Source organism: Haliotis rufescens, unplaced genomic scaffold (assembly GCF_023055435.1).
Source record: "Haliotis rufescens isolate VD_foot unplaced genomic scaffold, xgHalRufe1.0.p SCAF_14, whole genome shotgun sequence".
NCBI lineage: Eukaryota > Metazoa > Mollusca > Gastropoda > Lepetellida > Haliotidae > Haliotis > Haliotis rufescens.
The window spans coordinates 24,143,966-25,281,596 of record NW_025963824.1 but is presented as its reverse complement, the minus strand read 5'-3'; the positions used below and the strand labels follow the sequence as shown (position 1 = coordinate 25,281,596).

General features: G+C 40.0%; 15 protein-coding genes and 3 long non-coding RNA genes across 32 annotated transcripts in view; 6 read left to right on the top strand and 12 right to left on the bottom strand.

Moving 5' to 3' along the window:
* Nucleotides 1–22,594, bottom strand: part of LOC124131245 — an 80,005-nt gene extending 57,411 nt beyond the window's left edge. Inside the window, exon 1 of the mRNA XM_046494366.2 lies at nucleotides 22,439–22,594. Coding sequence (XP_046350322.1) covers nucleotides 22,439–22,477 — 39 coding nt within the window. The 5' untranslated portion in view covers nucleotides 22,478–22,594. The remainder of the gene's footprint in view (nucleotides 1–22,438) is intronic.
* Nucleotides 22,595–110,967: 88,373 nt separating this feature from the next.
* On the bottom strand, nucleotides 110,968–167,497 carry LOC124131243. Of its 5 annotated transcripts, none has more exons than XM_046494363.2 (3): nucleotides 167,254–167,497; nucleotides 150,083–150,178; nucleotides 110,968–114,358 (listed from the first exon to the last, which is right to left on the bottom strand). In XM_046494363.2, the coding sequence occupies exons 2-3, from the start codon at nucleotides 150,150–150,152 to the stop codon at nucleotides 112,941–112,943; spliced, it is 1,488 nt and encodes a 495-aa protein (XP_046350319.2). In that variant the 5' UTR covers nucleotides 150,153–150,178; nucleotides 167,254–167,497; the 3' UTR covers nucleotides 110,968–112,940. The 5 variants fall into 5 exon arrangements, with proteins under 5 accessions (XP_046350319.2, XP_048251152.1, XP_046350318.2 ...); XM_048395195.1 differs by lacking the exon at nucleotides 167,254–167,497 and adding an exon at nucleotides 151,065–151,149; XM_046494362.2 differs by lacking the exons at nucleotides 150,083–150,178; nucleotides 167,254–167,497 and adding exons at nucleotides 115,442–115,544; nucleotides 136,435–136,589.
* Nucleotides 167,498–185,585: 18,088 nt separating this feature from the next.
* LOC124131236 (receptor-type tyrosine-protein phosphatase T-like) lies at nucleotides 185,586–421,749 on the bottom strand. 4 transcript variants are annotated; one of them, XM_048395189.1, is made up of 32 exons: nucleotides 421,708–421,749; nucleotides 317,110–317,186; nucleotides 316,454–316,552; nucleotides 315,348–315,566; nucleotides 314,580–314,759; nucleotides 313,896–314,033; nucleotides 313,552–313,689; nucleotides 236,921–237,058; nucleotides 236,554–236,688; nucleotides 209,834–209,968; nucleotides 209,577–209,711; nucleotides 209,019–209,153; nucleotides 201,305–201,436; nucleotides 200,817–200,948; nucleotides 200,439–200,562; nucleotides 199,994–200,052; nucleotides 199,432–199,628; nucleotides 195,440–195,527; nucleotides 194,732–194,805; nucleotides 194,551–194,587; nucleotides 193,915–194,012; nucleotides 193,517–193,648; nucleotides 192,721–192,875; nucleotides 191,925–192,060; nucleotides 191,620–191,766; nucleotides 190,916–191,015; nucleotides 190,258–190,331; nucleotides 189,964–190,086; nucleotides 189,308–189,442; nucleotides 188,177–188,313; nucleotides 187,926–188,061; nucleotides 185,586–187,215 (listed from the first exon to the last, which is right to left on the bottom strand). In XM_048395189.1, exons 2-32 carry the CDS (start codon nucleotides 317,159–317,161, stop codon nucleotides 187,144–187,146), a joined length of 3,792 nt encoding a protein of 1,263 aa, XP_048251146.1. In that variant the 5' UTR covers nucleotides 317,162–317,186; nucleotides 421,708–421,749; the 3' UTR covers nucleotides 185,586–187,143. The 4 variants fall into 4 exon arrangements, with proteins under 4 accessions (XP_048251146.1, XP_048251143.1, XP_048251144.1 ...); XM_048395186.1 differs by lacking the exons at nucleotides 236,554–236,688; nucleotides 236,921–237,058; nucleotides 313,552–313,689; ... (4 more) ...; nucleotides 317,110–317,186; nucleotides 421,708–421,749 and adding exons at nucleotides 212,002–212,136; nucleotides 212,607–212,744; nucleotides 212,907–213,044; ... (3 more) ...; nucleotides 240,184–240,260; nucleotides 243,891–243,916; XM_048395187.1 differs by lacking the exons at nucleotides 236,554–236,688; nucleotides 236,921–237,058; nucleotides 313,552–313,689; ... (4 more) ...; nucleotides 317,110–317,186; nucleotides 421,708–421,749 and adding exons at nucleotides 212,002–212,136; nucleotides 212,607–212,744; nucleotides 212,907–213,044; ... (3 more) ...; nucleotides 216,012–216,088; nucleotides 227,559–227,848.
* LOC125379152 lies at nucleotides 277,977–283,137 on the bottom strand. The gene is made up of 3 exons (XR_007220611.1): nucleotides 282,813–283,137; nucleotides 280,857–280,938; nucleotides 277,977–278,418 (listed from the first exon to the last, which is right to left on the bottom strand). It is a non-coding gene; the product is annotated as an uncharacterized LOC125379152 (long non-coding RNA).
* LOC125379151 lies at nucleotides 283,183–285,918 on the top strand. 3 transcript variants are annotated; one of them, XR_007220610.1, is made up of 4 exons: nucleotides 283,217–283,433; nucleotides 283,668–283,726; nucleotides 284,611–284,685; nucleotides 285,434–285,908. XR_007220610.1 is itself a non-coding variant. In XM_048395192.1 (3 exons), exons 1-3 carry the CDS (start codon nucleotides 283,260–283,262, stop codon nucleotides 285,509–285,511), a joined length of 324 nt encoding a protein of 107 aa, XP_048251149.1. In that variant the 5' UTR covers nucleotides 283,183–283,259; the 3' UTR covers nucleotides 285,512–285,918. The 3 variants fall into 3 exon arrangements, 2 of the variants coding, with proteins under 2 accessions (XP_048251149.1, XP_048251148.1); XM_048395192.1 differs by lacking the exon at nucleotides 283,668–283,726 and having other exon boundaries at nucleotides 283,183–283,433; nucleotides 284,611–284,682; nucleotides 285,434–285,918; XM_048395191.1 differs by lacking the exon at nucleotides 283,668–283,726 and having other exon boundaries at nucleotides 283,208–283,433; nucleotides 285,434–285,912.
* LOC124131181 lies at nucleotides 354,124–698,635 on the bottom strand. The gene is made up of 42 exons (XM_048395185.1): nucleotides 698,558–698,635; nucleotides 698,070–698,155; nucleotides 689,803–689,838; nucleotides 680,578–680,654; nucleotides 679,940–680,038; nucleotides 678,808–679,026; nucleotides 678,039–678,203; nucleotides 677,401–677,538; nucleotides 677,018–677,152; nucleotides 676,245–676,376; nucleotides 673,226–673,363; nucleotides 672,843–672,977; nucleotides 672,070–672,201; nucleotides 669,074–669,211; nucleotides 668,691–668,825; nucleotides 667,918–668,049; nucleotides 664,745–664,882; nucleotides 664,363–664,497; nucleotides 663,579–663,713; nucleotides 660,602–660,736; nucleotides 660,347–660,481; nucleotides 659,792–659,926; nucleotides 658,291–658,422; nucleotides 577,758–577,889; nucleotides 577,383–577,506; nucleotides 576,939–576,997; nucleotides 576,416–576,612; nucleotides 575,562–575,649; nucleotides 574,852–574,925; nucleotides 574,674–574,710; nucleotides 574,068–574,165; nucleotides 573,669–573,800; nucleotides 573,000–573,154; nucleotides 451,903–452,038; nucleotides 451,598–451,744; nucleotides 450,883–450,982; nucleotides 358,989–359,062; nucleotides 358,695–358,817; nucleotides 357,871–358,005; nucleotides 356,740–356,876; nucleotides 356,490–356,625; nucleotides 354,124–355,979 (listed from the first exon to the last, which is right to left on the bottom strand). Exons 1-42 carry the CDS (start codon nucleotides 698,633–698,635, stop codon nucleotides 355,908–355,910), a joined length of 5,076 nt encoding a protein of 1,691 aa, XP_048251142.1. The 3' UTR covers nucleotides 354,124–355,907.
* LOC125379154 lies at nucleotides 376,274–377,739 on the top strand. The gene is made up of 3 exons (XR_007220613.1): nucleotides 376,274–376,306; nucleotides 377,195–377,200; nucleotides 377,704–377,739. It is a non-coding gene; the product is annotated as an uncharacterized LOC125379154 (long non-coding RNA).
* Nucleotides 392,938–416,409, bottom strand: LOC125379150 (multiple epidermal growth factor-like domains protein 10). Its single transcript, XM_048395190.1, has 13 exons — nucleotides 415,908–416,409; nucleotides 402,733–402,809; nucleotides 402,079–402,177; nucleotides 400,959–401,177; nucleotides 400,210–400,389; nucleotides 399,545–399,682; nucleotides 399,201–399,338; nucleotides 398,834–398,968; nucleotides 396,518–396,652; nucleotides 395,912–396,049; nucleotides 395,604–395,768; nucleotides 395,241–395,319; nucleotides 392,938–395,092 (listed from the first exon to the last, which is right to left on the bottom strand). Exons 1-13 carry the CDS (start codon nucleotides 416,069–416,071, stop codon nucleotides 394,939–394,941), a joined length of 1,821 nt encoding a protein of 606 aa, XP_048251147.1. The 5' UTR covers nucleotides 416,072–416,409; the 3' UTR covers nucleotides 392,938–394,938.
* LOC125379153 lies at nucleotides 495,368–496,822 on the top strand. The gene is made up of 3 exons (XR_007220612.1): nucleotides 495,368–495,400; nucleotides 496,279–496,284; nucleotides 496,787–496,822. It is a non-coding gene; the product is annotated as an uncharacterized LOC125379153 (long non-coding RNA).
* An 8,739-nt stretch (nucleotides 698,636–707,374) lies between the features above and the next one.
* Nucleotides 707,375–723,286, top strand: LOC124131234. 2 transcript variants are annotated; one of them, XM_046494349.2, is made up of 7 exons: nucleotides 707,375–707,463; nucleotides 716,983–717,055; nucleotides 717,689–717,765; nucleotides 719,013–719,081; nucleotides 720,189–720,471; nucleotides 722,055–722,228; nucleotides 723,001–723,286. In XM_046494349.2, the coding sequence occupies exons 1-7, from the start codon at nucleotides 707,446–707,448 to the stop codon at nucleotides 723,246–723,248; spliced, it is 942 nt and encodes a 313-aa protein (XP_046350305.2). In that variant the 5' UTR covers nucleotides 707,375–707,445; the 3' UTR covers nucleotides 723,249–723,286. The 2 variants fall into 2 exon arrangements, with proteins under 2 accessions (XP_046350305.2, XP_048251485.1); XM_048395528.1 differs by having other exon boundaries at nucleotides 717,686–717,765.
* Nucleotides 723,287–736,250: 12,964 nt separating this feature from the next.
* LOC124131233 (protein ERGIC-53-like) lies at nucleotides 736,251–764,281 on the bottom strand. The gene is made up of 15 exons (XM_048395184.1): nucleotides 764,066–764,281; nucleotides 757,099–757,155; nucleotides 754,396–754,493; nucleotides 753,757–753,864; nucleotides 751,474–751,535; nucleotides 749,113–749,212; nucleotides 748,419–748,542; nucleotides 747,687–747,751; nucleotides 746,468–746,550; nucleotides 745,568–745,631; nucleotides 744,957–745,157; nucleotides 742,616–742,707; nucleotides 741,565–741,730; nucleotides 740,715–740,827; nucleotides 736,251–739,862 (listed from the first exon to the last, which is right to left on the bottom strand). Exons 1-15 carry the CDS (start codon nucleotides 764,226–764,228, stop codon nucleotides 739,826–739,828), a joined length of 1,533 nt encoding a protein of 510 aa, XP_048251141.1. The 5' UTR covers nucleotides 764,229–764,281; the 3' UTR covers nucleotides 736,251–739,825.
* Nucleotides 764,282–780,530: 16,249 nt separating this feature from the next.
* LOC124131296 (pulmonary surfactant-associated protein A-like) lies at nucleotides 780,531–794,594 on the bottom strand. The gene is made up of 4 exons (XM_046494484.1): nucleotides 794,513–794,594; nucleotides 788,041–788,306; nucleotides 785,860–786,051; nucleotides 780,531–781,011 (listed from the first exon to the last, which is right to left on the bottom strand). Exons 1-4 carry the CDS (start codon nucleotides 794,566–794,568, stop codon nucleotides 780,767–780,769), a joined length of 759 nt encoding a protein of 252 aa, XP_046350440.1. The 5' UTR covers nucleotides 794,569–794,594; the 3' UTR covers nucleotides 780,531–780,766.
* Nucleotides 794,595–806,345: 11,751 nt separating this feature from the next.
* Nucleotides 806,346–872,187, top strand: LOC124131232. Of its 2 annotated transcripts, none has more exons than XM_046494346.2 (14): nucleotides 806,346–806,580; nucleotides 820,516–820,618; nucleotides 822,424–822,608; nucleotides 828,447–828,947; nucleotides 829,397–829,585; nucleotides 842,566–842,679; nucleotides 845,280–845,414; nucleotides 849,866–850,035; nucleotides 853,270–853,312; nucleotides 854,116–854,243; nucleotides 855,596–855,775; nucleotides 856,342–857,797; nucleotides 860,252–860,286; nucleotides 871,970–872,187. In XM_046494346.2, the coding sequence occupies exons 2-14, from the start codon at nucleotides 820,543–820,545 to the stop codon at nucleotides 872,064–872,066; spliced, it is 3,309 nt and encodes a 1,102-aa protein (XP_046350302.2). In that variant the 5' UTR covers nucleotides 806,346–806,580; nucleotides 820,516–820,542; the 3' UTR covers nucleotides 872,067–872,187. The 2 variants fall into 2 exon arrangements, with proteins under 2 accessions (XP_046350302.2, XP_046350301.2); XM_046494345.2 differs by having other exon boundaries at nucleotides 806,346–806,584.
* Nucleotides 872,188–896,490: 24,303 nt separating this feature from the next.
* On the bottom strand, nucleotides 896,491–922,828 carry LOC124131230. 2 transcript variants are annotated; one of them, XM_046494343.2, is made up of 11 exons: nucleotides 922,662–922,828; nucleotides 912,283–912,323; nucleotides 911,741–911,786; nucleotides 909,023–909,127; nucleotides 908,326–908,507; nucleotides 905,729–905,851; nucleotides 904,177–904,272; nucleotides 901,608–901,860; nucleotides 900,808–900,903; nucleotides 899,604–899,858; nucleotides 896,491–899,234 (listed from the first exon to the last, which is right to left on the bottom strand). In XM_046494343.2, exons 1-11 carry the CDS (start codon nucleotides 922,750–922,752, stop codon nucleotides 899,200–899,202), a joined length of 1,323 nt encoding a protein of 440 aa, XP_046350299.1. In that variant the 5' UTR covers nucleotides 922,753–922,828; the 3' UTR covers nucleotides 896,491–899,199. The 2 variants fall into 2 exon arrangements, with proteins under 2 accessions (XP_046350299.1, XP_046350300.1); XM_046494344.2 differs by lacking the exon at nucleotides 905,729–905,851.
* A 100,071-nt stretch (nucleotides 922,829–1,022,899) lies between these two features.
* LOC124131295 lies at nucleotides 1,022,900–1,030,492 on the bottom strand. Its single transcript, XM_046494483.2, has 4 exons — nucleotides 1,030,415–1,030,492; nucleotides 1,030,165–1,030,293; nucleotides 1,026,768–1,026,845; nucleotides 1,022,900–1,023,433 (listed from the first exon to the last, which is right to left on the bottom strand). The coding sequence occupies exons 1-4, from the start codon at nucleotides 1,030,455–1,030,457 to the stop codon at nucleotides 1,022,958–1,022,960; spliced, it is 726 nt and encodes a 241-aa protein (XP_046350439.2). The 5' UTR covers nucleotides 1,030,458–1,030,492; the 3' UTR covers nucleotides 1,022,900–1,022,957.
* A 28,408-nt stretch (nucleotides 1,030,493–1,058,900) lies between these two features.
* Nucleotides 1,058,901–1,095,762, top strand: LOC124131294. 3 transcript variants are annotated; one of them, XM_046494482.2, is made up of 7 exons: nucleotides 1,058,901–1,059,060; nucleotides 1,088,896–1,089,154; nucleotides 1,090,505–1,090,708; nucleotides 1,091,549–1,091,623; nucleotides 1,092,298–1,092,384; nucleotides 1,093,221–1,093,298; nucleotides 1,094,380–1,095,762. In XM_046494482.2, the coding sequence occupies exons 2-7, from the start codon at nucleotides 1,088,925–1,088,927 to the stop codon at nucleotides 1,094,447–1,094,449; spliced, it is 744 nt and encodes a 247-aa protein (XP_046350438.2). In that variant the 5' UTR covers nucleotides 1,058,901–1,059,060; nucleotides 1,088,896–1,088,924; the 3' UTR covers nucleotides 1,094,450–1,095,762. The 3 variants fall into 3 exon arrangements, with proteins under 3 accessions (XP_046350438.2, XP_048251139.1, XP_046350437.2); XM_048395182.1 differs by lacking the exon at nucleotides 1,058,901–1,059,060 and adding an exon at nucleotides 1,081,684–1,081,745; XM_046494481.2 differs by lacking the exon at nucleotides 1,058,901–1,059,060 and adding an exon at nucleotides 1,083,034–1,083,189.
* An 8,426-nt stretch (nucleotides 1,095,763–1,104,188) lies between these two features.
* On the bottom strand, nucleotides 1,104,189–1,106,258 carry LOC125379266. The gene is made up of 3 exons (XM_048395527.1): nucleotides 1,105,969–1,106,258; nucleotides 1,105,385–1,105,453; nucleotides 1,104,189–1,104,654 (listed from the first exon to the last, which is right to left on the bottom strand). Exons 1-3 carry the CDS (start codon nucleotides 1,105,981–1,105,983, stop codon nucleotides 1,104,310–1,104,312), a joined length of 429 nt encoding a protein of 142 aa, XP_048251484.1. The 5' UTR covers nucleotides 1,105,984–1,106,258; the 3' UTR covers nucleotides 1,104,189–1,104,309.
* Nucleotides 1,106,259–1,110,839: 4,581 nt separating this feature from the next.
* Nucleotides 1,110,840–1,120,140, bottom strand: LOC124131229 (potassium voltage-gated channel protein Shaw-like). Its single transcript, XM_046494342.2, has 2 exons — nucleotides 1,119,519–1,120,140; nucleotides 1,110,840–1,113,117 (listed from the first exon to the last, which is right to left on the bottom strand). Exons 1-2 carry the CDS (start codon nucleotides 1,120,056–1,120,058, stop codon nucleotides 1,112,179–1,112,181), a joined length of 1,479 nt encoding a protein of 492 aa, XP_046350298.2. The 5' UTR covers nucleotides 1,120,059–1,120,140; the 3' UTR covers nucleotides 1,110,840–1,112,178.
* Between the last annotated feature and the right edge of the window lie 17,491 nt (nucleotides 1,120,141–1,137,631).

Genomic DNA, 1,137,631 nt, shown 5'->3' with positions numbered 1-1,137,631 from the left:
CCCCATGGGAGTAAGGTATAACAATCTATATCGTATTTACTACCATATGGACAACAGATTGATTAAACTAGAACATGCTGCTTCAAAAGGCTCAAATTTCAGTTTCTTGTTTTTCTGTGACTACATCCTCCATTTTACCATCCCTCAAAGCTGCAAATGTTATTATACACCGTCACAATTGTTGCATCATGAAATCACCCTCCTTACTTATGAGATGCCCCCTGCAAAGGAGCAGACGGCCAACCTGGTAAGGGAATGGCTGAGTGTTGCTGAATTGTCAGAAGAAGTGATATTCACATTCAGAGGTTGCCTTTATGACTTTGTTGATAAGATCTCCTGCAAATCCTTCCAGGGTCTCCAGAGACCCATGTTAAGTCCAAACTGGTTGGATTGTCACAGACAATTTTGACCAATGGAATCTAAGAAAGGAAAGATAAAGAGATTTGTTGACAGGATCATCTGTTGGTGGCCAGCGCTGGGGTTTGACAATTTGTTATTCTGAGATTCTTTATTGAGTAGCTCCCTGAAGCACTGTTACACTAAGAGTAGCTTTCTAGCAAGTATTACCAAAGCAGCTTTTGCAGCAACAGAATCATTGTCGAGTGAGTGACCATCACATTCATTTAGAGCTGCGTGTCCGAATGGGAATTCTGAGAAGTCCAAAACTCCATGCTTATGAGGCCATAACGAATCCATCATTAGATTTCCCCCGCCTCATCACCAAACATGCCTGACATCATTATATTGCTCAAAGGACAAGGGTGCATGTGAGTGTCTTCTGGATCTTCAATGCATCGACCAAGTTAGCGAGCCTGACCATCCGATCCCGTTAGTCGCCGCTTACGACAAGCATAGTCTCCTTTTACGGCAAGGATGGGTTGCTGAAGACCTATTCTACCCCAGATCTTCAATGCATCGACCAAGTTAGTGAGCCTGACCATCCGATCCCGTTAGTCGCCGCTTACGACAAGCATAGTCTCCTTTTACGGCAAGGATGGGTTGCTGAAGACCTATTCTACCCCGGATCTTCAATGCATCGACCAAGTTAGCGAGCCTGACCATCCGATCCCGTTAGTCGCTGCTTACGACAAGCATAGTCTCCTTTTACAGCAAGCATGGGTTGCTGAAGACCTATTCTACCCCGGATCTTCACTGGTCCCTTCTTTGAGTACTTGCAGAAATACACAGTGTACACATTCCTACTAATACAGTCATGGGCATCCCATCCTTCAGTTAATGGACACAGACACCCGAAACAGTTTGCTTAAAATGACTGATGGATACTGGCCGGATTTTGATATATTGCAATAGTGATTCATGTTTAGTGATGTGAAATATGAACATATTGCATGCTTTCTTTCATCTGTAATTTGTTATGAACCAGAATGAAGCTATCCCAAATGGACCCATATATTGGACATGTCTCCTCAGTATTGAAAACTTTGTAGTCATCCAAACATCTTATTGGGTGTTGCTATGGTCAAAACGCATGCATCCAAAGACATATATACAGGAACATGGCCGTGATTAGTTTCGCTTTTTCAATCACAGGAACCAGTTGCTAATCTCTGTTGCATAATTTCAATCGACTTGTCACTTGTAAAAACGATGAAAATATGCATGTCATGAAAACACGAAACACTGGTATTTTTCAAACATATTGTGATAAATGTTTGTTGTTGAACACCGCACTCAGCAATATCCCAGCTATATGATGGCAGTCTGTAAATAATCGAGTCTGGACCAGACAATCCAGTATTCATAAGCGTTTCAGAGTGTTGTGTACTGCACACCTCTATTTAAAATACCGTATTCGACGTAATAAGCGCCCTGCTCTAATGCGCCCACGGCGAGATTTGCTTATATATTGGCTAGTGAACAATCCCACATTAGCACCCCTTCCGACCCCTATTCGCATATAATACGCACCGCTTCCTTCCCCTATTGGCGTATAATACGCTCTCGTGTGATATATGCACCCTTTATTATTGGCAATTAAATTCTGGAAACATATATCTGTCGTACATAAACATTTCAGGCTGTCAGCATAAACCACGAAATTTATCTTTCAACTCTGGTTTTTTTTCACCAAAATAATATACTAATAAGAGCCCCCTATTTCTAATTTTGAGAGCGCCCTGGGCGCTTATTGCGTCAAATACGGTATACCAAATATTATTTTCATCTTACATTTTTGACAATTTTAAATGAAAATCTCATTAAATATCCTTATGCAATCTAATTAATTGATTGATTGAGGCCTTATGGCTGAGACTATGCCAACACAATAGGCCAGACTCGAAATAAATTGTCATGTCAGCTATATGAGAGTCTAGTTAGCTAAATGCCAAAAACGTTTTTGATTCCGTAACAAGTGGCTTCGGATATATACTACTCAAAGGAACTCCCAATTCTTTCATATAACTATACATGTATGGTAAACCCTTCCTTAAGTTCTTTTGAGTGGTGAACACTATAATTGATGAACTCTCGGTCACTTTTGTTTGGTCTGGTGACCGCGACATTATGCATGGGTGACATTTCTGGTCAAAACATCAATTGAAAAACACTGCCGACATGATTCATCTGTGCTTATATAGCTTATAAGGGGGAAACTTATACAGCAATCATAACATATGGTCATTATGTATGAATTTCAGCCTTTTTACATGCAGTAATTGGTTCAATCATGGCTGCTGTGAATTAACTAATTACATCCATGTGCCAGTGACATTTTCTGGAAGAGGCAACTCGCTCTCTGCCAATGCAGTAAATAGGTCAAAACTTCTCTACAATTCCTACCTTCCTTACTTGCAGGCTAACATGTAGCCTTTGTAGAAGTCTGTCTTACAGACCCTGATACAAATATATATCAAATACAGCCCATGCAAGTCTATAATGTTTGGGAAGTCTAGATTACTGCAGTATCTGAAAATGAAGAGAGTCACTGGGCTCCCTTTTATTATATTTTTATTAAGATAACTGAACAACTGTTTTTTCTGTACGATATGTTCATTTCAGAGACTAGATGTTAGTCTACCTTTGTAGGGGTTTACCTTACTTACAAAAGTGGGGGTCAAGGGGATGCCTAGACTTGCTCAAGTCTCTAAAGCAATAATTAAATCATAACTTCTAGATTATGTAAATAATAAGAACAAGTTGTCCCTATAAGAGACTGGAGTTCTGCCTATTGTAAGGATAGAATTACTACACATGGACTTTTGTTTCAGTACAGCCTTGGAGCAAGGCTAGGGAACCCCCAATAATTTAATTTTAAGGGTCTTGCAGGCAATATGAGGGTCCTGAAAGTAATGAAATGGTGTAGTGTGCTGTACAGTTTGATAATTACTTTAGAGCCTGGAATGAATCAATGTGGACAGTGGTCATGATTGATGGGTGAAATGACAGACAATATATATTATTGTGCGTCCCTCGAGATGCAGTATATTCTTTTTCTGTGTCCATTCTCTACACTTGTGTGTACTGGTTGAGGTTAGGTGATATGAGGGTGAGGGGTGAGGTGAGGGGTGAGGTGAGGTGAGGTGAGTTGAGGTGAGTTGAGGTGAGACTTAATGGCGCTTTCAAGATCATTGCATTTATATGGCACCATGCATGCAAGTGTGTGTTTATGGCTGCTTGTAGTCTGGAATAGGGGTGATTTAATAGAGCTAGCCCACTGAGATATTATGCCGCAGTTTAACAAGGACACCCTACTCACACACAGTATTCTATACCCAACCAGTCCTTGTTTTATCCCCAAATGCCAAGCACCAGGCAGGGTAACAACAAGTACCATATTTTAACGCCCCTTTGTACGACACGTATGGGGATCGAACCACCAACCTTCTGCTCTCCAGACAGATGCTCTATCCACCAAACCAAGGATGCTGTGGCATTTTCAGGACATCCAGCTGTCAAGCGAACAATATCTTGTGGAAAACCTAAGGAAAAAATATTTTTCTCCCTGTGTTTCATGGAAAAAATTGTTTTAATTTATTCATAAAATCATTGTTTGTTTGTTTTCAAAATTATTGTTCTATAAAATTTATTTAAAACAAACAATTAAAATTACAGGTCCCCAAGACTATCAATAGTTCACTCCCTTAAGAAATAATGTAGATCTCTCCCTGTTTACCCAACTGTTCCATGACAAATGATCATGAAAGTCTGGTAGAAATAACATAATCATTATTATTGTATGTAGTCAAACAGTAGATAACCCTACAATAACAATCTTCATCAACCATTTGTGCATGAATAATTGACCTATAGATTTCCAAGACGATTTTTATGCGACACTAAACCCCACAACCAAATACGACAGAAGACCTTTTTGCCATGCTCAGCTCAAATAATGTAAACACACGATTCGAGTTTCACAATCCAAGATGTTTTTTGTACACACTGAATGGTGAGGCAATACGACTCAATATGTCCCAAGAGAATAATCTGATAACGGCAGCTTCCATTTCTCTGGGAATTAATTGCAAAACCATGTTGTTTGGAATCCCGAAGGTTGAAGATAATCTTGCCCTTCTCATGGCAGCTATATCTGGCCATTACTCTCAACATGGAGGATTCGTGCTGATAAACAGACCCAACTTGATTATCAAACTTTCTGTTTAAAACCATGACTGATAACGTCATTTGTATTATACTTCAGGGTTGGCTTACAACTGAAATGCATTAGTGGCGAGTCCAGGTGTAACACGATAAATAGCAGGGTGGTACAGGGCTTCTACAGCTATGCTACTCTGTAAGCCTGAGGCTTGTACAGCTAGGCTACTCCATTAGCCCGAGGCTTGTACAGCTATGCTACTCTGTAAGCCCAAGGCTTGTACAGCTATGCTACTCTGTAAGCCTGAGGCTCATACAGCTATGCTACTCCGTTAGCCCTGAGGCTCGTACAGCTACACTACCCTGTTAGCCCCATGTTAGTAAAGCAATTCTACCCTCTTAGCTCGGGGCTAGGAAAGCTACCCTATCCCGTTAGCCAGAGGCTAGCAGGGCTATGCTACCCAAAACATTTGACACACAGCAGCACCATGTACTGGGAAAACAGGTGCGAGTTACCTGCCTTTTGTTAAAAGGCCCTGTGTGTGTGAAAAAATGCAGGCATGACACAAACCTTCTCTGTCGTTAAAAGAGTACAGGTGCAAAAATTGGCTAAAGACTGACCTGGCAAACTTTCTCAAGATGTTCAATATACAAAACTAAACATTATTGAATTTAAAATTGAAATTCTGCTTATCCAACTATATCACTCACCAAAGTTGTGGTGAAATGTCTCATTATTTTCATTCCCAGTAGAGTTTGAAAAGGAAAGAAAATTTGGAGTGACACTCGTGACCCACAATGCATTATAATGGCATCACATTTCCTTTGAGCTTCCTGGCAAGTGGTTTGCTGTGTACACAGGCGTGAGATCAGTTTGTAGGTCCACAGAGTTCATATCATCCTAATTACTATAGCGTTTATATCATCATAATAACCATAGATTTCATATCATCATAATTACCATAGCATTTATATCATCATAATAACCATAGAGTTCATATGATCATAATTACCATAGCGTTTATATCATCATAATTACCATAGAGTTTATATCATCATAATTTCCACAGTTGATATCATCATAATTACCATAGTGTTTATATCATCATAATAACCATAGATTTCATATCATCATAATTACCATAGCATAATAACCATAGAGTTCATATGATCATAATTACCATAGCGTTTATATCATCATAATTACCATAGAGTTTATATCATCTTAATTACCACAGTTGATATCATCATAATTACCATAGCGTTTATATCATCATAATAACCATAGATTTCATATAATCATAATTACCATAGCATTTATATCATCATAATAACCATAGAGTTCATATGATCATAATTACCGTAGCGTTTATATCATCTGAATTACCATAGAGTTTATATCAATAGATTTTGCGTCAATGAAAAAGAGGTTAGAATTGGTCCCCAGCCACCCATGCGTGGCGTAAGAAGCAACTAACGGGAGTGGGTGGTCAGGCTCGCTGACTTGGTTGATACAAGTCATCATATCCAAGTTGTGTCTATCGATGCTCATGATATCAATCATTGTCTTGTCTAGACTTGATTATTTACAGACCGCTGTTTATAAATATAGCTCCATTCTGAGTGCAACTTCAAAAAACAAACAAACAACCTCTTAGTTAGAGATTTGAATTGGGGGCAATAATACTGCCATAGTTAAAAACACTTTTGCTCGATAGTCATTGTTTATCAAGGAAAATTGCTTTAATGCCAAGTGCCGGGCAGGGTGACAACAAATACCATCTTTTAACATCTTGTGGTATAACACTCGGACATTTAGACCACAGAAGCTGTCATTGCTCGGAAAACTGAATTAAAAAAATTACTAGTCGATAACAAGTGGGATAACTCCAACTTTCCAACTTTTATGTAAAGCACTATTCCAGCAGCTCAAGACCTTTCACAACAATCGGGGTACAATCGAGCATGCTCTTTCTACAAAGGTGAGGTGAAATTGGGTTTAATGTCGCGTCCAAGATTATTGCACTTATATAGCGACGTGCATGCACGTGTGTTTGTGTGGCTGCTTGTACTAGTCCGGACTGATGCTGATTTATAGTGCTAGCCCACTGAGATACCATGCCGGAGAGATACTGACTCCGAGCCGACCAGTCCTTGTTTTAGCCCCTTAATGCCTTTTGGTATGATGCGGTCGGGGATCAAACCCCGGACCCTCCGCTCTCTGGGCGGACGCTCTATCACTAGACCATGGAGGCGGTCTCTTTCTACAAAGAGCATCATATGACTCTTGCTCAAAGTTGTTCGATCAGGGTTACGACTAGGGCTGGGACGGGTAATTGGGTACCCGGGTTGGGTGGGTCCTAAGTAGGACCCGGGTACCCACATGACTACCCGCACCCGTGGTTAGTCACGTAATATGCTATAATGACATTAACAATAAAACTCAATGGTTACACTACAAGTATAGCTAATGTTCACATTTCTTTCTCACCATGCAAGCATTCGTTCTGACTTTTATATGTTCCAGTAAGGATAAAGCGTCTATCAACTGCAGTGTATGCATGATCAGATCGTTTTATACATGTATCTAAATAGTTTTTGCCTGGGCTGCGTTAAAACAATTCCCATTCGGACATTTTGTACCCAACTCTTGAGACCTATAGCAGGTATCCGAGTAGGGCCGGGTAATAGGGTGTTGGGTACCCGGGTAGTAAATTTGGACTTGTCCCAGCCCTAGTTACAACATTCAGGGCCTCATCAAAACTTTTAAAACGTTTTATGGTAGACACGTGGAGGACATTTCCAAATTTGATGCATCAGTGACAAAATTACGTCTAATGCAATTCCTATTTTAAAATAATTATTTTTATTCTGACAAAACAATCTGTACATCAAGAAATCAAAAATATGTCTGTCCGGATGTAACCACAACAAACCAAAACATCCACTAATATGTCTGGTAAATGTGATGCTGGGATGACAATGGTTGTCTGAGGACCGATCCACTTTCCATCTTCCCCATCAAATTAGATTGCTAAATTCAGGGATCTATCTAGGATTTCAACCTAAGTGTCCTTGGAAGGCAAAATGGGACAAAAAATCATTTTTTGTTCCAAAGTGGCATTTAAAAAAAAATTCTTATCTTCTGAAACTTAGAGTTGCAAATCTATACCATTACTGGTCATGTTCTCAGTGAAATACAAGTCTCTACAAAGAAAAAACATTAGTTGAATATTTTTGAATTTTTTATTTCCAATTTGGGATTGACTACTGACATTTGTTGCAGACTTGTCGCCATGTATTGGTCTGTGAGCAGGTCTAGATAAATCCCTGAAATAGGTTTAGTCGCCATTCAGATACATAATTAAACAAGGCAGAATTAATCTTGTAAGGGATGCTAATTAAGATGAACTAATTAACTGTTAAAGATGCAGGTTAACAACTGAGTGAAAAATAAGTCACAATCATTTTGATAAAAGCTACTGGTATATAATTCATATATACAATGTTGTTGTTTGTTTGTCTGTTGTGTAACGTCGCACTCAGCAATATTCTAGCTATTTGACGTCAGTCTGTAAATAATCGAGTCAGACCAGATAATCCAGTGATTGACATCAATTGGGACAATGTCATCAACAATGTCCTACTGGTGTGTTATTCAGAAAAACTATGTTTTTGTTTGCTTGTTTGTTGTTAAATGCTGCTCTCAGCAATATTCCAGCTGTAGGAAGGCAGTCTGTCATAATTGAGTCAGAACCAAACAATCCCAGTGGGAACTTATAATGATTACTTACAGATTGGTCTACAAGTTGGTCAGATGTGCTTTCTGGATCAGGGCGTTAATGAGGAGAATATGTTCAAAATCAAATGTTTCATTTTAAGATTCAGGTAAAGAAAGTTCTCTCAAACATCCAACCTATAAATCACAATAAACTCTTCCATTTCAAAGTACAGGTGAGTCCATATTGAAACTTAAGGGGACACAGAATCAACAAGCCAATTATAAAGTACTCCCAAATCTCTACCCTACATATCACGATAAACTCTTCCATTTCACTGTATGGGTGAGTCTATGTTGGAACCGTGGGTGTGAAGATCAAACCTCAAGGGAACAGATCCATATGGTCTGCAGGCACAGAGGTGTAAAGCAACCCCTAATTCAGGAAAGAAAATATGTCCTGTTTGGAAACCAAAGTAGTATTCTAGTGAGCACAAATGTGGAAAGACGTGAATTATTTACCTAAGCCACCTGGATCCAACACAGATGGGGTAGAGCACTTTCTTAGGAGGTGAAGAAAATTAGAAAATAACCGGCAGTATGGTTTTTGTTTTTTTCATTCACGAAGCACCATCAATGGACACCATGCACATATTGGCACGGATTATTGTTATTGAATAGATGTCTCTTAAATGTTTAATGGGTGAGTTAGTTCTCTAATCTTTGTTTGGCTGTGGCAGAAGCTGAAAAATTGAAAAGCTTGTAATTACATGCACAGGGTATTGGCTAGTCCTGCACCATGACCGTGGAATATATTTATTTTATGAAAAAAAACCATAATCTAGAAATGCATACAAAAGCAAGTCTAGCCAGCTCAAGCTAGCTCTATTCTGAAGTCAAGAAGGATATTGTGTAATATAAGATTTCAGAGGCTAAATGTTAGTCTAGGTATTGGCAACAAAGTTTAATCATGTAAATAATTCCCCAAGCCATGGAACTTTCCCATTCTAGTTCTGCAGTACTTGATTACTTACCGATACTTTTTGACAAATGAATGAATGAATGAATGAATGAATGAATGAATGAATTAAAAAAAAAAAATTATAATATTTATATAAACATTAAGGATGAAGTGTTTTAATTATATCGATATTTCCATAAAGGGATTTCATCAAAGGACAATAAGGAAGTTAAATCTGGTCTTTCCAGAGAGCTGTAAAGTGCTTTCATGCGCTTTGAACAGTATTTCTGCAATGTCACTGTGTAACTTGAAGTGGAAGGAAAACCCAAACGCCACAAAATATTGAAACCAATTCATATAAATAAATACATCAACTTTAATAACTTCACACACTGCTTTTTTAATGATTAACGGAACATTAACTGTAGACAATAATATGAAATCATTAACATCGTTCAGCGCTATTATGAACACAAGTCCTGCACATCATGTTATCAGCCAATCGGGAAACAGCAGTCCGTTAGCTAATCAAATGCAACAGAATCACTTGCAATTTATTTACATAAAAAATCGCTCTGCTTCTTGCAACATTAATGATGTCAGTTGACATGAGTGAAGATCAGTTCGAAATGTCTTCAGTAACCAATGCTTGTTGTAGTGAGTGAGTGAGTTGGGTTTAACGCCGCTTTTAACAGTATTCCAGTTATATCGCAGCGTGTCAGCTTAATGTGGGAGGAAAGCCTGAAGTGATGCAGGTCTCAGACGTTTACCACTTCGGTGAAACCCACGAGCACGGGTATGGTGCTGACAAACCTAGAAACATAATCGGGGCGAACCGGGATTCGAACCCACAATCATAGGTTTCTGGCGTGCCCAAGGGACGCAACTCTGCACAGCGAATTGCGGCGCCTTAGACAACTGGGCCACCCGTGCCCCCCAATGCTTGTTGTAAGAGGCGACTAACAGGATCGGGTGACGAGGCACGCTGACTTGGTTGATGCATGTCATCGTATCCCAACTGCGTATCCCAACTGCGTAGATCCACGCTCATATGTCAATCACAGGATTGTCTGGTCAAGAGTCGATTATTTACAGACCACTGTCGTACAGCTGGAATATTTGTGAGTGCGGCGTTAAACAACAAACAAACAAACAAACATCGACAATTGTAATGTAAATGCCATGTTGGCACAATATTGGCTGTAAGACTGAGGGTACGGTCCCCGTGTACAATCTTGCCTTATTCTGTTTGCAGGATTGTTTATCTAACAAAAAGCAGATGTGCAATCTGAGATACGTCTTCCTAAAGAGCTCGCTTCAGCAGGGTTCTGAATGGCCATCCTGTTGCCTCCACATCCAATATCTTTAAAGTGTCAGAATGTATAATGTATTAATTTGTTTCTGTGCCTGGCCCCTAGTGGGTGTGTATGTACAATAACAATATCTTTTGTGTCATCCAGTATGAACTAGAAAACATAATCTAGGTAAGTCATGGACCCATGAAGAATAGTTCTTCTGCAACCCATGCTTGCCGTAAAAGGCGACCATGCTTGTCTTAAGAGGTGACTAATTGGATCGGGTGGTCAAGCTCGCTGACTTGGCCCAACTGTGTAGATTGGTGCTCATGATATCAATCTCTGGATTGTTTGGCCCAGACTCGATTATTTACAGACCACCGTCATATAGTTGGAATATTGTTGAGTGCATCATTAAACAAACAAACAAACAAACAAACAAACAAACAAACAAACAATACAATTATTTTACTTTACAAAACTTTAATTACTATGGCGTAGCAAACAAAAAAACAAATTTTTATCTTAGAATGCGATTATGCTCCCTGTCTGGTTGCACATGATATCGATCACTTGATTGTCTGATCCAGACTCAAGTTTTTAAAAGCCGCCGTAATATGGCTCGAATATTTTATTTCTTTTTTCTTTTATTCTTAATGAAAATAAGTACCTGTTACATAAAACACACTTTCGCCCAGGTAGCAGAAAGGATAGTTGCCTTTTACAACAAGCAAAAAGATGTATGGCTGGGGACCTACTCTAACCTGGAATCCCCACAGACAGTTTGGTAGGGAGGGGCAGGTGACTTTAAAAATCCAGTAAGTAATTCATAATGGCCTCATAAAGAGCTCCAGGATGATTTGGATACTGATGGTTCAATGTCTCAAGTTTGTTACTTGTGAAAATGACGGACAAGGTTTCAGAAATACAGAGCTCGGTCTGTTCACTGACAGAGGTGAATGACCTCGGCCCCAAGGCAATCGGTGCACTATTTACACTTCCCTATCGTCACATACACAGGATAGCGTTGTTACTGTTGTGTGCAACATGTACTTTGGACAGAGCACTGAACATGCTGAATACAATTGAATATTCCCTCCATGTGAGGATGCTAATATTGTTGATGAAGTTGAAATAACAATGAAATTCTTACAAAGAGGAGCCTACTTTAGGCTTGAAAGCAGTGATCATGACACAGTAATTTAAATAAAAAAGTTTTAAACAAATTTTAAAAAAGGAAAAAGGTTTTTCAAAGCTAAAATTTAAATAAAATATTTCAAAGCTAAAAGTTAAAATGATAAAATCAAATGCTGGGATTAATCAAAATAATTTTTAAAAATACAACATTTTTGGGGCATGTTTGGTAAGATTTCTGCATTGTTTTGGCTTACCCCCAAAATTGCAAAAAAGCAACTTGGTCTGGCCTACACTTGTTCTAAATTTTTGGATTTTGCAACCATGAAATGAAAATACTAACAGAAAAGCATAATACTGAAATAATGAACAAACCATATTTTTATTTGCATGTTTGGTAACATTTTAAAACTTGATTTTCATTTCAAAATTAACCTCAAATCAACCCTGACAACCAGTGTGTCTATTTCCCCTCCTGCTCTGTCCTACTGTCCCAAAAACAAACAAACAAACTGTAAAACACAAAAATCAACTGTTCCAGCCTACACTTGCTTTACATAATGAGATTCTGTGAGCACGGAATCCCATCAGAGAAGACATTGCCAGCCTGTTATTGCCTCTGTACAATAAAGACAGTTTCTATGGTCCAGCTTCGCGGTGTGCAGAATCTGTCCTGACGATCTACAGCTCACCACCAGCTGCTTCATCACTCCTTTACAACATGAACCAGGTGATAGAATTTCCACAACTATTTTTTATAATTGGAAATCCACCTCTTATATCTTTTTACGTGCAACCCTTACTGCTTTGCTGGAGTTGCAAATGAACCAAAGGCCTGAGCAAGTTTTTGCTTCGATTCACTGACTTCTAGGGTCAATAGACCAACAGGATGGTCAAGGAGAAACCTCGATTGATCATTTATTTCAAAAAGTCTCTTGAAATAAAATTTGAAAACCCCCCCAAAAGGGGAAAATGTTTAAAAAAATTTCAGTTGAAACAAAACAAAGTTTTTTCTATTTCTGTAAGAAAATGAAACAATCTCATCTGTTAAAAAGAAGCAATGTGTTGGTTTTGCATGCGAGTGGGTGAGTGGGTGGGGGGGGGGTGAGTGAGTGAGTGAGTGAGTGAGTGAGTGAGTGAGTGAGTGAGCGAACGTGGTTTTATGCGGCTTTTAGCAATATTCCAGCAATGTCCAGCAAATAAACGAAATGGTTATTTGATTGTGATGTATTTGATCATAGGTGATATTTGACCTAAGTTTGGAGTGTTTGGGTGACTGTTTTCAGCCTGCTAACACTTGGTTAACACTTGTAATGTTTGGGTGAAATCCAATATTTAGGTGTATATTTTCTTTTGTCTGGCAGTTTATTTGAAAATCCTAGATAAATCCTCAGCTGCTTTATAGATTATAGATAGATAATGGATAGAAAATGGAGGTATAAGAAAGTGTCTGATCTTGAATACCTCTATCAATACAGTAAACCTAAGAAATGTCAACATTTTTCTGGAAGAGATCGTGAATAAATCAAACCATTAAAACAACAAGCCAATAGGGGAAGGCGTCAGAACAACAACAATAAGGTGACATCTTTCCAACCTAAATCGATATAACACCCGTCCATTCACAAATTCCCATTCCTAAACCCCACACGCCATCGGCTAAAAAAACTATTTAATATTGAACGTAAGTGCCTAAGGTTGAAAAATATCAATAGAGTAAAGGATATATGTATGTACAAAAGGCCGAGATGGCTCAAGCTTAGAAGATGAGCTCACTGTGGGGACAGGACAGGTTGAAGAAGTTTAAATAAACAGGTCCCGGTTTTCTAAAGAGCAGCCAGTGGGTGAGAGTTTGTAAGTAAAGCTTACACTTTCGTCTTTGCGACACGATCATTAAAACAACACTTGATTCACACACAACTGTAGAATCATCTCCCTAATGGTGCCTTACAGCGACCATCAGATCGCTAGGAAATTTGTGAGAGCTTCTACTGTAGACAGCAGCAATAGAAACTAACATCTAAAATCCACTAGTCATAATAATGATAAACTATAGCAAAACACTTGAAAAGCATATTTCTACTCGTCTTTATTATACCTTAACTATCGGGCCAGGGTTAGAAACTAACAGTTTTTGTCCATTAGTCTTTATAATGATACGTTTAACAAAACTCTAAAAATGGCAAATTTCTACTTGTCCTTATGATACCTTTACTATTGGGCAGTTTGGCAAGGACTACAGGACTAGTGCCAATTTCTAACGCTGTTAGTTATTATTTACGAAAATTTATATATTTTAGAAAATAATTCAGAGTCCCCGCCATCTACGTTCATCTCCGTCCAGTCAAACTCTCTCAACTATGCGCCTTGCACAGTTGTTTTTTTTATATTTAGTAATACTGTCTTCGTGAAATTATCCTTTTTTTCGGCCTGTTTGTTAATTAAATCATGCTCTTTGTCGTTAACCCCAATGAAAAACTCCTGTATATCAACCATTTCCCTTCACAAAATCAATCATCAGCTGTTCACTATCGCTTTGAGATTTGAGCGTCTAAGCGTCTCTCACAACAAAAATAAAATAATTATCTCCCTTTAAAAACTAATTTTGATACCTGCTACACAAATGTGATATTTGCTAATATATTGACAAGTGAACAATCCCAATTAACACCCTTCCAAATGATCAATGTACACAAGACTTATATATTCGTGTATAATACGCACTCGTGTATCATATGCACCTTTAATTACCAGGCAATTAAATTCTGGAAAAATATATCTGTCGTGTATAATACTCACAGACGTTTTTTTGGTATCATTTCCATCTTCCCGAGGCAAGAGAGTTAACTGACTATAAAAGTCCAGTTTCTACCCTTGCCGAACGAGACTGGTATAACGGAGTTACATTTTGGCTGGACTAACGAGTCTATGCATAGTCCAATCAAAATTGCGCACCGAAATTGAAATCCGGTTCGTAAACTGTCATGCAGATTTCGGTCGATTGCAGGATTTGCAAAGCATGTGCACCACCAAATCGTTGTCAGCAGATATTTTCCAAATCTTTTCATGTTTTTAATCACGGTGCTCACGTGATTTGAAGCATTTCGCGATGTAACACCCGTTTTATCACAATATAGATCTTGATTATCGATCAGATCGTCCTGACATGGCCCCACCATTTTGTGTGAAGCAAACGCAAGTGATACAAGAGGTGGAATCTGATTGGTCGATAGGAGAGGCTTAGAAGGGACATAACTGGTAATAGCTACTGGTGGCCTAGTTCGGCAAGGGTAAAACTGGACTTTTAAAGTCAGTTAACTCTCTTGCCTCGGGAAGATGTATCATTCCAGGCTGTCAGCATACACCACAAAATGTACGATCTTTCAACTCTTTCACCAAAATTATATTCTAATAAGAGCCCCCTATTTCTAATTTTGAGAGCGGCCTGGGCGTTTAAAACGTCAAATATGGTAGCTGAGATACTAAACTGAACAGATTTTTACAACTCAGACTTCAAACATGTTCACAGACTGCTCTCATAAATCTTTTTTCAACATGGTTAATAACAAAATTAAAATTAAAAAAAACAAACTTTTGTGCAATGGCCCTTTAAATATTCAAACATACACAACCATTCCGATATACCAAGTTTGCAAACCTGCCATATCCCACACTGAGTCATGTCTAACGTAATACCCACTCAGCCAGCCGAACACTAGTTCCTCATCCCTAGTTCCTCGGGACACAGAGTTATGATGGGAATATGAATCATATTGACCCCATGTTACACACACAGCAATCTCTCGGCCTTTGTTTACATACTCTTGACCAGCCAGACTTCAAGGTTCAAAGGTCAAGTCGTATCACCACCTCGGGAGATATAGAGTTGAGCCACACATGCAGCAAGTCTACTTGAGAGTAAGTAGAGGTGATGACGGTTGGACATGATTTATTGCTAAAATACTTGCTTGAAAGAAGAAGCTAACTTCAGTCTAAGTAAACTACCATTTATCAACAAGGAGATTTTCTGTCCATGAGTGTAAAAAACATTGACTCCTCCCAAAGATCTAGAGTTTCCAGTTGGTCAGCATGTTTTTAGCCATTGGTCATTAAAGATGTTTTTCTAGTCTCCCATCTGACCCGAAACAAAAATAACTGTAGAATGAGACCTCAAATTATAGATTTTTACCAAGTAGCCATACCAAGAAGTCAAGCCAATATTCTAGGTAGCCAAAAGCATTTGAAATTATCTTTTATCAACATGATCAAATAACTATTATTATATGTACAAGTCAAAGCACTAGTCTTGAAATTGTATATTAGTGGAAACTTGATTTTTGTTATTTGGGACTCAAACAATGATGCAGTTTATGTTACTAGATTATTTAGGTATATCCTTGCTTATCCAATGAGCATTGTCAATTGAAATAAGATACTAATTACAATAATATTTATGTGTTTCTGTTCATTGTTGACTTTAGCAGGACTTATACGTAAGTACAATTATTAGCAGACATGTTTTCCACATTTAGCTGTTATTTATTTTTGTGTCTTCAAATGTGAAGCAATAGAATTTAGTTGCCACAAGATATTTGTCAAGGTAGTCATTTGGCTTCCTCTGAATTTTAGACAGTAGACAAATTGAAATTTAGGTCGAATTAGCGACCATTTTAGTCACAACTTTGAGGCCTGAGAATGCCAAGCAGGTCTATAATATACTACTCAATTTTTTACAGGGATATTTTATCGTTCCATGATACAAAAAAACTGACTCTCATTATGTGTTAAGGATATATTTAAACAGAAGACATATCTGATTATCCTTACCAAAAGTTGAGTAGAATATTTGGCAAGTCAAAGATGCTTTCTCATAGTAAAATGTTGTATATTTTTTCATGACTGGAGTGAGTGAGTATGGTTTTATGTCGCTTTTAGCAACATCAAGGCGGGGAACACCAGAAATGGGCTTCACAAATTGTACCCATGTTGGGAATCAACCCCCTATCTTAGATATAACGAGCTAACGCTTTAACCACCAGGCTACCCTATTGCCCTTAATGATTGGAACAGGTGATAATTTCACCAGTACTTTTTTTGCCAAAAGGACATCCCTTCAATGTCTTAGTACTACACTCACTGAGGAAAACATCTTTTCTAGTTAAAATAATATTTATGATCTTCTCATTCGAGGGCTCACATGGAAAACTCTCAGTCTGCAAAAAAACCTTTTGACACCACTAGCCCGAAACTTGGTTCTCACATGTTAGTATCGTTTCCAGTAGAATTTAGAGACATCATATGTAGGCCTACTAATTCTTGCTGAGCTTACGAGACCTAACATTATTAGACTCTGGCTTCAGACTTGTGGCTGAATATGCAAACTGTTCAAAGAAATCTTTTTTTATTGCATTTTTGTGAATAAGAAACGAAAATGAAAAAAAAACCAACTTTTGAGTACTGGTCTTTTAAATAACAAAACATAAACAACTATTCCGATATACAAGTGAGTGAGTATGGTTTTACGCTGCTTTCAGCAATATTTCAGCAACATCACGACGGGGGACACCATAAATGGGCTTTACACATTGTACGCATGTGGGGAATCGAACCAGGGCCTTCGGCGTGATGAGCAAATGCTTTAACTACTAGGCTACCCCACCTCCACCCCGAGATACCAACTGCGAAAACATACTATATCTAACACTGAGTCGTTTGATTTTGAATGTAGATCTATTTTGATTGGTCACTGACTTCAAGATACCAAGTGCAAAAACATACTATATCCAACACTGAGTCATTTGATTTTGAATGTAGATCTATTTTGATTGGTCACTGACTTCAAGATACCAAGTGCAAAAACATACTATATCCAACACTGAGTCGTTTGATTTTGAATGTAGATCTATTTTGATTGGTCACTGACTTCAAGATACCAAGTGCGAAAACATACTATATCCAACACTGAGTCATTTGATTTTGAATGTAGATCAATTTTGATTGGTCACTGACTTCAAGATACCAAGTGCAAAAACATACTATATCCAACACTGAGTCATTTGATTTTGAATGTAGATCTATTTTGATTGGTCACTGACTTCAAGATACCAACTGCGAAAACATACTATATCCAACACTGAGTCATTTGATTTTGAATGTAGATCAATTTTGATTGGTCACTGACTTCAAGATACCAACTGCGAAAACATACTATATCCAACACTGAGTCATTTGATTTTGAATGTAGATCTATTTTGATTGGTCACTGACTTCAAGATACCAACTGCGAAAACATACTATATCCAACACTGAGTCATTTGATTTTGAATGTAGATCTATTTTGATTGGTCACTGACTTCAAGATACCAAGTGCAAAAACATACTATATCCAACACTGAGTCATTTGATTTTGAATGTAGATCTATTTTGATTGGTCACTGACTTCAAGATACCAACTGCGAAAACATACTATATCCAACACTGAGTCATTTGATTTTGAATGTAGATCTATTTTGATTGGTCACTGACTTCAAGATACCAAGTGCAAAAACATACTATATCCAACACTGAGTCATTTGATTTTGAATGTAGATCTATTTTGATTGGTCACTGACTTCAAGATACCAACTGCGAAAACATACTATATCCAACACTGAGTCATTTGATTTTGAATGTAGATCTATTTTGATTGGTCACTGACTTCAAGATACCAAGTGCAAAAACATACTATATCCAACACTGAGTCATTTGATTTTGAATGTAGATCTATTTTGATTGGTCACTGACTTCAAGATACCAACTGCGAAAACATACTATATCCAACACTGAGTCATTTGATTTTGAATGTAGATCTATTTTGATTGGTCACTGACTTCGTTCGTGATAAGAGAGATGGGGGCAGTGACATCACTTCTGAAACAAAGCTGGTCCAAGGTATCCAACAGATGGAGATACTGCAACTCGGGTAATCAAGGATGATGTCCCACCAACTAGAATAGTCTCGACTAGTGGCCGTGTCAAACACTGTTTCTGGTGTTTCTGCTGTGAGATAGCTGACTCAGCGATGCAGTTATGTATCTAGGATTCTAAACTAAGTGCCCATGGCCCATAGTGCCCATTGCCCATAGAGTTGAGGTGATTATTGCACTTATATAGCGACGTGCATGTACGTGTGTGTGTATGTGTGGCTGCTTGTACTAGTCCGGACTGATGCCGATTTATAGTGCTAGCTCACTGAGATACCATGCCGCAGTTTAACATGAATATCCCACCCAGACACAGTATACTGACTCTAAGCTGACCAGTCCTTGTTTTAGCCCCTTAATGCCGAGCGCCAGGCAGGGTAACAACAAGTACCATCTTTTAACGTCTTTAGGTATGACGCGGCCGGGGAGATCAAACCCCAGACCTTCAGCTCTCCGGGCGGACGCTCTACCACTAGACCACGGAGGTGGTGTTTTTAGAGTTGAATTAAACCTTGGAACTGAAGTTTCCTTTGAATGTGATAACCATAACAACAAATAAAAAGTAAAGTTTGAGATAAAGGAACTCGATTTTCCACCCAAGTTTGCCACAAGCTCCACTTGACTGTCACCCTCCGCCATTTTACTTTGGAAAGACTGGTTGCTAAGCTTCAAGGGCAGTTAACTCTAATCCTCACTCGGCTACATTCACAAGCATGTTTCGGTGACTCAATCGCATGATATGGTAAATACAATCAAACTATTGATATTCGATACTATTGATCGGAAACTGATTTAACAATCGATTTATTGACTTTAAGTGCTAACCAAAAGCAATATATCGATATTTCGATTTAACGTGACCCCCCTATTATTTAAGATGCTTTCTTTTTACTGTTTAACATTTGTAAATTCTGAGGTATTGGGAATGTTTTAATTCAAAAGGAGAATATTTTCTGTCATTTCTTGCAGACTTGGGGCAGAATATCGGCCTCTGAGCAGGTCTAGATAAATCCCTGGGGTAATACAAATTTAGTTCATATTAAACTTATGTGGAAAGTTCAAACAGATCTGAAAACTCTGAACAGTGAATCTCAGCATCTCAGTAATTTAAATCACGGGTCACCTGAGACACAAAGCGGTTCGACTGTTTGAATCAGTAAAACTAATTGAATTTCTAGATTGCTTGTTACACAAAAAAACAAACATTTCTATTCTGGAAAGAAATACACTCCGAGTTCAGAGAATCAATGGCTGATTTTCATCAATCTTACACCAGGTCTCCAGATAATTTTTTGAGCCACTGAGTATCTACTCACAAGTTATCATTTACATTAGGTATTGACAGTTTTCTTTGGGTATTCAAAATATTTTTCCACCTGTATCTACTCACAAGTTATCATTTACATTAGGTATTGACAGTTTTCTTTGGGTATTCAAAATATTTTTCCACCTGTATCTACTCACAAGTTATCATTTACATTAGGTATTGATAGTTTTCTTTGGGTATTCAAAATATTTTTTCCACCTGTATCTACTCACAAGTTATCATTTACATTAGGTATTGATAGTTTTCTTTGGGTATTCAAAATATTTTTTCCACCTGTAACTACTCACAAGTTATCATTTACATTAGGTATTGATAGTTTTCTTTGGGTATTCAAAATATTTCTTCCACCTTGGGTCCAGTTTAGTAGACAAGTTTTTAAATAATTGTGATTATTGTGATATTCATGCCTAATTAACTATAAGCTACACGTAGCACCTTGTGTATGCATTATTCACAATAGCAGACTAGACTAGAGTACATGTATGTGTGATGTCTGCATTTGATAGGTAAATATTAGGTGGCTAGTGATAAATCACAAAGAACAATGAAGTACGAAGCTCCAGGCAGGGTAACAAGTACTATAGGTCTTTTAGTATGACGTTTCCAGTGATCTAACCACTGATATAATTAAAAAACACAGACAAGCAGATCTGCGTGCTTGTCAAAACTCCTTTATCCACACAGAAGGCAACAGTTCTTGTGTGGATAAAGGAGTTTTGACAATATATATGCGGGTGTGAGCGCATACATGTTTGTGTGTGTGTGTGTGCTTGTGTGTACCACATATGTGTATATCACGTGTGTCTACAATTGATATAGGTATATGATGAAATTTTGGTTCTTTCACATGTAATATATCAAGCTTTCAACAAGTTCAAGTCTATTATCTCTCCCCCTCTCTTCGCCTGTCTTCCAGACCCTTGATAATAAATTAGAACAAATCCAACTCAAGTCTAGAATGATTTGGCAAGTCTAGACTGCCCCTCCATTAGCTCCTGGAATTAACCATTAGTGGGCTCCATTTGGAATATATTTTGTAGATATAAATATAACTACCGTATTCGACGTAATAAGCGCCCAGGGCGCTCTCGAAATTAGAAACAGGGGGCCCTTATTAGAATAGTATTTTGAGTTGAAAGATCGTAAATTTCATGGTTTATGCTGACAGCCTGAAATGTTTATATACGACAGATATATTTTTCCAGGATTTAATTGCCCATAATTAAGGGTGCATATAACACACGAGTGCGTATTATACACAAATGAATAAGTCTTGTGTACATTAATCAATTGGAAGAGGTGCTAATTGAGATTGTTCACTAGCCAATATATTAGCAAATATCGGCGTGGGCGCTTATTAGAGCAGGGCGCTTATTACGTCGAATACGGTATATTTCTGGGATTACATGTTAGTCTGTCCCTTCCTACTCCCCCCTCCCCTATGTTTCCCTATATCCACATCACTTTGTATAAACACTTTCACAAACCTAAGCCTAGTCCTGAACAATGACTGTGGAATATATTTATTTCATGAAAAAATAATAATCTAGAAACGTATACAAAAGCAAGTCTGGCCAGCTCTTGCTAGCTCTATTCCACTGAAATCCGCATAGGGTAAATTATTATTTTTATTTTTAGAGTCGAGAAGGGTATTGTGTAATATAAAATTTCATAGACTAAATGTTCGTCTACCGGTAATGTAAGCCCCAACTACATGGGGTTGCAAGAGATTATGAGAAACCGTGGTTAGAGTAATGTGAATATTTTTATATTTCTGTTTAAAACCTAAAAACAAACACACCTTAATTTGAATCAAGGAGGGAGAAAATATTATTTTACATGGCTGTCTGTAATATTTCAAGTCTCACTACCACAAACTAACTAAGAACATGTATAAGATTTAATTAAAGAATTATTCAATCTTTTTTGGTACATGTATAAGATGTTTTGATCATCAGAGATTTAATAACATCTTTGAGCACACCTATACGTGGAATGTTAACAGTGGCTATATCAAAGGAAGGTTGTTCACATAAAAAAACCACTTGTCAGTGTTAATCGATAAGGCTGCACAATATCAACTTCCACCTTTAATCATCTCAAATTAATCAAGAAACAACAGGATACTAAATCTACATTCCTTCTTCTGACAACGATACGAATATGAGTTATTTTGATGATACTGGCAGACATATGAATTCGCCGTAAAACTTTTGAGACGAACCCCATAGGAGTTTGGATGCCTGTGACCACACAGCTTGTTGTTCGGGACGATCAGAAAAAACTCAGAGACACTGTTGCCCCCAGAATACACAGTAAAACATAGAAAATAGTCAGATCTATAGACGAAAGTGTCTGATGAGCTCTACAAATTGTCAAAAACCGATCTCAAACGGGCAAACCCGTCCGGCAAAATTCCTCGAAAGTAGCCTATTATCAGCTGACTGGCCAAAATGTCTCGGTTTGGGGAAGAGATTCACTTACCCAAAACAGGCCGATGACGACATTTCTTCTTATCGCCATCCTCTAATCTCCCTTTCCATACCGTGTGTCCTCTTCGTAGATCTAGTCCAAAAACACAAAACCTTCTTCCACGAACGTGCTGTCTAATATGTGTTGTCTCACATCAGTTGCCTACCTTTGTAAACTCGCCGCGAGAGGGAGCTGTTCTTGGGAGAAGTCAGTGTAACATTCCGACTACCATTTTTCTCGGTTGGTTCGAAACACGACAACGGGTGTGCTTTAAAATGTGCTATTTTGGGTGTTCCATTTAGGGTTTTATTTCGTCAGCGATATGTAAGATAATAGCGTGGCGTATTTGTTCGCGTGCGGGGGAGAGATGGGTCCAAGTATTATTTGTATGACAATGTAGGGCTTTGATATTATTTAAGATGTCGAACAAAGTTTCACCCGGGTATTTCTTTTCACATGTGGCCTGTGAAGTCCTTGGTTAGAATTGGTCTTCAGCAACCCATGCTTATCGTAAGAGGCGACTATAACGAGACCGGATGGTCAGGCTTCTGAATTGTTTGATGCATGTCATCCTATCCCAATTTGCCTGGATCGATGCTAATAATGTCAATCACTGGATTGTCTGGTCCAGACCCGATTATTTAATTCCAGACCGCAGTGGAATATTGGTTATTGCGGCGTTAAACAGCAAACAAACATATTTCTTTTAACATGACTGACTTTTCAATGTAGACTTTAGGGAGCATACAGGTCTGATGATAACAGCTCGCTAATTTACAGATTAAAATATCGAACGATATTGAATTTTATCGCACAGGGTCTATTTTCATTGTCCTTTCGGGTTCGTTTGTTGTCTAACGCTGCAAACAGCAATAATACTAGCTATATGACGCCAGTCTGTGATTAATCGATACGGACCAGACAATCCAGTGATTGACTTCATTTGCATCGATTTGGGATACGATGACCTGCATCAACCAAGTCAGCGAGTCTGACCATCCGATCCCGTAAGTCGCCTCTTACGCCAAGTATGGGTGCTGAAGACCAGTTCTAACCTTCACGGGTGTCCTTTCATGTTACAACATGTATGGTAATATGTGTTTGTTGTCACCATTTTGATGGAACATTGCCGAGCATGGATCGATGCTGATGATATCAATCACTGGTTTATCTGGTCCAGACTCGATTATTTACAGACCGCCGTCATGTAGCTGGAAAATTGCTGAGTGCGGCGTAAAGCAACAAACCAACCAAACCACTGGCGTTAAACAAAATAGCAAATCAAACATTCAGTGGAAATGTCTTCTGAGACGTATACACCGCGCTTTGAAATGATAACAGCAGTTAAAACTAGCTACATTTCAATAGTTTCAGCAAGAAAGAATGATATGCAAGACACACAAAATTCAAATTTGACTTCACATGAAGTGAAATTTCTTCGTGAAAAACGATATGTTTAGCCCCAAACGCTTCACTCGAGCCTTTTACGTTCAAGAACGTCATATTTTCAACCTTATCATATTATTTTGATAATTAATGATTTTCATCACTAAATTAATCTCGAGCACGTCAGTAATCTGATCGGACAATCCACTTATTACAATATCTTTCCTACCTCAAAGACGGATTTATCGATTTTGACTTTTAAATCTAAAAACCAACGCCAATTTTAGATATAATGCATTCAATTACTTCTCAAAGATCGATAGTATTAGAATTCGCTAATCTGAATCTGAGCGTGTTTCCAGAAACACTTTGAAATCGGAAGAAAAACTGACGCGATGGAGATTAAACAAACTGAATTCAGTTTGGATCAATTTTCACGTTTTACACTTCAGCGAATCTCTGTCAATGTGTTTCATAAAGCCGCCATCAGCTGGCTGATTGTATCGTCAGTGCGCACGGCGAAATTCATTGCACACGTGTGTCGATTATTGCTGATTGGGACTAATCTTTATATTTACTGCTGTAATAGTGTAACGATATCTACACAACAACACCACACTACTCAACAGATAAACAGTGTGTATATAGCTGGCAGATGTACCAGATTTGGTGCGCCAGGTGTCATGCAGCGTTACAACGTTGAGACATTTTACGGGAACTTCATTGAGATTTGTTGTTACTGTTTGATAATTGTTTGTTTGTTGCTTTATGACTGGAAACCGATTTGTCCAGAAACTGTCCGCGAACGAGTCAAATAATCCCCCTGTCTGTGTATTCTAAATTAGCAACAGTAGCCAAGGTAGAGCAACTCAACTCAAATGCGTACTTGTACTTTATCTAGCTGTAGGTTTTAGTGTGACTCATAGTCCTTGAACCATTTTAGTTTCGCTTCATCCCAGCTCTTTCTAAAATGCAAAAACCCTAAGTTTAAGTAAAGCAAGTCTAGATTTTTCTCAGGTTCAGGTCTCCCAAGACCGTCTCCGTGGTCTAGTGGTAGAGCGTCCGCCCGGAGAGCGGAAGGTCCGGGGTTCGATCCCCGGCCACGTCATACCAAACGACGTTAAAAGATGGTACTTGTTGTTACCCTGTCTGGCGCTCGGCATTAAGGGGTTCAAACAAGGACTGGTCGGCTCGGAGTCAGTATACTGTGTCTGAGTGGGGTATTCATGTTAAACTGCGGCATGGTATCTCAGTGAGCTAGCACTATAAATCGGCATCAGTCTGGACTAGTACAAGCATCCACACAAACACACACACGTACATGCACGTCGCTATATAAGTGCAATAATCTTGGACGGGACGTTAAACCCCTTTTCACCTCACCCCAGGTCTCCCATCTCACTGAGGCTCCTTTTCAATTTAAATGGAGTTATTAGTTTCTATCAAAATTATATATTTTCAGAGACTAAACGTGAGTCTAGGTTCTCGCGTACTCCGCATGGTTGGCTGTCTCTTCCCACAGAGCTGTAGAGTTGTACACAAGCCACCGTGGGCAGTCGGGTTTAGAATAGATCCCCATGCTTGTTTGTTGTTTAACGCCGTACTTATCAATATTCCAGCTATAAGAAGACAATCCAGTGTTTGACATCATGAGCATCGATCTACGCAATTGGGGTACGATTAGATGCATCAACCGAATTGGCGAGCCTGACCACCCGATCAAGTTAGTCGTCATATGGCTGGAATATTGTTGAAAGCGGCGTTAAACAACAAACTAAAAGCCCCCTTGAACCCCCCCCCCCCCCCTTCCCAAGCTCACTCACCGAGAAAACGAGAGCCATGGTGGTAGCCTGAGCCAAGTACCACAATGCGACACCAGCACTTCGATGACTTAAATATATAGCATCTTTCTACTCATATTTAAGTAACAGTAAATAATACCAATTTTCAAATCATCGAAACCCGAATGAGTGCCAAAAGGTTGCTTAAACGCAAATTAATGAACGGTCCCTTGCGGTATTTCTATAATATCTCACAAAGGGTCCTTTAATATAGTCTTACAGGATAACAACTTCATTGTTGTAGTATAACAAGAAGCTTATGAAATGTTGACCATGTCTGACCCTAATTACATTTCCATGGCAACAGTTGTTCATTTATTTAGGTTTGACCTCTCATGACCTCGTCGCTGGGGTCGTGATGACAGTATTGTACGCTGTCGTGAAAATATTGAATTTTTCTTGCTTATACAACCCCTACTTACATTAATTTCCTATCGCACTGAGAGGGTATGAGAGTGTTCCTGGTCCTTGGTAAATGTACAGTGAGTACTCTCAACTCGACAGACAGGAAATTGCGCCTACAGAAAGAGCGTAATATATTTCTCCAAGGAAATAAGGATTAATTTTCAAAGAGCATATTTATCTTGCCGGCAAGGGATCCTTCGAAACTTAAAACAACAAATGAGAAACGATGACAGGGAAAAATCACTTTGGATTTTTCTCCGAGAGTTTTAATGGCAATGTCCAAGCATTGGGCCAATTTCAAATGCGGGTAATTATTTGATGAGACTGACAGCCGAACCCCGACAGATGAAAGGATGTAACTTGCATCGATATAAGACGAGAGGGCCCGTACAAAAATACCCTGGCCCGTACCAGGCATATGTTATCTGAAATCATTTTAAAACTTGAAAAGTTCACCAATATTTATAGTACAATGTTGATTAGTAAAAAAATCACAAGTTCTCTTCTCTGAAAAAAAGGAGCTTAACAGTTTAAAGTTTTCTCACCATGTATTTTTCCATGACGTTGCGCATGTCTAGCGAATCGTTGTTTTGTTTTTGATAAAACCTGGAACAAAATGATTGTTTTCTGGAACAAATTGTTGGATTTAAAAAAAAACCCAAACGACACCCACACATAGAAAGAATATAAAATGGTACCTGAGACACGTTGATCTTCGGTAAATGGCAAAAGTGTTAACGTACATATCAATCTATTTGATGGGGGACTGGGCAAAATTATCAAGTTTGGTCACGTCATTCAAAACGATTACGTGTGTCTGCTCGCTTAACTTTGGATTGCAGGCAGCGGGCTTTCCTCCCACATTAAGCACGCCGCGATATAACTGTAATACTGTTAAAAGCGGCGTTAAACCCAACTCACTCACTCACTCATAGCAGGCAGCAATTAGGCTGCTTCCGGAGACACGTTGTCTCACTTGGACACAGGGCAGTGCCACATCTAGTCACAGACTGGCACTGGGCCCCGAGACCGCCGACCCACACATTATAGGAAATGCTTTCATTCTATATAAGTAAGCTATGACAAGTTCATCAAGTATGTATTTCTAACAATGATGTCTTCAAACGGCCGGACACAATAGCCTATTTTAGTCAGTTGCCTATATCCGCTTTCGGCTATGCGCATGAGTGTTAATGTCAAGTGCCACTTCCGGTGTGTCTTATAAACTGGTGATAATAACTGCATGAGTTCCTTACCTTCGGAGTTCATGACTTACGTCTGGTAGGGGCTTATTAAGAGAGTGTAGGGGCCTGTTGCTGGATTATTAGTAGGTGAAACTAGGAACTCCATTATTTCCAGTTGATCAGACAAGCGTCATGTGTCCAATCAAATAGATTGTCCGTCCCAACGTACTTACATGTGCTAGAACGTACTTACATGTGCTAGAACGTACTTACATGTGCTAGAACTTACATGTGCTAGAACGTACATACATGTGCTAGTTTGTTTGTTTGTTGTTTAACGCCGCATTCAGCAATAGTCTGTGAAGTATTGTTGTGTAGGTGATGTATTTTGAATTTTATTCGACTTCAAAGTGAGGGTTGTAGAGGAGGGACATATATGTCACTGTGGCATCCAGGGGGTTAACGCCGCTCTCAGCAACATTCCAGCTAAATGACGGCGGTCTGTAAACAATCGAGTCTGGACTAGACAATCCAGTGATTGATATATGAGCATCGATCCATCGATTAACTACAGCCTTGGATAAGATGACCTGCATCAACAAAGTCAACGAGCATGACCACCCGATCCCGTTAGTCGCCTCTTACGACAATCATAGTCGCCCTTTACGCCAAGTATGGGTTGCTGAAGACCTATTCTACCTCGGAACTTCATGGGTATGGAAGCGAATGGGTCCAGGACATTTATGATAATAGAATGGAGATATAATACCCTGGATAAGCGAGGATGGCGATTGTACCGAGTCAAGTACACCTTTGGCGTGACTATATTAAGAAAAGTCCATACAAAATGAAATTATGATGCATTTTTTAAAACTTCCAGACACAGTTTTGAAGATGGGTGAAAGGTCAGCCATTTTCAAAGGCCATTATGTCTTGGCGTCACTTTTACCCGGTTTTTATCGGATTTCTCTGTTGCGGGTTTATCAAAACGATCCGTGTTACCCACTCCGTTTGACGTAACGAGAGCTTTAATAGTCTAGATCGCTGGGGCGAATCCCCGTCTCTTTTTTAACGTGCAACTGTCATAATCTGTCGACACCTTTCTGATAAGGGGCCGTATCACCAGCGTATAAGAAATTAAACGGAATAAGGTGACGATAAAAGGCTGTGAATAAATGGATGGATGGATGGATGGAGAGACACGATGCTTTTGATTGTGTTTGAATTTGGGCGAAAGTCATGATGTCGAAAGTCACGAATGCTTGTTGGCAAATGTTCATGTTTGACACTATACATACCTAGAGGGGCGGTGGGTAAGCCTAGTGGTTAAAGCGTTCGCTTGTCACGCTGAAGACCCGGGTTCGATTCCCCACACAGGTTCAATGTGTGAAGCCCATTTTCTGGTGTCCCCCGTCGTGATATTTCTTGAATATTGCTAAATGCGACGTAAAAGCATGCTCACTCACATACCTAGGTGACTCTTCCATAATGACGCTGAACATAAATTCTCGTCTGCACTAACATTCCGTTGAAAAGACGTTAAACAGACCCCCTCCGCGAAATGGTTGTTATGAATATTTTTCTCATATATCAAATGAGGTGTTTTATGTCCCTATCAAAACCCTGTCTTACCACGGATGAGTGAGTGAAGGAGTATATTATTATTAGGGCTCCAAGCCGAAAGGCTGTAGAGCCCTATTGTAATCGTTCGATTTATTATTATTATTATTATTAGGGCTCCAAGCCGAAAGGCTGTAGAGCCCTATTGTAATCGTTCGATTTATTATTATTATTATTATTTATTATTATTATTATTATTATTTATTATTCCGCCGATTTTTGTACCTGCCCTAGCAAAATAACCACCGGCTCGATTTTGTTCAAATTTTGTGGGTGTTTGTAGACCGTTGGGTACTAGTGCCCGCCAGAAAGCCAAGGCCGTAGGCCTAAAGGCCAAGGGCAGATAACTGAAAAACAAGTATTTTTTGACGATATATTTTGCCCTGTTGCTCTACAACCGTTTGCCCGATTACTTTCAAACCTTGCATGTATCTACTGCTTCAGTTGCTTGATATTTTTTCTTCTTTGACTTTGGTCATTGATCACGTGGTTTGGCAGCCATATTGGATTCAAGGTTTTGACAGGGTTTTATGGGCACCTGTCTTCAAATACTATCTCCTCTGAATCCGCTGCATGAAATGATTTCAAACTTTGTGAGAATTGTCTCCATACAGAACACAACAAATGAGCATAGCCGTTTTTTTATATCTTTTTTAGTTGCGGTCATATTGGATTTTGATTTTGATAAAAAATTTCACCCAAGTACAAATACTGATGGAAGCGCCTCATAAATCTACTATAAACCCCCATTCACTGGCTTTGCAGAAACCCTAGCGTTCTCCACAACCTTGTTCAATATTATGTGTACTACCCTTGACGACCAGAGTTAGAATTGGCCTTTTTCAAACGATGCTTGTCTGAAGAGGCAACTATGCTTGTCACAGGAGGCGACTGATCGGATTGGGTGATCAGACTCGCTGACTTGATTCTTCATTTCTCAATTGCCAATTGCTACGGTACCTTATTTTTGACAGCGTTGTTAAAAGCAAACCATTTGCAAACCATTTGCGGATTAGAATATGGAGGTCGGCATTTAGTTTACTCTGGGAAACTGTGGCACACGCCAATTTGGTAGCGGCAATGTCCTGCAAACGTGGACTATCTTTTGATGGAGTTGGTACAAGCAAACCATGTGCGGATTCGAACATGGTCGAAGTCAAATATTGGTTAAGAATACACTGGGACACATGTCATGATGTCTCACAAGCGGTTTATTATATTCAACGGCGTTGGTACAAGCAAACCATTTCGGGATTCGAACATGGTCGAAGTCAAACATGGGTTAAGAATACACTGGGACACGTGTGGTGATGTCTCACCAGCGGTTCATTACATTTGATGGCGTTGGTACAAGCAAACCATATGCGGATTCGAACATGGTCGAAGTCAAACATGGGTTAAGAACACACTAGGACACGTGTGGTGATGTCTCGCAAGCGGTTCCTTACATATGATGGCGTTGGTACAAGCAAACCATTTGAGGATTCGAACATGGTCGAAGTTGGAAATTGGTTAAAACATCCTGGGACACCCAAGCACATGTCAATTTAGTAGTGGTGATGTCTCACAAGAGGTTCCTTACATTTGACGGCGTTGGTACAGGTAAACTCTTTGAGGATTCGAATATGAACGATGTCGGAAACAAGTTTAGCACTTTATCTCAGCAATTCGACAGGAACCCGGGGTCCGGACGAACGCAGAACGCTAATCCGTTTGACTGGAGCCCAACTGACAAAGAAGATACAGCCTGTTAAAGAGTCCCCAAGCCGAAAGGCTGAAGAGCCCCAGTGTTAGCGTTTGATTTAATATTATTATTATTCCGCCGATTTTTGTACCAGAGCTAGCAAAATAACCACCAGCTCCATTTTGTTCAAATTTTGTATGTGTATGAAGACCGTTGGGTACTAGTGCCCGCCAAAAACCCAAGGCCGTAGGCCCAAAAGCCAAGGGCAGATAACTAAAAATCAAGACGTTTTTAAAGATGTATTTCGCCCTATTGCTCCGCAACCGCTTATCCGATTACTTTGAAAACTTGCATGTATCTGCTGCTTGAGCTGCTTGACATATTTTGTTCTTTGACTTTGGTCATTGGTCAAATGGTTTGGCAGCCATATTGGATTCAGGGTTTTCACAGTGTCTTTGGGGTACCTGTCTTCAAACGCAAACAACTCCGAGTCCACTGCATGAAATGCTTCCAAATTTTCTGAGAATTGTCTCCACACACAACACAGCAAACTCTCATAGCCGTTTTGGGATATCTGTTTTAGTTGCGGTTGTATTGGATTTTGATTTTGATAAAAAAAATACCGAAATTTTACTTTAACGATCATATCTTGTTAGCTTGTTGACAGAAACTGTTGCAAGTTTACATGAAGTTAGGTATCATATGCATCTTATTTTCTGTTCTTGGGTGCATGGAAAAAGTAACAACACTTGGTGGTAATATTTGATTAGAATTTGGGACACCCCCTGAACACGCCAATGTCCTTCAAACGGTGACTATCTTTTGACAGAGTTGGTACAAACAAACCCTTTGAGGATTCGAACATGTTTGATGTCGGAAATGGGTTTAAAACAGACTTAGCACACGCAATTTCGTAGCGGCAATACCCTGCAAGTTGTGCCTACATGTGACGGATTTGGTACAAGGAAACCCTTTAAGGATTCGAACATGGACGTTTGTGCACAGTGTAACTTGGAGCCCGCCATTGCTGCTTGCAGCTTTAATTTATTATTATTATTATTATTTATTATTCCGCCGATTTTTGTACCTGCCCTAGCAAAATAACCACCAGCTCGATTTTGTTCAAATTTTGTGGGTGTTTGTAGACCGTTGGGTACTAGTGCCCGCCAGAAAGCCAAGGCCGTAGGCCTAAAGGCCAAGGGCAGATAACTGAAAAACAAGTATTTTTTGACGATATATTTTGCCCTGTTGCTCTACAACCGTTTGCCCGTTTACTTTCAAACCTTGCATGTATCTACTGCTTCAGTTGCTTGATATTTTTTGTTCTTTGACTTTGGTCATTGATCACGTGGTTTGGCAGCCATATTGGATTCAAGGTTTTCACAGGGTTTTATGGGCACCTGTCTTCAAATACTATCTCCTCTGAATCCGCTGCATGAAATGATTTCAAACTTTTTGAGAATTGTCTCCATACAGAACACAACAAATTAGCATAGCCGTTTTTTTATATCTTTTTTAGTTGCGGTCATATTGGATTTTGATTTTGATAAAAAATTTCACCCAAGTACAAATACTGATGGAAGCGCCTCATAAATCTACTATAAACCCCCATTCACTGGCTTTGCAGATACCCTAGCGTTCTCCACAGCCTTGTTCAATATTATGTGTACTACCCTTGACGACCAGAGTTAGAATTGGCCTTTTTCAAACGATGCTTGTCTCAAGAGGCAACTATGCTTGTCACAGGTGGCGACTAATCGGATTGGGTGATCAGACTCGCTGACTTGATTCTTCATTTCTCAATTGCCAATTGCTACGGTACCTTTTTTTTGACAGCGTTGTTAAAAGCAAACCATTTGCAAACCATTTGCGGATTAGAATATGGAGGTCGGCATTTAGTCCACTCTGGGAAACTGTGGCACACGCCAATTTGGTAGCGGCAATGGCCTGCAAACGTGGACTATCTTTTGATGGAGTTGGTACAAGCAAACCATGTGCGGATTCGAACATGGTCGAAGTCAAACGTTGGTTAAGAATACACTGGGACACATGTCATGATGTCTCACAAGCGGTTTATTACATTTAACGGCGTTGGTACAAGCAAACCATTTCGGGATTCGAACATGGTCGAAGTCAAACATGGGTTAAGAATACACTGGGACACATGGCATGATGTCTCACAAGCGGTTTATTACATTTAACGGCGTTGGTACAACCAAACCATTTGGGGATTCGAACATGGTCGAAGTCAAACGTGGGTTAAGAACACACTGGGACACGTGTGGTGATGTCTCACCAGCGGTTCATTACATTTGATGGCGTTGGTACAAGCAAACCATATGCGGATTCGAACATGGTCGAAGTCAAACATCGGTTAAGAACACACTAGGACACGTGTGGTGATGTCTCGCAAGCGGTTCCTTACATATGATGGCGTTGGTACAAGCAAACCATTTGAGGATTCGAACATGGTCGAAGTTGGAAATTGGTTAAAACATCCTGGGACACCCAAGCACATGTCAATTTAGTAGTGGTGATGTCTCACAAGAGGTTCCTTACATTTGACGGCGTTGGTACAGGTAAACTCTTTGAGGATTCGAATATGAACGATGTCGGAAACAAGTTTAGCACTTTATCTCAGCAATGCGACAGGAACCCGGGGTCCGGACGAACGCAGAACGCTAATCCGTTTGACTGGAGCCCAACTGACAAAGAAGTTACAGCCTGTTAAAGAGTCCCCAAGCCGAAAGGCTGAAGAGCCCCAGTGTTATCGTTTGATTTAATATTATTATTATTCCGCCGATTTTTGTACCAGAGCTAGCAAAATAACCACTGGCTCGATTTTGTTCAAATTTTGTATGTGTATGAAGACTGTTGGGTACTAGTGCCCGCCAAAAACCCAAGGCCGTAGGCCCAAAAGCCAAGGGCAGATAACTAAAAATCAAGACGTTTTTAAAGATGTATTTCGCCCTATTGCTCCGCAACCGCTTATCAGATTACTTTGAAAACTTGCATGTATCTGCTGCTTGAGCTGCTTGACATATTTTGTTCTTTGACTTTGGTCATTGGTCAAATGGTTTGGCAGCCATATTGGATTCAAGGTTTTCACAGTGTCTTTTGGGTACCTGTCTTCAAACGCAAACAACTCCGAGTCCACTGCATGAAATGCTTTCAAATTTTCTGAGAATTGTCTCCACACACAACACAGCAAACTCTCATAGCCGTTTTGGGATATCTGTTTTAGTTGCGGTTGTATTGGATTTTGATTTTGATAAAAAAAATTACCGAAATTTTACTTTAAAGATCATATCTTGTTAGCTTGTTGACAGAAACTATTGCAACTTTACATGAAGTTAGGTATCATATGCATCTTATTTTCTGTTCTTGGGTGCATGGAAAAAGTAACAACACTTGGTGGTAATATTTGATTAGAATTTGGGACACCCCTGGAACACGCCAATGTCCTTCAAATGGTGACTATCTTTTGACAGAGTTGGTACAAACAAACCCTTTGAGGATTCGAATATGTTTGATGTCGGAAATGGGTTTAAAACAGACTTAGCACACGCCAATTTCGTAGCGGCAATACCCTGCAAGTTGTGCCTACATGTGACGGATTTGGTACAAGGAAACCCTTTAAGGATTCGAACATGGACATTTGTGCACAGTGTAACTTGGAGCCCGCCATTGCTGCTTGCAGCTTTAATTATTATTATTATTATTATTCAGGTACAAGTATCTGCTCAAAATTCTTTCTTTGTTCCCCGACCAGTAGATCCGTATGCATTCCAGTTATCATTCTCAACTCCCTGGGGAGTATACAACCCAAGCTTCGTACATGCGCTAGAGGGCATTTACATCCACCTCACACATGGGGTACCCATTCCCTGCTGGGTGAACAGAGGCGCATGCCCAGGGTGACACCTCACGTTTTGACACTTGTGTTTCGGGTGTACGAGTATGTACGTATTCGTGTTTCCACCATCTGGTCATGTACGGTTCGGGGCGATATACGAATTTTAAGCATCTGTCATCATTGAAAGATTGTGGCCTACAATGTGTGGTATTTATGAAGCCCCGAAACAGCTGGTGTGTGACATGAAGCGAACTGGTAAAACCGTCCCGTTCACGATTATTGTACTTATTAATTTAGTGTGTGTGCGTGCACGCGTGCTTGCGTATACGTGTGGCTGTATGTACTAGTCCGGATATATGCCTGTTTTATAGACTGTGATACCATGCCGCAGTTTAACGTCAATATTCCACAATACACCGACTCGGAGCCAGCTAATCCTTGTTTTAGCCCCTTACCCAGACAGGGTAACAACAAGTACCATCTTTTAACCTCTTTTGGTTTGACGTGTCCGGGCGGTCGGGTAGCCTAGTGGTTAAAGCGTTCGCTCGTCACGCCGAAGACCCAGGTTCGATTCCCGACATGGGTACAATGTGTGAAGCCCATTTCTGGTGTCCCCCGCCGTGATATTGCTGGAATATTGCTAAAAGCGGCGTAAAACTCACTCACTCACTTTGACGTGTCCAGGGATCGATCCCCGACCTTCCATTCTCCGGCAAACGCTCTTCCACAAGACCACAATGGCGGTTCCATAGTCCCACAGTCCCTGAAGCATATTATATTCTCTTTCTCCCAGCCCTTACTGTAATGCTATAGAGCTAAATAAAGAAGTCTAGATTTCCCCCAGGTTCTAAATCTCCATTTTCACTGGGGCTCCTTTTGAATTTAAATGGAATTGTTTGTTTCTATCAAAATTATATAGTTTTGGAGACTTAACGTTAGTCTAGCCGGTCTTCACGAGGCGTAGCTGTTGCTACAGGCACAAGCTCAAGGCCGCTCTCAGTCGGAAGATCAGACTCCCACAGCTAACTGTGGCCAGTACTTTAGTCCACGGTGAACACACCTTTGAGGCGACTTTGCGATCCTTGTTATACCGAAGCATGTGATTAAACAACAGAAGTCATACAAAAAGAACGCCAGCCCGCCACAATAGATGAACGCTTACGTGATACCACCTGACTAATGACCTCGACATTTGCTAGACTAACATCTGGTCTCTGAAATGAACATATCGTACAGAAAAAACAATTTTGCAATTATCTTAATAGAAATATAATGAAAGGGAGACCATAGACTCTCTTCATTTTCAGATACTGCAGTAATCTAGACTTGCCAAACATCATAGACTTGCATGGGCTGTATTTGATATATTTGTATCAGGGTCTGGAAGACAGACTATTCATTTGCGTGTACCAGCTCCCATCGGCGTATTTCCAATAACACTCAGATCCACTCGGCTTATTCCGCAACTATATTCTACCTCGGTCAGCAATGGAGTAGTGATATATTGCGTGATTTCACTATAAACCGTGTAACTCTAGATCCCTCCGCATATAGTTCATATAACATGACAGACATATTTACCATGTGCTCTAACGGAAATAAGGTATGTAGTTTGACTTGAAAAGCAAAACAAGTTGAACAGTAAGAAAAGGTTAACGATTGCTGCAGTGTTGTAATGTGTCATGTGATAGTCACGTGCATGAAAATAGTTCCAATATGAATTGCTGCCAATGCAAACTCCGGCGCTGCGGTGATTAGCATGACTCCACTGTCATAGGCTAATTTGCATGTCACGTGACCGAACTTTTCTCTTGTTTGTAAACAAACGCGCTTATTCTGAAATCAGAACAGTCTGGTCTAATGCAAGCCTCCCGGTGCGCTTTACATGTTAGGAGAGTGCTGCCATTGCTTGCCGAACTCGAGCTGAGTGTTCCTGATAAGTGATTTGGGGGCTTTTAGCTGAGCCCAACTACAAACAGCTCCTGACGGGTTCTCGCACTTACCCATAAGCCCCGACCCCGCTGTTATTACATACCCACACATCCTGACCTGTCCTGTAAGAGGAGGTGAGTGCCTGAGACCCGAGGTCAGCTTACCAAGGCGCATGGACAAAATGTGTGGTGCCCATTCTACTTTTAGAGTGGTGTAGTGGCCAGAACATCTGTCTGGAGAGCGGAAGGTCGGTGGTTCGATCCCCGGCCGCGTCATACCAAAAGCGTTAACAGATGGTACTTGTTGTTACCATGCCTGGCAAAACAGGGATTGGTTGGCTCGGAGTCAGAATACTGTCAGTAAACTGTTTCTGAGTGGGGTATTCATGTTAAACTGCGGCATGGTATCTCAGTGGGTAAGCGCTATATGAACGCCATAAGTCCGGAATAGTACAAGCAGCCACACACACACGTGCATTCACTTCGCCCTATAAGTGCAATAATTTTCAACGTTACATTAATCCCCACCTCAGCATCACCTTTTAGAGTGAGTTGGATTTAATGAAATATTCCTTTCCCTATAACGGAGAGTGCAACCAGAAATGGTCCTCACACATTGAAACGATTTGGGAAATCGAAACGTGCGAAAGGAGCCAAAGCCTTTACTTCTACGCTATCCCACCGCACCTACTTTTATAGCTTCCTTGTCATATTGCCCCTTGAACAGGACACCGCCCCTTCGACAGGACACCGCCCCTACGACAGGACACCGCGCCTTCGGCTGGACACGTTCTCATATGGGGCACTGCCCCTACGACAGGACATCGCCACTTCGACAGGACACCGCTCCTTCGACAGGACACCTCCCCTTCGACAGGACACCTTCTCCTATGGGGCACTGCCCCTTCGACAGGACACCGCTCCTTCGACAGGACACCGCTCCTTCGACAGGACACCTTCTCCTATGGGGCACTGCTCCTTCGACAGGACATCGCCACTTCGACAGGACATCGCCACTTCGACAAGACACCGCTCCATCGACAGGACACCTTCTCCTATGGGGCACTGCCCCTTCGACAGGACACCGCTCCTTCGACAGGACACCGCTCCATCGACAGGACACCTTCTCCTATGGGGCACTGCCCCTACGACAGGACACCGCTTCTTCGACAGGACACCGCTCCTTCGACAGGACACCTCCTATGGGGCACTCACCCTACCACAGGACATCGTCACTTCGACAGGACATCGCCCCTTCGACAGGACACCGCCCCTTCGACAGGACACCTTCTCCTATGGGACACTGCCCCTTCGACATTTCACCTCCCATCACTTCTAAGAATACGTACATGTTTTCAACATTCTTAGAAAGTTTCCAGATTTGCATATGAATGGAAAAGTAAACAGTGGAACAGAAAACCAATTCAAACCCACGAAGTCAGCAATCATGGCGGCGTAGTACAGGCGAGGAGAGATAAATACATAAAGTCCGGACAATAATGATGTTCACCAAACTAAAATTTATATATGCCCCGATCTATTCCCGGCCAAGACCAAATTCTTGAAATGACATTTGATGGATGACTCGATGGGTCACGAGAAGCATCATTTCATGACATAATGGTTCGTAACACTGCTTATACGGTCCCCTTTACTCTATATATCTATTTAATGCAAAAATAGATAAGTACTCGCAGGTGTGCAGGTGATGCACACATGAAACATTTATACAACCACGTGCAAGAATACACCTGCCCTACTCCATTGTTGGTAAATTATCGTGTAATTATAGAATCGTGTTATTTTAAGTTTAAAGAATAGAAGTGCAGTTTTTAGCTTAAAAGAGAGAGAGAGAGAGAGGGAGAGAGAGAGGGAGAGAGAGGGAGGGAGAGAGGGAGAGAGAGAGAGAGAGAGGGGGGAGGGGAAGGAGGGAGGAATAATAATTGAAGGGCAAAAGTAAGTATACCGAGTTTGTAATTGAAACTTGAAAGAACTGTTGTTAAATTTGATTATGTCTATTTAACCATCAAAAAGTGATGTGGGTGGATAATTTCGTGTAAAATAAATTTGTTCAATGAAGACTCGGGTGAGAAATGAATTTTCAACCACATGACCCCTGCCATGTTTGTAATGTAAATTAAAGGGCCGAATAAAAGCAAATTCATTGATTTTCAAAAAATGATGTCTCATCAGACGTGTATTATGCGATTTTTTATGTCCAATATGTCATAATATCAGTACCCCTCTTGTCTCGAACTGCGAGTTAATCATGTGATGATAGTGTGATGAGAGTGATAAATCCAATCCGATACACTTGGTATCGCGATCCGAAAAATATTCAAATGAGGTCACCTGCAGGAACTACTTCCGCCGAGGTTAAAGCGTTTGCTCGTCACGCCAAAGGCCCGGGTTCGATTCCCATGAGTATAATATGTGAAACCTCTTTTCTGGTGTCCGCGCCACGATATTGCTGGAATATTGCTAAAAGATAAACATATAAAACGATAAAACATTCTAACTCACTTACTTCCAATATCCTTGAGCGATTACTCAATAAACTATTGACTAACGTCACAAATAAGCTCAAGTATTGGGTTTTCACGGCGTGGGAGTGTTATTGTAGTATAACAGGACTGAAAATCATTAGGTACTGTTTGATAAACAAGGCGGTTCACTCACACATTGTATTTGACACCGTCCAGTGTCGAGGATGTATCACTGCAGCTTTTGCAAAATCATTCTATACTTGAGTTGGAATAATTTAAAATTTATTTTCTAGGTCTGGGAGACTGGGATTCATGATGTGTTAATATTTCAGGGCGGTGGGTAGGCCAGTGGTTATAGCTTTGGCTCGTCACACCTCAAACCCGGGTTTGCTTTCCATTTGGGTACAATGTGTGAAGACCATTCGTAGTGTCTCTGCATTGATTTGACTGGACGACTGCTAAAATCTGGATTAGTAACAGTTAATAAATAACAGTTTAACAAAACCAAAATTTTGAATGCAGGGTTGAGTACTTCTCGAAAACCGTCAATAAATGGAAAAGAAAATTGATCAATTCCTTGAATAAATACTATTGAAAGATCAACTACCTACATTTAAACGTTAAAGATTATCTTTACAGAATCTGATTTGTAATTTAATAAATATTTATTTACATAAACGCCGCCCCCCCCCCCCACACACACACTAACAATAACAAAAAAACCCAAACAAACAGCACCCCCCCAAAAAAACCCCCAACCAAACAAACAAACAAACAAATAAAAAACACAAATGTTGAACTTTAAAGGGGAAAAGAGAACTTTGATATAGTTTTTATAGTTTTATTTATTTTATATTCTCCCCTACGAGTAAAAGTTACGCAACGAGTTAGGAAAACCTGTTTGTCGGAGCCAGTATAGTATAAGTACTTCCCCACATACTATAAAGACCAAGGGCGCACCACTTCGCTGTCGGGAGTTAGCGGTGCCAGGATCCGTTTCACTGGTTTCACGTCAGTAGTGAAATACTTTTTAAAAGATCACTTTTAAAACAACAGCTTGTTATTACTTTATCATTTCGACCAAAACATCATGAAACAAGAGCCTAATATGACGGTACAAAAAGCGTAACAAAGGCAACATGGTTCTAAAACAACAGCTCGAAAGATTGACGCAACAGGAGTGAACTGTTTTTGACGTACATTCTTTAGAAAATCAATGTTAATTTCAGAGATAATATAAATAGCTGATTACATGAGCTAATTTAAATTTGATCGATAAAATGTTCGATAAAATTCCTCTGATGCCGGTGGCGTAATCAGCGCTTGCAAAACAAGATGGCCTCGAGTGTGGATGTAGACCTTGTCTAATCTAGGTACGGCGGGAGTGCTCGCTGTGAACGTATCGTCATGATCCCCAAAGCCAATGAATGTTGAATAATGCTCTCTCCATGTGGGTCATTTGAAAACGACGTGAACGATCCTTCACGGGGGGATCGCTAATGTCTTGGTTTTGTGTAGTAAAAAAATCCGGTTTTAGTGTTAGTTCTTTGAATGTCAATATGTCTTTTCTTAAATTGTACTGCAATAGTACTAGTGATATAGTAACTGAAAAAGGATAAAAAAGGAACATGAAAAATTGTCATTTTGAAACATTTAGTTTTCATGGCCCGAGGCCATCGACAGGACCGCCTCTATGGTGTAGTTGATAGAGCGTCTGACCGGAGAGCGCACACGCACGCACGCACGCACGCACACACACGCACAAGCACGCACGCACTCTCACTCACTCACGTCGCTATATAAGTGCAATAATCTTGAACGCGACGTTAAACCCCATTTCACCTCACCTCACCAAGCTTTAATAGTTAACTATATGTATTTTCTCGTCGAAATCAAAACCATGTATATTATCTGAGAAAAGCAATCAGCTACAAAAAGGTAATTACGGGAAACAAAAGAAAAAACGTTTTCATTGTGAATCGATTGTTCAAGACAACCGAAGTTATAACCTCAAATAAGGCCCACTCATTCATAAGTTATAAAGGTAAAGGTCGAGCGATACCCAAAGGCTGGAAGACTGCAAGTAGCACATGACCTCCACGTCACACCGGCTTTCCCTCTGCACAGGATACTTGTGTGACTAACGCGAGCCAAGGAAGATTTCCGGGTCAACATATTGTTTCAATTTTGGAATCGACACGTAGCAATATACACTGGGTAATCGGGGATCGTCAAATGCTGACTTGGCAACAGTCTTCTGTACTGTACCAGCCCTAACACGATCGGGATCTTATCGTCTGAAGATTCTAAAATATGATTCATCTTTGATATCTCGTGCACCATCACATCAGACCTCACGCGGTATATAAATGTGTTCACATTAATCGTCATGAGGTGTGTGGACTTTCGCGGACCAAGCTCTGAGCAGATACGTGGAGGTGCTGAATGTATACCCTCTGAGATGTTCCGAAGTGGTTTGCAGGTCTGCCTGGCTCCATTTGTAGAAATGTCATGGTGAAGGGTGTTTAATACCCACCTAGACAGGATATTACCCCCTCAATCGACCGGCTGAACTTGGCATGATAGCTGCATTGGCGTCTTACTAAAAGGTTAGAGCAAAATGACAACAATTTACTGTTAAATCTTTTTCATTAAATGCTCAAAAGGATTGGGGACCATTAAAGGGAGACTTGACTGGGGATATTTGGCAGCCCCTTCTAATTAGGTTGTGCATACTACCTTGTTTGTCTGCGAGTTCACACTATATTACATTTATTTTGAATAGTGATGCTTTTTTTAGAATACATATAAACTGCCGGGCAAAAGAAAGTATACGCTTGTAAATTGGATTTGGCCAAAGAATTACAAACGTTGTGAAAACGTAATTGGGGTGAAAACAGTCGCCGAAACACTGCAAACTTAAGGTACAAAACACACCTGTGATACCCGTATCACCATCGAATAACCAGCTCTTGTTTGTTTCAGTGTTTTTCAATGTCTGAAAGGAATATTGTTGACGCATATATTTATAAAAAATGACTTTGATAGGATTTTGCGTTTTTGGAAGCATAAACGAAAAGCCAATGTGCTCACTGTATATCGTAAGTCCGCGATTTTAAATAGTATGCACATCGGTTTTTGTATTTTTACCCCCAAAATCGCAAAAAAATATTGAAACCCATTCTTAAATTGTTACAGTGAGCTATTGTATTCAAATGAAAGTGTATTCCTAATTGCTGTTAGGCACAGAACGGTCGCTGAGATATACGAACTATATGCGGCGGCGGGATCTGGCGTTAGACGGTTCACAATGAGTTCATGCAATATCACTACTCCACTGCTTCAAGGGGTACAATGTAGGTAGCGGGCTCAAACGAGTGGACCCGTGTGTTGTCGAGCTCAGACAACTAGATCATTGTATTCCAAAGTGACGTCATGTCTGTCTCACAGAAGTCATACATGTAAAAAGAGAATTCTAAAGATAGCCATTGTAGCCAATAAACTTTAGATTAACGTCGCCACGAATAGACAATAATATCCGCAGTTCCGAAAACACGAAAAATATTTCTCCTCATTATAACGGACCGCCTCAGTGGTCAAGTGGACGGAGCGCCTTTCACCTCGTAACGAAAGACGTTAAAAGATGGTACTTGTTGTTACCCTGCCTGGCGCTCGGCATTAAAGGGCTAAAACAAGGACTGGTCGGCTCGGAGTCAGTATACTGCGTCTGTGTGGGCAGAGACCATATAATAGATCTATTATATGGTCTCTGGTGTGGGGTATTCATGTTAAACTGCAGCGTGGTATCTCTGTTGACTAGCACTATAATACCGGCATTAGCCCGGACTAGTTCGCGAGCACATCGTGATAAAACGTTAAACCCTGTTTCAAATTCCCTCTTTACTAATGACAAAGCGGTTCCACTGTTATACGGGACGCAAATAAACAATCTACACATGCGTTCACCTCGAAAGTTTATTTCAGCGAAAATAATTATTATTTATAACAAACTGCTCTGATAATGTTAATTTTGTCGAGAGCACTTTTACATCACAAACAATCTTCACGTTTTCCTTTATTTGTTTTCTTTCGATGCCGAGGGCCAATGAGTGCTGTGTTTAGTGTCGTTCAGTCGAAGCCTACGACCAATCGGCCGCCGCCTATCTACCATGTTCCCGAGGCAAGGGAGTTAACTGACTATATATTAAAGTCCAGTTTCCACTGGAGTTTTACAGTCACTTAACACCCTTGCCTTAGGAAGATGCCTATCTACTAGTTCAGGTAGACAGTAGACTAACATAAAGTCTATGACATGTTATATTACACAATACCCTTCTCGACTCTAAAAATAAAAATGATATTTTTCCCTATGCTGATTTCATGTGGAATAAAGCTGGCTTGAGCTGTCTAGACTTGTTTTTGAATATGTTTCTAGATTGTTTATTTTTTCATAAAATAAATATATTCCACAGTCATGGTGCAGGACTAGTAGACAGGAGCCCAGTCAGTATTAATGGCCGCTCCCTTACGACAGCTGGGTGATATTACTGTCAATATTTACTTATCACTTGAACCCTTTATTCGACTGAAGTCTTCTCTTAACGCCTCTGTTGTTAAGAGGGGAACGCATTCGCAACTAACTGGCCTTGATAGGTCGTGCTGTGCCACGTGATGTCACGCTGGTGGTGTGACTAAAGTCAACCAAAAGTTCCACGTGACCTGCCATATCGCTGATTGGTCAGCAACGGGGTCAAAGGTGATGAAACGACGACATGGTTCAGTCTGTGAACAGTGACGTTTTATTTGTTTAACATGATTTAGATTCGCGTGGTTATCAATTAGACTCACAGAGTAAGTGAGGTTTTTTTTCGCAACTTATAACAATATTTCAGCAATATCACGTCGGGAGACACCAGAAATGGGTTCACGCATTGTACCCATGTGGGGAACGAACCCGGCACTTCGGCGTGACGAGTGAACACTTTAACCACAAGGCTACCGCCCTGCCCCAATTTAGACTCGGATCAAAACTCAATGTTGAAGACAACCAATAAGCTATGAGGATTAACGCACAATATTTCGCGTTTTCAGCATTATTTTACGTTGAACAGATAATCGGCAACTTTTTTCGCCATAGCTCGTAGCTAGGCTATATATAAACTATATATTACTGGGGACACGTATGACCGATATTTGCTGTAACGAGTTGCGTACCTTAGACGCGCCAGGATCCCATGATCATCGGTTCAAATCCCACAATCGCCACGATTCTGATTCTTGGTTTGTTTTTACCATACCCGTGCGCGAAGGTTTCAACGAGATTACATAAGTATCAACGACCACAGGCTCTGACACGTCTAAGGGGCGCAACTCTGCACGGCGAATTGCGCACTGATTTGAGGCAAGGCTTATTCCGTTTAATAAGGAGCTTCTTAACATAAAACTCATAAGCAGACAATTATTCACTATTTAATTTATTTCATCACTCACCCACTCATTATTTCAATCAGTCGTCCAGTCGTTCAGCCAATCGTCCGTCCACTCATTCAGTCAATTATCCGTCCACTCATTCAGTCAATCATCTGTCCACTCATTCAGCCAATCACCCGTCCACTCATTCAGTCAATCATCCATCCCTTCACTCAGCCAATCATCTGTCCAGTCATTCAGCCAATCATCCGTCCACACATTAGGTCAATCATCCATCCACTCATTCAGCCAATCACCCGTCCACTCACTCAGCCAATCATTCGTCCACTCGTTCAGCCAATCATCCGTCCACTCATTCAGTCAATCATCCGTCCACACATTATGTCAATCATCTGTCCACTCATTCACTCAATCATCCGTCCTCTCATTCAGTCAATCATCCGTCCACTCATTCAGTCCAACATCTGTCCAGTCATTCAGCCAATCACCCGTCCACACATTATGTCAATCATCCGTCCACTCATTCAGTCAATCATCCCTCCACCCATTAAGTCAATCACCCGTCCACTCATTCATCCGTCAATTCATTAAATAATCCGATAACTCACTCAATCATCCATCCACTCACTCACACACTCATCCAATCAACCTAACTAACTGCATCCCTCGATCACACCCTAACCCTGTTGATCACTCGTTCACTCACTCACTCACTCAACCAACCAATCGTTCATTTACACAACTCAGTTATTAGTTCTCTGACCCACTCAATCATTTGTCCTCTTACTCAATCAGTCGTACCTCTACATCTGATACCAGGCATCTGCAATCAATCTGGAAAAATCAACGTAAATGTTGCGGGACGTCGATTGGAAACACCCTGCATGGATTCAGCGCTTTAATCAATGTGCGTTGCCGAGTCTTTCAAGGGGCTTCACCGACCGTCGACCTTGGGCTCATTTTCAGACTGTTTTTAAGTGTCGCAAAGCTTGTTATTCAACACGTATTTCATCCATATATTTCAACTCAACTGCCACTGTGACATGTGTTTACCTTACTCTTTAATGACACAGGAAATCAGCTCGGACGTGTTGCCTCACATATAGAATAAGCAATTTCCTCTCTCTCAATGTGCACCGACCACACCATTGTGCCGGCATCGATCCGAACCCCTTGAGTATTGATTTATGGGGAGACGGCGATATTTAAGTATAGTGTGTTTAAAAATTCAGACTTTTACTTTCAATAATGTATGAATTCGTCTCTTCATCTCGGTCGCGATCCTTTTTTAGGTAGTTTCGTAACTGGACGTTTTTGTTTTTTTTTCATTTGAAGGACGTAAGTCAATATTTTGGTTTCAGCAAGAGAAGGAACAACCAGCAGAGGGGATAAAATCCTCTGCCTATACCCCTCCCCCCTCCCCACTCCCCAAAGTCGGTCCCTTAACGCTAAGGCAGACTCCCATGCTTTAACACAAACGTAGGATAATAGTAGCGATTGTGTCCCCCTGATCGCTGTCCTTAGTTTCGTCGGGCGGTCGGGTAGCCGAGTGGTTAAAGCGTTCGCTTGCCACGCCAAAGACCCGGGTTCGATTCCCGACATGGGTACAATGTGTGAATGTGTGCCCATTTCTAGTGTCCCCCGCCGTGATATTGCTGGAACATTGCTAAAAGCGGCGTAAAACCATACTCACTCCTTAGTTTCGTCAAGGTGCAGAGCTAGTATGGTAAACGTCTCCGACCTACATCTCCGTCCAGACTATGGATCCAAAAAATTAGATCACTCACTCATTCACTCACACTAATTCTATGAATCATGCACTATCACTACTCCGTTGCTTCCCGAGGGATTCTGAAGGTAACGGAAAAACCCGAGCGAACCCGAGTGTCTCATGAAGGATTTGACACGCAGTTCCAATATGGAATCCTGCCAATGTTGGCCGTGATGACCCAGTGATTGGGGCGAACCAGTTTCTCGTATGAAAGGAGGAAGTGACGTCATCAACATGTGCCGTTCATGCGGTTGCCAGTAGATACGCAACGTAAAGCGCGTGCCAGTTTAGAACTGAAGACCAGCATTATCTTAATAGACGGGCTGCACAGAGCAGTAAATTCCCGGGCGGACATGACACAACAGTTAGATGATTGCAAATGATATTGATGAGAGAAAGATATTAACCAATCACCAAGGGGGACTGGAACCGCGTTCAATTATTCCCAAGACGCTGGAAATATCACACAGTAATAAATCATCGCAGTATTCGGCTCCACAACACTCGTCTACTGGAGGACGTTTTCGCCATGAATGGTTTTCATGTCAATGTTTACACTCACGTATTCAATTTTCCATCAGCTGATAATGAATATTCATTTTAAAGAGTCATTCGTTACTGCTTTCCGTAACCTGACGAGCTGCCTGTCCAAGAAATGTCACGAGTAGTCTCGAAAGGGTTCATTTGTCATGCTCATCGTAGCAACGGGAAAGGGGAGAACCAATAGCATTTGTGTACATTCGACCTGACGTGATTACCTCCCCTGTTTCCTTGGTAACTGGAGGGACCGACCATTTAATATCCGGTGATTATCGTTTCGGTCACTATTTCACGTTCCGTCACGAGTGGCCAAGAGCTCCGAGTCACCGCAACTCAATGTGTAGAGTTGCCTCCCTTAACCGAGCCAGGATCCGCTGGTTGTTGGTTTGAATCCTAGATTCGTAAAGATTATTGTCCTTGTTTGTCAGTAACAATTTTGAATTTAACCAAAAATGATTTGTTCAGTGTTTATCTTGGATGTCCTCTCCCGATCTCTTCCCGAACTTTAAATAATCGGTCCCTAACAGGTTTATACAGTAAGAGTGAGTGAGTGAGTATGGTTTTACGCCGCTTTTAGCAATATTCCAGCAATATCACGTTGGGGGACACCAGATATAGGCTTCACACATTGTACCCATGTCGGGAATCGAACCCGGGTGTTCGGCGTGACGAGCGAACGCTTTAACCACTAGGCTACCCGACCGCCCCTTATACAGTAGGAACGCAAATATTCTAGTCCTGCCTATAGCACTGAAAATCCACAGCAGGCTTGCAGGAGTTCCTGTCATGCCGCCTAATTGGCCGCGGTGTGTTATAAATATCGCATAAATGCCAAACACGGTCCATTGGCAAGTCTGCATCGTGTCAAATTAACAGGCCTCTATTACTCAGTAAACGAAGCAAAGGAGCTTTCATTGTTGCATGTTCGCCAGTACGAAAAGATGTCTAGAGTCAGCGAGTGAGTATGGTTTTACACCGCTTAAAAAATAATCGCTAGAGTGTACAGTGGGGTTTCCGTGGTTAGGTATTACTCAACAATAAAAATGTCTGATTGAATTTGGCGTGAAAGAATCAGTGGTTAACAGATGCGTGGATTGTTGCTCATAATATCAATCACTGGGTTGTCTTGTCCAAACGCGATTATTTTAGGCCGTCGTCATACTACTGGGATATTGCTGATGGGGCGTTATAAACAAATAAACAAACAAATAAACCAGACTTACCAGAGACGTATGTGTATTGTTCATGCACAGCCATTATGACCATCTGATCCTTATTCTGAAACGTTTGCGCCGGAACCCGGACAGTCTCCATGACATTCGTAGCCAACTCGTGTTATTCCGGGACAAGCCGAATAGCTTCTTGCAGGTTACGGAAAGGGGCGAGTGGTGACGAATGTATCCATGATACTGACCGGTGGGTTGATTTGAATAAATTCAACATTGGCGTTCAGTATTTCAGATATGATAATTACCCCAATGCGCCAGCGTCATGCGTCGTCTAAAATCACTGAAGACGATGGTCATAACGCGAAATAACGCGAGAGTACTCCAGACAACGAGATTTGGCTGTGTTCAAAAATCCCATTCGTCACCACTAGCCCCTTTCCGTAACCTGCACCGCTATTCGGCTTGTCCCAGAATAACACGAGTTGTTCACGAATGCAAAAATCCGCGCACGAATAAAAGAGAGCAGAGCCGGAAACCATGACGTAACTCTGTTGTAATGTCGTGAATGTGGTAAACTTTGGTAACTTTGTTGTGCTGGGAGTATTTTCGCTCCATGGTGCGTATTTTGACGTATGCCTCGAGATGTGCGTCTTTGATGATTTAATCCCACCAATAGACACCATCACGACATGTGAAAAATACGACTTGTATCCGAACTCTATTTCCCTTTTCATGTAGGTTCTGGTTTAAGGTCACGTCAAATTATCGACTCTACCTGCCAGGATCTCCTCTTTGAAATTTCTTTTTAAAAAGTGTGATGTCAGTTTTTGGAAAAGGTCACAGCTGGATTGTGTCAAACACGTGTGTATGGGTGCGTGCATGGTGGAGTGAGTTCCTGTGGGACGTTAAACAAGGGACACTAATGCATGATGGGATTGTCACGTGGTTTGTTACCAGCGCTTCATTCGTGTCAAACTATAGTGATCTAGTGGTAGAGCGTCCGCCTGGAGAGCGGAAGGTCCGGGGTTCGATCTCCGACCACGTCATCAAAAGCCGTTAAAAGATGGTACTTGTTGTTACCCTGGCTGGCGTTCGGTAGTAGCGGGCTAAGACAAGGACTGGTACATGGTCGGCTCGGAGTCAATATACTGCGTCTGTGTGGGGTATTCATGTTAAACTGCGGTGTGGTATCTCAGTTGACTAGCACTATAATACCGGCATTAGTCCGAACTAGTTCGCGAGCACGTCGCGTTAAACCCTCAAATTTCAAATTACTTCTTTACTAATGAAGGGGGCACGGGTGGCCCAGTCGTCTAAGGCGCCGCGATTCGCTGTGCAGAGTTGCGTCCCCTGGACACGCCAGAAACCTATGATTGTGGGTTCGAATCCCGGTTCGCCCCGATTATGTTTCTAGGTTTGTCAGCACCATACCCGTGCTCGTGGGTTTCACCGAAGTGGTAAACGTCTGAGACCTGCATCACTTCGAGCTTTCCTCCCACATTAAGCTGACACGCCGTGATATAACTGGAATACGTTTATAAGCGGCGTTAAACCAAACTCACTCACTCACTCTTTACTAATGTAAATGTAAATGACACTGTAACATCAGTCCGGATTAGTACAATCACACACACACGCGCACGCACACGCACACACAGGTGCATGCAAAAAGTGCAAAAATCTTGAACGCGACGTTAAACCCCATTTCACCTCACCTCGAGTCAAACTAACGCATTATCAACTGGACTAAGTCACTGTCCTTCCAATTGTGTTTGTTATGATTCAAGCCAATGTACCGCATTCTTGGTCGAGTGGATAGAGCGTCTGTCCGGGGAGCGGTGGTTTGATCCCTGGCCGCGTCATACCAATAGACGTTAGAAGACGTTATCCTGACTGGCGCTCTGCGGTAGGGGATAAAACAAAGACTGGCCAGCTCGTAGTCATTATTTTATATGTGTCAGGCGTGTCCATGTTAAACTGCACATGTTGACACGTCTCTAGATGAGTGAACTCATTTTCAACGGGACGTTAAACACCCACTACACTGTCTGAATGGAGTATCCATGTTAAACTGTGGCATGGTATCCCAGTGTACCCATGCACCATAAAATACATTCGAAACACACAGACACACGCACGCGCGCAGATGCAAAGAGAGAGAGACACACACAGGCACGAAATGAGCTTCCAATGTTTCAATGTTTGGGAACTGAACCCGGTCCATTGTCGTGACGAGCAAACACGCTAATCAATTGACTACCCCACCACATCTCCGGAACACCCGTGAAGATCCGGGTTAGTGTAAGTCTTTAGCAACCCATGCATAAGCGTAAGAGGCGACGAAGGGGATCGGGTGGTCAGGCATGCTGACTTGGTTATGCATGTCATTGTATCCCAATTGCGTGTATTGATGCTCATGATCTCAATCACTGGATTGTCTGGTCAAGACTCGATCATTTACAGACCGCCATCATATAGTTGGAATATTGCTGAGTGCGGCGTTAAACAACAAAGAAACCAAACATCTCCGGAAGTCCGGGGAGAAGCATCTTCCCGAATCAAGGGAGTTAACTGACTTTAAAGGTCCATTTTTCACCCTTGATGAACTAGGCTGGAATTCCTGGGCTCGATGGTAGCGCCACCAGTGGTTATTACGAGTCATGTCCCTTCTGAGCCTCTCCTATGGACCAATCAGATTCCACCTCTCGTATCACTTGCATTTGTATCAAACAAAACGGCGGCGCCCAGTCAAGACGATCTGATCGATAATCAAGTTCTATTGTGTGATAAAACGGGTCTTACATCACGAAGTTCATCAAATTGCGTGTGCACCTTGATTAAAAACATGAAAAGATTTGGAAAATATTTGTTGACAACGAGTTGGTGATGTACATGTTTTGCAAATCCTGCAATCGACGGAAATCTGCACGACAGTTTACTGACCGGATTTCGATTTCGTTGCTCGATTTTGATTGGACTATGCATAGACTCGTTAGTCCAGCCAAAATGTAACTCCATAATACCAGCCTAGTTCGGCAAGGGTGGAAACTGGACTTTTAAAGTCAGTTAACTCTCTTGCCTCGGGTGTCCGGGGAGGAGAGGTTCCCAGACTCTCATGCTTGCTTGACGTACGCGATCGGTTCTCGGGGTCTGTGGCCTGGAGGTATGCGTTCCATCATGCCCCGAACGGAAAGAATCAATGCTTTCAGTAACTGTTTTTCCCAAACCTAACTTGATTTTCTACACGCCAGTGTGTAAAGCTCACAATTGCTGGATGGGGCGTTAACAACGCTCACACACGCATGGCGCTATTAAGCTTAACGTCGATCCATTCATTGATGTGTATTTTTCAGTACTATGCTAGTTTTTAAACAAGGAAGCAAACAACTGTTCCTACTTTTGCGATCGAATTTTGTTTCGAACAGTAACATAGGTGCAAATAATCCTCAATAAAGAAACACAGATGCTGCTGCTGCTACTGCTGAATGTCACTGGTTTATAAGATGATGGACATTTAATAAATGATGCGTGTTTACATGAAAACACTGTCGTTTATTTGTAATAGGCATCATATCAAGGTTTACCGAGATGCCCAATGAGTGAGTGAGTGAAATTTGTTTAACGCACAGTCAGCAGTATTCCAGCTATATCGCTGTGACAGTGGGAGTTTCGATCGTGGGAGTTGCGATCGTCTTAGTGCAACGACTGTCGTAAGCCTATGTAAAGTATGGGAGTTACGATCGTCTTAGCGCTACGACTGTAGTTAGTCTATGTTAAAGTATGGGAGTTACGATCGTCTGAGTGCAACGACTATCGTAAGTCTATATTAAAGTATGGGAGTTACCATCGTCTCAGCGCTACGACTGTAGTTAGTCTATGTTAAAGTATGGGAGTTACGATCGTCTGAGTGCAACGACTATCGTAAGTCTATGTTAAAGTGTGGGAGTTACGATCGTCTTAGGGCTACAAACGGTTTGTGGATTGGGGCCCAGGGCTAGTTGTGTGAGAAGTAACAGTTTCTAAAAATTGGAATTTGTAACCACACTTACGACTGAAATTTAGACACGCCTTGAAATCTAGTCCGCCTTATATAGGAAACAGTCCAATGTTGGCGAACATTGCAAAATAGATATATTTTTTATTTGTAGGAAATCGTACAGAAAAAAACCCAGTTTTACCATCAGGATAGCTGCTGCCGTCTGGTTTTTGCGTTACCATCTGACCAGGAATGTAAGGAAACTAGTTACAACATGGAGTCCCTGTAGTGCTGACCGAGATGACCTGTACGGCCGAGGCGTGCCGAATGTCAAGCCGAGACTCTCATACTACGAGTACATGTAGGTACAACTCACCACACAATCAATACTAACTCATCGATCCGCCAAGAAAATAGTCTAACATGGATTCTTCGGAGTGCTGACCGAGATGACCTGTAGGACCGAGGCGTGCCGAATGTCTAGCCGAGATTCTGCGAGTACATGTACGCACAACTTACCACATAATCAAGAATAACTCATCGATCTGCCACAAAAATCAATCAAGTATAATCAGGACAGTTTACCCCCCAAAACTGACTGCACAACACCATGAAAATAATCTCATGTTTTGACTCGAGAGAACCGACGGCTCGATAGAACGTTACGCCCATGCATTGCGAGTGTAGGTAGTCATGTACGCATGCGTAAAACATGACTCACTCACTTGACTAATAAGCTAACACAAGGGTTGTTACCAAGGGAAAAGAGCTAACAGAAACGGCTCTATCTATTACATAACTTGGCACCTACAGAGATCACCGCACACCTCGAAATTTGAAGGGTGGTTCGTAGCATACGCGAGAACACAGGGAGGGTCATATTTGAGACGCATCTTGTAAGCTCTCCTCTGGAATTTAACAAAACGTAAGTTGGGCACGTTCTTGTGGGTAGGGAGTAGGGGATGAGAGAGAGCACGTTCTTGTGGGTGGGGAGTTGGGGTTGAACGAGGGAGGCGGGGAAATATCGACGCATCTTGGTCGTAAGACGGATATAATCTGTGTCTTCGTGGGGATGTTTTATTTGGGTTTAAATTCCTCAACGCGCACCTGCTCTGTGTCTGAAATAGTTAATGGACGCTTAAAAAGTTTTTGAAACTTTCCAGACTCCCTTAAGAAATCTCTTTTGACCCAAGCAGATTTGATTTTCAACCAGGGCAGGCACTCTGACAACTTCACTTTAAGAAATTGTGTGACTTGATTTGTAACAATCAAAATGTCGCAGGCTACTATTATATACATATTATCAGCATGATGTGATTTGGCATATGGATTTCTGGACTTAATTTCAAACTAACAGTTATGTCTTTTGGGCGTCACGCTAAACATAACATAACCTCATAGCATTATTATTTTGGAATCTTGCAAGTCGTTCCAATTGTTTAATGTTTTCATTATTTGCAAAGAGTCAAATAAGAACGGGGCGTCATATGAACACATATTATCGTCATTTATCATCCAAAACTGGCTCCCACAGGAGATATCGCTTGGATTAGATCAAGCGATATCTACACTGTAGATATCGCTGCAATGAAACTGCATCACAATGCTTTGCAGACCATTGTGACGTCACTGGTTACCATGACGTCACAATCAAATGACATCACTAATGGCTCTGCTACTGAAGCTGTTAGCAGTACTTTTTACACTGAAGACACTGCTAATTACTGTCTACAAATTGAAAAAGTTGGAAGAATGATGTTGGATGATAAATAGAGAATCTCACCCGAGTGCCTCTTGATATCAAATATATCAACACTCGTTGATAAAAGTGGCAAAAATCCTCGGCAACCCTCGGAAATTTTCCACTTTTATCAACTCGTGTTGATATATTTGATATCAAAAGACACTCGGGTGAGATTCTCTATATGTCCATGACCTCATCCGATGTTCATGACGTCACAAACGCCTATGTGACGTCGTCCAACAATAGGGCAGTGGATTTGAAATACCCCACTCAGACACAGTATACTGACCCCAAGCGGACCAGTTCTTGTTTTATTCCCTTCATGCTGAGCGAATAAAACAAGAACTGGTCGACTTGGGGTCAGTATACTGTGTCTGAGGGGTTTTATTCCCTTCATGCTGAGCGCGACTATGCTTGTCGTTAGAGGCGACTAACGGGATCGGATGGTCAGGCTCGCTGACTTGGTTGATGCATGTCTTCGATCCCAACTGCATGGATCGATGCTCATGATATCAATCACTGGATTATCTGGTCCAGACACGATTTATTTACAGACCGCTGTCATATAGCTGGAATATTGCTGAGTGTGGCGTAAAACAACAAACCAACCAACCAATCATGCTGAGCGCCAGGCAGGGTAACAACAAGTACCATATTTTAACGTCTTTTGGTATGACGCGCCCTGGATCGAACCCCTAGCTTCTGATCTCCGGGCAGGCGCCCTATCCACAGGACAACGGAGGCAGTCTACAACGCGATAAAACAAGACAGGGTCGCAAAGAAGGTCTGCGAAGGATGGTGGACAACTCTATCACGCTGATGAGAGGGAATATTTATCTTGTAATTGCCACGATGACTTATCCCCTGCTGTGGCGCTGGGCGATATCATCTTGTTGATAGTCCCCGAACACGGCTCGGGCGATACAGGGGCACCCGGATGCTGGGAGTTGAAAGAGAAAATATGGCCAAATCATCCAGCTCTGGGAGTGAAAACAATACTCAAACGAACATAATGAAATACCACAGCATTAAATATTCCGTTTTCAACACGGCTGAATTAACTTGTCCACAATCTTTGCTCGTTTTTAAATCTGATCCGTAGAACGATGCCTCGTGTTGCAGAGAGTTTCATATTCATGGATTTCTTCGTTTCGTGTGCTCCCGTGGATGTAACGTGTCAAAAGTTACGGTACGTTCGATGTGACCCAAACTGAACAAACATCTCGCTCTGCAGCTAAAACGTTGCGAGGGACCATCTCATAAGCTGCACTGTCAATATAACGATGATCAATGAGGATAGAAGTGAAATTGTAGTTTTTTCTCGAGCAACAGTATTCCGAAATTGCCGTCCCTTTGTAATTACATCACAATCCATTTTCGAGCCGCTTATCAAGCCTGGCGTGATTGATGCTGGTCCTAAAGTCCACGTTATTTCCAGGAATCAGTCTCAGAGGTTAGGGTGTGTTTAACATGGATCCCAACCCTGTTCCGCCTATCTAACTGAGTAGGATAAAAAGTCGGAATGGGTATGGATCAATTGAAACGAAATTTCTTGAATGAGGCTGTTGAGTTCGATTTCAGCTATACTGGAACTGGAAATCGCAGATTCCTTGGTTTTATAAACGATGTTGACCTGTCTGTTAAATTACTGGAGTGGCGCAAGAAGGTTGGGACAATTCCCAAATGCTATCAGGAAAGTTTTTCTTGTCCGTAAATATAGAACGGTTTTCCTACAACTGCATCTGTTTCGCGAAACGAACGTGGAGCGCACAACGTTCGAGAGTTATAGCCGTTTGCAATTTTAATCTCACTGACTGCATAAAACATCGCATGCACCGCCTGGTTAAAAATAGGGCTGCGAGTGAGTTGGGTTTTATGTCGCTTTTAACAATAGGCTAGCATCGTAAATATTGAAAGTGGGACGCACGGCACCAAGAATGGGCTTCTCCGTTGAACCTGTGTTGGGAATCGAATCCAGGTCTTCGGCTTGGCAAGCTAACGCTTTAACCTCCAGACTACATCACCGCCCCTTTTTCTCCATGCTTACCGATGTCCGTGGGTTTCAACAATACGGTAAATGTCTAACACCTGCATTAATGTAGGCTTTTCTTCTGGCACACTGTGATAAAACAGGAGTGTTATTATTGTTTGTTTGTTTGTTTAACGCTGCACTCAACATTCCAGCTATATGACGGCGGTGGGGGGTAAATCCAGCGTACTCGGAAATCGTTGGTATGGAAAGATCCTCCTGGCGAGTCCGACGATTCCGTGTTGGTCTTTTGTGGACTTGGCACGGGTCGATGTCCCATATGGGTTATTTCTGCGAAGTCTTCTTTGCCTCATTTCCCCTACCTTAATAACCAGTCACTCAGTCCTCTGTTGGGGATTCAGTAGACAGAACCCAGTCTATACGAATGACCTCGGCTGATCTCAGTCGATGGTATTAACCTCCTTATCGTCACATCATTTGACCTCTTATGTTGCACAGTGTTAGGGCCAAATTGGAAGCTAATGACCTACAGTCTGTATATTGATTGTTCCGTGGATACTAGTTGCATCTTGGACCTATTTAGATCCGGGTTGGAATAGGTCTTCAGCAACCCATGCTTGTTTCCAGTAAAGATCCGGCTTGGAATAGGTCTTCAGCAACCCATGCTTGTTTCCAGTAAAGATCCGGGTTAGAATTGGTCTTTAGCAGCCCATGCTTGTTTCAAGTAAAGATCCGGGTTGGAATAGGTCTTCAGCAACCCATGCTTGTTTCCGGTAAAGATCCGGCTTGGAATAGGTCTTCAGCAACCTATGCTTGTTTCCAGTAAAGATCCGGCTTGGAATAGGTCTTCAGAAACCCTTAGCTTATTTCCAGTAAAGATCCGGCTTGGAATAGGTCTTCAGCAACCTTTAGCTTGTTTCCAGTAAAGATCCGGCTTGGAAAAGGTCTTCAGAAACCCTTAACTTATTTCCAGTTAACATTCGGGTTGGAATTGGTCTTAAGCAACCCATGCTTGTTAACAGTAAAGATCCGGCTTGGAATAGGTCTTCAGCAACCCTTAGCTTGTTTCCAGTAAAGATCCGGCTTGGAATAGGTCTTTAGCAACCCATGCTTGTTTCCAGTAAAGATCCAGCTTGGAATAGGTCTTCAGCAACCCTTAGCTTGTTTCCAGTAAAGATCAGGGTTAGAATTGGTCTTTAGCAATCCATGCTTGTTTCCAGTAAAGATCCGGCTTGGAAAAGGTCTTCAGAAACCCTTAACTTATTTCCAGTTAACATTCGGGTTGGAATTGGTCTTAAGCAACCCATGCTTGTTAACAGTAAAGATCCGGCTTGGAATAGGTCTTCAGCAACCCTTAGCTTGTTTCCAGTAAAGATCCGGCTTGGAATAGGTCTTTAGCAACCCATGCTTGTTTCCAGTAAAGATCCAGCTTGGAATAGGTCTTCAGCAACCCTTAGCTTGTTTCCAGTAAAGATCAGGGTTAGAATTGGTCTTTAGCAATCCATGCTTGTTTCCAGTAAAGATCCGGCTTGGAAGAGGCCTTTAGCAACCCATGCTTGTTTCAAGTAAAGATCCGGCTTGGAATAGGTCTTAAGGAACCTTTAGCTTGTTTCCAGTAAAGATCCGGCTTGGAATTGGCCTTTAGCAACCCATGCTTGTTTCCAGTAAAGATCCGGCTTGGAATTGGTCTTTAGGAACCCTTAGCTTGTTTCCAGTAAAGATCCGGCTTGGAATAGGCCTTTATCAACCCATGCTTGTTTCCAGTAAAGATCCGGCTTGGAATAGGTCTTCAGCAACCTTTAGCTTGTTTCCAGTAAAGATCCGGCTTGGAATAGGTCTTTAGCAACCCATGCTTGTTTCCAGTAAAACTCCGGGTTAGAATTGGTCTTCATCAACCCTTAGCTTGTTTCCAGTAAAGGTCCGGCTTGGAATAGGCCTTTAGCAACCCATGCTTGTTTCCAGTAAAGATCCGGCTTGGAATAGGTCTTCAGCAACCCTTAGCTTGTTTCCAGTAAAGATCCGGCTTGGAATAGGTCTTCAGCAACCTTTAGCTTGTTTCCAGTAAAGATCCGGCTTGGAATAGGTCTTTAGCAACCCATGCTTGTTTCCAGTAAAACTCCGGGTTAGAATTGGTCTTCAGCAACCCTTAGCTTGTTTCCAGTAAAGATCCGGCTTGGAATAGGTCTTCAGCAACCCATGCTTGTTTCGAATAAAGATCAGGGTTAGAATTGGTCTTTAGCAACCTATGCTTGTTTCCAGTAAAGATACGGCTTGGAATAGGTCTTCAGCAACCCTTAGCTTGTTTCCAGTTAAGATCCGGGCTAGAATTGGTCTTTAGCAACCCATGCTTGTTTCCAGTAAAGATCCGGCTTGGATTTGGTCTTCAGCAACCCATGCTTGTTTCAAGTAAAGATCCGGGTTAGAATTGGTCTTCAGCAACCGATGCTTGTTTCCAGTAAAGATCCGGCTTGGAATTGGTCTTCAGCAACCCTTAGCTTGTTTCCAGTAAAGATCCGGCTTGGATTTGGTCTTTAGCAACCCTTAGCTTGTTCCCAGTAAAGATCCGGGTTATAATTGGTCTTCAGCAACCCATGCTTGTGTCCAGTAAAGATCCGGGTCGGAATTGGTCTTTAGCAACCCATGCTTTTTTCCAGTAAAGATCCGGCTTGGAATAGGTCTTCAGCAACCCATGCTTGTTTCCAGTAAAGATCCGGCTTGGAATAGGTCTTCAGCAACCCATGCTTGTTTCCAGTAAAGATACGGCTTGGAATAGGTCTTCAGCAACCCATGCTTGTTTCCAGTAAAGATCCGGGTTAGAATTGGTCTTCAGCAACCCTTAGCTTGTTTCCAGTAAAGATCCGGCTTGGAATTGGTCTTCAGCAACCCATGCTTGTTTCCAGTAAAGATCCGGCTTGGAATAGGTCTTCAGCAACCCTTAGCTTGTTTCCAGTAAAGATCCGGATTGGAATAGGTCTTCAGCAACCCATGCTTGTTTCAAATAAAGATCCGGGTTAGAATTGGTCTTTAGCAACCTATGCTTGTTTCCAGTAAAGATACGGCTTGGAATAGGTCTTCAGCAACCCTTAGCTTGTTTCCAGTTAAGATCCGGGCTAGAATTGGTCTTTAGCAACCCATGCTTGTTTCCAGTAATGATCCGGCTTGGATTTGGTCTTCAGCAACCCATGCTTGTTTCAAGTAAAGATCCGGGTTAGAATTGGTCTTCAGCAACCGATGCTTGTTTCCAGTAAAGATCCGGCTTGGAATTGGTCTTCAGCAACCCTTAGCTTGTTTCCAGTAAAGATCCGGCTTGGATTTGGTCTTTAGCAACCCTTAGCTTGTTCCCAGTAAAGATCCGGGTTATAATTGGTCTTCAGCAACCCATGCTTGTGTCCAGTAAAGATCCGGGTCGGAATTGGTCTTTAGCAACCCATGCTTTTTTCCAGTAAAGATCCGGCTTGGAATAGGTCTTCAGCAACCCATGCTTGTTTCCAGTAAAGATCCGGCTTGGAATAGGTCTTCAGCAACCCATGCTTGTTTCCAGTAAAGATCCGGCTTGGAATAGGTCTTCAGCAACCCATGCTTGTTTCCAGTAAAGATCCGGGTTAGAATTGGTCTTCAGCAACCCTTAGCTTGTTTCCAGTAAAGATCCGGCTTGGAATTGGTCTTCAGCAACCCATGCTTGTTTCCAGTAAAGATCCGGCTTGGAATAGGTCTTCAGCAACCCTTAGCTTGTTTCCAGTAAAGATCCGGATTGGAATAGGTCTTCAGCAACCCATGCTTGTTTCAAATAAAGATCCGGGTTAGAATTGGTCTTTAGCAACCTATGCTTGTTTCCAGTAAAGATACGGCTTGGAATAGGTCTTCAGCAACCCTTAGCTTGTTTCCAGTTAAGATCCGGGCTAGAATTGGTCTTTAGCAACCCATGCTTGTTTCCAGTAATGATCCGGCTTGGATTTGGTCTTCAGCAACCCATGCTTGTTTCAAGTAAAGATCCGGGTTAGAATTGGTCTTCAGCAACCGATGCTTGTTTCCAGTAAAGATCCGGCTTGGAATTGGTCTTCAGCAACCCTTAGCTTGTTTCCAGTAAAGATCCGGCTTGGATTTGGTCTTTAGCAACCCTTAGCTTGTTCCCAGTAAAGATCCGGGTTATAATTGGTCTTTAGCAACCCATGCTTGTGTCCAGTAAAGATCCGGGTCGGAATTGGTCTTTAGCAACCCATGCTTTTTTCCAGTAAAGATCCGGCTTGGAATAGGTCTTCAGCAACCCATGCTTGTTTCCAGTAAAGATCCGGCTTGGAATAGGTCTTCAGCAACCCATGCTTGTTTCCAGTAAAGATCCGGCTTGGAATAGGTCTTCAGCAACCCATGCTTGTTTCCAGTAAAGATCCGGGTTAGAATTGGTCTTCAGCAACCCTTAGCTTGTTTCCAGTAAAGATCCGGCTTAGAATTGGTCTTCAGCAACCCATGCTTGTTTCCAGTAAAGATCCGGCTTGGAATAGGTCTTCAGCAACCCTTAGCTTGTTTCCAGTAAAGATCCGGATTGGAATAGGTCTTCAGCAACCCATGCTTGTTTCAAATAAAGATCCGGGTTAGAATTGGTCTTTAGCAACCTATGCTTGTTTCCAGTAAAGATACGGCTTGGAATAGGTCTTCAGCAGCCCTTAGCTTGTTTCCAGTTAAGATCCGGGCTAGAATTGATCTTTAGCAACCCATGCTTGTTTCCAGTAAAGATCCGGTTTGGATTTGGTCTTCAGCAACCCATGCTTGTTTCCAGTAAAGATCAGGGTTGGAATAGGTCTTTAGCAACCCATGCTTGTTTCCAGTAAAGATCCGGGTTGGAATTGGTCTTCAGCAACCCATGCTTGTTTCCAGTAAAGATCCGGGTTAGAATTGATCTTTAGCAACCCATGCTTGTTTCCAGTAAAGATCCAGCTTGGAATAGGTCTTCAGCAACCCTTAGCTTGTTTCCAGTAAAAATCCGGCTTGGAATAGGTCTTCAGCAACCCATGCTTCTTTCCAGTAAAGATCCGGCTTGGAATAGGTCTTCAGCAACCCAAAGGGGCGACTTATGGGTTCGGGTGGTCAGGCTTGCTGACTTGGTCGGCGCATTTAATCGTATCCCAATTATGTAGACCGATGCTCATGATGTCAATCACTGGATTGTCTGGTTCAGACTCGGTTAGACCGACGTCATATAGCTGGAATATTGCCGAGGGCAGCGTTAACAATAAAAAGCACAAAACAAAGCGTTGTTCGCTCACTCACACACACCAACCTTCTAGGAGGTTTTCACCATGGTGATCTACTATGTATTTGTAAATGAAACAGTTGAACACCATTTCGTGAAAGAAATATCAAAATAACAGGCCCGTTTGGCTTTAGGCGACAAGAAAGTAAAAACGCCGACGCCACGCTGTAAAACCAGAGCTTAAAAAGAATCTTTTTCAAAGTCCAATATTTAGATATACTCCCACATACGCGTATTGCATAACATTTCACGCCACACTTCACTTCATGATTTATAACTTTTAAAATGTCAAGTACTTTTTTAATCTCCTCGTCAAATTTTAGTGATTCGCACCGCCTCACGTCGCCAAGGCGATAGGCTAGATTACAGTATAACCCTGAGCCCGGGTTGTCTCGACATTGGAATAAAGTAGCTTATTCATCCCGGATATCTGTGTGGTACACGGAGCTCCCAACAGATATAGACAGTGATAAAACAGGGCTGAGTGGAAAAGATTTATCAAGTTTATGGCTTTCAACAACAGTGCAAAGATGTAAACAACGGCTTGTTTGGATTTTTTGTGGGATTATGACACTGTAGACGCTTAGCGGAACACGAAAATGCTCTTGTGGGAGTTTTGAAGGCTTTCCACTGATATCCGGTTAGAGCTGAATTAAACGCCGAAAAAAACTGCCGGGAAAGAAAAAGGTTACACTTGAAAACTGGATCTGACCAAAAAATTCAAAACGTTATCAAAACGTTACTATTATCATAGCGGCCGAATGCGGGTAATTACCCTGGAGCCGTGACTTATCTATGGCTGGATTACCGAATTGCAATTTCTTTGAGATGCTAATCCCCATTGAATTGTACATTAACTGTCTGCCATCCTGAACGAGCTGTGCAACCATGGCACTGATTAATTAATGTTACTGATATTATGACATCTGTAGCCTACATCGATTATTCCCTCGTCCGTTTCGGTTATCACGTCCATGTCCAGAGCAACGTCATTGTCTTTTCGTCTGTCGACCCGTGAAGATCCGGGGTAGAATAGGTCTTCAGCAATCCATGCTTGCCGTAAAAGGCGACTATGCTTGTGGTCAGGCTTGCTGACTCGGCTGATGCATGTCATTGTATCCCAATTGCATGGATCGATGCTCATGATGTCAATCACTGGATTGTCTGGTCCGGACTCGATTACTTATAAACCGCCGTCATATACCTGGATTTTTGCTGACTGTGGCGTTAACCAAACAACCAGAAAACAAACAAACAAACATATAAACAAACAAACAAACTCTTCGTCTGTACATTGTTGTCCATTGATATATATGTGTTTACATCTATACTGTTTCGTGAGCCTGGTATTCTGAGTGCTGGCGTACGGTCGATCTTCGAGCAGGATGTGCCGCTCGTAGGAAGCGCCCTGAGGTTGAGCTGGAGCTACGCTCACCATTCGTGACCAACTCGTGTTATTCCTGGATAAGCCGAATAGCGACTCGAGCCCCTCTCGTGGCCAGTTTTGCGACCGGGTTCCGTCTTAGCGCAAACGGGCAAACCTATAACAATTGTCAATTCGTTGCGTAATGGTTCATAAATATTTCCCCATATATTATATATATTTCAGATGCAATTTAAAGCGCATCGGGACGTGCGGAATTATACAGTATGATTGAACACATTTAACTGTGTCTTGGGTATATTTTTAGATGCAAGACATGTAAAATCAAAAATTATTTCTGAAGTATTCTTTGACGAAGTACTTGAAATTATACGCGCATTCTGAATGGTTTGTCGTATTCTCGCACATAACATTCATCGATAGGGGGACGAGTCTTCTTGCAGGTTACGGAAAGGGGCGAATGCTGCGTTCACCTCATGTATGTCTGGGCTGGAAAGTCCGCTCATAGTTGTGTTTGTGTTGTCAGAGCAGGTATTCCGCTCACTGTGTATTTGTTGTTTATTTATTGTTTTTCTTATGTGTTGTGCATTAAACGTTCCGGGACAGTGATGCCGATGTTTTCCTCAAGAGCTAATCCACCCCAGTGAGTGAGTGAGTGAGTGAGTTGGGTTTAACGCCGCTTTTAACAGTATTCCAGTCATATCGCGGCGTGTCAGCTTAATGTGGGAGGAAAGCCCGACGTGATGCAGGCCTCAGACGTTTACCACTTCGGTGAAACCCAAGAGCACGGGTATGGTGCTGACAAACCTAGAAACATAATTGGGGCGAACCGGGATTCGAACCCGCAATCATAGGTTTCTTGCGTGCCCAAGGGACGCAACTCTGCACAGCGACTGGGCCACCCGTGCCCCCTTGGCACTATCAAATACATCGAATAACCATTTCTTATTTGTTTCATTTTTATCCAACAACATCAAGCTTTATTTGGCCCGGTAGTTCAGTAGTTGGGTTACATGGCGGCGTGACGTCTCGTGGTGGTGTAACAACAGGCTCAATTAATAATGTCAGTATCGGATTTGATTTGCCTTGATATCAATCTCATTAAAATCAGACCTTAGTTTTCGCTACCGCTAAACAAAGATCTGAAAACATCCCATTAGGGGTCACGTCAGAACGACCTTTCATCCGACCAATCAGAGCGTCGCTTACCAGATTATGAAAGTGACAGTCGGAAAGTGATTTCTAATCATGCAACCCCGACAAGTTTAACATGGGGTATTCCGAACGATAGTTACGGGTTTAACGACTGAATCCTTACACTCTAGACCATCTATTAGCTATTCCAGAATGGTTTTTTTTGTTCAGGTTTCAAATTTGTAATCGAGAATTTGTCAAAATATGTTTCGAAGCGTAGTCGCCAATTTGAAATTAGTGCCGTAAAGCACGAGAAAGCTGCCTTCTGATTGGTCATTCCATTGGTCGGTCAAAGTTCGCGCAAGGTCGGTCTGACGTGACCCGAAATTGGATATCCTCATCGGTAGCGAGAACTAAGATCTGATTTTAATAAGATTGCATTGATATAGGCGAGATATCGGCAGTGCGTTGCAGAAACCAGATGATTGAAAACAGCCTGGGGGATGTTATTCCCAATGTCAACCTAAGATTGGTCCAACTGAGCTAGCGTTCCCGGCTGGGTCTGGTCCTGGTCCTGTCGTAGGTGTCGTTTCATCTCGTCTCAGGCATGCTCTTAGGGGGAGACGTCTGGAGAAACAGCAAGCAATGGCAGTTCAGCAATGTTATCCTGCCTGAAGAAGCCGTTACAACACGTGCAACATGTGGGTGGGCATAATCCTGCTGTAACGTGACGTTACGTCCCTGCATTTGCACAAAGGATAGACCATGATCTCGAACGACGTCGTCCTGGTAGCGTACGCCATTCAAATTGCCATTAACAATGATGAGTCGTGTTCTCCCATGAGTTGTCATGCCACCCCATGCCATTTCATTCCGCCCCAAAACTGTCGACGTTGAGAAGCGCAAGCATCGCTATCCCTGGACGCCTGCAGACCCTTGTACGACCATCAGAGCTGTCCAGATGAAACCTAGACTCATCTGTTAACAGTATACTGTCCCAGTCTTGTCTTCTGAACATGACCACGCCAAGCTCGACGTACCTGCAATGCGTTTAAGCAAAATTGGGAGTATCGCTGGACGTCGGAATCGGTTGTTGTGCTCCCTCTACCGGTTGTGTACGGTTCCGCATATACTTGGTCTCAACCCAGGACTTGTCTGACCTGTTATTGTGACAGTATCGATTCTATAGATGCACCAACCGAATACGGTTGTCTTGTTGACATGACGTCACACCTGGACGGCGGCCCGTTTCGAGTCATAAGTGATGCCCTACTATAGACAACGTTTCCAAAGAGATCATATCGTGTTTCGGTGAACATTAAAATGTCTGGCAACTTTATTTGCGCCATTCCGGTTTGCAGCATACCCACGGGGCGTAGACGCTGGTTTTCAGCAAGCCGTGACATTGCGTTATCGTAATTTACGGTTAAACAAAAGTGTTATTATGAGCACGTTATAGCCAAACAAGAATTGTGTGCCTTTCACATTAAAACACGACCCGTGAAGATTCCGGGGTATAATGGGTCATCAGCAACCCATGCTTGCCGTAAAAGGCGGCTATGCTTGTCGTAAGAGGCGACTAACGGGATCGGGTGGTCAGGCTGGCTGACTTGGTAGATGCATGTCATCGATCCCAATTGCGTGGATCGATGCTCATGATATTAATCACTGGATTGTCTGGTCCAGACTCGATTATTTACAGACCGCCGTCATATAGCCTGAATATTTCTGAGTGCGGCGTTAAACAAGAAACCAACCAACCAACTCAGACAAACACGCACACATCCAATTGTGCGTCGTACACTAAAAGGCACGGGAAAATGATTAAACCCGACCTTAAAGTCGAGGAAATGTATGTATTGAAAGATTCACTATTTAGTTTCAGAATAAATTTATTTTTATTTAACTTTATATGAATCACAGTTGCTTTTTTGCGATGGTATATGACCCGCCTCGAACCAAAAGTGACTTTACATTAACGAGAAATGACGACTCAAGACGGCAAAATAAAAGTGTTATCAAAGTCCAATGTTCACATGTACTTCCAGATAAACATATTACATACCGCGTCACGCCACACTTCACTTCTTCATTACAACCTTAAAAAATTCAACAACTTTTACAATCTCTTCGTGAAAATTGAGTGATTCGCACCGCTGTGCAGGGTCAAGGGCGATAAGCTAGATTACAGTGTAACTCTACGTCAGGGTCTTCTTGAGATTGGAATGAACCAGCACATTCATCCAAGATATCCAAGGTTACATAGAACTCCCAACAGCAGATACTCAAACAAAGCTTGCAGGCTGGCGAGTTGTTGATTTGCTCACATTCTCGACGACTGATTCATATGAATGTGACGATATATTTATTACTTTCTCATATAACTCAGACCCGTGAAGATCCGGAGTAGAATAGGTGGTCCGCAAAGGGGTGACTATGCTTGTCGCAAGAGGCGACTAACGGGATCGGGTAGTCAGGCTCGCTGACTTGTTCGATGCATGTCATCGTGTCCCGACTCAACTGTTCATCTGCCCCAGGCTCAAATAAAGTCTGCAGACAGTCGAGTTATTGATCTGGTCACATTTTCGACCATTGGATGATTGTGACGATGTATGTATTTAATTGTAACACAAAATATAACGTACTGTGTCCTGAGATTGTTTTTTCAACTTGACTGAAAAACAGAATGACCTCCAAGGTTTGTTTCGGAAAACAGTTTGCAGACTGTCGAGTTTTTGAAGAGGTGTCCCAATTCAGTCGCTAATAGAAGCCACACTTTCTCGCTTGTATAAAGAGCATGCTGTAAGGGCACGCTGCGCCGCTATTTACTGTTACGAATGCGTGCAAACAAACACCCCTTCGCTAACCAGGTACCGAAACGATCTGAACCACTCCTCGCGGTTCACGGAAAGGACCGAGCGGTGACGAGTCACAACGGGAAGCCGATACACTTGAATACTCCCAAACACACCGCCATTTCATGTACGCTGTTGTGAGCGCCTTGTAAAAGGTTTACAGGTAACTGTCCAACATGTGTGAGCCACGCTTTATGAACTCGTTTCGCTTCGTGACTTTGAAAAATATAATTCATCTACTTCACACTGCAGTTGAGATGACAATGCATAATATGAAGGCGGGACTTTAATTCAGCAAGTATATAAACGTACATGCAATTTGTTCGGATACAACGTTTTAAGGACCATTTGAATTCAACAGTTTGTGAACACAAGACAGTAATTGAGGTTTATTTTTTAGCTTGAAACGTTTAAGTGGTTCCGCTGTGGGACTGTGATTGTCTGATTTGATGCGCTGTTGACAACCAAGTACCGTTAATGCCTGAATATACGTTAGGTGTTTAATTATTTCAGTAGGTTATCAGGACAGACTGCATTCGTGATAGGCGAATATATTTTCAGAGAGGCGTTGCAATATTTTTTACGATTTTCTTTCAAAGTCTCTTCTCGATGTTTCACAAGTTTTAAGGGAATGTATCAAAACTTCAATTTTGAGATAAACACTTAATTTCACTCAGTCCTAAAATTTATATAGTTCTTTTTTAACTAGTGTTTTATAGCGATCAAGGTAGGTGATTATTTTTTTCTATGTGTCGGTTGACCCTGCGTTTATTTAGGACAGGCGTCTATTCAAGGCATGCGTTTATTCAAGAGTTTACGGACAACGGACAACGTCAGGCTTTATCTTGACAAACTCAAAATATCTTTTATTTATTTTAATTTCCTCAGGATACAAATGAGATTAGAATTAAGGTTACACAGCTTTGTTTCCTGTTTCCCGTCACGTCATACTGCTGCCCACGAATCACGTGTTTTTACCGGAGTTTAGTTCACGATACGACCGGAAAAGTCAAAAGGTACAGTCATTCAAGTATGTTTGATTTGTGTGAGGACTTCAGGGTTACAAAAGTAAGACAAGTCTTCATATCGCATTTGCTAAAAAAAACTTCAAACAGAAACAAATCACATATGGGGGTTCTAACAGGATTGTAGTGGGTTCTAGTCTCATACATATCCTGCAACACTGAGTGAGTTAGTTGGGTTTAACGCTTTTAACAATATTCCAGTTATATCACGGCGTGTCAGCTTAATGTGGGAGGAAAGCCCGAAGTGATGCAGGTCTCACACGTTTACGACGGTGGTGAGACCGACAGGCACGGGTGTGGTGCTGACAAACCTAGAAACAAAGTTGGGGCCAACCAGGATTCGAACCCACAATCATAGGTTTCTGGCGTGTCCAAGGGACGCAACTCTTCACAGCGAATTGCGGCGCCTTAGACGACTGGGCCACCCATGTCCGCAGACCCTGTAACACAATACTTTGGCAAGTCTAGATTGTGAGTGCGTGAGTGCGTGAGTGCGTGAGTGCGTGAGTGCGTGAGTGAGTGAGTGAGTGAGTCTAGAAATGTCTACCACAGTAGCAATCCGCTGGAGTATTAAGAAAAAAACGTCTGGCGGTTTTGAGACGGTCCCATCTGTAACTCGCTGCTTACTGTGTCAGGTTGGGATTGAGCTGTGTTGTCAAACACTGGTGGTTTGTCCACAAAGTGTCAGGTCACTCCCGTTCTCACCATCTTCCCAAGGCAAGTGAAGTCCAGTTTCCATCCCTACCGAGCTAGGCTGGAATTTCGTGGCTCAACCGTAGCGCCACCAGTGGCTACTACGAGTTATTTCCCTTTTATTGACCAATCAGATTCCATCTCACATCTCGCTTTTATTGCTCCAAACATTATGGCGGCGCAACATCAAGACGATCTAATTGGTATATTGTAATAAAACGGGTCTTACCTTGAGAAGTGCATCAAATCACTTAAGCATTGTGATTAAACACATTGGAAACAATCTGTCGACGCCCAGTTGACGGTACACATGTTTGCAAATCTTGCAATCGACCGAAATCTGCACGGCAGTCGCCATTTTGTTTACGAACCGGATGTCGATTTCGTTACGCAATTTTAGATTTGACTATGCATAGACTCGTTAGTCCAGCCAAAATATAACTAAAAAATTCCAACCTCGTTCGGCAATGGTTGAAACTGAACTTTCATGGTCAGTTAGCCCCCTTGCCTCGGCAAGACGGCTCTCACAGATCTTCAATAGTGGCGCTAAGATCGCTTTGTGGAGCGGAAACTCAAATACCAGCACTGCAACCACATCTATGCATGATGCTATTATTGTTTAAATGCTCAAAAGGTTTGGAGGTGAGACTTGAGCATTGCCCCGAGATCAAACATGAGTGGTGTCTTGAGTTTGAATTCAATGGAGTGGAGTTGAGACAAGAATAATTTTTTTAGATGAGATTTTGAGTGGGGTCTTGAGATACGACTTGAGCAGGGTCTGGAGTTGAGAGGTGAGCATAGTATAGTGCTAGCCCACTGAGATACCAAGCCGCAGTTTAACATGAATACCCCACACAGACACAGTATACTGACTTTGTTTTTTTATCCCCTTAATGCCGAGCGCCAGGCAGGGTAACAAGTACCATCTTTAACGTCTTTTAGTATGACGCGGCCGGGGATCGAACCCCCGACCTTCCGCTCTACCACTAGGCCATGAAGGCGGTCCCCGGAAGCGGTCCCCGGAGGCGGTCCCCGGAATTGAGACGTGTGTGGTCCGGAATTGAGACTCGAGTGCGGAGGAGTTGAGAATTGAGTGAGGGCTGCAGACTAGAGTTGCGACTAGAGTGACGTTTAGAGTTGAGTCTGAAGTTGTATCTTGTTTGTAAAACAAAGTGGGAAGAACATAGTTGATGTTTCAGTTAAACTGCCAAAACCACTCTCCTCCATTACACCAGCCATGTAGATATACTGTGCCGGTGACCAGACAATGAGATCAGAAATGACCAAACGTTGTATCAGACCCCTTCTCGATGACATGGTGTATCATATCCACGCCCGCCCTGACCCAAGACAACGATGAGCTTTAATCAAGAAAATGCTACTGAGAGAATAGATACATATTTATCAGGTGATCCCTAATTTTTACCATATTTGATAAAACATGTTTGTTTAGTTTTCCAAACGCACATAACAATTATTCCTTGATTACAATGCTACATTTAGTAAACGTTTCATACTGCAAACATATTTTTATAGATTGATTGAGTGAGTGAGTATGGTTTTACGCCGCTTTTAGCAATATTGATAGATTAAAGTTTTTAGCAATATTGATAGATTGAAGTTTTGAGACATTCCCGACTATTTCCACATTTGAATTTCCCCACAGGTGGTTGAAAGAGTGACTATCTGTGGTTGTTACTCCAAAACGCAGTGTGGGTCGCCATGGAGACGATCGTGTTTTTCAGAAATAGAATTATGCAAGGGTCCTTTTCATTTTGAAACGTTCCCTCTTTTAATACCCACAGAAATAACCAAGTTCATAAAAATCGTATGTGCACTAGTGCAAATATCACTTCACGCGCACCATTGTAATGTTGACGTCATTCGAACCCTATTGTGGCGTAAGGTCGGAATGACGTCACACCAGAAACGACGTCACAGCTGAAGATCGTTGACAATCGACAATGGTGGTTTTCTTAGACGGTGGTCGTGATCAGTGCATTTATCTATAGGGTGAGTGAGTGAGTTAATATTTAAAGTCACATCGGCAGTATTTCAGCCATATCGTGACTTGAACAAGTTAGGCATTGATATTATATATTAAAAGCTGTCATCGAAGGACAGTACAACAACCAGCAATATATCACAGATTATAATTTTAAAACTAGTTTTAGAGCAATAAAATAATCAGATACAATTCAAACAATACAATATAAAAACGGGCTGTAGATCGCCAGCAACCAAAGTTAGGCCACCATACTAGGGACCATGGGGACTTACGGTACTTCTGCTACCTACATGGTACCCCAGCAGGATTTACACCATCCCTCTGGGCACTGGCGATTATCAGACAGATTAGCCAAAGAGTTAAAATCAACAAAAATACTACGATTAAAATCACAGAGAAAGGAAATGATACCTTGAATGATACTGGACTTACGTACCTTCCCAGGGGGACAATTATTTTACGATACTTCAACCCCCTGTGAAGATACAGCCACTAACAATCTCAGTTATGATTTTATAGGGGATCTCAGAAGGATTAAGATATAATAGGTAATAAAGACATTAGTACACGAACATTTGTGTCATACTGATCTTACGACACGGGTGATAGAAATACACTTAGTGGCACAAGCCAAAACTCTCCCTGTCAGCATCCCCCCTCTCACTGAATCTGATACTCTTTAGCCATGATCTTATCAGTTGTTCCCCTGCTCCAGTGAAGCAGGCATGGGCAAGCTGGTCCAAGTTTGTTTACTTTAGGGCACTGATGGCATGGGCCAGCTTGACACTCAAGGATTGAAACAACACTCCAAGACAAAACAGTGAAACTGCAGTGACCAAATCAACTCTTTGAAAAAAAGGAATATGGTATGTCCCGAGCGAGAGCGTTCTTCAAATACAACAAATAGTGGTTTTCTAGGACAGCAATGGCGATCAGTGCATTTTTCTAAAAGGGAGCTCAAAAGGAGAAGAGTGAGTGAGTATGGTTTTACGCCGCTTTAACCCCCTGGATGCCAGAGGGACATATATGTCCTTCCTCTACAACCCTCACTTTGAAGTCGAATAAAATTCAACATACATCATGCACACTAATACACATCACAGTTTTGAATAAGGTGGGAGATTCCCTGTTCTGTGATATTATTCATTGGCTTTTTAGGCCAAGCAAAAGTACAAAAAATGACCTCTGAAAATTAGGTACTTCGTAAATGTCGCCATGTTTTACACATTACTAAATCACCACTCGCCGCGTTATTTACAGCATGTTCTGGAATCTAAATTTCGGATATTTACTCCGAGAAATGAATTTCAAAAATAGCATATTAGTGATCACGGGTATCTGTCCTTTATGAAATCACCAATGATCATTCAAAAACGTCTCCGATAACCCTAGAATCGTTTAGAATGTTTTGGAAAATACGCAAACACGAACGCCGAAGTGAACTTTCCGCCATATTGGATAGTGTTTACAAAATCACGTTTCAGGTACACCGGTTATGAGGCGCCTGTAACATCCCGTATATTCCAAACTTTGCTGCGATACACACATCCTTGAATTCCTCATACATTTTAGAATCGAATGAACAATGGTCTTTGACACCAATACGAAGTGGCTGGATGAAATCAAGCAATATAAGTCAGGTGTGAAAACGAACGCTGTGCTCGAAACACTGCACTTGTTTGAAGTGTAAACAAAGCAAAATACAGATTTTACACACTGTAGCATTTTCTCCTATTTTGAGCTATCCATTCGTCTATTCGTTCAAAATATTGGCTCAACATTTGCAGAACAGTCATGGGAAGAGAATCGTAGGAAGAAATAGGGAATTTAAAATAGATACATTGACAACTTCTGTTGAAAATATCAAATCATTGCAAAGTTACCGTCCTGTGTGACGCCATGACTGACGCAAAATCACGCACAACGACAACGGTATTTATCGGAATTTCTGACTATTTCGGTTTGTTTCAATGAAAATTATAACAACAAATAACAGTACATAGATTGTCAGAATGTTTCTGATTACTTACATGTCACATTTATGTAAATACGATCCCTGAATCAACGAAAGTCCCCTCGTAAAATCCCGCGTACTGTTGACAGTGAACACGCCATTTTGTAAAAGTCGGTCACAGGTAGTGATGTCATACGTCAACATTGTTGTACATATTTGGTAATTTCTTTGAGCTGAAGGTCTTTGAATGAGAGTGCACACGATCATTGTACCATGCTGTTTACAGTTTCAGTTATGATGCAGATTTTGTATATCTTTTATACATTTTTTCACACAATTAGATTCTAATTTCACTTTGGACATTTGTCAATGTTCAAAATGATATCATACGTAAATATCGGCCACAACATGTATGAAGGAATCTTGATAATCTCCTGTTTGTTTGAACATTGTTTACATAACAATTGATAGGTTTTTAGTGTCGCATACGATATTTCTTTCCTTTGGACAAGTGTTACAAGAAGTGTAAATGTAACTGCAGCATGTACGCATTTCTTGGGATGTGCAATAGTCAATATTATAAGTTCATATTAGCAATGTCCATGAATAGCCGTTTCATTTTATTTTATAACTAAAACTGAATATATTACTTTTACAAAAAATATTCGGTAAAATATATGCACACATTTCTGAAAGAACTGTCTTTGTCTTGGAACTGTTTTTGATGTCGTTTGATACACAGAACAGTGATATCTAACGATTCGCCAGGTGCGCGTTAGTCACACACAATTTACGAATTATTCCTCTCGTTTTGCATTATATAATCAATGGGTTCATTTTTTTTTCAATATTGTGATCACGGGATATTAAACTGTTTACTTAATTTCTCCAGAATTTTAAAATGTATAAAATAAAATCCATGCCAGGTACCCCGTTGGTTCAACCTTATACGATTATCCTGATAATTCTATACCAATATGATAGTGCTTTCTTCGCATCTTTTATTGTTTCATTCTGAGACGAGATGAAGAGAAATACTAACATGATAATGAACAAATATCTGTCCAATACTGAATATAAGTTTGGTTGTTTTGAAATATTCTTTTGTGAATTTCATAACGTAAATTGATGCCAAACAGGTGCGTGTCCTGTCCAATTAAGATACACGATAAACTAGCTAATTGTTTACATATTCAAGACATTATTTACTTGGTGAAAGCAGTAATTTTAAGTTGCGTCGAAAAAGCGTCAAATTCCGTTTTACACATCGAGATTTTCCAAACCATGAACGAAAATTATGGGAGATATATATAAATCAAAATACCAGTGTCGTCTTTCTCCGACGTTATCAAAGACATAAAACCAGCCATGACGTCAAAAGGAATGGTGTTATTTTGGGGTATTTCATTACATTTGATGATAAAGCTAGTGCTCCATTAATAATGGTGCACCATAAGTCAAATTACACTTACACACTCAGGAGAATGTTGGAATATAAGGACTAAGTTATAGGTTAGATAGGGCCATCCATTTCTCTATTACCTCTTTTTTATGAAGTACGATTTCATCATTTCTTGTGGGTTTTATTTATAAGAAAACGTATACAGTTTCAATATCGATATTTGTGTTGGAATAGTTTGGTTCCTCGTGAACGAAACACAACGAAAATACATTGTCCTTACCCACAGCTAATTCTCACCAATTGACCTGAGTTACAATAAACTAGTGCTAAGCATAGCGGAGTTATGCCCCCTTTTCTTTGTACGCGTGTAACCTCTCGGTCGCCTTTTGACGTCATAGAGAAAAATCAGTTTTCGTCATTTACGGCATGCTATTTTTGGCATTGAATGTATGTCGTTACACATACGCATATAACTCCATTTGATATATTGTTATGTAGTTCAGATATTTGGCAGTATTTTGTTCGCTGACAGTTTCTGTAAAGCTTCGAAATAAAAAAAATCGTCGCACAGTACTTTTATCGATGTACGATAAAAAGCGGAGAAATTTACTGTTTTTCAACGCAGAATAAATTCTCGGACAACACTTAGAAGCGTATTTCTTTAAAACCGGTTTAATATTTGCAGTTAACTTAACACCATCAAATAGGAAATTTAATATTCTCCACCTCTGCGTAATTTTATAGCCAGAGGTAGATCCAGTGCCGCGTGAGCCCAATTCTCGCACAACCTTCACTTTTCCGATCTTAGGAAAATGTGCGTCAGAAAAAAACCTCGGCATCCAGAGGGTTAAGCAATATTCCAGCAATATCACGGCGGGGGGCACCAGAAGTGGGCTTCACACATTGTACCCATGTCCGGAATCGAACCCGGGTCTTCGGCGTGACGAGCGAACGCTTCAACCACTAGGCTAACGACCGCCCCTAAAAGGAGAAGACATAATGGGTAATAAAGAAATGATTTCACTCGCATATGTGTCATACTGATCTTACGAAACTCGTGTAAGAATCCATGTACTACCCTCGCTCTCGTTCTGGAAATACTAGAATTCTGACACGCATTTCGTAAAAAACACGTGTCCGTATTATAACCATTACCGCAATGCCAGAATGTCTAAAAACACAAACAGAAGTGCTCTGGCACTTTTGAAGCCATCCTTCTTGAATAACCCCGACGAAGCTGTATGCAATAAGAATTGATTAGCATACTTCATAACTTGCGAAGAAGCACATGTCTATAATTATGCATATATACTTTTGAAACAACCCCCGAAAATTATTCCCATCTTTGCAACTTGTGAGAAAACACATGTGTAATCATACGTATTTTCTTTTGAAACGACCCCCACAATCAGAAACACAATGACCTGTATATTCGCGTCCGTAGACTAAGATTTGACAGAGAGGTTATTCACCGTACCGATCTTATAAACAACAGAGGGAACAGCACTCGGCTCCCTTCGTTTGGTCATTCGGAACAACGCGGACATGTTTATTCATCATCACCTCGGGGCAGTTGCCGTGATTCCATCGAGAGTCGGATCATGAATACAGACTAATATACCCAGCGGAATAGCGTACTGCAGAATTTAACACGACCTTTTAACACCACATCTAACTATTGTAAGCTTGTGTACTCGATTTCAAATCTAAATCTTCATCTGCGATTCAATGAATAATTGGCGTTCGCTACCAAGTTCAGCATTAACCAGATACACGTTCAATGAATAATGCGTATATTTGAATGTCTACGCTCTTAAATGTAGATGAAGAATCTAAAATACATGTAACTACATTGAAGCCTGCATGTCCCATGAACTGGTTCTCGGCGTTCGTTAAACTTGCTTCATTGTGCCGAATGTAGGAGGTTACGGAAATATGCGAGTTGTGAATAATTGGTTTGAATCATTCGTGACCAATTCGTGTTATTCCGGGATTCCGAATTTTCTTGCAGGTGACGGAAAGGGGCGAGTGGTGACGAATGGGTTTGAATGGGAACTGGGGTTGCGAGTTCCGAACGGGGTTTAGCTGATGTATGGAGGCATACGGTCCCCCGAAATAGTGAGTGAGTATGGTTTTACGCCGTTATCAGCAATATTCCGGCAATACCACGGCGGGGAACACCGGGAATTGGCTTCACACATTGTACCCATGTGGGGAATCGAAACCGAGTCTCAGGCGTTACAAGCAAACGCTTTAACCACAAGGCTACCCCGCCACAAATATTAGTTGTTTTCAGAACTACGAGTGTTACTGGATATTCGGGGTAAAGTAACGGCGAGGTTGGATAAGGGCTATTTGTGGCCTACTGGAAGTTCCAAATGTCAATGCTCACATGTCTGACAACTAGCCTTTTTCTTTGTTACTGTTGCAAGGTTTGAACTTTTAACATGACAAAGGACATAGGTATGACAAACTGACACACAAACTGACACACAAGTTATATATATATATATATTATAGATATTTAGATATTATATCTAAAGCGTAGGAAATACTAGATGCACAGTAAGGTTGGAGAGCAGGATCCGGCGTTCTGACCAGTACAAAACAGCGGACAGTTAAGGGACCAGTTGAAAAGTTCCATGTCGGATAAAAAAAACCTTAATTCCTTAAGTTTTGAGCAATCCCCCCCCCCCCTAAAAAAAAAAAAATAATTCTGAAAATGTTGAATTTCCGAGGTTAGTGGCCTCTTTTGTCACGCATTCTCGTGTTTTCCCCTACTTTTTCGGATAGTTAATCGAATGAAGTTTATTTACTAGGTGTCCACAATCGTTTGTATAGTGTTTTTAGATAACATCTGTCATATACATGTATAACGCAGGACACTCGGTATGCTATTGTCAGTGAGCGTATGACCCTGCCTTGTGGAAAGACTGGATGTATTTAATGAGTGTGAGTGAGTGAGTGAGTTGGGTTTTACGCCGCTTTTAACAATATTCCAGTTATATCACGGCGTGTCAGCTTAATGTGGGAGGAAAGCCCGAAGTGATGCAGGTCTCAGACGTTTACCACTTGGGTGAAACCCACGAGCACGGGTATGGTGCTGACAAACCTAGAAACATAATCGGGGCGAACCGGAATTCGAACCCACAATCATAGGTTTCTGGCGTGCCCAAGGGACGCAACTCTGCACAGCGAATCGCGGCGCCTTAGACGACTGGGCCACCCGTGCCCCCTGTATTTAATGACAACTCCAAACATAAACATGAATGAAAATAGGATACTATTTAAAATACCGAGAAATCAGGTGAGTTGATTTTGTCGGATGAAAACCTTGCAGGGTCATTGGAGTACTGACGTTCCTAACGCCCCATCCGGGTTACAATAGGTCTTCGGCAACCCCGACTTGCGGTAAAAGACAACTTTGCTTGTCGTAAGAGGTGACTAACGGGATCAGGTGGTCAGGCTCGCTGACCTGGTTGATGCATATCATTGTGTCCCAATGGCGTAGATGGATGCTCATGATGCAAATCCCTGGATTGTCTGGGCCAGAGTCGATTATATTCTTCATCTGTTAATCACACTGTCAACATACTCAGACCTATTGACGCTTGTTGACATATGTTCATTTTCGACACCCTATATCCCTGGTGACCCTTCAGTAATGACCCTGAGTATAGACGTAACCAACTTGTTTGTCCTATTCTTGCATCTTCAACTGTTAAACAAGAACATTACACGATCTCATAGTGAAACACCACAGGACATTCCGAGTTCAAAGCGAAACGGGCCCTGTCACCACCCCGCGGATTTACGTCTTTTCTTCACAATCGAATAGCGCCGGGTCAAGCTCCGAACATGGTCACGGTTCACTGGCTGACAGTGCCGGGAGCCGTATCTCTTAACCCGGGTAGTTTCAATGCGAGGGACAACAAAAGGGAGGTAATTCACACCATGACTCATTACACCCCTTTATAAAAAGATCAGGTAGCATAGAATATTGCAGAGAATAAGGAGAGTTACAAAATATGGGACATTGTGTTCCGTAATGTGCCTCAGGCCAGGTTTCATTTCATGGCAGACCTGAGCATTCTTCACACTGAATATTTTAGTCTCGGGTTTGACTTAGTCTCAAAGGCTGTGACTCTGAGGTAGACACATTATCATTTTTTCTCCATTGTAGTGTATAGAAAGACATCAGCTCAAATACAGCGTGAATCTCGTCGCAGATAATATTTCAAGTTCTTGTCTCGGTGTTGAATAAAGGAATGGGTAGACTTATACAAACGCCCGCAATCCGTACATACCGAGGTCCACAGTGTTTTTGTATATGTACGTACATGGTGGTGTATGGTTGTATACTCAACTGTGAGGATGTTGGTATATTATATAGTTATATATCATTATTTTAAACATCATCATTATAATCAGCAATAATGTTATCATCATCACCACCACCATCATCGTCATCACCATCATCATCGTCGTCATCAGCAAAGTCATCATCGTCGTCGTCATCATCATCATCGTCGTCGTCGTCATTATCAATATCATCATCATCGTCATAAATCCCGTCAAGGAATATCTATCTATCTATCTATCTATCTATTTGTGTGTGTGTGTGTGGGGCGGGGGGGGGGGGAATTCCCATATGTGTGTGTTTACTGGATGTCCTCATCTTTGTTTTTATGTGTGTATTGGATGTCCTTGAATGTATGTGTATTGGATGTCCTCGTATGTATGTTTACTGGACGTCCTCGTATGTATGTTTACTGGACGTCCTCGTATGTATGTTTACTGGACGTCCTCGTATGTATGTTCACTGGATGTCCTTGAATGTATGTTTATTGGACGTCCTCGTATGTATATTTACTGGACGTCCTCGTATGTATGTTTACTGGACGTCCTCGTATGTATGTGCACTCGACGTCTTCGTATGTATGTTTATTGGACGTCCTCGTATGTACGTGCACTGGACGTCCTCGTATGTATGTTTACTGGACGTCCTCGTATGTATGTTTACTGGGCGTCCTCGTATGTATGTTTACTGAACGTCCTCGTATGTATGTTCACTGGATGTCCTTGAATGTATGTTTATTGGACGTCCTCGTATGTATATTTACTGGACGTCCTCGTATGTATGTTTACTGGACGTCCTCGTATGTATGTGCACTCGACGTCTTCGTATGTATGTTTATTGGACGTCCTCGTATGTACGTGCACTGGACGTCCTCGTATGTATGTTTACTGGACGTCCTCGTATGTATGTTTACTGGGCGTCCTCGTATGTATGTTTACTGAACGTCCTCGTATGTATGTTCACTGGATGTCCTTGAATGTATGTTTATTGGACGTCCTCGTATGTATATTTACTGGACGTCCTCGTATGTATGTTTACTGGACGTCCTCGTATGTATGTGCACTCGACGTCTTCGTATGTATGTTTATTGGACGTCCTCGTATGTACGTGCACTGGACGTCCTCGTATGTATGTTTACTGGACGTCCTCGTATGTATGTTTACTGGGCGTCCTCGTATGTATGTTTACTGAACGTCCTCGTATGTATATTTACTGGACGTCCTCGTATGTATGTTTACTGGACGTCCTCGTATGTATGTTTACTGGGCGTCCTCGTATGTATGTTTATTGGACGTCCTCGTATGTATATTTACTGGATGTCCTCGTATGTATGTTTATTGGACGTCCTCGTATGTATGTTTACTGGACGTCCTCGTATGTATGTTTACTGAACGTCCTCGTATGTATGTTTATTGGACGTCCTCGTATGTACGTGCACTGGACATCCTCGTATGTATATTTACTGGACGTCCTCGTATGTATGTTTACTTGGCGTCCTCGTATGTATGTTTACTGAACATCCTCGTATGTATGTTTACTGGAGGTCCTCGTATGTATGTTTACTGGACGTCCTCGTATGTATGTTTACTGGACGTCCTCGTATGTATGTGCACTGGACGTCCTCGTATGTATATTTACTGGACGTCCTCGTATGTATGTTTACTGGGCGTCCTCGTATGTATATTTACTGGACGTCCTCGTATGTATGTGCACTCGACGTCTTCGTATGTATGTTTATTGGACGTCCTCGTATGTACGTGCACTGGACGTCCTCGTATGTATGTTTACTGGACGTCCTCGTATGTATGTTTATTGGACGTCCTCGTATGTATGTTTATTGGACGTCCTCGTATGTATGTTTACTGGACGTCCTCGTATGTATGTTCACTGGATGTCCTTGAATGTATGTTTATTGGACGTCCTCGTATGTATATTTACTGGACGTCCTCGTATGTATGTTTACTGGACGTCCTCGTATGTATGTGCACTCGACGTCTTCGTATGTATGTTTATTGGACGTCCTCGTATGTACGTGCACTGGACGTCCTCGTATGTATGTTTACTGGACGTCCTCGTATGTATGTTTACTGGGCGTCCTCGTATGTATGTTTACTGAACGTCCTCGTATGTATGTTTATTGGACGTCCTCGTATGTATGTTTACTGGACGTCCTCGTATGTATGTTTACTGGACGTCCTCGTATGTATGTTTATTGGACGTCCTCGTATGTATGTTTACTGGACGTTCTCGTATGTATGTTTACTGGGCGTCCTCGTATGTATGTTTACTGGGCGTCCTCGTATGTATGTTTACTGGACTTCCTCGTATGTATGTTTACTGGACGTCCTCGTATGTATGTGCACTGGACGTTCTCGTATGTATGTTTACTGGGCGTCCTCGTATGTATGTTTACTGGGCGTCCTCGTATGTATGTTTACTGGACTTCCTCGTATGTATGTTTACTGGACGTCCTCGTATGTATGTCCACTGGACGTCCTCGTATGTATGTGCACTGGACGTCCTCGTATGTATGTTTATTAGACGTCCTCGTATGTATGTGCACTGGACGTCCTCGTATGTATATTTACTGGACGTCCTCGTATGTATGTTTACTGGACGTCCTCGTATGTATGTTTACTGGACGTCCTCGTATGTATGTTTACTGGACGTCCTCGTATGTATGTTTACTGAACGTCCTCGTATGTATATTTACTGGACGTCCTCGTATGTATGTTTACTGGACGTCCTCGTATGTATATTTACTGGACGTCCTCGTATGTATGTACACTCGACGTCTCCGTATGTATGTTTATTGGACGTCCTCGTATGTACGTGCACTGGACGTCCTCGTATGTATGTTTACTGGACGTCCTCGTATGTATGTTTACTGGGCGTCCTCATATGTATGTTTACTGGACGTCCTCGTATGTATGTTTACTGGGCGTCCTCGTATGTATGTTTACTGGACGTCCTCGTATGTATGTTTACTGAACGTCCTCGTATGTATGTTTATTGGACGTCCTCGTATGTATGTGCACTGGACGTCCTCATATGTGTGTTTACTGGACGTCCTCGTATGTATGTTTACTGGAGGTCCTCGTATGTATGTTTACTGGACGTCCTCGTATGTATGTTTACTGGGCGTCCTCGTATGTATGTGCACTGGACTTCCTCGTATGTATGTTTACTGGACGTCCTCGTATGTATGTTTACTGGACGTCCTCGTATGTATGTGCACTGGACGTCCTCGTATGTATGTTTACTGGACGTCCTCGTATGTATGTTTATTAGACGTCATCGTATGTATGTTTACTGGACGTCCTCGTATGTATGTTTACTGGACGTCCTCGTATGTATGTTTATTGGACGTCCTCGTATGTTTATTTACTGGACGTCCTCGTATGTATGTTTACTGGACGTCCTCGTATGTATGTTTACTGGACGTCCTCGTATGTATATTTACTGGACGTCCTCGTATGTATATTTACTGGACGTCCTCGTATGTATGTTTATTGTACGTCCTCGTATGTATGTTTACTGGACGTCCTCGTATGTATGTTTACTGAACGTCCTCGTATGTATGTTTACTGGACGTCCTCGTATGTATGTACACTGGTATTAGTTGTCCTCGTTTATGTGCGTATTGAATGTCGTCGTTTATGTGTGTATTGAATGTCATCGTTTATGTGTCTGTATTAAATATTATCGTTTGTGTGTGTGTATTACATGTCCTTGTTTATGTGTATGTAATGCATGTGTAATGTGTGTGTATGGAATGACCTCGTTTGGTTATGTGTGTGTATTTAAGGTCCTCGATTGCTTACATGTGTATTGAATGTCCTTGTTCATGTGTGTATATTGAAGGTCCTCGAATATGTGTGTGTATTGAAAATCATCGTTTTGTGTGTATTTGTATCCATCATTAATATTTGTGTATTGGTTGTCGCGTTTGGATGTGTGTAATGGATCTTTAATAACTTTGTATGTCTGCTTTTTATACCCTCGTTTGCACGTGTTCATCATTAAGGAGCTAAAGCAAGGACTGGTCGGCTCGGAGTGTGTCAGTGGGGTATTCATGTTAAACTGCGGCATCGTATCTCAGTGGACCAGCACAATAAATCCGCCATCCGTCAAAACCAGTACAAGCAGTGCAAGCGCAATAATCGTGAACGAGACGTTAAGCCCCATTTTACCTTACAAGTCTTTTGTCAACATCACAATATGAACACGCACTGAACTAATGCTACAGTTCACACCCATGATTTGACAATAAAGGTTTGCACACGTCACCTTCCATATGATGGATACACAATAGAAACATCATTTGTTATGTCATTGATACAGATTTGGTGGGTGGTTTTGAATATAGTGAGTGAGTGAGTGAATTTGGTTTTACGCCGCTTTTAGCAATATTCCAGCAATATCACGGCGGGAGACACCAGAAATGGGCTTCACACATTGTACCCATGCGGGGAATCGGGCACGGGCCCTCGGCGTGACGAGCGAACGCTTTAATCACTAGGCTACCCCACCGCCCCGAAAATATTTACGAAAGGGACACGCGTCTTACATCAGTCACTGGATTGTCTGTCCAGACTCGATTATTCACAGACCGCCGTCACAAAGCTTGAACATTGCTGAGTGCGGCGTTAAACAACAAACAAACATGGCTAAGAATGCCTTTCGTTTCCCCGTCCCGTTTTGTTTTCATTGTATACCCTGCTGAGTGCATAGGAAAGGCCTGTTTGTCCATATATCACAATTAATGACAACCACACCATTGCTGGCAAAAAACAGGCACGTGTCTGTTAAGATAAATATATACACAGAATCTGCATGTATACTCCGTGCGCCTCGTGCTGTTTATGCACGTGTCTTTCATAGGGGAAATCATAATAAATGAAACGCACGGTTTGCACGTGCAGTACATGAAAAACCGTTTACCGACGGACCATCGTTAATTGTCCAAACAGACCTTGAGGATTCCGGGTAAGAGTATAGGTCCCAAACAATCTGTGCTTGTCGTGAGAGGCCACTTCATGAATCAGGTCGTCTGTCTCACAGTCCCTGAACCATATACTTTTCCCGTTCCGCCCAGCCCTTCTGTGATGCAAAAAACTCGAAATGAAGCAAGTCTAGATTTTCCTCAGGTTCTAAATCTCCCATCTCACTGGGGCCCCTTTTAAAATTAAATAGAATTGTTTGTTTCTATCAAAATTATATATGTTCGGAGACGAAGCGTTAGTCTAAGAATCTGCGGTCAGGTTCGCTGACTTGGTTGTTTGCACGTCATCGTTTCGCAACTGCGTTGATCGGTACTCATGATATCAATCACTGGATTGTCTGGTCAAGATTATTAACAGATAGCTGTCATAATACATTATAGCTGGACCACTGCCTAATTCTTAGTGTTAGGTTAAACAGTAAACGATCAATCAATTGTCCAAACGCACTCGCTAATTGCACTGTATAGGCTAATATACCATGCTTTGGTGTTTAGTGCGGTTCCCGACCGCACGCTGGAAAGAGCATCAAAACATGCAATGATGCAATATGCAATCAACGCGATTGTACTTAAAAATAGCCAGTAAAATGTAGGATAAGTTTTAGAATTGACAGAAATGTGTTTGATGTAGTTTGTGAAAAATTGTCGGAATATCAGATTGGTTTCGTTTGCCACTGGACGTGAGAAAACGATCAACTGCAGCTGTCTACTTGAAGATTTTATAAGCTTCCACTGGAATATAAGACTGAAAACACCGTTTTACTGAATGTTTTTCCTTGTGTTGATTCTGGGTAAGAATGGGGTCCCGAGCAACCTATGCTGGTCAAAAAGAGACCGCTTGATGGTTCGGGTGGTCAGGTGCGGTGAGTTGGTTGATGACGCGTCATCGTACCCCAACTGTGTTGGTCGTTGCTCACAATATCGATCACTTGATTGTCTCGATTATACAGGCTGCTGTCACACATCTCGAATGATGATGAGTGCGGCGTAAAACAAAAATATATTTAAAGAAACGCACATAAAATCCTCCTGATTGTTAGTTGAAATTTCAAGCTAATAAGTTAACATCCTAAGATGTTAAAATACGTGAATAAGTGAATAATCTTGAAATATCAAGATCCTACGGAAGCCTTTTTGGGCCATTTGCTTTTTTATATTTTTTTCGATACTATCTTGAAATTTCAAGATACTAAGTTGAAATTTCAACAAACTAAGTTTAAATTTCAAGATATAGAAGTTGAAATTTTAAGATAGTATCTTGAAATTTCAACTTAGTATCTTGAATTTCAACTTAGTTCCAACTTAGGTTCTAAGTGGTCGTCCAGATTGTAACCAGGGTTCTTTATTTGGACTTCAGCTCAGGAGTCAGCCCAGCAGGAATAAGACACTGTGGTGTTCAACTGCGATGATTACTTCATCAGACAATTTCCAAAATACAGTAGACCGCCTCTGTGGTCTAGTGGTAGAGCGTCCGCCCGGAGAGCGGAAGGTCCGGGGTTCGATCCCCGGCCGCGTCATACCAAAAGACGTTAAAAGATGGTACTTGTTGTTACCCTGTCTGGCGCTCAGCATTAAGGGGCTAAAACAAGGACTGGTCGGCTCGGAGTCAGTATACTGTGTCTGAGTGGGGTATTCCTGTTAAACTGCGGCATGGTATCTTAGTGAGTTAGCACTATAAATCGGCATCAGTCCGGACTAGTACAAGCAGCCACACACACACACGTGCATACACGTCGCTATATAAGTGCAATAATCTTGGACGCGACGTTAAACCCAATTTCACCTCACATCCAAAATACAGTAATCAGACACTTCACAAACGTACAGAAAAACCTGGGAAAGCAGTGACTTTCCGACCTTAGCTCTATGGGTCACGCCCCATCACGCCCCCCTAGTCCTAGTAGTCCCTCATCAATCAGAGTGGTTGCTCTCTGTCAACCGTTGCCTTCTACATAGCCGCGACACATACCTTCTGTTCCAAGTACACTGCACCCTGTCACTCATTTTTAAAAAAACACCCAATTAATTAGGGGTAGTTGTTTGCTACGGAACAAATGACATGGTCAGTTACCGTCAGATTCGTTCCCTGAGAACAGGAAGACATCACTCTCCTACCCAGAGTTCCATGCGGCCGGCAGTCAGCAAGCATAGTACCTCTGCCACAGGCCATGTGATGATTCGTCACATCTTTCACAGTCCATTCAAGATATTGCATATGCTTTTCATCCGTTTCATGTTTGTCAAGTCTACACATTTTCATATACAAATGTGAAAGAATGGTTACGGTTCATTAAGAAAGTATCCTAATACGTGAAAATCTACGTGTTTTTGCGTAGTTATCCTTTGTTAATATTGTTTGTACGGCTCCACGTGCTGTCATCGAAGCCCTACGGAGAGCTAGCGATACGGTCACTTTGATGTATAAATATATATTGTCATGCAACTCACTGTCGCAGTTGTAGTAGCATATCTATATCATTATGCAAAACAATATGTAAAGCGCCCCCAAATACTTGCATAAGTCCGTTCTATACTGATTTCTGAAAAAGCGCGTTTGCTTACAAACAAAAGAAAAGTCCGGTCATGTGATATGCAAATTAGCCCGCGGCAGTGGTGTTATGCTGAGTCACGACTGCGCCGGAGTGTGGAAAGACAGTTGGAAAAATGCTAGTTAGAAATGAAACCGGAAGTTGTGGAACCGAGGCGAGAGGGAAAAACAGGCGAGCGAGCCAGCACGTTTGCTGTTTCATTCCTTCTCGGCCTTCGATCTCAAAGAGTTGTTTGGACACAGTCGAGGGTAGACTAAAATCAAGTCTCTGAAATGAACATATCGTACATAAAAAAACCACTTGTTCAGTTATCTTAATAAAAATATAATAAAAAGGAGCCCAGTGACTCTCTTCATTTCCTGATACTGCAGTGATCTAGACTTGCCAAACATTATAGACTTGCATGGGCTGTATTTGATATATATTTGTATCAGGGTCTGTAAGACAGACTAAGTCGAGGGAACAAACCCGTAAAACTGAAATCTCAATCCTTGCCTTATCTCTCTTTTATTTACATGTTCCCTGTCACCAGTCATTAACAAATTACTCTCACCCCCTCAACAGAGGCCGGCCATGACCCCACGTGCTAACCCCTCCATCCCTTCTATCCCCCACACGGGCGGTCGGGTAGCCTGGTGGTTAAAGCGTTCGCTCGTCACGCCGAAGACCCGGGTTCGATTCCCGACATTGGTACAATGTGTGAAGCCCATTTCTGGTGTCCCCCGCCGTGATATTGCTGGAATATTGCTAAAAGCGGCGTAAAACCATACTCACTCACTCACTCTATCCCCCTCCTAACAGTGTCAGGGTGCAGCAGTTTTTGTATCAGGTTACAGTTCAGTCAGAGATATCTATTTTTAATTCAACTAGCTGGACCATGGGGCTGACTCTTGGAGCACTAATTCTGTACTGGCAGAGAGTGAAACATTTAAAAAGAACAACCACAGTCATATTATTATTATTATGAACAGAAGTTTATTTTTGTAATACTGAACAACATGTATTATAATATATGGATAACATATTTAGCTTTGAACTGATGCCAAGACTCTGCAAAGTGTAATAATTAGTTCATAAAAAAACTATTACAAAGGAACCCTATATTACAGATTTTTTTATAAATCAGAAAGAAATATAAACTTGCTTCAATTGGTCTTAGGCATTACAATTAAGTTAGACCCGTTAAGATCCGGGATAGAATAGGTCTTCAGCAACCCATGCTTACCATGAAAGGTGACTATGCTTGTCGTAAGAGACGACTAACGGGATCGGGTGGTCAGGCTCGCTGACTTGGTTGATGCATGTCATCGTATCCCAATCTCATGAATCGATGCTCATGATGTAAATCACTGGATTGTCTGGTCCAGACTCGATTTTTTACAGACCGCCGTCATATAGCTGGAATATTGCTGAGTGCGGCGTTAAACAACAAACAAACAAGTTAGTTAAGTCTTTTGTAAGAAATGTAACGTGATTTAAGGACTGTGTGACAGACATGTTGCTGTACATGTTCATCTGCATGCTATTAATTAGTCTCTCAGACACAGTCTCTGAATCACATTATTTGCCTCCACCATAACTGAACCTGTAATGCTATACCTCCAAATAAAGCAAGTCCAGACATCTGCATCTCAATATCCCATATTACAGTTCCCAAATAAAGATTTATTCACAAACACTATGTGTTACACTTGCACAGCGTATGTTATGTAGTGTCTATATAAGACTTACATTAGGTGTTCATGAATTAGGTAAGCATGCCCTGCTCTACTGGTATGCCCCCTTATTCACACAACTTTAATGAATATAGGTATTGCCTGTGAGTGTCACAAATTCTTAAAAAAGGTTTTCATGAACTCCTTTTAAGATGTGAGAAGATGTAGATTTTGCGAATCAGGCTAACATCTATCACTTAACTGGGGTTGAAGTCAATTGCTTCTTTTTCCCTCGACCTTTCTGTGGTGTTACATCCATTTTCCTCTTTGCATTTTCTGCTGCAGCACATAACTGGTTAGCAGTCATATGATATTCTGGCCCAAAGTTGTATTCTATTTCACCAGTTGCTGTTTGTCTGAAGCAACGTTTTGACAGGAAGTTAGGCAAGTCTGCTTCATGCACTCCAACAGATTCAAAGTATTCAATCTGGAACTGAATGATCTCAGCAAGTCTCTCCACAGCTGAAGCAGGGGGTAACCAATTCTGTGGGTTTGGCAATTGCATCTGACCACAAACATTTTCTTTAGGTTTTCTCCTTGCTGTCATTGTCATTGTTCTAACTTGCTCAAATGTTAACTGAACTGGGGTTTTCTGTTTCGGGCAATACAATGTCTTCACCAGATCCCGATACAGTTTACCATTCAATTGAAACTTTCCAGTGTGGTCTTGGCGTACCATTTGCTCTCTCAGCCTTTCTGTTCCAAGGAATGTCTTCAGCAGTTTGTCATGGGATATGCCATAGAATTTCGGAACAAAATCATTTCCACCGCAACAGAGCGCCACTGCAATTTTGACACCAATGTGTCTGTCATTGTAGGTCTTCTCGAAGGTTTCTAACATTGCAGTTATGTTAAAAATATCATAGATGCGATTCTGCTTTTGAAGAATGACATAGACAGTATTACTGAAAAGGTTGTTTTCCAAACGAGGCCAATGGAGGGAGACAGCAAATAGGTGGATTGGCACTGCATCGATGTCTCCAGATGTTACAAAACTGGCAACTGCATCTCCTTCTGTGATGTCCTCCTGACAGTTCAGTAGCCAGTCAACCTGTGCCATTTCAGTTTCCCCTTTTCTCTGACGGACACTGGTTTGTCTGGTAATCCGAGGAGCGTCTTTGTCTTTCCAAAATTGGCACCGTATGGGCGTGGAGTGAGAAATACAGGAACATGCTCCAGAACAAGTACACTTGGACATGTGAAGCTCACTGTCAATGTCAACTACAACATTTGCTTCAAGATGTATTTGCTGAACATTAGCAGCAAGAAACTTGCTGACCAGTGACTTCCCTCCTTCGGTGGTGGTAAAAGCATCACAATTGAATGATTGTTGACTGAGGATGGCTTCATCGGTCTTAAGATGTGTGCCTTTGGCATCCTTTGTTGATTTGCGCTGTTGTGTTGCTGCTTTAAAATAATCAGGTGTGAAGGAATACTTTTCTTCAAAAATGACTATCCTGCTTAAAGCAGGCAACTGAATCAGTAGGGGACGAAGAATGGCATTTTACACAAATTTCAGGTATTGATAACCTGAAAATGCTTTCGTTTTGAATTTAACATCTGCAAATTCAATTGTGACCAATTTGATCTTCCTCAGGGAATGTGGCAATGGTCCAGCTACCGTTGAAATACAAGACAATGGCGTGCATCTGATGCATCTTGAGCACTCTGTATTACATTTGATAATGCCAATTTCATGGATGATGACTTCTGGACTTTTGTTTTGCTGCAATCTCGCTTTACCAAGGCCAGTTCGATTGCTTGTAACCCTTCTTGACAATTTTAGATCTCCTTTCTTCTCCCTTTCAGATTTTCCTAGAATTTGACACTACCTGGTTATTCTCCTCATGGTCACGCCTTTGTATTTTGACAGTCTTGTGACAAGAGCTTTTGGTCCTTTCACATTGTCAATGTTTGATTTATCTGCCTCTGTCATACCAAAAAGATTGTCTTTACAAATGAACTTCTTGACAAGAAATTCTCCAGCACTTTTTGTGACATCATCAAGTATTTCTGATGACAGTGCTCTTTTTGGATTCGTGTAGGCATTGAAAGGAACATCAGACTTTTCCAAAGAAAGTGCACCACAACGCAATGTAACCTCTGTTACAGGTATTATATGATTAATGTCACATTCAGAAAACTTCCACTGAATGTCTTTTTGATCCATGTCCTGACTTTGTTGTTGACGTCTTTTCTGTCCATCGTCATGTGTCTGATTGAAGGAATCAATCAATGCCATTCGACTAGAGGCCGACTCTATACTGGATCCTGCTCGCAAACCTTTGATTGCATCTTTGTGGTCCATCTCTCTCTTTGTGTCACAGGCAAAGTTTACATTACTGTTTCCAATTGGTGTTGAATATAATGTTTCCTTCATTCTCTGATGAAATGGACCAGCATTGTAATGCTCTGCAAGCAGTCTTGTGCAGAATGGTGCATACGAACTGGCGCCATTGACAAATGAAAAGACAAGTGATGATTTCACTGCAGCTAAGAGGCGGTCATATCCATTTTTGCCACCCAAACGTTCTGATAGAGATACAGCAACAACTTCATGACAATGGGACATCATGTCATGGTGCAGAGAAAATGTTGCATTTGTTGATTTTCCTTCATTAAAAAATCTTTTCAATTTTGATTCCCATCTTGAGGCATTTACTACTGGGTTCCGAGTGACTTGATCTTCAAGAAACTGCTGTGCATCTTCAATTGGGATAGTCTGGAGGAACTTCATTGCAAAGGCAAGTTGGCTTGGGCAATTCGGCGGATATTTGCTGTTGCAGTATCTATATGGTCAGCTGTTACCAGTTTGGACCATTCACTTCTGTCCATGTCTCTCATAACCATCAGTAGTTCAATGAGACCAGCATTCTTGTATGCAGTGAAAAGGGTATTCACCTTTGATTTTCTAAGATGCAATAATGGGAACTCTGGCAAAAATTGCTTGTATTTCCCTTTTTCCTGAAGAAGTTTTAATAAATTCATGCCAATTTTGTTATCCGGTCCAAAACGAATTCTATCACAGCTGTCATCGCTTGAATATATTCCAAGTTTGATCAGAATGTCATCCAAAATGTCACGAAGTTTGTTGATATCGTCATCTCTGCCTGATTCAGGAGGTGGGTGTCTTGTCAAAAGTGCTGGTGGTGTATATTTGCGGAAACCAAACATAGTTGTGATTTCATTTTCAAATTCATGATTTGATTCTCCTTGTTTCTTGTCGTCAGAGTACATGCTGAGGTCATCTAATGATTATTCCAAAGCAGAAGCTTCAAAACTAAAAGCAATGTCCTCAAGATCATCTGGAAAACCATCAGGTGCTTGAATTAGGGTTGCTTCCTGCAAGATCTCTTCCAATGTTTCAGTTCCATCAGTCTCCATCAGATCACTGGTTGCAGGCAACTGAAAGAAAAAAACATATTGTAGTAAATGTACATTTCTAAATTCAAAAAGAAATTTCATCAATGATTATTTACTCCATTTATAAATAAATGCTAAATATATTACCTTATCTGGTTGAGAGATAGATTGACACTCATCTGTAGAGATATCTCTTCCTCCACCTTCTGTATCAAGTCCATCCGCCTCTTCCATATCACATTCACTAGTGACAAGGATATTCATGAAGTCGTGCAGCCATTTGAATTTGTTTGAAGTATCTTCTGGAAGGAAAGCTTTATGCTATCAACAAAATGCAAGAACATAGGTACATTACACAAATTATTTTAAAACTTTGGTCACTGGTTATCTGAATTTGTAAAGTATTCTCATCATATTGAAAATAATAATATATACTACTACCCGATCTGTTCCCAAGTTTAATTTTCCTACAAACTAAGAAGAGCCAAAATATAGTGGATTTCAGAGTATGTTTCTTAAAAACAGCTTCGGTGCTACGTTTGATACAAAAGCACTAACATATTTATATATTTATATATATCTTGCATACCTTTAAACGATCTCCACACGCGGATATTTCCCCATGCGGATATTTCCCCATGTACAGAGGCGGTGAAACATCTCATAAACTTCAGACTCATTCCCATCAAGATTCAAAATGGTATTGAACGCTCTGTCTTTGGAAATGTTGGTTGTTGCTTTGCATGGAGAATTTGTTAAGCCGTCACATATGTTGACATCATGCCACAAATCAATTTCAATGCTGTCTTGTGGTATTCCTTGAAGTGTGATCGGTAACATACACAGCTGCTTTGATCTGCTTTCGCCAGGGATTGGGTCATTACGGTTAGTCCAGCATCACTTGTACTCTGTTGCAACACATCAATGTGACGTCGGTTCAGAGTGTTGAGAAGAACTTCATAGCAACAGTAGAGTCTCTCCAACTTCTTCTTGAACAACTTCTCTCTATAAGGTGATTTAAAACAGCTATCTTTATTAATGAAAACTTCAAACTACACCTGGACATCAAGTGGCACATCAAGGAACCATTCTTCTTTGCTATCAAAATTTGATGATGACAGAGGAATTGGTAGCTTGAAGTCAAAGCCTGATGTACACCTGGTAACATCTCCATAGTCTTCAGTACTGCTGTCATTGTCATGAAATAGATCTTCACTATGAAGGATGTATTCATTCAATCGTTGAAGCAGTATGTCCTCATGAAGTGTAAACCGTGCAATAGTCCCATTCTCAGGCTTATATTTGTCGAAGGTGTCTGGTTTAAACCATTTGATCAAATGACATTTCAATCCATGTGCGTTATTTAATGTTGAAAGTATCAGCTGTATAATTCCTGATTTCAACTGCAGTTCCGTGTCACTGTCACAAAGTTCCATGTTAACATCAACACAATTATTGGTGTCCTTGCACTGACATTGTTCACATAGGATACATCTGACAACTCTTGGAAACTCATTTTCAACTTCTGACACCTACTGTTTTTCAGTTACAGTTGCTTGGTGGCGCTTTGTACCTACAAGTTCAATACCGTCATTTACTGAGAATGACACTTGTCTCAGACGTCTGTGACGTATAGTATTTTGTGCACCCTTCAGTAAATTGTCACTAATGCGTTTAAGAACTTCAAACGATTCCAAGAACTCCCATCGTTTTACAATGCTGTCCTCAAAGTTTACTGTTTCATATCGCACATCTTTCATAAAATGATATTCAAACAGACATATTAATTCCCATTCTTTTTCGGAAAAATGTTGTTGATATTCCTTTTGAAGAAAAATGAGTTCAGATTGATCTAGGGGGCACGGGTGGCCCAGTCGTCTAAGGCGCCGCGATTCGCTGTGCAGAGTTGCGTCCCTTGGCCAGAAACCTATGATTGTGGGTTCGAATCCCGGTTCGCCCCAATTATGTTTCTAGGTTTGTCAGCACCATACCCGTGCTCGTGGGTTTCACCGAAGTGGTAAACGTCTGAAACCTGCATCACTTCGGGCTTTCCTCCCACATTAAGCTGACACGCCGCGATATGACTGGAATACTGTTAAAAGCGGCGTTACACCCAACTCACTCACTCAGATTGATCTAAACTGAACTGAGCTGAATTATCAAAGTATTTCCTCATGTGAGAGTGTGTAGGTTTTGAATATAGCTCATGAATTGTCCTTGTCTTGTATTTCCGAAATATGTTTTTATGAACGTTCTCTGCTACATCTTTACAGCTGTTGAAATCATCACAGTGACAGAATATATATTTCAAAGCAGAGAAAGTACTTATATGAGTCACAGATCCGTTACTGTCTTTTCTTGTTCTGTTTGGATGTGCACTTATCTCTCTCAGGACATTATACTTCTTTATTTCTTTTATTCGATCATTTGATGAATGTGTCTGCTGTAACTATGATTCAGTATTGTTAACAAATATCTTTTCAAAAGGTAGCCATTCTATATTCATTAACATAAATGTGTCTGCTGTAACTATGATTCAGTATTGTTAACACGTATCTTTTCAAACGCTAGCCAATCGATATTCATTAACATAAATGTGTCTGCTGTAACTATGATTCAGTATTGTTAACAAGTATCTTTTCAAACGCTAGCCAATCGATATTCATTAACATAAATGTGTCTGCTGTAACTATGATTCAGTATTGTTAACAAGTATCTTTTCAAACGCTAGCCAATCGATATTCATTAACATAAATGTGTCTGCTGTAACTATGATTCAGTATTGTTAACAAGTATCTTTTCAAACGCTAGCCATTCGATATTCATTAACATAAATGTGTCTGTTGTTACTATGATTCAGTATTGTTAACACGTATCTTTTCAAACGCTAGCCATTCGATATTCATTAACATAAATGTGTCTGCTGTAACCATGATTCAGTATTGTTTACAAGTATCTTTTCAAACGCTAGCCATTCGATATTCATTAACATAAATGTGTCTGCTGTAACTATGATTTAGTATTGTTAACAAGTATCTTTTCAAACGCTAGCCATTCGATATTCATTCACTTAATATTCTTTACGTGAACGCGTATGCTATATCCTTGGTCACTACAATTATTCTGTATTTTTCGTTAACAACATCAAAACAATCACTATGACTTAGTGTATAATATTGTAAGAAAGACTTTGACTTACCTTTGTCAGCTGGACAGTTATTTTTCAGTGTTTATAACTTCATTCGGAGAAAATGCTGTACAAAATACACCGCGAGCACACATACACAGAGATGGAACAAAGAGATCAGTCAGCCTCCAAGGGTGACACATGCAACGCATTTCAGTTCTGCTCTGTCCAACCCTTCCCAAAAAAATTTCATTACCCCCACAGATCTCTTTCTCCAAATGTCCTTTTTACCTCAAGGACTGATTTTCTGATTTTCACGGTGTATCCAAAAGAAGAACTGTGCTCCGGAGATCGTAAATAACAGCATAATAAAAAATATGTTCTGAATATGCTTATTCATGAACAACGACGACATGTCAATTTAAATGTAATATGGCTGAATTCCATATTCTACATACCACACTTTTGATTGTTTCGATGCTTATGTTCACTGGAAATATTTGGAATAGTTATATTCCGTATTTTGAATTAACCAAGTCCCCCGTGTGTGTTTTTCAATCAGTAGCAAAGTCAAAGCAAAATCGGAGTAGTGTGTCAGCGAATTTGCATCAAGGCTGTAGTATTTTTCAACCGTTTAATGGAATTCAATGTACAGCCGTAGCTCTGGTCATTCATATATTTTGTGTCCCATAGCTCAAATCTATTTGCGTCTGTACCGTGTTCCACTGACCTCGATAATCTGTTGGATGTACAGCCACAAAGTTAACACCGAAGGCTATGAGGAGTATTTAGGTCATAACCAGCTATGCCTCAAGCGATATTGTCTACATAACAGATCAGTTTTATGGCTCCGTCACAGGTGCTCCAAATATTGAAGCAGGGAAAACAAATTTCATAGAATCATTTCAAAAAGCAATATTGATATCCCCGTCACTTTTGGTAACTTTTAATGATGTCTCCATTGCAATTTTTACGGATTTCGATTCGTATGCATTATTTGACTGTCATCAGCGGAATGGTCTTGGTCAGATTGATCCGAATGGACAAGCGGTTTTACTTCTTTTTAGTAGTATGGATGAATTGTCATGTTACATCTTAACAGTATATATATATCAGGCTACTATGCTTGTCGTAAGAGGCGTCGATCCCAATTGCGTGGATCGATGCTCATTATATTAGGCACTGGATTGTCTGGTCCAGACTCGATTATTTACAGACCGCCGTCATATAGCTGGGATATTGCTGAGTGCGGCGTTAAACGACAAACCAATCAATCATCATCATATGAACTCAAACCAGTCATTGTTACAAGTAAACCACATTCCACAACAGTTACTGACACTGGATAAAAGACAGTATATAGAAAAAAACCAAGTAACTCAACTCATCATGATCACAATTACTATTCTTTGAAAGAAAGAAATACAAAAAAAAACTGACCAAAAAGTGTAAAGGGACGAGGAATCTCCGTTATTGATTAGTCCCGGTATTGAAATGTTCTCCAACTACGTGATAATATTTTGAGTATGTACATCTGTGGTTGTGACAAAAAGACCTTATCTAGTATGACTTTTTTTGCCATATGGAGCCCTTAGTATTTTCATTTAAATTATTATAACCAAATGCTAAGTGTAAAAAGAATGTGATCTATTTTTTGAGTATGTGCATCTGCCAATGTTGTTGGCAGTTTTGATACTATTTCCACATGTTTACATTTGTGCCAGAAATTGCTTCCATTTCCTTCGATCTACTTTTTAAATAAAGACCCAGGTAAGAATAGGTCTTCAGCAACCTATGCTTGCCGTTAGAGGCGACGACCAGGATTGGGTAGTCAGGCTCGCCGACTTGGTCGATGCATAACATCATATTCCAATTGCGTAGTTCGATGCTCTTGGTGTCAATCACTGGATGATCTGGTCCAGACTGGATTATTTACAGACCTCCGTCATATGGCTGTAATAATGCTGAGTGCGGCGTTAAACAAGAAACTATTTTTAAATAGACCTACCCTATGCAAATGTATCAACTGTATTGCCCAATACTCAAAATAAATAATATTTTTTTCCACAAGAGCGTTGTGTTATTTGTGGTTAATATAATTATGCTCCATCATGCCTTTCAGTAACATCATAATTATGCGTTTGTGAGGCATCACATATGGCGGGGAACTTTGATGCTCTGCATCAATGTTTTCTTGTGACCACTAGCAGGGATCTTCAGAACGCTCATGGCGAGCGGTTCTGGGACCATTGTTCCCTGGATAGACTAACATATAGTCTCTGAAATGGACATATCGTACAGAAAAAACAGTTGTTCAGTTATCTTAATAAAAATATAATAAAAAGGGAGCCCAGTGATTCTCTCTATTTTCAGATACTGCAGTAATCTAGAATTGCCAAACATTATAGACTTGCATGGGCTGTAGTTGATATATTTGTATCAGGGTCTGTAAGACAGACTATTCCCTGGACAATGAATATGCATGAATTTCGCTAAATGTCCTTTGCATGACGATACACGTGAGCAGAAAGGGAATACCCTCGACTGTAATACTGGGATTCCCCGATATTCCGTAGTAATAAAAGAAGTCCGCCTCGGTGGGCGTGGCTAAGATTTAAATGTTTTTTTACATTCATTTGGAAATGAATGCAATAACACGTGACCAGTTCAGCTAATCAGAATGCAGGAATTTCAATAAACACAAGAAAAAATTAATTATATTTAAATAAAACAGTTTACATATACAATTATGTTTCCGTGCACAAATAAAACATTCTCTATTCATTTTTTATTAATTATATAAACGTAACCGGGAGTGTAACTCCAGGACACAGCTGGGACCTCGGACTGTCCACTGGGGGATTAGTGAGTGAGTGAATATGGTTTTACGCCGCTTTTAGCAATATTCCAGCAATATCACGACGGGGGACACCAGAAATTGGCTTCACACATTGTACCCATGTCGGGAATCGAACCCGGGTCTTCGGCGTGACGCCCGAACGCTTTAACCACAAGGCTACCCGACCGCCCCACTGGGGGATTAGGATTAAACACAACTCAGATGGGGATCGGGTGGTCAAGGCCGCTGTCTTGGTGTATTGCATGTCATCGTATCCCAGGTGCGCAGATCGATGCTCAATGATGTCAATCACTGGATTGTCTGGTCCAGACTCGATTATTTACAGACAGACGTCATATAGTTGGAATATTGCTGAGTGCGGCGTTAAACAACAAACAACCGACCAAACGCTTGTGCCTGACACACACGCTCGTTTACATCCAAAATAAAATACAATAATATTATTCTTAAAGATCCACTACTACTACTACTACTACTACTACTACTACTACTACTACTACTACTACCAATCACTGCACGGTCTAAGCGCGATTATTTTCGTGTTGATATACCCGGACTATATTTCTGGTCGCAGCGTTAAACAACAATAACTTACTTACTCATATAAACACAGTTTCAGCATGGGGTATATGTTTACAAAATCAGAAAACACATCGCAATTACCACATACCAAAGCTTTTGGAAATAATCAGCGGTCTATTAGCGGCAGGATCTGGGTGTACCCAGACCACAACAAGAATCTCTACATGTAGTGTTACTACGCAAGTGCTGTCCGATTTAACACGAGCGTACCGGAACAAACCGAGAGAGGATCCGAGTGCGCAATGTTCTGTATTGACCTCGCACGAATCCTGACAGAAGCTGTTGTAGCTATTTCCCACGCCACAACACGACGAGTTACCCTGGCGTCAATCTTGACACATGCCACACTTGATTATAGATTACATCAAAGCTATTCACCAACTTGTCCTCGTTAGCCGATATTCATCTCGGAATTTGCATTTCCCATTTTTCGCGAGCTGAACTTAACCTATAAATTGATCTTTCAAGACTTTTAAAATTTGAATGTTGCTTCAAAATATATTTATCAACAAGGAGGTGAAATTTTTGAAATTAGGTTTATGGCATAGTTAAAGAGAACAAAAACACACACACCTTTCCCCTCCAACCCCACACCGACCCCCATTAAATGAGATTTTGGTGTAAGATGGCAAAAAGGAGCAAACATATTCAACCATGACCATGTGCGGTAAAGCGAGCAGCGTTCGTAATGACCAAGTTTCTAACATTAAATCATACTGATGTCAAATACATTTGAAAATGTTTCAATTTTTCAATTATGGAAGCAAATAGGAATGAAAGAATATTCAAGAGTAAATCTGGAAACAGTTTATTTTAGATTTGTTCCTGGATATAATAACAGGACGTTTCGGATCAAAATTGAATAAATGCAAAATATACATTGTCGTTAATGCTTTGGTGGTGGTGGGGGCAGGGTGTGTGTGTGTGTGTGTGTGTTTTGCCGTTGATTGGGTTTTTGTGTGGTGGGAGGTATACGGCGGTGGTTGGGGCCGGTTTCTGTTTCTTTTATTAAAAAAATATATTCCTGAAAAAATATCATTTACTTGAAATGCTGGATGGTATCTTTGAAAAAAATGTAATGTTGTGGAATTGGCTTCTCTGTTCAGAGAACGTTTGCACCCGTGAAAATTCGGGTTAAACTGGGTCTGCAGCAACCCATGCTTATCGTAAGAGGCGACTAACGGGATCGGGTGGTCAGGCTCGCTGACTTGGTTGATGCATGTCATCGTATCTCATTTGCGTACATCGATGCTCATAATGTCAATCATTGGATTGTCTGGTCCCGACTGGATTATTAACAGACCGCCTCACATAGCTGGAATATTGCCGAGTGCGGCGTTAAACAACAAACAAACAATCAGAGAATGTTTGAAACTCTGACGGAAAAAAATAGTCTGAAAAGAAAACCCCAGGCCCTCCCCAGGCCCTCCCCAGCATATAAACTGATGGGTTTCCTATCAATCTCTTGTTCAGTATTTGTTGTAGTATAGCGTTTACAAAAACAGCTGTGTGTTACACAACAGGAGGAAGGTGAGCTGCGGTCCCTCTATAGCGGTAACTCTACCAGCCTGGACCCTGTTCTGAACACTCAGAAATTATACTAAACCGGACACTGCTAGTCCGGAAACCTTTTTAACCCGACACCGTTTGTCCGGACACTTAATTTCAGGTGACGCAATCTAGACTTGCCTCCTTTTTACATTTTGTCTCTAGAGGCTGGGAGACGGACTACACTTAACAGGATACCGTTAGTCTGGAAAAACACTGAACAGGACACCGTTAGTCTGGAACAACACTAAACCAGACAGCTTTAGTCTGGAAACAACACTGAACAGGACACCGTTAGTCTGGAAAAAACACTAAACCAGACAGCTTTAATCTGGAAACAACACTAAACCAGACAGCTTTAGCCTGGAAACAACACTGAACAGGACACCGTTAGTCTGGAAAAAACACTAAACCAGACACCGTTAGTCTGGAACAACACTAAACCAGACAGCTTTAGTCTGGAAACAACACTAAACCGGGCATCGTTTTTTTTAGAAACACCTCTAAGCCAGACGAGCGAAACCGAAGTTTAACCTTGATAAAGAAACGTTTTTTAAGGGACTATAACGTATTCTTTCTGTCTATTCTTACAGGGTTGCTCTGCAAGTACATGTTTATAGAATGCTGGCCCTGCCGTGGTCTGTTTAGCGAATTGGCAGCTGTGCTTGTATCTGTTTATTAAATGGGCGATATGTCAAATTTTTTTTATTGAATGAGTTGCTGTGTTGGTATTTGTATATCAAATGACTGATCTGCTAATGTGGTGTTGAATTTATATTTAGAAGCGCTGATATCTGATGAAACACATTTATTAAATAAACTATTCTGCTAGCCTTTTTTTTGGTGGGTTCCTCTGCCGGTGTCTGTTTATAAGATTGACTGTTCTGCTTGTGTGTTTGTTGAATGGCTGATCTACTAATGTATATCAATTTTGATTGGTTGCTCAGCTGGTGACTGTCTATCGAAGGGATTTCTCTGCTGATACCTGTTTATTAAATCGGCTGTCCCAGTGGACGATAATTTGACATATCTTTATAATGCCACAGAAAACTTTAAAATAGAAGGTATTTTACGGACGCTTCAATGCCTTAAATAGGCTCTGCCACGTCAGTGTCTGGTGTCACATGCATATATCATTCCCATGTATGTATCACGTCAACGTATATATCACGTCCATGTATATATCACGTCAACGTATATATAACGTCCATGTATGTATCACGTCAACGTATATATCACGCCCATGTATATATTACGTCAACGTATATATCACGCCCATGTATACATCACGTCAACGTATATATCACGCCCATGTATATATCACGTCAACGTATATATAACGTCCATGTATATATCACGTCAACGTATATATAACGTCCATGTATGTATCACGTCAACGTATATATCACGTCCATGTATATATCACATCAACGTATATACCACGTCCATGTATATATCAGTGAATGAGTGAGTTGGGTTTAACGCCGCTTTTAACAGTATTCCAGTCATATCACGGCGTGTCAGCTTAATGTGGGAGGAAAGCCCGAAGTGATGCAGGTCTCAGACGTTTACCACTTCGGTGAAACCCACGAGCACGGGTATGGTGCTGACAAACCAAGAAGCATAATCGGGGCGAACCAGGATTCGAACCCACAATCATAGGTGTCTGTCGTGTCCAAGGGACGCAACTCTGCACAGCGAATCGCGGCGCCTTAGACGACTGGGCCACCCGTGCCCCCCATGTATATATCACGTCAACGTATATATAACGTCAATGTATATATCACGTCAATGTATATATAACGTTCATGTATATATCACGTCAACGTATATATCACGCCAATGCATACATCACGTCAACGTATATATCAAGCCCATGTATATATCACGTCCATGTATATATCACGTCAACGTATATATCACGTCCATGTACATATCTCGTCAACCTATATATAACGTCCATGTATATACTACGTCCATGTATATATAACGTCCATGCACATATCACGTCAACGTACATACCACGTTCATGTATGTATACTGAACCAAATTAAAAACTTCACAATCCTAAAATTTTAACATTTTGACCAGTTATCATTGTGGGCCCTCATTGTGTATTTAAACAGTAATGGCCGCGTATTGTCTTCAGATAACACCCGTTTTTGTGCAGGTGAATCGATCAAAATCATGTGCATAGCACTATAGTGGCAAAAGTTGTTTTTCACGTGCAACTGGTCACGTGGCCATAATACCGCACGTGTTTTCAGCCATACTTACGTCTTACATGTCTTACGTCACCTCCGTAACCGATTTTTTACGGCTACATCAACCAGAAATGAACTGTTTAGGGGTAGACTGAGTGCGCAAACTGTTCGAAACCGTCTGAGAACTGCTCACCTTCAAGCACGACGGCCATACTGCGGGCCGATTCTGACTCAGTTACACAGACGTCAACGTCAATTGTGGGCACAGCGACACTTACGATGGAATCAGAGGAATTGGAATCAAGTCGTCTTCAGTGATGAATCCCGATTTAATCTCCGATTTGCTGATGGTAGGGCGAGGGTGTGGAGGCGCCGTCATGAACGTTACGCCCAGTGTTGTGTACAGGAAGTTGACAGATTTCGAGGCGGAAGTGTCATGGTGTGGGGTGCTTTCTGTGGCAATGCACGTTCCAGGCTTCTTGTCATCCGTAGCAACCTTAACGCTGCTGCTAACCGCGACCAGGTACTGGCACCAGAACTTCTGCCTTTTATGGCAGCACATGGACCCGGTTTGATCTTCCAACACGACAATGCCAGACCCCACACAGCAATTTTGACAAGGAATTTCCTTCAGAATGCGGGAGTCAACGTCATGGACTGGCCGTCAAGGTCTCCCGACCTCAATCCCATCGAACACGTCTGGGATGCTCTTGGCAGAAGTCTGCGCACTCTCCAGAACCAACCAAAGAATGAGCAAGATCTTGGCTCCATTTTGCAGCAACAATGGCGTCGTCTTCCCAATCATGTGTTCTCAAGCATCACAAGGTCCATGCGGAGGCGTTATGTGGCAGTTGTCAACGCACATGGTGGTCATACACACTACTTAACTTGTGTGCCATCAGATTCTCGTGCTTGGGACTTATGATTTAAACTGTTGATGTTATTACCGAATACCGTAGGTGCTTGGAACAAATTATGGTTACCGCCGTTAATTAAAATCCTTCTTTAGACATTAATGATTAAAAATTACCTTCTCTGATACATTTGTCCGTTGTATATCATATATGGGATTACTTTTAAAAATGTGAAGTTTTTAATTTGACTCAGTATATATATCACGTCAACGTATATATCACGTCCATGTATATATCACGTCAACCTATATATAACGTCCATGTATATATCACGTCAACGTATATACCACGTCCATGTATATATCACGTCAACGTATATACCACGTCCATGTATATATCACATCAACGTATATACCACGTCCATGTATATATCACGTCAACGTATATATCACGTCCATGTATATATTACATCAACGTATATATCACGTCCACGTACATATCTCGTCAACGTGGGCGGTCGGGTAGCCTAGTGGTTAAAGCGTTAGTTCGTCACGCCGAAGACCCGGGTTCGATTCCCGACATGGGTACAATGTGTGAAGCCCATTTCTGGTGTCCCCCGCCCTGATATTGCTGGAATATTGCTAAAAGCCGCGTAAAAAACCATACTCACTCACTCGTCAACGTATATACCACGTCCAAGTATATATCACGTCCATATATATATTACGTCAACGTATATATCACGTCCATATACATATCTCGTCAACGTATATACCACGTCAACGTATATACCACGTCCATGTATATATAACGTGAACGTATATATCACGTCCATGTACATATCACGCCAACGTATATATCACGTCCATGTATATATCACGTCAACGTATATATCACGTCCATGTATATATCACGTCAACGTATATATCACGTTCATGTATATATCACGTCAACGTATAAATCACGTCCATGTACATATCTCGTCAACGTATATTCCACGTACATGTATATATCACGTCAACGTATATATAACGTCCATGTATATATCACGTCAACGTATATATCACGTCCATGTATATATCACGTCAACCTATATATCACGTCCATGTATATATCACGTCAACATGTATGTCACGTCCATGTATATATCACGTCAACGTGTTTATCACGTCCATGTATATATCACGTCAACGTATATATAACATCCATGTATATATCACACTTATGGACGACGTTCAAACGCTTCTATCATTGATGAACAAGGTGAGAATTTGTAGCAAAATGTGTAGAGGTTTATGTTAACGTATTAATGATAATATTCAGCCAGTTTCTATAATTATACCTGCCTATCCAGTGACAAGACCGTGTGAATGATATCAAGTGGAACTTCATTCATCCAGTCTTTGAGTGGCATGTAGAAGCGATACACTTAAGAGAGAGAATTTATGTCAATCTTCAGAGCGAGGGAATTAATGTCAACTTTTTCAGTATGACTACAATGTACCGGAGTATATGTTTACTTCTTTATCAGGTGTAAGAGACCAGTGAAGATCCGGGGTAGAATAGGTCTTCAGCAACCCATGCTTGCCCAAATAGGCGACTATGCTTGTCATAAGAGGCGACTAACGGGATCGGGTTGTCAGGCTCGCTGACTTTGTTGATGCATGTCATCGTATCCCAATTGCGTGGATCGATGCTCATGGTGTCAATCACTGGATTGTCTGGTCCAGACTCGATTATTTACAGACCGCCGTCATATAGCTGGAATATTGCTGAGTGCGGCGTTAAACAACAAACAGTCAGTTAGTCAGTCAGGTGAAAGAGGTGCAGTTGTCATCGATAAATTCCTTCTCTCATTCATCCAGACGTTAGTGTTCCCTTAGAAATAGTCATGATAAACAAATGTCCGGATTAACGAGTCATTAACACCTGGTAATGTCACTTTGCTTCGTTATATGTTTCAGTCAAAGAACTGAAATGTTTAATCAATTTGTAAAGTGACTGAGCGAATTAGTAATTTTACAAATTGATTGACTCTAGACAAATACATGTTCCACAAGTATATCGCCAGGAATCCGTGGTTTCCGGACTGATGAGGTTTTACTTCACACCCCAGTGCAGTTCGGAGAAACTGTCTCTATCTTGTTTATTTGTTGTTTAACACCGTCTTCACCAATAATCTAGCTGTTTGAGGGCTGTCTGTAAATAATCTAGTCTGGACCAGACAATCGAGTGATTGACGTCAGGAGCATCGATCTATGCAATTAGGATACGCTGACATGCGAGCCTGACCACCCGATCCGGTTAGTCGCCTACGATAAGCATAGGTTGCTGAAAACAAATTCTAACCCGAATCTTCTCGGGAATCTCTAGAAGAATCTTGTTTTGCAAAAAACTGTCAGCATGTCAGTGAGGTGTGTTCAACAGATATTGCAGAGTTCCTCACTCACTGCCCTGCTTCACACAAGCAGTATCACAGAACTATAACACGGCTGGATAAGAGGAACTTAATTTGCATTTCTCTGTGTTCCCTCGGAAAATCAAAATAGTCACTCACTAACTAACTATTAACACACATACTGACGGTGCATTTTAATTACATATATTAATTAATGGACATTTTCTGCTTACATTAATGCAACGGATGTCAAATTTTAAACATACACTCAAGATTTAACATATTACACCTACCGCCCTAATACAAAACACACGTTCCAAGATGGAGCACCCTTGCTACAAAATTCTCACGTATCCCTTTTGTACCAAATGCCCTGTGCATATGTGTGGATGTTGCGTACTGTGTATTACCGTGTTTATCTTGTACTTAGTGTTATAATTACGATCATGCCGACGCACCGGACTGCCCGTCCGTCAGTGGAAACACCGCACATGCTCTGGATAGTGTGGGATGGCCCATTAGTTATTCAGGGGCAGATGGGGTGCTCGTGGGTTTCACCGAAGTGGTAAAGGTCAAAGACCTGTATCACTGTTCATCACTGTAGGCTTTTCTCCCTCATCAAGCTGGCACGATGTGATATAACTGGAATACTATTCAAAGCGGCGTTAACCCCAACTCACTCACTCACGCAAAAAAAGCCGCCGAACATATTTCCAGCATTTCCAGACCGCCTCTGTGGTCTAGTGGTAGAGCGTCCGCCCGGAGAGCGGAAGGTCCGGGGTTCGATCCCCGGCCGCGTCAAACCAAAAGACGTTAGAAGATGGTACCTATTGTTACCCTGTCTGGCGCTCGGCATTAAGGGGCTAAAACAAGGACTGGTCGGCTAGGAGCCAGTATACTGAGTGGGGTATTCATGTTAAACTGCGGCATGGTATCTCAGTGAGCTAGCACTAAAAATCGGCATCAGTCCGGACTAGGACTTCACCTCACCTCCAGCATTCCCAGAGAATAATTAAATTGTTTTCAAAAACCTGTGGGCAAAGTTGTTAGTTTCCTGTATTTCCTCCCGCATAATCTCCCAGGCCCCTCAGATTACCATGTGGGCAGTCACTAAGTGAAGCTGGTTCATGTGAAGCTGTGGAATGTATAATAAAACCAGGGTATGAAACTCCAAAAAATTTCAGCCAGACCACAGGACTGGCTAGCTGAAATACTTGCCAGCCCTGACCAAAACCTGCCTGCCCACTATAATCATATGTTTCTCAGTATAAGCTAACGGAGTTTCTTTTTGGTTACATTTTATCATTCATCTTTACATGTGAATTAATGCTTATCATCGGGAAATATTTAGAATATTTTCACATATGAAATATAACCCGACCGTCGGGCAGGGGGATTTAAAAATCTGGCAGCCCGAGTTGAAATCAACCCGTCTCGGACGGTCGGGCAGGCAGGTATTTCGAACACTGATAAAACACGTAAAAAAGTGCACGAACTGTAGTTCTATGTTGAACGCAAACCTGCTAATAAACGAGGCTCGGATATATTCGGCTCTTAATGTTTGAGTTGTGGATTGCAACTTGATTTTTCGTTATGAGTAAGTGAGAACGGTTTTACGCCGCTTTTAGCAATATTCCAGCAATATCACGGCGGGGGACACCAGAAATGTGCTTCACACATTGTACCCATGTGGGGAATCAAACCCTGGGCTTCGGCGTGACGAGCGAACTCTTAACCACTAGGCTACCCCACCGCCCGATGTATTCTTATGGTACATCATTGTTGGTATTTCGGGTCACAGTCCTCCGACGCTGTGGGTGGCTGCTCTTACTATCAACCTCTGGTACGAACGTCTGAGAAATACATACAACCTTCAAGCTACCATCATACAGCCATTATGTTACTGACCCGTGAAGATCCGGGGAGGAATAGGTCTTCAGCAACCTATGCTTGCCGTAAAACGCGACTATGCTTGTCGTAAGAGGTGACTAACGGGATCGGGTTGTCAGGCTCGCTGACTTGGTTGAAGCATGTCATCGATCCCAATTGCGTGGATCGATGCTCATGATATTAATCACTGGATTGTCTGGTTCCGACTCGATTATTAACAGACCGCCGTCATATAGCAGGAATATTGCTGAGTGCGACGTAAAACAACCAACCAACCAACTATTATGTTACTGACCAGATGTGTCGTTTGGTGTTCAGAGGTGCTCAGCTTTACTTATAGGTAAAGTTGCATACCTTACTTGGGCCAGGATCCGCTGTTCATGTGTTTGAATTCCAGATTTGCACGACCTCGATCCTTGGTCTTTCTGCGCTGTATCTATGCTCGCGAGTTTTATCAAAGTGGTATACTGCTTCGACCGACGCCATGTTGGGTGTTTCAACAACTGCACTTTTCAAAGCGGCGTTAAACCCAACTCATTCACTCTCTCATTCTCCACAGTCCCGGGTTATAATTGGTCTTCCCATGCTTGTCGTAAGAGGCGACTGACGGGATCGGGGGGTTAGATTCGCTGACTTGGTTGATGCATGTCCTCGTACCCCAATTATGAAGATCGATTTTCATGACGTCAATCACTGGATTGTCTGGTCCAGCCGTCATATAGCTGGAATATTGCTGAGTGCGTTGGGCGTGGGGCGTTGGGGATACCGATGGATGAGTACGTCATCACCCGGCCGTTATCACTTGCCTGCATCCGCGGTGTCATCCCCGCCGCGTTATTCTCGTCAAACAAACAAAAATAATCCGCAGTTATCAGAAATAATATACTATATTTATTTTGCATTGATAAAAACAAGAATGATATGTGCCGAACACACAGGACGATAACACAGATGTTCAGGTTTAAATTCATGTCTAAAACATTAACACTTACTAAAAGTACGTTAGCATTTTGAGACGCTCCCTAAACATTTGGCATTCACTGATAATAACAGCGAACTGATCGTCATGAGCACATATACATCTTTTATTCAAAACCATACGTGTTTCAGCACAGACATAATTAAATGCACGCTAACATTTTGAGACGCTCCCTAAACATTTGGCATTCACTGATAAAAACAGTGAACTGATCGTCATAGCACATGTACATCTTTTATTCAAAACCATACGTGTTTCAGAAAAGACGGATTTAAATGCACGCTAACATTTTGAGACGCTCCCTTAACATTTGGCATTCACTGATAATAACAGTGAACTGATCGTCATAGCACATGTACATCTTTTATTCAAAACCATACGTGTTTCAGTACAGACATATTTAAATGAACGCTCACATTTTGAGACGCTCCCTAAACATTTGGCATTCACTGATAATAACAGTGAACTGATCGTCAAGAGCACATATACATCTTTTATTCAAAACCATACGTGTTTCAGTACAGACATATTTAAATGCACGCTAACATTTTGAGACGCTCCCCAAACATATGGCACATGCTGACGTGAACTGGTGAAGAAATGTTGAAAGTAATATAACAAAATGAAACTAAAAGCAAATATACATCTGAGAGATGCACTTTATATATACACTTTACATCTTCACAATGGTTAGTGAGTGAACTTGGTTTAGCGCCGCTGTCAACAATATTTCAGTTACAACACGGCTGGTGACATTGCTGTAGGAATAAAGCCTGAGGTGATACAGGTCTTTGACGTTAACCACTTTGGTGAAACCCACGCGTAAGGGTGTGGTGCTGACAAACCAAGAAATATTTTCAGGGCGAACTGGGATTCGAACCCACAATAATCACGTCTAAGGGACGCAACTCTACACAGCAACGATTGCTATAGAACAAACTTCAATCCAGCAGGCACTGGTTACCCCGGGCACTACTTATAACGTCCAGACCTGGACTAAAAAAGGAGCACTGAGTGTCGTTATACAAAGCGATATTAGAGCTTAAGCAATCGTAACTGCCATACTCGGTCGTTAATGACCTGTGAAGATATCGGGGTAGAATAGGTCTTCAGCAACCCATACTTGCCGTAAAAGGTGACTATGCTTGTTGTAAAAGGCGACTAACGGGATCGGGTGGTCAGGCTCGCTGATTTGGTTGATGCATGTCATCGATCCCAATTGCGTGGATCGATGCTCGATTATTTACAGACCGCCGTCATATAGCTGAAATATTGCTGAGTGCGGCGTTAAACAACAAACCAACAACAAACAACAACTGCCATACCTTAACATAGACTTACAGGAGTCTTAAGACTGAGGTTGTTTTGTGCAACGGCACCCGGGACTCCGTTTAATGTAAAATGACTTCATCCTGACACCCCTCTGAATGATACAGTCCAATCCTCGCATCAGACGCCTTTTTTTAACAAAGCCAGCACATGCATGACTGGGCGGAAATGAGTTTTGGTGGAGCGTTTTAAAAATCACACCAGAACATGTGTTTTTTATGAAAATAAGTTTACGAAAATGTCTATGTGTAATCACGACTGTGACCGGCCCGATGCACGGTGGTTAAATAAAAATACTCCACGCCCAATCCTGCTGTTATTTCTTTACCCATTATTGAAATGTAGCTTTCGCAGCCAATATTTACATACCCCTGAATTTATATTTTTCGAATGTTCCTGCATAAATATCCTATGTTGCATACAAATAAACAAGGAAACCGCTAAAATATCTTTAGAGGAAAAGAGGTTTATATTTATTTTATTGGGTGATGTGAGGAGAAACTGGGTTTGACGTAGCGTCTAATATTATTTCACTTATATGCGTGTATGTGTGTGTGTGTGTGTGTGTGTGAGAGAGAGAGAGAGAGAGAGAGAGAGAGAGAGAGAGAGAGAGAGAGAGGCTACAGTTATATGAGTGTTCTCTAAGTGAAAGATTTATTTGTTTCTTGTTACGCCAGTCTGTGTTGTTTTATGTTGTTATCTACAAACTAGCAGTTCAAGTATTTAGTAGCTTATACTTGTACCAAAAGCCAATAAACATAATGCAGTTCTGTATCCAAGTGGATGTTTTACCCCGAAGAAGCTAATTTGAATTTGTGAGAGAGAGAGAGAGAGAGAGAGAGAGAGAGAGAGAGAGAGAGAGAGAGAGAGAGGCAATTCTAACTCACAACTCATTTTTTTCAGGACATCAAGTATATCCAGTTAATTGTTTACTTTAGTGTTAAACATGAGGACAAATTATTTTTTTCCAGTGTTTCGAGAACATGTTTAAAACTTTAAAAACAAATCCATCACAGCGACGCAGTTTGCATGTAATATAAATGGGGTAAAACTGAATTTTCCAAATGTGTCCTTGAAGTCTAAAATTCCGTGTTGATGACATTTTTGGGGGAAGGCGTACGTGCATGAATGAAAGCATTTCCTATCAGCTGTCGTGTTTCCATGGCAACCGTCACGTTCTATGCAAGAACTCACAATCTTGGCCAATTCGGTGCTATCAAAAAATAACTAATCGGTCTGTGATGACAGATTTACGCTCCAAATGATTAGGAAAATGAGTATTTACAGTGGGCAACATCTTAAACATATGATTTTGAATCCCGATTATTTCCAGGGCCCCTATAAGCAATCCCCCATGAGAGAGGTATGACCAATGAAGTTGATTAAAGAATTGTAATTTATCGAACGTCATGATAAAAAGACCTCTCCTAGTTCAAATACATTAAGTTTGCCTCCGCGGTGTAGTGGATAGTTCATCAGCTGGATGAGCGGAAGTTCGGGGTTCGCACCCTGGCCGAGTCATACCAAAATACGATAAAAGATGGTACTTAATGTTCCCCTGCGTAGCGCTCGGCATGTGTCTGAGTGGGGTATTCCTGTTAAACTGCGACATGGTATCTCAGTGGGCTAGCACTATAAAGCAGGGATTAGTCGGGGCTAGTTAAAGCAGCCACACGCACGCACGCACGCACACACACACACACACACACACACGCACGCACATACGCACACACACGCACGCACACACACACACACACACACACACGCACGCACACACTGGACGTTAAACCCCATTTCACCTCACCTCAAATGCAGGCGTTCAACCTTTTACAACCTATGTTGATATATTTGATATCAAAAGACACGGGGATGAGATTCTATTCATTGTCCAATTTCATTTTCAATCACTCAGTACGAAAACATGTATTAATTTGATGACCACGTTGACCTTTCTGACCTTCTTGAAATTATGAAGGCGCATCACCTTGCAATGAAATATCAAATGCGCTTTAAATTCGACACTTTTGCGGCCTAGATATTTTATGTAGCGGTGCGCTATTTGCTAGAATCCACTATCCAAAATATTGCCTTTACATGTGTTTTTTAAATTCAGAACATAAAATGAACGAACTGACTTTCTTTTGTTGAAATTGTAAATTGGTAAATGGAGTTTATGCTGTTTCGAAATACCCTAAAATAGAATGACACGTGATTTGAACATTTAAACCTTTAGCTAACGCATATGCCAATCAAAGAATCAGAGGTCAGGCGACATCTCCAAGGAGATATTGTTTGAGCTCACACAAGCAATATCTCCTGTCTGGGCAGGTTTGGATTGTATATGTCATTATGCACAGCTACAAAATCACTATGTCAATCATACTATCAATCATGCATCTTTGGATACAGTCAATCAGACCATGTTGGTATAAATCCCTCAGACGTGAGAAGGGAGTGAACAGTATTCCAGTCACATCACGCCGTGTCAGGTTAATGTGGGAGGAAAGCCCGAAGTGAAGCAGGACGTTCACCATGATTACGGGTTCAAAACCCACGATCAGCGGATCCTGGCACATGTAATAGACGCAACTCACTCAATGACTGATTTATGGGCCTCCTCGACTGTATTGAACTTTCAAAATGTTTTAACAGCATAACATGTTCGTTGTTTGTTCTTCGGATTCTTGGACAACTATAGTTCTTCGTTTGAAATTACAACTTTTACTTTTGTATTATTGCTTTTGAAACAGATATAAATATAGACAACATATTTGATATCACTGACGCCCCCCCCCCCCCCCCCTCATCCCAAAATCCAAAAAGAATTGAAATAAAGATGCCATGAGGCGAGTCCGAAGAACACGTGTCTAGTACTGGCCTAATATGAAATGTGTTGAACGACATGTCAAAAGATTCCACTTCATATATATACAAACCATACAGTCATGTCAGCATAACGATACATTCATGCAAAATGGTAATAATGGGGCCGACCATTTGATAATAAAAATATATCTCGAAAAATCAAGGGAAAAATGTCCGCAGATTTAAAAAAAAAGACCCCCCCCCCCCCCCCCCCCCCCGAAAAACAAAAAATAACAACGAAACAATAACAAAACCCCAACAAAAAACATACTAGTTATTTAACTTTCCTTTCTGATATAAATTGAAAATTATTAAATGGTCGGTCCCTTCGCATCAACAGTTTTACGTTTTGGTTGTTATGCTTTCCCGTATCAACAAGGATGTCTTGATGAACAACACTGAATGCACTGTTCTTGTCCATCAGAGCAATGTGAGAACATACGCATTTGGACATCAAACATTTGGTAAATGGCTGCAGAAACACTGAACTGGCTTTGCATGAAGATGACGGAATAAGTATGAAAGGGAAGACCGTATTCTCGGACTGAATACTGAGTTCTGTCTAGTTGAGACAGTTCCTGAGAGTTAGAATGGTGCAGTGTATAGCAGACTTGCGACTTCCATAGTTGAGAGGATCCAATGATTTAGTTCCACCTCATTTCAGCTTTATCACGCCTGTAAATAGTCACGTCAAGAACAGGCAAACCATTGTCAACCTGCTCACGCCATTGAGCTAAATGGTCCATTAATATTGTTACAATGTAAAACGTGTTGCTAAACAACGTCAAAGTCAGGGTAAAACACGTTGTCGTAATGAGCTGGAGTTGTCTCTCCTTTGGACCGCAATCCACTTGGTTGTATTTCCTCAGTTTAACAAACACAACTAGCACACGTCATAAATTTACACCGTCTTGTAATGAAAATCATTTGCTGGAGACCAATCGTACCACCATACATCGTCAATGACGTCACGCTGTGAATTGAATTCCTCATACTCAGAACTGGTCTTTGTATAGCACAATGTTTCATTATCGTAGTATAACCGTGTATATTCATATCATGATTCCATACCGATATCCATCCATTTCATGGAACAGTGTATCCTTTCAATGTACTGTTGACATCCATTACATCGGAAAGTGTTGATACTGTTTTGGCCTTTGCAAGACTATCAGCCAAATTCTGATTTTAAGTCTTAAGTTATCAGGTTCTTACAATATAACGTGGACAGCGTGGTGTGTAAGCGTGTAAGTTCTTTGGCCTTTTCCACACTCGGTTTAAAGAAGGACTCGCTCCACTGCCAAGTGTCTAATTCGTCTCTAAGTCTAGACGTTGTATCGTGCCAAAATGAATTTTTGGTGTAATTCTGGTATTAATTACGAAAATAATAATCACAAAGGTTGGCAAAATGTGTATTCAATGACTCGGATAAAACGTTGTAGGTCTGCAAATTACTCGGGCGTAGTCCCCCATGAACGAAATATGAAGTCACGGTCTTTGGCAAGACGTTCCTTGAAGCAGAATCTGGACAATGACACTGGTATAACGGGAACGAAGATATGGTAGTTTCAGCCTTGTTCTATTTGTATTTTAACTTGATTGGATTTCCTGTATTGACTGTTCCACTACTGCCGATGATAAAGGTTTGACGCGGCATACCACGCGGTGGTCCTTTCTCTTTATTGTCCTCCAGGCAGATGGATGAACACACGTTGAGCAATGTTGATAAATGAGGGCCAAGATAAACCCCATGAGATCTTTTTATGACCAAATCGACTATTGTAGTATCAATGGAATTGTCTGCTCTTTATTGGAAGCGATATATTTATCCCATGTTGCAATGCGGGCCACTAAACACAATGCTTTATCTTTGTTCGTCGATATGGCTGGACAAATGGGAGTTATCTGCCCTTATTTGAAAGCGATATATATCCCATGTTGCACTGCTGGACACTGAACACAATGGTTGATCTTTATGTATCAATATGGCTGGACAAACTGAGTTATCTGCCCTTAATCGGAAGCGATGTATGTTCCACGTTGCACTTCCGGTCACTGAAACTCAAGGGTCCCTATGGCAGGGCAAATGGAGTTATCTGCCCTTATTCGGAAGCAATATATGTCCGATGTTGATTGCCCAGTGAGCACTATAACAGAACCTAACGGGTAGTTATGGCAGGGCAAATGGAGTTATCTGCCCGTCATTAAATATGAACAAGTCTCTACTGGTCCCTCTCATATAAGAGGCGAACATGCTGAAGCCGCTCTGGCTGAGGACGAGGACGTCGCATTTACTCAGTATTTGCTGTTCGAGTAACGCAGTCTCGAATCCATCACAAGCATCGCGGTCATCACGCTGACGATCAATATGGCGGATCTTCCCCTCAACAGTCAAAAGTTTGTTTCCAAACTCTCGTCGCGCCATATCTCGCACCCTCTCGGCGTCCGTCGCTATAAAATATATGGTTTCTTTTTCGTATCCGCGAAGGAATTTCCACAGTTTTCTCACACTTTGTATAGAATTCACATTTGACTGATCTCCAGGAATGGTTGGATTTCGCCCAATACGAACATGCGCACAGACCAGCTTACTATGAGGCGTCTGGTTGATTTGTTCAAATGCTTTGTCAAGTTTCACTTTCATACTGCCGAAAGGTTTAAACAGTAAATTCCAAACATGACCAAATACCTTTGACTTCGACCCTGACCTTGCCCATTCCGGAAGTAACTTTTTGTACTTGGGATGCTGGATTATTGGTCTGGTAAAGTCCATATTATCCCTCAAGAATACAACATCTTCCAGATGGTTCTCGTTAAAGTCCCCTTCCACGAGGCTTTTTTTGAGTTCACCATCATCCATTGCGTTTATATGGTCTGAAAACGGGAGCCTTAAGACACTCTCGCTCACTGTCCAGTTAATTTTATTTGGGGCGAAGAAGTTGTCCAATTCACAGGGTGATAACATTCTGATGCCGTACCTCCGCCGTGTCACCAACGCTAAGAGGAACACCCCCATAATCCCCCTTTGTCGATCCCCCAATCCCCCACAAGTCGTTTTGCGATCACACAAGTACACCAGGTACTTCCTCTTATTTGGCAGTGGAAGACCAGGAAGAGGTTCCAGGAAGCTGTCTGTATCGGCTTCTTTCTCCAAACTAAGTTGAGCAATTCGTCTATGAATCTTGGCCTTGACTGGTTGGAGTATCATGTTTTCTTCACTGATTTCTGACTCTTTGGCACTGGTTGTTCCTGCCATTTCGGACAAATTCAGGTTTTTGATCCAACCGAATTCTGAAACAATGGGTTCCTTTGCTGGGGATGGCTGAACGACTGCTTCGGGTGACGTGACCTTGACCTGTGGGTCATACATATATCCCCCTCGTGCCTGCCCAAACATTGTCTTATTGGTCCGCTGAATGATGACATCATATAGATGTTGGGGGCTACTTTGTCCAGGCCAAGTCCTGAAGGTCAAGGACGTCGGTGCTGTAGCCTCGTTCCCGACTGTGTAAATGTAGACTGCAACCAGGATGGCTAGTAGGGTAAAGAGTCCGAACACCGCCTTATAACGAGAGATCCACTCCATGCCTGAAAAAGAGGAAAATATGTTTAAGGATCGATCATTTTAAATTCTGAGTTAATTTTTTTTTATTTTCTAACGAAAATAATATAAAAAGTAAACATTGCTCGCCGTACTTGCTGAATTACCTGGAAAAAAATGTGTTTGTTCAGATCCTTTCTGGAAAGAGAATCGTATGTCTTGAAGCAGTGAGACGAGGCTCATAAAGTAAAGTCGGTAGCTTTATAAAAATCCAATTTGATATATTCTTTTTGGTTTCCGCTCGCGATTCGTCATAATTTTGAAGTTTTTCATACAAATTTTCATCATGTTTTAAGCAAGAATTGCTTATTGGATGGTGATGTATTTAATACGGGTATCACCGTTCAACTTATGTTTTGGACCTTAAGTTTGCAGCGTATCGGCGACTGTTTTCAGCCTAGTAACGTTTTGTATAGCCGGAATATTGCTGGGTGCGGCATTAAACAACAAACAAACAAACACTAACGTTTTGATAACGTTTGTAATTTTTGGGTCAAATCCAGTTTTCAAAAGTACACTACGCCTAGTTCGCTCTGTGGAACGGGTTCCTGGTCGTGATTTTTGTTTTTGTTTGTTTGCTTGTTTGTTGATTAACGCCGCACTTAGCAATATTCCAGTTATATGACGACCATCTGTAAATAATCGAGTTTGGACCACACAATCCCGTGATTGATGTCATGAGCACTGATCCACACAATATGGATGACATGCATCAACCAAGTCAGCGAGCCTGCAGGACCAAACAAACAAATAAAAAAAGCAACTTTGTCACTTTGTTAGATAACGTGCCATTTGACAAGAAAATACAAATATCACATAAAAAGTTAGGGATCATGAATATTTTGGGGGATAATGTTATGAAATTATATGCTCAATCTTCACTACAAAAAAAACATACCCAAACATAATCATGATCTCTAACATTTTTTGTTCACTATATTTAGTTTACAAAGAATGGCCGATCCTTTGTATCCAGAGTCGAATATCGATGACCAATTCTTGCTGGAATAAAAGCAACACATGATGCGTAGATGAGAAATAGAATATTCATAAAGTACATCTGCACTTACCTTTCATTCTAAAGAAAGAGAGACTGAACCAGAACACGGACAACACAATAGCGTGAAGCTGTAGAAGAAACGTCATCTCCTCCACGTGTGACGTCACCGGTCACTAGGCAACAAAGTATTCTTGTTTATGACGTCATGGATTACAATGCCCTTTTATCGGTCACTATACGATATAAGCACTTGGTAAGGATATGAAAAGACATGTACAAAACCAAGAACATCCGACTGTGCCAGAAAACGTGTAACCTGTTTTGGCGAGAAGCCAACATACAGCCAACGAACACTGCCATCATATCAGGTCGCCTCTTGATTAAAAAGAAGCGAATATGACAAACCCTCAGGAACGATACAGTTGATATATTTCTCCTTTAGGAAAGATAAGAATCATTGAACATTGCTATCAAGCTCCAAATCTCTCAGCTGCCATGTGCTCTTACGAGTTTAAGCAAGAACCTGCTAATTATCTCAAGAATCCGACTTCAGCACGTTTCAACCATTCAGAGACATAAATCAAGGAGACAACTTTGATGTTATCTAACCAGAACAAAACAATATGTGGAAAAAAAACCAAATAGAAATATCGTGTTTAAGCGTCAGCTAATATTAATCGTCTGAACAACTTTCTAAACCTCAGTTGACGTATGATGAAGCCGCAGAGAGGGAGATGGGAGGGGCGCCGTTACAAAGGGGCGTGACCACGGTACAAGAGGAAGGGGCGTCAGTACAGGAGTGCGTGGTTACAGTAAGGAAGGACTGGGCGTCAGTACAGGAGTGCGTGGTTGCAGTAAGGAAGGACTGGGCGTCGGTACAGGAGTGCGTGGTTGCAGTAAGGAAGGACTGGGCGTCAGTACAGGAGTGCGTGGTTGCAGTAAGGAAGGACTTCGCGTAAGCAGCAGGGCTTCGCATCCTGACAGCCGGACGACCGTGAGTGAGTGGGTGAGTGAGTATGGTTTTACGCCGCTTATAGCAATATTCCAGCAATATCACGGCGGGGGACACAGGAAATAGGCTTCACACATTGTACCCTTGTGGGGAATCAAACCCGGGTCTTCGGCGTGACGAGCGAACGCTTTAACTACTAGGCTACACGACCGTTCCGTTACAAGTATAGAATGCCACCACCCCCCTCCCCCAATACACACAAACACACACACAAACACAAAAATAAATTAAAATATGGCAATTACTTGGGAGAACCTATCCAATTAAACAGTATCCTTTTCCACGTAAAACAATATTTTGGCATGTGCTTCAAAGATGGGAACACGTTTCATGTGTTGGAAACATTTCACCCACGCGCCATGTGTGTCAAAACATGTAGATTGTAGAGAGCGTCGGTAGCACTATCTCGCGCAATACAGTGAGTGAGTGAGTTAGGTTTGACGCCGGTTTGAACAGTATTATAGTTATATCACGGCGTGTCAACGTGATGTGGGTGGACAGCTCGAAGTGATGCAGGTCTCAGACATAACCGTTTCGGTAAAACACGCGGGCACAGGTATGGTGCCGACAAACCCACACACATAATCAGGGCGACCGCGGATTCGAACCAACTCTCTTTATGTTGCGCCCAAGGGAAGCAACCTTGCACAGAAAATTGTGGCAACTGGGCAATGTGTACCCATGTAGGGAATCGAGCCCGGGCATTCGGCGTGTAAGCGAACGCTTTAACCACTTGGCTACCCAAGCGTACCCTTACGACAATAATGGAGAATTTGCAATTGGGACTGTTCTTCGCCCGAAAACAAGACAATTACGGTGCTTGATTGCTGATACGTCAATTGCGAAAACTTGTAATAAAATCGAATCTTAATAATGATAGCAATAATGATTTAATTAATGAGGTCGGTGATGCAGTATCAGAACACGTCACCATCAAAGAATATATATAATAAAATATTTTGTTAAACTGCATATGTATACACGTGCCAATACAACGCCATGAAAATGTGAACACAAAGAGGACATATTTTGATAAATCCAATAAAACACTTTTTGTCAAATGTTATCAACCACGAATATCCAAAAGAAACTTAATATCATTTTTCGGTAAGAACCCCTCAAATTCCAAGACAGGTTATGTTGCCATAAACACTTAAAAACTCCAAGTAAACAAAATTCCATAGGTTGTTATAAACACGTACAATTTCAAGGAAAATGTAATGCTATATTTTGGTAAAATACTTTTGGTAATACTATAACATGTAAAAAGATCTGAGGAAGCTTTGATATCACATTTTGGCAGAAATTCCAAGAACACTTAAACGACATAGGTTAGTGTACGCTCTAACATAATTCCAAATTTTGATATTGACACGTCCAGTTCCAAAGAAATCTTTTCACCATATTATGGCTGAACCAATTCCAAATTCCAAGGACACATAAACACCATGTATTGGAATAAAATGTAAAACTCCACGGAAACATAATTATTCCATACTAAAAAATACAATTCCAAGGAAAGGTAGTTACCATATCTTGGCACAAATACATTATAATCCAAGAACACCTAAACACCATATATTTGAATAAGACGTAAAACTCCGCGGAAACATAATTCCATCTTTTGGTATAAACCCGTAAAGATAGAAGGAATCCAAGAACACACATATACCATATACTGATATAACACTTAAAACTCCGCGGAAACATAATTCCATCTTTTGGTATAAACACATAAGGATACCAGGAATCCAAGAACACACAAATAATAAATACCGATACAACACATAATACTCCGTGGAAACATAAATCCATCTTTTGGAATAAACACTTACAATTCCAAGGAAACGTTATTACCATATTTTGGCACAAATTCGTTAAAATACAAGAACACATAAACACCATATATTGGAATAAGACGTCAAACTCCGCGGAAACACAATTCCATCTTTTGGTATAAACCCGTAAAGATACAAGGAATCCAAGAACACACATACACATATACTGATATGACACTTAATACTCCGCGGAAACATCAATCATATTTTAGTATAAACCCGTAAAGATCCAAGAAAACTATAAGTACCAGTATTTGGTTACATGACTTTGTACACACTGGTCATCCTTGTGAAAAATGCCTCATCCTTTTGACTTCATCCTGAACAACCATATGACGTACCACCTGTGGAACAAGTCTGGCAATATTTCAGTTCCTTAACTACCAACATATCAGGAACCATTTTCGTACAAGTGGAACAAGTCTGGCAATATTTCCAGTCCCTTAACTACCAACATATCCGGAACCATTTCAGTCTATAGCTCAGGGTGAGCATAGCCAGGTAAACTGCCCTCCCCCGACCCTCATTCCTCCCTTAACCCCAAGTACTTACTCTCAGACTGGCACCACAGACAGCCAACTATTCCTTCCAATTAGCACAACAGTGCCAGAAATGTTGAGAGGATTTTTTTCAGTTGCTGATTTCGGCGTTTCTAATGAACTTGCTCTCCAAGCAAGACTTTTGTTGTTTTAAAGTAAAGATAAACCGTTTTGTTGTGGGAGTAGCAGGGTCGGGTCGACTTTAAACATCTATTTCATCCCTGAGGTATAGCTGACGCTGTTCTTCACTGATAACGCCTTAACTATTAATTATCGGCGAGACCGGTTGGGTTGAGAGGAAGAATATTTTCCATCAAATTCGTCAACTGGGGAGAATATTAGAGTTACATCTGATTGTAGATCTTTCAGCCTTATTAATATTTATATTTGTAGGATGTAGGATGTAAGTTTAAACTTGCTTATGGAAATACTATGTGATCAACTAAAATATGAAACGGCAATGCCAGAAAATAACCTCGATTATCCGCCGGAACAGATTCCATTGGGTGTAACAGGCAAAAAAGCGGTGCAAAGTGTATGAATGGATCAATGAAATCAGTGATGACACCAGGTGTTCTCGAAAAGGGTAAGTATTTCCTGCCCTGCCAGTAGCACCCGACGGGTGTTGTGGTGGATAACAGTTTTGGTTCCCCCTCTACTGGCGGTTATCTCTTATCTCACTTCGGCGTGTCCCGAAACACTGTCGCGATGACCTGGTTTGCACCGATACAAATAGTTTGTTGTGGTAGGAGACGAAGGGTGACCAGACAATCCAGTGATTGATATTATGAACAACGCCCCACGTCCTCGGGGTATGGATGGCAAACAATCGGGGTCCGGATTCAACAAATAACATATCACTTCATCATCATCGTATGATGTAAAGATTCTTATTCCTCACTTAGTACTATTAATACGTACTAGTCATACAGTGTACATTCTAGTACTAGTATACATTCCATGAGGTGAACAATGAACAGGCAGCTAATCAAGGAAGGATCGAACATGCATCATCATCATTATCATCATCACCACCACCACACCATCACCACCACCACATCATCATCATCATCATCATCACCACCACCACCACCACCACATCATCATCATCATCACAACAACCACCACAATCGTCATCATCACCGCCACCACCACAACCACCACCACCATCATCATCACCATCATCGTAGACGCAAAGATTCACATTCCTCACAAAACGTTCACTAAAAAGATAGTACTATAAATTTGTACAAACACTCCTACGGGTGAACAACCACATCACATCGGTTAATCCAAGAGGGATCCATCCATCCACACTGAAGACGCCGTCAGTAACATCTCATACAACGTCCTTGATTACGACCATCCACGGTGGAAACATAACATTTAACACAAGATATGTACTTCTGCAACTTCATCCAACACACGTACATCTCCACGAACCATGGTACGACCCAAGCGCTATCTTATCCGAGGTATTATGAATGCTCCTTACGCGAACAGTTACATGGCTGCAGTACCCCAAGCGGAACAACCGTTCAAGATACAAACATTGCTCTGTAAATTATAACCACATAATAACAAGTGCAAGTAAGCAAACATATTTGCTCCACGCACGCTCTGTGTAAAATGTGTCTAGTTTGCACAATTTTCTGACATATTTCAGGAGCGACACATTGGAAAATCCCTGCTTTTCAGCTGCTGGTCTAAGAAAAACACAATTTTACTTGTAACGATCACTGGGTATGTTGACCTATCTGCTCAGTATCAGACTCGTGATCAAGTACATATAACGTAATTAACATTTCATCGCCCGGTAATAAACACTTAACGATTCCAGATAACGCGAAGTGGATAAGAATGCGTTCAGCATGTTAAACAGCTCTGATAGCATCCCTACCCTATTTCTTTTTTGGGTGGAGAGTTCCTTTCAAAAGTATGCACATTCGTCACCACTCGCCCCTTTCCGTAACCTGCAAGAAGACTCGTCCCCCTATCGATGCATGTTATGTGCGAAAATACGACAATCCAATCAGAATGCGCGTATGATTTCAAATTGTTCATCAAAGAATCCCTCAGAAATATTTTTTGATTTTACATATGTCTTGCATCTAAAAATATACCCAAGACACAGTTTAATGTGTTCAATCATTCTGTATAATTCCGAATGTCCAGATGTGCTTTACATTGCATCTGAAATATATATAATATATGGGGAGATATATGTGAACTATTACACAACGAGTTGACAATTGTTTTAGGTATACCCGTTTGCGCTCAGACGGAACCCGGTCGCAAAAATGGCCATGTGAGGGGCACGAGTCGCTATTCGGCTTGTCACGGAATAACACGAGTTGGTCACGAATGAAGTATGCACTGACTTGGTGTTTAAATTTAGATCGGATGATGTCATGCAATGAATAGTTTGCTCTGTGATCGTTAAAGTGTTAAACAAGACAATGAATATTCTATTTTCGCGATGACCTGGCGCCATTACTGGTTTTTAGTGACCCATTCATACAATTTTCGCCGCTATTTCGCCTTTTACGCCCGAATGGAATTCGAGTCTCTTTCGGCAGATAACGGAGGCTGATTATTCTCTGCCGTTGACGTTTTATGTGCATGCTTTGGAAAAGAATCTTTTCCAGGATTTCAGAATGTAGTTCTTCTGTATCCCCACGCCTGTAAACAAGGCGTAGTTTGATAATAGTTAGCGGGCTGCACGGGTACTGACGGTTCCCTTTTGAAAAATCTTAATGAGTCATACTTTACACCACCTTGAACAGTATTTCTGTTGTATTTTGAAAGCACAAACTCGAGCATGTCTTAAACGATTATCACTTCGGTGAGACCCACAATATCTCCTGTTGTGCAGCATTATAGTGGTTGCGAATAACGGATTTGAACCTACGCTCAGCGGATCCTGACACGGCTGAGGGGCACAACTCTACACAGTTGGACACCACTGACATGCATGGTTTACGAGCTCATATAAATGCTGATATCGGACATAACACGTACAAAGTTCACCTCATTAAGTCCTAAAAAAGCACGAAGATCAGACGTATGTAAGATAGAAGAAAATATCATTTAAGCAGAACCATAGAATACCGTGATCGTTATGTCCTTGATACACCGAGGCCTCCTTGGTCTAGTGGATAGAGCGTCTGTCCGGGGAGCGGAAGGTCGGTAGTTCGATTCCAGGTAATACCTAAAGACGTGAAGATATGATACTTATTGTTACCCTGCCTGGCGGTCGGTATTAAGAAGTTAAAACACTGGTCGGCTCGGAGTCAGTATACTGTGTCTGAGTCGGGTTCCATGTTAAGCCCTACGGGAAGGTATCTCGCTATAGTGCAATGATCTTGAAAGCGGCGATGAAGACTCATTTCATCTCACCTCTGAATATAGGGCACATGTGTATCTAACCTAGACTTGCACAAGCCCCTAAGTAAAAAAATATTAGTTTTAAATCCAATTTCTAGATTATATAAATAATAAGAACAAGTTGCCCCTATAAGAGACTGGCGTTCTTGTACTATCCGCTTATCTAGATTGCTTATTATAAGGATAGAATTACTATACACCCATGGACTAGTCATTCACTACAGCCTTGGAACAAGGCTAGTATCCAACCCATTATCTGCATATACAAATGGCTGACACTTGTCTCGGGCATCGACTGGTCGTGTACAGATGCGGAGGATATTGTAGGGTGATGCTGGCGCATGTTTACATCTTGCTTCAGATGCTGTGTGTATCTTGAAGGAGGTTCATGACGCTTCCTTAAAACATGTAGTTGCAAAACATTCTTCTAAGGCATTGTTTCAACCATGTGTTAATGTCTCGGGAACCACATGAGAGGGTATTGGGCTAGCCTCGTGGTCTCTCGATATACAGAGTTGCGTCACTTAGGTTTTCTGCGATCCTAGGTTAGGATCTATTTTTTGGAATCATGTCGGTGCTCTTGAGTTATATTTTTTTATAGGGTCCTTCGGGTAGCCTAGTGGTTAAAGCGCTCGCTCGTCACGCCGAAGACCCGGGTTCGATTCCCGACATGGGTACAATGTGTGAAGCCAATTTCCGCCGCCGTGATATTGCCGGAATATTGCTAAAGGCGGCGTAAAACCATACTCACTTACTCACTCACTCACTCACTCACGGCCGTCCGGCTGTCACGATGCGATGCCCTGCTGCTTACGCGAACATATACATATATAAAATATATATAATGCATATTATGCATAATGCGCCAAATCCACACACTAATGCAAGCTTAAAGCGCGACGTTATTACCAGTAGACACGGGAATCTGTATATTTCGAGTCTGAACCAGACAATCCAGTGATTGACATAATGAACATTGATCTACGCAGTTGGGATACAATGACATGCCTCTACCAAGTCAATTGAGCCTGTCCATCCGATCCCGTTAGTCGCCTCTTACGACAAGCATAGTCGCCTCTTACGACAAGCATAGTCGCCTTTTACGACAAGCATAGTCGCCTCTTGTGACAAGCATAGTCGCCTCTTACGACAAGCATAGTCGCCTCTTATGACAAGCACAGTCGCCTCTTACGACATGGGTTGCTGAAGACCAAGCAGTCTGTCGGACAGACCCTGAATATATCCAACATACCCCATGTAAGTCTTTAATTAGTTGGCCAGACCATATTACCGCCGCCTGAAAATGAATAGAGTCCCTGGGCTCCCTTTTATAATATTTTATTAAGAAGATTTAACAATTGTTTGTCAGTAAACTATTTTCATTTAAGAGACTAGATACGTGTCTAGAAGTGTATGCTCCATGCATTAACACCATACAAGAGACGTGCACACAGCTTATGTCCGTGGTATGCTGACGCTCCCAGTCGGCTGGGATTCATAAACGTTGCTGGTTGGCCCACCTTAACTGTCTGTGTTGAGTGTAGAGACGATAACACATGGCAGACAGACACTTAGCATGCTATTTTGAGTATGACCCTGTATTATAAAGCACGGGGCAAACTGCAACGGATAAATTGCTTTACAGCGTTTTTGAAATAAATGCTTAAATTTATGTTCGTAATGATATTAACTGACTGTGACTATTCGTTTTGATCAGTGAAAATGTCCTTTTCACACGTAGTTCTAAAAAAATTTAAATGGTACATTTTGTATGAATTTGCATTTTCGTAATATGGTCGCTGTATGATTGTTGAACGTTAAAAGAATTCATCTCATGGAATATGTTAATAAACAGTCAAATGGGGTGTTCTTTTGATAAATCTTTGTTGGCGTCCATAGCAATACAAATACACATCTTGTGATGAGTATCCTAATTTCGTGAGGGAATCAAACACGTGTAAATTTTGCTTTTGATTATGTTTAAGCGGAACACTTTAGGCCCTACTGCCTGTCTTAGGCATGCCAGAATCCTTTGAAGAGCATTGGTATGAATCTTATATTCCCCTTATTATTTTATTATGTTTCTCAGTTTGTCAGCACCATGTCCGTGCTCGTGGGTTTCAACAAAGTGGTAAACTTCTGAGACCTGCTTCCCTCCCACATCAACCTGAGACAGGAACTAAACTCACCACCCGCCTAAGCTATGCTCCCAATATCACTACAAATACCATAAAATCCATCAGAGTCTTTGCAAAAATTATCGCCGATTTCATTCACAAAATGTTCAGGCAAAGAAAATCTGCATCTCCTCTAACAATATAATGATATAAATATTTGTATTCTGTTGTGTATGTCAATGTTTTAAATTAGTCATGTTCATGTTTTGTACCCTGCACCACGTGGGTGTTTATGTACAATACATCTTCTTCTTCTTCAATCTGACACTGAACACTGTTCTTCCAACAATTCTAAACATGCCGTATCACAAGCGACATATCTGCTTTGAAATTCTTTACGACAGAGAGATCTATACAACATATATACCAGGCTGGATGTCGCAGGCCAGCTCACACTACTGGCAAGATGACTCACATCAGAATATTTGAAAATATTTAAATTTCGCGAATTAACCATATAAAATAGAAACAGTAAAAATTGTGCGATTGTATGTGTTAAATTGCTTCAATCCTCCCCCGACATATTCTTCCAGTATACGGAAAGGGCCCAATGGCGAGAGTACAGGACAGAAACAACGAAGCTATTGGCAGAGGCACCCCCCCCCCCCCCCCCCCCCCCCTCTCTCTCTCTCCCCTCCCCAACACATCCTCTCTCTAAATAATTTTACTACCTACAAATACTACATTTGGTTTTCAAAAAAAGGGGGGGGGGGGGGGGGGGGGGGGAGGGGGGGGGGGGAGGGGGAGGCCCTCTAGATCCGCCTTTGCATACACACTGACATCACACACACATGCACAGTAACACACACACGCACACACACACACACACATCAACCAAAACACAGAGAACCTAAAATGGTCCTTCCCGTACCAGCAACACGTACAATCACTACCAGCGTTATCCTCGAAGGGTTAATTGTCCCCAGGGGCAATAGAGTTGGTTAATTACCACAACCTGCTAATGCATGTTGACATGACCTGGCAGCTGCGCAACAAACACAGATTCCAGGGCGCCCTTGGCACCATGCCAACTGTGCAGAACGGCAGCCATAGCAAAACACTTCTGGAGGTGAACATGAATGAACTTGTAAGTTGCGTGTTTTGGCTGTCCATGCAACACCTACATGTACATGCAATTTATCCTTTTTCATCTACTGATTTGGGATATACAATGTATTGAATAAAGATATTATGCGTAATATATTAGAGTTATGTATGCCTCGGCAGACTGCGGGTAGGGGAGTTAACTCTGGTCAGGGGATTAGATATCCAGAAACTCGTTTATCCGGACAATATTTGAGAAACAGCAGGTGTATGGATAAGCGAGGTTTGACTGTAAGTGAGGTGAGATGCAATGAGATTGTTGGACTTATATAGCGACGTGCATGCACGTGTGTGTGTGTGTGTGTGTGTGTGTGTGTGTGTGTGTATGTGTGTAGCTGCTTGTACTATTCCCGACTGATGCCGATTTATAGTGCTAGCCCCTTGAGATACCATGCCACAGTGTAACATGAATACCCCACTCAGACACAGTTACTGACTCCGAGCCGACCAGTCCTTGTTTTAGCCCCTCAATGCCGAGCGCCAGACAGGGTGACAACAAGTACCATATTTTAACGTCTTCTGGTATGACGCGGCCGAAGATAGAACCCCGAACTTTGCGCTCTCCGGGCGTAGGCTCTACCACTAGACCACGGAGGCCATTTTGATTGTAAAGAAACTGTATATAGAAATTCCAGCTACAGCTACAAAACGAGATATTTTTATGTATTAAACTGTGAGCCTGAATTTATGTGGCAGGCATTTTCTTCTTTTTTAGAACACTCTGAAGCATAATTATCTTATTGGAGCGGAATGACATGTTCAGGCGGGCGAATTTGAAGATATAAAACATGTTTAGTCTTCACAGTAATTTATGACCGTCGGGAAATTAGACGCACAAAATAATACCAATGTTGACAGCAGTTCAGTGGAAACGTCACGCTCGACATCACATCCGGGTCTCACAGAGACGTTTCTTGGTTCTGCGTCTACGTGCTCTTTAAAATAACTGCCGAGTTCAATACCGTGAAATCACCGCCACTTACAGATTTGATGGACGATGTTCACTGAAATATAAACTGCAGAGCAAAAGAAAGTATACACCCATGTTTCATGGTGACTACAAATTAACCAAACAAGAGATGGCCATTCGGTGATGTATTTGATTCAGTTATCATTCCTTAGATTTGCAGTGTTTCGGCGACTGTTTTCAGCCTGGTAATTTGTGATTATGTTTGTAAAAAACATCGTGTTGTAACTACGGTTATAACAAACCTAAAGGGACTACTAATTTTAGTTGGTTATAACCGTAGTTCGTTTTTAGCATATACAGCAAATGGCCGGGGCCAAAAAGACAGTTCGTTATATCCGTCAGTTCGTTATAAGCGTGTTCGTTATAAACGTAGTTTACTGTACTTGGTTCAATCCAATTTTAAAGTGTATAATCCATTGGACGAGAGGTCGGTCACGTGACCGCTAAACTGAAGTTCATAAGAGTATGAACGACACATTTTGGCGTTCATACGTTTTTCACGAGACCGTATTCTTGAATTCTTGAAATGACGTAAACACTGACGGACTACTTCCACACTCATGGGGAAACTCCTGGGAATTCATCAATATAGGAATATATACAGAAGCGTTGTTTCTCATTATTTAGACCCTTTAATCTTAACATTAACGTTTAAGCTTACATTGGGGTAAGTCAGAGAGTTTGAGGGCATCCTCGCTACAGCCAATCCCAGAGAACGAGACGAAGAAAAGCCCATGCAAACTATCGTAGTATCGATCCGCGTCTCGACTACCACACAGTGAAAGTCCATTGCAATCTAGGAATTTACCTTATTTTCTATTTGACACATCTTTACAATCACCTTTCAATGTTCGGCTAATTAATCAGTCATAACAAACACTTGAAATAGCCACAGGTTCATTAAAAATTGCGGAACTCTTCCCCGTCACGTTTTCGTGGCGACCATTTTGACGCCTTGTGCATAAAGTAAATGTGTTACGACGCGCTGTCATTGTGACCGACTTACTGAGGTAGTTCATAACAGACCTTTCTCACCTAATGAGGATATTATTTGAATCCATTTGTTGTAAAGAAACTACACAAGTTGTTCATGTAGAGCATGTTGAGCATGCATACGCTCATGTCACCTCTCGTTTTGAAGAACTATTTTATTTCGTGGTACAGATGGTTGTTGTATGGCCGTCAGTGTAAACATGAAGTCACACGTACTAAACATAATTGTGTATAGATCAAGGTCTACATCTTTCTAAGTTAAAAATAGTGATATAAAAATTATAAGAATTTACTTTTACTTTGTGTGAGTTCGTTGGAGTATGAACCTTCATAGAGTGAGGGTCAAACATTACACTCCAATGAACTCACACAAAGTGAAAGTAAATTCTTAACTGCCCGTCGGTTTATGATTGTGTGTTCTTTATAACGCCGCACTCAGCACACTTCCAGCTGTATGGTGGCGGTATATAAATAATCGAGTCTAGACCAGACAACTCAGTGATTGATATCTTGAGCATCGATGAGGGGTTGATACGTGGTAGCTGGGACTAATTTTTTCTCAGACGGAATTTTTTTTGTCCATTGCTTCAAGATATTTATTTTTTATTCAGTTCAAATCGGTTTTTTTATAATCCATCTTGTTCAGCAAAAAATATTTCTTTTTGGTAAAATCTGTGGGGAAATGATTTATTTAAATATTTTCGGGAACAAAGGGATTTCGAGTTACTTCCCCTTAGATCCCACGCTCCAACTTTTCCCTACATTCCTACTCGTAGACGACGAATCGGAATGATGGAGTTCTCATACCGCATCTGTTCCCCTCAACATGATAAATAGGATTGATAATCAACTTGGTCATTTCAGCTTTTTGAATGACAGTCACAGTCACAGTCACAGTCACAGGCTTTTTGTCTGCAATGGTTGGTTAGGAAAATCTCCCTTCAGAACAGATTTCTCGTGTTCATAGCATGAAATCTACGCGCTGTACCACACAGACACGCAAACCAGATGTCGACACTGAAGAATTGGCACCTGTGCTTTAGATAACAAAAACGCATGCTAGATGGTTTGTTTATTATATTTTCCGGACGCGTCATGGTTAATTAATGTCTGTTTTTTCACAGCGTTATATCTGGTGTATTTTAACAGGGAACCTCGTTACACGCTCGGACAGCGGATGAGTACGGCGCAACGGTGAGGTGAGATTGGGTGAGGTGGGGTGCGTTGAGGATTTGGTGCGGTGAGGTGGGGTGAGTTGAGATCGGATAGGGGTGAGTTGAGATTGGATAGGGGTGAGTTGAGGTTGGGTGGGGGGTGATGTGAGGTGAGATTGGGTAAAGTGAGGTTGGAGGGGGTTGAGGCAAGGTGATAGTTTCTCCCCAGTAACATATGCTTGTGAGGTAGGACTAACGTGTATCGGCTGCACATGTTAGGTAACGTGGGCCGTGACTCATAATATCGACCACTGGTTTGTCAGGTCCAGATTCGGTTATTTATAGGACGCCGTGTTACAGCGGCACAATCCTGACTGCGGCGTTAAACAGCATTCTTTCACTGTCACCATTCCTTGTAAGCACGCTGATCAACTTTCAACCTCCTCAGGGAGTCATTCGAAAAATTACCAAACCAATACTCCTCTCCTCAGGGAGTCCAGCTGTTACTGCTTAACATAACCAGAGAGCAAGTCATGCCTCCATCCACAGCTCACGTCAAATCTCTGTTCTCGATCTCAACAATTAGTATCGAAGAAACACCAAACCAACACAACTCTCCCCGGGGAGTTCAGCTGGACACATTAACACGGCGGAACCTTTAACCGGCGTTCCAAACTAATCACCATAAGGCCCAGACCGCATTCCGCTTGAAGCACATCGTGATGCAACACAGCCCTCAAGAACGAATACCAACACGCTAATCTCTCCCTGGACTTCATGGGGAAAGTGGCTGTGTAGTCATTCAAGAGCTTAACATGCCGACATAAGTACCCCCTCAGGTATCTGGATATGTACTTAAATACCCAGGTGTGTTAGATACTGGAACAGACACGGGAAGACTGGGGTCTGCATAGCCTTGCTCCAAGGCTGTACTGAAAGATAAGTCCATAGATGTGTAGTAATTCTATCCTCCTAATAGGCAAGTCTAGATGAGTGGACTCTAGTCTCTTATAGGGACCACGTGTTCTTATTATTTACATATTCTAGTAATTATGATTTTAACTTCTGAATATTGCCTTGGAGACGCAAGCAAGTCTAGGATCAGCAGAGTACGGCGTGTATCAGAGAAAAGTGCCATGTTGGCTTTCACAGAGGAATTGTTTGTTGTTTAACGTCGCATCCAACACCAAAACCAGCCATATGACGTCGGCCTGTAATTAAATTGCCTGGCAAATGAAAGTATACACTTGAAAATTTAAATTTGACAAAAAAATTACAAACGTTATCAAAACGTCACCAGGTTGGCAAACAGTCTCCGATACACTGTAAACTTACGGTCCACAACACAACTGCGATACCCGTATCAAATGCATCACCATCGAAAAAACATTTTTTGTTCGTTTTCTCTCTAGCCACCATCAATCCTTGGTGTAAAGTGTCTTTGACCCGGCAGTTAAATTGAATCTGGACAAGACAATCCAGTGAAGGATCAACGTCAAACGCCGTCATAATTCAGATAAAGATCAACAAAGTCACTAAACTGGGCATACATTGCCTTGGGGGTTTAACGTAGGAACAGTTTTCAAGTTTATAACGGTTAACGTATGATGAAGTCCATATCGTCACCAGCCAATCAGCAGTCATGGGAAGTTTGATAAAACCCCAGTTTGTCTACTAACTCGCAGTTTATTATGGACATAAATCCAGCAGAAACATAGTATCCTCATAAAAGACACATGGTCTCATTTCCACACATGGTACTGGTCACAACGTCTGGAAGTAAACTTGCAATGATCACCAGACCGTGGAATATGCATGTAGTCCTCCGGTAAGTCAACGCTGCACTGCACATATAATACTGTAACTGTATTATTGTGAAGATCATTGAGGTCATCATCATCATCATCATATTATTATTATTATCCATAGGGGCGGTCGGGTAGCCTAGTGGTTAAAGCGCTCGCTCGTCACGCCGAAGACCCGGGTTCGATTCCCGATATGGGTACAATGTGTGAAGTTCATTTCTGGTGTCCCCCGCTGTGATATTGCTGGAATATTGCTAAAAGCGGCGTAAAACCATACTCACTCACCCTCACTCATTATTATTCCCTAAATGTTTAGTATTTACCATTAACCAGATCAAGCCGAGCTCTGTATTGTTTGCGTGATATATTTAATTTAATATATATATATATACATATATATATATATATATATATATATGCGAGAGAGCGAGAGAGAGAGAGAGAGAGAGGGGTTATCACGCGAGTGTTTGGGGATGGTAAATATCCTGCATTCGGAATAAACATTGTATTTAGCGATAAATTATAAAAATTATCAAAAGAACAGTCTAATATACTTAAAATCAGTGTCTTACGGTGACGTAGCTAAGGCATTTTATAAGTTTTGGCAACTTTGGAGATATAAATTTGGAAACAACTTTGCGAGGGCTCTAGGCCTAGCCAAGCGGGATCAGTAGCCATATCTGTGCTTGTAGACTTCTGAGGCTTGAAACCTTTTACACAAATGAAAAAATTTGGATTTGGCCGAAATATGTTTGAATTGTTACTTTGTTTTGTCGCTGCGTGTACATCTAACTGCACTTCTTAACGTTATGACAGGACAGACCGACTGTCAACAACGTCTGAACGTGGCCGTGACGTCCCATAGACTAGGGTTAGAGTAGCTTCCCTTTGATAAAGGGCAGTTAGTTACTCTAGCGGACAGACCGATGGATTGCCGCGAAAGGCAAGTAAAAACAATTGTTGTTTTGCGTAAATGTTGCTTCGCTTCTGTATAACAGATTTCAGTTGGAACTATATTGGCAGTATATACATAATTATTAAACTGCGGCATGATATCTCAGTGGGCCAACACTATAAAACTACATTAGTGCGGACTCGTACACGCAGACACACATACACACAAACAAACACGCCGCTGTTTAAGTAAAATAATCTTGAACGCGACGTTGAACCCAGTTTATCCTCAACAACAGTAGAGCAGGTAGTGTACGGTATTATACCTAATTACGACCAACCTGTTAATTACGGTAACTGACCTAGAAAAGCGGACAATTTATAAAACTATTTTGCAAATTCCCTAACTAAACCACATCAATGGCATTGTAATACGATAACTGCACTTGTATGTTTTCATTATAATATTAATCATATACGAATGCCTATATCTTTCAATCTGCCATATATCATATTCAGACATTTTTTATAAATGAACCTTCTTCAGCGACGTAACAGTATCATATATCAAAGGAAATTAAAACAGTTATTAAATAAAATACAAACCACGAGCTCGCTGTGTCTAACAGGTCGTATTACGCGAAGTAGGGCAACTGCTAATGACTTCATTTCCACAACTAATTCAACGCGTGAGAAATTGCAACAAACGGAGGACGAGGACCGGGTGAGTGAGTGAGTTGAGTTTAACGCCGCTTTGGACTTTATTTCAGTTATATCACGGAGTGTCAGCTTTTGTGTGAGGACACCCATAGTGAATCAGGTCTTAGACATTTTCTATTATGGTGAAAGCCACGAGCAGGGCATGGAGCCCATTAAGGGGCTAAAACAAGGACTGGTCGGCTCGGAGTCAGTATACTGTGTCTGAGTGGGGTAGTCATGTTAAAGCTGCGTCATGGTATCTCAGTTGGCTAGCACTATAAATCGGTATCAGTCCGGACTAGTACAAGCAGCCACACGCACGCATGCATGCACGCACGCACGTCGCTATATAAGTGCAACAATCTTGAAAGCTACGTTAAACCCCATTTCACCACACCTCATCCCAGAATGCAGTTTACGCGATATGCAAACTCCCCTCGTGTGACAAAACAGAACGGCAAAAAATAGTCTCCACCCATATTTGATGGTGAAACAAAATGAAACAAACAAGAAATGACTGATTAGCATTCGCGAGTTAACTTTAATACATAATTGATATACATTGCCACTCCATGCTATATTTGTTAATTTGTTGAAGAAATGTTTTAGACGTTGCCATGGAACTGACTGTGGTTTTATCCCCACGAAACATATACTTCACTGGTTCAAAGAATAACTATGATACAATATTTTAGACCTGATGAACACATAAACACGGGTAGGGAATACTTATTTCGTTATACGTTATTGGCTCTTTTCCGATTATTTACAGACCGCCGTCACATAGCTGGAGTATTGCTGAGTGCGGCGTTAAACAACAAACAAACAAACATAATTTGCCGCGATTTGATATTTCTCGTTACGAATAAAGTGGGTTAGGATATTTCTCAACAGTCCTCGTATCGAAAATTTGCAAATCAATTACACGTTTTCTGTGAAATTTTTTACTTCTCTTGTGAATTGTTATTATACGTTATTGTTTTTGTATGCCGAAATCTGGAATGCAATATAGTAAACTTGGGGGACAGTAGCCTAAATATATTAAGAAACGCCAAAGATGGTCCGTCTGACAAGTGGTCACCAATTTCATATGTTACAATAAAATGATATGCAGTCCTAGTTTATACATGAAAAAAACCAACATAAACGTGATAATGACATGGTTTAAGTCAGACTCATAAGTAAGAATGCATTATGCCTTATCGCTATGAGATACAAACTAATTTAAACTATAATTATCCGTGATTGTGAAATGGGTATAAAAAATACCTGTGATCTGTTAAAAGGTGGTCTGAATTACCTGTGAACAGATATTGGGCATAGGTATTCCCTACTCTCATAACCTATACCACAAGTCATGGATAGTTTACCGATGCGTGTCATCAAGACATCATGGCGTATAACATGTCCACCTCTAGTTGAAGCTCAGCCTATTTTACCAAAGACAACCATGAAAACTACACACCTAGTTCAAAGTATAGCTCACTTTTCCGATGAGTGTCAATTTACCCCTTGGACACACAAACTATACAATAGGTAAATGTATACAGCTCGCTTTACCGATGGCAGACATTTTCCCCAATGAACACACAAACTATACCACTAGTTAAATGTATAAAGCTCACTTTACCGATGGCAGACAATTTCCCCAATGAGTACACACACTATACCACTAGTTAAAAGTATATAGCTCACTTTACCCACGGCAGACACTTTTCCCAATGAACACACAGACTACACTACTAGTTAAATGTATGAAGCTCACTTTACCGATGGCAGACAATTTCCCCAATGAGTACACACACTATACCACTAGTTAAAAGTATATAGCTCACTTTAACCACGGCAGACACTTTTCCCAATGAACACACAGACTACACTACTAGTTAAATGTATTTGGCTCACTTTACCGATGGCAGACAATTTCCCCAATGAGTACACACACTATACCACTAGTTAAAAGTATATAGCTCACTTTACCCACGGCAGACACTTTTCCCAATGAACACACAGACTACACTACTAGTTAAATGTATTAAGCTCACATTACCGATGGCAGACAATTTCCCCAATGAGTACATACACTATACCACTAGTTAAAAGTATATAGCTCACTTAAACCACGGCAGACACTTTTCCCAATGAACACACAGACTACACTACTAGTTCAAACTATATCTCACTTTACCGATGACAGACAATTTTCCCAATGAGTACACACACTATACCACTAGTTAAAAGTATATAGCTCACTTAACCCACGGCAGACACTTTTCCCAATGAACACACAGACTACACTACTAGTTAAATGTATAAAGCTCACTTTACCGATGGCAGACAATTTCCTCAATGAGTACACACACTATACCACTAGTTAAAAGTATATAGCTCACTTTACCCACGGCAGACACTTTTCCCAATGAACACACAGACTACACTACTAGTTAAATGTATTAAGCTCACTTAACCGATTGCAGACAATTTCCCCAATGAGTACACACACTATACCACTAGTTAAAAGTATATAGCTCACTTTACCCACGGCAGACACTTTTCCCAATGAACACACAGACTACACTACTAGTTAAATGTATTAAGCTCACTTTACCGATGGCAGACAATTTCCCCAATGAGTACACACACTATACCACTAGTTAAAAGTATATAGCTCACTTTACCCACGGCAGACACTTTTCCCAATGAACACACAGACTACACTACTAGTTAAATGTATTAAGCTCACTTTACCGATGGCAGACAATTTCCCCAATGAGTACACACACTATACCATTAGTTAAAAGTATATAGCTCACTTTACCCACGGCAGACACTTTTCCCAATGAACACACAGACTACACTACTAGTTAAAACTATATCTCACTTTACCGATGGCAGACAATTTCCCCAATGAGTACACACACTATACCACTAGTTAAAAGTGTATAGCTCACTTTACCCACGGCAGACACTTTTCCCAATGAACACACAGACTACACTACTAGTTAAAACTATAACCCACTTTACCGATGACAGACAATTTTCCCAATGAGTACACACACTATACCACTAGTTAAAAGTATATAGCTCACTTTACCAACGGCAGACAATTTTCCCAATGAACACACAGACTTCACCACTTGTTAAAAGTACAGCTCACTTTACCGATGACAGGCAATTTTCCCAATTAACACAGACACTAAACTAGGTAAAGGAATAGCTCACGTTACCGATGACAGTCAATTTTCCCAATGACCACACAAACTAAACCACTAGTTAAAAGTACAGCTCACTTTACCGATGACAGACAATTTTCACAATAAACACACAAACCACAGCACTAATTAAAAGTAGAGCTCTCTTTGTTAATGACAATCGTATTTCACAAAGTACAGTTCACGTCATCGAAGACAGACAGTTTGACTTCATGAAACAGGTGCCCTTTGATAATTGGCAAGTCCTCATACACAAACTTTACTTAGCTCCAACCCTGCGAAAGGAATGATCTCTCACTCGTCTCCACAACCTGATTACACGTTCAAAAACACTTACTTTGTGTAGCTAGACATTCTTCCGAACAGCTACAGCAACTCACTGCTCAAATTGCCTGGCATGCCTTAGCTTACTTTCGTCTGAGAAAATCAGCGACGCATATCGTTTTCGCATAACTGCATAGAGTTTGGCACATGTCTTGCACAAATATGTAGAGGTAACTACTGAGCGAGCAACACTTGTGTGTATGCAGAGGTTATGTCTAAGAAACCGTTTAGGTGGAGACTGCAAAAGTCACACAAGGAGGTATGGTATGCTTTAATTTCCGGGGAAAATGTGATTATTAGCAGACAATACAACTCAAATAAATGATATTCGTACAAGCAGAAATATAATTTAATTTGAAATTCTCGTTACTTTGAAGGTACAAGACAATATAGATAAGTTAAATTATATGACGCATACGATGATATAAGTATAAACACTAATACAAAAATAACTTGAAATATTAAAGTGGAAAAACTCGAACATGTGTTTGTTTGCTTGTTGTTTAACGCCGCACTCAGCAATATTCCACTTATTGACGGCGGTCTGTAAATAATCGAGTCTGGACCAGACAATCCAGTGATTGACATCATGAGCATCGAGCCACGCAATTGGGTTACGATAATTTCTCATCATATAGTAACATATAAAAATGAAATATGATTTCTTTTAAATACATTTATGTTGAAAATGTGTCAAAGTATGACAAATAGATTAAATAAACATATCCATAAAAAGATTAGACAAATATAATAAATACTTAATTGCTGAATAAAATGTGCCTTATGCTGAACATTCTTTGATGTGTAAACAAATTAACTCCCCTAAAACTACCTAATTACGCCAAGTGTAGACAGTTATATACAACGTAAAGATTACTCGCAACACGCGCGCTCGTAAAGCTCATAAGCGCTCTTGAATGATAAGGTGAAACACCATATACAAATAGAGACTTACGAGAACTGGCTCCCAGAATATATCACCACATCCACATCACCGAGTTTGCTAAAACTTAGATTAAAGTTATCTTAACAACGACATGAAAAACACAGACTCCCTGATCAGATTCCGGAGAGTGGGGGCTACCTATCACACACTGACACAGCACATTGTAATCCATCGACTTCAAACTACACTGATGACGTGCCTGGTAATCTTCCTTGAAACAATTTGCAGAATTCTCAGGGCACTCCAAAAGGCGGAGCTTGTATTGTACATCACATGCCTGTCTCAATAGAAATAAATTCAAATTTCGTAATGCCCTCAACACACGACTTTAGACCACCTCGAAGACTATGAGAAAGTGTTAGAACTCTCAAAGCGTGTTGTTTAAAAAAATATTTCATGTCAAGTCGTGGCACGCATATTCTCGTAAACCGTAACTCCAGTGTTTTTTCACGCGAAGGCTGACAAAAAGTGGAAACTCACGCTGCTTTTTAGGGGTTGTCGACATGGGGAATATAAACTATTTACGTGCAACTCACCTCGTTTTAAGAACATATTGTTTCAACCAATAGTTCCTAACGTACATGTAGGTCCTGTTCCAGTGACGCAAGGAGTTCCCAACTCTCGCTATCCTTCCTCCAATTCCACACATCGACATGAAGGTTTATGAAGAGTTGATTACAGACAACAAACGCCATTGAAGACAACACAGTCGTACTGGTCCCAGCGAGGGATGCTGCGCGTTATACATGATACATCGCTTGAGACATTGATGGAGAATCCAGAGCATCACCATTAACCCTACCGTTCTGGCGCCGTGTGTACATGTGTTAGACACAGCGGAGGATGTCGTCGTGTTGGAGATTTGGGGAGCTCGGTGTCTGTTTTCGGGGAATGTTTGGTAATTTGGAACTCGTTTACCCAAATCTCTCCTTCAGAGTGATTGGCAACGCGATATTTACACAATAAAGACCTGATAAGTTGGGAAAAAAGTTCTAATAATCCTACATGTAATATAGAACATGCCGTGTCAAACTTGTTTCTTCAGAACAGCCAATACTGTTTGGTTTTGTCTTGAAATACAATCTACACTGCGGGCAAAAGAAAGTATGTACCCATGTTTGACGGTGGCTAAAACCACAAGAAATAGTTTTCCGATGGGGATTTATTTGATAGGGTATCATAGCAGTGTTTGGGACGTTTCAGGCTGGTAAAGTATTGATAACTTTTGAATTTTTTTGGCCAAATTTAAATTTTAAGTGTATACTTTCTTTTACCCGGCAGTTTAGTTTTTATACCTTTTATTTGTAAACTTTGTCTTGATTTTTTACCACTGTTTACTAGTCTGCCGACTGAGAAAGAGAGAGTAAGTATAGTTTTACGCCGCTTATAGCAACATCACGTCGGGGGACACCAGCAATGGACTTCACACATTGTACCCATGGAGGGTATCGAACCCGGGTCTTCGGAGTGACGAGCGAACGGTTTAACTACTAGGCTACCCCCTTGCCCTCACTGACAAAGAAAGTTCAATGTGAAAATAACCATGTGAGGAAAAACTAGTTTCTCTAATGCTGTGATAGAGAAGCTCACGAAGCTGTTTTGTCAAATATTTTCAGCCTGGAGGACCTTTGAATACTGTTTTATTTATCATTCATACCCCCGGACTCTATTATGCCATTACAGTTTGGTGAGCAGAAACTTATTAATGTGGCTATATGATTATACATGTATATTTATTATAACAAGAACCATGTTCATAATTACCATAAAAATGTTATTTCCTAAGTGGGTTCAGTTTCGGAAATCCATTTCCGACTTCTTTTCCTGTAGTTATGTACTGGTGCTTATTGCAAAACGGCTTACACATTTCACTTATATACAATTGAGTCAATTGGGTTTATCGCCGTATTGAACTTTATTTCTGTTACATCAAGGCGGATTAACTGAATATATGCGAGAAAAGCCGTAACAGACGCAGGCGATAGAATTTACCAGTTTGGTGAAACCCACCATCACGAGTACTGACAGATCAAGCGTCATAATCGGAGGAACCATTGATTCTGGCAGCTAAGGGCCGCAACTCTGCAGGCACATTATGCCACTTGGCGGCCCTCGTTCCTAGGAGACACGGATATTACAACGGTAAGGGTTAATGTGGAGTATGGGCGATAATGACCCACAGCTTGGTTAGTTATGACACGTTACCAATATGGATTGGCGTAAAAAGACCATTTAGCCAGCCTAGTTTAGATAGTATACCCCCCCCCCCCCCCCCCCCCCCCCCCGTTCAGTCGTTTAAATAAAGGAAAGGTCAAGATATACATAAACCTATCAGTGTCGTCATAAAGCGGTAATTTACCTGGGGATTCCATGACGGAATAGGTTCTCAGCATCCCTTGCCCTTGTCTTTAGAGCCAATTGGTTTGTTTGTTGTTTAACGCCACACCCAGCAATATTCCAGCTATATGACGGCGGTCTGTACATAATCGAGTCTGGACCAGACAATCCAGTGATTGACATCATGAGCATCGCTCCACGCAATTGGGATACGATGACATGCATCAACCAAGTCAGCGAGCCTGACCACCCGATCCCGTTAGTCGCCTCTTACGACAAGCATAGTCGCCTTTTACGGCAAGCATGGGTTGCTGAAGAACTATTCTACCCAGGATCTTCACGGGTCTAGAGCCAATTGATGACGATGGGGTACTACCGTGTGTATGTAGGCCTTGCAGTCCAGACACGTCGATGCCAAATAAAACACTTGCACACAGACTACAATGTAGGGTATGAAATCATATCTTGCCCACTAAATCTGTTTAAGAAAGATTTTCCATTTCTAATGCCGATTTCATTGTAGCTAGGTAGACTTGCCTATTTTGATCATCATATTAATGAAATTATGGGATTTTTGCTTGAAACTATTTGATCCATTGGTCAGGCTCTACGGCTTGGATGATTGTCATCGTTTGTTTATTTGTTGTTTAACGCCGCACTCAGCCAAAGTCCTGATTTCAGTGTACAAGCGATCTTAACGCTAAGGTGATCGTTACTCCCATACCTAAACATAGACTTACAACCGTCTTACTTCAATAGGTGGTTTTGTATAACGACACCCATATGTATATCGGCTGTCTGTAAGTAATCGAGTCTCGATCAGACAATCCAGCGATTGACATCACGAGCATCGTTCTACGCAATTGGAATACAATGACATGCATCAACAAAGTCAGCGAGCCTGACCACCCGATCCCATTAGTCGCCTCTTACGACAAGCATAGTCGCCTCTCACGACAAGCTTGGGTTGCTGAAGACCTATTACCCCGAATCGTTATGGGTAGGAATGTCACCGTGACCTGAGTGCATCGGGCATTGCTCTTGCCGTCAATCACTGGTTTGCTTGGCCAGATACGATGGTGTACAGGCTGACGTGATAAAGCTTGAATAGTACCCAGTCGTTTATTCTCTATTAAGCCGTAGGGCCAAGGCTTATATTCTGTGAACTATCGTGTTGCCCTACAGCATTAGCTTTTGGTTGTATTTTCGTATTATCAACATGGTGAACATCTGCTTGTTAATTTGTTTCTCCACAGCATGCTCAGATCAGTTACGCCCTTGTAAAAGTTCTGTAATGGTGGCTCTAGGCGTCAATGTCATTAACATACCACTAATGTTTCGAGAAACACGAGACTTTCAGCACATTTTATGTCAAGGATGGTCCGTGGGATTCCACGTTGACCTGGGAACATGGGTGGCCCAGGCTGAGGTGCAGTAACTCTCTTTGCAGAGTTGCGTCCCCTCGGCGTACCAGAAACCTATTATCATGGGTTCGAATCCATGTTATCTCTGATTATGATTCTATGTTTCTCAGCACCATGCCCGTGCTCGTGGGTTTCACCAAAATGTTAAACGTCTGAGACCTGGATCATTTCGAGCGTTCCCCCAACACATGATATAACTGAAATACTGTTTAAAGCGGCGCCAAATCAAACTTACTCACTCACCTTGACTGATATCCAAATTCAGTGTATGCTCCATTCTTGAAAATTAATCATTATTGTTAGAAAATACGTGAATTTAATATAAGTAAGTGTCAGTGTTTTTGAATTGCCGAGGACATAATAACCCCCATTCCGTTTAATGATCTTTATACATGCACGTGAATCGAATGGTCGCAATGGTTTTAAATTCATCCCGTAACCTATTTTCCTTTTTACGTTTTAATACATATGGAGTTAAAGTATAAATATCGAAAAAAAAAATTGATGTTCTCAAATAACCAAATGAAGCGACAAGACCGTTTCCATATCCAATAGAAATCTCTGCATAAAGTATGTCACGCAAAGTAACGCGTGAAGATACGGGAATTGGTCTTTAGCAACCCTTGTCGTAAGAGGCGACAAACGGGATTGAGTGGTCAGGCTCGCTGACTTGGTTGATACATATCATCGTATCCCAATTGCGTAGGTCGATGCTCATGATGTCGATCGCTGGATTGTGTGGTCCAGACTCGATTATTTACAGACCGTCTTCATTTATCTGGACTTTGCTGAATGCGGCGTTTAACAACTAACATACACATAACCAAACTGGATATCTTTGACAGAACAATGCAAGTAGATTTCTAAGATAGATAACCGTCCGGTAAAACAATCCCAGTTTTTCTACATCATTGAATGTAAACGTTGTCCGGATTTTTGAAGGAAGGGTTATCATTCTTTGACTTAACCAAATATCAAACAACCTTGTTATCACCACAAGATTAAAACTGTTTTTCTTATGAAACATAAAAATATGCGCAGAAAACGGTTTATTTTTCATAAACAGCTGCTTGTGAAGTTGTTTGTTCAATCAGAACGTAACCACTTGAACGCAGATGCAGCGCAATTCATAATGTGAAAAACTTCAGACGGACATTTAACCAATATCCAGATATATTTTAACATGACTACCATATGGTGCCTGTTTGGGAACCATCTGATATACGCAAAGTGTGTTTTAATGAATGGAACGTGGTATTGGCATTACAAAACGAACACTCAGATTTGTGAAAGCTGGAATTGCTTTCTCAGACAGGAAGCCTGGAACGACACATCGACTCCGTCTTCGACCTGCTTGACGAGTATTTAACAAGCTTAGGTTACGCATGCGCAGAAGACCGTGTTCCTTAATTACGTACGTTTGATGTGGGTGTTTAATTTGGGTGTTTCCATAATGAGGTCGGGCTTCCGTTTGACTCAGTGACGAAAAAGCAATTTGTTTGTTGTTTAACGCCGCAATCAGCAATATTCCAGCTATATGACGGCAGTCTGTAAATAATCGAGTCTTGACCAGACAGTGATTAGTATCATGAGCATCGATCCACACAATTGGGATCGATGACATGCATCAACCAAGTCAACGAGCCTGACCTCCCGATCCCCTTAATCGCCTATATGTTTGTTTACATACGCGTTTAATGGATCACAGCGTCTGCCCGGAGAACCCAATGCCGTGGTTAAATGCCGCGTCATACCAAAAAAACCTTAACAGATGGTACTTGTTGTTACCCTGTCTGGTGGCCGGCATTAAGGGGCTAAAACAAGGACTGGTCGACTCGGAATCAGTATCATGTACCTGAGTGGGGTATCCATGTTAAACTGCGAATTGGTATCTCAGTGGACTACCACTATGAATCCGGCATTAGTCCGGACGTGCGCGCGCACACGTACACATCGCTATATAAGTGGAATCATCTTCAAGCTGACGTTAAACCCCATTTCACCTCACCTCACCTAACATAAGACTTTACAACAGTTGGTAGAGCTAAATATGTAGTCCTGTCTTACCAGCTGTTGGCCTACATGTACCAACGCTGCTTTCAGAAACCAACTGTTTTTTTGTAAATCAATCTGATCTGTCAGTTTCAGAAATGTCACTGAGATCTTCAAGTAACGTAATGCTAGCCGTCTGACGATTATAAACTCAACACTGCATTCCTGAAAGTCCTGGCTTGAAACTTCAGAATGGGTTGTTTCCAAACCTCTATCGGAAACCAGGTTAATTTGAAAGGCGAAACTCATTAAACCAAGTCACAGCCACTGATGTATTTGCGGGTGCCTGGTCTGACAGTCGGTAGTCGCGGAAGGCTTTGGAATGAATACCCACGAAAACAGGTGACACGAACACATGCGAGTGGGGTGAAAACTATTCATCACTGGAACAGTGATCTTATGGGAGGTCTTACCAAACAAGCTACACTTTTATTTTAGGTTAATTGATGTTTGTTTAGTGGGGATGGCAATTAGTTGAAGGAAATGAGCGGTGCTGTTTACGAAAACGTACATCGTATCAATTATCGTCCAAAGTCTGCTATATGTCGTTCCCCCTGTAGAGCAACTGCCCGGAGAGCGGAAGTTCTTTGGTTAGATCCCCGGCTGCGTCATACCAAAATACGGTAAAAAAATGGTCTTTGTTGTTACCCTGCCTGGCGCTCGGCATTAAAAACTTGTCGGATTGGAGACGGTAACTGTGTCTGAGTGGGGAATTCATGTTAAACTGTGACATGGTATATCAGTGGGCTCGCACTATAAAATGTGCATACATCTAGACAAATACAAGCAGCCACTCACACAAGGACATGCTCGTCGAAATATAAGTGCAATAATCTTGACTGCGACATTAAACCTAATTTCAAGTCACCTAAGCTCTAGTTGCACTGAATTTTCGAAAGTTTATTTTTATTTTTATAGGCTGCACCTTGAACCACGGACCTATCAGTGTGCGAGCTCAGCCTATGTTACCGCTTATAGATGAAAACCAAGCCTCGCTTTCACACAGGTTATAAATAGATTCAATGCTAAAGGCCCCATAGTGACGTCACAGCCCCTGTCACAGGAAGTGAAAAATCCTGGGCTCTACACCTACCTCATATAAACCTTTTATTACAAATCCTATATGTACATGTAATGTTTTCATATATTTCCCATTTCCACATATGTCAATTTACCAAAATAATACCTAAATATAACCCATCCATGCACTGTAGAGGCTGTGAGAACATGTTTATTGAAGTCACGTGACCTCAAAATATTCTCTCACAGGGTAGAAGTCATTCACAAAAATATGGGTTCCATCTATCTTAAAGGGAGGAGGGGCCAATTCCTATGTTTCCTGCAATCACTGATCACTAAGCTTACTATATCCAACTTAAAACAGGAGGAGCTACAAATGTAAACATGTTTTTAATTGGATAAAAGACAGTCCCCAGTTTCCCCCTCGAAGTGACCAAGAAGTCCCACACAGAGCGGCCAGAAACATAAATAAATCTGGCATCTTACTGATAGCATCACATTCTAGTGACAGATATGTCACTTTAGGGCAGTTTAACACCGTTTGTTTAAATTTGAGTTGACTGATATGTCATTGAGGGACTAATTTGTGTGTCAGGGGTCTAAACTGATGGTTTACAGGTTGTGGTGTTTGACATTTGGTTCTTTCTGTCTTAAGCTGTCTGGACATAGTTTGTCAGTGTTATCACACTGAACAGACATTTGCACTTAAATAAATCAGAACTTAAATCTCAAATATGTATTGGTTTGTTAGTTTTAATTAGGGAAAGTAACCCTTCACACCACCGGAAGTAGTCAAGATTTTAGTCACGTGACCTCTATCAGTAAAATGATTGGCTCAAACCTATCTTCTGCTGTAGCAGTATACTACTTTTACTGTTGTGGTGGACGATTACTTTTGGATAATACCTTGGCTATTGCATTTTTATGCTCGGTCATGGCTAAATTGTGTGTTTCAACTGTTATTTTCTTGGAACTCACTTGGAATACCAGTCTCTTACTAACTATTTATCATGATGCGACTTCCAAGTGACACCACTGGAGATTTGTCAAGTAAGGTATGAACATATTGGAATTCTGGCACCTCTATAACTAATGAATTTTCAAGTGGAAAATATCAAGAGTACATTTATACCAATAAGGCTTGTGTATGCATTAATATTATATAGAAGTTTAAACGCTAGTAGAATTTTGCATCTTGTGAATATATGTGCATTTATGCCATCCAACAAGTCAGAAAAAATAGAAACAAAAGAAAAAATAATGGCATTCCTCCTGAGAAAAATGTAAGACATCGTATCATAATGGTAGCCAATGTCGTCCTTGTCAGGTATGCATACAGTTGGGACAATTTTAAAAAAGATGATCCTCATCATGAAATGAATAAACCTTATTATCCAGGTGAAAAGCATTAATATCCAGTGAATATATTTTGTAACATGGAAAGCTAATAAAAGTACAAAAAAGTTGTTTCAGTAGAAACCTCTGTTTAAAAACTCCAGTTGACAGAGACTATAAAGTGAATATGTCATCTGCTAGCAAATTGTATTTACAGTTTGTAGGTCGCACTTGAGAACGAGGCTTGGTTTTTACGGGAAAAGATATCAATTACAAAATTGAGGCTAAGCTCGCACACTGTATATAACCCTGAACAAAAAAAACATGCGAGTATGGGAATGGTGCTGTCAGACCATTGATCTAGGTTCGAAAGCACGACTATCAAATCCTGACACGACCAAGGGACGAAACCCTGCACGACGCCTCGTGTCTCACTGTCCTTGGCGAAAGGTAATCTGATTTTGGATTCTGGTCTCATTGAACATTTGAATTGTTTTACCAGGCTTACAACATTGACGACCTCAGTAAAGCTTTCAAAAAGTTGTATGGTATGGCATCAGTGACAAAATAATGTACGAAGCCATTCCCTATTCCTTGTACCATATGTTTGTTCAGGTGAATACTTGACATGCCTTTGAGAAAAGGTGAGTATACAACGCTTACTAAAACTCCAAAAGTGATGAAACATGCCAAAAGTGATGAAAAACCGTTTGATATTATTCACTCACTCACCTACAATAATGTGGCCAATATTTACCAGACTGTGGAATCGTCGTCTCATTTTATGATTTGGCATGTAACTTATCTAAACATAACACTTTTCTTTAATGGAATAATTATGCCAGCACACAACGAAGCTGAAAAATAACCTGTACTATATTAAATACAGGTTCTATGTATGGTACAAAATTATCCTGTGCAGCAGTAAAAATAATCTGGGATGACATAATCACTACCCGAGGATATATCACAATTCACTTCTGGCTTTAAATATTTCCTCCTTATTAATTAAAGAGTCAAATGTGTCTAAAGTTATGTCTGCACTATGACTGTATGAATCAGTTCCGCTTGCAAAGACAACGTCGCCGCCATTTTCATTCAAACCATGTTCAGTAGTGTCAAATAAATTTTTAAAATGTGCAAACCACTTTTCATTCGTGATTTTTCATTGGTTATTGATGTAAACCTAAACTTTGAGTTGTTTTAAATCTTTAGGCATCATACATGCTAGATACTAATTTATCTTTCATAATTACGGAGTATAAGCGTTATTCATCACGTAATATAGTGGTATATATATATATATATTACGAGATTTGATGTACAGTTGTAATCAAACATTACTCTTGCAACTTTGAAAACATTCAAGCAGTTTGTCTCTTTCCATCATAAAATGATATTCCTGATCATACCAAAGGACATCACAAGTTCAGTTTAAAAGAGTCTGAATGGCTCACGTCATTGACGAACAATATTGTGAGAAATAAAGAACTTTTTAAAAATGTTTTTGGTTGATGAAACCCTTCATAACAAATAGCTGTATTCCAGGCTCATTTTATTTGTCTGTTCTAGACATTGGAACTGATTTTAATCATTTGCTTGCTTGCTTGGTTTAACGCCGCACACATAATATCATGAGCATCAATCCACACAATTGGGATACGATGACATGGATCAACCAAGTCAGCGAACCTGACCACCCGATCCCCTTAGTCGCCTCTTACGACAAGCATAGTCGCCTTTTACGGCAAGCATGGGTTGCTGAAGACATATTCTACCCCGGAATCTTCACGGGGATAATTATTTGCTTTACAGTTTGTCCAAATCAGAACATTAAGGTTTATTTTTCTAAAAGTGATCCCCTAAATGTATTGCCAGACCGTGAAGACATAACAAAATGTTTGGGTATGATAAGTCAGATAGGTATTTGCCCTTTTCAATTGATTGACCCACTTTGCCATTTAATTGATGAATGAACAGACTGTGGGGAGATAACTGATTCTCCAATATTATATTATATTTTAGTTTTGGGGTGATAGTTTTGGTTGGTAGATCCATAGACCGAGCAATGAATTACACCACTTACATATGTTGGCTGCCAGATAAAATTTTAAAATTGGTAATATCTGAAAAAGTAAACGATCTAAACATGATCGAAATATTGTAAGTATGCTAAACATTGTTGAAGACATTTCAATCATTTGATTTAAAGATTGAAATCATATTACACTGTCATCATTTCAACATTTCCAAACTGCGAGTATCTTCCCTTAATTAAATATAACATGTCATCAAGAGACTTGAACATCGATATGTATGCTATCGTATATATAATCATTCTCAGAAAATTCATAAACAATGTATTATTATTAGCTATAGTGCCTTTAGTTGACGTACACAGTGTCAAAATAGAAAATTTGGGGCGAGGTGTCAGATTGGTCCATAATCACATATGCCTAGCATTCAAGATTGTTAATATACTAAATGTATACTTATATTTTTATTTTTGCAACTTTTTGATAAAAATACTTTGGATAGTTTTGTTTTGTCATGAATATTATCATATCATATCGTATAATGCATGAAATTTATTTTGATGTCATAAATGACACATCACATATTTTAACCTCTTTGGTTACCCTGTAGGGGCTGATACTTACTGATTATTTTATTTTTTGTTTTGTCTTATTCCATTTGCATAATTAATGAAATAGATTATTTTGGTCTTAAAAACGACTATTGTTTTCAATATATCTGATCAAGATATACTCTTCAAAAAAAGAAACTTGACACTGACTTTCAAAATGTAATATAATGCGATTGTTTCAAAATAGGACACAGAAACCATAATTGAAACACTGTTTCAAGATCAATGTACACAATGTTCAAAACATTAATCGTGTCACCTGGACAGACACACGTACACGATACAGTTAATGTCACAGGGTTACAGAAAATGTCAGTATCGGTTATGCCCACCACGTGCATCAATCACCGCTTGACACCGACGACCCATAGATGCAGTCAAGTTGTCAATAACACGCTGTTGGATGTGCTGCCATTCATGCTGAAGTGCATCAGGAAGCGCCGGAAGTGTTTGGGGCGGTGGATTCCTTCTGCGAACGCGTCGACCCAACTCGTCCCACAGATGCTCAATCGGGGACAAATCTGGTGACCGGGCTGGCCAAGGTAATGTCTGGATGTTGTTGTGCTGTAAGAAGTCCTGACAAACACGGGCAATATGCGGTCGAGCGTTGTCCTGCTGGAACTGTCCGCCATGAACGTTGACGTGAGGAAGAACGTAAGGCTGTAGGATCAAGTCTCTGTAACGCACACCTGTCAATGCACCTGCCACATGCACGAGAGGCGTCCTACCACCGTGATGAATTCCGGCCCATACCATGACACTCCCGCCGCCAAATGGGACAACCTGCTGCACACAGTTGGGGGTGTAACGTTCACCCCGACGTCTGTAGACACGTGCGCGCCATTCAGCACGTGTGAGTAGGAAACGGGACTCGTCAGTAAACAGTACATTTCTCCACCTTGCACGTGCCCATCCAACCCTCTGTTGGCACCAAAGCAGACGGTCCGCCAGATGACGTGGGGTTCAATACATGACGTCGAACATGTCTTCGTGCAAAAAGTCCAGCCTCCCTCAGTCTGTTGCGTACCGTTTGATCTGATATTCTGCGTACCCTAGGGATCTGTGTGGTTGTAGACGTGGCTGTGGTAGTGCGGTCTCGGAGGTGTCGCAGCCGGATGTATCGATCTTGTGCTTGGGTTGTCACCCTTGGTCTTCCTGACCTTGGTCTGTCGTCAACTCTGTTGGTGTTGTTGTATCGGGTCCACAGTGCGGAGATTGTCTGTCTGGATAGGCCAAAGTGCCTGGCCACTTCTTGCTGAGTTGCTCCAGCTTGTAATCTCCCAATGGCGTTGTTCCGTTGAGCTGCATTCAGTCACCGCCTCTACAGCCGTTATAAGGACTGTATGAACAGCCGTTGATGTGGATATTTATACCCATTCAGCAGGGGGGCCTGTAAGCCTAAATGCAGGATCCTGTGCTGCACGTTTTTTACAGGCGGTTGCGTTTGGATGAAGCTGTAAAATTGATCCCCAAACGCTACGTTTATGTGCTTTGCATGTTTTTTCGCGAATTATAGACACATCATCTTTCTGTTTGACTTATTTGGTTCTCATTTAATGTAATTATTTTAGATATTTGGCAAAAAGTGGTTTTACATCTATGTCAAGTTTCTTTTTTTGAAGAGTATATTTTCATACAATTCAGGATAATTTTATTAGTATCCTTCACCTCTAATATTTCTTCTATTTCATGTGATCTTTATATAAAACAAATATTTTCAGTTTTATTTTTACCAATTATTCTACACATTTTTACTCTTCGGTTAAGTTTGAAGGGAAAGTAAGGTTTATCTGTACAAACTGAATAGAGTAATTATCCGTCCTGGTTTTGTATTTTGAAACACGAGTTATGTTACTGTTTCATATCATAAAACGTGTCTTTTGTTTACTGGAAACGATAGTGCATGGTGCAGCTAACACAACTACTCTTGAACTTATCATGACCATACTCGTATGTTGCAAAGGCGCACGGTGCACGGTAGTCCTGCACCATGACCGTGGAATATATTTATTTTATTAAAAAAGCACAACAATACAAAAGCAAGTCTAGCCAGCTCAAGCTAGCTCTATTCCTGAAATCAGCATAGGGAATTTCTTTTTATTTTAAGAGTCAAGAAGGATATTGTGTAATATAAGATTTCAGAGACTAAATATTAGTCTAGGTGCACGGAAGTGTTTTATGTTGAACCATAAATGTTTATGTAGTTGATTTACCATTCGTAAAGTCCATCACATTGTTTTATCATGGCGCCCTATGTACACTCACACTTCAATCTTTTTACGCTAATGCGTATTTCGAAAAGCACATTTGGACCCACTTGCCAATTTCAGTGCATTACAAGCACATTTTGGTTGAGCCTCCACATTAAATATACAAGAATCTTAAGGTTGAAATGGAATTCCCATCACATCATGTTTGCCGATCAACTGATGCAGTCCAAGCCTCGTTTTCGATCCACGATGGCGAAAGTGTGAAAAAGGTCAGACTCAGCGTTCTGATTTGTGCTTTACTCTGTTTACGGAATATACTTTTCAAACCGATATAATTGTTGGTTGAACATTACTCTTATGGGAATGGTCGGGGGTTAATGTAACAAAATAGAATGAAGCAACATAATGCTTGGCATAGTATTTTCCAGTTTGTTTTATTTTAAATAAATAAATAAATAAATAAATAAATAAATAAATAAATAAATAAACCACAAAGATATAAACACACACTATACATCTTCCGGAAATATGTTGAATGGAATCGGCGACTCCGTAATCCAAGTAATATAAGAACATGTGTTTAAACTGGTATGAGAAATATATGGCAAATTAATGTGACTGACAATACTTACTTGACGATAATTGTAGGCGTTTGTGACGTAAGCGTGGCGTCATTCTCCCGACGTCATCTTGGAGTATCATGCGTCTTCTGTCTCTCTGTTACCATCCTGAGAAAGAAGGTAAACAATGAATAAACCTAAATAAAATAAAAATGAATACTAAGTTATACAGTAAAATAGTCAAAAGCCAGGATAAGGCAGTGGTTGCCCACCTGTCCAAGACGATGATTTAAGTTAATCACTGGACGCTATTTATAATCTTTGGATTGTCGTTACAATATCCGTAACCGTGTCTTGGACCAAAGTGGCAAACCTCTACGAATTGCGCCCCTTAGTTCTACCAGGATCCGCTTATCGTTGGTTTGTGTCACAGGTTATTAAGATTATCAGAACAATTACCTTGCTCGTGGCTTTAACCAAACGTAAACAGTTATTGTGTAGTGGCGTCTCTCAGGCGAACCACAATCCGAATTTCGCTCTCATTATATAATGGCCCTTGGTTTGTTAGTACCAAATACATTGTCGTGGATTTCACCAAAGTAAGATATCCAACACCAGCATCACGAGAAGCTCTCTTCGCACATCAAGCACACGTCGTGATGAAAGAAATGCGTATCAAAGCGGTGTTAACACAAATAACAAATATTCGTAGTGGAGGTATACGGTTGTCTTGTTGATAGAGCGGAAGGCTGGCGGTTCGAACCCACCGCGTCACACCAAAAGACGTTCAAATGGTACTTGTAGTTACACACACACACACACACACACACACACACACACACACACACACACACACACACACACACACACACACACACACACACACACACACACACACACACACACACACACATCGCAGTGTAAGTGCAATACTCTTGACCGCGACTAAGACCCCATTTAAACTAATTTCAAATCAAGGACGAGGCAATAAACAGATGACAACTTCCTCGACCAAAACAGATGCAAATGTTACCTACCGGCAAATGTTACCTACCGGCAAATGTTACCTACCGGCAAATGTTACTCGATCCTATTCGAAGCTCAACTGTGGCAATACAAACAGGCCACGTGTGGAGTGAAAACCCGGCGCCGTTTAAACAAGTCGTCTCAACCCGAGACATACCAAACAGAAAAAAGAAACCAAAGTCCCATGGTTGTTGAAGATTCTTTTGTCAAGTCAGATTGTTGATAAATGAAGTTTATTGGAGACACAACAGCAAAAGAAACACCCAAGACAACAACGTGTAACTCTCTCACGCTCAAGTCCAGCTTTTATTCTTGTTTATCTGAAAACAAAACTTCAGCAGAAAATTACACTTGCTATTTCCACGTCATCGGAATAGCAGGGATCTGTTGGAATGCTTCATCGCGAGATCACCCATTATCTGAACGACGTCGGGCGTGACCAACCTTGACCTACATTTGTAAGTTTCTATGGCGTCGGTAATTGGTTACTGTTTATTTTACTTTACGGTGATCATTACAGTAGAGTTTAATTCTGACAATGAATTATGATCGGCCTGCATATTAAACAGTTGTATCCATTCGGATCAGAAGTTCAACACAGAGCCGTGACCTTTCGTCATGCCAGATCGGTTGGTCGTGGGTTCGAATCCCAATAATGAACCTTTGCCTGTCAGCCTCACACCCGTACACTTGAGTGTCTGCGTGCGTGCGTGCGTGCGTGCGTGCGTGCGTGCGTGCGTGCGTGCGTGCGTGCGTGCGTGCGTAAGTGAGTGAGTGAGTGAGTGAGTGAAGGAGTGAGTGAGTGAGTGAAGGAGTTAGTGAAGGAATGAGTTTCAGCGTTTCAGGTAGGTGTTGAACGAAAGCCTGATGCAGGTGTAAGACCTTTGCATTTTTTGTGAAACCATTCGTTTCTGACTGGTCAAGGCAGCAACTCGGTACTCGGACTTGCTGCAATATAAAAGACTGGGCCAGCTCAACCCAACATTACTTTGGGGTCCTATGGTACACTGACGTTTATATCACAGTACATTACTCATTCACAACAAAATATTTCCTTTCTACATTTCGTTAGTGAGTGAGTTGGGTATAACGCCGCTTTGAACAATATTCTAGTAATTTCACGGCGTGTCAGCTTGATGTGGGAGGAAAGCCCATAGTGAAGCAGGTCTAAGACGTTTACCACTTTGGTGAAACCCACGAATACGTGGTATGGCGCTGACAAATCTAGAAACATAATCGAGGCGAACCGGGATTGGAACCCACGACCACAGGCAACTCGGCCACAGCGATTCGCGGCGCCTTAGACGACTGGGCCACCCGTGACCCCTATATTTCGTAATGTAAAGTCGATATTGGCATCATATTCTTCACAATAAGGTTTGTCCCACATATTTATGGTAAGAAACGAATCGGAAGAAATCTGTCCATTCACCTACGTAATATGTGATGCCTCATCTACAACACCTCCGTGCGGATCCGGGTTAGAACTTGTCTTCAGCAACCCATTCTTGTCGTAAGGGGCTACAAACGGGATCGTGCGGTCCGACTTGGTTCTAACTTGGTTGATGCATGTCATTGTATACTAATTGCGCAGATCGATTCTCGCCGTGTTAGTAACTGAATTGTCTTGTCCAGACTCGATTATTTACAGACCGCCGTGTCATGTATCTGGAATATTGCAGAGTCCGGTGTCAAACAGACAAGCAAACAAACAAGCAACAAAAAACCAAACAAACAAACAAACAAACAAGAGACGGTGTGGGGCAATGGTAGGCCCATTAGTGAGAGTGTTCGGTTATCCAGCAAATCTCCCCCCCCCCAAAAAAAAACCCAAAACAAACAAAAACAAATCAGAGACCCGTTTGCTCATTCATGTCTTTCCGAAACCTGCGTCCTGGAACACGAGTGGCCACAAAGGTGTTTTTAGTCTGGGAAGGAGCTGCAGCGCTGACGTGTCAAGTGAACTCCTCACACAGTCGATTCAGGCTATCACCGCCTTGAAGATAAGCTCCGTGCAGAACCCGCTTGTGATAACGTCCACATCATGCCGGTAGGTTGAGTGTCGTTGGCCACGAATCTCAGTACCGTATTAATCCCTTGAGCAGACCTCATAGCGAATAGACCGCCTCCGTGTAGCCTTGCTCCAGGGCTGTACTGAATGACAAGTCCATGGGTGTATAGTAATTCTATCATTATAATAGGCAAGTCTAGAAAAGCGGACAGTACGTACGCCAGTCTCTTATAGGGACAACTTGTTCTTATTATTTATAATAGTGAGTGAGTGAGTGAGTATGGTTTTACGCCGCTTTTAGCAATATTCCAGCAATATCACGGCGGGGGACACCAGTAATGGGCTTAAAACATTGTACCCATGTCGGGAATCGAACCCGGGTCTTCGGCGTGACGAGCGAACGCTTTAACCACTAGGCTACCCGACCGCCCCTATATAATCTAGAAATTACGATTTAAACTAATAATCTTGCCTTACAGACTTGTGCAAGTCTAGCCTCCGTGGGGTAGCCTATCGGATCGAGCGTCTGTCTGGAGAGCGGAAGGTCGGTGGTCGAACCGGTAGTACAGGATCCGCTTGTCTGTCTTTTACGCCCGATGTAATTTGTTTCGGCGGATGATCGAGACTGGTGGTGGCGATTATCCTCCGATAAAGGTTTTGCAGGGAGCACCTGTGATTCAGAACAAGCATCAGGCGTCCGTGCCAGGATCCGCTTATCATGGGTTCGAATCCACGATTATCCCACTCATGATCATTGATGTCTCAGAACCATCACCGTATTTATGGATTCACAAAAAGACCTGCATCCCGAGGTAATCACTTACGTTCTTCGGCCCATGAAGATTCCGGGGTAGAATACGTCTTCAGCAACCCATGCTTGCCGTACAAGGCGACTATGCTTGTCGTAAGAGGCGACTAACGGGATCGGGTAGTCAGGCTCGCTGACTTGGTTGATCCTTATTGCGTAGATCGATGCTCATGTTGTCAATCACTGGATTGTCTGGTCCAGACTCGATTATTTACAGGCCGCCGTCAGAGAGCTGGAATATTGCTCAGTGCAAACCAACCAACCAACCAACCAACCAACCAACAAACTTACGTTCTTCATCAGTGGGACCACAACACTTGTATTTCTGATGTAAAATACAACTACCTAGAGGATAACGTAAAGCAATGGCCAAGCGTCATCCTCACTAGCTATCATCCGAGGGCTATATCGCAACTCAAACAAAGCATTCTAACTTTAACTTCCCGCCATATCACCCGTGAAGATCCGGGTCAGAATACATCTTCAGGAACCCATGCTTGCCGTAAAAGGCGAGTTTGCTTGTCGTTAGAGGCCACTGACGGGATCGGGTGGTCAGACTCGCTCACTTAACGTATCCCAATTGTGTAGATCGATGCTGGTGATATCAAACACTGGATTTTCTGGTGCAGAAAATAGACCCCCAAATCCCGCCTACCAGGAGGTTGATTCCCGAATGCCCTCTAAATAGAACCCCGAATCCCGCGTACCAGGAGGTTGAGTCCCGAATACCCTCTAAATAGACCCCCGAATCCCGCGTACCAGGAGGTTGAGTCCCGAATACCCTCTAAATAGACCACCGAATCCCGCGGACCAGGAGGTTGGGTCCCGAAAACCCTCTAGCCCTCTGAATCCCGCGTACCAGGAGGCTGGCTCCTGAATTCCCTCTAAATAGACCCCCGAATCCCGCGTACCAGGAGGTTGAGTCCCGAATACCCTCTAAATAGACCCCCCGAAACCCGCGTACCAGGAGGTTGGGTCCCGAATACCCTCTCAATAAACCCCCGAATCCCGCGTACCAGGAGGTTGGCTCCCGAATACCCTCTAAATAGACTTCCCGAATCCCGCGTACCAGGAGGTTGAGTCCCGAATACCCTCTAAATAGACCCCCGAATCCCGCGTACCAAGAGGTTGGGTCCCCAATACCCTCTCAATAAACCCCCGAATCCCGCGTACCAGGAGGTTGAGTCCCGAATACCCTCTAAATAGACCCCCGAATCCCGCGTACCAAGAGGTTGGGTCCCGAAAACCCTCTCAATAAACCCCCGAATCCCGCGTACCAGGAGGTTGGCTCCCGAATACCCTCTAAATAGACCCCCCGAATCCCGCGTACCAGGAGGTTGAGTCCCGAATACCCTCTAAATAGACCCCCCCGAAACCCGCGTACCAAGAGGTTGGGTCCCGAATACCCTCTCAATAAACCCCCGAATCCCGCGTACCAGGAGGTTGAGTCCCGAATACCCTCTAAATAGACCCCCCGAAACCCGCGTACCAGGAGGTTGAGTCCCGAATACCCTCTTAATAGACCCCCGAATCCCGCGTACCAGGAGGTTGGCTACCGAATACCCTCTAAACCGACCCCCGAATCCCGCGTACCAGGAGGTTGGCTACCGAATACCCTCTAAATAGACCCCCGAATCCCGCGTACCAGGAGGTTGAGTCCCGAATACCCTCTAAATAGACCCCCGAATCCCGCGTTCCAAGAGGTTGGCAGCGTCACAACGTTGTATCTCTTGCATATTCCATCTTCAGAAACCACATACCGAGGGACGCGCCGAGGGGCTAGTTGGAGACCGATCACTGCATCATCTCGAGGCAAGGGAGTTAACTGACTTTGAAGGTCGTTTTATTACAATATAGATTTTGATTATCGATCAGATCGTCTTGACTGTGAGCCGAGAAGTGATATGAGAGGTGGAGTCTGATTGGTCCATAGGAGGGACATAGAAGGGAACTCGTAATAGCCACTGGTGGCGCTTCGATCGAGTCACGAAATTCCAACCTAGTTCGGCGAGGTAAAAACTGGGCTAATGTAGTCAATTAACGCCCTTGCCTCGGGAAGATTGATCACTGTAGCGTGAGACCAAGCGGCACTTATACGCGAGACGTGTCAATGATAATCTTCTGCGGAGGCTTGGCCCTCGGTATATGGTCTCTGCATATATTTAATAAAACAAACACCCTGATTCCATTCTCATCCCATCCCCTGCTCTCGCATCCTACACCCATCGCCTCGCCATCTCCAGAAAATAGGTGAGGTGGGGTGAAATTGGGTTTAACGTCGCGTCCAAGATTATTGCACTTATATAGTTACGTTCATGCACGCGTGTGTGTGTGTGTGTGGCTGCTTGTACTAGTCCGGACTGATGCCGATTTATAGTGCTAGCCCACTGAGATACCATGCCGCAGTTTAACATGAATACCCCACTCAGACACAGTATACTGACTCCGAGCCGACCAGTCCTTGTTTTAGCCCCTTAATGCCGAGCGCCAGACGCTCTACCACTAGACCACGGAGGCGGTCCCAGAAAATAGGAGACATCAAGGTGTTTAACCTTAAGCATCACATTTTAGCGTGGACTGCAGGTTAGTCAACCATTTAAGTAAAAATATGTTAAAGCGGCCTTAATCCCAACTCTCTCACTGTTCAATAGTCTGTCGAACAAACCCTGAAACAAATATACCAAATAAATATCGCATGCAAGTCTATGATATCTAGCAAGTCTAGATTACTGCCGTTTCAGACTGAAAGTGAAGAGTCTCTTGGTTCCTTTTCATATATTAAATAAATAAAACAACTTTTAAATATATAAAATATTTTCCTTTAAGAGACTTTATGAAAGTCTAACTGTTCAATTAAGTGTAGAGATGTCGCTGTTTGTGAAGCACCCGAGGCGTTGTTCATGTCAACGATAACAGGCGCTCTCGAAGCTCAGACCAACTTTCCACATCTCAATCGCCTTTCCCTTACAACAATAACAAATTAAGAACGGAAACGTTAAAATCTTCTTGTTTTTCCAGATGCAGCCTGTTGACGGCTTCTGTTACTCTAGACTTGATGTTAGGAAAAGTTGTGAGGAAAGCAGCACACGAATGTTAGGATAATGAAACATAAATATAGCACAACTAACCACAGGAAGAAAAGCGGAACCGACGCAGCTATGAGCTGATTCTCAGAGATACGACACGAGAACACAAACTGCAGACCCAGCAATAAACGCCAGAAGACGATGTAGCATTAAAGCATGACTAGTGGGGAGGTAGGGTAGCCTAGTGGCTAAGTTCGGGTTCGAATCCCATCATGGATTCAATGTGTTAAGGTATTATGCGGGGATATTGCGGGAATATTGTTGAAAGAGGCGTAAAGTGAGAGTTAGGTTCACAGGGTGATTGAGAGATGTACAGGTAAAGTGAGTGAGGTTTACATGGTGAGTGAGTGAGGTTTACAGGGTTAGTGAGTGGGGTATAAATGGTGTGTAAGTGGGGTTTACATGGTGAGTGAGGTTTACAGGGTTAGTGAGTGAGGTTTACAGGTTTAGTGAGTGAGGTTTACATGGTGTGTAAGTGAGGTTTACAGGGTTAGTGAGTGAGATTTACAGGGTTAATGAGTGAGGTTTACATTGTGTGTAAGTGAGGTTTACATGGTGAGTGAGGTTTACAGGGTTAGTGTGTTAGCTTTACAGGGTGAATGAGTGAGGTTTATGAGGTGAGTGAGTGAGGTTTACAGGGTAAGTGTGTGAGGTTTACAGGGTTGGTGAATGAGGTTTACAGGGTTAGTGAGTGAGGTATGAATGGTGTGTAAGTGAGGTTTACAGGGTAAAGTGAGAGTTAGGTTCACAGGGTGATTGAGAGATGTACAGGTAAAGTGAGTGTGGTTTACATGGTGAGTGAGTGAGGTTTACAGGGTTAGTGAGTGAGGTTTACAGGGTTAGTGAGTGAGGTTTACATGGTGTGTAAGTGAGGTTTACAGGGTTTGTGAGTGAGATTTACAGGGTTAATGAGTGAGGTTTACATTGTGTGTAAACGAGGTTTACATGGTGAGTGAGGTTTACAGGGTAAGTGAGTTAGGTTGACAGGGTTAATTAGTGAGGTTTATGAGGTGAGTGAGTGAGGTTTACAGGGTATGTGTGTGAGGTTTACAGGGTTAGTGAGTGAGGTTTACAGGGTTGGTGAATGAAGTTTTCAGGGTTGGTGAGTGAAGTTTACATGCCGCGTCAGTGAGGTTTACAGGGTTAGTGAGTGAGGTTTACATGGTTTGTGAGCGAGGTTTTACAGGATGATTCATGTGTACAGGCTTAGTGAGTGAGGTTTACAGGATGAGTGAGGGGGTTCACAGGGTTAGTGAGTGGTTTACAAGGTGTGCCAGTATGTTTACAGGACGGTTGATTGTATTACGTTTACAGGGTAATTGATAGACTTGCACAAGGCTCTAGGGCAATAATTATTAGTTTAAATAAAAAGTTCTAGATTACATAAATAATTTGAACAAGTTGTCCCCATAACAAACTGGTGTCCTTAAACTGTCCACATATCTAGACTTGCCTGTTAGGAGGATTGAATTACTACACATCCATGGACTTTTCTTTCAGTAAAGCCTTACGGCAAGGCTAGGTAATTGAGTTCATAGGACGAGTGAGTGAGGTTTAACGCCGCTTTTAACAGTATTCCAGTTATATCACGGCGTGTCAGCTTACTGTGGGAGGAAAACCCGAAGTGATGCAGGTCTCAGACGTTTACGACTTCGGTAAAACCCACGAGCACGGGTATGGTGCTGACAAACCTAGAAACATAATCGGGGGGAACCGGGATTCGAACCCACAATCATAGGTTTCTGGCGTGCCCAAGAAACTCTGCACAGCGAATCGCGGCGACTTTGACGACTGCCCCCCCCCCCCCCCCCCCCCCCCCCCCCCCCCGCACACACACACACACACACAGGGCGAAGAAGTTAAAATGGTAGGGTGAGATAGTTAGGATGGTTGGCGCGATTAATTAGTGCAATGGTTTTGAAGAGTCATTGTGACGGGAACGTTCATCGGTTGTCAACGAAATCAAGCTTGTAACATAGCAACAAACCGGTTGCATGGAAACAAGTGGAAGTTCATCGGTTGTCAAGGAAACCCCACTACCAGTATAGCAACAAGTAGGTGATCATCGGTTGTCAAGAAAACCCTAATGGTAACATAGCTACAGAAAGGTGATCACCGGTTGTCAAGGAAATACAACTGGTAACATAGCAGCAAGTGGAAGCTCATCGGTCGTCAAGGAAGCCCCACTGCTAATATAGCAATCATGTGGTTGATCATCGTTTGTCAAGGAAATCCTAATGGTAACATAGCGACAGTAAGGTGATCATCGGTCGTCAAGGAAACTCAAACATAGCAACAAAAAGGTGATCATCTTTTGTCATGGAAACCCTAATGGTAACATAGCGACAGTGAGGTGATCATCGGTTGTCAAGGAAACCCTAATGGTAACATAGCGACAGTAAGGTGATCATCGGTTGTCAAGGAAACCCTAATGGTAACATATATAGCGACAGGAAGGTGATCATCGTTTGTCATGGAACCCCTAATGGTAACATAGCGATACGGGGGTATCATCACATATATAGCTTCAATACCACAATGTTTATTTGAAGAAATCTGAATTACAGATGTCAGGACTGCGTATAAATACACAGTTTGACAATTTTCCTAAATATGTTCATATTTCGCTATTAACGGCGGGATTGCGGAAATCAAATGTCAGGCATCCATATGATTCAAACACCGACCTTCGAATGGTGACATATTGCTCGGTGTGTTGACTCGTGAAAGAAATTAAAAATAGAGCGTTCGAACATTGCAACGTAATGTATCCATACTTAATCTCTACAGTGTAACGTGATGTATCCATACTTCATCTCTACAGTGTAAAGTGATGTATCCATACTTCATCGCTACAGTGTAAAGTCATATATCCATACTTCATCTCTACAGTGTAACGTGATGTGTCCATACTTCATCTCTACAGTGTAACGTAATGTATCCATACTTCATGTCTACAGTGTAACGTGATGTATCCATACTTCATCTCTACAGTGTAACGTATTGTATCCATACTTCATGTCTACAGTGTAACGTGATGTATCCATACTTCATCTCTACAGTGTAACGTGATGTATCCATACTTCATGTCTACAGTGTAACGTGATGTATCCATACCTTATGTCTACAGTGTAACGTGATGTATCCATACTTCATGTCTACAGTGTAACGTGATGTATCCATACTTCATCGTTACAGTGTAACGTGATGAATCCATACTTCATGTCTACAGTGTAACGTGATGTATCCATACTTCATCGCTACAGTGTAACGTGATCAATCCATACTTCATGTCTACAGTGTAACGTGATGTATCCATACTTCATCGCTACAGTGTAACGTGATGTATCCATACTTCATCGCTACAGTGTAACGTGATGTATCCATACTTCATGTCTACAGTGTAATGTGATGTATCCATACTTCATGTCTACAGTGTAACGTGATGTATCCATACTTCATCGCTACAGTGTAACGTGATGTATCCATACTTCATGTCTACAGTGTAACGTGATGTGTCCATACTTCATCTCTACAGTGTAACGTGATGTGTCCATACTTCATGTCTACAGTGTAAAATGATATATCCATACTTCATCGCTACAGTGTAAAGTGATGTATCCATACTTCATGTCTACAGTGTAAAGTGATGTATCCATACTTCATGTCTACAGTGTAAAGTGATGTATCCATACTTCATCGCTACAGTGTAATGTGATGTATCCATACTTCATGTCTACAGTGTAACGTGATGTATCCATACTTCATGTCTACAGTGTAACGTGATGTGTCCATACTTCATCTCTACAGTATAATGTGATGTATCCATACTTCATGTCTACCGTGTAAAGTGATGTATCCATACTTCATCTCCACAGTGTAACGTGATGTATCCATACTTCATCTCTACAGTGTAACGTAATATATTCATACTTCATCTCTACAGTGTAACGTGATGTATCCATACTTCATCTCTACAGTGTAACGTGATGTATCCATACTTCATGTCTACAGTGTTACATGATGTATCCATACTTCATGTCTACAGTGTAAAGTGATGTATCCATACTTCATCGCTACAGTGTAACGTGATGTGTCCATACTTCATGTCTACAGTGTTACATGATGTATCCATACTTCATCTCTACAGTGTAAAGTGATATATCCATACTTCATCGCTACAGTGTAAAGTGATGTATCCATACTTCATGTCTACAGTGTAACGTGATATATCCATACTTCATCGCTACAGTGTAAAGTGATGTATCCATACTTCATGTCTACAGTGTAAAGTGATGTATCCATACTTCATGTCTACAGTGTAACGTGATGTATCAATACTTCATCTCTACAGTGTAACGTGATGTATCCATACTTCATGTCTACAGTGTAACGTGATGTATTTATACTTCATTGCTACAGTGTAATGTGATGTATCCATACTTCATCGCTACAGTGTAATGTGATGTATCCATACTTCATCTCTACAGTGTAACGTGATGTGTCCATACTTCATGTCTACAGTGTAATGTGATGTATCCATACTTCATGTCTACAGTGTAAAGTGATGTATCCATACTTCATGTCTACAGTGTAACGTGATGTATCCATACTTCATGTCTCCAGTGTAACGTGATGTGTCCATACTTCATCTCTACAGTGTAATGTGATGTATCCATACTTCATCGCTACAGTGTAATGTGATGTATCCATACTTCATGTCTACAGTATAACGTGATGTATCCATACTTCATCTCTACAGTGTAACGTGATGTATCCATACTTCATGTCTCCAGTGTAACGTGATGTGTCCATACTTCATCTCTACAGTGTAATGTGATGTATCCATACTTCATCGCTACAGTGTAATGTGATGTATCCATACTTCATGTCTACAGTATAACGTGATGTATCCATACTTCATCTCTACAGTGTAACGTGATGTGTCCATACTTCATGTCTACATCGTAATGTGATGTATCCATACTTCATGTCTACAGTGTAAAGTGATGTATCCATACTTCATCGCTACAGTGTAATGTGATGTATCCATACTTCATGTCTACAGTGTAACGTGATGTATCCATACTTCATCTCTACAGTGTAACGTGATGTGTCCATACTTCATGTCTACAGTGTAACGTGATGTATCCATACTTCATCTCTATAGTGTAAAGTGATGTATCCATACTTCATCGCTACAGTGTAATGTGATGTATCCATACTTCATCTCTACAGTGTAACGTGATGTATCCATACTTCATCTCTACAGTGTAACGTGATGTATCCATACTTTATCGCTACAGTGTAACGAGATGTATTCACACGTCATCTCTACAGTGTAACGTGATGTATCCATACTTCATGTCTACAGTGTAACGTGATGTATTCATACTTCATCGCTACAGTGTAATGTGATGTATCCATACTTCATGTCTACAGAGTAACATGATGTATCCATACTTCATCGCTACAGTGTAACGTGATGTATCCATACTTCATGTCTACAGTGTAACGTGATATATCCATACTTCATGGCTACAGTGTAAAGTGATATATCCATACTTCATCGCTACAGTGTAATGTGATGTATCCATACTTCATGTCTACAGTGTAACGTGATGTATCCATACTTCATCGCTACAGTGTAACGAGATGTAGCCATACTTCATCTCTACAGTGTAATGTGATGTTTTCATACTTCATCTCTATAGTGTAACGTGATGTAGCCATACTTCATCTCTATAGTGTAACGTGATGTAGCCATACTTCATCGCCACAGTGTAACGTGATGTATCCATACTTCACGTCTACAGTGTAATGTGATGTTTTCATACTTCATCTCTATAGTGTAACGTGATGTAGCCATACTTCATCTCTACAGTGTAACGTGATGTATGCATACTTCATCGCCACAGTGTAACGTGATGTATGCATACTTAATCTCTACAGTGTAACGTGATGTATCCATACTTCATCGCTACAGTGTAACGTGATATATTCATACCTCATCTCTTTAGTGTAACGTGATGTATCCATACTTCATGTCTACAGTGTAACGTGATGTATTCATACTTCATCTCTTTAGTGTAACGTGATGTATCCATACTTCATGTCTACAGTGTAACGTGATGTATCCATACTTCATCTCTACAGTGTAACGTGATGTATCCATACTTCATGTCTACAGTGTAATGTGATGTATCCATACTTCATCTCTACAGTGTAATGTGATGTATTCATACTTCATCTCTACAGTGTAACGTGATGTATCCATACTTCATCGCTACAGTGTAACGAGATGTATTCACACGTCATCTCTACAGTGTAATGTGATGTATTCATACTTCATGTCTACAGTGTAACGTAATATATTCATACTTCATGTCTAAAGTGTAACGTAATATATTCATACTTCATGTCTACAGTGTAACGTGATGTATTCATACTTCATCGCTACAGTGTAACATGATATATTCATACTTTATCTCTATAGTGTAACGAAATATATTCATACTTCATGTCTACAGTGTAACGTGATGTATCCATACTTCATGTCTACAGTGTAACGTGATGTATCCATACTTCATCTCTACAGTGTAACGTGATGTATCCATACTTCATGTCTACAGTGTAACGTGATGTATCTATACTTCATGTGTACAGTGTAACTTGATGTATCCATACTTCATTTCTACAGTGTAACGTGATGTATCCATACTTCATGTCTACAGTGTAACGTAATATATTCATACTTCATCTCTACAGTGTAACGTAATATATTCATACTTCATCTCTACAGTGTAACGTGATGTATCCATACTTTATCGCTACAGTGTAACGAGATGTATTCACACGTCATCTCTACAGTGTAATGTGATGTATTCATACTTCATGTCTACAGTGTAACGTAATATATTCATACTTCATGTCTACAGTGTAACGTAATATATTCATACTTAATCTCTACAGTGTAACGTGATGTATTCATACTTCATCTCTTTAGTGTAACGTGATGTATCCATACTTCATGTCTACAGTGTAACGTGATGTATCCATAATTCATCTCTACATTGTAATGTGATGTATCCATACTTCATCTCTACAGTGTAACGTGATGTATTCATACTTCATCTCTTTAGTGTAACGTGATGTATCCATACTTCATGTCTACAGTGTAACGTGATGTATCCATACTTCATCTCTACAGTGTAACGTGATGTATCCATACTTCATGTCTACAGTGTAATGTGATGTATCCATACTTCATCTCTACAGTGTAATGTGATGTATTCATACTTCATCTCTACAGTGTAACGTGATGTATCCATACTTCATCGCTACAGTGTAACGAGATGTATTCACACGTCATCTCTACAGTGTAATGTGATGTATTCATACTTCATGTCTACAGTGTAACGTAATATATTCATACTTCATGTCTAAAGTGTAACGTAATATATTCATACTTCATGTCTACAGTGTAACGTGATGTATTCATACTTCATCGCTACAGTGTAACATGATATATTCATACTTTATCTCTATAGTGTAACGAAATATATTCATACTTCATGTCTACAGTGTAACGTGATGTATTCATACTTCATGTCTACAGTGTAACGTGATGTATCCATACTTCATCTCTACAGTGTAACGTGATGTATCCATACTTCATGTCTACAGTGTAACGTGATGTATCTATACTTCATGTGTACAGTGTAACTTGATGTATCCATACTTCATTTCTACAGTGTAACGTGATGTATCCATACTTCATGTCTACAGTGTAACGTAATATATTCATACTTCATCTCTACAGTGTAACGTAATATATTCATACTTCATCTCTACAGTGTAACGTGATGTATCCATACTTTATCGCTACAGTGTAACGAGATGTATTCACACGTCATCTCTACAGTGTAATGTGATGTATTCATACTTCATGTCTACAGTGTAACGTAATATATTCATACTTCATGTCTACAGTGTAACGTAATATATTCATACTTAATCTCTACAGTGTAACGTGATGTATTCATACTTCATCTCTTTAGTGTAACGTGATGTATCCATACTTCATGTCTACAGTGTAACGTGATGTATCCATAATTCATCTCTACATTGTAATGTGATGTATCCATACTTCATCTCTACAGTGTAACGTGATGTATTCATACTTCATCTCTACAGTGTAACGTGGTGAATCCATACTTTATCTCTACAGTGTAACGTGATTTGTCCATACTGATGCTGCTGCTGCAGCTACTACTACTACTACTACTACTACTACTACTACTACTACTACTACTACTACTACCACTCAGGCTATTTATATAGTGCAAAATCCACATCACTGAGGGACATGCTGGATACTTCATCTCAACAGTGTAACCTAATGTATCCATACATCTGTACAGTGAACAGTGTTGTGTAGAACGCATTTATCTTATCTTATCTTATCTCACATCTAACGGGATGTGCCTTTGTTGATGTTAACCAAAACTACACACACATCTATCCCCACCCTTTAAATACCGTTACACGAACACATGATGTAGTAAGCGTTTAACACACTTCTCCCCTGAATTCCGAATACCATGTATTTATTTCACCCTCATTGCTCCCTACCCCAAATACTAATTTCAAAAGCATATGTCATAATTCAATATACGAAGGCGGAATGTCGACCCCTGACCTAAACCAAAGACCAGGTTCCCAGGTCATAAAAGGGTGAGATTTGAAGTTATATTAGTGAAAGAACATCGACAAAATTCAAAAACATAAATGATTGTTTTAAATGTTGAATCGTTGAATTATTTGTGCGTCCCACTGAAGAGTCCTGAATCCCCTCTAAATAGAGCCCCGAATCCCGCGTACCACACTGAAGAGTTCTGAATCCCCTCTAAATAGAGCCCCGAATCCCGCGTACCACACTGAAGAGTTCTGAATCCCCTCTAAATAGAGCCCCGAATCCCGCGTACCACACTGAAGAGTTCTGAATCCCCTCTAAATAGACCCCCGAATCCCGCGTACCACACTGAAGAGTTCTGAATCCCCTCTAAATAGAGCCCCGAATCCCGCGTACCACACTGAAGAGTTCTGAATCCCCTCTAAATAGAGCCCCGAATCCCGCGTACCACACTGAAGAGTCCTGAATCCCCTCTAAATAGAGCCCCGAATCCCGCGTACCACACTGAAGAGTTCTGAATCCCCTCTAAATAGAGCCCCGAATCCCGCGTACCACACTGAAGAGTTCTGAATCCCCTCTAAATAGACCCCCGAATCCCGCGTACCACACTGAAGAGTTCTGAATCCCCTCTAAATAGACCCCCGAATCCCGCGTACCACACTGAAGAGTCCTGAATCCCCTCTAAATAGAGCCCCGAATCCCGCGTACCACACTGAAGAGTCCTGAATCCCCTTTAATAGAGCCCCGAATCCCGCGTACCACACTGAAGAGTTCTGAATCCCCTCTAAATAGACCCCCGAATCCCGCGTAGTAGGATTACCCGAAGTAGGGCAGGCAGCCGGCGAGGAGAGAGTTATGACATATAGAATCATTTTTAAACAGTTCACACAACCAGAGGATGAGCACGCTCGTCTCTGTTATGACATTCTTCCGGACACTCACTCGCTTGTTATACAGGAATGCGGGCAGGTTAGTCAGCGTACTGGCCTGTAGGACTCTCTCGCATCTTTTGTAAAATCAGATCTGTGATGTGTATGTGTCGGGGCGGGGGTTGGGGTTGGGGCTGGGGGTGGGGGATGGGGGCGGGGGTGGGGGATGGGGGCGGGGGCGGGGTTTGGGTAGTTTGGCGTTGTGTGTGTATGTGTGTGTTTGTGTGTATGTTTGTTTGTTTGTGTGTCTGTATGATTGTGTGTGTGTGTTTGTGTGTGTCCATTGTGTTGTGATGGTTATGTTGTGTTGTGTTGTGTTGTTGAGTGGTGTGGCGTTGTATTGTTCTGATATCAAGCTTATAATGGTGTGGCGTTTGAATAAGATTGGCGTGATATGAAATATGATGTTGGTATGAAATTAATAGGGATAGGATGGTTGTAAACAAAACGTGGAATGAAACGCAGAATTGTTACAACTTTCACACAAATCACTGAAAACAATAAACAAATAAAACCGCCGTCCAGTATGTTAAAACTACAGCCATGAATTGTAAATATGGACTAGCAACAAAAGCCGCTTTACGACAGCTTCATGAACCAACAGTCACTCAACTGGAACCTGGTGTAAACACACAGATCAACCCTTCCCACGAAGAAAGGAACGACCACAACACAAACATATACTCACACGCACGGCAGCGCAACGTCCTCACGGCCACAGGTTTAAGAACACCCATGATGCCCGTCGATCGGCAGTGTTATCCTTTACAAATCCCATACCATGTTTTTAAAGACTCTCAGACCTGTTGAGGAATACTCCATGATTTCGACACTGTAGCTGTCGTTATTGGGAACATATCCAGCTGTGTTCGTCAAGCAACCTTTGGACTCCACAGACGGTGCCTCATTGCTTTCAGGGTGAAACAGAGATGCGATTATTGCGATTGTAATTAGATGCGACAGTTGCGCCAACGCTCGGTTACCTCGTTATAACGCGGACATCGTAGAGGGCGTGTTTTTGTTTCGGTGCTGGCTTGACGATGTCGTTATGTTATATCTGTAAATGACAGTTTGGTCTGTTAAATCGTGATTATCCAGAAAGGTGAAGATAAAAGTTTAAAAGAAGATGAAATTGAGTTTTTTTGTATTCTGCGAATAGTTTTCTAAATATCTTCTTTGTATCTGCTGTGGTTCGTTCACCTTGCCGCGTCATACCAAAATATAGTGAAATTTGGTATTTCTTGTTATCCTGCCTGATCCTCGGCACTAAGGGGGGTAAACGCGGATTGGTCGGTTCGGAGACATAATACTGTGTCTGAGTCGGGTATCTACGGTAAACTGGTATCTCAGTGAGCTAGCACTATGGAACCGGAATAACATCCGGACTAGTACAAGCCACACACACACACACACACACACACACACACACACACACACACACACACACACACACACACACACACACGAACGCGCACGCACACACAGACAGACACACACGAACGCGCGCACGCACGCACACACACACACACACGAACGGGCGCGCGCACGCACACACAGACAGACACACACGAACGCGCGCACGCACGCACACACACACACACACGAACGGGCGCGCGCACGCACACACACGCACGAACGCACACACACACCAACACACACGCACGAACGCACACACACACGCGCACGAACGCGCGCGCGCGCACACACACACCAACACACACATCAACACAGACACGAACACATGTTTCGACACCTGTGTTTCGGGTGTATGAACCTATCGTGTTTCCACGGACTTGTACATAGGTCCGTGGTGTTTCCAACATCTGGTCATCGACCATCGGAGCTGGTTCTGTTGGGGTGCACAGGGTGAATGTCATGTGACAACACTGTAAAGACCTGGAAACACTATTGGTCCATAGTCTGAAAAACAACCTGATTATAAACGGGATACGATCTCAGCAACACGCACCGTCATATGCTTCCACTCCTTTTTCATGGTTAGGAGAGTGGCTCCCCTCCTCCAACACAAAGGAAAACAGAAGCAACAAATCAGTGTGTTGTGGCCTCACGAGAAGAGCGTTGTCTGCTAACAAAACCACACACATGGTTTATCTTCTCAAACATATTTGCTCCTTACCCAGATAACACCAGTCACCAGGCGCCCATCAGCCGGGATTCACTTCATCAGGGAAACAAAGTGCTCTCTTCGAAGTCGGACCTCGGGTATATTACCAGAAGCGACCGGTGCTTACTGACCCTCAAGGCCGACCACGAGTGTCGTGTTAGGTTAGCTTAGGTTACTCCCCTCTACTGAGTGTGATCGGTCACATCTCTTCAGGACCGCATCCGTGGTCTAGTGGTAGAGCGTCCGCCCGGACGGAAGGTCCGGGGTTCGATCCCCGGCCGGGTCATACCAATAGACGTTAAAAGATGGTACTTGTTGTTACCCTGTCTGGCGCTCGGCATAAAGGGGCTTAAACAAGAACTGGTCGGCTCGGAGTAAGTATACAGTGTCTGTGTAGGGTATTCACGTTAAACTGCGGCATGGTATCTCAGTGAGCTGTCACTATAAATCGGCATCAGTCCGGACTAGTACAAGCAGCCACACACACACACACACACACACACGCGTGCATGTACGTCACTATGTATGTGCAATAATCTTGGACGCGACGTTATATCAAATTTCACCTCCCCTCACCTATCTCTTCAGCTTGTCATCACACTGTCTCCTGGAATGCTGGACCCGTCTGGCATCGGTTTTTGGTATGGGATTCAAATGGGGTTGGATGGAGATTAAGATAATCAACTTAAAGACTTCTTGCGTCATATTGTTTCCTAAATAGTCAAACGGGAACACAATAGTCTGTATAGAGGTATAATCAATATCCATAACTTGATTAGAGAAGTACACATTGGTTTTATAAGTGACAATTTTACATATAGTCTATAGTTAGTATTGAGTATGCGATTAAGAATTCAATTTTTTGTTTTTTAAGTTGTAATTCATTACATAGTCATCAAACTTGCTTCTTGATGGTAGCAAAAACCCAGAACGGGACCACACTATATTAAGGAGTGACGTTCCTGGAGTTGACAGGGCTAATTGATACACAGAAACAAGGGACCCCCTGCCTCATGACAAAACCGATAACACCAGCTGGCTACAGATGTTGGAAAGTTAGATCGTGGCCAACCTTTAATATAAGATAGGAAACTCACTACTTTTTCGGCCGAAATTGCATCGCTAAAGCGCGTGCAAGCGATATCGACGTCACGACAGGGGGCGCATGCAGGCATCACGACGGGAGATCAAGGCAACTCCACGACGGGGGCGTCAGGAACAATACGGCGACATTACGACGGGAGACATCGGCGACATTACGACGGGAGACATCGGCGACATTTCGACGAGTGACGCCAAAAGCATCACGACAGTAAGGCCGACAACATTTCGACGAGAGACGCCAAACAGCATCACGACTGGAGACGAAAACCGCATTACGAAGGGAGACGCCGACAACATTACGACAGGAGACGTCAACAGCATCGCGACGGTATGGCCGACAACATTACGACTGGAAAAGCCAACAGCATCACTAAGGGAGACGCTGACAACATTACGACATACGACGGAACGGAAATCACATTAGAAATACATGAAGAGACAGAGTCACGGAAAGTTACAACCCACAGACGGTGAGTCTATTATTGATCTACTAGAACAACTTTTTCTAGCCTCTGGAACGACGACGATGATGATGATGATGATGATGATAGTTTTCTGTCCTTTTCACTTGGCGGCTTTCCAACAGAAAGTTCTTCCAACAGAAACTTCTGGACTAAAATAATGACTCTTGTATGTAAAACTGTTAAAAGGTGGAAAAACCTCTTCAGTAATTTTATATGACAACGATGTGAAACTGCCTGTACATACAATATATCCCCTGTTATATATACATTTGTAAAATACCGTTATATCTATTATCAATATATCTTCATAAACTTGGGGAAAATAAAGATGATATATCTATCTATGAGACTAACACTTAGTTAATGAAAACATGTCTTTAAAATATGTTTTTTCCTTCGAAAGAACCTTTCCTCTTCTGCTGTGGAATCAAGCAAACTAGACTTGGTTAGTTTGATCGAGACTTGCCTAGGCTTTTAGTAAAAAAGAAATACCTAAAAAATATAAATTCCACGGTCATAGTGCAGGACTATCTATCTATTATTAAAAATACAGGTGGACATGAAGAGATAGTGTCACGGCGTTGTACAACCCACAGGCAGTCAACAGTCATCCGATATCCGATATCCGTCAGTAGTCTGCATCCGTTCGTTAACAGACACTTACAGAACAAAGATGTAGAGTTAATTAGCCTATTTCTGTCGGCGGGGATCAAAGAAGGATCTCTTCATAAAGACGCATTACAAACCGCCGCGTGTGATTTACAATCAAGCGTTAAGACCCTAAACGTGAGCATAACATGAGATATTTTGGCAGCTGTAATCTGTTAATGGGGATGCTGATACACATGAACATACTTCTCAGACTGATTTAATCAACCTTTAAACCAAGTCATAAAGCCTGCAAAATGGTCTATCCCCCAAATTTAAAAAAGGAGTCCAACTCAAGTCTGGAATGATTTGGCCTGTCCAGATTGCCTCGGCCCTGAACTTAAGGATTGTTCTGGGCTACAATTTAATTTTTGTTTTGTTGTTTTGTACATACAAATGCATATATATTTTAAAATAAAATAACATTAACATGTTTCCGCTAAGATAAGCATAATATTTTAGATAAGTCTGTATCTGCCATTCAAATCTGTGCAAACATCACAATCAGATATCGTTATCTTCCAAACGTTGTCAATATATTTAAGACTAAAAGACTACACATGGAATGGGTTCTATCGCCTGTGTTTCCATTTCTTTCATGTTTTCATGTATATATGTCATGCATACATACACTTTTCTTATCTCCGCGCCATATAAATGTTCCATTTTTTAACCTGGTCCCAAGTGGGCGTCTTTGTACAATACAAATCTTTGATTCTTGATGGACATTTCTAGTAGATATGAAAAAGTGAAAAGCAAAACTCGCGACCCGCAACCCGCAATTATCAATACCCAAATAACATGGAGTGGTATATAAAAAGGTAATAGAAACTATCTCCTCACAATGTAACTGATATTTTTCATGACTACTTGAGTGACGTCATTCATAGCTTCAAAGGTAATTGGCAGTTGGTGTTTGCCTCCTCCCTGAGTACCGCGTTATATCGAGGGTGCGCGGTGGTGCCGATCATGACCCGTGTGTTCCCGCATCATCAGGGAATTAACATGGTAAACACAGACAGCGTATGGAATGTATTTCTATCTCTTGCTCTCCCCAGCTGGGACCATATCTTCTCAGCAGGGGAGTGACCCGCCCTTGTATCGCAGCCTTCCTACACTAGGTGGCGCTCTTGTGATGAAACCGATACTACTACCGTAATACATCTCGGAAGTACAGATTTAGATGAATGTCGTTCAATATACAATCACCCGAATTAAACTAACCGTTATTGTTGGAATATATTCCAGAATTTCTTTTTCTCATCAGTTGTGAGTGAGTGAGTAAGTGAGTGTAGGTGTGTGTATTGTTTGTTTGTTGTTTAACGTCGCACTCAGCAATATTCCAGCTAAATGACGGCGGTCTGTAAATAATCGAGTCTGGATCAGACAATCCAGGGATGAACATCATGGGCATCGATCGCATTGCGGCGTGAGGTGAGTTGAGGTGAGTTGAGTTGAGGTGATTTGAGGTTTACATAGACTAACGTCGCTTTCAAGACTTTAGCACTATCGTCTTACATGCACGTGTGTGTGCCTATTTGTATTTTTCTGACTTCATCAGTCAATCAATCCATACTTTATTCAGTATGAAGGCCATAGGCCTATATCCAAATAGTTGGTTGGTTTGTTGTTTAACGCCGCACTCAGCAATTTCCTAGCTATATGACGGCGGTCTGTAAATAATCGAGTCTGGACCAGACAATCCAGTGATTCATATCATGAACAACGATCCACGCAATTGGAATCGATGACATGTATCAACCAAGTCAGCGAGCCTGACCACCCGATCCCGTTAGTCGCCTTTTACGACAAGCATAGTCACCTTTTACGGCAAGCATGGGTTGCTGAAGACCTATTCTACCCCGTAATCTTTACGGGTCTTATATCCAAATAACAATTTACTATATCCAAATAACAATTTACAAATAACAATTTACAAGTATGGTACAATATACATGAGTACTAAATACATTTTTCTTTCACAAGCATGATAAATGAACAGGCATCATGTATTGTGTTATTACATGCACATTTACATTAGTGATACAAGTAAATAATTATTTAATTCTGATAGAATCAAAGGCAGCAGGTATAATTAAAACAATGTGATTCATCCTCCACATCTCCATCACAGTTTCTCATCCACTCTTTGCCACCTACCTTTATTATAACTCAACCGTACTAGTCTACCTCTTAACTTCACCTGACCGCCTCCGTGGTCTTGTGGTAGAGCGTCCCCCCGGAGAGCGGAAGGTCCAGGGTTCGATCCCGGGCCGCGTCATACAAAAAGACGTTAAAAGATTGTACTTGTTGTTACCCTGTCTGGCGCTCGGCATTAAGGGGCTAAAACAAGGACTGGTCGGCTCGGAGTCAGTATACTGTGTCTGAGTGGGGTATTCATGTTAAACTGCGGCATGGTATCTCAGTGAGCTAGCACTATAAATCGGCATCAGTCCGGACTAGTACAAGCAGCCACACACACACATACACGTGCATGCACGTCGCTATATAAGTGCAATAATCTTGGACGCGACGTTAAACCCAATTTCACCTCACCTCACTTAACTTCACCTTTATTGCACTAATTGTATAAAGATACTTTATATTCTCTGTAAACGTTATAAGCGGGACAACAATATACACAATCATTAAAATTGGATTTGACCCCAAAATTACCAACATTATCAAAACGTTACTAGGCTGAAAAGTCGCCGAAAAACTACAAGGTTCGAGACACAACTATGTACCTGCATAAAGTACATTACAATTGAATAACCATTCTTGTTTATTTCAATATTAGCCAGTCTGTGTATATTCATTTTGTCCGCCAGTTTATTCTGAACTGTTGTTAATAGTAGAAAACCAACTTTGATTCAACATATTAATAGCACAATCCTTCAACAGTCCTATTAAGCATGTTCTATCTCCAACTGTTTGTGACAGCCAAGCAATACCAAAACAGTGAGAAAACAGTAGTTATCTAAATGTGAGGTACAATTTTTATACCCTGTATTGTCTATAAAGTAACACGCTGCACGGTCTTAGGGGAGGCGCTCTCCGTGGATAGGTAATATTTTACACCGTTACCAAACAAACAAACAAGTGAATTGATATACTCTGGATATTGGTTATATTTGCCAAAAACAAAAGCAAATCAGTAATGTGAGCTTACACAGGAAGGTCAGGTGAAATGGGTTCTTGAAGTTATAAAGCCACGTGTGTGTGTGTGTGTGTGTGTGTGTGTGTGTGTGTGTGTGTGTGCGTGCTTGCATTAGTACGGACTATTGCAGGTTCTATTATGCTAGCCCACTGACTTACCATGCCGCAGTTACACTTTAAAACCCATATAAGACAGTATACTTACTCTGAGCCGACTAGTCCTTGTTTCAGCCCCTTAATGCAAGACAGGGTAACAACAAGTACCATAACCCTACCATGAATCGAACCATCGACTTCCCGAACCGACATTCTATCCACTAGACAACGGAGGCGGGTACATTTAAGACTGATCCTAGTTCGTTATTAACAAGTACCATATCTTTACGTCTTTTGGTTGGTTGGTTTGGTTGGTTTGTTGATTTACGCCGCACTCAGCAATATTCCAGCTAAATGACGGCGGTCTGTAAAAAAAATCGAGTCTGGACCAGACAATCCAGTGATTGACGTCATGCGCATCTATCCACGCCTTTTGGGATTCGATGACATTACTTTATTCAGTATGAAGGCCATAGCCCTATATCCAAATAGTTGGTTGGTTTGTTGTTTAACGCCGCACTCAGCAATATTCCAGCTATATGACGGCGGTCTGTAAATAATCGAGTCTGGACCAGACAATCCAGTGATTCATATCATGAACAACGATCCACGCAATTGGGATCGATGACATGTATCAACCAAGTCACCGAGCCTGACCACCCGATCCCGTTAGTCGCCTTTAACGACAAACATAGTCACCTTTTACGGCAAGCATCCTATTCTACCCCGGATCTTCACGGGTATAACGTCTTTTGGAATGAAGCAGCCAGGGATGGAATCACCGATCTTCCCAAGACGACCTTGTAATAAGGTCAAAGTGTTGTAATTACATTTGTGTCGAAGTTGAAGGGACGAGTTAAGTACCACGAGTTATCCGAGGTTCGACACCACCGAAAACAATACGCAGGGACCAAGCTTTTACTTCGAGACAAGCGTAAGTTTGACATAACAGTGTTTGACTGTATACAATTAGAGAAAGTATGTGTTAAATTGGTGGGTTTGTTTGTTGGTTGGTTTATTGTTTAACTCCGCACTCAGCAAAATTCCAGCTATATAACGGCGGTCTGTAAACAATCGAGTCTGGACCAGACAATCCAGTGATTAATATCATGAGCATCGATCCACGCAATTGGGATACGATTACATGCATCAACCAGGTCAACGTGCTTGACCACCCGATCCCGCAGTTTTTGTAACTTCTTTGCATCATACAATTATGAAAAAACAAATGTATATTGGGGAAGACTAAATTCAAACCTGCCAGGTTTCGCTTGAATACTGCTCAAAGTGGCGTTGGACCCAACGCACTCCTTCCATCGATCAGTTGAAGTTTGTGCGCAGTTGAATCTGATGTTGTTCATCATGCAGATGATTATGCATCATTATTTGATTCCTAGTATACTGAACGTCACTGCGAATATAGCTCATGGCACTGTTGTTATGTACTCAGTTGGTTTTAGTAATAGTTGCGGGGCACGGGTGCCAGTCGTCTAAGGCGCCGCAATTCGCTGTAAAGAGTTGCGTCCCTTGGGCACGCCAGAAACCTATGATCTGGGTTCGAATCTCGGTTCGCCCCGATTATGTTTCTCGGTTTGTCAGCACCATACCCGTGCTCGTGGGTTTCACCGAAGAGGTAAACGTCTAAGACCTGCATCCCTTCGGGCTTTCCTCCCACATTAAGCTGACACGCCGCGATATAACTGGAATAATGTTAAAAGCGGCGTTAAACCCAACTCACTCACTCACTAGTAATAGTTGCGAGTCAGTTACGAAAATGTTATATAAGGGAGATAACTCCATTATCTGACAGGGAACGATATTGAGGGAGCGTTCATAAAATGAACGATCATGGCTACACACAATCAAATGTTTTCCTTTAGACTTCTACAGTAACGTTATGTACAGCATGGCTTTGTAGCTACAATGAAATCACAATACTTGCTGCATTAGCCAGTTCCATTTCCAGCTGAGCACACCAACCCCCGTTCCTCAGCAAATGTACTTGAAAATATCTATGGTCAGCTTCAGCATAAGTCATCATGTTAAAAGGAACAACACTACATATGGAAAACATGGTCAGTTTTTATTACTAGAAGGATGTACTCCACTCAAGCGGCTGGCCGAACAACTGATTCTGATTTCGTGTAGTAGAACCCCATAACATTCTGCGAGTTAGACATCCGTATTTTATCACTGAATATTGTTTTAAGAGTGATGCTGACGGTACAAATACCATCGTCTAAGTCGTCAAAGGCGCCGCAATTCGCTGTGCAGAGATATGTCTCATTGGCTCGCCAGAAACCTAGGATCGTGGGTTCAAATCCCGGTTCGCCCTGATTATGTTTCTAGGTTTGTCAGCACCATACCCGTGCCTTTGGGTTTCACCAAAGTAGTAAACGTCTAAGACCTGCATCAGGTCGGACTTTCTTCCCATACTAAGCTGACACGCTCTGATATATCTGGAATACTGTTAAAACTCAACTCTCTCACTACTCGGCCACGAGAATAACATAGTGTTATTTAATTATTATGTTAAATTTTGTCTAGGGGGTTCGAAAAAAACAACATATGGAGAAGGTTTTGACTGACCCTGACTGTGTTGGTCATTGTTCCTGATTTGTGTTCGTCATGGTGAGTGAGTGTGGTTTTATGCCGCTTTTAACAATATTCCAGCAATATCACGGTAACATATTCCCTCTGTAACAGGTTTGACTTCAGTAGAAGTCCATAGTTTATTATATTGGTTTGGAATAGTTGTGAGACAGGGTTATGTAAGGGGAGATCACTCCCATCTTACTTCCTGTATTGACCATGTGCTCACAGGACCTAGTATAGATGGATTCACTCACACACGGAGCCCTTAAATTTCAAGGAAATGTGGGAGAAAATAGGAGAAGATTTCGCCATGCCTGGGAGTGCTACTTAGCAGTTGCAGATCCATGCGAGAAGACAGTTGAGTATTAATCCTCTTTCTTCCTCACAATTGCTGGAGAAGAAGCAGGAGAAATTTATAAATCCATGGAATGGGAAAATGTAGGGGATGACATGAAAATAAAAAAAAGATGAAGAACTTCTAAAAGTATTGTGTACCGAAGAAGAATTATATTGTTTTTCCACGTGTAACCGGAAAGCGGACAGAACATTGGGCAGCATATCACTGATTCGAAACAACAATTTGGTTGGTTGGTTGGTTTGTTGTTTTACGCCGCACTCAGCAATATTCGAGCTATATGTCGGCGGTCTGTAAATAATCGAGTCTGAACCAGACAATCCAGTGAAAAATATCATAAGCATCGATCCACGCAATCGTGATCGATGACATGCATCCACTAAATCAGCCAACCTTGACCACCCGATCCCGTTAGTCGCCTTTCACGACAAGCATAGTCGCGTTTTACGGCAAGCATGGGTAGCTTTTGTAACTTGCTACACACATTTACCACAATGAGTACATGTGCCTTTTGCTAGTTTGAAGATTCTGAACTTTTAAATTTTTGCCGTTTCCATGGAAACATTAAGAAACTTAAACTTTTAGGGTGGTTGTTTTGTACAGCCTATATCTTTTTTAACTATGCACCCCAGCTTCACCAAACTTTCTACACACATTAACCACAATGAGTACTTGTGCCTTTTGCTAGTTTGAAGTTTCTGAATTTTTTTTATTTTTGCCGTTTCCATGGAAACATTAGAAACTTAAACTTTTAGGGTGGGTGTTTTGTACGGCCCATATCTTCTTAACCATGCAACCTAGCTTCTGAACGAATTTATAGAATCAAAGCAAACGATTCTACAAGAGATTTGGAAACTGGCAGATTAAAAGTCAACATTCCCGATATTCCAAATTTGACTGGTGGTTTGCGCACTGATGTGGAAGTGTCTCAAGGCTCAAGAGTCATGATCACGAAGAATGTGTGTGTGGCAGATGGACTAGTGAATGGAATGCAAGGGACTGTACATTCATTCTATCCACCTCGTCATGCTTTGTAGTTAATTTCCAGTATCAAAGGATTCCAAGACTTTATGTTGTGCTAAGCATTGATTATCCCACTCTAGATTGAAATATATTTGCAAAAACATGTGTTCATTTCAAACATAATGCATCCTCATGGGGTTACAAAGGAAAGGGTAGTTCCTCTGACTTAAAGCAACAGGTATATTTCATTAATTAAGAAACTATTTACTATTTGTTGTTGACCAGCGGGGATAACGGGGGTATGTTTGCTCACTTCTTTCTTGTTACGGGGGCACGGGTGGCCCATGCAGTCGTCTAAGGCGCCGCGATTCGCTGTGCAGAGTTGCGTCCCTTGGGCACGCCAGAAACCTATGATTGTGGGTTCGAATCCCGGTTCGCCCCGATTATGTTTCTAGGTTTGTCAGCACCATACCCGTGCTCGTGGGTTTCACCGAAGTAGTAAACGTCTGGGACCTGCATCACTTCGGGCTTTCCTCCCACATTAAGCTGACACGCAGCGATATAACTGTAATACTGTTAAAAGCGGCGTTCAACCCAACTCACTCACTCACTCTTTCTTGTTACAATTTGCAAGCTGCATTCACTTTCATTTAAGTCACAATTAAGTATTTCACTAATGTTGCCTTGAAAGCTTTCACCCCTTTTCGCAATTTAGACTCATCCGAGTTGCCGAGACGCGACCATGCTGCCAAACCTTACAAGAGAGTCGTGACCCAATTCACTTAAAATAGTTGTTGATTGTGATGTTGTTGTTTGAAGTTGAAACAACCCACGTGATGTGCCGGTTTCCGATGAAAATTGAAAGTTTGTCACGTTTGAGAAAGGCTCGCGTTGATTACAAAATACAGATTCCTTTCCCCGCAATATGTTAGAATATTCGCGCTTTTGAACAGAGGTCGAATCCACGGTGTAGGATTTCAGGGGCTGGTCATTTCGGTGGCCAGTGATTTTGCATATTTCGCTTGAGGAAATGCCTGCGTTTGACAACAGAGTTACTGCAGTTGCACGAAGACGGTGTTTTGTGTAAGTTTTTGGCAGATTTGCTGTCTTTCATAAATGTTGAAATGCTGTTTTTGCCGAGAGGACGTGTCGTGTACCACACAGAATCCAAGGCCTTCAAAGACCGCTTCGGCTGCTGATAAAACGTGAAATTATTGGGATTCAAGTGGGAAATGTAAGTTTTGAAGGAAGCAACGGGACAAGAAGAAGTACCTGTGGCATAAACGCGTTTTTTGGGCTCAATCACGTTCTTCAAATCTCCCCTGTGTTTTTTTTTGTCAACTCCAGGAATTCAAACCCGTCTTCATCTGAATCGACTCTGAAAGAAGAAACATTTAACTCCCGCTGATTTTCATTCCCCCGCCTAGCAAATCCCAAAGTGATGTCAAACCAAACTTTTCTTTGAAGCATAGTGGGGTCGGACAAATTAAAACTCTGACGGATAGATTCAAGTTGTGACAAAGGGATGATGCGTGGACTTGTGAAGACCCTCTTTTTTTTAGCTTCCTTAACATAGAAAGAAAAATGTTAAAATGTTATTGGCAGAATGAAATTCCTCGCCACTTAAAATATTGATGGTTCTTTCAAATGGGGCAGAACAAATATGGCAATGAATCGCAGCCCTCAATCCAACATAGGCCGACTTGGAATACAAATCACCGTTCGTGTTTCGCACTTCTGCATAGAAAATCCGGAGTCTCTCATTCAACTCCCCAGCAGGAAGCAGTTCAAAGTCCCTACCAAGGCCACGAACATCAAGCCATTCTGAAAACAAAGTAAAAATTCAGATAAGTATTTTTATTTAGAAGATAAATACTATGTGTGTGTCTATTTCCGGGATTTTATCGAGTATTTGCATCTTGGGAATTCATCTCGAAACGCGTTAGCGTTTATTAGTCTTATTTGTATTCGTAAATTTTTAGGCATAAAAAATACAATATTGACAGTACATTCTGCAGTATATTTTACGAACGCATCTATAGGTAATGTTTTTTTTATATTATTTTGATTAGCATATTATTCATATATATATATATATATATATATATATATATATATATTAATTTTATAAAGGAAATGAGGTCATTTTTTTTTTTTTTTGCAAACGGGAAGGGGCATAGCTCTAATTTGTTGTCATCACTGTAATTGTAAACAATCTTACGCCGGAAGATTTTCACGGCCCAAACAGTACTTCTTGAGGTGCTTTTTGCAGTTGTTTCTGTCAATAATTGTTGCAGTTTGATTTCATCAGTTTGGCAAAATCGTCCAGTGGGGGCTTCACATTTTGGAAGAGCCAAGGGAACATCTGGCTGACGAGAGGCTGAACCGGGCAACGTAGCATCATCAGACGCGGCGTTCAAGACGTTGTCAAGACCTTCAGAGTCTGTAAATATAATTCACGTTTTAATAGAATAAAATTTGCATTATCGTTGAATTTTTAAAAAATCATTTATAGGGGTGGAAACGAACCATTATGATTAAAATTGTTTAGGAAAATGCTAGCACAGCAAGATGATGACTTTTGACAGGTGTCAATCATGGTTTTGTGAAAAAATCCAAATAGGCTTTTTTAAAAGTGAAAAAAAAGAAAGAGTTTTACTCACAATCATCCGAAAAGTGTTGTTGCAAAACAGATTCATCAATTTCTGCAAATATTTCTTCTGCTGAAGGCAGCGAGAAATTAATTCCCGGCTCGCTGACTTGGTTGATGCATGTCATCCCATTGCGTGGATCGATGCTCATGATATTAATCACTGGATTGTCTGGTCCAGACTCGAATATTTACAGACCGCCGTCATATAGCTGGAATATTGCTGAGTGAGGCGTTAAACAACCAACCAATCTGAGTCATGGCGTTCATGTTAATTAGTATGCGCGCACTCAGCAATTTTCCAACTATATGACGGCGGTCTGTATAAATAATAGAGTCTGGACCAGGCAATCCAGTGATTAATATCATGAGCATCGATCCACGCAATTGGGATCGATGAGGTCAGCGATCCTGACCACCCGATCCCGTCAGTCGCCTTTTACGATAAGTTTAGTCACCTTTTACGGCAAGCAAGGGTTGCTGAAGACTTGTTCTACCCCGGAATCTTCACAGGCCCGGCGTTAAACAATAAACCAATTGCAACCAATAAACAACGGAATTTAACAACCGTACTTACGTTCACATAATTCACACTCCAGGGTTTACTTGGTGTATTCCTCAATGATTCAACATTCCTGTTTTTATCTCCTGGAATGCTCGTGTCCGATTTTTCACCCTTGCTGGAAAAACAGCAATGTTCCACATTATTACCAAAGTCAAAACTAGAAACCAAATTCAATAAACATATATTTATAGTCTATCCAAAAAGAAGACATAGTGTATAATTGCCTAAAATTAAGGCAATGTAAATTTAAATTTTATGTAAATTTAATCTCCTCATGTATATTATGTCGGATCGGAAATATCGCAGGCGCCAGATATATGCAACAAAATAAACAAGTGAGTATCATAATAATTCTAAAAAAAACCACCGAACGTAATTTTGTTTCAATATCATACATTACTCCGGTCTGAAAAGAATGGATTCTTAGCCTGACAAACCAGCGATTGATATCGTCCAACAACCTCGGTCCGAGTACAATGACACACCTTCAACCTTCATTTTGAAACAAAACATTCAACATGGAATATTGGGGACCTATTCTGAACCAGAATCAAGACGGGAATGGATGTTATAAAAAAGGCATTGTAACTAATTACGACTTACATCTTCATCGATTCGCTGTTTATAGCTACAGTACGATAACGATCACCATTTTCTCTCGAACCCGTGAAGATCTGGGGTAGAATAGATCTTCAGCAACCCATACTTGCCGTAAAAGGCGACTATGCTTGTCGTAAAAGGCGACTAACGGGATCGGTTGGTCAGGCTCGCTGACTTGGTTGATGCATGTCAACGATCCCAATTGCGTGGATCGATGTTCATGATGTCAATCACTGGATTGTTTGGTTCAGACTCGATTATTTACAGACCGCCGTCATGTAGCTGGAATATCGCTGAGTGCGGCGTTAAACAACAAACCAGCCAACCAACTCTCTCTCAACGTCAAAACGTTTCAGAGAGACAAGTATCATATGAAATGTATTTGTTACTACGTCTATTGAACATAATATAGTACAACAGCGTTAAATATACATCTGTATAATAGTTCATGGCAACATATGGAGATCGAAAACCGAACGAATATGGTTGCTATCAATTTCATTGTATTTTTTTTTGCCTTGGTGTACATTAGCTACACCTATCTCACCTTAATAAATCAATAAACGATGACCAACTCACTGACAACGTATTGTAATATCTTTCGACAATCGACAAGCTTATCACCACATCACCGAGGACCACAAATACCCCGTTATAGCGCGCGACAAGAGACTCGTTTTTCATTAGAAGGGACTCGGACATATTTATCGGAAAAAGACGAATTGATTCTTTTGTGGAAATATTAAAAATACCATCGTGACACCTGTTTCCGTGGCAATGAATGTGAAATAAATCGTTAACACACTCACCGTCACAGGACCCGTGAAGATCCGGGGTAGAATACGTCTTCAGCCACCAATCCTTGCTGTAAGAGGCGACTAACAGGATCGGGAAGTCAGGCTCGCTGACTTGATTGATGCATGTCATCGATCCCAATTGCTCATGATATCAATTACTGGGCTGTCTGGTCCAGACTCGTTTATTTACAGACCGCCGTCATATAGATGGAATATTGCTGAGTGCGGCGTTAAACAACCAACCAACTCTCCATCTCACAATTTAATTACAAGGAGACATAATTTTCTCCACAAATGCCTCCGTATCGGCTGCTGTAGAATGGTGGCCATTTCTAATCAACTTGTAGTGACGTCACATGAACACGAAGTTTCGTATCATTTACAGTTTATGACTAATAATATTAATCACTGGATTGTCTGGCCCAGACTTGATTATTCAGAGACAGCCGTCATATAGCTGGAATATTGCTGAGTGCGGCGTTAAACAAAAAACAACTACAGTTTAGGATCATGACCATCACGAACATCCTTATTCTTCTTGTTATCTGCAAGGCAGACCGTGATTTATAAACAGATGTGGCAGCCAGTAGAAGAAGAGTCGCAGCAGCCCGACCGTGATGATGATGAAGAACCACACGACAGCTGTTTTCAGTGTATGGGGCCTAAACCCGGAGATTTTCTGTAACAGTGAATGAGTGAGTTAATTTTACACCACAGGAACTGAGGGTCTCACGGACTGAAAAACAGATCATGTCGGCGAAGAAAGGAGACGTCACAACAGTATGTTGGAAGCACCCTGTGTCCACAAATCACATGCACTGTCGCAACTTAGTGAACTCAACATGTGGACATCGCTTCAGTTCAACTGGTTGAAACTTTCCACACACGCAACACTTGACGTCAACATCGTTGATAGATTCAGAATCTGATTGATCGTCGCTTGAGACAAAGAGCTTATCAATCCCAGATGGTCCAGGTTGTTTGGGCGACACAACAGTGGGACGTATATCATTTTTCCTAATATTAACCTGCTCATCCTTGTCTCATGTAGACTTGCCAGTCGTCTTATCAGTTGTCACTTTATTTGTCTTGGCTTTGCAGTTGATGCTGATGCCTTGCTTCCTAATTTTGTCGTGTTTTGAGATGAAATATCTGGTTCAGTGATTGCTTGCGCACCAAAGATCTTATTGATAGAACGTCTTTGCTTCGATTTCTTGATGGTAACAACAGGTAGATGATCTTCAAAATAATTTTAATCTGATGGCTGTTCAACGATGTCAGGATCTGGAAGGACACGTGTAACTGACGTTTCTGATGCTTTTTTCACCTGTTGAAACTGTGCAAACGTACAGATGGCTTCATGTCCCGAAAGCGCTGTACCGACAGAAATCTCGTACGCCTTACAAGGAACAGACGTTATATCTGTTAACTGCTCCAGATATTGACCGCTGCCACTTCCTACATTCAGAACTGAAAATCTTGGTGAAAGGCCTAAAGCACTTAACATCAATATATAATTAATCGGCTGGCGAACATAGCTTTTGATGTGAGACCCGTGGCCGTCATATAGCAGCAGAGTTTTCTTGTCACTTCTGACTTTGGCACACTTCACAAAATGGCCTGTTAAATATCGTTGAAATATTTCTGTATTGGACCATCCTGTCTCGCTAACAGTTCTACATGTTCCAACTGTCGATCCAGCTAAGAGCTAGATCATCGCACATGCATGAACCAGGGAAAATGAAAAAAGTGGAATCTTCAGAGCCAATGCATTGCCGCATCCAAAAACAGTGACCGTAGAGGATTTCAACTTGAACCACGTCCGTAGATCAACCGATTTGCGATGGATAATGTGCGAGATTAATTCCGTTACCCGTGAAGATCCGGGGTAGAATAGGTCTTCAGCAACCCATGCTTGCATGCATCAACCAAGTCAGCGAGTCTGACATCCCGATCCCGTTAGTCGCCTTTTACGACAAGCCGAGCCGCCTTTCACGGCAAGCATGGGTTGCTGAAGACCTATTCTACCCCGGATTGTCACGGGTCTTGTCCCCCTGAAAGAGTAAGTAAGTTCAACGTCCCCCTGAAAGAGTACAAAAGTTCAACATCATTCAAAGCACATTTGGGTCTACCCCATTTTTAATCGTAGTATATTTATTAGTTTTAATTGATAGCGACAATTCACTATAAACACCAGCGGCTGAAGGCTTGGTGTAAATCATGCTGGGGAGCCGTGCAGGTAGCAGAAGTATTGTAAGTCCCCACGGTCCCCAGTACATTGGCCTATCATTGGTTGCTGGCGATTTCTAGCCCGTTTTTATCAAGGTTTGTTATGTACAGTAAAATCATTTTATCGTCACATACTAGTTTTAAATATGTCTGTGATACGCCGATGTCAACCACAACCCAGACGTTGCAGCTGTTGGCTTTTGCGTTGCAGGCCGAGTGGCAGGATGTGATTCGCATACTCGTCTCTTCCATGGCCAGGAGCTGCCAGGCCGCTATCGATTCCAACGTGAGACATAAGCGTTATTGATGGACTTTTCCGATGTACCGATAAGTGAGATGACTAGCTACAATCACCAAATGTTCTCACAACATTATGGCTCAATACCTTGTACGGTTCGTATAAATGTATTTTCCTACCTCGCACAAATCTGGCTTAGTGTTTCTTTTTTTGAAGGGTATATTTATATGTAAATATATCTTTCTCTTCATATCTCCCTCTCAATGTATCTCTCTCATTATAATATCTATCTATCTATCTATCTATCTATCTATCTATCTATCTATCTACATATAACATGCTACGGTATCTGGAGTAAGAGATTTACCACAACACGGACATATTTTCATGTCATGAAATCCTTTCCTTACAGAGCAAGGAACAATAATACAATGACAAATGAAATGGTCATTTATTTAAATAGCACAACTAAAAGCTGATACATTGTTCACAATATAAAGATGAACGTGTCTGTTTGCTTAAATGAGCATAATTGCATAACAAGAAAATAACTACATGGAATGAACACTTTTGCTGTGAAACAATGAAAGAAAATGGAAGTGTAGTTACGACAGAATAATGTTACCATTGAAAACAACATGCTTTACGAATATATGTTTGACGAATTGTATGTGTGGTTTATAACATGTTAAATGTGCATAAGGTGTACGATAACAACTTTATGAATCTGGTCGTGTGTGGACACCGTATTTGTGATAGACATTACAACAATGAGCAGTTCCTACTGTCGACACAAAAACTTTGTACGTCGGACGTGGAACTTAATAAAGAGATATCTAAATGGTCTGAAAACGTATCAATCGCCATTCAGAATGCAAAATATGTCAATGAATTTGATGATCAATTTTCAGACATATTGGATAAGGATCGTCGTATCTTTTCCATTTGCAATTTCGATTCTCAGTTAATAGGATGAATTAGATTTATGTTAGATAACATGACACTGCTCTCTATTATAACTGGTGTCTCTTACAAACTGTGATATCAGAATTGCATGGGTTAATCTATGTATGATAACATTGTCAGCCAAGTGCATTCTAGAAACGTTAACGTTTTATGTCTTTTAACAATAACCCAGGAAGTTTAAAGATTTGCTCTACAATATAACCTCTGTCAATATGATGAAACGAGTAATAGTATATAGACTTATAAATCGCCTCCGTGGTCTAGTGGTAGAGCCCGTGAAGAGTACTAGCCCACTGAGATACCATGCTGCAATTTAACATGACTAACCCACTGAGACAGTAAAATGATTTCGAGCCGACCAGTCCACGTTTTAGTGACTATGCTTGTCGTAAAAGGCGACTAACGGGATCGGATAGTTAGGCTTGCTGACTTGGTTGATGCATGTCATCGATCCCAATTGGGTGGATCTATGCTCATGATATCAATCACGGATTTTGTCCGTGCCATATAGTTCAACATAACACCCGTAGTTTACAACTTGGCTGTGTCATACTTTCTTATATTACATGCAAAGGTTTCTTATATTGCATGCAATAGTTACACTATTCCATTTTGTTTGCCCGTGTTGTTTGACCCATGCGACATCGATAACGTGTTTGATAACATGTCATAGTGCCCTGATATCTCGGATCATTGCTTGTGTCTATTGTCAATGGTTTGTCTGGTTCAGATACAATCATGTACAGGGCCTAGTGATATAGCGTGAATATTGCTAAGCGGCCTTAAATAACATTGATCCCCTTCACTGTAATTGAGTGATCAGGAAATACTACACCCATCTGAAATACGTCCGTGTCTGCCTGCAGGTACATGATGAAGATGTATATTTTAACAGTTGCACAGCTGAAAACACATGCCTTACTTTAATCATGTCAATAATAGAAATATACTGAGATAAAGAACTGACTAAATAGCACCTGAAACAAAAAACAATATGGTTAAGATCCATGTCGACCCATCCGTGTTACATGTTTGCGTAGACACTGGAAGCTCTGTGGTATTCCTTCACCATGTCGTAACAGAACTTGTACTGATCCTAAAACAACAGAATATAACAACTAGAGATAATACATGTTGGTGTCTGCTGATCCAGAAGTGATGGTGAACTGAACAGATAACGTATATATGTACTTCAATTAATTTAATACGGCGCGCAACACCGACGCTATCCTATCCTGTGCCAATTTTGGGAAATGAAATAAGAGCCCTGAAATATAGTAATGCTATGATTAGCAACGCGCTAACGGGATCGGGTGGTCAGGCTCGCTGACTTGGTTGATGCATGTTATCGATCTCAATTGCGTGGATCGATGCTCATGATATTAGTCACTGGATTGTCTGGTCCAGACTTGATTATTTACAGACCACCGTCATATAGCTGAAATATTGCTGAGTGCGGCGTTAAACCACAAACCAACCAACCAACCATTATGTTATGCGTTTCATGTGCATACTTATAGATTTGTTCATTGCAGTTTGAATACACGGGCTGTAAATATGACTATAGGCAAGAATAGAGTACTGCATTCTCACACTGTAGTTCAAATCAATTTTGTACTGTGTTTTAATGACGAAATATGTGAAAGGATTTTTTCTTTATCATAAGTGTTTTTAACGCAAACTGACATAACAAGACAATAGGTTTCGTCAGTAAATCAGTGTAACTGTGACAACAACGTTCTGTTTCTGTGAGGTCACAATGGGTGTTGGATATAGTACAACGGTGAGGCAGTATTCAGTACTCACATACGACTGGACGAACTGGTGTCTGATACACTGGAGTTCCCGGATGGTCAGGTAGATGTCCACATCCTTGTCCAGTCTGAGTCTGCTGATGATGTTGAGGACGCTGCAGAACACTCCACACAGTCGGGCACCGTCACTGTAACGAGACCAAGAGGATAGGATGGAACAAAGAGTATTGTTTTTTGTGTCTTGAACTATCCTTACAAATGCCGTGGTATATTCATGTTCTTTAGAACAGAACCTCTACTCACGGACAATGCACAAGCGTCTTGTGGTCTTCGGAAGTACCCTTAGTGGCGATCTCATTCACGAACTCCAGCATAGCTTCCGTGCTCCCAGGGATGCGGGATTTCATCTTGTACACTGTGATCAGTCGACTTGAATCGATCTGGAAACCATACACATTACAGTGAACTTGATCTTGTTGTAAGTAGCATTCTCGTGGCATCATTCTTTACGTCTGATCAAAAGTTTGATATAATGTGCACGATGTAAAGTGATAGATTGTAGTACATGAATACTCCTTTCCCCAGACACCTACTCCAGCACAAACAAACAACCTTAATGGAGATTGGGTAGCAATGCTCTATGAACTGGCAGATTGGTGTCACTCCTATTGGGCGTGGTTTGTTGATCCAATCTCATTTTAACCAGATCTTCGATATCGAGGACATCTCATTAAGGGTCACGTCAGAAAGACCTTTTATCTGACCAATCAGAACGTCGCCTACAAGATCATGAAAAAGACAGTCGGAATGCGATTTCTGATCATGCACGCTCCAAAGATTTAACACTGGGTATTCCAAACGACAGTTACGAGTGTTACTACTGAATCCAGAGAATCAGCGTAATCTACTAGCCATTCTAGAATGTTCGTTTGTTCCGTTTTCAAATTTTTAATTGAGCATTTGTCAAAACAAGTTTCAAAACATAGCCGCAAGTTTGAAACTAAAGCCGCAAAGCATGAGAAAGCTGCCTTTCAGATTGGCTAATGTCGTCTCGGTCAAAATACACGAAAGGTTGGTCTGATGTGACCCTTTACTTCAGCAGAAGCGAAAACTAAGATCTTATTGAATGAGATTGGATCAACACACCACGCCAGATTTGAGTGACACCAAGCAGCAAATTCATAGAGCTTGGTCACCCAATCTGATTTAAATGAGATTGTGCGTCGGTCATGTTTTCAGTCCGGGGTATGTCTGAGACAAATTCGATTATCTACACTACACCGTTACAGTGCAAGAATATTGTTGACTACATTCACTCACAGACTTCCTGATACATAAATGATATGAACTGATATGATACAATCATATCATCTTAAATATTATGTGCTTTCATATGGCACAATATGATTTGACGGCAGGTGAATGAGGTCGCACCTCTTCATTCAGAGTTACTGTTATCTGAACGATGGTAAAGATGTCTCTTGTAGTGTCCTCTGTGCTGTGTGTGACTCGGAAAGGTCCCATCTCCAACACTTGATCCATCATGGGATACAGTCTCTGGAAGGTTAACTATGAAATGAATGCGAAAATAAACGCAAATGAGATTAAATCAAATAAGACATATATGTAGTTCCCAATGATCACCTGCAATATCGTCACCAAAGAAAACCTACACACATATCTAAACAGGAGATTTCACAAGAAACCACAGTATTTATTTAATTCATCAATGACAACATATTTTGTATGAAGCATTACATGTCCCATATTTGAATATTGAAAGAACTGCAAAATAGTTTAGTATGGGCTATGTTTGTTTTCTTCCCCTATACATATTCTGAATAAGGGAAAAAACAGGGAGCGTCGGATGGTACAATAATAAAAAATGGTCTGAAGTAAACGCAAACTATTGATCAAACATTTTATTAGGCTTTCTGCAAGGGTGTTGTTAGGCTCTCATGCAATTTCAAGCGGTGTCTGTTGACTACTTCTTCTGCAGTGTAGTGTGACGAGCTGATGCCCATGTTTGATGTCACCGCTAAAGACTATGTTTACAAAATCGGAGTAAAATCCTTGTGCGCGATACCAACCTTATCGTCTTCGAGACAGACAATGGCGAAACAGTCGTGATCATACACCAGTCTCCAAAAGTCAACAACAGCCGGTGTCACTGGTGTCTGGGTTGCTATTATACCTTGGGCACGTGTGGCAGACTGGAGTCAAAACAAATCAAACAATGATCATCGTTATCATGTATGAAACAAACACTGGCAAAGGATTTTAACATTAATATGAATACAGAAACAGATCACTGCAGATAAATACTATTACCGTGTGATATATCTTGATTTCTACTGATACAAAGAAGACAGCAGTCAACTTACTGGAAGCACTACTGCGTTGATGTAGTCATTATGGCCTGGCACGGGAGTGGAAAGATAGGGGCGAACATTGTTCGCTGAAAGAATAATGACATTTGTTGTTTCATAAAGAAGATAAGGTTAGTAATCTTGGGTGTTACCTACACCGATAGTGTGGTAGTATATATCAGACTATCTAAACATAGATTACGACGCAAAAACGAACATAAATACTCATGTCTCTCTCGTTGATATGGAGACGTCTTAGTTTAATCTTGCTCCTTGTGCTTTGAGGATAGAGTTTGTGTAAAGTGTAATAATGTTATATTCATCTGACGCAGTCACAGTGATTAGGCAGTGTGTATTTTGTGTCAGAAATTGGAATTGCATATCTTTGTTTGTTATTTCTAAACATTTTAAATCTTGTATGACGAGTGCACGTACAATCTTGTGGATTCAAATTTTGAACAAGGTGCGTGTTATTTAGAAATAATATTTACTAATAGTACCTAAAAATATTTTAATGTGAATGTGGGTGGATGGAATGCCCGCTAACCGACACAAGTTCTAATTCGTCCTTATGACAGGGCTTTGAACAGATTGCAGAAGGGACAAAATGTTAACATCAACTCCTTGACTCATAAAATGTCAACACGTAGAAGTATTTTGCTTTTGTCTTCACCTGGTACAATGTCTTGATTCCTGTTTTTGCTTCTGTTCTCCGGGAGTTGAGCTGCAGACACTGCATTATCATCTACATCCTGCTGCATCGCTTTGAGTGACTGCGGAAACAAGCACTGTAAGGTACGGCGTGTTCATTAAAGATCACACATCTTTGATGTCACAAATTAATATGACAGAAAACATATATAGACAGTATACGTGTAATTAATTTTTTTAATGTATATATTTAAGTGATTTTAGAAGCTGAAGCACCAGGATTAGCTGAGGACTGATTTATTTGACCTCAAGGTAAATTCATCACATCGGCTTTCCTTGTCTACATCACATAGAATCACATAGCATCACTGTTGTAACATGATGTTGCTAGTCTCTGTATATGTAAAGCTTGATATATAACCATATCCTACCCACGTGGTTGATACTAGCATCTGTACCGAAACGTTACATAAATAAATGAAAGCTTAAATCCTTCAGTCATATCCGTCATCACATTCAAGTTGGTTAGATTATATACGCAAATGTTACTGGTCCAGTCAAAATTTTTAGTGAGAGAGTATGTTTTACACCACTTTTAGCAAGAGTCCAGCAATATCACAGAACCGTGAGGAGTGAGCATTTAAACCACTTTGCAAAGCCCCCTTCCAACAACACAATAACGAAGCATTGTTTTTGTGTAGCTATTTCGTGGCCCATTAGTTGTACCTGAAACTGCCTGTTCATCTCCGCCTCTTCGTGTCTGGTATACGTCAAACCACTTCCAATTGTTTTCTCAAATTCAGCAGAGGTATAAAAAGTCCCCCTGCTCCCAAGAGCTTCAAGGAGAACATCATGAACAAAGCGGTACTGCTCCTGGAAACATGCAAAAAGTGTTTATAAAAAATGTCGTCATTAGAATGTAGTCTCTTTCAATGTGAGTTATGTGGTTATCATATAGAACTGAAAAAGTAACATAATTGTCATAATGCTACCAAACAATCATGTTTAGCCTCTTCACAGTTTGGACTTACCACAGTCTGCACCATGTTCATCCTAGCCTCTCTCATCTTGGACACACACGAGAACACGTTTACTTTGTTCAGAGACTCGGCTTCGTCAAAGAGGTTGTCCAGAGCAATGAACGTCCCCGTACGTCCAACGCCAGCGCTGAAGACATAACAAATAAGTTGCCAGCAAATCAGATATGCAGGTGACTCATTTGGAGATCAGATACACAGTAGGTCACAAGGAGAAAACAACAGCAAGTAATACATTACCAGGCATTTATATACAAAGGTGAAGTACTCTGAGATCACAAATACAGTGACGATGAGGCAATACAGAATTTTCAGTCAGCAAGGGATCACTTATTAGAGAAACGGTATTAACCTATTCTTCATTTCTCATTACGTTCTTGCAGATACGTTTCCCAAGTTTACATGGCAATAATGCATTAATTCGTTATTATTATAGTACAGTAAATTGAGGCACAGAATGTTGTAGAAAAAAATGAAAATGCCTACACACATCCCATCTTTTATTAAGCATGGTTTGATATGAATCCTGCATTTTTGCTGTCCAAAAAAAGATTAAATCTTTAAAATGAGAATTACATGATATAAGTAAAAAGAATATGTAAAAGTGAAAGGATCAGTGTATCCGACTGTATATCACTGGGTATGCTGGATACATATGAAGGTATAAAGACATCCTCTGGAATAGGGTATCACTGTGCAGGTCTTCAAACGGTGCCACTTGAATGGCTAGAGGTATTTTGTTTCTAGTTGAAAGCGCAAACATATCTTGGAAATGTCACAGGCAACATACCTGCAATGAACTACAACAGGTCCGGTAATGTCCTCCTCTGATGACGTCAGACTCCTGTACTGCTTCCAGAAGCCGACCAGAGCCGGCGCTGAAGGAACATCATGGTCAGGCCAGGACGTGAAGTGAAGCTGCGTCACTGTCCTCTTGTCAGAGGGCTAGAAATAACATATTAAATGAAACAGATCTACATGTCTCATATGGGATGTGGGCAGTCGGGTAGCCTAGTGGTTAAAGCGTTCGCTCGTCATGCCAAAGACCCGGATTCTGATGTACCCTGCCGTGATATCGCTGGAATATTGTTAAAGCGTCGTAAACCATACTCACTCACTCACTCACTCACTCACTCATATGGAACGGAGGAAGTGTCAGTTCCGATAACAAGATATTGCACAACTCCGATTTCCTTAAATTAAGTATATTTCAGCACTACTACTGATAATGATAAAAGCGACAAACCCATTTTCAAAAGCCACAAGAAATATCTGCTAAAAGCAGAGTACGATTCCGACTTAAAAGTAAATATTATAAAATACCAATTATATTGCGCTATATTTCAACACAAGCATGCTCAAAGCGCTACACTGTTATTACTCAGATCACAGCATTTCACAGTTCCCTAGGGGGTATATGACCATAGCTAGATGGTAAACAGTAAGTGTCACATTACTATTTCATCCTACCGGGTACCCATTCAAAGCTGGGTTAACAGAGGCATATTTCGAACAAAGTCACGTGTCTCAGGAGACACCCTATGTGCAACATGTGCTTCAGTATCGCGCAGGACCAAAGGACCTACTTTCGAAGAATGGTGAACACTGTATTTTCTGATGGTAAAGTCCGCCCTGACTGTGGCCAACAGTGGCTTGATAACAATGCGACCACACATCTTCTGTTCTTTCTCGTCAGGCCAGTATTGTTCGCACTTTTTCTGAAAATAAAGTGGATGGTTATGAGCATTCTTGACTGCAAAATGTAATGTTTTAACACTTAATATATAGGTAATATAATTAATATCTGAAAAAGTCAATCATGCTCCTCTGTTTCTAATTTTAGACGGCTCTCAACGCCTATCAGTTATATCAAGGTTGCTCGAGGGAAGGGGAAAGGCAAAGGTATACAGACGTTTGTTACCATCACAGATTATTACAAGAGGAATGTGTTCAAGTAAACTCTTTACTCTTCAGTTCAGCTTACCCTGTTTAGTTCCATGATTCTAGTTAGCATGATGATTATCGAGACGTTTTCCTGCCACACCATCCTCCAGAAATCGTTCACAGTGACAGGGTTTGGTCCTGGAATATAATACAACGACCATGACCATGAGATTATTTCAACCTTTAGTTTTGAAAATAGTGTGTGTCCATAGTAATGGTATATGACAGGCATTGGTAGTGTGATTGCAAATTCCTGGTCAGAGAAGGCCGACGCGCGAAGATCCGGGTTAGAACAAGTCTTCAGGACTAGGCGACAAATAGGCGACTAACGGGATCGGGTGGTCAGGCTCAGTGACTTGGTTGATGCATGACATCATATCCCAATTGTGTGGATCGATGCTCATGATGTCAGTCACTGGATTGTCTGTTCCACACTCGATCATTTAAAGACAGCCGTCATATAGGTGGAATATTGTTGGGTGTGGCGTTAAACAACAAACAAATAAACAAATAAACACAGGAGGTCTTCCAAAATCATGTATGTAAATAAAACCGTTCACAGATCAACTTTTTAGGCTTGCAATGAAGGAAATGATATAGCAATAGTTTTGTATATGTGTTTATGAGGAATCAGTCATCTATCTACCAAACATATAATAACGTTCAAGACATATACCTTGTGCAGCAATGAACACACTGGATTCGGAGAAGCCCTGCAACAAACACACATATTGTGCAGTTTCAGATGACAAACACATCATACAAAATTGCTTTTCGCTCACTCATTTATTTCCAAGGGGCAGTTTTGAATAATATACATACGGGAATAGCTGACCATTTGATTAAGTGTGGCTTACAGTTATGTAGCTGGCGTGGATATAGTCCCATGTGGCATCACCATCTGGCATCAGAACAACGCGACTGTCGTCATCTGTTCAAAAGAGAAATAAGGATATGTTTTCATTTCAGATGAAACACTTAATGGAGACACTATTACGAATTTACACCACTACGGAAATTGAATTATAAATTTATATTATAGAGCAAAGTTAACACGTTCAAAATAAGGCTTCCTTACCACTGCATGAGACAAATATGAATATTAGTCAGTATATATCTTCTTCCAATCATTTATATATCACATCAAACGTATTATCTGATATCCTGAAACTTTCATTTACACATGACTGTGACATTCACCTACGTAGTAGGTCATATATAGTGAAAATATAAAAAAATACTGATCTGGAAAAGGAATGTTCTGCAATCATTTTTAACGGGACTACAATGTTCACCATGCCAAGGCGATAATTTGATAATGGTATGATTCAGATTTCAGTGTGAAAGTGAGCATGTGATGTGTGAACATTTCATATGGAGCCAGACTTAATGTTTGAAATGGAGCCAGCCGTTATTATTTCAAATGGGGTTCGAATCCTATTTAAGTTTTGTTTTTTATTAACCAGCACCCACTATTACACGTCATTAGAAAACAATACCCAAAAACGTACATGTACGCCAATAATAGGCTGTTATATATACACTATTATTTTTCTAAAACTCACATGGAAATAGTTCCAAGAAACGGTTCCTCTTTTTATTTTCAGGTTTTCTCCCTTCGACATGAGCTCCGTGTATTCCGTAACGGAGTAGCTATAAATATAAAACGCCAATGCAAAGAGAATAACCAGGCTCAATTATCTGCCGAAACAGATTCCATTTGGAATACATGGCAAAATAGCTGTGGAACCTTTGTGAATGGACAACTGAAAATCAGCGATAACACCAGGTGTTCGGGAAAAGGGTAGGCATGTCCAGCCCTACCGGTAGCACCAGCCATTTTCACAAAAGTAAGTATTTATTAGCTGACGCCGCATAGCAGTACTCTTGCTGTAAACAAACCAGACAATCGATTGATCGATGGACCAGAAAATCCAGTGACACGGCAGTGCATTTACTTATTTTGTTTCTAGTAAACTGGTAAAAACAATATATTAATTTTAAATTACGTTTTTGTACAAGAGAAGAGATTATGCTGCGTAATTACAAGTAAAAAAACCCGTTTAAAGCCCCACCCTGACTATAAATAGCCCGCAAGGTGGCGGTGTTTCAGATTCGAACAATGACTGCCAATGTAAACACAACCGAGTGTCGGGAGACGTTTTTTGAAAACAATACGGGAACCAGATCACCATTGACCGTCAAACTTCGTATCAACTTGAATGACAAACCATCGATACAACAAATGGCTCCATATCAAGATATAAGTCAATAGATTGTCTGTAGTTTTATCCTAAAAAATTGAATCGATCGTGTTTTGCGTCTGCATCGATCACAGTGGGCTTATTTACGGTTGCGCTATAAATAGCAAAGCACATGGTCATGTGTACATGTGGCACATTCAATGCATTTGTGGTCAAAGTGTATTGTGTTGTATATTTTTACGGCAGAACAGCAGCAGATCATCAGTTTCGGTTAATGTAACAGTAACGATACTTAAATACGAAATTGACGACGCGAATGACTTTCAGTTCAATCCGAAAATTACAGATATTTGTTTAGTTTTGGTCATTTGCATTCAACAGTTAGATTTCTGCCACACAATTATCAGTTTATATTCATTAAAATTAAATTATTACACAGATTTTTAAACTAGTGTTTAGGAAGGGGCCTAATTTGAAGCACCAGAAGTTGCGCCAATATTTCTCAGCTTGACTTCTATAGATGAATATGTCACGTGTATCAACATAACAATGCACATAAGCAGCTGGTAAATAAGTAACGAAATATACTTGATGTTTTGACCTGCAGAAGGCGTATCCAGATAATATTGTACTTACGATAAACGAAAACTCCAATACACATATTCCAAGGAAACTTTAATTATGAATTTCCTTTTCTTTCACAGAATTTTCACACACAAAACTGAGTTTGATCATTAGATCCATACTTGTCCCATGTTTTTGTTTGTTCGGGGTATTTGGATCAGTTCGCGCACAAGTTTTAAAATACAATCTGGGATCCCTTTCCCGTTTTGTCCACACCAATCCTTCATCTGCTGCAAGGTTTAATTCCGTTTCTTCATGTCAAAGTATCTACGATCTCTCCAAACACTTCGTTTATTTAGCTCAGTCCAGAAGCAGTGTGTTCGAATCGACGAATTTCTGCAACATGGTGGCCGCACCATTCCCTAACTGCGATTGCCTGTGCCGTGTCACGCATTGTTGACAAAAGAAGTGTGAACATACATATTCGGCGTCATCTGGTTCCACAATGAAATCTAGCTGTGACACTGATTCACTAATCCCAAGAATCGGCACTGAATTTATCAAAGTTTCTGTTGCACTTGCAAGGGCGGGAAGAGAGGCGCCATCTTGTCGATTCGAGTTGTGAATCGGAATGATGTCATCTTGAATTGGAACTTTCTCCACGATAAAGTCACCAATGTCATAATCGAAATGACCAAAGGCTCCCTGATTATCTAGAACAACTCTTCGTCAAATTAGGCTTCACATGAAAATGTTGGGCGTGGTTGCTAGGAGATCGCGTTGTCAGAAAGGGGAAAACAAAAACTTTTAGAAACTAATAAAAGAAATACGCAATGCAATACAAAAGTACCATGTACAGGATATTTTTTAATAATAATATTCACGAAAAAAAAATCTTTTCTAAAAATGCAAATTAATTTATTAATTTATCCGACCGTCGTAACCCTGATCACGTGGTGGGTATTTGGAAGGAATCTTTGCGATGACGCCGTGAATGAGGCCGTGTGTATTACATTGTTGTCTTCAACTGCCCAGGAAGATTGTTGAGGCGTTGACATTAAGACAGATGTTCTTTGAAACATTGTTGCTTTGAGCTTCGCGACAAAACATGTGTTAATGCCGAAGTAGCCAGCGACCTGAATGTAAGCTTGATGAAAATAATGTTGAACCCATTTTCACATGACAAAATTAATGTGAACAAATATTTATCTGAACATCGTTTCGAAGTCTGTGAGGCTGTCCGTATTGTAATATTTTTATTTCCATTCCGACGTAAAATAATATAATGTTTTCGTGTCTTAATTTTGCTGCCGCTGTGGAAAATTGCGCACCCATCTAATAAAAGAAATACTACTAGATCTACCATTGCACCGTCATAAAAGAACCAGGTCCACTTTATCTTAGTTCCGTTGTTTATTAAAAATTCGTTTCCGAAGCAAAGCGCATCGATCTACATCATAAATTAATTCATAGACTAGATTGTAGTACCAAGTGTTAAACCTTTTTTTTTAAATGTCATAAAATAACTTACACAATTATTGAAAGACATTTTTTGATAAGTAATCTATTTTATTTCGTCCGCCCGCTCTCTGGTTAGTTGAGGCTTGAGGGGAGAAACACATACAAACAATACGGATGGCCTTATGCAAATAACACTTGGCATGCCAATCAACAGGGATCTGGGTCACTGGGCCCCACCAAGTTTCACGGATCGAGTTACTTCGGCATGAGGGCTTCATCGGACAAGTGTGACTTTGCCAAAATACATTGCTACTGGGCAATGAAAAAACGACAAGAAACTACTTTGATCCCACTTGAAAATAATTTTGACCATTACCAGGGTTTTTCACACGATCGTTGTCATCCAGATTCCAGATGAGGCAAGACGAACACAACGAAGAAAAACATTGTTGAAATCACCGATTGCTGTATATATTGTGAGAAATGCTATTTATAAACTGCAGATATACCGTACACCACCATAACTATTGGTGCCCCAACGCATTTTATGTTTCTTGTTCATTTACACGACACGGCATCACGACAAACGAACATATTTCGTTCTCGTCCAGAGATTTAGAACTATAATTTGTGTGTTGGACTGCGTTGGATAAATCGTGGACATTCCACGGTATCATTTTATGAAGATGTGAAGACGACATAGCAGGTAGGTTTTGAAACCAAAGATTTACGCGTTTGTTGAAAAGTCTTTGAATCGTTTGGTAGATATTTGTATTTACCATTAAAACTTACGTCCTTGTTGTCAAACGGCCCACGTGGGTGGGTGTTTACATGACGTCACCCGTTTACGCATAAACCAATGAAATATATGTGTTATCATGACGTCATATTGACCTGTCAGATCACTTGTATAAGCTCCGCCCACTAGAGTGCGGTAGTTACTACCGCAGATGGGGCTTTAAGAACTAGATCGTTTTGCAAGTGGGATGGGAGTAGAAGGGGGAGCAATTTTAGTCTCTTGGAAGAATTGCATCCCTGTATTTCATATTGATTGTATATTCATGTGGACTGCGTCATAAACAAAGCATGGAGGTTTACCCATAGGGCACGATTTCGATTTGCCAAACAGTTAGGGATACACATACTTTTGTTTCGTCTGTGGCATGAAGTCAACATGGAAACAAACGAAGTATAGGTATAGATACCCACACGCCCGAATAACGCCATGATAACGCCGCGCTTTTGCGAAACGAATGAAAATGTGCTTTTAAAGAGGTATGTCTTAATTTTAGATTACTGTTGTATTTATCAATTTAACCACGCCCTACCTTGTACTCGTGTTCGAATCCCACGCCCGTCACTCTGTCCCTGACGTACTGCTTGAGCCTGTCCAGGGACACAGGAGCTGGGACGACGTTGTAGTATGGCTCCGAGTTCTCGTACACGTTGTCTGCAGGAGGCTTTGGTTTCTTAGCAGGCTTATAAGGTGGCGCAGGTTTACCTGCAGCAGGAGCGTCTTTCTCACCTTAAACAAGAGCAATCAGATATTAATGCAACATCTTGTTCTTTTGGTTCAGGTAAATGCCTTTAAAAAGATATGCTACTAAATAGGGTGTCTGATGTATTGACTATGTACGTGTACTTATACTCTATGTGTCATGGTTGTATTGAAAATGTGTACATGTCCACACGCGCGACACGACGTTGTCACTCTTATATCGTAATTATTTCTATCACATTCGGTGTTAGGAACTCTTGCTTTAGACAGAGATAAAGCATAGCATGATCATCAGTGCAAGCAAATTGTGGTTCCTGATTTGCTATAAAAAGGGACAAATTCTAAAACGAGACTAATAGTTCTAACCGCAGTACCAACATGTCAGGACACACCTTTTACTTTACCGAGAGAAATTGTATTTTCTTCTTCTTGAGACTTCATATTACGTCTTCTGGAACATAAACCATCCTCTGTTTTAATGTGTATGTACATGGTAGTACAATTAATGGTAGTTTCCGTAGAACTAATACTCATTGCATACACGTCTTCAGAAGTGTGGTACAATGTACAATGCCAAATAACTTTTATAATGTTTATTACTGTCATAGTGTGTTCCGTTGTGCATATTCAAGTAAAACCTTTCATATATGCTTCAATGGTTATGTGACTCAATATTGCTTGTCGTCAAAGTGAGCAATATTCCGGCTATACGTCATGATCTGTAAAGCATCGAGTCTGGCAAACCAGTGACTAAAGGTAAGATGTTCGGACCCATGCCATCAAGGTCATTGTGTCTGACTGTCCGATACAAAACGATATTAAAAGTATGACACATACCTCTTGATGACGACCAACAGGACTACGAGGATCACTGCCACTAGTACAGCTACTACCGCTCCACTCACTGCCCCAACGGTAGAACTGGATATGGAACCGTCGCCCCTTTGAGAGCTTGTAGACACTATAATATTAAAATGTCAAAAACAGTTTCATGCTTTGGTTTAGTGAGTTATTAAGGTGTTACTTGCGATTAAGTTTAATATATCTATTTCATTTCGGGGTAGACTATGAAAGATATTGGCACTAATTAAAGATGTATTGATATTCCAAAACAATTTCTAACGGTCGCAAATAAATAATATCAAATTTCGTTATTAACGTCAAGCATAAAGGAGAGGAAAATTGTTAAATACCTAAAGTTGTTGATCTACTCACGTTTGCAGGAATCACCCTTGTAGCCTTCCTCGCACCCAAGAATGCATGAGCCATTGGAGGGCTGACATGTTCCATTAAGACAGTTGCCACAGGGATATTGGCAGTTTTCTCCATAGGTGTTGTTGACACACTCTATATCCATGAACATGTGAAGGCTAATTTTTTAATGAAACTGTTAGGGAATCAGTTTTACTTCATACTATCATTCAGTTTTCCATTTTGTTTACTGGCTGACGCTGGTACAATTATGTATGTATAAATTGCTTATTGATTGTGCAAGGTATTCTTAAAATATTTGAAGTCAATCCTCATACATGACCTGCAAGATTTGGTCGTAACCCTTCTTAGAGAGAGCATTAGAGTGTAACGGAGCATTTTTGGAAGATGCCTTCTCCTTAATTGTTTAACTATTGGCCATGGAGAGAGAGAGAGAGAGAGAGAGAGAGAGAGAGAGAGAGAGAGAGAGAGAGAGAGAGAGAGAGGCTTACCTTGTTGACATAATGGAGCTTCATAGCCAGGCTGACATCCTTTAGTGCACTCTCCATCTTGTGAGTTGCAGTTGCCTCCCTTGCATTGACCACAAGCAGTACAGTTGGAACCATAATAGCCATGGGCACATTCTGAAAGCAGATGTTGTTAAAGGCTTAATGACGCACATTCTGAAAGCAGATGTTGTAAGAGGTCTAATGACGCGCATTCTGAAAGTAGATGTTGTGAGTTGCTTAATGACGCACATTCTGAAAGCAGATGTTGTAAGAGGTCTAATGACGCGCATTCTGAAAGTAGATGTTGTGAGAGGCTTAATGATGCAAATTCCAAAAGCAGATGTTGTGAGATGTTTAATGCCGCCCTTTCTGAAAGAACATATTGTGAGAGGCTTAATGACGCACATTCTGAAAGTAGATTTTGCTACATGTGTAATGACGCACATTCTAAAAGAAGATATTGTGAGAGGTTAAATGATGTATATTATGAAAGTAGATGTTGTGAGAGGCTTAATGACGCACATTCTAAAAGTAGATGTTGTGACATGTGTAATGACGCACATTCTAAAAGTAGATATTGTGAGAGGTTTAATGATGCATATTCTGAAAGTAGATGTTGTGAGAGGCTTAATGACGCACTTTCTAAAAGTAGATGTTGTGACATGTGTAATGACGCACATTCTTAAAGGAGATATTGTGAGAGGTTTAATGATGCATATTCTGAAAGTAGATGTTGTGAGAGGCTTAATGATGCAAATTCTAAAAGTAGATGTTGTGACATGTGTAATGACGCACATTCTTAAAGTAGATGTTGTGAGAAGCTTAATGACACACATTCTGAAAGTAGTTGTTGCGACATGTGTAATGACGCACTTTCTAAAAGTAGATATTGTGAGAGGTTTAATGACGCACATTCTGAAAGAGGTTGTTGTGAGAGGCTTAATGACGCGCATTCTTAAAGTAGATGTTGTGAGATCTTAAATGCCGCCCATTCTGAAAGCAGATGTTGTGAGAGGTTTAATGACGCACATTCTGAAAGTAGATGTTGTGAGAGTAAATGACGCCCATTCTGAAAGTAGATCTTGTGAGAGGTTTAACGACGCACATTCTGAAAGCAGATGTTGTGAGAGACTTAATGACACATTCTGAAAGTAGATATTGTGACAGGCTTTATGACGTAGATTCTCAAATCAGATATTGTGAAACGTTTAATGACGCACATTCTGAAAGTAGATGTTGTGAGAGGCTAAATGACGCACATTCTGAAAGCAGATGTTGTGAGATGTTTAATGACGCGCATTCTGAAAGTAGATGTTGTGAGAGGCTAAATGACGGGCATTCTGAAAGTAGATGTTGTGAGAGGCTTAATGATGCACCTTCTGAAAGAACATATTATGAGAGGTTAATGGCACACATTCTGAAAGTAGATGTTGTTACAGGTTTAATGACGCACATTCTGAAAGAAGTTGTTGTGAGAGACTTAATGCCGCACATTCTGAAAGCAGATGTTGTGAGAGGCTTAATGACGCACATTCTGAAAGCAGGTGTTGTGAGAGGCTTAATGACGCAAATTGTGAAAGCAGATGTTGTAAGATGTTTAATGCCGCACATTCTGAAAGAACATATTGTGAGAGGCTTAATGGCCTACATTCTGAAAGTAGTTGTTGTGAGAGACTTAATGCTGCCCATTCTGAAAGAACATATTGTGAGAGGCTTCATGACGCACATTCTGAAAGCAGATGTTCTGAGAGGCTTAATGACGCACATTCTAAAAGTAGATGTTGTGAGAGGCTTAATGACGCACATTCTGAAGGTAGTTGTTGCGACATGTGTAATGACGCACATTCTAAAAGTAGATATTGTGAGAGGTTTAATGACGCACAATCTGAAAGAGGTTGTTGTGAGAGGCTTAATGACGGACATTCTGAAAGTAGATTTTGTTAGAGGCTTAATGATGCGAATTCTGAAAGCAGATATTGTGAGACGTTTAATGCCGCCCATTCTGAAAGAACATATTGTGAGAGGTTTAATGACGCACATTCTGAAAGCAGGTGTTACGAGAGGTTTAATGAAGCACATTCTGAAAGCAGATGTTGTGAGATGTTTAATGCCGCACATTCTGAAATAACATATTGTGAGAGGCTTAATGGCCTACATTCTGAAAGTCGATGTTGTGAGAGGCTTAATGATGCAAATTCCGAAAGCAGATGTTGTGAGATGTTTAATGCCGCACATTCTGTAAGAAGATATTGTGAAAGGCTTAATGATGCAAATTCTGAAAGCAGGTCTTGTGAGAGGTTTAATGACGCAAATTCTGAAAGCAGATGTTGTGAGATGTTTAATGCCGCACATTCTGAAATAACATATTGTGAGAGGCTTAATGGTCTACATTCTGAAAGTCGATGTTGTGAGAGGCTTAATGATGCAAATTCCGAAAGCAGACGTTGTGAGATGTTTAATGCCACCAATTCTGTAAGAAGATATTGTGAAAGGCTTAATGACGCACATTCTGAAAGTAGTTGTTGCGACATGTGTAATGACGCACATTCTAAAAGTAGATATTGTGAGAGGTTTAATGACGCACATTCTGAAAGTAGATGTTGTGAGAGGCTTTATGACGGACATTCTAAAAGTAGATGTTGTGAAAGGCTTAATGACGCACATTCTGAAAGTAGTTGTTGCGACATGTGTAATGACGCACATTCTAAAAGTAGATATTGTGAGAGGTTTAATGACGAACATTCTAAAAGTAGATGTTGTGAGAGGCTTAATGACGCACATTCTGAAAGTAGTTGTTGCAGCAAGTGTAATGACGCACATTCTAAAAGTAGATATTGTGAGAGGTTTAATGACGAACATTCTAAAAGTAGATGTTGTTAAAGGCTTAATGACGCATATTCTGAAAGTAGTTGTTGCGGCATGTGTAATGACGCACATTCTAAAAGTAGATATTGTGAGAGGTTTAATGACGCACATTCTGAAAGTAGATGTTGTGAGAGGCTTAATGACGGACATTCTAAAAGTAGATGTTGTGAAAGGCTTAATGACGCACATTCTGAAAGTAGTTGTTGCGACATGTGTAATGACGCACATTCTGAAAGTAGATATTGTGAGAGGTTTAATGACGAACATTCTATAAGTAGATATTGTGAGAGGTTTAATGACGCACATTCTGAAAGTAGATGTTGTGAGAGGCTTAATGACGGACATTCTAAAAGTAGATGTTGTGAAAGGCTTAATGACGCACATTCTGAAGGTAGTTGTTGCGACATGTGTAATGATGCACATTCTAAAAGAAGATATTGTGAGAGGTTTAATGACGCACAATCTGAAAGAGGTTGTTGTGAGAGGCTTAATGACGCGCATTTTGAAAGTAGATTTTGTTAGAGGCTTAATGATGCAAATTCTGAAAGCAGATGTTGTGAGATCTTAAATGCTGCCCATTCTGAAAGCAGATGTTGTGAGAGGTTTAATGACGCACATTCTGAAATTAGATGTTGTGAGGGTTAATGACGCCCATTCTGAAAGTAGATCTTGTGAGAGGTTTAACGACGCACATTCTGAAAGCAGATGTTGTGAGAGACTTAATGACACATTCTGAAAGTAGATATTGTGACAGGCTTTATGACGTAGATTCTCAAATCAGATATTGTGAGACGTTTAATGACGCACATTCTGAAAGTAGTTGTTGTGACATGTGTAATGACGCACATTCTAAAAGTAGATATTGTGAGAGGTTTAATGACGCACATTCTGAAAGTAGATGTTGTGAGAGGCTTTATGACGGACATTCTAAAAGTAGATGTTGTGAAAGGCTTAATGACGCCGATCTGAAAGTAGTTGTTGCGACATGTGTAATGACGCACATTCTAAAAGTAGATATTGTGAGAGGTTTAATGACGAACATTCTAAAAGTAGATGTTGTGAAAGGCTTAATGACGCACATTCTGAAAGTAGTTGTTGCGATATGTGTAATGACGCACATTCTAAAAGTAGATATTGTGAGAGGTTTAATGACGCACATTCTGAAAGTAGATGTTGTGAGAGGCTTAATGACGGACATTCTAAAAGTAGATGTTGTGAAAGGCTTAATGACGCACATTCTGAAGGTAGTTGTTGCGACATGTGTAATGATGCACATTCTAAAAGTAGATATTGTGAGAGGTTTAATGACGCACAATCTGAAAGAGGTTGTTGTGAGAGGCTTAATGACGCGCATTCTGAAAGTAGATTTTGTTAGAGGCTTAATGATGCAAATTCTAAAAGCAGATGTTGTGAGATCTTAAATGCCGCCCATTCTGAAAGCAGATGTTGTGAGAGGTTTAATGACGCACATTCTGAAATTAGATGTTGTGAGGGTTAATGACGCCCATTCTAAAAGTAGATCTTGTGAGAGGTTTAACGACGCACATTCTGAAAGCAGATGTTGTGAGAGACTTAATGACACATTCTGAAAGTAGATATTGTGACAGGCTTTATGACGTAGATTCTCAAATCAGATATTGTGAGACGTTTAATGACGCACATTCTGAAAGTAGATGTTGTGAGAGGCTAAATGACGCACATTCTGAAAGCAGATGTTGTGAGATGTTTAATGACGTGCATTCTGAAAGTAGATGTTGTGAGAGGCTAAATGCCGCCCATTCTGAAAGTAGATGTTGTGAGAGGCTTAATGATGGACCTTCTGAAAGAACATATTATGAGAGGTTAATGGCACACATTCTGAAAGTAGATGTTGTTACGGGTTTAATGACGCACATTCTGAAAGCAGATGTTGTGAGAGGCTTAATGACGCACATTCTGAAAGCAGGTGTTGTGAGAGGCTTAATGACGCAAATTGTGAAAGTAGATGTTGTAAGATGTTTAATGCCGCACATTCTGAAAGAACATATTGTGAGAGGCTTAATGGCCTACATTCTGAAAGTAGTTGTTGTGAGAGACTCAATGCTGCCCATTCTGAAAGAACATATTGTGAGAGGCTTCATGACGCACATTCTGAAAACAGATGTTCTGAGAGGCTTAATGACGCACATTCTGAAAGTAGATGTTGTGAGAGGCTTAATGACGGACATTCTGAAGGTAGTTGTTGCGACATGTGTAATGACGCACATTCTAAAAGTAGATATTGTGAGAGGTTTAATGACGCACAATCTGAAAGAGGTTGTTGTGAGAGGCTTAATGACGCGCATTCTGAAAGTAGATTTTGTTAGAGGCTTAATGATGCAAATTCTGAAAGCAGATATTGTGAGACGTTTAATGCCGCCCATTCTGAAAGAACATATTGTCAGATGTTTAATGCCGCCCATTCTGAAAACAGATGTTGTGAGAGGCTTAATGACGCACATTCTGAAAGCAGGTCTTGTGAGAGGTTTAATGACGCAAATTCTGAAAGCAGATGTTGTGAGATGTTTAATGACGCACATTCTGAAATAACATATTGTGAGACGCTTAATGGCCTACATTCTGAAAGTAGTTGTTGTGAGAGGCTTAATGACGCACATTCTGAAAGTCGATGTTGTGAGAGGCTTAATGATGCAAATTCCGAAAGCAGATGTTGTGAGATGTTTAATGCCACCCATTCTGTAAAAACATATTGTGAAAGGCTTAATGAAGCACATTCTGAAAGTAGTTGTTGCGACATGTGTAATGACGCACATTCTAAAAGTAGATATTGTGAGAGGTTTAATGACGCACATTCTGAAAGTAGATGTTGTGAGAGGCTTTATGACGGACATTCTAAAAGTGGATGTTGTGAAAGGCTTAATGACGCACATTCTGAAAGTAGTTGTTGCGACATGTGTAATGACGCACATTCTAAAAGTAGATATTGTGAGAGGTTTAGTGACGCACATTCTGAAAGAGGTTGTTGTGAGAGGCTTAATGACGAACATTCTAAAAGTAGATGTTGTGAAAGGCTTAATGACGCACATTCTGAAAGTAGTTGTTGCGACATGTGTAATCACGCACATTCTAAAAGTAGATATTGTGAAAGGTTTAATGACGCACATTCTGAAAGTAGATGTTGTGAGAGGCTTAATGACGCACATTCTACTAGAAGATGTTGTGAAAGGCTTAATGACGCACATTCTAAAAGTAGATATTGTAAGAGGTTTAATGACGCACATTCTGAAAAAGGTTGTTGTGAGAGGCTTAATGACGCGCATTCTGAAAGTAGATTTTGTTAGAGGCTTAATGATGCAAATTCTGAAAGCAGATGTTGTGAGACGTTTAATGCCGCCCATTCTGAAAGAACATATTGTCAGAGGTTTAATGAAGCACATTCTGAAAGTAGATGTTGTGAGAGGTTTAATGACGCACATTCTGAAAGCAGGTCTTACGAGAGGCTTAATGAAGCACATTCTGAAAGCAGATGTTGTGAGATCTTAAATGCCGCCCATTCTGAAAGCAGATGTTGTGAGAGGCTTAATGACGCACATTTTGAAAGTAGATGTTGTGAGACGTTTAATGACGCACATTCTGAAAGTAGATGTTGTTAGAGGCTTAATGACGTAGATTCTCAAATCAGATATTGTGAGAGGTTTAATGACGCACATTTTGAAAGTAGATGTTGCGAGACTCTTAATGACGCACATTTTGAAAGGAGATGTTGTGAGAGGCTTAATGACGCATATTCTGAAAGCAGAAATTGTGAGAGGTTTAATGACGCACATTCTGAAAGTAGATGTTGTGAGAGGCTTAATGACGTAGATTCTCAATTCAGATATTGTGAGGTGTTTAATGACGCACATTCTGAAAGTAGATGTTGTGATAGGCTTAATGGCGCACATTTTGAAAGTAGATGTTGTGAGAGGTTTAATGATGCACATTCTGAAAGTAGATATTGACAAAGGCTTAATGACCTATATTCTGAAAGTAGATGTTGTGAGAGGTTTAATGGCGCACATTCTAAAGGCGGGATATTGTGAGGGACACTCTTTCTGAAACCAGATGTTCTGAGAGATTTAATGACACAGGTCATATTCAATGTCAGTCAGCAGGCAGTTATTTTTAATTCAAATGATATACAATTTTGTGTGGACTAAATTCCATATCTCCTAAAGTGTGATTAAGATAATCTGCATGAATATTGGTATTAAGCAGGATCTCGGGTATTTACTCTATTACTATCGGCATTGAGCAATATCCCTGTAAACACACTGATTTTCACTGGTCCATTCGTATAATTTTCACAGCTATTTTGCAATTGACGCCAAATGGAATCCGTTTCGGCGGACAATAAAGACTGGTTATTCTTTTCCACTGACGCTAGATTTGTTTGTTACACTATCGTGGCTTTTTTGTGAAACGTATCTGGTCTTTGACAGTTGTTAACACAATAGAAACGTATATACGGTGCTGCTAGAAGGTATGATTTTGCACTCAAGGAATTGTGTCATTACTGAAATATAAGTGACAATACTTTTGCCATAATCATGAGAAATCGCTGTCCATTGTACGATTCCCACAATTTCTTAGCATGTGCTTATGAAGCTCTATATATAGCGTTTCATGCCCCATCCGTGGGCCAACCGGTAAAATCACCATCAAGCAAGGCTTCAGTGCTGCTAAATAGGATAGATTGATGGATGATCGAGTTTTTCTTTATTTAAGCTCCAAACATGTACTTCTTATTTTCCATTTGAGTGTGTATAACATGATAAGAAGCGTAATTTACACATTTGTCATTTATTTGAGATACTGGTTGCTATATTATTACCTTTACACAAAGGTCCTTTGAAACCATTGCTGCACCCTTTAAGGCAGCTTCCATTCACATGGTGACAAGTTGTTGACGTACGACACTGGCCACAACTTGACGAACAGTTCACTCCATACAATGTGTCTGCACACTCTTTAAAATGGAACAGAATAACCATATAAAATGCAGAAAGGAGAATAATTTTTACTGTGTAGGAGTGATCTTCCCTTATTATGTTTAACGTTTCTCACAAACCTACAGCAAACCATAATGCTGTGTATCAGTATGTACCAATTTGAACTGACATTGTGATGCCAATATAATATATTTATTTCCATGTATGACCTAATCACTACTTTTTACTATATTGACTCCAGATAAAATAAGATATGTTACCTGTGTTAATGAACGATAAGTTGTATTCTGAGACGTTTCATAAGATGAAATCACAGGCATACATTCGATTACGTGCGAAAGATCGCACTGCAGACACTACAATAACCAACATATATGTAAAGCAAGTAAATTCAAGTTCTCCACAAAGTCGGGATAGAATGTGTCTATGTTGTTACATACTCTCATGGCACAGCGGGCGTTGATATCCAGCCTCACACCCAGTAGAACATGTCCCATCTTGCCTGGAGCAGTTGGTGTTGTCCTGACAGTGTCCACACTCCCTGCAGGGCGACCCGTAGGAACCAGCCGGACATGCTGTGTATCAATAAGTACAATTGGAACTGACATTGTGATGCCAAAATATTGTATTTATTCCCATTTGTGATTTAATCACTACTTTTAAATATATTGAATCCAGATGAACTAACATATGTTACCTGTGCTACACAGTGGAGGTCCATATCCAGGTTTACAGCCAGTCAAACATGTCCCATTTAGCACAGAACATGGGGAATCGCCCTTACAGTGTCCACATCCTTGGCAGGGCGGTCCATAGAAGTGAACTGCACACACTGAATGGACGAAGATTATCTTAAAGTCTTGCCTTGAAAGGATGAAATTACCACATCGCATATTGTGTTAATTTTGTTAACAGCCTAAATGACAAAATGCAACATATTTTATCAACAAAATACGTATCATAAGACAATGTTTGTGCAATTTGAAATTGGATTTTTAGTTAAATGTCAGATTAAAATCTTTCGTGCTGAGATTGTTTTGTAACACGGTACATGTATAAAAGGTGGAATGAAGTATGGACTGATTCACGAATGGAGACGTACAGATCAATGTGCAGTCTCGCTCTTGGAACTGCGAGGGTATAACTTCAACTGTAAAATTTCACTTGTTGTAATCGCTTCTTCTCGCAGGTGCTTGGCTGATGTAGAATTCCATTGCCTTCTTGAACTATTTTGAAAGCTACTTGGACATCTTATACGACTTTTTCAGTAAAAACATCATCTCAACAGTGTTCCAAAAGACACTGTTATGAGCCGTTAAGACAATTGTGGTGTACATGCATTTCTCTAATATAAAATCAAACCTAGATACGTTTTGAAGAGATATACAACATATTGAGATACACCTTGCATAACGCGTGCATTGACTCACTGTCTAGCACCTAATTGTAAGTACTAAATAATATCTTGTAGATTCTCAGCTTAACTATATGAATTGGTCTTGATTGAGAAAGAGTTGGAAGATTTAAAAGTGCCCCAGGAGAGTTCACGTGCACATATATCTTATTTATACATTTTGTGGAATTTTCTAATCCTATGGCGGACTGGTTCAATTAGGTTTTGCCACAGTGGATTCTAATATCCAGGTTGACACCCATCACCACATCTCCTATCTGCCGTGTTAGAAAGAGCGTTGCTCCGACAGTGGCCACATTGTGAAGTACACGTGGACCCATAATAACAAGGAACACATGATGTATGGGGATAGGAGTAAGGTAACATTCGGTTAGAAATAGGTACGTTGATCCTACTAGTAAATGCAAGCATTTTCGTTAAACTAGCTTCGATTTCACATTTTCTCAACAACAAAATAAACAAATGACAAACATACACTGATGTGGATCATTTACAATAATATGAATTCAGACCAATCATAATGTTAAGACTAAGGTAAACAATAAAACATCTAGGTAATGTTATAACTAAAAATAAATATGTGGCTAACGCAAAATGTATTGTGACATTTACAGAACTACAATTTCAGAACAATCATATCTAACGAGAGAGACTGTGAAACCCAGCATTTACATTTCTAATTCACCATATGTCAAGAAATATTTTCGGGACCTCTAGTACACACATGCACCCATAACAATCAGGAGTAGAAAATGTATCCAAAGTTTATAAACATCACTCTCGATCCCGGTGTTTAAACCTGCTACGTTTCGCACATGATTTCATTTCGACAAAGAAGATTACTTTGGGGAAAACTATTCTCACTACTTATACGTAATTCCGTTCAAATGACATTACTTCCATTCCAGTTATAAAACAAATAGTGAAAACACATAGCTACGCAGTGCGATTTAGAATTTGAAAATAGAAAGGAAAGTTTATCCTTTTATTATCTTCCATTTAAATGACACCATTACCCATTGATATCTATGCAATTCGACTTTAAACAGAATGTCAAATATTTCTCTATAGCGTTAAGCAGCTACCAAATACATTTACACATGCATAATAGCTGTTGAAATGAAATGTCGAAATGTCATAGCCTCAGAGATCATCACCATAAAGTTTTACAGGAGCCCTAAATGTAGATTGGTATTTATTAAAATACAACACTGACCTTCTAAATGTATGGTAAGTATGACACTAGCTAGGTGTTACACATCTTATTTAAACCCACAGCGTGACAGAAGACACCGGGCATTTCAAACGTTGTTAATAGAAACGACCACAATCATTTCCACAATCATAACGTCTCGTCACGATATTGCTGAAATATTGCCGATGTGACGTTAAACTTCAACTCCACAATCATAACAAATTTCATCTACAGACTATATAAAATAACATCTTACTTTTACACAATGGGGGGCTGTAACCCTGTTGACATCCTTGTGTGCATGTTCCATCATCCTTCTTACAGTCCGACGTCCCGCTACACTGACCACAAGTGGAGGAACAGTTGACCCCATAATGATGTTGGCCACAATCTGTATGGATAGGGATATATCAACACTTCTTGATGTTATATTATGTGTTTTAGAAGGAAATGATAACGACGTGCACATGAAACACCAAATTAAATCAAAAGTACCAAATTATCTTTTGAACAATGACTTAGTTTATGACTTCACATAAGATATTCCTCACGTAAATGTCTTATCATCACTTATCATCACCGCTACACTGACCACACGTGAAGGAACAGTTGACCCAATAAAGATGTTGGCCACAATCTGTACGGATAGGTAGATAAACACGTCTTTACTTTATGCTCTCTGTTTTAAGAAGGAAAACTTGAATTTATGACTATAGTTACATAAGCCATTAAATGCGAAATTAATGTATTAATTAATGTAAAATTCACTATTATGGCATCAGTTGGCACTGCTTGTGAATGGATTTCCTTTCATCAGATTGTTACAGATAAACAATTGGTACAAAGAGACAATTGTCAAACCTTGCTGGCATCCTGGACCTTGTTTCCCAGTAGCACACCAACTACTACAGTGGCCAGTCTCCTTGTTACACGCTTCAGAGGCAGTGAGACATTGGCACTGTTTGTTACAGTCAGAGCCAAACCAACCATCGTTGCATTCTACAATACACAATACACACACACAATGACATTATATTTCTCAGCTGTGTATCACTGTAGTCATTTGAAAAATCACAATCACAAAACGTTTCACTGTACAAACAATGTGTGTTCAATACAACTTAATTTAGAATTACGTCCCAATTTCACATTGTGTCAAACCTTGCTGGCATCCTGGACCTTGTTTCCCAGCAGCACACCCACTACTACAGTGTCCAGTCTCCTTGTTACACGCTTCAGTTGTATCCTGACACTGGCACTGCTTGTCACAGCCATCTCCAAACCATCCATCGCTGCATTCTACAAGTACACATACTATGAGATGCAAAACAGAGCACATCTCATGGATCAGATCCAAAAGACGTTAGTAATTTGGGATCCATGTAGAACAAATATATCCTGATTATATACTCCGACTAATACCCTTTATACGTAAGTGTTGTTTGGGCTGCATGTACACAGACGCTTGGGCCGTGGACTTTTGGACCAATAGTTGAAACTGAAAAGAGCCCTTTGGGCGAACTTTTCACTACAGTCATGGAAGCCGCGTATTTGGCTGTGCTTTGAGACGGGGGAGTTGTGACATAACTTTATCGGGATAAATTGAACGGTTTCTTCGCCTCGTTCTTTGGTCTCGCAACTGTCCTTTTATAGCCCGATACAATACTGTCATTAAACAGAGTATCTATTACTTATAATTTTATCATTTAAAGACAGCTCTCATTATCATTATCCTATGTTCGTGTTTATATTGCGATGTGTTTATTCAATGCTATAAAATAATAATATGTATTGTTAATAAGTAATATGACATATCACCATGATAACTCACGGAAGATCTGCACCTCACATAGTGTCAGGAAAGTTCCAGTGACACGTATAGATACAGATGAACCACTCAAAGCTTCGCCACACTCTATATTTAGAAGAGTCTGTTGTCCAGACAATGAGTAACACAGTTTGTCACCAACCTTCACCTGAAGGCCCACGTTGCGATCAGTCCCTGTGAACAACAATCATTATGTGATGAGTGAGTGAGTGAGTGAGTTGGGTTTAACGCCGCTTTTAGCATTATTCCAGTTGTATCACGGCGTGTCAGCTTAATGTGGGAGGAAAGCGATGCAGGTCTCAGACATTTACCACTTTGGTGAAACCCACAAGCACGGGTATGGTCCTGACAAACCTAGAAACATAATCTTGGCGAACCGGTATTCGAACCCGAAATCTAGGTTTCTGGCGTGACCAAGGGACGCAACTCTGCATAGCGAATCGCGGCACCTCAGACGACTGAATATTGCTTAGTGGGCGTTCAACAACAAACAATGAAATCTCTTAAGAAAGCGACATATTGTGTAATATTCTGGAATGGGGGCTTAGGATCCTGCGACGACTAAAGGACGCAACGCACGACTACTCCTATTGGTACACACATGTCCCCCTCCTCGTGAACAGGATGTATAATATTTAAACATATGTCAGACTCACTGTCACTACGGAGATATATTCTCATCCGTCTAATCTCCAATGTGGTATTAATGTCAACACGCCACCATGCTCCTGCGGAGGTCGTGTCGCCTGTGTGCGTACAACTTCCATGCCCAAACGTTTGGTCATTGTTGCCATCGACAGCTTTGTCAGATCGAAAGGGGCCACCATATCCTTGTAATTCGCTGCTCTGCGACGTCAACTTTCCACGTGCTATGTTGCCTTTAACGAAATAGATCAAATATTAAAACACAGTCGTACTCAGCAGCATTATCGATCTAGCAAAGTCCGCACTTCGAATGCCGAACACATTGAGCATTTCAAGTTAGAAACATTTTTTTTTCAAAAGAGGTATTGAAAGGTATAGCTCAAAATCAAAACGAAGACAAAACGTACTTTTTACATCGTCGGAGTAAACGAGAACTAAACATACAAATTACCCATGCCTGACGTGATTTGTTACTGTACTGTCAGCTTCACAACGTGGCCAACCTCATTGTGGACATGCCTTTCATTTTCTGCAAACTGATACTTCAACATTTGTTGAAGTTCTCGTTTTTAAACCCTTTCTAGTACATGTTTGGATTTTGCATGTTACCTTTCACTGGTTAGTTGTTGACCACCCGACCTGTATATATCTGATTCAAATTATGCAAATTCATTAATAATTAGGTACTGGTAGATGTGTGCTATTTGGGTGAATCGGTTGTCTGAATATTAAATACGACCCATATCATCAATAAATAAAATAAATTACTATTTTGTTTGATCAGAAATATGTAAACATGTAATAACTGATGTTATTCGACAATATTTCATAATAAAGCAATTGCAAATTTTTGCTGCAGTAAAAGAAAAACATTCATATTGTAATTTTACTCACGCCTTTGGCAGTAACTCCCAAACCAGCCTGGTTGGCACAATGTTCCTGGGCAAGGAGAACCAGGGAAATTCGTGCATCCATTCTGACAGTGACAATCTTTGGTAGAACAAATAGAATGACTACGAGTATCCAATATCTCATCTTCCCGAGGTAACTGACTATAAAAGTCCAGTTTCTACCCTTGCCGAACTAGGCTGGTACTATGGAGTTACATTTTGGCTGGGCTAACGAGTCTATGCATAGTCCAATCAAAATCGCGCACCGAAATCGAAATACGGTTTGTAAAATGTCGTGCAGATTTCGGTCGATTGCAGGATTTGCAAAGCATGTGCACCGCCAACTCGTTGTCAACAGATATTTTCCAAGTCTTTTTATGTTTTTAATCAAGGTGCTCACGTGATTTGATGCACTTCGCTATGTAAAACCCGTTTTATCACAATATAGATCTTGATTATCAATCAGATCGTTTTGACTGGGCGCCACCATTTTGTTTGAGACAAATGCAATGATACGAGAGGTGAAATCTGATTGGTCCATAGGAGAGGCTTAGAAGGAACATAACTCGTAATAACCACTGGTGGCGCTACGATCGATCCCCGGAATTCCAGCCTAGTTCAGCAAGGGTGGAAACTCGACTTTTATAGTCAGTTAACTCCCTTGCCTCGGGAAGATGACAATATCTAAGCATGTCTCTTGTTTAACGTTTCCCTACAATCACCTATTTGTACACCTGTGATAGAGTTATAAAAACAACATACACTCCTCACCTAGGCACAATATGATATCTTGATAATTATGTCTTTTACTTAAGGATTGACTGTGTATTGTTTTCGGATAATTGAGGTATGAATCGAAACACCGATGTGCAAACTGTGTGATTCCGCATTGTAAGAACCTACCTTGTGAGGAGTCCGGCAGTGAGGCAAGTAGTAGAACATATATCAGAAACATCGTCCATGTGCTTGTCCAAAGAAATCTGAAAACAAATTCAGCCGAATTTAGCCAACCAGAACCACTTAACACGTAAACAGCAGGTTGATCTACATTTAACTGTTTGTGCAACTTTGAGATTGCTGGTTAACATAAAATGAATCCATCAAATCAGCTAACCTTGCTGCTCAAACCTTTTAAGATGACAAGTCATTTCCATTTTCGGGAATTAATAATTATTTAAGTTATAATGCTATAGATATCTGCACAAAGGTACTGGTAGATGCATGCATGTTATCGTCATGTCAGTGAGCCTGACCACCCGGTACCGTTAGTCGCCTCTTGTGACAAGCATGGGTTGCTGAAAACAAACACTAACCAAGGTTTTCACGAGGCTGTTTAGGATACAAACAATAAGCATACCAAACAAAAGTTGTCACAGAAGGTGACATACACCGAAGGATGAAGATATATCTCCGCTGACACTGTCCAGATCTTTCAGGAGTTTTGAGGGCTATTTCAGAACAATTCCCTTCATAATATAAATCTTTTTTTCTTTTTTGTGTGTGTCAAACTCAGCACTCAGCACTATTCCAGCTTTATGACGACGGTATAAAAATAATCGATTCATGACCAGACAAATCAGTGATTGGCCATCGTTCTATGACATTGGGACACGATGACATGCAATCACTGTGCAAGCCCACCCGACCCCGTTAGTCAGCTCTTGCGAAAATGTGTGGTCAATATGCACTGTATGAAACCGATTTCTAGTGTCCCCCAGTGTGAACTGGCGAAAAGCGACATTAAACCACACTCATTCACTCACGTACTCACTAATTCACGATACAAAGCATGTATGCATGAGGAATGCATGTCATTGATATAATCATTCTTGTGTCGTTGATATAATCATTCTTGTGATATTATAAAAAACCTTATGACCATGCATATGCAACAACGGATCTTACTATCATATATGTGTTTGTTGATAAATGAGCTAACAATTAAATATGTTGTTCCCGCTCGTGTAAAGTTGCCTCGATCTTCATAGCAGTAATAGCACTAATATGTATGTTTTAAGTTAATGTTCCAGTTCATGACAGAAGCTCCATGCGATAAGCATCTGTTCTGGGTGGTAGTTCAAATGACATGTTTATGTGTGTTTTATACTCAAGTAGACAACGCTTATCTTACTTCCTTGTCAACTTTTCAAATTCATCAATGCGCATCTTGAATAGGAAGGCACATACTTGAAAGGATGTAGGAGGGAGTTCAACTGGAATGTTGTGTCGAGTTAACAAACGCTATTCAGGACAGCCGTGACACATAAAATAGCTGTCACCATTCACGCAGCGAACACGACATGCACAGTGAAACGCGGCACCAACACTACAGTAGCAAAGTGTACATTAAGTATATAAGTTTCCTTCTGTCATCGTAAACATTTTGACATTTACCCCGTACACGCAAGGAACAAACTTGAGGTTTCGTTGATATACTTTTTCTTTAGATGATTTCAAAAAGCGTCATACAACTATAATTTTTGTTTGATCAGGGTTACAGCATTTAAAGAATTGTGTCATATGTTCCCGCGTTTGTCAAAATGAACACTTCACAAACCTTTGCATGTGAAAATGAATAACTTGAAAAACTGCGCGTTATTTTGTTGCTTGTAATCATGGACAAATACATAGACGAGGGTTGTTCCTTTATGTGTATAGATCACAACGCATAAAGCACCTCATGCTAGGATACTGTTTAAAGAAAGTGTTATTTACTTGGGCAAGCGCCTCTGGACATAATGTACCGTAAAATCCTGGATTGTGGAGGGAAACATAAAACATGACGAAGAGAGATCAGGCTAACACTTTGCGTGTTGTGGATGTATTTGGAGCCTCGCGCCTGAGACCAGGAAGTAATCTGAGTGTTGCATCAAACTGTCCGCCTCTTGAGCATACGACTCTTGACAAGGCTAAAGCTGTGTTCAAGGATTGTATCAGTTTAGAAATAGAACATTGTTAAAATATGAAATGTAGAAACACATGAAAAACTCCCTGATTGACGTATAGTTATTTGTTTATTTTCATGTTGCCTTGTTACAAGTATTTCAAGCACCATGGTGACTAAATACAATGAGTGAGTGAGTGAGTTGGGTTTAACGTCCGCTTTTAACAGTATTCCAGTTATATCGCGGCGTGTCAGCTTAATGTGGGAGGAAAGAGCGAAGTGATGCAGGTCTCAGACGTTTACCACTTCGGTGAAACCCACGAGCACGGGTATGGTGCTGACAAACCTAGAAACATAATCGGGGCGAACCGGGATTCGAATCCACAATCATAGGTTTCTGGCGTGTCCAATGGACGCAACTCTGCACAGCGAATCGCGGCGCCTTAGACGACAGGGCCACCCGTGCCCCCTTAAATACAATGAAATAAAAGGGAGGTTTCAAGAAGGAAGTACATATGTTGATATATTGTATGGTTTGAAAGTTGAAATATCAAATATTCAATTAACACCAGTCTACCTGACCAAAGTGTGTGTTAAGTAAAATCAGTTCTGATAAGAGTAGTGTTATATTTTGCTATTTTTTATTCCTTCAATAGCAAAATGTGGTTTCTTCCAAAATTGGGCAAACATTTATAGAATAACCAACCAGGTACGAGTATTTACGGAAAATATGTCAGGAGTGACATATTTTACGCAGTCAGTCGTTCCGAGTGGGTTATTCTATTTATTACCGATAATTATATTAAAGTCGTTTCGAGGGAAAAAAACCCTGTCGCCGATCAGCTGTTTTGTATCAATCCGCGTGTGAAAAAACACTGTCCATTCACTCCCAATCGCATTACTCAATTAACGTGTTGTTACCCGTGAAAAATATAGCTCTGTAAAAAAACTATAAAGATCACCTTATTGCAGTTATATTTCTGTCCGATTTACACAGCGTACGCTATCTAGCATTGATAAAGACGACAGGTTTCCAAAAAGGTTCATCAGATTTTTTAATCAAGGCTTGTTTTGACAAGATCTCGTGACTGACAGACAGCCCCCCGTCGTACATCGGCAGAGACATGCATTTCACATTGAGAAGAGGAAACATGGAAAACCTGTCAAATGCACAGAAGTCTTGTTTGTTAGAGAAAAGTGACGAAAAGAAGGTAAACTTTGGAAAGTACGATTGCTGTCACAGTGTCGGAATGAATGGCCCGACTTGACCCAGATATGAGACAGCCGAAACCAGGAATGACAAGAGAACCGGCGTTACATCCGGACAAGTTTAATGAACATCGTGTGTGATTTGAGACAAGTGTGACTGATGGGAAACATGTGCATGTGAGATTTTAGGAGGACTTGTCAAACGCGCTGTTGGAGTGGACAGAGTCAGATGACGGGAGTTTGTTGATATTTTGATGTGATTCATAAAGGTCGAATGCCTGTTGATAACACGGTTGATAACACGGTATCCGGTGCCAAGCTGTCAGCATTCACAGAGTTCGTTTAGGTTAGTTCAATATCGGACACATGATCAGCTCGCTGGGGTAAGTTTTCCTTGCACTTATTTTTGTTTTGATTTCCAAGTCCAGTAAAGTGCATCGATTTCGCAACCACATGTAGGTAATCTTGTCGCTAAGGTAACACTCTTTGCTACCCTTGATCTCCTTCAAAGTCCTTCTGAACCGTCTGATGTGCATGCCGAAATGATAAATTTGCAAAGAATAATGTTTAGTTGCACCTTTCCTGTGTCATTAACCCTCATGGTGCCTGTACGTCAGTCAGCCTGCAAACCGCTCACCGACGTACTGTGCTGACGTCGCGGTTACAAAAACGTATACATTGTATAAAAAGTGTCATTTCTTATTTTTTCTCACAACGTTACAAAATTCTACGAAATAGTGTATCTTTAGAATGTCTTTCGGAAAGTCTGAATGTTGTTGCAAAATGAATTTGTTTTTATTCTCATGCCATCATTGAAAGTGTGAGTAGTCCTATTTTCGTGTTTTTCTTACCTGTATAGATTTGCGACTAAGTTCATGTCAACTTGTCAAGGTTAGTCTTTTTCCTTGTGTTTTCATTTTCATTGGCAGTTATCGATGTCAACAGCGTTCACAAAGGCAAACCTGTCTGTACTAAGTCCGGTTTTTGGATTCGGTTGGTCGAAACATTCATCGAACAGCAAGTCCTCTAACACAGACGCAAACGCGGACTTTGTGGTAATGATCTTGGCGCACTGGAAACAGTTTCTGGCAACATCACAATCTGAATGTTGAAACTTTAATCTGGCCATATATAGTTTTGACAACAAAGACATTAAATGTGTTCAGAGGTTGAACTAGACGAATATTTCTTCATGTCGGTCAAATCTCCATCCGCTTTAATGAGGTAATATACTTTGACAGGTGTCAAATGGCCAGCAATGTTTATTTACAAACGCAGACATACAATGTAGTTTTGGTTTTTACTGTCAAACGAAAATCATGTGAAATAATGTGGTTCATATGAAACTATGTTTATTGTCTTAAAAATAAACCTCGAGTCAGTGAGATAGTAGCACGTAAAACATATAGAGGGAAAGGCGTGGATTTGTGAATGAATGGGGTGCGAAAAAAATAGTTCTGTTGTCGAATGAAAATTGATCTTTGTTCAACTGACCAATCAGCTTCGAGAATCACTGTGCAAATATAAAAAAGTTCACCATGAATCTACCTTTCTATAAGAGTCTGGAGCATAAACATATAATCAGTGGTAGAGTAAGCTTGTCAGGATCATGTTTGCTCTTCGATCTTATCAAGGGTATCCGACTACAATACTTAGCGTTTGTTAATAATGTTAATGAGTATCTTACTAAATATACTAGTAAGTTGAATCCCCTGTAACCTCTGTCACCGAACCTTTCTTGTGAATTGGAACCATAGTTCCAAGTGTCCAATCTTTTGGAAGAAAGAGGTAGCCATCATTGTATTAAATAATAGTGTCATCAAAATTCAGTTTCGGGGTCCATGTTTCTGTCAAACCAATTATGTCAAATTAGTTTTGAAACTCAAGGCTTACACTCACAACCAGATAACTTTGAGAGCAGTCCTGATATATTCCAAACGACGAGTTTCAAAGCATTAATGATATTATACTAGTAGGTTTAGACGGCGCTCGCTCTATATCCGGACAATGGCCTCGCCCCTATCTCTCTCGGCCCGACACGGGTTGTTTCCGTGACAGTCTCGAGTCAAGTGACCTCTGTATTAACACGTGAAATGTACATATGACGTTGAGGAAGAGACAGTTTATCGTCTTTGTGGAAATAATGTTTGCTTGGGTCTGTCTCTATGCACTGTTTTATGTCAGCGTGTTATCCCGAACTGATGCATGTCTCAGACATATACCACTCTCGGTAAACCCAAGAGCACGGGTATGAGGATGACAAACCAGAGCGAATTGCGGCGCCTTGAACTGCACTAATCTGTATGTTCGGCGACCACGTGTAGACAAAATCGAAAAACATATATTTTATATATTTTTTATTTCGTTTTGCTCGTAATTGAAGTGGATAAAATGGTTATAACAAATCGACACATTCTACCCACACGCCAATGGTCATTAGAGCGTAGAAACTGGAGGAAAAGCCGAAGGTTTCCTGTAATATTTCAGGTTCACTCTGGACTTACTGGCATGGAACCGTCCTGACTGTTAAATGTTAAAAGTTGGTTTATAAACATATAGCGAGTGCTCGTAGCGAGTACTAACTTGTGAGGCCTACCTTTAGAATAAAATACCACAAACTTTTCAAACACTGATCATACCCTATGACGTAATTTGTAGTATTTTGTTGCCAGTCACACCGGTGAAACAATGCCCTGTGCCTTCAGGGGTCATCAAGTGTGCATAAGCTCCTCCCAGTGATCTATCATCTCTGTACGCAATGTCATTGGATACGCCCTGCGGTGTTTTGAGTTTTGAGTATTTGTTTACTAATTATAGCCTGCGGCGGCGCATTTTAGAGCAAGCGCTAGTTTACGAAAGCACTTTTATTTTTCATATATTTTTTATTTCGTTTTTCTCGTAATTGAAGTGGATAAAATGGTTATAAATGGGAACTAATATACATTTATTATCTTTTTCGGTTCATTAATTATCATTCTCATGCACAAGAATGCAGTTTATTAGGGATATTATATTGGCGCTGAACACTTCCAAATATCGCCAGTGTTAGGGTAGGTTACCCCGAACTCCCTATCCTCAGCCCTTGCATCCCCTTTACGATCAATCACCCCTTAACGATCATTTGGGTTAGGTACTCGTTTACTGGCTATTATAGATTATATAGCGGCTTCTAATATTCTTCATACAAAAACGTCGAGTACAAAGGATGAAATGGTTTTGTGTAGAATATTGTGGCTACTGGAAACTATCCTGGAACATTCACACAGGCCACTTTCACCGGCTAGATTGTTTCAGTACTGATTCAAAAGAACTCACCGTTGTGTCATCACTAGTCGTGCTTATTCCTCCCTCGTTCCTCACTATTATCCACATTATCCTTACAGTGTTCCCTACCACACTTTTCTGTGACAAAAAACAACCGACGAATTGTAAAATACCATATCATTCACGCGTACTCGCGAGGTCGACGTCTGACGTCTGAGGGCGTGTGTGCCAAATGGCATCGGGACCATTCGTAAGTGTCGATAGGCTAAAGTCACGAGACACCATGCCTACCCGTAACCTTCGTAAGTGTCCGTCACCTATTCGACCCTTTTCGTTCAGTTCAACGTCATAGGCATGACTAGTTAAATTTGCACTAAGTTTAACAGTGTGGACGTCGCTCTTGAGACATGTGACCTACGACAGAGATCGTCCTCACTAGAAGTTGTGGTACTGTATTCTAAAGGTGCTCTATGTGATGGTATATGTGGCGTCATTGAGGTAGGTTGTAGGGCGAATGACCGTTAGACGTTAGTCTGATTCGGAGTGCTGCTGTGTGAGCACGTACATGTCTGCTATCGAATATAACCGAACAAACAACATAGTTGTGTCATCACTGGTCACGATTCCGACCTAACATAACGAACGTCTTGACAACGTCAACGTAAGGCAACTTGACAAATATATGGGTGGATCTGTAATTATATGGGGCTGGATCACTATGGCTGCCAGAGCGCCACTGCATATGGTCCATGGAAGCGTATGTGGACAATACTACCGGGACTACGTCACTGTGGTTCTGACCTTTACCTAATAGTCTGGTCCTTCCTTTTCTTTTCGATCCATTACCATCACCCGATACCGTTTTGGAATACTGTAATCATCTGTTACTTTGGAATATCCTCTTCTTTGGGAGTGTATAGCTCCCCATGCTCAGACGAGAGTACGTCTAACCAAATAAAGGTGATTATGACATGCATTTGCCTTACATGAAACACACCAAGTGGACCAGAATGCCCCAAAAGTCGTCCCACAACTTCCTATTTTACCTTTAATATTATAACACTCATTCCTCCATAAATATAAACCAGAACCATTTGACAACCAACGTATCTTTTAACCTCGCTCACACCTGTTCATGGGGATATTTATAATAGGAAAGTCATTATGAGTTGCTTTAGCGGATGTTCCAAACTGGAATCTGAACATGAAACACTTATGTAGGCTCCACTAAATAATGTATGATATTTATATTATAATTATAGACAAATTTACAAAGATTTATTTCGAAGAAAAATGTTTGCATGATATCTATCTAAGCCTGCCAAGTGTGAAGAGACAGTTTATATGTGACAAGGCATTGACGTCACATTAAACGCATTTATGCCACATGAGCACAACGGAGGAGACAATCACAATGCAAGATTTTTAAAACAAGTGATGATAAATGGTCTATTTGATGTGTTTATTTTACTCAGGGGTTAATATTACTTATACACCAGTTACAATAAAAAGGAGCGGGTGGTTAAAACGCTGACCCGAGTTCGATCCCCACATGGCCCATGTCTGGTATAACCCGTCCTGATATAATGGAGTATTGCTGAAAGCGGCCTAAAATCAACCTACACTGATATTTTGCTGAAACGTTGGTCTAGACTGTGAGGCGAAAGGAGGTTGGTGCATGTAATGTCAAATGAGGTCAGGAATTTCAGCTGGTCCGGACAACAATGTGATGATCTCATTCCGGAGTTGTGTGTAAGTGGGCCTTGTCCTACCATATCACTATACAGGCTACGGTGACACGGTGGTCACTTATCGGCATTAAATATATAAACAAACACATACAGATTAATAATAATATGGATTGTGAAGGATATTGGAAGAGATATTATCAGACTTACCTGTTGTTTGCTGTGGTCAGAGCTGGGAGGCCAGCGCTTGTAACAAGGAAGTGAATTGAACGATATCTAATCTCCCCGATAGCCAGGTTTACCGTCAGTGTTGAAACAGGAGCAGTAACAATGCATTAACTCCAGCGTTCATAATCACTGTGTGTGACCGAAATGAGGCTCATGCGTCGTAGGTGTTTATCTTGCTAACATATACATAAAAAAACCATCAATATTTTAATGGGATTAGGTAACACTGCATACATTCTAGCTTGATTCATAACCACATGGTAGACATGCATTATAGAAATATAACGTGGTGTTAAGTGAAAGACATATCAAGCTAAGCAACGAAAACGTTTGTTTGCTTATTATATATATCCGCCATGGCACATGCAGTAGAAAAGTGTGTACAGTAAATATACATCTCCCATCCCGTCATCAAAACCTTTTTAACTTTCCACCTATACACCACAGGAATAAACACAACAGCTGTGAAACGATATTTTCAATTTGTATTTTCTTCAATATAATCTTTCTAAGATTATTTCAAAGCGCGTCGTACGACTTTCGTTCGAAATTTTTTTGATCAGGGTCACATCACTTGAGGCGTAAGCACTTGTTTTGAGTAGACTTGCAAAGGTTCACTATTGACAAGCCTTTGCATGTGTACCGTCCTCATGACCTGGTATCATCATTACAATAGTGACTCATAAACATATGCTAATGGCATAGTTGGAATCGTCCAATGGACTTTGGTTTAATCACACAATTCTTACGAATAAAGAAAGGGTTCTGTCGCTTTTGATTCCTGCCTTGTATCAGTCTCGAAATGAGACATTGTGTTACGGGTTGATTCCCAAATTGAAACAATATGTTAACCTAGAAATCGGTACTGAAAGAATTTAGTGTGAAACCAACAAACAACTAACAAATATTATACAATTAATAATTGTATTACACAATTAACTAGATTTATAAATCAATATCAAATTACTGTTAAGTAATTACAATGCCAATACATAATATTATATCAGTGTCAGTATTAACTACAAAGTCAGCGGTGACAGCAAAAGTCAGTGTTAATAATATATACACCCACCACCGACAGTGGCCAAGCTCCCGAAAAAAAGGCCTAGACAAGTGATAAGTGATCCTCACTCGAAAGCTGGTCTTGGTGTAATATGATATGAGGAAATGTGTGAGAGATGAGAGATGAGACAGCCACGCGTCCACTCGACTTATATAGCCTAACTAGCTTCCAGAACTTTCCATACAGTGCCATCGCATCACAGAATATTTCACATGTTTCTATAACGCTTGACATCCATCCATGCTATTCCGGCAGTTTACACATCACAATAACATAAACATATAATAACTTCTTGACCACTGCGTACATTGATTAGAACTACATACTTAAAGACGCCGTCAAAAGGGCGCAAATCAATGTGCCAGAAACCAATGATAGTGGATTCGAATCCCAGATTCGCCCGGGTTGTGTCAATACCATACCCCTGCTCGTGTGCTTCAACAAAGCGATGACCTCTAAAACCTACACCAATTCGGCTTCCTCGCCCATCAAGCTGACATGCCAATGTTCACAGCAGCGAGAAAACCAACTCACTCGTCCTAAGGTGACAAAAACCTGCTGAGTTGCGTCTCTATGACGTGCAGTGGATTTCAAATTCGTAGTTTCGAACGCTGTTCGAACATAGAATAGCTGTCACCATTCACACTGCGAACACGAAATGCACAGTGAAACGTGGCAGCTACAGTAGAAAAGCGTACAGTAAGGATATAGTTTCCCTTCTATAACCTCCCCCCCCCCCCCCCACACACACACACACACACAAACACACACTCAAGCGGTGAAGCAATATATTAAACTTCAGCTGCAGGTTTCTGCAATATGACATTAATTGATTAGGGCTACAGCATTAAGACATTACCACGATAGGGATATTCCTTTTTGTGTACAAATCACAACGCACAAGGCTTGGATACTGTTTAAAGAAAGTGATTTTAACTTCGGCAAAGCGCCTCTGGATATAATGTGTCATAAAAACCTGGAACAAAGGGGAAAACTAACATAAATAAGTTGAGATTAGACATACCCTTTGCGTGTTGTGGGTGTGTTTGGGACCAGGAAGTTATCTGAGTGTTGACTAAAACTGTACGCCTCTCAACAATGTTAAACCTGTTTCACAGGATGATATCTGTTTAGAAAAAAAACACTGTTGAAAAATGAAACTCGCTGTTTGATGCATTGTTATTTGTTAACTTTCCTGTTGCCTTGTCACAATTATTGCGAGCACCACGGTAACTCAACACAATGCAATAAAAGGGAGGTATCGAGAAGGAAATACATATTTTGATATATTGTATGGTTTGAAAGATGAAATCTCAAATATTCATTCATGTTATGTGTTACTATGTTTTTTCCTTCAATAGCATAACAATGTGCCAGAAACCTATGATAGTGGGTTCGAATCCCAGATTCGCCCGGGTTATGTCAACACTATACTCGTCCCCGTGTCATTTAACAAAGTGGTGACCTCTAAAACCTACACCAATTCGACTTCCTCGCCCATCAAGCTGGCATGCCAATGTTCACAGCGGCGATAAAACCAACTCACTAGTCCTAAGGGTGCGTTGCGTCCCTATGACGTGCACTGGATTCCAAATTCGATGTTTCGAACGCAAGGTAAATATCCGAGGAAATGTCTTGAAAGTATGTAAGAGGGAATGCAACTGGAAAGCTATATCAGTCAACAGAAACAAACGCTATTCAGGACAGCCTTTATACATAAAATAGCTGTCACCATTCACACTGTGAACACGAAATGCACAGTGAAACGTGGCAGCTACGCTGCAGTAGAAAAGCGTACAGTAAGGATATAGTTTCCCTCCATCATCGTAGATATTTTAACATCCCATCGCCGTACACAAGGACGACACTCAAGCGGTGAAACAATATATAAAACTTCAGCTGCAGGTTTCTTCAATATGACATTACATTGTGTCACACGTTCCCGCGATAGGGATGTTCCTTTTTGTGTACAAATCACAACGAACAAGGCACCCTGCTTCGATACTGTTTAAAGAAAGTGATATTAACTTAGGCAAAGCGCCTCTGGATAAAATGTGTCATAAAAACCTGGAACAAAGGGGAAAACTAACATAAATAAGAGACATTAGACTTACCCTTTGCGTGTTGTGGGTGTGTTTGGGACCAGGAAGTAATCTGAGTGTTGAATAACTGTACGCCTCTCAACAATGTTAAACCTGTTTCACAGGATGATATCAGTTTAGAAAAAGAACACTGTTGAAAATGAAACTTGCTGTTTGATGCATTGTTATTTGTTAATTTTCCTGTTGCCTTGTCACAATTATTGCGAGCACCACGGTGACTCAACACAATGCAATAAAAGGGAGGTATCGAGAAGGAAATACATAGTTTGATAAATTGTATGGTTTGAAAGATGAAATCTCAAATATTCATTTAACAACACCAGTCTACCTGACCAAAGTACCCTTACCTTAAATAAAATCAGTTCTGATAAGAGTAGTGTTATGTGTTACTATGTTTTTTCCTTCAATAGCGTAATGGGGTTTCTTTCACAACGGGGAAAAATATTAATATATGAAGGATCCGTGACTGTGATAGTGTGTTGCGATTCCTTGCAGGACTTCTCAAATTGAGGAAGTGACTGGAGGCGGGGGGGGGGGGGGGGGGGGGGGGGGGGGGGGGTAATATGGTTTATTAAAGGGTATTTAAGGAAAGGCACTTAGTTGAAACTTCATTCTCAGTTACGGTGCACTCGGGGTTGGCTGTATTAAACCATGTTTATATATTTATGACCTAAAAGAAGAGGGGCCGACATTTTGTTATCATTAATAATAAGAACGAACATTCTAATCTATGGGGTAATGTGTGCGCTGGAAGTAACGTTATACATATATAAATATCATTAACATAAATCCTAAAAGGACCCACTGTACTACATGGTTGTTTGGTACATCAAATTGGTTAAGAAATAAACTGTAAGGTGCTTAACTCACAATTCCACAGTCAACGCTTGAGGAAAGCCTCACCCACAGAGGAGCCGACTCGTAATTGTCCAAAAGTTTTTAATAGCGAGCGTGATTAATAGACACGTGAAGGCGAAAACATATATTAATAGGCAGACCAATGGCAATAAAATTGATAAATACTAAAAAAATAATCACCAAGCTGGAGCATTTAGTAATAAGGTAACAATTGAACATTGGACCCACACAGCATGACGTCTGACAGACGAACATATACAAATGGGCAACACTTAAAGAAACTAATCAGTTCTAAAACACAGCTGACCCAATCAAAATATGCAGAGGGTATTACAAATCGACACAGGTATAAGTTGCCGCGACGCCAGTCTAAATATATCAACGGAAATTTGCTTAAACCGATCATAACATAACCAACTTCTGAGTGCCAAGTTAAACAGTTGTACTGACGCGGTTAAGTTTGGGATGTTCTTCCAGGGGCATCAGAAAATTAAGTTTTAATACTCAGGAAACGACAAAGCGCGGACATCCGAGTTCAAAAACCTCCGCTCGGGTAGTCTTTCACCCCAAGCGGAAGAAAAGTTATTTTTTTTAAGGAACGTCAATCTGATACAATGGATTAGCAATTAAAATTATGTAAGTAACATGACCATAACATAAGGTGTAGCGTTTGTATTTTGAAATGATGTCATAGAGATATACAAGAACATCATCCTCCACATTATCTGGCTCTTTACCAGTCCTTGCATTGAAGTCAAACCGAAATATAAACAAAACATCACCTAGAATGTCAAGCAGTTATCCGGAAATAGCAATATACCATTCTTAGGTTCAACATTATTGCTGTACCATGTAGATCCTTCAAAGTGAATATACACACAGCTGTTTAACACGAGTCCAAACAATACCTGTCAAGTGATACATGGATCGACACCACTTTCTATATCCGGACCCTGGCCACACTCCTATCACTTCTGTATCGGTCTCCTACCTCTGCCTGTGTTACTTCTTTCGGGCCGACGTGGACTGCTTCCCGTCACGTAACTCGGGTCGAGTCACCTCTGGATTAACACGCGAAGCGTATGTGTCACGCACAGGGGAATAATGTTTGTTTGGGGCTTTCTCTTTGCACTGTTTATTTCTTAGGTGAGTTTGTGAGTTTGAAATTAATCCCCGCCCCCCCCCCCCCCCCCCCCCCCCCCCCCCCCCCCCCCCCCTCTTTTGAACACGGCGTGTCAGCGTGTAACCCTGAAGTGATGCAGGTCTCAGACATATACCACTTTCGTGAAACCCCTGAGGACGTGGTACAATGTTGAAAAATGACAAACCTTGAAACATTAATTGGGGCGATTGACGCAACTCAGCAGAGCGAATTGCGGCGCCTTAAACCAATGGGTTACCCATGACCCCACAACGTGACCACAGAAATCCTGTGCATTAATCTGTATGTTCGGCGACCACGTGTTGACCATCATGAAGAGATCGATACATTCTGGCAAGACGCCAATGGTGATTAGAGCGTTGAAACTGGAGGAATAGCTGAAGGATTCGTGTAATGTTTTCAGGTTCATTATTGACTTACAGTCATGGAACCGTCCTGACTGTTAAATGTTGAAAGTTGGTTTGTAAACATATAACGAGATCTCCCTCGAACGAGACTCCATTCAAGATGGCGGCCTCCAGCCAGCGCTCACGATCGATGTCGTCAGGGTAATTTGTGACTGGGCAGTAATGTTCTATGTGATGGTATATGTGGCCCAAGTGAGGTAGATTGCTGGAGAAATGACCGTTAGACGTTAGCCTGATTTCTTGTGAGCTCAACTAAACAATGTATGCTTATTATGGTGTCGTTAATTTAAATTTATAAAGATTTATTTTCGAAGAAACATGTTTGCATGTTTGCATGTTTGCCAGCAGACTTTCAGTAACTCAATGTGTGAACAGACAGATGAAATGTGACAAGGCATTGACGTCACATTAAACACTATTATGTTTCATGAGCACAACTGACGGAACAATCACAAAGCAAGATCTGAAGACAAGTGATGATAAATGGTGTGTTTGAGTTTAATGTATTTTTTTCACTCAGGATGTTACTTGAACATCAGTTTCATTAAGCATAGAACGGCTGGTTAAACGAGGGTGGGTAAAACGCTGACCCGGGTTCGATCCCCTCATGGGCCATGTCTGGTATACCCCGCCCTGATGTGGCTGGAGTATTGCTAAAATAGCAACACGAACCTTCACGTTCAACACACATTAAATGAGGTCAAGCCTTTCAGCTGGTCATTGCAACATTGCGATGATCACAATCCTGAAGATAACAATGAGACACGAATTGTGTGTAAGCTGGCGTTATCCTACCATATCACTATACAGGATACTGTGGTCACTTTTCGGGATTATATAAAGAAACACATAAAGATTAATAATAAGCTGGACCGAGAAGGATATTAGAGATATGATTAGACTTACCTGTGGCTTGCTGTGGTCAGAGCTGGGAGTCCCGCATTTGTAACAAGGAAGTAAATTGAACGACCTCTAATCTCTCTGATATATTGAAACTTGTTTGCCAGGTTAACAATCAGTGTTTAAACAGGAGCAGGTAGCAACGCAAGAATTCAGGAGTACATACTCACTGTGTGAATGGCATAATGACGTTGCGTCGTTTATGTTTATTTCGCTCACTTACACATAAACTAACATCAATATTGAAATGGTATAGGTAACACTGCATGCATTTAGCTTGATTCATATCCACATGTACAAGTGCATTATGCCAAAAGAATTAACTGAAAAGACATATAAAGCTAAACAAAAAAACGTTGGTTTGCTTAACATAACTGTACAGGACAGTCATGACACATGCAATAAACAGACATGCACACCTACAGTGACACGCCGCACCTATACTGAAGTAGAAAAGTGTGTCCAGTAAATGGATAATTGCCATCCCATCATCAAACACAACAACAATGAAACGATATTTGCAGTTTTTTTGTAATATGCTCTTTCTACGAAGATTACAAAGCGCCTCATACGGCTCTTGTTTGAAAGTTGTTTGATCAGCGTTACAACATTCAAGGCGTTAGTAACTCTTTTTTGGTAGACATGCGAAGGTTCACGTTTGACTAGCCTTTGCATGTGTTTGCGACGGGTGTCATCTGTGGGGCAGAAAACGCTCACCTTTTTTTGAACACCTGTTATCATCACTTCTCGATAGTGACTCATAAGTATATTTATTATTTTTGTCGCTTTTGATTTCTAGCTTGTATCTGTCTCGAAACGTAACATTGTGTTACGTGTCGATTCCCAAAGTGAAACGATATATTAACCCAGGAGTCTGTACGTAAAAGAATTTTGTGTAAAACCAAAAAACAACCAACAAAGGGTAAACAATCAATAATTGTATTACAAAATTAACTTGGTTACAAATCAATACAAATTACTGCACAGCAAGTACAATGGCAGTACACAAAAGAGTGGTAGTACAATATTCAATGGCAATATATAACATGATAGAAATACAAAAGCAAAATAGCAAAAGTTAGTGATAATGATATACATGTATATTCACTCAGCAGCAACAATGGCCAAGTTCCTGTGAAAGTGCCCAGGCAGGGAAACCGGGGTGATAAGTGATCTTTTCACGAAAGCTGGTCTTGGTGTAATATAATGTGCGGAAATGTGTGATGGGATGAGACAGGCACGCGTCCACTCCACTTATAGAGTCCAAGTAGCTTCCAGAACTTTCCACACAGAATATTCCACATGTTTATATAAGGCTTGACATATATCAATGCTATTCCGGAAGTTAACACATGGCACTAACATCTAAATATGGTAACTTCCTAATCACTGCTAACATTAAATTGTACTAAATTCCTGACCACTAACCATTGTCCAAGTACATTGCAATGAGCTTCTACCGAATCTCAACAAAAACAATATAATACAGTTACAATCATTGATATAAAATACACTGATATAACAATTGTTACAGTATCAAATATTGAAAGAAACACATAAATAACTCTGCCTGGAGCATAGTTTTTTATTCAGGTACTCAATATGTATTATTACTGTCACAACAAGTTCACCATGGTGACTCAGCACGGATGTTATAAAGGGGAGTTGTCCAGAAGTAAATACAGATTTGGTGACATATGATATGAAACTGAAATTCCAAATATATAAATAAAACATCAGCCTACCGCACCCAAGTTTGCGTTAAACAAACGTGTGTTTTTATGAGCAAAACAACCAGTGCGTTTTGTACACATAAAAAACACACGTGTGTGAGTATCATGCTCATAACAAACACACGCACATCAGATTGTGCGTCGTACATGAAGATGCACATGTAAGTGCAAATTGTGAATCACTACCTTAAAGTCGAGGAGATGTCTTCTCGGATATATATTGAAAGATGCATTATTCAATTTCAGAATAAAATTAGTTTTATTTAACAATTACTTTCCCCCGTCAGCATAGTATATGGCAAATGCTTTCATTTCATTCATATATCAATAGTTCAATTTAAGAATGACTGTTGGTATATATGAATCGAAAAACCGATGTGCAAACTTTTTTAATCCGCGTAGGTCAGCTATGCATGAATTTCGCTAAATGTCCTGCGCATGACGAAGGGAATTCCCTCCACTGTGATATTGGGATTCACCGACTTTCCATAGTGATAAAAGTGGGCGTGGCTTCATTTTTTTACATTCATTGGGGAATGAATGCAATAACACATGACCAATTCAGCTAATCAGAGTGCAGGAATTTCAATGAACACAACGGATATATAATTAGATCATTAATGGTGTTAACAAACCCTAGTATTTCAATAACTCTTTATATACCGCATACAAAGAAACGGGCCGCTCGCAGTATCGCACCGTGTGCGTTTATACATAAGATAAACCGAGTTACGTCCCTTGGATCAGTTAACCGGGACACACACATCGATTCAGCCGGAGAATCCGGTATCCACATAATAAACTGAATCACTACAATTAAAAATACAAGGGGGCGGCCCCTCGATCTGAACCTCGTAACTCAACCAATGACACAAAATGTCACTGTATGTTTCAGTAACAGATGACACATTCTTCATTGCTTATTCAGTTATGCCAGTTATGTGCATGAATGTCTTAAAAAGGCAATCAAGACTGTCCTTTGAAACTCTAATTTGGAAATTTTGCAGAGTTAAAGGTGAAGAACTTCTGATCTTAAGCTAAGATGTCTAAATACAGTGTTTATATGCACGCATGTATCTTTGTCACTTTTAATTCGGATCTTGGTCACCATCCCTCTGTATGGACTCATTTGCATACACGTTCCTCTCAGCAATGACGTCATAAACAGTCGATTCCCCACGGACCTGCAGAGTTGAGTACTTTTGCATTTGTTCAGCTTTGAGTATCTTCATGCTGCATCTAATTCTGAAATTTAGGATTAAGTAGCTTATGAACAGCAGCATCGGAAACAGTAACTTAAAGTTTACTTTTTAAATATGTTCCTTCAATAGGTGTTGAAAGAGTTAGGTTTGGTGATACACACATGTACGTTGTTTTGGATTCCATGTATTACCTGTAGTTATTTGCAGTTGTTATTACTGCATACACACACGAAATGGCCAGAAGGCAACTGACAACAATGAGGCGGATATCTGAAATATTCAAGCAACATGATGTAAGAAAATGAATACATACCTCCGTTATTTGTGTAATTGTGACGCATGTATACTGAGTAAGGTAATGGAATGAGGCCGTTTATAACCCAAAGAAAGTTAAATGAAACCTACTCAGTGCATGGCCTATGTGCGAACCCTTCCACTGCTTAATATTAAAGCAAAATGCTTAGTGTGGACGGCAGTGAAACAGAAAAAAGGTCTTGACAAATCATGATCAAGGACCCCCCCCCCCCACCCCACCCCCCGAACAAGACACGCACACGCACACGCACACATACATACGCACACTCACACATACATATGCGCGCGCACCGACGCACGCACAACCTTAGCAGTCAGGATCTACACATTACTGAAACTAATCTACTAGCTATATAGTTACCCTCATGTCCTTGACCCTGCTGTGCTTCTGATGATCCTACTGCTGCTGTTGTCGTTGATTGATGCCCCGTTCTACAATCACCTGTGACTTTATCACATACCCCAGACTGGTTTAGGCAACTGCAGACACCGGAACAGTTGATACCGTATGTGTAGTCAGCACATTCTGAAAACATGCATACTGTGGATGTATACGTGCATCTTCCCGAGGCAAGGGAGTTAACTGACTTTAAAAGTCCAGTTTCATCCCTTGCCGAACTAGGCTGGAATTCCTGGGCTTTATCGTAGCGCCAGCAATGGCTATTACGAGTTATGTCCCTTCTGAGCCTCTCCTTTAGACCAATCAGATTCCACCTCTCGTATCACTTGCATTTGCTTGAAACAAAACAGTGGCGCCCAGTCAAGACGATCTGATCGATAATCAAGGTCTATGTTCTGATAAAACGGGTCTTACATCGCGCAATGCAGACATTCAGACACAGTATACTGACTCCGAGCCGACCAGTCCTTGTTTTAGCCCCTAAAGACCGAGCGCCAGTTTGGGTAACAACAAGTTCCATCTTTTAACGTCTTTTGGTATGACGTGGCCGGGGATCGAAACCCGGACCTTCCGCTCTCCGGGCGGACACTCTACCACTAGACCACGGAGGCGGTCTACAACCAAGTAACTTCTTATTACCTTGTATGCACAGTGGTCCCATATATCCTGGCTGGCAATTGCTTTCACAGCGTCCAGTCTTGGCATTACATGAGCCATTGATCTGGCAGTGACCGCAAGTATGAAGACAGTCTTCTCCATACCTCCCAGCGATACATGCTATTGAAACAATTGATGTAATTAAATATAAACTGCCGGGAAAAGAAAGTACACACCCGTTTTTGATGTTGGCTAAAATGAAACAAACAAGAAATGGTTATTCGATGGTGATGTATTTAATACTGGTATCATTGTCACCTTAAATGCATACTTTCTCGCCAGTTTGTTATCACAAAGCTTATAATTGTGTATCATGTACTGATTTGCTGCAGTATATTCTTATCCAATATTTAATGGAATGTTAATAGAATGCGGGATTATTTGTGTTGGTCTATGAAGTAACATATTTGTTAATGTTTAATGGTTAATGTTAGAAATAGGTATGTTCATCCTACTGGTTATACATACAGGGAAGGTATAAATTAAGCATGATCAATATACTAGCTACGATTTCAATTTACCTCAACAACGAAATAAACAAATAACATACACACTGATTTGGGTCATTTACAGTAATATGAATTCAGACCAATCATTATGTTAAGACTAAGGTAACAATAAAACATTTTAAATTAGGTAGTGTTATAACTAAGAAAACAATATATGGTATACGCACAATGTATTGTGACATTTACAGAAGTACAGTTTCAGAACAACCATTCGTAAAGAGAGAGAGCGTGTGAAACCCAGCATAACATGTCTAATTCACTATATGTCAAGAAACTTTTTCGAACCTGATTACATATTCTCACTACTTTCGAAAATATACGTAATTCCATTCAAATGACATCACTTCCGTTCTAGTGATAAAAAAAATCAGGTTTGTGAAAAGACGTCGCCACGCAATGCGATTTGGAATTAGAAAATAGAAAGGAAAGTTTATTCTTATATGATCTTCCTTTTTAATGTCATCATTTCCCGTTTGGGTGTATGCAGTTCGACTTCAAACAGAATGTCCAGTATATCTCTACAACGGTCAGCAGCTACCAAATACATTTACACATGCATACTAGTTGGTGGCATGAAATGTTATTGCCTTAGAGATCATCACAATAGTGTTTTCCATGAGCCATAACAAAAGAGATCGATATTTATTAAAATACAACACTGCCAGATCTTCTAAAATGCTAGTAAGTTTGACACGAGCTAGGTGTTACACCAAACAACACCAAACGCTACTGCTTCATTATACCCACGACGTGACAGAAGACACCTGGCATTTCAAACGCAGTTAATCAAAGCGACAACATTCATTTCAAGAATCATAAGAAATTCACTGTATTATACCGACTATATATAAAATAACGTCTCACTTCTACACAAAGGGGGACTGTAACCCTGTTGACAACCTTGTGTGCATGTTCCATCATCCTTCTTACAATCCGAAGACCCACGGCACTGACCACACGTAGAGGTACACTGGATGCCATAACGACCTTGGCCACAATCTGTACGGATAGGTTGATATAAATACTTCTTGACTTTTTATTCTGTGTTTTTTAAGCAGGAAAACTAGATGACTACATTCACATAAACCATTAAATGCGAAATTAATGTTTTTTAACAATTACCTAGTGTAGAATTCACTATTATGGCATCAGTTGGCACTGCTTGTGAATGGATTTCTTTTCATTAGACTGTTACAGATAAAAAAATGGTAATAAATCGATTTTTTCAAACCTTGCTGGCATCCTGGACCTTGTTTCCCAGCAGCACATCCACTACTACAGTGGCCACTCTCCTTGTTACACGCTTCAGAGGCAGTTAGACACTTGCACTGTTTGTTACAGTCAGATCCAAACCAACCATTGTTGCATTCTACAATATACAATACACACACAAGGACATTTTATGTTCTTAGCTGTGTTTCATTATTGTCATTTGAAAAATCACAATCACAAAACTTTTTTACTGTACAGACAATGTTTGTTCAATACAAATTGATTTAGAATTACGTTTACAGTAAGCTTTAAGTGAGAAAATCTACCAGATGGACGATTTCCCAATTTCACATTCTGTCATACCTTGCTGACACCCAGATCCGAGTCTTTCGGCAGCACATCCACTGCTACAGTTGCCAGTATCCTTGTCACATACTTCAGCTGTATTCTGACACTGACACTGCTTGTCACAGTCATCTCCAAACCATCCATCGCTGCATTCTACAAGTACACATACTATGAGATGCAAATCAGCACACCTAATGAATCTGACCCAAAAGACGTTTGTGATTTAAATTTGGGACCTATGTAGAACAAGTTTGTCCTGAGTATTTACTCCAACGAATACACTTTATACGTCAGTGCTGTTTGGGCTGCATGTACACAGACGCTTGGGCCGTGGACTTTTGGACCAATAGTTGAAAGTGAAAAGAGCCCTTTGGGCTAAATTCAGTTCACTACAGACGCCCATATGCTATTCATGGAAGCCGCGTATTTGACTGTGCTTTGAGTCGGGGGGGATGTGACATAACTTTATCGGGATAAATGGAACGGTTTCTTCGCCTCGTTCTTTGGTCTCGCAACTGTCCTTTTATACCCTGATACAATACTGTCATTAAACGTAGTATCTATTACTTATAATGTTATCATTTAAAGACAGCTATCATTATCCTATGTTCGTGTTTATATTCGGATGTGCTTATTCAATGCTATAAAATAATAATATCTATTGATAATAAGTAATAGGACATGTCACCATGATAACTCACGGAAGATCTGCACCTCACATAATGTCAGGTAGGTTCCAGTGACACGTATTGATACAGATGAACCACTCAAAGCTTCGCCACACTCTATATTGAGAACAGTCTGTTGTCCAGACAATGAGTAACACAGTTGATCACCAACCTTCACCTGAAGGCCCACGTTGTGATCAGTCGCTGTGAACAACAATCATTATGTGATGAGTGAGTGAGTGAGTGAGTTGGGTTTAACGCCGCTTTTAACATTATTCCAGTTATGTCACGGCGTGTCAGCTTAATGTGGGAGGAAAGCCCGAAGTGATGCAGGTCTCAGACATTTATTACTTCGGTGAAACCCACGAGCTCGGGTATGGTGCTGACAAACCAAGAAACGTACTCGTGGAGAACCAGGATTCGAACCCGAAATCATAGGTTTCTGGCGTGCCCAAGTGACGCTACTCTGAACAGCGAATCGCGGCGCCTGAGACGCCTGGGCCACCCGTGCCCCCCATTATATGATGATACAAGATGTGTATAGGTATAATGTGTAACCCCGATTAGGTCCTGGTGGTATACATGCATGTTGCAATTTATCCTTTTGATGTTGATAATTGTAAATGTTATGAATTTCGAACTATGGCGTCTGAACAAGTTGAATTTAGAAAAACAAGCACAATTTGTAGAACAATGCGAGTAATAGTTTGATGTGATATATTTTCAAGACATTCCTTGTGTTACATAAGAAATTACTTTATATCATATGTATGACTTGCTTGATGCATGTCGTCTCATCCGATTTGCAGAGATCGATGCTCACGATGTCAATTAATGGATTGTTTGGTCGACACTAGACTATTTACAGACTGACGTCATATAGCTTGAATATTGCTTAGTGGGCGTTCAACAACAAACAATTAAATACGACCAATTGTGTAATATTCGGGGATGGGGGCTTGGGATCCTGCCACGTCTAAAGAAAGCGACGAGCGGGTACTCCTATTGGTACACGCATGTCCCCCTACTCGTGAACAGAATGTATATTATTTAAACATATGTCAGACTCACTGTCACTACGGAGATATATTCTCATCCGTCTAATCTCTAATGTGGTATGAATGTCAACACGCCACCATGCTCCTGTGGACGTCGTGTCGTCTGTGTGCGTACAACTTCCATCCTCAAATGTTTGGTCAGTATTGCCATCAACAGCTTTGTCAGGTGGAAAGGGACCACCATATCGTTGAAATTCGCTACTCTGCCGTGTCGACATTCCACGTGCTATGTTGCCTTTAACGAAATAGATCAAATATTAAAACACAGTCGTACTCAGCAGCATTTGTAATCTTAGAATGCCGAACACATTGAACAATTCAACTCAGAAACTTTTATTTTTAAAAGAGGTACTAAAAGGTATAGCTCAAAATCAAAACGAAGACAAAACGTACTTTCTTTACATCGTCCAAGTAAATAATCTCATTGTTGACATCCCTTTCCTTCTTTGCGAAAGGCTACTTCAACATTTGCTAAAGTTCTCGTTTTTAAACCAGTTGTAGGACATGTTTAGAATTTGCATGTGACCGTTGCTCGGTAAAATGTTGGCCACCCGACCTATATATATCTGATTACAAATTATGTAAATTAGGTACAGGTAATTGCGTGCTATTTGGGTGCTTCGGCTGACTGAATATTAAATTCGACCCATATCCTGAATATGAGGTGCCTATAATTACTATTTTGTTACATCCATAATTTGTATACATGCATATCAATAATAACTCATAATATTCCACAGTATTTCATGATACAACAATTTTATGCTGCAGTAATAAAGTCACACTTTTTCTTACTAGATGTCTGCATACAGCTCTCCGAATGAAAACATTTATCTTGAATTTTTACTCACGCATTTGGCAGTAACTCCCAAACCAGTCTTGTTGGCACATTGTTCCTGGGCAAGGAGAACCAGGGAAATTCGTGCATCCATTCTGACAGTGACAATCTTCTGTAGAAACAAATAGAATGACTGCGAGTATCTAATATCTGAGCATGCCTCTTGTTTAACGTCTCCCAACAATCACCCATTTGTACACCTGTGATACAGTTATAAAAAACAACATACTCTCCTCACCTAGGCACAAAATGATGCCTTGATAATTATGTCTTTTATTTTAAGATTGACTGTGTATTGTTTTCAGCTAATTGAGGTATGAATAAAAACACCGATGTTTAAACTGTGTGATTCCGCATTGTAAGAACCTACCTTGTGAGGAGTCCGGCAATGAGGCAAGTAGTAGAACATATACCAGAAACATCGTCCATGTGCTTGTCCAAAGAAATCTGAAAACAAGTTCAGCCACATTTAGCCAACCAGAACCACTTAACACGTAAACAGTCGGATGTTCTACATGTAACTGTTGGTGCAACTTTGAGATTGCTTGTAAACATAAAATGAATCCAACAAATTAGCTAACCTCGCTGCTCAAACCTATTCAGATGCCATGTCATTTCCATTTTCGGGTATTAATAGTTATATAGGTTCTAATGATATATATCTCTGCACAAAGGTACTGGTAGATGCAGTTTTTACATGCATAGCACCACACATTGAAGGTGACATATACCGAAATTATCGTCATGTCAGTGAGCCTGACCAACCGGTCCCGTTAGTCGCCTCTTGTGACAAGCATGGGTTGCTGAAAACCAACACTAACCCAGATCTTCACGAGGCGGTTTAGGATATAAACAATAAGCATACCAAACAAAAGCTTGCATTGAAGGAGACATATACCGATCAATTAATTGTGCTTTGTTACTGATGTATACATAATTGTTATGTTGTCAAGGATGTTAAAACAGGTTTCAGAAAATGTAGGGGCAATGTCTATACATACCTGTGTCAGAGGGAACTAAAATGAACTTTTTGTGTACCAGAAAACGTATATCATACTTCCTTGTGAGCGTATCGACGTTCTCAGAAACACTCATGCTTGTTGAATAAATACGCTACGCTATCCTCTGACCTTTGTTCCTTTGTGTCATGTCATAACTAACACATCCAGTTTGCTAACAGACACCTCAGTTCACTGTTCAAATATTATGCTTAGTTTACGTTATGAATGTTATTGATTCACTATTTAACACTATTTTCCTACAGTTTCATAAAACGATATTTAAAATCTTACACGGCTTAAGACTATCTTACACTATCCCATGCTCTGAGTGAGTGAGGTAGGTTGTACGCCGCTTTTAGCAATATTCCAGCAATATCACGGCGGGGGACACCAAAAATGGGCTTCACACATTGTACCTATGTTTGGAATCGAACCCGGGTCTTCGGCGTGACGGGCGAACGCTTTAACCACTATGCTACTCGACTGCCCCCCTCCATGCTCTGAAGATATTTTCAAAAATAAAGGTGATTAAAAGGAGTTTGCGTTACCCATAAAAACAAGTGGCCCATTCGCTAACCCTCCAGAATATCCCAAACGTCAAACCAAACTATAACATTGGACCTGTAACATCAAACACTCATCCCTCATGAATATAAACTATGAACCATGAACCATGTGACATCCCAAAAATCAGCTAGCCTCGCTGCTCACACCTTTTCAGATGGCATGGTAATTCCATTTTCTGGAATTAATAATAATATAACTTATAATATTATATATATGCACAAAGGTACTGGTAGATGTAGTTCTTACATGCATAGCACCACCCATTGAAGGTGACATATATCGAAATTATCTATAGTGACGTCATGTCATTGAGCCTGACCATTCGGTCCCGTTAGTCGCCTCTTACGACAAGCATGGGTTGCTGAAACCAAGATCTTCACGGGGCTGTTTAGGATATAAACAATAAGCATACCAAATAAAAGTTTACATAGAAGGTGACATACACCGAAAGATTTAGTGACGTCCCCGCCGACACTGTCCGGGTCTTTTTTGGGGAGTTTTGAGGGCTATCTTAGAACAATTCCCTTCATAATATAAATCTTTTCATGTTGATTTTTTGGGTGTTTGTCAAACCCGGCACTCAGCACTATTCCAGCTTTATGAAGGCAGTATATAAATAATCGAGTCATGACCAGACAAATCAGTGACTGACCTTCGTTCTACGAAACTGGGACACGATGACATGCAAGTCACTGAGCAAACCCAACCGATCCCGTTAGTCGCCTCTTACGAAAATGTATGGTCAATAGGCAATATATGAAGCCAATTTCTAGTGTCCCTCACTGTGAAATGGCTAAAGGCGGCATATAACAACACTCACTGACTAACTCACTGATTCACGATACAACCTGTTTGTATGAGAAATGTACATCGTATGTCATTGGTATAATCATAATTGTGATATAATCATTCTTGTGACCATGCAATTGCAACAGCGGATCTTACTATCATATATTTGCTTGTTGATAAAATGAGTTAAGAAGACTGGTATATGACAGTGTGATGTATATTTGAACAATGTTGTAATTGTGTTGCATTGTTTCTGGTAAGATTCAGTAGAAGTTCAGAAGATTGTATTTGAACGATAAGTAGTTGTGAGGAATGTAAGTAGTGGAGTGGAAGTTACTATATTAAGATGTTTTAAGGGTCAAGTAATCTTCTAGAACAGCTATAGCTTAATCCAGCATGGTATGGAACTTTCTAGAAGGTATTTAGACTATATTAGATTATAGACGCCGTCAAAAGGGCCGCGAATCAATGTGCCAGAAGCCAACGATCGTGGGTTCGAATCCCAGATTCGTCCCGGGTGTGTCAACTCAATACATACTCAATACTCCTGCCTTGAAAATATATAAGAGGAAGTTCAATACTCTTTACAGCGGCAATAAAACAAACTCATTCACCCTATGGTTACAAAAACATGCTGAGATTCGTCCCTTGGACGTGCGCGGATCCCAAGAGCCTGATTTCGAATGCAAGGTGCAAATCCGAGAAAATGTCAAATCAGCATCTGAGCAATGACAGGGTATATAAAAACAATGTTTTCTGACTTTAATTTGTCCAATTCAAATTTAGAATGATAAAAACGTAAGCCTAAAAGGCTTTAGAAGACTGTCTAGTTGAATAGACTATATACACCAAGTGAACCAGAATGCCCCAAATGTCCTCCAAAGTCATACCGCAACTTCCTATTTTACCTTTAACATTAAAACACTGATTCCTCCATAAATATGAACAAGATCATTATGAGTTGCTATAGCGGATGTTCCAAACTGGGATCTGAACATGAAACGTTTTTGTAGGCTCCACTAAATAACGTATGCTATATATATCACAGTTAATACAAATTGACAAAGATTTGATTTCGAAGAAAAATATTTGCATGATATGTATCTAAGTCTGCCAGTGGACTTTCAGTAACTCAAAGTGTGAAGAGACAGATGATATGTGACAAGGCATTGCCGTCACCTTAAACGCTATTACGTCACATGAGCACAACTGAGGAGACAATCACAATGCAAGATTTGAAGAGAAGTGAGGCCTGTTTGATATTTTTATAAACTCAGGGGGTTATTTTACTTGCACACCAGTTACATTAAAGAGCGTCTGGAAAGACTAGGGTGGTTAAAACGCCGACCCGAGATCGATCCCCACATAGTCCATGTCTGGTATAACCCGTCGTGATATAATGGAGTATTGTTAAAAGCGGCCTAAAATCAACCTGCACTGATATTTTGCTAAAAAGGTTGGTCTTGACTGTGAGGCGAGATAGGAGTATGGCGCATGTAATGTTAAATAAGGTCAGGACGTTCAGCTGGTCATGATCAGGGCAACATTGTGATGATCTCATTCCTGAGTTGTGTGTAAGTGGGCGTTGTCCTACCATATCACTATACAGGCTACGGTGACACAGTGGTCACTTATCGGCATTAAATAAATAAACAAACACATACAGATTAATAATAAGCTGGATTGTGAAGGATATTGGAAGAGATATTATCAGACTTACCTGTTGTTTGTTGTGGTCAGAGCTGGGAGGCCAGCGCTTGTAACAAGGAAGTGAATTGACCGATGTCTAATCTCTTAGATAGCAAGGTTTACCATCAGTGTTTGAAACAGGAACAGGTAGCAATGCATAAATTCCAGCGTTCATAATCACCGTGTGACCGAAATAAGGCTCATGCGTCGTAGATGTTTAACTCGCTCAGACATACATAAAAAACAATCAATATTTTAATGGGATTAGGTAACACTGCATACATTCTAGCTTGATTCATAACCACATGTAGACATGCATTATGACAATATAACAGGGTGTTAAGTGAAAGACATATCAAGCTAAGCAACGAAAACGTTTGTTTGCTCAGTATAGATATATAGTACAGCGATGACACATGCACCGAACATGCACATGTACAGTGAGCTGCACGTACACTGCAGTAGAAAAGTGTGTACAGTAAATATATATCTGCCATCCCGTCATCAAAACTGTTTGAGCTTTCCACCTATAAACCATAGGAATAAACACAACAGCTGTGAAACCATATTTTCAACTTTTATTTTCTTCAATATAATCTTTCTACGATTATTTCAAAGCGCGTCATACGACTTTCGTTCGAAAGTTTTTTGATCAGGGTCACATCACTTGAGGCGTTAGCACTTGTTTTGAGTAGACTTGCAAAGGTTCACTATTGACAAGGCTCTGCATGTGTACCGTCCTCATGACCTGGTATCATCATTACAATAGTAACTCATAAACATATGCTAATGGCGTAGTCGGAATCGTCCAATGGACTTTGGTTTAATCACACAATTCTTACGAATAAAGAAAGGGTTCTGTCGCTTTTGATTCCTGCCTTATATCAGTCTCGAAATGAGACATTGTGTTACGTGTTGATTCCCAGATTGAAACAATATGTTAACCTAGAAATCGGTACTGAAAGAATTTAGTGTGAAACCAACAAACAACCAACAAATATTATACAATTAATAATTGTATTACACAATTAACTAGATTTACAAATCAATATCAAATTACTGTTAAGTAATTGCAATGCCAATTCATTATATGATATCAGTGTCAGTATTAATACAAAATAAGTGGTGACAGCAAAAGTCAGTGATAATAATATATTCACCCACCACCGACAGTGGCCAAGCTCCCGATAAAGTCCTAGACAAGTGATAAGTGATCCTCACACGAAAGCTGGTCTTGGTGTAATATGATGTGAGGAAATGTGAGAGAGATGGGACAGGCACGCGTCCACTCCTCTTATATAGCCTAACTAGCTTCAGAACTTTCCATACAGTGCCATCGCATCAAAGAATATTTCACATGTTTCTATAATGCTTGACATCCATCCATGCTATTTCGGCAGTTTACACATCACAATAACATTAACATATAATAACTTCCTGACCACTGCTTACTTTGAATAGAACTACATTCTTTACAAATTATCATTGTCCAAATGCAATGCAACCAGTTTCCACCGAATCTTAAAAAACAACAACAAGGTAATACCGTTACAATCATTGTTTTACAATAAAATACACTGCCAAATAACAATTGTTTCAATATTACATGTTTAACTTGCCGAACCACATAGATAACTTTGACTGGAGCATAGTTATTTATTCACGTACTCGATACGTGTTTCTGTCACATGAAGTTCACTCGCCATGGTGTCTCAGCACGAATGTAATAAAGGGGAGTTGTCCAGAAGGAAATACAGATTTGGTGACATTATATGATATGAAAGTTAAATACAAATGTGTAAATAAAACACCATCCTATCAAACCAAAGCTTTTGTTGAACAAACGTGTTTTTATGAGACCCTGATAATAAAACAACCATTTTGTGTTGTACACATTAAAAAAACACACGTGTGTGAGTATAATGCTCGCAACAAAATGGTGGTGTGGTGAATTTTTTATGAATGGATCACTAAAAGTCAGTGATGACACCAGGCGTTCCCGAAAAATGTAAAATGTCCTTCTATACCGATAGCACCCGTCTTTCACACAATTTGCACACACAGTGTGTGTTTGTTGTCTGACTCCACTGTAAGCAGCGGTGAGAAAGGTACTATATTTAGATACTTTTCGTGTCTAGTGTCATCTGGGATCTTCTAGAACAGCCATAGACTAACCCAGCATGGTATGGAACATTCTAGAATGTGTTCAGACTTTCTTAGACTATAGACGCTGTCAAAAGGGCCGCAAATCAATGCGCCAGAAACCAATGACAGTGGGTTGGAATCCCAGATTCGCTCGGGTTGTGTCAACACCATACTCGTGCTCGTGTTCTTCAACAAAGTGATCCTACACCAATTCGGCTCCCTCGCCCATCAAGCTGGCATGCCAATGTTCACAGCAGCGATAAAACCAACTCACTCGTCCTAAGGTTACACAAACCTGCTGAGTTGCTTCCCTATGACGCGCAGTGGATTTCAAATTCGTAGGTTCGAACGCAAGGTGCAAATCCGAGGAAATGTCTTGAAAGTATGTGAGAGGGAGTGCAACTCGAAAGCTATATCAGTCTACAGAAACAAACGCTATTCAGGACAGCCTTTACACATAGAATAGCTGTCACCATTCACACTGCGAACACGAAATGCACAGTGAAACGTGGCAGCTACACTGCAGTAGAAAAGCGTACGGTAAGGATATAGTTTCCCTTCTATCATCGTAAACATTTACACTAAAGGACGACACTCAAGCGGTGAAACAATATATAAAACTTCAGCTGCAGGTTTCTTCAATATGACATCAATCGCACAAGGCACCCTGCTTCGATACTGTTTAAAGAAAGTGATATTAACTTAGGCAAATCGCCTCTGGATATAGTGTGTCATAAAAAACCTGGAACAAAGGGGAAAACTAACACAAATTAGTAGAGATTAGACGTACCCTTTGCGTGTTGTGGACGTGTTTGGGACCAGGAAGTTATCTGAGTGTTGACTAAAACTGTACGCCTCTTAACAATGTTAAACCTGTTTCACAGGATGATATCAGTTTAGAAAAAGAAAACTGTTGAAAAATGAAACTGGCTGTTTCATGCATTGTTATTTGTTAATTTTCCTGTTGACTTGTCACAATTATTGCGAGCACCACGGTGACTCAACACAATGCAATAAAAGGGAGGTATCGAGAAGGTATACATATTTTGATTCATTGTATGGTTTGAAAGAAGAACACCAGTCTACCCGACCAAAGTACCCTTACCTTAAGTCAAATCAGTTCTGATAAGAGTAGTGTTATGTGTTACTATGTTTTTTTCCTTCAATAGCATAACAGGGTTTCTTTCACAACGGGGAAAAATATTAATTAATAAATGAAGGATCCGTTACTGTGATGTTGTGTTGCGATTCTTTGCAGGACTTCTCAAATTGAAACTACGTCGATAATAGTGTTGGGTTGCGCTTGAACAAACATGCACTGCACATTATGCATTTAACCACATTACGCCAGTTTTATGACTACTGCTGCCGCATCTATCTAAGCCTTGTCCCCTAAATGGACGACGGCTAATTCACGAAGTAAGATACATTGTTGCTACAACAGGAATCTGTAATTTCAAGTGATTATTTTTATAACAGGGGAAGTGAAAAATTGCCGAAGTAACTGGATCAGACTAATTAACAATCAACAACTAGTTGGAGTAATTCACCAGTGTTGTTTGATGATCGATTACGTTACATGGCTGAATTGTATGAGACAGTGAAATGAGCATCGCCAAAATGAGAACGCTTTTTATGGTCTAAAAGTTACGACATACTTGTGACGTACTTGAAAAGGATATTATGGTAATGGTTCCGATGTTTCAACTGCAGACGGCCGCCTCCGTGGTCTTGTGGTAGAGCGTCCGCCCGGAGAGCGGAAGGTCCGGGGTTCGATCCCCGGCCGCGTCATACCAAAAGACGTTAAAAGATGGTACTTGTTGTTACCCTGTCTGGCGCTCGGCATTAAGGGGCTAAAACAAGGACTGGTCGGCTCGGAGTCAGTATACTGTGTCTGAGTGGGGTATTCATGTTAAACTGCGGCATGGTATCTCAGTGAGCTAGCACTATAAATCGGCATCAGTCAGGACAAGTACAAGCAGCCACACACACACACACGTGCATGCACGTCGTTATATAAGTGCAATAATCTTGGACGCGACGTTAAACCCAATTTCACCTCACCTCCTTTCAACTTCTGACGTAAATGGCTGTAAAATGTGTTTCATACAAACATATTTTACTAGGACTGAGGGACGAATTATTTTCTCATAACGTCTGAAAGCACAACAAAGGGGAGTAATATGGTCTATGAAAGGGTATATGAGGAAAAGCACTAAGTTGAAACTTCATTCTCAGTTACGGTGCACTCGGGATTGGCTATATGAACCATGTTTATATATTTATGACCCAAAAGAAGAGTAGCCGACATTTTGTTCCCGTTAATAATAAGAAAGAACATTCTTATCTATGGGGTAATTAGTGCGCTCTAAGTAACGTTATACATAATTATTACATATATAAATATCATTAACATAAATCCTAAAAGGACCCACTGTACTACATGGTTGTTGGTACATCAAATTGGTTAAGAAATAAACTTTAAGGTGCTTAACTAACAATTCCGCAGTCAACGCTTGAGGAAAGCCTCACCAACAGAGGAGCTGACTCTTAATTGTCAAAAGTTTTAATAGCGAGCGTGATTATAGACACGTGATGGCGAAAACATATATTAATAGGCAGACCAATGGCAATAAAATTGATAAATACTAAAAAAATAATCACCAAGCTTAAGCATTTAGTAATGAGTAAACAATTGAACATTGGACCCACACAGCGTGAGATACGGCTGACAGACGTATATATACAAATGAGCAATACTTACAGAAACTAGTCAGTTCTAAAACACAGCTGACCCAATCAAAATATGCAGAGGGTATTACAAATCGACACAGGTATAAGTTGCCACGACGCCAGTCTAAACATATCAACGGAAATTTGCTCAGACCGATTATTAGATAACCAACTTCTGTGTGCCAAGTTAAACAGCGATCTGGTAGTTGAACTGACGCGGTTAAGTTTGGGATTTTCTACCAGTGGCATCAGAAAATTAAGTTTTAATACTCAGAAAGTGACAAGCGCGGACATCCGAGTTCGAAACCTCCGCTCGGGTAGTCTTTCACCCCAAGCGGCTGAAAACTTATTTTGTTAAGAAACGTCAATCTGATACAATGGATTAGCATTTAAAATTATGTAACATGACCATAAACGTAAGGTGTAGCGTTTGCATTTTGAAATGATGTTTAAGATACAATAAAGGTCGAAGTGTTTTTTTAGGTTACCGTCTAATAGGTAACTAAAAACTAGATGGAAATTAGCATTTGATGTACGGAAGCAATTATAAATACAAGGTCCCTCACACACAAACCGATAACGCAGAATGTCACCGTAGGTAAAAGATGACACATTCCTCATTGCTTGTTCAGTTGTTCCAGTTATGTGCATTAGTGTCTTAGAAAGGCAACAGTCATGTTGCTTTAGTGATGATTGCAATCAAGACTGTCCTTCGAAACTGTAATTTGGAAATGTTGCAGAGTTGAAAGCGAAGTGTGTCTGATGTCAAACCAAGGTATCTAAATATTTAAAATATCTTCACAACCTGTCTAATGCAGGCGTCACACTGTCACGAAATTAACACGAGATGGCCATACGAATATGGGATTTTTAATTTCGCGCGAAGATGGCCCCGTACTTGGTCAACAACCAATCAACAGGCGAACCAAGGACGATGCCTATAGAAGGTCACACGATGGCACCCGAACCACACACGAAGGCAACACGAAGATGAGAATTTTTATAGTAGTTTATTCCCGCAGGACACACGAAGGCCACGCGATGGCTACACGACGTCGTATTGAGAGTACGATGCGTTCGAACTAGGTCACGAAGGCGTCACGTGACCTCCCGATGGTATAAAACCTTCGGCCGACCGTGGGAAGTTCAATTGCTGATTCAACTTTAACATGCCACCCAAGGCAGGGACAGGCAAAGGGAACAAGCGGGCTGTTGAATAAAGAACTCAGAAGAGGAAAGCAGAGGAAACTGATGATTTAGATGTCCAAGAAGACACCACTGAGTCTCCAACCAGAGAGAGAAGGGGGAGGAAATCCAAGAAAGATGTCATTTCTTGTCCAAGTAAGGCCAGCCAGCACTTCTACTCAGGGCTACGTACCTACTCCTCGCCAGGCTGCATTTGCCCAACTTCCTTCTCAGCCTCCTCAGCGGCAAATATCACACAGAAACGTGAGATTGCATATAATAAAAATTGTCACTTTGTTCTTTTTTTGGTCCGTTATCCTTACTTTACAAATCTTTTACTTATTTTAATTTCTATGTTAAAGTAGTATGGGAGTTTACTTTTTGAACTTGAAATTTTTAAATGTTGGGCCTTTATTTTATTAATAAGTCGAAAAAAACCAAGTTTTTTTCAATCAAAATTTCAAAAACAAAATTTATTACTTCATACACATTTTGCTTTAAACTATAATGCAATAGGTGATAATAATTTGTTCATCATCACAATGTTAGTGTCTCTGTATTCATTTTACTGTCACTGCCTTGTGAGAATAATTACATGATCATCTTGTCCTGCCATGGCACTGAACCAGCCTTTGGGGTAAAGTAGTGGCCCAGGTATCTTCTAATTTGCCTCCCCTCCTGGGTTCCAGTGTTCCTTGCCCTCTCATGGTAAACATCCAGAAGTATTTTGTCATTTCTCAATGCCCCTGGGATGACATTCTGGTTCTGGTCCTCCAAGTCCATCAGGTTGTTGTGGGTGGCCTCAGTCTGATGAGATTGTGAAGGACCACACAAGTTGTAATGATTTTTCTGCATGTCTCTGGCCTCTGGTTCATGGTCCTCAGCAAAACTCGGAACTTGTGGGTCAGAATACCAAAGGCATTCTCCACTACACGCCTGGCTCTGGAGAGTCTGTAGTTTAATATTCTCTCATGGTGCTCCATGTTTCTGATTGAAAACGGGTGCTACTATGTAGCAAGGGACAGGAACGTCATCACCAGGTAGAGACTTCTCTTCAGGGAGATTGAATATGTTGTTCAGACTCTCCAGGCCTTCTTTCAGTTCTGACCCATTGTAGATACTGGCATCAATGCTTGAACCATCAGAGCCGACATCAATCCAGAGAAACTTGTAGTCTGTATCGACCAGGGCCATGAGGACAATGGAGAAGAAGCCCTTGTGATTTCTGTACACAAAGCCAGTATTCCAAGGACAGGTGACCGCCACATGCTTGCCATCCAGAGCACCACAGCAGTGTGGAAATTGCCAACTGCTCAGCAATGGCGATCCACTCTTCAGTTGTAGTAGGACACTGGATCACCTCAGCAGCAAACTCGGCTTTGATGGCATTGCATACTTCATTAATGATGAGGGAGATGGTGTTTGGAACAACTCTGAAGTTGTGGGACAGGCTTGGATAATTGTCACCACAGGCCAAGTGTCGTAGAGTGATGGACAGCTTGAGACCAGGAGGGAGAGACCTTCTGTACAATGTGTGCTTCTTCTCTATTCTGCCTTCTACCCTTCGCAGCACCTCATCGTAGAGGCCTCTGGAAAGTCTTGTGTAGTTGTAGAAGGCCTTCTCATCTTCTGTCTTCAGCTCATTTAGTAGAGAGCTATTGTGGCCATAGCTTTCTCTTCTTTTGTCAGACAGACATTTCCTGACCCACATAGACCTCGGTTTCCTCCTTCTCCTCGGTTTGCCCCTGCCCTGGAAAATAAAACGCAAAACAAGATAAGTACATTGTCGAATGCTAGAAAGGCAAATAGCAAGAGGTGAGGTGAAATGGGGTTTAACGTCGCACACAAGATTATTGCACTTATATAGCGACGTGCATGTAAGTGTGTGTGTTTGTGTGGTTGCTTGTACTAGTCTGGACTGATGCCGATTTATAATGCTAGCACACTGAGATACCATGCCACAGTTTAACATGAATACCCCACTCAGACACAAGCTGACACAGTATACTGACTCCGACCCGACCAGTCCTTGTTTTAGCCCCTTAATGCCGAGCGCCAGACAGGGAAACAACAAGTACCATATTTTAACGTCTTTTGGTATGATGCGGTCGGGGATCGAACCCCGGACCTTCCGCTCTCCAGGCGGACGCTCTACCACTAGACCACGGAGTCGGTGCAAATAGCAAGAAATGACAAAGTGAAATAAGACAATTTTTACCTGTAAGAAGAGGTGCTGGGCCTGTTAGAGTTGCTTATCACGTTCTCTGAGGTGCATCAAAAGAAGAAATGCTGCTGCCTTCTTTTTCCTGGTTGTCACATCATCAACTGAATAGTGATTAATTGTGATTGAAGCTTTGAGAGTTACACACTCTTCTTCTCTGTAGAGTTGCTCAGGACTGACTGAGGAAGATGCTCTGAGGCTGGCCTTTTACATGTCCACATTACCATGACACATGAGAAACGCTTGAGCTACTCAAATTCGGCTGTCTTCGCCGACACCCTGGTCCCATCTCGATGTCATCGTACTATAATACGATGGCTACACGACGGCATTGCGAGGGCTTCACGTAGTCGTGTTGCCTTCCTAAGACAATCGGGCAGCTTCTTGTTTCCTTCGTATTGTCTTCGTGGGCGAAAAATGCCCGATGGCACCGATGATCACACGAAGTAAAGACAAAGATGACACGATTTGACAAGATGCCCTCACGATGGCCTTACGAAGGGCAAAATGGATACACGAATTCAATACGAAAATGAACCTTCGCAAGGTCTTTCGGCAATTTTTTGGCATGCCAAAGATTTTGCCACTGCTCACGAAGTTGCTGCCGGAGCCTGAGACACTCCACCGGCGGTCATACGATGTCTTAAGATGCCCTCACGAATGGCCCGATGTTTTTACGATCAGAGCCGAATTTGAACATTTCCTTTATCGTGTGTCCATCTGGTGTCAATTTCGGGACAGTGTGACGCCTGCATAAGAGAAAGTCCCAGTATGTAGTATCCTTGTCATAGAGATATACAAGTATATCATCCTCCACATTATCTGGCTCCTTACCAGTCCTTGCATTAAAGTCACACCCCGATGTCCACAAAACGTCAACAACATCACCTAGAATGTCAAACAGTTGTCCGGAAATAGCAATATACCATCCTCAGATTCAACATTGCTGCCGTACCATGTAGATCCTTCTGGGTGAATATACCCACAGCGGTTTAACACGAGTCCAAACAGTCCCTGTCAGGTGATAGATCGACACCACTTTCTGTGATCAATGAATTTTTAACTCAATCTGTAAGAACCTTTTTGATGAGAACACATATTCCACTTGAATGTCTTCCAAAACTTGCGATCTAGTTAGTATTTTCGCAGAACGAATCATCAAAATTCAGTTTCGGGGTCCACGTTTTCAAGTGGTTTTCAAAACTCACACTAAGGTTTACACTCACAATCAGACAACTTTGAGGGGAGTCCTGAAATATTCCTAAACACGAGTTTCACAGCATCAATGATATAACTAGTAGGTTCAGACTGCGCTGGCTCTATATCCAGACCCTGACCACACCCCTATCTCTTCTGTATCGGTCTCCTACCTCTGCCTGTGTTACTTCTTTCGGCCCGACGTGGACTGCTTCCGTCACGTGACTCGGGTCGAGTCACCTCTGTATTAACACCTGAAGCGTATGTATCACGCACAGGGGAAATAATGTTTGCTTTGGGCTTTCTATTTGCACTGTTTTATTTCTTGGGTGAGTTAGTGAGTTGGATTTACCGCCCCCTTTTCAACACGGCGTGACAGCGTGTAACCCTGAAGTGATGCAGGTCTCAGACATATACCACTTTCGTGAAACCCCCGAGGACGGGTATGATGCTGACAAACCTTGAAACAAAATCCGGGCGATTGACGCAACTTAGCAGGGCGAATTGCGGCGCCTTAAACCAATGGGTTACCCATGCCCCCACAACGTGACCACAGATATCGTGTGCACTAATCTGTATGTTCGGCGACCAAGTGTTGACCACCATGAGCAAATCGACACATTCTAGCCAGACGAGATCTCCCTCGAACGAGACTCCATTCAAAATGGCGGCCCCCAGCGAGTCCTCGCGGTCGATGTCGTCAGGGCAACTTGTGACTGGGCAGTCATGTTCTATGTGATGGTATATGTGGCCTAAGCGAGGTAGATTGCTGGAGAAATGACCGTAAGACGTTAGTCTGATTCAGAGTGCTGGTGTGTGCGCTCGTATATGTCTGTTATCGAATAAAACCGAACAAACAACATAGTTGTGTCATCACTGGGCATGATTCCGACCAAACATAACGAACGTCTTGAGAACGTCAACGCATGGTAGCATGACAAATTTATGGATGGGTATTGATATGAGGTGGGACCACTATGACTTTAAGAACTCCATTGTATATTATCCATGCCAGGGTCACTGGACAATACTACCGGGGCTACATACAGCCACCAATAGTTGGTCAACGTTTTATCTTTCAAGGCGATGACGGTCGTGCACACCTTGCACGTATCGTATCTGACTACAGCAGCACAACATAAACATGAGATCTGAACTTCCCCCAATAGTTCGATTCTTGTCCTTTCTTTTCTTATTCATCTATTACCATCAATCTATACCACTTTGTAATCTGTCATCATCTACTTAAAAGGAGGGCCCAGTTAAAGCCCTTCAAGAATGCCCCCAAAGTCGTACAACAACTACCCATTTGATGTTTAACAGTAAAACACTCATCCCTCCAAAAATATGAACCAGAACCATTTGGCACCCAAAGTATCTTTTAACCTCGCACACACCGATTCATGGTGATATGACAACTCCATTACGGATATCTATAATTGGAAAGTCATTATGAGTTGCTTTAGCGGATTTTCTTGTGGGCTCAACTAAACAACGTATGCTTGTTATGGTATTTTCGAAGAAACATGTTTGCATTATATAAGCCTGCCAGCAGACTTTCAGTAACTCAATGTGTGAACAGACAGATGAAATGTGACAAGGCATTGACGTCACATAAAACACTATTATGTTTCATGAGCACAACTGACGGGACAATCACAAAGCAAGATCTGAAGACAAGTGATGATAAATGGTGTGTTTGAGTTCAATGTATTTTTTTCACTCAGGGGTTTATGTTACTTGAACATCAGTTTCATTAAACATAGAACGGCTGGATAAACGAGGGTGGCTAAAACGCTGACCCGGGTTCGATCCCCTCATGGGCCATGTCTGGTATACCTCGCCCTGATATGGCTCGAGTATTGCTAAAATAGCAACATGAACCTTCACGTTCAACACACATTAAATGAGGTCAAGCCTTTCAGCTATTTATTCAGGTACTCAATATGTATTATTATTGTATTATTGTTCACCATGGTGACTCAGCACGAATGTAGTAAAGGGGAGCTGTCCAGTAGGAAATACAGATTTGGTGACATATGATATGAAAATTAAATTCAAAATATGTATATAAAAAACATCAGCCTACCTAACCTAAGTTTGCGTTAAAAAACGTGTTTTTTTTATGAGCACCTGATAGCAAAACAACCAGTGCGTTTTGTACACATAAAAAACACACGTGTGTGAGTATCATTCTAAAAAAACACGCGCACATCAGATTGTGCGTCTTACATGAAGAAAATTGTGAAACACGACCTTAAAGTCGAGGAGATGTCTTCTCGGATATATATTGAAAGAGGCATTATTCAACTTCAGAATAAAATTCGTTTTATTTAACAATTACTTTTTCCCCGTCAGCATAGTATATAGCAAATGCTTTCATTTCATTCATATGTCAATGGTTCAATTTAAGATTGACTGTTAGTATATATGAATCGAAAAACCGATGTGCAAACTTTTTGAATCCGCGAAGGTCAGTTGGAAAATGAATATGCATAAATTTCGCTAAATGTCCTGTAAGCAGAAAGGGAATTCCCTTGAGAGTGATATTGGCATTCACCGACTTTTCGAAGTGATAATAGTGGGCGTGGCTTAATTGTTTGCATTATGAAATGAATGCAATAACACGTGACCAATCCGGCTAATCAGAATGCAGGCATTTCAGTGAACACAACAGAAATTTAATTAGATCATTATCATGCCCTAGTATTTCAATAACTCTTTATATACCGCACACAAGGAAACAGGCTGCTCGCAGTATCGCACAATATGCGTTTATACATAAGGTACACAGAGTTACGTCCCTTGGATCATTTAACCGGGACACGCACATCGAATCAGCCGAAAAATCCGGTATCAACATAATAAACTGAATCACTGCAATTAAACATACAAGGGGGCGGCCCCTCGATCTGAACCACGTCACGCAAACCAATGACACAGAATGTCACTGTTTGTTTGAGTAAAAGATCACACATTCTTCATTGCTTCTTCAGTTATTCCAGTTATGTGAATGAATGTATAAAAAAGGCAACCAAGACTGGCCTTTGAAACTCTAATTTGGAAAGTTTGCATCTTTTAAGGTGAAGTACGTCTGACCTTAAGCCAAGGTGTCTAAATACTGTGTTTATATGAACGCATGTATCTTTGTCAATTTTCATTCGGATCTTGGTCCTGTATGGACTCATTTGCATACACGTTCCTCTCAGCAATGACGTCATAAACAGACGATTCCCCACGGACCTGCAGAGTTGAGTACTTTTGCATTTGTTCAGCTTTGAGTATCTTCATGCTGCGTCTAATTCTGAAATTTAAGATTAAGTAGCTTATGAACAGCAGCATCGGAAACAGTAACTTAGAGTTTACTTTTTAAATAGGTGTTGAAACAGTTAGGTTTGGTGATATACACATGTACGTTGTATTGGATTCCATGTATTACCTGTAGTTATTTGCAGTTGTTATTACTGCATACACACACGCAATGGCCAGAAGGCAACTGACAACAATGAGGCGGATATCTGAAATATTCAAGTAACATGATGTAAGAAAATGAGTACATACCCCCGTTATTTGTTTAATTGTGACGCATGTATACTTAGTAAGGTAATGGAATGAAGCCGTTTATAACCCAAAGAAAATGAAACCTACTCAGTGCACCTACCTATGTGCAAACCCTTCCACTGCTTGCCACGAATCCAAGACACGCACACGCACATGCACACACACACATACATACGCACACTCACACACACATATGCGTGCGCACCGACGCACGCACAACCTTAGCAGTCAGGATCTACATATTACTGAAACTAATCTACTAGCTATATAGTTACCCTCATGTCCTTGACTCTGCTGTGCTTCTGATGCTCCTACTGCTGACGTTGTCATTGATTGATGCCCCGTTCTACAATCACCTGTGACTTTATCACACACCTCACTCTGGTTCAGGCAGCTGCAGACACCTGAACAGTTGATACCGTATGTGTAGTCAGCACATTCTGAAAACATGCATACTGTGGATGTATACGTGGCATTAAATATATTTAAGCTATATATTTATACCTTATATCAGTGCATAGGAGAAGTAAAAAGCAAATATATTCACCCTTTACCAAACTACAAAGAAGTAACTTCTTATCACCTTGTATGCACAGTGGTCCCGTATATCTTGGTTTGCAATTGCTTTCACAGCGTCCAGTCTGGGTATCACATGAGCCGTTGATCTTGCAGTGAAATTACCACATCGCAGGATATGTTTATTTTTTAAACCGCTTCAATGACAAAATACAACAAATTTTCTCAACAAAATATGTATCGTAAGACAATGCTTGAAATTGGATTATAAGTTGAATGTCAAATTAAAATCTTTCATGGTGATATTGTTTTGTAACAAGGTACATGTATAAAAGGTGGAATGAAGAATGGACTGATTCACGAATGGAGATTAATTACAGATCAATGTGCAGTCACTCTCTTGGAACTGGTATAACTTCAACTGTAAAACTTCACTACTTATAATCGCTTCTTCTCATAGTTGCTTGACTGATGTAGATTTATGAAGTCCATTTATAATGCGCCATATTCCATTCACCAAGTTAATGCTCTTGGCGCTACATAGTTTTAGCAAATAATGCCTATGAAAGGGGAGTAGAGTTGATAGTGTTGTCTGTAAAGGTATGTTTTTCAGATGAGCCTTAAAGGATGAAAGCGATGGCGACCACTCAAGATCAGATGGTAGTGAGTTCCATAGCAAGGAAGCACAGCACTGGACAGATCTCTGACCAAAGGTTTTGAGAAGGGTTTCCTGGACTTGTAATAAGTGGTTATTCTGAGAACGACGAGATCTTGAAGGGTTGTATTTAGGCAGTAGTTTGGTGAGATATAATATAATCAATATATGGCATACGCACTACATGTCTAATTTACTATATGTCAAGAAACATTTTCGCACATCTTTACATATTCAACAAAAGAGATAATTTGAGGGAAAACCATTCTCACTACTTTCGAAAATATACGTAATTCCATTCAAATGACATCACTTCCGTTCTAGTGATAAAAAAATCAGGTTTGTGAAAAGACATCGCCATGCAGTGCGATTTGGAATGAGAAAATAGAAACTAAAGTTGATGCTTATATGAGTGAGTGAGTGAGTATGGTATTACGCCGCTTTTAGCAATATTCCAGCAATATCACGGCGGGGGGACACCAGAAATGGGCTTCACACATTGTACCCAAGTCGGAAATCGAACCCGGGTCTTCAGCGTGACGAGCGAACGCTTTAACCACTATGCTACCCGACCGCCCCGATGCTTATATGATCATCCTTTTTAATGTCATCATTTCTTGTTGGGGTGTATGCAATTCGACTTCAAACAGAATGTCCCATACTTCTCCACAACGGTCAGCAGCTACCAAATACATTTACAAATTCATAATAGTTGTTGACATGAAATATAATTGCCTTAGAGATCATCACAATAGTGTTTTACATGAGCCCTAACAATAGAGATAGATATTTATTAAAATACAACACTGACGGATCTTCTGAAGTTTGTTAATAGAAGCGACAACATTCATTTCCACAATCATAACGTCTCGTCACGATATTGCTGAAATATTGCCGATGTGACGTTAAACTTTAACTCACCCACTCCACAATCATAACAAATTTCATCTAAAAGCAGAGTCCCTTGTATTATACCGTTTTTATATAAATAAACTCCTCACTTTTACACAAAGGGGGACTGTAACCCTGTTGACATCCTTGTGTGCAGGTTCCATCATCCTTCTTACAGTTCGATGACCCGCGACACTGACCACACGTAGAGGAACACTGGATGCCATAACGATGTTGGCCACAATCTGTGCGGATAGGTAGATAAACACGTCTTGACTTTATACTCTCTGTTTTAAGAAGGAAAACTTGAATTCATGACTACATTTTCATAAGCCATTAAATGCGAAATTAATGGCTTTAACAATTGGCTAGTGTAGAATTCACTATGATGGCATCAGTTGGCACTGCTTGTGAATGGGTTTCTTTTCATCAGACTGTTACAGATAAACAACTGGTTATAAATCTATTTTTTTCAAACCTTGCTGGCATCCTGGACCATTTTTCCCAGCAGCACACCCACTACTACAGTGGCCATACATGCATGTTGGAATTTATCCTTTTGATGTTGATCATTGTAAATGTTATGAATTTAGAACTATGGGATGTGAACAACTTGAATTGAGAAACACAAGCACAATTTGTAGAACAATGTGGGAAATAGTGTGATGTGATATATTTTCAAGACATTCCTTGGGTTACATATGAAATGTATAACTTGCTTGATGCATATCGTCACATCCGAATTTCAGAGATTGATGCTCTTGATGTGAATCAATGCATTGTTTGGTCGACACTAGACTATTTACAGACTGGCATTATATAGCTTGAATATTGCTTAGTGGGCTCTCAACAACAAACCATAAAATCTCCTAAGAAAGCAACCAATTGTGTAATATTCGGGGATGGAGGCTTAGGATCCTGCCACGCCTAAAGGACGCAACGAACGACTACTCCTATTTGTACACGCATGTCCCCCTCCTCGTGAACAGGATGTATATTATTTAAACATATGTCAGACTCACTGTGACTACGGAGATATATTCTCATCCGTCTAATCTCCAATGTGGAATTAATGTCAACACGCCACCATTCTCCTCTGGACGTGTTGCCTGTATGCGTACAACTTCCATGCTCCAACGTTTGGTCAGTATTGCCATCAACAGCTTTGTCAGATGGAAAGGGACCACCAAATCCTCGCAATTCGCTACTCTGCCATGTCAATTTTCCACGTGCTATGTTGCCTTTAACGAAATAGAACAAATATTAAAACACAATCGTTCTCAGCAGCATTATCAATCTAGCAAAGTCAAGTATTTATTTTCAAAAGAGGTATTAAAAATTGCAAGTTGTTGGCCACACGACCTATATATATATATATCCGATTACAAATTATGTAAATTAGGTGGAGGTAATTGTGTGCTATGTGGGTGATTCGGCTGACTGAATATTAAATTCGACCCATGTCATAAGATGAGGTGCCTATAAAGTACTATTTTGTTCCATCCATAATTTGTATACATGTATATCAGTAATAACTCATATTATTCCACAGTATTTCATGAGTTTATGCTGCAGTAATATAGTCACACTTTTCCTTACAAGATGTCTGTATAAAGCTCTCCGAATGAAAACATTTATCGTGAACTTTTACTCACTTTTTTGGCAGTAACTCCCAAACCAGTCTTGTTGTCTTGGCAAGGAGAACCAGGGAAATTCGTGCATCCATTGTGACAGTGACAATCTTCGGTAGAAACAAATAGAATGACTGCGATTATCTAATATCTAAGCATGTCTCTTGTTTAACGTTTCGCCACAATCACCTATCTGTACATCTGTGATATAGATATAAGAACAACATCACTCCTCACCTAGGCACAATATGATGCCTTGATAATTATGTCTTTTACTTTGGGATTGACGGTGTATATTGTTTTTGGTTAATTGACGTATGATTCGAAAAACCGACGAGCAAACTGTCTGAATCCGCGTAGTAAGAACCTACCTTGTGAGGAGTTCGGCAATGAGACAAGTAGTAGAACATATACCAGAAACATCGTCCATGTGCTTGTCCAATGAAATCTGAAAACAAATTCAGCCACATTTAGCCAACCAGAACCACTTTACACGTACACAGCCGGTTGTTCTACATGTAACTGTTCGTGCAGCTTTGAGATTGCTGGTAAACATAAAATGAATCCAACAAATCAGCTAACCTCACTGCTCAAACCTATTCAGATGCAATGTAATTTCCATTTTCGGAAATTAATAATTATATAAGTTATAATGATATTAATATCTGCAAAAAGGTACTGGTAGATGCAGTTTTTACATACATAGGACGACACATTGAAGGTGACATACAATGTTTACCAAAATTATCGTCATGTCAGTGAGCCTGACCACCCGGTCCCGTTAGTCGCCTCTTACCCAGATCTTCACGAGTCTGTTTAGGATATAAACAATGAGCATATCAAACGAAAGCTCACATAGAAGGAGACATATACCGATAAATTAATTGTGCTTTGTTACTGATGTATACATAATTGTAATAATGTCAAGGATGTTGAAACAGGTTTCAGAAAATGTAGGGGCAATGTCTATACAAACCTGTGTCAGAGGGAAACTTTTTGTGTACCAGAAAACGTGTATCATACTTCCTTGTGAGCGTATCGAGGGTTCTCACAAACACTCATGCTTGTTGCATAAATATGCTACGCTATCCTCTGACCTTTGTTCCTTTGTTTCATGTCATAGCCAACACATCCAGTTCGCTAACAGACACCTCAGTTCACTGTTCAACTATTATACTTAGTTTACGTTATGAATGTTATGGATTCACTATCTTACACTATTTTCCTACAGTTTCATAAAACGATATTTAAAATCTTACACGGCTTAAGACTATATTACACTACCCCATGCTCTGAGTTAGTGAGTGAGGTTATACGCCGCTTTTGGCAATATTCCAGCAATATCACGGCGGGGGACACCAAAAATGGGCTTCACACATTGTACCTATGTCGGGAATGGAACCCGGGTCATCGGCGTGACGGGCGAACGCTTTAACCACTATGCTACTCGACTGTCCCCCATGCTCTGAAGATATTTTCAAAAATAAAGGTGATTAAAAGGAGTTTGGATTACGCATATAAAAACTGAAGTTGCCCATTCGCTAACCCTCAAGAATATCCCAAAAGTCGCACCACACTATAACATTGGATCTGTAACATCAAACACTCATCCCTCATGAATATAAACTATGAACCATGAACCATGTGATATCCCAAAAATCAGCAACCTCGCTGCTCACACCTTTTCAGATGGCATGGCATTTCCATTTTCGGGAATTAATAATAATATAACTTATAATATTATATATATGCACAAAGGTACTGGTAGATGTAGTTCTTACATGCATAGCACCACACATTGAAGGTGACATATATCGAAATTATCTAAAGTGACGTCATGTCATTGAGCCTGACCATCTGGTCACGTTAGTCGCCTCTTATGAAAAGCATGGGTTGCTGAAAAAGAATACTAACCCAGACCTTCACGGGGCTGTTTGGGATATAAACAATAAGCATACCAAACAAAAGTTTACATAGAAGGTGACATATATAAAAAGATTAAGTGACGTCCCCGCTGAAACTGTCTAGATCTTTGGGGAGTTTTAAGGGCTACTTTAGAACGATTCCCTTCATAATATAAATCTTTTTATGATTGTTTTGTTGCTGTTTGTCAAACCCAGCACTCAGGGCAACTGAAGCTTCATGACGGCAGTATTTTAAATAATCGACTCATGACCAGACAAATCAGTGATTGACCATCGTTCTACGAAATTGGGACAAGATGGCATGCGAGTCACTGAGCAAACCCAACCGATCCCGTTAGTCGCCTCTCACGAAAATGTATGGTCAATAGGCAATGTATGAAGCCCATTTCTAGTGTCCCTCACTGTGAAATAGCTAAAAGCGACATAAAACCACACTCATTCACGTACTCATTCATTCACGATACAACCTGTATGTATGAGAAATGTATTTCATGGATATAATCATTCTTGTGACCATGCAATTGCAACAGCAGATCTTACTATCATATATTTGTTTGTTGATAAAATGAGTTAAGAATTAAAAATGTTGTTCCCGCTCATGTAAAATTGCCTCGATCTTTAAAGCACTAAACGTATGTATGTTTTAAGCTGATGTTCCAGATAATGACAAGGCATCATGCGATATGCATCTGTTCTGGGTGGTAGTTCAAATTATATGTTTATGTGTGTTTAATACTCATGCAGATAACGCTTATCTCACTTGCTTCTCAAATTTTCGACTTTCCTCCAAAATAATACAAAAAAACTTTAATTTGTCAAACAACTACCAACGTAATCCGTTTTTAAATCTTATCAGTCCATAAATCATTTGAGACGCAACGTGAGAGCCGACCTCACTAACATACACTGTATACGTGTTCATTTGGATACTGGTATGGCAGTGTGGTGTATATTTGAACAATGTCGTAATTGTGTTGCATTGTTTCTGTTAAGATTCAGTAGAAGTTCAGAAGATTGTATTTGAACAATAAGAAGTTGTCAGGAATGTAAGCAGTGGAGTGGAAGTTACTATATTAAGATGCTTTTAGGGGTCAAGTGTCATCTGTAATCTTCTAGAACAGTTAAAGATTGATCAAGCATGGTATGGAACTTTCTGGAAGGTATTTAGATTATATTAGACTATAGACGTCGTCAAAAGAGCCGCAAATCAATCTGCCAGAAATCTATGATCGAGGATTCGAATCCAAGATTCGTCCTGGTTGTGTCAACACCATGCCCCTGCTCGCTTGACTCAACAAAGTGGTAACCTCTAAAATCAATTCGGTTTGAAAGTTGAATGGACTATACACGTGTCAATGCGCAACTTGAATAGGAAAGGAAATACTTGAAAGGAGGGAGTTCAACTGGAATGCTATGTCGAGCTACACAAACACTATTCAAGACAGCCGTGGCACATAAAATGGCTGTCACCAGTCACGCAGCGAACATGACATGCACAGTGAAACGCGCACCTACACTACAGTAGCAAAGTGCACATTTAGGATATAAGTTTCCTTCTATCATCATAAACATTTTAACATTTACCCTGTACACTCAAGGAACAAACACTTTCAAGCGGTGTAACAACATATTAAACTTGAGGTCTCTTCAATATACGTCATACGACTTTAATTGTTGTTTGATCAGGGTAACATCATTTAAAGAAATGTGTCATACGTTTCCGCGTTTGTCAAAATGGACACTTGACTAACCTTTGCATGTGAAATAAATAACTTGAAAAACTGCGCGTTATTTCATTGCTCTGCTCTTGGACAAATACATAGCCGAGGGATATTCCTTTCTATGGATAGATCACAACGCATAAAGCACCCTAATGCTAGGATATTGTTAAGTGTTACTGACTTGGGCAAAGCACCTCTTGATATAATGTGTCATAAAAAGCTGGATGGTGGGGGAGCACGAACATAAATAAGAGAGATCAGACTTACCTTTTGCGTGTTGTGGACGTGTTTGGGTGCCTCGCCCTGAGACCAGGAAGTAATGAGAGTGTTGTATAAAATTGTATGACTCTTGAGCATACGACTGTCAATAATGTTAAACCTGTTTCCAGTATGGTATCAGTTTAGAAATAGAACATTGTTAAAATATCAAATGTAGAAACACATGAATAACTATTTGATTGACGTACGTATAGTTATTTGTTTATTTTCCTGTTGCCATGTCACAAGTATTGCACGCACCACGGTGACTCAACACAATGAAATGAAAGGGAGTTATCAAGAAGGAAATACATATTTTGATATATTGTATGGTTTGAAAGATGAAATCTCCAATATTTTATTAACAACGCCAGTCCACCTGACCAAAGCTTGTGTTAAGTAAATCAGTTCTGATAAGAGTAGCTTTATATTTTACTATGTTTTACTGCTTGTGGCTGCTTGTACTAGTCCGGACTGATGACGATTTATAGTGCTAGCACACTGAGATACCATGCCGCAGTTTAACATGAATACCCCAATCAGACACAGTATACTGACTCCAAGCCGACCAGTCCTTGTTTTAGCCCCTTAATGCCGAGCGACAGACAGGGTAACAACAAGTTCCATTTTTTAACGTCTTTAGGTATGACGCGGTCGGGGATCGAACCCCGGACCTTCCGCTCTCCGGGTGGACGCTCTACCACTAGACCACGGAGGCGGTCTCCTCAGAGTCATTTCATACATCTATGATATTTACAAAGTCATAGTAAAATACTTATCAATGCAATTACTATGGTGTGGGTTTCAATGATTAAATAGACATTGGAGGTGAAAGAATTTCAATCAAAACATGCTTCAAAAACTGTTTCGCCGTTTTGACTTTTAGATGAAACTGAATGAAAGGAACAAAATGAGGACCTTTTTTAAGATCTCACAGTTACGGCATACTTGTAATATATTGGAAAATTGATAACTGCAGGCGTTAATGGCTGTAAAAATGTGTTTCATATAAAACACTCAGAAGAAATTAAAATGAAAGCAAAGCACCATTTCGTCTCAACCACAAAATAGTTCACCCTGTTTTCTTAGATTTTTAACATATTCGTAGCCATTAGCTTGCTGGAATAGCGCTGACGCAAAGGACTAATTACAAAATTACGTCAACCATTATCTTGGCAACTGATTTCTTACAATTATTTCACATTCAACACAGAACCACCATACGGATGTCCGTGTCCGAATAAGTATATGTCCTTCATTGTTATCATGTAAGTTTGTGACTGTTGACATGGATTTGTAGTGGGGGTAAGAACAGACGAGCTAACGTGTCACAACAATAACATAACGTGTGTCAAACATGCTTGCTGCATGCATGACCCAAGGTCACCCCACACCTCTGTGTAAGAGACAGATTACTGCACTCGTGCCCGTCAGATACAATTTATCTTACAACGAGTTTTTTCAAAACCTCTAACGAGCGAAAGCACACTCGTGTATTAATCTCAGGATACCAACTCGTTGTTTCAAAGCGTATCTTAATCGCTTTTGCTCTTTAGATACGTTTTAAAACAACTCGTAAGATATATGATATCTAACAGACACTCGTGTAGTAATCTCTATACACCAACAGTATCGGTATAGGCGAGAAATCGTGTGTAACCTTTTTAATTCTGTTTATTCATGTATAACTGTGTGGCCACAGACCCATAGTGCAGAACGCATGACAATGTGGAACTGTTTAAGATTTTTACAAGGATTCATTTCTTAATGATATGGCATGGTATATTGATAGAGATATATTTCATAGTGTTTTTGTTCAATATATTTTTTATTTACGACATAAAACTTAAACCATTAACATGCATCTAAATTGTGCTAAAGATATCTGCATTTTCTTATATTGACATCAGTTAAATATTTTTCTGTATCTGTATTTGTATTTGCATTTACTAGAATATCTAGAACAGACCTCCATGTTTAATACACATCCTTTGCATACACCATGATTAAAAAATGATTTGACTTCCTCATAGATACTAAATAACAATTTGCCCATTTCATTACTGACACCATGTAAATTAAATAGATACCATCAGTTGTCCCTACACACTTATCGAATGCTTTAGAAAAGTCGACAAAGCGTACAATTTTCATGTTAACAATGAATATGCCTATCTATGAGAGCCTGGAGAAGAACCATATAATCAGTGGTAGTCAAAATCCTGTTTGCTCATCTTATCAAGGGTGTCCGACCACAATACCAAAAATGCTAATAAATATCTTACTGAATGTACTGGTACGTTGAATACCCTACAGCCTCTGTCACTGAGCCTTTGTTGTGAATTGGAATTATAATTTCAAGCGTCCAATCTTTTGGAAGTAAGAGGTATTCATCATTGTGTTAAATAATATTTCCAAATACGAAAGGGTTTATATATGAAGAGAGTATTTTAAGAATTCCGTTATTAGTCCATCAATTCCGGGAGTTTTCAAGTTTCTCAGATTTTAAATCGCGGATTTAATTTCTTCTTTTGAGCTTGGGGAATAAATATTTCTGTTGCAACATTGGTTTCATCATTATCAAAAGAGTCGAAATGCAAGTTATCTGTACAATCATCACCGTGAAGATCACCGTTCTGCAAATAGTTTTATACTTGTTGTTCGAAACAGTTTTCTTTGCATGTGCACCTGTATCCTTTATTTGCCTGAATTGGTTTAAAAGAGTGCATCTTTTCGTCTTTTATAACCCACATTCCCAGTCAAACCACAGTTACATTCCCTGCATATACATTAGCTTCTGTAAACAACGATAAACTTTCATCAATATTTGTAAAAACAGAATCAATAGCTTTATGTTAGAGGCATGAGAAAGTGTCACATAACAGACGTTCTTGGAAAATGTCTGTTATCCCACTTAAACATTGAATGACTACGGTGGGCTTTATCAAATGATGGTTTTCCACATGAATGAAGCACTCGTAAAGACAATGACATAAGCAGACACTGTGATTCGTGTCGTGACTTAATATCCAAATTTTCACACAAGTAAAATATATTTATGGCGCTCATAATGTAATCAATAACACTTGCCCCAGCATTGCCAACAAATTAAAGTCAACTTTCCCGGAATCACTTCCACAGCGGTCATTCATAATGTGTACATTTAAAACAGAACATAAATTAATAAAATATTTTCCAAAATTATTAAGAACTGTATCATTCGAATATCTACACAGACAAATCTGCCTGAGAGAATGAGTGAGTGAGTGAGTTGGGTTTAACGCCGCTTTTAACAGTATTCCAGTTATGTCACGGCGTGTCAGCTTAATGTGGGAGGAAATCCCAAAGTGATGCAGGTCTCAGACGTTTACCACTTCGGTGAAACCCATAAGCATGGGTATGGTGCTGACAAACCTAGAAACATAATCGGGGCGAACCGGGATTCGAACCCACAATCATAGGTTTCTGGCGTGCCCAAGGGACGCAACTCTGCACAGCGAATCGCGGCGCCTTAGACGACTGGGCCACCCGTGCCCCCTCTGCCTGAGAGAAAGTCCCAGTATGAAGTATCCTTGTCATGGAGATATTCAAGTATATCATCCTCCACATTATCTGGCTCTTTACAAGTCCTTCCATTGAAGTCACACCGAAATGTGTACAAAACATCACCTAGAATGTCAAGCAGTTATCCGGAAATAGCAATATACCATTCTCAGATTCAACATTACTGCTGTACCATGTAGATCCTTCTAAGTCAATATATACACAGCAGTATAACACGATTCCAAACAGTACTTGTCAAGTGATAGATATACACCACTTTATTCATCATTAAGAACCTTTTTGATATGAACACATATTCCACATGAATGTCTTCCAAAACTTGCGATCTGATGTTAGTATTTTCGCAGAACGTATCATCAAAATTCAGTTTCGGCGTCCACGTTTCCGTTAAACCTTATGTCAAGTAATTTTCAAAACTCACACTAAAGTTTATACTCGCAATCAGATAACTTTGAGAGCAGTCCAGATATATTCCAAAACACGAGTTCACAGTATTAATGATATTACTAGTAGGTTCAGACGGCTCTATATCCGGACCCTGGCCACACCCCTATTTCTTCTGTATCGGCCTCCTCCCCCTACCTGTGTCGGCCCGACGTGGATTGCTTCCGTCACGTGACTGTATTAACACGTAAAGCTTACGTATCACGCACAGGGGAAATTATGTTTGCTTGGGGCTTTCTCTTTGCACTGTTTTATTTCTTGAGTGAGTGAATTGGATTTAACGCCTCCCGAATGGATGCAGGTCTCAGACATATACCACTTTCGTGAAACCCCCGAGGACGGGTATGATGCTGACAAACCTTGAAACATAATCGAGGCGATGGACGCAACTCTGCAGAGCGAATTGCGGCGCCTTAAACCAATGGGCTACCCATGGCCCCACAACGTAACCACAGAAGTCCTGTGCACTAATCAATATGTTCGGTGACCACGTGTTGACCACCATGAACAGATCGACACAAACTGGAGGAATAGCTGAAGATTTCATGTAATGTTTTCAGGTTCACTCTAGACTTACTGGCATGGAACCGTCCGGACTGTTAAATGTTAAACGTTGGTTTGTAAACATATAACGAAATCTCCCTCGAGCGAGACTCCATTCAAGATGGCGGCTCCCAGCGAGTGCTTGCGTTCGATGTTGTCAGGATAACTTGTGAGTGGGCAGTGATGTTCTATGTGATGGTATATGTGGCGTAAGTGCGGTATGTTTGCTGGGGAATTGACCTTTAGACGTTAGTCTGATTCCAAATGCTGCTGTGTGCGCACGTACATGTCTGTTATCGAATATAACCGAATAAACAACATAGTTGTTTCACCACTGGGCATGATTCTGACTTAACATAACGAACGTCTTGCGTGCGTCAACGCAAGGCAGCATGACTAATTTATGGATGGGTATTGATATGAGATGGGACCACTATGACTTTCAGAACTCCATTGTATATTATGTCATGCAAGAGTCACTGTACAATACTACCGGAACTACATACAGTCGCCAATAGTTGTGCCGTTTGTGCGCCACAATGGTCGCCCTTTTTTTCTTTCAAGGCGATGACCGTCGTGCACACGTATCGTTACTGACTTGTGCAGCACAACCTTTCCCCCAAGGATCACGTCTGGTCCTTCCTTTTCTTTTTCATCTAATACCCTCATTCTATACCCCTTTGTAGTTCTGTCATCATCTACTTATCCCTTACTGTTTTGGGAGTGTGAAGTATCCCATGCTCTGAAGATATTGTTCCTTGTAAGGTGATTATGACATAAATTTGCATTAGGTTAAAAAGAAGTGGACCAGTCACAACCCTTCCAGAATGCCCCCAAAGTCGTACCACAACTACCCATTTGATGTTTAACAGTAAAACACTCATCCCTCCAAAAATATGAACCAGAACCATTTAACCTCACACGCATCGATTCATGGTGATATGACAACTCCAATTACGGATATCTATGATAGGAAAGTCATTGTAAGTTGCTTTAGCGGATTTTCTTGAAGGCTCAACTAAATAACGTATACTTATTATGGTATCGTTAATTCAAATTTATTTTAGAATGTTTGCATTATCTTAGCCTGTCATCTGACGTTCAGTATCTCAAGGTGAAAGAAGAGAAGAGAAGAGCCAGTTGGCATCGACGTCACATTAAACGCTATTACGTTACATGAGCAGAACTGACGGGTCAATCACAATGCAAGATTTAAAGACAAGCTATGATAAATGGTGTGTTTGAGTTTGACGTGTTTTTTTCACTCAGGGTTTTATTTTACTTGTACACTCGTTTCATTAAACATAGAACTGTTGGATAAACGAGGGTGGTTAAAACGCTGGCCCGGGTTTGATCCCCTTATTTGCCATGTCTGTATACCCTGTCGTGATATGGTATTGCTAAACTAGAAAAGTGATGATAAATGGCCTGTTTGATATGTTTTTGAACTCAGGGGTTTATGTTACTTGAACATCAGTCACATTAAACATAGAACGATTGGATAAACGAGGGTGGTTAAAATGATGTCCCGGGTTTGATCCCCTCATTGGCCATGTCTGTATAGCCCGTACAGATTTGCATGGAGTATTATAAAAAAACTAAATACTAAAAATACTAAAATACTAAAATAGCAGCGTGAACCCTCATGTTCAACACACATTATTAAATGAGGTTAGAACTTTCAGCTGGTCACGGCAACATGACAATCATCTCAATCCTAAAGACAACAATGACACACGAGTTGTGTGTAAGCGGGCGTTGTCCTACAATATTGCTAGACAGGCTAGGGTGGTCCCCTTTAGGCATTAAATAAATAAATAAACACATAAAGATTAATAATAAGCTGGCCTGAGAAGGATATTGTCAGAGATATGATCAGACTTACCCGTTGCTTGCTGTTGTCAGAGCTGGGAGGCCCGCGCTTGTAACAAGGAAGTGAATTGAGCGATATCTTATTTCCCTGATACATGTTTATTGAAACTGGTTTGCCAGATTAAACATCAGTGTTGAAACAGGAGCAGGTAGCAACGCATAAATTCATTTAATTGGTAGTGCAACTTTGAGATTGCTGTTTGTAAGACTGGAAGACTATAGTTTATTAGTATTACTGCAGGGCATTACTATGGTTCACGTCAGTTTGCTGCAATGCATCGACCCATGCATGGATGCATTTTATGCTCAGACTAACATGAGCTGTCACATGGATTAAATTCTTTTTTCAAATGTCCCCTGTAGAGGAATATCTACCAAGTCATTTTACTTTTTTATGCTTTTCTTTTGTATAATTGCCTACATCAGCGACTGCCTCCACTGGATGGTGAAGGTTGTTTCTCTGTTTCATCATGATGTGAAACAGACAAGCGATGAGTGCTTTAGAGATGAGTAGAGAAGATACCGATATGAAGGTGAGCTTTTTACATACATATCACGTTTAGGTTTTTCAGTTCATCGATTAATAAACACTCCTTCCTCTTTGTTTTTTTAAATTATTGAAGCAACCTTTAAGAGCATTTACGTTTGTGAGCTTATGATGCTTTGTGAAACAAATCAACGCAGTTTTTTGTCCAATCTATCTTCCTAAAGTATCAGCTCTCTGGGCCTTATGGTTTCTGAGAAAACGATGATTAAATAAGCTCAACTTTTAATCTCATTTCCCCTACAAAATATCACTGTTTCAGATTCCTAAACATTGCCCTAGAAAAATATAACATATTGTTTTTGTAACTGATGTATACATAATTGTTATTTTGTCAAGGATGTTATAACAGGTTTCAGAAAATGTCGGAGAAGTTCTATACAAACCTGTGTCAGAAGGAACTAAAATGTACATATTGTTTACTGGAAAACGTTTATCTTTCTTCATTGTCAGGGTATCGACGGTTCTCACAAACACACATTCTTGTTGAATAAATACGCTACGCTGGCTGGAAGCAACTGTACGCCCTCCTTTGTTCCTTTTCGTCATGTCGAAACTAACACGTGCTGTTCACTTACAGACACCTCAGTCCACTGTTCAACTGTTATACTTAGTTAAGGTTATACATGTTATTGAATCACTATTTAACATTATTAACCATCATTTCATAAAAACATATAATCAAAATCTTACAAGGATTAAGACTAAAGTACACTATAACATATGCTGAAGATATTTTCATCAATAAAGGTGATAACAAGGAGTTTGCGGTACGCATAAAAACCCTCTGAAGTGGCTCATTCGCTTAGCCTCCAGAATATCTTAAACGTCGTACCACCCTAAACACATTTGACGTTTAACTTCAAACACTCATCCCCCATGAATATGAGCCATGAACTATGTGACATCCAACAAATCAGCTAACCTCGCTGCTCACACCTATTCAGATGGCATGGCATTTCCATTTTCAGGAATTAATAGTATTTATAAGTTATAGTGATATAAAAGTTGCATTAGCGGATTTTCCAAAATAGATTTTGAAACTGAAATGTTTTGTATGCTCCACTACATAGCACATGCCAATTATACTTCTCTGACCGACACATATGCAAAGGCATGTCAATAGTTCACCTGAAAAAGGCATTGACCCAGGTTCGTTTCCCCACGTGATATCGCTATGACCATGTGTCACAGTTGGTCTACACTGTGAGCCGGCATTGGCGCACATTGGCGCTGTTTAGGATATAAACAACAAGAATACCAAGCAAAAGCCAACATAGAAGGTGACACATACTGAAAGATTAAGTGACGTCTTCGCTGACACAGTCCATATCCTTGGGGAGTTTTGAGGACTATTTTAGAACAATTTCCTTCATAATATATATCTTTTTATGATGTTATTTGTTTGTTTTTCAAACGCAGCACTTAGTACTATTCAAGCTATATGACGGCGTTCCATGAATAATCGAGTCATGACCAATCAAGACAAATCATTGACCTCACGAGCATCGTTCTACGACGAAGGTTGTACACGGGAAAGTGGTGGTGTCACGTGCTTATGGTGCAGCGGAGAGGGCAAGGTGGATGAGACACCACTCGAGGACTTCGCGTCACACAGGCGAGCTGTCTTAGTCTTTCTTAAATATATACATATAAAGATAATCAGTATTTTGATGTTATACTCTTCTGTGTTGGGCAGCCTGTTATTGCTGAATGGCAGGTAAAAGCGTTTGAAAAGTTGCCGTAGGGCATTGAGTGCTGCTAAGCCAGGAGAAGGGTATTGCTTTCTTTCAGTGAGTGATCCAATCGAGAGGTGATTCAGGAGTTGTGACATAGATTTGGATACACAGAAGGTACACGTCCAAAAAAGTCGATTTCGCAGTAATTTTTCATATTAATATATATTAATAGTTCAGGCGTGATATACCCCATGCAATCCGTAAAAGGCGACTATGCTTGACGTAAGAGGCGAATAACGGGATCGGGTGGTCAGGCTCGCTGTCTTTGTTGATGCATGTCATCGATCCCAATTGCGTGGATCGATGCTCATGATGTCAATCACTGGATTGTCTGGTCCAGACTCGATTACGTACAGACCGTCATATAGCAGGAATATTGCGGCGTAAAACAACAAACCAACCAACAAACAAATCAAGCATGATACTACAGGGCTATTGCAGTCTTATTTCGTAAGGATTTAATGTGACAAAAACATTAAAACGTTTTTGTTACAGAAAGAATGCACCAGAGAATACGGAGTGTCGGTGTTTGACACGGGATATCACACAAACGTCGCGTGTCTACATGTATGATTCTGTAAATAAACCCGCTAGCCTGTCACCAGCGGTAGGCGTTGCCCATGAGTGGAATATGTTGTCATCGTAAATGTTTTATGTTCATTTCAACATAGTGAATTAGAACATAAATTGGGATACGCCGGAAACCTAAGATTGTGGGTTCGACTTCAGACTGACACACAGTAATATAACTGGAATAATGTTAAAAGTGGCGTTAAACCCAACTCATTCACTCACTATTCATGTGTCATGTGTTACATAAGGCTGTATATAAACAAAAACTAGGTATATAATGTAAAAGTAACGCCAAGCTATAAGGTTTATCAGACACAATAAAACAATAAATACATGTATGTATAAAACATAATAAGGACGCTGTTCGTATCCTGTACGAAACATAATTATACATGATAATATTCATAGTTAACAAATTGTTCATAAAATCAAATCATTGTTTACGTTTATACATTTTATAAAGTGTGCTTGCTAATAGGACTTGTACATTTTTGTGGGCAAATTCTATCAAGAAGAGGGGTTGGTGGTTTGTTAAAACGTCAAGTTTCTATGGTAAGAGGTAAAGATATGCATCTAAACAAAGTTAAACTTAAAAGTTAAATGTTAAACTTTTACATTTAAAACATACGATTCAACAACATTTTGTTTCTTAAATTGCTTGTAAGTTCTAAGCGTATCAAAAGAAACTACAGTAATACCTTGTAGCTAGTGTGAAAGTCAAAGCTTCTGTTATAAACTGAGTTACATTTAATCATCATAAGAGGAGTTTAGTTTAGTAGCTTCAATGATGTATACCTCATATAGCTGTAGATGTAGAGAAATTTATCTCATAAATAATTGCATCCAAAACAAGAATGAAACAGCACTTCTACTTAACTTCAGAAATACACAATAACTCCAGTTACAGATTCCTCTTTGAAATGTGTTTATTCATTGACAATACATCACTCATCTTCGCGAGTAAGCAAAGTAACAGCCGGTGTATAAATTTTGAACTAATTTAAAGATTTTGTTTAGTTTTTGTCTTTCTTAGGTTTTAGTGTTTACCTTCACATCTTGAATTAAATATTTGCGTCCAACAGTTAGACACTCATGTAAAGTGGCATAGTTCTTCATAAGACAAGAGACAGTGGAGTAGCATGGTGGTTAAAGCGTTTGTTCGTCAAGCCGAAGACCCGGGGTCGATTCCTAACATGGTGTCTCCCACCGTGATATAGCCACACTCACTAATACCCAATACAAAGCATATATGTATGCGAAATGTATGCCATTGATATAATCATTCTTGTGGTCACGTGAATGCAACAGCTGATATTATAAATATATATTTATTTGTTGATTAAACGAGTTAACAATCATGAAAAGTAGCTTTGATCGTCATAACACTACACAAGTGTATGTTTTGACCTGTCAGTTCCAGTTGATGATGGAAACACAATAAGCTTCTGTTCTGGGTGGTAGGTAAATTCACATGTTTATGTGTGTTTAATACTCACGTAGATAACGCTTATCTTACTTCCTCGTCAACCTTTTGACTTTCCTCGAAAAACATACGACGTTAAAACTTACCTTTGTCAAACAACTACCAACTACTTCCGTTTTTAAAACTCATTCTGTCCGTAACCATTTGAAACGCAACGTGAGAGCCGACCTCACTAACACATATGAGTTCATTTGGATACTTTTTTTTTATGGCAGTTATGTATAGATAAACAATGTTGTAATTGAATTGCATTGGTTCTGTTAAGAATCAGTAGAAGTAAGGCGTAAGCAGCGGAGTGGAAGATACTATATTTAGATGCTTTTAGGGGTCAAGTGTCATCTGGAATCCTCTTGAAAATAGACTAATCCAGCATGTAATGGAACATTCTAGAATGTATTTAGACTATATTCGACTCTTGACGCCGTCAAAAGGGCCGCAATTCAATGTGCCGGAAACAAATGATAGTGGGTTCGAATCCAAGATTCGCCCGGGTTGTGTCAACACCATACTCGTGCTCGTATGCTTCAACAAAGTGGTACCCTCTAAAACCTACATCACTTCGGCCTCCTCGCCTATCAAGCTGGCATGCCAAGATAAAATACTGTTCAAGACTGAAATACTGTTCACAGCGGCGATAAAACCAACCCACTCGTCCCTTTGACGTGCGTGGATCCCATGTTCGCAGTTTCGAATGCAAGGTGCAAATCCGGGGAAATGTCATATCAGCATTTGAGGAAGTATGGAATATATACTGAACCGCAAAAGAAACGTCACCCCAAGTAACATTACATGAAAAGTTGTCATTTAAATATCTGGGTAATTTTTGTCAAAGTTTCTAAAACTTAACATTACCTTGATTTGATAATAAAAAAACAAAGCAGATGACAATAAAACCGCATGGTAACCCGATGCAGTTGATTTCCGTGCAAATTGAAATGCACATGCGTTCCCCGATTTCTTGCCCTATAAAAATCCATCCAGGTCGGATAACATTCATTCGTCATTGAATTGCTATCACATGCCAAGATTGACAAGAAATCAGCCACACCAAGCCCTTGGACGATTGCCAGCTGGAGAAACCGCCTGGCAAGTAGCCAATGCATTTCAAGTCCACGTTAGGACCAAATTCAGGCCCCAGCAACAGTACCAGACCAACAACACTATATCAACCGCCTCATCCATTCCATGTATCGACGTTGCACGGCAATCATCAATGCACATGGCGGACACACGATACTGACTTGTGATGTCATTTTCTCAGGGACTAGTGTTGTGTTTCACTTTAAGAACATTTCAACCTTGATGATCAGTTTTGCCAAGTTTCATGTTTTTTAATAAGTCTCGAAATATGTTTACAGTGTTTGGAAAAATAAGGTTTCTCATATATCTATCCATGGTGACGTTTCTTGTGCGGTTCAGTATACTTAAACTATGTCATCTGACTTTGTCCAATACAAATTTAGAATGATAAAAACGTGAACCTGAACGGTATTAGAATAAATCTATTTGAATAGACTTTACACCTGTCAATGTGCAACTTGAATAGGAAAGCACAAACTTGAAACGAATGGAAGAGGAAGTACGACTGGAAAGCTTTTTTCAATCTACACAAACAAATTATATTCAGGACAGCCTTTACACATAGAAAAGCTGTCACCATTCACGCAGCGACACGAAATGCACAGTGAAACGCGGCAGCTACACTGCGTACAGTTTTTCCTTCTATCATCGTAAACAATTTGACATTCCACCCCGTACATTATAGGACAACACTCAAGCGGTGAAACAATAAATTAAACTTCAGCTGCAGGTGTCTGCAATATGACATTAATTGTCGTTTGATAAGGGTTACATAATTGAGACACCGTGTCATACGTTCCCGCGATAGGGGTATTCCTTTTTGTGTACAAATCACAACGCACAAGACATCCTGCCAAAATGTCAAAATTTGGGGGGTGCATTTTGTTCACTTAAGTGTGAAACACATAAAAAAATTAACTTGAAAATACCAAGCAATTTGAAGGTTGCTGAAGGCATCTGGTAGGTTTCCGGGAGGTATCCGGATGCAAATTTTCTTCATGTCTTGTTTCTGGTTATTAATGTTAGCCTGTACATATGAGATAGCTGTTGTAATATTCTGTGTTATTTTAGTTTTAAATATCCTCCTAAAACTGAGATATGTGGGCATGCATTGTTCACAAGTTCGATTCGCGACATGGGTACAAATGTGTGAAGCTTATTGCTGGTGTCACCCACCGTGATATTGTTGCAATATTGCTAAAAGTGGCATAACACCATTCTCACAAAAATGGAAAGTCATTGCTTATGTGCTTTGGCATTTGGCCCTGGTGAAATTAAAAGATTAGTTTGGAACGGTATCAGTACTTGTTATATCTGGACAGTGCAATTTTCCCAAATTGGTGCATAAGACTAATGGCATCCATAGAAAACACCTAAATAAAGCACAGAAAAAAATATCAATGTCATTTGATTACTAGCGTGGAACTACAACTTTTGTTAAGTGAGCTGTATTCATAGTAGGAAAACATTCAGGGCATTAGTATATTTTATATTTGTTCAGCACCTATGTTATGGCTGATCAGTATCATATTTCTTTATGCTTATGAAGCAAAACAAATAATGTTTTTGGAATAAAAATCATATTTATTGATTATATGACATTTCATTGGTACATATCACAAATTGAAATTTGATCAAGAAAGAAGAGGAACTAGCATAAAGTAACCAGTGGTGTTTGCAAGAACTTACAGAACAGACTCTTCAATGCAATTTTCTAAATAAACAAATTAGTCAAATCTCAGAAGAATTTCATGGAAGAAGAATATGTAAAGTCAATTATGTTTCTGCAGTAAACCACAAAAGTCATTCAGATTTGTATAGTCAGAGTCGGTGTACACAACCTGGACATAGTCACAGTGCTTTGGCATAAATTCATTCAGACTTGATTAGTGTCATACTATAGTCACTATACTATAGTCACACTGATGTGGCATTATTCATTCAGAATCATCACTTTCTGAGGTGAATCTGTTGGTTGTTATCGGGAGGATTGTTCATCATCCGGCAAGTCCCTTGTCTGACATGTCTGAGCAAGATCTTCTTAAATGTAGCTGGTGTCAGATTGTGAAATCCAAGTCCTGAAACAATTCATAACATCTTTAGAAACTTGTTATTCAAAAATTATGAAACACATATTTACAAATGTAAAAAGTTGTTTTCTCGAACAGTGGGGTATTGACAATTTATCTTGCAACTGATATTTAACCAATCTTTGAACATGTAAATAAGCCATTGCAAACAGAAAAGTGTTCAGAAAATACAAAAATGTATCCGGTCTTCGAAAACAATACCTTAAGCGCCACACGGTTCACCTGAATTTTGCTTGAATGTTTGCATTACATCAAAATATATGGAAGGGTAAACAAGACAATGCAAAACTAAGTTACATATATAGGTTCTTATACATAAAAACAGAACTATTCATAATAATCAAAACTTTCAATCAGACAGGTCATGTAAGTGATCTCAAAATACAACATAATGAGCGAGTGAGTTGGTATAGTTTCAGGCAGCTCGTTAACAATATTGCAGCTATGGGCTTCACACATTGTACCCAAGTGGTGAATCGAACCTGGGTTTCAGAGATCGTTTTACCCACTAGGCTACCCTAGCACACCAAATACAAAAGAAAGTACATTAGGATTTCAGACAATAGATATTCTCACCAAATTCATTCATTCATTATTGGAAGCTATATTGAAATTCAAATTTTGACAAATTAGGATGAGACTGTAGAAGTATTTATCTAAGTAATTATGGATATTTAATATCTACCGTTAATTGGTAGTCCGACATAGACAGTGATAAGAAATTCAACTGAAAAGCACAACCTGAACCATCAACTAAAAACTATGTATATTACATTAAAGGGGCCGGTCATGTATTACCGGTATGTTCTCATTCATTTCTGACACTACCCTCCCTGAAAGAAAATGCAAAGCACTTTATATTTTATTGTCCATTTTTTCATAACCCTTTTTACATGACCGGTCCCTCCCCTAGGGACTCTCACATTTTTTGGGTGACCCTCCCCGTTTGTTCTGATCTGAATTAAATTTCATGGCAATATTCTTGACTAAAATCATTATCATATTTTTATCATATTTTTAATCATATTTTTATCATATCTTATCATACCTTATCATATCCTATCTTTTTTGAAAAATAACTTTATGAAGATTAACAATAACATGCAAATCTGCCAAAAATATTGGTCTGGCAAAGTTTAAATTAATCATGATTACTGTTATAAAGTTTTGGATACATCGTCTGTTTCTAAATACAGTGAAACCCAACTTTGACTTGCATGACATTATTGAATCATCTACCCAATGTTCTTTATGCATTGATATGCATCTGCACAGAGTGGTCAAAGTCCTTGTCTGACACATAGTGTGCTACAAGGGAGACATCTGTTTGTGTCCAGCCAAACTGTCAGATAATCTCAAGGGCTGCCTTGGTAGCATCAAGGGATGTAGCTAATCCTAAATAAACATAAAACAAGTGACATCATATTTTCTACAGAACACATGATCAAAGCCTGCCCCACCTTTGATGTTTATTACCTTGCTACTCTATAAAAAGCTAATTAGCAAAATGAACTCAATGTCAACTCATTGTGGGCTTGGGATTAACAGGGCAATTAGTGTCGGGTGGGTATTAGCACTTGCAATTGTCTGTTAATTACTTAATTGAGTAGTGACGGCTTAGTCACCATTCTCGATTTAGCCATGACGGAGTAAACACCAAGGTACAAAGCGGAAAAAAATATTATATCAAATCTATATCACGCAGATCACTGCCCTAGAACAACATAGTTCTACTTCCTCCTCCTCAACTGGGATACCGAACGAACACCCCAAGTGGGATCGGACAGTAAACTCTTCCCAAGCCGGCGGCCGGCGGCCATCTTGGCCAGCGACTGACCCCCAAGGACAAACCAAACTTGATAAGTGCCTTTCCTATCTCCCTCTCCCCTCTATTCTTTCTAGATTACTTGGTAACTGTTGTATTTATATATATTTTCTCATATATCTAATTGATAGTACCTATTATTAACCCTGTGTTATATTGTCATCACCTTGCTTATATCATTTATTTGTGTTTGCAAGTGACCATGCGAGTTTAATTTCATGTATTCGGGCATGTTCAGTACCAAGGTAAAATAAATAACAAGGTGCTGTTTTCACCAGGCAATAGCAGGCGAGGTGCTGTTTTCGCTATATAGTATAACCCTCTCTTAAAACTAGCATAGGTTGATGGGGACCAATTCCAACCCTGAATCCCCACATGAGTGGGTATGGTTTTACGCTGTTTTTAGCAATATTCCAGCAATACCACAGCAAGGGACACCTGACATGAACTTCACACATTGTACCATGCATGGTACCATGACAAGAATCGAACCTTGGTCTTCAGCACTTCAACCACTAGGCTACCCCACCGCCAAAATTCCCACCATGATAAAGTTGTCATCATGGTATTCTTCAACAAGTTCAAGTCAAAATATCCATACCTTTCAAATGTCTTATCTTCCACTTCACTATGTTCACTGTTGCAAAACTTCTGTCATTTAATTTGTTCTTGATTCTTGACACCTGCAAAAGTAAGTTTAGTCTATTAACCATTCTCACAGATTGGTGAGTACCACAGATTGCTTTGACGGTACGATATGAACTAAGAAAATGAGTCACATTAGAGTATCTAGAGTTATGTCCCTTGAAACCCTGCAGTCCCTGACAAGGCCTGTACACTGGCCTCCCTGGCAGTATTATTGGAAAATCACACTATCCTTTTTGATGCACTTTTTCTACCAGAAACTTGCTTTTAATATACATTTATCATATACCATTGTAAAGAGAATTAAGTATACTTTAATATTCTTTGTTGTTATTGTCTCTAACCTTTGTTTTTTTCTAATTACAGGTGTTTACAAGTGAAATAAAACTTGAAAACACTGAAAAAATGAAAACAGACAATGAATTTTGGTTCAAATTGTATTACAAATCACAAAAATAAATCACAGATACAAGGTAAACATAACACAGTGGTCTTGTCATCTTGGACGGCACAGGTAATCCCAGGTGTTACAGGTAAATTCTCTTCATGCACATCTGTAAACAAATAAACAAGTTTGCAACTCTTGGTACTGACTTTGTTTTCTATACTGATGTCACATATTACTTATGATACACTTACAGCCTCTGAGGTAAACTCGTTAACACAGGTAAACTTGTTAACGCAGCTACTATAAGAATGACATCACAGGGAAGATAACACAGATTGATCTGAAGAGGGAAAGATTGTAAAAGGACGGAAAGATCGTAATTCAAGTTCTGCAAATATACAAGTTGTGATAACATATTTACAATACACTGCTATTTACAATTGCATAATAAATTAAATCAGTACTTTATTAAATCAATTAATAAATAAATAATCATTACAGTTACTAAAATTTAAATTAAGATGTAAAAAACAAGAAAACAAACATGAATATGGATAGATTTTATTCAAATTGAGCGAAATATAAGGACATACGACAAACCGGCAAACTACAATTCGGATTGCGATCAGAAAAATAAATTTAAAAAAAATTAACAGATACGTCATGCCACTCACCTTTGTTGTTGTTGTGAACGCTCGTTCACGTGTCGGTGGCTGGATTCTCATTCGTCGCACTGATAATATGTTCAAACACAGAATCATTGTAAAACAGTTGGAAAAAATCAATAGCACGACTCTTCACTCACCGTGTCAATATATATTCTTGAGTCCGGTCGCCTCTTCAAAATCCCTCATGTCTCCACTATTGTGGTCCCTCTGCCACTCCCAATCCCATTCTTGAAAGTTGGCGGGCGGGGGGGGGGGGGGGGGGGGGGACACCTCGTCGAAACCGTCAAAATCTATACCATAATCTTCGCGTAATTCCCTCTCCCCTTGGCGTAAATTATTCAATTCAAACACATTATTATTCCCGATAGAGTCGTTGTTAATCATCTGATCGCTATCCGAATCGTAGTTGGCCGCCATTACGCTTGATTTACGATTTAAGCGAGAAAAAATACCTGTCGCGAAAACAGGTGACATACCCGCGATTTTCGCGCCAAAAAGACGGGGAAATTCAATCGAATGACGTGTCATTACGTGTAGATCTCGTTTCCATATTTAGAACGAGATTACACACGAGAAAGGAAGTAGAAAGAGCGATTTTGTACATTCGTCACCACTCGGCCCTTTCCGTTACCAACTCGTGTTATTCCAAGGGCAGTCGGGGCGAAAGGGTTAGGAATACAAGTAGGCAAACATATTTCTACATCATATACATTAGCAAGGATTAACATAAGTTAGGTAGATTGCTTATCCTACAAAAATAAAATCACACATTTACTAACATATATAAAACTGAATAAGTGGCGTACAGATGAAAAATAACTTAATACGTGATCCATATTATTCACATATTCCTTACCTGAATCAGAGACCATGTAACAGTCTATATGTAATATGGTCTCTCTCTGAATATGTCACGTCTTCAGCTCCCTGCATGACATCAGCTGCAATCGCCAATTTTGACGAGGTTGTGAAACATTTCTGCTGTAGGAATATTACGTCCGCTGGGATATCCCTTGTCACACTGCCTTATCTAGGCATGGTAGGCAAACACATATTCCATACACGACGTAGGTATACTTCCTAATACACACTGTCGAAATCCCCGCGGCTCCCAATATGGCCTGTATGAACTGTAATCGGCCAACCTCGTCTCTTTCCGTAACTGCTTCAGAAATGACCGCTCGTTGTTCGTGACCAACTCGTGTTATTCCGGGACAAGCAAGTCTACCCATAACTCCCTGTATGGCCGAGGGCGCCATTTTGGAACACGAATGTAAACAAACACTCAAACCTCGTGTAATCGATGTACACCGTGATGCTTGATTGCGATATGCCTACCTCGTGTATCGATACATTGTTCTCAATCACCTCTAACGGAAATCCCGGTCTAAATCCATCCGAGCCATTCACAACGAGGACGTCAAGTATTTCGAAAACTCGATTGACAGCCGAAGGAAGAGCAGCTTGCGGATGCCAGGTACGTAGCAGGGCTTCGAGACATAATGATGATGAGGGTTAGTTACCAAGGGTATAAATCTGGCAAAGTGTATGTCAAACAAAATGTGGCATTCAATTCCAATCATGTGTTGCCACCTGAACCACCTGAAAGTGAGATATGGATTACAATGAATAATGACAGCTTATCAATCTTTAACAAATTCACACTGAAACATTGAAAGGATAAAGACAGGTTAGTTGTTTTCTGTTTCAGCATGTTCAGGGTTTGTGGGGAGGTTCACAGACATCCTCAGGGGGGATACAAAGTATTGAGTGAGTATTTTTGCTTGTGATAAATACAAACTACATGTATTCATCATTGTATATTTCAATGCAATGTGAAACATCACACTCACAATAGCACAGCTCTGTGATGGCAGCCTGTAAATAATTGATCATGGACCAGGCAATCTAGTGATTGTTATTATCAGCAAATATCCATGCCCTCAGAGTATGATGACAACCTAGTCTGACCACCCAATTCATTAGTTGATTAGTGTTTGCAGCGGTAGAAACTAACACTTTCAGTCCACTAGTCCTAAAATGATAGCATATAGCAAGACCTTTAAAATGTCAAAATGACTAGTGCCAATTTCTAACCCTGGTGTTTGGATGTTGTGTTTGTGTGTGTATGTATGAGTGTATTTAACTTAAATCATGAATCTTATACTTGTTTCTCTGTGCTTTTACAATGTAACCCAAATTTTCTCGGGAATAATAAAGTATTCTCTTATTTATATCATTTCTGAACAAAGTGTCACATCAAGGTTAGATCTCTGTCAAAACAGTGCCATGGAAAAGCCAAACAAATAGCCCAGAAATAAAAGTAAATACTGCATTGCATTAATCTGCCTTTCAAGAAAATTTGGCAATAATTCATGGAATGATATTCACCTCGGTGAGGATCTCTCTGCATTGTCGAACAAGTTATTTCCTATGTAATGTATGTGTTGAATGACCCTGACTTTGTTGTCAAAATATTGTTTTGACATTTGTTAAATGTGGGGATAAATGTCATTTCTGAATGTTTGACATAAATTATTATAATTAGGGCAGTTCTAAGTCTGAATCACAACCGGGGTCTTTTCATTTGAATCAAATGTACAACATGTACAGTTTGGACATTTCTGTGATGTGAATGCTACTTATGTTTGTAGAATGTCCGGATGAATAAAAGAGACAGTCATCTGTGCAGCATCAATGCAATGAAAGACCATAGAAGAGCAACAGTGGTAAATATTTTGAAATTATTCTGTTTGGCTCATATGGTTATTTTGCAAATATTTCTTCAGTTTGTTCCTTATGGCTGTGGGCACGGATGTCCTATTATCTAAGGCACTACAATTTTCTGTGCAGAGTTGCATCTCTTTGGCTTAGCAGAAACCTATAGTCATGGGTTCAAATCCTGGTTCTACCCGTTTATGCCGCTAGGTTTGTCAGCATTATACACATGCTCGTGGGATTCATCAAAGACCTGCATCACTTAGGGCTTTCTTCCCACATCAAGCTAACATGCGGTGATATATCTGGAATACTGTTCAAAGCAGTGTTAAAGCCAACTCATTTTTTTAACACTGCATCCAGCAATAGTTTGGCTGTATGACAAGGATTGTAAATATATATTTTTCCATGTTGATGAGTTGAAACAATCACTAAATGACATCACTTAAAAAGATTCCCAGCATTCCAAGCCTAATTAATAGATAAGGTAGTGATTGAGTAGGCTCATTGATCGCATGTAATCATACCACAGTGATGTGGGATATTGTCCATAATAGTTATCATCGGTTTGTCTGGACCGAGTTCATAACATTAATCACTGGTTTGTCTGGTTGAGATTTGAGATGTGATAATCTCAAATGTTTAGCATATAACAAGACTCACATATGATAACTTAAGTGATTTTGCTGCCTTCTATCTGTAAGTACATGTGGCAACACTTCTTTTTGATTGCTAAAATCTTTGTACATTATGCTGCAGAAACTGAAGTCCTGCTTGAGATCCCTGGATGAGTACTCCAGGTTGACAGTCTGGAAGGACCAGACAAGGGAGTCCTAAACAGAGGGTGCACCCCTTCAGATATCAGAGGTGATTTGCAGACAGCGATGACGAGGGTCCTGTTATTTCAATGGAGGCCGACCGAGAAGTTGTATGCCAAATGGTACTGGGACACACAAAGGCTGGTCTGCCTAATGTGAGAAGACCAACCAATGCCAAGCTGGAGTGGAATTCTTCCAGGACATTCAGGAAATTCTTGTCTTGAGCCATGTGGTAAACACTTAAAAGGAATGATAAATGGGACTTATTGTCTTTAAATGTGGACCCAAACACCAAATGGAAAGTTCACAATTCTACTAACACAATGCTGCAGAGATAGAGTCCAACTGGTATCCCCTCATCCTGGTTCCTGTTCATCCATGACAATATAGAAAGAAAAGGAGTATTGAGGGAAAGTAAGTTCTCTGAACTGGTGAACATAATCTGTAGGTACTGTCAAGCGAACAGTTATCACACTCTGTTATAGTCCAGGACCTTAGGGGGATATTGTGCAGATGTGTCTACAAGCACCAAATTTGGCATAGATGTAGACCAGAACATACTAAATCCATTTTTGGAGGGCGCCAAAGCCGACGCTCACTGGGGCGGCCATGTTGGCAAAATCCAAGATGGCCGCCAGTCCCTATTTGATTTTGTCCTAACTTCAAAACCAAGAGTCATAGGATCATGTATTAAGGTTTGTTTACCGGTTTTAGACCTCAAGGCTTCCAAATTTGATCTTTGTTTTGATGTAGAAGTGCGTTTTGCCCAATTTAGTGGTTGAAAACATATTTTATTCAAGCCAAATATATTTTTTATGGTCATTTTTACCTCAAAGAAAAAGTTCACAAATGAGAACAACATGAGAAATTTAAAAATATTAGCAAGCCTAAATATTTCTTGTGCAAGTTAAACATCACTGTGGCAAGGTTTAATCTAATTGATCGAGGTATCGTGATTGTTCACACATCCACCTTCACATTTGCATAACCCCGTGCAGCGGACTCCAGCTCTACTGCATTTACAGTTTCCAGTGCAAGACCTTTCACAACCGCAATGCAAAAGGAAGGAACATGCTTTACTGGCATCCTTGAGAGGTGTCCAGTATGGCGCCCAGATACCACCGTCTTTCTTTTGCCACCCCCATTCATTAAAGTCCGGGATTTCCTGGTGAACTGAGGCTGCTTGATTCCAGTAAAAGCTTGCCTGAAGAAGTGCCCTTTTTATGTGTTTCGCTAAGGCTGCCTGAGTGGGTGGTTTATTCTCAAGAGTTCTTTTACCAGTTGTAAAAAGATGATGTCTGGCTTCATTGACTTTAGCCAAACCACACCCCTTGCTATACATGATAACCACAAATCGTTCCAGCCTTTGCATGCGAAGAGACTCAAGACTGAACAGTTCTGGTTGATTGGTTAGTGTCACCAGTGTTTCAGTGAGTCCTGGTGTGTTTTGCCAAGATGCCCAGGCAGTTTTCTTGCCACACCCAAGGAGCTGTGATGTCGTGTCGCACCCTGTGATGGAATGGAAAAGCGGCAATGCCAGAGACCTTGAAGGCCCAAGATGAGAACAGATATCATGTATGGGAATATCGCGAATTTTATTCCAGCTACCAAAACACACCCACAGCTCAGAGAGACCAAGTGTGGAGAAGAAGCGTATGGCAAGGACTACCACATCACTATCAACAGTATGGACATAAGCTGTTTGGTGCCCCTCTGCTACAGCATGTGCCAGATGAAGGAATATCCTTGTATCTGCTTCAGAGTGGTTACAGGGTTGGAGAGCTGATACATCGCATGGTCCATTGGAAAGAACACTCTCAAATTTGGTACTGAGAAGGAGTCTCCCACTCAAATCTTTCTTGACAAGCTCCTCACTGAGGAAAGAGAATAACTCCTTTTTGTTATCTTCGTTTTTGAGAAATCCACTGTTCCAGTCATGCTTTGGGATTCGTGTGTGGCCATCCCCAATCCTAGTCCGTGGACCTGTACCATGACGCTGATGTGTGAGGTATTTGAGGTTGTTTTCTGGGTAGTTATCCCTTATGGCATCTATACGTGCAACTGTCTCGGTTATCTGAGACTCTAGGAATGGCACAATGTGTTGTGTAACATACTCAGCAAATGTCTTCGCTGATATGGGCCGCACCATATGAACAACAGCTGCCATGACAAGCACAACAACTGTGGCTAATTTGTCTGGAAGTGCTCGACCAGTTGACGCTTTGATGCATTCCAGAGAGACTTTTTGCCGAAACGAAGTGAACCACGATCAGCCAAACTTGGTGGTTCCCTTTGATTTTCAAAACGAAAAAACTCTTCCATATCTACATCTGGTCGTGATTGTAGTGAAAGAAAGAGTGTTGTGATCAGAGTCATATTTTTCCTCTGTAAACCACTGGTTTTGTTTCCTCTTTTGGTCAGATCAGGATGATTGGCGAATGTCAGGATTTTATTACGTCGGATAGTGTTTGACACTGGCACTGTCATCTTATCAAGTGTCTGTGAAACGTATCTTGACCACTAGTAAAGGGATTGCCTAGCTGCTCAACAATCTCAACAAATGACAGGACATCCTTCCTATACTTAACTTGCAAGCTATGTGCTTCTTGTGATGAGCAGTGCTAGACTTTGGTGTGTCTAGGACAGCTTCAAACTCTGCAACACGTCTCGAGCAGTCTTGACCTACGCTGGAGGAATGGGGGCGGTCGGGTAGCCTAGTGGGTTAAAGTGTTCGCTCGTCACGCCGAAGACCCGGGTTCGATTCCCGACATGGGTACAATGTGTGAAGCCCATTTCTGGTGTCCCCCGCCGTGATATTGCTGGAATATTGCTAAAAGCGGCGTAAAACCATACTCACTCACTCACTTGACCTACAAACATGAAGAGTCTAAGTGCTTCAGGGTTCTCATAGAGTCCTGCTGCTCCGCCATGTGCCTGAAGCCTCCTATTGGATTGTTCGTGTGACTGATCCTTTCCAAAGAGGCTGAACTTGTGTGTTGACTTTTGAACGACAAAGTTCCCTTTGAGAAATTCAGCATGTATGTTCGGGTGTTTCACTAACAGCTGGACCATATCCCGCACATGTATTGGTAGCCATCTTGCATAGTTTGTGTGGTCCATCACATGAAACCATGGGCAGAGCTCATCACATACCTGGACATAGAGCTCTGCTGAAGCACTGTGGAGACATGTGCCATCCAGGATTCGTCCTTCGTCTTGGCCCTCTGCACCATTTCATGACATGGTCGAATTTGGCTGTTGATGCTTCTAGGTACAAACAAGGGAGTGTTGTGTAGCTCAACTGGATGTATGATAGCAAATGATTCTGGAAGTTGGGGCACAGATGTATCAGAGAAGTCCAGTTGAATAAGAGCTCGCTCTACTCCTTGGTTTTCCCAAGATAGATAGTTGGTTGCACTCAAAGCAGTGCCATGAAACTCATCCTGTGAAAAGTTTCCCTTGTTATGACTATCCAAGTTGTCCACATCAAAGGTGGCAAAATCATTGCATCGCAGATTAGTTGGCAGAACAATTCCATCCTCAGAATGGCGCTTGCAGACTGCTCGTACAATAGCTTGTTTCACCTCCATAACACGGCTATAGGACACTTGTGGGCATTTTTGATCTGTTTCTTAAGTCGTGCATCTCCGTGCATCTTAAGGCCTTGGTAAAGGGGGAATGGTGTCTCATGCGCTTTTCCATGTCGTATGGTGCTTGTTTTGGTTGTGTGGTGTGTCCCACTACATGTGTTGTAAATGAGCAGTTGTGAGATTGTACATGCAATTTTTACCCTCCCGTGCACACATTCATCCATTTCGATATTACCTTGCTCTCGCAGAATTGATGGACCTTGGAGGATGATATTGATGAAGCTACGAAGCTCGTCTGGTACAGGAGAGGCTAGGCAGTCTGGGGAGAAAGACCCACGGAAGGGTTCCTGCTTCTGGAGACAACACCTACGCAAAATCACCGCTGCCCGCATCAGAAAAAAGGGCATCATCTTGACCAAGTTGGGACTCATGAGCTTTCGCGAGCAGATCTGCAATCTTTGTATTATTAGAAATGTAGATTTCCTTCCCCATTCCGGAAGAAGATTGAGAATATGCTCTTTAAACCTTGTTGAATGTGGCTGCCTAGTATCATGACAGGTACTTCCTTGTTCTTCCATCAGTTTTCGGTACATCTGCCGAAGTGCTGACAGCTTAAATACTGAGTCTGAATCCTCAACAAGAGCTACGATTTGCGCTGTAGCAGTTGGATGAAACTCAGGTTGAGCAGGGCTTGTGGATGCTCGACGATCAGAAGCGTGTGCACAGTCTCGCAGATGCCAGTATCATTGGACATGGTAAAAAACATCACCAGCATGAGCATCCGCAGCTTGTGCAATCAATTTACCCATAAACCGGAAATTATTATTTGACTTTGCCCAGCGTTTTAAATTTGCATCTACGTTGTCAGTTGCCACCTTGCGTAAATTGTTCTGGTCATCTCCATAACAAATAATGCAGCATTTGACATCACTGCCTTTTCCATGTGATGTCCCCGCTGATCTGAGTTTTTTTGGTGAACTCTGTGCACTGTCCTCATGTTTTTGACGCAGCCTCTTTACACGAGAACTACTGCAGTAGCTCCTACGCGTTTTGTGATACTTAGCATTATTGGATCGGAGTGTTGCTGCAATACCTGATCCATCATTTAGTTGATCAAAGGCGACTGTAATACCAGACGGAACGGCATTGATTTTCTTAAAGTCAGTCAGGTCTCTGTCAAGAGTCAAAAGTCCTTCCTCCTTTGGTGTTTGCAACTGTCCACTTTTATCTGACTGGCAAAGACAGCAAAGTTCTCAATTGAAACTGTCCATTGTTGGCGCAATATCACAGGTGCAATTTACTATTATTTCACCAGCACCACTGTTCTCGCCAATTCAGCTAAACACACTATTAAAGACGGAAAAATATGAACACATTCACTGGACAAGTAACCATATAGGCAACCTATGCGTAAGTAATGCCCAATTAGTCATGAAACCTTTCTCAGCGTTTCTGGAAGAAGAACAAAATACATGCAAGGAACAATTTATGTGACCTTTTTGTGTTCAATAATATAAACCATCTACCACCAAGCAGTACATCATCTCATTTGCAGACCAGAAAATAACATTACTTAGTCGCATCAAAATTAAGCCTGAACCAGGAAGTTTTCGCCCTCAATACTCATTTAAATTGTCCAAAGCATATTTTGTATGTCCAAACAAAGCTCAGTTTGTTATGTTTTTGTTTTTTTATTTCTTATGTTTTTCTGTGAGGTAGAATGACCATAAAAAATAGATATTTGATTTGAATAAAATATGTTTTCAACCACTAAATTGGCCGAAAAGCACTTCTACATCAAAACAAAGATCACATTGGGAAGCCTTGAGGTTAAAAACCTACACAAAGTCCCTCAATTCAGGATCCTATGACTTTTGGTTATGAAGTTAGGAAAAATCAAATAGGGATTGGCGGCCATCTTGGAATTTGCCAATATGGCCGCCCCAATGAGCGCCGGCTTTGGCGCCCTTCAAAAATGGATTAATTATGTTCTGGTCTACACCTGTGCCAAATTTGGTGCTTGTAGACACATCTGCACAATACCTCATAATGGCTCCCTAAGGGCCTGGACTATTATGAGTATTGAAGAATAGGATGAAATTGCATACTGCATCAGGAACCATCATGTGAACACTGTTCAATGTGTGATATACTATAGGCATATTTAAAAGAAATTAATAATTTGATTGTTGCTTATGTTTCATTTGCCAGCTGTGTAAATGGGGATGTTTCATGATTTTGCCTCAGTTTAATAGCCACACTTATCTTATGAAACCATGCATTGCTTGGGCATCTCAAGAATAAATAACACATGTTTCCTTTGCTCTGAAAACGTCTGATGACACATTGATCTGTTATGTCAAGGTCAAAGTCACAACCAGACAAAAAGTTTGTTTGTGGTCTAACTCTTCCTTTGGGCAGGGGTCGAAGTTGGAAAAAGGTCGTGTGTGATCTATATATACTACATTTTCCCCTAAATTGCCTTTTATGCAGAAGTCTTAGTAACTCTTATACATATACTGGTTACATTACTTTCATATTTTTGTCAATGATATGTTGAATTCTACCAAAGGACTGCATATTTGGTTTATGTGCTGGATAGCTCTTTGAAATGTTTTTGAAATATTTATCACTGATATTGAAGGTCAAATTCACACTCAAAAGTGATAACCCATGAAGGGTTGAAGTGTTAGATCAAGGCAATAGTGAAGGGGTCATTCATAAAGTATTTCTGCAATTATGACTAAAATGCCTATTTCTGGAGATATTTGTGAAGTATTAAGCACATAGTTGTTATATTATTTGAATACACATATATGAGCAGTGGTTACAACTCCAGTGTCAAATTAACTCTCAATCCCTTTTAATAAAAGATTTCACAGTAACTGAGGAAGAGCTCACTGTAGTACCATAAAACTAGGGTAAGGCAAATTTCAATGAAGTTAGTATTTTGGATATAACAAGTACATGTACCGTTACAAATAGTCTTATTATCATCTCACTAGGACCAAAGGCCCAAGTGAGCACATTGTCAATGACTTTTTCTTTCTCTCAGTACTGGAAGTCTGGACATGAAATTTAAGGATATCATGATGTTTGTTCATTAAATACCATTAACATCTGAAAAGGACAATATATGAAATTGAACAATTGTCTTCTCAAAAAATGTTTTAGGAGGATATTCACCATTAAAGTAACCCAGAATATTACAACAGCTACCTGAAATGCACATGCTAACATTATTTACCAGAAGCAAGTCATGAAGAAAATTTGCATCCGGAAACCTTCCAGATGCCTTCAGCAACCTTCAAATTGCTTGGTATTTTCAAGTTAATTTTTTTATGTGCTTCAAACTTAAGTGAACAAAATGCACCCCCCAAATTTTGACATTTTTTATGGAAGGTTTCCGGAAGGTATCCGGGCCGGATCCAAAATGGGTAGGTATCCGGAAGGTTTCCGGAAGAGGGAAACCTACACTTTTTTTGCTGTGAAGAAATACATATTTTGATATATTGTATGGTTTGAAAGATGAAATCTCAAATATTTTATTGACAACACCAGTGTACCCGACAGAAACTCGTGTTAAGTAAAATCGGTCCTGACAAAAGTAGTGGTATGTATTCCGATGTTTTATTCCTTCAGTAGCATAAAGTGATTTCTTTAACAATTGGGAAAGAAATATTAATATATCAAGGATCCGTTACAGTGATGCTGTGTTGTGACACTTTGCAGGCCTAATCACTTTGAGGGTGTGACTTGTAGAAACAACGTCGATAATAGCGATGGGTGGTACTTGAACAAACACGCACTGCACAGTGCGACTACGGGTTGAAGGAATTTTTAACATGTTTAAATGTTCTCATTCAGTATGCATTTAACCACATTCCGTCAGTTTTATGACTACTGGTGTCGTATCTGTCTGCGCCTTGTCCAACACAAATCGGCGACTGAGTGACTAATTCACGAAGTGGGATACAACAGTGTTAATACTGTGATTCCAAGTGAATTTTTTTATAACAGTGGATGTGAAAAGCTGCCAAAGTAACTGGATCAGACTAATTAACAATGAACAACTAGTTGGAGTAATTCACGAGTGTTGTTTGATGATCGATTACGTTACATGGCTTAATTGAAAGTCACTGAAAGTCATTTCATACATTCATGATATTTACAAAGTTATATTGAAAGACGTATCAGTGCAGTTACTATGGTGTGAGTTTCAATGATGAAAAAGATTTCGGAGATGAAAGAATTTCAATTCAAATTTGCTTCAAAATTTGTTTCGCTGTATTATTTGTTTGATGAAACTGAAGAAACGAAAGGAGCATCGGAAAAATGAGAACCCTTATTATGATCTTAAAGTTACGACATACTTGTGACGTACTTCCAAAATCAATAGGACATTATGGTATGGTTCCGATGTTTCAACTGCAGTCTTAAATGGCTGTAAAATGTGTTTCATACAAACATATTTTCCTTCCTTCCTTCGTTATTTTCTCCTAACGTCTGAGAGCACAACAAATGGGGGTATTATGGTCTAGTAAGGGGTATATAAGGAAAGGTTCTAAGTTGAAACTTTATTTTCAGTTACGGTGCACTCGGGGTTGGCTATATCAACCATGTTTATATATTTATGGCCCAAAAGAAGAGGAGCCGACATTCTTTTCATTCTTATTATTAATACCAAAGAACATTCTTATCTATGGGGTGATGTATGCGCTCTAAGTAACGTCATACATAAATAAATATCATTAACATCCATCTTAAAAGGACCCACTGTACTACATGGTTGTTGGTACATCAAATTGGTTAAGAAATAAACTTTAAGGTGCTTAACTAACGATCACGCAGTTAACGCTTGAGGATAGCCTCACCCACAGAGGAGCAGACTCATAATTGTCAAAAGTTTTAATATCGAGCGTGATTATAGACAGGTGATGGAGAAAACATATATAAATAGGCAGAACGATTGTAATTCAATTGATAAATACTAAAACAATAGTCACCAAGCTGAAGCATTTACTAATAAGTAAACATTTGAACATTGGACCCACACACCGTGACGTCTGACAGACAAATATATACAAATTAGCAACACTGAAAGAAACTAGTCCGTTCTAAAACACAGTTGACCCAATCAAAATATGCAGAGGGTATTACAAATCGACACAGTGATAAGTTGCCACGACGCCAGTCTAAACATATCAACGGAAATTTACTTAAACCGATTATTACATAACCAACTTCTGTGTGCCAAGTTAAACAGTAACTCTGGTCGTTTAACTGACGCGGTTAAGTTTGGGATTTTCTCCCAGAGGCATCAGAAAATTAACTTTTAACGCCCAGGAAGCGACAAAGCGCGGACATACGAGTTTAAAACCTCCGCTCGGGTAGTCTTTCACCCCAAGCGGCTGAAAGGGTTTTTTTTAACACACGTCAATCTGATACAATGGTTTAGCATTTAAAAACTAATGTAAGTAACATGACCATAAAGGTAAGGTGTAACGTTTGCACATTGAAAAGATGTTGAAGATACAATAAAGGCCAAAGTGTATATTAGGTTACTGTCTTATAGGTAACTAAAAACTAGATGGAAATTGGCATTTAATGTACAGAAGCAATTATAAATGCAAGGTCCTTCACACACACACCGATGACAGAGAATGTCACTGTAGGTAATCTTCATTGTTCAGTTGTTCCAGTTATGTGCATGAGTGTCTTTAAAAGGCACGGTACTGTTACAGAAGCAAATATCAAATCAAGGGGGCGGTCCCTCAATCTGAACAGTCATGTTGCCGTAGTGATGATTGTAACCAAAACTGTCCTTTAAAACAGTAATTTGGAAATGTTGCAGAGTTAAAAGCGAAGTGTGTCTGATCTCAAGCCAAGTTATCTGAATACACTCATGTATCTTTGTCAATTTTTATTCGGATCTTGGTCACCATCCTTCTGAATGGACTCATTTTCATACACGCTCCTCTCGACAATGACGTCATAAACAGACGATTCCCCTTGGACCTGCAGTGTTGAGTACTTTTGCATTTGTTCAGCTCTGTGTATCTTCATGCTGCGTCTAATTCTGAAAATTAGGATTAAGTCACTTAAAGTTTATTGTTTAATAGGTTCGGTCAACAGGTATTAAAACAGTATAGTTTGGTTATATGCACATGTAGACGTACATGTATATACGTCATTTTAACCTGCGTTGTATTGGATTCCATGTATTACCTGTAGATAGTTGCAGTTGTTATTACTGCATACACGCACGAAATGGCCAGAAGGCAACTGACAACAATGAGGCGGACACCTGAAATTTGCAAAAAACATGATGTTTGAAAATGAATACGTACCACCGTTATTTTGTGTATTAGTGACACATGTATACGTAGTAAGCTGATGGAATGAGGCCGTTTATGACTTCAGGAAAGTAAAATGAAACCTGCTCAGTGCATGACCTGTGTGCGAACCCTTCCACTGCTTGCCATTATAGCAATGTGAAGATAAGACAGCCACCAGACATAAACCTGCTCAGTATGGAGGAAAGTGAAACGCAGAAAAGGTTCTGACAAATCAGTGATCAAGACGAATCCAGGACGCCGCACAAGACACACACACGCGCACTCACATACTTAATACGGACGATAGTGAAACCAAGAAGCACAGGAAAAGTACTGACAAATCTGTAATCGTAATCAAGACGAATCAAGGACCCCCGCAAACACACACGCACACACATACGTGCGCACGCCCTCACGCATTCACCGACGCATGCACACACTCAGACACGCACACAAAACTGTCAGGATCTACCCATACATGTAACTGAAACTATTATACTGACTATATTGTTACCATCATATCCTTGACCCCGATGTGCTGCTGATGCTCCTACTGCTGCTGTTGTCGTTGATTGATGCCCCGTTCTACATTCACCTGTGACTTTGTCACACACCTCAGACTGGTTCAGGCAGCTGCAGACACCGGAACAGTTGATTCCGTATGTGTAGTCAGCACATTCTGAAAACATGCATACTGTGGATGTATACGTTGTATTAGATATATATAGGTATGTTATATATTTATACCTTATACCAGTACATTGGAGATGTAATAAACAAGGGTATTCACTCTTTATCAAACTACAAACAAGTAACTTCTTATCACCTTGTATGCACAGTGGTCCCATATATCCTGGTTGGCAATTGCTTTCACAGCGTCCAGTCTGGGCACCACATGAGCCGTTGATCCTGCAGTGACCGCAAGTATGAAGACAGCCTTCTCCATACCTCCCATGGACACATGCTGTTGAAACAATTTATTAAATGAAATATAAACTGCCAGGCAAAGAAAGTATACACCGGTGTTTGATGTTGGCTAAAATGAAACAAAGGAATGGGTATTCGATGCTGATGTATTCGATATGGGTGTCATAGCTACCTTATATTTGCACTGTTTCCGCGACTGTAACAGCCTAGTAACGTCTTGATAACGTTTGTAATTTCGGGTCAAATTCAGTTTCCAAGTGCATACATCTTTTCTCGGCAGTTTATTATCACAAAGCTTATAATTGTGTATCGTGTACTGATTTGCTTCAGTATATTCTTACTCAATATTTAATGACATGTTAATTGAATTTGGGCTTATTTGTGTTGTTCCATGAAGTAACATATTTGTTTCTCAATCGCCCTCTCTTCTTTTTGCATTATAAATCCGAATGTGCGCTGCATTACTAGTGATCTATCAATTAAAAAAACATTCACATTTACTTCTTTGTAAAGCAGCTGGTTTTGATAGAGAGGATGTACACGACTCAGAGTTTTCTTTCTGGAAGAGGCAGTCCTCAAATAGTTCATTTGTGCATTGTGGAATATTTCCCATACAACAATGTTAAACATAAATACGTTTGTTACAGGTGCAATGGTTTTATGAACAATGTCTTTTAAGATATTTCGAGGCGACTTAATGGTTCGCAAGGTCAGGTTCGGTGGCTTGGTTGATAGTGATTCAGCGTGGGTAGTTGCTTATAATATCAGTGACTGGATTGTCTGTTACAAACTCGATTATCTACACGCTGCAACAGGAACTTCGTGTCATTACTCAATCTAACCGTACCCACCCTAAGCTATGTAATTATGCAAATTTGTCAATTGATTTGGGATAATGTTTACATATTACGGTAGTTATCAGCTGTACATAAAGCCCCTCTGTAACCGGTTCGTGACTACCAGCTGTTTTCAAATCCGCCTAAAGATGTGATTGGCGATATGCCGATTGTGTGGCAGTAATTTTCTCAATGACGCACATTCTGAAAGTAGATACTGTGAGAGGCCTTATGACGCACATTCTACACTATCCACCTTATTTACGAGGTTGAACTGTTTTCAAATATGCCTAAAGAAAGCCGATTGTGTGGTCAGTAATTTTCAAGGACCAAGACGTCACTGCTACTTTGGACCTTCTACAAAACAGGTCTAAACCTGGCCTGGAGAAGAGATGCAACAAGTGTATTGAGCTGCAAGGTGAATATGTTAAAAAAGATTATACCTACATGTATATGTATGTTATACTTAAAACGTTGTGACATCCACTCACAAAAATGCAAATGATTGCAATATGTACAAGGAAACATTTTCAAAGATAATCACCAATACAAACTGCAATGACATATTTATATGAGACGTTTAATGACCCACTTTCTGAAAGTAGATGTTGTGAGAGGTTTAATGACGCACATTCTGAGAGTAGATGTTGTAAGAGGCTTAATGACGCACATTCTGCGAGTAGATATTGTGAGAGGCTTAATGACGCACTCTCTGACAGCAGACGTTGTGATACGTTTAATGACACACTTTCTGAAAGTAGATGTTGTGAGAGGCTTTATGACACACTTTCTGAAAGTAGATGTTGTGAGAGGCTTAATGACACACTTTCTGAAAGTAGATGTTGTGAGAGGCTTAATGACACACTTTCTGAAAGTAGATGTTGTGAGAGGCTTTATGAGACACTTTCTGAAAGTAGATGTTGTGAGACGTTTAATGACACACTTTCTGAAAGTAGTTGTTGTGAGAGGCTTTATGACACACTTTCTGAAAGTAGATGTTGTGAGAGGCATAATGACGCACATTCTGAAAGTAGATGTTGTGAGAGGCTTAATGACGCACATTCTGAAAGTAGATGTTGTGAGAGGCTTAATGACGCACATTCTGAAAGTAGATGTTGTGAGAGGCTTAATGACACACTTTCTGAAAGTAGATGTTGTGAGAGGCTCAATGACGCACATTCTGAAAACTGATGTGACAGGCTTCTACACAATCCACCTTATTGAAGCATTTTCTGAAAGTAGATGTTGTGAGTGGCTTAGCGATGAACATTTTGAAAGTAGATGTTGTGAGAGGTTTAATGACGTACAGTCTGAATGCAGATATTAAGAAAGGTTTAATGACGCGCATTCTGAAAGCAGATGTTGTGAGAAACTTAGTGACGCACATTCTGAGACTAGATGTTGTGAGAGGTTAATGACGCACATTCTGAGAGTAGATGTTATACGAGGGTTAGGGACGCACGTTCTGACAGCAGATGTGGTGGGAGGTTTAATGACGCACTTTCTGAAAGCAGATCTTGTGAGAAAGTGTTATCCCAAATATAAGTTTTGTAAGTGAATGAGTGAGTGAGATGGGTTAAATGCCACTTTTAACATAATTCCAGTTATATCACGGCGTGTCAGCTTAATGTGGGAGGAAAGCCCGAAGTGATGCTGGTCTGAGACGTTTACCATTTCGGTGAAACCCACGAACACGGGTATGGTGCTGAAAAACCTAGAAACATACTCGGGGCCACTGCAAACACGAAAACGTCGTTTTTTTCCGTATATGGTCATTGGACGGAAAAACGACTAAAATTTCATTAAAATTGATTAATTGGTCAGCGTCTAGAAAGTGTCCAGAAAAGGGTCGAGTTTTTCAAGCGTAAAATGGACGGAAAAACGATGCTTTTTGCTCCGCCTTGTACAACTGTTAACGGCCAATCAGATGGCGCTGGTCCCCCGACGCACGTGATGTCCAAGGCTTCCTTTCTGAAGCTTTAGGTTTCGTATTTCTGGCATGCCTTGCTCTAGTATCTGTCGCGCGCAGTGCAGCGAGATTTGCTGATAAGCTAGTTTTAGGATACGTTACATGTTAATGGAATTCAGACACGCGCCAAGAAGTCAAACCAAACAATGTTACTAAGTTTATTGTGGTAACGGCTATGTACAGTTACCCCTATCGGATAATGGGTTGTGTTTCGCGAGGTCGGTCACATGACGTTCTTCACGTGACTGTATTCTTGAAAAGGCGTAAACACTGACTACTTCCACATTCCTGGGGAAAACCCTTGGAATTCCCTGGTACGAATCCATACAGAAGCGTGGGTTGCAAGCCCATTTAAGGATACCCTCGCTACAACCCATCCCAGAGAGAAAAAACACGAAAAAAAATCCAAACTGTCGCAGTGACAATTTACAGAAATCTATGAATTTACCTTAGTATCTATTTGACACATCTTCACAATCACCTTTCAATGATCGGCCAATTGATCAGTGATGCCAAAGGCTTGAAATAGCCACAGGTTAATTAACAACTTCGAAAATACCTCCCGTCACGTTTATCGTGTCGGCCATTTTGACGTATTGCACTTGATGTAAATGTATTACGACACTCTGTCATTGTAATTGACTTACTGAGGTTATTCTGTAAAAGATCTTCTCATCTAGTGAGGATATTGTTTGGAATATATTTCTTGTAAACATACTAAAACAAATGTTCCTCGCTTTGGGGGGAACTTTTATTCCGGGGTGGTCCATTAAATCTAGTGGTAAGTCAAGGCACCATGCGTGATCTGTTATTTTATGTGTTTAAATTACGATTTGGGGCGTTAATTAAATACACTGACGCAAGTATATTCTATTCAAATCAATTGGATAATTGAATATGCTTTCTTTTACATATTACATAACATCACTGCACAAAATATGAACAGTTGCAGTAACACACTACGGTAATCGCATTAAACATCATTTTCAACTGTACAGTATTTCAGTTATATCATGGTGTATCAGACTGATGTGGGATAAAAATCCGAAGTGGTTCAGGTCATCCAATGTGTGTTCGGGAAAAGGTGAGCGTATCCTGCCACACAAGTGGCACCCGTCACAAACACATGCAAGGACAAGTCAATTGTTCACCTGAACAAAGCACGGAAACACAATGATGCCCGATTACCGAGCATGTAAATTATTTTGTCCGTCAAAAACATGGACGAGTATAAACAATATGTTCATTCACGTAATACATGTCATACATTTGACAAAATGTATTGACTCGGAGCATTATTGTTAATCACAGCGTATGCAGTTGAACTCATCACCCATCCCATAATGGATAACCCTTCTTGAAGATCTATGAAATCAGAAGCTGCAACACTCTATCTTTTAACTGGCATGTCAGACTTCTATTTCATTACTCAGTTTTATTTGCACGGATTACTATGGAAGGGACATTGTCTCGTTGTCGCATTGTCGCATTGACGCCTTTACAAAAACAAGCAAAACGTGTCAAAATTAACAAAAGCGCGACAATTGGCCATTTGTCGCATTGTCACGTGTTCGCATTGTCGCTCTTTGATAATCCTTTTCTTTATTTTACAAAAGGGCGACGATGCCGTAACGCGACATTTTCAAGGTCAAAATATGTCTCGTTGTCGCATTGTCGCCCCATCACAAATGTGTATAAAAGGCGTAAAGTTCAGTTATTGTTACAGTTAGGAAGTTCAACCTGATAAATGTAGGTCTTGAAATGAAAACACAAGTCCGTCCGCGAGTCCATAACGTTTTATTGTGAGCTCTTCTCTAAAAGTGCTTAGTGTTCAACTCCCAGTTCCAAACACGTAGTACCTCCTCAATAATCCACATACCTCCAGTGCAGTGGTCTTCCGGAAATTCTTACTCTTGACCGTATTAGACAACTGACGAGTGCACGCCTGACCTGTGACCTCGTTGCAACCCTCGTGATGTGTTTGCCGAAGGGAGAGGTGTAGGATGTGTGCTCCAGCCCAGCACAGAGCTCGCGACACACTGTATACTGATGTATACAGTATATTGCAGTTGATATACTGTATTCTGCATGTGATACTTATTTGCGGAAATGTTACAACTTTCAAGATTCAAGATTCAATTTGCATATATTTCATATACAACAGACCGCCGCCATATATCACTAGAATACTGCTGAGAGCGGCGTTAAAACAAATTGTTTTCATAATGGAGCGCTGCAGTCATTTAAAATAGAACCGTATACATATGTACATGTAGTACCAACTCACTCTATTTGTTTCGAATATTCAGCAGAAAATATATTATTAACCAGGTCTTTGGGAAAAGATATCAGATTTTTATAAGCAGCCACATAGGGATGATAAAGGACCCCTCGCTGATTAGGTTCTTGTTTACTCAAGAGCAGAGTTGGCCTTGTTAGATGATATAACCAAAATCCGGGAGCTCCGGCGGGGGGCAAGCTGGTCTTGTTAGTGTATGGTATGAGCTGTGACGTTGACCCAAGAGAATAATGTAAAACATGAGACCAACTCAAGTCTATAATGATTGGGAAAGTCTAGATTTCCACAGCTCTAACCTGAAATTAAGAATTGTTCTATGCTCCATTTTAATTGTATTATTTTCATTTTGTAGACATGGATGGACCAACCAGGAAAGAAATTGATGGAATATTAATATCACATGTTACCACTGATCCAGTTAAATTCATCACACAATAATAAATTAGTATTTGACATTACGGCATTTGATTATTAGGGCATGATCATGTACATGTTCACTGTAGTAATGTACACACCAGTCAACTTGATTATAATTTTTATCAAAGTGTAGCGCGGCATCAACGATTACTTTATGATATCCTCACTTGTCATCGATGTATTGACATCGAACAATGGACGGCAATACGAAATTCTTATGGATAGCTTCAATAGGGACAGCGCCGGTGTCAGTACAATTTCCCTAGTTAAAATAAGTATCTACAAAATATAATCTGAAGCAGACAAGAACAATATTTTTTTGTTAATGCTTACTTTCATGGATAGAATTAAGGCAATCTAGGCTTGCCAAATCGTTCTAGACTTGAGCTGGATTCCTTTTAAATTTATTCTGTATGGTCTGGAAGACAAACGGGCGTCAGTATCGCATGGAGAACTGGGACAGCCTTAATCAGTGTAATCGGATATGTTGTGGAGTTTCGGTTTTGGGCAATTTGCTGACTATATAGAATTGCGAGTTATGTATACTCTGTATTCTTTCGTCATGGTAGCATATATATTTTCTATGTTGCTTTTTGAATTATCCACAAATAATGAGAACTACAATGTAAACCTCTCTCTGGAGATATGCAATAATACTACTGAAGGGCATATCTGAAAAATGGGACTTCTCGACAAATATTTCTTTCTTAAATACTACCCGTTACAGGCATTCTGATCATTATATCATACTTTGTACAGTTTAAAAGTCAAATAATGGCAAATTGTGTATCTTTCTACATTTTGAATTAATTATATTTTCTGAAATAAAACCTTAGCATCAGATAGTGATATACACGAATATGATCTATACTATTATAAATGAATTATCAATTTCGTATTATGAATTAGATAAACAGAAATATGATAGTAAAACAAATTATTTTAATCTATTCTTGTGAATAGGTAACGAGAGATCTAGGCAACGCACTAACGTAGCCATTTATGAAAAATGAAATATTAAAAGTTTAGGGGTTTGAACATGCACATTGAATGACAGGGAAGAAAGCAACGCAATTATTAAATTATGAATCAAATTATGTTATAAATATAACAGAATATTTAGAAAATATAAGTTTAATTTCTCATTGTTGGAAGGTGTTTAATAATTATATAGATTTTGTTTGATTGTTTGTTGTTTAACGCCGCACTCAGCAATATACCAGCTTTATGACGGTGGTTCGTAAATAATCCAGTCTGGACCAAACAATTTAGTCATTATCATCAAGAGCACCGATCTACGCATTTGGGATACGATGACATGCATCAACCAAGTCAGCGAGCCAAGTCGCCTTCGTACAAGCATGGGTTGTTGAATGCCTATTCTAACCCGGATCTTCACGGGTATTTTTTTAAATAATAAGGTACAATGAAATTCTGTATATGTCCATAATAAGTGTGTATAAGTAGATTGATAATATGTCCATACACGCCAAGTAAATGGTATATGCATTAATTTAAATGCAAATGACTCAATGATGAGTTCTTTCACAAGTCCATATTTCAAGGCATGTATTTGATATTCATAATAACTCCACAAAAGCTACACAATGGCAACAAAACGGTACCAGCATCACAGGTACCAATAATACATGAGATACATATAATTACTTTAAAGTTAAAACATGTATCTAAATAGAAAATTAGAAGGATACACTTCCGACATTTTTCGTATTTTGTTTTCGTTTGGAGAGAGAAGTTGTGATTGGTATCTGATGGGTGCAAACAGGTGTTCCCTTCCGCCCAGGCCTTGCGGCAATGCTATAGCCAAAAATGAAACAAGCCTTGTTCAACAGGTTCAGACTCAAATTTCTATCCCATTTGGGCTCCTTTTAAATTTAAATATAATTTCTCGTGTCGATATGTGTCAGAAGAAATGAAATATTACAGCACTGGTGAATAGGTTATATGCGCATGTCAGCGTCGATCCTATAATATCCTTTTATGCAAAATACATATATACTGATGAATTAAGGTAGTTATACTACACAAATATATGTCCAGATGCATACATCAGTATCATCTCGTGATCTTAATTTGTGCTTTGAGCCCTTTTTCTACCGGAGATTCTGGGGTGTTACATCACACCAGAAAGCCAGGTCCAAATTCAAGTCATAATTTCATGGTCCGTCTTGTATGTTGGAAACCAATATCGCAATATGGCTAAATATTGCTGAACTTGGTATTAACCCGATTACTCACATAATTATTCCATTTTCTACAGTCATCTACGAACACTATCTTTAAGGAGGTATATCTGTATCATCCAAATGTCCATACATATATGTCCACATTTATATATATAAAGCAAGTCGTCCTGCACGCTTCCTTAAAAGATAAATGTTAAGCATTTCCTCTGTATGGATTTATATAATGTAATATCGTTTTAATGTAAATGCTGATGCAGTAAACGTACCACAGACCTAATGCTAAAATAACATCTAATTTCTGAAATGAACATATTTTACAGAAAAAAACAGTTGTTTAAACAATACTTATAAAATATAAGAACAAGGAGCCAAGAGCGAAATATTGGGCTGTGTTGGACATATTTGTTTCGGGGTCTTATGACAGACAAACCTGATGCCTTTAAGTATAAAGATAAGTAAGTATAGATGTTGTACATATTCAAATATGTTCGTGATTAACCCAACCTTGAAAAATATTGAAAGATGAGTGGTAACTATTTATGCCATTATTTCAAATTAGAATGAGAGCACATCAGGAAAGCATGGTACTTTAATATACGTATCTTGTTAACCCAATATTCTTTTTTAAGTAAGAGCAGCATGTATATCGAGAGTATAGGTTTGGTGCGTGACTTATCACACAGTACTTTCAGAAAGTGTGCATATTCTGTTTATCGGCAATAAATAACATAAGACGATTCATACGGGGAAATACGATTTCCTTCAGAACTAGTATAGATTATTTAAGGCTAGGGGGAAATGTATGTAATCAACAGAACTTTGGCCGGGTTTATAGGATGTGGGTCCTGGCTTGGGCTTTGTGTTGGATGTGTAGACGGCATTTCCAGGTTTGACGTATCAATGACAAAAATGATGTCGGATGCAATTCTCTGCCTTTTCCGTTGAACAATTGGCTTGCCTTTGGATGTGTTTGTGGCGGGTGCCACTAGTGGATCGGAATGAGCTCGCGTTTTTGCGAGCATCCAATGTCATCATTTATTATGATGAATCATGAAACATGCTCCTGATGTTGTCGCAATGGTGCAGTTGGCGCTACTTTTGGCAAGGGTTTCTCATGATAATGGAAATGCTTATGTCGCTTTTGTTGACCGATAAACATGAAAAGATATAATGTTAGTGTATATGGTCATGTAATTAAGAAACAAACGACGAGTGGGAGTTGTTTATTGTACGATAAACAACGACCGAGACTCGTTTATTTCTATATGAGATATCAACATTACGTACAGCCTCTTTTAGGGTGTTAAATTAGGACAAAAATACACGCTTTACAATATTTACCCGTACTTAAATAATGATGATTCCTTGAATAGAATCCGACAGCGGCCATGCTAGATAAATCCATTTTAGGATTTGAGTTTGGTCCCGCATATTCTCACAATTTTCTCGTCAATCATCTGTACCTTTTCTCCCAATACCGATTGTCATATCACTCTCACTTTCGGATTCTCCAGCAACATTTATTGGGAACAACTCATTAGACACATACCTCTAGATAAGGTCAAATTTACACATTTTACTTTTCAAGTTGCGAGTGCATGTTCGAATCTCAATAAATGACGTCATGATAGAACAATGTTTTATCGTGAAATAAATATCGCTTCCTTCTTTGTTCTTTGTGATTTATCGCGTAGCTATCTTATATCATCAAATGCCAATTTCTAATTGCTTTATCATGACGTATCCGTGTCATGTAGCAATAACATACACAAATATCGTTGACTTCGACGTTGAATAGTGTCATGAAATATGACTATCCTCTTGTGTGCAATATTTCTGGTTGGTAAATCTAACATATTCTTACTTTAAGAATAGCGACTATACATTATTATATATCCCTTATCAGGTCTCTGTAACATTTGCAAAATGATACAAATATAAAAATACAACTGAACCTAAATGTAATGTTTTAATATCCTTACGTTGCTGAGTGCAGCATTTAACAACAAACAAACAAAACATAATATCTTTAAGAATTATGTTTACAATTCCGATGCTAAAAATAATCTCACAATCTCCATACCTCTTTCTCTCTATGAAAACATAATAAGGAGGGAATAATTATGGCATGCTATCATAATTATCATCATTATTTATGTTACTTATCCTCAAGTGAAGTAGTCCTCCACACTATACATTCAGTGAAGAAGCCCATGAACATATGAACTATGTAACATACATTCATGGAAATTAGATGAACAGTTGAAGTTAGCAAATGATATTATTCGGTCGAACGTCTATCAGCCATCTATTCTATTCATGAAGAACATTTCACGTGGGACCAACAGAGGGAATTATGACTATCGACTTGCTAATTATTTTTTATATTCATGCCAGCTCAAACGATCTATTGGCTTGATTTATTGTTATGGTATCCACAAAATAAGTAGGATCCGATTTGTTCCGTTTTTGTTGAAATAAAACTGAATAATATTTGCTGTTTACATATCAAAGTTTGCCAAATTGTTACAAAATGTCTGCCCACAGTAAGGCTACGTATCCCCAACATATTGTGCAAGGCACAGTATCACTGGACTGAGGGAGGGCGGTATTCCTCCTTGTGGGTCACCTGCTTGGCAATATGGGACGGGAAAACTGCAGGGGGTGAGGGCAGTTAAGTTGATGGTACAGACAGATAAGAGAGATCATTTTACAAATGTGAAACCTCAGTCCACAAAGGAAGAGGCGAAAGCTGAAACTTGGTGAGGTTTACAGAACAAAGGCAGTTATTTCTAGTTTCTTACTGACTCTCGAAGATACATTTAATAAAACAATTAATGCGTGTGTGTGTGTGTGTGTGTGTGTGTGTGTGTGTGTGTGTGTGAGAGAGAGAGAGAGGTAGAAGAAGAATTGTACACCATAAAAATGGCTACGTATGTAGTTGGGGTAGATATGTTGAATGCCCGGCCAGTATGACCTTTGAGTCACTACAGTTTCAGTCATTAAAATGCGTAAAACAGTATTTGAGTGAAAGAAAACACTATAAGTGAGTGAAACAAAAGACCTCAGTACAGGCACATCCAGTCCCCCAACCCCAAGTCTGCATGTATCAATACTTATACCTGCCACATCCTCAACCACTTAACTTACATTCTTCTTTCCCCACCATTATGTCTACGTCAGCCATCATGGATCCATGCGCATGCTATCATACATAATCCATCCTCCCACCATTCCCCAACATCCATCGAACTATAACTATATCCGCCCTCATGTATCGGTATTCGTGCTTTCATACATACATACACACCCCTACCATTCCCCTACATCCATCGCAGTATAACTATGACTATAACCGCCTTCGTGCATCCGCACTTATGTTCACATTGCATTGCATATGCATCGAATTACACGTTTAAAATATCGTAAATATTTTACAACATGTACATATTATATATCAGCAAACAGAGATTATTATAACGCTATAGATTTCATCCGTCAAAACATCACAGAAAGAGGGGCAGCCTGGAATTTTACAATGGCATCTGAATGCACTAAGACGTTCAACTGGTCAGGAGGTGAGAGTTGCGGAAGATTACGATAAACTTCAGTTACAGATCTCCATTACGAATATCTAAAGTATGAATAAAGATCACAGCTTGCTATGTCGTGTACTTCATGCCTGCAGAATTAGCAATGTCCTTAGCTCTAAATTGTATGTCTAAATGCTAATGTAGACAAAGACCCAAATGTATATAGGCATGACCATATTATATTCTACGCAAATATCACCACATTTAAAAACAAAGCTAGATTGAGTCTTTGAAGGGCATTAAGAACTGATACACACAAGGAAAAATATTTATGGATGTTTATGCGTTTCGGAATGTATACTTTCTCCTTCATCAGGTGCATATTATTAAATGCTATGAGGCAGAGAACATGTATTTGTACCTGTAAGAACAACAAAAGTAAAAAGATAGCAAAGAAGGGAACGCAACAAGGGAAGCCAACAGATAACTGGCATGGCGCTGATTACCCCGCCTCCCGTTTGCCCATTGTCCATTTCCCATGACCAATCATTCATAAGTTAAGTTTTGGCTTTAATTTGTTCATTGATAATCAACCTTCAACGTCTATTATCTCCACCCTAAAAATATGTAGTTTACTGAGAAAGTGGTATCCAAATACTGTTGACCACTTTCTTAAAGGCATTGTTGGTTCAAAGCTTTCGGTCATAGAAGCCGTGCCATTTTTCTCTTGTCAGAGGAGTACACAAAGTATACGTCATCTGGACTAACATTTTTGTTTCGGTGGCTGGGTTAGATCGCCAACTTGGTGTTCTGGCGATTGGATGCCTCACTCACAGTGTGGGTTCAAATCCCGGACGGGACTCAACCCAAGAAAGTACGAGAATCTGTACTTTACTCAGAAAGTATTATCCCAATTATAACATTTGTTGTCAAGAAAACACAATAAATGTATAGTCGGCTTTGGATGGGTAATGATATCACAGACATATACGGATATTGATGATGACTTGGAGGAGCTTCGTAACGCACGTCTTCTCAATTCAGGGATTGGTAAATCCAAATATGTGTGTGCGCGTGCGTGCGTGCGTGCGTGCGTGCGTAAATGTGGGCCTGTTGGATGTTACATAAAACATTCATCTTGAGCGGGATGGTAGTTCGAGTTGGATTAGCATGTTAACTATATGATCTTCTTTAGGCAGAGAATGCCGCGCATGAATGTATTGATGAAATTCCTAGGTACATGGGGCCTTTTCGTCCCAGGGAATACCCACAGTGGAGACTTCAATGGGGATAGGGTGTACACAATGTGCTACCTGGTAGATTGTGTGTCATCAGACCGGACAACGTTGGTCTTTGACTGATTGTGGCGTAAAACACACTTATTCATTTACTTATATCGGAAATTGAATGTTCATCTTAATTGTTATTGTTGAACATGTAATATATTTTTAAAGAAATAAAACAGTGACATAATAACTACAACTTTATGTGAGCGCGAATAGCTTTTTTGGAATGAGATGAATAAGTCTTATAAAGTTGTAAGCTTCTTCACAACCGTGTAATCAAAAAAGAGATAGGACCTAAAATAGCCAAATTTCATACGACTTCACTTGTCCACCATCTTGGATGGAAGGCGAAAACATTTCAGCGCGTTTGAAGCCACTGAGAATGCCCCCTGCAGAGTTGGACGAACATTCTGCGGTGGCGCGGCTGAGTTGACCAGAGGCTAACAGCAGTATTTCCTGTCCAGGTTATTTAGGTCAGTTGTTTGTGTGTGTGTGTGTGTGTGTGTGTGTGTTTGTGCGTGCGTGCGTGCGTGCGTGCGTGCGTGCGTTGGGGGGGGGGGGGGGGGGCGTGGGGGGGGGGGGGGGATTTGGGGGATAGATGATAGATTTAGCAACAAGTAAGGTCATCTTGAGTGGGAGGGTATTCGCAGATGGATTAGCATATGAACTATGATTCTCTTTAGGCAGAAAATGAGGATCCACGATGTTCGACCTGGTAGAAGTGTGTTATCAAACCTCACAGCATTGGTTTTTGACTGACTGTAGCGTCAAAACAAACTCATTCATGTACTTGAACTGAATGTTCATCTTAATTGTTATGGATAGTCACGGAGCCATGATCCAGAGAACAGGGTGTCATTAGATAGAAATAAACTAAGTAATAATAGGATTACCAGAAAAACGGGGTTTTACACACGAGCCAATAAACTTCGCTCATTAACACCAGAGTAAGTCAGTACAAGATTGAAAACTGCCCCATAATTATGTATGACATGCTTGTCGGGTATTGCTACATATATATGTGAAAACAAAGTTATTAAAATGAAGAGCAAAACTGATGAAAGTTAACAATAAACGTGTATACGTGTTATATCGTCACTGCAAAAATAATGATTGTTTGTCTTTAGTATTAACATTCAAATACGTTATATCTGTATTAGCGATATTGTCTTTGTTCCACCGGCGAGTCAGCATTAGCCGTACTATCTCGTAGTATAATTGTATTTCTGAAGACATCAGGATACAGTTTTTACGATGCATCACGTCTGCACTAGCGCTTGATAACAGCCTTGTGTTTGGGTGTTTCAGTGGTTTAAAAAGCTACTCTTGATATTGTTGATTAAACTTTGATACTATGAACAATATAATGTTATGTGAGAGGTTGACTTTAGAACGGTAACATACTAATAGTATATAGGATGACATAAACAGAACAATGAGAAGTTCGTCCAGATTAGTGTATAGGCAACATTTAATAATTAAAATAATTACATTCAACAACTCCCCTTTTAAGTCCATTTTCCTGACTTATAAGTAAATGCAAGAACAATCGGCCGGAATACAATGTATAGTTCTTGTCCACTTCCATATGACTATATAGCATACAATAAGCTATCGGGTCCCGCTTAGATCGGTTTGGGTGGCAGCCTAGATAGCCATAGAATAGTTTCATCTTGGAATCTCCCATATCACTGGGGATCCTCTTCAATTTAAATGGAGTTACTCGTTACGATTCCGAACCTTCACGTGACTGTGTTTATGAACCATTGTCAAATAGTGGTGACATTAAATCTAGGAAACAATACGCGAAATCGCGCATGCACAGAACGGAAAATTTGGTCAAGGCATTAAGTAATCCGCATGCGCAGAACGACTGATTTCAGTACTTCCGCTAAGCGCTTCGAGTGCAGCGTCAAAAGCGGGCCTGTAATCTAACACGCGGGGACTGACCAATGAAATCCGAGAAGTAGAAATACCGGTAGACGCTGTTGCTTGATTGACAATGTCAATCAAGAAAGGGAGGAGCTTAACGCTATCGTTCTCTCCCAGTAAATTCCGATGTCAAATAACGACGTTATTTGGACGGAAAAACGATGGTTTGAAAACGTCCAAATAACGTCGTTTTTCCGTCCAATGACCATATACGGAAAAAAACGACGTTTTCGTGTTTGCAGTGGCGAACCACAATCATAGGTTTCTTGCGTGCCCAAGTGACGCAACTCTGCACAGCGAGTCGCGGCGCCTTAGACGACTGGGTCACCAGAGCCCCCTGACATTTGTTACATTTGACCACTTTCTAAAAGGCATTGTGGTTTAATTAGGTTGTGATTGTAATCAAAATGTAAGATGTAGCTATCTTGACACAGTGGACTCTGATATCCAGTTTGACACCCAGCTAAACATATCCCATCTGCCGGATTACAAGCAGCGTTGTTCAGACAGTTGCCACATCTTGCCCACGGGCTTCCATAATAACCAGAAGCACAAGCTGCATCCGGATACGACTTTTTCAGTAAAACATAATCTCAACAATGTTCCAAAAGACACTGTTACGAGCTGTTGAGACAATCGTAGTGCATACATTTCTCTAATATAAGATCAAACCTAGATTCGTTATAAACAGATATACAACATATTGAGAGACATATTGCATGAACCATGCATTGTCTCACAAGCTGGTACCGAACTGTAAGTACTAAATATCTTGTAGATTCTCACGGATTGGTCTTGATTGAGAAAGAGTGGGAAGATTTAAAGGTGCATATATATCTTACTTATACATATTGTGTAATTTCTTAATCATAGCGCAGCCTGGTTCAATTTGTAACAAATGTTATATTTATATGTTATATTACGTACACAAAGTACATAATGTACAGTACCAGTTGTCGGACTTTTGTGGAAACCTCGATGGCTGAGTGGGTAAGATCGCTGACTTTGTGTGCTGGCGATTAGGTGCCTCACCCCGGCAATGTGGGTTCGAATCCCGGACGGGACTGAACCCCAAAAGTACGAGAATCTGTACTTTACTCAGAAACTGTTATCCCAGATATAACATTTGTTAGTGAGTGAGTTGGGTTTAATGCCGCTTTACAGTATTTCGAGTTATATCACGGAGTGTCAGCTCTATGAGGAAAGCCCAAAGTGATGCAGGTCTCAGACGTTTACCATTTCGGTGAAACCCACGAGCACGGGTATGGTGCTGACAAACCTGAAAACATAATCGGGTTGAACTGGGAAACGAACCCACAATCATAGGTTTCTGGCGTGCCAAAGGGAGGCAACTCTGCACAGCGAGTCGCGGCGCCTTAGACGACTGGGCCACCCGTGCCCCTAACATGTGTTAAATTGACCACTTTCTAAAAGGCATTGTGTGTTCATGACTTTTGGCCATGGGAGCCGTGCTAATTTACACTTGCCAGAAGGGTACACGAAGTACGTAATCCTGACTACCAGTTGTCGGACTTTCATTTTTGTGGAAGCCTCGATGGCTGAGTGGGTTAGATCGCTGACTTCGTGTGCTGTCGATAAGGTGCCTCACTCTGGCAGTGTGGGTTCGAATTTCGGACGGGACTGAACCCCCAAAAGTACGAGAATCTGTACTTTACTCAGAAACTGTTATCCCAAATATAACATTTGTTACATTTGACCACTCGTACCACAGTCGACTCTGATATCCAGTTTGACACCTAGCACCACATATCCCATCTGCCGTATTACAAGCAGCGTTGTTCAGACGGTTGCCACATCTTGAACGCGGCGTTCCATAATAACCAGCTGTATGAGGGTAGGAGTAATGAAACATTCGGTAAATGTTAGAAATAGGTATGTTCATCCTACTCGTTATAAATGCAGGAAATGTAAAATGAGAGAGAGAGAGAGTATGAAACTCAGCATTACATTTCCAATTCACCAAATACATTTACACATGTGTCATAGTTCCTGAAAAGAAATGGCATTAACTTAGAGATCATCACAATAGTATTTTACATGAGACCAAACAATAAAGATTGATATCTATAAAAATACAACACTGACGGATCTTCTAACATTAAAGTAAGTATGACGCGAGCTAGGTGTTACACACAACACCAAACACCACAGCTTATACCCACAACCTAACAAAAGACACCAGGCATTTCAAACGCAGTAAATAGAAGCGACAACATTCATTTCCACAATCATTACAAATTTCAGCCAAAAGCAGAGTCCATTGCATCATTCCGACTATATATAAAATAACGTCTCATTTGCACACAAAGGGAAGAGGTAACCCTGTTGACATCCTTGTGTGCATGTTCAATCATTCTTTTTACAGTCAGACGTCCCACTACACTGACCACAAGTGAAAGAACAGTTGACCGGTACCCCATAATGTTCTGGGGCACAATCTGTACGGATAGGTAGATATAAATACGTCTCATCCAGATCAGAGAACATACCTACTTTTATGTTACAATTAATAATCTCTGCTGTTAAGAAGAAAATCTTGTATTGATGACTACATTTTACATAAGCCATTAAATACGAAAGTAGTGCCTTTTAACGATTACCTAATGTAGATTATTCCATTATGGCATTAGTTGGCATGTGAATGAATATATTTTCATCAGACTGTTTCAGATAAACAATGAATACAAATAGACGTTTGTCAAACCTTGCTGGCATCCTGGACCTTGTTTCCCAGCAGCACACCCACTACTACAATGGCCAGTCTCCTTGTTACATGCTTCAGAGGCAGTTAGACACTGGCAATGCTTGTTACAGTCAGAGCCAAACGAAGCATTGTTGCATTCTGCAATATACAATACACATACACGGACATTAAATAATTATATTTTGAGGTGTGTGTTCCTAAAGCCATTTAAAAAAATCACATTGACAAAACTTTCTGAGTGTACAGACAATGTTTGTTCAATACAAATAAATTTAGAATCACGTTGATACTCAACTTGAAAATCTACCAGATGGACGATTTCCTAATTTCACATTCTGTCATACCTTGTTGACACCCAGGTCCATGTTTTCCGGCAGCACATCCATTCTTACAGTTGCCAGTCTCCTTGTCACATACTTCAGTTGTATCCTGACACTGACACTGCTTGTCACAGTCATCTCCAAACCATCTATCGCTGCATTCTACAAGTACACATACTATGAGATGCAAATCAGAGCACACCCAATGAATCTGATCCAATAGACGTTTGTCATTTAATTTTGAGACCTATGTAAAACAAGTATATCCTGATTATTTACTCCAACTAATACACTTTATACGTCAGTGCTGTTGGGGCTGCATGTACACAGACGCTTGGGACGTGGACTTTTGGACCAATAGTTGAAAGTGAAAAGAGCGAACTGTTCACCATAGACGCCCATATGCTAGTCATGGAAGCTGCGTATTTGGCTGTGCTTTGAGATATAAGGGGGAGTTGTGACATAACTATATCGGGATAAATGGAACGGTTTCTTCGCCTCGTTCTTTGTTTTCGCAACTGTCCTTTTATACCCCGATACAATACTGTCATTAAACCTCTATCTGTTACTTTTAATGTTGTTATTTAAAGACAGCTCTCGTTATCATATCCTATGTTCGTGTTTATATTCCGATGTTTTTATTTAATGATATAAAATAATAAAATGTACTGCTAATAAGTAAAATAAGATGTCTGCATGACTACTCACGGAATATCTGCACCTCACATAATGTCAGGTAGGGTCCATCGACACTTATTGTTACAGATGAACCATTCAAAGCTTCGCCACATGTAATATCTAAAACAGTCTGTTGTCTGTTGTCTACGGACAATGTGTAACACAGCTGGTCACCAACCTTCACCTGAAGGCCCACGTTGCGGTCAGTATCTGTGAACAACAAACGTTATGTGATGATACAAGATATATATAGGTATAATGTGTAACGCCGATTAGGGCCTGGTGGCATGTGTAGCAGCATAAATGCATGTTTGAATTTATCCTTTTGATGTTGATAATTGTCAATCTATGGCGTCTGAACAAGTTGAATTTAGAAAAACAAGCACAATTTGTAGAACATTGTGAGCAATAGTGTGATGTGATATATTTTCAAGACATCCCTTGGGTTACATAAGAATTGACTTTATATCATATGTTTGTATATAGTTTGTGGCATCAAGCTGATTTGCTTGATGCATGTCATCACATCCGAATTGTGAAGATCGATGCTCATGATGTCAATTAATGGAATTGTTTGGTCGACACTAGACTATTACAGACTGTCACCATATAGTTGGAGTATTGCTGAGTAGGGCGTTCAACAACAAACAATGAAATCTCTTAAGAAAGCGTCCAATTGTGTAATATTCGTGGATGGAGGCTTAGGATCCTGCCACGCCTGAAGGACCAAACGAACGGTACACGGATGCCTCCCTTTTCATGGAAGGGATATATACTAAGCAGTCATATGCCACTCACAGCTATCACGAAGATATATTCTCATCCGTCTAATCTCCAAAGTGGTAGTGAAGTTTACACGCCACTCTGCTCCACTGGACGTCGTGTTGTCTGTGTGCGTACAACTTTTACCCTCAAACCTAAGGTCAGTATTGCCATCGACTGCCTTGTCTGATGAAGCATAATCATATCCTTGCAATGTGCTGCTCTGCCATGTCGGCTTTCGACGTGCTATGTTGCCTTTAACGGAATATATAAAATATCAAAACACAGTCAAACTCAGCAGCACTATCAATCTAGCAAAACTGACCCTTAGAATGCTGAAAACATTAAGCAATTCAACTTAGTTTAGTTTATTAAAAAGTATAGCTCAAAATGAAAATGAAGACAATGTACTGTTTAACATCGTCTGAGTAAATGAGGACTAAGCATACAAATACCTATGCGTGACAGGTTGTTCACTGTACTGTCAGTTTCACAACGTGGACAGTTGCAATCTCATTGTGGACATTTCGTGCATTTTTTGCAAACTGATACTTCGACATTTGTTGATTTCTCGTGTTTAAACCAGTTCTAGGACATCTAACCTTTGACTGGCAAGATGCTGACCACCCGAGCGATATATGTCTAATTACAATGTTTGAAAGTAAATAGGTGCAGGTAGTTGTGTGTTATTTGGATATTCAACAATATGAGGTGCCTATAAATTACTATTTTGTTACATACACAAATTGAATACTTACATGTACAGTACATGTTTTGGTTTGTTTGTTTGTAAAACTGAAGCTGTATGACGACGGTCTGCAAATAATCGAGTCTGGACCAGACAATCAAGTGATTGACATCAAGAGAATCGATCCACGCATTTTGGATACGATGATATGTCAACCACAAAATCAATGAGCCTGACCACCTAATCCTGTTAGTCGCCTCTTACGACAAGCATAGTCGTGAAAACATGTACATAAATATAATCTCATATTTTAATTTGAGTAATGTATATTTCCAAAATATCCCATAACAAAATAATTGCACATGTTAAGTTGTTGTAATATAGTCACACTTTCATAACTGGATGGCTGCATAAAGCTTCCTCAATCAAAACATATATATGGTACTTTACTCACGCTTTTGGCAGTAACTCCCAAACCAGTCTGTTTGGCACAATGTTCCTTGGCAAGGTGAACCAGGGAAATTCGCGCAGTCATTCTGACAGTGACAATCCTCTGCAGCAACAAATAGAATGACTGCAAGTATCTAATATCTAAGCGTGTCTCTTGTTTAACTTTTCCCTAAAATCTCCTTTTTGTACACCTGTGATATAGTTATACAGCAACATACACTCCTTACCTGGACACGGTATCATAATTTCATAAATTCTTTAACAACACAATGCATGTTTTCTTTACCTTCGAGTTACGTCAATTTCATGTATGTAACTGGACGTTAATATAAGACTGTATTCACTATGTCTTAGGACCGGAATTCCATTGAAAAGTACACACTGTAAAGATGGGTCCTTAGAGTGAATGTATGAGCGAGGGGACGTTTGAGTGAACAGTGTTACATCGTGACGGAGTATAATCGGGTATGAAGCAGGCCAACTAATGCCTGATAGCATGACAGTGACCCAAGCCACCTGGCCACCAGTCAAGTCCCGTAGCTTCCACGATTCCCCTTTGTCGGCTCGTGCGACAAGTATAAGGAACTGTAGACCTAGCCTGATTGGGAGTCCCCGACAGGGCCCATGCCTTAGAAGTTTGGTAATAAGATAGGGACCTACCTTGTGAGGAGTCCGGCAATGACATAAGCAGTAGAACAAATACCAGAAACATCGTCCATGTGCTTGTCCGATGAAATCTGAAAACAAATTCAGCCAAATTATGCCAACCAGAACCAATTATCAAGTAAACAGCAGGTTGATCTACATTTAACTTTAGAGATTGCTGGTTAACATAAAATGAGTTGTCCAATTCCTACGTTGTCAGATTGTAAGCATGTATCTTAATACTATTACTGTAGGGAATTACTATTGTTCACGTCCGTTTGCTACAATGCACTCACCCATGCATAGGTTTATTATGTGCTGAGACTAAGGGAGCTGTCACATGAATAATTTTGTTCTCAAATGTCCCCTGTACAGGAATATCTACCAAGTGATTTTACTTTTTTTATGCTTTTCTTTTGTATAATTGCCTACATCAGCGACTGCTTCCACTGGATGGTGAAGGCTGTTTCTCTCTTTCATCATGATGGGTAACAGACAAGCGATGAGTGCTTTAGAGTTGAGTAGAGAAGATACCGATGTCAAAGTAAGCTTTTTACATACACATCCCGTTTAGGTTTTTCAGTTCATAGATTAATAAACACTCCTTCCTCTTGGTTTATTAAATTATTTGAGCAACCGTTAAGGGCATTTACATTTGTGACCTAATGATGCTTGACCATGTTTCACAACTGAATATTTTTTGTCCAATTTTTGAAACAAATCAACGCAGTTTTTGGTCCAGCCCATCTTCCTAAAGTATCAGCTCTCTAAGCCTTATGATTTCTGAGAAAGCGATGATTAAATAAGTTCAAGTTTAATCTTATTTCGCCCCCCCCCCCCCCCCCCCCCCCCCCCCTACAAAATATCACTGTTTCAGATTCCTAAACATTGTATACATAATGGTAATATTGTCAAGGATACTAAAACAGGTTTCAGAAATATAGGGGGAAGGTCTTTACAAATCTGTGTCAGAAGGAACTAAAATGTACATATTGTTTACTGGAAAACGTTTATCTTTCTTCATTGTCAGGGTATCGACGGTCCTCATAAACACCCATTCTTGTTGAATAAATACGCTATGCTGGCTGGAAGCAACTGTACTCTACCCTTTGTTCATGTCAAAACTAACACGTGCTGTTCACTTACAGACACCTCAGTCCACTGTTCAACTGTTATACTTAGTTAACGTTATATATGTTAATGAATCACTATTTAACAGTATGTACCTACCATTTAAAAAAAAATCAAAATCTTACACGGATTAAGACTAAAGTACACTTTCCCATATGCTGAAGATATTTTCATCAATAAAGGTGATTACAAGGAGTTTGCGGTATGCATAAAAAACCGTCTGAAGTGGCTCATTCACTTAGCCTCAAGAATATCTTAAACGTTGTACCACCCTAAACACATTTGACGTTTAACTTCAAAAACTAATCCCCCATGAATATGAAACATGAACTATGTGACATCCAACAAATCAGATAACCTCGCTGCTCACACCTATTCAAATAGCATGACATTTCCATTTTCAGGAATTAATAGTCATATAAGTTATAGTGATATAAAAGTTGCATTAGCGGATTTTCCAAACTAGATTTTGAAACCGACATCTTTTGTATGCTCCACTCCATAGCCCATGCCAATTATACTTCCCTGACCGACCGGTTGCACCTGTCACACACACATGCAAAGGGAAGTCAATAGTTCAACTGAAAAAGGCATTGACCCAGGTTCGTTTCCCCACGTCATATCGCTATGACCATGTGTCACAGTTGGTCTACACTGTGAGGCGGCATTGGCGCACATTGGCGCTGTTTAGGATATAAACAACAAGAATACCAAACAAAAGCTAACATAGAAGGTGACACACACCAAAAGATTAAGTGACGTCTTCGCTGACACAGTCCAGATCCTTGGGGAGTTTTGATGACAATTTTAGAACAATTCCCTTCATAATGTAAATCTTTCTATGATGTTTTTTGTATGCTTTTCAAACGCAGCACTTAGCACTATTCAAGCTATATGACGGCGGTCCATAAATAATCGAGTCATGACTACATTCCGTTTGATTCCATTTGAGACCGATGAATTGCTCACTAACTCAAAATCGAATAATCGCAACAAAACCAAAATGTGCACAGCGACATGAATTGGACAGACCAACTCTGATGGTTTGTCTCATATATTTGGACACCCGAATAAAAAAATTGTTTAACAAAGATCATCATATTGTTGACATTTTTCGCCATCCCATACCAGGGAGGACCAGTCGCTCATAGAACAGCCAGGTGGGCGAGTTTCATGTGGGAAAGTGACGTAAGGCTTGCTGAGTAAACCATAGATGCGTGATTGCTCTACCTGAAACAATGAGAACATCACTCGACGCGAAGTCAATTATTTGCAACGTCTTCAATTTTAAAAAATAATAATGTGAAAGAGGAAGACCACAATATGCTTTGAAAAAGTATCGTTTACGAACTGCACGTGCAGTTGGGATAACAGAAGGGAAGTTAAAAAGTATGTTACAAAAGTGTACTAATTCAACCTGCAGTGACACACCTGAGGGGACCAACTCAAAACCCAAGCGATGTTATAAAGTCGATTCATTTCAACAAGAGATGGTCAGAAACGCCATTACGACTCTGTATAAACAAAATATCTATGTCTCTCTCCGTACTCAAAAAATATATGGAGACAAACCATTTCAAAATAGTACTTATGGAAATTGCTACACCAATTTGGTTTCCATTACAAAAAAGTAGGCTCCGAAAATAAACATGCATTATGCGAGAGGTCTGATATTGTTCGACTAAGGAACCATTTCTTACGCACAATACGAGAAAAACGTTACGAGGGTAATGAGCCCGTGGCAAGGGTGAGCGGCTTATTGTGCCCAATGCTGGCTGCAAGAGTCGGGGATTCCTACCAGGCTGTTCGCTAGTCTTCAAGGCAATATCCAAGGACAACCGAGACTATCATACTGAAATGAACGGAGCGGTATTCCTAGAATGGGCTAAAACTCAACTGGTACCGGTATTGCCCCCAAGAGTCTGGTTGTCATGGACAATGCTCCATATCATGGCTTTCACGTACCTAACACAAAAGCCCCAACGTCTAACAGTAGGAAGGGCGATATGATAGTATGGTTGACACACAAAGCAATACCGTATTCACAAAAAGCAACGAAACCTGTTCTGTATGATATTATAAAGTCTAATAAAACCACACCTGTCTTTAAAGTTGACGAGTATCTTAAAGAACATGGCCATTCAGTTTTGCGATTGTCGCCCTATCATTGCGATTTAAACCCAATGGAACTAATTTGGGGTAATACAACATACAAACTGCGGGATGTACAGAAACTGGTTCAACAATCAATAGACACCATCACGCAGGAAACGCGGCAAAAGTGTGTTGAGAAAGTTGAGAATGAAATAGAGAGACATTATTGGGATCATAGTGGATTGGATCATGTCACATTCAAGCCAGTGATCATCAGGGTAGACTCTGACAGCGGCGATAGTGATTCGGACAACAGCCACGCCGATTCTGAATGCACTGTCACGGCTTCAGAAACCTGCAACAGTGACTCCGATTGAACACCAAAAAAGGCTTTTGAGATGACCCCCATATACGGTGCACATGCTCGTTCATTACCTGTCTGTTCCGTCAGCGACTGGTCCTCCCTGCTATGGGATGGCGAAAAATGTCAATTTTTTTTATTCGGGTATCCAAAATTATGAGACAAACCATCAGAGTTGGTCTGTCCAGTTCATGTCGCCTTTCGATTTTGAGTTAGTGAGCAATTCATCGGTCTCAAATGGAATCAAACGGACTGTAGACAAATCAGTGATTGACCTTACGAGCACCGTTCTACGAAATGTAATTACTATGGGGTAAATACGGTAACGAATGTAATTTGAAGATGAAGGTTGTTCACGTGAAAGTGGTGGTGTCACGTGCTAATGGTGCAGCAGAGAGGGCAAGGTCTATGAGACACCACTCGAGGGCTTCGCGTCACACAGGCGAACTGTCTTTTTCGTTCTTAAATATATACATATAAATATAATCAGTATTTCGGTGTAATGCTCGTCTGTGTTGGACGACCTGTTATTGCATTGTTGCCGAATGGCAGGGAAAACCGTTTGGAAAATTGCCGCAGGGCAGTGAGCGCTGTTTAGCACGGAGAAGGGTATTGCTTTCTTTCAGTGAGTGACCCAATCGAGAGGTGATTCAGGAGTCGGGACATGGATTTAGATACACAGAAGATACACGTCCAGATAAGTAATCTTTATATTTACACAAAACTAGATTTTGCAATAATGTTTCATATTAATATATATATTAATAGTTCAAGCGTGATATTACAAGGATATTGCAGTCATATTTGGTAAGGATTTAATGTGACAAATATTTTGTTACAGAAAGAATACCATAGAGAATACGGAGTGTCGGTTTTTGATACGGAATATAACGGGTGGCCCAGTCGTCTAAGGAGTTTCGTCCCTTGGGCACGCCAGAAACCTATGATTGTGGGTTCGAATCCCGGTTCGCCCTAATTATGTTTCTAGGTTTGACAGCACCATACACGTGCTCGTGGGTTTCACCGAAGTGGAAAACGTCTGAGACCTGCATCACTTCGGGCTTACCTCCCACATTAAGCTGACACGCCTCGATATAACTGGAATAATGTTAAAAGCGGCGTTAAGTACAACTCACTCACTATTGATGTGTTACGCGTCACATTAGGCTGTATATAAACAAAACCTAGACATATAATGTAAAAGTAACGCCAAGCCATAAGGTTTATCAGACACAATAAAACAATAAATACATGTATGTATAAAAGATAAGAAGGACGCTGTTTGCATCCTGTTACGAAACATGATTTTACATAATAATATACATAGTTAACAAATTGTTCATAAAATTAAATCATTGTTTACGTTTATACATTTCATGACGTGTGATTGATAATAGGAGTTCGGCATTTTTGTGGGCAAATTCTATCTAGAATTTTTTCGAAGAGAGGTTGGTGGTCAATTATCATGAGAGTAGTTTACTTTAGTAGCTTCAATGATGTATCCCTCATATAGCCCTAGATGTTGATAAATTTATCTCATAAATAATTGCATCCAAAAAAAGAATGAAACAGCACTTCTACTTAAATTTAGAAATACACAATAGTTTTTGTCTTTCTTAGTTTTTAGTGTTTACCTTCACATCTTGAATTAAATATTTGCGTCCAACAGTAACAGTGAGTAAGTATGGTTTTAAGCCGCTTTTAGCAATATTCCAGGAATATCATGGCAAGGGACACAAGAAATGGGCTTTACACGTTGTACCCATGTCGGGAATCGAACCCGGGTCTTCGGCGTGACGAGCGAACGCTTTAACCACTAGGCTACCCCCCCCCCCCCAACAGTTAGACACTCATGTTAAGTGGCATAGTTCTTTATAACACAAGGGACGGTGAAGTAGCCTAGTAGATAAAGTGTTTGTTCGACAAGCCGAAGACCCGGGTTCGATTCCTAACATGGTGTCCCCCACTATGAAATGGCTGACAGCTGCATAAAGCCACACTCACTAATACACAATGCAAAGCATATATGTATGCGGAATGTATATAATCATTCTTGTGGTCACGTGAATGCAACAGCTGATCTTATAAACATATATTTCAGTTCCAGTTGATGACGGAAACACAATGCGATAAGCTTCTGTTCTTGGTGGTAGGTAAATTGACATGTTTATGTGTTTAATACTCATGTAGATAACTTTTATCTTACTTTCTCGTCAACCTTTTAACTTTCCTCGCAAAACATACGACGTTAAACCTTACCTTTGTCAAACAACTAACAAATCATTCTGTTTTTTTAAATTCATTCTGTCCATGACTATTTGAAATGCAACGTGAGAGCTGACCTCACTAACATATGCGTGTTAATTTGGATATATTTTTGTGGCAGTGCAATGTATAGTTAAGCAATGTTGTAATTGTATTGCATTGTTTCTGTTAAGATTCAGTAAAAGTTCAGAACATTGTATTATAACTATAATTAGTTGTCAGGAATATATTACTATCTGGTGTAAACAGTGGAAGTGGAAGTTACTATATTTAGATGCTTTTAGGGGTCAAGTGTCATCTGGACATCATCAGTCATAGACTAATCCAGCATGGTATGTAACTTTCTAGCAGGTATTTAGAGTATATTAGACTATAGACGCCGTCACAAGGGCCGCAGAAACCAATGATCGTGGGTTCGAATCCCGGATTCGCCCTGGTTGTGTCAACACAAAAATCCTGATTGACTGCTTCACCAAAGTGGAAATCTTTAAAACCTACATGACTTCGGGCTTCCTCCCCTTCAAGCTGGCATGTCATGATGTAACTTAAAAACTGTTCAATGCAGGGAAAAACACACTCACTCACCCTAACTTTACAAAAACCTGCTGAGTTGCGTCTCTTAGGCGTGCGTGGATCCAAAGATCGTGGATTCGAATACAAGGTGCAAATCCGATGAAATATCATATCAGCATTTGAGCAAGGTAGATATGTACACAAACAATGTTATCGGACTTTGTCCAATACAAATTTAGCATTATAACATGTAATCCTACAGGCATTAGAATACAGTATATTCGAATAGACTAAACATGTGTCAAAGTGCAACTTAAATAGGAGACAGATACGTGAAAACCAGTCACGACTTCGTCAACAGGTACACATGTATTATGGAATAAGAATGTAACAGAAAGCTATACCAATAAAAAATTGTCTGCGTAATATTGCTATACAGGACGACCATGACACATAAAATAGCTGTAAACATTCACGCAGCGAACACGAAGTACACACTGAAACGCGACACCAACACGGCAATAGAAAGGTGTACAGTACGGATACAGTGTTCCCTCCGCCATTATAAACATGTTAACATTTTCCCTGTAAAACATTTAACAATGAAACAATGTTTTTTTAAACTTGAGTGTTGTTCAACATACTTTATTCTACGAAGCTTTCAAAGAGCGTCATAGGGCTTTTGCTGAAATGTTGTTTGCTGTGGGTTCAGCATTCAATGCCTTGCATGGTACGTTCCTTCATGTGTCCAAGCGTACACTTTACTAACCTTTGCATGCTGACATGCATACCTTTAATAACTTCGCGTTATACCCATGAAATGAACAGACACAAAGACTAGGGATATTCATGTTAATGTATAAATCACAGCAAAAAAAGCATGCCCTTGCTATTTAAAGAAAGTGTTATGAATGGATATAATGTGTCGTCAAAGGTGGGGAAAAACTAACACAAATAAGAGAGATCAGACTTACTCTTTGCGTGTTGTGGACGTGTTTGGGTGCCTCGTCCTTGACACCAGGAAGTAATCTGAATGTTGTATAAAACGGTAAACCTCTTTAGCATACGACTCTCGATAATGTTGAACCTGTTTTCCAGGATGGTATCAGTTTAGAAATAGAATTTTGTCAAGGTATCAAATGTAGCAACACATGAATAACTCTCTGATTGACGTATAGTTATTTGTTTTCCTAATGCCTTGTCAGAAGAAGTGTACGCACCACGGTAACTCGACACATTGCAATAAAAGGGAGTTATCCAGAAGGAAATATATATTTTGATGTATTGTATGGTGTAAAAGTTGAAATCTCAAATATTCAATTAACAACACCAGTCTACCCGAACAAAACTTTTGTTAAGTAAAATCAGATCTGATAAGAGTGTTTTATTCCTTCAATAGCAAAACGTGGTTTCTTTCAAAATTGGGTAAATGTATAAATATATCCTTTACATAAACGGCATCGGAATGTGCGACTCTGATGTTGTGTTGCGATACTTTGCAGTCCTAATCTAACTGAGGATGTGACGTGCAGAAACTCGATGACAGCACTTAAACAACTCTGGGTTGAAGTCGAAGGTTGAAACATGCATGAATTGTTTAAATGTTCTCATTTTTGTGGCATTATAACCACATTTAAAAGTTTTAAGACTACTGCTTCACATCTGTCTAGGCCTTGACCACAGATGAACGACTGAGTGACTAATTCACAAAGTGTGATACAACAGTGTTAATACGACACTCAGGTATTTGTACTTTCAAGTTAGTTTGATCCGAAGGTTGTTTTTGTAACAGTGGGTGAGAAAATTGGCCAAAGTAACTGGATCAAACCAATTAACAATCAACAACGAAGGACTTCAGGACTAATTACAAAAGTACGTCAACCACCACTTTGGCAACTGATTTCTCACAATTATTTCCCATTAAACACACAATCAGGCTACGTAAGTCCGTGTCCGAATAAACATATTTTCTTCATTGTTATCATGTGATTGTTGACATATTAACATTTGTTTGGACGTACATAGTATTTTGTTCAATATTTTTTTTTATTTACAGCAAGCAAAAAGGGAAATTCATCATCGATGACATTGTCTGCAAAATCTTAAACATTTTGTTATTTTTTGTGTGCTTGCCAACATCATCCATTTACCTGTGTGACCTGCATCTCAATTGTGCTGAAGGTAATCTACATTTTCTTATATTTACATCAGTTAAATAAGTTTCTGCATTTGCAATAGATCTGAGGTAGAAAAACTACAATATATTTCCTTGTTTGAAAGAACATGTAAAAAAATGTTTGTCTGTATTTTCGATATACACAGGAGCATGATTCTCTAAGAAACATTGGTTGTCCCATATAATCATACCTACATTTATACAGAAAACATTAAACATTTTATACACAATTTTGAACTCCATTTCTGTCAGGCAATAACATCATGTTATGACATTTTTTTGGTAATCTATTTTCTGGCATTTATAATGTTTATAATAGTGGTACATATACAAGGGTATGCGGCGATATTCATCATAAACCTTTACAAGTACTATGTTTAACACCAAGTAGTCTTTAACAAGTGTATAAGTGTACAGATTCAAGTTCTTTAGCATTTGCAAAACCCCATATTTCCGAACAATAAGAAAGAATTGGAGATTTTTTTGTGTAAAAAATGTTAAAGAAAGATTTATAAGCACAGTCGCTAATATGATTAAACGTTTGCAAAATTGTTTTAGCTTGGGTGGCTGCATTATTCACATGTTGGTTCCATGATAATTCATCACACCAAGCAATTTATTAGAGGTTTCAGTTTGAAGTAAATGTCCACGGAGGTACCACTTTTCAATATTTGACAGCCTTTTTCCTTTGCTAATTACACCGTTTTTTTGTCCTTTCCAAATTAACATGGAGTTTCCATGTATCACTGTACACTTCCAGCTTATTTATCAAGGTTTGTACCTTTCACTTTACTTGAGAACATAATTATTTCTTTTGCAAATATTAACATAAATATATATTTTTTAATTTCGGGATGTAATTGTATACCATCATCATAAGTTCTTTTGATTTGAACTGTAAGCTCATTAATGAAAATACAGAACAAAAAGGAGCTAAATACACATCCTGGGAGTACACCATGATTGACACATGATTTGATTCCTCATAAAAACTACATCACAATTTGCCCATTTTATTACTGACACCATGTAAATTAAATAGATACCATCGGTTGCCTCTACAGACTGAATCGAATGCTACAAATATAGCGTACAATTTTTCACGTTCACTATGAATATACCTAACTATAAGAGCCTGGAAAATAAACACACTTTCATTGGTAGAGTAACCTTGTCAAACTCCTGTTTGCTCTTCAATGTTATCAAGTGTATCCGTCCACAATACCAGGCACTTGTTAATAATGCCAATAAATATGTTACTGAACATACTGGTGATTTGAATTCCCTATAAGTTTCAACCTCTGTCACATAACGTCTCTTTTGAATTGGAACTATAGTACCAAGTGCCCAATCTTTTGGCAGTAAGAGGTATCGATCATTGTATCAAATAATATTTCCAAATACGGCAGGATGTTATCAAGAGAGTATTTAAAGAATTATGTTATTCGTCCATCTATTTAAGGACTTCCAAATTTCATAGATTTTGAAAAGCGGGTTTAATTTCTGCTTTTGATACAGGGGAATCTAATTTTTGTGTTGCAAAATTGGTTTCATCATTATCAAAAGAGTCCAAAGTTGTCTGTGGAACCATCACCGTTAAGAATATATTTGAAGTCATTAAACCTCTCAAGAATTTCTGTGTCACTTTTGATTTCCTTCTTTTTGCTTATATTTTAAGAGGTCGTCCCAAATTGTTTTGATGAACTGATATTTTCTTCTACTTTTTCCCGTTTCTATCCATGAAATTGTATTTTTTTTCTGCAAATAGCTTTATATACTTTTGAAATAGAAAAGCCCAATACGGATATTTTTGGCCATAAAAGCAAAACTAGCAGACAAAGAGGTTGAATCATGAAGTCGGGAAATACGTACGATTTGGAAAAACGCACCAAGTGCATTAACATAAGGGCCATGGAGCTGCATGCACTGCACGTGCAGCAGCACTATGAACGGTATTAAAATGCAGGGTTTTTGATCGTCTGGCATCTTCGTCAATCCAACAATGACAGTTCATCAACATGCCAACAGAAGTGCAAAGAAACAACGCCATAGGCAGCTTGCAGGAAGGGGAATCCCGACCAAGAGTAACCGCCCCCGCCAAAGATCGCTACATCCGATCGCGACTGCGCCACCTACCTGAAAGGACGACTAGGGCCACCTCAACCACATCCCAAATCCCCGGGCTGCGCAGAATCTCCGACAGACCATACGAAACCGGGTCTTCGAGCAAGCGTCCTGTTCGACACGTCATATGAGTCAACAACATCGTCAAAAACGACTGCATTGGTGTCGTCAGATGGTGTGGCCTCAACTGCGATGGAGAGATGTCTTGTTTAACGATGAATCAAGATTTCTCTTTCCTTCGTCGATGGGATGAAAAAGGACGGGTCTACAGACCAGAAACCGCGTAAAGGAAGTGGACAGGTTTTGTGGGGGTTGCCTTATTATGTGGGCGGATATATCTCATCATGGCAGGACAGGTTTTGTCCACAACCAGGGCAATTTTATGGCTCATCGATACATCCACGAAATTGAGTACACCACACGTCCTCCCAATTGCAGCCAAAGGCAACGGTGCATTCCAGCAGGACAACGCTCGATCGCATGCAGCACCGATCACAAGAGCCTGTCTACACAACAACAATGTTGATATTTCCCCGGGCCTCCAGATCCCCGGATTTGAACTCGATAGAGCACCTGTAGGATGAATTGGATAGACGGCTACGCCTACGTCAACCACAATCCCAGACGTTGCAGCAATTGCCTTTTGCGTTGAAGGCCGAGTGGGCTACCATTCCCCAAGATGTGACTCGGATACTCGTTCCGTCCGTGGGTAGGAGATGTCAGGCCGCTGTCAATTCCAGCGGGGACATACGCGTTTTTGATGGTAGATTACCTTTACCTTGCACTTTCCCTATGTACCAATAACTGAGATGACTACAATCATGAAGTGTTCTCTCCACGACATTTTGGCTTATACCTTGAATGGTTCCTCGAATAAATGTATTTCCCTACTTCACATAAATCTGGCTTTGCGTTTTTTTTTTTGTAGAGTACACTTGTTTTTCGAATTAGTATACGTAGCAAGTGCATCTTTATCCTATATTTTCCTGGTTTAAAAGAGTGCATCTTTCCATCTTTCCATCTTTCATTCTTTTATGACTCACATTTCACTGAAACCACAGTTACATTCCCTGCATATTCACCAACTTCTGTAAACAGCGATACACTTTCATAAATATTTGTTAAAACAGAATCAATAGCTTTATGTGTAAGAGGATGGGAAAGTGTCAGATAACAGACGTTCTTGGAAAATGTCTGATTTGTTGTTATCCCGCTTAAAATGAATGACTAGGGTGGGCTATATAAAATGATGGTTTTCCACATGAATGAAGCACTCGTAAAGACAATGTGATATACAGATGCTGTGATTCATGGGCTCAATATGAAAATTTTCACACAAGTCAAATATATCTATGGTGCTCATAACATTGCCAACTAATGTAAAGTCATCTTTCCCGGATTCACTGTACCATTTGAACATCTACACAGATTAAACCTGTCTAAGAGAACGTCTCAGTGTGAAGTAGCCTTGTCATAGAGATATACAAGTATATCATACTCCACATTATCTGGCTCCTTACCAGTCCTTGCAGTAAAGTCACACCCAAATGTCCACAAAACTTCACCAACATCACCTAGAATGTCAAGCAGTTGTCCGGAAATAGCAGTATACTGCTCTTAGATTCAACATGACTGTCGTACCATGAAGATCCTTCTGGGTGAATATACACACAGCAGTGTAGTCCAAACAGTTCTTGTCAAGTGATAGATATACACCACTTTCTGTGATCCATGAGTTTTTAACTCAATCAATCAGATTCATTTTGATGAGAACACATATTCCGCCTGAATGTCTTGCAAAAATACTAATCTAATAATATTCGCAGAACGTATCATATCAATTCAGTTTCGGGGTCCATGTTTCTGTCAAACCAATTATGTCAGTTGATCTTAAAAACTCACCCTGAGGGTTACACTCACAATCAGATAACTTTGAGCGGAGTCCTGATATATTCCTAAACACGAGTTTCACATCATGAATTATTATTACTCGCAGGTTCAAACTGCGCTCGCTCTATATCCGGACCCTGGCCGCTCCCCTATCTCTTCTGTATGGGTCTCCTACCCTTGCCTCTGTTATCCATGTCGGCCGACAAGGGTTGTTTCCATCACATGACTCGAGTCAAGTAACCTCTGTATTAAAAGGTGAAACGTACGTATCACGTACATGAGCAGACAGTTTACCGTCTTTGTGTAAATAATGTTTGCTTGGGTCTTTCTCTTTGCACTTTTTTATTTCTTGAGTGAGTGAGTTGGATTTAACGCCGCCTTTTTAACGTGGCTTGTTAACCCGAAGTGATGCAGGGCTCAGACATATACCACTTTCGTGAAATCATCGAGCACGGGTATGATGATGACAAACCTTGGAACATAATCTGGACGCTACAACGTCACATAAGCACAACTGAGGAGACAATCACAATGCAAATTGCAAAACAAGTGATGATAAATGGTCTGTTTGATGTGGGTTTTTTTACTCAGGGGTTGATATTACTTGTGCACCAGTTACATTAAAGACCGTCTGGAAAGACTAGGGTGGTTAAAACGCTTACCCGAGTTCGATCCCCACATGGTCCATGTCTGGTATACCCCGTCGTGATAACATGGAGTATTGCTAAAAGCGGCTAAAAATCAACCTGCACTGACATTTTGCAGAAACATTGGTCTGGACTGTGAGGCGAGATAGAAGGTTGGCGCATGTGACCCTCACGTTCATCACACGTATATTAAATTAGGTCAGGATTTTCAGCTGGTCAGGGCAACATTGTGATGATCTCATTCCTGAGTTGTGTGTAAGCGGGCATTGTCCTACCATGTCTCTATACGGTGGTCACTTTTCGGCATTAAATAAATAAACAAACACATAAAGATTAATAATAAGCTGGACTGAGAAGGATGTTGGTAGAGATATGATCAGACTTACTCGTTGCTTGCTGTGGTCAGAGCTGGGAGGCCCGCGCTTGTAACAAGGAAGTGAATTGATAGACATTTAATCTCTCTGATAGCCAGGTTTACCATCACTGTTGAAACAGGAGCAGGTAGCAATGCGTGAATTCCAGCGTACATAATCACTGTGTGACCGAAATAATGTTCATGCGCCGAAGAACTCACATGCACATAAAATAACATCAATATTGAAATTGGATTAGGTAACACTGCATGTATTCTAGCTTGATTCATATGCACATGTAGACATGCATTATGACAAAAGAATATAACATGGAGTTAACTGAAAGACCTATTACGCTAAGCAAAAAACGTTTGTTTGTTTAGTATAGATATACAGTACAGCCATGACCCATGCAATGAACACACCATGCACATTTCAAGTGACACGCCGCACCCACACTGCAGTAGAGAAGTGTGTACAATAAATATATAATTTTCATCCCGTCATAAAAAAATGTTTTAACATTCCACCCACAAATCATAGGAACAAACACAACAGCTGTTAAACGATATATTTTTGTTTTCGTCAATATGCTCTCTCTACAAAGATTTCAAAGCGCGTCATACGACTTACGTTCGAAAGTTATTTGATCAGGGTTACAGCACTTGAGGCGTTAGTTCTTGTTTTGAGTAGACATGCGAAGGTTCACTATTGACTAGCCTTTGCATGTATTTCATCCTGATGACCCGGTATCATCACTACAATAGTGACTTTTAAACACCTGCTTATGACATAGTTACGAATAACGAGAATGTTTTATCACTTTGGATTCCTGCCTTGTATCAGTCTTGAAATGAGACATTGTGTTGATTCGAAATTGAAAGAATATGTTAACCTAGAAATCTGTACTTAAAGAATTGTGTGTAATACCGTTACAATCATTGTTCTACAATAAAATAAACTGCCAAATAACAACTGTTCAATCTTAAGTGTTTAACTTGCCGAACCACACAGCTTGGACTGGAGCATTGTTATTTATTCACGTACTCGATACGTGTTTCTGTCATATGTTCACTCACCGTGGTGACTCAGCACGAATGTAATAAAGAGGAGTTGTCCAGAAGGAAATACAGATTTGGTGACATTATATGATATAAAAGGTAAATACAATTATTTCAATAAAACACCAGCCCATCAAACCAAAGCTTTTGTTGGACAAACGTGTTTTTATGAGCACCTGATAATGAAACAACCATTTTGTGTTGTACACATTTAAAACACACACATGTGAGAGTATCATGCGCGCAACAAACAATCAAACATCAAATTGTGCGCCTAACATGAAGATGCACGTGTACCTGCAAATTGTGAATCACGACCTTAAAGTCCTGTCCAATTGACGTGATCTTCAGCCCTAACCCCAAATGCCTGCCTGTGATGTCTGGACAGCGATTGCGAATGCAAATCCTCTGTGACCGGAGACCAGCCTCACGGAGACGAGATGCATTTTTATTGAACAATTACATTTTCTCGTTAGCATTGGATATAGCAATCGCTTTCATTTCATTCATATATTAATAGTTCAAAATCATTATGCAATGGTGTTAACGAGTCCCAGTATTTCAGTAACTCTTTATACACCGCATACATCATTCTTCGCCTGTTAAAAAGGGCTGGAATATTGTAAACGCGGCGTCAAACCATACTCACACACTCGCATGTTAAAACGTAAACGCCAGCGATTAATTATTGATTATCCGACGAAACAGATACCATTTGCCGTAAAAGGGAAAATAGATGTGAAAATTATATGAATGGATCAGTGAAAGTCAGTGATGACACCAGGTGTTCGCGAAAGGGGAAAGAATGTCCCACATTATCCGTAGCACCCGTCATTCACACAGTTTGTGTTTGTTGCCTGACGCCGCTGTAAGCAGTGGAGAGGAAGGTACTATTTTCAGATGCGTTTGGGGTCAAGTGTCATCTGGAATCTTCTAGAGCAGCCATTAACTAAGCCAGCATGGTATGGAACTTTTTAGAAGGTATTTAGACTATATTAGATATAGACGTAGTCAAAAGGGCCGCAAATCAGTGCGCCAGAAACCAAAGTTAGTGGGTTCGAATCCCAGATTTGCCTTGGTTGTGTAAACACGATACCCCTGCTCATGTGCTTCAACAAATTGGTAACCTCTTAAACCTACATCAATTCGGCTTCCTCCCCCTTCAAGCTGGCATGCCAAGATGTAACTGAAATACTGTTCACAGCGGCGATAAGTGAGTGAGTGAGTATGGTTTTACGCCGCTTTTAGCAATATTCCAGCAATATCACGGCGGGGGACACCAGAAATGGGCTTCACACATTGTACCAATGTCGGGAATCGAACCCGGATCTTCGGCGTGACGAGCGAACGCTTTAACCACTAGGCTACCCGACCGCCCCCACAGCGGCGATAAAACCAACTCACTCATCCTACAAAATCCTGCTGAGGTGCGTCCCTTTTACGTGCGTGGATCCCAAGATCCTGGTTTCGAGTGAAAGGGGTAAAATCCTAGAAAAAAATCACATCACCATTTGAGCAAGGAAGAGATATACATAAACGCTGTCATCTGACTTTGTCCAATTCGAATTTAGAATGATAAAAACGTAAGCCTAAAAGGCATCAGATTACAATCTATTCAAATAGACTATACGAGCGTCAAAGTGCGACTTGAATAGGAAGGCACATACTTGAAACGAATGAAAGAGGGAGTTCAACTGGAAAGCTATTTCAAACCACACAAACAAACGCTATTCAGGACAGTATGTAAACATAACATAGCTGTCACCATTTACGCAGCGAACACAAAATGCACAGTCAAACGCGGCAGCTACACTGCAGTAGAAAAGTGGACAGTAAAAATATAGAGTTCCCTTCGCCATTATAAACATGTTAACATTTCCCCTGTAAAACATTCAAGCGATGAAACAATGTCTTCAGTTTTCTTCAACTTACTTTATTCTACGAAGTTTTCAAAGAGAGTCATAGGGCTTTTGCTGAAATGTTGTTTGCTGGGGGTTCAGAATTCAATGCCTTGTATGGTAAGTTTCTTCATGTGTCCAAGCGTACACTTTACTAACCTTTGCATGTGGAAATGAATACCTTGAACAAGTTATTTCTTTACTCATACTCATGTACAAATACACAGCCGAGGGATATTCCTTTGTATGGATGGATCACAACGCATAAAACATCCCCTTGCTAGGATACTGTTTAAAGAAAGTGTTATGAACTTTGGCAAGCGCCTCTGGATATGATGTATCGTAAGAAAATGGATTGTGGGGGGAAACATAAAACATGATATGAGACATGAATATGAGAGATGAGGCTAACACTTCGCGTGTTGTGGAGGTTTTTTTGCAGCCTCGCCCTTGAGACCAGGAAGTAATCTGAGTGTTGCATAAAACTGTTCGGCATCGGAATGTGCGACTGTGATGTTGTGCTGCGATACGTTGCAGTCCTTATCTGATTGAGGATGTGACATGCAGAAACTTCCTCGATGATAGCGACGAGTAACACTCTGGGTTGAAGTCGCATTTTCAAACATAAAATTGTTATCATGTTTAAATGTTCTCATTTTGTATGCATTTTAACAACATTACATCAGTATTGTGACTACTGCTGCACATCTGACCATAAATGGACTAATTCACGAAGTGAGATACAGTTTTGATGCAACAGGAATATGTGATTTCAAGGGATAATTTTTATAACAGTGGTTGTAAAAAAATCGCAAAGTAACTTGCTCAGACTAATTAACTCTAAATCACTAAGTGAGAGACAACAGTGTTAATACAACCTAGGTATTTGTGATTTCAAGTTAGTTTGAGCCAAAGATTATATTTCGTAACAGTTGATGAGAAAATTGGCTAAAGTAACTGGATCAGACTAATTAACAGTCAACAACTAGTTGGGGCAATTGATGAGTGTTGTTTGATGATCGATTACGTCACTTGGCCGAATTGTATCAAACAGGTATTGTAAACCAGACACTCATATTTCAGTCATTTCCTGAAAGTCATTTCATACACTCATAGTGTAACATGTATCAGTGCAATTACTATGGTGTGGGTTTCAATGATGACATATACGTTGCTATGATCAAGTAAATTCAACAGACATCGTGAAAGTTTCCGTTTTTTGTCTAACCCCGTGACTGAAGCAAAATCAAGCGTAGCGATAACAGTAGTTATCTGCATTTCCCGACTAATTCTTTTGGTTACATTGGAAAACATAAAACAAATAACAGCACGCAGATTGTCAGATTGTTTCTGATTACTTACATAACACATTTATGTATATATACGATCCCTCCGTCAACGACATCCTCCTCTGAAAATCCCACGTAGTGTTCACGCCATTTCCTAAAAGACCGTCACCGGTAGTGATGGCATACGGAAGTAAACATTGTTGTACATAATAGGTAATTTCTTTGAGGTGAAAATTAGTAACTCGGCATCTAGCGGGTTTATTGATCTTATCTAGTTTGCATTATCATCATCGCCTTGATAATCCACAGAAATAGCGGAAACCTTTTGGTGTAGGGTCACATAAGTTATGAGTGGTAAGCAGTACGTTTGGTGACGTCAATAATGACCGTTGTATGATGTATAAATGCACCACTGTGATCAAGACAATGGACAAAATGCATTGATTCGATGCTAAAAAGGTGCTACTTCAGGGTGTGTAAGAGACAGATTACTGCTCTCATAGTGTTTTTGTTCAATATATTTTTTGTTAACAAGATACAACCTCAACCATTAACATGCATCTAAATTGTGCTGAAGATATTCTGCATTTTCTTATATTTGGTTGGTTGGTTGGTTGGTTTGTTGTTTAGCGCCGCACTCAGCAATATTCCAGCTATATGACAGCTATATGAGCCTGACCACCCGATCCTGTTAGTCGCCTTTTACGACAAGCATAGTCGCCTTTTACAGCAATTATGGGTTGTTGAAGACCTATTCTACCCCGCAATCTTCACGGGTCTTCTTATATTTACATCAGTTGAATAATTTCCTGCAATTGCATTTTAAAATATCTATTATATTCACATTTGCTAGAAATATCTAGAATGGATTTCCATGTTTGAAAGTACATGTAAAAAAAATGCCTGTCTTGTTTTCGATATCAACATAGAATGATTCTCTAAGTAACACTGGCTGTCCCAAATATAACCATACCCACATTTATACAGTAGACATTTATATTCCCAATTATATCTTTTTAGCTTGGATGCCCGCATTACACCTATGTTAGTTCCATGATAATTTACTTGAAAGTATCACACCAAGAGATTTATAAGAGGTTTCAGTTTGAATGTCCCCGAAATGACCACATTTCATTATTTGACAGTGTATTTCCTTCCCAAAATTCACCATTTTGTTCTATCCAAATTAACATTAAGTTTCAACGTATCGCAGTGCAATTCGAGCTTATTTATCAAGGTTTGTAACTTTTACAGTACTTGAGAACATAATTCTTTCATCTGCTATTAGTAACATGAATAATTTTTTTTATAATTACAGGTTGTAATTGTATACCATCATCATAATTTCTTTTGGTTGGAGCTGCAAGCTCATTAATGAAAATAACTAACAAAAAAGGGCTCAATGCACATCCTTGGCGTACACCATGATTAACACATGATTTGACTTCCTCATGAAAACTACATAACAATTTGCCAATTATATTACTGACACCATGTAAATTAAATAGATACCATAGGTTGCCTCTGCAGACTGAATCGAATCCTAACAAATATAGCCTACAATTTTTCACGTTCACTATGAATATACCTAACTATAAGAGCCTGGAGAATAAACACATTAGCATTGGTATAGTAACCTTGTCAAACTCCTGTTTGCTCTTCGACGTTATCAAGGGTACCCGTCCACAATACCAAGCATTCGTTAATAATGCCAGTAAATATGTTACTGAACATACAGGCGAGTTGAATCCCCTGTAAGTTTCACCCACTGTCACCGAGCCTTTCTTGTGAATTGGAACTATAGTACCAAGTGTCCAATCCTTTGGCACCAAGAGGTATCCATCATTGTATTGAATAATATTTCCAAATACGCCAGGATGTTATCAAGAGAGTATTTAAAGAATTCTGTTATTCATCCATCAAATCAAGGACTTTTCAAGTTTCTGAGATTTTTAATAGCGGATTTAATTTCTTCTTTTGAGATAAGGAAATCTAATATTTGTGTTCCAAAAACTGGTTTCATCACTATCAAAAGAGTCCAAATGCTAGTTGTCTGCGGAATCATCACCGTCAAGAAGATATTTGAAGTCATTAAACCACTCATGAATTTCTGTGTTACTTTTGATTTTCTTTTTTTTGCTGATATTTTTAAGGTCGCCCAAAACTGTTTTGATGAACTGATATTTTCTTCTAGTTTCTATCCATGAAATTTTATTTCTTTTTTTCTGCAAATAGCTTTATATACTCTTAAAAAAAGAAACGCAATACGGATATTTTTGGCCATAAAAGTAAAATTAGGGGACCAAGAGGTGCAAAATGAAGAGATTAAATCTGTTATAGTATCAGTGACAAATTTCCCAGATACAAATGATCACAACAAGGACATGCAAACCATTAGTCGGGAAACACGTATGATTCGGAAAAACGCACCCAGTGCATTAAGAGGTGAGGTGAGGTGAAATGGGGTTTAACGTCGCGTCCAAGATTATTGCACTTATATAGCGACGTGCATGCACGTGTATGTGTGTGTGTGTGTGTGGCTGCTTGTACTACTCCGGACTAATGCCGATTTATAGTGCTAGCACACTGAGATACCATGCCGCAATTTAACATGAATACCCCACTCAGACACAGTATACTGACTCCGAGCCGACCAGTCCTTGTTTTAGCCCCTTATTGCCGAGCGCCAGAGAGGGTAACAACAAGTACCATCTTTTAACGTCTTTTGGTATGACGCGGCTGGGGATCGAACCCCGTACCTTCCGCTCTCCGGGCGGACGCTCTACCATTAGACCACGGAGGCGGTCCAGTGCATTAAGAAAAGGGCCATGGAGCCGCACTATGAACGGTATTAAAGTGCGGGGGTTTTGATTGCCCCCACCTGCGTCAATCGAACAGTGACAGTTCAACAACATGCCAAGATTAATAGAAGTGCAGGACAGGTTTGGTCCATATCAATCCAGGGCAATCTTATGGTTCAACGATACATCAACGAAATTTTCTAAGCACGTCCCCAATCGCAACCAGCGGCAATGGTGTATTCCAGCAGGACAACGCTCAGCCGCATGCAGCATGGATCACAAGAGCCTGTCTACCCAACACCAACGTTGATGTTCTCCCCTGGCCCTCCAGATCCCCGGATTGGGACCCGATAGAGCACCTGTGGGATAAATTGGATAGACGGCTCCGCCGACGTCAACCACAACCCCAGGCGTTACAGCAGTTGGCTTTTGCGTTGCAGGCCGAGTGGGCTACCATTCCCCACGATGTGATTCGCATACTCATCTCTTCCATAGGCAGGAGATGTCAGGCCGATATTTTTTTCCTCATAAAGGTGATTATGACATACATTTGCACTAAGTTAAAAAGAAGTGGCCCAGTCACAACCCTCCCAGAATCCCCTCAAAGTCGGACAACAACTACTTATTTGATGTTTAACAGTAAAACACTCACAAATATGAACCAGAACCATTTGACACCAAACGTGTTTTTTAACCTAGCTCACACTTATTCATGGAGATATGACAACTCCATTTTCGGATATCTATAACAGGAAAATCATTATGAGTTGGATCCACTAAAAAACGTATGTTTATTATTTCATCGTTAATTCAAATTTACTAACATTAATTTTCGAGGAAAAATGTTTGCATGATTTCTATGTAAGCCTGCCAGCGGACTTTAAATAACTCAATAAATAAGTGTGAAGAGACAGCTGTTAAGTGACAAGTCATTTACGTTACGTTAAACGCAATAACGTCACATGAGCACAGCTGACGGGACAGTCACAATGGAGGATTTGAAGAAAAGTGATGATAAATGGTCTGTTTGATGTGTTTTTTAACTCAGGGGTTTATGTTACTTGAACATCAGTTACATTAAACATAGAACGATTGGATAAACAAGGGTGGTTTAAACGCTGACCCGGGTTCGACCCCCCCATGGGCCATTTCTGTATACCCCGTCGTGATATGGCTGGAGTATTGCTAAACTAACAACGTGAACCCCCACGTTCAACACACAGGTATTAAATGAGGTTAAAAGTTTCAGCTGGTCATTCCTAAAGAAAACAATGACACACGAGCAGTGTGTAAGCGGGCGTTGTCCTTCCATATCACAATACAGGCTACGGTGTTCCGGTGGTAACTTTTCGGCATTAAATAAATATAGAAACACATAAAGTTTAATAAGCTGGACGAAAATGATATTGGTAGAGATATGATCAGACTCACCCGTTGCTTGCTGTTGTTAGAGCTGGGAGCCCCGCACTTGTAACAAGCAAGTGAATTGTACAATACCTAATCGCTCATATGTTGAAACTGGTTTGCCAGGTTTACCGTCAATGTTGTAACAGGAGAAGGTAGCGATGCATGAAGTCAAGCGTACATACTCACCGAGGGAATGAGATAATGATGTTGCGACATTTTTGTTTATTTCGCTCACATACATATAAAATGACATCAATATTGAAATGGGATGAGGTAACACTGAATTCTAGCTTGATTCATAATAGCCACGTGTACAAGTGCATTATGATTAAAAAGTAAAGTAAACATAACTACAGAGCACCAATTGTTCACCGCCATTTAATGTCATATGCAGAGGAAGGAAGTGTAAGCAATGGGAGGAGAGGATTGGTGTCAAGTACAAATTAATTGTTATTAATGTAGTTATCTTTGGAAATCACGAGAAAAGAGTCTTTAAATGGCAAGTACAAGGAAAACCAATAAACCAAGAAATGACATAACTGGGCCTGTCATATAGTATATGCCCACTATTAGTACCAATGATATATAAAATAATTGATTCGAAGTCCTATATAGATAACACAAGAAATGTCATTCTAAAACATGCTTTATCAGCAGATATCAATCTTTCAGGTCCAAATGTTGGCTGTGTTAAAGAAAACAAACTTTTGAAATAGTAAACACAAAAAATGTTATGAATCCACAGTAAATAAACTTCAGTCCAAATGTAAAAATATGTTCACGCAGTCATTAAGGATTCCCATTTAGAACATACAGGTTGGTCAAGTCATCTACAAATATTGAGAATTGTAAAAACAAATCTTAAAGGTCACATTTCTCAAAACTTCGATTAAGCAATCACAAACTATAAATTGAAAGTGGTATATATACAAAAACACCAACCACATTAGAACAACGTCCCTTCTCAATCATGAAAAGAATTTGGGACACTCTGTTAAAAGGACCCCAACTTTTACCAACAGTTATCGAGAAACAATTTCCAAGATCTGTTATCTTATCTACAATTTTTAACAAATTTCTTGTATGTTCAACATTACCATAGTTTTGCTGAATTCTCATATTGTTTGTATATAATAATAATAAAATTGTTTTAAAATATAATTGTTATAATGTACCTCCTTTGTATTTTAAATGTACATGTGTGTTTTGCACTTATTGTGCATATATTTTGAAATTTTGTGATAGTGTAATATTGCCGCTGTTTCTTCATGGAATGTTACGCAATACATATCTCATAAAAAACATTTTTGTTGTATGATAGTTTGTTATAGTTGTGTATGGGGGCACGGTTGGCCCAATCGCCTAAGGCGCTGCATTCGTTATGCAGAGTTGTGTCCCTGGCACACAAGAAACTTATGACAGTGTGTTCGAATCCCGGTTGGCCCGATTATGTGAACGTTTAAGGCCTCCATCACTTCAGGCTTTCCTCCCATGACACACTGACACGCCATGGAATACTATTCAAAGTGGCGTTAAACCAAACACACTCACTCATTGCTCTTGTGTACGGTTCCGTTTGGTTAAGTCGGTTTGTGTTGTAATTACTTTCGGTTAAGATTTGAAGTATGTTCAGAAGAATGCTGCTATATTCAACCCAAACATCGTGAATATACCATGCATCCGTATTAATGTTTAAGAAAATAATTTTAAACTACAGTCAAACCTGTTGATTTCCTATGTATCAAGAAGCAAATCACGTATATGGTTGGAAAGGGTTATCATATTTAGTTGAAATTTCACATTTGTAATGAAACATATATCTATGGGTTATGTCTGAATTTGTAGCACCGATCTATTAATCTTACCACTTTAACAGGTGTTATGATCGAGTAAGGTGTGACAATGGAGCCAGTAGAATACCAAGCAGTGATTAGGTTTTTATATTTGAAAGATTGCACACCAAAAGAAACTTTCAATGACATGAAAGCAACTTATGGGGAAGATGCCCCATCATATGACGTTGTTTAACACTGGCATCGCCAGGTCAAGTGTGGTCGGACATCTGTGGAAACAGCTGCCGTTCCTGGTCAACCCCATTCAGCCATTGATGAGGACACTATCCATCAAGTGGAGACCGCCATTTTGGCAGACCGACGTATAACTTCGCCAGTTAGCACAAGATGTCAAGATCAGTGTAGGGTCTGTGGACAAAATCATCCATGCTCACGGTGTTTTTGGACCAGCACGGAGTAGTGATGATAGATTTCTTGGCAAAGGGTACCACAATTACAGGAGCTTATTATGCTTCACTGCTGCGATATTGCGGGACGCTATCAAGCTTAAGAGGCGTGGCATGCTGACCAAGGGTGTCCGTCTCCTGCAAGACAATGCTCCAGTACACAACTCTCATGTTGCCCAGACAGAAGCGCGGTCCTGTGGCTATGAAATCCTTCCACATCCTCCTTACTCTCCTGACCTTGCACCATCTGACTTCCACCTGTTTCCAACCATGAAGTCATTTTTGAAAGGAAAACGTTCACAGATGATGAAACACTGATTTCTGAAGTCAAGTCCTGGTTTGAGATGCAAAATGAGGGCTTTTACAAGCGAGGTCTCCATAGTTGCATAAAACGATGAGAGAAGTGTGTAACTCTTGGTGGTTCCTATGTGGAGAAAGACTAATACCTATGCCAAGTTTCATTCCACTAGGTCCATCTGAAGTGGGTGAGTGGAAATCTTTAATGAACACCCCTCGTACGATGTACAGCATTGCAAGGTGAGTGCGTGATAAAGCTCTATACTACGGCTAGAGCTAAAGGAGATAATCGCTTAATGCGCAATAGTATATTCTTACAAAACATAGCAAAAGGATATATATTTCCCCTAAACATTTTTACCTTTTTTATAAACCAAATGTACAAATTGCATGGATTATCTACATTACGAAACATGACTAAATCACAGAATGTGACAGGCGATCAGTGAAAACATGTCCTGATTAAGTCACTCCCATTTCATTTTTAAAAAAACCCCTCCAATTTCTTTAGAGAAACCAAAATGGCGCTCTCCTTCAGTCAGTCAGTCAGTGTTACAACATTTAAGGCGTTAGTAATTCTTTTTTGGTAGACATGTGAAGGTTCACTATTGACTAGCCTTTGCATGTGTTTGTGACGGGTATATAACGGGCCATAGTCGGCATTGTTCAATGGACTTATTATATTATATTATATATTTCTTATGATGAAAGAAAGGGTTTTGTCGCTTTTGATTCCTGCCTTGTATCAGTCTCGAAATGAGACATTGTGTTACGTTTTGATTCCCAAATTGAAACAATATTGTAACCCAAAACTCTCTACGTCAAAGAAATAGTGTGAAACCAACAAACAACCTACAAATGTTATAGAATCAAAAAATATATTACAAAATTAACTAGATTTACAAATCAATCCAAATTACTGCTAAGCAATTACAATGCCAGTACACAATAGAGTGGAAGTACACTATTCACTGGCAATATATAATGCCATAGCAGTTTTCAGTATTAAATACAAAATCAGTGGTGACAGCAGTTATTTTTCGAGTTTCCATTGCAACGACTTTGATTTAGACTGAAAATGGCAGTAGTCCTCGTTTCCGGAGCAGATCTTGAAAAATGTAGTATATTTCTTTAACAATAAGGCCCAGTGAACATAGTTCACAGGAGCTAATGCATTGCACACACCCGACATGTCATATTGGCGGGGGATGTGAGTATTTCATGCTTGTTCTTCTTTAAATGATTATCTGCAGTAAAATTTACCTTTATAGCATCAGTTGGCACTGCTTGAAAACGTCTGTCTTTTCATCCGACTGTTACAGATAAACAACTGATATAATGTATACATAGGCTCTTGCTAACACCCTTGTCCTTGTTTCCTGACAGCACATCCACTGGTAGAGTTGCCGGTCTTCTTGTCACATGCTTCAGTTGTATTCTGACATTGCTTTCCAGAGTCATCTCCAAACCACCTATCGCTGCATTCTACAAGTACACATACTATGAGATGCAAATCAGAGCACACCTCATGGATCTGATCAAAAAGAGGTTAGTAATTTGGGACCCAGGTAGAACAACATTTTCCTAATAGGTTACCCCAACTAAGTAAACTACGGTTATAAGAAACTCAAAGAGACCAATAGTTTTAGTTCGTTATTACTCGTTATAGAACTCGCGTATTCGGCTGTGATCTAAGACAGAAGGAGTCGCGACTCTTTCAGGATAAAAACGACAGTTGCTTCGCCTCGCCCTTTGTTCTCGCAACAGGACTTTTATATCACGATGACAACCACAATTTGTAGATCGATGTGAGTAATATTGTGGTGTGATATATTTTCAAGACATCACTAGGGTTACATAAGAAATGACTTTATATCATATGTATGTATGGTCGGACTGCGTTTACCTCCTTTACCTCTGTGACGATCCTCGTTAGAATAGATATGCACCAACCCATGCTTGTCGCAAGTGGCAACTTATATGATGGATGCTCATGATGGATTGGCTGATTTTGCTGAGTGCGACGTGAAACAATTAGACAATATAATGTCTTAAAAAAGGGACCAATTTTATAATATTCGGTGGAGAGGGCACAGGATCCTGGCATGCCTTAAAGACGAAACGAGCGGCTACTCCTTATTTAATGACTGGTACACGCATGCCCCTCTCTTCCTGGACAGGATATATATTACGTAAACATATGTCACTCACTGCCACGGAGAACGCGAGAATTGAAATCCAGACACCCATTCAGACAGTGACACTCTTCTGTAGAAACAAATAGCATCACTGAAAGAATCCAACACCTAAGCATGTCTCTTGTTTAACATTTCTCATAAGTCTCCCTTTCGAACATCGGGGATACAGTTGTAACATTTCATTTCACGTATGAAAATTAACACTAAATCTCAAAGCAAGGCTGTCTTGATCTGAAAGATCTGAAAGATGAAAAAGCACATACACACTGTAAAGATGATACCTCGGAGTGAATGTGTGAGTGAGAGGACGTTTGAGAATAGTGTTATTTATTCGAGCTACATCACGACGCTCCATGTATAATCGAGTATGAATCAGGCAAACCAATCACTGAAAGCATGACAACAGGCAAACATTCCAAACCCATGCATATGACTAATCCCCTTGTTGGCTCGTGCGTCAAACATGTAGCATTGTGCGGAATTGATTCTGAATCCCCACAATGCCCATGCCTTAGATTGTTTGTTTGTTGTTTAACGCCGCACTCTGCAATAATGCAGCTATATGACGGCGGTCTGTAAATAAGTAAATCCAGTGACTGACATCATGACCATCGATCCCCGCAATTAGGATACGATCCCGTTAGTCGCCTGCTACGGCAAGCATGGGTTGATGAAGACCCATTCTATCCCGGATCTTCACGGCTGGCTATTTCATTGAAGGTATCCAAAGAAAGTATAACTAACGACCCTTGAATAAATTTGCCTCCTTTTCTATACACTTACTCTGTAAGAACTGTTTTATTTGGGATAAGTGAGGCACTTAATCGCCAGCACACAGCGATCTAACCCACTCAGCCAACGATGCTTCCACAAAATGAAAGTCCAACAAATGGTAGTCTAGATCACGTACTTTGTGTACCCCTCTGACACGTGTAAATGGGTTCGGCTCCCATGGTCGAGAATATCTACTTTACTAAGAAAGTGTTATCCCAAATATAACATTTGTTACATATGACCACTTTCTAAATGGCATTGTGTGAACACTTACTCTGATTATAACCCATGCTGCTAGGTATTACTGGTACTTCTATTGATATATAAACTTCCATGGTGCCTTCCATAGATACTGGCGACTATGTTTGTTGTGAGCGGCGACTAAAGGGATCGGGTGCACGTGGTCAGGCTCGATGACTTGTTTTGATGCATGTCACCGTATCCTAATTGCGGTGTTGGTGCTCTTGATATTTATCACTGGATTGTCAGGTCCAAATTCGTTTATTTACAGACCTATATACTGGAAAATTGCTGAGCGCGGCGTTAAACCACAAACAAAACAAAAACAATGAAATGTCCGTTGCAAAACTGGCCGAGAGAGCCGAGGGTGAGAAATATAACACATAACTGATTTTATCTTATAATGGGTAGATTTCTCGGCAGGATAAAGCCAACGGATAAAAACGATATCCGTTGGGGTCATATGCGGATAGAGATGGAAATATCAAAGGTCACGTAGGGACTACTTTCACTGATTATAAACAAACTATGGCGTCACCCTCGTCATTCGGCGATCGAGTCTGAATTAACCATCGGGAATCTGGATAAACTGAAGGGATAATTGCTATCATTATCAAAAGAACAGTCTAACATACTGAAAATCAGTGTCTAACTGTGATGTAGCTGAGGCATTTTATAAGTTTTGGCAACTTTTGAGATATAAATTTCGAAACAATTTTGCGAGGGCACGAGGCCTAGCCAAGGAGGATCAGTAGCCATATCTGTGCTTGTAGACCTCTGCGGCTTGAAATCATTTCCACAAATTAAAATATTTGGATTTGGCCGAAATATGTTTGAATTGTCACCTTGTTCCGTTTTGTCGCTGAGTGTACATCTGACTACACTTCTTAATATGACAGGACAGACCGACTGTTAACAACGCCTGACCGTGGCGTCTCATGGACTAGGGTTAGAGTAGCTTCCCTTTGACAAAGGGCAGTTACTCTAGCGGACAGACCGATGGATTGCCGCAAAAGGCAATTAAAAACAACTGTTGTTTTTCGTATATGTTGCTTCGCCACTGTATAAGAAACATATTTCAGTTGGAACTATATTGGCAACTGTCACTGTCTGACTGACACATCACTTTTCCGGTGACGTAATAAATATTAATGCGCGCATTCCAGGAATACTCGCAATGTTTCGTTAATGTTTTGAGAGGGGGAAAGCGATTTTGAAGCACACAATTAAAGACTGACATTATATGATAAAGAGGTTATCACGCTTGTGTGTTTGGGGATGGTAAATATCCTGTATTAGGAATAAACACTATGTATTTAGCTCGCCAAGGCTCGCTAAATACAATGTTTATTCCTAATGCAGGATATTTACCATCAAACAGAACATCTACTAAAAAAGGTAGAATAGGTCTTCAGCAACCCATACTTGACGTAAAAGGCGACTATGCTTGTCGTAAAAGGCCAATAACGAGATCGTGTGGTCAGGCTCGCTGACTTGGTTGATGCATGTCAACAATTGCGAGGATCGTGCTCATGATATTAACCACAGGATTGTCTGGTCCAGACTCGATTATTTACAGACCGCCGTCATATAGCTGGTATATTACTGAGTGCGCGTAAAACAACAAACTAAACAACCAACCAACTTAAATGCAGAAAGACAATATATATCGGGTGGTGGGAGAGGAGGCCTGGGATTTTGCAGCTACATCTAAAAAACTAGAAACTTTTTTGTCATTATAAGTATGAACCAAAATATACGTTTAAATATTTTACCAAAAAAGCTTGCATACCCGTGAAGATCCGGGGTAGAATAGATCTTCAGTAACACATGCTTGCCGTGAAAGGCGTTAATGCTTGTCGTAAGAGGCGACTAACGGGATCGGGTGGTCAGGCTCTCTGACTTGGTTAATACGTGTCATCTATCCCAATTGCGTCATCGATGCTCATGATGCCAATCACTGGATTGTCTGATCCTGACTCGATTATTTACAGACCGCCATCATATAGCTTGAATTGCTGAGTGCGGCAATAAACAACAAACCAACCAACCGAAAAAGCTTGCAACAATATTTATTTTTGTGTGGCTAACAATTGACAATTCCTATAAAATCATACGCTCTGTGAAATCTTTGTACAAACTTGTACCTGAAAATTTGTGAAATGTAGACATCAATGGCTGGAGCTGCTGGAATATTGCTCGACATGACAGGAAAGTTGACCATGAGAAAGTTAAAGTAATCCCTTGTCATACAGTCTTGTGGATAGCCTTGTCGCTCTGAATATTTATGCATAGATCTATTATGAAACAGATGAGGCGTTTTCACTGGTCTCTTTTATGTTTAGCTCATGTATGTAACCAGAAGAAACGACTTGGCAATTTGACCGTTAATGAACGATATCAGATTTTTGATGTACCTGAAACTGAAGTTCTTCTTGGCAAATTTCCCTTGTATTGATATTGTCAATCCGAGCAGAAATTCCTAATCATCTGTACAAAGAAATAGATTAGCAAGAAGCGGATTGTATATCATATGCTGTGCTTCGTCATTGATGTAACGACCCGTGAAGATTCCGGGGTAGAATAGGTCTTCAGCAACCCATGCTTGCCGTAAAAGGTGACTATGCTTGTCGTAAAAGGCGACTAACGGGATCGGGTGCTCAGGATCGCTGACTTGATACATGTCATAGATCCCAATTGCGTGGATCGATGCTCATGATATCAATCACTGGCTTGTCTGGTCCAGAGTCGATTATTTACAGACCGCCGTCATATAGCTTGAATATTGCTGAGTGTGGCGTTAAACAACAAACAAACCAACCAACCAAATCACTGATGTAACCATCCTTGTTATTGTGTAAAGGAAACTAAGTCCTATCAGATGACGGAAACACCGTGAGATACGCTTCTGTTCTGGCTGGCAGGTAAACGGATATGTGTTTTCGATCCTGTAGATAACGCTTGTCCTACTTCCTTGTCAGCTTTGCGATTTCCTCGCAAAAAAACACGTCAAAACGGGAAAGGGATCCCAGATTGTATTTTAAACTTGTGCGCGAAGTGTATCCAAATACCCCGAAAAAAAATACATGGAACAAGTGTGGATCTAATGATCAAACTCATTTTTGTGTGAAAGAAAAGGAAATTCAAAATTAAAGTTGTCTTTGAATATGTGTATTGGAGTTTTCGTTTATCGTAAGTACAATATTATCTGGATACACCTTATGTAGGTAAAAAACATCAAGTATATTTCGTGACATATTCATCTATTGTAGTCAAACTGAGACATATTGGCGCAACTTCTGGTGCTTCAAATTAGGCCCCTTACTAATTTATAAACACTAGTTGAAAAATCTGTGTAATAATTTAAGTTTTATAAATATAATCTGATTATTGAGTGGCCCAGATCTAACTGTTGAATGCAAATGACCAAAACTGAACAAATATCTGTAATTTTCGAATCTGAAAGAATCGTGTCTTCAATTTCGTATTTAAGTATCGTTACTGTTACATGAACCGAAATTGATGTTCTGCTGCTTTTCTGCCGTAAAAATATACAACACAATACACTTTGACCCTCACATACATTGCATGTGTACACATGACCATGTGCTTTGCTATTTATATCGCAACCGTAAATTAGTTCCGCCCACTGTGTTTGATGCTGACGCCAAACACGATCGATTCCATTTTTTTATGATAAAACTACAGAATTTTTTTTGACATAACTAGATATGGAGCCATTTGTTGTATCCATGGTTTGTCATTCAAGCTGATACGAAGTTTGAAGTCAATGGTGATCTTGTTCCCGTATGGTTTTCAAGAAGCTTCTCCCGACACTCGGTTATGTTTACATTGTCATTCACTGTTCGAAACTGAAACACCGCCACTTTGCGGGCTATTTATAGTCAGGGTGGGCTTTAACACGTGAACAGTCAGTTGACCCTACTGTTGTCGTGAGATGAGTGAGACGTTGAGATTGCAGGTAATTGCGGATACAAAATATAAGGAAAAACGGATTAGGTAACAATTAGCGTATCTTGTTGCAATATTGCGGAAGAGTTTAAATCTCTCACATACGCCTACATGTATCCAGGAAAGGCAACATGGAATTTCACATATCAATAGAATCACCAGTAATACCTAGCAGCATGGGTTAAAATCAGAGTAAGTGTTCACACAATGCCATTTAGAAAGTGGTCAATTGTAACAAATGTTATATTTGGGATAACACTTTCTTAGTAAAGTAGATATTCTCGACCATGGGAGCCGAACCCATTTACACTTGTCAGAGGGGTACACAAAGTACGTGGTCTAGACTACCATTTGTTGGACTTTCATTTTGTGGAAGCATCGGTGGCTGAGTGGGGTTAGATCGCTGACTTTGTGTGTTGGGGATTAGGTGCCTCACTCTGGCAGTGTTGGTTCGAATCCCGGACGGGACGCAACCCAAAAAAATACGAGGATCGGTACCTTACTGAGAATTTGTTATCCCAAATAAAACAGTTCTTATAGAGTAAGTGTATAGAAAAGTATGCAAATTTAATCAATGGTCGTTTGTTATACTTTCTTTGGATACCTTCAATGAAATAGCCTGCCATGAAGACCCGGGGTAGAATAGGTCTTCAGCAACCCATGCTTGCAGTAAAAGGCGACTATGCTTGTCGTAAGAGGCGACTAATCGAGTCTGGCCAAGACGATCCAGTTATAGATAGCATGAGCATCGATACATGCTAATGAAATACGATGACATGCTTTGTTTGTTTGTTTGTTGTTTAACGACGCACTCAGCAATATTACAGTTATATGGTACCCGTGAAGATTCCGGGGTAGAATAGGTGTTCAGCAACCCATGCTTGCCGTAAAAGGTGACTATGCTTGTCGTAAAAGGCGACGAACGGGATCGGTTGGTCAGGCTCGCTGACTTGGTTGATGCATGTCATTGATCCCAATTGGGTGGATCGATGCTCATGATATCAATCACTGGATTGTCTGGTCCAGACTCGATTATTTACAGACCGCCGTCATATAGCTGGGATATTGTTGAGTGCGGCGTTAAACAACAAGACCTATTTTACCCCGGATCTTTAGGGGTCCCCGGTTGTTGGGACGACACAACAGTGGGACATGTATCAGATTTCCTAATATTGTCCTGCTCATCCTTGTCTCATGTAGACTTGCCAGTCGTCTTATCTGTTGTCACTTTATTATCCCCTGCCCCAACGAAGTTGGCGGGGGATATAGAAATGGGTTCCGTCCGTGTGTGTGTGTATGTGTGCGTGTGTGTGTGTGCGTGTGTGTGCGTGTGTGTGTGTGCGTGTGTGCGTCCCGAAGTCGTTTCCGGAGCATAACTCAGAAACCGTTAAATATTTCTCTACGAAACTCTGCATGTCTATCAGACTCATGCTGAACTGGTGCCTTTTGCTATTTAGGAGTTTAATAATTTTTTATTTTTTACGTTTTCATGGCAACAAGTTGGACTTAGGTTCTATAAGGGTGGTGTTCGTTTCCGGAGCATAACTCAAAAACCATTAGATACTTTCTTACAAAACTTTGCATGTCTACTAGGCACATACTGAACTGGTGCCTTTTGCTATTTAGGAATTTTATAAATTTTTATTTTTTACGTTTCCATTGCAACAAGTTTGACTCAGGTTCTATAAGGGTGCTGTTCGTTTCCGGAGCGTAACTCAAAAACCGTTAAATAATTTCTTACAAAACTTTGCATGTTTACCAGACACATACTGAACTGGTGCCTTTTGCTATATAGGAGTTTTATAAATTTTTATGTTTTACGTTTCCATGGCAACAAGTTGCACTTAGGTTCTATAAGGGTGGTGTTCGTTTCCGGAGCATAACTCAAAAACTGTTAAATAATTTCTTACAAAACTGTGCATGTCTACTAGGCACATACTGAACTGGTGCCTTTTGCTATTTAAGAATTTTATAAATTTTTATTTTTTACGTTTCCATTGCAACAAGTTGGACTTAGGTTCTATAGGGTAGAGTTTGTTTCCGGAGCATAACTCAAAACCCATTTAATAGTTTCCAACAAAAACTTTGCATGTTTACCATACACATACTGGACTAGTGCCTCTTGCTATTTAGGAATTTTAGAAATTTTTATTTTTCACGTTTCCATGGCAATAAGTTGTGTTCAGGGTGGTGTTCGTTTCCAGAGTGTAACTCAAAAAAAGTTAAATACTTTCTTACAAAACTTTGCATGTCTACCAGGCACATACTGAAATGGTGCCTTTTGATATATAGCACTTTTTAGAATCTTTTATTGTTTATGTTTCCATGACAACAAGTTTGATTTAAGTTTAAATATAGGATTGGTTTACTTAAGTAGTATAACAAATAAACTGTTAAATATTTCCTTGCCAAAAATTGCATGTCTATATATAAAGCGCATACTGAACTAGTGCCATTTGATATTAAGGAGTTTTAGAAATGTTTATTTTAGAATTTCCATTGCAGCTATTTTGACATGGGCCAAGAGAAATGTTGGGTCAGTTACCTGGTTTGGGACCATAACGTGTTAAAATGGGCGGGGGATATAGATGACTTTGTCAACTATACGCTTGTTTGTCTTGGCTTTGGAGTTGATGCTGATGCCTTGCTTCCTACTTTTGTTGACTGTTTGGACTGGTTGATGCAAGTCGTGTTTTGAGATGAAATATCTGGTTCAGTGACAGCTTGTTCACCAACGATGTTATGGATAGAACGTTTTGGCTTCGATTTCTTGATGGTAACAACAGGTAGATGATCTTCAAAATTATTTTTAATCTGATTGCTGTTCAACGATGTCAGGATCTGGAAGGACACGTGTAACTGACGTTTCTGATGCTTTTTTCAGCTTTTGATGGGCAAACGTAGATGGCTTCATTTCCTGAAAGCACTTTGCCGACAGAGAAATCTCGTTTGCCTTACACTCCAAGGAACAGACGCTATATCTGTTAACTGTTCCAGAATTTGACCGCTGCCACTTCGCTCATTCAAAACTGAAAATCTTGGTGGAAGGCCAAAGCACTTAACATCAATCGGCTGGCGAACATAGCTTTTGATGTGAGACCCGTGGCCGTCATATAGCAGGAGAGTTTTCTTGTCACTTCCGATTTTGGCATACTTCACAAAATGGCCTTTTAAATATCATTGAAATATTTCTGTATTGGACCATCCTGTCTCACTAACAGTTCCACATGTTACAACTGTCGATCCAGCTAAGAGATCATCGCACATGCATGACCCAGGGAAAATTAAAAAAGTGGAATCTTCAGACCCAATGCATTGTCGCATCCCAAAACTGTGACTGTAGAGGATTTCAATTGGAACCACATCTGTAGATCCACCTATTTGCGGTGGATAATGTGCGAGATTGATTACGTGACCCGTGAAGATCCGGGGTAGAATAGGTCTTCAGCAACCCATGCTTGCTGTTAAAGGCTACTATTCTTGTCGTAAGAGGCAACTAACAGGATCGGCTGTTCAGGCTCGCTGACTTGGTTGATGCATGTCATTGATCCCAATTGCGTGGATCGAGGTTTATGATATCAAACACTGGATTGTCTGGTCCAGACTCGATTATTTACAGACCGCGGTCACATACCTGCTGAGTGCGGCGTTAAACAACAAACCAACCAACCAATCGAGATTTGAAGAGGTCATTATGCGACATCGTATTGGCCACAACAGATGGTGTGATCCTCCATTTTGTATCCATTGTGGTGAGGGAATCACGGTAAAGCATCAATCTCATTAAAATAAGATCTTGGTTCTCGCTATCACAAAACAAAGATCTGAATATATCCTTTAAGGGTTACGTCAGAACGACCTTTCATCCAACCATTCAGAGCATCCCTTAACAGATCATGAAAGTGACAGTTGGAATATGTTTTCTATTCATGCAACCACGAAATATTTAACACGGGGGTATTCCGAACGACAGTTACGGGTTTTATGATTATATCCATACAATCTAGGCAATCTATAAGCCATTCCAGAATTTTCTTCTTGTCAGTTTTAATTTTTTTTAAAGAAAATACGTCAAAATATGTTTCGAAGCGTAGTCGCCATTTTGAAACTAGTGTCGTAAAGCTCGAGAAAGCTGTCTTCTGATTGGCTAATGTCGATTTCTTGTCGGTCATTTCATTGGTCGGTCAAAATTCGCGAAAAGTCGTTCTGACGTGACCCGTAATGGGATGTCCTCAGATCTTTGTTTAGCGGTAGCGAAAACTAAGATCTGATTTTAATGAGATTTGGTAAAGCAACATGTTCTGTATTGATTTTGCCATCACAAGGGATAAATATTTCAAATCATCAACTATCAAGGATCTTTTAATCGTATAAGTTCTCATTTGATTAGTTTTTTTAAAGGAAATTGAATTGTTTTAAAAAACTTTGATTAAAATGTTTTGAAATTGTCTATATGTCATTTGCAAAATTGGTAGATTAAATTTGCAAACTGAGATTGTTAGTGGCTGTATTCTTGAAGGGGGTTAAAGTACTGTAAAATTATTGTCCCCCTGAAAGAGTACGTAAGTTCCACATCATTCAAAGTACATTTGGGTCTCCCCCATTTTTAATCGTAATATATTTGTTAGTTTTAATTGATAACCACAATTGACTAAAATCTAAAATGACTTGAGGAAGTCATGGTGTAAATCCTGCTGGGGAGCAGAAATATTATAAGTCCCCACGCTCCCAAGTATGGTGGCCTAACATTGGTTGCTGGCGATCTCTAGGTCGTTTTTATCATGTTTTGTTATGTATATTAAAATCGTTTTATCGTCACATACTAGTTTCAAATATGTCTCAGATACGCCGACGTCAACCACAACCCCAGACGTTGCAGTTGTTGGCCGAGTGGGCTACTATTTCCCAGGATGTGATTTGCATACTCGTCTCTTCCATTGGCAGGAGCTGCAAGGCCGCTATCGATTCCAACGTGGGACATAAGCATTATTGATGGACTTTTCCTATGTCTTATATTATTTCCGATAAGTGAGATGACTACAATCACCAAGTGTTCTCTCCACAACATTATGGCTCAATACCTTGTGCGGTTCCTCGAATAAATGTATTTTCCTACCTCGCACAAATCTGGCTTTTTCTGAAGGATCTATCTATCTATCTATCTATCAAGCTATCTATCTATCTATCTATCTATCTATCTATCTATCATGTTGTATTTGGAGTAAGAGATTTACCACAAAACGAACAGAATTTCATGTCATGAAATCCTTTCCTTACATGGCAGGGAACAATAATACAATGACAAATGAAATGGTCATTTATTTAAATAGCACAACTAAAAGCTGATACATTGTTCACAATATAAAGATGAAAGTGTCTGTTTGCTTGAATGAGCATAATTGTATGACAAGAAAATAACTACTTGGAATGAACACTTTTGCTGTGAAACAATGAAAGAAAATGGAAGTGTAGTTTCGACAGAATAATGTTACTATTGAAAACAACATGCTTCACAAATATATGTTTGATCAATTGTAGGTGTGGTTTATGACATGTTTCATGTGCATAAGGTGTACGATAACAACTTTATGAATCTGGTCATGTGTATACACCATATTTGTCATAGATATGAGAACAGCGACCAGTTACTACTGTCGGCACAAAAACTCTGTACGTCCGACGTGGAACTTAATCAATAGATATCTAAATGGTCTGAAAACGGATCAATCACCATTCAGAATGCACAATATGCCAATGAATTTGATTATCAATTTTCAGACATATTGGATAAAGACCATCGCATCTTTTCCATTTGTAATTTCGATTCTCAGTTAATGGGATAAATTAAATTTATGTGAGATAACATGACACTGCTCTCTTTGTATATTGGTGTCTCTTACATACTGTGATACCAGAATTGCATGGGTTAATCTATGTGTGATAACATTGTCAGCCAAGTGCAGTCTAGAAACGTTAACGTTTTATGTCTTTTAACAATAACCCGGGAAGTTTAAACCGTATAGATTTGCTCTACAATATCACCTCTGTCAAAATGATGAAACGAGTAATAGCGTATAGACATGTCGATCGCCTGGTTTTGTTGGAGAGCATCCACCCGGCGATCGGAAGGTCCGGCCGCTTCATACCAAAAGACGTTAAAAGATTGTACTTGTTATTACCTTGCCTCGCGCGCGGCATTAAGGGGCTAATACAAGGACTGGTCGCCTCGGAGTCAGGATACTGTGTCTGCGTGGGGTATCCATGTTAAACTGCGGCATGGTATCTTAGTGGGATAGCACTAATAAAATCGACCTTAGTCTTGACTAGTACAAACAGCCACATACACACACGTGCATGCACGTCGCTATATAAGTACAATAATCCTTCTATAGCGACGTTAAACTTCATTTAACCTCACCTCACCTGTGATAATTATACCAAAAATTGACATTTGTATTAAGGATGCAATGTGTTCCTTTATAAAATGCCTGTGATGTGAATTGTTGAATGACATATCTGTGTTGGGCGTTTCTGTATGATTTTGTCCGTGCCATATAGTTAAACATAACACCCGTAGTTTACAACTTGGCTGTGTCATACTTTCTCATATTACATGCAAAAGTTTCTTATACTGCATGCAATAGTTACACTATTCTATTTTGTTTGCCCGTGTTGTATTGACCCAGTCAACATCGGTAACGTGGTTGATAGCGTGTCATAGTGCCCATAAATCTCGGATCATTGCTTGTGTCTATTGTCAATGATTTGCCTGGTTCAGATTCAGTCATGTACAGGGCCTAGTGATATATCGTGAATATTGCAAAGCGGCCTTAAATAACATTGATCCTTTTCACTGTAATTGAGTGATCAGGAAATACTACAACCATCTGAAATACGTCCGTGTCTGTCTGCAGGTGCATGATGAAGATATATATTTTAACAGTTGCACAGCTGAGAACACATGCATTACTGTAATCATGTCAATAATACAAATATACTGAGATAAAAGAACTGACTAAATAGTACCTGAGACATAAAAAGTCTCCAAACAATAAGGTGAAGATCCATGTCGACCAACCCGTGTTACATATTTGCGTAGACACTGGAAGCTCTGTGGTATTCCTTCACCATGTCGTAACAGAACTTGTACTGATCCTAAAACAACAGAATATAACAACTAGAGATAATACATGTTGGTGTCTGCTGATCCAGAAGTGATGGTGAACTGAACAGATAACGTATATATGCACTTCAATTAATTTAATACGGCGCGCAACACCGACGCTATCCTATCCTATGCCATTTTGGGGGGAATGAAATAAGAGCTGTGAAATATAGATATGCTATAATTAGCAACGAGCTCATGTTATGCGTTTCATGTGCATACTTATAGATTTGTTCACTGCAGTTTGAATACACGGGCTGTAAATGTGACTACAGGCAAGAATAGGGTACTGCAGTCACACACTGTAGTTCAAATCAAATTGGTACTGTGTTTTAATGACGAAATATGTGAAAGGATTTTTCGTAATCATACGTGTTTTTAACGCAAAATAACAATAGTTTTCAGTAAATCAGTATAACTGTGACAACAACGTTCTGTTTCTGTGAGGTCACAATGGGTGTTGGATATAGTACAACGGTGAGGCAGTATTCAGTACTCACATACGACTGTACGAACTGGTGTCTGATACACTGGAGTTCCCGGATGGTCAGGTAGATGTCCACATCCTTGTCCAGTCTGAGTCTGCTGATGATGTTGAGGACGCTGCAGAACACTCCACACAGTCGGGCACCGTCACTGTAACGAGACCAGGGGCATAGGATCGAACAAAGAGTGTCTTTTTTTTGTCTTGAACTATGCTTACAAATGCTGTGGTATATTCATGTTCTTTAGAACAGAATCTGTACTCACGGACAATGCACAAGCGTCTTGTGGTCTTCGGAAGTACCCATAGTGTCGATCTCATTCACGAACTCCAGCATAGCTTCCGTGCTCCCAGGGATGCGGGATTTCATCTTGTACACTGTGATCAGTCGACTTGAATCGATCTGGAAACCATAAACATTACAGTGAACTTGATATTGTTGTAACTAGCATTCTCGTGGCATCAGTCTTTACGTCTGATCAAAAGTTTAATATAATGTGCACGATGTAAAGTGATAGATTGTAGTACATGAATACTCCTATCCCCAGACACCAACTCCAGCACAAACAAACTACCTTAATGGAGATTGGGTAGCAATGCTCTATGAACTGGCAGATTGGTGTCACTCCTATTGGGCGTGGTGTGTTGATCCAATCTCATTATAACCAGATCTTCGATATCGCTTCCGCTAAACAAGGATCTGTTGACATCTCATTAAGGGTAACGTCAGAAAGACCTTTTATCTGACAAATCAGAGCGTCGCCGACAAGAACATGTAAAGGACTGTCAGAATACGATTTCTGATCGTGCACGCTACAAAGATTTAACACTGGGTATTCCAAACGACAGTTACGGGTTTTACTACTGAATCCAGACAATCTAGGTAATCAACTAGCCATTCCAGAATGTTTGTTTGTTCCGTTTTCAAATTTTTAATCGAGAATTTGTCAAAACAAGTTTCAAACCAAAGCCGCAAGTTTGAAACTAAAGCCGCAAAGCTTGAGAAAGCTGCCTTTCAGATTGGCTAATGTCGTCTCTTGTCAGTCATTCCATTGGTCAGTCAAAATTCGCGGAAGGTTGGTCTGATGTGACCCGTTACTTCAGCAGAAGCGAAAGCTAAGATCTGATTGAATGAGATTGGACCAACACACCAAGCTGCAAATTCTGATTTAAATGAGATTGTGCGTCGGTCATGTTTTCAGTCAGGGGTATGTCTAAGACAGACTCGATTATCTACAGTACACCCTGACATTGCTAGAATGTTGTTGACTACTTTCACTGACATACTTCCTGATACATAAATGATATGAACTGATATGATGCAATCATATCATCTTAAATATTATGTGCTTTCATATGGCTCAATATGATTTGACGACTGGTGAATGAGGTCGCACCTCTTCATTCAGTGTTACTGTTATCTGAACGATGGTAAAGATGTCTCTTGTAGTGTCCTCTGTGTTGTATGTGACTCGGAAAGGGCCCATCTCCAACACTTGATCCTTCATGGGATACAGTCTCTGAAAGGTTAACTATGAGATGAATACGAAAATATACACATCTGAGACTATCATTAATTCAAATAGGACATATATGTAGTCCCCACTAATCACCTGCAATATCGTCACCAAAGAAAACCTACACACATATCTAAACAGAAGATGTCACAAGAAACACAGTATTTATTTAATTCATCGATGACAACGTATATTGTGTATGAAGCACGTGTTGATATCATTACATGCCCCATATTTGAAGTTTGAAAGAACTGCAAAATAGTATAGGCTACGTTTGTTTACTTCAAATAAACATATTATGAATAAGGGAAAAAAACAGAGAGCGTTGGATGGTACATTAATCAAAAAGGATCTCAAGTGTTCACAAACTATTGACCGCACATTTTACTAGGCTTTCTGCAAGGGTGTTGTTAGGCTCTCATGCCATTTAAAGCGGTTCGCAAACTATTGACCGCACATTTTATTAGGCTTTCTGCAAGGGTGTTGTTAGGCTCTCATGCCATTTAAAGCGGTTCGCAAACTATTGACCGCACATTTTATTAGGCTTTCTGCAAGGGTGTTGTTAGGCTCTCATGCCATTTAAAGCGGTGACTGTTGACTACTTCTTCTGCAGTGTAGCGTGACGAGCTGATGCCCATGTTTGATGTCACTGCTGAACACTATGTTAACAAAAGCGGAGTATAATCCTTGTGTGGGATACCAACCTTATCGTCTTCGAGACAGACAATGGTGAAACAGTCGTGATCATACACCAGTCTCCAAAAGTCAACAACAGTCGGTGTCACTGGTGTCTGGGTTGCTATTATACCATGGGCACGTGTGGCAGACTGGAGTCAAAACAAATCAAACAATGATCATCGTTATCATGCATGGAACAAACAGTGGCAAAGGATTTTAATATTAATATCAATACTGAAACAGATCACTGCTTATGAACACTATTACCATGTGATATATCTTGATTTCTTCTATTGCAAAGAAGACAGCAGTCAACTTACTGGAAGCACTACTGCGTTGATGTAGTCATTATGGCCTGGCACGGGAGTGGAAAGATAGGGTCGAACATTGTTCGCTGAAAGAATAATGACATTTGTTATTTCCTAAAGAAGATAAGGTTAGTAATCTTGCGTGGTCCCTAAACTAAACACCGATAGTGTGGTAGAATATATCAGACTATCTAAACATAGATTACGACGCAAAAACGAACATAAATACTCATGGTTAGGCAGTGTGTATTTTGTGTCAGAAATTGGAATTGCATATCTTTGTTTGTTATTTCTAAACATTTTAAATCTTGCATGACGAGTGCACGTGCAATCTTGTGGATTCAAATTTTGAACAAGGTGCGTGTTGTTTAGAAATAATATTAACTAATAGTAACTTAAAATATCTTAATGTGAATGTGGGTGGATGGAATGCCCGCTGACCAACACCAGTTCCAATTCGTGCTTATGACAGGGCTTTGAACAGATTGCAGAAGGAACAAAATGTTAACATCAACTCCTTGACTCCTAAAATGTCAACACGTAGAAGTATTTTGCTTTTGTCTTCACCTGGTACGATGTCTTGATTCCTGTTTTTGCTTCTGTTCTCCGGGAGTTGAGCTGCAGACACTGCATTATCATCTACATCCTGCTGCATCGCTTTGAGTGACTGCGGAAACAAGCAATGTAAGGTACGGCGTGTTCATTAAAGATCACACATCTTTGATGTCACAAATTAATATGAGAGAAAACATATATAGACAGTATACGTGTAATTAAAAAGATTTATAGATATATTCAAGTGATTTTAGAAGCTGAAGCACCAGGATTAGCTGAGGACTGACTTATTTGACATCAAGGTAAATTCATCGCATCGGCTTTCCTTGACTACATCACATAGAATCACATAGTATCACTGTTGTAACATGATGTTGCTAGTCTCTGTATATGTAAAGCTTGATATATAACCATGTCCTACCCACGTGGTTGATACTAGCATCTGTACCGAAACGTTACATAAATAAATGAAAGCTTAAATCCTTCAGTCATTTCCGTCATCACATTCAAGTTGGTTAGATTATAATTTATATACTCAAATATCACTGGTCCAGCCAAAACAGTTAGTGAGAGAGTATGTTTTACACCACTTTTAGCAAGAGTCCAGCAATATCACAGAACCGTGAGGAGTGAGCATTTAAGCCACTTTGCAAAGCCCCCTTCCAACAACACAATAACGAAGCATTGTTTTAGTGTAGCTATTTCGTAGCCCATTAGTTGTACCTGAAACTGCCTGTTCATCTCCGCCTCTTCGTGTCTGGTATATGTCAAACCACTTCCAATTGTTTTCTCAAATTCAGCAGAGGTATAAAAAGTCCCCCTGCTCCCAAGAGCTTCAATAAGAACATCATGAACAAAGCGGTACTGCTCCTGGAAACATGCAAACAAATGTCGTCATTAGAATGTAGTCTCTTGTGGTTATCATATATAACTGAAAAAGTAACATAATTGTCATGATGCTACCAAACAATCATGTTTAGCCTCTTCACAGTTTGGACTTACCACAGTCTGCACCATGTTCATCCTAGCCTCTCTCATCTTGGACACACACGAGAACACGTTTACTTTGTTCAGAGACTCGGCTTCATCAAAGAGGTTGTCGAGCGCAATGAACGTCCCCGTACGTCCAACGCCAGCGCTGAAGCCATGAAAAAATAAGTTGCCAGCAAATCAGATATGCAGGTGAGTCATTTGGAGATCAGATACACAGTAGGTGATATGGAGATAACAACAGCAAGGAATAAGTTACCAGGGAATTCTATGTGGAGGTTGAGTACTCGGAGATGAGATATACAGTGATGATAAGGAGATACAGAAACATCAGTCAGCAAGGGATCCGATATGAGAAAAACGAGTTAGCCTATCCTCCATTTCTCATTTCGTTCTTGCAGATACGTTTCCCAAGTTTACATGGCAATAATGCAATAATTCGATATGACTATAGTACAGTAAATTGAGCACAGTATGTTGTAGAAAAAGATGAAAATGCCTACACACATCTCATCTTATAGTAAGCATGGTTTGATATGAATCCTGCAATTTTGCTGTCAAAAAAGATGAAATCTTTCAAATGAGGATTACATGATATAGGTAAAAAGAATATGTAAAAGTCAAAAGATCAGTGTATCCGACTGTACATCAATGGGTATGCTGGATACATATGAAGGTACCCTCTGGAAACGGGTATCACTGTGCAGGTCTTCAAACGGTGCCACTTGAATGGCTAGAGGTATTTTGTTTCTAGTTGAAAGCGCAAACATATCTTGGAAATGTCACAGGCAACATACCTGCAGTGAACTACAACAGGTCCGGTAATGTCCTCCTCTGATGACGTCAGACTCCTGTACTGCTTCCAGAAACCGACCAGAGCCGGCGCTGAAGGAACATCGTGGTCAGGCCAGGACGTGAAGTGAAGCTGCGTCACTGTCCTCTTGTCAGAGGGCTAGAAATAGCATCTCAAATGAAACAGATCTACATGTCTCATATGGGATGGGAGCGGTTGGGTAGCCTAGTGGTTAAAGGGTTCGCTCGTCATGCCGAACACCCGTATTCTGGTGTACCCCGCCGTGATATTGCTGGAATATTGCTAAAAGCGGCGTAAAACCATACTCACTCTCTCACTCACTTATATGGAACGGAGGAAGTGTCAGTTCTGATAACAACATATTGCACAACTCTGATTTCCTTATATTAAGTGTATTTCAGTACAAATAATAATAATGATAAAAGCGACAAACCCCCTTTTAATAGCCACAAGACATATCTGCTAAAAGCAGAGTACGATTCCGACTATATAGTAAATATTATAAAATACCAATTATATTGCGCTATATTTCAACACAAGCATGCTCAAAGCGCTACACTGTTATCACACAGATCACAGCATTTCACAGTTCCCTAGGGGTATATGACCAAAGCTTCCTGTTGGGGGCTAGATGGTAAACAGTGAGTGTCACATTACTATTTCATCCTACCGGGTACCCATTAACAGCTGGGTTAAGAGAGGCATATTTCGGACAAAGTCACGTGTCTCGGGAGACACCCTATGTGCAACATGTGCTTCAGTATCGCGCAGGACCAAAGGACCTACTTTCGTAGAATGGTGAACACTGTATTTTCTGATGGTAAAGTCCGCCCTGACTGTGGCCAACAGTGGCTTGATAACAATGCGACCACACATCTTCTGTTCTTTCTCGTCAGGCCAGTATTGTTCGCACTTTTTCTGAAAAGAAAGTGGATGGTTATGTGTATCCTTGACTGCAAAATGTAATGTTTCAGCACTTAATATATAGGTAATATAATTAATATCTGAAAAAGTCAATCATGCGCCTCTAAATTCTAATTTTAGACGGCTCTCAACGCCTATCAGTTATATCAAGGTTGCTCGAGGGAAGGGGAAAGGCAAAGGGAGACAGACGTTTGTTACCATCACAGATTATTACAAGAGGAATGTGTTCAAGTAAACTCTTTACTTTTCAGTTCAGCTTACCCTGTTTAGTTCCATGATTCTAGTTAGCATGATGATTATCGAGACGTTTTCCTGCCACACCATCCTCCAGAAATCGTTCACAGTGACAGGGTTTGGTCCTGGAATATAATACCACGACCATGACCATGAGATTATTTCAACCTTTAGTTTTGAAAATAGTGTGTGTCCATAGTAATGGTATATGACAGGCATTGGTAGTGTGATGGCGAATTCCGGGTCAGAGAAGGCCGACGCGCGAAGATCCGGGTTAGAACAGGTCTTCAGGACTAGGCGACAAATAGGCGACTAACGGGATCGGGTGGTCAGGCTCAGTGACTTGGTTGATGCATGACATCATATCCCAATTGTGTGGATCGATGCTCATGATATCAATCACTGGACTGTCTGTTCCACACTCGATCATTTAAAGACAGCCGTCATATAGGTGGAATATTGTTGGGCGTGGCGTTAAACAACAAACAAATAAACAAATATACACAGGAGGTCATCCAAAATCACGTATGTAAATAAAACCGTTCACAGATCCACTTTGTAGGCTTGCAATGAAGGAAATGATATAGCAATAGTTTTGTATATGTGTTTATGAGGAATCAGTCATCTATCTACCAAACATATAATAACGTTCAAGACATATACCTTGTGCAGCAATGAACACACTGGATTCGGAGAAGCCCTGAAACAAACACACATATTGTGCAGTTTCAGATGACAAACACATCATACAAAATTGCTTTTCGCTCACTCATTTATTTGCAAGGGGCAGTTTGGAATAATATACATTCGGGAATAGCTAACCATTTGATTAAGTGTGGCTTACAGTTATGTAGCTGGCGTGGATATAGTTCCATGTGGCATCACCATCTGGCATCAGAACAACGCGACTGTCGTCATCTGTTCAAAAGAGAAATTAGGATATGTTTTCATATGACGAAACACACACACGATGATATCTACTCAATAAACATTGTTTAATGGAGACGCTATTTAGAATACTAGTGTCACACCATCAAAGAAATTGAATAATAAATTCATGTTGTATAGCAAAGTCATCTAACGTTCAAAATGAAATTTCCTGTTTGCTGCATGAGGCAAATATGAATATGAGGCCAGTCAATATGTATATTCTACCAATCATATGTAAATCCCCCCAAACGTATAAGCTGAAATCCTGAAACTTTGATTTACATAAGACTGTGACATTTACCTATGTAGCAGGACATATATATGATATCTTCTTTAGAATAGAGTAAAAGTAAATATACCCGGAAGTGCAAATACAAGAAATACGGATCTGGACCCCGTTCCAGTGTTAAAGAAAAGGAGTAACGATCGACTTAGCGCTAAAATCGCTTTGTGGAACCGGGCCCGGATGAATGTTTTCCTTTCAGATTTGAGGGTGTAAGTGAGCATTTGATGTATGAAATAGAGCAAGCCATTCTTTTCAAACGGGGTTAAAATCCTATTTAGTTATTGGTTTCATTAACTATTAGATTGCAGCACACACGATTCATTACAAAACAATACCCCCAAAACGTACATGTACGCCAATAATAGGCTCTTTTATGTACATTAGTATTTCACTTAAACTCACATGGAAATAGTTCCAAGAAACGGTTCCTCTTTTTGTTCTCAGGTTTTCTCCCTTCGACATGAGCTCCGTGTATTCCATAACGGAGTAGCTGAAAATATAAAGCGTAAATGCAATAACTAGTCTTGATTTGGCGTAAAGGGCAAAACAGCTGTGGAAACTGTGTGAATGGATCACTGATAATCAGTGATGACACCAGGTGTTCGCAGTTTTTACGTCTCGAAAGAATTGCATCCTTCTATACCATACTGATAATGTGTATATTCATGTTGACCATGCCATATACAAAACATGAAGGTAACCCTTAAGGTATCGTAAGATTTCGATTGGCGAAATAGTTAGGGATGTACATACTTTCCTCTGTTATATCAAATGAATAACGCCATTATAACAGCACTCCTTTGCAAAACGAATGAACATGTGCTTTTAAAGAGGCATGTCTTTACTTTAGATTACAGTTGTATTTATCAATTTAACCACGCCCTACCTTGTACTCGTGTTCGAATCCCACGCCTGTCACTCTGTCCATGACGTACTGCTTGAGTCTGTCCAGGGGCACAGGGGCCGGGACGACGTTGTAGTATGGCTCCGAGTTCTCGTACATGTTGTCTGCAGGAGGCTTTGGTTTCTTAGCAGGCCTCTCAGGTGGCGCAGGTTTACCTGCAGCAGGAGCGTCCTTCTCACCTTTACCAAGAGCAATAAGATATTAATGCAACGTTCTTTTCAGGTAAATGCCCTTAAAAAGATATGCTGCTAAATAGTGTGTCTGATGTATTGACTATGTTTGTGTACTTATACCCTATATGTCATGGTTATACCCTATATGAAATGTGTACATAACAACTGATGCGACACGACGTTGTCACTCTTAAATCGTAATTATTTCTATCACATTCGGTGTTAGGTACTCCTGATGTAGACAGAGATAAAGCATAGCATGATCATCAGTGCGAGCAAATTGTGGTTCCTGATTTGCCATAAAAAGGGACAAATTCTAAAACGAGAATAATAGTTCATAACCGTAGTACTAACATGTTAGGACACACCTTTTACTTTACCGAGAGAAATTGTATTTTCCTCTTGTCTTGACTTCATATTACGTCTTCTGGAACATAAACCATCCTCTGTTTTAATGTGTATGTACATGGTATTACAATTTATAGTAGTTTCCGTAGATACTCATTGCATACACGTCTTTAGAAGTGTGGTACAATGTGCAATGCCAAACAACTTTTATAATGTTTATTACTGTCATAGTGTGTTCCGTTGTGTATATTCAAGTAAAACCTTCCATATATGCTTCAGTGGTTGTGTGACTGAATATTGCTTGACGTCAAAGTGAGCAATGTTCCGGCTATACGTCACGATCTGTAAAACATCGAGTCTGGCAGGCGGGTGACTGAAGGTAAGATGTTCGGACCCATGCCATTAACGTCATTGTGTTTGACTACCCGATCGACATTGTACGTGTTGTGGATTCATCTCTCATGAATATAAGATGTTACAAACGATATTATAAGTATGACACATACCTCTTGATGACGACCAACAGGACTACGAGGATCACTGCCACTAGTACAGCTACTACCGCTCCACTCACTGCCCCAACGGTAGAACTGGATATGGAACCGTCGCCCCTTTGAGAGCTTGTAGACACTATAGTATTAAAAAGTCAAAAAAGTTTCATACTTTGGTTCATGAGTGAGTTATTAAGGTGTTACATGCGATTAAGTTTAATATATCTATTTCATTTCAGGGTAGACTCTTAAAAGATATTGACACCAATCAAAGATGTATTGATATTACAAAACAATTTCTCACTCTCGGAAATAAATAATATCACTGTCTATATTAACGTCTAAAATAAAGGAGAGGGAAAAGTGTTAAATACCTAAAGCTGTTAATCTACTCACGCTTGCAGGAATCACCCTTGTAACCTTTTTCGCACCCAAGTATGCATGAGCCATTGGAGGGCTGACATGTCTCATTAAGACAATTGCCACAGGGATGTTGGCAGTTTTCTCCATAGGTATTGTTGACACACTCTAAATCCATGAAAATGTGCAGGCTGATTTTTTTATGAAACTGTTAGGGAATCAGTTTTACTTCATACTATCATTCAGTATTCCTGTTTGTTTACTGGCTGACGCTGGTACAATTATGTATGTATAAATTGCTTACTGATTGTGCAAGGTATTCTTAAAATATTTGAAGTCAATCCTAATACATGACCTGAACGATTTGGTCGTAATCCTTCTTCACGTTCTGAATTACTGTTTTATCCGAATATAGGTTTCTCTACTGACATTGTCAAACAAAACTTCATGTAAACTACTAGAGGATATCAGAAGGTTATGAGCGTGGCACATCTAGGTTGTTGTTATGCTTACATGTGACTAATATTAGTACTGACCTCTGTTTGTTGAGACATCTGTCACAATTCGTTGTGTGAGAGAGAGAGAGAGAGAGAGAGAAAGAGAGAGAGAGAGAGAGAGAGAGAGAGAGAGAAAGAGAGAGAGAGAGAGAGAGAGAGAGAGAGGGCTAACCTTGTTGACATAGTGGAGCTTCATAGCCAGGCTGACATCCTTCAGGACACTCTCCATCTAGTGACTTGCAGTTGCCTCCCTTGCATTGCCCACAAGCAGTACAGTTGGAACCATAATAACCATCAGCACATTCTGAAAGCAGATGTTGTGAGAGGCCTAATGACGCACATTCTGAAAGTAGATGTTGTGATAGGTTTAATGACGCACATTCTGAAAGCAGATGTTGTGAGAGGCTTAATTACGCACATTCTGAAAGTAGATGTTGTAAGAGGCTTAATGACGCACATTCTGAAAGTAGAAGTTGGGAGAGGCTTAATGAGACCCATTCTGAAGGCAGATGTTATGATAGACTTAATGACGCACATTCTGAAAGCAGACGTTGTGAGAGGCTTAATGACGCACATTCTGAAAGTAGATGTTGTGAGAGGCTTAATTACGCACATTCTGAAAGTAGATGTGAGAGGTTTAATGACGTACATTCTGAAAGTAGATGTTGTAAGAGGCTTAATGACGCACATTCTGAAAGCAGATGTTGTGATAGGTTAAATGACGCACATTCTGAAAGTAGATGTTGTGATAGGTTTAATGACGCACATTCTGAAAGCAGATGTTGTGAGAGGCTTAATGACGCACATTCTGATAGCAGAGGTTGGGGTAGGTTTAATGACGCACATTCTGAAAGCAGATATTGTAAGAGGCTTAATGACGCACATTCTGAAAGCAGATGTTGTGATAGGTTTAATGACGCAAATTCTGAAAGTAGATGTTGTGATAGGTTTAATGACGCACATTCTGAAAGCAGATGTTGTGAGAGGCTTAACGACGCACATTCTGATAGCATAGGTTGGGATAGGTTTAATGACGCACATTCTGAAAGCAGATATTGTAAGAGGTGTAATGACGCACATTCTGAAAGTAGATGTTGTGAGAGGCTTAATGACACACATTCTGAAAGCAGATGTGAGAGGTTAAATGACGCACATTCTGAAAGTAGATGTTGTGAGAGGTTTAATGACGCACATCCTGAAAGTATATGTTGTGATAGGCTTCATGACGCACATTCTGTAAGCAGATATTATGAGAGGCTTAATGACGCACATTCTGAAAGTAGATATTAGGAGAGGTTTAATGACGCACATTCTGAAAGTAGATATTGGGAGAGGCTTAATGAGACCCATTCTGACAGCGGATGTTATGATAGACTTAATTACGCACATTCTGAAAGCAGACGTTGTGAGAGGCTTAATGACGCACATTCTGAAAGTAGATGTTGTGAGAGGCTTAATTACGCACATTCTGAAAGTAGATGTGAGAGGTTTAATGACGTACATTCTGAAAGTAGATGTTTTGAGAAGCTTAATGACGTACATTCTGAAAGTAGATGTTGTGAGAGGTTTAATGACGCACATTCTGAAAGTAGATGTTGTGAGAGGTTTAATGACGCACATTCTGAAAGTAGATATTGGGAGAGGCTTAATGAGACCCATTCTGAAAGCAGATGTTATGAGAGGCCAAATGACGCACATTCTGAAAGTAGATTTTGTGAGCGGCTTAATGACGCACATTCTGAAAGCAGATGTTGTGATAGGCTTAATGACTCACATTCTGAAAACAGATGTTATAAGAGGTTTAATGACGCACATTCTGACAGCAGATCTTGTGAGGGGCTTAATGACGAACATTCTGAAAGTAGGTATTGTTTGAGGCTTAATGGAGCACATTCTGAAAGCAGATGTTGTGAGCGGCTAAATGATGCACATTCTGAAGGCAGATGTTGTGATGATGTTGTGCTGCTGAGTAGGAAAGATTGATGGATGATCGAGGTTTCTTTATTTAAGCTCCAAACATGTCATTGTTATTTTCCATTTTAGTGTCTGTACAACATGAAATGAAACGTAATTTACACATGTCATTTATTTGAGATAATGTTGCGATATTATTACCTTTACACAAAGGTCCTTTGAAATCATTGCTGCATCCTTCAAGGCAGCTTCCATTCACATGGTGACAAGTTGTTAATGTACGACACTGGCCACAACTTGACGAACAGTTCACTCCATAAAATGTGTCTTGACACACTTTTAAAATGGAATAGAATAACCATATAAAAGGCAGAAAGGAGAATAATAAATACTGTGTAGGAGTGATCCTCCCCTATCATGTTTAACGTTTATCACAAACCTACATCAAACCATAATGCTGTGTATCAGTAGGTACAGATTGGAACTGACATTGTGATGCCAATAAAATATATTTATTTCCATACGCATGTATGACCTAATCACTACTTTTTAATATAGTGACTCCAGATGAAATAAGATATGTTACCTGTGTTAATGAAAGATAAGTTGTATTCTGAGACGTTTCACTAGATAATATCACAGGCATAAATTCGATTACGTGTGAAAGATCGCACTGCAGACACTACAATAACCAACATATATGTAAAGCAAGAAAATTCAAGTTCTCCACAAAGTCGGGATAGAATGTGTCTATGTTGTTACATACTCTCATGGCACAGCGGGCGTTGATATCCAGCCTTACACCCAGTAGAACATGTCCCATCTTGCCTGGAGCAGTTGGTTTTGTCCTGACAGTGTCCACACTCGATGCAGGGCGACCCGTAGGAACCAGCCGGACATGCTGTATATCAATAAGTACAATTGGAACTGACATTGTGATGCCAACATATTGTATTTATTCCCATTTGTGATTTAATCACTACTTTTAAATATATTGAATCCAGATGAACAAAAATATGTTACCTGTGCTACAAAGTGGAGGTTCATATCCAGGTTTACAGCCAGTCAAACATGTCCCATTTAGCACAGAGCATGGGGAATCGTCCTTACAGTGTCCACATTCTTGGCAGGGCGGTCCATAGAAGTGAACTGCACACACTGAATGGACAAAGATTATCTTAAGCCTTGCTTTGAAAGGATGAAATTACCACATCGCATGATGTGTTTATTTTTTAAACAGCCTACATGACAAGATGCAACATATTTTATCAACAAAATATGTATCATAAGACAATATTTGTGCAATTTGAAATTGGATTATAAGTTGAATGTCAGATTAAAAATCTTTCATGGTGAGATTGTTTTGTTACAAGTCACATGTATAAAAGGTAGAATGAAGTATGGACTGATTCACGAATAGAGATGTACAGATCAATGTGCAGTCTCGCTCTTGGAACTGAAAGGGTATAGCTTCAACTGTAAAATTTCACTTGATGTAATCGCTTCTTCTCGCAGTTGCTTGGCTGTTGAGATTTCCATTGCCTTCTTGAAATATTTTGAAAGCTACTTGGACATCTTATACGACATTTGCAGTAAAAACATCATCTCAACAGTGTTCCAAAAGACACTGTTATAAGCTGTTAAAGCAATTGTGGTGTACATGCATTTCTCTAATATAGGATCAAACCTAGATACGTTTTGAAGAGATATACAACATATTGAGATAAACATTGCATAACGCGTGCATTGACTCACTGTCTAGCACCTAATTATAAGTACTAAATAATATCTTTACTATATGAATTGGTCTTGATTGAGAAAGAGTTGGAAGATTTAAAAGTGCCCCAGGAGAGTTCACGTGCACATATATCTTATTTATACAGGGGGCACGGGTGGCCCAGTCGTCTAAGGCGCCGCGATTCGCTGTGCAGAGTTGCGTCCCTTGGGCACGCCAGAAACCTATGATTGTGGGTTCGAATCCCGGTTCGCCCCGATTGTGTTTCTACGTTTGTCAGCACCATACCCGTGCTCGTGGGTTTCACCGAAGTGGTAAACGTCTGAGACCTGCATCACTTCGGGCTTTCCTCCCACATTAAGCTGACACGCCGCGATATAACTGTAATACTGTTAAAAGCGGCGTTAAATCAAACTCACTCACTCACTATTTATACATTTCGTGGAATTTTCTAGTCATATGTCGGACTGGTTCAATTAGGTGTTGCCGCAGTGGATTCTGATATCCAGGTTGACACCCATCACCACATCTCCAATCTGCCGTGTTAGAAAGAGCGTTGCTCCGACAGTGGCCACATTGTAATGTACACGTGGACCCATAATAACAAGGCACACATGCTGTATGATGATAGGAGTAAGGTAACATTCGGTTAGAAATAGGTACGTTCATCCTACTAGTTATAAATGCAAGCATTTTCGTTAAACTAGCTTCGATTTCACATTTTCTCAACAACGAAATAAACAAATGACATACATACACTGATGTGGATCATTTACAGTAATATGAATTCAGACCAATCATAATATTAAGACTAAGGTAACAATAAAACATCTAGGTAATGTTATAACTAAAAATAAATATGTGGCTTACGCACAATGTATTGTGACATTTACAGAACTACAATTTCAGAACAATCATATGTAACGAGAGAGACTGTGTGAAACCCAGTATTACATTTCTAATTCACCATATGTCAAGAAATATTTTCGGGACCTCTTGTACACACATGCATCCATAACAATCAGGGGTAGAAATTGTGTCCGAAGTTTATTAACATCACTTTCGATCCCGCTGTTTAAACCTGCTACGTTTCGCACATGATTTCATTTCGACAAAGAAGATTTCTTTGGGGAAAACTATTCTTACTACTTATACGTAATTCCGTTCAAATGACATCACTTCCATTCCAGTGATAAAAAAATAGGTTAGTGAAAACACATCGCTACGCAGTGCGATTTGGAATTTGAAAATAGAAAGGAAAGTTTATGCTTAAATGATCTCCACTTAAATGACACCATTACCCATTGAGCTCTATGCAATTCGACTTTAAACAGAATGTCAAATATTTCTCTATAGCGTTAAGCATCTACCAAATACATTTACACATGCATAATAGCTGTTGAAATGAAATGTCGAAATGTCATAGCCTTAGAGATCATCACCATCATGTTTTACAGGAGCCCTAAATAAAGATTGATGTTTATTAAAATACAACACTGACTTTCTAAAGTTATAGTAAGTATGACACTAGCTAGGTGTTACACATCTTATTTAAACAAATTACATTACCGGGCATTTCAAACGTTGTTAATAGAAGCGACAACACTCATTTCTACAATCATAACGTCTCGTCACGATATGGCTGAAATATTGCCGATGTGACGTTTAACTTTAACTCACTCACTCACTCACTCCAAAATCATAACAAATTTCAGCTTAAAGCAGAGTCCATTGTATTATACCGAATGTATATAAAATAACGTCTCACTTTTACACAAAGGGGGACTGTAACCCTGTTGACATCCTTGTGTGCAGGTTCCATCATCCTTCTTACAGTCCGACATCCCGCTACACTGACCACAAGTGGAGGAACAGTTGACCCCATAATGATTTTGGCCACAATCTGTATGGATAGGGAAATATCAACACTTCTTCATGTTTTATTCCGTGTTTTAGAAGGAAATCTTGAATTCATAACGACGTTCACATGAAACACCAAATTACAACAAAAGTACCAAATTATCTTTTGAACAATGACTTAGTTTATGACTTCACGTAAAATATTCCACACGTAAATGTCTTATCATCAGATGGTTACAGTTTAAAAATTGGTATTGCATGTAAACACCACACTTTCCATACCTTGCTGACACCCCGGCCCTTGTTTCCCGGCAGTACAACCACTTCTACAGTAGCCACTCTCCTTGTTACATACTTCAGTTGCACTTAGACATTGACACTGCTTGTCACAGTCAGAGCCAAACCAACCGTCTCTGCATTCTACAATACATATAATATGAGATGCAAATCAGAGCACAGCTAAAGAACCTGATCCAATAAATGTTTGTCATTTGGGTCACGTGTAGTACAATTATATCCCGATTATATACTCCAACTGATACATTGGTCAGTGCTACTTATACGTAATTCCGTTCAAATGACATCACTTCCATTCCAGTGATAAAAAAATAGGTTAGTGAAAACACATCGCTACGCAGTGCGATTTGGAATTTGAAAATAGAAAGGAAAGTTTATGCTTAAATGATCTCCACTTAAATGACACCATTACCCATTGAGCTCTATGCAATTCGACTTTAAACAGAATGTCAAATACCAAATTATCTTTTGAACAATGACTTAGTTTATGACTTCACGTAAAATATTCCACACGTAAATGTCTTATCATCAGATGGTTACAGTTTAAAAATTGGTATTGCATGTAAACACCACACTTTCCATACCTTGCTGACACCCCGGCCCTTGTTTCCCGGCAGTACAACCACTTCTACAGTAGCCACTCTCCTTGTTACATACTTCAGTTGCACTTAGACATTGACACTGCTTGTCACAGTCAGAGCCAAACCAACCGTCTCTGCATTCTACAATACATATAATATGAGATGCAAATCAGAGCACAGCTAAAGAACCTGATCCAATAAATGTTTGTCATTTGGGTCACGTGTAGTACAATTATATCCCGATTATATACTCCAACTGATACATTGGTCAGTGCTGCTCCGGCTGCATGAACATGGAGATATACACAGTCACCAGGGCGGTGGCATCGTGGGCTTATAGTTGAGAGTGAGAAGTGTCATTTGCCCGAATTCTCCAAGATAGACGCTAACAGGCTATACTATGTGGACGTGTAGGCTAATAGTTGAGAATGATAGGTGCCATTTGCCCGAATTCTTCAGGATAGACGGTAATAGGCTATACTATGTGGACTTGTGGGCTAATAGTTGAGAATGATAGGTGCCAATTAGCGGATTCTTCAGGATAGACGCTAATAGGCTGTACTATGTAGACGTGTGGGCTAATACTTGTGAATGAGAAGTGCCATTTGCCCGAATTCTTCAGGATAGACGCTAATAGGCTATACTATGTGGACGTGTAGGCTAATAGTTGAGAATGATAGGTGCCATTTGCCCGAATTCTTCAGGATAGACGCTAATAGGCTATACTATGTGGACGTGTGGACTTATAGTTGAGAATGATAGGTGCCATTAAGCGGATTATTCAGGATAGACGCTATAGGCTATACTATAGACGTGTGGGCTAATAGTTGTGAATGATAGGTGCCATTTGCCCGAATTCTTCAGGATAGACGCTTATAGGCTATACTACGTCGACGTATGGACTAATAGTTGAGAATGATTGGTGCCATTTAGCGTATTCTTCAGGATAGACGCTAACAGGCTATACTATGTAGACTTGTGGGCTAATAGTTGAGAATGAGAAGTGCCATTTACCCGAGTTCTTCAGTAAAGGAACAAATACATGTATGCTATTCATGAAACTCGCGTATTTGGCTGTGCTCTAAGACAGTGAAATCTGTGTATGCAGATGATCGAGACTGAATATTGTCTGGGCTTGACCTTTATAAACCTGAGTATTGTTTTATACCGTCATATTCATTTCATAAACAATACACCTCATTTTGGAACACTTCTGAGAACATTCATACATAAAGGAAAAGGGTTTAAATAAGAGCGACGATGCCCTTTCCATAATCATGTACGATTCAGACTATAACATGCGCATGTACTGAGAAATAGTGATGATAACAGGTGTTGGTGAAAAGGTGAACATATCCTGCCCCACCGGTGGCACCCGTAAAAAAAATACATGCATATATAAGGAAGTCAATTGTTCCCCTGAAAAAAACCCAGGGTATATATGGTACAAGTCGAAATAGGGAATAGCATTGGACATAATTTTTCTCACTGATGTGTCAAAATTTCGAAATGTCAATATTACATATACCAATTAACCATGTTATAAGAACCGTCGTTTGGACACTGACGATATATTGTACACATGGATCCATATTAAGTGATGACATAGTCCCGGGTTCCAATTAGCATAACTCTGCGATCTTCGAGTGTTCGCAAAATCTGTGGCATCCATTTCCAGAAAGTCCAAGAAATAAATAATCACCATGTCTATCCAGTCTAATACATTTACTTTTGAATACATGTCTACTACAATCTGAAACTAGATCAATGTCACTTGTCCCGAGCTATCCTGAAGAGATTCAATTTGTTTCTGATGACATTACTTGTAGTTCTAGGCATATTGAACGCAGTTTAAAGTAAATGTCTCACTTCTACACAAAGGGGGACTGTAACCCTGCTGACATCCTTGTGTGCAGGTTCCATCATCCTTCTTACAGTCCGACGTCCCGCTACACTGACCACACGTAGAGGAACACTGGATGCCATAACGACGTTGGCCACAATCTGTATGGATAGGTTAGATAAACGCGTCTTGACTTTATACTCTCTGTTCTATGAAGGAAAACTTGAATTGATGACTATATTTACATAAGCCATTAAATGCGAAATTAATGTATTTAACGATTACCTAGTGTAGAGTTCTCCATTATGGCAACAGTTGCCACTCTTTGTGAATGGATTTCTTTTCATCAGACTGTTACAGATAAACAATTGGTAATAAATCGATTTTTTTCAAACCTTGCTGGCATCCTGGACCTTGTTTCCCAGCAGCACATCCACTACTGCAGTGGCCAGTCTCCTTGTTACACGCTTCAGAGGCAGTTAGACACTGACATTGCTTGTTACAGTCAGAGCCAAACCAACCATCGTTGCATACTACAATATACAATACACACACAAGGACATTATATGTTCTCAGCTGTGTATCACTATAGTCATTTGAAAAATCACAATCACGAAACGTTTCACTGTACAAACAATGTGTGTTCAAAGGAAATAAATTTAGAATTACGTTGATACTAAACTATAAGTGAGAAAATCTACCAGATGGACGATTTCCTAATATCACATTCTATCATACCTTGCTGACACCCAGGTCCTTGTTTCCCGGCAGCACATCCACTGCTACAGTTGCCAGTCTCCTTGTCACATACTTCAGCTGTATTCTGACACTGGCACTGCTTGTCACAGTTATCTCCAAACCATCTATCGCTGCATTCTACAAGTACACATACTATGAGATGCAAATCAGAAAACACCTAATGAATCTGATCCAATAGGCGTTTGTCATTTGGGACCCATGTAGAACAAGTATGTCCTGAGTATTTACTCCAACTAATACACTTTATATGTCAGTGCTGTTTGGACTGCATGTACACAGACGCTTGGGCCGTGGACTTTTGGACGAATAGTTGAAAGTGAAAAGAGCCCTTTAGGCGAACTGTTCACTACAGACGCTCATATGCTACTCATGGAAGCCGCGTATTTGGCTGTGCTTTGAGATATATGGGGGAGTTGTGACATAACTTTATCGGGATAAATGGAACGGTTTCTTCGCCTCGTTCTTTGGTCTTGCAACTGTCCTTCTATACCCCAATACAATACTGTCATTAAACATAGTATCTATTACTTATAATGTTATCATTTAAAGACAGCTCTCATTATCATTATCCTATGTTCGTGTTTATATTCCGGTGTGTTTTTTCAATGCTATAAAATAATAATATGTATTGTAAATAAGTAATATGACATGTCACCATGATAACTCACGGAAGATCTGCACCTCACATAATGTCAGTATCGTTCCAGTGACACGTATTGAGACAGATGAACCACTCAAAGCTTCGCCACACTCTATATTCAGAACAGTCTGTTGTCCAGACAATGAGTAACACAGTTGGTCACCAACCTTCACCTGAAGGCCCACGTTGCGATCAGTCACTGTGAACAGCAATCATTATGTGATGAGTGAGTGAGTGAGTGAGTTGGGTTTAACGCCGTTTTTAACAGTATATATTACCACTCTATATTTAGAACAGTCTGTTGTCAAGACAATGAGTAACACAGTTGGTCACCAACCGTCACCTGAAGGCCAGAGTTGCGTTGAAGAACTGTGAACAACAATCATTTCGTGATGAGTGAGTGAGTTGGGTTTAACGCCGCTTTTAACATTATTCCAGTTATATCACGGCGTGTCAGCTATATGTGGGAGGAAAGCCCGAAGTGATGCAGGTCTCAGATGTTTACCATTTCGGTGAAACCCACGAGCACGGGTATGGTGCTGACAAACCTAGAAATATACTTGGGGCGAACCGGGATTCGAACCCAAAATCATAGGTTTATGGCGTGCCAAAGGGACGCTACTCGCGTCACCTTAGACGACTTGGCCACCCGTGTCCCCCATTATGTGATGATACAACATGTGTATGGATATAATGTGTAGCCCCGATAAGGCCCTGTGGTACATGTATATGTTGTGATATAAATTCATGTTGGACTTTATCCTTCTTGTGTTGATAATTGTATAAGAATACGAATTCACTTTATATCATATGTATGTACATAGTCTGTGTGGTCAGACTGGGTTCACCTACTTAACTTCTCGTGTTAGATCCGGGTTAAAATAGGTCTCCAGCAAGCCATGCCTGTCGTAAAAGGCAACTAACAGGATCGAGGGATAGAAATGCTGACTTGCTTTATGAATGTCATTGCATCCCAATAGCGTAGATCGATGCTCATTATGTCAATCAATGGATTGCACTGTGACTACTTACATTATGTGATGATACAAGATGTGTATAGGTATAATGTGTAACCCCGATTAGGTCCTGGTGGTATTGTAGCGGCATACATGCATGTTTGAATTTATCCTTTTGATGTTGATCATTGTAAATGTTATGAATTTCGAACTATGGCGTCTGAACAAGTTGAATTTAGAAAAAAACCAAGCACAACTTGTAGAACAAGGCGAGTAATATTGTGATGTGGTATATTTTCAAGACATTCCTTGGGTTACATGAGAAATGACTTTATGTCATATGTATGACTTGCTTGATGCATGTCGTCGCCTCCGAATTGCGGAGATCGATGCTCATGATGTCAATCAATGGATTGTTTGGTCGACACTAGACTATTTACAGACTGACGTCATAAAACTTTAATATTGCTTAGTGGGCGTTCAAAAACAAACAATAAAATCTCTTAAGAAAGCGACCAATTGTGTAATATTCAGGGATGGAGGCTTAAGATCCTGCCACGCCTAAATGACGCAACAAGTGGGTTCCCCTCCTCGTGAACAGGATGTATATTATTTAAACATATGTCAGACTCACAGTCACTACGGAGATATATTCTCATCCGTCTGATCTCCAATGTGGTATGAATGTCAACACGCCACCATGCTCCTGTGGACGTCGTGTCGTCTGTGTGCGTACAACTTCTATCATCAAACGTTTGGTCAGTATTGCCATCGACGGCTTTGTCAGATGGAAAGGGACCACCAAATCCTTGCAATTCGCTACTCTGCCTCGTCGACTTACCACGTGCTATGTTGCCTTTAACGAAATTGATCAAATAATAAAACACAGTCGTCCTAGGCAGCATTACCAATCTAGCAAAGTCCGCACTTAAAATGCTAAACACATTGAACAATTAACTTAGAAACATTTATTTTCAAAAGAGGTATCAAAAGGTATAGCTCAAAATCAAAACGAAGACAAAACGTACGTTTTCATATCGTCCAAGTAAATAATCTCATTGTTGACATTTTTTTCCTTCTTTGCAAAAGGCTACTTCAACATTTGCTAAAGTTCTCGTCTTTAAACCAGTTCTAGGATATGTTTAGAATTTGCATGTGACCGTTGCTTGGTAAATTGTTGGTCACCCGACCTATATATATCTGATTACAAATTATGTAAATTAGGTACAGGTCATTGCGTGCTATTTTGGTGATTCGGCTGACTGAATATTAAATTCGACCCATATCCTGAAAATGAGGTGCCTATAAATTACTAATTTGATACATCAATAATTTGTATAGATGTATATCAATAATAACTCATATTAATCCACAGTATTTCATGATACAACATTTGCACATTTTATGTGCTTACCAGATGTCTGCTTACAGCTCTCTGAATGAAAATATTTATATTGTACTTTTACTCACGCTTTTGGCAGTAACTCCCAAACCAGTCTGGTTGGCACAATGTTCCTGGGCAAGGAGAACCAGGGAAATTCGTGCATCCATTCTGACAGTGACAATCTTCTGTAGAAACAAATAGAATGACTACGAATATCCAATATCTGAGCATGTTTCTTGTTTAACGTTTCCCTACAATCACCTATTTGTACACCTGTGATGTTGTTATAAAAACAATATACACTCCTCACCTAGGCACAATATGATACCTTGATAATTATGTCTTTTACTAAAGGATTGACTGTGTATTGTTTTCGGTTAATTGAGGTATGAATCGAAAAAACGATGTGCAAACTGTATGATTCCGCGTAGTAAGGACCTACCTTGTGAGGAGTCCGGCAATGAGACAAGTAGTAGAACATAAACCAGAAACATTGTCCATGTGCTTGTCCAAAGAAATCTGAAAACAAATTCAGCCAAATTTAGCCAAACAGAGCCACTTAACACGTAAACAGCCGGTTGATCTACATGTAAATGTTGGTGCACACTAACCCAGGTTTTCACGAGGCTGTTTAGGATACAAACAATAAGCATACCAAACAAATGTTGTCACAGAAGTTGACATACACCGAAAGATGAAGAGACGTCTCCGCTGACACTGTCCAAATCTTTCGGGAGTTTTGAGGGCTATTTCAGAACAATTCCCTTCATAACATAAATCTTTTTTCTTTTTCTCGTTTGTCAAACTCAGCACTCAGCACTATTCCAGCTTTATGACGACGGTATATATATAATCGAGTCATGACTAGACAAATCAGTGATTGACCATCGTTCTACGAAATTGGGACACGATGACATGCAATCACTGAGCAAGCCCACTCGACCCCGTTAGTCGCCACTTACGAAAATGTGTGGTCAATAAGCAATGTATGAAACCGATTTCTAGTGTCCCCCACTGTGAAACGGCGAAAAAGCGTCATTAAACCACACTCACTCACTCACGTACTCACTAATTCACGATACAAAGCATGTATGCATGAGAAATGTATGTCATTGATATAATCATTCTTGTGTCATTGATATAATCATTCTTGTGATATTAAAAAACCCTTATGACCATGCATATGTAACAACGGATCTTACTATCATATATATGTTTGTTGATTAAATGAGCTAACAATTAATATGTTGTTACCGCTCATGTAAAGTTGTCTGGATCTTCAGAGCGCTAATAGCACCATTACGTATGTTAACTTTTCGACTTCATCAATGCGCATCTTGAATAGGAAGGCACATACTTGAATGGATGTAAGAGGGAGTTCAACTGGAATGTTGTGTCGAGTGGCACAAACAAACGCTATTCAGGACAGACGTTACACATAAAATAGCTGTCACTATTCACGCAGCGAACACGACATGCACAGTGAAACGCGCACCTACACTACAGTAGCAAAGTGTACATTAAGGATATAAGTTTCCTTCTATCATCATAAACATTTTAACATTTACCCCGTACACTCAAGGAACAAACTCTTAAGCGGTGTAACAACATATTAAACTTGAGGTTTCGTTGATATACTTCTTCTTTAGAAGATTTCAAAAAAACGTCATACGACTATAATTTTTGTTTGATCAGGGTTACAGCATTTAAAGAATTGTGTCATACGTTCCCGCGTTTGTCAAAATGAACACTTCACAAACCTTTGCATGTGAAAATGAATAACTTGAAAAACTGCGCGTTATTGTGTTGCTTATACTCATGGACCTATACATAGATGAGGGTTGTTCCTTTCTGTGGATAGATCACAACGCATAAAGCACCTCATGCTAGGATACTGTTTAAAGAAAGTGTTATTAACTTGGGCAAGCGCCTCTGGACATAATGTACCGTAAAATGCTGGATTGTGGAGGGAAACATAAAACATAACGAAGAGAGATCAGGCTGACACTTTGCGTGTTGTGGATGTATTTGAAGCCTCGCGCCTGAGACCAGGAAGTAATCTGAGTGTTGCATAAAACTGTCCGCCTCTTAAGCAAACGACTCTCGACAAGGTTAAACCTGTTTTCCAGGATTGTATCAGTTTAGAAATAGAACATTGTTAAAACATGAAATGTAGAAACATGAATAAATCCCTGATTGATGTATAGTTATTTGTGTATTTTCATGTTGCCTTGTTACAAGTATTTCACGCACCATGGTGACTAAATACAATGAAATAAAAGGGAGGTTTCAAGAAGGAAAAACATATTTTGATACATTGTATGGTTTGAAAGTTGAAATCTCAAATATTCCATTAACAACACCAGTCTACCTGACCAAAGTGTGTGTTAAGTAAAACCAGTTCTGATAAGAGTAGTGTTATGTTTTACTATTTTTTATTCCTTCAATAGCATAACGTGGTTTCTTCCAAAATTGGGCAAACATTTATAGAATAACCCGCGAGGTACCTTTTTACGTAATCAGTCGTACCGAGTGGGTTCTTCTATTTATTTCCCATAATTATATTAAAGACGTTTCAAGGGAAAAAAACTGTCGCCGATCAGGTTTTGTATCAATCCACGAGTGAAAAAACACTGTCCATTCACTCCAATCGCATTACTCAATTAACGTGTTGTTACCCGTGAAAAATATAGCTCTGTAAAAAAACTATAAAGATCACATTATTGCAGTTATATTTCTGTCCGATTTACACAGCGTACGCTATCTAGCATTGATAAAGACGACAGGTTTCCAAAAAGGTTCATCAAGTTTTTTAATCAAGGCTTGTTTTGACAAGATGTCGTCACTGACAGACAGCCCCCGTCGTGCATCGGCAGAGACATGCATTTCACATTGAGAAGAGGAAACATGGAAAACCTGTCAAATTTTTCATTTGTCGTTTTAAAAAAATGCCCAAACCTATAACAGCAACATAGACAGAATGTACAGAAGTCTTGTTTGTTAGAGAAAAGTGACGAAAAGAAGGTAAACTTTGAAAAGTACGATTGCTGTCACAGTGTCAGAATGAATGACCCGACTTGACCCAGATATGAGACAGCCGAAACAAGGAATGACAGGAGAACCGGCGTTACATCCGGACAAGTTTAATGAACAGCGTGTGTGATTTGAGACAAGTGTGACTGATGGGAAACATGTGCATGTGGGATTTTAGGAGGACTTGTCAAACGAGCTGTTGGAGTGGACAGAGTCAGGTGACGGGAGTTTGTTGATATTTTGATGTGATTCGTTTATAGACTAACACGGTATCTGGTGCCAAGCTGTCCGCATTCACGGAATTCATTTAGGTTAGTTCAATATCGGACACAGGATCAGCTCCCTGGGGTACGTTTTCCTTGCATTTCTAATTATTTTTGTTTTGATTTCAAAATATTTCCGAGTCCAGCAAAGTGCATCGATTTCGCAACCAGATGTCGGTAATCTTGTCGCTAAGGTAACACGCTATGCTGCCCTTGATCTCCTTCAAAGTAGACATTTCGAATTCTGAACCGTCTGATGTGCATGCCGAAATGTTGTTCATATGAAACGATGTTTCTTGTCTTAAAAAATAAATCTGGAGTCAGTGAGATTGTAGCACATAAAACTTCTGGAGGGAAAGGTGTGGATTTGTGAATGAATGGGATGAGATATAAAAGTTCAACTGACCAATCAGCTTCGAGAATCACTGTGCAAATATCAAAAGGTTATTACACTGCATATTTTAGCCCATATGGGTTATTATATAATAATATAAATATATCTGTTGCATAACCGTCACCGGATTGTGCGACTGTGATGGTGTGTTCTGATACTTTGTGGTCCTTATCTAAATGAGGATGTGACTTGCAGAAATATAGAGAACAATCTTCCATGTTCACCATGAATCTACCTATCTATAAGAGTCTGGAGAATAAACATATAATCAGTGGTACAGTAACCTTGTCAGAATCATGTTTGCTCTTCGTTCTTATCAAGGGTATCCGACTACAATACTTAGCGTTTGTTAATAGTGTTAATAAGTATCTTACTAAATAAACTAGTAAGTTGAATCCCCTATAACCTCTGTCACTGAGCCTTTCTTGTGAATTGGAACCATAGTTCCAAGTGTCCAATCTTTTGGAAGTAAGAGGTAGCCATCATTGTATTAAATAATATTTCGAAATATGGCTGGATGTTATCAAGAGAGTATTAAAATAATTCCATTATTAGTCAATTCCTGGATTTTTCAAGTTTCTTAGATTTTAAATAGCGGATTTAATTTCTTCTTTTGAGAAAGGTGAATCTAATATTTCTGTTGCAAAATTGGTTTCATCATTATGAAAAGGGTCCAAATGAATGTTTTCTGTAGAATCATTACGGTTAAGAAGAATTTTAAAACCATAAACCTCTCATGAATTTCTCTGTCACTTTTGATTTCCTTCTTTTTTCCTAATATTTGTTCAAGGTCGTCCAAAATTGTTTTGATGAACTGATATTTTCTTCTAGTTTTTTTTCTGTTTCTATCCATGAATTTTTTTTCTGCAAATAACTTTATACTTGTGTTTCGAATCAGTATACTCAGCAAATGCATCGTAATCCTTTATTTTCCTGAAATGGTTTAAAAGAATGCAGCTTTTCGTCTTTAATAACTCACATTCCCAGTCAAACCACAGTTACATTTCCTGCATATGCACTAGCTTCTGTAAACAACGATACACTTTTATCAATATTTGTAAAAACAGAATCAAAAGCTTTATGTAAGAGGCACTAGAAAGTGTCAGATAACAGACGTTCTTGGAAATTTTTTGATTTGTTGTTATCCCACTTAAACATTTCGTGACAACGATTGGCTTTATCAAATGATGGCTTTCCTACTGAATGAAGCACACGTAATGACAATGTAATAAGCAGACACTGTGATTCGTGTCGTGACTTCACATAAAAAAATTCACACAAGAAAAATATATCTATGGTGCTCATAATTAATAACACTTGACCTAGCATTGCCGACAAATGTCAAGTCAACTTTCCCGGAATCACGTCCACAAAGGCCATTCATAATGTGTACATTTAAAACAGAACATAAATTAATCAAATATTTTCCAAAATTATGAAGAACTGTACCATTGAATATCTACACAGATTAAATCTGTCTAAGAGAAAGTCCCAATTTGAAGAATCCTGGTCATAGAGATATCCAAGTATATCATCTACAGTGCGTTTGACTCCAAATGAGAACGATGAATTGCAAAAAAACTCGAAATCCAGAAAAGTGTAATGAAACATCAATACGGTACTTGACCATGAATACTCTGTACCCAACAAAATCTGAATTTTGTTTAATTTAAGACCCATGACGGATGAAGTTCTTTAAGAAACTATCATGTAATTTTGTATAGAAACCGTGGAAGGCACAGCGCAAGCACGCATGCACTGCACGTTCTGTGGTATGGGAAATGACAGAGCATTAGAGGGGCCGTCTCATGATAATTTCAGTCGCAATCTGACTCGCTCATGCCATAGATCTCGTCGTCGGAACTGCTGGTGCCTGAACCGATTGCCACTATCATAGGTTGGACTGTTGCTGGCCGTAGTCCATCTCGTGACCTTTAACGTGGCTCTATCTCGTCAACGACTGTGGCCACACAACGACTCCATGTTTCTACTGTTACCCGACCAAGGGATTCCTTTACGAGTTGTTCAACGTATCGTAATTTGAACGTTCTGTTCGATCGTCCAACGTCACCCTTGACGATGCCCCATACCAACTCGATTGGATTCAGGTCGCAGTGATAAGGTGGCAGTCGTAAGACAGCGTGACCCTGACCCTTGATGTAACTGTCAACTTTATACACGGGGTCAGGTTTCATAGTTTTGATGATTTCATAGAGCTGTGGTTTCGTCGCTCGAGAAGGAAAGGTAATGTTCCTCCGTTGCAGCCAAGTAACCATGTCTCCTTTACGGTTATTAGAGGTTGGAATCTTGCTTTCTGGATCCTGCACACTATGATACGGTGCATTGTCCATGACAATGAGAGACTTGATAGGCAAAGCAGGGACTAATTTATCTTTCACCCACTCAAGAAATACATTGCCGTTCATTTCTGTGTGGTAGTCCCTGTTGTCTTTGGCCTTGGCTCTAAAGACGATGTCACAGTCTGGGAGAAAACCCTGACTATCAGAACCAGCATGGAGAACTATGAGTCTTTCACCCTTTCCCATTGGTAACTTTCTACCAGACTCCTTACAGTCACCACTGGGTACCCACTGACTGTTGGCTGTGTGTGACGCATTTACCCATGTCGCATCTAAGAAGACGGGCTCATATCCTTCTTCACGTTTCTGCTTGATGGTACGAAGATACTGATTTCGGAGACCAACAATGTCCGACCATTCACACAACACAGCCCTTTTTTCTCCAGTTATCTTTTTGTATTTGTAACCAAATGTATGCAACAGCTGCCATAGTTTGTACTTAGTAACACGTAAATCATGGTCAGTTTCAAGGTATTTCTTCAAAATTCTTAGGGACAGGTACTTATATTGTGAGTGCAGTTTAACAATTGCACGTCTGACTTGATCCCTCTGAAAACTGTCTAATTTATCAACCTTGCGTGGTTTTGACGTGTTCCCTACCTCCTTGGCCTGACAATTTGTATCTTGTCGACTAACAACATTTTTAAGATTCTGAGGGGACATACCAAGAGCTTTTGAAGCTCGTTTCAAGAATTTATTAATTGCATAAAAAGGCTTTGCTCTTTCTGCTTCACTCCTAAAGAAATCTTACACATTCAACATCAACTGTTTAACATCTGCTGAGTAGCGCATCTTGTCATTGAATGAACACGGTCACTGTGTAGCACGTGCAGACCGTGCTTGCGCTGTTCCTTCCACGGTTTGTCCCCCTACGTGTCATGTACACATTTCTATGCAAAATTACATGATAGTTTCTTAAAGAACTTCATCCGTCATGGGTCTTAAATTTAACAAAATTCAGATTTTGTTGGGTACAGGGTATTCATGGTCAAGTACCGTATTGATGTTTCATTACACTTTTCTGGATTTTAAGTTATTTTGCAATTCATCGTTCTCATTTGGAGTCAAACGGACTGTAGATGATATACTTGAATATCTCCATGACCAGGATACTTCAAATTGGGACTTTCTCTTAGACAGATTTATTCTGTGTAGATATTCAATGGTACAGTTCTTCATAATTTTGGAAAATATTTTATTAATTTATGTTCTGTTTTAAATGTACACATTATAAATGGCCTTTGTTGACGTGATTCCGGGAAAGTTGACTTGACATTTGTCGGCAATGCTAGGTCAAGTGTTATTAATTATGAGCACCATAGATATATTTACTTGTGTGAATTTTTTTTATGTGAAGTCACGATGCGTTCTCATTAAGAGTCAAACGGACTGTAAGTAAGGATAAGAATTTATGGATGAACAACTTCTTTATTACAATTAAGAGCGACGTTTCGGTGTAGGTTCTAACACTGTTATCAAGCAAGTGAGTCGGTTGATGGTTGAGATTGCCACGTCTCCATGAAGACGACGAAGAACTTCTTTGATAGGCATTTAGAAGTTGGAGTACTAAGTAAGGATAAGAATTTATGGATGAACAACTTCTTTAGTACATTAAGAGCGACGTTTCGGTGTAGGTTCTAACACTGTTAGCAAGCATGAAACTACACCGAAACGCCGCGCTTAATTGTAATAAAGAAGTTGTTCATCCATAAATTCTTATCCTTCGCCAATGGTGATTAGAGCGAAGTAACTGAAGGAATAGCCGCAGGTTTCGTGTAATATTTTCAGGTTCACGCTTGACTTACTCGCATGGAACCGTCCTGACTGTTAAATGTTAAAAGTTGGTTTATAAACATATAGCGAGTGCTCGTAAGTAAGAAGACTTGTGACTGGTAAGTCATATTCCATGTGATGGTTAATGTGGCGTCATTGAGGTAGGTTGTAGGGCGAATGACCGTTAGACGTTAGTCGGATTCAGAGTGCTGTGTGCGCACGTACGTGTCTGTTATCGAATATAACCCAAACAAACAACATGGTTGATTCCGACCTAACATGACGAACGTCTTGACAACGTCAACGTAAGGCAATGTGACACATGTATGGGTGGATCTGTAATTATATGGGGTTGGATCACTATGGCTGCCACAACGCCACTGCATATGATCCATGGAAGCGTATCTGGACAATACTACCGGGACTGGGTACTACCACATCGCTGTGGTTCCGACCTTTCCCTGATATATCACGCCTGGTTCTTCCTTTTCTTTTTCATCCATCACCATCACCCAGTACCATTTTGTACTACTGTAATCATCTGATACTTTTGAATATCCTCTTCTTTGGGAGTGTATAGCTCCCCACGCTCAGACGAGAGCAGGTCTGACCAAAATAAAGGTGATTATGACATGCATTTGCCTTACATGAAAAACACCAAGTGGACCAGACTGCCCCAAAAGTCGTACCACAACTTCCTATTTTACCTTTAATATTTAAACACTCATTCCTCCATAAATATGAACCAGAACCATTTGACAACCAACGTATCTTTTAACCTCGCTCACACCTGTTCATGGTGATATTTATAATAGGAAAGTCATTATGAGTTGCTTTAGTGGATGTTCCAAACTGGAATCTGAACATGAAACACTTCTGTAGGCTCCACTAAATAACGTATGCTATTTATATTATAGTCAAATTTACAAAGATTTATTTCGAAGAAAAATGTTTACATGATATCTATCTAAGCCTGCCAAGGGTGAAGAGACAGTTGTTATGTGACAAGGCATTGACGTCACATTAAACGCATTTCCGCCACATGAGCACATCTGAGGAAACAATCACAATGCAAGATTTGAAAACAAGTGATGATAAATGGTCTGTTTGATGTGTTTTTTTTTACTCAGGCATTGATATTACTTGTACACCAGTTACAATAACAAGGAGCGGCTAGAAAGACTAGGGTGGTTAAAACGCTGACCCGAGTTCGACCCCCTCATGGCCCATGTCTGGTATAACCCGTCATGATATAATGGAGTATTGCTAAAAGCAGCCTAAAATCAACCTGCACTGATATTTTGCTGAAACGTTGGTCTAGACTGTCAGGCGAGATAGGAGGTTGGCGCATGTAATGTTAAATGAGGTCAGGAATTTCATCTGGTCACGAAACATTGTGATGATCTCATTCCTGAGTTTTGTGTCAGCGGGCGTTGTCCTTCCATATCACTATACAGGCTACGGTGACACGGTGGTCACTTATCAGGATTAAATAAATAAACAAACTCATACAGATTAATAATAAGCTGGATTTTGAAGGATATTGGTAGAGATATTAGCAGACTTACTTGTTGCTTGCTGTGGCCGGAACTTGGTCCACGCTTGTAACAAGGAAGTACATTTAACGATATTTAATCTCTCTTATAACCAGGTTTACCATCAGTGTTGAACCAGGAGCAGGAAGCAATGCATAAACTCCAGCGTTCATAATCACTGTGTGACCGAAATAAGGCTCATGCGTCGTAGATGTTTAACTTGCTCACATATACATAAAATAACATCAATATTGAAATGGGATTAGGTAACACTGCATACATTCTAGATTGATTCATAACCACATATAGACATGCATTATGACAATATTACATGGTGTTAAGTCAAAGACATTTCAAGCTAAGCAGCGAAAACGTTTGTATCTCCAAGATAGTTAGTCTTGTCCATACTAAGTCCTACATAGGAGATACTAAGTCCTACGTAGAAGATACTTGGACCAAAAAAAAATTCACCGTGGCCCTACTACGCTTCCGTAGTTTTATTATCAGGTGCTCATAAAAACACGTTTGTTCAGCAAAAGCTTTGGTTTGATGGGCTGGTGATATATTTAAATATTTGTATTTACCTTTCATATCAACTCCCCTTTTTTACATTCGTAAACGCATCTTCCCGAGGCAAGAGAGTTAACTGAAAAGTAAAAGTCCAGTTTCCACCCTTGCCGAACTAGGCTGGAATTCCTGGGCTCGATAATGGCGCAAGCAGTGGCTTTTTCGAGTTATGTCCCTTCTCTGCCGCCAATGGACCGATCAGATTCCACCTCTCGTATCACTTGCATTTGCTTCAAACAAAATGGCGGCGCCCAGTCAAGACGATCTGATCGATAATCAAGATCTATATTGTGATAAACGGGTCTTCAATCGCGAAGTGCACCAAATCGCGTGAGCACTTTGATTAATAACATGAAAAGATTGACAACGAGTTGGCGGTGCACATGCTTTGCAAATCCTGTAATCGATCGAAATATGTATGACAGTTTACGAACCGGATTTCGATTTCATTGCGCGATTTTGATTCTATAATGCATAGACTCGTAAGTCCAGTCAAAATCTAACTCCATAGTACCAGCCTAGTTCGGCAAGGGTGGAAACTGGATTTTTAAAGTCAGTTAACTCACTTGCCTCGGGAAGATATGTAAACGCGGCGTAAAACCATACTCACTCACTCGCATGTTAAAACGTCAACCCCAGAGAATAACTAGTTTTGATTATCTGACACCTGGTGCCGCTGTGATCAGTGGAGAGGGTACTGTACTTAGATGCTTTAGGGGCCAAGTGTCATCAGCCAAAGACTAATCCAGCATGGTATGGAACATTCTAGAATGTATTTAGACTATATTAGACTCTTGACGCCATCAAATGGAACCGCAAATCAATATGCCAGAAACCAATGATAGTGGGTTCGAATCCCAGATTCGCCCGGGTTGTGTCAACACCATACTCGTGCTCGTGTGCTTCAACAAAGTGGTGACCTCTAAGTCCCACACCAATTCGGCTTCCCCGCCCATCAAGCTGGCATGCCAATGATCACAGCAGCGATAAAACCAACTCACTAGTCCTAAGGTTGAGTTGCATCCCTATGACGTGCATTGGATTCCAAATTCGTAGGTTCGAACGCAAGGTGCAAATCAAAGGAAATGTCTTGAAAGTATGTAAGAGGGAATGCAACTGGAAGGCTATATCAGTCTACAGAAACAAACGCTATTCAGGACAGCCTTTATACATAAAATAGCTGTCACCAATCACACTGTGAACACGAAATGCACAGTGAAACGTGGCAGCTACACTGCAGTAGAAAAGCGTACAGTAAGGATTTCCCTTCTATCATCGTAGACATGTTAACATCAACCCCCCAACCCCCACCCCCCCCCCCCCCCCCCCCCCCCCCTACACTAAAGGACGACACTCAAGCGGTGAAACAATATATAAAACTTCAGCTGCTGGATTCTGCAATATGACATTAATTGATAAGGGTGACAGCATTAAGACATTGTGTCACACGTTGACGCGATAGGGATATTCCTTTTGGTGTACAAATCACGACACACAAGCCACCCTGCTTCGATACTGTTTCAAGAAAGTGATATTAATAAAAACCTGGAAAAAGGGGAAAACTAACATAAATAAGAGAGATTAGACTTACCCTTTGCGTGTTGTGGACGTGTTTGGGACCAGGAAGTAATCTGACTGTTGAATAAAACTGTACGCCTCTCAACAATGTTAAACCTGTTTCACAGGATGATATCAGTTTAGAAAAATAACACTGTTGAAAATGAAACTCGCTGTTTTATGCATTGTTCTTTGTTAACAGGTAATACAAAGAACAGGTATTAACAGAAATACATATTTTGATACAATGTATGGTTTGAAAGATGAAATCTCAAATATTCAATTAACAACACCAGTCTAACCCACCTTGCCTTAAGTAAAATCAGTTCTGATAAGAGTAGAGTTATGTATTTTTATGTTTTTTTCCTGAACAGCATAACGGTGTTTCTTCCACAATGGGGGAAAATATTAATATATGAAGGATACGTCACTGTGATGTTGTATTGCGATACTTTGCAGGACTTCTCAAATTGAGGATGTGACTTGCAGAAACTACGTCGATAATAGGGATGGGTCGCGCTTGAACAAACATGCACTGCACATTATGCATCTAACCACATTACGCCAGTTTTATGACTACTGCTGCCACATCTATCTAAGCTTTGTCCCCCGAGGGAACACCTCATTGTGCCCTCACCTATTGTTATAGGGTACAGGTGTAGTCAGCCGTGGTTAAGTGGGTAATAATAGGGGGACTACCTATAGTCTGTTGCATGTCTGCAAGCATATATTTCATTAAATTGCATCTATTTCATATTGATAGATTACGTATTGCATTTCAAATTCACTTTACAGCAGAAATATTCAGTTCACTTGAACGACAACACCTTTGTTGTCTCCTGGGTGGTTGTGGACGTCACGATAGGTGGTGATGATGTTGATTGTCGCCGGACAGTCCTTCCTGCAGCAACGCCAACGTATGGAGGTGTTTCTTCTGTTCTTAATTAGGAATCTGTGTCCGTTGAAAACTAAGTTCTGTCCACCTTGGGAGTTAGCAACAAATCGAACATTAACATGAGCATTAGCCATTTTGTTATGGCAGTATGACTTGCAAATGCCATTTTATACACTTCCAAGATTGACATCAATAACTCATATATAATTTTAATCATCCTTATGCATTTAATCATGTACATTAGAAAACTGTTCACCTATTATCATCAAATAATGTACACGAGAAAACTGTTCACCCAGTCAAAGCCCTTCCATAATGCCCCCAAGTCATACCACAACTACCCATTTGATGTTTAACAATAAAACGCTCATCTCTTCAAGAATATGAACCAGAACCATTTGACATCCAACGTATCTTTTAACCTCGCACACACCGATTCATAGTGGTATGACAACTCCATTTACGGATATCTATTATTGGAAAGTCATTATGAGTTGCTTTAGCGGATTTTCTTGTTTGCTCAACTAAACAACGTATGCTTATTATGGTATCGTTTATTCAAATTTATAAAGATTTATTTTCGAAGAAACATGTTTGCATTACATAAGCCTGCCAGTGGACTTTCAGTAACTCAAAGTGTGAAGAGACAGTTGTTATGTGACAAGGCATTGACGTCACATTAAACACTATTACGTTTCATGAGCACAACTGACGGGACAATCACAAAGCAAGATCTGAAGACAAGTGATGATAAATGGTGTGTTTGAGTTTAATGTATTTTTTTCACTCAGGGGTTTATGTTACTTGAACATCAGTTTCATTAAGCATAGAACGGCTGGTTAAACGAGGTTTGGTAAAACGCTGATCCGGGTTCAATCCCCTCACGGACCATGTCTGGTATACCCCGCCCTGATATGACTGGAGTATTGCTAAAATAGCAACATGAACATTCACGTTCAACACACATTAGACGAAGGCATGCCTTTCAGCTGGTCATGGCAACATTGCGATGATCTCAATCCTGAAGATAACAATGAGATACGAATTGTGTGTAAGCTACCATATCACTATACAGGCTACTGTGGTCACTTTTCGAGATTATGTAAAGAAACACATAAAGATTAATAATAAGCTGGACCGAGAAGGATATTGTTAGATATATGATGTCGTAATCTCGCTTATAGCCAGGTACATACTTATTGTGTGAATGGCATAATTACGTTGCGTCGTTTATGTTTATGTCGCTCACATGCACATAAACTAACATCAATATTCAAATGGAAAAGATAACACTGCATGTATTATAGCTTGATTCATATCCACATGTACAAGTGCATTATGCCAAAAGAATTAACTCAAAAGACATATAAAGCTAAACAAATAAACGTTTGTTTGCTCAACAGAAATGTACAGAACAGTCATGAAACATACAATGAACAGACATGCACACCTACTGTGACACGCCGCCCAATACTGAAGTAGAAAAGTGTGTCCAGTAAATGTATAATTGCCATCCCATCATCAAAAATATTTTAACATTCCACCCATACACAGGAACAAACACAACAGCAGTGAAAGGATATTTTCAGGTTTCTTCAATACGCTCTTTCTACGAAGATTACAAAGCGCGTCATACGACTCTTGCTTGAAAGTTGTTTGATCAGCGTTACAACATTCAAGGCGTTAGTAATTCTTTTTTGGTAGACATGCGAAGGTTCACTATTGACTAGCCTTTACATGTGTTTACGATGGGTGTCATCTGTGGGGCAGAAAACGCTCCCATTTTCGTGAACATTACTACTCGATAGTGACTCATAAACACATGCTTATGACATAGTTGGAATCGTCCAATGGACTTTGGTTTTATCATATGTTTATTAATTTTGTCGCTTTTTATTCCTAGCTTGTATCTGTCTCGAAATTTGACATTGTGTTACGTGTCCCAAACTGAAACGATATGTTATCCAAGGAGTCTGTACGTAAAAGAATTTAGTGTAAAACCAACCAACAACCAACAAAGGGTATATAATCAATAATTGTATTACAAAATTGGCTTGGTTTACAAATCAATACAAATTACTGCATAGCAATTACAATGGCAGTACACAAAAGAGTTGTAGTACAATATTCAGTGTCAATATATAATATGATAGCAGTGGTCAGTATTAAATACAAAAGCAAAATAGCAAAAGTTAGTGATAATAGTATATATTCACTCAGCAGAAACAATGGCCAAGTTCCCGTGAAAGTGCCCAGGCAGGGAAACTGGGGTGATCTTTACATGAAAGCTGGTCTTGGTGTAATATGATGTGAGGAAATGTGTAATGAGATGAGACAGTCACGCGTCCACTCAACTTATGGAGTCCAACTAGCTTCCAGAACTTTCCACACAGAATATTCCACGTGTTTCTGTGAGGCTTGACATACATCAATGCTATTCCGGAAGTTAACACATGACACTCACATCTAAATATAGTAACTTCCTCATCACTGCTTACATTAAATAGTACTACATTCCTGATAACTAATCATTGTCCAAGTACATTGCAAGTACAGAATCTCAACCAAAACAATGTAATACAGTTACAATAATTGTTTAACAATAAAATACACTGATATATAACAATTGTTACAGTATCAAATATTGAAAGAAACACATAAATTACTCTGACTGGAACATATTCAGGTACTCAATATGTATTATTACTGTCACAACAAGTTCAACATGGTGACTCAGCACGAATGTAATAAAGGGGAGTTGTCCAGAAGGAAATACAGATTTGGTGTCATTATATGATATGAAAGTTAAATGCCAAATATATAAATAAAACATCAGCCCACCTCACCAAAGTTTGCGTATAACAAATGTGTATTTTATGAGCACCTGATAGCAAAACAACCAGTCCGTTTTGTACACATAAAAAAAACCAAACGTGTGTGAGTATCATGCCTGTATCAAACACACGCACATCAAATTGTGCGTCTTACATGAAGATGTACATGTACGTGCAAAAGGTGAATCACGACCTTAAAGTCGAGGAGATGTCTTCTCGCATATACATTGAAAGATGCATTATTCAATTTCAGAATAAAATTAGTTTTTTTTAACAATTACCTTTCCCCGCCAGCACAGTATACAGCAAATGCTTTCATTTCATTCATATATCAATAGTTAAATCTAAGATTGACTTTTAGTATATATGAATCGAAAAACCGATGTGCAAACTTTTTGAATCCGCGTAGGTCAGCTTGGAAAATGAATATGCATGAATTTCGCTAAATTTCCTGCGCATGACGATACATGTAAGCAGGAAGGGAATTCCCTCGACTGTGATATTGGGATTCACCGACTGAAGTGATAAAAGTGGGCGTGGCTTAATTTTTACATTCATTGGGAAATGAATGCAATAACACGTGACCAATTCAGCTAATCGGAATGCAGGAATTTCAATGAACACAACGGACATTTCATTAGATCAATATTGGTGTTAACAAACCCCAGTATTTCAATCACTTTCTATATAACACTTACAAAGAAACGGGCCGCTCGCAGTATCGCACCATAAATGCAATAACACGTGACCAATTTAGCTAATCGGAATGCGGGAATTTCAATGAACACAACGGACTTTTAATTAGATCATCAATGGTGTTAACAAACCCTAGTATTTCAATAACTCTTTATATACCGCATACAAAGAAACGCGCCGCTCGCAGTATCCGCACCATGTGCGTTTATACATAAGATATACAGAGTTACGTCCCTTGGATATGTTAACCGGGACACACACATCGATTCAGCCGGAGAATCCGGTATCAACATAATAAACTGAATCACTGCAATTAAAAATACAAGGGGGCGGCCCCTCGATCTGAAGCTCGTCACGCAAACCAATGACACAGAATGTCACTGTTTGTTTGAGTAAAAGATCACACATTCTTCACTGCTTGTTCAGTTATTTCAGTTATGTGCATGAATGTCTTAAACAGGCAATAAAGACTGTCCTTTGAAACTCTAATTCGGAAATTTTGCAGAGTTTAAGGTGAAGTACGTCTGATGTTAAGCCAAGGTGTCTAAATACTGTGTTTATATGAACGCATGTATCTTTGTCAATTTTCATTCGGATCTTGGTCCTGTATGGACTCATTTGCATACACGTTCGTCTCAGCAATGACATCATAAACAGACGATTCCCCACGGACCTGCAGAGTTGAGTACTTTTGCATTTGTTCAGCTTTGAGTATCTTCATGCTGCGTCTAATTCTGAAATTTAGGATTAAGTAACTTATGAACAACAGCATCGGAAACATTAACTTAAAGTTTACTTTTTAAATATGTTCCTTCAATAGGTGTTGAAACAGTTAGGTTTGGTGATATACACATGTTCGTTGTATTGGATTCCATGTATTACCTGTAGTTATTTGCAGTTGTTATTACTGCATACACACACGAAATGGCCAGAAGGCAACTGACAACAATGAGGCGGATATCTGAAATATTCAAGTAACATGATGTAAGAAATGGAGTAAGGTAATGGAATGAGGCCGTTTATAAACCAAAGAAAATGAAACCTACTCAGTGCATGACCTATGTGCGAACCCTTCCACTGCTTGCCACGAATCCAAGACACGCACACGCACACGCACAGGTACACGCACACACACACATACATACGCAGACTCACACACACAAATGCGTGCGCACCGAAGCACGCACAACCTTAGCGGTCAGGATCTACATGTAACTGAAACTAATCTACTAGCTATATAGTTACCCTCATGTCCTTGACCCTGCTGTGCTTCTGGTGCTTTTACTGCTGCTATTGTCGTCGATTGATGCCCCGTTCTACATTCACCTGTGACTTTATCACACACCTCAGACTGGTTCAGGCAGCTGCAGACACCGGAACAGTTGATACCGTATGTGTAGTCAGCACATTCTGAAAACATGCATACTGTAGATTTATACGTGGCATTAAATATATTTAAGCTATATGTTTATACATTATATCAGTGCATAGGAGAAGTAAAACACAAAGATATTCACCCTTTACCAAACTACAAACAAGTAACTTCTGATCACCTTGTATGCATAGTGGTCCTATATATCCTGGTTGGCAATTGCTTTCACAGCGTCCAGTCTGGGTATCACATGAGCCGTTGATCTGACAGTGACCGCAAGTATGAAGACAGTCTTCCCCATACCTCCCGGCGATACAGGCTATTGAAACAATTGATGTAATTAAAAAATATACTGCCGTGCAAAGAAAGCACACACCCGTGTTTGATGTTGGCTAAAATGAAACAAACAAGAAATGGTTATTCGATGGTGATGTATTTATAACGGGTATCATTGTCACTTTAAATGTATACTTTCTCGGCATATTTCATTTATGCATTGTGGAATATTTCCCATAAAACAATGTTAAACATAAGTGCGTTCATTACAGGTGCAATGGTTTCATGAACAATGATAGAACCACAATGTCTTTTAAGATATTTAAAGGCGACTTAATGGATCGCTAGGTCAGGTTCGGTGGCTTGATTGATAGTGTTTAGTGTGTATCAAGTACAAATTGGAACTGACATTGTGTATTTATATATGTATTAATATAATGTATTTATTTCCATGTATAATCTAATCACTATGTGTTAATATTATGACTCCAGATTAAATAAGATATATCACCTGTGTTACACAGTAGAGGTTCATATCCAGGTTTACAACCAGTCGGGCATGCCCCATTTAGCACAGAACATGGGGAATCGTCCTTACAGTGTCCACATCCTTGGCAGGGCGGTCCATAGAAGTGAACTGCACACACTGAAAGGACGAAGATTATCTTAAAGCCTTGCCTTGAAAGAATGAAATTACCACATCTCAGGATAGGTTTATTTTTTAAACCGCTTCAATGACAAAATACAACATATTATTTTCTCAACAAAATATGTATCGTAAGACAATGCTTGACATTGGATTATAAGTTGAATGTCAGATTAAAATCTTTCATGGTGATGTTGTTTTGTAACAAGTTACATGTATAAAAGGTGGAATGAAGTATGGACTGATTCACGAATGGGGATTACAGATCAATGTGCAGTCACTCTCTTGGAACTGGTATAACTTCAACTGTAAAACTTCACTACTTATAATCGCTTCTTCTCACAGTTGCTTGACTGATGTAGATTTTAACTGCCTTTTTAATTGCCTTCTTGAAAGCAGCTTGGACATCTTATACGACTTTATAATCTCTACAATGTTCCAAAAGACACTGTAAAGACAATTATGGTGTAAATACATTTCTCTAACATAAGATCAAACCTAGATTCGTTATAAAAAGATATACAAGACATATAAGAAACACTTTGCATGAAGCGTGGATTGTCTCACTGTCTTGCGCCTAATTGTAAGTACTAAACAATATCTGGTAGATTCTCTGCTAAACTATACGGATTGGTCTGGATTGAGAAAGAATGATAATATTTACAGATGGCCCAGGGGTGTTCACGTCAATATATATAATAATAATAATTATAAGTCCATTCATAATGCGCCATATTTCATTCATCAAGTTAATGCTGTGTTTCGCTACATAGTTTTAGCATGTAATGATAATGAAAGGGGAGTAGAGTTGATAGTGTTGTCTGTAAAGGTATGTTTTCAGATGAGCCTCAAAGGATGAAAGCGATGGTGACCGCTGAAGACCAGATGGTTGTTTGTTCCATAACGAGGAAGCACAGCACTGAAAAGATCTCTGACCAAAGGTTTTGAGACGGATTTCCTGGACTTGTAACAGGTGGTTATTCTGAGAACGACGAGATCTTGAAGGGATGTATTTAGGCAGTAGTTTGTGAAGATATAATGGGGCTGTTACCATGTAGCATTTGTAGGCCAGGCTTAGAATTTTGAATTCAATTCTGGTTTTGAGTGGTAACCAGTGCAGCAACATCAGAGCAGGTGTTACTGGAGTCCGTATCTTACAAATACATTTTGTAGATTTTTAATTAGATTGTGATAATAATCAAAATGTAAGATGTAGCTACCTTGATGCAGTGGACAACGAAATAAACAAATGACATGCACACTGATTTGGGTAAGTTTACAGTAATATGAATTCAAACCAATCATTGTGTTAAGACTAAGGTAACAATAAAACATTTAGGTAATGTTATAACTAAGAAATAAATATAAGGCACAATGTATTGTGAAATTTACATAACTACAATTTCAGAACAATCATATGTAAAGAGAGAGAGAGTGTGTGTGACACCCAGAATTACATGTCTAATTCTAATATCAAATGTCAAGAAACATTTTCGCACATGATTACATGTTCGACAAAAGAGATAACTTGAGGGAAAACTATTCTCACAACTTTCGAACATATACGTAATTCCATTCAAATGACATCACTTCCGTTCTAGTGATAAAAAAAATCAGGTTTGTGAAAAGACATCGCCACACAGTGCGATTTGGAATTAGAAAAAAGAAAGGAAAGTCTATGCTTATATGATCTTCCTTTTTAATCTCATCATTTCTTGTTGGGGTATATGCAATTCGACTTCAAACAGAATGTCCCATATTTCTCTACAACGGTCAGCAGCTACCAAATACATTTACACATGCGTAATAGTTGTTGACATGAAATGTCATTGCCTTAGAGATCATCACACTAGTGTTTTACATGAGCCCTTACAATAGAGATAGATATTTATTAAAATACAACACTGACGGATCTTCTAAAGTTATAGTAAGTATGACACTAGCTAGGTGTTACACATCGTATTTAAACCCACAGCGTGACAGAAGACACCGGGCATTCCAAACGTTGTTAATAGAAGCGACAACATTTGTTTCCACAATCATAACGTCTCGTCACGATATGGCTGACATATTGCCAATGTGACGTTAAACTTTAACTCACCCACTCCAAAATCATAACAAATTTCATCTAAAAGCAGAGTCCATTGCATTATACCGACTTTATATAAAATAACGTCTCACTTTTACAGAAAGGGGGACTGTAACCCTGTTGACATCCTTGTGTGCAGGTTCCATCATCCTTCTTACAGTCCGACGACCCGCTACACTGACCACACGTAGAGGAACACTGAATACCATAATGATATTGGCCACAATCTGTACGGATAAGTAGATAAACACGTCTTGACTTTATACTCTCTGTTTTAAGAAGGAAAACTTGAATTGATGACAACATTTACATAAGCCATTAAGTGCGAAATTAATGTGTTTAACAATTACCGAGTGTAAAATTCACTATGATGGCATCAGTTGGCACTGCTTGTGAATGGATTTCCTTTCATCAGATTGTTACAGATATACAACTGGTACAAAGAGACTTTTGTCAAACCTTGCTGGCATCCTGGACCTTGTTTCCCAGCAGAACATCCACTACTACAGTGGCCAGTCTCCTTGTTACACGCTTCAGAGGCAGTTAGACACTGGCACTGTTTGTTACAGTCAGATCCAAACAAACCATTGTTGCATTCTACAATATACAATACACACACAAGGACATTATATGTTTTTAGCTGTGTTTCACTATTGTCATTTGAAAAATCACAATCACAAAACGTTTTTACTGTACAGACAATGTGTGTTTAATACAACTTAATTTAGAATTACGTTTATACCTAACTTTAAGTGAGAAAATCTACCAGATGGACGATTTCCTAATATCACATTCTGTCATACCTTGCTGACACCCTGGTCCGTGTTTCCCCGCAGCACATCCATTCCTACAGTTGCCAGTCTCCTTGTCACATACTTCAGCTGTATTCTGACACTGACACTGCTTGTCACAGTCATCTCCAAACCATCCATCACTGCATTCTACAAGTACACATACTATGAGATGCAAATCAGAGAACACCTAATGAATCTGATCCAATAGACGTTTGTCATTTGGGACCTATGTAGAATAAATATATCCTGATTATGTACTCCAACTAATACACTTTATACGTCAGTGCTGTTGGGGCTGCATGTACTCAGAAGCTTGGGCGTTGGACTTTTGGACCAGTAGTTGAAAGTGAAAAGAGCAAACTGTTCACTACAGAAGCCCATGTGCTACTCATGGAAGCCGCGTATTTGGCTGTGCTTTGAGATATATGGGGGAGGTGTGACATAACCTTATAAATGGAACGGTTTCTTCGCCTCGTTCTTTGTTCTGTCCATTTATACACCGATACAATACTGTCATTAAACCTCTATCTGTTACTTTTAATGTTATTATTTAAAGACAGCTCTCGTTATCATATCCTATGTTCGTGTTTATATTCCAATGTTTTTATTTAATGATATAAAATAATAATATGTACTGCTAATAAGTAAAATAAGATGTCTGCATGACTACTCACGGAATATCTGCACCTCACATAATGTCAGGTAGGGTCCATCGACACTTATTGTAACAGATGAACCATTCAAAGCTTCGCCACATGTAATATTTAAAACAGTTTGTTGTCTGTTGTCTTCAGACAATGTGTAACACAGCTGGTCACCAACCTTCACCTGAAGGCCCACGTTGCGGTCAGTATCTGTGAACAACAAACGTTATGTGATGATACCAGATGTATATAGGTATAATGTGTAACGCCGATTAGGGCCTGGTGGCATGTGTAGCAGCAAGAATGCATGTTTGAATTTATCCTTTTGATGTTGATAATTGTCGATCTATGGCGTCTGAACAAGTTGAATTTAGAAAAACAAGCACAATTTGTAGAACATTGTGAGCAATAGTGTGATGTGATATATTTTCAAGACATCCCTTGGGTTACATAAGAATTGACTTTATATCAAATGTATGTATATAGTTTGTGGCATCAAAGCTGACTTGCTTGATGCATGTCATCACATCCGAATTGCGAAGATCGATGCTCATGATGTCAATTAATGTATTTGTTTGGTCGACACTAGACTATTTACAGACTGTCGCCATATAGTATTGCTGAGTAGGGTGTTCAACAACAAACAATGAAATCTCTTAAGAAAGCGACCAATTGTGTAAAATTCGGGGATGGGGGCTTAGGATCCTGCCATGCCTAAAGGACGCAACGAACGGTACACGGATGCCTCCCTTTTCATGGAGTAGACATATGTCACTCACAGCCATTACGAAGATATATTCTCATCCGTCTAATCTCCAAAGTGGTAGTGAAGTTAACAAGCCAATCTGCTCCACTAGACGTCTTGTCGTCTGTGTGCGTACAACTTTTATCCTCAAACGTTTGGTCAGTATTGCCATCGACAGCCTTGTCTGATGAAGCATAACCATGTCCTTGCAATATGCTGCTCTGCCATGTCGATTGTCCACGTGCTATGTTGCCTTTAACGAAATATATAAAATATCAAAACACAGTCGAACTCAGTGGCACTATCAATCTAGCAAAACCCGCACTTAGAATTCTGAAAACACATTATGCAATTAAACTTAGTTTAGTTTAGTAAAAAGTATAGCTCAAAATGAAAACGAAGACAATGTAACATCGTCGGAGTAAATAAGTACAAAGCATACAAATACCTATGCCTGACAGGTTTGTTACTGTACTGTCAGTTTCACAACGTAGACAATCTCATTGTGGACATTTCGTGCATTTTCTGCAAACTGATACTTCGACATTTGTTGAAGTTCTCGTGTTTAAACCAGTTCAAGGAAATGATTGCAATTTGCATGTAACCTCTGACTGGCTAGTTGTTAACCACTCGACCTATATATATATATATATATATATATATATATATATATATATATCTGATGACAAATTATGAAAATTCACAAGTTATTAGGTACAGGTAGTTATGTTGTTGTTATTTGGATATTCACAAATATGAGGTGCCTACAAATTACTATTTTGTTGCATACATAATTTGTATAATTTCATACGCCACGCTCACCAATAGTCCAGCTATATGACGGCGGTCTGCAAATAAACGAGTCTGGACCAGACAATCCATTGATTGACATCATGAGCATCGATCCAAGCAAATTTGGAAACGATGACATGCATCAACAAAATCAGTGAACCTGACCACCCCCTGACCACGACAAGCATAGTCGTGTATACATGTACATAATTATTGTCTCATATTATAATTTGAGTAATTTATATTTCCAAAATATTCCATAATAAAATAATTGCATATGTTAAGTATTGTCAGAATTTTCATTACTGGATGTTTGCATACAGCCTTCCAAATCAAAACATTTTTATGGTACTTTTACTCACGCTTTTGGCAGTAACTCCCAAACCAGCCTGTTTGGCACGATGTTCCTTGGCAAGGAGAACCAGGGAAACTTGTGCATCCATTCTGACAGTGACAATCTTCTGTAGAAACAAACAGAATGAATATAAGTATCTTATATCCAAATATGTCACTTGTTTAACTTTTCCCTAAAATCTCCTTTTTGTACACCTGTGATATAGTTATACAGCAACATACACTCCTCACCTAGACACGGTATCATAATTTCATAAATTATTTAACAACACAATGCACAGTTTCTTTATCATCAAGTTACTTCAATTTGATGTATGTAACTTAACATTAATATAAGACTGTATTCACTATGTCTTAGGACCGGAATTCCATTGAAAAGTACACACTGTAAAGATGTGCCTTAGAGTGAATGTTTGAGCGAGGGGACGTTTGAGTGAACAGTGTTACATCGTGACGGAGTATAATCGGGTATGAAGCAGGCCAACTGTTGCCTGACAGCATGACAGTGACCCAAGCCACCTGGCCACCTGCCAAGTCCCGTAGCTTCCACGATGCCCCTTTGTTGGCTCGTGCGACAAGTATAAGGAACTGTAGACCTAGCTTGATTGGGACTCCCCACAGTGCCCATGCCTTAGAAGTTTCGTAATAAGATAGGGACCTACCTTGTGAGGAGTCAGGCAATGAGACAAGAAGTAGAACAAATACCAGAAACATCGTCCATGTGCTTGTCCGAAGATATCTGAAAACAAATTCAGCCAAATTTAGCCAAACAGAACCACTTAACACGTAAACAGCCGGTTGATCTACATTAAATGTTGTTGCAACTTTGAGATTGCTGTTTAACATAAAAAAATGAATTGACAAAATTCTACGTTGTAAGATTGTAAGCCTGTAGTTTATTACTATTACTGTAGGGCATTCACTATTGTTTATGTCAGTTTGCTGCAATGCATCGACCTATGCATGGATGCATTTTGTACTCAGACTAACTTGACCTGTCACACAAATAAATTCTTTTCTCAAATGTCCCCTGTAGACGAATATCTACCAAGTCATTATACTTTTTTCATACTTTTCTTTTGTATAATTGCCTACATCGGCGACTGCTTCCACTGGATGGTGAAGGCTGTTTCTCTGTTTCATCATGATGTGAAACAGACAAGATATGGGTGTTTTAGAGTTGATAAGAGAAGATACCTATGTCTAGGTAAGCTTTTTACATACACACCCCGTTTAGGTTTTTCAGTTCATCGATTAATAAACACTCCTTCCTCTTGGTTTATTAAATTATTGAAGAAACCTTTAAGAGCATTTACGTTTGTGAGCTTATGATGCTTGAACATTTTACACAACTGAATATTTGTTGTCCAATTTGTGAAAGAAATCAACACAGTTTTTTCTCCAATCCATCTTCCTAAAGTATCAGCTCTCTGTGCCTTATGGTTTCTGAGAAAACGATGATTAAATAAGTTCAACTTGTAATCTCATTGCGGCCCCCTACAAAATATCAGTGATTCAGATTCCTAAACATTGTATACATAATTGTAGTGTTGGCAAGGATGGTAAAACAGGTTTGAGAAAATGTAGGGGCAGGGTCTATACAAACCTGTGTCAGAAGGAACTCAAATGTACATTGTACATTGTATACTGGTAAACGTTTATCTTACTTCATTGTCAGCATATCGACGGTTCTCATAAACACCCATTCTTGTTGAATAAATACGCTACGCTGGCTGGAAACAACTGTACTCATGCCATGTCAAAACTAACACGTGCTGTCTGCTTACAGACACCTCGGTCCACTGTTCAACTGTTATACTTAGTTAACGTTATATATGTTATTGAATCACTATTTAACATTATGTACCTACCATTTCATAAAAAATATATTTAAGATCTCACACGGATTAAGACTAAAGTACACTTTCCCATATGCTGAAGATATTTTCATCAATAAAGATGATTAAAAGGAGTTTGCGGTACGCATATAAAACCCTCTGAAGAGGCCCATTCGCTTAGCAGTTGACGTTTAACATCAAACACTCATCCCCCATGAATATGAAGCATGAACTATGTGACATCCAACAAATCAGCTAACCTCGCTGCTCACACCTTTTCGGATGGCATGGCATTTCCATTTTCAGGAATGAATAGTTATATAAGTTATAGTGATATAAAAGTTGCATTAGCGGATTTTCCAAACTAGATTTTGAAACTGACATTTTTTGTATGCTCCACTACATAGCACATGCCAATTAAAATTCCCTGACCGACTGGTTGCTCCTGTCACACACACATGCAAAGGCAAGTCAAAAGTTCACCTGAAAAAAGCATTGACCCAGGTTCGTTTCCCCACGTGATATCGCTATGATCATGTGTCACAGATGGTCTACACTGTGAGGCGGCATTGGCGCACATTGGCGCTGTTTAGGATATAAACAATATCAATACTAAACAAAAGCTAACATAGAAGGTGACATATCCCGAGAAATTAAGTGACGTCTTCGCTTACACAGTCCAGATCCTTGGGGGGTTTGGAGGACTATTTTAGAACAATTCCCTTCACAATATAAATCTTTCTAAGATGTTTTTTTTTTTGTTATTCAAACGCAGCACAGCACTATTCAAGCTATATGACGGCGGTCCATAAATAATCGAGTCATGACCAGACAAATCAGTGATTGACCTCACGAGCATCGTTCTACGAAATGTAATTAATATGGGGTTAATACGGTAACGAATGTAATTTGAAGACGAAGGTTGTACACGTGAAAGTGGTTGTGTCACGTGGCTATGGTGCAGCGGAGAGGGCAAGGTGAATGAGACACCACTCGAGGCCGTCGCGTCACACTGGCGAGCTGTCTTTGTCTCTCTTAAACATATACATATAAAGATAATCAGTATTTTGGTGTACTACTCGTCTGTGTTGGACCGCCTGTTATTGCATTGGTGCCGAATGGTAGGTAAAACCGTTTGGAAAATTGCCGTAGTGCATGAATGCTGTTTAGCACGGAGAAGGGTGTTGCTTTCCTTCAGTGAGTGATCCCACAGAGAGGTGATTCAGGAGTCGGGACATGGATTTGGATACACAGAAGATACACGTCCAGATAAGTTATCTTTATATTTACAAAAAGAACATTTCGCAGTAATATTTCATATTATTAATAGTTCAAGCATCATTTTAGAAGGATAGTGCAGAATTCGGAATTGTTTGACCTTGAATAAAACATTACAGTCGCGTGTCTTCATGTATGATTCTGTAAATAAACCCGCTAGCCTGTCACCAGCGGTAGGCGTTGCCCATGAGTGGAGTATGTTGTCATCGTCAATGTTTTATGTTCGTTTGAAAATAGTGAATTAGAACATAAATTGGGATACAGTGACATGCAACTCACTGAGCAAGACCAACTGATCCCGTTATTCGCCTCTTACGAAAAGGAGGGGTTGCTGAAGACCACTCTAACCCGGAACTTCACAGGTCTAGTATGTACAGAATAACCATGAATGTACAACATTTGGTTCACAAGACATGTTACGTCAAAATAATATGTATGTTTATTTTGTTCTCGTCCCTAGCTGTCTGAGATATTGCCTGTGCGGCGTTATCACAAACAAACGCAATAAGCTGGTTTCAGAGGAAAACTGACATAGATATGATCAGACTTACACCTAGCTTGCTACGATCAGACCTGGGAGGATCGCTCTTGTAACAAGGAAGAATATTGAATGATTACATTAGAGTGGAAAAAGGTAACAATGCATGTTCTAACGCATATAAACTGTATGGTGTAAATGTTGCTACTGTGTTGTAAAGTTTCACATACACAGAAATAGTTTATTCAGGGTTCACACATTACATTGACTGTGTATATACAAAAACTTGATATATAATGTGTAAGTAAGGCCCAGCCATAAGGTTTTTGAGACACAATAAAACAATACATTCATGTGTGTATAAAACATAAGAAGGATGCTGTTCGCATCCTGTACGAAACATAATTATACATGATAATATTAACAAAATGTTTATAAATTAAATCATTGTTTACGTTTATACATCTTATGAAGTGTGCATGTTTATATGACTTGTACATTTTATGTGGGCACATTCTATCTAGAAGAGGGGTTGGTGGTTTGTTAAAGCGTCCAGTTTCTATGGCAAGATGTAAAGATCTGCATCAAAACAAAGCTAAAAGTCGACGGTGGTCCCTATATTTTACATTAAGAACATAGTATTCAACAACATTTTACGCCTCAAATTGCCTGTAGGTTCTAAGCTTACAAATAGAAACTCTAGTAATACCTTGTAGCTTGTGAGAAGGCCAGAGCTTCTGTTATAAACTGAGTTACATATAATCATCATAAGAGTAGTTTTGTTTAGTAGCTTCAATGATGTATACCTCATACAGCCGATGGAGAGAAATACATCCCAAAATTAATTACATCCAAAACAAGAATGAAACAACACTTCTACAATAACTCCAGTTATAAACTCTTCTTTGAAATGTGTGTTTTCATGGACAATACATCACGTCATCTTCGCGAGTAGGCTAAGTAACAGCCGGTTTATAAAGTTTGAACTAATTTTTTTCTTTCATTCAGTGTCCCAATCTTTACATGTTCATCTTCACATCTGGAATTAAACATTTTCTTCCAACAGGTAGACACTCATGTAAAGTGGCATAGTTCTTCATAACACAAGGGACGGTCGAGTAGCCTAGCGGTTTAAGCGTTTGTTCGTCAAGCCGAAGACCCGGTTTCGGGTTCGATTCCTCACATGGGTACAATGAATGAATCCCATTTCTATTGTCCCCCACCGTGAAACGGCTGGAAACAACATAAAACCACACTCACGGACTTATACACAATGAAAAGCATGTTTGTATGAGAAAGGTATGTCATTGATATCATCATTCTTACAAACATATATTTGTTTTTGTAGATAAAATGAGTTAATTTAAAATGTTTTTCCATCCCATCTTTAGTTTCCTGGATCTTCATAACACTTACATATGTATGTTTAAAGCTGTCAGTTCCAGTTGATTACGGAAACACCGTGCGAGAAGCTTCTGTTATGGGTGGTAGGTAAATTGACATGTTTATGTGTGTTTAATACTCACGTCGATAACGCTTATTCTACTTCCTCGTCAACGTTTTTACTTCCAAAATATACCAGTTAAAAACTTACCTTTGTCAAACAACTATCCATAACCATAAACTTACCTTTGTCAAACAACTTTCCATAACCATTTGAAACGCAACGTGAGAGCCGACCTCACTAACTTATATGTGTTCATTTGGATGCGGTAACGTATAGTTAAACAATATTGTAATTGTATTGCATTGTTTCTGTTAAGATTCAGTAGAAGTTCAGAACATTGTACTTCAACAATAAGTAGTTGTCAGGAATGTAAGCAGTGGAGTGGAAGTTACTTTATTTAGATGCTTTCAGGGTCAAGAGTCGTCTGGAATCTTTTAGAACAGCCATAGACTAATCCAGCATGGTACGGAACTTTCTAGAAGGTATTTAGACTATAATAGACTATAGACACCGTCAGTGTGCCAGAAACCAATGCTCGTGGGTTCCAATCCCAGATTCGCCCTGATTGTGTCAACACAATACCCTCGCTCGTCTGCCTTACAAAAGTGGTAACCTCTAACACCTACATCAATTCGGTTTCCTCACCCATCAAGATGGCATGCCATGATAAACTTAAAAACTGTTCAATGCGGCGAAAAACAAACTCACTCACCCTAAAGTTACAAACACCTGCCGAGGAACGTCCCTCAGGCGTGCAGGGATCCAAAGATCGTGGTTTCGAATGAAAGGAGCAAATCCGAGGAAAATGTAATACTAGCATTTTAGCAAGGAAGAGATATACACAATGTTATCTGACTTTGTCCTATTCATATTTGGAATGATAAGCCTAAAATGCATTTGAATGAACTATGCATGTAGTAATGTGCAACTGAAGTAGGAAGGTGGATACTTGAAATCCTGTCACGATATTATCAACAGGTCCACACGTATTATGCAAATGATGTGAAAGGGGCTTCAACTGGAAAGCTATATCTGGCTTTACAAAAAAAACGCTATTCAGGACAGCAGTGACACCTAAACTAGCTGTCACCATTCACGCAGCTAACACGACATGCAAATTGAATGCGGTACATACACTACAGTAGCAAAGCGTACATTTAGTTTCCTTCTGTCATGGCAACATTTTAACATTTACACCGTACACCACAGGAAAAAACACTCATGCGGTGCAACAATATTTTATTTTTTTTAATTTCAGGTTTTTTCAACATATATTTTCTATGAATGTTTCAAAAAGCGTCATATGACTTTAATTGATGCTTCATCAGGGTAACAGCATTTAGGCCTTGTATCATTGTCATGGAGCTGTGCTCCAGAGTCACTTTGACTGGGCAAGGAATTTTTTAATTTCCCCAAAATATAAGGTACTTGACATACAGTATCTTGATGCACACTCATTAAAAATGTACTTGATCAAAAGAGTAACTTGACTCCCAATAGTAAATAGGTATTTGACCTAAACCAGACAATCGCCGGAAAATTGGTTATCCACGGAGTACAAGAAAAACGAAGTATGAAAAACCCTAGCTAGTTAGTTCAGCTCAATAAAACCAGAAAAAGTCAGCACAAGATAAAAATTGCCCCGTAATCACATACGAACAAAACCTATCATATATTCGTTTGTTGATAAAATGAGTTAACAATTAAAAATGCTGTTCCCGCTCATGTAAAGTTGCCTCGATCTTTGAAGCACTAAACGTATGTATGTTTTAAGTTGATGTTCCAGTTAATGACAGAAGTATCATGCGATAAGCTTCTGTTCTGGGTGGTAGTTCAAATTACATGTTTATGTGTGTTTAATACTTATGCAGATAACGCTTATCTCACTTCCTTGTCAACTTTTCGACTTCCCTCGCAAATATTACAAAAACATTAGTTTGTCAAACAACTACCAACTTAATCCGTTTTTAAAACTTATCAGTCCATAAATCATTTGAGACGCAACGTGAGAGCCGACCTCACTAACATACACTGTAAACCTGTTCATTTGGATACTGGTATATGGCAGTGTGATGTATATTTGAACAATGTTTTAATTATATTGCATTGTTTCTGTTAAGATTCAGCAGAAGTTCAGAAGATTGTATTTGAACAATAAGTAGTTGTCGGGAATGGATTGGAAGTTACTATATTAAGATGATTTTAGGGGTCAAGTGTCATCTGTAATCTTCTAGAACAGTTATAGATTAATCAAGCATGGAACTTTCTGGGAGGTATTTAGATTATATTAGACTATAGACGTCGTCAAAAGGGCCGCAAACCAATGTGCCAGAAACCATTGTTCGTGGATTCGAATCCAAGATTCGTCCTGGTTGTGTCAACACAATACCCCTGCTCGCGTGCTTTGAAAGTATGTAAGAGTGAGTTCAATACTCATCACTGCGACAATAAAACACATTCACTCACCCTAAGGTTCCAAAACATGCTGAGTTTTGTCCCTTAGACGTGCGTGGACCCCAAGAGCCTGATTTCGAATACAAAGTGCAAATCCGAGAAAACGTCATATCAGCATTTGAGTAATGAAGAGATATACAAAAACAATGCTATCTTACTTTGTCCAATTCAAATTTAGAATGATAAAAACGTAAGACTAAAAGGCATCAGAAAGCAGTATAGTTGAATAGACTTTACACGTGTCAATGCGCAACTTGAACAGGAAGGCAAATACTTGAAAGGAGGGAGTTCAAATGGAATGCTATGCCGTGTTAAACCAACGCTATTCAGGACAGCCATGACATATAAAATGGCTGTCACCAGTCACGAACAGGACATGCAAAGTAAAACGCGCACATACACTACAGTAGCAAAGTGTACATTAAGGATATACGTTTCCTTCTATCATCATAAACATTTTAACATTTACCCCGTACACTCAAGGAACAAACTCTCAAGCGGTGTAACAATATATAAAACTTGAGGTCTCTTCAATATACTTCATACGACTTTAATTGTTGTTTGATCAGGGCTACATCATTTAAAGAATTGTGTCATACGTTTCCGCGTTTGTCAAAATGAACACTTGACTAACCTTTGCATGTGAAATAAATAACTTGAAAAACTGCGCGTTATTTCATTACTCTGCTCTTGGACAAATACATAGCCGAGGGATATTCCTTTCTATGGATAAATCACAACGCATAAATCACCCTAATGCTAGGATACTGTTAGGTGTTATTGACATGGGCAAAGCACCTCTTGATATAATGTGTCATAAAAAGCTGGATAATGAGAGTGTTGTATAAAATTGTATGCCTCTTGAGCATACGACTGTCGATAATGTTAAACCTGTTTTCCAGTATGGTATCAGTTTAGAAATAGAACATTGTTAAAATATCAAATGTAGAAACACATGATAACTATTTGATTGACGTACGTATAGTTATTTGTTTATTTTCCTGTTGCCTTGTCACAAGTATTGCACGCACCACGGTGACTCAACACAATGCAATGAAAGTGAGTTATCAAGAAGGAAATACATATTTTGATATATTGAATTGTTTGAAAGATGAAATCTCTAATATTTTATTAACAACGCCAGTCGACCTGACCAAAGCTTGAATGAAACTGAATGAAAGGAACATCGCAAAATGAGGACCTTTTTAAAGATCTCACAGTTGCAGCATACTTGTGACGTATTGGAACATTGATAACTGCAGGCGTTAATGGCTGTAAAAATGTGATTCATATAAAACACTCAGGAGAAATTAAAATGACAGTAAAGCACCATTTCGTCTCAACCACAAAATAGTTTACCCAGTTTACTTAGATTTTAAACATATTCGTAGCCATTAGTTTGCTGGAATAGCGCTGACACAAAGGACTAATTACAAAAGTACGTCAACCATTATCTTGGCAACTGATTTCTTACAATTATTTCACATTAAGCACAGAATCACCCTACGGAAGTCCGTGTCCGAGTAAGTACATGTTCTTCATTGTTATCATATAAGATTGTGACTGTTGACATGGATTTGTAGTGGGGGTAAGAACAGACGAGCTAACGTTCCACAACAATAACATAACGTGTGTCAAACATGCTTGCTGCATGCACGATCCAAGGTCACCCCACACATCTGGGTTTCTTACACAACTCGGCAGCCAGCGGGTGCATTGATCTTATCTAGTTGCATTATCATCATCGCCTTGATAATCCACAGATATACAGAAACCTTTTCGTGTAGAGTCACATCATTAAGGAGTGGTAAGCGGTACGTCGGGTGATGTCAAGGCTGACCGTTGTATTATGTATTAATGCGCCACTGTGATCATGAGAATGGACAAAATGCATTGATTCGATGCTAAAAAGGTGAAATTGTAGGGTGTGTAAAAAACAGATTACTGCACTCATGCCTGTCAGATACCATTTATCTTACAACGAGTTTATTTCAAAACCTCTAACGAGCGAAAGCACACGTGTGTAGTAATCTCAATATACCTACTCGTTTGAAAGCGGATCTAAATCGCTTTTGCTCTTTAAATACGTCTTTAAACAACTCGTAAAATAAATGGTATCTGACAGACACTTGTATGGTAATCTCTATACATCAACAGAAATCGTGTGTAACCTTTTCAATTCTGTTTATTCATGTATAACTGTGTGCCGACAGATCCATAGTGCAGAACGCATGACAATGTGGAACTGGTTAAGATTTTTACAAGGATTCATTTCTTAATATGGCATGGTATATTAATAGAGATATATTTCATAGTGTTTTTGTTCAATATATTTTTTATTTACAACATACAACTTAAACCATTAACATGGATCTAAATTGTGCCAAAGATATATGCATTTTTTTATATTTATATCAGTTAAATAATTTTCTGTATTTGCTTTTTAAAACATCTATAATATTCACATTTACTAGAATATATCTAGAACAGATCTCAATGTTTGACAGTACATGTAAAAAATGACTGTCTTAGTTTCGATATAAACATAGAATGATTCTCAAAGAAACATTGGTTGTCCCAAATATAGCCATACCCACATTTATAAAGTAGAAATTTATATTCCCAATTTTATCTTTTTAGCTTGGATGGCTGCATTACACCTACGTTTGTTCCATGATAATTAACTTGAAAGTATCGCACCAAGCGATTTATAAGAGGTTTCAGTTTGAAGTAAATGCCCCCGAAAGTACCACTTTTCATTATTTGACAGTGTATTTCCTTTGCTGAATACACCATTTTTGTCCTATCCAAATTAACATTAAGTTTCCACATATCGCAGTGCAGTTCGATCTTATTTATCAAGTTTGTACCTTTTACAGTACTTGAGAACATAATTCTTTCATCTGCAAATAGTAATATGAATATTTTTTGTATAATTACAGGTTGTAATTGTATACCATCATCATAATTTCTTTTGGTTGGAGCTCCAAGCTCATTAATGAAAATAACTAACAAAAAAGGGCTTAATACACATCCTTGGTGTACACCATGATAAACACATGATTTGACTTCCTTATGAAACCTACATAACAATTTTCCCATTTCATTACTGACATCATGTAAATTAAATAGATACCCTCAGTTGCCCCTACACACTAATCGAATGCTTTAGAGAAGTCTACAAATATAGCATACAGTTTTTCATTATAAGAGCCTGGAGAAAAAAATATCATCAGTGGTAGTCAAAATCCTTATCAAGGGTGTCCGTCTACAATACCAATAATGCTAATAAATATCTCACTGAATATACTGGTACATTGAATCCCCTATAGCCTCTGTCCTTTTATTCTGCAAATAGCTTTATACTTGTTTTTTTCGAATCAGTATATATTTAGCAAGTGCATCTTTATCCTTTAGTTTCCTGAAATGGTTTAAAAGAGTGCATCTTTCCTTTTTTAAATAATTCACATTCCCAGTCAAACCACAGTTCCATTTTATCAAATATCAAAATATCAAAATTTTCACACAAGTAAAATATATCTATGGTGCTCATGATGTAATCAATAATACTTGCCCCGGCATTGCCAACAAATGTCAAGTCACCTTTCCCGAAATCAGGTCCATGTGTACATGTGGACATGTGTACATTTAGAACAGAACATAAATTAATAAAATATTTTCCAAAATTATGAAGAACTGTACCAATTAAATAAAATATGTCTAAGAGAAACTCCCAGTATGAAGTATCCTGGTCATGGAGATATTCAAGTATATCATCCTCCACATTATCTGGCTCTTTACCAGTCAATGCATTGAAGTCAAACCGAAATGTGCACAAAACATCACCTAGAATGTCAAGCAGTTATCCGGAAATAGCAATATACCATTCTCAGATTTAACATTGCTGCTGTACCATGTAGATACTTCTGGGTGAATTATATACACAGTGGTATAACAAACGGTATCAAGTAACAGATATACACCACTTTCTGTGATCCGTGAATTTTTAACTCAATCTATTAGAACCTTTTTCATATTCGACCTGAAAGTCTTACAATATTTGCGATCGTGTCTGCCTTTTTTTAATGTTAGTATTTTCGCAGAACGTATCATCAAAATTCAGTTTCGGGGTCCACGTTTCTGTCAAACCAATTATGGTCACGTGATTTTCGAAACTCACACTAAGGTTTACACTCAAAATCAGATAACTTTGAAAGGAGTCCTGATATATTCCAAACGACGAGTTTCACAGCATTACTTTTACATGTAGGTTCTGTCTTTATCCGAACCCTGGTCACACCCCTATCTCTTCTGTGTCGGTCTCCCACCCCTGCTGTGCTACCTCTTTCACGTACATGAGCAGACAGTTTACCGTCTTTTTGGAAATAATGTTTGCTTGAGTCTTTCTCTTTGCACTGTTTCATTTCTTGAGTGAGTGAGTGAGTGAGTTGGATCTAACGCCGCCTTTTTAACATGGCGTGTATGATGCTGACAAACCTTGAAACAAATTCGGTGCGATGGACGCTGCTCTGCAGAGCGAATTGGGACGCCTAGAACTAATGGGTTACCCACGCCCCCACATCGTGACGTAATCTATTGACCACCATTAACAAATAATAGAAACTGGAGGAATAGCTGACGATTTCGTGTAATGTTTTCAGGTTCACTCTTGAATTACTGGCATGGAACCGTCCTTACTGTGAAATCTTAAACGTTGGTTTGTAAAAATATAACGAAATCTTCTTCTAGCAAGACTCCATTCACGATGGCGGCCCCCAACGACTGCTCGCGTTCGATGTCGTCAGTGTAACATGTGATTGGGCAGTGAAGTTCTATGTGATGGTATATGTGGCGTAAGTGCGGTATGTTTGCTTGGGAATTGACCGTCAGTCGTTACTCTGATCCAAATTGCTGCTGTGTGCGCACGTACATGTCTGTTATCGAATATAAACGAATAACAACATAGTTGTTTCACCACTGGGCATGATTCTGACTTAACATAACGAAGGTCTTGCGAACGTCAACGCAAGGCAGCATGACTAATTTATGGATGGGTATTGATATGAGATGGGACCACTATGACTTTCAGAACTCTATTGTATATCATATCATGCAAGAGTCACTGGACAATACTACCGGAACTACATACAGCTACCAATAGTTGTGCCGTTTGTGCGCCACAATGGTCGACGTCTTATCGTTCAAGGCGATGCCGGTCGTGCACACGTATCGTAACTGACTACAGCAGCACAACATCACCATGAGTTCGGACCTTTCTCCCAAAGATCATGTCTGGTCCTTCCTTTTCTTTTTCATCTATTACCCTCATTCTAAATCCCTTTGTAGTTCTGTCATCATCTCCTTATCCCTTACTGTTTTGGGAGTGTAAAGCATCCCATGCTCTGAAGATATTGTTCCTCGTAAGGTGATTATGACATAAATCTGCATTAGGTTAAAAAGAAGTGGACCAGTCACAACCCTTCCAGAATGCCCCCAAAGCCGTACCACAACTACCCATTTGATGTTTAACACTAAAACACTGATCTCTCCAAATATATAAACCAGAACCATTTGACATCCAACGTATCTTTTAACCTCACACGCATCGATTCATGGTGATATGACAACTCCAAATACGGATATCTATGATAGGAAAGTCATTGTGAGTTGCTTTAGCGGATTTCTTGAAGGCTCAACTAAATAACGTATGTTTATTTTGGTATCGTTAATTCAAATTTATTTAAAAATGTTTCCATTATCTAAGCCTGTCATCTGATTTTCAGTAACTCAAGGTGAGAGAAGAGAAGAGAAGAGCCAGCTGTTATGTGCCAAGGCATCGAGGTCACATTAAACGCTATTACATCAGCACAACTGACAGGACAATCAACACGCAAGATTTAAAGACAAGTTATAATAAATGGTATGTTTGAGTTTGATGTGTTTTTTTCACTCAGGGTTTTATTTTACTTAAACATAGTTTACATTAAACATAGAGCTACTGTGGTTAAAACGCTGGCCCAGGTTTGATCCCCTCATTGGCCATGTCTGTATACCCCGTACAGATTTGGATGGAGTATTATTAAAAAAAACAAATACTAAAAATACTAAAATAGCAACGTGAACCCTCATGCTCAACACACATGTATAAAATGAGGTTAGAACTTTCAGGTGGTCACGGCAACATTACAATCATCTCAATCCTAAAGTCAACAATGACACACGAGTTGTGTGTAAGCGGGCGTTGTCCTATAATATTGCTATACAGGCTACGGCGGTCACCTTCAGGCATTAAATAAATAAACAAACACATAAAGATTAATAAAGAGATATGATCAAACTTACCCGATGCTTGCTGTGGTCAGAGCTGGGAGGCCCGCGCTTGTAACAAGGAAGTGAATTGAGCGATATCTTATCTCTCTGATACATGTATATTGAAACTGGTTTGCCAGATTAAACATCAGTGTTGAAACAGGAGCATGTAGCAACCCATAAATTCCAGCGTACATAATCACCGTGTGAGTGAAATAATGTTCATGCGTCGTAGATGTTTATCTTGCTCACATACACATAAAATAACATCAATATTGAAATGGGATTAGGTAACACTGCATGTATTCTAGCTTGATGCATATGCACATGTAGACATGCATTATGACAAATGAATATAGCATGTTAACTGAAAGACATATCAAGCTCAGCAAAGCTCAAGCATGCCAAGATGTAACTGAAATACTGTTCACAGCGGCGATAAAACCAACTCACTCATCCTACAAAATCCTGCTGAGGTGCGTCCCTTTTACGTGCGTGGATCCCAAGATCGTGGTTTCGAATGCAAGAGGTTAAAATCCTAGAAAATAATCACATCACCATTTAAGCAAGGAAGAGATATACATAAACGCTGTCATCTGACTTTGTCCAATTCAAATTTAGAATGATAAAAACGTAAGCCTAAAAGACATCAGATTACAATCTATTCAAATAGACTATACGCGCGTCAAAGTGCGACTTGAATAGGAAGGCACATACTTGAAACGAATGAAAGAGGGAGTTCAACTGGAAAGCTATTTCAAACCACACAAACAAACGCTATTCAGGACAGTATGTAAACATAACATAGCTGTCACCATTTACGCAGCGAACACAAAATGTGCAGTCAAACGCGGCAGCTACACTGCAGTAGAAAAGTGGACAGTAAAAATATAGAGTTCCCTCCGCCATTATACACATGTTAACATTTCCCCTGTAAAACATTCAAGCGATGAAACAATGTCTTCAGTTTTCTTCAACTTACTTTATTCTACGAAGTTTTCAAAGAGCGTCATAGGGATTTTGCTGAAATGTTGTTTGCTGGGGGTTCAGAATGCAATGCCTTGTATGGTTAGTTTCTTCATGTGTCCATGCGAACATTTTACTAACCTTTGCATGTGGAAATGAATACCTTGAATAAGTTATTTCTTTACTCATACTCATGTACAAATACACAGCCGAGGGATATTCCTTTGTATGGATGGATCACAACGCATAAAACATCCCCTTGCTAGGATACTGTTTAAAGAAAGTGTTATGAACTTGGGCAAGCGCCTCTGGATATGATGTATCGTAAGAAAATGGATTGTGGGGGGAAACATAAAACATGATATGAGACATGAATATGAGAGATGAGGCTAACACTTCGCGTGTTGTGGAGGTTTTTTTGCAGCCTCGCCCTTGAGACCAGGAAGTAATCTGAGTGTTGCATAAAACTGTTCGGCATCGGAATGTGCGACTGTGATGTTGTGCTGCGATACTTTGCAGTCCTTATCTGATTGAGGATGTGACATGCAGAAACTTCCTCGATGATAGCGACGAGTAACACTCTGGGTTGAAGTCGCATTTTCAAACATAAATTTTTATCATGTTTAAATGTTCTCATTTTGTATGCATTTTAACCACATTACATCAGTATTGTGACTACTGCTGCACATCTGACCATTAATGGACTAATTCACGAAGTGAGATACAGTTTTGATGCAACAGGAATATGTGATTTCAAGAGATACTTTTTATAACAGTGGTTGTAAAAGTAACTTGCTGAGACTTATTAACACTAAATATCTAAGTGAGAGACAACACTGTTAATACAACACTCAGGTATTTGTGATTTCTTGTTAGTTTGAGCCGAAGATTATTTTTCGTAACAGTGGATGCGAAAATTGGCTAAAGTAACTGGATCAGACTAATTAACAGTCAACAACTAGTTGGGGCAATTCATGAGTGTTGTTTGATGATCGATTACGTCACTTGGCCGAATTGTATCAGACAGGTATTGAAAACCAGACACTCATATTTCAGTCATTTCCTGAAAGTCATTTCATACATTCATAGTGTAACATGTATCAGTGCGATTACTTTGGTGTGGGTTTCAATGATGACATATACGTTGCTATGATCAAGTAAATTCAACAGACATCGTGAAAGTTTCCGTTTTGTCTGACCTCATGACTGAAGCAAAATCAAGCGTAGCGACAACAGTAGTTATCTGCATTTCCCAACTAATTCTTTTGGTTACATTGGAAAACATAAAACAAATAACAGCACGCAGATTGTCAGATTGTTTCTGATTACTAACATAACACATTTATGTATATATACGATCCATCCGTCAACAACATCCTCCTCTGAAAATCCCACGTAGTGTTCACGCCATTTCCTAAAAGACCGCCACCGGTAGTGATGGCATACGTAAGTAAACATTGTTGTACATAATAGGTAATTCCTTTGAGGTGAAAATTAGTAACTCGGCATCCAGCGGGTTTATTGATCTTATCTAGTTTGCATTATCATCATCGCCTTGATAATCCACAGAAATAGCGGAAACCTTTTGGTGTAGGGTCACATAAGTTATGAGTGGTAAGCGGTACGTTTGGTGACGTCAATAATGACCGTTGTATGATGTATTAATGCACCACGGTGATCATGAGAATTGACAAAATGCATTGTTTCAAAGCTACAAAGGTGCTACTTTAGGGTGTGTAAGAGACAGATTACTGCACTCGTGCCTTTCAGATGCCATTTATCTTACAACGAGCGTGGTAATCTCTATATCACAACAGTCTCCGTATGGGCGAGAAATCTAAATTGTGCTAAAGATATTCTGCATTTTCTTATATTTACATCAGTTTAATTATTTCCTGCAATTGAATTTTAAAATATCTATAATATTCACATTTGCTAGAAATATCTAGAATGGATTTCAATGTTTAAAAGTACATGTACAAATATCTTTTTTCGATATAAACATAGAATGATTCTCTAAGAAGCACTGGCTGTCCAAAATATAACCATACCCACATTTATAAAGTATACATTTATATTCGCAAGTATATCTTTTCAGCTTGGATGCTTGCATTACACCTATGTTGGTTCCATGATAGTTTACTTGAAAGTATCACACCAAGAGATTTATAGGTTTCAATTTGAAGTAAATGTCCCCGAAAGTACCACTTTTCATTATTTGACAGTGTATTTCCTCTGCTAAATACATCATTTTTGTCCCATCCAAATTAACATTTCGTTTCCACGTATCGCAGTGCTATTCGAGCTTATTTATAAAGGTTTGTATCTTTAACAATACTTGAGAACATAATTCTTTCATCTGCTAATAGTAACATGAATATTGTTTTTTTAATTACAGGTTGTAATTGTATACCATCATCATAATTTCTTTTGATTTGAGCTGCAATCTCATTGATGAAAATACCTAACAAAAAAGGGCTCAATACACATCCTTGGCGTACACTAAGATAAACACATGATTTGACTTCCTCATGAAAACTACATAACAATTTGCCCATTTCATTACTGACACCATGTAAATTAAATAGATACCATCAGTTGCCCATACACACGGAATCGAATGCTTTAGAAAAGTCTACAAATATAGCGTACAACTCTTCACGTTCACAATGAATATACCTATCTATAAGAGCCTGGAGAAAAACATATCATCAGTGGTAGTCAAAATCCTTATCAAGGGTGTCCGACTACAATTACAATAATGCTAATCAATATCTTACTGAATATACTGGTACATTGAATCCCCTATAATTTTCAACCTCTGTCACTGAGCCTTTCTTGTGAATTGGAATGGTAGGACCAAGAGTCCAATCTTTTGGAAGTAAAAGGTATCCATCATTGTGTTAAATAATATGTCCAAATACGGCAGGATGTCATGAAGAGAGTATTTAAAGAAATCCGATATTAGTCCATCAATTCCGGGACTTTTCATGTTACTCAGATTTTTAATAGCGGATTTAATTTCTTCTTTTGAGATAAAGGAATCTAATATTTGTGTTGCAAAATTGGTTTCATCACTATGAAAAGAGTCCAAATGCTAGTTGTCTGCGGAATCATCACCTTTAGGAAGATATTTAAAGTCATTAAACCACTCATGAATTTCTGTGTTACTTTTGATTTTCTTCTTTTTGCTAATGGTTTTCAAGGTCGTCTAAATTTGTTTTGATGAACTGATATTTTCTTCTAGTTTCTATCCATTAAATTTTATTTCTTTTTTTTCTGCAAATAGCTTTATATACTCTTAAACAAGAAACGCAATACGGATATTTTTGGCCATAAAAGCAAAATTAGGGGACCAAGAGGTGCGAAATGAAGAGGTTCAATGTGTTATAGTATCAGTGACAAATTTCCCAGATACAAATGATCACAAGGACATGCAAACCATAAGTCGGAAAAACGCACCCAGTGCATTAACAAAAGGGCCATGGAGCTGCATGTACTGCACGTGCAGCCGCACTATGAACGGTATTAAAGTGCAGGGGTTTTGATTGCCTGGGACCTGCGTCAATCGAACAGTGACAGTTCAACAACATGCCAAGATTAACAGAAGTGCGGGACAGGTTTTGTCCATATCCATCCAGGGCAATCTTATGGTTCAACGATACATCAACGAAATTCTCTCATCGCACGTCCCCAATCGCAACCAGCGCCAACGGTGTATTCCAGCAGGACAACGCTCAGCCGCATGCAGCACGGATCACAAGAGCCTGTCTACACAACAACGTTGATGTTCTCCCCTGGCCCTCCAGATCCCCGGATTTGAACCCGATAGAGCACCTGCGGGATAAATTGGATAGACTGCTCCGCCGACGGCAACCACAACCCCAGGCGTTGCAGCAGTTGGCTTTTGCGTTTCAGGCCGAGTGGGATACCATTCCCCAAGATGTGATTCGCATACTCATCTCTTCCCTAGGCAGGAGATGTCAGGCCGATAATGTTTTCCTCATAAAGGTTATTATGATATACATCTGCACTAAGTTAAAAAGAAGTGGCCCAGTCACAACCCTTCCAGAATGCCCTCAAAGTCGGACCACAACTACCCATTTGATGTTTAACAGAGACTCACGTATTTTTTAACTTCGCTTACACCTATTCATGGAGATATGACAACTCCATTTTCTGATATTTATAACAGGAAAATCATCATGAGTTGGATCCACTAAATAACGTATGTTTATTTTTTTATCGTTAATTCAAATTTACAAACATTAATTTTCGAAGAAAAATGTTTGTATGATTTCTATGTAAGCTTGCCAGCGGACTTTCAATAACTCAAAGTGTGAAGAGATAGCTGTTAAGTAACAAGTCATTGACGTTACTTTAAACGCTATTACGTCACATGAGCACAACTGACGGGACACAATAGAGGATTTGAAGAAAAGTGATGATAAATGGTCTGTTTGATGTTGTTTTTTTTTACTCAGGGGTTTATGTTACTTGAACATCAGTTACATTAAACATAGAGCTGTTGGATAAACGAGGGTGGTTAAAACGCTGACCCGGGTTCGACTCCCTCATTGGCCATTTCTGTATACCCCGTCGTGATATGGTTGGCGTATTGCTAAACTAGCAACGTGAACCCCCACGTTCAACACACAGGTATAAAATGAGGTTAAAAGTTTCAGCTGGTCATTCCTAAAGAAAACAATGACACACGAGCAGTGTGTAAGCGGGTGTTGTCCTTCCATATCACAATACAGGCTACGGTGTTCCGGTGGTAACTTTTCGGCATTAAATAAATATAGAAACACATAAAGATTAATAAGCTGGACGTAAATGATATTGGTAGAGATATGATCAGACTTACCCGTTGCTTGCTGTGGTTAGAGCTGGGAGCCCCGCACTTGTAACAAGCTAGTGAATTGTACAATACCTAATCGCTCATATGTTGAAACTGGTTTGCCAGGTTTACCGTCAATGTTGTAACAGGAGAAGGTAGCGATGCATGAAGTCAAGCGTACATACTCACCGAGGGGATGAGATAATGATGTTGCAACATTTTTGTTTATTTCGCTCACATACATATAAAATGACATCAATATTGAAATGGGATTAGGTAACACTGAATTCTAGCTTGATTCATAACCACGTGTACAAGTGCATTATGATTAAAAAGTAAAGTAAAGATTGCTTCAGAGCACCAATTGTTCCCCGCCATTTAATGTCATATGCAGAGGAAGGAAGTGTTAACAGTGGGAGGAGAGGATTGATGTCAAGTTCTTATTGGTTGTTATTAATGAAGTTATCTTTGGAAATCACGAGAAAAGTGTCTTTAAATGGCAAGTACAAGGAAAACCAATAAACCAAGAAAAAAAATAAATGGTCCTGTCATATGGTATATGCCCACTATTAGTACCAATGATATATAAAATAATTGATTCCAAGTCCTATATAGATAACACAAGAAATGTCATTCTAAAACGTGCTTTATCAGCAGATATCAATTTTTCAGGTCCAAATGTTGGCTGTGTTAAAGAAAACAACCTTTTGAAATAGTAAACACAAAAACTGTTATGAATCCACAGTAAATAAACTTCAGTCCAAATGTAAAAATATGTTCACGCATTCATTAAAGGGCAAGTTCACACGGAAATGAACCAATTTTTCTTGTACTTTTTCCACATTAAAAGTGTTAACATAGAAGTGTCATAGACAAAAATATAAAAACATCATATTTAATTAACATATTTTTTGCATTAAAACGATTTATATTTTTCACATTTACCAAGTGTTCTATTTCCATAACAAAAACACCATGGCTTATGCCCCTTGCAATATGACGTCATTGGTGCCAATTGATAAACATTATGACGTCATCATGCTTTGTTAGAGCCGCTTCACGTGGTGTAGGTACAGTTTTGTGATTCTAGCGTCTCAGATTGCCAGCCAGAATTGTGTTATGCTGCGACACTACTGCGCCAGAGTGTGTCGTAGACCATGTTGTTTGACCGCAAACTGGTCCTTGATATCTTTTGCGTTGAGAATAGACAGGGACCCAGTTGAATTGGCACCAATTACGTCATAATCTAAGGGGGATAACTCAGGCCTATTTCGCTCGTCAAACGAAGGCCTCATAACGGCATATCATTTTAACACTATTGTGAGCTTCCTACTTTCACTGTGAAAAAAAATTAGTGTATATTTTCAAACACAGATACTAATTAATTCTAAAATTGCGTTTTGTTTAGAAAAAGAAAGAAAGTGATTTTTGCGTGTACACTTCCCCTTTAAGGATTCCCATTTAGATCATACAGGTTGGTCAAGTCATCTACAAATATTCAGAATTGTAAAAACAAATCTTAAAGGTCACATTTCTCAAAACTTCGATTAAGCAATCACAAACTATAAATTGAAACTGGTATATATACAAAAACACCAACCACATTAGAACAACGTCCCTTATCAATCATGAAAAGAATTTGGGACACTCTGTTAAAAGGACCCAATCTTTATAATTTTTACCAACAGTTATCCAAAAACAATTTCCAAGATCTGTTATCATATCTTCAATTTTTAACAAATTTCTTGTATGTTCAACATTACCATAGTTTTGCTGAATTCTCATATTGTTTTTATATAATAATAATAAAATTGTTTTAAAATATAATTGTTATAATGTACCTCATTTGTATTTTAAATGTACATGTGTGTTTTGCACTTATTGTGCATATATTTTGAAGTTTTGTGATAGTGTAATATTGCCGCTGTTTCTTCATGGAATGTTACGCAATACATATCTCATCAAAAACATTTTTGTTGTATGATAGTTTGTTATAGTTGTGTATGGGGGCACGGTTGGCCCAATCGCCTAAGGCGCTGCATTCGTTATGCAGAGTTGTGTCCCTGGCACACAAGAAACTTATGACAGTGTGTTCGAATCCCGGTTGGCCCGATTACACTACTGCCTAGAAGTTCATTCCCCTTACACGCATGGGCAACGCGTTACGCAACCAGTGTGCATCGGGTTGGTCACGCGTGTGAGACCCGTGTGCAACGCGTTGCACACGGGTGTGCACCCCGTCCGCCACTCCGCCACTTGTTATCCTGGCGAAAAATGATAATACACATGTATTTCCTAATGTCTCCTTTCTTTATGTGATTTTGTGGGAATAACATGAATACTGTTGCGATTAAATAGATCTGTTTTGTTTTATACGACCATTGCTTCTAAATCCGATGGTGTTAAGAGAATACATGGTCCTGGAACATGTTATTGCAATTGAAATGCTTTTATTGTGATTTGACATTAACCGTCTGTAGTACGACTTTCAGTGATAATATGTATGAGGTTTGGCGGCGCATTGTTTTTATTGGACCCTAATTACTTTATGATGACTTGGACTCTTTATCACAGCTCCATAGCCGTGAGGCTGGAAAAGAGCAGCATGTAATTAATGAGGGTGGGTTATATCATTGAGGATACACTTGAGGGAGAGAATACTAATTACCGTACTACAGGAAGAGACCTGTAGACGTAAGCGCGGGGTTGTGTTTTAGCTGGCCGTTTGATAATGGCCGCCAGGAGAAGTGAGCTTTGCTTGCGTGATCTAAAATAAATAATAAGATACAGCACTGTAATTTTCACGGTCTGTTGAATAAACTCCCAGCGAAACGGTCAATGTATCTTCTACTTGATCCTTGATACATCATTTTGGCATTCACAATATATAGTATTTCAACGTACAAAGGAGCACTGATCTAAAGCAATTCCGCGGGAGTAGTTGTTACCTGTGCATTACTGTATTTTCCCAGTGAGTACCCGGATGATATAGCAGAAATCTAGACTTGTTCGCGACCTGTGCTCGCCATTCGTAAGCGCATTTTAATTGAAAGTAGAAGGACGTATGGAATACAGTTTTTTAAATGTAGGTATATTTGTGGGGAGCATCGGTAATGGTGATGCAGTTTTGATAAGTCACTTGCTTGGTAATTGTGCGATCTTCGTGTACACTATTTTGACTTGCAACACAGAGTAAATATTTCACTGAACATTGCTTATTTTACCGTGTGTATATGTTTACATTCAAAATGTAAACAGATTTCACTAAGGAAATGTATTAAACGCCTAAATATTCAGTTTATTTTACAAATTAACTGAAAAATATGTCCATCTTTATTAATATGATAATGAATTCCAAATATTTGTTTATGCTTAATATCATCACCAAGTACAGTTCTGTATTGTTTGGCTTCTTTTCTTAGCATAATTAATATATTGTGATGTGTTTTAGCTCTCTTGGTCGTCTTTGTCATTTTTAGTCAGTCGGTTAAATAAATGAATGGATTATTCAGTCAATTTGTAAAATGACTGAAATATTTAGATATTTAATCAATTGCCTGAGTGAATCATATTTTACACATTGACTGTAACATATACACGCTTACAAAAGAAAATACTTGTGAAAACACCGTCTATCGCGCATCGAAAAACTTCCCAACCAAACGGAACGGAACAAGAATGATTCTGTTCAAAGCTGCAGCGAATGAATGAAAACAAAATGCAAATATCATTATAACAACCTACCAAAGTTATAATGTATCCGGGAATATCAACATACAGGAACAATATCCATTGCGTCTGTAACTGTACAAAAATACTTATTCGATGTAAAATGTCTATGTGAGAATCAAATACTTTAATAATAATTATTTGGAAACAATATTTGGAATATATATGAAATATATTAAAATATTTAAATATATCGTTTTTAAACGTTATATAAATGTATCGAATAGTATAACCCGTGTTTGTTTCTTAACTGATCACTTATTTTGTTTCAATTGTTTCACATAGGTGCCAAGTTAGCTGAGAAAGCCCACGTGACAACTATTTTTATAATGTCCACGGTTCTTAAAAACATACATTGAGTTAGATAACAATGAACAACCAGTCAGTGTATTATCTTACTTACACTTACTTTTGACATATCCACTGTGCAAGATAACAGTAATTAATCAATCAACGTATTTCCTGTTGATCCTTTGATGTCTGGGAATGATCAGTTGATTTACAAAAAAAGTAAAGCAACTGATCATACATCACTTGCTGGGCTGCGACGTGCATAACTCACATTCCACCTCACTTCAAACCTGGATTTAGATTAAATAATTACCCCAGGTACAAGAAAGACCAAATTTGAACCTTTATCGGGTAATCCGAGTGGTGCTACAACTAAGTATACATGTTATAAATTCATTAACTGAGCAGCAAGTGAATTACGACAAATACAGAAGTGTAGGGTTATACCAGAAAATGTGGATGACAACAAGGGAGTAGTAATTGTATCATCCACGCAATCCGAAATCCGCAAATGCTTTCACTCAGGGATACTTTTTTATTATCAAACTGTAACAATCAGGGGTATTTCCAAATGACGACATCCGATGAGCTTTCGCCGTTATTTGTCTGTTTGTTTAGGCTGAAGAAATTTATTACCATGCGCCCTTTGTTGAAATCTTCGTAGATCACGGTAACCAATCAGTTTTCAAAAATGCGTAAGTTTTTAGCTGTCCTTGCAGACTGGTAGCCCAGTCTCTTGTCACGCTCGGTTGCGTTAACGAGCAAATTGACTCACGGCAGCTAGTAAGCCCAAGCGGAAATCCAAAGGTCGTGTTACCTGAAGAATCAACCTTCATTTGCGAAATATCTACTGCTCTCAAATCAATATTTCTCCCAATACTAAAAGTCAGAACTTTCTAACCAAGGAGTACCAGTTGAAACTGGTCGATGGCTGAACATTCCGAGGGAAGACAACCAGTGTCCACTCTGTGATTCTATCGCTGTGGGAGATGAATTGCATTATATATTCCGATGTGAAGCTTTTCACCAACGGCGATATGAACTCTTAAATAAGCAATATCTTAAGTTTCCAAACATTTAAGAAAATTATAACCACTAACAGTGTAAGAAATCTAAAAGGCCTGTCTAAATTCCTTAACAATGTGTACAATACAATTGGTAAATTGTATTAGTATCCACGTATCCTATTTTTATTAAATTGTACATATCTTTATTTAATCATTACGCTTTTTTACCCTAATAGTACAAGTGCTTCCCCGTGTGCGAGATAGGCTTAAGTCGGAAAGCGCACGTTAAATCTCCGAGGTTTATTTTTAAACTGTCAAAAGCGATTGTCCCTTCAATACTAGTATATGTCTGGAAGCTGTCTCTCGGACTGTTATGAGTTATGATGTATTTTATGATATAACTGGGGAATGTTCAAATTAGTTACTGTCATTAAATCCAACGTTCTAACTGTCAACGGTCTCAACAGGATCATAGGTTTGGTTATATATCTCCCCCCTGTCTCTATGTCTTAAGTTGTTAATCGGTAACTGCGGTCAAAATGTATCAACTTGTTCATCTATTGTTGCAAACTTGACTGATTTAAACATATCTTATTGATCATGAACTACTCAGTCAGTCAAGCACTTCTTTATTTAATCATTACGCTTTTTTACCCTAATAGTACAAGTGCTTCCCCGTGTGCGAGATAGGCTTAAGTCGGAAAGCGCACGTTAAATCTCCGAGGTTTATTTTTAAACTGTCAAAAGCGATTGTCCCTTCAATACTAGTATATGTCTGGAAGCTGTCTCTCGGACTGTTATGAGTTATGATGTATTTTATGATATAACTGGGGAATGTTCAAATTAGTTACTGTCATTTAATCCAACGTTCTAACTGTCAATGGTCTCAACAGGATCATAGGTTTGGTTATATATCTCCCCCCTGTCTCTATGTCTTAAGTTGTTAATCGGTAACTGCGGTCAAAATGTATCAACTTGTTCATCTATTGTTGCAAACTTGACTGATTTAAACATATCTTATTGATCATGAACTGCTCAGTCAGTCAAGCACCTGTATCAGAAATGTAAAACCAGCCATGTTTCATGTAGTCCCAATATCACTGAAAAATGCCGATGTAACGTGACAAATAAATTTACTCACAGACAATATATTTTTCGTGAGAGTGAAGCACAATTTTATTAAAGTTTTATTAACAATTTCATAAACTATAATAATATTAATATTAAAATACATCATCACTTGCCAAGTTTATGAAAATGTCCCCATTTGGGAGATGTCACATATAAACAAGGATTCGAACTAAGTTTGATCGTCTTTGACACTGAGGTTTATCCCCACTTTGCCAGCAAACTGCAGAAGATTAACAGTGAGTGAGTGAGCATCGTTTCTATGTTTATACATGAAAAGATGTCATGCCAAAAACGCTCACAGTAGTTAGTAAGTAAACTCACGACCTGTCATGACCTGGTTGAGTGACTTCCTCAAATCAACGTGAAAGGATTACCCACAGAGAAAGAAAGGATTAAAGTCACCCATAAATCTTATCCTAACGTAGTACTCCAACTTCTAAATGCCTCTCAAAGAAGGATTAAAATCCTAAAGATATCCTATCTACGTGGTATAGGTACTCACAACCTCTAATAATAAACTGTTACGTTTGGTATCCCCAGCAATACTCACTATGGTCATTGGGCAAATGTAAAAATCACAAACCCTAACGAGATTCTGTCTACATGGTCACACCCGGTGATTGTGAAGATCTCAAATTTTATCAACTGTCAGACAGCATGGCTGTTCATATTCATTTACAACATCCTCTTATAATTAGTATAAAAGTGTCCCACACAAAACCTTCTTTTATTTATTTTTCAAAATACAACACAGAAAGTGGGGTGTGGGGAAATGGGACGTATTCCTACGTGAAATAATGAGACATTAGTACTGGTGACGGCTATGTCATAATTGAACTGTCTAAAGCATAAATTTGGCGAACGAAAAACGTTATATTTGCAATCAAATGGAATGACTCGTGTGGGCAAATGAATATGTTCGCAATCCACAAACAATTATTTTATTAATGGCGAACATTTACCAACCCGCGACAATCGTGTCAACACGGGGCTTCCCTTAGCAATAAACTCGCATCTAAATTCCCTACTGTTCTACTGTCGGCTAGCCACAATGGCTAGACTGGACCCTAGTGGAATGGTTCATGCCATAAAAGTCTAGCAACCGAACACTAATTAAGATGGGCCGACCTTGTATTTACGGTCTGGTGAACACAGCTCAATGGCCGCTCATTAACTCAAATTTCACATCTCACTGTTTTGTTTTATCTCACTATTCATTTGATAAATTTGTCAACTTCAACTGGAACCCGGTCCCGTGTTACACGCGTGGCACACGCGTGTGCAACGGGTTGCACACGCGATGCACACCCGTTGCACACCCGTGTCCAACGGGTGCTCACCCCGTGTGCAACCCGTTGAGCACCCGTGTCACATGCGTGTTACACGCGTTCTCAACGCGTGTTAGGGGAATGAACTTTTAGGCAGTAGTGTATGTGAACGTCTAAGGCCTGCATCACTTCGGTCTTTCCTCCCATGACACACTGACACGCCATGGAATACTATTCAAAGTGGCGTTAAACCAAACACACTCACTCATTGCTCTTGTGTACGGTTCCGTTTGGTTAACTCGGTTTGTGTTGTAATTACTTTCGGTTTAGATTTGAAGTATGTTCAGAAGAATGCTGCTATATTCAACCCAAACATCGTGAATATACCAGGCATCCGTATTAATGTTTAAGAAAATAATTTCAAACTACAGTCAAACCTGTTGATTTCCTATGTATCAAGAAGCAAATCACGTATATGGTTGATAGTTTGGAAAGGGTTATCATATTTAGTTAAAATTTCACATTTGTAATGAAACATATATCCATGGGTTATGTCTGAATTTGCAGCACCGATCTATTAATCTTACCACTTTTACAGGTGTTATGATCGAGTAAGGTGTGACAATGGAGCCAGTAGAATACCGAGCAGTGATAAGGTTTATATATTTGAAAGATTTCACACCAAAAGAAACTTTCAATGAAATGAAAGCAACTTATGGGGAAGATGCCCCATCATATGACGTTGTTAAACACTGGCATCGCCAGTTCAAGTGTGGTCGGACATCTGTGGAAACAGCTGCCGTTCCTGGTCAACCCCATTCAGCCATTGATGAGGACACTATCCATCAAGTGGAGACCGCCATTTTGGCAGACCGACGTATAACTGTTCGCCAGTTAGCACAAGATGTCAAGATCAGTGTAGGGTCTGTGGACAAAATCATCCATGCTCACGGTGTTTTTGGACCAGCACGGAGAAGGGATGATAGATTTCTTGGCAAAGGGTACCACAATTACAGGAGCTTATTATGCTTCACTGCTGCGGATATTGCGGGACGCTATCAAGCTTAAGAGGCGTGGCATGCTGACCAAGGGTGTCCGTCTCCTGCAAGACAATGCTCCAGTACACAACTCTCATGTTGCCCAGACAGAAGCGCGGTCCTGTGGCTAAGAAATCCTTCCACATCCTCCTTACTCTCCTGACCTTGCACCATCTGACTTCCACCTCTTTTCCAACCATGAAGTCATTTTTGAAGGGAAAACGTTTCACAGATGATGAAACACTGATTTCTGAAGTGAAGTCCTGGTTTGAGATGCAAAATGAGGGCTTTTACAAGCGAGGTCTCCATAGTTGCACAAAACGCCGGGAGAAGTGTGTAACTCTTGATGGTTCCTATGTGGAGAAAGACTAATACCTATGCCAAGTTTTATTCCACTAGGTCCATCTGAAGTGGGTGAGTGGAAATCTTTAATGAACACCCTCGTAAGATGTACAGCATTGCAAGGTGAGTGCGTGATAAAGCTCTATACTACGGCTAGAGCTAAAGGAGATAATCGCTTAATGCGCAATAGTATATTCTTACAAAATATAGACCAGTTAACTTTAGCAAAAGGATATATATTTCCCCTAAACATTTTTACCTTTTTTATAAACCAAATGTACAATTTGCATGGATTATCTACATTACGAAACATGACTAAATCACAGAATGTGACAGGCGATTAGTGAAAACATGTCCGGATTAAGTCACTCCCATTTCATTTTTAAAAAAACCCTCCAATTTCTTTAGAGAAACCAAAATGGCGCTCTCCTGCAGTCAGTCAGTGTTACAACATTTAAGGCGTTAGTAATTCTTTTTTGGTAGACATGTGAAGGTTCACTATAGACTAGCCTTTGCATGTGTTTGTGACGGATATATAACGGGTCATAGTCGGCATTGTTCAATGGACTTATTATATTATATTATATATTTCTTATGATGAAAGAAAGGGTTTTGTCGCTTTTGATTCCTGCCTTGTATCAGTCTCGAAATGAGACATTGTGTTACGTGTTGATTCCCAAATTGAAACAATATTGTAACCCAAAACTCTCTATGTCAAAGAAATAGTGTGAAACCAACAAACAAACCTACAAATGTTATACAATCAAAAACTATATTACAAAATTAACTAGATTTACAAATCAATCCAAATTACTGCTAAGCAATTACAATGCCAGTACACAATAGATTGGAAGTACACTATTCAATGGCAATATATAATGCCATAGCAGTTTTCAGTATTAAATACAAAATCAGTGGTGACAGCAAACACCAGTGCTAACAATATATTCACCCAGCTGCCACAGTGGCCATGCTCCCAAGAAAGGTCTAGGCAGGGAGTCCAGGGTGATAAGTGATTCTTCACACGAAAGCTGGTCTTGGTGTAATATAAAACAAGCCTGGGGGGTTGTCCAGCGTTTTTCCCAACTCGAACTCTTGAACTCGAATTCATATATTTGATATGAAAAGACACAAGGGTGAGATTCTCTATTTGTATGCTTTAACCACTAGGCTACCCCACTGCCCAAAGGAACACTGGACCCCATAATAATTCTGGTGACAATCTGTATGGATAGGGAGATATAAACACTTCTTGACTTCTTTCTGTGTTGAAGAAGGACAATATGAATTCTGAACAACGTTCACATAAACCATTAAATGCGAAATATTATTATCCCCCGCCACGAAGTGGAAGGGTGAACTGGTGCCTTTTGATAGTTTGGGATTTTTAAAAACAATATTTTTTTCAGTTTCCATGGCAACGACTTTGATTTAGACTGAAAATGGTGGTAGTCCTTGTTTCTGGAGCAGATCTTGAAAACCATACCATTTTTCTTCACCATATTTTGCACATTGATAGGTCTAGTGGTGAACTGGTGCCTTTGGATAGTTTTGGATTTTTTTTAAAAGTTATTTTTCGAGTTTCCATGGCAACGACTTTGATTTAGACTGAAAATGGCAGTAGTCCTCGTTTCCGGAGCAGATCTTGAAAAATGTAGTATATTTCTTTAACAATAAGGCCCAGTGAACATAGTTCACAGGAGCTAATGCATTGCACACACCCGACATGTCATATTGGCGGGGCATGTGAGTATTTCATGCTTGTTCTTCTTTAAATGATTATCTGCAGTAAAATTTACCTTTATAGCATCAGTTGGCACTGCTTGAAAACGTCTGTCTTTTCATCCGACTGTTACAGATAAACAATTGATATAATGTATACATAGACTCTTGCTAACACCCTTGTCCTTGTTTCCTGACAGCACATCCACTGGTAGAGTTGCCAGTCTCCTTGTCACATGCTTCAGTTGTATTCTGACACTGCTTTCCACAGTCATCTCCAAACCACCTATCGCTGCATTCTACAAGTACACATACTATGAGATGCAAATCAGAGCACACCTCATCGATCTGATCAAAAAGAGGTTAGTAATTTGGGACCCAGGTAGAACAACATTTTCCTAATAGGTTACCCCAACTAAGTAAACTACGGTTATAAGAAACTCAAAGAGACCAATAGTTTTAGTTCGTTATTACTCGTTATAGAACTCGGGTATTCGGCTGTGATCTAAGACAGAAGGAGTCGCGACTCTTGCTTCGCCTCGCCCTTTGTTCTCGCAACATGACTTTTATATCACGATGACAACCACAATTTGTAGATCGATGTGAGTAATATTGTGGTGTGATATATTTTCAAGACATCACTAGGGTTACATAAGAAATGACTTTATATCATATGTATGTATGGTCGGACTGCGTTTACCTCCTTTACCTCTGTGACGATCCTCGTTAGAATAGATATGCACCAACCCATGCTTGTCGCAAGTGGCAACTTATATGATGGATGCTCATGATGGATTGGCTGATTTTGCTGAGTGCGACGTGAAACAATTAGACAATATAATGTCTTAAAAAAGGGACCAATTTTATAATATTCGGTGGAGAGGGCACAGGATCCTGGCATGCCTTAAAGACGAAACGAGCGGCTACTCCTTATTTAATGACTGGTACACGCATGCCCCTCTCTTCCTGGACAGGATATATATTACGTAAACATATGTCACTCACTGCCACGGAGAACGCGAGAATTGAAATCCAGAGACCCATTCAGACAGTGACACTCTTCTGTAGAAACAAATAGCATCACTGAAAGAATCCAACACCTAAGCATGTCTCTTGTTTAACATTTCTCATAAGTCTCCCTTTCGAACATCGGGGATACAGTTGTAACATTTCATTTCACGTATGAAAATTAACACTAAATCTCAAAGCAAGGCTGTCTTGATCTGAAAGATCTGAAAGATGAAAAAGCACATACACACTGTAAAGATGATACCTCGGAGTGAATGTGTGAGTGAGAGGACGTTTGAGAATAGTGTTATTTATTCGAGCTACATCACGACGCTCCATGTATAATCGAGTATGAATCAGGCAAACCAATCACTGAAAGCATGACAACAGGCAAACATTCCAAACCCATGCATATGACTAATCCCCTAGTTGGCTCGTGCGTCAAACATGTAGCATTGTGCGGAATTGATTCTGAATCCCCACAATGCCCATGCCTTAGATTGTTTGTTTGTTGTTTAACGCCGCACTCTGCAATAATGCAGCTATATGACGGCGGTCTGTAAATAAGTAAATCCAGTGACTGACATCATGCCCGTCGATCCCCGCAATTAGGATACGATCCCGTTAGTCGCCTGCTACGGCAAGCATGGGTTGATGAAGACCCATTCTATCCCGGATCTTCACGGCTGGCTATTTCATTGAAGGTATCCAAAGAAAGTATAACTAACGACCCTTGAATAAATTTGCCTCCTTTTCTATACACTTACTCTGTAAGAACTGTTTTATTTGGGATAACAACCTCTAAGTAAAGTACCGATACTCGTATTTTTTTGGGTTGAGTCCCGTCCGGGATTCGAACCAAAACTGCCAGAGTGAGGCACTTAATCGCCAGCACACAGCGATCTAACCCACTCAGCCAACGATGCTTCCACAAAATGAAAGTCCAGCAAATGGTAGTCTAGATCATGTACTTTGTGTACCCCTCTGACACGTGTAAATGGGTTCGGCTCCCATGGTCGAGAATATCTACTTTACTAAGAAAGTGTTATCCCAAATATAACATTTGTTACATATGACCACTTTCTAAATGGCATTGTGTGAACACTTACTCTGATTATAACCCATGCTGCTAGGTATTACTGGTACTTCTATTGATATATAAACTTCCATGGTGCCTTCCATAGATACTGGCGACTATGTTTGTTGTGAGCGGCGACTAAAGGGATCGGGTGCACGTGGTCAGGCTCGATGACTTGTTTTGATGCATGTCACCGTATCCTAATTGCGGTGTTGGTGCTCTTGATATTTATCACTGGATTGTCAGGTCCAAATTCGTTTATTTACAGATCTATATACTGGAAAATTGCTGAGCGCGGCGTTAAACCACAAACAAAACAAAAACAATGAAATGTCCGTTGCAACACGGGCCGAGAGAGCCGAGGGTGAGAAATATAACACATAACTGATTTTATCTTATAATGGGTAGATTTCTCGGCAGGATAAAGCCAACGGATAAAAACGATATCCGTTGGGGTCATATGCGGATAGAGATGCAAATATCAAAGGTCACGTAGGGACTACTTTCACTGATTATAAACAAACTATGGCGTCACCCTCGTCATTCGGCGATCGAGTCTGAATTAACCATCGGGAATCTGGATAAACTGAAGGGATAATTGCTATCATTATCAAAAGAACACTCAACATACTGAAAATCAGTGTCTAACTGTGATGTAGCTGAGGCATTTTATAAGTTTTGGCAACTTTTGAGATATAAATTTCGAAACAATTTTGCGAGGGCACGAGGCCTAGCCAAGCAGGATCAGTAGCCATATCTGTGCTTGTAGACCTCTGCGGCTTGAAATCATTTCCACAAATTAAAATATTTGGATTTGTCCGAAATATGTTTGAATTGTCACCTTGTTCCGTTTTGTCGCTGAGTGTACATCTGACTACACTTCTTAATATGACAGGACAGACCGACTGTTAACAACGCCTGACCGTGGCCGTGACGTCTCATGGACTAGGGTTAGAGTAGCTTCCCTTTGACAAAGGGCAGTTACTCTAGCGGACAGACCGATGGATTGCCGCAAAAGGCAATTAAAAACAACTGTTGTTTTTCGTATATGTTGCTTCGCCACTGTATAAGAAACATATTTCAGTTGGAACTATATTGGCAACTGTCACTGTCTGACTGACACATCACTTTTCCGGTGACGTAATAAATATTAATGCGCGCATTCCAGGAATACTCGCAATGTTTCGTTAATGTTTTGAGAGGGGGGAAAGCGATTTTGAAGCACACAATTAAAGACTGACATTATATGATAAAGAGGTTATCACGCTTGTGTGTTTGGGGATGGTAAATATCCTGTATTAGGAATAAACACTATGTATTTAGCTCGCCAAGGCTCGCTAAATACAATGTTTATTCCTAATGCAGGATATTTACCATCAAACAGAACATCTACTAAAAAAGGTAGAATAGGTCTTCAGCAACCCATACTTGACGTAAAAGGCGACTATGCTTGTCGTAAAAGGCGAATAACGAGATCGTGTGGTCAGGCTCGCTGACTTGGTTGATGCATGTCAACAATTGCGAGGATCGTGCTCATGATATTAATCACAGGATTGTCTGGTCCAGACTCGATTATTTACAGAACGCCGTCATATAGCTGGTATATTACTGAGTGCGCGTAAAACAACAAACTAAACAACCAACCAACTTAAATGCAGAAAGACAATATATATCGGGTGGTGGGAGAGGAGGCCTGGGATTTTGCAGCTACATCTAAAAAACTAGAAACTTTTTTGTCATTAAAAGTATGAACCAAAATATACGTTTAAATATTTCACCAAAAAAGCTTGCATACCCGTGAAGATCCGGGGTAGAATAGATCTTCAGTAACACATGCTTGCCGTGAAAGGCGTTAATGCTTGTCGTAAGAGGCGACTAACGGGATCGGGTGGTCAGGCTCTCTGACTTGGTTAATACGTGTCATCTATCCCAATTGCGTCATCGATGCTCATGATGCAAATCACTGGATTGTCTGATCCTGACTCGATTATTTACAGACCGCCATCATATAGCTTGAATTGCTGAGTGCGGCGATAAACAACAAACCAACCAACCGAAAAAGCTTGCAACAATATTTATTTTTGTGTGGCTAACAATTGACAATTCCTTTAAAATCATACGCTCTGTGAAATCTTTGTACAAACTTGTACCTGAAAATTTGTGAAATGTAGACATCAATGGCTGGAGCTGCTGGAATATTGCTCGACATGACAGGAAAGTTGACCTTGAGAAAGTTCAAGTAATCCCTTGTCATAGAGTCTTGTGGATAGCCTTGTTGCTCTGAATCTTTATGCATAGATCTATTATGAAACAGATGAGGCGTTTTCACTGGTCTCTTTTATGTTTAGCTCATGTCTTTAACCAGAAGAAACGACTTGGCAATTTGACCGTTATTGAACGATATCAGATTTTTGATATACCTGAAACTGAAGTTAAACTTCTTGGTCAATTTCCCGTGTATTGATATTGTCAATCCGAGCAGAAATTCCTAATCATCTGTACAAAGAAATAGATTAGCAAGAAGCGGATTGTATATCATATGCTGTGCTTCTTCATTGATGTAACGACCCGTGAAGATTCCGGGGTAGAATAGGTCTTCAGCAACCCATGCTTGCCGTAAAAGGTGACTATGCTTGTCGTAAAAGGCGACGAACGGGATCGGTTGGTCAGGCTCGCTGACTTGGTTTAATACATGTCATCGATCCCAATTGCGTGGATCGATGCTCATGATATCAATCACTGGCTTGTCTGGTCCAGACTCGATTATTTACAGACCGCCGTCATATCGCTTGAATATTGCTGAGTGCGGCGTTAAACAACAAACCAAATCATTGATGTAACCATCCTTGTTATTGTGTAAAGGAAACTAAGTCCTATCAGATGACGGAAACACCGTGAGATACGCTTCTGTTCTGGCTGGCAGGTAAACGGATATATGTTTTCGATCCTGTAGATAACGCTTGTCCTACTTCCTTGTCAGCTTTGCGATTTCCTCCAAAAAAAACCGTAGTTCGAAGTTTGTTTCTTTGTTGTTTAACGCCGCACTCAGCAATAGAGCAGCTTTATGACGGCGGTCTGTCAATAATCGAGTCTGGCCAAGACAATCCAGTAATAGATAGCATGAGCATCGATACATGCTAATGAGATACGATGACATGCTTTGTTTGTTGTTTAACGCCACACTGAACAATATAACAGCTTTATGACAGCGGTCTGTAAATAATTGTGCCTCGACAAGACAATCCAGTGATTGACATCATGAGCATCGATCCACGTAATTGGGATACGATGACATGCATCAACCAAGTCAGCGAGCCTGACCACCCGATCCCGTTAATCGCCTCTTACGACAAGCATGGGTTGCTGAAGACCTTTTCTACCCCGGATCTTCAGGGGTCCCGTGCCTCAGAAATTTCATAATAAGGTGAGGCCTGGAAGCCCGGCATCGAGACAATAGGAAGAACAAATGCCAGAAACATCGCCCATTTGCTGGATCGGAGACATCTGTTGCTTGTTTGTTTGTTGTTTAACGACGCACTCAGCAATATTCCAGCTATATGACGGCGGTCTGTAAATAATCGAGTCTGGACCAGACAATCCAATGATTGAAATCATGAGCATCGATCCACGCAATTTGGATCGATGACATGCATCAACCAAGTCAGCGAGTCTGACCACCCGATCCCGTTAGTCGCCTTTTATGACAAGCACAGTCACCTTTTACGGCAAGCATGGGTTGCTGAAGACCTATTCTACCCCGGAATCTTAACGGGTTTAATAATTAAGGATCGATGCTCATGATATCAATCACTGGATTGTCTGGTGCAGACTCGATTATTTACAGACCGTCGTCATATAGCTGGAATATTGCTGAGTGCGGCGTTAAACAACAAACCAACCAACCAACTGTCATGTGCGTGAAAATGGATTTCAACATTATTTTCATCAAGCTGATTCAGATCATCCTCTCTTGTAAACTACCTCGGCATGAACACATGTTTTGTCTCGAAGCTCAAAGCAACAATGTTTATCTCAGATATTTTTTTTTCTCCATCCATGACGAGCATCTGTTATGATGTCAATGCCTCAAAAATCTTCCTGGGCCGTTGAATTCAACAATGTAATACACACGGCCTCATACACGGCGTCATCACAAGATTCCTTCCAAATACCCACCACGTGATCAGGTTTACCACCTTGGTATGAATTAATAAATTTATTTGCACTTTTAGAAAATAATTTTTTTTCGTGAATATTATTATTAAAAAACATCATGTACATGGTACTTTTGGATTGCACTGCTGATTTCTTTTATTACTTTCTAAATCTTTTTGTTTTCCCCTTTCTGACCACGCGATCTCCTAGCAACCACGCCCAATGAGCGCATCGAGTTTCTGCTTACAACTGTCAAGAACTTTGCAATTTCGTTTGACTTCAATATGAGCAACAAAACATTTTCATGTGAAGCCTAATTTGACGAAGAGTTGTTCGACATAATCAGGGAGCCTTTGGTCATTTCGATCATGACATTGGGGACTTTATCGTGGAGAAAGTTCCCATTCAAGATGACATCATTCCGATTCACAACACGAATCGACAGGATGGCGCCTCTCTTCCCGCCCAAACCCGTGAAGATCCGGGGTAGAATTGGTCTTCAGCAACCCATACTTGCCATAAACCCCATGCTTGCTTTGATCGATGCTTATGATGTCAATCATTGGATTTTCTGGTCCAGACTCGATTATTTACAGTAGACCGCCGTCATATAGATGGAATATTGCTGAGTGCGGCGTTAAACAACCAACCAACCAACTCTTCCCGCCCTTGCAAGTGCAACAAAAACTTTGACAAATTCAGTGCCGATTCTTAGGACTAGTGAATCAGTGTCACAGCGAGATTTCATTGTCGAACCAGATGAAGCCGAATATGTATCTTCACACTTCTTTTGTTAACCATGGCACAGGCAATCGCAGTTAGGGAATGGTGCGGCCACCTTGTTGCAGAAATTCGTCGATTCGAACACATTACTTCTGGACTGAGCTAAATAAACGAAGTGTTTGGAGAGATCGTAGACAATTGGACTTGAAGAAACGGATATTAAACGTTGCAGCAGATGAAGGATTGGTGTGGACAAAACGGGACAGGGATCCCAGATTGTATTTTAAAACTTGTGCGCGAAGTGTATCCAAATACCCCGTAAAAAATACATGGAACAAGTGTGGATCCAAAGATCAAAATCATTTTTGTGTGAAAGAAAAGAAAATTCAAAATTAAAGTTGTCTTTGAATATGTGTATTGGAGTTTTCGTTTATCGTAAATACAATATTATCTTGATACGCCTTATGTAGGTCAAAACATCAAGTATATTTCGTGACATAATCATCTATTGTAGTCAAGCTGAGAAATATTGGTGCAACTTCTGGTGCTTCAAATTAGGCCCCTTACTAATTTATAAACACTAGTTGAAAAATCTGTGTAATAATTTAAGTTTTATAAATATAATCTGATTATTGTGTGGCCCAGATCTAACTGATGAATGCAAATGACCAAAACTGAACAAATATCTGTAATTTTCGAATCTGAAAGAATCGTGTCTTCAGTTTCGTATTTAAGTATCTTTACTGTTACATTAACCGAAATTGATGTTCTGCTGCTGTTCTGCCGTAAAAAATATACAACACAATACACTTTGACCCCACATACATTGCATGTGTACACATGACCATGTGCTTTGCTATTTATATCGCAACCGTAAATGAGCTCCGCCCACTGTGTTTGATGCTGACGCCAAACACGATCGATTCCATTTTTTATGATAAAACAACAGAAAATGTATTGACTTATCTAGATATGGAGCCATTTGTTGTATCCATGGTTTGTCATTCAAGCTGATACGAAGTTTGACGGTCAATGGTGATCTTGTTCCCGTATGGTTTTCACGACACTCGGTTGTGTTTAAATTGTCAGTCATTGTTCGAAACTGAAACACCGCCACCTTGCGGGCTATTTATAGTCAGGGTGGGGCTTTAACACGTGAACAGTCAGTTGACCCTACTGTTATCGTGAGATGAGTTAGACGTTGAGATTGCAGGTAATTGCGGATACAAAATATAAGGAAAAACGGATTAGGTAACAATTAGCGTATCATGTTGCAATATTGCGGAAGAATTTAAATCTCTCACATACGCCTACATGTATCCAGGAAAGGCAACATGGAATTTCACATATCAATAAATGCACCAGTAATACCTAGCAGCATGGGTTTAAACCAGAGTAAGTGTATAGAAAAGGAGGCAAATTTAATCAAGAGTAGTCAGTTATACTTTCTTTGGATACCTTCAATGAAATAGCCTGCCGTGAAGATCCGGGGTAGAATAGGTCTTCAGCAACCCATGCTTGCCGTTAAAAGCCGATGCCAATACATGCCAATGAGATACGATGACAAGCTTTGTTTGTTTGTTGTTTAACGCCGCACTCAGCAATATAACAGCTATATGGCGGCGGTGTGTAAATACTCGAGTCTGGATAGACAATCCAGTGATTGACATCATGACCATAGATCCACGCAATTGGGATAGGATGACATGCATCAATCAAGTCAGCGAGCCTGACCACCGGATCCCGTTAGTCGCCTCTTGTGCCTTTACGGTAAGAACGGGTTGCTGAAGACCTATGCCACCCCGGATCTTCTTCGGGTCCGATGACATGCATCCACCAAGTCAGCGAACCTGACCACCTGGTAGGGCTTCAACGATTATTCGAGTACTCGAGGCCGGGTCGGTTTTAGTGGGACTCGAGTCCGTTATCAAGGACGCGATTACTCGATAAAGGGAGATCACTCTGTTTCAATGTTCAATTGTTCATCAATATATTGATTAAAGCTTCAAATAATATTGTTTGAATACTGTATTCTTTGTAGAAAGTAGATGTACATTAGAACAATTGAAAATGTCACATACTATAGATGTAATAATTGTTTTTCCTTCCCGACTTTAAGAAATTGAATGTATCAAGGAGATTATTGCTTCTTTGCTCCGACTCAAATGCCAGGTGTATTCCCTTACACAGATTAACTACTGATTAGCTGGTATATATGTGCTATTTCAGGGGACGCTTTCTATTTACATTTCAGTGCAGTTCAATTATACTTATAACATGTTTTAATACTTTTAGATGGCAATTTTGATCTAATGAACCAATATTCTTAAAGGACGTCCTATTTTCGGGTACTCGAGTACGAGTGGAGTTTCACCCCTCGGGTACTCGTGGAAGCCCTACCACCTGGTCCCGTTAGTCCAGTTCTAACCAGGATCTTCACAGTTCGAAGTTTAACATTCATCTAACCATGACTAATTGTATAAATGGTTGGGAAGAGCGGCCATGTTTCCACGTGGTTGTCGTGATTGACACATGTCTGTGTTTGGTGCTGTGTGTGAATACGATTTTTCTTTTGCAATCTATTGAGCAATTTGGTACTTGACGTGCATTGTTGGTTTGAAATGGAAGCCCCGCCTCGCACCTTTCTGGTTACAATGACTCCATCTGAATGCAACAGATGATCTCACTGATAGATTTTTGTTTGTCTGGATATAAAAGAGTTGACAAGTAAAAATATTAATGATGTTCCTGCTGTTCCTTCATGTTAAGTTTTGATTTGATTGGTTTGTTGTTTAACGCCGCACTCAGCAATGTTCCAGCTGTATGACGGCGGTCTGTAAATAATCGAGTCTGGACCAGACAATCCAGTGATTGATATCATGAGCATCGATCCACGCAATTGGGATCGATGACATGCATCAACCAAGTCAACGACCTTCACTAACCGACCCCATAAGTCTGTTTTTACGACAAGCATAGTCACCTTTTACGGCAGGCATGGGTTACTGAAGACCTATTCTACCCCGGAATCTTCATGGGTCTCATGTTAAGTGTGGACCCTTGAAGATCCGGGGTAGAATAGGTCTTCAGCAATCCATGCTTGCCGTAAAAGGCGACTATGCTTGTCGTAAAAGGCGACTAACGTGATCAGGTGGTCAGACTCGCTGACTTGGTTGATGCATGCCATCGATCCCCATTGCGTGGATCGATGGTCATGATATTATCACTGAATTGTCTGGTCCAGACTCGATTATTTACGGACCACCATCATATAGCTGGAATATTACTGAGGGCGGCGTTAAACAACAAATCAACCAACCAACCAACCAATGATTCAACATACCTGTTTATATCTCCTGTAATGCTCGTGTCCCTTTTTTACCCATTTTTCCCAATGTTCCACTATATAACCAAAGTCAAATCTAAAAACCAAATTCAATAAACATATATTTATAGTCTATCCAAAAAGATAACATATTGTATAATTGCCCAAAATTTAGGAAATGTAAATCTAAATTTTATGTAGATATCTAAATTTAATCTCCTCATGTATATAACGTCGGATCAGAAATATCTCAGGCGACAGATATATGCAACAAAATATTCAAGTGAGTATCATAATAATTAAAAAACAAACACCTAACGTAATTTTGTTTCCATATCATACTCCGGTCTGAAAAGAATGGATTCTTAGCCGGACAAACCAGTGATTGATATCGTCCAACAACCTGTCTGTGATCCGTGAAGATCCGGGGTAGAAAAGGTCTTCAGCAACCCATACTTGCCGTAAAAGACCACTAACGGGATCGGGTAGTCAGGGTCGCTGACTTGGTTGACTCATGTCATCGATCCCAATTGCGTGGATCGATGCTTATGATATTAATCACTGGATTGTCTGGTCCAGACTCGATGATTTTACAGTACGCCGTCATATAGCTTGAATATTGCTGAGTGTGGCGTTAAACAACAAACCAACTACAGTTATTCTTCTTGATGTCTGCAAGGCAGATCGTGACACGGACAAGAAAACCAGATCATGTCGGCGAAGACAGGAGACGTCACAACAGTATGTTAGAAGCACCCAGTGTTCACAATTCCCAGACATTCACTGTCCCCACTTAGTGAACTCAACATGTGGACATCGCCTAAGTTCATCTCGTTGAAACTTTCCACACACACTTGACTTGATGCATGTCATTGATCCCAGTTGCGTGGATCGAGGTTCATGGTATCAATCTCTGGATTGTCTGGTCCAGACTCGATTATTTACAGACCGCCGTCACATACCTGGAATATTGCTGAGTGCGGCGTTAAACAACAAACCAACCAACAAGTAGAGATTTGAAGAGGTCATTATGCGACAGATGGTGTGATCCTCCATTTTGTATCCATTGTGATGAGAGAATCACGGTAAAGCATCAATCTCATTAAAATCAGATCTTAGCTCTCACTATCGCTGAAGAAAGATCTGAGGATATCCCATTTAGTGTCAGGTCAGAACGACCTTTCATCCAACCAATCAGAGCTTCCCCGCCAGATCATGAAAGTGACAGTCGGAATGTGTTTTCTAATCATGCAACCACGAAATATTTAACATATTTAACACAAAATCTAGGCCATCTATAAGCCATTCCAGAATATTCTTCTGATCAGTTTTAATTTCTTTTAAAGAAAATACGTCAAAATATGTTTCGAAGCGTAGTCGCAATTTTGAAACTAGTGTCCCCAGTATGGTGGCCTAACATTGGTTGCTGGCGATCTCTAGCTCGTTTTTATCATGTTTTGTTATGTATATTAATATCGTTTTATCGTCACATACTAGTTTTAAATATGTCTCAGATACACCGACGTCAACCACAACCCCAGACGTTGCAGCTGTTGGCCGAGTGGACTACCATTTCCCAGGATGTGATTCGCATACTCGTCTCTTCCATTGGCAGGAGCTGCCAGGCCGCTATCGAATCCAACGTGGGACATAAGCGCTATTGATGGACTTTTCCTATGTCTTATCTTATTTCCGATAAGTGAGATGACCACATTCACCAAGTGTTCTCTCCACACCATTATGGCTCAATACCTTGTACGGTTCCTCGAATAAGTGTATTTTCCTACCTCACACATCTATCTTATCAACATTTAAATATACATATAACATGTTGCGGTATCTGGAGTAAGAGATTTACCATAAAACGGACATGTTTTCGTGTCATGAAATCCTTTCTTTACATGGCAAGGAACAATAATACAATGACAAATGAAATGGTCATTTATTTAAAAAGCACAACTAAAAGCTAATACATTGTTCACAATATAAAGATGAACGTGTCTGTTTGCTTAAATGAGCATGATTGTATAACAAGAAAATAACTACTTAGAATGAACACTTTTGCTGTGAAACAGTGAAAGTAAATGGAAGTGTAGTTACGACAGAATAATGTTACCATTGAAAACAACATGCTTTACGAATATATGTTTGATCAATTGTATGTGTGGTCTATAACATGTTACATGTACATAAGGTGTACGATAACAACTTGATGAATCTGGTCATGCGTAGACACCGTATTTGTGATAGACATTACAACAACGACCAGTAACTACTGTAGGCACAAAAACTCTGTACGTCCGACGTGGAACTCAATCAATAGATATCTAAATGGTCTGAAAACGAATCAATCACCATTCAGAATGCAAAACATGCCAATGAATTTGATTATCAATTTTCAGACATATTGGATAAATTCCATTTGTAATTTCGATTCTAAGTTAATAGGATAAATTAAATTTATGTGAGATAACATGACACTGCTCTCTATTTATATTGGTGTCTCTTACATACTGTGATACCAGAATTGCATGGGTTAATCTATGTGTGATAACATTGTCAGCCAATTACATTCTAGAAACGTTTATGTTTTATGTCTTTTAACAATAACCCAGGGAGTTTAAACCGTATAGATTTGTTCTACAATATAACCTCTGTCAAAATGATGGAATGAGTAATAGTGCATAGACATGTCGATCGCCTGGTCTTGTGGTAGAGCATCCATCCGTCGATCGGAAGGTCCGGCCGCCTCATACCGAAAGACGTTATAAGATGGTACTTGTTATTACCCTGCCTGGCGCTCGGCATTAAGGGACTAAAACAAGGACTGGTCGGCTCGGAGTCGGTATACTGTGTCTGAGTGCGGTATCCATGTTAAACTGCAGCATGGTATCTAAGTGGGCTAGCACTAATAAAATCGACCTTAGTCTTGACTAGTACAAGCATCCACATACACACACATGCATGCACATCGCTATATAAGTACAATAATCCTTATATAGCGACGTTAAACTCCATTTAACCTCACCTCACCTGTAATAATTATACCTAAAATAGATATGTGCATTTAGGATGCAGTGTGTTCCTTTATAAAATGCCTGTGATGTGAATTGTTGAATGACAGATCTGTGTTGGGGGTTTCTGTATGATTTTGTCCGTGTCATATAGTTAAACATAACCCCCCGTAGTTTACAACTTGGCTGTGTCATACTTTCTTATATTACATGCGAATGTTTCTTATATTGCATGCAATAGTTACACTATTCTATTTTGTGTGCTCGTGGTGTATTGACCCGTGCGACATCGAAAACGTGGCTGATAGCATATCATAGTGCCCTGATATCTCGGATCATTGCTTGTGTCTATTGTCAATGGCTTGCATGGTTCAGATTCAATCATGTACAGGGCCTAGTGATATATTGTGAATGTTGCTAAGCGACCTTAAAATAACATTGATCCCCTTCACTGTAATTGAGTGATCAGGAAATACTACACCCATCTGAAATACGTCCGTGTCTGTCTGCAGGTGCATGATAAAGATGTATATTTTAACAGTTGCACAGCTGAGAACACATGCATTACCGTAACCATGTCAATAATACAAATATACTGAGATAAAGAACTGAGTAAATAGCACCTGAGACAAAAAAAGTCTCCCAACAATTAGGTTAAGATCCATGTCGACCCACCCGTGTTACATATTTGCGTAGACACTGGAAGCTCTGTGGTATTCCTTCACCATGTCGTAACAGAACTTGTACTGATCCTAAAACAACAGAATATAACTAGAGATAAAACATGTTGGGGTCTGCTGATCCAGAAGTGATGGTGAACTGATTAGATAACGTATATATGTACTTCAATTAATTTAATACGGCGCGCAACACCGACGCTATCCTATTCTGTGCCAATTTTGGGAAAAGAAATAAGAGCCCTGAAATATAGTAATGCTATAATTAGCAACGAGCTAACGGGATCGGGTGGTCAGGTTCGCTGACTTGGTTGATGCATGTTATCGATCTCAATTGCGTGGATCGATGCTCATGATATTAGTCACTGGATTGTCTGGTCCAGACTCGATTATTTACAGACCACCGTCACATACCTGGAACATTGCTGAGTGCGGCGTTAAACCACAAACCAACCAACCAACCATCATGTTATGCATTTCATGTGCATACTTATAGATTTGTTCACTGCATTTTGAATACATGGTCTGTAAATATGACTACAGGCAAGAATAGAGTACTGCATTCTCACACTGTAGTTCAAATCAATTTGGTACTGTGTTTTGATCACGAAATATGTTAAAGGATTTTTCTTAATCATAAGTGTTTTTTAACGCAAACTAACATAACAAGACAATAGGTTTCGTCAGTAAATCAGTATTACTGTGACAACAACGTTCTGTTTCTGTGAGGTCACAATGGGTGTTGGATATAGTACAATGGTGAGGCAGTATTCAGTACTCACATACGACTGGACGAACTGGTGTCTGATACACTGAAGTTCCCGGATGGTCAGGTAGATGTCCACTTCTTTGTCCAGTCTGAGTCTGCTGATGATGTTGAGGACGCTGCAGAACACTCCACACAGTCGGGCACCGTCACTGGAACGAGACCAGGGGCATAGGATGGAACAAAGAGAGTCGTTTTTTTTTGTCTTGAACTATCCTTACAAATGCTGTGGTATATTCATGTTCTTTAGAACAGAATCTGTACTCACGGACAATGCACAAGCGTCTTGCGTTCTTCGGAAGTACCCTTATTGTCGATCTCATTCACGAACTCCAGCATAGCTTCTGTGCTCCCAGGGATGCGGGATTTCAACTTGTACACTGTGATCAGGCGACTTGAATCGATCTGGAAACCATACACATTACAGGGAACTTGATATTATTGTAAGTAGCATTCTCATGGCATCAGTCTTTACGTCTGATCAAAAGTTTGATATAATGTGCACGATGTAAAGTGATAGATCGTAGTACATGAATACTCCTGTCCCCAGACACCTACTCCAGCACAAACAAACAACCTTCATGGAGATTGGGTAGCCATGCTCTATGAACTGGCAGATTGGTGTCACTCCTATTGGGTTTGGTGTGTTGATCCAATCTCATTATAACCAGATCTTAGATCTCACTTCCGCTAAACAAAGATCTGAGGACATCTCATTAAGGATCACGTCAGAAAGACCTTTTGTCTGACCGATCAGAGCGTAGCCTACAAGATCATGAAAAAGACAGTCGGAATGCGATTTCTGATCATGCACGCTCAAAAGTTTTAACACCGGGTATTCCAAAAGACAGTTACGGGTTTTGCTACTAAATCCAGACAATCTAGGTAATCTACTAGAATGTTCGTTTCTTCCGTTTTCAAATTTTTAATCGAGAATTTGTCAAAACAAGTTTCAAAACATAGCCGCCAGTTTGAAAGTAAATTGGCTAATGTTGTCTCTTGTCAGTTATTCCATTGGTCGGTCAAAATTCGTGAAAGGGTGGTCTGATGTGACCCTTTACTTCAGGAGAAGCGAAAACTAAGATCTGATTGAATGAGATTGGATCAACACACCACGCCCGATATGAGTGACACCAAGCAGCAAATTCATAGAGCTTGGCCACCCAATCTGATTTAAATGAGATTGTGTGTCGGTCATTCTTTCAGTCAGGGGTATGTCTGAGACAGACTCGATTATCTACAGTACACCCTGACATCGCTGGAACGTTGTTGACTACATTCACTCGCAGACTTCCTGATACATAAATGATATGAACTGATATAATGCAATCAAATCATCTTAAATATTATGTGCTTTCATATTGCACAATATGATTTGACTACTGGTGAATGAGGTCGCACCTCTTCATTCAGTGTTACTGTTATCTGAACGCTGGTAAAGATGTCTCTTGTAGTGTCCTCTGTGCTGTGTGTGACTCGGAAAGGTCCCATCTCCAACACTTGATCCTTCATGGGATACAGTCTCTGAAAGGTTAACTATGAGATGAATACGAAAATATAGACATCTGAGATGATCATTAATTCAAATAGGACTTATATGTAGTTTCCAATGATCACCTTCAATTTTGACACCAAAGAAAACCTACTCACATATCTAAACAGAAGATGTCACAAGAAACCACAGTACTTATTTTATTCATCAATGACAACTTCTATTGTGTATGAAGCAAGTGTTGATAGAATTACATGTCCCATATTTGAATTTTGGAAGAACTGCAAAATAGTAAAGGCCACGTTTGTTTACTTCAAATATACATATTCTGAACAAGGGAAAAAAACAGGAAGCGTCGGATGGTACATTATTATCCCCCGCCACGAAGTGGAAGGGGGATATAGGAATGGGTGCCGTCCGGCCGTCCTTCTGTCCGGCCGTCCGGCCGTCACATTTCGTTTCCGGAGCAGATCTTATAAAACCGTACCATATTTCTTCACCAAACTTGGCAAATAGATAGATCTAGTGGTGAACTGGTGCCTTTTGATAGTTTGGGATTTAAAAAAAAATTATTTTTCGAGTTTCCATTGCAACGACTTTGATTTCGACTGAAAATGGCGGTAGTCCTCGTTTCCAGAGCAGATCTTGAAAACCGTACCATATTTCTTCACCAATCTTGGCACATAGACAGATCTAGTGGTGAACTGGTGCCTTTTGATAGTTTGGGATTTAAACAAAAATTATTTTTCGAGTTTCCATGGCAACGACTTTGATTTAGGCTGAAAATGGCGGTAGTCCTTGTTTCCAGAGCAGATCTTGAAAACTGTACCATATTTCTTCACCATACTTGGCACATAGATGGGTTTAGTTGTGAACTGGTGCCTTTTGATAGTTTGGATTTGTTAAAACAATATTTTTCGAGTTTCCATTGCAACGATTTTGATTTAGACTGAAAATGGTGGTAGTCCTTGTTTCCGGAACAGATCTTGAAAACCGTACCATTTTTCTTTACCATATTTTGCACATTGATAGGTCTAGTAGTGAACTGGTGCCTTTTGATAGGGTTGGATTTTTTTTAAAAGTTATTTTTCGAGTTTCCATGGCAACGACTTTGATTTAGACTGAAAATGGAGGTAGTCCTTGTTTCCGGAGCAGATCTTGAAAAACGTACTATATTTCTTTACATAAAGGCCTAGTTAACATAGTTCACAGGAGCTAATGCATTGCACACACCCGACATGTCATATTGGCGGGGGATGTGAGTATTTGATGCTTGTTCAAAAATGATCTGAAGTGTTTGCAAACTATTGATCGAACATTTTATTAGGCTTTCTGCAAGGGTCTTGTTAGGCTGTCATGCCATTTCATGTCTGTTGACTACTTCTTCTGCAGTGAAGTGTGATGAGCTGATGCCCATGTTTGATGTCACCACTGAACACTATGTTTACAAAAGCAGAGTAAAATCCTTGTGTGCGATACCAACCTTATCATCTTCGAGACAGACAATGGTGAAACAGTCGTGATCATACACCAGCCCCCAAAAGTCAACAACAGTCGGTGTCACTGGTGTCTGGGTTGCTATTATACCTTGGGCACGTGTGGCAGTCTGGAGTCAAAACAAATCAAACAATGATCATCGTTATCATGCATGAAACAAACATTAGCAAAATATTTTAACATTAATATGAATACTGAAACAGATCACTGCATGTGAACACATCTCTACTGATGCAAAGAAGACAGCAGTCAACTTACTGGAAGCACTACTGCGTTGATGTAGTCATTATGGCCTGGCACGGGAGTGGAAAGATAGGGTCGTACATTGTTCGCTGAAAGAATAATGACATTTGTTATTTCATAAAGAAGATAAAGTAAGTAATCTTGGGTGTTCCCTAAACTAAACACCGTTAGTGTGGTAGTATGTATCAGACTATCTAAACATAGATTACGACACAAGAACGAACATAAATACTCATGGCTCTCTCGTTAATATGGAGACGTCTTAGTCAGTTTAATCTTGGTCCTTGTGCTTTGAGGATGGAGTTAGTCTAACCTAAAGTGTAATAATGTTATATTCATCTGACGCAGTCACAGTGATTAGGCAGTGTGTATTTTGTGTCAGAAATTGGAATTGCATATCTTTGTTTGTTATTTCTAAACATTATAAATCTTGTATGACGATTGCACGTACAATCTTGTGGATTCAAATTTTGAACAAGGTGCGTGTTATTTAGAAATAATATTAACTAATAGTACCTAAAAATATCTTAATGTGAATGTGGGTGGATGGAATGCCCGCTGACCGACACAAGTTCCAATTCGTCCTTATGACAGGACTTTGATCCTTCGAACAGATTGCAGAAGTGACAGAATGTTAACATCGACTCCTTGACTCATAAAATGTCAACACGTAGAAGTATTTTGCTTTTGACTTCACCTGGTACAATGTCTTGATTCCTGTTTTTGCTTCTGTTCTCCGGGAGTTGAGCTGCAGTCACAACATCATCATCTAAGTCCTGCTGCATAGCTTTGAGTGACTGCGGAAACAAGCAATGTAAGGTACGTTGTGTTCATTAATTTCACACATCTTCGATGTCACAAATTAATATGGGAGAAAACGTATATAGACAGTATACATGCAATCCAAGACATTTAAAATATATACACATATATATATTTAAGTGATTTTAGAAGCTGAAGCACCAGGATTAGCTTTAATAGTACTGACTTTATTAGACAGCAGGGTATTCATTGCATCGGCTTACCTTGACTACATCACATAGAATCACATAACATCACTGTTGTAACATGATGTTTTTAGTCTCTGTGTATATGTAACCTTAGGTATATAACCATGTCCTACCTACGTGTTTGATACTAGCATCTGTAGCGAAACGTCACATATATAACTGAAAGCTTAAATTCTTCAGTCATTGCCGTCATCACATTCAAGCTGGTTAGATTATGTGCGCAAATGTTACTGATCCAGTCAAAACAGTTAGTGAGAGAGTATGTTTTACACCACTTTTAGTCCAGCAATATCAAAGAACCGTGACGAGTGAGCATTTTATCAGCTTTGCAAAGCCCCCTTCAAACAACACAATAACGATGCATTGTTTTTGTGTAGCTATTTCGTGGCCCATTAGTTGTACCTGAAACTGCCTGCTCATCTCCGCCTCTTCGTGTCTGGTATATGTCAAACCACTTCCAATTGTTTTCTCAAATTCAGCAGAGGTATAAAAAGTCCCCCTGCTCCCAAGAGCTTCAAGGAGAACATCATGAACAAAGCGGTACTGCTCCTGGAAACATGCAAAAAGTGTTTATAAAAAATGTCGTCATTAGAATGTAGTCTCTTTCAATGTGAGTTATGTGGTTATCATATATAACTGAAAAAGTAACATAATTGTCATGATGCTACCAAACAATAATGTTTAGCCTCTTCACAGTTTGGACTTACCACAGTCTGCACCATGTTCATCCTAGCCTCTCTCATCTTGGACACACACGAGAACACGTTTACTTTGTTCAGAGACTCTGCTTCGTCAAAGAGGTTGTCCAGAGCAATGAACGTCCCCGTACGTCCAACGCCAGCGCTGAAGACATAAAAAATAAGTTGCCAGCAAGTCAGATATGCAGGAGACTTATTTGGAGATCGGATACACAGTAGGTCACAAAGAGAAAACAACAGCATGTAATAAATTACCAGGCAATTATATACAAAGGTGAAGTACTCGGAGATCACAAATACAGTGACGATGAGGCAATACAGAATTTTCAGTCAGCAAGAGATCACATATTAGAGAAACGGTATTAACCTATTCATCATTTCTCATTACGTTCTTGCAGATACGTTTCCCAAGTTTACATGGCAATAATGCATTAATTCGATATTATTATAGTACAGTAAATTGAGGCACAGAATGTTGTAGAAAAAAATGAAAATGCCTACACACATCCCATCTTTTATTAAGCATGGTTTGATATGAATCCTGCAGTTTTGCTGTCCAAAATGATTAAATCTTTAAAATGAGAATTACATGATATAAGTAAAAAAGAATATGTAAAAGTGAAAGGATCAGTGTGTCCGACTGTATATCACCGGGTATGCTGGATACATATGAAGGTATAAAGGGTCTTTAGACATCCTCTGGAAATGGGTATCACTGTGCAGGTTTTCGGACGGTGCCACTTGAATGGCTGGAGGTATTTTGTTTCTAGTTGAAAGCACAATCATATCTTGAAAATGTCGCAGGCAACATACCTGCAATGAACTACAACAGGTCCGGTAATCTCCTCTGATGACGTCAGACTCCTGTACTGCTTCCAGAAGCCGACCAGAGCCGGCGCTGAAGGAACATCGTGGTCAGGCCAGGACGTGAAGTGAAGCTGCGTCACTGTCCTCTTGTCAGAGGGCTAGAAATAGCATCTCAAATAAAACAGATCTACATGTCTCATATGGTTTTGGGGCGGTCGGGTAGCCTAGTGGTTAAAGCGTTCGCTCGTCATGCCGAAGACCTGGATTCTGGTGTACCCCGCCGTGATATTGCTTGAATATTGCTAAGAGCGGCGTATAACCATACTCTCTCGTTCACTCACTTATATGGAACAGAGGAAGTGTCAATTCTGATAACAACATATTGCACAACTCTGATTTCCTTAAATTAACTATTTTTAAGTACAAATAATAATAATGATAAAAGCGACAAACCCCTTTTTAATATCCACAAGAAATATCTGCTTAAAGCGGACTACGATTCCGACTATATAGTAAATATTATGAAATACCATTTATATTGCGCTATATTTCAACACACGCATGCTCAAAGCGCTACACTGTTACAACCCCGATCACATTTCGTTCACAGTTCCCTAGGGAGTATACGACCAAAGCTTCCTGTTGGGGGCTAGATGGTTAACAGTGACTGTCGCACTACCATTTCATCCTACCGGGTACCCATTCACAGATGGGTAAACAGAGGCATATTTCGAACAAAGTCACATGCCTCATGAGACACCCTATGTGCAACATGTGCTTCAGTATCGCGCAGGACCAAAGGACCTACTTTCGTAGAATGGTGAACACTGTATTTTCTGATGGTAAAGTCCGCCCTGACTGTGGCCAACAGTGGCCTGATAACAATGCGACCACACATCTTCTGTTCTTTCTCGTCAGGCCAGTATTGTTCGCACTTTTTCTGAAGAGAAAGTTGATGGTTATGTGCATTCTTGACTGCAAAATGTAATGTTTTAACACTTAATATATAGGTAATATAATTAATATCTGAAAAAGTCAATCATACGCCTCTGATTCTAATTTTAGACAGCTCTCAACACCTATCAGTTACATCAAGGTTGCTCCAGGAAAGGGCAAAGGCAAAGGGATACAGACGTTTGTTGCCATCACAGATGATTACAAGAGGAATGTGTTCATGTAAACTCTTTACTCTTCAGTTCAGCTTACCCTGTTTAGTTCCATGACTCTAGTTAGCATGATGATTATCGAGACGTTTTCCTGCCACACCATCCTCCAGAAATCGTTCACAATGACAGGGTTAGGTCCTGGAATAAAATTACCATGACTATGAGATTACTTCTACCTTTAGGTTTGAAAATAGTGTGTGTCCATGAGTAATGGTATATGAAATGCATTGGTAGTGTGATGGCGAATTCCGGGTCAGAGAAGGCCGACGCATGAAGATCCGCTGGGTTTGAACAGCAACCCATGATTGTCGTGAGAAGCGACTAAAGGCATCGGGTAGGGAGGCTCACTGATTTGGTTGATGCATGTCATCATATCCCAAATGGATCGATGCTCATGATGTCAATCACTGGATTGTCTGGTCCACACTCGATTATTTAAAGACAGCCGTCATAAAGCTGGAATATTGTAAGGTGTGGCGTTAAACAACAAACAAACAGAGGAGGTCATCCAAAATCATGTATGTAAATAAAACCGTTCAAAGATCCACTTTGTAGGCTTACAATAAAGGAAATGATATAGCAATAGTTTTGTATATGTGTTATAGAGGAATCAGTCATCTATCTACAAAACATATAATAACGTTCAAGACATATACCTTGTGCAGCAATGAACACACTGGATTCGGAGAAGCCCTGAAATGTAACAAACGTATTGTGCAGTGAAAGATGACACACACATTATACGAAATTACTTTTCACTCATTTATTTGCCAGTGCAAGGTTTGGAATAATATACATACGAGAATAGCTAACCATATGATCAAGTGTGGCTTACAGTTATGTAGCTGGCGTGGATATAATCCCATGTGGCATCACCATCGGGCATCAGAACAACGCGACTGATGTCATCTGTTCAAAGAAGAAATTAGGATATGTTTTCATTTCTGATGAAACACACACATGATGGTCATGTAATCATTAAACACTCAATGGAGACACTATTTAGAATATCACACCATCAAGGAAATTGATATTCTATAGCAAAGTTAACACGTTCAAAATGAGATTTCCTTACCGCTGCATGAGACAAATATGAATATAATGATAATAAGTGCATTAATCATACGCCAGATTACATTTACCAAGTGGATGCTCATAGAGCTACATTATTAGTTAATATGCATCTTCTTCCAATAACGAAAATATACATGTACGCAAAAAATAGTGTGTTTTATATACAATATTACGTCACTAAAACTCACATGGAAACAGTTCCAAGAAACGGTTCCTCTTTTTATTTTCAGGTTTTCTCCCTTCGACATGAGCTCCGTGTATTCCGTAACGGAGTAGCTGAACATATAAGGCGTCAATGCAATAACCTGCAATAACCTTGATTATCCTCCGAAACATTCCATTTAGCGTAAAGGGCAAATTAGCTGTGAAAGCTATATGGATATGAAAATCAGTGATGACACCAGGTGTTCGCGGAAAATGTTGTAGCATCACCTAACGGTAGCACCAGCCATTCTCACAATTTGCTTTGCAAACGTAAGTATTAATTAGCCGACGCCTCACAGTAGTCCTCATGCAATGTGCAATGCCTATTCATGTTGACAGTGTAGACAAAACATGAAAGTAACCCACAGGGTATGATTTCGATTGGCCAAACAGTTAGGGATATTCATCCTTTTATTTTCCCCTTTGGTTAAAATAAACATGAAAACAAAAGAAGCAGCTGGATAATAGATACTCACACGTCTGAATAACGCCATGATAACACCACGCCTTTGCGAAACGAATGAACATGAGTTTTTAAAGAGGTATGTCAAAACTTTAGATTACAGTTGAATTTATCAATTTAACCACGCCCTACCTTGTACTCGTGTTCGAATCCCACGCCCGTCACTCTGTCCCTGACGTACTGCTTGAGCCTGTCCAGGGACACAGGAGCTGGGACGACGTTGTAGTATGGCTCCGAGTTCTCGTACACGTTGTCTGCAGGAGGCTTTGGTTTCCTCTCAGGCTTTTCAGGTGGCGCAGGTTTACCTGTAGCAGGAGCGTCTTTCTCACCTTAAACAAGCGTATTCAGATATTAAAGCAACATCTTGTCCGTTTGTTTGAGGTAAATGCAATTTAAAAGATATACGGTTAACCGGGTGCCTGGTGCATTGACTGTGCACTTGAACTTATACCCTGTGTGTCATGGTTGTTTTGTCTTGGAAATATCGACACACATGTCACACGACGTTGTTAGAGGAGTAAAGGTGGCCACTCTTGAATCGTAATTATTCACATTTCAGGTACTCCTGTTATAAACAGATATAAAACATAACATGATCATTATGTGCAAATTGTAGTTCTTGATTTGTTATAAATTGCAAAAAGACAATTCAAAAATGACAATAATTACTTTACCGAGAGAAATTGTATTTCCTTCTTCTTGAGACTTCATTTTACGTCTTCTGGAACAAAAGAAGTGTTAATGTGTATGTACGTGACAATTAGGGGTAGTTTCCGTAGAACTTATACACATTGCAATCATTTCTTTAGAAGTGTGGAAACATGTGCAATGCCAAACATCTTGTATTATGCTTTATATTGTAATAGTGTGTTCCGTTGTGCACATTCCAGTAAACCCCTTTATGTTAAATTCAGTGGTTATGTGACGTGAAAGTGAGCAATATTCCTGCTATACATCACGATCTATGTAACTCCGAGTCTGGCAAACCAGTGACTGAAGGCAAGATGTTCGGATCCATGCCATCATGTTCATTGTGCCTGACTATCCGATCCACATTGTATGCTGCCTTAGGTACTTGGGATCTACTATTTTCTGGAGTCAACCCAAAGGGGTCAGTGACTTCATGTGTAAGAAATACAATATGTTACAATACGATATTATAAGCATGACACATACCTCTTGATGACGACCAACAGGACTACGAGGATCACTGCCACAAGTACAGCTACTGCCGCGCCACTTATTGCACCAACTGTAGCACTGGATATGGAACCGTTGCCCTTTTGGGAGCTTGTAGTCCCTGTAATATTAAACAACATCCTGTACTTTTTTCGGTAATCAAGATGTAAGACTAAAAAATGTGCGTCATCTAGCTTCCGAATCAAAACCCTAAAAAAAGTTTTTTAATTCATTATGACTTGGAGATAATATTGCGGTATCTAGGTAGGTTGGTCTTACTTGATTTTTCTATATTTGATGTACGACATGTTTCGTATTTACCTTACAGAAATATAATTAAAACGTCCTGAACTGAATACAAGCGTTTCACGTGTGACGTCAAATGTAATGTCATGCGTTGGTTAGTCACTGAGTGATTAAGGTGTTACACACGACTGAGCTGAATATAGCTATTTCACTTCAAGGACGGTATGAAAGGTATAAACAGTAACCAAAAATGTATTGATCTACAAAAGAATCCGAAACCAAACAATTTCACAAATGTCACAAATAAGTAATATGATTTTTTATGCATATCGACGAATAACGTCAAGCATACGGAAGAGGACAATTATGAAATACATACTGTTGTTTGTCCACTCACTTTCACAGGAATCGCCCTTGTATCCTTCGTCACATCCATATATGCATGAGCCATTGGAGGGCTGACACGTCGCATTAAGACAAGTGCCACAATGATATTGGCAGTTTTCTCCATAGGTGTTGTTGACACACTCTATATCCATGAAAATGTGAAGGCTGATTTTTTATGAAACTTTCAGGGAATCAGTTTTACTTCATACTATCATTCAGTATTCCTGTTTGTTTACTGTCTGACGCTGGTACAATTATGTATGAATAAATTGCTTATTGATTGTGCAAGGTATTCTTAAAATATTTGAAGTCAATCCTCATACATGACCTGCAAGATTTGGTCGTAACCCTTCTTAGAGAGAGCATTACATTTCCAATTCACCATGTGTAACGGAACATTTTTGGAAGATGCCTTCTCCTTAATTGTTTAACTATTGGCCATGGCTTACCTTGTTGACAGAGTGGACCTTCATAGCCAGGCTGACATCCTTTAGTGCACTTTCCATCTTGTGAGTTGCAGTTGCCTCCCTTGCATTGGCCACAAGCAGTACAGCTGGAACCATAATAGCCATCAGCACATTCTGAAAGTAGATGTTGTGATAGGCTTAATGACGCACATTCGAAAAGAAGATGTTGTGAGAGGCTTAATGCCGCAAATTCTAAAAGCAGATGTTGTGAGAGGCTTAATGACGCACATTCTGAAAGTAGATGTCGTGAGAGATTTAATGACGCGCATTCTGAAAGTAGATGTTGTGAGTAGCTTAATGACGCACATTCTGAAAGCAGATGTTGTTACAGGCTAAATGACGCACATTCTGAAAGCAGATGTTGTGAGAGGCTTAATGACGCACATTCTGAAAGTAGATGTTGTGAGAGGTTGAATGACGCGCATTCTGAAAGTTGATGTTGTGAGAGGCTTAATGACGCACATTCTGAAAGTAGATGTTGTGAGAGGCTTAATGACGCACATTCTGAAAACAGATGTTGTGAGAGGCCTTATGACGCACATTCTCAAAGTAGATGTTGTCAGAGGCTTAATGACGCACATTCTGAAAGTAGATGTTATAAGACGTTTATGACGCACATTCTGAAAGTAGATGTTTTTTGTGAAACGTATCTGGTCTTTGACGGTTGTTTACACAATACAAAGGTGTATCTGGTGCTGCTAGAAAGCATGGTTTTGCAATTAAGGAGATGTGTCATTACTGAAATAAAAGTGACAAAACTCTTGCCATAATCATGAGAAACCATTGTCCATTGTACGATTCTGACTATTTCATAGCATGTGTTTATGAAGCTCTTTGAAATAGCGATGAGAACACGCGTTTAGCGTATCATGCCCATTCGGTGGGTATCACAGTAAAGTCAAGGCTTCAGGATGAAGGTCAGTGCTTCTGAGTAGGATAGATTGGTGGATGAACGAGTGTTTCTTTATTCAAGCTCCAAACATGTCATTGTTATTTTCCATTTTAGTGTCTTTACAACATGATAACAAACGAAATTCACACATGTCATTTATTTGAGATAATGTCGCTATATTATTACCTTTACACAATGGTCTTTTGTAACCATTGCTGCATCCTTCAAGGCAGCTTCCATTCACATGGTAACAAGTTGTTGATGTACGACACTGGCCACAACTTGACAAACAGTCTACTCCATACAATGTATCTGGACACTCTTTCAAAATGGAATAGAATTATCATATAAATGATAAGCAGTTGAGAGAATAGTAATACCTGTATAGGAGTGATCTCCCCTTATCAGGTTTAACGTTTATCACAAACCTACATCAAACCATAATGCTGTGTATCAAAAAGTACAATTTGGAACTGACATTGAGATGCCAATATAATGTATTTTCTTTCCATGTATGATATAATCACTACTTGTTAATATATTGACTCCAGATGAAATTAGATATGTTATCTGCCACAGGCATAAATTCAATGGAGGTGCACAGCGGAGGTTGACACCCATTACCGCATGTCCCATACTGATCACTACAAGCAGCGTTGTTCAGACAGTTGCCACATGTACACGGGTTTCCATAATAACCAGGAACACAAGGTGTATCAGGATACAACGTTTTCAGTAAAACATCATCTCAACAATGTTTCTTAATACACTGTAATGAGCCGGTAAGGCAGTTATGGTGTACATACATTTCTTTAGATCAAACCTAGATTCTATATAAACCGATATACATTGGTGTTTGTAATCAAAATGTGAGTTGTATACAGACACGGTGGCCTCTGATATCGAGTTTGACACCCAGCACCACATACCCCATATGCCATGTTACAAGAAACGCTGTTCCGACATTGGCCACATTGTGATGTACACTTGGACCAATATAAACCAGGCACACATGCTCTATGGAGATAGGAGTAAGATAACATTCGGTTAATGTTAGATATAGGTATGTTCATCCTACTGGTTATAAATGCAGGGAATGGTAAACACACACACATCGATAAGGGTCATTTACATAAATCGCAATCTAGACCAATCATATGTTAAGACTAAGGTAGCTTTTAAACATTCAGGTAATGTTATAACTATGAAAAAAAACATATGATATACACACAATTTGTTGGGACATTTACAGAACTTCAATTTCAGAACAACCACATATCATGTAAAGAGAGAAAGGGTATGAAACCCAGCATGACATTTCCAATCCACCATGCGTCAAGGAAAATCTTTGGATAGTGTCAACCTCATGTACACACGTGCAGCCATAATGATCAGGGGAACAGATTGAATCCGAAGGGGAACCTATCCAGCTTAGTCACATCACTTTGGGTCCCACTAGGGGTAACTTTGGGATATCCAGACTGTAGGTTTATTGTTTCGATTCATATCACACTGTTTATGGCTTCCACGTTTTGTACGTGATTACTATTCGCCAAAAAAACTAACTCGAGGAAACCTACTCTCTCTATTTACGAAAATACACGTAATTCCGCTCAAAGGACATCACTTCCATTCTTGTGATAAAGAAGGTTTGTGAAAAGAAATGGCCACGCAGTGCAGTTATAAATTAGAAACTAGAAAGGAAAGTTTTTGTTTATATAATCTTCCAATGACACCATTTCACGTTGGGGTGTATGCAATGCGACTCTCTATCTCGTTTAGCAGCGATCAAATAAACTTACACATGTGTAATAGTTGATGAAATGACATTGTTTTAGAGATCATCTCGATCGTGTTTTACATGAGACCAAACAATAAAGATTGATATCTATAAAAAAATAAACACTGACGGATCTTCTAAAATTATAGTAAGTATGACGCGGGCTAGGTGTTACACACAACACCAAACACCACAGCTAAAATCCACAACCTAACAGAAGACACCTGGCATTTCAAAAGCAGTTAAAAGAAGCGACAACATTCATTTCCACAATCATTACAAATTTCAGCTAAAAGCAGAGTCCATTGTATTATACCGAATGTATATAAAATAACGTCTCACTTTTACACAAAGGGGGATTGTAACCCTGTTGACATCCTTGTGTGCAGTTTCCATCATCCTTCTTACAGTCCGACGATCCGCTACACTGACCACAAGTGGAAGAACAATTGACCCCATAATGATGTTGGGCACAATCTGTACGGATAGGTAGATATAAACACGATCAGATCAGAGAACATACCTTCTTTTATGTTACTATTAATAATCGCTGCTTTTAAAAAGCAAAACCTGTATTGATGACTACATTTACATAATCCATTAAATACGAAATAAATGCTTTCAACGATTACCTATATGACATCAGTTGGCACTGCTTGTGAATGGATATATTTTCATCAGACTGTTACAGATACATGTAAACAATGGGTAAAAATAGACGTTTGTCAAACCTTGCTGGCACCCTGGACCTTGTTTCCCAGCAGTGCACCCACTACTGCAATGGCCAGTCTCCTTGTTACACGCTTCAGAGGCAGTTAGACACTGGCAGTGCTTGTTACAGCCAGAGCCAAACGAACCATTGTTGCAATCTGCAATATACAATACACATACGGACATTAAATAATTATATTTCGAGGTGTGTGTTCCTAAAGCCATTTGAAAAATAGACATTGACAAAACTGTCTGAGTGTACAGACAATGTTTGTTCAATACAAATAAATTTAGAATCACGTTGATACTCAACTTGAAAATCTACCAGATGGACGATTTCCTAATTTCACATTCTGTCATACCTTGCTGACACCCAGGTCCATGTTTTCCGGCAGCACATCCACTCTTGCAGTTGCCAGTCTTCTTGTCACATACTTCAGCTGTATCCTGACACTGACACTGCTTGTCACAGTCATCTCCAAACCATCCATCGCTGCATTCTACAAGTACACATACTATAAGATGCAAATCAGAGCACACCTAATGAATCTGATCCAATAGACGTTTGTCATTTAACTTTGGGACCCATGTAGAACAAGTATATCCTGATTATTTACTCCAACTAATACACTTTATACGTCAGTGCTGTTTGGGCTGCATGTACATAGACGCTTGGGCTGTGGACTTTTGGACCAATAGTTGAAAGTGAAAAGAGCGAACTGTTCACTATAGACGCCTATATGCTAGTCGTAGAAGCCGCGTATTTGGCTGTGCTTTGAGACGGGGGAGTTGTGACATAACTTTATCGGGATAAATGGAACGGTTTCTTCGCCTCGTTCTTTATTCTCGCAACTGTCCTTTTTTACCCCAATACAATACTGTCATTAAACATAGTATCTATTACTTATAATGTTATCATTTAAAGACAGATCTCATTATCATTATCCTATGTTTGCGTTTATATTCCGATGTTTTTATTTAAATAAGGAAAATAACATGTCAGCATAACTACTCACGGAATATCTGCACCTCACATAATGTCAGGTAGGGTCCATCGACACTTATTTTTACAGATGAACCATTCAAAGCTTCGCCACAGTCTATATTTAAAACAGTCTGTTGTCTGTTGTCTTCGGACAATGTGTAACACAGCTGGTCACCAACCTTCACCTGAAGGCCCACGTTGCGGTCTTTATCTGTGAACAACAAACATTATGTGATGATACAAGATGTGTATAGGTATAAGTATAGCCCCGATAAGGTCCTGTGGTACATGTATTTGTTGTGATATAAATTCCACATGTTGGTATTTATCCTTCTTGTGTTGATAATTGTATAAGAATACGAATTCACCACATATCATATGTATGACATTGTACATAGTCTGTGTGGTCAGACTGCGTTCACCTACTTAACTTCTCTTACAAAACCCGGGTTAGATCCGGGTGAAAATAGGTCTTCAACAACCAATGCCTGTCGTAAAAGGCAACTAACAGGATCGAGGGTCAGAAGCGCTGACTTGCTTTATGCATGTCATTACATCCCAATTGTGTAGATCGATGTTGTGACTACACACGTTATGTGAATAACAATCATTATGTGATGATACAAGATGTGTAAAGGTATCATGTGTAACCCTGATTAGGTCCTGGTGGTATTGTAGCGGCATACATGCATGTTGGAATTTATCCTTTTGATGTTGATAATTGTAAATATTATGAATTTCGAACTATGGCGTCTGAACAAGTTAAGTTTAGAAAAACAAGCACAATTTGTAGAACAATGCGAGTAATAGTCTGATGTGATATATTTTCAAGACATTCCTTGGGTTACATAAGAAATTACTTTATATCATTTGTATGACTTGCTTGATGCATGTCGTCGCATCCGAATTGCGGAGATCGATACTCTTGATGTCAATCAATGGATTGTTTGGTCGACACTAGACTATATACAGACTGACGTCATATAAATTGAATATTGCTTAGTGGGCGTTCAACAACAAATCATGAAATTTCTTAAGAAATTAACCAATTGTGTAATATTCGGGGATGGGGCTTGGGATCCTGCCACGCCTAAAGAACGCAACGAGCGGGTACTCCTGTTGGTACAAGCATGTCCCCCTCCTCGTGAACAGGCTGTATATTATTTAAACAAATGTCAGACTCACTGCCACTACGGAGATATATTCTCATCCGTCTCATCTCCAATGTGGTATCAATGTCAACACGCCACCATTCTCCAGTGGACGTGTCGCCGGTGTGTGTACAACTTCCATGCTCCAACGTTTGGTCAGTGTTGCCATCGACAGCTTTGTCAGATGGAAAGGAACGACCATGTCCTTGCAATTCGCTACTCTGCCGTGTCGACTTTCCACGTGCTATGTTGCCTTTAACGAAATAAATCAAATATATTAAAACACTGTCGTTACTCGGCAGCATTTTTAATCTAGCGAAGTCCGCACTTAAAATGTCGAACACACTGAACAATTCAACTTAAAAACATTTATCTTCAAAAGAGATATTAAAAGGTATAGGTCCTAATCCAAACGAAGACGAAACGTACTTTACATCGTCCAAGTGAATAATCTCATTGTTGACATTCCTTTCCTTCTTTGCAAAGGGCTACTTCAACATTTGCTGAAGTTCTCGTTTTTAAACCAGTTGTAGGACATGTTTGGAATTTGCAGGTGACCATTGCTCGGTATAATGTTGGCCTCCCGACCTATATATATCTGATTACAAATTATGTCAATTAGGTATAGGTAATTGCGTGCTATTTGGGTGATTCGGCTGATTAATATAAAATTCGACCCATACCCTGAATATGAGGTGCCTATAAATTACTATTTTGTTACATCCATAATTTGAATACATGTATATCAATAATAGTAATATAATAAAAATTGTTCCACAGTATTTCATGATACAACAATTGCACATTTTATGCTTACCAGATATCTGCATACAGGTCTCTGAATGAAAATGTACTTGTACTTTTACTCACGCTTTTGGCAGTAACTCCCAAACCAGTCTGGTTGGCACATTGTTTCTGGGCAAGGAGGACCAGGTAAGTTCGTACATCCATTCTGGCAGTGACAATCTTCTGAAGAAACAAATATACTGAACAACAAAAGTTCCTGTGACATTGAATAAGATTTAATGCAAAGTTATGTTTTTTACCAAATCTGAAACAATTTCGGTTTGCAACAGATAAAAGACTCCTGTAAGTGTTCAAATGGTTTAATTTGCCATGCTGACATCAGAAAATGCGTGATTTCATAAAAAAAAACATGAACAGGCCAAAATGTCAATTTACAAATCAATAGCGTGTGTTTCCACCTCTGATTGCGATGCATGCAACCCATCTTCGTCTCATGGAATGGACCAGGCATCGCCCAAAGTCCTGTGGGATATCTGTTCATATCTGCTGGAGCATGTTCCGAAGTTCCTGGAGTGTCTGTGTAACACCTGGTTGACGTTGAAGGCGCCGATCCATCTCACCTCACATGTTCTCGCTTGGTGAGAGATCAGGGGAGCGAGCCGACCAGGGGATGACATTCACTATGTTTTGTTGAAGACAATCCTGACCAAGTCGGGCAATATGAGGTCGGGCGTTGTCATGTTGCCTGGGCCATGACGACGCAAAAACGGTAGACCAACAGGGCCGATGATCTCGTCGCGGTAGCACTGTCTATTGCTATTTACCTCTACTACTATCAAACGGGTCCTCTGTCTTGCTGTAGTCCCACCAGGGAAGGCCAGGGATGCTTCTTGCAGTCACTTTTGCTGGCTGGAATCTATTTCGTAGGTGTGTTGTTCGAATACAGTTGTCTTGTCGATTATTGGTTACGTGTGGCCTGTCACTCCGAGGATGGTCTCTGACTGCATTCGTCTGTTGCCAACGTTGCCATAAACACCAAATGGTGTTTCTGTGGACGTTAAATTGTCTTGCAACATCACGTTGACTCGATCCTGCTTCAAGCACACCAATGGCTCGCAGACGCTCATTTTCGGACAGGCGTGGCATTGCGTTATGTTGAATAATTGCGTAATTTTGTTGATTTTCTGAGTGTTTGTTGTCAACACGATGCTAAACAATGCATATGGAATCCCGTTAACGCACATGTTTATATATCCATTCTTGGGTAGTGAAATTCATGGGGGTTGCATAAAAGTCAACTTTTACATGGAATGCATGCTTTTTTGTAGCAGTTGCGTTTTTGTGACTTGATTCCGTACATGTACTACAATATTGAAAACCAAACTTTACTTGTTTGAAAAATACACTAAAATATTGGTGTCACAGGAACTTTTGTTGTTGAGTATAGTTATACAGCAGCATACACTCCTCACCTGGACACGGTATCATAATTTCATAAATTCTTTTACAACACAATGCAATTCTTTATCATCAATTTCATGTATGTAACTTAACATTAATATAAGACTGTATTCATCATGTCCATTGAAAAGTACACACTGTAAAGATGGTGCCTTAGAGTGAATGTGTGAGTGAGGGGACGTTTGAGTGACGGAGTATAATCGAGTATGAAGCAGGCAAACTAATGACTGACAGCATGACAATGACCCAAGCCACCTGGCCACTAGCCAAGTTCTGGAGCATCCACGATTCCCATTCGTCGGCTCGTGCGACAAATATAAAGAACTGTAGACCTAGCCTGATTTGGAATCCCCACAGTGCCCATGCCTTAGAAATTTGGTAATAAGATAGGGACCTACCTTGTGAGGAGTCTGGCAATGAGACAAGAAGTAGAACATATAGCAGAAACATCGTCCATGTGCTTGTCCGATGAAATCTGAAAACAAATTCAGCCAAATTTAGCCAACCAGAACCACTTAACACGTACACAGCAGGTTGATGTACATTAAACTGTTAGTGCAACTTTGAGATTGCTGGTTAACATAAATAAATTGAATTGTAAGACTGGAAGACTAGTTTATTACTGTTACTGTAGGGCATTACTATTGTTCACGTCAGTTTGCTGCAATGCATCGACCTATGCATGGATGCATTTTGTTGTGAGACTAACTCGAGCTGTGTCATGAATTGATTTCTTTCCTCAAATGTCCCCTGCACAGGAAATATCTTCCACACCATTATACTTTTTATGCTTTTCTTTAGTATAATTGCCTATATTAGCGACTGCTTCCACTGGATGGTGAAGGTTGTTTCTCTGTTTCATCATGATGTGAAACAGACAAGCGATGTGTGCTTTAGAGTTGAGTAGAGAAGATACCGATGTCAGGGTAAGCTTTTTACATACATATCCCGTTTAGGTTTTTCAGTTTATTGATTAATAAACTTCCTCTTAGTTTATTAAATTTTTGAAGCAACCTTAAGAGCATTTACGTTTGTGAGCTAATGATGCTTGGACAGTTTGAACAACTGAATATTTTTGTCCAATTTGTGAAAAAATCTACGCAGTCTTTTTGTCCAATCCATCTTCCAAAAGTACCAGCTATCCTGGCCTTACGGTTTCTGAGAAAACGATGATTAAATAAGTCCAACTTTTAACCTCATTGCGGTCCCCTACAAAACATCAGTGTCTCAGATTCCTTAACCTTGTCCTCGAAAAATAAAACACATTGTGTTTTGTTACTGATGTATTCATAATTGTAAAGTTGTCAAGGATGTTAAAACAGGCTTTAGAAACAGTAGGGGCGAGGTCTATACAAACCTCAGAGGGAACTAAAATGTACATATTGTTTACTGGAAAACGTTTAACTTACTTCATTGTCAGGGTATCGACGGTTCTCATAAACACCCATTCTTGTTGAATAAATACGCTACGCTGGCTGTCCTCTATCCTTTGTTCCTTTGCGTCATGTCAAAACTAACACGTGTTGTCTGCTTACAGACACCTCAGTCCACTGTTCAACTGTTATACTTAGTTAACGTTATACACGTTATTGAATCACTATTTAACATTATTTACCTACCATTTCATGAATAAATATATTCAAAATCTAATACGGATTAAGACTAAAGTACACTATCCCATATGCTGTAGATATTTTCAACAAGGAAGTTGATAAAAAGGAGTTTGAAGTGGCCCATTCGCTTAGCCTCCAGAATATCTTAAACGTCGTACCACACTGAATACAGTTGGCGTTTAACATCAAACACTTATCCCCCTTTAATATGAACCATGAACTATGTGACATCCAACAAATCAGCTAACCTCGCTGCTCACACCTATTCAGATGGCATGGCATTTCCATTTTCAGGAATTAATAGTTATATAAGTTATAGTGATATAAAAAGTTGCATTAGCGGATTTTCCAAACAAGATTTTGGAACTGACATGTTTTGTATGCTCCACTACATAGCACGTGCCAATTATACTACCCTGACCGCACCTGTCACACACATATGCAAAGGCAAGTCAATAGTTCACCTGAAAAAGGCATTGACCCAGGTTCGTTCCCCCACGTGATATCGTTATGACCATGTGTCACGGTTGGTCTACACTGTGAGGCGGTATTGGCGCACATTGGCGCTGTTTAGGATATAAACAACAAAAATACCAAACAAAAGCTAACATAGAAGGTGACACATACCGAAAGATTAAGTGACGTCATCGCTGACAAAGTCCAGATCCTTTTTGGGGAGTTTTGAGGACTATTTGAGAGCAATTCCCTTCATAATGTAAATCTTTCTGTGATGTTTATGATTTGTTTTTTAAACGCAGCACTTAGCACTATTCAAGCTTTATGACGGCGGTCCATAAATAATCGAGTCATGACTAGAGAAATCAGTGATTGACCTCACGAGCATCGTTCTACGAAATGTAATTACTATGGGGTAAATACGGTAACGAATGTAATTTGAAGATGAAGGTTGTGCACGTGAAAGTGGCGGTGTCACGTGCTTATGGTGCAGCAGAGAGGGAAAGGTGTATGAGACAGTAATCGAGGCCTTCGCGTCACACAGGCGAACTGTCTTTGACTTTCGTAAATATATACATATAGAGATAATCAGTTTTTTGGTGAAATGCTCGTCTGTGTTGGACGACCTGTTATTGCATTGTTGCCGAATGGCAGGTAAAACCGTTTGGAAAATTGCCGCAGGGCAGTGAGTGCTGTTTAGCACGGAGAAGGGTATTGCTTTCTGTCAGTGAGTAATCCTATCGAGAAGTGATTCGGGAGTCGGGACATGGATTTGGATACACAGAAGATACACGTCCAGATAAGTGATCTTTATATTTACAAAAAGTAGATTTTGCAGTAATTTTTCATATTAATATATAAATTTTATATTAATAGTTCAAGCGGGATATTACAAGGATATTGCAGTCATATTTGGTACGGATTTAATGTGACAAAAGTATTTTTTGTTACAGAAAGAATACCATAGATAATACGAATGTCGATGTTTGACACGGAATATAACGGATGGCCAAATCGTCTAAGGAGTTCCGTCCCTTGGGCACGCCAGAAACCTATGGATGTGGGTTCGAATCCCGTTTTGACAGCACCATACACGTGCTCGTGGGTATCACCGAACTGGTAAACGTCTGAGACCTGCATCACCTGCATCGACAATACATCACTCATCTTCGCGAGTAAGCAAAATAACAGCCGGTGTATAAATTTTGAACTAATTTCAGTAGATTTAAACATTTTGTTTAGTTTTTGTCTTTCTTAGTTTTTAGTGTTTACCTTCATATCTTGAATTAAATATTTGCGTCCAACAGTTAGAGTGAGTGAGTATGGTTTGACGCCGCTTTTAGCAATATTCCAGTAATATCACGGCAGGGGACACCAGAAATGGGCTTTACATGTTGTACCCGACCGCCCGAAGACCCGGGTTCGATTCCTAACATGGTGTCCCCCACTATGAAATGGCTGACAGCAGCATAAAGCCACACTCACTAATACACAATGCAAAGCATATATGTATGCGAAATGTATATAATCATTCTTGTGGTCACGTGAATGCAACAGCTGATCTTATAAAGATATATTTATTTGTTGATAAAACGAGTTAACAATCATGAAAAGTTGCCTGATCTTCATAACACTACACATATGTATGTTTTGACCTGTCAGTTCCAGTTGATGACGGAAACACAATGCAATAAGCTTCTATTCTGGGTGGTAGGTAAATTGACATATTTATGTGTGTTTAATACTCATGTAGATAACTTTTATCTTACATTCTCGTCAACCTTTTAACTTTCCTCGCAAAACATACGACGTTAGACCTTACCTTTGTCAAACAACTACCAAATCATTCTGTTTTTTAAAAATTCATTCTGTCCTGACTAACATATATGTGTTCATTTGGATACTTTTTTGTGGCAGTGCAATGTATAGTTAAACAATGTTGTAAGTGTATTGCATTGTTTCTGTTAAGATTCAGTAAAAGTTCAGAACATTGTTTTATAACTATAATTAGTTGTCAGGAATATATTACTATCTGTTGTAAGCAGTGGAAGTGGAAGTTACTCTATTTAGATGCTTTTAGTGGTCAAGTGTCATCTGGACATCATCAGCCATAGACTAATCCAGCATGGTATCTAACTTTGTCCAATACAAATTTAGCATTATAACATGTTATCCTACAGGCATTATAATACAGTCTATTCGAATAGACTAAACATGTGTCAAAGTGCAACTTAAATAGGAGACAGATACGTGAAAACCTGTCACGACTTCGTCAACAGGTACACATGTATTATGGAATAAGAATGTAACAGGAAGCTATACCAATAAAAAAATGTGTGCATAATATTGCTATACAGGACGACTAGACACATAAAATAGCTGTAAACATTCACGCAGCGAACAAGAAGTACACACTGAGACGCGACACCAACACTGCAATAGAAAGGTGTACAGTACGGATACAGTGTTCCCTCTGCCATTATAAACATGTTGACATTTTCCCTGTAAAATATTCAACAATGAAACAATGTTTTAAACTTGAGTGTTGTTCTACATACTTTATTCTACAAAGCTTTCAAAGAGCGTCATAGGGCTTTTGCTGAAATGTTGTTTGCTGTGGGTTCAGCATTCAATGCCTTGTATTGTACGTTCCTTCATGTGTCCAAGCGTACACTTTACTAACCTTTGCATGTTGACATGAATACCTTGAATAACTTCGCGTTATACCCATGAAATGAACAGACACAAAGACTAGGGATATTCATGTTTATGTGTAAATCACAGCGAAAAAAGCATGCCCTTGCTATTTAAAGAAAGTGTTATGAATGGATATAATGTGTCGTCAAAGGTGGGGAAAAACTAGCATAAATAAGTGAGATCAGACTTACCCTTTGCGTGTTGTGGACGTGTTTGGGTGCCTCGTAATCTGAACGTTGTATAAAACGGCAAACCTCTTTAGCATACGACTCTCGATAATGTTGAACCTGTTTTCCAGGATGGTATCAGTTTAGAAATAGAACTTTGTCAAGGTATCAAATGTAGCAACACATGAATAACTCTCTGATTGACGTATAGTTATTTGTTTTCCTAATGCCTTGTCAGAAGTAGTGTACGCACCACGATAACTCGACACATTGCAATAAAAGGGAGTTATCTAGAAGGAAATACATATTTTGATGTATTGTATGGTGTAAAAGTTGAAATCTCAAAGATTCAATTAACAACACCAGTCTACCCGAACAAAACTTTTGTTAAGTAAAATCAGATCTGATAAGAGTGTTTTATTCCTTCAATAGCAAAACGTGGTTTCTTTCAAAATTGGGTAAACAGTATAAATATATCCTTTACAAAAACGGCATCGGAATGTGCGACTCTGATGTTGTGTTGCGATACTTTGCAGTCCTAATCTTACTGAGGATGTGACGTGCAGAAACTCGATGACAGCACTTAAACAACTCTGGGTTGAAGTCGCAGTTTGAAACATGCATGAATTGTTTAAATGTTCTCATTTTCGTGGCATTATAACCACATTTAAAAGTTTGAAGACTACTGCTCCACATCTGTCTGGGCCTTGACCACAGATGAACGACTGAGTGACTAATTCACAAAGTGTGATACAACAGTGTTAATACGACACTCAGGTATTTGTACTTTCAAGTTAGTTTGATCCGAAGGTTGTTTTTGTAACAGTGGGTGAGAAAATTGGCCAAAGTAACTGGATCAGACCAATTAACAATCAACAACGAAGGACTTCGGGACTAATTACAAAAGTACGTCAACCACCACTTTGGCAACTGATTTCTCAAAATTATTTCCCATTAAACACACATTCAGGCTACATAAGTCCGTGTCCGAATAAATATATTTTCTTCATTGTTATCATGTGACTGTTGACATATTAACATTTGTTTTGACGTACATAGTATTTTGTTGAATATATTTTTTTATTTACAACAAGCAAAAAGGGAAATTCATCATCGATGACATTTTTGGAACATTGTCTGCAAAATCTTAAACATTTTGTTAATATTTTGTGTGCCTGCCAACATCAACCTGTGTGACCTGCATCTAAATTGTGCTAAAGGTATTCTACATTTTCTGCATTTGCAATAGATCTGAGGTAGAAACACTACAATAGATTTCCTTGTTTAAAAGAACATGTAAAAAAATGTTTGTCTGTATTTTCGATATACACAGGAGCATGATTCTCTTAGAAACATTGGTTGTCCAATATATATAATCATACCCACATTTATACAGAAAACATTAAACATTGTATACACAATTTTGAACTGGCTTTCTTTCAGGCAATAACATCACGTTATGACATTTTTTTGGTAATCTATTTTCTGGCATTTATAATGTTTATAATAGTGGTACATTTACAAGGGTATGCGGCGATATTCACCATAAACCTTTACAAGTACTATGTTTAACACCAAGTAGTCTTTTACAAGTGTATAAGTGTACAGATTCAAGTTCTTTAGCATTTGCAAAACCCCATATTTCCGAACAATAAGAAAGAATTAGAGATATTTTTGTGTAAAAAATGTTAAAGAAAGATTTATAAGCACAGTCGCTAATATGATTAAACGTTTGCAAAATTCCTAATAATGTTTGTTTTAGCTTGGGTGGTTGCATTACACACATGTTGGTTCCATGATAATTCATCACACCAAGCAATTTATTAGAGGTTTCAGTTTGAAGTAAATGTCCACGAAGGTACCACTTTTCATTATTTGACAGCCTTTTTCCTTTGCTAATTACACCGTTTTTTTGTCCTATCCAAATTAACATGGAGTTTTCATGTATCACTGTACAATTCCAGCTTATTTATCAAGGTTTGTACCTTTCACTTTACTTGAGAACATAATTATTTCTTCTGCAAATATTAACATAAATAATTTTTTTTAATTTCGGGATGTAATTGTATACCATCATCATAAGTTCTTTTGATTTGAACTGTAAGCTCATTAATGAAAATACAGAACAAAAAGGAGCTAAATACACATACTTGGCGTACACCATGATTAACACATGATTTGATTCCTCATAAAAACTACATCACAATTTGCCCATTTTATTACTGACACCATGTAAATTAAATAGATACCATCGGTTGCCTCTACAGACTGAATCGAATGCTACAAATATAGCGTACAATTTTTCACGTTCACTATGAATATACCTAACTATAAGAGCCTGGAAAATAAACACATTATCATTGGTAGAGTAACCTTGTCAAACTCCTGTTTGCTCTTCGATGTTATCAAGTGTATCCGCCCACAATACCAGGCACTTGTTAAAAATGCCAATAAATATGTTACTGAACATACTGGTGAGTTGAATCCCCTATAAGTTTCAACCTTTATCACTTAGCGTCTCTTTTGAATTGGAACTATAGTACCAAGTGCCCAATCTTTTGGCAGTAAGATGTATCCATTATTGTATCAAATAATATTTCCAAATACGGCAGGATGTTTTCAAGAGAGTATTTCAAGAATTATGTTATTCGTCCATCAAATTCAGGACTTCCAAATTTCATAGATTTTGAAAAGCCGGTTTAATTTCTGGTTTGAAGATAGGGGAATTTAATATTTGTGTTGCAAAATTGGTTTCATCATTATCAAAAGAGTCCAAAGTTGTCTGTGGAATCATCACCGTTAAGAATATATTTGAAGTCATTAAACCTCTCTTGAATTTCTGTGTCACTTTTGATTTCCTTCTTTTTGCTTATATTTTAAGAGGTCGTCCAAAATTGTTTTGATTAACTGATATTTTCTTCTATTTTTTTCCGTTTCTATCCATGAAATTGTATTTTTTTCTGCAAATAACTTTATATACTCTTGAAATAGAAAAGCCCCATATGGATATTTTTGGCCATAAAAGCAAAACTAGCAGACAAAGAGGTTGAAAATGAAGAGGTTTATTGTGTTATAGTGTCAGTGACACATTTCTCGGATCAAAATGATCACAACAAAGACATGTAAACCATTAGTCGGGAAACACGTACGATTTGGATAAACGCACCAAGTGCATTAACATAAGGGCCATGGAGCTGCACGCACTGCACGTGCAGCAACACTATGAACGGTATTAAAATGCAGGGTTTTTGATCGTCTGGCATCTGCGTCACCGAACAATGACAGTTCATCAACATGCCAACAGAAGTGCAAAGAAACAACGTCATAGGCAGCTTGCAGGAAAGGGAATCCCGACCAAGAGTAACCGCCCCCGCCCAAGATCGCTACATCCGACTGCGCCACCTACCTGAAAGGACGACTACGGCCACCTCAACCACATCCCAAATCCCCGGGCTGCGCAAAATCTCCGACAGACCATTCGAAACCGGGTCTACGAGCAAGCATCCTGTTCGACACGTCATATGAGTCAACAACATCGTCAAAAACGACTGCATTGGTGTCATCAGATGGTGTGGCCTCAACTGCGATGGAGAGATGTCTTGTTCAACGATGAATCAAGATTTCTCCTTCGTTCGTCGATGGGGTGAAAAAGGACGGGTCTACAGACGTCGGGGTGAACGTTGCGTCAGAAACCGCGTATAGGAAGTGGACAGGTTTTGTGGGGGTTGCGTTATTATGTGGGCGGATATATCTCATCATGGCAGGACAGGTTTTGTCCACAACCAGGGCAATTTTAAGGCTCATCGATACATCAACGAAATTGAATACACCACACGTCCTCCCAATTGCAGACAAAGGCAACGGTGTATTCCAGCAGGATAACGCTCGATCGCATGCAGCACCGATTACAAGAGCCTGTCTACACAACAACAATGTTGATATTTCCCCTGGCCCTCCAGATCCCCGGATTTGAACTCGATAGAGCACCTGTGGGATGAATTGGATAGACGGCTATGCCTACGTCAACCACAATCCCAGACGTTGCAGCAATTGGCTTTTGCGTTGAAGGCCGAGTTGGCTACCATTCCCCAAGATGTGTCTCGCATACTCGTTCCGTCCGTGGGTAGGAGATGTCAGGCAGCTATCAATTCCAGCGGGGACATACGCGTTTTTGATGGTAGCTGACCTTCACCATGCTCTTTCCCTATATACCAATAACTGAGATGACTGCAATCACCAAGTGTTCTCTCCACGACATTTTGGCTCATACCTAGAACGATTCCTCGTATAAATGTATTGTCCTACCTCACATAAATCTGGCTTTGCGTTTCTTTTTTTTGTAGAGTATACTTGTTTTTCGAATTAGTATACGTAGCAAGTGCATCTTTATCCTATATTTTCCTGAAATATTCATTCTTTAATGACTCACATTCCACTGAAACCACAGTTACATTCCCTGCATATACACCAACTTCTGTAAACATCGATACACTTTCATAAATATTTGTTGAAACAGAATCAATAGCGTTATGTGTAAGAGGCTGGGAAAGTGTCAGATAACAGACGTTCTTGGAAAATCTCTGATTTGTTGTTATCACGCTTAAACATTGAATGACTAGGGTGGGCTTTATAAAATGATGGTTTTCCACATGAATCAAACACTCGTAAAGACAGTGTGATATACAGATGCTGTGATTCATGGACTCAATATGAAAATTTTCACACAAGTCAAAAATATCTATGGTGCTCATAACATTGCCAACTAATGTAAAGTCATCTTTCCCGGATTCACGTCCACAACGGCCATTCATAATGTATACGTGTAAAATAGAACATATATTAATAAAATATTTTCCAAAATTATGAAGAACTGAACCATTTGAATATCTACACAGATTAAACCTGTCTAAGAGAAAGTCTCAGTGTGAAGTAGCCTTGTCATAGAGATATACAAGTACATCATCCTCCACATTATCTGGCTCCTTACCAGTCCTTGCAGTCAAGTCACACCCCGATGTCCACAAAACGTCACCAACATCACCTAGAATGTCAAGCAGTTGTCCGGAAGTAGCAATATACCATTCTTAGATTCAACATTACTGTCGTACCATGTAGATCCTTCTGGGTGAATATACACACAGCAGTGTAGTCCAAACAGTACTTGTCAAGTGATAGATATACACCACTTTCTGTGATCCATTAATTTTTAACTCAATCAATCAGATTCCTTTTGATGAGAACACACATTCAGCCTGAATGCCTTCAAAAAATACTAATCTAATAATAGTATTTTCGCAGAATGTATCATCTAAATTCAGTTTCCAGGTCCATGTTTCTGTCAAACCAATTATGTCAGTTGATCTTAAAAACTCACACTGAGGTTTACACTAACAATCAGATAACTTTGAGCGGAGTCCTGATATATTCCTAAACACGAGTTTCACATCATGAATTATTATTACTAGCAGGTTCAAACTGCGCTCGCTCTATATCCGGACCCTGGCCGCACCCGTATCTCTTCTGTATGGGCCTCCTACCTCTGCCTCTGTTATCCATGTCGGCCTGACAAGGGTTGTTTCCATCACATGACTCGAGTCAAGTAACCTCTGTATTAAAAGGTGAAACGTACGTATCACCTACATGAGCAGACAGATTACCGTATTTGAGGAAATATTGTTTGCTTGGGTCTTTCTCTTTACACTCTTTAATTTCTTGAGTGAGTGAGTGAGTGAACTGGATTTAACGCCGCCTTTTTAACGCAGCGTTTGAACCCGAAGTGATGCAGGTCTCAGACAAATACCGCTTTCGTGAAAGCCATGAGCATGGGTATGATGATGACAAACCTTGAAACATAATCTTGCCAGCGGCCTTTCAGTAACTCAAAGTGTGAAGAGACAGTTGTCACCTTAAACGCTATAACGTCACATGAGCACAACTGAGAAGGCAATCACAATGCAACATTCGAAGACAAGTGATGATAAATGGTCTGTTTGATGTGGTTTTTTTTACTCAGGGGTTGATATTACTTGTGCACCAGTTACATTAAAGAGCGTCTGGAAAGACTAGGGTGGTTAAAACGCTGACCCGAGTTCGATCCCAACATGGTCCATGTCTGGTATAACCCGTCGTGATATAATGGAGTATTGCTAAAAACGGGTAAAAATCAACCTACACTGACATTTTGCAGAAACATTGGTCTGGACTGTGAGGTGAGAAGGTTGACGCATGTGACCCTCACGTTCATCACACGTATATTAAATTAGGTCAGGATTTTCAGCTGGTCAGGGCAACATTGTGATGATCTCATTCCTGAGTTGTGTGTAAGCGGGCGTTGTCCTACCATGTCTCTATACGGTGGTCACTCTTCGGCATTAAATAAATAAACAAACACATACAGATTAATAATAAGCTGGACTGAGAAGGATGTTGGTACTCGTTGCTTGCTGTGGTTAAAGCTTGGAGGCCCGTGCTTGTAACAAGGAAGTGAAGTGAAAGATATTTAATCTCCCTGATAGCCAGGGTTTGTTTGTTTAGTATAGATATACAGTACAGCCATGACCCATGCAATGAACACACCATGCACATTTCAAGTGACACGCCGCACCCACATTGCAGTAGAGAAGTGTGTACAGTAAATATATAATTCTCATCCCGTCATAAAAAATGTTTTAACATTCCACCCACAAATCATAGGAACAAACACAACAGCTGTGAAACGTTATATTTTTGTTTTCTTCAATATGCTCTCTCTGCAAACATTTCAAAGCGCGTCATACGACTTTCGTTCGAGAGCTATTTGATCAGGGTTACTACATTCAAGACATTAGTACTTGTTGTCAGAAGACATGTGAAGGTTCACTATTGACTAGCCTTTGCATGTATTTCATCCTTATGACCTGGTATCATCACTACAAATATTTATTATTAATGTGACTCATAAACATATGCTAATGGAATAGTCGGAATCGTCCAATGGACTCTGGTTTAATCACACAATTCTTACGAATATAGAGAAGGTTTTATCGCTTTTGATTCCTGACTTGTATCAGTCTCTAAGTGAGACATTGTGTTACGTGTTGATTTCTAAATTGTAACAATATGTTAACCTAGAAATCTGTGCTAAAAGAATTGTGCGTAATACCGCTACAATCATTGTTTTACAATAACATAAACTGCCAAATATCAATTGTTACAATCTTAAGTGTTTAACTTGCCGAACCTCACAGCTTTGACTGGAGCATAGTTATTTATTCATGTACTCGATACGTGTTTCTGTGTTTCAAATATTTAAATAAAACACCAGCCTATCAAACCAAGGCTTTTGTTGAACAAACGTGTTTTTATGAGCCTCTTATAATAAAACAACATTTTGTGTTGTTCACATTTAAAAAACACACGTGTGTGAGTATCATACGCGCAACAAACAAATCAGACATCAAACTGTGCGTCTAACATGAAGATGCACGTGTACCTGCAAATTGTGAATCACGACCTTAAAGTCGAAGATATGTATAGAAAGATGCATTATTCAATTTCAGCATGGCACACGGGTGGCCCAGTCGTCTAAGGCGCCGCGATTCGTTGTGCAGTGTTGCGTCCCTTGCCAGATTGTGGGTTCGAATCCCAGTTCGCCCCAATTATGTTTCTAGAGACGTCAGCACCATACCCGTGCTCGTGGGTTTCATCGAAGTGGTAAACGTCTGAGACCAGCATTACTTTGGGCTTTCCTCCCACATTAAGCTGACACGCCGTGATATAACTGGAATAATGTTAAAAGGGGCGGTAAACCCAACTCACTCACTCACTCAATTTCATAATAATATCATTTTTACTTTTACTCTTTTTTTTACAATTGCTTTTATTTCATTCATATTTTATTAGTTCAAAATCATTCTGCAATGGTATTAACGAGTCCGAGTATTTCAGTAGCTCTTTATACACCGCATAAAATAAAACTAACCCATGTTCACAATGTATTCTTGTCAGTTATCATTCTTTGCCTGTTACAAAGGGCTGGAATATTGTAAAGGCAGCGTAAAACAATGCTCACTAACTCGCATGTTAAAACGTCAACGCCAGAGAATAACTAGTCTTTATTATCTGATGAAACAGATTCCATTTGGCGTAAAAGGCAAAACAGTGGTTAAAATTATGAATGGATCACTAAAATCAGTGATGACATCAGGTTTTCCCGAAAAAGGAAAAAAATGTCCTTCCATACCGGTAGCACCCGTCATTCGCACAATTTGCACACACAGTTTGTGTTTGTAGCCTGACGCTGCTGTAACCAGTGGAGAGGGAGGTACTATATTTAGATACGTTTGGGGTCAAGTGTCATCTCTATCTTCTAGAACAGCCACAGACTAATCCAGCATGGTATGGAACATGTATTTAGACAAAATAAGACCCTTGACGCCGTCAAAAGGGCCGCAAATCAATGTGCCAATGATAGTGGCTTCGAATCACAGATTCGCCCTGATTGTGTCAACACCATACCCCTACTCGTGTGGTTCAACAAAGTGGTAACCTCTAAAACCTACATCACATTGAAATGCACATGCGTTCCCCCATTTCCTGCCCTATAAAAATCCTTCCAGATCGGATAACATTTATTCGTTATTGAATTGCTACCACATGCCAAGATTGACAAAAATCAGCGACACCAAGCCCTTGGACGATTTCAAGCTGGACAAACCTCCCGGCAAGTAGCCAATGCATTTCAAGTCCACGTAAGGACCATATACAGGCTCCAGCAACGGCACCAGACCAACGACACTACAGATGACTGACCACGTAGTGGAAGTCAAAGGGTCACCACCCGGCGTCAGGATCGTCAGATTGTGCGACAGCATCTTCAAGATCGCTTTGTGTCTGCTGCGAAAACTGCTCGACAGACCATGGGGACACACCAGCGACACATTTATAGCGAACACCGTGCGTCAACGATTGACGAGCAGACACCTCCATTGTCACAGGCCACACCGAGGACCCATTCTGACACCACGTCATCGCCGAGACCGTCTTCAGTAGGCAACACGGCACCAGCATTGACGCCACAAGCAGTAGTCCTCTTCTCAGACGAGAGCCATTACTGTATCTCAACAGCAGATGGCAAAGAGAGAGAGAGAGAGAATCTGGCGACGCCGTGGGGAACCTTATGTGGATGCTTGTGTTGTTGAGAAAGACTCGTTGGGTGGTCCGAGCATCATGGTGTGGTGTGAGCTCTTGCACTCTTGCACAGAGGATCGGCAAGATCATCCAGAACATCGGTCCAGGGAGAGGTTAGGTGCCACAGCAGCTCGTTATATTGATCAAGTCTTGAGACCACACGCCATACCTCATTTGGCATGTCGCTGCAATCGCGAGCTTCAACATGATAACGCCCGTGCCCACACTGCGAGAGCGACAAGAGACTTCCTCCAGCAGAATGGCATTAGAACCATGCAGTTGCCTGCTCTCAGTCCCGATTTATATCCCATTGAGCACCTGTGGGACGAGATTCAAAGACGGCTGAATGACGTCCGACCAAGGTCGACAACTGCAGCTGAACTGTGTCAGGCGTTCCTCGGCGTGTGGGCTCAAGTGCCTATTGCCTTCATCAACCGCCTCATCCATTGCATGTATCGACGTTGCAAGGCAGTCATCAATGCACATGGCGGACACACGAGATACTGACTTGTGATGTCATCTTCTCAGAGACTAGGGTTGTGTTTCACTTTAAGAACATTTGACACTTTAATTTCAACCTTGATGATCAGTTTTGCCAAGTTTCATCTTTTTAATATGTCTCAAAGTATGTTTACAGTGTTTGGATAAATAAGGTTTCTCATATATCTATCCATGGTGACGTTTCTTTTGCGGTTCAGTATACTTAAACTATGTCATCTGACTTTTTCCAATACAAATTTAGAATGATAAAAACGTGAACCTGAAGGGCATTAGAATAACTCTATTTGAATAGACTTTACACCTGTCAATGTGCAACTTGAACAGGAAGGCACATACTTGAAACGAATGGAAGAGGGATTAGGACTGGAAAGCTTTTTTAAATCTACACAAACAAACGCTATTCAGGACAGCCTTTACACATAGAATAGCTGTCAACATTCACGTAGCGACCCAAAATGCACAGTCAAACGCGGCAACCACACTGCGTACAGTAAGGATATAATTTTCCTTCTATCATCGTAAACAATTTGACATTCCACCCTGTACACTATAGGACAACACTCAAGCGGTGAAACAATTTGACATTAATTATTGTTTGATATGGGTTACGTCATTGAGACATCGTGTCATACGTTCCCGCGATAGGGATATTCCTTTTTGTGTACAAATCACAACGCACAAGGCATCCTGCTTGGATACTGTTTAAAGAAAGTGTATTAACTTGGGCAAAGCGCCTCTGGATATAATGTGTCATAAAAACCTGGAAAAAAGGGAGAAAACTTACATAAATAAGAGAGATTAGACTTACCCTTTGCGCGTTGTGGATGTGTTTGGGTGCCTCGCCCTGAGACCAGGAAGTAATGAGAGTGTTGTATAAAACTGTACGCCTCTGACGCTCTCGATAATGTTAAACCTGTTTTCCAAGATGGTATCAGTTTAGAAATAGAACATTGTTGAAATATGAAATGTAGCAACACATGAATAACTCTCTGTTTGAGTATATTTATTAGTTTATTTACCTGATGCCTTGTCACAAGTACTACACGCACAATTGACTCAAGACAATGCAATAAAAGGTTTGGGTTTGTTTTTATTGGTTGTTTAACGCCGCATTATATTCCAGCGATATGACGGCGGTCTAAATATAATCGAGTCTGGACCAGACAATTCAGTGCACGTGACTGACATCATGAGCAATAAAAGGGAGTTACCTAGAAAGAAATACATATTTTGATATATTGTATGGTTTGAAAGATGAAATCTCAAATATTTTATTAACAACACTAGTCTACCCGACAGAAACTCGTGTTAAGTAAAATCGGTCCTGACAAAAGTAGTGGTATGTTTTACGATGTTTTATTCCTTCAGTAGCATAAAGTGATTTCTTTAACAATTTGGAAAGAAATATTAATATATCAAGGATCCGTTACAGTGATGCTATGTTGTGATACTTTGCAGGCCTAATCACATTGAGGATGTGACTTGTAGAAACTACGTCGATAATAGCGATGGGTGGTACTTGAACAAACATGCACTGCACAGTGCGATTACGGGTTGAAGTCGCATTTTTTAAAGTATGCAGGAATTTTTTTTACATGTTTTAATGTTCTCATAAAGTATGCATTTAACCACATTCCGTCAGTGTTATGACTACTGGTGTCGCATCTGTCTGAGCCTTGTCCAACACAAATGGACGACTGAGTGACTAATTCACGAAGTGGGATACAACAGTGTTAATACTGTGATTCCAAGTGATTATTTTTATAACAGTGAATGTGAAAAATTGCCAAAGTAACTGGATCAGACTAATTTACAATCAACAACTAGTTGGAGTGATTCATTAGTGTTGTTTGATATGGAGTAATTCACGAGTGTTGTTTGATACGGAGTAATTCACGAGTGTTGTTTGATATGGAGCAATTCACGAGTGTTGTTTGATATGGAGCAATTCACGAGTGTTGTTTGATATGGAGCAATTCACGAGTGTTGTTTGATATGGAGCAATTCACGAGTGTTGTTTGATATGGAGCAATTCACGAGTGTTGTTTGATATGGAGTAATTCACGAGTGTTGTTTGATATGGAGCAATTCACGAGTGTTGTTTGATATGGAGTAATTCACGAGTGTTGTTTGATATGGAGCAATTAACGAGTGTTGCTTGATGATCGATTACGTGGCATGGCTGAATTGAAAGTCACTGAAAGTCATTTCATACATTCATGATATTTACAAAGTCTTATTGTAAGTCGTATCAGTGCAGTTACTATGGCGGGAGTTTCAATGATGAAATAGATATTGGAGATGAAAGAATTTCAATTCAAATTTGCTTTAAAAATTAGTATCGCTGTATTAATTGTTTGATGAAACTGACGAAACGAAAGGAGCATCGCAAAAATGAGAACCCTTATTATGATCTTAAAGTTACGACATACTTGTGACAATATGACATTATGGTATGGTTCTGATGTTTCAACTGCAGTCTTAAATGGCTGTAAAATGTGTTTCATACAAACATTTTTTCCTTCCTTCCTTTGTTATTTTGTCCTTACGTCTGAGAGCACAACAAATGGGGGTAATATGGTCTAGTAAGGGGTATATAAAAAAGTAGCTAAGTTGAAACTTTATTTTCCGTTATGGTGCACTCGGGGTTGGCTATATTAACCATGTTTATATATTTATGACCCAAAAATATGAGTAGCCGACATTCATTTCATTGTTATTATTAATACCAAAGAACATTCTTATCTATGGGGTAATGTGTGCGCTGCAAGTAACGTTATACATAAATAAATATCAATAAATATGATTAACATAAATATTAAAAGGACCCACTGTCCTACATGGTTGTTGGTACATCAAATTGGTTAAGAAATAAACTTTAAGGTGCTTAACTAACGATCATGCAGTTAACGCTAGAGGAAAGCCTCACCCACAGAGGAGCAGACTGATAATTGTCAAAAGTTTTAATAGCGAGCTTGATTATAGACAGGTGATAGAGAAAACATATATAAATAGGCAGAACGATTGTAATAAAATTGATAAATACTAAAACAATAACCACCAAGCTGAAGCATTTAGTAATAAGTAAACAATTGAACATTGGACCCACACAGCGTGACGTCTGACAGACGAATATATACAAATTAGCAAGACTTAAAGAAACTGGTCAGTTCTAAAATACAGCTGACCAAATCAAAATATGCAGAGGGTATTACAAATCGGCACAGGTATAAGTTGCCACGACGCCAGTCTAAATATATCAACGGAAATTTGGTCAAACCGGTTATGACATAAACAGCTTCTGTGTGCCAAGTTGAACAGCGATCGTTGCACTGACGTTTTGGATTTTCTCCCAGAGGCATTGAACATCTGAGGCTTTGAGGCTTTTAATACTCAGGAAGTGACAAATCGCGGACATCCGAGTTTGAAACTTCCGCTCGGGTAGTCTTTCCAGCGGCTGAAAAGTTATTTTTTAACACACGTCAATCTGATACAATGGATCAGTTTTTAAACTAACGTAGGTAACATGATCATAAAGGTAAGGTGTAGCGTTTGCACATTGAACAGATGTTCAAGATTCAATAAAGGCCAAAGTGTTTTTAAGGTTTTCCGTCTGATAGGTAACTAAAAACTAGATGGAAATTAGCATTTAATGTACAGAGGCAGTTATAAATACAAGGTTCCTCACACACAAACCGATAACACAGAATGTCACTGTAGGTAAAAGATGACACATTCTTCATTGCTTGTTAACTTGTTTCAGTAATGTGCATGAGTGTCTTAGAAAGGCAACATTCATGTTCCTTTAGTGATGATTGCAATCAAGACTGTCCTTTGAAACTGTAATTTGGAAATGTTGCAGAGTTAAAAACAAAGTGTGTCTGATGTCAAACCAAGGTATCTAAATACACTCATGTATCTTTGTCAATTTTTATTCGGATCTTGGTCACCATCCCTCTGAATGGACTCATTTGCATACACGCTCCTCTCGGCAATGACGTCATAAACAGACGATTCCCCCCTGACCTGAAGAGTTGAGTACTGTTGCATTTGTTCAGCTTTGTGTATCTTCATGCTGCGTCTAATTCTGAAATTTATGATAAAGTAGCTTATGAACCGTCGCATCGGAAACATTAACTAAAAGTTTACTTTTTAAATATGTTCCATCATCAGGTGTTAAAATATTTTGGTTTGGTTATGTACACATGCAGACGTATATACTTCATATTAACCCGCGTTGTGTTGGATTCCATTTATTACCTGTAGATAGTTACAGTTGTTATTACTGCATACACACACGCAATGGCCAGAAGGCAACTGACAACAATGAGGCGGATATCTGAAATATTCAAGTTACTTGATGTGAGAAAATGAATACATACCACCGTTATTTTGTGTATTAGTGACGCATGTATACTTAGTAAGCTGATGGAATGAGGCCGTTTATGACTTAAAGAAAGTTAAATGAAACCTGCTCAGTGCAAGAACTGTGTTCGAACCCTTCCACTGATTGCCATTATAGTAATGTCAAGATAAGACAGCCACCAGACATAAACCTGCTCAGTATGGAGGAAAGTGAAACGCAGAAAAGGTTCTGCCAAATCAGTGATCAAGACGAATCTAGGACCCCCGCACAAGACACGCACACGCACACGCGCACGCGCACGCACATACTTAGTACGGACGATAGTGAAACCAAGAAGCACAGGAAAGGTACTGACAAATCTGTAATCGTAATCAAGACGAATCCATGACCCCTACAAACACAAGCACACATATACGCGCGCACGCCTCACGCATTCACCGACGCATGCACATACACAGACGCGCACACAAAACTGTCAGGATCTACACATAACTGAAACTATTGTACTGACTATATTGTTACCATCATATCCTTGACCTTGATGTGCTGCTGATGTTCCTGCTGATGCTGTTGTCGTTGATTGATGCCCCGTTCTACAATCACCTGTGACTTTGTCACAAACCTCACTCTGGTCCAGGCAGCTGCAGACACCGGAACAGTTAATACCGTATGTGTAGTCAGCACATTCTGAAAACATGCATACTGTTGATGTATACGTAGTATTCGATATAGGTATGTTATATATCAATACCTTATACCAGTACATTGGAGAAGGAATAAACAAGGGTATTCACTCTTTATCAAACTACAAACTAGTAACTTCTTATCATTGTCCTATATATCCTGGTTGACAATTGCTTTCGCAGCGTCCAGTCTGTGCATTACATGAGCCGTTGATCTGGCAGTGACCGCAAGTTTGAAGACAGCCTTCTCCATATCTCCCAGGGATACATGCTATTGAAACAATGTATTAAATTAAATATAAACTGCCGGGCAAAGAAAGTATACACCCGTGTTTTTTGTTGGCTAAAATGAAACAAAGGAATGGGTATTCGATGCTGATGTATTTGATATGGGTGTCATAGCTACCTTACATTTGCACTGTTTCCGCGAGTGTAACAGCCTCGTAACGTCTTGATAACGTTTGTAATTTCCAGTCAAATTCAGTTTTCAAGTGCATACATCTTTTCCCGGCAGTTTATTATCACAAAGCTTATAATTGTGCATCGTGTACTGATTTGCTTCAGAATATTCTTACTCAATATCTAATGAAATGTTTATGGAATGTGGGCTTATTTGTGTTGGTCCATGAAGTAACTTATTTGTTTCTCAATCGCCCTCTCTTCTTTATGCAGTATAAATCCCAATGTGCACTGCATTATTAATGATCTATCAATTAAAAAAACATTCACATTTACTCCTTTGTAAGCAGATGGTTTGGATAGAGAGGATGTACACGACTCAGAGTTTTCTTTCTAGAAGAGGCAGTCCTCAAATATTTCATTTGTGCATTGTAGAATATTTCCCATATAACAATGCTAAACATACGTTTGTTACAGGTGCAATGATTTTATGAACAACGACATTAACACAATGTCTTTTAAGATATTTCGAGGCGACTTAATGAATCGCAAGGTCAGGTTCGGTGGCTTGGTTGATAGTGTTTCAGCGTGGGTCGTTGTTCATAATATCAATGGCTGGATTGTCTGTATCAAACTCGATTATCGACACGCTGCAACAGGAACCTCGTGTCATTACTCAATCTAACCGTACCCATCCTAAGCTTTGTAGTTATGCAAATTTGTCAATTGATTTGGGATAATGTTTAGATATAACGGTAGATATCAGCTGTACATAAAGGCCCTCTGTAACCAGTTCGTGACTACCAGTTGTTTTCAAATGCGCCTAAAGATGTGATTGGCGATGTGCCGATTGCGTGACAGTAATTGTCAAATTTACAGATGGTCAGTTATTGCGACAGGCTTCATGGTGCATATTCTGACAGCCGATATTGTGAGAGGCTTAATGACGCACATTCTGAAAGCGGATGTTGTGAGAGGCCTTATAACGCACATTCTGAAAGCAGATGTTGTGAGAGGCCTAATGACGCACAATGTGAAAGTAGATTTTTTTTTTGTGACCGGCTTCATGGCGCACATTCTGAAAGCCGATATTGTGAGAGGCTTCATGGCCCACATTGTGAAAACAGATGTTGTGCGAGCCGTAATGACGCACATTCTGAAAGTAGATTTGTGAGAGGTTTAATAACACATTCTGAAAGTAGATGTTCTACCCCGGATCTTCACGGGTCCTATATGTATGAAACATAGTTTTGCCGGTGCATTTAGGTAATTACAAGATGTGCTTTGACTGTTTGACAATTTATTTTCCTTGTTGACATAGTGGAGGTTCAAAGCCAGGCTCGCATCCTTTAGGACAGTCTCCATCTTGTGGGTTACAGTTGCCTCCCTTGCATTGACCACAAACAGAACAGTTGGAACCATAATAACCATCAGCACATTCTGAAAGTAGATGTTGTGAGAGGCTTAATGACGCACATTCTGAAATCAGATATTGTGAGAGGCGTAATGACGCACATTCTGAAAGCAGATGTTATGAGAGGCTTATTGACGCACATTCTGAAAGCAGATGTTGTAAGGGGCGAAATGACGCATATTTTGAAAGTCGATGTTGTGATTGGTTTGATAACACATTCTGAAAGCGGATGTTGTGAGAGGCTTAATGACGCACATTCTGAAAGCAGATGTTGTGAGGGGCTTATTGACGCACATTCTGAAAGCAGATGTTGTGAGAGCTTAATGACGCACATTCTGAAAGTTGATGTTGTGAGAGCTTAATGACGCACATTCTGAAAGCAGATGTTGTGAGAGGCTTAATGACGCATATTCTGAAAGTAGATGTTGTGAGATGCGTCATGACGCACATTCTGAAAGCAGATGTTGTTAGAGGCTTAATGACGCACATTCTGAAAGTGGATGTTGTAAGAGGCGTAATGACGCACATTCTGAAAGCAGATTTTATGAGAGGCTTATTGACGCACATTCTGAAAGCAGATGTTGTAAGGGGCGAAATGACGCATATTCTGAAAGCGGATGTTGTGAGAGGCTTAATGACGCACATTCTGAAAGCAGATGTTGTGAGGGGCCTAATGACGCACATTCTGAAAGCAGATGTTGTGAGAGGCTTAATGACGCACATTCTGAAAGCAGATGTTGTGAGGGGCTTATTGACGCACATTCTGAAAGCAGATGTTGTGAGGGGCTTAATGACGTACATTCTGAAAGCAAATATTGTGAGAGGCGAAATGACGCATATTTTGAAAGTCGATGTTGTGATTGGTTTGATAACACATTCTGAAAGCGGATGTTGTGAGAGGCCTAATGATGCACATTCTGAAAGCAGATGTTGTGAGAGGCCTAATGATGCACATTCTGAAAGCAGATGTTGTGAGAGGCCTAATGACGCACATTCTGAAAGCAGATGTTGTGAGAGCTTAATGACGCACATTCTGAAAGTTGATGTTGTGAGAGCTTAATGACGCACATTCTGAAAGCAGATGTTGTGAGAGGCTTAATGACGCATATTCTGAAAGTAGATGTTGTGAGATGCGTCATGACGCACATTCTGAAAGCAGATGTTGTTAGAGGCTTAATGACGCACATTCTGAAAGTGGATGTTGTAAGAGGCTTAATGACGCACATTCTGAAAGCAGATGTTGTGAGAGCTTAATGACGCACATTATTAAAGCAGATATTGTGAGAGGCTTAATGACGCACATTCTGAAAGCAGATGTTGTTAGAGGCTTTATTGACACACATTCTGAAAGTAGTTGTTGTGAGAGGTTTAATGACGCACATTCTGAATGCAGATGTCGTGAGAGGTTTAATGACGCATATTCTGAAAGAAGACATTGTGAGAGGTTTAATGACGCACATTCTGAAAGCAGATGTTGTGAGAGGTTTAATGACGAACATTGTCTTAACATTAAGCTCAAGTGTGATTAAGATAATCTACATGAATATTCGGCAGGATCTCTGGTCTTTTGTCTATGACTATAGGCATTGAACAATATCCCTGCAAATACCTGGTATCATTACTTAGATTCACTGGTCCATTCGTATAATTTTCAGAGCTATTTTACCCTTCACGCCAAATGGAATCTGTTTCGGCGTATAATAATGACTAGTTGTTCTCTTCCATTGACGCTTTAGATGTGTTTGTCACACTTTCTTGTTTTTTTGGTGAAACGTATCTGTTTTTTCACAGTTGTTTACACAACAGAAACTTATATATGGTGCTCCTTAAAAGTATAATTTTGCAATTTAGGAATTGTGTCATTACTCAAATTTAAGTTACAAAACTCTTGCTATAATCATGAGAAATCGCTGTCCATTGTACGATTCCCACTATTTCATAGCATGTGCTTATGAAACTCTATATATAGCGTTTCATTTCATCCAGTAAAATCACAATCAAGCAAGGCTTCCGTGCTGCTGAGTAGGAAAGATTAATGGAAGATCGATTTTTTCTTTATTTCAGCTCCAAACATGTCATTCTTATTTTCCATTTTAGTGTTGGTAAACATGATAAGAAACGTAATTTACACATGTCATTTATTTGAGTTAATGTTGCTATATTATTACCTTTACACAAAGGGCCTTTGAAACCATTGCTGCACCCTTCAAGGCAGCTTCCATTCACATGGTGACAAGTTGTTGACGTACGACACTGGCCACAACTTGACGAACAGTCCACTCCATAAAATGTGTCTGGACACTCTTTTAAAATGGGATAGAATAAACATATAAAATGCAGAAAGGAGAATAATTATTACTGTGTAGGAGTGATCTTCCCTTATCATGTTTAACGTTTATCACAAACCTACATCAGACCTTAATGCTGTGTATCAGTAGGTACAGATTGGAACTGACATTGTGATGCCAATAAAATATATTTATTTCCATGTATGGCCTAATTACTACTTTTTACTATATTGACTCCAGATGAAATAAGATATGTTACCTGTGTTAATGAAAGATCAGTTGTATTCTGAGACGTTTCATTAGATGATATCACAGTCATACATTCGATTAAGTGCGAAAGATCGCACTGCAGACACTACAATAACCACATATGTGTAAAGCAAGTAAATTCAAGTTCAAGGGATAGATATGTCTATATTGTTACATATTGTCATGGCACAGCGGGCGTTGATATCCAGCCTCACACCCAGTAGAACATGTCCCATCTTGCCTGGAGCAGTTGGTGTTGTCCTGACAGTGTCCACACTCCCTGCAGGGCGCCCCGTAGAAACCAGCCGGACATGCTGTGTATCAATAAGTACAATTGGAACTGACATTGTGATGCCAAAATATTGTATTTATTCCAATTTGTGATTTAATCACTACTTTTAAATATATTGAATCAAGATGAACTAAAATATGTTACCTGTGCTACACAGAGGAGGTTCATATCCAGGTTTACAGCCAGTCATGCATGTCCCATTTAGCACAGAACATGGGGAATCGTCCTTGCAGTGTCCACATCCTTGGCAGGGCGGTCCATAGAAGTGAACTGCACACACTGAATGGAAGGCAAGTATGTTAAAAGCTTGCCTTGAAAGGATGAAATTACCACATCGCAGGATGTGTTTATTTTTTAAACAGCTTAAATGACAAAATGCAACATATTTTATCAACAAAATACGTATCATAAGACAATGTTTGTGCAATTTGTAATTGGATTATAAGTTGAATGTCAGATTAAAACCTTTCATGGTGAGATTGTTTTGTAATAAGTGACATGTATAAAGGTGGAATGAAGTATGGACTGATTCACGAATAGAGATGTACAGATCAATGCGCAGTCTCGCTCTTGGAACTGAAAGGGTATAACTGCAACTGTAAAATTTCACTTGTAATCGCTTCTTCTCGCAGTTGCTTGGTTGATGTAGATTTCCATTGCCTTCTTGAAATATTTTGAAAGCTACTTGGACATCTTATACGATTTTTTCAGTGAAAACATCATCTCAACAGTGTTCCAAAAGACACTGTTATGAGCTGTTAAGACAATTGTGGTGTACATGCATTTCTCTAATATAGGATCAAACCTAGATACGTTTTGAAGAGATATACAACATATTGAGAGACAAATTGCATAAAGCGTGCATTGTCTCACTGTCTTACCTAATTGTAAGTACTTAATAATATCTTGTAGATTCTCAGCTTAACTATATGAATTGGTCTTGATTGAGAAAGAGAAAGATTTAAAAGTGCCCCAGGGATGTTTACGTGCACATATATCTGACTTATACATTTTGTGGAATTTTCTAATCCTATGGCGGCTTGGTTCAATTAGGTTTTGCCACAGTGGATTCTGATATCCAGGTTGACACCCATCACCATATCTCCAATCTGCCGTGTTAGAAATAGCGTTGTTCCGACAGCGGCCACATTGTGATGTACACGTGGACCCGTAATAACCAGGTGTACATGCTGTATGAGGATAGGAGTAAGGTAACATTCAGTTAATATTAGATATAGGTATGTTCATCCTACTAGTTATAAATCCAAACATTTTCATTAAACTAGCTTCGATTTCACATTTTCTCAACAACGAAATAAACAAATGGGATACATACACTGATTGGATCATTTACAGTAATATGAATTCAGAACAATCATAATGTTAAGACTAAGGTAACAATAAAACATCTACGTAATGTTATAACTAAGAAATAAATATATGGCATACACACAATGTGTTGTGACATTTACAGAACTACAATTTCAGAACAATCATATGTAAAGAGAGAGACTGTGTGAAACCAAGCATTACATTTCTAATTCATCATATGTCAAGAAATATTTTCGGGACCTCTTGTACACACATGAAGCCATACAATCAGGGGTAAAAATTGTGTCCGAAGTTTATTAACATCCTCCTCGATCCCGCTGTTTGAACCTGCTACGTTTCGCACATGATTTCATTTCGACAAAGAAGATAACTTTGAGGAAACCTATTGTCACATCGCCATGCAGTTCGATTTGGAATTTGAAAATAAAAAGGAAAGTTTATGCTTATATGATCTTCCACTTTAATGACACCATTTCCCATTGAGATCTATGCAATTCGGCTTTAAACAGAATGTCAAATATTTCACTACAGCGTTTAGCAGTTACCAAATACACTTACCCATGCGTAACAGCTGTTGAAATGAAATGTCGAAATGTCACAGCCTTAGAGATCATCACCATAGTGTTTTACATGAGCCCTAACAATAGAGATAGATATTTACTAAAATACAACACTGACGGATCTTCTAAAGTTATAGTAAGTATGACACTAGCTAGAATTTACACATCTTATTTAAACCCACAGCGTGACATATGACACCGGGCATTTCAAACGTTGTTAATAGAAGCGACAACATTCATTTCCACAATCATAACAAATTTCATCTAAAAGCAGGGTCCATTGAATAATACTGACTTTGTATAAAATAACTCCTCACTTTTACACAAAGGGAAGAGGTACCCCTGTTGACATCCTTGTGTGCAGTGTCCATCATCCTTCTTACAGTCTGACGACCCGCTACACTGACCACACTTGAAGGAACAGTTGACCCCATAAAGATGTTGGCCACAATCTGTACGGATAGGGAGATATGAACGCTTCTTGATGTTTTATTCTGTGTTTTAGAAGGAAATCCTGAATAGATAATAACTATATAATAACCACGTTCACATGAAAACGTACCAAATTATCTTTTGAACAATTACTTAATTTATGACTTCATGTAAAATATACCTCACGTAAAATCTTATCATCAGATGGTTACAGTTAAACAATTGGTATTGCATGTAAACACAACACTTTTCATACCTAGCTGACAACCCGGCCCTTGTTTCCCGGCAGTACATCCACGGCTACAGTTGCCAGTCTCCTTGTCACATACTTCAGTTGTATCCTGACACTGGCACTGCTTGTCACAGTCAGAGCCAAACCATCCATCGCTGCATTCTACAATAAACATAATATGACGTGCAAATCAAAGCACAGATAATGGACCTGATCCAATAAATGTTTGTCATTTGGGTCCATGTAGTACAAAAATATTCCGATTATATACTCCAACTGATACTCTTTTCGGGCTGCATGTACATGGAGATATTCACAGTCGCCATGGCGGTGTCCTCGTGGGCTAATAGTTGAAAGAGAGAAGTGCCTTTTGCCCAAATTTGTCCAGGATAGACGCTCATGTGCTTTACTATGTGCACCTGTGGGCCAATAGTTGAGAGTGAAAAGTGCCTTTTGCCCGAAATCTTCAGGATAGACGCTATTAGGCTATACTATGTGGACTTGTGGACCAGTAGTTGAAAGTGAGACGTGCCCTTTGCCCGAGTTCTTCAGTAAATAAACGCATATGCTATTCATAGAACTCTCATATTTGGCAGTGAAATCTTCGTATGCAGATAATCGAGACTGAATATTGTCTGGTCCTGACATTTATAAAACTGAGTATTGTTTTATACCGGCATATACATTTCATAAACAATACTTCTCATTTTGGAACACTTCTGAGAACATTCTTACATAAAGGAAAAGAGTTTAAATAAGAGCGATGATGCCTTTTCCATAATCATGTACGATGATATGAGCATGTGTTTATGAATCACTAAGAGATAGTGATGATAACAGGTGTTCGTTAAAGGTTAACATATCCTGCCCGAAGAGTGGCACCCGTAAAACAACAACATGCATAAGCAAGTCAATTGTTCAGCTGAAAAAAACAGGGTGTATATGGTACAGGTCGAAATAGGGAATAGCATTGGACATAATTTTTCTCACTGATGTGTCAAATTTCGAAATGTCAATATTACATATACCAATTAACCATGTTATAAGAACCGTCGTTTGGACACTGACGATATATTGTACACATGGATCCATATTAAGTGATGACATAGTCCCGGGTTTCAATTAGCATAACTCTGCGATCTTCGAGTGTTCGCAAAATCTGTGGCATCCATTTCCAGAAAGTCCAAGAAATAAATAATCACCATGTCTATCCAGTCTAATACATTTACTTTTGAATACATGTCTACTACAATCTGAAACGAGATCAATGTCACTTGTCCCGAGCTATCCTGAATAAAGATTCAGTTTGTTTCTGATGACACTACTTGTAGTACTAGGCATATTGAACGCAGTTTAAAATAAATGTCTCACTTCTACACAAAGGGAAGAGGTACCCCTGTTGACATCCTTTTGTGCAGGTTCCATCATCCTTCTTACAGTCCGACGTCCCGCTACACTGACCACACGTAGAGGAACACTGGATGCCATAACGACGTTGGCCACAATCTGTATGGATAGGTTAGATAAACGCGTCTTGACTTTATACTCTCTGTTTTATGAAGGAAAACTTGAATTGATGACTATATTTACATAAGCCATTAAATGCGAAATTAATGTATCTAACGACTACCTAGTGTAGAGTTCTCCATTATGGCATCAGTTGCCACTCTTTGTGAATGGATTTCTTTTCATCAGACTGATACAGATAAACAATTGGTAATATATCGATTTTCTTCAAACCTTGCTGGCATCCTGGACCTTGTTTCCCAGCAGCACATCCACTACTGCAGTGGCCAGTCTCCGTGTTACACGCTTCAGAGGCAGTTAGACACTGACACTGCTTGTTACAGTCAGAGCCAAACCAACCATCGTTGCATACTACAATATACAATACACACACAAGGACATTATATGTTCTCAGCTATGTATCACTATAGTCATTTGAAAAATCAGAATCACGAAACGTTTCACTGTACAAACAATGTGTGTCAAAAGAAATAAATTTAGAATTACGTTGATACTAAACCATAAGTGAGAAAATCTACCAGATGGACGATTTCCTAATATCACATTCTATCATACCTTGCTGACACCCAGGTCCTTGTTTCCCGGCAGCACATCCACTCCTACAGTTGCCAGTCTCCTTGTCACATAGTTCAGCTGTATTCTGACACTGGCACTGCTTGTCACAGTTATCTCCAAACCATCCATCGCTGCATTCTACAAGTACACATACTATGAGATGCAAATCAGAAAACACCTAATGAATCTGATCCAATAGGCGTTTGTCATTTGGGACCCATGTAGAACAAGTATGTCCTGAGTATTTACTCCAACTAATACACTTTATACGTCAGTGCTGTTTGGGCTGCATGTACACAGACGCTTGGGCCGTGGACTTTTGGACGAATAGTTGAAAGTGAAAAGAGCCCTTTAGGCGAACTGGTCACTACAGACGCTCATATGCTACTCATGGAAGCCGCGTATTTGGCTGTGCTTTGATATATATGGGGGAGTTGTGACATAACTTTATTGGGATAAATGGAACGTTTTTTTCGCCTCGTTCTTTGGTCTTGCAACTGTCCTTCTATACCCCAATACAGTACTGTCATTAAACATAGTATCTATTACTTATAATGTTATCATTTAAAGACAGCTCTCATTATCATTATCCTATGTTCGTGTTTATATTCCGATGTGTTTATTCAATGCTATAAAATAATAACATGTATTGAAAAAAAGTAATATGACATGTCACCATGATAACTCACGGAAGATCTGCACCTCACATAATGTCAGTATCGTTCCAGTGACACGTATTGAGACAGATGAACCACTCAAAGCTTCGCCACACTCTATATTCAGAACAGTCTGTTGTCCAGACAATGAGTAACACAGTTGGTCACCAACCTTCACCTGAAGGCCCACGTTGCGATCAGTCACTGTGAACAGCAATCATTATGTGATGAGTGAGTGAGTGAGTGAGTTGGGTTTAACGCCGTTTTTAACAGTATATATTAACACTCTATATTTAGAACAGTCTGTTGTCCAGACAATGAGTAACACAGTTGGTCACCAACCGTCACCTGAAGGCCAGAGTTGCGTTGAACAACAATCATTTCGTGATGAGTGAGTGAGTTGGGTTTAACGCCGCTTTTAACATTATTCCAGTTATATCACGGTGTGTCAGCTTTATGTGGGAGGAAAGCCCGAAGTGATGCAGGTCTCAGATGTTTACCATTTCGGTGAAACCCACGAGCACGGGTATGGTGCTGACAAACCTAGAAACATACTTGGGGCGAACCGGGATTCGAACCAAAAATCATAGGTTTATGGCGTGCCAAAGGGACGCTACTCGCGTCACCTTAGACGACTTGGCCACCCGTGTCCCCCATTATGTGATGATACAACATGTATATGGATATAATGTGTAGCCCCGATAAGGCCATGTGGTACATGTATATGTTGTGATATAAATTCATGTTGGACTTTATCCGTCTTGTGTTGATAATTGTATAAGAATACGAATTCACTTTATATCATATGTATGTACATAGTCTGTGTCGTCAGACTGGGTTCACCTACTTAACTTCTCGTGTTAGATCCGGGTTAAAATAGGTCTTCAGCAACCCATGCCTGTCGTAAAAGGCAACTAACAGGATCGAGGGTCAGAAATGCTGACTTGCTTTATGAATGTCATTGCATCCCAATAGCGTAGTTCGATGCTCATTATGTCAATCAATGGATTGCACTGTGACTACTTACATTATGTGATGATACAAGATGTGTATAGGTATAATGTGTAACCCCGATTAGGTCCTGGTGGTATTGTAGCGGCATACATGCATGTTTGAATTTATCCTTTTGATGTTGATCATTGTAAATATTATGAATTTCGAACTATGGCGTCTGAACAAGTTGAATTTAGAAAAAAACAAGCACAACTTGTAGAACAAGGCGAGTAATATTGTGATGTGGTATATTTTCAAGACATTCCTTGGGTTACATAAGAAATGACTTTATGTCATATGTATGACTTGCTTGATGCATGTCGTCGCCTCCAAATTGCGGAGATCGATGCTCATGATGTCAATCAATGGATTGTTTGGTCGACACTAGACTATTTACAGACTGACGTCATATAACTTTAATATTGCTAAGTGGGCGTTCAAAAACAAACAATAAAATCTCTTAAGAAAGCGACCAATTGTGTAATATTCAGGGATGGAGGCTTAAGATCCTGCCACGCCTAAATGACGCAACGAGTGGGTTCCCCTCCTCGTGAACAGGATGTATATTATTTAAACATATGTCAGACTCACAGTCACTACGGAGATATATTCTCATCCGTCTGATCTCCAATGTGGTATCAATGTCAACACGCCACCATGCTCCTGTGGACGTCGTGTCGTCTGTGTGCGTACAACTTCTATCATCAAACGTTTGGTCAGTATTGCCATCGACGGCTTTGTCAGATGGAAAGGGACCACCAAATCCTTGCAATTCGCTACTCTGCCGTGTCGACTTACCACGTGCTATGTTGCCTTTAACGAAATTGATCAAATAATAAAATACAGTCGTCCTAGGCAGCATTATCAATCTAGCAAAGTCCGCACTTAAAATGCCGAACACATTGAACAATTAAACTTAGAAACATTTATTTGCAAAAGAGGTATCAAAAGGTATAGCTCAAAATCAAAACGAAGACAAAACGTACGTTTTCATATCGTCCAAGTAAATAATCTCATTGTTGACATTCTTTTCCTTCTTTGCAAAAGGCTACTTCAACATTTGCTAAAGTTCTCGTTTTTAAACCAGTTCTAGGATATGTTTAGAATTTGCATGTGACCGTTGCTTGGTAAATTGTTGGTCACCCGACCTACATATATCTGATTACAAATTATGTAAATTAGGTACAGGTCATTGCGTGCTATTTTGGTGATTCGGCTGACTGAATATTAAATTCGACCCATATCCTGAATATGAGGTGCCTATAAATTACTAATTTGATACATCCATAATTTGTATAGATGTATATCAATAATAACTCATATTATTCCACAGTATTTCATGATACAACATTTGCACATTTTATGTGCTTACCAGATGTCTGCTTACAGCTCTCTGAATGAAAATATTTATATTGTACTTTTACTCACGCTTTTGGCAGTAACTCCCAAACCAGTCTGGTTGGCACAATGTTCCTGGGCAAGGAGAACCAGGGAAATTCGTGCATCCATTCTGACAGTGACAATCTTCTGTAGAAACAAATAGAATGACTGCGAGTATCCAATATCTGAGCATGTTTCTTGTTTAACGTTTCCCTACAATCACCTATTTGTACACCTGTGATGTTGTTATAAAAACAATATACAATCCTCACCTAGGCACAATATGATACCTTGATAATTATGTCTTTTACTAAAGGATTGACTGTGTATTGTTTTCGGTTAATTGAGGTATGAATCGAAAAAACGATGCGCAAACTGTATGATTCCGCGTAGTAAGGACCTACCTTGTGAGGAGTCCGGCAATGAGACAAGTAGTAGAACATATACCAGAAACATCGTCCATGTGCTTGTCCAAAGAAATCTGAAAACAAATTCTGCCAAATTTAGCAAAACAGAGCCACTTAACACGTAAACAGCCGGTTGATCTACATGTAAATGTTGGTGCACACTAACCCAGGTTTTCACGAGGCTGTTTAGGATATAAACAATAAGCATACCAAACAAAAGTTTACACAGAAGGTGACATACACCGAAAGATGAAGAGACGTCTCCGCTGACACTGTCCAGATCTTTCGGGAGTTTTGAGGGCTATTTCAGAACAATTCCCTTCATAACATAAATCTTTTTTCTTTTTCTCGTTTGTCAAACTCAGCACTCAGCACTATTCCAGCTTTATGACGACGGTATATATATATATATAATCGAGTCATGACTAGAAAATCAGTGATTGACCATCGTATTACGAAATTGGGACACGATGACATGCAATCACTGAGCTAGCCCACCCGACCCCGTTAGTCGCCACTTACGAAAATGTGTGGTCAATATGCAATGTATGAAACCGATTTCTAGTGTCCCCCACTGTGAAACGGCGAAAAAGCGACATTAAACCACACTCACTCACTCACGTACTCACTAATTCACGATACAAAGCATGTATGCATGAGAAATGTATGTCATTGATATAATCATTCTTGTGTCATTGATATAATCATTCTTGTGATATTAAAAAACCCTTATGACCATGCATATGTAACAACGGATCTTACTATCATATATTTGTTTGTTGATTGAATGAGCTAACAATTAATATGTTGTTACCGCTCATGTAAAGTTGCCTCGATCTTCAGAGCGCTAATAGCACCATTACATATGTTTTAAGTTGATGTTCCAGTTCATGACAGAAGCTCCATGCGATAAGCTTCTATTCTGGGTGGTAGCTCAAATGACATGTTTATGTGTGTTTTATACTCAAGTAGACAACGCTTATCTTACTTCCTTGTCAACTTTTCGACTTCATCAATGCGCATCTTGAATAGGAAGGCACATACTTGAATGGATGTAAGAGGGAGTTCAACTGGAATGTTGTGTCGAGTGGCACAAACAAACGCTATTCAGGACAGACGTTACACATAAAATAGCTGTCACTATTCACGCAGCGAACACGACATGCACAGTGAAACGCGCACCTACACTACAGTAGCAAAGTGTACATTAAGGATATAAGTTTCCTTCTATCATCATAAACATTTTAACATTTACCCCGTACACTCAAGGAACAAACTCTTAAGCGGTGTAACAACATATTAAACTTGAGGTTTCGTTGTTATACTTCTTCTTTAGAAGATTTAAAAAAACCGTCATACGACTATAATTTTTGTTTGATCAGGGTTACAGCATTTAAAGAATTGTGTCATACGTTCCCGCGTTTGTCAAAATGAACACTTCACAAACCTTTGCATGTGAAAATGAATAACTTGAAAAACTGCGCGTTATTTTGTTGCTAATACTCATGGACCTATACATATATGAGGGTTGTTCCTTTCTGTGGATAGATCACAACGCATAAAGCACCTCATGCTAGGATACTGTTTAAAGAAAGTGTTATTAACTTGGGCAAGCGCCTCTGGACATAATGTACCGTAAAATGCTGGATTGTGGAGGGAAACATAAAACATAACGAAGAGAGATCAGGCTGACACTTTGCGTGTTGTGAGTGAGTGAGTGAGTTAAAATTTAACGTCGCATCGGCATTATTTCAGCCATATAGCGACGAGACCAAGCTAATATATATACAATTAAGTCATTTATGCAATGACATATTTAAAAACACTTTATCAAACATATTGGAGCACACTATATTTAAAAACAATTGATGAAACATATGAGCATTACAATATCATTAATACAGTTTAAAAAACAGGCTATAGGCCACCAGTAACCAAAGCTAGGCCACCTCGCTGGGGATCATGGGGACTTACAGTACTTCTGCTTCCTGCATGATACCCTAGCAGGATTTACGTCATCACTTTAGCCACTGGTGGTTGTGCACAATACTAGCCAATATTAAAAAATACTCATCAATGAGTTGGCTTAAAACACTGGTTGATGATAGTTACATCAATTACTATAGGATTACGTGTCACACAGGGGACAATATTTTTACGCTACGTTAACCTCCTGGACAGAGCCTTTAATAATGTCAGTTGCTAATAGCATCACACCAAATTTAAAAACAAGCATTTAATTATTCACATACAAATTTAAAATTTATTATACAGACCAATTTCTTTCAAGTAATTTATGATGAGATGCCCGCTGACACGGGAAAAGAGATCTTTTAGATTTATGCTTTGATAATGTGAATCCCTTGCGATTGCAAAGTCCACACAGTCAAGCAATATATGCTTAACGGTGAACCTTTCATCACAAGGGATACACTTAGGAGGTTCGTCCTCATCTGTCTTAAGCAGATATTCGTGTGTAAACCGACTGTGGCCAATACGACACCGTCGTAAAACGACCTCGTCATGTCTTGACTGACAACCCAAGTAGGTATGACCGATTGTTGGTTTCAATTCGTGGAGTTTATTGCTTCCTACTTGGGTGTCCCACCTCTTTTGCATAAGATCCCGAGTATGAGATTTGATGGTAGGTTTGAAATCACTGTACGGGATACGAAGTGGAGATAACGGTTTGTCAAGAGCTGCTTTAGCAGCAGCATCGGCTTTTGAGTTACCTGTTATGCCTACATGACTTGGCAACCAGCAAAAGACGATGTCACATTGGCCAGTGGAAAGATCATTATAGAGATCTAAAATGTCAAGGATAATAGGGTGATATGGTGAGACACTTTTAAGTGCCTGAAGGCAAGATAACGAATCAGAGAAGATGATGAAATTTTTAGATTGGTTTTGTTGTTTAATATAGGTCAAAGCTGTTAGGATAGCTTTGGCCTCAGCAGTAAAAATTGAACTAAAATCTGGGATTCTTGAGGAGACAGTTCTGGATCCAACGACGGTGGCACTTGCAACTTTGCCACCATCCTTGGACCCGTCTGTAAAAATGGACCTGTGAGAATTATATTTGGAGCGTAATTGGTTATATGATTGTTGATATACCAAAGGATTGGTAGCCGACTTTTTTAGATTGGTTAGAGTGAGGTCTACTTCTGGCTTCACCATCTGCCAGGGAGGAGAAGACAGAAGACGGTGGGGTGATATAATATTTAAGTCTATTTTAGCTGCAGTGATGTGTGGTTGAATTCTGATCCCAAGTGGTGGAACCAATTTTGATAGATTTCGAAACAGGTTTTCATATTGAGGGTGGAAAACACAATTGAACGCTGGATTAGATGTATTTGAGTGCAATTTAGTGATATATTGCAGTGAAAGTTTAATGCGGCGCAGTTCGAGTGAAGGTTCGTCGGCCTCCACATACAAACTGTCCACGGGAGAGGTCCTAAAAGCTCCAAGACAAAGTCTTAGGCCTTGATGGTGTATAGTGTCCAATTTTTCTAAATTGCTTTTGCAGGCTCCACCATAGACAATGGAACCATAGTCCAGTTTGGAGCGTATTAATGATCTGTACAAGTGAAGGAGGGTGGTCTGATCCCCTCCCCACTCGGAATTTGAAACGACTTTCAACAAGTCGAGAGCCTTCAGGCACTTTGCCTTGAGATATTTAATGTGTGGTAAGAATGTGAGATGACGGTCAAATATGAGGCCCAGGAATTTGGCCTCCTCTACTACCTTGATAGGAGTACCATCTAAAAATAAATCTGGATCCTTGTGAGGTTTGTATTTACGACAAAAGTGAATACAGTTTGTTTTGGATTTAGAAAATTTGAAGCCGTTTTCGTTTGCCCATTTTTGAATTTTGTTAAGACAGAGCTGTAGCTGTCTTTCTATTGTATTCATATTCTTACCACGACAAGAAATGTTGAAATCGTCCACAAAAAGTGAACCATCAATGCTATTGTTTAATACTTTAGTGAGACTATTTATTTTGATGCTGAAAAGGGTGACTGATAGTATGCTGCCTTGAGGGACGCCCTGATCTTGATCAAAATGATCAGACAGGGTAGAGCCCACTCGTACTTGAAATTGTCTGTTGTTTAAAAATTGAGATATGAACTGAGGTAATCTGCCCCTCAATCCAAATTCATGCAAATCTTTTAAAATACCATGTTTCCACGTTGTATCATATGCTTTCTCTAGATCGAAAAAGATTGATACAGTATGTTGTTTGTTGACAATGGAATTTTTTATAAACGATTCTAAACGCACCAAATGGTCAATGGTACTTCTGTTTTTTCGGAAACCACACTGGATGTCACTCAGGAGGTTATTGGTCTCCAGGTACCAGACTAATCGATTGTTGACCATGCGCTCCATGGTTTTACAAACACAGCTAGTTAATGATATTGGACGGTAGTTGGATGGATCTGTATGATCCCGTCCTGGCTTTGGAATAGGAATAATAATAGCATTGTGCCACGAAGAAGGGAAATTTCCGGTTGTCCATATTTCATCAAATATACTAAGTAACGTTTCCAAACATGAATCGGGCAAGTGTTTCAGGAGCTGATAGTGGATGTTGTCGGCTCCTGCTGCAGTGTCATGAGATTGCCCTAGGGCAGTATATAATTCATGGAGTGAAAATGTTTCATTATAGTCCTCACCATTATCAGAGTTAAAATTGACTCTTTTCTTTTCCTGCTGTTTTTGAAACCTCTGAAATTGAGGATTATAGTTTGATGATGAGGAATGATTTGCCAAAGTGTCACCAAGTTTGTTGGCAATTTCGGATTTAGTAGTTAAAAGGGTATTACCATCTTTAAGATGGTGAACTCCAGATTTAGATCCTTTGCCCTTAATCTTTTGAACCATGTTCCACACCTTGGACATAGGTGTGCGGGAATTAATTTTTGAAACATAGTTCCTCCAGGATTCACGTTTATTCTGTTTAAAGGTACGTCTCGCTTTAGCGCCTGTGATTTTAACATTATTCAAATTGTGGACAGTTGGATGTCGTCGGAAATATTTTTCAGCTTTCTTCCTATTTTTTCTAGCTTGTTTACAACTATTATCGAACCATGGTTTACGTATATGAGGGTTTGCAGAGGACTTAGGAATGCTTTCGTCTCCAATAGCATTCAATATATCTGAAAAAAGTTGTATAGGATCAGGAACATTCCTGAAACTTTCGGGTTTTAGTTTTTCAGAACATAGTGTTTGGAATAAAGACCAATCGGCCCTTGTAAAGTTCCACCTTGTTGAAGGTGGTTCGTCAGACGGATTTATAGTTGTAAGTATTGTTGGAAAATGGTCGCTTCCACAAAGGTCATCATGGACCGACCATTCGAATTCATTTAAAATGTTTGAATCTGTCAGTGAAAGGTCAAGGGCAGAGTATGTGCCAGTGGCGGGATGAAGATATGTGGTATTACCATCATTGAAGATACATAAATCATTGTTTGAGATAAAATCTTCAAGGACTTTTCCCTTATTATTTATGTCAGTACTCCCCCATAGGGGATTGTGACCGTTTAAATCGCCCATGATGATACAGGGCTTCGGGAGCTGATCGTACAAAGTCTGAAGATCTGATTGACGGATAGTTGAGGAAGGTGGAAGATACAGTGAACACAGTGTAAACACTATGTTCAAAGTAACACGGACAGCAACAGCTTGAAGAGTAGTGTTAAGTGGAACAGGGCTATGGATTATGCTCTGCTTCACCATGATAGAAGAACCTCCTGTAGCTTTATCACCAGGAGGGGAAAACGAGTGGTAAGAACTGTACTGACGGATATCAAATAAATCTGTGTGTTTCAGATATGTTTCTTGGAGACAAAAAGCTGACGGTTTAAAATCTTGGATCAAAAGTTGTATTTCATTAAAATTCTTCCTAAGACCTCTGCAATTCCATTGTACAATGTGTTGTGGATTCATGGTGGGGCTTCCACAGGAGAAATGTCACGCGAACGTGAGGAAGACTTTGTAGTACTCCTATCGGTATCATGTGGAGATGGAGTTACCTCCATGTCCAGAGGACCAAAGGAGTTATGGACCTCTACTGGGACCTCTAAAGGAGAGGTGGCCTTTGGTGTTTGCAGCTGTTTTTGCTGCTTCTTTTTCAATAATTTCTTTTCCCTGTTTGTAAGTTTGGTAATTTCTGGTTCGGGTTCATGTGTTGGTTTAGGAGTCTGAGACTCAACATTTTTTACAGTTTTGTTTTTGGGAGGAGTCACAGACGAGGGTGTCACAGCTGGTTTATGGAGTGAAGCAGTCGGAAGTGGCTGAACAGACTTGACCCATGTGAGATCAGTCTGGCAGTCGATAGAGGCAGTAGTGACAGGAGGACGGGAGACAGCAGCAGAGTAAGAGAGAGTGGAAGTGGTTGAGGGAAGACCCACAACCCTCTTCTTAGCTTCGTGGTACGAGACATTTTGTTCTGTCTTGACTTTAATAATTTGGGACTCGCGTTTCCACACAGGACAGGATTTTGCAGAAGCCATATGGTTCCCACCGCAGTTTGCACACTTCACATCCTTCCTGCAGTCAGTGGCCTCGTGTTTGTCACCGCAGCGGTAACAAACAGCGGAGGCATGGCAGGACTTGGATCCATGTCCAAACGCTTGGCAGGTGTAGCACCGGAGTGGATTTGGGATATACACCTCCACTCCGATGTTACAATAACCAGCTTTGATAGATTCAGGGATAGTAGTTCGGGCGAAAGTGAAGAGGTAGGTGTTGGTCAGTTGGACCACACCATCCCTCTTTACAGTGAATCGTTTGACAGCTGTGACGGACTGTTGGTCAAGTTCCTTGGCTATATCGTCTTCGGACATGTCGGACAGGCAGCGAGCTCTGTCACGGACAATGCCCTTACACGAGTTCAGTGTTTTGTGCACTGAGACAACAACTTTGATATTGACAAACTCATTTAAATCGAGAAGATTGATAGATTGTTGTCTCCATGCACATTCTACAAGGAGAGAGCCAGAACGAAGCTTTGTGACATTTGTAACCTCTCCGCAGATACCAATGATACCTTTGGAGATAGCAAATGGATTCAGTTTGATTGGTTCTTTGTCTAAAGCTTCTATAACCAAGAAACGTGGCCAATAGTCGGATCGAGTGGGCGTAGTATTTTCAACAGTCTCTATATGTCGTCTTTTTGAACCAGGGTGATGGGAAGCCATGTCGAAAGGAAAATAATTCAGCACCCCTTTTCCCTACCCACCATGGAGTGTCTACAAGGACAGTCTTATGCTGCAGCGGATCTCCAAACTGCAAAGACCGGGGATAAAAGGGTGGTATACTCCAGCAAATTTGACACGAAGAGCTATAGCATTCTACCAAATTAAAGGTCAGGCTGGTTCGGCCCTTGACAATCAATTGGAGAAGTACAGAATTCGGAGGTCAGCATCACCAGATTGGCCCATGAGCCACCGCCTTCTGGGCATAGGGCTCTAAGCAAGTTTTATACATTGATAGATATGATATAGACAGGTAGAATAGATTTATTTTTAAATACCAAAAGTATGCATGAAATATTTTATGCACAGGGCATGACATGACCAGCCGATTGATAGAATCGGGCCCATTCTACCTCCCGTCTAGGCAAAGTTAGGGTCGAAGTGGTGTGTTGGACTAAGGAGCACTATTGCCGGCTCCGTCGCCCTCAACCACCAGAATCCCTTCCTCTGCCGACACAGGGTCGCAGCCCACGGCAAACAGGCTGCCCACTTTGGTCGCCTTTTACGACCAGCAATGGGGTGCTGAGGACACATTCTTGTTTATCTTCCCCGGGTCCCCACGGGGATTGCGTGTTGTGGATGTTTTTGAAGCCTCGCGCCTGAGACCAGGAAGTAATCTGAGTGTTGCATAAAACTGTCCGCCTCTTAAGCATACGACTCTCGACAAGGTTAAACCTGTTTTCCAGGATTGTATCAGTTTAGAAATAGAACATTGTTAAAACATGAAATGTAGAAACATGAATAACTCCCTGAATGATGTATAGTTATTTGTGTATTTTCATGTTGCCTTGTTAAAAGTATTTCACGCACCATGGTGACTAAATACAATGAAATAAAAGGGAGGTTTCAAGAAGGAAAAACATATTTTGATACATTGTATGGTTTGAAAGTTGAAATCTCAAATATTCCATTAACAACACCAGTCTACCTGACCAAAGTGTGTGTAAAGTAAAATCAGTTCTGATAAGAGTAGTGTTATGTTTTACTATTTTTTATTCCTTCAATAGCATAACGTGGTTTCTTCCAAAATTGGGCAAACATTTATAGAATAACCCGCGAGGTACCTTTTTTACATAATCAGTCGTACCGAGTGGGTTATTCTATTTATTACCCATAATTATATTAAAGACGTTTCAAGGGAAAAAAACTGTCGCCGATCAGGTTTTGTATCAATCCACGAGTGAAAAAACACTGTCCATTCACTCCAATCGCGTTACTCAATTAACGTGTTGTTACCCGTGAAAAATATAGCTCTGTAAAAAAACTATAAAGATCACATTATTGCAGTTATATTTCTGTCCGATTTACACAGCGTACGCTATCTAGCATTGATAAAGACGACAGGTTTCCAAAAAGGTTCATCAAGTTTTTTGATCAAGGCTTGTTTTGACAAGATGTCGTCACTGACAGACAGCCCCCGTCGTGCATCGGCAGAGACATGCATTTCACATTGAGAAGAGGAAACATGGAAAACGTGTCAAATTTTTCATTTGTCGATTTAAAAAAATGACCAAACCTATAACAGCAACATAGACAGAATGTACAGAAGTCTTGTTTGTTAGAGAAAAGTGACGAAAAGAAGGTAAACTTTGAAAAATACGATTGCTGTCACAGTGTCGGAATGAATGACCCGACTTGACCCGGATATGAGACAGCCGAAACAAGGAATGACAAGAGAACCGGCGTTACATCCGGACAAGTTTAATGAACATCGTGTGTGATTTGAGACAAGTGTGACTGATGGGAAACATGTGCATGTGGGATTTTAGGAGGACTTGTCAAACGAGCTGTTGGAGTGGACAGAGTCAGGTGACGGGAGTTTGTTGATATTTTGATGTGATTCGTAAAGGTCGAATACCTGTTTATAGACTAACACGGTATCTGGTGCCAAGCTGTCCGCATTCACGGAGTTCATTTAGGTTAGTTCAATATCGGACACAGGATCAGCTCCCTGGGGTACGTTTTCCTTGCATTTCTAATTATTTTTGTTTTGATTTCAAAATATTTCAGCAAAGTGCATCGATTTCGCAACCAGATGTCGGTTATCTTGTCGCTAAGGTAACACGCTATGCTGCCCTTGATCTCCTTCAAAGTAGACATTTCGAATTCTGAACCGTCTGATGTGCATGCCGAAATGATAAATTTGCACAGAATAATGTTTAGTTGCACCTTTTCTGTGTCATTAACCCTCATGGTGCCCGGACGTCAGTCAGCCTGCATACCGCTCAGCGCCGTACTGTGCTGAAGTCACAGTTACAAAAACGTATACATTGTATAAAAAAGTGTCATGTTCTTATTTCACACAACGTTACAAAATTCTACGAAATAATTAGAATGTCTTTCGGAAAGTCTTAATGTTGTTGCAAAATGAATTTGTTTTTTTTCTCATGCCATCGTTGAAAGTGTGAGTAGTCCTATTTTCATGTTTTTCTTACATGTATAGATTTGCGATCTAAGTTTATGTCAACTTGTCAAGGTTAGTCTTTTTCATTATGTTATCATTTTCAATGGCAGTTACCCATGTCATCTTCATTCACAAAGGTAAACCTGTCTGTACTAAGTCCGTTTTTTGGCTTCAGTTGGTCGAAAAATTCATCGAACAGCAAGTCCTCTAACACAGACGCAAACCCGGTGTTGGTGGTCTGAATGTTGAAATTTTAATCTGGTCATATGTAGTTTTGGACAACAAAGACATTAAATGTGTTTAGAGGTTGAACTAGACGAATACTTGTCTTCATGTCAGTCAAATCTCCGTCCGCTTTAAGGAGGTTTTATACTTTGACAGGTGTCAAATGGCCAGGATTGTTTGTTTACAAACGAAGACGTACAATGTAGTTTTGGATATTACTGTTAAACGAAAATCATGTGAAATAATGTTGTTCATATGAAACTATGTTTCTTGTCTTAAAAATAAATCTGGAGTCAGTGAGATTGTAGCACGTAAAACTTCTGGAGGGAAAGGTGTGGATTTGTGAATGAATGGGATGAGAAAAAAATAGTTCAACTGACCAATCAGCTTCGAGAATCACTGCAAATATCAAAAGGTTATTACACTGCATATTTTAGCCCATATGGGTTATTATATAATAATATAAATATATCTGTTGCATAACCGTCACCGGATTGTGCGACTGTGATGTTGTGTTCTGATACTTTGCGGTCCTAATCTAAATAAGGATGTGACTTGCAGAAATATAGAGAACAATCTTTCATGTTCATCATGAATCTACCTTTCTATAAGAGCCTGGAGAATAAACATATTATCAGTGGTACAGTAACCTTGTCAGAATCATGTTTGCTCTTCGTTCTTATCAAGGGTATCCGACTACAATACCAAGCGTTTGTTAATAGTGTTAATAAGTATCTTACTAAATATACTAGTAAGTTGAATCCCCTATAACCACTGTCACTGAGCCTTTCTTGTGAATTGGAACCATAGTTCCAAGTGTCCAATCTTTTGGAAGTAAGAGGTAGCCATCATTGTATTAAATAATATTTCCAAATATGGCTGGATGTGATCAAGAGAGTATTAAAATAATTCCATTATTAGTCAATTCCTGGATTTTTCAAGTTTCTTAGATTTTAAATAGCGGATTTAATTTCTTCTTTTGAGAAAGGTGAATCTAATATTTCTGTTGCAAAATTGGTTTCATCATTATGAAAAGGGTCCAAATGAATGTTTTCTGTAGAATCATTACGGTTAAGAAGATTTTTAAAACCATAAACCTCTCATGAATTTCTCTGTCACTTTTGATTTCCTTCTTTTTTATCTAATATTTGTTCAAGGTCGTCCAAAATTGTTTTGATGAACTGATATTTTCTTCTAGTTTTTTTTCTGTTTCTATCCATGAATTTTTTTTCTGCAAATAACTTTATACTTGTGTTTCGAATCAGTACACTCAGCAAATGCATCGTTATCCTTTATTTTCCTGAAATGGTTTAAAAGAGTGCAGCTTTTCGTCTTTAATTACTCACATTCCCAGTCAAACCACAGTTACATTTCCTGCATATGCACTAGATGGTACGAAGATACTGATTTCGGAGACGAACAATGTCCGACCATTCACACAACACAGCCCTTTTTTCTCCAGTTAACTTTTTGTATTGGTAACCAAATGTATGCAACAGCTGCCATAGTTTGTACTTAGTAACACGTAAATCATGGTCAGTTTCAAGGTGTTTCTTCAAAATTCTTAGGGACAGGTACTTATTTTGTGAGTGCAGTTTAACAATTGCACGTCTGACTTGATCCCTCTGAAAACTGTCTAATTTATCAACCTTACGTGGTTTTGACATGTTCACTACCTCCTTGGCCTGACTATTTGTATCTTGTCGACTAACAACATTTTAAAGTTTCTGAGGGGACATACCACGAGCTTTTGAAGCTCGTTTCAAGAATTTATTAATTGCATAAAAAGGCTTTGCTCTTTCTGCTTCACTCCTGAAGAAATCATACACATTCAACATCAACTGTTTAACATCTGCTGAGTAGCGCATCTTGTCATTGAATGAACACGGTCACTGTGTAGCACGTGCAGACCGTGCTTGCGCTGTTCCTTCCACGGTTTGTCCCCCTACGTGTCATGTACACATTTCTATACAAAATTACATGATAGTTTCTTAAAGAACTTCATCCGTCATGGGTCTTAAATAAAACAAAATTCAGATTTTGTTGGGTACAGGGTATTCATGGTCAAGTACCGCATTGATGTTTCATACACTTTTCTGGATTTCGAGTTATTTTGCAATTCATCGTTCTCATTTGGAGTCAAACGGACTGTAGATGATATACTTGAATATCTCCATGACCAGGATACTTCAAATTGGGACTTTCTCTTAGACAGATTTAATCTGTGTAGATATTCAATGGTACAGTTCTTCATAATTTTGGAAAATATTTTATTAATTTATGTTCTGTTTTAAATGTACACATTATGTTTGGCCTTTGTGGACGTGATTCCGGGAAAGTTGACTTGACATTTGTCGGCAATGCTAGGTCAAGTGTTATTAATTATGAGCACCATAGATATATTTTACTTGTGTGAATTTTTTTATGTGAAGTCACGACACGTTCTCATTTGGAGTCAAACGGACTGTAAGTAAGGATAAGAATTTATGGATGAACAACTTCTTTATTACAATTAAGAGCGACGTTTCGGTGTAGGTTCTAACACCGTTATCAAGCAAGTGAGTCGGTTGATGGTTGAGATTGCCATGTCTCCATGAAAACGACGAATAACTTCTTTGATAGGCATTTAGAAGTTGGAGTACTAAGTAAGGATAAGAATTTATGGATGAACAACTTCTTTAGTACAATTAAGAGCGACGTTTCGGTGCAGGTTCTAACACTGTTAGCAAGCATGAAACTACACCGAAACGCCGCGCTTAATTGTAATAAAGAAGTTGTTCACCTATAAATTATTATCCTTCGCCAATGGTGATTAGAGCGAAGAAACTGAAGGAATAGCCGCAGGTTTCGTGTAATATTTTCAGGTTCACGCTTGACTTACTGGCATGGAACCGTCCTGACTGTTAAATGTTAAAAGTTGGTTTATAAACATATAGCGAGTGCTCGTAAGTAATAAGACTTGTGACTGGTAAGTCATATTCTATGTGATGGTAAATGTGGCGTCATTGAGGTAGGTTGTAGGGCGAATGACCGTTAGACGTTAGTCGTATTCAGAGTGCTGTGTGCGCACGTACATGTCTGTTATCGAATATAACCGAACAAACAACATGGTTGATTCCGACCTAACATGACGAACGTCTTGACAACGTCAACGTTAGGCAATGTGACACATGTATGGGTGAATCTGTAATTATAAGGGGCTGGATCACTATGGCTGCCAGAACGTCACTGCATATGAGCCATGGAAGCGTATCTGGACAATACTACCGGGACTACGTACTACCACATCGCTGTGGTTCCGACCTTTCCCTGATAGATCACGTCTGGTCCTTCCTTTTCTTTTTCATCCATTACCATCATCCAATACCATTTTGTACTACTGTAATCATCTGTTACTTTTGAATATCCTCTTCTTTGGGAGTGTATAGCTCCCCATGCTCAGACGAGAACAGGCCTGACCAAATAAAGGTGATTATGACATGCATTTGCCTTACATGAAAAACACCAAGTCGACCAGAATGCCCCAAAGGTCGTACCACAACTTCCTAATTTACCTTTAATATTTAAACACTCATTCCTCCATAAATATGAACCAGAACCATTTGACAACCAACGTATCTTTTAACCTCACTCACACCTGTTCATGGTGATATTTATAAAAGGAAAGTCATTATGAGTTGCTTTAGCGGATGTTCCAAACTGGAATCTGAACATGAAACACTTCTGTAGGCTCCACTAAATTACGTATGCTATTTATATTATAGTCAAATTTACAAAGATTTATTTCGAAGAAAAATGTTTGCATGATATCTATCTAAGCCTGCCAAGGGTGAAGAGACAGTTGTTATGTGACAAGGCATTGACGTCACATTAAACGCATTTCCGCCACATGAGCACATCTGAGGAAACAATCACAATGCAAGATTTGAAAACAAGTGATGATAAATGGTCTGTTTGATGTGTTTTTTTTACTCAGGCATTGATATTACTTGTACACCAGTTACAATAACAAGGAGCGGCTAGAAAGACTAGGGTGGTTAAAACGCTGACCCGAGTTCGATCCCCACATGGCCCATGTCTGGTATAACCCGTCATGATATAATGGAGTATTGCTAAAAGCGGCCTTAAATCAACCTGCACTGATATTTTGCTGAAACGTTGGTCTAGACTGTCAGGCGAGATAGGAGGTTGGCGCATGTAATGTTAAATGAGGTCAGGAATTTCATCTGGTCACGAAACATTGTGATGATCTCAGTCCTGAGTTTTGTGTCAGCGGGCGTTGTCCTTCCATATCACTATACAGGCTACGGTGACACGGTGGTCACTTATCAGGATTAAATAAATAAACAAACTCATACAGATTAATAATAAGCTGGATTTTGAAGGATATTGGTAGAGATATTAGCAGACTTACTTGTTGCTTGCTGTGGCCAGAACTGGGTCCACGCTTGTAACAAGGAAGTAAATTTAACGATATTTAATCTCTCTTATAACCAGGTTTACCATCAGTGTTGAACCAGGAGCAGGAAGCAATGCATAAACTCCAGCGTTCATAATCACTGTGTGACCGAAATAAGGCTCATGCGTCGTAGATGTTTAACTTGCTCACATATACATAAAATAACATCAATATTGAAATGGGATTAGGTAACACTGCATACATTCTAGATTGATTCATAACCACATATAGACATGCATTATGACAATATAACATGGTGTTAAGTCAAAGACATTTCAAGCTAAGCAGCGAAAACGTTTGTATCTCCAAGATAGTTAGTCTTGTCCATACTAAGTCCTACATAGGAGATACTAAGTCCTACGTAGAAGATACTTGGACCAAAAAAAATTTCACCGTGGCCCTACTACGCTTCCGTAGTTTTATTATCAGGTGCTCATAAAAACACGTTTGTTCAACAAAAGCTTTGGTTTGCTGGCTGGTGTTATATTTAAATATTTGTATTTACCTTTCATATCAACTCCCCTTTTTTACATTCGTAAACGCATCTTCCCGAGGCAAGAGAGTTAACTGAAAAGTAAAAGTCCAGTTTCCACCCTTGCCGAACTAGGCTGGAATTCCTGGGCTCGATCGTGGCGCAAGCAGTGGCTTTTTCGAGTTATGTCCCTTCTCTGCCTCCAATGGACCGATCAGATTCCACCTCTCGTATCACTTGCATTTGCTTCAAACAAAATGGCGGCGCCCAGTCAAGACGATCTGATCGATAATCAAGATCTATATTGTGATAAACGGGTCTTCAATCGCTAAGTGCACCAAATCGCGTGAGCACTTTGATTAATAACATGAAAGGATTGGCAACGAGTTGGCGGTGCACATGCTTTGCAAATCCTGTAATCGATCGAAATATGTATGACAGTTTACGAACCGGATTTCGATTTCATTGCGCGATTTTGATTCTACAATGCATAGACTCGTTAGTCTAGTCAAAATCTAACTCCATAGTACCAGCCTAGTTCGGCAAGGGTGCAAACTGGATTTTTAAAGTCAGTTAACTCGCTTGCCTCGGGAAGATATGTAAACGCGGCGTAAAACCATACTCACTCACTCGCATGTTAAAACGTCAACCCCAGAGAATAACTAGTTTTGATTATCTGACGCCTGGTGCCGCTGTGAGCAGTGGAGAGGAAGGTACTGTACTTAGATGCTTTAGGGGCCAAGTGTCATCAGCCATAGACTAATCCAGCATGGTATGGAACATTCTAGAATGTATTAAGACTATATTAGACTCTTGACGCCGTCAAATGGAACCGCAAATCAATATGCCAGAAACCAATGATAGTGGGTTCGAATCCCAGATTCGCCCGGGTTGTGTCAACACCATACTCGTGCTCGTGTGCTTCAACAAAGTGGTGACCTCTAAGTCCCACACCAATTCGGCTTCCTCGCCCATCAAGCTGGCATGCCAATGTTCACAGCAGCGATAAAACCAACTCACTAGTCCTAAGGTTGAGTTGCATCCCTATGACGTGCATTGGATTCAAAAATTCGTAGGTTCGAACGCAAGGTGCAAATCCAAGGAAATGTCTTGAAAGTATGTAAGAGGGAATGCAACTGGAAAGCTATATCAGTCTACAGAAACAAACGCTATTCAGGACAGCCTTTATACATAAAATAGCTGTCACCATTCACACTGTGAACACGAAATGCACAGTGAAACGTGGCAGCTACACTGCAGTGGAAAAGCGTACAGTAAGGATTTCCCTTCTATCATCGTAGACATTTTAACATCACACCCCCCACCCCCCCCACCCCCCCACCCCCACCCCCACCCCCGTACACTAAGGGACGACACTCAAGCGGTGAAACAATATATAAAACTTCAGCTGCTGGATTCTGCAATATTACATTAATTGATAAGGGTGACAGCATTAAGACATTGTGTCACACGTTGACGCGATAGGGATATTCCTTTTGGTGTACAAATCACGACACACAAGCCACCCTGCTTCGATACTGTTTCAAGAAAGCGATATTAATAAAAACCTGGAAAAAGGGGAAAACTAACAGAAATAAGAGAGATTAGACCTACCCTTTGCGTGTTGTGGACGTGTTTGGGACCAGGAAGTAATCTGACTGTTGAATAAAACTGTACGCCTCTCAACAATGTTAAACCTGTTTCACATGATGATATCAGTTTAGAAAAATAACACTGTTGAAAATGAAACTCGCTGTTTTATGCATTGTTCTTTGTTAACAGGTAATACAAAGAACAGGTATTAACAGAAATACATATTTTGATGCAATGTATGGTTTGAAAGATGAAATCTCAAATATTCAATTAACAACACCAGTCTAACCCACCAAAGCTTGCCTTAAGTAAAATCAGTTCTGATAAGAGTAGAGTTATGTATTTTTATGTTTTTTTCCTTCAACAGCATAACGGTGTTTCTTTCACAATGAGGAAAAATATTAATATATGAAGGATACGTTACTGTGATGTTGTATTGCGATACTTTGCAGGACTTCTCAAATTGAGGATGTGACTTGCAGAAACTACGTCGATGATAGGGATTGGGGCGCGCTTGAACAAACATGCACTGCACATTATGCATTTTACCACATTACGCCAGTTTTATGACTACTGCTGCCGCATCTATCTAAGCCTTGTCCCCCGAGGGAACACCTCACTGTATCCTCACCTATTGTTATGGGGTACAGGTGTAGTCAGCCTTGGTTAAGTGGGTAATAATAGGGGGGACTACCTATAGTCTGTTGCATGTCTGCAAGTATATATTTCATAAAATTGCATACATTTCATATTGATAGATTACGTATTGCATTTCAAATTCACTTTACAGCAGAAATATTCAGTTCACTTGAACGACAACACCTTTGTTGTCTCCTGGGTGGTTGTGGACGTCACGATAGGTGGTTATGATGTTGATTGTCGCCGGACAGTCCTTCCTGCAGCAACGCCACTGTATGGAGCTGTTTCTTCTGTTCTTAATTAGGAGGCTGGTTCCGTTGAAAACTAACTTATGTCCACCTTGGGAGTTAGCAACAAATCGAACATTAACTTGAGCATTAGCCATTTTGTTATGGCAGTATGACTTGCAAATGCCATTTTATACACTTCCAAGATTGACATCAATCACTCATATATAATCCCTATGCATTTAATCATGTACATGAGAAAACTGTTCAGCCAGTCAAAGCCCTTCCAGAATGCCCCCAAGTCGTACCAAAACTATCCATTTGATGTTTAACAGTAAAACACTCATCCCTTCAAGAATATGAACCAGAACCATTTGACGCCTAACGTATTTTTTAACCTCGCACACACCGATTCATAGTGATATGACCACTCCATTTACGGATATCTATATAATTGGAAAGTCATTATGAGTTGCTTTAGCGGATTTTCTTGTGGGCTCAACTAAACAACGTATGCTTATTATGGTATTGTTTATTCAAATTTATAAAGATTTATTTTCGAAGAAACATGTTTGCATTATATAAGCCTGCCAGCGGACTTAAGAGACAGTTGTTATGTGACAAGGCATTGACGTCACATTAAACACTATTCGTTTCATGAGCGCAACTGACGGGACAATCACAAAGCAAGATCTGAAGACAAGTAATGATAAATGGTGTGTTTGAGTTTAATGTATTTTATCACTCGGGCGTTTATGTTACTTGAACATCAGTTTCATTAAACATAGAACGGCTGGATAAACGAGGGTGGGTAAAACGCTGACCCGGGTTCGATATCCTCATGGGCCATGTCTGGTATACCCCGCCCTGATATGGCTGGAGTGTTGCTAAAAAAGCAACAAGAACCCTCACGTTCAACACACATTAAATGAGGTCAAGCCTTTCAGCTGGTCATGGCAACATTGCGATGATTTCAATCCTGAAGATAACAATGAGACACGAATTGTGTGTAAGCTGGCGTTGTCCTACCATATCACTATACAGGCTACTGGGGTCACTTTTCGGGATTATATAAAGAAACACATAAAGATTAATAATAAGATGGACCGAGAAGGATATTGTTACAGATATGATTAGACTTACCGTTGCTTGCTGTGGTCAGAGCTGGGAGCCCCGCATTTGTAACAAGGAAGTAAATTGAACGACCTGTAATCTCTCTGATATTTTGAAACTGGTTTGCCAGGTTAACCAACAGTTTTTAAACAGGAGCAGGTAGCAACGCAAGAATTCCAGAGTACATACTCATTGTGTGAATGGCATACTGACGTTGCGTCGTTTATGTTTATTTCGCTCACTTACACATAAACTAACATCAATATTGAAATGGTATAGGTAACACTGCATGCATTTAGCTTGATTCATATCCACATGTACAAGTGCATTATGCCAAAAGAATTAACTGAAAAGACATATAAAGCTAAACAAAAAAACGTTGGTTTGCTTAACATAACTGTACAGGATAGTCAGGACACATGCAATAAACAGACATGCACACCTGCAGTGACACGCCGCACCGATACTGAAGTAGAAAAGTGTTTTCCAGTAAATATATAATTGCCATCCCATTATCAAAGATATTTTAACATTCCATCTATACATAGGAGCAAACACAACAACAGTGAAACGATATTTGCAGTTTTTTTGTAATATGCTCTTTCTACGAAGATTTAAAAGCGCCTCATACGACTCTTGCTTGAAAGTTGTTTGATCAGCGTTACAACATTCAAGGCGTTAGTAACTCTTTTTTGGTAGACTTGCGGAGGTTCACTATTGACTAGCCTTTGCATGTGTTTGCGACGGGTGTCATCTGTGGGGCAGAAAACGCTCACCTTTTTGTGAACACCTGTTATCATCAGTTCTCGATAGTGACTCATAAATATATTTATTATTTTTAACGCCTTTGATTCCTAGCTTGTATCTGTCTCGAAACGTAACATTGTGTTACGTGTCGATTCCCAAAGTGAAACGATATGTTAACCCAGAAGTCTGTACGTTAAAGAATTTAGTGTAAAACCAAAAAGCAACCAACAAAGGGTAAACAATCAATAATTGTATTACAAAATTAACTTGGTTACAAATCAATACAAATTACTGCACAGATATTACAATGGCAGTACACAAAAGAGTGGTAGTACAATATTCAATGGCAATATATAATATGATAGCAAAACAAAAGCAAAATAGCAAAAGTTAGTGATAATGATATAAATTCACTTAGCAGCAACAATGGCCAAGTTCCCGTGAAAGTGCCCAGGCAGGGAAACCGGGGTGATAAGTGATCTTTACATGAAAGCTGGTCTTGGTGTAATATAATGTGCGGAAATGTGTGATGAGATGAGACAGGCACTCGTCCACTCAACTTATAGAGTCCAACTAGCTTCCAGAACTTTTCACACAGAATATTCCACATGTTTCTGTAAGGCTTGACATACATCAATGCTATTCCGGAAGTTAACACATGACAACAACATCTAAATATAGTAACTTCCTCATCACTGCTTACATTAACTAGTACTACATTCCTGACAACTAATTATTGTTAAAGTACATTGCAATGAGCTTCTACAGAATCTCAACAAAAACAATGTAATACAGTTACAATCATTGATATAAAATACACTGATATAACAATTGTTACAGTATCAAATATTGAAAGAAACAGATAAATCACTCTGACTTGAGCATAGTTTTTTATTCAGGTACAGAATATGTACTATTACTGTCACAACAAGTTCACTGTGGTGACTCAGCACGAATGTTATAAAGGGGAGTTGTCCAGAAGTAAATACAGATTTGGTGACACATGATATGAAAGTTAAATTCCAAATATATAAATAAAACATCAGCCCACCTAACCCAAGTTTGCGTTAAACAAACGTGTTTTTTTATGAGCAAAACAACCAGTGCGTTTTGTACACATAAAAAACACACGTGTGTCAGTATCATGCTCATAACAAACACACGCACATCAGATTGTGCGTCTTACATGAAGATGTACATGTACGTGCAAATTGTGAATCACGACCTTAAAGTCGAGGAGATGTCTTCTCGGATACATATTGAAAGATGCATTATTCAATTTCAGAATTAGTTTTATTTAACAATTACTTTCCCCCGTCAGCATAGTATATGGCAAATGCTTTCATTTCATTCATATATCAATAGTTCAATTTAAGAATGACTGTTGGTATATATGAATCGAAAAACCGATGTGCAAACTTTTTGAATCCGCGTAGGTCAGCCTGGAAAATGAATATGCCTGAATTTCGCTAAATGTCCTGCGCATGACGATACATGTAAGCAGAAAGGGAATTCCCTCGACTGAGATATTTGGATTCACTGACTTTCCGAAGTGATAAAAGTGGACGTGGCTTGTTGTTTTACATTCACTGCAATTAAAAATACAAGGGGGGGGGGGGGCCTTAATCTGAACCTCGTCACGCAAACCAATGACTCAGAATGTCACTGTTTGTTTGAGTAAAAGATGACATATTCTTCCTTCCTTGTTCATATTCTTCCTTCCTTGTTCGACCCGTGAAGATTCCGGGGTAGAATAGGTCTTCAGCAACCCATGCTTGTAACAGGTGACTATGCTTGTCGTAAAAACCGACTAACGGGATCGGGTGGTCAGGCTCGCTGACTTGGTTGATGCATGTCATGCGTGGATCGATGCTCATGATATTAATCACTGGATTGCCTGGTCCAGACTCGATTATTTACAGACCGCCGTCATATAGCTGGAATATTGCTGAGTGCGGCGTTAAACAACAAACCAACCAGCAACAAACCTTGCTTGTTCGGTTATTCCAGTTATGTGCATGAATGTCTTAAAAAGGCAATCAAGACCACCTTTGAAACTCTAATTTGGAAATTTGCAGAGTTAAAGGTGAAGTATGTCTGATCTTAAGCCAAGGTGTCTAAATACAGTGTTTATATGCACGCATGTATCTTCCTCAATTTTCATTCGGATCTTGGTCACCATCCCTCTGTATGGACTCATTTGCATACACGTTCCTCTCAGCAATGACGTCATAAACAGACGATTCCCCACGGACCTGCAGAGTTGAGTACTGTTGAATTTGTTCAGCTTTGAGTATCTTCATGCTGCGTCTAATTCTGAAATTTAGGATAAGTAACTTATGAACAGCAGCATCGGAAACAGTAACTTAAAGTTTACTTTCTAAATATGTTCCTTCAATAGGTGCTGAAACAGTTAGGGTTCGTGATATACACATGTACGTTGTATTGGATTCCATGCATTACCTGTAGTTATTTGCAGTTGTTATTACTGCATACACACACGCAATGGCCAGAAGGCAACTGACAACAATGAGGCGGAAATCTGGAATATTCAAGAAACATGATGTAAGAAAATGAATACATACCTCCGTTATTTGTGTAATTGTGACGCATGTATTCTTAGTCAGCTGATGGAATGAGACCGTTTATGACTCAAGGAAAGTTAAATGAAACCTGCTCAGTGCATGACGTGTGTGCGAACCCTTCCACTGCTTGCCATTATAGCAATGTGAAGATAAGACAGCCAGCAGACATAAACCTGCTCCGTATGGAGGAAAGTGGAACACAGAAAACGTTCTGACAAATCAGTGATCAAGACGAATCTAGGACCCCCGCACACGCACACACGCACACATGCACACACATACTACGGACGTTAGTGAAACCAAAAAGCACAGGAAAGGTACTGACAAATATGTTATCGTAGTCAAGACGAATCCAGCCCCCCCCCCCCACACACGAACACGCACACATATACGCGCGCACGCCCTCACGCATTCACCGACGCATGCACACACACAGACGCGCACACAAAACTGTCAGGATTTACACATAACTGAAACTATTGTACTAACTATATTGTTACCATCATATCCTTGGCCCTGATGTGCTGCTGCTGCTCCTGCTGCTGCTGTGGTCGTTGATTGATGCCCCGTTCTACATTCACCTGTGACTTTGTCACACACCTCAGACTGGTTCAGGCAGCTGCAGACACCGGAACAGTTGATTCCGTGTGTGTAGTCAGCACATTCTGAAAACATGCATACTGTGGATGTATACGTGGTATTAGATATAGGTATGTTATATATTTATACCTTATACCAATTCATTGGAGAAGTAATAAACGAGGGTATTCACCCTTTACTAAACTACAAACAAGTAACTTCTTATCACCTTGTATGCACAGTGGTCCCATATATCCTGGTTGGCAATTGCGTTCGCAGCGTCCAGTCTGTGCATAACATGAGGCGTTGATCTGGCAGTGACCGCAAGTATTAAGACAGCCTTCTCCATATCTCCCAGGAATACATGCTATTGAAACAATTGATGTAATTAAATATAAACTGCCGGGCAAAGAAAGTACACACCCGTGTTTGATGTCAGCTAAAGGAATGGGTATTCGATGCTGATGTATTTAATATGTGTGTCCAAGTTACCTTAAATTTGCACTGTTTCCGCGAGTGTAACAGCCTAGTAACGTCTTGATAACGTTTGTAATTTCTAGTCAAATTCAGTTTTCAAGTGCATACATCTTTTCTCGGCAGTTTATTATCACACAGCTTATAATTGTGTTTCGTGTACTGATTTGCTTCAGAATATTCTTACTCAATATTTAATGAAATGTTAATGGAATGTGGGCTTATTTGTGTTGGTCCATGAAGTAACGTATTTGTTTCTCAATCGCCCTCTCTTCTTTATGCAGTATAAATCCCAATGTGCACTGCATTACTAATGATCTATCAATTAAAAAAATATTTATATTTACTCCTTTGTAAAGCAGCTGGTTTTGATAGAGAGGATGTACACGACTCAGAGTTTTCTTTCTGGAAGAGGCAGTCCTCAAATATTTCATTTGTGCATTGTGGAATACTTCCTATACGACAATGCTTAACATAAATACGTTTGTTACAGGTGCAATGATTTTATGAACAACGACAGAAACACAATGTCTTTTAAGATATTTCGAGGCGACTTAGTGGATCGCAAGGTCAGGGTCGGTGGTTTGGTTGATAGTGATTCAGCGTGGGTCGTTACTCATAACATCAGTGACTGGATTGTCTGTTTCAAACTCGATTATCTAAACGCTGCAACAGGAACCACGTGTCATTACTCAATCTAACCGTACCGATCCTAAGCTATGTAGTTATGCAAATTTGTCAATTGAATTGGAATAATGTTAAGATATTACGGTAGATATCAACTGTACATAAAGGCCCTATGTAACCAGTTCGTGACTACCAGCTGTTTTCTAATACGCCTAAAGATGTGATTAGCGATATGCCGATTGTGTGGCAGTAATTTTCAAATTTACAGATGGTCAGTTATTTTGACAGACTTCATGGCGCATATTCTGACAGCCGATATTGTTACAGGCTTAATGACGCACATTCTGAAAGTAGATGTTGTGCGAGGTTTAATGACGCACATTCTGAAAGTATATGATGTAAGAGGCTTAATGACGTACATTCTGAAAGTAGATGTTGTGAGGGGTTAAATGACGCACATTCTGAAAGTAGATGTTGTGAGAGGTTTAATGATGCACATTCTGAAAGTAGATGTTGTAAGAGGCTTAATGACGCACATTCTAAAAGTAGATGTTGTGAGCGGCTTAATGACGCACATTCTGAAAGCAGATATTGTAAGAGGCTTAATGACGCGTATTCTGAAAGCTGATGTTGTAAGAGGCTTCATGACACACATTCTGAAAGCTGATGTTGTGATAAGCTTAATGACACACATACTGAAAGCAGATATTGTAAGAGGTTTAATGACGCACATTCTGAAAGCAGATGTTGTTAAAGGCTTAATGACCTACATTCTGAAAGCAGATATTGTTATAGGTTTAATGACGCACATTCTGAAAGCGGATGTTGTAAGAGGCTTAATGACGCACATTCTGAAAGTAGATATTGTAAGAGGCTTCATGACGCACATTCTGAAAGTAGATTTTGTGAGAGGCTTAATGACGCACATTCTGAAAGCAGATATTGTAAGAGGCTTAATGGCGCACATTGGGTTAACATTAAGCTCAAATGTGATTAAGATAATCAACATGAATAATGGACAGTATCTCTGGTCTTTAGTCTATGACCATAGGCATTGAGCAATATCCCTGCGAACACCTGGTGTCATCACTTAGTTTCACTGGTCCATTCGTATAATTTTCACAGCTATTTTGCCCTTCACGCCATATGAAATCTGTTTCGGCGGATAATAATGACTGGTTATTCTCTCCCCATAGACGCTTTAGATTTGTTTGTTACACTATCTTGGCTTTTTAGTGAAATGTATCTGGTCTTTGACAGTTGTTTACACAATAGAAACGTATATATGGTGCTCCTTAAAATTTTGCTCCTTCCTTATGATTTTGCACTAAAGGAATTGTGTCATTACTCAAATATACGTGAAAAAACTCTTGCCATAATCATGAGAAATCGCTGTCCATTGTACGATTTCATAGCATGTGTTTATGAACTTCTACTCATAACGTTTCATTCCATCCGGTAAAATCACCATCAAACAAGGCTTCAGGATGAAGGTCAGTGCTGCTGAGTAGGAAAGGTTGATTGATGATCGAGTTTTTCTTTATTTAAGCTCCAAACATGTCATTCTTATTTTCCATTTTAGTGTCTGTACAACATGATATGAAAGGTAATTTACACATTTGTCATTTAATTGAGATACTGTTGCCATAATATTACACAAAGGCCCTTTGAAACCATTGCTGCATCCTTCAAGGCAGCTTCCATTCACATGGTGACAAGTTGTTAATGTATGACACTGGCCACAACACTTGACAACACTTGACGAACAGTTCACTCCATAAAATGTATCTGGACACTCTTTTAAAATGGAACAGAATAACCATATAAAAGGCAGAAAGGAGAATAATAAATACTGTGTAGGAGTGATCTTCCCTTATCATGTTTAATGTTTATCACAAACCTACATCAAACCATAATGCTGTGTATGTATTAGTACAAATTGGAACTGACATTGTGATGCCAATATAATATATTCATTTCCATGTATGACCTAATCACTACTTTTTAATATATTGACTCCAGATGAAATAAGATATGATACCTGTGTTAGTGAAAGATAAGTTGTCTTCTGAGACGTTTCATTAGAAGATATCACAGGCATAAATTCGATTAAGTGCGAAAGATCACACTGCAGACACTACAATAACAAACATATGCAAGTAAATTCAAGTTCTCCACAAAGTCGGGATAGAATGTGTCTATGTTGTTACATGCTCTCATGGCACAGCGGGCGTTGATATCCAGCCTCACACCCAGGAGAACATGTCCCATCTTGCCTGGAGCAGTTGGTGTTGTCCTGACAGTGTCCACACTGCCTACAGGGCGACCCGTAGAAACCAGCCGGACATGCTGTGTGTAGAGTACAAATTGGAACAGTGTGATGCCACTATAATGTAATTATTTTCATGTGTTATGTAATCACTACTTTTTCATATATTCACTCAAGATGAAATAAAATATGTTACCTGTGTTGCACAGTGGAGGTTCATATCCAGGTTTACATCCAGTCAAACATGTCCCATTAAGCACAGAACATGGGGAATCGTCCTTACAGTGTCCACATCCTTGGCAGGTAGGTCCATAGAAGTGAACTGCACACACTGAATGGAAGACGATTATGTTTAAAGGCTGCATGAAAGGATGAAACTACCACATCGCGATGTTATTTTCACATCTTCTTCTCTGAGTTGCTTGTCTGATGTAGATTTTAATTCCCTTTTTGAAACATTGTGAAAGCTATTTGGACTATTAAGACACTCCATAGGAATAAAACTATCAAAACAGCTGGTAAGCTAATGCTTAAATCTGTTGATACAATAGTATGCATTGTCAGTGACATTCATTGAAGATGTAACTGGTACCATTTAAAATTTGTAATGGCATTATAAGGTTAGACATACATTTGCATAATGGACTCTGATGTCCAGTTTGACACCCATTACCACATGTCACATACTGACTACAAGCAGCGTTGTCCAGACAGTTGCCACATGTACACAGGTTTCCATAATAACCAGAAACACAAAGTGTATCATGTACGACTTTGTCAATAAAACATCATCTCAACAATGTTTCTAAATACACTGTAATGAGCTGTTAAGACAATTATAGTGAACATACATTTCTCTAAATTAAGATCAAACCTAGATTCGTTATAAACAGATATTCAACATATTGAGAGACACATTGCATGAAGCGTATATTGTCTCATCGTCTGGCACCAAACTGTAAGTACTAGATAATATCTTCTAGATTATCAGCTAAACTATCCAGATTGGTCTGGATTGAGAAAGATTGAGAAGATTTACAGAATGACCAAAGGTGTTCTCTGGCATATATATCTTACTTATACATATGTGGTAATTTTCTAATCACAGTGTAGACTGGTTAAATTAGGTTGTGAATGTAATCAAAGTGTAAGGTGTAGTTACATTGACAGTATGGAGTCTGATATCCAGTTTGACACCCAGAATCACATCTCCCATTTGTCGGGTTACAAGCAGCATTGTTCCGACAGCGGCCACACCTTGTACACGTGGACCCATAATAACCAGAAGCACAAGCTGTAACAGGATACAACTATTTGAGTAAAACATCATCTAAACAATGTTCCAAAATACACTGTTATGAGCTTTTGTGGCAATTATCTTTTACATACATTTCTCTTAATTAAGATCAAATCTAGATTCGTTATACACAGATATTCAACATATTCAGAAGCACATTGCATGAAGCATATATTGTCTTATTGTCTGGCACCAAACTGTAATTACTACAAAGTATCTTCTAGATTATGAGCTAAACTATACGGATTGGTCTGGATTAAGAAAGAGTGAGAAGATTTACAGAATAACCAAAGGTGTTCCCTAGCGTATATATCCTACTTATACATATTTTGTAATTTTCTAATCACAGTGTAGACTGGTTCAATAAGGTTGTTACTGTAATCAAAATGTAAGGTGTAGTTACATTGACAGTATGGAGTCTGATATCCAGTTTGACACCCAGAATCACATCTTCCATTTGTCGGGTTACAAGGATCATTGTTCTGACAGCGGCCACACCTTGTACACGTGGACCCATAATAACCAGAAGCACAAGCTGTGACAGAATGAAGAAAATACCACTTTCAGTACTTGTTCAAAACAACTATTTTAATTGTGCAGTGAATATATTTGTGATTTATGCATATGGATAATTACATATCATTTATCACAGTGCAGCTGTGACATTGGATTTGGTAATCAAAATGTAAGATGTAGCTACCTTGACACAGTGGACTCTGATATCCAGTTTGACAACCAGCACCACATTTCCCATCTGCCGGATTACAAGGAGCATTGTTCTGACAGCGGCCACATCCGGTACACGTGGTTCCAAAATAACCAGAAGCACAGGCTGTAACAGAATGAAGAAAATACGACTTTCAGTACGTGTTCAAAACAACTATCTGAGAGAGAGAAAGAAACCCAGCATTGCATTTCCAATTCACCATGTGTCACTGAACATTTTTGAGACAGTGTCCACCTCTTGCTCACTCAAGCTCCCATAATAATCAGGGATACAGATTGTATCCGTTGAGGAACCTATCTGGTTTAGTCACATCACAATGGATCCCGCTATGTAAACCTGCCACGTTTCACACATGATTACATATCGACAACAAAAGATAACTTGAGTTACAGTAACACTACTGATGAAAATAAACGTAATTTCACTCAAATGACATTACTTCCATCTTGTGATAAAGAATCATGTTTGTTAAAAGACATGGCAAGTGCAAAGCGATTTAGAGATCACCACAATAGTATTTTACATGAGACCAAACAATAAAGATTGATATTTATCAAAATACAACACTGACGGATCTTCTAACACTAAAGTAAGCATGACACTAGCTAGGTGTTACACCAAACAACACCAAACACCACAGCTTAATTAAACCTTTAACGTGATAGAAGATACCAGGCATTTCAAACACAGTTGATGGAAGTGACAATATTCATTTCCACAATCATTAGAAATATCAGGTAAAAGCAAATACCATTGTATTATACCGACTACGTATAAAATAACGTCTCACTTCTACACAAAGGGGGACTGTAACCCTGTTGACATCCTTGTGTGCATGTTCCATCATCCTTCTTACAGTCCGAAGACCCGCTACACTGACCACACGTAGAGGAACACTGGATGCCATAACGACGTTGGCCACAATATGTATGGATAGATTGATATAAATACGTTTCGACTTTTTATTCTGTGTTTTTAAGCAGGAAAACTCGATGCCATTAAAAGCGTAATTAATGTTTTTTAACGATTTAACTGCTTGTGAAGGAATTTCTTTTCAGGAGACTGTCACAGATAAACAATTGGTACAAAAAGACTTTTGTCAAACCTTGCTGGCATCCTGCACCATGTTTCCCAGCAGCACAACCACTAGTACAGTGGCCAGTCTCCTGGTCACATACTTCAGTTGTATCCTGACATTGGCACTGCTTGTCACAGTCATCTCCAAACCATCCATCGCTGCACTCTACAGGTACACATACTATGAGATGCAAATCAGAGAACACCTAATGGATCTGATCTAATATGCGTTTGTCATTTGGGACCCATGTAGAACAAATATTTCCTGATTATTCACTTCAACTAATACCCTTTATACCCCAGTGCTGTTTGGGCTGCATGTAAACAGACACTTGGGCCGTGAACTATTGGATCAATAGTTGAAAGTGAAAAGAGCCCTTTGGAAGCCGCGTATTTGGCTGTGCTTTGAGATACATGGGGGAGTTGTGTTTTAACTTTATCGGGATAAATGAAACGGTTTCTTCGTCTCGTTCTTTGGTCTCGCAACTATTTATTCATACCCCGATACAATACTGTCATTAAACATCTATCTACTTCTTATAATGTTATTATTTAAAGACAACTCTCATTATCATTATCCTGTGTTCGTGTTTATATTCCGATGTTTTTATTTAATGCCATAAAATAATAATAAGTATTGTTAATAAGTAATATGACATGTCACCATGATAACTCACGGAAGATCTGCACCTCACATAATGTTAGCATAGTTCCAGTGACACGTATTGATACAGATGAGCCATTCAAAGTTTCGCCACATGTAATATTTACAACAGTCTGTTGTCCGGTCAATGTGTAACACGGCTGGTCACCCACCTTCACCTGAAGGCCAAAGTTGCGTTCTGTATCTGTGAACAGCAATGATTATTTGATGATACAAGATGTGTACAGGTATAATGGGTAACCCCGAGTGGTTCCTGGCGTTATGTGTAGCGACAGAAATGCATGTTGGACTTTATCCTGTTGGCGTTGATAATTGTAAATGTTATGAATTTCGAACTATGGCGTCTGAACAAGTTTAATTTAGAAAATCAAACACAATTAGTAGAACAATGTGAGTAACATTCTGATGACATTCATTTCATAACATTTCAAGACATTCCTTGGGTTACATAAGAATTGACTTTATATCATATGTTTGTATATAGTTTGTAGCATCAAGCTGACTTTCTTGATCCATGTCAAGGCATCCAAATTGCGAAGATCGATGCTCCTGATGTCAATCAATGGATTGTCTGGTCGACACTAGACTATTTACAGAGTATCGCCATATAGCTGGAATATTGCTGAGTCGGGCGTTTAACAACAAACAATGAAATATCTTGAGAAAGCGACCAATTGTTTAATATTCGGGGATGGGGGCTTTGGATCCTGCCATGCCTAAAGGACGCAACGAACGGTACATGCATGCCTCCCTCATCATGGAAGGGGCATATACTAAGTAGACATATGTCACTCACAGCGATTACGAAGATATATCCTCATCCGTCTAATCTTAAATGTGGTACTGAAGTTAACACGCCACCATGCTCCTGTGGACGTCTTGTCGCCTGTGTGCGTACAACTTCCACCCTCTAACGTTTGGTCAGTATTGCCATCGACTGCCTTGTCTGGTGAAGCATAATCATGTCCTTGCAATATGCTGCTCTGCCATGTCGGCTTTCCACGTGCTATGTTGCCTTTAACGAAATATATAAAATATTAAAACACTGTCGAACTCAGCAGCACTAACAATCTAGCAAAACCCGCTCTTAGAATGCCGAACAATTCAAGTTAGAAACATTTAGTTTCAAAAGAGGTATCAAAAAGTATAGCTCAAAATGAACACGAAGACAATGTAAGTTTTACATCGTCGGAGTAAATGAGAACTAAACATACAAATTACCCATGCCTGACAGATTTGTTACTGTACTGTCAGTTTCACAACGTAGCCAACCTCATTGTGGACATGCCTTTCATTTTCTGCAAACTGATACTTCAACATTTGTTAAAGTTCTCGTTTTTAAACCCTTTCTGGGACATGTTTAGATTTTGCATGTGACCTTTCACTGGTTAGTTGTTGACCATCCGACCTATATATATCTGATTCAAATTATGTAAATTCATTAATAATTAGGTACTGGTAGATGTGTGCTAATTGGGTGAATCGGTTGTCTGAATATTAAATTCGACCCATATGATCAATAAATAAAATAAATTACTATTTTGTTTGATCCATAATATGTATACATGTACATGAATAATAACTGATATTATTCGACAATATTTCATGATACAGCAATTGCATTTTCTATTCCTGCAGTAGAAGAAAAAACATTCATATTGTACTTCTACTCACGCTTTTGACAGTGACTCCCAAACCAGTCTGTATGACATAATGTTCCTGGGCAAGGAGAACCAGGGAAATTCAAGCATCCATTCTGACAGTGACAATCTTTTGTAAGAAACAAATAGAATGACTATGAGTATCTAATATCTAAGCATGTCTCTTGTTTAACGTTTCCCTACAATCTCCTATTTGTACACCTGTGATATAGTTATAAGAACAACATACACTCCTCACCTAGGCACAATGTGATACCTGGATAATTATGTCATTTACTGAAGGATTGACTGTGTATTGCTTTCAGTTAATTGAGGTATGAATCGAAAAACAGATGTGCAATCTGTATGAATCCGTGTAGTAAGGACCTACCTTGTGAGGAGTCCGGCAATGAGACAAGAAGTAGAACATATACCAGAAACATCGTCCATATGCTTGTCCGATGAAATCTGAAAACAAACCCAGCCAAATGTATCCAACCAGAACCACTTAACACGTAAACAGCCGGTTGATCTACATGTAACTGTTGGTGCAACTTTGAGATTGATGGTTAACATAAAATGAATCCAACAAATCAGCTAACCTCACTGCTCACACCTATTCGGATGGCATGGCATTTCCATTTTCTTGAATTAATAATTATATTAGTTATAATGATATGAATATCTGCACAAAGGTACTGGTAGATGCAGTTTTTACATGCATAGGACGACACATTGAAGGTGACATACACCGAAATTATCGTCATGTCAGTGAGCCTGACCACCCGGTCACGTTAGTCGCCTCTTGTGACAAGCATGGGTTGCTGAAAACCAACACTGACCCAGATCTTCACGAGGCTGTTTATGATATAAACAATACGCATACCAAACAAAAGCTTACATACAAGGAGGCATTAATTTTGCTTTGTTACTGATGTATACATAATTGTTATGTTGTCAAGGATGTTAAAACAGGTTTCAGAAAATTAGGGGCAATGTCTATACAAACCTGTGTCAGAGGGAACTGAAATGAACTTTTTGTGTACCAGAAAACGTATATCATACTTCCTTGTGAGCGTATCGACGGTTCTCACAAACACGCATGCTTGTTGAATAAATACGTTACGCTATCCTCTGACCTTTGTTCATTTGTGTCATGTCATAACTGACACATCCAGTTCGCTTACAGACACCTCAGTTCACTGTTCAAATATTATACTTAGTTTACGTTATGAATGTTATTGATTCAGTATTTAACTCTATTTTCCTACCGTTTCATAAAACGATATTTAAAATCTTACACGGCTTAAGACTATATTACACTACCTCATGCTCTGAGTGAGTGAGTGAGTGAGGTCGTACAAAGCTTTTAGCAATATTCCAGCAATATCACGGCGGGAGACACCACAAATGGGCTTCACACATTGTACCCATGTCGGGAATAGAACCCGGGTCTTCGGCGTGACGAGCGGAGGCTTTAACCACTATGCTACCTGACTACCCCCCACCCCCACCCCCACCCCCGAAATAGCTAAAAGCACACTCATTCACTTACTCACTGATTCACGATACAACCTGTATGTATGAGAAATGTATATGCTATTATCATTCATGTGATATAATTATTCATGTGATATAATCATTCATGTGATATAATCATTCTTGTGTTATATTCATTCATGTGATATAATCATTCATATAATATAATCATTCTTGTGATATAATCATTCATGTGATATAATCATTCTTGTGGCCGTACAATCATATATTTGTTTGTTGATAAAATGAGAATTAAAAATGTTGTTCGCGCTCATGTAAAGTCGCCTCGATCTTTATAGCACTATGTTTTAAGTTAATGTTCCATTTAATGACAGAAGCACCATGCGATAAGTGTCTGTTCTAGGTGGTAGTTCAAATGACATGTTTACGTGTATTTTGTAGCCATGTAGATAACGCTTATCTTACTTTCCTGTCCACTTTTCGACTTCCCTCGCAAATAATATGAAAAACATTACTTTGTCAAACAAATACCAACGAAATCCGTTTTCAAAACTTATCAGTCCATGAATCATTCGGATCATGGACTGGTATATGACAGTGTGATGTATATTTGAACAATGTTGTAATTGTATTGCATTGTTTCTGTTAGGATTCAGTAGAAGTTCAGAAGATTGTATTTGAACGATAAGTAGTTGTCAGCAATGTAAGTAGTTGAGTGGAAGTTACTATATTTAGATGTTTTAAGGGTCAAGTAATCTTCTAGAACAGCTATAGCTTAATCCAGCATGGTATGGAACTTTATAGAAGGTATTTAGACTATATTAGACTATAGACGCCGCCAAAAGGGCAGCGAATCAATGTGCCAGAAACCAACGATCGTGGGTTCGAATCCGAGATTCGTCCTGGGTGTGTCAACACAATTCCCCTGCCTTGACAATATGTAAGAGGAAGTTCAATACTCTTTACAGCGGCAATAAAACAAACTCATTCACCCTATGGTTACAAAAACCTCCTGAGTTTCGTCCCTTGGACGTGCGTGGATCCCGAGAGCTTATATGACTTGTACATTTTCTATCTAGAAGAGGGGTTGGTGGTTTGTTAAAACGTCCAGTTTCTATGGCAAGATGTAAAGATCTGCATCAAAACATAGCTAAAAGTCGACGGTGGTCCATATATTTTACATTAAGAACATAGGATTCAACAACATTTTTCGCCTCAACTTACCTGTAGGTTCTAAGCTTATCAACAGAAACTCTAGTAATACCTTGTAGCTTGTGTGAAGGCCAGAGCTTCTGTTATAAACTGAGTTACATATAATCATCATAAGAGAAGTTTTGTTTAGTAGCGTCAATGATGTATACCTTGGAAATACATCCCCAAAATAATTACATTGAAAACAAGAATGAAACACTTCTCCAATAACTCCAGTTATTAACTCTTCTTTGAAATGTGTGTTTTCATGACAATACATCACGTCATCTTCGCGAGTAAGCTAAGTAACAGCCGGTGTAGATAGTTTGAACTAATTCCAGTAGATTTAATTTTGTGTGTGTTTTTCTTTCATTCAGTGTCCCAATCTTTACATGTACATCTTCACATCTTGAATTAAACATTTGCTTCCAACAGTTAGACACTCATGTAAAGTGGCATTGGTCTTTGTAACACAAGGGACGGTCGAGTAGCCTAATGGTGAAAGCGTTTGTTCGTCAAGCCGAAGACCCGAGTTCGGGTTCGATTCCTCACATGGGTACAACGAATGAAGCCCATTCTAGTGTCACCCACCGTGAAACGTCTGGAAACAACATAAAACCACACTCACGCACTTATACACAATGAAAAGCATGTATGTATGAGAAATGTATGTCATTGATATAACCATTCTTGGACCATGTGAATGCAACAGCTGATCTTACAAACATATATTTGTTTTTGCAGATGAAATGAATTAATTTAGAATGTTCTTCCCTCCTATCTTAAGTTTCCTGGATCTTCATAACACTAACAGATGTATGTTGAAAGGTGTCAGTTCCAGTTGATGACCGAAACACCGTGCGATAAGCTTCTGTTCTGGGTCGTAGGTAAATTGACATGTTTATGTGTGTTTAATACTCACGTCGATAACGCTTATCTTACTTCCTCGTCAAAGTTTTCACTTCCAAAATATACCAGTTAAAAACTTACCTTTGGCAAACAACTAATTCCGTTTTTAAAACTCATTCTTTCCATAACCATTTGAAACGCAACGGTAGAGCCGACCTCACTAACGTCTATGTGTTCATTTGGATACTGCAATGTATAGTTAAACAATGTTGTAATTGTATTGCATTGTTTCTGTTCAGATTCAGTAGAAGTTCTGAACATTGTACTTCAACAATAAGTAGTTGTCAGGAATGTAGGCAGTGGAGTGGGAGTTACTACATTAAGATGCTTTCAGGGTCAAGAGTCGTCTGGAATCTTTTAGAACAGCCATAGACTAATCCAGCATGGTACAGAACTTTCTAGGACTATAATGCGGTGCAACAATATTTTATTTTTTTTAATTTCAGATTTCTTCAACATATATTTTCTATGAAGGTTTTAAAAAGCGTCATATGACTTTAATTGTCGCTTCATCGGGGTAACAGCATTTAGGTCTTGTGTCATTGTCATGGAGCTGTGCTCAAGAGTCACTTTGACTGGGCAAGGAATTTTCTATTTTCCCCAAAATATAAGGTATTGACCTACGGAGTATCTTGACGCACACTTATTAAAAATGTACTTGATCAAAAGAGTAACTTGACTCTCAATAGTAAATAGGTATTTGACCTAAACCAGACAATCGCCGGAAAATCGGTTATCCACGGAGTACAAGAAAAACGAAGTATGAAAAACCCTAGCCAGTCAGTTCAGCTCAATAAAACCAGAATAAGTCAGCACAAGATAAAAATTGCCCCGTAATCACAAACCAACAAAACCTATCAAATATTTGCTTGTTGATAAAATGAGTTAACAATTAAAAATGTTGTTCCCGCTCATGTAAAGTTGCCTCGATCTTTATAGCACTAAACATATGTATTTTTAAGTTGATGTTCCAGTTAATGACAGAAGCATCATGCGATAAGCTTCTGTTCTGGGTGGTAGTTCAAATTACATGTTTATGTGTGCTTAATACTCATGCAGAAACCGCTAATCTCACTTCCTTGTCAACTTTTCGACTTTCCTAGCAATTAATACAAAAAAAAATTACTTTGTCAAACAACTAATCCGTTTTTAAAACTTATCAGTCAATAATTCATTTGAGACACAACGCGAGAGCCGACCTCACTAACATACACTGTATACGTGTTCATTTGGATACTGGTATATGGCAGTGTCATGTATATTTGAACAATGTTGTAATTGTATTGCATTGTTTCTGTTCAGATTCAGTAGATGTTCCGAAGATTGTATTTGAACAATAAGTAGTTGTCAGCAATGTAAGTAGTGGAGTGGAAGTTTCCATATTAAGATGCTTTTAGGGGTCAAGTGTCATCTGTAATCTTCTAAAACAGTTATAGAATAATCAAGCATGGTATGGAACTTTCTGGAAGGTATTTAGACTATATTAGATTATAGACGTCGTCAAAAGGGCCGCAAACCAATGTGCCAGAAACCATTGTTCGTGGGTTCGAATCCAAGATTCGCCCTGGTTGTGTCAACACAATACCCCTGCTCGCGTGCCTTGAAAGTATGTAAAGGTTCAATACTCTTTACAGCGGCTATAAAACATATTCACCTACCCTATGGTTACAGAACCATGCTGAGTTTCGTCCCTTAGACGTGCGTGGATCCTAAGAGCCTGATTTCGAATACAAGGTGCAAATCCGAGAAAACGTCACATCAGCATTTGAGCAATGAAGAGATATACAAAAACAATGCTATCTGACTTTGTCCATGAGACATGCACAGTGAAACGCGCACCTGCACTACAGTAGCAAAGTGTACATTCCTTCTATCATCATAAATACTTTAACATTTACCCCGCACACTCAAGGAACAAATACTCAAGCGGTGTAACAATATATTAAACTTGAGGTCTCTTCAATATACTTTTTCTATGACGATTTCAAAGAGCGTCATACGACTTTAATTGTTGTTTGATCAGGGTTACATCATTTAAAGAATTGTGTCATACACTTGACTAACCTTTGCATGTGAAATAAATAACTTGAACAACTTACATAGCCGAGGGACATTCCTTTCTATGGATAGATCACAACGCATAAAGCATCCTAATGCTAGGATACTGTTAAGTGTTTTTGACTTGGGCAAAGCACCTTTTGATATAATGTGTCATAAAAAGCTGGATGGTGGGGGAGCACGAACATAAATAAGGGAGATCACACTTACCCTTTGCGTGTTGTGGACGTGGTTTTGAGATCAGGAAGTAATCGAAGTGTTGTATAAAACACATGAATAACTTTCTGAGTTACGTACGTATAGTTATTTGTTAACCTTCCTGTTGCCTTGTCACATGTATTGTCCGCACCACGGTGACTCAACACAATGCAATAAAAGGTAGTATTCTTGAAGGAATTACATATTTTGATACATTGTATGGCTTGAAATCTCAAATATTTGATTAACAACACCTGACTACCTGACCAAAGCTTGTGTTAAATAAAATCACTTCTGATCAGAGTATTGTTGTATTTTTCTATGTTTTATTCCTTCAACAGTATAATGTGGTTTTTTTCAAAATTGGGTAAACATTTCACGTATGCCGGTTATGAGATGCCAATTACATCGCGCATTTTTCCAATTCAGTGGTACATACATCCATGAATCCCTCATACATTTTAGAATCAATCTCAAATGATCTTCGTCACCAATACAAACTATCTAGATGAAATCAAGCGTAAGAAATTAGGCGTACATTTGGAAACAAATTCTGTGCTTAGAAACCTGTACTTGTTTGAAATGTAAACAAAGCAAAATTCAGATTTTCAACTGAGTGTCAATCTCTCCTATTTTGAGAGATCCACTTGTCTAATTGTTGAATATATTGGCTCACGTGTTTGAGAATATTCATTGGTAGAGCACGACTTATGGAATTAAAAATATATTCATTACGATAATGATGTAAATTCAACAGAAATCTTCCGTCCTGTGTGACGCAGTTATCTGCTTTCTCGACTAATTCTCTTGGTTACATTGGAAAACGTATAAACAAATAACAGCACGCAGAATGTCAGATTGTTTTTTATTTCTTATATGACACATTTCTGTATATAAACGATCCCTCGGTCAACGATATCCTCATTAAAAAAATGAGGAAGTGCTTAACATTTTTTCAAGGATTCATTTCTTAATAACATGGCATGATATTTTAATAGAGATAGATTTCCTGTTGAGATTAAAGAGATAAACTTGTAATTGTTTGGAAGAACATAGTGATTTTGTTCAATATATTTTATATTTACAACAAGCAAATAGTGAAATTCATCCTTGACGACATTTTGTGAACATTGTCTAGAAAATCTTAAATATTTCGTTATTTTTGTGTGCTTGCGACAATATTCACCATAATCCATAACAAGTACTATGTTTTAAAGCAAGTAGTCTTTTACAATTGTATAAGTGTACAGTTTCAATTTCTTTAGCCCCTGCAAAGCCCCATATTTCCGAACAATAAGAACGAAAGGGATATATTTTTGTGTAAAAAATGTTGAAGAAAGATTTAAAAAGAACAGTTGCTAATATGTTTAAACGTTTGGAAAATTCCCAATAATATTTCTTTAGCTTGGGTGGCTGCGTAACACATATGTTGGTTTCATGATAATTTACTTGAAAGTATCACACCAAACTATTTATAAGAGGTTTCAGTTTGCAGTAAATGTCACACATCCTTGGCGTACATCATGATTAACAAATGATTTAACTTCCTCATAAAGACTACATAACAATTTGTCCATTTTATTCGTGACATCATGTAAATTAAATAGATGCCACCAGTTGTCTCAACAGACTGAATCGAATGCTTTAGAAAAGTCTACAAACTAAGCGTACAATCTTTCACGTTCACGATGAATAAACCTATCTGTAAGAGCCTGGAGAATAAACATTATTAGTGGTTTGTTTGTTGTTTTACGCCGCACTCAGCAATATTCCAGCTATATGACGGCGGTCTGTAAATCGATCCACGCAATTGGAACCAATGACATGCATCAACCAAGTCAGCGAGCCTGACCACCCGATCCCGTAAGTCGCCTTTTACGACAAGCATAGTCGCCTTTTTCGGCAAGCATGGGTTGCTGAAGACATATTCTACCCCGGAATCGTCACGGGTCTTATTATCAGTGGTAGAGTGACCTTGTCAAAATCCTGTTTGCTCTTCGATCTTATCAAGGGTATCCGATAATTATCATGGAACTGTTCTGGGTGAACAATACCTTCCAAATGACGTGCTGGTTTTCTTGGGGAATTAGTCAGCAAAGAGCCAGAGTCACAGGAGACTAATCACAATTTTATTTACAAGAACAATTAACAATTTACAATATACTTAGATAATAACTGAGGGTGCCACAGAGAGTCGGTACAACACTCTGGGCTGTGGGAGAGAGGTCTGCTTGGTAAGAGAGTCAAACCCCTTCTCTGCTTAAAACCTGCCTACAGTATGTATTTAACAAAAATTTAAACAATAAAATGGAATGTGATTGGATGATACACGATTGGTTGTGTCCTAAGCTAAATGGATGGCTAGACAGAGGGGAATACTAAATCCTGTTTATCCTGTTGGACTGGCACTAATCTTGTTGACATATTTACTGGATGCTTTGAAAGAGATTAGGGTGTCACTATAGATGAGCTTGTGTGGGGGCTAATCCTTAATGCCCTATAGACGAGCTTGTATGGGGGCTAATCCTTAATGCACTGTAGACGAGCTTGTATGGGGGCTAATCCTTAATGAGTCTTAATTGAAGTAATGTTATTCTAATATACCCCGGTAGGTGATGACAGATATACTTAAATAAATATCCTTTGTCTGGGAGATGGGATCTTGATACCTTAGGCTAGCATTTATCTAAAAGCTTCAAATCAATTAAACTATGTAGACGTAACTCTTGTCTTATTGAATAGTATGTCTAGAAGACGCGCTCCCATTACCTTAGGCTAGCAACCATCTAAAAAGCTTTAACTGAAACTACTGATATTTTATATATGCATTTTACCTAATGATAATTATTACTTGCTAAAACTACAATTATATGAAATGATGTATAAATATTACATCATGATAACTCATAAAAGCACTTGATGTAGATCTAATTATTATAAGATAACTTAGTATTTTTTTATATATGCATTTTACCTAATGATAATTATTACTTGCTAAAACTACAATTATATGAAATGATGTATAAATATTACATCATGATAACTCATAAAAGCACTTGATGTAGATCTAATTATTATAAGATAACTTAGTATAAATGTTATCCCATGATAACTTCCCCTCCGTCTGAAAAAGTTTGGACCCCAAACGTGTAAAAATAAAAATAATTAAGGCTTAGATGGACAATGTATAAAGTTAAACTGGTAGTAGTGAATAATAATTATTATAGAGTCTCTTTGATATAATGAAACATAATATAAAAATGCTGTCATCAGGGGTTCTGGATGTGGAGCTGGCTTGTCTTGGCACTCTGTACTGGTGGCTTTATGGGTGATGTAGGAGGCCTTGAGTTCCACATCCTGGATTGGGGTTGTAAGGTAGTAGGCTGTGTCCATGGAGGTTTTACATGGAAACAAAGAAAAGAGAGTTAGCATGTTCAAATAATATGTCATATATAAATACTTCCTTAGTTTGTCTGTAATAACTAGAAAATAAAACAAATATGATAATTATGATGTAAAAGATCAGTACATAATTATTACTAAACGGTGTCATGACCAGGAAGAATGTATTGGCGGCAAATTACAAAAGTTTATCATGAAAAAAAAATAGTAATATCCTTCTACTTTTGGATACAATCATTAGACACATTATATGTGCATGTGCATATAACAAGTGCATTGATTTGTTACATTAATACGGTATACAAAAGGTGTATGTCATTGTTAGTTTTTGTAACTATTTGGTTTGCCTTTTCTTTGTTTTGGTTCATTTCGGTTGTTAAGTTTACTTTATTTGAATTTGGTTTGTTTCGCTTTGATTTTCCTTCGGTTCAATGCGATAGGGTTTGGTTTATTTTGCTTCGGTACGGTTTGGGTTCGATTCCCAGTATGGTTTGGTTCGCTTCGGTACGGTTTGGGTTCGATTCCCAGTATGGTTTGGTTCGCTTCGGTACGGTTTGGGTTCGATTCCCAGTATGGTTTGGTTCGCTTCGGTACGGTTTGGGTTCGATTCCCAGTATGGTTTGGTTCGCTTCAGTACGGTTTGGGTTCGCTTCCCAGTATGGTTTGGTTCGCTTCGGTACGGTTTGGGTTCGATTCCCAGTATGGTTTGGTTCGCTTCAGTACGGTTTGGGTTCGCTTCCCAGTATGGTTTGGTTCGCTTCGGTACGGTTTGGGTTCGTGTCATTTCACTTCGCTTTTGAGATTGGTTGATCAGGTCAATGCTCAAAATTTGTTGTGATACAAATAACTCAGATGATCAGGCTGATGCCATTTGTTCTCAACTGGCGACCCATAGTGAAAAGACTGGACACAAGAAAACATAACAAGATACAGCTAATAGCTGTTTCGTGATTTGCACTGTTTATTCAGGAGATTTTGTATTTTTATCAAGAATATGTGCAATTGGCATTGTTCGGTATGTATGGTGCGTTGATCCTGGTATGGATGAATACTGTCTGTGAGTGAAATACGGTAGGAAAAGGTGTTGATGTTTTCATGGTCTATATCTTGAAAAATAACCCTTTTGGATTAATAAATTGGTGGTTCCTCTGGATCATATCGAGGATTATCTTCTAGACCCAGCCACTCATGGAGATCGTTCCAGCTATCATCAAGGTAGTGCTGTATGAGGTGGGGAGGAACACTTTCGAAATAGCATGTGAATTGACCAGGATATTCTTTATATGAGACCTTGACATAGCAGTCTCCTTGAATAATTTCAATGCCCATAACTCTTTCCATTTTATGATCTACTTTTCGTAGGTGTTTTGGAAAAAACGGATATGGTTTGACATCTAATTCTATGCATGGTTTGGTGTTGTCTTGCTTGACATTTCCGGACATTGTATTCCCTGACAGAACATTGATTGATTTATTGTCTTGTGCTGATTCCTTTTGGTCGAAAAACTTATGATTCTTCAGTGGACGTTTTCGTCGTTTTCCTGACATACTTCTTTTGAGGTGAAATTCTCTCCGAATGGAGTCTGGAATGCTGCTGCCATACTCCCATGTGTTTCCTCTTTCTGGGTCCTTCCATTTTACTCTGTAGTAGATTTTGCCATTTGCTCTCTTGGAACTAACAATTGAGTGGATGCCCTCTGGATTGAAGACCTGAGGGATATCCTTGGTTTGATTACCTGATGTTGGACTTGGAGGTTGTACCTGGCTGTCGTCAGGTTGTTTTCTGGATTTGGGCTGGTGATGCTTACTATTCACTCCTCTTTCCCCTTTGTTTACCTTTTCATTTACCTTGGTTGGAGCACTAGGACCTGGTGTGGCATGATTTTCCTTCATTGTTGCCGTGGGACTGGTAGGTTTTTCTGTTGTACTTGAAGCAGGGATTTTCTTCTTTGTTGGGGTCTTTTGCTTCGGACTCTTGTTGCTGGAAGTACCTGCCTTTGTTTTGGAATTGACCTTCTTACCTTTCTGTTGTGGAGGTGATTGATCAGTAGCCTGGTAAGTTGAACTTGTTGGTGGGGAATTGTTGCTGTCAAGATGAGTATCATTGACTGGTTCCTCGTTGTCATCCATGACTCCTGAATCTATGTCACTGGGGTTATTGAGGTATGGTTCTGGAGGATACTGTGGACGATCAGCAGGATCAAAATATGGCTTCAGACGGTTGGCATGGACCAGTGGTTTGTGTATTTTGTCGTCAGAACTTCGGCGTAGTTTGTAGGTATAATTTGGACCTGTATGGGTGATATAATAGCTACCATACCACTTTTTTGTTAATTTGTTGGAAAGGCCTTTTTCAACTTTTTGACAGTAAAGCCAAACTCTTTGACCTGGGGCGAATTCTGGTTCTTTAGCCTTTCTGTTATATTGTTCTGAATACACCTCCTTAGCCCGAGCAGTGTTTTCAGCTGCGATTGTTCTAGTGATTTCAAGCTCCTCAAGCAAATTGGAAAGATAACTTTTGTTATTGTGGCCTAAATTTTCTTTTGGAATTAATGCTACATCTTGTGGAGCTCTCATTTCTCGGCCGAAAAGCATAACATATGGGGATTTTTGAGTTGATGAATTTGGAGCCATTCGATAGGCCATCATGATGCCAGGAATGAAACGGGGCCAATCATTTTGAGACTTGTTACAATAGGCTCTTAGTGATTGATTGATGTAAGAGTTGAGCCTTTCTACACAGCTGTTTGTTTGAGGATGGTATTGGCTGGTATGGGTAAATTTAATTGCCAAAAGTTCACAAATTGCTTTGATAAGTTTGGACATGAAGTTCTGACCTCTGTCTGAAATTAAGGTCCTTGGAGCGCCATACCGACAAAATATTTCTCTGACGAGAACATCTGCTACTTCTTTGGCTTCTTGGGTCCGAAGTGGAAAGGCTTCACACCATCTAGATGATGCATCTGTGATGACCAAAATGTATTTGTACTTATCTGGTGTTGTTGGCAGGGGACCGAGAATGTCAACGTGCCATCGGGTGAAGACCTCTTCTACAGGTAGTGGACGAAGTGGTGCCTTCTTGCCATGGTAGTGCCTCTTGGTCTGTTGACATACCTCACATGTCTGGACATAAGTAGCAATATCGCTGTACATTTTGGGCCAGTAGTACTTAGGTCTCATGGTGTTGTACATCCTTTCTTTCCCATGGTGGCAACCGCCAAACTCTGAGTCATGATAGGATTGCAGGACTTGATTTCTGAGGGTTCTTGGGACTGCCAGCTGTTTAATGAACTTGTCTGCGTGGCCTTTCTGTCTTTGTGGAACGAATCGGTATAGGATGCCTTCATCAATTTCAAAAGTATTGGCTTCGATAAGAATCTTTTGACGATCCTTTTCATTTTGTGGAAGGACATCATCCTCTTTGTAGTCAAAGATTTGGATGAAATCTGGACAAATCCTTTGTAGGTGACGTAAATTTGGATGTTCTTTTATACTTACTTCAACCAATGTGTCTTGGGTAACATCAGCATTTGTAGCATGTAAGGCTGCAACAACATTAACTGGTACTGACTGATAATCCTCTTCATATTCAAAGGTGACTGACCAATGTGTTGTCTGTGTGTCTGATCCTAAGTGATTGACAATAGGTGTGCAAATATCCTCAGTCTGAGTTGTCTGTGTGACCTGTGTGGATGAATGGGTGTTTGGCAAGATTGTATTGCTAGTTGATTTGCTTAGCTGAGTTGAAGTTACTGAGAAGACTGTTTTCTCAGCATCTTCTTCTGTCTGATCATTACAGTTAATATTTTCCTCATATTCCCTACGTGAGAGAGCATCGGCATTCCCATTGGCTTTGCCGCTGCGGTGAACAATGTCAAAAGTGTAGGTAGAAAGTTCCAAAGACCATCGTCCTAACCTGCCTGTGGCATCCTTGATGGATTTCAGCCACTTCAATGCTATATGATCAGTGTAGACTGTGAATTTGGAATTTGCAAGGTATGGACGAAAGGATCTAATGGCTTCAACTAGAGCTAAGCCTTCCTTTTCTGTAATGCTCCAGTTCTTTTCGCTGCCATGAAGAGCTCTACCACCAAAAGCTATTGGATGTTCATTATTCTTCTCGTCTTTTTGACTCAAAACAAAACCTATGCTCATATCACTGGCATCAGTTGCAAGAAGAAATTCTTTGTCAAAATTTGGATACGCCAGAACAGGTGTATTACTCATAGCATGTTTGAGTGTGTTGAATGCCTGATCACACTCAAGTGACCATTGGAACTTTGGTTTCTTTCCTAGTTCTGCCTCCGAATGCTTCTTTAGCAAGGCATTCAGTGGAAGGGCTATGTGAGCGTAATTTTTCACATACTTCCTGTAGAAGTTTGTGAGACCTAAGAAGGAGCGAATCTGCTTTTGTGACTTGGACGCTGGAAAGGTTCTAATTGCTTCAATTTTTTTGTCATCAACTTGAACACCTCCACATGATAAAACATGACCCAGAAAAGAAACTTTGTCCGTTGCAAAATTGCATTTGGATGGCTTTAGTGTTAATTTTGCCTGTTTCAGATAGTAAAATACTTGCTCCAAATGTTGGAGATGCTCTTCAAAGTTTTTGCTGTAAATTATCAAATCATCAATGTAGATCAGCGCAACCTTAAAAAGCAATTTTCGTAGCACTTTGCTCATGAGCTGTTGAAAACAAAGTGGAGAATTTGTCAAGCCTTGGGGCAATCGTTTGAATTGATAAAGACCTTGATGGGTGACGAAAGCAGTTTCATGCTTTGAATCTTCATGTAATGGCACTTGGAAGAAGCCATTAGCAAGGTCTAAAGTTGAGAAGATCTTAGCATGTGCATTGGCGATGTTATCAACAACATCATCAAAAACAGGAAGAGGCCAAGACATTGGTAAAGTGACAGAATTCAATTTTCTGTAGTCACAAACAAATCTATATGAGCCATCGCGTTTCTTGACTAGGATAATTGGAGCTGAATGCATAGAAGTAGATTCCTCGATCAAATCATACTTCAGAAAATCATCTATAAGTTCTTCAGTGACTTTTTGGAGATGAGGAGATTAACGATATGGTCTACTCTTAACGGGTGGGTGGTTGCCAGTGTCAATGATATGTTGGTGCAGGTCAGTCTTACCTAAATCTGCAAGACTTGTTGAAAACATGTTTCTATTTTGTCCCAAAAATCTAAGTAGTCTGTGTCGTTGGTCTGGAGTCAGTTGTGTATTGGTCAAATCAAATCCTAACTCCTGTGCAATTTTGACATAATCCCTGGTGTCATTGTCTCTCTTCTCATTGTCGGTGTTAACGGTACTGATGAATGGTTGGTCAGAGCCGATTTCAAAAACAGAGTCTTTGTCAATGTAACTAAATTTGCCTACAACTGTACCCTTGTCAAGAACCTTTTCTTCTTGGGAGGGATTCATAAGCCTAAATGTAGCAGTCTTGCTTTTTGATTTAGAAATAGTTCTACCGCCTGCTACTTCAGAATGAGCAGTGAGGGAAGCAATGGGTTCAATGAGGATGAGGGAATCCTCTTTGGTCTCTGATAGTCTGACCTTGAAATGAATTTCACTCTGAGGGGGGATGTAAATTTGATCTATTGTTTTTGCTAATCCACTAATCTCATGCACTGAATTGGCTATGAAATTGATATATTGCCTATCTGAGGTGCTGTTGTTGAGTATCAAGGAATGACAGCTATAATCTAAGACTGCATCATTGTCATCAAGGAAGTTCTCACCTAGTATCACTGCCTTCGGCAGTGTAGGCAGTACATAGAATCTTTGAGAAAATTCCTGATCCTCAATGACAAAATCTAACACAACTGAACCTAACACTTTATGCAATTCGCCGCCAACACCTTTTACCTGTGGAAAGGGTGAGTTTCCAAGAGTAAGGTTTTCAAAAGCTGTGCTCAGAAAAGCAGACGAAATACAACAAATGGATGCCCCTGTATCTACTAAACCATTTGTTGTTTTTGTGCCAAATTTTGCCTGAATTACACTTTTGGCAAGGGGCGTAACTAAAGACACTGTTGGAATTTCACTTTCAAAGTTACTTTCCATACCAGACTCCATATTTGCCATGACACCTATTAGTATGTACCGTACTAAATTGAAGGATGACAAGTATTCAACAATGTATTACTTACAATATTTGAAGACTTTTTCTTCCTTTGTTGGTGTCTTTGGAGGAGTTGGTTGTCTTTAATCCAGTGTTGAGGTCAGAGGTTGATGTAGCTTGCTTGTTATTCCATCAGATGATCACAGTTGGACATGTCCTCCAATGGGTTCTTGTAGCTGGTCGTAGTTAGTTCCTGGACTCTGTGGTTCCGAAAACGATGATTCTCCGCCAAATTATCATGGAACTGTTCTGGGTGAACAATACCTTCCAAATGACGTGCTGGTTTTCTTGGGGAATTAGTCAGCAAAGAGCCAGAGTCACAGGAGACTAATCACAATTTTATTTACAAGAACAATTAACAATTTACAATATACTTAGATAATAACTGAGGGTGCCACAGAGAGTCGGTACAACACTCTGGGCTGTGGGAGAGAGGTCTGCTTGGTAAGAGAGTCAAACCCCTTCTCTGCTTAAAACCTGCCTACAGTATGTATTTAACAAAAATTTAAACAATAAAATGGAATGTGATTGGATGATACACGATTGGTTGTGTCCTAAGCTAAATGGATGGCTAGACAGAGGGGAATACTAAATCCTGTTTATCCTGTTGGACTGGCACTAATCTTGTTGACATATTTACTGGATGCTTTGAAAGAGATTAGGGTGTCACTATAGATGAGCTTGTGTGGGGGCTAATCCTTAATGCCCTATAGACGAGCTTGTATGGGGGCTAATCCTTAATGCACTATAGACGAGCTTGTATGGGGGCTAATCCTTAATGAGTCTTAATTGAAGTAATGTTATTCTAATATACCCCGGTAGGTGATGACAGATATACTTAAATAAATATCCTTTGTCTGGGAGATGGGATCTTGATACCTTAGGCTAGCATTTATCTAAAAGCTTCAAATCAATTAAACTATGTAGACGTAACTCTTGTCTTATTGAATAGTATGTCTAGAAGACGCGCTCCCATTACCTTAGGCTAGCAACCATCTAAAAAGCTTTAACTGAAACTACTGATATTTTATATATGCATTTTACCTAATGATAATTATTACTTGCTACAACTACAATCATATGAAATGATGTATAAATATTACATCATGATAACTCATAAAAGCACTTGATGTAGATCTAATTATTATAAGATAACTTAGTATTTTTTTATATATGCATTTTACCTAATGATAATTATTACTTGCTAAAACTACAATTATATGAAATGATGTATAAATATTACATCATGATAACTCATAAAAGCACTTGATGTAGATCTAATTATTATAAGATAACTTAGTATAAATGTTATCCCATGATAAACAACACAAAGCGTTTGTTAAAAATGCTAATAAATATCATATTGAATATACTGGTGAGTTGAATCCCCTATGATTTGTAACCTCTGTCACTAAGCCTTTCTTGTGAAATGGCACTATAGTACAATCTTTTGGAAGTAACAGGTACCCAACATTGTATTAAATAATATTTTCAAATATGGCAGGATGTTTTCAAGAGACTATTTAAAGAGTTCTGTTATTAGTCCATCAATTCCAGGACTTTTCAAGTTTCTCAGATTTTAGATGAAGTAATATTTTCTTCTTGTTTTTTTTTCTGTTTTCTAGCTTTATGTTTGTTTTTCATATCAGTATATCTAGCATGTGCATCATTATCCTTTTTTTTCCTGAAATGGTTTTAAATTAAAGAGTGCACCTTTCCTTCGTTAATAACTCACATACCTAGTCAAACCACAGTTACATTCTCTGCATATACACTAGCTTCTGTAAAACAGCGATACACTTTCATAACTATTTGTCCAAAAAGAATCAATAGCTTTATGTAAGAGGCATGAGAAAGTGTCAGATAACAGACGTTCTTGGAAAATCTCTGGTTTGTTGTTATCCCGCTTAAACATTGAATTACTACGGTGGGCTTTATCAAATGATGGTTTTCCACATGAATGAAACACTCGTAAAGACAATGTCATAAGCAGACAATGTGATTCGTGTCGTGACTTAATATCCAAATTTTCACACAAGTAAATTATGTTTATGGTGCTCATAATGTAATTAATAACATTTGCCCCAGCATTGCCAATAAATGTAAAGTCACCTTTCCCGGACTCATGTCCGTATCGATCATTCATAATGTGTACATTTAAAACAGAACATAAATTAATAAAATATTTTCCAAAATTATGAAAAACTGTATCATTTGAATAAAATCTGTCTGAGAGAAACTCCCAGTATGAAGTATCCTGGTCATGGAGATATACAAGTATATCATCCTCCACATTATCTGGCTCTTTACCAGTCCTTGCATTGAGGTCCCACCCAAATGTGCACAAAACATCACCTAGAATGTCAAGCAGTTATCTGGAAATAGCAGTATACCGCTCTTAGATTCGACATTACTGCTGTACCATGTAGATACTAGTGCAAACAGAACGCCACTGCATATGGTCTATGGAAGGTTATCAGGGCAACACTACCGTGACTACATCACTGTCGTTCTGACCTTTCCCCTATAGGTTACGTTTGGTCCTTTCTTTTCTATTTCAACCATCACCATCACTCAGAAACTCGTTGTACTTCTCTAATCATCTGTTACTGTTTAATATCCCCAACTTCTTTGGGAGTGTATAGAACCCCATGATCTTACAATTATTTTCCACAAATAAAGGTGATTATGACATGAATTTGCATAACATGAAAAACAAGAAATTGACCAGAATGCCAGAAAAGTCCACAAAAGTCGTACCACAATTTATAATAGGAATTTCATTATGAGCTGCTTTAGAGGATTTTCCAAACCTAAAATCAACCTACACTGATATTTTGCAGAAACATTGGACTGGACTGTAAGGCGACATAGGAGGTTGGCGCATGTGACCCTCACGTTCAACACACGTTTATTAAATTAGGTCAGGACTTTCAGCTTGCCAGGGCAACATTGTGATGATCTCATTCCTGAGTTGTGTGTAAGCGGGCGTTGTCCTACCATGTCTCTCTATACGGTGGTCACTTTTCGGCATTAAATAAATAAACAAACACATACAGATTAATAATAAGCTGGATTGAGAAGGATGATGGTAAACATATGATCAGACTTACTCGTTGCTTGCTGTGGTCAAGGCTGGGAGGCCCGCGCTTGTAACAAGGAAGTGAATTGAAAGATATTTAATCTCTCTGATAGCCAGGTTTACCATCACTGTTGAAACAGGAGCAGGTAGCAATGCGTGAATTCCAGCGTACATAATCACTGTGTGACAGAAATAATGTTCATGCGCCGAAGAACTCACATGCACATAAATTAACATCAATGTTGAAATTGGATTAGGTAACACTGCATGTATTCTAGCTTGATTCATATGCCCATGTAGACATGCATGATGACAAAAGAATATAACCTGGAGTTAACTGAAAGACCTATCACGCTAAGCAAAAACATGTTTGTTTGTTTAGTATAGATATACGGTACAGCCATGACCCATGCAATGAACACACCATGCTCATTTCAAGTGACACGCCGCACCCACACTGTAGTAGAAAAGTGTGTACAGTAAATATATAATTTCATCCCGTCATAAAAATATGTTTTAACATTCCACCCACAAATCATAGGAACAAACACAACAGCTGTGAAATGATATATTTTTGTTTTCTTGAATATGCTCTCTCTACAAACATTTCAAAGCGCGTCATACGACTTACGTTCGAAAGTTTTTTGATCAGGGTTACAGCACTTGAGGCGTTAGTACTTGTTTTGAGTAGACATGCAAAGGTTCACTATTGACAAGCCTTTGCATGTGTACCGTCCTGATGACCTGGTATCATCATTACAGTGGTGACTCATAAACATATGCTAATGGCATAGTCGGAATCGTCCAATGTACTTTGGTTTAATCACACAATTCTTACGAATAACGAGAAGGTTTTATCACTTTTGATTCCTGCCTTGTATCAGTCTTGAAATGAGACATTGTGTTACGTGTTGATTCGAAATTGAAAGAATATGTTAATCTAGAAATCTGTACTAAAAGAGTTGTGTGTAATACCGTTACAATCATTGTTCTACAATAAAATAAACTGCCAAATATCAATTGTCACAATCTTAAGTGTTTAACTTGCCGAACCACACAGCTTTGACTGGAGCATTGTTATTTATTCACGTACTCGATACGTGTTTCTGTCATATGTTCACTCACCATGGTGACTCAGCACGAATGTAATAAAGGGGAGTTGTCCAGAAGGAAATACAGATTTGGTGACATTATATGATATAAAAGTTAAATACAATTATTTAAATAAAACACCAGCCCATCAAACCAAAGCTTTTGTTGAACAAACGTGTTTTTATGAGCACCTGATAATAAAACAACCATTCTTGTCAGTGATCATTCTTCGCCTGTTACAAAAGGCTGGAATATTGTAAACGCGGCGTCAAACCACACTCACACACTCGCATGTTAAAACGTAAACGCCAGCGATTAACTAGTTTTGATTATTGATTATCCGACGAAACAGATACCATTTGGCGTAAAGGGGAAATTAGATGTGAAAATTATATAAATGGATCACTGAAAGTCAGTGATGACACCAGGTGTTCGCGAAAGGGGAAAGGATGTCCCACCATACCCGTAGCACCCGTCATTCACACAGTTTGTGTTTGTTGCCTGACGCTGCTGTAAGCAGTGGAGAGGAATGTACTATATTTAGATACGTTTGGGGTCAAGTGTCATCATGAATCTTCTAGAACTGCCATTAACTAATCCAGCATGGTATGGAACTTTTTAGAAGGTATTTAGACTCTATTAGAATATAGACGTAGGCAAAAGGGCCGCAAATCAGTGCGCCAGAAACCAATGGTAGTGGGTTCGAATCCCAGATTTGCCTTGGTTGTGTAAACGCAATACCCCTGCTCATGTGCTTCAACAAATTGGTAACCTCTTAAACCTACATCAATTCGGCTTCCTCACCCTTCAGGCTGGCATGCCAAGATGTAACTGTTCACAGCGGCGAAAAAACCAACTCACTCATCCTGGATTGTTGGGGGAAACATAAAACATGTTACATTTTACTAACCTTTGCATGTGGAAATGAATACCTTGAATAAGTTATTTCTTTACTCATACTCATGTACAAATACACAGCCGATGGATATTCCTTTGTATGGATAGATCACAATGCATAAAACATCCCCTTGCTAGTATACTGTTTAAAGAAAGTGTTATGAACTTGGGCAAGCGCCTCTGGATATGATGTATCGCAAGAAAATGGATTGTGGGGGGAAACATAAAACATGATATAAGACATGAATATGAGAGATCAGGCTAACACTTCGCGTGTTGTGGAGGTTTTTTTGCAGCCTCGCCCTTGAGACCAGGAAGTAAGCTGAGTGTTGCATAAAACTGTTCGGCATCGGAATGTGCGACTGTGACGTTATGCTGCGATACTTTGCAGTCCTTATCTGATTGAGGATGTGACTTGCAGAAACTTCCTCGATGATAGCGACGAGTAACACTCTGGGTTGAAGTCGCATTTTCAAACATAAATTTTTATCATGTTTAAATGTTCTCATTTTGTATGCATTTTAACCACATTACATCAGTATTATGACTACTGCTGCATATCTGACCATAAATGGACTAATTCACGAAGTGAGATACAGTTTTGATGCAACAGGAATATGTGATTTCAAGTGATAATTTTTATAACAGTGGTTGTAAAAAATTCGCAAAGTAACTTGATCAGACTAATTAACACTAAATCACTAAGTGAGAGACAACAGTGTTAATACAACACTCAGGTATTTGTGATTTCAAATTAGTTTGAGCCGAAGATTATTTTTCGTAACAGTGGATGAGAAAATTGGCTAAAGTAACTGGATCAGACTAATTAACAGTCAACAACTAGTTGCGGCAATTCATGAGTGTTGTTTGATGATCGATTACGTCACTTGGCCGAATTGTATCAGACAGGTATTGTAAACCAGACACTCATATTTCAGTCATTTCCTGAAAGTCATTTCATACATTCATAGTGTAACGCGTATCAGTGCGATTACTATGGCGTGGGTTTTAATGATGACATATACGTTGCTATATGATCAAGTAAATTCAACAGACATCGTGAAAGTTTCCGTTTTGTCTGACCTCATGAGCGAGGGAAAATCAAGCGTAGCGACAACAGTAGTTATCTGCATTTCCCGACTAATTCTTTTGGTTACATTGGAAAACATAAAACAAATAACAGCACGCAGATTGTCAGATTGTTTCTGATTACTTACATAACAAATTTATGTATATAAACTATCCCTCCGTCAACGACATCCACCTCTGAAAATCCCACGTAGTGTTCACGCCATTTCCTAAAAGACCGTCACCGGTAGTGATGGCATATGGAAGTAAACATTGTTGTACATAATAGGTAATTTCTTTGAGGTGAAAATTAGTAACTCGGCATCCAGCGGGTTTATTGATCTTATCTAGTTTGCATTATCATCATCGCCTTGATAATCCACAAATATAGCAGAAACCTTTTGGTGTAGGGTCACATAAGTTATGAGTGGTAAGCGGTACGTTTGGTGACGTCAATAATGACCGTTGTATGATGTATTAATGCACCACTGTGATCATGAGAATTGACAAAATGCATTGATTCGATGCTAAAAAGGTGCTACTCGAGGGAGTGTAAGAGACAGATTATGGCACTCGTGCCTGCCAGATGCCATTTATCTTACAACGAGGTGTTTCAAAACGTCTAACGAGCGTGGTAATCTCTATATCACAACGTTCTCCGTATGGGCGAGAAATCTAAATTGTGCTTAAGATATTCTGTATTTTCTTATATTTACATCAGTTAAATTATTTCCTGCAATTGCATTTTAAAATATCTATAATATTCACATTTGCTAGAAGTATCTAGAATGGATTTCCATGTTTGAAAGTACATGTAAAAATGTCTTTTTTCGATATAAACATAGAATGATTCTCTGAGAAATACTGGCTGTCCAAAATATAACCATACCCACATTTATAAAGTAGACATTTATATTCGCCAGTATATCTTTTTAGCTTGGATGCTTGCACTACACCTATGTTGGTTCCATGATAATTTACTTGAAAGTAGCACACCAAGAGATTTATAGGTTTCAGTTTGAAGTAAATGTCCACGAAAGTACCACTTTTCATTATTTGACAGTGTATTTCCTTTGCTAAATACATCATTTTTGTCCTATCCAAATTAACATTACGTTTCCACGTATCGCAGTGCTATTCGAGCTTATTTATCAGTACTTGAGAACATAATTCTTTCATCTGCTAATAGTAACATGAATATTGTTTTTTTAATTACAGGTTGTAATTGTATACCATCATCATAATTTCTTTTGATTTGAGCTGCAATCTCATTGATGAAAATACCTAGCAAAAAAGGGCTCAATACACATCCTTGGCGTACACTATGATAAACACATGATTTGACTTCCTCATGAAAACTACATAACAATTTGCCAATTTCATTACTGACACCATGTAAATTAAATAGATACCATCAGTTGTCCCTAAACACTGAATCGAATGCTTTAGAAAAGTCGACATATATAGTGTACAATTTTCATGTTAACAATGAATATGCCTGTCTATGAGTGCCTGGAGAAGAACCAAATAATCAGTGGTAGTCAAAATCCTGTTTGCTCTTCGATCTTATCAAGGGTGTTCGACCACAATACGAACAATACTAATCAATATCTTACTAAATATACTGGTACATTGAATCCCCTATAATTTTCAACCTCTGTCACTGAGCCTTTCTTGTGAATTGGAATGGTAGGACCAAGAGTCCAATCGTTTTTAAGTAAGAGGTATCCATCATTGTGTTAAATAATATTTCCAAATACGGCAGGATGTCATGAAGAGAGTATTTAAAGAAATCAAATATTAGTCCATCAATTCTGTTACTCAGATTTTTAATAGCGGATTTAATTTCTTCTTTTGAGATAAGGGAATCTAATATTTGTGTTGCAAAATTGGTTTCATCACTATAAAAATGCAAGTTGTCTGCGGAATCATCACCTTTCAGAAGATATTTGAAGTCATTAAACCACTCATGAATTTTTCTGTTACTTTTGATTTTCTTTCTTTTTGCTAATAGTTTTCAAGGTCATCTAAAATTGTTTTGATGAACTGATATTTTCTTCTAGTTTCTATCCATGATTTTTTAAAAATTTTTTTTTCTGCAAATAGCTTTATATACTCTTAAAAAAAGAAAGGCAATACGGATATTTTTGGCCATAAAAGCAAAATTAGGGGACCAAGAGGTGCAAAATGAAGAGGTTAAATGTGTTATAGTATCAGTGACAAATTTCCCAGATACAAATGATCACAAGGACATGCAAACCATTAGTCGGAAAAACGCACCCAGTGCATTAAGAAAAGGGCCATGGAGCCGCACTATGAACGGTATTAAAGTGCGGGGGTTTTGATTGCCTGGGACCTGCGTCAATCGAACAGTGGCAGTTCAACAACATGCCAAGATTAACAGAAGTGCAGGACAGGTTTGGTCCATATCAATCCAGGGCAATCTTATGGTTCAACGATACATCAAAGAAATTCTCTCACCACACGTCCCCAATCGCAACCAGCGGCAACGGTGTATTCCAACAGGACAACGTTTAGCTGCATGCAGCACGGATCACAAGAGCCTGTCTACACAACAATGTTGATGTTCTCCCCTGGCCCTCCAGATCCCCGGATTTGAACCCGATAGAGCACCTGTGGGATAAATTGGAAAGACGGCTCCGCCGACGTCAACCACAACCCCAGGCGTTGCAGCAGTTGGCTTTTGCGTTTCAGGCCGAGTGGGATACCATTCCCCAAGATGTGATTCGCATACTCATCTCTTCCCTAGGCAGGAGATGTCAGGCCGATAATGTTTTCCTCATAAAGGTGATTATGACATACATCTGCACTAAGTTAAAAAGAAGTGGCCCAGTCACAACCCTTCCAGAATGCCCTCAAAGTCGGACCACAACTACCCATTTGATGTTTAACAGAGACTCATCCCTCCAAAATAATGAACCAGAACCATTTGACACAAAACATATTTTTTAACTTCGCTCACACCTATTCATGGAGATATGACAACTCCATTTTTGGATATTTATAACAGGAAAATCATTATGAGTTGGGCCCACTAAATAACGTATGTTTATTATTTTATCATTAATTCAAATTTACAAACATTAATTTTCGAAGAAAAATGTTTGCATGATTTCTATGTAAACCTGCCAGCGGACTTTCAATAACTCAAAGTGTGAAGAGACAGCTGTTAAGTAACAAGTCATTGACGTTACGTTAAACGCTATTACGTCACATGAGCACAACTGACGGGACACAATGGAGGATTTGAAGAAAAGTGATAAATGGTCTGTTTGATGTGTTTTTTAACTCAGGGGTTTATGTTACTTGAACATCAGTTACATTAAACATAGAGCGGTTGGATAAACGCTGACCCGGGTCGACCCCCTCATGGTCCATTTCTGTATACCCCCTCGTGATATGGTTGGAGTATTTCTAAACTAGCAACGTGAACCCCCACGTTCAACACACAGGTATTAAAGGAGGTTAGAAGTTTCAGCTGGTCACGGGAACATTGCAACGATCTCATTCCTAAAGAAAACAATGACACATGAGCAGTGTGTAAGCGGGGGTTGTCCTTCCATATCACAATACAGGCTACGGTGTTCCGGTGGTCACTTTTCGACATTAAATAAATATACAAACACATAAAGATTAATAATAAGCTGGACGAAAATGATATTAGTAGAGATATGATCAGACTTACCCGTTGCTTGCTGTGGTTAGAGCTGGGAGGCCCGCACTTGTAACAAGGAAGGGAATTGTACAAAACCTAATCACTCATATATTGAAACTGGTTTGCCAGGTTTACCGTCAGTGTTGAAACAGGAGAAGGTAGCGATGCATGAAGTCAAGCGTACATACTCACCGAGGGAATGAAATAATGATGTTGTGACGTTTTTGTTTATTTCGCTCACATACATATAAAATAACATCAATATTGGTTTTGGATTAGGTAACACTGCGTTCTAGCTTGATTCATAACCACGTGTACAAGTGTGTTATGTTTAAAAAGTAAGTAAAGATTTCTACAGAGCACCAATTGTTCCCCGCCATTTAATGTCATATGCAGAGGAAGGATGTGTTAGCAGTGGGAGGAGAGGATTGGTGTCAAGTACTAATTGGTTGTTATTAATGAAGTTATCTTTGAAAATCACAAGAAAAGTGTCTTTAAATGGCAAGTACAAGGAAAACCAATCAACCAAGAAAACACACTCCGGCTGTCATATGGAATATACCCACTGTTAGTACCAATGATATATAAAATAATAGAGTACAAGTCCTATATAGATAACACAAGAAATGTCATTCTAAAACGTTCTTTGGCAGCAAATATCAGTCTTTCAGGTCAAAATGTTGGCTGTGTTAAAGAAAACAAACTTTTGAAATAGTAAAAACAAAAAATGTTATGAATCCACAGTAAATAAACTTCAGTCCAAATGTAAAAAATATGTTCACGCATTCATTAAGGATTCCCATTTAGAACATACAGGTTGGTCAAGTCATCTACAAATATTGAGAATTGTAAAAACAAATCTTAAAGGTCACATTTCTCAAAACTTCGATTAAGCAATCACAAGCTATAAATTGAAACTGGTAAATATACAAAAACACCAACCACATTAGAACAACGTCCCTTCTCAATCATGAAAAGAATTTGGGACACTCTGTTAAAAGGACCCAATCTTTATAACTTTTACCAACAGTTATCCAGAAACAATTTCCAAGATCTGTTATCATATCTATAATTTTTAACAAATTTCTTGTATGTTCAACATTACCATAGTTTTGCTGAATTCTCATATTGTTTTTATATAATAATAATAAAATTGTTTTAAAATATAATTGTTATAATGTACCTCCTTTGTATTTTAAATGGACATGTGTGTTTTGCACTTATTGTGCATATATTTTGAAGTTTTGTGATAGTGTAATATTGCCGCTGTTTCTTCATGGAATGTTACGCAATACATATCTCATCAAAAACATTTTTGTTGTATGATAGTTTGTTATAGTTTTGTATGGGGGCACGGTTGGCCCAATCGCCTAAGGCGCTGCATTCGTTATGCAGAGTTGTGTCCCTGGCACACAAGAAACTTATGACAGTGTGTTCGAATCCCGGTTGGCCCGATTATGTGAACGTCTAAGGCCTGCATCACTTCGGGCTTTCCTCCCATGACACACTGACACGCCATGGAATACTATTCAAAGTGGCGTTAAACCAAACACACTCACTCATTGCTCTTGTGTACGGTTCCGTTTGGTTAACTCGGTTTGTGTTGTAATTACTTTCGGTTTAGATTTGAAGTATGTTCAGAAGAATGCTGCTATATTCAACCCAAACATCGTGAATATACCATGCATCCGTATTAATGTTTAAGAAAATAATTTCAAACTACAGTCAAACCTGTTGATTTTCTATGTATCAAGAAGCAAATCACGTATATGGTTGATAGGTTGGAAAGGGTTATAATATTTAGTTGAAATTTCACATTTGTAATGAAACATATATCTATGGGTTATGTCTGAATTTGCAGCACCGATCTATTAATCTTACCACTTTTACAGGTGTTATGATCGAGTAAGGTGTGACAATGGAGCCAGTAGAATACCGAGCAGTGATTAGGTTTTTATATTTGAAAGATTGCACACCAAAAGAAACTTTCAATGAAATGAAAGCAACTTATGGGGAAGATGCCCCATCATATGACGTTGTTAAACACTGGCATCGCCAGTTCAAGTGTTGTCGGACATCTGTGGAAACAGCTGCCGTTCCTGGTCAACCCCATTCAGCCATTGATGAGGACACTATCCATCAAGTGGAGACCGCCATTTTGGCAGACCGACGTATAACTGTTCGCCAGTTAGCACAAGATGTCAAGATCAGTGTAGGGTCTGTGGACAAAATCATCCATGCTCACGGTGTTTTTGGACCAGCACGGAGTAGTGACGATAGATTTCTTGGCAAAGGGTACCACAATTACAGGAGCTTATTATGCTTCACTGCTGCGGATATTGCGGGACGCTATCAAGCTTAAGAGGCGTGGCATGCTGACCAAGGGTGTCCGTCTCCTGCAAGACAATGCTCCAGTACACAACTCTCATGTTGCCCAGACAGAAGCGCGGTCCTGTGGCTATGAAATCCTTCCACATCCTCCTTACTCTCCTGACCTTGCACCATCTGACTTCCACCTCTTTCCAACCATGAAGTCATTTTTGAAGGGAAAACGTTTCACAGATGATGAAACACTGATTTCTGAAGTCAAGTCCTGGTTTGAGATGCAAAATGAGGGCTTTTACAAGCGAGGTCGCCATAGTTGCATAAAACGATGGGAGAAGTGTGTAACTCTTGGTGGTTCCTATGTGGAGAAAGACTAATACCTATGCCAAGTTACTTCCACTAGGTCCATCTGAAGTGGGTGAGTGGAAATCTTTAATGAACACCCCTCGTACGATGTACAGCATTGCAAGGTGAGTGCGTGATAAAGCTCTATACTACGGCTAGAGCTAAAGGAGATAATCGCTTAATGCGCAATAGTATATTCTTACAAAATATAGACCAGTTAACTTTAGCAAAAGGATATATATTTCCCCTAAACATTTTTACCTTTTTTATAAACCAAATGTACAAATTGCATGGATTATCTACATTAAGAAACATGACTAAATCACAGAATGTGACAGGCGATTAGTGAAAACATGTCCGGATTAAGTCACTCCCATTTCATTTTTAAGAAAACCCCTCCAATTTCTTTAGAGAAACCAAAATGGCGCTCTCCTTCAGTCAGTCAGTGTTACAACATTTAAGGCGTTATTAATTCTTTTTTGGTAGACATGTGACTGGCGACTATGTTTGTTGTGAGAGGCGATCCGCGACTAAAGGGATCGGGTGCACGTGGTCAGGCTTGATGACTTGTTTTGATGCATGTCACCGTATCCTAATTGCAGGGTTGGTGCTCTTGATATTTATCACTGGATTGTCAGGTCCGAAATCCTTTATTTACAGACCTATATACTGGAAAATTGCTGAGCGCGGCGTTAAACCACAAACAAAACAAAAACAATGAAATGTCCGTGGCAAACTGGCCGAGAGAGCCGAGGGTGAGAAATATAACACATAACTGATTTTATCATATAATGGGTAGATTTCTCGGCAGGATAAAGCCAACGGATAAAAACGATATCCGTTGGGGTCATATGCGGATAGAGATGCAAATATCAAAGGTCAAGTAGGGACTACTTTCACTGATTATAAAGAAACTATGGCGTCACCCTCGTCATTCGGCGATCGAGTCTGAATTAACCATCAGGAATCTGGATAAACTAAAGGGATAATTGCTATCATTATCAAAAGAACAGTCTAACATACTGAAAATCAGTCTAACTGTGATGTAGCTGAGGCATTTTATAAGTGTTGGCAACTTTGGAGATATAAATTTCGAAACAATTTTGCGAGGGTACGAGGCCTAGCCAAGCAGGATCAGTAGCCATATCTGTGCTTGTAGACCTCTGCGGCTTGAAATCTTTTCCACAAATTAAAATATTTGGATTTGGCCGAAATATGTTTGAGTTGTTACCTTGTTCCGTTTTGTCGCTGAGTGTACATCTGACTACACTTCTTAATATGACAGGACAGACCGACTGTTAACAACGCCTGGCCGTGGCCGTGACGTCTCATGGACTAGGGTTAGAGTAGCTTCTCTTTGACAAAGGGCAGTTACTCTAGCGGACAGACCGATGGATTGCCGCAAAAGGCAATTAAAAACAACTGTTGTTTTGCGTATATGTTGCTTCGCCACTGTATAAGAAACATATTTCAGTTGGAACTATATTGGCTACTGTCACTGTCTGACTGACACATCACTTTTCCGGTGACGTAATAAATATTAATGCGCGCATTCCAGGAATACTCGCAATGTTTCGGTAATGTTTTGAGAGGGGGAAAGCGATTTTGAAGCACACAATTAAAGACTGACATTATATGATAAAAGGTTATCACGCTTGTGTGTTTGGGGATGGTAAATATCCTGTATTAGGAATAAACACTATGTATTTAGGTCGCCAAGGCTCGCTAAATACAATGTTTATTCCTAATGCAGGATATATATCCATCCCCAAACACACTCGCGTGATAACCTCTATACATCCAAAACATGGAATAATCAAACGTGACACCGTCAAACAGAACATCTACTAAAAAAGGTAGAATAGGTCTTCAGCAACCCATACTTGACGTAAAAGGTGACTATGCTTGTCGTAAAAGGCGACTAACGAGATCGGGTGGTCAGGCTCGCTGACTTGGTTTGATGCATGTCAACAATTGCGTGGATCGTGCTCATGATATTAATCACAGGATTGTCTGGTCCAGACTCGATTATTTACAGACCGCCGTCATATAGCTGGTATAATACTGAGTGCGGCGTAAAACAACAAACCAAACAACCAACCAACTTAAATGCAGAAAGACAATATATATCGGGTGGTGGGATTTTGCAGCTACATCTAAAAAACTAGAAACTTTTTTGTCATTAAAAGTATGAACCAAAATATACGTTTAAATATTTCACCAAAAAAGCTTGCATACCCGTGAAGATCCGGGGTAGAATAGATCTTCAGTAACACATGCTTGCCGTGAAAGGCGTTAATGCTTGTCGTAAGAGACGACTAACGGGATCGGGTGGTCAGGCTCTCTGACTTGGTTAATACGTGTCATCTATCCCAATTGCGTCATCGATGCTCATGATGCCAATCACTGGATTGTATGATCCTGACTCGATTATTTACAGACCGCCATCATATAGCTTGAATTGCTGAGTGCGGCGATAAACAACAAACCAACCAACCGAAAAAGCTTGCAACAATATTTATTTTTGTGTGGCTAACAATTGACAATTCCTATAAAATCATACGCTCTGTGAAATCTTTGACAAAGTTGTACCTGAAAATTTGTAAAATGTATATATAGACATCAATGGCTGGAGCTGCTGGAATATTGCTCGACATGACAGGAAAGTTGACCATGAGAAAGTTAAAGTAATCCCTTGTCATACAGTCTTGTGGATAGCCTTGTCGCTCTGAATCTTTATGCATAGATCTATTATGAAACAGATGAGGCGTTTTCACTGGTCTCTTTTATGTTTAGCTCATGTCTGTAACCAGAAGAAACGACTTGGCAATTTGACCGTTAATGAACGATATCAGATTTTTGATATACCTGAAACTGAAGTTAAACTTCTTGGCCAATTTCCCTTGTATTGATATTGTCAATCCGAACAGAAATTCCTAATCATCTGTACAAAGATATAGATTAGCAAGAAGCGGATTGTATATCATATGCTGTGCTTCGTCATTGATGTAACGACCCGTGAAGATTCCGGGGTAGAATAGGTCTTCAGCAACCCATGCTTGCCGTAAAAGGTGACTATGCTTGTCGTAAAAGGCGACTAACGGGATCGGGTGCTTTGGCTCGCTGACTTGATACATGTCATCGATCCCAATTGCGTGGATCGATGCTCATGATATCAATCACGGCTTGTCTGGTCCAGAGTCGATTATTTACAGACCGCCGTCATATAGCTTGAATATTGCTGAGTGCGGCGTTAAACAACAAACAAACCAACCAACCAAATCACTGATGTAACCATCCTTATTATTGTGTAAAGGAAACGAAGTCCTATCAGATGACGGAAACACCGTGAGATACGCTTCTGTTCTGGCTGGCAGGTAAACGGATATGTGTTTTCGATCCTGTAGATAACGCTTGTCCTACTTCCTTGTCAGCTTTGCGATTTCCTCGCAAAAAAACACGTACGAGCCTATCTTTGTAAAACAACTACCAAGTAGTTCGAAGTTTGTTTCTTTGTTGTTTAACGCCGCACTCAGCAATATTGCAGCTTTATGACGGCGGTCTGTCAATAATCGAGTCTGGCCAAGACAATCAAGTAATAGATAGCTTTGGGATATGATGACATGCATCAACCAAGTCAGCGAGCCTGACCACCCGATCCCGTTAGACGCCTCTTACGACAAGCATGGGTTGCTGATGACCTTTTCTACCCCGGATCTTCAGGGGTCCCGTGCCTCAGAAATTTCGTAATAAGGTGAGGACCTGGAAGCCCGGCATCGAGACAATAGGAAGAACAAATGCCAGAAACATCGCCCATTTGCTGGATCGGAGACATCTGTTGGTTGTTGGTTTGTTGTTTAACGCCGCACTCAGCAATATTCCAGCTATATGACGGCGGTCTGTAAATAATCGAGTCTGGACCAGACAATCAAATGATAGAAATCATGAGCATCGATCCACGCAATTGGGATCGATGACATGCATCAACCAAGTCAGCGAGCCTGACCACCCGATCCCGTTAGTCGCCTTTTACGACAAGCACAGTCAACCAACTGTCATGTGCGTGAAAATGGATTTCAACATTATTTTCATCAAGCTTATTCAGGTCGCTGGCTGCACAAATCACCCTCTCTTGTAAACTACTTCGGCATGAACACATGTTTTGTCTCGAAGCTCAAAGCAACAATGTTTATCTCAGATACATTTTTTGTCTCCATCCATGACGAGCATCTGTCATGATGTCAATGCCTCAAAAATCTTCCTGGGCAGTTGAATTCAACAATGTAATACACACGGCCTCATACACGGCGTCATCACAAGATTCCTTCCAAATACCCACCACGTGATCAGGTTTACGACCTTGGTATGAATTAATAAATTAATTTGCATTTTTAGAAAATAATTTTTTGTCGTGATTATTATTTTTAAAAAACATCATGTACATGGTACTTTTGGATTGCACTGCTGATTTCTTTTATTACTTTCTAAATCTTTTTGTTTTCCCCTTTCTGACTACGCGATCTCCTAGCAACCACGCCCCATGAGCGCATCGAGTTTCTGCTTACGACTGTCAAGAACTTTGCAATTCGTTTGACTTCAATATGAGCAACAAAACATTTTCATGTGAAGCCTAATTTGACGAAGAGTTGTTCGACATAATCAGGGAGCCTTTGGTCATTTCGATTATGACATTGGTGACTTTATCGTGGAGAAAGTTCCAATTCAAGATGACATCATCCCGATTCACAACACGAATCGACAAGATGGCGCCTCTCTTCCCGCCCAGACCCATGAAGATCCGGGGTAGAATTGGTCTTCAGCAACCCATACTTGCCAAAAATCCCATGCTTGCTTTGATCGATGCTCATGATGTCAATCACTTGATTGTCTGGTCCGGACTCGATTATGTACAGTAGACCGCCGTCATATAGCTGGAATATTGCTGAGTGCGACGTTAAACAACCAACCAACCAACCAACCAACTCTTCCCGCCCTTGCAAGTGCAACAGGAACAAATTCCGTGCCGATTCTTAGGACTAGGGAATCAGTGACACAGCGAGATTTCACTGTCGAACCAGATGAAGCCGAATATGTATGTTCACACTTCTTTTGTCAACCATGCGTGACATGGCACAGGCAATCGCAGTTAGGGAATGGTGCGGCCACCTTGTTGCAGAAATTCGTCGATTCGAACACATTACTTCTGGACTGAGCTAAATAAACGAAGTGTTTGGAGAGATCGTAGACACTTGGACTTGAAGAAACGGATATTAAACGTTGCTGCAGATGAAGGATTGGTGTGGACAAAACGGGAAAGGGATCCCAGATTGTATTTTAAAACTTGTGCGCGAAGTGTATCCAAATACTCCGAAAAAAAAAACATGGAACAAGTGTGGATCTAATGATCAAACTCATTTTTGTGTGAAAGAAAAGGAAATTCAAAATTAAAGTTGTCTTTGAATATGTGTATTGGAGTTTTCGTTTATCGTAAGTACAATATTATCTGGATACGCCTTATGTAGGTAAAAAACATCAAGTATATTTCGTGACATATTCATCTATTGTAGTCAAACTGAGACATATTGGCGCAACTTCTGGTGCTTCAAATTAGGCCCCTTACTAATTTATAAACACTAGTTGAAAAATCTGTGTAATAATTTAAGTTTTATAAATATAATCTGATTATTGAGTGGCCCAGATCTAACTGTTGAATGCAAGTGACCAAAACTGAACAAATATCTGTAATTTTCGAATCTGAAAGAATCGTGTCTTCAATTTCGTATTTAAGTATCGTTACTGTTACATTAACCGAAATTGATGTTCTGCTGCTGTTCTGCCGTAAAAATATACAACACAATACACTTTGACCCCCACATACATTGCATGTGTACACATGACCATGTGCTTTGCTATTTATATCGCAACCGTAAATGAGTTCCGCCCACTGTGTTTGATGCTGTCGCCAAACACGATCGATTCCATTTTTTTATGATAAAACTACAGAAAATTTATTGACATATCTAGAAATGGAGCCATTTGTTGTATCCATGGTTTGTCATTCAAGCTGATACGAAGTTTGAAGTCAATGGTGATCTTGTTCCCGTATGGTTTTCAAGAAGCTTCTCCCGACACTCGGTTATGTTTACATTGTCATTCACTGTTCGAAACTGAAACACCGCCACCTTGCGGGCTATTTATAGTCAGGGTGGGGCTTTAACACGTAAACAGTCAGTTGATCCTACTGTTATCGTGAGATGAGTGAGACGTTGAGATTGCAGGTAATTGCGGATACAAAATATAAGGAAAAACGGATAAGGTAACAATTAGCGTATCTTGTTGCAATATTGCGGAAGAGTTTAAATCTCTCACATACGCCTACATGTATCCAGGAAAGGCAACATGGAATTTCACATATCAATAGAATCACCAGTAATACCTAGCAGCATGGGTTAAAATCAGAGTAAGTGTTCACACAATGCCATTTAGAAAGTGGTCAATTGTAACAAATGTTATATTTGGGATAACACTTTCTTAGTAAAGTAGATATTCTCGACCATGGGAGCCGAACCCATTTACACTTGTCAGAGGGGTACACAAAGTACGGGATCTAGACTACCATTTGTTGGACTTTCATTTTGTGGAAGCATCGGTGGCTGAGTAGGGTTAGATCGCTGACTTTGTTTGTTGGGGATTAGGTGCCTCACTCTGGCAGTGTTGGTTCGAATCCCGGACGGGACTCAACCCCCCAAATACGAGTATCGGTACCTTACTGAGAATTTGTTATCCCAGATAAAACAGTTCTTACAGAGTGAGTGTATAGAAAAGGAGGCAAATTTAATCAAGGGTCGTTAGTTATACTTTCTTTGGATACCTTCAATGAAATAGCCTGCCGTGAAGATCCGGGGGTAGAATAGGTCTTCAGCAACCCATGCTTGCCGTAGAAGGCGACTATGCTTGTCGTAAGAGGCGACTAATCGAGTCTGGCCAAGACGATCCAGTTATAGATAGCATGAGCATCGATACATGCTATTGAGATACGATGACATGCTTTGTTTGTTTGTTGTTTAACGCCGCACTCAGCAATATTACAGTTGTATGGTACCCGTGAAGATTCCGGGGTAGAATAGGTCTTCAGCAACCCATGCTTACCGTAAAAGGTGACTATGCTTGTCGTATAAGGCGACGAACGGGATCGGTTGGTCAGGCGCGCTGACTTGGTTGATGCATGTCATTGATCCCAATTGGGTGGATCGATGCTCATGATATCAATCACTGGGTTGTCTGGGCCAGACTCGATTATTTACAGACCGCCGTCATATTGCTGGAATATTGTTGAGTGCGGCGTTAAACAACAAACCAACCAACCAACCAACCAACCAGTCTGTCTTTACTAATCTCATAAATTAAACATTGTTTGTTTATGGTTACATGGTTGGTTTTAACATCAATCGGCTGGCGAAGATAGCTTTTGATGTGAGACCCGTGGCCGTCATATAGCAGGAGAGTTTTCTTGTCACTTCCGATTTTGGCATACTTCACAAAATGTCATGTTAAATATCGTTGAAATATTTCTATACTGGACCATCCTGTCTCGCTAACAGTTCCACATGTTCCAACTGTCATTCCCGCTAAGAGATAATCGCACATGCATGACCCAGGGAAAATGAAAAAAGTAGAATCTTCAGACCCAATGCATTGTCGCATCCCAAAACAGTGACTGTAGAGGATTTCAATTGGAACCACGTCTGTAGATCCACCGATTTGCGGTGGATAATGTGCGAGATTGATTCTGTGACCCGTGAAGATCCGGGGTAGAATAGGTCTTCAGCAACCCATGCTTGCCGTTAAAGGCTACTATTCTTGTCGTAAGAGGCAACTAACGGGAGCGGCTGTTCAGGCTCGCTGACTTGGTTGATGCATGTCATTGATCCCAATTTAAGTGAATCGAGATATCAATCACTGGATTGTCTGGTCCAGACTCGATTATTTACAGACCGCCGTCACATACCTGGAATATTGCTGAGTGCGGCGTTAAACAACAAACCAACCAACCAGTCCAGATTTGAAGAGGTCATTATGAGACGAATTCGTATTGGCCACAACAGATATACATGTACACATGAGTATTTATTAAAAGGTAAGGATTCTCCATTTTGTATCCCTTGTGATGAGAGAATCACGGTAAAGCATGTTCTGTATTGATATTGACATCACAAGGGATAAACATTTCAAATCATCAACTATCAAGGATCTTTTTAATGGTATAAGTTCTAATTTAATTATTGTTTTTTTTAAGGAAATTGAATTGTTTGAACATTTTTGATTAATATGTTTTGAAATTGGCTATATGTCATTTTAGAATTTGGTAGATTAAATTTGCAAAATGAGATCGTTGTGACTGTATTCTTGAAGGGGGTTAAAGTAATATAAAATTATTGTCCCCCTGAAAGAGTATATAAGTTCAACGTTATTCAAAGTACATTTGGGTCTACCCCATTTTTAATCGTAGTATATTTGTTAGTTTTAATTGATAGCTACAATTGACTATAAACACCAGCGGCTGAAGACTTGGTTTAAATCATGCTGGGGAGCCCCAGTATGGTGGCCTATCATAGGTTGCTGGCGATCTCTAGCCCGTTTTTATCATGTTTTGTTATGTATAGTAAAATCATTTTATCGTCACATACTAGTTTTAAATATGTCTGTGATACGCCGACGTCAACCACAACCCAGACGTTGCAGCTGTTGGCTTTTGCGTTGCAGGCCGAGTGGGCTACCATTTCCCAGGATGTGATTCGCATATCTTTCTCTTCACATCTCCCTCTCTATCTATCTATATGTATAAATATACATATAACATGCTATGGTATCTGGAGTAAGAGATTTACCACAACACGGATATGTTTTCATGTCATGAAATCCTTTCCTTACATAGCAAGGAACAATAATACAATGACAAATGAAATGGTCATTTATTTAAATAGCACAACCTATAAGCTGATACATTGTTCACAATATAAAGATGAACGTGTCTATTTGCTTAAATGAGAATAATTGTAATACAAGAAATTAACTACTTAGAATGAACACGTTTGCTATGAAACAATGAGAGAAAATGGAAGTGTAGTTACGACAGAATAATGTTACTATTGAAAACAACATGCTTTACGAATATATGTTTGATCCATTGTATGTGTGGTTAAAACATGTTAAATGTGCATAAGGGGTACGAAAACAACTTTATGAATCTGGTCATTTGTGATAGACATTACAACAATGGGTGTTCCTACTGTTGACACAAAAACTCTGTACGTCCGACGTGGAACTTAATCAATAGGTATCTAAATGGTCTGAAAACGAATCAATCGCCACTCAGAATGCAACATATGCCAATGAATTTGATTATCAATTTTCGGACATATTGGATAAAGATCATCGTATCTTTTCCTTTTGCAATTTCGATTTTCAGTTAATAGGATCAAATTAAATTTATGTGAGATAACATGTCACTGCTCTCTTTTTATACTGGTGTCTCTTACATACTGTGATACCAGAATTGCATGGGTTAATCTATGTGTGATAACATTGTCAGCCAAGTGCATTCTAGAAACGTTAACGTTTTACGTCTTTTAACAATAACCCAGGAAGTTTGTATCGTAAAGATCGGGTGGTCAGGCTTGCTGACTTGGTTGATGCATGTCATAGATCCCAATTGGGTGGATCGATGCTCATGATATCAATCACTGGATTGTCTGGTCCAGGCTCGATTATTTTGCAGACCGCCGTCATATAGCTTGAATATTGCTGAGTGCGGCGTTAAACAACAAACCAACCAATCATACCAAAAGACGTTAAAAGATGGTACTTGTTGTTACCCTGCCTTACCCTCGGCATTAAGGGGCTCAAGTTGTTGTTTGTTGTTTAAAGCCGCACTCAGCAATATTCCAGCTATGTGATTGCGATCTGCCCAGACACTCCAGTGATTGACATCATGAGCATCAAACCACGCAATTGGGATCGATGCTCATGATGTCAATCATGCATCAACCAAGCCAGCGAGCCTGACCACCCGATTCCGTTAGTCGCCTCTCACAACAAGCATAGTCACTAAAAAATGGACTGGTCGGCTTGGAGTCAGTTTACTGTGTCTTAGTGGTGTAGTCATGTTAAATTGCAGCATGGTATCTCAGTGGGCTAGCACTTATAAAATCGGCCTTAGTCTTGACTAGTACAAACAGTCACATACACACACGTGCATGCACGTCGCTATATAAGTACAATAATCCTTATATAGCGACGTTAAACTCCATTTAACCTCACCTCACCTGTAATAATTATACCACAAATTGACATGTGCATTTAGGATGCAGTGTGTTCCTTTATAAAATGCGTCCGTGTCTGTCTGCAGGTGCATGATGAAGATGTATATTTTAACAGTTGCACAGCTGAGAACACATGCATAACTGTAATCATGTCAATAATACAAATATACTGAGATAAAGAACTGACTAAATAGCACCTGAGACATAAAAAGTCTCCCAACAATAAGGTTAAGATCCATGTCGACCCACCCGTGTTACATGTTTGCGTAGACACTGGAAGCTCTGTGGTATTCCTTCACCATGTCGTAACAGAACTTGTACTGATCCTAAAAGAACAAAAGATAACAACTAGAGATAATACATGTTGGCGTCTGCTGATCAACGAGTGATGGTGAACTGAACAGATAACGTATATATGTACTTCAATTAATTTAATACGGCGCGCAACATCGACGCTATCCTATCCTATGCCAATATTGGGGGAATGAAATAAGAGCTCCGAAATATAGTTATGCTATAATTAGCAACGAGCTCATGTTATGCGTTTCATGTTCATACTTTTAGATTTGTTCACTGCAGTTTGAATATACAGGCTGTAAATATGACTACAGGCAAGAAAAGAGTACTGCATTCTCACACTGTAGTTCAAATCAATTTGGTACTTTATTTTAATGACGAATATGTGAAAGGATTTTTCTGAATCATAAGTGTTTTTTAGCGCAAACTAACATAACAAGACAATAGTTTTCATCAGTAAATTAGTATAACTGTGACAACAACGTTCAGTTTCTGTGAGGTCACAATGGGTGTTGGATATAGTACAACGGTGAGGCAGTATTCAGTACTCACATACGACTGGATGAACTGGGGTCTGATACACTGAAGTTCCCGGATGGTCAGGTAAATGTCCACTTCCTTGTCCAGTCTGAGTCTGCTGATGATGTTGAGGATGCTGCAGAACACTCCACACAGTCGGGCACCGTCACTGTAACGAGACCAGGGGGATAGGATGGAACAAACAGTATTGTTTTCTTGTCTTGAACTATACTTCCAAATGTTGTTGCATATTCATCTTTTGTAAGAACTATTTTGAACAGAAACTACTCACGGACAATGCACAAGTGTCTTGTGTTCTTCAGAAGTACCCTTAGTGTCGATCTCATTCACGAACTCCAGCATAGCTTCTGTGCTCCCAGGGATGCAGGATTTCATCTTGTACACTGTGATCAGGCGACTTGAATCGATCTGGAAACCATACACATTACAGTGAACTTGATATTGTTGTAAGTAGCATTCTCGTGGCATCAGTCTTTACGTCTGATCAAGAGTGTATTTATAATGTGCACGATGTAAAGTGATAGATTGTAGTACATGTATACCCCCTGCCCTCAGACACCTACTTTAGTACAAACAAACAACTTTAATGGAGATTGGGTAGTCATGCTCTACAAATCTGCAGCTTTGTGTCCTTTTTTGGGGTTTGATGTGTTGATCCAATTTCATTATAATCAGATAGATCTTAGATCTCGCTTCCGCTAAACAAAGATATGAGGACATCTCATTAAGGGTCACGTCAGAAAGACGTTTTATCCGACCAATCAGAGCGTCGCCTACCAGATCATGAAAAAGACAGTTGGAATCCGATTTCTGATCACGCATGCTCCAAAGATTTAACACGGGGTATTCCAAACGACAATCACAGGTTTTGCTACTGAATCCAGACAATCTAGGTCATCTACTTGCCATTCTAGAATGTTCGTTTGTTGCGTTCTCAAATTTTAAATCGAGAAGTTGTCAAAACAAGTTTCAAAACATAGCCGCCAGTTTGAAACTAAAGCCGCAGAGCATGAGAAAGCTGCCTTTCAGATTGGCTAATGTCGTCTCTTGTCAGTCATTCCATTGGTCGGTCAAAATTCGCGAAAGGTTGGTCTGATGTGACCCTTTACTTCAGCAGAAGCAAAAACTAAGATCTGATTGAATGAGATTGGACCAACACACCACGCCCGATATAAGTGACACCAATTATCAAATTCAGAGACCTTGGCTACCCAATCTGATTTAAATGCCTGAGACAGACTCGATTATCTACAGTACACAGTGACATTGCTAGAATATTGTTGACTATATTCACTCACAGACTTCCTGATACGAAAATGATATGAACTGATATGATGTAATCATATCATCATAAATATTATGTGCTTTAATATGGCACAATATGATTTGACGACTGGTCAATGAGGTCGCACCTCTTCATTCAGTGTTACTGTTATTTGAACGATGGAAAAGATGTCTCTTGTAGTGTCCTCTGTGCTGTGTGTGACTCGGAAAGGTCCCATCTCCAACACTTGATCCTTCATGGGATACAGTCTCTGAAAGGTTAACCTTGAGATGAATGCGAAAATAAATGCATTTGAGATTGTCATTAACTCAAATAAGACATATATGTAGTTCCCAATGATCACCTGCAATTTCGTCACCAAAGAAAACCTACAGACATATCAAAACTGAAAATATTATAAGAAACCACAGTATTTATTTAATTCATCAATGACAACTTATATTGTTTATGAAGCACGTGTTGATAGCATTACATGTACCATATTTGAAGTTTGAAAGAACTGCAAAATAGTATAGGCTACGTTTGTTTACTTCAAATAAACATATTCAGAATAAGGGAAAAAAACAGGGAGCGTTGGATGGTACGTTAATCAAAAATGATCTGAAGTGTTCGCAAACTATTGACCGCGCATTTTATTAGGCTTTCTGCAAGGCTGTTGTTAGGCCCTCATGCCATTTGCAGCAGTGTCTGTTGACTACTTCTTCTTCTGCAGTGTAGTGTGACGAGCTGATGCCCAGGTTTGATGTCACAACTGAACACTATGTTTACAAAAGCGGAGTAAATCCTTGTGTGCGATACCAACCTTATCGTCTTCGAGACAGACAATGGCGAAACAGTCGTGATCATACACCAGTCTCCAAAAGTCAACAACAGTCGGTGTCACTGGTGTCTGGGTTGCTATTATACCTTTGGCACGTGTGGCAGACTGGAGTCAAAACAAATCAAACAATGATCATCGTTATCATGCATGGAACAAACAGTGGCAAAGGGTTTTAACATCAATATGAATACTGAAACAGATCCCTGCAGATAAACACTATAACCATGTGATATTTCATGATTTCTACTGATGCAAAGAAGACAGCAGTCAACTTACTGGAAGCACTACTGCGTTGATGTATTCATTATGGCCTGGCACGGGAGTGGAAAGATAGGGTCGTACATTGTTCGCTGAAAGAATAATGACATTTGTTATTTCATAAAAAAGATATGGTGAGTAATCTTGGGTGTTCCCTAAACTGAACACCGATAGTGTGGTAGTATATATCAGATCTAAACATAGATTACGACGCAAGAACGAACATATATACTCATGGCTCTCTCGTTAAAATGAAGGCGTCTTAGTCAGTTTAATCTTGGTCCTCGTGCTTTGAGGATGGAGTTAGTCTAACCTAAAGTGTAATAATGTTATATTCATCTGACGCAGTCACAGTGATTAGGCAGTGTGTATTTTGTGTCAAAAATTGGAATTGCATATCTTTGTTTGTTATTTCTAAACATTATTAATCCTGTATGACGATTGCACGTACAATCTTGTGGATTCAAATTTTGAACAAGGTGCGTGTTATTTAGAAATAATATTAACTAATAGTACCTAAAAATATCTTAATGTGAATGTGGGTGGATGGAATGCCCGCTGACCGACACAAGTTCCAATTCGTCCTTATGACAGGACTTTGATCCTTCGAACAGATTGCAGAAGGGACAAAATGTTAACATCGAGTCGTTGACTCATAAAATGTCAACACGTAGAAGTATTTTGATACTGACTTCACCTGGTACAATGTCTTGATTCCTGTTTTTGCTTCTGTTCTCTGGGAGTTGAGCTGCAGACACTGCATCATCATCTACGTCCTGCTGAATCGCTTTGAGTGACTGCGGAAACAAGCAATGTAGGGTACGGTGTGTTCATTAATTTCACACATCTTTGATGACTAATTAATATGGGAGAAAACATATATAGACAGTATACATGTAATCCAAGACATTTAATATATATATATATATATATATATATATATATATATATATATATATATATATATATAGTGATTTTAGAAGCTGAAGCACCAGGATTAGCTTTAATAGTTCTGACATTATTAGACAGCTGGGTATTCATTGCATCGGCTTACCTTGACTACATCACATAGAATCACCTAACATCACTGTTGTAACATGATGTTGTTCGTCCCTGTGTATATGTAACCTTAGGTATATAACCATGTCCTACCTACGTGTTTGATACAAGCATCTGTACCAAAACGTGACATAAATAAATAAAAGTTTAAATCCTTCAGTCATTTCCGTCATCACATTCAAGCTGGTTAGATTATTTACGCAAATGTTACTGGTCCAGTCAAAACAGTTAGTGAGAGAGTATGTTTTACACCACTTTTACCAAGAGTCCAGCTATATCACAGAACCGTGACGTGTGAGCATTTTATCCACTTTGCAAAGCCCCCTTCCAACAACACAATAACGCAGCATTATTTCGTGGCCCATTAGCTGTACCTGAAACTGCCTGCTCATCTCCGCCTCTTCGTGTCTGGTGTATGTCAAACCACTTCCAATTGTTCTCTCAAATTCAGCAGAGGTATAATAAGTCCCAATGCTCCCAAGAGCTTCAAGAAGAACATCATGAACAAAGCGGTACTGCTCCTGGAAACATGCAAAACGTGTTTATAAAAAATGTCGTCATTAGAATGTAGTCTCTTTCAATGTGAGTTAAGTGGTTATCATATATAACTGAAAAAGTAACATAATTGTCATGATGCTACCAAACAATAATGTTTAGCCTCTTCACAGTTTGGACTTACCACAGTCTGCACCATGTTCATCCTAGCCTCTCTCATCTTAGACACACACGAGAACACGTTTACTTTGTTCAGAGACTCGGCTTCATCAAAGAGGTTGTCGAGCGCAATGAACGTCCCCGTACGTCCAACGCCAGCGCTGAAGCCATGAAAAAAAAAGTTGCCAGCAAATCAGATATGCAGGTGAGTCATTTGGAGATCAGATACACAGTAGGTCACAAAAAGAAAACAAGAGCAAGTTATTAATTACAAGGCAATTATATACAAAGGTGAAGTACTCGGACATCACAAATACAGTGATGATAAGGAGATACAGAAACTTCAGTCATCAAGGGATCACATATTAGAGAAACGGTATGAACCTATTCTTCATTTCCCATTATGTTCTTGCAGATACGTTTCCCAAGTGTACATGGCAATAATGCGGTAATTCGATATTATTATAGTACAGGAAACTGAGGCACAGGATGTTGTAGAAAAAGATGAAAATGTCTACACACATTCCAACTTATATTAAGCATGGTTTGATATGAATCCTGCAGTTTTGCTGTCAACATAAGGGTAAATCTTTAAAATGAGGATTACATAATATAGGTAAAAAGAATATGTAAAAGTGAAAGGATAAGTGTATCCGACTGTATATCACTGGGTATGCTGGATACATATGAAGGTATAAGGGGTCTTTAGACATCCTCTGGACACGGGTATCGCTGTGCAGGTTTTCAGACGACGAGTTGAATGGCTCAGGATATTTTGTTTCTATTTGAAAGCACAATCATATCTTGGAAATGTCACAGGCAACATACCTGCAGTGAACTACAACAGGTCCGGTAATGTCCTCCTCTGATGACGTCAGACTCCTGTACTGCTTCCAGAAGCCGACCAGAGCCGGCGCAGAAGGAACATCGTGGTCAGGCCAGGACGTGAAGTGAAGCTGCGTCACTGTCCTCTTGTCAGAGGGCTAGAAATAGCATCTCAAATGAAACAGATCTACAGGTCTCATATGGGATGGGGGCGGTCGGGTAGCCTAGTGGTTTAAGCGTTCACTCGTCATGCCGAAGGCCCAGGTTCGATTCCCGACAATGTGTGAAGCCCATTACTGGTGTACCTCGCCGTGATATTGCTGGAGTATTGCTAAAAGCGGCATAAAAGCATACTCACTCATTCACTCACTCATATGGAACAGAGGAAGTGTCAATTCTGATAACAACATATTGCACAACTCCGATTTCCTTAAATTAACTATTTTGAAGTACAAATAATGATAATGATAAAAGCGACAAACCCCTTTTTAATAGCCACAAGAAATATCCAAGATGGTTAACAGTGACTGTCTCATTACCGTTTCATTCTACCGGGTACCCATTCACAGATAGGTAAACAGAGGCATATTTCGAACAAAGTAACATGCCTCAGGAGATGTGCAACCTATGTGCAACATGTGCTTCAGTATCGCGCAGGACCAAAAGACCTACTTTCGTAGAATGGTGAACACTGTATCTTCTGATGGTAAAGTCCGCCCTGACTGTGGCCAACAGTGGCTTGATGACAATGCGACCACATATCTTCTGTTCGTTCTCGTCAGGCCAGTATTGTTCGCACTTTTTCTGTAAAAAAAGTGGATGGTTATGTGCATCCTTGATTTAGACTAACTGCAAAATGTAACGTTTTAACACTTAATGTGTAGGTAATATAATTAATATCTGAAAAGGTCAATAATGCACCTCTGATTCTAATTTTAGACGGCTCCCAAAAACCTATCAGTTATATCGAGGTTGCTCGAGGGAAGACAAAGACATAAAGACGTTTGTTACCACAGATTATTACAAGAGGATTGTGTTCAAGTAAACTCTTTCCTCTTTAGTTTAGCTTACCCTGTTTAGTTCCATGACTCTAGTTAGCATGATGATTATCGATACGTTTTCCTGCCACACCATCCTCCAGAAATCGTTCACAGTGACAGGGTTTGGTCCTGGAATATAATTACCATGACCATGACCATTTTTGAAATAGTGTGTGTCCATGATTAATGAAGAGAGGTATGACTCTGACGTTGGTAGTGTGATGGGGAATTCCGAGTCAGAAGAGGCCGACGCGTGAAGATTCGGGTTAGAACAGGTCTCCAGCAACCCATGCTTTTGGTCTGAAGAGGCGTCTAACGGTATCGGGTGGTCTGGCTCACTGACTTGGTTGATGCATGTCATCATATCCCAATTGTGCGGATCGATGTTCATGATATCAATCACAGGATTGTCTGATCAAGACGCGATCATTTAAAGACCGCCGTCATATATCTGGAATATTGTTGGATGTGGCGTTAACCAACAAACAAATAAACAAACAAACAAACAGAGGAGGTCCTCCAAAATCATGTACGTAAGCAGAACCGTTCACATGTGCATTTTGTAGGATTGCAACGAAGGAAATGATATAGTAATATTGGTCTATAAATGTTTAATAATAACGTTCAAGACATATACCTTGTGCAGCAATGAACACACTGGATTCGGAGAAGCCCTGAAACGTAACAAACGTATTGTGCAGTGACAGATGACGAACACATTATACGAAATTACTTTTCATTCATTTATTTGCAAGGGGCAGTTTTGAATAATATACATTCGGGAATAGCTAACCATTTGATTAAGTGTGGCTTACAGTTATGTAGCTGGCGTGGATATAGTCCCATGTGGCATCACCATCTGGCATCAGAACAACGCGACTGTCGTCATCTGTTCAAAAGAGAAATGAGGATATGTTTTCATTTCAGAGGAAACACTTAATGGAGACACTATTTAGAATTCACACCATTAAGGAATTTGAATTATAAATTTATATTATAGAGCAACGTTAACGCGTTCAAAATAAGGGTTCCTTACCACTGCATGAGACAAATGTGAATATTAGTCAGTATATATCTTCTTCCAATCATTTATATATCACATCAAACGTATTATCTGATATCCTGAAACTTTCATTTACACATGACTGTGACATTCACATATGTAGTAGGTCATATATAGTCAAAATATACAAAAATACTGATCTGGAAAAGGAATGTTCTGCAATCATTATTAACAGGACTACAATGTTCAGCATGCTAAGGCGATAATTTGATAATTGTATGATTCAGATTTCAGTGTGAAAGTGAGAATGTGATGTGTGAACAATTCATATGGAGCCAAAGACTTAATGTATTAAATGGAGCCAGCCATTATTATTTCAAATGGGGTTCGAATCCTATTTAAGTTTTGTTTTTTATTAACCACCACACACAATTACACGCCATTGGAAAACAATACCCCAAAACGTACATGTACGCCTATAATAGACTGTTATATATACACTATTATTTTTCTAAAACTCACATGGAAATAGTTCCAAGAAACGGTTCCTCTTTTTATTTTCAGGTTTTCTCCCTTCGACATGAGCTCCGTGTATTCCGTAACGGAGTAGCTATAAATATAAAACGCCAATGCAAAGGGAATAACCAGGCTCAATTATCTGCCGAAACAGATTCCATTTGGAATACATGGCAAAATAGCTGTGAAACCTTTGTGAATGGACAACTGAAAATCAGCGATAACACCAGGTATTCGCGAAAAGGGTAGGCATGTCCAGCCCTGCCGGTAGCACCAGCCATTCTCACAAAAGTAAGTATTTATTAGCTGACGCCGCATAGCAGTACTCTTGCTGTAAACAAACCAGACAATCGAGTGATCGATGGACCAGATAATCCAGTGACACGGCAGTGCATTTACTGATTTTGTTTCTTGTAAACTAGTAAAACCAATATATTAATTTTAAATTACGTCTTTGTACAAACGAAGAGATTATGCTGCGTAATTACAAGTAAAAAAACCCGTTTAAGAACTAGATTGTTTAGCAAGTGGGATGGGAATAGAAGGGGGAGCAATTTAGTCTCTTGAAAGAATTGCATCCCTGTATTTCATATTGAGTGTGTATCCATGTGGACTGCGTCATAAACAAAGCATGGAGGTAACCCATACGGCACGATTTCGATTGGCCAAACAGTTAGGGATACACATACTTTTGTTTCCTCTGTTGCATGAAGTCAACATGGAAACAAACGAAGCACCAATATTATAGATACCCACACGCCCGAATAACGCCATGATAATGCCGCGCTTTTGCGAAACGAATGAAAATGTGCTTTTAATTTTAGATTACTGCTGTATTTATCAATTTAACCAAGCCCTACCTTGTACTCGTGTTCGAATCCCACGCCTGTCTCTCTGTCCCTGACGTACTGCTTGAGCCTGTCCAGGGACACAGGAGCTGGGACGACGTTGTAGTATGGCTCCGAGTTCTCGTACACGTTGTCTGCAGGAGGCTTTGGTTTCTTAGCAGGCTTTTCAGGTGGCGCAGGTTTACCTGCAGCAGGAGTGTCTTTCTCACCTTAAACAAGAGCAATAAGACATTAATGCAACATCTATGCCCTTAAAAAGATATGCTACTAAATAGGGTGTCTGATGTATTGACTATGAACGTGTACTTATACCCTATGTGTGATGGTTGTATTGAAATGTGTACATGTCAACATACGCGACACGACGTAATTATTATTATCACATTCGGTGTTAGGTACTCCTGCTATAGACAGAGATAAAGCATAGCATGATCATCAGTGCGAGCAGATTGTGGTTCCTGATTTGCTATAAAAGGGAAAATTCTAAAACGAGAATAACAGTTCATAACCGTAGTACTAACATGTAAGGACACACCTTTTACTTTACCGAGAGAAATTGTATTTTCTTCTTCTTGAGACTTCATATTACGTCTTCTGGAACATAAACCATCCTCTGTTTTAATGTGTATGTACATGTTAGTACAATTAATGGTAGTTTCCGTAGAACTAACACTCATTGCATACACGTCTTTAGAAGTGTGGTACAATGTGCAATGCCAAACAACTTTTATAATGTTTATTACTGTCATAGTGTGTTCCGTTGTGTATATTCAAGTAAAACCTTCCATATATGCTTCAGTGGTTGTGTGACTGAATATTGCTTGACGTCAAAGTGAGCAATATTCCGGCTATACGTCACGATCTGTAAAACATCGAGTCTGGCAGGCGGGTGACTGAAGTTAAGATGTTCGGGCCATGCCACCAAGATCATTGTGTCTGACTGTCCGATACAAAACGGTATTTTTAGTATGACACATACCTCTTGATGACGACCAACAGGACTACGAGGATCACTGCCACTAGTACAGCTACAGCCGCGCCACTTATTGCACCAACTGTAGAACTGGATATGGAACCGTCGCCCTTTTGGGAGCTTGTAGACACTATAATATTAAAAAGTCAAAAACATGCTTTGGTTCATGAGTGAGTTATTAAAGTGTTACGTGCGATTAAATTTGATATAACTATTTCATTTCAGGGTAGACTAGGAAAGATATTGGCACTAATTGAAGACGTATTGATATTCCAAAACATTTTCTAACGGTCGCAAATAAATAATATCAAATGTCTTTATTAACGTCTAGAATGAAGGAGTGGAAACTTGTTAAATACCTAAAGCTGTTGATCTACTCACGTTTGCAGGAATCACCCTTGTAGCCTTCCTCGCACCCAAGTATGCATGAGCCATTGGAGGGCTGACATGTCCCATTAAGACAGTTGCCACAGGGATATTGGCAGTTTTCTCCATAGGTGTTGTTGACACACTCTATACCCATGAAAATGTGAAGGCTGATTTTTATGAAACTGTTAGGGAATCAGTTTTACTTCATACTATCATTCAGTTTTCCATTTTGTTTACTGGCTGACGCTGGTACAATTATGTATGTATAATTTGCTTATTGATTGTGCAAGGTATTCTTAAAATATTTGAAGTCAATCCTCATTCCTCATACATGACATGCAAGATTTGGTCGTAACCCTTCTTAGAGAGACCATTACATTTCCAATTCACCATGTGTAACGGAGCATTTTTGGAAGATGCCTTCTCTTTAATTGTTTAAATATTGGCCATGGCTTACCTTGTTGACAGAGTGGACCTTCATAGCCAGGCTGACATCCTTTAGTGCACTTTCCATCTTGTGAGTTGCAGTTGCCTCCCTTGCATTGGCCACAAGCAGAACAGCTGGAACCATAATAGCCATCACCACATTCTGAAAGCAGATGTTGTGATAGGCTTAATGACGCACATTCTGAAAGCAGATGTTGTGATAGGCTTAATGACGCACATTCTGAAAGCAGATGTTGTGAGAGGCTTAATGACGCACATTCTGAAAGCAGATGTTGTGAGAGGCTTAATGACGCACATTCTGAAAGTAGATGTTGTGAGAGGCTTAATGACGCACATTCTGAAAGTAGATGTTGTGATAGGCTTAATGACGCACATTCTGAAAGCAGATGTTGTGATAGGCTTAATGACGCACATTCTGAAAGCAGATGTTGTGAGAGGCTAAATGACGCACATTCTGAAAGTAGATGTTGTGAGAGGCTTAATGACGCACATTCTGAAAGCAGATGTTGTGATAGGCTAAATGACGCACATTCTGAAAGTAGATGTTGTGAGAGGCTTAATGACGCACATTCTGAAAGCAGATGTTGTGATAGGCTTAATGACGCACATTCTGAAAGCAGATGTTGTGATAGGCTTAATGACGCACATTCTGAAAGCAGATGTTGTGAGAGGCTTAATGACGCACATTCTGAAAGCAGATGTTGTGATAGGCTTAATGACGCACATTCGGAAAGAAGATGTTGTGAGAGGCTTAATGACGCAAATTCTGAAAGCAGATGTTGCGAGAGGCTTAATGACCCATATTCTGAAAGCAGATGTTGTGAGAGGCTTATTGACGCGCATTCTGAAAGTAGATGTTGTGAGTGGTTTATTGACGCGCATTCTGAAAGTAGATGTTGTGACAGGCTAAATGATGCACATTATGAAAGTAGATGTTGTGACAGGCTAAATGACGCACATTCTGAAAGCAGATGTTGTGACAGGCTAAATGATGCACTTTCTGAAAGCAGATGTTGTGACAGGCTAAATGATGCACATTATGAAAGTAGATGTTGTGACAGGCTAAATGACGCACATTCTGAAAGCAGATGTTGTGACAGGCTAAATGACGCACATTCTGAAAGCAGATGTTGTGAGAGGTTTAATGACCCATATTCTGAAAGCAGATGTTGTGAGAGGCTTAATGACGCACATTCTGAAAGCAGATGTTGTGACAGGCTTAATGACGCGCATTCTGAAAGTAAATGTTGTGAGTGGCTTATTGACGCCCATTCTGAAAGCAGATGTTGTGAGAGGCTAAATGACGCACATTCTGAAAGCAGATGTTGTGAGAGGCTAAATGACGCACATTCTGAAAGTAGATGTTGTGAGAGGCTTAATGACGCACATTCTGAAAGCAGATGTTGTGATAGGCTAAATGACGCACATTCTGAAAGTAGATGTTGTGAGAGGCTTAATGACGCACATTCTGAAAGCAGATGTTGTGATAGGCTTAATGACGCACATTCTGAAAGCAGATGTTGTGATAGGCTTAATGACGCACATTCTGAAAGCAGATGTTGTGAGAGGCTTAATGACGCACATTCTGAAAGCAGATGTTGTGATAGGCTTAATGACGCACATTCTGAAAGAAGATGTTGTGAGAGGCTTAATGACGCAAATTCTGAAAGCAGATGTTGCGAGAGGCTTAATGACCCATATTCTGAAAGCAGATGTTGTGAGAGGCTTATTGACGCGCATTCTGAAAGTAGATGTTGTGAGTGGTTTATTGACGCGCATTCTGAAAGTAGATGTTGTGAGAGGCTTAATGACGCACATTCTGAAAGCAGATGTTGTGAGAGGCTAAATGACGCACATTCTGAAAGTAGATGTTGTGAGAGGCTTAATGACGCACATTCTGAAAGCAGATGTTGTGAGAGGCTAAATGACGCACATTCTGAAAGCAGATGTTGTGACAGGCTAAATGACGCACATTCTGAAAGCAGATGTTGTGAGAGGTTTAATGACCCATATTCTGAAAGCAGATGTTGTGAGAGGCTTAAGACGCACATTCTGAAAGCAGATGTTGTGATAGGCTTAATGACGCACATTCTGAAAGCAGATGTTGTGATAGGCTTATTGACGCAAATTCTGAAAACAGTTGTTGTGACAGGCTTAATGACGCACATTCTGAAAGCAGATGTTGTGAGTGGCTTATTGACGCACATTCTGAAAGCAGATGTTGTGACAGGCTAAATGACGCTCATTCTGAAAGCAGATGTTGTGACAGGCTAAATGACGCTCATTCTGAAAGCAGATGTTGTGACAGGCTAAATGACGCACATTTTGAAAGCAGATGTTGTGACAGGCTAAATGACGCACATTCTGAAAGCAGATGTTGTGACAGGCTTACTGACGCACATTCTGAAAGCAGATGTTGTGAGAGGTTTAATGACGCACATTCTGAAAGTAGTTTTTGTGACAGGCTAAATGACGCACATTCGGAAAACAGTTGTTGTGACAGGCTAAATGACGCACATTCTGAAAGCAGATATTGTGATAGGCTTAATGACGCACATTCTGAAAGCAGATGTTGTGACAGGCTAAATGACGTACATTCTGAAAGCAGATGTTGTGAGTGGCTTATTGACGCACATTCTGAAAGCAGATGTTGTGACAGGCTAAATGACGCACATTCTGAAAGCAGATGTTGTGAGTGGCTTATTGACGCAAATTCTGAAAGCAGATGTTGTGACAGGCTAAATGACGCACATTTTGAAAGCAGATGTTGTGACAGGCTAAATGACGCACATTCTGAAAGCGGATGTTTTGAGAGGTTTAATGACGCACATTCTGAAAGTAGTTTTTGTGACAGGCTAAATGACGCACATTCGGAAAACAGTTGTTGTGACAGGCTAAATGACGCACATTCTGAAAGCAGATATTGTGATAGGCTTAATGACGCACATTCTGAAAGGAGATATTGACAAAGACTCAGTGACCAAAATTTTGAAAGCAGATATTGTGAGAGGCTTAATGACGCATATTCTGAAACTTGACGCAGATCAAACATTCAATGTCACTCAGCAGGCAGTTATTTTTAATTGAAATGATATAAAATTGTGTGTGGAGTTATTTCCATACTTACTAAAGTGTGATTAAGATAATCTGCCTGAGTATTGGTATTAATCAGGATCTCAGGTATTAAGTCTATTACTATCGGCATTGAGCAATATCTCTAGAAACACACTGATTTTCACTGTTCCATTCGTACACTTTTCACAGCTATTTTGCCATTGACGCCAAATGGAATCTGTTTCGGCGGACAATGAAAACTGGTTATTCTTTTGACGCTGAGTGACGCTTTAGATTTGTTTGTTACACTATTGTGGTTTTTTTGTGAAACGTATCTGGTCTTTGACCATTGTTAATACAATATAAACGTATATATGGAGCTGCTAGACAGTATGATTCTTCACTGAATCATTACTCAAATATAAGTGACAATACTTTTGCCATAATCATGAGAAATCGCTGTCCATTGTACGATTCCCACTATTTCATAGCATGTGCTTATGAAGCTCTATTTATAGCGTTTTGTGCCCTATCGATCGGCCATCCGGTAAAATCACCATCAAGCAAGGCTTCAGGATGAAGTTCAGTGCTGCTTAGTAGGATAGATTGATGGATGATCGAGTTTTTCTTTATTTAAGCTCCAAACATGTACTTCTTATTTTCCATTTTAGTGTCTGTACAGCATGATCAGAAACGTAATTTACACATGTCATTTATTTGAGATAATGTTGCTATATTATTACCTTTACACAAAGGCCCTTTGAAACCATTGCTGCACCCTTCAAGGCAGCTTCCATTCACATGGTGACAAGTTGTTGATGTACGACACTGGCCACAACTTGACGAACAGTTCACTCCAAAAAATGTGTCAGGACACTCTTTTAAAATGGAATAGAATAACCATTTAAAGGCAGAAAGGAGAATAAGTATTACTGTGTAGGAGTGATCATATCATGTTTAACGTTTATCACAAACCTACATCAAACCATAATGCTGTGTATCAGTAAGTACAAATTGGAACTGACATTGTGATGCCAATATAATATATATCTATTTCCACGTATGACCTTATCACTACTTTTTACTATATTGACTCCAGATGAAATAAGATATTTTACCTGTGTTAATGAAAGATAAGTTGTATTCTGAGACGTTTCATTAGATGATATCATAGGCATAAATTCGATTCAGTGCGAAAGATCGCACTGCAGACACTACAATAACCAACATATACAAGTAAATTCATGTTCTCCACAAAGTCGGGATAGAATGTGTCTATGTTGTTACATACTGTCATGGCACAGCGGGCGTTGATATCCAGCCTCACACCCAGTAAAACATGTCCCATCTTGCCTGGAGCAGTTGGTGTTGTCCTGACAGTGTCCACACTCCCTGCAGGGCGACCCGTAGGAACCAGCCGCACATGCTGTGTATCAATAAGTACAATTGCAACTGACATTGTGATGACAAAATATTGTATTTATTCCCATTTGTGATTTAATCACTACTTTTAAATATATTGAATCCAGATGAACTAACATATGTTACCTGTGCTACACAGTGGAGGTCCATATCCAGGTTTACAGCCAGTCAAACATGTCCCATTTAGCACAGAACATGGGGAATCGCCCTTACAGTGTCCACATCCTTGGCAGGGCGGTCCATAGAAGTGAACTGCACACACTGAATGGACGAAGATTATCTTAAAGTCTTGCCTTGAAAGGATGAAATTACCACATCGCATATTGTGTTAATTTTGTTAACAGCCTAAATGACAAAATGCAACATATTTTATCAACAAAATACGTATCATAAGACAATGTTTGTGCAATTTGAAATCGGATTTTTAGTTAAATGTCAGATTAAAATCTTTCGTGCTGAGATTGTTTTGTAACACGGTACATGTATAAAAGGTGGAATGAAGTATGGACTGATTCACGAATGGAGACGTACAGATCAATGTGCAGTCTCGCTCTTGGAACTGCGAGGGTATAACTTCAACTGTAAAATTTCACTTGTTGTAATCGCTTCTTCTCGCAGGTGCTTGGCTGATGTAGAATTCCATTGCCTTCTTGAACTATTTTGAAAGCTACTTGGACATCTTATACGACTTTTTCAGTAAAAACATCATCTCAACAGTGTTCCAAAAGACACTGTTATGAGCCGTTAAGACAATTGTGGTGTACATGCATTTCTCTAATATAAAATCAAACCTAGATACGTTTTGAAGAGATATACAACATATTGAGATACACCTTGCATAACGCGTGCATTGACTCACTGTCTAGCACCTAATTGTAAGTACTAAATAATATCTTGTAGATTCTCAGCTTAACTATATGAATTGGTCTTGATTGAGAAAGAGTTGGAAGATTTAAAAGTGCCCCAGGAGAGTTCACGTGCACATATATCTTATTTATACATTTTGTGGAATTTTCTAATCCTATGGCGGACTGGTTCAATTAGGTTTTGCCACAGTGGATTCTAATATCCAGGTTGACACCCATCACCACATCTCCTATCTGCCGTGTTAGAAAGAGCGTTGCTCCGACAGTGGCCACATTGTGAAGTACACGTGGACCCATAATAACAAGGAACACATGATGTATGGGGATAGGAGTAAGGTAACATTCGGTTAGAAATAGGTACGTTGATCCTACTAGTAAATGCAAGCATTTTCGTTAAACTAGCTTCGATTTCACATTTTCTCAACAACAAAATAAACAAATGACAAACATACACTGATGTGGATCATTTACAATAATATGAATTCAGACCAATCATAATGTTAAGACTAAGGTAAACAATAAAACATCTAGGTAATGTTATAACTAAAAATAAATATGTGGCTAACGCAAAATGTATTGTGACATTTACAGAACTACAATTTCAGAACAATCATATCTAACGAGAGAGACTGTGAAACCCAGCATTTACATTTCTAATTCACCATATGTCAAGAAATATTTTCGGGACCTCTAGTACACACATGCACCCATAACAATCAGGAGTAGAAAATGTATCCAAAGTTTATAAACATCACTCTCGATCCCGGTGTTTAAACCTGCTACGTTTCGCACATGATTTCATTTCGACAAAGAAGATTACTTTGGGGAAAACTATTCTCACTACTTATACGTAATTCCGTTCAAATGACATTACTTCCATTCCAGTTATAAAACAAATAGTGAAAACACATAGCTACGCAGTGCGATTTAGAATTTGAAAATAGAAAGGAAAGTTTATCCTTTTATTATCTTCCATTTAAATGACACCATTACCCATTGATATCTATGCAATTCGACTTTAAACAGAATGTCAAATATTTCTCTATAGCGTTAAGCAGCTACCACATACATTTACACATGCATAATAGCTGTTGAAATGAAATGTCGAAATGTCATAGCCTCAGAGATCATCACCATAAAGTTTTACAGGAGCCCTAAATGTAGATTGGTATTTATTAAAATACAACACTGACCTTCTAAATGTATGGTAAGTATGACACTAGCTAGGTGTTACACATCTTATTTAAACCCACAGCGTGACAGAAGACACCGGGCATTTCAAACGTTGTTAATAGAAACGACCACAATCATTTCCACAATCATAACGTCTCGTCACGATATTGCTGAAATATTGCCGATGTGACGTTAAACTTCAACTCCACAATCATAACAAATTTCATCTACAGACTATATAAAATAACATCTTACTTTTACACAATGGGGGGCTGTAACCCTGTTGACATCCTTGTGTGCATGTTCCATCATCCTTCTTACAGTCCGACATCCCGCTACACTGACCACAAGTGGAGGAACAGTTGACCCCATAATGATGTTGGCCACAATCTGTATGGATAGGGATATATCAACACTTCTTGATGTTATATTATGTGTTTTAGAAGGAAATGATAACGACGTGCACATGAAACACCAAATTAAATCAAAAGTACCAAATTATCTTTTGAACAATGACTTAGTTTATGACTTCACATAAGATATTCCTCACGTAAATGTCTTATCATCACTTATCATCACCGCTACACTGACCACACGTGAAGGAACAGTTGACCCAATAAAGATGTTGGCCACAATCTGTACGGATAGGTAGATAAACACGTCTTTACTTTATGCTCTCTGTTTTAAGAAGGAAAACTTGAATTTATGACTATAGTTACATAAGCCATTAAATGCGAAATTAATGTATTAATTAATGTAAAATTCACTATTATGGCATCAGTTGGCACTGCTTGTGAATGGATTTCCTTTCATCAGATTGTTACAGATAAACAATTGGTACAAAGAGACAATTGTCAAACCTTGCTGGCATCCTGGACCTTGTTTCCCAGTAGCACACCAACTACTACAGTGGCCAGTCTCCTTGTTACACGCTTCAGAGGCAGTGAGACATTGGCACTGTTTGTTACAGTCAGAGCCAAACCAACCATCGTTGCATTCTACAATACACAATACACACACACAATGACATTATATTTCTCAGCTGTGTATCACTGTAGTCATTTGAAAAATCACAATCACAAAACGTTTCACTGTACAAACAATGTGTGTTCAATACAACTTAATTTAGAATTACGTCCCAATTTCACATTGTGTCAAACCTTGCTGGCATCCTGGACCTTGTTTCCCAGCAGCACACCCACTACTACAGTGTCCAGTCTCCTTGTTACACGCTTCAGTTGTATTCTGACACTGGCACTGCTTGTCACAGCCATCTCCAAACCATCCATCGCTGCATTCTACAAGTACACATACTATGAGATGCAAAACAGAGCACATCTCATGGATCAGATCCAAAAGACGTTAGTAATTTGGGATCCATGTAGAACAAATATATCCTGATTATATACTCCGACTAATACCCTTTATACGTAAGTGTTGTTTGGGCTGCATGTACACAGACGCTTGGGCCGTGGACTTTTGGACCAATAGTTGAAACTGAAAAGAGCCCTTTGGGCGAACTTTTCACTACAGTCATGGAAGCCGCGTATTTGGCTGTGCTTTGAGATGGGGGAGTTGTGACATAACTTTATCGGGATAAATTGAACGGTTTCTTCGCCTCGTTCTTTGGTCTCGCAACTGTCCTTTTATAGCCCGATACAATACTGTCATTAAACAGAGTATCTATTACTTATAATTTTATCATTTAAAGACAGCTCTCATTATCATTATCCTATGTTCGTGTTTATATTGCGATGTGTTTATTCAATGCTATAAAATAATAATATGTATTGTTAATAAGTAATATGACATATCACCATGATAACTCACGGAAGATCTGCACCTCACATAGTGTCAGGAAAGTTCCAGTGACACGTATAGATACAGATGAACCACTCAAAGCTTCGCCACACTCTATATTTAGAAGAGTCTGTTGTCCAGACAATGAGTAACACAGTTTGTCACCAACCTTCACCTGAAGGCCCACGTTGCGATCAGTCCCTGTGAACAACAATCATTATGTGATGAGTGAGTGAGTGAGTGAGTTGGGTTTAACGCCGCTTTTAGCATTATTCCAGTTGTATCACGGCGTGTCAGCTTAATGTTGGAGGAAAGCGATGCAGGTCTCAGACATTTACCACTTTGGTGAAACCCACAAGCACGGGTATGGTCCTGACAAACCTAGAAACATAATCTTGGCGAACCGGTATTCGAACCCGAAATCTAGGTTTCTGGCGTGACCAAGGGACGCAACTCTGCATAGCGAATCGCGGCACCTCAGACGACTGAATATTGCTTAGTGGGCGTTCAACAACAAACAATGAAATCTCTTAAGAAAGCGACATATTGTGTAATATTCTGGAATGGGGGCTTAGGATCCTGCGACGACTAAAGGACGCAACGCACGACTACTCCTATTGGTACACACATGTCCCCCTCCTCGTGAACAGGATGTATAATATTTAAACATATGTCAGACTCACTGTCACTACGGAGATATATTCTCATCCGTCTAATCTCCAATGTGGTATTAATGTCAACACGCCACCATGCTCCTGCGGAGGTCGTGTCGCCTGTGTGCGTACAACTTCCATGCCCAAACGTTTGGTCATTGTTGCCATCGACAGCTTTGTCAGATCGAAAGGGGCCACCATATCCTTGTAATTCGCTGCTCTGCGACGTCAACTTTCCACGTGCTATGTTGCCTTTAACGAAATAGATCAAATATTAAAACACAGTCGTACTCAGCAGCATTATCGATCTAGCAAAGTCCGCACTTCGAATGCCGAACACATTGAGCATTTCAAGTTAGAAACATTTTTTTTTCAAAAGAGGTATTGAAAGGTATAGCTCAAAATCAAAACGAAGACAAAACGTACTTTTTACATCGTCGGAGTAAACGAGAACTAAACATACAAATTACCCATGCCTGACGTGATTTGTTACTGTACTGTCAGCTTCACAACGTGGCCAACCTCATTGTGGACATGCCTTTCATTTTCTGCAAACTGATACTTCAACATTTGTTGAAGTTCTCGTTTTTAAACCCTTTCTAGTACATGTTTGGATTTTGCATGTTACCTTTCACTGGTTAGTTGTTGACCACCCGACCTGTATATATCTGATTCAAATTATGCAAATTCATTAATAATTAGGTACTGGTAGATGTGTGCTATTTGGGTGAATCGGTTGTCTGAATATTAAATACGACCCATATCATCAATAAATAAAATAAATTACTATTTTGTTTGATCAGAAATATGTAAACATGTAATAACTGATGTTATTCGACAATATTTCATAATAAAGCAATTGCAAATTTTTGCTGCAGTAAAAGAAAAACATTCATATTGTAATTTTACTCACGCCTTTGGCAGTAACTCCCAAACCAGCCTGGTTGGCACAATGTTCCTGGGCAAGGAGAACCAGGGAAATTCGTGCATCCATTCTGACAGTGACAATCTTTGGTAGAACAAATAGAATGACTACGAGTATCCAATATCTCATCTTCCCGAGGTAACTGACTATAAAAGTCCAGTTTCTACCCTTGCCGAACTAGGCTGGTACTATGGAGTTACATTTTGGCTGGGCTAACGAGTCTATGCATAGTCCAATCAAAATCGCGCACCGAAATCGAAATACGGTTTGTAAAATGTCGTGCAGATTTCGGTCGATTGCAGGATTTGCAAAGCATGTGCACCGCCAACTCGTTGTCAACAGATATTTTCCAAGTCTTTTTATGTTTTTAATCAAGGTGCTCACGTGATTTGATGCACTTCGCTATGTAAAACCCGTTTTATCACAATATAGATCTTGATTATCAATCAGATCGTTTTGACTGGGCGCCACCATTTTGTTTGAGACAAATGCAATGATACGAGAGGTGAAATCTGATTGGTCCATAGGAGAGGCTTAGAAGGAACATAACTCGTAATAACCACTGGTGGCGCTACGATCGATCCCCGGAATTCCAGCCTAGTTCAGCAAGGGTGGAAACTCGACTTTTATAGTCAGTTAACTCCCTTGCCTCGGGAAGATGACAATATCTAAGCATGTCTCTTGTTTAACGTTTCCCTACAATCACCTATTTGTACACCTGTGATAGAGTTATAAAAACAACATACACTCCTCACCTAGGCACAATATGATATCTTGATAATTATGTCTTTTACTTAAAGACTGACTGTGTATTGTTTTCGGATAATTGAGGTATGAATCGAAACACCGATGTGCAAACTGTGTGATTCCGCATTGTAAGAACCTACCTTGTGAGGAGTCCGGCAGTGAGGCAAGTAGTAGAACATATATCAGAAACATCGTCCATGTGCTTGTCCAAAGAAATCTGAAAACAAATTCAGCCGAATTTAGCCAACCAGAACCACTTAACACGTAAACAGCAGGTTGATCTACATTTAACTGTTGGTGCAACTTTGAGATTGCTGGTTAACATAAAATGAATCCATCAAATCAGCTAACCTTGCTGCTCAAACCTTTTAAGATGACAAGTCATTTCCATTTTCGGGAATTAATAATTATTTAAGTTATAATGCTATAGATATCTGCACAAAGGTACTGGTAGATGCATGCATGTTATCGTCATGTCAGTGAGCCTGACCACCCGGTACCGTTAGTCGCCTCTTGTGACAAGCATGGGTTGCTGAAAACAAACACTAACCAAGGTTTTCACGAGGCTGTTTAGGATACAAACAATAAGCATACCAAACAAAAGTTGTCACAGAAGGTGACATACACCGAAGGATGAAGATATATCTCCGCTGACACTGTCCAGATCTTTCAGGAGTTTTGAGGGCTATTTCAGAACAATTCCCTTCATAATATAAATCTTTTTTTCTTTTTTGTGTGTGTCAAACTCAGCACTCAGCACTATTCCAGCTTTATGACGACGGTATAAAAATAATCGATTCATGACCAGACAAATCAGTGATTGGCCATCGTTCTATGACATTGGGACACGATGACATGCAATCACTGTGCAAGCCCACCCGACCCCGTTAGTCAGCTCTTGCGAAAATGTGTGGTCAATATGCACTGTATGAAACCGATTTCTAGTGTCCCCCAGTGTGAACTGGCGAAAAGCGACATTAAACCACACTCATTCACTCACGTACTCACTAATTCACGATACAAAGCATGTATGCATGAGGAATGCATGTCATTGATATAATCATTCTTGTGTCGTTGATATAATCATTCTTGTGATATTATAAAAAACCTTATGACCATGCATATGCAACAACGGATCTTACTATCATATATGTGTTTGTTGATAAATGAGCTAACAATTAAATATGTTGTTCCCGCTCGTGTAAAGTTGCCTCGATCTTCATAGCAGTAATAGCACTAATATGTATGTTTTAAGTTAATGTTCCAGTTCATGACAGAAGCTCCATGCGATAAGCATCTGTTCTGGGTGGTAGTTCAAATGACATGTTTATGTGTGTTTTATACTCAAGTAGACAACGCTTATCTTACTTCCTTGTCAACTTTTCAAATTCATCAATGCGCATCTTGAATAGGAAGGCACATACTTGAAAGGATGTAGGAGGGAGTTCAACTGGAATGTTGTGTCGAGTTAACAAACGCTATTCAGGACAGCCGTGACACATAAAATAGCTGTCACCATTCACGCAGCGAACACGACATGCACAGTGAAACGCGGCACCAACACTACAGTAGCAAAGTGTACATTAAGTATATAAGTTTCCTTCTGTCATCGTAAACATTTTGACATTTACCCCGTACACGCAAGGAACAAACTTGAGGTTTCGTTGATATACTTTTTCTTTAGATGATTTCAAAAAGCGTCATACAACTATAATTTTTGTTTGATCAGGGTTACAGCATTTAAAGAATTGTGTCATATGTTCCCGCGTTTGTCAAAATGAACACTTCACAAACCTTTGCATGTGAAAATGAATAACTTGAAAAACTGCGCGTTATTTTGTTGCTTGTAATCATGGACAAATACATAGACGAGGGTTGTTCCTTTATGTGTATAGATCACAACGCATAAAGCACCTCATGCTAGGATACTGTTTAAAGAAAGTGTTATTTACTTGGGCAAGCGCCTCTGGACATAATGTACCGTAAAATCCTGGATTGTGGAGGGAAACATAAAACATGACGAAGAGAGATCAGGCTAACACAGCATTTAAAGAATTGTGTCATATGTTCCCGCGTTTGTCAAAATGAACACTTCACAAACCTTTGCATGTGAAAATGAATAACTTGAAAAACTGCGCGTTATTTTGTTGCTTGTAATCATGGACAAATACATAGACGAGGGTTGTTCCTTTATGTGTATAGATCACAACGCATAAAGCACCTCATGCTAGGATACTGTTTAAAGAAAGTGTTATTTACTTGGGCAAGCGCCTCTGGACATAATGTACCGTAAAATCCTGGATTGTGGAGGGAAACATAAAACATGACGAAGAGAGATCAGGCTAACACTTTGCGTGTTGTGGATGTATTTGGAGCCTCGCGCCTGAGACCAGGAAGTAATCTGAGTGTTGCATCAAACTGTCCGCCTCTTGAGCATACGACTCTTGACAAGACTAAAGCTGTGTTCAAGGATTGTATCAGTTTAGAAATAGAACATTGTTAAAATATGAAATGTAGAAACACATGAAAAACTCCCTGATTGACGTATAGTTATTTGTTTATTTTCATGTTGCCTTGTTACAAGTATTTCAAGCACCATGGTGACTAAATACAATGAGTGAGTGAGTGAGTTGGGTTTAACGTCCGCTTTTAACAGTATTCCAGTTATATCGCGGCGTGTCAGCTTAATGTGGGAGGAAAGAGCGAAGTGATGCAGGTCTCAGACGTTTACCACTTCGGTGAAACCCACGAGCACGGGTATGGTGCTGACAAACCTAGAAACATAATCGGGGCGAACCGGGATTCGAATCCACAATCATAGGTTTCTGGCGTGTCCAATGGACGCAACTCTGCACAGCGAATCGCGGCGCCTTAGACGACAGGGCCACCCGTGCCCCCTTAAATACAATGAAATAAAAGGGAGGTTTCAAGAAGGAAGTACATATGTTGATATATTGTATGGTTTGAAAGTTGAAATATCAAATATTCAATTAACACCAGTCTACCTGACCAAAGTGTGTGTTAAGTAAAATCAGTTCTGATAAGAGTAGTGTTATATTTTGCTATTTTTTATTCCTTCAATAGCAAAATGTGGTTTCTTCCAAAATTGGGCAAACATTTATAGAATAACCAACCAGGTACGAGTATTTACGGAAAATATGTCAGGAGTGACATATTTTACGCAGTCAGTCGTTCCGAGTGGGTTATTCTATTTATTACCGATAATTATATTAAAGTCGTTTCGAGGGAAAAAAACCCTGTCGCCGATCAGCTGTTTTGTATCAATCCGCGTGTGAAAAAACACTGTCCATTCACTCCCAATCGCATTACTCAATTAACGTGTTGTTACCCGTGAAAAATATAGCTCTGTAAAAAAACTATAAAGATCACATTATTGCAGTTATATTTCTGTCCGATTTACACAGCGTACGCTATCTAGCATTGATAAAGACGACAGGTTTCCAAAAAGGTTCATCAGATTTTTTAATCAAGGCTTGTTTTGACAAGATCTCGTGACTGACAGACAGCCCCCCGTCGTACATCGGCAGAGACATGCATTTCACATTGAGAAGAGGAAACATGGAAAACCTGTCAAATGCACAGAAGTCTTGTTTGTTAGAGAAAAGTGACGAAAAGAAGGTAAACTTTGGAAAGTACGATTGCTGTCACAGTGTCGGAATGAATGGCCCGACTTGACCCAGATATGAGACAGCCGAAACCAGGAATGACAAGAGAACCGGCGTTACATCCGGACAAGTTTAATGAACATCGTGTGTGATTTGAGACAAGTGTGACTGATGGGAAACATGTGCATGTGAGATTTTAGGAGGACTTGTCAAACGCGCTGTTGGAGTGGACAGAGTCAGATGACGGGAGTTTGTTGATATTTTGATGTGATTCATAAAGGTCGAATGCCTGTTGATAACACGGTTGATAACACGGTATCCGGTGCCAAGCTGTCAGCATTCACAGAGTTCGTTTAGGTTAGTTCAATATCGGACACATGATCAGCTCGCTGGGGTAAGTTTTCCTTGCACTTATTTTTGTTTTGATTTCCAAGTCCAGTAAAGTGCATCGATTTCGCAACCACATGTAGGTAATCTTGTCGCTAAGGTAACACTCTTTGCTACCCTTGATCTCCTTCAAAGTCCTTCTGAACCGTCTGATGTGCATGCCGAAATGATAAATTTGCAAAGAATAATGTTTAGTTGCACCTTTCCTGTGTCATTAACCCTCATGGTGCCTGTACGTCAGTCAGCCTGCAAACCGCTCACCGACGTACTGTGCTGACGTCGCGGTTACAAAAACGTATTCATTGTATAAAAAGTGTCATTTCTTATTTTTTCTCACAACGTTACAAAATTCTACGAAATAGTGTATCTTTAGAATGTCTTTCGGAAAGTCTGAATGTTGTTGCAAAATGAATTTGTTTTTATTCTCATGCCATCATTGAAAGTGTGAGTAGTCCTATTTTCGTGTTTTTCTTACCTGTATAGATTTGCGACTAAGTTCATGTCAACTTGTCAAGGTTAGTCTTTTTCCTTGTGTTTTCATTTTCATTGGCAGTTATCGATGTCAACAGCGTTCACAAAGGCAAACCTGTCTGTACTAAGTCCGGTTTTTGGATTCGGTTGGTCGAAACATTCATCGAACAGCAAGTCCTCTAACACAGACGCAAACGCGGACTTTGTGGTAATGATCTTGGCGCACTGGAAACAGTTTCTGGCAACATCACAATCTGAATGTTGAAACTTTAATCTGGCCATATATAGTTTTGACAACAAAGACATTAAATGTGTTCAGAGGTTGAACTAGACGAATATTTCTTCATGTCGGTCAAATCTCCATCCGCTTTAATGAGGTAATATACTTTGACAGGTGTCAAATGGCCAGCAATGTTTATTTACAAACGCAGACATACAATGTAGTTTTGGTTTTTACTGTCAAACGAAAATCATGTGAAATAATGTGGTTCATATGAAACTATGTTTATTGTCTTAAAAATAAACCTCGAGTCAGTGAGATAGTAGCACGTAAAACATATAGAGGGAAAGGCGTGGATTTGTGAATGAATGGGGTGCGAAAAAAATAGTTCTGTTGTCGAATGAAAATTGATCTTTGTTCAACTGACCAATCAGCTTCGAGAATCACTGTGCAAATATAAAAAAGTTCACCATGAATCTACCTTTCTATAAGAGTCTGGAGCATAAACATATAATCAGTGGTAGAGTAAGCTTGTCAGGATCATGTTTGCTCTTCGATCTTATCAAGGGTATCCGACTACAATACTTAGCGTTTGTTAATAATGTTAATGAGTATCTTACTAAATATACTAGTAAGTTGAATCCCCTGTAACCTCTGTCACCGAACCTTTCTTGTGAATTGGAACCATAGTTCCAAGTGTCCAATCTTTTGGAAGAAAGAGGTAGCCATCATTGTATTAAATAATAGTGTCATCAAAATTCAGTTTCGGGGTCCATGTTTCTGTCAAACCAATTATGTCAAATTAGTTTTGAAACTCAAGGCTTACACTCACAACCAGATAACTTTGAGAGCAGTCCTGATATATTCCAAACGACGAGTTTCAAAGCATTAATGATATTATACTAGTAGGTTTAGACGGCGCTCGCTCTATATCCGGACAATGGCCTCGCCCCTATCTCTCTCGGCCCGACACGGGTTGTTTCCGTGACAGTCTCGAGTCAAGTGACCTCTGTATTAACACGTGAAATGTACATATGACGTTGAGGAAGAGACAGTTTATCGTCTTTGTGGAAATAATGTTTGCTTGGGTCTGTCTCTATGCACTGTTTTATGTCAGCGTGTTATCCCGAACTGATGCATGTCTCAGACATATACCACTCTCGGTAAACCCAAGAGCACGGGTATGAGGATGACAAACCAGAGCGAATTGCGGCGCCTTGAACTGCACTAATCTGTATGTTCGGCGACCACGTGTAGACAAAATCGAACAACATATATTTTATATATTTTTTATTTCGTTTTGCTCGTAATTGAAGTGGATAAAATGGTTATAACAAATCGACACATTCTACCCACACGCCAATGGTCATTAGAGCGTAGAAACTGGAGGAAAAGCCGAAGGTTTCCTGTAATATTTCAGGTTCACTCTGGACTTACTGGCATGGAACCGTCCTGACTGTTAAATGTTAAAAGTTGGTTTATAAACATATAGCGAGTGCTCGTAGCGAGTACTAACTTGTGAGGCCTACCTTTAGAATAAAATACCACAAACTTTTCAAACACTGATCATACCCTATGACGTAATTTGTAGTATTTTGTTGCCAGTCACACCGGTGAAACAATGCCCTGTGCCTTCAGGGGTCATCAAGTGTGCATAAGCTCCTCCCAGTGATCTATCATCTCTGTACGCAATGTCATTGGATACGCCCTGCGGTGTTTTGAGTTTTGAGTATTTGTTTACTAATTATAGCCTGCGGCGGCGCATTTTAGAGCAAGCGCTAGTTTACGAAAGCACTTTTATTTTTCATATATTTTTTATTTCGTTTTTCTCGTAATTGAAGTGGATAAAATGGTTATAAATGGGAACTAATATACATTTATTATCTTTTTCGGTTCATTAATTATCATTCTCATGCACAAGAATGCAGTTTATTAGGGATATTATATTGGCGCTGAACACTTCCAAATATCGCCAGTGTTAGGGTAGGTTACCCCGAACTCCCTATCCTCAGCCCTTGCATCCCCTTTACGATCAATCACCCCTTAACGATCATTTGGGTTAGGTACTCGTTTAGTGGCTATTATAGATTATATAGCGGCTTCTAATATTCTTCATACAAAAACGTCGAGTACAAAGGATGAAATGGTTTTGTGTAGAATATTGTGGCTACTGGAAACTATCCTGGAACATTCACACAGGCCACTTTCACCGGCTAGATTGTTTCAGTACTGATTCAAAAGAACTCACCGTTGTGTCATCACTAGTCGTGCTTATTCCTCCCTCGTTCCTCACTATTATCCACATTATCCTTACAGTGTTCCCTACCACACTTTTCTGTGCCAAAAAACAACCGACGAATTGTAAAATACCATATCATTCACGCGTACTCGCGAGGTCGACGTCTGACGTCTGAGGGCGTGTGTGCCAAATGGCATCGGGACCATTCGTAAGTGTCGATAGGCTAAAGTCACGAGACACCATGCCTACCCGTAACCTTCGTAAGTGTCCGTCACCTATTCGACCCTTTTCGTTCAGTTCAACGTCATAGGCATGACTAGTTAAATTTGCACTAAGTTTAACAGTGTGGACGTCGCTCTTGAGACATGTGACCTACGACAGAGATCGTCCTCACTAGAAGTTGTGGTACTGTATTCTAAAGGTGCTCTATGTGATGGTATATGTGGCGTCATTGAGGTAGGTTGTAGGGCGAATGACCGTTAGACGTTAGTCTGATTCGGAGTGCTGCTGTGTGAGCACGTACATGTCTGCTATCGAATATAACCGAACAAACAACATAGTTGTGTCATCACTGGTCACGATTCCGACCTAACATAACGAACGTCTTGACAACGTCAACGTAAGGCAACTTGACAAATATATGGGTGGATCTGTAATTATATGGGGCTGGATCACTATGGCTGCCAGAGCGCCACTGCATATGGTCCATGGAAGCGTATGTGGACAATACTACCGGGACTACGTCACTGTGGTTCTGACCTTTACCTAATAGTCTGGTCCTTCCTTTTCTTTTCGATCCATTACCATCACCCGATACCGTTTTGGAATACTGTAATCATCTGTTACTTTGGAATATCCTCTTCTTTGGGAGTGTATAGCTCCCCATGCTCAGACGAGAGCACGTCTAACCAAATAAAGGTGATTATGACATGCATTTGCCTTACATGAAACACACCAAGTGGACCAGAATGCCCCAAAAGTCGTCCCACAACTTCCTATTTTACCTTTAATATTATAACACTCATTCCTCCATAAATATAAACCAGAACCATTTGACAACCAACGTATCTTTTAACCTCGCTCACACCTGTTCATGGGGATATTTATAATAGGAAAGTCATTATGAGTTGCTTTAGCGGATGTTCCAAACTGGAATCTGAACATGAAACACTTATGTAGGCTCCACTAAATAATGTATGATATTTATATTATAATTATAGACAAATTTACAAAGATTTATTTCGAAGAAAAATGTTTGCATGATATCTATCTAAGCCTGCCAAGTGTGAAGAGACAGTTTATATGTGACAAGGCATTGACGTCACATTAAACGCATTTATGCCACATGAGCACAACGGAGGAGACAATCACAATGCAAGATTTTTAAAACAAGTGATGATAAATGGTCTATTTGATGTGTTTATTTTACTCAGGGGTTAATATTACTTATACACCAGTTACAATAAAAAGGAGCGGGTGGTTAAAACGCTGACCCGAGTTCGATCCCCACATGGCCCATGTCTGGTATAACCCGTCCTGATATAATGGAGTATTGCTGAAAGCGGCCTAAAATCAACCTACACTGATATTTTGCTGAAACGTTGGTCTAGACTGTGAGGCGAAAGGAGGTTGGTGCATGTAATGTCAAATGAGGTCAGGAATTTCAGCTGGTCCGGACAACAATGTGATGATCTCATTCCGGAGTTGTGTGTAAGTGGGCCTTGTCCTACCATATCACTATACAGGCTACGGTGACACAGTGGTCACTTATCAGCATTAAATAAATAAACAAACTCATACAGATTAATAATAAGCTGGATTGTGAAGGATATTGGTAGAGGTATTAGCAGACTTACTTGTTGCTTGCTGTGGCCAGAGCTGGGAGGTCCGCGCTTGTAACAAGGAAGTAAATTTAACGATATTTAATCTCTCTTATAGCCAGGTTTACCATCAGTGTTGAAATAGGAGCAGGAAGCAATGCATTAATTCCAGCGTTCATAATCACCGTGTGACCGAAATGAGGCTCATGCGTCGTAGATGTTTAACTTGCTCACGTATACATAAAATAACATCAATATTGAAATGGGATTAGGTAACACTGCATACTTTCTAGATTGATTCATAACAACATGTAGACATGCATTATGACAATATAACATGGTGTTAAGTGAAAGACATATCAAGCTAAGCAAAGAAAACGTTTGTATCTCCAAGATAGTTAGTCTTGTCCATACCAAGTCCTATGTAGGTGATACTAAGTCCTACGTAGAAGATACTTGGGCGAAAAAAGAAATTCACCGTGGCCCTACTATGCTTCTGGAGTTTTATTATCAGGTGCTCATAAAAAACACGTTTGTTCAACAATTGCTTTGGTTTGATAGGCTGGTATTTTATTTAAGTATTTGTATTTACCTTTCATATCAACTCGCCTTTATTACATTCCTTAACGCATCTTCCCGTGGCAAGAGAGTAACTGACTATAAAAGTCCAGTTTCGTCCCTTGCCGAACTAGGCTGGCATTCCTGGGCTCGATCGTAGCGCCAGCAGTGGCTTTTCGAGTTATGTCCCTTCTCTGCTTCTCCAATGGACCGATCAGATTTTACCTCTCGTATTACTTGTATTTGCTTCAAACAAAATGGCGACGCCCAGTCAAGACGATCTGATCGATGATCAAGATCTTTATTGTGATAAAACGGGTCTTCCATCGCGAAGTGCACCAAATGGTATGAGCACCTTGATTAAGAACATGTTAAGATTGACAACGTGTCGGCGATGCACATGCTTTGCAAATCCTGCAATCGATCGAAATCTCCATGACAGTTTACGAACCGGGTTTCGATTTCATTGCGCGATTTTGATTGGACGATGCATAGACTCGTTAGTCCAGCCAAAATCTAACTCCATAATACCAGCCTAGTTCGGCAAGGGTGGAAACTGGACTTGTATAGTCAGTTAACTCACTTGCCTCGGGAATATATGTAAACGCGGCGCAAAAAAACATACTCGCTCACTCGCATGTTAAAACATCAACGCCAGAGAATAACTAGTTTTGATTATCTGACGAAACAGATTCCATTTGGCGTCAAAGGCAAATTAGCGGTGAAAATTTTATGAATGGATCATTAAAAGTCAGTTATGACACCAGGTGTCCATACCGGTAGCACCCGTCATTAACACAATTTTCACACACAGTGCGTGTTTGTTGCCTGGTGCCGCTGTGAGCAGTGGAGAGGAAGGTACTATACTTAGATGCTTTTGGGGTCAAGTGTCATAGCCTTTGACTAATCAAGCATGGAATGGAACGTCCAAGAATGCATTTAGACTATATTAGACTCTTGACGCCATCAAAAGGACCGCAAATCAATGTGCCAGAAACCAATGATAGTGGGTTCAAATCCCAGATTCGCCCGGTTTGTGTCAACACCATACTCGTGCTCGTGTGCTTCAACAAAGGGGTGACCTCTAAAACCTACACCAATTCGGCTTCCTCGCCCATCAAGCTGGCATGCCAATGTTCACAGCAGCGGTAAAACCAACTCAATAGTCCTAAGGTTGAGTTGCGTCCCTATGACGTGCAGTGGATTCTAAATTCGTAGGTTCGAACGCAAGGTGCAAATCCGAGCAAATGTCTTGAAAGTATGTAAGAGGGAATGCAACTGGAAAGCTATCAGTCTACAGAAATAAACGCTATTCAGGACAGCCTTTATACATAAAATAGCTGTCACCATTCACACTGTGAACACGAAATGCACAGTGAAACGTAGCAGCTACACTGCAGTAGAAAAGCGTACAGTAAGGATTTCCCTTCTATCATCGTAGACATTTTAACATCACCCCCACCCCCGTACACTAAAGGACGACACTCATGCGGTGAAACAATATATACAACTTCAGCTGCAGGATTCTGCAATATGACATTAATTGATAAGGGTTACAGCATTAAGACATTGTGTCACACGTTGACGCGATAGGGATATTCCTTTTGGTGTACAAATCACGACACACAAGGCACCCTGCTTCGATACTGTTTAAAGAAAGCGATATTAATAAAAAACCTGGAAAAAGGGGAAAACTAACATAAATAAGAGAGATTAGACTTACCCTTTGCGTGTTGTGGACGTGTTTGGGACCAGGAAGTAATCTGACTGTTGAATAAAACTGTACGCCTCTCAAAAATGTTTACCCTCTTTCACAGGATGAAATCAGTTTAGAAAAATAATACTGTTGAAAATGAAACTCGCTGTTTTATGCATTGTTCTTTGTTAACAGGTATCGAGAAGGAAATACATATTTTAATACAATGTATGGTTTGAAAGATGAAATCTCATATATTCAATTAACAACACCAGTCTACCCCATCAAAGCTTGCCTTAAGTAAAATCAGTTCTGATAAGAGTAGAGATATGTATTTTTATGTTTTTTTCCTTCAACAGCATAACGGTGTTTCTTTCACAATGGGGAAAAATATTAATATATGAAGGATACGTCACTGTGATGTTGTATTGCGATACTTTTCAGGACTTCTCAAATTGAGGATGTGACTTGCAGAAACTACGTCGATAATAGGGATGGGTCGCGCTTGAACAAACATGCACTGCACATTATGCATCTAACCACATTACGCTAGTTTTATGACTACTGCTGCCGCATCTATCTAAGCCTTGTCCCCCGAGGGAACACCTCACTGTGTCCTCACCTATTGTTATGGGGTACAGGTGTAGTCAGCCGTGGTTAAGTGGGTAATAATAGGGGGACTACCTATAGTCTGTTGCATGTCTGCAAGCATATATTTCATTAAATTGCATCTATTTCATACTGATAGATTACGTATTGCATTTTAAATTCACTTTACAGCAGAAATATTCAGTTCACTTGAACGACAACACCTTTGTTGTCTCCTGGGCGGTTGTGGACGTCACGATAGGTGGTGATGATGTTGATTGTCGCCGGACAGTCCTTCCTGCAGCAACGCCAATGTATGGAGGTGTTTCTTCTGTTCTTAATTAGGAATCTGTGTCCGTTGAAAACTAAGTTCTGTCCACCTTGGGAGTTAGCAACAAATCGAACATTAACATGAGCATTAGCCATTTTGTTATGGCAGTATGACTTGCAAATGCCATTTTATACACTTCAAAGATTGACATCAATAACTCATATATAATTTTAATCATCCTTATGCATTTAATCATGTACATGAGAAAACTGTTCACCTATTATCATCAAATAATGTACATGAGAAAACTGTTCACCCAGTCAAAGCACTTCCAGAATGCCCCCAAGTCATACCACAACTACCCATTTGATGTTTAACAGTAAAACACTCATCCCTTCAAGAATATGAACAAGAACCATTTGACATCCAACGTATCTTTTAACCTCGCACACACCGATTCATAGTGGTATGACAACTCCATTTACGGATTTCTATAATTTGAGAGTCATTATGAGTTGCTTTAGCAGATTTTCTTGTTTGCTCAACTAAACAACGTATGCTTATTATGGTATCGTTTATTCAAATTTATAAAGATTTATTTTCGAAGAAACATGTTTGCATTACATAAGCCTGCCAGCGGACTTTCAGTAACTCAAAGTGTGAAGAGACAGTTGTTATGTGACAAGGCATTGACGTCACATTAAACACTATTACGTTTCATGAGCACAACTGACGGGACAATCACAAAGCAAAATCTGAAGACAAGTGATGATAAATGGTGTGTTTGAGTTTAATGTATTTTTTTCACTCAGGGGTTTATGTTACTTGAACATCAGTTTCATTAAGCATAGAACGGCTGGTTAAACGAGGGTGGGTAAAACGCTGATCCGGGTTCGATCCCCTCATGGACCATGTCTGGTATACCCCGCCCTGATATGGCTGGAGTATTGCTAAACTAGCAACATGAACCTTCACGTTCAACACACATTAAACGAGGTCACGCCTTTCAGCTGGTCATGGCAACATTGCGATGATCTCAATCCTGAAGATAACAATGAGACACGAATTGTGTGTAAGCTTGCGTTGTCCTACCATATCACTATACAGGCTACTGTGGTCCCTTTTCGGGATTATATATAGAAACACATACAAATTAATAATAAGATGGACCGAGTAGGATATTGTTACAGATATGATTAGACTTACCCGTTGCTTGCTGTGGTCAGAGCTGGGAGCCCCGCATTTGTAACAAGGAAGTAAATTGAACTACCTGTAATATCTCTGATATTTGGAACTGGTTTGCCAGGTTAACCATCAGTGTTTAAACAGGAGCGGGTAGCAATGCAAGAATTCCAGAGTACATACTCGTTGCATCGTTCATGTTTATGTGTTCATGTGTTTACGACGGGTGTCATCTGTGGGGCAGAAAACGCTCCCCTTTTCGTGAACACCTGTTATCATTACTACTCGATAGTGACTCATAAACACAAGCCCATGACATAGTTGGAATCGTCCAATGGACTTTGGTTTAATCATATGTTTATTAATTTTGTCGCTTTTGATTCCTAGCTTGTATCTGTCTCGAAATGTGACACTGTGTTACGTGTCAATTCCCAAACTGAAACGATATGTTAACCAAGAAGTCTGTACGTAAAAGAATTAAGTGTAAACCTAAAAAAGAACCAACAAAGGGTATACAATCAATAATTGTATTACACAATTAAATTGGTTTACAAATCAATATAAATTACTGCATAGCAATTACAATGGCAGTACACAAAAGAGTGGTAGTACAATCTTCAATGGCAATATATAATATCATAGCAGTGGTCAGTGTTATATACAAAAGCAAAATAGCAAAATTCAGTGATAATAATATATATTCACTCAGCAGCAACAATGGCCAAGTTTCCGTGAAAGTGCCCAGGCAGGGAAACCGGGGTGATAAATGATCTTTACACGAAAGCTGGTCTTGTTGTAATATACATGTAATGTGCGGAAATGTGTGATGAGATGAGACAGGCACGCGTCCACTCAACTTATAGAGTCCAACTAGCTTCCAGAACTTTCCACACAGAATACTCCACATGTTTCTGTAAGGCTTGACATACATCAATGCTTTTCCGGAAGTTAACACATGGCACTTACATCTAAATATAGTAACTTCCTCATCACTGCTTACATTAAATAGTACTCCATTCCAAACAACTAATCATTGTTCAAGTGCATTGCAATGAGCTTCTACAGAATCTCAACAAAAACAATGGAATACAGTTACAATCATTGTTTAGCAATAAAATACACTGATATAACAATTGTTACAGTATCAAATATTGACAGAAACACATAAATAACTCTGACTGGAGCATATTCAGGTACTCAATATGTATTATTACTGTCACAACAAGTTCAACATGGTGACTTGTAATAAAGGGGAGTTGTCCAGAAGGAAATACAGATTTGGTGTCATTATATGAAATGAAAGTTAAATGCCAAATATATAAATAAAACATCAGCCCACCTAACCCAAGTTTGCGTTAAACAAACGTGTGTTTTTATGAGCAAAACAACCAGTGCGTTTTTACACATAAAAAACACACGTGTGTGAGTATCATGCTCGTATCAAACACAAGCACATCAGATTGTGCGTCTTACATGAAGATGTACATGTACGTGCAAATTGTGAATCACGACCTTAAAGTCGAGGAGATGTCTTCTCGGATATATATTGAAAGATGCATTATTCAATTTCAGAATAAAATTAGTTTTATTTAACAATTACTTTCCCCCGTCAGTATAGTATATAGCAAATGCTTTCATTTCATTCATATATCAATAGTTCAATTTAAGAATGACTGTTGGTATATATGAATAAAAAAAACGATGTGCAAACTTTTTGAATCCGCGTAGGTCAGCTTGGAAAATGAATATGCATGAATTTCGCTAAATGTCCTGCGCATGATGATATATGTCACTGTTTGTTTGAGTAAAAGATCACACATTTTTCATTGCTTTAATCAGTTATTCCAGTTATGTGCATGAATGTCTTAAAAAGGCAACAATGACTGTCCTTTGAAACTCTAATTTGGAAATTGTGCAGAGTTTAAGGTGAAGTACGTCTGACCTGAAGCCAAGCTGTCTAAATACAGTGTTTATATGAACGCATGTATCTTTGTCAATTTTCATTCGGATCTTGGTCCTGTATGGACTCATTTGCATACACGTTCCTCTCAGCAATGACATCATAAACAGACGATTCCCCACGGACCTGCAGAGTTGAGTACTTTTGCATTTGTTCAGCTTTGAGTATCTTCATGCTGCGTCTAATTCTGAAATTTAGGATTAAGTAGCTTATGAACAGCAGCATCGGAAACAGTAACATAAAGTTTACTTTTAAAATATGTTCCTTCAATAGGTGTTGAAACAGTTAAGTTTGGTGATATACACATGTGCGTTGTATTGGATTCCATGTATTACCTGTAGTTATTTGCAGTTGTTATTACTGCATACACACACGAAATGGCCAGAAGGCAACTGACAACAATGAGGCGGATATCTGGAATATTCAAGAAACATGATGTAAGAAATGAAGTAAGGTAATGGAATGAGGCCGTTTATAAACCAAAGAAAATGAAACCTACACAGTGCATGACCTATGTGCGAACCCTTCCACTGCTTTCTATTAAAGCAAAATGCAGATGAGACAGCCACCAGGCGTAAACTTGCTAAGTGTGGACGGTAGTGAAACAGAGGAAAGGTACTGACAAATCATGATCAAGGACCCCCTTCCACGAATCTAAGACACGCACCCGCACACGCACACACACACATACATACGCACACTCACACACACATATGCGTGCACACTGGCGCACGCACAACCTTAGTGGTCAGGATCTACATATAACTGAAACTAATCTACTAGCTATATTGTTACCCTCATGTCCTTGACCCTGATCTGCTTCTGATGCTCCTGCTGCTGTTGTCATTGATTGATGCCCCGTTCTACAATCACCTGTGACTTTATCACACACCTCACACTGGTTCAGGCAGCTGCAGACACCGGAACAGTTGATACCGTAGGTGTAGTCAGCACATTCTGAAAACATGCATACTGTGGATGTATACGTGGCGTTAAATATAGGTAAGCTATATATTTATACTTTATATCAGTGCATAGGAGAAGTAAGAAACAAGGATATTCACCCTTTATCAAACTACGAACAAATAATTTCTCATCACCTTGTATGCACAGAGGTCCCATATATCCTGGTTGGCAATTGCTTTCGCAGCGTCCAGTCTGGGCATCACATGAGCCGTTGATCTGGCAGTGACCGCAAGTATGAAGACAGTCTTCCCCATACCTCCCGGCGATACATGCTATTGAAACAATTGATGTAATTAAAAAATATACTGCCGTGCAAAGAAAGTACACACCCGTGTTTGATGTTGGCTAAAATGAAACAAACAAGCAATGGTTATTCGATGGTGATGTATTTATAACGGGTATTATTGTCACTTTAAATGTATACTTTCTCGGCATATTTCATTTATGCATTGTGGAATATTTCCCATACAACAATGTTAAACATAAGTGCGTTCATTACAGGTGCAATGGTTTCATGAACAATGATAGAACCACAATGTATTTTAAGATATTTAAAGGCGACTTAATGGATCGCTAGGTCAGGTTCGGTGGCTTGATTGATAGTGTTTAGTGTGTATCAAGTACAAATTGAAACTGACATTGTGTATTTATATATGTATTAATATAATGTATTTATTTCCATGTATAATCTAATCACTATGTGTTAATATTATGATTCCAGATTAAATAAGATATATTACCTGTGTTACACAGTAGAGGTTCATATCCAGGTTTACAACCAGTCAGGCATGTCCCATTTAGCACAGAACATGGGGTATCGTCCTTACAGTGCCCACATCCTTGGCAGGGCGGTCCATAGAAGTGAACTGCACACACTGAAAGGACGAAGATTATCTTAAAGCCTTGCCTTGAAAGAATGAAATTACCACATCTCAGGATAGGTTTATTTTTTAAACCGCTTCAATGACAAAATACAACATATTATTTTCTCAACAAAATACGTATCGTAAGACAATGCTTGACATTGGATTATAAGTTGAATGTCAGATTAAAATCTTTCATGGTGAGATTGTTTTGTAACAAGTCACATGTATAAAAGGTGGAATGAAGTATGGACTGATCCACGAATAGAGATGTACGGATCAATGTGCAGTCACTCTCTTGGAACCGCGAGGGTTTAACTTCAACTGTAAAACTTCAATAGTTATAATCGCTTTTTCTCGCAATTGCATGGCTGATGTAGATTTTAACTGCCTTTTTAATTGCCTTCTTGAAAGCAACTTGGACATCTTATACGACTTTTTCAGTACAACATAATCTCTACAATGTTCCAAAAGACACTGTAAAGACAATTATGGTGTAAATACATTTCTCTAACATAAGATCAAACCTAGATTCGTTATAAAGAGATATACAGGACATATAAGAAACATTTTGCATGAAGCGTGGATTGTCTCACTGTCTTGCGCCTAATTGTAAGTACTTAACAATATCTGGTACATTCTCTGCTAAACTATACGGATTGGTCTTGAATGTGAAAGGATGAAAATATTTACAGGTGGCCCAGGGGTGTTCACGTCAACACATATAATAAAAATAATAATAACAATAATATTAAGTCCATTTATAATGCGCCATATTTCATTCATCAAGTTAATGCTGTGTTTCGCTACATAGTTTTAGCATGTAATGATAATGAAAGGGGAGTAGAGTTGATAGTGTTGTCTGTAAAGGTATGTTTTCAGATGAGCCTCAAAGGATGAAAGCGATGGTGACCGCTGAAGACCAGATGGTTGTTTGTTCCATAGCGAGGAAGCACAGCACTGAAAAGATCTCTGACCAAAGGTTTTGAGACGGATTTCCTGGACTTGTAACAGGTGGTTATTCTGAGAACGACGAGATCTTGAAGGGATGTATTTAGGCAGTAGTTTGTGAAGATATAATGGGGCTGTTACCATGTAGCATTTGTAGGCCAGGCTTAGAATTTTGAATTCAATTCTGGTTTTGAGTGGTAACCAGTGCAGCAACATCAGAGCAGGTGTTACTGGAGTCCGTATCTTACAAATACATTTTGTAGATTTTTAATTAGATTGTGATAATAATCAAAATGTAAGATGTAGCTACCTTGATGCAGTGGACAACGAAATAAACAAATGACATGCACACTGATTTGGGTAAGTTTACAGTAATATGAATTCAAACCAATCATTGTGTTAAGACTAAGGTAACAATAAAACATTTAGGTAATGTTATAACTAAGAAATAAATATAAGGCACAATGTATTGTGAAATTTACATAACTACAATTTCAGAACAATCATATGTAAAGAGAGAGAGAGTGTGTGTGACACCCAGAATTACATGTCTAATTCTAATATCAAATGTCAAGAAACATTTTCGCACATGATTACATGTTCGACAAAAGAGATAACTTGAGGGAAAACTATTGTCACAACTTTCGAACATATACGTAATTCCATTCAAATGACATCACTTCCGTTCTAGTGATAAAAAAAATCAGGTTTGTGAAAAGACATCGCCACACAGTGCGATTTGGAATTAGAAAAAAGAAAGGAAAGTCTATGCTTATATGATCTTCCTTTTTAATCTCATCATTTCTTGTTGGGGTATATGCAATTCGACTTCAAACAGAATGTCCCATATTTCTCTACAACGGTCAGCAGCTACCAAATACATTTACACATGCGTAATAGTTGTTGACATGAAATGTCATTGCCTTAGAGATCATCACACTAGTGTTTTACATGAGCCCTTACAATAGAGATAGATATTTATTAAAATACAACACTGACGGATCTTCTAAAGTTATAGTAAGTATGACACTAGCTAGGTGTTACACATCGTATTTAAACCCACAGCGTGACAGAAGACACCGGGCATTCCAAACGTTGTTAATAGAAGCGACAACATTCGTTTCCACAATCATAACGTCTCGTCACGATATGGCTGAAATATTGCCAATGTGACGTTAAACTTTAACTCACCCACTCCAAAATCATAACAAATTTCATCTAAAAGCAGAGTCCATTGCATTATACCGACTTTATATAAAATAACGTCTCACTTTTACAGAAAGGGGGACTGTAACCCTGTTGACATCCTTGTGTGCAGGTTCCATCATCCTTCTTACAGTCCGACGACCCGCTACACTGACCACACGTAGAGGAACACTGAATACCATAATGATATTGGCCACAATCTGTACGGATAAGTAGATAAACACGTCTTGACTTTATACTCTCTGTTTTAAGAAGGAAAACTTGAATTGATGACAACATTTACATAAGCCATTAAGTGCGAAATTAATGTGTTTAACAATTACCGAGTGTAAAATTCACTATGATGGCATCAGTTGGCACTGCTTGTGAATGGATTTCCTTTCATCAGATTGTTACAGATATACAACTGGTACAAAGAGACTTTTGTCAAACCTTGCTGGCATCCTGGACCTTGTTTCCCAGCAGAACATCCACTACTACAGTGGCCAGTCTCCTTGTTACACGCTTCAGAGGCAGTTAGACACTGGCACTGTTTGTTACAGTCAGATCCAAACAAACCATTGTTGCATTCTACAATATACAATACACACACAAGGACATTATATGTTTTTAGCTGTGTTTCACTATTGTCATTTGAAAAATCACAATCACAAAACGTTTTTACTGTACAGACAATGTGTGTTTAATACAACTTAATTTAGAATTACGTTTATACCTAACTTTAAGTGAGAAAATCTACCAGATGGACGATTTCCTAATATCACATTCTGTCATACCTTGCTGACACCCTGGTCCGTGTTTCCCCGCAGCACATCCATTCCTACAGTTGCCAGTCTCCTTGTCACATACTTCAGCTGTATTCTGACACTGACACTGCTTGTCACAGTCATCTCCAAACCATCCATCACTGCATTCTACAAGTACACATACTATGAGATGCAAATCAGAGAACACCTAATGAATCTGATCCAATAGACGTTTGTCATTTGGGACCTATGTAGAATAAATATATCCTGATTATGTACTCCAACTAATACACTTTATACGTCAGTGCTGTTGGGGCTGCATGTACACAGAAGCTTGGGCGTTGGACTTTTGGACCAGTAGTTGAAAGTGAAAAGAGCAAACTGTTCACTACAGAAGCCCATGTGCTACTCATGGAAGCCGCGTATTTGGCTGTGCTTTGAGATATATGGGGGAGGTGTGACATAACCTTATAAATGGAACGGTTTCTTCGCCTCGTTCTTTGTTCTGTCCATTTATACACCGATACAATACTGTCATTAAACCTCTATCTGTTACTTTTAATGTTATTATTTAAAGACAGCTCTCGTTATCATATCCTATGTTCGTGTTTATATTCCAATGTTTTTATTTAATGATATAAAATAATAATATGTACTGCTAATAAGTAAAATAAGATGTCTGCATGACTACTCACGGAATATCTGCACCTCACATAATGTCAGGTAGGGTCCATCGACACTTATTGTTACAGATGAACCATTCAAAGCTTCGCCACATGTAATATTTAAAACAGTTTGTTGTCTGTTGTCTTCAGACAATGTGTAACACAGCTGGTCACCAACCTTCACCTGAAGGCCCACGTTGCGGTCAGTATCTGTGAACAACAAACGTTATGTGATGATACCAGATGTATATAGGTATAATGTGTAACGCCGATTAGGGCCTGGTGGCATGTGTAGCAGCAAGAATGCATGTTTGAATTTATCCTTTTGATGTTGATAATTGTCGATCTATGGCGTCTGAACAAGTTGAATTTAGAAAAACAAGCACAATTTGTAGAACATTGTGAGCAATAGTGTGATGTGATATATTTTCAAGACATCCCTTGGGTTACATAAGAATTGACTTCATATCAAATGTATGTATATAGTTTGTGGCATCAAAGCTGACTTGCTTGATGCATGTCATCACATCCGAATTGCGAAGATCGATGCTCATGATGTCAATTAATGTATTTGTTTGGTCGACACTAGACTATTTACAGACTGTCGCCATATAGTATTGCTGAGTAGGGTGTTCAACAACAAACAATGAAATCTCTTAAGAAAGCGACCAAATGTGTAAAATTCGGGGATGGGGGCTTAGGATCCTGCCATGCCTAAAGGACGCAACGAACGGTACACGGATGCCTCCCTTTTCATGGAGTAGACATATGTCACTCACAGCCATTACGAAGATATATTCTCATCCGTCTAATCTCCAAAGTGGTAGTGAAGTTAACAAGCCAATCTGCTCCACTAGACGTCTTGTCGTCTGTGTGCGTACAACTTTTATCCTCAAACGTTTGGTCAGTATTGCCATCGACAGCCTTGTCTGATGAAGCATAACCATGTCCTTGCAATATGCTGCTCTGCCATGTCGATTGTCCACGTGCTATGTTGCCTTTAACGAAATATATAAAATATCAAAACACAGTCGAACTCAGTGGCACTATCAATCTAGCAAAACCCGCACTTAGAATTCTGAAAACACATTATGCAATTAAACTTAGTTTAGTTTAGTAAAAAGTATAGCTCAAAATGAAAACGAAGACAATGTAACATCGTCGGAGTAAATAAGTACAAAGCATACAAATACCTATGCCTGACAGGTTTGTTACTGTACTGTCAGTTTCACAACGTAGACAATCTCATTGTGGACATTTCGTGCATTTTCTGCAAACTGATACTTCGACATTTGTTGAAGTTCTCGTGTTTAAACCAGTTCAAGGAAATGATTGCAATTTGCATGTAACCTCTGACTGGCTAGTTGTTAACCACTCGACCTATATATATATATATATATATATATATATATATATATATATATATATATATATATATATATATATCTGATGACAAATTATGAAAATTCACAAGTTATTAGGTACAGGTAGTTATGTTGTTGTTATTTGGATATTCACAAATATGAGGTGCCTACAAATTACTATTTTGTTGCATACATAATTTGTATAATTTCATACGCCACGCTCACCATTAGTCCAGCTATATGACGGCGGTCTGCAAATAAACGAGTCTGGACCAGACAATCCAGTGATTGACATCATGAGCATCGATCCAAGCAAATTTGGAAACGATGACATGCATCAACAAAATCAGTGAACCTGACCACCCCCTGACCACGACAAGCATAGTCATATACATGTACATAATTATTGTCTCATATTATAATTTGAGTAATTTATATTTCCAAAATATTCCATAATAAAATAATTGCATATGTTAAGTATTGTCAGAATTTTCATTACTGGATGTTTGCATACAGCCTTCCAAATCAAAACATTTTTATGGTACTTTTACTCACGCTTTTGGCAGTAACTCCCAAACCAGCCTGTTTGGCACGATGTTCCTTGGCAAGGAGAACCAGGGAAACTTGTGCATCCATTCTGACAGTGACAATCTTCTGTAGAAACAAACAGAATGAATACAAGTATCTTATATCCAAATATGTCACTTGTTTAACTTTTCCCTAAAATCTCCTTTTTGTACACCTGTGATATAGTTATACAGCAACATACACTCCTCACCTAGACACGGTATCATAATTTCATAAATTCTTTAACAACACAATGCACAGTTTCTTTATCATCAAGTTACTTCAATTTGATGTATGTAACTTAACATTAATATAAGACTGTATTCACTATGTCTTAGGACCGGAATTCCATTGAAAAGTACACACTGTAAAGATGTGCCTTAGAGTGAATGTTTGAGCGAGGGGACGTTTGAGTGAACAGTGTTACATCGTGACGGAGTATAATCGGGTATGAAGCAGGCCAACTGTTGCCTGACAGCATGACAGTGACCCAAGCCACCTGGCCACCAGCCAAGTCCCGTAGCTTCCACGATGCCCCTTTGTTGGCTCGTGCGACAAGTATAAGGAACTGTAGACCTAGCTTGATTGGGACTCCCCACAGTGCCCATGCCTTAGAAGTTTCGTAATAAGATAGGGACCTACCTTGTGAGGAGTCAGGCAATGAGACAAGAAGTAGAACAAATACCAGAAACATCGTCCATGTGCTTGTCCGAAGATATCTGAAAACAAATTCAGCCAAATTTAGCCAAACAGAACCACTTAACACGTAAACAGCCGGTTGATCTACATTAAATGTTGTTGCAACTTTGAGATTGCTGTTTAACATAAAAAAATGAATTGACAAAATTCTACGTTGTAAGATTGTAAGCCTGTAGTTTATTACTATTACTGTAGGGCATTCACTATTGTTTATGTCAGTTTGCTGCAATGCATCGACCTATGCATGGATGCATTTTGTACTCAGACTAACTTGACCTGTCACACAAATAAATTCTTTTCTCAAATGTCCCCTGTAGACGAATATCTACCAAGTCATTATACTTTTTTCATACTTTTCTTTTGTATAATTGCCTACATCGGCGACTGCTTCCACTGGATGGTGAAGGCTGTTTCTCTGTTTCATCATGATGTGAAACAGACAAGATATGGGTGCTTTAGAGTTGATAAGAGAAGATACCGATGTCTAGGTAAGCTTTTTACATACACACCCCGTTTAGGTTTTTCAGTTCATCGATTAATAAACACTCCTTCCTCTTGGTTTATTAAATTATTGAAGAAACCTTTAAGAGCATTTACGTTTGTGAGCTTATGATGCTAGAACATTTTACACAACTGAATATTTGTTGTCCAATTTGTGAAAGAAATCAACACAGTTTTTTCTCCAATCCATCTTCCTAAAGTATCAGCTCTCTGTGCCTTATGGTTTCTGAGAAAACGATGATTAAATAAGTTCAACTTGTAATCTCATTGCGGCCCCCTACAAAATATCAGTGATTCAGATTCCTAAACATTGTATACATAATTGTAGTGTTGGCAAGGATGGTAAAACAGGTTTGAGAAAATGTAGGGCAGGGTCTATACAAACCTGTGTCAGAAGGAACTCAAATGTACATTGTACATTGTATACTGGTAAACGTTTATCTTACTTCATTGTCAGCATATCGACGGTTCTCATAAACACCCATTCTTGTTGAATAAATACGCTACGCTGGCTGGAAACAACTGTACTCATGCCATGTCAAAACTAACACGTGCTGTCTGCTTACAGACACCTCGGTCCACTGTTCAACTGTTATACTTAGTTAACGTTATATATGTTATTGAATCACTATTTAACATTATGTACCTACCATTTCATAAAAAATATATTTAAGATCTCACACGGATTAAGACTAAAGTACACTTTCCCATATGCTGAAGATATTTTCATCAATAAAGATGATTAAAAGGAGTTTGCGGTACGCATATAAAACCCTCTGAAGAGGCCCATTCGCTTAGCAGTTGACGTTTAACATCAAACACTCATCCCCCATGAATATGAAGCATGAACTATGTGACATCCAACAAATCAGCTAACCTCGCTGCTCACACCTTTTCAGATGGCATGGCATTTCCATTTTCAGGAATGAATAGTTATATAAGTTATAGTGATATAAAAGTTGCATTAGCGGATTTTCCAAACTAGATTTTGAAACTGACATTTTTTGTATGCTCCACTACATAGCACATGCCAATTATACTTCCCTGACCGACTGGTTGCTCCTGTCACACACACATGCAAAGGCAAGTCAAAAGTTCACCTGAAAAAAGCATTGACCCAGGTTCGTTTCCCCACGAGATATCGCTATGATCATGTGTCACAGATGGTCTACACTGTGAGGCGGCATTGGCGCACATTGGCGCTGTTTAGGATATAAACAATATCAATACTAAACAAAAGCTAACATAGAAGGTGACATATCCCGAGAAATTAAGTGACGTCTTCGCTTACACAGTCCAGATCCTTGGGGGGTTTGGAGGACTATTTTAGAACAATTCCCTTCACAATATAAATCTTTCTAAGATGTTTTTTTTTTTGTTATTCAAACGCAGCACAGCACTATTCAAGCTATATGACGGCGGTCCATAAATAATCGAGTCATGACCAGACAAATCAGTGATTGACCTCACGAGCATCGTTCTACGAAATGTAATTAATATGGGGTTAATACGGTAACGAATGTAATTTGAAGACGAAGGTTGTACACGTGAAAGTGGTTGTGTCACGTGGCTATGGTGCAGCGGAGAGGGCAAGGTGAATGAGACACCACTCGAGGCCGTCGCGTCACACTGGCGAGCTGTCTTTGTCTCTCTTAAACATATACATATAAAGATAATCAGTATTTTGGTGTACTACTCGTCTGTGTTGGACCGCCAGTTATTGCATTGGTGCCGAATGGTAGGTAAAACCGTTTGGAAAATTGCCGTAGTGCATGAATGCTGTTTAGCACGGAGAAGGGTGTTGCTTTCCTTCAGTGAGTGATCCCACAGAGAGGTGATTCAGGAGTCGGGACATGGATTTGGATACACAGAAGATACACGTCCAGATAAGTTATCTTTATATTTACAAAAAGAACATTTCGCAGTAATATTTCATATTATTAATAGTTCAAGCATCATTTTAGAAGGATAGTGCAGAATTCGGAATTGTTTGACATTGAATAAAACATTACAGTCGCGTGTCTTCATGTATGATTCTGTAAATAAACCCGCTAGCCTGTCACCAGCGGTAGGCGTTGCCCATGAGTGGAGTATGTTGTCATCGTCAATGTTTTATGTTCGTTTGAAAATAGTGAATTAGAACATAAATTGGGATACAGTGACATGCAACTCACTGAGCAAGACCAACTGATCCCGTTATTCGCCTCTTACGAAAAGGAGGGGTTGCTGAAGACCACTCTAACCCGGAACTTCACAGGTCTAGTATGTACAGAATAACCATGAATGTACAACATTTGGTTCACAAGACATGTTACGTCAAAATAATATGTATGTTTATTTTGTTCTCGTCCCTAGCTGTCTGAGATATTGCCTGTGCGGCGTTATCACAAACAAACGCAATAAGCTGGTTTCAGAGGAAAACTGACATAGATATGATCAGACTTACACCTAGCTTGCTACGATCAGACCTGGGAGGATCGCTCTTGTAACAAGGAAGAATATTGAATGATTACATTAGAGTGGAAAAAGGTAACAATGCATGTTCTAACGCATATAAACTGTATGGTGTAAATGTTGCTACTGTGTTGTAAAGTTTCACATACACAGAAATAGTTTATTCAGGGTTCACACATTACATTGACTGTGTATATACAAAAACTTGATATATAATGTGTAAGTAAGGCCCAGCCATAAGGTTTTTGAGACACAATAAAACAATACATTCATGTGTGTATAAAACATAAGAAGGATGCTGTTCGCATCCTGTACGAAACATAATTATACATGATAATATTAACAAAATGTTTATAAATTAAATCATTGTTTACGTTTATACATCTTATGAAGTGTGCATGCTTATATGACTTGTACATTTTATGTGGGCACATTCTATCTAGAAGAGGGGTTGGTGGTTTGTTAAAGCGTCCAGTTTCTATGGCAAGATGTAAAGATCTGCATCAAAACAAAGCTAAAAGTCGACGGTGGTCCCTATATTTTACATTAAGAACATAGTATTCAACAACATTTTACGCCTCAAATTGCCTGTAGGTTCTAAGCTTACAAATAGAAACTCTAGTAATACCTTGTAGCTTGTGAGAAGGCCAGAGCTTCTGTTATAAACTGAGTTACATATAATCATCATAAGAGTAGTTTTGTTTAGTAGCTTCAATGATGTATACCTCATACAGCCGATGGAGAGAAATACATCCCAAAATTAATTACATCCAAAACAAGAATGAAACAACACTTCTACAATTACTCCAGTTATAAACTCTTCTTTGAAATGTGTGTTTTCATGGACAATACATCACGTCATCTTCGCGAGTAAGCTAAGTAACAGCCGGTTTATAAAGTTTGAACTAATTTTTTGCTTTCATTCAGTGTCCCAATCTTTACATGTTCATCTTCACATCTGGAATTAAACATTTTCTTCCAACAGGTAGACACTCATGTAAAGTGGCATAGTTCTTCATAACACAAGGGACGGTCGAGTAGCCTAGCGGTTTAAGCGTTTGTTCGTCAAGCCGAAGACCCGGTTTCGGGTTCGATTCCTCACATGGGTACAATGAATGAATCCCATTTCTATTGTCCCCCACCGTGAAACGGCTTGAAACAACATAAAACCACACTCACGCACTTATACACAATGAAAAGCATGTTTGTATGAGAAATGTATGTCATTGATATCATCATTCTTACAAACATATATTTGTTTTTGTAGATAAAATGAGTTAATTTAAAATGTTTTTCCATCCCATCTTTAGTTTCCTGGATCTTCATAACACTTACATATGTATGTTTAAAGCTGTCAGTTCCAGTTGATTACGGAAACACCGTGCGAGAAGCTTCTGTTATGGGTGGTAGGTAAATTGACATGTTTATGTGTGTTTAATACTCACGTCGATAACGCTTATTCTACTTCCTCGTCAACGTTTTTACTTCCAAAATATACCAGTTAAAAACTTACCTTTGTCAAACAACTATCCATAACCATAAACTTACCTTTGTCAAACAACTTTCCATAACCATTTGAAACGCAACGTGAGAGCCGACCTCACTAACTTATATGTGTTCATTTGGATGCGGTAACGTATAGTTAAACAATGTTGTAATTGTATTGCATTGTTTCTGTTAAGATTCAGTAGAAGTTCAGAACATTGTACTTCAACAATAAGTAGTTGTCAGGAATGTAAGCAGTGGAGTGGAAGTTACTTTATTTAGATGCTTTCAGGGTCAAGAGTCGTCTGGAATCTTTTAGAACAGCCATAGACTAATCCAGCATGGTACGGAACTTTCTAGAAGGTATTTAGACTATAATAGACTATAGACACCGTCAGTGTGCCAGAAACCAATGCTCGTGGGTTCCAATCCCAGATTCGCCCTGATTGTGTCAACACAATACCCTCGCTCGTCTGCCTTACAAAAGTGGTAACCTCTAACACCTACATCAATTCGGTTTCCTCACCCATCAAGATGGCATGCCATGATAAACTTAAAAACTGTTCAATGCGGCGAAAAACAAACTCACTCACCCTAAAGTTACAAACACCTGCCGAGGAACGTCCCTCAGGCGTGCAGGGATCCAAAGATCGTGGTTTCGAATGAAAGGAGCAAATCCGAGGAAAATGTAATACTAGCATTTTAGCAAGGAAGAGATATATACAATGTTATCTGACTTTGTCCTATTCATATTTGGAATGATAAGCCTAAAATGCATTTGAATGAACTATGCATGTAGTAATGTGCAACTGAAGTAGGAAGGTGGATACTTGAAATCCTGTCACGATATTATCAACAGGTCCACACGTATTATGCAAATGATGTGAAAGGGGCTTCAACTGGAAAGCTATATCTGGCTTTACAAAAAAAACGCTATTCAGGACAGCAGTGACACCTAAACTAGCTGTCACCATTCACGCAGCTAACACGACATGCAAATTGAACGCGGTACATACACTACAGTAGCAAAGCGTACATTTAGTTTCCTTCTGTCATGGCAACATTTTAACATTTACACCGTACACCACAGGAAAAAACACTCATGCGGTGCAACAATATTTTATTTTTTTTAATTTCAGGTTTTTTCAACATATATTTTCTATGAATGTTTCAAAAAGCGTCATATGACTTTAATTGATGCTTCATCAGGGTAACAGCATTTAGGCCTTGTATCATTGTCATGGAGCTGTGCTCCAGAGTCACTTTGACTGGGCAAGGAATTTTTTAATTTCCCCAAAATATAAGGTACTTGACATACGGAGTATCTTGATGCACACTCATTAAAAATGTACTTGATCAAAAGAGTAACTTGACTCCCAACAGTAAATAGGTATTTGACCTAAACCAGACAATCGCCGGAAAATTGGTTATCCACGGAGTACAAGAAAAACGAGGTATGAAAAACCCTAGCTAGTTAGTTCAGCTCAATAAAACCAGAAAAAGTCAGCACAAGATAAAAATTGCCCCGTAATCACATACGAACAAAACCTATCATATATTCGTTTGTTGATAAAATGAGTTAACAATTAAAAATGCTGTTCCCGCTCATGTAAAGTTGCCTCGATCTTTGAAGCACTAAACGTATGTATGTTTTAAGTTGATGTTCCAGTTAATGACAGAAGCATCATGCGATAAGCTTCTGTTCTGGGTGGTAGTTCAAATTACATGTTTATGTGTGTTTAATACTCATGCAGATAACGCTTATCTCACTTCCTTGTCAACTTTTCGACTTCCCTCGCAAATATTACAAAAACATTAGTTTGTCAAACAACTACCAACTTAATCCGTTTTTAAAACTTATCAGTCCATAAATCATTTGAGACGCAACGTGAGAGCCGACCTCACTAACATACACTGTATACCTGTTCATTTGGATACTGGTATATGGCAGTGTGATGTATATTTGAACAATGTTTTAATTATATTGCATTGTTTCTGTTAAGATTCAGCAGAAGTTCAGAAGATTGTATTTGAACAATAAGTAGTTGTCGGGAATGGATTGGAAGTTACTATATTAAGATGATTTTAGGGGTCAAGTGTCATCTGTAATCTTCTAGAACAGTTATAGATTAATCAAGCATGGAACTTTCTGGGAGGTATTTAGATTATATTAGACTATAGACGTCGTCAAAAGGGCCGCAAACCAATGTGCCAGAAACCATTGTTCGTGGATTCGAATCCAAGATTCGTCCTGGTTGTGTCAACACAATACCCCTGCTCGCGTGCTTTGAAAGTATGTAAGAGTGAGTTCAATACTCATCACTGCAACAATAAAACACATTCACTCACCCTAAGGTTCCAAAACATGCTGAGTTTTGTCCCTTAGACGTGCGTGGACCCCAAGAGCCTGATTTCGAATACAAAGTGCAAATCCGAGAAAACGTCATATCAGCATTTGAGTAATGAAGAGATATACAAAAACAATGCTATCTTACTTTGTCCAATTCAAATTTAGAATGATAAAAACGTAAGACTAAAAGGCATCAGAAAGCAGTATAGTTGAATAGACTTTACACGTGTCAATGCGCAACTTGAACAGGAAGGCAAATACTTGAAAGGAGGGAGTTCAAATGGAATGCTATGCCGTGTTAAACCAACGCTATTCAGGACAGCCATGACATATAAAATGGCTGTCACCAGTCACGAACAGGACATGCAAAGTAAAACGCGCACATACACTACCGTAGCAAAGTGTACATTAAGGATATACGTTTCCTTCTATCATCATAAACATTTTAACATTTACCCCGTACACTCAAGGAACAAACTCTCAAGCGGTGTAACAATATATAAAACTTGAGGTCTCTTCAATATACTTCATACGACTTTAATTGTTGTTTGATCAGGGTTACATCATTTAAAGAATTGTGTCATACGTTTCCGCGTTTGTCAAAATGAACACTTGACTAACCTTTGCATGTGAAATAAATAACTTGAAAAACTGCGCGTTATTTCATTACTCTGCTCTTGGACAAATACATAGCCGAGGGATATTCCTTTCTATGGATAAATCACAACGCATAAATCACCCTAATGCTAGGATACTGTTAGGTGTTATTGACATGGGCAAAGCACCTCTTGATATAATGTGTCATAAAAAGCTGGATAATGAGAGTGTTGTATAAAATTGTATGCCTCTTGAGCATACGACTGTCGATAATGTTAAACCTGTTTCCAGTATGGTATCAGTTTAGAAATAGAACATTGTTAATATATCAAATGTAGAAACACATGAATAACTATTTGATTGACGTACGTATAGTTATTTGTTTATTTTCCTGTTGCCTTGTCACAAGTATTGCACGCACCACGGTGACTCAACACAATGCAATGAAAGTGAGTTATCAAGAAGGAAATACATATTTTGATATATTGAATTGTTTGAAAGATGAAATCTCTAATATTTTATTAACAACGCCAGTCGACCTGACCAAAGCTTGAATGAAACTGAATGAAAGGAACATCGCAAAATGAGGACCTTTTTAAAGATCTCACAGTTGCAGCATACTTGTGACGTATTGGAACATTGATAACTGCAGGCGTTAATGGCTGTAAAAATGTGATTCATATAAAACACTCAGGAGAAATTAAAATGACAGTAAAGCACCATTTCGTCTCAACCACAAAATAATTTACCCAGTTTACTTAGATTTTAAACATATTCGTAGCCATTAGTTTGCTGGAATAGCGCTGACACAAAGGACTAATTACAAAAGTACGTCAACCATTATCTTGGCAACTGATTTCTTACAATTATTTCACATTAAGCACAGAATCACCCTACGGAAGTCCGTGTCCGAGTAAGTACATGTTCTTCATTGTTATCATATAAGATTGTGACTGTTGACATGGATTTGTAGTGGGGGTAAGAACAGACGAGCTAACGTTCCACAACAATAACATAGCGTGTGTCAAACATGCTTGCTGCATGCACGATCCAAGGTCACCCCACACATCTGGGTTTCTTACACAACTCGGCAGCCAGCGGGTGCATTGATCTTATCTAGTTGCATTATCATCATCGCCTTGATAATCCACAGATATACAGAAACCTTTTCGTGTAGAGTCACATCATTAAGGAGTGGTAAGCGGTACGTCGGGTGATGTCAAGGCTGACCGTTGTATTATGTATTAATGCGCCACTGTGATCATGAGAATGGACAAAATGCATTGATTCGATGCTAAAAAGGTGAAATTGTAGGGTGTGTAAAAAACAGATTACTGCACTCATGCCTGTCAGATACCATTTATCTTACAACGAGTTTATTTCAAAACCTCTAACGAGCGAAAGCACACGTGTGTAGTAATCTCAATATACCTACTCGTTGTTTGAAAGCGGATCTAAATCGCTTTTGCTCTTTAAATACGTCTTTAAACAACTCGTAAAATAAATGGTATCTGACAGACACTTGTATGGTAATCTCTATACATCAACAGTATCGGTATATGCGAGAAATCGTGTGTAACCTTTTCAATTCTGTTTATTCATGTATAACTGTGTGGCGACAGATCCATAGTGCAGAACGCATGACAATGTGGAACTGGTTAAGATTTTTACAAGGATTCATTTCTTAATATGGCATGGTATATTAATAGAGATATATTTCATAGTGTTTTTGTTCAATATATTTTTTATTTACAACATACAACTTAAACCATTAACATGCATCTAAATTGTGCTAAAGATATATGCATTTTTTTATATTTATATCAGTTAAATAATTTTCTGTATTTGCTTTTTAAAACATCTATAATATTCACATTTACTAGAATATATCTAGAACAGATCTCAATGTTTGACAGTACATGTAAAAAATGACTGTCTTAGTTTCGATATAAACATAGAATGATTCTCAAAGAAACATTGGTTGTCCCAAATATAGCCATACCCACATTTATAAAGTAGAAATTTATATTCCCAATTTTATCTTTTTAGCTTGGATGGCTGCATTACACCTACGTTTGTTCCATGATAATTAACTTGAAAGTATCGCACCAAGCGATTTATAAGAGGTTTCAGTTTGAAGTAAATGCCCCCGAAAGTACCACTTTTCATTATTTGACAGTGTATTTCCTTTGCTGAATACACCATTTTTGTCCTATCCAAATTAACATTAAGTTTCCACATATCGCAGTGCAGTTCGATCTTATTTATCAAGGTTTGTACCTTTTACAGTACTTGAGAACATAATTCTTTCATCTGCAAATAGTAATATGAATATTTTTTTTATAATTACAGGTTGTAATTGTATACCATCATCATAATTTCTTTTGGTTGGAGCTCCAAGCTCATTAATGAAAATAACTAACAAAAAAGGGCTTAATACACATTCTTGGTGTACACCATGATAAACACATGATTTGACTTCCTTATGAAACCTACATAACAATTTTTCCATTTCATTACTGACATCATGTAAATTAAATAGATACCCTCAGTTGCCCCTACACACTAATCGAATGCTTTAGAGAAGTCTACAAATATAGCATACAGTTTTTCATTATAAGAGCCTGGAGAAAAAAATATCATCAGTGGTAGTCAAAATCCTTATCAAGGGTGTCCGTCTACAATACCAATAATGCTAATAAATATCTCACTGAATATACTGGTACATTGAATCCCCTATAGCCTCTGTCCTTTTATTCTGCAAATAGCTTTATACTTGTTTTTTCGAATCAGTATATATTTAGCAAGTGCATCTTTATCCTTTAGTTTCCTGAAATGGTTTAAAAGAGTGCATCTTTCCTTTTTTAAATAATTCACATTCCCAGTCAAACCACAGTTCCATTTTATCAAATATCAAAATATCAAAATTTTCACAAAAGTAAAATGTATCTATGGTGCTCATGATGTAATCAATAATACTTGCCCCGGCATTGCCAACAAATGTCAAGTCACCTTTCCCGAAATCAGGTCCATGTGTACATGTGGACATGTGTACATTTAGAACAGAACATAAATTAATAAAATATTTTCCAAAATTATGAAGAACTGTACCAATTAAATAAAATATGTCTAAGAGAAACTCCCAGTATGAAGTATCCTGGTCATGGAGATATTCAAGTATATCATCCTCCACATTATCTGGCTCTTTACCAGTCAATGCATTGAAGTCAAACCGAAATGTGCACAAAACATCACCTAGAATGTCAAGCAGTTATCCGGAAATAGCAATATACCATTCTCAGATTTAACATTGCTGCTGTACCATGTAGATACTTCTGGGTGAATTATATACACAGTGGTATAACAAACGGTATCAAGTAACAGATATACACCACTTTCTGTGATCCGTGAATTTTTAACTCAATCTATTAGAACCTTTTTCATATTCGACCTGAAAGTCTTACAATATTTGCGATCGTGTCTGCCTTTTTTTAATGTTAGTATTTTCGCAGAACGTATCATCAAAATTCAGTTTCGGGGTCCACGTTTCTGTCAAACCAATTATGGTCACGTGATTTTCGAAACTCACACTAAGGTTTACACTCAAAATCAGATAACTTTGAAAGGAGTCCTGATATATTCCAAACGACGAGTTTCACAGCATTACTTTTACATGTAGGTTCTGTCTTTATCCGAACCCTGGTCACACCCCTATCTCTTCTGTGTCGGTCTCCCACCCCTGCTGTGCTACCTCTTTCACGTACATGAGCAGACAGTTTACCGTCTTTTTGGAAATAATGTTTGCTTGAGTCTTTCTCTTTGCACTGTTTCATTTCTTGAGTGAGTGAGTGAGTGAGTTGGATCTAACGCCGCCTTTTTAACATGGCGTGTATGATGCTGACAAACCTTGAAACAAATTCGGTGCGATGGACGCTGCTCTGCAGAGCGAATTGGGACGCCTTGAACTAATGGGTGACCCACGCCCCCACATCGTGACGTAATCTATTGACCACCATTAACAAATAATAGAAACTGGAGGAATAGCTGACGATTTCGTGTAATGTTTTCAGGTTCACTCTTGAATTACTGGCATGGAACCGTCCTTACTGTGAAATCTTAAACGTTGGTTTGTAAAAATATAACGAAATCTTCTTCTAGCAAGACTCCATTTACGATGGCGGCCCCCAACGACTGCTCGCGTTCGATGTCGTCAGTGTAACATGTGATTGGGCAGTGAAGTTCTATGTGATGGTATATGTGGCGTAAGTGCGGTATGTTTGCTTGGGAATTGACCGTCAGTCGTTACTCTGATCCAAATTGCTGCTGTGTGCGCACGTACATGTCTGTTATCGAATATAAACGAATAACAACATAGTTGTTTCACCACTGGGCATGATTCTGACTTAACATAACGAAGGTCTTGCGAACGTCAACGCAAGGCAGCATGACTAATTTATGGATGGGTATTGATATGAGATGGGACCACTATGACTTTCAGAACTCTATTGTATATCATATCATGCAAGAGTCACTGGACAATACTACCGGAACTACATACAGCCACCAATAGTTGTGCCGTTTGTGCGCCACAATGGTCGACGTCTTAGCGTTCAAGGCGATGCCGGTCGTGCACACGTATCGTAACTGACTACAGCAGCACAACATCACCATGAGTTCGGACCTTTCTCCCAAAGATCATGTCTGGTCCTTCCTTTTCTTTTTCATCTATTACCCTCATTCTAAATCCCTTTGTAGTTCTGTCATCATCTCCTTATCCCTTACTGTTTTGGGAGTGTAAAGCATCCCATGCTCTGAAGATATTGTTCCTCGTAAGGTGATTATGACATAAATCTGCATTAGGTTAAAAAGAAGTGGACCAGTCACAACCCTTCCAGAATGCCCCCAAAGCCGTACCACAACTACCCATTTGATGTTTAACACTAAAACACTGATCTCTCCAAATATATAAACCAGAACCATTTGACATCCAACGTATCTTTTAACCTCACACGCATCGATTCATGGTGATATGACAACTCCAAATACGGATATCTATGATAGGAAAGTCATTGTGAGTTGCTTTAGCGGATTTCTTGAAGGCTCAACTAAATAACGTATGTTTATTTTGGTATCGTTAATTCAAATTTATTTAAAAATGTTTCCATTATCTAAGCCTGTCATCTGATTTTCAGTAACTCAAGGTGAGAGAAGAGAAGAGAAGAGCCAGCTGTTATGTGCCAAGGCATCGAGGTCACATTAAACGCTATTACATCAGCACAACTGACGGGACAATCAACACGCAAGATTTAAAGACAAGTTATAATAAATGGTATGTTTGAGTTTGATGTGTTTTTTTCACTCAGGGTTTTATTTTACTTAAACATAGTTTACATTAAACATAGAGCTACTGTGGTTAAAACGCTGGCCCAGGTTTGATCCCCTCATTGGCCATGTCTGTATACCCCGTACAGATTTGGATGGAGTATTATTAAAAAAAACAAATACTAAAAATACTAAAATAGCAACGTGAACCCTCATGCTCAACACACATGTATAAAATGAGGTTAGAACTTTCAGGTGGTCACGGCAACATTACAATCATCTCAATCCTAAAGTCAACAATGACACACGAGTTGTGTGTAAGCGGGCGTTGTCCTATAATATTGCTATACAGGCTACGGCGGTCACCTTCAGGCATTAAATAAATAAACAAACACATAAAGATTAATAAAGAGATATGATCAAACTTACCCGATGCTTGCTGTGGTCAGAGCTGGGAGGTCCGCGCTTGTAACAAGGAAGTGAATTGAGCGATATCTTATCTCTCTGATACATGTATATTGAAACTGGTTTGCCAGATTAAACATCAGTGTTGAAACAGGAGCATGTAGCAACCCATAAATTCCAGCGTACATAATCACCGTGTGAGTGAAATAATGTTCATGCGTCGTAGATGTTTATCTTGCTCACATACACATAAAATAACATCAATATTGAAATGGGATTAGGTAACACTGCATGTATTCTAGCTTGATGCATATGCACATGTAGACATGCATTATGACAAATGAATATAGCATGTTAACTGAAAGACATATCAAGCTCAGCAAAGCTCAAGCATGCCAAGATGTAACTGAAATACTGTTCACAGCGGCGATAAAACCAACTCACTCATCCTACAAAATCCTGCTGGGGTGCGTCCCTTTTACGTGCGTGGATCCCAAGATCGTGGTTTCGAATGCAAGGGGTTAAAATCCTAGAAAATAATCACATCACCATTTGAGCAAGGAAGAGATATACATAAACGCTGTCATCTGACTTTGTCCAATTCAAATTTAGAATGATAAAAACGTAAGCCTAAAAGACATCAGATTACAATCTATTCAAATAGACTATACGCGCGTCAAAGTGCGACTTGAATAGGAAGGCACATACTTGAAACGAATGAAAGAGGGAGTTCAACTGGAAAGCTATTTCAAACCACACAAAAAAATCGCTATTCAGGACAGTATGTCTTCAGTTTTCTTCAACTTACTTTATTCTACGAAGTTTTCAAAGAGCGTCATAGGGCTTTTGCTGAAATGTTGTTTGCTGGGGGTTTAGAATTAAATGCCTTGTATGGTAAGTTTCTTCATGTGTCCAAGCGTACACTTTACTAACCTTTGCATGTAGAAATGAATACCTTGAACAAGTTATTTCTTTACTCATACTCATGTACAAATACACAGCCGAGGGATATTCCTTTGTATGGATGGATCACATCGCATAAAACATCCCCTTGCTAGGATACTGTTTAAAGAAAGTGTTATGAACTTGGGCAAGCGCCTCTTGATATGATGTATCGTAAGAAAATGGATTGTGGGGGGAAACATAAAACATGATATGAGACATGAATATGAGAGATGAGGCTAACACTTCGCGTGTTGTGGAGGTTTTTTTGCAGCCTCGCCCTTGAGACCAGGAAGTAATCTGAGTGTTGCATAAAACTGTTCGGCATCGGAATGTGCGACTGTGATGTTGTGCTGCGATACTTTGCAGTCCTTATCTGATTGAGGATGTGACATGCAGAAACTTCCTCGATGATAGCGACGAGTAACACTCTGGGTTGAAGTCGCATTTTCAAACATAAAATTGTTATCATGTTTAAATGTTCTCATTTTGTATGCATTTTAACAACATTACATCAGTATTGTGACTACTGCTGCACATCTGACCATAAATGGACTAATTCACGAAGTGAGATACAGTTTTGATGCAACAGGAATATGTGATTTCAAGGGATAATTTTTATAACAGTGGTTGTAAAAAAATCGCAAAGTAACTTGCTCAGACTAATTAACACTAAATCACTAAGTGAGAGACAACAGTGTTAATACAACCTAGGTATTTGTGATTTCAAGTTAGTTTGAGCCAAAGATTATATTTCGTAACAGTTGATGAGAAAATTGGCTAAAGTAACTGGATCAGACTAATTAACAGTCAACAACTAGTTGGGGCAATTGATGAGTGTTGTTTGATGATCGATTACGTCACTTGGCCGAATTGTATCAAACAGGTATTGTAAACCAGACACTCATATTTCAGTCATTTCCTGAAAGTCATTTCATACACTCATAGTGTAACATGTATCAGTGCAATTACTATGGTGTGGGTTTCAATGATGACATATACGTTGCTATGATCAAGTAAATTCAACAGACATCGTGAAAGTTTCCGTTTTTTGTCTAACCCCGTGACTGAAGCAAAATCAAGCGTAGCGACAACAGTAGTTATCTGCATTTCCCGACTAATTCTTTTGGTTACATTGGAAAACATAAAACAAATAACAGCACGCAGATTGTCAGATTGTTTCTGATTACTTACATAACACATTTATGTATATATACGATCCCTCCGTCAACGACATCCTCCTCTGAAAATCCCACGTAGTGTTCACGCCATTTCCTAAAAGACCGTCACCGGTAGTGATGGCATACGGAAGTAAACATTGTTGTACATAATAGGTAATTTCTTTGAGGTGAAAATTAGTAACTCGGCATCTAGCGGGTTTATTGATCTTATCTAGTTTGCATTATCATCATCGCCTTGATAATCCACAGAAATAGCGGAAACCTTTTGGTGTAGGGTCACATAAGTTATGAGTGGTAAGCAGTACGTTTGGTGACGTCAATAATGACCGTTGTATGATGTATAAATGCACCACTGTGATCAAGACAATGGACAAAATGCATTGATTCGATGCTAAAAAGGTGCTACTTCAGGGTGTGTAAGAGACAGATTACTGCTCTCATAGTGTTTTTGTTCAATATATTTTTTGTTAACAAGATACAACCTCAACCATTAACATGCATCTAAATTGTGCTGAAGATATTCTGCATTTTCTTATATTTGGTTGGTTGGTTGGTTGGTTTGTTGTTTAGCGCCGCACTCAGCAATATTCCAGCTATATGACAGCTATATGAGCCTGACCACCCGATCCTGTTAGTCGCCTTTTACGACAAGCATAGTCGCCTTTTACAGCAATTATGGGTTGTTGAAGACCTATTCTACCCCGCAATCTTCACGGGTCTTCTTATATTTACATCAGTTGAATAATTTCCTGCAATTGCATTTTAAAATATCTATTATATTCACATTTGCTAGAAATATCTAGAATGGATTTCCATGTTTGAAAGTACATGTAAAAAAAATGCCTGTCTTGTTTTCGATATCAACATAGAATGATTCTCTAAGTAACACTGGCTGTCCCAAATATAACCATACCCACATTTATACAGTAGACATTTATATTCCCAATTATATCTTTTTAGCTTGGATGCCCGCATTACACCTATGTTAGTTCCATGATAATTTACTTGAAAGTATCACACCAAGAGATTTATAAGAGGTTTCAGTTTGAATGTCCCCGAAATGACCACATTTCATTATTTGACAGTGTATTTCCTTCCCAAAATTCACCATTTTGTTCTATCCAAATTAACATTAAGTTTCAACGTATCGCAGTGCAATTCGAGCTTATTTATCAAGGTTTGTAACTTTTACAGTACTTGAGAACATAATTCTTTCATCTGCTATTAGTAACATGAATAAATTTTTTTATAATTACAGGTTGTAATTGTATACCATCATCATAATTTCTTTTGGTTGGAGCTGCAAGCTCATTAATGAAAATAACTAACAAAAAAGGGCTCAATGCACATCCTTGGCGTACACCATGATTAACACATGATTTGACTTCCTCATGAAAACTACATAACAATTTGCCAATTATATTACTGACACCATGTAAATTAAATAGATACCATAGGTTGCCTCTGCAGACTGAATCGAATCCTAACAAATATAGCCTACAATTTTTCACGTTCACTATGAATATACCTAACTATAAGAGCCTGGAGAATAAACACATTAGCATTGGTATAGTAACCTTGTCAAACTCCTGTTTGCTCTTCGACGTTATCAAGGGTACCCGTCCACAATACCAAGCATTCGTTAATAATGCCAGTAAATATGTTACTGAACATACAGGCGAGTTGAATCCCCTGTAAGTTTCACCCACTGTCACCGAGCCTTTCTTGTGAATTGGAACTATAGTACCAAGTGTCCAATCCTTTGGCACCAAGAGGTATCCATCATTGTATTGAATAATATTTCCAAATACGCCAGGATGTTATCAAGAGAGTATTTAAAGAATTCTGTTATTCATCCATCAAATCAAGGACTTTTCAAGTTTCTGAGATTTTTAATAGCGGATTTAATTTCTTCTTTTGAGATAAGGAAATCTAATATTTGTGTTCCAAAAACTGGTTTCATCACTATCAAAAGAGTCCAAATGCTAGTTGTCTGCGGAATCATCACCGTCAAGAAGATATTTGAAGTCATTAAACCACTCATGAATTTCTGTGTTACTTTTGATTTTCTTTTTTTTGCTGATATTTTTAAGGTCGCCCAAAACTGTTTTGATGAACTGATATTTTCTTCTAGTTTCTATCCATGAATTTTTTTTTTTTTTTCTGCAAATAGCTTTATATACTCTTAAAAAAAGAAACGCAATACGGATATTTTTGGCCATAAAAGTAAAATTAGGGGACCAAGAGGTGCAAAATGAAGAGATTAAATCTGTTATAGTATCAGTGACAAATTTCCCAGATACAAATGATCACAACAAGGACATGCAAACCATTAGTCGGGAAACACGTATGATTCGGAAAAACGCACCCAGTGCATTAAGAGGTGAGGTGAGGTGAAATGGGGTTTAACGTCGCGTCCAAGATTATTGCACTTATATAGCGACGTGCATGCACGTGTATGTGTGTGTGTGTGTGTGGCTGCTTGTACTACTCCGGACTAATGCCGATTTATAGTGCTAGCACACTGAGATACCATGCCGCGGTTTAACATGAATACCCCACTCAGACACAGTATACTGACTCCGAGCCGACCAGTCCTTGTTTTAGCCCCTTATTGCCGAGCGCCAGAGAGGGTAACAACAAGTACCATCTTTTAACGTCTTTTGGTATGACGCGGCTGGGGATCGAACCCCGTACCTTCCGCTCTCCGGGCGGACGCTCTACCATTAGACCACGGAGGCGGTCCAGTGCATTAAGAAAAGGGCCATGGAGCCGCACTATGAACGGTATTAAAGTGCGGGGGTTTTGATTGCCCCCACCTGCGTCAATCGAACAGTGACAGTTCAACAACATGCCAAGATTAATAGAAGTGCAGGACAGGTTTGGTCCATATCAATCCAGGGCAATCTTATGGTTCAACGATACATCAGCGAAATTTTCTAAGCACGTCCCCAATCGCAACCAGCGGCAATGGTGTATTCCAGCAGGACAACGCTCAGCCGCATGCAGCACGGATCACAAGAGCCTGTCTACCCAACACCAACGTTGATGTTCTCCCCTGGCCCTCCAGATCCCCGGATTGGGACCCGATAGAGCACCTGTGGGATAAATTGGATAGACGGCTCCGCCGACGTCAACCACAACCCCAGGCGTTACAGCAGTTGGCTTTTGCGTTGCAGGCCGAGTGGGCTACCATTCCCCACGATGTGATTCGCATACTCATCTCTTCCATAGGCAGGAGATGTCAGGCCGATATTTTTTTCCTCATAAAGGTGATTATGACATACATTTGCACTAAGTTAAAAAGAAGTGGCCCAGTCACAACCCTCCCAGAATCCCCTCAAAGTCGGACAACAACTACTTATTTGATGTTTAACAGTAAAACACTCACGAATATGAACCAGAACCATTTGACACCAAACGTGTTTTTTAACCTAGCTCACACTTATTCATGGAGATATGACAACTCCATTTTCGGATATCTATAACAGGAAAATCATTATGAGTTGGATCCACTAAAAAACGTATGTTTATTATTTTATCGTTAATTCAAATTTACTAACATTAATTTTCGAGGAAAAATGTTTGCATGATTTCTATGTAAGCCTGCCAGCGGACTTTAAATAACTCAATAAATAAGTGTGAAGAGACAGCTGTTAAGTGACAAGTCATTTACGTTACGTTAAACGCAATAACGTCACATGAGCACAGCTGACGGGACAGTCACAATGGAGGATTTGAAGAAAAGTGATGATAAATGGTCTGTTTGATGTGTTTTTTAACTCAGGGGTTTATGTTACTTGAACATCAGTTACATTAAACATAGAACAATTGGATAAACAAGGGTGGTTTAAACGCTGACCCGGGTTCGACCCCCTCATGGGCCATTTCTGTATACCCCGTCGTGATATGGCTGGAGTATTGCTAAACTAACAACGTGAACCCCCACGTTCAACACACAGGTATTAAATGAGGTTAAAAGTTTCAGCTGGTCATTCCTAAAGAAAACAATGACACACGAGCAGTGTGTAAGCGGGTGTTGTCCTTCCATATCACAATACAGGCTACGGTGTTCCGGTGGTAACTTTTCGGCATTAAATAAATATAGAAACACATAAAGTTTAATAAGCTGGACGAAAATGATATTGGTAGAGATATGATCAGACTCACCCGTTGCTTGCTGTTGTTAGAGCTGGGAGCCCCGCACTTGTAACAAGCAAGTGAATTGTACAATACCTAATCGCTCATATGTTGAAACTGGTTTGCCAGGTTTACCGTCAATGTTGTAACAGGAGAAGGTAGCGATGCATGAAGTCAAGCGTACATACTCACCGAGGGAATGAGATAATGATGTTGCGACATTTTTGTTTATTTCGCTCACATACATATAAAATGACATCAATATTGAAATGGGATGAGGTAACACTGAATTCTAGCTTGATTCATAATAGCCACGTGTACAAGTGCATTATGATTAAAAAGTAAAGTAAACATAACTACAGAGCACCAATTGTTCACCGCCATTTAATGTCATATGCAGAGGAAGGAAGTGTAAGCAATGGGAGGAGAGGATTGGTGTCAAGTACAAATTAATTGTTATTAATGTAGTTATCTTTGGAAATCACGAGAAAAGAGTCTTTAAATGGCAAGTACAAGGAAAACCAATAAACCAAGAAATGACATAACTGGGCCTGTCATATAGTATATGCCCACTATTAGTACCAATGATATATAAAATAATTGATTCCAAGTCCTATATAGATAACACAAGAAATGTCATTCTAAAACATGCTTTATCAGCAGATATCAATCTTTCAGGTCCAAATGTTGGCTGTGTTAAAGAAAACAAACTTTTGAAATAGTAAACACAAAAAATGTTATGAATCCACAGTAAATAAACTTCAGTCCAAATGTAAAAATATGTTCACGCAGTCATTAAGGATTCCCATTTAGAACATACAGGTTGGTCAAGTCATCTACAAATATTGAGAATTGTAAAAACAAATCTTAAAGGTCACATTTCTCAAAACTTCGATTAAGCAATCACAAACTATAAATTGAAAGTGGTATATATACAAAAACACCAACCACATTAGAACAACGTCCCTTCTCAATCATGAAAAGAATTTGGGACACTCTGTTAAAAGGACCCCAACTTTTACCAACAGTTATCGAGAAACAATTTCCAAGATCTGTTATCATATCTACAATTTTTAACAAATTTCTTGTATGTTCAACATTACCATAGTTTTGCTGAATTCTCATATTGTTTGTATATAATAATAATAAAATTGTTTTAAAATATAATTGTTATAATGTACCTCCTTTGTATTTTAAATGTACATGTGTGTTTTGCACTTATTGTGCATATATTTTGAAATTTTGTGATAGTGTAATATTGCCGCTGTTTCTTCATGGAATGTTACGCAATACATATCTCATCAAAAACATTTTTGTTGTAAGATAGTTTGTTATAGTTGTGTATGGGGGCACGGTTGGCCCAATCGCCTAAGGCGCTGCATTCGTTATGCAGAGTTGTGTCCCTGGCACACAAGAAACTTATGACAGTGTGTTCGAATCCCGGTTGGCCCGATTATGTGAACGTTTAAGGCCTCCATCACTTCAGGCTTTCCTCCCATGACACACTGACACGCCATGGAATACTATTCAAAGTGGCGTTAAACCAAACACACTCACTCATTGCTCTTGTGTACGGTTCCGTTTGGTTAAGTCGGTTTGTGTTGTAATTACTTTCGGTTAAGATTTGAAGTATGTTCAGAAGAATGCTGCTATATTCAACCCAAACATCGTGAATATACCATGCATCCGTATTAATATTTAAGAAAATAATTTTAAACTACAGTCAAACCTGTTGATTTCCTATGTATCAAGAAGCAAATCACGTATATGGTTGGAAAGGGTTATCATATTTAGTTGAAATTTCACATTTGTAATGAAACATATATCTATGGGTTATGTCTGAATTTGTAGCACCGATCTATTAATCTTACCACTTTAACAGGTGTTATGATCGAGTTAGGTGTGACAATGGAGCCAGTAGAATACCAAGCAGTGATTAGGTTTTTATATTTGAAAGATTGCACACCAAAAGAAACTTTCAATGACATGAAAGCAACTTATGGGGAAGATGCCCCATCATATGACGTTGTTTAACACTGGCATCGCCAGGTCAAGTGTGGTCGGACATCTGTGGAAACAGCTGCCGTTCCTGGTCAACCCCATTCAGCCATTGATGAGGACACTATCCATCAAGTGGAGACCGCCATTTTGGCAGACCGACGTATAACTTCGCCAGTTAGCACAAGATGTCAAGATCAGTGTAGGGTCTGTGGACAAAATCATCCATGCTCACGGTGTTTTTGGACCAGCACGGAGTAGTGATGATAGATTTCTTGGCAAAGGGTACCACAATTACAGGAGCTTATTATGCTTCACTGCTGCGATATTGCGGGACGCTATCAAGCTTAAGAGGCGTGGCATGCTGACCAAGGGTGTCCGTCTCCTGCAAGACAATGCTCCAGTACACAACTCTCATGTTGCCCAGACAGAAGCGCGGTCCTGTGGCTATGAAATCCTTCCACATCCTCCTTACTCTCCTGACCTTGCACCATCTGACTTCCACCTCTTTCCAACCATGAAGTCATTTTTGAAAGGAAAACGTTCACAGATGATGAAGTCAAGTCCTGGTTTGAGATGCAAAATGAGGGCTTTTACAAGCGAGGTCTCCATAGTTGCATAAAACGATGAGAGAAGTGTGTAACTCTTGGTGGTTCCTATGTGGAGAAAGACTAATACCTATGCCAAGTTTCATTCCACTAGGTCCATCTGAAGTGGGTGAGTGGAAATCTTTAATGAACACCCCTCGTACGATGTACAGCATTGCAAGGTGAGTGCGTGATAAAGCTCTATACTACGGCTAGAGCTAAAGGAGATAATCGCTTAATGCGCAATAGTATATTCTTACAAAACATAGCAAAAGGATATATATTTCCCCTAAACATTTTTACCTTTTTTATAAACCAAATGTACAAATTGCATGGATTATCTACATTACGAAACATGACTAAATCACAGAATGTGACAGGCGATCAGTGAAAACATGTCCTGATTAAGTCACTCCCATTTCATTTTTAAAAAAACCCCTCCAATTTCTTTAGAGAAACCAAAATGGCGCTCTCCTTCAGTCAGTCAGTCAGTGTTACAACATTTAAGGCGTTAGTAATTCTTTTTTGGTAGACATGTGAAGGTTCACTATTGACTAGCCTTTGCATGTGTTTGTGACGGGTATATAACGGGTCATAGTCGGCATTGTTCAATGGACTTATTATATTATATTATATATTTCTTATGATGAAAGAAAGGGTTTTGTCGCTTTTGATTCCTGCCTTGTATCAGTCTCGAAATGAGACATTGTGTTACGTTTTGATTCCCAAATTGAAACAATATTGTAACCCAAAACTCTCTACGTCAAAGAAATAGTGTGAAACCAACAAACAACCTACAAATGTTATAGAATCAAAAACTATATTACAAAATTAACTAGATTTACAAATCAATCCAAATTACTGCTAAGCAATTACAATGCCAGTACACAATAGAGTGGAAGTACACTATTCACTGGCAATATATAATGCCATAGCAGTTTTCAGTATTAAATACAAAATCAGTGGTGACAGCAGTTATTTTTCGAGTTTCCATTGCAACGACTTTGATTTAGACTGAAAATGGCAGTAGTCCTCGTTTCCGGAGCAGATCTTGAAAAATGTAGTATATTTCTTTAACAATAAGGCCCAGTGAACATAGTTCACAGGAGCTAATGCATTGCACACACCCGACATGTCATATTGGCGGGGGATGTGAGTATTTCATGCTTGTTCTTCTTTAAATGATTATCTGCAGTAAAATTTACCTTTATAGCATCAGTTGGCACTGCTTGAAAACGTCTGTCTTTTCATCCGACTGTTACAGATAAACAACTGATATAATGTATACATAGGCTCTTGCTAACACCCTTGTCCTTGTTTCCTGACAGCACATCCACTGGTAGAGTTGCCGGTCTTCTTGTCACATGCTTCAGTTGTATTCTGACATTGCTTTCCAGAGTCATCTCCAAACCACCTATCGCTGCATTCTACAAGTACACATACTATGAGATGCAAATCAGAGCACACCTCATGGATCTGATCAAAAAGAGGTTAGTAATTTGGGACCCAGGTAGAACAACATTTCGCGTATTCGGCTGTGATCTAAGACAGAAGGAGTCGCGACTCTTTCAGGATAAAAACGACAGTTGCTTCGCCTCGCCCTTTGTTCTCGCAACAGGACTTTTATATCACGATGACAACCACAATTTGTAGATCGATGTGAGTAATATTGTGGTGTGATATATTTTCAAGACATCACTAGGGTTACATAAGAAATGACTTTATATCATATGTATGTATGGTCGGACTGCGTTTACCTCCTTTACCTCTGTGACGATCCTCGTTAGAATAGATATGCACCAACCCATGCTTGTCGCAAGTGGCAACTTATATGATGGATGCTCATGATGGATTGGCTGATTTTGCTGAGTGCGACGTGAAACAATTAGACAATATAATGTCTTAAAAAAGGGACCAATTTTATAATATTCGGTGGAGAGGGCACAGGATCCTGGCATGCCTTAAAGACGAAACGAGCGGCTACTCCTTATTTAATGACTGGTACACGCATGCCCCTCTCTTCCTGGACAGGATATATATTACGTAAACATATGTCACTCACTGCCACGGAGAACGCGAGAATTGAAATCCAGACACCCATTCAGACAGTGACACTCTTCTGTAGAAACAAATAGCATCACTGAAAGAATCCAACACCTAAGCATGTCTCTTGTTTAACATTTCTCATAAGTCTCCCTTTCGAACATCGGGGATACAGTTGTAACATTTCATTTCACGTATGAAAATTAACACTAAATCTCAAAGCAAGGCTGTCTTGATCTGAAAGATCTGAAAGATGAAAAAGCACATACACACTGTAAAGATGATACCTCGGAGTGAATGTGTGAGTGAGAGGACGTTTGAGAATAGTGTTATTTATTCGAGCTACATCACGACGCTCCATGTATAATCGAGTATGAATCAGGCAAACCAATCACTGAAAGCGTGACAACAGGCAAACATTCCAAACCCATGCATATGACTAATCCCCTTGTTGGCTCGTGCGTCAAACATGTAGCATTGTGCGGAATTGATTCTGAATCCCCACAATGCCCATGCCTTAGATTGTTTGTTTGTTGTTTAACGCCGCACTCTGCAATAATGCAGCTATATGACGGCGGTCTGTAAATAAGTAAATCCAGTGACTGACATCATGACCATCGATCCCCGCAATTAGGATACGATCCCGTTAGTCGCCTGCTACGGCAAGCATGGGTTGATGAAGACCCATTCTATCCCGGATCTTCACGGCTGGCTATTTCATTGAAGGTATCCAAAGAAAGTATAACTAACGACCCTTGAATAAATTTGCCTCCTTTTCTATACACTTACTCTGTAAGAACTGTTTTATTTGGGATAAGTGAGGCACTTAATCGCCAGCACACAGCGATCTAACCCACTCAGCCAACGATGCTTCCACAAAATGAAAGTCCAACAAATGGTAGTCTAGATCACGTACTTTGTGTACCCCTCTGACACGTGTAAATGGGTTCGGCTCCCATGGTCGAGAATATCTACTTTACTAAGAAAGTGTTATCCCAAATATAACATTTGTTACATATGACCACTTTCTAAATGGCATTGTGTGAACACTTACTCTGATTATAACCCATGCTGCTAGGTATTACTGGTACTTCTATTGATATATAAACTTCCATGGTGCCTTCCATAGATACTGGCGACTATGTTTGTTGTGAGCGGCGACTAAAGGGATCGGGTGCACGTGGTCAGGCTCGATGACTTGTTTTGATGCATGTCACCGTATCCTAATTGCGGTGTTGGTGCTCTTGATATTTATCACTGGATTGTCAGGTCCAAATTCGTTTATTTACAGACCTATATACTGGAAAATTGCTGAGCGCGGCGTTAAACCACAAACAAAACAAAAACAATGAAATGTCCGTTGCAAAACTGGCCGAGAGAGCCGAGGGTGAGAAATATAACACATAACTGATTTTATCTTATAATGGGTAGATTTCTCGGCAGGATAAAGCCAACGGATAAAAACGATATCCGTTGGGGTCATATGCGGATAGAGATGGAAATATCAAAGGTCACGTAGGGACTACTTTCACTGATTATAAACAAACTATGGCGTCACCCTCGTCATTCGGCGATCGAGTCTGAATTAACCATCGGGAATCTGGATAAACTGAAGGGATAATTGCTATCATTATCAAAAGAACAGTCTAACATACTGAAAATCAGTGTCTAACTGTGATGTAGCTGAGGCATTTTATAAGTTTTGGCAACTTTTGAGATATAAATTTCGAAACAATTTTGCGAGGGCACGAGGCCTAGCCAAGGAGGATCAGTAGCCATATCTGTGCTTGTAGACCTCTGCGGCTTGAAATCATTTCCACAAATTAAAATATTTGGATTTGGCCGAAATATGTTTGAATTGTCACCTTGTTCCGTTTTGTCGCTGAGTGTACATCTGACTACACTTCTTAATATGACAGGACAGACCGACTGTTAACAACGCCTGACCGTGGCGTCTCATGGACTAGGGTTAGAGTAGCTTCCCTTTGACAAAGGGCAGTTACTCTAGCGGACAGACCGATGGATTGCCGCAAAAGGCAATTAAAAACAACTGTTGTTTTTCGTATATGTTGCTTCGCCACTGTATAAGAAACATATTTCAGTTGGAACTATATTGGCAACTGTCACTGTCTGACTGACACATCACTTTTCCGGTGACGTAATAAATATTAATGCGCGCATTCCAGGAATACTCGCAATGTTTCGTTAATGTTTTGAGAGGGGGAAAGCGATTTTGAAGCACACAATTAAAGACTGACATTATATGATAAAGAGGTTATCACGCTTGTGTGTTTGGGGATGGTAAATATCCTGTATTAGGAATAAACACTATGTATTTAGCTCGCCAAGGCTCGCTAAATACAATGTTTATTCCTAATGCAGGATATTTACCATCAAACAGAACATCTACTAAAAAAGGTAGAATAGGTCTTCAGCAACCCATACTTGACGTAAAAGGCGACTATGCTTGTCGTAAAAGGCCAATAACGAGATCGTGTGGTCAGGCTCGCTGACTTGGTTGATGCATGTCAACAATTGCGAGGATCGTGCTCATGATATTAACCACAGGATTGTCTGGTCCAGACTCGATTATTTACAGACCGCCGTCATATAGCTGGTATATTACTGAGTGCGCGTAAAACAACAAACTAAACAACCAACCAACTTAAATGCAGAAAGACAATATATATCGGGTGGTGGGAGAGGAGGCCTGGGATTTTGCAGCTACATCTAAAAAACTAGAAACTTTTTTGTCATTATAAGTATGAACCAAAATATACGTTTAAATATTTTACCAAAAAAGCTTGCATACCCGTGAAGATCCGGGGTAGAATAGATCTTCAGTAACACATGCTTGCCGTGAAAGGCGTTAATGCTTGTCGTAAGAGGCGACTAACGGGATCGGGTGGTCAGGCTCTCTGACTTGGTTAATACGTGTCATCTATCCCAATTGCGTCATCGATGCTCATGATGCCAATCACTGGATTGTCTGATCCTGACTCGATTATTTACAGACCGCCATCATATAGCTTGAATTGCTGAGTGCGGCAATAAACAACAAACCAACCAACCGAAAAAGCTTGCAACAATATTTATTTTTGTGTGGCTAACAATTGACAATTCCTATAAAATCATACGCTCTGTGAAATCTTTGTACAAACTTGTACCTGAAAATTTGTGAAATGTAGACATCAATGGCTGGAGCTGCTGGAATATTGCTCGACATGACAGGAAAGTTGACCATGAGAAAGTTAAAGTAATCCCTTGTCATACAGTCTTGTGGATAGCCTTGTCGCTCTGAATATTTATGCATAGATCTATTATGAAACAGATGAGGCGTTTTCACTGGTCTCTTTTATGTTTAGCTCATGTATGTAACCAGAAGAAACGACTTGGCAATTTGACCGTTAATGAACGATATCAGATTTTTGATGTACCTGAAACTGAAGTTCTTCTTGGCAAATTTCCCTTGTATTGATATTGTCAATCCGAGCAGAAATTCCTAATCATCTGTACAAAGAAATAGATTAGCAAGAAGCGGATTGTATATCATATGCTGTGCTTCGTCATTGATGTAACGACCCGTGAAGATTCCGGGGTAGAATAGGTCTTCAGCAACCCATGCTTGCCGTAAAAGGTGACTATGCTTGTCGTAAAAGGCGACTAACGGGATCGGGTGCTCAGGATCGCTGACTTGATACATGTCATAGATCCCAATTGCGTGGATCGATGCTCATGATATCAATCACTGGCTTGTCTGGTCCAGAGTCGATTATTTACAGACCGCCGTCATATAGCTTGAATATTGCTGAGTGTGGCGTTAAACAACAAACAAACCAACCAACCAAATCACTGATGTAACCATCCTTGTTATTGTGTAAAGGAAACTAAGTCCTATCAGATGACGGAAACACCGTTAGATACGCTTCTGTTCTGGCTGGCAGGTAAACGGATATGTGTTTTCGATCCTGTAGATAACGCTTGTCCTACTTCCTTGTCAGCTTTGCGATTTCCTCGCAAAAAAACACGTCAAAACGGGAAAGGGATCCCAGATTGTATTTTAAACTTGTGCGCGAAGTGTATCCAAATACCCCGAAAAAAAATACATGGAACAAGTGTGGATCTAATGATCAAACTCATTTTTGTGTGAAAGAAAAGGAAATTCAAAATTAAAGTTGTCTTTGAATATGTGTATTGGAGTTTTCGTTTATCGTAAGTACAATATTATCTGGATACACCTTATGTAGGTAAAAAACATCAAGTATATTTCGTGACATATTCATCTATTGTAGTCAAACTGAGACATATTGGCGCAACTTCTGGTGCTTCAAATTAGGCCCCTTACTAATTTATAAACACTAGTTGAAAAATCTGTGTAATAATTTAAGTTTTATAAATATAATCTGATTATTGAGTGGCCCAGATCTAACTGTTGAATGCAAATGACCAAAACTGAACAAATATCTGTAATTTTCGAATCTGAAAGAATCGTGTCTTCAATTTCGTATTTAAGTATCGTTACTGTTACATGAACCGAAATTGATGTTCTGCTGCTTTTCTGCCGTAAAAATATACAACACAATACACTTTGACCCTCACATACATTGCATGTGTACACATGACCATGTGCTTTGCTATTTATATCGCAACCGTAAATTAGTTCCGCCCACTGTGTTTGATGCTGACGCCAAACACGATCGATTCCATTTTTTTATGATAAAACAGAATTTTTTTTGACATAACTAGATATGGAGCCATTTGTTGTATCCATGGTTTGTCATTCAAGCTGATACGAAGTTTGAAGTCAATGGTGATCTTGTTCCCGTATGGTTTTCAAGAAGCTTCTCCCGACACTCGGTTATGTTTACATTGTCATTCACTGTTCGAAACTGAAACACCGCCACTTTGCGGGCTATTTATAGTCAGGGTGGGCTTTAACACGTGAACAGTCAGTTGACCCTACTGTTGTCGTGAGATGAGTGAGACGTTGAGATTGCAGGTAATTGCGGATACAAAATATAAGGAAAAACGGATTAGGTAACAATTAGCGTATCTTGTTGCAATATTGCGGAAGAGTTTAAATCTCTCACATACGCCTACATGTATCCAGGAAAGGCAACATGGAATTTCACATATCAATAGAATCACCAGTAATACCTAGCAGCATGGGTTAAAATCAGAGTAAGTGTTCACACAATGCCATTTAGAAAGTGGTCAATTGTAACAAATGTTATATTTGGGATAACACTTTCTTAGTAAAGTAGATATTCTCGACCATGGGAGCCGAACCCATTTACACTTGTCAGAGGGGTACACAAAGTACGTGGTCTAGACTACCATTTGTTGGACTTTCATTTTGTGGAAGCATCGGTGGCTGAGTGGGTTAGATCGCTGACTTTGTGTGTTGGGGATTAGGTGCCTCACTCTGGCAGTGTTGGTTCGAATCGCGGACGGGACGCAACCCAAAAAAATACGAGGATCGGTACCTTACTGAGAATTTGTTATCCCAAATAAAACAGTTCTTATAGAGTAAGTGTATAGAAAAGTATGCAAATTTAATCAATGGTCGTTTGTTATACTTTCTTTGGATACCTTCAATGAAATAGCCTGCCATGAAGACCCGGGGTAGAATAGGTCTTCAGCAACCCATGCTTGCAGTAAAAGGCGACTATGCTTGTCGTAAGAGGCGACTAATCGAGTCTGGCCAAGACGATCCAGTTATAGATAGCATGAGCATCGATACATGCTAATGAAATACGATGACATGCTTTGTTTGTTTGTTTGTTGTTTAACGCCGCACTCAGCAATATTACAGTTATATGGTACCCGTGAAGATTCCGGGGTAGAATAGGTGTTCAGCAACCCATGCTTGCCGTAAAAGGTGACTATGCTTGTCGTAAAAGGCGGCGAACGGGATCGGTTGGTCAGGCTCGCTGACTTGGTTGATGCATGTCATTGATCCCAATTGGGTGGATCGATGCTCATGATATCAATCACTGGATTGTCTGGTCCAGACTCGATTATTTACAGACCGCCGTCATATAGCTGGGATATTGTTGAGTGCGGCGTTAAACAACAAGACCTATTTTACCCCGGATCTTTAGGGGTCCCCGGTTGTTGGGACGACACAACAGTGGGACATGTATCAGATTTCCTAATATTGTCCTGCTCATCCTTGTCTCATGTAGACTTGCCAGTCGTCTTATCTGTTGTCACTTTATTATCCCCCGCCCCAACGAAGTTGGCGGGGGATATAGAAATGGGTTCCGTCCGTGTGTGTGTGTATGTGTGCGTGTGTGTGTGTGCGTGTGTGTTCGTGTGTGTGTGTGCGTGTGTGCGTCCCGAAGTCGTTTCCGGAGCATAACTCAGAAACCGTTAAATATTTCTCTACGAAACTCTGCATGTCTATCAGACTCATGCTGAACTGGTGCCTTTTGCTATTTAGGAGTTTAATAATTTTTTATTTTTTACGTTTTTATGGCAACAAGTTGGACTTAGGTTCTATAAGGGTGGTGTTCGTTTCCGGAGCATAACTCAAAAACCATTAGATACTTTCTTACAAAACTTTGCATGTCTACTAGGCACATACTGAACTGGTGCCTTTTGCTATTTAGGAATTTTATAAATTTTTATTTTTTACGTTTCCATTGCAACAAGTTTGACTCAGGTTCTATAAGGGTGCTGTTCGTTTCCGGAGCGTAACTTAAAAACCGTTAAATAATTTCTTACAAAACTTTGCATGTTTACCAGACACATACTGAACTGGTGCCTTTTGCTATATAGGAGTTTTATAAATTTTTATGTTTTACGTTTCCATGGCAACAAGTTGGACTTAGGTTCTATAAGGGTGGTGTTCGTTTCCGGAGCATAACTCAAAAACTGTTAAATAATTTCTTATAAAACTGTGCATGTCTACTAGGCACATACTGAACTGGTGCCTTTTGCTATTTAAGAATTTTATAAATTTTTATTTTTTACGTTTCCATTGCAACAAGTTGGACTTAGGTTCTATAGGGTAGAGTTTGTTCCCGGAGCATAACTCAAAACCCATTTAATAGTTTCCAACAAAAACTTTGCATGTTTACCATACACATACTGGACTAGTGCCTCTTGCTATTTAGGAATTTTAGAAATTTTTATTTTTCACGTTTCCATGGCAATAAGTTGTGTTCAGGGTGGTGTTCGTTTCCAGAGTGCAACTCAAAAAAAGTTAAATACTTTCTTACAAAACTTTGCATGTCTACCAGGCACATACTGAAATGGTGCCTTTTGATATATAGCACTTTTTAGAATTTTTTATTGTTTATGTTTCCATGACAACAAGTTTGATTTAAGTTTAAATATAGGATTGGTTTACTTAAGTAGTATAACAAATAAACTGTTAAATATTTCCTTGCCAAAAATTGCATGTCTATATATAAAGCGCATACTGAACTAGTGCCATTTGATATTAAGGAGTTTTAGAAATGTTTATTTTAGAATTTCCATTGCGTCTTTTTTGACATGGGCCAAGAGAAATGTTGGGTCAGTTACCTGGTTTGGGACCATAACGTGTTAAAATGGGCGGGGGATATAGATGACTTTGTCAACTATACGCTTGTTTGTCTTGGCTTTGGAGTTGATGCTGATGCCTTGCTTCCTACTTTTGTTGACTGTTTGGACTGGTTGATGCAAGTCGTGTTTTGAGATGAAATATCTGGTTCAGTGACAGCTTGTTCACCAACGATGTTATGGATAGAACGTTTTGGCTTCGATTTCTTGATGGTAACAACAGGTAGATGATCTTCAAAATTATTTTTAATCTGATTGCTGTTCAGCTTTTGATGGGCAAACGTAGATGGCTTCATTTCCTGAAAGCACTTTGCCGACAGAGAAATCTCGTTTGCCTTACACTCCAAGGAACAGACGCTATATCTGTTAACTGTTCCAGAATTTGACCGCTGCCACTTCGCTCATTCAAAACTGAAAATCTTGGTGGAAGGCCAAAGCACTTAACATCAATCGGCTGGCGAACATAGCTTTTGATGTGAGACCCGTGGCCGTCATATAGCAGGAGAGTTTTCTTGTCACTTCCGATTTTGGCATACTTCACAAAATGGCCTTTTAAATATCGTTGAAATATTTCTGTATTGGACCATCCTGTCTCACTAACAGTTCCACATGTTACAACTGTCGATCCAGCTAAGAGATCATCGCACATGCATGACCCAGGGAAAATGAAAAAAGTGGAATCTTCAGACCCAATGCATTGTCGCATCCCAAAACTGTGACTGTAGAGGATTTCAATTGGAACCACATCTGTAGATCCACCTATTTGCGGTGGATAATGTGCGAGATTGATTACGTGACCCGTGAAGATCCGGGGTAGAATAGGTCTTCAGCAACCCATGCTTGCTGTTAAAGGCTACTATTCTTGTCGTAAGAGGCAACTAACAGGATCGGCTGTTCAGGCTCGCTGACTTGGTTGATGCATGTCATTGATCCCAATTGCGTGGATCGAGGTTTATGATATCAAACACTGGATTGTCTGGTCCAGACTCGATTATTTACAGACCGCGGTCACATACCTGCTGAGTGCGGCGTTAAACAACAAACCAACCAACCAATCGAGATTTGAAGAGGTCATTATGCAACATCGTATTGGCCACAACAGATGGTGTGATCCTCCATTTTGTATCCATTGTGGTGAGGGAATCACGGTAAAGCATCAATCTCATTAAAATAAGATCTTGGTTCTCGCTATCACAAAACAAAGATCTGAATATATCCTTTAAGGGTTACGTCAGAACGACCTTTCATCCAACCATTCAGAGCATCCCTTAACAGATCATGAAAGTGACAGTTGGAATATGTTTTCTATTCATGCAACCACGAAATATTTAACACGGGGGTATTCCGAACGACAGTTACGGGTTTTATGATTATATCCATACAATCTAGGCAATCTATAAGCCATTCCAGAATTTTCTTCTTGTCAGTTTTAATTATTTTTAAAGAAAATACGTCAAAATATGTTTCGAAGCGTAGTCGCCATTTTGAAACTAGTGTCGTAAAGCTCGAGAAAGCTGTCTTCTGATTGGCTAATGTCGATTTCTTGTCGGTCATTTCATTGGTCGGTCAAAATTCGCGAAAAGTCGTTCTGACGTGACCCGTAATGGGATGTCCTCAGATCTTTGTTTAGCAGTAGCGAAAACTAAGATCTGATTTTAATGAGATTTGGTAAAGCAACATGTTCTGTATTGATTTTGCCATCACAAGGGATAAATATTTCAAATCATCAACTATCAAGGATCTTTTAATCGTATAAGTTCTCATTTTATTAGTTTTTTTTAAAGGAAATTGAATTGTTTTAAAAAACTTTGATTAAAATGTTTTGAAATTGTCTATATGTCATTTGCAAAATTGGTAGATTAAATTTGCAAACTGAGATTGTTAGTGGCTGTATTCTTGAAGGGGGTTAAAGTACTGTAAAATTATTGTCCCCCTGAAAGAGTACGTAAGTTCCACATCATTCAAAGTACATTTGGGTCTCCCCCATTTTTAATCGTAATATATTTGTTAGTTTTAATTGATAACCACAATTGACTAAAATCTAAAATGACTTGAGGAAGTCATGGTGTAAATCCTGCTGGGGAGCAGAAATATTATAAGTCCCCACGCTCCCAAGTATGGTGGCCTAACATTGGTTGCTGGCGATCTCTAGGTCGTTTTTATCATGTTTTGTTATGTATATTAAAATCGTTTTATCGTCACATACTAGTTTCAAATATGTCTCAGATACGCCGACGTCAACCACAACCCCAGACGTTGCAGTTGTTGGCCGAGTGGGCTACCATTTCCCAGGATGTGATTTGCATACTCGTCTCTTCCATTGGCAGGAGCTGCAAGGCCGCTATCGATTCCAACGTGGGACATAAGCATTATTGATGGACTTTTCCTATGTCTTATATTATTTCCGATAAGTGAGATGACTACAATCACCAAGTGTTCTCTCCACAACATTATGGCTCAATACCTTGTGCGGTTCCTCGAATAAATGTATTTTCCTACCTCGCACAAATCTGGCTTTTTCTGAAGGATCTATCTATCTATCTATCTATCAAGCTATCTATCTATCTATCTATCTATCTATCTATCTATCTATCTATCTATCTATCATGTTGTATCTGGAGTAAGAGATTTACCACAAAACGAACAGAATTTCATGTCATGAAATCCTTTCCTTACATGGCAAGGAACAATAATACAATGACAAATGAAATGGTCATTTATTTAAATAGCACAACTAAAAGCTGATACATTGTTCACAATATAAAGATGAAAGTGTCTGTTTGCTTGAATGAGCATAATTGTATGACAAGAAAATAACTACTTGGAATGAACACTTTTGCTGTGAAACAATGAAAGAAAATGGAAGTGTAGTTTCGACAGAATAATGTTACTATTGAAAACAACATGCTTCACAAATATATGTTTGATCAATTGTATGTGTGGTTTATGACATGTTTCATGTGCATAAGGTGTACGATAACAACTTTATGAATTTGGTCATGTGTATACACCATATTTGTCATAGATATGAGAACAGCGACCAGTTACTACTGTCGGCACAAAAACTCTGTACGTCCGACGTGGAACTTAATCAATAGATATCTAAATGGTCTGAAAACGGATCAATCACCATTCAGAATGCACAATATGCCAATGAATTTGATTATCAATTTTCAGACATATTGGATAAAGACCATCGCATCTTTTCCATTTGTAATTTCGATTCTCAGTTAATGGGATAAATTAAATTTATGTGAGATAACATGACACTGCTCTCTTTGTATATTGGTGTCTCTTACATACTGTGATACCAGAATTGCATGGGTTAATCTATGTGTGATAACATTGTCAGCCAAGTGCAGTCTAGAAACGTTAACGTTTTATGTCTTTTAACAATAACCCGGGAAGTTTAAACCGTATAGATTTGCTCTACAATATCACCTCTGTCAAAATGATGAAACGAGTAATAGCGTATAGACATGTCGATCGCCTGGTTTTGTTGGAGAGCATCCACCCGGCGATCGGAAGGTCCGGCCGCTTCATACCAAAAGACGTTAAAAGATTGTACTTGTTATTACCTTGCCTCGCGCGCGGCATTAAGGGGCTAATACAAGGACTGGTCGCCTCGGAGTCAGGATACTGTGTCTGCGTGGGGTATCCATGTTAAACTGCGGCATGGTATCTTAGTGGGATAGCACTAATAAAATCGACCTTAGTCTTGACTAGTACAAACAGCCACATACACACACGTGCATGCACGTCGCTATATAAGTACAATAATCCTTCTATAGCGACGTTAAACTTCATTTAACCTCACCTCACCTGTGATAATTATACCAAAAATTGACATTTGTATTAAGGATGCAATGTGTTCCTGTATAAAATGCCTGTGATGTGAATTGGTGAATGACATATCTGTGTTGGGCGTTTCTGTATGATTTTGTCCGTGCCATATAGTTAAACATAACACCCGTAGTTTACAACTTGGCTGTGTCATACTTTCTCATATTACATGCAAAAGTTTCTTATACTGCATGCAATAGTTACACTATTCTATTTTGTTTGCCCGTGTTGTATTGACCCAGTCAACATCGGTAACGTGGTTGATAGCGTGTCATAGTGCCCATAAATCTCGGATCATTGCTTGTGTCTATTGTCAATGATTTGCCTGGTTCAGATTCAGTCATGTACAGGGCCTAGTGATATATCGTGAATATTGCAAAGCGGCCTTAAATAACATTGATCCTTTTCACTGTAATTGAGTGATCAGGAAATACTACAACCATCTGAAATACGTCCGTGTCTGTCTGCAGGTGCATGATGAAGATATATATTTTAACAGTTGCACAGCTGAGAACACATGCATTACTGTAATCATGTCAATAATACAAATATACTGAGATAAAAGAACTGACTAAATAGTACCTGAGACATAAAAAGTCTCCAAACAATAAGGTGAAGATCCATGTCGACCAACCCGTGTTACATATTTGCGTAGACACTGGAAGCTCTGTGGTATTCCTTCACCATGTCGTAACAGAACTTGTACTGATCCTAAAACAACAGAATATAACAACTAGAGATAATACATGTTGGTGTCTGCTGATCCAGAAGTGATGGTGAACTGAACAGATAACGTATATATGCACTTCAATTAATTTAATACGGCGCGCAACACCGACGCTATCCTATCCTATGCCATTTTGGGGGGAATGAAATAAGAGCTGTGAAATATAGATATGCTATAATTAGCAACGAGCTCATGTTATGCGTTTCATGTGCATACTTATAGATTTGTTCACTGCAGTTTGAATACACGGGCTGTAAATGTGACTACAGGCAAGAATAGGGTACTGCAGTCACACACTGTAGTTCAAATCAAATTGGTACTGTGTTTTAATGACGAAATATGTGAAAGGATTTTTCGTAATCATACGTGTTTTTAACGCAAAATAACAATAGTTTTCAGTAAATCAGTATAACTGTGACAACAACGTTCTGTTTCTGTGAGGTCACAATGGGTGTTGGATATAGTACAACGGTGAGGCAGTATTCAGTACTCACATACGACTGTACGAACTGGTGTCTGATACACTGGAGTTCCCGGATGGTCAGGTAGATGTCCACATCCTTGTCCAGTCTGAGTCTGCTGATGATGTTGAGGACGCTGCAGAACACTCCACACAGTCGGGCACCGTCACTGTAACGAGACCAGGGGCATAGGATCGAACAAAGAGTGTCTTTTTTTTGTCTTGAACTATGCTTACAAATGCTGTGGTATATTCATGTTCTTTAGAACAGAATCTGTACTCACGGACAATGCACAAGCGTCTTGTGGTCTTCGGAAGTACCCATAGTGTCGATCTCATTCACGAACTCCAGCATAGCTTCCGTGCTCCCAGGGATGCGGGATTTCATCTTGTACACTGTGATCAGTCGACTTGAATCGATCTGGAAACCATAAACATTACAGTGAACTTGATATTGTTGTAACTAGCATTCTCGTGGCATCAGTCTTTACGTCTGATCAAAAGTTTAATATAATGTGCACGATGTAAAGTGATAGATTGTAGTACATGAATACTCCTATCCCCAGACACCCACTCCAGCACAAACAAACAACCTTAATGGAGATTGGGTAGCAATGCTCTATGAACTGGCAGATTGGTGTCACTCCTATTGGGCGTGGTGTGTTGATCCAATCTCATTATAACCAGATCTTCGATATCGCTTCCGCTAAACAAGGATCTGTTGACATCTCATTAAGGGTAACGTCAGAAAGACCTTTTATCTGACAAATCAGAGCGTCGCCGACAAGAACATGTAAAGGACTGTCAGAATACGATTTCTGATCGTGCACGCTACAAAGATTTAACACTTGGTATTCCAAACGACAGTTACGGGTTTTACTACTGAATCCAGACAATCTAGGTAATCAACTAGCCATTCCAGAATGTTTGTTTGTTCCGGTTTCAAATTTTTAATCGAGAATTTGTCAAAACAAGTTTCAAACCAAAGCCGCAAGTTTGAAACTAAAGCCGCAAAGCTTGAGAAAGCTGCCTTTCAGATTGGCTAATGTCGTCTCTTGTCAGTCATTCCATTGGTCAGTCAAAATTCGCGGAAGGTTGGTCTGATGTGACCCGTTACTTCAGCAGAAGCGAAAGCTAAGATCTGATTGAATGAGATTGGACCAACACACCAAGCTGCAAATTCTGATTTAAATGAGATTGTGCGTCGGTCATGTTTTCAGTCAGGGGTATGTCTAAGACAGACTCGATTATCTACAGTACACCCTGACATTGCTAGAATGTTGTTGACTACTTTCACTGACATACTTCCTGATACATAAATGATATGAACTGATATGATGCAATCATATCATCTTAAATATTATGTGCTTTCATATGGCTCAATATGATTTGACGACTGGTGAATGAGGTCGCACCTCTTCATTCAGTGTTACTGTTATCTGAACGATGGTAAAGATGTCTCTTGTAGTGTCCTCTGTGTTGTATGTGACTCGGAAAGGGCCCATCTCCAACACTTGATCCTTCATGGGATACAGTCTCTGAAAGGTTAACTATGAGATGAATACGAAAATATACACATCTGAGACTATCATTAATTCAAATAGGACATATATGTAGTCCCCACTAATCACCTGCAATATCGTCACCAAAGAAAACCTACACACATATCTAAACAGAAGATGTCACAAGAAACACAGTATTTATTTAATTCATCGATGACAACGTATATTGTGTATGAAGCACGTGTTGATATCATTACATGCCCCATATTTGAAGTTTGAAAGAACTGCAAAATAGTATAGGCTACGTTTGTTTACTTCAAATAAACATATTATGAATAAGGGAAAAAAACAGAGAGCGTTGGATGGTACATTAATCAAAAAGGATCTCAAGTGTTCACAAACTATTGACCGCACATTTTACTAGGCTTTCTGCAAGTGTGTTGTTAGGCTCTCATGCCATTTAAAGCGGTTCGCAAACTATTGACCGCACATTTTATTAGGCTTTCTGCAAGGGTGTTGTTAGGCTCTCATGCCATTTAAAGCGGTTCGCAAACTATTGACCGCACATTTTATTAGGCTTTCTGCAAGGGTGTTGTTAGGCTCTCATGCCATTTAAAGCGGTGACTGTTGACTACTTCTTCTGCAGTGTAGCGTGACGAGCTGATGCCCATGTTTGATGTCACTGCTGAACACTATGTTAACAAAAGCGGAGTATAATCCTTGTGTGGGATACCAACCTTATCGTCTTCGAGACAGACAATGGTGAAACAGTCGTGATCATACACCAGTCTCCAAAAGTCAACAACAGTCGGTGTCACTGGTGTCTGGGTTGCTATTATACCATGGGCACGTGTGGCAGACTGGAGTCAAAACAAATCAAACAATGATCATCGTTATCATGCATGGAACAAACAGTGGCAAAGGATTTTAATATTAATATCAATACTGAAACAGATCACTGCTTATGAACACTATTACCATGTGATATATCTTGATTTCTTCTATTGCAAAGAAGACAGCAGTCAACTTACTGGAAGCACTACTGCGTTGATGTAGTCATTATGGCCTGGCACGGGAGTGGAAAGATAGGGTCGAACATTGTTCGCTGAAAGAATAATGACATTTGTTATTTCCTAAAGAAGATAAGGTTAGTAATCTTGCGTGGTCCCTAAACTAAACACCGATAGTGTGGTAGAATATATCAGACTATCTAAACATAGATTACGACGCAAAAACGAACATAAATACTCATGGTTAGGCAGTGTGTATTTTGTGTCAGAAATTGGAATTGCATATCTTTGTTTGTTATTTCTAAACATTTTAAATCTTGCATGACGAGTGCACGTGCAATCTTGTGGATTCAAATTTTGAACAAGGTGCGTGTTGTTTAGAAATAATATTAACTAATAGTAACTTAAAATATCTTAATGTGAATGTGGGTGGATGGAATGCCCGCTGACCAACACCAGTTCCAATTCGTGCTTATGACAGGGCTTTGAACAGATTGCAGAAGGAACAAAATGTTAACATCAACTCCTTGACTCCTAAAATGTCAACACGTAGAAGTATTTTGCTTTTGTCTTCACCTGGTACGATGTCTTGATTCCTGTTTTTGCTTCTGTTCTCCGGGAGTTGAGCTGCAGACACTGCATTATCATCTACATCCTGCTGCATCGCTTTGAGTGACTGCGGAAACAAGCAATGTAAGGTACGGCGTGTTCATTAAAGATCACACATCTTTGATGTCACAAATTAATATGAGAGAAAACATATATAGACAGTATACATGTAATTAAAAAAAATTAGATATATATATTCAAGTGATTTTAGAAGCTGAAGCACCAGGATTAGCTGAGGACTGACTTATTTGACATCAAGGTAAATTCATCGCATCGGCTTTCCTTGACTACATCACATAGAATCACATAGCATCACTGTTGTAACATGATGTTGTTAGTCTCTGTATATGTAAAGCTTGATATATAACAATGTCCTACCCACGTGGTTGATACTAGCATCTGTACCGAAACGTTACATAAATAAATGAAAGCTTAAATCCTCTAGTCATTTCCGTCATCACATTGAAGTTGGTTAGATTATAATTTATATACGCAAATGTCACTGGTCCAGTCAAAACAGTTAGTGAGAGAGTATGTTTTACACCACTTTTAGCAAGAGTCCAGCAATATCACAGAACCGTGAGGAGTGAGCAATTTAGCCACTTTGCAAAGCCCCCTTCCAACAACACAATAACGAAGCATTGTTTTTGTGTAGCTATTTCGTGGCCCATTAGTTGTACCTGAAACTGCCTGCTCATCTCCGCCTCTTCGTGTCTGGTATATGTCAAACCACTTCCAATTGTTTTCTCAAATTCAGCAGAGGTATAAAAAGTCCGCCTGCTCCCTAGAGCTTCAAGAAGAACATCATGAACAAAGCGGTACTGCTCCTGGAAACATGCAAACAAATGTCGTCATTAGAATGTAGTCTCTTTCAATGTGAGTTATGTGGTTATGATATATAACTGAAAAAGTAACATAATTGGCATGATGCTACCAAACAATAATGTTGAGCCTCTACACAGTTTGGACTTACCACAGTTTGCACCATGTTCATCCTAGCCTCTCTCATCTTGGACACACACGAGAACACGTTTACTTTGTTCAGAGACTCTGCTTCATCAAAGAGGTTGTCCAGAGCAGTGAACGTCCCCGTACGTCCAACGCCAGCGCTGAAGACATAAAAAATAAGTTGCCAGCAAGTCAGATATGCAGGAGACTCATTTGGAGATCAGATACACAGTAGGTCACAAAGAGAAAACAACAGCATGTAATAAATTACCAGGCAATTATATACAAAGGTGTAGTACTCGGAGATCACAAATACAGTGACGATGAGGCAATACAGAATTTTCAGTCAGCAAGAGATCACATATTAGAGAAACGGTATTAACCTATTCTTCATTTCTCATTACGTTCTTGCAGATACGTTTCCCAAGTTTACATGGCAATAATGCATTAATTCGATATTATTATAGTACAGTAAATTGAGGCACAGAATGTTGTAGAAAAAAATGAAAATGCCTACACACATCCCATCTTTTATTAAGCATGGTTTGATATGAATCCTGCAGTTTTGCTGTCCAAAATGATTAAATCTTTAAAATGAGAATTACATGATATAAGTAAAAAGAATATGTAAAAGTGAAAGGATCAGTGTACCCGACTGTATATCACTGGGTATGCTGGATACATATGAAGGTATAAAGACATCCTCTGGAAACGGGTATCACTGTGCAGGTCTTCAAACGGTGCCACTTGAATTGCTAGAGGTATTTTGTTTCTAGTTGAAAGCGCAAACATATCTTGAAAATGTTACAGGCAACATACCTGCAGTGAACTACAACAGGTCCGGTAATGTCCTCCTCTGATGACGTCAGACTCCTGTACTGCTTCCAGAAGCCGACCAGAGCCGGCGCTGAAGGAACATCGTGGTCAGGCCAGGACGTGAAGTGAAGCTGCCTCACTTTCCTCTTGTCAGAGGGCTAGAATTAGCATCTCAAATAAAACAGATCTACATGTCTCATATGGAACGGGAGCGGTCGGGTAGCCTAGTGGTTAAAGCGTTCGCTCGTCATGCCGAAGACCTGGATTCTGGTGTACCCCGCCGTGATATTGCTGGAATATTGCTAAGAGTGGCGTATAACCATACTCTCTCATTCACTCACTCATATGGAACAGAGGAAGTGTCAATTCTGATAACAACATATTGCACAACTCCGATTTCCTTAAATTAACTATTTTTAAGTACAAATAATAATAATGATAAAGCGACAAACCCCTTTTTAATATCCACAAGAAATATCTGCTTAAAGCGGACTACGATTCCGACTATATAGTAAATATTATGAAATACCATTTATATTGCGCTATATTTCAACACACGCATGCTCAAAGCGCTACACTGTTACAACCCCGATCACATTTCGTTCACAGTTCCCTAGGGAGTATACGGCCAAAGCTTCCTGTTGGGGCTAGATGGTTAACAGTGACTGTCGCACTACCATTTCATCCTACCGGATACCCATTCACAGATGAGTAAACAGAGGCATATTTCGAACAAAGTCACATGCCTCAGGAGACACCCTATGTGCAACATGTGCTTCAGTATCGCGCAGGACCAAAGGACCTACTTTCGTAGAATGGTGAACACTGTATTTTCTGATGGTAAAGTCCGCCCTGACTGTGGCCAACAGTGGCTTGATAACAATGCGACCACACATCTTCTGTTCTTTCTCGTCAGGCCAATATTGTTCGCACTTTTTCTGAAAAGAAAGTGGATGGTTATGTGCATCCTTGACTGCAAAATGTTTTAACACTTAATGTATAGGTAATATAATTAATATCTGAAAAAGTCAATCATGCGCCTCGGATTCTAATTTTAGACGGCTCTCAACCCCTATCAGTTATATGAAGGTTGCTCGAGGGAAGGCAAAGAGATACAGACGTTTGTTGCCATCACAGATTATTACAAGAGGAATGTGTTCATGTAAACGCTTTACTCTTCAGTTCAGCTTACCCTGTTTAGTTCCATGACTCTAGTTAGCATGATGATTATCGAGACGTTTTCCTGCCACACCATCCTCCAGAAATCGTTCACAGTGACAGGGTTTGGTCCTGGAATATAATTACCATGTCCATGAGATTCCTTCAACCTTGGTTTGAAAATAGTGTGTGTCCATGAGTAATGAAGAAAGGTATGACTCTGGTAGTGTGATGGGGAATTCCGAGTCAGAGGAGGCCTACGCGTGAAGATCCGCAGGGTTAGAACAGGTCTCCAGCAACCCTCCTTGTCGTGAGAGGCGACTAACGGCATCGGGTAGTGAGGCTAACTGACTTGGTTGATGCATGTCATCATATCCCAATTGTGTGGATCGATGCTCATGATGTCAATCACTAGATTGTCTGGTCCACACTTGATAATTAAAAGACAGGTGTCATATAGCTGTAATATTGTTGGGTGTGGCGTTAAACAATAAACAAATAAACAGAGGAGGTCATCGAAAATCATGTATGTAAATAAAACCGTTCACAGATCCACTTTGTAGACTTGCAATGAGGGAAATGATATACCAATAGTTTTGTATATGTGTTATAGAGGAATCAGTCATCTATGTACCAAACATATAATAACGTTCAAGACTTATACCTTGTGCAGCAATGAACACACTGGATTCGGAGAAGCCCTGAAACAAACACACGTATTGTGCAGTGACAGATGACAAACACATTATACAAAATTGCTTTTCGCTCACTCATTTATTTGCAAGGGGCAGTTTGGAATAATATACATTCGGGAATAGCTAACCATTTGATTAAGTGTGGCTTACAGTTATGTAGCTGGCATGGATATAGTCCCATGTGGCATCACCATCTGGCATCAGAACCACGCGACTGTCGTCATCTGTTCAAAAGAGAAATAAGGATATGTTTTCATATGACGAAACACACACGATGATATCTACTCAATAAACATTGTTTTAATAGAGACGCTATCTAGAATACTAGTGTCACACCATCAAGGAAATTGAATAATAAATTCATATTGTATAGCAAAGTCAGCACGTTCAAAATGAAATTTCGTGTTCGCTGCATGAGGCAAATATGAATATGAGGCCAGTCATTATGTTTATTCTACCAATCATATATAAATCACCCCAAACGTATAAGCTGAAATCCTGAAACTTTGATTTACATAAGACTGTGACATTTACCTATGTAGCAGGACATATATATGATATCTTCTTTAGAATAGAGTAAGAGTAAATATACCTGGAAGTGCAAATATGACAAATACGGATCTGATGATTGTTTTCTTTTCAGTTTTGAGGGTGTAAGTGAACATGTGATGTATGAAATAGAGCAAGTTTTCAAACGAGGTTAAAATCATATTTAGTTATTGATTTTATTAACCAGTAGATTGCAGCACACACGATTCATTATAAAACAATACCCCCAAAACGTACATGTACGCCAATAACGGGCTCTTTTATGTACATTAATATTTCACTAAAACTCACATGGAAATAGTTCCAAGAAACGGTTCCTCTTTTTGTTTTCAGGTTTTCTCCCTTCGACATGAGCTCCGTGTATTCCGTAACGGAGTAGCTGAAAATATAAAACATCAATGCTATAACTAGTCTTGATTCTCCTCTGAAACAGATTCCATTTGGCGTAAAGGGCAAAATAGCTGTGGAAACTATGCATATGACTGATAATCAGTAATGACACCAGGTGCTCGCAGTTTTTACGTCTCGAAAGAATTCATCCTTCTATACCATACTGATAACATGTATATTCATGTTGACAATGCCATATAAAAACATTAAGGTTACCTTAAATGTAAGATTTTGATTGGCGAAATAGTTAGGGATTTACATACTTTCCTCTATTATAAAGACTGAATAACATCATTATAACTCCACTCCTTTGCAAAACAAATGAACCTGCGCTTTTAAAGAGGCATGTCTTTACTTTAGATTACAGTTGTATTCATCAATTTTACCACGCCCTACCTTGTACTCGTGTTCGAACCCCACGCCCGTCACTCTATCCCTGACGTACTGCTTGAGTCTGTCAAGGGACACAGGACCTGGGACGACGTTGTAGTATGGTTCCGAGTTCTCGTACACGTTGTCTGCAGGAGGCTTTGGTTTCTTAGCAGGCTTCTCAAGTGGCGCAGGTTTACCTGCAGCAGGAGCGTCTTTCTCACCTGAAACAAGAGCAATCAGATATTAATTCATCATCGTGTTCTTTTGTTTCAGGTAAATGCCATTAAAAAGACATATGCTACTAAATAGGGTGTCTGATGTAAACTATGTACGTGTACTTATACCCTACGTGTGATGGTTGTTTCGAAATGTGCACAGAGATAAAGCATAGCATGATCATCAGTGCGAGCAAATTGTGGTTCCTGATTTGCTATGAAAAGGGAAAATTCTAAAACGAGAATAATAGTTCATAACCGTAGTACTAACATGTTAGGACACACCTTTTACTTTACCGAGAGAAATTGTATTTTCCTCTTGTTGAGACTTCATATTACGTCTTCTGGAACATAAACGATCCTCTGTTTTAATGTTCATGTACATGGTAGTACAATTAATGGTAGTGTCCGTAGAACTAATACTCATTGCATACACGTCTTTAGAAGTGTGGTACAATGTGCAATGCGAAACAACTTTTATAATGTTTATTACTGTCATAGTGTGTTCCGTTGTGTATATTCAAGTAAAACCCTTCATGTATGTTTCAGTGGTTGTGTGACTGAATATTGCTTGACGTCAAAGTGAACAATATTCCGACTATTCGTCGAGATCTGTAAAACATCGAGTCTGGCAAACCAGTGACTGAAGGTAAGATGTTCGGACCCATGCCATCAAGGTCATTGTGTCTGACTACCCGATCCACATTGTATGCTGCCTTAGGTACTTGGGACCTACTCTGTTGTGGATTAAACCACAAGGTAAGAGACTCATCATGAATATAAGATGTTACAAAACGATATTATAAGTATGACACATACCTCTTGATGACGACCAACAGGACTACGAGGATCACTGCCACTAGTACAGCTACAGCCGCTCCACTTATTGCCCCAACGGTGGAACTGGATAGGGAACCGTCGCCCTTTTGAGAGCTTGTAGATACTATTATTTTAAAAAGTCAAAAATAATTCATACTTTGGTTCATGAGTGAGTTATTAAGGTATTACATGCGATTAAGTTTAATGTATCTATTTCATTTCGGGGTAGACGCTGAAAGATATTGACACTAATCAAAGATGTATTGATATTCCAAAACAATTTCCAACTCTCGCAAATAAATAATATCAAATGTCTTTATTAACGTCTAGAATAAAGGAGAGGAAACTTGTTAAATACCTACAGCGTTTGATCTACTCACGTTTGCAGGAATCACCCTTGTAGCCTTCCTCGCACCCAAGTATGCATGAGCCATTGGAGGGCTGACATGTCCCATTAAGACAATTGCCACAGGGATGTTGGCAATTTTCTCCATAGGTGTTGTTGATACACTCTATACCCATGAAAATGTGAAGGCTGTTTTTTTTATGAAACTGTTATGGAATCAGTTTTACTTCATACCATCATTCAGTATTCCTGTTTGTTTACTGGCTCACGCTGGTACAATTATGATGTATAAATTGCTTATTGATTGTGCAAGTTATTCTTAAGAGAGAGAGAGAGAGAGAGAGAGAGAGAGAGAGAGAGAGAGAGAGAGAGAGAGAGAGAGAGAGAGAGAGGCTTACCTTGTTGACATAGTGGAGCTTCATAGCCAGGCTGACATCCTCCAGGACACTCTCCATCTAGTGACTTGCAGTTGTCTCCCTTGCATTGCCCACAAGCAGTGCAGTTGGAACCATAATAACCATCAGAACATTCTGAAAGCAGATGTTGTTACAGGCTTAATGACGCACATTCTGAATGCAGATGTTGGGAGAGGCTTAATGACGCACATTCTGAAAGTAGATGTTGTGAGAGGCCTAATGACGCATATTCTGAAAGCAGATATTGTGAGAGGCTTAATGACGCACATTCTGAAAGCAGATGTTGGTAGAGGCTTAATGACGCACATTCTGAACGTAGATGTTGTGAGAGGCTTAATGACGCATATTCTGAAAGCAGATATTGTGAGAGGCTTAATGACGCACATTCTGAAAGCAGATGTTGGTAGAGGCTTAATGACGCACATTCTGAAAGTAGATGTTGTGAGAGGCCTAATGACGCATATTCTGAAAGCAGATGTTGTGAGAGGCTTAATGACGCACATTCTGAAAGCAGATGTTGTAAGAGGCCTAATGAGACTCATTCTGAAAGGAGATGTTGTGAGAGGCTTAATGACGCACATTCTGTAAGCAGATATTGTGAGAGGCTAAATGAGACCAATTCTGAAAGGAGATGATATGAGAGGCCTAATGACGCACATTCCGAAAGCAGATGTTGTAAGAGGCTTAATGATGCACATTCCGAAAGCAGTTGTTGTAAGAGGCTTAATGGCGCAAATTCCGAAAGCTGATGTTGTAAAGGCTTAAGGGCGCACTTTCCGAAAGCAGATACTGTAAGAGGTTTAATCAACATTAAGCTAAAGTGTGATTAAGATAATCTACATGAATATTGGGCAGGATCTCTGGTCTTTAGTCTATGACTTTAGGCACTGAGCAATATCCCTGCGAATACCTGGTGTCATCACTTAGTTTCAGTGGCCCATTCGTATAATTTTCACAGCTATTTTGCCCTTCACGCCTAACGGAATCTGTTTCGGCGGATAATATTCTCTGGTTATTCTCTTCCATTGAAACATAAGATGTGTTTGTTACACTATCTTGGCTCTTTTGTGAAACTTATTTGGTCTTTGACAGTTGTTTACACAATAGAAACGTATATATGGTGCTCACAAGAAAGTATGATTTTGCACCAAAGGTATTTTGTCATTACTCAAATATAAGAGACAAAACTCTTGCATTGATCATGAGAAATCGCTGTCCATTGTACGATTCCAACTATTTCATAGCAAGTGTTCATGAAACTCTACATATAACGTTTCATTCCATCCGGTAAAATCACCATCAAACAAGGCTTCAGGATGAAGGTCAGTGCTGCTGAGTAGGAAAGATTGATGAATGATCGAGTTTTTCTTTTCCAAGCTCCAAACATGTCATTCTTATTTTCCATTTTAGTGTCTGTATAACATGATAAGAAACGTAATTTACACATTTGTCTTTATTTGAGATAATGTTGCTATATTATAACCTTTACACAAAGGTCCTTTGTAACCATTACTGCACCCTTCAGGGCAGCTTCCATTCACATGGTGACACGTTGTTAATGTATGACACTGGCCACAACCTGACGAACAGTTCACTCCATAAAATGTGTCTGGACACTCTTTTAAAATGGAATAGAATAACCATATAAAAGAAAGGCAGATAAGAAAGAATAATAAGTACTGTGTGGGTGTGATCTCCCTTTATGTTTAACTTTTATCACAAACCTACATCAAAGAATACAGTGGTGAAAACGATGGGTGTGATTCGTGTTAGTTATCGGTTCAGTCGGGGGCATTCATTAATGTAGGTTACCACTTTCTTCTGATGTTAAACATTTTTTCATAACACTGAAAATCTTAAATATTGTAATTTTTGTCACTTCCTCTGGGAGCACACCAACTTGTATTCTTAGAAATTTCATAAGAATGCATCATAGGCATATATTCTATTAAGTGCAGTAGATATCGCACTGCAGTCACTACAATAACCTACAGTTTTCCACAAAGTCTGGCGAGAATGTGTCTTTGTTGTTACATACTCTCATGGCACAGTGGGCGTCGATATCCAGCCTCACACCCAGTAGAACATGTCCCATCTTGCCTGGAGCAGTTAGTGTTGTCCTGACAGTGTCCACACTGCCTGCAGGGCGACCCGTAGGAACCAGCGGAACATGCTGTGTGTCAAGTACAAATTGAAACTGACACTACGATGCCAATATAATGTATTTAATTCCATGTATGATCTAATCAGTACGTGTCAATAAATTGACTCCAGATGAAATAAGATATGTTACCTGTGTTGCACAGTGGAGGTTCATATCCAGGTTTACAGCCAGTCACGCATGTCCCATTAAGATCAGAACATGGGGTATCGTCCTTACAGTGTCCACATCCTTGGCAGGGCGGTCCATAGAAGTGAACTGCACACACTGAATGGAAGGATGATGTTAAAAGCTTGCCTTGAAAGGATGAAACTACCACATTGTAGGATATATATTTTGGAAACCGCTTAAATGACAAAATACAACATATTTTCTCTACAATATACGTATCATAAGATAATGTTTGTGCAATTTGAAATTGGATTATAAGTTGAATGTCAGATTAAAATCTTTCATGGAAGAGATTGTTTTGTAACAAGTCACATGTATAAAAGGTGGAATGAAGTTTGCACTGATTCACGAATGGGAATGTACAGATCAATGTGCAGTCACTCTCTGGGAACTGAGATTGATGGTATAACTTCGACTGTAAAACTTCACTAGTTTAAGTCGCGACTTCTCGCAGTTGTTTGGCGGATGTAGATTTTAATTACCTTTTTGAAAGATTTTGAAAGCTACTTGGACTATTTAGACACTTCATAGGAATAAAACAACCCAAGCTCGTAAGCTAATGCTTAAATATTTATTTATCATAGTATGCATAGCCAGTGCCATTAAATGAAGATGTAACTAATTTCACATTCTTTGTAACTGCATTTTAAGAGTAGACAATCTGTTGCATAAGGGGCACTGATATTCAGTTTGACACCCAGTATGACATTTCCAATTAGTGGTGTAAGAAGCAGCAGTTTTCCAACATCTTGTACACGGGTTTCCATAAGAATCAGAAGCAAAAGTTGTATCAGGGTACGACTTTTTCAGTAAAATATGTTCCAGATCAACTGTTATGTGCTGTTAAGACAATTATTTTGTAAATAAATTTCCATAATTGAAGATGAAACCTAATTTTGATATAAACATCTAGAATTAAATTGAAAGTGATTACGTGGCATTTGATCGGTTAACTCAGCAATTTTTTTCCATGTATGTTTCCATCAACCTAAAACAATATAGACCACGCCCATGTGTTCGGTATCCCCAGTGTCTAGCCCATGAGATGCATAGCCTTCAGTTCAATAAACTCAAAGAATAAAAACTTCAATTGGTGTTTTTTCCTACTTTTGTTTATGTCACACGCATTGTGATTCGATCGCTTAAAATACAATTTACACACAAGCATGAAATGTATTTTCACAACTAAACATATTTACACAATTAATAGGACGTCGTCTGCTACAGCTTAGTCATGGCTGATGGCGATTTCCGTTTAAGAAACAATGAGACTGATGTTGTGAGGCGGTGAAGTTAGCGGTGGCCACATCAACATGACAGAAATTATGCCCGAAAAACTATGCCTGAAATTAAGGCAATTATATGCTTAAGCCCCGTCCAAAGAACATTTCTCAAATACCTGAATATTTCCCCCAATCAAGCTGCGGAGTTCCACAAAAATAAGCTTAAAAATGTAAAATCGCCAAAAATGTGCAACTGCGGGACATCGGCAGACATGGGTCTTGTTAGAGACAAACAGCTCAGACCAGCCAATGACCTTCTCGATGGGAATCCAAAATTCAGTGCTGAAAATGGGCTTTCACGGCCAATGGATTCCACCGGCAGATTTACAACACATTTTCTCATACCTTCATTTAACCAAAAATGCAGTTATCCGTTACCCAGTACTGTACGAACTGGGAATCCACTTCATCACGAGGGGCATAGATTTTCAAGAATGGTGACTCACGAGACAAAACAGAAAAAAATGTCAGGGTGGTCTCCAAAGTGAAAACGCGACATCCGATAAACGGATGTACGCTTCCGGCAACGAAAATGCTTGCATCGTTGAGTCCCTGCGCCTTTTTGTCTTCAAAATCCTTCTGTCGAATCACTGTTTAACCACTTTTGAAAAGGGGCAAGAGCAACGCCTAATCTTGAAAACACTTTGTACTCTGACAAACAATTTTAACCCCATCAATGTTCGAGATTCATGAATAAAATCTCGCGCAATGCAAGTTGTTAAAAAAGTATAATGCACATTGTCTCCGAGCCACAAAAATTCAAGCAAAGAATGATGCTGGTTTTGAGGTAAGGCATATGATGTTCATGAGTGGACACAAAAGTAAGAGGTCTTAGAGAAATTATCATCGCCATTGCTCGACGACACAGAAATCACCCATCAGCCATGCCCTGACCTCTGTGGTTTTTTACCTCGGTTCAGCCTCCGCCTCACGCAAACCATCAGTTGACCAGGCCTTGGTTCGTTTTGGAATAAACCTTGTCAACTGAACACCTTTTTAACAACTGTGTATTCAACTTTGCATCTGTCGCCACGATCAGTAGACCTCAAACACCATGGTCTTGGCCGTAATCTCTTTCTAGTTTACTGTTTTCTGATTGGCTAGGTGGATTTACACAATGTGCACACCGGCTTTTACGTTTATACCTCTATTAACGCAGAAAACATTGAAGTCAACCCTTAAATACAATAATGCTTGTATTATCTAACTATCTGGCACCCAACTGTAAGTATACCTGTAATATCTTCTTGATGCTCAGCTAAACTATACAGACTGGTCTGGATTGAGAAAGAGTGAGAAGATTTACAGACGGACCAGAGGTGTTCATGTATATTTAGGTTTTGATAAATCAAAATGTAAGTGCTAGCTACATTTACAGTTTGGGTTCTGATACCAAAGTTGACGCCATGCATCACATCTCCACTCCGCCCTGTGAGGAAAACACCGTTGTTTCTACATGGGCAACATCTTGTGCACATGGACCCATAAATACCAGAGTCACGCGTTATAACGGAGTGAAGAAAATACCTACAGGGTCAAAACATCTGTTTGAAATGTGCAATGAATATGTAATTTATGCATATGGATAATGTCTCTATCACAGTGTTAATCTGTGTCGTTGGATTTTTTTAATCAAAATATAAGAGGTATCTTACCTTGACACAGTGGCCCCTGATATCCAGTTTGACACCCAACTTCACATCTCCCATCTGCCGTGTTACAAGGCGTCTTGTTTTGACAATGGCCACATTGTGATGTACACGTGGACCCATAATAACCAGACTGGCAAGCTGTAACAGGATGGAGAAATTTCGACTCTTAGCACATTTTCAAAACAAGTATTTTGGGGGGTGAACGCAGTGAACACATTTGTGATTTATGCATATAGGTAATGTCATTTATTATAGTGCAGATCAGTGTCACAGTGCACACATTTTACAAACATGCATCCATGATAATCAGAGGTCCAATTCGTATACGCAGAGGAACCTATCGTTAATGTAAGACAACACATGTGGTATGTTAACCTGTTAGATAGTGATTCATAAACACATGTACATGATACAGTCGAAATTGCTCAATCAACTCTGTTTTAACAGGGATTTCTTGTGGTTATGGAAAGGGTATTGCTGATTATATTTATTGTGTGTTCATTATTCTTCGCTTTATCACATTCTTGATATGTAGAATGATAATCGATTTGATGTATGAGAAGCGGTATATTTGTCTTGTTAAAGTGATAAATAGTTTGCTTAATGTTTGCTTGAATGGTTGTGCGTAGAACACAAACCATTTTGATGGAGAGGCCTTATTAAGAAGATACCTTCAGGGAAAACAAGACATTTCAAACACAGTTACAAAATATGTGATAAAAGTGAAACTTAAGCCTAAAGCAGTGTCCTTTGTGTTATTCCAACTATATATAACTGAATGTCTCACTTCTACACAAAGGGGGACTGTAACCCTGTTGACATCCTTGTGTGCAGGTTCCATCATCCTTCTTACAGTCCGACGACCCGCTACACTGACCACACGTAGAGGAACACTGGATACCATAAAGATGTGGGCCACAATCTGTGGAAGATATAGTCACGTCTTGACTTTAAATTCTGTCTTTTCAGGAGGAAAACTTGATAACTAAGTTCATATGAAACATTAAGTACAAAATGATCTTTTTGAACTATTACTTAGTTTATGACTTCGTGTAAAATTCACTATTAAAGGATCAGTTGGAACTGCTCGTGAATTGCTGTCTTTTCATCAGATTGTTACACTTAAACAATACTATTAGTATTGCATATAAACACCACACTTTTCGAACCTTGCTGACAGCCCAGTCCTTGTTTCCCGGCAGCACATCCACTCCTACAGTTGCCAGTCTCCTTGTTACATACTTCAGTTGTATCCTGACACTGACACTGCTTGTCACAGTCAGAGCTGAACCAGCCGTCACTGCATTCTACAAGTACACATACTATGAGAAGCAAATCAGAACACACATCATGGATCTGATTCAATAAATGTTGTCATTTGGGTCACATGTAGTACAATAATATCCCGATTATATACTCCAACTGATACACTTTATAGGTCAGTGCAGCTCCGGCTGCATGCCATTACCTCGTTGGTCTGTTATATTATAATTATAGCACAACTAATGGACCAGATCCAATACATGTTGTTTTTTGGATCACGTGTAGTACAATAATATCCCGATTATATACTCCAACTGATAAACTTTATAAGTCAGTACTGCTCCGGCTGGATGTACATGGAGATATTCACAGTCGCTAGGGCCGGGGCCTGGTGGTCCAGTAGTTGAAATTGAAAAGTGCCCTTTGCCCGACTTCTTCTGTATAGACGTTCATATGCTATACTATGTGGAGTTGTGGGCCAATAGTTAAAAGTGAAAAGAGCCCTTTGAGCGAACTGTTCACTACAGACGCCCATATGCTATTCATGGTAGCCGCTTATTTGGCTGTCCTTTAAGACAGATGGAGGAGTTGTAGCATTACTTTATCAGGATAAATGGAATGGTTTCTTCGTCTCGTTCTTTTGTCTTGCAACTGTCCTTTTATATCCCGATACATACTTTCATTAAACATCTATCTATAACTTAGAATGTGATTATTTACAGTCAGCTGTCATAGTAATTATCTTATTTTCGTGTTTTTATTCTGATGTGATTTTTCAATGCCATAAAATAATAATATGTATTGTTAATAAGTAATATGACATGTCACCATGATAACTTACGGAAGATCTGGACCTCACATTCTGTCAGGTAGGTTCCAGGAACACTTATTGATACAGATGAACTACTCAAAGCTTCGTTATATTATATTTTGAGAACAGTCTGTTATCCGGACAATGTGTAACACAGCTGGTCACCCACTTTCACCTGAAGGCCAGAGTTTTGTAGTGACATACACCAACTGAGGTTGGTTCAGTACTAGCCTTCAATAAAGGCGACTGTGAAGCAGACTACAGACGTTACATCTCAATGTGTTCGCATTCTAGTGGGTCAACACAAACAATGGCTTTGTCCCTGGTAGCTAACATACACCTCTGTTCCAAGATTCGACGAAACCTGTCGTTTTCTATCCTTATTTATGTTACATAATATGAACTAACCCATAAAGCTCAAACAATAAAGACAGATATTTATAAAATTCAACACTGACAATTATGATAAATATGACACTGGGTTTTACACCAAGCAACACCAATCTCCACAGCTTAACTAAATCAATAATGTGCCAAAAGATACATGGACCTTGTGATGCTTGTGAACACATGATTTGGAAGACGACGCCATTGTTGCTGCAAAACGGTCCCAAGATCTTGCAAATTCTGTGGTTGGTTCTGGAGAGTGCGCAGACTTCTGCCAAGAGCATCCAAGACGTGTTCAATGGGATTTAGAACGGGAGACCTTGACGGTCAGTCCATGACGTTCACTCCCGCATTCTGAAGGAAATTGCTGTGTGGGGTCTGGCATTGTCGTGTTGGAAGATCAAACAGGGTCCATGTGCTGCCATAAAAGGCAGAAGTTCTGGTGCCAGTACCTGGTCGCGATAAGCAGCAGCGATGAGGTTGCCACGGATGACAAGAAGCCTGGAACGTGCATTGCCACAGAAAGCACACCACACCATGACACTTCCGCCTCGAAATCTGTCAACTTCCTGTACACAACACTGGGCGTAATGTTCATAACGGCGCCTCCACACCATCGATCTACCATCAGCAAATCGAAGATTAAATCGGGATTCATCACTGAAGAGGACTTAGTCTTAGTCCATCGTAAGTGTCGCTGTGCCGACAATTGACGTTGACGTCTGTGTAATTGAGTTAGAATCGGCCGCAATATGGCTGTCGTGCTAGAAGGTGAGCAGTTCTCAGACGGTTTCGAACAGTTTGCGCACTCAGTCTACCCCTAAACAGTTCATTTCTGGTTGATGTAGCCGTCAAAAATCGGTTACGGAGGTGACGTAAGACAATCTGACGATCCTCTGCATGTGACGTCACACGTGGTCGATCTGGCCGAGGGCAATCAGCGGTGGTACCTGTTTGCTGTAGACGCGTTTGTAAATCATAAACAGTCCATCGACTACAAACCGTCGTCCTTGCGACTTCAGCTACGGACGTTCCCGTCTGCAACATGCCGATTGCACGTTCACATTGCACATTTGAAAGACGTGGTATGACAAGTGGCCGTAAAGTCTTTTGTTTTTTCTTGTGTTTTTCTTTTTTGCTAATGACTGCTAACAAGTATGGCTGAAAACACGTGCGGTATTATGGCCACGCGACCAGTTGCACGTGAAAAAACACTTTTGCCACTATAGTGCTGTGCACATGATTTTGATCGATTCGCCTGCACAAAAACGGGTGATATCTGAAGACAATACGTGGCCATTACTGTTTAAATACACAATAAGGGCCCACGATAATAACTGCTCAAAATGTCAAATTTTAGGATTGTGAAGTTTTTAATTTGGTTCAGTATATATCTAATTATCTGGCGCCCAACTGTAAGTACTCAATAATACCTTCTTGATGCTCAGCTAAACTATACAGATTGGTCTGGATTGAGAAAGGGTGAGAAGATTTACAGATGGACCAGAGGTGTTCATATATATTGGGTGAGTTTATAATCATTGTGCAGACTGGTTGATTTAGGTTTTGATAAATCAAAATGTAAGTGCTAGCTACATTAACAGTATGGGTTCTGATACCATAAGTTGACGCCATGCATCACATCTCCAATCCGCCCTGTGAGGAAAACACCGTATCACAGCGGCAACATTTGTACACATGGACCCACAAATACCAGAGTCACGCGTTATAACAGAGTGAAGAAAATACCTACAGGGTCAAAACAAATGTTTGAAATGTGCAATGAATATATTTGTAATTTATGCATATAGATAATGTCTTTCATCAGATGATAATCTGTGTCGTTGGATTTTTTAAATCAAAATATAAGAGATATCTTACCTTGACACATTGGCCCCTGATATCCAGTTTGACACCCAGCATCACAACTCCCATCTGCCGTGTTACAAGGAGCATTGTTCTGACAGCGGCCACATCCTGTACACGTGGACCCATAATAACCAGAAGAACAGGCTGTAACAGAATGGAGAAATTTCGACTTTCAGTACATGATCAAAACAAGGATTTTGGGGGTGGACGCAGTGAACACATTTGTGATTTATGCATATAGGTAATATCATTTACTTTAGTGCAGATCTGTGTCATAGTGAACAAATGCATCCATGATAATCAGAGGAATCTATCGTTAATGTCAGAAAACACGTGTGATATGTTGACCTGTTAGATAGTGATTCATAAACACATGTACATGATACAGTCGAAATTGCTCAATCAACCTTGTGATCAGCAGCGATTTCTTGTGGTTATGGAAAGGGAATTGCTGATTATATTTATTGTGTGTTCATAATTCTTCGCTTTATCACATTCTTGATATGAAGAATGATAATCGAATTAATGTTTGAGAAGCGGTATATTTGTCTAGTCAAGGTGATAAATAGTTTGCTTAATGTTCGCTTAAATGGTTGTGCCTAAAACAAACCATTTTGATGGAGAGGCCTTATTCAGAAGATAACTTCAGGGAAAACAAGACACTTCTAAGACAGTTACAAAAAATGTAATAAAAGTGACAAAAATTCGTTCCATAATCATAAGAAACTTAAGCCTAAAACAGTGTGCTTTGTGTTATTCCAACTATATATAACTGAAAGTCTCACTTCTACACAAAGGGGGACTGTAACCCTGCTGACATCCTTGTGTGCATGTTCCATCATCCTTCTGACAGTCCGACGACCCGCTACACTGACCACACGTAGAGGAACACTGGATACCATAAAGATGTGGGCCACAATCTGTGGAAGATATTGTCACGTCTTGACTTTAAATTCTGTCTTTTCAGGAGGAAAACTTGATAACTAAGTTCATATGAAACATGAAGTACGAAATTATCTTTTTGAACTATTACTTAGTTTATGACTTCGTGTAAAATTCACTATTAAAGGATCAGTTGGAACTGCTTGTGAATTGCTGTTTTTTCCATCAGATTGTTACACTTAAACAATACTATTAGAATTGCGTATAAACACCACACTTTTCTAACCTTGCTGACAGCCAAGTCCTTGTTTCCCGGCAGCACATCCATTCCTACAGTTGCCAGTCACCTTGTCACATACATCAGTTGTATCCTGACACTGGCACTGCCTTTCACAGTCAGAGCCAAACCATCCATCGCGGCATTCTACAAGTACACATACTATGAGATGCAAATCAAAGCACAACTAATGGACCAGATCCAATACATGTTGTTTTTTTGGGTCACGTGTAGTATAATTATATCCCGATGATATACTCCAACTGATAACCTTTATAAGTCAGTACTGCTCCGGCTGGATGTACATGGAGATATTCACAGTCGCTCGTGGTCCAGTAGTTGAAATTGAAAAGTGCCCTTTGCCCGACTTCTTCTGTATAGACAGTTATATGCTATGCTATGTGGAGTTGTGGGCCAATAGTTAAAAGTGAATAGAGCCCTTTGAGCGAACTGTTCACTACAGACGCCCATATGCTATTCATGGTAGCCGCTTATTTGGCTGTCCTTTAAGACAGATGGAGGAGTTGTAGCATTACTTTATCAGGATAAATGGAATGGTTTCTTCGTCTCGTTCTTTTGCCTTGCAACTGTCCTTTTATATCCCGATACATACTTTCATTGAACATCTATCTATAACTTAGAATGTGATTATTTACAGTCAGCTGTCATAGTAATTATCTTATTTTCGTGTTTTTATTCTGATGTGATTTTTCAATGCCATAAAATAATAATATGTATTGTTAATAAGTAATATGACATGTCACCATGATAACTTACGGAAGATCTGCACCTCACATATTGTCAGGTAGGTTCCAGGAACACTTATTGATACAGATGAACTACTCAAAGCTTCGTTATATTATATTTTGAGAACAGTCTGTTATCCGGACAATGTGTAACACAGCTGGTCACCCACTTTCACCTGAAGGCCAGAGTTTTGTAGTGGCATACACCAACTGAGGTTGGTTCAGTACTAGCCTTCAATAAAGGCGACTGTGAAGCAGACTACAGACGTTATATCTCAATGTGTTCGCATTCTAGTGGGTCAAAACAAACAATGGCTTTGTCCCTGGTAGCTAACATACACCTCTGTTCCAAGATTCGACAAAACCTGTCGTTTTCTATCCTTATTTATGTTACATAATATGATCTAACCCATAAAGCTCAAACAATAAAGACAGATATTTAAAAATTTAACACTGACAATTATGATAAATATGACACTGGGTTTTACACCAAGCAACAACAATCTCCACAGCTTAACTAAATCCACAATGTGACAAAAGATACATGGACCTTGTGATGCTTGTGAACACATGATTGGGAAGACGACGCCATTGTTGCTGCAAAACGGTCCCAAGATCTTGCAAATTCTGTGGTTGGTTCTGGAGAGTGCGCAGACTTCTGCCAAGAGCATCCAAGACGTATTCAAAGGGATTTAGAACGGGAGACCTTGACGGCCAGTCCATGACGTTCACTCCCGCATTCTGAAGGAAATTCCTTGTCAAAATTGCTGTGTGGGGTCTGGCATTGTCGTGTTGGAAGATCAAACAGGGTCCATGTGCTGCCATAAAAGGCAGAAGTTCTGGTGCCAGTACCTGGTCGCGACAAGCAGCAGCGATGAGGTTGCCACGGATGACAAGAAGCCTGGAACGTGCATTGCCACAGAAAGCACACCACACCATGACACTTCCGCCTCGAAATCTGTCAACTTCCTGTACACAACACTGGGCGTAACGTTCATGACGGCGCCTCCACACCCTCGCCCTACCATCAGTAAATCGAAGATTAAATCGGGATTCATCACTGAAGTCTTAGTCCATCGTAAGTGTCGCTGTGCCGACAATTGACGTTGACGTCTGTGTAATTGAGTCAGAATCGGCCCGCAGTATGGCCGTCGTGCTAGAAGGTGAGCAGTTTTCAGACGGTTTCGAACAGTTTGCGCACTCAGTCTACCCCTAAACAGTTCATTTCTGGTTGATGTAGCCGTCAAAAATCGGTTACGGAGGTGACGTAAGACAATCTGACGATCCTCTGCATGGTCGATCTGGCCGAGGGCAATCAGCGGTGGTACCTGTTTGCTGTAGACGCGTTTGTAAATCATAAACAGTCCATCGACTACAACCCGTCGTCCTTGCGACTTCAGCTACGGACGTTCCCGTCTGCAACATGCCGATTGCACGTTCACATTGCACATTTGAAAGACGTGGCATGACAAATGGCCGTAAAGACTTTTGTTTTCTTGTGTTTTTCTTTTTTGCTAATGCCTGCTAACAAGTATGGCTGAAAACACGTGCGGTATTATGGCCACGCGACCAGTTGCACGTGAAAAAACACTTTTGCCACTATAGTGCTGTGCACATGATTTTGATCGATTCGCCTGCACAAAAACGGGTGTTATCTGAAGACAATACGTGGCCATTACTGTTTAAATACACAACAAGGGCCCACAATGATAACTGGTCAAAATGTAAAATTTTAGGATTGTGAAGTTTTTAATTTGGTTCAGTATATATCTAATTATCTGGCGCCCAACTGTAAGTACTCAATAATACCTTCTTGATGCTCAGCTAAACTATACAGATTGGTCTGGATTGAGAAAGAGTGAGAAGATTTACAGATGGACCAGAGGTGTTCATATATATTGGGTGAGTTTATAATCATTGTGCAGACTGGTTGATTAAGGTTTTGATAAATCAAAATGTAAGTGCTAGCTACATTAACAGTATGGGTTCTGATAACATAAGTTGACGCCATGCATCACATCTCCAATCCGCCCTGTGAGGAAAACACCGTTTCACAGCGGCAACATCTTGTACACATGGACCCATAAATACCAGAGTCCCGCGTTATAACGGGGTTAAGAAAATACCTACAGGGTCAAAACAACTGTTTGAAATGTGCAATGAATATATTTGTAATTTATGCATATAGATAATGTCTTTCATCATAGTGTTAATCTGTGTCGTTGGATTTTTTAAATCAAAATATAAGAGGTATCTTACCTTGACACAGTGACCCCTGATATCCAGTTTGACACCCAGCATCACAACTCCCATCTGCCGTGTTACAAGGAGCATTGTTCTGACAGCGGCCACATCCTGTACACGTGGACCCATAATAACCAGAAGAACAGGCTGTAACAGAATGAAGAAATTTCGACTTTCAGTACATGATCAAAACAAGTATTTTGGGGGTGAACGCAGTGAACACATTTGTGATTTATGCATATAGGTAATATCATTTACTTTAGTGCAGATCTGTGTCATAGTGAACAAATGCATCCATGATAATCAGAGGAACCTACCGTTAATGTCAGACAACACGTGTGATATGTTGACCTGTTAGATAGTGATTCATAAACACATGTACATGATACAGTCGAAATTGCTCAATCAACCTTGTTATCAGCAGCGATTTCTTGTGGTTATGGAAATGATATTGCTGATTATATTTATTGTGTGTTCATAATTCTTCGCTTTATCACATTCTTGATATGAAGAATGATAATCGAATTAATGTTTGAGAAGCGGTATATTTGTCTAGTCAAAGTGATAAATAGTTTGCTTAATGTTCGCTTAAATGGTTGTGCCTAAAACAAACCATTTTGATGGAGAGGCCTTATTCAGAAGATAACTTCAGGGAAAACAAGACATTTCTAAGACAGTTACAAAAAATGTAATAAAAGTGACAAAAATTCGTTCCATAATCATAAGAAACTTAAGCCTAAAGCAGTGTCCTTTGTGTTATTCCAACTATATATAACTGAATGTCTCACTTCTACACAAAGGGGGACTGTAACCCTGCTGACATCCTTGTGTGCATGTTCCATCATCCTTCTGACAGTCCGACGACCCGCTACACTGACCACACGTAGAGGAACACTGGATACCATAAAGATGTGGGCCACAATCTGTGGAAGATATTGTCACGTCTTGACTTTAAATTCTGTCTTTTCAGGAGGAAAACTTGATAACTAAGTTCATATGAAACATGAAGTACGAAATTATCTTTTTGAACTATTACTGAGTTTATGACTTCGTGTAAAATTCACTTTTAAAGGATCAGTTGGAACTGCTTGTGAATTGCTGTTTTTTCCATCAGATTGTTACACTTAAACAATACTATTAGTATTGCGTATAAACACCACACTTTTCTAACCTTGCTGACAGCCAAGTCCTTGTTTCCCGGCAGCACATCCATTCCTACAGTTGCCAGTCACCTTGTCACATACATCAGTTGTATCCTGACACTGGCACTGCCTTTCACAGTCAGAGCCAAACCATCCATCGCGGCATTCTACAAGTACACATACTATGAGATGCAAATCAAAGCACAACTAATGGACCAGATCCAATACATGTTGTTTTTTTGGGTCACATGTAGTATAATTATATCCCGATGATATACTCCAACTGATAACCTTTATAAGTCAGTACTGCTCCGGCTGGATGTACATGGAGATATTCACAGTCGCTCGTGGTCCAGTAGTTGAAATTGAAAAGTGCCCTTTGCCCGACTTCTTCCGTATAGACGTTTATATGCTATACTATGTGGAGTTGTGGGCCAATAGTTAAAAGTGAAAAGAGCCCTTTGAGCGAACTGTTCACTACAGACGCCCATATGCTATTCATGGTAGCCGCTTATTTGGCTGTCCTTTAAGACAGATGGAGGAGTTGTAGCATTACTTTATCAGGATAAATGGAATGGTTTCTTCGTCTCGTTCTTTTGCCTTGCAACTGTCCTTTTATATCCCGATACATACTTTCATTGAACATCTATCTATAACTTAGAATGTGATTATTTACAGTCAGCTGTCATAGTAATTATCTTATTTTCGTGTTTTTATTCTGATGTGATTTTTCAATGCCATAAAATAATAATATGTATTGTTAATAAGTAATATGACATGTCACCATGATAACTTACGGAAGATCTGCACCTCACATTCTGTCAGGTAGGTTGCAGGAACACTTATTGATACAGATGAACTACTCAAAGCTTCGTTATATTATATTTTGAGAACAGTCTGTTATCCGGACAATGTGTAACACAGCTGGTCACCCACTTTCACCTGAAGGCCAGAGTTTTGTAGTGGCATACACCAACTGAGGTTGGTTCAGTACTAGCCTTCAATAAAGGCGACTGTGAAGCAGACTACAGACGTTATATCTCAATGTGTTCGCATTCTAGTGGGTCAAAACAAACAATGACTTTGTCCCTGGTAGCTAACATACACCTCTGTTCCAAGATTCGACAAAACCTGTCGTTTTCTATCATAATTTATGTTACATAATATGATCTAACCCATAAAGCTCAAACAATAAAGACAGATATTTAAAAATTTAACACTGACAATTATGATAAATATGACACTGGGTTTTACACCAAGCAACAACAATCTCCACAGCTTAACTAAATCCACAATGTGCCAAAAGATACATGGACCTTGTGATGCTTGTGAACACATGATTGGGAAGACGACGCCATTGTTGCTGCAAAACGGTGCCAAGATCTTGCAAATTCTGTGGTTGGTTCTGCAGAGTGCGCAGACTTCTGCCAAGAGCATCCAAGACGTATTAAAAGGGATTTAGAACGGGAGACCTTGACGGCCAGTCCATGACGTTCACTCCCGCATTCTGAAGGAAATTCCTTGTCAAAATTGCTGTGTGGGGTCTGGCATTGTCGTGTTGGAAGATCAAACAGGGTCCATGTGCTGCCATAAAAGGCAGAAGTTCTGGTGCCAGTACCTGGTCGCGATAAGCAGCAGCGATGAGGTTGCCACGGATGACAAGAAGCCTGGAACGTGCATTGCCACAGAAAGCACACCACACCATGACACTTCCGCCTCGAAATCTGTCAACTTCCTGTACACAACACTGGGCGTAACGTTCATGACGGCGCCTCCACACCCTCGCCCTACCATCAGTTAATCGAAGATTAAATCGGGATTCATCACTGAAGACGACTTAGTCTTAGTCCATCGTAAGTGTCGCTGTGCCGACAATTGACGTTGACGTCTGTGTAATTGAGTCAGAATCGGCCCGCAGTATGGCCGTCGTGCTAGAAGGTGAGCAATTTTCAGACGGTTTCGAACAGTTTGTGCACTCAGTCTACCCCTAAGCAGTTCATTTCTGGTTGATGTAGCCGTCAAAAATCGGTTACGGAGGTGACGTAAGACAATCTGACGATCCTCTGCATGTGACGTCACACGTGGTCGATCTGGCCGAGGGCAATCAGCGGTGGTACCTGTTTGCTGTAGACGCGTTTGTAAATCATAAACAGTCCATCGACTACAACCCGTCGTCCTTGCGACTTCAGCTACGGACGTTCCCGTCTGCAACATGCCGATTGCACGTTCACATTGCACATTTGAAAGACGTGGCATGACAAATGGCCGTAAAGACTTTTGTTTTCTTGTGTTTTTCTTTTTTGCTAATGCCTGCTCACAAGTATGGCTGAAAACACGTGCGGTATTATGGCCACGCGACCAGTTGCACGTGAAAAAACACTTTTGCCACTATAGTGCTGTGCACATGATTTTGATCGATTCACCTGCACAAAAACAGGTGTTATCTGAAGACAATACGTGGCCATTACTGTTTAAATACACAATAAGGGCCCACAATGATAACTGGTCAAAATGTAAAATTTTAGGATTGTGAAGTTTTTAATTTGGTTCAGTATATATCTAACTATCTGGCGCCCAACTGTAAGTACTCAATAATACCTTCTTGATGCTCAGCTAAACTATACAGATTGGTCTGGATTGAGAAAGTGTGAGAAGATTTACAGATGGACCAGAGGTGTTCATATATATTGGGTGAGTTTATAATCATTGTGCAGACTTGTTGATTTAGGTTTTGATAAATCAAAATGTAAGTGCTAGCTACATTAACAGTATGGGTTCTGATACCATAAGTTGACGCCATGCATCACATCTCCAATCCGCCCTGTGAGGAAAACACCGTTTCACAGCGGCAACATCTTGTACACATGGACCCATAAATACCAGAGTCCCGCGTTATAACGGGGTTAAGAAAATACCTACAGGGTCAAAACAACTGTTTGAAATGTGCAATGAATATATTTGTAATTTATGCATATAGATAATGTCTTTCATCATAGTGTTAATCTGTGTCGTTGGATTTTTTAAATCAAAATATAAGAGGTATCTTACCTTGACACAGTGACCCCTGATATCCAGTTTGACACCCAGCATCACAACTCCCATCTGCCGTGTTACAAGGAGCATTGTTCTGACAGCGGCCACATCCTGTACACGTGGACCCATAATAACCAGAAGAACAGGCTGTAACAGAATGAAGAAATTTCGACTTTCAGTACATGATCAAAACAAGTATTTTGGGGGTGAACGCAGTGAATACATTTGTGATTTATGCATATAGGTAATATCATTTACTTTAGTGCAGATCTGTGTCATAGTGAACAAATGCATCCATGATAATCAGAGGAACCTACCGTTAATGTCAGACAACACGTGTGATATGTTGACCTGTTAGATAGTGATTCATAAACACATGTACATGATACAGTCGAAATTGCTCAATCAACCTTGTTATCAGCAGCGATTTCTTGTGGTTATGGAAATGATATTGCTGATTATATTTATTGTGTGTTCATAATTCTTCGCTTTATCACATTCTTGATATGAAGAATGATAATCGAATTAATGTTTGAGAAGCGGTATATTTGTCTAGTCAAAGTGATAAATAGTTTGCTTAATGTTCGCTTAAATGGTTGTGCCTAAAACAAACCATTTTGATGGAGAGGCCTTATTCAGAAGATAACTTCAGGGAAAACAAGACATTTCTAAGACAGTTACAAAAAATGTAATAAAAGTGACAAAAATTCGTTCCATAATCATAAGAAACTTAAGCCTAAAGCATTGTCCTTTCTGTTATTCCAACTATCTATAACTGAATGTCTCACTTTTACACAAAGGGAGACTGTAACCCTGCTGACATCCTTGTGGGCAGGTTCCATCATCCTTCTTACAGTTCGATGACCCGCGACACTGACCACACGTAGAGGAACACTGGATGCCATAACGATTTTGGCCACAATCTGTGGAAGATATTGTCACGTCTTGACTTTAAATTCTGTCTTTTCAGAAGGAAAACTTGATAACTAAGTTCATATGAAACATGAAGTACGAAATGATCTTTTTGAACTATTACTTAGTTTATGACTTCGTGTAAAATTCATTATTAAAGGATCAGTTGGAACTGCTTGTGAATTGCTGTTTTTTCCATCAGATTGTTACACTTAAACAATACTATTAGTATTGCATATAAACACCACACTTTTCGAACCTTGCTGACAGCCCAGTCCTTGTTTCCCGGCAGCACATCCACTCCTACAGTTGCCAGTCTCCTTGTTACATACTTCAGTTGTACCCTGACACTGACACTGCTTGTCACAGTCAGAGCTGAACCAGCCGTCGCTGCATTCTACAAGTACACATACTATGAGAAGCAAATCAGAACACACATCATGGATCTGATTCAATAAATGTTGTCATTTGGGTCACATGTAGTACAATAATATCCCGATTATATACTCCAACTGATACACTTTATAGGTCAGTGCAGCTCCGGCTGCATGCCATTACCTCGTTGGTCTGTAGCTAAAAGTGAAACGATCACTTTGAGCGAACTGTTCACTGCAGACGCTATGCTTTTCATGGTAGCCGTTTATTTGGCTGTGCTTTAAGACAGATGGAGGAGTTGTGACATTACTTTATTGGGGTAAAATGGAACGGTTTCTAGGGGTTGGTCACGCATTTGTCCTTTTATACCCCGATACAATACAAAACATCTATCTATTACTTATAATGTTTCGTTATCATTATCGTATGTTCGTGGTTATATTCCAATGTGATTATTCAATGCTATAAAATAATAATATGTATTGTTAGTAAGTAATATGACATGTCACCATGATAACTCACGGAAGATCTGCACCTCACATAATGTCAGTATATTTCCACTTATTGATACAGATGAACCACTCAAAACTTCACCACATGTAATATCCACAACAGTCTGTTGTCCAGACAATGTGTAACACGGCTGGTCACCAACCTTCACCTGAAGGCCAACGTTGCGTTCAGTCACTGTAAACAACAATCATTATGTGATGATACAAGATGTATATAGGTATAATGTGTAACCCCGATTGGGTCCTGGCGGTATGTGTAGTGACATTAATGCATGTTGGAATTTATACTTTTGATGTTGATAATTATAAATGTTATGAATTTCGAACTATGGTGTCTGAAAAAGTTGAATTTAGAAAATCAAACACAATTTGTAGAACAATGTGAGTAACATTGTGATGTGATATATTTTCAAGACATCCCTTGGGTTACATGAGAAATGACTTTATATCATATGTTCGTATATAGTTTGTGGCATCAAGCTGACTTGCTTGATGCATGTCATCACATCCGAATTGTGAAGATCGATGCTCATGATGTCAATTAATGGAATTGTCTGGTCGACACTAGACTATTTACAGACTGTCGCCATATAGCTGGAATATTGCTGAGTAGGGCGTTCAACAACAAACAATGACATCTCTTAAGAAAGGGACCAATTGTGTAATATACGGGGATAGGGGCTTAGGATCCTGCCACGCCTGAAGGACCCAACGAACGGTACACGCATGCCTCCCTTTTCATGAAAGGGATATATACTAAGTAGTCATATGTCACTCACAGACATCACGCAGATATATTCTCATCCGTCTAATCTCCAATTGGGTAGTGAAGTTAACACGCCACTCTGCTCCACTAGACAGCTTGTCGTCTGTGTGCGTACAACTTTCACCCTCAAACTTTTGGTCAGTATTGCCATCGACTGCCTTGTCTGGTGAAGCATACTCATATTCTTGCAATGTGCTGGTCTGCGATGTCGGCTTTCCACGTGCTATGTTGCCTTTAACGAAATATATAAAATATCAAAACACAGTCGAACTCAGCAGCACTATCAATCTAGCAAAACCCGCGCTAAGAATGCCGAACACATAAGCGATTCAACTGAGTTTAGTTTATTAAAAAGTATAGCTCAAAATAAAAACGAAGACAATGTACTGATTAACATCGTCTGACCAAATAAGAACTAAGCATATAAATACCTATGCGTGACAGGTTTGTTACTGTACTGTCAGTTTCACAACGTAGACAATCTCATTGTGGACATTTCGTGCATTTTCTGCAAACTGATACTTCGACATTTGTTGATTTCTCGTGTTTAAACCAGTTCTAGGATATCTAACTTTTGACTGGCAAGATGTTGACCACCCGACCGATATATTTCTAATTACAATGTATAAATATTCACAAGTAATTAGGTACAGGTAGTTGTGTGTTATTTGGATATTCAACTATATGAGTTGCCTATAAACTACTATTTTGTTGCACACATAATTTGTATACTTACATGTACAGTACATGTTTTGGTTTCTTTTGTTTGTTTGTTGTTCAACGCCACAAACAGCAAAATTCAAGCTGTATGACGACGGTCTGCAAATAATCGAGTCTGGGCCAGACAATCCTGTGATTGACATCATGAGAATCGATCCACGCATTTTGGATACGATGACATGCATTAACAAAATCAACGAGTCTGACCACCCGATCCCGTTAGTCGCCTCTTACGACAAGCATAGACGTGTATACATGTACACAAATATTATCTCATATCATAATTTGAGTAATTTATATTTCCAAAATATCCCATAACAAAATAATTGCATATGTTAAGTTGTAGTAATATAGTAACAATTTTCATAACTGGATGGCTGCATACAGCTTTCCCAATCAAAACATTTATATGGTACTTTACTCACGCTTTTGGCAGTAACTCCCAAACCAGCCTGTTTGGCACGATGTTCCTGGGCAAGGTGAACCAGGGAAATTTGTGCAATCATTCAGACAGTGACAATCTTCTGTAGAAACAAATAGAATGACTACAAGTATCTAATATCTAAGCATGTCTCTTGTTTAGCTTTTCCCTAAAATCTCCATTTTGTACACCTGTGATATAGTTATACAGCAACATACACTCCTCACCTGGAGATGGTATCATAATTTCATAAATTCTTTAACAACACAATACATGTTTTCTTTATCATCACGTTACGTCAATTTCTTGTATGTAACTTCACATTAATATAAGACTGTATTCACTATGTCTTAGGACCGGAATTCCATTGAAAAGTACACTGTTCAGATGGGTCCTTCGAGTGAATGTTTGAGTGAACAGTGTTACATCGTGACGGAGTATAATCGGGTATGAAGCAGGCCAACTTATGCCTGACAGCATGACAGTGACCCAAGCCACCTGGCCACCAGCCAAGTCCCGTAGCTTCCACGATGCCCCTTTGTCGGCTCGTGCGACAAGTATAAGGAACTGTAGACCTAGCTTGATTGGGAGTCCCCGACAGTGCCCATGCCTTAGAAGTTTGGTAATAAGATAGGGACCTACCTTGTGAGGAGTCCGGCAATGAGACAAGCAGTAGAACATATACCAGAAACATCGTCCATGTGCTTGTCCGATGAAATCTGAAATCAAATTCAGCCACATTTAGCCAACCAGAACCACTTAACACGTTGACAGCCGGTTGATCTACGTGTAACTGTTGGTGCAACTTTGAGATTGCTGGTTAACATAAACACATGGACCAAATCCAATGTTGTAAGATTGTACTGTTACTGTAGGGCATTACTATTGTTCACGTCAGTTTGCTGAAATGCATCGACCCATGCATGGATGCATTTTGTACTCAGACTAACTTGAGCTGTCACATGAATTAAATTCTTTTCTCAAATGTCCCCTGTACAGGAAATATCTTCCAAACCATTATACTTTTTTATGCTTTTCTTTTGTATAATTGCCTACATCAGCGACTGTTTCCACTGTATGGTGAAGTTTGTTTCTCTGTTTCATCATGATGTGAAACAGACAAGCAATGAGTGCTTTAGAGTTAAGTAGAGAATATACCGATATCTAGGTAAGCTTTTTACATACATTCATTTTCAGTTCATCGATTAATAAACACTCCTTCCTCTTGGTTTATTAAATTATTGAAGCAACCTTTAAGAGCATTTACGTTTGTGAGCTTATGATGCTTGAACATTTTGCACAACTGAATATTGGTTGTCCAATTTGTGAAACAAATCCACTCAGTTTATTGTCCAATCCGTCTTCCTAAAGTATCAGCTCTCTGGGCCTTATGGTTTCTGAGAAAACGATGATTAAATAAGTTCAACTTTTAATCTCATTTCCCCTACAAAATATCACTGTTTCAGATTCCTAAACATTGCACTAGAAAAATATAACATATTTTTTTGTAACTGATGTATACATAATTGTTATGTTGTCAAGGATGTTAAAACAGGTTTCAGATAATGTCGGGGAAGGTCTATACAAACCTGTGCCAGAAGGAACTAAAATGTACATATTGCTTACTGGAAAACGTTTATCTTACTTCATTGTCAGGGTATCGACGGTTCTCATAAACACCCGTTCTTGTTGAATAAATACGATACAACGTAGAAACAACGGTACTCTATCCTTTGTTCCTTTGTGTCATGTCAAAACGAACACGTGCTGTTCACTTACAGACAGCTCAGTCCACTGTTTAACTGTTAGCCTTATATATGTTATTGAATCACTATTTAACAGTATTAACCACCATTTCATAAAAAAAATATATTCAAAGTCATACATGGATTAAGACTAAGTACACTATCCCATATGCTGAAGATATTTTCATCAATAAAGGTGATTAAATGGAGTTTGCGGTACGCATAAAAAACCCTCTAAAGTGGCTCATTCGCTTAGCCTCCAGAATATCTTAAACGTCGTACCACCCTAAAAACATTTTATGTTCAACTTCAAACACTCATCCCCCATGAATGTGAACTATGAACTAAGTGACATCCAACAAGTCAGCTAACCTGGCTGCTCACACCTTTCAGATGGCATGGCATTTCCATTTTCAGGAATTAATAGTTATATAAGTTATAGTGATATAAAAGTTGCATTAGCGGATTTTCCAAACTAGATTTTGAAACTGACATTTTTGTATGCTCCACTACATAGCACATGCCAATTATACTACCCTGACCGACCGATTGCACTTGTCACACACACATGCAAAGGCAAGTCAAAAGTTCACCTGAAAAAGGCATTGACCCAGGTTCGTTTCCCCACGTGATATCGCTATGACCATGTGTCACAGTTGGTCTACACTGTGAGGCGGCATTGGCGCATATTGGCGCTGTTTAGGATAGAAACAAAAAGAATACCAAACAAAAGCTAACATAGAAGGTGACATATACCGAAAGATTAAGTGACGTCTTCGCTGACACTGTTCAGATCCTTGGGGAGTTTTGAGGACTATTTTAGAACAATTCCCTTCATAATATAAATCTTTCTATGATGATTTTTTGTTTGTTTTTCAAACGCAGCACTAAGCACTATTCATGCTATATGACGGCGGTCTATAAATATTCGAGTCATGAACAGACAAATCAGAGCGCCGTTCTACGAAATGTATTTACTATGGGGTAAAAACGGTAACGAATGTAATTTGAAGACGAAGGTTGTACACGCTAAAGTGGTGATGTCACGTGCTTATGGTGCAGCGGAGAGTGCAAGGTGAATGAGAAACAACTCGAGGCCTTCGCGTCACACAGGCGAGCTGTCTTTGTCTTTCTTAAATATATACATGCGAAGGGTGTTAATTAAAGATTTCCCCTGACCCACTTCCGATGGACCTAGTGGAATGAAACTTGGCATAGGTATTAGTCTTTCACCACCAAGAGTTACACACTTCTCCCATCGTTTTATGCAACTATGGAGACCTCGCTTGTAAAAGCCCCCATTTTGCGTCTCAAACCAGGACTTGTCTTCAGAAATCAGTGTTTCATCATCTGTGAAACGTTTTCCCTTCAAAAATTACTTCATGGTTGGAAAGAGGTGGAAGTCAGATGGAGCAAGGTCAGGAGAGTAATGAGGATGTGGAAGCATTTCATAGCCACAGGACCACGCTTCTGTCTGGGCAACGTGAGAGTTGTGTACTGGAGCATTGTCTTGCAGGAGACGGACACCCTTGGTCAGCATGCCACGCCTCTTAAGCTTGATAGCGTCCCGCAATTTCCGGAGCAGTGAGGAATAAAAAGCTCCTGTAATTGTGGTACCCTTTGCCAAGAAATCCATCATCACTACCCCGTGCTGCACCCAAAACACCGTGAGCATGACTTTGCCTGCAGAGGGTTGGACACGTGCCTTCTTTGGGGGTGGTGACTCCACATGCTTCCATTGCATCGACTGAACTTTAGTCTCAGGATCATAGTGATGGACCCATGTTTCTGTCAAAAAAGGTTGCCTGTTTTTTTTGGCACATATCCAAAAGATCCTTTGAGCAATTGACTCGTTCCTGCTTTTGGAAAGGTGTGAGCAACCTGGGAATCCATTGTGCAGACACCGTATGCATGTTCAAATTGCCATGGAGGATTTTTTCCACATACCCTACACTGATCTTGACATCTTGGGCTAACTGGCGAACAGTTATACGTCGGTCTGCCAAAATGGCGGTCTCCACTTGATGGATAGTGTCCTCATCAATGGCTGAATGGGGGCGACCAGGAATGGCGGCTGTTTCCACAGATGTCCGACCACACTTGAACTGGTGATGCCAGAGTTTAACAACGTCATATGATGGGGCATCTTCCACATAAGTTGCTTTCATTTCATCGAAAGTTTCTTTTGGTGTGCAACCTTTCAAATATAAAAACCTAATCACTGCTCGGTATTCTACTGGCTCTATTGTCACACATTTCTTGATCATAACACCTGTAAAAGTGTTAAGATGAATAGTTCGGTGCTGCAAATTCAGATTTAACCAATAGATACATGTATCATTACACATGTGAAATTTCAAATATGATAACCCTATGTGGTTTAGGGGAAATCTTTAATGAACACCCCTCGTATAAAGATAATCAGTATTTTGGTGTTATGCTCGTCTGCGTTGGACCACCTGTTATTGCCGAATGGCAGGTAAAACCGTTTGGAAAATTGCCGTAGGGCATTGAGTGCTGTTTAGCCAGTAGGAGGGTATTGCTTTCTTTCAGTGAGTGATCCAATCGAGGGGTGATTCAGGAGTCGGGTCATGGATGTGGATAAGTTATCTTTATATTTATAAAAAGTAGATTTCGCAGTAATTTTTCATATTAACATATATTAATAGTTCAAGCGTGATATAACCCATGCTTGCCGTAAAAGGCGACTATGCTTTTCGTAAAAGGCGACTAATGGGATCGGGTGGTCAGGCTCGCTGACTTGGTTGATGCATGTCATCGGTCCCAATTGCGTGGATCGATACTCATGATGTCATTCACTGGATTGTCTGGTCCAGACTCGACTACTTACAGACCGCCGTCATGTAGCAGGAATATTGCGGCGTAAAACAACCAATCAACCAACCAACCAACCAACCAACCAACCAATCAAGCGTGATATTACAGGGCTATTGCAGCCTTATTTCGTAAGGATTTAATGTGACAAAAATATTAAAAGGTACGTTTTTGTTACAGAAAGAATACCATACAGAATACGGAGTGTCGGTGTTTGACACGGAATATAACATAACAGTCGCGTGTCTACATGTATGATTCTGTAAATAAACCCGCTAGCCTGTCACCAGCGGTAGGCGTAGCCCACGAGGGGAATATGTTGTCATCGTAAATGTGTTATGTTCGTTTGAACACAGTGAATTAGAACATAAATTTGGACACGATGACATGCAAGTCACTGAGCAAGACCACCTGATCCCGTTAGTCGCTTCTAACGAAAAGGAGGGGTTGCTGAAGACCACTCTAACCCGGAACTTCACAGGTCTAGTATGTACACAGTAACCATGCCAAGCAACATTTGCTTCACAAGACAAGTAACGTCAATATAATATGAATGTATACTTTGTTCTTGTCCCTAGCTGTCTGAGATATTGCCTAATTGTATTACACATAATGTATAAGCTGGTTTCAGAGGAAAACTGACATAGATATGATCAGACATACCACCATCTTGCTACGATCAGACCTGGGAGGACCGCTCTTGTAACATGGAAGAATATTGAATGATTACATCAGAGTGGAAAAAGGTAACAATGCATGTTCTAACGCATATATACTGTATGGTGTAAATATTGCTACTGTGTTGTAAAGTTTCACATACACAGAAATAGTATATTCAGGTGTCACACGTTACATTGACTGTGTATATACAAAAACTTGATATATAATGTAAAAGTAACGCCCAGCCTAACGTTTAGGAGACACAATAAAACAATAAATTGATGTGTGTATAAACCATAAGAAGGATGCTGTTCGCATCCTGTGCGAAACATAATTATACATGATAATATTTACAAAATCTTCATGAATTAAATCATTGTTTACGTTTATACATCTTATGAAGTGTGCTTGCTTATATGACTTGTACATTTTTTAGGGCAAATTCTAAGAGGGGTTGGTGGTTTGTTAAAACGTCCAGTTTCTATGGCAAGATGTAAAGATCTGCATCAAAACATAGCTAAAAGTCGACGGTGGTCCCTATATTTTACATTAAGAACATAGGATTCAACAACATTTTTCGCCTCAACTTGCCTGTAGGTTCTAAGCTTATCAACAGAAACTCTAGTAATACCTTGTAGCTTGTGTGAAGGCCAGAGCTTCTGTTATAAACTGAGTTACATATAATCATCATAAGAGAAACTTTGTTTAGTAGCGTCAATGATGTATACCTTGGAAATACATCCCTAAAATAATTACATCGAAAACAAGAATGAAACAACACTTCTACAATAACTCCAGTTATAAACTCTTCTTTGAAATGTGTGTTTTCATGGACAATACATCACGTCATCTTCGCGAGTAAGCTAAGTAATAGCCGGTGTAGAAAGTTTGAACTAATTTCAGTAGATTTAATTTTTCTTTTTTTTCTTTCATTCAGTGTCCCAATCTTTACATGTACATCTTCACATCTTGAATTAAACATTTGCTTCCAACAGTTAGACACTCATGTAAAGTGGCATTGTTCTTCGTAACACAAGGGACGGTCGAGTAGCCTAATGGTGAAAGCGTTTGTTCGTAAAACCACACTCACGCACTTATACACAATGAAAAGCATGTATGTATGAGAAATGTATGTCATTGATATAATAATTCTTGGACCATGTGATCTTACAAACATATATTTGTTTTTGTAGATAAAATGAATTAATTTATAATGTTCTTCCCTCCTTTCTTAAGTTTCCTGGATCTTCATAACACTAACATATGAATGTTTAAAGCTGTCAGTTCCAGTTGATGACGGAAACACCATGCGATAAGCTTCTGTTCATGGTCGTGGGTAAATTGACATGTTTATGTGTGTTTAATACTCACGTCGATAACGCTTATCTTACTTCCTCAAAGTTTTCACTTCCAAAATATACCAGTTAAAACTTACCTTTGGCAAACAACTAATTCCGTTTTTAAAACTCATTCTTTCCATAACCAATTGAAACGCAATGGGACAGCCGACCTCACTAACGTCTATGTGTTCATTTGGATACTGTAATGTATAGTTAAACAATGTTGTAATTGTATTGCATTGTTTCTGTTCAGATTCAGTAGAAGTTCAGAACATTGTACTTCAACAATAAGTAGTTGTCAGGAATGTAAGCAGTGGAGTTGAAGTTACTTTATTTAGATGCTTTCAGGGTCAAGAGTCGTCTTGAATCTTTTAGAACAGCCATAGTCTAATCCAGCATGGTACAGAACTTTCTAGAAGTATTTAGACTATAATAGACTATAATAGACTATAGACACCGTCAGTGTGCCAGAACCCAATGATCGTGGGTTCCAATCCCAGATTCGCCCTGATTGTGTCAACACAATACCCTTGCTCGTGTGCCTTACAAAGTGGTAACCTCTAAAACCTACATCAATTCGGTTTCCTCACCTATGAAGATGGCATGCCATGATAAACATAAAAACTGTTCAATGCGGCGAAAAACAAACTCACTCACCCAAAGGTTACGAAATCCTGCCGAGCAGCGCCCCTGAGGCGTGCGTGGATCCCATGATCGTGGTTTCGAATGCAAGGAGCAAATCCGAGGAAAATGTACTACTATCATTTTAGCAAGGAAGAGATATACACAATGTTATCTGACTTTGTCCTATTCATATTTAGAATGATAAGCCTAAAATGCATTTGAATGAACTATGCATGTAGTAATTTGCAACTGAAGTAGGCAGGTGGATATTTGAAATCCTGTCACGATATTATCAACAGGTCCACACGTGTTGTGCAAATGATGTGAGAGGGGCTTCAACTGGAAAGCTATATCAAGCGATACAAATAAATGCTATTCAGGACAGCAGTGACACCTAAAATAGCTGTCACCATTAACGCAGCTAACGCGACATGAAAATTTAAACCCGGCACCTCCACTACAGTAGCAAAGTGTACATCCAGTTTCCTTCTGTCATTGTAACATTTTAACATTTACCCCGTACATCACAGTAACACACACTCAAGCGGTGCAACAATATATTTTTTTTTTTAATTCGGGGTTTCTTCAACATATATTTTCTATGAAGGTTTCAAAAAGCGTCATATGACTTTAATTGATGCTTCATCAGGGTAACAGCATTCAAGGTCTTGTGTCATTGTCATGGAGCTGTGCTCAAGAGTTACTTTGACTGGGCAAGGAATTTTTTAATTTCCCCAAAATATAAGGTACTTGACATACGGAGTATCTTGACGCACACTCATTAAAAATGTACTTGAGCAAAAGAATAACTTGACTCCCAATAGTAAATAAGTTTCTTACCTAAACCAGACAATCGTCGGAAAGTTGGTTATCCACTGTGTACCAGAAAAACGAAGTATGGAAAACCCTAGCTAGTCAGTTCAGCTCAATAAAACCAGAATAAGTCAGCAGAAGATAAAAATTGCCCCGTAATCACGTACGAACAAAATCTATCATATATTTGTTTGTTGATAAAATGAATTAACAATTAAAAATGTTGTTCCCGCTCATGTAAAGTTGCCTCGATCTTTAAAGCACTAAACGTATGTATGTTTGAAGTTGATGTTCCAGTTAATGACACAAGCACCATGCGATAAACTTCTGTTCTGGGTGGCAGTTCAAATTACATGTTTATGTGTGTTTAATACTCATGCAGATAACGCTTTTCTCACGTCCTTGTCAACCTTTCGACGTTCCTCGCAAATAATACAAAAAAAACTTTACTTTGTCAAACAACTACCAACGTAATCCGTTTTTTAAAACTTATCAGTCCATAGATCATTTGAGACGCAACGTGAGAACCGACCTCACTAACATACACTGTATACGTGTTCATTTGGATACTGGTATATTGCAGTGTGATGTATATTTGAACAATGTTGTAATTGTATTGCATTGTTTCTGTTAAGATTCAGTAGAAGTTCAGAAGATTGTATTTGAACAATAAGTAGTTGTCAGCAATGTAAGTAGTGGAGTGGAAGTTACTATATTAAGATGCTTTTAGGGGTCAAGTGTCATCTGTTATCTTCTAGAACAGTTATAGATGAATCAAGCATGGTATGGAACTTTCTGGAAGGTATTTAGACTATATTAGACTATAGACGCCGTCACAAGGGCCGCAAACCAATGTGCCAGAAGCCAACGACCGTGGGTTCGAATCCAAGATTCGTCCTGGTTGTGTCAACACAAGACCAATGCTCGCGTGCCTTGAAAGTATGTAAGATTGAGTTCAATACCCATCAAAGGCGGCAATAAAACACATTCACTCACCCTAAGGTTCCAAAAACAGTTTCGTCCCTTAGACGTGCGTGGATGCCAAGAGCCTGATTTCGAATACAAGGTGCAAATCCGAGAAAACGTCAAATCAGCATTTGAGCAGTGAAGAGATATACAAAAACAATGTTATCTGGTTTTGTCCAATTTAAATTTGAATGATAAAAACGTAAGCCTAAAAGGCATCAGAAAGCAGTATAGTTGAATATACTATACACGTGTCAATGCGCAACTTGAACAGGAAGGCAAATACTTGAAAGGAGGGAGTTCAAATGGAATGCTATGCCGTGTTAAACCAACGCTATTCAGGACAGCCTTGACACATAAAATGGCTGTCACCAGTCACTAACACGACATGCACAGTGACACGCGCACCTACACTACAGTAGCAAAGTGTACATTAAGGATATAAGTTTCCTTCTATCATCATAAATATTTTAACATTTACCCCGTTCACTCAAGGAACAAACTCTCAAGCGGTGTAACAACATATTAAACTTGAGGTCTCTTCAATATACTTCATACGACTTTAATTGTTGTTTGATCAGGGTTACATCATTTAAAGAATTGTGTCATACGTTCCCGCGTTTGTCAAAATGAACACTTGACTAACCTTTGCATGGGAAATAAATAACTTGAAAAACTTCGCGTTAATTTTTTGCTCATACTCTTGGACAAATACATAGCCGAGGGATATTCCTTTCTATGGATAGATCACAACGCATAAAGCACCCTAATGCTAGGACATTGTTAAGTGTTATTGACTTGGGCAAAGCACCTCTTGATATAATGTGTCATAAAAAGCTGGATGGTGGGGGAGCACAAACATAAATAAGAGAGATCAGACATACCTTTGGCGTGTTGTGGACGTGTTTGGGTGCCTCGCCCTGAGACCAGGAAGTAATGAGAGTGTTGTATAAAATTGTATGACTCTTGAGCATACGACTGTCATATTGTTAAACCTGTTTTCCAGTATGGTATCAGTTTAGAAATAGAACATTGTTAAAATATCAAATGTAGAAACACATGAATAACTATTTGATTGACGTACGTATAGTTATTTGTTTATTTTCCTGTTGCCATGTCACAAGTATTGCATGCACCGCGGGGACTCAACACAATGCAATGAAAGGGAGTTATCAAGAAGGAAATACATATTTTGATATATTGTATGGTTTGAAAGATGAAATCTCCAATATTTTATTAACAACGCCAGTCCACCTGACCAAAGCTTGTGTTAAGTAAAATCAGTTCTGATAAGAGTAGCGTTATATTTTACTATGTTTTACTAATTCAATAGCATAACATGCTTTTTCAAAATTAGGCAAACACTATCAATAAATCCGTTACATAAACGGCATCGGAATGTGTGACTGTGATGTTGTGTTGCGATACTCTGCAGTCCTAATCTAATTGAGAATATGACTTGCAGGAACTACCTCGATAATGGCTGTGATATGAGTCGCAATTAAACAACTCTGGTTTGATATGACATTCTCAAGCAAGGATGAATTTTCAACATGTTTAAATGTTCTCATATTGTGTGCATTTTAACCACATTACATCAATTTTATGACTACTGCTGCACATCCGTCTGGGCCTTGACGACAAATGAACGGCTGAGTGACTAATTCACGAAGTGTGATACATAAGTGTTAATACAACACTCGGGTATTTGTACTTTCAAGTTACTTTGATACGAAGATTGTTTTTGTAACAGTGGATGAGAAAATTTGCCAAAGTAATTGCATCAGACTAATTAACAATCAACAACTAGTTGGAGTTATTCGCGAGTGTTGTTTGATGATCGATTATGTTACTTGGCCGATTTGTATCAGACAAGTAATGTAAGCAGACACTCATATTTCAGTCATTTCCTGAGAGTGAGGTGAGGTGAGGTGAAATGAGGTTTAACGTCGCGTCCAAGACTATTGCACTTACATAGCGACGTGCATGTACGTGTGTGTGTGTGTTTGTGTGGCTGCTTGTACTAGTCCGGACTGATGACGATTTATAGTGCTAGCACACGAGATACCATGCCGCAGTTTAACATTAATACCCCACTCAGACACAGTATACTGACTCCGAGCCGACCAGTCCTTGTTTTAGCCCCTTAATGCCGAGCGACAGACAGGATAACAACAAGTACCATTTTTTAACGTCTTTTGGTATGACGCGGTCGGGGATCGAACCCCGGACCTTCCGCTCTCCGGGTGGACGCTCTACCGCTAGACCACGGAGGCGGTCTCCTCAGAGTCATTTCATACATGTATGATGTTTACAAAGTCATAGTGAAATACGTATCAATGCAATTACTATGGTGTTGGTTTCAATGATGAAATAGACATTGGAGGTGAAAGAATTTCAATCAAAACATGTTTCAAAAACTCTTTCGCCGTTTTGACTTTTAGATAAAACTGAATGAGAGGAACAAAATGAGGACCTTTTTTAAGATCTCACAGTTACAGCATACTTGTAACGTATTGGAAAATTGATAACTGCAGGCGTTAATGGCTGTAAAAATGTGTTTCATATAAAACACTCAGAAGAAACTAAAATGAAAGCAAAACACCAATTCGTCTCAACCACAAAATAGTTCACCCTGTTTACTTAGATTTTAAACATATTCGTAGCCATTAGCTTGCTGGAATAGCGCTGACGCAAAGGACTAATTACAAAAGTACACCAACCATTATCTTGACAACTGATTTCTTACAATTATTTCACATCAATCACAGAATCACCATACGGAGGTCCGTGTCCGAATAAGTATATGTTTTTTCATTTTTAAGGGTAAGAACAGACGAGCTAACGTTTCACAACAATAACATAACGTGTGTCAAACATGCTTGTTGCATGCATGACCCAAGGTCACCCCACACCTCTGGGATTCTTGTACAACTCGGCATCCAGCGAGAGCATTGATCTTATCTAGTTTGCATTATCATCATCTCCTTGATAATCCACAGATATACAGAAACCTTTTCGTGTAGAGTCACATCATTAAGGAGTGGTAAGCGGTACGTCGGGTGATGTCAACGTCGAATGACCATTGTATTATATTAATGCGCCACTGTGATCATGAGAATGGACAAAATGCATTGATTCGATGCTAAAAAGGTGCAATTTTAGGGTGTGTAAGAGACAGATTACTGCACTCGTGCCCGTCAGATACCATTTATCTTACAACGATTTTTTTTTCAAAACCACTAACGAGCGAAAGCACCCTCGTGTAGTAATCTCAATGTACCAACTCGTTGTTTCAAAGCGAATCTAAATCGCTTTTGCTCTTTAGATACGTTTTTAAACAACTCGTAAGATAAATGGTATCTGACAGACACTCGTGTAGTAATCTCTATACACCAACAGTATCGGTATAGGCGAGAAATCGTGTGTAACCTTTTCAATTCTGTTTATTCATGTATAACTGTGTGGCCACAGACCCATAGTGCAGAACGCATGACAATGTGGAACTGTTTAAGATTTTTACAAGGATTCATTTCTTAATGATATGGCATGGTATATTGATAGATATATATTTCATAGTGTTTTTGTTCAATATATTTTTTATTTACAACATACAACTTAAACCATTAACATGCATCTAAAGTGTGCTAAAGATATCTGCATTTTCTTATATTTACATGAGTTAAATAATTTTCTGTATCTGTATTTGTATTTGCATTTACTAGAATATCTAGGACAGATCTCCATGTTTGAAAGTACATGTAAAAATTACTGTCTTAGTTTCGATATAAACATAGAATGATTCTCAAAATAACACTGTTTGTCCCAAATATAGCCATACCCACATTTTATAAAGTAGACATTTATATTCCAAATTTTATCATTTTAGCTTGGATGGCTGCATTACACCTATGTTGGTTCCATGATAATTAACTTGAAAGTATCGCACCAAGAGATGTATCAGAGGTTTCAGTTTGAAGTAAATGTCCCCGAAAGTACCACTTTTCATTATTTGACAGTGTATTTCCTTTGCTGAATACATCAATTTTGTCCTATCCAAATTAACATTAGGTTTCCAGGTATTGCAGTGCAATTAAAGCTCTCTCTTTTTATCAAGGTTTGTACATTTTACAGTACTTGAGAACATAATTCTTTCATCTCCTAATAGTAAAATGAATACTGTTACAATTTCAGGATATAATTGTATACTATCATCATAATTTCTTTTGGTTGGAGCTGCAAGCTCAATGAAAATACCTAACAAAAAATGTCTTAATATACCTTGGCATACACCATAATTAACAAATGATTTGACTTCCTCAGAGAAACTAAATAACAATTTTCCCATTTCATTACTGACATCATGTAAATTAAATAGATACCATCAGTTGCCCCTACACACTGAGTCGAATGCTTTAGAAAAGTCGACACATATAGCGTGCAACTTTCATGTTGACAATGAATATGCCTATCTACGAGAGCCTGGAGAAGAACCATATAATCAGTGGTGGTCAAAATCCTGTTTGCTCTTCGATCTTATCAAGGGTGTTCGACCACAAAACCAATAATGCTAATAAATATCTTACTGAATATACTGGTACGTTGAATCCCCTATAGCCCCTGCCACTGAGCCTTTGTTGTGATTTGGAATTATGGTTCCAAGTGCCCAATCTTTTGGGTGTAAGATGTATCCATCATTGTGTTAAATACTATTTCCAAATACGGCAGGATGTTATCAAGAGAGTATTTTAAGAATTCCGTTATTAGTCCATCCACTTTTCAAGTTTCTCAGATGTTAAATAGCGGATTTAATTTCTTCTTTTCAGCTTGGGGAATAAATATTTCTGTTGCAAAATTGGTTTCATCATTATCAACAGAGTCCAAATGCAAGTTGTCTGTAAAATCATCACCGTTAGGATCACCGTTCTGCAAATAGTTATATACTTGTTGTTCAAAACAGTTTTCTTAGCAGGTGCATCTTTATCCTTTAATTTCCTGGTTTAAAAGAGTGCATCTTTTTGTCTAGAATAACCCACGTTCCCAGTCAAACCACAGTTACATTCCCTGCAACAACGATACACTTTAATCAATGTTTGTAAAAACAGAATCAATAGCTTTATGTAAGAGGCATGAGAAAGTGTCACATAACAGACGTTCTTGGAAAATCTCTGATTTGTTCTTATCCCACTTAAACATTGAATGACTACGGTGGGCTTTATCAAATGATGGTTTTCCACATGAATGAAACACTCGTAAAGACAATGTCATAAGCAGACACAGTGATTCGTGTCGTGAAGTAATATCCAAATTTTCACACAAGTAAAATATATTCATTGTGCTCATAATGTAATTAATAACATTTGCCCCAGCATTGCCAACAAATTAAAGTCACCTTTCCCGGATTCACTCCCAAAGCGGTCATTCCTAATGCGTACATTTAAAACAGAACATATATTAATAAAATATTTTCCAAAATTATTAAGAACTGTATCATTTGAATATATACACAGTTAAATTTGTCTGAGAGAAAGTCCCAGTATAAAGTATCCTTGTCATAGAGATATACAAGTATATCATCCTCCACATTATCTGGCTCTTTACAAGTCCTTCTATTGATCTCACCGATATGTGCACAAAACATCACCTAGAATGTCAAGCAGGTATCCGGAAAAAGCAATTTACCATTCTCAGATTCAACATTACTGCTGTAGCATGTAGATACTTCTAAGTGAATATATACACAGCAGTATAACACGATTCCAAACACTCCTTTTAAGTGATAGATATACACCACTTTATGTGATCCATGAATTTTTCATTCATCTATGAGAACCTTTTTGATGAGAACACATATTCCACATGAATGTCTTCCAAAACTTGCGATCTGATGTTAGTATTTTCGCAGAACGTATCATCAAAATTCAGTTTCGGGGACCACGTTTCTGCCAAATCTAATGTCAAGTGATTTTCAAAACTCACACTAAGGTTTACACTCACAATCAGATAACTTTAAGAGCAGTCCAGATATATTCCAAAACACGAGTTCACAGTATTAATGATATTACTAGTAGGTTCAGACGGCTCTATATCTGGACCCTGGCCACACCCCTATCTCTTCTGTATCGGTCTCCTACCCCTACCTGTGTTACCTCTGTCGGCCCGACGTGGATTGCTTTCGTCACGTGACTGTATTAACACGTAAGGCTTACATATCACGTACAGTGGAAATAATGTTTGCTTGGGTCTTTCTCTTTGCACTGTTTTATTTCTTGAGTGAGTGAGTTAAATTTAACGCCGCCTTTTTAAACCGACGTGTCAGCGTGTTAGCCCGAAGAGATGCAGGTCTCAGACATATTCCACTTACGTGAAACCCCCGAGGGTGGGTATGATGCTGACAAATCTCGAAACATAATCGGGGCGATGGACGCAACTCTGCAGAGCGAACTGCAGCGTCTTAAACCAATGGGTTATCCATGCCCCAACAACGTGACCACAGAAGTCCTGTGCACTAATCTGTATGTTCGGTAATCACGTGTTGACCACCATGAACAGATCGACACATTCTAGGCAGACGCCAATGGTGATTAGAGCGTTGAAACTGGAGGAATAGCTGAAGATTTCATGTAATATTTTCAGGTTCACTCTTGACTTACTGGCATGGAACCGTCCTGACTGTTAAATTCGTTGGTTTGTAAACATATAACCAAATCTCCCTCGAGCGAGACTCCATTCAACATGGCGGCTCCCAGCGAGTGCTTGCGTTCGATGTTGTCAGGGTAACTTGTGAGTGGGCAGTGAAGTTCTTTGTGATGGTATATGTAGCGTGGGTGCGGTATGTTTGCTGGGGAATTGATCGTTAGACGTTAGTCTGATTCCAAATGCTGCTGTGTGCGCACGTACGTCTGTTATCGAATATAACCGAATAAATCAACATAGTTGATTCCGACCTAACGTAACGAACGTCTTGAGAACGTCAACGTAAGGCAATGTGACACATGTATGGGTGGATCTGTAATTATATGGGGCTTGATCACTATGGCTGGGTCTTTCTCTTTGCACTGTTATATTTCTTGAGTTTGATTTAACGCCGCCTTTTTAACACGGCGTTTTAGCGTGTTTGCCCAAAGTCATGCAGATTTCAGACATGCCCCGACGACGTGACCACAGAAATCGTCTGCGTTGAAACTGGAGGAATAGCTGAAGGTTTCGTGTAATATTTTCAGGTTCACTCTTGACTTACTGGCATGGAATCGTCCTGACTGTTCAATGTTAAAAGTTGGTTTATAAACATGTAACGAGAGATCTCCCCCGAGCGAGACTCCATTCAAGATGGTGGCTCCAAGCGAGTGCTTGGAAGTAATAAGACTTGTGACTGGTAAGTCATGTTCTATGTGATGGTAAATGTTGCGTCATTGAGGTAGGTTGTAGGGCGAATGACCGCCAGACGTAAGTCTGATTCAAGATGCTGCTGTGCGCACGTACGTCTGTTATCGAATATAACCGAATAAACAACATAGTTGTTTCACCACTTGGCATGATTCTGACCTGACATAACGAACGTCTTGCGAACGTCGACGCAAGGCAGCATGTATATCATATCCTGCAAGAGTCACTGGACAATACTACCGGAACTACATACAGCCACCAATAGATGTGCCGTTTGTGCGCCGCAATGGTCGACGTTTTATCTTTCAAGGCGATGACACACGTATCGTAACTGACTACAGCAGCACAACATCACCATGAGTGCGGACCTTTCCCCCAAAGATCATGTCTGGTCCTTCCTTTTCTTTTTCATCTATTACCCTCATTCTATACCCCTTTGTAGTTCTGTCATCATCTCCTTATCCCTTACTGTTTTGGGAGTGTAAAGCATCCCATGCTCTGAAGATATTGTTCCTCATGAGGTGATTATGACATAAATTTGCATTAGGTTAATAAGAAGTGGACCAGTCACAACCCTTCCAGAATGCCCCCAAAGTCGTACCACAACTACCCATTTGATGTTTAACAGTAAAACACTCATCCCTCCAAAAATATGAACCAGAACCATTTGACATCCAACGTATCTTTTAACCTCGCACGCATCGATTCATGGTGATATGACAACTCCAATTACGGATATCGATGATAGGAAAGTCATTGGGAGCTGCTTTAGCGGATTTTCTTGAAGGCTCAACTAAATAACGTATGCTTATTATGGTATCGCTAATGCAAATTTATTTTAAAATGTTTGCATTACATATCTTAGCCTGTCATCTGACTTTCAGTAACTCAAGGTGAAAGAAGAGAAGAGAAAAGCCAGTTGCTATGTGCCAAGGCATCGACGTCATATTAAACGCCATTACGTTACATGAGCACAACTGACGGGACAATCACAATGCAAGATTTAAAGATTTAAACTTATAATAAATGGTGTGTTTGAGTTTGATGTGCTTTTTTCACTCTGGGTTTTAATTTACTTGTGCACTCGTTTCATTAAACATAGAGCTGCTGGATAAACGAAGGTGGTTAACACGCTGGCCCGGGTTTGATCCCCTCATTGGCCATGTCTGTATACCCCGTAAAGATTTGGATGGAGTATTATGAAAAAAACTAAATACTAAAAATACTAAAATACTAAAATAGCAACGTGAACCCTCGTGTTCAACACACATGTATTGTCGGCTGGTCACGGCAACATCACAATCATCTCAATCCTGAAGTTGGTTGTTGGTTGGTTTGTTGTTTAACGCCGCACTCAGCATTATTCCAGCTTTATGACGGCGGTCTGTAAATAATCGAGTCTAGACCAGACAATCCAGTGATTAATATCATGAGCATCGATCCACGCAATCGGGATCAATGACATGCATCAAACAAGTCAGCGAGTCTGACCACCCAATCCCGTTAGTCGCCTTGTACGACAAGCTTAGACACCTTTTACGGCAAGCATGGGTTGCTGAAGAACTTTTCTACCCCGGAATCTTCACGGGTCTCAATCCTGAAGACAACAATGACACACGAGTTGTGTGTAAGGAGGCGTTGTCCTACAATATCGCTATACAGGCTACGGTGTTCACCTTTAGGCATTAAATAAATAAACAAACACATAAAGATTAATAATAAGCTGGCCTGAGAAGGATATTGTCAGAGATATGATCAAACTTACCCGTGGTCAGAGCTGGGAGGCCCGCGCTTGTAACAAGGAAGTGAATTGAGCGCTTTCCTATCTCTCCGATAAATGTATATTGAAACCTGTTTGCCAGATTAAACAACACTGTTGAAACGGAAGGCAGCAACGCATAAATTCCAGCGTACGTACTCATCGTGTGAGTGAAATAATGCTCATGCGTCGTAGATGCTTATCCTGCTCACATACGCATAAAATAACATCAATATTGAAATGAGATTAGGTAACACTGCATGTATTCTAGCGTGATTCATATGCACTTGAACACATGCATTATGACAAAAGAATATAACATGGAGTTAACTGAACGACATATCAAGCTCAGCAAAGACAACGTTTGTTTGCTTAGTATAGATATACAGTACAGTCATGACCCATGCAATGAACACACCATGCACATTTCAAGTGACACGCCGCATAATTAGCTGGACCAAAAACGATATTTGTAGAGATATGATCAGACTTACCCGTTGCTTGCTGTGGTTAGAGCTGGGAGCCCCGCACTTGTAACAAGGAAGTGAATTGTACGACACCTTATCGCTCATGTGTTGAAACTGGTTTCCCGGGTTTACCGTCAGTGTTGAAACAGAAGGTAGCGATGCATGAAGTCAAGGGTACATACTCATCGAGGGAATTAAATAATGATGTTGTGACATTTTTGTTTATTTCGCTCACATACATACATGACATCAATATTGAAATGGGATTAGGTAACACTGCATTCTAGCTTGATTCATAACCACGTGTACAAGTGCATTATGATTAAGAAGTAAAGTAAAGATTGCTACAGAGCACCAATTGTTCCCCGCCATTTAATGTCATATGCAGAGGAAGGAAGTGTTAGCAGTGGGAGGAGAGCATTGGTGTCAAGTACTAATTGGTTGTTATTAATATAAAATAATTGATTACAAGTCCTATATAGATAACACAAGAAATGTCATTCTAAAACGTTCTTTGGCAGCAGATATCAATCTTTCAGGTTAAAATGGTGGTTGGGTTAAAGAAAACAAACTTTTGAAATAGTAAACACAAAAAAATGTTATGAATCCACAGTAAATCAACTTCAGTCCAAATGTAAAAATATGTTCACGCATTCATTAAGGGATTCTCATTTATCCAACAGCAAGAACATACAGGTTGGTCAAGTCATCTACAAATATTGAGAATTGTAAAAACAAAGCTCAAAGGTCACATTTCTCAAAACATCGATTAAGCAATCACAAACTATAAATTGAAACTGGTATATATACAAAAACACAAACAACATTAGAACAACGTCCCTTCTCAATCATGATAAAGAATTCGGTACACTCTGTTAAAAGGAACCAATCTTTATAACTTTTACCAAAAGTTATCCAGAATCAATTTCCAAGATCTGTTATCATATCTACAATTTTTAACAAATTTCATGTATGTTCAACATCACCATAGTTTTGCTGAATTCTCATACTGTTTTCATATAATTATAATTAACTTGTTTTAAAATAAAATTGTTATAATGTACCTCCTTTGTATTTTAAATGTACCTGTGTATTTTGCACTTATTGTGCATATATTTTGAAGTTTGTGATAGTGTAATATTGCCACTGTTTCTTCATGGAATGTTACGCAATACATATCTCATCAAAAACATATTTGTTGTATGATAGTTTGTTATAGTTGTGTACGGGGGCACGGTTGGCCCAATCGCCTAAGGCGCTGCATTCGTTATGCAGAGTTGTGTCCCTTGGGCACTCCAAAAACTTATGACAGTGTGTTCGAATCCCGATTGGCCCGATTATGTGAACGTCTAAGGCCTGCATCACTTAGGGCTTTCCTCCCACGACACACTGACACGCCGTTGAATACTATTCAAAGTGGCGTTAAACCCAACTAACTCACTCATTACTCTTGTGTACGGTTTCGTTTGGTTAACTTGGTTTGTGTTGTAATTACTTCCGGTTTAGATTTGAAGTATGTTCCGAAGAATGCTGCTATATTCAACCCAAACATCGTGAATATATCATGCAACCGTATTAATGTTTAGAAAAATAATTGCAAACTACAGTCCAACCTGTTGATTTTCTATGTATCAAGAAGCAAATCACATATATGGTTGCAAAATCTCAGTCGGAAGTTTAAAGAACTGTCAAAGCAATGAACCATGCAGAACCGTCAACCGCCGCATGAAACGGTATGGCTCATACATTACACACAGTGAACTACTTGAAACAATACTATGCTCAACTGTGCACGGCAAGCACCATACATGTGATTACAATTTTCTCATATCAAACCCCTTGTTTTACATATGTTGTTTACTGAACAAAGTCATCCTTTATTGAAGCCTAGTATTTAATTGTGTTGAACAATAATTTGCAATAGCAGTGTGAAGGGAGAATTAGATACGATGCACAGCATTGCAAGGTCAGTGCGTGATAAAGCTCTATACTACGTCTATAGCTAAAGGAGATAATCGCTTAATGCGCAATAGTTTATTCTTACAAAATATAAACCGGTTAACTATAGCTGAAGGATATATATTTCCCCTAAACATTTTTACCTCTTTTATTAACCAAATGCACAAAATGCATGGATTATCTACATTACGAAACATGACTAAATCACAGAATGTGACAGGCGATTAGTGAAAACATGTCCGGATTAAGTCACTCTCATTTCATTTTTTTTAAAAGAAAAACCTCCAAAAAAGAAACCAAAATAGAGCTCTCCTTCAGTCAAAAACAAACTAACCTTTATACTTCCCCGCCTTCAGGTGTGTACAGTTAATGTATAATTGCCATCCAGTCATCAAACATGTTTTAAGATTCCACCTTTACGCCACAGGAACAAACACAAAAGCAGTGAAACGATTTTTTCAACTTTAGTTTTCTTCAATATACTCTTTCTACGAATATTTCAAACCACGTCATAGGACTCTTACTCAAAAGTTGTTTGATCAGTTTGACTAGCCTTTGCATGTGTTTGTGATGGGTATATAACGGGTCATAGTCGGCACTGTTCAATGGACTTCATATTATCATATTATATTATATATTTCTTATGATTAAAGAAAGGGGTTTGTCGCTTTTGATTCCTTCCTTGTATCAGTCTCGAAATGAGACATTGTGTTACGTGTTGATTCCCAAATTGAAACAATATTATAACCCAGAACTCTCTACGTCAAAGATGTTAGTGTGAAACCAACAAACATCCTACAAATGTTATACAATCAATAATTATATTACAAAATTAACTAGATTTACAAATCAATCCAAATTACTGCTAAACAATTACAATGCCAGTACACAATAGAGTGGAAGTACACTATTCAATGGCAATATATAATGCCAGAGCAGTTTTCAGTATTAAATACAAAATCAGTGGTGACAGCAAACACCAGTGCTAACAATATATTCACCCAGCTGCCACAGTGGCCATGCTCCCAAGAAAGGTCTAGGCAGGGAATCCAGGGTGATAAGTGATTCTTCACACGAAAGCTGGTCTTGGTGTAATATGAAACAAGCCTGGGTTTTTTCCACCGTTTTTTCCAACTCGAACTCTTGAACTCGAGTTCATATATTTGATATGAAAAGACACAAGGGTAGGATTCTCTATTTGAACGCTATAAACACTTCTTGACTTCTTTCTGTGTTGTTAAGAACGACAATATGAATTCTTAACAACGTTCACATAAACCATTAAATGCGAAATATAATTCTTTTAATGATTGTCTGCAGTAAAATTCACCTTTAAAGTATCAGTTGGCACTGCTTGAAAACGTCTGTGTTTTCATCAGACTGTTACAGATAAACAATTGATATAATGTATACATAAACTCTTGCTGACACGCTGGACCTTGTTTCCCGACAGCACATCCACTGGTAGAGTTGCCAGTCTGCTTGTCACATACTTCTGACATTGGCACTGCTTGTCACAGTCATCTCCAAACCATCTATCGCTGCACTCTACAAGTACACATACTATGAGATGCAAATCAGAGCACACCTCGTGGATCTGATCCAATAGACGTTAGTAATTTGTGACCCAGGTAGAACAAAATTATCCTGACAGGTTACCCCAACTGAGTAAACTACGGTTATAAGAAACTCAAAGGGACCAGTAATTTTAGTTTGTTATAACTCGTTATGGAACTCGCGTATTCGGCTGTGATCTAAGACAGAAGGAGTCGCGACTTTATCAGGATAAAAACGACAGTTGCTTCGCCTCGCCCTTTGTTCTCGCAACAGGACTTTTATATCACGATGACAACCACAATTTGTAGATCGATGTGAGTAATATTGTGATGTGATATATTTTCAAGACATCACTAGGGTTACATAAGAAATGACTTTAAATCATATGTATGTATGGTGGGACTGCGTTTACCTCCTTAACCTCCGTGACGATCCTCGTTAGAATAGATCTGCACCAACCCATGCTTGTCGCAAGAGGCGACTGACATGATGGATGCTCATGATGGATTGTCTGAATTAGCTGAGTGCGGCGTTAAACAATAAGCAAACAATAAAATGTCTTAAGAAAGGGACCAATTTTATAATATTCGGTGGAGAGGGCACAAGATCCTGGCATGCCTAAAAGACGCAACGAACGGGTACTCCTTATTTAATAACTGGTACACGCATGCCTCTCTCTTCCTGGACAGGATATATATAAAGTAAACATATGTCACTCACTGCCACGGAGAACGAGAGAATTGAAATCCAGACACCCATTCAGTCAGTGACACTCTTCTGTAGAAACAAATAGCATCACTGAAAGAATCCAACACATAAGCATGTCTCTTGTTTAACCTTTCTCATAAGTCTCCTTTTCGAACATCGGGGATATAGTTGTAACATTTCATTTCACGTATGGAAATCGACACTAAATTTCAAAGCAAGACTGTCTTGGGAATTCAGATCTGAAGGATGAAAAAGTACATACACACTGTAAAGATGAAAACCTCAGAGTGAATGTGTGAATGAGAGGACGTTTGAGAATAGTGTTATTTATTCGAGCTTCATCACGACGCTCCATGTATAATCGAGTATGAAGCAGGCACACCAATCACTGAAGAGCATGACACCAGGCAAGCAGCCAATTCAAAACACATCCATATGATCAACTAATCCCATTTTCATTGGCGCATGCGTCAACATGTAGCATTGTGCGGAATTGATTGTGCCTCAGATTGTTTGTTTGTTTGTTTAACGCCGCACTCTGGAATAATGCAATTATTTGACGGCGGTCTGTAAATAGTTGAGTCTGGACCAGACAATCCAGTGACTAACATCATGAGCATCAATCCACGCAATCGGGATTGATGACGATCCCGTTAGTCGCCTCTTACGACAAGCATCGTCGCATTTATGGTAAGAATGGGTTGCTGAAGAGCTATTCTACCCCGGATTTTCTTCGGGTCCGATGACATGCATCAACCAAGTAAGCGAACCTGACCACCCGGTCTCGTTAGTCGCCTCTTACGACAAGATGGGTTGCTGAAGACCAATGCTAACCAGGATCTTCACAATTCGAAGTTTAACATTCATTTATCCATGACTAGTTGACTGTATAAATGATTGGGTATTGCCCACCGTGAAGAGCGGCCATTGTCCCACGTGGTTGTCGTGAATTGACACATGTCTGTGTGTGAATAGGATTTTTCTTTTGCATTCTATTTAGCAATTTGGTACTTGACGTACATTGTTGGTTTGAAATTGAAGCACCGCCTCGCACGTGTCTGGTTACACAAACTGGGACAGTAAGCTCCATCTGATTGCAACAGATGATCTCACTGATAGATTTTTGTATGTCTGGATATAATGAGGTGACAAGTAAAATATTAATGTTGTTCCTTCATGTTAAGTGGCTTAGATCTTCATAACACTACACATATTATGTTGTATGCTGTTGTTGACCTAAACACCCTGGTTCATGCTGTCAAGGATGTTAAACAAGTTCGAGTTGAGGACACAGACATCATGATGAAAAGCTTCTGTTCTGCGTGGCAGGTAAATTGATATGTTTAGGTGTGTTTAATACCCCAGGAAATAACATTTATCTTACTTCCTTGTCAACACTTTTCCAACTTTCCTTACACACTAACGACGTAAAAAACGCCTTTGTTAAACAACTGCCATTTTATTAGACTTTTAACTACTTCTATTATTGACACTCATCTATCTATAATACATATAAAACGCCCGAGAAGAACAAGATTTCATTAATTTCTATTAATAATATTATTTTGTATTTGTCTCAATTATCCTACTAAACGGCGTAAAAGGCAAAATAGCGGTTAAATATATATGAAAAATCAACAAAATTCAGTGATGCCGTTCGTGGAAAACGTCATCAAATCATGAACAATTTGAAATGCTTCAATTTTGCGGCAGTTTGAGTCAACATCAGTGCAATTTACACCTCACCATTTGGCCGTATGGCGTCTGGGATACTTCCTTTGAACTAGTATCCAAATTAACTTTGCATTTTCATTTCACAGTCAGGTAGCTTGAGTGGTGAAGTTGTCTATGGCGCCGTGCTTGACTATATTTAAATTTGAAAAACGGAAATAGCGTTAAACAGACGATAAAAACGACAGGCGAAATCGTCCCTAAACGAAAAATCGCCAGTGATGGGATTCTCCTAACTGTGGTTAAAAAGGGTTCCCGGTGTTTGACGCGCTGCGCAGTTTCAACGATCATGACGATCGGGCCGACGCCCAGTCTGCTCGCTTCCGTCTCTGAATTTTTAATACATCACGTCTGGTCATCCATTTGCGTGTCCATGACTTATGCCATCTCGTGTCTTGTTAGTAATAACACTGAAGATGCCTTCAGTTGTATAATCAAGGATTAATCCCGGACAGGCATTTATTGTGTGGAATGGGACCGAGGGCGGCTGATGGGTTATTACCAAGACAGGATGATAGTAATATAACGCTATTTACCGACTGCTAATTGTTATTTTAATTATTCACAATGTCAAGATCAAAGGTAGTTTCGCACATTACACAAAGTATCCTTTGTTGTTATTTTTTAGGATTAATAGCAGAAACGTTATATGCATACCGCCTGAGATAGACAAACGCGGCAAACCTATCAACCGATGGAAACAGTTCTCAACGCTTTAAGTTTGTTTCGGGAACCAATAACGGAGAGCGTGATTTCAGCACTTTCATTTGGACATTTAAATACTTTCGACGAATAATATAAAAAGCAATTCCCGAAAATTGACTAAGTGTATCTAGGAAAAGTAATTTTCGCAACAAAATTATCCATTTTCTTGAGCACCTGATGTCATAGTGATTCATAAATACATACTCTTGATAAAGTCGGAATCGTACAATCGATTCTGTTTTTGTCAGAGATTTCTTATTTGTCAGAGATTTTTTATCAGTTTTTACAAGATCAGTAAATGTACTGTCGTGTCAGAGGATTTTCTGGTTCAGATCGGGTTTTTACAGGCCGCCGTCGCATGTCATTAGTACTGAAGTACGGCGTCAGGCAACACACACTTACTTTTGTATGCACATTTTGTGAATGTCGGATGCTACAGGTAGGGTGAGAGATTCGTCCACTTTTCGCGACCTCCTGGATTCATCACTAAATTTTCACTGCTATTCTGCTTTATAAGACCCATGGGGACGGTCGGGTAGCCTACTGGTTAAAGGGTTCGCTCGTCACGCCGAATACCTGGGTTCGATTCCCGACATGATTACAAAGCGTGAAGCCCATTTCTGGTGTCCCCCACCATGATATAGCTGGAATATTGCTAAAAGCGGCGTAAAACCATACTCACTGACTATAAAACCCTTGGAATCTGTTTGGGCGGATATTTGATGACCTGTTGTCTGGCCCGTGACATGACCTGTCGTCTGGCACTTGACATGACCCGTGGTCTGGCCCTTGACATGACCTGTCGTCTGGCCCTTGACATGACCTGTCGTCTGGCCCTTGACATGACCTGTCGTCTTGCCCTTGACATGACCTGTCGTCTTGCCCTTGACATGACCTGTCGTCTTGCACTCGACATGACCTGTCGTCTGGCCCTTGACATGACCTGTCGTCTGGCCCTTGACATGAAATAGCTGGTTTGTGAATGAGTGAATGTGATGAACAGAAGACGCAGGAAGAGAGACACCTTGCACTGACACGTTGCTGACGTAATTTCCGAAACGCTTTATTGTCTACCTTCGTATCGTCGTCCGAATCATCAACGGAAAATATGCTATTTGTTAAGTTTATTGTATTTCTGGAGCCCGGGAACCTCTGACCTGATCCTCGAAACGGTGATTTTGGACGGCTACAATAACTTGATTTCGTGAGTATACCGTTTCATCGTTGAATCTTTTTGCCTCCCGACTTCACGAATAAATATTTTCAGCTAGCAGTTGCTTCAGATCTTAAGAGGTCTGGTTGAATTTTGCAATCAACGCTCCGATGCGGTCGTTAAGAGCATTTCAAACTGTGCTTTGTTAGGTTTTGATTGTTGAAGAAAAGCATCAGGTCTGGCGTCGGTTTTCATAATCAGGAATAGAAGGCCGTGTTTGCACTTCGAGCGGTTATGAACAAATCTATTCTTCACACCCCTTAAATACCCCTGTTTAAAGCCACCCACCTGTGCAGACAACTCACTTACACATTACACACAACTGGGAGGAAGTAATTTATTTATAATTCATCCTTCAAACGAAAGAACTATATTTACCCGCAGTAGATTAGAAATTTGCGAACTGGCGAGAAGCATTTACTTCAGTGACCAAAGACAAGGATTAATTTTGCCGATTAGGTGAGAATAAATAATTATTTTCGATTTTGTGAAAAAACCCAATCTTGTCCCAATCAACTGAAATTGAGGGAGCATCTCAATATATCATTGTTGTCGTATTTTTCTTAGTTTTCCGTCTGTCCCTGACCGCCTCCGTGGTCTTGTGGTAGTGCGTCCGCCCGGAGAGCGGAAGGCCTGGGGTTCGATCCCCGGCCGCGTTATAGCAAAAGACGTTAAAAGATGGTACTTGTTGTTACCCTGTCTGGAATCGTCGCATGGCATGTCTAAGTGTAAAATGGTGGTCACATCAGATACTGCTTCGAAAGTATGTTGACGTGTTTTGCTTACATGTGTTGACATGCTCGTCTAGGGTTTCTGCTTTTTCAATCTTCCAATTTCACATTTCACACTCTAATCTCTGCAGGCCATTTAGTTCAGTCCCACATATTTTTTATGAGCATGAAACACACCTCTAGTATGTCACCAGACATAAGATAAGACTCGCGAACTATGAACTATTAGAAGGTCGGGACTAAATGGCAAGATAAGGACGTTATGCATTATGAAATGTCACCAAGCCCAGACGTCTAGTTCCTTCTTCTAGATGTCCGTTGCTATGGATGTAAGTAGGCTTAAACACTGCTGATCACGGTTGATGATACGGTGACGGGTGCAGATTAACACCCGTACTGCAGATTACAAGGGCTAATGGTACTTTGTCTGTATGTGTGAGTTACACAGATTACAAGGGCTAATGTTACTTTGTTTGTATGTGTGAGTTACACAGATAACAAGGCCTTATGCCTTTGTTTGTATGTGTGAATATTACAGATAGCAAGGGCTAATATTACTTTGTTTGTATGTGTGAGTTACACAGATACCAAGGGCTAATGTTACTTTGCTTATATGTGTGACTATTACAGATAACAAGGGCTAATGTTACTTTGTTTGTATGTGTGAGTTACACAGATTGCAAGGGCTAATATTATTTTGTTTATATGTGTGAGTTACACAGATAACAAGGGCTAATGTTATTTTGTTTCTATTTTTGAGTGTTACAGATAGCAAGGGCTAATATTACTTTGTTTATATGTGTGAGTCACACAGATACCAAGGGCTAATATTACTTTGTTTATATGTGTGAGTTACACAGATAACAAGGGCTAATGTTACTTTGTTTATATGTGTGAGTTACACAGATAACAGGGGCTAATGTTACTTTGTATGTGTGAGATACACAGATATCAAGGGCTAATATTACTTTGTTTATATGTGTGAGATACACAGATAACAAGGGCTAATGTTGCTTTGTTTATATGTGTGAGTCACACAGATAACAAGGGCTAATGTTGCTTTGTTTGTATGTGTGAGTCACACAGATAACAAGGGCTAATGTTACTTTGTTTATATGTGTGAGTTACACAGATAACAGGGGCTAATGTTACTTTGTATGTGTGAGATACACAGATATCAAGGGCTAATATTACTTTGTTTATATGTGTGAGATACACAGATAACAAGGGCTAATGTTGCTTTGTTTATATGTGTGAGTCACACAGATAACAAGGGCTAATGTTGCTTTGTTTGTATGTGTGAGTCACACAGATAACAAGGGCTAATGTTGCTTTGTTTATATGTGTGAGTCACACAGATACCAAGGGCTAATATTACTTTGTTTGTATGTGTGAGTCACACAGATAGCAAGGGCTAATGTTGCTTTGTTTATATGTGTGAGATACACAGATGAAAAGGGGTAATATTACTTTGTATGCGTGCGTTACACCGATAGCAATGGTTGAGATGACTTTGTGTATATGTGTGAGTTACGCAGATAGCAAAGGCAAATGTTTCTTTGTTTGTAGGTGTGAGTTACACAGATAACAAGGGCTAATGTTACTTTGTATGTGTGAGTTACACAGAGAATAAGGGCTGATATTACTGTATGTATTTGTGAGTTACACAGATAACAAGGGCTAATGTTGCTTTGTTTATATGTGTGAGTTACACAGATAGCAAGGGCTAATATTACTTTGTTACGATGTGTGAGTTACACAGATAACAAGGGCTAATGTTACTCTGTGTGTATGTGTGAGTTACACAGATAACAAGGGATAATGTTACTTTGTTTGTATGTGTGAGTCACACAGATAACAAGGGCTAATGTTACTCTGTGTGTATGTGTGAGTCACACAGATAACAAGGGCTAATGTTGCTTTGTTTGTATGTGTGAGTCACACAGATAACAAGGGCTAATGTTACTTTGTTTGTATGTGTGAGTCACACAGATAACAAGGGCTAATGTTACTCTGTGTGTATGTGTGAGTTACACAGATAACAAGGGCTAATGTTGCTTTGTTTGTATGTGTGAGTCACACAGATAACAAGGGCTAATGTTACTCTGTGTGTATGTGTGAGTTACACAGATAACAAGGGCTAATGTTGCTTTGTTTGTATGTGTGAGTCACACAGATAACAAGGGCTAATGTTACTTTGTTTGTATGTGTGAGTCACACAGATAACAAGGGCTAATGTTACTCTGTGTGTATGTGTGAGTTACACAGATAACAAGGGCTAATGTTACTCTGTGTGTATGTGTGAGTTACACAGATAACAAGGGCTAATGTTGCTTTGTTTGTATGTGTGAGTTACACAGATAACAAGGGATAATGTTACTTTGTGTGTATGTGTGAGTCACACAGATAACAAGGGCTAATGTTGCTTTGTTTGTATGTGTGAGTCACACAGATAACAAGGGATAATGTTACTTTGTGTGTATGTGTGAGTCACACAGATAACAAGGGCTAATATTGCTTTGTTTGTATGTGTGAGTTACACAGATAACAAGGGCTAATGTTGCTTTGTTTATATGTGTGAGTTACACAGATAGCAAGGGCTAATATTACTTTGTTACGATGAGTGAGTTACACAGATAACAAGGGCTAATGTTACTCTGTGTGTATGTGTGAGTTACACAGATAGCAAGGGCTAATATTACTTTGTTACGATGTGTGAGTTACACAGATAACAAGGGCTAATGTTACTTTGTTTGTATGTGTGAGTCACACAGATAACAAGGGATAATATTACTTTGTATGTGTGAGTCACACAGATAACAAGGGCTAATGTTGCTTTGTTTGTATGTGTGAGTCACACAGATAACAAGGGCTAATGTTGCTTTGTTTGTATGTGTGAGATACACAGATGAAAAGGGCTAATATTACTTTGTATGCGTGCGTTACACCGATAGCAATGGTTGAGATTACTTTGTGTATATGTGTGAGTTACGCAGATAGCAAAGGCAAATGTTTCTTTGTTTGTAGGTGTGAGTTATACAGATAGCAAGGGCTAATGTTACTTCTTTGTTTGTATGTATGAGTTACACACAGATAACAGGGGCTAATGTTACTTTGTATGTGTGAGTAACTCAGATATCAAGGGCTATTATTACTTTGTTCATATGTGTGAGTTACACAGATAACAAGGGCTAATGTTGCTTTGTTTATATGTGTGAGTTACACAGATAGCAAGGGCTAATATTACTTTGTTACGATGTGTGAGTTACACAGATAACAAGGGCTAATGTTGCTTTGTTTATATGTGTGAGTCACACAGATAACAAGGGCTAATGTTACTTTGTTTCTATTTTTGAGTGTTACAGATAACAAGGGCTAATGTTACTTTGTTTATATGTGTGAGTCACACAGATAACAAGGGCTAATGTTACTTTGTTTCTATTTTTGAGTGTTACAGATAACAAGGGCTAATGTTACTTTGTTTATATGTGTGAGTCACACAGATAACAAGGGCTAATATTACTTTGTTTATATGTGTGAGTCACACAGATAACAAGGGCTAATGTTGCTTTGTTTGTATGTGTGAGATACACAGATGAAAAGGGCTAATATTACTTTGTATGCGTGCGTTACACCGATAGCAATGGTTGAGATTACTTTGTGTATATGTGTGAGTTACGCAGATAGCAAAGGCAAATGTTTCTTTGTTTGTAGGTGTGAGTTATACAGATAGCAAGGGCTAATGTTACTTCTTTGTTTGTATGTATGAGTTACACACAGATAACAGGGGCTAATGTTACTTTGTATGTGTGAGTAACTCAGATATCAAGGGCTATTATTACTTTGTGTGTATGTGTGAGTTACACAGATAACAGGGGCTAATGTTACTTTGTATGTGTGAGTAACTCAGATATCAAGTGCTATTATTACTTTGTGTGTATGTGTCAGTTACACAGAAAACAAGGGCTGTTTTTACTTTGTTTATATGTGTGAGCATTACAGATAACAAGGGCTAGTTTTACTGTTTGTATGTGTGAGTTACACGGATAACAAGGGCTAATGTTGCTTTGTTTGTATGTGTGACTATTACAGATAACAAGGGCTAATGTTACTTTGTTTGTATGTGTGAGTGTTACAGATAACAAGGGCTGATGTTACTTCGGTAACCAGTGTAAATATTACACACATAACAAGGGCTGATGTTACTTCGGTAACCAGTGTAAATATTACACACATAACACGGGCTGATGTTACTTCGGTAACCAGTGTAAATATCACATACATAACAAGGGTTGATGTTACTTCGGTAACCAGTGTAAATATTACATACATAACAAGGGCTACTGTTACTTCGGTAACCAGTGTAAATATTACATACATAACAAGGGCTACTGTTACTTCGGTAACCAGTGTAAATATTACATACATAACAAGGGCTACTGTTACTTCGGTAACCAGTGTAAATATTACACACATAACAAGGGTTGATGTTACTTCGGTAACCAGTGTAAATATTACACACATAACAAGGGTTGATGTTACTTCGGTAACCAGTGTAAATATTACACACATAACAAGGGCTACTCTTACTTCGGTAACCAGTGTAAATATTACACACATAACAAGGGTTGATGTTACTTCGGTAACCAGTGTAAATATTACACACATAACAAGGGTTGATGTTACTTCGGTTACCAGTGTAAATATTACACACATAACAAGGGTTGATGTTACTTCGGTTACCAGTGTAAATATTACACACATAACAAGGGCTGATGTTACTTCGGTAACCAGTGTAAATATCACATACATAACAAGGGTTGATGTTACTTCGGTAACCAGTGTAAATATTACATACATAACAAGGGCTACTGTTACTTCGGTAACCAGTGTAAATATTACATACATAACAAGGGCTACTGTTACTTCGGTAACCAGTGTAAATATTACACACATAACAAGGGTTGATGTTACTTCGGTAACCAGTGTAAATATTACACACATAACAAGGGTTGATGTTACTTCGGTTACCAGTGTAAATATTACACACATAACAAGGGCTGATGTTTCTTCGGTAACCAGTGTAAATATTTCATACATAACAAGGCTTCATGTTTCTTCGGTTACGGGTGTAAGTATACAGAAATAACGTGAGGTGAAATTGGGTTTAACGTCGCGTTCTAGATTACTGATCTAACGAGGGCTGACCAAAAAGGTTCTAACAAACAACAAACAAAATCAACAATTGCGAAGCAGCTTTTTTAATTTTACAACACAAAATTCATTGCTTTTTACTATACCTCTTAAATCGATAGTGAAGCTTTTCAATTCAAGCCAGGAAGAAGTGTTCTGAAACCACCCTGAAAAACCCTTTTACGGCAGTTTTGAGGTCATCGTTGTCGTCATAACACTCTCCACGAAGGTGCTCTTTCAGTTTAGGAAACAGGTGGAAATCACTATGTGCCAGGTCTGGTGAGTATGGAGGGTGAGGAAGCTCTTCGATACCAAATTATCAGCCTTTTCAAGTATTGGGGTGTGGGAAGAGGCATTGTCATAAAGTAGTAGAACTCCAGCAGTCAGCATTCCTCGTCGCTTTTCTTTTACAGAATCTCTCTGGCGAAGGAGCAAACTAGCATAGTAGGCACGAATAATCCTCTTTGGACTTTCTAAGTAATCAACAAGGATCACACCCTTTGCATTGCAGAATTGAATTCGAATACAGTGGCTATAACTTGATCTTGAAGACTTGAATTCAGTTGGTGCCGGAAAAGTGGTGCCATTCCATGGATTGACGTTTTGACTCAGGGTTATCGTGGCTGGCCCATGTTTCATCACCCTTTACTAATCTCCTTTTGAATTTGACGAAAATATCCTCAAATAGCTCTACATTTTCTCTGGCAATGTCAGTTCTTTTTTCCTTAAGATCAGAATTTAGAACTTTGGCACACAACGAGCACATATCATATTCATCTGTAAATGTTCATGAATAATAGTTTCAATGGATCCATGTCTTAGACCTGTGTCTTCCTCAAGTCCAGCAATGATAATATATCTATCCGACAGTATAAGTATTTCTATCGCCTTGATTGAATCTTCATTGGTGGAAGTTGAGGGACGTCCAGACCTAGGGTCATCATCAAAGCTTGTTCTCCCAGCCTTAAACATAGCTGACCAATGTTTAACAGTTGAATACCTAAGGCACCTATCCCCATACACTTGTGACATGCGGTCATGAATTTCTTGGGGAGTACTTTTCTCTAAAGTCAAAACATTGATGACTGCTCGGTACTCGTTCTTTTCCATGTCTGTGTCCATTTGGACCCCTATCACGTTCAACTGGATGTCACTGTATACAGACGGCCTCAGCAGACCAAATACACTTGCAATGAACTTCTACAAAAATGTAATACACTGACTAGTTCACTTTGTTATGGCCCATAGTAAAGGCTGAGAACGTTTTCACCAGTTTTCTTTACTTCGTTTTCACCAGTCCTGTTATATAGCAACGTGCATGCACGTGTGTGTGTGTGTGTGTGTGTGTGTGTGTGTGTGTGTGTGTGTGTGTGTGTGTGTGTGTGTGTGTGTGTGTGTGTGTGTGTGTGTGTGTGTGTGTGTCTCTGTGTGTGTGTGTGTGTGTGTGTGTGTACAGATAACAAGGGCCGATGTTACTTCGGTAAAGGGTTGAGTATTACTGATAAAATGGGTCGATGTTACTTCGGTAAAGGGGTTGAGTATTACAGATAACAAGGGCCGAAGTTACTTCGGTGAAGGGGTTGAGTATTACAGATAACAAGGGCCGATGTTACTTCAGTGAAGGGGGTTGAGTAATACTGATAACAAGGGCTCATGTTACTTCGGTAAGGGGGTTGAGTATTACAGATAACGAGGGCCGATGTTACTTCAGTGAAGGGTATGAGTATTACAGATAGCAAGGGCCCATGTTACTTCGGTAAAGGGGTTGAGTATTACAGATAAAAAGGGCCGATGTTACTTCGGTAAGGGGTTGAGTATTACAGATAAAAAGGGCCGATGTTACTTCAGTAAAGAGGTTGAGTACTACTGATAACAAGGGCCGATGTTACTTCAATAAAGAGGTTGAGTACTACTGATAACAAGGGCCGATGTTACTTCAGTAAAAAGGTTGAGTACTACTGATAACAAGGGCCGATGTTACTTCAGTAAAGAGGTTGAGTATTACAGATAACAAGGGCCGATGGTACTTCAGTAAAGAGGTTGAGTATTACAGATAACAAGGGCCGATGTTACTTCAGTAAAGAGGTTGAATACTACTGATAACAAGGGCCGATGTTACTTCGGTAAAGGGGTTGAGTACTACAGATAACAAGGGCCGATGTTACTTCGGTAAAGGGGTTGAGTATTACAGATAAGGGGTTGAGTATTATAGATAAAAAGGGCTGATGTTACTTCGGTAAATGGGTTGAGTATTATAGATAAAAAGGGCTGATGTTACTTCGGTAAATGGGTTGAGTATTATAGATAAAAAGGTCCGATGTTACTTCAGTAAAGAGGCTGAGTATTACAGATAACAAGGGCCGATGTTACTTCAGTAAAGAGGTTGAGTATTACAGATAACAAGGGCCGACCTCGGTAAAGGGGTTGAGTATTACAGATAAAAAGGGCCGATGTTACTTCGGTAAATGGGTTGAGTACTACAGATAACAAGGGCCAATGGTACTTCGGTAAAGGGGTTGAGTATTACAGATAAGGGGTTGAGTATTACAGATAAAAAGGGCTGATGTTACTTCGGTAAATGGGTTGAGTACTACAGATAACAAGGGCCAATGGTACTTCAGTAAAGGGGTTGAGTATTACAGATAACAAGGGCCGACCTCGGTAAAGGGGTTGAGTATTACAGATAAAAAGGGCCGATGTTACTTCGGTAAAGGGGTTGAGTATTACAGATAACAAGGGCCGATGTTACTTCGGGAAAGTGGTTGAGTATTACAGATAAGGGGTTGAGTATTACAGATAAAAAGGGCTGATGTTACTTCGGTAAATGGGTTGAGTATTATAGATAAAAAGGGCCGATGTTACTTCGATAAAGGGGTTGAGTATTACAGATAAAAAGGGCCGATGTTACTTCAGTAAAGAGGTTGAGTACTACTGATAACAAGGGCCGATGTTACTTCAGGAAAGGGGTTGAGTATTACAGAAAACGAGGACCGATGGTACTTCAGTAAAGGGGTTGAGTACTACTGATAACAAGGGCCGATGTTACTTCAGTAAAGAGGTTGAGTACTACAGATAACAAGGGCCGATGGTACTTCGGTAAAGGGGTTGAGTATTACTGATAAAAAGGGCCGATGTTACTTCGGTAAAGGGGTTGAGTATTACAGATAACAAGGGCTGATGTTACTTCGGGAAAGTGGTTGAGTATTACAGATAAGGGGTTGAGTATTACAGATAAAAAGGGCTGATGTTACTTCGGTAAATGGGTTGAGTATTATAGATAAAAAGGGCTGATGTTACTTCGGTAAATGGGTTGAGTATTATAGATAAAAAGGTCCGATGTTACTTCAGTAAAGAGGTTGAGTATTACAGATAACAAGGGCCGATGTTATAATTACTTCAGTAAAGAGGTTGAGTACTACAGATAACAAGGGCCAATGGTACTTCAGTAAAGGGGTTGAGTATTACAGATAACAAGGGCCGATGTTACTTCGGTAAAGGGGTTGAGTATTACAGATAAAAAGGGCCGATGTTACTTCGGTAAAGGGGTTGAGTATTACAGATAACAAGGGCCGATGTTACTTCGGGAAAGTGGTTGAGTATTACAGATAAGGGGTTGAGTATTACAGATAAAAAGGGCTGATGTTACTTCGGTAAATGGGTTGAGTATTATAGATAAAAAGGGCCGATGTTACTTCAGTAAAGAGGTTGAGTATTATAGATAAAAAGGTCCGATGTTACTTCAGTAAAGAGGTTGAGTACTACAGATAACAAGGCCCAATGGTACTTCAGTAAAGGGGTTGAGTATTACAGATAACAAGGGCCGATGTTACTTCGGTAAAGGGGTTGAGTATTACAGATAAAAAGGGCCGATGTTACTTCGGTAAAGGGGTTGAGTATTACAGATAACAAGGGCCGATGTTACTTCGGGAAAGTGGTTGAGTATTACAGATAAGGGGTTGAGTATTACAGATAAAAAGGGCTGATGTTACTTCGGTAAATGGGTTGAGTATTATAGATAAAAAGGGCCGATGTTACTTCGGTAAAGGGGTTGAGTATTACAGATAAAAAGGGCTGATGTTACTTCGGTAAATGGGTTGAGTATTATAGATAAAAAGGGCCGATGTTACTTCGGTAAAGGGGTTGAGTATTACAGATAACAAGGGCTGATGTTACTTCGGTAAAGGGGTTGAGTATTACAGATAACAAGGGATGACGTCACCTTGGTTACACTTTTAATAATAGCTGACGATGTCGTGGTTACGGATACGTTCTTCTTCCAACAAAACGTTATTGTACTGGCTTTCGCTTGTTATCCGCGTGTTGAAGCACACTCACTGCAATAAAACCCTCCATACTCACTGCAATAAAACCCTCCATATTCACTGCAATAAAACCCTCCATACTCACTGCAGTTTCCAACGAAGACTCATCTAGTTTTCTCTACGCATATCTCCGGTGGTCAGGCCCGATGACTTGGTTGATGCATGTCATTGATCCCAATTGCTTGGATCAATGCTCATGATATTGATCAGTGGGTTGTTTGGTCCAGACTCGATTATATACAGACCGCCTTCATATAGCTGGAATATTGCTGAGTGCGGCGTTAAACAACAAACCAACCAACCAACTACATATATCTGCATGTTTTATTACAGAAAATACACCAATGGTTTTTCCTGGTGATGTCAGCAGTAGTCTTTTGGACGTCATGCTGTGGACAGCAAGGAGGTAGATTTTACGTCGACATAAATGTGACGAGATGTCATCGGAGAATGTTTATGGCTTTATTTCTTTAAAACAAGTTATAAAGATTGATATTTGCACGAATGATCTGTTAAATAACATGTACATACTACGTATGTAAAACAGTCCAACAATATAACGTAACTATTTTTGTCAAATATTGCTGACTGTAGCAACATTCTCTAACTTGCATCGGGCACGGGTGGCCCAGTCATCTAAGGCGCCGCGATTCGCCTTGCACAGTTGCGTCCCTTGGGCACGCCAGAAACCTATGTTTGTTGGTTCGAATACCAGTTCCCCCGATTATGTTTTTAGGTTTGTCAGCACCATACCCGTGCTCGTGTGTTTCACCGAAGTAGTAAACGTCTGACACCTGCATCACTTCGAGCTTTCCTTCCACATCAAGCTGATACGCCGCGATATAACTGGAATACTGTTAAAAGCAGCGTTAAACCCAACTCACTCACTCACTAATTTCATACTTAATTGAACAAAGAAGCTGAAACTTCTAAATCTAAAGTTAGGTTTTGCTTTCAATTAGCGTTGCTGATTTTTTGGTCCCTCATTTGAAAATCAGCATACGTTCTTTATATTTAACGTACATGCTTCCGCCAGTAGGTCTTCAGTGCCTCGACTGTATTGATGTCGTACACCCAGTCGTGTGTAGCCGCTCGACTCTTTGCCAGCAAGACGAGGTACGTCAAAAAACATATAGAGCTGTAAGTGACTGTACGCGTCATACAAAAAACTTTTTTATGCAAATTGTGTGAGTGGTGGGTGCTTCTGGTAGGGCAGGACATGCTTACCCTTTTCGCGAACACCTGGTGTCATCATTGATTTTCAGTGATCCATTCATATGATCTTCACCGCTTTTTTCACTATTAGTTTGCCTGTTATGCCCATTGGAATCAGTCTCGCGGGATAATCGAGACTGAATTATTTTTTGTTATAAATATAACGCACGTACATATATACTCTGAAATGAATACTTCCAAACATGACGACTTTTTATGGTAACTTAAAGAGAACCATGTAGGGGTTCCATACCAGAATAGGTCCCCAGAACCTCATGTCTGTTGAAAGAGCTGTCTACAGTGAAGCTGGAATTCTCTTGCACTGCGACAGCTGATTCCAACCATCGTGACGGCATAGGACGCTCATCATGCTACATCATGCCAAATACTTTTAAACCACCGGTACATAGGTTACAAATGCTGATTTCAGTGCAAAACAAACAAAGAGAAAATATGTCAAGTAGATACAGCTAAACTGTGTTAAACCGGGGGAAACGTTTTCGGCCGAATGTCTTTGTAATATCTTCATGTATTCAAACAGTAAATGCTCTACAAGGTGAGGTGAAATTGGGTTTAACGCCGCGTCGAGGATTATTGCACGTATATAGCGACGTGCATGCACGTGTGTGTGTGGCTGCTTGTACCAGTCCGGACTGATGCCGATTTATAGCCCTAGCCCACTGAGATATTATGCCGCAGTTTAACATGAATACCCCACTCAGACACAGTATACTGACTCCGAGCCGACCAGTCCTTGTTTTAGCCCCTTAATGCCGAGCACCAGACAGGGTAACAACAAGTACCATCTTCTAACGTCTTTTGGTATGACGCGGCCGGGGATCCAACCCCGGACCCTCCTCTCTCCGGGTGGACGCTCCACCACTAGACCACGGAAGCGGTTATTACAAACCAACACCTACTATTTTCATTGGGAATGGTACCTTCGTGGCTAACTGGGTAACAGTTCTCGTACAGATCATCAGAATGTTATATTTTAATGCAATCACGGTCAATTCTCAACAATGTCTTTCCGTTTTCTTAATTTTAGTCATAGAGATGTCAGGACACTTAATTATGTTGTTCCGATGTTTTTTATTGGAATTGATGAAACATATATACTATGTTTATAATGTGTTTCCATTCTACAGATGTGCTTCACATACAAGTACACCTATTCTAACGTAAGCAGATACAATCTGGGGTGTCAGGACCACAAGGTAATTAACTGAGTGTTCATCGTTGTTGCAAATTTATGGATAATGTCAAATGGAGCACCCGTTTAACGAAGCTGTCGTAGCGCTACGATAAAGGTACGTTAATGTTATAGTTTGGGAGCTACCAAAATCGTTGCGCTGTGACCGGTTTGTGGAATAAGACCCTGGACTAGTTTCACACACACACACACAGAAATTGTGCACTTCGCATGTAATGAAGCTTATATTTAATACACTGTGACATGGCATGTTTGCTTGTTGTTACCGCGTCAGCAATATTCAAGCTATGTTACGGCGGTCTGACCATACAATCCAGTGATTGTCATCTTCAGCATCAATCTGTGCGATTGGTTGGTTGGTTGGCTGTTTGTTTGTTGTTTAACGCCGCACTCAGCAATATTCCAGCTATATGACGGCGGTCTGTAAATAATCGACTCTGGAACAGACTATCCAGGGATTGATATCATGAGCATCGATCCACGCCATTGGGATACGATGACATGCATCAACCAAGTCAGTGAGCCTGACCACCCAAACAGTTCAAAGAGTGGGATTGAAAGTTTCATTTGTACAAATTATGTAGAAAGTAATATTGGTATTGCTGCCTGGTCTATACAGTTGAGAGAGTTGCTTTAGGTAACACACAGAGCAAAGGCGTTTACCGCACGAAACTCCGGTAATGGTATCTGCTGGCTGCACCAAGAAAATATTCTCAAGATGAAATAGCAACCATCATCCAAAATGCAACACATCCCCTGGAATAGATACCATTTCTGAATACCGTATTACCTCAGCTGATCACTTTGTAGAATTGTTACATAACATGGTTACTTAACCTCGAAGGTTTGTTTTAGAATTCTCCTTTTACAAACAAACCCCGTGTTCCGCCAACTGATTTCATTGAAGTGAATGCTACTTAATTTGGTCCAATAGCAGCCTGCTAGAAATCGGCCACCACCTCTCGTTTTGGTAGACAGGAGCCCAGTCGAAGCCAAGATCTGTCTCCATATTTGTGTAGTGACAAGTTTATATGTATGTCACAATTAGTTAACTTCACATTAAAACCCAGCACATCATATGCTAAGCACTATCTTGTGTCTCGTCTTCCAGGTATGCGAGATGATACCACTGCGACCATTTCTAATTGGTAGAAGACGCACAGCAATACGTCTGGGGACACGTAACGACGTCAAAATAACAAGCCTATGTTACGATTGTTGTCATAGCAACAACTGCAATCGGGAGATGTGTCAGGGGCACGGTGTAACAAAAAGCACAACTCTTCCACTGACAATGCCTTCCTCTATGTCTACCACGACATCTTCTTCAGCCACGACACCTTCTTCAACCACGATACCTACTTCTGCCACTACGACTACTGCGACAAATACATGTAAGGTATCTACTAAACAGCTACAATATTTTACTATCTGTATTGTCAAAATACCTGATTTATAAGTAATCTTGTGGATCATAAATTACACTTTTTCTCCAGAAAGCTTTGCAGTGTCTGAATGATGTATAATAATGCTCCGTGATTACCTGAAACTGATATTTAGAAAAAGAAATGTCTATATACTGTCAACAATACACCCGTGAAGATCCGGGTTTGAATAGGTCTTCAGCAACCCATGCTTGTCGTGAGAGACGAATAACGGGATCGGGTGGTCAGGGTCGCTGTCTCAATGCATCGGGTGGTCAGGGTTAATGCATGACATCGTTTATTATTTCACATCAGTTTGAAAGACTGAATTTTCTGAAGTTGCTAAAAGTGATACTTTCATTGCAGTCAAAATAACACTTGATATTTCACTGCAGTGAACAAAATACTTGATATTTCACTGCAGTGAACATAACACTTTGACGGAACTATTGTCATACAAGAGTTACCTCCCCTCAAATTGTCTCTTCGTCGTAAGTGTCGAGCCCGTACACACACTGTTGACATCCTTTTTACGTTAGTTCCACACTGACAAGGCAAAATAATGACAGGTGGTCCTTCATCACGTGTTGCCGTTTGTTATTCTCTCGAAAATGCTTCGTTATTAGCTGATAATTTTCTCATTTAACTCGTTAATCGAGAGAGTTTGTTTTGCAAAGCGCCATTTTCTTACTTGAACAGTGTGTATTCTTTCGCTTCCAACGGCGGTCTCGTAGTTTTCCAAAATATTTTTTTGTTAAAGTTGATTTTGTATATACATGTAATCATATCTCAATATATGATAAAGACTGTTCGTGACCCTAAATATGTTTTGATACCTTTGTTTATATCTTTTATTTTTTTACAAACACGAGAAAGTTGTAAATACGAGGGGTGGTGAACCGTCCTTGTGTGTTAGGTTGGGTGAATTTACGTTTCAAGGTTTTATATTCGTAATGAAATGATTTAATTTTCCGGGAGACAACTACAAAAAAGTATAAAATAAATAGGATATTCCATGTCTCTTTTGAAATATCATGTTTCTCTCATCTCGTGACGGGGGAAAGGGAGATATTTTCTCGTGAAAATATCTCCTTTCCCGTGGTCACTCGATGACAGAAAAATAATATTTCACTCGACGCAAAAAAATATTCTCTATATCCCAATTGCGTAGATCGATGCTCACATGCTTGCCGTAAAAGGTGACAATGCTTGTCGTAAGAGGCGACAAACGGGATCGGGTGGTCAGGCTCGCTGACTTGGTTGAACCATGTCATCGATGGCAATTGCATGGATCGATGCTCATGATATCAATCACTGGATTGTCTGGTCGAGACTCGATTATTGACAGACCGCCGTCATATAGCTGGAATATTGCTGAGTGCGGCGTAAAACAACAAACCAACCAACAAATCATGATATAAATCACTGGTTGGTCTGGTCGTCATTTAGCTGGAATATTGCTGAATGCGTCGTTGAACAACAAACAAACAAACAAACTGCCAACAATATGTAATAGTAACCGAAGGTATTAGAGTTGATTTACCTTCTTGCAGTGTGTCCATCAAACTATGTAGGATTTGAAGCAAGCTGCTACATGATTGTGTACAAGTCCCTGCATTGGGACAGGGCTGAGACGGCCTGTACCCAGATGGGGAAAGGAACACACCTCGTGTCTGTCAACAGCGAGAAGGAACAGCAGTTTCTAGCTCACCTCCTCAACGCAGCAGGTAGGAACATTGAGTGAGGGAGTGAGTGAGATGGGTTCAACCCCCTTTGAACAGTATTTCAGTTGTGTCACGACGAGTCAGCTTCTGTCCACTTTGGAGAAACCCCATCTCCCCGGGGCAAGAGAGTAAATTGACTTTAAAAGTCCAGTTTCTACCCTTGCCGAACTATGCTGGTATTAGAGAGTTACAGTGTGGCTGGAGTAACGAGTCTATGCATAGTCCAATCAAGACCTATGAGACCTATGATTGTGGGTTCGAATCACGGTTCGCCCCGATTGTGTTTCTAGGTTTGTCAGCACCATACCCGTGCTCGTAGGTTTCACAGAAGTGGTAAACGTCTGAGACCTGCATCACTTCGTGCTTTCCTCCCACATTAAGCTGACACGCCGTGATATAACTGGAATACTGTTAAAAGCGGCGTTAAACCCAACTCACTCACTCACTCTAACTTGCATTTTGTCCATAGCTGTATAGATGATGGCGCCCCGTCTGGACACGTGGATTTCTTTTGCGTATGGAAACCCAAAATGTCCACAGCTTTTTTGCCTTTTGGGTCCAATGAAATCTGGTTCGGTTATCCTCAATCGTGAAGTTTTATATTTACAAGAGATACATTATGTCCCTTATGTAGGATTTATGGTGACGTTTCCCTACACAATCCAAGCACTGAGCCTCGGCCTATGTACTTTCCAAAAAAAAATGCTGTTTCCCGAATCTTCCCATTTCAAATCCCAGTTTTGACACATTTGCAGGAGCATTGATATCGTTCTAGGATTTCCTGCACGGGGAGTGTGGATAGGTGGCTATCAGGATCCCTTCTGGCGCCGATGGACCTGGTCTGATGGATCCACTTTTCAGTACCAGTCTTGGGTTTCACCTTTCCCTTTGGATGAACGACGTCGGACAAGTATCTCTATGGTTAACCCTTCCGTCTCGTCGGATTTTAAAGGATGGCTGTGGCGAAACGAGACCCCAGATCAGTACTTTGCATTTATTTGCGAGATGAAGAATTCTGATTAATGAACTTACAAATTGACAATATATATTGTTCGTTGAGATATGCTTGTTTTCCTTGCTTTGTTAGGATGCGTATGATAGCGACAAAACTCTTTCCTTAGCAACAACGAATCTCGTGCAGAGTCGATTGTAAGATTCCGACTGCATCATGAGCACGTGTTTAATGAATCACTATCAAACGGTGATGACACCGGGTGTTCAGTGAGGCGTCCTGCCCCACCGGTGTAACCTGTCACAAACATGCAAAGTCAATTGTTCACCTGAAAAAAAACACGGAAGCGTATGGTAAAAGTCAAAATATTGAATAAATCATATGCCTTTTCATGTGGTGTTCCTCCCTCCACCACAAGCCACAGTGCCTGAAAGCACTTAATTAAGAATTGCAGAACACGCAGATGTCGTGGTACAAGAACGTCTTAAGTGTGACGGATTATTCTACAATTTCGGATTCCCAGACTACAAATTACATTAACCTATTTTGGCCAGAAGATCCACACGTGTTGCGGGGATTGATGGAGCGCTTCGACCACCTGTCGCCCTGACCAAGGATTCCACAGAATCGGCCATGGCCTTAACTCCAGTCACCGAGCCTCTTCTATTACGTTGTTCATAGGGAAAGACAACCAAGTGGTAGTTACGCCGCCATATTGGAAAATTGCGCAAGCGCTCCGAGCTGTTGCAGACCCAGGGATGAGCAATTCGTTGCTTGCAACGCGCACCTCCCAGCTTCAATAGCATAGAAGTTAGATATGTCATTTGACTGTGACGTCATTATAACGATGACTGGGTTGGGTTTAACGCCGCTTGGAACAGTATTGCTGTTATATCAGGGCGTGTCTGCTAAATGTGTGAAGAAAGCCCGAAGTGATGCAGGTCTCCTACGTTTACCATTTGGGTGAAATCCACGAGCACGGGTATGGTGCTGACAAACCTAGAAACGTAATCGGGGCGAACCGGGATTCGAACCCACAATCATAGGTTTCTGGCGTGCCCAAGGGACACCCCATGCAAGTCTATAATGTTTGGCAAGTCTAGATTTCTGAAGCATCTGAAAATGAAGAGAGTCTTTGGGCACCTTTTTATTAATTTTTTAAAAGATAATTTAACAACTTCTTTTCTGTACGATATGTTCATTTCAGAGACTAGATGTTAGTCTAGGGCCACCAGTGCCCATGACAAAACTAAGATCATCAATACTTAACATTTTCGTTGACAATTGGATTTAACAGTGTTCAGTGTTTTCATTATTTATTACACAATATATTAATTAATGCCTCTAAAGAATCTTTAACTCGATGGTTGATAGTATGCCGTCATCCACTGGTCATGTGGACTGATAATTAGAGAAGACCCTAGCCACGAGAAATGTCGGATTATTTCCCCATGGAATTTATGCTGTGTGTTACGAGCCTTTGCCATTGTTCTTTTTTGAGAAACTAGGAACAGTGTGTGTTTCCTGGTCTCCAGAAAATTCACCAGCTCAGTATATCTCTTGTTGAAACGACGTAAAATCGTTTGCGACAATGCCACGACGCCACGTTGACATAGGCCTTTTTGTAGACAATGAAAACGTTGAAACCATCCAGCCAGTATGCAGCCAAACTTATAACGACCATATACACATGTCAACAATCAAACTTTGCACTGCACCTCTTCTTTTAGTATATAAAGTATGCCTTAAATTTGAAAAGAATCCCCTGTAGGTCGCACAAATGTTGAAGTATAAAACACATTCTTTGTTCAAAACATGGAAACATTCATGTTTTTTTCCAGAAAATCCACATATCACAATCAAACTTTGCACCGCACCTCGTCTATTAATATGGATAATGTTCGCTAAATGTGAAATGTACTAAAACATAATATGACACCAAAATTCTGAAAATTACATGACCATCACTGAAAATGATTTTCGTGAACTTGAAACCATGCCCACTCAAGAACTGAATGTTGTTTCTTTGTAAATTCTTTATCGGAGTAAGAAAAACATACCGAGAAGAATATGAATCCACACGTCCAAGGCCCATGCTATCGAGCATCTTTGACAAACAAGACCGAAGGAATCTCTCTCATGTTAGCCTGTGTTGCAGGAAAGTGTCGTGAGGTATTGTCATCTAAACAAAAGCAACTAAAACAAGAAGGCAAGGGCAAACTACCGTACACTGCGGAAGCCATATCCAATGATAAATTGGCAAAAACTGTGGTCGTCGAGTCAACTATGTACATCAAATCCCGAATCCTTATTGAACTTGCTTTGGTGGCACAACACCGTACACTTTGGCATGCGCCCGATGGCACAGATAGTATGAAATTCATGAAGGTGAAGGAACTCAAAACAAAACGCGACCTGGATCAATATCAGCAATGTCCGGAGACTTCATCCACGAGTGTGGGCCATTCCAGATAATCCAGACGGGTGTCCCGTTGAAGCGTAGGAAAGCTTCTTATCAGCCCGACCAGCTGATTTCTGCAAGCCAGATTCTCCATTGTATCTTGCGACAGCAGGTAAAGTGACCACCAAGCTTGTAAAATATGGTTCCAACGACAGCCAGTTAGCCTGAATGAACTTGACTCTTTGATAAAGAACATGGTCGCGGGATCCGATGTTGTTTCCAACAAACGCATCACAAGCCACGGGTCCAGAAAGCCTTTAATTAAATAAAAGTTGCAGAACACGCAGATGTCGTGGTACAAGAACGTCCAAAGTGTGACGGATTATTCTATTTCGGAATCCTAAAACACAAATTGCATATGCAATTTTTGCCAGTAGATCTACACGTGTTGCGGGGATTGATGGGGCGCTTCGACCACCTGTCGCCCTGACCAAGGATTCCACCGCATCGGTCAAGTTCTTGACTCCAGCTTCCACTGCATCCGTTATGGCACAGTCGATTGCTTCATCGCTTACATCTGTCAGCAAAACTAACAAATTCCTGTCGACTGACCTCGTTCATGCTATGTTCACCGGACTAATTTATGGAGGTTAATTTCACATCAACATTGGCTCCACTGATGAAGCACCAACTCTGCCTCCCCCCTGTGAGGAAGTATGAAGATCACTGGCTGCGATGACTGCGATGACGACTAAAGCTCTTAATATTCACCATTTAAATTTTTGTTTGGTTCTTAACGCATCACTCAGAAATATGACAGTAGCCTATAGACGATCAACTCTGCACCAGATAAACCAGTGATTGATATTATGAGCATCACCCCATGCTGTTAGGATACGATGACATGTAATCAAACCAGTCTTACCACCCAGTCCATTATGTCTCCTCTTACAACCAGCAGAGACCAATTCTAAACGAGAATCCCCATGGGGTGGTTGGTTGGTTTGTTGTTTAACGCTGCACTGAGCAATATTCCAGCTATATGATGGCAGTCTGTAAATAATCGAGTCTTGACCAGACAAACCAGTGATTAATATCATTAGCATCGATCCACCTAATTGGAATTGACGACATGCATCAACCAAGTCAGCTAGTCTGACCACCCGATCCCAGTCGCCAATTACGACAAGCAATCGCATGTTACAGCAAGCATTGGTTGCTGAAGACCTATTCTACCCTAGATCTTCACTGGTCTGAATCCCCATGGGAGGCTCCAGATGTCAATTGCAGGATACTTAATGAAAAATATCACAATATCAGTCAATAAAACAAAAGTCCCGAGAAGATTGAGGGCTAGTAGTCGTCTTCAGCAACCCATGCTTGTTGTAAGAGGCCACTAACGGGGTCGGCTGGTCAGGCTCGCTGATTTGGTTGATGCATGTCATTGTATCCCAATTGCGTATATCAATGCGCATGACATCAATCACTGGATTGTTTGGTCCATATTTGTTTATTTTACAGACCATCCTCATGTAGTTGAAATATTGCTGAGTGAGTGAGTTTGGTTTTACGCTGCTTTTAGCAATATTCCAGCTATATCACGGCGGGGGACACCAGAAATGGGCTATTGCTGAGTGCAGTGTTAAACAACAAACAAACAAATAATAAACGAAAGTAGTGTTTTGTATAGATTTTATTATTAACCAGCGACATACGATACATACCAATCCCTCTGTGTAATACACACATACAGACATGATGAAAATATGAGCTATTTCTGACCGAAAAAACACAGATGAATTCTCATCAAAATACATCTAAAACAGTCAACAACCATAAAATATTCATCTGTCATTAACATAGGATGACATCAATACATGAGATTGTTATTTTCCTGTGATTCAAATCAATAAACATGACCCATGTTTAGATACTGATCTTTGTGAGGATACCGTATTTCCTCTGTTGGATGCAATGGCACCTTATATTTGCACAAGACATTGACTTGGCAACTGTTTAATGCTGGCACAGTGGGTACTCATTTCCTAACCAAATACCCCCCAAATGCGTACCCTCGATATACTGTTTCTAAAGGCACATTGAGATATCAGGAGCAAAAAGGAGTAATCATTACATGCCATAACTTAATGTGATAGGTATCTTTAATTTCATTTACATTAATGAGACATGGCGTTTAATAGATTCTAAGCTTCTAATTTTGGGAAAGAGTTTATCACCTGGCATCAATTTGAGGCTGGCATGTATTGGACGCCATCTAATAGAGGAAATACGATACCTCAAAACTTAACAATTTATGTGAATAGGGAAAACAATTTATAATCCAAAACACAAACAGCATGACAAAAACAACTACTTCTTTAACAACACAGCCTACAAACCAGAAGACATAGCAGTCTATTCCCAAACTTCCTAATCTGGCAATAATGAAACTGATTTTACCACTTGGTAACTGTTACAGTGTTTCAATTACGAGCCAGTTAAAAAGCTTACTAGCCAGTTAAAAAGCTTACTAGCCTTGGGCCTTAGGCCAGTGGTGAAAAGGCACAGACATAGAAAAGAACACCCTACATAACTGCACTGTTTCAAAGTGAGTCATGCAGCCATCAAAGACATTGACACATGTCTATTTGAGTCGGGGATCAACCATTAAATGTTCTTTGGGGCGGTTAGGAGTTTTGTTTGAAGCAGATCCTTTTTTCAGTCAGGTTTTTTAAGACATAGATGTTTTAAGTGAAAGGATGAGCATACAGTACTTTTCCCTCTCAAAATAGTATTTCCAGAACTCAGCATGTCTTTTAAAACCCTGAGGCCTAATTGATTATTTTCTCAAGGATTTTCAGGAACAGATTATATTTCTTTTTAAAAATCCGGCCCCTTGCTAGTATGTCAGAGTATTGTGGTAGGAAAGCCTACAGTGACAGATCATACACACTTGAAACACAAGCACAGGTCCTGCTATACCAGGAATCAAGAAGCATCTGCAAGATGGACCCTTGTGGCCAATTGAAACACCTGATAAAGTCTGGTTCAGCACTGGAAGTGATGCAGGTCGTAGAAGTTTATGGCTTCGGTGGAAGCCACAAGCCTCATATGATGCTGATAGACAGAGGCTCATAGTCAGAAAGCATCTAGGATTCCAACCATCAGCAGATCATTACACAGCCAAGGGAAGCAACTCTGTACTGCATACGATTTCAAAACTGCAGCTTACTGGAATGTTAAATTGCAAGCCTCCACAATAGAGGCTTTTGTAGCATAACTTGAAACAAAACAAACATAAGGCATAGTAATTGCTTACAATGTTTGACTGAGCAGTTTCCTTCTGACACAAATCATCTAATTACAAAGCATAATAAGCAATATAATGTTGCCAGAATATTTTCAAGTATTGAAAAGTTGATATAACATGTTCGATCTAACCAATTACTGGCTAAAGACAAGTATACCAAACAAAAAAAGTAAGGGATCATGAATATGTTTGGGGATATCATTTGGTGGTGAAGACTTTAAATGTGTACTGAATATAAAAATATTTCATGATCCTTAAGTGTTTTGTTCAGCATACATTGATAACTTCTAAGTATCAAATGGGCCAGTGATTTATGATACACATAACATCAAATTTGCATCAAACAGATACATGATTTCAAACATTTGAATGAACTTAACCTGAACTCATAGTCTCACTTAAAAGAACTGGATCATGCTGAAGCATCACACCTGAACACTTACTTTAAGATTGTTGTCCATGTCTGCAACACTATGGAATGTATGGAATAGTGAGTGAGTGAGTAGGGTTTTAAGCCGCTTTCAGCAATATTCCAGGAATATCATGTTCGGGGACACCAGAAATTGGTATGTATGGAAGAATTCAACTTTCAGATCAGTCAGTCGTGGCAGCATGTGGAAGGAGTCTCAAGCTGTGAACCATTGTCATATACTTCAATACTGTTACAACCCCACCCACCCAACCATGCCTTGGCTGCCATGGCTATTTCTAGAGTACACTGACAGGCCAACAAGTAGACTGTTACTTGTTTCTAGTTCACACTCAGTAGTATTCTAGGACCATGACAACAGCCAGTACATCATTGCATCTGAACCAGACAATCTAGTTTTAAAATTTACTGTTTTCAAGTTAGTGAGGTTTTCCTCCTTTTTCAGCAATATTTCAGCAGTATCCAAAATGGTCTTCACACACTGTACGCATGTGTGGCATCCAAACAGGGCGTTTGGCAGCACAAGCGATTGCCTTAACCACTAGACTAATCTGCCACGTAAAACTTATATATCAGCACCCATGTTCGATAATAAAACCAGGGCAGTACGTAAATATGACTTCACAGCTGTGGTGTCGGGTGAGTAAATTGTGGGAGACAGAATGATTACTGCATTTGGCAACAGGAAAAAAACACATGAAGCTGGGGGCGAAAGGAAGACTTCATTGGAAAACAGGTAATTGCTACAGGTGACTGCAACTACAACTAGTTTGGCACTGCACTACTTGAATACTGATGCTACTAGTAGTATGTTTGATATTGCGCTGTAATCTCATTCGTACTGCAGGGAAGCTTAACAAGGGCTGGGTAGATCAGTGCATGTGGTTCAACACTGCAGTCAGCACTATTCCAGCCATATTGCAACAGGCTAGAACTGACCAAGTCTGGACCAGGCAAACAAATTAGTAACAAATCATGCTATTGGGTTACAGTGAGTGAGTGAGTGAGGTTTTACGCCGCTTTTAGCAATATTCCAGCAATATCACGGCGGGGGACACCAGAAATGGGCTTGACACATTGTACCCATGTCGGGAATCGAACCCGGGTCTTCGGAGTGACGAGCGAACGCTTTAACCACTAGGCTACCCGACCGCCCCTATTGGGTTACACTGACACACAATCAGACAGGTAACAGCCTGACCAACCAATTCCTAATTTAGCTGGCTCTTCAGGCCTGACAATTGATATTCTTTGGGGATTTTCTATGGAGACTGGATTTTTTTCAGCTACAGCTGTGAAAACAGATGGGTTTTTTTATGTTTCTGTAGCTGAAAAAAAAATCAAGTTAGACTGACTGCACCAAAATAAATACATAATTATTTTTTTGAAAAACATCTTGCAACAATGTAACTTTTGCGGAACAAATCCTTTTTCAGGCATTTTCTGGGACAATTTATTTTATTGGATAAAAATGGCCGGCCCCCTTAGAGGGATTGGGTAGTCAAGTGCATGTTACTAAAAGCCACATTCAGCAATCTCCAGCCATATTGCAGCAGTCTGCAAACACTCAAGTCTTAGCCAGGTAAGGTGTCTCTTGTGTTAAGCGTGATGCACTGGGGCCTATTCCACCAGGTGTCTAATCACTGCTCATGAATAGACACACAAACCTCACACAAAATGCACAATAGAACTATCATTGAACAAGCTAACTCTCTTACCTGTGAGCTATTCAACCACAATAGAAGCAACACAATATTGCCCAAGCAACATATTAAAAAACATTTGGCTTATGGATTGATTCAGCTACTGACATGACACAAAACATATAATACAGAAGGATAACATACATATATAAGTGACATCACTTGCTTGATAACAGAGTTAGAACCTACAATTTGACAATTTGTAACCCAGGAGTCCAGGAGAAGAAAAGAGAAGTGTGGCCAAAATACCTACTTGTCATAGCATTTCAAATAGCAAATCAGTTTCAATTGTTAATTTGCACTAAAACAAAGTGAACAATGAAACAATCTCATTAAAATCAGATCCTTTACTCAGATATGATGAAGATCTGGGGATGGAGGTTGTGAACAATCTAATCAAATAAACATAATCGGGGAGTTCTGATTGCAAAAAAATAAAGCCATGCTATTATATTGAGGCTATTTAATACATCTTATCGTTTCAGTGTCCACGGCATCGACCCTAAAAAGGGTGAACTATGTTGTATTCTGTTGGGAGGTTATTGAGATGGTGGAGATGAAGCCAAGTCATTTTAGACTGCTGGCATCTGATTGGCAGAAGGACCTAATGGTCTACATGAGGTCGTCACACAGAGAGGTATCATGTTGGAAGAGATCCGATTCTAATGAGTTTGACAATGACATGACAAATACTCTATTTATAAACAAGACATAAACATTTCTGTGTAACATTAAGTACATCGCCTTCACACTGACGAAGCACGACATCATGAGACTAGAGAAACTATTCAGAGCCAGAACAAGCACATCACAATGCCTGCCTTACATCATTCCTGTTCCATGCTACTCACTGGCAGTGACTTCAGGAAATATTTTAGCCAAGTATTGGGGAGCAATACAAGGCCTTATGCCACACCATGTTACTGTCCATTTGCAGCAAAACTCTGTCTGTCTGAATGATATCATTCCCAGTGACATCATCCAGATTAACGAAGGACAGATAATGATGGAGACATCTTTAAGAAATGAGCACACTTTTTGAAACTTATCAGCTATGTTCTAATCAACATCATAATACAAAATGTATTTGCAAGGCTAAGATGTGTCGAAAAAGGCTGATTATAAAAAGCATTTACCGTATTTCAGCTTATAAGCACCCAGGACGCTCTCAAAATTAGAAATAGGAGGCTCTTATTAGAATATTATTTTGGTGAAAAGAAAAACAGACATGAAAGATTGTAAATTTCCTGGTTTATGCTCACAGCCTGAGGTGAGGTGAAATGGGATTTAACGTCGCGTCCAAGATTATTGCACTTATATAGCGACGTGCTCACAGCCTGAAATGTTTATACGACAGATATGTTTTTCCGGAATTTAATTGTCCATAATTAAGGGTGCATATAACACACGTGTGCGTATTATACACGAATCAATAAGTCTTGTGTATACTGATCAATCGGGAGGTTTGCTAATTTGAATTGTTCACTAGCCAATATATTAGCAAATACCGCCGTGGGTGCTTATTAGACCGGGGAGCTTATTACGTTGTATACAGTAGTTAATAACTGAACATGAGCCAGTCTTTGAGCCAAGCTGATTGCCTCAGATAAAGACAGTACAAACATATTGTAAAATCATCCTGGGTAGGACTTGCTCATTGTTAAATTTTCTCTTCAAGTTTGGGAAAATCGAATTTTCTCATTTTAGCTATTCATATTCATGCACTTAAAATGCTAGAATCAAAACATTCAAGTGTAAGCGAGAAAAACAAGCCATTTTTCAAATCACAGATTATTTTCATTCCATTATTACAAAGTTTTCCAGAATTTCAAAATTTGACCTTTCCAGTGGGCCAAAAGGCCCCATATCGTACCTTGTCCTTTCTGGATTAACAAGTCATTGTTACAGAGTCTCTTGTACTTATGAATATGCTTGTACCAGTAACCATCCAGGTGCCAATTTTCCAGATTAATGGGATCTAGATTAACAGTGTTTTACTGTGTACTTCTTTAGTCATTCATTTCTTAAAGACTAGCCCAGAGGAAACGTTATTTCATTGGACCTCAAAGTTTGTAGCTGTTCCTGCAACACGATTACATTTTCTATCAGTTGTTTTCAGTTCCAATTGTGGCTAATTGAAGCTGTGAGTGAGTGAATATGGTTTTACCCGAAGACAGGTCATCAATTATCCGCCCAAACAGATTTCAAGGGTCTTATAGTGAGTGAGTACGGTTTTACGCCGCTTTTAGCAATATTCCAGCAATATCACGGCAGGGGGACACCAGAAATGGGCTTCACACATTGTGCCCATGTCGGGAATCGAACCTGGGTCTTCAGGGTGACGAGCTAATGCTTTAACCACTCGGCTACCTGACCGCCCCAATTGAAGCCATGAGAACTGGTTCTCAAATATAGCCTTTACATGTTACTCATCATCGGGGACTACCATCTTTGGATTTGGTCTTGTCCACAACACAATTTAGTAGTCACGGGCTAGCAGACCAGCATGAATGTTGAAGGGTGTGAATATGAACAAACTAAACATACATTCTATTCTAGCAATTCTAATATCTCTCTCTGGCTTAAGGAGGCTATTCTAATCAAATTGAAATCTAATATCAAGAAGGGATTGAAAGGAAGGCTAAAAAAGAAATTGCACCATGTCTAGCATTTCGTTTTAACATAAGGAAAGGTCGCATGAAATATATAACATTCCATAAGAATAAGTAAAATATATTCTTGTTGTATATGCATCTTATTTATATAGAATGTACAAACAAACATATGTATAGTTACATTAATATTTTACAGCACAATAATATTTTGATTTTTAGGATGAGTAAACAGGTTATCAGTATGAAAATATTATGAATTTTTTTCATTTGTATTTTTTTCACTGAAAGAATATTTTTCTCATTTCAAAGTTTAACTAGTATATGAAAGCATGTACCTCTAGCAAAAATGGTTGTGATGAGACACGGGAGTTATCTCCCTTCTCGAACACAAAAGTGAACCCTCCCTTGTTTAAAGTCAGTTGGGATTGTCAGCAATATTCCAGCAATATCATGTCAGCGGGACACTACAAATGGGCTTCAAGCAGACCTTGGCGTGACCGGAAAACGCGATAACCATGTTTTTCCACTGCCCAGTACTGAAAGGCGTCAACAAAGCCAAACTGTTACATTTGATTACAACATGCCACAAATGTGATAAAATTGTGTTCATATCCCTCAAGGAAAAGCTATCAGTAGATATATTGTCGGATCCTAGGTTTTCGGACATCATTCATTTTGGGGGGGCCATGTTTATCGCAATTACTCCCACCATAATGGGGGTGTAGCATTACACAGACATTGTAAATGCTCAGACGTCTTGTTTTTAAGAGAAAATTGTCTTTAATAAGTGAATGAGATGCTTTACAGTTGTGCATGGGATGAGAGAGAAAACTATGAATGTTCCTAAAGCATCCGAAAACCCGTAACACAGGGATACAACAGGACATCCTTATTTTGCTGGAGTGAGGGAGTATGGTTTTACGCCACTTTTAGCAATATTCCAGCTATATCATGGTGGGGGACACCAGAAATGGACTTCACACATTGTACCCATGTCGGGAATCGAACCCGGGTCACTGAGCAGGAACTCTGTCTGCTTTCTTCAGAGACTATTGACTGACATTCCCAGAAAGTTTACATAGGGATTGATTATGTAGGTGTGATTGTTTATGTGGACAAACTTGGCTGTGAATCATTTGGCACTAAAAGCTAATAGGCCTACCTGTATTCATACGTGGTTTCTTCATTGAGATATTACAACTTAAACATCAATAATTGTAAGAATGACATTATATGAAAAAGAACTTATTACCCTTTGGGTTATACATAAACAGCTGACTATGTTGGCCTGCTGACAAGCCTCAGTCATCCAGTTTTGGAAACCAAAAATCAGTTTTGGCCATTTTATTCCCCATATCAATATATTCAGATTCAATTTGCTAGGAGACTGATAACATTGCGAAATGTTCTAACCATTCATCATTCAGAAAGCAGGGTTTCCAGATAAACAAGTTTCCAACAAATAAGGTTTTACTGATGTTAGAATCATGCTTTGGAGCACTAAACCTCAGTGTCGTATACATGTATGTACAAAATGAAGATATCTGGCTGTTTCTGTACAACCAACAATAGGGGCACACAGACAAAGTACACAGTGCTGTCTTAGTTGAGCATGATTCATTATATATACACACAGATAACTTCAGACAAGCGTTGTTGAACATATTCTTCACTGACTGATGTTAATCTGATGATTAGGAGAAGGCCTCTATGTGTGTCACTTGTGCCTAATCCATTTGGTTTTCCGCAATAAAATATGTTTAAATCAAGTCTGATGATGTCCAACATTTCAACAGCTGTTTAGCATAGCAAAATGTGAGTATGGTGATATGCTTCCAGCAATATTCCAGCAATATTAGTAGGGGTGTAGGGAGGCAGTGTACAACATAGCTGCTTGCCCACTAGCCAAGGCTAGCAACATTTTGGTTGGGCTAAACATTCTGAACTGTCACATATTTAGGCAAGTGAAAATTAAAACTGACCAGTAACTATTAAGGTTAGCTGGCCCACCTGGGCCCACTTGCACAAAACAATCTTAGCGCTAAGACTAAGATTAAGCCTATGTTAAAGTATGGGAGTTACGATCATCTTAGCACTAAGATCGCTTTGTGCAAGGGGGCCCGGGCCAGCAATATTTTGAGACAAGCTTCATATATTGTGGCGAGGGGGGCACCAACATTTGGCGCCACATGGTTTTGCCATATCAGGAACTGACCTTGGTTTTGGCAGAAACAGTCAATGATTTAACAAGGCAAACCAAGTCATGAGGAGTGCGACTGAATTCTAACCTTCCTCATAGCTATGTGAATATTAAGTTCTCAATTTGACAAAAGTGGAAAGTGCTTTTTGTCAATATTTCATTCAGACCAGTTTTTGATTTAAATGTAAAATGTAAAATGAAAAAATAGTGTGGCCCTGTACAGTGATTACTAGTTGGCTTGACATCAGTATCTAACCCTCGTCTCTGGCATATATCTAACCCTCGTCTCTGGCATAGTGCATGATAGTCAACTAACCTCGACTTTTGGCTTATAACATCGAATGTGAGTACAGGATGGTGTAGAATTCACATGAAAATGTTTGTGAAATCTTAGACATGAGGTGACCTAAAAAATACTCATCTAATCAGTTTTATTGATCAATTTCAGAAGTTTAAAGGAACAAAAATAGCAATGTTTTTGAACAGATTGTTCAGGAAAAATAATGTCTGTTACACTTGAAATTTTCATTTCCATACAGATTGAAATGATTATCATTCTTTGGTCTATGCTTCAAAGGATCATAAGCTTGTGCTAGATTAACATCTGAGGCAAAGAATGGTGTTTCTGCTTGCCAAAATGAGCTGAAGTATTCTGAGATGAGCTGCAAAGTGTTGGCATCCTCCTGCAGCTCAGAAATATCAAGCACTGTGAATTCACAGGGTAATTCTATTCAGACTTTCATTGAAAAAACGGTTAAAAAACAAAAAAATCAGATGGCAAAGGACCTCACAGGAAAATGATTATTTCAGAATATTTGCTAGACAACAAATCTGTCTTAAACAGTTTCACAATTAAATATTGCAAATATTGTGACAATTTCTGTTCTTTTATTCCGTAAAATAAAATAAAATAAAAATAAAGGAACTGATATTTCATAATTCCACATTCCAGTTGGATCACCTCAACGTTGATACTGCTGGAACTGCACAAAAATCTGCTAACATTTGTCATGTGGAAAAGCGTATTCAAAGACCCAAACAAATCTGCATATAAAGGAAAATTGTCATCACTGGTACTAATGTGACAAGAATAGCAGGTGATAAACTCAGGGATTTATATCGAATTCCAAACCATGTGTCCCTGACAGACAAATTGGTACAAAAATACATTACTTTTTAAAAAATTGAAACAATTTCTATTTTGGATAATTCAGAGGTATCTTCATCATGTAAACTATGCATCAATGCCTCTACTTACATAGCGGCTTGATTAAATAGTCACAAGTCAGCTCTGTAAAACCATAATGGTAGTTGTATCTATTAGCATGATAAATAACACAAACTTGGAATTTTGTTTTTCCAGTTTGGGAAATGGTTGCAAACTTGGGGCTTGAATAGGCCAGTGGCATATTTTTGTCAAGGGCAGAGAATCGTGGCTTCATGACGTCAAAACTGTGTCCAATATGAAATACCTCTTTCTACCCCGAGGCATGTCAAACAAAATACATCCATGACTCTCATGATTAAATCTTGAGTTTGTGGCATAACAATACCCCTAAAATGAATACGTTTTTTCATGCTCTTGTAATAAAGATTAAAATCCCGAGTCTGGGTACCAAACGCCCCATTTGTCTAACACTCACCATGGCTGAAAACGAATTCTATGTGTAGCCTTAACCATCAGTTTTGTATAAGGCACGATCATGTTTTGCCCACAGAAATAACAGTAACAAAATTAGGATTCACCACGAAGTAAATTGAGGTATTTATAGGATATCTAACAGAATTATTATTTCAGAAGCACTTCTGGTTTTTGTGATTTCATTCAATCTCTTGACAAGAGGAATGGTGACTAGATGATACGTTTTCTTCTCCAATATATGAAAAGAACATATACATAGGCAATAAATACAGCTAACATATCACTTCTTAAATGTTGGTTATATCATGGAAGCACTATCAGATTCTGTGATATCATGCTGAATATTATCCATGAGATAAGGGACCTTATGGCAGAAAAGACACACGTGGACTTCTTATTATATTTTAAAACTACAGAATCTTAGGACCACAAAAATATAATTCACACGCTTTAATTCACATTTATCACAGACATACATGGCATCAAACATTCTGACTCATTTTCTGCAATGTCCGTTCAGACTTAACTATTCATGTTATAAATGCAATTTGTAGATATAGTCTGATTAATTAAAAGTAGACATTTTTGCTGAAATGTTTTGATAAATGTTTTTCTTACATTACGAACTAACGAGAGTCTGCACTTATGGCGATCTTTATGGAATTAAGTTGATGTCAAAACATCTTTCGTAATGACATCACAGCTCAATTATGTCCAAGGACCCATAAGGTCCCTTTTCTCCAGGTAGGTCACAATTATCTTAACCCGAATAAACCCTCCTCGACCAAAGTCAACAAAACCCCAGTTAAGGAGGAGAATTTATGGATGTCAACTTCTTTATTATGAGGAACACAACATTTCGGAGTACATGCTTACTCCTTGGTCAGGTGAATGGATGGTGTGATTATAAGTCCTGGCTTCCAGTTGCCCTTCATTATCAACTATCAGCTCTAATTACTGTAAAATGTTAGCTTCCATTGTCTATTGCTAATCACCAATCAAAACCAATCACCTGTTAGCTTCCATTGTCTATTGCTAATCACCAATCAGCACCAATCATCTGTTGGTTTCCATTGTCTATTGCTAATCACCAATCAAAACCAATCACCTGTTAGCTTCCATTGTCTATTGCTAATCACCAATCAAAACCAATCATCTGTTGGTTTCCATTGTCTATTGCTAATCACCAATCAAAACCAATCATCTGTTGGTTTCCATTGTCTATTGCTAATCACCAATCAGCACCAATCATCTGTTGGCTTTCCTTGTTAAGTTTCCACTTTTGTTGTCTTATTACTTTTACTGCTTTTACATGTACATATATATGCTCTCTGCCTCAGAGTATTCATTCACCTGACGAAGGAGTAAGAAAATACTCCCATACATGTTCCTCATAATAAAGAAGATGACATCCATAATTTCTCTTCCTTATGTGTATCACTTCTAAATGCCTTTCAAAGACTGAAAACCACAGTTGTATATGCTGCTATCATAAGGTTCCGGTTACAAGTAAGAACAATAAGAGAAAAAACACAACCATAAATCTATACAAGGAACATATGGGCAGTTCTTTAGTATTGCTGTCACTTGACATAAATTGAAAAATATTCTGATTCCTACTTTCCTACTAACACAAACAGTGCACATGTACATCAAGGTCTCTGTGTTGATGACTTCAAGACTCTTATGGTAGTCATAGATATTTCAATGTAATTCATTATCGAAAACTTATTAACCCCCAAACTTTACTTGAGATTAACTGATAATCAAGGCAATAATAAATTAATACTAAAATGTTCGTCTCCATCACCTCATTACCATAAACAGCCATCCTGACCTCCTCTCATCGTCCCGAAGTACCCAGTACCTACTGATGATGCTGATGGAGAAAATCACTACATGTGTTCCCTTCATAACATAATAAAATAAATCTCATACATAGTTCTACCAAACATTCATTCTTCATGTGAAATAATCCATCAACAGTTAATGTACACAGATACCTTTGAAGGTTTGTTTAACAGGAAAGAAAAGATAAAACGACTCCCGCCTAGCGTTTTAAAGATTTGGATGAAAATCTGATAATAAACTTACTGTGGCCTAAGTTTTTATGTCAATACCCAACATGTAACTGTTTCCATGGTAACCTTGGAAGATGAAATTAATGCATGATCAGGGCAAATTCCAAAGAGGGTAAATTTTCAAAACAAAAAATAAATTTTCTGATTTATTACAAATATTTTCATTTATTGGAGATGACTTTCAAAATGAATAATGGCAACTTAACATATATGAGTGAAACATTACAGACTTGATGAAATATATTAAAACCTAATGACATCTCTTCCTAATAGAACTTCTTCGCTTGTGCTTCTTTATTTTGTCTGAAAAATAAAATATAATATTTTAGACCATGTTAAATGCAGACAATGTATAAACTCAAGCAGAGATATCTGGACACAAATTCTTGCGCTATTCATAGCGATTTTATCTTTTCTTGAATTTACAATGCCTAAAATGAATACCTTTACTAAAATATGTTTTTATCATTCTTGTTATAAATCCAACACAGCACTTAAGCAGTGAAAGATTGAATGTTGTTACATCTATATCACAGTCTGCAATATTCCAGCCAAATTACGGTGGCCTGTCAGTGGTCAAGTTTGGACCAAACAAACCATTGCCAGCATAAAACAGCAATCCCCACCATCTGGTACCCAGCATACAACCGGATCCCAGGTTCAGTGGGTTCTTGCAACAAGCATTGGGTACTGGCAGTGTAAGAAACTAGCATTAGTGAAAAAGGCCCAAACAAAATAAATATTTTCAAAGGACTAGTAAACAAAAATACACATTTTATAGCTTTTCCTTTAATTATCATTACTGAATTTTAACTAAAATGATTGAGTTTCTGTTCTGTCCCAGGGCAAACACATAAAAGTTTCTTTGTTGTTTAACGCCGCACTCAGCAATAATTCCAGTATATGAAACATCTGTAAATAATCGAGTCTGGACCAGACAATCCAGTGATTGACATCATGAGCATTGATCTACCCAATTGGGATACAATGACATGCATCAAACCAAGTCAGCGAGTCTGACCACCCGATTCTGTTAGTCTCCTCTTACGACAAGCATGGGATGCTGAAGACTAATTCTAACCGGGAATCTTCACGGGATGGAGAAAACAGGAAGTTAGAAAGGGTTGTAAATATTCTTAAGCACAAATAACTTACTTATAAACCATATATCCAATCATTAGTATAACTTGTGCAGCTAGAGCGATGAAGAACACCAGTGGTGTCAGACAGCCAGATTGTGTCGGACAGTTAGCCGCTGCGGCTGCAGCCTGCAATACAAAACACGGATTAAAACACAGATGTACATTTTCTTAATCATCAATGGAAAAAAAGTCATTCCCCATAAAGAAACCACAACTGACAACAAAACATGTTCGACTTCCTGCAAAGTAATCCGTCAAAGTTAGCATTTTGAACAACTGACACTGCTCTAAACAGTATTTAAAGTATTTCATGGAGTTTAATTTTGATGCAGAACAGAAGCTCCAAATGAAGCCAGGGATAAGGGACTCAACTCTGCATTGATAATGGCAGCACTGTACATCACTGGGGAGGAATGTCACGATTCAAATGTACAAATGCATTGCAAGTGTACACCTGACGATAGCTATAACTACCCTTTTACCAATCCATGCTATGCATAAATTTTCAAAAACCTTTATTAAAACAGTTTTGAAATAATCTTGATTAATAACTTTCAAGTATGTTTGTTGTTTAACCCAGCAATGTCATGGCGATCTGTAAATAATTGAGTCTGGATCAGACAATCTTGTGATTGTGCACAGCGTCTCACACCATAAGCATGACAAGGGTACAATGACACACAATCAACCAGGTCACCCGATCCATCTCATTGCCTCTAATGACCAGCAACGGCTGGGAACTAATCGAAATGAGAGTATGGGCTACGGTAACTGCAGTTCGATGTATCCCAATTTCTCCTTGGCCTTCTAACTTAGTAAAAGAACCATGCATTACGTCACCAAGACATCTCGTGGGCACCTACCTGCGGCCTTGTGAGCAGCATGGCAATATCATTCCTAGCATTGTTGAGGTTATCCTTCAACTCATGGAGGGTGAGCTGGACTACCCCACCCCCTCCCCCGCCCTGCTGCTGTCCCCCAGAACCCTGGATGATGTTGGCTTTCTGCTGTACATCATTTATCACCGTTCTGAAACAAAGATCGTAATACTGTCAACAATCCGTAAAAATAGATGACTAAATTAGAGAATTTCTTTGTTATGCTGGAGTTATTAAAATTCCAGCTGGCAGTGTTAGAAATTTAGAGGGTCCTGGGTTGTTTTGGGCATTTCATCTTGGGTCTAATAAACTTTAAACATTAGGGCTATGACAAGGACCAACTGAGTTTGATGCTTAATTTCGAACACTGAGTCTTTGAAAAAGATAAATCTTGTCATGGCAGATAAATGATTAATATCATGGGCAACTATTCTGAAATTGTATTTGCAGTGATGACTGTCTTGACACTGAATACTCTCCCCCCAGGTAAATTATTTTAGTTGTCAATTTGAATTTCTATTTCATTTCAACTTTCATGTAATTGGTAAAGTAAGAATGTAAGTTTGGGGAGTTTCTGTTCCACCAAAAACATATACCGTATTCGACGTAATACGCGCCCAGGGCGCTCTCAAAATTGAGTTGAAAGATAAATTTCGTGGTTTATGCTGACAGCCTGAAATGTTCATGTACGACAGATATATTTTTCCAGAATTTAATTGCCCATAATTAAGGGTGGATATAACAAACGATTGCGTATTATACGCGAATATATGTCTTGTGTACATTGATCAATCGGAAGGAGTGCTAATTGGGATTGTTCACTAGCTAATATGTTAGCAATTATCGCCATGGGCACTTATAAGAGCGGGGCGCTTATTACGTCGAATACGGTATGTACATTTGTGGTTAGAGGGGAAATGGCTCTCTGGCGGCAGCGATGATAAGGGACTTGCTATATGTTATCATTATAAGGACTACTGGACTATGAATGTTAGTTTCTACAGCTGCTTGGTCAGGTATAATATGTGGTACTCACCTCATGTCCCGTATTTGGTTTATGAGATCATTTTGATTATTAAAAACTTTGTCAACTTCATGTCTTTTGATTGTGTCAATATTGATCTGACCCTGGAAAAGACAAAAAATGAATAAACCAGTTTGTTGTAACCATTAGCATAAATCATTGACATATAAAACTATGGAAAATCACGGAATGTCTTCATTGTGGGTCCAAGTATTTTTGTTTGTTTGTTGTTTAATGCTGGGCTTAGCAATATTCCAGCTATATGACAGCGGTCTGTAAATAATCGAGTCTGGACCAGACAATCCAGTGATTGACATCATGAGTATCGATTGGGATACGATAATATACATCAACCAAGTCAGCGAGTCTGACCACCTGATCCTGTTTGTCGCCTCTTACGACAAGCATAGTTGCCTTTTAGGGCAAGCACGGGTTGCTGAAGACCTATTCTACTCCGGATCTTCACGAGTCCGGGTAGCGTGATGACAAACCTAGAAACAAAATCAGGGCGATCATAGGTTTCTGGCACGCCTAAGGTACACAACTCTACACAGTCTACAGTGACTGGACTTGAATTGAAGATATGAATTAAATATCAGTATCAATTCCTCCCTATCCCTCACAACTACCCAGACTGTGTGGTCACCTACCATCAGCTGCTGTCACATGCTCCCCATCCCTCACCACTACCTGGACTGTGTGGTCACCTACCATCAGCTGCTGTCACATCCTCCCCATCCCCCACCACTATCCAGACTGTGTGGTCACCTACCATCTGCTGCTGTCACATCCTCCCCATCCCCCACCACTACCCAGACTGTGTGGTCACCTACCATCTGCTGCTGTCATATGCTACCCATCCCCCACCACTACCCGGACTGTGTGGTCACCTACCATCTGCTGCTGTCACATCCTCCCCATCCCTCACCACTACCCGGACTGTGTGGTCACCTACCATCTGCTGCTGTCACATGCTACCAATCCCTCACCACTACCCAGACTGTGTGGTCACCTACCATCTGCTGCTGTCATATGCTACCCATCCCCCACCACTACCCGGACTGTGTGGTCACCTACCATCTGCTGCTGTCACATCCTCCCCATCCCCCACCACTACCCGGACTGTGTGGTCACCTACCATCTGCTGCTGTCACATCCTCCCCATCCCTCACCACTACCCGGACTGTGTGGTCACCTACCATCTGCTGATGTCACATGCTACCCATCCCTCACCACTACCCGGACTGTGTGGTCACCTACCATCTGCTGCTGTCATATGCTACCCATCCCCCACCACTACCCGGACTGTGTGGTCACCTACCATCTGCTGCTGTCACATCCTCCCCATCCCCCACCACTACCCGGACTGTGTGGTCACCTACCATCTGCTGCTGTCACATCCTCCCCATCCCTCACCACTACCCGGACTGTGTGGTCACCTACCATCTGCTGATGTCACATGCTACCCATCCCTCACCACTACCCGGACTGTGTGGTCACCTACCATCTGCTGCTGTCATATGCTACCCATCCCCCACCACTACCCGGACTGTGTGGTCACCTACCATCTGCTGCTGTCACATCCTCCCCATCCCCCACCACTACCCGGACTGTGTGGTCACCTACCATCTGCTGCTGTCACATCCTCCCCATCCCTCACCACTACCCGGACTGTGTGGTCACCTACCATCTGCTGATGTCACATGCTACCCATCCCTCACCACTACCCGGACTGTGTGGTCACCTACCATCTGCTGCTGTCATATGCTACCCATCCCCCACCACTACCCGGACTGTGTGGTCACCTACCATCTGCTGCTGTCACATCCTCCCCATCCCCCACCACTACCCAGACTGTGTGGTCACCTACCATCTGCTGCTGTCACATCCTCCCCATCCCCCACCACTACCCAGACTGTGTGGTCACCTACCATCTGCTGCTGTCACATCCTCCCCATCCCTCACCACTACCCGGACTGTGTGGTCACCTACCATCTGCTGATGTCACATGCTACCCATCCCTCACCACTACCCGGACTGTGTGGTCACCTACCATCTGCTGCTGTCATATGCTACCCATCCCCCACCACTACCCGGACTGTGTGGTCACCTACCATCTGCTGCTGTCACATCCTCCCCATCCCCCACCACTACCCGGACTGTGTGGTCACCTACCATCTGCTGCTGTCACATCCTCCCCATCCCTCACCACTACCCGGACTGTGTGGTCACCTACCATCTGCTGATGTCACATGCTACCCATCCCTCACCACTACCCGGACTGTGTGGTCACCTACCATCTGCTCACATCCTCCCCATCCCTCACCACTACCCAGACTGTGTGGTCACCTACCATCTGCTGCTGTCCAGTCTGGGGGACTTGACCTTGGGGCACCTGTCCACCAGTCTGAGTGCCCATACTGATTTTAGACAACACCAGTTCCTGTCTGCCCAGAAGCTCGTCCATCTTTCGATTTAAGTCTTTCAGAGTCAGATGAATGTTTGACTGTCCGTCGAATATCTGCTTCATCTCTCTCTCGTTCTGGCTTTCAAACTGAAAAGAAAACGGAAATTGATGAAAACTAAACTGAGACCAACAAGTTAGAATCTCTAATGCTCAGGTTTACATTATATCAAATATCAGCCTCTGAGCAGGTCTAGAGAAACCCCTGCACAAAAGTTGCAAAGTCAAATATTTTCATCTATTAGCTTTGTTTGTTGTTTAACGTTTTCCAGCTACATGACAGCAGTCACCAGACGATCCAGTGATTGATGTCATGGGCATCGGGATATGATGACATGCATCAACCACGTGATTGAGCTTGACCACCCGATTCCATTAGTTGCCTTTTACGACAACCATAGACACCTCCTACAGCAAACATGTGTTGCTGAAGACCTAATCTAACAGGGCTCAGGGCTCATCTATTAGCAAGGATGTTGCTCTCGAACTGCATCACCTACCCATTTATCCTCATCCACCTGGTAGGGGTCCATTCTGGCCTTGTCTGGGTGCTGCTTCTGAAAACTACAGGAAACAAGGCATATTTATTATATAAAAAAACAGGTTAGGGGAGATAATTCAGACATTCTCAGATAGCAGTTCTCTGCCCCTAGGCCACAACTTTATTACTGTTTGAAGGCTGAATTATCCAAAGAAAACACACTTTGAAAAACACATAATGCGAAATTTCTGCATGATGTTCAGAATTCTAGAACCTATGTTTAACAATGTAATTTCAAGAAACAGGTCTCTAGAAATTCAGGAAATTCAAATGTTCCCAAATGAGAGTTGTCTGCCCTTTATCACAAAATTAATTCAGAGTCTGTTACTGTTTGAAGATAAGTTCAAGATAATGCACTGAATTTTCAAGGTGCTACTTCCTTTATTTCCAGAAAACACAGCTTCTATTATATGTGATTTGAATGCATCCTCTATATCTACAGGGTTCACATTTCAGTAAAGCTACACCAACTCCTGGATCCATTCCTGTGGTTTTCGCGATCTCAAATTATCTGCCCTTGAATTCCATGTGCCAATTTGATTTGCTACACTACTCAGTCTAACGGACCAATCAAAATGCAAGTTACAAATCAGCCTCAATGTTGCGTTGGAAATATCAAAGGTGCCTAGTCCGATTGATTTAAAAAAATTCAACATTGAACAACGGACTAAAAGAAAGACCAAATATTTTAGATGGAATATCTTCATGTCGACCGCCCTTACCAATTTCCTTTTTCCTTATCTCGATGTTTGATTGGTCAGTAAAATGTTAGTGAAAATCAAGGGCGGGTAATTAGAGATAGAGGACGAAATGAATGTTGTTTCCATGGTTTGCGTTGTAACATAGGATATCTACTTACTCTTGTTTTGCCTTTTCAAGTTCATTATAATAGTCTTCGAATTCCTTTTCAAACTTTTTCCTCTCTTCTTCAGAAACCTGGCCCTGCAACCAAGAAAAAATAGTCAGTTTGGGTGTGTGCCGTTTCGAGCATTCTTCCACCAATAGTGAGTGAGTATTGTTTTAAGTTTCTTTTAGAATAGTCCAGACATGGTATGACAGAGGAGAGGTAAAATTGGGTTTAATGTTTGTCCAAGATTATTGCTCTTATTAAGCAACGTGCATGCATGTGTGTGTGTGGCTGCTTGTACCAGTCCGGACTGATGCTGTTTTATAGTGCTAGCTCACTGAGATACCATGCCGCAGTTTAACACGAACACCCCACTCAGACACAGTATACTGACTCCGAGCTGACCAGTCCTTGTGTTAGCCCCTGAATGCCGAGCGCCAGACAGTGTAACACAAAGTGCCATCTTTTACAGCTTTTGGTAAGACACAGACGGGAATCGAACCCCGGACCTTCAAAGCAGACGCTCTACCACTAGACCACAGAGGCGCTCAAGAATGACAGAGGACACCAAGAATGGGGTTCACAGATTGAACTCAACCCATGGCATTGAACCTGGGCATCGAACCCAACCCTGGGCCTCAAGCATGAGAAGACAAACTTTAACCACACAAAGCTACCCCTTTTCCAGCATTAAGACCATGAGGTATAACAAAGGCCTTGGGTCGTGGTGGGGTGAAATGGGGCTTAACATCACGGTTAAGATTACTGCACTTATACAGTGGTGCATGCATGTGTGATGGCGTGTGTGTCTGTGTCTGAAGTTATGCTGGTTTTATAGTGAGAGCCCACTGAGATACCATACTCTGACTCCTTATACTCCCAGCCGACCAGTTCTTCTTCTATCCCCTTAATTTCAAGAACCAGGCAGGGTGACAACAAGTACCATCTATTAACGTCTATTGGTACTTCCAGTGTCAATGTCAATATGACATGCAATGGGATGTCCTCAGATCGTTGTGTAGACTTGTTTTTGATAAGATTGTGTTCAACATAGCACTGAACAGTTTTTCAGTCACGTCAGCTTGACCTGGCAGCCTATCACATGACCACACTGGAATTGAGCTGATGGGTATATAATCCAAGCTGCCAGAAGTAGATCCTAAGACAGCTAAGGGAATCAACTCTGTCCGTGATGAAACAATGTTCAGCTCAAGAAATCATAAGTACTCACGGCAGCGCCTTCTTCCGCGGGAGGGAGTAGGGAGTGGGTCAGGAACGACAGGCAATCGTGGTCATCTGCAACATCGTCAACGTCATTGTCATCACAAAAACACTCTGCCTTAACTGACCTTTAACTCAATCATAACAAGATGTCATATTAAATATTCAAATTCAATGCTTACACACATACAAAAACTGACATTGAAACATCTATTTCCCATTTACTTACAGAACACATTTCAGTCTGCACATAAATTACTTAATAACTTTATATTTTGTATATTTCAAAGTACATTTTGATACATTTAACTTAAAAGGAACACTTAAAATCTTAAGAACCATACTTAAACTGAATTCATAACCATCACAGATGAAGCTTATGACTCCCGGAGTATTTGTCAATCCTCATCTCAGAAAGCACCCATATTCTTTTGGGGAATTCTAACAAACTACCATTCCTTCAGATCAGTTGAAATTGAAAAGATTTGTATTCAAACTACACCCACTCTCAGTCTGTGTCAAAACCTATTGAGTCTACAAACCCTAACTTTGATCATACAGCAGATTATAGACCGAACAAACTTTTACTAGACTTCCACCCATACCCCGCTTTTAATTTGTAATGACTATGGTGACAATTTGCTCGCTAAGAATGAAAACCACATATACATATATATCTCCTTTGAAAGTAATTGCAAGACAGTAAATATCTCTCAAAGAAACACTAGACTGCATTACTCACCGGCAAGACCCCCAGTAGCGGCAGACACTCCCAGGTATCCGTTCTTCGGCAGGTTGATGTTCTCTACCCTCATGCACATCTCAAACTCATTGGCGTTCTGGGTGAGACCGTTGTTGACAAACACCTACAACATAACACATACCATTGATTAGCCACAAATACAAAAATACAACTCTAGCCAATATCAAGTTCTTACTTTTCTTCTTTACAGGTCTTTTGTTAGAAGCAAACACAACCCAACACTGAAACATTTCCCAAAAACATGATCGTGAGTAACAAACTAGGAATAAAACAATTCATTTCTGATGTGCCAAAGTGTTTGTTATGTCAACGTTTTAGATGCATTCAGGAACAGGTCCTGCACCTCTAGGAAATAGTGGGACACAAACTTTATTCTGTTTGCTATCTCATTAAATCGCATCTGTCACTATGATACAATCAATTGAGAAATTGAACAATTTTTCAGTGTTCTTGGGAAATTATAAAAAAAAAATCATTTTTCAAAATCAGGGAAAAACCAGTTCGGTGGATCTGTAATACAAGAACAAAATCTGGTCTTGCCTTATCTGCAAAAGCCAGAATTAAATACAATAGTCCCCAGCTATACAGGGCTTTTGTTGAATTGGTTTGTCTCCTAATTACCCCCTGATGCAGCATCTGCATCCACTACAGTCAGATTCATCCTGCTACTCACTGTGATGGCCTTGTTGTAGTACTCAACCCGGAGACGCACAGGGAACGGTTTGTTTCTGAAATCTCTCAAACAGCCACCCAACATCTGAGACTGGCCATCACTAAAACAAAGAAGCAGAGCATGAAATTCCCAAATTCCCAAATTCTTGTCCTGGCAGAACATCAGAACAACTTTTGCTACAGACGATCTCGTTCCTAGATGTGTGTTCCCTGTTGAATGTCACACTCAGCAATATTCCCGCTATATGAGAATGGCCTGTAAATAACCAAATATGGACCAGACAATCCAGTGACTGATATAATGAGTAAGGTCCAATTCCTGTCAGGGTACGATGACACGCAATCAACCGGTACACATTGTCACGTCATACGACAAGTGTTGGTTTCTGGGGACCAATTCTCACCCACGTCACCACATGGCCGACAAAAAAACAAGTCCTACATTTTCCAGTAAAACTGATCATATCTGAACCTCAGACATTGTTACTTGTAAGGACAGGTATATTTCATCTTCCCGAAGCAAAGGAGTTAACTGACTTTAAAAGACCAGTTTCTACCCTTTCCGAACTAGGCTAGTCATATTTTTACTGGCCTAACGTGTCTATGCATAGTCCAATAAAAAATGTATAGCTGAATCGACATACGGTTCGTAAACAATATGGGAATTGCCGAACCGATTTTGGTTGATTGCAGGATTTGCAAAGCATGTGTACCATCGACTGGGTGTCAACAAATATTTTCAATATTTTTTCATGTTTTATCAACTTGCTCAAGTGGTTTAATGCACTTTGTGAGGTAATACCCCATTAATTACGATATAAATCTTGACTATCGATCAGATGGTCTTGACTGGGCGTTGCCATTTTGTTTGTAGCAAATGCAAGTGATTTGAGAGGTGGAATCTGATTGACATAACTTGTAATAGCCACTGGTGGCCCTTCGATTGAGCCATGAAATTCCAGCCTAGTTTGGGAAGGGTGGAAAATAGACTTTAAAAGTCAGTTAACTCCCTTGCCTCAGGAAGATGTGTTCATTTGAGAAAAAAACAAAGCTGAGTTTGGAACAGTTAAAGGGCAAGTACCTCAACAGTTCTGGGTGTTTTTAGATCATGCATGAAATAATTTCTGAGTGTCACATCCCACCTTTAGTTCATGCATGATTCAATTCTCAAACCAAAACAATAGAGCTCCGCACAGCGAAGGCGACAACCTGAGCGCAGAATAACTGGCTTCATTCATGTTTCTATTAGAGGCAAATTGAAGAGAGTGAGTGAGTGAGTGAGTTGGGTTTAACGCCGCTTTTTACAGTATTCCAGTTATATCACGGCATGTCAGCTTAATGTGGGAGGAAAGCCCGAAGTGATGCGAGTCTCAGACGTTTACCACTTCGGTGAAACTCACGAGCACTGGTATGGTGCTGACAAACCTAGAAACATAATCGGGGCGAACCGGGATTCGAACCCACAATCATAGGTTTCTGGAGTGCCGAAGGGACGCAACTCTGCACAGCGAATCACGGCGCCTTAGACGACTGGGCCACCCGTGCCCCCCAAATTGAAGAGAAAGCTTGTGTGTTTTTCTTACGGATGAGTTACAGAATACTAATTTCCGGCTTCATTGGATCAGAAGCTGTTGTCTATCAAAAGCCCAGATTACAATATACATGTCTCGGTCGAATGAGACCAATCACGTTGCAGAACAGTTTCCTACCCAGAGTTTCTTGCACCAAGTCCAGAACCTCCGCAACATTATCACATTTTACCCAGTCCATGCAAGATGTTTACCTCATATTGATCAAAACGTGAAAAATTATTTTCAATGGCGTATTTTTACTTTCTTTACATTGGTGGTAGAGCTCCATGTACTGTCATCAAAGCCCTACAGAGAGCTAGCATTGCAGCATCATTGCACCACTTTGCTGTGTGAAGTTACATGTCATGCACCTCATAGTCACAGTCAAGGTAGCATATCTATATAATCAACACTAAGTAAGGCACACTGAAATGCTTGCATTAGGCCCACCAGAATAAGTGCATTTGTTTGAAAGCAAGAGAAAAGTTCGGTCACGTGATGAGCCTACACCTGTGGTGTGGTTCACTGGAGCAGAAACTTCTCATGGAATAAGGCAAACAGAGCTGAGTAAGCTTGAGGGTTATAGGCTATGAGTGTTATTGGCTATTGTTTGCAAATAATGCTTCAGAATGGTTGATGTATTGGCACCTGCAGAATTTCTTGCATTTCTCAAGATGAGGTGACCCTGTTGTATGTCAACTCAAACAGACATACACTAAATACTGGGTCTACTGTCTAGAGCAAGTCCTTCACAGAATCTCCATGGGTTTAAAACTGGTTATAACACTTACTTTGCATGCTCAAATAATAACGTTCCATCGTTTGTCACTGCCATGATATAAGGGTTGTTTTGCTGAAATGAAATAATACATTCAATTAGCTATTTCATGTCAAACATGTAACTATGTTCCAGTCTTCCACGTCAAACATGTAACTATGTTCCTGTCTTCCACGTCAAACATGTAACTTTGTTCCTGTCTTCCACGTCAAACATGTAACTATGTTCCTGTCTTCCACGTCAAACATGTAACTTTGTTCCTGTCTTCTACATCAAACATGTAACTATGTTCCTGTCTTCCACGTCAAACATGTAACTTTGTTCCAGTCTTCCACGTCAAACATGTAACTATGTTCCTGTCTTCCACGTCAAACATGTAACTTTGTTCCTGTCTTCTACATCAAACATGTAACTATGTTCCATACATGTAACTATGGAATTTTGCAGCACACTGCCATATTGACACTGTGTTGATCAAGCGTGGATGTGTCACATAGGTAAAACAGATGGTTAAATCAGCATACATCTATGAGAAGAAACAAGAGACTGATATCTGTCATACAGACACAGACACAAACACTGCCTGATGACAAGCAAAATTATTCAGCAGTGAAGCATTTAAGACCAAGTAGAAGCAGCGTATTATCACATATATGGTGAAGGCATGGCATGACAGATTAACTACAGTAATATGAAAGAATCAGGTTACCCTTAACTTTATTTCAGTAAACATAAAATTGAGGCCCCACAATTACAATGATTCAAATTTTGAAAAAAAACCCCAGATGTTTGGAATCCATCATCCTTATTTTCTTAAATCTTCATGAAACATGTTTCATTGATTTGTTGTTACAAAGACAGGCAGTAGAGTGCTAGGGACCAATTAGAACCTGTGTCACAAGCAGGAAGCTGAGTTTATAGAGAAATACACAACTATATTTTCTGACCAAAAACGTCAGCATTAGAAATTCAAACAAAACTTTCATTAGACAAGTTGTCAGATTTATGTACTTGATATGACACTGAACTGGCCCCACATGTTACATGGAGCTGTTCGTTCTATGTTGCGTCTCTGTCATGTAATAACAGGATATTATAACCAAAAGAAATATCCCCTGTTTTAGCTGACAGTGACTGGGCTTACTTCAAAGTGAGAAACATCCGGTCCGGTCTGGTCAAGTCCGATTTAGACAGCTTTTTTTCAGTAGTAAATTGGTTGTTGGGACCATAATTTTGGTCCGAAGTTCAAATTGTAAAAGGTCCGAATTAGAGAGTTGTGAACAGTTTGAGTAATGATAATTTATTAAGGAACTGTTTGGGCCAGAGAAAAATTTGAGTCCCATTTGGAAAGATTCCACAGTATTAATATTTTCAATGGTCTTGTAGAACATAAACAGTCAAATAGCTACTTCACATTAAAATAGAAGTTAAAACATGAATATTATTAGCAAAAGAAATATCTTTATGGTTTATCTTCTAATTTGAGGTTTAATCAGCCAGCGGGCCTTTTATTTCATAAAACCTTTGAAAATATTAGTTGTCCCGTCCTTGATTATCCAGTGTATAATATCTCCATTCTGTTATGACCCAAGATCCATTCACAACAATAGCATGGTTAACATGGTTAAGGAACAGCTAAGGAACTCCTACCATAGCAGAGACTTTCCCTTGTTCTTGAGCTTTAAATGAACCAATAAAATTACCTCTTTTAAATAGAAAATCAGTACATTCAACATTCAAAAGTGTGGCCACATCCGAGAGAGCCCTCGATATATTAAATAAAATCAGAACACTGTCAAAAATGAAGTTGTAGCTGGAAAAGATGTTTTCCTGAGTACTAAGACATGGATGTTCCAGGTGTATTTGAGCCAGCATAAAAAACTGTAATTTGAGTGGACTTTTAGTGTGATGCCGAATGGATCCAGACTTCTTGTCCAGCTTTAGAAATTGGCACTAGTCCTGTAGTCCTTGACAAACTGCCCAATGGTAAAGGTATCCTAAGGACTAGTAGAAATTGGTCCATTTTAAGGGTTTTGCTATATGTTATCATAATAAGGATTAGTGATAAAACTGTTAGTTTCTAACCCTGCTTGTCATTACAGAATGGGGATGTAATACAATGGATAAACGAGGATGTACAATACTGTGGTGTTACCATTTGGGTCATTACTACTGTAATATGACTAGGTGATGTCACTCAACTGAAAAGGTTTCACTCGTGCTTCGACAAGTGACCTAAGTCATAGACTGATAGCCATGGGTTAGCGCTAGTTTCACTCAATGCTAATATACTCACCTGTCCGTCGTTATCGAAGGAGTCGAGGAAGATACCAAGACCGTCCCACTTGTCGTTGCTGCCGAAGACGTCTCCCTCCACCCCCTTGTTCTTGGTGTACCAGATAGCCTACAGCACACAACACATATATAATGTACATGGCCAAGTTTGCATAATGCCTGGCTTTGCGGGCTTCATTTGTAGGTTCAAACACTGTCAAAATAATCCACACACTTGTGTTTCATTATAATTTAATCATCATGTTACAGCTCCTTGCTATATGATGAAATCAGTCATTCTCACACAGATTTATTCAACAGTTTACCATGGCTGCCAAATTCAAGACCTTTCCAAGACTTTTACCATTTTTAAAGGCCTTTCAACATGATCAAGGCACATTTCAATTAAGGCCTTTTTAAGGCCTGGCTGTCTAATGCAAGGCCTTTTGACATAACAAGGCAGATTCAAATTTCAGGCCTTTGCAAAACATTTTACCAAATAGTTACACCCTTTATTACCAAATTCAAGACTTTTCAAGCATGTGCAAACGATACAGGGAGGTCTAAATCTAATTAAACATAAGAATGAATGAGTAAGTGGGGTTTTATACTGTTTAAAGAGTCAGTTTATAGTTGATATTTGCCAAGGAAGGACTCCTACCATGCCGTCGGCTCCAATACGTCCTCGACCAGACACACGAACAGCGACCTCAATCTCCCAGTTCTCATATTCAAAAGGGTTCTTTGTCCACACATACCCTGTAAAGCGACGAAAAACAATGAAAGATACATTTGAACTGGAATAGCATCCTAACAGGAGTCTGATTAAGTGAATAGGTGAGTTGGATTCATCCCTGCTTTGAACAGTATTTCAGTTAACGGTAATGGCACGGAGTGTCAGTTTGATGTTGGAGGAAAGTGTTGCATGTTTACCACTTCAGTGAAACCCACTCACAATAAATTGCAGCACATCAGATCCATGCCGACGACTTCTGTGATACAGCGGTTCAAGCTATACTATAGAATTTTGCACTCAAATGAAGCAGGGTTAGAACTTAACGCCAGCCCAGTTGCCCTGGGCTAGTACAAATTCATGTGGGCTAGTACAAATTTCCAAACTTACCCATTGTTTTATAACTTTTAACTTTACAAGAGCATTTTACCTCTTGTGCTAGTAAAGGATTTGAGTTGAGTTCTACTATGTGAAGCCCCAACATTTTTCATGTGACTCAAATATACAAAATATGCAATAAAACATTGAAGAGATATAATTTCCGCTTTTAAACGTTCTAGTGGTATTATGACTACATGGACTATGTTTACATATCACCATCAACAAATATCAGTGACACTACACATATTTATTTGCATAATTATATGTCCTATCCAATGATAACTGTTTATAATGTGGAATTATTTTGTTTCGGATACGGATTCAAGGTTTTTGAAAAATGATTGTGTAATAATGCTTTAGGGAAAAACGGTTATGTTCTAACTTCAGAATGTAATTTTAGCCACAGAATTTTGATAATTTGACTGCAGAATTTGCCTGGGATGGTTAAATGACTGGGGCTCCCAAGTTTGACCCCCTAACAATGGTATTACTGAGACCTGTTATCCAACTTGGTTCCAAACACCGAAATTATTTACAAGGTCTTCTTATGAAGAAGTCATTTTGAAATCCTAACTGATAGGTTAATGATGGCATCTAGTGATGTCAATCTACTTGTATTTATTAATTTCCAACCTTTTGGATTTTTAGGTACTGATTTTTTAGGTACTTGTGTTGTGCTATACAATAAGAAAAAAGGAAACCACATGCAGACACACAAACAAATTATTATCCATATTGATAGGATTCAATCATTCTTACGGAGTCAGCCATTTTTGCGGAATCTAGCATATGGTGAGAGACTGATAGTATCAAAGGTCACACACACAGATCCTGCTGTAGAGAGCAAGCCGAGTCCATAGGCACTTAGAAATTACATTGCTTTGCACTTTGTCAATCGGTCAACATGTTACAATGACTCCAGTTAGTCTGATCAATGATCGAACCGTGTTATAGAGCACAATGACATGAGACTAATCATTATAAAATCTGACTCAATAAAACAGTGATAGCGGTCTAACAATGGTAACAAGGTAACCATTACTGTTAAGACACTTCAACCAACTTGGTGAGCTCAATAACTATGTTTACATCTGGGTTTCGTTCCACTATGCAATCTTAGGGCTAAGATTGACTTAACTCAATATAGAAGTATGAGAGTTACACTACAGTCATCATACCGGTAAGATCGCTTTGTGGAACAATGTGAGTGAGTATGGTTTTATGCCATATTTAGCAATATTCAAGCAATATCCAGTCGCTGATGAATTCTGCAGTCCAATTATGAAAATTCTGTGGTAAATTGCACAATTCTGCGGTATATTCCACAGCAAACATATCTATTTCTCTCTTAAAATTAACAAAAACTCCTTTTTGAGTTTAAAAATGTAATCTCAGACATTTAGTTTGTTTGTTGTTGTTGTTGTTGTTTTACGCCACACTCAGCAATATTCCAGCTACATGACAGCGGTCTGTAAATAATCGAGTCTGGACCGGACAATCCAGTGACTGACATCATGAGCATCGATCCACGCAATTGGGAGGATGACATGCATCAACCAAGTCAGCATGTCTGACCACCCAATCCATTAGTCGCCTCTTACGACAAGCATAGCTGCCTTTTACGGCAAGCATGGGTTACTGAAGACCTATTCTACCACGGATCTTTACAGGTCCTCAGACATTTAGACATATCTCAGACATTTAGACATTTCAAGACTCTGTCACTGATATTTCTTTATGGTTAGATGTAAACATAGTTTATGGACTCATAATACCAAAAGAACATTTAAGAGTGAGAAATATTTATTTCAAATTTTGTTTTATTGTAGGATTCATATTTCGTATATTTGAACAGCATGTTAAAAGTCTGGACATCAATCAAATGCAACATTCTATTAAAAAGCTTGAAAATAATGAAAATTGATGTATTGATTGATAACAAAGGGGAAATTATGGATACTTCTGCAATTGTGTGCGTTAAGTTACGTTTTCTGAAATAAGCTCCACACGTAGTACCAATGTGGGGAAGAGAACCTGGGTCTTTTGTGTGACGAGCATGTGGCACAAAGCCTGTTAAAAGTTGTTAAAATTGTTAAATGGGCCAATAACGTTTTTAAGAAACTTTTTCATCATGTTCTACAACTGCACTGAAAAACCTAATGGGAAAATATTGCTACTTTTCACATTAGTTCTGAACAAAGAAATTCATCCATCCTGTGTCTGTACTCTCGACCAATTATTCTCTCTTACCTTTCTTGCTCCTCAAAGATGGTGTCAACCTGATTCCCTCGTCCCCAGCCAGTGCAGCTGAAATACGAATTCACAAAGTTTACTCATGTTAATCAGATTTTGTTTGTCTTCTGGTTCAGACATATATAGAAAGTGAGTAGGGTTTTACACCACTTTTAGCAATATTCCACTAATATCACGGTGGAGGACACCAAACATGGGCTTCACACATTGTACCCATGTGGGGAATCGAACCCTGGGCTTCGGCATGACGCGCAAACACTTTAACCACTCGGCTACCCAACGCCTCTTTCAAAGATACAGCACAAGTCATAAAATATATCTCTTTCCATGACCAGGTATAAATTGTTCTCTGCAACAAATTACACTTGTCTTTTCTTTCAAGTATTTGATTCCCGCTGTTTACTTGCAACTCATTTTATTCAAAATTTAATTGACTCGGTTTGATTGTGCGTTGTTTTATGCTACACACAGCGATATTCCAGCTATATGCTGGCGACCTGAGTTAGTTGAGTCTGGACTGGACAATCCAGTGATTGATATTGTGAAAAAGGCTCCACATTGTCGGACACGATGACACTTGATAAACCATGTAACCTTGCCTGAACACAAGCTCGCACTTGTGTACCATGTGTACAGTCGGTATGGTCGGAGTTTTTTTTAACATGAAGATCATCAGTGTTAGAAATAATTTTAAAACCCATGTCAGACAGTTGGGAAGGTGACCGATAAATGTTGCCTACCCATCTTCAAAGTTACCTGCGCACATTCAGACATTATAGATATATAAAATATCAAATCAAAATCTACGAGGAGTTATAATAAAACTGAATATGTAAGTTGGCTTTATGTTATCTCGCAAGACAGTCGGGCAACTGGAGGATAATTTCAGGAAGACTGACCGAAAAGTTACCAGCCACGGGCAGGCGGGCAAGCAGATATTTTTGTTAAGTTGCAGGTCAGATAGATTGTCCTAAACAAAGGCTTTTTTTCACTGTGGCTGCATGCTGTGTGGTCCGCTGCAGGGTGTGTCTGTTCCCTGACCAAGCTATAGTTGCCATGGTTACTGTTATACACACATCATGGACTATGCAATACAGCACATTAAAACAACACTTTCTATATCATACTGGTTACAGATCTCCTGCAAATGAATCAACCCTGGTAGGTAAATAAATTTCCAAAGAATACTTTACTTAAACCATGATGTAAACATCGGTCAGATGATTTAATTTGAAAATATATTTATTATTTTTTAAATTGCAGGATGCTTACAATTTTGACCAAAAAATTATTTTCATTTTGGCTACAGTTGGTGATACAAGGAAAAACAACAAAATAGTGTAGTTATGGGGGGTAATTTTTACCAAACATATAAAGTTGCAAATGTGTATCCTGAGTATTCTCTAGCCATTAATCTAAAAAGAAATGCCATTATTTTCAGGACAGTTCAAAACAAAATCCCCTTCCTCCCTTCCTATTAATTATTGATCTACCAACCAAACTGTACAAAACATTTCCTTGCCAATTAATTATTGCACTCATTGTTGGTTCGTAAACTTCATGCCTATCAAACAGTCTGATGCAAGTCTTTGAAACACCCTGTAGCACTGACAACAGACAATCTCCATCCTACTGCTCTCTATCTGGTGTCATCCATGACAAATTTGCCATAATAAATCCTTCAAGGTTATCAACAATATAAAACAGTGCTCAATTCCACACTGACAATGATAATGACTTAACTTCACTAGCCCCTAGCCTGGATTAAGCTGAGCCTTCCCTCTCAGGGGCACTCAGCCATGACATAGTGTCAGATCTCAACACCAGACCTTGTAAAACAATAAATATCTCAGTGATGACATCAAGGCCTGGGGGACATTTCGGAGCATATGAAGGTTGTGTCTTATCATGGTTATAGAAAAGGAAGTTCAATTAAGGGATTATTGTCTTGACAGATAAATCACCTATTGGACATACCTTTGATTGCTGAAGTGAGTAATGCAAGTCTAAATGAGTAATGCATGTCAAAAAGAGTAATGCAAGTCTAAATGAGTAACGCAAGTCTAAATGAATAATGCATGTCAAAATGAATAATGCATGTCAAAATGAGTAATGCAAGTCTAAATGAATAATGCAAGTCTAAATGAAGTCATGTCGGCAATATTTCAGTCATACTGAGTGAGTGAGTGAGTTGGGTTTAACGCCGCTTTTAACAGTATTCCAGTCATATCGCGGCGTGTCAGCTTAATGTGGGAGGAAAGCCTGAAGAGATGCGAGTCTCAGACGTTTACCACTTCGGTGAAACCCACGAGCACGGGTATGGTGCTGACAAAACTAGAAACATAATCGGGGCGAACCGGGATTCAACCCACAATCATAGGTTTCTGGCGTGCCCAAGGGACGCAACTCTGCACAGCAAATCGTGGCGCCTTAGACGACTGGGCCACCCGTGCCCCCCAGTCATACTGAGACTAGACCACACAGGTGGTCACAGATCTGAAGCATCACAATATATTGCAATACTTAATTCCAGGCAATACCAGGAGTAGAAACATCTTCCTGTCCATGGTCCAGATGCAGGACCAGTGAATCTATTAAAGGGACCAAGCAAATTGTTTATTAAAAACTCTGATGGACCAACCATGAACTTATTTCGTTTTCTGACATTGCACAAAGCTACGGTTTGGGTCTTATTGTCAAAATGATAGTCTGATAATTTGGAAAAGTCTCTATTCAGAATATATTGTTACCATGGTTTATTGCTGCTTATCTTTGTAAAAGGGCAAAACATCAGCAGAAGAGTCAGACAATAAATTTCATTTGAATGCGGAGAAGTCTGATGTATTTATTGGTCACAGTGGTCTAAACATAGGATTTAGACAAAATTAGGATGTAAGAAACGAAATAAGTTGAACCAGAAAAAAACCATTTTTGGACCTGATGATATTTTTGGTAAGAGTGAGTGAGTATGGTTTTACGCCGCTTTTAGCAATATTCCAGCAATATCACGGCAGGGGACACCAGAAATGGGCTTCACACATTGTACCCATGTCAGGAATCGAACCCGGGTCTTTGGCGTGACGAGTGAACGCTTTAACCACTAGGCTACCTGACCGCCCCTTTTTGGTAAGAGGTCCTGGGCCAGAGTGTATGAGAAATTTTCAACTCCTGAATTCACAGGTCTAATATTTATTACAATCTGGGTCTCGTGATCATCTCCCCCCCTGGGATCTAGAATCTGTGAATATTAGAGACTACACAGTCTTTGATATAATTGTGAATGGTAATGTCTAGATCATTATCACACTGACTGCAATGCTACGAAACCATTGACATGAACCTCACAGTTTACACATGTAATCACATCAATATATCGACCCTGTGACACAGACAATATACACCAGATAACTGAAGTTCTAGCATTCCCATCTGTAAGTCAGTTATCATGGTAATACAAGAAACAGCTGTTGATATAGACACATCAGACAACACCTGTCAATCATTGCCACCTGAAACTTTGTCCCAGCTGTGAATACTGCAATGCGTTCTGTCTCATTCAGTTAATCCCACCAACTTAATACTCAGACATTCACGGTCTAAATGGGGATTTGTCTAGAAGTGCTCTTAACAGGAAATTTTGGGATTTTTTATTATTAAATGTTTGATTTTTGTAAAAAAAGTTTCTGTTTGGAATTTTGACAATGCATTCAAAATAAGAATGGAAAACTAAGTATCATTATTGGTCCTCCTGTCAGTGAGGTATAAGTCACCTCTGCCACGTCGGCAAGGCAATAAGTTGTAGCAGGATCACGAGGGGAAATGATTCAGTTGAAATAATGCAAACAACTGCATCTGATGATGAGAAAATCCCAAGCCCTCACAATAGCAAAAGGCCCACTTCTGCCTCTCACAAGTTTGGATCATTCACGGTTTTCAAGCCATACTTCAGAAATGAAATACGGACAGCAAGATAGACAGACCGTATTAAGACTATAATAAATCAGAATAAAAGTGAATATGTAAGTAGAACTAAAATTATCTGACAGACAGTCAGGCAGGTGGAGGTAAAGTTGCCAGTCGTGGGCAAGCTGGCTGGCAGTTAGTTGGACTGACAGTTGCAACAGACTCGGGCCCGACGATGTAGACAATCCCTGCTGTTTATGGGTTTCATTACTTGCACCATTCAATCAGGCCCCCTCCTTGCCTTAGGAGACACTTTGTGTGACGTGTGGGGTACTTCTGAATAGATAGGAAACTACTGGACCAGTGCGTCGATGCATACGGATACAGTAAACTATGTTTGTAACAACATGCTAATAATGAATTGACAGATACAACAAACTGTTTTTTGGCCCCAACCATTTGCTGTATATCTTATATAAAATTCACTGATAACACGATATATGCACATAACGAAATAATGGATGTATAACATGTATAATGGAATCACTTGGTGGTCCCATGTGTACTCTTTCCATGACAATCTAAATGCTTAAAACGAACTGTAAATCTCTGAGCTGCCCACATGTCATCAGCCTATCAAAATGTCCGTGGCCACGCTCGGCTGTTCAAAGTGGCAATAAACAATTGAAGGCAAGTGAATAACTGGAATAACTTGTCCCCAATTAACAACAGTAAAACAGTGATTAGACTATAGCCTTTGAAGTGGATATATTATGTCTTTAAAATATGACTTGAGTGAATAACACGATATTGACACATGACTTGATCAAAGATGTCTGACCAAAATACTTATAATGAACTATGGTCATACAATCCAAATATAGTGGTCCCTTTGATTGGTTGGTTTGTTATTTAACACCACACTCAGCAATATACCAGCTATATATATGACAGTGGTCTATACATAATCGAGTCTGGACCAGACAATCCAGTGCTTGATATCATGAGCACTGATCCACGCAATTGGGATACGATGACATGCATCAACAAAGTCAGCGAGCCTGACCAGCCGATCCCGTAAGTCGCCTCTTACGACAAGCATAGTCGCCTTTTACAGCAAGCATGGGTGGCTGAAGGCCTATTCTACCCCAGTTCTTCACGGATCAGTGGTCCCTTTGAATTTGTTTCAACCGTAGTTTACTGTAAATGTATATGATGGGTACCATGGTTACTCATTTAGTCAGCTTGATTTAAAGTACCCTAACCTTGAATATGCTATATGTAATGAGACACAAGTCATCCAATCATCAACATCTGCTTCCATAACATGTCTCAGTAGATTCTCTGTGAAATTAAATTTAATAGTTAATTGTTGTTTAATGCAGCACATGTGCAATATTCCAGCAGGAAGTAATCAAGTCTGGACCAGGCAATGAAGAGATCCCTACTGTGAGCAATGATCCACCCTGTTGAGGTACAATGTCAAGATAACCAATAATGTTCACTCCTGGAATGGATTCGTTAACTTAACAATTCAAATATTCCAGAGATATGCCCACACTGGCCCATACATCAGAATGTTAAAATGCCTCACTGTCTTTGAAACTGAGTGCCATTCTTAAAATTTAGGGGTTAAAAGTGCAAAAGCCCCTCCTAGATTTATCCCTGAACCAAGTCAATGAGTGTGACCACCCTATCCATTTGGGCGCCAGTCGCTGTCCAGATTATTGAGTGAAGCACCATCCAGTTTTGAGTTGTCATTTCTTTAATATGCTGTATTAAAAAATAGCAGGTACCGGGGAATGGGAAAACCTTGATTCATTCAATCTTTCCAGTTCAAAACGCTTAAGAAACTACATTTACAACTGAATTACTCTTGGTACTGGCAGTGACATTCTTTAACATGCACATTGTTTGTGAAGGCTGATGTATTCTGTAAATGCTGAAGAAGCAGAGATTAATAATCATATCTATGTATTAGCAACCAATAATTTCGTTAAATGTTGGTTTGTAATGTGATTGTAAATTGGACTAAAACAATTCTTAAAAGTGATATACAACAGTCAAAAACGTTTTATATGTAGAGGCGACTTGTATTTCACTGATAACATCAACAGGACTGATAAACATGAAAAGAGGCATTTAAATCCTCAATGCTTAGTTTAACACTATTGCACTGAACATGATGAACGGAATGTTCAAATATATCCTAATTCAAGAAAATAAAAACTTTAAAAAAATCCCAATTTTGAAAAACGTCACTGTGGTATTGAGACCTACTAGCCATATAAACAACACGAGTGGACTCAGTTCTATGTGATTTTCACTTCGTCACATACAGACTACACCCAGCATGCATTTCTGAGGGGGTTCATTGTACCTAGATTCTGAGGCGCGTTCATTGCCAGAATGTGATATAGTCACTTACTTTGGATTATTGACATGTCATTATGATCATGTCATATACAACATCGGCAATATATTATTGATAAATGTATTATCTTTCCATCAATACATATAGGCTACGAAATGTATAGAATTATTTGAAACATTATAACTTACATGCAAAACGGCACATGTCTTCATCATGTGCTCTTTGTCAGTTAGTGCTTACATGTTGTTATCCAGCTAACCAACAAGGTTTCATTTCATCAATAAACATAATTCATTCAATCCGAACTGATGTTAACATAAGTTACAATCACATAAGTCTACCATAACATGTTTGCTTACAAAGGCAAAACACGTGAAACATAAATATCACTTAAAATCTTAAGGGTTTAAAAGGACTAGGCACACCACGTTTAGAATTTAGCCTACAATACTACCGGTGCAACTTTATTCATGTTATTTCTAAATGAACATAACGCTCGCTTCTATTTGAGCGATGGTCGGGTGAATAATGTCAAAACAACCATGTGAGATGAATCGGAAACAATCCTAAATCACTATCAGTCAAAAAGCGCAATTGTAAATAAACCATATGGGACTGGTGGTAGCTACACGTGTACAATTTGGCCAACCAAAATGTGCCGCATACCCTCCAGATTTGATAACTTACCTCCGCCATGTTCCCAAAAAGGCACGCTTTGATCTTGCTGCACAAGATGGGGGCCTTTGAAACTGAACTTGTATTCAAATTTCCTCTTTGGTAAAACTGCCTGAGCGATTAAAACACAACTTAACAAAACAACAACAGAGAACATCGCTTCAGTGACAGCCATCTTGAAGGTTTGATACAGCTCCCTCTATAGCTGTGTTCCCGAACTAGGAGGAAGTAATTCTAACTTTCGCCTGAGCGACAGCCGTTATAAGGATAATGGTCATTATGCAATTAAGATCACGTGAACAGTTACCCATTGTCAATCTGTCAACCCATCAATCAGCCGGTCTTCCTTTTAAATTTTACGCGTTGCTCCAGGAGGTTTTGATCGGGGACATCGAATGGATCTTTCCATTTTGCCGCATACAGCATAATACAAATTGTATGTGTCTGTGAAACGGAATATTGGACCCAAACTTCTAGACTGAATCCTGATGAAATAAAGAAATGATTTACAATTTAAAATATATTCCTTAACATAAGATAAATAAATAGAAAAAGCCATGACTTGATATGTGGTCCATTCGAATTTTGACACCAGTAGGCTGAAATGTAGTATTGAAATCTCTACTCCTACCAAAATTAAATCACCTTTTCTCGTCCAGACGTAGCCCTACACATGATATAATACAAACCTTTCAGAAAAAACTACGAAGTAAGTAAAATCAGTGCTAATTAAATTGTAATCAGGCACAGTATTTTACATCTGGTCATAATTCCATGCACCATTTAAAGATACTCCTGCCTGAGTTTTAAACATCACCTATAATAGAAAGTGTCATGACAAATTGACCTGATCCGCAGAAATATGTTATACTGAATAGAAAACTCCAATCAAGTAACAACATACCTGTGTACTGTAAATAGACAGATCGATAGCTTATATAGAGCATTACACGATGTATACAGACAGGGGAAATAAAAAAGAAGAAGAAAAAGATAAATACATCAAGGTTATTTCAAGTTTTGTTTATTCTTATGATTGTGTGATATACACTCTTCAAAAATGAAATGCACAGGTAGATTTTTAGTAAATTTCTTGTACCTAATAAAGTCGATATATTTAATTTAATATCATACGTGTAAACGGTACTCGTTTTACCGTTATTTACACTTAGAGGCGTCTATAAAAGTGAATAGATAGTCTTGAGCAGTTATAAATAATATATAGAAATGTCATCTTTAATAAAAAAAGTTTATAAAAAGGTCAACCATTATCATGATTTTTTGAGTGATTGCGATACAAAGTAATGTCACATGGGCAATGTCTTTGACACATAGTAACGAGAATAAGTTAAGGAACTGCTAAAAGCCCATGTCATCAGGAACTATCACACCAAATTTACAGATCCAAACAATTAGTCAATTACATGACTTTTATGGTTACCCATCTATATTTTTCTTTCGATATTGTTATTTATTATGATTGTTTACTCACATTTTTTTCTCATAATAACTTCATTTTCTACTTATTTATTTTCATATAACTTTATTAATTGTTAAAACTTGATGCCCGCTTTTAATATTATCACTTGCAACAAAACCCTGCATTTTCGTGTGCAAAATCAGGGTTCTAAATAAACGTTTATGTAATCGGTATATGGCCTCTGATGTAATGTACATCTAAATTTAAACTAAATAAGGTTTAACACCCAAGGAGTTTCGAAATATATATGTATGTGGTGGCAACGCCCTGTAAATATACAAGAATAGAACTGAAAGTGCCCATTCGATTGAAAGTGGTGTTTTAAAGCGTTCATAAAATACGGCATGACTTTAAGTGGCATTCCATACGCTGCCGTAATATACTACTCAAAAGAAGTTAAGGATCACCCGATTCTTTCATAATGGTAAAGTTAATCTGTCAAGACATGAGAGATTAACTATAGTAAAATGAAAGAATCAGGTGATCCTTAACATCTTTTGAGTAGTATAAGACCACGGCGTCAAAACGTACCATTCTTTCAGTGCGTTTCAACATCTGTATACCGAAATGTTCACACGAAGTGGAAATTCATGTCAACTCTGTCTTCACAACAAGTGTATCTTGACCGTTGCCTCTATTCGGAGGAGTGTTTTATTTTATTAGCTTAGAAACCGAAAAAAATAACGATTACATGTAAATGTAAAAATGAACTCCCCAAAATGTCAATATTGATAAAAAACCAAAATACTTCTGATGTTTGGTGCCTGTTCAGAAGTAGACTTGACTGGCGCCTAGTCAAGTCAATTTCGCACGTGCAACGCAAGAATCTTGTCACAACGTGATCGAGTGACTGGCACGCTGTTTTGTGCCTGCGGCCACACCCAAAAGTGGTTATCTTCACGCTCTGGGTCAGGCTTAGCGGCAATTCGCGGAATCGGCCATTATTAAATCGTGACATGGGTCAGTGGAAAATAGTCGTTATGGTCAAACGAAATAACGCTAAAACACCCCTAATACAGGCATGGTCGGATCCATGATTTTGAAAAGAGTAGAAGGGAAAAAACACATGCTAAAGAGACCTGACCCCGGTTGATAAGTGTCTATTAAAGGTGAAACAGTGTGGTGTTTAGGGGTGGGTGTAGTTTGTAGGGATGGGTGACGGTGGGTGGGTGACATATGTAGGCATGAGAGGTTGGTGGGGCTTCGGGTGTGGACCGGACAAACTAATGATTGATATTATGAACATCGACTAACGGGATGAGTGAGTGAGTATGGTTTTGTTACGCCGATTTTAGCAATATTCCAGCAATAATCACGGCGGGGACACCAGAAATGGGCTTCACACATTGTACCCATGTCGGGAATCGAACCCGGGTCTTCGGCGTCAAAGCGAACGCCTTAACCACGAGGCTACCCGACCGCCCCACTAACGGGATGGGTTGGTCAGGCTCGCTGACTTGGTTGATGCATGTCATCGTATTCCAAATGCGCAGGACCCGTGAAGATTCCGGGGTAGAATAGGTCCTCAGCAACCCATGCTTGCCGTAAAAGGTGGCTATGCTTGTCGTAAAAGGCATCTAACGGGATCGGGTGATCGGGCTCGCTGACTTGGTTGATGCATGTCATCAATCCCAATTGCGTGGATGGATGCTCATGATATCAATCACTGGATTGTCTGGTCCACATTCGATTATTTACAGGCCGCCGTCATATAGCTGGAATATTGCTGAGTGCGGCGTTAAACAACCAATTACCAACCAACCGATTGCGCAGATGGATGCTCATGATGTCAATCACTGGATTTTCTGGTCCAGACTCGACTATTTACAGACCTCCGTCTCCTGGCTGGAATATTGCTGAGTGCGGCGTTAAACAATTGATAGACAACAGAACTCGCTGCTTCAGGTCAAACTTGTTATTCGTAATTTCATTATACAACTGACAAGCGATCAACTCCACACACACACACACACACAATCATTCCCAAAACACCATGACAACACACAACACAATCAAGGTAACACTCTAAACTTACAACTTTACCGATACAATTCACGCGCTCTCATAACAACACCTGAACGTCAGGAATGAGCGTTATCTCAATAGTTACAGGCCTCCGTCTTATGGCTGGATTATTGCAGAGTGCGGCGTTAAACAACAAACAAACAATTCTATTACAAGTGACTATAGTCCGGCCGAGTACATGTTGCCTCACACAAACATTTGGTAGGCGTCAATCACCTGATTGTTTGGTCCAGACTCGATTATTTAGACCGCCGTCTGAAATAGCTGTAATATTGCTAAGTGCGGCGTTAAACAACAAACAAACGATCAAACAAACTGTAACATACATGGACTGTAATTATTCCAACTTCTTCAACAATGCCGCATGCAGGTTTTTGTGCCAAATTGTAACGTACTTTCCTTGTCATATGCAGGCGGTTACAGCTGGATCACTTAGATCTGATGTTTTATATTTATTTTCTGTTCCAAGATGCCACTTACTCGAAACGTCATGATTAAATCCCGATTCTAGTGCTACACATCCTACCAAATTGCAGCTCTCTGTAGAGATAATGATATAACGTGTTCCACAATTGAAATATATCGCTTTCAATTTTTTTAAAAAAGAGCTAAAATTTTCAGTTTCATACTGAGAACAAATTTAAGTCATGTTGTTGTTCAACACATCTTCATAAAGTTTCGGGGCGGTTGGGTAGCCTAGTAGTTGTTGTTTTTTAAGGCTTTCACTCGTCATGTCGAAAACCCGGGTTCGATTTCCCACATTTGTACAATATGTGAAGCCCATTTCTGGTGTCCCCTTTGTAAATCCCGTGGTATTACTGGAACATTGCTCAATGTGGCGTAAAACCACACTGACTGACTGACAGACTGACTCACTCACTCAAAGGTTTCTGAGAAGATTTCTTTCTGAATTTTAAAGTTTGAATTTTGTCCGGTTTTGTTTCAGAAAAAAACATGTCTTTTATTTTCTGCCATGAACCAATCTGAAGCCTATTATTTGTTACACATACAATCAATGTTGCGGATTCCGTTACATTGCGATTTCGTTACGATATTTCACAAATAAAATTATTTTCTTGCTAAAAACTTTTTTAATGTTATGACATGTTTTTGTCAAATACTAGATTATGCCTGACAACCCCTGATAGTCTCAGTCAGACGGTGGTACGTTGTCTCACGTTGACATGGATCTTTGGTGGGAGTGGTCAAAACTTAGAGAATTATTTTATTTATGGGTGAACGTTTTCTTTGCTCACTTATATGATTGCGGCTGACATCACGCGACAGTTATTATTGTCCTTAATGAAGCAATCTCACTCCATGATGATGTCACGTCAGAACAATAAGTCATTGTGGCTCGTTGGGTAGCTGACTTGACTCATTGTATCACAGAGACATATGAGCATGAAGGGATTACCTGGACAATGGGCAACTATAGACAAGGAAGTCATTTAACCCCAAGGTGGTTTAACAGACAAATGGAAAATAACCCACGGCTGAGTTAGTGTGACTACAAATTTGTTCTTTCTCTAAATTTGACAGCGAAAGCCTTTTTTCCATGTATTTTGCGATTGTACGAAAAGCGTTTTGGCAAAGAAAACTTTCTGAATATCTAATTTATTAGTAATATTAACTTTGATGCCACAAACGTTTTTTTGCATATCAAGATTAATAAAGAACCTCATCACATTTATTGCAAAAAAGAAAGAAAAGACAAAGGCTTTTGAATGGTAGTGACCCGGGATAGAATAGATCTTCATCAACCCATGCTTGCCGTAAATTGAACTGTAACGGGACTGTAGGTGAGGTGGAATTAGGTTAAACTGCGTGTCCAAGATTATTGCACTTATATAGCGATAGTCGTAAGGTTTTTTGGTTTTGTTTTAACGCCGCACTCAGCAATGTTCCAGCAAAATGGCGTCGGGCTGTAAATAATCGAGTCTGGACCACACAATCCATTGATTGGTATCATGAGCATCGATGTTCCACCAATGTTCCATGGCGTATGTGCAACATCTCAAGTTCTCCCACTCGGAGCACTATAAGGACAAGCTAAGAACAACCAGGATCGTTGGAGACTTGCATTTCCTTCTTCCACAAGATCACAAGGCACTGCAGTCTCCATGACGTCATCTTTTCCAACCCACATGATGGCACTGGTTGTCCAGGGATGAAATATTACGTTTTCGATCACGGTAGGTATTTCAAAATATTTAAATACATGTAACCTCCGCATTCCCTGCTACTAGTGTGAGAGATCATGTGTGGGGATTAAATCTGATAGATAGGAGGCTGTATATTTAAAATACTGCTGCGTCCTTATCTACTTCTGACTCACTTTTTGGATATAATCTTGACTAGTAAGCATGGTACACACTAAATTGCAATTGACAATTCCCCTAAAGCATTGCGGACTGCAGGGCGTACACTGAGAGAACAGCCTACCGAACCCGTGAAGATCCGGGGTAGAACCCATGCTTGCCGTAAAAGGTGACTAAGCTTGTCGTTAAAGGCGACAAACGGGATCGGGTGGTCACTGGTCAGGCTCGCTGACTTGGTTGAAGCATGTCATCGATCCCAATTGTGTGGATCGATGCTCATAATGTCAATCACTGGAATGTCTGGTCTGGACTCTATTGTTTACAAACTGCCGTCATATAGCCGGATATATTGCTGAGTGCAGCGTAAAACAACAAAACCATCCAACCAACACATACGAGTGGTTCAGCTTCAGCGCGACGAGCGAAAGTTTTAAACAACAACGTTCACACCGAGCTACTCGGTAAAGAAGGATCGATGCCAATGACGTCAATCACTGGATTGTCTGGTGTAGACTAGATTATTTACAGACCGCCGCCATATAGCTGGAATATTGCTGGTTGCGGCGTAAATCAACAAACCCACCAACCAAACGGTAAAGGAGATAAATCTTGTGGCACTCTAAACATTTACTGAGCGATGGGGGCCATCGTTTTACTCGTTCTCAACAAAAATCCTACACTGGGCGCCATTGGAAACCAAGGTGTATTCAATTTTTTGGTTCATAGTTTGTCAACTGTTTGAAATATTGCTGTACATAGAAACACGTTTTGTCACCCGATGGTACCGTTTTATAAAATGCGTATATCACTCCACATCCTTCTGAAAGTTCTTTTAACTTAATGTGCCCACGAATGCCGAGTACAGCGAGTTTGACAGAGGACTGTGTGTGCGTGCGCTAAGATATGGAATTTGAAACGGTAAAAAAATTTCAATGCTGGTGTAGCAACCCATGCTGCCATAAGAGGCGTCTATGCTTGTCGTAGGAGGCGACTAACGGGGTCAGGCTCGCTGACTTGGTTGATGCAGATCATCGATCCCATTTGCGTGGATCGATGCGCATGATATCAATCACTGGATTGTTATATATACAGACCGCCGTCATATAACTGGAATATTTCTGAGTGCGGCGTTAAACAACAAACCAACCAACCAACCAATGCTGGTGTATGAAGGAACCTCGGAAAATATGTTTTTAAATCCAGTTCTTGACGATTTAAGAGTGTGTGGACTTGCTATTAGGCTACCCAACCGTCCCCGCAAATTACACCTTGAATATACATACACCTAGGATGTTTCCTAATTATGTGGAGTGATGCCAGTGAGCATCCATCCAAAAACTCCAAAACATGTACACTTAAATTTTAATGATTTTAACTTTAGAATTATTCATAATCTTCATCTTGTTGGTTGATCTGTTGGCGTTGTCTATGTTTCTGAAATGATAAAATGTTAAGTAATTCTCTGAAGTTATATAATGTCATTTCATTCTGCAGTTTTTTTTGCGTGTTCATGAGTAAATAAGCAGTCTCTGGAGTATTTATTGTTGCCGTATGCATTTATGAGAATATACTTTAAATGAAGCTGGCAGAATTTCCTAGTATGCACACTGTAACTGGAGGGGTGGGTGGAGCGGCATAACATATAAATTGAACATTATGCCTAATACTGAGGTAAATTGTCAAAAATCTGTTGTGTGCAAGAAAAAAATCCACCTTGGCTTTTTAGCTTCATCTGCAGCTCTTTTCTGGTCTGTGCAAAAAGTTTTCTTTCTGCCACGAGGATGATATCTTTGCCACATGTGTTTACTTTTGTTTTCTTATTTGACATGTTTGTGAAGGTGTCTAGCTTGTGTTGTGGGAATTTGTCATGAATTTTGATTGTTGGTGATTCATTGTCCAGTTCATTGTCCAATCTTTAATTCATGTATATATGCATTCTCACCCACTTTCTCTGCCCTAAGGAGGTCATTGGCAATGTCTGTAGTAGCAGCTGTTTCAGTGGACAGGCTCACTATTTCCTGATGTCCATCAAAAGGATTAATCCAATTCTCGATGGTATCAACAACTGTTTTCACTGCTTGTTACTCTTTTAGCTTTCTTGGTGGCCGGAGTTCTGCATGATGCAGATCACTTCTGTTTAGTCCCAACATGTCCCTGAACTGACGAACTTGGTCAAAGACTATTACCACCTTTTTCAGATGTAAGTTCCCCATGATATTCTTCGCCTGGTTTAAGATTTTTAAGAATGTTTATTGCTAGGCTTGTTGCAGGAGCGTTGATTGTTGGAAGGTAGCCTATGTTGTCTTGGCAGACATCAAGATTTTGTCGGACTGAAATGTTTTTTATCCTGACCAGCTACCGATGGTTTGCTGTGGTGAATCTGTTTGCAGAATAGGTCTTCAGCAACCCATGCTTGCCTTAAAAGGTGACTTACGGGATCGGGTGGTCAGGCTCGCTGACTTGGTTGATGCATGAATTCAAGAAGACAGTAAGATAAATTCGATAATTCACTAATGAACGTCAACAAATACAACTTGAATCCTTATATTGACAAATCCAAAGCACAGTATAACCTAAGCAGTTTCTGGGTATGCACATTTGCAAACAGCTAAAAATGATTTGTGCAAGTTTGTTTTTGTTTGTTGTTTTACGCCGCACTCAGCTATATGACGGCGGTCTGTACATAATCGAGTGTGGACCAGACAATCCAGTGGTTGACATCATGAGCATCGATCAACCAAGTCAGCGAGCCCGACCACCCGATCCCTTTAGTCACCTTTTACGGTAAGCATGGGTTGCTGAAGACCTATTCTACCCCGGGTCTTGTGCAAGTGGAATACGACTTAGAATTGGGGATTGTTAAGTTGATTGTTGAAATAGGCGTTAGGATTATCTAGCGTTTTCCCACACGCAAAACATTTAGGTACGATCACCCCATCACAGAGACTATGTACTGTCATTGCTGGGTGACAGCCATGTAGGGTCAAAATGGACCAACTTATTCGTTATGACTTGTGTGAAATAAGGTATTTAAGAGCCCTAGCTACCACATGAGGGCGAATGAGTTCCTCGCGACACTGTGTTGATCGGACAGTTTCCGTATAAAAGAAAGGGTAATGGTTTGAGAATCTGACACATTATTAGGGAATGCAGAGTTAATGTGCTGAAGATTTGTGGGCACCAAGACAACAAGACCCCTCAACCCATGTTTGGCCACACTGTGGATGTTCAACTCGTTTCATGAAAGGACATATTCATGAAATGAGCTGTTTTTCAAGATCACACAACTGTCCCAAGACAAGTAGTACTTCTTGCAAATGCAAAATATTGGCCTGAACTTGTGTTGGCATTTTAGCTTTCTTTAAGTATTTGTCACATTTCTTTGCCATCAGATGGCGGTTGCAGATCTGTAACTATTAGCAGGACATGATGATGACACTTTGCTGGATTGAAGAACAAAAGAGAAACTCTATATAGTAATCTGTGGCAACAAACACATTTGTATGTTGGACCCCCAGCTATTGCCCTATAAAAGAGAGCTAAAACTATCTTGACAGCTGGGTGCACAGTTTCGTTATAAGCTTGTCTCCCCTGCAGAAAATCTGACGTAAGATCTTTCATTGACTGCTAAGATGCTCTTCCCTTTTTTTAATTTCGCATAGCATCTGCATTCAGTATCCTATTTCTTTGTCCACCCTGGCAGTGTGGCGTAATGTTTGTTTTCGTCATGCATCTTTCTTTTTCTGGCATTCTTTTTCAATGTGTATCATTTCACTTCTCTCAACTCTTTTCCTTGATGACACCTTTAGTCTCAGGATTGTTCTCTCTTGCTCTGTCATTTTATCTTTTCAGCTTCTTTTCTCGCAGTCTTTTCAATCCAGTGATTGACAACATGAGCATCGATCCACGCAGTTGGGATCGATGACATGCTTCAACCAAGTCAGCGAGCATGACCACCCGATCTGGTGTGAAGTAGATCTCAGTGAATCATACACACTAATCCCTCTGGTTGTTGGGTTTTATTACATCAGGTCATCCAGTGGCGTTCAATATGATCAATGTTAACTGAGAATTGCTTGTCGGGCACATTATTTCAGGGGTAAGCATATTGTGGATTGTCAAACAAAAACTCAGTTTGAGCAGGTATTGAATAACCAGTGAATTGTGATTCAGCAGGATCTTCATGAACTCTGGGCAGGTTCAGTGCAGGTTCCACTATGTCGTCGGGGATCTCCGTTCCAGCGTTGCTAACACGACATGAAATATTCTGATTGTGTTTTGAACTTGTGCTGGCAGGCAGTACCGTAGTACTTCTTCTGTCAAAGCAGTTCCTTTCAGATGATGCCATCTACATACATAAGAGTATGTCTGGGTTTGCTTAAACAATATCAACTGGAATTAAGTCGATGTTTATGACAGTGCTTTTAGTTGCAGTTAAAGGAATTATTGAAGCTATGATCAAATTTGGTATAGTGACGGCGAGTGACAAAATATTGTTTCCTTTTGAAAATTCACGTACATGTACGTTTTCCAGAGAAACTATGATAAGTAACCCATTGAGTAGGAAGCTGCTGTGTATCAGTCGGAGTACTTGTAGATTGGGGTGTCCATCTGGAGGTGGATGGGGCTTTGTGTCTGTGGTCTTCCCTGTCTACTGAATCATTAGGTGACACTTTCACTTGGGATATTTCAGTGACTTCTACAGAATGTGTGTCACAGTAGTTTGCTGCCCCTGAGATATCTTCCTCTGTTTGTCTTTCCGTTTCTTCAAACGCTCTTGAGTCGGCATTCCAGCAGAACAAATAGTAAATGAAATTTGAATTGGTGAAAACAAACAATGAAACACAAATTGTAACTGAATAAAAGGCCAAAGTGTAGGTAAAAAGATTGTTATTCCTTTTTTGCAAATGTACAAGATATAACAGTACATGGTTTTGATTGAATTTGTGATCAAGGACACCCTTAAGATAAATATATATATGTATATATATTTTTGGAATTACAACCATCAGCTGACTGTGCAGAGACTCAAACTAACTAAGCACAACGCAAACCACTGCCGTATGACATGTTTGTACTATAAAGGCCGGACAAATTGAATTACTTGTTGTATTGACAATATTTTTTAAAATATCGAGATGCAAGAGGAAAGAGAAAGAAAGAAAATTTAGTCCAGTGTTCAAGAGCGGTGCTTCAAAGTTTGCAATAGTGCAATTACAGTCATATCATTTAAGAAAATATATTTTTATTAACTTAGGTTTTCACAATTAGGGAAAAAAGGACGGATGGGTTTCGTAAAACAAGTAAGTTCTTGGGTCTGCCCTAAATAGAAAAAAATGCAATGGTGTATGGTGATGGGAAAATGGTGTGTCAATCCTAAATCCTTAAAACACATTGCAAATGATTCATAATTCTAATTACAAAACTGTGTATACAAACAAAAACAAAAACTGAAATTGTAGCAAACATCGTAAATGTTCAGGGTAGTCAAGGAAACGATGTTTTCAACAGCTGCTTCTTCCACTGTGTCCTCCCTGAAAGATTGGCATGGCAAACTGTCTTGTATAAATGTCACTCCCATAATGGATGATAACATGAAAATGACCAAAAGCCAATTGTTGGTAACAGTGACATCAGCCTACTCTGCAAGAGAGGAGGGAGATTCAGGTGTCTTTCTGCGGCATGCAGTTGATGCCGCAGATGGGGTCTTAGTTTCGTCTTTCTTAGGGGTCTCAGGATCAGGGGTTCCCTCATCCATTGCAAGCAGAATCATGTCATCCCCATCATCAGCAGTGGAGATGATTCAAGAGTGGGCTTTTCTGCCAGTTTATTCCTCAGAAAATTCTGGTTTCTCTCCAAACCAGTGATCCTCTGAGTGACGATAGCAACTCGCTGTCGTAACTTTGATACATAGTTTGTTTTTTTGGTGTTTAACGCCGCACTCAGCAATATTTCAGCTATATGAAGGCGGTCTGTAAATAATCGAGTCTGGACCACACAATCTCATTGACATAATGAGCATCGATCTACGCAATTGGGATACGATGACATGCATCAATCAAGTCAAGGAACCTGACCCCCGATCCCGATATTCGTCTCTCACGGCAAGCATAGGTTGCTGAAGACATATTCTAACCCGCAAACTCTAAAACGTGACCAACAAAACACTTAAATGTGGAAATGTGAACACGAACATTCGACAACGTGCCGACGGTGACGCGAACATTTGCAGATTTTTACCGGAAGGCACTTATATACATAACAAACTATACACGAACTCATGTTTTCGAGCCTCACCTCTTTCCGAGCCCCCAAGCAACCACTTGCTCAAGGAAGACGCTTCAAAGTCCACTGAAGACATGAAAGTGTTCGCCACTTGCCGCTGAAGTTCTGTTACGAATGAGGCTACACGAGGTGAGATATTCAAGAAATAAAAACATACCTCAAAAGTTACTTTTTCACTCATGCCCACTGTAATCGTTGGTCATTATTTCAGCCATATGGCGACGAGACCAAGTTGATATTTTGCCAAGTGAGACGTCAATGCTAATTTATATTTAAAAACACATTTAATCAAACATACATAACAATATCATTAATACAGTTTAAAACACGGGCCATAGGCACCCAGTAACAAAAGCTAGGCCACCTCGCTCGGGATCATGGGGAATTGAAGTACCTCTGCTTCCTGTATGACACCCCAGCAGGATGTACGTCATCACTCTAGCTACTGGTGGTTGTGTTCAGTGCTAGCCTATGATACCACTGTAATACAACTTGAACTGATGATAATTTTGGAGAAAACAATCGTATTCACCATTTATGTATCGGTCGCTGTTTGTAAACGGCCTGTCTGTAATGTCACGTGACTGATCATGTGGTGTGTAATGGAATGTCTCGAAATCAGGTGACGGTAACAAAATGTCGGCTGATTGACTCTTGGCAGGAAATTATCACTGTTGATTTGACTAGATATGGTCAATTGCCCACTGAAGTGTAAACAGCAATACATGTAAGTAAAGACTCAATTTTAGTGTATTGGGATTGTTATAGGACCCGTAATCAGCAATACTTCTAATGGCCTCGAAAACACAGTACGCGAGGATACATTCTTATGACTCAGATTTTACATATCAGCTTACGAGAGTTCGTTTTCGACAGAAGGGTCAACTATGGTGCATTTCCCAAATATTCTCAATTATGGCAGAGCCCAGTGTTTACCGAACTGACATAGACATCAGCTAACAGTTCATCTGACGACTGACAGTCAAGTACTTCTCTCGCCTCTGACAGCATAATGTAAGCCACTCAGAGTTCATTCCGGGGTAGAATAGGTCTTCAGCAACCCATGCTTGCCATAAAAGGGGACTATGCTTGTCGTAAGAGGCGACTAACGGGATCGGGTGGTCAGGCTCGCTGACTTGGTTGATGCATGTCATCGATCCCAATTGCGTGGATCGATGCTCATGATTTCAACCACTGGATTGTCTGGTCCAGACTCGATTATTTACAGACCACTGTCATATAGCTGGAATATTGCTGAGTGCGGCGTAAAACAACAATCCAACCAACATCTTTACACAAATGCTTGAGCCGTCTCCCCACCGTGTCAGGGACATATCTGTGTGGTTTAGTGTAACTAATGAAGAATTGGTTCTCTCCTTTCACAAGTCAGTGGTTCTTTTTAAGCACAATGGTCGCCATACACAGTCTGCGATCAGGCACGTAGGCATAAATTGTGATTTCACTAAATATAAGATGTGTACCTGGCCTTGATTTCTTTAGTAAGCTACATATTCTAAATTTACAATCAGAACGGAATAATCATCTCTATCATCTAAAGCATGAATGGACTGTATTCCCTCTCCTGATTTAACGGCTATCAGAGTATCTTAAACTAACTTTCTTAAGTTGTTTTTGAGATAGTTTTAAATGAAACTTGTAGTCCACTTGACTGTGTTCCTTAGTAATTCTTGTCCGGACTGACAGACACTTTTAAAATGACAGTCGTGACAGTCGCACAATGGGGATACATAATAACAAAGCAAGTATCCTATTTTCGTTATCAACATCATAAAAGGTCGATTGAAACAAGGTGCATGAAAATTCGGCCAATAAGCAAGAAGTGTTTCAGGCAGAAACTGAACAATTTGCATGGTTCGTTTGTCTTCACGAACAGCCAAAAGCTGCGAAACACAACATAATTTCGTACACCAAGTCGGTTACGTGAGTAACGTGTCGAGCACGGATAATTGGGGAACCGTGAAGATCCGGGGGAGAATAGGTCTTCAGCAACCAATGCTTGCCGTAAAAGGCGACTATGCTTGTCGTAAGAGTCAAGCTGGTGGTCAAGCTCGCTGCCTTGGTTGATGCAGGTCATCGTATCCCAATTGCGTGGATCGATGCTCATGATGTCAATCACTGGATTGTCTGGTCCAGACTCGATTATTTACAGACCACCGTCATATACCTGGAATATTGCTGAGTGCGGCGTCATGATATCAATCACTGCATTATCTGGTCCAGACTCGATTATTTACCTAACTGCCTAACACCACATTGGTAAAGTCAGGTCCTGGTTCTTCGTTGATCTAAAGTATCCCCGTTGTCTAGGCTGCCGATTACTTAGTTTCTGTTTGTTCCGATGTACTTTATACATTTCAGTTCGGCTACTTCATTAATGCATTCTCGTCACCCTTACCCTCCTTCTAGTCTGTCCGACCGCCTCTGTGGTAGAGCGTCCGCCCGGAGAGCGAAAGATCCGGGGTTCGATCCCCGGCCGCGTCATACCAAAAGACGTGAAAAGATGGTACTTGTTGTTACCCTGTCTGGCGCTTGGCATTAAGGGGCTAACACAAGGACTGGTCGTCTCGACAGTACACTGTCTGAGTGGGGTATTCAGGTTAAACTGCGGCATAGTATCTCAGTAAGTAACAAGTAACATTGCATGAAAAGTTGTCGTTTAAACATTTGGATAATTTTTGTCAAAATTTCTATAATTTAACATTACCTTGTCCGGAAAAATGAAATTTGATGATAAAAAAGCAAAGCAGATAACAATAAAACCGATCGCCCAAATGCATCACGGCAACGGCCATGGTAACCCGATGCACGTGAGTCCTGTGCAAATTTAAATGCACATGCGTTCCCCCATTTCTTGCCCTATAAAAATCCACCCAGATCGTTATTCATTCGTCATTGAATTGCGACCACATGCCAAGATTGACAAGAAATCAACGACACCAAGCTCTTGGACGATTGCAAGCTGGACAAACCGCCCGGCAAGTAGCCAATGCATTTCAAGTCCACGTAAGAACCATATACAGGCTCCAGCAACGGTACCAGACCACCAACACTACAGATGACCGACCACGTAGTGGAAGACCAAGGGTCACCACCCGACGTCAGGATCGTCAGATTGTGCGACAGCAACTTCAAAATCGCTTTGTTACTGATGTGGAAACTGCTCGACAGACCATGGTGACACACCAGCGACACATTAGTGCAGACACCGTGCGTCAACGATTGACGAGCAGACACCTTCACTGTCACAGGCCACACCAAGGACCCATTCTGACACCACGTCATCGCCAGGACCGTCTTCAGTGGGCAACACAGCACCAGCATTGGCGCCACCACCAGTGGAGAAGAGTCCTCATCTCAGACGAGAGCCGTTACTGTATCTCAACAGCAGATGGCAGATAGTCTGGCGACGCCGTGGAGAATGTTATTCGGATGCTTGTGTTGTTGAGGGAGACTCGTGGGGTGGTCCGAGCATCATGGTGTGGGGTGGTATTGGTCTTGCATAGAGGGTCGGCCCTGGGGTCTTCCAGAACATCGGTCCAGGGAGAGGCAATGGTGTCACAGCAGCTCGGTACATTGATCAAGTCGTGAGGCCACACGCCATACCTCATTTGGTATGTCGCCGCAACCACGAGTTTCAGCATGATAACGCCCGTGGCCACACTGCAAGAGCAACAAGAGACTTCCTCCAGAAGAATGGCATCAGAACCATGCAGTGGCCTGCCCTCAGTCCCGATTTATATCCCATTGAGCACCTGTGGGACGAGATTCAAAGACGGCTGTATGACGTCCAACCAAGGCTGACAACTGCAGCTGTACTACGTCAGGCGTTCCTCAGCGTGTGGGCTCAAGTGCCTATGGCCTTCATCAACCGACTCATCCATTCCATGTATCGACGTTGCACGGCAGTCATCACTGCACATGGTTGACACACGAGATATTGACTTGTGGTGCCATTTTCTCAGAGACTAGTGTTCTGTTTCACTTTAAGAATATTTGACCCTTTAATTTCAACCTTGATGAACGGTGTTGCCAAGTTGCTTCTTTTTAATATGTCTCAAAGTATGTTTATAGTGTTTGGACAAATAAGGTTTCTCATATATCTATCCGTGGTGACGTTTCTTTCCGGGTCAGTATAATTTCAGGACGGTCGGGTAGCCTGGGGGTTAAAGCGTTCGCTCGTCACGCCGAAGACCCGGGTTCGATTACCGACATGGGTACAATGTGTAAAGCCCATTTCTGGTGTCCCCCGCCGTGATATTGCTGGAATATTGCAAAAAGCGGCGTAAAATCATACTCACTCACTCACTCACTCACTCAGTTTAATTTCAATGCTATTTGACGTCAATCGCAGAGTTTATTTTTAAAATTAATTCTTGTCGTTAGCCTTGGCATTTAAATATGTAAAACCATACTTCCATCCTGTTTGCTGTATGTTTAGGCACATAAGGACAGACACGTCCATGTTAAGCCTGAGGTCGCCACGGGGCTCTGTCGTCCATGCATCTCTTACTGTGTAAGGGCAGAACCTTTCCACATATCCTAACGGGTTTTACCTCGGGTCACAGTGTTGTCTCTTCCGGCCTATGTCAGAACCTTTTCACAAATCCAAAGGAACCGATTTTGTCCACAATCTTTTTCCACAAATTTGAGCTCTCCATTATATTCGGCATTCCCTCCCAACATGACACAGTTTCTGTTTACATCTGTCTTTGGCCTGCCTGGGCTCCACTTGGTCCAGTGTGCAGGGGTTCCATCAATCCAAACAAACTTCCCTTCCTTTGCTCTGTCACTGAGACCAATATAGTAGTTGGAAGTTGTCAAGAAACCTGAAAAAGTCAACACGGTTACCTACTCGTTAAAGAACGAAAATGAACATGATTCAGGTAGTTAGATGATAAATTACATTGTGCAATCATAGTAAATGTACGGAAATAAAATTCGTTTAGTTTCAATACTATTTGTAGTAAATGGACGAGTGTGCTTCTCTTTGGATTAATTCCTTAACGTTGGGATTGAAGACAAGAAGTCCATACTTCCATCCTTTGTGCTATGTTTGGAGCGCTTGGGCATAACTGTCAAACGGCCACGCATTAAAGAAACATACCTCTTCGCTAAAGAACGAAATCATACACATGTATCTCTATTCTGTTAAACTGTATCACACAGGGGGGTTAGTGTGTTAACATTACATGCTTTTATCATGTGCATTATAGCTGACATCTATTTTCTGTGTCTATCTAGTCTGTTGTATATTGAATTAGTTCTATTAACTTTGATGTTTTACTGACAATGATTCAGTATATGTAGTTTGTTCCATCGCTAAATGGCGACGTTAAATGTTAACACTCACACCTTTCTGTTCTGATAAACAACCCGGGCCCTGGCATTTCGTCGGCACAACTACTTATTTTAAATTATGATGCCTTGAATTCAGTTAGAAAATAGGCACCACTCGATTTCACTACAAAACTCTCGGTAGTTATACATGGGAAACACACATGTCAAATATGGTCCCTGTGTGTTTCTTTTTCATGACGAAGAATTATAGACTATCCCTCTCTGTTTTAAATGTATTTTTTGATTTTCCAACCACCTACATGGCGACAGCAGTACTGTATAATATATAAAACCAAAGTCACGATAATAGAAACAGCATGCACATTCATCGAATTATTCAAACAATTACTTTGAGTTTGCTTAGTATTAATTTTAATGTTAACCAACAAATCATATAGCGTTGTATTTTCCAAATGTGGCGTGACTAACATATCCATACAATCAGCAATATTTTCATTGAATTCTCGAAACTGGTATCGTCACGCGGTTGTTGTCAGTTTATTGGCTTTATGTAAGTGCGTGTACACATGGTGATTATTTTAAAATGAAAGTTTAAAATAAAAATGGTCCCTTGTGTACATAACTGTCCAAAAAATCAGAGTACTATGAAAATGCAGTGTATCCTCCCCAGGTTTATGGGACTAGATAGTCCAAACCTTATTATCAACGGGGGCACAGGTGATCCAGTCGTCTAAGGCGCCGCGATTCGCTGTGCAGAGTTGCGTCCCTTGGGCACTCCAGAAACCTAGGATTGTGGGTTCGAAACCCGGTTCGCCCCTATTATGTTTCTAGGTTTGTCAGCACCATACCCGTGCTCGTGAGTCACTTCGGGCTTTCCTCCCAGATCAAGCTGACACGTCGTGATATAACTGGAATACTGTTAAAAGCAGCGTTAAACCCAACTCACTCACTTATTATCAACAAGTTTGGTCACCTCAAATAGTGTTGCAGTTAATATCCCAGTTTAATATGAACATATTAACAAGAGACGTTTTATTTCATGAAGTGACAGGGATAGGTGAGTTTGTACCTAGATAGACTTCCGATGCTACAGAGCATCTGCTAGAAACTTGATCATTGCTCCATTGTGAAATAGTAAAAAAAGAATATATATACTATCATCACTAAGGCCTGAGGCATCTCCTCTTGACAGTCTAACGACCCATCACTTCAATAACGCCGCCTCAAATATGTTAAATCAATTAACTGCGTATTTAACTCTCTTCACATTGTATATATTTCTTATAGGTGGGTTTGACTATGTATTAGAGTGTGGTTGGACGGTATGTATTAAACTGGGAGATTTAAATGTGTTATGTATGATTGCTCGGGACGGGTGTGCACGTCTTTTGTTGTATGAGCTGTGTGACTGAATGGGTTTTTAAGTGACTGTCCCCTAAAATTCAGGGCAGTCACTGAGAAGTTTTAACATTGGTTGGATGGTTTTGATGTTGGGTGTGGTTGTCCAGTCTCGTACTGTATGTTGTTTTGAAAATGATTTATGCTTATATTCTTGTACTTTGAACATTAGATCATGTATGTGTTATCCTTGTATAGCTACACATAAGACATGTGTGAGGTTCCAATGAACCATGTACAGTTCAGAGGAACAGAAAAGAGAACAAGAAAGAGGAAAGTGTTTGTTTCGTTGTTTGTTGTTTAACGCCGCACTCCACAATATTCCAGCTATATAGCGGCGGTCTCTACATAACCGAGTCTGGACCAGACTATTCACGTGGCCCTTGCAAACACATGGATTAAATTTGAACCTTTGCATCTTTGACATATGTTCCAGACAGCAAATCTCACAGTCCGTACTATAGCTGTCAAGAGAGGCGTATCTGGCAGGACAGTTTGACAATGTCCTAGCATCTTTGGGATTCATGCTGAGCGCCAAGCCTATTGCTAAAGACATCAACGTCAAAGTATCCGATGGTGCAGACAATACGTCAGTCAACAGGAATGAGTCCTCGTCACCGTTGAGCCATCCTTTTTTCTTCAGATGAACGTTACATCACCCAATGTGTTCTTGAACGTGATTACTTTTGGAGGTTGTGACGTTATGATCTGACGTGGAAGAACGTTTACAGGAAGGACACAACATCATTGTGACTGATTTGAATGATATGAGATACTGGGATGAGATTTGTAAGTCGATGTTTTACATCTCTGAATTAAAGGGCAAGTTCACACGGAAATTAACCTATTTTTCTTGTACTTTTTCCACATTAAAAGTGTTAACCTAGAAGTGTCATAGACAAAAATATAAAAATATCACAATTAATTAACATATTTTTCGCATTAATACGATTTATATTTTTCACATTTACCAAGTGTTCTATTTCCACAACAAAAACACCATGGCTTATGCCCCTTGCAATATGACGTCATTGGTGCCAATTGATAAACATTATGACGTCATCATGCTTTGTTAGAGCCGCTTCACGTGGTGTAGGTCTAGGTGTGTGATTCTAGCGTCTCAGATGCCAGCCAGCATAGTGTTATGCTGAGTCACCACTGCGCCGGAGTGTGTCGTAGGCCATGTTGTTTTACCGCAAACTGGTACTGGATATCTTTTGCGTTGAGAATAGACAGGGACCCAGTTGAATTGGCACCAATTACGTCATAATCTAAGGGGGATAACTCAGGCCTGTTTAGCTCGAAAAACGAAGGCCTCATAACGGCATATCATTTTCACACTATTGTGAGCTTCCTACTTTCACTGTGAAAAAAATGAGTGTATATTTTCAAACACAGATACTAACTAATTCTAAAATTGCGTTTTGTTTAGAAAAAGAAAGAAAGTGATTTTTGCGTGTACACTTCCCCTTTAACACTAAAGAGATATTGCTAGAGTTGTACATCAGTATCTCTGACAGCACCAGTCATGTTAGTGAGTTATCATGGCCTGCAATATCCCCCAAATCTGTCACGAAGCAAACAGGTCTGGAATGAAATGGAACGACCTTTACGACGGCTTCAAAATCCCCCAACAACGTTGCAGGAACTCTGGCTTATCCTTCCTCAGAGATGGAATACCATTCCCCAAGCATCAATGAGTCGAAGGTGTCAGCTCTGCATCAATGCCTAAGGTGGACGGACGCATGCGTATCTTCAGACACAATTCTTTCCATTTGCCATTATTCCACCCAAAAAAATGTGTTTGTTTGTTGTTTAACGCCGCATTCAGCAATAATCCAGCTATATCACGGTGGTTAGTAAATAAGGGAGTCTGGACAGGACGATCTAGTGATTGACATCATGAGCATCGATCTACGCAATTGGGATACGATGACATGCATGAAACAAGTCAGCGAGCTTGACCACCCAATCCCCTTAGTCGTCTTCTTACTAAACGCATAGGTGCTTTTGTTGCGGCAAGCATGGGTTACTGAGGACCTATTCTACCCCTGATCAGCACGTGACATCCATGTAAGCAACTGTTTTTGACTGATTCTCTTTGTTTGACGGACTCACTTTGTTTTCTGGTACCTCACAATTACGTTTACACTTGAACACACATACTGCTAAGATATTTAAACTATTCTCAAGACAAACCACAGATCTGCAAATGAAATTATAGGTAAAAACAATAAAGTAACATCGATTAACACCTCCAAAATACAAAGTATTCAACAAACGTACTTCGAGCACATAGATTTTAGTATTCAGAACAACTGCCAGGACGTCTAAAATGTCAAAGCACTGCTCAATGCATCCTAGATCTTTTATAGTTCGTAAGTAATCGGCTCTGACCACTCAAATCCATTATAGTCGTCTTCCACGACAAGCATGGGATGCTCGTGGCCTTTTCTACCCCCCAATCACCACTGGGATGATTCTCAAACCAACAGTTGGGTTACTCACCCTATCCGTCATCCATCTGCACTCAAGTCTTTGTCACTTGAGCTACCAAGTTTCTGATAAAACATTTGGTTAAGAAAATGTATATGTTTTAGTGTAACATGTTGTGTGTCCTTAAATCGTGTTTGTCAAACACCGAACAATTGTTCGACTTCTCCATTGAGAGAAATATAATGTCTTTAAGCAGTGACCAAACAGCACACCATAGTATTACAGACCAACAGTATTTGTCACACTATCCAGCCGGGGTAACGGGTGGCCCAGTCGTCTAAGGCGCCCTGATTCGCTGTGCAGAGTTGCGTTCCTTGAGCACGCCAGAAACCTATGATTGCGGGTTCGAATCCCGCTTCGCCCCAATTATGGGCTTTCTTCCCACATTAAGCTGACACGCCGCGATATGACTGGAATACTGTTAAAAGCAGCGTTAACCCAACTCACTCACTCACTCACTATCCAGCCAATGTAGGACTTACGAGAGTTCTCTCTGATTGTAGCAACAGTATACTCATACTTCTCCTTGCTGTCTACAGTTGCTAGCCGAAACTTCCTGATTTTGCAAAACAATTTAGACTCAGGCCACGTCATGTGACCATCTGTAGTCCTGATGCTGAAGCAGACCTTACTGATCCGACTGTAGATGAACCCCATTGTGACGGAGCAGCCTCCTGAAACAGAAATGAGCCAATGTTATACAAGGGTTGACTCGCACAGAAGGAATTGCATAATAGTGCTGTGGACGTTACATCGTGTCAAAGGACCCGTGAAGATCCGGGGTAGAATAGGTCTTCAGCAACCCATGCTAGTCGTAAAAGGCGACTAAAGGAATCAAGACTCGATTAATACAGACAGCCGTTATATAGCTATTATATTGCTGAGTGCGGCTTAAAACAACAAACCAACCGACCAACATCATGTCCACAATAAACTTACTCGACTGAGCAAATTGTTTCATTTTAAAAATTGACAAGCTATAGGAACATGCAGTGTCTGCAAATCAGGGTTTTGTGGATATACGTCTCTGGCATGATGTGATTGATGTCATATAAGGTTTAGGTACGTTTCAATCATTCCTCGCACTTCATCTGATATGTCCACACCATCCCTCCGTCACAATCGCCAACTTGGATACTTTCTGATGGACCATAGACTGTTATCCAGAGCGAGTAAAATGATGGTACTACCGCTCAGTAAATGTTCGATTGCCACAAATGTATTTCCCTTACCGAGAAGCTCGTGGTGAACATACTAAATGTAGTGGTGAAAACCTTTGCTCGTTGCGCTGATGACTTGGATTCAACAAATGGGTACAAAGTGTGCAGACGGTGTCCCCCGCTGTAATATTGCTGGAATATTGCTAAAATAGTGTAAAATCAGACTCCCCCTTCATGAACACCCTTATCAACATTGTATCTTTCATGCTAATTTGTTAAGATTCCATGTGCGACATAATTAAAATTGCTCAAGTCATGCTTTATGTTAAATCACACAAATTTGACACCAGAACCTCCCCGTGAAGATCCTGGTTAAAATATGTCTTCAGCATCCCATGCTTGCCGTAAGACCCGTGAAGATTCCAGGGTAGAATAGGTCTTCAGCAACCCATACTTGCCGTAAAAGGCGACTATGCTTGTCGTAATAGGCGACTAACGGGATCGATCCCAATTGCTTGATCGATGCTCATGTCAATCACTGGATTGTCTGGCCCAGATTCGATTATTTTACAGACCGCCGTCATATAGCTGGAATATTCCTAACTGCGGGGTTAAACAACAAACAAACAAACAAAAACGTAAGAGGCGACATTGCTTGGTCAGGCTTAAGTGGATCGATGCTCATAACATCAATCACTGGATAATCTGGTTCAGACTCGATTATTGACAGACCGCCGTCATATAGCTGGAACATTGTGCGGCGTTAAACATCAAACATCCTACAAAACCTTTTGGTATTCCGGTTAGAATATAGTTTCCCAACATGCCCTGGGTGAACGTGCTAAACGTTGTGGTGAAAACTTTCGCTCGTCGCGCTGAAGCCCCGGATATTGGTACAAAGAGAAGTTTCTGGTGTCCCCGCCGTGGTATTGCTGGAATAAATGTTAACCCTACTTCCCCTCTCTGGAAAGCCTTTATAAACATTTTGTTTCATGTTTTTTTGGTTCCATATGAGACATTAAATTATTATTATTAAATAAAAACTGCTCAAGTTAGGCTTTATGTTAAATCACACGTATATTGATACCAAAGCCTCCCTTAGCAACATGCCCTTTGTGGATCACGTCAATGAATATTGTTAAGGCGACTGCATGCGTGACTTAAACCCTGTTTTGTCCGAATGAAACATTTGCCATATTAAGTGTTAACCTGTGCTCAGTGTACGCCCTGCAGGACGCTATGCTTTAGGAGAATCGTCCATTGCAATTGAGTGCGTATCATGCATACTAGTCAAGGTTATATCCAGTAAGTGAGTCAGAAGTAGTTGCCGATGCAGCAGTATTTTAAATATTCTGTCTGCCATCATTCAGGTCCAATCACCACAATTCATCTCCGGATACTGGCAGGGTATACAGATGACTCTTATTCTGCCCTTGAAAATCATGAAAAATAATGAGTTTAGTACTAAATAGTTTTTTACATAAAATATTGGGAAATACATACCATGGTCGAAAACATAATATTTCATCCCTGGACAATCAGTGCCATCATCTGGGCTGAAAAAGATGACGTCATGGAGACTGCAGTGCCTTGTGATCTTGTTGTGGAAGAAGGAAATGCAAGTCTCCATCTCTGAACATAACTGTGCACAATGAAGCATGCTTCTGGCGGACCCAATCTTAACGATCCTGGTTGTTCTTAGCTTGTCCTTGTAGTGCTCCGAGTGGGAGAACTTGAGTTGCTGCACATACGCCATGGAACATTGTAATCTGAAACACATAATCTGAATCAAAGCTCTGATGTACATACAGTTTAGGTCCATACGCCAATTGAACTCGCACAAAATGAAAGTAAATTCTAAATTGTTATGCTAAGAATGACGAATATTAGTACTGACCTGTGTGTGATGAGTCATCGTACTTCTTAGCATTGAATTAGAAAAAGGGGGTTTACAACATTATGACAAGAGAGTCAATCACCAAAGAATATGGATGAACGGTTGCATTCTGTTTTTGGAAAGCTTCCCCATTTTATCCCACAATTAGACGTTGGGTGGAGGAATTTCAGCCCCGGGAAAGTGAGTTTGAACAATGAAACGACCAGAGCCATTAAGAACGTCGAGGCACCCTTCTTTTTGGACAGTTCAGCGCTAATATACATCGATTATACACCACTGGGAACAACATTGAATGGTGAATATTATGCCAAGTTATTGAAACCATTGCGCGAGTCTATCAAACAGAAGCATCGCGGCAGTCTTTGACAGTGGTCCGTTGGGATGAGGACAATGACCCAGTGCCTGGCATCTGTTGTCATTATTTACAAAACCACACTTGTGTTGTGAGAGATACATGATGACCAAGAATCAGTTGCTGCGGTAGAGAGTTGGAATTTGACCTACAAATCAGAAATACCCGACCAGTAGGAGAAATGAAAGAAGTGAAATTGAACTGCAACGAGACTGTAGGATGGGGCTTTGAAGAGGTAATTTTGTCTTTGAATGTTAAATGTATATTTATACACTAAACCTTTGGTTATTCATTACATACTACATGGTTACTTTGCCTATATCATATGTATCAATCTACCACTAGTCCTTTCACTAGACTCCACTATTTCACTTTTCATTTTAGGGCACAGGTGGCCCAGTCGTCTAAGGCGCCGCGATTCGCTGTGCAGAGTTGTGTCCCTTTGGCACGCCAGAAAGCTGTGATTGTGGGTTCGAATCCCGGTTCGCCCCTATTATGTTTCTAGGTTTGTTTCCAGGCACCGAAGTGGTAAACGTCTGAGACCTGCATCACTTCGGGCTTTCCTCACACATTAAGCTGATTCTACCAACAAAGAGCTTTCTCCTTTTGAACTTAATTCAGTGGAATTCCTGCATAATGTTTTGAGAGATATATAGTAACCCAGAAATGTTGGAGTGTTGCAAACACTGAGGTGGACTGATGAAGACTCTCACAATATATTTATGGATATTTGAAAATTTGGTCAGAGGTCTTGTTATACCCCCGTCATGTAAATGCGGGGGGATATATTCATCATCCGTTTGTCCGTATTTTGTTTCTAGAGCGCATAACTTGAAAACCATGAAACGTTTGTCATCCATAATTGGTACATGTAGTATTAACCAGTTGCTGAAGTGGTGCCTGTTGCTTTTATAGGGGCCGAGGGGATTTGTCATCTCCTAATGACTCTTGTTTTGGTCCTGCTGTCGGGGAAAGTATAGCTTTAAGCATGGCGGACATATTGAGAATGTATATTTTGACTATTTTGACTATTACTCAGCCACGTCTGCATGTGTGCTTTTGAAATTTGACACGCAAGTTGGAGATAGTTTTGTATATTTTTTTATTTTGATATTTGATCAGTCTGTGACTGATTGTTTTTGTAATTAAGGTCAGCAGCAAGGCATTGTGGCTCTATTGTTTTGTCGCTGATATAATGTCAGGAAATTCGTTTTCCGGTTCATACTTTTTACCAAAATACATTATTTTTCTATTGTAATATTTGCTGTGTATGTGATAATCACATTTATACAATAAAGACATTTTTCAAAAATCAATTACAATTGTATATGGTCTCCACTGTATGCGCTAGTGGTAAACGTCTGAGATCTACATCACTTCAGGCTTTCCTCCCATATTAACCTGACACGCCGCAATATAACTGTACATGTTTAACAAAACAAGAGAAGAATTGGTAGTTGCTCGCCTCAATGTTCTCTGCCAATACACTACGAGGATATTGTAGCGGACAGATTGGTATCTGTTGTTAGTGCTCATTGTGTCATAGAAACTCGCTACCTGATGATACCTCGCCAACCAGTGTACACACTGACACATTGCCACTGCGTTCTCGCCATGGATGAGCAATTTGCATCAAGGAAGAAATGTACCATATATCTCTCCCACTGCAATCACATGCGCTTCAAACATGGTGGAATTTGGATTTGTTTTTCTACCAAATTCATGGGTTGGTTGGCATGTTACAACAGTTGAAATATCTATAACCAGTACTCTGAAATACGATTTAGAAATAACGAGGTTTGTGAACAATAATGTTTTCTAAAGTTTCCCAATTTTTTTTATTGTGGAACAAAACGACCCCACAAATACCATTACACTTGACATGCAATCAGTATAACTAGTTGACATATTCACGAGAAGAAATAACCACTGCGGGTGATATCGATGAATTTGTCCTCTCCTTGAGTGATTTTGAACATCAATTCACATAGATGCGAAATCGGAGCTTTTTGATCCCCTTTCTCGGGTCTCAATTACACACATTCCCGCATTCATACCCTTCTAGTAAGCATGGTGCTGCGTCCGTTGTTCAGTTCCGATTATATCATGAGCGTGTGTTATGAGTCACTGTCCAATAGCTATGCTTGTCGTAAAAGGCGACTAACGGGATCGGGTGGTCAGGCTCGCTGACTTGGTTGATGCATGTCATCGATCCCAATTGCGGGGATCGATGCTCATGATATTAATCCCTGGATTGTCTGGTTCAGACTCGATTATTTACAGACCGCCGTCATATAGCTGGAATATTGCTGAGTGCGGCGTTAAACAACAAACAAACAAACCAAATCTGGCATGTGTGGCCGTGCGACCTGAAGACTTGTTTTTCTGTCCAATAGTGATGACACGAGGTGTTCACGAAAGGTGTCAGTTTCCTGCTACATCGTTGGCACCCGTCACAATCACGTGTACAGAGGTTAGCCAATTGTTCACCTAAAACACATTGCAAGCAATTATTTTTCAAAATAGGGAAATGCACCGGACATCATTTTGGTCACTGATGCGTCCAATTTGGAAAAGCCTCAACATGTCTACCAAAAACGTCTTGAAAGTGTTACGAAGTGGTTTAATGTTCTTCCTATGCCATGTATACTAGTAACAGCTGCCGACGCAAGACCCTCCAACCCATAACTCTTATAAAAATACGTCTGAAAAGGTAAGGTGTAGCGGCTGTGAAATGTATATGATTTGAGAATAAATGGGTGTAAACATTGCCAGGATATTCAGTATTTCTGTCATTTTACGTCAACCATCTAACCTGTATTAGTGCTCTCTTACCTTGCTGTTAATGACCCACATCGCCTTGTTCATGTTATTCGTCCACTCATCGACCTTTTACCTCGCTCTATCAGTTTCAACTTAATTTAACTTCCGGATCGATCGATCGATCACATTTGTGACAGTAATATGCCTCCACGAGTTTAGTCCATGCCACAATCGATCTCTAGTTTGTGACAGAATGGAGTACTTACAAGTGATCGTGTACTCATGGGAAAACAGGTGTTAAACGTTATCTGGTATTTGCATACACAACAGACAACAAAAGTATTGGAATCAAATTTATGATGTGTGAAGTGTGACCCCGTGTTTTGATGTTGATCAACGACCATCGTTTCCACAAAATGCAGTCATGGTAAAATGAGCAAATGATGCTTTATATTTAATTAAATATTAACCAAATAAACTCCACTATCACTTAAACGTCTCTCATCCGAATAAAAAAATGCACCAAAGAGCTGCTAAACAAAAGGACTAACATTTAATTGTCTATATCTTTGTCTGAGTAGCTATGGTCAAACACCTGGTGATGTCGCGTCCTTTCAAAGATACTTATCACACCACGTTGGGTTTTTTTAAAAACTGATTGATTGCTACGTGTGACACAGGTGAAAGTGAAAGCTTGAACAATGCAAGACAATGTGCAGTAAGCCATCGTTATTGGTTGGTTGGTTGGTTGGTTGGTTGGTTGCACTCAGTAATATTCCAGCTGAGTGATCCAGTGATTAATATCATGACCATCGATCCACGCAATTGGGATCGATGACATGCATCAACCAAGTCAGCGAGCCTGACCACCCGATCCCGTTTGTCGCCATTTACGACAAGCATGGGTTGCTGAAGACCTATTCTACCCCGGAATCTTCACGGGTACCATCGTTATTGGACGCCCATTGGCTCCTATCCAGCAATGTTTCTGGAGCATGGAAATTATTTTTAGATCTTAATTTAAAAAACAAACAAATTACCTTGTCTGTCATTTATCTTAGTGAACATGTAATTGAAATATATGTTGCATTGTCCCCAGTGGAATTAATACTTCAATTGTTTTACGAATCGATTTCTAAATAGTTATCCAAAATGAGCTTTGCAAGAGAATTAGAACAGGACTAGAATCACCTTCTTGTAGCTCTTGATAGCCTTCTAGAAACTGCCCAACCCCTAAATCTCTCGAAGGACAAGCCTGCCGCAGTAGCATGTACAACAAGGGCAGATTAATTCTCGTACAAAACATTTTGAAAAGCTCTGTTCACTGCCTCCGACTGGGGTTCAAAGTTTCAATCATTTGCTGATTCTGACAGTTACTTCAGACATACTTACAACACTCTCTACTGCAAATTATATTACACATAAGAATTGTATAACTTTAATAATGAAGAGTAGTTAAAACTGTCCACACAAATCAGCGTTAAAGACAAGTGATTATCCTTTATGCAGAGCGTAATGTTTACGGCAAGATTTCACTTTCTTCAAGACACCATTTACTTCTCTAAGAGTTGACCAATGTGAAAACATACTTGCATCGTAGAAACCTCGTGTCAAGTGGATTGATTTTGGAGTTTGGGTTAATTCATTGACATTGTCTTTCCACGGACAAATCAACACGCCGAAAAAACACGCAAGTCATTTATATATAACTAACAGCAACCACAGGTTTTGAACACCGAACTCCAATATTCCATCTACATGACCACGGCTTGTAAATGGTCAGATTCTGGAGCCATGATTGATATTATGAGAAACGATCTATCCATGTAGTGCCACGTAATCAACCAAGTCACTAACAATTTGAACTTCCAGCATGGGCTGCCGGGGCTATTTCAACACAGACCCCTGCTGTGAGGCTGGTGTCATAGCTCAGTTGTCCACGAATATTACACACGATAGACCAAATATATAAATTGAATAATTATAGTCATAAAATACATATAGGATATATCAAGATACTGGTAGGAAAATAATTGTAAATACTTCATTCCCCGGTGAAATCCTACTTTCCCCCATTGTTTCTCAATGTCTTCATACAATTCAGTAAAATGTGGCAGCTAGTTTGCGAACTGGGATCTAAGATTTTCATATAGGTCTTTGGGCGGTTGGGTAGCCTAGTGGCTAAAGCGTTTGCTTGTCACGCTGAAAGCCCGGTTTCTATTCCCGACATGGACTCCATGTGTGAAGGCTATTTCTGGTGTCCTCCGCAGTGTGCTGTACATCACCGTAATAAATAGTGATGCAATATGCTGTGGACGTATATTCTTACCAGGAGTCCCAAGGTTTAAAACAAGAGTTTGCCACTAACGTGGCTATATCCCCCGCCCCTGTTGCAGAATTTATGACATAATTAAATCTAAACAAACCCTAACCTTTTTTAACCGAGGCGGAACTTGTCAAGGAAATTGTAAAAAAAAGCAGAGTTTGGAACCTAAGTCCATCTTGCTGCCATGGAAACGTAAATTTTTTTCTTTCTTTCTAAAATAGCTATATAGTAAACGGCACCAGTTCAGCATGTACCTGACAAACCTGCAAGGTTTGATGAAAAAATATTGAACGGTTTATGAGTTATGCTCCGGAAACGAACCCTACCCTCACAGAACCTAAGTCCATCTTGTTGCCATGGAAACGTAAAAAATAAACATTTCTAAAATTTCTAAATAGCAAAAGGCCCAAGTGCAGCATGTACCTGACAGACCTGCAAAGTTTGATGAAAAAATATTGAACGGTTTATGAGTTATGCTCCGGAAACGTGACGGACGGTCGTAAGGACGGACGGACGGACGGACGGGCGGACGGAGCCCGTTTCTATATACCCCGCCAACTTTGTTGGGCGGGGGATAATAAAAGGTATAGTTAAGTATCACATAACAACCATATATGTAACAAACTCCAGGACGTACCTAATGTGACAGAGATCCAAGCCCATGATGATCAAATGATGAAGTGTGAGCCTCATTTTGCAAGTTTGGTTGGCAGGTTCTATCACTGCTACCAGAATTACTACTGTAACTCAAGACACTATGTCAGGCTTGGTTTGTTCATGTCGTCTCTGGAGTCATGTGACATTGGGACTGTGTGACGATAGCAACAGTAATCACATACGAGGCTTATTAACATTCATGATCGATTACTCGTATTTCATATATTTTTTGGATACATTCGCATGAATGAATTTCAAGTAACATGAATACCCCCCGCTCGTGTTTGATGTGGAAGTAACATGCTTTTCATTGGCCAGTTGGCTTGATATTGATTACCTGTTTATCTGGTGGGGTATGGGGGCAAACGCTTAAGCTCGCTTGGTTCGGGACATTATGCTCCAAACTGAAACATTGTCCTTTATGTAGATGTTTGTTGGATAGCATCTGTGTAGGGAAATGGACATCTGTTTAGGAATTGCGTAGGAACGGTAAATACTAACAAGAAATCAGTGGTGTTTCCAGTACTTTATAGTCTATGAAAAGAAGTCCGTGATTTCATCAACATATTGGACCTCTGATTTGTTCGTTTGTTGTTTAACGCCACACTCAGCAATATTCCAGCTATATATTCCTCTCAATACATACTGACACATCTTATTGACTGATCACTGACTCTCGGAATTCTCCCTTCTACTTTAAGGATAAGATTACAACTTGTTAACCCATATGTAACAGGATAACAAATGGTGAAAAAAGGGTTTCCCTAAAACCTCCCCCATGCCAAGACAGAACCGAACCATTCCCTCCTTCCCCTGGACTCTGAAACAGGAGAACAAAGTCAAGACAGAGAGCCAGTTGAAAAGAACCGACCCAAAACTCCTCTCTACCATGGACTTCAAGACGAAACACCTGCGGGTCGACAGGTTTCATGGTCAGGACAATGTCAACCTGTTTATTGACTGTCTAAAGAACGCTTTATACCAAATAAAAACCTGTCATCGATGGACAGTAATTTGTTTGGTCAAATCCAAATTTTAAGTGTATACTTTCTTTTCCCCGGCCGTTTAGTACACAGCTTTCGCACCCTTTTTACATTATCTCTCTAGTATTGTTAAAAGATATATGTTTTAAAAGTAGTAAATGCATGGTATTCATACGTTGTCGCATTAAAAATGTGACATTCCATCCTTTAGCATAAATACTGAATCCTATTTATTGTATTCGGTATTTTTTATACATGTGGAAAACCTTAAAAGTAGGAAGTGCAGTTTGTCCCTAATTTTGTTGCATTGTCAACCTAGAAAATCAGGAAACTGTAGATTAATAATTACATATAATCGTACACACATCGTATAATACATGGAGAAATACCGTACATGTGTGCTGTCAACCAAACTTGACAGAGTAGATCCGTGAAGATCCGGGATAGAATAGGTCTTCAGCTACCCATGCTTGTCGTAAGAGGCGACTAACGGGATCGGGTGGTCAGGTTCGCTGACTTGGTTGATGCATGACATCGAATCCCAATTACGTGGACCAGTGCTCATAATGTCAACCACTGGACTGTCTGGTCCAGACTCAAATATTTACAGACCCCCGTCATGTACCTGGAATATTGCTGAGTGCGGCGTAAAATAACAAACAAACAAACAAACATATTGGCAGGCCCATGAGATGGCTTCAACTTAATACACAAATTAGTACAGGGTCGTGGCAGCCATTGTTTCCAACTTTTTGTCGATAGGACAAGTGAGCGTACATTTTGTCTTTGACATACACAGTAAAGGAGCATCTATTTCATACTTTTGAATGAATAGTATGTTCAGAAATATTCCCCAAATGAATAGTTTGTTGGCAGTGGTGAAAACAAATGAATTGTTTATCTTGTGGAAACTACCCACATCATCTTTTTGTGTTCATCGAGTAAAAGAATAGATTGTTTGATGGTAAATGAATAGTTTGTTGGATACAGCTTGGAAAAAAGAGAGTTCTGAAAAAAGTGAAATTACCAGCTCAACAGAGCTAATAACACGTTTGGCGAGCATGTATTAATAAAATATGGCCTTTTAATATGATGAGATTAAAATAACTCAGTAGACGATTTGTACATATGTCTATAACGCGTTATCCTATGATACACCTGATACAGTCGGAATCGTACAATGGAGATATCTTATGATTTTAGAAATGTTTTTTGTTGTTATTTATTTATTTTATATTTCTTCGCAAAACTGTGTCATTGCAGTACACTATAATCTGTAGCAGTATCACGAAGGGTACATGTGGTTTTATGTGTCCCGCGTTTGGGTTCATACACGTGCCGGAGATGCTACCGCCATGTTTGAATCTGCCATTGTAAAAGAATTAAAACGAATTCAAATTTGATAGAAACAGCTGTTCGTTTGAGATGAAGTTTACTTGTGCTGTGTCACATTACTTTCATTGTGTCCGGAAAAGCGTGCGGGTATTTGCTTCGAACCAGGTGTAAGGGATTTATTCTCCCGCCTACAAATCCACGTGCAGCCTGTTTTCTTTGTGGCGGGGTATAAGGGAATAAGAAATTTATTTCGGTCCTAGGCCTGATTCATAGAATTTTATCAAAATCACGTGAACCAATCAGATCTCATCATTCTGACATGGAAGTATGATGATGTTCTTTTGTTAAGAATCGATGCACTGACACCTCGCATAAAGCGGGCATAGATATCAAGACAAAGGAAATATGTATTGTGTGTATAGAGGAAATTTATGTAAGCCTTTTGTTTTATATAACACGGTAAGCATTGAACAGTTATTCCATTGTCAGCGTTATTAAACTGAATTTAATAATTCATTTTGATGTTTCATTATCTTTTGTTGACCAACTCCGCACTATCCCAGCAATATGACGGCGGCCTGTGAATAGCTTGCAACAGACAAACCAGTGATTTATTATATCCTTAGGACAGCCGGGTGTTATAGCCAATACTTTTGGAATAAGGGTCGTATCTCAAGTACCCAGATGAATCCGTTGAAATTGTATGCATTCACAGAGATAATACCTCAAGGATCTAAAGAATGTATTTGGAATTATCTCTCTCTCCCCACTTGGTTGATACATGTCATCGATCCCAATTGCGTGGATCGATGCTCATGATATCAATCACTGGATTGTCTGGTCCAGACTCGATTATTTACAGACCGCCGTCATATAGCTGGAATATTGCTGAGTGCGGCGTTAAACAACAAACCAACCAACCGACCAACCAACCAACCCCTTCGTGACTGCCATTACACTCAGAAATGATCTGCAGAACGACAGTTTTGTTTACGTTTCTACTGAGCTGTGCGTAATCGTCTCCGTGAGGCTGGTCTCCGGTCACAGATGATATGCATTCGCATCCCACTGACCAGACATCACAGGCATGCATTTGTGGTTAGGGCTAAAGATCACGTCAATTGGACAGGACTGGGCTCCAGTACATTTCACTGATAAATCGAGATATTATCCAGACTTAACAGACCGTCGTGCCCGAGTGTGGCGTAGACAAGGAAAAAGACTTCAGGATTCCACCGTAGCCTAACATTACCGCTATTTTGGGGGCTCAATCATGATTTGAGGTGGAATCAGTAGAGCTGGAGGAATCGATCTCCAAGTCCTACAGTGGGGCACCATGCCAACTGTGCGCTTCGAGGATGACAATCTGTATGTGTACTTGGGACCGTATGCTGGTGCAATCGGAACGGACTTCATCCTCATGGACAATAACGAGGGTTTTGATGCCTACTTAGGGCAGGAAACCATTGTCCCCATGAACTGGATAGCCCTTTCACCAGAACACAACCCTACAGAAAACCTGTGGAACGAGCTGCAGATCGACGTCGTGTCCTTCTACAGGATCTCCTACTGAAGTTTGGAACCCTCATTGGGAATATGAGACGACGGTGCCAGGCTGTTATCGCATCACGTGGATCACATACGCGCTACTGAAAGTTTATTTTTGGAAAATTAATTTGCTTTCGTGATTTTTTTATGTTTCAGTTTTGGGTCAGATATGACGGGTGCTTTGACTGATTATTGGTCACATATTGTTTGTTGTCAACGAACGTTTAGTCATTAAAACATATGTTCACGCAATATTGACTTTGGCTATTTCAACAGATGCACACACTTTGACGTATTACCTTTTAAAGTGGTGATCATTAGCAAACTTCGTGCAGTATATGATCCACGGCGTCAGGGTACAAAGACACGCTCTCAGCTAAGTCACGTGTCTAATGTACCCAATCCACCAAGTCACCTCTTCCGACCAGCATGGAGTGGGATCCGGGGTAGGATAGGTTTTCAGCAACCCATGCTTGCCATAAAAGGCGTCTATGCTTGTCGTAAGAGGTGACTAACGGGATCGGGTGATCAGACTCTCTGTCAATCACTGGATTGTCTGGTCCACAGTCGATCATGATCATTCACAGGCCGCCGTCATATATAGCTAGAATATTACTGAGTGCGGCTTTAAACAACAAACAAATATACGGACATCAATTACTTAGTCACTTAATATGATCACAAGATCGAAATAACGTACCTGTTGTTCAAAATGACGAAGAAGCAAATCAAAGAAGCTGGTAGCAGCATATTCGACCGTATTTTTAACCCAACTTTCGAGACGCAAAATGTGTGAGAGTCCAAGTACATATGCGATAGATCTTGGATCTCAGTGCTCTCTTCTTATCCAAGCCACCAATGAATCAATAATGCAAGACTAATTCTTAAGACTGCGAGCGAATGTGGAACGTAAATATTTGACCATTAAAATGTATTGTTAAAATTTACATTTGTCCTTTTAGAGCCCACAAGGCATTTGTTGCCAATTGATGTTTGTGTATTGTACAGATAATTGGTATTTATGTTGTAGATTGTTGACGTTATTTTGGTCTCTCATATACAAAAGACCTGGTTCATTGCAATTAGGCTTTTTCAAATGAGGCAGTTGATAAACAGCAAAGTCATTATGATGGACACCACGGGGAAATGAGAAACCATACCCATGTTGAATCCGGACCACAAATAATATGAAAACGATTTTTCCCTCAAAAGGCCCAAGAATATGTTTTCAATCCTTGTGTGCGTGGGTCTACTGGTATTTCTAATTTGTAGGTCAGTTCTGGTCGGTCAACCAACCCTCTACCGCAGCAACCAATTCTTTGTCATCATGTATCTCTCACAACACAAGTGTGTTTTTGTAAATAATGACAACAGATGCCAGGCACGAGGTCATTGTCCTCATCCTAACGGACCACTGTCAAAGACTGCCGCGATGCTTCTGTTTGATAGACTCGCGCAATCTTTGCAATAACTTGGCATAATATTCACCATTCAATGTTGTTAATTTTCGAGCATGAACTTAGTTTAAAACTCACCACAGAACAGCTCTGAACCAATAGACACTTTGTCATACATTGACAATTATGTCACATGAATCAAAATCTGAAAGTTTTTTTGAACCAAATGAGTGAGTGAGTGAGTTGAGTTTAACGCCGCTTTTAACATTATTCCAGTTATATCACGGCGTGTCAGCTTAATGTGGGAGGAAAGCCCAAGTGATGCATGTCTCAGACGTTTACCACTTCGGTGAAACCCACGAGCACGGGTATGGTGCTGACAAACCTAGGAACATAATCGGGGCGAACCGGGATTCGAACCCACAATCATAGGTTTCTGGGGTGCCCAAGGGACGCAACTCTGCACAGCGAATCGCGGCGCCTGAGACGACTGGGCCACCCGTGCCCCCTATTTGAACCAAGACCTGCCATTATGGAATGTCTTGGCAACACACCAGGATCAAGGCATATCTTGTCTTTAGTGAAAGAGGCTAAACCTGAGCCTGTACCAATGCTTGGCCCATGCCGCAGCAGATGTCTTGATTAGACTTCACTCACTTTGTACATACGAGATGAAGAGTAAACATGGCAAATAAATGAGACAAAAGGGTTAGTTTTAATCTTTTATTACAGAAATCCAAGGAGGACAGGTGTATCTCTAATTCTCGGTTCTACGGCAGTAAAATTTTACTGAATTTATTAGCTTGATTTTGGGCAAGTACATTTTAAAATAGGGCAAGTGAGAATGTTGGTCAAACTTGCCCTTGGTCAAGTAACATTTTTAATTAAATAAAGCCCTGACTACGGTTGCTGATGACGGGGATTACCGCTTGAGGAGACGCGGTTGGATTTACTGAGGCACGATAGTGTAGAGCTCGGGGATTTCTTTGAGTGAGTCGAGCATTCTCTGTTATAGCTTCGAATGGACGCTTCATTTCGGTGACCCGACATATACATGATCAGTCTGAATTCAAAGCCTGCATCATCCATAGCCTAAATCGATGTCGCTCTCAGTTTTCCCTAATCATTTTTAATGTTATTTTCAGACATTGAGGAATTCCCCTAAAGTAGTTATGTATGTCTCCGCGCGATTGACAACGTAATCACGTGACATACTGGCGTTCATCTAGGCGAGGTCACCCGCTACTGTCAATATTTGGAGGTGGAATATCACGTGATCTGGATACGACTTTTGATTGGCTGCGTACATTTTACTTCTCGCTTGAAAATAGAGCATGTCCTATTCCGTACAACTCACGTCCAACAAGTTGCATGCGTCAAAAGTTGGACCGACTTGCCTGTTCACATGATGCAATGGAGATGAGGAGAAGGCCAAGGCACAAGTTGTAGTATTCTCAGTTGGAATATTGATGGATTGTACAAATACGTGAGCTCTTCACTGGAGCGCAACCCCCGCCCCCCCCCCCCCCCCCCCCTTTTTTATTTCGAAAAAAATCTTTATTTCTGTATAAATTACCACCAAAGACAATAAATAGATCTTAATTGTGCACCCCCCTCCGCCTCCCCCCCCCCCCCCCCCCCACACACACACACACACACACACACCTTCCAAAAAATCTGTATCCGCCCATGCTCTTCAGTTAGTGTTTTTAAACAGTTCTGCTGTAGATACGACATTATTAGTTTCTGTGAGTCGTTTGTTTAGCAGGAAGAAGACTTTGACGATCTATTGTCCATATTTCAATCATTTAACTTTTGTCGACCTAACCATAAACAACGTGGCCGTTACTGTGGTGGTGTAACCGTATTGGTGAAAGATAATTTCTTCAAGAACAATCTTATTCGTCGAATATGTCATTCATTTATCGATTGTGTTGTGCTGCACTTTCAAACAAGTTATTTTGGATTACAAAAAGATTCAGTTTTAATATTTGATTATATCTCGCCTGAAAACCCCCCTGCTGAGGCTAACATTGACCCCATAAGTCGTCTTGACAGTATCTACAAACAGATTGAAGAAAATGTAGCAGACAGTGTAGATACTTTAACAGACCTTTACCATAGTGTTGCAGAAGAGTTTAAAAAAAGTGTACAAAGGTAGTAAGCTAACTGACATATCGCCACAGCCACCTTGGTGGGATGATCAGCTGGAAGTATTTAAACAAAAGAAATATACAGCTCTAAGGCTCCATAGGAAATATGGACAGGATATATATATATATGATGTAAAAGGAAATATAAAGAAACATTTTATTTGAAAAAGGAAGATTATGGCCACAAACAGAGGAACATCTCAGTGCATCCAGACATGATTCAAAATCTTTTTGGAAAGTATTAAAATCCTGCAGAGTAAATCACAAGATTCTTTCAAACATGACAGCAGAACAGTGGTTTGAACATTTTAATAACCTGTTGAACTGTAATTCTGACTGCAGCTATGATTACAGTGACCCAATATGGGAATACACAGATGCAGATGACAGGGACTATTTATGTGAATTATTAACCCTTTTGCACAAGAGAAAATTAATGCAAGTTTGAAATTGCTCAAAACAAGCAAATCTCCTTGCCCTGATGGCATAGTTAACGCAACTAAGAACTATATCTCACCATTATTAACAAAACTATTCAGTAAACTTTATGACAGTGGTATATTTCCTAGTAGCTGGGGCAAGAGTATTATTTGTCCCCTACACAAATCAGGCAGCTTCTCAGGCCCAAATAATTACAGAGGCATCTCCTTGATAAATCATTGTGTAAAGTTCTTACAACAGTAGTTAACAACAGACTTCAACATTTGTGTGATAACAATATTATATCTGAATTTCAAGCTGGCTTCAGAAAAAAATATTCCACTATTGACCAGATATTTACCCTACAAGCTATGGTCAACAAATAGTTATCAAAAAAGGGATGTTTTATTGTCTTTTAATAGACTTTTCAAAAGCTTTTGACAGGGTGAACCACAAAATGTTATTTAACAGATTCCTTCAACTGGGAGTTAAAGGTAAATTTCTCAAGTTTATAATTCAGATGTATTCAACACTATGTACATGTGTGAGAATTGATTCTGGACTATCGCTATACGTCAAGTGGACCATGGGTCCTCGTCAGGGGTGTATCTTAAGCCCTAAGATCTTCATCATATTTATTAATCTGTTAGGTTCAATGTTGGAGGAAGAAGGTGGTAGAGGTGTGTTTATATCTACTCATCTCCCTGATGTATTTGCTCTGTTATTTGCTGATGATGTGTCAACCGTCTCTGATACTGCTTTACAGCTTCAAAAGAAAATAAAGACCCTGGAGAAATTCTGTGATGATACTGGCATGAAAGTCAATCTGAATAAGACTAAAATAATAGTATTTCGGAATGGAGGTCCCTTTCGCATTTATGAAAAGAGGTTTTTGAATGGACAACAGATAGAAGCTGTCCACATGTACAGATATTTGTGGAATTATTTTCTCACCAAAGTTATCTTGGACTAAGGCCCAAGCATGTCTAGTAGCCCAGGCAAGGAAAGCACTTCTATCAATATGTAATTATCAAAAACAATTTGGATACATTGATCACCATGATCTTTTTAATATTTTTGATGCTATGATTTCACCAATCCTATGTAATGGATCAGAGATCTGGGGAACCAGCTACTGTAACATTATTGAGAGTGTCCATAACAGATTCTGCAAATCGTTTTTGAAAGTAAATAAGTTCACAAATAACAACATGGCTCTAGGAGACTGTGGTAGGATCCCCCTACAGTACGTGTCAAGAGCAGTCAAGTACTGGTGCAGACTAATTCAGATGGAACAACACAGGCTACCCATCCAAACTTATTATATACCAAAATCTCTTGATGATACTGGTAAAATTACATGCATATGGGCCTCACATATTAGAATGATTTTATTCCAGTTTGGATTTGGTTTTGTTTGGCTAAGCCAAGACATTGGTAATATTCAACATTTCATGACAGTTTTTAAACGAAGATTTTACGACTGCCTCACTCAATATTGGCACTTTTCCCTGACATCATCAACGAAATGCAATTACTACTCACAGTTCAAGTCATTACTAAATGTGGAATCATATATTACTTGTGATATGTCTTCTTACCTACGTAGACTTATAGCCATGTTCCGGTGTAATAATTTCAGACTTGCTGTTGAACTGGGGCGTCACAACAACATCCGACATAATGAACGTGTCTGCACTTTCTGTTTTTCGAAAGGACATAACCATGTTGGAGATGAATTCCATGTTCTTATGATTTGTGACCAGTATTCTAAAGCAAGAAGAAACTCTTTTCCCAAGCGTCTCGTTACCCCTCCCTCTCTTGAGAATTTTATAAGACTTATGTCAGCTCGAAACGAACAAATTATTAAAAGCTTAGGTAAATTTCTCTCCCAAGTCATGGACATCGAAAGGAAACAGTGTGGAACGGCAACTCATTATTAAATCTACTCAGCATGCAAATATATATACAGTATGTTTCCATTGTATTATGCGCCGGTGGCCTGAAGTACCGAATAAATTTGTCTGTCTGTCTGTCTGTCTGTCTGTCCTTAAAAACTGAAAAAGTTGGAAGAATCATGTTGGATGATAAATAAAATCTTACTCTCATGTCTCGGCAGGCCTCGGAGTTTTTCCACTTTTATCAACTCGTGTTGATATATTTGATGTCAAAAGACATGAGGGTGACATTCTCTATTTTAAGCCAAGCAGAAATGAAGTGCTCTGTAAATGATACATAAAATCGAATCGAAGGCGCACATGTAAAAACAGTCATTATTTCAACGATTAAGTTGTATTATGTTCAACACACCAGTGATATGTCTCTCTCTCTCTCTCTCTCTCTCTCTCTCTCTCGCATAGGTGTGGTCGAAATGATCAGCGAAGGTATTTTCCCCAAATTAAAAAAAAACCGCGCAAATATGTTTTGTCAGTTAAACGCTTGCTTAATCACCCGAACACACTGTACAAACAGCTGAGGGCATTTCTCACCAGTCACTGATGTCGAACGTGTTTGTCCTAAATTATAACAGGATTCCCGCATGGAAATGAATATGTGCTTCAAATTTATATACTTTAATTCAAACTCACGCATGAATGACTCACGAGCGGTGGCAGGACAATGGAATGTACCCGGATGAGAAAACAGAGCTTAGAATTCACACGGTGGGAGGGTCTTCTCAGATACCGTGAGAAGCGATGTTTTACAAATACTCCACAAAAACTGTTTCAGCATAGTTAAACTTGTCTGTAACTGACGTGAAGTTTGGAAACATTTCACAATCATCATTGAGTTGGGATCACGTGCCGTCAAATTCTTGGTGAGAGTCGAGAGGTGACTGCGAGCTGTTATATTTTGCAGTGACCTAGGTCAATAGCGCTTTAAATAGTACATCTGCACGTGTTGTTCTCTCAGTTCGTGCTGGTAATGTCCGTAAGCTGCACACACTGTTAAATATAGCCGCTCGCGGTCATCCAACTGATCCTCAATCGGATGATAACCACGTGATCAAAGTTCAATGATGATGTTTTTCGCAAAAAAATGGACATTTCTTGAAAAGCGCTTTTGGTAATTTTTGTCATATTTTTGTAATATTCCGTGGGGGCGGAATGGCTTGTTTTCACTTCATAAGTTTAATAACACACGCAGCTATCTTCGTTAATTAAACTTCGCGATATTTCGTGAATTTATTTCAACTGGTGAGGACTGTGACAAAATAAAATGATCTCTGTTGTTATTTCAGTTTAATGATAACATTTGAACACCAAATCTGGGACCCGTGAAGATTCCGGTGTAGAATTGGTCTTCAGCAACCCATGCTTGCCGTAAAAGGCGACTATACTTGTCGTAAAAGGCGACTAACGGGATCGGGTGGTTAGGCTCGCTGACTTGGTTGATACATGCCATCGATCCCAATTGCGTGTATCGATGTTCATGATGTCGATCACTGGATTGTCTGGTCCAGACTTGATTATTTACAGACCGCCGTCATATAGCTGGAATATTGCTGAGTGCGGCGTTAAACAACAAACAAACAAGGAAACAAACAAACCAAATCTGGCATGTGTGGCCGTGCGACCTGAAGACTTGTTTTTCTGAAAAAAAGAAAAGGGTTCTATTTGGTCTCTTTAAAAAATACCTTCCTCCCCCTCCGTCACTTTCCAAAACATCAACGGGCAGGTCACAAACAAACACACATTATGAAACCTGTTACCCGCGCTACATGGCTGAAATATTTCCCGTGCGACGTGACATGTACACATTAGCCCTTTCACTCAAGTTATAAAACCTAACAAACACACAACACACTATTTAAGATGCTATCTCCAAGTGACCAGCAATAATTCTCTCATCACTCATCACAGCACCTTAATTCACAAACCCATTAACTCAATTATTGCGCTCCCCGGGATACTTTTGACACGGCCCCTGAACGTAATTCCACTAAATCGATGTCGGGTATCTATCTACCCAGTGCGTGAGATAATGGCGGCTGCTTGCTCACTGCACGGTTCAGGGCGTTTGTAAATTACGTCCTCGAGTTGACAGATGAGACACTCTCAGCCTTGAATCAGTCGACGCTGGAATGTCATTGTCCGCGTCACGCAGCTCTCTGTAGGCGTGCCCAGGTGTGGACAACGGGTCTTGTGTCCACTTATAACTGGACAGGATAGACAGGACACTGGCTTTGAACTACATCTGGATTCTAGCGTTGTAGGTAGGTGCCACTTTTTACAAGGTGTTTGTCATGTTGGTGGTAGTGTTCGCTGTTACTTTAGGTACTTCTGGGTATACATGCTTACATGGTCTCATGAAAATCTACGTACCTATAACGTTACGAGATGTGCTCACACGACTGTGCTTATATTATGGCCGTGAAACATGGTTATAATACATCGAAGTTATTTCGTAATATGTATCCCCTGTTAGTGTCATGTATAGTGTTACATTAATACCTACACAGGTCATAATCCCCCCCCCCCCCTCTCTCTCTCTCTCTCTCTCTCTCTCCCTCTCTCTCTCTCTCTGTCGCTTTCTGTGTCACACACACATACCAACATTTACCTACATACATCAGTAGCCGAAAGGCTCACTCTGCGGTATTGCGTGTTTATTTACACATATTGTTTTGTTAATCTCCAGTCAGCAGTATCCCTGCTCTAAGCTGCAACTATGTAGGTCTGCAACTATGTAGGACACTCTCACGTTGGCCGGTAGAACCAGTGGTTGTACGTTCACACCACCGATGTCAAGTTTGTTATTAATGTTGTTTACGGCCAGAGTCGCGACACCGCTTGACCTGTATCGCAGCTCAGGTGCACACACCTAGACTGATATGTATCTCCTCCTAAGGTAAGCGTTGTGCCCGAGGCATGTTGATATAGTTAGTCGAGGGATAAGCCGTTTACACCAGTATCTGTTTCATTCTTAATGCTACTGCTTTGTACACTGTTGAGATGAGTCATGGTATTGTATATCATGTCAATTCGAGTGTTGTGTGGGATCGCGGGTGTATGTAGGGGTGGTCCCAAACAGTCCCGTACAGTTCCGCGCTGTCAGTACAGTCCCGTACAGTCAGTACAGTGTCACACTGTCAGTACAGTCAGTACAGTGTCACACTGTCAGTACAATCCCGTACATTCAGTACAGTGTCACACTGTCAGTACAATCCCGTCCATTCAGTACAGTGTCACACTGTCAGTACAATCCCGTACATTCAGTACAGTGTCACACTGTCAGTACAATCCCGTACATTCAGTACAGTGTCACACTGTCAGTAAAGTCAGTACAGTGTCACACTGTCAGTACAGTTCCGTACATTCAGTACAGTGTCACACTGTCAGTACAATCCCGTACATTCAGTACAGTGTCACACTGTCAGTACAATCCCGTACATTCAGTACAGTGTCACACTGTCAGTAAAGTCAGTACAGTGTCACACTGTCAGTACAGTTCCGTACATTCAGTACAGTGTCACACTGTCAGTACAGTCAGTACAGTGTCACACTGTCAGTACATTCAGTACAGTGTCACACTGTTAGTACAATCCCGTACATTCAGTACAGTGTCACACTGTCAGTACAATCCCGTACATTCAGTACAGTGTCACACTGTCAGTACAGTCAGTACAGTGTCACACTGTCAGTACAATCCCGTACATTCAGTACAGTGTCACACTGTCAGTACAGTCAGTACAGTGTCACACTGTCAGTACAGTCCCGTACAGTCAGTACATTGTCACACTGTCAGAACATTCAGTACAGTGTCACACTGTCAGTACAATCCCGTACATTCAGTACAGTGTCATACTGTCAGTACAGTGTCACACAGTCAGTACAGTCCCGTACAGTCAGTACAGTGTCACACTGTCAGTACAGCCCCATATCCTCAGTACAGTGTCACACTGTCAGTACAGCCCCGTACATTCAGTACAGTGTCACACTGTCAGTACAGTCCCGTACAGTCAGTACAGTGTCAGACTGTCAGTACAGTCCCGTACATTCAGTACAGTGTCACACTGTCAGTACAGTCCTGCATTCAGTACAGTGTCACACTGTCAGTACAGCCCCGCACATTCAGTACAGTGTCACACTGTCAGTAAAGCCCCGTATCCTCAGTACAGCGTCACACTGTCAGTACAGTCCCGTACAGTCAGTACAGTGTCACACTGTCAGTACAGTCAGTACAATGTCACACTGTCATTACAGCCCCGTACAGTCAGTACAGTGTTACACTGTCAGTACAGTCCCGTACATTCAGTAGTGTCACAACTGTCAGTACAGTCCCGTACAGTCAGTACAGTGTCACACTGTCAGTACAGTCCCGTACAGTCAGTTCAGTGTCACACTATCAGTACAGTCCCGTACATTCAGTTCAGTGTCACACTTTCAGTACAATCCCGTACATTCAGTACAGTGTCACACTGTCAGTACAGTCCCGTACATTCAGTACAGTGTCACACTGTCAGTACAGTCCCGTACATTCAGTACAGTGTCACACTTTCAGTACAATCCCGTACATTCAGTACAGTGTCACACTGTCAGTACAGTCCCGTACATTCAGTACAGTGTCACACTGTCAGTGCAGTCCCGTACATTCAGTACAGTGTCACACTGTCAGTACAGTCCTGCAGTCAGTACAGTGTCACACTGTCAGTACAGTCCCGTACAGTCAGTACAGTGTCACACTGTCAGTACAGCCCCGTACATTCAGTACAGTGTCACACTGTCAGTACAGTCCCGTACAGTCAGTTCAGTGTCACACTGTCAGTGCAGTCCTGTACATTCAGTTCAGTTCCAGCCAGGGCAGTTTCTTGTAGATTATGTAACACCCTTGATTATGTACCATCCTGTGGACTATGTGCCATCCTGTAGATTAAGTACCACCCTGTAGACTATATACCCTCCTGTAGATTAAGTACAGCCTGTAGACTATGTGCCCTCCGCTAGATTAAGTACAGCCTGTAGACTATGTACTCTCCTGTAGATTAAGTACAGCCTGTAGACTATGTACCCTCCTGTAGATTAAGTACAGCCTGTAGACTATGTACCCTCCTGTAGATTAAGTACAGCCTGTAGACTATGTACCCTCCTGTAGATTAAGTACAGCCTGTAGACTATGTACCCTCCTGTAGATTAAGTACAGCCTGTAGACTATGTACCATCCTGTAGATTAAGTACAGCCTGAAGACTATGTACCCTCCTGTAGATTAAGTACAGCCTGTAGACTATGTACCCTCCTGTAGATTAAGTACAGCCTGTAGACTATGTACCCTCCTGTAGATTAAGTACAGCCTGTAGACTATGTACCCTCCTGTAGATTAAGTACAGCCTGTAGACTATGTACCCTCCTGTAGATTAAGTACAGCCTGTAGACTATGTACCCTCCTGTAGATTAAGTACAGCCTGTAGACTATGTACCCTCCTGTAGATTAAGTACAGCCTGTAGACTATGTACCCTCCTGTAGATTAAGTACAGCCTGTAGACTATGCACCCTCCTGTAGATTAAGTACAGCCTGTAGACTATGTACCCTCCTGTAGATTAAGTACAGCCTGTAGACTATGTACCCTCCTGTAGATTAAGTACAGCCTGTAGACTATGTACCCTCCTGTAGATTAAGTACAGCCTGTAGACTATGTACCCTCCTGTAGATTAAGTACAGCCTGTAGACTATGCACCCTCCTGTAGATTAAGTACAGCCTGTAGACTATGTACCCTCCGCTAGATTAAGTACAGCCTGTAGACTATGTACCCTCCTGTAGATTAAGTACAGCCTGTAGACTATGCACCCTCCTGTAGATTAAGTACAGCCTGTAGACTATGCACCCTCCTGTAGATTAAGTACCACCCTGTGTTGGGGTGTATGATGCAGCTGAAACAATATGAAGCCCGTTCCACGAATGTTGTATTCACGTCCGATATGACAATGTACCTCATCACAATCTGTCTAGGCAACGCGCATCTATTATACCTAACAACAGAATGTAATTTTACATAATTTAAAAAAAATACGATCTACCAGGATAACGGAGACGTTTATGTATGAGTTCTATAGAACAAATACAAAGACGAGATACAAAACTACACAGAACGAGGAAAAGTAAATCCCCTAACAGAAAGGGCTGTATCTTTGTCATGAGCACAGCGCTTCGCGTAAAGCTAGGGTATCGGGGACAAACCCATCAAGGCAACTGAACTGTGAACATGCGTCCCCAATGATGTGAATGTCCTGTGTGTAAAGTGAGAAGCATGTCGGCCATTACGTTCTGTATCGACTGTTCCCAGTTGAATGTTCTGTACTCGGTGTTCTGTTCTCACGCAAAAGGTTGTATGATAGCATCTCCTGGCCGGGTCTCACTCTTCACAAAACGCGTGAGGATTGTGTGCCAGTGTTGTGAACACTGTGGGGTAGGCAGTGCACTCTTCAACGTTGGAGTTAAACTACCGCGCAAAAGAGAGTATACCTAAAATTGTTTTAGACCAATACAATTATACGTTATCAAAACGTGACTATGGGCTGGAACATTGCAAGCTTGGAGTCCAAAACCCATCAATGAAGCCTACATCTAATACTTCACCATCGACAAACCATTTCCTGTGTATTTCACTTTTAATTTAGTCACCCTCAAACATGGGTGGAGACTATTTTTAGCCTGTCAGTTTATGATATGACTATTCAAGATCACACACAGTCATCTCATGTAACTTTTAACGTTCGCACCGAGGTATGGTAAGGCACGGGGCATTTCTAAATGTGTGGTCATTACATATTTAAGGTAAATAGTTTCAAAGCATGTTAACAAATATAAGTATAATAAGTGATATTGTGCCCACTTTTAACAACGAACCATCCATCACACGTCGAACACCTTTAATGGGTACATATAATATAGATACATACGAATAAGAAGGTTACTACTCAAATGTGAGTGAGTGAGTATGGTTTTACGCCGTTTTAGCAATATTCTAACACTATTCTAGCAATATCACGGCGGGGGACACCAGAAATGGGGTTTACACATTGTACATATGTGGGGAATCAAACCCGAGCCTTCGGCGTGACGAGCGAACGCTTTACCCACCAGACCACCCAACTGACTCAAAGGATAGGAAAGGATGCCGATGTTCTATAAAAAACGGAATCTAGAACTACTTAGGTTTGTCGCTTAATTTACAGAATAAAATAGGTATCGATAAGGCGTCATCCGGGCTAGAATAGGCTTCAGCAACCCATGCTTGCCGTAAAAGGCGACTAACGGGATCGGGTGGTCATGCTTGCTGACTTGGTTGATGCATGTCATCGTATACCAATTGTGTGGATCGATGCTCATGATACCAATCACTGGATTGTCGATTATTTACAGATCGCGTCATATAGCTGGAATATTGCGAAGTGCGGCGTTAAACAACAAACAAAAACAAACATATTATACTTTAGTCATATCTGAATATATAATGCTTAATAAAGGTTTGGTACTACCATGTCGCTACTTTTTTAAATGTGTGTGCTTAGTTGGAAATGAACTTTGAGAAAAGGCCGCGGTTTGAATGTAAATCTATGACGAAGTTGCATTCTTGTTAATACGAAGCGCATGTGCGAGATATATTCTGTGCTGAGTTAGTGTTAAGAGAGATGGAGCTGGTGATGTCACTTCCTCACCAAAGCTTTGGTGGCTTATGGGCCAAGGGTATTGGTCATATAGTAAGTGAGTGAGTTGGGTTTAACGCCGATTTTATATCGTCACGTGTCAGCTTAATGTGGGAGGAAAGCCTGAAGTGATGCAGGTCTTAGACGTTTACCACTTCGGTGAAACCCATGAGTACGGGTATGGTGCTGATAAACCTAGAAACATAATCGGGGCGAACCGGGATTCAAACCCACAATCATAGGTTTCTGGCGTGCCCAAGGGACGCAACTCTGCACAGCGAATCGCGGCGCCTTAGACGACTGGGCCACTCATGCCCCACAGTATTGGTCTTATAAGAATGGGGAGTAATACACTGGATAATCGAGGGTGTGCTGTCAGATACATTGAACAATGGTATACCACTGACAACAATTTTCTGCGCATCGTGGAGACACTGGATAATCGAGGGTGTGCTGTCAGATACATTGAACAATGGTATACCACTGACAACAATTTACTGCACATCGCGGAGACACTGGATAATCGAGGGTGTGCTGTCAGATACATTGAACAATGGTATACCACTGACAACAATTTACTGCACATCGTGGAGACACTGGATAATCGAGGGTGTGCTGTCAGACACATTGAACAATGGTATACCACTGACAACAATATACTGCACATCGTGGAGACACTGGATAATCGAGGGTGTGCTGTCTGATACATTGAACAACGGTATACCACTGACAACAATTTACTGCACGTCATGGAGACACGTCAGGCTTAACTGCCTCGTTGATAGCTAACCTGTCACATTAACCTTTGGTTTCGTATGATAAATCCTTACATAAACATCCCTTCACATGAAGGCGTATATGTGACACGCCTTGGACATAACATTGTGTGCTGCATCTGTCACCATGACAACTAGTTCAAGAAATGGTCACAAGTGACATATCTAAAGGTATGGATGGTGATTTGTCGTCACGAATAGATGCAAAATTGCTGATGCGGCGTTGAACAATCACTTGCACCCTTGTATATTTTTTACTTGAACATCGTGGACAAAAATACATTGTCTGTTGGTATTGGACTTCGTGATGTTTGTTTGTTGTTTAACGTCGCACTCAGCAATATTCCAGCTATATGACGGTTGTATGTTAATAATCGAGTCAGACCAGATAATCCTGTGATTGACATCATAAGCATCGATCCACGCAATTGGGTTAAGATAACATGCATCAACCAGGTCAGTGAGCCTGAGACCCGATCCTGTTATTCGCCTCTTACGACAAGCATTTGGGCGCAGAAGACAAATTTGAACCTCTTTTAAAGCATGGGTTTTAAAATTCTGCTGTCAAATCATTGTCGCACTTGGCAAACCACTTCTTTTATCAATAACAATTCCATCGTGATACCCCATACAGTAGGAGTGTAACAAGTTAACACATACATGTACCTCTTTGTCTCGACCCGTGAAGATCCCGGTTTGAATAGGTCTTCAGCAACCCATGCTTGCCGTAAAAGGCGACTATGCTTGTCGTAAGAGGCGACTAACGGGATCGGGTGGTCAGGCTCGCTGACTTGGTTGATGCATGTCATCGATCCAAATTGCGTGGATCGATGCTCATGATATCAATCACTGGATTGTCTGGTCCAGACTAGATTATTTACAGACCGCCGTCATATAGCTGGAATATTGCTGAGTGCGGCGTAAAACAACCAACCAACCTCTTTCTTTCCATTTATCGAAATATAGACGAATTAATTGCCCGTGATATGAGTTTTTTAAGAAACCAATGATGTATTATAGCTACTAGTGCACTAGGTTGTAAATTCTAACGAATTATAATATATATATAGTATTTATAGTTGAAGGAGCATATTCAGCCTGGCCCACTAACAACAAAGAAAAGCTTCCCTGCCCCAGACAATACCCAATCAATAGCTGGCCAACCCATACTTGTAGTTCAAGTGTGGCCAATTCGGTGAAGGAGGAACTCGATACCTCTAATCAGGTATCAATACTAGCATGAAGGACGTTAACAGACCGATAGGGGAAGATCTGTAGTCACTACGGCGGACCTTCTTGCAGACAGGCGCGACATCGCTAGGCGGATCACCTGCTGGGATCTTGATCAAATCAATCAGGATTTCTGCATTGATTATTGCCATCGATAAACATTCTCAGCGTGTCAAGCGACATACCTGAACAGAGTCAATTAGTGGCAGGTAACGTACACAAGCATATCATTTTAGTTGGAAGATTTTAAAGAATGACTTAAATGAGTAAGATCTGTGAACAGGAAGCTCTTTTTTGTCCATAGAATTGTCCTGAAAATATATGAATCCTTAATACCTGTTCGCCGTGAGGTATTTGTAGTTAAAGCGCTGAACACACGCACGCTTCAGTGAAGCGCGTGACGTCACCAAGCTGCCATTGTAACGGTAATGTTATTCAGAACAGACCAAACGCAAACTACATCATACAGTTGATAAAAGATGTAACACCCTAACTGACTCATACATGGATGTTTTACAAACTTAATTTGTATTATAATCCCCCACCCCTTTCTACCCCTTTTCCACCCACACTTCTACCCGTTGGGACATTGACCTAGGTAGTACAATACACACGCACGCACGCACGCACGCACGCACGCACGCACGCACGCACGCACGCACGCACACACAATTGTGCAAAATAATCAACAGATAATGGACAATAAAAATACTGTTGTTTCATTCATTCAAAGTATAAGAAAATGCATAATGACAAATTAATAATGTGCATATTTATTTATCATTTTATGTTCATAAACACAATGCGCCAAATCCAAGCATAAGGCATGCTCACGAGATCCGAATAATGTGGATGTGTGTTTTGTCCTGCGTATTTCACAATTTACAATGATTTGCCCTATCCATTTGAGTAAGTGAGGTTTAACGTCGTTTCAGTTAGAGTTAGTGAGTGAGTTAGTAAGGTTTAACGTCGTGTCAGTTTGAGTGAGTGAGTGGGGTTGAACGCCGTGTCTCATCTTGGAGGGGCCAGGAAAGCCCGAAGTGATGCAGTTCTCAGACGCTTACCACTTTAGTTAAACCCAGGAGCACGGGTATGGTGCTGACAAACCTAGACAAACCTAGACACATAATCGGGGCGACGTTTCTGGCACGCCTGAGGCACGCAACTCTGGGTAGCGAAATGCGGTGATTTCGATAACTGGGCCACCTGTGTCCCTCAAACCATGATAGTAACAAGCAGACCAATCTATTCCTAAACTGTCGGGCGAAAGAAAGAATACACTTGAAAATTGGATTTGGCCCCAAAATTACAAACCTTATCAAAACATTACTCGACTGAACATTGTCGACAAAAACACTGCAAAGATAAGGTCCAAAACACAACTATGATACCCGCATCAAATACATCACCATCGAATAACCATTTCTTGTTCGTTTCACTTAAGCCATCACACATGGGTGCATACTTTGTGTTCCCCGGTAGTTTATACAGCAGTTATATTAGTAAAATACAGTATGCATTTCGCGTCGATTTAAAACATGTTTACGTGTTTCCCCGTGAATATCCCCCTCACAATAACTACCTCTGCTTCTATCACAGATCTCGGGTCAAAGTACACGGGCGCATTTGTAAATATGTAAAAGTGCGTTCCTCTGTTTACACTTATCAATACATTCATATTTACACTGTCAATAAGGCCGGATTTCATCTGGTAGGTGAGGATTTGTCGCGACCTCCCCAATTTCAATAGTCTTAGTCGACGGCAGGCTAGTGTGGTTGAAATAGCACGTTTCTGAATATGAGAATCATTCACAGGCTTGACTTGTCTTCGTACACATATTCCAATTATTTAGAGTGTTTTACCTCCACTCTGTTCAGATAACTACACTGGACGCATTCGCTATCGTTGTTTCGTTTTGAGTCCGAGTCGAATGGCACGACGCTAAAAATAGCCTTCCAATCATATTACTCTCATGAGCGAGAGAAATTATGTGCTGTAAGTTAGAGATGGGAGCTATGCGATCCGTGACGCTATTTCCGAGTCCGGGGTATTTATTTAAAGTAAATCCTGTTCAAATCGGCGTAAAACAAAGCTCCCTCACTCGTATGCCCCCAGCAATAAAAAATAAATAAATAAAAAAAAAAAGTTAAAAAGAAAGAAAAACAAAACATCGAGATATTGTCATGACATGTGAAATTGGGCAAGTTTTCATCACCTGCCCCGGTGCCTCTTGGGAAAACAGTGGGTTACAAAACTTAACACGATATGTGAGGATGCAGGTTCCCATCACGTCATGGCATTTTCATGTAAAAATGTGACGTGGAACCAATACAAATTGAATATTTTATGAAACGTCAATTGTAAAACCTAGGTATTACAGTTGAAATGTAAAACCTCAAGGCAGGTTTAAAAGTGACCCGCTTCAACACCTAGGTTTGGAAGATGAGCTGGTTATCAGGAACTTAATGCAATCTTGAGTAATACGGTGATAGGTTTATAATCCGGGGTAGAACTGACCCCCCAAAACCTCTGCTTGTCGTACGAGGCGACTTAAGGAATGGACTCAGAAACTTGGTTGACTGTGAGTCATCGTGTCCCGACAGCGTGTGGCTGTTTGCTCATGCTATCAAACACTGGTTTGCCTGGTTCAGAAACGATCATTTTCAGACCGCCATCACATAACTCAAATAACGCATGGGTGTGGCGTTGAACAACTGTATGTGTGTGTGTGTATGCGTGCGCGCGTGCGTTCGTGTGCGTGTGTGTATGTGCGTGTGTGTGCGTGTGTGTGTGTGCGTGTGCTTGTACATGCCCACCGAGATTTCATGCAGTTTAACATAGATACCCCACTCAGATACAGTGGGAATCGAACCACCGACCTTCCGCTCGAGGGCAGGTACTCTTTCCACTAGGCCACGGAGGAGGTCAATTAAACACAAACATTCATCGGAAAACTGAAGTATGGACAAAATACACACACTTTTTAAACAAGGTCAATATTGTAAAATATTTATAACTTACAGTTTAAGAAGCAATTAGGGGCGAATGCAAATCAATACTACTACACGTTTGACGGTCTTGTCAGAAGAAGTGTGATGTTTCATGTGATCTTAACTGCTGTTTTATAATATTTTATACAGTGTTATAATGAGAATTGATGTCCCAAAGACCCACCAGGCCGGGTGCAGAGCAACCACTTTAAAGAAACTCGATATAATTGTACCTGATAAATTAAATATCTCCCTGTTCTTCTTTTTCTGTACAAGGAAAACCTAGTGCAGTCTGGTTAATTGTTTCTATTGATTGGTTTAATTTATGTCGGTGCAGTCGTGCATAACGCTAATGGACGCAGGCGATCACGTGACGTGGGTAAGCATTGCAAGATTGGCGTGAGAAGGGACAATTGCTGACAGTCTTTGACACTCATTGGGCACTGTTGGTAATTAGAGCTGGATCTGGGTTGTCTGGGCTCCAGGCAACACTTGAGGGGGTTGTGTCATAACACGGTTTCAGTGTTTTTCATTGAGTGAGTTTAGTTTAACGTCACTTTGAACAGTATTCCAGTTATATCACAACGTGCCAGCTTGATGTGGGTGAAAAGCCCGAAGTGATGCGGGTCTCAGAGGTTTACCACTTTGGGGAAATCCACGAGATTTTTATGGTGCTGATACACCTTGAAACATAAGCAGGGCGAACCGGGATTCGAACCCGCGATAGTACGTTTCTTGCACGCTTAAGAGACGCAACCCTAGGCCTGTACAGAGAATCACGGCCCTTAGGGGACACCCCATCCGTGCCGTCCCGTGTCTTTAAAGATTGGGTCTATCCGGCATGGTTTAAATTTTGTTTTACACTAACAATAATAATGGGATTTAAAAATAAGTGTGTTACGTAAAGAAGGTGAGGTGAGCTGAGGTGAGATGGGGTGAGATGAGAAGAAATGGCGTTTAATGTCGCGTTCAAGATTAGTGAGCTTCTATAGCCACGTTCATGTGAGTCTAGTAGCTTATGCTAGTCTGGAGTAATGCCGGTTTTATAGTGCTAGTACATTGAAATACCATGCTGCAGTTTTAATATGAGTGAGTGAGTATGGTTTTACGCCGCTTTTAGCAATATTCCAGCAATGTCACAGCGGGGGACACCGTAAAATGGGCTTCACACATTGTACCCATGTGGGGAATGGAACCCGGGTCTTAGGCGTGACGAACCAACGCTCTAACAACTAGGCTACACAACCCCCCAGTTTTAAACATGAACACTTAACTGAGACACATTATACTGATTCAAAGCCGATCGCGAGCGCCAGGCAGGGTAAGGACAAGCACCATATTTTAACGTCTTTTGGTATGACGCGGGCGGGGATCGAACCACCGACCGTCCACTCTCTTCCAGTAAAGGACAGATTGATAGGTCCATGGACCAAATGCATGTATATTATATAGATGCATGAATTGGTGAGATGTAGTTGTGTTACATTCAGAAATACGTTCAGAAATACGTACGCACGCACACACGCACGCACGCACGCACGCACACACGCACCGAGAGGGCCATACCTAAGTGGCTACGAGTCGTTTGTTCGAGTTATATCATTATATACGTACCGTCTGAACTCATGGATTTCCTGAATTTTCTGTCGTATTCGTAGCCGGTATTCGGTACAATAATTAACAGTCTGATAGTGAATTAGTCTGGACACAATCACTGGATTGTCGGGTCCAGTCTCGATTAATTACAGACCGCCGTCATATAGCTGGAATATTGCTGAGTGTGGCGTTAAACAACAACAACAACCAAAACCAAAACCAAAACCAAAACAAAACCTAAAAATAGACTTGATATATCCCATTTAGCCACCCGTTGTAATACTGACATTCTGGGACAATTATCACCACCACTGAAATGTACTGCTAAGTGTCTCTACTTTCATACAATACACAGTGGGAACTGTCGTACCATGAAGTCGACGTTGTTCGCCTGCATACATAATACACAAGCGTTCATATAAATCTCTTTATGACTAATGTCTCCATTAAGGACAGTTGTATGCGATTTATGAGCATCGCCATACTGTAATAAACACGTGACAAGCCTTTGATCTGGACTTATTGTCCGACATTGCTGGATCTAGTGCTAGACTTATTAGTTAGTCAGTGGGCCGAACACCTTTAGTATGACTTTCATGCTGACACCTGGAGAGACCATGAATACGAATGAAAGTATGTATCAGGTAAATCGTGGCTTCTGTGGCAGCGAGAGGTTTATTGAGAGCAATTGGGTCAGTAAGTATAGTATGAATACATCGCGGTAACATTTGTTGAAATTAGCTTACTTTTCGTAGTTTCAAAATATTGTTATTGTTGACATGTATTATTTGTTATTGATGGATTATGCTACGGAACCTCATTAATCTGCATCCCTGTTATTTCCCTTCCCCTCGTATCTCTCGGTAAATGTGGCACCGTGCCGTCTCGAGGAAATTAGTTCAGTCGTCGAAGGCGCCGCAATTAGCTGTGAAGAGTTGCGTCCCTAGGGCACCCAAGAAACCAGTGATCGTGACTCCGAATCCTTGTTCGTCTCAATGACATTTCTAGGTTTGTCAGCACCATACCGTGTTCGTGAAGTTCACCAAAGTGGTAAACGTCTGCGACCTGCATCACTTCGGGTTTTCCTCCCACATTAATAAGCTGGCACGCCGCGATACGACTGGAATACTGTTCAAAGCGGCGTTAAACCCAACTCACTCACTCACCCTTGATGGAAAAGTAGGACAAGATCGGCACCACTGTTTCGGAACATTTGAGACACACCTTATATACTATAAACAGCAAATACACAGTATATGCTCTGACATCACAAACATAGCGGTGTGGGAATTCCAGCTCAGACATACATGAGGTGAAACCTCCTAGCGAAACGTCCTGCTCACTGTCATCTGTGCACAAGCAGTCAGGATATCATTCCACCCGAATATCTACACACGCACGCACAGAGGGGACATGCCTATGTGGCCATGAGTCGTCCCTTCCAGTTATATTATAACATATGATACGGTACCGTCTGAACTCTAGGATTTCCTAAATTAGCTGTCGAATTCATTTTACACAACTGGTAATGTACTACTTACACTGATACACTCTTGAGATTCAGGGTTCTAATAGATCCCTAGAAAACAAATGTTGGTAAAAAAGAGGCGACCAAATGGTCCGGGTGGTCAATCTTGGTGACTTGACTGGTCGATGTTATGCATATGGTACCATGTGGCACGCCGTGGGTCGTTGCTTATACTAATATTGGTTGGTTTTTTTTTATCATATAGCTTGATTACTGCCAAGGGCAGCGTTAAACAACAGGCAAGTCTGGTATATAGATGTCTATTGATATAACTATTATGATAATAATCAAAATGTCGTATGGTAAAATTAATATACATCGAAATTGAAAAACTACTAACAATTTCAACTTAACCTTAAAATACATATTCTATTTTCAGATGACCTGAACTAAGACCGACCTTGACATGGATATGCCTGACCTTGACCTAGGTCTCCGCGAAGAGGAGTTCGTGGTTCAGAGAAACCCCGAGGCATTGCTTGGTGAGTGCATTTTCTTGTTTTTAATGCTGTACTCGGCAATAGCTACATTGTAAGTATATCACGGTGATCTGTATATGATAAAATCCGGACGAGACGAACCATTTATTGACATTAACAGTTATATCCCACGCAGTCGAAGTAATGACAATGGATGACACGATATCAACCAAGTCACCGAGTATGACCACCCGATTCATTAAGTCGCCTCGTACACGCATCCGTTGTCTAACTTAGAATCCATACGATGACGCTCCCCAGAAGAGGCCCCTCCTATATATACGACTCACCATTTGTGAGGGATCTGGTTTGTTTCATGAAACGCAACAAAGAAACAGCTGCTGGTGTACATGGAATGTGTTCTTACTTTTACTGACTTTAAATGAAGCTGAACATGCTCCTGTTGCATGGCAACGTGGGACACCATCTCCTAGCAACCAATCGTTCAGATTCCACACTCGAATATCCCTATCTTATGTATGGAAGTATAGTACTTCATTGATTGTATGACAACTTTTTAATGCAAATTGCCGCCAGAACTTAATAAAAAATAATTACGGTGCACCGTTAAATAATAAACAAACAAACAAACAAACAAACTTCTTCGTATAATATAGTGGTTATAAACATTATAAATAGGACATGTGAAGACGAAAATAGAATAGATAATCAGAATATATGCTCCAACTGTTATCAGACTGCGACTCCTGCAGTAGTGACGTCGAATAATGTTGAAAAAAACAACCCAAAAAACTTCAGCATAAAATCCTTCAACGCAAACATCCATGCGCTGTCTGGACAGAGTTCCTTCCCTTGGATTGTTGTTTCATTTTATATAAACTACCGGGCAAAGGAACGTAGACACCTTTGTTTGATGGTGGCCAGGAATGTAAGCAACAAGAAACAGATATCCGATGGCGATGTATTTCACACGGGTATGATAGTGGTGTTTTGGACCTAAAATTTGCAACGTTTCGGCGCCTGTTTACAGCCTAATAATGTCTTTATAACGAATGTATGTTTTTTGTTCAAATCCAATTTTCAAGTGCATACATTCTTTTGCCTGGCAATTTTGGTACATATTGGTGAGTACATACACAGGTTGCATATAGGGAGTTTCTGCATTATGCATAATACATATGTCATACAAAAACATAATAATTCTTAACAAAACAATTTATACAGACTTGTATTGTAAGATTAAATGTAAGTAATTCTCATACGCTGCAAGGTCTCTGTTGAACAATAGGTCGGAAAAACTTAAATCTGCTCCCATTATAGCTACTTCAAATCTGAACTAAAAATATTTCTATTAGAACAGTCTAACAGTTGATAAAGCGCACAGAGCATATTCGTTTTGTAAATAGCTGCGCTTTATAAATACATGTATTATTTTTATTTAATTATTATCAAAAAAACTAAAAAAGATTATTTTATAAGCACCCCGTGGGGACACTGGGTTGAAATAGTTCCCCAGAATCTATGCTAGTAGTTAGAGGTGATTCTGTGGATCGTGTGGTCAGACTCAGTTGATGCATGTCGTCGAACCCCGCTGCTCATGATATCAATCACTAGATCGTCTGGTTCAGACTCGATTATTTACAGACCGCCGACATATAGCTGTAATAACTGTATGTGGCGTTAAACAAACTGATTAAAGTGAAGTGTCACTGCTTAATTTGGTGCATACATGCAACTTGTCATTATTTCTTCTTTGATACACTTGCAAATGCAATAAATATGCGGTATAATATTTAGCAGAAATTGGTAGAGAAACGATTTATATATTATGTACCATTTTGTTGCAGATGTACTCACAATCCGATCTCTGCGCTCCCGGAAAATGGACCCGGAAGTGACTAGCATAGCGTCGGAACCTCTGCTCTCGTTAGATCGAGATATCGACACGTTTGTGCGAGACTTCAAAATAGATGATTCAATTTCGGATATTTTTGCAATGGATGAAGAACCAAAGACTCCAAAATCAAAACAGGTAATGTCGTCAAGTTTTGTCAACAAATTAGAACACAGATAAAACATAATCGATGTGAACCATACAATCCGGTGATTTATATTAATAGCAGCTATCCTCTCAAACTGTCAACTATCGAGTCGCAGAGCCTGACGATTAATTAACACGCATCTTAATACCTCAGCTTCCCAAGTTAGTCTTGCCATGAGAAGCAATGGAGACACATTCCTCCCCGGGGCCCCAAGGATACACATTCTACCCCGGGTCACCACTGGGACACATTCTACCCCGGGTCACCACTAGGACACATTCTACCCCGGGGCACCAAGGGATACACATTCTACCCCGGGTCACCACTGGGACACATTCTACCCCGGGGCACCAAGGGATACACATTCTACCCCGGGTCACCACTGGGACACATTCTACCCCGGGGCCCCAAGGGATACACATTCTACCAAGGGTCACCACTAGGACACATTCTACCCCGGGGCCCCAAGGGATACACATTCTACCCCGGGTCACCACTGGGACACATTCCTCCCCGGGGCCCCAAGGGATACACATTCTACCCCGGGTCACCACTGGGACACATTCCTCCCCGGGGCCCCAAGGGATACACATTCTACCCCGGGTCACCACTGGGACACATTCTACCCCGGGTCACCACTGGGACACATTCTACTCCGGGTCACCACTAGGACACATTCTACCCCGGGGCCCCAAGGGATACACATTCTACCCCGGGTCACCACTGGGACACATTCCTCCCCGGGGCCCCAAGGGATACACATTCTACCCCGGGTCACCACTAGGACACATTCTACCCCGGGGCCCCAAGGGATACACATTCTACCCCGGGTCACCACTGGGACACATTCTACCCCGGGGCCCCAAGGGATACACATTCTACCCCGGGTCACCACTGGGACACATTCTACCCCGGGGCTCCAAGGATACACATTCTACCCCGGGTCACCACTGGGACACATTCCTCCCCGGGTCACCACTGGGACACATTCTACCCCGGGGCCCCAAGGGATACACATTCTACCCCGGGTCACCACTGGGACACATTCTACCCCGGGGCTCCAAGGATACACATTCTACCCCGGGTCACCACTGGGACACATTCTACCCCGGGGCCCCAAGGGATACACATTCTACCCCGGGTCACCACTGGGACACATTCTACCCCGGGGCTCCAAGGATACACATTCTACCCCGGGTCACCACTGGGACACATTCTACCCCGGGGCCCCAAGGGATACACTTTCTACCCCCGGTCACCACTGGGACACATTCCTCCCCGGGGCCCCAAGGGATACACATTCTACCCCGGGTCACCACTGGGACACATTCCTCCCCGGGGCCCCAAGGGATACACATTCTACTCCGGGTCACCACTGGGACACATTCTACCCCGGGTCACCACTGGGACACATTCTACCCCGGGTCACCACTGGGACACATTCCTCCCCGGGGCACCAAGGGATACACATTCTACCAAGGGTCACCACTGGGACACATTCTACCCCGGGGCCCCAAGGGATACACATTCTACCCCGGGTCACCACTGGGACACATTCTACGCCGGGGCCCAAAGGGATACACATTCTACCCCGGGTCACCACTGGGACACATTCTACCCCGGGGCTCCAAGGATACACATTCTACCCCGGGTCACCACTGGGACACATTCTACCCCGGGTCTCCAAGGATACACATTCTACCCCGGGTCACCCTGGGACACATTCTACCCCGGGTCACCACTGGGACACATTCTACCCCGGGGCCCCAAGGGATACACATTCTACCCCGGGTCACCACTGGGACACATTCTACCCCGGGGCTCCAAGGATACACATTCTACCCCGGGTCACCACTGGGACACATTCTACCCCGGGGCCCCAAGGGATACACATTCTACCCCGGGTCACCACTGGGACACATTCCTCCCCGGGGCCCCAAGGGATACACATTCTACCCCGGGTCACCACTGGGACACATTCCTCCCCGGGGCCCCAAGGGATACACTTTCTACCCCGGGTCACCACTGGGACACATTCCTCCCCGGGGCCCCAAGGGATACACATTCTACCCCGGGTCACCACTGGGACACATTCTACCCCGGGTCACCACTGGGACACATTCCTCCCCGGGGCACCAAGGGATACACATTCTACTCCGGGTCACCACTGGGACACATTCTACCCCGGGTCACCACTGGGACACATTCCTCCCCGGGGCACCAAGGGATACACATTCTACCAAGGGTCACCACTGGGACACATTCTACCCCGGGGCCCCAAGGGATACACATTCTACCCCGGGTCACCACTGGGACACATTCTACGCCGGGGCCCAAAGGGATACACATTCTACCCCGGGTCACCACTGGGACACATTCTACCCCGGGGCCCCAAGGGATACACTTTCTACCCCGGGTCACCACTGGGACACATTCCTCCCCGGGGCCCCAAGGGATACACATTCTACCCCGGGTCACCACTGGGACACATTCCTCCCCGGGGCCCCAAGGGATACACATTCTACCCCGGGTCACCACTGGGACACATTCTACCCCGGGTCACCACTGGGACACATTCCTCCCCGGGGCACCAAGGGATACACATTCTACCAAGGGTCACCACTGGGACACATTCTACCCCGGGGCCCCAAGGGATACACATTCTACCCCGGGTCACCACTGGGACACATTCTACCCCGGGTCACCACTGGGACACATTCTACGCCGGGGCCCAAAGGGATACACATTCTACCCCGGGTCACCACTGGGACACATTCTACCCCGGGGCCCCAAGGGATACACATTCTACCCCGGGTCACCACTGGGACACATTCTACGCCGGGGCCCCAAGGGATACACATTCTACCCCGGGTCACCACTGGGACACATTCTACCCCGGGGCCCCAAGGGATACACATTCTACTCCGGGTCACCACTGGGACACATTCTACCCCGGGGCACCAAGAGATACACATTCTACCTCGGGGCTCCAAGGATACACATTCTACCTCGGGGCTCCAAGGATACACATTCTACCCCGGGGCCCCAAGGGATACACTTTCTACCCCGGGTCACCACTGGGACACATTCTACCCCGGGGCCCCAAGGGATACACATTCTACCTCGGGTCACCACTGGGACACATTCTACCCCGGGGCCCCAAGGGATACACATTCTACCCCAGGTCCCCAAGGGATACACATTCTTCCCCGGGTCACCACTGGGACACATTCTACGCCGGGGCCCCAAGGGATACACATTCTACCCCGGGTCACCGCTGGGACACATTCTATGCCGGGGCCCCAAGGGATACACATTCTACTCCACGGGAATAATTATCTTGGTAATGGAGATAAAAAATAGAGATGAAACACATGTAGCAAGTGAGTGTGTTCGAAATATGCATCTGTTCACACAGCAGTGAAGGGGTACCCGACAGTAAGATATCGTAATATGACTGTCAAAATTCTAGGGCCTAGGTTGTATGTCTTTATTATTATTATGTTATCAGTTATGGCGTTTTAATCTCAGCGTACGGACATTCATATCTTATGTGTATCTAAGAATACTGTTTTTATATATGTCATATTAGTTGATTTTATGTCCGCTTGAATGAACTTCTTTTAGCAAATAGAAACACGGTTATTTCCCTTAAGTCGTAGCTGGATAACAGAACATTCCCCTGAAACCAGGAATCAAATGTCATGAAAATTTAATATCCTTATGTGATATCATTCCTTGTGAATAATCCATTTTGTGAAACATGTCTATCACCACCCTATTGAAGATCAGGGTTAGAATTGGTCTTCCGCGTCTCATGCTCCACCATTCGTGACCAACTCGTGTTATTCCGGGACAAACCAAGGTTACGGAAAGGGGCGAGTAGTGACGAATGCCTCTTGGTCGGTTCTGACGTGGAGCATCATTCGTCACCACTCGCCCCTTTCCGTAACCTGCAAGAAGACTCGTCCCCCTATCGATGAATGTTATGTGCGAATATACGACAAACCAATCAGAATGCGCGTATGACTTCAAATTCTTCGTCAAAGAATCCCTCAGAAATAATTTTTGATTTTATATATGTCTTGCATCTAAAAATATACCCAAGACACAGTTAAATGTGTTCAATCATACTGTATAATTTCGCATGTCCCGATGTGCTTTAAATTGCATCTGAAATATATATTATATATGGGGAAAGATAAGTGAACCATTACGCAACGAGTTGACAATTGTTTTAGGTATGCCCCTTTGCGCTAAGACGGAACCCGGTCGCAAAAATGGCCATGTGAGGGGCACGAGTCGCTATTCGGCTTGTCCCGGAATAACACGAATTGGTCACGAATGGACCCAGAGGTTGAACCAGAATTTCAAAACTGTGCATGCGCATGCTCGCGCGTGCGTGCGTGCGATCGAGCGTGTGTGTGTAAGTGCTTTCACATAATACAAAAACAAGACATTTTTAAAAGGGAGGGGTAACAAAATATCAAAATCCTCTTTCAGTCAGTTTTACTGCCTACAACCTACTACATGTCCGGACCCGTGAAGATCCGGGGTAGAATAGGTCTTCAGCAACCCATGCTTCCCGTAAAAGGCAACTATGCTTGTCGTAAGAGACGACTAACGGGATCCGGTGGTCAGGTTCGCTAACTTGGTTGATGCATGTCATAGATCCCAATGGGGTGGATCGATGCTCAAGATGTCAATCACTGGATTGTCTGTTCCAGGCTCGATTATTTACAGACCCCCGTCATATAGCTGAAATATTGCTGAGTGCGGCGTTGAACAACAAACCAACCAACCAACCAACCTCTGGGTCCCCAGTTACAGTTTACAAAAAGAGCTGTACGCGCACCCTGCACCATCATCCCACTGTGGGTCCCCGAGTGAGGCTCGCCGACTTGGTACATGCATGTCATCGTATCCTAATTGTGTATATCGATGATCATGATGTCAATCACTGGATTATCGGGTCTAGGATTGTTTCTTTACAGACCACCGTCATAGGTGCAAAATTCCAGCGTAGGTTAACAAAAAAAACTGTCTCATTCGGTCGATTATATTCGTTTATTTGTTGTCCACTCTCTGGTCCACATATTTGCTTGGTCGTCGGACGACAAAACCTTCGACTTCTCACCTCGAATAAGTTGACCTTTGGTTCAAATGACGCCATATTGTTTAATAAGTTAATCTCTTGCAGGGAGTAAATCTGGATCGCGTGACTTGAGGCCCCGAATGGGTGACGTTAAACGGCGTCAGATATCTCAGTACCGTAATCCATTGCCTGGATTCAGTCTGCATATTGATTCATGTAATCATTCCTGTAAATATCATGTAATTCGTGTAATTTTAACTCATTATTAACATTGATAACATATTTGGTGTTCCCCAGCTATAAATGCTTGACGTAAAAGGCGACTAAATGGAACTGGTTGACAGGCTCCGTGACTTAGGACGTTGTCTCATAATAGCAACTACTGGACTTGTCCGGCCTACACGAGATTATTGACACACCACCATCATAAAGCTGAAATATTGCTTACTACGGTAAACAATACTCAAGCACGCGCACACGCACGCACGCACTTAATAGTTTATATTAACAATCCGATTGTTCGGATGAATCGATATCTACGGTTCTCGAACTCAATTTATTCGATGTCGTTTCAGATAATGTCATGTCATTCTGACCTCAGCGCCTTAATGGTCTCATATTGACACCCCGCTTTTACAGAACTACCGATAACTCGATTTTCCTTTGATGTTCACGAGGACTTAAAGGTAACGAGTTTTCTGTGTATCTAATTCTATCTGACTGTTTCTTTCAGAAAGCTGCAATGAGCCTTCACGGGCCCATCCAGTCTAAGGGTTCTAAGAAATCCTGTCGACGTGCTCAGTCTGTCGATAACATCCTGGAAGCTACTGAGATTGGTTCCACCAGTTCCAAGAAACAAAAGACATTCAGCAGTATATTTTCCAGGAAATCAAAGGCGAAATCTGAAGCTCGAAAAAATAAAGTTTTAACATGGCATACGGACATCAACAATATGCCTCACGCAGCGTCAGAAATAAAACAAAGTGGAGGTAACTCTAAATCTGTTCGTGATAAGGTTGAGGATGTCGACGGTGGATATATGACCATGAATAAAGCTGTGTACACAGGTTCGAATCCCCCAAAGGGCGGTACCAAAGACAAGGGTTTTGTTGGACTGGAAGAAAACCATCATAATCTAGACAGTGGATATGCTGTTTTACACACGGTATGCACAAACAACTCCGCGTATGATGCACTGGTGCAATTCATTGACAGAGGACACAAGGAGGACTTGGTAAGGAGATCAGTTCGTGTGGTATATACGTGTAACTACCCAATGTATACACTATTGGTACATACTTAAATTGGGTCTATGGAATAATTCCCATTTGTGTGTAACATAAATTTATGTCCTCAAAACTATTTCGCTAATTGCCAGTGATGGGTTTTTGTATTGAGACAGATATATTTTTTAGCTTTTGGGGCAAAACCAGATATTCTTTTTAATTAAGACTATGAACCAAAATGTTTTTAATTTTCGGGGACAATTTATTTTTAAAATCCCAATGTGGTTAAAGCGTACGCTCGTCACGCTAGGGACACGGATCCGATTCCCCACATTGGTACAAAGTGCGAAGCCCATTTTCAGGTTCCCCCGCCGTGATATTGCTGGACAATTGTTAAAAGCGACGTAAACCACACTCACTAGTGACTTAATTTCTTATTAAATTATCTCTTTGGCAGATACATGACCTGAGCACTATGCCACCAGAGGTCGCCTGCACTCTGTGCGACATCCGAGGAAACACTATTCTCCACAGGTGTGTTCTAAAGAACAAGGTCAACTTTGTGTCGGCCATAGTCTCAATACATCCGGGGCTTCTTTCCCGTCCAAACAAGGAGGAGATAACTCCGGCTGAACTGGCTGTAAAGGTAGGTTTTCGGGTCGGTTACAGAGCTTTGGCATTGTCAAAACGGTACTGTCCCTTTTGAGATCGTCCGGATTAACGGAATCATTAGAGGCTCCATTAAATTGTATATTGATATTAATTCTTCGGAAGCGGATTAACGGGAGTTCTGGATTAACGAGGTTGAGATTAACTGGATCCAGACTGACGAGGTATCACCGTTTATGTTTTTAAAACGCTAAAGAATCACGAACTGAGGTGAAATGGGGTTTAACTTTGCGTTGAAGATTATGGTACTTATATAGCTACGCGCGTGCACGTGTGTGTGTGTGTGTGTGTGTGTGTGTGTGTGTGTGTGTGTTGGCGGGTGCTGGTTCTCTGACGTTCACTCTTCGTCCGAAAACATCCCACAGATGCTGTATTGGGGACGTGCCAGGACACTTAGCGGGACAGTCCAATGTCCGGGTGCCTTCTCGTCGGTATCCTCTGACATTGTCATCTTGCAGTTCAAACATTCTACAAATAATTCGTGCTACGGCTGTCACTAGTTCCCTTATTTTTAGTCGGTAGTATATATATAACGGAGGTTGTATCAAACTAATTCGACCTGTGAAGACCCGGGGTCGAATAGGTCTTCAGCAACCCATGCTTGCAGTAAAAGGCGACTATGCTTGTCGTAAGGGGCGACTAACGGGATCGGGTGGTCAGGTTCGCTGACTTGGTTGATGCATGTCATCGATCCCAATTACGTGGATTTATGCTCATGATATTAATCACTGGATTGTCTGGTCCAGACTCGATTATTTACAGACCGCCGTCATACAGCTGGAATATTGCTGAGTGCGGTGTTAAACAACAAACAAACAACAACAAACTAATTATAATAATCGCGTTGTGAGTTTGACTTAGAGAATCACCTGAACCAAACATATGGAACCCATGTATAACATTTGTACCGCATTGACATAATGTTTCTCAGCGATGACCGGTAGAACCCGCCCCTACCCAATTCCCACATGGTGCTGACATCTTAAGAGGATAGCCTCGGTGCATATGGGACTCGCAACCACTTTTCACAGAACGAGCAATGACATTACAAATAAGTACATTCAGTTTGCCTCGCTAAAAAAGGACACAGGACACCGACAAATAGATGGAAAATAGCTCAGTTTGGTATTAGACAAGAACAAACTTGATCCGCTTATTTCGATACAAAATATCCCCCCAGCCTCTACGCACACAGGGAATGGTCGGTCCATTATCTGATCTATTCTTGGAGAATAACACCGCCCTATTTTGATATCCAAATTGGGATACACATGCTGCTACATATTCGCAGGAAGTCAACATCACAGTTTGTATGCCCGGGACTGTTTCCTAAAATAAATGAAAACATTGATTAACTCTCACTGTGAGCTATTCACAGCGAGTAAGCTTCTTTCTTCGGATTGGAAGAATATCGACTCGAAGAAGATGTAATGTCATTGAATTTTCCGTGTTGTGTAATACGGAGTGCTTGAAAGAAAATTAAAAGTTGGTAGAATGTTTGCCATCGTTCCCCTTCGGTGAATGACGTTGAATATAATATCATTTGAGTATCTACAGGACATTGTGATACAGCCGTTTAAAACATTTCAGTCATATCACGACGTGTCCGCTTTATGTTGGAAGAAAATCCGAAGTAGTGCAGGTCTTAGACGAGTTTTCTCTCACATTTTGTGAAACGGACATGGTGCCGACAAACATCTAAAGATAATCAGGACCAATAGTGGATTAGAAACAACGATCGTAGGTTTCGGGGTAGGAAAGGAAAGCAACTCTGCACAGAAATTGAGCGACAAAGGCGACAGAGCCAACAGTGCCAGCAGTGTCAATGTGTCCCACACTTGCTGGAATATTCTGACTGCCGCATAGAACAAACAAACAAACAAACAAGTGGTTCAGAATTGACTTCAATAATATTTGTTGCGTTTATGGAGGTGTACACATTACATACCGTGAAACTTCGCGGGATGGCTATTCTCAATAATATGGACTTCATAGATTGCTTAGTTAATCACAAACACAAAACACTATAGATAACAATACCCCATCAGTTAGATCGATTACAACAATAATGCGACACAAGAGCCGTCCATTCTATTATCAGCCAATCGTGAAACACTATTCCGTGGGTTGGCGTAGCCTGTTTGTTTCGCTGTGTGGAAACCTAACACAAAAAGTGCTTGGTTAGCCAATCAAACGCCACGGAATCACTTGCAATTTTCTTTTAATGAAAGCACCATGGTAACCCGATGACGTCAATCGTGAATGGCGGGTGCTACCGGTGTCATCACTGATGTAGAGTGGTCCATTCAATTTCACAGCTATTTTGCCCTTTGCGCCAAATGGAATCTGTGTCTGTGGATAATCAAGACTGGTTATTCTCTTCCATTGACGTTATATATTCACATCATTGACCACTGCTTTGTCCTGCCTGTGTCGGGTAACTTGAAGATGTAGTGTTGCCTGCGGCGTCAAACAGCTGGCTAGGTTTGATCAGATAACTAATGCTATGAAGACACATTTGCTCCTGACAACATTGCTAACCTTCGGGGTATTGCCAGGGGATGGCGAATTTACGTCTCGTGCCTCCGAGATTATTGAGTATTGAAATTGATAGCGTGGCGGGTTGCTCAATATACAGAGATAATCAAATATCCTTCGGTTACTCAAGTTAGATCAATTTTCTTAAGCTGTGTGTTTCTCCTCTCCAGAAGTTAAGAAATAAAAGACGAGTGGGAGAGCAATCGTACAATAAAACACTACAAAATAGACTTGATAATTCTCCCTGGGGGGTTTCTTTATACGATAAACAACAACCACGAGTCGTTTATTTCTTATATGAGATATCAACATTATGTACAGCCTCTTTAAAGATGTTGATAGATGTGCAAGTTTAAAAAATAGTTACCATAATTTTAATAATGACGACTCCCTGAATAGAATCCATCCTCGGCAATGTCTGACAAGTCCATTTTAATGAACAGGTGGGTTAAGTTTGGTATTTCCCGCATATTCTCACAATCCTCACGTGGTATATCTGTACCTTTGCTCCTAATATTCTCATATCTCTCCCACTTTTGGATGAGATCGTACGGCCACTGCGTTTATCTGCGCACCCCAGCTACATCTATGGGGAATAATTCACTAGACACTTCCCTCTCAAAAGTAACGTTATCCAATATATGACGTCATCAAGCGGCGAGCGCATATTCGAATCTCCAGCAATAACGTCATAATAGAACAATGTTTATCGTCAAATAAACCACGCTTCATTGCTCTTTGCGATTTATCGCGGAACTATCTTATATTCTGTAATTGAGAATCTCACTTAAGTGTCTTGGGACATGAAATATATCAAGACATGCCAGTTCCGAAGCTTGCCTTAGTGGTTTGACGACTGTTGATATGTTTGACATTAAACGAGGACAGGGAGACATTCTATCTATAATCCAAAATAATTCCTCCAACATTTTTTATGTAACCAGTATTACAAGGTACGTTTCGTTATTTGATGTGATGTCATTTGATTGTGACGTCATGGTAACCGATGGCATCACAATGGTCTGCAATTTAATATAAACATCCGGTAGTTCAGGCATTATGTTCAGAAGAGGTGTTTTATTACCAATGTTGGTTCCTGCTTGGCTTATTGTCACACACAAAATCTGCTGTCAAAATCTTGTCTTGCTGGGAGAGATGAATACATTCTGGCATCCTTGAAACGGATGTTCCACTTACATGTACAATAGAAACCCATGCAGAATGGCGTTACATCAAAAAATAATCATGCATGTGCAACAACATCTTGTCCTTTAATCAATGTAGAAAACTGATGTCATTGGGTAATGTTTTGTTATCCTTGTGGAAATGTATTAAAGTTGACGTCATAAGGCATTGTGATGTTGGCGAGTCCTGAGTACTCAAGGAAGGTCTTGAATCAGGAATAGAATCCCTCTATTGAGCGATATCCTTCAAATGAAAAACCGACAATCAAACTGCAGTTTGAGTACTTCTCTGACAGAATGTCCGACAGTGCTACGGCGTGGTGTGAAGTAGATTTATGTGTTTGCTCTTCACACTCGGATTCCCCTCTCCACGTGGGTAAATTGTTAGATGGTCATTTGCAGAGTCCCCGTGGTGATAGAAAGTGTGATAAAGCCTTCTGGCTCGATAAACCATTTATTATTAGCTATGTTTGCATTGGATGGGGAGGTCACGCGGAAAGAGGTAGGGGATGGAGGAGGGTGTTGCTTGGACATTCGTGAATTGGAACTGTTCTACATCAGTCCGGAACTTCAATGTCCATCGTCCAGTGGCTAGGGAGAAAACTGACTGTGATAGCCTGGAATTTCTGTTCTCGATCGTATCGCCACTGGTGTCTATTACGGGTTATGTCCCTTCTATGTCCTTCCTATTGACCATTCAGATTCCACCATATAACTTGCGGCGCCCAGTCAAGACGATATGATTGATAATAAAAATATATGTGGTGATAAAACGGGTCTTACTTCGCATAAATGCATCAGATCACGTGAGCACCTTGATTAAAAACATGAAAAGATTTGGAACACATCTGTTGACGCCGAATTGGCGGTACACATGCTTTGAAGATCCTGCAATCGACCAAAATCTGTACGGCAATTTACGAACCGGATGTAAACTTCGTAACGCGATTTTGATAGCCAGCCAAAATACAACTCCATAATTCCAGCCTAGTTTGGTCAGTTAACTGCCTTGCCTCGGGAAGATGTCAAGCATGCTTCAATGAATGCGTTTCTGAAGACGGGGAGAGTGGAAGTTCGATGATTCGATTCCCGACCGCGTCATAGCAATAGGCGTTAATAGATGGTACATGTTGTTTCACTGTCTGGCACTTGATATTAAGGGGACTGGTCGGCTCGGAGTCACACTTCACCTCACCGGAAGTACCACTGAAGAAAAGCATCCATTCGCAAATTTCAACAAGCCCCCTTCTTACCAATCGATGGCAAAAGATGTAACCTACCAACAAGATCGCCCGGGAGTCAGGGTTTCTGGACTAATGGGGGTCCGCATTAATGGGGGTTCACTGTACCCACGTATTCAGCCCCTCGTTTGAATGATTATTGTTTTTTAACCCAATTCCTAAACACGTTACAAGATCCGCCAAAAGATTCACGACAGTGCATTGATATCAATTTAACTGAACATCGATCTGGGCAGTGAAGCATGCCATGTTTGGTAAATTCAGTGGAAATTCAATTAGTGTTGTGAACCTGTCCACCTTCCGTGTCCATGGAAGAGGCCAAGGAAATTCTATGAGAGTATTTGATCCAACTTGTGGAATACTGTTTACACCCACCAACGTGAATGTATGGTTTCCACATGCACGTTTAACTTAGCGTTCCTTATGCCGTGGTACTTGAGGGGGTGAGATTCGTGATGGAAGCCTTAGAATCAATCTGGCCGAGTGGTGTATTTTTGTGGAGGCGTGATCAATATTTTCCTTTCCTAATGGGGGTCTTCATGGTTATTTTTAGTAAAACCTTATGAAGATGTTATTCTTCTGAAAAGCTTTTTCCTTGGATGGAAAGTGTGTGCTACTCTGACCCTGCATTGAGTTTCAAATATTGATAACAATACGCTTTCGAAATGTCACGCTTGCATCCCAAGTACCAAGTTTTCCTATTGTTCTCGGTTCCTTAGGTTTGGTACCTCACAATCTGTTTATATAGGCATGAAATGTGAAACAGAGGGCGTTCTGTTTGCTGCTCATGATCAGGATCAGTCACTTCCAACTTCAAACCGTCAATGTGTGACTTTCGATCAAAATGTAGATTATGTAATGAATCTAATGAGACTGTCAAACACATTGTCAGTGGATGCCCAGCTTTGGCACAAACACAGTATCTTAAGCGACATGATGGCGTGGCTCGATCATTTTATTACCTTCTTCGCCATTCTTGTGGTTTTGACACAGAGGTCAATCCATGGAACGACCCAGAATATGTAGAGAGCGTCATGGAAAATGATAAATACAAAGTTATTTGGAATAAGCCCGTATACAGCCTCAGACGTATCCAGGCCAACAAAATCTGATCTTGTCCTTTTTGATAAATCCAATGAAATCATTTATATTATTGAATTATCTGTCCCTTTTGACACTAATGTGATTGACAAGATTCAGGAAAAACATGTCAAATATGCAGACCTCGCTTTCGAAAGGGCACGCTTGCATCCCAAGTACCAAATTGTCTGACTCCTCATTGTTCTCGGTGCCTAAGGGTTTGGTACCTCCCAATCTGTTGACTGACATTGGGAGAGTACCCGGGTTTGCTACCAGGAATACAGCCCCTCTGACAATCTGGGTAGGAAGGCTGCAGTGTTGGGGAGTCTTCACATTCTCCGAAAAGTTCTGGGTGGGTTTGACTAGGCAGCGCTTCCTGGGAGAAGTCCCATTCGCTGTCTGGGCTGCGTGTAGAGGGGGCAAGGACCGTGGGCTGATGATGAACCTAACCAGCCTGACTGTGCCAGGATCACCCAAACCCTCTTTGTTGCAATTATTATTTTAATCTGTAAATAATAATAATAAGAAATAATAATAATCATCATCACCATCTACTTGTAAAGCGCATAATCCATACGCAATGTTATCCCGAAGCTGTGCATTTTTATTATTACCCCGATCAATGGATCACTCAATTCTTCTTTCTCAGCTCCCTGGGGAGTATAGAACCCAAGCTACCTATGGGGCGCGAGAAATATAATTGACACTTAGCCATCTCTTCCCACTGGGTGCCCATTAACTGCTGTGTGAACATAGGCATATTTTGAACACTTAACTAAGAGACATCACATGTGCAACACGTGTTTGAATGTGGGGCAAGCTCGATTCCCTAGAGACCCATCCAGTAATTGTCCCGACGTTATAACTTGGCCTAATTTGTGACCTGTGTGCAGCACACTGCTCCCACGTGCCACCACGTCCCAAGTGTTCCCTCCATACGTCAAGGCACCGCTATGTGTTCGGCAGAGTAGCCTATCTTAGAAGTACAAGGATCCGCTGATCGGTGATTTGACACCGCTGTTGGTTGTGATGATGGCCCTTGACGTGTCAGTGATTGTTCCGGTATAACCATCCACCACCAGCATGACACTGGCTCCTCCCATATTTTACCCGTGAACAGTTACTGGGCAAAGGTATTTCCTACCCTTATCAACTAAGGGGGCAGTCGGATAGCCTAGTGGTTAAAGCGTTAGCTCGTCACGCCGAAGACCCGGGTTCGATTCCCGACATGGGTACAATGTGTGAAGCCCATTTCTGGTGTCCCCCGCCGTGATATTGCATGAATATTGCTAAAAGCGGCGTAAAATCCATACTCACTCACTCACTCATCAACTAATCTCTGGTTTGCCTTGTTCAGACTTGATTACATACAAATAAATTGTATTAGCAACAAGCCAAAACAATGAATGTTTTCATTTCATCACGAATATTCTGTGTCTTGTAGAACTTTGTATTATATTAAAGATAGCTCTTTTCAGTTATTGATATAGAAATGCGAAAAAACAAAAACTAGACTACATGTAATAGGTTGTTTTTTTCCTGATAATTTCTGTGTGTTGAATATATAAGTGATCTGGCAGTTTTGTATGTACATTGTTATATGCCTTTCAACTCCGATTACTTTCCATTCCTTAATTACAGAGCAACTTTCAAAATTGGACAGGAGGTTTTGATTCTGAAAAATCGTGATTTGCAGCATAAAAAAAGTACAAATGTCAGGAACGTATTTCTCCTTTCCTTATAAAACACAAATATGCATCCTGCAATTCATTTTCTAATGGAACCCAACTGAAAATGCATTTATTCCGGTCGCAGGCACACAAGCATAAATACCTCAAGTTGATATAAATCTAATGCTGAGAACTCTTGAAGACAGTACTCAATGCGCGACCGCTGTCTCTCTTCACACCTATCCGCTCACGTAATTTCCCCTGACGACCAATATAGCCCACTTCGGGGGTCTTTCAATCAAACCTATTGCTCTCCTGAGAGGGTATTGTAAAACCATGTCATTCAAAGTAGTTTTTTGTCTACCACTGTTTTATTCGAAGAATATATTATTTTAATTTTCGGCTTAACTTGTCAAAAGTCGCCAGCAGCTGGGGGGACGGTGTATATCTTACAGAAGGCCATGTTGCCATGATTACTGGTATGGTGGCCTGACTTTGGTTGATCCATTGCCCGTATATTATACGGCGTCGTCATGTCATAGTCTGATCTTTTCAGTGTTGAAAACGGCTTTCTAAGTAAAACTGTGATATAAAACTAATATACTTTTATATGTCCTTCGCGACAGTTTTGTTATATGATATATAGGCATTATTGGTTTTAGTCACACAATAGATCCAATATTGACGATGGGACTAAACCAGAGAAGCTCATCTCTGTATTCTACGTATTGTTTGTTATTTAACCCGCACTCAGCAATATTACAGCTATATGACGGCGGTCTGTAAATAATCGAGTCTGGACCAGACAGTCCAGTGATTGACATCATGAACATCGATCCACGCAATTGGGATACGATGACATGCATCAACCAAGTCAACGAGCCTGACCACCCGATCTCGTTAGTCTCCTCTTACGACAAACATGGTCGCCTTTTACAGCAAGCAATGGTTTCTGAAGACTACTCAAGCCCGGATCTTCACGGGTCATTTCTACGGACAGAAAACTCGTAAATATTTTATCTAGTAATAGCAGTACCAGTGAAGGGTGATAACAGAAATAATGCGCAGGTTATTTGTGTCCCCAAATTGATGCTTTACCCGGATGCGTCGTAATTCAGGGATGTACTTGATGGCTACAACAAGGACCTAAAGAGGGCAATTACAATATTTTCTCCAAAGGGATAATTTATGTCATCACGATAAAGGAAACAGCCCAAAATAGCAGTTACTTCTTGACTATGATTGGTGGAACTCGACACTGAAGTCGTTATTTTCGGCAGCCAAACGCATTTGTCTGTTGAGTGAAACTCTAAAAGGCATCGATAAACCTGGAGCTTATAACGTAGACCAGCTCATGCTGTGGTGCCATCGAGTGCCAGATGGTGGAATGGTCGCAAGTGTTGCATAATTCATCCGTTTACGTTGTATAAAATATGACCTCAATAACCCTTTATTCCAAATTATACGTCTTCTTGACACATCTTACATCACGTAAGGGAAAATCGTCGTAGGCGTAAACTATGATTCCCATATGAGTATGTACCTTAGTTTAACATTTATACATTTATTCAAGACCGAGAGTAATTTTTCTATTCCCCGAATGGACATTTTCAAAGAGAAAAAACCATAATCCATGAGCCAGCATTTTTGCAGATAAACGAAGGTGAATGGGATGTGGGTTGTTTAATTCTTTTGAACATTAAATAACGGAAATGGTTGGAACTGATGACAGAAACCCATTACTATCACTGTACATTTACCGTTACATGTGGGTGGTACATCTAACATACTTGAAACACCGAGGTGACAAGCACATCCTGTCAGTAGACTTGAAATACTAGCACTGTCTTTCAGAACTGCTTTGCGCAACGACGGGGGAATAAAAGACATGGACGTACATGCCATTCTTTTTGGTGAATCGAGGCATGTTTTTTTATGCCACGTGGCACCGATCTCACCACCAGAATGGAATTCTTCCCAAGCTGCTTTTATTATGGTGTTCTTTCACAGGCAATTATAATTGCTTGGTTTACTGAATTTTTTTACAAAAACAGCCGTGGGGTCATGTTAAAAAAACAAACTACGTCTGTGACAACATGTTGCTAGTGATGTATTGACCCTATTGTCGGTGGAGTTTCTTAGGAGAAGGTAGATTAAAAAAAGTCATAAACAAGTCGAAATGAACTTCCCTCACTATACAGACCAACTTTGACTTCTTTTTTTATCAATACAGAAAGAAGTTATTGGATTCGGTGTGAATGAAAAAGAACGGTTCTTTACATTGTAATTCTAGGCCATAGAGCGAGAGACAGACAGACGGACAGACACACAGAGAGACAGACAGACACAAACACACATCTGAATGCAATGAAATCACAATGAAATTTCACGTCATGTATGAATAACACGCGATGCACGTGCGCCCATAGGGGAACTGACAATCGCTAATACAACTGAAGTTTGCACACGCTAAAAATGCCTCCAAAACAGTATTTCGGTGAACGGACAGAATCGCGAATTGTGGAAACGATAGTAGATGTGTGTGTGTGTGTGTGTGTGTGTGTGTGTGTGTGTGTGTGTGTGTGTTGGTGTGTGGGAGAGAGAGAGAGAGGGGCGGGTGTGTGTGTGTGTGTGTGTGGGGGGGGGGGGGGGGTCGTCGTTATCCAAAGTTGCCCGAATCTTTGGCACACCAAAAAGTGTAATTCTTTGACTATGGGACAAATACCGTCAAACGGATGTGGTTGCAGTGAGGCCTTATATATCAGGCCTTATATTTGACACCAGGACGAGACATTACATTAATTGCAATACATAGAAGGTTCAAATTTAAATCTGCTCCTGTTTTCAATAGAGAATTCCGTACAATAACAGGAGGGAGAATTTCATCATCTGCCGTTGAAAACGCCGTCTGCAAGCAAGGCGGCCTCTGAAGGGTGGGTACCTTAATAGCTTACCGCAGGCGGCAAAGATTGGGGTGGGCAAGGCAACACCAGGGACTGGCTGTGCGTCAATGGCGTTATACTATGTTTACAGACGAATCAAGGTTTTGACTCCGATGGCAGTATACGTCTGGTGCTGACAAGCCTAGAGAAACATAAACGAGGCGAATCTACCACCATAACATATATACCTGTTTACATTTATATTAAATAATAGAGACACTTTTTGCAAGATCTATATGCCGCTTGAAATTGGATACTATTTGAAGCATATGTTTTCAATTATATTTTGTTGTGTTTACGATTCGTCCTTCACCAGTGGTGGATTTTACTGACAGCTGTCAATACTGCGAATGATAAAAAATATGACAGTATAGCTCCGTACTTGTCTGATGATGATTCATCCTTAGATTGTTCAACAACAAACACACAAACGAACAAACAAACAGAACTACGTGCTTCAGAAGCTCCGCTGCATTATGTTCCAAGTGCTGCAATCCAATCAGCGCTGACCAAATATAGAAAGCTCTTTCAATTAAACAACATTACGGAACAGGAACGGTACCAGCACTCAACTATAATTTTCGTCGTAACACTCCTAACAATTTGCAACACAATTACTGAGAAGGAACTCGATGCGGGAATCATGTTTTCGCGGGGTTCCCTAATTGAAATTTGCAACGTTTCTTGAACGTGTATTGGACATCACTCAGTCCAACGCCCGCGGTAATTGCTCTAGATTTGATTCAAACTAAAAATAACCGCTCAATCGTCTCATTATACCTCGATAACAGTTCCTGTACAAACGATAAACCATTTACCAACTGACATAAACTTGGCGATCGTGGATGTCAGTAAACATTACCGCTGAATAGCAATCTAACCTCCGAGTTAACAAGAAAAAAATGAAGTCAGGTCTCGTTTATTGCTGGTTGTACTGCTGCTTCCTGCAGCTTGTGAATGAACGTTGTTCAGACATTGAGTTGGATCGCTATTCATGACCATTCGCGTGGTCGTGGGTTTTTTGTGCGTGCATTGGTTGGCAAGAGAACCCTTCGTGATGCGAATCAGAAATTCAGCAAATGACGAATGTCTCTTCCAATTCGTGTTTGTAATGTTTGTGTGTGTTTTTCGCTGTTGGGAATGCTTTTTGGCTGACGTCTGTTTGGTAAACATCGTAACTGTTATGCATGATTATGCAAGGAGAGTTCAATGGCTTTTCAAGGAGTGCCATTTCTTCTCAGGCAAAACTTGAAAGTCTCTATATCCCGTCGTTATATTACAACAAATTTTAAAATCGGTGTGTAATAATTTTTCTGGCTTTCAATAGTGATGGTGAAATTATGGGATGATATGGTTTCTCAGATTCCTATGTTTGCTGAAAGAGTCTACTGAACTGGAGCGGGGGTCGGGGGGGGGGGGGGGGGGGGGGGAGGGGTCTTTCTAGTTCTGTGACTTGTTTGTACTAGATGTACTAGATGACAACGTGAAGTGAGGCTGAGATTTCGGATTTATTTTAGTTATATTATCCCAGTGGTTTAAGCGTTGGCACGTCACGACGACGCGGGTACCTTGTGTGTAGCCCAGTTCTGGTGTCCCAGTCGTGGTATTGCTAAAAGCGGCGAATACCACACTCACACACTATATTACGACTTGTCAGTTTAAAGTGAAACGAAGCCCAAAGTGACATAATTTGTTTACGGTTACGTCTTTGATTGAAACTATACGCACGTGTGTGATGTTCTCAGATCAGTACTATAGGATTCGAACACATGAATATGATGTTTGCACTGTTGAGAACAAGAGGTGGTTATCCGATGGTGATATATTTGATATGGGTATCATAGGCGATATTACACACATGAAAGATATCTTACAACAGGTGACGTACACACGGGGGTCGCAATTTTGTGGACTTCAAGTGAATATTTTCATTTGCCTATCGGTGTTCATGTATGTGGATTTCAAACCTGTTCGATGTCAAATCATTGCTGAAATGATGTGAGGATTGTTTCTTTTCATAACTTTAGATGTCTTACGACTCTTGTTCAAAAGTTGTTTGATAAAGGTTACAACATTCAAGTCCTAGACAATGTATGGTAGGCATGTGGAGGAAATGTCCAATTTGACGCATCCGTGACACAAAATGATGTCCGATGCAATTCCCTATCCGTGAACACCTATGTCATCACTATTTGATGTGGTCGCAATCGTACAATCAACTCTGTGTTGGGCAGAGATTTCGTATGGATATGGAAAGGGTTTGTCGCTTGTATTAACATGGATGTATTGTTTCTATTTCCAGCTTGGTCGTGTGGACTGCATGAGGATGTGCCTGCACAAATGTCTCTCCGACCCGTCCACGACCTGTCTCTCCGAGCTGTCCAGTCTCCTGTCTTATGCAATACAGTGTAGACAGGTACGTCTTGCAGCTTATTGGATTTTGCTTCCAGAGTAATACCTCCGTCTTCATTGTTTGTTTGGCACCTGATGAAACATGTCCGTTGTTTTGTATCCAGAGTATTGAAAAATCTCTAAATTAGGTATTTTACAGATGACTTGATTTCATTTTCGGTTGTAAGCGACCCACTATTTAATGTTTGAAACAAACTCAAATGTTCTAGAAATAAAGGAAAGAAAACACTAACTTATTCTAGAAAATATATAAAAAACCACCAAAATAACGTATTTTTCAAGAAAGGCGCCGCGATTCGCTGTGCAGAGTTGCGTCCCTTGGGCACGCCAGAAACATATGATTGTGGGTTGGAGTCCCGGTTCGACCCGAATATGTTTCTAGGTTTGTCCGCACCATACCCGTGCTCTCGTGGGTATCACCGAAGTGGTAAACGTTTAAGACCTGCATCACTTCGGGCTTTCCTCCCAAGCTGGCACGCCGCGATATAACTGCAATACTGTTAAATGCGGCGTTAAACCCAACTCACCCACTCACTCACTGACTCATTGCCTCACTCAGTACACGCACGAAGTCAACCACGAAATCACCCACTCACTCGCTCAATGTAAAATTAAGTTTTCCGTTCTTGAATACCCCAATGAACCCAAAAGAATACCCTATCTTGGCTGCCATACGTTCCCGGGGTTTTCTGACAAACCATTAGGAAAGGCACACCTATTCGCGAACACCTGGTTTTCATCACTGTTTGATAGTGATTCATAAACACATGCTCATGATGAAGTCGGAATCGTACAATCGACGCTGCTTTTGGCAGAGATTTCTGATGAATAAGGTAAGGGTTTTGTCGCTGTTATTTATCTGAGACAGGCATGACGTCAGTCTAGAATGGTATGACCTCATGATACAATTGATAATGTCATTGTTTTTGCTTTCACGGCAACACGCTTGATTTGTAGAATTCTGAGAAACGGAACTAATATAACGACAGATAGTGATCAAACCTAATATATAACTAATGCGGCATTCGTTTCGCCAAGCCGGATGGCACGTTTTTCAAATTTGGGATTGAGAAAGAGAAGTACTCATGCGCAGCTAATGACGTCACGAATTCCGGAATCCCTTTCCATTTAACAACGTTTTTAGATCAATCAGATTGCTGCACGCTCCAATTTATCATAAAAAATACAGATGTTATTGCTCAGAAAGCACACGCACAACAATGAGCATAGCTTCCCGGTCACGAAGATCAACTCAGGGGAGCGCACATCTCAGCGTACCGGCGCTTTCGCAGCTCATATCTAACTAGCGCTTGTCAAACGCAGTACCAGTCTGGGGGAGCTTAACTTGCTCTTGCAGACATGGTCGGACATCGAGATCAGTTTTTGCAGTTTTGTTGAGTGAGTGACTGACTTGGGTTTATTTGTTTGTCTGTTTGTTGTTTAACGCCGCTCTCAGCAATATTCCAGCTGTATGACGGCGGTCTGTAAATAATCGAGTCTGGACCAGACAATCCAGTGATTGATATTATGAGCATCAATCCATACAATGGGGATCGATGACATGCATCAACCGAGTCAGCGAGCCTGACCATCCGATCCCCTTAGTCGCCGCTTACGGCAAGCATAGTCGCCTTTTACGGCAAGCATGGGTTGCTGAAGACCTATTCTACCCCGGATCTTCACGCGTCCGACTTGGGTTTGAGTACCCGGCCACAATATTCCAGTATGAGTGAGTGAGATTTCTTAATTTCCGTTTTATCACAGCGTTTCTGTTCAATGTGGGGGGTCTAGGAATAACCGAATCATAAAGTTTTCAGGGGCTTTACAGATTGAAACCCACGAGCACGTTATGGTGCTACAAAACCAGGAACCGCATCAGAGAGAGAGAGAGAGAGAGAGAGAGAGAGAGAGAGAGAGTGAGAGAGTGTCGTCACTTTTTCAGTGCATTAACCTTGGACGCGACGTGAAACCGCATTTCACCTACCTGACCTGACCTCGAGGTGATAAGCAATGGGATCGAACGGTCAAGAAATGGTGGCTATTCTTAAATCCAAGATGGCCGCCAAAACGTAGGATAAATATGATGAGTTTATTGTACCTGAGCCTGAAGAAAGCACAACATAGGAGTAGAGTAGTAATAAGTCGCTTTTAGAAATATTCCAGCAATATCACAGCAGGGGACACTGGAAATGGTGATGACCTTATGACATTATTACACTGGCTGTGGTTTTACACCGCTTTTAACAATATGCAGCCATGTCACATCGCGGAGCTCCAGAAATGGGTTTCACACATTGTACCTCTGTGGGGAATAGAACCCAGGCCTTCGTTGTGACGAGAGAACAGTCTAAACACAGGTTACCCCACCCCTCCTATTTATAAAGTGTATCAACATATATTTATAACAAAAGTTAAACGATTATACGTAATTACCTGAGGTGGGCGAGTAATGTTTTACGCCGCTTTTGGCAATATTCCAACAATATCACGGCGGGCAAAACCTGAGGTAACACTACGGATATGTGCGCTCTGGCTTCTGACGTTACTGCCCTATAAAGTTGATGAACATCATGACTCTCATGTTACTTCTTTTTTTTTAACCAGGACGCAATGGCGGGTATACTTCTAGAGCATCTCTCAACTCTCACAGCTGGTTCTACGAAGCCCATGCCGTTGCGAGAAAAGCGGGGTAACCCGAGTCACGTGGCGGCGAAACGTGACGACATCACTAGCCTTCAGGTATGTTTTGTTTCAAGGTCAAGGACATTCAAATAATCACGCGACGTCGCACGGGCTTCATTTCGAGTCGCGAGGTCAAGGCTTGCGCATGAAGCCTATTTTCATTACACTTTTTGTCAGTTATCCGTTAATGTCAAGAATCTTAAAGTCCTATTGTCTAGAACGTTTTCGGGTAAGAAAGACTCTTAATGATATTGAAACTTTTTACTTTCTCCATAAATAATGAATGCTTCGCTTTTCATCAATCCTGATGTCAAACGAAATTGTTGGTTATAAAAGCTCTTTAGAAATCCCAAGGACGTATGAGGCTTAGTGCCAATGTATAGTTAATGTATATAATCGTGTGTTTGTTTGCTTGCTTGTTTAACGCCTCACTCAGCAATATTCCAGCTTTTTTGACGGCGGTCGGTGTATAATCGAGTCTTTACCAGACGATCCAGCGATTGATATCATGAGCATCGATCCACGCAGTTGGGATACGATGACATGCATCGACTAGGTCAGCGAGCCTGACCACCCGTCAAGCATAATCGCCTCTTAGGGCAAGCATGGGTTTCTGAAGAATGTAAATAATCTGAACTGGACGAGACACACCACTGTTAGATCCCAATCAATGCCATGGGGTCAGGACCAAAGTCATCATGGAGCACATTAGGACCACCCAGCCCCTGTATCATTCCCTAAGGAAGGAACCCCGACCAACTCTACCAATAATTCCGATCTCTATAATCCCGAGAGTGTGGTGAATAGTGTTCTACCATCCAACAACGCTTCACATGACGCTTCACATAACGCTTCACACGACGCTTCATATAACGCTTCACATGACGCTTCACATAATGCTTCAGATGACGCTTCTCATGACGCTTCACATAAAGCTTCAGATGACGCTTCACATGACGCTTCACATAAAGCTTCAGATGACGCTTCACATGACGCTTCAGATGACGCTTCACATGACGCTTCACATAATGCTTCAGATGACGCTTCACATGACGCTTAACATAACGCTTCAGATGAGGCTTCACATGACGCTTCACATAATGCTTCAGATGACGCTTCACATGACGCTTCAGATAATGCTTCAGATGACGCTTCACATGACGCTTAACATAACGCTTCAGATGAGGCATCACATGACGCTTCACATAATGCTTCAGATGACGCTTCAGATGACGCTTCTCATGACGCTTCACATAATGCTTCAGATGACGCTTCACATGACGCTTCACATAAAGCTTCAGATGACACTTCTCATGACGCTTCACATAACGCTTCAGATGACGCTTCTCATGACGCTTCACATAACGCTTCAGATCACGCTTCACATGACGCTTCACATAATGCTTTAGATGACGCTTCTCTTGACGCTTCACATAATGCTTCAGATGACGCTTCACATAATGCTTCAGATGACGCTTCACATGACGCTTCACATTACGCTTCAGATGACGCTTCTCATGACGCTTCACATAATGCTTCAGATGACGCTTCTCATGACGCTTCAGATAAAGCCTCACAAGACGCTCCACACGATGCTTCAAATAACGCTTCAGATGACGCTTCACATAACGCTTCTCATGACGCTTCACATAATGTGTCACATGATGCTTCACACGGCGCGTCGTTAACGCTTCAAACGACACTTCACACGATGCATCACAGAACGCTTCACATGACTCTTAACCTGAAACTTTACATATACACATAAGAAATGTCTACCCAGTAGTCTACTCAGTCTACCCACCAACCTTACACCGACTATTAATGGTGGCTTCAATACAGCCATGGCGCTGTGAAAGATTCATGACTTGAACACTGCTACATATTACACCCACTGAACCTCGATTCCCCCAATTCTTACAATCATGCGGTACTGACCAAGAGGGTCTTTACCGTCCCTGATCCCTCACAGTGTTAAAGGGGAGGAAATAGAAGATAATACAGTGATCATTGTCTGATATGCTGAAGACTTGCTTTTCAATACATAAATGTGTTTTCACGAAACGCTAACGACAGAATTTTAATTAAAAATATAACGTTAAAAGCTTTATTTTTAAAATGGACAACATTGCACAGTGAAATTATATTCTTTCATAAAAGAACAATTCGAATTAATTCAGTAATTCGTTTCAAGAACGATGTCTCTCTATATTTGAGTCAAATTTTCTGTCACGCGATCTTTCTACTTTGGCATGGAATCGATTACGGCCTCAATTTGGAACCCAGGTAAAAAGTAGTCATCTGACGCAGGCGCCATTATCCACGGCAGTGTACATTGTATTTTCTCTGCCTACTCAGAAAGCAATTTGCAGAGTGATAGCACTCATAACCAAAGAACTATGTCCCTGTAATTGGCAGGGTAAAATACAGAGGCACATGTGCGGCTTGAAGGTAATAATAACGGATGAGGTCGTTGACGACCCGCCATTAAAAATTCTGGGGTGGTGTCGGTTTGTTTGGGGATTGGGATTTCGGCTACAGACAGAAAATTGTTTCGGATACTACGACATATAGGATTTATATTTTTTGTTTTTTGTTTTGTTTTTGTTTTTACAAATTTAATATATGTGACAAAGCACTTTCCATATTCATAAGTACTATTCCGACTATATCGCGAGCATGTTTGCGAAAAGGTGAGCGTATCTGCCCAACCGGTGGCACCCGTCACAAACACATGCAAAGGCAAGTTAACTGTTTATCTGAAAAACAACACCACGGGAACATATGGCACATGTTCAAAGAGGGAATAGGATCGGACATCATTCTTGTCACTGATGCAGCAAATTTGGAAATGTCCTCCACATGTCTACCATTATACTTTTTGAATGTTGTAACCTTGATCAAACAACTTCTGAACAAGAGTCGTATGACGCACTTTGACATTTTGGAAGAAAGAGCCTGCTCGATTGTACCTCCAAAGATGAGAAATGTAAACACCAACACAGTGTTTTCTTGACATCCAGCATCTCCTCCAACTAAGAATATTTTGTGAAAACCCTGAGGACAAAACATGTTTTCAGAAGTTAAGTTTTCGAAAAGACTCCCATACAACACGACCAAATATCAAATGGTCTTCAGAAACAAACCAAGGCAATTTTGTTGCAGCTTTGGCTCGCCACACACAAGACCCGAGTTCGAGTCTCCTTATGGTCCCAATGCCTGAAACACTCTTGGTGTTACTCGTCCTAACACAGCTAAAAGCTAACTCACTCATCCGCACAAATGCCAACCTTCTGATTCGGAGCATCACGATACTCGAACGAGGGTCATCGTTTTTGAGTGTAATTATAGTGCTTGAATCCCTATTGCTTTAGGGCAGTTGGGTAGCCTAGTGGTTAAAGCGTTCGTCCGAAAACCGGGGTTCCAATCTTCACATGGGTACAGTGTGGAAAACAATACTCACTTATCCTTTCCTCTGATGTAAGGCGCCGCGTGCTACAAGGGTGCTTACCGGTCTTCCAGGATCCTATTTTCCCGGGTTCGAATCCAAGGTTCTCACAGCTTATGCTAAATGCATCATGATCATTCCTTTGTTAATTTGTGTGTTCGTTTTAGCACTCAAACAAGTCACCGAGTGTGATCGATCTATGAAACCGAGTTAATGGGAGCCACGTGGGACTGTGTTTCATTTATGTCACCGCATGTGTGACGCGAAAGCATCTGCAATGGCATAATGTCTGACCCCTTTGATCCAATACGATCTGCCATTTATTTGAGTCACATTAGTTTCCTCTGTCTGACCGTCCACGGTGAACTTCGGTTTGTGACTAGTTACTACACAGTCTCCTTGCCGCAAGAATAGCGCGCGCGTGTTTGGTTAGAACAGTATTTCAGTTATATCACGGCGTGTCTGCTTGATTAGGGAGGTAGCCCGAAGTGATTCAAATTCTTAACATTTATCATTTTGTGAAACCCACGAGAACAGTTACAGTGCTGACAACTGTGCTGGTAAACAAATAAACAACTAGGGCAAATCTAGGTCTGGGATTCGAACTCACGGTGACAGGATTCAGGCATACCTAAGGGACGCAACTCAGCACAGCGAATTACGACACGCCAGACGACTGGCCACAAATGTCCTCTAGTCCGTTAGGGCACCTATTTCCATCGTGAAGCATGTGTTTATGAACCAAATAGTGATGACACTACCACACCCCACCGGTGTCACCCGCCACAAACACATGCAAAGGCAAGCCAATTCTTCATCCGATAAAACATGGGGCCACACAAAACATGTGAAACTAGGGTATTACATCGCACATAATTGTTGTCAATGATGGTTCAAACATAGAACTGTCCTCCGCATGTCTACCATAAAGCTTTCCAGGGACCTTGAAGTTGTTTGATCAATAGTCGAATGACGCTCTTTGAAATCGTCAAAGCCATGCGTCTTTGCTCCATTGTTCATTGTTCATATTGACGGTGACACATGTTTTGTTTCATTCCAGAGGCTGGTGGAAATGGGATTTGACGTCACTTCCGCACCGATTGATCAAATTCGTCCAATCAATGTCGCGTACAGCCACGACAGTCAAACCAGCTTCCGGTATCTCCTTCTGTTACAGGTTCTGGAGACTGTGATGAAAGAGGCGATGTCATTGGAAGAATTAAAAGACAGGTAACCAATCCATTTTAGTATGTGTGGGCGATGGGGTAGCCGAGTGGTTTAAGCTAAAAATCTGTTCGATCCCCACATGGGTACAACGTGGAAATCCCATTTCTGACGTCCTTCGTTGTTGTATTGCTATGAACGGCGTAAAACAGTACTCACTCACTGTTATCAGTCGAGTAATTTAAACTATTTTCGTAACTCATCTGTGTTTATTACACAAACTGCACAAATATGGAAAATATGTAAACAGCCCAAAATATCAGTTTTTGAAATACCGCTTCCCTCAAAGAAAACAATGAAATATTATCTAAACGAAGAATTTACTAGCGATATTTTGTGTGCGCTGGACCATTTTCTAAAATAGCTTTGCTCAAAATTGTACTAATGGTTAGTTATAAAGAAGATGGTATAGAGAGTTGCGTGCACTGGAATAAGTGTAAAATAAACATTATCTTGAGATAAACATCAAGGATTTATAACAGCAAGTCAAGTATATTTTTTATCCGCGAGAGACATTCTTCCCTTTGGTGCCAACGTAATAACTTATGTTCAAAACCAGTGGCACCACAGTTTTGAAAAACTACAGCGTGTCTTAAATAACGTTTTAAAAAACTAAACTCATTAGTAAGTATCTTGTATATGTGAAATTGAATTCGCTGCCGTAATGCGACTCACAGATTGCCTTATGTTTTTTTCAAGTATGGTGATGAACAGAATAACCAGCTGTAAATGAAACCAGTTCAGAAATGAGCCATGCTATCTCTCTTGTTGAGTCTACCTTCTGATATCGTGTACCACCTGGGGGCATGGGGGCCCAGTAGGACACCGCAGTTTGCCAGGTTCTGTTCCCGAGGCATGCCGTGCCTATGGTTGAGGGTTCGAATCCAAGACTAACTATTATAACATGATAGATGTTGTCGTTGTTTATTGTGTAACACCGCACTCAGCAATATTCCAGATACAAAACGGAGGTCTGTAAATAATCGAATCTGGGCCTGACAATCCAGTGAGTGACGTCATGAGCATCGATCTACGCAATTGGGATACGATGACATGCATCAACCAAGTCAGCGAGGCTGACCACCCTATGCCGTTAGCCTCTTATGCCAAACATAGTTGTCTCTTTACGGCAAGCATGGGTTCGAATAACCAATGACATTTGTTCTCCGTGTAGGTCCGTTATAGCACTCATATTTCGTACCTGCGGGCCGTCGTGACGTAACTGTTTAAAGTGGCTCATAACCAACTTTAAATAACACCTAATCTCCAAACTTTCATCTTCCCAAGGCAAAAGAGTTATCTGACTATAAAATCCAGTTTCCACCCTTGCCGAACTAGCCTGGAATTATGTAGTTATATTTTAGCTGAAATAACGAGTCTACAAATAGTCCAATTAAAATCGCGTTACGAAATCGACATTCAGTTCTTAAACAACATGGCGACTGCCGTGCAGATTTCGGTCGATTGCAGGATTTGCAGATTATGTGTACCGTTAACTGGACGTCGACAGAGGTTTTCAAAGTCTTTAATGTGTTTTTGATGAAAGTGCTCAAGTAATTTGATTTACTTCGGGAGGTAAGACATATTTTATTCCAATAAATATCCTGATTATCGATCAAATCGTCTTGATTGGGCGCCGCGTTTTTGTTTGAAGGAGATGCAAGTTATATGAGAGTTGGAATCTGATTGGTCAATAGGAGGGACATAGAAGGGGCGTAGCTCGTAATGGTCACAGATAGCGCTACGATCGAACCTCGAAATATCAGCCTTGCTCAGCATTTGTGGAAACTGGACTAAGTCAGTTAACGCTCTTGCCCCGGGAATATGCCGAGCCATTATTGAGTGAGTTTGGTTTTATACCGCGTGCTTCGTCATACCAGCCGTCTGATGGCGAAGGACACCAAGAGAAGTCATCATACCATGTACCCATGTCGGGAATCGAACCCGGGTAAAGGAAATGCTTTAATCAGCAGGCTATCCTGCCGCCCCACTCCTCACCATTAATTACCTGCCAAGGATCACATGATGGTCTTTTTGCGAAACCGGCGGTAGCCTTCTGGTTAAAGGGTTTGCTCGTCACGCCAAAGTCCCGAATTCGATTCCCACATGGTTGCCCTGTGTGAAGCCCATGTCTCGTGTACCCTGCCATGATATTGCTGGAATATTGCTAAAAGCGGAATAAAACCCAACTTACTCGCTAACTCTCTGCCTGACAGTCTCTTCATCATCGCCACTGCAACAAACATCCCTAGTTAAACCATCATAAAGAAAGTTTATGCAACGCTTGCTATATCTGTCCACACTAATAATCGATGTTTTTAAATCCTACATCAATTTCCCAACGAAAAACTTTTTTTTTTCTTTTCAAGGTAATATACTCACGTTTAAATACAGTAAATGGAAATCGATTATCCAACGACATGTTTTGTGACTGTTTCTTGGCAATCGCTGCTTGACTACCCTTTAAGTTGTTTCTTTCCATCATGGGATGTTTGTCAGTATTAAGTCTCTGAGTGTGAGGGACCGCCTCCGTGGTCTGGTGGTAGAGCGTTCGCCCTGAGAACCCCAAAAATACTAGAATGTGTACTTTGCTAAGTAAGCGTAAATCCAAAAGTAACATTTGTTACATTTGACCACTTTCTAAATGGCATGTGTTTTCGTAGTTCCGAGTATTCTCTCGTTTTTCAAGTTTCCCTCCTTTTCACTATTAACACCAAAACACTAAAATTGAATATTCAAACTATTCATTTTCACCACTGCTGACAAACCATTCATGTTGGGCATATTTCCTAACAGACAAAAATATAGTATCAACTGCTGGTTCCAACTCTATGTTTTTGCTACCATGAAAATGAAAGTTCGATTAATATGTGAATTAATTACAACTTAAACACAAAAATATGTATTCTTAATCAACGTAATACCCAATATATAATTTATATATACACCACTGTCACATAAAAAACAAATTAAACTGCGGCGTCTCTGTCTGTCTGTCTCTCTCTCTCTCTCTAGTTTTCTCAGAGCCCATTCTCATAAACCGAAACCTAATTACTTATCAAGAGGCGCGAAACAATGACACATTGTATATTTTACAAAATTCTCCACGTATCTTTGACGCCAGGAACCCTGCTGTTGAAAGGACAAGTAAGGTTGTGTTACGTCCAGCGTCTACTGAAATGTGTTTTTCAGTTAAATATGGAAACGTCATTAATAGGAAATCGTGATTTGTGATTGCAGATATGGAGTTGCAGATGCTGAGAGGAGACGGGGGAGAGACTGGGTGAGTGTTTGTCTGCTTACATTAACACGTGAAATGTACAGGAACAGCCCTGTTATAGGGCCCACATTTTAGTTTTAGAGAGACAGACAGAATTCGTTTCGTTCCCTGCTTTTAGCCATACAGTTTTTGTACTTGAACCAAAGGCATATTTTTGTACCCCCACCCTGCCAAGAATTTCAAATACAGGGCTCCCTAATTAGGACAACAGTTCTTATCTCACCTTATATTAAACTATTAGCTTCTGATTGGCAATTAATTTCCATGTACCCGCTAATGTCGCCCCTACGAAACACATTCGAACACACCTTACACAACTTGCTTATCTCGCATAAGTATCGTTGAGCTGAAATGAACCGATGTTTATGCGATCGCATTCGGTAAAGGGAAGTAACTCGATTCGTTTGCGTTATCTACTAGCTGTCAAAATGGCTGAATCAAAAAAGCTTTGGACTTATGTTCCGGGTCTGTCTGAATATATGTCGGCGAGATAAATTTGTTGTCAACTGATCCCTTGGGGCATATATGGTATGATGTACCTTCTGTGTACTCTGACGGCTCGGGGTACATAGGCTAACATAAAGGGTACACCACACCATGTCGTCCTCAAGATCGGTTGACAACTTTATTGTGATAAGAATATTACATGTTCACGTTAACGAAATAAAATAACTGTAATGCCGATCTGTATAAACCATACTATTATATCAATAAATCAAAACGACTCAAAACCTTTTTTCTGTAAAGGATAATAAAGCCGGTAATACCAATCTCATTTCTCCCCCCCCCCCCCCTTGTCTGTACAGATAACGGCGAAAGTGCAGCTCCTTAAGAAGGCTCATAGCCAGTACCAGAAACTGCTGGCCCGACACACGACACTGGCCCGAAAATGTGCAGACATCGTAGAGGACATGATTGAAGACAAGGAAAACAGGTGAGACATGCTGAGGAAAACAGGTGAGATATACTGAGGAAAACAGGTGAGATTTACTGAGGAAAACTGTTGAGATATACTGAGGAAAACCAAGTGAGATATTCTGAGGAAAACAGGTGAGGTATACTGAAGAAAACAGGCGAGATATACTGAAGAAAACAAGTGGGATATACTGAGGAAAACAAGTGAGATATACTGAGGAAAACAGGTGAGATATACTTAGAAAAACAGGTGAGACATGCTGAGGAAAACAGGTGAGATTTACTAAGGAAAACAGGTGAGATATACTGAGGAAAACTGGTGAGATATACTGAGGAAACCAAGTGAGATATTCTGAGGAAAACAAGTAAGAAACAGCAAGGAATACAGGTAGACTATCGTATGCGGTGAGATATAGACGGAACATGTGTAATATAATCAGAACAACAGATAAGATATTGTAAAGAAAACAAGTGAGATAAAGCAAGAAAACAAGTGAGATAAAGCAAGGAATATAGATGAGATATAGTTAGGACAACATGTGAGGTATGACCAGAAAACGGATGAGATATATTGAGAAAGACATATGAGATGTATTGAGAAAGACATATGAGATGTATCGAGAAAGACATGTGAGATGTATCGAGAAAGACATATGAGATGTATCGAGAAAGACATATGAGATATAGTAAGTAAACAGGGAAGGTACAGCAAAGAAACATGCGAGATATACAATATACTACGGTTATAAAGAACTCAAAGGGACCACTAATTTTAGTTCGTTGTAACCGTAGTTATAAACATATAAACACCATACATACAGCAAATGGCTTGGACCAAAAAAACATCCGCAAGTTCGTTATAAGCGTGTTCGTTATAAACGTAGTTTACTCTATTAAGGACAACAGTTGAGTTTAGGTTAGGAACGCACACAGTAACACGGATCTCAGACGAATACCACCTTGTGGAAACCAAGGAGCGTATGATACGGCGGTGACAATAAGAAGGATTATTATTACGGCAACTGTGGTACACATATTCACGACTTACTGGATCCTGGCACAGGTAAGAGATGTAGTTTTTATTCCGCCCACCACGAGCCAACAGGCTCTGATATATATTTTACCTTATAAAACGAGTCGTTAAATCCAAATCACTCACTCAAAAACTCTGGACATGGAGAAAGCAATTTAATTCAGCTTATTTCACAAATATTTGTCACTAAAAGCTTAAAGCCAGTGCATCCATGTCGTTACAATGTGGCTTGGAGTATTTTTCTTTGATGTGACATGTATACAAATGTAGTAAGGACACTTCAATTCAGGAATATCACGAACCAAAGGAGGGTTAATACAGTGTGTTATCTCTTGCAGGGCCTGTGATGAAAAGTTGAAACAGCTCAGATCAATGTTGTCCTCAATGATGCACACTGGATCTGATAGCTTTGGCTTAAGCCGGGGAATTGACGACATTGCACACGCCCTTCAGTCAAGGGACATTACTCCTTTACGTAAAGGGGTGACTGATATTGAGAACGCCCGAGAATCAACCAGGTAACTTGTTATTTTGGTTTGGAACTTGAAAACTATTTCAGTGTTCTTTAACGCAGAAGATCAGAATCAGGATAATGTGATTTAGAGTCCGGATGTTTGCTTTGTTTTTCTTCTTGTTTTACGCCGCACTAAAAAATATTCACTCTATATCACGGCGAGATGTAAAAAATGAAACGTGGACCTGTCGAACCAGTGGTTGATATTATGAGCAACGTCGATCTGCCGCCATTTAAGTAAGAGCAATTAGTAAGTCAACCAAGTCATCTATTTTGACCACCCGATCTAATGTAATTAGATCTTAAAATAAGAGCGACAAAATCCTTCGACTTCTTCAAAACCAGTTCCCGCGGGTTAAAGGCCTTGAGAAAGTCAAGGACGTTTTTAATCAGGAAATATATATATATATTAATGGATGATATTATCTTTGTTTATTAAGACAGAACAGAAAATCTTTAATCCAATGCAAAATTATATGTACACATAAATGAAGTAAGACTGGATCAACAAAAACATACACAATGTTTTGTAACAATGTTCTTTGTGAAAAAATCCCATTTGTTTAACAGGTCTCTGTTGAAAGACGTTCACGAGTCATGGAACACTCCAGACTTTGACATGACACGCGAAGTGAAGAAAGCCCTTAGTCGCCCGACCCTTGAGACATCAACATCTAACCAAGGCGCAAAGACTTCAGTCAAAACATCGCGGCGTTTGAGGAACGGAGGACAAGTTCAAGTCAGATCTACTTGTCAAGACGGCGGTGTTGTTGCCGCGGCCGATGACGTACGTAGCAGGCATCCGGAGCGGAAGGGAACAACTTCTGGAGCAGTCATTACCGCGGGCAGTTTGTCACATGGAGCGACCAAACACACGATCACTGCCAGACTTGGACAGCGGCCAAAATCGATACGATGTGCTGATGATGGCCATACGAGTTTACCAAGATCTCTGAACAGAGACCAAACATCGTCCCATGATTATATATCTCTTGACAGAGATGCAGCACCGATAGATCACGTGACCGAACCACCATCAGATGGAACAAGACAGGCGCATGAACAGCTTCAACCTAAAATGTCACATGACTATGCTGTTATTGATAAAAATTCAATCGAAAGACAAAATTCTGCTATCGCTGAATGTAATGAAAACGAAAAAACGAAAATCGAAAAAAATGTAAGGTCTGTAATCGGCGAAGGAACCCCCGCGGCACGGAAGACTCCCCTCAGTGCTCAAAAATCCCCTGATTACGCGACAATCAGTTCCGATATCGGAGAAAGAATTGATCTTGAGACTGAAAACAGAGATTATGGACATAACGCTGACTTTTCAGATGGGGAGACAATGTCAACAATTTCTTCCCATAATTCCACACTGCAGTCAGCAGTAGCGCACCTGTCACGTGATTATCTCTCGGAAACAGGGGAGAGTTTTCGTTCAGCGTCATGTGTTATAAATGCACGTCAAGGAAACACAGATATCGGACAGTTTGACGTGTCTGATTTCTCCGCAGACAATTCTTCCGATTTTTTGTCCGTATCGTGTCCTACTCAAAAAAGTCAAAGTCAGATGTCATATTACAGTGAAGATGACGATGAAAATGTATGTTATAACTACGTCAGGCTTAACCTTGAAAACGAGGATCTCCCGGATGAGTTGCTACGCAATCATCGTCTCTTCCGCCATCTTGAAGATGTGCGACGTCTGAGCACAGAAAACAGTGACGTCATCGAAACTGTTGTCACGGCGTCTGGCGACAGAATAAGCTCGGATTCTTCTGATGAGAGCTCGAGTCGATTCATCAACGTTAGAGAGGAGGAAAGTGATAAATCGGTACAAGAACATCCAGTGAACGACAAGAAAAAACGAAAAGTCAAACTTTTCAATCATTGTGAATTAGTTTCCAAACGAGAGTTAACCCAGTCGGACTTTTTCGAGTGCTACGATCGATCAGCTGACGTCATTCATTCACAGCGTTGCCATGACGACCTTGATCTGCCGTGGGATCAACTACAGTTTTCTGTAAGCTTTTTCCCATCTTCTACATAATCATATTTCGAAAACTTCTAACTTGCGGATTTTCTTGGAAACTCGATACAGAAACTGTCTGAGTTACTTTAGCTGTGTTTCGCTCCAACACCACCTCCTAAATCAGCTATTATTCTTCTGATTTTACGCGGTTTATGCAAAAGCATCACCATATGTAATTATCTCCCATTCTTTGCTGATAGAAACCTCACAGTCTAAAAAAACGTTTTTTGTCCACCAATATCTGGTGAGGTTTTTCGAACCAGTATCTAAGATCTGAAAGCCATATGAATATCTGCAATGCATTTATGTTTTACATTTGCAACGATGCCAAGGAGTAGCCACACGTCAGTGTTATAAAAGTATGTAAGTTGCATACTCGTTAAGGTCTCCAGTTTCTGTAATATATCACGGAAAACACGATGAAACAATACCACTTCATGATTATACAATATCACTTCATGATTATACAATATCACTTCATGATTATACAATATCACTTCATGATTATACAATACCACTTCATGATTATACAATGTCGCTTCATGATTATACAATATCACTTCATGATTATACAATACCACTTCATGATTATACAATATCACTTCATGATTATACAATATCACTTCATGATTATACAATATCGCTTCATGATTATACAATATCACTTCATGATTATACAATACCACTTCATGATTATACAATGTCGCTTCATGATTGAAGAATATCGCTTCATAATTATACAATATCACTTCATGATTATACAATATCACTTCATGATTATACAATGACACTTCATGATCGAAGAATATCGCTTCATGATTATACAATATCACTTCATGATTATACAATGTCACTCATGAGTATACAACATCACTGCATGATTATACAATATCGCTTCATAATTATACAAGATCACTTCTTTATTATACAATGTCACTTCATGATTATACAATATCACTTCATGGTCGAACAATATCTCTATGGTTGAACAATATCACTTCACGATTATATAATTTCACTTCATGATTAAAGAATATCGCTTCATCACGATATCATATCGTTTCACGATTGAACAATATCACGTCATGAGTATCCAATATCACTTCGTGAGTATAAAATATCACTTCATGATTGAACAAATTCACTTTGTGATTACACAAGATTACTTCTTAATTATACAAAATCTCTGTATAATGGCTACAATGGCGGATATAAAACCCATTACAGGTATTGAATCGTTATCAACGATGACCGCGGTATTAAATCAAGGGCCACTTCGCTAAATTAAAACGGCTTTTCGGTACCTTCTCATTACTGAGTTTGCTGGCATCAAAGATAAAACCTAGTCAGCAATAATTCATGATCATCTTATTATTCCACTCTGTTTCGTCCAAGGGAGAGTTAAAGTAATAATTTTTCACTCTTTGAAAAAAATAATCCTTTGATTGATAGGCGTAATGATTATCAAATATTGACTATCTCGTTGTAAGCCTGTTGCTATCTGTTTCTTCATCACTGCCATTTAGGACATTGGGGAATTTGGAATCATTAGCTATAAATGTCGATAAAGTCATTAGAAACGACAGTAGTTTGTCATGAGCAGCTCGACGTGTTGTTTCATGCATTATCTGGCAGCACAGCGGATTAACAGCTACGATGCACTGTTGCCTTCATGCTTAAACAAATATAACGAACAGTAACAGTTGTAACATTAGAGTTGGAAGCTCCTAAACAGCGACACAGCGTCGGTGCATAACGTGGTTATACATTTTAATGATGCTTCGCAATTTAAACGATTACAAACACATACATCATAAAAGGAAATGTTGAAGCAAAATATGACAGACGACTCATGGTATTGGATGCGACGTCTTGATAATGTTCATATTTTGAGAATTGTTTTCAGTTCTATTAACATGTTAAAAGGTATTTGGTGTTTGTGTGAGGGTGTCTTCCTCTACCATGAATGCAAATCCATTGTTCCTTTTAGGAAGTAAATGACACTGAATATTTGACATATGTTGGTGAAGTAGGGAAATGCATTGAAACCTCGCTAATGCGGACCCCATTTAACCGGAATCCTCTCAATCTGGACAGGTATTGCCCGCAACGTCTACATATATACACCGCAACACTAGTTTGTAGGGATGACTCGATTATCCGAAATTTGTTAATACGAAATATTTCACAGCTAAAGCTACCTTCCGGATTAACGGGGTTTGCTGTATCAATACGATGCTAAAGTCAGCCATATATAAGACGATGTAACTCTTGTCTCGAACTATGGATAAGTTAACATTTTCCAAATTCGATTTCGAGTTCACGAGGTGTATCTATGTGGTTTTGTTGGATGATCATTTATAAAATGTTTACATACACAATGCATATTCACTTCCGCACTGAATAATGATTTACCGCTATGCATCCTCTCTTTCTTCCTCATAGGATACTGAAGATGAACCTGCTAAAGACAGACCATGGTGAGTTGTGATTGGGAGTCTATCATTATTGATATTAAGATAATATACTATTTCATTAATGTGTCACACGGCATATGTTATACTGGAATTATCACAATTATCAAAACAATATAATATACCGTACGGCCTATGAGACACAATATTAACTTGATGATACAATAAGAGCACTCAACGTGCTAAAATATCAATACATGTTAAAAATAGTAGTTAAGATATTTGCAGATACAAACATATCACAAACATATCACATCAACCTTATTAATTCAATTCAACTAGGAGTATTTATAGTCTAAGAACTGAGAGGGATGACATTTCCTCCGCTTAAACATAGTGTTCACGACATCGGCAAGGACTAACGATAACGCATCACGCTGCAATAAAAAGGCGAATTGATCAACTGGAGCCATGTCAACAAACACAGGCTTAATTAAAGAGGCTTGATGAAATAAATCCGATCTTATATCAGAACAGAATTTACAGGTAACTGAAAAATGAGCTTCATCGCCAACACTGCGGAGGCTACAGAATTTACAAATACGTTCAGAGAGAAGGGTTTTTGGGCGTGAAAAGCGTCCTGCTCTAGTTCCCAAGGGAGCGTACGACAACGGAGCTTGGCTAGAGAGAGCCCGTTCCAAATATAACGTACATAATATGAAATACAGAGGCTATCTTTAAACAACCGGAAAGTTCTCCGTTTATAACCAGATTGCCCAGATTTATATCATCTTTGTACAGTCACCGTGGTAGAACTGCCCACGTTGTAAGCACAATGGCTGAAATAGTCCTTGGTAGAACTACCAACGTTGTAAGCACACTGGCTGAAATAGTCCTTGGTAGAACTGCCCACGTTGTAAGCACAATGACTGAAATAGTCCTTGGTAGAACTGTCTACGTTGTAAGCACAGTGGCTGAAATAGTCCTTGGTAGAACTACCCACGTTGTAAGCACAATGACTGAAATAGTCCTTGGTAGAACTAACCACGTTGTAAGCACAAAGGCTGAAATAGTCCTTGGTAGAACTACCCACGTTGTAAGCACAATGGCTGAAATAGTCCTTGGTAGAACTGCCCACGTTGTACGCACACTGACTGAAATAGCTAGTAAGGTTTACCAACTTAGTGAGTTTCAGCGTCCACTCAGATACTTATATGTCAGTAGACTTTACCAAGCAGTAAATGTTTTACAAATTAGAGTAGTCGGTGGGCTATTGTAGACTATAACATTTATTCATTACTGGAGTAGTACATTTACTTTCCTTGTAGTAAGTTTTACAACACTTTAAGAAAGGCTCGTTTCTTGGTCATTCTTTGCTCGCTGTTGACAGCTGCTGAATACAATTTGCAAAAGAAATAAAAACAAATGACATAAACCATACAGAAGAAAGATAATATATCATAATTTTAGTGACATCTTAAGTTTATTTCATGGCCGCAATACAATAAAAAGTAATTAGCAAGAAATGGTTATACAACGGTGACGTATTTGATCAAGTAAATGTGTGTTTGGGACCTTAAGTTTACAGTGTTTCGGCGACTGTTTTCAGCCTGAGACGTCTTGATACCGTTTGTAATTGTTTGGTAAAATCCAATTTTCAAGTGCTTCTTTTGCCCGGTGCTGGAGGATCTGGTCACTCCCCAGGATCAAATCACTCGAAGGGGATTTCATCCAAGACTCAAATCACTCCCACAAGGATCACACCACTCCCCCTTTGCATGATGAAAACGCCCCCCTTATACTTTCTGCGCAATGGTTTGGCGATAAGCAGCGCCCTATCCTCATGAATTACTAAATATAAATTGAATTGAGTTGAACTGAACAAAGCCCTTTAAATTGTTCACTGTTTCAATACTTCATTTATGCATTTATTTAATCTTAGCTTGAAAACTCTATTAAAAATTATGCGCGATAAAATAAGCATTGAGCGATATTCAATAATAAAAGGTCATGAAGAACATTTCTGAAAAGAATGAACATTTTACATAAGCCTGTAGCTTGTTATCTAATCCATGAACTTTTAATTTTTCTACATGAAATGAATGTTAGTGTTGGAGATTAACAACTTGGTTAACAACACCGCTTTTAGCAATATTCCATCAATATCACGGCGGGGGACCCCAGAAAAATTGGCTTCACACATTGTACCCATGTCGGGAATCGAACCCCGGGTCTTCGGCGTGACTAGCGAACGCTTTAACCACTAGGCTACCCGACCGCCCCTTTTTTATCATGAGAGGACAATTCCCACTTAGCACAATCGCTGCCCGGTGTAACAGGATAAAGTCACTTCCCGTAAATTTCACAGTTCCAGGATCAGGTCACTCTAATGTCACCCCAGAGTGTGTCAGTTCCAGGATCAGGTCACTCTAGAGTGACATGTAAGGGAGGTGATTTCGTCCTGCCACACCGGCAGTTCTATTTGCCTTTTCCGACAAGCACTAGGGAAAGGGGATTTATCTTATAACGGGTCTCCACTGGGAAGTCATATTGCTGACAGTACTGCACCTTATGTTGGTCATGTCTGGTCAATTGATTTGTTTCTTTATGTCGTCAGTATCAATACCAGACACCACACGGAGAAAGACAACGCGTATATGGTCGGAATAATGATAAGTTCTGGCAAATATCGAGTTATCATCTCTCGGCTTATAAATCAATTTCAGGGAAATACGAGAAATAAAGAATTTCGCTTGTAAAGGAGTGGGTGTTTATCAGTATGTATTCCTATCTAGGCACTTAAAATTATGTATATAAATTAGATTAAAAATCGATTAGATAGATTTTCTGATCATATCCAACCCACGGTCCATACACTATTCGTAACCCTTGAAGAAAATAACTCAAGAGCAGTTTCTCCCACCTTATTTCGTGGGTGTTTGTGTAATTGGTGAACCCGATGCTGAAGCGGAAAGGGAATATTTAATCTTCCAAATAATAGACATGTCTGCCCACGTGTATTAAATATCAGAACATCAGATCAAGATAAATACCCGATTCATATCTGTTATAGCTGGTGTTGATCATATCTTTTTTCTAATCTGATCACATTCCTGACATTAATGTTGCATATTTAACGCTCGACTCAGACAAACTGCCGGGCACAAAATGTATAAAATGTCAAAATTGGATTTGACTAAAACATTACAAACGCTGTCAGACGTTACTTGGCTGAAAACAGTCGCAGAACTGCCAACGGAACTATGACCCCCCCCCCCCCCCCCCCACACACACACACACACACACACACACACACACACACACACACACACACACACACACACACACACACACACACACACACACACACACACACACACACACCAAATACTGTAAATCTTAAAATTATTCATATTGAGTCGCAAGTTTTCCACCATCGAATGACTATTTCTGGGTGTTTTTCATTTTTAGCCACCACCAAACGTGGATGTATACTTACTTTAGCCCCGTGAAGATCAAGGTTAGAATAGGTGTTCAGCAACCCATGCTTTGCGTAAAGGGCGACAGATGCTGTCGTAAAGGGCGACTAATGGGATCAGGTGGTCAAGCCCGCTAACTGGGTCCCGATTGTGTGGATCGATGCTCATGATATCAGTCACTGGATTGTCTGGTCCAGACTCGATTAACCGCGAACAGACCGCCGTCATATGGCTGGAATATTGCTGAGTGCAGCAAACAAACAAACAAACAAACAAACAAACAAAACTTGCCTAAGCCCGGAAGTTTATACATACAGCTGTAATACAAACTGTATCTGACTGATATTTAATGGGAAGGGAGGGCGTTGGGGTAGGCTTGTTGTTTAAAGCGTTCGCTTGTTACGCCGAAGACTCGGGTTCGATTCCCGACATGGGTACAATGTGTAAAGCCCATTTCTGGTGTCCTCCGACGTGATATTACTGGAATATTGCTAAAAGCGGCGTAAAACCATCCTCACTCACTCAGTAATGTGTAGGTAGATTTAAATAAGAGAGGTGAACTCCAGCGTCTGTGGTCTATTTTATAAACCTCAGGAGGTCCAAACTAGATCCGTTTAATGAATATACTGATCATGCGATGCGACATTGTTGCCATGCTACGTATTATAGAATGTAAAGGTTCCCAGTCGACTAAGGCACTGGAATTTACTGTGCAGCGTTGCATCCCGTAGGGTGCCAGAATCCTATGGCCGTGGGCACAACAATATAAAGGAAGGACAACAGGTATACACATTTGCCTAAATGTACGTCTAAATTGACATACCTGTACGGAAATGTGTATGTAAATTTATATAACTTCACGCCAATGTCTGTCTGTTTGTATACACGTTAACGTAAGTTAATGTACACGTTTACATACCATTACGTAAATATTTGTCCAAATGTATACACTTTTTTTGCGAATAAATGTGCACATTTACACACCCTTATGTAAATATAGGTCTAAATGTATACACTTTAACGTAAATTAGTGTGCGCATTTACACAACTTTTCGTAAATATTTGTCTGAATGTATACACTTTTACGTAAGTTAATGTGCAAATTTACATACGTTTACGTAAATATTTGTCTACACTTTTACGTAAATTAATGTGCACCTTTACAAACCTTTATGTAAATATTTGTCTACGTGTATACATTTTTACGTAAAATAATGTACGCATTTACACACATGTATGTAAATTTATGTGTACATTTATAAGAAAGTAAGTTTAAACATTTGGTGTTTTATTCCAGTGTCTGGAATCTTTCGAAAATAAAAGAGACAAATTCATTTCCATAATCATCAGATATCTCTGCTAAAAGCAAAGTCCATTATAGGATTCCAACTGTGTCGTAAGCGTATATGATTCACAGTCAATTAATGATGATACCATATGATCGCGTAAAGGTGAGTGTATTCTGCCTAACCGGTGTCACCCGTCACAAACACATGCAAAGGCAACTCAAATGTTCACACGAAAAAACACCACGGGGCATATTTCGTAATAACGTAGGTTTTATCGAACTTATTAAAATAATTAATTGTTGTGACTTTGCCTTTTAAGATCCATCTTAACAAAATTTCACAACAGATACAGAAGTATAGCTTTCGTACCGCATTGGAGAAGCCGGAAAACGTACGCCTATTATAATTAGCTATTCACCGATATTTGGCAATAATGCGAAACTACAAATACCTCGTCCTGTTCTCTAAGCTACGTCAACATTTTATTGTGGTCTTATGATCGTATTAGAAATTATACTCCATTATTTTTACATCTAAACTTAGTTTTACTATTCCCATCTACTGCACTCCAACAATTCTTAAATATACCCTGGCATACAATCACTGTGGTAAACAACTTGTTGTGATCAATTTTTAAATGTCAAAATTAAAGTCATCAGCTTCCTCTGATGTAGAAGTTCATAGGTTTTACATTTTTACACATAAGCTTTGTATGGGTTGGTGGATAAGGTCATATGTTTACTCAAATGTCCCCTCTCCAGAAAGATGTAAATTTTTAAAACATTTTATCTTCCATCCAGCTTGTTAAGGTGTATCAGAATAATCCAAGGCCAGGTATTGCGAAAGCCTGCCAAAGCCTACACAGTTCAATATGCTAGAAATAGCCTGCGTGGGGAGATAAGGACGGCAATCGCTGTCAATACTAATACAGCACGGTGCTGAAGATGCTCTGAGTACTAATCACGACATCGATATTCAGTCTAAACATGGATTGGCTTTCTTGGAGTAGATTGGCTGGTTGTTGATAGTTAGAAAACTTGCAACTTGATGTGTTGACTGGTGTTGAAGTATGTGGGACGTTGGGGCATGCATCGTATATTTCTCTGTAGCTTGTCAGCCATAATCATTTTTTTATTGTTCATCTGAAGAAAGATCGGAATGTGCGCGACACAGAATGTAATTTGTTTTAAACAGTCTTACCGACATGGACAGCAGAGCTTTTTGTCTGAGACATTGTTGCTTTTACAATTATTCTATTGTCAGATAAAACGGTAATACAAAAGGTATTAATTTCTTATATCAGTTATTAATTTGATGTTTAAATCACGCGGATCAATGGAGTGTTCTTCATTTTAACAAGCCATAAGGATTTCTCCTGAGATATTTGCCTCTAATATACATCTGTAGAAAGTTAAAAAACCGTTACTGATATATTGTCACGTAAAAAGGCAGTCTCATAACAGTTTGTATCCGGCATTAATAAACTGACGAAGCACATTTGTTTTTCTTTAAAAGGAGACAATCTCATCTTGAAATACAGACTCCAAAATCTACATGATCTAATGACGTTTTGTAACTTCCATGGCAATACATATTTGACTCCTGTTACTGTTCAATGCCAATAACTATTTGACTACTCTAACTGCTCCATGCCAATAGCTATTTGACTACTGTAACTGTTCCATGGCAATAGCTATTTGACAACTGTAACTGCTCCATGGCAATAGCTATTTGACAACTGTAACTGCTCCATGCCAATAGCTATTTGACTACTGTAACTGTTGCATGCAATAGTTATTTGACTACTGTAACTGTTCCATGCCAATAGCTATTTGACTACTCTAACTGTTTCATGCCAAATGCTATTTGACTACTGTAACTGTCCCATGGCAATAGCTATTTGACTATTGTAACTGCCCTATACCAATAGCTATTTGACTACTCTTACTGTTCAATGCCAATAGCTATTTGACTACTCTAACTGTCCCGTGTCAATAGCTATTTGACTACTGTAACTGTCCTTTGGCAATAATTGTTTGACTACTGTAACTGTTCCATGCCAATAGCTATTTGACTATTGTAACTGCTCCATTCCAAAAGCTATTTGACTTCTGTAACTGTCCCATGGCAATAACTATTTGACTACGGTAACTGTCCCATGGCAATAGCTATGTGACTCCTGTAACTGTCCCATGCCAAATTATATTTGACTACTGTAACTGTCCCATGGCAATAGCTATTTGACTATTGTAACTGTCACATGCCAATAGCTATTTGACTACTGTAAATGTACTTTGGCAATAACTATTTGACTACTCAAACTGTTCCATGTCAATAGCTATTTGACTACGGTAACTGTCCCATGGCAATAGCTATTTGACTACGGTAACTGTTCCCTGGCAATAGCTATGTGACTACTGTAACTGCTCCATTCCAATAGTTATTTGACTTCTGTAACTGTCCCATGGCAATAGCTATGTGACTACTGTAACTGTCCCATGGCAATAGCTATTTGACTATTGTAACTGTCCCATGCCATAAGCTATATGACTACTGTAAATGTCCTTTGGCAATAACTATTTGACTACTCAAACTGCTCCATGCCAATAGCTATTTGACTACGGTAACTGTCCCATGGCAATAGCTATTTGACTACTCTAACTGTCCCATGTCAATTGCTATTTGACTACTGTAACCGTCCTTTGGCAATAACTGTTTGACTACTGTAACTGCTCCATTCCAATAGCTATTTGACTTCTGTAACTGTCCCATGGCAATAGCTATGTGACTACTGTAACTGTCCCATGGCAATAGCTATTTGACTACTGTAAATGTCCTTTGGCAATAACTATTTGACTACTCAAACTGTTCCATGTCAATAGCTATTTGACTACGGTAACTGTCCCATGGCAATAGCTATTTGACTACGGTAACTGTTCCCTGGCAATAGCTATGTGACTACTGTAACTGCTCCATTCCAATAGCTATTTGACTTCTGTAACTGTCCCATGGCAATAGCTATGTGACTACTGTAACTGTCCCATGGCAATAGCTATTTGACTATTGTAACTGTCCCATGCCATAAGCTATATGACTACTGTAAATGTCCTTTGGCAATAACTATTTGACTACTCAAACTGTTCCATGCCAATAGCTATTTGACTACGGTAACTGTCCCATGGCAATAGCTATTTGACTATTGTAACTGCCCAAAACCAATAGCTATTTGACTACTCTAACTGTTCAATGCCAATAGCTATTTGACTACTCTAACTGTCCCATGTCAATAGCTATTTGACTTCTGTAACTGTCCCATGGCAATAGCTATGTGACTACTGTAACTGTCCCATGGCAATAGCTATTTGACTACTGTAAATGTCCTTTGGCAATAACTATTTGACTACTCAAACTGTTCCATGTCAATAGCTATTTGACTACGGTAACCGTCCCATGGCAATAGCTATTTGACTACGGTAACTGTTCCCTGGCAATAGCTATGTGACTACTGTAACTGCTCCATTCCAATAGCTATTTGACTTCTGTAACTGTCCCATGGCAATAGCTATGTGACTACTGTAACTGTCCCATGGCAATAGCTATTTGACTATTGTAACTGTCCCATGCCATAAGCTATATGACTACTGTAAATGTCCTTTGGCAATAACTATTTGACTACTCAAACTGTTCCATGCCAATAGCTATTTGACTACGATAACTGTCCCATGGCAATAGCTATTTGACTATTGTAACTGCCCAAAACCAATAGCTATTTGACTACTCTAACTGTTCAATGCCAATAGCTATTTGACTACTCTAACTGTCCCATGTCAATAGCTATTTGACTACTGTAACCGTCCTTTGGCAATAACTGTTTGACTACTGTAACTGCTCCATTCCAATAGCTATTTGACTTCTGTAACTGTCCCATGGCAATAGCTATGTGACTACTGTAACTGTCCCATGGCAATAGCTATTTGACCATGTAACTGTCCCATACCAATAGCTATTTGACTACTGTAACTGTCCTTTGGCAATTACTATTTGACTACGGTAAGTGTCCCACGGCAATAGCTATTTGACTACGGTAACTGTTCCCTGGCAATAGCTATGTGACTACAGTAACTGTTCCATGGCATTTTGCTTCTGTAATTTCCCCTTTCAATTGCCCTTTCTGCTTCTTTACAACGCAAGAAATGGCTCAGTTCTTACGACCTGCAAGAATATGGATGTACGAAAGATTGTGCTGCATGATTTCCAAGTGTACATAACCTTGTTGACATGGAGACATCACTCTGTCTATCGATGGCTTCTTGAAAGTATGAACGCGATCATTTGTTACAGTAATGTCATCAATAACTTTCGTTCCTCATATTCCTTTCAGCAGAAGAGGACATTATACACTGTATCGTAGGATCTATCCTTCGTTAATGGCATACGCAGTCGATTTATAAAACTCAAAATGGAAAGGATATGGTCGTCCACTTGAATTGAATTATGTTATGTATTCAATAATAGCTCTATATTGAGCTCAAGATGAAAAAGGTCATCGTGAAATTGCCTGATAAAGGGGATAACGTTTCATTTAATGCATTTAAGCCCCATTTAAAACATAGGGTATACGGATTTTCAGGTAATTGATTTTTTGACGGATATATACCATCGATGTTTTATGAGGAGCACGTAGAAATAAAGTCTGAGGTGAATAAGTAATTCATTGGATTTTTTTTCTTGACGACGTTACATACTGAGAGCAAAAATTCCGAGAACAAACATAAAGAATTCGTTTCACATTTCATCCTATATGAACCACTCAGGTGAGTCTAGAACAGCCGAACCGGTGATTGATAGCATGAGCAATGTCAACCTTGTGCAGTGACAGGCAATCAAGTCGGTTTTGTCTCAACACAGACCGATCCCCATGTTAGTGGGATCTGTGCATGCGTGCGTGCGTGCGTGCGTGCGTGCGTGCGTGCGTGCTAGGAGCCGTACTATTTCAGTGCTTTTCACAACACAGTTTATGCATGACATCGGGCACATCAAACGTGTTTATTTGCAGCCATTACCCCTTTACTTTTGTTGCTATCGATTACACGGATTCAAAATTTATCTAACAACGCAGTTTTTCATCTTCGATTCCAAATATCAATATATTTTATTACAAACTGAAAGAATAGTGTACGAAATCAAGTACGATTTTTTAATAATATTATAGTATTCACATTTCAAGTTTATGTAAAAACAAAATCTTTGCTTATAGATAATACATTGGCCGTAGGCTATAACTTTGAAGAATACGATCATATACAGGAATACTTTGCACTTCGATGATGGCTACGGACCAGTATAGATGGTATTGAATACTTCTAATGTCCTCTGCCGTCAAGCTCTGGGATATTATTACAGACCGGATTATTTAGATACTTCAAAGCCCTGTGGAGGAGTGCACTGCACGTCATTGGTAATACCTGCGTAGGAGCGTGGATATGTCGACGTGCTATGAAGCGTTCTTGTGGGCTGGAAATACCAATGTGGCAAAACATTCAACTATAAATATGCAGCCACGTCGACATTTATAGGATACTTGAATTCTTTTCAAAATGCAATTTTAGACTGATTTCATCCGAATTATCGGTTACTGCGTATTACAACTTTAGTGAAAAGTTTAAAATATTCTGGAAATGAAGTCATAGATATGAGAGTGTAAAATCTGTTCAAATAAAAATGATTGATTTCAAACTTGGAGGCGCAAATGTCGTTTGACTGACATGTTTATGCACGGTGGCTAAAGTACAATGTAACTGTCATAAACTCACTTTTGTTCAGGTATCTATGCGTTTTATATTTATGATGCGCAAGGTCATAGAAGGGTTTAACTGAATATTAATTGAGACTCTACACGTTTCAAAATGAAGGACATTTCCTTATGGTTATGAGTGTAACAGTAATTAATACAAATCCTATGTAATTTCAATTATATCATTGTTGTCATTCGTCAATATAGTCAGCACAAATCCAAATACAATTACGCTGATTCTACCGCTGTGACCTTGTAGGGTGAGGTGAAATGGGGTTTGAGGTCGCGTTGAAGGTTATTGCACTTGTATAGCGAGTGCATGTGTGTGTGTGTGTGTGTGTGTGGGCATGTGTGTGCGTGTGTGTGTGTGTGTGTGTGTGTGTGTGTGTGTGTGTGTGTGTGTGTGTGTGTGTGTGTGTGTGTGTGTGTGTGTGTGTGTGTGTGTGTGTGTGTGTGTGTGTGAGTGGTTGCTTGTTTTTAGTCGTACTTTTGTCGACTTCAAGGGGCTAAAACAAGGACTGGTCGGCCCGGAGTCAGTACACTGTGTCTGAGAGGGGAATCCATGTAAAACCGCGGTAAAGTGTGTATGTGTGTGTGTGTGTGTGTGTGTGTGTGTGTGTGTGTGTGTGTGTGTGTGTGTGTGTGTGAGTGAGTGGTTGCTTGTTTTTAGTCGTACTTTTGTCGTGTTTTTTGGTTGCCCTGTTATAAAGGGAATAAAACAAGGACTGGTCGGCTCGGAGTCAGTACACTGTGTCTGAGAGGGGAATCCATGTATAACTGTGGTAGCGTGTGTATGTGTGTGTCTCCCTTTCTGTGGATGCTTGTTCTAGTCACTGACTCCACACAACCAGTCTACCTTATAGGTAATATAATATATCATGTCATATATCCACTGAACCGAATTACCAGAATGTTGGTTGCAATAAAAGTAACGTGTGTCTCATGTTTGAGTTGTACCAGTCCCCCCTCGAATACAATAGACTACATGCATTCCTAAGGGTTAAGGTCACCAGTAATACACGGGAGTCGGTGACAAGAGGTTGCTTTCATCATTAATCCGAACGTAAAGTTCCAGAAATAATTAAGCCCAAATGATAGAATTGCACGATAAGATCTTCTATTTTGTCGAGGTGACTTGAATAATACATTAAAGTGTTCGTTAAATATTTATTTCGTTCATATTTCAGGTACGAAGTCTCAGAAGATGAAGAAAGTCTTGCGCATGCGTGGTCAAGTGACAGCGAGGCTTCGACGTTGTGTGATAGCTCGTCTGACTGTTGCTGATTCTTCGCTCCGTGATGTAGAACTGCGTCCAAAATATACCAGTGTAATGTTCCCATTATGACATGGACGCTACAATAATAAAATGCCTTTGTTGAGTGTATATTCTACAATAAAATACTCATATTAACTGAAGTTATCATCATTTGTAAGGTGGTGAGGTAGCCTTGTAGTTAAAGTGTTCGCTCTTCACGCCGAAAGCCCGGGTTCAATTCCCCTTATGGGTACCAAATGTGAAGCCTATGTCTGGTATCCACCTACGCTGGAATATTGCGAAAACGTCGTAAAACAATATGCTCACTCACTCATCACTCTTAAACTCCTCTTTGTTGAGATCACATTGAAACCACTTAAGTTGAACGTCGATAATACAATGATATCACGGTGACATACATTTGTACGTCTGTACATTGAGTGAGTTGTGCTGTATACCTCTTTGGAAAAGTATTTCAGCTGTGGTAGGAGACCCCTAAGTGATGCATGTCCTAGATGTTCCCTATCTGTTCGCCCCGATTATGTTTCCCCAGTGCTGCAGCCTTCTGCATTACCCAGATTGCCAGAAGGGCTGTATTCCTGGGAGCAAACCCGGGTACTTTCCCAATGTCAGTCAACAGATTTGAGGGGTACAAAACCTAAGGCACCAAGAACAATCGGGAGTCAGACAACTCGGTACTTTAGATGCAAGCGTGACATTTCGAAAGCGAGGTCCACATATTTGCCATGTTTCATTGGATTTATCAAAACGAAAAAGATCAGGTTTGTTGGCCTGGCTAGGTCTGAGGCTGAACACGGGTCTATTCCAAAGAATTTGATATGTATCATTTTCCATGACGCCCTCTACATATTCTGGGTCGTACCATGCGATGGACCTCTGTGTCAAAACCAGGAGCATGGCGAAGACGGTAATAAAAGGATCGAGCTACGCCATCATGTCCCTTAAGATACTGGGTTTGTGCCAAAGCTGGACATCCACTGACAATGTCCTGGACTGCCTCTCCCTGAAAAAACTGAGTCTGGGCTGTTTTGATATATCACTTCGCTTGGTTGACACTCATAGCTGTACCGTTCAGCAGTGCAGAACCATCAACAAAGTCAACATTGACATTGAAGTTACATCCCACATTCATGGCTCGTTTGAGAAAACTGTGGAATGCCTTGTTTTCATCATGGGTTGTTGAAATGCTTCACAAGAGGATCATAAGACAAATAAATGTGTGCAAAAGTGCCCAAAACAATTCCTTCATGAAGAACATCCACGTTAATAAAACCACGGCCTTCTATTATATAATTGGTAAATATTAGCAATTAAGGGAAGAGCAAGGTTGGTAAGATCTATTGTCTGACATGATTCTTCGTGTCAGTTTGCCAGTACCATGAATTTCTTGCTTCGTCCAATCAACAACACCCAAAGAATACGAAAGGACGGGTACAGCATAAGTAATTGTGGATTTACCTTTATAGCACTGATCATGAATTCTAGATTTTCGTACGTCTACATTTGTAGTCTGCCCGACGTTTTTCCTTGATATGGGCATTCTGGAGTTTGTCCCTAATCTGCATCCCTAATTACGCACAGACCTGACCTTTCACGAGATGGTCCCTTTGCAAAAAGTTCAAGGTCATCTAGGTAAAGGAGGTGAGTAAGAGGTGTAGGGGATCTGTGCTGAGGAGGTCCCGGATGATAACCTCCCTCTTTGCTAAGCAAAAACCGTCAAGGATTTAGTGACAAACAGAAATGCAAAGAACTAAAGGAATATTCCTCTTCTGATAGAAATGAGTTCCGAAGTCACCACCTGCCACTGCGAATACATCTCAAGTTGAGTTGACCAGCAATTCATTAAAGACTCCAGTAAAACAAGTAGTCGCACGGGAAGGTCAAAACAGTCATTCAAATGACTTCAAAATCCATTCGTGAGGTACAGACGCATAAACTTTTCTGTAGTCTTTCAACACATTGAGAGCTTACGGTGGTAAGTTTTAGCCTCTTCAAGGATCATTTTCTGAACTAACAATTGATCCTTACAACCCAAGCATCCCTTTCTGGCTCCTTTCTGCTCAATGTAAATAATGTCAATTAATTTGATGACACACACACCCTTCAAATATTGTATACTATGTATTCAAGTTATTATTATTTGTCTATGCATATTTATGATACATATTCATATTATTGGGACAAACCGAGAATCATAATAAAAGTGAATGTTGATGTGGGAGGAACTCCTGCAGGCCTTAGACGTTTACCTTCCACATGCATTTTACTGATGTGATTGTGACGCAGTTTCCTAATTGTATGATACACCTCAATAGATTAATGTGACGTCATATCGCTTCAGACATTGGGGATTGTTAAACGCACACGTGCGGTTGTGAGAATGAAATAATCGTTCTCTCCTTTCCCCCGACCACAGTTACTACGTTTAAGTAATTATGCCTTAATCAAAACTGGTCATCGTTTTATATTAGAGAAAAAAGTTAATTCTCTAAGTTTTGAGACGCACACCATCACCCCAAATGATTCGCCCTGATTATGTTTATGGGTTTCTGTGAACTGCACGACTTCGGACGTTCCTCCCACTTCAACCACCTCTATGGGGTTGTGGATAGAGCGTCTGCCCGGGGACCTGAAGGTCGGTGGTTTGATTCTCTGGCAGTGGTATACCATCTTCCCGAGGCAAGAGAGTAAACTGACTTTAAAAGTCCAGTTTTCACCCTTGCCGAACCAGGCTGGAATTCCTGGCCTCGATTGTAGCACCACAAGTGACTGTTACGAGTTATGTCCCTTCTATGCCTCTCCTATGGACCAATCAGATTCCACCTCTCGTTTCACTTGCATTTGTTTCAAAGAAAATGGCGGCGCCAAGACAAGGCGATATGATCGACAATCAGGATCTATATTGTGATAAAACGGGTCATACATCGCGAAGTGTTTCAAATCACGTGAGCATCTTGATTAAAAACTTGCAAAGATTTGGAAAATATCTGTTGACAACGAGTTGGCGGTGCCCATGTATTGCAAATCCTGCAATCGACCGAACTCTGCATGACAGTTTACGAACCAGATTTCGATTTCGGTTCGCGATTTTGATTGGACTATGCATAGACTCGTTAGTCCAGCCAAAATCTAACTCCATAATACAGCCTAGTTCGGCAAGGATGAAAACTGGACTTTTATGGACGCTATATAGGAGCAGGGGCCGTCGGGTAGCCTAGTGGTTAAAGCGGTCGCTCGTCACGCTGAAGACCCGGGTTCGATTTACTTGGGATATTGCTAGAATATTGCTAAAAGCAGCGTAAAACCATACTCACTCATTCACTATATGAGAGCAATAACGTTGAACGCGACGTTAAACCCCATTTTACCTCACCTGACCCAGGCTTTAATAAGACTGCATGTTTTTGGTGACCTAGTAACGTTGCTGTAATCTGTAGATGGTTCTCACGTGGACATTAAAGCATTGGCAACCTTTCGTCCAGCCTGACCAGCAGTCGTCCTGCAACCTGGCTTCCCTGATGCTTCATTAGTCTTTGGCAAGGCGCTAGTGTCGACACAAGAATGTTGGATCCACGTATTAGGGTGCTCTTTATCAAAAATGGCACAAGGAAACGCAAGTGAATTTTGATTTCCATGGAAAGCGTTCGGGATTTTGTACATGTACCATGGACGTTTGTTAAGTTGCGTGTTGGAGACCCATTATACCCATCACTATTTGCATGTCAAAAACGAGATTTCGCCTAAAAATGCATTGTTTTCATGAAGTGACGTTTCTTTTGCGTTTCAGTATATGAGGAGCCTTTGAACCAACGTGATGCTGTTCATTTCCAGGATGTAAATATGACATTATACCTCTTATTATGTATTGTTTGTTTGTTGTTTAACGCTGCACTCAGCAATATGACGGCGGTCTGTAAATAATCGAGTCTGGACCAGACAATCCAGTGATTGACATCATGAGCATCGATCCACCAAATTGGGATACGATGACATGCATCAACCAAGTCAGCGAGCCTTATCACACGATCCCGTTAGTCGCCTAGCATGGTCGCCTTTTACGCCAAGCATGGGTTGCTGAAGACCTATTCTACCCCGGATCTACACGGGTCTGTTTATGTTTTGAATGGAACAAATAATGATGGGTGGATGGAAACCTTGCGGTCATGGTATGGATCTTACGAAAGAAATATTTAGTCCGACAAGGTATTTTTAATTACTTCCGATGCGCGACCGTTACACCGGATTTGCTGGCCCATCACTTGATTGCCTGGTTTGTTTACAGTCCGCCGTCACATGGAGGAAACAAAGAGGTACTTGTTTATGCAAATTGTGTCAGTGGCGGACCCTACCCGTCTGGCAGGACATGCTGAACATTATCGAGAACACCTGGCGTCATCACAGATTTCAGTTATCCATTCACAGAATTCATCGCTATTTTGTCTTTTCAGACAAACAGAATCTGTTTCATTGGATCGTCTGTACTGGTTTTTGTTCTGGCGGTGACGGTTATTATTTATATGAAAGAGATTGGTTTCGGAACATGTTTTCGACAAAGAGTGAGTGAGTATGATTTTACGGTCTTTCAGCAACTTTCCAGCAATATTCCGGCATTGGACACACTATATGGGCTTCAAACACAGTACCAATGTTGAGAATTGAATACGGGTCTCGTGACGCGCCAACGGTTTAACCACTTGGCTACCAAAACATCCTTTTCGCAAAGAAGTGCTATCATCTAATCAAACGTCAGAGACATAATGTCGATCCATCAGTGCCAGGTGTACTTGAACCATCCTTTGAGCTGGTTATTAAACCCTTCTCAAGACAATAGCTCGGCGGATTAATATGTCTGATGTCATATATTCCTGTCACCAGAGAAACTGCAATGGACGTCAACTAAATATAAATCCAATTTCGTCTCGACACAGTAAGGTCTCCGTTACAGAGACACAATTACCGTCGGCAGACATCCAGCTTTGTATCGTGATGTAGATTCGATGCCTGACAAATCCTTGGCAAAGTCTCGCGTGCAAGAACGAGACCAGTTTTATTACGAGACATTTTGGCATTCTTGCAAACGCCACACTTGAAGGTCTTATCCGGTAGGCTTTATTGGATCATGGGACACATTCGGTTTCGAAATATCAGAGGGTGCTTTAATAAATTATACTTGAATCATGTACTTGAGGTACTTGAATGTGTATTTTCAGAATGTATTGTGTTCAGCAAATGCATTTATGCATACTTGCGGGTCGTTCTTTCTTCTGATAGTGATAGGAACAGCAGTACCATTAGTAACCGTATCAGCAGAAACGTTAACAGTCGTAGTTGTAGCCAGCAGCAGATGTATCATCATCAGCAGCAACAGAAGTATCATCAGCATTAGTAACAGATTCAGTAGGAGAAGAGTGAGTGAGTTGGGTTTAACGCCGCTTTGAACAGTATTACAGTGTCAGTGGCGTGTCAGCTTCATATGGGAGGAAAGCCCGAAGTGATGCAGGTCTCAGACGTTTATCACTTCGGTGAAACCCACGAACACGGGTATTGTGCTGATAAACCTAGAGACATAATCGGGGCAAACCCACAATCATAGGTTTCTGGCGTGCCCAAGGGACGCAACTCTGTACAGCGAATCGCGGCGCTTCAGACGACTGGGCCCCCGGTGCCCCCAGTAGGAGAAGCAGTTATAGTAGCAGGGGTACCAATAACTGTGGCAAGTGTAGAGGAACTAGTAGCAGCTAGTAGCAGAGTGGTAGTTCTATTGTTATTATTCGTAGAAATAGTAGCAAAATGAGCAGTAGTAGGAATGGTAGTAATATTATTATAGCATTGGCAGTAGCAATAGTTGGAACATTGGTGAGAATAGTTGCAGCAAATAGTTTTGGAAGAAGATGAAGAAGAAGATGAAGAAGAAGACGAAGAAGAAAGATCATTAGTAGAAGAAGTAGCAGTAGTAGCAGTAGCAATATTTGTGACATTAGTAGTAGCAGTAGTCTTGGTGTTGACAGTAGTAGCAGTGGCAGTAGCAGTAGCAATAGAACATTAGTTTTATGAGTTGTAAGGTGACAGTGACATCAGTAGTAGCATAAAGAAGAAACATTAATGGTAGCTATTGCTGTAGCAGTGAGGTAAGTAGCAGAAGACGAAGTCGTTGCATTTGCATCAGTATCTTAAGAGTCTAATAACACAAAGGATACGTCCTCAATTTCACAGTGTCAGTCAACACATACACTGCACATGGGCACTAGACTCGGGGGTGCTGTCAATGGACGTCATGGCCAGTGAACGGATGACTCAGAGATTTGAGAATAATGGTTTCATCGCAAGAGCACCCACGCCGTAAAAATTTAATAGGCCATGTCCTTAGCTGGCTTGTAGGTTGTGAGCTGGGATTGGACTTTATTGGTTTAAGATTAATTAAGCAGGTTTCGTGATCTTGTTTGACGTAGTGAGGACTTAACAGGCGTATGACAATACCAATCCCTTCGTTGCATACTGTTCGTTCAGTTAGTGTCACTAAAGGTAGTCATCGACCGTCCTTTACCATTTATCTTCATCCAAAAACGAGGCTTATATCATCGCGCTATGTTCAGTATCACTTTGATTATCTACCTACGGTAGAAATAACACTGGAGTCGTTTTGAGATAGTGATTTCATTTTGGTGTTTTTAGGTCACATGTTATTTGAGTTATTTCAACCTTTGGACATCGCTTCCTTTAAGTTGAAAGAGAAGAGACACTGGTGAGAGATACAGCAGAATGCCAAGTGAGCATTTGTTAGAAATGCTTAATGAGGGAATGAGTGAATGTTTAATGCAGAGTCTTCATATTCATGGCAACGGTCTGTAAATATAGACCAGACTAACCTGAACGTGGTGGCTTTGGAAGTGGTCAACTTTAAGATATGATTATACACAGGCAGGAAAGTTGTAGACTGTACCCGTACGTTCCCCATTCGACTCAAAGCGTATGGTAGAGGTTTTATCAGACTGGAAACAAGTAGACCCACAGCACAGTGGGAGGTGTGACCAGTAGCAGAGATGGGGGGAAGGGGGAGGAGGAGAGGCGGAGGGGGAGGAGGAAGAGAAGGAGGAGGAGGAGGAGAGGAGGAGGGGGAGAAGGTGAGGGGGAGGGGAGGAGTAGGGGAGGAGGAGGAGGAGGAGGAGAAGAGGATGTATCGGCTGCTAAGGCTAGGCACTTTACCCAGAGCAGTGGGTGGCCTAGTGGCGTAAGTGTTGGCTTGTCTCGCCTAAATTCGTGTTCGTTCGGGAAAGGGTTTTAGGGGAAGGGGTCGAGCCTATTCTTAGTTTTCCATTATGTTACATTGATGGATAGTTATTAAATCAGCATAAACCATCCTCACAAACAATACTATTACGGTTTAGAGTGTATTGCTTGTCGTTTGAGGCAAGTAATATAAGTTGGATCGGGTGGTCATGTTCGGTGACGTGGTTGAATGTTATTGCATCCAAAAAGGTCGTTGCTAGCCTGTGTGGCCAAGACTCGAATAGCAAAGGTTCTCTGTGCTACTTCCCCCTCCAACGTCATCCCCTTTCATATAATCCCCACTACCAATCGCACAACGGCATCCTACATCACCAAATCTACACTACCAATCGCACAACGGCATCCTACATCACCAAATCCACACTACCAATCACACAACGGCATCCTTCATCACCAAATCCCCACTACCAATCCCCCAACGACAACCTGCATCACACCAAATCCCCACTACCAATCGCACAACGGCATCCTACATCACCAAATCCCCACTACCAATCACAAAACGGCATCCTACATCGCCAAATCCACACTACCAATCACACAACGTCATCCTTCATCACCAAATCCCCACTACTAATCACACAACGGCATCCTACATCACCAGATCCCCACTACCAATCACACAACGACATCCTTCATCACCAAATCCCCACTACCAATCACAAAACGGCATCCTACATCGCCAAATCCACACCACCAATCACACAACGTCATCCTTCATCACCAAATCCCCACTACCAATCACACAACGGCATCCTACATCACCAGATCCCCACTACCAATCACACAACGACATCCTACATCACCAAATACCCACTACCAATCACAAAACGGCATCCTACATCACCAGATCCCAAATACCAATCACACAACGACATCCTACATCACCAAACCCCCACTACCAATCACACAACGGCATCCTATATCACCAAATCCCCACTACCAATCGCACAACGACATCCTGCATCACACCAAATCCCCACTACCAATCGCACAACGGCATCCTACATCACCAGATCCCCACTACTAATCACACAACAACATCCTTCATCACCAAATCCCCACTACTAATCACACAACGACATCCTACATCACCAAATCCCCACTACCAATCACACAACGGCATCCTGAATCACCTAATCCCCACTACTAATCACACAACGGCATCCTACATCACCAAATCCCCACTACTAATCACACAACGGCATCCTACATCACCAAATCCCCACTACCAATCCCCCAACGACAACCTGCATCACACCAAATCCCCACTACCAATCGCACAACGGCATCCTACATCACCAAATCCCCACTACTAATCACACAACGGCATCCTACATCACCAAATCCCCACTACCAATCGCACAACGGCAACCTGCATCACCAAATCCCCACTACCAATCACACAACGGCATCCTACATCACCAGATCCCCACTACTAATCACACAACAGCATCCTACATCACCAAATCCCCACTACCAATCCCCCAACGACAACCTGCATCACACCAAATCCCCACTACCAATCGCACAACGGCATCCTACATCACCAGATCCCCACTACAAATCACACAACGTCATCCTTCATCACCAAATCCCCACTACTAATCACACAACGACATCCTACATCACCAAATCCCCACTACCAATCACACAACGGCATCCTACATCACCAAATCCCCACTACCAATCGCACAACGACAACCTGCATCACACCAAATCCCCACTACCAATCGCACAACGGCATCCTACATCACCAGATCCCAACTACAAATCACACAACGACATCCTTCATCACCAAATCCCCACTACTAATCACACAACGACATCCTACATCACCAAATCCCCACTACCAATCACACAACGGCATCCTACATCACACCAAATCCCCACTACTAATCACACAACGGCATCCTACATCACCAAATACCCACTACCAATCACACAACGGCATCCTACATCATCAAATCCCCACTGCCAATCGCACAACGGCAACCTGCATCACCAAATCCCCACTACTAATCGCACAACGGCATCCTACATCACCAAATCCCCACTACCAATCGCACAACGGCATCCTACATCACCAAATCCCCACTACCAATCACACAACGGCATCCTACATCATCAAATCCCCACTGCCAATCGCACAACGGCATCCTACATCACCAAATCCCCACTACCAATCGCGAAACGGCATCCTACATCACCAAATCCCCACTTCCAATCGCGAAACGGCATCCTACATCACCTAATTCCCACTACTAATCATACAACTTCACCCTGCATCACCTAATCCCCACCACCAATCACACAACGCCATCCACAAACACCTAATCCGCACCACCGACACAAGACGTCATCCCATCACCTAATCCCAAATCTCACAACACTGGTGCTCCATTATCTATGCCCACGCAGCTACTTTACATCACCCTCCCTCCACCCCAATCCTACCGCCCACACAAGTAACGTCCCAAAGGACCTTAATCACCATCGACCACCGATTCTCAGCATCTCACCATCTGCCAACCATCATCATCAACCAATACCGCACCCTCTGTCCCAATGAGACACATCTCTAAATGTTTACATATACCTTTCACAAAACCAATCCTTTGGTCCACGACTATATCACAATACATTTTAATTTTACCATAATACCCAACCACGATTCCACCAGGAGGGGGGCGCTTACAAACCACTGGCGTGGCAACAAACGGTTCTGTTGTATCGGAATGTCCACCAGCACGACAAGAAGCCATTAATCACCATCAGCTACAGTGCGTGCCTCCTACATCGTTGTGTACACACTGGCAACTATAAATTATCCCCCTCGTTTGTTTGAAATGGTGTCCTTTTGGAAACTAATGAATGGTTTATTCCTATATGCTGGCACTCTATCAACTATAACTCGTATGGATATTCCAGTACAATTGGTGGTATCCCAGCAACGTACAGATACTTGTTTGGTTTACACCGTGGAGGCATGACACTAATAATACAAAAGTATGATCCTGTAGTAGTTTGACATTTTAGTTTCACACGGGGTATTATTTGCTTTCCGGAACTGTATGTATTAGCTGTCATGATCAATGTTTCGCAAGGTCCAATGTTTGGGAGACAAATATCTCGAACCGGTTAAGCAGACTAATTGTTTAGCATCCCATGCTTACGTTTGGAGAATGTGTTATATATGACAGCGGGCTTGCAAAACAATATCAATAGTCCTGAACATTACTACATTACCTAACAGTTCCATAAAACCGTTTTGTCGATGAAGTATTTCATTACTGCCGTGTGAAGTGTTGATCAAATATGTATAACGGTTGGGGGCGTGTGCAAATATAATAAAAGGGTGATGTTCGTGTAGAACTTCGCTCTCAAACAATACATGTTTTACCCTGCTTTGGATATTATCAGATAAGAATCCGCATTAACGAAAACAGAAAAGCAATAGCTGCAAAGCATGGTGAGTGAGTGATGTATAGTTTTACGCAGCTTTTAGCAATATTCCAGCAATATCACAGCAAAATGGGCTTCGCACATTGTACCCAAGTGTGGAATCGAGCACGGGTCTTCGGCGTGACGAGCGAACGCTTTAACCACTAGTCTCCCCCACTACCCCGTAAAACAATAGCAATAGGTTCCAAGCGATGTTTTCAAATTTGGTGCCTTGGTATTGGCTTTTGGTATGCATTCAGAGTGCTCGGTTATTGCGTTTTAAAACCATTGATGACTGAGTATGGTTTTACTCCCTTTTTAGCAATATTCTAACAATATCACGGTGGGGGGCACCAGAAATGTGCTCCAGACTGTGGGGAATCGAACCCGGGATTTCGGCAAACGCTTTAACCACCTGGCGACCTCGTCTCCCCTCAAAACCATTAAGGACATGCTGCTAGCTGTGTGTATTAGGAATTACGAGTCTAATTTGGTAACCACAATTTTATTCTTTAGTATTCATACACACTGTAGTTGGATCTCAAACATGACATATTGATAAATACGTTCAATGCATATCTGATTTGAATACGTCAATTCCGAGTATCAAAACACAAACTTTATATTTTTGGCCTGAAAGCTATTACTTTATCGTGAGGTGGGGTTGTCTTGTGGTTCAAGCTTTCGTCAGGCCGAAACCCCAGTTCGCTTCCGACATGCGTACAATACATGAGCCCATATATTGTGTCCCAAGTATTGATATATTTTACATGTATTTATAATGCGCATCAGTTGCGATACGTTCTTAAACCATAAGTAAGCGAGAGTGTATGTTGTTTTGCCGCTTTTAGAAATATTCCAGCAATATCAGGGTGGGCATCGTCGTCACGGCTGGGTTCGTTTCCCCACATGTGTACAATATGTAAAGCCCATTGATGGTCTACCCCGCCTTGATTTTGCAGGAACATTTCTGAAGGCGGCGTACAAACACCCACTCTCACCACTCATGACCTTCAGAATCAGAAATGCTCTTTTAGTGTGATGACATTACAATGGGTAGTTTTTGTTTTATGCAGCCTAGATAAATATTTTCGGCATATCACACCTTGTCAGCTTCATGTAAAAGGACAATTCTAAGTGACGCAGATCGTAGATGTTCCTCATTTAAGTAAAACCCACGGGCATAGGTATTGTTTAAGCAGGGGTCAGAGTGAGCGTAACTCTTGGGAACCCGACCTGTTGTTACTGTCACGTATCGACAGGAGGACAGGAGGACACGAGGACCCGGGAACAGGACCTTCTTTAACTCTATTGTTTGGCGAACAGATCATTCGTAACAAATGTGAAAAGATTCGGATCCTTGATGTGTAACATGTGTGATGTAAGGCCGGTTTTGATCATGTCAATGTGTATCATACGTAATGTAAGGCCGGTTTTAATCATGTCATTGTGTATCATACGTAATGTAAGGCCGGTTTTGATCATGTCAATTTGCATCATACGTAATGTAAGGCCGGTTTTGATCATGTCAATGTGTATCATACGTAATGAAAGGCCGGTTTTGATCATCTCAATGTGTACATAATGTGATGTAAAGGCCGGTTTTGATCATGTCAGTGTGTATAATATGTGATATAAACGCCGGTTTTGACCTCTCAATGAGCTCGGAGTCTCTGTAACACATATGAAAAACCCAAGGCGGATCAGAGACGTTCAATTTGTAACAATGGTGAAGATTTGTTCGAACCCCTTCACTCTGTAACACAAATGAAGTCAAGGCCGAGATGACCCCCTTCAGTCTAAAACATATGTGGTGGACACCATCAATCTGTAACGTATGTGAAAACCGGTTCCTCTTACCTTAATACCATTTTGTTTTGTAAATTGAGACCCGAGTTTGCGAATGTCATTAACTCTCGATTGCTTGTGTAAGAGGAAACTATGATATCTGAAGTCAAGACCGATTCGGATCCTTTCAATGTATCATATGTGATGTCAGGCCAGTTTTAATTATGTCAACGTGTATTGTGATATCAATATGTGCATCAATATGTGATGTCAGGACAGTTTTAATTATGTCAACGTGTATTGTGATATCAATATGTGTATCAATATGTGATGTCAGGACAGTTTTAATTATGTCAACGTGTATTGTGATATCAATATGTGTATCAATATGTGACATAAAGGCCGGTTTTGAACTCCTAGTGTGTACCATATTTGATGTAAAGGCCTCTCAATGTGTATCATTTTTGCTGTTCAAGGCCGTTTCTGAGTCTCTCAATCTCAAATCTCAAGACTTTTTCGAACTTCTTCACTCTACAACATATTTGAAGTCAGACCAGCTCGCATCCTTTCAATCTGTAACAAATGTTTGGATCCTTACTTGCTGGGAGGAATTCCCTCAATATGTTTTGGTTTGGTTTGCTGTTCAACGCCGCACTCAGCAATATTCCAACTATATGACGGCGGTCTGCAAATAATCAAGTATGGACCAGCCAATCTAGTGATTGATATCATGAACATCGATCCACGCAATTGGGATACGATGACATGCGATGACAACCGAGTCAGCGAGCCTGACCACACGATCCCGTTAGTCGCCTTTTACGGCAAGCATGGGTTGCTGAAGACCTATTCTACCCCGGATCTTCACGGGTCCCCTCAATACGTAACAAGTTAGGTCAAGTCGCGTTCGGTCCCTTTTAATGTGCAGTAATGTGTGCATTAAAGACCGTGCTGAGTCCTTTTATCTTTAACGCATATGATGTCAAAGACCCGGGTTCGAATCCCGACATGGGTACAATGTGTGAAGCCCATTTCTGGTGTCCCCCGCCGTGGTATTGCTGGATTATTTTTAAAAGCGGCGTAAAACCAAACTCACTCACTCACACACTTAAGTTGTTAACATATTATATAAAATAAAGACTCGTAAAGATCGTTTTAATCTTTAACACATGTGAAATGAAAACCGGATGGGATCCCTTTAATCTGCACTGTGTGGAGCGATGTTTGTACCACTTAATTGTATAAACATCGTTAAACCTTACTGTACTGAATTCAAACATGTCAGCTACGATACGTTTGCATTGAAATTTACAAAGTCTGCTCAAATTGATTTCAACTCCACATCATCAACTAGTAATAAAACACTACTTTCAATCTAATAATATATTCTCAATTGTTACTCTTCAATAACCCCATATCTCAATAAATTCGTTTTCCTCCTAAGTCTTTCTTCGATTCACATTCATTCCAAATCGGCTTTCGTTCCCCTAACTTCGGTTGACAGTTTCCTGTTTGCAGACACAAATATATCCTTTATGTTTAAAATAGGCATCAATTGTACGCCTTCTTAATAATGAATGAACAGAACTGGTTGTGTTACAAAAACAGTTACATCATTTTTGATTGAGTCTTAGATTGTAAGGTTACGTTTGTCAATTGCAAAGTGGAACTGAGAACGGAGGCACGTGTGACTCTATTTGAATGAGTTATTGTATACCTTGAAACAATACATTTATTATCGTAACGCTTTAACGTTGTATAAATGTATGTTTATTACACATTATTGTAACAGACGAGCTTCGTGCTGCACAGACATTTCCTTTACAATTACAAAAAATAACTTTATCTCTTATTTTGAATATCCATGTGGTGTTATGGTCACTGTGCGTGTTTATGAGCCTATTATGCTCTTTCGGACAACGCGTGAGCATCCTTTGTTACTGTAACAACGGGCGTTTTTATGATTATGTAATGTATAGGCATTCGTTCACGAACGTGTCCAAGCTTTTCATATCTGGAATTACCTTATTCGAGACAACACATAAGAACCAAACCAAAAAAAACAAGCCTGTGCATTTCAACGCACTCCCTAAGTGATTTACATTTGAAACAATTTGTAGTATATCAAAAGAAGTCATGCGACTCTTATAGACTTTAAAAGAGCTTTTAGTTCCGGCACAATTCATCACCTATTTACCCAGTACCAATGTGTTAGGTCTCTTGTACAGCATGTAAACAGAAGTGATGGAACAATTTCCCTGAAGAGGTTTGTGGCGTTATTGTTAAACACATGTATACCGTCCAGGGAGACCAAAGTGTGAGTTGTGAATATCTTATACAGACTGATGAAAGGATTGTGCGGGGCACCGTGAATACAGCACACCTTTGCGGTCCTGATGACGTTTCCAGGACATTAGTTCCTTTGTTTGCAGCATTACCACTGTTTATTTATTCACAATAACACTTCAACATTGTATAGGTAACAGGTGATACCACCCGATCGCCTGTTAAATGGCTGATTTCTTCCTCTGCAATTAATTATCATCAAACATTAACGGAATGACACTATCTTTAAGTGTTTGTTCAACTTGTAGCTTTGTTGTTTAACGACCCCAGAAATATTCCAGCTGTTACACCCAATAGTCAAGGAAGGCGTTTTAAAATAATCAACCTTGAAAACAGTGAATGCTATTATGACCAACGATCTACACCAGAGTTGTAACCGTCTAAGTCCTATATCAACTTGGTTGCCATCCACAATAAAGCTGACACGCATAATGTTGCTCGAATACTGTTCAAAGCAGTAATAACATCTATTCACTAACTTACTCACTCATATCATACTTACATCCTATGGGATGATTGCAGACATTATTCCACAAAAACCACAAAATCTCAACCGAATGAATCTTCTGCAATACTACAGCTCTATATACAGACCTCAGACAGTTATATGACTTGATCTCTTTGGGGAACCATTATCATCAGCATTATCAAGAGTCCACAACCCTGTTGATGATGGAGGTCGCCAGCCTTGGGGCACAAATGTACATCCGTCTCCATCATCCAAGCTTGTCATAGAAGACGATGAAATGAGCGGATGTCCATTTGGCCGTGGTGAGGCCACACATGAGAAGGACGTTTTTAACACTGTCAACACTTCACTTCACATTTGTCGGCGGTGGATTCTGTAAATATTGTATGAAGGTTTATGAACCATATGTTACATCTATGGAAAAAGTGTTTTCTTTTGATACCAGGTTTGCTTAAACTCAGATTGTTAGCGCGTGCCACTCTCAACTTCAAGCGATAAATCAGGTTCATTTATTTAGATAAGAGGGTGAAACCGCAAGACCCCTGATTTCTTTGGTAGCAAATGGAGATAAATCTCACCTACATATTATGCCTACTTGTCCTCATTCCGATGAAATATTCACTTTCACAAAATGCACTGTTAAAACACAATAAATACACAAAAATTAAAACATGATTGTAAAAGCAACAATGCCATATACGATTCTGATTCTAAACAAAATAAGGTGCCCGTTTGACTCGCTCACAACTGTGCTATGGGCACATTAACGAACATTAACCGCGCTTATTTTCCCACATTTACAAACTTTACAGTGCAATAAGTGCTAACATTATCATAATGAATGTTCTATTGAATGATTATTGATGAGAATGTTCATATAAATCATGAAAGTGTGACTAAAAACGTAACGTCAAAACACCGCGAAACATGCTTCCTGTCTAATCCATATTCAAGGCTGCAACCTTTTTCAGAGAACGTTCTCACGCTTACGCGCTTTTCATTGGTGAGCCATTGAGCTTTGACGTCAAAGATAGGCTTAACCCAGAAAGTTTGCATACTCTTACTACGAGTTGCTAGTGTCTTTAAGAGCTATCACTCGACGCCTTTGAGGATGGAAACAATCCAGAATGGATAAACTTCGGCAATGTTGTATTGACAACACATGTAAACAAAGCCTTTTACGATTTCCTCACGAATTTTGCCTTTATAGAAGTTGTTCTATTCTGCAGAACAAGGACAAATATTGTTGTTCATGTGTATTTCCTGACCTGAAGGACTTTTGTGAAAATGAGAATGTTTCAGAGGATGAGGCCAACTTAATGTACCAGTGTGGATACTTACACCTTTTTCCAGGACACTGTGAAGTGATTCTGTGTTACTACAAGGTAAAAACCTGGGGAAAGAAACCTATAGGTGGAATTCACTTAAGGCTGTTTTTTTCATTAGCAAACTGAACTTGAAATTCTTTTTCCATCATTTAAATTCCCCCTAGAGGTCTTCCCATTGCCATTTATGTAAGACAATTACTCTGAACGGGTATTTACCATGAACGGGTATCTACCAATTTCAAAACAGTTTTGACAAATTGGACACATATCTGTACATGTAACAATGTTTGTGAAGACATCCACAACGGAAATGTCTGCAATACATTCAGCCAAGCAAGGAAGGATACACCCGTTGATGTGTTGGACAAAGTCGAAACAATTTCAACACCATGGTTGGTTGGTTGGTTTGTTGTTTAACGCCGAACTCAGCAATATTCCAGCTGTATGACGGCGGTCTGAAAATAATCGAGTCTGGACGACACAATCCAGTGATTAATATCATGAGCATCGATCTACGCAATTGGGATCGATGACAGGCATCAACCAAGTGAGCGAGCCTGACCAACCGATCCCGTCCCGTTAGTCGCCTCTTACGACAAGCATAGTCGCCTTTTACAGCAAGCATGGATGGCTGAGGATATATTCTACATCGGATCTTCACGGCGCTTCAACACCATGAATCAATTCCATGATATATCTGTTGCAGACTTTGAATGTGATTCCATATTTCGCAAGTGTTATGTCACTTCTTCATTGTTTTTCATGCTGGACTACCCGAGTTAATCATCGGGATTTGTTTGTAAGTTTGTTGTTTAAAGCCGCACTCAGCAATATTCCAGCTATATGACGGCGGTCTGTAAATGATCGTCTGGACCAGACAATCCATTGACCAGACATCATGCGCATCGATCCACGCAATTGAGACACAATGCATTAACCAAGTCACCGAGCCTGACCACCCGATCCCATTAGTCGCCTCTTACGACAAGCGTAGTCGCCTTTTACAGCAAGCATGGTTTGCTGAAGACCTATTCTACCCCGGATCTTCACGGGTGTTAATCATCAGGGGATGTGACGGTCTAACTTTCATCGGACGATTCGTTTGGTGGGTCAAGACAATCATTCGTGGGTGATTGTATTCAAAAGCCAACCTGTACGCTTGCTGTTAACGTTTTCAACCATTCCTGCCAATGATGGATTCTTAATTATTTGAACTTGGTGTCATATGCTGTGATAGATATAAAACCATTGACTATTTGCAGAAACATGGTCTTAGTGCTTATTGTTTTTTTTTTTTATCAATGCTGCCAATTCACGTCATGGCAATATGACAATGAAACTGTAATCGATGGATTTATATGACGTTGTCTATCTTGTCGACAAAATAACACGACAAGATCTGTCAGCTTTGGGGAAAAATAAATAAATAATTGCTTTTATGTTATTATACTTATTCTGCAACAATGTGCCAGGTAATGTTGTTAGAAACACGCTTTCCATTTCGGAAAATAGTCTGTATAATTGGTACAATTTGTTCAGAGCTTTGATTTCCAAATATTTGTTGGAAGTAATAGTGCTGAGCTTGATGAGAGAGAGAGAGAGAGAGAGAGAGAGAGAGAGAGAGAGAGAGAGAGAGAGAGAGAGAGAGAGAGGGGGGGGGGGGGGGGGGGGGGGATCACCAGGGGTGAACAAAGGGCATTCCAAATTATGGGATGTTGGCATTATTGACAGGGCCTAACAGAAACCTCCCTTTCATGTTCACAACAAAAGATAGAAACTCTTCGGCCAATCAGCACGCGCCATCTAGCTGCAGGCACAACAACTTTATCTGATGAAATGAAATCTTTTTGGGTTGGTCAAAAATGGGATCAGTTCATTTGTCACATGAAGGAATATGTTAATTCCAGGACAGATGCATATACCAACACTATTGAATGCTATTGGGGTAATGCAAAGGCCAAAACTAAGGAAATGCATGAATCAAGGCTGGCAAGTTTGGGGCACATCTGGATGAAATTATGTTTAGATGGGGCTTCAAAGGGGAGCCTATCTTTCCACTGGTGAAAGAACGTTTTGCAAAGGACTACCCTGTCCCAGGATGTACTCCCTATCAAGAGAAACCAGATTTTGGTGGTTGTTATTATTCATCCCAAACATATCCTTGTTCTGTTGTTACTTGTGAATAGATTCTGGTGTTAAACTCACATTTTGCACTTTTTCCTTTAAATGAGACTCTACCTTCGCTTCTCATCAGATGATTTATGAATTACTTTCCTTTCATATTTTTGTGTGCAGTATGGATCCATATTCCATATCTTTTCGTCATATCGTTATTCTCACTTGCCCTCCATAATGACATTGTTGTATATGATTTTCTCATTTTTTATGAACATGATCACCCTATGCACATGTCTTAGAGAGTGGAGGGCAGGGCGAAGTCCATTTTTTCGACATTTATGTACTGGCAACAGAATCTTCTCACTTCAGTACGAAGTACCAAAGAATACTATGTACCACGACCTCAGGAACGCCACTCTTGGTGGAAAATGCATTTAAAAAGTAATTATCAAGAACATTAAAGCAGGATTAACACAACCGCCATTTTGTAATACGAAACCATGGCTTAAGAATGCCCCCTAGGTTGTAGTCAGATTTGTCTCCCCTTGATAGTGAAGCGAAGTACGGGACCTGCGGTTTCGCCGATGCGAGTGAAGAGGATGCCATAATACATGATTAGTTGGTTGGTTTGTTGTTTAACGCCGCACTCTTCCAGCTATATGACGGCGGTCTGGACGAGGCAGTCCAGTGATTAATATCATGAGCATCGATCCACGCAATTGGGATCGATGACATGCATCAACCAAGTCAGCGAGCCTGACCACCCGATCCCGTTAGTCGCCTTTTACGACAAGCATAGACACCTTTTACGGCAAGTATGGGTTGCTGAAGACCTATTCTACCCCGGAATCTTCACGGGTATTATACATGATTAATAATGGCAGAACTACAACAATAGACCATTTTAAACAAGAGTCATCCCTCAACTATCCACGCCTCCGTGGTCTAGTGGTAGAGCGTCCGCCCGGAGAGCGGAAGGTCCGGGGTTCGATCCCGGGCCGCGTCATACAAAAAGACGTTAAAAGATTGTACTTGTTGTTACCCTGTCTGGCGCTCGGCATTAAGGGGCTAAAACAAGGACTGGTCGGCTCGGAGTCAGTATACTGTGTCTGAGTGGGGTATTCATGTTAAACTGCGGCATGGTATCTCAGTGAGCTAGCACTATAAATCGGCATCAGTCCGGACTAGTACAAGCAGCCACACACACACATACACGTGCATGCACGTCGCTATATAAGTGCAATAATCTTGGACGCGACGTTAAACCCAATTTCACCTCACCTCACCTCACCTCAACTATCCTCCCCAGTCTGGTATTTAGGGAATATTCAACGGTTTAGAAGTCCTGCTCCTGAACCGGGCTGACTTACGGACAGGCATGCATATCGCAATGGGATGAGATGTATAGTCATCTTAAACTTAACTTAAACACTAGAAAAGGTTGAGGACACTAAAAATACACTTATAATAGACACATTATTTATACAGAATGTCAAACATTTATGTGTTCTAATATGTGGTCCCAAGGAGAAACAATAAAAAAATAACATTGCTGCTCATCACAACATCTTATATCTCTATACGTCTATGGTTACACCAGCTAGATAACGGTGTAAGAATCTTCATCGAAACGTTGCTCAATGCAATACACAAGATGTTGTTATCCACAACGTTGTACGTTTTCTTATTTACTTTCTAACTTCTAGAGTGCCAATCAAACTATTAAGAGAGAGTCTATTGTTTCCTATGTAGAATTAAGGACTCGCGTTTGTGACGGGTGCCACCGGTGGGGCAGGGTACGCTCGCCCTTTCACGAACACCTGGTATCATCACTATTTGATAATGATTCATCAGCACATGCTCATGATATAATCGGAATCGTACAATCGACTCTGTTTTTGGCAGAGATTTCTAATGAATATGGAAAGGATTTTGTCGATTTTATTCACCGTCATAATTGTCGCTGACCCGTCATATCTGGAAATTGTTTCTGAATGGAAAATCATAACATATTTTGAATTAGTTTATAACTATAACCGTCATACGCTAACTTTTCAATCCAGCATTTTTATATGTGTGTTGAAGTCGGCGAAAACAGAGCTTGCTCTCCAGAAATGGTTGTAATCACTGAGGCATAATGCCTCTGAAAAGTGCTGGTAATTGAAAAATATGGTATGGGAATTTGAAAGTAAATAAAGTTATAGTTTGTTGCAAATGTGAACAATCTGAACAAGTGTATACTTGGTGTTTATGTTTGGGATAATCGACATGATATTATTGCCTTCGAAATGCTTCGAAAAACATTATTATCCATTTTCTACTCCAATGGACATGGAAGTGAGTAGAAATGGCTAAAAAGTACTGAACTGATGTAATGACACACAATTGTCCCTTTAAGAATTCTCCCTTGAATATATTTGCAACATTATTGTTGACTGGGGATACACTGGTATTGGTATTGATTAACAAACCGATAATATAACTGCCAGTGGTTTCAATAAAGTTTAACCCTCTCATTTTTTATTCATACAAAACCTCCAATGATAACAACATTTACAGAGGATTGCCTTCAAGGATTGGAACTTACACAACACGGGTTACTATAACATTGTCATGTTCTCTAAACATATCTGGTTATTGATGGACAATGATATGACGAGATTTTGGCTCGTAATACGCCATTATAGTAATATTGTATAATGGTTTCATTGATCGTTAATGTCCTACTTGATTGCTGCTGAATATCATCCTGATATCATCCAGGGTATTACAACCCTGTTCTATAATGACAAATACCCTGGACTCACTCCCACCAAGGTGTCGTTCCAGGAGTGACGTCATCATCTCTACATTCTTATCATTAACATAGCAGGTTACTTTTCTCTCTCATTATATAATGTGGTTAACGTTCATGTAAGAGCTCAGAAGATATATATGTCTACTTAGACCTCAAGCTTACCATTGTAACAATAAAAGCAAAGAAATGCATGTGAAATGTGTGACAGCAAATACATCGAGGATGTTTAAATATAAAGCGTATAAATCATTACATGTTATGTATTTGCCTGACCTTTGAAAATGGTTCACATGTTGTTAAATATTCAAAGCTATTTAACTGTATTTGTTAATCATGATCACGATCAGAACAAAATGTTTAAGATATGTCAAGGAAGCTCTAAATTATAGGCATTCATTATTATCACCTGTCACTGTTCATTGACGCAAGGTGTTTATTTTGAATGTGTGCTACTTTCTTGTACAAATGATTATGATGTATTGTATTGTACATGTGTCGATAGCCTTAAATCCGAAATAAATATAATTTAATTTAATCTGACTGGCCGAATATGTTAAGCAGTGTGTGATAGGATACGGATCAAAACGAAGCTATGTTAGCAAATTAGCCCAGGATATTTATCTTAATAAGTGAGTGAGTATGGTTTTACGCCGCATATTTCAGCAATATTCGAGCAACATCACGGCGGTGGACACCAGAAATTGGCTTCACACATTGTACCCATGTTGGGAATCGAACATTGGTCTTCGGCGTGACGAGCGAACGCTTTAACCACTAGGCTCCACGACCTCCCTTTATCTTAACAGAACGGAAACAATACACAAGATAATCAAGGATGCAAGAGGATGTTTTTTCCAATCATTATTAATGCATCAACATAGTTTTACAGGAGGAAAATGTTTAAATATGTTAAAATATTATGTATAAAAAGACGCAAATAGTATGCTAAATAGTAGCCAGACAATTGCAATGTATCCATCCATATGGTCGCGAAGAAACGGCAATATACAATAACATAACCCACAAAAACACACAGGTGGTGACATTATTTTCAAACGTTAATTTCGTGGTTGGAAAGTATTCCGTGTTGATCAGCTATGTGAAAATAGAGTCTACTTCTTATTTTTGTCTTTGATAGAACTAATATCGATGACCCTTAACATATACATGAAAGCAATTTTCACGTGCAAGTCATGGAACCTGTGTTTTTGGCAAATTTTCACAAATCATTCTCATTTTGATAATCATTATGTCAAGACTGAATAATAATGCTTGTATATTACAAGCACCAGTGCCCTGGCAATGTAACGTTGCCCAGAGCCCATTTTCCGGACTTTAGGCCAGGTTCACACAGTGCCGATTATGGCTCCTGTTTGAGATCAGACTGCGCTACGACACGAAAAGTGGAAAAGTCGGATTTACTATCCTCAATGATCTGGAATGTCCTATCATTGTCTGAACGCAGTCGTATACGTTCGTAACATAGTCCTACGGATCGGGAAAGGTCCAGAGAGGTCGGCCAAGCACTCCCGACAGTATGGTGCGTCCCGTAACAGCCGATTTTGTCTAGTCGGATTACAATCGTGACTATGTCGTGACAATGTCCTGTGTTGTCTGGACAATGTCCTGTGGATCGGACGCTGTCGAGATGAACGGGCATGAATTGTTCATGGACGTTTCTTGTCGATTGAGTCCAAATTGCGTCCAGATCTTGCCGAATGCGAACCGTCTTTGTCGCTTCACTGCCCGGTCACTGTCTGATCTCTGTCGGATTGCATTCGGGGCAATCGGACGCTGTCGGGACAGATTCGGTCGTTTTTTACCATGCGGAAGATACAAATATGATCAGATTCGGATTGAAAACACGAGAATCGGTACGAATTCGGCTAAAATCGACAGAATCGGGACGCTTCCTGAACAATATCTGATTGTTTGTGAATTTCCCACAACGAATCACAGGATCTGGATCAGATTTTTGACAAGATTTAATCGGGAATTGTCCTATGAAGGACGGCAGTAAAAATCCTGAATGTGTGACTGAGCCCTAATGCACGACTTTGGCAAGGTTTCACCAGAAAAGATCATCCAAGTTCAGGAAGACCCTGAAGAACACATCAAACTTCTTTAAGGATTTCTTGAAAGCTCAGTATATACACTTTCTGCTTCAGCCGTCAGGGTCACCAGATTAAAACCAATTTAGCATATGTGGGATGAGCAGCTGGACAGACGTTCACGTCAATGTGAACCAGGGCCACATTTTGAACCTGCAGCAATTACGTGAAGCTCTTCAGGAGGAATGGGTTGTCATTCCTCAAGTTGTCTTCCACAGGCTACTTGGTGTCAAGCAGTCATTCAGGCCAATGATGGACACTCACTGTGGCGTGCTATAGATACATGTAAACACTTGCACAGATTTCTCCATCAATGTTAGATGAACTCTGTGACACTTTGTAATCTTCCAAACACATGTATAGCTTTTGAAGCCAAGTAGAAGTCACAGAATCAGTCTGAAAACCACATATGCGTATCATGTTTTCGAGATTATATATGATTACTGATGGACGTCTTAATAAGTCATCTTTAGTTGAAACAAGTGTTACACATTGTTTTATATTATCCCAGTTGTGATATGTATATGATAAAGATTGTTTTTTTATAAAAGTATGTATGTCTTCATTTTCAATACGAACACTAAATATGTGGCATTATTTCATTACCAATAATCAACCATCTGCCTTCAGTATCCTTTAGACATCTGCACTTATCTAAATGTAACAAACATATTACGGAAAATGTATCTGCATCCAGTGACATTGTGCGTGTATTTTGTTTTTGAAATAACCACGAACAAGAAGTAACTTTAAGCATTTATTTGGACACAACTATAGTATTGCGCCGTATTAAAGACAAAAGCCATTAAGATGTAACATTGTCTGCCACTGTAGCTCAAGCAAGAGATCCCGAGGGTATATGAATAAAACACCACAGCGGACGAACTAGCTATGAGTTCATTTGGAAATCAATGTATTCTCAGTCTTGTAAATTACCAGCTTTTCTGGTTGAACAAAGGTTTTGGTCAATTTCACGATGAAGTGTGTGAAAGTTTGATGAGAATGCATTTTATGTTCTTTTTTCTCTTGTTTTGTCGGTCCTTTGATTCATTCCTACACACGACAAAACTTTTATATCAAAAGTAATTTTGTATAAATATGTTACCTTTACAGACTGAGCATGACACAGATATATGATACATGTATTTTATTTATGTGAAAGATTGATTTTGGTGACATTCAATAGTAGTTTCAGACTCTTTTATTCATGATAATGCAAATAGGGGGACCCATTTGTATATGATTATTCGTATCAATGTCCATTACAAATTCGATTAATTTCTTAATTTCCCAATCACTAGCGGAGTGACAGAGACTTTATTTCAATGAAGTTCATAGTACATAGCTCGTCAGCTGCACCAGTAGTTGTACAATGAGAATGAATATGAAAATAGGTTTGTTATGGACGCTACACCGGGCAGACAAGCAGTTCAGACAGCGCTACAAACAGGTAACAGTATGGCCGGCTTTGAACACAAAGACTTGAACAAAAATGCATACACCCGTAGATAAGTTGTAGACAGGTTCGAGATCTTTTGTTGCGAAGAACAAACATTGTGCGACTTAGAATGAGGAAGAACCAGCTCATTTCAAATTACGAATTACAAGATTTATTTTTAATGTTGGATTTTTAATTTTGGGTCTTGAATCTTTTAAAAGTAAATTGAAATGAGCGTAGGATACAGAAAAACAGACACATAAACCATCAACATCAGGTTCACCTCCCTTGATCTGATATAGACAAAAGTAACTGACAAATGATGGAGAGGTAAACACATGCATGTTGAATGTTATGGAAAAATAAAAAAATAAAATCCATGAAGAAAAAGTCAAATTCTTAGGTATTTTTCATATTTTATTATGAAATTTACTTTAGTCCGTCATGGTAATATCATTTACAATGTCTTGTATATTCCGTATGACCTATATACAAAGAAACATCCGTAAATTCGATCTGAAATAGGAATTTACAGATTGGAACTTTTTACAAATAATTTTACAGTTTCAAAGTATAACAAATATCTGAATAACTGCTGAAACATAGAGAGCCTAATCATTTTGAGCACATGAATTTATCAGTCATGTTTTACTGTGGAATTATCGTTAAAATATCAAAATTCCTTTGCACCGGCATTCATTGTACACTGGAAGAAAAAGCAACATTTCCAAGTTTGGAAAGGACATGGAAAGACCGATCGTTACCACATTTCCTGAGTAACGCAAGGGGCTGTAAACAATGTTTTCAAGATAAGCCCCTTTCTTCTAGCGATTTCCACATGCACTTTCATTCTCAGGAATATTTTCTTTCAAGGCTTTGAAAGATTTTTTCGTTTGGAAATCACTTATTTCCAAGAGTTTGGAAAGAGAACTGTTTCTTCCAGTGATAGACTCTCCTTAAGTTCAACAGTCTCAGGGATTTTAACAATATGTACATATGTATTGATCACAGCATATGGGTAGACAAATGAAAAATATAAAATATCATAGTGACTCAGAAGAAAACACGGTAAAGCACCTTCTGAACAATCTTACATGTACATTGTAGATGTACAACGCATTACACCTTTAGAAATATATCTGTTAGTGATGGATAAGTATATTGTGCCATTTAATCTCAATCAAATTTTATATGGCCATGTGTACGCATTAGTGTCTCCGCGTACGGCCTTGTGTGAACGAGGATAAGAGACTGAAAACAGGTATTAGCAAACAAAGACACTAAAGAATGACAGAGCACTATTTCAAAAGGTATATCTTTTTGCAGAATAAGAACAGTGCTTACTGTGGGTTTTGATAACTGATGCCAGATAGTGTGATTCATTCCGGCTATTAAGAATGATTAACGAGTGAACATAAATCTGATTACAATTAGTAGTTTTACAACACACACTGTAAATTAAGTATGTTCTGGCGATAGGGTATATATTATTTACACTGTTGTGCTCTGTTCTGTTTTATGTGGCTACTTCAAAAGCATCTGCATTGACAATAGTCAGGAAGGTGGAATTGATTTGCATTTTTTCTTCAGCATTGTAATGAATAATTCAAACCGCAATACCACTGTACTAGTGTGGAAGATTAGATGGTCCAGTATTGATTCTGGTTGTGCACAGACACTGGTAATCTTGGCCAATGTGTATTAGATATGTTGATTGACGCAAACACCACGATACCACTGTTATAGATGATAGACACACGGCAAAGATCTTCACAATACCCTGGGATCATATGATCTGCCCGGAATAGCAATATATTTATATATTGAATAAATCTTGGATAAAAATAACTTTTTCTTTCTCACTCTCTCAGTCTCTCTCTTTTTCAGCTTTAACATTGTGATTACGTCACATTGTATTGAACCCGTTGAGACCACGATCATGTCTCGTGACTTCGTTAAGCAACCACTTATCACTTGTGCTTATCTGCCTTTCTGCATATCTTGCACTTCTCTTCTTACTGCTTCTCCTCTTTCTTCTCCTTCTCCTCGGCTGAAAGAGAAATACGTCGCAATAAAATGTTTGTTTTGGAAAATGAAAAACATATTTTCACCACAGTCGTAGGTTAGTGACTATGGATTATTTAGAGTTAATTTCGGACAAAATCCTATGTCCGGTTATCCCAAGTATCAAGCTCATCTATCAAGGTAACTGCCACACTTTATGAATGTAATGTCTCTACAAGTGTGATGTCCATCAATTTATCAGTTCATGACCATCATAGTTACACAGAGACACAAAATGTCTCAGTTCAACACAATTAATTAAATACACAAAATCTAAACCTAGACTGCTATGTTGCTCCAGGGTATAGAACATAGTGCCTCTTTAACAAGCAGGTAATAACAAAGAAAAACATACCTTTAACTGCCCCCTCCTCTGTTGTCTTTTCAGCTGTGCCTGTCTTCTCTGCACTTTCTACTGTTTCCTTAGCCTGAGCTGTTTCTTCCAACTCCTGTTCTGCCTCGTCTGGTGTTTCCTCTGTCTCCTGTTTTTCCTCCACCTGGTTACTATCAGCCATTGGGGCGAGCTGGCTGTCCTCCACGGCCTGCTCTATGTTATATTCTGCCTCGGGATTCTGTACATCGTCCAGGAGAGCGTTGGCAAGCATGTCAGCTGAAAAGAGATTCATCAAGAGGCTATAAGAGCGAGTGTGTTGGCCCAAAAACGTTCTTGGCATACAACTAACAGGCACTACGTTTAAATGGTTCTGTAAGACAAAAAAAACCCCGTTTAGTTCGACGTGCGTATAATTGAGTTAGTTTTGTAAGTGTTCAGTAGGTGAACTGATTATTAATATTATGGAATAAAACACTTAAAGCATACACTTGACTTTCGTTAAGTGACAAATCCAAAGGTTGGAAGCCCTTTTTATCACGTACTACACATCTTACATGACCTCAATAAGCGAATGATCATATATTGCAACGAACATTGGAATTGTCTTTCTTGTTAACATCATTTACCAAAGGGCAATTTCATTAATGACTATAATCATATGCTAAGAGATACATACTTATCAGCGATGTTAATGTGTACATGTTATGTGTTGCGAATGTTCTGACAAGCTGATGTGTTGCAATAAGTTGCCATGAACCACCGGAGTGTTTAAAATATATAACATGCAGAATAATCAGTCCTGCGAAACATATTCCATTGGGCATAATAGACAAAATAGATATGAAAATTACATGTATGGACCACTGAAAATCAGTGAGGCTCCAGGTGTTCGCGAAAAGGGCCCTACCGTTGTCAACAGTGAACAGTCTGTAGTTGTTGCCTAACGCCACAAAGCAATACTTCTGCTATACCACGGCAGCCTATAACCATTCGAGTCTTCACCAGACAAGGCAAGTGATAGACTAGCTAATCCAGGGACACAGTGTCTTTTCTTAATCAATCTGCTTATATAAATGATTCAAGGGAATGTTCTAGTTACACCTTTTTTTCTACTTATATTCCTTGCGAATCGGGTTCAATGAATACTAAATATAAAATTTAGTGGTTCCAACAAGAGATTCGACTGTATACCAAGTGCAGACTTGACAATAAAAATAATTCTTACCCAAAATATCCCTGATCTGACCAATGTCATCTGGGTTTCCATCCCTGGACACAACATCATATAAGTAGCTGACCAGAGCTTGTGCCCGAGCATTTCCTGAAACGAAAGAAGATTGCTCTATATAGTAACAGTAGTGCGATATCAGAAGACAGTGTATTGAATTGTGTATCTGAGGCGGCACTGAGCAATATTCACTCGCTTAATCATTTACAGTGAAACCGTACTCCGTTCATCCGATAATTAAAAACATTTCGTGAAATGCTACAGCAGTAACAATGCGGCATTAATGTCTCGCTCTTTGCATTCTTTACATCATGAGCATCGATCCACGCAATTTGTGGATGACATGCATCAACCAAGTCACCGAGGGTGACCACCCGATCCATTCACTCTGCCCTTACGACAAGCATAGGTTGCTGAGGAGCTATATTCTAACCCACGCATATTTTTCGTTTTCAAGATTACTCTTATTTCTTAAACCACTGCTGGTGAGTGAATATTTATAAACGTTACATTGAACAATATTTCAGCTCGGTGACTGGCTGATTGCGTGTCATCATATTCTGACGACGTGGATCGTTGGATTATATCGATTACTGGATTGTCTGGTCTAGAATTGATTATTTACGGGTCGCCATTATATAGATGGAATATTGCTGAATGCGGCTTTAAAACAACAAACAAAACACAACTTCTAACCCGGAATACTATTGTTTTTAAAAAAAATAAAACCTTATTCAATTTAAAGTTGACATTTGTAGCTAAAGTGGAGTATCCCAATTACAGAAAAATATTCCTACCTCCTTCGAAATCTTTTTGCCACCAAGCATTGAGCAGAGCATCAATGACACCAGTTAGAGATTCATCCCCTTCGGAAAGAGCGTCATCGACAACTGCCTGTCTCTCAGCGTCAAGGTCATTTCCAATGTAGTTCTCGTATGCACGGTCAAGGCTGTAGAGGTCATCTGGAATCTGCTCGGCAAGGGGTGCCATGTTGGAGCGCTTCTCTGCCTCATCGTAAGCTGGGTAGTATCCCTGAAGGGGTTCTTCATTCTGGAAGGATACAATCATGGCGTGTAAACAGATGCAGTGTGAACAGGTACCGTTATATAATTCATTTCAAGCCATAATATGTGGTTTCTCGAAGACACGGTTTAAGATGACTGGCTTTTGTGTAACAGAAGCAATGCCAGGGTGTTGTATTGATCGATGGACACTGGAGACGGTTTGAACCACCATAATTTTATGTGTATCTTTACAAGACTTGTAAAGACGGGTTGTCGTGGTAAAAAGGAAGCTGGCAATTATGCGCTGATATACAGACATATTGATAAGCATGGGGAACAAGCATAAGTAAAATGACAGACACTCTGGTAAGGACGCATATTATTTGTCTCATGCAAAGTTAATTGGTAATGTGACTCTAACAGTAGCGTAGACGTAGTTCGGTAAGGCGTCTGAAATATAGTATAGCAGCATTTTGGCAGGTTTAACGACACCGTGCAATCCTACACTTAAGAGATATCAGGGATCGGCAGTATGATTTGATAAAGACAATGACCATACAGGCAGACAAGCACAGGTACGTGGAAAACACAAATGATAATATAACATATAGGAAGAGATGAAATAAAGACGAAAATGAAGACAAACATAGCAGCGATGACAAACGAACAGAATATATAAATGCAGGTTTGACAACATACAGAGATGAGGCAATTACAAACTTGAGGTAAGAAGACGTACAATAAGCAAGACAAACAAAAATTAAGATAAACAAGTAAAATGACATCACAGGTATTACGACGCATACAGTTAAAATGACATCAGAGGTTGGAAGGCAAAGGTAGAATTACACCACAGGTAGGAAGACACACACACACAGTTAAACTGACAACACAGGTTGGAAGACAAGTAGGTAAAATGACAACACAGGTTGTAAGGCACGCTGGTAAAAGGACAACAGGTAGGAAGACAAAGGTAAAATGACAACACAGGTAGGAAGACATAGGTAGAATGACATCATAGGTAGAAGACACAAGTGGGGAGACACATACGTTAAATGACAACACAGGTAGGAAGACACACATAAGGAAAAACGACATCATAAGTAGAAGACATACAACTAAACTGACATCATAAGTAGAAGACACATAGGTAAAATGACAACACAGGTAGGAAGACACACTTATGGTAAAGTGACATCATAAGTAGAAGACACAGATGGGGAGACACATATGTTAAATGACAACACAGGTAGGAATACACGCATAAGGCAAAATTACATAAGAAGAAGACACATAGGTAAAATGACATCATAGGGAAGGAAGACACACATAAGGTAAAATGACATCATAGATAGAAGACACATAGGTAAAATGACAACACAGGTAGGAAGACATACATAAGGTAAAATGACATCATAGGCAGAATACACACAGGTACAGTGACATCATAGGCAGAAGACACATAGGTGCAATGACAACACAAATATGAAGGTAGGAAGACACACATAAGGTAAAATGACATCATAAGTAGCAAGACACAGGTAAAATGACAACAGGTGGGAAGACACACATGAGGAAACATGACATCATAGGTAGCAAGACACACAGGTAAAATGACAACACGGGTAGGAGTGAGTGAGTGAGTGACTATGGTTTTACGCCGCGTTTAGCAATATTCCAGAAACATCACGGCGGGGGACACCAGAAATGGGCTTCACACATTGTACCCATGTCGGGAATCGAACCCGGGTTTTCGGCGTGACGAGCGAACGCTTTAACCACTAGGCTACCCGACCGCCCCAACACGGGTCGGAAGACACACATAAGGTAAAACGACAACACAGGTATGAAGTCACACATACGGTAAAATGACATCATAGGTAGAAGACACACAAGTAAAATGAAAACACAGGTAGGAAGACACAAACACAAGGTAAAATGACATCATAGGTAGGAAGACATAGGTAGGAAGACACGCATAAGGTAAAATGACATCATAGGTAGAAGACAGGTAAAATGACAACATAGGTAGAAGACACATAGGTAAAATGACAACACAGGTAGGAAGACACACACAAGGTAAAATGACATCATAGGAAGAAGACACATAGGTAAAATGACAACACAGGTAGGAAGACACACATAAGGTAAAATGACAACACAGGTAGGAAGACACACATAAGGTAAAATGACAACACAGGTAGGAAGACACACATAAGGTAAAATGACAACACAGGTACGAAGACACACATAAGGTAAAATGACAACACAGGTACGAAGACACACAAAAAGGAAAAGGACATCATAGGTAGCAAGACACACAGGTAAACATGACATCATAGGTAGACAGGCTAACACTCACAGCATAGTTGTTGACCTCGGCATTCTGTTCTGCCAGGAGACGTTGGTACTCAGAGATCACTTGTTCCTCGTAACGCTCAGCCTCTTCCTCGCTCATCTAAGTAGTAGTAGTAATAATAATAATAATAATAATAGCTTAAAATGTATGACCATGAGTATATGCATGTTAAACATTTGTTTAACCAAAGGTTGATACCCATAATACATTTGTTATATACATGTATGTTATACTCTTAGCAGTCTTAGCTTAAGAAATAAATATAAAACAGTTGTATCGATCATAACCAACGTTGTTTCCACTGTCCAATCATCAAACAGAATTCTGACTTCTGAATGAAGACATCTGCATTACCCAGAACCACGAACCTATTCCCAAAAGCAATAACACCCAGAATCAGCACTGTTTCATCTCCTTTTTTTCCAAGAAAATATAGAAAACTTTAATCTCACACCAAGATCGAACTGCCAGGGGGCGGAACTAGTCTATCTTAGAAAAAAAATCATTTTGTAGAATACTGAATTACGTGCTTCAAGAATGTTATTAGCATTTCACCTCTCGCTGTTGTTCGCGCTAGCTGAACAGAGCTCCGATATTAGATTTAAGTTGTTAACCCGTCTTCATGGTACTTTCCAACAAATCAATATCTGGAATGCGCTATGTAATTATTGGGCTCCTGTTAGCCTCAAGGTAGATCAACTGGGATTTGTGTGCTTAATTAAGTAACGCTGTTTTGCCGCCTGTTTATATGTTCAAGGAAATATAGGTCGCATTGTTTTTTCATTGGAAGCAGAGATGGTAGTGCTTTAGAAATTGAGCTCTGTGTGATAAGTTTTTCAATACTATTGATTGTTGTTTTTTGTATTCTCATACCATTTTTGCTGTGCACGAGGTCGTCTGTAAAACATATTTTGACATATTAAACTCAACTTAATTGCTCAAAGAATTGGAAATCGTTATATAGACTGAACGTTTACTTAAATCATATCAAATTTAAAGGTAAAAAAGGTTTCTCTTGAGAAATAAAGTTTCGTTCACCCTTCAAAATTAACGTTTCAAATTGAGGTCCTATTTTAAGAATCAGTAAAAGCATTTAAGCCCCCCTCTCTTTGATTAAAGAGTTCCGACTGTCATGCAATTTTGCGAGAGTGGCAACTGTCACTAAAAACGGTAAAGAGCCACCTCTATCGGGTTGGAAGATCTTAAGATTCTCATTTGTCAGTGAAATCCCTTAAAATCCTAACCGAGTGCCAATTTCGTCACCGAAATCGATTCCAGAGATTGACGCAAAATGTTGAGTAAGCTTTGAAGAGGAAGACCGCACGTCTTGGAAGCCCTAAACAAACCCTTCAAAGGATGAATCATTGATTGGAAACTTTTCAAGTCGGGATCGATGTAATTGTATCTAATTTGGTTCAATACATTTACGTCAGCCAAGCTATTTCAACGTAATTGACTCTGCCATCGGAACCGCTCGCCCATGTCACGGAGTTGCTGTATTATACGGAGGTTCTTTCACAGGAACATAATCTCTTTCAAAGAATCGATAACTCACTATAGAAGAACCGACGAGGTCTTTCAAAGCGGCATAAAAGTTGTCGAAGTCCCACGATTTCAGAAGGTATTCTGCAACTGCCGTAGGCGAGAACTCGATGCTGTCCTGGCTTGGCAGGCTTTCCTGAAATGTTAAATTCCCTTTGTAGAAATGATTAGGAGAAAAATACATTTTCGTTTTGACTATGTGTTGCTATGGGACTTTGCGGGCTGGGTCAGGAAACCGCCAGATTCCACGCTGAGCGGAATATCGATTTTATTCAATGTTGTGCGTGGGAGATAAATTGATGACGTCAGGCCCGAGCTTTGACGTCAGAACGTTTCCGGTGAGAGGCTTTGCGGTCTAGATCGATGTCCAATGTCTATTTTGGCCAATTCAATAAACCCCTTTCATTCACAGAACCAGTAGTGCGCCGCCGCAAAATAATTATTCTCCCGATTTAGAAAGTTTTCATTGATCTTTGCATGAGCGTCCGCTGTCCTGCATGCAGATCTGATAAGGTTTGCCATCATTGCTTCCTCGTGAAATGATTTACTTTGTTCATAAACAATATCTGTTCGGGAGATCTTTTGGCAGCGCCAGCAGGTAGCAAACAGACATTCAAGAGGGCACTCAAACTTGTGCGAATTAAACCCTTTCACGTTTGAATGAAAGCACTATCACGCCGCAATGAACGCAATCTGCCAGGAAAGAGGTTTCCTATCTGTTCCTGCTAATATTGCCTGGTTACATTTTACCACCACCGACACAGAGATATAGCTCCCATATTCCACACTGTCTCAAGATAAAACTCAGTTTACATAATCAATATTCCTGTGCAAGTTCATGTTTATCAACGGCCGTAAGATCGTAAAACCAATATTTCAAATTCGATTTACATTGTTATACGACCATGGCTGATGGAATATATTACAATAACATATTGATTTTCTTTTTACAGTTTTGAAAAGGACTCATACATGCATAATCATAATTGTGCTAAGAATAATGCATATGCCCCTTGAGACATATTTTACTGAATAAATTAAGAACTGTTATTTTAGAAGGAAATTATATTATCTTGTTTTATTCTCTCATTTATTTTTCTCTCTTCGGCGACAAATCAGCTAGGCTGACGGAAAGCCACACGTGGTTTGATTCAGTGATATTGAGAGCATGTCTGTACATTATTCATTAACATCTGACGAAAGCTTAAATCAATACCGGAAGTTGAGCATCATGCGGTGAAGATGCTGCTCTTTATATTGCTACGAAGGACAATGGATCAGCAGCTTGTTCAGTGGTGCAAAACACTGTATTAACTACATCACATAGTAACGGCAATGCGGCTCGAGCCGATTTTGTCGCAGTAGTATGAAGGTCTATTAGTCCGCTTACTAAAGAGTGTCAGCATGCCATCGTATGTGGGAGGGGAACCCAAATTTTCGCAGGTCTTACAATATTACCAATTGAGCGAAACTCATGGGAACGAGTATTAGTCTGACAGACCAAGAATCACAATCGAGGCAAATCTAGGATTCGATCCTCCAGGCAGTGGATCCTGGCCCGGGTAAGGGACGCAACTCTGCACAACAAATTGCAACACCCTAGACCACTGGGCAACTCTATAACCTTTAATGAGTGGATTGAACTGCAAGAAGATGTTAAGTAATGGCTCTGGGGTTCTTTTAAATTTTTCATGAGGTTGAAACCGCACGTTGCTGCAGCTTGTGCACATCAAGATTTAATCACTTGATAAAACTGTTTTTTCCGATGCTACTTCGATGCATTATGAAAAGAGCTGATAACAAAATCACTCCAGTGAGAATGTGCGAGCGATAAAAGGAATTGTTTATGAGTGAAGCAAAAGTGTTTTGCATTGAAATCAGGATTTTATCAGGGCTCAACGTAATGAAATCTGACCCAGACTGTCGGGATATAAATAGACGTCCAGCGGTAATGCTCGAACGTGTTTCCGTAGTTTTGCTCTTATAATATATTCACTCACACCTCCTTAGCATTTCCTTTTCACTCACTTTTTCTTATTCTTAGTTATGACGTATATTGTCATTTTCACCTTTGATGATAGCATAGTGGTTAAAGAATTGGCTCGTCACACCCTGGTCGAATCTAGCCATGAACACAATGCGTGAAGCCCATTTCTTCTGTCGCTGTGATTTGAATGTAAATGCGGTGTTATACCATACCCATTCACTTCTCTTGTGTGTTTAATTGACAAGCCCGTACGCTCTTCCCACCTTTGACTCCCCCCCACACACTCATACGCACGCACGCACGCACGCACGCACGCACGCCACACACAAACACACACACACACACACATTCATTCAGTCAGTGATTCATGAGACCCGTGAAGATCCTGGGTAGAACAGGTCTTCAGCAACCCGAGCTTGTCGTAAGAGTTGACTAACGGGATCGGTTGGTCAGGCTCGCTGCCTTGGTCGATGCCTGTCATCGCATCCCAATTGCGTGGCTCGATGCTCATGATGTCAATCACTGGATTGTCTGGTCCAGACTCGACTATTAACATATAGCTGGAATATTGCTGAGTGCGGCGTTAAGCAGCAAACAAACAATCATTCATGACGAGAACCTACCTCTTCAGCCTCTGCATCTGCATCCTCAACTTCTTCCTTGACGAAGGTCTCGTGTACACCTTTGTCGGGAATATCGACGTGTGTCTCGGCAATTTGATGCGGCTCACCAGTTTCATCGTCGTTTGTTTCAGACACTTCTTGTGTGACGTCAGCTAAAACCTTTCCTGTGTTTGTGTCTGTAACTGAGAAAATCAATTTTCATTTAGCAAAGCTGACACTATGACCATCCATAGGTCTTTGTTAAGGATGGAATCAGACGCGTTGAAGTGTTAACAACGCAATTATAGCTGCCTAAGTCTACCCCAAAGAACATTTACAGATGTGTGATATGAAAGCTCAACGTAAAGTCCGATTTATCAAGCTGAAACTACTCGGGCTTAATCGGCTTATTCCGTTGCTTGCGTATATATAATAATTCCCTGAGAAGCCATGGCGTAGTGATATTGCACTAACTCATTGTCAACCGCGTAACACCAAGATCCCAGGGCATATTGTTCGAAGTTTGAAGGTTATTTTGTGCTTAACAGACTTGGGCAGACACTTTCATTTGAAAACAAAATCAAACGGAGACATTAACAGTTGTGCTACTGCAGCCAGATTGTGGTATCACGTGATAGTCACGTGAGGTAAGAGGTCCCAATGGGACGAGACAATCCGAACGCGGAAAGTAATTAAAAGCATTCTTTATTCAACCTACCTTTTTGTTCTGTTTTCTCGGTTATTACATCTTTTCCATTGTGTGTTTCAACATGGGACACTTGACTTTTGTGTACAGCAACGTCATTGGCTTTACTCTCTGCACCTGCAATATTCAAGATCATCATTTCCTTAGACCAAGTCAAATGTATCATTCATTTCTGGAATAATCAGAAAAAGTTGGGAAATTAAGAACAATTCCCCAGAACAGAACCCCAGTTAAATCAGACAGTACCAATGTCAATTGATACGATATTACTTAACATGAGTCGGTTTCATGCGCAAATGGCATGCTATTCGTCCGCCAACATTTCCAAACATGCCGTCAGATTTACCTCTCACCTGGGCACTCGGAAAATCTCTATCCAGTGTCGAGTAGTATATATGTGCATATCTAGAAGCCCTGGCATATTTGTCTGGCATTCAGGGTTACCAAATGCTTAGCAAACGCAGAATTCTAAAAGGCATTTTTTTAGAAAATAGCAGGCACATGACTGCAAATAAGCAGCTTTCTCGTGACATTTTCTTGTCTTACGATTGATAGTTGCTTAAACCTTTCACATCATAGAGCTCTCATTATCACGAACGTAAGTCTGTTTACATCTCCTTGCCGTCGCCGATAAAAGAGCACTTCTTTATCTCTTGTGAACTTGTGAAAGATTTCTGAGAACAATTGTCAGAAGTTATTTTGCACAATGCCCTTCAAAACCATTTGAAGCAGCAGCATCAAAGAACACAAGAGCGTAACGTTTTGTAGTATTTGTGCTTCAGCGTTCACGCAGTATAAACTACTTGGCCATTGCTTTTGTCAAGTCCTATTTGCAGGATAAAGTTTCCCTAATGTCCTAATTCCTGACGTTGCATGAAAAGGTCGCCTGGTACAAGATGACAAATAGGTTCAAATGTAACATCTGAGCATCGAATAGAACTCGAGTGAAAGGTCGAACACAAGAAGGGTATTTTATCTCTAAACGAGAACTGTTTTATTGAATCGAATACTTTTGCCTGTAAAGTAAAAGGGCATTAGTGTTCTTAAGTAGAAAGGAAGGTCCGTTTGTATCCGGCGTTAATGCATCCTTACAGTTAATCAGCGTGATGCAGAAGGAGTGACAAAGTACGTTCATATTGGTCACTTAGGAATAGTTAGCCTGAGTTTCAGATGAGATTGGCATTTGCGTAAAATACGCAAAATACATCACCATAACTATGAATCTTGACGTGTTATTTAAAGACATATTCCAGCTCTATGCAGTCTGTAAATAATCCAATCTTAACCATACAATCCAGTGATCTGCATCATGAGCATCGTTCTACGCAATTGGGATACGATGACATGCATTAACTAAGTCAGCAAACCTGACCACCCGATCCACTTGGTCGCCTTTTTCGATAACGGTTGCTGAAGACTACTTCTATGCATGGGGAATAGTGACTTTTGTCTGAGACAGACCATACTTTCATTCAGTGTCAAGGACTTACATATGCTTCTCTGAAGGAGGCAAACAATTACTTGGGGACCGATCCCATTATCGTTCTCAAACCCATGCCCAGTGAACACATAGAGATATATTTTGAAGACTAGATTATTTTTTTTATCATATTCGGGAAATATTATTTAAAAAAAGAATACCATGCCAAACCCATCACACCCGGCTGAGCGGAAACATTATCTTTGGAGCAACCTCTAAACATAGATAAACAATTCCAGCCCTTGTAAGAATGTTGTTCTATGGGTCTATATACGTGATACCTATCATGTACGATCTACTTAAACGCGTTATCGATTACCTAAACGAGAGTTATGGGTCTATATTGAGGATGTTCATAAATTAGTTAGTGTTATGACGTCAATGGTTTGAGCATCAAGCAGCAAACGAACAAAAGATTCTGCCATTTCCAAGGCCGTAAAACCAAGGTCTCATGTCCTTGGGGTAAATGGCACTATGTTATTTCCGACAAGAATAACATCAAAGAAGGTAGTTTTAGGTCTCTGAGGCCTTCAAACTTGTTTCCAGTGGGCGACATGCTGTGGATTAACCTATTTGCGTCGCTTGTTGCAAGTCGTTTTTCGTTCCCCTTTGTAACTGAACTGTAACAGCCTTCACTAATTCAAAACAATATGTCAAGAACGTATTGATCTCATCTTTCCGACAATGACATAACGGCTTGGCAAGGCTTAATAATGCTTTTAGAGAAAGCAGTTAAAAAAGACAAGCATTGTCATAAACTCTACTTTCGTGACATACACCCTTACGCGTTCGCAGTGTATTGCAGTGATTTGGGTGTGTTAGTACAAATTATTTATACCATCTCAAAACACAAAGAATAAAGACCATTGTTGGTACCATCGGGTCGTCACAAAACATATCGATGGGAATGGACTCAGAAGACTACTGGGCGTGTTAAGACCAGGGTTCAATACGCATTCATGTCTGCAGAAATGTGTCAGTAGGGTTATTAGTACGTCTCCTCAGGAGGCGTCTGGATCTGTACATTGGAGCAATTATTCAGGCTGCTCAACGATGCAATGATGCGTCTGATGAGGACGGCCGCAGTGTCTGTAGGTCTGTAAGTTCCAGGAAATGACACCATGGCCAGTTATTGAGAGAACTCTTCTGGCGTTCGAAATTGCAGTAATGAATGCTGGGATCTGGCCTTCTTTGAGTTCGATATTGAATCGATTAATCAGGTTTAGGTAAAAAACAAAGTGAATACTCACCAGCGAGAGCAACTAATTTTTCAAGTTCAGCTTCCTGATCTTCAACCTAAAAGAAAAAAGTGTAATACCATTATAAGGTGATCTCATTTGGCCACGCAGGTGTAGGGTTTCCAAGACAAAAAAGGTAAAGACATGTTTCGAAATGTATCTCATTTTCGTGGTATTTTAAAATTGCTGAGTTATTTTAGTTTTCTCGCTATCAATACTTTTGGTTTGGCACGATGATAAAATGGTTTTACGGTTATGTCAAGATTGTCCGATGTTAATGGAAGAGTGACCTTTCTTTGTCAATACTATTGGCAACATGATTGACGACAGTTTGAATTTATTTAATGCCTAATTTCTTATCATCATTTTGAGTGATATATTGATAAAAAAAACACACATTTTTTTATGGCTTCAAATATTTCTTTTTTTAAGGATTGACAATGGTTAGATATAAGCATATGTACACAGATAAAAATATTCAGATCAAAAGCAGAAATTCTGCCGCTTCAGAAAATAAGACCAATTTTGTGATATATTTGATTGGTCGTACTCACTTTGTTTACTCCTGGTCTATTTTCAGACACATCTCTCTTTTCTGAAATGACAAGAGAGATGTATGAAATGAAGCATGTTAAAAGTGTAACAAATATTGTCATCAATCAGTATCACTTGATGTAAACAGACAGATGGAGTCAGGATCGGAAGAATTCACTTAAATGTAAAATATCACAATGACATCCTTTGTAAGACTTTCAAATAAGGAGAGGAGTGGTGAAATGAGGCTTAAGGTCGCGTTCAGATACCGCAGTTTTATAATGACTAGCGACCGCCTCCGTGGTCTAGTGGTAGAGCGTCCGCCCAGAGAGCGGAAGGTCCGGGGTTCGATCCCTGAATGCGTCATACCAAAAGACGTTAAAAGATGGTACTTGTTGTTACCCTGTCTGGCGCTCGGCATTTGGGGGCTAAAACAAGGACTGGTCGGCTCGGAGTCAGTAAACTGGGTCTGAGTGGGGTATTCATGTTAAACTGCGGCATGGTATCTCAGTGAGCTAGCACTATAAATCGGCATCAGTCCGGACTAGAACAAGCAGCCATACAAACACACACACGTAGATGCACGTCGCTATATAAGTGCAATAATCTTGGACGCGACGTTAAACCCAATTTCACCTCACCTATAATGACTAGCCTGCATGTGTGGTTTATAGTGCTAGCCAACTGAGATACCATGCCGCAGGTCAACACGCCTACCCTACTGAGAAACATTATACTGACTCCCTGTCGACAAGTCCTTGTTTTATCCCCTCAATACCGAACACCAGACAGGATAACAAGTACCATCTTTTGGTATAAAGCGGCCTGGGGATCGAACCACCGACCTTCCACTCTTCGAGCAAACGCTATATCGACTACACCACGGAGGTGGTCTGATTATCGAATATACAGGACTTTAATGAGAAACTATTTCGAAATCAGGGACTGCTAATAACAACCTATTTTCAAACCAGTGGGCACCCAATAACAAACTATTTCAAGAACCGACATCGAATAACAAACTATTTCGAATAGCGAGGACAGGGTTTCAGCTTAATGCGATGTCCAAGTGGAGCTTTAGATTGAAAATCGAATGCAATCACAAAGTTGTCAACACGCCATTAATCCTAATGATGCAATATACAAGCAATCACTCTAACATAATCCCCGCGTTCAGAGTAATCCCAAACTCCGACAATCAAAGCTGTTAATGTCGGGGGCGCTTATGAAACATGTATGATGCTCCTGTAAATACTAATCACCTGGCCATACGCGGGGCTATATGGGAACAGACTAATGATATTTACAGAAAGGTTCTCGTCGGGACTGGGGACAGCTAACTGTTGTTGTAAATCACTTCGACATTTACCAAAACGATTGACGCACATCAATAAAACTAATGTGATATTGAGGTCGGACTTACATGCCGGTGCCTTTGTGTACAGTCACTTGTAATTTCATACAGTGTTAAGAAATATATTATAAAACGCTGAAAGTAGATCCCTTTTAAAAGGTTTGTAATTATTTTGTCAATTACTCCTGCTTTTGAATAATAAAGATACACCTGCACTTACATTCTAAATAAAATAATAAACTCGCCAAAGGTTTGTAGAAATGATTTCTATCTCAACAAGCTCATGCATTTCGAGGTATATGCATGTAGATTTAGATTCATTTAATTATTTCAACATCTATGTGTGCGTATATGAGCTTAACACTATATCAGCAATGCAACTGTTCGCGCCTCTGGTGTATGTACAAATGCAGTTATCTCCAATCCAGACAGATGTAATGTAATATACTGAGAAGAAAATCGAATTTTAATTTTCTTTTCACATTACATCTACGCATATGCATCCAAAGTTAAACAAACAAAACATCCGCCTATCCAATCAAAACGCAACAGAGACTAGTTGCATCTCTATATCCAGTGTCAACCTTTCAGAGGGCTTTTATATATCCTGCCCATGACATTCTACATCCAGTTGTCTCATTGTTTGATCCGCAACCCAATACCTCCATATCCCATCAACATTATCTCTGACCTATACCGAACAAAATGTATATTGTCTCTGAAACAACCATTGTCCCCGGCGACGTTGTTCCTGGCAAGAGACTTAACACTAATTTCCCGCCTAATTCGGTGTCACTTGGGAGATGGAGCAATAAGTATTCAACAGACATTAAACCTCCTCCTACGACCTGCTCAAGTAGCTAGTCTTGAATACATTCATGCTAACGTGGGTGGAAGTTGTCCTGCGACCGAGGTTGCGAGAAGGCGTCGGAATGGAGGGACAGACTGCGACCCTAAACCACGCAAACACGACCCCTGTCATCTCCAGGGTTTTCTCGTGACAGCAATGCTACTCAAGTTTCCCATGATCCGGCATTAGAAGAAGTAATGCTATACCATGTGACTAGAAAGTGTTACATTGAACATAACGTGGTATTTCTCGCTGGTGTCGTCCACAAAGACTGTTAAGGGCATGTAGCTTAGGGATTGTAATTATACGTGACCTGTGACTTTCTTTGATGTATAATTGACAGATAAACCAGAGTACAGTAAACAAGTAAATATTGCTGGACATAACAATTATATTCAATAAAATTGAGCAGGTCGATAAAACGACGATAAATAATTAAACGGATTGGTAATAAGAGTGATTGTATGTATGCAGAAAAAGTATTATCAGTTGTATTGAAACATATGATAGATGGTTGACGTATCAATAGATAAATGTTTAATGTATAGATAAGAATGAATGGACGAATGCATTGGTAATTTGATGTTATATGCATGAGTTGGATCGTTAACAGATAGATAAAATGATAGAAATAATTAAATTCAATTAATGTTTCTTTGTCTTTACTTCACCAGACAATGTTAATGACACTGAAGGGAAATGCTTTTGATAAAAAGACAATAAGCAGAGGGCTCTGTGAAAACATCCCAAATAAAAAAAACGCAGTCTTCCTGCTGTCATCAATTTTGTCTCATAATCTTCAGTGATTTTCCTTTCATGTGTTTAGTCTTACATTGCCCCATGTGAGATTGTTCTTCCTTTGAAGTTGACCCTATCTCATAAAAAAACATGGTTGAAAGAATTATGTCTCCTTTGAAGATGGTCATTATCGCATCAGCGATTTTTCAAATAATCTATTTATAGTATCAGTAAAGGTATTGATATTTGTCTGAAATGAAACCCAATTACTTGATGATTGAAATCTGTTTGTAGCAATTAGCTGAAAGATAACGTTTGTCCAAGGGGAAATAGCATCCAGTACAAGTGCTATTCACCACGCGACAAATGTCGTTTGGTGCGACTGATGAGGGATGTCTAAGCGACCATGGATGAGGCACTAATTATGGTCGACATTTGTTATGACTACAGTGGTCGTTATTGATTATATTTACCTACGTCAACGGAACTGCGATTCATTTAGGCCTTAATAAACACGATAACTGAGTAGACGTCCGGTATCTATTGCCTTTTGGATATAGATTTAAGAAGTCTGAATATAGACATGCAACATACAATCGTCTTTCGTAGAAATTATAACAGTATACTTGGGTATAGCAAATTCGGATATGTCGACAAGTCATGAGTAAACCGGTTAAAATTGAAGTTAATATTATAACAGTATATATGTTAATAGCTTTTTCCTTCGTCATCAACGTTCGACACGTCTCCACGTCATCGACGTAGGGGCCATGTTTGTTAAGTCAAACACCAGTTTTGTTAAAGTAAAAAGGGTGACTAGAAAACTTGCAAAAAGGTATCTGTACATGCATAGACACAATGGTTTACGTTCTCAGTTAGCTTTACACTCCATTCTGAAGCTGAATAGAAACATCGAAAGGATTTGCCGTCTGTTGTCTCCTTGTAAACCACGATAAATACGATATTGCTTGGAACAAGGGATGTAATTGAAAATGGCCTCTAATTGTGATCCTTGTTTACAAGAGGACGCGAGGCTGGCACGAGAAAAACAGCGGCTGAATGTCACATCTTAAAAGGTTTCTGACATGAAGAAAATGGCCAAGACCTATTAGAGGGAACAAGTAAGGTTGGCATTTGCACAATGAATATCACATCGCTCTCAGATATCGATGGAGTGTTGTCTATGGGTAATGTGATGGTCCAGACTGACTAGGTAGGACAGAGACCGCAGGAAATTGTTCTGAGATAAGCTGCTTAAATGAAGGCGATGGGACCAGATTGGTCTGCAGAGGACCAATTATTGGATATGTTGGAATCTCCTAGGTATATTTAATGAGACCAACTTCAGTAAATTGAACATGCAGGCATTTTAGGATTCTATTAGTGAGACAGAGATGCCATCTCAGACAATAAGAAAATCGGTTTAAGAGTATGAATGCTCATATCAAAATGTTGTCCATTTGGAATAAGACCATGTCTCACAGAACGGGGTATAACCCTGAAGCATACTGACAGTAGAAGATTTGATACACGAGTACTGATGTTGTTGTATAAAATCGTACGGTACAATTTTATTTAGCAATGTCTACAGTATCTATGAAAACGTTATTGTTACGCAGTTACAATCTGTTACGTTCAAAGCCCCTTTATAAAACATGAATTGGTTGAGAACAAATATTGTAAAGACATACAAAAATATACGGTGTTTTTCAAAGAAAAGTCTTTCGATTAAATATTTGATGATACTTAGATTATGTGGAACGTTGGTAATAATTTGATATAAAAGGAGGTTACAAAGCGCAGACGCTAGTGTTAAAATATGCATGTCTAAGTTAACACCACAAAGGTCATTGAACATAAGCTGCCGCTATTGATTGGCGTTCTGGGTACAGTGTAGTGATCTAGTTTCAGATGGTGATATTTGATGTGATGTTCAATCCAAAAGGAAATAACTAGGCCACTGAGAACGTTTGTTTTCTTCACCATATCGATCACGCAAAGTGATTTCTGTTTTGAAATAGGTTTGCACAGAGTGTTATTTATACAGGGCTATTTTTCTATGTTGAAACATAACACGGGACCAATGTTGATATCGCGTAGGCGAGAATCAATTTCTGATTTAGCTTTCCTTAGAAACTTTCCACGAAAAGGAACACATCCAAGAAGGGCCATACAATGAAACTCCACTGATAAAATTCAGATAGTCTGAATCTATTTATTTCCATTTTGTTTGTTAACCGATATAAGAAAATAGTAAGTCAAGGTTCTCTTTTCAGTCAGAGCATGTTTACACAAATTAATAACTGTTAGAATTGTCCGACCGTGTATGTGTGTCTCCTAGGAGTTTCTGTGAAGAGGTATGTATGATCGAGTTTCAGAATAATATTAATGAAAATGTTTGAATACGTACACATGGAAAACCTGTTGACCTATGTTAAATTTTAAAGGCAGTCATTAATCCTTGCAGATTTAGGCTCCCAGGAAGAAATGATTTAAGACCCCTTTTATTAATATAGCATCATTGCAACTAGAATTTACGCCTTATTGTTACATTGATCGATACCTGCCAGCTACATAATTTCAGCCATGCTCTTGGGATCTGGTTATGACGTTGTTTGTACGTGACAAACAACAGTTCCGTAGCAAATGGAACCGTTGACATTTACATTTCGCTGTTAAGATTGGAAGTTGTCACAAAGGAGGCATTGAGACTTAAGTAATATTCCTGACACGTAGTGGTTTTCCTCAGGCTTATCCGGTGTAATCCTTGAAATACTTCTGACATTTTCTAGGCTTGAGTGCTAATGTTTTTCAATAGTTTATGCGAAGCGTGAGGGCAATTCTACGCCACCAAAAGTCCTTAAACATCATAGCAACATTTGACAACTTTTTTGCAGTGAATTTCATATATCGATGAATGTTAACAGGTTCGTGGTCGCGTGAAGGGTGCTGCATCATTAGATTCAGTTATGACCAAAACTTGCATCTTCGCTGGAACAAATAACCTTTATTGTATCTCTAGAAGGTATAACCTCGCGGCATTTTATGTTAAATGTCATAGGGAAATCTCAATACTCAATAACCTTTCAATGGTTATTGAAAGAGTCCGGGACTTCCAGAATCGTTCGTGATCATCACAATGTTATTTACATGGTGTCACGAGATATTAAAAAAAATCCTGTTTGAGGGGAATTGTATGCAAGGACTCTTTCTACCATCCACAAAAGACCACACCAAAATCAACGGCAAATATGATAAGGAAGATAATATCCATCTTGAGTTTTTAGATCCCTTGACAAACTTTCCAGTCGAGCAATAATTAAACTACCTGTCAGGCAAAAGAAAGTAAATACCCAAGTTTGTTGGTGGCTATAAATGAAACAAACAAGAAATGAGTATTCCATGGTAATGTATTTGGCGACTTTTCATAATCTAGTATCGTTTTAATAACATTTGTACGTTTTGGGTCAAATTCAATTTTTAGGTGTATACGTCCGGCAGTTTATTAGGAATATATCAGCAAAATCCGTTAAACTTTTTTTCTTTTTTCTCCCTGCTTTCCTGCAACAATCGTTTCCATCGTGGGCTTTGACATTCTTCAGAAATTTGATATTGCGAGTTATTTCACACAACGAATATGCTTTCTCGGAGGCACCATAGCGTTCAATAAGAGACAAAGCGTAACCATCTGCCTGCTACAGGCGTTTCATGATGCCGACAGAGAACAAACGTCTGCCTGCTGCAGGCGACCGATGGTACTTTAGCCCTGTGTTTGCGATGGCTTTTGTTCAGAAACATTGACGTCTTCAGTGGTTTTATGTCAATAATGTTATTATGTTTAAAAGTGCGGGGGAAGTATCATCCATTTCTATACTTTGTATCTAAATCGACGTCGAATGACTGTGTGGACAAGACAATGTTTATTGTGTTGACATTTTGAATCAGAAGATGGCCTTTAGATGTGAAAAAAAGGAAAGACGAGAACAAAAGTTATCAAACTTAGATTTTTCTTCTCCGATTTTTACGATTCAATTAGATATCATTTATCAAATTTGCCTTTCCTTGTACACCTAAAAGTGAGAACGTGATCAACCATTCATTATCGACAACACGCTTAAACACTCAATATAAAACACTCAGATATACCGTAGGATATTAGCCCTGGGACACAACTGAAATACACTTGCCTTGTCTTCTGATTCAAACAAAGAAGATTAGCCAAAATTCAAAGTGAGCTTTCCATATGCTGGAAACACATAGTTAAAGAATACTATATTACCTCTGTTTTCTGAATTACCGATGGTGGCAGCGTAACCTCTCTAAGGAAATCTTAATGTCACCGTGTGCTCGTATTAATGGACAATAATGGAAATAAACGCTGAGTATTTCCTCCCATGATGATCTCAAGACTCGTTTAGGGCTCCTAGGGGCCCTGAGGTATAATTGCCAGGTTCCCTGGTAGCCCTAATTGCGGTTTATAATGTAATGAAACAAGGAACAGTTCAGGTCACTAGGGAATGCTAAAATCAAGTGCATAGAACATTGGTATGAATTGCTTTTCTGATTTAGCGTTACCCTTTCCGCGAACACCTGGTGTCATCAGTGCTTTTCATGGATCCATGCATAGAATAACACCGCTGTTGTGCCTTTTACGTCCAGTAATCAGATTGATCATACTATGGCGTTGATGTTTTCTTTTCTTTTATGATTGGTGTTTCATCATATCAACTACTGCATATGTTTACAAGTATTAAATACGTCTACACTTAGCATAACATAATAAGAAATAGTTATATAATTTTGGCAAATGTTTGAATTGTTTACCAAATTTGGTGTGTGTATCCGTTACATGATGAAGTACACCTAACAGTGTAACGGTCTATCAGAAAACTGTCCTATGATTCAGGGCGTCACTATTTCAGATCCATATTCCAATATCATTAACTGTACAGTAGATTTGACTTGTGGTTTTGCCAACAGTTAAATCGGTTAGTTGTTTGTGTTTTTTCAAGCAATGCTCTTTAGATGCGGTTTTGCGTCTTTTTGCTTTGTCGTCATTGATAAATATCTAATAAATGTATTGGTAGAATATCGCTTCTCATAGCCATGTGTAACTGTGTACCTGTAGGTGATAGAATAACCCGATAAATGTTCATATTCTTAATATTTGTCCTTTTTTAAAATGTTGATTCAATTATCTGTAGATGGAAATACGTAAGTACTGGGGAATAAATACTTAGTCTGAACTTTTATCACATTTAAAGGCATATATACCCTAACAACGTATTTTATTATAGATTTGATTTCTAGTCCTTTTACATCCCAAAGAATTATATGAATGAAGGTCAAACTACAAGGTCTGTCAGGATAATGATCGTAGATTTTATCGTTTACAAAACCCATTAGAATCGTGCTTTGATATAAAATAGAAATTTATCCCATAAATCTGTACAACCTAAATGAATGCTAAATGTTTTCAGTTATACGTTATATGCTGTCTGTAGGCCCAAGGTACACATACATGATATCATATTTACGAAATCAATGTGTTGAGCAAAGAAGATTAGCTTCTCCAGCAGAACCAACACCGTCAGTCCCTTAGGTCAACTAATTTAAATGTCATTTGGGAATATTTTCTCGGAATCATATTGCAAGTTGCCAGCAGAGCAGCATTTATATTAACGAAAACGATAAAAGACCAATATTTATAACCTTTTCCACAGAAATCGATGAAATGGCAATTATTCTCCCACTTCAAATACATTGGTATACACTGAGGGGGCGGGAGACAATATTGATATGCGAGTCGACGGATCGCGAGTGACTGCCGCGAGTGGTGACGTTTGATATATTGTCAGAATAGAATGTAGAACATGTCTGCGAGTCTGCGACGTCCATATGGCTGTTCGAGACTCTGACTTTCAATCAATTTGAAGTTACTGTACCACTCCTGGAAAAATGTTACCTAAAGTACAATGTTATCACCCTGTACATGTACATCCGATTATCTCAAACTCGGTTGTATCGAACGACTGTTCATCTCGAAGAAAACACGGCTTCTCTCTACATGTTCTCTACTTTGAAATTGCCAAGTACTGATTTCAAAACGTCGGTCACTTAAACATACGTTAATCTTACCAAAACCCGGTTGTGTCGAAATACTGTTTATCTCAAAGAAAACCCGGCTACGCTTTATATGTTTTCTACTTTTAATTTGTAAAGTCCTGTTTTCGAAGCGTCAGTTATTTGGAAGCATAATTTCTTCTTATCCAAACCGAGTTGTGTCGAAATACTGGAAGCAAGCATGGCTGTGCCTTAAAAAATTAAAATGATAAAATCCTGATTTCGAATAGCTCGTGGGGCGGTCGGGTAGCCTAGTGGTTAAAGCGTTCGTTCGTCACGCAGAAGACCCGGGTTCGATTCCCGACATGGGTACAATGTGTGAAGCCGTGATATTGCTGGCATATTGCTAAAAGCGGCGTAAAACCATATTCACTCACTCACTCGAATAGCTCGTGAGATATTTTTAATGTACTTTTTGGGTGTTTTGTTTGTTTGACCCTTGATTCCGTGACTTTAGGTGATCCTCTCGAGTAGTCACGTTCCCATTATCGTTGTACGGTTCACTTCATCATGAAGCTATGCTATGTTTAATATATGTCAGAGAAGCCACAGGGCATAACTGATGTACCATCAGAAGGTACGCGTAGTGCTTATACAACTGTCTATGCTCTAATAGTTCATTATACGTGTCGCAAAAGACGCACTGATGCGACGCAGAAGCAGTTCAGTTTTTTAGTAATGATTCACCACATCTTGAAGTAAAAGAGTTCACTCTTGTGCGTCGCAGAGGTACGTCTTTTGCTCCAAAGCGGCATTTCATCCAAAACAATTTTTATAGCTCAATGTGGAGAATATTCCGTTTGCTCAAAGGAGAACATTTATATCTTTCAGAAATAAACTGTTTTACATGTTGGTAGTCTTAAGTGTAATTGTAAATAAACACAGTATTTGTTGGCAAAGTCACAATTCAAATATATTGTACAGTTAATGATATTAAAAGTAGTGGAATTTGAATAATGAAGTCCGTTTATGTAGAAAAGATGTTACTCTGACGGTAAACAGGACGTAACGAAATCCGTCACATTGTTGGATATACTTCATTAGATAGGAGGTTTACAAGTTCAAAAAGATAATATGAAAAAGTATATTAATACACCTTTTTGTATGGCACTTTTGTTGTTTGAATGTTCTGCCGAAACACAGCGCCCCAAACACCAATGCGTTTCAAATGTTTTCATATGTTTAATCATCATAACCCAGAAACAAGGTGTTGATGCTATTAATATCAATTTGAAACTAGTAAGATCGATCTAACAGAGAAATATGGAAAGTTCTAGAAAACTGTTTGTCAAAGTTAAAAAAGTTGGAGACATCTAATAAATAAAAAATCTCACCTTTAGCTTGTTTCTCTTGTAATGGTGCCGCAAATGTTCCGGCCACCAGAACGACTGCTAGCACACAGCTATAGACCTGATGCGCGTGCATTTCGTGTGTGTGAGATACAGAGCTAAACCTTTCACGTCCTTCTCCTGATGGTAAACGCGGCTTCTGAACACCAGCCCACTCTCTCAGTCTCCAAGCATCGTCAATGACGTCACAAATCGATGCCGACGTCAGCCGTTTCCATTCACTGCAGGAATATCGACAACGCGAAGCAACGGAAAGCCTGAATAGCATAGGGTGTGATTGGAGCTCGTAAGACGCTGTCATAGGCATTGTGTGTGCTTCTATGAGACCTTTGTATTTAATTTACAGCGCTTGGTTTGGGTACCCATACAAGCTAATAATGTTTAATCAATATACGTTTGTTAGTTTACTATATTTAGTTTAGCTGTTATAGTGTTATGCAGCTATAGTCCAATGTCACAACATCATTTACCGTTGACGCAGTAAACACAGAAGGGACAGAAGAATAAGGTGGTATTGGTTAAGGTTCCTGGTCAAGCTGTAAGAAGTACTGATATATTGTTACACTTAAAGATTGATCCACCAGAACTTATTTTATCTGGACAATCTCAAATTTCAGATCTCAAATCAGGAATTTCTTACCATGAAACATCAGAAGGGCAATCCATGCATACATTAACTGAATGTAACAGTATGTGTTATATGTATGTATGTGTTATTAACTTATGTGCTATGAGTTTGGGCAAAAAGCCTTAAGTGCAATGACATATTTTGATTTCAAACAGTTGAGGATAAACTGCCTCGTCGTTAATGCATACGCCAAGGAAATGGGATCTATCTTGCCTGTTAGATTTATACATGTCTCATTATACATTAATGTGGAATAATAAAAACTGAGTTGAATTTAGTCCGGGGAATAATTACGAACCAGGATGGGATAATAAACTGCCAGGCTAAAAAAAGTATGCGCTTGAAAATTGGATTTGATCAAAATATTACAAACGTTTCTAAAACGTTACAAGGCTGACAACATCTCCGAAACTCTGCAAACCTCAGGTACGAAATACATCTTTGATACCCGTATCAAATAAATGTCAATAAAAAAAACATTTCTTTTTGGTTTCATTTTTAGCCACCATCAAGCATGGGTGTATGCTTTCTTTTGCCAGAAGTTTACTTTAAATGATAAACATCCCCATACAGGAAATCGTTACTCTTTTTGTTTAAAACTTACTATGCCACCGGCTATCTTTGTTCCAAGTGTCATTTCCGACCCCCAGTCAGCCCAATTCATTCTATCATTGATATCGCTTTGTCACATCCATATTCCTTCCTAACAACAAATACTCGTGAGAGGGAACCAACCGACGGTGAAGCCCATCCCCACGACATTTGTTTGTGAAATGTCATATAGTATCGGATAACTGAAGTCTCAAGTGATGTTCTTCTACGATGTGGCTAAGCGGCTACATATTAACAAACCGACAAAAACCTCAGCCGCACAACTACATGGAATAAAATCGACTGTTAGGAGTGTATCTGTTTCGGTGGTGAGCTCTGAACCTTTGATGTCATAGGCAGTGTCAGACTTGGGTGTGGGCGTGGGGGTTGGGGTGGGGGTTTGGGTGGGAAAGGCTATGTGTTTTGATGACATATTGACCCACAACACATGAACCCAATATATACGTGCTCATTACTGAACGCCAGACGAAACCTCGTCAACCTAATCTGACTTATAACAATGCTTGTCCAATATGCTCTTTAACCGTGATCTTACCCCGTACCCTCTCCACCCACTAGTTGGGGCAGTGGGGTAGCCTAGTGTTTAAAGCGTTCGCTCGACACGTCGAAGACCCGGGTTCGATTCCTCTCATGGTTGCAAAGAGTGAAGCCCATTTCCGATGCCTCCCGCGGTGATATTGCTGGAATATTTCTGAAAGCGGCTAAAAAGTCACCGAGTCGACCCGACCCATGACTTCGTATTGCTCAATGATATAAAAAACACACGTGAAAAACTAATTCCTGTAAATGGCATTTTCTGGTGATGTGATGTTCAAGATTAACGTTTGAAGAACGAAATGATACCGTTCTATTATGGTACCCGGCATCCCGTGTGAATCTGGGGATGAAGGCTGATTGTGTTGGACCATGCTCACCACATCAACAACTGCGTTTCCGATCCAGATGCGATCATTGTTTTACAGAGCGCCATCCTAAAGCCAGACTATTGCTGCGTTAAACATCCATCTGAAAAGGGTCTTTTTTAAATTACAAGGGCGTGGCACCTATGATTGAGTGGCAATGCGGACAGGTCATCTGACAAACATCTCTAGTATTTCGCCTCTAGGGCAATCAGCCCGAACCACAGAAACTCGAAACTGTATACGACGAGAGATTTAACATTGTTATAATGACAAAATGGCAGGAAGGAATACAATTTGTCTCGAGAGTGAAGACAAAAATGAAATATAATTACTGTATGCACAGCTTTGGAAATATGAAGATCGGGGCCATAGCACACGTCACCCTCATGGGGTTTGTTATTATTGATGACTGCACACTGTGTGATATTGAGTTTTTACATGTTCGTATGTACAGTTAAGTAGAACTCTCAAGTGTCGGGGACGGTCGGGCAGCCTAGTTGTTAAAGCGTTCGCTCGTCACGCCGAAGACCCGGGTTCGAATCCCGACATGGGTACATTGCGTGAAGTCCATTTCTGGTGTCCCCCGCAGTGATATTGCTGGAATATTGCTAAAAGCGGCGTAAAACCATACTCACTCACACTCTCAAGTGTCGGACTAATTTATGTTTCATCATTACCCTTAGTTGAGTCAAATTGGATGTTTCGAAGTTTCGTTTGTTAAGTCGAGTTAATATTTCAGTCCCAATTGACAAACCAATCAATAAAAGCGACAACACCCTTTCCACATTCACAAGAAAAGTCTGCCGATTGAGTCGATTGTACGATTCGGAAAAGAAAAAGTGCCCCGAGGTTGCAATAAACCAAACGTGCATGATCATCGACATTTCCATCCCCTTATTTCGTGTTCTTTCGATTCTCGTGGCGACACTGTTTGGCTTTCAAGAGCCGATGGTCTGGCGTATATAATTTGAAACAAGACACCATGGAAACTTCAGTCAACGTAACGAGTTTCGTACGAGAGCTCGCAGCTGATTTCATAGAGAAACGATCCATCGTCAGGCCATTTCTTTCTTCAAGAAAGCATTCTATTCAGACGCAAAGTCATGTATACAATGACGTATGAATGTGACAAACGTTGTTTTTCAAGGGGTGTTGATGTTAAAGTGTTGCTGTAGGAGTGCTTGGGAGACAGATGCATCAGGCAGCTCATCAGGTTGCTATATACAGCACCGAGTCATCTGTCACCGTCATCCCACGCACCTGTCAGGTACATCAGTTGATGAGGCAGCAATGTTCTACCGCCTTAATCTGCAGGTGGATCTCGATCAATTTTCATTTTCATAGTACCCTGTGGAATTCTGGGTCGGAATTGGTCCAAGAAGCGATTATATCTAGCAGCCTTCATACAGTTGGTCTGGTACTATTGTTGTGTTAAACAACCAGCAACACTTTGCAGATGGATTTGGTAATGACGATCCGACTAGAAGAATTCAACAGGAACCCTATGACTTAAGTAAAATAGCTTCGGGGATGTTAATAACGTTTGTGACCACCTAGCATATATTCCTGTGTGTATAGTTGTTGTTTTACGCAGTAGTTCAGCATCGGTGGCCTGTAAATATTAAATGATACAATGACCAGCGATTTACGCCTTCGGGTCTACGGTAATACACAATCGACCAGGGCTTCGGTGATAGACAATCAACCAGGGCTTCGGTGATACACAATCAACCAAGGCTACGGTGATACACAATCAACCAGGGGTACGGTGATAGACAATCAACCAGGGCCTCGGTGATAGACAATCAACCAGGGCTTTGGTACTAGACAATCAACCAAGGCTACGGTGATACACAATCAACCAGGGGTACGGTGATAGACAATCAACCAGGGCCTCGGTGATAGACAATCAACCAGGGCTTTGGTACTAGACAATCAACCAAGGCTTCGGTGATACACAATCAACCAGGGGTACGGTGATAGACAATCAGCCAGGGCTTCGGTGATAGACAATCAACCAAGGCTACGGTGATACACAATCAACCAGGGCTTCGATGATAGACAATCAACCATGGCTACGGTGATACACAATCAACCAGGGCTACTGTGATACACAATCAACCAGGGCTACTGTGATACACAATCAACCAAGGCTACGGTGATACACAATCAACCAGGGGTACGGTGATACACAATCAACCAGGGCTTCGGTGATACACAATCAACCAAGGCTACGGTGATACACAATCAACCAGGGCTTCGGTGATAGACAATCAACCAGGGGTACGGTGATACACAATCAACCAGGGCTACGTTGATACAAAATCAACCAGGGGTACGGTGATAGACAATCAACCAGGGCTACTGTGATACACAATCAACAAGGGGAACGGTGATACACAATCAACCAGGGGTTCGGTGATACAAAATCAACCAGGGGTACAGTGATAGACAATCAACCAAGGCTACGGTGATACACAATCAACCAAGGCTTCGGTGATACACAATCAACCAGGGATACTGTGATACACAATCAACCAGGAGTACGGTGATAGACAATCAACCAAGGCTACGTTGATACACAATCATCCAGGGGTACAGTGATACACAATAAACCAAGGCTACGTTGATACACAATCAACCAGGGGTATGGTGATACACAATCAACCAAGGCTACGTTGATACACAATCAACCAGGAGTACGGTGATAGACATTCAACCAAGGCTACCTTGATACACAATCAATCAAGGCTACGGTGATAGACAATCAACCAGGGGTACGGTGATACACAATCAACCAGGGGTACTGTGCTACACAATCAACAGGGTCACTGTGATACACTATCAACCAGGGCTACTGTGATACACAATCAACAGGGCTACTGTGATACACAATCAACCAGGGATACTGTGATACATAATCAACCAGGGCTACTGTGACACACAATCAACCAGGGGTACGGTGATAGACAATCAACCAGGGCTACTGTGATACACAATCAACCAGGGGAACGGTTATAGACAATCAACCAGGGGTACTGTGATACACAATCAACCAGGGGTACTGTGATACACAATCAACCAGGGATACTCTGATACACAATCAACCAGGGCTACTGTGATACACAATCAACCACGGGTACGGTGATACACAATCAACCAGGGGTACGGTGATACACAATCAACCAGGGCTACTGTGATACACAATCAACCAGGGGTACGGTGATACACAATCAACCAGGGATACAGTAATGCACAATTAACAAGGGATACTGTGATACACAATCAACCAAGGCTACTGTGATACACATTCAACCACGGGTACGGTAATACACAATCAACCAGGGATACTCTGATACACAATCAACCAGGGTTACTGTGATACACAATCAACCACGGGTACGGTAATACACAATCAACCAGGGGTACGGTGATAAACAATCAACCAGGGCTACTGTGATACACAATCAACCAGGGGTACGGTGATACGCAATCAACCAGGGCTACTGTTATACACAATCAACCAGGGATACAGTAATGCACAATTAACAAGGGATACTGTGATACACAATCAACCAGGGCTACTGTGATACACAATCAACCAGGGCTACTGTTATACACAATCAACCAGGGATACGGTAATGCACAATTAACAAGGGATACTGTGATACACAATCAAACAGGGCTACTGTGATACACAATCAACCAGGGCTACTGTTTTACACAATCAACAAGGGATACGGTAATGCACAATTAACATGGGATACTGTGATACACAATCAACAATCAGCCTGAACACCCTATCCATCTTGTCCAAACCCGGAAACACAACGTGGATGCAATATTTTGACACAACCACCAGCCACAATGTTATGTTATACTACTACTGCATATTCTTAATCAGTAACCATTGTCTGCTGGTTGTGAAACCTTGACACTTATAGGCACCAACTTGACATATGAGAGTAATACTGTCGTGTATGATTCACATACGTTACATCGGCCTCTAAATTCCGTTGCTTGGTCCAGATAAACAAGTGGGTGATATCATGAGCATCAATTCAGGTCGTCGGGGTACGACTGCACGCGTTTAGACAGGTAAGCAGTGTGAATTGTAGATTTCTATACCGGCTCCGAACTGTCTAGGCGAGAAGATGCATACCATGCAGGTCGATGCCGTGCCAAACAAATAAGGACAAGCTAATAAGACTAGCAGATTACAAATTAAAGTCTCAAATGTATAGATACATGTGAAACTATTAGCTTCCTTCTATATTTTGATGATTCAACGTCACTAAAACACTGTTAGATCCTACCCACACATTTAATAACACAGTGAACTCTAAACCGGATTTCTTCTGGACCAAATTTTATGTCCGCTTTAGACGAGCTGCGGATTAAAGAGAATATTGCATGCGATCAGAAATAGGAAATGAAGATAAGGTTGAAAAAATATATCGAATATATTCAGGACCGTAAATGTTTACTTCTCGAATGTTTGAAGACACTTTTGAATAATTCATTTTGCTGTCTCAGCTTCTTCAAATTTTACAATCTGTGGGCGATATAATTCATGAGCATATCAGGTCAGTTGTTCGCCAAGCACGGACATAACAGTCACCATCACGTGACAATATGTCATTTGGGATCTTTTGCGTGAGGTAACGTTTGACGTAGGAAACAACGGTTCCAGTTTATTCCCCAAACTCACATGGCCAAAATGTACGTTATATATGCTGACAAGAATCAATGAATAAGTGTGTATTCGTGAATAATAATGGACAATGGCGCTAGGCGAATGACGTTATTGCATACACTGAATTCTAGATGCACATATTTTGACACTATATTTCCAAAGACCCAATACCGTAGTGGTAGGAACTCATACAGTAAACACAGCAGCGTGATCATTGATCTCCTCTTCCGTCTCGACACGTGTCCATCTTTCACATGTGCTGTTACTACTGTAAGTAGATTGACAGTGATACATATATGGATTGAGGGCGTACATGGGCGAATAAAAGCGTTATAGTACGTGACTCATTGAAAAGATAAGTATGTGACTCATTGAAAAGATAAGTATGTGACTCACTGAAGAACCGGGTTAGAACTGATCTTCCGCAACCCATGCTTGTCGATAGAGGTCACTAACGGGATAGGTTGGCCAGGCTCGCTAACTTGGTTGATGCATGTCATCGTTTCCCAATTGCGTAGACGATGCTCATGATGTCAAACAGTGAATTTTCTAGTCCACACTGAATTATTTACAGATCACCATCATATAGCTGGACAAGTGGCAAGTGCGACGTAAACAACAAATAAAGAAAATAAATGACACACATGTCCCATTTCAAGATCTGTATCGGAAATTGTAACTTACGACATGTCATATTGTTCACACAAAAATCCCACACAATGTACCCACTCCCAACACGATCGGCCATTTCTGCTGAAAACAGACCTCTAAGGTGACCCGTAGGCATTGAATGCGGGACTGTATTTGACCCCTCGACCCCCCCCCCCCCCCCCCCCCTTTAACATGGCCGTCATTTCCTAGCGTGCAGTCAACAACGCCTTGCCAGACGGAAAAAGTAGCAGAAAACTGGTAATTTGGTGTGTTGGTATGTGATTATACACGGCGATAGATCACTGATATTTATTTAAGCAAATTCAATATCAGTTTGTAGTGAATGCTAGCCATGACCATTCCAGCTTGGGTACCTTCTGGCTTTTGTTTACAGTCGCCATGTTGGAACTACATGTATTTTTTCAAAACTTTGATACAATTATCTTTGAATATAGTTGCGATAAAAACTTCGAAATAAGTAAACAGGTAAAAATAACATCATTGGAAAAATTAACACACAAGAATAGTTACCGCGCGAAAAATCTGCATCCGCGAGCGTGTTCAGGAGGAGGAGGCCTGTTTTCTAATGAGGACAAGTTGACCCTTTTCAGTCATTTGCAGCCGAATCTTCTTTGCAGTTACGGAGAGGGGCGATGTTTTCCGATTGATTACACATTCTTACACTTACAGTGTCTGACGCTTAAACCCAGCACATTGGATCAGTATGTATTTCAATTCTCATCTCCCTGGGGATTATACAAAGCCAGCTCCCCGTCATTCGCAGCTGGCTGAGCATGGCAATATTCGAACAAAGACAACACTGGAGACACCACACGTGTCCTGCAACCTGCGCATACAAGTCCTTATAGTCTGGCATCGAGATAAGCCTGTCCACTTGCAATTGGTATATATATAAACAAGTGATTTCTCCAGGTGTATAAGTATTCAATATAAAAAAAGTCCAGATATTCGTTTTTGTCAAAACTCCTTCATCCACACATGACCTTTCGCCGTTCAACGCTCTTTGGGTAATGAGACCCGTGAAGATCTGGGGTAGAATAGGTCGTGGATCGATGCTCATGATATTAATCACTGGATTGTCTGGTCCAGACTCGATTATTTACAGACTTCCGTCATATAGCTGGAATATTGCTGAGTGCGGCGTTAAACAAACCAACCAACCAATCAGGTGTAATGAAAACTTAAACTTACATTGTAGTCCTAGGCGACTATATATATATATATATATATATATATATATATATATATATATATATATATATATATATATATATATATATTCAAGGCATTCAAGCTTGGTCATTTCAAGCTACCATCTCCTGATTGGTGTTGACGCTAGAGTATATAAATTATTTAAACCAAACTGAGCAGGGGCTTCCAATTAAACAAAACTAGGCAATTTTTCGACATATCAAAACCAGATCCGGGCATAATGTGAGGTGAAATATTGTGAATATTGAGAGAATGTTTGTTTGCTGAGTCCTGATTAATGCTGGTTTTATAGGGCTAGTATCAGAGATACCATGCCACAGGTCAACATAGATAACAAGGACGCATGATAACTCCATGTTTAGCCCCTTAAAGCCGAGCGCCAGGCAGGGTAACAACCTTTACAATCTCATAACGTCCTTAGGTATGACGCGGGCTTGGGATCGAACCGCCGACCTTCCTCTCTCCCTCTAGACCACGGAGTCAGCGTTATCGATGTATTAAAGCACTTACCACTACAACTTCAACACGGCTTCTGAAGAAGCTTCCCAGCATCATGTACTAGGTAACCCTGGGTAACCCAAGCGAGGTGATGCTGTTGAGGAACTGACAGTTGATGCCTGTGATGTCTGCCAGTTTAGGTTTAATAGCCTGTATGAGTTTATAGAGAACTGGGATTAGCTCCAAGGGTGGGATAAACTTGATGCGAGGAAATATCAACACAACGACTTCACCTACATGTCCTGCATCTGATATTTTCTCAGACCCAGTGAAACGTCGAATCCGATATCATATGATGGTACCCGTCTGTTTGTTTGTTTGTTTGTTGTTTAACACGTCACTCAGTAATATTCTAGCTATATGATGGCGGTCGGTAAGTAATCGAATCTGAACCAGACAATCCAGTGATTGACAACATGAGCATCGATCCACGCAATTGGGATCGATGACATGCATCAAACAAGTCAGCGAGCCTGACCACTCGATCCCGTTAGTCGCCTTTTACGCCTCTTCATCTGTGTCAGAATTAAAAAAAAAAAAAAAAAAAAAAAATTCTGTGTCAGAATTGGTCTTGAGCAACCGACGGACCCTCACGGGCCCGATCGTACCCGTGAAGATCCGGTTTGGAATAGGTCATCAGCAAACCATGCTTGCCGTTAAAGGTGTCTATGCTTGTCGTAAGAGGAGACTAATTTCAAACAAACACACAAAAACATCATATGATCGATAATGGGTGAGTGGGTGAGGTAGGGTTTGACTCCGCTTTGAACAGTATTTCAGTTATAACATGGCGTGTCAGCTTGATATGGGCGTAGATCCCGAAGTTACCACTTTGATACAAAAGTCTAATGCGGGGTCGATGTTACATTTTATATTCGTTTGTTTGTTTGTCGTTTAACGCCACACATTACACTATTCCAGGTATATGACTGTGGTCTGTAAATAATCGAGTTTGGATCAGACAATGCAGTGACTGACATCATGAGTATCGATCTACGATGACATGCATCAATCAAGTCAGTGAGCCTGGCCACCTGATCCCTGCGGTTGCTTCTTACCACACGCGGGGGCACGGTCGGCCCTGTCGTCTAAGGCGCCGCGATTCGCTGTGCAGAGTTGCGTCCCTTGGGGCCGCCAGAAACCTATGATTGTGGGTTCGAATCCCGGTTCGCCCAGATTATGTTTCTAGGTTTGTCAGCACCATACCCGTGCTCGTGGGTTTCACCGAAGCATCACTTCGGGCTTTCCTCCCACATTAAGCTGACACGCCTTGATGTAACCGGAATACTGTTAAAAGTGGCGTTAGACCCAACTCACTCACTCACTGTATAGATACACCTTACGTAGAGGGGAATGTCCAAGTAACTTTCCATTCCTTAAAAGTAATGGAGCAGAGACCCCGCATTTGTAAGGAATGGAGAGTTACGAGGTTATTCCCCAACTCACTCACTCATCCTTTCGACACGCGTCGGTTGCTCAAGACCAATTCTGACACAGATAAATTCCGTGTCCATAATATTTGTAGTTTTACATCAATCGTTTATGGCAGAAGCATAGTTAACACAAAGAATCAAACACCCCTGGAAAATAAATATGCACCGATGACTATATATTTCCATATAAAGTAGCAAGTTTCTAAAATTTAACTCAGGAACAAACAAAACTGTCCAGTTGATTTTATATGTTTGATTTTCAATTGAAAAACATATTTTACGTTAGTGAGATTATATCCAAAAAATGAACGGCACTTGCGCTTAGTCATCATTCAAAGAAAACTTTTACATGGTTGTATTTAAAAAAAATATAATTGATTTAAACTGTTTAAAAAAACCAAAAACCATTCTCATAATACACAACTACTAATGTGTATCTTTGACGTCTTATCTTTGAAAATCAATGAATTTGCCTTTTCCGGCACAAAGTTACATTTCAAACATTGTAGGGGGCATGTGGTTGCAAATTCATTTCTTACCCAAATCTTAATTGAAACAAATTATTTTTGAGCACAAAATTTCCCAACCACAGATTTCTTTTTACATGTTTTAACTGTTGCAGGAATGAGTGATGGTGAGATGGACATAATCAAATTTAACCACAGTTCTTTCAATTCTCAATTACATTTCCTGAGCAAACACATATGTTTGTGTCTACAATCTGATACCCATATTAAAATAGAGAAGCCGAAATCGATTATATTCTGTGGCAGTTGTTTTTGTGACTACCGTTCATTTTGTTCATACGCATAAACACCGACTGGTCACCATTTCATAATTATCAATTATATTTTGGACATTTCTCAAAATGAGTGAGTGAGTGAGTATGGTTTTAGGCCACTTTAGCAATATATCAGCAATAACACGGCGGGGGACACCATAAATGGGCTTCACACATTGTACCCATGTCGGGAATCGAACCCGGGTCTTCGACGTGACGAGCGAACGTTTTAACCACTAAGCTACCCGACCGCCCCTTTCTCAAAATGAGGCCAATGCCACAAACATAGATAATTTCAGAAGACACATGGCGGTTCGGAATTTTTAATACTAAAGTTGTGATGCCTAACTGATTTCCAGGTATGTAGGATGTAACTCGTCATCAGATCCAGAAGGTGCTTTGTTTCAATATGTTATCCTGAACACCGACACAAAAGGCATCATGCATAAACGAGGGAGGCAACTCGTCTTGAAGGTCAAATTTTGTTCTTTTGGGTTTTAACGGGATATTATATCATCAAGGTACTTTAACGGGATATAATATCACCAAGGTACGTGTAAGTTCTGTCAGCATAAAATGTTGGCTTACTTGTTGCCATATTTGTTGTTTGTTGTTTGTCTTGTGGCACGGTATTCTCACCCCACGTGGCACGTGGTATTAGTTTGTGTTGGGTGTGTTTTGTCGCAGTGGTCGCAGTGGTCGTAAACCACTTCAACATGGATAGCGAAAATGGCGGAAATGACGATGAGGCTTTTGCTGACGCCTTTGACTATGAACAAGCGTCTACTGGATGCAGCATTGGCTTAATATTACAATATAATACCCCAAAAGAGTACAAAAAAACGCAAGCACCAAGAGCTCAATTTCCTTTGATCCAGGAACACTTTTTTTTGGTATTTTCGCTCGTTAAGACAAAAAAACAACTTAAGTCCGATCTCTTTGTCATGCGATGTTCAGAAAACATTGGTGATGTCGATTTCATAATGTTTTTGGAAACAATGTGATTTAGTGATTCATTGCAAATCTTTTCATCAATTGAGGGTGTGTCCAGACGCATACACGATTTGGGACACCGGAGTGTGGGGTCGGAGCTTGAGTCAAAGCAAAGGCGCGATGTATAACGTTGTCTTAAATGTTGATGTAAATGAAATTGTTGATCAACTTGAAGGTAAACAAAGTCATTCATGACGAGGGAAAGAACAAAAATTAACAATTCTTTTTTCTTGACATTTGACACCTCATCTTCCCGGGCGAATATATTTTCAATAATGTCGTGTCCGTGTTTACGTTCCACCAGAATTAGGTGGTACAACTGCCAACAGTAGGGCCACGTACAATGACACGTGAAGATCCGGGGTCTTCAAAAAACCATACTTGCCGTACGAGGCGACTATGCTTGTAGGAGTCGACTAACGGGATCGGGTGGTCAGACTCGCTGACTTGGTTGATGCATGTCATCGATTCCAATTATGTGGATCGATGCTCATGATTTCAATCACTGGGTTGTCTGGTTCAGAGTCGATTATATACAGACCGCCGTCATATGGCTGCAATATTGCTGAGTGCAGCGTACAAACAAACAAACGTATAATGAGGTGCAACAGTAAAACTCACGTATGTACGCTATGTAATGGGGACCATCAGGTAGAAAGTTATGAGGCTGATGGTGTTTCCAAGTGTCGTAATTGTGGAGGAAATCAAAGTGCTGCTTACTGAGGCTGTGAGCTACATGAGGAAGGAGTGTCTGTTCAGCGAGTCCGAGTTGAAAACAAAGTCTCTTATTCGGAAGCCATTCGCATTGTCAAGGACACACCTGCTACCTCTTATGCATCTGCTTTAGGGGGCAGCAGTGTTCTTTCTCCTCCACCCAATAAGGCTTCAGTGGTGATACGTAGGGCACGTTCACACAAACCACCTTATGTTCCACGTGCTGTTCCTGCCTCTTCATGTCCTTGTCAAATCCATTAGACAAATATTGAACAAGCACAGTGCCCTCTGGTACAAAATATTGTTGCACCTGGTATTCTAGGTACTTCCGTCAGATGTTTATGACCTTCTTGTTCGAGGTCATTGCTAGCTGCTTCATTGCAACCAGCAAGGATGATCAAATGGATAGAATTGTCTCAGCTTCTAAAGCTCTTGGTGTCTCAAAAGATATCTAAAACAGGTTCCATGTTGAAAAGGAATAATGGATAGAATTCTTGTTTTCCTTACTATTTTGCACTAGAATGCTCAAAGCCAAGTAGCCTATGGTGATAATCTTAAGCAATTTATATCAAGTAAATCCAAGTTTCCATACTTTTCCCGTGTTAGGGAGACATTCCTTTGGCGAGAGACCAATTTTAAAATCAAGGGTTGCCAGTTTCCGTCAGCATAGAATAACCAACAATCGAAATGTCACGTATCCTCGTAGAGGAGGCTGTGCAATATTGTTATATCGGAGTTGCACTTCAAAGAGTAAGAGTTTCCAACATCTGCTTTTGAAGTGAGTGCTGTTAAGATTTTCTTTGATGAACCTAAGTCAATCTCAATGATTAATGTTTACAATACGAGACATCCCAATGTAAAGAATTATAAAAATTCTACAGTCGATTGTCGTGAGCCCTGTTTAATTTGTTACTATTGAAATAGACACAGAATTGTGTGGAGAAGAAATAAAACAGACTAACATTAAAATGGTTTTGACAACTTTTAAGATGAATCAGACCAGGTAAAATTACCCTGGGGAGATGGTTGTTTTCTACCTTTGGTCTTTTAATGATATCCTCCTCATTAGCTTCTCAATGTAACTTGTTGTTTACCGCCGCACTCAGCAATATTCCAGCTATATGATGGCGGTCGGTTAATAGTCGAGTCTGGATCAGACAATCCAGTGATTGATATCATGAGTATCGACCCATGCAATTGGGATCGATGACATGCGTCAACCAAGTCCTTAAGGTTGGTGGAAGGATGAATGTGAAAAGGCAAACTATCCAAGAAAACAAGCCTGCACCAGGATTTGCCATACGTCACTTCCTTGTGATCTGGGTGTGTTAAGAAAGCAATGTGCCGAGCTTCAACGTGTTGTTCGTGGAGCAAGACACTCCAGCTGGCGTTACTGTCTTTGAAGTATAAACAGATTTACTTCATTATCTTCTATTTGGTCCAGAATAAGAAATATTATTGGTACTCATTCCGATGGCCTATTCCTGTTTTAGGCGTGTAATGACCAACTTTCAGAAGGCTGATACACCAGGTGAAAAATTTAAACAGTTAGTAGCTAACTTCCTTGGAATTTCAGAGAACTCAAGGAAACCACATTTCTTCCTGACATTTCTGCTGCCATGTTGGACTAAACCTCTGACTTAAACACACCTTATTTCATACGATGAACTTAAAAGTGTCATATCGAAAACATACAAGTCCTCTCCTGGAGCAGATGACTTGCGTTGTAAGATGTTTGAGCGCATGTCCGATTCTTCTCTTTTAGTTATCCGAGATCTACGATATATGTGTTAGAGTTCTAGGACCATTCCTAAAGCCTTGACACATGCCACCATTGTCCCACTTTAAAAGCCATGATCCAACAATGCCTGCTTCATATAGATCAATTTTACTAACTTCCAATCTATACAACATTATGGAAAGGTGAATGGTGAAATTGGGTTTAACGTCGCGTCCAAGATTATTGCACTTATATAGCGACGTGCATGAACGTGTGTGTGTGGCTGCTTGTACTAGTCCGGACTAATGCAGATTTATAGTGCTAGCTCACTGAGATACCATGCCGCAGTTTAGCATGAAAACCCCAATCTGACACAGTATACTGACTCCGTGCCGACCAGTCCTTGTTTTCGCCCCTTAATGCCGAGCGTCAGACAGGGTAACAACAAGTATCATCTGTTAACGTCTTTTGGTATGACGCGGCCGGGGATCGAACCCCGTACCTTCAGCTCTCCGGGCGGACGCTCTACCACTAGACCGCAGAGGCGGTCAACATTATGGAAAGATCAATTACAAATAAATTATTTACTTTAAAATACTTCTTTTTGTCAGGAATACTGTCAGACGTAAGAAAGGGACGTTCATGTGCACGTCATTACGTAGGTCTCGAGACAAACTTTATGAAATTAAAAGTACATAGTGTGTGTCTTCCTCCATATTGAAAAAAACATATGATACGACCTGGTGACAAGGACTTCTTTTCACGTTACAGAATCGGGGGATGAAAGGCAACATGCTCAGATGGATTTATTCGTTTCTTTCTGAAAGGTCTGTTAAACTTCGCATTGGACAGGACTTCCCCGGTATGCATTTTATTGCAAAAGTACCAGACAAGGCAGTGTTATTAGCCATGTGCTTTTCAATATTATTAGAAATGACTTTTCAGAGACTAACCATTAAATATGGATGCATTACAGTTTACAAGATTGTCACTAAATCAATCCATAAATGTTTAGACGTCATTACTGTGTGGTGTTCTAAGTTTGGTTTTAAGGTTTCTCAGTTCAAATGCGTTGCAGTGATGATAATCAGACGTAAATTTCCTTCAAATAAAGAGATAACTCTTGGTGAGCAGATAAAAAAATGTACGTGGGTTTGTTGGTGTTAATTTCGACCAGCGACTAACGTGGGGTTCTCAAATATCTCATGCTGTGAACAAATGTAATAAAGTTTAATATGTCATGAAGTGCATGGTCATGAAGAGGGGTGCTGATAAATCCTCGATGGTATTGTAAATAAAGCATTAATACTATCATGGCTGATATTTATGTTTGTCTCAAAACTTCATCTTTCTGACCTTTTCATTCAAGGCTTTGCGAATTTACACATGTGCATTTGCAACTATCACCGTTTCAGCTCCCAGGTTAAAGGCGCCGAATGCCACCAGGCCTCCATCGTAAACTCGTGTCTCCCAAATATTTTCTCAAGCTAAAATCTTAAAACAACTATAATTCAGCTGATAATGTTAATGATTGCGTTGAACATTTGATTTGCGATCGGTCACATACGAAGGTCCATTTTGGTTTGAGCGTTCAGTGACTGAGCTATATTCAACCAAACTGATTCATCTGCACCTCCAGCTACTACTCCTTGGCTGCCCCTGAAATCAGGGCTTTGTTATGAGCTGAATTCAACCGTTAGCAAAAGAATGAAACCAAATGTAATAAAAACCGTAATAAAAAAATCTCAGGATTTTATTACTGAACATTATACCAACATCACAGATATGCCTACTTAGGCTTTAAAGGATCGGTTATAGTTCGTACAGATGGGGCATGTTGAATTTCGACTTTTTCATTTCAGATGGGTTCAGGCAATAGCTAAATGACCTTCTCTTAGTATTTGCTGCTGAACTTAAAGCTATATTTGACGTTCTTAGCTGGGTTAATTAATATGTTCATGAGTCTGTTTTGTTACTGATTCCATGTCGGTTGTTAAAGCAATAGACTCTGGCATCAGTGGTTCACGGTGTGACATTGTTTATGAAGTATTAAAGCTGAATACATTGTTGCACTCAAGGTGTTTTTTGTTGGGCTGCATTGAAATACATTAAGCGGAATACATTGTTGTACTCAAAGTATTTTTGTTGGAGTGCATGGAAATGAGATAGCAGACAAGCATGCGAAATCTGGCTTGCAATAGCCTGAGGCAACGATGTCAGAATTTACACCCCGACCAAAGGATTTCGATGTGATTTTAGCAAATTCTTTCAAGCTGACATTTGTGGAATGATTGACCAAGTGGCTGATTGGTGTCCCCTTTATATAGATTTTTAGGACCAAACACATCTTATGGTACAATTAAGCAGGCATTATTAGAGTTCTTGATTGCAATGGAAAATTTGATATGTTATAGAAATATAATTTAAACATACATTGTGTATTGACTTATAAACCATTTTGACAGTTTTCCTTTTTTGTCTTTTTTTTATGGAATGAGTTCTTACTTTTCAGAAATCAAATAGTGATTACTTAATCATTACTTTTCCATTAACCATCTTGCTCTTGTTTAAAGACATTTGGTGATTTGGGCGCAAATAGACCTTTAATAGTCAAAGTCGCACAAATACCCAAATATCATGCCCTACCATTTATATCCCCAAAGAGAGCAGACATGTTTCCTGTGATGATAACGTCATATCCTGCTCCCACGCAGACGTCTATGATTGGACAGGAAGTCTGTGAATGGAGAGCTGTGTCCAACTGATTGATCTACTGAACCTAAAAGCCATTGACGATAAGGGAGAGTGGTATGGTTCCAACGTTGTGATATTGATTGAACACATAACAAAATATGATCTCCTCTGTGGTTTAGTAGATAGCACGTCTACCCGGAGAGTGGAAGGTCGGAGGTCCCCGGCCACGTCATATATGAAATTACAGTTCTTTTTGTTACTCTGCCTGGCTCTCGACATTAAGGGGACAAAAGAATGACATGTCGGCTCGGGGTCATTATACTGGATCTGAGGGGGTAATCCATGTAAAATGGTGGCATATCTCAGTAAGCTAGCACCATAAAGCCGATGTTGGGCCGGATTTATACACGCACGCACGCACGCACGCACGCACGCACGCACGTACGATGTGGGAGTGCAATAATCTTGGTCGCGACCTCAACCATTTCATCTCTCCCCATAAAATATGAACATTATGTTTCAATGATTTACCCCGCTGACGGCATGTAAATAACAGATAATATCATGAACCATCTGGGTACAATAACACGCAATCAACCAAGTCCGAGAGCTTGACCACCAAATGCATTTTAGACGTTTTTTACCAAAAGCAATAACATGCTGAGGTCCTATTCCAACCTGGGTCCCAAGGGAGAATTTGAATGAATATAGTCTGATGAATTAGAAAACAAATAGTTTCATACCAGCATTTCTCACCAGCGCAAAATGGTGTAGAATGCACCCGCTGACCAACGGGTACGGCAGATGCACTCAGGTATGCCTGATGAACTATGCATGTCATTTAGTTTATTTCCCCCTCGCGGGCAGAGCTAATTACGTTGTCCCCCGAGCTATGATTCCCACACTCCCCACTCCCAACCCACTCTATGAAATTGAGATGGGAACATAGGAATTGTCACTGCCATATCGACAGCATTAAAACACAAAGCTATTAACAGACGATGTCATTCAGAAAGTGGTCAAATGTAACAAATGTTATATTTGGGATAACATTTTCTTAGTAAAGTACAGATTCTCGTACTTTTTTTGGTTGAGTTCCGTCCGGGATTCGAACCCACTCTGCCAGAGTCAGGCAACTAATCGCCAGCACACAAAGTCAGCGATCTAACCCACTCAACCATTTTTGTGGAATCCCGGACGAGACTCAACCCCCAAAAAAGTACGAGAATCTGTACTTTACTAAGAAAGTGTTATCCCCAAAATAACATTTGATACACAAAGTTATAGTATTGTTATTTGACGTCGCAGGAACTCAGGACAAATGTTAGTCAGAACAGCTGTATACACCCATTTTTAGTGGTGGATTGGTAGGTTCGATTATTTACAAACCGCCGTCATATAGCTGTGATTGTGCTGAGTGCAAAATGACCCAAACAAACAAACATTGTGATTCATTCTTAATCCTTTTGAGAATAGATTCCCATAGTTAATAGACCAATATTGACTAGATGCCGTTCTGGGCTCTGACGAGTGAAACAAAATGACCCGAGCGAGTAACTGTGACTTATCTGGTGATCGATGTCATGTATGCGTGATGACATTGTCCCCCCTCACGTGCACATCGTGCACACCTCGACCACTGCATCACGTACATCTTGTCAACGTGACCGGCTACTGATGTACTTATAGGAGCAATATTCAGGGATCGACTTCTCTTCTGTGTACATATATGCGTGAAGCCAATTCATTGTGTCAACCAAAGCACCACGTCCAGTTCTCGTCCACTGAAACACCCACGTCTCGTCAACGTGACCGGCTGCAGATGTCGTCTATATTTGTTTAGCAGCCTCCGTCAAAATGGGCGACCAATACCGTAATTGGGCGTGCTGAAAGTATTTATAGAAGCTTTACTGATAATTACAAGAACGTGTGTGTATAGTTGACGGTGAACAGCAGTGACAGGAACTGTAAATAAGATGACGAATTGCTCAAGGGGATCGGAATGTTGAACACTGGACAAAGTGTTAGTGCACTCATTCTTCATCGCGTTAGGTTTCAATCGTATTTTAGTAATGTTATGGACGGCCAGCAGCTTAATGATAGAGGGAAGACCACGGTGAAGTATACCGAAGGCGTTTGCTCTGGATAAGAAATCTCTTAATGCAAGGCGGAGAACATAATTAAACCGATTATAGTCTTCATCCAAAGAGGAGAGTAAACTGGGGGAAAGTGCAATTGCAAGGAACGGGCTGTTTCATATGGTCCTAATACACGCCTATTTGGCCCTGACAGTTTAATGACAGTAAAGATGATAAAAAGACGGTCATGTTGACGAGATGTGGGTGCTTCGTTGGACGAGATTTGCATGTTGTCGCCTTGTAAATCTGCACCGAAAAGGGTGGATTCCTAAAGCTTGTAACTATATTTGCCTTTCATGTTTAACGTTTGTCTGGCTGATATATTGTAGTTAGTTGTTGAATGTGTTCGTAGAATCCGATCACACTTGTATGTATTTGAAAATAGAACTGTAGTCTGTAACACATTATCATTTATGAATACCGTGTTGATATAATTATGATTATCGTGCCAAAAGTGTCAGGGCCTGGTATCCATCAGGGTATCGGTTACCAGATACCCGGAATAAGTTCGGGTATCTATCCGGTGGTACTCGCTCGGGATATGGATGACGGGGAACCACTCTTTTGTTGCCGTGTTTCAGGACGACGACGTGACTGAGAATGAGGACTTGTTCGAGGGCAACGAGGACCTGTTAGAACCAGCTAGGACGTGATCAAGTACAGAGACGTGCTCGATGTCGACGTGAACGTTTTCAAGCAAACACAGGACATGACCCAGGACAAGTCATGCTTTTTAGCATGAGATTATGCACAACGCCGTGGTGGACAAACATTCCTTCAGTTGTTAGACCTTAAACCTTAGACATTTCACGACAGCGTTAACAACGATAGTGTATAACATTACAGAAAAGTTCAGGTTAAACCAGCAATAAAGTGTTGCTTATGTCAGGCAAAGATGCTGCATTAATTCTCTGATCATGGATTTGCCACATTTTCATCCTTAAGTATTGACATCTACAACAGTGTATCTCGTTAATTCAAAAAGTCCAGAACTCTAGAACCCAGAACTCAAGAGAGCTCCAGATCGCCAGAATGCCAGAACCCAGAACCATGCACTCCAGAATCAAGAACTCCAGAACTCTTTCGTCAGAGCCATTGGCTCCGCAAAATGACATTTTCACCCTAAAAGTTAAAAATCACTCTTTCTCTATTTTCGTATGTCTAACGCCCATTTGCCTTTGAATATATCTATATATGACAGCGATGTCATGCTGACAAACATCAAAGATGCCACATATACCTACTGAAAGGTTGATACAAGAACACTATGTTTCTTCATCATCATATCACATATAGAGATGTTGGGGAAGCAATTGATTGATTGATGATTGATGATTGACGCCGTGCTCATCAATCCTCCAGCTATATGAAGGGGATCTGTAAATAATCGAGCCTGCATCACACAATCTAGTGATTAACATCATGAGCATTTGGGATATGAAGACCTGCATCAACCAGCCTGGACCCTGACCACCCGATCCCGTTACATTTGATTACATAATCGATTTCGATTTCTGTCATGTAATATGAGTTTGTCACGTTGAAAGCAAAATGAAATATGTCAATATTTGTCACATGCAGAACGAGTCAGAATTCAACACTGGGGATCTGGACAAATTACTTGGATAATTCTGGCCCGCGAAATACATTGTCTATTCCTAATACAGGATATTCCTATTTCAAAACACGATCGCGTGATGACCTCCCTGAATGTATATAATTAGACACAGAAGATACACCTTACTAAGAACCTCTGAGAGAGCATTGATCGAAGGAAATCTTCTTACAATAATAAACAAGACACGTGATGTGATATACACGTGTCAATAAGGCACATCAAATCAATTATCGCCACAATGACACGTGAGTACTAAAACACTGCAACACTTTGAAACTTTCATAAATTGAGTGACCTGAGTCAACCGAGGTGACCACATTTCTGGCAACCACAGTTGATCTGGTTTAACCTGAGTGACCCAGTGTTGGTGCAGGATACATTTCGGCAGTAAATGAATAAAAACACATAAAACATGCAACCTTAAAATGACACAGAGAAGGTGAGGTGAGGTGAAACTGGATTTAACGTCGCGTCCAAGATTATTGCGCTTATATAGCGACGTGCATGCACGTGTGTGTGTGTGTGGCTGCCTGTACTAGTCCGGATTGATGCCAATTTACAGTGCTAGCACACTGAGATATCATGCCGCAGTTTAACATGGATACCCCACTCAGACACAGTATACTGACTCCGAGCCGACCAGTCCTTGTTTTAGCCCTTTAATGCCGAGCGCCAGACAGGGTAACAACGAGTACCATCTTTTAACGTATTTTGGTATGACGCGGCCGGGGATCGAACCCCGTACCTTCCGCTCTCCGGGCGGACGCTCTACCACTAGACCGCAGAGGCGATCCTTACAAAGAAGGAGAAATTCAACTATGTGTACTGCCATAACACACAACCACTAGAGATTAGCAAGTGGTTCATTGCTTGAAAAAGTAGCAATTGCACGTATTCAATTTCATGTAAGTAGAACGACAAGAAAGTTAAAAATAACGCGTGATGCTGAATTCTTTGTAAAGTTACATTATTGGATTAAAATTATTTACATCAATAATGGACAGTAATATTTCCCTGTCGCATATCAGAATAAATTTATACTATCAAAATCTAGTTAATGTATTCATTAAAATGATTTTATTAATTATAGATATTTAGCCAGTAAATGAAACTACTTATTGTGAGTGGGTCAAGGATGATAAACTGCGGCATGACATCTCAGTGAGCCAGGGGCGATGTGGTAGCCTTGTGGTCAAAGCGTTCACTTGTCACACCGGGGGCCCGGGTTCGATTCCCCACAAAGGTACAATGTGTAAAGCCCATTTCTAGTGTCCCCTGTCGAGATGTTGCAGGAATATTGCTTATAGCGGAGTAAAAGCACGCACGTACATTCAGTTGGTTCATACGTGTACAACCAACAAAGGGTGTTGTGGAACAAGTCTCGTTTCGGGAAGCAAGGAACGAAAATAACGCACGAAGACATACAGACATTCTAAGTTTCAGCCAACTTTTAAGTCACCTGGTTCTGAATGATGTGCCTAGTGTCCAGTGTCCTGTGTTTGATCCTGGGCATTGTGCCCTTTATCGTGTGCCGTGTGCTCCTTGCCCTGTGCCCATGCAAGGTATCAGTAAAGCTTTCAAAACGTTTTATGGCAGACATGTGGAGGACATTTCCTAATTTGACGCATACGTGATAAAAATGATGTCCGATGCAATTCCCTATGTTGATTTGTACTACATGTTCCCGTGCTTTTGCAGGGGAACAATTAACTTGCCTTTGCATGTGTTTGTTACGGGTGCCATCGGTGGGGCAGGATGCGTTCACTTTTTCACGAACACCTGGTATCATCACTATTTTACACATAAAACATGCTCATGGTGTAGTCGGAATCGTTCTGCCGACTCTGCTTTATGCAGAAATTTTGATTGGAAATGGAAAGGGTTTTGTCGCTTTATTCGTTCTTTGTCCTGAGCTCTGTGTCCTGGCCCAAAGGCTTCTTGTCCTGCGTCTTGTGTCCCATGTCTTTACTGTTTGTCATCCTGACCTTCCTGTTTGTCTTGGTCGCGACGGCCTCTCCATCACATTGCAAATGTGATCGCATGACAGAACCTGTCTGGGGTTAAATTGATACAAAATGCCACCCTCCCTTGTCTGTACATGTAACATGCTTTGAATATTTAAAACATAAAAGTCTTAACGTTTCTACGTCATGGCATAATAGCTCCATTTATTCTACCTCATTTCGTTACGTTGACGGCCCCAGTGCGATCATTTACATCCTCTCATTAAACCTGAACGCATTACTCAACCGCGGTAATGATCTACGTGTCCACTTGGTGTTCATCTATACTCAGAGAGTGAATCATTCCTAATTATATTCGATGATCTGTGTTGCCTTGTATGACCTCATCATTATAATGATGTGGCTCAGAAAGTGTTCCTAATTCTCCCAAAGGAACATTCGTTTCATCCACATAGTTAGAAAATAATTAATAACTTTTCAAATACGATGATGCTGAAGAAAAGACAAGGTATCATGTTAACGTAATAGATCAATATAAACGATCAATATGATTCATGTGAAAGGGGAACAAAAGGTTAGTGAGATGGGTTTAACGCCACTTTTAACGGTATTACAGTTATATCGCGGCGTGTCAGCTTAACGTGGGAGGAAAGCCCGAAGTGATGCAGGTCTCAGACGTTTACCACTTCGGTGAAACCCACGAGCACAGGCATGGTGCTGACAAACCTAGAAACATAATCGGGGCGAACCGGGATTCGAACCCACGATCATAGGTTTCTGGCGTACCCAAGGGACACAACTCTGCACAGCGAATCGTTGCGCCTCAGACGACTAATCCAGCCGTGCCCCCAGGGGAACAAAGTACACGTGCGGACAGTATGACGTCATCTGATATACTCTGTTCAACATTAACATTACCAGCCCATTCGTGTCATGCGATGTATCTGATATTGTCACGCAATTACATTTTTCGTATTATAAGTATTTAACACATGATCTCAGCTCGTCGTATCCGGTGGTCTTAATTGTCAAGGAACACAAAATTGCCGACACGGCCCCAGAAAATAGCAGATAAACTTCCCTAAAACTAATTTGGTACATGAAAAAAGTATTTCGTTTGTGGATGATATAAATTGCTTGTACACACACGCACGCTCGCACACATTGACATACAAACACACAGAGTCCCCACCGTCCCCACAGACACAGAGAGAGACCAACACACATACACAAATACACACACATACACACTTACGTACACACTAACAGACACACATACATATACAGATACTCACACACATACGCATACATACATATATACACACACATACTCACACAAAGACCAACATACTCACGCATACACAAATACTCACACAAAGACCAACAATACACAAATGTACACATACACAAATACACACATACACAAATACACACACATACACTCATACACACATACGCACACATACACACATATACGCATACATACACATATACACACAAATACGCACACATACACACATATACGCATACATACACACATACACACAAATACGCACACATACACACATACACACATATACGCATACATACACACATACACACATATACGCACACATACACACATACACACATACACACATATACGCATACATACACACATACACACAAATACGCACACATACACACATACGCAGAAATACACATACACACACACACACACATATACACATACACACATATACACACATACGCACACATTTACACATACACACATACGCACACATACACACATATATACATATACGCACACAAACACACATATATGCACACATACACACATATATACACATACACACATATATGCACACATACGCACACATACACACACATACGCACCCATACACACACATACACATACGGACACATACGCACACATACGCACCCATACACACACATACACATACGGACACATACACACACATACTCACACGTACACACATACACTTATACACACACAAACGCACACATACACACATACGCACAAACACACACATATACACACAAACACACAAACACACACATACATGGTAGCGATGTGTTAGACACCCAGTCGGTACTTGAATGCTTGCTGCTGTGTATATTTCACGCGTTTGTGGTAGCGATGTGTGAGACACCCCGTCGGTGCCCGAATGTTTGCTGCTGTGTGTATTTCACGGTGTTGGTGGTAGCGATGTGTGAGACACCCCGTCGGTGCTTGAATGCTTGCTGCTGTGTATATTTCACGCGTTGGTGGTAGCGATGTGTGAGAAACCCCGTCGGTGCCCGAATGCTTGCTGCTGTGTGTATTTCACGGTGTTGGTGGGGCGGTCGGGTAGCCTAGTGGTTAAAGCGTTCGCTTGTCACGCCGAAGACCCGGGTTCGATTCCCGACATGGGTACAATGTGTGAAGCCCATTTCTGGTGTCCCCCGCCGTGATATTGCTGGAATATTGCTAAAAGCGGCGTAAAACCATACTCACTCACTCACTCACTCACTCACGGTGTTGGTGGTAGCGATGTGTGAGACACCCCGTCGGTGCCCGACTGCTTGCTGCTGTGTGTATTTCACGCGTTGGTGGTAGCGATGTGTGAGACACCCCGTCGGTGCCCGACTGCTTGCTTCTGTGTGTATTTCACGCGTTGGTGTAAGCGATGTGTGAGACACCCCGTCGGTGCCCGACTGCTTGCTGCTATGTGTATTTCACGCGTTGGTGGTAGCGATGTGTAAGACACCCAGTCGGTGCTTGAATGCTTGCTGCTGTGTGTATTTCACGCGTTGGTGGTAGCGATGTGTGGGACACCCCGTCGGTACCCGACTGCTTGCTGCTGTGTGTATTTCACGGTGTTGGTGGAAGCGATGTGTGAGACACCCCGTCGGCGCCCGACTGCTTGCTGCTGTGTGTATTTCACGGTGTTGGTGGTAGCGATGTGTGAGACACCCCGTCGGTGCCCGAATGCTTGCTTCTGTGTGTATTTCACGCGTTGGTGTAAGCGATGTGTGAGACACCCCGTCGGTGCCAGACTGCTTGCTGCTGTGTCTATTTCACGGTGTTGGTGGAAGCGATGTGTGAGACACCCTGTCGGCGCCCGACTGCTTGCTGCTGTATGTATTTCACGGTGTTGGTGGTAGCGATGTGTGAGACACACCGTCGGCGCCCGACTGCTTGCTGCTGTGTGTATTTCACGCGTTGGTGGTAGCGATGTGTGAGACACCCCGTCGGGGCCGAATGCTTGCTTCTGTGTGTATTTCACGCGTTGGTGGTAGCGATGTGTGAGACACCCCGTCGGTGCCCGACTGCTTGCTGCTATGTGTATTTCACGCGTTGGTGGTAGCGATGTGTAAGACACCCAGTCGGTGCTTGAATGCTTGCTGCTGTGTGTATTTCACGCATTGGTGGTAGCGATGTGTGAGACACCCCGTCGGCGCCCGACTGCTTGCTGCTGTGTGTATTTCACGGTGTTGGTGGTAGCGATGTGTGAGACACCCCGTTGGTGCCCGACTGCTTGCTGCTGTATGTATTTCACGGTGTTGGTGGTAGCGATGTGTGAGACACCCCGTCGGCGCCCGACTGCTTGCTGCTGTGTGTATTTCACGAGTTGGTGGTAGCGATGTGTGAGACACCCCGTCAGCGCCCGACTGCTTGCTGCTGTGTGTATTTCACGCGTTGGTGGTAGCGTTGGGTTGTAATAAAGCGTACACGTACATTCTCTCACTTCAACGAAACAACCTTGGAACAATAGTTTGGTTTAACAATATTACATTTTTTACGCCAAAATTCAATCAGGAGATGTCAAGTTGGGATAGTTGACACAATGAGTGAGTGTGATTGCTTAACGCCGCCTTAAACAATGTTTCAGTATTATCACGGTGTGTCAGCTTGATGTTGGAGACAAGCCCAAATTGATCAAAGTCAAATACGTGTATGCCCACTCGCGGAACCTTACGATCGCGAGTATGGTGAGGACAGGAACAGGATTATTTGGGTGAATCTGGCCATGGCACCTTTGACGACTTGACCATCGGACCGCTGGACCACGGGTGCAGTGACAGAGCGTGATAATATGTCCCATGCGGGGACTGGAACTCAGCGCTCCAAGTGATTGTCTTAGACGTTTACCAGGGTGGCGAAACTCATGCCCACAACATGGTGCTGACAGACAACGAGTCATGATTTGAGATGAGCTGATAAGCGGACCTGACACCTGTGACCCCCTGACCACTGGACCACTGGACCACTGGACCTAGGATGCAGAGAATGGTTATGATACATAATATGAGGGTCATACGGATGCTCCAACTTCAAGACATGTGATTGTCTTAACGTTAACCAAATTAATGAAACCCGTCCACCGCGCAGTGCGGACAGGCAACGAGTCATGAATTGGGATACGTTGATAAGCAGCCCTGCCATCGTGGCCCCATTGACCAATCGACCACTGGACCACTGGACCACCGATGCAGTGAATGAGTAAGATACATAAGGACCATACGGGGAATCGAACCCGTGACGTGTTCGTTTTATCCTCTCACTCATAGCATCTACCAAGTCTGACTGTAATACCACGCCAACATGACAGATACAAAATAAGAACTATACGATAATCCTTGTTTCCTTGTACAATGGTACTTTCCAATGTATGTTCTTACTGTGGACCTTACACACTGTTCCCGAATCAACGTCATGTTTACTATAATCTAGAGTGCATGTAATCTGTTTTCCTGATAGTGGGGTAGTCTAAAGTTTAAAGCATCGCTCGTCACGCCGAATACACGGGTTTCAGTTCACACATGGCTACAATGGAACCGATTCATGGCGTCCTCCGGCGTGATATTGTTGAAAGAACATCATAATTTAAATACCCCGTAGCTCTAAAAACATTGCTTTGTATTAAATTTAAAACAACATTAGATATTGTTACTACACAGGGCTGTTACCAATGTTGAAATGGACCAACACGTTATCTATTTCATAAAATGGCAAGGAACTGCAACAAATTTAAATTCTTAAAAATATGTTTGTTTTTTCTTTCTCTTAACTCATCAATACTTCTTGATATAAAGATCAAATATAGATACAGATATATATATAGATATATTCAATGCCATTCATCACATTATTGGAAACTGGCATAAGATTGCGTTTGGCATAGTTTGGCACTGCATGGCGGTCTTCTGTTGTTGCCTACAATCGTTCCTGCCTATTGCCACCAAGACGCGTTTCCATTGTGAAGGTGCAACACCAGGGTCCTGTTGGCGAGTTTGGCACACTTCTGTCAGCCGATGATTAGATCCAAAGCATTATATACAAATATAAGCGATACAGCGAAAATGTTAAACTATCTAATGTCAAGGAGTAAGAAAATGTTATTGTATACACAGTAAAAAAAGTGTTGCACCCCCACATTAATACGTTTGATACATCACAACATTTAAAACGCCCGACTCTGGTTTTAATGGTAGGTATTCCTTGGGGATCTGATGTTAAATGTGTAATGTTTTCGGAGGGAAGATGATCACCAAAACGTAGCAATCAGCACGTGAATTGCATGGTGCATGACATTTGCAGATTGCAGTATCTTCTTAAGCTCAACATCGCCTATAAAAGATGTTCTCTGACAGCCCAGTTTATTGTAACCCACAATGCCGGGTAGACGATTGTCAGAAGCAGTCAAGTGGCAGATTATTGGCCTTCATGGAGCAGGTCTTTCGTTCAAGGAGATTGGCAGAAGAACCGGACATCACTACTCAACAATAAGCCGTTTGGTCAGAAAACATGCACAAACTAATGATGTAAGGAATCGCAGACCCTCTGGCAGACCACGTAAGACCACAGTTAGAGATGACAGAGCGTTGTTGAGGGTGGTAAGGCGTCATCCATTTGCTACAAGCACAAACTTGAAACGTCTTTGGCTTCCTCGTCAACAGTTCAGTACCCAGACCGTGAGAAATCGTCTTAAAGCTGCAGGGTTGAAGTCCAGAAGGGTTATCAAGCGACCTAAACTCACAGACAACCACAAACGACTACGTCTAGCCTGGTGTAGACTGAGACAGAACTGGAACTTGAGGTCCTGGAGAAGAGTCCACTGGTCGGACGAAAGCAGGTTCCTTCTGCATGTTGTGGATGGCAGAGTGAGACTATGGAGGCGTCCTGGAACAGCTTATACTGCAAGAAACATCATGCCAACTGTACCATATGGAGGTGGATCTGTTATGGTCTGGGGATGCTTCTCTTTGATTGTAACCTTGATTTAGTGACCATACGAGGCAACTTGACAGGGGAGCGCTACATCCAAGAGATGCTGAATCCAGTTGTGGTGCCCCATTTTGACAATCATCCACTGGCCACCAGACCGATATTCATGGATGACAATGCCAGACCACATCGTTCACGAGCTGTGACCCAGGTTATCCACCACAATGCTCTGACGCAGATTCCATGGCCAGCAATGAGTCCAGATCTGAATCCTCTGGAACATGTATGGGACATTTTGGGACGCCTGATTTATCGTCGGGACCCTCCTCCACAGAACTTGCGTGAATTGGAAGCAGCATTACACGAGGAGTGGCAGCAGCCCATGGAGCGATTCCAACGTCTGGTGAGGAGTATGAGACGAAGACTTCAAGCTGTGATCCAAGTGCTTGGTGGAAGTTCTCGATATTGACTTACTGTGTTCGTCAAATCTCCATATGACATTCTTACCCTATTGGATGAATTTGGTCACTAAAAATTATTGAGATGTCACCATACTTAATGCGTCTTCGTTGTTCGTTCATTTTTCGTAAAAGTTCAGCATGAGATTATTACATGCCATAAGGTCATGGAATACCCCATTTAAGTTCATTGTATAGACAATACACTGGTTTGTTGGTATACACGAAATCCTGGTTATAATATTAATTCGGTTATCTTTACACCCTTTCAAAACACCCCTCCATGAAAAAGTATAGGGGGTGCAACACTTTTTTTACTGTGTATATTTTAAAAACAAAATCAGTGTAGTTATTTGGTGGCCTCAGTGAAGCATAAAACATAATGTCGGATGCAATTCCCTATTTTGAATTGTGCCATTTGTTCCCGTTGTTTTTCAGAACAATTGACTTGCCTTTGTATGTATTTGTGACGGTGCCCCCGGTGAGGCAGGATACGCGAACTCCTAGTGTCATCACTTTTTAATAGTGATTCATTTACACATGCTCATGATAAGGTCGGAATCGTACAATCGACACTACTATTTGGCAGCGATTTCTTATGAATATGGATAGGGTTTTGTCGCTTTTATTTTTTTGGCGTGTAGTTCTTATGGGGGTAAGCCAAATTTGGTCACGGACTTTAGATTCGATTTATTTAATATTTAGCAAAGTAACGTGCTAGGTTTGTCGCTTTGAACAGTGTATCAGATTTGTGTGGGAAGACATTCCTCCCAAGACTACCCGTTTCTATTTTCCTGAGATCCATGATCGATCATCGATCCAAGAATTATAATTTGTGTCTGATCTGATCTGAACCCAACACAGTTTGACAGAATACTAAAGGAAGTTGTTTCGATAACAACATCATTGCAATGTAAACGTGATGCGAGCATGTTCCTTTGTGTTTCAGAGGATATTCGTCTCGGTTGCATTATTAAAGGAATAAACACACGGTTTTAGCCGTCAATATAATTACACCCACTTTGCTTCTCATTTTCAGCCGGCGAAATGTCATCAGGAATCGATCTTGTCACATGAGATACTAAGTGATTCCCTAAAAGGTATGAAACTGCACAGCTCCAATGGCGTCAGTTTTACTTGCTGCTGGGTTGGAGGCCTCGTTGCAGTTGATTTGTATATTGTGCCAGCATCCATACAGAGCCAGCATGTGGCGTTGATACACTGGCTGGGAAAGATTTAGCCCATCTCAGCACAGGCTCCGAAAACCTAGCCTAATCTAAACCTGTATCTCCGTTAATGCCCTTAAGAAAGTGGTCAAATGAAACGTTTGTTATATCTATGATGTATCCTAAATATAACTATGCCTTCCTCTTTTATATAGTTTTTGATATCTATGTATCTGAATATTACAAAAATCATAATTCCAGTGAAGATAAGCGGCGTGAGGCGGACTGGGGAGAGGTGGGGCCGACATTGGGCAAGGTGGGGACGAGATGGGGCGAGGTGGGGAAGAGATGGGGGCGAGGTGGGAGCGAGGTGGGGCCGAGGTGGGGCAAATTAGGGGCAAGTGGGGGGAGAGGTGGGGGCGTGATGGGGGCGAGGTGGTAGCGAGGTGGGGGGCGAGGTGGTAGCGAGGTGGGGGCGAGATAGGAGCGAGGTAGGAGCGAGGTAGGGGCGAGGTAGGGGCGAGATAGGAGCGAGGTAGGAGCGAGGTAGGGGCGAGGTGGGAGCGAGGTGGGGGCGAGAGGGAAGCAAGGTGGGGGCGAGAGGGAAGCAAGGTTGGCGTGGAAATCGAGGAGTTGGGTGAAAGTTGAGTGAAGCGTAGTGGAGCGGAATCAAATGGTGTGGAATGAGATAGGAACGTAGCGGGGTGTAGCGGGGTGTAGCGGGGAGTAGCGGGGTGTAGCGGGGAGTAGCGGAGTGTAGCGGGGTGTAGCGGGGTGTAGCGGAGTGTAGCGGGGTCTAGCGGAGTGAAGCGGGGTGTAGCGGGGTGTAGCGGAGTGTAGCGGGGTGTAGCGGGGTGTAGCGGAGTGAAGCGGGGTGTAGCGGGGTGTAGCGGAGTGTAGCGGGGTGTAGCGGGGTGTAGCGGAGTGTAGCGGGGTGTAGCGGGGTGTAGCGGGGTCTAGCGGAGTGTAGCGGGGTGTAGCGGAGAGTAGCGGGGTGTAGCGGGGTGTAGCGGGGTGTAGCGGAGCGACATGAGTGGATTTGAGTCGATTGGAGAGAGGATTGAAGTGGAGCGGCGTGATGTGGAGTGGGGTTTGGTGAAGAGTAGAGATGTGGAGCAATGTTTGAAGTGGAGTGGAGAGACAATGATATGCAATCAGCCACGTCACTGAGGCTGACCACGCGATCCATTTGGCCGCTTCTCAAGACAGTCGTTTCTACCCAGGCTCCCCCCTAAAACTGAGAATTTGTTTGTGGCAGATTCGGACTCGGACATTTATTTATCACATTAGACCAGTCATTGTGTACATCTTCTACGTAACAGTTCTTTTTTACTCATTTTGGTATACGTAAGTCAATAGTTAAGGGAAGACATAGTGAGTATGGTTTTAGCCGCTTTTATCATAATCCCATTATCACAGTGAGGGACACCAGAATTGGGCTCCACACATTGTATCCATGTGGTGAATCGAACTCGGGTCTTCAGCATGACGAGCAAGCGCTTTTACCATTAAGCTATCCCATCGCCCCTTAAGGGGAAGAATGAAACTTAATTTGGATTGAATGAACTCGATTCAACAAACATGATGCACGAATTTCACTAAATGCAGCAGATGGTGATGGAGCAGATGGAGCTCGCCTCTTGCCTGCCCGGGATGCGGAAGGTCGGTGGTCCCAAAAGCCGTTAAAAGGTGGTACTTGTTGTTACCTTACATGTACCTTGCGCACGGCATAAAGGACTGGTAGGCATGGAGTCAGCATACTGTGTCTGAGTGGGGTGTTCATGTTAAAACTGCAGCATGGTATCTCATTGGGCTGGCACTATAAAACAGGCATTAGTCCGGGTTAGTACACGCACACACGCGCGCACACACGCGCGCGCGCACACACACACACACACACACACACACACACACACACACACACACACACACACACACACACACACGCACACGCACACGCACGCACACACACAAGCACGCACGCACTTACGCACGCACGCGCACACACACACGCACGCACGCGCACACACGCACCCACACGCACGCACACACACAAGAACACACACACGCAACGTTAAACCCCTCTTTTCACCCCACCTGACCTGACTACAGCAGGTTGTTCTCATTTATTGAGTTAATTTCTAATGTCAGCCGAGTCCAGCACATAAAATATCGAGTTCTGGAGACAAGTAGCAAACAACACATTAACGAGGCAATTCATCCTCTTTCAAACGTGTTACCACCATGTAGAAAACACGGTACCCGGCATAACAGCTTGTATCGATGACGTCATTTCCTGTTTCTGTGCTGACGTCTATGAATGGAGATAATGACCGACTGTATTGACAGATTGCAATCTGGTGTCTGATTTAATCTGCTTTCCACCAGCTTGTCCCGAGGGGATGAGCTATCTTCAAGATTATATTTCCAAAACCGTGATTGTGTCGAATAAAGAAAAAACATTGGATTTTTATCCATGGTATATTTTCACCACTGATAGATTTTCGGTGAGTGACTACATAATGTTGAAGGTCGCAGTCATCAATATTCCAGCCTGTTTATTATTATTATTATTAATATTATGATGTACAGATTAAAATAAAAAATGCAGCAAAGAGGGTTTTGGTGATCCTGGCACAGTCAGGCTGGTTAGGCTCATCATCATCTCAGGGCCCTTGCCCCCTCTACAGGCAGCCCAGACAGCGCATGGGACTTCTCCCAGGAAGCGCTGGCGCTGCCTCGCCGAACCCACCCAGAACTTTTCCGAAAATGTGAAGTCTTCTCAATACTGCAGCCTTCTGCATTTAAAAGATTGTCAAAAGGGCTGTATTCCCGGCAATAAACCCGTGAAGCAACAGATTGGGAGGTACCAAACCTAAGGCACCGAAAACAATGGGGAGTCGGACAACTTGGTACTTGGGATGCAAGCGTGACAAAAAGGGAACAAAAAGGAGGACAATAATATACATAATTTTATTGGATTTTTGAAAAAGGACAAGATGAGGTTTGTTGGCCTGGATACGGGTCTATTCCAAAGAATTTTGTATTAATCATTTTCCACGACGCCCTCTACATATTCTGGGTCGTACCATGGTTGGACCTCTGAGATATAAGTTAACGTCGTTTGGTATTACGCGGCCTGGGATCGAACCACCGACCTTTCGCCTTCGGGGAAGATGCTCTCATCTCGGAGGCGGTCGATTACAAATATGGCATATATTAGCGACGGATGCGTACGGACTGTTTAGCACAATACTATTGACTTCCACATGTAGCGGTCGTGTGGAAAAATCACTGCAAGAGCCAGAGTCACGTGACATAATCAATACCCGCCAACTGGCTACGCGCGGAAAATAAGAAATTCAATTGTGTGTACATCTTGTTTGTTTATTTGTTGTTTAGTGCCACACTTAGCAATATTCCAGCTGTAAATAATCGTGTCTATCTTGGGTTAAAACAATTTCGAACAATTGATTATTTTTTTTTTTTTTAATTAACTCCAGGCTAGTAATCGAACCGGCTGAACTTTAAAATCCTACTTTAAACGTCGTATGTCATATAATATTAATACATTTAACGTAACTGAACTTAAATGTCATATGACCGAGTGGAGAAATAACTAGTAGAGTGCTTATGTAGCGGAAGGTGGCCAGATCGATTCGAAGAATTACTTGTTTGTTATTTATCGCCGCATGGAGCAATATTCCAGGTATATGAAGGCGACTTGTAAGTAGTCGAGTACAGGCTGGACAATCTGGTGATTAATAACATGATCTACACCGCCGGGGTACGATGACACACATTCAGCCAAGTGCTGAGTCTGACCACCCGATATATCAAGACGCCTCTCACAACCAGATAGGGACACGGGATAAGGTTGAGGGGGCATGTAATTGGAAAATATATAAAACCAAGGTACCAATACTTTATATACTGATATACATGTAGAAACTACATACTGCAAAACCGAATATAACCTACTGCAAGGCCGGAATCCATGATCTTTTCCAAAACATGGTCCAGACACTGTACTAAGTGCGCTGGGTGACACTGAGAAATGGCCAACTCATTCAGAAAACCTTGGGCAGATTGAACTGTATCAGAACCAAGACCTGAGACGATTTACACGAATGACCTGATCCAAAACTACACAGATTATAACACTTCCATAGTACATCACCTTTTGTTTATGTTACTTGTTGATTAATAAGTTCTAAGCCTAAGCCTATGTTTTTTGTTGTGGACGTTACATATTGTTACGGAGGTATATCCACACAAACTTGAGGCAATTTGGGTAAACTGTTTCGCTGGGACAAGTCAGAAATATGCAGTGGTCTGTGACCTTTGGAAAATGACAAAGTTGATTTTTTGTGTATATATCTTTGTGAGATACTGTAATGCCACAGGAACATATTTCACAATTGCAGTTCCTTCTGAGCGAGGCTTAGAACGTATTAATCAACCCTATATTCCCGAGGTAAGGATATTAACTGACTATACAAGTCCAGTTTCCACCCTGTCCGAACAAGACTAGAATTCCGGAGTTACATTTTGGCTGGACAAACGAGTCGATGCATGGTCCAATCGATGCCTGCAGGTATTTTGCAAATCTTTGCATGCTTTTAATCTAGGTGCTCAAGTTATTTAATGTATTTCGCGGGGTAAATCCGTTTTCTTACAATATATGTCTTGATTATCGATCAGATTGTCTTCACTGGGCTCCGCCATTTTGTTAATGCAAATGCACGTGATATGAGAAATGGAACCCGATTGGTCAATAGGAGGAACATAGAATGAACATCATTCGTAATAGCCACTGACGGCGTTATGATCGAGCCAAGAAATTTCAGCCTTGTTTATAGTCAGTAAACTCCCATGCCCCTGGAAGACCCCCAATCCTTGTAAGTATGTATATCTGGTTATATTTCATGAACAAGGTGGGCATGTCCAATTTTGTGGCAAGTTATTTCACAAGGTTGGTTAGTTTTGAGATGTAAATCAAGTCGTATCACATAGAAGTGCCGGATATGTGCCGTATATACGTCATATCTTATCTGGACGTGGCTAGAACAGTTGTCACGATAGCACCGTCTTCCACTGGATGATGTACACGATCGGAAGGAGGACAGGTTTCTGGTCTCGCTTTTTTTTCTTTTTAGATAACTTTGAAACATCTTGTTAAAATAAATGAGCTACAATCATGTCATGCCATCGCTGTTAGTTCGACCAATCTGCATCTGTGCTAGGCTGCTGCTATTTGACGGTATGTTACCTAGGTATGACCGTACCAAGTGACTAAGAGTTACAAAGGAAATATGTTTAAGTTTTTTTGGCAATCTTGGAATATGGTGATACGACAATAACGCATTACTTTACCGCGACGTAGGATGTTTCTAAATGGCATGACATATGACAATGCAATGTATGTAGATCAGAAGGATCCTACTGCATATAATCAATGTGTAGGCCACAACAGCTAAAGAAGCGCGTGGCTAGAACAGTTGTCAGGGAAGCAACGTCTTCAAATGAATAATGTTCACGATGGCTAAGATGAACCATCACCTCCTTTCAAATATGGGACAAGGGTATTCATTTCTGTTCTTGCTTTCGTGTTGTTCAGTTTACTTGAAATATGTCGGTGGAATGTCATGCTACACCGTGAATCGATCAAATGTCATCTGTGATCTTTGGAAAATGTGAATCAAGGCTATGTTTAGGTGGAACTGACGGCGATGGGTGTTCATCTGCCGCGTGTTAAAAGTGTCCTTGAAAGAGGAGTCTTGTTATTTACGAAATTTATGTTTTAATATCATTGATACACATATTGATTTCTTAAAAAGGATATTGTGTTTACACTGAACCATTTCTATGGAAATAATGATGTGCATATATGAGTTGATGTATGGTAGTTGTAATACTAGTAGTTGGACCTCTCGTTGTATGAATATACGTCTTAATTTCATAAGAGTGAGTGAGTTGGGATTAACGCCGCTTTTAACAGTACATCAATTATATCACGGCGTGTCAGCTTAATGTGGGAGGAAAGCCCGAAGTGACGCATGTCTCAGACGTTTACCACTTCGGTGAAACCCACAAGAACGGGTATGGTGCTGACAAACCTAGAAACAAAATCGGGGCGAACCGGGATTCGAACCCACAATCATAGGTTTCTGGCGTGCCGAAGGGACGCAACTCTGCACAGCGAATAGCGGCGTCTCAGACGACTTGGCCACGCTAGACAGATAAAAATAGATAGATAAAGAATGAATATAATGAGATTTATTTGTCTTCTCAAGAGTATATATGCTCGAAAGTGCTAAAAGATGCTTATGTTTGCCCTTTAAAAAATATCGATTTTCGAAAAGAAAAAGGTTGCATCTTTAAAAATAACTTGTTCCACCAAAAGTTACTGGACAATGATTATTGTGCCTGACGTTTTATAAAACAAATTTGTTCGCGTGGCGTGCTGGATGTGCTGACCAAAACGTGTTGTGAAAACATTGTTCGACTCCCCAAAATGAACGACTTAATCATTCTGTATGTAACAAATATCAATATAAATCGCAGGAATATTGGAAAACACAATAGATGCTTATACCAGCATCTTGACCTTGTTTGACAATATCTCGGTGAGCGACTGAGCTTGAAGTTGCTCTCACTTCATCTGTTTTTGTTGTTGTTTAACGCCACACTCAGAAATATTCTAAATAAGAAATAATCGTCTGGACAAGTCGATTCAGTGATTGACATCATGAGCATCGACCTACACATTTGGGATACAATCACATGCATCCACCAAGAATCGAGTCCGAGCATCTGATACCGTTAGTCGCTGTATACGACCAGCATGGGTTGCTGAAGACAATTTCTAACCCAGATCTCCACGGGTGCACTTTGCCAGCGTCTGATCAGAAAACTCATTTGAAGGAGACGTTCAATCATTGTTGACCTTATAGGTTTAGTGTGTTAATTGAACGTTCAACATGTTGATGTGCACTGTCGTCAGAAGTGTCAGCTGAAGTGTCCTTACATTTGCATTTTGAAACGTAACACATGTTCTTCAACCAATAGTATGCTTCCCATCAATTGTATCCAGCCCTTGATCAAGGTATACACACTACTGACCTCTTTCCAAATGAGGTTTTACTTTATTGATCTTGTCAGGAGAGATTGTGTTTTCTCACTAACGTCATCAGTGTAAGATGCCAGTCTTTTCTAAGAGGATTAGCAGTTCAGTTGGTTCAGCTTTGCTCAGTCGTTATTGTATTGAACATCGTTACTCTCCACATATCCACTCTATTCCTGCTCCTAATGTCCAGCTCACAGAGAGTCACACCTCCTGAGCAGTTCAAATGCCATGATTCCGTTTGTGTGTTACTTAACACCACACTCAGCATTATTCAAGATTGCGTGACAGGCCTCTAAATAACGGAAACCGGGCCTGATGAAACTATTTGTAAACAGGGTCGGAATGTGTGATCACATGTTGAAAGTGCGAGATCCGCGTGAAGAATTAGTCTTCAGTAAACCATGCTTGTCATAAAAAGGAATTAGCGGGATCGGGCGGTCAGGTTTGCTGACTTGGTTGAGACATGTCATCGTATCCAACTTGTGTAGATCGATGCTCATGATGTCAATCACTGGATTGTTTCCTCCCAACTCGGTTATTTACAGACCGCCGTCATTAGCTTGAGTATCGCTGAGTGCGGCAACAAACCAAACAAGTTTCATTTGGAAAAAAAGATCTATGCAATGTGGCGGACGCGGGTTTTCATGAACAAGGCTTTCCCTTAAAAGAACATTTATTCAGAGAGAGAAACTCTGTTTCGTAAAGCTAGAATATTACTTAACAAAGAACCCCAAATAACCCAAGGTGAATAAATACACACATCAACGTGTGGATCGTCGTAGTCAATGTGCTTTTCTCCAGAAGCTGTGATCTGAGGTCGTGAAGGAGGGAAATGATACCTCAGAGTGTGCAGTGTTTATACAAATGTCAGCGACAAAACTCTTACCATATTCATAAGAAATCTCTGCCTAAAACAACTGATTGAACGATCCCGACTATATCATGAGCAAGTGAATCACAATAAAATAGTGATGATTCTAAGTGTTCCCGAAAAGATGAGCGTATTCTGCCCCACCGTTGGCTCAAGTCACAAACATGCAAAGGCAAGTCAATTCGTGCCCTGAGAACCAGCTTGTTCCATCTCTACTTTTGGTCAAAATTGAGTGAAGGTTCTGGAATCACCCAGGAGACATTTTTCTATGTCCTGGTGAAGTTTCAAGTCATTATTATGACGAGAAATGCGATTTAACACTTAACAGCATTGTGTTATCTCCAAATCTAAAACAAAATCTAAGTTCCAGGCTGTTCCAAGTGGGTATCCAATGAAAATAATTCCTTTTAGCACGTGATCGGGAGAACATTTTGAAATTGAAAAGATGGATGATAAGTGATGCATCAGTATATTTTGAAAGTTTGCAACGATATTACTCTTCATTTACTATATCTGAAAATGTACAATTGTAAAATAGACAAATGAGGAAGTATTCAACTATTTCTTGTTGAGCATTTTTATCTGAATCCAGACACATTCAAGTTCGTTTTGGAGATACAGTATGGTTGTGAAACACCTCTATAATTTTCTTTTAGAGATATGGTACTATATAAACTAATACATGTACTCAGTATTTGTGCAGTGTGCATAACACACATAATTAATTGTTCATATTCTGTCCTTCGTATCAGTCCGTGAATATCAAAATGTGACCAAAACGTGCAGATATTTTCATGATATCATCCAATCTGTTCTTACTTTGTGACAAAAAATCCTTGATCCGTCAGATGAACACTATTTCAGCGGTTAAATTCAGTCTTACAAACATCGAGGTCGGAATTCTGTCTCTTGTTAATAAATTTATATTTTGAAATCATCAAGTTTTGTAGGAAGCTTCTTCATTTAAACGTAACTTTCACTGGTATTTCTCCAGATCAACTCAAAAACATCTGTGTTTTGTTGTGGTTTTTTTTATCTTGTTCCGGTGTAGCTTATCCATCCCTTTCATTCGTTGACTTGTCATTTAAGGATTCAGTATCAAGTGCAGATACTGTTAACACATTTCTTATATATCTGTTTGCTTCCTAGGTATTCAGTATTAGGATATACCATGACTGTCAGCTACATCGTTGAGGATGTGTCTTAATGTCAGTGACATCCGACGTTACTGTTGATAGCAAGGGTGTTTTTAAGGGACACTAGTTATTCCAATTTTTTTTTAAATGATTGGATTGTCAGACAACTAACCGTTCAGAAAATCTGAGAATAAATCTTCTGCATGTAAATTATCCTACTCCCTCCTCATCAACAGATGTTGGTGCAGATGACCTGTACAAATTGACATATAAAACCTCCTCCACAGAGCCCATCTCCATCCGTTCACAATGTGTCTGTTAGAGGTAACTGGTTCCTGGAATGATGCTAAGATATTGCCAGACATTTAGCTATAGTCGGTCCCTGGAATAGTGCTAAGATAATGACAGTTAGCTATAGTCGGTCCCTGGAATAGTGCTAAGATAATGACAGTTAGCTATAGTCGGTCCCTGGAATAGTGCTAAAAAAATGACATTTAGTTGTAACTAATTCCCGGAATGGTTCTACGATAAGGACATTTGGTTATAACTGGTTCCTGGAATGGTGCTTAGATAATGAAATTTAGTTATAACTGGCTCCTTGGTAGTGGTACGATAATGACATTAAGTTGTAACTGGTTTCTAGAATGATGCTAAAATATTCACATTAAGTTGTAACTGGTTCTTGGAATGGTGCTAAGATAATGACATTTAGTTGTAACTGGTTCCTTGACGGTGGTACGATAATGATATTAAGTTATAACTGGTTCATATAATGGTGTTAAAATATTCACATTAAGTTGTAACTGGTTACTGGAATGGTGCTACGATAATGACATTTAGTTGTAACTGGTTCCTTGACGGTGGTACGATAATGACATTTATATATAACTGGTTCCTGTAATGTTGGCACGATAATGACATTTATATATAACTGGTTACATGAATGTTGGTACGATAATGACATTTAATTATAAATGGCTCCAGGAAAGGTGCTAAGATAATGACATTTAGTTATAACTGGCTCCTTGATGTTGGTACGATAATGACATTTAGTTGTAGCTGGTTCCTAGAATGGTGCTAAAATATTCACATTAAGTTGTAACTGGTTCCTGGAATGGTGCTAAGACAATGACATTTAGTTGTAACTGGTTCCTTGACGGTGGTACGATAATGACATTTATATATAACTGGTTCCTGTAATGTTGGCACGATAATGACATTTATATATAACTGGTTACATGAATGTTGGTACGATAATGACATTTAATTATAAATGGCTCCAGGAAAGGCGCTAAGATAATGACATTTAGTTATAACTGGCTCCTTGATGTTGGTACGATAATGACATTTAGTTGTAGCTGGTTCCTAGAATGGTGCTAAAATATTCACATTAAGTTGTAACTGATTCCTGGAATGGTGGTACGATAATGACATTTAGTTGTAACTGGTTCCTTGACGGTGGTACGATAATGACATTTATATATAACTGGTTCCTGTAATGTTGGCACGATAATGACATTTATATATAACTGGTTACATGAATGTTGGTACGATAATGACATTTAATTATAACTGGCTCCTTGATGTTGGTACGATAATGACATTTAGTTGTAGCTGGTTCCTAGAATGGTGCTAAAATATTCACATTAAGTTGTAACTGGTTCCTGGAATGGTACTAAGATAATGACATTTAGTTGAAACTGGCTCCTGGAATGATGGTACGATAAAGACATTAAGTTGTAACTGGTTCCTTTAACGGTGGTACGATAAGGACATTTAGTTGTTACTGGTTCCTAGAATGGTGCTAAAATATTCACATTCACTTGAAACTGGTTCCTGGTATGGTGCTAAGATAATGACATTTATTTATAACTGGCTCCTTGGTGGTAGTAAGATAATGACATTTAGTTATAACTGGTACCTAGAATGGTGCTAAGGTAATGATATTTAGCTATAGTCGGTCCCAGTGTTAAGATAATGACAGTTAGCTATAGTCGGCCCCGGTGCTGAGATAATGACATTTAGCTATAGTCGGTCCCGGAGTGGTGCTTAGATAATGATAGTAAGCTATAGTCGGTCCCGGAATGGTGCTAAGATAATGACATTTAGCTATTGTCGGCCCCGGGAATGGTGCTATGATAATGACATTCGTTTGATATTGTTTGCTGGAATGGTGCTAAGATAATAAGCAGTATAACATTATACCAGAATCCTTTTGATCTGAAATCACAAGACAACCGACAAAGCTAATTTTGCTCATCACTAAATGAAGTTGTTGATGTTTATTTTGCTCAAATATTTGTCAATAAAGATATATTTGAAAATAGAAAAGGAATATTTCTCCTTTCTAGCAAGTTTTGTAACATACAGACAACAAATACATATCTAAAGTATACTTCCAATTTTGAAATGGTGTTTGGGACAATCTGGAACTCAAGATTTCAGTAAATATTTTAGATAATTGTTCTATCTCCAAACAGAAAAATCTATTTTATTGAATAAGTATGAACTTTTCGAAACGTTAGCATGTACTTGTGACTTAAGAATACATCTATACATCTTCGTACCAAATACAGTGAAGATGGAATAACATCCACTTAAAATACAAGCATTAAGAATTTCAAATCGCTCTAACTCGAAAGCTATAATATTTTTGGAGTTGGAATAACCTGGTTTTCAGGACACGAATTGCGCATCTGAGAAAACAAGGGAACATATGGTACAAGTCAAAATAGCGAATTGCATCGGGCATCCTATATCTATTTGTTACTGACACCCCAAATTTGGAAATGACCCACATGTCTGCTATACAACGTTTTGAAAGCTTTACTGAGGCCTCGAATGTAATAAACTTCATCAAACACCTTCTGAGCAAGAGTTCTATGACGCTTTTTGAAATCTCAGTAGAAAAAGCATGCTCGATTGTACCTAAAATGTATGTGTCCATGCAGCCGGTGTCATGACCAACGTCACATACCGGCATGGTACGATCAACCAAGTCGCCTAACCTGCAAACCATATACATAAATCGCCTCGTACTTATACGGCAAGCATAGTTTGCTAGGTACGTATTCTATACCATCTTCCCGAGGCAAGAGAGTTAACTGACTTTAAAAGTCCAGTTTCCACCCTTGCCGAACTAGGCTGGAATTACTGGGCTCGATCGTAGCGCCACCAGTGGCTATTACCAATTGTGTCCCTTCTAAGCCTCTCCCAAGGACCAATCAGATTCCAACTCTCGTATCACTTGCGTTTGCTTCACACAAATAGGTTGCGCCCGGTCAGGACGATCTGATCGATAATCAAGATCTATATTGCGATAAAACGGGTCTTACATCGCGAAATGCATCAAAAGAGTCCGCAAGCAACTTTACTATCATAATCAGTGTCAGTTATAAGGAGTCACAGTGTTTAATTCGACACGATGTTGTGCACATTCCTAGATTGGTTGACCTAGAGCAGGGGACAGTGAGTGAATGAGTTGTGTTTAATGCCGCTGTTAACAGTATTTCAGTTATATCAGAGCGTGTCAGCTTAATGTGGGAGGAAAGCACGAAGTGATACAGGTATCAGACGTTTACCACTTCAGTGAAACCCACGAGCACGGGTATTGTGCTGACAAACCTAGAAATATAATTCGGGCGAACCGGGATTGGAACCCACAATCATAGGTTTCTGGCGTGCCCAAGGGACGCAACTCTGCACAGCGAATCGCGGCGCCTTATAAGACTGGGCCACCCGTGCCCCCAAGAGCAGGGTGCATATACGTGTAATGGATAAGTGATTAACACGTCATTATAACGGACTGACCATTTATTTTTGGGCGAGGGAGCTGTTAGGTTTGTATCGAGAAAGTATATATTTTCTCAGCTACAGCTACAAATCAAGATATTTTATTTATTTGATACTCTGAGTCTGATTTTGTTAAAGAAAAAACCCTTGAAAAAATGTAATTTTTGTGGCAGGCAATTTCATTTGGTCGTTTTTCCATTTCATCTCATGATCACTTCACCACGTATCCGCCATGCATAGCTTAAATATTGCTGATTTAGGCTTATCACAACACGCATGCATTGAATTTACATTTGCACACAGTGGTGCACAGTTGTTCAATACTGATGAATCTATAGAAAATAGTATAGTGTATGTTTAGATGAGTTAATACGATTATCGTTGTAACGTTAATGCCGCATACTCGGCTTTGGACCCAACACTGACAATGTTTTAGGTTCCTTTCAGACATTGTCTAGACACTGTAATTGGTGCCCAGGGTGAAATTGAGACAGCGGCATCTTCCCCGTTTAACCTGCAGCGGATTGAACCAGATCCTTAAACTCAAATGTGTTAAGTGTCGGTTGAATGACGTGAACTGGAACTGCAAGGAATTTCAAGGGTCTGGCTTGGGTCAAGTCCCATAGATTCCAGGTCGGGATACCTCAAATCAATACACATAGACTTGATAGATAAAACCAGGGCGATTGATCTGGCCGGCATGCATATCAAAACATTCAATGACACTATGGATCTAACCATGCAATTCAAAACACATTGGCTCCCTAGATCTAAGCTCAATATAGGACAAGTCAAATCACACAGAATCGATTAATCTGACCCGACCATAGTGTTGTGATCTTGACTGATTGATTTTTGATTGAACGCTGCTTGTAACAGTATTTCGTTTACATCATGGCGTGTCAAGACTAACGAATGATCATAATCAATGCGAATCTTGAATTCGAAACCACGATCCCAGGATCTTGGGGGCCATAAGGGACGCAACCTGCACAGTAGGTTGAGGGTCCTTCGACGGCTTGGTCACCCGTGCCCTTATATTTAAGGATTGTTAGGGCTCTAGATGGTAAACATTTCGGCTTTTGATCGTTGATCATTTGATGGTCATGAATCTGAGCTACATTGTATTTGTTCATCATTGTGTACTCAATCAGGGACAAAAGTGTTGGCTAAACGCATATATATCAATTGAACATTCCCGCCAGACCCCATTGACATTCTCACCATAACGTCTGCCATAGGCTACTGAATATAAAATCCCAGGTGCCTTGTCCCAAAACGTGGCCTAGTTATCGAGGGCGCCGAGTTTCGCTGCGCAGATTTGTGTCCCACAAATGCGTGTCAGAAACCTTTGATCATGGGTTCGAATCCCGATTCGCCCTGGTTATGTTTCTAGGTTTGCCAGCACCAAACCCATGCTCGTGGGTTTTCACCAAAGTGGTGAACGTCTGAGACCTGCATCACTTCAGGCTTTCTTCCCACATTAGCCTTACAATGTCTTTATAAAAGATTTCAAAAACCATCACGTTCAGTAGTGTGAGAGTTATGTCAATCAATCTCTAATTCTTAATACCGAGAAGGCCATAGAGCTATGGGTCAGGGTACATTGAAACAATATTATATACATACCTAACCACGAGAAGTCGTTAAGCACGTGATTCTGCTTTCTAAGATTTATAGCATGGAAAATGAAAATTGACAAGTTTTTAATTGTGAAATTATTTTTATTCTTCATTAGTAAGCAAAATATAATATAAACAAGTTTGGAATCATAACCATTTATGAATTGTTTTTTTATGTAGACATAAAATGGACAAACAAGTTACAAGTGATATTCGTCTTCGATATTATTAAAACTGTATAGTTGTCATATTCTGTTTTCTCTTTGAATTCCACAGAGTCTATCTGATTCAGTAAGGAGATCGTGAAAGCTGCATCTAAATCGATCTAAAACCTCTCGCAATTTCTTTAAATTTACTTCAAACAAATAGTGCTCTCTATTTAATCTCTTTAATAGCGAAATAGAGATTTAATTAACTGACAAAAGTGGAGATAATAACCATTTGTGGAAGTTCGTGTCTTTTAAAGTATGTGAAGGAAATCGCGATCGCTTTGGCATATCAACATTGTTTTCAGTCAAACATAAGTGCATGTCGGACAATAACAGATTAATGTTGTCAAAGGATTGCAGTTTCTTTGATCATTGAACAGCATCGTCAATTACACTAAGTAGTCACGTTGTCTATGTACAAAGGACACATCGTGCTTTGTTCCCAGTTCTACACCGAGTGGGTGAGTGTGGTGGGATCAACATCACTTTGAACAGTTATACAGTGTTATCGCAGGGTGTCTCACTCAAGTGGGAGAAAAGGCCAAAGTCATACAGTACGTAAATGTGTAACACTTAGCTGAAACCCATGGGTATTGTGCGGACAGCGCAATGATCAAAGGAACAGAGTTTTGATAATGCTGATATCAACCAAGCTGCATGACGTCCATAATAGGTTTACAGTGTTGAGCTGCTACTGTTTTTGCACAAGGGTACATTATGGGTCATTCAATGTTACCTATCTTTCACTCCACTTTGCCAGACATCTTTTGATTAAAGGTATCATACTATTGCAAGTACACATGTCTTGGCATTCTTTAATTATCGAAACCCTGGTTGATGGCATTATTTGACGTACGGCCCGGGTATTAGGAAAACATACAGGTATTTTGATCACATACGGGTATTTGGATCAAATACGGGTATTAGGATCACATACGGGTATTAGGATCACATATTGGTAAATATCAAGAAAGTAGTGAAAACGTCCACGCAGCCTACTTTAAGCGATTTCTTGGAGTTGGAAAGTTTGCTACTTACGAAGCTATCCTTAGGCCATTGTCTGTATATATCTACACAGGTGAGAGTTGTTAAATATTGGATTAGATTGTTAAGAATGAATGAGTACATATATCTCCATCAATGTTATATTATGCTAAGAAAATTTGAGGAAATTGGAAAAACAAATTGGACCGAAATACACAATTTTCTATTCTCTTCCGGATTATGGATGGATTGCACAAGACGTCGGTGATGATAAACAATTCTTAAATGCATTAAGACAACGATTAACATAAATGTACTACCAGACGTGGCATTACAAATTCTTACTTTTTATCCCATAACAGAGCAATTAAAGTATTTCTCTTAGAACAAGAATCTTACATCAGTAACCTAGAGGATCGAAACCTACGAAGAGTTTCTGTAAATTTAGAATATCTTTACATAACTTTAAGGTGAATAGATTAAGAAAATGTAAAAAAAATGTAGATATATCCGATACTCTATGTACACACTGTAATTTAAGTATTAGAATAAGATATTACCTCATTATAGCTTTAGCAGCACTCGGGCAATGGTACATTTGCTAAATACTAGAAATGCAATCTCCTAAAATCTGTTGATGTGTTCATAAAACGTGTTTTTTCAAATACGAACTCTCACGTGGCCACTTATCTTACCACGTAAAACTGTACTGTATGCCATGTGGCCATACTACTGAATAAACTACCACAACCATGAGATAACATTCGGGTATTGGGGTGACATACGGGTATTAGAATGAACAGTTGGTAGAAAGATCCACACCTAATTTGTTGTGTTCGGTTGCAGCCAGTGACTTAAATGACGTACAATGATGCGTAACGATACACGTCCTACCTACTTGATTGATGGCGTCTTCCACGTTAACACAATTTGCCTGAAAAACCTCAGAGGCCTGTGCTAAGTGAAACTTAGATACGTGTTGTCATTGGCAGCCCTCGAAGGTCTGTGTTGTGTAAAGGTCTGAGGCTGGCATTTTTTCTATGAGGAAAAACACTGTAAACACAATTTCCAGAAGTTTCACAATGGCTGCACATCTGTATGAACACGACAAAAATAGTGATGATATCACACACAATGATTAGTAAAGCTGACTCCTTATTATTTCTAGCATTGTTCTAGTTACATTTGTCATTAACAAAAAGCAAAGTTTGTTTAACGCCGCACTCAGCAATGTGACGACCGTACATAATCGAGCCTGGACCAGACAATCCAGTGGTTGACATTATGAGCATCGATCAACGCAAATGGGATACGATGACATGTATCAAACAAGTCAGCGAGCCTGGCCACCTGATCCCGTTAGTCGCCTCTTACCACAAGCACAAGTGCGCTGAAGAGCAATTCTGATCCGGAATATTCACGGGTCTAACCCAGTAGGAAGGGACATTACACTTTATGCCATTGTCTTTGTAATTGAAACGTATTCCATCCGGCAAGCTGATGCTGACAAAACAAGGATCATAACCAAGCATGATTGGAATGTAAATCCAAGATCAGCGGATCCTGGTGTAGCGAAGGGGAGATCAATCGTGAAGAGAAAGGGAAAAAGTGCTAAGATATTGTCACCGTTAGTATATATGTACATGTAGTTCCTTCCATTTCAGTATAGGGTAATAGAATTACCGGCTCCTGCTAAACGTGAGACTAGCATCTGTGCAATTAGAACAACTTATTGCTAGATTCGATACAGATAACAAGCTCTGAGTAAGCAGATCAGCAAGGTGTTTTCAAACTGCATGTGACACCATGCCGTGACACGATGCCGTTTCATCTGAAATGCTGCAGAGGTGAAGTGGGGTGAAATGGGGTTTAACGTCGCATTTAACATTATAATTCTCATATAGTGTATTTCCTAACCCACTGATCATGAGATACCATGCCGCAGTTTAACGTGGATACCCAAATAGGACACAACATAGTCCGAGTCGACAATTCCTTATTTTATGCCCTTAATGCCATGTTGTAACGCGGTTTCCGTTGCAAGAAATGAAGCAAATTGAAGCGAACAACCTTACAATCTGCACATCAAGAATAACGTAAACTGACGCCACTATGTGGGGATGGCACAAGCGCCTATGCAGCTGTTCGTAAAAGGAGGATGTATTTTGATATTTGGCGATACGTGTCCCGTTATCGTGTAACGTGGCTGACTGTCGCAAAAGCGGATGACATTAAACCAGCATATTTACCATCAAATTCTAAGATGCAGAATCACTTTGTTTTTTAGTGTGTTTTCATCTGCGTAAAGCAGCATTGCTGTTATTTTGTTGCTATGTAAACGGGGGTGTTAAACAAGGGATCCGTGTTTTCTATTTGACAATATTGATCAAACAAAAAACACTAAAAACTCAAATACCTGAACTTACTGTTTTGTATTGACTTGCCTTTTGAAAGAAAGTACTGACATTATCTTTCTTGCAATCCATTTAATTATGCATATCATATTCCATATATGTTTGACATTTTGATATCTCTTTAAAATCAGTTCTTAGTGCCAGTTACCGCTGCACAAAAATATAGGGATATAAAGGGTTACGTCAGAACCACATTTCATCTGATCACTCATAGCGTCAGTTGTGAAATCGCGAAAATATGTTTTTTTCTAATCACCCAACTTCGAAAAGGTTAACGCGGTGCATTCCGAGCGACAGTACAGATGTAAGACTGATTCTCTCGCTTCTATGGGATAAACATTTGAAAGGGAAGAGACGCTCCACTGCTCCAGGGAAGTACTGCCATACAATCTCAGCCATCTATTAGACATTCAAGAATTTCTTTTGTTCAGTTTTCAAATTTTGATCGACAGCTTTGTCAAACTTGTTTTCGAAACGCTTTCCGGAATGGAAGTCGCCCTTATGAAATAAGTATCGTAAAACCCGGGAAATCTGCTTTCTGAGTGGTTAATATCGACTTTCCTTTAGTCATGTTATTGGTCTCTCGAAGTTAGCGAAATGTTGTTCTGACGTAACCTACAATGGGATGTCCTCAGATCTTTGTGCAGAGGTAGCGAGCACTAAGATGTGATGTTGATGAGATTGAACATTGTGTGTATTACAAACAACAGCATATAAAATAAAGAAGATTTTCGAAAAACGATATTTTTTAAAGGGTAAACATAAGCATCTTTCAGCACTGTCGAGCATATATACTCTTGAGAAGACAAATAAATCTCATTATATTCATTCTTCATCTATCTAGTTTTACCTGTCTGGGAGGCACGGGTGGCCAAGTCGTCTAAGGCGCCACAATTCGCTGTGCAGAGTTGCGTCCCTTGGGCACGCCAGAAACCTATACCCGTGCTCGTGGATTTCATCGAAGTGGTAAACGTCTGAGACCTGCATCACTTCGGGCTTTCTTCCCACATTAAGCTGACACGCCGTGGTATAACTGGAATACTGTTAAGAGCGGCGTAAAACACAACTCACTCACTCACTAACTTTATTTGTCTTATCCTTGGCACAGACGACCCAAAGAACCATTGGTTAGTTTTGTTTCATGTCATGCTGTTACGTACGCACTAAATAAAATAAAGTTGATAAAGGACCGTAATTGCGTGCCAAAAATAATTTACGTCACCAATTATAGACGTCGTTTAAAGTCGTGACCAGTAACATCTGTATGTAAAATTTCAACTTATATTGTTTTGACGAAATGTGTCCCTATTGAGAGGCGTACGGATGGACAAACTTTGTTTCCATATCTCCCGCCCCACTTCGTGGCGGGGTATAATAACCATTGGCTGGTTTGTGGTTGATTCTGTCACACGGAGGTCCCACGCCGTCAGGGATTGATGAGTTAGACACTTTAGTCGCCTTAATATTAGTATGAGAGACATATGCCACTCACAAGAAGAGCATCCGATTTCATAATATGACTTTTCTTGATTTGACATTTCATTTCATAGTATCTAGGCAATTGGGACACAATAACATGCATCTACCAAGTCAGCGAGCCTGTCCAGCTTATTCCGTTACTCGCCTCTTACAACAAGCATGGGTTGCTGAAGATTAATTCTAACACGGATCTTCACGAGAGGAGACAAGCATGGGTTGCTGAAGATTAATTCTAACACGGATCTTCACGAGAGGAGACAAGCATGGGTTGCTGAAGATTAATTCTAACACGGATCTTCACGAGAGGAGACAAGCATGGGTTGCTGAAGATTAATTCTAACACGGATCTTCGCGAGAGGAGACAAGCATGGGTTGCTGAAGATTAAATCTAACACGGATCTTCACGAGAGGAGACAAGCATGGGTTGCTGAAGATTGATTCTAACACGGATCTTCGCGAGAGGAGACAAGCATGGGTTGCTGAAGATTGATTCTAACTCGGATCTTCACGAGAAGAGACAAGCATGGGTTGCTGAAGATTAATTCTAACTTGGCTCTTTACGAGAGCAGACAAGCATGGGTTGCTGAAGACCAATTTTAACCTGGATCTTGGACAAGTATCGATTTCTTCCCTTACTGTGCAAAACAACCATTACAAACTTACACAGTGATTAATATTGATTTTCAAAGTTTCTACTGAAGACAAACTTCTGTCAGGTCTGGTAGTATTTTCACTTCTTGTTCCCAGTACACATAAATCAAAGCAAAAATAATCAGCTCTTACTCAGCAACAAATATATCAACATCCTTCTGATTTAAAAAAAGTGAACTAACAGCATTATTGGATTTACTGTCGTGAGAAAGTCCCTGTCAACCTGATGCCATTGCCTGCTGTCCCCATAGAGTAGAGTGTTATTGGTGAGAACATCGCGACACTGAGATGTAACATGTGCACAAGGACAACGAAAACGACAACGACAACGACATCGTTTTGGTCGACGAGAACTGGGCCAAAAGTGTAGAATGATTAGAACCTCATACAGTGAGAGAGTTAGGTTTAACTAGGCTTTGAACAGTATTTCACTCATATCACACCGTGTCAGCTTAATGTGGGAGGAAACCCCAAAGTGATGCAGGTCTTAGACGTTTACCACTTTGGTGAAATCCACGGGAACGTGAATGGTGCTGACAAACCTAGAAACATTAGGGTCATAAAAGAGATTGATAAAAAGACATTTATACTTAAATAGTAAGCTAAATATCACAGATTCAAAATGTATTTGTGCTTCATATAAAGTTCAAAAATAATAAATTTATTTTGAAATTAAATAATGTATCTTCATATGCATATACATGAAGAAGCCTTCTCGACTTTGAGGTCGTGATTCATGCACGGCGCACAAGTTGGAGATTTTCGTGTTTGCTGGGAACACGATACCCATACACGTAGTTTTTTTCTGTGAACAGCCCACGCTGATTGTTTTCTGTCAGGTGCTCATGAACGAAACATTTTGTTTAACCGTACATAATGCTAACGGAATGCCAAGGCATGCTGACAATCTGCGTCTACGCGTCGTGAGTATGTTGCAAATAGGAATGGCATAAAACGAGGTTCCCACACATTTTAATGTTCATCGAAACACAATTCATCACTTTCGAGGCGTTACAGTAGGGCGACACTCATGACTTGCCGCGGACCTGTAGTCCACGTGTGACGTCACGTCAACAAGCCAACCATATTCGGTTCGTGCATCTAGGAAATCGATACCAATCAGCCACAATAACAGCTCGGACCATTCTGCAGCTGAAACAACTTTGGCCTCAGCTGTGAAAATTGAGCTATGATCTCGTATTCTGGAAGCAGTCATTCTGGATCTAATAGCAGTGACACACGTTTCCACTAAACTTGAACCAATCGCTAAACATAGATTTGTGAGAATCAACTCGATGCATTCTTACTGGTATACCAAAGGGTTTAGGAACAAATGTGAATAAATGTTTCTTGATCATATAAGATAGATAAGAAAAAACTATGTGCATCTTGATCTTGACCAAGGCACTGTACTTGAAATGGCAGAGGATCCCAATGACGTCTGATTAGCAGAATAAGGAGACGCCTTGCGAATGTCATCCATGGGTACACCAGATACTGATTGCACAGTCAGTGGTGATTCTTGGAGCTAGGATGACAATAATCGTTTTTCACTGCATAAGTCACCTTCCCAAAAGTCAATTTCCACCCTTGCCGAACATTGCTGGAATTATGGAGTTATATCTTAGCTGGACCAGCGAGTCCATAGTCCATAGTCCAATCAAAATCGCGAAACGAAATCGACACTCGGTTCATGAACAACATGGTGATTGACGTGCAGATTTCGGTCGATTGCAGGATTTGCACAGTATGTGTACCGTCAACTGAGCGTCGACACATATTTTCCGAAACTGTTCATTTTTTTAATCATGGTGCTCAAGTAATTTGATGCACTTCGCGAGGTAAGACCCGTTTTATTACAATAAAGATCTTGATTATTGATCATATCGATACAGGGGGCCGCCATTTTTTTTGCAGGAAACGCAAGTGATATTTTGAGAGGTGGAATCTGATGGGTAAATAGGAGGTACATAAAAGAGACATGACTCGTAAAGCCACTGGAGGCTCTACGATCGAGCCACGACATTCCAGCCCAGTTCGGCAGGGGTGGAAAGTGGACTAGTCAGTTAACGCCCTTGCCTCAGGAGGAGGTGCATTAGGTGACAGTCCCATTCGTGGTGTGGGCGGCGTGCTGATATTTTTCAGCGTTGTGGAAATAACGTTCTTAGACTTCTGCGCATAACGCTAATAGATCGGTACCGAAAGCGAGTGTCAGCTGTATTATTTGTGTGATAGTAGAGTCAGACCTTCTGCTTGTCTTTCTGATTTCGTGTTTCCATCAATGAATCACAAGTCTTTTTTGTAATGTAGCACAAAGTGGGTGCTGCTCAATGAATTATCATGTGCATACCTTTAATGACAAAATAACTGCAGTGTAAGTTAAATTCACTGTTTCAGTGGAAGCAAAGTTTCATTATTTTCTACCCACGCATATACTTTTACCCGAGTAACTACATAAACCGTGGAAACTGCTGTCAAAGCAATGTTTACAATTACTGCAACAGCAACATTTACAGTCATACGAGGAGTCCTAATCGATCATACCTACATCCAAATTGATCCGAACACAGCGGAAGTTGCCATTGCAATTACGGTTACATCGTCGACTCATATCATTTTCCACATAGACGTGTTAATATAAGGTTCAAAACAAGCAAAAACCTAATGTGAACACAACAGTCTCCATACAAGAACCAATTCCATCCCTATATTTGTATCTATCATATTTACATGAAAATGATTTTATGATGAGATACATTTATTAAATAACAAGGCTTCTTTCAAGGTTACTTTTAACGGGCGGCAGATGAACGCCTACTGCCGTCAGTTCCACCTAAAGATAGCTTTGTTCCACATTGCCCAAAGGTCATAGATGACTTTTGATGGATTCACGGTGTAGCATGACATTATTCCACTGATATATTTAAAAGTAATCGAGCTCAAAAGCTAGAGCCGACATGTATAAATCTGGTCCCATGTTGCTAGGAACGTGAGGTTTCATCTTACCGATCGTGTACATTATTCAGTAGAAGACGCTGCTACCCAGGCAACTGTTCTAGCGTACCTTTAGCTGTTGCGGCCAACACATTGATTATATCCTCGACTTATGCAGTAGTTCCTTCTGATGGACATAACGTGCATTGCCTCACACCATAACACTTCGAAACATATAAAATCACGTATACTGATGTATTTTATGTTAGATATAAAGTAAGGCGTTATGGTAAGGATGGTCATATTATCACAGCTCAACACATAAATAAAATCTTAACATTTTTCCATCTCTCCTTCAAACACTTAGTTACTCAGACAGACCATGGCTAACCTGTTACAGCTGTGCCTGTATCATCGTCCAATAGCAGTAGTCTAGAAAAGATGCAGATGGGTCGGACTGACAGTGTTGACGTTGATATGTTGTAAGCGCTCCCTCTCAACCGAGTATCGGCGGGTGTAGGGTCCACATTCTAAAAGCGTCCCGCTAACTAGGTAACTAAAGGCCTGCATACTTTCTGCATTTTGAGCAGAAGTTTTGCATAGTGCACGCTTACAATTATTTTGGGATGGACTGCAAACAATGACGAGGATGTGTTGTTTTTGGATTCCCGTCTACAAGGTATCAGCGTGTGTAGTTTCTCTGTTTGAAGACATCCAGGGTGCCATGAACCAGTTGCAGGCCTGCTTACCGCGTTGTAAGGGGAGTGTTTCCTGACTCTTGTACCAATCGTAGGTAGGCTGAATCACCAATTTTGACACGCATTTTCAGTCTGGTATCGGCGGGTGTAGGGTCTGATCGCATCCAGATGACGCTAAATGATTACTGCTCGGACGTAAAGCGCTCGGGTGTTAAAGATGGGCAAGGCTGCTGCTTATGGCATCACTCAGGGATGTGTAACCGTTCATGAGAAGTATCAATGTATTGGGAGACAGGCGCTCTGGACCAATTGTATCCTTATGTTACATCATAAATATATGGAATAGAACTATATCATCACTGTATATTCTATATATCGCAGGGGCGGTCGGGTAGCCTAGTGGTTAAAGCGTTCGCTCGTCACGCCGAAGACCCGGGTTCGATTCCCGACATGGGTACAATGTGTGAAGCCCATTTCTGGTGTCCCCCGCCGTGATATTGCTGGAATATTGCTAAAAGCGGCGTAAAACGATACTCACTCACTCACTATATATCGCACATAACAGGACTTCCTGTATTGATAGACAGAGGCTCAGAACATCCTCTCATGATGCTACATAAAAAGTACGAGGTAAATGATTGTTTGTTTGTTGGTTAACGCCGAACTCAGCAATATTCCTGCTATATGACGGCGGTCTGTAAATAATTGAGACTGAATCAGACTATCCAGTGATTGACATCATCTGCATCGATCTACGCAATTGGGTGAGGTGAGGTGAGGTGAAATTGGGTTTAACGTCGCGTCCAAGATTATTGCACTTATATAGCGACGTGCATGTGCGTGTGTGTGTTTGTGTGGCTGCTTGTACTAGTCCGGACTGATGCCGATTTATAGTGCTAGCTCACTGAGGTACCATGCCGCAGTTTAACATGAATACCCCACTCAGACACAGTATACTGACTCCGAGCCGACCAGTTCTTGTTTTAGCCCCGTAATGCCGAGCGCCAGACAGGGTAACAACAAGTACACTCTTTTAACGTCTTTTGGTATGACGCGGCCGGGGATCGTACCCCGGACCGTCCGCTCTCCGGGGGACGCTCTACCACTAGACCACGGAGGCGGTCTGTGAATCTTTTAGTGTCTCGTAGGCCATTTTGGCCGGCCGCTGTGTTTTTACATTCTAGCCTTGTCATTTTATATGTACAGCGGGTGACACTATAATGAAATATTCGTCTTCTTCTTCTTCTTCTATAAAGATGTTAAAGTTCACCTGGTAGTCTGTCGGTAATAGAAGTAATTCTTCTTCTTCTTCTATAAAAGTGTTAAAGTTCACCTGGTAGTCTGTCCGTAATGGACGTAATTGTTCTTCTTCTACTATAAAAGTGTTAAAGTTCACCTTGTAGTCTGTCGGTAATGGACGTAATAGTTAAGAACATCATGTGTTTGTCCAGCATCAAACCAAAAGCCATGACGGAGTAGGAGCTGAGTGAGTGAGTGAACTGGGTTTGCTGTCGTTATAGAATCACCGTTATCATGTCGTCGCGTGGTATGGTTGTTCTTTGGCGCAACAAGCCCACAAGCCCACGAGCTAGCAAATTGGCTAACACCTCCTATTTCGCCTTTAGAAACCGTGTGACCTTTTCCTTTGAGAACACGATGAAGTATTTTCTCAAAGCTTGGATACACAAAAATAGTGTATTTAAATTTCCTATTTTCTTATTCCGTATTCAATAAAAAAAAGTTTCCATTGAAGGAAATGTCAAATGTAAAAAAGCAAGAAAGAAAAAATGTATTAACGTAATCTTTCTTGCTATCCATCGTATTAAGTAGTTTTATATTTCTTATCTCCTTGACATTCAATAAAATAAGGCAGGATCAATCATTGAATTGAAAAGGATATAATAAGGTCAAATGCAAGTGGATGTCAACACGATAGAAGCGTTTATACTGATTGTAATAAGATAAGCTACCTTTCACTTTTTCTGAGGGGCACGTTCATCCATCAACTTGTCTCAACTGTGCCCGGAGAAGCTGTGATGGTAACGATATGATTAGCAGCTTTGAGTGATTTGTCAATTTGTCATTTAATAACAATATTGTGTTGGTGATTTTTGATGAAGATAAATGTTATTGAATGTGTCACAGTTATTAACGCGATTCACGATTATGTTGAAGATGTGTTGTGTACAGGGAAGTGACAAAACTATCCCATAAATTGACTAAGCCTTTATTTTTATTATTTAAGGGATATTTTCTCAAACATTGGGTCTAAGGATATAATAAAAATATAATTGCAAATAATTATTATTAAATGCTCACTAAACAGGATAATCGATAGAGTAAAATATTCTCTTTTATACCATTTACATCATGAACCATAGACAGCCCAGGCCAGCTTCAATATTATTAGGGACGTATATGAAGCATCGGCGGGAATAAAAAAAAAGACTGTCCTTATAACGCCTCAGATTGGTAGGATTTGGGGAAATTCCGGAAAAAAGAGCATCATATTTGTATCAGGTAACTTCAAATGGCGAGGATGGTGTATTTTGTTCAATTTAGTGTGAAACACATAAAAAGTTATCTGAACATTACCAAGAAAATTGAAGTTTGCTGAGGGTACCCGGAAGGTACCGGATGCAACTTTTCTTCATGTTTTTGGCGTATCATACAACTGCAGTAATATTCTGCAACATTTTACGTCCTCAGGTACAGAAAGAATGTAATGCATGTACATACACATGTAAATTGTAGACATGTATTGATCTCTTCACTTTCTGTCAAGGCAACAACTTACAAAGTGATTCATATTGATTTTCTAATGTTTTTACAAAGTATACATAAATCAAAGAAACAAGGTTCAGCACAGTGTAAGCAGGAAATGCTTCAGCAAAAGTGGACATCTCCCTCGGGAATATGTGACGAGCACGGATGTAAACTAAAAGCTTAGTTCGAATTACTGTTGTGAGAAATTCCATGTCAGCCTGATGCTGTCGCCTGCTATCCCCACAGAATAAAGTGTTATGTGTTGTAGAACATCGCCACACTGAGATGCACCATGCGCACGGTTATCTGATTGTGTGGGCCTACCGTCAATATGTTGGCAGGAACAGACATAGATAATTAAGTAACATCATTTTGATTGACTGAAACCACAGTGTAACATGATTATTACATTTTATGTAAATATTCATATGAGCATGTACATGGCGCGTATATAATCTCTCTTGTAACTGACGCCAACTGTATAATAGAAAGGTTAAGACAATGCCTCAAATAACATAACCATTATATGGACGTAACACAACATTAATAGTTTGATCAAACTTGGTATAAGTGACATATTAAATAATGACTCTTATAAGGCCAGTATGCTAGCTGAGGAATAGACGTGCCCAAAATACTCATCAGTATTATTAACTCTTGCTCAAAAGTTTGATCAGTGTTACTGCATTCAATGTCTTAGAAAAGATTTCAAAACCATTCTGACCATTCTGCAGCTGAAACAACTTTGGCCTCAGCTGTGAAAATTGAGCTATGATCTGGTATTCTGGAAGCAGTCATTCTGGATCTAATAGTAGTGGCACACGTTTCCACTAAACATGAACCCATCGCAGAGGATCAAAATGTTGAAAAGCAGACGTCTGATTAGCAGCATGAGGAGACGCCTTGCGAATGTCATCCATTGGTACACCAGATACTGATTGCACAGTCAGTGGTGATTCCTAGAGCTAGGATGACAATACTCCTTTTTCACTGCATAAGTCATCTTCCCGAAACTCAATTTCCACCCTTGCCGAACATTGCTGGAATTATGGAGTTATATCTTAGCTGAACCAGCGAGTCCATAGTCCATAGTCCAATCAAAATCGCGAAACAAAATCGACACTCGGTTCATGAACAACATGGTGATTGACGTGCAGATTTCGGTCGATTGCAGGATTTGCACAGTATGTGTACCGTCAACTGAGGGTCGACACATATTTTCCGAATCTGTTCATTTTTTTTAATCATGGTGCTCAAGTGATTTAAATCACTTCGCGAGGTAAGACCCGTTTTATTACAATAAAGATCTTGATTATTGATCATATCGATACAGGGGGCCGCCATTTTTTTTGCAGGAAACGCAAGTGATATTTTGAGAGGTGGAATCTGATGGGTAAATAGGAGGTACATAAAAGAGACATGACTCGTAAAGCCACTGGAGGCTCTACGATCGAGCCACGAAATTCCAGCCCAGTTCGGCAGGGGTGGAAAGTGGACTAGTCAGTTAACGCCCTTGTCTCGGGAGGATGTGCATTATGTGACAGTCCGATTCGTGGTGTGGGCGGCGTGCTGATATTTTTCAGCGTTGTGGAAATAACGTTCTTAGACTTCTGCGCATAACGCTAATAGATCGGTACCGAAAGCGAGTGTCAGCTGTATTATTTGTGTGATAGTAGAGTCAGGCCTTCTGCTTGTCTTTCTTTTTTCGTGTTTCGATCAATGTATCTCAAGGTTTTTTTGTAATGTAGCACAAAGTGGGTGATGCTTAATGAATTATCATGTGCATACTTTTAATGACAAAATAACTGCAGTTAAAGTTAAATTCACTGTTTTAGTGGAAGCAAAGTTTCATTATTTTCTACCCACGCATATACTTTTACCCGAGTTACTACATAAACCGTGGAAACTGCTGACAAAGCAATATTTACAATTACTGCAACAGCAACATTTACAGTCATACGAGGAGTCCTAATCGATCATACCTACATCCAAATTGATCCGAACACAGCGGGAGTTGCCATTGCAATAACGGTTACATCGTCGACTCATATCATTTTCCACATAGACGTGTTAATATAAGGTTCAAAACAAGCAAAAACCTAATGTGAACACAACAGTCTCCATACAAGAACCAATTCCATCCCTATATTTGTATCTATCATATTTACATGAAAATGATTTTATGATGAGATACATTTATTAAATAACAAGGCTTCTTTCAAGGTCACTTTTTACGGGCGGCAGATGAACGCCTACTGCCGTCAGTTCCACCTAAAGATAGCTTTGTTCCACATTGCCCAAAGGTCATAGATGACTTTTGATGGATTCACGGTGTAGCATGACATTAATTCCACTGATATATTTAAAAGTAATCGAGCTCAAAAGCTAGAGCCGACATGTATAAATCTGGTCCCATGTTGCTAGGAACGTGAGGTTTCATCTTACCGATCGTCTACATTATTCAGTAGAAGACGCTGCTACCCAGGCAACTGTTCTAGCGTACCTTTAGCTGTTGCGGCCAACACATTGATTATATCCTCGACTTATGCAGTAGATCCTTCTGATGGACAAAACGTGCATTGCCTCACACCATAACACTTCGAAACATATAAATTAAAATCACGTATACTGACGTATTTTATGTTAGATATAAAGTAAGGCGTTATGGTAAGGATGGTCATATTATCACAGCTCAACACATAAATAAAATCGTAACATTTTTCCATCTCTCCTTCAAACACTTAGTTACTCAGACAGACCATGGCTAACCTGTTACAGCTGTGACTGTATCATCGTCCAATAGCAGTAGTCTAGAAAAGATGCAGATGGGTCGGACTGACAGTGTTGACGTTGATATGTTGTAAGCGCTCCCTCTCAACCGAGTATCGGCGGGTGTGGGGTCCACATTCTAAAAGCGTCCCGCTAACTAGGTAACTAAAGGCCTGCATACTTTCTGCATTTTGAGCAGAAGTTTTGCATAGTGCACGCTTACAATTATTTTGGGATGGACTGCAAACAATGACGAGGATGTGTTGTTTTTGGATTCCCGTCTACAAGGTATCAGCGTGTGTAGTTTCTCTGTTTGAAGACATCCAGGGTGCCATGAACCAGTTGCAGGCCTGCTTACCGCGTTGTAAGGGGAGTATTTCCTGACTCTTGTACCAATCGTAGGTAGGCTGAATCACCAATTTTGACACGCATTTTCAGTCTGGTATCGGCGGGTGTAGGGTCTGATCGCATCCAGATGACGCTAAATGATTACTGCTCGGACGTAAAGCGCTCGGGTGTTAAAGATGGGCAAGGCTGCTGCTTATGGCATCACTCAGGGATGTGTAACCGTTCATGAGAAGTATCAATGTATTGGGAGACAGGCGCTCTGGACCAATTGTATCCTTATGTTACATCATAAATATATGGAATAGAACTATATCATCACTGTATATTCTATATATCGCACATAACAGGACTTCCTGTATTGATAGACAGAGGCTCAGAACATCCTCTCATGATGCTACATAAAAAGTACGAGGTAAATGATTGTTTGTTTGTTGGTTAACGCCGAACTCAGCAATATTCCTGCTATATGACGGCGGTCTGTAAATAATTGAGACTGAATCAGACTATCCAGTGATTGACATCATCTGCATCGATCTACGCAATTGGGTGAGGTGAGGTGAGGTGAAATTGGGTTTAACGTCGCGTCCAAGATTATTGCACTTATATAGCGACGTGCATGTGCGTGTGTGTGTTTGTGTGGCTGCTTGTACTAGTCCGGACTGATGCCGATTTATAGTGCTAGCTCACTGAGGTACCATGCCGCAGTTTAACATGAATACCCCACTCAGACACAGTATACTGACTCCGAGCCGACCAGTTCTTGTTTTAGCCCCGTAATGCCGAGCGCCAGACAGGGTAACAACAAGTACACTCTTTTAACGTCTTTTGGTATGACGCGGCCGGGGATCGTACCCCGGACCGTCCGCTCTCCGGGGGACGCTCTACCACTAGACCACGGAGGCGGTCTGTGAATCTTTTAGTGTCTCGTAGGCCATTTTGGCCGGCCGCTGTGTTTTTACATTCTAGCCTTGTCATTTTATATGTACAGCGGGTGACACTATAATGAAATATTCGTCTTCTTCTTCTTCTTCTATAAAGATGTTAAAGTTCACCTGGTAGTCTGTCGGTAATAGAAGTAATTCTTCTTCTTCTTCTATAAAAGTGTTAAAGTTCACCTGGTAGTCTGTCCGTAATGGACGTAATTGTTCTTCTTCTACTATAAAAGTGTTAAAGTTCACCTTGTAGTCTGTCGGTTATGGACGTAATAGTTAAGAACATCATGTGTTTGTCCAGCATCAAACCAAAAGCCATGACGGAGTAGGAGCTGAGTGAGTGAGTGAACTGGGTTTGCTGTCGTTATAGAATCACCGTTATCATGTCGTCGCGTGGTATGGTTGTTCTTTGGCGCAACAAGCCCACAAGCCCACGAGCTAGCAAATTGGCTAACACCTCCTATTTCGCCTTTAGAAACCGTGTGACCTTTTCCTTTGAGAACACGATGAAGTATTTTCTCAAAGCTTGGATACACAAAAATAGTGTATTTAAATTTCCTATTTTCTTATTCCGTATTCAATAAAAAAAAGTTTCCATTGAAGGAAATGTCAAATGTAAAAAAGCAAGAAAGAAAAAATGTATTAACGTAATCTTTCTTGCTATCCATCGTATTAAGTAGTTTTATATTTCTTATCTCCTTGACATTCAATAAAATAAGGCAGGATCAATCATTGAATTGAAAAGGATATAATAAGGTCAAATGCAAGTGGATGTCAACACGATAGAAGCGTTTATACTGATTGTAATAAGATAAGCTACCTTTCACTTTTTCTGAGGGGCACGTTCATCCATCAACTTGTCTCAACTGTGCCCGGAGAAGCTGTGATGGTAACGATATGATTAGCAGCTTTGAGTGATTTGTCAATTTGTCATTTAATAACAATATTGTGTTGGTGATTTTTGATGAAGATAAATGTTATTGAATGTGTCACAGTTATTAACGCGATTCACGATTATGTTGAAGATGTGTTGTGTACAGGGAAGTGACAAAACTATCCCATAAATTGACTAAGCCTTTATTTTTATTATTTAAGGGATATTTTCTCAAACATTGGGTCTAAGGATATAATAAAAATATAATTGCAAATAATTATTATTAAATGCTCACTAAACAGGATAATCGATAGAGTAAAATATTCTCTTTTATACCATTTACATCATGAACCATAGACAGCCCAGGCCAGCTTCAATATTATTAGGGACGTATATGAAGCATCGGCGGGAATAAAAAAAAAGACTGTCCTTATAACGCCTCAGATTGGTAGGATTTGGGGAAATTCCGGAAAAAAGAGCATCATATTTGTATCAGGTAACTTCAAATGGCGAGGATGGTGTATTTTGTTCAATTTAGTGTGAAACACATAAAAAGTTATCTGAACATTACCAAGAAAATTGAAGTTTGCTGAGGGTACCCGGAAGGTACCGTATGCAACTTTTCTTCATGTTTTTGGCGTATCATACAACTGCAGTAATATTCTGCAACATTTTACGTCCTCAGGTACAGAAAGAATGTAATGCATGTACATACACATGTAAATTGTAGACATGTATTGATCTCTTCACTTTCTGTCAAGGCAACAACTTACAAAGTGATTCATATTGATTTTCTAATGTTTTTACAAAGTATACATAAATCAAAGAAACAAGGTTCAGCACAGTGTAAGCAGGAAATGCTTCAGCAAAAGTGGACATCTCCCTCGGGAATATGTGACGAGCACGGATGTAAACTAAAAGCTTAGTTCGAATTACTGTTGTGAGAAATTCCATGTCAGCCTGATGCTGTCGCCTGCTATCCCCACAGAATAAAGTGTTATGTGTTGTAGAACATCGCCACACTGAGATGCACCATGCGCACGGTTATCTGATTTTGTGGGCCTACCGTCAATATGTTGGCAGGAACAGACATAGATAATTAAGTAACATCATTTTGATTGACTGAAACCACAGTGTAACATGATTATTACATTTTATGTAAATATTCATGTGAGCATGTACATGGCGTGTATATAATCTCTCTTGTAACTGACGCCAACTGTATAATAGAAAGGTTAAGACAATGCCTCAAATAACATAACCATTATATGGACGTAACACAACATTAATAGTTTGATCAAACTTGGTATAAGTGACATATTAAATAATGACTCTTATAAGGCCAGTATGCTAGCTGAGGAATAGACGTGCCCAAAATACTCATCAGTATTATTAACTCTTGCTCAGAAGTTTGATCAGTGTTACTGCATTCAATGTCTTAGAAAAGATTTCAAAACCATTCTGACCATTCTGCAGCTGAAACAACTTTGGCCTCAGCTGTGAAAATTGAGCTATGATCTGGTATTCTGGAAGCAGTCATTCTGGATCTAATAGTAGTGGCACACGTTTCCATTAAACATGAACCCATCGCAGAGGATCAAAATGTTGAAAAGCAGACGTCTGATTAGCAGCATGAGGAGACGCCTTGCGAATGTCATCCATTGGTACACCAGATACTGATTGCACAGTCAGTGGTGATTCCTAGAGCTAGGATGACAATACTCCTTTTTCACTGCATAAGTCATCTTCCCGAAAGTCAATTTCCACCCTTGCCGAACATTGCTGGAACTATGGAGTTATATCTTAGCTGGACCAGCGAGTCCATAGTCCATAGTCCAATCAAAATCGCGAAACGAAATCGACACTCGGTTCATGAACAACATGGTGATTGACGTGCAGATTTCGGTCGATTGCAGGATTTGCACAGTATGTGTACCGTCAACTGAGCGTCGACACATATTTTCCGAATCTGTTCATTTTTTTTAATCATGGTGCTCAAGTGATTTAAATCACTTCGCGAGGTAAGACCCGTTTTATTACAATAAAGATCTTGATTATTGATCATATCGATACAGGGGGCCGCCATTTTTTTTGCAGGAAACGCAAGTGATATTTTGAGAGGTGGAATCTGATGGGTAAATAGGAGGTACATAAAAGAGACATGACTCGTAAAGCCACTGGAGGCTCTACGATCCAGCCACGAAATTCCAGCCCAGTTCGGCAGGGGTGGAAAGTGGACTAGTCAGTTAACGCCCTTGTCTCGGGAGGATGTGCATTATGTGACAGTCCGATTCGTGGTGTGGGCGTCGTGCTGATATTTTTCAGCGTTGTGGAAATAACGTTCTTAGACTTCTGCGCATAACGCTAATAGATCGGTACCGAAAGCGAGTGTCAGCTGTATTATTTGTGTGATAGTAGAGTCAGGCCTTCTGCTTGTCTTTCTTTTTTCGTGTTTCGATCAATGTATCTCAAGGTTTTTTTGTAATGTAGCACAAAGTGGGTGATGCTTAATGAATTATCATGTGCATACTTTTAATGACAAAATAACTGCAGTTAAAGTTAAATTCACTGTTTTAGTGGAAGCAAAGTTTCATTATTTTCTACCCACGCATATACTTTTACCCGAGTTACTACATAAACCGTGGAAACTGCTGACAAAGCAATATTTACAATTACTGCAACAGCAACATTCACAGTCATACGAGGAGTCCTAATCGATCATACCTACATCCAAATTGATCCGAACACAGCGGGAGTTGCCATTGCAATAACGGTTACATCGTCGACTCATATCATTTTCCACATAGACGTGTTAATATAAGGTTCAAAACAAGCAAAAACCTAATGTGAACACAACAGTCTCCATACAAGAACCAATTCCATCCCTATATTTGTATCTATCATATTTACATGAAAATGATTTTATGATGAGATACATTTATTAAATAACAAGGCTTCTTTCAAGGTCACTTTTTACGGGCGGCAGATGAACGCCTACTGCCGTCAGTTCCACCTAAAGATAGCTTTGTTCCACATTGCCCAAAGGTCATAGATGACTTTTGATGGATTCACGGTGTAGCATGACATTAATTCCACTGATATATTTAAAAGTAATCGAGCTCAAAAGCTAGAGCCGACATGTATAAATCTGGTCCCATGTTGCTAGGAACGTGAGGTTTCATCTTACCGATCGTGTACATTATTCAGTAGAAGACGCTGCTACCCAGGCAACTGTTCTAGCGTACCTTTAGCTGTTGCGGCCAACACATTGATTATATCCTCGACGTATGCAGTAGATCCTTCTGATGGACATAACGTGCATTGCCTCACACCATAACACTTCGAAACATATAAAATCACGTATACTGACGTATTTTATGTTAGATATAAAGTAAGGCGTTATGGTAAGGATGGTCATATTATCACAGCTCAACACATAAATAAAATCTTAACATTTTTCCATCTCTCCTTCAAACACTTAGTTACTCAGACAGACCATGGCTAACCTGTTACAGCTGTGCCTGTATCATCGTCCAATAGCAGTAGTCTAGAAAAGATGCAGATGGGTCGGACTGACAGTGTTGACGTTGATATGTTGTAAGCGCTCCCTCTCAACCGAGTATCGGCGGGTGTGGGGTCCACATTCTAAAAGCGTCCCGCTAACTAGGTAACTAAAGGCCTGCATACTTTCTGCATTTTGAGCAGAAGTTTTGCATAGTGCACGCTTACAATTATTTTGGGATGGACTGCAAACAATGACGAGGATGTGTTGTTTTTGGATTCCCGTCTACAAGGTATCAGCGTGTGTAGTTTCTCTGTTTGAAGACATCCAGGGTGCCATGAACCAGTTGCAGGCCTGCTTACCGCGTTGTAAGGGGAGTATTTCCTGACTCTTGTACCAATCGTAGGTAGGCTGAATCACCAATTTTGACACGCATTTTCAGTCTGGTATCGGCGGGTGTAGGGTCTGATCGCATCCAGATGACGCTAAATGATTACTGCTCGGACGTAAAGCGCTCGGGTGTTAAAGATGGGCAAGGCTGCTGCTTATGGCATCACTCAGGGATGTGTAACCGTTCATGAGAAGTATCAATGTATTGGGAGACAGGCGCTCTGGACCAATTGTATCCTTATGTTACATCATAAATATATGGAATAGAACTATATCATCACTGTATATTCTATATATCGCACATAACAGGACTTCCTGTATTGATAGACAGAGGCTCAGAACATCCTCTCATGATGCTACATAAAAAGTACGAGGTAAATGATTGTTTGTTTGTTGGTTAACGCCGAACTCAGCAATATTCCTGCTATATGACGGCGGTCTGTAAATAATTGAGACTGAATCAGACTATCCAGTGATTGACATCATCTGCATCGATCTACGCAATTGGGTGAGGTGAGGTGAGGTGAAATTGGGTTTAACGTCGCGTCCAAGATTATTGCACTTATATAGCGACGTGCATGTGCGTGTGTGTGTTTGTGTGGCTGCTTGTACTAGTCCGGACTGATGCCGATTTATAGTGCTAGCTCACTGAGGTACCATGCCGCAGTTTAACATGAATACCCCACTCAGACACAGTATACTGACTCCGAGCCGACCAGTTCTTGTTTTAGCCCCGTAATGCCGAGCGCCAGACAGGGTAACAACAAGTACACTCTTTTAACGTCTTTTGGTATGACGCGGCCGGGGATCGTACCCCGGACCGTCCGCTCTCCGGGGGACGCTCTACCACTAGACCACGGAGGCGGTCTGTGAATCTTTTAGTGTCTCGTAGGCCATTTTGGCCGGCCGCTGTGTTTTTACATTCTAGCCTTGTCATTTTATATGTACAGCGGGTGACACTATAATAAAATATTCGTCTTCTTCTTCTTCTTCTTCTTCTATAAAGGTGTTAAAGTTCACCTGGTAGTCTGTCGGTAATAGAAGTAATTCTTCTTCTTCTTCTATAAAAGTGTTAAAGTTCACCTGGTAGTCTGTCGGTAATGGACGTAATTGTTCTTATTCTACTATAAAAGTGTTAAAGTTCACCTTGTAGTCTGTCGGTAATGGACGTAATTGTTAAGAACATCATGTGTTTGTCCAGCATCAAACCAAAAGCCATGACGGGGTAGGAGCTGAGTGAGTGAGTGAACTGGGTTTGCTGTCGTTATAGAATCACCGTTATCATGTCGTCGGGGTGTATGGTTGTTCTTTGGCGCAACAAGCCCACAAGCCCACGAGCTAGCAAATTGGCTAACACCTCCTATTTCGCCTTTAGAAACCGTGTGACCTTTTCCTTTGAGAACACGATGAAGTATTTTCTCAAAGCTTGGATACACAAAAATAGTGTATTTAAATTTCCTATTTTCTTATTCCGTATTCAATAAAAAAAAGTTTCCATTGAAGGAAATGTCAAATGTAAAAAAGCAAGAAAGAAAAAATGTATTAACGTAATCTTTCTTGCTATCCATCGTATTAAGTAGTTTTATATTTCTTATCTCCTTGACATTCAATAAAATAAGGCAGGATCAATCATTGTATTGAAAAGGATATAATAAGGTCAAATGCAAGTGGATGTCAACACGATAGAAGCGTTTATACTGATTGTAATAAGATAAGCTACCTTTCACTTTTTCTGAGGGGCACGTTCATCCATCAACTTGTCTCAACTGTGCCCGGAGAAGCTGTGATGGTAACGATATGATTAACAGCTTTGAGTGATTTGTCAATTTGTCATTTAATAAAAATATTGTGTTGGTGATTTTTGATGAAGATAAATGTTATTGAATGTGTCACAGTTATTAACGCGATTCACGATTATGTTGAAGATGTGTTGTGTACAGTGAAGTGACAAAACTATCCCATAAATAGACTAAGCCTTTATTTTTTTTATTTAAGGGATATTTTCTCAAACATTGGGTCTAAGGATATAATAAAAATATAATTGCAAAAAAAGACTGTCCTTATAACGCCTCAGATTGGTAGGATTTGGGGAAATTCCGGAAAAAAAGAGCATAATATATGTATCAGGTAACTTCAAATGGCGAGGATGGTGTATTTTGTTCAATTTAGTGTGAAACACATAAAAAATTATCTGAACATTACCAAGAAATTTGAAGTTTGCTGAGGGTACCCGGAAGGTATGCGGATGCAACTTTTCTTCATGTTTTTGGCGTATCATACAACTGCAGTAATATTCTGCAACATTTTACGTCCTCAGGTACAGAAAGAATGTAATGCATATACATACACATGTAAATTGTAGACATGTATTGATCTCTTCACTTTCTGTCAAGGCAACAACTTACAAAGTGATTCATATTGATTTTCTAATGTTTTTACAAAGTATACATAAATCAAAGAAACAAGGTTCAGCACAGTGTTAGCAGGAAATGCTTCAGCAAAAGTGGACATCTCCCTCGGGAATATGTGACGAGCACGGATGTAAACTAAAAGCTTAGTTCGAATTACTGTTGTGAGAAATTCCATGTCAGCCTGATGCTGTCGCCTGCTATCCCCACAGAATAAAGTGTTATGTGTTGTAGAACATCGCCACACTGAGATGCACCATGCGCCCGGTTATCTGATTTTGTGGGGCCTACCGTCAATATGTTGGCAGGAACAGACATAGATAATTAAGTAACATCATTTTGATTGACTGAAACCACAGGGTAACATGATTATTACATTTTATGTAAATATTCATATGAGAATGTACATGGCGTGTATATAATCTCTCTTGTAACTGACGCCAACTGTATAATAGAAAGGTTAAGACAATGCCTCAAATAACATAACCATTATATGGACGTAACACAACATTAATAGTTTGATCAAACTTGGTATAAGTGACATATTAAATAATGACACTTATAAGGCCAGTATGCTAACTGAGGAAAAGATGTGCCCAAAATACTCATCAGTATTATTAACTCTTGCTCAAAAGTTTGATCAGTGTTACTGCATTCAATGTCTTAGAAAGGATTTCAAAACATTTTATCCTCAACAGCTTGAGATCATTTCCAAATTTGACGTATCAATCTGATGTCTGATATAGTTCCTTTTATTGATTTATTGCATATGTTCCCGTCCAATTCTCAGGTTAACAATTGGCATACATTTGCATGTTTTTGTGACGGGTGGAATCGGTGGGGCAGAAAAGGCTGACCTTTTCACGAACACGTTTGATCGTGTTTCGTGAACACGTGCTTATAATATGGTCGGAATCGCACGGTGTTCTCGATGCCTGTTCTGTTTCTTATAGTTGTGGAAATGGTTCTGTCACTTTCATTGTTCGCTGCCCGTTTGAGACAATAAATATATTTTTTCATGAATCTTACTTGCAAGGGAACAATCAGTCTAGATCATCCGTCAAAACAGATTCCACCCGGCGCAAAGAGCAAAATGGCTGTGAAAATTATATAAATGGACCTCTGAAAATCAGTTTTCATCCATTCATGGTGAACATTTTTAGCTTTACAACCAATATGTGCAAATGGATTGTCAACTGGTGTGATTCACTTGAAGGATGAATGTAAGGTTTGATTGTTTGTCTGTTTTTCTGTTGTTCCAACAATATGACGGATCTCGATCAGGCAATTAAGTCATTGATATCATTAGAATCGATCCACACAAGTAGGATACGATTACATGCATCAACCAAGTCAGCGAGCCGGACCACCAGATCCCGTTAGTCGCCTCCAATTACGACAAGCATAGTCGCCTAATACAACACGCATGGGTTGCTGAAGACCTATTTCTACCCCGATCATCAGGGGTAGAATGTATGATAGAAGTATATAGTGTCTCCAAACAAGCACAGAATGGAACCATGTAACAATCGCCTTCGCCCGGAGATAAGGGGGCACGGGTTCGCCATTCGCTGTGCAGAGTGCACGCCAGAAACCTATGATTGTGGGTTCGAATCCCGGTTCGCCCCGATTATGTTTCTAGGTTTGTCAGCACTATACCCGTGCTCGTGGGTTTCACCGAAGTGGTAAACGTCGGAGACCTACATCACTTCAGACTTTCCTCCTACATGAAGCTGACACGCCGTGATATAACTGTAATACTGCTAAAAGTGGCGTTAAGCCCAACTCACTCACTCACTCACTCGTCCGGAGATATTTTGGGACACTACAATGGTGTGAGTCGGGTTGTGTGGTAGAGTTGTTGTTTTTTTCAACGCCACACTCAGCAATATTACAGCTGTATGATGGCAGGCTGTAAATAATCGACTGTGGACCAGGCAATCCAGTGATTGACATCACAAGTATCAATCTATGCAATTACGATACGATGACATGTATGAACCAAGTCAGAGAACCAGAACGTTATAAACAAACAGTCAAATAAATAGAACATTATCAAAACCAGTCAAAGAAATAGAACATTATATATAATTATCAAAAACAGTCAAAGAAATAGAATATTATCAAACCCAGTCAAAGAAATAGAATATTATCAAACCCAGTCAAAGAAATAGAACATTATCAAAAGTAGTCGGAAAATCAGAACATTATCGAAACCGGTAAAAAAAACAGAGCATTATCAAAACTTGAAGGAGAAATTGAACATTATCAAACCTTTTCTGAAGAAAAACAGAACACTATCAAAATGAGCGAATGACATCACTGTGACCAGCGTGATGCAATGAGGAGATTTACCAACTGCTGCTATGCTGAGATTCGAAATTTCGTGAAGACTGGGTTATTGCAATGGTGAAAACTGACCTTTACAAATCACAATTTAACATGGCAATGGGAGGTTGTGGTGATGTTGGAAGCCCTTGTTCTTGTGCCCTTGTAAGTACATCAGCAACTTAAGCTAGTTGGTATGTTCAGACTATTCTATCATTGGCCCCGTTTCACAAAGCCACGTGGCGCTCCCGTACTCTCATACTTTAACAGTGACCAAGGACAGTCCAACCGCTAAGGTCTCTCGGATTTTAAAATCCTAGCGACAGAAGCGGAGTGAGTGAGTGAGCATGGTTTTACGCCACTTTTAGCAATGTTCCAGAAATATCACAGCGGGGGACACCAGCAATGGGTTTCGCGCATTGTACCCATGTCGGGAATCGAACCCGGGTCTTCGGCGTGACGAGCGAACGCTTTAACCACTAGGCTACCCGACCTCCCCGACAGAAGCGGAGTATAGTTTGGATTAACGTCGCTCCACACACTATTTGTTTTGTCATTACGTTTCAGTTCGATGTGAAAAGAAAGGCAGAAGTGGAGCAGATATTCGACGTTTACCACCTTGGTGAAACCCATGAGGACGGCATGTTACTAACAAACCTTGAAACATAACCAGGGCGAATTTGGGATTCGAATGCATAAACTCAGCTTTCAGGCAGGCACCCACAAACAAGACTCTGGGAATCGGACCCACGATCTGTTGTTAAGGGACGCAACTCTGCACAGAGAGTTGCGGTGCCTTATGATGTTCAATCGAGCGTGCTCTTTTTACGAATATTTCAAAGAGCGTCATACTCCAGTGAAAAGGAGTTCAAGGGTCGGTGGTGTAGCCTAGTGGTTAAAGCGTTCGCTCGTCACGCCGGGTTCGATTCCCCACTTGGGTAAAATATGTGAAGCCCATTTCTGGTGTCCCCCCGCCGTGATGTTGCTGGAATATTGCTCACTCACTATCTCAAAACGAGTTCAAGGCCTCACTTAAAGTGTTACAGTAGACATGTGGATAACATTTCATAATATAACGTGTCAGTGACAAAACAGATGTTCGATGAAGTTCCCTTTTTTTACTTAAACCATATGTTTCACGTTAACAATTGACATGTTTTGCATGTGTTTGTGACGGGTGCCACAGGTGGGGCAGGATAGGCTCACCTTTTCGCGAACACATGGTATCATCATTATTTGACGGTGATTCATTGACGAATGCCAATAACAAAGTCGGAATTGTACAAACGAAAAGAGATTGAATATGGAAAGGGTTTTGTCGCTTCTATTTATTTTTTTATTTATTTATTAGACAACCCTTTACCCATTTTTCCAATTGACGGTAAGCCCACATCAAAGAATCAGTGATCAGTTAGTTGCGACCTACACTGGGGACAAACTTCGCTAAGTGGTCAAGTTCCATCACTTTGATTCGATGAGATGCGAAAAGTAGTGTCTGTCATTGTACACACAATAACCTGTGATCCACCGCCCTGGCCTTCACGCCACACTGTCTCCGAGGCAAACATGACCTTTCTCTATCGACTCCTTATAATTGGTCTGCGAGATAAAATCTTCCTCCGCGCAGCTCTCCAGGGAGGGACAGGTACTCCGCTGTGTCCTGGGTTGCGCACGCTCAACACTCGGCAAGATTGACACACTGAACTCTAAATCCCTCGTAGGTATGCTGTGAGGTACGAATGACCGATGTTGTACCAAGGAAGGTGTTGCAAACATGAAAGCAGTTAACGCAATCAGTGACATTAAGGACGGATTTCCATTGTGACATGGCGGTTTCTCAAGGAGATAAGGTCCAGACCATTTGATATTCGGGGGTGGGCGGAATTTTGTATGGAGACTTGATATTTTTTAGCTACAGCTGCAAAAGCAGATAATTTTGGAATAAAAACTTAGAGAATATAAATCTCCTTTCAACGATGTTAGACCAACACTGAGTTCATTGAGAGCAAAGGTGGAGTTTGACGTTCACGTGCACGTCTGCCAGTGACGTCCCAGACGTGTTCAATGGGGGAAGGGTTAGGACTGAGGGCATGTCATGGCCTGACGTCGATGTTTTGCTGTCACAGTTCTAGCAAGATGAGCACGTGCATTGTCATTTTGAAAGGTGAAATGTTGCCCAACTCGTTGTTCAAATGGCACCAGGAGTGGTTCAGTGATGTTATGCCGATAGTATTGACCTGTGACTCTGCCATAGACAATATGGAGCACAGTTCGGCCAGTCATGGTGATACCGACCCATACTATTGTGGACCCACTTTCAAAACTATTTATTTGTTGTTTAACGCCACATTCTGCAATATTCCAGCTACATGAGGGCGGTCTGTATATAATCGAATCTGGACCTGACAATCCAGTGATTGACATCATGAGCATCGATCCACGCAATTGGAATACGATGACACGCAATCAACCAAGTCACCGAGCCTGACTACCCGATCCATTAAGTCGCCTATTATTTAATCGGGGGTTGGGATGAAGGTGGGGTTGGAGATGGAGTTATATTATTTATTGTTTTGTTTCCGGAAGATACCAACGTACATGTCCTGAAAATAAAATGCGTTTGTGGGTCGTAAAATGTATGACAATGAATTGATTATGCATGCACATGATCGAGTCTGGACCAGACAATCCAGTGACTGATATCATGAGCACTGATCCTCGCCGTCGGAGCCTGACCTCTTTATTTCATCGCCACAACAATTTCTGTGGATCAGCAACAAATTATCAATTTAGAAATAATGCGTTCAACGTACTTCAATTCCACCGTCAAGGACCATAAATAACAACTGATGTTATATTTATCACACATTCACCATCATCGTGATACCTTAGTCTAGCAGCAAGTGAATTCAACACCACTTCATGTTCGTTAGTGCTTGGAGGCGTTCTCTTGGCCTCACCCTTTCAAGCAGACGATAGTATTTGACATAATGCTTCAGAGCAACAACGGAGACTACAACGAGTGAGTGAGTGGGTGAATGAGTGAGTGAGTGAGTGAGTGCCGTTTTTTATAGTGCTAGCTCATTACCACTCCGCAGTTTAACAACTTTAAGGATACCCTACTGAGACACAACATACTGAATCAGATCCAACCAGTCCGTGTTTTTAGTTATAAACAGCAACATTTTACGGACCAGTTACTCTTATTATAGGGAAGAGGGTGGGGGTGGTTTAGCCTCAGAGGATATCAGGGGAGGTTCACCTAAAACTATGACACCCCTCCCCACACAACACCACCCCGTAATGATTGATCGATCCCTTTCAGGAAAATTGCTGAGTGGGGGGTTTGAACAAACACGCGTATCATCAAAGAGTATACGCTAAATATTCACATTACAAAGTGATTATATTGTCGAAATTAACGTTGAAAAGAGGGGGAACATGACAGAGTTGGCCGCATTATTTTACGTGTTGAAAGCGTATTGATGTCGAGACTCTGCAAGATAAACGAGCTGTCGCATTTACCCCCTCAATCTCCATCAAACGTCCACGAGATTATTGCCCTCTGAGCGCGCTGATTAATTGCACAGCTAGAAATAATAGAATTGTGTAACGATGCCTTTGACGTAAAGGGAGCTAGTCAATGGGTTTTAAGCAGGAATAGCCGAGGTACATCACGACTGGGATTGCGTGGGTAACGAAGTGCTCTGGATTATAGGTACCAGGTGTAAGTGGAAGCCACGTCACCTAGTTATCGGTCGGAGTCCGTTTATCAAACTATTTCTGGTCATAAAAATTCAATGTTAATTATCGATTAAATATATTGTTGTTGACCGTGATCACTGCGAAACCAATGGAGAAGGGAAGAGCTTTTTAAGAGCGAAGATATTCAAAATATTCCAACAGGTTCTAAACATGTGTATTGTCATCTTAAATATGAAAATATTCTGTTACGAGGTGATTTGGAGTTGAAAGGGAAAGGTTAACCCAGAAATCTGTCTTACAGAACTAAATTGTGAAATAAAAAATTAACAACACAATATCAATGAATCATTAACAAATTATATTGAAACACACAAAATTAATTATTACCCATATGGGCTCAAATATGCAGTGTAATAACTTTTTGATATTTGCACAGTGTGCAATTAGTCATTCTCGAAGCTGATTGGTCAGTTGAACAAAGATCAATTTTCATTGGACAACGGAACAAATTTTTTTCTCATCACATTCATTCATAAATCCACGCCTTTCCCTTCAGATGTTTACGTGCTACAATCTCTCTGATTCGAGATTGTTAAGACAAGAAACATAGTTTCATATCAACAACATGATTCCACATTATCTATTTTTCATTTATTTCACATGATTTTCGTTTGACAGTAAAAACTAAAACTACGTCTGTCAAAGTAAATGACCTCGTTAAAGCGGACGGAGATATGACTGAAACGAAGAGTTATTCGTATAATTCAACCTCTGAACACATTTAATGTCTTTGTTGTCAAAACTGCATATGGCCAGATTGAAGTTCCAAGATTCAGATTGGATGTTGCCAGAAACCAAGATCTACACCACCAACTCCGGGTTTGCGTCTGTGTTAGAGGACTTGCTGTTTGGCGAATCTTTCGACCACCCGAATCCCAAAACCGGACTCAGTACAGACAGACTTGCCTTTGTGAACGATGATGACATCGATAACTGCCAATGAAAATGAAAACACAATGAAAAAGACTAAATTTGACAAGTTGACATGAACTTGGTTAGAATTTTGTAACGTCGTGTTAAGAACGTGACACTTTTGTATACAATGTAGATCTATACGTTTTTGTAACTGCGACGTCAGCACAGTACGGTGCTGAGCGGTATGCAGGCTGACTGACGTCCGGGCACCATATGAGGGTTAATGACACAGGAAAGGTGCAACTAAACATTATTCTTTGCAAATTTATCATTACGGCATGGACATCAGACGGTTCAGAAATCGAAATGTCTGCTTTGAAGGAGATCAAGGGTAGCATAGAGTGTTACCTTGGCGACAAGATTACCAACATCTGGTTGCGAAATCGATGCACTTTGCTGAACTCGGATAGGTTTTGAAATCAAACCAAAAATAATTAAAAATACAAGGAAAAGAAAACTTACCCCAGCGAGCTGACCCTGTGTCCTATATTGAACTGAATGAACACCGTGAGTGCGGACAGCTTGTCACCAAGTCTCCAGATACCGTGTTAGTCTATCAACAGGTATTCGACCATTATGAATCACATCAAAATATCAAGAAACTCCCGTCGTCTGACTGTGTCTACTCCACAAGCGTGTTTGACAAATCCTCCTAAAATCACACATGCACATGTTTCCCATCAGTGACACTTGTCTCAAATCACACACGATGTTCATTAAACTTATTGTCCGGATATATTGTAACGCCGGTTCTCTTGTCATTCCTGGTTTCGGCTGTCTCATATCTGGGTCAAGTCGGGTCATTCATTCCGACACTGTGACAGCAATCGTACTTTTCAAAGTTTACCTTCTTTTCGTAACTTTTCTCAAACAAACAAGACTTCTGTACATTCCGTCTATGTTGTTATAGGTTTTGGCATTTTTTTCCAAATGACACATTAAAAATTTGACAGGTTTTCCGTGTTTCCTCTTCTCAATGTGAAATGCATGTCTCTGCCGATGCACGACGGGGGCTGTCTGTCAGTGACGACATCTTGTCAAAACAAACCCGGATTAAAAAAACCTGATGAACCTTTTTGGAAACTTGTCTTCTTTATAAATGCTAGATAGTGTACGCTGTGTAAATCGGACAGAAATATAACTGCATTAATGTGATCTTTATAGGTTTTTAACAGAACTATATTTTTCACGCGTAACAACATGTTAATCGAGTAATGCGATTGGAGAGAATGGACTGTTTTTTCACATGCGGATTGATACAAAACAGCTGATTCTTGATCGACGACAGGTTTTTTCCCTAGAAACGTCTTTAATATGATTATGGGTAATAGCTAAAGCTCGGAACTTAAAACATTAATTTCACTCGTGACATATTTTCCGTAATCACTCGTACCTCGTGGGTTATTCTATAAGTGTACAACCACAATACAATACAATACAAGTCAATACAATGGGTCAAATATGTGGCGTGTGTTAAGTGGTGATGAATGTTGTAGGGCTACTTGCATGTGTGATGAGTGAGTGAGTGATTGAGTCTGGTTTCACGCCGCTTTTAGTAATATTCCAGGAATATCACAGCGGGGACACCAGAAATGGGCTCCACACATTTTACCCATGTCGGGAATCGAACCCGGGTCTTCGGCGTGACGAGCGAACGCTTTAACCACGAGGCTACCGACCCGGCCCGCATGGAGCAGGAACTACCGGAATGTGTGATGGAGATTCATTGAGAGGATGTTGTGTGAAGCACGGACTACTGAAATGAAGGTACACTGAATGAAACTGAAATCATTTGAGGGTTTCAGTGCACATAAAGAAGTTCTCCCTTTCTCAAACATCAAACCCTATTTCAAACAATGACTGTTTTACGTTAATACATAGAGCTATCCAAAAGAAAAAAAGGTCTTCGTAAATATCACTCCAGATGTAAGATCTCAAAATTAGAATATTTTTGTGAAAAAAAAGACTGATACAAAAAACACTTCCTGTCTTAACATTTGTGAAAAAAAATACTATGACCCATGAGGGAAACATCACGTCACGTCTCTCCACAATCTGAGATATTGAGTAGTTTCATGCTTGCCCCATTGGTACCTAAGGTGCCTCGTCTTGGCCAATATCTGTTAATATTTTGTAGACCGTGGCCATTTTTGCTTAAATATTATTGATCTCATGGACGGGAGGGTACTTGTTTGAGCTCTTTCATCCTCATTGGTTGGTTGGTTTGTTGTTTCAAGCCGCACTCAGCAATATTCCAGCTCTATGACGGCGGTCTGTAAATAATCGAGTCTGGACCAGACAATCCAGTGATTGATATCATGTGCATCGATCCACGCAATTGGGATCAATGACATGCATCAACCACGTCAGCGAGCTTTTACGGCAAGCATAGGTTGCTGAAGACCTATTCTTACCCGGATCTTCATTTTCATCCTGAAGAATACCCACTAACGCACATACACATGCTTGAAGTCTTTGGTAACAATGTTGATGAAGGTAATTAACTCATTCGCTCATAACGTCCTAATGATTGGGCTGACCTTTATTAAAAGAAATTGGGAGCTGGTTATCACATTGAAGAAGATATAATTATTTGATTTATTAATGCAACTCACGCTTATAATTACTTAGTATATCATCAAAGATGTAGAATGTCATGGTTGATGCAGTGTCATGATGGACATATAATGCGTCATTGTTGAGTTTGTGTCATCGAAGATGCAGTGTGCGATCATTGATATTGTGTGGTTCACCGTGCATGTATGTTTAATCATTGATTTAGCGTGTCAGATTAAGTTGGCTTCGTGTGTAATTTCCCAATGGGGTTCAAGGGTATAATAGGTACCAAGCAGCCTAGGATGACCGCAAGAGACGACTTGAATCGGGTGGTCAATGGTCAGTCGTGGCGTCTCGGTTGATTGAGCGTCATCGTACCCCGGTGACATGTGACGTTGTTCACATCAAGTACAGGCAAGACCAACCCACATTGGAGTATTTACAATCTGTCGTCAAACGGCTGCAATATTGATGATTGCGCAGTAAAGCAAAGAAACAAAACTGCGCCATCTGACGCTTATATTGGTACTATCTACATGTATTTTTGATATCACGTAATGTAAACTATAACATCATCTCATGATATATCACATATTAATGTTTGGATCTTGACTATAGAAACTGTAAAAATCATATAAACAACATATTGAGCTCAAACATTGACAATCAGTGTCATTAAATAAGTATTCATAATTTCACACTATTAAATATTATATATCTGCCCTTAGTTTGAGATGACAGCATATATCGCTAGTACGATCTTAGTCATAAATGAATACTAAATAATAAATATGGAAAAGCAGTAGTGTCTTCGTGACGAGGAATTAGTTTAATGTTTTGGGGTAGACTAGTGTAACCAGACTCACTATCACATATGCGTCTGTACCAAAACCGTAACCTTGGATGACACAATCCAGTGTTTTCATCCATTTCGGTTTTGTACCGCCACATATCCGGTTTTATTATCGCCCCATATCCGGTTTTATTATCAGTTCTGCAAACGTCATCAGTGTCCGGCTTTTGTCACGTACCGCCGCCAACTCTTCAGCCAGCTGATAGGAGGAATAAATATAGAAATCACAATGACCTGGTCATTTGGAAAATCAGCTTCTGCTGATGAAAAAAGCAATGTGCAGCATATAATATATCTAGATGAAGATTTCCACGAAGACAAGCTATTTTATATATCCATAGATACATGTGAAGTTATGAGAAGAGACAAATAATTTCAGTCATGTTCTGAAGTAAAAACAAAGATTATATGTTTTTACGACTGACAATACGGACACAAGAAAAAAAAATCTGAACCTGTATTGCTGAAAAAGCAAACAAGATACAACAAATACATTAAAAATCAAGGCAAAACGTGACCAGGGCTCATTAATACACCTGACCTCGTCTCCAACATATTTCTCAGTTAAAACAAGCAATATTTTATGAAAGTTAAATTTTGCACTGAACCTCTCCTATAGAAACCGCTCGCCCAATTGGAAAGAATTTATGAAATATACTGACGGCCAAAAGAAACGTTACCAACGATATTTCTAGGATAAAATATGACCAACACAATTTGAAGCAGCAATAACAATTGTATTGTAGAAATTCATCATTCATGGGAATTTACTAATTTACTAATTCAACAACAAAGTCCTTGACCTCCAACAGGGACATTTCTTGACAAGGTCATTCTTCCAGTATTCGATCGAATGCGGCGTCGAACTGAGTAGACAAGCCTCCTCAAATCGACTGCAGGTATCCGATTCCATTCCTCGCGGAGGGCAACGATCAACGCTTGTCTCGTGAAGGGAGGATGTTGACGATTCCGAAGACGACGCCCCAGCTGGTCCCAGAGATGTTCTAGGGGTGACAGATCTGGTGATCGAGCTGGCCACGGCAGGACAGTCACGTTGTTGGCGTTGAGGAAGTCTCTAGTAATACGGGCTTTATGAGGTGTGGTGTTATCTTGTTGGAACACCGTCCGTTGTTGATGCTGGATGAAAGGAAGAACCACTGGCCGTAAGATATTGTCAATGTAGCGTTGCGCTGTCAAATTGCCTTCGATGATGACAAGTTCCGTCTTCTCGTCCCCGCAAATGCCGCCCCAGACCATCACACTTCCGCCCCCGTAAGGTTCCACCTCCTGGACACAACAAGGAGCCGTACGTTCACCACGTCGTCGATACACTCGCGTCCGCCCATCAGGTTTGAAGAGTTGGAACCTGCTCTTGTCATCGCTGAGTTTGCCTGCACCACGTCAATCTGGTTCGTCGATGTTGACGGGTCAAGGACATGCCCTTGAAAGGGCGATAAGCCCGGAGACCATAATGTCGTAGTCGTCTGGTCACTGTTTGTCTGCTGACCGGATGTCCTAAGCTGTTGGCAGCTGATGACGTCACAGTAAGAAATCTGTTCCTCAGATGAAGTACCCGTAAAAAGCGGTCATCCTGCGGGGTCGTGACCTTTGGTCTGCCACTCCGTCTGCAGTTCTGCAGTTCTGCCAGTCTGTCGGAGACACGCGACCAGTCTGGCAATGGTCATCTTGGAGCAGTTCATGTAAATGGCAACCGCTCTCTGTGTCGCTCCCATCTGCAGCATACCTATGGCTATCCCCCTCTGGACAGCGGTCAGTCTTGGCATGTTCGTTGGTGTTAATCATCGCAACCAATGATAGGGAACAGATCCGTGCGTAATTTATACCCGGAAATTGCACGACAATTTGGGAAAGAATGTTTTAAAAAATTGCTGAAAAACACCAATATCTCCCAAAATCCGCAAAGCACGTGCAAAGAACGACAGAGAACATGAAGGCTGTATTCGTGAGATGTGTTCTTCACTGTTTTTGAACATGTTGGCATCTTTGTTTCAAAGTGGCAAATCAGTTAATGTTGGTAAAGTTTCTTTTGGCCCTCAGATTAGTTTTCATGTTGTAGGTCGCACAAATGTTGAAGTAAAAAATCTATGTTCAAAGCATGAAAAGCAAAAATCGGAAAATACACATATCAAAATCAAACTTAGCACTACACCTCTTTTATAAGCATGGAAACTAAATTTAAAAAGAAAGAATCCAGGCAGTACCTTTAATTTCAAGTTACAGGTCGCACCAATGTTTAAGTAAAAAGTATTGGTATAGAAAATGTTCATCAAATTTGAAAATAATCTATGCAGTAGTTTTCAGGTTAGAGGTCGCACGATTTGTCCTAGGATGGACGGACGGAAGGAGGGACGGAATTTCTTGGAATAACCATATACCCTCACCCTTTTAGGTCGTAGGTATAATACAAGACTTGTAACTAAGTCCGTACTTTACACGTGTGTCGTACAAGGTTGACCTTGTTTTATTCGTTCAGATCGGATAACCGTGACCTCTGTCACACCGGAACTACTTTTTTCATTCATAAAAAAATCGCGAGACGTCATTCATTTTGCAACTTCAAGGCAGAACTAAAGCACTCTCCTGAGAGCGAGCGATATTTACAAACAATTTATTAAACCAAACAAGATAGTCACACGCATCAAATTCGGTTTGTATTCTATATACGTTATGCATAGAGCTTCTACAGATATTATATAATCGAGCAAGATATCCATTTACAATGTACGACTACCGATCATGAGCGTGACGCACCCGACCACTTTCAATTTGATTTCACGTAAAATTATAAGCGTGGTGAAATGAAGTCAGTTAAAACTATACGGACAGATATCTAGACTACTTAGAATGATCCGGTTTTTCCATCAGTGTCCCCTTCGAAGCGTATTATGTGGTACTGTTTCGCAAGTTTCAAAGTGAACATTTCTGATACAAATCATTCGAAAACTCCGTAGAAGTGTGCCTTACTTCTGATTTTGTGGCCCCAAACATCCCAAATGTGAACAATAACATTCCATATTTCAAGAGTAAAACGCTGTGAGTAGATCACGGTTGTCTTTTCTTATTCCGGTGGTGACCTTGCCCTTCGATCGTTCGAAGCTGTCACTGACCTGCAAGCAGACTTGAGTTCGTTGATTTTCACGTCTTCAGTATAGGGTGGTACAGTAAACATGAATGTCTTTGGGGAGCACTCTGATATCCCTCTTCCAAAATGGTATGGACATGATATAAACTCAGCTGATAGATCAAGGAAACCGAACCTTTGATTTCATAGACTGATCCCCGGCAGTGCGAGTGGCCGAGTGTTCGTCCGATATTCAACGCACGGCTCTAAGGTGACTTTCAAAATTTTCTTATAGTTGTCCTGCGTAATAACAACATGACGCTGGAATAACCATAAGTTGAAAATATTTTTCCAAAAAGGATCTTGATGAGAGTCGGTGCTGTTTTGTTTGAAAACACAACTGCAGGCACATGTTGTTAATGCGTATGCATAGAAATGTCAACAATGCCCATATTTGGAAAGATATCAATATTCATGCGCAACCAGATTTTGCAACCGGTTTCAGTTTGGTCTGTCAACGAACGAAAGTTTTTATGTATTTATACTTAAATATATATTTAACGTGGGTAATAAATAAAAGACCACACTCATTCTCGTTAGATACCATTTTTACGAAATGTGTGAACTTTCTATGGTATCTAACGAGAAATCGAACGAGAAATCGGAGATAGAATGTGTAATTAAATGAAAATGTCAAGTTGAATATCAATACTCTTCATCTCTCCACTTATATTGTATCAATTTCGAGTCCAAATTTGTTCATGCAGGCAATTTCAAAGACAAGTGTATTATGCAGTATCCTATTGATTTCACACTATAGAGCTGTCAGATAAATGCACTTTCGATTTTCTGTCTTGACATATTCACATGGTCCATTGTGTGCGTGGGAGTTGCAGCAAAGTGCAAATGAATCTTGTGAAGGACACAACTAATGCCAAACACAAATAATAACATTTAATATAATTGACACACGTATAGGAAAAGGATATAAAACTAAAATGCAATTACATTCCACGAGAGTGCCGACGTTTATTACAAAAGGTGTTTTCGCTTTTAGATATAACCATAAACTGTTTGTTCGTCTTTATTTAACCAAACTGACAAACAAATTACTGCAGCAAACACATGACCATATGCAATCATAGCAATGTGGACCTGAACATAAAGCACAATTAGATGTCATGGATCAATACAATCTCGCGTTGTGATTGTCCTGCACTTAGTGTGTAATCGCAGCCTGGAAACCGCCCTTTTATCTATAGGAATCATAAACATTATGTCCACCAGAAAACAGTGGGGGGGAGAAGTACAGCGGCGACCATATTGCAAATACAACCGAAGCATCTAATGAGCATAGGAAAGACAAAATTCGTTGCGTAGAGTTGCGTCCCTTGCGCTTAAGGATCCGCTGATAGCGGGTTTGAATCCAAGATTCCATAGATTTTCGGCACCATACCCTTGTAACTCAAGCAAATGACTGCGAGCTGTTTCTAAACCCAAGCATAGTTTACGTGGGACTTATCCGTCTAAGTCTCTATACCTTGGCATGATTTACTTGGGAACCCATACTTCCCCAGTTTTAACCTTTTGCACGATATTCTTGAGTCCTACATTTTGCCCGTCTCCTTACCCATGCTTGATATACCTGGGACATACTCCTAACCCGTGCTTGATGTGCTTGGGACCAATTTTTAGCCCTTGCTTGATGTGCCAGGGACCTAATCTAAGCCCTTGCTTGATGTGCTTGGGACCTATTCTTAGCCCGTGCTTGATATACTTTGGACCTATTCTTAGCCCATGCTTGATATACTTGGGACCCATTCTTAGTCAATGATTGATGTGCTTGGGACCTATTCTTAGCCAATGCTTTATTTACTTGGGACCTATTCTTAGCCCTTACTTGATGTGCTTGGGACCCATTCTTAGTCCATGCTTGATGTGCCAGGGACCTATTCTTAGCCCTTGCTTGATATACTTGGGACCTATTCTTAGCCCATGCTTGATGTGCCAGGGACCTATTCTTACCCCTTGCTTGATACGGGGCGGTCGGGTAGCCTAGTGGTTAAAGCGTTCGCTCGTCACGCCGAAGACCCGGATTCGATTCCCCTTGATTGATATACTTGGGACCTATTCTTAGTCCTTGCTTGATATACTTAAGACCTATTCTCACCCCTTGCTTGATGTGCCAGGGACCTATTCTTAGCCCTTGCTTGATATACTTGGGACCTATTCTTAGCCCATGCTTGATGTGCAAGGGACCTATTCTTACCCCTTGCTTGATACACTTGGGACCTATTCTAAGCCCTTGCTTGATGTGCTTGGGACATATTCTTAGTCCATGCTTGATGTGCGTCATATACTTGGGACCTTTTCTTACCCCTTGATTGATATACTTTGGACCTTTCCTTACCCCTTGCTTGATATACTTGGGACCTATTCTTACCCCTTGCTTGATATACTTGGGACCTATTCTTAGTCCTTGCTTGATATACTTAGGACCTATTCTTAGCCCATACTTGATTTGCTTGGGACCTATTCGTACCCCTTGCTTGATAGACTTGGGACCTATTCTTACCCCTTGCTTGATAGACTTGGGACCCATCCTTAGTCCATGCTTGATGTGCCAGGGACCTATTCTAAGCCCTTGCTTGATATACTTGGGACCTATTCTTAGCCCATGCTTGATGTGCCAAGGACCTATTCTTACCCCTTGCTTGATACACTTGGGACCTATTCTTACCCCTTGCTTCAAACACTTAGGACCTATTCTTAGCCCATGCTTGATGTGCCAGGGACCTATTCTAAGCCCTTGATTGATACACTTGGGACCTATTCTTACCCCTTGCTTGATATACTATGGACCTATTCTTACCCCTTGCTTCAAACACTTAGGACCTATTCTTACCCCATGCTTGATATGCCAGGGACCTATTCTTACCCCTTGCTTGATACACTTGGGACCTATTCTTACCCCTTGCTTCAAACACTTAGGACTTATTCTTAGCCCATGCTTGATATACTTGGGACCTATTCTTATCCCATGCTTGATGTGCCAGGGACCTATTCTTACCCCTTGCTTGATGTCCCAGGGACCTATTCTTACCCCTTGCTTGATATACTGGGAACCTATTCTTAGCCCTTGCTTGATGTGCCAGGGACCTATTCTTACCCCTTGCTTGATACACTTGCGACCTATTCTTACCCCTTGGTTCAAACACTTAGGACCTATTCTTAGCCCATGCTTGATGTGCCAGAGACCTATTCTTAGCCCTTGCTTGATATACTTGGGACCCATCCTTAGCCCATGCTTGATGTGCCAGGGACCTATTCTTAGCCCTTGATTGATACACTTGGGACCTATTCTTACCCCTTGCTTCAAACACTTAGGACCTATTCTTAGCCCATGCTTGATGTGCCAGGGACCTATTCTTAGCCCTTGATTGATACACTTGGGACCTATTCTTACCCCTTGCTTCAAACACTTAGGACCTATTCTTAGTCCATGCTTGATGTGCCAGGGACCTATTCTTACCCCATGCTTGATGTGCCAGGGACCTATTCTTAGCCCTTGCTTGATACACTTGGGACCTATTCTTACCCCTTGCTTCAAACACTTAGGACGTATTCTTTGCCCATGCTTGATATACTTGGGACCTATTCTTACCCTTTGCTTGATGTGCCAGGGACCTATTCTTACCCCTTGCTTGATATACTTGGGACCTATTCTTACCCCTTGCTGCAAACACTTAGGACCTATTCTTACCCCATGCTTGATGTGCCTGGGACCTATTTTTACCCCTTGCTTGATACACTTGGGACCTATTCTTACCCCTTGCTTCAAACACTTAGGACCTATTCTTAGCCCATGCTTGATGTGCCAGGGACCTATTCTTATCCCTTGCTTGATATACTTGGGACCCATCCTTAGCCCATGCTTGAATGCCAGGGACCTATTCTTAGCCCTTGATTGATACACTTGGGACCTATTCTTACCCCTTGCTTCAAACACTTAGGACCTATTCTTAGCCCATGCTTGATATGCCAGGGACCTATTCTTACCCTTTGCTTGATATACTTGGGACCCATCCTTAGCCCATGCTTGATGTGCCAGGGACCTATTCTTACCCCTTGCTTGATACGGGGCGGTCGGGTAGCCTAGTGGTTAAAGCGTTCGCTCGTCACGCCGAAGACCCGGATTCGATTCCCCTTGATTGATATACTTGGGACCTATTCTTAGTCCTTGCTTGATATACTTAAGACCTATTCTCACCCCTTGCTTGATGTGCCAGGGACCTATTCTTAGCCCTTGCTTGATATACTTGGGACCTATTCTTAGCCCATGCTTGATGTGCAAGGGACCTATTCTTACCCCTTGCTTGATACACTTGGGACCTATTCTAAGCCCTTGCTTGATGTGCTTGGGACATATTCTTAGTCCATGCTTGATGTGCGTCATATACTTGGGACCTTTTCTTACCCCTTGATTGATATACTTTGGACCTTTCCTTACCCCTTGCTTGATATACTTGGGACCTATTCTTAACCCTTGCTTGATATACTTGGGACCTATTCTTAGTCCTTGCTTGATATACTTAGGACCTATTCTTAGCCCATACTTGATTTGCCAGGGACCTATTCTAAGCCCATGCTTGATGTGCCAGGGACCTATTCTTACCCCTTGCTTGATACGGGGCGGTCGGGTAGCCTAGTGGTTAAAGCGTTCGCTCGTCACGCCGAAGACCCGGATTCGATTCCCCTTGATTGATATACTTGGGACCTATTCTTAGTCCTTGCTTGATATACTTAAGACCTATTCTCACCCCTTGCTTGATGTGCCAGGGACCTATTCTTAGCCCTTGCTTGATATACTTGGGACCTATTCTTAGCCCATGCTTGATGTGCAAGGGACCTATTCTTACCCCTTGCTTGATACACTTGGGACCTATTCTAAGCCCTTGCTTGATGTGCTTGGGACATATTCTTAGTCCATGCTTGATGTGCGTCATATACTTGGGACCTTTTCTTACCCCTTGATTGATATACTTTGGACCTTTCCTTACCCCTTGCTTGATATACTTGGGACCTATTCTTAACCCTTGCTTGATATACTTGGGACCTATTCTTAGTCCTTGCTTGATATACTTAGGACCTATTCTTAGCCCATACTTGATTTGCCAGGGACCTATTCTAAGCCCATGCTTGATGTGCCAGGGACCTATTCTTACCCCTTGCTTGATACGGGGCGGTCGGGTAGCCTAGTGGTTAAAGCGTTCGCTCGTCACGCCGAAGACCCGGATTCGATTCCCCTTGATTGATATACTTGGGACCTATTCTTAGTCCTTGCTTGATATACTTAAGACCTATTCTCACCCCTTGCTTGATGTGCCAGGGACCTATTCTTAGCCCTTGCTTGATATACTTGGGACCTATTCTTAGCCCATGCTTGATGTGCAAGGGACCTATTCTTACCCCTTGCTTGATACACTTGGGACCTATTCTAAGCCCTTGCTTGATGTGCTTCGGACATATTCTTAGTCCATGCTTGATGTGCGTCATATACTTGGGACCTTTTCTTACCCCTTGATTGATATACTTTGGACCTTTCCTTACCCCTTGCTTGATATACTTGGGACCTATTCTTAACCCTTGCTTGATATACTTGGGACATATTCTTAGTCCTTGCTTGATATACTTAGGACCTATTCTTAGCCCATACTTGATTTGCCAGGGACCTATTCTAAGCCCTTGCTTGATTTGCTTGGGACCTATTCGTACCCCTTGCTTGATACACTTGGGACCAATTCTTACCCCTTGCTGGAAACACTTAGGACCTATTTTATGCCCATGCTTGATATACTTGGGACCCATTCTTAGCCGATGCTTGATGTGCCAGGGACCTTTTCTTACCCCTTGCTTGATATGCTTGGGACCTATTCTTACCCCTTGCTTGATATACTTGGGACCCATCCTTAGTCCATGCTTGATGTGCCAGGGACCTATTCTAAGCCCTTGCTTGATATACTTGGGACCTATTCTTAGCCCATGCTTGATGTGCCAAGGACCTATTCTTACCCCTTGCTTGATACACTTGGGACCTATTCTTACCCCTTGCTTCAAACACTTAGGACCTATTCTTAGCCCATGCTTGATGTGCCAGGGACCTATTCTTAGCCCTTGATTGATACACTTGGGACCTATTCTTACCCCTTGCTTGATATACTATGGACCTATTCTTACCCCTTGCTTCAAACACTTGGGACCTATTCTTACCCCATGCTTGATATGCCAGGGACCTATTCTTACCCCTTGCTTGATACACTTGGGACCTATTCTTACCCCTTGCTTCAAACACTTAGGACCTATTCTTAGCCCATGCTTGATATACTTGGGACCTATTCTTATCCCATGCTTGATGTGCCAGGGACCTATTCTTACCCCTTGCTTGATGTGCCAGGGACCTATTCTTACCCTTTGCTTGATATACTTGGAACCTATTCTTAGCCCATGCTTGATGTGCCAGGGACCTATTCTTACCCCTTGCTTGATACACTTGCGACCTATTCTTACCCCTTGGTTCAAACACTTAGGACCTATTCTTAGCCCATGCTTGATGTGCCAGGGACCTATTCTTAGCCCTTGCTTGATATACTTGGGACCCATCCTTAGCCCATGCTTGATGTGCCAGGGACCTATTCTTAGCCCTTGATTGATACACTTGGGACCTATTCTTACCCCTTGCTTCAAACACTTAGGACCTATTCTTAGCCCATGCTTGATGTGCCAGGGACCTATTCTTAGCCCTTGCTTGATATACTTAGGACCCATCCTTAGCCCATGCTTGATGTGCCAGGGACCTATTCTTAGCCCTTGATTGATACACTTGGGACCTATTCTTACCCCTTGCTTCAAACACTTAGGACCTATTCTTAGCCCATGCTTGATGTGCCAGGGACCTATTCTTACCCCTTGCTTCAAACACTTAGGACCTATTCTTAGTCCATGCTTGATGTGCCAGGGACCTATTCTTACCCCATGCTTGATGTGCCAGGGACCTATTCTTACCCCTTGCTTGATACACTTGGGACCTATTCTTACCCCTTGCTTCAAACACTTAGGACGTATTCTTTGCCCATGCTTGATATACTTGGGACCTATTCTTACCCCATGCTTGATGTGCCAGGGACCTATTCTTACCCCTTGCTTGATATACTTGGAACGTATTCTTACCCCTTGCTTCAAACACTTAGGACCTATTCTTAGCCCATGCTTGATGTGCCAGGGACCTATTTTTACCCCTTGCTTGATACACTTGGGACCTATTCTTACCCCTTGCTTCAAACACTTAGGACCTATTCTTAGCCCATGCTTGATGTGCCAGGGACCTATTCTTATCCCTTGCTTGATATACTTGGGACCCATCCTTAGCCCATGCTTGATTGCCAGGGACCTATTCTTAGCCCTTGATTGATACACTTGGGACCTATTCTTACCCCTTGCTTCAAACACTTAGGACCTATTCTTAGCCCATGCTTGATATGCCAGGGACCTATTCTTACCCTTTGCTTGATATACTTGGGACCCATCCTTAGCCCATGCTTGATGTGCCAGGGACCTATTCTTACCCCTTGCTTGATACACTTGCGACCTATTCTTATCCCTTTCTTCAAACACTTAGGACCTATTCTTAGCCCATGCTTGATATGCCAGGGACCTATTCTTACCCTTTGCTTGATATACTTGGGACCCATCCTTAGCCCATGCTTGATGTGCCAGGGACCTATTCTTACCCCTTGCTTGATACACTTGCGACCCATTCTTAGCCAATGCTTGATGTGCCAGGGACCTATTCTTACCCCTTGCTTGATGTGCCAGGGACCTATTCTTACCCCTTGCTTGATGTGCCAGGGACCTATTCTTACCCCTTGCTTGATGTGCTTGGGTCTTATTCTTCCCCGGACTCCGCACAGGGAAGGAAATCACGAAGGAATGAAACGGTACAGACAACTCGTGATCGATCAGGATGGGTGCTGAGAATAGCAATGAACAAAATCGCCTAATTTCAGGAAAAAAAGTTGAAGTTCTTTCTGTCAGTTCTAATTTACTTTATGTGGTAACTGAAATATTCTATCCTAAGATGTGTGTATACAATTCTATTTTGGTTATTACTGAAGCAATAAAATACTGACCAAATTTCATGTTTTCTTTGTCTGGTATCGACTACACCCAATGTAGGTGGTCTCAAGAGACTGCCTCAGTAACTGAGTATGTTGACCATATCCTTCGAAACTAACAAAGCTAATTTGGCGGCCTTGTATATATCCCGACCATGCTGTACAAACGGCTGCAGTCCAAATGGAATCTATAAAAGCCGTATTCTAATGGCGTCTCTTCAATGATTGTCTGGCATTTCGGTAGTTGGATTGTAATCCCAAGGAGTGATCGACATTTAGCACCGACGTTTACTCGTCGGGCATCTCTGCTAGACTGGAAGAGGATAATCTCTTTGTGTGGCTAAAATTGGCTGACGGAAACAATGGCATCAAAAGCAGTGAGGGCAGATACTGACATTGTCCGCAACGCCCACGCATGTAAGAGGCCATCAGAACACTCTCGTTGAGAAACTAACGAACATAAATTGTAAGCAGCTTGCCAGATAATAGGTTTTGGATACGGAGTATGTGAATGCCGATAAGGACACAGGCAACAGTATTCCATCTCTCGTAAGAAAAACGTCCGTAGACCTATTCTACCCGAAGTCGCAAAGAGGTAAAAGATTAATCGGACATTTCATTATGTGAGCCATAAAACGCCAAAACGTTTCGGGACATATTCTAACCTAAGTCGCAAGGAGGTAAAAGATCAATCAGATGTGTCATTATATATTCAAAATATCATGTTGGCCTGTAAATACAATAGCTTCGGTCAGATAAAACAGTGGTTGATAGTATGCACAACAGGGTTTGACACGCACTCAACCGAGTCACCGAACCTGACCACTCGATTGAAGTTAACCACGCCTCCCACAACACAAACTACATGTACATGTATTGAGCACTAGGGGCCTTTTCGAACCCAGAATCCCCACGGGACTTAAATGGGAATTAGGTGGTTCCAAGGAGTGATCTGGCTGAATTTGTGTCGCTACACCTTTACAGCATGGAGCGATGCTCATGCAATCGACCACCAGTTTCTCCAGACCAGCTTGCACATAGACATCGCCGTGACATAACGATATTTGGCTGGTAAAACAACTGTCGCTCCTCACAAGCTAGATTGTGAATCAGTATTTCCATTCCCGAGACCTTAATCTTTCTTGAAGTCATTCGAGCCTGATCACCTTCACCTTCACCTTACTTGATTGTCTGGTCCAGACTCGATTATTTACAGACCGCCGTCATACAGCTGGAATGTTGCTGAGTGCGGCGTTAAACAACAAACAAACAAACAAACATATCTCACTCATCAAAAAGACGCCGTATGTCACCCATCAAAGGCATCGCATATGTTACTCTTCAAATATAAGGCATATGTAACTCTTCAAATATAAGGCTAATGTAACTCTTCAAATATAAGGCATATGTTACTCATCGAATATAAGGCGTATGTAACTCATCGAAAATAAGGCATATGTCACTCATCGAATATAAGGCATATGTTTCTTTTCAAATATAAGGCATATGCAACTCATCGAATATAACCTTTACCATTACATAATACATTGCTGTTTCGTGTGGTTCGAAAATGATCAATGAGAAACGTGCCGCAGCACTTACCCCCGACACTGATACCATATGATGAAGTGTCACTCTGGGAATTAAATCTATCGAACGTAATCTATTTAAAAAGTAAAAAATTTAAAAAGTAAAAAGTACATACTGAAGCAAACTGAAATAAGACAGATTTGGTTTTCATAATTAATAAAAAAAAATACGAAACGCTTAACCAGTGGGTAAACATTAACTTTCTTTGTGTAAACATCAGAGCGACGTTCAATTTGCAAGGAAACGATAAAATCCCCAAAATAGCATCTATAAATATACGAAGCAGTCGCTTGTTTGGAGCTTTTAATACCGTCCCGGCACCAAGGCATAGTGGGCCGTGTCTGAAGTGAGTCACCTCGCCCCAGTCTAAACTCGCCCCCGCATTGCCGCCCACGCAAATAGAATCGACATTGATTAAGCGGTTAAAACGCTGATCTCTGACGTTTTGGACGGTTGCTATATCTATACATCTTCTTGAGCTGTTTTTACATTTCGTGGAGCACCATGTAAAGTGAAGCCTAGGAGCTGCGGTGAATTTGAGGATCAGTTTTGATTTGATTGGAGAGGAGAATTGTTTCATCAACATTAACAAACAGTAATAACAGAATATTGGCGAGTTTGGTTCTCTGTCATTATGCATACAGCTAATTAAAGTACAGTTTTAAATACACCAAGTCAATCTGAGGTGGGGCTTAGTGATGCCTACGGGAACCTGTATTCCCCATTCTATAATGAATTAGTCCATTATTCAGTTAATTGCCTGATCAGCTAAACTTACTTTTAATAAAACAACACCCACGGTTGTGCAAGAGAAAATGTAATACAATCTTCAAAATAATATTATGTGACAAGATGGAAAATATGACATCATTATAATGTACTGTACAAGAACATGATTATATGTAGATACACATATGGACACATACATATTCATAATATAAATACATAAATTAACACAAGCATATATACACATACTTAAACGTTCACATAACCATATACTCTCAGCTTTTCAATGAATGGATACACATGAATTCGGGTTTATATCTACAATGAACAACAAAAGTGAGAAGAAATCTCTGCAAAATAGTCCAGTGTAAGAATCCGACTTCATCATAAGCGTGTGTTTATGAATCACTATCAAATAGTGATGCTACCATGTGGTTACGGAAAGGCGAGCGTCTCCTGTCCCATCTGTGGTCCCCGTCACAAACACATGCAAAGGTAAGTCAATTACTGACCTGAAAAAAACACGTGAGTACGTAGTACAAGTCGCAATAGGGAATTGCATCGGACAGCGTTGTGGCCAGTGATGCGTCAAATTTGGAAAAGCCCTCCACATGGCCACCATATAAACGTTCCACAGCTTCGCGGAGGGCTTGAATGTTGTAACCTAACTAGGGTTATCACTACCGGGCAAGAGTTGCATGGCGCTCTTTGAAATCTGCGCAGAAGGAACATGCTCGAGTGTACCTCAAAAGTTAGAAAATGGATACACCAAAGACAGGAGCTGCCCGAATATTTGGGGAAAGCTGGCTTTTGGAGAGTTGAAATAAAGAAAAGCTTTCAGTAAATTTCTGTTTTTATAGAGAATGCAGATGAAGCGCTCTCTCCTAACTTTTATCTACAATTTCGAATTCAGTTTCTTCCAAATGGAACGATAATATACTCCTCTTGGATGAGCCGATTCCACAATCAATTATAGGAGTTTCAAAGCTAATTTGTAGGTATTGCAAAACATACGAAACAAGTCTTATCTATCCAGAAACTGAGGTGTCGATCAACGAGACGTACAGAGTAATGCGTCGAGTGGAATATTTCTAATAGATCTTATCAAAACTATCTTTGATTTTCACCAGTCAGCGCTAGTTAACTGTTAGCTTTCACAGTTAAGTTTCCACCTTGTTCTCTTATTACGTGTGTTGCATTCATTCCCCTGATGAAGGAGTAAGCATATACCCCGACACATTGTGTTCCTCATAATATAGAAGTTGACATCCGTATATTCTCTCACTGAAATGCCATTCCAAGACTTATCTATACGCTCGGTACTATCAGTTTGTTTCCTTGTGGTTAAGACCGCTGTAGAAAGTTCAAGGTAAGTGCTGGGTTGATAGAGAAGGTCTCGATGCAGGGTTGTGTTTTTGTATTGTTACTCCTTAAGGACATACACATTATTTGTTGTGAAAGGAGGATCCCAATACTTTTTATCATTTAAACGTTTTTTTCAGAACATCCAGCATGCCTAACGTGCAGATCGTTATGTTCGATATAATATAAGTACTGGAACAACTTTTTTCCAACTAAAAAACTCAAAGCGACGCCTCCGGGAATATCAATACTCAGCAACGAGTAGCTTCGACTCCTCTGTAACAGCGCCACGGAGCAGCTCTCAAATGGGAGACCTGACGCTTTAAAAATATTGCTTTTTATTATCATCATTATTATTATTATAATAAAAATACATTGTTGTAATGTTCTGACAGTTGTGAGAGCCGTTACTCTCTGTCTTTTATAGATGACATTACAACAAGTTGTTCTGTCCAGTTATAAAACCTTCAGTCACCCTATTGTTATAAGGGGCCTTCATATCAATGAATACTCTCGCGGCAGAGACTGTCCCAGGGATACCCCACAGAAAGTACCTCCAGCCCATAGATATTCTACAGAAACGACCCCTGTCTCATTTATATCTGATGGGATTTCTTTTGCATTTGAACCAAATCTGCACAAGGAAAATTAAATATGCAGAATAGTGTAAAATCAGAGATATTTTACGACCGTTTCTTAAGGTTCATAGAAAGCGTCTTTGAAAAAATAAAATATTTGAGAAATGTATCAGATTTGTCTTTCGGTTCATAAACCTCCTCCTTATGCTTGACTGAGAAGGCAAGGCCGGGGAATCGGGAAATTTGGTCTGACCTTCGGCCTTCTGCAATTTCCCTCTTCCTCGGGCTTGCATTCTCTGTCAAGACCTGGAAGTCGTTTTATTCTTCACTTGAATCACAATTGCTTCGTCAATGTTGGCGGAGACCTTAAAAGACGGGGGAAAACTGCGCAAAAAGTTGGAGCTATTCGAATTATCTAGATTGTCTTGACGAAACGGAAATGTGTGATTTTCTTTCCAGGGCAAATTCATCAATATTCAAGCCGGTGTCACGAAATATATTCGCCCCCAGAATAAAATCTCCCCCCCCGGCGAATTTATACCGGTACCGTTCCGCCCCTCTCGAAATAAACTCTCCCCGAGCCTACGAAATAAAATCTCCCCCCAGAATATTTCCTCCCCCGGTCGTTTGATAAATACTTGCCATGCAGTTGCCAATAGTTTTAATGTGAATTTGTTTATGTGTTTTTTTATTCATTTTTTTTTATCTCCTTTATTTTTTCTGAGTTATACATTTAGTTACTTGTGTGGGGTGTGGGGTGTGGGGTGGGGGGTGGTTATTTGTTGATTTTTAGTATTATTTTATTGATTTTGAGGGTGTGGAAGGGGGGGGGGGGGGGGGGGGGACCCACCTTTCCTTTCGTTTTTCATAATAATATATTTTTAAGTTGTATATAACGTATGAATCCCTTCTCAGATTACTTTATCTCAGTTCTATATGACGTACTATTTTACTTCTCTGTGTCGTTCTTGTTTTCTCTTCAGTGTGAGGTTAAACTGTATCATTTTTTACTATTTTGATATTTTTCAATATGTTGTGGTCATCAGTTATGCAAATCAGTTTCGGTGTGTCTTTTTAACAAGATGTTCTTCATTAATAATCACCGCCAGCCCCATTGTAACAATTACATGTACACTTTGCTTTGACGATGCCGGTTGATGTTGTTCAATACAGGTGTTTTTTAATCTATTCTACATGCTAATCATTTCGGGAAGATGATACACATTTATCTATATTTTGGGTTACTTTGCTTATAAAGATTATACATGTAAACGTACGCAGTCTTAGTAGATTTTAAAGTAGATTTAATCAGTGCTGAATTAGATAGTTATGATGTTGTATGTTTAACAGAACCCTGGTTGCACCATGATATTCTAGCCCCTGGTATTACACTGATACCATTTTCAAATCGTAGCCTGTATTAAGGAATATATTTTAGATCTTTAATCAGAGTATAACGGCGTGGATATGTTGACAGTTTTTACGTAGTTAGTGTTAAAACCGAATGTTTGCGAGGATAAATAAGATCTCTGAAATCAGTTACATCAGTAGTTCCGGTGTCACGAAATATATTCGCCCCCAGAATAACCCCCTCAACCCCCCTCCACCCCACCCCCCCACCCCGGCGAATTTATACCGGTACAGTTCAGCCCCTCTCGAAATAAACTCTCCCCCACCCTACGAAATAAAATCTCGTAGGGATTTTTATAAATACTTGTGTTTGGCTTGTGTTGGGTCCGAAAGTTTATATCTAACATTTTGGAATTGAAGACAGTGATAAAGTCTTATATCAATATGTGGACTCATAAATATTGGTTTTATGTTTTAACGGAGATATGATATTTTCTTATGAAATATCGCGTAATAGAGTAATTTGCATGCTTTACCATTCATTGTACCATTCTAAACCATGTGAATGTTGTATGTCAGTCAATCGGGTGAGAAAACAGCCAAATCTTCGCTCTAGGACTATGTCAATCATTTTGCAAGTTGAAATGACCCCTGATACTTTATGAATACTTTATGACAGTTTATGGAGTAAAAATCAATGCTGATTAGCCAACCGCTATGTTGGGCTTACCATGCGGTTCAAGATAATCGAGCACTGTTCGACTTGTTTTTAGCCGAGCGGTCCTAACAGCGCCAATGGAAATATTACACCATAAATGAACTGTTTCGTTGGTACAGTTTATCATGTCTTCGGCATTACACATTGGCTTTTCATATTCCTCAAGGTTTTAATGTTTATTTGTTTATGTACTTTTTTATTTATTTTTTTCTCTCCTTTATTTTTTCTGGGTTAAATATTTATCTAAATATACATTTAGTTACTTGTATGTGTGGGGGTGTTTAACAGAAACCTGGTTACACCATGATATTCTAGCCACTGATCCCATTTTTAAATCGTATAGCCTGTATCAAGGAATATATTTTAGATCTTAAATCAGAGTGTAACGGACAGCCTGAGCAGGAGGCGCGCATGGATATGTTGACAGTTTTTAAGTAGTAAGTGTTAAAACCGAATGTTTGCGAGGATTAATAAGATTTCAGAATTCAGTTACAACAGTTACCGTACATGTATTTGTTACATTAAGTCATTTCATTCAAATTTGTTTGGTATGATATATATCTTATAATTATTTTAGGATGGAAGGTACAGTTACCAAATAAAATATGCTGAAATATCAATTCATTATAACCATATTTCATAATCTATTTTATAAAGCAACCCTCCTTACATTAAAGATAACTATTTAAAGAATATAGTACTTAAAGACATTGCAACAAACCGAATAATCAGGGGGGAGACTTTATACTGAGGGGGGCGCGAAATATATCCGCCCGGGGGAGATTTTATTTCAGGAAAGATTCTCCGGGGGAGAATCTGTACCGGTATAAACTCTCCGGGGGTAGAATTTGTACGGGGGAGAGTTTATACCGGGACACCGGTAAGAGGGTTTATTCAGGAACAGTTCTTGTGTGTTTAGCAGGACGGTAATTTTGGAACACCGTGGTATAACTAGAATATCGCTGACTGCTGCGTCAGTCAACAAACAAACAAATAATCAAAGACAACAGGGTCGGATTTCTCAAATTCGTTTATGTTCTCTCAACATCATGCTGGACCCGTGAAGATCCGGGGAAGAATAGGTCTTCAGCAACCCATGCTCTTTTCTTTAATATTACTCATATTACCGGAATTAAACGGCCAAAACCAGTCTTCAACCAAACACCTTCCATCATTTCATGGACTTGCTGACCACTACGTTACCGCCCGTCCGCTCCCAAGACGTATCAATCCAAGTCCAGGTCTTCACCAACCCATGCTTGCCATAAGGGGCGACTCTGCTTGTCGTTAGAGGCGACTAACGAGATCGGGTGGTCAGACTCGCTGCCTTGGTTGATGCGTGTCATCGTATCCCACTTGCGTGGGTCGATGCTCATGATGTCAGTCACTGGATTGTCCGGTCCAGATTTGATTATTTACAAGCCGCCGTCAACAAGCGGGAATATTGCTGAGCGCGACGTTAAACAAACAAACTGAACTCACTTTTAGTTAATCTGACTCACCACCAGGTGACTCGCACAAATTAGAATACGTTTGATGTGTTGAGAAATTAATAATGCAGGTGACATTTCTTCCTTAGCATTTTAAAAAAACAAACTATTTTTAAAATAAACAAATTACTTTGCCCAGTAACATCGTATTTAAGGAACAGAACCCTGTTGTATTACATAATTATCAATGCACAAACTCCCTTGGTGCACACAAACTAAACTCAACCAAATACCCGAGGCCAACAAAAATGAGGTGCGTGTAGCACGAAATCAATTCAACAGTAACTTCGACAGAATTCGGATAAATTACAAATAAAACTTACCTTGGATATATAAAATACAGACTCTGTACAGTCGTCTCGCATGCAGTCAATAATTTGTGATAATGAGAGCAGCCCGTCAATGTCCATGCTTTTGGTGTAATCCACAAGGAGTTATCTCCCTTAGAGCATGTGCGATCCTTGATGCACGGAGCACGTCCTCATAAATATTATTCATGTGTATTGTGCATATATTGCACTAGAAAATAATTAATGGGTAAAAGGAGGAAAGAAAGCAGAATAACCTCTTCTTCATGATATTGAATAAAACCTTAAGCTCTTGTTTGTTTGTTTGTTGTTTAATGTCGCATTCAGCATATTCCAGCTATATGATGGCGGTCTGTAAATAATCGAGTCTGGACCAGACAATCCATAGGTTGACAGCCTGATCACCCGATCCCGTTAGTCGCCTCTTACTTTAAGCAGGCACCTTCATTTCTTGAAATACTAATTCAAAACAAAGCAGGTGATCGACATAACGAGAGAATATTCAAATGATTTAATAGGTGACGTGAGGTGAAATGGAGTTTAACGTCACTGTTAAGATTGTTGCACTAATAGAGCGACGTATATGCACGTGTTTGTGTGTGTGTGTGTGCTTGTACTAGTCCGGACCAATGCCAGTGCCAGCCTACTGAGAGACCATGCCGCAGTTAAGGTTTGTTTGTTTGTTACATTCCAGCTGTATGACGACTGTCTGTAAATAATCAAGTCTGGACCAGACCATCCAGTGATTGATATCATGAGCATCGATCCACACATTTGCGATACGATGACATGCATAACCAAGTCAGCGAGCCTAACCACCCGGCCCCGTTATAATTTGTCGCCTCACTCTGTTAATAGAAGCATGATATCGTTGCAGGGTTAACAAGCAGAAATAATTCAACTCAAAAAGGGTTGCATTTTACTATATGCATATATACGTATTATATCATAATTTGCTGCGCCACATCTTGCTATTGTATAATAAAAAAACATTAAATAAATATGAATGCATACTAATGTATGATAAACCAACATCTACTGAAACCAATAGCCTATGGTTTCATTTACAAAGCGCCTTCGTCATAGCTGTGTACCCCAGGTGTGGCGCGTCATATTGTCAGTGGATTGAATCCCATATTCACCCCTATTATGATCATTTGCTTGCTAGCGCCATACTCTAAACCATATGCTCGTGGGGCTCACCAAAGTGACTTAGGCATCAGATCTGCCCGTGATATAACTGATGTACTGTTTACAACATCAAACACACAACTCATGATCACTCAATCACTTACTTTAACATGTCCATAAGTGAAAGAACCCTGTGCAGTGTATTTAACAAAACTGTATTTATTCTAACGTTTGTTCTTATAATAAAAGAAACGCAAATATTTTTTGCACACATGCTTGGTGGCTTTATTCAATAATTCAAGAGTGAATCATCAAATATTTACTTAGAGCAAACAGTGCATGTTAACTCCCATACATTCCTGTATGGTGGACAAGGCAGGGAGCCACAGATGCCTTCAACGAGATACAAGAGATGCCCATTCTTGTTTTCATGGCCACTGCGATCCTTCTCTGCATCTCCATCAACACAGAGATACTCACTAGCAGCATGACTGTAATGGCCACCCATCAGGTACCCCGTGTACTCGACACGCCATCCAGGGAAGCAGGACATCTTGGCAGGCACCATGATGACGCTTGTCTTGGTTCTACTTCTACACACGGCACAGGGAACGTCATGGTCATGGAGGTGTTTGAAACTGAAGGTATTATATGTACCGGTTTCATATTCCGTACCATAGATCAGGCTGCCAGCCTGAAGCCCGGGAGTGTGGTTTCCATACTCAGGGTTATCTGGTAGACACAGGATATTGGCAGGTCCAGCTTTGGTTTCGTAAGAATTACCACCAGCTACTCCTAGAAAAGAGAAACATAATTAGTTAGAGTATTCGCCTCGGTGCTGAGCGTGATATGGTATATGGTGTGATGCATGTACAAAACACTAGAATATATAATCTCCCAAAACACTGGATTTTATTTGCTCCAGTAAATTGTACGTGCATCCCGCTCTATACCATTTCACTATAACATAACATGCCCCCAAATCACAGCAGGGGATATTCGAAATTGACAGATGTTTAAGGAAATACAAAGTGGTATGTTGGTGGTGAGGTGAAATGGGGTTTAACGTCGCGTCTAAGATTATTGCACTAATATTGCGACGTGCGTGCATGTGTGTGTCTGCTTGTTCAAGTCCGGACTGATGCCGATTTATAGTGCTGAGATACCATGCAGCAGTTTAACATGAATACCCCATTCAGACACAGTATACTGACTCTAGGCCGACCAGTCCTTGTTTTAGTCCCTTAATGTCTTTTGGTATGACGCGGTCCCGGACCTTCCGCTCTCCGGGCGGACGCTCTACCACTAGACCACGGAGGCGGTCAAAGAGGTATCGAGCGATGGTAATGGATGGATAGGAAATAGGAAGGACGAGGTGTACCTGTACCATGACAATCAACAGAACATGTTGGCGGTGTATTGTGAGGGTGCAAACAAACACATTGCTCAATCATTCGTTTATACGGAATGGTATGATCCAAATATATCTCCCAAAGACAATTAGGAGAAGTCTTGTCAACTTCACTTGCAGCACATAGCCCAGTTTGGCTAACGTAGCGGGTGACCTTTGACGTCGGCGTACACGTCTCCCGGTCGTGTCACGGGAGTGCTCTTTGGGGGAAAAGACAGGGCTTAAGACTGGCCTGTGGATGTGTTGTGGCTGGAGCTTGTCGGTTACGATACGACCCGTGAAGAAACGGGTTAGAATTGATCTTCAGCAACCCATGCTTGTCGAAAGAGGCGACAAACGGCGGTGGTAGGTCAGGCTCGCTGACTTGGTTGGGACATGTCATCGTGTCCCTATTGCGTAGATCGATGCTCATGATGGCAAGCACTGGATTGTCTGGTCCAGACTCGGTTATTTACAGACCGCCGTCATATAGCTGGATGATTGCTGCGTGAAACCAACAATAACAACAAACAGTTGCGATACGTGCACAGTGGTTACGATCGTTGTCTTGAAAGACAAAACGTGGAACAGCACAGCGCAAACTTTAATAATAATAATAATAATAATAATAACAGTACATTTGTTTGGCTCCCTTTTCATGCTTTATTATCCCGTTCAATTGATGAGTGTGCACTCGAATTTCATTTTCTTCTCCATGGAGAGTATGCAACGTAAGCTGCCTGTGAGGCGCTAAAAGGTTAGCAGCTACATTCCTATCTCATCCTACCGGGTACCCATTTACTGCTTGGTGTATAGAGACATATTTCGAACAAAGTCACTTGTCTAAGGAGACACCACATGCGTTACAGTGTCCGCCAGTCCTAGAAACTCTCAGGAGCCAAGCTGCCGAACACGGTAACCCAGCCAAGGACTCTCCGCAACCAACGTTACTTACCTTCAGATTTGTGACCTGGGCGATGTGCACAGGACCACGTGTCACCACTAATGGCATCCGTATGTGGACTCGGTAGTACAGTGACCCTTCTATTGACAACATGCAGTAGAGGACTGGCAGTCATAGTTATCTCGGGGGCACGGGAGGCCAGAAACCTATGATTGTGGGTTCGAATCTCGGTTCGCCCCGATTATGTTTCTAGGTTTGTCAGAACCATACCCGTGCTCGTGGGTTTCACCGAAGTGGTAAACGTCTGAGACCTTCATCACTTCGGGCTTTCCTCCCACATTAAGCTGACACGCCGCGATATAACTGGAATACTGTTAAAAGCGGCGTTAAACCCAACTCACTCACTCACTCATAGTTATCTCACCCAATATTAGAGACCCATCCCTGAACCTGTCATGTTGCCTTACATTGACGTTCGCATGACGTTCGTTATAAAGAAGAGAATATATGGTTGTCAACGTCTTTCTTATGAGGAACACAACGTTTCGGAGTATATGCTTACTCCTTCATCAGGTGAATGAATGCCATGAGGCAGAGACCATATATATGTACAGGTAAGGACAACAAAATAATAAGATAACAAAAGGTGGAAAATAACAAAGGATAGAAACTAACAAGGGAAGCAAACAGATGATTGGCGCTTATAGGTGATTAGCAAGTTGTCGACGCATTCAAAATCTGATCTCAAATATTGCATTGAAGCAATAGTATTAATCATACGTGTTACTTTCACTGAAGAATCAAAATCAAGAATGACCCCCTACCCACGTGCACAGGGGAACTGCATGGTCCACGTGCAACGCATCTGGTGTGTTGGGGCAGTCATTTTTCAAAATAATCTTTCTACTGACGAACGATCATAAGATTCAGGGCAGTGGCGTAGCCTAGTAGTTAAAGCGTTAGCTCGTCACGCGAAGGACCGGGTTCGATTCATCACATTGGTTCAATGTGTGAACCCCATTTCCGTGATGTTGCAGGAATATTGCTAAAATCGGCGTAAAACCATACTCACTCTCATAACATATATACTTCATGATACACGAGGTTCTTGGACGAGTATATATCGTCCGTCCGAAATGACATGGTTTCCTTTATACTGAAAGTGGACGATAACCAGTTTCAATATTATTTGCAAGAAGGAAAAAAAAAGCCTGAAACATTGTACCGCACATATCGGAAAATACGGCCAGGTCACAACGGTCTTTTTGTGATGATGTTTATAGTATGTGGTGTCTAAGACAGCACTGACCAAATTTGCCATTTAGAGAACAGGGATTTCAGATGGCAGTAAGTATTGAAGATTAGATCTTATCATGTCAAGATATTTAACGATGGGGGTAATATTATGAACCGACTGTTTGTAGAATACCATATAAGTCTGAATGGCTTCCTTTCAGCGTTAGGCGTATCTGATCTGCTTGATATTTGCTCTTTTCGGACTATTGTAGCACCGAGTATAGGTAAGATTCAGGGTGATGCTCGATGTTTCGATCGTGCAACGTATACAACAATAATTCGAAATGGGCACACTTTCGAACCACTTGATCAATTTGGCATACTTTACTTCGCACCTTGGTTAGACCCATATTCTTTATGCATATATAAGGTCAATATCTAACCATATCCATATGCATCTGCGTTGGTCACTAAAGATGTACCTGTTCATGTGTCACTTTGAATGGTAGGCAGCTACAAGTTTCTGACAATGTCTTTTTGATTGAAATAAAACTTACAAAAAAACAACCAAGAAAGATGTATATGGAGGAACATGTTACCTTTATACACAAGCTCGTTGTTAAGTGAGCACTCAGTTCTACCCCATCGAGTGTAGATAGCACCACCTTTACCTTGAACTGGAACAAGAAAAATAGGCATAGTTTATATGTACACTCTTCAAAAAAGGAAACGCACAGGTAGTATGTAGTTCATTGAACCTGACTACAATATAAATCCGGTATATAAATTGGATATATGTTATTGGAAAGTGTTGTTTGCCTGATATTCGACAAACGGTGCGTCAAAACGCATCCATTGTCGATTTGCACACTTGTTAAAAAATGTCATGGAGGAAAATAGAAAAGCAAAATGCACGTGCCGGTTATGGCATTCGTAACGCGTGGTAGTGGCTATAAAAAGGCAAGCATAAGCCAATAATTTGTCATTCAATTGTCAACATTTTTCAAGTTCGAAAATGCCGAGACTCAGCGCTGCCGATCGGAACATCGCTATAAGACGTATCGAAAGAGGGGAATCGCAGTTTTCTGTTGCACCCCACCTCAACGTCCACCACAGCACCATTTGCCGCCTTTGGGACCGATACACACAGTTCAATTCCACTGCAGACCGTACGAGAAACGGCCGACCAAGAGTTGCACAGGATCGCTACATTCGACTGTTCCTCCTACGTCATCGCAATGACACAGCTACGGGGACTGCAGGACGCATCCCTGGTTTGAGGAGGATTGCCGACCAGACTGTCAGGAACCACCTTCTCGAGGCTGGAATCCGACCAGTTATCTTCCCTGTTTTGCAACAGATCCATCGACAGCGTTGGTACCATTATTTACAGCCTTGGAATTTGAGAAACTGGAGACGAAAGTGGTTTAGCGATGAATGACGATTTCGTCTTCACCGGCGAGATGGAAGACAACGTGTTTATCTTCGTCGAAATGAGCGCTTTGCCCCACATTGTGTACGTTAATTCGACAATTTCGGTGGCGGTAGTGTCATGGTGTGGGGGTCCATATCCTACACCACGAGATCTGACTTGGTTGTGGTTCAGGGAAATTTGACTGCAAATCGCTACATGAATCAAATTCCTCAACCTCACCATCTTCCAATCATTGACCGCCAGAGGGAGCTGTTTCAACGGGACAATGCTCCACCGCACACAGCTCGTGTCACGGTAGGCTACCCTCATAAGGTCAACATCAACAACTTGCTCTGGCCGTCGAGATCTCCAGATCTCAACCCAATCGAACACCTCTGGGATGAACTCGATCGACGTGTACGTCATCGTCAGAACACGCCGCAGACACTCCAACAATTGGCCAACGCGTTACAAGCAGAATGGAGCAGAATTCCGCAGGACAGAATTCGTACACTTATCAAGTCAGTGCCGAGGAGATGCGGAGCCGTGATTGCTGCCTGGGGCGGTCACAGGAGATACTGTGTTCAGCTCAACCTTGTGGCCGTATCTGACATGACAATGAACTGTTTTAAAAATTTCAATGCCTTTGTACAACGACAACATGTGATTATCGAGCTCCAAAATTTCACATTGTATATATGATATTTATTTAAATATATCCGACTTTATTAGGTACAATACATTTACTAACAATCTACCTGTGAGTTTCTTTTTTTTTGAAGAGTGTATATACATGTAGTTGATCATGTAACAGAAACCAGCAAATCGTGCAAATGAAGACACATTATCCCCATCTGTGACCTTAAACCCACTCGTACTACCATGTCCTCCTCACAGAGATGGAACAGACCATGTCCTACCGGGACTCCACGTTTTTAAGACCTAGGCTTATTTACAGATTTTGCAAATTGTAATTGAGTAAAATTTATCAAAATTAAAGCACATGACATACAAACGAAAACAAAGAGAAAAATATAACTATCCCAAGTTTTATGAAAAAAACACTTTCACATAAGAACTAGAAAATTATGTGTCAAGAACACGTTCAAAATTAAACTGACATGTAGAAACAGTAACAAGAAACCAATTTCGCCATTATGCGTGTTTGTCACATGCGTTTAAAATGTCTCACTGAGTATCCAGAATATCACAACCACGTTATGGGTCTAATTAGACTAACATTTAGTCAATGAAATCTTATATTACACAATACCCTCTAAAAATAAAATATAAAAACTTTCCCTATGCTGATTTCATATGGAATAGAGCCAGCTGGAACTTGCTAGACATGCTTTTTTATACGTTTCTAGATTGTTACTTTTTTCATAAACTAAATATATGGTGCAGGACTCGGGCCCAATGTGTCTTGTAAATATGGAAACCTCTTTCAGCGCCAATATTGGTGCAAATTAGCCATATAGTGAGTGAGTGAGTGAGTGAGTATGGTTTAACGCCGCTTTTAGCAATATTCCAGCAATATCACGGCGGGGCACACCAGAAATGGGCTGCACACATTGTGCCCATGTCGGGAATCGAACCCGGGTCTTCAGCGTGAAGAGCGAACGATTTAACCACTAGGCTACCCGACCGCCCCGTTATTTTGTAGCCATATAGAAGCGTGCTACAACACATGTTGAAGAATATCGGTAATGGGAGATAGATCAATTTTTCAATTCACTATTAGATCCTGTTATTTTTCCGTTTTTAATCCCATGGGCTAAGCAACAAGGGGGCGTAAAACGTACAGTCCCGTATAATGATATGTTTAATGTGTGATCAAGTTTTAAAAGTATTTAAAATACTGATCATTTTTACTTCCATGAGAATGTAATACAACTATTTCTTTCCTATTAGAATCATGTTTCAGGTCCCTGCGCGCATCAGTTTCAACACTCCTTGTCGGGTTATTCCGTTTTCCTGTATTCCATAAAACAAACTATAAACTGAACATGACGCTCGATGCCTATTGTGCCAGGACTTGTTTTGTTTGTTTATTCGCTGCTTAACGCCGCACTCAGCAATATTCCAGCTTTATGACGGCGATCTGTAAATAATCGAATCTTGACCAGACAATCCAGTGATTGACAACATGAGCATCGCTTTACTGAATATTTATGAATCACTGCAAAAATGGCAATGCAGATGAGCCGCGTCTTCGTGTCATTTTAGGCAACCTAAAAGACCAGAAACAATACTTTATGGGGACTTATTGAAGTTTTTTTCAGATAAACAATGGTAAACAATACACATCAGTAAACAGATATTACGCTGTCGGCATTTTTCTTTCCTTGATACCAATTTAAAAAAACCAAAAACGTTAAAATAAAAAAGACATTTCAATCCTGTAATATAATACAAATATTTGACAACATTTTAACACATATTTGACAACATTTGATCAAATATGTGGTTGTTCAGTTTCGTAGGTATATGCGGGATATGTCCATATAGAAATGTACATGAACCTTTATCCACAAACTAAGGGTCGGAGTAAATACATGTCGGAGACGCGAAAGACGTACCTGAAGCCTCCTCATCCTGTTCTGTCCTCAGCATCTTACGCAACTCATCCAGAAACGTTTGAGTTGCAATACAGGGTGTCCCGGTCGGTAGTATCTCAGTAGCGTCATTGTTTCCGCATCCAAGTTGCCCTATTAAACAATAAAAATGGCAAAAAAACAAATAACGGCGTGCATGGTTATTCCAAAAAAAGTGACATGATTGCGTCTACATATGTCTCAGGAAAAGAAACCAGTTGCTTCGTATAGTTACCATGACAAGCAAGGACAACGGCCATGATCATCCACAACATCATGTTAATCACGGACGTGAATGTCAGTGGTGACTCAGTGTTCACTAACAGACATTTTTATACTTTATCTTATCTAGGATACAACGCTTTCATAAAATATGATATTTACAATGAGGTTATAAAATATAATACTTAACGTAACAGATGCGGAGAAGTGGTGATGTGAAATGGGTTTTAACAGCTCCAAGATTATTTCCCTAATATACCAAGTCGGACAAATGAACCAGCTGGACCAAAGTAAATAACAAAAACACAGATCGTGCATATCACAAGTCTTCTTTTCGATTTTACCGCACGTATCAGTCGTTACCGCAAACCTCATTCTGTTTATCTGTCAATGTACACTCTGAGAGTTGGACACCAATGCCATGTATTTAAATTATGACATTTCTCCCCGATACCATTTGAAGGCTCTCTCGTCCCAGGCTAATAGTGAGGCAACAGGATGCAAATGCACAGTCAACTTAGAGAGAGTTTACAGGCCTCCGTCATATAAAAGACAGACAGACAGTTATTTTATTAAAGTCTCACCTGAACATTTGATAGATAACATTATACACATACACTCTTGAAAGTGAATTGAGCCATTCCCTGCGGAATTACTAGAGACTATTATGCATACAAGAAAACAAACATTAAGTATAAACTAAGGGTATTAGATAAAACCGTAAAGAATTGAATAAAATATATATTAAGTAGGAATATGAAAATAGGCAGCAAGGTTTTCGCAGTGAAAGAGGACAGTTCATGGTATGACAGTGTAAAACGATCCTCGACCCACTTGCACAAAGCTATCTTAGCGCTAAGACTATCGTAAGCCTATGTTGAAGTATGGAAGTTACGATCATCTTAGCGCTAAGATCGCGTTGTGCAAGTAGGCCCTTATCTTTATCTTCAAAGGACATAAAACCTTCTTCAAATTCGGTAGACACGTTAAAACGGTTAAAACGGTCAACATGATATAATGAACATTGCAGTAAAACGTGACATTCATCTTCAATACAATCCTTTAAATAGAAACAAATTCGAAACATCTAACAAGAGCCATTGACCTTCTTTATGGACGAAACATGTTACAATTTGAATAAAATTCCCAACCAAATTCATATTTAAAAGTAGAATAGGTTCTTAGTTTGATACCACCTCTTCCCGTTTTACTGCCTGCTTGCGACACTTCATGTTTCCATTTATGTACATGATCATTGAAACTAACATCAGTAATTTGTGAAACAACATAAGGAATACGATAATCAACATTTATGTTTTTGAAATGAGCTAAATTAAGATGAACCCTATAATTCCAGTTACGTTTTTTCTTTATTGCTAAATCGTAGCAGGAATATTGTTGAGTACGGCGTTAAACGAGGCGACAAAATAGATCGTGTGGTCAGCCTCGGTGACTTGGCTCAATGAGTGTCATCGTACCCCGACAGCGTAGATGTTGTGCATACCATAAATCACTGGTTTGTCTGATCACTCGATTATTTACTTCCCGCCGTCACACAGCTGGAATAAAGCTGTGGTGGTACACAAGAAACAAACTTAAAACCCGTCCTAAAGTTCCTCTGCAAATGACACGCCCTGACGTAAATACTGTTTGTGTCCTTGTTAAGCTTTAAAGCTGAATTTTCATGAAAGGAAAGTTTAACACATGACCCTTAAATATAAATGATCTAGTTGGGCTACACCAGGGGACCTAACAACCGACCTTCCTCTCTCCGGGCAGACGCTTTACCCAAAAGGCCACGGAGGAGATCACGCCATACCAAAACAACATAAAAGATGGAACTTCTTGTGACCATGCCTTGCGTTCAGCATTAAAGGGGCACTGATCTAAAGCAATTCCCCGGGACTGGTTAGGTTGTTGCCTTTGTTATTGTTTTTCCCCGTGAGTACCCGGATGATATAGAAGAAATCCAGACTAGTTCGCGACCTGTGCTGCGAAATTCGTAAGCGCATTTGTCACTTTCATTGACAGCGTAAGGGCGTATGGTCACATTGATCGACAAAATGAAATACAGTTTCGGAAATAATAAGGAAATGTAGGAATCTTTGTGGGTAGCATCGGAAAGTGTGACAAACTTGCTTGGTAATTTTCGATTACACTATTTTGACTTGCAACACAAAGTAAATATTTATCCTGAGCATTGCTTATTTTATCATGTTTATATTTTTACAGTCAAAATGTTCAAATTTTCACTTGGGGAATTTATTTACGCCTAAATATTCAGTTATTTTACAAATTGACTGAAAAATATGTCCATCTGTATTATTATGACAACGACATTTTTATGTTTAATATCATCACCAAGAGATCAATTTTAGTCAATTTGTTAAAGAAATGGACAATTCTTCAGTCAAATTGACTGAAATATTTACACATTTTATAAATTGCCTGAGAGAATCACATTTGACAAATTGACTGTAATATATATACACGCTTACAAAGGAAAAGACTTGGGAAAACAACGTCTATCGTGCATCGCAACCAAGGCGTGGAGGAACAAGAATGAATCTGTTCAATGCTACAGCAAATGAAGGAAAACAAAATGCAAATGTCATAATAACAACCTACCAAATTTATGTGTATAATTTGAGGCAGTTTCCTTGTTCGACGAATGTATCCGTGAATATCCACACGAAGGAACAATATCCCTTTCGTCTGCAGCTGTACAAAGAAACTTATTCGATGTCACGTGTCTCTGTAACGATCAAATTTTTTTAAATATATAAATTATAATCGTCGTTTCGGGATATTAAATCCCGTGTTCGTTTCTCAACTGATCACTTAGATAAAAACAATCCATTGAGTTAGATAACAATGAGCAATCAATCAACGTATTATCGGTTAACCCTTTGAACAAAGTATGTTGTTTTTACATCAGCACTTCACGCCATGATATGAGTGTATTCCCTTTGTTTTAGTAAACCTAGACATGTAAACACTCACTTTTGACATATCCACTGTGCAAGATAACAGTGATTAACCAATAAATTTTCTGTTAATCATTTGATAACTAGGAACGATCCGTTGATTTACAAAAAAAAGTAAATCAACTGATCATTCATCTCTTGCCCGGCTGTCACGTGCATATTACATAACACACATTTCACCTCACTTCAAACCTGGATTTAGATTGAATAATTACCCCAGACACAATAAATGCCAAATGGGAACCTTTGTCAGGCAATCTGAGTGGTGCTACCACTAATTGTACCTGTTATAAATTCATTAACTGAGCATCAAGTGAATGACGACAAATACACAAGTGGAGGGTTATACGAGAAAACGTGGATGACAACAACGGAGCAGTTATCGTATTATCGACGCAATCCGAAATCTGAAAATGCTTTCACTGCATGGATACTTTTTTTTTATTATTATTAAAATATAACCATCAGGGGTATTTCCAAATGACGACATCCGATAAGCTCCGTCGTTCTTTTTGCCTGTTTAGGCTGAAGAAATTAATTAACATGCGCCCTTTGTCGAAATCTTCATAGATCACAGTTAACCAATCAGTGTTCAAAAATGCGTAAAACAAATATTGCCTCCAAGTTTATTCAGCTGTCCAGTCTCTTGTCACGCTCAGTTGCGTTGCGTATCATCCGGGTACTCACAGAGAAAAAACAATAATAAAGGCAACAACCAGTCCCGGGGAATGGCTTTGGATCAGCGCCCCTTTAAGGGAATAAAGCAAGGACTGATCGGCTGGGGGTCAGCATAAAGTGTCTGATTTGGAAATATGCATGTTAAACTGTGGCATGGCTTCTCATAATATCAATCCAACATATAGCTTAAGTTTTGCTGAGTCGACCGCCTCCGTGACCTTATGGTAGAGCGCCCGCCCGGAGAGCGGAGGTGTCCTCCCATTAGTTAGACGTCCCAATAGTTAGACAGCTTATAACAACACTCTAAACGGTTGAGTTTATATCCTTATGCTTGTTACCTCAGACTTTAGAATGGAATAGTCCAGATAAGATCTGACAAACAAAGCAAAGCAGCTTTAAATAGAAACTTTTATATTATACTTAACATTTAATGACACTTTACATTTGATAAATTTTGTACAGTTTGTAACAACACTGTGACAATCCGCAAGGGAAGCGATCGATGATGTCGCGAGTTACTGGCTGGTCATGAATCACCCGATCATAAACAAAACAACATGTGATCATGGCCTGATATAGTTGGACAATTCAAACTGGTATCTCAAGGCACGTGATAGTCAAGCCAAGCTCGGACACTTTAACAATACCTGTGGGTAGTGGGGGTTATGCAGTTGCCCTTTCTGTGACGAGCCTGGCCTGTCCAGTTAGTTATATGTTCAGGAATGGACGGAAGTGCAGTAAAGTGTATGTGAGTGTAGCGGCCATAAACTTTACAAGTCCTGTGATGGGATTCGAACCACGGACCTTCTGATCCGAGGTCGGACGCCTTGTCCACATGACCAAAGAGGTTAACCCCGTCAGCAAGCTGACAAGGTGTATTGTTGTGTTGTGTTCATTCTTGTGTTGGTATGAGGCACATGAATGCCTATGTAGGTCTATGTAGGTAATTAGGAGCCAAGGTCTTCGGACCCATCGCTTCGAACGTAGACAACCTGTAATAGACAGGCGAGTTGCAGAGTGTCGTCTCAGATTCACAAGGGCCACACGGGACGTCACCAAGTACATAATAGCTGAAGAGTCCCTTGGACGTAGATAGTTGCGCCATAGTTCCTTGAACGTAGTTAGCTGCTTTCGAGTTCCTTTAAATATAGATGGCTGCTTTCGAGTCAATTGAACGTAGATACACATAGTGACAAATGTACATGCAGGATGTCAGGATACAATGTTGATATATATAGCGACACATATACACCCAGGATGTCAGTATAAAACGTAGCTATATACAGTGGTACATGTACACCCAGGATGTCAGTATACAACTTGACTATATGTAGTGGTGCATTGTATATGTACACCCAGGATGCCAGCATACAACGTAGCTATATACAGTGGTACACGTACACCCAGGATGCCAGTATAAAACGTAGCTATATACAGTGGTAAATGTACACCCAGGATGTCAGTATACAACGTAGCTATATACAGTGGTAAATGTACACCCTGGATGTCAGTATACAACGTAGCTATATACAGTGGTAAATGTACACCCAGGATGTCAGTATAAAACGTAGCTATATGCAGTGGTACATTTACACCCAGGATGCCAGCATACAACGTAGCTATATACAGTGGTAAATGTACACCCAGGATGCCAGCATAAAACGTAGCTATATACAGTGGTAAATGTACACCCAGGATGTCAGTATAAAACGTAGCTATATATAGTGGTAAATGTACACCCAGGATGCCAGCATACAACGTAGCTATATATAGTGGTAAATGTACATCCAGGATGCCAGCATACAACGTAGCTATATACAGTGGTAAATGTAAACCCAGGATGTCAGTATAAAACGTAGCTATATACAGTGGTAAATGTACACCCAGGATGCCAGCATACAACGTAGCTATATACAGTGGTACATGTACACCCAGGATGCCAGCATAAAACGTAGCTATATACAGTGGTAAATGTACACCCAGGATGTCAGTATAAAACGTAGCTATATACAGTGGTAAATGTACACCCAGGATGCCAGCATACAACGTAGCTACATACAGTGGTAAATGTACACCCAGAATGTCAGTACACAACGTAGCTATATACAGTGGTACATGTACACCCAGGATGCCAGCATACAACGTAGCTATATATAGTGGTAAATGTACACCCAGGATGCCAGCATACAACGAAGCTATATACAGTGGTAAATGTACACCCAGGATGTCAGTATAAAACGTAGCTATATACAGTGGTAAATGTACACCCAGGATGCCAGCATACAACGTAGCTATATACAGTGGTAAATGTACACCCAGGATGCCAGCATAAAACGTAGCTATATACAGTGGTAAATGTACACCCAGGATGTCAGTATAAAACGTAGCTATATACAGTGGTAAATGTACACCCAGGATTCCAGCATACAACGTAGCTACATACAGTGGTAAATGTACACCCAGAATGTCAGTACACAACGTAGCTATATACAGTGGTACATGTACACCCAGGATGCCAGCATACAACTTGAATATATATATAGTGGTATATGTACACCCAGGATACCAGGATACAACGTAGCTATATATAGCAACACAGGTACAACGAGGATGACAGTATAAAACGTAGCCATATATAGCAACACAGGTACACCAAGGATGCCAGTATAAAACGTAGCTATATATAGTAGTACACGTACACCCAGGATGCCAGCATACAACGTTGATATATACAGTGGTAAATGTACACCCAGGATGTCAGTATACAACTTGAATATATATAGTGGTATATGTACATCCAGGATACCAGGATACAACGTAGCTATATATAGACACGTGTACACCCAGGATGTCAGTATAAAACGTAGCTATATATAGCAACACGGGTACATGTACACCCAGGATGCCAGTATAAAACGTAGCTATATATAGTAGTACAAGTACACACAGGATGTCAGCATACAACGTAGCTATATGCAGTGGTAAATGTACACCCAGGATGTCAGTATACAACTTGAATATATATAGTGATATATGTACACCCAGGATACCAGGATACAATGTAGCTATATATAGCAACACAGGTACACCGAGGATGTCAGTATACAACGTAGCTATATACACTGGTAAATGTACACCAAGGATGTCAGTATACAACGTAGCTATATACAGTGGTAAATGTACACCAGGATGTCAGTTTAAAACGTAGCTATATACAGTGGTACAAGTACACACAGGATGTCAGTATACAACGTAGCTATATACAGTGGTAAATGTACACCCAGGATGTCAGTTTAAAACGTAGCTATATACAGTGGTACAAGTACACACAGGATGCCAGCATACAGCGTAGCTATATGCAGTGGGTAATGTACACCCAGGATGTCAGTATACAACTTGAATATATATAGTGGTATATGTTCACCCAGGATACCAGGATACAATGTAGCTATATATAGCAACACAGGTACACCGAGGATGTCAGTATACAATGTAGCTATATACAGTGGTACACGTACACCCAGGATGTCAGTATACAACGTAGCTATGTACAGTGGTAAATGTACACCCAGGATGTCAGTATACAACTTGACTATATGTAGTGGTGCATTGTAAATGTACACCCAGGATGCAAGCATACAACGTAGCTATATACAGTGGTAAATGTACACCCAGGATGCCAGAATACAACTTGACTATATGTAGTGGTGCATTGTATATGTACACCCAGGATGCCAGCATACAACGTAGCTATGTACAGTGGTAAATGTACACCCAGGATGCCAGCATACAACGTAGCTATATACAGTGGTAAATGTACACCCAGGATGTCAGTATAAAACGTAGCTATATACAGTGGTACATGTACACCCAGGATGTCAGTATACAACTTGACTATATGTAGTGGTGCATTGTAAATGTACACCCAGGATGCCAGCATACAACGTAGCTATATACAGTGGTAAATGTACACCCAGGATGCCAGAATACAACTTGACTATATGTAGTGGTGCATTGTATATGTACACCCAGGATGCCAGCATACAACGTAGCTATATACAGTGGTACACGTACACCCAGGATGCCAGCATACAACGTAGCTATATACAGTGGTACACGTACACCCAGGATGTCAGTATACAACGTAGCTATATACAGTGGTACACGTACACCCAGGATGACAGTATACAACGTAGCTATATACAGTGGTACACGTACACCCAGGATGACAGTATACAACGTAGCTATATATAGTGGTACACGTACACCCAGGATGTCAGTATACAACGTAGCTATATACAGTGGTACATGTACACCCAGGATGTCGGTATGTAACGTAACGGAGTTATATTTAGTGACACCTGTACACCCAGGATGCCAGTATGTAACGTAACGGAGTTATATTTAATGACACCTGTACACCCAGGATGTCGGTATGTAACGTAACGGAGTTATATTTAGTGACACCTGTACACCCAGGATGCCAGTATGTAACGTAACGGAGTTATATTTAGTGACACCTGTACACCCAGGATGCCAGTATGTAACGTAACGGAGTTATATTTAGTGACACCTGTACACCCAGGATGTCGGTATGTAACGTAACGGAGTTATATTTAGTGACACCTGTACACCCAGGATGCCAGTATGTAACGTAACGGAGTTATATTTAGTGACACCTGTACACCCAGGATGTCGGTATGTAACGTAACGGAGTTATATTTAGTGACACCTGTACACCCAGGATGCCAGTATGTAACGTAACGGAGTTATATTTAGTGACACCTGTACACCCAGGATGTCGGTATGTAACGTAACGGAGTTATATTTAGTGACACCTGTACACCCAGGATGCCAGTATGTAAGGTAACGGAGTTATATTTAGTGACACCTGTACACCCAGGATGTCGGTATGTAACGTAACGGAGTTATATTTAGTGACACCTGTACACCCAGGATGCCAGTATGTAACGTAACGGAGTTATATTTAGTGACACCTGTACACCCAGGATGTCGGTATGTAACGTAACGGAGTTATATTTAGTGACACCTGTACACCCAGGATGCCAGTATGTAACGTAACGGAGTTATATTTAGTGACACCTGTACACCCAGGATGTCGGTATGTAAACTAACGGAGTTATATTTAGTGACACCTGTACACCCAGGATGCCAGTATGTAACGTAACGGAGTTATATTTAGTGACACCTGTACACCCAGGATGTCGTTATGTAACGTAACGGAGTTATATTTAGTGACACCTGTACACCCAGGATGCCAGTATGTAACGTAACGGAGTTATATTTAGTGACACCTGTACACCCAGGATGTCGGTATGTAACGTAACGGAGTTATATTTAGTGACACCTGTACACCCAGGATGCCAGTATGTAACGTAACGGAGTTATATTTAGTGACACCTGTACACCCAGGATGTCGGTATGTAACGTAACGGAGTTATATTTAGTGACACCTGTACACCCAGGATGCCAGTATGTAACGTAACGGAGTTATATTTAGTGACACCTGTACACCCAGGATGTCGGTATGTAACGTAACGGAGTTATATTTAGTGACACCTGTACACCCAGGATGCCAGTATGTAACGTAACGGAGTTATATTTAGTGACACCTGTACACCCAGGATGTCGGTATGTAACGTAACGGAGTTATATTTAGTGACACCTGTACACCCAGGATGCCAGTATGTAACGTAACGGAGTTATATTTAGTGACACCTGTACACCCAGGATGTCGGTATGTAACGTAACGGAGTTATATTTAGTGACACCTGTACACCCAGGATGCCAGTATGTAACGTAACGGAGTTATATTTAGTGACACCTGTACACCCAGGATGTCGGTATGTAACGTAACGGAGTTATATTTAATGACACCTGTACACCCAGGATGTCGGTATGTAACGTAACGGAGTTATATTTAGTGACACCTGTACACCCAGGATGTCGGTATGTAACGTAACGGAGTTATATTTAGTGACACCTGTACACCCAGGATGCCAGTATGTAACGTAACGGAGTTATATTTAGTGACACCTGTACACCCAGGATGCCAGTATGTAACGTAACGGAGTTATATTTAGTGACACCTGTACACCCAGGATGTCGGTATGTAACGTAACGGAGTTATATTTAGTGACACCTGTACACCCAGGATGTCGGTATGTAACCTAACGGAGTTATATTTAGTGACACCTGTACACCCAGGATGCCAGTATGTAACGTAACGGAGTTATATTTAGTGACACCTGTACACCCAGGATGTCGTTATGTAACGTAACGGAGTTATATTTAGTGACACCTGTACACCCAGGATGCCAGTATGTAATGTAACGGAGTTATATTTAGTGACACCTGTACACCCAGGATGCCAGTATGTAACGTAACGGAGTTATATTTAGTGACACCTGTACACCCAGGATGCCAGTATGTAACGTAACGGAGTTATATTTAGTGACACCTGTACACCCAGGATGTCGGTATGTAACGTAACGGAGTTATATTTAGTGACACCTGTACACCCAGGATGCCAGTATGTAAGGTAACGGAGTTATATTTAGTGACACCTGTACACCCAGGATGTCGGTATGTAACCTAACGGAGTTATATTTAGTGACACCTGTACACCCAGGATGCCAGTATGTAACGTAACGGAGTTATATTTAGTGACACCTGTACACCCAGGATGTCGTTATGTAACGTAACGGAGTTATATTTAGTGACACCTGTACACCCAGGATGCCAGTATGTAACGTAACGGAGTTATATTTAGTGACACCTGTACACCCAGGATGTCGTTATGTAACGTAACGGAGTTATATTTAGTGACACCTGTACACCCAGGATGCCAGTATGTAACGTAACGGAGTTATATTTAGTGACACCTGTACACCCAGGATGTCGGTATGTAACGTAACGGAGTTATATTTAGTGACACCTGTACACCCAGGATGCCAGTATGTAACGTAACGGAGTTATATTTAGTGACACCTGTACACCCAGGATGTCGGTATGTAACGTAACGGAGTTATATTTAGTGACACCTGTACACCCAGGATGCCAGTATGTAACGTAACGGAGTTATATTTAGTGACACCTGTACACCCAGGATGTCGGTATGTAACGTAACGGAGTTATATTTAGTGACACCTGTACACCCAGGATGCCAGTATGTAACGTAACGGAGTTATATTTAGTGACACCTGTACACCCAGGATGTCGGTATGTAACGTAACGGAGTTATATTTAGTGACACCTGTACACCCAGGATGCCAGTATGTAACGTAACGGAGTTATATTTAGTGACACCTGTACACCCAGGATGTCGGTATGTAACGTAACGGAGTTATATTTAGTGACACCTGTACACCCAGGATGCCAGTATGTAACGTAACGGAGTTATATTTAGTGACACCTGTACACCCAGGATGTCGGTATGTAACGTAACGGAGTTATATTTAGTGACACCTGTACACCCAGGATGCCAGTATGTAACGTAACGGAGTTATATTTAGTGACACCTGTACACCCAGGATGTCGGTATGTAACGTAACGGAGTTATATTTAGTGACACCTGTACACCCAGGATGTCGGTATGTAACCTAACGGAGTTATATTTAGTGACACCTGTACACCCAGGATGCCAGTATGTAACGTAACGGAGTTATATTTAGTGACACCTGTACACCCAGGATGTCGTTATGTAACGTAACGGAGTTATATTTAGTGACACCTGTACACCCAGGATGCCAGTATGTAACGTAACGGAGTTATATTTAGTGACACCTGTACACCCAGGATGCCAGTATGTAACGTAACGGAGTTATATTTAGTGACACCTGTACACCCAGGATGCCAGTATGTAACGTAACGGAGTTATATTTAGTGACACCTGTACACCCAGGATGTCGGTATGTAACGTAACGGAGTTATATTTAGTGACACCTGTACACCCAGGATGCCAGTATGTAAGGTAACGGAGTTATATTTAGTGACACCTGTACACCCAGGATGTTGGTATGTAACCTAACGGAGTTATATTTAGTGACACCTGTACACCCAGGATGCCAGTATGTAACGTAACGGAGTTATATTTAGTGACACCTGTACACCCAGGATGTCGGTATGTAACGTAACGGAGTTATATTTAGTGACACCTGTACACCCAGGATGTCGGTATGTAACGTAACGGAGTTATATTTAGTGACACCTGTACACCCAGGATGTCGGTATGTAACGTAACGGAGTTATATTTAGTGACACCTGTACACCCAGGATGCCAGTATGTAACGTAACGGAGTTATATTTAGTGACACCTGTACACCCAGGATGTCGGTATGTAACGTAACGGAGTTATATTTAGTGACACCTGTACACCCAGGATGCCAGTATGTAACGTAACGGAGTTATATTTAGTGACACCTGTACACCCAGGATGTCGGTATGTAACGTAACGGAGTTATATTTAGTGACACCTGTACACCCAGGATGTCGGTATGTAACGTAACGGAGTTATATTTAGTGACACCTGTACACCCAGGATGTCGGTATGTAACGTAACGGAGTTATATTTAGTGACACCTGTACACCCAGGATGCCAGTATGTAACGTAACGGAGTTATATTTAGTGACACCTGTACACCCAGGATGCCAGTATGTAACGTAACGGAGTTATATTTAGTGACACCTGTACACCCAGGATGTCGGTATGTAACGTAACGGAGTTATATTTAGTGACACCTGTACACCCAGGATGCCAGTATGTAACGTAACGGAGTTATATTTAGTGACACCTGTACACCCAGGATGTCGGTATGTAACGTAACGGAGTTATATTTAGTGACACCTGTACACCCAGGATGCCAGTATGTAACGTAACGGAGTTATATTTAGTGACACCTGTACACCCAGGATGTCGTTATGTAACGTAACGGAGTTATATTTAGTGACACCTGTACACCCAGGATGCCAGTATGTAACGTAACGGAGTTATATTTAGTGACACCTGTACACCCAGGATGTCGGTATGTAACGTAACGGAGTTATATTTAGTGACACCTGTACACCCAGGATGCCAGTATGTAACGTAACGGAGTTATATTTAGTGACACCTGTACACCTAGGATGCCAGTATGTAACGTAACGGAGTTATATTTAGTGACACCTGTACACCCAGGATGTCGGTATGTAACGTAACGGAGTTATATTTAGTGACACCTGTACACCCAGGATGCCAGTATGTAACGTAACGGAGTAATATTTAGTGACACCTGTACACCCAGGATGTCGGTATGTAACCTAACGGAGTTATATTTAGTGACACCTGTACACCCAGGATGCCAGTATACAGTGCAGCTATGTATAGTGACACATGTAACAACAAAAGTAGCTATATATGTTGATACATGTACACCCGGAATGTCAGTGTACAACGAAGCTTTAAACAGTATACTGTATATGCTACAGTCATGGTGTAAAACCAGTCAACGTGTCAATGAACAATATAGATTTGTCAGTCAATTTGTGAAATGACTAAAATATTTAGGCATTTTATAATAATATCTAAATAAATCACATCATACACATTGACTGTAACATGTATATTGGTACATGTGCACATTGGGTGTCAGAACAGAACATATCAGGATGCGCATGCGCCGGAAAAGCATGTCGCTGAGAAATGAGAAAAATCGCGTAACACCTGCATAATTATCAGATGGTGTTGTGCAAAAACAAGGAAATGTGACTTTGAAGCAACCCAGAATGTAAGTGAATCATGAACATTATTGAGGGTTTTGCTAAAAATCAAGTGTCCTAAATATAAAGAAATGTGAAGGCAAATTTACACAAGTAAATGTGCCATTGCTGATTGACTGAGCGTCCAGGCAATCAACAAACAATGGGCAGCCCATGCAGAGTCAGTGAAGCATTGAATAGCCCTCACAGCCAGGAAAATGACCTGCGATACGCAACGCAAAGTGTGGATGATAGGGACACTAACATTTTGAAAGCTTCACACAGACGGCTTGGACAACGTGGTGGAATATATTTTGAAAATGAACTTTTGGAAACATACAATGGCGATAAAGAAACAGAACGAAGTGATGAATAGTACCCACGAATAGTCGATATGATTCCCAAAATGGATGTCTACCGAAACGTGTACCATCAGAACATTCATTGAGAACATTCAAGGGAGTGTATTTTGTCTATATGGCTTTATTACAAACACATCCCTTTCTCATATACTGGAAAAAAACAAGTACTCAGCAAAGGCAACCCAACCCCTGCCCGACCAACGTGGAGACAGTTCGCTGGACACACAAAGAGGTAATGATTTTTCTACCCTAATATAAACCACGTCCCATTTTTATTCCTCAAAAAACGTTTGTCCAGAAACGCTCAGCAATGTTGAACATGTTGTTACCATGGGTACACCCTAAGGCATGAAAAGCGAAGCAATATGTTGTCGAAAACTCATGTTTTAAACCACCTGGTAAAGAATTTTCCTTTGCACAAGATTGATATTTCTTCATTCAAGACATATCAATGAGCCAATGTTTAGCGTTATGAAAACATTTGTCCTATGACCCAGCACGTGGTCCTTCACACAAATCATTCCTTGGTTTTGAAGAAACACAAAGGTGTAAATGCAAATATCATCAAACATAATTCATAGTTATTTAAATGAAATATTATTGACACGTTTAATTTCATGAACATTAATACATGTAGTTTTACAGCCGCATGATACAACCTGTGCACTTGACAACACTTAACGTTGGGTCCTTATAACCAGTCAGGGTAGGGGCAGGGGTGCTCCAAAAATTGTATTTGTATATGTTGCCGCTCAATCCTTTAAGTTGTATATTTGTTTAAGGGGAGATACGGGCGGGAGTTTTACCAAATCGACCAGAATAAGGGTAGGGAGCCCGGGCCTAACCGCAACACCATGCGCATGCGCAGCGATGTAATATGTCTGTGGTTTCTAAAATACGATCACTCCACAAATAGTGAATGTTTACTGATAAAAGCACCTATAGCATGGCACATATCACATACAAACATTTAGTGTCATAATTATATCACCTATAGCATTGGGCATATCACATACAAACATTAAATGTCATATATCACCTATAGCATGGCACACTTCACATACAAACATTAAATGTCATATATCACCTATAGCATGGCACATATCACAGACAAACATTAATGTCATATATCACCTATAGCATGGCACATTTCACATACAAACATTAAATGTCATATATCACCTATAGCATGGCACATGTCACATAAAAAAATTAAATGTCATCTATCATCAAAAGCATGGCACATATCAAATACAAACAATAAATATCATATCATGTGGTACATATCACATGTCATATCAAACATCATAAGGCACATGAGGAATGACGCATCACACATCAAATAGCACATGGCACTTGACATATGACGCCTGTGACAAGACATGGCACTTGGTACATCACACATATGAAATTAATCACATATCACAAAAAATATTACACAGCAAATACCATAGCATACATGATATATATCACATGTCACCTGTTACATCACACATTACACATCACATATCGCATATCACACATCACATAACACATGGCACAAGACACAAGACACGTCACACATACAAAATTAATCACATAACACATTGCAGAACACATATCACAGGATACAGGATACATATCATAGACATTGCATATCACATATCTCATGACGCATGATACATTTTAACTAACACATATCACATGACATACATTTATGTCACATGAAACATATCTCATGATATATATCGCAGGACACAGGACACATTTCAGATAACGTATAATCACAAGACACATTACATATACAACACACATCGCATGACATCAAATGACGCATATCACATAGCACACGACACATCTTATATGGCAGATGGCACATCACGTATATGTGAGTAAATCCAAGTAAGGGACACTCAAGTAGGTTTTAATAGATCATAGAAAAGTAAACCCAATAACGAGTACACATGCTTCGGTTTTCAGGAACACCTCCGGTGCCAACTGTCTACCAAGAACACACCTCGAAACGTGCCAATAAGACCACTGGAGTCAATGATTGCCAAGGACAATTTAGTGGGAAGTTATTGCCAAGACGACATCTTGGTGGAAAATTGGATCGACATGTGACTCTTCAGGATATGAGTGTCTTAGAGAAAATGTCTGCCAAAAAGACACCCTTGAGACTGCAGTATGCCAAGAAGACCTATGGCGGCAGAGATTGCCATGAAGATATTTGGTGTCAACTTACTTCAAAGAAGATATTCCGAGGCAAATGTGATCGAAAGGAGACCAGGAGCCCCTCAAGGATGACCTCCGGTGGTAAATGTCTGCTGAGAAGACCCCTAAGAAGGGTGACCAAGAAGACATCTGGAGGCAATGATTGCAAAGAAGATATTAATTGGCAAATGATTGTCACGAAGAGACTTTAGAGACAGGAGTGTGCCAAAATATTCAGTGGCAAATAAATGTCAGGAAGACAGCCTGGATAAAGAACTGTGCCATGAAGTCCGCTGGAGACAAAAAAAAATCAGATATTCAGTGGCAACAGACTGTCACGAAGACACCCTAGAGGAGGTAGAGGCCCAAGAAGACCTCTGACAATGTTTGCTAAGTTTGGTAGTCAAGCACAGTGTCAGCCTCTTTTTATCCGCCTGAAGCATGCCCGACCAATGGATAACAACGGTCACACACTGGAGGCAAACGATGGTCAAGAAGATCTTTGGGACATGATAGCTAAGAAGATATTCAGTGGCAATTCACTGTCACACAGACGCCCTGAAGGCAGAAGATTTCCAGGAAACATTTTGAAGGCTATCATAACCAAGAAGATATTCAGTGACAATTCACTGTCATGAAAACACGCTCAAGGCACGAAGACCTTCGAAGGCAATGATTTCCAGGCAGATATCCAGTGGCAATTCACTGTCACGAAGACACCCTGAACGCAGAAGAGCGCCAAAAAGGCAACGATTGCCAAGAAGATATTCAGTGTCAATTCACCGTTACGAAGACACCCTGGAGGCTGAAGAGTGCCAAGAAGACCTCTGATGGAAATGATTGCCAAGAAGATATTCAGTGGCAATTCACTGTCACGAACACTCCCTGTAGGCAGAAGATTTCCAGGAAAATTTATAAAGGCAATCATAGCCAAGAAAATATTCACTGACAATTCACTGTCACGGGGACACCTTGTACGCAGAAGAATTCCAGGAAGAATTATCAAGGCTGTGATAGTCAAGAAGATATTCAGTGACAATTCACTGTCATGAAAACACTCTCAAGGCACACACATTGCACTAAGACCTTCGGAGGCAATGATTTCCAAGCAGATATCCAGTGGCAATTCACTGTCACGAGGACACCTTGTACGCAGAAGAATTCCAGGAAGAATTATCAAGGCTGTGATAGTCAAGAAGATATTCAGTGACAATTCACTGTCATGAAAACACTCTCAAGGCACACACATTGCACTAAGACCTTCGGAGGCAATGCTTTCCAAGCAGATATCCAGTAGCAATTCACTGTCACGAAGACACCCTGAACGCAGAAGAGCGCCAAAAAGGCAATGACTGCCAAGAAGATATTCAGTGGCAATTCATTGTCACGAAGACGCCCTCGAGGCTGAAGAGTGCCAGAAAGAATTATGAAGGCAATGATTGCCAAAAGGATATTCAGTGGTACTTCACTGTCACGAAGGCGCCCTGTTGGCAGAAGATTTGCAGGGAATATTATAAATGCTATCATAGCCAAGAAGATATTCAGTGACAATTCACTGTCACGAAGACACCCTGTTGGCAGAAGAGTGCCAAGAAGACCTTTGAAGTTTATGATTGCCAAGAAGATATTCATTGGCACTTCACTGTCACGAAGACGCTTTGTAGGCAGAAGATTTTCAGGAAAAGTTATGACGGCTATCATAAGCTGTAGGCATCGACTGCCAAGAAGATACTCAGTGGCAATTGGCCACCACGAAAACACAATGGAATCTGTTTTGGGCGAAAAAGACCTCTGAGGGCAAGAATTGTCAAGAAGATATTCAATGATTATTGACTGTCCCGAAGACCCCATCAGATACGAAGAGTTGCAATAGAACCCTTCGAAAGAATGAAGATCGCCAAGAATCTATTCAGTGACACTTCATTGTCACGGATATACCCTGGAGGCTGACGATTGCCAAGAAATTACTATCATTTGTAGCAATGACTGCCAAGAAGATATTCAGTGGCAATTCACTATCACGGAGACGCCAAGGATAAAGAGCAGTGCCAAGAAGTCTACCACAGAACGTGCAGTGCATGCGTGCTTGCGCTGTGCCTTCCACGGTTTGTCCACCTACGTGTCATGTACACATTTCTAAACAAAATTACTTGATAGTTTCTTAAAGAACTTCATCCGTCATGGGTCTTAAAATAAACAAAATTCAGATTTGGTTGGGCACAGGGTATTCATGGTCAAGTACCGTATTGATGTTTCATACACTTTTCTGGATTTCGAGTTATTTTGCAATTAAACGTTCTCATTTGGAGTCAAACGGACTGTAGTCTATGTAACTGTTTGAGTGTCTGTTCGCACATGCAAGTTTTGAGTGGCATAGTGTTCGCTCTCGTAAGTGTTTTTATTACCCACGTGGTGAAGATACAGGTGGTAAGATACTAAATCCGTACGTCACACGTGTCGTACAAGGTTGACCTTATTTTATTCGTTTTGATTGGATAATCGTGACCTCTGTCACACCGGGACTACTTTTTTCATTTATAAAAAATCGCGAGACGTCATTCATTTTGCAACTACAAGGCAGAACTGAAGAAATTAATAATGAGAACGAGAGATATTTACACTTTATTAAACCAAACAAAATAGTCACACGCATCAAATTCTGTTTGCATCCTTTATAAGTTATGCATTGAGCTTCCACAGACATTATATAATCGAGCTATATCCATTTACAATGTACCACTACCGATCAATAGAGCGAGGGTCCCCCATGAGCGTGACGCACCTGACCACTTTCGCAACTTTCAATTTGATTTAACGTAAAAGGATAAGCCTGGTGAAATGAAGTCTGTTTAACTATCCGGACAGATATCTAGACTTACTTGGGATGATCCGGTTGTGCCATCAGTGTCCCCTTCGAAGCGTATTTTGTGGCGCTGTTTCGGGAGGTGTTGTTCATGAATGAACGTACACGACTGCACGACCAGATACAAATCTTTCAAAAAATCCGTGGAAGTGTGCCTGACTTCTGATTTTGTGGCCCCAAACATCCCAAATGTGAACAATAACACTCCCTATCTCTAGCGTAAAACGCTGTGAGTAGACCACGGTTGTCTTTTCTTATTCCGGTGGTGACCTTGCCCTTCGATCGTTCGAAGCTGTCACTGACCTGCAAGCAGACTTGAGTTTGTTGATTTTCTTCAGTATAAGGGTGGTACAGTTAACATGAATGTCTTTGGCGAACACTCTGATTTCCCTCTTCCAAAATGGTACGAACATGATATAAATTCAGCTGATGGATCAAGGAAACCGAACCATTTTGATTGCACAGACGGGACACTGGCAGTGCGAGTGACCGACTGTTGGTCCGATATTCAAAGCGCGGCGCTTATGTGACTTTTCAAATTTCTTATAGGTGTCCTACGTACTAATAACATGGCGCTTGAATTACCATAAGTTGAAGAATTTCTTCCAAAAGGATCTTGAGCATCGGTGCTGTTTTCTTTGCAAACACAACTGCAGGCGCATTTTGTTCGTATAGAAATGCCCGACATGGGTACAATGTGTGAAGCCCATTTCTGGTGTCCCCCGCCGTGATATTGCTGGAATATTGCTAAAAGCGGCGTAAAACCATATTCACTCACTCACTCGTATAGAAATGTCAACAATGCCCATATTTGGGCATATATCAATATTCATACGCAACAAGATTTTGCAACCGGTTTCAGTTTGGTCTGTCAACAAACGAAAGTTGTTATGTATTTACACTGAAATATATATTTAACGTGGCTAATAAATAAAATACCACACTCATTCTCGTTAGATACCATTTTTACGAAACTCGTGAACTTTCTATAGTATCTGACCTCGCTTTCGCTCGGTCAGATACCATAGAAAGTCCACTCGTTTCGTAAAAATGGTATCTAAAGAGAATGAGTGTAGTAATCTCTATGTATGTCATAGTGTTTCGATAGCATATAGGGCGTGTTATATATACGTATATTTGAGTGGCATAGCATTCGCACATGCATGTATTTTAGTTTCATATTGTTAACCGATGCAATTGTATTTTGGTTTCACATGTTTGGCACATGGAAGTGTTTAAGGTGGCGTAGCGTTCGCCCATGTATTTGTTTGAGTTGCAAAGTGTTCGCAGAGTTTAGTGTTTGAGAGGCGCATGTATATTTTGTATTTCATAGTTTTCGAACAGTTAAATATTAGGATTTCTAAAGTGTTCACACAGTTAAATATTTGGATTTCATGGTGTTCGCACAGTCAAATATTTGCACTTCATAGTTGAATATTTGAATTTCATAGTGTTTCATAGTTTTCGCCCATGTACTTGTTTGAGTGGCATAGTATTTGCACAATTGAGTGTTTGCCCATGTACTTGTTTGAGTCGTATAGTATTTGCACAATTAAGTGTTCGCCCATGTACGTGTTTGAGTGGCATAGTATTTGCACAGTTAAGTGTTCGCCCATGTACTTGTTTGAGTCGTATAGTATTTGCACAATTAAGTGTTCGCCCATGTACGTGTTTGAGTGGCATAGTATTTGCACAGTTAAGTGTTCGCCCATGTACTTGTTTGAGTGGCATAGTGTTTGCACAGTTAAGTGTTCGCCTATGTAAGTGTTTGAGTAGCATAGTATTTGCACAGTTTGGTGTTCGCCCATGTAAGTGTTTGAGTGGCATAGTATTTGCACAGTTCAGTGTTCGCCCACGTACGACTTATGTGTGAACTGTGTCTTTATAAATTACACAAATAAAAACCTGATGATAAATATTTCCTAAGGAAATCTAACCCATAAATTGATGTAATCTCAATCGCAACGACTGCGTCCTGCATTCACGTTGTCATATGTTCCCGTTTTAATAATACATGATTTTAGTTTTACCCGAAGGCATATTCAATATTCATTTCATTTTGTATCTAATATCCATCAAGTTACAAAAAAGACCTCTCCCTTACTCAAAACATTAAAAACGTGTCTAATGTTTTATACGTTCACAGATAAGGGAGATGTCCTCATATTTTATTGTTATTTCCGTATATTAGATATCCTATGTCACAGAGGTCACAGTCATGAACGTGTAATGAATGCCCCCAGCTTCTATACGTTGACGTATATTCAAGTACATTCTCTTAATATGCTTTATTTACAACATATTTACTGACAGACTAAGTGCATTCGATAAACCATGCAAGGTTATCTTTGTCAGCTTGGGCGAGAAAAATGCTCCCTGTTTTTCTCTATTCCTGGTAAGAATATAGGCCCCCATCTACCGATTCGTGTTGAAAGAAGCGAGAAAGTTGATCGAGGGGGGCAGGCTCGGTGACTTGGGTGATTGCATGACATCGTGACCCGTGAAGATCCGGGGTAGAATAGGTCTTCAGCAACCCGATCCCGTTAGTCGCCTCTAACGGCAAGCATTGGTTGCATTCTACCCCGGACCTTTACGGGACTTACCTCATACTGACCTGCTATAGGTCTAATGCCCTAGACCGGGGTTTGATCCCCGGCCGCGCCATACCAAAATAGGTTTAACGATGGAACCTGTTGTTACCCTGTCTGGTGCTGGGCATTAAGGGGGTATAACGAGGACTGGTCGGCTCGGAGTCAGTATATTGTGTCTGAGTGGGGTGGGCGCATGGGTGGCCCAGTCGTCTAAGGCACCGCGATTCGCTGTGCAGGGTCGCGTCCCTTGGGCACACCATAAAACCTATGATTGAAGGTTCGAATCGCTGATTATGTTTCTAGGTTTGTCAGCACCATACCCGTGCTCGTGGGTTTTACCGAAGTTGTAAACGTTTGAGACCTGAATCACTTCGGGCTTTTCTCCCACATTAAGCTGACACGCCGCTATATAACTGGAATGTTAAAAGCGGCGTTAAACCCAACTCAATAACTCACTCACTGAGAGGGGTCTTTAGGTATTATTGAGATACCATGCCGCAGTTAAACACTTTAAAATCGGAATCAGTCCAGACTAGTACACGTACACAAATTTTGGACGCGAAGTTAAACCCTATTTCACGTCACCTCACCTAGATTTTGAACCAATTTATTTTCTTCGTGGTGTGCTGTTGTGAAAATTCTTTGAAGCGGCTTAAAATGGAAAAAGATAATTATGGTGTAAGGGAGAGCACTTCCATTTCAAGTGGGGTGACGACCGATTGCTTGGAACCCGGCGATCGGTGGCTATTGACATTATAAACAGCCTAGACAAGACATGATATTTATTTGATAACACCTTCAGATACGTGTTATTGCCAGAGAATTCAGACATCAGTGCCTTTACTGGGGTTTTAAAGGGAGGAACAACAACGCCCCAAGCTATGAACACAATCATCGAACTTGAGCGACCGATCCCTTTTTGCCGCCTCTAACGAAAATCTCATTTTATTTGGGACCAACCTACCTCGGAATCACCCGTGAAGATCCGGGTTAGGAAAGGTCTTCAGCATGCTTGTCGTAAGAGGCGAACAACGGGATCGGGTGATCAGGCTCGCTGATTTGGTTGAAGCATACCATCGTAACCCAATTGCGTGGATCGATGCTTATGATGTCAATGACTGGATTTTCTGGTCCAGACCTGATTATTTACAGATCGCCATCATATAGATGGAAGATTGCTTAGTGCGACAGCGAGCCTGATCACCCGATCCTGCTTATCGAATCTTACGACAAGTTCATCTTTTAAAACAAGCATGGGTTGCTGAAGATCTATTCTAACCCGGATCTTCACGGGTCGCATATACTAGTAAACGTTGCAGACAATATTGATCCCAAGGTAATCTGGTCCAGACTCCATTATTTACAGATCGCCGTCATATGGATGGAAGATTGCTGAGTGTGACAGCGAGCCTGACCACCCGATCCCACTTGTCGTCTCTTACAAGTTCATCTTTTAAAACAAGCATGGGAAGATCACGGCTCGCATGTATAGACTATACCAGTAAACGTTGCGGACAATATTGATCAGTAGGTGGAGTACTAGTATTGCGAGTGCGTGGCAAAACAACAACAAAAAACACCGGTTTGACCCCATTGGAACCCCCCTTGTTGGATTAGTGTGTATTACAGACAGGATAAATGATCATCCCACAGCATTGTTCGATGGTGATTTGATTAGGGTATCATAGTTGAGTTTTGGACCTTACCTTTGCAGTATTTCGGGGACTGTTTTCAGCCAAGTAACAGTGGCTTTGGAACACGGTTTGTGGTGTGACATGAATCAGGTGACTGCTTAATTTTTTACCTTATTTTGTACACCTCCAAAGTCGGTAACCAATCGGCGCAGAGCGCCTTCTGACAACTTCCAACAACTACACCGGGCATGACGACACAATCACCACTGAACAACACCATTCGTGACCAAGTCGTGTTATTCCTGAACAAGCCGAATAGCGACTCGTGCCCCTCTCGTGGCCATTTTTGCGACCGGGTTCCGTCTGAGCGCAAACGGTTATACCTTAAACAATTGTCAACTCGTTGCGTAATGGTTCACATATATCTCCCCATATATTATATATATTTCAGATGCAATGTAAAGCACACCTGGACATGCGGAAGTATACAGTATAATTGAACACATTTAACTGTGCCTTGGGTATATTTTTAGACGCAAGACATATGTAAAATCAAAAATTATTTTTGAGGGATTCTTTGACGAAGAACTTGAAATCATTGAAATCAATGATTGGTTTGTCGTATTTTCGCACATAACATTCATCGATAGGGGGAAGAGTCTTCTTGCAGGTTACGGAAAGAGGCGAGTGGTGACGAATGTGAATATCTCAGAGCTCGTTCGCCGAACTCTCTATACTATCGCTGCCACCAGTCACAGCTCCCCACAGTGTTAGGCGGTCTTCAACAAAACATGGATTTGAACTCGCAACCGACTGACTGGTAATGTTGAGGAGGGGATTGAAACGAAGGCGTCACGCGTTGGGAGGGAGCTTGTCGGAATATTAACGCAGCCAAACAACTTTCAACTAACGTATGAACTCAAATCAGCTGCCCTTGATTATATAGCTTGCGGACGTGATAATCCTACCCATATTACAAGCAGAACGTATGTTTTTTCACACTTCATTCAGCATAAGGAATGGATGGAAATTATATTTTAGATTATCGCTAGATATGTGGATCATTATCGCGAAATTATGACGTGAAATCTGTGAGCCCTACATGTTTTCGAAGTGTCGGTTTGAGTTTAAAAATGTCTCACAGTTTAAAAAAATATCGTATGTATTTGAAAGTGAAGCAGACTATACTCACTCGTGTCAAGTAAATTCAGGGAATACAATGACCTTAACTTTTTAATGTTTGCTACGGACAAATAGAAAATTTCCCCCGTAAAGATCCGGGTTAGAATTGGTCTTCAGAAATTCATGCCAAGAAACCCATTGTCATAAGAGGCGACTAACGGGATCGGTTGGTCGGTATCGCTGACTTGGTTGATGCATGTCATCGTACCCTAACTGCGTAGATCGATGCTCATGATGTCAATGACGTTTATATGGCCGCCGTTCAAACAATAAATATAATGGACCAATCCTCGTGTAACAGCCAGTGAGCATGAAGCCAAAAATGAACTATCAGTGAAAGTAATCGAAAAAAATACACCGTGAATTTACGGGTTATATTCTCCAAAACGCTTCCTGCCGGCCCAACAGTACACACAAATGTTCTAGAGGCAACAGAAATATAATAATATATCTAAAGATAAAGTTATCGTAATTGGGTGAGTGAGTGAGCATAATGTTCAATTGACGACTGTTGGTGCCTCATGATGCCTATAAAAATGAAAAACATATATTGATCTGTTTACATATTGTTAGCTAATGTGGTCAGTGGCCAGAATAAAGTGGTGTCCACTTGAACATATCGTTGCCTGGGGCACTAAGGAGTACCGCCGTGTGGACAGGCTGTAAGTACTCAACCACCGTCAGTACCGGAGTATAGACAGACGTTTTCATCCCATGTTGACCGTTTGTCTACGTATCGGCCCATTACCCCTAACACCGCGTTGACTGACACGGAGGGTATTGACATAGAACTCCAATAACCTAACATTTGCTTTTCTAACTTTAACAGATTCAAACAAATCCAATCTCTACGCAAACTCTGTAACGGTTTTCTTAATAGCATGTCAAATAATCAACCTGCTAAGTAAGTGGGTTTTTGTCTGAAAAAGAGAAACAATCTGTCAAATCCTGCTGCGTAATAACTAAATATAGTTAATTGATAGGCAGGGTGATATGAGATGGTAATGTGACGGTTAATATTCTCGCGGCTCACGGTCAGTGTGGATTGTATGATCCCCAGGGAGCTGAGAATGAAACAAAAATAGAGTAAATCATCACCATCACATGGCAAAACACATATTTTGCCTCATGAAGTACACCAACATCATTCCAAATATAATCCCAACAACCGACGAGGATTTCCATGAAAACAAGACTTGTGCAGACAGTGTTTAGTGCGTTAACTGTGCTGACTGCGTTAACTGTGCTGACTGTGTTAACTGTGCTGACTGTGTTAACTGTGCTGACTGTGTTAACTGTGCTGACTGCGTTAACTGTGCTGACTGTTAACTGTGCTGACTGCGTTAACTGTGCTGACTGTGTTAACTGTGCTGACTGCGTTAACTGTGCTGACTGTGTTAACTGTGCTGACTGCGTTAACTGTGCTGACTGTGTTAACTGTGCTGACTGCGTTAACTGTGCTGACTGTGTTAACTGTGCTGACTGCGTTAACTGTGCTGACTGCGTTAAACTGTGCTGACTGCGTTAACTGTGCTGACTGTGTTAACTGTGCTGACCGCGTTAAACTGTGCTGACTGCGTTAACTGTGCTGACTGCGTTAACTGTGCTGACTGCGTTAACTGTGCTGACTGCGTTAACTGTGCTGACTGTGTTAACTGTGCTGACTGCGTTAACTGTGTCATTGTTGTTTAACGCCGCACTCAGCAATATTCCAGCTATATGACGGCGGTTTGTTAATAATCGAGTCTGGACCAGGCAATCCAGTGAATGACATCGTGAGCATCGATCCACGCAAATGGGATCGATGATCATGACATGCATCAACCAAGTCAGCGAGCCTGACCACCCGATCCCGTTAGTCGCCTAGCATAGTCGCCTTTCACGGCAAGCATGGGTTTCTGAGACCTATTCTACCCCGGTTCTTCACAGGTCCTGTTAACTGTGACAACTGTGCTGACTGTTAACTGTGACAACTGTGCTGACTGCTTCCTGTTGACTGTGCTGACTGATAACTGTGTCAACTGTGCTGACTGATAACTGTGTCAACTGTGCTGACTGTTAACTGTGTCAACTGTGCTGACTGTTGACTGTGTCAACTGTGCTGACTGTTAATTGTGTCAACCGTGCTTACTGTTAACTGTGTCAACTGTGCTGACAACCGTTCTGACTGATAACTGTGCTGACTGATAACTATGTCAACTGTGCTGACTGTTAACTGTGTCAACTGTGCAGACTGATAACTGTGTCAACTGTGCTGACTGTTGACTGTGTCAACTGTGCTGACTGTTAACTGTGTCAACTGTGCTGACTGATAACTGTGACAACTGTGCTGACTGTTAACTGTGTCAACTGTGCTGACTGTTAACTGTGTCAACTGTGCTGACTGATAACTGTGCTGACTGATAACTGTGTCAACTGTGCTGACTGTGCTGACTGCTTATTGTGTTAACTGTTTTAATTGTGTACACTGTGCTGACCTTGTCGAATGTTAACTGTGTAGATTGTGATGATTGTGCCGTGGTAACTATGTTGCCTGTTAACTGTGTGGACCTTGCTGACCGTGTTAACTGTTGCCATTGGGAACAGTGTGCCATGTCGGATCATGCGATTGTATATCACGATGTGTCCGCTTAACGTGGAAATCATACATAGGGGAATTTCCGATTTAAACCAATTGCAACCAACAGAGGATTCGCGATTCGTTGACAGATGAAGCCCACAAATTCATTAACATGAACACAGCTTGACATATAGCGCTACTATACTGTGACGTCATGTCTTTCTCGTCACAATGAGAGCCCAGAGAACAGTACGACTTCCCAAAGTGGTGTTTAATTCAGAAATAATTTCCTTATTTTATCTGGGATACCATGTTGAATAATGTTATGATATTTGCGCCATATCATGCTATTGTGTCTTTTTGAAGTGGTTTATACACTAGTATTATGGTGTAAATTGTAATGTGGTTGCTCTATTTACGTGAATAGATCGTCAGCATCCCATGCTTGCCGTAAAGGGCGACTATGCTTGTCGTAAGAGTCGACTAACGGGATCGGGTGGTCAGACTCGCTGATTTGGTTGATGCATGTCATCGATTCTGATGATCACTGGATTGTCTGGTCCACATCCGATTATTTACAGACCATGTGTGTACATAAACAACAAACAAACAAACTATAGACGCAAATATATGTATGCGGATAAATGGTAGTCCACTGATCCCTGAATCCGTCCATTTAACCTACTAAAACATTAGACTCAGCGGAATCACACCTCCGTGGTTTGTGGATAGAGTGAGTGGAAGGTTGGCTGCTCGATCCCTACGCGCGCCATACCAAAATACGTTAAAAAGCGGTATTTGTTATCCTCCTTCATGGCGCTCGGGATTAATGAGGAAAAAACCAAGGGCTGGTTTCACACGCACGCACGCACGCACACACACACACACGCATTGCGTTCATGGCATGGTGTCAAACTCGAGTGGAGGATTCGAAAATTTGAGAACACGGTAGGTATATATCCAAAGTGGCATATCTAAGGTCAATGGTATGTTTGTATATTTTAAAAAAACAAAGTCATGAAAACTATTCAGTACGTACCCTCCTTGATACGCATATACTATAGGTACCGATTACAATTACTTACTGCAGAATAACATGCAGTGTAGTCTGCGGCATAAAACAGCATTTATTCCCTGACGCATATAATCATGTGCATAATTTCTTTAGAAATAAGGCTTAATCGCTTTGTTTTGATTTTTTTCGGTTGCGTCGCACTCAGCAATATCAGAGCTATGTGACGTCGGTCTGTAAATAATCGACTCTAGACCAGACAAAACAGTGATTGATATTATGAGTAACGAGGTATGATGAAACGTTTTTAACCAAATCGACCCTTACCATTTAGTCGTTCTTTTGACTAGCGGGAATTTGATTCATAACGTTTATTTAGGAGAAGGTAATCTGGTGAATGATATTTGCATGTTCTCACAAATAATAACAGCCCATTCCTTAAAGTACTCCCAATGTTTAATATTGTTTAGGCTAGGTGTGACGTATGCCCGCTTTTCCCGACCTTCTCATGGGTGTAACGATGTCAATTTCACTTCGTGACGTCAACCTGGAAGAGCAGACGACAATTTTTACTTCCGAGTCAATTCATTACATCGGCGGTTATCGCCCTTAGACGTATCCTTAACAGGCGACAACGAACAAAATTCCTCATTCATTCAGGTTCAGCATAAAACCTCGTACGCACCCAGCTATTTATGTTGTGGAAGGCGTTTGTGCGAACCAATTGTTTTTGGTTGTTGTGAGTCAACGTTTGTTGTTTCCTCATCTCTCCGAGAAGCTTTGGGAAATATTCTGTCTTAGAAAACAAGCAAACGGAACGGATACGATCTTTGTCTCTCAAGTAAGTGACATTCATGATTCTGTTGAAATCTTAAACATTTTGCTTTGGTATTAAATCCATTGACACAATATTTTGTGACACACATGTAACAAACAGCAACATTACAATCAATAATTTATGTTTTTAGACAAGCTTTATAGAATTCAAATTTAATTTTAAAAAACTTTAATACACGTTACTTAATCAAAGAGTAAACTATATTTGTGTCGCGATATTGATGTTCAGCTGTGTGCTGATTGAAACTCTCTCTCTCTCTCTCTCTCTCTCTCTCTCTCTCTCTCTCTCTCTCTCTCTCTCTCTCTCTCTCTCTCGAGTAAAACCGTATAATATAATTATACCTGTGTGCAATATGGATGTGAGACTGGTGAATAATCAATAATAATATAATATTGATACTAATACATTTTTCACAACATTCTGAATGAAGTCAGCAGGCTGCATAAAGGTCACTGTCTCAGTATCAGTGCAAAATATATATTTTTGGCATGTTCCGACCACACATGCACTATTCTGTAGGTTACCCGCCCGGAGCAGAGGCGGGTTTTAACAGAAGGAGATAACGTTATATTGTAGTTCAGTGCTGCGGGCGATAGTAGTTTTTGCAGTCTTTGGTTCCATAAAATAAACCCCGTCTTCAGAAGATATTCGTTAAGCATATCTGATAAAAAAAAACCTAACATAACATATAAATATTGTGTTAAAATTCTGATATATATATCGATATAGGTGAGATGGAATCTGCGGTGTACATACCTAACAGTTGCCGAGGTTGAATTTTTAAGAAATACCACTATAAGATAAAACGGGATAAATGATTGATTGACATGACCTTAATGTTTGATCTTCTTGTACATGGTACATACCGATTCTTTCCAGATGATTGATCGAGTTATTAATATAAGTTAGTTATTATAGACATATACTTAGCACAACTGGTCATTGTGTGACGACAATGATGCACATTTTTGACTAACGTTTGTCAACTAGCCATGAAAACCCAGTCTTTCTTTATTATGCAAGTGTAACATTAATATTATTCAAATATGACACCATATCTTTCAATGAGAGCTTAAAATCTACATCAAATTAAACTAATCATTTTGATTTATGAATGTCCTCACGCGGTAAGGTTAGAAACAAGAGCGCCATATTCTGTCATACCCAGTGTCATATTTGATATGCATATAATGCATGTCCTGAATTAGTAATTATATTTGTTTCATTCACACAATTTTACAGTTTCATATACAGTAAACTACGGTTATAACGAACACGCTTATAACGAACTGACGGAGATAACGAACTAACTTTTTAGTCCCGACTATTTGCTGTAGTTATGCTGTATATATGCTTATAACGAACTATGGTTATAACGAACTAAAAACAGTAGTCCCTTTGAGTTCGTTATAACCGTAGTTGACTGTAATTATAATTAGTTCTGTGTTTTGTGTTTACACCATCTAAGTGGTACTAACCCTGATCTTTGGGGTTTGGATATGGATTTCATATTTTTTTCGAATTTTGACATTTAAGTACATGAACTATTTTAGTCAAATGAGATACAACGACCTACAATATACATTTATGTTTGCATTGGCATCATGCACACAAGAGTGAGGCATTTCCATTTATCACTGATAGATTTTATTTCCGTTTTGTTCTAAAAACCTGTTACATCATGTATTGAAATTATTTTGATGCGTTCTGATCATGAATACTGATTTTGTAAAAACAATGAAATGAAACATCTTATTACATTATATAATAACGCATTTGTTTGTAAAACCCATTTGTTTGACATTTGTCTCTTTTCGCCAATCATATCACATGATGTCAGTTTGCTTCCTCTTAACACCTTCCTGATATGCGCTGCCTCTCGACAAGGGGGCCCCGTTATCTTAGGCGTCGCAGTTCTCTGTGCAGAGTGAGTGAGTGAGTATTGTTTTACGCCGCTTTTAGCAATATTCCAGCAATATCACGGCGGAGGACACCAGAAATGGGCTTCACACATTGTACCCATGTCGGGAATCGAACCCGGGTCTTCGGCGTGACGAGCGAACGCTTTAACAACTAGGCTACCACACCGCCCTCTCTGTGCAGAGCTGTGCGTACCAGACTCATGTAATCGTTGGCTCGAACCCCAGGTCCACCATGATTATTTTGATGTCTCTTCTCCCACATTGACACGCTGGGATACAAGTAAAATACTGTTCAAAGCGGCGTTAAACCAGATTCAATCACTCACTCCGATCTTCTCATTGTAAGCTATTGTTTTGACATAACAAATTTCTTCAAGAGCAAAAAGATTTGTCCCCAGGTTTGTTGTTTAAAAAATTAAATTGATCTCGTCCTCCTTTAAAAAACAAATTTTGCGTGTTTTAAAACAGAGACAGAAAAATGTGTCTCTGACACCCTCCACCCCCTGCCCAGAATATTAAATGCTTCGTCCCTTAGCGCTACGACTATTGTTGCACGTATAGTTGGAATATAAGGCCACATCTTTTACATTTTATGGTTAACAATTCACAATAATTCACTTGAGTATAACCACCTGTGAAGATTCGTGTTAGAATTGCTCTTCAGCGACTATGCTTGTCGTAAGAGGCGACAAACGGAATTTGGGGGTCAGGCTCGCTGACTTGGTTGATGCATGTCATCGTATCGTAAATGCGAATATCAATGCTCAAGATGTCAATCACTGGGTTGTCTGGTCCAGACTCGAATATATACGGACCGCCGTCATATGGCTGGACTAATGCTGAGTGCGGCATCAAATAACAAAAAAAACCCAAAAAAACTTGTAAAGCTGTGGCGTTAGTACACGTTGTTGACGTAGTAGGAAACGATGTCGCTGATACAACAGGCACGTCGGTACCAACTGCAGAGCTGCGGTGGGGCATCCTAGCGGTAAAGCGTTCGCTGACGCTCGATTCCCCACATGTGTAAATTGTTTGAAGCCCATTTCTGGAATTTTGCAAAATCAGCATTATGTAACCACTATTAAAAGTCTATTTGCACACGCTGGGGCAGTGGTGGCCCAATCGTCTAAGGCGCTTCAATTTGTCACGCGTTGCTTCAGATCTCATATTCACCCCGATTATGTTTCTAGACTTGTCAGCACAATACGCGGGCTCGTGGGTGTCACCAAAGTGGCAAACGTCTAAGACTTGCATCACTTCGGGATTTCCTCATACATCAGTGATGTACGCTGTATACTTCACATCAAACAATCACAATCCTTCTATAAATAGTCCTTCCAAAAATACCCATATTGTCATGTTTCCCACTTGACTCATAAATAGGCGACGGACGATTAATCCTTAAATTCCCCGTTCTGCTGACATACTTCCTGCCTCGGTGGCTTACCTCTAGATCACGTCCCCGCGCAAGTCTCGCGTTACATTGCGTTTATTTGTTGATGGCGCAGCGTGAAAAGGCGTGGCATAGTTTGAGCTTGCGTAGCGACATTACAAGCGGTATTTATGGTTTGTAGGCACACTGGGTCGGGCAGGCTTGCGTCACTGAGGACAGCCGCGCCTGTCGGTGTGTGAAGAATACGTTGTCGCTCTGTCTGAAACAGGCATTTTAAGTGTTATTATGAATGGCCTTTAAGTGAGAGCCTTGTCATCGTAAATAGCAACACCTTGTTTTCGTTCCCACCTGATCCGAAACTCCGGAGGAATGAGAAGTGCAATTTTTAACTGAAATGTTGTTTTCTAAACCGAAAAATAAACATGAAAATATTATACGATTTAATGTTTGTTGAGAATAGAAAATGGAAATAAAATGATATTTCTTTACGTTTGAGTCACATGAATAGATTTCAAGGTGACAATGGGATCTTTTGAAATATAACATAATGGAAAATATCCGTGAACTGTAGGTACATACATACACTTGATTGTGACATGCGCAAACTCGCTCAGTTATTTCATTCTTCTTTGATTGTAAAACGAGTATATGTGCATGATGCAAAATTATTTTCAAAGTAACTACACATATATCGTACACTTTGTGGTGTAAAACTACATCGACATTCACTCATATTTAGATATAAAATGTCCACGCCAAAGAACAACCAGTCTAGATCATGTGCCGAAACAGGCTCCACTGGGCGCAATAGGTGAGTGAGTTAAAATTTAACGTCGCATCGGCATTTTTCCAGCCATTTAGCGACGAGACCAAGTTAACATATTAACAATTCAGTCATTTATGCAAAGTTATATTCAAGAACAAGTTATGAAGGGCACAATTGGTGAAAACCATATGAATGGATCACCGAAAATCAACCCTGACATTGAGATTATGTCCCACACCCTTTGGCGCTCATTCATATTCAGATATAAAATGTCAACGCCAGAGAACAACCAGTCCAGATCATGTGCCGAAACATGTTCCACTGGGCGCAAGTGCTGAAAACCAAATGAATGGATCACCGAAAATCAGCGATGACTAAAGCACCTGAAGAAGGGCAAGTAGCGCTGTATGTGTGCGTGATGACACGTGGTCCTATGCACAGCGCGCAGGTCACACATCAGGTGATGTTAGTCGCGGAGAGTAGTTGGATGGGTGACATTGTGGGCACCTTGATTTCTGAGAGGTTCTCGGGCTTGGGTCCTGCCTCAGACTGAACACATGTGATGTCTCCTTAGGTAAGTGTTCGAAATATGCCTCTCTTCTCCCAGCAGTGGATGGGTACCCAGTAGGATGAGATGGTAATGTAACGTGCTAGCGCCCCACAGGCGGTAGGCTCCCATAACGCAGAGCTCCCAAAACGCAGAACCGCTAAAACAACAATTATAACAGTTGATTGTTTCACCATTCTGAAACCTAATCCCTCAGTCATAGAAATGGCACCTTCCAGTTTTAGTGAAAAGGACAACACACAAGTACTTAGGTCTGTGTTTTTATACGCGTTATTTAAAACAATATTTAATTTGACAATTTTATAACAATAACAATTTATGATAATTCATAAATGAAAGCACCATTGCTGGCATGTATTTATTGTTAAAACAGAAGGCTTAGCAGAAAAACCCCTTAATCTCAAAGTTCTCAGTTCATATTTTCTCAGTTTTCATTTCTTGAGCATCAGTGGGCCGACGGCATCCAGGCACTGAAGAGAAGTCTTCTGGATAGTCCTTAGTGACGCCTTCAGGCGCACAGGCTCTCTTTCTCCATATAGACAGCCTTTCTGGGTAGTAGTGAGTGAGTGAGTGAGTATGGTTTAACGCCGCTTTTAGCAATATTCCAGCAATATCACGGCGGGGGACACCAGAAATGGGCTTCACACATTGTATCTGGGTAGTAGTAGTAGTAGTAGTAGTAGTAGTAGTAGTAGTAGTAGTAGTAGTAGTGAAAAACAGATTGCTTGGTTTGATTTCATTTTTGGCAGATGAGATATGAAGGCAATCATCGCCAATATCATGTAATCCATTACATTAACGTCATTAATGGCTTTTGCTTGACGAGATCAAGAGTAGCGACATATCCCCCGAACAGCATACCATAATCACCTGCCATAAAACTGCCGGAAATATTACCGTTACAAATCATCAGTACAAGGGTCTGAGTCATGTCTGTTTTTTCTTACATCCACATGTGTTTTGAATGTCCATTAATCATACATCAGAGAAAGAGATGCACGTACGTTGACACGCCTTTATGTTAAATCATGATGGATAACGTTGCAAGGCGTGATATAGAATGCAATAGCTGTTTTTGTAGAATATTTTGATGTTTAAGGAGGTTGTAACAGGGACATGCATGTGCCCATCTGATGTAACCTTTTTTCGATACGTACGATACGTCGTTCAATTAGTAAAATATGACAGCCGGCTATGAAGTTGTTTATGAAGGATAACTGCAGTACCCGCAATAAAACGCTGTACATGCAACCTTATATATTATACAAAATGAGTGAGTGAGTGAGTGAGTATGGTTTTGCGCCGCTTTTAGCAATATTCAAGCGATATCACGGCGGGGGACACCAGAAATGGGCTTCACACATTGTATCCATGTCGGGAATCGAACCCGGGTCTTCGGCGTGACGAGCAAACGCTTTAACCACTAGGCTACCCGACCGCCCCTTTATACAAAATGTCTGGCATGAAAAGGAGAAACGTAACAGCCATGTATATTGCTACAACACACAATTATGAGATCTAGAGATTAACAAATGTTGCATTGTTTGACAAAGCTGTCATTGTACCTTTTCTAATTAGTGCATATAATACGACAAGAAAGTTCACAATAACGCGAAGACCATGAAACAGAGATGCAATACCATCATCAAAGTTGCAGTATTGATTCTAAAGTAGTTATATCAATAATCGAAGGTTAAACTTCAGAATACACATTAGCTATCCATTCCTAGTGAATTACATTTATAAACTGCTTTTATTCATGATTGGATCAATAAATGAAACTTATTAGCTGTAACGATGACGTCACCTGGAGGCTTCTTACCAGAGTACTGCACCCCAGGGGTTCCGTAGATATGGGCAACTTAGGTCAACTGAAGTAAGGGGTACATCATTCAACTGTGCTAGCATTGGTCAACAAAAGGGAAAATTGGTTGTGCCTTGGTCAACACAGGGTCGCCAGATTCGACCAGGGGTTTGAAATCGAACGCAAGCAGTGATACCCTGGGTACCATGTCAGTAAGGATGGATGGCCTATATGACGCATGTCTTAGATTGAGTGAGTGAGTTGGGTTTAACGCCGCTTTTAACACTATTCCAGTTATATAACGGCGTGTCAGCTTAATGTTGGAGGAAAGCCCGAAGTGATGCAGGTCTCAGACGTTTACCACTTCGGTGAAACCCACGAGCACGGGTATGGGTGCTGACAAACCTAGAAACATAATCGGGTCGAACCGGGATTCGAACCCACAATCATAGGTTTCTGGCGTGCCCAAGCGACGCAACTCTGCACATCGAATCGCGGCGCCTTAGACGACTTGGCCACCCGTGCCCTACCCCCTCCATGTCTTAGACACTTTCTTGTGTTCAATCGTCATGGAACAGCTCCATCTTATCTCAACAGCATCGTCCATGTGTACCAGCCTTGTAGGAATTTGCTGTCTGGTGACAAACTTCAGCTCGTAATTTCCACAAGTAACTTAAATCCTTGCCCAAACGTTTGAAGTAACTGCTGCAAAGAAATGGAATGCCCTTCCAGTTGCCCTCAGAACAGCCACAGCGTTTGAGATTGCATTAATTTTGTTTGACAGCTCGGCCACTTAACTCTTGTGTACATCTATTGGTGTGTTTTAGCAGGTTTTGTTGCGTTGAAGTTAGCGAATCGTACGAATTCTTCTTAATATTATTATTGATACTGATTTGGACATTCACAAGAACAGGTATGGTGTTGTCAGCTGAATCGTAGGGAAAGTCATTAGTGATCTATTGAAATGGCGCTGAAGATGCTCATAGTGTCATCCACTGTTCTATCCTAACACGGCTAGATGCCGTACAGGTCACCATGATTTAACAGGCAAGTTCCTAAAACTTAATGCGGTCAAAAACTAACACACTCACTCACTCAGTCGTATCGTTTGATTTATTTTTTTCCATTAGTCTACATAATTTTATAATTATATTCATATGCCGATGTCGTCAACATTTTAATACCCGCCAGACCTCTGGAAAAGTAGAAACGATAACTGCTGTTGCTGGAGCGAAATACTAGAAAACGACCGTTCTATTTTCTAACATAGAGACATGCGTTGTGCGAAAGTCATATAACAAATCGTTCTGACCAATGCATACATTAACAGCCTTCATTCCGTTCCCAAACCACTCCCGTGAAAACACTCCTCCATTCACAACAACCGCTGCATTGTTAGACTGAACAAGCATCGCGGCCTAAAAGTTACCACTCAGTATGTCGTTCACGAATCTCTTTAATGACAGTCCGCGCCTGATCAGTTGATTATCTGGAGGGGATGCCCCATGGCATGTCATTGTACCGAGTGACACTGCGTTCAAACAATGTCACGATGTTCTCGCTGCTCTGACCTTTAATACATCTCTCTTGTGTATGTAATCCAATAATCAAGAAAGGTGACATGAAAGTATGATTGAAGATGTGATGACATAAATTGTCATTCATATATATATATGAATATTCTATAAATGGTCTTCAGTAACCTACACTTGTCGTAAGAGGCGACTAACGGGATCAGATGGTCAGGCTTGCTGACTTGATTGATGCATGTCATCGTATCCCAAATGCGTAGATCGCTGCTCACGATGTCAGTCATTTGAGTGTCTGGTCCAGACTCGATTATTGACAGACCGGCGTCATATAGTTGGAATATTGCTGATCGCGGCGTTAGACAACAAACAAAATGCTGATATGTTCAATTCCCATATGTTTGTTTTGTTTAATTGTGCGTTTATCCAGAGTTTCACATATTTAACCTTTTTTCAGGAAAATATACTTCTAAGTAGGCCCTTAAGGAACATATCCTAGCCGTGCTATTACATTTTCAACCATGCCATTGACACTGTAATACAAGGAACTTCGCACCCAGAAGAACGAACATGCAACTATCTGCATGTTTATGAGACGACCGACAACAATGACTTCACTTCCTAACAAGTTCATTTAATGTAACGCTGACGAATTAATAAAATGTATCCGCATAGCAATGTTATTCGGACTGTCGTTTCCATGACGTAAACGGAAGTTTGAAGCAGACGACATTTCAGTGAAAGCAGACGTGAGTTGTGATTCAGTGGATTAAGAAAACAGACACATCTTAATGTCATGAATACATTGCTAGCACAACAGGGGTTGTGCTACATTGTTGTACATCGCTTTTTCCTGACGTCTATGTGAATAAACACTGTTACGTAATGGCGAGAGGAGTTTAGGGTTGTCACACATATCACTCTGAGTTCAGTGTAACGTGAGACTAGGGATACTCAAAGACGTTGTGACGCTGCTGTAGGCTGTTACTGCCGTGTGAACAGTGAGAGAGGTATTGTATGACATTGTTTAGTTTACTGTGTCAATGAGAGGCGGTGTGGTAGTGGTGATTAAGGCACTTGCTCATATGGGTACACTGTGAAAAGTCCATGTTTGTTTTCCACACTCGTGATTGGCTGTATTATCACTCACTCACTCACTCACTCACTCACTCACTCACTCACTCACGCACGCACTCAACCACCCACTCACTCACGCACTCACTCACTCACTGCCCACCCACTCACTCACTCACGCACTCTAAAATACCTGCATTTCACTTCATAGTTTGCTGTAAAACACATCTGTGCTGAACATCTGCAAAATAGCTGATGCGGCCTAGGGTATCTCTGTTTGTTTTCCACACTCACTCACTCACTCACTCACTCACTCACTCACTCACTCACTCACTCACCCACGCACGCACGCACGCACTCACTCACTCACTCACTACCCACACACTCACGCACTCTATAATACCTGCATTTCACTTCATAGCTTGCTGTAAAACACATATGCGCTGAACTCTCACTCTATAATACCTGCATTTCACTTCATAGTTTGCTGTAAAACACATCTGTGCTGAACTCTCACTCTATAATACCTGCATTTCACTTCATAGTTTGCTGTAAAACACATCTGCGCTTAACTCTCACTCTATAATACCTGCATTTCACTTCATAGCTTGCTGTAAAACACATCTGTGCTGAACTCTCACTCTATAATACCTGCATTTCACTTCATAGTTTGCTGTAAAACACATCTGTGCTGAACTCTCACTCTATAATACCTGCATTTCACTTCATAGTTTGCTGTAAAACACATCTGCGCTGAACTCTCACTCTATAATACCTGCATTTCACTTCACAGTTTGCTGTAAAACACATCTGTGCTGAACTCTCACTCTATAATACCTGCATTTCACTTCACAGTTTGCTGTAAAACACATCTGTGCTGAACTCTCACTCTATAATACCTGCATTTCACTTCACAGTTTGCTGTAAAACACATCTGTGCTGAACTCTCACTCTATAATACCTGCATTTCACTTCATAGTTTGCTGTAAAACACATCTGCGCTGAACTCTCACTCTATAATACCTGCATTTCACTTCATAGTTTGCTGTAAAACACATCTGTGCTGAACTCTCACTCTATAATACCTGCATTTCACTTCATAGTTTGCTGTAAAACACATCTGCGCTGAACTCTCACTCTATAATACCTGCATTTCACTTCATAGTTTGCTGTAAAACACATCTGCGCTGAACTCTCACTCTATAATACCTGCATTTCACTTCACAGTTTGCTGTAAAACACATCTGTGCTGAACTCTCACTCTATAATACCTGCATTTCACTTCATAGTTTGCTGTAAAACACATCTGCGCTAAAACTCTCACTCTATCATACCTGCATTTCACTTCATAGTTTGCTGTAAAACACATCTGTGCTGAACTCTCACTCTATAATACCTGCATTTCACGTCATAGTTTGCTGTAAAACACATCTGTGCTGAACTCTCACTCTATAATACCTGCATTTCACTTCATAGTTTGCTGTAAAACACATCTGCGCTGAACTCTCACTTTATAATACCTGCATTTCACTTATAGTTTGCTGTAAAACACATCTGTGCTGAACTCTCACTCTATAATACCTGCATTTCACGTCATAGTTTGCTGTAAAACACATCTGTGCTGAACTCTCACTCTATAATAACTGCATTTCACTTCATAGTTTGCTGTAAAACACATCTGCGCTGAACTCTCACTCTATAATACCTGCATTTCACTTATAGTTTGCTGTAAAACACATCTGTGCTGAACTCTCACTCTATAATACCTGCATTTCACTTCATAGTTTGCTGTAAAACACATCTGCGCTGAACTCTCACTCTATAATACCTGCATTTCACTTCATAGTTTGCTGTAAAACACATCTGCGCTGAACTCTCACTCTATAATACCTGCATTTCACTTCACAGTTTGCTGTAAAACACATCTGTGCTGAACTCTCACTCTATAATACCTGCATTTCACTTCATAGTTTGCTGTAAAACACATCTGCGCTAAAACTCTCACTCTATCATACCTGCATTTCACTTCATAGTTTGCTGTAAAACACATCTGTGCTGAACTCTCACTCTATAATACCTGCATTTCACTTCATAGTTTGCTGTAAAACACATCTGTGCTGAACTCTCACTCTATAATACCTGCATTTCACTTCATAGTTTGCTGTAAAACACATCTGCGCTGAACTCTCACTCTATAATACCTGCATTTCACTTATAGTTTGCTGTAAAACACATCTGTGCTGAACTCTCACTCTATAATACCTGCATTTCACTTCATAGTTTGCTGTAAAACACATCTGTGCTGAACTCTCACTCTATAATACCTGCATTTCACGTCATAGTTTGCTGTAAAACACATCTGTGCTGAACTCTCACTCTATAATACCTGCATTTCACTTCATAGTTTGCTGTAAAACACATCTGCGCTGAACTCTCACTCTATAATACCTGCATTTCACTTATAGTTTGCTGTAAAACACATCTGTGCTGAACTCTCACTCTATAATACCTGCATTTCACGTCATAGTTTGCTGTAAAACACATCTGTGCTGAACTCTCACTCTATAATACCTGCATTTCACTTAATAGTTTGCTGTAAAACACATCTGCGCTGAACTCTCACTCTATAATACCTGCATTTCACTTCATAGCTTGCTGTAAAACACATCTGTGCTGAACTCTCACTCTATAATACCTGCATTTCACTTCACAGTTTGCTGTAAAACACATCTGTGCTGAACTCTCACTCTATAATACCTGCATTTCACTTCATAGTTTGCTGTAAAACACATCTGCGCTAAAACTCTCACTCTATCATACCTGCATTTCACTTCATAGTTTGCTGTAAAACACATCTGTGCTGAACTCTCACTCTATAATACCTGCATTTCACGTCATAGTTTGCTGTAAAACACATCTGTGCTGAACTCTCACTCTATAATACCTGCATTTCACTTCATAGTTTGCTGTAAAACACATCTGCGCTGAACTCTCACTCTATAATACCTGCATTTCACTTATAGTTTGATGTAAAACACATCTGTGCTGAACTCTCACTCTATAATACCTGCATTTCACGTCATAGTTTGCTGTAAAACACATCTGTGCTGAACTCTCACTCTATAATACCTGCATTTCACTTCATAGTTTGCTGTAAAACACATCTGCGCTGAACTCTCACTCTATAATACCTGCATTTCACTTATAGTTTGCTGTAAAACACATCTGTGCTGAACTCTCACTCTATAATACCTGCATTTCACTTCATAGTTTGCTGTAAAACACATCTGCGCTGAACTCTCACTCTATAATACCTGCATTTCACTTCATAGTTTGCTGTAAAACACATCTGCGCTGAACTCTCACTCTATAATACCTGCATTTCACTTCACAGTTTGCTGTAAAACACATCTGTGCTGAACTCTCACTCTATAATACCTGCATTTCACTTCATAGTTTGCTGTAAAACACATCTGCGCTAAAATTCTCACTCTATCATACCTGCATTTCACTTCATAGTTTGCTGTAAAACACATCTGTGCTGAACTCTCACTCTATAATACCTGCATTTCACTTCATAGCTTGCTGTAAAACACATCTGTGCTGAACTCTCACTCTATAATACCTGCATTTCACTTCATAGTTTGCTGTAAAACACATCTGTGCTGAACTCTCACTCTATAATACCTGCATTTCACTTCACAGTTTGCTGTAAAACACATCTGCGCTGAACTCTCACTCTATAATACCTGCATTTCACTTATAGTTTGCTGTAAAACACATCTGTGCTGAACTCTCACTCTATAATACCTGCATTTCACTTCATAGTTTTCTGTAAAACACATCTGCGCTGAACTCTCACTCTATAATACCTGCATTTCACTTCACAGTTTGCTGTAAAACACATCTGTGCTGAACTCTCACTCTATAATACCTGCATTTCACTTCATAGTTTGATGTAAAACACATCTGTGCTGAACTCTCACTCTATAATACCTGCATTTCACGTCATAGTTTGCTGTAAAACACATCTGTGCTGAACTCTCACTCTATAATACCTGCATTTCACTTCATAGTTTGCTGTAAAACACATCTGCGCTGAACTCTCACTCTATAATACCTGCATTTCACTTCATAGTTTGCTGTAAAACACATCTGTGCTGAACTCTCACTCTATAATACCTGCATTTCACTTCATAGTTTGCTGTAAAACACATCTGCGCTGAACTCTCACTCTATAATACCTGCATTTCACTTCATAGTTTGCTGTAAAACACATCTGCGCTGAACTCTCACTCTATAATACCTGCATTTCACTTCACAGTTTGCTGTAAAACACATCTGTGCTGAACTCTCACTCTATAATACCTGCATTTCACTTCATAGTTTGCTGTAAAACACATCTGCGCTAAAACTCTCACTCTATCATACCTGCATTTCACTTCATAGTTTGCTGTAAAACACATCTGTGCTGAACTCTCACTCTATAATACCTGCATTTCACGTCATAGTTTGCTGTAAAACACATCTGTGCTGAACTCTCACTCTATAATACCTGCATTTCACTTCATAGTTTGCTGTAAAACACATCTGCGCTGAACTCTCACTCTATAATACCTGCATTTCACTTATAGTTTGCTGTAAAACACATCTGTGCTGAACTCTCACTCTATAATACCTGCATTTCACGTCATAGTTTGCTGTAAAACACATCTGTGCTGAACTCTCACTCTATAATACCTGCATTTCACTTCATAGTTTGCTGTAAAACACATCTGCGCTGAACTCTCACTCTATAATACCTGCATTTCACTTATAGTTTGCTGTAAAACACATCTGTGCTGAACTCTCACTCTATAATACCTGCATTTCACTTCATAGTTTGCTGTAAAACACATCTGCGCTGAACTCTCACTCTATAATACCTGCATTTCACTTCATAGTTTGCTGTAAAACACATCTGCGCTGAACTCTCACTCTATAATACCTGCATTTCACTTCACAGTTTGCTGTAAAACACATCTGTGCTGAACTCTCACTCTATAATACCTGCATTTCACTTCATAGTTTGCTGTAAAACACATCTGCGCTAAAACTCTCACTCTATCATACCTGCATTTCACTTCATAGTTTGCTGTAAAACACATCTGTGCTGAACTCTCACTCTATAATACCTGCATTTCACTTCATAGTTTGCTGTAAAACACATCTGTGCTGAACTCTCACTCTATAATACCTGCATTTCACTTCATAGTTTGCTGTAAAACACATCTGCGCTAAAACTCTCACTCTATCATACCTGCATTTCACTTCATAGTTTGCTGTAAAACACATCTGTGCTGAACTCTCACTCTATAATACCTGCATTTCACTTCATAGTTTGCTGTAAAACACATCTGTGCTGAACTCTCACTCTATAATACCTGCATTTCACTTCATAGTTTGCTGTAAAACACATCTGCGCTGAACTCTCACTCTATAATACCTGCATTTCACTTATAGTTTGCTGTAAAACACATCTGTGCTGAACTCTCACTCTATAATACCTGCATTTCACTTCATAGTTTGCTGTAAAACACATCTGTGCTGAACTCTCACTCTATAATACCTGCATTTCACTTCATAGTTTGCTGTAAAACACATCTGTGCTGAACTCTCACTCTATAATACCTGCATTTCACTTCATAGTTTGCTGTAAAACACATCTGCGCTGAACTCTCACTCTATAATACCTGCATTTCACTTATAGTTTGCTGTAAAACACATCTGTGCTGAACTCTCACTCTATAATACCTGCATTTCACGTCATAGTTTGCTGTAAAACACATCTGTGCTGAACTCTCACTCTATAATACCTGCATTTCACTTCATAGTTTGCTGTAAAACACATCTGCGCTGAACTCTCACTCTATAATACCTGCATTTCACTTCATAGTTTGCTGTAAAACACATCTGTGCTGAACTCTCACTCTATAATACCTGCATTTCACTTCATAGTTTGCTGTAAAACACATCTGTGCTGAACTCTCACTCTATAATACCTGCATTTCACTTCATAGTTTGCTGTAAAACACATCTGTGCTGAACTCTCACTCTATAATACCTGCATTACACTTCACAGTGTGCTGTAAAACACATCTGTGCTGAACTCTCACTCTATAATACCTGCATTTCACTTCATAGTTTGATGTAAAACACATCTGTGCTGAACTCTCACTCTATAATACCTGCATTTCACTTCATAGTTTGCTGTAAAACACATCTGTGCTGAACTCTCATTCTATAATACCTGCATTTCACTTCATAGTTTGCTGTAAAACACATCTGTGCTGAACTCTCACTCTATAATACCTGCATTTCACTTCATAGTTTGCTGTAAAACACATCTGTGCTGAACTCTCACTCTATAATACCTGCATTTCACTTATAGTTTGCTGTAAAACACATCTGTGCTGAACTCTCACTCTATAATACCTGCATTTCACTTCATAGTTTGCTGTAAAACACATCTGCGCTGAACTCTCACTCTATAATACCTGCATTTCACTTCATAATTTGCTGTAAAACACATCTGTGCTGAACTCTCACTCTATAATACCTGCATTTCACTTTATAGTTTGCTGTAAAACACATCTGTGCTGAACTCTCACTCTATAATACCTGCATTTCACTTCATAGTTTGCTGTAAAACACATCTGCGCTGAACTCTCACTCTATAATACCTGCATTTCACTTCATAGTTTGCTGTAAAACACATCTGTGCTGAACTCTCACTCTATAATACCTGCATTTCACTTCATAGTTTGCTGTAAAACACATCTGCGCTGAACTCTCACTCTATAATACCTGCATTTCACTTCATAATTTGCTGTAAAACACATCTGTGCTGAACTCTCACTCTATAATACCTGCATTTCACTTTATAGTTTGCTGTAAAACACATCTGTGCTGAACTCTCACTCTATAATACCTGCATTTCACTTCATAGTTTGCTGTAAAACACATCTGCGCTGAACTCTCACTCTATAATACCTGCATTTCACTTCATAGTTTGCTGTAAAACACATCTGTGCTGAACTCTCCCTCTATAATACCTGCATTTCACTTCATAGCTTGCTGTAAAACACATCTGTGCTGAACTCTCACTCTATAATACCTGCATTTCACTTCATAGTTTGCTGTAAAACACATCTGTGCTGAACTCTCACTCTATAATACCTGCATTTCACTTCATAGTTTGCTGTAAAACACATCTGTGCTGAACTCTCACTCTATAATACCTGCATTTCACTTCATAGTTTGCTGTAAAACACATCTGTGCTGAACTCTCACTCTATAATACCTGCATTTCACTTCATAGTTTGCTGTAAAACACATCTGTGCTGAACTCTCACTCTATAATACCTGCATTTCACTTTATAGTTTGCTGTAAAACACATCTGTGCTGAACTCTCACTCCATAATACCTGCATTTCACTTTATAGTTTGCTGTAAAACACATCTGTGCTGAACTCTCACTCTATAATACCTGCATTTCACTTCATAGTTTGCTGTAAAACACATCTGTGCTGAACTCTCACTCCATAATACCTGCATTTCACTTCATAGTTTGCTGTAAAACACATCTGTGCTGAACTCTCACTCTATAATACCTGCATTTCACTTCATAGTTTGCTGTAAAACACATCTGTGCTGAACTCTCACTCTATAATACCTGCATTTCACTTCATAGTTTGCTGTAAAACACATCTGTGCTGAACTCTCACTCTATAATACCTGCATTTCACTTCATAGTTTGCTGTAAAACACATCTGTGCTGAACTCTCACTCTATCATACCTGCATTTCTCTTCATAGTTTGCTGTAAAACACATCTGTGCTGAACTCTCACTCTATAATACCTGCATTTCACTTCATAGTTTGCTGTAAAACACATCTGTGCTGAACTCTCACTCTATAATACCTGCATTTCACTTCATAGTTTGCTGTAAAACACATCTGTGCTGAACTCTCACTCTATAATACCTGCATTTCACTTATAGTTTGCTGTAAAACACATCTGTGCTGAACTCTCACTCTATAATACCTGCATTTCACTTATAGTTTGCTGTAAAACACATCTGTGCTGAACTCTCACTCTATAATACCTGCATTTCACTTCATAGTTTGCTGTAAAACACATCTGTGCTGAACTCTCACTCTATAATACCTGCATTTCACTTCATAGTTTGCTGTAAAACACATCTGTGCTGAACTCTCACTCTATAATACCTGCATTTCACTTCATAGTTTGCTGTAAAACACATCTGTGCTGAACTCTCACTCTATAATACCTGCATTTCACTTCATAGTTTGCTGTAAAACACATCTGTGCTGAACTCTCACTCTATAATACCTGCATTTCACTTCATAGTTTGCTGTAAAACACATCTGCGCTGAACTCTCACTCTATCATACCTGCATTTCACTTCATAGTTTGCTGTAAAACACATCTGTGCTGAACTCTCACTCTATAATACCTGCATTTCACTTCATAATTTGCTGTAAAACACATCTGTGCTGAACTCTCACTCTATAATACCTGCATTTCACTTCATAGTTTGCTGTAAAACACATCTGTGCTGAACTCTCACTCCATAATACCTGCATTTCACTTCATAGTTTGCTGTAAAACACATCTGTGCTGAACTCTCACTCCATAATACCTGCATTTCACTTCATAGTTTGCTGTAAAACACATCTGTGCTGAACTCTCACTCTATAATACCTGCATTTCACTTCATAGTTTGCTGTAAAACACATCTGTGCTGAACTCTCACTCTATAATACCTGCATTTCACTTATAGTTTGCTGTAAAACACATCTGTGCTGAACTCTCACTCTATAATACCTGCATTTCACTTCATAGTTTGCTGTAAAACACATCTGTGCTGAACACCTGCAAAATTGCTGATGCGGCCTAGGGTATCTCTGTCTATTTCCTGATGAAACAACCACTTCCTTATTCAGTGGAACCTTCTTGTTCCAGATCCCGGTACGTATTGTCCGGGTTGTAAAGAACACGTCGTAAATTCCACATCCCTCAGTGTCTATTTTGCCTGTAGATGTGACAGCTGATACCATACCTCAAACGCAACGTATTCCGCGTGTGGCGTATTTTGCACCATGCGAGTGAGTACTGTTTTACGCCGCTTACAGCAGTATTCCAGCACTATGACAGGGTGATACCAGAAATGAGCTCACACAATGTATACCCATGGACTCTCTTTCCATCAGGCTGCCCCACAGCCCCCGTATTTACTTGACGTTAGCATTTACTTGCTACACTTTAGTTTATTTGTTCTTTACTGCCGCACTCAGCAATATTCCAGCTGTATGATGCCGGTCTGTAAATAATCGAGTCTGGACCGGACAATCCATTGTTTGACATCATGAGCGTCGATCCATACAATTAGGATTTGCGACAAGCATGGGTTGCTGAAGGCTCGGGTCTTCACGGCAATTACTTAGTTTCATTGGGCTCCACAAACGTTGTAAACGTCTAAGATCTGATTCTTTCCCCGGGCTTTCCGTCCACATCAACCTAACAGGCCGTTATAAACTTGACAACTCACCCACACCAACTCACTCTTTCACCCACACAAACGCACTCACACCCTCACCCTCACTCACTCACTAACTCACACACCCTCACTCACTCACTCACTTGCACACTCACCCACCCTCGCACTTTCTCAGAGACACTCACCCACAACACCTCACTTACTCACCACATAAACACACTCACCCTCAATCACTCACTCACTCACACACTCACCCCTACTCCCTCACTCACACACTCACCCACCCTCGCACTTACTCAGAGACACACTCACACACACCAACTCACACACAAACGCACTCACCCTCAATCACTCACTCACTCACCCCCACTCCCTCACTCACACACAAACGCACTCACCCTCAATCACTCACTCACTCACCCCCACTCCCTCACTCACACACAAACAGACTCACCCTCAATCACTCACTCACTCACCCCACTCCCTCACTCACACACACCAACTCACTGACTCACCACACAAACGCACTCACTCACTCACTTGCACACTCACACACCCTCGCACTTTCTCAGAGACACACTCACACACACCACCTCACTCACTCACAACACAAACACACTCACCCCCACTCACACACACCAACTCACTGACTCACCACACAAACGCACTCACTTGCACACTCACACACCCTCGCACTTTCTCAGAGACACACTCACACACACCACCTCACTCACTCACCACACAAACACACTCACCCCCACTCCCTCACTCACTCACACCAACTCACTGACTCACCACACAAACGCACTCACTCACTCACTCACTTGCACACTCACCCACCCTCTCACATTCTCAGAGACACACTCACACACACCACCTCACTCACTCACCACACAAACACACTCACCCTGAATCACTCACTCACTCACACACTCACCCCCACTCCCTCACTCACACACACCACCTCACTCACTCACCACACAAACACACTCACCCTCAATCAATCACTCACTCACACACTCACCCCCACTCCCTCACTCACACACTCACCCACCCTCGCACTTACTCAGAGACACACTCACACACACCAACTCACTCACTCACGCACAAACGCACTCACCCTCAATCACTCACTCACACACACTCACCCCCACTCCCTCACTCACACACAAACACACTCACCCTCAATCACTCACTCACACACACACTCACCCCCACTCCCTCACTCACACACACCAACTCACTGACTCACCACACAAACGCACTCACTCACTCACTCACTTGCACACTCACACACCCTCGCACTTTCTCAGAGACACACTCACACACACCAGCTCACTCACTCACCCCCACTCCCTCACTCACACACACCAACTCACTCACTCACACACACACAAACGCATTCACTCACTCACTCGTGTACCGATGCTTCATTGTGTCGCTAAAACCTCCGCCACGCGGGAGACACATGTCAGCGCATGTAGATTACCCACATGACATTGACGTGCGTCATACTCTGCATTGAGACGCCCTTTCAGGCACTGATCGGGAGACAGCATTGATGAATTGTATAAAATCACAATATCTCCCCGTTCTTGTTTAAAGTTCATTCCGTATATGATTAAAATGACATCTTATCATATAAGATGAATATGTCTTTGTTATAGACTGTTCACTCAGCAATGCATTCTATTAAACACGTTATGAATTTGGTTAAATTTGTCGTGAATAAGATATCGAGGGAATGGTTATGACCATGCGTGCACTCCTCCGGTTGAAAGGCGGACACCGGCCGAAATGACCACTCCTGTACATACATGTGTGGGAATATCCGCATACCTCAGGAATGCGGTGATGCAGCGAATGGTCCTTGTATATGTAGCTGATTCACAAAAGCACTGTTGATATGACAATGTCAACCCTTTTCATGAGTACCGTCTCCGCCCTACCCTTTTGTGGCCACGCCCCTTTGTAACTTAACGTGCACCCCACCCCTCCCTGCCCACGTGATCCGATTGACCCGGGAAACACGTGTGGGAATACACTGTCCACTCCAACCAGTGAGGAATGTCCGGGTTGTTTATAACAGCTTATGAAAACAGAATACACTGACGTCAATCGGATGAATTTGTCAGTTCAAATTCATTTACAAACTGAGAAAGGACAGTCACGAATACGTCACGGTGATATCTCAGTGGCAGTATTTTTCAAAACTCTGGATTCGTGAGTACATTAAATTAGCCTTGGTAATCGCCATTTGTTCTCGTAGCCAACATTTCAGCCAAAACCAGTCCATAATTATGTCAACATACCCGCCGGGCAAAAGGAAGTATACACTTGAAAATTGTATTTGACCCTAAAATTTCAAAAATTACTCGGCTGTAAATAGTGTCGAAACACTGCAAACTTTAGGTCCAAAACACAACTATGATACCCGTATCAAATAGCCACCATCAAACATGGGTGTTCACTTTCGTTTGCCAAGCAGTTTATTATGGTGGTCGGAAAAATTATCTCATATGGAGAGTTTTTAAAAAAAAATACCCTTTCAATTCAACCGTTGTGCTACGGTGAGAATAGAACCCCACCGGCATACAGTGATCGGGTGGTCACGCTCGATGATTTATCATCTTAACGAGGCAAGGGAGCTAACTGACTATATGTCTAGTTTTCACTCTTGCCGAACAAGACTGGAATTTCAAGGCTCGATCGTAGCGCCACCAGTGGCTATTACGAGTTATGCCCCCTTCTGTGTCCCTCCAACTGACCAATCAGGTTCCACTTCTCGTATTACTTGCATTTGATTCAAACAAAATGGCGACTTCCTGTCAAGACGATCTGGTCGATAATCAAGATCTATATTGGAATATAACGGGTCTTACCTCGTGAAGTGAGTGAGTGAGTGAGTAACGCCGCTTTGAACAGTATTCCAGTTATATCGCGGCGTGTCAGCTTAACGTGGGAGGGAAGCCCGAAGTGATGCAGGTCTCAGACGTGTTCCACTTCGGTGAAACCCACGAGCACGGGTATGGGTGCTGACAAACCTAGAAACATAATCGGGTCGAACCGGGATTCGAACCCACAATCATAGGTTTCTGGCGTGCCCAAGGGACGCAACTCTGCATAGCGAATCGCGACGCCTTAGACGACTGGGCCACCCGTGCCCCCACCTCGCGAAGTGCATCAAATCACTTGAGCATCTTGATAAATAAAAACATGAAAAGATGTGAAAATATCTGTCGACGCTCAGTTGGCGGTTCACATGCTTGGCAAATCCTGACCAAAATCTGCACGTTTAAATCTATTTTGTTTGCGAAGCGGATGTCTAGTTCCTCGCGCGATTTTGATTGGACTCTGCATAGACTCGTTAATGCTTCCAAAATGTAACTCCGGAATTCCAGCCAAGTTCGGCAAGGGTGGAAACTGGACTGTAATAGTCAGATAGCGCCCTTGCCTCGGGCAGATGTGATTTGTTTGATTGCCTGTTGTTGTAAACAGATGCCGTTGAACGTTTGTCATAATATCAACCACTGGTCTGTCTGGTCCACTCTAATAATGTATTCGCCGTCGTAACACGTCTCGAATATTGCGGCGGGCGACGTTGGACAACATTTACACTCCATTTCCATTACCCTCTCCTAATAGTGTTTAGAATACCCCATCTTCTCTCAAATGTTAGCGTTGTATTTCGGCAATAAAAAAACCACCTAGTTTAGAGAGGAATTCACCCAATTAGCGCATAAATGTGCACGTCTGTCGATCCTAAAACACACCCGGCTTGCCGCTTTTCCCAAATAATTTAATTTCGTTTTAAGCAGGTACGAGTTAGTCCGAACGAGCTGACATTTCCTCGTCAGGAGAAAGTATTTTTCATTACCCGCCAACACCTAGCACAGGTAAAGGCCACTCCAGTCACAGGGATTTTATAAATTTTACTTCAAAGTCGGTCATAAAAAATGCATGTCTTGTCAAAAGAGCTGACTAGTCATTTATTTTGTTTAAACCTGTCTTGGCAATCAGGTGGGAACGAGGAGGGACGTCTCCAGAAGAAATCGTCTAATCTTTTTCAGGTATATTTGCATTTTACCTGTACTTAAACACCTTATATCGATCACCGATCTATGTATAATGACTTTTGGCTGGTTATGTTTATTCACAATACGACTGATTGTGCACGAAAGCTATTTGTAGGATATAACGTTAGATGTGCTCTTGTTAATGGTGTATAAAGTGTGCAAATACGTTGCTAGTTTTTAATGACGTATGTTAGTGTTTGATATGCAGGGGCTGACGTGTGTTTAATGCATAATTTTAGGCCAAGGTCGTATTGCGATGTGTTTGAGGGTTTGATGTAGGTTGTGTAGTCGTGTGTCAATACATCGTATCAGTTCTATTCATAATATTAGACAATAATTTACATACGGGTGTGAGATAGTCCCCCCTCTGCTACCAACGCATGCAACAAGCGTGTCATAAATTCAGTCATCGTGTATTGCAGTTTCACGTTTGCAGTTTGAATACATATTTATTGTGTGTAATAAATCTCTGCCAGGCAATACCCTTCCCCACGTAGATGAAGTAGTTCAAGACGCCATCTTTGCATGCGCTTTATGAGTTGAAGTTGTCCTGTTAGGAAAGGGACAGGTCACTATTAGTCATGACTTTCGTATTGTCTACTTGAAATGCCTGTTTAATTTTATGATGACGCTCAGATTTCAAAAGTAGGAAATTATGTGTGTACAATCTGTATTTAGGTTGACAAATATTTGGTATTTCATTATTGATGTGAGTGAGTTGTGTTTTACGCTTTTATTAAACAATATATAAGTTACATTAGGGTGTGTTAAATATGTGTGTGTGTGAAAGGCAGAAAGCGTTCTAGTATTTACGTTAGCAATTCCAGGGCAGAAGGGTGTTTACCTTGGGTGACCTGTCTGAATAAGTCGAACACCGGGTTTACCCGATCCAGACTTACTTATTTGTAAGACACTATGATACAACGGCGGTAGTATTGCTGCCTGCGGCGTAGAACTGCATTCACTCACTCGCTGTAACTTATCAACCATTATAAGATATTTACACCCGTCCATTCTAGGAGCGTTCAACATACTTCATCAAAAACCCATAATAATATGTCTGTCAACGCTAAATACATTATGGCTGTCAACCGAAGCGTGACAAAAAAGGCAAGGCTTGCCATTCCCATTTATACAACACAGTACATAAAAGTCAGGTTACATTGCTGTTAACATGTGAGGATTGCCCTTTGTATGAAACATGCGCATGTTTAAAAGTTAAAGCAATATTTATTATTCAACTGGGCGGCGCATTACTACAGTTCAATTGGGTATCCGTGACGTGTGACGCTGGAGGGTGCGCGAATGTGTAAGCTCTATCCCAGTATTGGGCGTAGCAACCAATGTTATTATGGCAGATATTCAAATAGATACAGACTTACATGGACGGAATCAGTCTCCTGAATCTGTGGAGGTAGTCGAGTGTGTTTACACAGAGGTAAGATTCTATCGATATTAATGTGTGGGTGAAATTGGGTTTAACGTCGCGTTCAATATTATTGCGCTTATGTAGCAGTTCTGTCTGTCCGTGTGTGTGTGTGTGTGTGTGTGTGTGTGTGTGTGTGTGTGTGCGCGCGCGTGCGGCTGCTTGAACTATCCCGGACTTATACCAATTTTATAGTGCTAGCCCATTGGGATACCATGCCGCAGTTTAACATGAATACCACACTCAGACACAGTTACTGACTCCGTGTCGACCAGTCCTTGTTTTAACCCCGTAATGCCGAGCCTCCGGCAGGGTAACAAGTTCCATCTTTTAACTTATTTTGGTACGACGCAGCCGGGGATCGAACCACCTTCCGTTCAACGAGCAGACGCTCTATCCAACAGACCACTGAGGCGGTCCTACTTCTGATTGAACAATTTCGGGAAAAGATGATACGAGTGGAAAAAATATGTAGTGGGAATAGATGAGGTGTTGGGAAGTATGTTTTACAGTTAAATGACAAAGTGAGATGGAATGGGATTTTATGTAGCGCTTAAGATTTTTGCTCTTACATGGCGACGTGTACCGTGAGTGTGTCTGTACTAGTCAGAACTAACATATATATATATATATATGTTTTATAGTACTAGCCCACTGACACACTCAGCCCTCAGTTTAACATGGATACCCCACTCAGAAACAGTATACTGACTCCGAGCCTTGTTTTTCATCACCTTAATGTCGAGGGTAAGGCACGGCAACAACAAGTAGCGTCTTTTGGTATGACGCAGCCGGGAATCGAACCACCGACCTTCCGTTCTCTATTGTGGCGATCTCACACTAGACAACCCCGTGGTTGTCTGTATAAGCATCGACAGTCGCATCGGAGTAAACTGACACCTAGTCATTAAGTCAGATCACATTTTATGAATACCTGCTTGACATTTTATAATTAGTAAAACAGCGGGGGGCTAATTCTGAACAGGAATCATTAGTATTTCAAGGCTCAAATCCCGTTCTTCATACCCGTGAAGGTCCAGGTTAGAATAGATCTTCAGCAACCATGCTTGCGGTAAGAGGCGACTAACAGCATCGAGTGATGAGGCTCGATGAATTGGTCGATGCATGTAGATTGTGTAGATCGATGTCAGTCACTGGATTGTCAGTTTTAGATTCGATTATTTACAGACCGCCGTCATATAGCTAAATGTTGCTGAGTGCGGCGTTAAACAACAAACAAACAAAGCCCGCTCTTTATATGACATTTCATATGGTGCGGCATTCCTGAAGTAAATATCATGTCAATTCTTTCTTATTCGCATAAAACAATAAGTCGTATGTACGTTCAGGGATATATTCGGCCCCAAAACAGCAGCAAATAACAGTAAAAATTCCTAAACTGGAGGTAAATAATTACAAAAATATGTTAATATAATTATAACTAATATCATTGCTTTGCGGGGGTGACTTGCAAATCTCGGATAACAGGATCAATAAAAAGGCTTTATTCTTTAGTTTAACATAAATGCACTGAATGCGATGTTTAAGTACATTTGAATTCGAGAAAATAAAAATAAAAGTCCCAATTTTGAACACAGTAATGTTTTTCCCCAATTTACCTTCCATAGACATTTAGCTTATAATCCAAAATAATTCCCTGACGTTACTGGGGTAAATGTTCTACGATGCGGCGAAAGACAATATAATGTTCAGTTTGATGAACTTTGAAAAGGCCATTTGTTCTCAGTGACATTTTATTTAAATTATTCATATCATATTCGTCATGTAAATGTCCACAATTAATTACACAAATGTTGAATGTTTTATCAATTTATGCTATCATTTACGAATAAAGGTCAGCGTTTGCATAACATCATACAAGGATAACAGTGTACTGTCTCTGTTCTCATCAGACCAGGGCAATATTGTTCCCAGCAAGCTATCAACCTCGCGGTGTAGTTGAATGAATATTAAGCAGTGTACTGTTTCTATTCTTCTATACAGCTCCTAATGCGTCAATCAAACGTATGAAAATGCTGTCATGCTGTTTTGCACAGTCAAAAGATGTATATTCACTATATTCCGATGCATTTCGCACATGCTGTCAACTCATTAAGTCTTAGATATGACAGTAAAACACCACGACGCCACACGGATAACTGTTTTGTTTTAGCACCAATGGTAGTCTGAGGGATGCGGTTTCTTTGATCCCGCGTCCAGTAAGCTTACATCATGGTACGGCAGGGCTGGTGCTTGTTCTGCCTGAAGGGAACACACATTAGCAGAGTGTGATTGTCGCCGAGAGAGTAATTGATGAGGGTGTAGGCGGGGGACATGTTCCATGCTTCTTCTAGACAAGGCTGCGGATCGAAAGGTTCACTGATCTAAACTGCCGGGCAAAAGAAAGTATACATCCATGTGTGATGGTAGCTAAAATGGAACAACCAAGAAACGGTTATTCGGTGGTGATGTCTTTAATGCGGGTTTTGGACTTTCGTGTGCAGCGTTTCGGCGACTGTTTTCAGCCTAGTAACGTTTGGATAACGTTTGTAATTCTTTTGTCAATTCATATTTTCAAGTGTGCCCGCCTTTTTAGAAATAAATCATGCTTTGATGTTTTTCTTGTGCATTTACCCACAATTTTAGTTCGGTTACGCCTCTAGTAATGTAAGGCATTTCTTGTTTTTGCACTCAAAAAGGTTAACCGACTCCAAAAATCGGTCTGTAATTATGTTAAGTTTTGGGATAAATAATTCATTTACGGTTTCGCATTTATCAAGTTCCATGCCGAAGTTGCAATTTTTATGCCACCCGTTCTGACTACCGGCAACGCCATTTTTGATTTTCTAAACACATCTTATATCATCGTTTTCCCTTAACACACTAAGAAATTAAAATTAATTAAAATTAAAAACAAATCGGCGTTCATATGTACCTTTGTCTTTTAAGAAGCCATGATGCTAAATGCAATATGCTGGTTTTCCTATTGTGAATATTTTTTTATAATCAAAAGACTTGCATCGTGTTATTAGCCTACAGTTATGCACAATGCGATCTCACAAAGATACGATTGATATTTTCAGAACAAACTTCACGTCGATCACTGTGTAGACAAGTAACAAATATCTCAATGATTCCAAATAATGCATTCCAGGTTACATGAACATTCTTACACACCTCGGAATAAGATAAGGACTTGCAAAGTTGTGAAGTTCGCATCAATGCGATCAGTGAATGTGAGCGGTTAAACGCCGCTTTGAACAGTATTTCATTTATATAAAGGCTCTGCAATCCATGTAACCAGTCAATGAGAACTTGTGGAAGGTTATTATCTGGGAACTCCCAAGAAACATCCTTCGGGGCGTTCTACATTTTTAATTTGTTATGCGATGATAAAAACTGGTAATACAAGCCACAGAGCATGAAATAGCCCATGTACACCTGGACTGTCTAACGGCACATTACTCATCTTTACAAGGTAGGGGAGATATTAATCTTGGTTAGGGCGAATGTTAAAGAAGGCGGTTCCCAAACTATGCATGTGTGAACAGATGACATAAGGTCGCCCGAATTTCACACAAATTTTCAGAATAGCTGTGACAAACAGAAACATTAAAAAAAATCACATGGGTCATTTTGAGACAATCTACGGATTAAGTGTCTGTGTACCAGGCCGGTACAGACATCATAATGATAACCATATATCATTTGGATACTAACTTTGGACATGCGAGCAAAGTTTATGAGATGGAATTAGAAACCAAGGTCCTAAATACAGCGAGGTTAACTGAATATCAGCAGTCAAAACAGAGCTCCTCATAAAAAAAAGAAATATGGGAAATATAGCTGCTGTTTTTCGAATACAATGTGTACATGTATACAATGTTTGTGATTAAATTATTGTCGACTGAGAAAAGAAGGTCGTAGCGACAAAGAAAAGCTTAATTTTAGTTTTGTCGTAAGGGTTAAGGCAGAATTATTTTTGTTACTTTCACAAAATACATTCAAGATCATGACAAAATTGTTATCGGTACTTTTATGTTTAGTTTCAATATCCTATATTATCACAGTGTCACATCAAAAAATGAAGTCAGATGCAATTCCCTATATTGACTTGTATCATGTTTTTTTTCAGGTGAACAATTGACTTGCCTTTGCATGTGTTTGTGACGGGTGCCACCGGTAGGGCAGGATACGCTCACCTTTTCGCGAACACCTGCTATCATTACTATTTGATAGTGATTCATAAACTCATGCTCAAGACATAGTCGGAAAAGTAAATCGACTTATGCAGAGATTTATATTCGATATGGAAAGGGTTTTGTCGCTTTATTTACATCATAGACAACCTTGTAAGGATACTGTTATATGTCTTACATCAATTCTACAACGCATCTCATGTATATATCTCCCTGGATTATTCCAGACCAACTTTCGAAGATAATATGAAATGAAACACCAAATGATCATGAGTCAGGGTTCATTTGGAGTTTGTATAATAAAAAAAGGAAAATTTTAAAATGTCAATCGATTAGCCTGATGATTTATGTTCCTGAAACTCGTAAAGTTAACACAAACAAGGTGATCCATGGCGGAATCTGTCAGACACGTATTAAACCTCATACCTATCTCATGTGTCCCTAAACGTCAGTGTTTCTTAGTTGTTTATTACCGCACTCAGGAATGTTCCAGCAATATGACGGCGGTCTGTAAATAATCTTGCCTGAATCAGACAATCCAGTGACTAACACCATGTTTGTTCGTGTGTTTGTTGTTAAACGCCGCACTCAGCAATATTCCAGCAATATGACGGCGGTTTATAAATAATCTAGCCTGGATCAGACAACTCAGTGACAGACACTACGTTAAACAACAAACAAACCAAACAAATCTTTTGACCAGCATGCCTTGTTGAACAACAATTCTAACACGAATCTTGATCGAGTATTCCTCAATGAATTGGTTCATCAAGACATGAAATGTTTTCCCCTGGACACATGTACACGCTGTAGTATGATTTTTTTCTCCAGCCAAATAGAATGCATATAAGTGCATGCATAGCACTAGATTCCGGGGTAGAATAGGTCTTCAGCAACCTATGCTGGCCGTAAAAGGTGACTATGCTTGTCGTAAAAGGCGACTCACGGGATCGGGTGGTCAGGCTCGCTGACTTGGTTGATGCATGTCATCGATCTCAATGGCGTGGATCGATGCTCATGACGGGATCACTGGATTGTCTGGTCCAGACTCGATTATTTTCAGACCGCCGTCATGTAGCTGCAATATTGCTGAGTGCGGCGTTAAACAACAAACCAACCAACCAACTAAAAAACTGAAAATGACAGACGATTTGATGTGATAGCATACTATAGTCGTTAGGACAGGGCAGGTAGACACCTGGTGTCACTACTGATTGTCAGTGATACATTCAAATACTTTTCACCACTTTGTTTCCTTTTTCGCCCAATGGAATCTGTTTCGGCAGATGATCGACACTGATTTTTCTCTAGGTCTTTCTTTGACGTTTTATATTTACTCGTTTCCCAGAACTGACATTAACACTACATATCTTATCAAACAGATGTTGTTTTACTGTAGGGTTATTCTAGTTTAAACAGGAAAAAGGAGATCGCCCGAAGCGGTTTCTTAATACCGGTGTGTCATCACTCAGCAGCAGATACTTCTATCTCGTTGACATCGGAACTTGTTACTTTGCAGATCAAAGCCAAGGCAACCTCGAACCAGACATGAATAAAACGGCAGGTATAAACGGCACGGAGCCAGAAATGATTGAAGAAGTAAACCCGTCTTGGAGCGGATTAACACAAGCTGAAGTGGTAGTGGTGGGGGCAGTTGGCGCAGTGATTCTCCTCGCAACGTTGGCCGTTGTTCTACGTATCATCATGCCTCGGGTACGGCGGAGATCCACCAAGGAAACAGTTATACCGCGGAAGCCGATTGTTGAAGAGAAAACAGGGTAAATATCCTTTCTTCTTACTCCGCCCTTGAGAGAGGGATTGAATGTGATTTTCCGCCGCTATTAGCAATATTCAGGCAATATTTTACGTAATTCGAACTTCTAAAAATGTCTATCAAAGACCTCACTTCAAGTATCTCATCGGGGGGGGGGGGGGGGGGGGGGGGGGGGGATGTCATACCCTTCCAATTTTGAGGGAAAGCCTGTGGCGAGGTGCTACTGGTAGAGCGGACACCTTGTGTCATCGCTGATTTTCAGTGATCAATTCATATAATTTTCACCACTATTTTGCCTTTTACGCCGAATGGAATATGTTACGGTAAATAATCGAGACTGATTATTCTCTTGTGTAGACGTTTTATATTTGTAATCCAGGCTGTTTTTTAAGTTTTTAAGATGTTCTGTATTTGAACTTGTTACGATCTTACCTAACTGGTTACGTGATTTTTCACCGAATTACGACAGGGCGTAAGTTTTGGTTCGTAATTATTTGTATGTTCGGAGGAGCCAGAGCATTAAGTTTTAAAATTTGTTAACAAAATAATAAATTTAAACGCTGAGCAGAATTTCAGTTACGGTAAAATATAGATTTTACAAAGAAAGGGAAAGGCTTACATGGAAATTGAGTTTCCCCGGGTTATGTGGTATGATCGACGTGTTGGCACGTGGTGCTAATGGCCATTTATCACCTGTATAATGTGTCACTCGGTATTGTCTGCATTCTTGAACAGAACCCGAAGTAAGATCATCTGCCTGTCTTTTCTTGACAATTTCCGCAATTACATCAAATGCCATCCTGTCGTCACATAGGTTTTGGAAAGTTACTTTGCTTGGTTGTTAAAGATACAACGTGTCAGCTGGAACTAATCTACGTATTCTGCCGTTCTCTGTGTTGCTTAACTTCAGTATTTCTTAGCGTTTAATTGTCTAATAAAGACATATGTCTCATTCTGCTTTCGACGTTAATGCTGTACTATATATAGATATATATATATATATATATATATATATATATATATATATGTTAATTGCAGTACGTCTTGCCCCAATATGGGCATAAGCGAGGTTTGAGTGGTTACCCTGTGTCCTTTTTTTATTTTTTATTTTTCTTAACGTCGCAGTGAACAATATACCAGCTATTTGACGATGATCTGTTAATAATCGACTCTAGGCCAGATAATCCAGTGATTGCTGTCATGATCATTGATCCCTGGAATTGGGATACGATGACATATGCACACGTTACAGGCAATTATTTCCAAGTTCATAGCTTAAACCTATTCCCAATGCAATCAAACAGAGATAATATATATTTTAAAAATGTATTACTATACTAATTTTATTTTTCAGAAATCTTTTGGCTCCGGGAACACCATCTTCTCAGTCATCGCGCTCAACATCATCCCGTTCCAGTAACCATGGCGACTGGTCCGATGCCTCCTCCTACAAAACAAAGAGTACATACTATTCACAAAACAGCCTGTTTCCAGGGAAACCAAACTCATTTAGTAACCTTCGTCAACAGGCGGGTCTCAATTCTGCCAACGCATCACCGTGAGTTGATTATCTGTGACCGCATGGTACAACATGTTCAGTGCGTAGTAACGATTCTCGGTGGATAATTTCACCTCAACCTATACTTTGCGTTACCGTAATTATGGAATCTGCAGGTCTGCATTCTGTCATGACACCGTGTGTTAGATTATTGTCGGCTTGGAGTGTTTCCGCGAACACCTGGTGTCATCACGGATTTTCAGTTATCCATTCATACAAGTTTCACCGCGACTTTGCCTTTTATGCCCAATGAATTCTGTGTAGGCGGATGATCGAAACTGGTTATTCTCTGGCTTTGAGATTACATTTTATACTACTCAAAACAAGTTAAGGACCACTCGATGTTTTCATATTACAAAAGTTAATCTGTCATGCCATGACAGGGGGATCGTAAACTTTTTAGCAGTATTTAAGCATGAAAGATACTGATGACATTTTATGTTTGATCTTTTTTCATCGCTATCGAGGTCCACAAATCAGCAAATTTATTGAAGAAATATATACAATGTTACTGAAGATAGTTGACATTCGCCTTCATTTTGTATGTGAAAGAAATTAGACAAAGAGTGAAATGTAGGGGTTTGTGTCACTCACTTGTCACATATGTCCCAGGCATCTTCGGGATACGTAATATGTGTTTTGTATTTCCATTTCGTTATTCCATCAGTATAAACTTGCATGGCCTGCCCTCACATTAATCGCCAAAGGCCAAAGAACTTTCTCTGAAAGATTACGCGTTGTAGCGATTGACAATAACATAACTTTCGGCTAAGCAGCCTCAAAGTAGAAAATTATGACTGCTGTTCTCACGTTCTGCAAATATCAACATGCTTGTTTCAGGGCCTCCTACAGAAGCAAGACAACCGAGAGACTGAACGATGACTTGATCTCCATGATATCCCAACAGTCGAATGTGTGAGTGCAGCTGTCAGTCGTCCATCAATACAGACTCAAGAGAATAGGATATTGATCCTAATTTACCATCGCCCCGAAAAGCTGCAAGATTGCTGTTGCAGCGTTAAGCAATAATCACGTACACCTACTTTACCGGGTAGCCTTGTGGTTAAAGGGTTCGCTCGTCACGCCGGAGACCCCTTGTTCGTTTCACTCATTGGTACAATGTGTGGAGCCCATTTTGGGTGTCCACCTCCGTGATATTGCTGGAAAATAGCTAAAAGGGGCGTAAAACAATTCTCACTCCTACTTTACCATTTCCCCAGAGCAGATTCCGGTTCAATACCCGGTTAAAATGAGTGAGTATGGTTTTACGCCGCTTTTTGCAATATCCAGCAATATCACGGCGGGGGACACAATAAATCGGCTACACACATTGTACCCATGTCGGGATTCGAACCCGGGTCTTTGGCGTGACGAGCTGCCCCACCGCCCCCGGTTAAAATGGGGATCAAGTGGTCGGACCTGAGCTGATTACGTCTCGTCATACCCCTGATCTTGAATGTGTTTGGAATATTTATGGCTGTATGGTTAAATGACATTCACTATGACACATTAACATAGACTGCAAGGGAGCTTTATCACGTAATGGTGCTGAGCGTTGTGATGATATGAGAAACAATTGCTGTTTTCAGCCTGGAGCCGCTCAACCTGGGAGAGCAGTACAGAAGTAACTGGGAACAGACGTTTGAAGAGCAACACGCGGAGAAAGGACACACGAAGTACGTAATACTAGGTTTGAAAATATCTTCAGACAAGTGACCATGCAAACGAAGGCGCAGACTAGCTCCCGTGTGCCACGATCCCTGGTCTTTCAACTATCTACGGGTTCCCCAACTTCACCATTATGATAAAATAGTTAGCTTAACCGTTTCTTGTTCTTATCCGACACCTTAAGAACAAGGTAATGAATATATAGCCCCGTGGGGATTACGGGCCAGAAAGGCCCCAGTAACGTATCCTGGTCGTGGGAGGAGACTGTGGATTGAATAATCAGGTTGGGTGACTGTTCGTATTCAAACATGCCCGCGTGGCTCGTTGCGTGTAGCCCCCGTGACGATTCCAGGTTAGAATATGGCCCCAGCAACATGTTGTTCGTAAGAGGCGACCAAATGAATTTGGTGGTGAGACTCGGTGAAAGCGTGTCCTCGTACCTCGGCGGCGTGGATCGGTGTTCACAATATCGCTCATTGGATTGTGTGGTCCAGACTCGATTATGTGCAGACCGCCGTCGCTTAATTGGAATATTGCTGAGTGCGGCGTTGAGCAAAATCACAAAAAAGTCGATCCTTGTAATATCAATCACTGGATTGTCTGGTCCAGACTCGATTGTTTCCAAGCTGCCTTCATGTAACTGGAATATTTCCGAGTGCGGCGTTAAACAACAAACCAACATGACAACCGATATTTATACATCATGTAAGCCACAAGCTGGATTATCGTTGTCAGCGCAAAATCAAATTATTACTCAATCACTTATCATATATTTGTAGAAGGTACATTCTTTGTCATTTAACCCAGTTGACGGGTTATTATTATAATGTCATGTTATTTTCAGTATCAGCTACGTGTCCCATCCGTCAGACAACATCGTGATGCCCGACAGATACGACACCTACCCCTTCAGGCACACGCAGTAAGTACATCATGCCTTAGTTCACACTCGGACACTCCTCTTAGGCTTCCAGGGCAGAGTAGATCCACAGTACACCAAGCCTGTCCGATGACGGATGAGGGTAGCGTGGATGCGTGTTTGTTATCTTTTCCCGGTTTTTTTCGTACCCGACGGTGTGCCTGACCCAGATGCGATTCATTATTGGCCGTCCTAAAATATCTGGAACATCGCGGTCTGCAGCGTTACGTGAAGACAGTCATTGAAATGTCTCGCCATGAAAACGATATAGCGGCCACCATGTTGTAGCTGGAATCATTTTAACTATGGTGTTAACAATATTCATTATCAGTCAGTTACGTATGTAGTCAGTGCGTGTAAACGGTGATCACGACTTGTGGAATTAAATATTTACTTATGTCACCGTCCAATGTACTTTGGTTGACATCGGTTTGACCCAGTGGCACACGTCGCCGTATTTCTTAGATGTGACAGACACCTACGACAGTGGGTTCAAATCCTGAATTTGACGTGGTTATGATTGTTGGCTTTTTCAGGGACCCAGCATTATATTTACAAACTGGGATCTGAGATTTATGTTGGAGATTGAAAGGTTTCACGGTTACTGCTCCCAAACCCGCATTTTTCTGTCAAAGGAGACGTTTTTTAGGACAGACTACATAACCTGCAAACTATTTATTTTTCTCTGTAATAACCGTGGACAAAATGATTTGTTTCTATTTTTTTAAGAGATTATATCCTTTAAACAAATCCCACCTCATCTACATCTACAAGCTGACACGCCGCGATCAAAACGGCCAAACTAATTCACACCGCTTCCTGATCCTTATCATAATTGACTATTTTTGCTTAAAAAGAAAGTGCGTTTTTCAATCATGTCGTGGTCACTATGGTAAATATGTTACAATTTTGATTGTAGTAAATAATATTCACTCAAATAACGTATTTACTTATTCTCTTCCACCGTTGCAATAACCGTGTGCTGTACATAATCACATCACAGCTATAAGGAAGCGTCATTATGAATATTTTTTTAATAATCTGCTTCACTTTCTGTTTTTAATTTTGCTTTCTTTTCTTCCAGGATCAGCCCAAGATCCCAGGAAACGCGCCCAGTACCAATCATCGTCTACCCCCAGCAAACGCGACTGTAGACTGCATCCATGTCTGTGTGATGTATTTATCAAGTCTCAGTTATGTGATAAGGCGAGATAGTGTGATTGACAGTGATTGACACATGCGTGACGTGGATGGATGATTGATATACCCAGTGATTGATCCGGGTTACTAGACAACTGGTTACACCCTTACCCATGGACACTCGTTATCTCGTCATTTTGGTTTTGTCGAAATGAACTCAACATCCAAGCTACCTTTAAAATCTCGAAGCTTCACCTGTTTAAAGGTGTGCCCTCGAGTGTCCTTATTTCGAGTCTTGTGTATCGGTGCGTGATCGGTTTCCTTAGGTACAGGTATGACACTGTAACATAAAACTGAGTCACGTGACCCGGTGAACGTTTATCAAATGTGTTGTTGGATGTTATTTGTTATTTATACCATCGTTTGTAAATATGTGTATCAAATATGCATATTCATGTGTTGTTCATATCTAAACCAGATCTTACATACCGTCAATATTATTTATCATAATATGAATAATAATGGCAAATGACACAGCAAACATCATGAACGAGAACCAACACTTTCCATGCCTTTCATTCATTCTATCGTGTGTAAATTTGTATCATTTTAAACATTCCTGAAAATCTCAAAGTGTGTTGCATTAGTATGATACTGCATCTACCTGCCCCTTCGTCCTCCAGTGAGGAACACAACCCTGAGAAGATGGAGTCAGGGGGTAGGTCCAGTGGTCAAGCAATGCCATGTTGGGAGTTATGTCCCTTGATATTCCACGGTTCGCAGGTCGGGTGTCGCATCCCACATTCGCCCCGACCATGGCTGTTGGTCTGTCAGAACTTGTCCCGTGCTCTGGGGTTTCGACGATCGTCAACGACGTGTGTAGTCGGGGTTGCTCTCACATTACGATCAACCGTTGTGATAAAACTAAAATATTGTGCATTGTTCTCAGTCATTCGCTTGCTCAGTTCAGAACAATGAAACCGAACACATTACAAGTTTCCTCAGAGGTAATAAATTCTGCGGGAAATTTTCTTTTCCAAATGCAATATTACACATTTAGTGGCAATGTTGAATGCAGATTAATACTGGATGATATATGTTGAAGAATCACTACAGTTAAATTGTCCCATTGTTAATACATATTGTGACATTTCTGTTTGTTCTGTTCTCCCTTAGGAAAAAAAGCTTTGCGTACCTGCTTTCAAACATGATAATATCTGAACAGAACTAAATTGAAGTGCATTCGGATCCCGCAATTTGAAGCTAACATTTGTTTATATGTAAAATATTATTTTTGTATTTTTTGTATTGCTGTGAATAAAAATAGCAAATATTTTGTTGCGTTCCTGATTAACGGACTAGTTTCAACGTCATTACTATTATTACTATTGATACAAGGCCACGCTTAAAACGTGACTTGACATAGAATCTGACATAAGGGCATGTGTACTCATCTTAGATCACACGGAGCATAACATAGCGGCATGTGTACTGGTATAAGGTCACACAGTATGACATAACGACATGTGTACTGATATAAGGTCACACAGAGTATGATATAACGACATGTGTACTGATATAAGGTCACACAGAGTATGATATAACGACATGTGTACTGATATAAGGTCACACAGAGTATGATATAACGACATGTGTACTGATATAAGGTCACACAGAGTATGATATAACGACATGTGTACTGATATAAGGTCACACAGAGTATGATATAACAACATGTGTACTGATATAAGGTCACACAGAGTATGATATAACGACATGTGTACTGATATAATAAGGTCACACAGTATGACATAACGACATGTGTACTGATATAAGGTCACACAGTATGATATAACGACATGTGTACTGATATAAGGTCACACAGTATGACATAACGACATGTGTACTGATATAAGGTCACACAGAGTATGATATAACGACATGTGTACTGATATAAGGTTACATAGTATGACATAACGACATGTGTACTGATATAAGGTCACACAGTATGATATAACGACATGTGTACTGATATAAGGTCACACACAGTATGATTTAACGACATGTGTACTGATATAAGGTCACACAGAGTATGATATAACGACATGTGTACTGATATAAGGTCACACCGAGCATGACATAACGACATGTGTACTGATATTTAATAACACAGAACCTGACATAACGACATGTGTACTGATATTACATGTAGGTCACACCGAGCATGATATAACGAAATGTGTACTGATATTACATGAAGGTCACACCGAGCATGACATAACGACATGTGTACTGATATTACATGTAGGTCACACCGAGCATGACATAACGACATGTGTACTGATATTAAATCACACAGAACCTGACATAACGACATGTGTACTGATATTAAATCACACAGAACCTGACATAACGACATGTGTACTGATATTACATGTAGGTCACACCGAGCATGACATAACGGCATGTGTACTGATATTACATGTAGGTCACACCGAGCATGACATAACGGCATGTGTACTGATATTACATGTAGGTCACACCGAGCATGACATAACGACATGTGTACTGATATTAGATCACACGGAGCATAACATAACGACATGTGAACTGATATAAGGTCACACAGTATGACATAACGACATGTGTACTGATATTAGATCACACCGAACATGACATTTCGGCATGTGTGCCCATGCAGAGAATCGAACTCGGGCTTTTTGAGTATCAAACGAACGCTTTAACCACTTGGCTACCCCGCCGCCTCCGATCATGTATCCCCGTGTTATGGGTTTTCGGACGCTTAAAAAACAATCGTAGTTTTCTCGGTAGTCACGAGAACAACCGTAAAACATCTCACTCACTTGTAAAGATAAAGTTATCTACAAAAGCAGGCCATCACTTGAATATTTACATTGACTGTGTGAGGCCACAACCATGGTTATAGCGGGAGAACTTGTGATAAACATGGCCGTCCAAAAACGTATGATGAGCCGGTGACCTATGTACAGAATAAAACTTGTCACACCGAGAGCATGACATGACGTCATCAATACCAGGTCATTATGGGTAATGCTGTCACACCGAAAAAAGGTGACACAAAGCGTAACTATTTGTGTGTGTTGTTTAACGCTGCATTCAGCAATAGTCCAGATTTATGAATGCTATCCGTAAATAATCGAGTCTGAACCAGACAATCCTGTGATTGATATCATGAGCATATATTCAAGCAACTGAGATAAGATGACATGCAATCAACCAAGTAAGCGAACCTGACCACCCGAGCCTCTTACGACAAATATAGGTAACTGTGCACGTATATGTTTCTCCGGAGTTTGGTTTAACGCCGCTTTCAACAGCATTCCACTTATATGACGGCGTATCAGCTTGTTGGAGGAAAACCCAAGTGATGCATGCATTAGACGTTTACAAATTTCGTGAAACCCTTGAGTAGGGGTATAGTGCTGACAAACCTAGAATCATAATCCGAGCGAACTGGGATTCGAACGCATGATCATATGTTTCTGCCGTGCCCAAAGGAGGCAACTCTGCACATCGAATTGCGGCGCCTTAGACGACTGAAGCACCCTTGCGTCCGTCGCTGTGTATCGTGCAGCCCAGCTGATACAGGGAGAGTTACAGATACCGCCAGCTTTCACTGTTTCAGAGTAGCACGGGATCCACATATATTCACATATTATCCCGAGGGTCCGATCGTAATGCCCCTGTTTGCGATGTTCCCTGATGAAACGAATATTTTAAATCCACTTTTAGCACGGAAGCTTTATTACTATTATATACATATCCTTAAGACACACAGGCCCATTAACCTAGTCTCTCCGGGGCGTGTTGTGTTGTGCGGAGACAGTATAATATTATATTTATCCCAATTGGCCTAAACCCCAGTATGCCTGCTGGGAAGCAACACTTCTCTTTCAACAGATATATGGGTCAGATAAATATTTTGGGTTAACGGAGGGTGATTGAGTGAGTTGGGTTTAACGCCGCTTTTAAGAGTATTACAATTATATCGCGGCGTGTCAGCTTAATGTGGGAGGAAAGCCCGAAGTGATGCAGGTCTTAGACGTTTACCACTTCCGTGAAACCCACGAGCACGGCTTTGGTGCTGACAAACCTAGAATCATAATCGGGGCGAATCGGGATTCGAACGCACGGTCATATGTTTCTGGCGTTCCCAAGGGACGCAACTCTGCACAGCGAATCGCGGCGCCTTAGACGACTGGGCCACCCGTTCCCCGGTTAACGGAAGAGTGAGTGAGTTTGGTTTTAAGCCGCTTTTAGCAATATTCCAGCAATATCACGGCGGGGGACACCAGAAATGGGCTTCACACATTGTACCCATGTCGGGATTCGAACCCGGTTCTTCGGCGTGACGAGCGAACGCTTTAACCACTAGGCTACCCGACCGCCCGTTAACGGAAGAAAGGATATAGGCGTTGAGATCATATTCATGGAATGATTGATTGAAAATTGATTAATTTGTCAGTCGTTGTCAGATGAGATGTCCCAATTAAGTATTGTCTGACACACATGAAGATTAATTGTCCTTCATAAACCATTTTCTTACGCGGGAAGTTTCGAAAAGGAAACATAATTATGCTATGGTATTAATTATGATCTTTTTAAATTAATTCTTGCTCGTGAGATTCCTTCGAGGTCGTTAGAAGGAAGGCCATGAGCGCAACTCAACGTGAGATTGATTTAAGAAGGAGAAAGTCCACAAAGTCAACATGTTCACGGATGTGATGACTGTACAGTTGGTTGCACTGGGGGCGGTGAAGTAGCCTCGTGGCTGAAGCGTTCGCTCGTCACGCCGAAGGCCCGTGTTCGATTCCTCAAATGGGTACAATGTGTGAAGGCTGTTTCTGGAGTCCCCCGCCGTGATACTGCTGAAAGCGGCGTAATTCTCATTCACTCGCTGCGGCGTTGGAACTTTCACATTTTCCTGACATATCCTGCCAATGGAAGAGACGAGTATGCGAATTACGTCCTGGGAAATGGTAGCCACATCGGCCCTGCAACGCAAAAGCCAACTGCTGCAACGTATTGAGATGTGGTTGACGTCGTCATTCCATTTCTTCCTACAGGTCCTCTATCGGGTTCAAATCCGTGGTTCTGGAGGGCCAGAAGAGCACATCAACGTGTGTGTTACAGGCTCTTGTGATCCGTGCGGTCGAGCGTTGTCCTGCTGGAATAAACCGTTGCCGTTGGTTGCAATTGGGAGGACGTGTGGTAGGAGAATTTCGTTGTTGTGTCGTTGAGCGATCAGATTGCCCTGGATATGAACCAAACCTGTCCTGCCATGATGAGAGATAGCCGCCCATATCATAACGCTACCCTCACCAAACCCGTCCGCTTCCTGTACGCAGTTTCCGGCGTAACGTTCTCCTCGACGTCCGTAGATCCGTGCTCTTCCATCGCCTCGACGGAGGAGAAATCTTGATTCGTCGCTGAACCAATCTCTCCATCGCAGTTGAGGCTATACCCTGTGTTGACACCAATGCAGTCGTTGTTTACGATGTTGTCGACTCCATATGACGCGTCAAACAGGACGTCTTGCTCGTAAACCTGCTCCTCTTTTCATACGGTCTGGTAGGAGATTCTGCGCAGTCTGGGTATTTGGGATGCGGTTGAGGGGGCTGTGATCCGATCTCAAAGCCTTGTGGTGGTGCTTGGCGCAGCATTGAAAACCCTGGCTACAGCTGATGGGGATTCCCCTGCCTGCAAGCGGCCTGTGACGTTGTATTGTGCACTTCTGTTGTTGGCATGTTGTTGAACTGTCACTGTTCGATTGACGTAGATGCCAGGCAATCCAAAACACTGCACTTGATACCGTTCATAGTGCTGCTGCACGTGCTGTACGTGTAGCTCCATGGTCCTTTTGTTAATGTACTGGGTGCGTTTTTCCGAATCGTACGTGTTTCCCGACTGATGGTTTGCATGTCCCTGTTGTGATCATTTTGATCCGGGACATTTGTCACGGACACTAACACATTAAACCTCTTCATTTTGCACCTCTTGGTCCGCTAATTGTGCTTTTATGGCCAAAAATATCCGTATTGCGTTTCTTGTTTTGAAGAGTATATATATTGTGTTGACCGATGCTCTTGAGGTCAATTTACAGACCGTCGTCATATAGGTGGAATATTGCTGAGTGCGGCGTTAAACAACAAACAAACAAACAAACAAACAGATCAACATTGAAATAATGGTATAGTTATTGACCCAGATTGAACACAACGATGCGGACTCTTTGCATGCTCGGCATGCTCGGTTAGGCGGAAGTCATGATTGGGAGATCCGAGAAGTAAGGAGCGTGTTCATTGTTTGTGTCCGTTTTCCTGGTCACATGGTCCGCGTGGGTTAGGATGGGATGGACCCCACTTGGTATTAGGTCGGCTGTCCCCTACAACGTATCGAATCCAGAGGAATCAGGAGAAGCCAGTTATCAACGTCCGCGTAGATCAGTTAAACCGTTTGAGGGTACTCCATGTCCTAGGAACTAGTTGAATCACCCAGTGGATGATCCCGCTGCTGTGGAAATCCTGGAAGATGACCCCGATGCTGCGGAGCTCCAAGACCTCACACTTGCGGACATGGAGAGATCATATTCAAAGGGGGCAGTTAGAACGCCAGTGGCTGTTGGAACTCGTGCGGGGCGGACTGTGAAACCTGGAATAAGGTTTAGTCCCAGTTAGATGGGTGAGTGAGTGAGTGAGTTGGGTTTAACGCCGCTTTTAACAGTATTCCAGTTATATCGCGGCGTGTCAGCTTAATGTGGGAGGAAAGCCCCAAGTGATGCAGGTCTCAGACGTTTACCACATCGGTGAAACCCACGAGCACGGGTATGGTGCTGACAAACCTAGAAACATAATCGGGGCGAACCGAGATTCGAACCCACAATCATATGTTTCTGACGTGCCCAAGGGACGCAACTCTGCACAGCGAATCGCGGCGCCTCAGACGACTGGGCCACCCGTGCCCCCAAGTTAGATGGGAGGGAGGTGGTGTTGATCAATTCGAAAATAGTTTAACTGTTGTTTGATTGTGTACGGTATTGTTTGTCGTCTTAGGGGCAAACCTTTACCATTATATTTTCGTACAGGAAGAATAGTTCTGCTTATAAAGTTTTGCTTTCAGGTGGCATTCCAAATGCGTGTAAGCGAAGAGGAAATGACTGAATTTATGGAAAAAGAGCGTCCCATCTGGCCTGACGAGGGCATGGTCTGTGCCGTGCCAGGGCGGAACACTCGCTACAAAGTACCGCAGATGGTGGACCAATGGGTCCATGCGCACCGCCCCAAACATAACCTACGTATACGGGAGAGTGTTTCAGAGAAAACCTGATGCGGAGAGGCATGCGAGGTCTCACCCATTGCCGGCCTTTGTCACAATAGTCCAGAGACGGAACCGACGGTTCAAAGACCCGGGAGACTGTCTTCTTCCCCGAAGAGACCCTATTTGAGGGTCTAGAAGAGCAGACCGCGAGCAAGCGGCCCAAACCAGGTCTTCCCAGCCGCGACGGCGCCTGAATCGCGAGGCCCAGGAAGAGAAAGACCAGCAAACTTCCAAGTCTCAAGTGATTGAGAATGTTTCGAATTTTCGCATTATTTCGCATTTTGATGTTATTGTATGGACCTGAATCCTTTTATTTATTTTGTTGTTGTTGTTTACTTTATTATTTTCGATATTCTCTACAGGTTTTTCTATATATCTACACTTGTTGATTTATTTAGATTTGTTATATTTTTTAAGGGGACAAAAAGGGTAACATTTTGACTTAAGGGGGACGGGAATGTGGGCGACTGGGGATTATTGCGGGTAAATGGATATATTTAGGAACTTAGTGGGTGGGTTAGTTTTAGGGGAGTTGAACGGCTGACGTAGTACATATCCTTGCAGTCCTTGTTGGAGCAGCTTATGCCCACGCGGGTGTAGTGGCTGGGAAGACGTGACGCTGCCACGCTCTTTGCATGCTCGGCTTGGCGGGAGCCATGATTGGGAGAGCCGAGATGTAAGGAGCGTGTTTATTGGTTGTGTCCGTTTTCCTGGTCACATGGTCCTCGTGTTGGCTTTATAAGCCTTCCTGGGTAGGGAACCGTCATGGCCTACGCTTGCAGTCAGAAAGCGCACGTAAAATCTCCCGCGCACTTAATCAGGACCATTCATTATTTATTATACGGCTTTAGATGGGATGTTAGATTAGGAAGTATGGGTGGGGGGGAAATAGAGTACAGATTAAATAGGTTTGTTTTGGAGACGTTTTACTTTCTGGAGTTAAGTTAGAGGGTTAGAGGGGTGGTTAAAAGAAGGTTTAAGAAAGAAGGTTGAATTGGGTTACGTGGGTATGGGGGGGGGGGGGGGGGGTGTAGGGTACAATCAAGTGGGGGAAGATTTTACCCCGTTTTTGTTTGTTTTCAAGTTAAATAAACTTTAAATCAAACTTTACTCTTTGTGTTTTATCTATGATTAGAATTGCATTGGTAACCCGGTCAGGAGCCTCCTAGAACATAAAGACATCAGGATACAGCACAGGGAGAAGAGAACACAACGCCAAGTACCACGTTTTGTATTTATCATGTATCCAATATTGTTTTCTTTGTATATATTGGTAAAGGGGGATAATTGCTATGTATTGTTCTATAATTGTTTTGTATGTGCAAAATAGTATTAGCAAGACTTAGTTACAACAAAACTGATATAGTGGCGTGTAACATTACTGGAATGTTTAATAAATACTCCTCACTGTTGGCGGGAGTCCTTACTCTCCTTGCAATGATATTGACGGGTAAGCGATTGAGGCGTCTGGTACTTTTCCTGGCACGGTGCTTGGTATGCGAGCAGTCAAATGCGCAGAGAGGATTAGGTGTCGGGGGTGATTGCATTGGCGGTGTCTTCTGTATTGAAAGTGTTGAAATCGATTTGTGCCGAGCTTGGATTCGTTTGTACGGGAGGCCGCGATGCAATTTGTAACATGCTCTCGTGCACATAGCAGATTAGCCAACAGAGTGGATTGCACAGAGGATGAAAACTATTTTGTCATTAGTTAAAAGTGTTGAATTTGGTTTGTTCTGAGCTGTCGGTTTAATTGAAGGGTATACATTGTTATTATGTGAAATCTCGGCGGAAACGGGGAAAATCGCGTTTTTTTTAAAACGGTAGTCCTTGACAAAATCATCTTCAAAATACAATCAAAGACTTCTTTTTTTTAAAAAACATAACACGGGGATATATGTTGTATTAATGTCTTATGTTTTAGAAAAGGTAATATTCAACAGTGAGATATTCTGGCTATTGGCAAAGAATCCAGTCCCAATGAAATATAACAGCATGCCGATGTTATACAAAGCAATCGTATAATATATCGCAACTGATAGTTTTTAACAATCAGGCCATCAACATAATGACGGTATCAGTGGGCACATCGTGGTATTTGAAGATGAAAAATGATAAAACATCGTATTACACGGAGGCTCGTTTCGTATTGTATTACACGCCTCTTTAATGCAAACCCGATTATCGCAGAGAATTTCATGCTTGTTTTTCTGCGTGTGGTACATTTATTTAATGTTTATTAAATTAGATATTAATTTATCGTCCCACCAGAATTAAAAAATTATACTTGTCAGCAGTCTAGGAGGTTATACACGGCATCTTGAAAATGAACAAAAAGAAGATTAAGAGTAGTTTATTAAAGTGTCACTATGTACACAACCAACCATTTTGGCTTACGAGACAAAATACACATTCACTCACCCATAGAAGTACCACGAACACACACTTCCGCAAATTCAGTCACTAACCCACGCACATATATTACGTTACACACCACACCACACAACACAACACACCACTACAAAATTCCATACTCGGTATTGACCCATGACAGATCCTTCTTCATGTCAGGGAATGGGGTTTTGGATGGTGGTCCACGGACACGTCTTGCCTTAGGGAATTCGAAGGCTGCTGTACTGTCCAGCTTCTTCATGTATGTCTCATCTGCGAGCCTCTTCGCCATCTGCAGTTCCGTCGACTCGCAGTTCTTTGGCCGTACTGTAAAAATCTTTATGCCGTCTTCGCCATAGTTACTTTCCTCGGAGGACATCAACTGAGGTATCTTTAATGCGTCCTCGAACCTCCGTTTCTTCTGGACGGGAATGTCGCAATGGCGTATCCCGAGGACTCGGTTACGACTCTTCTGAAGAAAAACAACAAATTTATTTACATTTGCATTTCAAATTTATAATTTATATGCATGTATATCAATGTATATGCTCATGAGCAAAGGAGGAAAATATGTGAAAATCAAATTCAAATTTATTCCGATAACCCTTAAGCAACGTGTCAGTATTATAGCATGATTAGTGTATTAGAACAACACTATTTGTGAACGGCAGGTGCTACCGGTAGTGTTGGGTATGCTTACCCTTTTTGAAGATTCACTCTTTGTAATTCGACATCAAACGGATTACATCACACTCTAAGTAAACAATCTCATTTAACCCTTAATTAGTTAATTAGTCTAGTTAACCTACAGATGCCTTAACGAGGATTAATCCCTTGTCAGTTGTTGGTGAGTGATCAATTAATGTCTGGAGAAAGGGATTAGCCTTAATCACAATACATTAACATTCCACACTGGAATACAAGAGATTATCCATCATTATGCCTTTATAAGAAAGTGAGAAAGATAAAGATTGAATGATACATAACGGGCCGTGCCTGTATTATATAGACTGCCAAGAATGAAATGCATCACACATGACATATTGTCTTTCGGTAGAAAAAAATCATGTCTATTGAAATAACATCAGAACAGAACAATAAACCTTTATGTATGTTATAGTTATCCAACATCTTTTATTATGTCAGGAGCAGTGTCGGATGCTATATAGTCCACTGTAATTCATCATTAAACGTTAACTTACTGAAGTTTTTCTTGACCACTTCTCTGCCGGGAAACCTCTTTTTCGTTTTGAGAGATCTCGCCATAACCACTACAACAAACAATATACAATGTATTAGCAGTAACGCACGTCTTAAAAACATAGTACTTTTACTGAAAATATGACATTTGAACAACAAAACATAAGTTTCCTTTATATTGCGTTCTTACCTCTTCGTACAGAATGTATATCATATTATAAATGAAAAATCGTCACCAAACACGCCCACCATATGCACATGAACGTCACGGTTTGTTGCGTACTTTCACATGACTTCCAAGGCGCAACTCAATATCTATTGATAGATTGTGACAACAGGATGAAGGAGTTGTCATTTATTCAGAAATCAGTAGACAATGCATATCAAACACTGTTACAGAGGACCAAGCAAGATGGGTGGTCGCATATAAGGTGTGGTACCTGATAACTGTGTACGTAAAGTTACTAACCAATAATAGTTCAGTACTTATCTCTGGGAACACATCTTTCAAATATGATAGGTAGGTGGAACAGGTGTGTATATGACCAAACTGTTACTATCTATGAGTGTATACACAAAATGTCACCTTGAAAATCAGCATGTGGAATAGCAGGGAGTGCTGCCTTCGAGAAGTTCCAAAAATACTCAATGAGTTCCTTGTTCCGCTCTGATTCCAACCTTAAACAAACAGTTTCTAAATTAAAACACAGTAAAACCAGCAGTATTTTCACAACGACTCTCAGCCTTTGCCGCTTAAAGCGACGCGACACCTGGGTACGTGCAGCTCGTGAGTTTGCGAGTTTTCACCGAACTCACGTGCTTTTCGGGGAGAAATGGTGCGGGTTGTCATTGTAATTCCTTTTAGAAGAGACCAGCTTGCACATGGTCAGCTATAGGGGAAAAGGAAATAAATGCATTCATTTGTCAAATTATTCATAGTGTGTTTTTATATTTTGGTTTAACGTAAAGATTGTTCTTGACACCGAGTCTATTACTTAACGACAAGTGGGTGTTCCTGATGTTAAGACGCCTTTGAATTCCAGCGTTTTGACAACCAATCTCTCTACAATAATGGGGGACACGGGTGGCCCAATCGTCTAAGGCGCCCCGATTCTCTGTGCAGAATTGCGGCCCTTGGGCACGCCAGAAACCTATGATTGTGGGTTCGAATCCCGGTTCGCCCCGATTATGTTTCTACGTTTCTCAGCACCATACCCGTGCTCGTGGGTTTCACCGAAGTGGTAAACGTCTGAGACCTGCATCAGTTCGGGCTTTCCACCCACATCAAGCTAACACGCCGTGATATAACTGGAATACTGTTAAAAGCGCCGTTAAACCCAACTCACTCACTCACTCTACAATAATGAGAGGGAGACACTTTGGGTGGCAAATAGTTGATTGTTATGGAGACGGGCGGGATTCTTACTGAAAGAATAATCAATCTCCTATTCATGAAAAACTAACATTAACAACGTAAAAAGACTTTATATACCTTACACTCATCTTGTTGTCTTATGACCACGAGCTTGACACTCACCAAGTGGGGCATGTCATGTGGTCTTGGCGCCGAAACTGAAATAGGACTGTTATAAAGTGATAGCTGTTTTTGTGGCCTCCATGGTCAGTAGGAAGATATTTTACATGGGCTTCAATTACTAATTCATGCTATTCATTGTTTTAGTATTTACCCATTCTAAATCCATTTTTTATTTAATTCCACTTTTCTTTTTAGAAATCCAATATGTCAGCCACCATGTAAAACACATGTGTTGATCCTGATTGTAGTGAACCAGATTTGAGCCATATAAATTGACTTTGTGAACCTGAAAGACTTGTTTTCAACTGTAAGTGACAGTCATTAAAACTTTCCAAAGAATCACTTCCAGCGTGCAAGGGTGGATAATAAATTCGCTGTTTTCAAATCCTCTGGCCGCAAATACTGATTAATTAGTAGAATTCACTTGGCTTTTTCTCGGTGATTCAGTTCTGTGGTGTAATTAAAAATACATTAATAATTGACACTTGTGAAAAGGCGTATCTTTAGACAATATTTGAAAGCAAACAGAAGGTGAAGTCTTGAGACCCAGTGACGGTTTGTTTCAAAGATGGCTCGATTGTTTGTTTGTTGTTTAACGCCGCACTCGGCAATATTCCAGCTTATGTCGGTGGTCTGTATATACTCGAATGTGGACCAGACAATCGAATGATTTATATCATTAGCATCGATCCACGCAGTTGGAATACGGACAGACAGACAGACAATTGTTTATTTACGTCTCACCCCTGTACAACATACAACATACATATATACATAGAACATAGATAAAAGTACAGAACCACTCAATATGAGTTATGAGAGACGAGGTCACATAAAAATAAATACAAGTAGAATTTGTAAGGGTAAAATATATCACGAAGGTAAATCTAAGCATTATATAAAATATTCTTGCATTTTTCAAGTAAAAGTTTGCAGGTTTTGGCCGTTAGAAACAACAAATCATCATTGGACATAATAAAAGAGAACTTATCAACATCAGCTAAAACTTGAAAAGTATCACAGAGATTCGCACATGTAGTTAAAAGGCTATCAGTAATGTTTTTATATAAAGGACAATGAAATAAAACATGGCTTTCATCCTCCACGCATTCATGACAGTTAAAACACACCCGTTCATTCAATGGTATATTATTGTAGCGACCTGTCTCGGCACGGAGCGGGGCAACACCACAGCGGAATAGAGCTATAGCACGGCGTTGTGACCGGGGTAGGGGAACATACGATGACATGCATCAACCAAGTCAGCGAGCATGACCACCCGATAATCGTTAGTCGCCTCTTACGACAAGCATTGTTGGTTGGTTGGTTTGTTGTTTAACGCCGAACGTTAACTCAGCAATATTCCAGCTATATGACGGCGGTCTGTAAATAATCGAGTCTGGACCAGACAATCCAGTGATTAATATCATGAGCATGGATCCACGCAATTGGGATCGATGACATGCATCAAGCAAGTCAGCAAGCCTGAACTCCCGATCCCGTTATTCACCTTTTACGACAAGCATAGTCACCGTTTACGGCAAGCATGGGGTGCTGAAGACCAATTCTACCCCGGAATCTTCACGGGGCCACAAGCATAGTCGACTCTTACGGCAAGCATGGGTTACTGATCGAAGACCTATTCTAAACCGGAACGAGTCTGTTCAAAAGTAGTGCTGCAGAGTAAAAAGATGTGTGTACAAGCGATTTTTGGAATCTTGGTACTGTTAGCAGCTCGTGACATCAATGTGTTTTTATCAGCTAGTACTAAATCCAACAACCACAGAACTCATAGTGTCACTGTAGGAACATGCTGAAAACACCAGTACACCAGGGCGATTCTTGAGAAAGCTATGGTCGTGAGTTCAAAGCGGCGTTAAACCCAACTCACTCACTACCAGTTAGAAACGTAGACAAATAGTAACGTAGACGAAATAACCGAATATGATACATGACTTGCTTGTGCTAACTCAATAATATTCCAGCTACATATCCAAGACCTATAAAATCTCGAGACTGGGACGGACAGAACAGTGATTGATGTCATGAGCAACGTTCAACGTTCATAGTCTGGGTGCTCTGACACGCTATTAACCAAGACACGATCCCATCCATGTAATTGTATCACACGTTAGCATACTGTAGGTTGTTAGCATCCCTGAAACCGCAGTCAGTGTAATGACATTTCAGACACGTTTGCGATGTGTTTTAAGTGTGAAAGTGGCCCGTGAAGATTCCAGGGTAGAATAGGTCTTCAGCAACCCATGCTTGCCGTAAAAGGCGACTATGCTTGTGGAAAAAGGCGACTAACGGGATCGGTTGGTCAGGCTCGCTGACTTGGTTTATGCATGTCATCGTATCCCAATTGCGTGGATCGATGTTCATGATATCAATCACTGGATTGTCTGGTCCAGACTCGATTAATTACAGACCGCCGTCATTTAGCTGGGATATTGCTGAGTACGGCGTAAAACAACAAACCAAACCAAACCAAAGTGTGAGAGTATGCAAGAAATGAGTCAATAACGTGAATCCATGTGAACACAACGTGTATTGACTGACCTCCTCTACCAGGAAGCATTTCCAACACGTCAGTGAAAATGTCCTTATTTTTAGTGAAGCCTTGTAAGTTAGGAACTCGTTACCCCGGTAGACCACACTTCGGACGGTTGATGGTGACGCTTGTTCAAAGTGACGTTATCCACAACTACTAAGACATATGTATACAGGATATCAACCCTATATATAACGTGTGGAGCGAGCACTGTACGAGTTGCCCGCCCATCTGAGCCTGGGCGATACAAATTCACGTCTTTTCCCAAGATGATTATCGTCACTTACAACATGCGGTTGAAAATAGATTAATCGATATGGACTGCCAATACGTTTATACATACAAACGTAACACAACGTAGGAATATGCATTCCATATCTTAAGGTTTCATTGCGGCCCACAGGATGGAGGGGTAGCCTAGTGGTTAAAGCGTTCGCTCGTCACGCCAAAGACCCGGGTTTGATTCCCCTACAATGTGTGAAGCCCATTTCTGGTGTCCCCCACGGTGATTGTGCTGATATATTGCTAAACGCGGCGTAAAACCACACTCAATTAATCATTGCGGCCCGCAACACATTTGTACTCGCGAAAGTCGACGAGAGTTTGATTTTGGGTCTAGTTAACATCGCAATCACCTTACAACTTCACGGGGGAGAGAATCCCGCAGCGACCCGGGGCATGGATCTGTTCAACTTTGGTGAATCCCATGACGATCGGAATCGTGCCTTTAGAACGAGGATCATGATGAGCCCACGATCATCGGAACACAACATGTAGGGATCATGATCATAAGCCACCTGTGACCATCACTCACATGACAGTTGTCTTGTTGATATAAATGAGTGAGTGAGTATGGTTTTACGCCGCTTTTAGCAATATTCCAGCAATATCACGGCGGGGGACACCAGAAATGGGCTTCACACATTGTACCCATGTCGGGAATCGAACCCGGGTCTTCAGCGTGACGAGCGAACGCTTTAACCACTAGGCTACCCGACCGCCCCTTGATATAAATGAAGCTGGACGCGTATGTGTAGAGAAGAGGTGTTTATTTTAACATGATTATTATTTACAAAATTCAGACTAACGTTCCAAGCACACTTGATTGTCTTTGTCACCGACTTCAGTGAGCACGGTGTTTTGTTTGTTGTTTTGTTGTTTAACTTCCAACTATAAGATCGCGGCCTGTTGGACTCTGGTCAAAACAATCCAGTGATTGACATCATGAGCATCGATCTACGCACTAGGGATGACATGCATCAACCAAGTAAGCGAGCCTGACCACCCGATTCCGATAGTCGCATGGGTTGCTGAAGACAAATTCTAACTACGACCTTCACGCGATTTTTTTCATAAACAACATCCCCCCCCCCCCCCCCTCCCTCCCATTATAGTTGTGGCGGCTATCATTTTCGCCGTGTCATGTCAGAGGCGCACATGTCCGCCCCTTGCTAAGTAAAAATAAATGACACTTGTTACGTGAAAGGGACGAATTCATGAATAAATGAGTGAATAAATCAAATAAATACAACAAGGAATCTGTGTTGCCTTTTCCCCATTTTGACTAGTCCATCAACTTCACCAAGGGGTGACAGGTAGTAAATAGTAGTCACTGAGCAATGAAGTATGTGTATTGAAACAAGTAGTCATAATGGGAACACACCGACCCATCCACCCCACTCCATGTAATTAATGATCAGGTACCTGTTCCACAAAGCGATCTTAGCGCTAAGATGATCGTAACTCACACACTTTAACACTGGCTTACGATAATCATAACACTAAGATCGCTTTGTGGAACGTGTCCCTGTCCCTTTACAGTAATCAGTCATCAGACAACTGCGTATGCCACCTAACATTTTCCTCGTCAATAAATAATAGTGTGTGATAATGTCAATTGTTGTCATTTGTGTGTCAAGCACATGGTCACGCACAATGTCAAGCACTTTAAGTTATGTAAATATAAAATGTCAACGCTGGAGGACAATCAGTCTCGACAATACGACAAGACAGACTCAATTGGCAGCAAAAGGCAAGCGGTGTAAACTATATGATCATCAGACTGCGATATGCACATACCATTACATTTTGTGAAAATCCGGGTTCAAATACATGTAGATCTTCAGCGACACATGCTTGTCGTTAGAGGTGACTAACGGGATCGGGTGGTCAGGCTCGCTGCCTTGGTTGATGCCTGTCATCGTATTCCAATTGTGTGGTTCGATGATAATGAGGTCAATCACTGGATTGTCTGGTCCAGACGCGATTATTTACAGACCGCCGCCATATACATTGTAGCTGGAATTTTGTCCGGAGTGAAACAGCAAACAAACAAACAACAAGTATGTGGTGTCTGCCCTGTTCATGGTAGATACACACACGTGTCCAGATCTATGATCATATTTCTGTGGTGGGCATTGTGTGGTGGGCAAAATACAATACGTTGAGTTCTGTTTCAGTTTGCTGTCACCTATAAGGAATATACGATAGGGAGGTTATCATTAACATATTCGCAACGCAATACGGGGCGGTAGGGTAGCCTTGTGGTTACAACGTCACTCCGAAGTCCCGGGTTCGATACCCCATATGGGACAATATCTGAAGCCCATTTCCTGTGTCCCCGTCCAGGATTTTACTCACTCACTCACTCACGCACCCACTCACTCACTCACTCAACGAAATATTAATTATGATGCGAGTTTTTGTTACTTGCGGTCGCACTTTGACCCATTTCCGATTTCACTATACAAAGGCAAGTGTTCCTGAAATACACCCGGGTCTCTGTAATGGCTGTGATTAGTTGATGGTGGTTTATGGTTACTCTTCTCCTTCACCACGTTCTTCTTCTGTTCTTTCATTAGTTTCTCTTTTTGCATGGCAAACTCAACGTGTTGGTAATACAGAGAGAAATTGTTAACAAGGGCAGGTATCGTAAACCCAATGAGCAGAACACCACAAACTGCCGTGATCGACCCAACCAGATACCCTAATCTACTCGTTGGGTACATATCCCCATACCCCACAGTTGTCATGGTAACAACCGCCCACCAAAATCCGTGCGGGATACTTGTGAAAACCTTGTTATCATCCGCAAAGAAAATTAAAGATGAAAACAGCAGCATCCCAACCAATAGGAACACCAGCATCAGCGACAGGTCCTTGTAGCTCGCCTTCAGCGTGTAAAACATGATCCATAACCCAGGAACGTGACGAATCAAGCGGAAGATTCGGAATGCGCGCATGAGCCGTAGAAGAGGCATGAAGTGCATAAAAGTCGTTTCTTCAACAGCTTCCGGGTTAGCCGCATATACAAGGAACTCAATATAGTCTGGAAGTATGGCAAGAAGATCGATGATGGACAGAGGAGACAACAGAAACTTGAATTTCTTCGGAGCGCAGATGAAACGCAGGACGTATTCTGCTGTGAAGAATGTTAGACACACGATGTCAATGTAGAATAGAACAGGATGTCGCTCCGTGTCCTCTTCGAAGCTTTCCATGTCAGTCGTCTTATTTTCTGTTGCGTTTCTGGAAGTGGCATTGGCGCCTCTGCGCATGGACGGAACTTTGAAGATGGGATGAGTGGCAGCGCAGAAAGAAAAGATGGCGACCATGACGAAGAGGAGAGACAGCCATCCATAGATCTGAAACATGTAGAAATATAATGGTTGTTTATTTACCTCACAATAATAATATAACATAATGTTCATAGGATATCCTGGATATTTTGAAGCGATGACTGATATTCATGTTGTGCCTCATACCAAAATTCCACCTCACCTCGGAATCCTTTAATCTTTAGTACAAGTACGCCAACCCGTGAAGATCCGGATTAGAATTGGTCTTCAGCAACCCAGGTTTGTCGGAAGAGGCAAATAACGGGATCGGGTGGTCAGGCTCGCTGACGTGATTGATGCATGTCAAATATTTCAATTGCGTGGGTCGATGCTCATGATGTCAATCACTAGATTGTCTGGTCAAGACTCGATTATTTACAGACCGCCGTCATATAGCTGGAATATTGCTGAGTGCGGCGTTAAACAACAAACAAACAAATAAAGAGGGTCGGTGACCTGCCTGTGAGAAAGCAAGAAGTACGTTTTGGATTGTTAGAACGGAAACCCATTAGGACCAAGCAATTTTTTATTTTCTTAAAAAGTTGTTTTTTAAAATTCAAGTTATACTATAAGTCAGTGTTCCGATTCAAACAATTCTTTAACAAACAATCAAACAAATGTTTCGCCCACTCTGCTGGCCAACTGGCCCACGATATGGGGGAAGATGGCCGATAAAGGAAGGACATGGACCAGAAACGTTGTCTGCAGTTTGCAAACAGTCTTTTCAAAACATTTGTTATCTGTTTCAATTGTCATGGCTGAAAGCAGTCTTGACCCAAGCCTTGTATGCGCGATGTAACGTGATACATAAAACCGTTATTGAAACCGCAATTTAAACAGTTCGGGTTGGTGCAGAACGATCATCACCATGCAATGGCGATGAAAAGCGTATCAGTACTGTTAATTTCCTTTTTACGAAACGCCAATTTCCCGGTAGTGTAGAAAGTGTAGAAAGAGAACACGGCCGTTCAGTCTGGAATATTTGTGAAACGTAACCTCCTAATGGTATTGTAAATAAAATAATTTGTTCTGCTGTTTTACAAAAACATGCTGTTTGGTTCCTCTTAAATGGTGTTTTGAAGCCCTGACTCAAAATACTATTTTGTATCAAACAAAAAACAGTCCCAGGCAGTTACTTCCCCCCCACCCCAGCCTCTCCCTCGGAGTATTGAATGGTTGCTCCCCAAGATGGCCTTACTGTACCCCCTACCTCATGACCAAAGTTCAACATTCAAGTTCATATCTGACACTTGTAACGACATTTTTTGAATACCTGGACATCGTCAAACGCTCCTGCCCTGAAGAGTATACGTCATGGTAAGGTCCTTTAATCGTAACGCCGTGATATAACTGGAATACTGCTGTAAGCAGCGATAAACCAACTCACTCACACTCACCATAGCTCGAAACAGCACCACGGTAAATCCGACAGTACATGTCATATATATTTAGATAGGATAGAGTATATATGCATGCGAAGGTAAATGTTTACCAGTATGTTAATGTTGAAAGGAAAATATATTTGGCATAGCAAAGAAGCATATGCTGTTTTTTTTCGAAATCCGACTCGCAAAGCGTGATGAAGCAGTGCCCACAGTGACCTGAATAGTGCTATCTAAACATCTACGTCCCTATAGTTCCGCTATCTGTTTCACACAGGGAAACACGCCAGGCAGCTTCAGGTTGACGCAGTAACTGTGTGTCATCCTCTGTTCTATTCTGCATTCTTTTGATCTTACTGGTTAGGGGCCAATTGTCTGTGACTGTTGGGAGTATTTTTGTCTCAGGTTTAACCTACAAAACAGATTGTTCGCTGAACAGGATCGATGTCCTGAAAAAAATGTGCTTCGGGAAAAATATGTTCGGCTTCTATTTCTTAAAAACATAATTGTTTGTTCTGAAGCAGTGACGGTAAAATAACCTCTCTGTCCTCATTCTCTATGCAGTGTATTCGTTCTCTATCTCGTCTTCAAGTCAGGGCCTATCTATCTATCTATCTATCTATCTATTTTCTCTGTCATGCAGTCTGTCTTGTTCTGCTATAGTTGGAGTATGGGGTGGCTTAGTCGTCTAAGGGGCCCCAATTAGCTCTGCAGTCTTTCGTTCGTTAGGTGCGACTGAATCTATTATCCTGGGTTCGAATCCTGGTTCGCCCTGGTCATATATTTTCGTTTGTCAGGACATACCTTCCTCATGCGTTTCACTAAAGAAGTAACCGTATGACACATTCATCGCTGTGGGCTTTCCTCCCAAATCAAGCTGTCACGATTTAATATAACTAAAATGCTGACTGTTCTTTAAAACAAAATCCCCACTCACTCACACTGTTGAAATTCCAAATACAAATGCTCTACCTAGTTACAACAACGCACCCGTTCACTCTTATCCCACGTTAAAATCCCCCTAGCATCCCTTTGTCGGTCTGCACCCGTGAAGATCCGGGTTAGTATAGGTCTTCAGCGACCCATGCTTGTCGAAGGAGGCGACTAACGGGATTGGGTGGTCAGGCTAGCTGACTTCATTGATGCATGTCATCGTATCCCGATTACATGGATCGACGCTCGTGATATCAATCACTGGATTGTCTGGTCTAGACTCGATTATTTACAGACCGCTGTCATAAAGCTGGATATTGCTGAGTGCGGCGTTAAACAACAAACAAACCTTGTCAGTGTGAGAGATTACAACGATCATAAACATGCATAAATATAGGCATGCGTCACCCAGCAAGCAACACGTGATTTCAGTATCAACAATATGTCGTTTATTGAGGAAATCATTCAAACACTTGACCGTCCTTATCTCTAGATTGTTTACAAAGATTAAAGACGGGGCCATATCCTGTGATAAAAAGTGTCCACTTTGCTACATCCTTGTTTATACTTAGACTTAAGGTTGGTAGGAAAGGGATGAGAGGGGTAGGGGTTCGCTTTTCACGTTGAAGACTGGTGTAATTGTACCCAGAGTAGGAACCATTATCCCACAGACAATTGTTCTTCCGGTAACTAATGTCCATGGACAATTGTTCTCCCTGTAACTACTGTCCTAGGACAATTGTTCTCCCTGTAACTAATGTGAAATGACACTTTGTCCCAGTAACTAATGTGAAATGACACTTTTTCCCAGTAACTAATGTGAAATGACAATTGTTCTCCCTGTAACTACTGTCTAAGGACAATTGTTCTCCCTGTAACTACTGTCTAAGGACAATTGTTCTCCCGGTAACTAATGTCCATGGACAATTGTTCTCCCTGTAACTACTGTCCTAGGACAATTGTTCTCCCTGTAACTAATGTGAAATGACACTTTTTCCCAGTAACTAATGTGAAATGACACTTTTTCCCAGTAACTAATGTGAAATGACAATTGTTCTCCCTGTAACTACTGTCTAAGGACAATTGTTCTCCCTGTAACTACTGTCTAAGGACAATTGTTCTCCCGGTAACTAATGTCCAAGGACAATTGTTCTCCCTGTAACTAATGTCCAAGGACAATTGTTCTCCCTGTAACTACTGTCCAAGGACTATTGTTCTCCCGGTAACTACTGCCCTAGGACAATTGTTCTCCCGGTAACTAATGTCCAAGGACAATTGTCCTCCCTCTAACTACTGTCCAAGGGCAATGTTTCCTTGTCTACAGCTTCCTAACATGTACGAGTACATTGATTCCTGATAGTGTGCGACTTGGACTAAGATAATACAAACACACATTGTGTACAAGCACACTGACTCTGACAGGACATCAATTCCTTTCCTCGGGATCAATTCCTATTACATAGGATCAATTCCTATTACATAGGATTTGAGGTATTCAAAACACAACACGTTCATAATTCCACACGTCAAGATGACGCGGGCATTTATCAACTGGGTATGACAGACCACAGGCAGCTTCCCATGGCCACGTCAAATAGAAAAACAGCAGGTCTGAAATATCTGTTTCCCAGTTGAAATTATTATGGGAAATAGGTCTTTATCGTAACATGTGAATTCCTGTGCGTGTTGAAATTACCCTGCTTTTGTTATACTTCAGGCTGTTTAGATATATTTTGTATGGTTTGTTACATACTGATATTTGCCTTACTGTTTTGATGTGCATGTTTTAATGAATATATAATTTGCTCTCGTCGCTGCAAGGTAAAGATAGTTCACTCACTCAGTTCCAAATTAGGATTATATGCAGAATGAGCTTGCGGTGTTTGTGGGGTTTTGCGGGAGCACAATACTCTTATTCATAAACGTTTAACTTGAAATCTTGTACATCAAGACTAATGACACGACCAGATTTTATCATAATAACACACTTCTTAAGTTAACAAATTTTTCATTTTTGTCATTATACAAAGTATATCTCAAGGACAGAGAGTGATATATCTATTCCGGGACAGGGATGGCTCAGATGACGTCACATGACACCTTGTGACGTCATCGTGGCAATAACGATAACCCATCTCTGTCCCGTTTCACAAACGATCTAAGCGCTATCTGAAACAATCTACCCCACATAGACTTCAAATCTAAGCGAGTGAGTATGGTTTTACGACGCTTTTAGCAATACTCCAGCAGTATCACGGGTGGGAATACCAGAAATGGGCTCCACACATTGTACCCATGTGGGGAATCGAAACCGGCCTTCGGCGTGACGGGCGAACGCTTTAACCACTAGGCTAACCCATTGCCCCTCTCTTTGTGGGATGAGACCCTGACTTGTATGGTTATCTACAAAACGGAGACTGACTGAAGAAAGCTAGATGTCATACAGAGACAGGATATCATTTTAGACAAAACCTTGTTTAATTTAAATCACAAACACCATTTCCGCATTGATTAATTCATATATGCAGTTTATGACTTTATAATTTGATATACCAGGAAAATACCAGGGTTTGTCCTAGAATCCCCTTGTTTTCCACAAAGGATATATATCTCACGTACTATTCGTCCATAGTAAGTGGTTTTACGGAGGCCAATTTCGCAATTACTTCATGTAGCTTAAGTACGTATACATAAATTTGTTCTTTGGTGAAATGTTTTACCAGCCCGCGGCAAATGAACGCAGCGTAACAGACAACCTGTCACAAAATCCCCTTAAAAACCTGAACAGTAAAACGTTGTCTGGCAATACAGCACATTCCTCACGTGTTTTCCACGACATGGTTTATTTCACACAGGGCATATAGGGTATATTCATCCTCCGTTGCTATATAATCTGTTTATCTCCTAACGTGATCTGGTGGATAGTGCGTCAGCCTGGAGAGTGTAAGGTCGGTGGTTCGATCCACGGCGGCGCCATACCAAAACAGATGGTATTTGTTGTTTCCCTGCCTGGCGGGCGGCCTTAAGTAGATAAAACAAGGACTGGTCTGCTCGGAGTCAGTATACTGTGTCCATGATATACGTTAGTCCGGAGTAGAACCACACACAAGAGAATACTGTATCCATAAGACATACTACTGACTACTGACATACTACAGAAAATTAGAGGTGATAATCCAAACCCCTCACTAATTACCCTGCTAATCCCTAATCCACAATCCACAATGTGATGACATCGATTTCATCTCGCTAATGAGATGTTGTTGGGGTAATGAGGTGGAGAACAGATGAAACAACATATTTAATGTTTATTTAGGATTTTATTAATGCAAAGATGATAAACCTCATGACTGTTATTTTAGTTATTATTTGTGTTTCACATCAGTGTATACGTACGTATGTGTAACAATACATAAATAACGTGAAGTAGATTATTCAGTAGTGGCAGGCAAGTCGTAGTTAGTTAACTAGAAAACCTGTTAAGTAGAATCTTCGTCCAAGTCTCTTCATTTTCTACTTTTCCGAGTTTCACTTTGTTTAAATTATATTCGAAACAACCCGATACGTTGCGTTTATTTGTTTGACCAGTATATAGCCCCGAGTTGTATTTCTAATGACTCTTCAGCTATAGTATGTGTTTATGTTATAAGGATTGTAAAGTTTGTGTTGTCATTATCGTATAAGAAATATAAGATACTTTAGAGGTCTAATCTGTTCACGATAATCTTAATCCGAACTGTATGATTCAAGATAATTACTACCCCGTAATTGGGGATTACGGATTATAGATTAGTCCCGACGAATTGATGTTTGTTGTACGAGGAGAGTATGGGTGAGTGAGTATGGTTTTTTACGCCGCTTTTAGCAATATTCCAGCAAAATCACGGCGAGGGACACCAGAAATGGGCTCCACATATCGGGAATCGAAGCCGTGTCTTCGGCGTGACGAGCGAACGCTTTAACCTCAGGCTTCCCGACCGCCCCCGTACGAGGAGAAGATTTACATGTAGATTTACATATGGCGGCGTGGGACGTCGCTTATGATATGAACGACTTTCCATTTCTCTAAGTGCACGTTGATTATAATTTTACAATCAAAACCAAATAACTCACCTGGGCGGGAATAGAAGAATTGTGACTTGTGAGAAAGATCCACGCGTTGACCTTGACCTTGCTATACCATGGCGCTGAGTCGTCAAGGACATGTTGCACGTTCTGTTTCCTGTCTTTCTCCAGTTGTTCCAAAGCGTTGACCGTTGTCGTCCAGTTGTTGTAAACAGCCCAGCAACAAGGCTCGATGTCTATCTCACTCAACCCCCAAAACTCCATTTCTTCCTTTATCATGGGACCACAGAGCGTTGCTGGAAGATGGAGTTTGCCCGATCTCACGTAGTTCAACACTGACCGAAACATCTCTGGGTCCTTATCAAAGAAATACTCACACCCATCCGTGTCGTAGTGAATGTCAAGAAACAGTTCATCCGATAACCTGGTACTCTCGCATCCGTTGAGCGTCTCACGAAGAGTTTGAAATTTTGTGCCGCCAACGTTAAAAATCATTTTTCTACATTTCGGCACACAAACCTCCGATGATGAATCTTCAAACATGTCGTCATGGTGCACCCTTTCATTGTGGACATGTGGCTCTGCCATTATTGTGGAGAAAGGTCTCGCGGTGTCTTAACGTGACGAGGCGGGATATAACTTAAGTAAACACGGCAGTTGCTCGCAGCGACGCCAGGTGGCGGAAACAAGGACGCGGTGATAGCTCGGACAGTTTCCGCTTGGGTAAACCAGCCCTCCCTCTCATTGTCGGGCTCTGTCAGAGTGTGACCCGCATCGTCATTTAAACAGTATCGGGGCACGTTAAACAAGGCTAGGGTTTGACTCTCTGTACTCAAGTTCGCCTGTAAGATAACACTATGAAACTGCCACAGTTGACTGTATTGCGTACTGCGACATAACCATAATTCTTTTTACGTCTCTGGATACTCAAGTTCGCCTGTAAGATAACACTATAAAACTGACAGAGAGAACTTTCTGCGTTTGGTTACACAACAAAACCCTTCTTTTTAGGTTAAAATTCAACAGTGTGGTGAACAAATCTGTATACGATTAAGAGACTGCTAAGTTAACTGTGATATATTTGTGAAAACAACTGTATCTCGATCTGGTAAACTGCTATCCACACTTGTATTTGTGAGGACAAAGTTTCAGAATTCCACTGACAATGATCATAAGGATATAACGCCCAATAGTCACAAGGATACAGCGCCAAGTGTTGTGTAATTTATAAGCGACGGACATGATGACTGAATAGAGAAAATAACTTCCTGTATCATTTTCGTATCTTCAAATATGAGTTGGAGGTACGCCACTCAGGGTTATCCCGCACACGTACGAGTTGGACTTTCTTCCTTTTTTGTTCTTAATGAGGTGGGGTAGCCTAGTGGTTAAAGCGTTCGCTCGTCATGTCGAAGACCCGGGATCGATTCCCGACATGGGTACAATGTGTGAAGCCCATTTCTGGTGTTTCCAGCCGTGATGTTGCTGGAATATTGCTAAAAGCGACATAAAACCTTACTCCTTCACGCATCATTCTTACTTCATGATTCTCGGACTTACTTCCCTCACTATCTTTTGTTTGTTTGTTTGTGTGTTGTTTAACGCCGCCCTCAGCATTATTCCAGCTATATGACGGCGGTCTGTAAATAATGGAGTCAGGACCAGACGATCCAGTGATTGACATGGGCCATTGGGATCGATGACATGCACCAACCTCGTTAGCTGCGAGTCTGACCACCCGATCCCGTTAGTCACCTCTTACGACAAGCATAGTCCCCTTTTACGGCAAGCATGGGTTGCTGAAGACCTATTCTACCCCGGATCTTCACGGGTTCCTCATTGTCATCTACACTTACGAATTGCACGCATTTCGCTCATTTTCACCAACACTTACGTCATACACGTTTTTCACCATTCTTATCTCATTTTTCTCCTCTACTCTTATGAATCGGACGTATTTCCCTCAATATAACCTACACTTACGTCATACACGTTTTTCACCATTCTTATCTCATTTTTCTCCTCTACTCTTATGAATCGGACGTATTTCCCTCATTATAACCTACACTTACGTCATGGACGTTTTTCACCATTCTTATCTCATTTTTCTCCTCTACTCTTATGAATCGGACGTATTTCCCTCATTATAACCTACACTTACGTCATGGACGTTTTTCACCGTTCTTATCTCATTTATCTCCTCTACTCTTATGAATCGGACGTATTTCGCTCATTATCACCTACACTTACGTCATTGACGTTTTTCACCATCCTTATCTCATTTTTCTCCTCTACTCTTATGAATCGGACGTTTATCCCTCATTATCACCTACACTTACGAGTTGCACGCACTTCCTCTAATATTCATATCTAATCTTCCTCCTTTACACTTCCGAGTCGGACCTACTTCCCCTTTGATTGTCCTCTACTCGTACGACTTGGTGTTCCCTTCTAGGCAGTGGGTTAATACGGAAACTAAAAGTCACGCAAAAGAATGATATACTGATGTCTACAGGATACAATGCAATACACGTCTCCACGGAATGTGGGTGTTGTAAACATTTTTTCGATCAACAGTATTTCTATACAAAAGCGTAGCTGAGTATCATGTTGCGCCACGGTAATCCGGGCGCACCAAGATGCACACAATTCAGACCCATTTCAGGAATCGAACCCGGCGGCGTGACGAGCGAGGGCATTAACAACCGGGGTACTCCACCACTCCTTTCATCACCTGCCCATATCACCTAACCAAGATCAGAAATATTTTGAACATTTTAACAAAATTGACGAATCCACACATTCCGGCAAAATAAGTGCTTGACAGCCAGGGGGCTGTGACAAGGAATGCATCAAGAAGACTCATCCCCTATCGATCAATGTTATGTGCGGAAAAAAGACAAACCAGTCAGAATGCGGACTGAGGTACTTAAAAATAATCAAGTTTGCTTGAATTAATAATGGTTATATTTGATATTATAAAATCGTGAAAAAGTACATGGATAACAAAATTGTGTTGTATGGATTGTAGTTGGTAATTTTGATAGGCCATGCACGGTGACAGATTGAAATCCAAACACGTGCGTTTGTTTACATTGAAATTCAGTAAACGACTCAATTTACAGTGACAATTTATTTTTAATCGAGTTTTATGCTTTCCAAACTTAATATCGATTTTAATGTGTAGTTAGAGGTGATACATTTATTTGAGTAAAACTTTATATAGTATACTACGGGTAACTACCTCAAAGGGACCACTAATTTTAGTTCGTTATAACAGTGTTTGTTATAAGCATTTCGAATATCAGACATCAGTCGTCTAAGGCGCCACGATTCGCTGTGCAGATCTAGAGTTGCATCCTTTGGGCACGCCATAAACCTATGATTGTTGGTTCGAATCCCATTCGCCCCGATAATGTTTCTAGGTTTGTCAGCACAATACCCATGCTTGTGGGTTTCACCGAAGTGGTAAACGTCGGAGACCTGCATCACTTGGGGCTTTCCTCCCACAGTAAGCTGACACGCCGTGATATAACTGGAATACTGTTAAAAGCGGCGTTAAACCCAACTCACTCACACATATTAGAATGTCTTCATTATGCCGGTCATTATGAACTTTAAATTGATGATACTTTATGTTCTCCTTATACACACCCAGGTGTAATTGTCTACCTCTACCAATCTGTCCACATTTGACAACAACAGCTGATTATCTGTTATGATGAAGGTAAATAAATTTGTTCTGTTAATAACTTGCCTTCAAATATTTATTGCCGCTTTGTTTTGACAGGATAATTGGTATTCGCCGTATTCACCGGGGCGGTCGGGTAGCCTACTGGTTAAAGCGTTCGCTCGTCACGCCGAAGACCCGGGTTCGATTCCCCACATGGGTACAATGTTTGAAACCCATTTCTGGTGTTCCCCGCCTTGATATTGTTGGAATATTGCTAAAAGCGGCGTAAAACCATACTATCGCGCTCATAGTACATTTTCACAAGGAGCATGTCAACTAGGTTTAGACAACTAGACACACTTTTGTACAGTAAGTCGTTCACATGACTCTCTTCAGTTTAAGATATATTTATTTAAAAGTCATTCAATGAAATGTTGATTTCAGATGTTGAATCCACACTTACCAATTTTAACCAGATCCAAGTGGTAGAGCGTCCGCCCGGGGAGCGAAAGGTCCATGGTTCGATCCCCTAAAGACGTTAAAAGATGGCACTTGTTCTTACCCTGCCAGGCGCTCGGCATTAAGGGGCTAAAACAAGGACTGGTCGGCTCAGTGTTTGTTTTTGTGGGTTTTTTTGACATTTTTTATTCCTTTCGAAGGGTTGTACATCAGGTTCAGAGGTTACACAGTAGGTTTAGTCAATTGTAGTGAAAAAATACGTTACATGGATGTACATTTCTTGTGATATAAATATAGCATGCATAATTGAAACACACACACACACACACACACACACACACACACACACACACACACACACACACACACACACACACACACACACACACACACACACACACGATATGCCTCAAGAAGAGCATGAAAAGTTGTATCGATAGTCAGATATAACTAAAACAATTATGGTAGTATTGCTATTTGAGGCATAACTGATCTATAGCCTTATTGTACAGGGCATGATTATTATATTAATTTGTGTAGGATTTTTCCCCATTTCCGTTCAAATTGTAATAGACCATTGTTTTTGGTGGCAATGAATTTTTCAATCATCGCTGTCTCTTTTAGTATTTTCCTAAAATTATCAAAAATTGGTTTCTCACCCTTAATACTTGATATATATATATATATATATCTTTTACTGAATATTATAATATGATTAAGTAAAAGTTTATTTTCGTCGAATCCAAAAATAACTGAGTATTTGGTAAGTGAGATCCTAGTATTTGTGTCAAGATTTAAAAAGGTTTCCAGTTTGCTCCAAAAGTGTTTAACATATTCACATTCCCAATATACATGTATAAGGTTTTCGCCATTTAAGTCACAAAAGGAGCAAATATCATTATCAACTAGTTTCATTTTTAATAATTCCTTTTTGGTGTAAATTATTCTATGGATAAACTTAAACTGAAAGTCAATCAATTTAGTATCTTTATTGTCTCTTATCATACAGCCTAAGATTTCCACAGCAAAAAGGAAAAAGATATGGTGATATTGGGTCTCCTTGTCTGCAACCTCTTTCATTAATAAAGAAAGAAGACATATGACCGTTTTGTATTACACAAGAGGATGCATAATTAGTTAGTAGGTGTATCCATTTTATCATATAAGGCCCAAAACCATACTTTTCTAATGCCCTGGAAATAAACTGTCTTGATATTGTGTCAAACGCTTTCTCCAAATCAATCAGCAGCAACATTCCTGGTCTATTGACCTTTTTCACACTTCGCTACTTCCGGTTTGAAAGCGAGGCTTGGAGAGCAGAAGGTGAAGGCTGGATAGCACATGAAACACATGGAGATGTCAACAAGGCATGCAATCGGGACAAACTGTGACAATTTAACCATCCCGGTACATTTATCGTAAGTATTGAACATTATTCTTATTGACAAACTATTCTACTGTTATCTGGTCTCCTTACCGATATAAATTTGAGTCTGGCCGTTCTGTTGTGATTTCAATTTAAAATATCCATGACCACCTGGTAACTCCCAGTGCAGTTTATGGTAGCTGAACAGACTTAATACAAATTCTACTGAAATCTTGTAAAAAATAATTCATTGTTTACACACCATTAAGCCAAACTATTTATTGTGAGTTTAAATAACTTTGCGGGTTGTATTTGAAGTCGAAATATTGACCTTTTGACCATATCTAGATATATGTCAGAAACTAACTAAATTGATATGTTGATATAATGTATAAAATTGTAACCTACTTAGAATTTACAATCGTAATAAATCAGAAGTTTGCATCAGTTGTGTATTTGATGTAAATTGTAATGGACTCAAATGCATTCCAATAAAATATTAGACCTCTAGATCTACTTGTGCTGTTGGGATTGTGAACAGTTGTTATTTTGATTGTCAATGTTGACAGATTAGATAGCATGAGGTGTAATATTTCAACTGAATTATTACATAAAGGGTGTGTAAATATTTAAAGTAAAGTACAGTTTGATCTGCAATTTTGGTAACAATTAATATTTCTACCAAAATGATATTTACTTTACTGTACCAATTTAATCATGTCATGAAATGAACAAATACCCAACTAATAATGTCCAGTAGATGTTCAATCTACATGTGATCTTTATATAATTTACAGAAACAGATAACTCTTAAACAGTTTGTATTCAAATATTTCAAATGCATAAATTGATATTGACATTACTAAAAACTTAAAGTATAAAAAGAATTATTTTGTGGTTTTATGTCCACAAACATGTTTTGAAACTTTTAAAACAAAAAGATATTTTTGGGTGCAAGCAATTGCCATGTATTATTGATTATTAATCATATCAATTTATATATAAGAATATAGTTGTGCTTACTGTGTCATTTTGCAATAATTATATTGTTATGATGTAATATTTTACTATTGTTAACAATCTTTAGAACTTGAGTTTATTTCAATCACGTCAAGTGGTGTGATCATTTTGATATTTTTTTATAATTCAATCAAAACGAGAAAAATAAAAAAATATAAATACATAGAAGAAATTTGTTTTCCTTGTCAAATTACGATGATAGCATGAATTTATCTCATGCTCCTTGTATAGCATGCTCCTTGTGAAAATTCATTCCATTTCTTCTTCGAATGTACCTTATATGATGATTTTAGGGAGACATTACTGACAGCTATCGATAATCTTGGAGGACAAAATACTCTACATAGTATTCTTTTTGGTGATTCAAACTTAGATGTTTTCCTGAATACAAAAATATTCTTGTCTGTACACAAATTTGTAGAAACGACTAACAGATTCAGTAGCTAGCATATTATTGTTTCCAAACTGTTTATCATTAATATTGTTAAATCTATATTCAACACTAAAATGTATAATATTAGGATATGTATGAGATGCACACTGTCTTCACTTTCCTGCACATTGTACATATCCTTCATATGAGCACTGTATATATATTGCGCACTATGTTTCCACAATGTGAAGCTTCAACTGTAAATTGTTCATTTTCATTATGCAATATTATGTATAACTGTATATAGGGAGAAGGCGGTAATAAGTGCTGCCCTTTGTCTTTTTTGACAATAAAATATGTTTAATAATATTTCATCTTGTGATCTGACAAAGTTAATATTTTCAAGCCAAAATATCAACTTTAGTAAACCACATGAAGAGATAAATATTGCATTTGACAAAATAAATTCAAGTCTTATATTTTCTTTCTGATCTTCATGACCTTACTCAGAAAACCATAGTGTCAATGAGGCAGACTGACTGTAGGTGTGACAAAACGTGATATTTCACCTGATTTTAATAAAAATCTTATTTTTTTCACTCTAGCGAAAGTATGTTTTCAGCATGGTCATGATTAAATACATACCGGTAATACAAATATCAAAATGTGTTTCATTAAAACAAGAGCGAATTTCTGTGTGACATTGATATAAAGAGCAGTAGTACACTGTGCTTAAATTGATGCATCTGTTGAGTTTACCCTTTACACAGAATATACTGTTTGAGTTTTCGACATATCAGATGAATTGATGCCTTCAAGATTGTTCTAAAGTACATGTAGCATGTAATGTTACACACTGTGATTAATTTTCCTTAAACTTCTCTATTTCAGAAGAATGTTGTTTTCTAAATAAGCAATATTTTGAGAGAAGGTGAATATGCATTGTTTATAAAAAATGTTATTGAAGTAGGAATATTATTACAATATAATAGAATTATTCATTTCAGGCCAGCGAGTCAACACAATGAAGTACTAGTATCCCATGCCGGATGTCTGGAGGAGCTTTCTGCTGATAGTAACACAATGGTTACAATGTGCATCCTGTCAAAGGACGAGGAAGTGAAAAGCCATATTCATTCAATCAACAAATATGGTTCCTGTCACATTTCTCTTAAATAGGACGAGGAACTGAAAAGCCTTATTCACTCACAAATCAACATGGCCAATATTTATCGGACACTGAAAAAGCTCATTGTACCATTTGTTTACAAGCAAGAAAATTATTTTCTCCTGGAATTTAATTAGGTGCTTTTGACTGACAAAGACACCCAGTCCATGTTAAGTTTTGAAAACTTATATTGTGAGAAGTAAAGATATGAAAATTTTGGTTTGTTTTTCTATGTCAAATATGAGAAATCCAGATTGTTCCATCAACATAATTTGTACCGATACATATATTTTATCTTGGCTTGATTACCAATTGAAGTTGATTCCTTTTTATCTTTTGTTATTTTATCTGTACTCATATCTGATCAAGACATTTTCAAACTATTCAGGATAAAAGTATTAGTAGCTTCCTTTTGATATACAATTACCTTTCATAATACAGGATTAGGTGAGGGTGTTCAAGAAGTTGGTAGTTGTATCAATTCTTATATTTCTTCAATTTCATGCATTATTTATATTTATAAATTTTTAGTTTCCTTTTAACTTATTTTAAACAGTTCACACATTATTACTTTTGTAGTGCACGGTGCAATCTCAATCGGCAATAATCAGTTAGGTAAGTGATGTTTGAAGAACAAGTAAAGTATCATCTGTCATTGTACACACTGAATAGGGTTATCGCCCCTTCTGAATATTTATTTTGACACACGAATGATTTTCATAATTAACATTGTAATATGTTAAAATGAAAATCATAGCAGAAAAAGTGTCTTTTGTCAACTGGACTCATGGCAAAACGATAGTGCGTTGTGCAGCAAACACCACTATGAAACGTGAAATAAACATGATCTCAATCTTGATCTAGAGTTCGCCAAGCCACCATTGACTGAGCAATTTTGCAAAAGTACACTGACGTGTTTCATGTTATGCGGTTTATTTACGATAGAAAACTTCTGTCATTGAATGTACTGTCACATTGTACCTATATGCCGACGAGGTTATGATAAAACAATCTATTTCTGAAATGCACCTCTCGATTCACTTCCGGGATCCTGACAGCAAAATGCTAATTCCAGTGTATAACAGGCATATTTTAGTTTGACCTCATGATTTAATGTTAAATATCTTCTGTATAATATACAGAGGATACCATTTTTTGTTTGTTTGAAATGTCCAACATGCTGTCTATTCCCTATAAGCTGATGCGACTCTCACTGCATGGAGCTATGCTCTCCAAGCCTCGTTTTCGATCCAAGATGGCGAAAGTGTGAAAAAGGTCAATAAACTTGCCTTCAAATATTTATTGCCGCTTTGTTTTGACAGGATAATTGGTATTCGCCGTATTCACCGGGGCAGTCGGGTAGCCTACTGGTTGAAACGTTCGCTCGTCACGCCGAAGACCCGGGTTCGATTCCCCACATCGGTACAATGTTTGAAACCCATTTCTGGTGTTCCCCGCCTTGATATTGTTGGAATATTGCTAAAAGCGGCGTAAAACCATACTATCGCGCTCATAGTACATTTTCACAAGAAGCATGTCAACTAGGTTTAGACAACTAGACACACTTTTTGTACAGTAAGTCGTTCACATGACTCTCTTCAGTTTAAGATATATTTATTTAAAAGTCATTCAATGAAATGTTGATTTCAGATGTTGAATCCACACTTACCAATTTTAACCAGACCGTCTCCGTATCCAAGTGGTAGAGCGTCCGCCCGGGGAGCGAAAGGTCCATGGTTCGATCCCCTAAAGACGTTAAAAGATGGCACTTGTTCTTACCCTGCCAGGCGCTCGGCATTAAGGGGCTAAAACAAGGACTGGTCGGCTCAGTGTTTGTTTTTGTGGGTTTTTTGTTGATGGAAATCGAAGCTATCTGGAGGAAACACATATTAAATGATCACCAAACGTTATTACAATATTTGTATATTGACACAACTCAAGAATTATACTTCTTCACTTATTCTTTTTTGACCTAATAGGTAATCATTCAAGATTTCAAGATTACGTAAGAGAAATAAATGATATTTCCCCTGTACATGTCCTTGACGTGTCTGTTTTGTTTTGTCTGATTTCTGATTTATTATAATAATAGCAAGTGACCGATCGAACATGATTTTCATAAGTACTTCATTTTTATCCTTCAATAAAAATTCCAAATTATTTTATTATACCTAAAATCATAAACGCGAAGACAAATGAAACACAAACTCATTATTGCGAACTTCAAGAATTGTATTACAATTAAAGTTAGTACTGTTATTAAATGAAAGTGATAAATGACAGAATTTGTTTATGACAGATGAATGAAATAAATTTATTAGTTTTAAATAACCAAACTGGATACCATATATATGACATTTTATTTACACATGTCACGTATTTGGCTTATTGAAGCTAAAACAAATATTTTTCACAAGATATAATAATAATTATTTTAATTTTCCATTTAATGTTGACGAAAGGTGAGGAAATGTATTTAATCTGAAAAACCCTGGCATTTCAGGTCTTGCCTAACACACACAAAGCTATATAAGTTTGTAAGTGCAATAATCGTGAACGCCACAGTAAATCCTATTTCACATCACGTAAAGTGACATGTCTAGACATTTACCACTTTGGTGAAATTCTCTCACTTCTTGTGTTAGTTTCTGAAACATTTTCCTGTTTTATCAAACGGAAACTAATTAACACATTTGAAAGCTTTATGTGATGACTGCCACGTGTATCGTCCATTTGATCAGCTCACGTGACCGGGAATCGTGTAACACATGTATGGCAAATTACAAGAAAACTTTCCTGTCTTCAGAGCCACGGAGTATTTGACACTTAAGGGCCTGAGTCTTTGATATACGATAACATGAGAAATTAATCCATTTTTGGAATATTACCGGATGTGTCGCAAAACAATATTCACTCATTCATTTTATTACTTTAAATGATTTAAACATATTCTTGTTCAATGAATCTGGATTGACAAACAAGCCAAGAATGCTGTTAATACCTCTCCTGTACGTGTTATATTCATGAGTGAGTGAGTATGGTTTTACTACGCTGTTAGCAATATTCCAGCAATATCACGGCGGGGGACACCAGAAATGGGCTTCACACATTTTATCCATGTTGGGAATCGAAACCGGCCTTCGGCGTGACGAGCGAACGCTTTAACCACTAGGCTAACCCATTGCCCCTCTCTTTGTGGGATGAGACCCTGACGTGTATGGTTATCTACAAAACGGAGACTGACCAATAAGAGTGAGTGAGTGAGTATGGTTTTACACCGCTTTTAGCAATATTCCAGCAATATCACGGCGGGGGACACCAGAAATGGGCTTCACACATTGTACCCATGTCGGGAATCGAACCCGGGTCTTCGGCGTGACTGACCAATAAGAACGCTAGATGTCATACAGTGTCAGTATATCATTTTAGACAAAACCTTGCACTATTAAACCACAAATACCATTTCCGCAGTGATTAATTCATCTATGACTTTTTAATTTAATATACCAGGAAAACTAGGTTTGTCCTGGAATCCTCTTGTTTTCCACAAAGGAAATATATCTCACGCACTATTCGTCCACAGTAAGCGGTATTACGGAGGCCAAAGTCGCAATTACTTAATGTAGCTTAAGTACGTATGCATAAATTTGTTCTTTGGTGAAATGTTTTTACCAGCCCGCGGCAAATGAACACAGCATAACAGACAACCCGTCACAAAATCCCCTTAAAAACCTGAACAGTAAAACGCTGTCTGGCAATACAGCACATTCCTCACGTGTTTTTCACGACATGGTGTATTTCACACAGGGCATATAGAGTATATTCATCCTCCGTTGCTATATAATCTGTTTATCTCCTAACGTGATCTAGTGGATAGTGCGTCTGCCTGGAGAGTGTAAGGTCGGTGGTTCGATCCACGGCGCTTTTTGTAATATTCCAGAAATATCAAGGCGGGGACACCAGAAATTGGCTTTAACACATTGTACACATGTGGGGAATCGAACCCGGGGCTAAAATTGGGATGCTGTGATCTCAATGGTCATCAATTTGAAAGACGTATTTCAAATATTGCAGCGGTTTTTATTGGGCGTCTCCACTTGACTTCCTCCCTACTTGTCCTCCTTATCGTCACATTGGAAGCACTATGTACTACTACACAGAGAGTTTTGATATGAAAACAGAATGTATGGTAACAGGAATTTAACAAGAGATCTCAACTATGGCCACAACGTACTTTCGTCTGTCCATGATTTCATAGAACATGGTGGTAGATTTGTACATTGAGTATAAGTATATAATTTTTTTTATTGAGAATCCACTACAAAAGTATTAGAATCTGTACTTTACAGAGAACGTGTAATCCCAAATAAAACATATGTAATATTATATTTGAGCACTTTCTGAAAGGCATTGCCTCTTTATACAGATAAAATTTTACAATCATTTAATTTCTAACATATAACAGTGCTGTATAGCAAATAAAACACAAAACGAATTTGAGACAGGCCCTATTATTAGGCGCCTTCACTCTCTATTTCCTGTTTTATGAGTAGACATGGTTTTGCAAAGCTATTGTTTCCGTCAATTCAACGGACTCAATACATATGAATGGTATACAGTGAGTGAGTTTGGTTTAAAGCCGCTTCGAATAGTATTTCAAACGTGTCATTGTTGGTGAAAGTATATAAATGTGAGTGAAAGAATGTGGGGTTTAAGAACATATCCTAACTAAACTGACTGATTAAACTAGCTTAACAGCCTTTTCTAATGTGAGAGCGGAAGGTCCGGGGTTCGATTCCCGGCCGCGTCATACCAAAAGACGTTAAAAGATGGTACTTGTTGTTACCCTGTCTGGCGCTCGGCATTAAGGTGCTAAAACAAGGACTGGTCGGCTCTGAGTCAGTATACTGCGTCTGAGTTAGGTATTCATGTTCAACTGCGGCATGGTATCTCAGTGAGCTAGCACTATAAATCGGCATCAGTCCGGACTAGTACAAGCAGACACACACACACACACACACACACACACATACACGTGCATGCACGTCGCTATATAAGTGCAATAATCTTGGACGCGACGTTAAACCCCATTTCACCTCACCTTTTTCTAATGTGGATCTATTCTTGTCTAGGCTATTCAGTCTTGTGTATATACGAAACATATTCCCACAGATCTTCACTGTAGTAGGAGTCCAGCCCATATCACCCTCAACAGCGGAGCACATTTTAGTAGACCCATAAACAACTTCATTGCTCTATTTTGCACAGCATTCACGACTGATAAATCACTACTACCCCAAATCGCTAATCCATATTCAATCGTTGACCTACCATTGAGCCGTGCATCTTAGTGTCGGTGGTGAAAAGCATACCACGAGGAATTAGAACTTGGGAATTAGTAATCCCAGCGCCCTTCTGACCGAGCTTGCCACTGCTTTAGCCATGTGTGAGTAATCCAAATGGTCGGTTCTTGATAATCCTGATAGCAACTGTCAGCAATCGCAAGAGGTATATTACCACATTTAAAAACACAGTTTGTACTTGGTGTTGCCATACTTCTACAGTGAATACGTTTAGATATGTCCTGGTTCACAGACATTTTGTTGACAGAATACCAGTTATGAAGACATTCTAAGAGAGCATTTAGGTCCGCTTCATTTTCCCCTTTAAGTACTAAGGCTGTTACACAGTTTCTTATCGTCGATCCTCACTCCTATATCCAATATAGTAAAGTGAAGTAGTAATGAGTTCGTTTATGTATATGATTAACAACAAAGGGGAAAGTAAACATCCTTGCTTCAAACCACATCTCACATCGAACCACTGAGTACACATCCGTTAAGCCTCACACAACATTCAAAACTTGTTTATATAGATACAATAGCTTCATATAATAGCTTCATACATTTAGGCTGACCTCCAATACCCACGCTACGCCTGTTGTCAACCATCTTATACCAACTGACTCCCCAGATGCCATATCTAGTCACGCTTCCCTGAATCTAACAACCCTGTGTTACGTGTCCATTCCCAAATTGGAACATTATGTTAACCCAGAAATATGTAGGTAAAATAACTTAGTGTGAAACCAACAAACAACCAACAAGTTATATGCAATTAACAAATGTATTACAAAATTAACTAGGTTTACAAATCAACACAAATTACTGCACAGCAATTACAATGACAGTAAACAATGAGTGGTTGTGCAATATTCAATGGCAATACTATCCGGCATAAAGTCCGGACTCTACCGAGATCGCAGAAAGGTTCTACATCAATTTACAAAGACCCTCTCAGATGTCAGTTTGGAAGGTTCCTTAAGACTAAAGACAGACGTCAGTTCCTGTGTCGATGACGGAGACGTAAACAAGATATATGTACACGTGTTTGCCACAACAGAGATGCTGGACATTCTCTTGGACTCTGACACTATGTACATGGATGGTACCTTGGACACATGCCCATGTTTATGGCTTCAGGTTTATGTAATCCACTTCAGTTCCTTGATGCTGCCGGCCATCTATTGAAGTTGAAATGGCTTTGTGTATGACTAGTGATTTTGAACTATTATGACTTGTTATCTGTTAGACCATGATCATTGGTGTATATTTTTTTTATGCATCATAAATAATAAAATCTCTTACACTAATACCCACTGTTTGTCTTCTTGTTGAATTCAAAATGATCCAATCCTTTCTTCACAAAAGTGGATATGTGTGACTATCAGACCACAACTTGGTGTTATAAGGCTGTAGGCAAAGTGAAGTGTAGGCGATATGATACCAATCCATATATAATATGATGGCAGTGGCCAGTATCAGATTAAAAAATACGGTGGTAATAGCAAAAATCAGTGGTAATAATACAAATACATGTACAGTGGTCAAGGTCCCGAGATATGGGAGGCAGGGAATCAGGGATGATGAGCGATCTTCAGATGAAGATTGCTCTTGACGAGATGAAAATGTGCGCATGACTCGCAAACACGCCTGTTACTACGTAAATTGTAATAAAAAGGTAAATTGTAATACTTGAAGCAAATTGTAATAATTTTGACGTAAATTGTAATAACAACGTAAATTGTAATAAAATTTGACGTAAATTGTAATACGCAAATTGTAATAAAAATTGACGTAAATTGTAATAATCTCAACTTGCGGTAAAATGTAATAACTTTTTACGTAAACTGTAATAACCTTATAAGTTTAGTGTCAAAGGCGTTAAATGACTAGAACCTATCCTTGTCAGGGTTGGTACAGGGTTTATCGTACAATTGTCATTAAAGTATGGGTGTGGGGGAGGATTGAGGTCGTTATCGTACATTGTTGTATAATTATATGTATATATAAACGCATTGGAATTTCATTTCTATGGTTGTCCAGAAGAGGATTAATTACTAGAATGAACTTAGTTTTCTTATTTATTTGAGAAATACTCTGTGTGTTTTGTATTATATTTTGACGAAGAATTCAAATACATCAAATGAGTGACAAATCTCCTGTGCAATGTCAAATGAAAAAAAACAGTCGTCAGCAAATGCAGCATAGATTTCCCATGCATTGGAAAGGAGAATACTTAATACATAACATTATATACAATGTTTTTATTAATATCAAAAGAGGGGCGTGGATATTTTTTACCTACATTGCATATACTATTAGATATTGTGTATTCTCGATCTCTGTGAACTTCTCACAGATAAAGAAATAATAATAAATAAATGCAAACCATGTTAACTTATGCAATATTTGTAGCAATATATGATTAACATATGGATAATTAATATAACATATTTCCTTTCATAACAATAAGTATATTTAATGAAATAAATGAATAAATGTAACTGTCTGGATTCCTTTCATATGTCATGAAGAACTAACAACAACTTACTGACAACTTTTGCTGGGATAATAACTCCTTGCCCCAACAACAAAAACAGAATCCATCATGATAAAGGCACGATATCATAATTCAAAGCATACAAAAATAATATCCGGTATCTTTGGGCATGTCTTGTTGAGTTTCAAAGAGCATCAGAATGTATAATAAAATTTGTTGCAATCAATTATTGCTGAAATATATTTGTTTTGATCAAAATTGAAAGGATGGAAAATCTATAATGAAAAGGGTTTTGTCACTAACGTAAATATTCTCTTTGACCTTATACGAGGAGTACTCTAAGATCATTAAACTCGACAATCGTTGATTGATTGCGCCAAGCAACCTTGATACCAAATTTGGTACCTCACGTATAATGCGGTACATAATTTTCGAAACAGATAATTACGTTTTTCATAAGTTATCGCTAATTTGTGACATATATACGGACAAAAATTACCTCAGAGGATAATCTTCTCTGGGGGTTTAAGAGGATTAAAATAATTCCAGCTAACATCAAGCACTATAATATAATATTGAAGTTATAGCATACCATCTTAACATTCCAATGAAAAGAATAGTGACTAACTAAGAAACCAAATTATATTTATCTCCGATACTATGCCCTCATCAGTATACACACACACACACATACATACACACATACATACAAACACATACACACATAGTTATGTATGTATGTGTGTGTTTGTGTATGTGTTTATGCATGTATGTATGTATGTATGTATGTATGTATGTATGTATGTATGTATGTATGCCAGTAAATACGACCTCTATATGTCATTGGTATCAGATCTATGACTGCACTTCTTCATATAGTTCCAAGTGAAAGATGAGTGACACTACTTTGTGAGAGGTCCCACAAAAATGCTGATATGAGCAATTAAAGGTTATGCAAAATGTAACAAATGAACAAAGTAAGATATTTTAAAAGATAAAATAGAAACACAAACCTGTAGATATACGAATTAGAATGTAGCAAATACATTAGATAAACGTATCTTCTACGTAGACAAAAGTATGTCCAACAAAGACATAAGTATATTCTTCGTAGATAATACGTTTTTCATTTTTTATCACTAATTTGAGACGGACAATAATCCCCTGAAAGCATAACCTCCTCTGGGGGTTTAAGAGGATTAAATTTATTCCGACAAACAACAAGCACTGTAATGAAATTACAACATACTTTGTTAAATTTCTGATGAAAAGACTAGTAACTATCTAAGAAACCTAAGATTGGGCCTCATCAGCATAGACACACAAACACAAACACACACACACGCACGCACACACACACACACGCACGCACGCACGCACGCACGCACACGCACACACATACATTCACACATACACACACACACACACACACACACAGAGATACAGACACAAACACGTGTTGCACACACTACATACCCATACAAAAACACCCACACACAAACACTATATGTGTGTATACATGTACGTATGTACGTGTGTGTGTGTGTGTGTGTGTGTGTGTGTGTGCGTGCGTGCGTGCGCGCGCGCGCATGTAGGTGTGTATGTAATGACAGTAAATGTGAGCTCTTTGTCATTGGTATCACATATATGACTGCACTTCTACATACTCTAGATGACAGTATCATGTACGTAGATGAAAGTATGTAAGTGGACGATAGTATCTAGATGGCATACTATCATCTACGTAAAAGATACTATCATATACGTAGATGAAAGTATCTTCTACGTAGATGAGAGTATCTTCTACGTAGATTATAGTATTTTCTACGCAGATGGTAGTATCTTCTACGTAGATGATAGCATTCCACAAACATCACATCACTTCCAATAAATGTCTTTCACTATGTTGATACCACCCTTTAATGACGATTGTACGATAAAGCCTATACCAACCATCCCTAACTTAACAGTTTTGTACGTTTGTCATCATACACAGTATTTCTCGAATTGTACATTTGAAACACAAGCTCAACTGACAAAGATCATTTCTAGTAAATTGGCGTCTTGGACACTACGGTAGTAAGGTTATTACAATTTACGTAAGAATGTATTACATTTTACCGCAAGTAGAGATTATTACAATTTACGTAAATTTTTATTACAATTTGCGTATTACAATTTACGTCAAATATTATTACAGTTTACGTTGTTATTACAATTTACGTCAAAATTATTACAATTTGCTTCAAGTATTACAATG

Coding starts and splice junctions, on each gene's coding strand:
- LOC124131230 (XM_046494343.2), bottom strand. CDS start 922,752: ATGCACGCGCATCAGGTCTATAGCTGTGTGCTAGCAGTCGTTCTGGTG. Junction 912,324..922,661: donor ACAAGAGAAACAAGCTAAAG/GTGAGATTTTTT, acceptor TTGTCATTTCAG/AAAAGAGAGATGTGTCTGAA. Junction 899,235..899,603: donor AGAGGAGGGGGCAGTTAAAG/GTATGTTTTTCT, acceptor TTTCTCTTTCAG/CCGAGGAGAAGGAGAAGAAA.
- LOC125379266 (XM_048395527.1), bottom strand. Junction 1,104,655..1,105,384: donor AGTGGTCAAGAAAAACTTCA/GTAAGTTAACGT, acceptor GTTTTTCTTCAG/AAGAGTCGTAACCGAGTCCT.
- LOC124131181 (XM_048395185.1), bottom strand. CDS start 698,635: ATGAGCGATAAGGTGTCGTACAATTCACTTCCTTGTTACAAGTGCGGG. Junction 672,978..673,225: donor AGGACTTGGCTGTCAGCAAG/GTTAGAAAAGTG, acceptor TATCTTCCACAG/ATTGTGGCCCACATCTTTAT. Junction 663,714..664,362: donor CAGTCCCCCTTTGTGTAGAA/GTGAGACATTCA, acceptor ATCCTGTTACAG/CTTGCCAGTCTGGTTATTAT.
- LOC125379150 (XM_048395190.1), bottom strand. CDS start 416,071: ATGTACGCTGGAATTTATGGGTTGCTACATGCTCCTGTTTCAACACTG. Junction 398,969..399,200: donor AGGTCCAGGATGCCAGCAAG/GTTTGACAAAAG, acceptor TTATCCGTACAG/ATTGTGGCCAATATCATTAT. Junction 395,320..395,603: donor GCAGGGTCAAGGACATGAGG/GTAACTATATAG, acceptor TGAATATTTCAG/ATATCCGCCTCATTGTTGTC.
- LOC124131236 (XM_048395189.1), bottom strand. CDS start 317,161: ATGTTTCTGGTATTTGTTCTACTGCTTATGTCATTGCCGGACTCCTCA. Junction 316,553..317,109: donor ATTGCCGGACTCCTCACAAG/GTAGGTCCCTAT, acceptor TTGTTGCTGCAG/AGGATTGTCACTGTCAGAAT. Junction 190,087..190,257: donor TCAACGCAGTAGTGCTTCCA/GTAAGTTGACTG, acceptor TTTTGACTCCAG/TCTGCCACACGTGCCCAAGG.
- LOC124131232 (XM_046494346.2), top strand. CDS start 820,543: ATGGATATGCCTGACCTTGACCTAGGTCTCCGCGAAGAGGAGTTCGTG. Junction 845,415..849,865: donor ACGACATCACTAGCCTTCAG/GTATGTTTTGTT, acceptor GTTTCATTCCAG/AGGCTGGTGGAAATGGGATT. Junction 854,244..855,595: donor ATTGAAGACAAGGAAAACAG/GTGAGACATGCT, acceptor TATCTCTTGCAG/GGCCTGTGATGAAAAGTTGA.
- LOC125379151 (XM_048395191.1), top strand. CDS start 283,260: ATGTACACCGTGATGCTTGATTGCGATATGCCTACCTCGTGTATCGAT. Junction 283,434..284,610: donor GAGCAGCTTGCGGATGCCAG/GTACGTAGCAGG, acceptor TTATGTTTGTAG/AATGTCCGGATGAATAAAAG. Junction 284,686..285,433: donor ACCATAGAAGAGCAACAGTG/GTAAATATTTTG, acceptor ATTATGCTGCAG/AAACTGAAGTCCTGCTTGAG.
- LOC124131294 (XM_046494482.2), top strand. CDS start 1,088,925: ATGAATAAAACGGCAGGTATAAACGGCACGGAGCCAGAAATGATTGAA. Junction 1,089,155..1,090,504: donor ATTGTTGAAGAGAAAACAGG/GTAAATATCCTT, acceptor TTTATTTTTCAG/AAATCTTTTGGCTCCGGGAA. Junction 1,090,709..1,091,548: donor AATTCTGCCAACGCATCACC/GTGAGTTGATTA, acceptor TGCTTGTTTCAG/GGCCTCCTACAGAAGCAAGA.
- LOC124131234 (XM_048395528.1), top strand. Junction 717,766..719,012: donor CTCTTTGCCAGCAAGACGAG/GTACGTCAAAAA, acceptor TCCATTCTACAG/ATGTGCTTCACATACAAGTA. Junction 722,229..723,000: donor TCACCTCCTCAACGCAGCAG/GTAGGAACATTG, acceptor ATATCGTTCTAG/GATTTCCTGCACGGGGAGTG.
- LOC124131295 (XM_046494483.2), bottom strand. CDS start 1,030,457: ATGATGTTGTGGATGATCATGGCCGTTGTCCTTGCTTGTCATG. Junction 1,026,846..1,030,164: donor ACAGGATGAGGAGGCTTCAG/GTACGTCTTTCG, acceptor TTCTTGTTCCAG/TTCAAGGTAAAGGTGGTGCT. Junction 1,023,434..1,026,767: donor CAACGAGCTTGTGTATAAAG/GTAACATGTTCC, acceptor TCTCTTTTCTAG/GAGTAGCTGGTGGTAATTCT.
- LOC124131229 (XM_046494342.2), bottom strand. CDS start 1,120,058: ATGGCAGAGCCACATGTCCACAATGAAAGGGTGCACCATGACGACATG. Junction 1,113,118..1,119,518: donor ATTCTTCTATTCCCGCCCAG/GTGAGTTATTTG, acceptor TACATGTTTCAG/ATCTATGGATGGCTGTCTCT.
- LOC124131296 (XM_046494484.1), bottom strand. CDS start 794,568: ATGAGGCTCACACTTCATCATTTGATCATCATGGGCTTGGATCTCTGT. Junction 786,052..788,040: donor ATATTATGTTTTCGACCATG/GTATGTATTTCC, acceptor TTTCTGTTTCAG/GAGGCTGCTCCGTCACAATG. Junction 781,012..785,859: donor TACAATCAGAGAGAACTCTC/GTAAGTCCTACA, acceptor TGACTTTTTCAG/GTTTCTTGACAACTTCCAAC.
- LOC124131233 (XM_048395184.1), bottom strand. CDS start 764,228: ATGGCTGTCACTGAAGCGATGTTCTCTGTTGTTGTTTTGTTAAGTTGT. Junction 749,213..751,473: donor TTATTATTTGAGCATGCAAA/GTAAGTGTTATA, acceptor TCTTTGTTTTAG/TGATGGCCAGTCTCAGATGT. Junction 745,632..746,467: donor CTTGAAAAGGCAAAACAAGA/GTAAGTAGATAT, acceptor TGTTTCCTGTAG/TTTTCAGAAGCAGCACCCAG.
- LOC124131243 (XM_046494362.2), bottom strand. CDS start 115,517: ATGACGTTTCTTCTACAGCTTCACGCTATTGTGTTGTCCGTGTTCTGG. Junction 114,359..115,441: donor CTCTTTCTTTAGAATGAAAG/GTAAGTGCAGAT, acceptor CCTCTTTTTCAG/GCATGGAGTGGATCTCTCGT.